The following is a 991833-nucleotide window of genomic DNA, read 5'->3' on the forward strand; positions in this document are numbered from 1 at the left end:
CTGTGGGAAACAACATGTAGTAATGACTCTGCAAAAAAGAACAGCAGCAGTTTGTTTCACTGCTGACTGAAATATTTTGGGACCCTTCAAATATTTAAAGATTTAAGTTCTACTGTTTTTTTTATTTGTGAGCTAAAAAATTGCACTTAGCAATGTCTGAGGTGTGGCAAGCTGATTCCCTACATGCAATAACTTTATACATGCTTGAAATTTCAACTGTCATTGTTTATTACTGTTTTGGCTACATTCTCTACAATTTCAGCAGCATCTTAAAGAGACAGTCAATGTATCTTTATGTACAATGAAAACAAAATGGCTTGCAACATCAAAAACAAGAGCCACAGTTTAACTGTACAATATTAAATGAAAACCTGTGGTAATACAGCCTCCTTTTTCTGCAACATGGACAAAATGACATTTAGGTATTCAGCATCATGAATGTGAACAGTAAAAGGAATAATGTACGTAAGAGAGATAAAGAATTCTGAAAAATAAGTCTCTACCATACAAGGCAGTTAGAAAATGTTTCACATTTTAAAATATCTGTACAAGCCACAAGAAACATTTCCTTGCTGATAGGAACTTCGAGGAACAGAAAATAATTATGAACAACTTCTACATCTAGTATCAACGTGCTCTACAGGTTGAGAGCACAAGAAACTGACTCAAAGAACTGTACTGTATACGTCCAGCACAGATTTCTTTTACATGCCTTGATTGTTAATGAATTATCTACTTTTACTCTCTCTGTAGCGTACAGTTGACTTGCACTTTAAGGAGGTCATTTGATTCTTTTGCAAAAGTAAAAGCAACATCATTTAGCAGCAATTAAAAGCGCCTTCAAGGAGACTTAAAAAAAATACAATATCCAATTAGAAAAGCCATACTTTAAACATTTGTACAGGAATAAGTTGCTGAAATTTAATAACTGAAAATATGACCTCTGTACAACAATTTACAATAGCATTAGAAGGGAATTCCTCATTATCCTGCATAGAACATTATACATAACCTGTCTGCATTTGGATATATGCTATCATTTACTTTTATCAAAGACCTGAAAAGTGGCAGCATTGTCAAAACTTGTGACAAATATAGTAAGTTTAAAGAATTCAGGTGTGTTCAAAAGTAGCTATTTGAGGGACAATGTATCAGAAATTATGAATCAATCTTCAAATCTTAGTGAAACAAGAACACATGGGTTTTGAATTATAGTCTTTAATAAGACCAAATAGCCAAACAAAAAAATTGTAACTGTATCTGAAAAGCTTAATAGAGAATACAGCAGTGATGCTCACTTCTTACTTTGGTTTTAACCCTTTCGGAAGTAGGTTTTTTTTCTATGTTCAGACACTGAACCTTTCCTGTATTCAAATTTGTCCATTACTTTTCTTGTTTAAATAATGAAAAACTGCCCTTCATGGTAGAACTCTCCAGTATCAACCAAATGTACTTTATAAGTATTAAAAAGATTATTTACAGTGTTCCTCCCAAAACACCCAAACCTTTTTCTTTACTCTTAAACACAGCACATCGTTTTGTGTGCAACAAGCAGTGTCATTCTTCAATGTTTAAAGGTTACAGTCAGAAGGGTAAATTTAATCACAGTCCATGATCCATTCCCATCGTACAAATGACACTAAGCAGAAGGACCTCAATCTGAAAACACAGTAATCAAACTTGTCCTGTGTAAAAACACGCAAATGCTCACAAACTAGTCTGCATTTGGAAACTACAAAGATATCATGCCAGTCTTCACTTGGAGACATTTCAGTATGAAATAATGCTTGAAGTAGGTGTTGTAGGAGATGCTGCCAAGCCAGTCATATGCAAGTTTCCTGAAGAATTTGATCTTCTCATGTGAGGGAGAAGATAAGGATCATTAGCCAGCTGGTGGACATCAAATCGATCCTCTTTGCGGTATGCTAAACAGCGTCGGATAAAGGCCTAGAAAAAACAAGAAAAAATTATTAGTCTTCCAAACAAAATAAGTGCTGTTTATGAGCCAATTCTGCCTCCAAGTGATTTAACACGTTCTAAACAGTCTGACATTCTAAAAGAGTTGTTTTCTAATGGTTCAATTCAGCAAGATAATGTAATTTGTAATTAACTACAGGTTCCCAGAAATTTGCAACTTTTATGTCAAAACAATAGGAAGTTTAAAGAAAATGCAGAGTAGACAGAATTCTACAGAAAGGTTCAGAGATGCCCCTGGCATTTCTATGGCAATAGTAGCTTGTAACAAAAATCTTTGAAGATAATCTTCCTCCTTCTGCCTACAAGACTTTTTCTGCAGAAGGGTAAAATTGAAAACCTCTTCACTACCTTTTCTACCACCTACTGTGATTTAAAGTTCTGCTTCTGTTTTCTGCTCTCTTCTTACTTTTGACTTCACACTAACCATCCTTAGTGGCATTTTGTTTAATTGCTTGTTAATCCACCAGAATGTAACAACAAATCTAATGTCAGATTAAAAATTAATCTTATTTGAAAAACTTCATGGATAAACCATGGAATTCACATTTTACACGAAAACAAATATCTTTAAACACAAAACACATTACTGTTTTGAAATAATATTTGCAATCAATAAGTTGAAGCTAATGCAGAAGTCTGAGAATGTGGAGAGAATGCATGGGTTTATATGATCTTTCCAGGTATACCGTATTTTCCGGCGTATAAGGCGACTGGGCGTATAAAACGACCCCCTAATTTTCTAGTTAAAAAATAGGTTTTCGTCTTATACTCGCCTTATAAGACTACCCCCCCTTAAGAGGCTAACTGGCAGCGCCCCAGCGCCCCTCCGCCTCCCCGGCTTTGCTCGAGGTGTCCCTGGTCTGCTGGAGACGGTCCCCAGCAGACCAGGGGCACCGGGAGCAAAGCCGCAGCCATGGCGGGGTCCCGCGCCTCTGAGGCTTTGCCAGAGCAAAGCCTCAGAAGCACGGCACCCCGCCACCGCTTCGGCTTTGCTCCCGGTGCCTCTGGTCTGCTGGGGACTGTCTCCAGCAGACCAGGGACACCGGGAACAAAGCCTCTGAGGATGCCGGCAGCGGGGCAGCCCAGGTGCTCCTGGGCTGCCCCGCTGCCAGCTTCCCCGAGGCTTTGCAAAGCCGCGGGGGGGCTCGGACAGCGGGGCAGCCCAAGCCCCTCCGCGGCTTTGCAAAGCCTCGGGGGAAGCCGGCAGCGGGGCAGCCCAGGAGCGCCTGGGCTGCCCCGCTGCCGGAGCCCCTCCACGGCTTTGTTCCGCGTCTTCCTGGTCTGCAGACCAGGGAGACGTGGAGCAGCTTTTCTCGCCCCGGAGTACACGGGTGGCGGGACCGCGAGGTCCCGTAGTCCGTGTCCTCCGGGGCGAGAAAAGCCCCGTTAGTACCTGGAAGTCGGGGACTGCCTGTATACCCGGCGTATAAGATGACCCCTGATTTTTTGGGGATGTTTTTAGCATAAAAAGTCATCTTATATGCCAGAAAATATGGTATGCTTGTTTTTCCATTCAGTGCTGCTAGAAGTGTGTTCTCGCTCGCAGATTTAGTGATATTTTTTCCTGTAAGAACAAGGATAGCTATGGCAATGTACTAAAAATAGGACATTGGTGCCAGTAGATGGGAAGGAATCATCTTTGTCCATTTCAGAAAGATTTAATTTGGGAGGCACTGTGGTAGTGAAATTAAGTGGCTGTCAGATGGTCCTAGGATTACTGAATGCGTAATCAAATATATTTTCAAAAGATCGTATGTCATGTAAGAAATTTGCAAAGGTAGGTGAATTTCCAGAATTTAGAAGATTTCTGTAGATTCTCTTTGTGGACACTGTAGAAAATTCCACTGTGAATCAGAAGGAGAGTAGATGAGAAGCTGACCAAATTATTCCATTTTAGTTATCCTCTGTAATTTAAGAAGGTTTTAATCACACTGCTTTGCCTATACATGAGGGAATCTGCCAAAAAACTATTGATAAGCTTTCCAGGCTGGAAACATACTGTATCTCTAGCATCCTGTATTTTATAAAAGCTAGCTACTGGTTGGAAAATCCCCTCCCAGCAAACTCCCCCCCCTTACATATCTAGGCTTGGTGAAATGCGATTTAAAAAAAACATTCCATTCATTCATAATTTCAAAACTTTTTTTTACCTTTTGTTCTAAAATAAAAACTTAGGATCAAAGAAAAACATACATTTGTTATAGATGTGAACTTCATAGAAAGCAGATTTGTACATAACAGTTTCATCATAATTTACTGTAACTACTTCATATCCAATATGTGCAGGTCTTTAGAAAAGAACAATGTTACTTCCCTACTTGACAAGTAAAAAATCATGCAAATATATGTGTTTGTATATTAATATTAAGCAGTTCTTGGGCATTAAAAAAAAATAATTAATTATTGAAAATAGTTTGCGATGTCCCTGGGGCAGAATTTTGTTTTTAAAATCTTTGTGCACCTATAATATAGTAGAAACAATAGCGAACATAAAGCAAAATAAATAAATAAATAAACATTTAAAAAACCACAGCGCGCGCGCACACACAACCAGCTAAACACAATTAGGAAGAAAATTACATGAGGATCTTAAAGTGCAGTCACATACAGAAAGCTGACCGTAAAAACATCATCAAAATATTCATGTTTATTTAATCTCAATGATTTTATATCAATTTTCAGTTTACAACGTGTTTTTTCCAACTTCCATGTCTATAAATCTGAATGTGAATCTGGTTTCCTTCTTGTTTCCACGTTGCCATCAATTGAAAGTCTGCAACTGCAGGTTAGTTTGCACTTGATTATGGTGTGCATATCAGAAAAGAATTAATCTCTCTCAAATAAGTACAAGGGTTATTTAATGCTAACAGCAGTAAAAGGGAAGTAAAAATTATTTTTTGTCACTAAATGGAAGCAAATACTACTTCAGAATTAAAACATGGTAATAAGTTGCCAGTTTTAAATAGCCATTTTCTTACTATAACCATACTTAAATAGCTGTTGCTTCATGCTTTCCCCTTCAATACATTCAATCACAAAAAATATCAGACACAAACTAAAAGGTAAGGCGCATAAACTATTGAAAATGTAAACTTATCCATCTCATCCTATTCTCATCCTATATGTGCGTATGTCCTGTAACTGAATACAAGAGACCCAAATTTTCCAAACTGAGAACAAAAATGACAGGACAAGCAATTTTTCTTGAAATGACTACTTAAACTTTATGTGACCCCTAACTATAATTTTCTCAATATGAAATTCCTTTTAAAAATATCACGAACAGAACTAGCCATAGCAAAAAGGCTCATTGCAAAAAGATTCACATCTTCCTGAAAAGTACTCTCCTCATTTGTTAAATTATGTCTACTTTACCCTCTTAGCCTTCAGAGGAAGAATCTTACGTATTTGAACAAGATTCTACTACAATGTTCCTACTTCTACACCAATTGGATTGGTTACGTTAATTGTTTTCCAACTAGAGGTAGCACACACATCTTTTCCTACAGCATTACTTTGAACCAGCTAAAGGGCTTTTGCATGAGTTGGGTCACTAACATCCAGAGTGAGCATAAGAACAATTTTACAATCAAGTACCTCAGATTTCTTTTCTCCCCTAAATTTCTAGGATCTAGTCTATGGTATAGCTGTCCACAGTTTTAATAATCAAAGTAACTGGAGTCTTCTTTTATCCTCACTTTACTGTAGAATCTTGAATAGAACGTCCAGGCAGTCGGGAGTTAGATATTTCTTTTAGTCCCCAAAATAATATGAGTTTTTAAATGTATGGATTTCTGCCTTGTATGCCCTATGGAAGTCCAACTATTTTGATATTTTTGTTCCTTGTGAAGCTGATCTGATCTTGAGAACATGTACTTTTTAAATCAGGCTTGAGTTAATGTGACTGGCACACCATGAATGTTCAAGGGAGCATTTTCTAGGCGCATTCCAACAGTGAAGTTGGCTGGTTCTATCAGATTTATTCACTGTTTTCAGAAGCAGCCTGATGCCAACCAACTAAATTAGCTAATATGGTAAGGCAGCAATGTCTTCTATGGAATAAACACCAAAAATTGTCAGGGATTTTTGGGAAGGTCTGATTTGAAGCACTTTGGAGTCCTTCCGGAGGAAATACACTATAAATGTGAAATGAAGTACTTCTTTCACAGATTACTTTGGGCATGTGATCTTGAATAAGTCTCAAAAGAGACATATTGTACAAAAAACACTAATATAATTTTAAGTTCTAAAGAGAGGCTGTAACCAGGTATTCTTAAATAAGTGTTAATTTTAAAAAGTTAATACTTTAAAACTAATCAATACATTCATTACTTGCATCATGTCAATTAATGAGGCTAACAAATATGTTACCTTGGCTTCATTGCTTACAACAGGTTTAACTGGGAACTGGACTTCTGTAGCTTTTAATATTGTATTTTCTTGCAAGATATCTTGTTGTGATTGGTTATGACCAAATGGCTGAAAAATAAATTAAATTCAGATAAATTTCTTCATGAAGGATTCAAGTATCAATTTCAGTGACAACATATCTTTATTTTAATTTATGTGATTTTAAATTGCCTGTGTGCTAATAAAAATATCTTACACTTAAGTAAAATGACATTTTTATGTCAGATTAGGATATTTGTTTCTCTACCTCTTGCTTGAAAGAGTTATCAACAAACTATCAATACTCAGAAATGAAAGTAATACCAATTTAACATCTTTATTACCACAATTTCAGTGTGTAGTGGAGATATAAGTAGAGAAGCTTGCCTTAAAGATGTACAACACTTTTAAACACATTTTATCTCACCTTTCTACCATAAAGACACTGGAAAAAAATGACTCCAACTGACCATACATCAACCTTGTTTGAAATCTTTGGTGGCTCTTTGCCAACTACAAAACACTCTGGAGGCAAGTACCTGTAAAACCAAAACCTTCTGTCACTGCAAGAAAATGCACCAGAATCTTTAAAACATGTTCTAACACAAAGTTATACATCTGATTGCACCTGATTTTTTAACACTGGTACAGTTACCTCAAGTTAGTTTGTTTTTTAAATCAAAGACTGACATTGTGATTTTCAATTTTCCATAGTGTCAGACACAGGTAATAATAGAGCCAATCAATTATATAGTTAATTTTCTAAAAATTGAAATCTCCTGTTAAATAAAATAGACTTGATTCTTTATCTCATACGTGATATTCCTAGGAGTGGGCAAAATAACTGATGCCTGAGACACTAATTATTTGGAGATTGGGGTACTACACTTGCTCTCCTAGGAGGTATATTAATTAATTAAGTATATATATATATTTATTGAAACCTCTCTGCAAATCACAAGATGATTATATATTATGGGAGCAGAAAACTGAAATGTAACTATTCAGTACTTTATATGCATCAATATTAAAGCTTATGTAACCCTTTCATGTCTGTCCCTTCTTCACACTTGATGACCTACTGCTATGTACTGTATATCAATTAAGTGAAAGTACACTATTCAGTACATACAGTAAGCAGTGAATAGCTTACAAGAGATACAATGAACATAGAAGATATTCAGCTTCTGTACATTACACTTTACATAAATTTCTTATAAAAGAACTTCCTCTTCAAATGATCTTATAGCATTTCCTTCTATGAATCAACCTTTTGAAGACAAACTAGGAGACAGAAAAAAGCTAGTTTCTAAAGAAAATCCAGTCAGTTTAGCAATGTGAGGTGTTGAACCTTAGGCCTTCTCTACACTAACTCCTGCCCTAATCTATGTGACTTCAACTACTCAGATACCATAGTTGAAGTTAACCTTTTTACTGTGGTGTTTGCTGTGTGGTAAAATTGCAGGAGCTACTCTCCTGTCTACTTTCCTCATCCTGATGGAGCACTACAGTCAACAGGAGAGTGCCTGGAGATTAATTTACCACGTTTAAGCAGATGCGATAAATCGAAGGCCAGTGGATCAACCATAAGCATCGATCCACCATGTAATGGAAGCAAGCTTTTAATAGTGGTACAAAGGTCATGGACTCCACTATTTTTTGAAGTTGTATTAATTTATAATATTATTATTAGCATTTCAATTATTATTAGCATTTCAGACTAGTTAAGAGGCCAAGGATCAAAATTTTATAAACATATATCTCCCTATCTCCCTCCCTTAAGTAGACAGAGCATCAGAAATAGTTATAGGTGCCTAATACTTTTAAAAATAAAGCCATTTGTTTAAGCATCTAAATATGGAATTAAGCACCAAACTTAAAGCTCCCAATATTGAAAATTTTGCCAGCTGATGTTATGTGTATTTATAGCATAAGCGACTACAAACATTATTATCCAAGTAACAGAAGATTAATATACCAATAATTTTAAAAGATGAAACAGAAAATGATAAATTAAACCAAAACCTACACCAAGCTAAAACATTAAACAAGGCAATATTTACATACAAATATTTACACAAGATATATATTGTTACGGGGGAACAGACAGCACCTTTAGCCTGACATAGTACATAGAAAGTAAAAAAGTAAAGTCATTTGTAGAGACATATCAGAATGAGTAAAAATAATCCTAACATACCCATATTATTCAATACTAGAAGATTTACCCACTGTTGCTCTGGCTCTTAACTCATTTTTTAAAAAAGATAATGTATATGCTTCATTTAAATCATTGATTTAAGGTGGGACAGAAGACAAGGGGCTCAGTATGCAGGCTGCCCCAGGGAGAGAGGACTGCCCCAGCCTTTTCTCACCACAGCAGCGTGGGGTCAGGTGTGAAGCACCTATCCATGGCTGCTGCAGCTCCAGCAGGCACAACCACGGGAGGGATGCATGTCCCCCAGCTGTGGCAGGTGCGGGTTTGTCTGCTCCTCTGTGCTCCCCAGCCAGCGTGAAGAATGCACAAAACTATACACTTTCCCCTCGTTCCCTGATGAAGGGAAACAGCCAGCAATGTCCCCTTATGAATGGGGGGAGGAACGGGGAAATGGAGCTTCAGCCCCTGCCCTCCCTAAAGGCAGTCCCAGAGGAGGGAAGGAGGAGGATGGAGCATGCCCTTAGCCAGTGCCTTTCACCTGCCTGGTGATTCTGTCTCTTTTCTGTACAATTTTCTGAGAAGAAATCCCGTTCCAAGCACATTCCCATTTTCCTGGCACAACCAAATCCCTACCTTGCTTTGAGTTATGATAAGAGGAAGCTGGATACCAAATTTGGTTGTCCCAACTGTTACCATTTAGGAGGAGTTTTTGAACAGACAGGCAGGCACATGGATGGACACACAACTGAGTGCAACTTAAATTATGTTCTTTTAACAGATGGAATTTTTTGTATAATTTCCTAAGGATGTTTTATGTTTTGTTAGCTAAAGAAAAAGGTAAAAATAAATTCTATTACATAAAACTTAGTGAACGAAAAAGCTACAGAATGGATGAGTATAGTGTTGACATTTCTATTTAAAATTAAGTTTGAGCCCAACTTCTTTCCTTACTGCAGGTAATCTAATGAAAGAAGAGGCTAAGTGTTCAGAAGAGTTGTGACTAACAGGCTGACCAACATTATTTCCTAACTTTACACATCCAGTGGTCAGACTGAGGAGGTGCTATGGCAAAGAGCAGAAAAGTCAAAAGCTCTATTAGAACAGGGAGGCAGAGCAAATCCAAGGCAGGAAGTTTCCGTAAGCAATGAAAATGCTCCCTGCTTTTCCCTGCAGTGTGCATGAAAGAGAAGATGGTTTGTCCCCAGCAATCATTACCTCCCAACAGATACACGTGAGATGTCTTTGGGCCTCCTACCTACTTATTGAAGTTAGGATCCAGTAGGAAGGGAGGGTGAGAGTGTAATTTCCCTCCTTGGGGTCTCAGGCTGGTTGTTCTCTGCTCTATAGCGGCTAGTATCTTCAATCTTCAAGAACTAGGCTGTTTCCTACAACCTCTCACCATGGCTGCCATGGGCAAGTCCCACAGCTTGCCTTGATTATAACATTTTATCCTGTTAGTTAACCTGACTCTTGAAAAGCACATTCTAACATAACTTGGACCAGGACTTTGCAGTCAGAACAGATAAAGGCACGGTGAACTTCATTGTCTCAGCTAATTGACAAGACGACCTTTAAACTAGCAGATGAGGGTAAAATATTGAGAGAGAGAGACTCATGAAATCTCTACATCTGGCTTCTATACATAGGAACTGGAAAATATACAGTAAATGATAATGGAACATCACGAGCAAAAAAGCAGAGTGAAATCTGAGGGAAACAACTGAAATGCTTGTATATAAAAATAGAGGAATTGGAGCTACTGGTGCAGAAGTGAAATCAGATATTATACAGATTACAGAAACATTAATGACTGGAATAAATACAACATTAATGACGAAGGATATATGCAGTATACGAGCAAGAGGAATAAAAGTAAAGGTGATATAGGAGTGTTGTATGTCAACAAGTGGTAAATTAAAGAATTACAAAGTGACTGTATGGAGAGAACAGAATCTGTTTGGGTTAAAATCACTTTGCGGAAGGATTGTAAAAGGGTCATTTTGCGATTGCATCAGAGGCCTGCTATCGACCCCCATGATCAGACTTTATATGCACAGAGATCTCCAATATTATTAGAGATAGATACTACTGGGAACAATCATAATGAAAGACTAACTTCCTGGAGACTAATATTGGTGAGATTCACATAATTCTAGATGTGATGGATGACAGTTTTCTTCCTCAAATCATCACTGAACCAACATGCAATTTTAGACTTATTGTGATGAGTACTGAGGACATCAAAGAACAGCTAGTCATAGGAAATAACCTTGGATCAAGCGATCATGGGCTGATTCAGTTTAAGAAAAAAGATAATAAAAACCAGCTGTGTCAAATATGACTTTTTATTGTAAAAAGGGTAGATTTTGAGAAATTAAAATAATTACATAAGGAAGACAACTCCTGAAGAGCAAAAATAACTTCAATGTGGTGGTGGCTTGGAATTTCTTCAAATCAACTATACAAGAAAAAACAATGACTAACCTTCTTGTAACTGCTGTTCGAGATGTGCTGTTTATGTCCATTCCAATCAGGTGTATGCACAATTATCAGAATATTTTCCCTTAGCAGCTCCCATCAGGTTGGCTGTGAAGGCTCTGGAGTGGTGCCTTTATGGCTCTGGATACAGGACTCTGGCAATCCCATGCCACCTCAGTTCAAGTTGCCAGTGGTTCAAACAGGGGCTCCATTCGTCTGCAGAGGACCAAGTTAAAGGCCAATGCAGGGACAGGCTGTCTAAGCATCTGGGTGCTCCTAAGTAAACAGCTAAGATAGCAGTACCTTGATGGATGCCACTTCTAGGTCTTGTTTCAGGTGGAGAAGATACTCTCAAATGAGAATAGAGGTGCTTGGAGTGGAGGCATGTAACACTAGGCACACAAGCAAGTGAACCTTTCCCACTCAGCTGGGTAAGTGGCCCTGGTGGACGGTTCCCTGTTGCCAAGTAGGACCTCTCTTACTGTTGCCAAGCACAAAAGTTCCATAGGGTTTCACCATGAAACTTCTAGGCCATGGGATGGAGGGACTGCAGGTGAAGGTGAACATGGTCCTGAGTGATCAGATAGAGGTGGAGTAGTAACACTATCAGGGCATCTACTGATACTAGTAGGAATCTGCTGTACTAGTGTTATTGAGGTCACACTGGGGCCATGACAATTACCGTGGCTCTGTCCCTGCAGACCTTCAGAAGTATCTTGTACACAAGAGGGATTAGAGGAAAGCATACAGCAGGCATCTTCCTCAGGGTATCAGAAATGTATTTGAAACCCCCATCTTTGGAAGATGGAGTGCATGACTTCTAGATAGATGGACTACCCATGGTTGTGGAATGATTTGTTGAGGTTGACTGCTAGTTTGGTCTGAAGTCCTGGGAGATAAATTGCCTCGAAGTTTGTGATAAGGTTGACTTGTTCCCACTGAGAAGGAGGTCCAGTCTCTTAAAAATGGATTTGACAACATGGAGCTGAGATTCCACCTGCTCCCTGGCATGCCCCGAGCAGCTAATTCTTGAGAGAGGGAGGAAGGCTGCTATGATCAACATGCACTTGGTGAACACTCTGGGGACCGTCAATATGCTGAATGGGAGGATTGTGCTTATACACAGCAGGGCTTAACTCGAAATAAGTTACGCAAATTGAGCTACGTTGGGAACATCTACAAAGAACTTATTTAGAAATAGAGCACTCGTCCTCCAACTTCTCTTACTCCTTGTACAATGAGGGTTACAGGAGTCAGAGTAAAAAGTCCTCTAGCTTGATAGTATTTTAACATTATTTCGAAATAACTACCTGCTATGTAGACACAAACTAAGTTATTTAGAAATAATGTTGCTGTGAAGACGTATCCTAAAAATCCTGCCTCGTGCTCAAGAGCCATCTCATGGAACTTGGATGGTGATTCCTTCCAAGGACAAGGAATTACTTATCACAGGCATCTGGGTTGCCTAGGAGGTGCAGCAAACTGCAGGACATATTGTTTGAAGGTGCGGGATTATTTTTGGAACAAACAGACTCTAAGCTGCACAGCTTCAAGGACTTCTGGGCGACAATGATATTGTTGGGCACGAACATTCCAGCAACCCAACAAAACCATTTTAAGCCCCAATTACAACAGCCTTTAAGCCATGCTGGATCCCTAAAGCATACGTCATTGCTTTACTGGCTGGGGTGGTCAGTGTTTAGAGGCCGCTGAGCAGAAGCCCCTGGAAAAGGAGCTCTCAGCCTGATGTTAAGCCCAGAGGTTCCAAAAGGGCCATTGTGCTGGAGGCAGTCACTGGTGGTGATATGCCATTGGTGCTGCCCTCTGTTGTCTGTCAGATCTATGATGGCTGTAACAGGAATAGAAGGAATCACCATCCAAGTTCCATGAGATAGCTCTTGAGCACGAGCAGTGCACTGAAGGATATTGCGTTGGGGATTGGGGCTGAGCTAATGATCTGGGACACTTGTGTTGAGGCACTAGTTCTGGGACTCTGGTGTCAGGGACCAGTGCAGGTTCTCTCTTGCATTCAGGAATCAGTGCCTCTCCGACCTCAGTGTCAGGGAAGGGGAGTATCGTTGCACTGCTGCTGGGAAACCCCACATGGATTCTGGCTTTGGAGAGCAGTGCTGTGGCATGATGATCTGGAGCAGTGATGAGGCAAACAGTGCCAGGCCGGTGGGGGCGGGCGGGCGGGCGGAGGGCAACTGCTGTGTTATGGCCAACTTCCCCTCAGACAGTGCCAGAGGCTCATCTCTGACTGACAGGGTCCAAGGAACTGTTATGGCAATTAAATCTCTGGCAGCTTCAGAAGTGTCTGTGGTGAAGGGTAGCTCCAACTCATCTACCTGGCACTGTGCAGCAGAGGAGTTGCTGAGTGTCAGGCTCGATAGTCCCCTCAGGAGAACTCAAGTCAATGACACTGATGCTTGCTGCATGAGTGCTGGGTGCTCCTTTATGAGACACCCATGCAGTGCCTGCCACTGACACTGCTTTTGGCACTGCGGAGCACCCCTGCTCAGCTCACCACCAGTGAAAGTGAGAGATGCTGGATTGTCTCCTCAGTGAGTGGTGCTCTGCCAAGTGTTTCTTAGACAACAGTCCTTCCTCAACACCGTGTCACGTACTGATGCTGGGGCACTCCGAACAAATGCGTCTGATGCTGGGTCCTGGCGGTCCGCAGTAGATTAGGGATGAAGAGGGCATTCCATGAGCAATTGCACAAGTCAAAAATCCTGCTTCATTTCTGTTATGGGGCTGAAAGCCCTGCAAATCTTGCACCTTTCTGTCTGGTGCACCTCCCTGTGTCACAAGTCATGTGGGTCATGTGTTGGCATAGGCTTACTGTAGCTTCCATAGGGTTTCAAGCCTTGGGCTCACACCATGCCCAGAAACCGAAGGGGTGTGGGGGGGGAGGGGGGAAAGGGACTGGGGAAACCCCACTCCCAAAGCTTATTATATATACACTATATACAGTATCTACTATATACACTAACCACAAACTACAACTAAAGTAACTACGCTGTGGAGAGACTGCACTTGCCAGATAAGCGAGCACCCTTCCAACAACCTTTCCTGGTGGTAAGAAGGAACGGAGGAGGCATGGATCGGCAGGGTCCTACATCTAGCACAGAGGGTGGGCAATAATTTTGGGTCGGGGCCCACTTTAAAAATTTTCAGCTTCACACAGCTCCCCCGCCCCCAGACCCTGATTGGCCTGGGGGAGCGCAAATCCTCCTCCTGCCCTACCCCCGCCATGCGAGGAGCACACGACACTTCAAAGTGTGCCAATAAGGGCCTAGGGGCAGGGGAGCTGCATGAAGCTTTCTTCACCCTGCCCCGCGCATGTGTACGGCACTTTGAAGTGTTGTGAGCTCCTCCCAGGATGGAGGAAACTTTGCGCAGCTCCCTTGCCACCAGGCCAATCAGGGCTTGGGGGCGGGGGAGCGCGTGACGTCTCCTCCCGCCCCGCAAGGAGCGCGTAGCACTTTGAAGTGCCGCATGCTCCTTGCAGGGCGGGAGGAAGTTTTGTGCGCTCCCCCACCCGCAGGCCCTAATTGGCCTGGGGACAGGGAAGCGGCAGGGCCTCTGAAGGCTGGATCAACACACTTGGTGAGCCGCATCCGGCCCACGGAGGCCCTTTTACCCACCCCGATCTAGCACCATGAAGGCACCATTCCACTCCACAGCTGACCCGATGGGAGCTGCTAAGGAAAAAGCCTTCTGATGGCTGTGCATGCAGTGTGCACACACCTGACTGGAGTTAACATGAACAAACACTTGAAGATTTGCATCACAAGAAAAGGAAGAAAAAACCTCAGGGAAAAGCTACAAACCCAGTCGGATGAATGGCTACCTAAAAAAGTATTAGGCCTAAGCAGAGAACCTATAGAGAATAAGAAAAGGGGGCTGATCAGCAAATAAATCTACACTGTGGAGGTTAGAAAATGTAGGAGTAAAGTGAGAATTGCTAAAAGTCAAGCTGAATTAGCTCTTGCTATGGACATTTAAATAAATAATAAGTTTTTTAGTTACAGGCAGTCCCTGAGTTACGCGGATCCGACTTATGTCGGATCCGCAGTTACGAACGGGGCTTTTCTTGCCCCGGAGGACGCAAGCGGTGGGACGCCCAGATGCGCGCGGTCCCGCCGCCCGCGTCCTCCGGGGCGAGAAAAGCTGCTCCGCGTCTCCCTGGTCTGCTGGGGGGGGGAGGCCCCCCAGCAGACCAGGGAGACGCGGAGCAAAGCCGCGGAGCATGTGGGCAGTGGGACAGCAGAGCAAAGCCGCGGAGGATGCGGGCGGGACCGTGGCGCATCTCGGCGGTCCCGCCACCAGCGTCTCCCAGGTCTGCTGGGGGGGGGGGCGCAGCCAGTGCGCCCTCTGCTCCCCCCAGCAGACCAGGCTTTTCTCGCCGACGACGCCTGGGCTACTGGACCAACCCGGCAGCACCCCAGCTGCTCTGCCTCAGGCATCCCCAAGTCAGCCGCTACTGAAACTGACCAGCGGCTGACTACAGGAAGCCCGAGGCAGAGTTGCTCTGCCCTGGGCTTCCTGGAATCAGCCGCTGATCAGTTTCAGCAGTGGCTGACTTGGGGACACCTGGGGTAGAGCAGCTGGGGTGCTGCCGGGTTGGTCCCCGCAGCGCTGAGGTGTGGCGTTGCGGGGACCTACCCGGCAGTGCCCTAGCTGCTCTGTCCCAGGCATCCAAATTCAGCCGCTGTTGAAACTGATCAGCGGCTGATTCCAGGAAGCCCGGGGCAGAGCAACTCTGCCTCAGGCTTCCTGTAGTCAGCCGCTGGTCAGTTTCAGCAGCGGCTGAATCTGGATGCCAGTTTCGATTTACATACAAATTCAACTTAAGTACAAACCTACAGTCCCTATCTTGTACGTAACCCGGGGACTGCCTGTATAGTTTAGTTTAGTTTAGTTTAGAGACACACTATGGAAGGATGAGATTGGTCCATTATGCAGTATGCATGGGAAGGAGATTAAAGATAATCTTTATATATACACCAAAAACTAAACGTATAATTTGCCTGGGATTCTGCATCCACCTTGCCTCTTCCCCCAGTAGCCTTGCCTGTCCCCGCTTAGTAAATGCCAGCCCTCCCTCTGCTGCCACCGGAGCAGAGCCCCACAGCTGGTAATAGCAGAGGGGCTGGCACTGACCTACTTTGGTCTGACAAATTCCCTGGTTCAGGACTGGTCAGGTCCCAAGGGTGCCAGACCAGGGAAGTACAACCTATAGTATGTAAGGTTCTAGATCAAGTTGTGAAGAAAAGAATAATTACATGTATAGAGGTAAATATTAAAAGGGATTTTATGCAATAAGGATTAACAAAGGTAGAACATGATAGACTGACCTGATTTCCTTCTCGAACAATATAACTGATTTTTTAGACAAGGGAAGTGCAGTAAACCCAATATTCTTGGACTTCAGTAAAGCATCTGACAACAGGGAAATTATTTCTTAAATTAGGGAAAATAGGGATCAGTAAAAACATTGTAATTTCAAGTAGTAATTGGCTAAAGAAGAGAAGGCAGGAGATTATGCCAAAAGATGAATTACTGGACCAAAGGAAAGTTATTAGTGGAGCTTCTCAAAGATTATTCTTGGGACCAATCTTGTTCAACTTTAAAAACAAATTTTTTAAACAACCTTGAAACAAAAAGTATAAGTGTGCTGATGACATTTGCTGATGAAACAAAGCAGGGACGCATCATCCATAAAGAAGAAGATTAGAATATTATTCAGGAAGATCTGAATGACCTTGAAAGCTGAAGTGACAGACATGGGATGAAATTCAATAGTACAAAATGAAAAGTCATTCAGAGTAATAATAAGAATTTCTGTTTCATCAAGGGCTCAACAGTTGGAAGTGAGAGGAGAGAGACTGGATGTGTGAGTCTATCACAGGATGATTATGAGCCACCAATGTGATGCAGCTTGTGAAAAAGGCAAATGTGATTCTAGAATGTATCAGGTGTACTGGAAGAACAAGGCTTGCTTAGTCTAGTAAAGCAAAGGACTGCTCTCCATAAATGCATAAAGGGACATGATTGCTCTAAGGCAGTGGTTCCCAACCTGTGGTCCACAGACCTCTGGTGGTCCACAACAGTACTGTAGGGGGGCTATGGAAAGTTGGGAGCTGAGAGACTCTGTGCTGGCAGCCGAGAGACTCTGTGCTGGCAGCCAGCAAGTCCCTCAACCTGCGCTGCTTCCCCAGCAGGCTGAGGAACACGGCTTGGGAAGCAATGCAGACTGAGGGACGTGCAGGCTACAGGCATGGCTACACTGGGTTGTTTTGGGGTTTTTTTTGGGGGGGGAAGCACATCTGTAAAATTTTAATAGATTGAAAAGGGGTCTGTATGCTTCTGAGGTTTCTAACTCTCAGAGGGATTAGATTCTGTAACAGCCTCACAAAAGAGGATGTGGAGGCCAATAACTTACTGAAAGTTGGACAAGATTTATGAGAATTACTGTACGATGACTTTGCTCGTGATGGTAGGGGAAAGGCCACAATTATCCTGGGGCCCATTTTTGTCTTATGCATCTGGATCTCATGCTTCAGGGTTTCACCAGCCAACAGCAGGAGTCAGGAACGGATTAATTTCCTTTCCTGCCACAACCCATGGTATTCTGGAAGGGTGTTTATATCTCATTTATTTGCAACCTCAGGGAGGGTCAACACCTGGAGATGAGATATTGGGCAGGGCAGACAAGTGAAACAAAGCAGCATCAAGCATTCTCCCTCTCAGGTGCTTGGCAGATTGGTTATTTACATGATCAGGATCTGATACCCGGGATCAGAAGGGACTTTTCCTCTAAGTCAGTCCGGTGGTGACTAGGGATGTTAGAGTATAACATTTAGCCAATAAGCTGATGCCTTATTGAGTGGCTAGTCCCATAGATAAAGGGGAAGACTTAATGGAGACAACACCAATAATGAGTATTAGGAGGATACAGGATGGGTTAAAGAGGATTACAAGGGAAAATAGGAATGGCAAGGACTTGCAGCCAGAGGAAGCTAGAGATAGACCAGAGAATCGCACTGTCACTAGGAAAAGGCAGGTCCATGTGATTGGGGACTCCTTATTGAGAACAATAGGCCTGTAACCAGAGCTGATCCGGAGAATATAAGGGTGTGCTGTCTGCCAGGTGCTAAGATACGAGATGTGGAACTGAGGTTGAAGAGGATTATTAAGGGAGCAGGAAGGAATCCATTGATCTTCCTTCATGTAGGAACAAATGATATGGCTAGATTCTCGCTGGAACGAATTAAGGGAGACTATGCTAGGCTGGGGAGGACGCTCAAGAAAATTGAGGCTCAGGTGATCTTTATTGGGATTCTGCCTGTTCCTAGAGAAGGGCAACTAAGATGTGAGAGGATTATGATGATCAACAGAGGGCTTAGGCAGTGGTGCTATAAGGAGGGCTTTGGGATGTATGGTCACTGGGAGGCATTTATGGAAAGAGGACTGTTCTCTAGGGATGGACTTCACCTAAGTAGGGAGGGAAATAGACTTCTAGGATGGAGGCTGGCTCAACTGACTGAGAGAGCTTTAAACTAGGAATTTGGGGGAGACGGTTGGGAGGTGTCCAGGTAATCTCTATGCTGGATTTTAACACTGAGAGGGAGGAAAACGAAGTAAGAAAGGAAATAGCTGGGGGTAGGAGAATGAACATGAGGAAGGGTAGGGTGGATACTAGTCTAATAGGTCATATTGGAGGTACAATGTCCATGCCAAATTGGGTAAAGAATGTGAATGAGGCCAAACAGCAAAAATTAAGATGTTTGTACACCAATGCGAGGAGCTTAGGTAACAAAAAGGAGGAACTAGAGCTATTGGTCCAGGAAGTGAAACCAGATATTATAGGAATAACAGAAACATGGTGGAATACTAGGCATGTCTGGAGTGCAGGTATTGAAGGGTATGTGCTGTTTAGGAAAGACAGAAATAAGGGTAAAGGTGGTGGAGTCGCACTGTATGTCAAAGATGAGGTAGACTGTAAAGAAATAAAAAGTGATGGAATGGAGAAGACAGAGTCTGTTTGGGCAAAAATCACATTGGGAAAGAAAACTATCAGATCCTCCCCTGGGATAGTGCTAGGGGTGTATTATAGACCACCAGGATCCAATTTGGATATGGATAGAGACCTCTTTAATGTTTTTAATGAAGTAAATACTCATGGAAACTGCGTAATCATGGGAGATTTCAACTTTCCAGATATAGACTGGAGAACAAGTGCTGGTAATAATAATAGGGCTCAGATTTTCCTATTTGTGATAGCTGATGAATTCTTTCATCAAGTAGTTGCTGAACCAACAAGGGGGTATTCAATTTTAGATTTGGTTTTGGTGAGAGGTGAGGACCTCATAGATGAAATGGTTGTAGGGGACAACCTTGGCTCAAGTGATCATGAGCTAATTCAGTTCAAATTAAATGGAAGGATAAACAAAAATAAATCTGAGACTAGGGTTTTTTATTTCAAAAGGGCTAACTTTAACAAATTAAGGAAATTAGTTAGGGAAGTTGATTGGACTAAAGAAATTATGGATCTTGAGGTGGAGGAGGCCTGGAATTATTTCAAGTTAAAGTTGCAGAAGCTGTCAGAAGCCTGTATCCCTAGAAAAGGGAAAAAATTTATAGGCAGGTGTGTTAGATCAAGCTGGATGAGGAAGCATCTCAGAGACGTGATTAAGAAAAAGCAGAAAGCATATAAGGAGTGGAAAATGGGAGGGATCAGTAAAGAAAGCTACCTTATTGAGGTTAAAGCATGTAGGGACAAAGTGAGAAAGGCTAAAAGTCAGGTAGAGTTGGACCTTCCAAAGGGAATTAAAACCAATAGTAAAAGGTTTTATAGTCATATAAATAGGAAAGAAACAAAAAAAGTAGTAGTAGGATGGCTAATTACTAAGGATGGAGTGGAGGTTAAGGATAATCTAGGAATAGCCCAATATCTAAACAAATACTTTGCTTCAGTCTTTAATGAGACTCATAAAGAGCTTAGGGATAATGATAACATAACAAATGGGACTAAGGATATGGAGGTAGATATTACCATATCCGAGGTAAAAGCCAAACTTGAACAGCTTAATGGGAGTAAATCGGGGGGCCCAGATAATCTTCATCCAAGAATATTAAAGGAACTGGCACATGAACTTTTAAGTGCATTAGCAAAATTTTTTAATAATCTCTAAACTCAGGGGTTGTACCATTTGACTGGAGAATTGCTAATATAGTTCCGATTTTTAAGAAAGGGAAAAAAAGCGACCCGGGTAACTATAGGCCTGTTAGTTTGACATCTGTAGTATGTAAGATCTTGGAAAAATTTTTGAAGGAGAAAGTAGTTAGAGACATTGAGGCTAATGGCAATTGGGACAAATTACAACATGGTTTTACAAAAGGTAGATCGTGCCAAACCAACCTGATCTCCTTTTTTGAGAAAGTAACAGATTTTTTAGATAAAGGAAATGCAGTGGATCTAATCTACCTCGACTTTAGTAAGGCATTTGATACAGTACGACATGGGGAATTATTGATTAAATTGGAAAAAATAGGGATTAATATGAAAGTTGAGAGGTGGATAAGCAACTGGTTAAAGGAGAGACTACAGTGGGTCACATTGAAAGGTGAACTGTCAGGTTGGAGGAAGGTTACTAGCGGAGTTCCTCTGGGATCAGTTTTGGGGCCAATTTAATTTAATCTTTTTATCGCTCAACTTGGCACCAAAAGTGGAAGTATCCTGATAAAATTTGCAGATGACACAAAGTTGGGAGCTACTGCCAATTCAAAAAAGGATTGGCATATCATACAGGAAGATCTCGATCATCTTGGAAATTGGAGTGATAGCAATAGGATGAAATTTAATAGTGAGAAGTGTAAGGTTATGCATTTAGGGATTAATAACAAGAATTTTAGTTATAAGCTGGGGACACATCAGTTGGAAGTAACGGAGGAGGAGAAGGACCTCGGAGTCCTGGTTGATTATAAGATTACTATGAGCCGCCATTGTGACATGGCCGTGAAAAAGGCTAATACGGTCTTGGGATGTATTAGGCGAGGTATTTCCAGTAAGGATAAGGAGATGTTAGTGCCATTATACAAGGCATTGGTGAGACCCCATTTGGAATACTGTGTGCAGTTCTGGTCTCCCGTGTTTAAGAAGGATGAATTCAAACTGGAACAGGTACAAAGAAGGGCCACTAGGATGATCCGAGGAATGGAAAACCTGTCTTATGAAAGGAGACTCAAGGAGCTTGGCTTGTTTACCTTAACCAAAAGAAGGCTGAGGGGGGACATGATTGCACTCTTTAAATATATTAGAGGGATAAATACCAGGGAGGGAGAGGAATTATTTAAGTTTAATACCAATGTGGACACAAGAACAAATGGATATAAGCTGGCTAGTAGGAAGTTTAGTCTTGAGATTAGATGAAGGTTTCTAACCGTTAGAGGAGTGAGATTCTGGAACAGCTTTCCAAGGGAAGTAGTGGGGGCAAAAGATCTATCTGGTTTCAAGATTAAACTAAATGGGTTTATGAAGGGGATGGTTTGATGAGATAACATGATCTTGGTAACTAATTGACCATTCATTATCAGTGGGAAATAGGTCAATGGAGGGATGATAGGAATTACTATAGAGAACTTTCTGGGTGTCTGGCTGATGAGTCTTGCCCACATGCTCAGGGTTTAGCTGATCGCCATATTTGGGGTCGGGAAGGAATTTTCCTCCAGGGTAGATTGGCAGAGGCCCTGGAGGTTTTTTGCCTTCCTCTGTAGCATGGCGTACAGATCACAGCTGGAGGATTCTCTGCATCTTGGGGTCTTCAAAGTATTTGAAGGCTTCAATATCTGAGATATAGGTGAGAGGATTATTCTAGGAGGGGTGGGTGAGATTCTGTGGCCTGCACTGTGCAGCGGGTCAGACTAGATGATCATAATGGTCCCTTCTGATCTTAAAGTCTATGAGTCTATCAATTAATGGTGTCTCTTACAATCAGCTAGCTCCCAGGGAGGCAGTTTCATTGTGGCAGCAGCTTCACTGCTGCAGCAAAGCCTACATTCCGGAAACTGGGCAGGCAATGGATGCCCACTTCACTCCTGGAAAGAAGGTTACCCTGCAACAGGGAAGCCACCTCCCCAGGAGCTGGGCTGGCAGTGGGTAGCAGAGCAGTCCCACTCCCAGCTGAGCACTCCGCAACATAAAGCTTATTTAACCTTTATACTGTAGAGCCCACAGCATATAACTGCTGGGATTTTCAGTGGTTATATGGTTACCTATTTAACCAACTTTTAACATTCCCTAATGGTGACTTTGGCTTTGAGTCCTGGTGCACCTCGGTCCCTCCTATTCTCTGTCTGACGCACAATAGTCCTGTGGACTGTAATATTTTGGTCTAATTTTGATTGCTGGGTTTAAATGTGTGGATGTGGCTAGTGGCCTACGATATGCAGAAGGTCAGGCTAGATAATCTAATGGTCCTTTCTGGCCTTTAACTCCCTAAGCAGCAGGAAAAAGCGGGCACCTCCCCCACGTCCCACATATTTTTCAAATGTGAGAAGTCAGACTGTTCTTAATCTTACTTTTCTACAGGATTTTTAAACTTGGGCTGATCTGGGAAATGTATTTAGGCACGCATTTTTAAAATGCTTTGTTTACGGTATGTGCTGCAATTTCGTGGCATGTTTCAGGTATGCATGTGAGAAATGCTTAATTCTCATAGGTCCTCCTAATGGTTTAACTTAGGCTACGTCTAGACTACATACCTTTTTCAAAAGAGGCTTTTTTGAAAGAGAACACCCAGCATTCTGGATGCTCTCTTTCGAAAAAGCACAGTTTGCATTACATCACACCTTTTTTTGAAAGAGCACTTTCAAAAAAAGGCGTTCTTCCTTGTAAAACGAGTTTTTCTGCAGTCAAAAAAAACTTCTGCATTCTTTCGATTTATTTTCGAAAAAATGCAGCAGCAGTCTAGAGGTAGATAAAGATTTTTCAAAAAAAGGCCACATTTTTCGAAAAATCCCTTTAGTCTAGACACACCCTTAGTGTGAAACATAGACAACAATGGAGAACACTCCATAACCATTTTATATTGAAACAGTATACATTTATCCTATATGTACACATGTAACAAATACTGAAATATATAGTGACAAGTATCAAGGTAGCCACGTTAGTCTGAATCTGCATAAACAACGAGAAGTCTTGTGGCACCTTATAGCCTAAAAGTTTTATTGGAGCATAAGCTTTTGTGGACAAAGACCCACTTCATCATGAATCTGATGAAGTGGGTCTTTGCCCATGAAAGCTTATGCGCCAATAAATCTGTTAGTCTATAAGGTACCATAGGACTTCTCATCGTTACTGAAATATGTATTATCCTTGTACATATAATATGGCTGGTCAGTCTTCCAATCAATCGAACCTTTAAGACAAAGAGATTATTTTAATGTGTTCATATACATGGTCTATCTGATGATGATATGGGGATCTAAAGTTCTTGAAATTGACAACATTTCTCAGTGGTAAGCATTTATGCAAACCCAGTATACCTGGGAGAGCTGTCAAGAACTTGCAAAAAAGCCATAAGTTTAATATATATTTTCTTCTTGGAAAACATGTTTATAATATTCTGAAATAAAATGATGTTTCTTTCAAAATGTTCAAATACATATCCTGGCTGCTGCCCTCCTGAAAGATTATGAATGAAGTACAAACTGGCTTCCATAGGAGAAGTAAAAATAGAAACATAGGAATTGCCATACTAGAAGTGATCAAAGGTCTTTCTACTGCAATTTCACTTTTCCAAAACTTTGAAAAAAAATCCCACCATAATAAAACCCTTCATATTGCACCTACTTGTGCTAGACTATGCTTTGGGCAGGGAGGGGAGAAGGAAAGAACGGTGTTTCTCTCTTACTTCATCTGATCCTCAGATTTGAAAAACAGATAGTCCTAGTAATTTTATCTTCACTAATGTAACTGTAGATGTTATTAGTGCTCCTGTAAACATTTGGTTATGTTATGCATCCTACAAAATTCAGTATAATTACGTTTCTTCAACACTAAGATCCACAGGTTAAATATTGCGTATAAATCCTTTTCTTGTTTAACACTTTTAATCCTAAATATCTGTGTAAAACTGATGTCACATTATTGAAATTTGAACAATGATAAGAATTTAAACAACACATCTGTCCAAACTTAAAATTACCAATAAGTTCCTGCCCCTTGTGAAGTTAAGTCCATTCCATCCACACCATAGCTGTCATCATCCATTATTTTGGAGAGACCAAAATCAGTGATTTTTATTTCTCCACATGCTGTTCCATCTACCAGAAGGATGTTGCCTAACAACAACAAAAAATTATTAATATGCAACCTTATCACAAGCATACTAAATAAGTGAGTCATCATAGGGTCAACCTGCAGCAATCTACAACAGCTGTACACCAACCACCTTTCTAGTCTCCTCATCAAACCATGCTGATCCATGTGCTGTTCCTAAGCTGATCCCAACTGCAATGGCCTTTTAAGGGACTCATTGGGTAGCTGTGAAACACCAAATCACAGCAACAACTGGCACTGAACTTTTTTCCACTACTTATCCACAAAACATGTTCTACCAGCACCACAGAATTCACAGGAAGCTAGTTAAGTTGGCTTTAGGGCCAGTCTATATTGGGCCCTCAAGAACAGTGCAAAGGGGCTACAGACAGGCCAAGGACCTCCCCCCATGTTTTTAAACTGCACAATGTATTTCTCATACTATGTTTTCCTATAGTATTGCATTTTATTCATTATTTAAACAAAAAATTTTTTTACCAATCTTGTGTTATCTTCAAAATATTAAATTAAGTTGCCTTAAAATATATTCAGAACTGTTCTATATGAGAACAGTCCTTCTCTGGAACTGTTCAAAAGAGCATGCATACTGTACATCTCTACCCTAAGAAAAATCCATGTTAAAAGTTTCCTACTTACAAAGTAGTAGCTCTGGCTTGATGTTCTACAGTATGCCACAAAAACAATAACTCTGTCTCAAGAGGTTAACAATTTAAGATTCATAAAGACAGTACTAAATAAAACAGAAGGCCAAAGGAAGGCTATAGGTAGAAGATAGTGTAAACCTTAAATCTGTTTGTTTAAAATGGTCACACTCAATTTATGTACTTTATGCTGAGTCATTATTGGAAGATTTAATGGATGTGGTAAGAATTAAAGAGAGATCTGAAGACAATGGCTATTAGACATGCAAGAAAAATGAGACTGTTCTAGGCATAAGGGGAATAACATGAAAGAGGACATGAAGAGGACAGCGGAAGGAGGATATAAAGGGAGCAGGTAGGAAAGAGACCTGGTGATAGCAAAGAAGGACAACAGTTGTAGAAATGAGTGAAATTACACAGACTGCAAAGTGAAAACAAAAGCTGGAACTAGATGTAAGCAGTGATAGCCAGTGAAAGGATTTCAGTGGACAAGGAAAATGCACACTAAAGGAAAATTATTTTTAGGGCAGCATTCTGGAAAAAATCAAAGGGAAAGGAAACAAATTATTTTCTTATTTCTGAAAGTGTCCATCATGTTCTCTGGATCTGTGATAAGGTGTCTATCCCACACAGGCACAGAAGAGGTGATCTCCTCCATGCTCTGGATGTGAGCCCCCCCCCCCCCCCTCCCAACAGCCCAGAGAGGCCATGTAAAGCACAGCCAATCAGGGAGGAGATGCAGGGACCAATTCAGGTTCTAAAAGCTCAGATAAAAGGGAACTTCAGGGCAGAGTAGTATTAGTTGCCTTAGGGAGCCTAGCTGAGTGCCCTGAGGTAAGGGCGAAGAAGGTAGTGCTAGGGCCATTGGAGATTACAGGGAAACAACAGCAGGCTATTTACAGCGTACTTGGGATGAGGGTTGGATTAGTGTGTGGGCCTGGACCCCCCCCCCCCCAACAACACCTCACTGGGGAAATGGCTTGACTTTTGGACACAGATTCCCTTCCAGAAGAGGGAAACAAAGATGGTAACCTAGCCAGGGGCCTGAGTCGAGAAGAGAATGCAAAGACTGAGTTCTGGTGTGCCAACCACAGACATAGGCTTCCGCTTCAAGCCAATCCCCAGAAGAGGTGCGGGTCTGGCAATGAGGGCTACACCCTGTGACAGGGACTTACCCCATAAATAAAAATCACAAAATAATGCTAAATGACTGAAGAGTTGAGGAAAGTGATAGACAAAGAATAGATAAAGGTTTCAGCAGTAAAGATGTAAGAGAAAGAAGGATTTTGGAAATGTTTAAGAAGAAATGACAACCAGAAGTTAACTTGAGATTTTGCAGCATGAATTACAAATATAATTCAAAAGAACAAAATTATTAGATTTTCAAAAGTAACTTTTTTAATTTACCTGGTTTAAGATCATAGTGTATAATAGGGGGCTTGATCTCATTGAGATACCGTAGTGCATTTACTATTTGCATTACAATTGACCTAGCTTCCTTCTCTGACATCAGTTTATGTTGTTTGAGATAGAAATCCAAGTCATTGCCTTCACAGTACTCCAATACTGTACAAAACCTAGAGTAAAAATTCATAAATACAGTGTCAGATAAGGTAGAATATAAATTGCCATCTAAGGGCATGTCTACACAGCAGAGCTAAATTCGAAATAAGCTACACAACTTGAGCTGTCTACTGCGTAGCTTGAGTCAAAATAAGTTATTTCAGCTTTTGGTGCTGTTTACACAGCAGGAAGTCCAAGTTAGAGCACTCTTCTTCCAACTTCCCTTACTCCTCATAAAATGAGGGTTACAGGAGTCAGAATAAGAAATCCTCCAGCTCAACATTATTTCAATATTATGTTAAATAGCTGCTTGTTGTGTAAATGCGGACTATGTTATTTCGGAATAATGCTGCTGTGTAGACATAGCCTAACTGTACAATAATATGAAAAAAGATTGATACTGACAAGTTAAGTATTTTGATTACATGAACAACAGTAAAACTAGCTTTTTAAATTAAGGGAATCTGGCATAATAACTAGTTACTTAAAAACCAAACATCAAAAGCGTCTGCATTCAGAAACAAAATAGACTACAGAAATACAAGTGAGAGTATGTAAAAACTTTGTTTTTTGTACAGACAAGTTTCATGGTAACAAAAGTATTTTAATCTCCTACTGTGGAATTCTTTACTGGGTCTCTGAAATGGGGATGTAATGGAACAGTCAACTAGTCAACTACTAGCATATGCTTATCGGGTAGTCAAGTCTTCCCCTCCCTCTTGCTGCTTCTGTGTCAGCAAGGGGGAGAGAAGCAGGAGCCGGTGCTGGGGGCCAGTTCCCCCCAGCACTTAAAAGCCAGTTCCCCCAGCACCACTATCTCCACAGTATGTGTGGGGGAAGGGTGAGGGGCAGAGCCGCAGCATTCTGAAGCTAGAACGAGCTGGGACTGTTCAATCCCAGCTCGTGCCAGCCCCAAGATCTAACCCTGCAGTAGCTCTGCATTTTAAATGTAGTAAGAGCCCCTGGGATCTAACCCCACTGCATCTCTGCAGTTTAAAAGTAGTAGGAGCCAGGCTGCTGCACACTCAGCTCCTATTACTTTTAAACTGCAGGGCCGCAGCGGGGTTAGCGAGCACCCCCACCTTATCAACTAATAGAGTAGTCAGTGGAAATTCCCTACTATAAAAGCTCAAGGGAAGCATGGTAGTAGTTATGGAAACACCTCATGTTAGCCTGCACATGGAATAGGAGAAACCCTTAGGGCAGGGGTGTCCAAACTTTTTTCAAAGAGGGCCAGATTTGATGAAGTGAACATGCGTGAGGGCCGACCATTTTGCCTGACATTCTTTGAACCATTAAAATTAAATGCAAATTAACTATTTTATGCAAAGTTTATTGCAAACGGCATACTTTTCATTTCGTCACATGGATGACAAATCTAAACAGGTGTTAAATCACTCTGCCTTTCATATCTGAAGGCCAGATGAAAAAAAAAATCTAGGATATGTCAGGAACATTGTAAAGTACATTACATATTATTGGTAATAAAGGTTGTCTGTCAACTTTTAAGTTCAAAAAATATGAACAGGAACATAACACCAAGTAGACATGTTGTGTCCAAATATATTTATAACTGATTTAGACCAACTGACATTAACTGAGATTTTACAATGTATTCATCTCAATATATATGGATTCGTTGGGGGCCATAAAAGATAGATATTGCCATATTACCTGGGGGGCCGTATTAAACCGGAACACGGGCCGCAATTGGCCCCCGGGCCGGACTTTGGACATGCCTGCCTTAGGGTAACGAAGACAGCCCTGGTGGTCTGTGTAAGTTGCAGCAGCTTCCTGGGCTGTCCTATGAGACTACAGTGCTACCTTGATTTATATGCAAGCCATTCCAACACATCCCTTATGCCTGGGCAACCTCAGAAGGAAGCCTTACGACTGTCTTCCACAATGTCTGCACCAGGGGGAATTTTTTCTCCCACCAAAACTGGAGCTTTTAGAGTCCTTTAACATTATTGCACCAGTCATTTTAGATAATGAGGTTATAGCTGGGTTGGGGATCTCAAACTTGGCATTCACATACAGTCTTCATTTTAATAAAGATAAGGAATTAAAAATACTAGGAATGTTCTAAAATCAGTGTCATATCACTTACGTATCTGTATCCAGGGAGAAGTAGTCATAGAGTTTAACTATCCTGGGATGATCCAGCTCTTTGTGTATTCTATACTCTCTGCAGGCATGTCTAAAAGAAGATGATGTGTTAACTTTCCACAGTCAATAGAACACAGTTAAATTTACCACAAGAATTCTAAGTTATTAATATTTACTTGTGGTAGTTTTCTTTCTTCTCATCTCTCCAGCTTTTGTTGAGTTGGTGGATCTTCACAGCAGCGTATCTTTGTTCATAAAGATCAAAAGCCTAGAAAACCAGATTTGGAACAGTTACAACCAAAGATGACAAAAAAATAACACAAAAAAGGTCTAAATTCAGCATATAATCCACAAGTCTACAAACTAAGGAAAATTAAATTATACAAATGCATCATAGCCATCTTTTGAATTCAGATGTAAAAAACACTTCATAAATGTGAAGACCCAGTTATTTGAAGTATACAAACTTTATTATATAAGTAACATTACATGCAGTTTGTAGAGTCATGGAATTGCACTAGATAATTGATCGTAATACTGACAATTTTATTCTACTTTCCTCAGATATTTTCATATCCAGCAAGACTTCTGCCAATTTTACATTCAGAAAAATAAATGGTTAGTCAGAGCTGCTCTGGATACAAGAGGTTATCTCTATGTTTGGGTTCATTGAGGCTCATTTCAGTGGCAAGCGCACCCTTCTATGGCTGTGGTTACTTCTGCCAGGCTCAGAAAGACCAAATTTTTTTTAAAAAATTGTATCACAAGTTCCTAATTTTCCAGTCTACTACAATACATTTTCCTTAATGGACATATCAGCAAGACTAGAGTCACAATCCTGGCTTCTTCCTTATCTCTCTCTGTTTTAGAGTGCGTCTGTGTCTGTGAGTCTGTCTGTTCTGGAACTCCTCCTAAATGATAAGAGCTAGAACCAACAAATGTGGTATACAGTTTACTCTTATCCTAACTTAATGCAAGGCCAGAGTTTGGTAGGGCCAGGAAAATGGGAAGTCCCTGGAATGGGACTGTTTTCCATAACATGGAAAGGGAGGGGGCAGAGAGGAAGAATGCAATAGTCACAGCGGCCACTGGGGGCAGCGAGTGTGGAGGAAGCTATACTGCAGAGTGACCACTAGGGGCAGCTACATCACTGAGGGAGTGTCTAGTTGGGGCTAGGGCTCACCATCTTGCCTGCCACCAGACTGAATAAGTAGCCCTCCATCCCAAACCCTTTTCCCCAGCCTTTGGCTGCAGCGCTGGGGTAGGGGGAGAAAAGACCCCTGCTGGCTGCGGGAGAGGCTGGGGGGGCAGGGGAGAGAAGGGCCTCTGCCAATCAGGAGAGCACTGGGGAGATAAGAGAAGGCTCTTGCAGGATGGGGAACCAGCTGAGGGGAAGAGAGAAGGCCCCTGCCAGGTGGGATCCCCTCACATACCCTGAACCCCTTCTCACCCCTCAACCCTAACTCTTGCAACCCCCCCAAGACCTTCTACCCTGATTCCTGCATACGCACCCCCACGCTCCTAGCCTCCTGCCCTGCCCCCCTTAAATCCCCAAGGCTCTGCCCTGACTCCTGCAACTTCCTTCCACTCTCCACTGCCAGCCCCCTGCCCTGAAGGAGATAGGCAGCACTGAGTAAAAGTCTTTTAGTGACCAATAAAGCCTTCGTCTGTTGATTATATAAGCATAAGGCTCCATATAAAAGCTAATGTTTTTTTCCCGAATCTTTGTTTAATTAGTGCTACAGTATTCGAACCCTCTTAGCTCAGGAGATCAAAAGTAAGCAAATTATATATACAAACTTATGTGGCTATCAGATTTTATATTAGCAGACCAAAATACATATTACCTTATATACTTCACTGAAGCCACCCCGACCAAGTAAATGAAGTAACAAATACCGTTCATTTAATGTAGGATGATCTTTGAACCTTAAAAAGAAAGTAGGGAGACTTCAAGTGACTATCTGAGATAGGAGAGCCTGGTATGTAGGTCTCTTTGTATTATTATTTAAACTTAGTTTATATAAAAGGATAAATCCTGCTCAGTAATATTTTACTAGAATTTGATGGCTGCTTTGTAATATACAGCAATGCAATTTTTAAAATAGTATATTAATGTTTTCAGTCTATCATAGCAAATCAACAATTGTTACCAAAACACTGCCATTCAGTTAGTTTTGTCCAAGTCTTTTTTTTTTGAGTGAATGTGAAGAGTCTTAAATTTTAACCATTAAATTTTTAACTGTTTTTGTTTTTACTATATGTGAATTGAATCTAATGACAAACAAAATGTCAGCAGTTTTTGGATATGTACTGTCTGGGAAACAAGTGTTATAGCAACTTTTGATTTTCAAATTCTATTGGTTCACAAACCATACCAATTATATTTTTATTTGTATTTTACATCACCAATTTCAGTTTCTTCTTTGTTTTCAAGGGGAAAATGAACCGAAAATATTTCTTAACATTTCTTTTTCCCTCCCCCATCCCAGAGTTTAGCCTTTTCCCCAGATACTACAGGAGAACATGACACCAGAATGGTGGCTTAATTCGGTTGCAACATTAAGTCACATACCGGGGAGCTATTTGCAATAACTTTTCAAGCACAGGAAATAATCTCGATAATCTCTTCTACCCATACTAACAGCCCTCTACTCCATAAATAATGCTGGGACCACAGAATCACAGAACACTAGAACTGAAAGGGAAATGCCAACTTCATTCTCCAATTTCTTTAGGAGATGCCTTCCAATTCCAGTGCAACAGGGAAGCAGACCATTATGGAACAATTATCATATATGGAATATGTACTGTACACATATCAAGTTAGGTTGCAAAATTAATTTTACCACCTCTCTCACCCTTTCAGTCTCTGCACTGTTGAGATGAAGTTGGAAAATTTCCTTCCTTATCAGATCCAAAACTAGTGTGATACACATAACAAAGCCCTCAAATCCATTCTTATTCGAATGCCAGGAGGACAGAAGGAAAACATTCCTTCTCAGTACAGAATGGCATCCCAGGACAGGAGAATAACTTGCATTACGGAGCTGGAGGACCCCGCAGCCTCACTGATTGTCACACCGCCAGAGATGGTAGGAAATGACCCAGGGAAGGTGCGCAAGTGGTATCTCCCATGCCTAGCTTGGTGGAGAATCCCATCACAATATGCCAAGCTCACTCGGGTGGGAGATATCCCTCACGCACCTTTTGTGGGTTACTTCCTACTATCTCTGGTGGCATGGCAATCTGTTTATTTTTATTTTAAGTATGCTTTCTTTTAAGTTAACCAAATATTCAGGTCAACAGAGTTATAAAGGACATCATTGTGCCAGTGGCTTTTATACAAAACATCAGTGTCAGATGCTTCTTGAACCCAGAACAGTGGCAAAAGATAGCCCTACTGCTACAGCCTCACAGGAATCACAACTTTCCTAGTATATGACAACCATTAAAACATTACAAATATTCATCCAATTGCATTACCATGCATTTTAACACTTTCAGAAAAAGCTGAAACTTATATGTGTAGTCTTGTTATAGTCGAAAGAGTAAACATAAAATTAAACTTTCAGTACGCTCTTCCATTGTAGACAAGCTCATCTTGCTCAGTTATGTAATATGTAGATTCAAAGTTAATTCCTGATGCAAGTTTTATCTTACTATCGATTATCACACAAATTAAATCTTGCAGTAGGTATCAGTAACACACAATAGTAATTTGTTTTCTTGAGCTTTTTGGTGCTTTGATAAATATGTGAACAATACTTCAATACAGCTGAATTTAGTCTTATATGATCATAACATTTCTGCAAATTCCCCAAGACTTTCTTACATCTTTAGGAATTACTTTCAAGTGAGTGGGTTGCTTTAGAGTTCCCCATAACTATTTCTTTATGTCAGAATTGTGAAGTAGCAAATTTTAGATATTCTGCATTTTCAGCTCTACATGTACAATGACTTGTAAAATTATTACACTGTATCATTATTTTTAGGTATAATTACAATCCATTTAAGATAAGATAAGTATTAAAACAAGGAGATGTCCCAATAAAACATTATAGCATATTCTGTTCAATTTTGGTGAAGGTGGTTTTTAAGATACATTAGGTTTTTAAGAATAAACATGCAAAATTAAAATCTAATGACTTACTGTGAATTATCTTCATTATTTATTCTTTTGAGTTCTCGTATATGAAGATTTCTAACTCTTTCCAAACGTTCAAGTTCTGCTTGTATTTCAGCTTCTTCCTGCAAATGAAAAGAATGACCTATAAAGGCTCAATTCACACTCTGTGTGAAAAAGGATATTTTTACCCATGCATCTATAATGGTGGTGATGGAGGAACATTACGTTACAAAACCCCACTGAACCAGTAAACACAACTGCTTTTCTCTTAATGACTGAAAAATTCATAAAGATAAGGCATAAGCCTATTTCCAGGAATCCTTCTCTCAATGAAACCTATAAGTAATGGGATGTTCAAAGTTTTGTTCTGCACTGTAGCGATGCTATTCAAACTGAGTGGAAGCTGGTTTTGTACCTCTGCCAGGCAACTAGATTATCTGAGAAATAGTCTGAAAATGATGTACAATGTGAAAAAAATGAGTTTAGAAAAGATGCTTTAAAATATTTTAAAGTTTGTGTGTGAAACAAAGCAAGGCTATGCACAATTTATAACCTAACTCTATATTTTAGAGCTTTAGAGGGGTAGCCGAGTTAGTTTGTAATAGGAAAAACTTAAAAAACAACAAACAGTTTCGTAGCACCTTAAAGACTAACAAAACATGTAGATGGTATCATGAGCTTTCATGGGCACAACCCACTACTTCAGATGACAAGAGTGTTGTATATTTTAGAAATGTGTATCTTTTTGTCTGCCCATCTGAGAGTCCTGTTCAACAACTCCCATCTGTTCAATAACTCCTCCTAAATGGTAAGAGCTAGGACCACCAAATGTGGAATGCATCTTCCTCTTCTCTTAACCTAAAGCAAGGTTAGGGTTTGATTGTGCCAGGAAAATGGGGTCTTCCTGGAATGGAACTATTTTCCATAACATGGAAAGGGAGGTGACTGATCAGTGATACCACAGAGTAACCACTGGGGGCAGTGAACGTGCAGGAGAACCATGCTGCAGAGCTACCACTCAGGGCAGGCACACCAACAAGAAAGTGGCCAGCGCTGGAGTTTTCCCTCTTGTCAGTCACTCGACTGGGTAAGTGGCCTCCCTGTCCCAAACCCCTCACCCTCTGGCCATTGGCCGCAGCACTAAGCAAGGGTGCTGGAGAGGTAGGGAGAGATGGAGAAAGCCCCAGCTCCCTGTCCCTGGGGACGAGCTAGCGGGCTGGGGCATGTCTACCCCAGGGAAAAGCCAATGGGCAGGGTGCACACCTGCCCTGGGGAAAAGCTGATGGGCAGGGTGCAGTCCCTGCCACCCTGGGCCACCCCAGAGAGAAGCCTGCAGCTACCCTTTCCCCTGAGCTCCCCCACGTGTCCCTTCCTTCCAACCCCTGGCCCAGTTCCTGCATCCCCACCCTCTGCTCTGAGCCTCTTCTCATTCCCCAACCCTCACTCTCGCACCTCCAGCCTTTGCCCTCTGCCCTGAGCTCTTCTGCAACCCCCCACGCGGACTTCTGTACCCCCCCACAACTCTAGCCTCCTGCCCTGATCCTCCCACATTCCCAAGGCTCTGCCCTTATTCCTATACTCCACACACCATTAGCCCTCTGCCATGAAGGACCCTATTCAACTTATTCATAAATGATCTGAAGAGAGGGGTTAACAGTGAGGTGGCAAAGTTTGCAGACAATACTAAACTGCTCAAGGTAGTTAAGACCAAAGCAGACTATGAAGAAGTTCAAAAGATCTCACCAAACTAAGTGATTGGGCAACAAAATAGCAAATTAAATGTAATGTGGATAAATGTAAAGTAATGCATATTGGAAAAAATAACCCCAACTATACATGCAATATGATGGGGGCTAATTTAGCTACAACTAATCAGGAAAGAGATCTTAGGAGTCATCATGGATAGTTCTCTGAAGATATCCACGCAGTGTGCAGTGGCAGTCAAAAAAGCAAACAGGATGTTAGGAATCATTTAAAAAGGGATAGAGAATAAGACAGAGAATATCTTATTGCCCTTATATAAATCCATAGTACGCCCACATCTTGAATACTGTGTACACATGTGGTCTCCTCATCTCAAAAAAGATATACTGGCATTTGAAAAGATTCAGAGAAGGGCAACTAAAATGATTAGGGGTTTGGAACGGGTCCCATGAGGAGAGATTAAAGAGACTAGGACTTTTTAGCTTGAAAAAGAGGAGACTAAGGGGGGATATGATGGAGATGTATAAAATCATGAGTGGTGTGGAGAAAGTGAATAAGGAAAAGTTATTTACTTGTTCCTATAATACGAGAACTAGAGGCCACCGAATGAAATTAACGGGCAGCAGGTTTAAAAACAAATAAAAGGAAGTTCTTCACACAGTGCATAGTCAATCTGTGGAATTCCTTGCCTGAGGAGGTTGTGATGGCTAGGACAATAACAGGGTTTAAAAGAGAACTAGATAAATTCATGGAGGTTAAGTCCATTAATGATTATTAGCAGGGCTTGACAAGCGGCTGCGCTGCGCATGCGCTGATTGCGCTGCGGCACCGTGCCGGGCTAAAATCTACTCGCCATGGGTGAGTAGATTGCCCTAATTGTCGAGTCCTGGTTATTAGCCAGTATGGGTAAGGAATGGTGTCCCTAGCTTCTGTTTGTTAGAGGGTGGAGATGGATGGCAGGAGAGAGACCACTAGGTAAGTCTTCTAGTAATCTAAATATTGTTTAGTTAAGCATTTTATCTGTAACATTGATCAAAGAATATTTTTATAGTTATAAAGAGTTCTCCCATTTAAGTGTTATCAAGATCACAAATGCAGAATATATGTTGTTAAAGATTTAGGTGCTTCTGAAAATCCCATTCTAGGTGAGTTAGGAGCAAAATTCCTAATTTGGGCACTTTTGAAAATCTCATCTTTATAGAAAGATATTTATAGTTGATGTTCTAGCATAAGTAAATGTGCTTTTAACAACTAGAAAATGCGTTTAACAAGTTTAAAATTTAAATTAAATATAAAATAATTGCATCAACATCATCTTATTACTGTTGCTATTGTGATGTAAATGAAATACACCCTTTATTAGACTTCTTGGTGTTCCAATCCAGTTGTATTTTGCACCTCTCTCAAGTTAAGGCATTTTAAAACTATTTCAAAATAAGCACTGTAAAAAGGAAGTTTAGAACTTTATTACTACTTTCAAAGAAAGGTATACACAAAAATATACTTCAATATTTTTACATTTGAGACCTAAAATGACATCATCATCAAACTCTCTCTGATATGCCTTCTACTCCTATAGATTACAATGTTAAACTATCTAGCATGACAGAGTATAAACATAGTTGTTATGGTTAACGTAGCCAAAGTGAGAGTCAAGGATTTTGAGAACTTCTGATCAGATGTGGCAAGTGCTTTTAAAGTGTGGGTCTTCAAAAGAATAGAGAAATCCTGTAAATGTTAACAGAGAACGAACATAATAAAACCTATAAGTCAATACTGGCAGATAATGAACTATTCATTTAAAAAAATCATGGGACATTAGAAGTACCAGCCTACAATTTTACGTTGTTATAAACAAAAGAATAATTGTGAAAGGTTAATATTTAGCGTAGTGTTTACATTATATTTTATCTATTGACATACTGTGTTTACTTATAATTGTGGTAATAACGTCATGATTTTGCCAGATTACTGAGTGCCATTGTTTCTACAAAGCTAGACCTGCATGAAGTGGGGGACACTTGATAGCATTGTCTCAGTGGAACGACCCACTAAGAAAACAAAATACCTTTCCTTGCAACTACAAGCTTATAATGTGAGAAATCAGAATACATTCATTGGTAAACTGAACTATTTTTATTACACAGAAAATGTCAGAGATAAAGTTTTCATATTCTCTCTGTACTGTTTGTTACATGTTTCCACTTTAGGCAGTTCTGCTTAGAAAGTGTAAATGGACCATCATTTAAAAAGAATGATAATAACCTTACTCTAGAATAACTTTCTTAGGTTGACCTTTACAATTACAAAGTGGATTGGACATCGATCCAAACAAACAAACAAAAAAAGCAAGAAAGTATGGAATTACTCTAAGATGACACCCATTAAGAAATATATCGCCTAGGAAAGAAGTTTTGCCTCTATTGTCTAATTGACTCAAAACTGCACTGTTGCTATGTGGAATATAAATGAAATGAGTGTGTGTCCTAAGACTGTTAGAAATAATCAAAAAACTGTCAATGGAATCATGAATCTCTCCCTATGGTCAGACAGGGCCAAAAACTGTTTGCAAGATAAATTTTCATTCTGATTAGGACCAAATTCCCTATTTTCAGAAGTCTGTGTAGTTCAAGATGTCTCTTCTGCTTGCAAAACTAAGTGTAGAATTTGCTTTTCTTAATATATACTATTTGCATTTTCTTGCTTGTATGTTATTTTTTTTTCATATTTAGCTTCATCCCGGGAGCTCTCAGGTGAATACCCTGAAATGATATCCAGGTTCTCAGAAGACTAATGGGCTTATATAAAGAATTTGAACACACATACCTCCTTAAAAACCTTTGTCGTCTCATCTTGCCCTGCTGTTCTCAAAGATTAGGCGGTGGAGCAGGGGAAAGAGGCACTGCTATTGCCTCTTTTGACGTTCTGATCTTCTATCATACAATTCAGTGGTTCACAAAATGTGGTTCATTAGACCAATATTAGTTGAGAGAGAATTGTCTGGTCACAGTTTCCAGATGTTACCTCACATACTAAAGTTTTCAATACAGCCGCTCCCCGAGTTACGAACAAGTTATGGATTAACACTTGGTCCGTAACTCGAAGTGTTCATAACTCGGATCCCATAGAGTTACATGGCGACTGCGCTGTTCGTAAGCGTGGATCGCCGATCATAACTTGGATCCGCATTTACGACTGCTTTGGTTGTACGTGCGGATGGTCGTAAGTGGAGGTGGTCGTAACTCAGGGAGCAGCTGTACATGCAAATAAGCAGGGTTCAGCAAATAATGTAATCTACTCGCCTGTGGCAAGTAGATTACAATCCGGAAGAGCCAGTGCAGAGCAATGTGCAGAACCACGCAAAACTGCGCAGCTGTCGAGTGGGGCTCGCTGCCGCTTGGCGAGCCCTGCAAATCAGAAAGAACTAGCTTATCTGGCTCTCCTATAGATTACTGCTGTGTAAAAAAGGTCAGAACAAGACCCTGAGGATTCAGCAGTAGAGACATTTACTGAGGAGCTAGGGGACAAGAGATCCCTATGAAAGCACCACGGTCCAGGGGAACAAAGAATGAGGCAACATGAAAGTGTTTAGATAGAGTGAAGTGGAGGAGAACCAGGCAGCAAAGAACCACAAGGAGAAAAGGAAGAGAGTTGGTGGCAGCAAAGAAACACACACCAAGCGAACATTAGGAGATCTGAAGAACCAACAAAAATTGAAAATAAAATGTAAAGAAAAAAGGAGACTGATTTTTTTTTTAGAAAAAATAATCAAAGACAAAATTGTTGTTATAATGTAGAATTACAATTGAATATTTTTCCAATATTACTTTTTAGTTACACACACACACACACACACACACACACACACACACACACACACACACACACACACACACACACACACACAAATTTAGCTTTATCTATAAACCGAGCCATTAGTGAGCATGGACCTAGATCAGTATTATATTTTCATTTTGTACATTTAAATTATCTACTATATATTGAGAGAGTTTGCCTATTCTCTGTCTGCTCAAGAACTCCTCCTAAATGGTAAGAAATAGGACCACCAAATTCAGTATACAGTTTCCTCCTAACATAACAGAAAGCTAGGTACGGGTTTAGCTGTGCCAGGAAAAAGGGATGAGCCTGGAATGGGATTGTTTCTTATAAAACCATACAGAAAAGAGAACACCACCATGCAGGTGAAAGGGATTGACTCGGGGCACCCCCTTTTCTGGGACTGCCCCAGCCCTGAACTTTCCATTCCCCCAGGCTCCCTTTGGGGCAGCTTCAGCCCACCCCCAAATTTCACACATGGACATTGCTGGCTGTTGCCCTTTGTCAGGGAGTGAGTTTGCTACATTTCTCACTCTGGCCAGGAATTGCAAGGGGCAGATGAGCTGTGAACTTTGCTGTCTCTGCCTGACAGAGACAGGAAGGAGAAAACCAAGCAGCCCTGGCATTAATCTCAATCTTAGCTTCCACCCTCTCCCTCCCACTGACCACCCTACACGAATACCAGTTTAAAAACCAGCTCCCCTTCTGGACCGGCTGCCTGCCATCCTGGACTGCTGCCTCTGATAGAGACAAGCAGTATGGGTGGCAGCAGCCCCTGTCCATGGGAGCTGGGACCCCCACAGACAGGGGCTGCTGCCATGAAGCAGCCTCTGTCCGCAGTGGGCTCGGACAGATCATGGAGGCAGCAGTGGGGGAGTTGTCAGGTGGAACCGGCTTTTAAGCTGGCTCCCCCCAGCACTGACACCTGCCTGCCCCCACCCCCTGCCTCTGTAGTAGGCAACAAGGTGGGGGCCAGGTGGGTCTGCAGAGATGAGATATGTTGGGAGCTGGCTTGAAAGCTAGGTCTCATGCATAATTGCTCCAGTCTACCTCCCTCACCTTCCACAATGCTGCCCCTCTATCAGATCCGGCAAGTAGATCCAGTGCTCATGCGGAGCTGGCTTTTAAGTTAGCTCCTCATGGGCACTGGCTCCCGCCACTTGATGCCTTTGATACAGAGGCAGCAAAAGAGGGGAATGGTATAGCTCAGCACTTCTCAACTTTTTTTTTTTTTAAATAAAGTACCCCTTTTAAAAAAATTATAACTACCCCCAGTACCTACAGTTTTCAGACAATTTTTTTTTCTACCATTGCAACACATTTGTTTAAACAACTTAATCGTAGCCAGGCGGGTGATGAAATTTTTGGGTGTAAAAAGTACAAAAATAATAAAATGCTGTAAAACTTAAAACAAAAATTCAATTTTCTCCAAATTTCAGTTGTGTTGACATGCCCCCCTGACTTTTCGAGTACGCCTAAGGGTACTTGTACTACTGGCTGAGAAACACTGGTATAGTTGACAAGATTAACCAATAAGACTAGGCTTATTGGTTAATCATATAGTCGACTACATGTTGCCATCCCATACCTAGGAAAAAAAAAATGGAAAATCGATTTTTTTTTGTTTTAAACAGGAATTCCTACTTAAGCGATTTTTATAATTTCTTTGACTTACAATTCATATGTGGATGATTTTCTTGACTTAATATGAAGTAAATGCAGAAACTTTCTAATATAACTGCTCGCAAGGAAAACTAACAGTAAACATGTATACATTGGATTTAAAGTTTTCATTTTAGTTCTCCTGAGTTGCTGCATTACCTTCAACCAAACTAACAGACCAGATATATTACTCAATTTTAAGTTAAACAGAATTGTTTGTAAAATTGTTTGTAATTTTTAAGAATATGCTTAGCTTTTCACATTTGAGTGGTCCTTCTGAATAACGAAGGGACTGCTCACATGAGCAAACTTGGCATATGTGAACATTTTTGCAGCAGTGGGGTCTTAAATGCTTTTTTAAGAATCTATCTAAAACTACTCAACTGTTGCTGAGTCACTGACTACCAAAAAGAGTCCCCCCCACACACACAAAATAAAGTCTGAAAACATGCCTTCTCCAAGAATAATAAATGGTTCTAATTTGCTTCCTATTCACAAGAACAGAGTCAAATACTTTGCTTCATTAAACTAAATCTCTCTCTCTCTCTCTCTCGGTGTGTATATACATAAATAAATAAATAAATAAATAAAATTATTTTCCTGTGGGACAATAGAGTGATGTCATCACATCACTCTGCATCTCACCGCCCCTCCGCCCTCAGCTGCCCGGCCTCCTCTCCGATTACTGAGGCCATTAATGCTATTCTGCCAAGCAGGAATGAATAGTAACTAAGCTGAGTTTTTGTGTTGAATGCCTCCACTAATCAAATTTGGAAGGGATTTCAGTGGGGATAAGTATTTTAACATTTTAAAACTCCCCTTTCCTACATTTGTGACACCTTCTTGGCATTTCCTGAATCACTTAAGTATCCCAGAATGTGACAAATACCAACACTGTCACTGAAATCTAATCTATGCATGGTATTTATAATGTTACAGAATGATGCATTCTCAGATCTTTACTGAGTCAAAAGGTATCATGACAATTCACAGATATTCAATTTTATATCTGTCATATTGTGACTAATTTCCATCTTCAAATGATAAATACAATTAAAAAAAAGGGCTTGTAAAACATATTTCTGTGCTGAACACCCCTGTCAGCTTGTTCATTGATGATATCCAGAAAAGATATTTGAACTTTAAGAGAATTTTCATTTTTGCTTTTTAAGAGATTGTTAAAGGAATGGCTGAATTTAAAAAAATATTTTAATAGAAGAACAATATAACAAGAAAAAAGTGTATCGGCATACCTGGAATTATGTACTGCTTATTGCCAGCACATCATATTTTCCCCCATAGCATTGTTTTCTCTGTACACATTCAAACCTGACAGACTGTAATATTCAGAGGTCTGATGCCAGAGAGCACAAAGCTCTGTAACACCCAATCAGTTAGCATAATATGGGTCTAAACATTTTTAAACAAAAGAGAAATTCTTAATCTCCCTTCAGGCTGAAACGTGGCAGTTCTGGAAATGAAGACAGCCACAGCTAGAGGGAAGAGACAACAAGTTTTATTTGCATAAATAGCGCACTGCTTGGTTAACAACAGTCTTGCTATTTCCATCCTAATTTTTCCAAGGTAACCACTCTAACTATAGTATGTGTATAACATTCATTACTAAGGCTACCATTCTGTCACAGATACCATGACTTTACAGGACCTCCGGGACTTTTTCGGTCAGCTCTGGGGTGGCCAGAGCAGTGGCTGCCAGAACAGCTGATTGGGGGAAAGGGAGGAGACGAGAAGGACAGGGAGGGGACAGCTGATCAACAACAGTCTCCCAGGCCTCTGGGGCAATGGCTGGGATTGAATCAGACCCTTGGGGTCTGGAGCTACTGCAGGAGGATAAAGCAACTACAAGCCCCGGCAGTGCTCTGTTTGTCCCTTCTATCCCTCCCCCCCACCACCAAAGTATTTTGCCTGTGACCTGTCCCTAACTTCTAAAAATACCCATGATGGAATCATAGCCTTATTCATTGCATCTTGCATCAAAGCTAAGAACTGCAGTACTATGTTCTAAAGCAGAGATCAGATGTGTGATTTAGTGGAAGGGACACTGCAGGATGTGGAGTACTCAGCTCCCAGTGACCTCATCTGTGGGGCCAACAGAAAGGTAACTATATTATTTTATATACTAACATTTCATATTTAATGTATGACCACACAGACAGTAAAATCTGTATACAGCAAATACCATTAATGAAAAGTCATCCTGTCTGTACCAGTTTCGTTTGTTAAGATATATCCATTGTGTTGACCTTCCTTCACTCAGTGACCAGAAAACCAACACTGGTCCAAGAGGTTAGTGCAAACTGATACAAGGGACTCAATACTTCATGAACCTAAATACACGGTCTCTTTGGAACACCCAGAATATGCCACATTACAAGAAACTAATGACGTTATAGTGAATAATCAATTTTTCTAACAAGCTATTTTTGTAACAAGCTCTTTTAATACTGTATCCATATTAGTTTTTGCACTTTGTGATGCATGGCAGAAAAAAAATCCCAGAGCAAATGACTATACATACCTTTTTAAGATGTCCTAGTCTAAGTTTAAAAATTTCTTCCTGTTCATGGTATTCTGCTAGAGTCAACCTGCAAAAATAACATATAGTTATAGATTTTACTAGCCTATAAAAGATTCAGAAATATTCATATTTTTATGTGCCTGTCAAACAACAGTAAATAGCATTCTTTACCATTTATAACTACCAACAAGACTGCATTTTAAATTGTGCCTTTTTTAAAATAGTCTGTCATTCCAGAGCCAAACCCCATTATTTGTAGAAACCGATCTGGTATTCTGAAACACTGTCTGTGCTAGGAACCACTTTTCCCTCTAATTTTATGGCCAGGTGCAGAATGAACTGTATTATCTGCACCAGTATGGAGGTGATGTGTGACTTATCACGTTCACATTGGAGCACATAACAAAATTCATTTAGTACATGGACTGTGTGTAGCAGGGGTGGGGCTGGAGAGTTCAGAGAGTGGGAAGGGGTATGGGGGGGTGAGGGCCCAAGTTGGAGGTGTGGGCTCTGGGGTGAGGCCAGGGATGAGGGGTTTAGAGTGTGGGAGGGGGTTCAAGGCTGGGGCAAAAGGTTAGAGTACGGGCTTCAGCTGGGGCTAGAGATGAGAAGTTTGGGGTGCGGGAGACTCCTGGGTGGGGCAAAGGGTTGTGGTGAAGGGGAGGGCTCCGGCTAGAGATAAGGGGTGCAGGCTGCTCTAATGAGAAAGGTCTACCCACTGCAGCAGTTTGGGGCCAGGTGAGAGTCACCTCTCCCCTAGCTGTGCAAGTCCATGCTGTAACCAGCAGGAAGAGGCACATCTGGGGCTTGGGAAGAGGCATCTCTACACACCACAGCCTTGAGCCCCTGTGCAGGGCTTAAGAAGCAACTGCGCAGCTTAGAGGGACCTTAGGGCTATGACCACTTCCCTTTCAACAGATCACTTAGTACAAGATCTCCTTGACTATCTCCCAACTCCAGATGTTAGGAATTGCCTCGGTGATGTGCATCTCAAAATATGTCACTAAGTGCACAACCACAAAGGAATCCATAGACAGTTTAAAAGAATATAGCTTAAGACTCTGGATTGCCAGGTCATTGTCTCCAATCATAGAAATTAGGGAAGGTAGTTAGGAAGCAGTATGGAGTGGAACTGCATAATGAATTCAAGTTGAACAACCTCAATTACACAGTATGTTGTAATTCCACCCAGAACTGCAAGGAAACATTCTTAAAAAAAAAAAAAAAAAAAAAAAAAAAGGGGAAATGGAGAAGAGTCAAAGTTAAAACTACCTCTCAGTTCTCATTCAATGTGTCAAACCTGAAAGCTTGATCCAAAGGATAACAAAATGAGACGAAAATATTTTTAGGATGGAGATTTCAGAAGTGCTCCAGAGCTGGCCAACTCTACGGGAAGTTTTTACAGGGTTATGCCAATGCTGAGCACTTGCAAAAATCTCAGATATAATGCTCTAATTCAACATCTTCTTTGGGCCTTATCTTGTAGATCAGAGGTGGGCAATAAGTTTTGACTGGGGGCCACTCCAAGAATTTGGTAAGCTGTCAAGGGCTGCACTCTTCTATGAAATTAATGGAGGAAGTGCAGTGTCTGGGATCAAGGTTGGGTGCAGAAGGGAGCTTGAGGCAGGGGATTGGGGTGAAGAGTGGACTTGGGGTCTGAGAGGGAGTTGGGTCAGGGAGGAGGTTGGGCCCTGGAGCAAAGAATTAAAGCATGGGGGTGGATGCAGAGTTTGGGAGGCAGTATGGGGGTAGGGTTCTGACTCGGAAGCAGGATAGAGGAGGGGATACAACACCTAGGAGAGGATTGTGACCTGGAACAGGGGTGCAGAGTTTGATTTGTAACCTAAGGTAGGGAGTTGGGGTGCAGGCGTGGGGGGTGGGGGTACCAGGTGTAGACTGTGGCTGGGAGGCACTTATCTGAAGCAAATCCTGGCCAGTAGCCCTCTGCCTGCGGCACGCCACTCAAAACACAGCCTAGACAAGTCCCACTGGCTGGTTTTCAGCCAATGGGAGCTGCGAGATTGTACTGGGGGGGCGTAGTTCAGAAAGCCCCCCAAGGGATAGGCAGCATACAGAATATGCTTGGCCCTTGCAGCTGGCTGCTTTGAGAGCCCACTCGAGGTTCCTGCTGGGCTGGATCTGGCAGGCCAGGTATGGCCCGTAGGCCATATTTTGCCTGCTCCTGTTACAGATGAAGTTGCTTGGGACAAAGGCTGTCTTTATTTGTCCTGTAAAGACCCAGTCACATTGTTGCTGTTTAAACAAGTAATTATGAAAAAATTGCTGAAAACCTTTTCTACTTCCTTCATGCTAAACATTATGTTCCCTCTAAATTGCATAAATTAGCATAACTGATAGCTGAGTATCCCCTTCCACGATATATTAAATTAGACACAGGGACCAGAAGTATTTGCATGAGACACTGCCACTGAATAAATAGAACAGAGGAAGTGATGGCTAGGAAGACACCAGGATCAAAATGGCTAAAGCTGAAGAATGAAGGGAGGAAGTCACTATGGAAACCAAAATTGTTCTTTCTAAAAATGCAATAACTTATTAGTCACTCCAAGAACATAATGGCTGCTTCCAGAAATTCAAACAGTGGGGGCTGACATTAAACACTTAATTGGCTGCCTGAAGTAGAGAAATTAAATTTGGGATATAAGAATTACATTTGGGATAGATTTTTTTTTAAAGAGTTGAGTTTATCTGTGCACTTCAAGTTAACAGTCATTGAGTTACATTTCAACTGATTTTAATTAAACAAGATTCTTATAAAAATTGTTTTTTCAACAATAAAGAAATCTCAAATGGAACCATTAATCTCTGGGACACCAAAAATTAGAACACTGATAGAGCACAAGAATAGTGTCTAGACAGCCCTGCTAATTTGCTCAACTCCATCTAAACACAAGTGCTGAGGTTGTCCTGTGGTGGTCAGATACCATCTTGATGAGATTAGTATAAATACTTTGATTCATTTTCAAATTCACATGAGACAAACACAGCAAGTTGTTATTTCTTTAATCATCCTACTACATCAGGAACATGACCTGTCTTTGAAAATGCCTCAGTCATCACCTAGTGGCTTTGAAAACTGTTTTTATAAACTGTTCATATAAAAAAAGCTTTTTTCAGCACTAGTTTCAATCACACATTTTTGTAACTGAGCTAAACATTTTTTCTTGTCTATACCAAAAAATAAAACCATTGTTAAATCCAGACAGAGGGACTCCCTGCTCACAAGCTTTGTTACTAGATCATTTTTTTTCAGTACACCAATGTAAAGGTCTTCTTAATAATAAACATGTGTATGTTGTAGTGATGTACCTCCGTTTCATTACATTAATCTCAGCCATTCTATACTTCCCTCTAGTTAGGTATAAATAAAACCACTTCCCTTTGGCTATAGAATAATTAGAACTGTTATTCTCAAAGTAACATGGGTACAGTGATTAACACAATGTGAATGCAGTAATGGTAGATTACAAAGAGTAAATGAATACTGAATACTAGACTGGAAAAGCACAATTGTTTTTACCACTAATAAACACGTGTTATCTGCCTAACTCTGTAATGGGGACCAGCAGTTTTACTGTAGGTATCTTTCAGAGGAGAAGAGGATCACACTAACAAGTAAGACTACAACAAATACTAATTAAAAAAATAAAACCCTCTTTAGAGCTCCTGGCAATGGAACACGAGAGGGCCTTGTGTTCTGGTGATCCCAGGTCACATAATGGACCTCAGCAAATAACACACAATTGTTTAACAAAGATGAAATAGGTAGGCAATGTTATGCACAGAACAGCCGTTATATCAGGACCAAATTAATGTACACAAATGCATACTTAGTTTTGAGTAATTAATTATTAACAAGTGTAAACAACCATCCTATTACTAACATATATAAAACATTGCAATTAACTTAATGAATTTGCAGTTGGCAAAAGAAGTCCTCAACGTTCAAACTGTATTGAATTTACATATAATAATGTAGTAACTTAATTTAAAACATGAATTTGAAAATTTTAAATTTAATTAATTAAATAATATTTTGAAGGAAGGACAGGAGTAGCTATTTGTAAATCGGAAGCAAAGTGAACAAGAGAGATTCATGGTACAATTAACTATGGAATGCCTCTTGTGAAACATGTAACTGAAGTAAAATTTGTCATCAACTAAAGCAGCAGTAAATCTCAGAAAATGTATAATTAATATAGACAAAAAAGACTTAGTTAAATACACTAGTCAGGGATATTAATGGTTAAAAGTATTAGTAACAATTGCTTGGATTTGAATATATACAGAAATTTTAAATTTTCACAAGCTTTGTTTTTATGGTAAAAATTAAAAGTGACTACAGAGCTATTCTGCAGATCTAGAAAACAGTAAGAATACTAAAGTCTCTACAAACATCAGACAAGATTTATAGAATCCCAATGTATTTATTCTTTTTCATACGTGGAACAAAGAGTTAGGGGTTGCAAAACTACTCAAGAAATAAATAGCCAGTTCCCCTGAAAACAGATATTCTATAAAATTCTATAAAATTCAGAATAGAGCTACAGAGCAAACCATGCCTAACTTAGCTCCTCTGAATAGCCTTCCTACAGAAAAGTGATGTGTCTGTGAAAGTATAAAAAACAAACCACAATCAGCATTAAAGGCATAATGACAGTTCTAAATCCTGTTGTTCCTTTTTAGTCTCAATTCCTTTCTCACCATGTAGAAAAATGTGCCAAAAACAAGATATAGATGTGAAGGGGATATTGGATTTGATAATCAGAAAAGCTTAGCATTCGTCATATTGTACATATTGAATATAATGACTTTTCTGATGTTGAGGACCACAATTTGGAATCTAACCAATTTCAAAATAGTAGTTTAAAATAACTTTGAAGTACTGTTCTTGGTGCACTGGCCAATTTTTTGTAGTTTAATAACCACATCATCATATATTTTAAAATGTGCTTCCCTGCTGTTATTGTGTGGAAAACAAACAAGAGGAGAAATTGATTCATAGTGATAATACTATATAAATATAAATTAAATGCTATCAAATGCAAAGCAAACAAATTGAACAATGCAAAGCAAACAGGTGACTGTGAGGCAGCTGTTTCCCCGCGCATACCAGATCCCGCCTGCCCCCTTGTGCTATTGCCTCTGAATGGGGGTGGGTGTCTGCGTGTAAATGTGCACATTAACTGAGCTCAGACTCATTGATTAACCATGTACATGGTTACATTTTCACATCCTTTATTTTAGTGCATTATGAGTTTAGATTCATGCCTTCAAGAACCAAGCAGCTGTAGCCAAATTCTTTAAAAGCCAATTGAAAGACTATCATCATCTTCGGTGGAACCTGAATTGTTCACCAAAAGCCTTCTTTGTATCAGTTTAACTGAAAGGAGAATAAAGGCTAGCACCATGAAAATCCATGGAGTTACAATTGTAGAATACACTAAAATTGGGGAGACACACACTGCATCAGGGCAAAAGTGATTGATGCAATTTATGTAAGATAAATTGCAAGGATACATTTCAGCTCCTACATGTTGGTGCAAGTTTCCTCAATTTAGTCAAGCCATCAGTGAGAACAGAGTAAGTCCTTAACTTGCTGGCATACGGTGCAACTGCTGGAGTTATGTCATTACTTGCCCTGCAAACAAAACAGACATCATCTAGGAAATTATGAAAAAGATTGATTGAATTGGTAAACTTACAGCTGTGGTAAACTGGGTCTAAGAAAGGGATCATTTTCTGCCCCATTTACAGCTTTATTTTTCCTCTGTTTCGGTTCCGAATTGGCAGATGGTGCTTGAGAATTATTTGTAGAAGGAGGTTTTCGTTTGGCTAGGAGCTTTCTTTGCCTTTCGATATCTTCCCTTTGTTGATTCACCCATTCTTGTTGCCTACAAAACCAAACATATTGTATTTATTGTCAATTTTTATAGCTAACAACATTTTAAAAAGCAGAAATAATAATGTCAACAATGGATTCTAATCCACTGAATGACCATAATCTCTTGGGGGAAAAATGAAAAGTTGTAGATTTCTTAACTAGGCACCGTGAATGTGAATATTTGCTTTTAGGGGTCAGAAGAAGAGTTTGCATTATTTTACTTGATATTTGTTTCCTAGTGTATTCTTTGCTGGATAATTTGCTGAAGAATTTCAATCTGGCAAGGAAGGCTGGTAACTGAAAAGGTTGTACTTTTTCCCATCAGTAATTGTTTTTGCACAAATGAAGAATAAGACCATTTCAGAATATGTTTAAAAAAACAACCCTGAATGTTCCTTATTAGGTAGGAATATTCTCACAAAGTTTTGGAAACATAATGGTATAATTTTCTTTTGGAATAGGTTTCCAAAAGTGTAACATACATGCAGTGTTTTTCACATGGGAAACAAATGGTATTCTGACACTATGGATACTATCGCTTAGAAGCAACACCAACAGAAAAGAAAGTCAGAGACATCAATATAGACTATTTATATGTCTTTTTTACAAATCAGTTGCTTTACCTGAGTTGATCTTCCTAAATAAATCATCAGTTGGGTTACACAGAAAAACTATTGTGTATATGCCTAAAACACAAAAGGAAGGCTGCAAAAGCTAAATAATCAGAGATTAACTAGGTCAGGGGTTCTCAAACATTTAGTGTGGCCCCATTTCTGAGGAATGTCTTTATAGACCAACTCCCTACCCAATCATAATCCCATCTGCATTCCCACCTTTTCCTTGCAGAAACTAATTTCTAGTAAATACATTAATACTTAAAGGTCAAATCAGTTTACTTCCTAAAGCACATCTCCGAAGTCATGAATTATTTCTTTCTCCCACTCCACAACTCCACCCTCTACCCCATCTCCCCATGCTCCTCTTCTGCCCCATTCTCTGCTGAAGTACCTTGTTGAGGCAGCTCTTTTCCTGCTGGCGGCTACAGGCTCCTTTCCCCCATCCGCTTATGCTAGCAGCAGCCCCTAGTGGAGGCTGCTAGGTTTGCTCCTTCTCCTCGCTCCTCCTTCATTTCAATGAAGAGCCTGGATGTCTGTAGAAGCTGCTATAATGAAGGATGTGGAGCCAGCACCATGTGACCAGCAAGCCCTCCATAGACCATCAACTGTTCCACTGACCACCAGCAGTCGGTGGACCACAGTTTGAGAATCACTGATCTAGGTTTACAACTTTTTTCTATCACTTGTGATGATTAATGAAATGCTGCTCAGTTAGTATATTCACACTTGTTCTAAGGCTTGTTAAAATCAAGTGAGGCCCAATCATCTTCTTTCAAAAACAACAGGATTTAGCATTCTACATTCTGTCAGTTGATTAAGGGAGTTCTGTACCGTATTCTGAAACTTCAAAAAGCAAAGTGAAATACTACATATGGAAAGCAGCTCCAATCCTAGAAGCTCTTAGTAATAAAAAATCCACTGGAGGGAACTGACAATTACTGAGAATTTTAAAAACATAACATTGACTAACTTCACAAGATTTTGAAATGCAAAGCCATCTGTCCACTGTTCAGTAAATGAAGCACCATGTCGAACTGTTGTAAAATGCCCGAGGCGTAGTCTGTCTTGCATACTCTTCTCTCTGCTTGCCAGCTTTTCTTGTGTGCTCTAAGAAAAATCAAAATATTACCAGTTTTTCTAAAATGTTTAAAAGATAGCAGAAATACAGCCCATCCTTCTACTTTTTTTTTTTTTTTTAGTAGTAGATAAAAGAATGATGGCTGGAGATAAGTGTCTACTATTCATATTCCAATTAACTCTCAGAACCCATACATGTTATTTTTTTATGGCATATACATTATCAGAATAATTAAAAATTCTGCAATAAGAATTTAGCTTTCACTCATAATGATACATAGGCCAGAAACTTAACCTTGGCTTTCCTTGCAAACGTGACGTGGAGTCACTGAGATATAAACATGGACTTCAAAGGAGGAAGAGAGGGCAGGGGGAACTTTAACTACCTTTTCACTGTTACAATTCAAACCTGCTCAGCAGGCTGGCATGTCCCCAGTACAAGAGCTGTCTATGGGATGCTCTGCATTTCAAAGCAGCCCGCATTCTCCCTAGTATAAAGAATAGTGCCCTACCAAATTTATGGTATGAAAAATGCATCAAGGGCCAAGAAATCTGATCTCCCACTATGAAATTTGGTCTTGTGTGCTTTTACCCTCTATTAAGAAGATTTCACCAGGGAGATCAGTGTTTCTCAAATTGGGAATTCTAACCCAAAAGGGAGTTGAAGGGGGGGGTTAATGTTTATTTGGGGGTGGGGGTGTCACTGTAGTGCTATCCTTACTTCTGCACGGCCTTCAGAGCAGGGCAGCTAGGGTGTGTTCACACTGAAAAGTTATTTCGGAATAATGGCCATTATTCTGAAATGACTATGTGAGTGTCTACACAGCAATTCCGTTATTTTGAAATGATTTCGAAACAGACGGCTTATTCCAACTTCTGCAAACCTCACTCTGTGAAGAATAATGCCTATTCCGAAATAGCTATTTTGAAATAAGGTATGTGTAGATTCTCCACTTCTGCTATTTCGAAATAGCCCCTCACCAGGGCCATTCTAAGTTATTCCCCCTGGGGCTCTAAATCGAGATAGCATGTCTACGTTAGGAAAGCCTGCCTCGGACTAACTTTGAGGCTTCCCTGCAGTGTAGATGTGCTATTTTGAAATAAGCTATTTCGGAATAACTATTCCAGAATACCTTATTTCGAAATAACTGTACAGTGTAGACATAGCCCTAGAGAGCAGTGGCTGTTAGCGAGGAACCCAGATCTAAAAGAAGCACTCCACCACCAGCAGTGCAAGTAGTAAGGGTGGCAATATGATACCATTCCATTCTTAATCCTGCACTGCTGCTGGTGACAGCTCTGCCTTCAGAGCTGGGCTCCCAGCCAGCAGCCAACACGCTACGCTCCATCTGCCCTGCCCACGTGTGAAGTCAGCACTGCTGCCAACAGTACTGCAGAAGTGAGGGAAACAGTATTGCAACCCTCTCTACAATAAATCTGCAACCCCCACCCACATTATCTTTTTGGGTCAGGATCCATACAACTGCAGATTTAAATAGCTGAAATATTGAAATTTGAAATTTTCAAAATCATGAAATTGAACAAAATAAGCTGTGTATTTAGTAAGACCCTAATGATGAGCAACAGGCCTGTCACATCCCGTTCCCAGTATTACCCTAGTGCTGACAGACATTCAGGGTGAACCTCCATTGTGGGAATTTGTCCGCAATCTCTTGCTGCACAATTTATTGAAACATTTAGTTTCTTTTCTTAATGTCCTGACTTGTCTTGTATTAACTGCATTAAAACTCATTTTTCCATTTGTTTTTCTTGAGTTTTGGGGGGTGTTTTTAATAAATGAAGTAATACTAGTGTTTAAGAAGTTAGTATTAAATTTGAAATTCAAATTTCATTTAGGTGAATGAAATTGCAGAAGGGTAAGTACCTCCTTTTGCTGTTCCTAATAGTAAGCTGAAGACAAAAGACAGCAGAGAACTGATTTACAGTGGAAATTCTCCTAGCTCTCTTCTGTGCTTTTCACAAAAAAAGTGTTCAGAAGTGATTTTTCAACCATCTGTAAAGCTATTTTAAAATAGTTTGCCTAAAGTTGAAAAAAGGCTAAAAGTCACAAGCCACATGCTAAGATTATAGATTTTATTCCCAGCAGTGACTGAATTATTAGTGAGCAAAAAAAATGCTTACATTCGAAACTCCTTTTTTTCCACTCTTCTATAACTAAAATATGGCTGAAGGGATTTTTCTCAAATTTAAAATGAATTATTTCTGAACTGAGACCCAAAAGTTTCAGTCTTAAACAGGAAATTATGAGCAAGTAAAATGGGGTGGAGGGTTTAACAATGGCACTCCATAGATAACTATCTATAGTACTTTCCACCACTCATAGTGAAAAAATTGTGTTGCATCTTACCTTTTCAATCAGAAGTTTCTTGCTCATTGAAATGCATTTATTTAACCTCTCTTTATATTTTTCAAGTAGCTTTTGTTGTTCATCTATTTGTCTTCTAAGATCACAGTTAGCCTAAGAACAATATGAAAAAGTATTCTATTCCACAATGTTTTTTTTAATGAAAAATGCTACAAATAAAACATATTAACTATTGTCAATACAAATGTAGCTCTTTGGTGACAAGTTCTAAAACAGAATATATAGATATATAAATCTATAAACAAAACAACCAATTTTAAGTATAGTATCCTCATCAGATCTGTATAGGGGAGCCCCCCCCAAAAAAAACTTATCTCCATGATTGTTATCTCCATGAATGACCCCTCCCCCAGCCCTAACCAGAGCCCTTCCTGAAGCCCCTCTGCCGCAGGCAGGGGCTTCTCTGGCATTCCAATCAGAGCAGCCCCTGCCTACGAGGTGCTCTGGCCTGCCATGGATGGTGGAGCAAGCCCTGTCTGGCCAAAGGCAGGGACTGCTCTGGCCAGACTGTCCATGGTGAGGCCCCCATAGGGCTGGAGCAACCCTCTGCCCCCAGCAGGTGGAGAGCTGCTTCAGCCCTACAGGTTAAACCTTCACATTCATACTGAAAGGTAGATAAAATTTAAATCACGAAGTTTGTATTCATCTTATGATCTCAGAAGACTGGGCTATATTGTTCTAGCTATAACATAATAGAATTTTTGCAATGTTAACTTTATTTCTTCTCTACATATAAAAACATACAAAATTTTATGAACATACATGAGATAAGATATACAATTTATTAAGTTATTACAGTCCCTTTTGCTCATCTCCTTTAAAGGCTTCTATTTGTTCTCTCAGTGCATTATTGTCTGATTTTGTTCACATCCTATTTGTTTAGTTGTTGATCTAGTTACCTCTGCATCCCTGCTACTCAGTAGTATAACCACCCCAACTTCTTTAAATCAAAGTACAAGAACTTTCCAAAGTAGTTCACTGTTATAGGCAGTATTTTGTGCCCTTAATACTTCTATCATGGTAAACTGGCAAAACGTACATACAGTAAACTTCCGATAATCCGGCACCTTTGGGACCCAGGGGGTGCCAGATTATCAGATATGCCGGACTATCAGAAGGGGTGGCTATGAGGGGTCTGGGATGCGGCGGGAATGCCACCCCAGACCTCTCATAGCCCCCCCTTCCGATAGTCCAGCTCTGCCCCAGGCGTCCCTGATTCAGCCGCTGCTGAAACTGACCAGCAGCAGCTGAATAGGAGATGCCTGGGGCAGAGCAGCTGGAGTGCTGCTGGGTTGGTCCAGTGGCGCCGACCCTTGGCGCTGCGAGATCAACCCAGCAGCACCCCAGCTGCTTTGCCCCAGGCGTCCCCAAGTCAGCCGCTGCTGAAACTGACCAGCGGCTGACTCCGGGAAGCCCAGGGCAGAATCTGGATGCCTGGGACAGAGCAGCTGGGGCGCTGTTGCGTTGGTCCCCGCAGCGCCGCACCTCGGCGCTGTGGGGACCAACCTGGCAGCACCCCAGCTGCTCTAACCCAGATGTCCCCAAGTCAGCTGCTGCTGAAACTGATCAGCGGCTGATTCCAGGAAGCCAGGGGCAGAGCAGCTCTGCCTCGGGCTTCCTGGAGTCAGCCACTGGTCAGTTTCAGCAGCGGCTGAATCGGGGACACCTGGGGTGCTACCCGGTTGGTCCCGCAGCCCCGAGGGGCAGCGCTAGGGGACCTACCCGGCAGCGCCCCAGCTGCTCTGCCTCTGGCTTCCCGGATTCAGCTGCTGGTCAGTTTTAGCAGAGGCTGAATAGGGGAAGCTAGGGGCAGAGCAGCTCCAATGGTCCGGCTGCCCGGAGCACTTCCGGGTTCCTGATGGTGCCGGACCATCAGGAGTGCCGGACCGTCAGATGCCGGACCATTGGAGTTGTACTGTACTAATAAATTGTCCTACTGAGGACTGCTGTACTTTATAATGAAAGTAAGAAATGTGTCATGCAAAATATATAAGGACCTGTAAAAAGCTAAATAAATTAAACTAAACACACTGCTATATACAATATCACTCCTGTCTGTAGTCTCAAGAAGTCTATTCCCATATTCAATAGTTAGATGTGACAATGACATATTTCTTTTAAATACTGAAGCAGAGAAAGATTCGTGCCCTTATTTACTGCACAGTATGCTACTTCTCAGAAGTATTTATGCAGATTTTATAGATTATCATCATCTTTGCAAGTCTGGTAATTTCTATTATGTTTATATTAAAAGTTAAAAATATTTCAGCTTTATAACTTAATATGGTACTATAGATATTTTCTATAGAGTGTCATTGATATTTTAAATAGACATCTTTTACTAGGTCTTTTACACTTACCCTGAGCAAATCGTCTATACGACCTTCTTTCTTTTCCAAATCTTGATTTTTATTACTTTCCAGTGCAGCTAATTTCAGCATCGTGAGATCAGTCTGAACAAAAAGATGTTCAAATATTTAATTCCATTCTTTGCAGCTGTACTACATTATTCTTCTTCATTTTTGTATACACTGTTGTTAATTACTTTAAATGATTATGATTGTCTTTGTCCATTAACAGGCTGTGTTGAATGAAGAGTTTGGAAGAACCACTTTAACTGATAAAGTCCTTCATTAATTGAAAGCCCATCTACTAAAGAGCAATTAATTTTCTTTTCCAGTAAGTGATGAACACAACATGGCTTAAAAGAAACAGTCTACTAGTATTGTGATAAATAGTCTCTGTCCAAAGTGATATTATTCTAAGGAAGTTTTAAAGTCATCAACTGAAGGACTGCTGATAGGAAGTGGGGCAAAGGGGGCATTTGCCCTGGGTCTCAACGATTCAAAAGGATCCAGGGCTCCCCACCACTGCTACTGTCACTGCTCTTGCAGCAGCAGCAGCCTGGAGCCCCAAACCCTCTAAATCACCACCTGAGTGCCACACGAAACACTCCAGTGGTTCTTAGGCCTACTGGAAGGGTAGGGGGGAAGTGGGAGGAGCATACTGTGCTCTGGGCACAAGCAATGTAAGGGACTAGTCGACTATTCCATAAGCAAATGCTTACTGGATAGTTGAGTAGCGACTCAACTACTCGCTTCCCCCGCTTGCTGCCTCTATCAGAGAGAGGCAGCAAGGGGAGGGGAGCAGGAACCAGTGCTTAAAGCCAGTTCCCCCCAGCACCGTCTCCATGGAGGGGCAGAGGCAAAGCGGGTAAAAGGCGCGAGTGGGGACTGAAGCAATCCATGCTCGTGCCATTCCCACTGTGGGTGCTTCTGCTTTGAAATGTACAAGTTCCTGCTCACCCCGTGCTCTCTGCAGCTCCCCCCCTTTGCTGGGGGGACAGGAGCCAGTGCTTAAAAGTCAGTTCCCCCCACCATCATCTTTGGGGTGCTGCCTGCCCCCGCTGCTGCCTCTATCAGAGGCAGAGGGGAAGGGATGCTGCTAAGAAGCAGCCCCTGTACATGGCAGCCAGGGCTGGCAATGGGCAGGGGCTGCTCAGGCAGCAGACCCTGTCCATAGTCAGCCCTGGCTGCCATGAACAGGGGCTGGTGCCAGAGCAGTCTCTGTTTGCGGTGGACAGCCCTGGTTTGGCACCAGCCCCTGTTTGCAGAGGGCAGGGCTGTCTTCCACGGACAGGGGCTGCTGGACTCAGCGTGAGCTGGGACCTATGCAGAGCTGCAGCACAGGTGATTTTGGAGCCTGCACAAGCCAGAACTGCTCACTGCTGGCTGGAGTCAGCTCCTGGAGCTGCCCCCGCTGTGGCTCTGCACAGCGCACTTATCAACTAATCATATAGTACATTTTGTATTGACTATACGATTAGCCAGATAATCGCATTTTAACATCGTTACTGGGCACCACTGAGGACTGGCTGTCCCAGCCCTGCCCATTCTGGGAACACAAAGCCACCCACCCCTCTGCTTGCCCAGGGGCCCTGCAAGTCTGTTGGGCTCTCTGATCAACTGTGAAAGACAAATGTCAGAGGAATGGGCTGGATGTGTTAAATGAAACAGTGGTACAGCAAAGCGAATGCTCCAGAGTATAAAAAGAATTGCCATATTTATTGATAAAGAACTTTGACTTTTAGCTCTGAAAACCCATGTTGTATCTGACTATATTTCACTGTCACGGTGGTTGCTATATTAAATATTGATAGAGCTAGAAACCAACACTTTTAAGATCACATGACAGTCTGAATCTTGAGCAAAAGTTATGAAGCATTCATCTAACTATAGGGGTTCCTGAAGTGCTGGAAGTAATACAAGCATAAAAAGAAAAATTACTAGCAACTCTCAATTTATCAAGAACTGAAATATTTTTGCAGACCACTGCAAATGCTTGTGAAGTCTGTAAATTCTTTAAGTACTGGTATTGAAACAGTTATCAAGCATGGAAATAAATGGTCTTTCATCAATATTTTCAAGTATTCTAGAAATACATGAGAAGGCCCTACTCAAAAGTGTTTACCTGAGTGATTTTAAATGATAACTGTTTTGGCTGTGTAACAGGGTGGTCCCCAAAAGCTAATGCAGTAGGAGAAGGACTATTCTGTTGAACCTAAAATACACAAACAAAAGATATCAGTTTCAACTTGAAATACTAAGATTGCAAAGTGAAATATTCAAAATATTCTGAACGTGTACCTCAAAATACTATGAAAATAATACTTGAGCATGGGTTGTAATTAGTAAGGTAAATTACATAGCAAAGAAAACACACTCAACTATACAGCAGACCTACCTTTGGAGTACTGTACCTAACTGTTCACCATTAAATTTATTACTTATTTAAATTTATTTTGGAGAGAATGCAACATTATAAAAGAACTAATATTATATCCGTTTCCAGGAGAAATTTTGAAAGATTTAGTCTTATTCTTTATGGAACAGAAGATATTTAGGTAAATCAATAGAAAGTTTCTAAAGACTGATACTTACCTTAAGAATAGCAGAATAAAGTTTGGAGAAACAGCCACAATATATATCAATTCACACTAATGCTCAATTTAAAAAAACTTGGCATCAAGTACAGAAGTTAGATATTATAAACAAAGCTGATGTAATAATGACTCTTGTAACAACTTTTGTCTGGGAGCAACAAGTATGGTAGCTTGTTGATATCAGATGGTAGCGCCTTTTCCAATGGGTCACTAGATTGTTTTGAGACTAAGTTTTGACAGCTCAAAAATAACCAAGTTTGGTTTCCTTTGTTTGAAGTTTTGGGGGCTTCTCTATGATAACTCAACCCAGAACAAGGGAACCTGTCAATGTTCCCTCTAATATTTTCCATCCATGTGGGGAATGAATTTTCTATGTGCACCAAGGCATGTGTGAATGCACAATGCCAACAGAAACACAAAAATCAAGCTGTGGGTGCTCTGCTAATCATCTGAGCAACATCTGAATTTCTCCTGAGCAGCTACACAAATGCACAGCTTACAAGGAACACGGTACCTGTTGAATATTATGGAACCACTAAGACATCGAAAATAAATTATTTTGGGGAGAAGGATAGGGATTTTTTTAAGCAAAATTCAAAACTTCTTCTGAGCAAGTTTAAGGAAGTTTGGAAACCAAATTCTAAAGCTGTTAGCAAACAGAATAAAGTGGGGTTGACCAGAAGGGGGAAACCTGGTCCTGCCAGCCAGAGTTAAACAAAGACAAGTCCAACATTGACACTGCACACTTGTATACGAGGGGAAACTATTTTAAAATTAAATCCCAACTTTCTTCTTACTAGTAATGTTTTGAAATTTGAGTGATAACGGACACACTAATCATGTATTTAAATTAAACTAGAATCTGCTGGTTTATCAGAATCTTTGCTTACAACAGAACAGCCTGTATTATTTACTACTCTTTCCCAGCAAAAAGGAATAAGAAAACATTATCTGAGAGTGTAGGGAAGATGTGAATAGATGTTATGTCCTATTTTTGAAATTACTCAGGGAAAAAATGATGAATTTATATTAAATAAAGTTCTTGGAATTCAATAACTACCCATACCAGGCAACCACTTACCTGAAAGTTATACATGTAATCATTAACTCGGAGCTTCCCTTCAGATTTTGTTTCAGACAGTAATCCTAGTTTATAAGCCTAAAATTTACGGAAAGCATCTTTTAAAATTTGAACTTTATAATACTACTTGTTTGGTTTGAAGGATTAGATTTCTTCCTGAAAATACATTTTGAAAGTTGCACTATTTATAGTGAAGGGTTTATAATCAGTGATTCTCAATTCAGGCTACTTACAGTGATGGAAAACTTTTGTACTATATGCTGAAATTGAACTGATCAATAGGCCAAACTTACAGAAGAAGGGGTGGAATGTGAATTTTGAGGAGAACGGATTGCAGGAGATATGCCTCTTACAGGACTGGAGCCGTTTCCACCTTGATACTAAAGAGAAAACATGGCCAAAGAATTAGTTAACATTGTTATTGAAAATGAACGGTAAGGCAAAAGAAATAAAAAGTATCACTTTATATTATATTGCTGCAAACCTATATGTATAAAGTAAGGAGAGTGAAAACAACTATTCAAGATCTAACTTTAATTTTTATATAGAAATTTCAAAAACACTTCAATAACAAATGACTGTATTTTAAACCATTAATTCTTCATTCTGTCATTTCCATCAAGATCAAGAGAACATCCTACCATATGTGATGGTTCTAAAAATAAAAAGTTCTAAAGATCTCTATTCTATGAAAGACTAACTCCTCTCCAAACTAGTAAAAATAACATAACATTTACAAAGACATTGTTAGCTCACAGTATAGACGTGACTTGTATGTGTGACTTTTGTATAGAAACCCATGCATTTTAGATTTCTAAATCAAGGCAAATGCAATCCAAACAAATCTGTTGTAGTACTCTCTACATTCATACCTGTGAATTTAAACTAAATTCAGTATTTTATACTGTTATTTGCAACATTAAAGAAATAAAAAAAGTAGTTTTCAAAATAAAATAAAAAACTTACTTCAAAATAGTCACTAATTTTGTGACCACGTCCTCCAATACTTTTCCCTGAAGTTAAAAAAAAATTAAAGACATTAGAAGTGATAAAAATGGACTACTATAATTACTGCAGAGGTGAAAAGTAAACAACATGTTAAATAAAGTCTTAGTATCTCTTAAGCATTTTTCTGCAGCTTGGTGAGCCAATCAATGTGTATGACCCTTTGTCTAGCTATTCATATGGCAGGCCATCAACACAGCATATGAGAATTCCATGCACTTCAATTAATTTACCCTCACATCATCCACATAAGGCAATGAAGTATAATTAGGGTTGCCAGGTGTCCAGTAAGAACTAGTAAGTTCGAACTAGGCTTAGTCCTCGTACAATGAGGTTTACCTAGTTCGAACTAAGCGCTCCGCTATTTGGAATTAAGTTCGAACTAGCGGAGCGCTAGTGTAGCGCCTATCAAAGTTAATTCGAACTAACATCCGTTAGTTCGAATTAACTTTGTAGTGTAGACATACCCATAGACTTTAAGGTCAGAAGGGACCATTTTGATCATCTAGTCTGACCCCCTGCACAGCGCAGGCCACAGAATCTCACCCACCCCTCCCAGAATAATCCTCTCACCTATATCTCAAATATTGAAGCCTTCAAATACTTTGAAGACCCCAAGATGCAGAGAATCCTCCAGCTGTGATCTGTAGCCCATACTACAGAGGAAGGTGAAAAACCTCCAGGGCCTCTGCCAATCTACCCTGGAGGAAAATTCCTTCCCGACACCAAATATGGCGATCAGCTAAACCCTGAGCATGTGGGCAAGACTCATCAGCCAGACACCCAGAAAGTTCTCTAGTAATTCCTATCATCCCTCCATTGACCTATGCCCACTGATAATGAATGGTCAATTAGTTACCAAGATCATGTTATCTCATCAAACCATCCCCTTCATAAACCCATCTAGTTTAATCTTGAAACCAGATAGATCTTTTGCCCCCACTACTTCCCTTGGAAGGCTGTTCCAGAACCTCACTCCTCTAATGGTTAGAAACCTTCATCTAATCTCAAGTCTAAACTTCCTACTAGCCAGCTTATATCCATTTGTTCTTGTGTGCACACTGGTATTAAGCTTAAATAATTCCTCTCCCTCCCTGGCATTTATCCCTCTAACATATTTAAAAAGTGCAATCATGTCCCCTCTCAGCCTTCTTTTGGTTAAGGTAAACAAGCCAAGCTCCTTGAGTCTCCTTTCATAAGACAGGTTTTCCATTCCTTGCATCATCCTAATGGCCCTTCTTTGTACCTGTTCCAGTTTGAATTCATCCTTCTTAAACATGGGAGACCAGAACTGCACACAGTATTCCAAATGGGGTCTCACCAATGCCTTGTATAATGGCACTAACACCTCCTTATCCTTACTGGAAATACCTCGCCTAATACATCCCAAGATCGTATTAGCCTTTTTCACAGCCATGTCACAATGGTGGCTCATAGTCATTCTATAATCAACCAGGACTCCGAGGTCCTTCTCCTCCTCCGTTACTTCCAACTGATGTGTCCCCAGCTTATAACTAAAATTCTTGTTATTAATCCCTAAATGCATAACCTTACACTTCTCACTATTAAATTTCATCCTATTGCTATCACTCCAATTTCCAAGATGATCCAGATCTTCCTGTATGATATCCCGATCCTTTTCTGAATTGGCAGTAGCTCCCAACTTTGTGTCATCGCAAATTTTATTAGGACACTTCCACTTTTGGTGCCAAGATCAGCGATAAAAAGATTAAATAAAATTGGCCCCAAAACTGATCCCTGAGGAACTCCGCTAGTAACCTTCCTCCAACCTGACAGTTCACCTTTCAGTATGACCCGCTGTAGTCTCCCCTTTAACCAGTTGCTTATCCACCTCTCAACTTTCATATTTATCCCTATCATTTCCAGTTTAACCAATAATTCCTCATGTCGTACTGTATCAAATGCCTTACTAAAGTTGAGGTAGATTAGATCCACTGCATTTCCTTTATCTAAAAAATCTGTTACTTTCTCAAAAAAGGAAATCAGGTTGGTTTGGCACGATCTACCTTTTGTAAAACCATGTTGTAATTTGTCCCAGTTGCCATTAGCCTCAATGTCTCTAACTACTTTCTCCTTCAAATATTTTTCCAGGATCTTACATACTACAGATATCAAACTAACAGGCCTATAGCTATCCGGGTTGCTTTTTTTTCCCCTTTCTTAAAAATAGGAACTATATTAGCAATTCTTCAGTCAAATGGTACAACCCCTGAGTTTAGAGATTTATTAAAAAATTTTGCTAATGGACTTGCAAGTTCATGTGCCAGTTCCTTTAATATTCTTGGATGAAGATTATCTGGGCCTCCCGATTTACTCCCATTAAGCTGTTCAAGTTTGGCTTTTACCTCGGATATGGTAATATCTACCTCCATATCTTTCGTCCCATTTATTAAGTTACCATTATCCCTAAGCTCTTCATTAGCCTCTTTAAAGACTGAAGCAAAGTATTTGTTTAGATATTGGGCCATTCCTAGATTATCCTTAACCTCCACTCCATCCTTAGTAATTAGCGGTCCTACTACTACTTTTTTTGTTTTTCTTTCCTATTTATATGGATATATAACCTTTTACTATTGGTTTTAATTCCCTTTGGAAGGTCCAACTCTACCTGACTTTTAGCCTTTCTCACTTTGTCCCTACATGCTCTAACCTCAATAAGGTAGCTTTCTTTACTGATCCCTCCCATTTTCCACTCCTTATATGCTTTCTGCTTTTTCTTAATCACCTCTCTGAGATGCTTCCTCATCCAGCTTGGTCTAACACACCTGCCTATAAATTTTTTCCCTTTTCTAGGGATACAGACTTCTGACAGCTTCTGCAACTTTAACCTGAAATAATTCCAGGCCTCCTCCACTTTAAGATCCATAATTTCTTTAGTCCAATCAACTTCCCTAACTAATTTCCTTAATTTATTAAAGTTAGCCCTTTTGAAATAAAAAACCCTAGTCTCAGATTTATTTTTGTTTATCCTTCCATTTAATTTGAACTGAATTAGCTCATGATCACTTGAGCCAAGGTTGTCTCCTACAACCATTTCATCTATGAGGTCCCCGCTACTCACCAAAGCCAAATCTAAAATAGCATCCCCCCTTGTTGGTTCAGCAACTACTTGATGAAAGAATTCATCAGCTATCACATCGGCTACGTCTACACTGGCCCCTTTTCCGGAAGGGGCATGTAAATTTCATGAGTCGTAGTAGGGAAATGCGCGGGGGATTTAAATATCCCCCGCGGCATTTAAATAAAAATGTCCGCCGCTTTTTTCCGGCTTTTAAAAAAGCCGGAAAAGAGCGTCTACACTGGCCCCGATCCTCCGGAAAAAGTGCCCTTTTCCGGAGGATCTTATTCCTACTTTGAAGAAGGAATAAGACCCTCCGGAAAAGGGCACTTTTTCAGGAGGATCGGGGCCAGTGTAGACGCTCTTTTCCGGCTTTTTTAAAAGCCGGAAAAAAGCGGCGGACATTTTTATTTAAATGCCGCGGGGGATATTTAAATCCCCCGCGCATTTCCCTACGACGACTCATGAAATTTACATGCCCCTTCCGGAAAAGGGGCCAGTGTAGATGTAGCCAACTAGGAAAATCTGAGCCCTATTATTATTACTAGCACTTGTTCTCCAGTCTATATCTGGAAAGTTGAAATCTCCCATGATTATGTAGTTTCCATGAGTATTTACTTCATTAAAAACATTAAAGAGGTCTCTATCCATATCCAAATTTGATCCTGGTGGTCTATAACACACCCCAAGCACTATCCCAGGGGAGGATCTGATAGTTTTCTTTCCCAATGTGATTTTTGCCCAAACAGACTCTGTCTTCTCCATTCCATCACTTTTTATTTCTTTACAGTCTACCTCATCATTGATATACAATGCGACTCCACCACCTTTACCCTTATTTCTGTCTTTCCTAAACAGCACATACCTTTCAATACCTGTACTCCAGTCATGCCTCGTATTCCACCATGTTTCTGTTATTCCTATAATATCTGGTTTCACTTCCTGGACCAATAGCTCTAGTTGCTCCTTTTTGTTACCTAGGCTCCTGCTGTATCAGAGGCAGCAATGTGGAGCGGGCAGGCAAGAGCCAGTGCTCATGGGGAGCCAGCTTTTAAGCTAGCTTCCCATGAGCACCAGCTCCTGTGGAGCTGTCTGTCCCACATCCTACCACACTGCTGCCTCTGATGCAAAAGCAACAGCGGGGGGCGGGGGCCCAGGCTCATTGATTAACCATTTAAACATGTATGCTAACACATTCCTAATTATCACTCCAGTGCCTTAGCCATAAGATTATCCCCATCTAACATGATGGGATGTTCATTATGCAAGTGGTTTAGTGCCAACTTCTTCCACCTTGCAGGTACTGTCTCTAGGTTTGTTGTGCTTAAAAGAAGCACACGGGATCTTTTTCAGGGGGATAAGGCAATACGCCACATTTATTGAGCATACATAGATCGATCGATACTTTATCATATGCACAGGATACATTACACTCATGCACCCTCTCTCTCTCACACACACAAACACACACTGTCTTGTTACCAATAGTTGCACTCCCTAACTACACTGGCCACGTGAGTTAGATGGGGAAGGAGCCAGGCTTCTGCCGATCCGGATCGATGTTCTGTTGTTGACAAGATGAAAACCCAGGGACCCTCTGCAAGATGCCTGGTATATATCCCTCTCATGCAGCCAGTTAGTCATCACCTTGCCTTTTTTAATGTTGCTTCCAAGAGGGTCCTTCCAAGGGTAGGCACTTGCTGCTTGACTCCCAAGGCCATCTATATGTCCAATCTTCTTTTTCAATGAGCTCACTTCACAAGTATTGTCCTTGGATCTGGCTCCCAGCTCCTCTCCACCCTTGCAACTGCTGCTAGAAGTGCTCACCTTTCGGTCTCCATTTACACCTCATTCATTTCAACAGGGCAATCAATGAAAGGGAAGACATCTATTCTACTAGAAAAATACATTTTTCTTTACCTTAACTAGTCCTATATCTAAAAGGACAAAGTAAGTGTGTGTGTGTGTGTGTGTGTGTGTGCGTGCGTAAATAAATAAAAGAACTTACGAAGTTTCTCTTAATACAAAGTTATATAAGAATGATAGATGGTTATATGGAAATGTTACAGAGATTTATCCATAGGTTCACTGATCAATGATTTGCCAAAAATTTCAAATTTGATTAGCCTAAAACTTACTCTCTGTACTAGTATCTTTGTTCAGTTCCTCAGTCCATACTCGGTTCCTCAGCTCAAGTGAGGAAAAACAGTGAAGACAAAAATCTGACTAGACTAATCTATGTAAACTCAGTAGGCTATGACAGCCGGGGCAATATAAAAGGTGCAAAGAGGATGAACAAAGAGTAAAAAGAACATGAATATCACCTTGTGGAGATGATAGCAGCTCTTTCCCCTACGCAAATCGGTCATAAATTTTCAGAAGAATGACTGGAATGTTTGGACCAAGAGGACAGATCCCCTCACTATTACCTGGTGAACATGTATTGAGTCTTCGGCATGCATAGTCATTTATGGAGATTTCTAACTCAGCTATGGAAATTGATACAGCTTTGATAGAACAGATATAGGAGAGATTCCAAACAGACTTTAGCAAGGGAGGTTAATGAAAGGCTTAAAACCATTCCAGGGACACTCCCATCATGAAGAGGGAATGTAACTTTCTGAACTCCTACTTGAGACAGGTACATCTTCACTGTCCCACATATATCCAAGCAGTGTCAGGGGATTTACTTTGGTGATAATATGACAGAAGTTGGCGGAGAGGGGAGGAAATTTCCAGGTTAAGGTGAAAAGAAGGAACTGCTTTGGAAAGAAACTATAACAAGTGCAAAGCATTATTTTTTCCCTTCTGAAAAACAAGATGGGAAAACAAAGACCACATACTCTGTCAGCTGAAGACCACCTTGACTAAAGACTCCTACTTTCAAGAAAAGCACAGTAAGAAGCACCAAAGCTAAGCATTCAACAAGATTTGAGCAAAGCACTGAGTGCCCAACTGAGGACCCAAGGACTTCACAGAAAGCCTAAGATAGGACACAAATGTAAGGAACTTGTCCCAGTTGGATAGGTCCTCACTGTGTTTCTAACGGAGCCCAAAGAGAGAAGGGAGGTTACTCAGAAAAGGGCAGGGGGGAAAAAGCTCCACAGGAGTGTAGTAAACTGTGTGGGGTAAAAACAAAAGGAAAAACTATGTAGCACTTTAAAGACTAACAAGATGGTTTAATAGGTGATGAGCTTTCGTGAGCCAGACCCACTTCCTCAGATTATATTCTGGAAGAAATCTATTCCAGAATATGATCTGAGGAAGTGGGTCTGGCCCACGAAAGCTCATCACCTATTAAACCATCTTGTTAGTCTTTAAAGTGCTACATAGTTTTTCCTTTTGTTTTTGCAAGCACAGACTAACACGGCTACCTCTCTATTACTTTGTGGGGTAAGTTAGGATATTGTCCTTGAGTGCAGAAAGCAGGTACACTTTTTGTATTCTTTTTGGTCCATGCAATGACCACAAGTTTAAGCACCTCTGCAGCTCCCTCAAAACCAAGAAAGAACCTTGGGAATAGGTAAGATACATGGACAAAACACTATAGCTCTTTTTCCTCTTCTGTTATGGTTCATTTTTTTCTAGAATGAATCTAGTGGGAGTGCTTTCAAGTGAAGGGAGGCCACCCAGTACAGGTTTGCTTCCCCTGGCAAGATAAGGGGGCTGATGAATTGCTGACTGAAAAATTCAAACACACAGGCCCTGCAGAGATGGTCTTTTGGAAGCAACTGTCCAGTTCAAGGGTGCCCGCCTCTGTGCTATCTTTTATAGTGCCTGTGCTTGCAGTCTAAAGACAACACATCAATGTGAAGCGCTTTTTATTTTCCTCACTGAAAGGAAGGAAGAAACTAGGAACTGCCTGAAAGGCGAGGGAGACAGTGCCTGTCTTTTGCTCCTCCACTGCCTGACAGCAGAAGAGAAGACCTGGGGAACCACACTGAGGAACCAAACCTCAGAAAAATTATTTAAAATATATATATATGCGCACATTTGTTCTCCACAAAAAGGGAATTTGATGCTTCAACGATTAAGCTTCTAGAGGTTTTTGTTCATTGGTTTAAGGTAAGCACTATCATGAAAGTGCAGCTATCTCCTACAGCTACTATAAAACCTACTAATTGTTACACCATGGTAGATATATAGCTGTTTCATATTAAGCAATCAAACCTATTATCAAACTCACCTAGAAATACATTATGCTAGGAGATATTCCTTTATTCTATTAATTGCCTTTAAAAAGCATACACACATCACTACACATTTAGACGTATTAGGGGCAAAATAGTTTATTGAGAAGCCGTAAGAAACCAGGAAAACTGAAAGATCTGAACAACAGAAAGAACCAGAGAGAAATTTATGATAAAAATTTGTACCTCCTGTACAGAACACAGCAGCATGGTCCCACGTGTATTATAATTATCATGCTGAGGGACAACTCAGTGATCGCTAGCTCTGCAGCACATTAAGATATTACAACGTACAATGCAATGTGTATTGACTTATTCTGCCACTAACCAACACTGAGTTGTACAACAGGGATGAAACAGTGTAGTTGACAAACTGATTAACCAATAAGAAAAGGCTTATAGGTTAATGCTATAGACTACACGCATTCCACCCCCACCAGTAAATTTTTTTTAGCAAGCTGGCAGCATTTCTCAGTCCTGGCTTGTGACAGGTAAGGGACCTACCCCCACTGCAGCACTGCATTTAAAATGATAGAAATGTAGCCGTGTTAGTCTGGTATAGCTGAAACAAAATACAGGACTATGTAGCACTTTAAAGACTAACAAGATGGTTAAAAGATCTGAGGAAGTGGGTCTGGCCCACGAAAGCTCATCATCTAATAAACCATCTTGTTAGTCTTTAAAGTGCTACATAGTCCTGTATTTTGTTTCTGCATTTAAAGTGTTATTAGGAGGTAGGCAGCCTGGCTCAGTTCTGTCTCATGCTGGCTTCAGGAGCTCAAACACCTCCACACTCAAAGAGGGGCTGCTGCCACCCCTGCATGAGAGGCAGCAGCACAGGGCGACAGGCAGCCAGTCCATAAGGGGAGCTGGTTTTTAAACTGGCTCCCGTTGTGGACCAGCTCCTTCCTGGCACCCCATGCTTCTGCCTCTGATACAGAGGCTGCAGCACAGAGTGGCAGAGAACTCCTCAGGAGTGGGGCCAGATTGCACTGGCTACCAGCTCTACCCCCAGAAACTATAGAATAGTCGAGTAACCATAAGAATTCATGAAATTAGACGAAGGTTTCTAACCATTAGAAGAGTGAAGTTCTGGAACAGCCTTCCAAGGGAAGTAGTAGGGGCAAAAGACCTATCCGGCTTCAAGATTAAGCTAGATTGGTTTATGAAGGGGATGGTTTGATGGAATAACATGATCTTGGCAACTAATTGACTTTTCACTATCAGTGGTAAATAGGCCAATGGTGGGATGATAAGAGTTACTATAGAGAACTTTTTCCTGGGTGCCTGGCTGATGAGTCTTGCCCACATGCTCAGGCTTCAGCTGATCGCCATATCTGGCGTCAGGAAGGAATTTTCCTCCAGGGTAGATTGGCAGAGGCCCTGCAGGTTTTTTGACTTCCTCTGTAGCATGGGGCATGAATCACTTGCTGAAGGATTCTCTGCATCTTGGGGTCCTTAAATCATTTGAGGACTTCAATATCTGAGATATAGGTGAGGGGATTATTCTAGGACAGGGTAGGTGAGATTCTGTGGCCTGCATTGTGTAGGGGGTCAGACTTGATGATCATAATGGTCTCTTCTGACCTTAAAGTCTATGAGGTTACTCGACTATCAATTAATCGATATTTGACATCCCTATTTTAGAAACATATTAAACAACTCTGTTCCCTTAGAATCACCGCAACTAAGCAGAATGGCCTTCAATCACATGGTTTAGTGAATGCCAACACATGCTTCCAGTGGCTCTTGCATAAAAGTCATTTCCCTACACTTACCTACCCCCCTTCTTCTTCATGGTTTCATCGAAGAAAGAGAAAGTCTATTATATTTTTAAACAAATGCACCACTTTACTGCTTTCTTCATCTCCACAACAGGTCAGATTTTAAATAAAGTCCTTTCTTGTCAATTGTCAGCTGAGAAACTTTAAAAATGATCTGAAAGGAAAAAAACTGGGCCTCATGTATGTGCCTCTTTATGATGCAAAAGGATAATATAAAGGTTATCCTATGCCGCAAACAGATTTTTTTTCCCTTCTTGTTTTTTACATTAGAAATTTTTGTCTTGTCTAGCACAAAGGATTCTACTCCTTATCTACATTAGGATACTTTGCGGTTACAAACTTTTGTTGGCAGTAACAACACTGTAAACAGGAAACAAGAGTTTCTTCTACCAGGTTGGTCTACACTAAGAAAAGTTTAAAATTTTCAGCTTTTACTATCACTTGTTCACTTCATCAGGGACGCAATGATGGATGCACTAGATGAGCAGCTGATGGAAATTTCCCAAAAAGTAAAGTTTAGAATAGACAAGGCCTCTGTGAAGTGACTGTACCACAGCAGTTAAGAGACCTAGTAAGTGAGAGGAGACGGTTTGTCAGATTCTCAAACTTTATTTTTATACTGGAACAAAATAAATTGTGCATTCGAATAGAAGTAAACGCTCAAATCAAAATGAGCATTTAAACACAAGTATTTTAAAACAATATATCTTTTACTTAGCTGTTTTGGCTTAAAAGGGGAAGGGATAGCCTACAATTCCCTGAAAAATGTACAAGAAATATATTTCAAGGCAAAGTTACACTGTCTATATTATTCTTTACATCGCACATAAGTAGCTAGAAGAGAAATTAATCTCAAGACACATACTAAAAATTTCCTAGAATAATTTCAATAATAATGGAAATTGATAAAACGATTGTTTTAAAATGCAAACCATTCATTCAATCAGAAGATCTTCTGTAACAGTTAATTACATTAACATCTAAGCACTGTAAGGAATGCAGCTGCCCCTTCACTGTTTCAAATGTCGGTGATAGCCTCAGCTATTGCAGGGAACATCTCTATAGATATAAAATGTTTCCTGTGGGATGACAGAGTGATGTCATCTGCTTACTCACGCCACTGCTCACCTCCATCCTCAGCCGCTTGCTGTGGCCAGTCTCAGAGCCATCCCCTCAGGGCATGAGCTACTCCAACTCTGGCTCCCGCTTCACACCTCGGGGGACTGCGCCACTGGGGAGGAGTTGCTGCTGCTGGGGCTGGGTCCCCTCCACCATCCAAGCCTGATTCCCCTGCTGCCCCATGTCCCCTGGGGGAGCTGCCTCCTAAGCTGCAGCTGCAGATGGGCGAGAGGGTCCCTGCCTGACATGATCGCATAGGGGTACTGCAGGCCTGGCCCTGGCAGGGCGAGGGTGCACGCTGCGGGGGCTGAGAGCAGAGTTAATCCCACGGCAGCCACTCAGCCAAACTACTCAGGCCCTGACTTCGGCCGGACACGGGGGAGGAGACAGTGGCAGCAGCAGCCGGGGGAGAGGGAGAGAGCCGAAACTCCTCGGTTATCTCCCGAAATACCAGCTAGAGAGCCAAGGCAAAGCAACTCCACTTGACAAGCTTTAGGAATGTGGAGGGATGGAGTCTCTGCAACCTTCGGAAATGAGGGAGGGCAGGGCCACATGCGGGTTTGGAGCACCCTGAACCTGCTCACCCAAGCCCTAGGGCAGCAGCAAATCCATGCCTGGCTTAGGTGCCCAGGGGGCGGGGAGGGGGGGAGGTTAAGAGTTAAGCGTGTCTGCAGCAGGGCAGGCTCAGGGTATAAGCACCACCTCCCAAGCCGAGACTCCACATTCCCGCCCCCTCACACATTGCCCTGCTGAAACCCCACACCCCCAGCCCTCCGAACACTCCCTCCGCTAAGACCCTGCGTCCCAGGCCCCTCACACACTGCCCTTCGAAGACCCCACCCCCTGCATCCTCAGCTGAGAATACTACCTCTGCTGAGACCCTGTACCTCCAGTTCCCTCATACATCCCATCCACCAAGACCCTGCACCTCCAGTCCCTTCACTCATCCTTTCCAACAAGACCCCACATCCCCAGCTCACTCCCACACCTTCCCCCCAGCCAGACACCTATTCTCAACCTGCTCCTGCACCCTCCCCTGCTTGTGCCCCTTCCCCTTGAGCAGTTCAGTATTGTCTGCAAACTCTGCCACCTCACTGTTTACCCTTTCTCCAGATCATTTATGAATATGTTGAATAGGATTGGTCCTAGGTCTGACCCTTGGGGAACACCACTAGTTACCCCTCTCCATTCTGAAAATTTACCATTTATTCCTACCCTTTGTTTCCTGTCTTTTAACCAATTCTCAATCATGAAAAGATCTTCCCTTTTATCCCATGACAACTTAATTTACATAAGAGGCTTTGGTGAGGGACCTTGTCAAAGGCTTTCTGGAAATCTCAGTACACTATATCTACTGGATCCCCCTTGTCCATGTTTGTTGACCCCCTTCAAAGAACTCTAATAGATTAATAAGACATGATTTCCCTTTGCAGAAACCATGTTGACTTTTGCCCAACAAATTATGTTCTTCTATGTGTCTGACAATTTTATTCTTTACTATTGTTTCAACTAATTTACCCGGTACTGGCGTTAGACTTACTGGTCTGTAATTCCCGGGATCACCTCTAGAATCCTTTTTAAATATTGGCATTACATTAGCTATCTTCCAGTCATTGAGTACAGATTTTTCCAATCCAAAAAATAGCAAACACCCATTTAAAAAAGTTCTCTATCTTTTAGTTACAGAAGGTCTTGCAAGAAGGCTTTATATTTAAAGCTCCCAAATCATTCCTCCTTCCCAAGTCATTTCTAGGGCAGTCATGCCTTATGGATCACTCCAGTAAAGGGAAGGAACATGTGCCACTACATCACCTTTATAGATAAACCCCAGAAGCCTCACACTTGGCTCCAATTTCCTTTTAATCAGTTGATTTTCTGTCCTCTCAGTTGCCAGAGTCCAAGTTTGCTGATTGTCCACCAAGAAGTCTAAAAACCTTCACTAGCAGCCCAGACTAGTAAATACCCTTGGCTGGAAAAATCAGGCAACCAAGGCAAACAGTATTTTAAATTAGCAAATTTGATCTTTAGAATTAATTCACATAGTTTGAATGCCAGTTCAACAGGCCTATCCGGTGATTAGAACAAGTAAATTATCCAAGTATTAATTCAGAGACAGGACAAGAACCAACCACAATGACAAAACACAAAAGAGTAAATGAGCAAGAGGCAAATGAACAATGCTCTAGCTCCTGGCTTATATATTTGCATTTAAAGGAGATATTATTACCGTCTTTTAGCGAATATAACCCACGGGTTATATTCATTTTTACAAACCCCACACTCCTCCCCACTCCCTCCGCGGGGTATACTCGTGTGCGGGGTATACTGGCGTGTTTTTTTGGTTTTGGGGTTTTTTAAACAGAAGTACCGGGAAGGAGCCCGGAGCCCTGTTCTGAGCAGCGGGTGGCCCGCGCCGCGGATCACCACAACTTCCCCCTCCCTCCGCAGCCTCCTTTGTACCCCTCTTGCAACCTCCCGCGCTCCCTGGCCCCACTCACCTGCGCACAGGAGCAGGGCCAGGGTATGGTGCTTGTTGCTCCTGCGCGATCCAGCCAGGCACCCTCCCCTGCCTGCAGCCGCCGCCGCACGCCAGCGCCATTGTGCGCTCACTTGTTGCTCCTGGGCCAGTGCCCGCGCCGCCACCCCGAGCCATGCCCCAGCCCAGGAACAACAATTGAGCGCACAGCAGGCGGCAGCTGCAGGCAGGGGAGGGTGCCCGGCTGGATCACGCAGGATCACCAAGCCAGCTCGCAGCAGGGCCAGCGTGTGGAGGCTGCAAGCAGAGGAGGACGCCCGGCTGGATCGCTCCCCCGCCTGGAGGCTGTCAGCTGTGCAGGAACCAGGGCGGGGAGTGGCTGGCTACTCCCCCCTCCACACACACACCCCATAAATATACCCCCGGCATAGTCTTGTATACCCCGCGGGTTATACTTGTGTGCAGGGTATACAAGATTTTTTTTTTTTTACCGAAATAGCAAAAACAGTAGAGTATATTTGGGTGCCGTTTATATTTGGGTGTGGGTATATTCGCTAAAATACGGTAGTTCAAATGGACCACCAAAATAATAAAATAGGCCCTGCTCTCAAGTACTTTTTCCTTTATGTCAGATAGTTACTAGAGACTTCTGAGTTTCCACCATCCCTGTCCTAAAAAAGTTACCTCAAAGGCTTAAAGAAAGACATGATATTTCAATGAATCCCCGAGTTGCCTAAATGAGTAACAATTAATAACTATCATGATTGTGTTTTGAACAAGAATACAGTATACTTATCCACTGGGAATGCACTGAGACTACCATACATTTCACTAAGGTGAAACAGCTTCTGAGAAGTAACAATTATGGCTGGATTCAAGTCAAAGTCAAGCTGCATCAGAGCCAAGTCATCTATTTCACGCGACTTATCCCCCAACTATTCTAATCCTCCCCTATGAAGATCTGTTGGATAGAAAAATGCCACTCAGGATAATAATGGAGCAAGAAACTGAAAACCTTAAAACCACAAATTTCAACTGGAATAAGAAAAGTAACTGTGGAGGTACACTAATGAGAAAAATTGCTGCGGTTCTGAATAAATGTCACAATGGCAACAGCTAAATGTAGCTATGCAAAATTATTTTATACATTTAAAAGCTCAGATATAGAATCTACTTGCCTGTCCCTACTCAAGACTGATAATTGGGAAAAAGATACATTTTATTCGCCAGTTAAAAACCATCACTTGCCTCAGGCATAGAGCACTGTAAGGCTGTCTAAGCTTGTCTAAATGGCACCACAGTGCAGATTACAATGCGTGAACTGTAGCAAGGGCTGAAGTGCACTGTAATGGACCTGTGTAGACCTTGTTAGTATGAACTAAATGATACCTGGCTTGTGTTAATGTAGTCCTGTTTGAAACATGAACTAGAAACCTTCTAGTTTGCACTAGTGGGATCTACACAGAGCAGATACAGTACAAAATTTTAGTATGCATTGCAATTCATGCCCTCATAGTTTGCACTTCAGGGCTGTGCCGACAAGCTCTCAATTTCATGTGTTCAAGCAAATATAATTTGACTAAATACATGTAATACTCAACTGATTTGCTATAATTCAAAGATATTTTTTTTAGCATACCTTGGCTGCTTTCACTCTGGTTCTCTGCTTTTCTTTTTCTTCCCCTGGAAGGTTCTGATTGTTTTTTCTCCGGAGTCTATAAAAAGCAAATTAATATCTTTAAATGCATAAGAATCTGATCTACCAAATAGCTCTACTCATTTATATTACTGTTGCATGCAGTAAATATAAAACCTCTTTCATAAAATATGGTCTCAACTCAGCAGGAATATCATTTCAGATTTTAACTTAAGGACAAAGATGACAATGAGTATTAATTCTTGTAGTCTCTCCTTTCTTAAGGTTGCTTGTTATATGTACAGTAGAACCTCAGAGTTACAAACACCTTGGGGCATGGAGGTTATTCAGAACTCTGAAATGTTTGTAACTATGAACATAATGTTATGGTGAGTCTTTCAAAAGTTCACAAATGACCCTTGACTTAACACATCTTTGCAATTATTATGCAGAAGAAAAAAATATGTATATTAATTATCATAATTTAAATAAAATAAGCACAGAAACAATTTTCTAACCACGTTATTTTCTTTTAAACATTCCCTTTATTTTTTAATAATTTATGCTTAACACCATACTCTATTTCCTTTTTTGGGGGAGCTGACAAAGGTGGAAGGGCTTCTGATTCTGCCTGATTGCATGCTTCCAGTTCCAAATGAGGCATGTGGTTGACCGGTCAATTCTAAAAGTCCAACATTCTACTGTAGTTTTAAATTATATACTAAAGTCTTCAGGTCAAACTCTATTCTTTACTACATTTGTATGCTGCCCAGCTGAAAGGGTCCACAAGTCCTGGCTGACAGCTCTGGGCACTATTGACTTCATATACCACATAGTTTTGGTCTAAGAATAAAAGTCTGTCAAAACTATTTTTACAACGTATCTTTCTACAGGAACATGATGCTTACAAATGTTTCTCTATATTGTGTTTGTTGAGTGATAAGTTTATCTTAAGCTATGCTCAGTCTCAATGAACATTGTGTATATAAAGCAAGCTAAAGTGATAAACTGGCAAAATTTAGTCAAGTACAGATGATATTAAAACGTATGTTTTTCCTCTCTTCCATCCTTTTCTGCTTTTAATTTTTTTGGGAACTAGTTAAGTGATTTTTATTCTCAAACTTATTATTTGATTATTAGCATTTTAATATAGTGTCTTAAATAGCCAATGTAAATGCCTCATCTAAATTTTAAAACTATGCAGTTTTTACAGCTATTAAATATGTCTACAAAATTACATTAAATTTCCCCAAAAGTTGCTCTTCCAATTGCAGAACAACTGTAAACTTTCTCATCTATAAAACTCTATAGGAATTTAATTTTTATTTTGACAAATCAAAACTCCAGTAAATTGTGAAAAAATACAAGTTGAATTTCTCTTGTCCGGGACTCTCTGGCCTGGCAACTAGGGATGTTAAAGGGTTAACTGAATAGTCAATTAGCCTCATGAATTCTTATCGGTTACTCAACTATGCTTTAGTCCCCAGGGTTGGGGCTGGCTACCTCCTAATACACTTTAAAGAGAAAAATACATGTGGTCTAAAGCATTAACTAATAAACTTTTGCTTAATGGTTAATCTGTTAATCAACTACACTATTACATGGGAAGGGGAAGGGGATAGGTTTAGAAGATAAAATAAAAAGAGAACAAGTTAAAAATCACTTAGAAAAGTTAGATGTCTTCAAGGAACCAGGGCCTGATGAAATGCACCCTAGAATACTCAAGGAGCTGATAGAGGAGGTATGTGAGCCTTTAGCTATCATCTTTGGAAAATCATGGAAGACAGGAGAGATTCCAGGACACTGGAAAAGGGCAAATATAGTGCCCATCTATACAAAGGGAAATAAGAACAACCAAGGAAACTACAGACCAGTCAGTTTAACATCTGTGCCAGGAAAGATAATGGAGCAAGTAATTAAGAAAATCATCTGCAAACACTTGGAAGATAAGGTGATAGGGAACAGCCAGCATGGATTTGTAAAGTACAAATCATGTCAAACCAGTTTGATAGCTTTCTTTGATAGGATAACTAGTCTTGTGGATAAGGAAGAAGCGGTGGATATGGTATACCTAGACTTTAGTAAGGAATTTGATATGGTCTTGCATGATATTCTTATCAATAAACTAGGCAAATACAACTTAGATGGGGCTACTATAAGGTGAGTGCATAACTGGCTGGATAACTGTACTCAGAGAGTAGTTATTAACGGTTCACAATCCTGCTGGAAAGGAACAACAAGTGGGGTTCCACAGTGGTCTGTTTTGGGACTGGTTCTGTTCAATATCTTCATCAACTATTTAAATATCGGCATAGAGAGTATGCTTATTAAGTTTGCAGATGATATCAAATTGGGAGGGGTTGCAACTGCTTTGGAGGAAAGGGTCATAATTCAAAATGATCTGGACAAATTGGAGAAATGGTCTGAGGTAAACAGGATGAAAGTTAATAAGGACATATGCAAAGTATTCCACTTAGGAAGGAACAATCAGTTTTACACATACAGAACAGGAAGCGACTGTCTAGGAAGGAGTACAGCAGAAAAGGATCTAAGGGTCATAGTGGACCACAAGCTAAATATAAGTCAACAGTGTGACGCTTTTGCCAAAAAAGCAATCATGATTCTAGGATGCATTAACAGGTGTGTTGTGAGCAAGACACGAGAAGTCATTCTTCCACTCTACTCTGCACTGATTAGGCCTCAGTTGGAGTATTGTGTCCAGTTCTGGGCACCACATTTCAAGAACGAGGTGGAGAAATTGGAGAATGATTAAAGGTCTAGAAAACATGACCTATGAAGGAAGACTGAAAGAACTGGGCTTGTTTAGTTTGGAAACAAGAGGGGACATGACAGCAGTTTTCTGGTATCTGAAAGGGTATCACAAGGAGGAGGGAGAAAAATTGTTTTTCCTGGCCTCTGAGGATAGAACAAGCAGCAATGGGCTTAAACTGCAGCAAGGGAGGTTAAACACTGGAATAAATTGCTTAGGGAGGTTGAGGAATCTCCATCTTTGAAGATATTTAAGAGTAGGTTAGATGAATGTCTATCAGGGACCGTCTAGACAGTACTGCCCTACCATGAGGGCAGGGGCCTGGATTTGATGACCTCTCGAGGTCTCTTCCAGTCTTAGTATTCTATGATTCTATCCCTACTGACAACATCCAAGGTCTGGCAGCCTCTGGCCCAGGGAGTCCTGGGAGGCTGGTGGCAGGGAGCAAATCTGTCCTCCGATCAAACGCTGAATACATTAAATGTGAACACAATCTAAGTAAAGTCATTCACATGTTAAAAGGACACTGAAATACAGACATAGTTTTCAGGAACAAACATTCAGTAAAATTATTGACTATTTTGTATCAAATACAAGAAATACAGTATTTTCTAAGTTATCTTTACATTGTAGCACCAAATCTGCAATTTGATCTGCATAGGTGGAATCCAACCAAAATTAACTGAAGACCAACCATGCAGATCAGAACGTATATTTGCAAGGTATCTCTATTAAAATTCAGCCATTCAAAAATTGCAGGTTTTAATTCTAGTATCAGTGAATTAGAATGTTATAATTAATCCTTTTCTAATATTTTTCATCCTTATTTAACATACAAAAGATAAATAAACACTGGCAAAATTAAGCAAAATTTTGCCATGCTTTGAGAAATTAAAGCATCAAACACAACTTATTTTTATACATCACTTTACCACTAACAAAGCGCAGTGATTATATCAGTACAGTATCATAGCTTGATAATAAACTAACAGTCTTACTACATAAACTCATTTTAGTGTTGCATTTCTCAGGAAGATTTAAATTTCTACATTATTTTTCAAAACCTGTTGCAATACAGCTCAAGTCTCAACAACATAAAAGGAAGCACTGATCACGTGCTAACTATATCTTCAAGTTCCTACAATACCTTTCATATGTCAAATTATCTACCATAACTAATTCTCTATTACCACACCATTTCAAAAGCCCTTGAATGTAACATTAAAAGTTTAAATTTATTGTCTTAAAAGATTACATTTAGTGTGAAAATAAGCCAGATGTTATTTCAAGGAGTAAAATGTTCTCATTATCATATCTGGCATAGCTACAAACTCATTGAAAAGAAGATCACACCTTTAGAAAAATGGGTCAAAAAAGCACATTCTTTTATTTAGTGCCACAATTCTTCTGATTGCTCATTGAAAATGTAAAGATACTTAAATCTATTTTTTAATGAAATCATCACAGCTGCAAATACACAAAGCCGTGGCATGGCAGAATTCCAGAAATCATCTTTCAGAGAACTTGGAAGGAACCTGCAGCAGCTGACATAAAGCAGTGAATAGTTCTGCATAGAGCCTTTTTAAAAATTAATGTGTGGTTATTTATTTGGGGGGAATTTTTTGTTAGTTGTTTTTAAGAATCTCATATGCAAGGTATTTTACAATTTAAAAATAATCTCTTTAGGTTTGGACATATGCCCTTGTGGCACTATACTTTGACTCAGAGATCGGGGCTGAATTGCCACTTCTGGCACAGACTTCCTATGTGACCTTGGGTAAATCACTTACTCTTTGTGTCTCAATTCACTATATGTAAATTGAGGATAACAGACCTGCCTGCTTCACAAGTGTTCTGAGCATAAATTCATTAGTGTTTGTGAGGCATTCAAACAATCTATGGCAGCCAGTTCTGGCAACCACATTAAATAAACATGATTGCACCGTAACTCCCTTCTGACAAGAAAAAGTTACTCTCAAGAGGATCATGGGATGTGAAAGCCAGAGCCCCACTAACCTGGATAGTAGGGGGATCGAACCAAAGCCTTAGGGCTTCAGCACGTAACCTGAGCCCCATTGCCCAGGGCTGAAGCTCTCAGAAATCTGCTTCAGCCCCAAGCAATGTGGCTCAAGCATTAGCTTGGGCCCTGGGCCACAGCAAGTCTAATGCCAGCCCCGATGACCATTTTAAAACATGTTTACAATCCACTCCGGGAGCCTGATTCACAAGTTGTGAATCACTGATCTATGGGGTTGGAGGTCATACAAGGTCCATGCAAGAGGCACCACCCTGATATAGGACCATGTTTTTCTTTCATAGAATTGTAACAATGTAGTCTAAGTTCCATCACGCAATGGAACACTTCCAAAGTCGTCTCTCAACTTCCAGCAAACACCACTGCAATGCTACTCAAAGACAGCTACCAGGCTGCAACACTAATTTCTCTTTATAGCTGTTAATAATTCTCCAAGTAGTTCTATTAAAAAGTTAATTAGGCACTTCTACATCTAACAGTAGCACTAAGTTACTTCCTAGAATTTTTCTAAAAATTCCCTTTAAGATTAACTAGAAGAAAGATAAACAGATTTAAAGAAATTTTCTATTTGAGAAACTGAGATACTACCCATGTAGATCATACTCCATGTTTCAGACAATGCAAAATCTTCAACATGCAATAATAGTTAGAAAAAGCATTTTAAAATAGCAACTTCTTACCTGTCAGTACTCTGGAATTAACACAATCTCTCTCAGGAGCGTCAAACAAAATAAACAAAGGTAAGAGTTATATCTATGCTACCCTCCAATTCAGGGGTGGGCAAAAGAGCCTCTGTAGGTCAGATATAGCCCACCAAGTGGTTTGATCTGGCCCGCAGAAGCCCTGCCACTCCTCTGCCCGCGCACAAAAGTTTCCTCTGCCCTGCCTCCACCCTGCAAGGAGAGCATGGCACTTAAAAATGCCACGCGCTCCTGTCAGGGCACGAGGAGACTTCACGTGGTCTCCCACCTTCAGGCCAATCAGGGCCTGGAGTAGCACACAAAGTTTCCTCCGCTCCACCTTGCCCCTGCTTAGAAGTGCCACGTGCTCCTGGCAGGGTAGGAGGAGACATTGTGCACTCCCCTGCCCCAAGCCCTGACTGGCCATCAGGCAGAAGGGGAAGCATGCAAAGTCTCCTCCCACCACCAGGTGCATGGGTGCCTAGGGGGAACCTCTGGGTCAAAGACTTGAGCACTCCGCCACCTCCAGACAAATCATGGTCCATGGATGGAGAAGCAGGGAAATATCCTGGCCCCGCCCAGAGGTTCCCTCTAGGTGCCCATCACCTGGTGATAGCTACAAGGAATGCAACCTTCGTGGAGAGTATGGACATGAAGTAAGTAGCTAAAGGCTCATGGTGGGGGAGGTGACTTGTTAGTGCAAAGAAATCAAAGTTCAGGTCCCATTGGGGCATGAACTTTTGAAGTGACATGATGTAAAGATTCTTATGAGGCTCTTCCAAAATCAGCTGGTGACTGGGTGTGAAAAGAGAGTGACCTTAAGTAGGAGAACGGAAGTGATTACTGTTAGGTGGATTCATAGGAAGTTAACAGAGACCAGATGTCTTTAAAGACAAGATATAGCTTAAGATGAGGCAAGTGTCTGCAGATTCTGGTATAATGCTTCTTAGCTATATCCAGGAGAAGCAGCATCTCCATTTAGCCAGAAAACACTTGCTAGTGGAATCCTTTCTGCTATTAGAGACGATGCCCCACATGGCCGTAGAGCATTCATGTTCTAGGGCAATGCCCATCCAAATACCAGTCCTGAGATGGAACAGTCATGGACTGGGGTATCTTATCTTTCCATTGCCCTGAGGCAGGATGTCAGTAACCTGGAGCTACTGTAGAGCAAACACATGCACACGTGCTGTTGATCTAAGAAGTGAACATCTATGGTTAGAGTTCCCCATTGTGTGAAAATGTCATTTAGCACCTTGTTGTGGAGTTTCCCCTTGCTGTCAACCACACATTTTCTGCCGAGAGTCTATGAACATAATCTGCTGTCTCGGAGAGCAAGCTGAGAATAGAGTGATCTGATTTGTGATGCATCAGTTCCAGAGACTGCTTCTGCACATAGGGAGACAAGACTTGGCTCCTTCTTGCTTGTTGTTGTACAATACAGTCCATAATATTGTCTGACATTACCAGGATATGGTGAGCAGATGAATAGAAGACAGAAATCATATACCTTTCTTACTGCTTGAAGTTCCAGGACACTGATGTACAGTCTGTACTCTTGAGATATCCATGTTCCTTTTGTCATGCAGTTGTCTATATGGTCTCCACAGCATATTAGGGCTGAATTGGTAATAATAGTTTTGTCCAGAGAAGAGGGGAGAATGGGGACACCCACGCATACATGGTAAGGATATGTTCACCATAGCAGGGAAGACCATACTTGGTGGGAACAGTGAGCTAAAGGCTCACAGTATTATGACTTGGTGAGCATATTGACCACTGCCGTCCCTGAGAACAAGGAAGGTGCAGTTTTGTGAACATATAGTGATGTGAGTGCAGGAAGCCATGTGGTCAACTAGAAACAGATGTGTCTTGGTCATTATACAAAGGTTGCTCCTGATGCAAGCTATTATCTCCTGTCTGTGGGCAAGTACACCCAGGAAGTGATTAAATTCAAGATTACCCTAAAGAGAACAAGAATGGAATTTTCAATATTTACACTGACTCCCAAGTGAGGAGAAGAGCAAGAAGCATTAGAGAGATGGATGCCTAGGCCCCTTAGAAGGATCAGGAGGCAAGGAGCCAGAGTCAAAGTATGGGGGGAAAAAAAGGCCATAATGTATGACCTAAACTGCCACCACTGATAACACGTTGGTAAAAACCTTGGGGGCAGTAGTTGTCCAAAAGGGTAATATTTTGTATTAGAAATGATAGCGTTCTCATCCTAAATCTGAGAAAATGTCTGTGGGGCAGGGTGAGTCTCGATGTGGAAGTAGGAATCCTCTATACTGAGAGCCATGAACGACATCCCTTTTTCTAAAAATGGAATTATTGCTGCCAATGTGACCTTGAAAAATTTGAGTTTACAAATGAAGAGGTTGACACGATGCAGGTAGAGGATTGATCTCCATTCCCTTTTTTTTCTTGAGTTTTAAGAAGTTGGCTGAGTAAAAACCTGTTCCCAGATTTCTGGAGGAACGTGTTCTGCTGCTCCTTGCTGCAGTGTGGAACTGACCTCTTGAGTGAGATTACTGTCATGAACGTAGTCCCCAAAAGGTGGATAGGGAGTTCTGGTGAAGGTAGCATTACAAACTCCATCATATAGCCATAGTGGATGAAGTTCAGCTCTCACTTGTTCATTGCTATTGCACTTCAGTTGTTACAAAGAGAATGCGAGGCAACCCGTGAATGAAGCAGTGAGGCTGTCCGGTGTTAGGCTCAGTCAGTTGTGGCTCTTAAGCTCATGTTAAAAATATCTTCTGGTCAGGGAGTGGGAACTGAGATGGAACGAGTGGGAAGAGAGACTTATGAACCATTTGATTTTTCTGTGGTGGTTCACAGGGTCTCTGATGGCAAAAGTGTTGAGATCTATATAGCAATGCGGTGGACTGATGATAAAAATGTCTCTTGGGACAGTTGTGTAGATGCCTAGCAAGCAAAGGCTATCTCCAGAGTCTTTTAGGATGTGTTGGACTTCATCCATCTTCTGATCAAAGAGGTGAGATCCATTGTGTTCAGGATTCCTGGGGAAGTCCAGAGGCATAAAGGCAAGACTTCCTTTGCATAACAATGGCTATAGCCATGGATCTAAATCGGCTACATCAGCTGCAGATTGGAGGGCAGTTCTTTATGTTCCTCAATGAGAACTTGAAAATGAGTATGATTCTGCTGTGGGAGGCTGTTGGTGAATTCCTCAAATATGGCATAGATCAGGAAAATCATAATTAGCCAGTAGTGCTTGATGATTGGCTATCATGAACTACAAACTGCAGAACAAGAAAACATTCCTCCCTAGTAAATCTAGGGGTTTCTCTTCTCTACTTTAAGTCATCTAAGGAGGAAGGGGACATTGACGTCAATGCTTCATACAAAGATGATGATGGTACTTCTAGCTGATTCTGGTGAAATCACCAGAATCAGTGTAGTAATCCTCCTAGTCATGAGATCCAGGGGCAAGTTCAGCAATTTTCTCGGAAGGAAAACAGGTGGAGACTCCCTGGAAGAAGAGATGAACTCTGAAGGGCAATATTCGTACCAGGGCCCTCAGTGCCAACAGGTGTGATTGAAAGGTGGTCATGGAGGACAGTGGCTCTGGGCCAGGTGAGACAAGGGTTGCTCCAGAGACATGCAGGTCTCCTGGGAAATAGATAACAGTGGTATGGAAGAAGTGGTTCTTCTGATGGTTCTGAAACTCATGAGGAAGAAAAGGCTCATTTGGGTTTCAGTGATGGTCAGTGCCATTTGAGGGGTTTATATTGCATGGGGGAGAGGTGATCAACAGGTTCTGTAATGCAAGAAGAACTCCCAGAGGAGATATGGGTCCCTTGGAAACAGAAGGTCCCAATAGAGGGTGAGATCATCCTGTGGTACAGGCTCAGATCAGAATCTTCCAAGTGTAAGAAGGACACTTTCTGTCCTGGTCATTGGTGCCAGCGCGGAAGATGGTATCTGGCAACAGTCAGTCTTCACCAGTGACAGAGGGTCCTAGATCTTGAGAGGAGATGGTGGTATTGACGGAACACAACCCGGAGCCTAATGTTTCTGGGACTTAAGACATATTGAGCCCACACAGGCACAGCTGGTGGATAAGAGGCCTGATTTTTAGAGGAAGACATAGTTCCATGCTTATGAGAATGCTTCCTAACTTCCCAAGTAGGCCCTGCAGCAGGATTTGTGGGGGTGGATTCTCCAAGACAGGAGTCAGACTTTGCTGCGGGAGGCTGATTCAGGATGATACATTGGAGATTCCCTAGCCTGGATTCGATAAGGACCTCATGGCCATCCCCAGGAGATACTTGTGATAGCAAAATACCCACTATTTCAGGAATAACTGAGGTAAGACTGGCAAATTCTGTACCAAATTGCAATGTGAGCTTCCTTTAAGTCAGGAGCAGGCAAGAGGTGGCTAGCAAGCCAAATCCTGCCCACCAAGCCGGCCCATGGCCACCTCGCTGGTATCCTCACTACACAGCAGCTCCTGCTGTTTTAAATACCTGGCTGCTAATTGCTCTGCAAGCTGAGAAGGGATTGGAGAATTCATCCCACACCCCTTCCTGCACCCCAGTACTCTCTCCCAAGCTCCCTTCTGTACCCCTCTTGCTGTTCCAGACCCCACACATCCTTCATAGAAGCATGGGCTTTGACCACTCACCAAAATCTTGGAGTGCCTCCCTCCCTCATTAAAAATTATTGTCCACCCTTGCTTTAAGCAGTAAAGACAGCACTAATGATCAGGGCTCGACAAATACACTCACCCACTTGCCCATGGCGAGTAGATTTTACCAGCTGGCAAGTGCAGGGGCGGACTGGCCCGGTGGGCCATTTTGACGGGCTGGCCGAAGCCCGCACTACGGGCAGTGCGGCCCCATCTGATCCGCTGGCCGGTGGAGGAGCAGAGCGCCGCCAGGAAGGGGGAAGTTCAGCGATTCTCAGCACCGGGCTGCCTGCATGCAGCTCCAGCGCGAGGAGGCGGGGTGCGAGCCAGAGGGCAGGACCCCAGCAGACGCCAGGATGCTGGCATGACGTAGTGGCGTGACGTCACAGCCGGCGACTGTCGGATTCAAAAAGGCTCCGGCAACCCCTCAAAGTGGAAGGCAGAAGTCAGGTAGGGGAGGGGAAGGGGTTTGGGCTGTGCTGTGCTCTGAAAGAGAGAGGGGAGGGGAGAGGAAAAATATGGGGAAGGGGACTGTGCTGAGAGGAGGGGAGGGGAAGGGGAAAAATATGGGGAAGGGGCTTGTGCTAAGGGGAGGGGAGGAGGTCAGGAGAAGAAGAAAGGGGAAGGCACCAAGGGACAGGGGTACAGGAGAGACAAATGCCAGGGGGCCAAGTGCAGACAATGAGGAAAAGGGCAGGAGGGGAGGTAACAGTGGGAGGGGGGACAGGGTGATACTGGGAGAGGAAAGGGTAAGGGCATTGGGGGCTAGAGGAGGGAGGGGAAGGTGCTGGGAGAATGCTTGAAAGAAGGGGTGGGCATGAGGAAGGCAGGGATGGAGCAAGTCATATGTGAGGGCACAGGGGCATGAGGGTGGTGAGGGGGCGGGTATCAGGGGAAAAAGAGGGCAAAGGAGGCGGGGCAGTGAGAGAGGGGGGAGGCACCAGGAGGGTGCAGGTGCCAGGGGATTCTGGGGGTGAAGCAGAAGGGCAGACACCTGCAGGGGAGGGACCAGCATCAGAGGAGAGAGGCAGGGCAGGTATGTAGAGGGAAGTGTTAGGAGAGAGGATGAGGAGGGGAGCTCGCATGATCAGAGTGGGGCTACTGGAGGAGTGGGCACAGGGGGGAGAGAAGGGCTGGTGGAGGGGGGCAGGTCTCAGGAAGGCTGAGGGCAGTGAGAAGGGCAGGAGTCAGGACAGCAGAGGAGGGTGAGGAGTTGGGGGACAGCAGGCACCAGGGGAGATGATGGAACAAGGGGAGGAGACATGGAAGCAGAGGGAAAAGGTAGAGGTTTATAAGATATTTATTAATAATCTATTAGTAATTACTGTTATTAGGAACTTATGCCATTAAAAAAAACACTGGGGGGGGGGGGGTGGCGAGTCCCATTTTTGTCTGGCGAGTAGGGTTTTCCATAATTTGTCGAGCCCTGCTAATGATTGTGTCTGACCAAGGAGGATCAAAGGTAGAAGACACAGAATGTGAAGACCAGAATTCTAAGCATTATCCGGTACCGAAACATTGGATGAGGAAGAGGGAACAGGGAACTACAAGGAGTTTGAGGGGGGGAAAAGGAGATTCACTCTGCTGAATAAAGAAGGTGAGAACTAACCATAGGGTGAGTAAATTTGCTTTACTATTTGCATTTTTCTTTCTCTTTCAGGTTATTTCAGTAATTTCAGTTACTGGGCCGGTTGGGTTTGTGTGTCTGGGGACCATTCGAATCTTTGAACCCCTGATCATCTTTGTTCAGCCTCAATCAACTTTGTGAGCACCCTCTCCCTGTGTAATTAACAAGGGGGTAGGGCTGACCAACAGGGGGAAATAAGAGACCAGGGGACTGCAAACAGAGGAGTTTGAGAGGACACTGGTAGGACAGAGTCCTAGTACAACCAGTATGGTTAGGAAGGGCTGCATCACCAGTACCAACATTGCTTCTGTTGTCTCCACGTATCCAGACAAGCTGACCATGGATGCTTCTACCCAGATCCTGGTGTGGTTTTCAAGAGACTGAGACCTTTACTTTGCACTCGCAGAAAATCAGGAAGGGAGGACATCCAATGAAAAGTGTCTGCTGATGGAAAAGATCTCAGGAAGCAGGATGAAGAGCTACAGGAGGAGGTGGCTAAGCTAGATAGTCAAGAAACTGATGAGGGAGTTGGGGCTCTGCTTAACAGAGAGGACTACAGCTACAGAACTTGATGGTAAGACTGTTTGTATTATGGTTTATGTACATTGAACCTCTATAATAAAAAGTACTCCTTGGGCTATATTTATACTTTGGAAGACTGTTCGGACTATTGTTCAGACTACAAAAGGGGAAATTGAGACAAGTGTGTCTGCTGTGCTTAGGCCAATTGCAGGAGGGAACTATAAGCAGTACACTCAATGACAGCACTTAGATGAATTCTTACCATAAATATCTCCATCTTAAAGAATAGTAGTTGAGCCCAAATGTGTAACAAATTTTAGCTTTTACCACTACATGAACATTCTATGCTAGATTTTAATCTTATTGTATACAAAAAATACTATTTTCTTTAAGAAGCTTAAATATAAAAGTGTCAGCTACAATAAAACATATTAAAATAGTGTCTTGTTTGCAATAACAATATTGTATTTGTAATTAAGTTTATAACCATACATACCTCTGATTCTTTATCACTTAGAGATCCCAAGCTTCCAAAACTGTGATTAGAACTTTCATTATTTGTTGAGGCCTATTGGAAAAAAAAATACATCACTTACTATGTTATAAAAACAGCTAATAAATTGCAGGATTTGCAACTATGCAAAGTAAGGATAATTAAATTTCAGACTTCAAGACAAAGATCAACTGTAGAGATTATATGACTTGTAAGCAGAATACCAAATTTGACTGACAAATGGTCTGCTCCAGCAAATAGTAAATTCTATATTCTTAATCTCTCTATATATTAAAAAAAAGTTTTCCCTGCAGGACGACAAAGTGATGTCATCATATCACTGTATCCCGCCTGCTTCCTCCCTCTCTCTCCTCTCCCAGCTCGAGCCCAACCTTGATGCTTCCCCTCGCCACTTCAAGCCCCTACTCCCCTTCCTCCATGCCCATCTCACAGGGTTTTCAATGCAAAGAAACATGGCACAGTAGCCAGCAGACCCCATGTTGCAGCTGTGACAGGCCACAGGCTGGGGGGGGAAGGGTGCAGTGCTTGGGACAACAGCCGGGCACAGGCACTAGGCGCAGGGCTCCCAGCTGGGCTTACGTGCCAGCAGTGGGCTCTTGGGGCTGCCCCGCTGCCAAGCTCTTGGGGAGCTGGACCATGGTGCCCGACTGCCCAGGGTCTAGCTACCCCTGCGGAGATTCACCCCCTCCCCAGTGGTTGCACTTACCGTGGCTGCCAGAGCACCCCAAAGCCGCCCAGAGGAGCTACCGCACTGATTTGTCTGCTCCTTCCCTTCTGCTCCCAGCAGACGGGCGGCCCTGTGCACTGCGGGCAGGGCTTGGCAGTGAGCAACGCAGGCGGGACTGCATGAGGGAGAGGGCGGAACAGCGGCATCCTACACTGATGCTTTCCCCACCTCAGCAGGCTGCACTGCCCCAGAGCACCACGTGCACATGGCACTACCTACACCTCACTGAGGCCCACGCAGGGCGGGCAAGCACCGCTGCACTGCCCTGGCCACGGAGTTCAGAGCTGAGCCTGGAGTGCACTGCAGTCAGGGAGGAAAGGAGAAGCCCAGGCTGGGGGGGGGTGGGAAGCCAGGGTCGCCTACCCCTCATGAGAGGGGGTTTGGCAAGTGCAGCAAGCAGGGGGCACAGCTCCCTAGTTGTTACTAAAAATTATTCTAAACAATGCAGTTTGCTAACAAAACTGGAAAGGAAACAACCGTACTTATCCTCTCTCAAAAGAATGAGTAAACAATTTACAGGATAGACCACTAACTCATAAAACAATCAAACCAAATGTAATTATCATAAGAAACCATTTACATGATTAAAAGATTAAGAATGAGGATGTGCCTACACTAGAGAGCTTGCAGCGGCACAGCTGTACCAATGAAGCTGCACTGCTGTAAGATCTCTCATGTAGCTGCTCTATGCTAACTGGAGAGAGCTCTCCTGTTAACATAACTGAATCACCCTCAACAAGCAGTGTTGGCTCTATCTATGGGAGAAGCTCTGTGCACACTATCACTTATGCGAGCAAAATCTGTGTCAGTTGTGGTTTGGTTCTTTTTCCATATGCCTAAGTGAGATAAGTTTTGTCAATATAAGTGATAGTGTAGCCATGGCCCAAGAAATGTTTCAGATACAAAATCAAGTTATCATTTTAAAGAGCTTTCCTTTAAAAAAAAAGTAGTAAATCCCCTAGAATGAACCACATTCCTCCAGACTTATTTCAGATCAGTAAAGTATCTGAAAGATGCTTCTTGAAAGCTCTGACTCCAGGATTCATTTATATGCCCACTAATGCTAGTAGATTTGAGAAGAGCCATAATGTTTTCTTTTTGTAAGGAATGTAGTTGTCTTGTCTGAGATTAGGATTCTGAGAGGATGAAACACCGTATGTAGCTATCTAATAGCCACATAACATTAGAAATCTTATCTTACCCTACATCTTAGTTCTTCCAGTGCCACTGACATATCAGACAGTTAAGTTCCTCTACTGATTATGGCCTCTCACTAGTCCTAGTACTTTTTCCTAGGTGATTGCCAGTGCATTCAATATCCTAGATCTCTGTTTTATACTTAGTTCTTCCCTGATTTTATTTTCTTTTTTCTCTCCCCTTTATTCAATTCAACACTTGCTTACCAGGTCCCCCATTTTAAATGTAGTGCACACTTCACAACCACGGATGTTAAGTGGCAAGTAACTGACTAATTGTGTAGGCAATATAATTAGTAATATTGCCTACACGATTAGTCGATAAGGGAAGGTACTCTGTCTCGGCTTGCGCTGATGCAGAAGCTACCTCTGCTGCGGCTCTGCAGTTTAAATGTCGTAAGAGATGGGTGCACAGGCAACCCGGCTCCTCCTACACTTAAACTGCAGAGATGCAGCGGGAGTAGGTCCCGGACCAGCTCGAGCTGAGACAGAGCTGGGAGCACTGCAGCTCTGCATTTTAAATGTAGTAAAAGGCAGACAGCTCTCACTTCATTTAAAATGCAGAGGCACAATGGTCCCAGACTGGCACGAGCTGGGACTGCTCGATCCCGGCTTCTGGCAGGTCCAGCAGCCTCTGTTCACATAGGCCCGGGCTAGCCTCTGACTGGGGTTGCTGAAGAGCAGCCTCTGCTCATGGCTAGCTGAGCCATCGCAGACAGTGGCTGCTTCGCGGCAGCCTCCCTTATCCCCTGCCCCGCTGCTACCTCTAATAGAAGCGGGGGCAGGGGGAAGGAAGAGGCAGCACCACGGAGATAGTGCTGGGTCAACCGGCTTTTAAGCCAGCTCCCACCAGCAGCAGCTCCTATTCCCCTCCTCCTTGCTGCTTCTGATATAGAGGCAGACGGGTGGGGGGGATAAGCCCAGGCTTATTCGGTAGCAGAGTACTTGACTACTTGCTTACATCCCTAGTCACAACCACGTGAGGCTTCTTTCTTTGATATTTTCTGACAAGTCCTGCTCTGTCAGTTCCCTTATCCTCATACCTGTTTTGTCTTTCCGTGACATGTACAGAATCTCTCTCAGTCATCCATAAAGTTATCTGTGATGAGCAATCTCCAATCTCTTTTTTGTTAGTCACTATTATTGGCCCACTCTCTGCCCTATGTTGTATAGTCCTCTGTACAACTATATGATATAATTTCACCCTTAGTTTGGAGACCTCTGTTTGACTAGATGTTTATCTTTCTAAAAGTAGTGTCTGCTTTTCCTAAGCACATATGAATATTCTTACTGTAAAAATGTTACTACACTGCCCAAATAGCAGAACTCTTCTACCTTTTCAGTTTCTTTTCCATCCACTTCCGCTTTTGAACCTGTTGTCCGGCTTCCTACCTTCATGATCTTGGTTTTTTTTAATTTCAATTCAATTTTTGCTGCTTCCTATTCTATCTCTGATATAAGAGCAACCATTCAGTTCCATATGATCCTTAGTAAAGCAATATCACTGGCAAAGTCAAAGTTGTGTAAAATTCCACTATGATGCCTTATTACAGAAGTGTCTTGTTCACAGCCTGAATTTTGTTGTGTCTTTCACTGGTTTCCAAGCCAACAGGATCTTTGCTGAAGTTATCCAGCATACTTCTTACACCTGCTACATTCCTCCTCTTGAGGATAAAATTGTAGCACACATATTATCTTGCCACTCCTTGCCCATCTCCTCTCACATGCATCAAGTATGGTCAGATGATTTTTTTCATTTCTCATATAACCCATGCTAGCTTTCCTGGGCTATGCAAAGTATACACATTCCACATATCCATTCTTGTTACAAATTTGATTGTCAGGATTCTCAAGATCTCAGCTAACTTTTGGCTTTCATGGACATCTGCCATACTTGAAGTTTCAGCCCCATCATCTACCCTCTTCAAGTTTTGGTTTGACTGTGATGTTTCTGTGGCAGAAAGATTTCACCTAAGTGGACTTTCAAGCTAATGGTAGAACCCTCTTATCTGAAAATAAAATTAATTGTCAGTATTTCCAAATTCTTTACACAGAAAAATTTTCCCTATATAAAAAGATCAGACTACAGAGAAAAAATAAGAAGTTAAACCATAAAATACCCTTGAGTTATAAAATGTATAAAGTCATGCAATTTGAGATGTAAAAGAGGACTTTTCTATAGTCTGGATTATATCTACTCAGAGATCCATTTGACAAAGAATGGCAAAAAACACTTTTAGTGGTAAAGCTTGCCCTATGCTTTGATTTAAGTTAATTCTCACATCTGTTGGGCTGCTTATTTTCTACCTCCTTGATGGCTGGATTATTCTCTTTTCTTCCACAAATCCAATACCCCAAAGCAGGGCTGTGCAGAAATATTATGAGACAAATTACAACTCCTGCCACAGCAAGTACTCATCTTGCAGACAACGAAGCATCAAATTCTTTTATTAAGCCAGTCTGCAGAATGAGACTGACCTCAGACTAGATGAGGACTCCAGAATTAACATTCCTATTGAAATAAATAGAATTTGTAGGCTTTTCTCAAGAATACTTTTTTGTTTACTAGGAATATCTTCACGTAGTTCTCTCTCATGTCATATCCAGTATTCCTCTGATATTTGAACATTTGGACACAGATAGCGATCAGGAGCACTCATTTTAAGAACTTACTATAGTTTTCATCTCATAATCTGCAAGCTTCTAATAACTGTTTTGCAGCAGGTTAGATAGAGAACCGTTTCATATCTGTTCTTCCCTGGAAATAAGGGGAACTTTCATATGCCTGTCCACCAAGAGAAGAAAAAACTTCTAGAATGTCAACAAATTGCTTGGACAGGAAACACAGATGTTCTTAGGTAAAACTCTCCTCTGTCTCTTGCTGGTTCCAGATTGGAAAAATGAGGGTGTGGGGGAAGAATGGGTGTAAAGGAATATCCCTCCAGTCTCTCTTCCAAAATGAAAGCAGTCCTAGAGGAGTCATATATTCCATTTTCACAGTGACTCATGCACATCACACCAATAGAAACCTTTAAAGTAACTGTAACATGGAACCGATAAGCCATTGTTTTATTCTGAAAAAGACTAAGCTGGAAAATAAATCATGACAACCTAGACCAGACAGACTATAGAATTTTCTGATGACACTCATTGTCCTATATGGTGTGTTTTATATATAGTTTATATATGGTGTGTTTTACATATAGTCCTATATGGTGTGTTTTATATATATATATTTATTTCTTACATTAAATTGAAATTTCACTTTAACTAGCCATCCAATTCTACTTACTTTAGCTCCAACACTGCAACTTCCAGTACTCCCAGTGCTGCCACTCACTACTCCTGTAAATCTGGCCTCTAACAATTCTTGCCTTCTTGGGTCCAGGCTATGAAGCTCATCCATTGCACCTACAAAAATAATTTTCATTAGTTATATTCCATAACAAATGTGCTTGCAAAAGAATGTTTCCAAATAATTCATACAAAATATTCACTATAGACCACAACAAGCTAGATGAACAAGGTCTCACACTCAGCTGTATGGCATATAACTTTCAGGGAATGTTCTATGCAGAATCCTACTGATTTTGGTGAAAACCAGAAATTCAGATGGAAAAAACAGAAGACACAATCCCCTTTATCCTACTAGCAGATCCACAAACTTCAACCAAAATTGATGGCAGCCATTAATATCTTCCAAGCATAAGCTTGTTCTGCCTGTGGTCCCAATACAACTTAAATACAGGCAGTCCCCGGGTTACATGGAGCCGACTTACATCAGATCCCTACTTACAAATGGGGTGAGGCAACCCCGCACTAGCTGCTTCCTCCCAGCAGACCAGGGAGACACGAAGCTAGCGCCGCCCCCAGCAGACTAGGGAGACGCGGAGCGGCTTTTCTCAGCAGACACCTCAGCTTGAGAATAAAGGACTGAGGGAAGTGAGGTGTGGGAGAATAAAACTGAGCTCTGGAGAAATGTTTGGCCAGAGTTTCCCCTACAATATGTACCAGTTCCGACTTACATACAAATTCAACTTAAGAACAAACCTACAGTCCCTATCTTGTACGTAACCCGGGGACTGCCTGTATACTGTCATCTTGAATAGTTTGTCTCCCATACAGAAAAGAAGCAAAAATGGTGGGGAAGAAGAGGAAACCAAGGTATGGGGGAAAACGGGGGCTCCTGGTATGAGGAAAGAACAGGGAGCAAAGGGAGAGGAAGACATGCAGAACAGAGTCCCTGCCATCATGTGGAAGGAGTGAATGGAGGTATGAGGGCTCACAGAGAGGTAAAAAAGAATGCATAGAACCCCTTTGTTCAGGGAGAATAGGGAACCTTGGCATGAGTGACAGAAAGAGCCATTGGAAAGCTGAGGAGAGCTAGAAGCAATAGTATGGGCAGGGGAGAGAGAATGCACAGATTTTCCTGGTATGCAGTGAATGGAGAGTGGAGGAGCACCCAGCGCTGGCACGAGTGAAGGCAATGGATGGGTTGCGTGGAATCCCTGGCACCAGAGCTTTCTCATCCAAAGGATGATTCAGGATGGCTGCTACAGGTCATACATTTTTTTTTAAACCCCACAGCAGCAGCCTCAAATGTCATATGGTCAAGACAGTCTCCCCCATACTGAGATAAAGCCACAGGTCCCAGTGCAGCCTGGGAGATTACCTAGGGAGCCTGGAGTGGGGCAGCAGTAGAGGTCATGTCCCCTGTAGCCGCCACAGAGAGCAGAGCAACATATCCGCTCTGCTGCCATCTCCCAGCAGGATAATGGAGCAGGACTTAATTTTGACCTTTTTATTTCATTAAAAAATGGTGAATGAAGCATTTCTGATTTATTAGCTTGACATTTTTACTCATGATTTTCATCATGCTCTATTTGGATGGAAATTAGTATTCAATTAAAATGCTTTTAAAGGCATATTTTTTAAAAGTTTGATTAAATAGGAAAATTGTGTAAATTTTGCTTTTAAGACTAATAATGTATTAAACAAAGCAAGTATTATCTAATTAGCAAATTGAACTGATTTGTTTTGGTCACCCTGTCCTTCCAACATTTTAGACTTAGTACATCTCATCCTTACACCCCTAGTTTTCAATAGGCCTGCCTATATAAACAATTTTCTAGTCTCGTCATCAACCTGAAAAAAAAATTCCAAAAACATCTGTTTCAGATTAACAGAAAACAAAAATACATCTTTCTTCTACAAAAAAAAAAAATACTTTTGGGTCAAATTAAACACTTCACACTGATCCAAAACATTTTCCCCTGGTTTTTTATGTTATTTTGTTTTGTTTTCAGGGGCAGGAGGACATTTAATACTTCTGCAAATTAAAAGTAGATAAATTCCTAAATGAAATTTCTTGCTGAAAATAAAAAAAAGAAATGTTTTGAGATTTCAAAAATCTTTGTCATTTTTTCTTCATCTGAAATTATTTTCTCAATTCAACTCAAATTTGTAAACAGTTTTGGTTAAGCCAAATCTAAATTTTATAGTGCAAATAACTACCAAATGAAAATGTTCAATTCTAGTTTTCACTCATAGACTGAAGAGGAAAACAGGCATTCCTGATTTTTCAACTCCCTTGGTTTCTTAACTTTGAATGAACTAGTTATTAAACTGAAATAGTTTAATAACCTGATATAAAAAATATTCTCTCTACATCGACAGAAGAAACAACCACTGTCAAAGATGTTTTAGCACTTTCACAGACTTTGGCTCTAGGTACTTAGCCAGAGATGGGTTTATCCAAAGATCGGGTTTTTCAGATCTCTTTTTTTTCCCAACACAGGGTATATAGTTTACAAATTATCAGTATTCTGATTTAACTTTTATCCATCAAATAAAACAATATCCTTGGACACAAGGTACTCACAGTGACCCACCCCCTCTCCTCCCACAATTTACACATGATAGATATTCCTAATCCACATTAGAGTGCCAAAGACAGATTCAGGAAGGGCTTGCTGTTAACCAATATCATATTTTATCAGAATGCTTTGTATTTAGGCCAAGTTGAATAACTATTAACAATACTTCCAGAATACCTGAATACTTATACCAAGCTTTATTATGGAAACACAGTACAAGTATTATAACCTTTGTTGTATGTGTGTGCAGAATCTGTCAGAAGCAAGCAACATGCTCTGTTGAGGCATGCCAAATATAAATCATGTGCTAAACACTGTTAGTGAAGGTAATTCTACTTTCTGTTGACACTTGGAATGTTATTGTGCTGAAAACTGTGTAAATGTCTCTATAGTCTAATGCTACTTATACACTAGAGAATGTCTACACTGCTAAGTTTTGCCACCAAAAACTGCCTTTTGATCACAAAACTGCAAGAGCATGCACACAACATGACTCTTGTCGCAAAAAATGCCCAGTTTTGGCACCAAAACACTTCCACCTATATGAGGGACTTTTTTCTTTCCCCATCCCTTTACCGTCAGCAAACATGCAGTGTGGACACGATGAAGCTTTTTATGTTTATTACCCTCCAGGAAGTTTCCCACGATGCCCTGTGCAGCTGCTCTAGTCAGCACTTTGAACTCCACTGCCCTGCAGGGAGATACTCAGCAATCTGCTCATCCCCCTTGCAAACTCCCCGCCCCCCCCCCCGCATGAAATTCCATTTCCTGTTGGCTGGCTCATGAAATTTCACAAAGATTGTGTGAAAAGGGCTATGAGCTGTATACACTACAATGCAGAGCAAAGATAAAGGAGCTGAAGCAGACATACCATAAGATGAGGGAGGTAAACTGATGCTCTGGTGCTGCACCCAAGAGCTGTCCAGTTTTATAAAGAGCTGGATACTATCCTCAGCAATGATTCCACCTCCACCACCAAGAACCCCAGAGATACTTCACAGGGCAGGGAATCAACACAAGCAGGACCTAACTCAGAGGCTGAAGTAATAGACAAAGAGGTACAGCCAGATGAGGATCTGGGGCTCACAGTAGAGTTGCCTGGTAGGGCAGGCAGTCAGGAACTTCTCTGCTCCTGAAGTGCATAGTCAGTCATAGCAGCTGCTCCGGGGGAAGAGGAAAGCAGATGAGACGCAGGGCAGGGTAAGTGGTTGTGGCTTGGGGAGTGCAGAGATGGATGTAGGGCACAGAAAAAGTAGGAGGCTGGCTGTGTTTCGGTGAGCTATGTGTAGCCCTGTGAAGCTAGACATTATCAACAAGCAGGGCTTTATGCACACCGAGATCTCAGTGGAATCCTGCAGAGAGATGCTCTGGAATTTTTGATGAAGGTACTTCTCAATCCTTTGCCACAGGTTCCAAGGCAGTGCAGCTGCTGTATTTGTTCCTCCCTCCCTTCCCCCATTATGGGATACTGTTCCATGCCCTTCTGCAGTCACTGGTGCAGGGACCAAAGTGGCACATAGGTGGCACTGTATATGGAGCAGGGTGAAAACCACTAGTATTAAATATTTGAGTCCTGGTTTCCTTCCTTATCTTCAGCAATGAGATGTCTGCCAGAGTGACAGCTGCCTTTGGAGATGTGTAGCATAATCAACACCTTTAAAGCTGCTCCACAATAGGGATGTAAAATCCCGTTTAATTGGTTGACCATAACCAGTTAACCAATTAAAAAGGATGTGGAAGCTGCTGGAGCACAACTGGGCTGCAGTGCTCCCCCCACCTGTTGTGGCTAGGTTGGAGTGGCCCCTGTCCACAGCAGGTCCCCCACAGGGCTGCAGCAGCCCTCTGCCCATGGCAAGTGAGGAGCTGCTCTGGCCCCCACCAGTTAACTGGAACCAGTAAGCATCGCCAGTTAAGTGTAATACTCACCATTTAACTAGTTAAACTTTCACACCTGTACTCCACAAGTCACCAGTGCATTTCCTATTGTCTCTATATATACCCATCATCCCCCGGTCCCACACTCACCATATTTACAGTGCTTGCAAGGATTGCTGGGAAAGTGACAGGCTATATTGCAAAAGGTGCTGGTAAGTGAAATGTTTCAATGTTGAACTGGAATTTAACAAACCCTCTTTTGTGCGTTATGTTTCACAGCAGAGATCTTGAGATCCTTTGGACCTATCCCAACAGACAAGCTACAGCAGATTTTTTTTTAAAGGCCCAAACACAACACAGAGCACTTAGTGAGGGAGATAATCAAACACTCCTCCATACAGTCAAAGAAGTGAGAGTTGCAATGGATACCAGACATACAGGTGAAGAAAGATGCCACTGAGCACATGACCATGGAGGAGCAAATAAGATGCTAAACTCTTTAATCAAGGTGTCGAGAGAGCAGATCCAGGCTCAACCTCCCCTGAAGCGCACTCACAATTCTTTGTCCAGCAACCTTTCCCTATGCCCACATATCCCTTTTCACTCTCTGGGAATCCTCAGTTTCCTCTGTGTCCCTCCCCAGCTCACAACTTTGACTATGATAGCTGGACCTACACACAGTTGTGAGGTTTTAGCCTCTCCAAAATCCTCCCTTACCAGCAAACATGGGCACTGTGGTCCATGTTCCCTCTAATCTCTTCCATTTGTGTGCAGATTTTTTTCCATTCATGTGCAGAATATTTTTTTTTATGTGCCACAAGACATGTGCAAGTGGATCACCAGTAGAAACAAACTTAGCTGTGGGAGCTCTGCTAATCAGCAGAACCGTACTGGAATCTCTCTTGAGAACCACATAAGCACCCAGCTGACAGGGATGTGGTGAATTTCACTGTAATTTTTCTTGATCAATAAAGGCAAGCTTTAAACAGTATAAGAATTTTATTTTCTGTTCCACAAACCATAGCATTCACTTCTGTCTCACATAAAGGCTGTTCAAACATTTTTGCACAGATGTGTGTTACATGGGATATTAAATGGGATGAGGCAGGGAAACAACCTCGAAAGAGGTAGATTGCAGCGTCCCACATTACCAAAGTGCTTCCTCAAAGCCACCATAATATTAATAGCAGCCCTATGTGCTCAAACTCTGCAGCTAAGTGGTGTGCCTCAGTGCTCCACCCCTGAGCAAACATTTCACCCTTAGATTCACAGAGATTACGCAAAGTGCAGCATGCACCTATGACCATGGGAATATTCTCCTCTATATGGTCTAGACTGCCATAAACACCTCCATCTCCTCTTCAATCATCCAAATGCTTATTCCACTATCATGTGGCACTTCCGAGGCCTGTTGTTAAAATGCTCCTTATTGCTTTGCAGGTGTCCTATATAAGGTTTCAGGAGCCAGGGCTGAAAGGGGTAAGCTGAGTTTCCCAGAATTACTATGGGCATTTCTACATCCCCCATTGTAGTCATGTGGTCTAGAAATAATGTTCTTGCCTACAGCTTTCTGTACAGGCCCGTGTTCTTGAACATGCAAGCACCATGCGCCTTTCCAAACCAACTATTGATGTCTGTGAAACACCCATGGTTACCTACAAGCACTTGCAGAACCATTGAGAAGTATCCCTTCCTTGCTGTGGCAGGTTGTCCGGCACTAAAATTGGAATGTGTGCGCCATCTATTGCCTCCCCTCTCCCTAGTTAGGAAAGCGCATTTCTGCAAAGCCATCCACTATGTCATGCAAATTTTCCAGTCATAGTCCTCTGTAGCAGAATGTAATTTATTGCCCTGCACACTTCCAGTAGTACAGCCCCAATGGTAGAGTTCCCCACCCTAAATTGACTTGCAACTGACCAGTAGCAATCAGAAGTCACAAGCATCCACAAAACAATTACTATAAACGCCTCTATCACAAGGGCAGCCTCTCATTCTGGTGTCCTTGCACTGCAATTCAATGTCCAGCTCAGCACAGAGCTCCAGGAAGGATACTTTTCTGTAAACATTGCTCTTCATCCCACACCTGCATGACAATACGATTCTACCAATCAGTGCTGGTTCCTCTAGCCCATAAGTGATGGTCTTGTACAACTGCTCTGAGAGTGCCAAATGCTATGATTGGTTGCTGCTGTCTATTTTACGCAGATTATCTTCTGCCTGCAACTCTTCTTCCACTGTCAGTAACTTCAAGAATAACCCTGCCGCAATGCACAGTATCCTCATGACACTTAACAGAGCATAAACGAGAAGTGTGTAGATGCATGAGTGTGTAGCAAAGAATGCCAGCTGGAAAATGGTGCATAAGCAAGTCTGAAATTCCTGGAGGGCTGGGAAACAAAGCAATGCCTGATGGAATGTTTTGCAAGGTCCCAAGATGCACCGCATGCTGTTCCACATTCCCACAACACTTAGCGACAGATGGTGTCATACATACCCTCATACTCATGGATACATACCCTCAGTGCACTGCTCATGCTGTCAACGAGGGAGCTAAAATATGGACACAATCTGTCGACAGAGGGAACAAGTGTGAACAAGTTTTGCCAACTTCTGGAGACTTCTGAGTGTCAACATTCGTTTTGGCAACAAAAATTAGTAGTGTAGACATATCCCTAGAGTCTACTAACATTTAAAAAGTACAAAACTAGAAGGCATATAAGTCTGTGGAATCCACGTAATTTTCTTTCTATAATGAACAGCAACATAAATAAGAGCCAAAATAAGCTCACAATTTGAAACCTACTGCAAACCTGTTCTCCACATTGGTAATGTATTAGCCTTTTTCCCTTATGCTGATCTGTATTTGTCTTTGATTAATAAACTGGCTGTGCACTGTTACGTGATATTTTATCAAGAAAGAAATAAAATGGTAAGAGTATTGCAGGGCTTGCGTTGCAGAACTGTTTGATTGCTGTTTAGACTTCCAGGTTTGGGATGAAGCCAATCTCTGGACACACCCTACCATGCACACTTCTAGAGCCTAGGCTACAGCCTGAGCTCAGCAACCTACACAGCAATGGGACAGCCCCCACAGCCTAAGCCCCATGAACCCAAATCAGCTGACACACAACAGCTGCTGTGCAGATATATCCAATATAGCCATTAAATCCTTGCCATTTTCATATCCTAATTATTATTTGTTATATAGTAGCACCTACTTAAACTGAATAAATTAGGGACTGTATGGAAAAGATTTAGGTAATGGGAAGTTAGGAACCTCCACCTTCTTCAAATGCAGCCAGACTGGTGGCCTTCCTTCAGTATTGAGAAGTCTTCCATTTATATGAACAGGGATGCCATGCAGATTTACTAGTACCCACATTGCAGGAGGCACCTGTAAGTGGCCTAAAGAGTAAGACAAAACGGCAGAGGGAGAAATTGAAGACAGGGAAGTGAAGTGACTTGGACAAGGCCACAAAGCAAGTCAATGGAAGAGCCAGGAATAGAACCCATGATTTCTGATTATAATTGGTCAGGATTTTTTAATTGAAAAGCTTTTTCCAGTGGAAACTGCTGGTTTTCTGCCAGTAAAAAATTTTGTTGGAAGCATATCAATTTTGACAAATTTCATTTACAAAAAAATTACAAAAAGCAGATCCATGTCAGATATTTTCATAATGGATTTTGATTTTTCAATTCAAAATTACTTTCATAATTTAACTGACGTAACTTAAAAAGTAAAATATCTAAATTGAAAAAAAAAAAACATTTCAACCGACTAATTTTTTCCCTAGAATGTTGTTTCAGGGGAAATTCTGAAACTTTGTGTGTTGTTCCACTCAAGAAAAAAAATTACTCTCTGCATTTCCAACAAAACAGAAAATCCCATTCCTGATTTGTTCCAACCCTTCTTGTTCGGTGTTAATTCTGAAAAAAAGCAAATATGTAATGGGGGCTACAGCAATTAGCAGTTTGATGGCAATATAAAAATGTATAGTTACAAATACTGCATAAGAAGGTTTTGAAATTGTGCACGTGGGAGGGCTAAAAGGGATTATACTTGTTAAAAGATGAAATTAACAAAGCTTGAGCATAAAGGCAATACATTTGTATTATATGCTTATAAATTTAAATTTAACATTAGTAATCTCTGTATACACGAGATAACATTACTGTGAAAAAATTAAAGACTTTTCTTTCCTGAACCTTCTGTGTCTAGAACACTCATTTTTTATTAATCTATGTCCACTCAGGGCTGACTATTTGGCCATAGAGGAGTGTAAATCAGTGCATATCCCACAGTTGAGTTTTATCATCTAGGAAAGTGTTGACATATATTTTGCCAATTAAAGTTGCCTTAATCTCTTCCTTAATGTTTTTCTGCCACTGCCCCAATGTGAGCATAAGAAAATATGCTAAAAGACTGGGAAAGAATGTGATGTTATTGTCTCTCTTCCTTACTGAGTATTCTACTACCAGGAATTATTGTCATGGAATGAGAAACTACCACACAAGGACACAAATAAAACAAATATTCCTTCATAGTACACATGCTTAACCTTGCATATAGCCTGAAATTATATAGCCAGGAAGCAGACACATTCAGGAAGTCTGTTGGTAGAGTCTTCCCAAGTGCAGTAAATACGTAAAGTAAATCACAAGGGTTTTTTTTTTTTTCCACCAAACATGTACACAATTTTTTGGCAGTAGTGCAGGAGAATACTGTAAGTGATTTTCTAGCAGGGATGCAAAATTCCATTTAATTACTTAAGCAGTTAAATATTAGGTTTAACCAGTTAACTGATTAAACGGGGACAGGCGGGGGGCTGCTCCCTCTTTGCCCACCATGGCCAGGCTGGAGTGGTCCCCTCCCCTGCCATGGACAGTGTCTGCTTTCGCTTGCCTGCGGGGGGGGGAAGGGTGCGCCTAGCCTGTCTCAGACAGAGGCTGCTCCACATGCTCAGTTGGAGCAGCCCGAGCTTGGGGTGGGTCAGCTCTCAGCCTACAGCAGGTAGAGTACTGCTCCAGCCCCTATTGCTTAACCATTCCCATCCATGCTTTCGGACAGTCACAGTGCTGCCTTGATTTTAGATTATGAAAGACCTTTTATTGTGTTATTTATTCATATTTAATACCATACCGTATCTATACTTTCTCTATATAGTCTCCAAAAATATCCCTACATTCACTATTTAAATCACCTTTTTAATGTTCACTTTTGTTTACTGAAAAAAACTTTTCTTAAAATAAATATTTATGACTTAATTTTCAAAAGGTATTAAGCACCTAATAATTAAATTGATTTCAAATGGTATCTGTATGTACTCATTATCTTTGAAAAGTAGGCCATGATTTAGTCAGTTTACAAAGCAAAACAAAAAGGCACCTATTTTAAAAACATAATAATTTAAGCAGATTCAGGAACATACTTACAGTGTAGGATATTGAAGACAATTTATAATACGAAATTTGAAGTTCTGCATATTATAGCAATCGAATCAGTAAAAATAACAACCAATTTACCTCCTTTGAAGAACAACAACTTAATACACACTATATGTAATGGAAGTGATGTCTGAAAAAGACCTGTTGGTCATCGAAGCTGAGCTCCCTCACACCTACTGCCAAAAACAACCTCATTTAAAAAGTTTGTCTTTAATACATTTAAACTTCACTTAAAAGATTTTTCCTAAGTTTAAGTGTTCTCTTTTCTAATGAACTAATATAAAAAATGAAATGTCAGAAAAGTTAACTATACCCAAAATAATATCTTTTATCAAGTCTTTATCATAGCCCAGACAAAACTTATTCAGCCTTAAATTTATTTGCAAATACCACTGTTAGAAAACTTAAAGCTTTATCCTCTTTAAAGACAAAGTAGGTGCCAATGTGGCAATACTGCTTCTCTAGAAAATCCTAACATATTAATCTTAACTGATTAACTATAAGCAAGTTTAGCTGACATATTTTCCTCACATTTTGTTCATCTACTAAGTTCTTCGGGGCAAGGATTGTTTTACCACATCCAAGATCAAGGTAACGTCTGCTGGAGTCTCTAGACATTCCTGTAATAAAACTAAAACAGGAATTTTCTTAAAATTGCTTGCCCCTCAAGCACTCTTATCTTGTGTACAGTTTGCAATCATGTCAAAGAACAGAATAGTGAGCTTCTCATATATATAGAACCTAAGTTCCCCTTCAGCTGCGTGGCCATGCAGATTCCCATTAATTCCTTCAGGGTTAGATCTCTCTCCAAGCGCAGAAACTGCCATGGCTTGGGGATGAGGCTGTGTGCGAAGAGAGGAGCCCCTCCGCACCAGCCCTAGCACAGTGGCTAGGGATAACTCTCTCTGCTGGTGACTGTGGGGAAGCCACCAGGAGCAGCTCCCGCTCCTTAGTGGGAGGACCCAGAGGCTGCGTGTGCTGGCCCCCTCTTATGCACTGGCTCCACACTCCTGTCAGCCAATAGGAGGTGGTGGGCGATGCTTTAGGGCAAGAGCAACATGTGCAGAGAGCCATGGAGCCTCATTCCCCCATGAAGCCAGATCTTGTGGCTGCTTCCATGGTGCAGAGCAGTGCCTCAGGTCAGGCAGACACCAGGGAGCCTGCTTTAGTGTGGCTGACTAGAAGCCACCCAAGTAAGACCATACCACTCCACCCGCCCACCCAGAGCCACCTCCTGCACCCTAATCTCATCATCTCAGATCCTACCCCAAAAGCCCATATCCCTAATCCAGAATCTGTACCTCCGCCTGCACCCAAGTCTAAGCCCCTCCCGGCATCCCAAGTCTCTCATCCCCAGGCCTATCCCAGAGAATTCATTTCCTCCTGCAATCCAACTCTGTGTGTCTATCTGCAGCCCCCTCTTGTATTCTGAATCCCTTGGCCCCACTCCACAGCATGGAGCTCTCTCATGTACCCCAAACCCTTCACCGACAGCCCCATTCCAGAGCCCAAACCTCCTCCAACCCCCCAACTACTTGCTCCAGACAGGAGCCCCCATTTAGAGCCAAATTCCCATTTGGAGTCCTCACCCCAACCCCTCAGCTCCACCCCCACCACACACTGGCCATGTGCAGAATGACTTGTTATGTGATGCATCATCTCCATACTGATGTACATAGTAAAAGACATTCCACTCACTGACATAAAAAAATTAGAGGGAACACTTTCCAGAACTACTTTTTAAATTCACACTATGAGATAAGCTAGTTTCTAAAAGCAGCTCACATTTTCAGATGTACATATATAACTTTACATGAAATCTAATAACATAACCTCCACAGTGAGAATTTATTCCTATGAAACATACCATAAAGCACGGTTATGAAAAGCAGAGAATATAAATTAACAAATAATAGAAGCAGTGCAAGTTTGTTAGGTACATGAGTACACTTTCGCTTGATTACTATAAAAATGCAGGGAGTGTGTATTATATAAATGTAAGGGCACACCATTTTAAAATAATTTTAGAAGAGACCTATTTTCTAGCATGTGGAGCAAAGACCATCAATGTTTTGATTTTTTGGATTATTTGAGAATCATTACCAAAGTTCAAAATAATTAATACCACCATGATAACCCTAACATTGCACTGATGAGCAATGAATATGAGACATTATAATGTCCTAATTTTATTATAATGGTGAAATTGAGGCTTTTTATGTAAGGTATATGGTAATAATGCTTACGGGGTCCTAAAATATCTGTTCACACACATTTAATTGGCTTATATTGGCAATTAGAAATACTAATTGGCAGAGGATGAGTCTTCTACCCAGCAAAAAATAAATATATTTTTTAAAATCACACCCAATCCTCCTTTCCCCTCTAACACACACACAAATAATTAAGATCCCATGCACACCAGGGACTGAACAGGACTCTCTTCATACTTATATCAGTTGCTCCTTTGAAGAGGACTCAGAACAGAACACACAATCAATTCAGCCAGAATACTTTGTTTTCACTAGGGAGAATTAGGTCAAGCCAAAAAAAATCATATCCAAACCTTCCTGATAACAGTATAGAGAACTGCTGCTGGCTACCAGTGCCAATCCTTGATAGTTTTACTGAAATACTTTTCATTTTAAAAGATGGAATTCACTTCCAGGTTTCACTTAGTTTTCCAAGAAGAGTTGGGATTGTTCCATGCACAAATAAATTGCCTACTTGTTTCCTCAAAGCTGCAATAAGCCTTTTGAGGTCTCTGGAGATCTCCAATCTCCAATGTATATGTTTGTAAATTATTATCTGAAGACATATCTAGCTACAAGAATTGCAACTGCTCTCCGATTATCTTAAGTTTGTTTGGGGGTAAGAGACACAATTTAGTACAGTGGCGAAGTGGAAAAAAAATTGCTTTAAAGCTATTAATCCATCTATTAGGCCAGGGACAGGCAAAATATGGCCTGACAAGCCACTGGACCTAGCACACAAGAGACTCTGTCAGGCTCCTTGCCTGCCCCGCCCCCACATGGTGTTCAGAGCAGCTCTCTGAACGGTGCGAGCCTACGGGGGATTCATTGGCTGATTACAGAGCCACACATGGCTCCTGCAGCCACTTCAGGGGCCTGGAAGGCATGGACTCTGGCTGAGGAACCTGCTAGGCGCTGGCTGGGAGCCGCTCAGGTAAGTGCCTCCCAGCCAGAGCCTGCCTCTGGTATCCCAGTACCTTCCTCTTCCTAATCCTTTGCCTCCCTCCTGCACTCTATCCCATGTAATCCAAACTCTCTGCACCCCTGCTCCTTGACCCATATCCCCTCCAAGACCCTGCACCCTCTCCAATACCCCTCCTCCAGGTCATAAACCCCTTCCAGACCTTGTACCCTAATCCCCAGCCCCTGGTCACAACCCTGCACCCCTGTGACGGCACATCGGGGTTCCCCCTGATCCTGCACCCCCGTAGCAGCCAGAACAGACTCCGCCAGCCAGTAGAATAGAGAAGATTTATTGCTTGTCCAGGGTACAACACAGCATAGACGTGATGTGGCTATAGGAGTCAGGACCAGGATGTCTCAGACCCTTTGGGATGGGGTGGCTAGGTCCCCAAACTCCAAGCCCCCTGCTTAGTCTGTCCCCTTCATGGTTTCCCCCCAGCCGAAACTGACCCTTCTCCGAACACTCACTTCCTTTGTTCAGTCCCTCCCCTCAACAGTTGGGTCTTGTCTACGTGAACTCAGGCAGCCCCCCCCCCCCCCCCCGTGCTGGACAGTGTTTACAGACACAGGCCAGTAGGGGTCACCCACAGCCCCAACACAGCAACCAGTGAATGCCTGCCCACTACATCACACACTGCCACAGGTTATAACCCCCTCCTTCATCCAAATTTCCTCCCAGAGCCCAAACCCCCAATCTTACTTCTCCACCCAGCCTCCATTCCAGACCCTGTATCTCCTACATTAATATTATGGAAGAGTGCAGCCCTTGAACACTTATCAAATTCTTGGAATGGCCCCACATTTATTGCCCATATCTGTGCTAGATGAATGCATTTTTTTTTCTTTTAAACAATCATCACAGGGAGAGAAACTCACCTTTAGATACAGCTGTTTCACAAGGAATTAACAATTGGGCCTTCAACCTTGGTTTTTCTATTTCAAATGTAAGCTCTTCAGTGACTGTTTCTAAGGATTTCAATTTGTAAAATCATAAAATGCATACATTCCATTCTCTTGGACTAACAAATTGATTTCAAAACAGAATTTCATATTCATTAGACAAATCTTTCTGTCCTAAAATACATAGACACAAATAGATAAATCAAATCCTGAAATCCACAAGAAAAGCACTAAAATAACCTAACAGATGAGAATATTTAAACACGATCACCTAAAAGAAGAAACATTTTTCTTGGTGGCCCATCAATCATGATGATGGCCTCTTCAACCAACACTCCTCCATCCTTGATAAAGTAGGTACTCTTCAGTCTCAAGAATTAGACTAAAAAAGAATCACTGTCTGACACTCTTTGTACACTTGTGAAGGATGACCTAGAAGAGTCCACAGACTTTTGAAAGTTTCTCTTCTCTTTGTGGTACAGCCAAAAAAAACCCTCTTAAGTCTGCCCCCTCCCAATGAAGTGAGGAAGTCAAATCAGCTTTTCTGTATTCAAAGAAATTAACCATTTGGTGCTAAGGCAGTGGTCCCCAACATTTTAGGGCTGTCAGGCACCCAGGTGCGGGGCTGCCCGGCACCCGGGTGCGGGGCTGCCCATGCGCCGCATGCCCAGGGCCGCCCATGCGCCGCATGCCCGGGGCCAGCACTGCACATGCGCTGTGCGCCGGGGGATGGAGCCAGCCCATATAATTCGGCAGGCACACATAAATGCCCCGGTGGGTGTCATGGCGCCCGCGGGCACCACATTGGGGATCACCGTGCTAAGGTAAGGCAGTCCAGGCAGGTAAGTTCTGTTCTAAATAGCATTCTTCCCATTACATTACTTAAATAAAAAAAACCCAATTATGTCTGCTTCATTCTACCTTATAATAGCTTAGAACTTTGAGATTAATAGGAGAATAGCAGACTGGCACAACTGGACAATAGGCACACACAGGTTTTGAGAAGCAGGACCATTCCAAGTACAACAGTTGGGGTTGTGAGGTGGGACAGTGAAGAGGAGAGAAAAACAATGTTGGCCTGGACTATCAAAAAGACTCTTGCAAAACATACTTTTCTTAAAAAAAAGTATGCTTATATGAGAAAGGATTAGTGATGTTGCAAAAAAATAAAATGGTGGTGGCAGCAGAATGGGATGAAGCAAAGCAGAAGTGGTGAGAAGGAAAAGTACAAAACCAAAATAGCGTTGTAGAATGCATCCCCTCCATCAGCGCACTGGGAAGTGAATCACAATCCCCAGGCCATAATAATCCAGTACTGGGGACTCAGGAGTCAAGTGATCCTACTTGACTTAAATTAACAGTGAAAGAGACAAACATGAAGTCTAAAATATATATATTTGCATCCACCATCAAAATCTACAGCACACATCTTATCAGTGTCAGGGTTGGGCCACAAGTTTTTCCACCAAAATATACATAATTACTGTCAGGGAACCAATGATGTCCCTACTTCTGCCAATAACTCTCTTGGTATGCAAAAGCATGGAATGGAGGCACTGTTTTGTAGGTGAAAACCGTTACACCTTGGTTTTACTTTTATCAGGACTATATTCTCCTCGGGAAAAAATGACCCACGGTTCAAGTGAATACAGTTACTTTGTAACATTAACTTCAGTATCTGTTTCTATGGGATGCAGACCCCAATAGTTAGGAATGATGTGGGAAACATTAGAATTTACTATTATGAATGAAAAGTTATTTTAAATATATAGTAAAATTCAAATGTGCTTCATTCACTGAACTCTTCTTTACTTTTGCTTTAAGTGGTTATGGTGAGGAAAGTGAGTATAAGAACAGCAGTTCTGCATAATTTGTACTATGCCTTTCAACTCACACCTGCTAACTGACAGATAAACTTCTTAGCTGATAGCAATGAAAAGAAAATACAGCTATGGAAGAGAGAGATGAATACTGAACAGCCTTATGAATAATCCATGAGATCTAATTCTCAAATCTTTATTAGTGGTAACATGGAAAGTTAAGAAAATGTGTAAGTTAAGAAAGTTAAGAAGCAACTCAAAATAAATACAGAGAACCATCACCTCATTACTTATTTTCTTATTGTACCTTTATTTTAACTTGGATAAAATTCTTGTCTAAGGTGAAGAATAGGCATCCTGAAAAAATCTGTTCCCCACTCTGTGCCTACAGCCAATTCTCACTTGCCAATCCAATTTCTTACTTCAGTTCTGGTCTCAAAAGAGAACCCTTCCACACCTGTGATCACTCTTCAGTCACAAAGTCCCATTCACATCCAATCCACCCTTACTTTCTTCTATGTCTAGCTCCTTTACATGATGTCACCTTTAGACTGTATGATGATCGGCCTCAGGACAATGACAGTTCTCAGCTGCCTACTTCCTGAAAAATCAAAGCATAACAACTGCAAATACAGGCAGGGTAAATTTAGATGAGGTCAAGAGCCATTTCTCCATTGCAACCTTCTTCCCCCTTAGGACACCTTTGTCCTTTCCCTCTCAATAGTCATGCTTCCTAAAAGGATATATTTTACGGTAGTGTGAAAAACAAAAACAAAAAACTCACTCCAAAGCACCTGGAGTGGGAGAAATTATTTTTAAATGTAAAACAAATATTCCTAAGATTGTGTATGAACATTACACTCCAAATTTAAAGAGAGAAAAATACTTTTCATATTTTATCTTCTTGTGCATGCCCAAAATATGGAATTGTGGAAAGGCAGTTTACAAGAGAAGGATTAGTGTTTCATGTTAGTAACCAATTAAATCTCTGAGCTCCAGAAACTCTGTAAACTTTTATCTTATTGGGCTTGCTTGTCTGGAATCTTCATCCTTTAATTCCAGAGGTAACAGAATACAACATTAAGAAACAGCCAGGAGAAAGTCATCTCCACTAGCATGTGTACTATTTTGACTGTGTACTCTATAATAGAGGGACATCAGTTCTTGGTTCTGCAATCTTACACATACAGCTACAATTAGATGGACTAAAACTGGTGGTGGGCAAATTAGCACAGACTGGAAAATGGTTCGCTTGTGACAGAAAGATCAGTTTGATTTGATAAATTCTCAAATATTTTGATATGTTTCAGTCTCTGCTAGAATAACTATGCTGATGAAATGGTAGATTATTGCTTCCAAAAAGAAGATAATGGGGAGAAACATCTTCTAATTTCATACATTTTCTGTACAATCAGAAGACCTATTCACAGTTTCATCAAATTCAGCATCCACAAATCTGAAACTGATAAGAGTGTCCTCCAAGTATTAAACTAACAGCAACAGGAACTGGTACTTTCCAGATCCAAAGAACTTTTGAAGCTGATTGAACTAAATTATTTACTAGTGCTAATATTTGTGATGTTATGCCCCCATACTCATGGAAATATATGTTTGAATATGAATATGCATAACTTGAATATGCTTTATGCAAAACATGGAAAGTAACCTATCACTCAAGAGCCTGTGATCCCCAGACTCTGTATATTTAATTTGTGTGCATGTATCATTCTCATATGTGACATTAGAAGTGTAAATATAAAGCTGTTTTTCTAGGTTTTCTAGTGAAGGCCATTAGTGGTACTTACAGGAACTTAATGGCCCAGTGCTCAAGATAATGATCTTGAAATGGTTTTGTTTTTCCTATAAGCCCAAACTGTGATTGGTCCAACAAAGACATCTGATCATGCCACCTGGTACTGGAATCAATCTTCAATTTGATATTTTTTATTTAATGGATGGGGCGGGGGGGGGGGGGAGAGAAACAGTGATGATCCAAAAGATGGCTTTTGAAACTACTCCCTCAACCTAGGAGGATACACAAGATATTAGACCCAAGCCAGAGAAAAGATCAGCTCTGACTTGAAGCATTATACCTGAAATAAGGACTAGGCTGGGTGAGAAAAATCTCTAACAATCTTTCTTAATGTATTAGGCTTACCTGGCATGGTTTGTTTATTTTATATTAGTAATTTGCTTTGATTTGTTTTCACTTGAAATCACTTAAATCCTACTTGTTATACTTAATACTTTTATTTAATATCAAACCCAGTGTAAATAACTGTTATGGGGGGGGGGGGGGAGCAACAGCTATGCATATTTCTCTTTCATTGATAAGAGAGTGAACTCTGAGTTTTTTCTATGTAAAACTTCTATGCAGAGTAAGATGGATTTACTTGTAGTTTTGGTCCCTTTTGAGCTACTGGATGCAGTCAAATCCCTGTAGCTGAACCCTCCCAGAGCTGTTAACAACTGTATTACTGGGTGTGCTGTTATCCCACTGTGTGCTTTTGCTGGGGGAGACCAGAGTTTCTGGCTCAGCAGAACAGTGTAGGGAGGCACTCCAGAGGGAAGGCAGGTGGGCGCAGTGGTATGACTGGCATATGGGACTGTCCCAACCAATCATAATATTGGCCTGTTTCAGACGAGGATGTAAAAATGACCGTTTCAGACATACAATACTGAATACTAGTTATTATTACTCAATACTGAATTTGTACTTAGCGGATGAGAAGCCATAAAGTTGAATTGATGCTAACAAGGAGAGGAAAAAAAACACAACAGTGTCCTCAGCTTATAATTAAAATATACCCTTCAGTCGTCCTCTCCCTCCCCCCCAAACAATATTCTTGTGTTCTGCACTTATAATTCAGACTCAGCTCCAATTATACACGAGGCAACACAAGTACTCTTTCAGACCTCAGGGAAGATTGTTGATTAGGTAAAAAGTTGTGTAAGTGACCACGTGTAGGGAGGCAGTCAACCTGCTTCAAGTAAAATAAAGGCTAAACTCAGCCATGGTAGAGGGCTGGAACTGTGGAGCAAGCAGCTGAGGCAGGTAGCAGCCAATCAGAGCCCAACTGGGGCAGTATAAATATGGACTGCTAAGCTCAGACACACACTCTATCTGTTTCCCAATTTTATTTGGCCACAGAACCCTTTTCAGAAAAAAACACCAGGGGAACTAGTCGACATAAATAAACTGTAAAGGAAAAAAGGTGGAAAAACTGTCAAGCAAAAAAAACAAAACCACACACTAGCCTGCCCCTAAGACCGCAGCTGCCAGCAGCTCCTTGAAGATGGCGGCTCCAGGCAACCACTCGACACGCCTGCCCCCAGGACAAGCTCTAGAAAGTGGGGGATAAGGTTCTCGCAGAACCTTAGGGTTCCATGGAGCACTATTTGGGAAACACTAGCTTATCAGGCATCCATAGCTGGAGCAAGAGAGGATACCTGAGACACAGCAGTGCTGACGAAAGCAAGACAGAGTTGGGGAGCTCTGGCCTGACCTCACCTCACTCCCAGGCTGCAGGTCTGATACAGAGGCCTGAGGGATACTAAGGTTGTAAGGAGGCAGCCAGGGCAGGAGAAGGCAGCAGTTTCGTTCTCCCTCGACAATGAGGAGTGCCCATTTCGGACAGCAGTTTGCCCGAGTCAGGGGCTAGATGACGACTGGCATTGATCACAGAAGCAAGCTGAGTATATAGGGGATTGGGGTTCCCTGGGAGGGGAGGAATTCAGAGTGTGAGGGCATTGCTGTGGGGCAGTACCATGAGGAAAAGCATACCATAGACTGAGAGGGACATGGGGACTGACAAAGGGCAGAAGAAGATAACTAATACATCAGCCAACAGGGGCGCTCTATGGCTGGAAGAGCTAATTCTTAGACTAGCATGAGGCACTGTGCTGGTGAATGCTCAACCAGTTAGACCATGTAAAATCTCAAAAGCAAAGACTGCTAAAATGAGTTTTCCAGTTCAAAACAGCATTAACAGCCTATCTACAGGAATGAAAATAAAAATTATAAAAATAAAAAATAGTATTTTTCAATTCATTTGATACAAGTACTGTAGTGCAATCTCTTTAGTATGAAAGTTGAATTTACAAATGTAGAATTATGTACAAAAAAAATGCATTCAAAAATGAAGAAATGTAAAAAAACTTTAGAGCTCACAAGTCCACACAGTCCTACTTCTTCTGCTCAGGCAATCACTCAGACAAACAAGTTTCATTACAATTTACAGGAGATAAATGTTACCCACTTCTTGTTTACAATGTCATCTGAAAGTGAGACGAGGCATTCACATGACAAGGTTGCCGCCAGTCTTGCAAGATATTTTTGTGCTAGATGCATTAAAGATTCATATGTTCATTCTTGTTTCAATCACCATTCCAAAGGACATGTGTCCATGCTGATGGTGGGTTCTGCTCAATAATAATCCAAAGCAGAGTGGACTGGAGCATGTTTATTTTCATCATCTGTATTAGATGTCACAGCACAAGGCTGATTTTCTTGTTTGGTGGTTTGAATTCTGTGCTTTCTGCATCAGAGTGCTGCTCTTTTATGACTTCTGAAAATAAGCTCCACACTTTGTGTGTCTCAGATTTTGGAAAACACTTAAATTTTGGGTCGAGTGTTGCAGCTGTCTTTAGAAATCTGACAATGGTGCCTTCTTTGCATTTTGTCAAATATGCAGTGAAGTGTTCTGAAAATGAAGAACATATGCTGGATCATCATTCAAAATTGTTATAACTTGAAATATATGGCTGAACAAGGGTAAAAAATAGAGCAGAAGACATACAATACTCTCCCAAGCAGTTTAGTCACAAATTTAATTAATATATTTTTTTAACAAGGGACACCAGCATGGACACATGTTCTCTGGAATCATGTCCAAAGCATGAAGGAACATATGAATCTTTAATGCATCTGGCACAAATCTCTTGCAAGACTGCCATCAACAGTGTCATGTGAACACCTGTTCTCACTTTCAGGTCACATTGTAAATACGAAGCGGGCAGCATTATCCCCCGTAAAAGTAAAGAATTTTTTTCTCTTGGTGGCTGGCTGAACAAGTAGGAATGAGTAGACTTGTAACCACTAAAGTTTTACATTGTTTTGTTTTTGAGTGCAGTTCTAGAACAAACAAACAAAATCTACATATGTAAGCTATGCAACTTATGAGGTGATGTGAAAAATATTTCTTTTGTATATCATTTTTACAGTGCAAATATTTGCAATAAAAATAATATAAAGTGAACACTGTACATTTTGTATTTTGTGTTGTAACTGAAATCAATACATTTGAAAATGCAGAAATACATACAAAATATTTAATACATTTCAACTCGTATTTTTTTTTTAACAGGGTGATTAATCACAAATAATTTTTAAACCGTGATTATCTCTTACGAGTTAATCACACAAATTAAGTGCAATTAAATGGCAGCCCTATTAATTTTATAGTATTCCTTCCGTATATATTTGTGTAGAATATGATATGAAAATATGAAGGCACAACCTCTCTTTGGCAAAGTATGTTGTCTGGTTTTCCTCTAGAAGTTCATAGATGCAAAGTAGATACATTGACAGGAATTATGCTTGTTGAAAAAATGTGTTCTTGTCTCAAATGAAAGGCTGGATAAGATAGAACTGTGTTTTTAACTTGAATTTCAATGTAGTTTACCATTCCAAATTGAAGACATCAATATTAGTTATGTATGGTCTAGTTTGTAGTTTCCGTAAGAGGGAAACCTCTTATTGTAATTTTAAATGACATTCTCCAAAAGTCTGCACTTCTTTCTTGAATGATCTTTACTTTCTAAATGTATATAGCTTTCAAAATATGTTGTTCTAGGAAATAATTTCAACTATGAAGAAGACTCTAATTATTACTTTTTTGGGGGGTTAAACAGATGTTTAGTATAGATGGAAATACATGATCAGTAGTGCAATCTATATGAAGCTTCTGGAGAAGGGTTAAAATAAGCTACATTTGTTTTTTGTCAGAAATAATATACCATATTGGGAGAAAAAACACAAAAGCGGCACATACTCCATAGAATTCACTAGCGTATGGGGACATTCGATGTCACAACATGGAAGAACATGTCTGAACTGCGATTATTAAATCCATATCTGTCCTCAACAAACAGAATTGAACTGGTGTACAATTTAACCAGCCTGCATCCAGTCAGTAATTTAAAACTAGTATAATATGTATCTATGCAAAGAGAAACTTATTGCTTGATTTTCAGAACTACCGAGCCCATGTAACTGCTGAGGAAGCCTACTGGAGATCTGAGCACTAACACTTCTAGAAGTCAGGCAATGTAGTTCTATATTCATTTTCCTTGCAATGAAAGCATGGAGTAAGATTCTTTGGATGCATTTTAAACTTTTAGAAGCTACATTTCAAAGCTGGCCCAAGTCATTTTTTTAGTTTATTAATAATACTAGCCATTTAGAAATTGACAGTTCTCATTTTCAGCAGTTTGCTTGAGCTGGAGGAGGCAACAGAAACTGGAGAAAACTTCTAGCATTAGAAAAAGGCGGAGTACGCTACAATTCAAACCAATTCCTTGATGCTGGAAACTCTTCTAGTCCAGACTCTTCACATGAACCATGAATAGAAGATTGTTGGAGGTGGAATAGATCTGGACAAGGAGATGAAGTTTGGAGATATATGAGAGAAGGAAGGGACAGTCAATAGAAACAAAAGTGAAACTGTTGGAGCAGCAAATTCCCGAAGTCTTGAGGTATTTCTGAGTGTAGCCTTCATTGATTTGAGATCTACCATACCATTCCCTCACAAAAAGGAAAAACCTATAATGACAGCAGGCCAGGAGAGAGACCCAATTTGGAAATATTTTAATTAAGTTCCTCTACCTGTGGGTAACACATGCACATGTGCAAAATGCAAACAGTGCAGCAAAGAAATGCAAGACCTGGTTGCCCAAATGAAACAACATCATTAGACATGTTCCTTCTTAGGAGGAAGCTGTGTTGAAGATGATGAAAGGAACATGTCTGAACATGTTTGTAAACTTTTTTATATTTCATACTTTTCTTAAGGACTGCCTGTCTTCCTTCTGGACTATTCTTGAATTCTCATGTTTGACCAAAAAATATAGTAATTACTCTATGGTACTATAATTTTTGATACAGTTGTGATAAAAATAAATAGCTGAAATAGGCAGATCTTCCTTTCACATTTTCACCTTGAAAGTAGTATTAAGTAATATGAGCAGTATGGTAATAATTAAATAACTTCATTGACTTATTTTGTTTAGGAGAATCCATTCTTAACATACAGGATTCTGAAGACAATCCACCTTCAAGATCACCATCATTTTCTATAGTTTCAAAGTTATCTGCCAATGATAAGAGTTTCAGTCACATCATTTATGTCACATAGCCACACTATATCACCTGTAGCAAAAAGGGGGGAAACCTCCTTCGTCCAGAAACAACCACATATAAGATTATGACAAGAACCAGCAGATTACAAAAAGAGGTAATTGATTTTAAAAAATGGCCTGGTTTGTTTATGCAACAAACTCTCCTTTCCATATGATTGAGAACCCACACTTCATTAGTGGTTCAGTCATTAAAACCAGGATATAGTTCATCCAACAGTTCAGATGTCACAGGCAAATTGTTGGATAAAGAGTATAGAAGAGAAATTGAGCAGTGTGCAAAAAGTCTAGAGCGTGAAATTGTTAACCTGAATCTTGATGGGTGGAGCGATGTCCACAATGGTCTTGTATGTGCTTGTGTGACAACAGATGGAATGTTTTCTTTACAGAAACCATTGATACATTAAGAAATGCACACACCGCAGAATACAAGTAGCAGTAAAAGCTGTAACAAACTGGGAAAACAAATTCAAATGTCTAGTATGCAGCTTGGTCACAGATGATGCCGCAAATGTATGCAAATTGAGAAGAAACTTAGAAGAAAATCCCAAGCTAATAACACACTGTTGCAGTGCTCATTTGATGCACCTCCTAACCAAAGACTTCAGTGTTCCAGAAATAAAGGCTAATGTTGTTGAATTGGAAAATACTTCTCTAACAACCACTTTGCAGCAGCTGCTCTGAAAAAAGTAGGGGGAACCAAGCTTAGTCTCCCACAAGATATGCGATGGAACTCAGTAGTGGACTGTTTTGAGCACTATATCAAGAACTGGCCTGATGACAATTTGTGGACAAAATCATGAAAAAAATAGATGGCACTGTCAAAGCAACAGTTCTCAACATAGGGCTTAAGAGAAATGTTGATCACATGCTGAGAACGCTGAAGCCTATTTCTGTACTCTAACAAAATGTAGGGAAATAGCTATTTTATTGCTGATGAAATTTGGAAGGAACTGAGTGCAATCTTAGAAAGAGAAATAGGCAATGACACAGAGTTAAATTACAAGCATTAAAAAAAACAAATGGGACAAGCACGATCTCCAGCTCATTTTCTTGTAAATATTCCCAATAATCAGTACCAGGGTCAAACTTTAATTGCTGAAGAAGAGGAGCTGGCTATGGCATGGGCATCCAGCAATCATCCCTTCATAATACCAACAATATTGAACTTTTCAGCTAAGGGTGAATCATTCAAGGAATATAAGTTTGCTGATGTTTTAAAGAAAGTTACACAAATGAACTGGAAGTCACTTCAGTACTTGGATTCAGAGACTGCTAAAGTGATAATCTCACTTAGCATCAGTAGTTTCTTCTGTCCTTGCAGAAAGAATATTTTCTTCTTTCAGACTAATTCATTCCAAACCAAGAAATCGTCTGGGATCTGAAAAAGCAGAAATGCTTGTTTTTCTTTTCCAGATGATGAATAAACAGGAAAATTAAGGTGAAGATGACTGAGTTAGCTGCAGAAACCAATATTTTAAGTTTCTCATGTTGACTTGGCTCTCTCAGTTGATTTAATTTTTGTTTTTTGTAAAAAAATATAAACAATTTTAAAAACAATTTTTACAAAAACAAACCTGATTTTAAAAAGCTTGAATGTTTAACTAAATTAAAAAATTAATATGCTTGTTTTGTTAAAATATTATGTATTTGCAGAAGAAAAAATCTAGAACACGTAATGTTTCAGTTAAATAAAACAATTTAAAAGTCTGTATGGTGATTTTCTCCTCCTGATACAACATGGCAAAAAAATTCTCCAATATTAATGATTACCCTGTTGAATTCCCAATGACTTCATACATATCTGCTTCAATGCGTAAACAAAATAAACAATCATTCATTTTCTAATATAGCTGTAAAACTAATCTGAAATGTTTTAAAAATAAATCAGTTTAAAAATTTATAGTATGTACCTTCTAATAATGAAACCTAAATTTATCTCTGAGTTGTGAAGAATATATGTCAAGGTTATAACAACCAACAAGAAAGCACTTTTATGTAGAAAACCATGATTAAATTGAGTCTTCCTGAATAGTGATTTAAATTATTATTTAAATCAATCTGATTTAAATCAAATCCACCCTGACCTGTAACTGTTTTGTCTCAAGGGCACTGTTATGGATGAACACCCCATGAACAAGTCCAGAAGACCAATACTGAGGGAAAAAAAATTAAGATAGTCCCTTTAACTAAAAGTTGTCAGGAAGCAATGATCTGACAATAAAAGTTATTTAATCAAGTGTTGATTTGACAGCCCTTTTCCCTAATACTGAGTAAAAGGAATCATATCTCTCTTTGTGACCACAAATCTTTTGCATCATTATAGTAAGATCAGCTAATTGAATAAAATGACTTCTACACACAAGAAAGAAAGAGTGAGCTTATTTCCTAGATTTTGCCTATAATACATATTTAGTGTCAGTTTTCTGGTCATGTTCTTTACACCTTTTGTCAGGCTATTAGATCATTCAAAGATTTTCAAGAATAATGTAATTTTAGTATTTTTTCCTTTCATAACTTCACTCGCATCCTGTGTTACTTTTCAATTATCCTGACACTCTGAAAGAAAAGTAAGCTCAATTGCCAGCTTTCAGAGCAGTATTTCGTCCTATTGTCTACTCGAAAACTAACTTTTAGTTCAACAGTCACAAGGGAATGCAAATCTTTTTCTCCAATCTCTGCTTATATATTAAGAAGTGGGAAGCAAAACAAAGACATGATACAAAACTACAGGCTGAACACCTCTTTAGTTCGTCCTCAGGATCTGACCCATTCCAAACCAGTTTCTGGACCATGAGAGATCAATATTTCCTAGCATTTACCAACACTTCCAGTGGACATCTGGATAACAGAGGTTTGCACACTAGAGAGTTCTGGACTAGAGAGGTTCAATCAGTATAAAAAAATCCAAATGCACAGAATAAATATCTAACACAATGAGGGAAAGCTTGTTCTAATCCTTCAGAGTTCAAAATGACTGTCTACTGATCTTTTTCTAGCACGTTACATTGGATCATAATCCTCTGCATGCTTTGATTTCAGGAGCCAAGAAAACATTCTTTCAGATTCTGCACACATTTCTACACTTCTGCTACAACATATGAAAAGATAAGCACTGAATCAGGTGGCAAGACCATAAAGAAAATAGAAAGAAAATCCAGCACCTTTGCAATAAAAATTCTGATTCAGTACCTGATGTACTTTAATGAACAGCATATAGTAGAAAAGCCTTTCAGACTGAATCCGAATGTGGCTAGTGGTTCTGAAAAGTATCAAGTGTCTTTTGGAATGAGTCATAATCCATTGAATTCTGAAATAGTGGGCCTCATTCAAGTGTTATTCTTCTATATTAAAAAAAAGTCTACTTTTTTTAAGAAAATGGTTAATTAAAGTAAAACAGTTTTTAGTCAGGTTCTTCTAAAGAAATTCTTCACTAAGCACATTTTCCTATCCCAACCGTCAGATTACTAAATCACATTCCCTAAGACTTCAGAATAACAGAGGCCCTAAATATATCAGTAAACATAAAAAGCACACAGAGAAAATGTGCTAGAGTGTATAAGATTCAACATTATGCATCTATCTGCCCTGTACCCAAACTTCAAGGTGCCTGTTTTTGCAGCATGCACAGGAAGCGTTAGCATAGCAAATCATGCTATGAGCAACAGAACCACGACAAGGTCCTTCCTGAGTCTGTTGAACAATGTTGAGCTTGGGTGCAGGAAACAGTTAAATAAAACAATATGAAGACAGACTCACATAACATCAGTAACATACTATTTCCACAGAAAGAAACCCATCTAATAACACAGAAGACATAAGGTTGCATTACAAAGATCAGTATTACTTGTACTTCTATTTTCTTTCACTTCTGTAACTGGACTAGAGAAGAGGCCAACGAATCCTGGGAGCAGCATACGCACGCACACACACAAAAAACCCCTGCTATGGCCAAAAGGGAAGAAGAATCATATTGGGTATAGGAAACCTGATATTTAAAACATTATTCCAAATTCAATAATCCCTTCTCTGTCCTTGAACAACACTGAGACTGATTTGGTTAAGGATGATGGCATGAAAGACTGTATTCTCCCCCTTTACTTTATCTTTAGGGCCTCAACTTCATTATGAACTTGCTCTGTCACCAACAGAATCTTTCTGTTTCTAAGACAATAACAATATGACACCCTGTAAGAAAAAAAAACACCAACAAAGAACATCTTTCTTGGAAGTGTTCCTATTTGTGAATACCTATACAAAACAGATAACGTTATTAAAATTAAAATAATGAAACATTTCCTAAAATATATTCCTTGATTTTAGCAACTTCAGATTCTTAAACCTTAAGTCGAGTGCTGCAGCTATTTTTAGTAATCTCACATTGCTACCATCTTTGCATTATTATAGCCAATGCGAAAGTGTTTTTAAAACATACGTGTACTGGATCATCAGAGATGACTATAAAATGAAATATTTGGCAGAATGCTTGTAAAACAGAGTCAGAGACATACAATTCTCCCCCATTGGCAGGCCTGACTGTACTTTACCAAGAGAGAGGACAGATTAGTAAAGGCCACCACAGCAGAAAATGAAAATGAGTGCACAAATTTTTGAGTATATGGAACATGATTACCTTTCAGGGAACTAAAAATGCAAAAATATCTTCAGTTTTGTTTTATAGCATTTCATAATATACAGATACCATAGTGCTGCAGTCTACTCACAACAGACAGGAAGAACTATTTTATCAGTTATTTTATGATGCTCATTAACTGTATATCTGAGCATCTGTAACGGGGTCCCCGCCTTCTCATCAATATGCATGAGCAGTGACACTGAATATGTAATAACTGTCATGAATAATTACATAGATGGTTCTAGCTTCTGCTGCACACGTCACCATGTGCTGTTGCACACAGCATGCAAGTAGCTGCACAGGTCACCACATGTTGCTGCACACAATACACTCACCCCGACAGTTAGAAGCTGCTTATTCAGACACCCAGAGACTCTTGTTTACCCAAACAAGGTCCAATGAATTCAAGACTACAGCTCATAAATATTCATGGAGAGAGACTACTTAAGTTCTGGTCAACCTTTCCCGGTTGTTCGCTGTTCGCTTCTGCTTCGCTTCTGCAGCGTTCCACCCTATCCCCTGTCCATGTCTATAGGTAGCTAGATTAGTTAAAGGTTTGTCATCGAGTCTGTCCGTTAGTATAGTGCGTTGGTTCTACGCTCAAGCGGACGGGGTATTATATCGTGACGGGGGGCGTCGTGTTAGTTTAGTTAGGGATTTTGTGTATCCAGTCTGGGTACAGGAGTAGCTCGTCTATCGCCAGTTCCAGCTGAAGAGCGGAATCGACCCGAAGGCCAGCACCAGGCAACTTACCAGCAGTGAATCCTGCGTCCAGGAGCGGAAGGCCGCAGAGGAGGACTTTACCACCTGCCTTCATTCCACCCGTCCCCAGGGTCTACGAGGGACCGCCTCTCTGTTTCTCGCCAAGGGCTCGGAAGGAGCCTACGGCTTGAGGTCGAGCACACCGCAGAGGGCATCGCTGCGAGGGATCGCCTCCTAGTCTCTCGCTAGAGGCTTTAATTAGCCAAAGGCTTGAGAGACAGGTGCATCACATCCATCGTCGACAGCTGGATAGTGTAATTATTGTCTGTGTAATCCTTGTGTTTGTGGGGTACTTTTCTATCCTCCTATTGCTTCTTGGGTTGGGATATTAAGAGTGTCCACCTATTTACTTGTTGTACCTTTTAAATTTCTACAATATATGGTTTGGCCCCTTTAAATTGCGTAACGTTTTTATTTCTCTGCAGCAAGTTAATCAACAAACACCTAGGATAGATGAGGTTTGGTGGTATCTGCAACTTCCACTGAGATTTAATTAATTAATTAGTAGTAATCAGATTGCAAATTTAGGCTTAAGCATCCTCAGTGTAACAGATCCAACAATGAGTTTACCACATAAGATGGGAAACACATTCCCATTTTACAGATGTGAAAGTGATACATAGGAAGGGAGACTAAGGGGTTTGTCCATAGTAATATAGGAGATGTATTGTTCAGCTATGAAAAGAACTCAAATCTCCTGAGTCCCAGTCCAGTGCTACAAGAACATCTCAACTGAGCCATCAAGAATGTGATATTCAAACTAAATTTGGGGTTTTTTTTTTTTGAGGCTGTAAATTTCATTAACCCGTTCCTTCTGCTTGCCAGATGACCTCCTTTTCCACATCTGCTTTGTGAGAACAGACACTTCTGTGTCTGTTAGACAAGACATATTATACATGGAACTTGTGCAATTTTAAATGCTTGTAATGGTGTTATTTCATGATAAATACTGATTTGAATATTCAAAGCTTCTGATTTGTCTCTCTTTATAGTGAGTACAAAAAATGTGTTTGGGTGGTAGTGGTTTCTAGCAATCCTTTGATCCGATGTTCATTCTGCTGTCAGCATTGCACTGGTTTTAAAGATCTTTCAGCATCCAAACAGATATTGGGACAGATGAGTTCCATGATAGTAGACAGTAACATAAGTTTAATATTTCTGTGTTCTCTCCGCTGTGAAAGAAAAATATTTGACTAACTAAAACTCAGGTGAGCACATTAGAACTTACAGATGGACACTTCAGAGAAAAGACTTTTTACACCATCTCTAATTGCAACTGTGAGGCTAATTGATTGCTTTTCTTTTAAAACAATCACCATTTTAAGCTGAAGTTATCGTAGCTCAATCAATTCAGTTATTTTTATTATAAACATTTGTACAACATATGTAGTATTTAACATACTAAAACTCCTATGGGAAAAGAATATTAGATAGTAAAGTCAACCACTTGCATTGGGCTGCCCATGCAACCGTAATTCTGCCCCCTTGTGCATATGTATAAATCATTCTAAAATATTCCATACCTCTTCCTCCCCAACGCGGAGCTTTTCCTCACTTAGTGTACAGGAAATAAGGCTGTCTAACTTATTTGCACACCCTTTTAACTCTGCACTGAATGTACAATTATTTCCTCAAGATTTTTTCTCAGACCCTTATCACTGCAGCAGTCAAGTGCTTCAAACATTAATACATTTAGACATAGCTTCCCTCCTGTGAGCTAAGAGTATTACTCCCATTTTGCAGATGTGAAAACAGAAAGATAAGCCTAAGGCCAAACATGAAAAGGCCTGATTCACAACTCAAGATCTACTGACCCTCAACCCTGTCCTCATTCCTCCAGTCCACAAATGCATAGTTATCACAGATTCTGAGTGTTCACAGCTCCCACAGACTTCAGTTGCAGCTAGGAATGTAAAATCCCATTTAATCAATTAACCAGTTAAGCCTTACAGGGGTAGGGAGGCTGCTCTGGCTGGGCTGGAGTGCCCCCAGCACAGCAGATCTGAACAGGCTGAAGTAGCCTGCTCCCTCCCGCGCCCAACATGGCCATCAGTTAACCAGTACCTGGTAAGCATCACCCAGTTGCAGCACCCAGAGAAAAACAAGACCACCACAATTAGTGTCTACTTGCTAATATTTTAGTGACTTGCTCAGCTTCACCACAGAAAGTGAGAGGCAAAGACAAGGGCAGAACAAAGTTGTGTGTGGTACTAACATGCCTTACCAAAAGACCATCCCTTCTCTTTCAGATGTCCCCAATAATACTCAAATTCACATATTCCTGATTCTAGAATAGGGATCCTAGAGACAATAGCCTCATCCACAACATGGCACCAATTCATTCTCCAAGAACAGTCCTTCCTGTGCAGTATGAAGAAGAATATGCAACCGGTTTAGGTTAATTAGAGTATCGTAATTCATACACAAAAGGAGTAGTGTCAAGATTGTACGCACAACAGGAAATGGCATTTCCTAGTTTTTACATGTAAATAGCTTTCTTTTAATGTCATTATTATTTAAAAGTAGAAAGGTAAAAATGTTATGTACAATTGTAACAACCCCATATATCACACATCATCAGTACTGTTTGAATGTTGATAACATAGACTTCTGCCACTAAGTTACAGAACTAACTACATTAGTTAATAGCTGGGGGTATGTCTACACTACCCTCCTAGTTCGAACTAGGAGGGTAATGTATGCATACCGCACTTGCTAATGAAGCCCGGGATTTGAATTTCCCAGGCTTCATTAGCATAAGCGGGGAGCCGCCATTTTTAAATCCCCGCTGCTTCGAACCCCGTGCAGCGCGGCTACACGGGGCTCGAACTAGGTAGTTCGTTTCACGAGGAGTAACGGTAGTTCGGAATAGGCCTGTTATTCTGGGCAGGTGTAGATGGACTACTGAGCCCCAAGCTGGCCCATGTAGAGGTTGAGGGAAGACTGTCACAGCTGTTCGGTAGAGGTGAAAGGCACTCCTGTATCATGTTGTTCTTAGGGGCAGCAAGGGCAACTCACAATTAAGCATTGTTAAGAGGATGTGTCCACACAGCATCTAGACACTCAACAGGCCTGTGCCAGCCAACTGGCTCACAGGGCTTGGGCCGAGGGGCTATTTCATTGCTGGGTAGACTTCCAGCCTGAGCATGGGCTCTAGGATCTTCTTGGGTCTGATTGTGGTCTAGGGATGTTAAATTTCAATTAATCAGCTAGTCGATGGAATTTCCATTGACTACTCGATTAGTTGATATGGGTGGGGCTCTCACTATTCCACTGTGCCTCTTCCTTTGAAATGTACAAGAGCCACTCACAACTCTTGTATATTTCTAAGGAAGAAGCACAATGGGGAACCCAGAGGAGTGGGGACCGCTTCTCCCTTTGAAATGTACAAGAGCCGCGGTTTCACGCTATGTCCCCTCACTGCCTCTGCGTTTCCAAGCCCTAATAATAAAGTAGTACATACAGAAGGCAAATGGGAATTGCTAAATAAGTGACATCAAAAAAAGGAATGAGGATTAGGGAGACAGGGACATTTACTTATCTCTTCCTTCATGATTTGTCATTTTCATCCTTAGAATGCAAAATAAAATTTTGATGGGGTAAAATTAAATGAAAGCATACTGGAATTTTCCCTTTTGTGAATCAAACAGCTGTTGCTATATCATTGTTACATCAATCTCAAGAACATTCCAACAAAGTTAGAGTAAAACTATTATTAGATGCCACTTCAGGAAAAGTAATAATTTTTATTGACACCACTTAATCAAAATTGATATGCATAGAAGGCAAAGTCTACTCACTGAAAATTTTCAAAATGTGGCACATACTAATAAAAACAATCACAGCATTCAATTTCTTTTGCTACTATTGTTCAAATAGAAATAAGTATAGTCTCTAATGAAACCAATTTAATTCCTTAATAGCTATCATCCTATATATTTTGCCAGTTTAGGTCCAGTGATTCAGTATTTCTTAGAATTACTAATTCACCATTTTTTAATTTCCTGTTTCTGTATAGTAAACACATTTTTCTAAAAGCACTGCAGGCTAAATTGTTTCTTTCTTTTTTTTTTTTTTAAATCAGACTAGAGAATTCTCCTATTTTACTTTACTGAAAAGAAATACTATCTATGCTCTATTTTCAGACAACGCCTTCAACAAGGCCAGAAGATTCAAAAATCTCAAATAACTGGTTAGATTTTGCATATATGGGAGGGATGGTGGTGGGACAGTGAAACTTTTGGTCAATGTTACCAAACCTCAGAGTTACAAACAGACCGGTCAATCACACTGCATTCTTTCAGTCACAAATTAGATCAAGCAGCAGCAGAGACCCAAAAGAAAATACTGCACAATGCTGTATTAAAAGTAAGCTACAAAAATGGGAAAGCAGCATTTTCTTTTACATAGTAAAGTTTCAAAGCTTTAGTAAGTCCATGTTCAGTTGTAAAACTTTTGAGAAAAGAACCATAATATTTTGTTCAGAGTTCTGAACAATCTTCGTAACAGAGATCTTCATAACTCTGAGGTTCTATTACTGTAACTGCCTTCTTCACTTCTTACTACCAGCATTACATCTGCTGTTCCTGCCTGCTCCAGTGCGAAGAGAGATTCTTATGAAAGAGAAAATTCCACAGTTAAGATTGAGACACATAAGAAGGAGAGAAACCACAGTGAGCAAGCTTTCAATTTGTACTGAATGGTATTGGTCCCTTTACAACTACCCCCAGCAACCTTCCTGAGATTTCACTATGACTCCATTGGATAAACTATTCTCTGCCTCAAATTCAAAATTAAGGGAGAACTTAAAGTATTTGTACATCATCCAATAAATGGGGAAGAGATAGGAATGTTAGTGGATAATTGGTTAACCCGATAAGCATCATCCTTAATGGGTGATATTTACCAGGTAACAGGTAACCAGCACCTAGGAAGCAGTCCCCCTGCCCGTGGCCTACCATTTAACCAGTTAAACTTAACGTTTAACCGGTTAACTAATTGAAATGGGATTTTATATCTCTAGGAGAAAACCAAGATACATAATTACAATAATGCAAAGACAGACTATGTTGCTTTGAATATTAATAAAACTCACAAGCCTGTTTTTAAATACCAGAAAAACTTAGATCAAGACACTTGGATCAGCAGCATCAATTCTGAATTACAATCTGATATCTGAATTTTGGAATAACTGTACTTTGTTAAGCAATTGGTTTAACAGACTTACTAAACTACATTCACAGATCAATAGATTCCAAGGCCAGAAGGGGCCATTGGTGATCATTTAGCTGAACCGCCTTTACAGCACAGGCCATAAAATGTTGCCAAAATAATTCCCAGAGCATGTCTTTTAGAAAAACACCATCTCAATTTAAAAATTGTCAGTGATGGAAAACCCAACACAATCTTGGTAAATTGTTCCAATGGTTAATTATTCTCACCACAAAGAATTTAAGCCTTATTTCTATTTTGAATTGGTCTAGCTTCAACTTCCAGCACTGCATTGTCTTATATCTTTCTCCGCTAAATTGAAGCACTCATTATTAATCAGTTGTTTCCCATTTCAGGTGCTGGCGCACGATAAAGTGAGAGCCTGAATCAATTTTTGAAATGAGATGCTAAGACATTGCTTTTGGAAGTATTTCTGAAATGTTTTGTCTAAGTTGAATGTAAAGCTTAGAACAAATATATTGAAGCATTAAAAAGAAATCTAACAACAAACCTAATGTTTTTGAAGTGCTAGAGGGCTACAACTTTAGGGAAATATATATATGCATTTAATTTAAACTGACATTTCCTTAGCATTAACCCTTTGAATGCTCTAGAATACACAGCATACCTCAAATGAAAGGCACTGATAAGATCCTGGGGGCATGGAATATGCTGTCAAAGATTATGTCTACAGTGTAATTAAACACCTACCGCTGCTCTATGTCAGTTGACTTGGGCTCACAGGGCTCGGGCTATGGGACTGCAAAATCACTGTGTACACCTTTGGACTCAGGTTTGAGCCAGAATTTGGAGCCCCTCTTTCCTTCTGGGGATCAAGAACAGGGATGTAAAAATTCATTTAACTGTGTAACCACTAAAAATCTTTTTAAAAAGCTTTATACTACCATGCTCCCAGGAAGCCAGCATGTAACTAGTGGTGGAGAGGGGCCGAGCCAGTAAGCATTACCCATTTAGGGTGATGCTTACTGGTTAACCTTTTACATCCCTAATCAATAGCTCAAGATCTAGTCCCAGCTAGGGATGTTAAATTTAGATTAAATCAGCTAATCTTGCCCTGGGCCCAACACAACACAAAAGGTTTCAACACTGTCTTTATTTATGGCAGGGATGGGGAACCTTTTTTGAGTCAGGGGTCACTGACTCACAGGAAGAAAAAAAAAAATCAGTCAAGGACCACACAAGTGAGAAGCAAAAAAGTAACTCGGAACCCATCAGCACCTCTAGCAATCACTCCCCAAGTGAAACATCTCACTTCTGTGGTGCTCAAGCCCCATGGGGAAGGGAAGGGTAGGGTAGGGAGGGCTGAGGTTCAAAGCCTCAGGCCAGATTAACTCTCCTGGAGTTCCAGGGTTAGTGGGTTTTGTGGGCCCCCTAGGCTCTAGGATGGGGCCAAAAATGAAAGGTTCAGTGTGCAGAACAGGGCTGACAGTGAGATAGAAATGGGGGTGCAGGATCTGGGCAGAAGCTAGGGTGCAGGAGCAGGCTGGTAGTAGGATGGCTGGCCAGGGGAGAAGGTGCAGGAGGAGCAGGCTGGAGGTGCGAGGTCTCAATGGAGGGACTGAATGAGAGGGGTTGGGCATGAAGGGTCTGGGCATGAGGGGAGGGGGCGGTTGTTTTGCATTCATGCCTTGCACCCGTCCCAACACCGCATTCCAGGCAGAGCCTCCTGCTGCTCTCACTGGCCAATGGAAGCAGTAGGGAAAGCCTCCAGGAAGCACATCCAAGCACTGCTGTACCCCTAGCTGGGGAGAGGGAAGGGAAGCGGCAGCACACAGAGCCACTTCTGGCTCCGCTTCTTCCCTGCAAGCAAGATCCAGCAGCAAGGCTCGGGACTCTGTCTGTCTGTCTCTCTCACACTGATACACACCCCCAAGAAGCCGGCACTTCCGCTGCTGGAAGAAGGAGGGCTTGAGCTGCAAAAGAGCCATATCTGGCTCTCTACTGAGCAATATTTGGCTTGGGAACCATAGGTTGCCAACCCCTGCTACAGAGGGATCCTTCTTCAGAAAAATAATTACAGGCAGGGCTCGCCGAACCGCAGCGAGCCCCGCTCGCCAGCCACGCTGTCCAGCAATCTGCGCATGAGCAGATCGTTCTGCACATGCGCAGACTGCCCAAACCCGGCTCTTCCAGGTTGCAATATACTCACCACAGGCGAGTAGACTGCATTATTTGTCGAGCCCTGATTATAGGTATGATCCTGAAGGAGAAAATGAGATGGTGCATTTTGATAGCATATGCCACGTAATAAGTATTTTATTAATTTCTTCATCCTCGTCCACCATTTCAACTTAGAATTCAGCAAAAGGAGATTCATCTATTTACATGCTGATCTATGACAAGCCCTTCCTTAGCAGAGAAGATTTAAAGAATAAAAATGTAAGGTCAGATGCCAGCATCACTTTCAAAAACAGTGGTATGTATGTAAACCTTTCTTTTTAGACACAGGAAGACAGTGCAAATTATATTTTAAAAACAACTTGTTTACCAAGTTTACCTTTAAGATGTTTGTTTCCAGTTTATTTATTTAGAAAAAATTCAAAAACAAAATGAAACAGACAATATTTAGAGAAATACAAAAGTTACTCTAATGAATTCAGAATAAAAGGCAGCAACATAAAAGTTTATTGCTTTCAGGTTTTTCTTTTTCTAAAATTTTAACACAGGAAAGAGCCAGTCCATGACTATGAGTAGCGAATAGTAGTTACAAAAGTAATGTAATAGAAATATGTCACAAGCCATGTTATATCATTAATGCATGTTTGATTATGTGTGTATATTCTGCATTTTGTTTCTAATAGACATTGTCAAATGTTGCTTTGAAGGAAAACATCATTTCTACCATTTAAAATAAAGTGGGGTGAGGCTGATTTCTGTATTTCAAATCTTAATAGCAAATATATAGGATGCAATGACTCCTAGAGAACCCAAATGCATTTTATTTGGAGCACATTAAACACCTGCATAGAAGCTCTCACTCAAGAGTCAAAGTCCTAATAAGAGTTTTAGGAATACCGTATGGGGATTGGTCTTAAATACATTAACAATGTCTCTATATCAAAGCTAAGATAAATAATTTATTTAACAATTGATGTATAAATACAAGTGTCAAATTTAACTTTTAATTCCATAATCCAAATTAATATCCTTGTTAACAAGGATGGACCTCAAGTTTACTACAGGTTGAACCTTTCTAGCCCAGAACTCTATGGTCCAGCAACATCTGTGGCCCCTGGGGGATCCTGTGAGGACTCTAGGATTGGAGCACTCGGGGAAAAACTGGTACAGCAGGATCATGGATGTTGCCAGACCACAGCCCCAGTAACTGGGAGCCTGGAGTTCAATGGCAGGGATTCCAGCCAATTGCCCTCCTTCCCCCAAGAGCAGAGCCCAGCTGCTGGCAGCAGAAGGGCCAACATTACCCCTCTCTGGTCTGGCAAACTCCCTGGTTCAGAATCAGTACCGGACCCATGAGATCCGACCTATGTTTTACTTGTTATAAGAAATTACATTAGCTTTTTTGGGGAAGCTTTTAATATACATACACACCATGCCATGATTCAGATTTATAATCTAGAACAGTGTTTCTCAACCTTTATATATATATATATATGTACCCCTTTTTCAAAAAAAAAAATGTATAAGCAACCCCAGTACCTACAGTTTTCAGACACGCACAATTTTTTTCTACCATTGCAACACATTTGTTTAAACAACTTAATTGTGGCCCGGCGGGCAATGAAATTTTTGGGTGTAAAAAGTACAAAAATAATAAAGTGCTGTAAAACTTAAAACAAAAATTCAGTTCTCCAAATTTCAGTTGTGTTGACATACCCCCTTAGACTTCTCTTGAGTACCCATAAAGGTACTCGTGCCACTGGTTGAGAAACACGGATCTAGAAGATACAATATTTTTTTCAATTATAACTATTTTTGTACCGTTGCAAAAATTCTAGTTCAAAAGTAAGAACTATGCTTAGCATTTTATAATAACTTTCATTTTGACCATCCTTAATTGGTCCAAACTTTAAAGAGTATTCTCCATCCTTTTTTTTTAATCTTCACATAATTGTGGCTTAATTAAGCATTAGTAAAACATCTGATATAACAGCAGCAAAAATCTTTCACAAAAAAACATCTGGAAGAATTTGCTACTAGTTTAGCAGAAATCTTTTCCTGATAATTTAGAGTTACTTTGACTTAAAATTGGTTCATTATCCATCAGACCTAACACACTTTGCAAAAAGGTAAAGAATCTTCAGTACAATGGCTTGAATGTATATTTTTATATACAAGGTAGAAAGAAACATTTGCAAAATGTTAAAATCATTTCAAAAGAATTATTATAACTTCATAGACATTAAAGCCAGAAGGGATCATGAAGCCTGATCTCCTGCACTTTGTAGGAAAAAGAGCTTCACACACTCTCCGATACTTAACACAATTTCCAAATGAGTTTCTAAAGTCTTCAAATCATGATTTAAAGACTTCAACCCTTAAATTATGCACAGCGGACATTTAATATATTGTGTTGTTTAAGAAACTGTGTCTCAAAGCTTTATATGAGCACACTAGGTAATTACAACAATTTAATTTACAAGACATTGTCATTTATGTCGCTGATCTCAATTCACTTGCCATCCTAAAAGAATAAATCCCCTTTTCACTATAATTTTAAATTATGTTGAGATTATTTTAAGATTAAAAAAAACCAAGGTTAAAAAGAGAATTCAGGAATACATTATTTTGTTTTGCCATGTTGCCTCTTTTGTAACTCTTCACTGGGTGCTTCCTCTCCTATCAACTGTATTTAGAATAACTTGGCAGAGACAGGATTTGACTAATGGTCATCCAAGGTAGGGACTCAAATCATTTACAAGCCTGTTTAGTATATTTGAATGGCGAGATGAAGGAAACAAGGGTACAAAAGAACCAGGAATTGTCTGAAGGTCAATTGCATATAAGCAGCAGGCTGAACACAGCAGCAGGAAGACAAAGCAGCAATGCCGGATAGGTGATCACAGACGGAGCTTAGAATAGCTAGGACTAAGAGCATCAGACCATTTGTGGGTATGGAAAAGAGCATGGCATAGTGCAGGAGTGGGAAACAGCCAGCCAGCACACAGGCCAGATGTGGTTCACCAGAGTTAGCCTCTGATGGGCTACCAGACACTCTTTACCTGAATATCAACAAACACGGCTGCTCACAGCTCCCAATGACCATGGTTCACTATTCCTGACAAATGGGAGCTGTGGGAAGCGGTGGCCTGCCCTATGACTCTTCCTGCAACTCCCACTGGCCAGGAACAATGAGCTGTGGCCACTTGCAGCTTCCAATGGACATGCCTGCAGACACTCAGGTAAACAAAGCATCTGGAAGACTGTCAGAGGCTAACCCCAGTGCACCATATCTGGCCAGCACACTGGAGGTTCCCCATACCTGGCCTAGTACAAAGCTAGGGTTGCCAGATGGTTGAATCAAAAATACCCGCAGCCATTTTGTGTTCTTAGAACTTAGCTTCCCTGCACAACCAGGTAAGCATGAGGTCTGGGGGTGGGGTTCTGAAGGAAGGGTCCGGGGGATGGAAAGAGGCCGGGTGCTGAGTGTTTGTAGGGTTGCCAGGTGTCCAGTATTTTCTCTTCCTGGCCAGGAAAAAAAAACAAAAAATACCGGACATTTTAGGTGTCCAGTGTTTTCTGAATTTTTTTTTTAAACCGGACAGAAGGTGAAAATACCGAACTATCCAGGTCAATACCCAACACCTGGCAACCCTATGCAAAACTAAAAAAAGAGACAGCAACCCAGCAAGGAGCTTTATAAATAGGAGGTTGGAACAGACTCAGTGAAACTGCTGAGAAATAGAAAAATCTAATACCCAGGAGTGGGTGGAGGATGCAGGAGTCAAATAGCAAGCAGAGTATTAAGCCAGCCTGAGCCAAAGGAGTGTAGGGAATTCAGTGTCATGTAGTCGGTCCTCTGCAGAAACAGAAAGGGTGGACATTGACCAACACTTGAATGGATGCCAAAGTCACAACAGAGGGGCCCCTGATGCAACCATCGGAGCACCAGAAACACACCACCACAGCTGAGACTAAGGATCAACAATGTTTCTTTCCCTCAGAATCACATGGGCTTCAAGCAGCAGCTTAGGCATTTAACGCAAAAAAAAAAAACTTTGGTATCCTTCTTTTGGGCTGCCTTTACATATGTAGTTCTTTCCTTTTGCAATTAACCTTTAAGATATATACCTAGGATATTTACAGTCTGTCTACTGTACATCATATTGAATAACTGTCCCATACCTACTAGAAGTATATGAATGTTTACTAGGAACACACCAAAAGCTACAATTGTTGACCATAGTGCTTGGAGTATCTATATCATATGCCTCTGAGGCCTAGTCTATACTTGAAAATGGCAAAGTTACATTGGTCAAGGAGAGTGATTTTTTTCACTGACAGATTTTGAGGATCTAAGGACAGTTTACACTGGCAAGTTTTGCCATCAAAAAACCCTTTGTAAGTGGTAAGCCAGGTCACCCAGGATCATTATGGGCATTTCCACATCTCCCATTATAATTTTATGGTCTGGAAACAAAGTCCCCACCTTCAGTTTTCTCTACAGGCCAGTGTTCCTGAAAATGAATGTGTCATGCACTTTTCCACACCACCCTGCATTTATATCGGAGACATGCCCAAGGTGATCCACAAGCGCCTGACGCATCATCGAGAAGTACTCCTTCCGGTTGATGTACTACTGTGTGGCAAGATATGTGGCAATTGTTTTGCCAGCTCATTACTCTGACAACAGGGCAGCTCTCATTCAGATGTTCCTGCACTGCAGTTCGGGGACCAGCTCAGCACACAGCTCACGGAAAGGTGCTTTGGCATATCCTAAAGTTTTGCAGCCACAGGTCTTCATCCCACACCTGCATGACAATACAGTCCAAGCATTTAGCGCTGATTTCCCTAGTCCAGAAGCGACAGTCTACAATGCACAGGTGCTATGTGATAATCAAATGCAATGTGGTTGCTGCTGTCCATGTCACCTACAGTGTCATCTGCCTGCGACCCTTCTTCCTCTGTCAGGAAGTTCGATAGTAACTCTGCTGCAATGACTGATGTTCTCACAACACTGAACACTAGATAGCAGAGAAGTGTGGGATCCATGATTTCTCACAGCAAATGCTGGAGTGCACAGCAAAAACCAACAGTTTCACAAACAGCATGAAAGGGAGCCAGAAGCCTCTGGAGGACTGGGAAACGAAGTAGTGCCCGACAGGATGTTTTTCACGTTACCAAGATGTGTTGTGTTCCATATCATTTCACATTCCCACAGTGTCTAGCAACAGAAGGTGTTGCTAGGCACTGTAGGATGCATACCTTCAGTCTGTCAATGGGGGAGCTAAAAATGTGGCCATGATCTGTCTATAGAAGAAGGCCATGTAAACACGCTTTGGCAACTTTTTTTTTTTTAAGCGATTTCTGCATGTTGACATTAAATTTGTTGCCAAAACTTTGCAGTGTAGATACTTCTAAACAAGAAAAATAAGAAATCAACAAAATATTTGTTTAGGGATCTGATACAAGCTATACTAGCAAATTCTTTCTAGTGTACAACAGGCTCAGAATATTACCAAATATCTTAAAGGATTTAGAATAATACAATATGCACAATGACCTCTTTATTGGGGTTAGTTACAGTATTACTTTAGGCAGAGTATTATGTCAAGCAGTTATCAAACATGGTTTATTTGAAAATGCCAGTAAAATGAATGCTGGACTCTAATACCATACAAAGCCCAGTAGTACACAGTAGCATGATTGGGCTTTGTTGACCTCTAAAAAGAATGATAAATTTAACTTTAAACTCTGGCATACAGAATGCATAGTATAGGTATCAAAATTTCAAATGTGGAAAGGTATTTGCAGACTATGTTACCTTTAAAATAAGTGGCCATCTGTAATTAATAGTATTACGGTGGAAGGAAATTTTCCCTTGTTGAAAAAAAAAATGGACAGCGTGTTGGAGTCTAAGGTACTGACAAGCGGGTTTCACCCACGAAAGCTTATGCCCTAATAAATCTGTTTGTCTCTAAGGTGCCACAGGACTCCTCATTTTTGCAGACACGTACTAACACTGCTACCCCTCAGACTGGACATCACAAAGTTCTGTTATAACATTCTTATCACTGGTTTTCAGAAAGTAATTATTTGCAGTAGCTTATACCTGAAGAATAACTGAGTAGAGCCATGTCTACACACATTATTCCAATTTAACTGTACAAGTATAAAGCATTACAACCCCATAATCATAAGTACAGTTATATCAGCATAAAAGACTATTTATCATCTCTAGTGTGGACACAGCTGTAATGTTATATCAATTTAACCATCTTGGTTAAAAAAAAGCCAACCTCCCAGCTTGAAATAGTTAAACCAGTATAAAAACCTGTGTTGAGACAAAACCTAAGCTTTCAGTAGTGATATGTTTAAAATGAACAACGAACAGCAGATAACGCAGAAGCAAATGTATATTACCACTCTTCAGTGAATCCACTTAATGCAAGCATTTTCTGCACAGAATATAAAACCATTTTTCAAAGTAACCTAATATGCAACTCTTAACCTGTTTATTTACAGGACTGAACACTTCATATTAAAGTGGTAAAAGTTTAGCTCAGATCAGTGCAAATCACTTTTAATGCTGCACAAGGTATTATACTAATAAAACTATCTGGTAATGCCTTATATTGTACTATTTAAATATTACTAAGGGGCCCCCAATTGAAACACCTCATCCCTTTGGTGCTCCAGCCCCATGGGGTGGGGGAAGTGAAGACTAAGGTTCAAGGTCTCGGGCCAGATTAACTCTTCTGGGGTTCCAGGGTGAGTGGACTTTGTGGGCCTCCTAGGCTCTGGGATGGAGCCAAAAATGAGGGGTTCAGTGTGTGGGACAGGGCTGCCAGTGAGTGGAATGGAGGTGCAGGAGGTGGGATGCAGGAGGGGCTGAGAATGTGAGGTCGGGGTGGGAGGCAGGGTGCAGGAGCAGGCTGGGGAGTATGGTGTCTGGAGGGGAGCATGCAGGAGCAAGGGAGAGTGGAGGAACAGGATGGGGGTAGAGTGTAGGGAGAGGAGGCAGGAGGTCTGGCCAAGGGGGCAGGAGTGAGCTGGGAGTGCAGGGTCTCAGCAGGAGTAAGGGAGGAGACTGGGGATTTAGGGTCTGGGCAGAAGGGAGTGTGGGACACTTACTGGTCTTCAGGCCCTGTATCGGTCCCAGGCTTGGCATCCCACTACTCCCATTAGCTGGATTCTGGTCACAGAGCACAGGGAAAGCTTCCAGACAGCACACTCAAACACTGCTGTTTCCCCAGCCCAGCAGAGGAAGTGCTTCTTCCCTGCACAGCAAGGCTCAGGGCTCTCTCTCCACCCCCACTCCCTCCTCAAACAGTGGGAAGCCAGCACTAGTGCTCCAGCTGCACAGGGGAGTAGGGAGGGCAAGGCTGCCATGCCAGGCAAAGGGGGCCTGGGCCGCTCAGGTAAGAGCTGCCAGGTGCCTGCTCAACCAACTTGCGGAAGTACCGCTCACTGCTGCAACCCTGCACATGGCTGAGCGGGAGGGAGCCAGTCTGGGCTTGGGTCTCACCAGGGCAGCTCAGAATTGGGCTCAGAACACGGCCACTCAGGGTGCGATAGAGGATGGGGCAGTAGGCAGGGATGTGAGGGGCCTCACCCTGCACCTAACGTTTCTCCTGAGCCTGCTAGCCCAGAAGCCCGTGAGCGCCAAGAACAACAGTGGTGTCACTGTGGAACAAGACATGGTGCCCCAAGGCATGGGAGCCTGCCCCCATTCCCAGTGTGAGTGGGCCTCGCACCAGCCAAAGCAGCCCCTGGGCCAAGGGACAGGCTGCCCAAAAGGCCGTGGCCAGAGCTGAGCAGGCAGGACCCTTGGGAGGCAGCATCTGTCCAGGCTGGGCTGCCAGGTGGCTTTGCCTACGTGAAGGCAGAGCAACATGATGATGTCACTCTTTTGTCCCACAGGGGGAAAAAAAGTATATATAGAGAGAAATGTGCTAGATTTTAGTTAGTTGCTGTATAATAAAAACAGTATCAAAGTTACAGAGTGCAGTGTTTTATACTGCCCATTTTTTATGCTCTACGTGCAAAGAAGGAAAAATAGTAACAAAATCAAAACGAAGCAGGATTAACATAACTTGGTTCCCTTCACTATGAACTTCCATACTTACAGGAATGATTTGGGTTTTTGTAAATTTAATCTTAATTATGAATTTTCCAGGTTTTTCTAAAGTTTGCGTGTGTACTGGTAAAATTAGCATTTTTGAAAGAACATTCACTCATACCAATGATGAAACAAAAGACAGGACTATGCAGCACTTTAAAGACTAACAAGATGGTTTATTAGGTGATGGGCTTTCGTGGGCCAGATCCACTTCCTCAGATCAAATTGTGGAAGAAAATTGGCATGACCATATATACCAAAAGGATACAATCAACAAAAAGTGAACACACATAAAAAGGACAAATCAAATTTCAGAACAAAGGAGGGATGAAGGGGGACGGTTAATGTCTGTGAGCTAATGATATTAGAGGTGATAATTGGGGAAGCTATCTTTGTAATGGGCAAGATAATTAGCATCTTTGTTGAGGCCCAGTCGTAAAGTGTCAATTTAAAGCATGAATGACAGTTCAGAGGTTTCTCTTTGAAGTCTTCTGTTAAAATGTCTTTGAAGCAGGATGCAAGTAGTCAAGTCGTTGAGACAATGCCCTTTCTGGTTGAAATAGCAAGAAACTGGTTTTTCTTTGTGAAACGGTAGGATATCCTCAGCTGACTCAGCTTTGTGAAACGGTAGGATGTCCTCAGCTGACTCCAGGTTCTGGGGAAATGCCACGGGGAACCCAGGATCAGCTGGGGAGTCCCCAATTGACCCTGGGTTCCACAGCTTCCCCTTTGAAACGTGGAGGCAGCGGGGCTCTTGTATATTTCAAAGGACGAATGTAGAAGTGCCTATCGACTAGTCGATGGAAATTCCATTGACTAGTCGATTAACTGCATTTTAACATCCCTATCCAGGACTGTCCCAGCCCGAAACTTACCACTACCCCCCAGCACCATTGGGGGAAGAAGTGGGTTGAAGCTCTCCCCTTCTCCCCCTCCCCCAATTCATAGGGGAAGACAGCTGGCTGTTTCCCTTCATCGGGGAGAGAGGAAACAGTTCACAGTTTGCTGCACTGTTCACTCTGGTTGGGGAGTGCCGGGGGGCAGATGAACCTGGACCTGTCCCAGCCAGGGGACATGTTTTGCCCACTGGAGCTGAAGTAGCCATGGAGGAATGCTTCTCACCTGGCCTCAAGTTGGTGCAGTGGGAGAGGGCTGCGGTAGTCCTGTCTCTCCAGGGCAGCCTGCATACTGAATTTCTCATCTCTAGTCCCAGCCTAGAGCAATTGTTTAAATGAAGCATGTACATTTGCATTTTATTTTCCAAAGCAAAAATTGAGTTAAGAACCCAAGCAATGCCAGGTAAATCATCTAGTACTAAATAATAATCAAAGTCTCCATCTATATACTGTGGGGGGCGATCTATTTGGCAAAAACCTAAGGTTAACAAAACCATAAGTACTCAAGATACTCAACTTAAGACAGAGGCTCATTTCCTACAGAAAGGACATAAAATTGTAGCCCTCATTTTAATTACTAAAATCTGAAGTCTCAGTGCTTTCCTCCAAATGCGCAGAGAACAGGGGGAAAAAGTATATCTGACGAGAAGTTGGAAGCCTGCAGAAGCAGGAAGATATGGTCAGGTAATCCACCCCTGTGAATGGGGTCACCCACCGTAAGAAACTTCTTCCATATTCTTCCTTTCTTCACACTAAGCCCAAAGTAGGCGTGAATGAGATTTCCCATTCCCAGTTCCATCAGACTCTTTTCACAGGCCTTAGTTGGGTCTTCAATCTCATCAGCTTCCAGCCTTCCCTCTGAAAGTTTTTTGAGACTCTTTAAGAGCATCTCAGACCTCATATTTCATAGCCTTACAGGCTCATTAGGAACCTCAAACACCCAGACGCTTTTAACATACTCATTTACCCACCTCACCTATTAAAAGGCTCATAGTCCTGGTCCCATATGTTTTCAATCTTAGGAGCACTATGGTGCTCCATTTCTCAAATCTTTTTAAGCTCCCATTAAGAGGGGGGGATATTGAGATGTAACAAATGCCCATATGCCTAAGAAGGGGCTAGTCAATATCCTCTTCACCTTGGATCCCATATTACGTATTTGGTAGGTGGAAGAGGAACAGAAAGCTAAAGATTCCCTACTTAAGTACCCTGAGGGTCCCCTCTTGAATTTTAATAGGCTGCTCAGGAATTAGCAAGTAGTAAAATGCAATGGGATTTAAGGGGGATAAGTAACTCTCCTCACATTTAATGAGCCCCAATTAGAGTTTGGGCCAGGATGGGAGAGAGGGGAGAAAACAGGCAACAAGCCTCCTAAGGTTTCTTGGGGGTTCCCTCTCCTATAGCGCTCATTAGGTGCACAGGTTGTGATGGACTGGCCCTCTGATCTCTTAGTCTAAATCTAATTTTCTACTGACAGCCCTTCCAAAACTGAATTATATTTCAAGCTTAATCTCTACCAAAAAAAGGGGGAGAGGAGGAGGCTAGCTTAAAAAAACCTACTTTGTTGTTTAGAAGATCTCACACCACACTATTGGGAGCCAACTTTCCAGATAAATATTACAAACAAAAAAAGGTACTAATTTTTTTTTACTTTGATTCCAGTCAACTAACAATTTTGTTTCTGAGCAAGAGACCTCAGCTAGGACAGTTCAATAAACTAAGTGCTTCCTGTGTCTGTGTACGGACGTATGTTTTGCTGTGATGTAGAAAAAACTTCTCAATTCTGGTAAATTCTTGTATTTTAGGGAACATTAATTCAGGAATCCCCTTTTCCAATTCATATTAAGTTTTGCAAAAATCTTGCAAAAAAAAAAGTCTGAGCCTCTAGCTATAATCTTTGGAAAATTGTGGAAGACAGGAGAGATTCCAGAAGACTGGAAAAGGGCAAATACAGCACCCATTTATAAAAAAGGAAATAAGAACAACCCAGGAAACAACAGACCAGTTAGTTTAACTTCTGTGCCAGGGAAGATAATGGAGCAAGTAATTAAGGAAATCATCTGTAAACACTTGGAAGGTGGCAAGGTGATAGGGAACAGCCAGCATGGATTTGTAAAGAACAAATCATGTCAAACTAATCTGATAGCTTTCTTTAATAGGATAACGAGTCTTGTGGATAAGGGAGAAGTGGTGGATGTGGTATACCTAGACGTTAGTAAGGCATTTGATACGGTCTCGCATGATATTCTTATCAATAAACTACGCAAATACAACTTAGATGGGGCTACTATAAGGTGGGTGCATAACTGGCTGGATAACCGTACTCAGAGAGTAGTTATTAACAGTTCACAATCCTGCTGGAAAGGTATAACAAGTGGGGTTCTGCAGGGGTCTGTTTTGGGAGCGGCTCTGTTCAATATCTTCATCAACGATTTAGATATTGGCATAGAAAGTATTCTTATTAAGTTTGCAGATGATACCAAGCTGGGATGGGTTGTGACTAATTTGGAGGATATGGTCATAATTAAAAATGATCAGACCATTTCTCCAATTTGTCCAGAGGTAAACAGGATGAAGTTTAATAAAGACAAATGCAAAGTGCTCCACTTAGGAAGGAACAATCAGTTTCACACAAAGAATGGGAAGCGACTACCTGGGAAGGAGTACGGCAGAAAGGCATTTAAGGTTATAGAGGACCACAAGCTGAATATAAGTCAGCAGTGTGATGCTGTTACAAAAAAAGCAAACATGATTCTGGGATGCATTAACAGGTGTACTGTGAGCATGTAGCCAGACACGAACCCCATCTTGGTTTCCGTCCCCCCACAGAGAGCAAGAGAAAGGCAGTCAACCTTTGATGCCCTAGGAACGCAGGTGTGCTGCCTGTCCCTGACTCTACCATAAACAGAAACCCGACAGTAAATGTGCTAGCTGAGACCCAGGGCCTCCCGTCGTCCTGATGGCTAGTACCAGTATTTGACATGCCTGCACTGTCCCAGGAGAGGAATCTTCACCCATCACATACCAGAGGTGCCCATTGTCTGCATTTTCCCAGGTGTAAATTATGCTTTGCACCCTTCGTGGGAAACTTGGTGTTCAAAGCCATTTTTCCTAATTGGCCACTTGAGACCAGGAAGAAGCCTACATGACCCAAGGGATATAAAAGAGGTTCAGTAGCCCACCCCATTTGAGCTCCAATCATCTATACCTGCTGGCAGGTATTGATTGTCTCCCGAGGTCTGTGGGACGCCCAACCTCGCCCTACTTCTTCCCGAAGGATTGAGAGAAAGACGCTGGCCACACCAAGTCTGGAACGCAGGGGTGAGAATATATACCTGCTAGATGTCTATTTTGCATGCATTTAATAAGAGCTCAGAGAACCAAAAGGGTTTCATGGTACCTGTAAGTGACTTATTAGTCTAATTTCTGTCCTGTCCTTTGTAGTGGCTGTGTTATCTGTAACACAGCAGTAGCATTTAACAACTAAGTTTACCCTGTAACAATAAAATAGTAACTGTTTAAGCTTTAACCTGACTCCTTCAGTTGTGTAACAGAACCAAGCACAATTTAAAAGAACTTCAGCCGGTCATAAGGGACTCACTGCCCTGACCGTCGGCTGACAGAGCAAGACAGGAGAAGTCATTTTTCCGCTCTACTCTGTGCTAATTAGGCCTCAATTGGAGTAGTGTGTCCAGTTCTGGGCACCGCATTTCAAGAAAGATGTGGAGAAATTGGAGAGGGTCCAGAGAAGAGCAACAAGAATGATTAAAGGTCTAGAGAACATGACCTATGAAGGAAGGCTGAAAGAACTGGGTTTGTTTAGTTTAGAAAAGAGAAGACTGAGAGGGGACATGATAGCTGTTATCAGGTATCTAAAAGGGTGTCATAAGAAGGAGGGAGAAAACTTGTTCATCTTGGCCTCTGAGGATAGAACAAGAAGCAATGGGCTTAAACTGCTGCAAGGGAGGTTTAGGTTGGACATTAGGAAAAAGTTTCTAACTGTCAGGGTGGTCAAACACTGGAATAAATTACCCAGGGAGGTTGTAGAGTCCCCATCTCTGGAGATATTTAGGAGTAGGTTAGATAAATGTCTATCAGGGATGGTCTAGACCAGGGGTTCCCAACCTGGGGTACGCTTACCCCCAGGGGGTACAAGAAGCTTGTCAAGGGGGTACAGGGAATATTTGCTAAATAACTAGATTATCCTAATTGAAATATTCCAAAAGTAGTAGTGTTAGTGAAAAAAGTTGTGGATTCTAGAGTCTAGAATTTATTTCCTTTCATATTGAATAGGGGGTACAGGAAAGTTTACTAAAAGCCAACAGGATATGAAGACCGAAAAAGATTGGGAACCCCTGGTCTAGACCATGGGTTCCCAAACTGGGGGATGTCCCCCTCTGGGGGGGCATGAAGAAATTCCAGGGGAGGGGGGGCGCAAGGCGACCCAGCCTCCTCCCCCCCCCATCAAGTTTCGCTGCCTTGTTCAGCTCCTTTTTTCCTCTTTTTTTTTTTTTTTTTTTTGCTCAACAAGTTTTGCTGCTATTTTGGGGGGAAGAGGGGCTGGGAGGGTTTTTCAAAAATCAAAAAGGGGGGGTGTGATGCCAAAAAGTTTGAGAACCACTGGTCTAGACAGTATTTGGTCCTACCATGAGGGCAGGGGACTGGACTCGATGACCTCTCGAGGTCCCTTCCAGTCCTAGTATTCTATGATTCTATTTGAGAACTAACCTGCTAGTGTTGAAGCTGATATTCATTTGTCTATAGATTTTAAAGTGGAGCCAAAAATTAGGATTATAATGAAAACTTGATCTGTTCCCACTCCATACCGCCACTGCCCCGCTGGTCAAGCAATGAAAAATTGAAGTGAGAAGCACACTGTGTAATCCGGTAAGTACTTGAGAACTGTAAGCCTTAGTTTGGGGGTAATGGAACAAGCTAGTGGTTTGCATTATTATCAATAATTTAAAGAGATCATGGGATCTTCAAGCCTGACATCGTCCACATTCTCTTGCTCCTTTTTCAAGCAGTCAGCTACTGCAGAGCTTGTTTTCAGCACTGTAGATACACTCTAGGAATTATTTTGGGGAAGTTCTATGGCCCATGTTACACAAGTCACACTAGAATACTAGATGATCACAATGGTCCCTTCTAGCTTGGAATCTATGAATATGAAGGAACTTTTGTATTGTTTTTCTTTCCCAAGAGCATCTATAATAGTATTTTGCAACTAGTTAAGATGACCTGGGTCTAACTGAATTTCAAAATGATGTCACTAGTAGGAATGTGAACAAGTCATCTAGCCGATAAGCAAATACTAATCAGATGGTTGACTAGTCACTCTCCACCCCCTTGCTGCCTCAATCAGAAAGAGGCAGCAAAGGAGGGCAGGAAGAGAAGAGGGGCTTCAAAGCAGCAGTGCCACATGAAGCCTCGGGCCAGGCCCCAGGCATCGCTGCCATTCTGAAATGCCACATGCAGTCCAGGGCCAGCTGGGAGTCCCCAGCTGGCCCAGGCTGCATGTGGCATTTCAAAGCGGCAGCGCTGCGTGGAGCCCGGGGTCAGCTGGGGACTCCCTTGCTGACCCTTGCTCCATGCAGCGCTGCCACTTTGAAACACCACGTGGAGCCTGATGCCAAGCTCTATTTCAAAGCAGCAGTGCCACATGGAAACAAGGGTCCACTGGGGACTCAATCACGGAGACAGCGGAAGACTGCTGGCCCCATCTTCCACCCAGCATTGTTTCACATTTGAGGCATAGCAATAGCCCCAGGACAGAGGTGCCCTTATCAAATCGCATTGATTATTCGATTAGCCAAATCAAAATTTTACATCCCTAGTCACTAGTAATGCTAGAAGAGAGTGCCTACAAAGAAGTGAGTTTACTACTTCTTGGCAGAGAGAGAAAAACAAAACTAGTTGTTTAGCAACTAGGGATATAAAAGGCTTCCTGAGAAATATCACCCTTAGTGAGTGATGCTTACCGGGTAAGCAATTAATCAGCGCACCAGCATGGGCCCCCAACGGACACCCCCCACTCCAGCCCAGCCAAGCCCACCTCACCACAGGCAGGTGAAGGGGAGCGGTCACACGGTTCAACATAACATTTACTGAAAGCCTGTGTGTAACCGTGAGCATTAACGGATAAGACCAGGCTTCACTCCCAAACCTGGGCGGAAAGCTAAGACAGCCGCCAGGTGTACTTTAATAGATGAGACAGCCAAATCCTGTTGTTTGAGGTGAAGGAGGTAGTCCAGAAACAAGGGAACCATGGCCTGCGGGGGAGGGCTGCACCCTTATCAAGGCACCACAAGGAGAAACACTTCCATTTGGTGAGATAAGTAGCCCTAGTAGAGAGCTTACAGCTGCCCATTAAGATTTCCCTGACTGAGTCTGAGCACTGGAGTTCAAGACTGTTTAACCATGGAGCTTCCACATCGTGAGGTGGAGCAATGGCAGGTTCTGATGGCATAGCCAACTGAACTATTGCATCAACAAGTCAGGAACTAGAGGAAGCATCATGGGCCTGGTCAACAACAGGAACAGCAGTGTGGTGAACCAGTGTTCCCTTGCCATACTGGTGCTATCACTATCACTGCTGCTTTGTCCTGTCAAATTTTTGAGGACCACCCTGGGTACTAACAGCATTGGGGGCAAGACATACAGGTATTGATCCATCCACAACAGGTAGAAAGCATCCAGCAGGGACCCTCCACCAGCTGTGGCCCTGAAAGGAGCAAAACTGTGGGCACTTCCTGTTTAGGTGGATCATAAAAAGGTCCACCTGAGAATGACCCTATCTTTGAAAGATGGAGAGAGCTACTTCTGCCCTGATGGACCACTTAAGGAATTGAAAAGATCAGCTGAGGCAATCCACAAGGTGTGGCTGGAATGCCTGGCAAGCCAGCCAGACTGCCCTGAGTTCCTGGATATCAATACGAAATGGCATTTCTGAACAAGACCTTGTGTTCGCAAGTCGTGTAGGAGCATCCCTCACCCTGTGTCCAAGGTGTCCGTTACCAGAGTGCTTTCTGGCTACGAGCCCACAAGGAGCCTCCCGTATATGCTATCTGGGACGGAGTCCACCAGTTGAAGGATTGCAGGGTCACCAGTTGTACGGTGACCACACAGACAAGATGATCCCTGGAAGCCTTGAACACCAAATCCAGCCACACTTAAAGTGGGTGTAGGTGGGCATGGCACAGGACATAGATGTAGGCGGCTATGTGCCCGAAGAGCCTCATGCAGTTGTACACCATCATAGTCAGGCATTGCTGTAGCACAGAGATGAGGCTTGCCATTGCCTGGAATTGAAACTCAGGCAGGGAAGCTATTACCTGGACAGAGTCAAGAAGGGCCCCAATTAACTTGATTCTTTGTGTGGGAATGAATGTGCATTTCAGCACACTGAGGATCAGAACCAAGTGGGAGAACGTAGCCTTGGCCAGTTCCATGTGCCTGAGCACCTGCTCCCACGACTTGCCAGTCGTCCAGGCATGGGAAGTTCTGCACCCAGTTCCTGCACAGGAAAGAGGCCACCACCACCAAGCATTCTGTAAATAGCCAAGGTGCAGTGGCCAAGACAAAGAGCAGCACCATGAACTGGTAATGCTAGTCTGCCACCACAAAAATAGAGGAAACGCTGATGGGACAGGATAAGACAAATGGAAGCACACATCCATGAGATCGAGGGTGATGTCCCAGTCCCCTGGATCCAGTGAGGGGACAACAGAGGTCAGGGACACCATGCGAAACTTGAGCTTTCATATGAGATCCTGTATAGGGCGCAGACTCCTGCCCTCACCCCCCCTCCCCAGCCTTTGGGATAAGGAAGTATAGGGAGTAAAAATCTCTGCTCCTGAACTCCTGCAGAACCGCCTCTATCACCCCCATATCAAGCGACTTCACCTCTTGGATAAGGAGTTGCTTGTAAGAGGGATAGGTAAGGTGGCGAGGAGTAGAGGAGTGTACAGAACTGAATAGAATGTCCCACTCCCACTATGCTCAGGACCCAGCAGGTTTAGGTAATCTGGGCCCAAACATGGTAGAATTGGGATAGACTGTTCCCAAACGCAGGAGATGGATTCGAGATAGGCTCTAGTGCTCCGCCCTCAGGTGCACTCTTCAAAAGTTAGGTTTGGGTCCCAGCAATAGTTTGGAGGGGTCCTGCCCTTGAGCAGAAGAGAAATGGTGAGGCCCTCGCCTCCTGTTGTTGCATCAGCCCCTGTGCAGTCCCTGATCCTGTGTAGGGGACCAGGATTGAAGTGGGACAGCTGATGTAGCCTAAATTAGCAGCTCTGAGGTGCCGGAGTGTGGATACCCAAAGACTTCAGGGTAACCCTGGAGTCCTTGAGGCTGTGCATACAGCAGTCTGTCTTTTCTGCAAACAGACCTGTCCCATTGAACAGCAGGTCCTGAATTGTGCGCTGCAGCTCCACCAGGAGTCCAGACATGTGCAGTTATAAGATACGCTGTTATCATTATGGTCGTGGCCATTGTGCACGGTGACAAGTCCACAGAATCCAAAGCCACCTTCAAGGCCGTCTTAGTTAAATGCATACTGACTGAATAGCGCCTGCTGGTTTAAGACGTGCAGCTGAACTACCCTAGTTTAATCGACTTTGTGCCTGAATAAGTGCAGCATCTTGGCATCCTTCTTTTTCGGGGCTGGACCAGGCTGTCCCATACGCTCTAATTGATTAACCACATCCACTACCAATGAGCCTGTCCGAAGGTGAGTGTACACGTGCTAGCACCCCCTCTGTGACACAAAGTAGCGCTTCTCCTTGGCCATACATGCAAGAGAGGTAGGGGTCCACCAGAGTTCCTTAGCAGTCATCTGAATCGACTTCATCAGAGGCAGGGCCACCCTTGCTGAATCCTCAGGCAAAAGAATGTCTACAATAGAGCTAAACTCTTCTGCCAGGAGATTTACCTTGGGCCACATGCCTGAGTAGGTCTTGGTGGGTCCTAGAGTCCATAGAGGGAGTGACAGGGTGGTACCTGGCATAGGCTCAGCCAGTGATGAAGAACAGCCTGACTGCTGCGCTGGGGAAAAGTGCCTATGACACTCTTCAGGGCGCAGAATTGAAGTTTCATGCACCAAGACCAGCATGTGGCACACCAATGGCATTGAAGAGGCTAGCTAAGGCCTAAGTACTGACTCCACAAGAATCAGTTTAAGCCGCCAGTCCCTCTCATTTCTGATTTGCGGCTTAATCCCCCCTCCAGATACTACATTTATCTGGCAGTTGACCCTCTCCAAGACACTTTCAGCAGGCAGTGTGAGGATCCCTCTGGGCATATGCTTGCCACACTTACCACACTGCTTGAAACCCTGGGGCCATTACATGCCCCAGGAACATGAACAATAGGAGAGGCACACACCCCAACTAACTACCCTAAGTAACTCCAACAAACAACTAATCTTCACAACAAAACCAAAAAAAGAACACTATGCTAGGAACTAAACTACTTGAGAAGCAAGAAAGCAGAAGCTCCAATGACCATCACAGGCAGAAAGAAGGAACTGAAGCGGGAGTCAGGTTGGCAGGGATATATATACGACATCATGAGGCATCACCACAAGGGGCAGTACAGCCAACCCAACAGGTACCTCTAGGGAAAAAGCTTCCAACAATTGTGCACACAGTGCGCGCGCTCGCGCTCACACACACACGAATGAACATGAGTAATCACTCAAAGAAGAACTCAGAACTCCTCATCTCCCACTAGATGTAAAGAAATGACAAGAGTCGGTGGACTTTCTATGGATCTACCTGTAACTAATTTGCAATTGTTAAGTGTTACCTATCAGCCCTGTGCTCTTAGAGAGCCAGGGAGTAACATTCATGGAAAACCATCCCCCGTTCCCAGGCCTCTGCTAGAATCAAAGACAAATCAATGAAAAGGCCGGGGAAGACACACCTAAACTACTTCAGACAAGGGTGATAGAGTTAAGGAAACACCCCAGCCTCATCTGCATGGAAGATAGCACAGAGAGACGTCTCCATTATCATACACCAGTGGTCCCCAACGCGGTGCCCGCGGGCGCCATGGCGCCCTCCGGGGCATTTGTAGGCGCCCACCGACAACCCGGGCTGGCCCCGCCCCCGGCGCACTGGAGGCGCCGGCCCCAGGCGCGCGACACTCACCGGCGCCTGGTGCGCGGCACTCGGGAGGCCCCAGCCGTGGGGCACATGCGGGCGCGCGGCGCCGGTGCCGGGCCCACGGCACAAGGGGCTCGGGCGGCCCCGGCCCTGGCGTGCCCCAGGACGCGCAGCCCCGCCCCCGGGCACCCGGCGCGAGTGTGGCCCCGCCCCCGGGCGCCCGGGAGCCCGTAAAGGTTGGGGACCACTGTCATACACAATGGAGACCAGCTCTTCCAAAGCAGGAACTGCACTGAACTATGGGATACCGAATGCAGAGAAGCATTGCCTGATGGGAAATCTCTGCTCCAGATGCTAATGAACCCAGGCCTGCTCACACCCAAATTAGTCATTATCAAATCAATTCTAGTAACGGATCCTATTGACATCCAAAATACTGAAACTGCCTAGTTACATTGTGAGCTCCCTCAAGGAACATCACCCATAACCAGGTGTGATCAGTCTCTATTGTCTTGTCTGTTTATACATAAACAAATCCAGTGTTCTCTTCGAACTATTGTCCTATTCCTATAAAAACTCCTACCCTTGCCCAAGAAAAACTGTTCTGATACTTGACTACATCAGTTCTATTGAGACTTCTTCATCTCCTATCTGATCATACTGGGGGTTCTGTTCTGCTTGTCTCTTGCCCTCTGGACCCCCAGCTCCCATCACCATCTGGGAAACCCGATCAGTGCAAGCTCCACAGAGTGGTGGGTTTGCTCGTTCTCACTCTTCCCCCCCCCCTCCCACCCCAAGCATAGCCTCCTGACTTTGCCCTATGTAAACTGTTATGTTTAGCTAGCCCTAACAGTTGTAATCAGTTTCAATTTAGATTTAATATTGTAACTGTTTTGTGTGTTTGGCTATATATATATATTCACTACCCAGAAATAAATAACTTTCATTGTTAAGCTGGTTGCTTCTCTCTCTTTCTTTCTCTTTCGCTCACTCTTCCTCAAGGCGTGTTGTTTTGGCTTTTCCATTCACTCTGCAACAACACTTCTCGTACCCAAGCTAAAGATCCTGTAGTGCCCAAAATCCTGTGGGGTTTGCTCATCGTGTGGTTTACCAGTGAATGATTGTGGTGTGAAAGTGGGGTTGGGGGGGCTGAACTTGGGGGCTTAAGGGGATGGCAGCTTAAAGTGCTGTTTAATCCAGCCCACTGAGTCCAAAGGCACATGAGGGTGCAGCGTTGCATAGCTGTTAAAGCCAACCTGCTGAGTCCAGGGAAATACGAGGGGTCAGCTCGGGAGTGCTGATTACCCAGTCTTCTCAGTCGTGCTCTGTTAGTGGGTGTGAGTGTCTGTGTGTGTTGCTAAGGTGGGAAGAACCCCATCCTGAGGAACCTAGTTTCTGCAGGAGAGCTCCGGTGGGAGGGGGAATTGGTAGCAGGGAGAATTCAGCTCCATATGAGAGCACAAGCAGCACACAGATAGAATTGTTAACCTCTCCCTAGTCCCATAAGCAGGGCTCGCCGAACCGCAGTGAGCCCTGCTCGCCAACCGTGCTGTCCGGCGATCTGCGCATGCGCAGATCGCCCAAACCCGGCTCTTCAGGGTTTCAATCTACTCGCCATGGGCGAGTAGATTGCATTAGTTGTCGAGCCTTGCCCGTAAGAATAACCCTAATAAATGAGCATACCCCAGAGTATTGGGCAAATCTGGTAACAAATGTTCTACATTTCACACAAGTAATGATAACACGAAAAAAGCCTGAAAGTTTCCCGAGTACACATGTATTTAAAATTTAATTTGTACAAGGAATCACTATGACCATCAGACTATGCATAGAAGCATGGCATAGGCAAACCTGCATCTGGGAGCACTGCTCAGATTGGATACTCTGCAGGGCAAGGACTGAGTTTTCATATTTGTACAAAAAGCACCTAACACCATATGGATGCTACATAAACACAAATAAGTGTTAATATTAATCAAGAAACTGATAAGGAAAAAAAATATTGTCAAAGTCTGTCGGTATTTTTATAGGAACTCCTCAAAAGTCAAAATATTTGAAAAGTTGTATCGACTGAATACATATTACTTACATTTCTCTCTAACTAGCAATTATGTGCTGGAGTTCTGCCAGCTGGCCTAACATGGCTAGGCCTTGGGTCCCGACAGCCAGTGGCCTTAACAGTTAAGGTCCAGTTAATGGTAACCCTAATGCTAACCAGTTAACCTTTTACATCCCTAAAGTTTACTCAGTAATGTTGGTGACTTTCAGATATACAACACATTTATACCATTAATATAGAGCAAATTCTGACCTTTTGGTTTTTATTCAAGTTTTCCCTACCACCAGCAACATTTGGGAAGTACTAAAGTAACAGATGTATGATACACAAGAAAATGAGCAATTATAAGGTATTCAAATACACCCAATCATCCTCAGCCTCTGCATAACTTGTAGGCCGTAAACTACACAAAGGGTCTTCCTCCTACATACCTAAATGGCACAGAATAGTGTTCCAACCAAAAACACACTCTAAAAAACCACTAGTCATAGCAACAGCATTGAAGATAAACAAGACATTTACAAATTTAAGGTGATTGCAGCCTTAAATCTGTACTGGTTTATGTATTCTGGCCCAAGCTTTAGTTACTTAATCAAATACTATATCTCAAATTACGCAAAATAATATTTTTTTCTATATTCTTGAGGGCGCATCTTGTACAGCTCCCGCATCTATTTTGTCAACTGTCTCACATACACGTTACTATAATACATAGCAATATCTAGCATTATAAAACAGTGTACAGATGCATCAGAAGTGGCAAAAAGGTATATTGTTTGAAAAAAGATATGAAAAACTATAATTTTTATTTATGGGACGTATTTCCTTGGTGTGAGATTCTTCTAACATGCAAGTTTCCTTTGCATTAGTGTGAAGTGTAGTGTTAATGCCAATGGGAAGAGGAAAAAAAAAAAACCAAAGACTGCTTTTATCTCACACGCTTTTCAAATGGAAAATGTCCAGTGGCCCCACAATCATGAAGAAGCAAAAGCAATGAATAAATTGTATTAATATAGACTATAAGTACAGTGTCATTCTGAATCACACAGCAGATTTTGTGGTTTGGTCTTCAACCTCTGAACTACACAACCTAAATTACTATAGACAGAAAAAATAAATTGTTAACCAGTTTTAAAACGATAAACATTAATATAAAATGATGCCTCAATGTATTGTTTCTGTCAGGACTACTCAAGCAGCACTTTTTGTTAGAGTGAGCAACATAACAATTAAAAACAGAAAGCTGCAATAATAATTTAAGATGTATGTACCAAGTATCCCAATAACGACAGGTGAATAACTGAATCCGAAAGTACGCACAGTTCTAATGCTGGTAAACCCAGTGCAAACTTTTATATATATATATATATATATATATATATATATATATATATATATATATATATATATATAAATAAACACACACACATGCCACTATCTTCTCTTATTGAAGAATTCACCCAGGAGGGGGGCAAGAGTACAAAATGCTTGCTACTTTATTTGGCATCTTTAACATATGCCATATACCCAACCTTTCCCTATATCTTCTGGAAAGTAATAATGCCAGTCTCAGATCCAGGAGCATGTGCAAAAGTCACAAGGAATGATGCAAGTCTAACAACTAAAAGCATGGAGATTGAGGACACACACTTACACATTTCAAGGGGCTGAATGTATTGTCAAGTCTTTAAATTGTTCACTGATAAAAACTTGCACTTCAACTTTTGTAGTACTGCACAAGTATCCTCTAAATAAAGCTATCCTACTTTTCTCTAAGCCCTTATTAGCTTATTTTAAGTTTGAAAGTTTTCAGCATGGCAACCAGTGTTCTCTACACAAGAGAGCAGAAGCACCCAATATTGAGGTCTTCGATACTCAATAAGATATCCAAGTCAAATTATACAACTGTTTAACATGCATAATTTCCCCGTTACAAATATATGCATGTGGGTATAAAAGTTCTCGAGCAACAACTGGTATACAGCAAGCAGTCATTTTAGTTAAAAAGCACTGAGCATTCCACTAGCTGTATAATTGCTACATCTTGTGGCAATGTATTTCAATGCAAGGAAGAAAAATGGACAATAACTGGAACAGCATAAGAAGAGACTTGTTTGCACATAACCTTCATACAGATATTCCCTGCAAACACCCACAACACCCTGCTCTCACTGTCGGTGTAACACAAGAGGGGAGGAGCAGGGGAGGGAGGAGAAAAATATTATCATCTAAGATGTGATGGAGGAAAGGAGAAAGTTGCAATCATTCTCTGGTGGTTTTAAGGTGTCGTGTCACTTCTGTCCTCCAAATTAGCTGCTCAGAGAAGTGTTTCCTCCCCGATGGGAACACATTCCTTGATCTCGGTCTCTTTTTCTACTCCACCTCCATGATGCCAAAAGGACCCGACCCTTTCCATTAAGCAACAACCGCCACATTCACCCAATACACCCAACAAATCACTTTTACTTTTGAAATGCGTGGTGGAAAATAAAATTTGGAAAGAAAAAGAACAGAAGATGCAAGCCTCCGCCATAAAAATCACAGAGAAGGGATAAAAAATTAGAAGAGGCTGAGGATTCTTGCTATAAAGATTGTCAGGGAAATGAACAAACATTAATCAATTCTCCTCCGTAGCCCTGGAAAAGGAAGGGGGTGGAGAGACTAGGAAGCCGCTTTTACTACTAACAAACAGAGACGGGGTGAAATTGCTGGATTTCCAGATGGGGTGTCTCCCGATTGCCCCTCAGGGGAAGGGAGGGTCCCCCACGGCAGGATCTGGGGGTCCCCGCTGTGCTGAAGGGAAATACCCCTGCATTGAGCACAAGTCTCCCGCCTGCCCTCACCCCCATTCACCGCGCACCCGGCCCTACGAGCCTGGGACTGGCCTCCGGCAGCGGCGGCGGCTGGGCCCCTCCCCGAAGACCGGGCCCCCCTCGCAGCGCCGTGGGCACGGAGCGCGCTATTTACCTTCCTTGGGCGGCTTGCCGGGCGGCGCGCTGTGCAGCAGGGAGGCCGCCGCCGCGGAGCAGCCCTGCAGGCTCGGTGGGGACGTGGAGAGCCGGGACCAAGATGGCGGCCCCTCCAAACTTCCACTGCTACTTTGGACACTCATCAAGCTACTTTCCTGGAGCCCGGCAGCCGCCGGGGGCGGCGGGGGAGGCGGCGCGGCGGGGGGACACCCAGCGCCGCGCTCATGGCCGGGGGGCCGGCCCGACACCGGGGAGAGGAGGCCGCTGCGGGGAGAGGGCTCCGGAGGCAGGCGGGGCGCGAAGGAGACAGGGCTCAGGGCCGGCGCAACCTGCCCGCACCTCTGCACTGCGTCGCCGCGGCCGCCGCCGAGCAGCCGCCTGTGTCTGAGGCTCAGGCTAACCTCCGCCGCCGGGAGGGGGGGAGGGAGCGGGGAGGGGTCATGCGCAAACACCACCGCCAGCGAGCGCCGCGCACCTCCAGCGCGCCGGGCCGGGGGACCGCACGTACACCTGCCCCGCCGGCCTGGCCAGCTCCGCGCTCACCCCGCACGCCACCCTGCCCGCTGCGCCGCCGCCCCGGGCCCCCCGCTGCCCGCCCGACACCCCGTCCGGTACCCTGCCCCCCCCAACAGCCCGCCCGACACCCCCCAGCACCCTGCCTGGTACCCTGACCCCCCCAACAGCCCGCCCGACACCCCCGCCCCCAGCGCCCTGCCCGGTACCCTGACCCCCCCCCCCAACAGCCCGCCCGACACCCCCGCCCCCAGCGCCCTGCCCGGTACCCTGCCCCCCCCAACAGCCCGCCCGACACCCCCGCCCCCAGCGCCCTGCCCGGTACCCTGCCCCCCGCCAACAGCCCGCCCGACACCCCCGCCCCCAGCGCCCTGCCCGGTACCCTGCCCCCCGCCAACAGCCCGCCCGACACCCCCGCCCCCAGCGCCCTGCCCGGTACCCTGCCCCCCGCCAACAGCCCGCCCGACACCCCCGCCCCCAGCGCCCTGCCCGGTACCCTGCCCCCCGCCAACAGCCCGCCCGACACCCCCGCCCCCAGCGCCCTGCCCGGTACCCTGCCCCCCCCCAACAGCCCGCCCGACACCCCCGCCCCCAGCGCCCTGCCCGGTACCCTGCCCCCCGCCAACAGCCCGCCCGACACCCCCGCCCCCAGCGCCCTGCCCGGTACCCTGCCCCCCGCCAACAGCCCGCCCGACACCCCCGCCCCCAGCGCCCTGCCCGGTACCCTGCCCCCCCCAACAGCCCGCCCGACACCCCCGCCCCCAGCGCCCTGCCCGGTACCTTGACCCCCCCAACAGCCCGCCCGACACCCCCGCCCCCAGCGCCCTGCCCGGTACCCTGACCCCCCCCAACAGCCCCCCGACACCCCCGCCCCCAGCGCCCTGCCCGGCCCTGACCCCCCCAGCAGCCTGCCCGACACCCCCGCCCCCAGCGCCCTGCCCGGTACCCTGACCCCCCCCAACAGCCCGCCCGACACCCCCGCCCCCAGCGCCCTGCCCGGTACCCTGACCCCCCAACAGCCCGCCCGACACAGCCTGGCCCCCCCAACAGCCCGCCCGACACCCCCCAGCACCCTGCCTGGTACCCTGACCCCCCCCCTGCCCGCCCGACACCCCCGCCCCCAGCGCCCTGCCAGGACCCCCCCCCCCAACAGCCCGCCCGACACCCCCGCCCCCAGCGCCCTGCCCGGTACCCTGACCCCCCCAACAGCCCGCCCGACACCCCCGTCCCCAGCCCGGTACCCTGGCCCCCCCAACAGCCCGCCCGACACCCCCCCAGCACCCTGCCTGGTACCCTGACCCCCCCCAACTGCCCGCCCGACACCCCCCAGCACCCTGCCTGGTACCCTGACCCCCCTCACTGGTCGCCCAACACCCTCACAGCGCCCTGCCTGGTACCCTTACCCCCTCTCACTGCCCGCCCGACACCCCACAACGCTCTGCCTGGTACCCTGGCCGCCCTCTCGCTGCCCTCCTGACACCTCGCAGCGCCCTGCCTGGTACCCTGCCCCCCGCTCACTGCCCGCCCAACACCCCCACAGCGCCCTGCCTGGTACCCTCTCCCCCCCCCACTGCCCGCCCAACACTCCCACAGTGCCCTGCCTAGTACCCTGACCTCCCTCTCACTGCCTGCCCGCCCCCCGACACCTCTGCACCGCCCTGCCTGGTACTCTGACCCCTTTATTGCCTGCCTGACACCCCCACATTGCCCTGCCTGGTACTCTGACCCCCTCTTACTGCCTGCCTGCCCAATCCCCAACACCTCCACATTGCCCTGCCTGGTACTTTGACCCCCTCTCACTGCACGCCTGCCGATACCCCCACATTCCCCTGCCTAGTAGTCTGACCCCTCTCACTGCCCTTCCTCTCCCGGGCGGCTGCCCTGAACACCTCTCCTCACACTGTCCTGCCACTGCACTGACTTCCTGTCTCACACCACCCTCTTTGTTACTCTAACAACTTTAACTGACACTGCCCTGTCACCTACCCTGACCCACTCCACACACTGACCTGCAACACCATACACTAACCCCGTAACAGCATCCTGGCAGCTGCCCTGATGACCCCTCCCCGCCCACCACCACATACACAGTATAGATCCTTATGTTGCCCAGGTCCCATAGACAATACACTACACTACAACCCCTCATACCAACTTCCTACTGACTTAATGCCCCCCCCCCACTACATCCTCCCTGCTGCTGTGAGCTGCCCACTTCACACTGCACTGATCTGCCACCACCACACAACCCTGTCTCCTGCCCTGACCCCACACAATCAATACACTAGACGCCCCTCATATGACTTTGTCTGCTGCATTCACCCCACTCCCACAACACACTACAGTCCCTCTCACTAGTTTGCTTGCTGCCCTGACTCCTCCACCTCACACTGTTCTGCCTGCTGCATTGACCTTCACACTACCCTGACCCCACACATGCACTACAGTTCTTCACACCACCCTGTTTGCTGCTCGGATGCCCCTACCTCACATCACTCTGCCTACTGAACTAATGCCACACGATTCAGTTCCCCACCTCACAACATACTACATGCTGTCTTGACACACCCTCTCACCATCCTACCTGCTGTACTGACCCCCCCCACACACACACACACGCTACAGGCCCCAATTGCTGCACTCACTCTACACACGCTACAATCCTTCACACAACCTTGCGTGCTGCACTGATCCCCCCCCCACACACGCTACAGCCCCTCACACAGCCCTGCCTGCTGACTGACCTGATACATACACTACAGCTGCAAATACCTCACACCACACAGCCTCCTGTCCTGACCTGTCCCACAAAAATAATACAACCCCTCCCCCTGCCTCACCTGCTGCGCTACTCCCACACTTATGCACAATGTCACACTTCCCTGACTCCTACGACACACATACAGCCACCCACACCTTACCCAGCCCTACCTGCTATACAGACTCCATGCACACAACCTGCACCTCACACAGCCATGCCTGCTACCTTGACCTCCCCCATGCACCAAAGAGTCCTGCCTGCTTCAGCCACCCCAATTTACATAACCCTGTTTTCTGCATTGACCTTCCTGCCAAACATACCCCACCATCCTTGCCCCACTCTGTCACATAATACAGCTGTGTCTGCTGCATGAACCCTATCACCTCTCTATCTAATCCAGCTGTATCTGCTGTACTGATCCTGCTGTGTGACTCTTTCCCTACATGCAGCTCAATCCTACCTAGCCATCTGCTCCTAACACATCTGCACAGACTCCACCATATACAGACATCACCATTACCACTTATCCACATCCCACAATGCCACTTACATTTTCCTCCTCATGTCTTCTCGAAACACATCTCCGACTCAATGCCTATGAGAAATCAGACAGTTACAGATAGTGGGTAGTTTGTCTAATTATAAAAATAATAATAACAATATTCCAAATGTATTCACAAATTGCATATATTTGTTTCTGTTTCTTGAGACCTTTTATTTGTCACATGAATTCATAGATTGTAAATGCTGCAGGACACAAACCATCTCTAGGTGGAAGCCACTGGCCAGGGAGTTGCTTGGCATAAGGAGGTGGGATACGGTGTAGAGAGCAGTGTGGCAGGGCTTCTTGGCAGTGCAGGGATGGGGTTGGGAGCACAGTGGGGAGGGAAGTGCAGGAGTTAGGGTTGAAGGCAGCACTGTGCAGAGGTTAGGGTCAAAGTGGGCACAATGCAGGGGTTTGTGGCAAAGGAGGCACAATATGGGACTGCAGGACATGGGGAGCCCATAGGTATCAGGAGAAAAGGGTGGTGCCAAACACGGGTTCACCCAGGAAGAAATTTTCCCTAGGGCCAGTTCTGCCCCATAGGTCATGTTTTCTAGACATTTCTTCATTTTTGCTGCTCTTCTGTATACCTTTTACAGTTTCTCTCAATTTTTCCCGAAATGTGGTGTCCAGAACTGGATACAATACTCCAATTGAGGCCTAATCAGTGCAGAGTAGAGTGGGAGAATTACATCTCATGTCTTGTTTACAACACTCCTGCTAGTACATCCCAGAATGATACCGTTTTTTGCAAAAATATTCCTCTGTTCACTTATATTTAGTTTGTGGTCCACTGAGATTCCTAGATCGCTTTTCGCAGTACTCCTTCCCAGGTAGTCATTTCCCATTTTGTGTGTGTAAAACTGATTGGTCCTTCCTAATTGAAGTACTTTGCATTTGCACTTACTGAATTTCATCCTGTTTATCTCAAACCATTTCTCCATTGTATTCAGATCATTTTGAACTGTAATCCAATCCTTCAAAGCACTTGCAACCCTTCCCAGTTTGGTGGTATCCACAAGCTTCGTAAGTGTACTCTGTACACCATTTTCTATATCATCAATGAAAATATTGAACAGTACCAGACCCAAAACTGATGCGTGTGGAGCCCTCCCCCTCCTTATGCCTTTCATGCATGACACTGTACTATTGATAACTACTGAATGGGAATGGTTATCAAACCAGTTATGCACCCACCTGTGTTGGCCCTGCACTGATGGTCAGAGAGTAGCCCGGGGCCCAGTTGGCTGAGAGAGCCTCGCCCATCCAGCCCTGCTGGTCATGCTCCTAGCAGAGCCAGAGTATAAGGGCTCCAGGATCCCGGCAGTGGAGGGAGGCAGCTGGGGAAGGAGGAGGTCAGGCTGTATCTTGCTGCTCGGGGAGCCTCAGCCTCAGCCAAGGACTGGACCTGGAGGCAAGCAGACTACAGGGGTGCTAGGCAGTGGTAGGAAGCAGCCTGGGCAGGGGACAGGCGACTAGCCGGAGAGGCTTGGTGTGTAGTGTAAGGAATCCCTGCTGAGTGGGCAGGAGTGATTGTCTCTGCCTATAGGGCCCTGGGCTGGGACCTGGAGGAGAGAGAGGGGTGGTCCCCCCTACCACCCTTTTCCCTACTCTGGCCAAATCACTCCCTGGCCGGGAGAGACTTGCCTGCGACTAGGCCTGAGGGGCCGTATGTACCTGAAAAGAGGGACGTGTATTCAAGGGTGACCCTAGACTAGCTGCCAGCAACTGGTGCCCTAGGCAAACCATGCAACTGGCGCCCCCACCTCCAAACCCCTCAATGATATTGAGCCACCATTTGGTGCCCCATTTAACTTGGTGTCCTAGGTGACCGCCTAGTTCGCCTATATGGATGGGCTGCCCCTGCATGTACTTTGGGATTGGGCCCGAGGGGCCGTTTATACCTGAATAGAGTGATGGGTACTTTGGGAGTGGGCCTGAAGGGCCATAGATACCTGATAAGTGGTGTGGAGGGGTGCATACCCCCTTATGGTAGCTCCATCTAGGTTGTATTTCCCTAATTAATTTATGAGAAGGTCATTTAAGACTCTACCAAATGCCTTACTAAAGTCTAGATGTACCACATCTATGGATTCCCCCTTATCGTAAGTCTTGTCCTGTCAAAGAAAGTTCTCAGGTTGGTTTGACATGATTTGTTCTTTACCTGTCATCTTATTATCTTCCAGATGTTTGTAAATTGATTATTAAATTATTTGTTTAATTATCTTTCCTGGCACAGAAGTGAAGCTGACTTGTCTGTATTTTCCTGAGTCGTCCTTATTTTCCTTTTTATATTTGGGCACTATATTTGTCCTTTTTCAGTCTCCTGGAATCTCTCCAGTCTTCCATGACTTTTCAAAAATAATAGCTAAGGACTCAGGTATCTCCTCAGCTTCTTAAATTGCCTTCTTCTAGGATGCATTTCATGAGGCCTTGGTAACTTGAAGACATCTAAGTAATTGTCTAAGTAATTTTTAAACTATTCTTTCCCTATCTTAGCTTCTGAACCTACCCCATTTTCACTGGCATTCACTATGTTAGGCATCCAATTGCCACCAACCTTCTTGGTGAAAATCAAAACAAAGAAGTCATTAAGCACTTCTGTCATTTCCACATTTTGTGTTATTGTTGTTCCCTCTTCATTGAGTAACAGGCTGCCCTTTCCTTAGACTGCTGCTTGCTTATACTTTTGCAGAATGTTTTCTTGTTCCCCTTCATGTCTCTTAGCTAGTTCGAGCTCATTTTGTGCCTTGGCCTTTTTAATTGTGCCTCTGCATAGTTATTTGTTTATATTCATGCTTTGTAATGTGACCTAGTTTCCACTTTGTGAAAGACTCCCTTTTAATTTTTAGATCATTCAAGATCTCCTTGTTAAGACAGGAAGGTCTCTTGCTGTACTTCCTATCTTTCCTACACAGTAGAATAGATTGCTTTTGTGCCCTTAATAATGTCTCGTTGAAAAACTGCCAACTGTCCCTGTTTTTCCTATGACGCTTTCTTCCCAGGGAATCCTACCTACATGAGTTTGTTAAAGTCTGACTTCACCCAAGCTGCCTTCTACTTTCAGATTGTCATCCAGGTATTCCATATTTATCAAAAATCAAATCTAAAACAGTCTGCCCTGAAATAGCATTCTCCAGGATAAAAAAAATTGCCTTCAATATATTCCACGAACTTATTGGATAGTCTGTGCCCTACTGTTTTATTGTCCCAACACATATCTGGATAGTTGAAGTTCCCCCTCAAATCTTGTGCTTGGGATGATTTTGTTTTTTAAAAAAACCTCATCTCCCTCTTTTTCCTGGTTAGGTGGTCTGTAGGTCTACATCTACATTAGTGTTATTTTGGGATACCGGAGCTATCCTGAAATATCTTTCTGCATCTTTTGAGGATGCCTGTTATTTCAAAATATAACAGGTTCGCTATTCCTGTGTCCCTGTAAACATCATTCCATGAGGAGTAAGAGATGTTTCAGAATAGCAATTTATTTCGAGAAAAGTGCTATGTAGTCAGCGCCAAACTTCAAAATAAGCTATTTAAAAATTAACTTGAAATAAGCTTATTTTGAGCTCCTGGTGCAGTGTAGATGCACCCTAGTAGACATTTATGTCATCACCCTTTTTTTTTTACCCCTTTTATCCTTATCCAGAGATTCTCAACAAGTCTGTTCCCTATTTCCATCTCAACTTTAGTTCAAAGTGTATAAATTTTTAATATATAAAGAAACACCTCCTCCCTTTCCCCCTGCCTATCCTTCCTGAGCAACCTGTACCCTTCCATACCAATATTCTAGTTGTGTATTATTCCACTAAATCTCTGTGGTTCCAACCGTATTATAGTTGTTTTTATTTACTAGCATTAGCATATTCCTATACGTGTCTCATTATTATACAGGCAGCTAAGATACTGATTTGATTATACACCTCCTCCCCCTTCTGTCTTGTCTCTCCTTTATTCCTTCTATTACAGCTGATGCTCCCCTCAATTTCTGACCCTTGTCCCAGGTCTCCATGTTTTTAACTTACCTGTGAGCTTTGGTCACCTTCCCATTGAACCTAGTTTAAAACCCTCTTCACTATATTTGCCAGTCTGTATCCAAACTCTCTTCCCCTTTCTCGACAGGAGGACTCCATCTTTGCTTAGCTGTCCTTCTTCCTGGAACAGCATCCTGAAAGTTGTTCTGGTCACACCATCTTTGCAACCAGGCATTCACCTCCAGGATGTATTTGTATTTGCCTGGGCCCCTATCATTGACTGGAAGGATGTAGGAGAACACCACCTGTATTCTAGACTTTCATATGTACTCCCAGAGCCCTGTAGTCACATCTGATCTGCTGAAGGTCATACCTTCAGTATCATTAGTGCCCACATGGATGAGTAGCATGGGATAGTAATCAGAGGATTGGATGATCCTTGAAAATCCCTCCATAATGTCTTAGATATGGAGAAATTGTATAACAGTGTTTAATGAGCTTAGGTGCTTCCCTGAAGCATAAATACCTATCTCTGCTTGGGATCCCCAATGAAGAAACAATCTCTTAGGGGACAGTGATGTCAGGAACTTAAACCATTTATTTCAGGAATGAGATGAGTGTCTGTCTAATCCTACATAGAATAGCTAGAGGAGACAGAAGTGGTGTGATGCTGCTCCTCCTCCTGCTGCTCTTCCTACCTTATAACTTTTAGCCCAGTGGTTAAAAAACTAACTTAGGATGTGTGAAATGACCCAGATAAAACTTTTTGCTAAGAGACTAATTGAAACTGAAGTTGCCCACCCTTCAGGAGAGCCCTCTAAACACTGGGCTATGATCTATCCTGATGTGGGCCTCTTCCAGTTCTTCCTACTGAAGCTGTTTCACTGTGGATAAATAATTGACTCCCTGGAGGAGGGGGACTACACTCTTGGGGCATGTCAAACCTGCAATTAAAAACCCATGGCTGGCCCATGCCAACTGACACAGGCGCATAAGGCTCAAGCTAAGCAGTTGTTCAGTGGTGGTGTAGATGTTTGGGCTCAGAGTACGGCTCGAATGACGAGCTCCTCCCACCTCAAAGATAGCACTTGCTATATAGTCATGTTTTTCTTCACAACCCTGAGGGCTAAGACCACCACTTGCCTTTTTGTTTTTTTAAATGAAAGCCGAGTGTCTCGTGCAATATCATTATTGCAGCAGCTGGGGCTTTCAGAAAAGTATTAAAACATAAGACTCTCGTGATAAAATTGTGGGAGTTGGTAACACGGTTGACAGTGGGACTTCTTGCATGAACTGACTGGCCTCACTATAAGTAGTTCACAAGCTGGTTCTAGTTTAAGCCAAAAAAGTGTAAGAAGAGGTTGCCAGCACTGGATGAAGAGAGTGGTTGAGGGGATGTTTTGTACTTAACACTAACTCAAGCAATGAAGAGGTTAACAACCTGCCCCTAATACATGGAACAAAGGAGTGAGGAAGAGAGCTGAAGAAACTTGTTCTCTCCACACACATTGCAGCAGTGGGACTAACTGGATGCTCAGATAAAAGCCACTATTACATAACTCTAACAAAACTTCTGAACATAAACTGACCATTTTAAATATTCAGGTATCGTAAAATCCACATTCTTCTCAGCTCCTCTTGCGGAAGTGTACTGTATGACCATCAGCCAGCTCCTAAGAAAGGTCTCTCGCTACTCCAACAACCTTCTCCGTCATTGCAGATAATTGTCCAATTATCAAAGCTCAAGAGAGACTTTGTATGGAAGCAGAAGTGATGCTGGAGAAAGTTTATTTAGTAAAAAAGGGGATATTTTTTCAGCTCTCCACAGGGATATGATTAGTACTAATTAAATTTTATTAAAGTAACAAAGAATGAGGACCTAATATAACTGATTTTGGGTTGAGCGTGGTTTTATACCTTTACTTTAGGGTAGGGGGGGGTGAAGAAACATTTCTGTGCCAAGTTGACAAAATAAGTTTGGTTTGTTCTTTAAATTACAGCTATTAGAAAGCTGCTCTGAGGTTTAGAATGTATTTAGCCCTAACATAGATGGGTTAAGAGACATGACTGGAAGTGATAATGCCAAAGGTATATGATAAATACAGTTATTACCCAGTTTGGCAATTTATACCTATAAATTTCTTTCTATAGATATATTGCATCCTTCCCTCATGTATATTGGTGCACAAGCCAGAAATTAATCTCTTCCATTTGCTCTGTGGTGTTGAAATCAATTATTCTGCTCTGGGTGGTTCTTATGGTTTCTTTTGGGCATTTCCTACATGAAATTATCAAGAGGAAAGGAAGTGGCATAAGGAATCTGTGTTGGCATCTGAAGCACATTCAGTACTAAGATAGTTGATTGAGTAGTTAATCTCAATTTGTGGCTGATTTCCAGTCCCATTAAAAGGATAAAATTAGTTTCCAGAGGTACAAAACCTAGGATTTTGCTGATGGACATTGGGCTCATGGAATAGGATGAGAAATTCATGCCCTGATGCTTCTGCATCTTCTTTTTCCTCTCATGGGTAGGACCCTACCAAATTCACGGCCAAAAAAATGTGCCCTGGATTGTGAATTCTAATTTCCTCCCATGAAATCCGGTCTTTTGTGTGCTTTACAGATTACATGGAGAGACAAGCATTTCTCAAATTGGAGGTCCTGACCCAAAAGGGAGTTGCAAAGGGGTTGGAAGGTTATTCTGGGGGAAGAGTCACAGTATTATACTCTTACTTCTGCACTGCCTTCAGATCTGGGTGGCCACAAAGCAGAAGCTGTTGGCTGGGTGCCTGGCTCTTAAGGCAGTGTTCTGCCAGCAGCAGCTCAGAAGTACGAATAGTAATACCATACCATGTCATCTTTACTTCTGTGCTGCTGCCTTCAGAGCTGAGCGGCCATTGACTGATGACCCAGCTCTGCAAGTAGTAGCATAGCGGTAAGAGTGGCAATATTATAACATGTTGTCCTTATTTCTCCACTAGTGCTGCTGCTGATGGTGGCTATACCTTCAAAGCTAGGCTCCTGGCCAGCAACAGGGCTGTCGCCCACTGCAGCATACTAATGAGGGTAGCAATACTGCAAATCACCGCCTCCCCCCCAGAAGTTTTTGTCAACCATTCATGCGATCTTCTCAGGTCAGGACCGCTACAGTTATGACACTATGAATTATAAGATTTAAATAGATAAAATCATGAAATTTACTATTTTTTAAATCCTGTGATGGTAGTTGACCAAAGTGGACTGTGAATTTGGTAGGGCCCTACTCATGGGTGGTTAGGATTCCGTGAGCTGATCAGGAGCAAAAGTTTGAGGAAAGCCTATCCTGAGTTGTGTTTATACGATAGGATCCCTATAACCTCTGCACTGAAATCATTTAAATGCCTGCTATAGAAGAGTATGGGTGATAGGCGGGCAGCACCCCTCTGTGGGTCCAAGTTTACTAGAAGTTGCAGTTCATCACTAAAAATCCATCCATGTATCTATCTTTAATTTTCCTCTGTGTCAGGGACAAATTTCAAGCTCTTTCTTCTGATTCTGTGGAAAAAAGCTGCTGGTTGGGGGATTTCATGGCTCTCTTGAGTGGTGACAATCTTTCCAATGAATGCGCAGAATATTTTGTAGACCCCTATTTTCAAAACCATCAGTTTTCTGTCTAATATTTTGGGAGATTTCTAGCACCCACAATGGTTATGTTAGACCTGAGATTACATCTGAATTGAAAATTCTGAGTTTTGTTGTGGTGCTATACATCTTTGAATTCCATACATTGTTGAGTTTAGTAAATGTTATCTTACCTTTGATGTCATTTCCTTCATGAGATCCCCATTGTTCATGCTGATACTGACCAGGAAGTTTTTACACTCTTGATATTTTATCTATTAATGTGATATTACTGCTTACTATCTGGGGTTCCAGGATGTTTATTTTAGCATAACTAATTCTGAGTCCTGCTTGACCTGCTGTTTTTGCCAAGTTGTTTGTCTTTACTTGTAACTTTTTAGAGGTGTCACACAGTAGCATAATGCCATCAGCAAAGTCTAGGGTTATGCCTACACAGGGAAGGTTTGGCAACAAAAGTGCTTTTGACATGCAAAAATCACCAAAAGTGAAAACTGTTCAAACCAGTCTGTCTCCCATTGTTGACATTTTATGGCCATATGAGAGCCTCATAAAGGGAGCTAGCTCCTTTTTGACAGACAGAACAAAGCAATGTGGGTAAGCATCTCACAGTGCATTGTTGTGAGAAGGCAAAGCTGATCCCTGCACTTCTTGGGATTCCATCATGGCTCCGTGAGCCTTCTATGTTAAGGAATGTCAAAGCAGAACAGCAGTCTCACCAGCCCTCCCGCTGCAGCAGCAGAACAGAAGCATTCCAATGATTTGTTTTGTTTCCCAAACAGAGCAGTTTACTCAGCTGCAGGATATTTCCTGGAGCTTTGAAAGGGGGAGCATGCCCGCAGGGCAGCAGAGATCAAAAAACACTGAGCACAGCCATCAGGGAAAGGATTGCGGGATACTAGTGGAAGCCAGTTCTCTCAACAAAACAGAGTCCACACTGGCTCTTTGTTGACAATAATGGGAAGGGAAAAGGCAAAAGTCTCTTGCACAGGTGGAAGGCTGTCATCAAAACTGGGTGTTTTTCCTGAAAAAAGTCACATTGTAGTGTAAATGCTCTCATTGTTTTGTTGCCAAAAGGCAGGTTTTGGGGACAAAACATACCAGTGTAGACAAGGCCTAGGTATTTGCCTTCTACTCAGGCTATACGAGTGTTTGTGTTTCTAATATACTTCTCCATTATTCTTTCACAGTGACAAAAACATTTAATGACACACTCATTGAGTGCTCTATTGTGGACAACTGCTAGAACTGTGTTTATAGTCTCATGAAACACAGAGTACATGTTAGAAAATTCTACTCTTCAACTGAATTCTTATGAGCTGTGTTTGCTTAGCAGAGTGGGTGTGTGAAAGGGGGCTATTCCCTGCATATGCCGTGATATGTCAGAAGCAAGAACAAGATTCAGCATTTGAGTTAAGGCTGCAACTCTCCACAAATTCTCAAAGACCTAAACGAATATCTCCATCTCATCCGATGCTCTTCCATTTAATTTCATCTAGAATATTAACTGCAGAAAGATTGATATTTTAATGGTGACATTTCTTAGATTTTTTTTTTTAACACAAGTTTTATGCCAGCATAATTGTTTTGGTTAGGAGTGTGATTTTTCTACCAAAATAGCTAAACTAGTGTAGACATAGCTATCTTACTATGTATTTTAGAAATGTGTGTCTGTCTGTATGTCTGTCCACCTGTAATTCTGTTTGTTCAAGAATTCCTCCTAAAGAGTAAGAGCTGGAACCACCAAATTTGGTATGCAGTTTCCTCTTATCATAACTTAAAGCAAGGTCACAGTTTGGTTGTGCCAGGAGAATGGGATGTGCCTGGAATATGACTGTTTCACATAAAATGGAAAAGAGGGTTCTGGTAAGAGAGACAGTTATACTGTAGAATGACCACAGGGGAGCGGGGGGATAGCAAGGTATCAGAGATGGGGACAAGGACCTCTATAACTCCATTGGGCCGGCAGGGATCAAGAAAAGGACAGCTATTGACTATATATTTCTGAAAGTTTGTCTGTTTGTCCTCCAGATAAGGGACATGAAGCCCTCCCATGGCTGTGCCCACTGCAGCAGTCATGGAGAGGTACTTCTCAGCTGGCCCCAATCTGCTGCAGTGAGAGAGGGTTGGGGTTGTCCTCTCTCCCTGGGACACCCTGCATACTGAACACCTCATCCCCAACCCCACCCAGAGCAATGATTTAAATGAAGAAAAACAAAACTCATTTTAATTCAGGATCTGAGCAATATCAGGTAAATCATCTAGTACAACTATAAAGATTCTATATACTCATACCTTATTCCCTTTCCCTCTGGGTATACCTATATCGGTATAAAAAGCCTTTATATTATTATACCTGGGTCCATACTAGCAGGATTGTACTATTGTATAAGTGCTGGTTTATTTAAAGTGGTATAACTTTCATGTGTAGGACAGGACCTTAGCAGAAAAAAAAATGAAGATCTGAAATTCTACTAGCAATTAGAAAAGGAAGTTACACAACATCCACTCTAGCCACTGAAAATTATAAAAATGACAAGAGTTAAGAATTAGAAATAGATACCTAAAAATCTGATTCAAATGTCAAAAACTGCACATTTTTAAATCAGTATTTTTATCCACCCTACATGAAAGTGTCCTTGGAACTGCCTCCTTCAAAACACACTCTTCACTCAGCTAAATACAGCACTGACAATGCCACATTGATGCAAATAACTAGCTACATGGAAGAAGTTAATTACTAAACTGGGTCCTTGATTTTGAATTATTTCTAAAGCACAATTCCATTGACCTGAATCAGATATGTATTATGAAATCAAATATGAATAAAGATTTTTAAAATAAGGTACAGAGTATTTTAATTCATATTTAATTGAGTTAATTTTACATGGGGGAAAAAAACAAAGGGACACTTGTAAATAAGCTTAATATATAAGATTTTAACAACAAGAGAATAATGATACATAATGTAACTAAACACCCTACAGAAAAACTGTGAATAAAAACGATGTCAACACCTCAGGATTAGGATGATATCATAAACCACAGAAGCTTTACTCTTGTGACTAACATACTGTCAACAGAAACCCTCAGCTTTACATACTCTAGTATTGTGTATCAGATACTGGTCGTCTACATACATACACATAAGTACAAAGCTCAACTCCCGTCCCCTTTTGCCCCTTCTCTACTTACGTTACATCGATGACATCTTTATGATCTGGATGCATGGCCAAGAAACACTGGAGACATTCCACAGAGATTTTAACAACCTACACCCCACCATCAATCTAAGCCTGGACCATTCTACACGAGAGATCCATTTCCTGGACACCACAGTACAAATCAGCAATGGAAAATTAGACCCCACTCTCTACAGAAAACCCGCTGACTCATACAGTTACCTACATATCCAGAACACACAATATGATCCACCATCTATAGCCAAGCCCTTCGATACAACAGCATCTGCTGTAATCCCACTGACAGAGACCAGAAACTTCAGGATCTCTACCAAGCATTTATAAACCTCAACTACCCACCCGGAGAAATACAAAAGCCAATTGAAAGAGCCAGATGAATACCTAGAAACCATCTACTTCAAGACAGACCCAAGAAAACCAACAATAGAACACCACTTGTTATCACCTACAGCCCCCAACTTAAACCTGTCCAACACATTATCAATAAACTACAGCCTATACTGGAACAGGATACTAAACTCCAAGAGTCTCTGGGAGCCAGACCCATAGTCTCCTATAGACAATCACCTAACCAAGATGATTCTTACCAACAACCACAGGACATACCAAACTAATACCAACCCTGGTACCTTCCCTTGCAACAAACCCCGTTGCCAGCTTTGTCCACATATTCACTCTGCTGATACCATTATTGGACCTAACCAAGTGAGTTAGAAGATCAAGAACACATTCCTGCGCATCCAGAAGTATAATTTATGCTATCATGTGCTGAAAGTGTCCGTCTGCTATGTACATTGGACAAACATCTCAGACACTTCGCCAAAGAATCAATGCCCACAAAACAGATATCCAACCGTTTCACAAAGAAAAACCAGTTTCTTGCCATTTCAACCAAGAAAGGGCATTGTCTCAACCAGTTGATTACCTGCATCCTGCTTCAAAGACCTTTTAAGACTACACTTGAAAGAGAATCCTCTGAACTGTCATTCATGTTGATACGTTACACCTAAGCTTAAACAAAGACATTAATTATCTTACCCATTACACAGAGATAGCTTCCCCAATTATCACCTCTAATATCATTCTCACAAACATTTACCTTCCCCCCATCCTCTTTCTGTTCTGAAATTTGATTTGTCCTTTTCATATGTGTTTTTTTTTTAATTGTATCCTGTAGTATATATGGTTGTGACAATTTTCTACCACTATTTGATCTGAGGAAGTGGGTCTGGCCCATGAAAGCTCATCATCTAATAAACCATCTTGTTAGTCTTTAAAGTGCTACATAGTCCTGTTTTTTTGTTTCAACATATAGTTACAGTTGTGATGACAGATTCATCCTGAGAGTTGCTGATACTCTTTTAAAGAAACAAAAGAACCATTTGGGTTGAAGCTTTTATAATTAGTTTTAACCCAGAAGTGAGTTTAATCCTTTCAAGTTTAATTCTCTCTATATAAAAAAAAATTTCCTGTGGGATGGAAGAGTGACATCATCACATCACTTGGTATCCATAGGCTCCACCCTCACATGGGCTCCTTGCCTGGACACTGTTTGGGGACAGCAAAGCTGCCTGGCAGTCCAGCCTGGGCAGATTCTGCCTCCCAAGGGTCCTGCCCACTCAGTTCTGGTCATGGCCTTTCGGGCGGCCCGTGGCCCGGCCCAGCCCAGCCCGAGGCCCAGTCGCACCAGGAACGGAAGCAGGCTTCCATGCCCCAGTCGCTACAACTTGCTCCAGGGCAATGCTGTTGTCATGCTTGGGGCTCACAGGCTGCTTGGACAGCAGGCTCAGAAGCACCAGGCACGGGGCAAGCCCTTCCCCTGCATTCCCATCCTCTACCACGCCCCAGGCGGCTGAGTCCTGCTGGTGAGACCCAAGTCTAGACTGCCTCCCTCCCAGCCAGTCACACACAGGGTTGCAGCAGCGAGCGGTACTTCTGCATGGCTGGTGAGGAGGCTCCTGGTGGCACTGACATGAGTGGCCCAGGCCCCATTTGCCTGGCATTGTAGCCTCACCCTCCCTCCTCTCCTGTGTGGTTAGCGCACCAGCACCGGCTTCCCACTGTGGGAAGGAGTGGGGGTGGAGAGAAAGCCCCAAGACTTGCTGCGAGGGAAAGCAGCACTTCCACTACTGGCTGGGGAAACAGCATCGCACCAATGTGCTGTCTGGAGGCTTTCCCTGTACTCCCATTGGCCAGAATCTAACTAATGGAAGCAGCAGGAGGCCAGAATGGGGCCCGAAGACCAGTAAGTGCCCCTTACCCCCTCATTCCTAGATCCTGCACCCCAGACCCCTCACTTAACCCTCCCACTGAGACCACACACCTCCAGCTTACTCTTGCCCCCTCCCCCTGATAAGCCAGACACCATGCCCCCAAGTCCACTCCTGACCCCAAGCCTGCTCCTGCCCCCTCCCTCCACCAGCAAGACACCCTGCCCCCAAGCCCACTCCTGCCCCCATCCAGACACCCTGTCACCAAGCCTGCTCCTGCACCCTACCTCACACCCTCTGACCCTCCTGCACCCCCATCCCTATCCCACTTGCTGGCATCCCTATCCCACACAATGAACCCCTCATTTTTGTCCCCACCCCAGAGCCCAGGAGGCCCACAAAATCTACTAACACTGGAACCCAGGAGAGTTAATCTGGCTGAGGCCTTGAACCTCAGTCCTCTCCTTCCTGTGGGGCTGGAGCACCAGAGGAGTTATGTGTTTCGGTTGGAGACTACATCAGTGAGGGCTGAGGGTTTTTTTCCTTCTCACTTGTATGCTCTCTGATTTTTCTGTGGGTCAGTGGCCCCTGACCCAAAACAAGTTCCCCGCCCCTGCCATAAATAAAGAATTTTTGTATTGGACATAATATTTTACTTTATTTAAGATTAAGCCTGACCAACAAAACTCCAATCAGGGCTCAGCATCCATCTGGCCTCAGCATCCTGTCTCCATCCCTGATCCTGGGGCAGGTCCTGCTGTCAAGCCCCAATCTGGCCACAGAAAGGGCTGGTAATGTCCTCCCATCCTGCTGCCCCAGGGGTAGGAGGAGAGGCCACAATCCGGCTGTGGTAGACAGAGGGGGTTGGCAAGCTTAGCGAGCAGGGGCATGGCCCTCTAGTAATTTTTAAGATTTAATTTTGTCAAGTTTCAAAATTTTGCTTTTTCATAAATGGTCATTTTTTACTTATTCAAAGAGAGAGACTATTCCATTAACATTTGAAAATATTTTATTTATTACTTTCCAATAACCCCAAAATGGCTAAGTTTTGAAACATCAAGCCTGTAGTAATTTATATAAAACAAAGTGCTGGAATAGGTTTTTCATGTGTTCTAACCACCATCCAAATCATAGCTCAACACAAAACAAAACACTAAACCCAACTCCTCACTATTTGGTCTTTTAATCCTAGACTTGTATTTAGTGGGATACAAGGAGACAACAAGACAGTAAAGAGAGGAATTCTAATTCAAAACATCAGTTGTGTGGCCACAAACAGAGAAAAGGTCCCAATTATCAATCTGTTTTAGTTACTTGTGCAACAGAACCCTACAGGAGAATGCCGATGAGCTTTGACAGGCTGGCAGGCTTACTAAAAATTTGTCAACTGTTAAAAACAACCTGGCAACTTTGTTCCCCAAAGATAACTTAGCCAAGAATAATATGGACCTCAGATTATGCTACCACATCTTTTTATAGCCATGTATGATGTGTGCATTTCCTGAATGCTGGTTTTAGGAACAACTAGTTAAGTGGAGGCAGAGAAGAAATTTGGCAAAGTAGTAAGACAGAAAGGCAAAAAAACCCCTCAAACAAATGGTTACTAGCTGCAAAAGGCTAGACTCACTGCCACAGTACCTCCTGCTGGTCAGTCTGAGAATTAGCTCTGCGTAGCTTGAGTGCATCGCCGTCACCTGGTGTGTCTCATGTTGTCCACTCTGCTGTCTCTACTGAGTATCTGGAGCAGTATCTAAGACTGGACCATGGTGTCCATTTCAGGACACTGCCCTCTGGCAGTACCCAACTCTCTGTTCTCCACCACTTCCAGAGATACTTGCAGTCCTCAGTCTGGCCCCATGCCGCAGTCCCAAGTCTAACCCCTCCCTCAGGAACAAAGTGCAGTCCTTTACTTTGCCAGTTTCTCCAGTGGCTAGTGGGGCAAAATTGGGGGGAGGGAGCAGTCCAGGAACCTTCCAACAGCAGCCTCTCATGGGCCTCCTCCACTCCCTTTTTTGCCTTCTTTTACTGGGGCACTTCCCTTTAGCCCCTGACCAGGAGGGAAAGGAGCATGAATGGAAATGCTAGTAAGAGGTCCCAAAGCATACCAAACCAGAATTGGCTTGGCCACACCGAAGCTATCAGGATAATCTTCACTTTGTCCCATTTGAGTTTTAGGAGGATCTTGTCAAGGAAGGGGATTGGTGCAAGGTGCATAGTAGGCATTCTGCCCATGAGAGTAGGAAGGCATCAGAAAGGGAGCTTTGTGGTGAATAGGTCCATTTGGGGAGGCCCTATTTCTGGAAAATGACACTGAAGATCTCTGAGCGAGGAGACCATTCATGGTGAGAGGAAAAGAATCTTCTAAGGCAATTTGCCAGTGCATTTTGAGCTCCCAGGAGATGTGAAGTCTTGAGGTGAATGGTGTGTTTTACATAAAAGTCCCCTAGCTGACGATCCTGGCACGGGGTTCAGGTTACAATCTCCCTGCCTGGGACTGAAGCCTTAGGCTTTGGATTTGCTCCTCTGACTCCCCCTGAGATTGTGTAGCAATTTTTGTTGTCAGAAGGGGGGTCATCATGGTTCAGGTAAGTTTGAGAACCTCTGACCTAGAAGAATATCACTGTTGTTTTGAGTGCACAGACTGAATTCCCTGCAGATCTGGCACGTCTCTTTAAATGTGAGTTTGCCCAAGGCTCTTTAAATAGCTAGGGTTGGAATTACTCATTGGCATTGGCTTGCCATAGGATGTCATATAAGCATGAAGTGCAGGGACTTGCATGTCTAGCCCCTGGAACAAAATTCCCTCAACAAATCAATTAACATTTCTATATACACTAACACTACATATGCTAACTACACTAACTGAAAAGTCCAAACCACTGGGAAAGAATTCTTGCAAAAGAAAGGATTGTTCCTAGCAACCATCATGGATGGTTAAAAAACTAAGAGGGTGTGGGTCCAGCAGGGTTTTTATACTAGCACACACCTGTGTGGCTCCAGAGGGTACCAGAGCCAGTCCTAAAGGTACCACTGAGAGAAAAATCTCCAGCAACTGTGCACATGGCATGCACACACCTAGCATGGAATGGACATGAGCAAGAAAAACACTTATTTCTTCTGCCACTGGGTCACATTTGCATGGTTACTGAGTAGGAGACTAGCTTTAATTTCCAAATAATACTACTGCATCCAGGATTTAAAAGTGCAGTAATGCAAGGAGGTTTTTCAGCAGCTTGTCTGGCAGACTCCAGGTAATTACTTTTTCACTTGCCTGGACTGGATTTTAGCTTATCCCTGTGCTAGAATATAGGATTTTTTCCCCAAGCTTTTCAAAAAGATATGGAGAAGCAGACTCCAATATAAACAACAAGACATTCCAATAACATAACAATCTTCTTATAATAGTTCCTATAACAACTATTTGAGGAAAATTTCCAAGGAATCCATAATAGCTGCACTTATATTGTGCATTTGTGCATGCAAAAATTGTAAGTCATTACCCAGTTTACATACACAAAATGAAAAACATTTTTTTCATGTAAATACAGGTTCTCGTGGGTGTACATACATTTAGAATTGCTTCCTTTTAAACCAGTTCAAATTGTAATTGCATTTTGGGTCCCCTTCCAACCGTCACCTCCTCTAGAGTTATACTGTATACAGTCTCAATGACATCATAGTGAAATTGTTTGTTTCTCATCTTTTCACCAATCTATATTCTCAGTGTGTCCCCACTGCTGTTCCTGCATCTAATTCACCAGCAAGAGCTACACAGTACATTCATCACAATTACATCCATTTCATTTAGCTGCTTCTGATCATCAGGAGCAGAGGCAAGATGCAACCCTTGTAGTAAGTCTGGCCAGTACAAGAAAATGCAACGTTCCCAGAATCATGCATCTAACTTAAAATCCAAGCTAACAGGACTAAAATGTCTCAAGATTATCCCTTTGAAGAGTATTTTGTATATCCTTTCTCCAAGAAAAGTGGTAAAGCGGGTGTGCAAAATCCAAACATTATCATTTGGGATAAGCCATTCCCTGAAGAATTACATTTTTCTCCTCTCTCATCAGCTTCAAAATAATTGGTTCATACGAGATACTGTTGAGTCCATGAACCATCGGCACTACCTTTATTACTGCAGCCTTTGGGCACAGTATTGCTTGTTACTCATATGGCTGCAAATAGAGATGTTGTGAATATAGCTTTGTGGAATGTAGTTGGAGGTTAGCTCATATTGTTGAGGAAGAACCTGTAAATAAGATCATAAGTTAAGGACTCAAGTTTGTGAACCTAGCAAGAAGAGCAAGAGCAAATATTAAACACATGCTACAGTATACAGGTGCAACTGACTTTCACCTACACCTACTCAAAGAGGCTCAAAAGTCAAAAGGGACTCATTCATCTTTCATTTCTAATCTGCCTGATGGTTGTCCAGCAGTGTTTCATAGCAGCCTCAAAGCAAACAAAGTCAGGCAGGAAGCAGCATAGAATAATAATACAAATTAGACATGGAAAAGACCTTATAGGTCATCCAGTCCATTCCTGGTCAGTTCAAGATTTTTTAGATAATATCTTCTCTATCTTTATACATCAAGTCAATTAATGGGGCTTCTCATTCACTTGGAAGGCTGTTCTGCAGATGAACAGACTTCATCACTAGGACATTTTTTCCTGTTATTCTATTATTATTAATTATCTTTATTTTATCTTTTTGCTCCTAATGTATCACCCTTAAAATTCTAGCCTCTTCTTGGAGTTTACTCCATTCACGTACTATAATAAAGTTATGTTGCCCATTACCTGCTAGAGACCCTACTGCTTTGACTATCATTTACCAAAAGCATTTGTGTCATTCTTTTCATCTTGCCCTGTATGTCAATCCCTTTTGGGGACTTTTCTGAATTCCCTCCCATTTGTTGACACCATTTGGTAATGAGATGTCCTGAATCAATCATTATAAGTGTGGTCTGAGTCATTTGTGCCAGGGATAAATACAGTGCTGTGTGTTCCCAACATTAGCACTTATATTGTGTATATTCACAACAGTCAGCTTAAATCCAGGAAGCATTTCAGGGATAATCTTTAAAAAAAGCCACAACTTGAAAATATTGGCTAGTCAGGGGTGCAATGGAACACCAAAACAAATGTTTCTGAATTATCAACTCCATTAAATGCAGTTACATTAGGGATTAATTTGGTCCATTCTTAAAGAAAATCTCAATTTTTTCTGCAAAATTCAGAAGCCAATGCCATCTTGCTTCATTACCCCATCTCTTTGCGCTTTTAATATTTATCCAGTTTTGACTGGGAAATTATCCAGTACTCCCTTTTCCTCAGCTTTTTCCACCACAACCCAAAGATGGAGCATTGACCCTTTATTAGCTGGAAAAGAGATTTGGATTTGAACTCAGGAAGGTTTAAGGCTCTTGAAGTGGATGACTATAAAGCAATTCAGAGACTAGCTTTATTATGAGCCTTATTTCATCATTTACAGTGACATAACAGTTCCCTACTGTAGGTAATAATCACAGCCAAGTTTGATGCCACAGGGCAATAGTCAGTCTCAGAATCAACTGATTCCAACTATATAATCAAGCATAAGCTAGGAAAAAGATAAGACTGATATATAGGATTCTTCATAATTTGGAAGAAAACATAACACAGTACATTAAAGCACCCATTATAGCAGTTATTGTGGCAATGTCTCAGAGTTCAGCAGGAGGTAAAGTACATTGCTGCAGCAGCAGCAAGCACCCAGACAGCATTCAGAGAGGAAGAAGAAATTATTCTCACACCATTAATTCAGCTGAGGAGCAACGAGAAGCACAAAGTAGAAGTCCACTTTTGCAGATGATGGCTTGAACTGAGTTTTGGAAAATGACTACTTATAACGGTTAATAGAGAGAGGGTAGGATAATACCATGCCACAAAATCATATTTATAAAGTTCCTTCTCAAGTAAATGTGCTAAGGAGCCATATGCTTAGCTGAGATAATGTATGACTCTTTTCTACCAGCCATGCTAAAAAGTGAAAGCATGACTCTTACCTGCAGTAATATTAAGAGAGGGGCTTTTTCTTTAGTTGAGTGGGTGGAGGTTGTGAAATAGAAATGTGTGCATGATAATATTTGGCTTTCAAAAGTCAAGCCCTTGGGAGAGAAAGAAACCTAGTATTGGAGAATCAGAAAAATTACTAAACAGAAGATAACAAGGAAATCTATAAAATAAGATGGTGTTTGAATATGAAAAGCTGATTACAAAATGTGAGATTATTAATGATAAACAAGAAGAAACTGAATCACATCTGAATTACTGTGATGAACTTCAGGAGTACCTAAAAATAACTGATGATCATAAAAATATCCCCTCTTCTTTCCATCCATATGCCATCCAAGTTTGCGGAAATAATTGAGTATCATAGATAACCAGGAAGTGGTGACTAAAATTAATACATAGCTTTATTTGTATTCCTACCACAGCTTTTATTGACCGTGGAGGTCAGTTATTTGTTATCTTCTCTCTTTGCTACTCCAATTACAGTATATTAGCACAGGTTATCCTGTACACATAAAGTTAGGTGATACTAGCAAGCAGGGCTACATTTTAGAGATAAAATACTGGTCTTATTGACATTCCTTGTTCTCACTTGATTGTTTTTCTTAAAAATTCCCAATCTCTATTTCCAGTGCAGTTCCACAGGTGCTAGCAATGGCTGGAGTCCTACTGTAGATGGGATGTTTATGGCTGCTGGGGTTTTAATAACTACATCATCTGTGCCCGTTTAACCACTATGTAGCTTAACTTCTGATTGCAGAAGAAAACTTTCACTTGCTCACATGAGCCAATTGGTGTCCCAGGAAGTGAACTCCCCTAGTTATCAACAGCCTGACCATTGTCTAATTCAAACTGGCCTGCTTGGGCCTTACACTCACATGGAGCAAATAAAAAAGTCTTTCACTGACTTAAATGCAATGGACCCTGACCCAGCCTGGAGTCTTCGGTTATGACAGAGGATCCAATCTCTGTCCCTTGGCTTTCACCCAGAATTGCCATTTGATAGAAGCAGCCAGCCCTTTTCATTTGCCAACTGATCCCTATCACTATTACCTGCTCCCAGCCCTTCCAATCACCAGAGGACCAAGTCTTGTTTGTTCCACCAGCAGCTGATTTTGGGAAATCTTTTAAGGCAGTGCAGGAGGTCAAAATTGGTATAGAAGGATACAGTTTGCTCAGGAAGACTAGGCAGGGATAAAAGAGAGGAGGTATTGCCTTATGTATGAAAAATTTAAGTATGTAGAGCAAAGTTGGTATGAAAATAGGACACAGATTTGTTCAGAGTCTCTGGGTAAGGATAAAAGAGGTAAAAATAAGGGTGTAGTCATGGTAGGAGTCTACTACACACAAGCCTGCTGACAGAGGGGACGGAAAGAGGCTACTGCCCTCAGACCTGGACCTTCAAAAGGGGCTCTCATCTGCAGCAGCTGCTACTGTGGCCAGAGCTCTGGGCCCTTTAAATGGTTGGTGGAGTCCTGTGCAGTGGCGCTCTGGGCAAGGCTGAGGGCTGCTTAAGGTAGGCGTGCTTTGGGTGGTGCTGAGTGTGACGGACCACTGCAGGTCCGCACTAGAGCGGGGGCCGCTGACGCCCCCTGGAGGCCGCCGGACGGTCCGGCAGGCAGCCCTGAGAGCAAGGGAGAGCAGGCCAGGGAGGAAACCCCGCAGAGGGAGGGGCGGCTAACTCCCCGGCGTGGAAGGAGGGGCCAGGGACAGCCCCAGCTGAGGGGCGAGGAGCCCGAACCGCGTTCCGCACGGCCAGAGCCGCGCGGAACCAGCGTCAGGCCGGGACGCCCCGGCCGTGACGTCAGCGGACGCCAGGACACCCGGGGGGCGGAACGGGCGCCCCTGACGTCATCACCCGGGCCGTTTGAAAAGCGGCCCGGTGGAGCAGGACGGGGCGGCACTCGGGAGAGCTGCCGCCACCACCGCCGACCTAGCCGCCGAGGGGAACCCCCCCCCCCGCACTGGAGGAGACGAGGGAGCAACCCTGAACCCTCACGACGGCCGCAGGACGAGACCGGCGCCTCGGGCGGGGTAAGTGACTGCAGGACTCCCCCCGCCGGGGAGGAGGGGAGCGGAGAGTGGAAGCAGCCCGGGGCGGGGGCCTTTTGGCGCCCGTGGACAGGCGCGTTACGGGGATAAACCCCGCCTGTCGTGGGAGGAACGTACGCTTCGTTCCCCCCCACTTAGGGCCCCGGGCTGGGACCCGGTGGAGAGGGCGGGCCCGGGTCCCCCACATCCCCCCTCCCTACCACGAGACCCCAACCCACAGAACCCCGCTGGGGTGACTAGATAAAAGGGCGAGGACCCTGTCACTTTGACTGTCCCGATGGGGACCCGACTTACGGGCAGGCCGCCGGAGGCGACCCCGTCCCCTCGCCGGGACCCCGGGCGGACTGGTACCCCGTGCCAGACCCGAGGAAAAGGAACCCTGAGTTCACTGATCCCCGGTCCGGACTCGCGGCCGGGTGATCGCACTCAAACGGCCAGACGGCGGGTCCGCTGAACCCCCCTTCTCCCGCTGGAAGGGGGCGCTCGCACCCACATGGGCCGTCACAGTGGTGGAGAATGTGGGCACTTGCGATTGTGTCCCCCCGTCACGCAGACGCTAGGCGCCCGAGCGGTTGGCGCCCACGGAGGGCCATCGACGACGACGACGACGCGGCACTCGCGATGGAGCCACGCCAGCTACTGGATTGGCTCGGGGAGACGCAGCGGAGGCAGCAACAAGCCCAACAGGAGCAACAAACACAGTTAATACAGCAACTCACGACCCAGTTCCAAGAGCACCAGAGACAGCTGGTTCGGGAACTGTCGGCGCAGCAGGAGCAATGGCGCCAGACAGTAGAAAAAAGAGTCGGAGCGCCGGCAACGAACTCTCCAGGGCCCGTGGAGGGATCCGGGTTGCCCCTCCGACTCACGAAGTTGGGGCCTCAGGATGACCCAGAGGCTTTCCTGACGACCTTTGAACGGGTGGCTACCGCAGCCAGGTGGGCGCCAGAGCAATGGGCCACCCTGCTGGCCCCGTACCTTACAGGGCCCGCCCAACTGGCCTACCGGAGCCTATCCGTCAACGACGCCCTAAACTACCCCAAGGTCCGAGAGGCCATCTTGGACCAAATAGACACTCCCCCGAAACCTGCCGCCAGAAGTTCCGACAGGAGGCCCTGAAGCCTGGGGACCGGCCTAGGGCGGTGGCCCAGCGCCTCCGAGAGTGGGCGACCCGGTGGTTGGAGCCAGAGCACAAAATGGGCACCCAGGTCCTGGAGCTGATTGTTCTGGAGCAGTTCATCCACATCTTGCCCCGGGACGGACAACGGTGGGTGCGGAGAAACCGACCCACGACCGTGAACGAGGCGGTGGGCTTAATGGAGGCCCATCTCTTGGCAGAGACAGAAGAAGGCAGCACCCGACGAGAGGCACTGCCGGACCCGAAGACGGGGGGCACGCGACCACAAGGTAAGCCCATCGAGAGGGCCCAGACCGCGGGGAACCGGCGAGGGAGGGACAACATACCCCGACTGGCCCCCGTGTGGCCAACCAAGACAGTGGGGAGATCGGAGGGGGAAGACGCCCCCGAGAGGCCCCCCGGGGAACCCCGGACTGGCCCGAAAGGACCCTGCTTCCAGTGCGGGCAAGAGGGGCACTTTAAAAGAGACTGCCCGCTCATGGACTGTACCCTGGCCCAAGAGGAACGAGCGGAAGCCACAGGAGGGAGGCAGGACGGGCGACGGAGGGTCCTCACGGATATGAGGGTCGGGGACCGGCACGTGAAGGCCCTGGTGGACTCAGGCGCTACGATGACGTTGGTGCGGGCGGACCTGATCCCCCCGGGGCGGCCCGGCGGGGACCCCGTATGGATGAAATGCGTGCATGGCGACGTAAAAGCCTACCCCACCGTCTGGGTCCGCCTAACCGGAGGCGGACAAGAACGGGTCTGGAGGGTGGGGAAGGCCCCACACCTGCCCTACCCCGTGTTAATCGGGCGAGACTGGCCCGAATTCGGACGACTGCTACAGGACCAAGGGGCCTGGAGCGACGAGCAACAACCCCGGGAAGACATCAACAGAGACACGTGCCTGCAGGTGGAGGAGGCCCCTGATTTCGTGGTGGAACAGAGACAAGACCCCTCACTCCAGCATGCCTGGGAGCAGGCCGCCAGCCCAAGGGAGACAGACGGGGACCTGGAAACCCCAACCCAAGGACCGAGCTTCCAGGTACTAAATGACCGCCTGTATCGAGTGACCAAAGAGGGAGGGGGGGAACTCAGACAACTAGTAGTCCCGGCGCGGTTTCGGCGGGAGGTCCTAGAGTTAGGACACACCAACCCGTGGGCGGGCCATCTGGGGCGGGAAAAAACCCTGGCACGGGTGCTCCAGAGGTTTTATTGGCCCGAGGTGTTCCGAGCCGTAAGTGACTTTTGCGAGTCATGCCCCGAGTGCCAGCGCACGGCCCCGGCTCGGGTACCGAAGGCTCCATTGGTGCCCCTCCCCATAGTGACGGTGCCGTTCGAACGCATAGCGATGGACTTGGTGGGACCCCTCGAGCCGTCGGGGAGGGGGCACCGGTATATTATGATCGTGATAGACTATGCGACCCGCTACCCCGAGGCCGTCCCGCTCAGGAACACCAAGGCCCTTACCTTGGCCCGGGAATTAATGAAGATTTTCTCTAGGGTGGGCCTCCCCCAGGCGATCCTCACGGACCAAGGCCCGAACGTCACCTCCCGGATCATCCGGGAACTTTGCCGGCTGTTGAAGATTCGACGACTACAGACTTCCGTCTACCACCCTCAGACGGACGGATTGGTCGAAAGATTTAACCAAACGTTAAAAGGGATGCTGCGACGATTCGTGCAGGACGAACCCCGAGGATGGGACCAGCTGCTCCCGGGCCTCCTGTTCGCGGTCCGGGAAGTCCCCCAGTCGTCAACGGGCTTTTCACCCTTCGAGCTCCTCTACGGGCGTCACCCCAGGGGGATTCTAGACTTGCTGCGTGAGGGATGGGAGAGCCAGGCCACCTCGGGAAGGGGGACCGTCCAATACATTACCGAACTGCGGGAAAGACTAAGCCGACTCGGAGAATACGCCCGATTAAACCTGGAAGACACCCAGAGGCGGCAGACCTGGTATTATGATGCCAAGGCACGGCTGAGGGAGTTCCAACCGGGGGACCGGGTGATGCTCCTACTGCCGACAAAGGAATCCAAACTACTGGCCCAGTGGCAGGTACCCTTCGAGGTGGTGAAAAGAGTGGGAGAAGTGGATTACGAGATCAGGTTGGCGGGGAGCCGGCGGGGCACCCAGGTCTTCCACGTAAACCTGTTGAAAAAGTGGGTCCCCCACGAGGCCCTGATGATTGCCACGCCATCCGAAGGAGAAGACCTCGGGCCTTGGGGTGGGGAGGGAGAACTGGAAGGAGAGGGCACGATAGGAGCGGAGTTGACGAACCCTCAGCGGGAACAACTACGGGACATCCTCCGGAGACACCAAAAGACACTCACCACCCAACCCGGACGCACGACCCTAGGGACACACCGGATAGAAACCGAAGACGGGAAGGTCGTCCGAGAACCCCTCCGTCCGTTGCCCCGAAAGGTATGGGACACCGTCGCCCGGGAAATCCAGCAGATGCTGCAGTGGGGTGTGATAGAGGAGTCCAGGAGCGAGTGGCGGAGCCCGATTGTCCTGGTCCCGAAGCCAGACGGGTCGACGAGGTTCTGTATCGACTTCAGAAAAGTCAACTCCATCTCCCGCTTCGACGCGTACCCTATGCCCCGGGTGGACGAACTCCTCGAGCGACTAGACCAAGCCGCGTACATATCAACATTGGACCTCTCCAAGGGGTACTGGCAGATCCCGCTAGACCCCGAAGCCAGGGAAAAGACAGCCTTTTCGACCCCAGTGGGACTATTCCACTTCATAACCATGCCTTTCGGACTACATGGGGCGGCGGCCACCTTTCAGAGGGTGATGGACCGCATGCTGACCCCCCACCAGAAGTACTCCGCTGCCTATATAGACGACATCGTCGTCTACAGCCAGACGTGGGAAGAACATCTAAAACATTTGGAAAAAATACTAACGGCCCTCAGCCAGGCCGGTCTCACGGCCAACCCAAAAAAGTGCCGCTTCGCACAGCGCGAGGTGTCGTACTTGGGGTACACAGTCGGGAGGGGGAAACTGAAGCCAATTTTCAGTAAAATCCAAGCGCTCCGCGACTACCCGAGGCCAACAACAAAGAGCCAGGTACGACAGTTTTTGGGGCTCGCGGGTTACTATAGACGGTTCGTACCTCAATTTGCCACCCTCGCGGCGCCCGACGGAGATGGTAAAGAACACCGAACCAACGCGGGTGAGGTGGACCCCGCTAGCAGACTGGACATTAAAGGACAAACTGTCAGACGCCCCCGTGCTGACCCAACCCGATTTTAACAGACCTTTCTTCCTGTACACAGATGCCTCAGAGGTGGGCCTCGGGGCGGTACTAGCCCAGGAACGACAGGGAGAAGAACACCCCATTCTATACCTCAGCAGAAAGCTCCTGACCAGAGAAAGAAGTTACGCCACCGTGGAAAAGGAGGCCCTGGCGGTGAGGTGGGCGATTGACGCCCTGAGATATTACTTATGGGGAAATAAATTCAAACTGGTAACTGATCATGCCCCCCTTGTGTGGCTAAATACAATGAAAGATACGAACGCCCGCATTATGCACTGGTATCTAGCGCTACAACCCTACTGTTTCGAGGTGGTACACCGGCCGGGGGCCACCCACAAAAACGCGGACTTCTTTTCGCGGATAGGAGAAACCGCGAACCCCCCGAGGGAGTCCCTCCCAAGGGGGGAGGTGTCTGACGGACCGCTGCAGGTCTGCACTAGAGCGGGGGCCGCTGACGCCCCCTGGAGGCCGCCGGACGGTCCGGCAGGCAGCCCTGAGAGCAGGGGAGAGCAGGCCAGGGAGGAAACCCCGCAGGGGGAGGGGCGGCTAACTCCCCGGCGTGGAAGGAGGGGCCAGGGACAGCCCCAGCTGAGGGGCGAGGAGCCCGAACGGCGTTCCGCTCGGCCAGAGCCGCGCGGAACCAGCGTCAGGCCGGGATGCCCCGGCCGTGACGTCAGCGGACGCCAGGACACCCGGGGGGCGGAACGGGCGCCCCTGACGTCATCACCAGGGCCGTTTGAAAAGCGGCCCGGTGGAGCAGGACGGGGCGGCACTCGGGAGAGCTGCCGCCACCACCGCCGACCTAGCCGCCGAGGGGAACCCCCCCCCGCACTGGAGGAGACGAGGGAGCGACCCTGAACCCTCACGACGGCCGCAGGACGAGACCGGCGCCTCGGGCGGGGTAAGTGACTGCGGGACTCCCCCCCGCCAGGGAGGAGGGGAGCGGAGAGTGGAAGCAGCCCGGGGCGGGGGCCTTTTGGCGCCCGTGGACAGGCGCGTTACGGGGATAAACCCCGCCTGTTGTGGGAGGAACGTACGCTTCGTTCTCCCCCCACTTAGGGCCCCGGGCTGGGACCCGGTGGAGAGGGCGGGCCCGGGTCCCCCACATCCCCCCTCCCTACCACGAGACCCCAACCCACAGAACCCCGCTGGGGTGACTAGATAAAAGGGCGAGGACCCTGTCACTTTGACTGTCCCGATGGGGACCCGACTTACGGGCAGGCCGCCGGAGGCGACCCCGTCCCCTCGCCGGGACCCCGGGCGGACTGGTACCCCGTGCCAGACCCGAGGAAAAGGAACCCTGAGTTCACTGATCCCCGGTCCGGACTCGCGGCCGGGTGATCGCACTCAAACGGCCAGACGGCGGGTCCGCTGAACCCCCCTTCTCCCGCTGGAAGGGGGCGCTCGCACCCACACGGGCCGTCACACTGAGGCTGCCTGGGGAAAGCTAGCTCCAGCCCTACCCCTTCTGCTTGAAGTCCCACCCCTTCCAAGGGGGTGTCTGTGCACAGCCGAGCCCCCTATGCCCAGCCATGCTCAGGGAGTCTGTTGAACCCGCTGACTACAGACCATCTAACCATGAAGAAGAGGGCAATAAGGTTTTATTTAAACAACAAAATCATCCAAAGCACTGGACTTGGTGGTGGTGGTGGTGGGGAATTCAGCTACCTACATATCTGTTAGGAAAATAACACAGTAGGGCACAGATTATCCAGCAAGTTATTGGAATGCACTGGAGACCATTTTTTATTTCAGAAGGTTAAGAAAGCTACTGGGGGGAGGCTGTTTTAGATTTTATTTTGACAAATAGGGAAGAACTGGTTGAGAATCTGAAAGTGGAAGGCAGCTTTGAGTTCATGATTCTAAGGAATGGTAGGAAGGAGAAGAGCAAAATAAAGACAACGGATTTCAAGAAGGTAGACTTTAGCAAACTCAGGGAGTTGGTAGGTAAGATCTCAAGGAAAGCTAGTCTACGAGGAAAAATGAGGACAGTTGGCAGTTTTTCAGAGAGACAATATTAAAGACACAAGAACTATCTATTCTACTGAATAGGAAAGATAGGAAGTATGGCAGGAGACCTTCCTGCTTAACATGGAGATCTTGAATGATCTAAAAATTAAACGGGAGTCCTTTACAAAGTGGAAACTAGGTCAAATTACAACAAGAAGTATGTAGGGTCACAGCTAGAAAGGCCAAGGCACAAAATGAGCTCTAATTAGCTAACAGATATGAAGAGGAACAAGAAAAATATTCTACAATACATTAGAAGCAAATGAAGATTAAGTACAGGAGTATGGCCATTACTCAATGAAGAAAGAAAAACAATAGCAAAAAATGTGTAAATGGCAGAGGTACTTAATGACTTTGTTCACGTGTTTCCAGTTTTGCAAGGATTCTTTTTTCATTTTTCTAACCCATTTCCTTTCTGTAATAACCCATGTTTTCTGTCATCCGGTCTCAAAATTTTACTCCTTGGTCTTCATCTGATGCAGGGTATCAAAAGAACTAAGGAGGTCTGTGTGGGTAATGAGGAAGAAAGGGCCATTAAGAGACCACCATGTCTTAGTAATTGGTAACATTCACCAGATCCTAGACTTCTTGGATCATGAAAGCAATTTTACTTATATTAAAAACCTCCATAAAGACAACAGAGTTAGTACAGTGTTCAATTACTATGTACAAATCTGAGCCTACTGATATCACCTCATTGGTAAAACATTCTACCTTTTTCTTCTCCACAAGAACTAACTTATGACCCTCTTACTTGCACTGGTGAGCAGTTACTCATATGAGTAATCTCATTAACGTTTCTGATCACCATTCTGAGTAAGGGAATTCACAGTTTGATTTTTTTTTGTTTGTTTTATGATGGATATATTTGTGTACTGAGGCCTGTAAACTACATTGTCATTTTATGTGTTTGAAGGTAATATTTTTACATAAATCATTGGTAAAGTTTTAGTCACATACTTGATCCATCTTTGATTTCAAATTATTTTTATATTATATATAAAATGCCCTGAATATTTCCCAAAGCAGCTGTGAATAGATTCCTGACACTTAACAGTTTCAGTCACCTATTGATGTTCTGTCCTGGATCCATACTGACATACTAACACATTCATAACAGGAGCACACAGAAGTGCTGAAATTAAAAAAGGACTGAAACAGACATATTCAACATAGCTTGTATATTCAGGTAACTAGATTTTTTCTCATATTGCTGCCAAATATATACATTTCTATCTTAATTATAAGGGCAATACTTTCCATGACTATTATCTACAAGAATGTTCTGCCAGATCACATCGCCCACTGTATAAAAATAATAAGATTAGTCTCCATTTTGATCATCCTATCTAGCTTCTAAACATATTCATTTTCAAAATCTTTGTTCAGTAATACAGGAGTCTGGTTATGACAAAAGAGTGACTATGAAATGATGGAGATCTCTGCTATTCAAAAGGCCTGCCTTTTGTTTAATTCCTAAACTGGATAAAAGGTACTCAGGAGTGAATATTATTACAGTATTAAGAAAATACCATGCCATTCCATCATAACAAACAACTAAAATAGGAGCTCACAAAGTGTTCTGAATAGGAGCATACTACTAGCCACAGGAGCTGTATTACATTATGGAACTCCTAATGTGCCAAAATCCCAGCCAATCGAGTTATTGTTAAAGCTGCTCCTGAATGGCCAAGAGAGTTTGTATCATTTATTTCCAAGTCCTTCACAACCTCAGTTAGACTAAACACAACTGTAACACAGCCAAACTGATTTCCAAGGGCTAGTCTTTCATTTAGGCAAAGCACTGGAGATGCAACTTCTGCGCAGTAGTAGTGGATTCAACAAACTAGCTGCACAGGAAAGGCACAGATTGTCAACATGCAAGTTATTCGGGTAGCGAATGAATTTCTTAAGGAACCAAAGAGCAACCTTCTCTTGGTCTAATAAATGAGAACACAGAACAGTTTAGTTTCTTCTTTAAAGAATGCTTAACTCATCTTGCTGCTTCTATAATTGATCTTCTGTATAAGTGCAGCTCTGAGATGCTTCTGCCCTTTATGTAATCTGAACACCAAAATTAACCTTGAACTAAGGCTCTTGTAAGAAGTTAAAAGCTAGTTATAAGTGATGATAATATAAGTATTAGAAACATTAGCTGATATTCTAGTAGTGCAAATGTTTTAATTCCCCCCTTTAATTTATCTGAAGGATCTCATGTTCTCATCGCTGTAAAAGTTAAATCAGAAATACCTAAAAAGATACAGAAGAGCAGCTCAATATTCATTGTCTCAATAAACCAGATGCAAATGTCTAAGGCTCAGCATGAGCAACAACACATAATGGCAATAGGGTTGAGTACTCGGTCAACTATTCTCCAAACCCTGGCCTACACTGAGGAGTTATTTCAAAATAACCCCCTTTATTTCAAAATAAGTGGACCATACATACTACCAAGTCCATTATTTCAAAATAAAGGGCAGGTTATTTCGAAATCTGTACTCGTGCTTTCCTTGGGGAATAATGCTTATTTTGAAATAGTTATTTCGAAATAGCATTAGCGTGGACATTCTACTGCTGCTAAGTACTCGTCAGAGTAATTTGAAGTAATTACTCCCCAGGGCTTCCTGGGGCTTTAGGTTAAGTTGGCATGTCCACAATAACAGAGCCTACCTCGGACTAATATCGAGGCTCCCCCATAGTGGGGACATGCTATTTTGATTTTGTTATTTTGGGAGTTATTAAATTGATTTTAGTTATTTTGAAATAATTTCCTAGTGTAGACATGCACCAAAGATGTAATCCTGCTTTGACAGAGCCAACATTTCACCTTGAATATAAAATTATTTCTTTTTTTGCACAGTGCTTTGGGATCATAACATCATTAGGAAAGGTGTTACATAAAAACAAATTTGTTCAGCTCCTCTGTAATGTGCATAACTTCCTGAGTCAGTCCTGTACAATAGTGTCATCTGTCATCGTAAGTGCTAATAGTTAGATTCTAGGATGCTATTGTGGACCTTTTTGGCAATGGCTTGTCGACTGGAATAAATTTCAAGAATATTTATTACAATAAGCATAGTTAAAGCTATTCTCATCACTACACTCAAAAGGGCACCTTCAGATCTAATATTAATGATCATTTCTTGGGATGTAAGACCTAACACAAGAGAGAAGGTGGTAAAATGGAAAAAAACGGAAACAAGAATTCAAATGGGAATAGCGTGCATCTAAGTACCTGATTGGTGGGATAGCAGTGGGATTTGCCCTGCTCTAGAAAAATATGCAGGTCTCATCATATGATGATCTCATAAGCAATTCTCATATAGGCACTTTCCCTCAATTTCCCGGAATGCAAATGGTGGTGGCCTTAGACCTTCCTATTCTCCATGGTCTAAAACATTCTAACTAGTTGTTATGGGAATTATTTTAAAGTCTTAAATGGTGTTTTATAGTCAAAGCAGGAAAGAAAAGGTATAAATTCTATGATAAACACAGTCTAATGCAGGGATGCCAAACACCTGGACACCAAGGCATTTTGCAAGTTTGCCAAGTCTAAGTTTCCATTTTCAACAATGTATATTTCTAGCCCTCAAAAAATTGAAAAGGAAATCTTCCAAATGCAACTTGAACATCACTGATCCAGGAATATCTTCCTGGCTATGCAGACATCTGGAACCAATGCATTTCAGAAGTGTGATTTCTCCCTACTATTTTCCACTAACAATTAGGGATGTAAAATCCTGTTTAATTGGTTAATCATTTAAACATATTGTTTAACCAACTAACAGATATGGGGAGTTGGGTAAGAGGGCCTCTCCAGCCCATGTGTAGCAGCCCCTGTCTGCTGCAGGCCAGGATGCCCCACAGGCAGGGGCTGCTCCGGCATCCCAGTCAGAGCAGGCTCTGTCTGTAAGGCATCCAGGCCTGCCATAGACAAAGGCTGCTATGGCCAGGATGCTGGAGTAGCCCCTTCCTGTGGCAGGCCAGAGCACCCCGTAGGCAGGGGTTGCTCCGGTGTCCTGGACAGAGCAGCCCCTGTCAACAGTGGGACTCTCCATGGCAAGTGGAGAGCTGCTCCAGTCCCCACTGGTTAAGCTTAACAGGTAAGCCTCACCTATTAAGGGTAAGACCAGTTAACCATTTAAACATTCACATCCCTACTAATAATTATAGTTATTATTTGTATTACATAATGCCTATAAGCCGTTCTCCAGAACCAGGACCTCCTAATCTCACTAGGGTATTAACTTTAAAGTTTGGTGATGACTTTACTTAAGTAACTGCTGCTCATTTTGGCAAATGAGGATAGGATCAAAACCCATGGGAGCTAAAAATGGAGAGTAACTGCAGGGAAAAAAATTCAGATGGGAGTCAGAGTAGAGACAGGAAAGAGGGAGAGAAACAAAGTAAGCAATTTTCCTACTAAGTGATGCTGAATGGAATAACAAGGTATTGAACGCATAATAAATAACAAAAAGTTTAGCTACTACATGATGGTCATACTCTACCTTAGATCTCATGCAAGCCAATCAGTGACATCAGTGGGAATTCTGCTGTGGACTGAGTGTAGAATGGAGCCCAAAACCTATCTCTGCAGAATAAAGTCCATAATCAAAACCGGCATTCAATCTTCTCCACAAAATGAGTTTGGCTGCCCTACACAAAATCATTGGCTAATGTGTGTAGCACGTTCCTCATGTGGAAGAAATCAGAACTGCTGAGCTGCATGTGACAGTCCCTATACATCTAGAGCAGCCAGCAGAAGTGCTTTTAGGCCATGTGTTGGGACCTAATCTTTCAGAGCCTGGAAATCTGAATTCTATCCTCGTGTGACTGTAAGGTTCTAAAAGGCAAATGTGTAAAGCAAAGCAACAAAATCTAGGCTAGAAACAGATTTATTACAATATATTGTGGTAGCAGTGGAAGTGGAATCAATAAAATGATCTGTCCAGTTTAACCAGAAACATGATGGAGATAGATCAGGATCACGTTCCTCTGAAAAATGAGCAGCTCCCTTTTCTGGCCTTGTGACAGAGAGAACAGACACACATTCTTCAAGATTTACTTAGCAAAACAAGACAAAAGTTGGCTCCTAATAGGAGCAAATATGGGTTGGACGCAACTATGAGGTGGTAGAAACTGTTTCCAATCAGCTAAACATTCTGGCAAGCCAATCATATTTTTACAAGATTTCAGTCTCAATCTCCATAGCTGTTGTGCCGACTTCTGTTTTTACCTCATGTTAGTGTCTGCCATAAAGATTTGAAAAATCATTTTATTATTAACTATTTGCTCCATGAACCACTCTTCTGCTTTGAGGTTATTGTCCACATTCTTAATATACATGCAAACTGTGCACTCAAAGTTCAAAAATGAGCTGAGTTCTTCCATGTGCTCTAAACAATAGCATCAGTACCATATTGGCTTTACCATTTAAGATTAGCATCATATAAGTTTATCTACATGATATTTCCCACCCTCTAATCTACATTAATATTATAACCACCTGCTGATGGTTTAAAAAAAGTCCTCTCAGCCTCTAATTAAAGGGTTGTTGAATATTGTACAATATACATATTTTCTCCCCAGAGATTCTTAGGCATTTGAGCTAAAGGGGTACTTATGAAAATAAACTGTGCCCTGCCTAGATTTCATGTCTGTTGCTTTGCTTCACATGTTGCCCCTTCAGAACTTCACAGCCACATGAGGATAGAATTCAGATTCCCAGGTTTTGAAAGATTAGGCCCCAACATATGACTTAAGAGCACTTCTGCTGGCTGCTCTAGATGGATAAGGACTATAGCACACAGCTCAGTAGTTCTCATTTCTTCCACGTGAGGAATGTGCTACATACATAAGCCAATAATTTAGGGCAGTGGAGCCAGTTAAGATTTAATCTTCGGCCACATTTCTTATTTTCATACACCTAAATGACTAGCAAGGAATCTACTTTTACCTTGAAAATTGTCCTGATTAGTCTTAGTCTAGAGGAGTGAGCATGTGAAAGTTTTCCAATTTAAAAACAGACCAGACTTTATTTCACAGTTTGATAATCATCACATTGTATTCATTGAGCCTACTCATATCAACTCTTGAACAATGATGAGATACTTGATTTATCTGGAATAAAATTATTATTGTGTTTGTCACAGTTTTCATTTCAAATCATTTCATTTCATGCTAACTGGCCAAACAAAGTCTCAGCACCTCATACTTTGTTGACACACACTTTGGCTGTTAAATCACAGAAACACAGAGAGAATGAGCCCATGTCTTCATTTGCTGGAGGAGCAACACTCTGGCAGTTGATCTTCCAGAGTTTGATTTAACAGGTCTAGTAAAGACCCACTAAATCAAATGCTGAAGGTGCCCCTGTGAGCACTGGTACTCCTTGCTGTTGTGATGAGTAAGGGAAGTTGACAGAAGCATTTCTCCCATCGACCTCCTGCTGTGGGGCTGCCCCTGAAAATCAGTGCAAGGTACAACAACATGCATATGACATTTTGGAATGTCCAAACAATAACCTGGACTCCATCTTGGCTGCCCTTCTCCTTCCACTCCTGAGGACACCTTCCCACTCTTTTGGCGGGAAACTAGGCAGGCATGTGACCTGGGTTCTGCCTGGTAACAACAGGTGATTTAAGGGCTGCCTTACCAGTTCTAAGAGACTGCCCTTCCGAGTGGAGATGTCTGGAACTGCTTAGAAGTGCATGCCAGCACCACGCATATAGATCTGGTTGTAGGAAGGTGAGCTTGCCTGCACACAAGGGGTGTGTTACCAGCTGCCACCCCTAGTCACTGAGGACATAAACACACCCATGATGATGCAGGGAGGGACAGTAGGCCGACCATCGCCGGAGCAGAGCTGACATTGCCATCTGGAGATAGGATCTGGAGCTGTCACATCGCCATGAGGGTCCTCAAGCTTTAGGACATGGTAGAGATTTCCTAATTATCCATTTGCTTACCTGGGTCTTGTCCTGGAAGAGGGAACTCACCTGAGTTTCTGTCAGCACACCACTTCTTGCTATTTACATTTAGTTGTGGGGGTCCTTGTTATACCTAGATTCTTAATCCTTTGGTTTACCTTTCATTTACCTTGTTTGAAACTGTTAAATAAATACCCAGATTGTTTGCACCCACATTCTAGTTGGTTTTATTTCTCCTAAGGTGCTGAGACAAACCTTGATGACAAAAGCAGGTAGGGAGACGTACTTTTAGGCTTGTAGGCTTCACTTGGAGTTACACCTACTTATTCCAAAGATTAATGTGATACGTCCCGAGTGATCATAGGAGTTTCCTTCCATTATTTATTTTTATTCTATTTGGCTATTCATGTTAAACTAAACTCTGTTCTTTTGCTTTTTAAAGAAAAAATGTAAAATGGACTCAAGTATTTTTCACTCACAATGGTCATTTGGAAACAAAACCAACTTACAAACCAATTATAATAGAAAACTTTTTCATGAAATGGTTTGGTCAGCTCAGGGTTTCCATGCTGCGATGTGCATGCACTTACAGTGATCATCATAACTTGGACTCAACTCCATCATGCTCTCGTGATATACACAGGCACTGCAAGTTCCAGACATGGATTTTTAAAATCCCCGAGAAAATTCACTGCTACAACTTTCTAAAACTAAAACAAGGATTTTCCCCTATATTAACTTAGAATTTTATTTTCATAATAAAGAAAATATATGAGAAAACACCTAAGCTATATCTAGACTGCCCCCTCTTGTGCAAAACAATATGCAAATGAGGCGAAGCATGGAATATCATTGCACCTCATTTGCATAATTAATGAGGCTCCGTTCTGCACAAAAAAACCCTCTTGCGCAAGAGCTTTTCTCCCTGAACAAATGAGGAAAAACACTCTTGCACAAGAGGGGGGTTTTGCGCAAAACGGAGCCTCATTAATTATGCAAATGAGATTGCAGCTATATTCCACGCTTTACTTCATTTGCATATTTTTTGTGCAGGAGGGGGGCAGTCTGAACATAGCCCTAGATAATCCAAGACCTTGATCCCTTTTATCCTAATCCTATTACTTTCTAGGCTATTTTCAATCTCTTACTCTCAACCCACACCTTGAATCACTAAGGTCTCTCTCTCACTGTAAGAGGTGTTGTAATTGAGGGACCAAGGAAGATAATTAAAACAGTTTGAGTTTGCAGTGTAGGTGGGTCTGAATGAAGCTTGTCCCTCGCTAAAACCTGAGTACTGTAGCATGGCTTGAGAACGTGATTTAATCATGGTCCAGTAATATATACCTGCAGAAGCTGAACCACAGGCGAGGCTAGAGGGCTGCATGTTGTAACTAAGGACCCTGAACTCCCACAGGTTGTTTTTTAGTATAAAAGGAAGCCAAGATATGCACATCAGATGTCCCTATAAAAAACAGACAGAACCACCTCACAAACAAGTTCCTGGTTGTTCAAGAGACTCAGGTTTGTTCCTAATCTCAGATAGGCCCTCATCCCACACACACATAGCAACTCTCATGATTCTCTCAGAATATTTGACATTGTTTCTTAAAGCCCTAGCTTATAGAGACAAGTGACTAACAGAATCTCAGTTTTAACTTTTATAAAAGTACGTTTCTTGTGATGATTGCAGAGAAAAATCTCAAAACATGACCTGAGGGAAGCTACAGCTCAGAAACAACAGGGCAAACTAAAAGAACCATACTTTTTCCTTCTCATAATTTTGTTGCCAGTCTCATGATTTTGGGAGGCATGACTCATGATTTTTGAATGCCCATGGTTGACAATACCGCATACTTAACTTTAACAGTGGGAGTAGTATTTCCACTCATTCCCTGCAATGGGAAATAAGCCTGGGTAAATCCTCAAAGCTGTGGAGAGAACTGTTCACCTTATCAGTGATCTCACATGTTAATAATGTGAAAGAAGAGTTCATACTGAATAACACCAATAATCACAGAATGTGCCATTCACAGCCGACACATCTATTTCCCACTTATATTTTCTCCAGAGCTAACATTATATACCATAATCATTCTATGGATTCCATATGTTATCTTTTTTCCGAGATAATTTCATAACATTATTTTTACATCTACAAAAGCCACACCACATGAAAATAAGTTTCTATTATTATTAAGAACAGCGATGGGCCTGAACAAGAATCTTCACACCAAACATCCCTGAACTCTGAAATGGGTACAGGCAGTCCCCGGGTTACATGGATCCGACTTACATCAGATCCCTACTTACAAACGGGGTGAGGCAACCCCGCACTAGCTGCTTCCCCCCAGCACACCAGGGAGACGCGGAGCGGCTTTTCTCAGCAGACACCTCAGCTTGAGAATAAAGCACTGAAGGAAGTGAGGTGTGGGAAATAAAACTGAGCTCTGGAGAAATGTTTGGCTAGAGTTTCCCCTACAATATGTACCAGTTCCGACATACATACAAATTCAACTTAAGAACAAACCTACAGTCCCTATCTTGTACGTAACCCGGGGACTGACTGTATTCAGGAAATATGTATCTGAAAGTCAAACAATTAGATCCTATCCAGAATCCCAACTCTCGACTCTGCCAAACACAGAGAGGTTTGAAGCTTCAGGGGTAGCCCAGTGAGGGTATGTCTACACTACAATGTTAGTTCGAACTAACAGACGTTAGTTCGAACTAACATTCATAGGCGCTACACTAGCGCTCCGCTAGTTCGAATTTAAATCGAACTAGTGGAGCGCTTAGTTCGAACTAGGTAAACCTCATTTTACGAGGATTAAGCCTAGTTCGAACTTACTAGTTCGAATTAAGGGCTGTGTAGCCCCTTAATTTGAACTAGTGGGAGGCTAGCCCTCCCCAGGTTTCCCTGGTGGCCACTCTGGCCAACACCAGGGAAACTCTATTGCCCCTCTCCTGGCCCCGGACCCCTTAAAGGGGCACGGGCTGGCTACGGTGCCCGTGCCAGGTGCAAGCCTGCCAGCACCCAGCCAGCAGACCCTGCACCTGGCACGGCACAGAGCCACCCACCCGATGTCCCCCAGCCCACCCCCTCTTCCTGGGACCAGGCTGGCGGCTCCCGGGAGCTTGCCCGGGACTGCAAGAGGCGGGCACCTTCCTGGGCTAGTGCAGACATCGTGGACCTCGTCCACGATCTCCGCACTAGGCAGAGGAAAGTGGCCGTCTAGGGCAGGAGAGCTGCCAGCCTGGCCACCCAGGAGCAGGTTGGCATGAAAATCAAGGGGGTCCACTGAGACCCCCGACCCTGAGCCCTGAGCTTACAATGGCCGTACTGGGTCAGACCAAAGGTCCATCTAGCTCAGTAGCCTGTCTGCCGACAGCGGCCAACCCTAGGGACCCTGGAGGGGATGGACCGAAGACAGTGACCAAGCCGTCAGGGACACCACTCCTACCCCCTGGCTAAGACTACTCCATGGACCCAACCTCCATGACTTGATCTCACTTCCCTTTAAACTCTGTTCTAGTTGTAGCCTTCACAGCCTCCTGCAGCAAGGAGTTCCACAGGTTAACTATTTGCTTTGTCAAGAACAACTTTCTCTTACTAGTTTGAAGCCTGATACCCATTCCTTTCCTTTGGTGTCCTCTAGTCCTTCTTTATGGGAACTCATGAAGAACTTTTATGAATGCACCCTCTCCACCCAACCCCTGCTTTTAGAGACCTCTATCCTGTCCCCACTCCATCTCCTCTTTTCTAAGCTGAACAGTCCCAGTCTCTTTAGCCTCTCTTCATCTGGGACCTGTTCCCAACCCCTGATCATGTTAGTTGCCCTCCCCTCTCCCAGCCTTTCTCTTCCCCTCTCCCACCTCCTTTTCCCAGTCTCCCCCAGTTTTGTTCAAGAAAGACAGAGTCAATGTTGGAAGAAACGTTATCTTTATTTTGTACATCAGGAAGGGGGGCTAGGGAAGGGTAAGTGGAAGGAGGTGAGGGAGGAATGGGGTACGAGCCCCCGATGGGGAGGACTGGGCTGGCTCTGCGGGCTTCTGGGGGTGGAAGCTCTCCTGCAGCCCCCCAATTGCCTCCTCTCCCCAGATGGCAGCCTGCGGCAAGTGCAGCCGGGCTGATGGCCGAGTGCTGTGATGTGCCCAGTGTGGGCACTCCGGGCACTCCAAGCCAGGATTGGTTTTCAAGCGGGGCACCCCTGAGAACTGTCTGTCCGGGGTGGGGGTCGGGTCCCTTTAAGCGCAGCCCCCGGCTAGCCTGAGACATCATCTCCACGCTCTAAGTCCTCCTCTGATGCCCTGCCGGCACTGCTTCCAGCCATCCTTAAGCCCTGTTCAGGGTCCACTCAATGTGGACATGCTAGTTCGAATTAGCAAAACGCTAATTCGAACTAGTTTTTAGTTCTAGATGCGTTAGTTCGAATTAGCTTAGTTCGAATTAACTAATTCGAACTAAGTTAGTTCGAACTAACTCTGTAGTGTAGACATACCCTGAGTCTGTACAGGATAACCTTAAAAAACAACAAATGGTCTGGTAGCACTTTAAAGACTAACAAAACATGTAGATGGTATCATGAGCTTTCGTGGGCACAGCTCACTTCTTCAGACGAAAGCTCATGATACCATCTACATGTTTTGTTAGTCTTTAAAGTGCTACTTGACTATTTTTTTTAAGTTTACAGGGAGTTTTGACATTTGGACCCTAACACATCAGATTTTTGCAGACAGGCCCTCTCTCTATAATGCAGGGGTGACGAACCTCAGGCCTGGGGGCTGGATGCAGCCCCCAACGTGCTTGGATCTGGCCCCCCGAGAGTAGGGATCCCCCCCACATTGGGGATCCCACAGTGGCACTCCAGCTCTTCTGCCTCCCACCCACAAGGCTGGAGCATATAAAATCTATTAGCCCTCCCACCCCTGCCCCCAGGCTCTGTTGTGCAAGGGGAATGTGAGGAGTGTCTTTTTCCTTCTTAGTCAGGGGTGTCTCACTTGGTTTCTCACTTGTGTGCGATCCCTGACTGATTTTTCTGTGGGTCAGTGGCCCCTGACCCAAAAAAGGTTTCTCTCCCATGTTATAATTGGATGAACCAGAATCCAAACAGCTCCAATTTGCAGAGGCTGGAGTTGAAATCCAGATCAATTTTAGCAGAAGCGTTCATCTCTAGTTCAGAATAAAGACAGCCTTTTGTAAAATGGTGTCACCCAAGTGTGAGCATAAAGGTGATCTTTCTAATTGAGAGTCCCTGGCACTTTCTTTCCACCTTCTCACCCACATTACTTCCTTATTTATGTCAACCACAATCAAAATCTGAAGATACTGAATTGGCTGATTCTCTAGAATGGCATCTAAATATTATGATCAGTAGGACAGTGCTAATAAATAAACACAACTATGACATCATTGGTATCACAAAGACTTGGTGGGATAATACATACGATTGGATTATTGGTATAGAAAGGTACAGCTTATTCAGGAAGGATAGGTGGGGAAAAAAGGGAGGAAGTGTTGCCTTATATATTAAAAATGTACACACTTGGACCAAGGTGGAAATGGACATAGGAGACAGACTTGTTGAGAGTCTCTGGGTTAAGATAAAAAGGGGTAAAATCAAAAGTGATGTCATGCTAGGGGTCTACTGCAGACCACCTTCCCGGGTAGAAGCGGTGGATGAGGTTTTTTTAAACAACTAACAAAATAATCTAAAGCACAGGATTTGGTGGTGATGGGGGACTTTTACTATCCAGACATATGTTGGGAAACTAACACAACAGGAGCACAGACTATCCAATAAGTTCTTGGACTGCACTGAAAATAACATTTCAGAAGGTTGAAAAAGCTACCGGGGGGAAGCTGTTCTAGATTTGATTTTAACAAATAGGGAAGAACCGATTGATAATTTGAAAGTGGAAGGCAGGTTGGGTGAAAGTGATCATGAAATCATCGAGTTCATGATTCTAAGGAACTGTAAAAGGGAGAACAGCAAAATAGAGACAATGGATTTCAGGAAGGCAGATTTTGGTAAGCTCAGAGAGCTGGTAGATAAGGTCCCATGGGAAGCAAGACCACGGGAAAAGGAAAAACTGAAGAGAGTTGGCAGTTTTTCAAAGGGACATTATTAAGAGCCCAAAAGCAAACTATTCCGCTGCATAGGAAAGATAGAAAGTATGGAAAAAGACTACATTGTTTTAACCAGGAGATCTTGCATGATCTCAAAATAAAAAAGAGTCATATAAAAAGTGGAAACAAGGACTAATTACAAAAGATGAATATAAGCAAGCAATACAGGTATGCAGGGGAAAGATTAGAAAGGCAAAGTACAAAACGAGCTTAAACTAGTTACAGACATAAAGGGAAACAAGAAGACTTTCTATAAATATATTACAAGCAAGAGGAAGAATAAGGACAGGGTAGAATCACTGCTCAGTGAGGAGGGAGAAACAGTAACAGGAAACTTGGAAATGGCAGAGGTGCTTATTTACTTCTTTGTTTCGGTCTTCACCAAGAAGTCTGATAATGAAGGAATGTCTAACAGTGAAAACTACTGGGAATGGAGTAGGTTTACAAGATAGAACAAATTAAAAATTACTTAGAAAAGATAGATGTCTGCAAGTTGATGAAATGCATCCTAGAATACTCAAGGAGCTGATAGAGGAGGTATCTCAGCCTTTAGCTATCATCTTTGGAAAATCATGGAAGACAGGAGAGATTCCAGAAGACTGGAAAAGGGCAAATATAATGCTCATCTATAAAACGGGAAATAAGAACAACCCAGGAAACTATGGACCAGTCAGTTTAATTTCTTTGCTAGGAAAGATTACTGGACCAAGTAATTAAGGAATTCATTTGCAAATATCTGGAAGATAATAAGGTGATAGGTAACAGCCAGCATGGATTTTTAAAGAACAGATCATGTCAAACCAATCTGATAGCTTTGTCTGATAGGATAACGAGTCTTGTGGATAAGGGAGAAGTGGTGGATGTGGTTTACCTAGACTTTAGTAAGGCATTTGAGATGGTCTCGCATGATCATCTTATCAATAAAGTAGGCAAATACAACCTAGGTGGGGCTACTATAAGGTGGGTGCATAACTGGCTGGATGACTGTTCTCAGAGAGTAGTTAGTAACAGTTCACAATCCCACTGGAAAGGCAAATCAAGTGGTGTTCCATAGGGGTCTGTTTTGGGACCGGTTCTGTTCAGTATCTTCATCAACGATTTAGATATTGGGCATAGAAAGTCCTTTTATTAAGTTTGCAGATGATACCAAGCTGGGAGGGGTTGTAAGTGCTTTGGAGGACAGGGTCATAATTCAAAATGATTGGGACAAATTAGATGTCTGAGGTAAATAGGATGAAGTTTAATAAGGACAAATGCAAAGTGCTCCACTTAGGAAGGAACAATCTGTGTCACACAAAGAATGGGAAGTGACGGTCTACAAAGGAGTTCTGCAGAAAGAGATCTAGGGATCATAATGGACCACAAGCTAAATATGTCAACAGTGTGATGCTGTTGCAAAAAAAGTAAACATGATTCTGGGATGCATTAACATAAGAAGTCATTCTTCTGCTCTACTCTGTGCTAATTAGGCCTCAACTGGAGTACTGTAACCAGTTCTGGGCACCACATTTAAGGAAAGATGTGGAGAAATTGGAGAAGGTCCAGAGAAAAGCACCAAGAATGATTAAAGGTCTAGAGAACATGACCTATGAAGGAAGACTGAAAGAACTGGGCTTGTTTAGTTTGGAAAGGAGAAGACTGAGAGGGGACCGGATAGTGGTTTTCAGCTATCTAAAAGGGTGTCACAAGGAGGAGGGAAAAAAATTGTTCTCCTTGGCCTCTGAGGATAGGACAAGAAGCAATGGGTTTCAACTGCAGCAAGGGAGGTTTAGGTTGGACATTAGCAGGGCTCGCCACGCAGAAGCGCACGCTGCGCATGCGCAGACCGCGCTGCACAGCCCCACCAGCTTAAAATCTACTCGCCACGGGCGAGATCGTGCCTAGTGCGGAGATCGTGGACTTTGGAGGCCTCCCCCCAAATCTCGATGAGGTCCACGATCTCCGCACTAGACCAGGCGGGCGCCTGCCTCTTGCGGCCCCGGGCAGGCTCCTGGGAGTCGCCAGCCTGGTCCTGGGAAGAGGTGGAGGGCTGGGTGGCAGCAGGTGGCTGGCTCATGCTGTGCCAGGTGCAGGGTCTGCTGTCTGGGTGCTGGCAGGCTTGCAACTGGCACAAGCACTGTAGCCAGACCGTGGCTCCGGGGCCGGGAGGGGGGCAGAAGAGTTTCCCTGGTTTGGCCCAGAGTGGCCACCAGGGCAACCTGGGAAGGGCTAGCCTCCAGCTAGTTAGAATTAAGTGGCTACAGAACCTTTAATTCGAACTACTTAATTCGAACTAGGCATTACTCCTCGTAGAATGAGGCTTTCCTAGTTCAAATTAAGTGCTCCGCTATTTCAAATTAAATTCGAAATAGTGGTTTGCATGTATAACCGCTATTAAAGTTAATTCAAATTAACGCCTGTTAGTTTGAATTAACTTTGTAGTGTAGACATACCCATAGAGTTTAAGGCCAGAAGGGATCACTGTATTTTGTTTGACCTCCTGTATACCACAGGCTACCAATATCCCCACCACCACCACCACTACTGACACATAAAACCGAACAACTGAAATGACACCAAAGTACTCCAGCCCACAAGAGGCTGAACTATTATGTACCAGAGCCAGAGAACAGGAGAATCTGACATGCAATGGTGCCCAAGGCCCATGCAAGACAAATTATTAAGTGAGATATACCCATATAATCCTGGTGACTTGTACTCCACATGCTGCAGAATATGGCAAAAACTACCATAGGTCACTGCCAACTTGACCTGAGGGAAAACTGCTTCTTAATTCTACATATGATAAATACAGACAATGGATTTCAAGCAAGCAAATTTTAGCAAACTCAAAATGTTGGTAGGCAAGATCCCATGTGAAGCAAGTCTAAGGGAAAAAACTGTTCAAGGAAGTTGGTAGTTTTTCAAAGAAAAATTATTAAGGGCTCAAGAGCAAACTATCCCACTGCATAGGAAAGATAGGAAATATAGCAAGAGATTACCGTGTCTTAACCATGAAATCTTCAATGATCTGAAACTCAGAAAAGAGATCTACAAAAAGTGGAAACTAGGTCAGATTATGAAGCATGAATGTAAACAAATAACACAAGTATGTGGGGGAATAAACAGAAAGGCCAAGGCACAAAACAACACTCAACTAGAGACATAAAGGGTAACAAGAAAACATTTATCAAATACATTAGAAGCAGGAGTAAGAACGAGGACAGGATAGGCCTCATTGGGAGATGGGGGAACAGTAAAAGAAATGTTTAAATGGCAAAAGTGCTAAATTATTTTCTGTTTTGGTTTTCATCAAAAAGTAGCCACCGGCCATCTTACACAATGAATGTCAGTGAAAATGAGGTAGGATCAGAGGTTAAAATAGGGAAAACACAGGTTAAAAATTACTTAGACAAGTTAGATGTCTTCAAGTCAAGAGGGCCTGATGAAATGCATCCTAGAATACCCAAGAGCTGACTGAGGAGATACCTGAGACATTAGTGATCATCTTCAACAAGTCACAGAAGATGAGAGAGGTCCCAGAAGAGTGGCAGAGAGCAAACATAGGGTGAACCTACAAAAAGGGAAATAAGGACTACCTGGGATATTAATTATAGACAGCTTAACTAAGTACCCAAAAAATAACAGAACAAATAATTAATCAATTTGAAACACCTAGGATACAATAAGGTGATCAATAACAGTCAGCATGGATTTATCGAGAGCAAATGAGGTTAAACAAACATAATAGCTTTCTTTGACAGGGTTACGAGCCTTGAGGATGGGGGGGAAGCAGCAGATCTGGTATATCTTGACTTTAATAATGTTTTTGATATGGTCTCACATGACCTTCTCATAAACAAACTAGGAAAATACAACTTTGGAGCTACTATAAGGTGTCTACATAACTAGTTGAAAAACTATTCCCAGAGAGTAGCCGCCAGTGGTTTGCAGTTAAGCTGGAAGAGCATATTGAATGGAGTCTTGCAGGGATAGGTTCTACTCAATATTGTCAGCAATTATTTAGATAATGGCACAAAGAGAACAATAATAAAGTTAGTGAATGATACCAACCTGGGAGACGTGACAAGTACTTTGGAGAATAAGGTTAAAATTCAAAGTGATCTGGACCAACTGGAGAAATGGTCTGAAGTAAATAAGATGAAATTCAGTAAGGACAAATGTAAAGTACCCCACTTAAGAAAGAACAATCAGTTGCACATGCAAAATAGGAAATTACTGCCCGTGATAAAACTGTAGAAAAGGATCTGGGAGTTACACCGGATCACAGGTTAATAGGATGTAGGGGTTATATTGGATCACAAGTTAAACATGAGTCAACTGTATAACCCTCTTGAAAGAAAAGGAAACATTATTCTGAGATGTATTAGTAAACCTGTTATAAGCAAAACATGAGAAGAAATTCTTCTGCTCTACTTCATGCTGATGAGACTGGAGTATTGTGTCCAGTTCCGGGCTACACATTTCAGGAAAGATGAACCACCTGTAGAAACTCCAGAGAACAACAGAAATGATTAAAGGCCTAGAAAACATCACCTGTGAAGGAAGACTGAAAAAACTGGGGCTGTTTAGTCTGGATAAGAAGGGACATGATAACTATTTTCAAGTACATAAAAGATTGTTACAAGAAAGAGGAAGAAAATTGTTCTCCTCAACTCTGAGAATAGGATAAGAAGCAATGGTATTAAGTTCAGCAAGGGCAGTTGAGGTTGGACATTTGGAAAAAAACTTTGTATATTGATGGTTAAGCCCTGGAATAAATTGCCTAGGGAAATCGTGGAATCTGAATCATTGGAGGTTTTTTTTAGGTTAGACAAGCACATGTTGGGGTGGTCTAGAAAATACTTAGTCCTTGCCATGAATGCAGGGCATGGAGAGCTCAAGGCTCCTTTCAGTCTTATGATTCTTTGATTATCAGTTAGACCTTGAGTATGAGATCAAGAACCAAAGTCCGTTTGCTTGATCTCATACAACATAACAGCACAGTGAGTCCAAAGATGCAACTCACCTATTTTAACAGTACTTGCTGTTTGGAAGGAAACAGATCAGAGAAAGTCTGACAGGAGAGAGAGAGAAAAAAATGTCTGCCTGCACATTTCAATCATCCAACACAGGCAGCTTCAATGAGGCATAATTAATAAATTTCACATACATTTAACAAATCAACTTTCTTTTTTATTTCCTCCATTTTTGAGTAGTCTAAATACCTCTTTATGGTGACACTGTGATGAGTCACAGGAGAATGAAGCTGACATTTATGTTCCTCTTTTCTGCACTGTACTGAATTTGTCAACTTGCACATATTACTGCTATATAGACTACCTGTTGCAATATAGATGAGTTCATATCCTTTTTTTTTTTTTTAAATGGTGCTTTCCCTTCTACCTGGTTTCAATAAAGCTTGCTTAACAATTACCCTATAGTATTTGGCCAGTGGTATATCCTATCTCAAATACTTCAGAGACAGGTGCAAGAAAACTTGTAGTAGAAAATGATGTAATAATCCTGTCCATCGGAGAAGTTTCTTTTCAAACCCAACAGTTAGTGGTTGGTTTAGGAGCCAAAGAATAAAAGTTTATGTTCCTAATTATTTTTAGCCTAAATAATGTAAATTCACATTTTTTCATTCTCCATATACACACAAAGTCAATTTTTAAAATCCATCTGAGCTCCTAGCACCAGTGACAATGAATTTCTTGGGATAATTATATACGACTTAAAAAAAATTCCTTTTATTAGTTTAAGATCATTGCTTGTCAATTTGATTGAATTAATCCCTTGTTTTTGTATTATATGAAAGGATAACTAGAAACACTCAGCTGACTTCTACATTATGCATGACTTTATACACCTCTATTGTGTTCCTGCTTATTCATCTCCTTTTTAAATTAAATAGTTCTAATCTTTTCTGTGTCTTCGGATAATATCTTGTCATGCCTCTAATAATTTTCACCATCTATTTCTGCTATATTGTTTTTGTAATTGGGAGACCTAAACAGAAAACAGTTTTCCAAAGGAGCCCTGCCCCAAATTTACATAATAGCAACACACTATTTTCAGTATTGTTTTTATCCCATTCTTTATACATCTTAACATTTTGTTTGCTTTTCTAACTGCCAACATACATGGAGCAGTGGTTTTCATTGGGCTGTTCATAAAAATATCTAAGTTTTTTTCCTTGTTTGGTCACAGTTAATTTAGAATGTAGCAATGTGTATAAGTAGCTCAAATTTTTTTGCAATATTCACTACCTTATATTTGTCAACAATGAATTTAATTTGCTCCAAACTGCCCATTTCACCTAGCTTCTCTAGACCGTGGCCCTTTAAGGGCTCTGGGGCCAGGAGGGGGGCAGAAGAGTTTCCCTGGTTGTGCCCAGAGTGGCCATCAGGGCAAGCTGGGAAGGGCTAGCCTCCCACTAGTTTGAATTAAGTGGCTACACAGCCCTTAATTTGAACTACAGGCAGACCCCGAGTTACATAAGTATATCCTATCTTGGGGTGGCGGGACCGCCCAGACACGCCGCGGTCCCACCGCCTGCGTCCTCCGGGGCGAGAAAAGTGTCTCCACGTCTCCCTGGTCTGCTGCAACTAGTGCGTCCCCCCCCCCCCAAGCAGACCAGGCTTTTCTCGCCGACGCCTGTGGTAGAGCAGCTGGGGCGCTGCCGGGTTGGTTCTGCAGCGCCGCTCCTCGGTGCTACTGGACCAACCCGGAAGCACCCCAGCTGCTCTGCCCCAGGCATCTTGATTCAGCTGCTGCTGGTCAGTTTCAGCAGCGGCTGAATCAGGACGCCTGGGGCAGAGCAGCTGAGGTGCTGCTGGGTTGGTCCAGTAGTGCCGAGGAGCGGCGCTACTGGACCAACCCAGCAGCACCCCAGCTGCTCTGCCCTAGGCGTCCCCAAGTCAGCCACTGCTGAAACTGACCAGCAGCTGACTACAGGAAGCCCGAGGCAGAGTTGCTCTGCCCCGGGCTTCCTGGAATCAGCCGCTGATCAGTTTCAGCAGCAGTTGACTTGGGGACACCTGGGGTAGAGCAGCTGGGGTGCTGCCGGGTTGGTCCAGTTGGTCTGCCTCGGGCTTCGTGTAGTCAGCTGATGGTCAGTTTCAGCAGTGGCTGAATCTGGACGCCAGTTCCGACTTACGTACAAATTCAACTTAAGAACAAACCTACAGTCCCTATCTTGTACGTAACCCGGGGACTGCCTGTACTTAATTCGAACTAGGTGTTAATCCTCGTAGAATGAGGTTTACCTAGTTCAAATTAAGCGCTCTGCTAGTTCGAATTAAGTTCGAACTAGCAATTTGCATGTGTATCGCCTATTAAAGTTAATTCAAAATAACGGCTGTTAGTTCGAATTAACTTTGTAGTGTAGACATACCCTTAGTGAGTTAAATGACGCAAAAGACACAAGGCTTTTTTACAAAGGCATTAGGTTTAATACTCCTGAGGGATCCTGAGAAGTAAGGCCCTTTGGATGTGTGTCTCATTAAGTGAATTTTTCTGTTTGGGTTGGCTGCTGTTTTCTAAAAATAAAAATGTTGAAGAAATGTTCCTGCCAGAGACAACTGCGTTAGAATCCCACATACGGCTCAAGGACTACCCAGCTGTAGTTCTTTTTAAACAATATTTTTAGTTTATATACATGCACCAAAGTTCTGTGGTACAATTGCAAGTGTAACTGAAACTAGGATTAAGAGTAATTTCAAGGTGCTAATCTGGACACACTGTACTGATTTAAATGGAAAAACACACAGTGAATTTAGTTATTCTACCTTAATTGAATAAACATAATCCGTGTATACAGACTTGTGGTTTCTTTCTTTCTTTTTGCACTAGTGTCATAGGAGGTGAGCATTTTAGCTTCTGCAACTTCATCATTCTGCTTGAAAGAAGGAAAAACATTTTAAGCAGGTATATTATAGGCCTTCCTGCAGTGTTATGAACACATACAATTGGCACACATAAACTACAACAAATAAAATATTCAATATAGTGAAATATATTGTATTACAGAGGGACTAAAAGGAAAATATTACAGTATTTAACCTTAAAAGTCACAAGATAATACAAGTTGGATCTCTCTGGTCCAGAACCCTCGGGATCTGACTAGTCCCAGATGAGGGATTTTGCTGGACAAGGAGAGGTAATTTCTGGCCCCCTTGCTGCCGGCCCCACCCCCTGCTCTGCTCCCCCGAGTGAGCTTCCTGGTACCCCTGAGCAGCCCACCTGGGTTGTGTGTTGGGCTTCCTGCCCACCCCTCTCCTCATGTAGCCCAGCTGAACCTACTGCCCACCCCCAGTCAAGCTGAGCTATATACCCAGCTTCCTGGCTCCTGACCTTTCTCCCATGCAGTTCAGCTGAGCCACATCCCAACCTCCACCATATCACACCGGGCTTTCTCCCCCCACCCCGCCCCGCCGCACCGGGGCTCTCCGATTCGGGAACATCTGTGGTACAATGTTGCCAGACCAGAAAGTTCTGGTTTATAGAGGTGCAACCTTTCAATGCCCAAGGGGGAATATGCTTTGGAGCTGAGTCAATTTTTTTGGTATTAGGTTTAGATAATAGCTCTCTGCTCTAGTTAGTACTAGATTTACCCAGTGTTGTGTGGGTCCTTCAGAGAAGGGAGCTGGAGGTGTGGGGTTTTGCAGAAGTCAGGGTTGGAGGGGGGTAAGGGACTCAGGGCAGAAATATGGTACATATAGGAGGCAGGACAGGAAGTTAGGTGTCGGGGAGCTCAGAACAGGGGTGTGCTTTAAGTTATGATATTAAGCAGCTGTATACCGAATCTGGTGGTCCTAACTCTTACTGTTTAGGAGGAATTCTTGAACAAATGGACTAACAGACAGACGGACACATAGAAAGACAAAGACAGATGCACAAACTCTCAAATATACAGTAGATTAAAATTAATGTTTTCTTTCTTTCTACACACACACACACACACACACACACAAAGCCAAAAAATTAAGGTTGCAGAGTTAGGTGCTCAAAAGTTCGGATATTCTAGGATTAGGGCTGTCCATACAACCTTAATCTGACTCCCTTGTGCATATGCATTATGGTATAGTCTTCAATTACCTGTTCTCTCTCACCACTTTTTCCACAGGACAGTTTTCACACACAGCAGGAAATGGTTTTTCTTGTGTTATTGGACTCCGTGTCACACCATTTGGCATAGGAGCTTCGCCTACACTGCTAGTTTTGCCGGCAGTGAATATGCAAATGAGGTACAGATTACCATATGGTCATGACTCATTTGCATAATTTATGTAAGCCATTTTTGCGCAAAGGGTTTTTGCAGGAAAAATAGTAGTATGGAAGGGGTTTTTTTTGCAAAAAATCCCCGTTTTCCACAAGATCCTTATGCCCCCCTGGAGCACACAAGTGAGAAGCAAAAAAACTCCTCCACAACCCCCCAACTCTCACTGATGTGGCCCCAACTGAGACACCTCACTCCTCTAGTGCCACAACTTCACGGGGTGAGGGGAAGGAAAGGGGGAAACTGAGGTTCAGGGCTTCCTATAGATCAGATTTACTTTTCCGGGGTTCTGGAGTTTGTGGATTTTATGGACCTCCTTAGGCTCTAGGATAGGAACAAAAATGAGGGTTATAGTGTGTGAGACATGACTGCCAGCAACTAGGATAGGGATGGGGTGCAGGATCTGGGAGGGAGGTGGGGTGCAGAAGCAGGCTGGGAGTAGAGTGTCTGGCCAGGTAGAGGAAGCAGGAACAAGGGAGGGTGCAGTGCCTGGTCAGGACAGAGGGTGAAAGAACAAAGAAGGGTTTCGGAGCAAGCTGTGGGTGCTAGGTATTGGTAGGGGAGAGAAATGACAGGACTTGGGTGGGGTGGGGAGGTCTGGACATGAGGGGGAACCTTACCTAGCTTCATGCTCCCTTGCAGCAATGGCTGCAGCCATGAGGTCCCAGTAGCCCCAGAGGGAGGCCCTGTTGCTGTGGCCAAACAGTCCCGGAGGCCGGAGACACTGCTGCCGTAGCCACGTGATCCAAGGCTGGCCCTGAGGCACCATGGCCACAGGCCGCTCTGGAGGCCAGAGGTGCTGTTGCTGCAGCCATGCAGCTGACCCCAAAGCACTGTGGACACAGGCCACCTGTGAGGCTGGAGGTACCTCTGCCACAGCCTGGGGCTGGCCTCAGTGGTGCTGCGGCCTGGGGCCGACACTGCTGCAGCTACATGGCTTGGAGCAGTCCCCAGAGACGCCACAGCCACAGGCCACTCCCAGAGGTGCCGTGGCTCTGGAGGCACCGCTACCACATGGCCCAGGGTCAGCCCCGGAGGCACCATTACCGTAGTCTTGCAACCCTGGGCTGCCCCCAGAGGCGGCGTGGCAGTGGTGCCTCCAGCCTCTGGAGCTAGCCCGACTACATGGCTGCGGAAGCAGCCCCATTGAGGAGCCTCAGCCCCAGCGCTGCCTCCTCTCCAGCAGCAGCGTGGGGGATGGAGGGTCCGGGCTGAGCTCCTTCCCCCCCCCAGCATGGCCTATAATTAGGGTGCGGGGCCTGTAATTGCCTCGTGAGCTGGATGAAAGCCCAAGGTGGGCCAGATCCAGGCCACTGAGAGGCTTTTGCCCACCCTTGTCCTAGAAAGAAGTTTCCTTTAGTGCAACAGTGTCACACTACTGACTTGCATTTAGCTTGTTGCCCACTATGTACATTACACTCCCTTGTCCCTGTAAACTAATTATAAACCACTCTCAGGGTTTCACATTTCCCTATAGTTCTCTCTGTGATTTCTTTCTGCCACCTATTGCAGCCACTACATTAAGCATCCCCTTTTGGCAAAACTGGAGGCATCTGCTCTCCGTAACAACATCACAGTATTTGCAAATACTTTCAGATCACATACTCGATGGATACTTTTTTAAAAGAAAGTTAAATTTCATAAAGCTAAGACACAAAATGCAATATAGTTAGAGTCTACAGTTCACATCTGAACAGAACATCTGCCTTCTCCCATCCCTCCGATTATCAATTTTTAAAATATTTCAGACTGCTCTGATAATATGTTTTTCTATTAGAGTAATTACATTGCTATACTTACTAGTCTATCCTATGGCTTCTGAAGTGGACACTATTCAACACTCTAACTGCCACTCCTGGAGGAGAAACAGCCAATAAGTTCCAGGCCTTAGGAGAATTCAATTAGTCAATCAAGCACAAAACGCAAGCTTTTTGTTTTATTGGTGCCAAATATTTGTAAAAACTAGTCAGTCAGTCAGTCAGTCAGTCAGTCAGTCTCTCTCTCTCTCTCTCTCTCTCTCCTCTCTCTCTCCTCTCTCTCTCTCTCACACACACACACACACACACACACACACACACACACACACACACACACACACACACACACACACACACACACACACTCTCCATTATCAGCATATCATTCTAAGTTAGAGTTTTTGTTATCATTCTAAGTTAGGTTTTTGTTAGTCTCAGCCTAAAGACTGTAACATCCTCTGGAGTTTAACAATGATCATTCCCATCATCGCTTAGAAGCTTCCACAACTGAAAATGCATTTTGTTTCAGCCAGCATAAAACTAGCAACATAGTGTAGCTAGTTAATATAATGTATTTGCAGATGTGTATTTCAATGTACTCTTTCTTAAACTATACAGATTGAATAACTGCCTAAAACCCATAGCCAAATTTAGGGCCTAGAGGAAGACAGCAAAGCTTTAATCTTGGACTTGATTTATACTTCAGTTTTGTTACAGTTCTGAAACATGCCTTAAATTAGATATTGCTTACTTGAAAGAAAAACACACAGCTGCTTTACTTTAGAACATAACATCTGATAACAATGGGAGTTTTGAATACACAAGGTATGCAGGATTAGGATTTACTGGGGATTCCTCTGATCTGCAAGGTATATGATTTTCTTAAACATAAGCAGGTCCTCAGCATTGCCACAAGTAATAAAGATCCTGACACTTCTAAACTTTGCTCTATCACCAAGCAGGTGAACAGCTATTTTGCTGTTTTAGAAGATAGTGAATTTCTCTTTGTTTCATAGTCAATATCTGACAGAAAAATCATGGTAAGACTGCACCATGTGCACCTGTCAGACAAAATCAAAAGGGAGAAAGAAAAGACCTTGGGGACTCCACTGGTTGAATGGTATTCAAAGTTACATGTGTTCAAAATCCTTTTAAAATAGCACTGATGTTTGCTTACTCATTCACCTGCTTCTTGTCCACTCTCACTGAATATTAAGTGACTGTAAGGATTGGTGTCCATTGCTTCAAATACTAGCTTAAGTGGTCATACCTCATGATCTGGCTTTGAAAAGAAACACCTGCCTCTCAGGTCATTTTTTTTCTTTTTAAAACCACTTAAAATGTTTGTGCTCTGTGGATCTTATTTGCATCTCTCTGGATTGCAGATCATATTGCCTTTTGTCAGGTTTTTAAGCCATTGGGTAAGGGCTCAGAAACCCCTCTCTTCTGTGACTAATGACACGATATCTTGGATGTGTCCATTATACTAGCTTTACTGTTGTTTACATTATGTTGTTATAACATGTCATACAATGGCTTTCTCTATTCTGCATCCCTCAGCTGGTCCTAGACTGTATTTCTGATTCAGATCAGGAGAAATAAGCAATTTGGCTGCAATATGCTCCCCTCCATCCACATAAATGGGGGACTGCTTCTTTTTGGCATCCCTTTCTTATGTGAATTTCGGATCTCCACCTAAAGAGCTTTAAATATATTGTATACATAAGTTTTTATTCTATCTTTATGAGACTTATGATCCATCCTGTGCATGATGACCTGTAATTACCATTAGGCTCTTTGGTTTTTAAAAGCTATCAAGAAAAAAAAATTGTTTTGTTTTGAAACTAAACAAATGTCATTAATACATCAAAGATATAATTTGTTGCCTTATAAATAACAGATAATTTGGAGCGGAAGACATCTTATGCATCAATATGATATATTGGTAATGGTTACATTAGCGCTGGATATGTCTGAAGACATATGGAAAAGACTTTTCTGCACTGCCATCTAGTAAACTGAATGTTAACAGGACTTGTGGTGCAGAGTTCCTCCATCTCTCATTCAAGGATGTTAACAGAACACTTAGAAGGAGTCAGCTGAGTATTTGTCCTTACCAGACTGAATCCAAAATATCAGAGGGAAGGCAAGCTGAAAAACCACTGAAACGGACTAAAGTATTTGGTCACCATGAGTGGTCTGTTAGGTCTGAAAAATGGAAGTATAAAGATTAGATACTAAATCACTGATTACAGTTTAAAGATAGAGCACATGATCTATCATCTATTTAAAGTGCAAAATACTGCTTTGAACTGCGTTTTATTATCAATCTAAATTTTAAAGATTATTAGATCATTTTGTTTATTTCACTGTTAATGATTCAACTAAAGGCTACTTTTCCATGCATATTTAAAAAAATATCATGCACTAACAAGTGGACTGCTCATTCCTCCAAGAATAAGATCAATAAACTTGCCTGGCCAAAATAACATTCATATTAATATTATATTGTTGCATTTTTTTAACCAATTTGTCTTTTGTATGAGGTATCTGGAGGTGCTGAGCTCTCTGATCAGGAAAGATCTCATCATTTTTTCAGAGGGAGAGATGTCCTCCTTTTGTCCTTGTTAAATTTCAACTAGAGGTAATTACATTCTGTCTCCTGAAGATTCCCATTATAGTTCACAATAAAAGTGATCATCTCTTCTTGTGGTGTAATGTATCTGTGCAGTTAGAGAACTACCATATTTCACCCTACAGGTGGCTAAGCTTCAATGGTGGATAAATGATTTAATGTCAGACATTGCACACAAAATTCCCATTGACTTCCACAGGAACTACATGTTGATAAGAAATGCAGGATCAGGTACATAAAATTATTCTGTGTGAAATACAGAAACATAAGTAATTGTTTTCTACAATCTAGCCCAGATACTAACAAGGGTCTAGAAATTTAACATTTTATATGCCCAAGAAGGAAAATGGTTTAGATAATCTAGGTCTTTCCATCTATAACTCCTGTGATTTAAAATGCTACTAGTCTAAAATGATCATGACATATAAAAAGAGACACTTCATTTTAGTGTTAAAGATAATGAAAGAGATGAAGAATGAGTGATCATTGTTTCTTACTTTCTGCCATGCTCTTTGCCCTGAGTAGGAGGGGGAAGCTCAGATTTTTACCACGTTTAAAATCACTTACCTGTAGAGAATATATTAAAAACTTTACAGAAATATTTTGACAAATTATGAACATTTCACATCTACCATAGTAGAAGGAAACATGGAAATGAAGGGCTGGCAGGATTAAGTATACCTAGACCATCCCTGGCAGACATGTGTCAGATTCCATAGCCCTACTAAATTGCCTGCTCCAGAGCTTAACAATCCTTATAGTTAGAAAGATTTTCCTAATATCTAAACTAAATATCCCTTGCTGAAACTAAACCAATTTACTTCTTGTCCTACCTTTGGTGGGTGGACAAGGAGAATAATTGGTCACCATTCTCTTCATGACAGCTCTTTATATATTTTCCGGCTCCCTCTGAGCCTTCTCTTCTCTAGAGTACATATCCTGAGTTCTTTCAACCTTTTCTCATCAGACATGTTTTTGAAACCCTTTGGCATTTTTGTTGTTCTCCTCTGGAGTCTCTCCAATTTGTCCACATCTTTCTTACACTGTGGTCACAGTACTCCTACTACCTTTTCTAGAATTTAATCTTGCTTATTTTTTCAGCACCCAGAAATAGGTCATGTAGCTTCACACTACTAACAAACAAGGTGGCAGCTGCTTACACTTAAAGCAAACAAACAAATACATACAAAAGCTTAGTTATACCAGACAAACAACAAAAGAAAACTAAAAGCATGATGGGAAGTTTGTATGTGTAATGCCTAGCCCCAAACTATTTTATGCGCCACTGAGACTTAACCACCAGTATGGCACAATATGCAGTTATATAACATGTTGACTGAAACACCACCAATGTTTAAATAAAAGACTCTGGGTAATATTTACTTAATCTTTTAATAAGGCTCTCTGTAAGCCAATACTGCTGATTAAGGAGATATGTAATTATCAGAATAAGTGTGCCTGAGAACTGCTAACAAATTGATTTGGTGATGATGGTCTATATTTATCTATCCATCTATTAAGATTCCAGCTCTTTTTGGACAGAATATCAACAAGGTTGACGCATCCATGGGTTTTGTGGTCTGTTGTCCAGTTTTTAAGAACAGAGTCATTTTGACTTTACAAATTATAGCTGTGCAGCCACAGTGTCTATGGCAAATGCCAAGAATCCTATACCAGTGTGATATCAGAGATAATTCAACCAGTCATCTTCTTACTCTACAGCTAATCTGCATGCAACAACCTGACTGGTTGTATAAGGGAGACCACACAGATGGTGGATTACTTGGCCCAAAGGCCATACCTGTGTGACATACCACATCCCAAAATCAACATTACTCTCCAATATGGTTCCCCCCCCCCAAAAAAAATGAACCCAACCACTCCATACCATAATAACTAGCATAAGATCCCCAAACAGGTACATCCCTTTATTGCAGCATACACCCATTCACCACCTACACAAATGTGCTAGCACAGTGCTCCCAAACATAAATCAACACAACCAGCATACACAATAACTCCAAATACGCATAGCCCTTCACAGTAGAAACCCCCCTCCCCCCCCCACACACACTTCCGCTATTCTTATAAATCAACACTACTCTCCCAGCAAACACAACCCCACACAAATCAACACAGTCACCCACACAACCACCCCATACATCAAACTGATGCTTAGACTATCTTTGAAGTGAGGGAAACAGCTGCAGCAAGGTTCAGAGCCCTTTTTAGCTTAGCATAGCTGTGAGATTTGTGGTCTGTGACCGTCCAATTTTTAAGTCCTCAGCCATTTTCCACTCTTTTACACATGACTTTACAAATTAATACCCACATGACAGCATGGACTTTCAGCTACTAGTCTAGAATATACTGCTGACATTCTTCATTGTATGCAGACTATTTAGATTAACTTGAGAATGCTTCCTGTTTATTATCATATAATGAACTAAATGAACCTGACGATATTCCTACAGAAAATGAGGCCAGAATCCACAGACTGTGTTAGCACAGGGAAGTTATGATTGAGTTAATAGGACATAGCCTCACAAGAATACACTGAAACATGATACTCATCCCCTGACTTTGGCCTTCTCTTTAACCCCTATTTCTTGCACATGTGGGTATATCTACATTTGCTCCCTAGTTTGGACTAGGGATGCAAATGCAGACGAGCGAAGTAGCTAATGAAGCCGGGATTTAAATATCCTGCGCTCCATTAGCATGATCTCTCTGGTGCGCTAGTTTGAATCACAGCTGATTTGAACCAGGAAGTGCATGCCGGGACGCATTAGTTCGAACCAAAGCCCTTGGTTCGAATTAACGTTATTCCTCATTTATTGAGTAACATTTATTGAGGAGAAAGGTTAGTTCAAACCAAGGGCTTTGGTTTGAACTAACGCGTCCCGGCATGCACTTCCTGGTTCAAATCAGCTGTGATTCAAACTAGCGCGCCAGAGAGATCATGCTAATGGAGCACGGGATATTTAAATCCTGGCTTCATTAGCTACTTTGCTCGTCTGCATTTGCATCCCTAGTCCGAATTAGGGAGCAAATGTAGACGTACCCTGTGTTCTGATGGGCTACTGCCCTTGGAATCCTTAGATTTATCTCTGCAATGACCCACTATGGCCCGTCAGAGCATGACTCTTCCAGCCAGGGTCTCTACTGATAGGCCTGCTGTCTCTTGCAAGGTCTAGTAGTGGTGCTTTCGACCTCTGGCCAAGGCACACTTCAGTCTTGTTCCATCCAGGGTATTAGGTTTATAAGAAATCAGAAAACACCACAAGTCAAAACACTGATCATCCAATGAACCTGCAGTGCTCATTTTGGGTCAGATTTCAGCTAGTCTCCCAGCGTCTGATCATCCCTTCCACCAAGACGCAAGGGGGAGGAAAGGCTATCTCAACCTCAATCTCTGGCTGCAACCCAGCCTTCTCTCCTATCAGGAGAAGCCAAGCTCTGCTCTCCTTCCTGGCCAGTTTTGAATTGGGTTAGGTCTCCTCTTTTTAGATCCCCTCTACAGGCCTGACATCTATTGCTGTTATAGCAGGGCAGGGCCATTTGGGTCCGCAGACTCTCATTAGCCCTCTTCTGCCCCACTACAGTCCCCAACAAACATGACTGCCTCAACTTCTGCCTCCTTCACCCAGGGCCGGACCCAGCCATTCCAGTGCCCCGGGCAGACAGGTTAATTGCGCCCTGGGTTGGGGGAGGGTGCATGCATGGCCCTGCCCCTGCCTGGCACGTGGGGAAGGGTGCGTGGAGCTGGCGGCAGCAGGACGTACGTACCTGGCTCGGCCCAGCCTGGCTACCGCCGCTGGCGAGCCGAGCCTGGCTGTGCAGGGCCCTGCGGCCGCAGGGGGAAGGGTACTGCTGGCTGGCACTGTGGGGGTTAACGCAGCCCCCACCCCAGGCAGCCGCTGCAGGGTGGCCGCTGGGAGCTGCTGCAGCCCGCGATCCGGAAGCCCTGCCTTCACCTAACTCATCTCAATCTTCTCAATAAACTTCCATCCCCTACTGCTACTTAGGAAATGGAAAAGGCTTAGCTTGCTCATCTAATTGAATACAACACTTTTTAGCTTCATTATGCTGAATTTAACACTTCCTTTTAGGTGAGATAACTAGATAGGGAGGGAATAAGAAGCTGAAGTTGGCATATTAGCTGTAGGCCCTTAGCTGGGGAGTGAAATTTTGAGACATGCAGCCAATCAGAATGTAGGAACTGAAGGATGAAAGACTGAAGAATTTGGCTAAAGTCCCTCAGAGGATGGACTGGCTACTGTTTGTAAGAAATAACAAGTCTTTATGCAAATCAGAAAGGAACGAAGGGACAAACTCCACCAGAGAAACCCATCTTCAGACCAGGGAATAGAAGGCATATACACAAAGACAGTTCCTCCAAGAGATGAGAATACAGGCAGTCCCTGGGTTACGTACAAGATAGGGACTGTAGGTTTGTTCTTAAGTTGAATCTGTATGTAAGTCGGAACTGGCGTCCAGATTCAGCCACTGCTGAAACTGACCGCCAGTTCTGACTTACATACAGATTCAACTTAAGAACCCCAAGTCAGCTGCTGCTGAAACTGATCAGCGCTGATTCCAGGAAGCCGGGGCAGAGCAACTGTGCCTCGGGCTTCCTGTAGTCAGCGCTGGTCAGTTTCAGCAACGGCTGACTTGGGGATGCCTGGGGCAGAGCAGCTGGGGTGCTGCTGGGTTGCTCCAGTAGCACGGCTCCTTGGCGCTACTGGACCAACCCAGCAGCACCCCAGCTGCTCTGCCCCAGGCGTCCTGATTCAGCCGCTGCTGAAACTGACCAGCAGCGGCTGAATCAGGACGCCTGGGGTGCTGCCGGGTTGGTCCAGTAGTGCCCAGAGCGGCGCTGCGGGACCAACCGGCAGCGCCTCAGCTGCTCTGCCCCAGGGTCCACAACAAAAGCCTGGTCTGCTGGGGGCGGGGCAAACTAGCTGCGCCCCCCCCCCCCAGCAGACCAGGGACACGGGGAGCAAAGCCGCAGCGGCGGGGTGCCTCGCCTCTGAGGCTTTGCTCTGGCGGGGGACCCGCTTTGCTCCCGGTGCCCCTGGTCTGCTGGAGACGGTCCCCAGCAGACCAGGGGCACCGGGAGCAGCTTTTCTCGCCCCGGAGGTCAAGGTGGCTGACCGCTGCCTGTGAGCTCCGGGGCGAGAAAGCCCCGTTCGTAAGTGCGGATCCGACATAAGTCGGATCCGCGTAAGACGGGGACTGCCTGTACACTTGTGAAATGCACAAAGGTGATGGTGCAGAGCCTTTCAACCAGGGGAACATGTACCCCTGGAGGTATCCAGTGGTCTTCCAGGGGTACATCAATTCATCTAGATATTTGTCTAGTTTTACAAGTTACATAAAAAGCACTAATGAAGCTAGTACACATATTTCATATTATGTCCTGTTATACTACTTTATATAATATACACTTACATGTAAGTACAATATTTGTATTTCAATTAATTTATAATTACATGGGAAAAAGAGGGAAAGTAAGCAATTTTTTCAATAATACTTTACTGTCACTGTTGTATTTTTGTGTCTGATTTTGTAAGCAAGCAGTTTTTAAGTGAGGGGAAACTTAGGGGTATGCAAGGCAAATCATTTGGAAATGTTGAGAGCCATGGTTGTAGGGGATTTCTCAGAGTATGTCAGACATTGCAATAAAACATTTGGGATTAGCCCAAGTTAGCTGAGTCAGGCTCCTTGCAATGTAGATGTTTGGGTTTGAGTTTGCAATGGAGCCCAGGCGCTGGGGCCCTGCAAGAAGGGTCGGAGCAGCAATAACTACGAGAACTGACATTGCTGTGCTCAAACCATCTAACAACTCCATATCAGTCTAAAACTCTTTTAACAAATTATGGAAGTTACAGCAGCAAGTTGACTGGTCCTATTTTAATAATATGTTTTGATTACAGAAACCAAATAACGAGAGGTCACTGAGATGTGAATAGGTTAGAGCACAGCCATTTTTATTATTTATACAAGCAAGGATAGGAGACATTTTTCCACATCACTTCTTACCAAAAAAATACATTTAATAAAACAGTAAGAAAATGCTTTTGATTCAACATTTCCCCGACTTTTCAGCAGTTATCACAGGAAATATAGGTGCATGTACTTCTTTTGGTCTCTGGGAATACTATATATTTAGCTATTAATTTGCCTATTGGTGGCTATTTTGAGGTTGTTGAAATGGTTTTTGGAACTTGCTTTGTATCCAAACTCGCTGCATTTTCACTTTTTTCTTCCTGTTGACTTGTAATCTTCGATCAACTAGATTCTGCACTTCAATTAACCCAGCCTGGGTAAACATGTTGTGGACCTCATCTGTTCCACAAATAAGAAGTAGAATTACTATAATTAAAAAAACAAACTGAAACAGCCAATTAAAGAATTTATGGATTGAATACATATAATTCATCTGAGCAGGAATCAGCTCTGCTTTGTCATCTGCTAGCCCAAAAACAGCCTACGAGAAATCCTTCTGTAAAAGAGACCACCTTTGTGGCATCACTGATTTCTCATAGTTTATATCAACCTTTCATCAGAGATCTAAATTACACTGGATTCAAGGAAGGCAAATATATGACATTTTGATCATTCTGGGTATGTCTACACTACAACCAAAAACTTTCAGCACCACATTTGAGTTTGACAGCAGGGAGACAGCAAAGAAAAGCCCCACTGCCATGAAAGGCTCCAATAGCAAGGAAAGGCTTTTTGCCGAGGCATGTTACTACATGCCACAAGCAGTGAGGTACAGGTTACATGAAGCCCCACAGCACAGATATGCTGCCTAGCACCCTACCCTGTTAATTATATGGGACAGAATCTAATACATTAACACTCCTTTATACTTAACATAGATTACAAGAGAGTACAGCCCATACAAAACAGCAAACACCACATACCCTGCATTAATTTCCTTCCCACTACAGGGCATTCTTTGCACTGGGATTAGAGTCCATTGGGTTGACCAGTTTTTAGGACCATATGAGTTCAATGATGTAGATATTGGGATAGAGAGTACGCTTATTAAGTTTGCAGATGATACCAAACTGGGTGGGGTTGCGACTTCTTTGGAGGATAGGGACATAATTCAAAATGACCTTAGCAAGTTAGACAAATGGTCAGAGGTAAACAGGATGAGGTTTAATAAAGAGAAATGCAAAGTGCTCCACTTAGGAAAGAACAATCAGTTCCATACATACAAGATGGGAAGCGACTGTCTAGTAAGGAGCATGGCGGAAAGGGATCTAGGGGTCATAGTGGATCACAAGTTGAATATGAGTCAACAGTGTGATGCTGTTGCAAAAAAAGCAAATATGATTCTAGGTTGTATCAACAGGTGTGTTGTAAGCAAAACTCGTGAAGTCATTCTGCCGCTCTACTCTGCACTAGTTAGGCCTCTGCTGGAGTACTGTGTCCAGTTCTGGGCACCACATTTCAAGAAAGATGTGGAGAAATTGGAAAGGGTACAGAGAAGAGCGACAAGAATGATTAAAGGTTTAGAGAACACGACCTATGAAGCCAGGCTTCATGAACTGGGCTTGTTTAGTTTGGAAAAAAGAAGATTAAGGGGGGACATGATAGCGGTTTTCAAATATCTAAAAGGGTGTCACAAGGAGGAAGGAGAAAATTTGTTCCTCTTGGTTTCTGAGGACAGGACAAGGAGCAATGGGCTTAAAGTGCAGCAGGGGAGGTTTAGATTGGACATTAGGAAAAAATTCCTAACTGTCAGGGTGGTCAAATATTGGAATAAATTGCCAAGGGAGGTGGTGGAATCTCCCTCTCTGGAGATATTTAAGAACAGGTTAGATAGACATCTGTCAGGGATGGTGTAGACGGAGCTTGGTCCTGTCTTGAGGGCGGGGGGCTGGACTCAATGACCTCTTGAGGTCCCTTCCAGTCCTATTATTCTATGATTCATAGAAGTAGGAATGCCCCCAGGAAGCTGCTATGTGCTGGGTGACCTTGATCCCTCCTGTCTCATGCTCTCTTTCCCTATCTGGACCTCTCTGTTCCTGTGTGGCTTGGTATTCTACCCACTCCACAGCTTCCTCTGTTCTGTCCTTCAGGTAACTTTTCACTGCTGCCACTTTCAAGGGGAAGCTAAAACTGGTTTTCTATGGATGCAACTAAACCTAGAATAACCCCTGTGTGGTCTAAGTGCCATCATTAACATTAAATATTCCCCAGTTTTGCTCTCTCATGTGTACCGGCTACAGGATCTGTCAGTAATGGTGGATCCATATACAAATAGGCAGAGCAGGTTTTAATAATACAATTTCACAATAGCAACCAGATTTCAGAAGCTGTACAGACTATGCCTGAATTTATCCCAATAAGCTCTCCCCATTTTCTGTAATGATCAAGAGATCTCATGGCATGTTACAAATTCTCTCTGCCCCCACTGCTAAAATCTTAATTCCTCCTACTCTGATCCCCAGTCTCATATTACACAGATGTCAGGCCAGATCTTTGGCTCCAGTTGAACTGAATACAGTGAGGGCCAAGGAGGCAGAAGCAGCATAAAACTTCCCTTTAGGTTCCCCAAACCCTTGCTGCTGGTATAGGGCCTGTCTTCCTGTGCCAGGTTTTCCTGGTTGCTAACAGCTCCAAGAGGCTAACAATCATCCATAATCAGAGCTGTGGGACATTCTTCTCAAGCAATAGGTGCCTGCCAGCGACAGTCAGGAGCTGCCAGGAGTGGAGCACCAGCACATTCTCTCCAGTCCATTATGTGGCCCAACATCTTTACTTCAAGCATAAAAGATATTTAAAATGTATCATTCACAGTAGGAAGGATCTTTAAGTATTAGAGGAGAGACTCTTCAATGGACTCAAAATGCAGTAAAACCTGCTGGAGGGAGAACATCCACATACCCAGACTGCTCTAAGTATTGGTCATGGGAACACAACCAGCTTCTAAGAGTGACTGTTTAGCTGCATAATGGCATTTCTTCAAGAAATCTGATTTTGAATCTTATGCCCTCATTAATCAGGAGCTACCACTATGCAACTCAGAATTATACCTGTGTAACACTGCAGCTGCTATTAGAAGTAGGTAGAAGGTTGTGACCCCAAAAAACCCTCAGTGCCAACTGACAAGGGAGTTACAGGAATATCCCAATTCTGGTATGTACATTCTGGTTCGCTAAAGAATATCATGTGAAGCCGGGTCATTAATATCATTATGCAAGTTACATACAAATGCTGAGTAAGGAGTTTTGTGTGTATACTAAAAATATGGCCCTTCAGTCAGTATTAAGGCAGTTGACACATAGGATTATGTCAGACAAAGGATGTTTATTCTGCCTCTATCAGTCTGTATGCAAATTAAACATTATATGTTAACTCAACAGAAAGTCATTTACCTACCAAGTCAGAGGGGATATGTGAAGTCAGCAAGAAGGCAGCACACCAGAGAATAACCTACAGTAGGGACTGGCCTGAGGTACAAGCAATAAACTTAAGGGTATATCAGGTGAAGGCAAGGAAGACACCTTTTATTCTACATGTAGGAGGTCATCAGGCAGTGCAAATGCATTCAAGAAAATGGATCACAACCAAGTTTGGCTGACACAGCGCAAAGGACATTTGGTTGAGAGAGACACAGACTGAAGATTAGCCTGTTAACTTCAGTCTCTGTGCACTGTATTATGATTTTGTTTTATATAACCATCTGTTTCCATTATTCTTACTCACTACCTCTTAAATCTTGATTGCTGGTAATAAACTTATTGTTTTCAGTATAAATAAATATCTGTGCTGTGGGGTTGAACAAGGAGACCACCTCAAGTTGAATCATTCAAGCTAGTGTGCTCACTGTTCCTTTTTGCGCAAAAGCATCCGTGGCCAGTATAGATGCAATTTTGCGCAAGAAAGCTCCGATGGCCATTTTAGCCATAGGGCTTTCTTGCGCAAAAAATTAAGGTGCCTGTCTACACTGGCCCTCTTGTGCACGTATTTTTGTGCAAGAGGGCTTATCCCTGAGCAGGAGCGGGAAAGTATTTGTGCAAGAAGCACTGATTTTGTACATTACAAAGTCAGTGCTCTTGCACAAATTTAAGTGGCCAGTGCAGACAGCTGGCAAGTTTTTGCGCAAAAGCAGCTGCTTTTGCACAAAATCTTGCCAGTCTAGGCGCACCCATAGGGTAAAGAGGCACTCAAACTACAGTTTAATTAAAATAACCGAAATATAATAATTTCAGTTTCAATGACACAGCTGAGGAAGGGAATGAAAGTATCTGCTGTAAAAGAAAAGAGCTTCCACAAAAATGAGTTTCACATTTTTGAAAAACAGAGAGTTAAAGGGCTATGAAAATGACTTACATGGCTTTTTAAGAGGCTTTGTAGCCCATGTCATCTAAAGAGGCATTCAGAACTTTACTATAAAACTGAACTTTGATTTTACAGCTATTCATACCTTCTGTAAAGAAATAAACTCTGGTTCCGTCTCCTCGTACATAAAAATTCTCTGACAAACAGTGACCTAAAAGATAATAATTGTGAATAGAAAGTCTGTGCTGTTCCCTTAAAAATATGCAAAGTGAAAAATAAATTCTAGAAACAAAACAAAAAAAGTCTCTTATGAAATACCTTTTTTGAAACGAAGCTGCGATGTATCATACCTTCCATAGTCTCGAAATAACAACATTCCTCCAGGTTTCAATAATTTGGCCAATCTATTTACAACTGTTTGCATCCTTAAAAAATAAAATGTGAAATGGATGTAAATCCAAACATTGCTTTTCTCTATCCACTAGGTCCAACATGTAGAGTTTTGGGGGGTTTTTTTGGGAGGGGGGGAGGGTGTCTATCTTCAATCATGTAAAAATTCCAGACACTAACAAACAGCTTCAGTAGGAAGAACAAAAAATGTTTACAAAGATGTAAAAGGACAAAAATGCAAAATGAACTTTCACTAAATAATATAAAATACAGGGAGAGGCAACGAGTCTTTTACTCCTTTTTAGCAAAATACCAAGGATGGATTAAAATAAGATTCTTGAGTTCCAATCCCCCATCATCAGAGGAAGCCTGGACCTACAGTGAGTTGCAGGTAAAGCAGCAGGTAATTGCATGGCATACAGCTGAGTGAACAGCCAGTTACCCGCCAAGACAGGGTGGGTTGGGCTACCTGCCAAGATGGGGTGGGTTGAACTGTCTCTCTTGGCAGGAAGATGAAAAACTCAGGAGTAGGAGTCAGAGAAGCAGCTCCCTCTCTCTAATCCAGTTATCCATCTAGGTATTTATACTGCACACACAACAGTAGCCTGTGAGCACCTATGCTAGGAGAACAGAAGGAAGAGATTGAGATCTGTCAATAAAGGGAAATTTGGTAAGAGAAACCAGTCTGAAGATACTGGCAGGAAGCAGGGAGCGGAAAAGTTTAGCATCCTCTGAAGTCCTGAAATTTTGGTAGATCTGAGCCATGTCTAGAATTAATCTACCTTATCAAAGATCACTCAAACTATTTGCATTTACTGTAGGATTAAATGGCACACTTCTGAAAAGGTTCTTTGTTCCATCTCCCCTTTCTTTGGCCAGTATAACTTGTTTTTTTCCCACATGTTATCCTGTTAGGACCACCTTATTTATGTGCGTCTTATAAAAGGACTGTGTGTAATCTGATGTGCAACCTAACAAGAGTTTAAAATTGAAAACCTCAGATTAAAATGTAAAACACTCACCATTTAGGGCTCAACTGTGCACTAGTATTCCACAGCTGTACAGAAGAAATTTACTCCTATAGGATACTATCTGTATTCTTTTTTTAGTCTCTAAGGTACTACAGGACCACTCTTTTTTTTAAGGTTTTTTTTTAATTCTACAGAAGGTCAAGTTACCCAATAGAGCTACAAAAGACTCTCTCATTATAGCTCCTGGCATGGGAGCAGGGCAGCAGCTGCATGCCTGACACTCCCCTCCATCCCACAAGCAAGTGGATGGGTCGTGTAGAAGCTGTAGCTCTGTTCCTCCTATTAGCCAGCCAGTGGGTCTATCTGGGTGATAAGTGGAGGAAGAGTGAGTATGCTATACCCTGAAAAGAGCTGTTGTAAAATATGTCATCCTCAAACTCAAGGTGTGAATATAGAGGCACTTCACCTCCCAGGGGTGCCTTCTGGGCTCCTCTAGCTCAAACACTGGCCTTTGCTTCAGGCTAGCTGTAAAAGCACATTTTAGCAAAAGAGCAGAAACCCAGTCTTGATCTTAATGACTTTGAGGGTGAAGGCTCAGGCCCTAACTCAGCAGAAAAGGAGAATTATGAGCCAAGAGAAACTGTACAATAAGGAAAACATGCACTTTCAAAGGAAATCCTGTGCTAAAATTAAGAAACAGAGGAAGACAAACATTTTAAGGGCCTCTGTTTGGTTCACACACAAAATTTGCACGTTTCTGCCCAACCAAAAAATGAGCAGCTACCTGTACAAAAGAGCATGAGACTCCTCAGAACTGGTAGGTGGGCACAGAGTTACAAATTGTGCATATGAAAATGTGCATTCTGTGCACTGACATGGGGACATTGACATTCTACACACATGTGAAATAGGAACCCTTTGAAAATTTGGCCCAGTATAACCACCACGTGGCATGCAGAAAAGTTAATGGCTTGCAAATGATCTTGTTTTTGAGAACACCATAATTTCAAAAGGGGGCTACTAGCAGAAAAGTGTAGCTTTATAAAGAAAAAGAATAGCAACTGTCAAAATGAAAACACGGTAGCTCACAAAATCAATATACCATCAAGTAACAAAGAAGCTGAATGAGAATGTATACATCTGAGCAACTTACATTTCCCAGGGACCCAAGTATCTTTATTTCAGACACTGCATTATCATTCTATTGGTTTTCCTTGTCATTTCTTATATTTCAAGCTGTTAGACTACTGTTATAAAAAGCAACAAAGGTATAGATGACAGGTTTTTATGCAACCACTTTATTTCTAGGGGATACTGTAATGAAGCAAGTATCTTTTAGTACTTTAACTTTTGGCAATTGGGTTATACTGCATAGGAATCTACACACAGAAATCTATATGCATATACAGATATAAATGCCCATATCAGCCTTCATTAGCTAATCTGGAAGGTGGGGGGAGGGAAGGAATTATACTCTTAAGGGAAAAACATCTTCAGAAATTTTGTTTGTGAACATTTTATCATTGCTTCCATGGACAAAAGGTGTGATAAAAATATATTTTGCCTGGTATCCTGCATTGCTGCACTTACACAGATTTCAATCTACTCTTTGATTTATGTTTGGAATCTACATACAGGTTTAGCAAAACACTCTTCTGCACATGACTCATATGCTCATCTTTGCACAAACAGGAAGGAGAGATATGCTTTCTGGGAAAGATTGTCTTTCTGCAAAAGCTAATGATTAATAACTCCTCAGCCATTCAGGCAAGAAAACAGTTCTCAGATGATTCAGGTGAGTACTGTTGTAATATTTGCTGAGCATGGATGATCATTTTTAATGCAGTTCTTGAAACAACACACTTACTAGTATATGGACAATATGCATTACCTTTTTGTACAGTCTGGTTAAAGGAGGAGTTGAGTAGAAAGCAAGAATAGTATACATGGGAAAGAATATTCTTTCAAAATTTGTCACTGTTACTTGCTTCATTAGATATTGAGAATTGCTCCAGTAATAAATATAATAGCTCCCAACCCAATATAGTGCATGGAAATTAATTAAATGGCCTAATCCAAATAAGAAAGATATTCTAAGTAATCTTCATATGAGGTCAATATGTATGCAGTTGTGTGCAACTAAATGAATCAGTAGCCTGGGATATTTGTTTTTGATCACCAAGAATAATTCCTCTCTGGAAGACTATATGGCTGTTTCAGAATTTGTAACTTCTTGAAGCACTGTCACTTTTAATAGGTATGTGTCTTGTAAAAAGAGGTTCATTTCATTTTTATGATGACAGGAAGCTCACTAATGAAGTAGTTTGACCAGCTTCTCTTTCAGATTCTGAAAAGAGGAAAGTGGCATTTAAAATGTCCTGTATTATACATAATGTAGCTTGCTAAATAATAAATTCAAGATTCATCATCTCACTTTGATATTCTTGAAAACCACAAGTGATAAAAGAGCTTTAACACATTTGCTTTGCCCTTTAGTCTTCATTTACCTGTCAGGATGAATGGCAGAGAGCACAAAGACAAGGAGAATGACATCCAGAATCTCATCTGGAAAAGGGTAGGGTAAGGCATCATCACACACATCATGAACAAAGGCAGAACACCAGGCTGAATTATAGGACAAGTGTGACTGTAATGATAAAGATTAAGAGAAACATAGAGAGCACAGTAGTAGTTAGTCCATTTAGCATGACCCAAGAAACGTTTTTTTGATTATTCAGTTTTGTAAAACATTTCACAAAGCTGATTCTGTTCTGGGATCTTGTTCAGCCTGAGATAGGCCCACTGGCAGCATTCATTCCTCTCTTAACAGAGAAGGTCTTTGTTCTCTGAAGTATAAAAAAATCCAGTTCAAAGTTGTCAAAGCCATTGTGCTCCATTTCACAAAAATGGCCTCCTTGCAGCCTTCTGAATTACAGGTTCATGGGGCAAACCGCGCTTTCTAAAATGAACACTTGAAATACCTTTACTAGCTCCACTGCTTCTGACGCAAAATCACAGCAGTACAGAAAGGCCCCAGGAGTATTGCTATGAAACAAAACAAACACCAATTAAATCATTGCTATTATACTAATCACTCTTTGGGAATCTCCATGGGTTTGATCAAAATCCATTTCACTGGTCTCAGCAACAAGCCTTATATTGTCTAGCACTAAGCAAACAGGCCAGAGCTGCAGGCATTTTTGCCAAGACTTTATGGGGTAGGATTTGGGAGGGGAGACACCAAGCAAGGAGGAAAGTGGAAGTGAAAAGGAAGAGAAGGAAGACACCACTGGATGGAGTCACATATACAGCCATCAAATACTTGTGACAATGCCCAGGTTGCATTGCATTAAATAAGATAATGGGTCACAATTTCACTCTACAGTTGTTTTGTGCCTTTCTGAAACTCTATTCAGAGATTTTCCAACACTGGCCTATGCATATAATTTAATTACAACCTGAAAAATATTTATTTCAGCATCAACTGAGGAAATTATTTAACAGTTATTAACTGTTCTGAATACATTTGGATTTCCAGGTGCCACTTGTGCTGGTTGTGATCAGATTTTGTGGTTTTGATTGTTTCCTTCCATTACCCTGTCCCTAGGCCTTTTTCATCAAAACGCAAGTTGGTTTCCTGTAGTGCTAGTTTCCCTTCCCCTCATATTCACTGAAAAACCAGTTGCAAACTTCCCTCATATCAAATCATCAGATGTCAGGAACCCAGCGTAAGATTTTTTCAACTCTTCAGCAATCAACATAAGTGAAGGCAAGATGAGCAGCAGACTTCCTGATTAAGGAACAGGATTAGCCTTCAGAAAATCCCTCTCTCCTAAAGTGCTGGAGATTTTGGAAAGGGAGTCTCACCAAAGAAAAAATGTGTCCAGCAATATACCCAGACCAGCAGACCATATCTCTAAAGGGGCTCAGCAGGAGAACCCTCTTGGACCAAAAGCAACCCATGCTGATCTCGCTACTGAGTAGGGTTGCCAGATGGTTTAACCAAAAATACTGATCCCCCCCCCCCCCCCCCCGGCCAAAAAAAAAAAAAAACTGGGAAAAAAATTGAGAAAAAAAAGGGGGAGACCAAAGTTGTTGAGAGGAAAAAAAAGGGATCCCAACAGCAGTTAAGCAAAAACTTAAAAACTTAAAAAATAAAAAAATCAGCATGGCCCCTTTAAGAGGAGGCTTTTTTTTGCTGGCAGCCATTACATTTTTCTGTTTCAGCCACAAGACAAGTCCCTGCGGAACCAGGGAAGTGGGGTAGGGGGTGGAGGTCCGGGGGCTGGAGGTCCGGAGGCTGGGCCCGGTTGCTGAGTGTGTCATAAGGTTGCCAGGTGCCTGGTATTTTCGCCTCCTGGCAGGGAAAAAAAAAAAAAATCAGAAAATACCAGACATTTTAGGTGTCCGATATTTTCTGAATTTTTTTTTACCGGACAGGAGGTGAAAATACCGGACTGTCCGGGTCAATACCGGACACCTGGCAACCCTACTACTGAGCAAAATCTTCATCAGTTCTGTGAATAGTAAAGAGATGTATTCACATAAACAGTGGAGTTACAGGTCCCAAACAGGATATATCCAGCAAAGTCCTGTGGAGCCTGGAGCCCCTAGCACATGGGTGGACAAAAGGGCCTCTGCGGGCCGCATCCAGCCCACCAAGCAGGTGGATCCGGCTTGCGGAGGCCCTGCTGTTCTCCCGCTCCCAAGCCAATTAGGGCCTGGGGGCGGGGGAGCAGCCAAAGCTTTCTCCGCTCTGCCCCCATTCTGCGAGCAACGCATGGTGCTCCAATCAGGGCCTGCGGGTGGGGGAAAATGCAAAGCCTCCTCCCGCCCTGCCAGGAGCACGTGGTGCTTTGAAGCTGCTTGCAGGGCAGGGCAGGGCAGGGGAGAGAAGAGTGGAGGAGGCTTCGTGTGCTCTCCTGCCCCCAGGCCACTCAGGATCTGGGGGCAGGGGAGCTGCATGAAGCTTCCTTTGCTGACCCCGCGGCACTTCAAAGTGCCACGTGCTCCTTGCAGGGCGGGAGGAGGCTTCGCACGGTCTCCCGCCCCCAGGCCCTGGTTGGCCTGGGTGTGGGGGAATGTGCCAAGCCTCCTCCAGGGCATGGGTTCCTAGAAGGAAGGGGGGGCAAAGGGGCTCCTCCACCCCCAAACCAATCATAGTCTGGGGGTGGGGGAGCCCCACCCCTTCCCATTTAAGCCCCGCCCCCTTCTGGGGTAGCTTGGTGCTACTTCAAAAATTTTTGAAGTGGCCCCCGGGCAAAAATTATTGCCCAGCCCTGCCATAGCATGACTGAGGGGAAGCAGCTGGGTTTTTGACTGACTTAATGCTGCTTATCCAATTGATTCACTAAGGTGTATAAACAGCTGTTCTCTTCTCAGAAAGTGGGAAGCAAGCTGCATGAAAAGCCTCTGTCAAACAACAGGAATAGTTCTGGTCTGTTCAGTTATTTTACTGCTGGTGTGCGTTAAAAAGAACTGTGTAAAGAACCATCCCTTTTTATTGTTAAGTTTGGATCATTAAAAAAATAAATAATATTTCACAAAAAGGGGAAGGTTTTCTTTCAAGCATTGTGTGACTCTACATTGTATTACTATTCTTTTGTGCAGACAAAAGGCAATTTTACATTGCCAAATATAGTGTGAATTGTACTTAAGATATAAGATGTGCCTTCTAATAGATAAGGGATGTTTCCATCAATTCAAAGATTAAATCAATGCATATTCTTAACTTCAATCTATTCTTAACTGCAACTAGACTTCAGTTGCACCTGTTTTAAATGACAAATACTACATAGCTAATGCACCTATCTGGTCACGTTCAGGATTTGCCTATAAACTGAGATCACGGAGAAAAACAGTAATTAATAATAGGACTCTTAACTAAAACAAGTTTTGCAGTATGAATAATGTCACCTGCATAATACACACCAGATTGAGTTTTTTCCCTGTATACACATCTAATAATGTCTTTTCTCCCTCAACACTACTTTCTGTTTTCATGGATAATGTGGGTTACTCCATTCACAGTATAATCTGAGAAGGATTGTTTCAGGGTTAAGGCCTTGAGGTTTTGAGACTGGATTCTATTGCTAACATTGAAACATACTTCCTATGTGATCTTGGCACCCCATTTAGACTATGGTGCTTTCCCATGTGGGTGGGCAGATCGAGAAGAGCCAGTGTGTGTCTAACTAGGACAGAGCATGGTGACAGCTTGGGCTAGCTACCCTCGTATGTACCCAGTGTATCTGCTGGTTTGTATTCAGGCAGCTAGCCTGAGCCACCACCTGTGCCACTGTGGCCACACTGTTATTTTTAACATGCTAACTAGAGCAGAGCTAGTGTGTGTATGTCTGTCTGGGCTGGGAGGCCTGCTCCCTCTACTGTGTACACATACCCTGAATCTCTCTGAATCACAATTCCCATATCTGTGAAAGGTACACAACAGTGCTTACTTATGCCACAGGAATACAGTGGCTAACAATGTTTGTGAAATGGACTGAAGTCCACAAGAAAAGTGCACATTAGTAGTACTGGTCTACAGAATATGGATATAAGCAAGTAGACGACTATTCAACTACTCGCGGTTCCCCCACCCCTTGCTGCCTCTGTATCAGAGGCAGCGGGGGCAAGGTGGGGAGAAACAGGAGCTAGTGCTGGGGTGAGCCAGCTCAAAAGCAGCCAGGCTCCCTGCCGGGACTGCCTGCAGACAGGGGCTGCTGGACCTGGCTTGAGCCAGGACTGAGCAAGCCCAGCTCATTTTCGGCTTGCAGTGCAGTGCAGAGCCACAGTGGGAGGTAGCTCCTAAACTTAGCGCAAGCCAGAACTGAGCGCTTCCTCCCTCAGGGTATGTCTACACTACAGCGCTAATTCAAACTAACGTAGTTCGAATTAGTTAATTCGAACTAAGCTAATTCGAACTAACGCATCCAGACTAAAAAACTAGTTCGAATTAGCATTTTGCTAATTTGAACTAGCATGTCCACATTAAGTGGACCCTGAACCGGGGTTAAGGATGGCCGGAAGCAGTGCCGGCAGGGCATCAGATGAGGACTTAGAGCGTGGAGATGCTGTCTCAGGCTAGCCGAGGGCTGTGCTTAAAGGGACCCGCCCCCCGCCCCCACCCCAGACAGACAGTTCACAGGGGTGCCCCCGCTTGCAAAGCAGTCTTGGCTTGGAGTGCCCTGAGTGCCCACACTGGGCACATCACAGCACTCGGCCATCAGACCGGCTGCACTTGCCGCAGGCTGCCATCTGGGGAGAGGGGGCAATTGGGGGGCTGCAGGAGAGCTTCCACCCCCAGAAGCCCGCAGAGCCAGCCCAGTCCTCCCCATTGGGGGCTCGTACCCCATTCCTCCCTCACCTTCTTCCACTTACCCTTCCCTAGCCCCCCTTCCTGATGTACAAAATAAAGAAAACATGTGGTCAAAAACAGAATCTCTCTTTATTGAACAAAACTTGGGGAGACTGGGAAAAAGAGGTGGGAGAGGGGAAGAGAGAGGGTGGGAGAGGGGAGGGCAACTACAATGATCAGAGGTTTGGAACAGGTCCCATATGAAGAGAGGCTAAAGAGACTGGGACTTTTCAGTTTAGAAAAGAGGAGACTGAGGGGGGATAGGATAGAGGTCTATAAAAGCATGAGTGGGGTGGAGAGGGTGCATAAAGAAAAGTTCTTCATTCGTTCCCATAATAGAAGGACTAGAGGACACCAAAGGAAAGGAATGGGTAGCAGGCTTCAAACTAGTAACAGAAAGTTGTTCTTCACAGAGCAAAGAGTCCACCTGTGGAACTCCTTGCTGCAGGAGGCTGTGAAGGCTAGAACTAGAACAGAGTTTAAAGAGAAGTGAGATAAAGTCATGGAGGTTGGGTCCATGGAGTGGTATTAGCCAGGGGGTAGGAGTGATGTCCCTGCCCAAAGTTTGTGGAAGGCTGGAGAGGGCTAGCCTCCCACTAGTTCGAATTAAGGGGCTACACAGCCCTTAATTCGAACTAGTAAGTTCGAACTAGGCTTAGTCCTCGTACAATGAGGTTTACCTAGTTCGAACTAAGCGCTCCGCTAGTTCGAATTAAGTTCGAACTAGCGGAGCACTAGTGTAGTGCCTATCAAAGTTAATTCGAACTAACGTTCGTTAGTTCGAATTAACTTTGTAGTGTAGACATACTTAGTGACTAATCACGTAGTTGTTAGAAATTCTATTGACTACACATTTATCTAATTACTCACTTCCTAACATCCCTACTGCAGAAGAACAATTTGTGTGTTGCACACAAGCTTCAGAGATAAAAGCAGAAGAGAGTCCATCCCTTCCCCGACGTGCAGACATTGTTTTTAGTGAAAGCGAAGCATGTGCACGGGAAGGAGAACGTTCTCTCACAGCACTTCCTTCCAAAGACAAAAGCTAAGTGGATGGAATGGACTGGAGATTTGGGGGATTTGTCTCTCTGTGTCATTAAAACTCAAGCTACTTTGATTGATAATATGGGCCAAATTCAGAAGTGACGTAAGTAAGATCCTATCAAATTCAAAGCCATGAAAAATGCATTAAGACCATGAAATCTGATCTCCTCTCTGAAATTTGGTGTGATTTTAACCTACACTATAAATAATTCATGGAGGAGAACAGTGTTTCTCAAATTGAGGGTCCTGACCCAAAATGGACTTGCAGGGGGTCACAAGTTTATTTTAGGGGGAAGGGTTGCAATATTGCCACTCTTACTTCTGCCTTAAGAGCTGGGCAGCCAGGGAACAGTGGCAGCCAGGGTGGTAATACCATGCCATGCTATCCTTACTTCTGTGCTGCTCCTAAGGATGGCATGGTACAGTACAGTATTGCCATGCTGACTTCTGCCTTCAGAGCTGAGTGGATGGAGAATGGCGGCTGCTGACTGAGGGTCCAGCTCTGCAGGCAGCAGTGGAGAAGTAAAGGTGGCAATACCACACCATGCCATCCTTTCTCTGCGCTGGTGCTAGTAATGGCTCTGCCTTCAGAACCGGCCTCCCAGCCAGTAGCCTCCACTCTCCAGCTGCCCAGCTCTGAAAACAGTGCTGCTGCCCACAGCAGTGCAGAAGAAAGAAAAGCAGTACTGCAACTCCCCCTACAATGGCCTTAATACCCCCCACAGCTCCTTTTTGGGGCAGGAGCTCTACAATTACAACACGGTGACATTTTAGATTTAAATACCTGAAATTTTGTAATTTACTATTTTAAATACCCTATTGCCATGAAATTAACTAAAGTAGACCATGAACATGGTAGGGCCCTAGACATAAGGAGTCAAAGACAGTACTCACAACTTCTTGCCACTGTGGTTAATATTCACTATCATTTCTATTGCCTCTGAATTTGGATATTATGTGATGGCAATTCAGTCATCTATATGACAAGTATTGGTGATCTCAGTCCAGTCCCCATTGGACTGCTGTAAACACCCAAGCTAACACCACAAGTGACAGACACATTGGTGTGCATGAGCCTGATGACTCACCTACCACCTCAACACCAGGGCTACGTCTACACTACATCCCTTTTTCGTAAAAGGGATGTAAATTAGACATATCGCAATTGCTAATGAAGCGGGGATTTAAATCTCCCCCGCTTCATTAGCATAAAAATGGCTGCCGCTTTTTTTCGGCACGGAGCTTTGCCGGAGAAAAGCACCAGTCTAGACACTGATCTTGCGGAAAATAAAGCCTTTTCCGAAAGATCCCTTATCCCTCTTGAAATAAGGGATCTTTCGGAAAAGGCTTTATTTTCCGCAAAATCAGAGTCTAGACTGGTGCTTTTTTCCAGCAAAGCTCTGTGTGGGGAAAAAAAGTGGCAGCCATTTTTATGCTAATGAAGCGGGGGAGATTTAAATCCCCGCTTCATTAGCAATTGCGATACATCTAATTTACATCCCTTTTACGAAAAAGGGATGTAGTAGACATAGCCCAGAGGTCTTCCTTTCTAAAATCGAAGCTCTGGCTCAGAAGCACGGGGAGCAACTTGTATGACTGCTACTGCCCATATTGGCCCTGTTCTGTGGGTCACTAGAAGGCTCTGGTGTCCAACACTGTCAATCCAGCATTTCCCACAGTATAAGACCAGTTTAATTTTTTTCATTAATATTGGGCATGTGGGGCTGTCATTGCTTACCACATAACTTTCAAAATAGGAAAAGCACTGTTTCCAGCACCACAACCAACCTGGAATTAAAACAGAAACAAAAATGAACACTAAGCCTTCAGATAAAGGCTATATCTCAGAGGGTTAGTCCCAAATTAACTGAAACTTTTACAATTGTTAAAGAGGCAAAAAGGAGTAAAATTACTTTGTTGCTCCTTAAACCACAACTCTCAGAAGCACTAACTCTTCTGCTATTCTCATGGGCCAGGATTTGGTTCTACAATCTCTCCCATGAAAAGATTCTTCTCCCAGAGGCAGTTGCACAGGAAATTGTACAGTTTTGTTGTATAATTTTGCTATTCTGTCACAAAGCACTGGTTTAGAGTGAAAAAATATTTTAGACTGGGATTTTCAGACAGGCCTAAGGGAATTAGGTGCAACATTCTCTGTAAGCTGTGTGGTTGGGAGCCACCCAGGAGAGATTCAAATGCCACCCAGCGAATTACCAGAGCACCTACAGCCAACAGCATGACTTTCTTTTGATGGTGCACATCTGCATGCGTGCACATAACAAAATGTATTCTGCAACTGGATGGAAAAAAATTACAGGGAACATTGCTTAGGAGCACAGCTCCCAACAACTTTCAATGGGAACTGGGCATCTTTCTTGGGTGCCTCTGAAAATTTCAGGTACAAGTCAAAAGTACTGTTATGAGCTCTGAATACCTGTTACCTTGATCATTACTAAGCAACCACTATATTTGAAGCCATCATTTGGCGTTGTAAATTATGCGTTGAATATCTGCAGTAAAGTACCTCTAGTATTCTGTAAGTAGCACCACTGCCAGGAAAGGATTCTTGCTTCACAGGTTCTTGTTCACAATTCTTAATGTGTTTGTTGTCAGCAACAGGTTCTGCTTGGTTTTTGTTGTATGCAAGTCCTTGTATAGAAGTTAAATCATCCACCAAATTATTCTGGCAATAGTCTTTGCCAACTTCAAACATTCTAGGAAAGCTCATATTTGTGCAATTGTTTGTAGCATTCAGTTTTGCATGGTCCCAAAATTTTTCCTCTGTATTCATCTGATCTTTTCTTCCTTTTGGAAGAATTTCGGGAAACTCCAGAAACAACCAATTACGATCCCTGAAAAAATTATTCTTATGAATCTTGTAAAATTCATTCCAGTATTTACTAGCTTCTCTTTCATATTTGTCTGGAATTAAAAAAAGAGAAGATGGGCACTTAACTGACATAATAAAACAATATGACAATTAAAAATTAAACTAGATAATAGCCGAGATAAAAGTTAAGAAATCTGATGCTCTCCACATGGTGTTTAAATGAAATATCAAGACTTCTAACCCCGTTCTTTTGTCTTTCTTCAAGGAAACTCTTACAGGATTTTAAAAAGGATTTTACCTGCATAAAGACTGAAGGATGCTTTCTGCATCATTCATTCTATTTTTGTTTAGTCATGCCCAAGGAGAATGTCACCAAAATGCAAAATAACCTGCTTACCTCAGTTGTATTTCATATAAACCAACTCCTAAAACTTCCATTTTTATAAATAAGAGATACATTAATTTACATCAACTATAAGGAAGGATATATAGAAATCTCGAAATGGGTTTGTAAAATATACATGCGCAGCAAAATATTAGTTTGCAATTCTCTCTCTATTATGTTATTACAAATCCACTCCTTCAAAGCCATATTTACCAATCACTATTATTGCATGTGGTCAACAGCAGCACACACTCTTTTAACCAGACCTTTGATGTGCTACCTAAAATGATAACATGTACAGGAGTAGGAGGAATGCTTGCTTACTTTGTAAAACTTTTAAAGAGATCTGCTAAAAATTGGCCATTCACGTTCAAGAATTCTGATTTCTGTCAATGTATGTAGTATTTAGTACATGATTTAACAACACAAATTCAGGGCCACTAATGCTGTATCACATTTTCCTGTCATTTTCCTTTGTATTTTAAAACAAAATTGCCCACAATCACTCCCACTTTTCAAAGTTAAATAAAGCTCAGAGGAACTAGTACAGGTGCTTGGATTAGGAGAGGTAGTAAGACATGTCAATGGGCTGAAGGAATACCTTGTACTAGAAATCTGCATAATTCAATACTAAAGAGCAAGATCCACTCATGCTTAGTAACAGTGCAGAGTTGTTTTACACTGTAAGTACAGAGTTAAATGAGGTAATATGTATTGGATTCAAAAGTCTGTCTTGCACTTGTATCCACATGATGATAAAAATGCAAAGCCAAGTCTCCTGCTCAAAAAAGTCTTAAATTAAATATCTTTGTTAGATTCACAAGTTTTCCTAAATATCTGACCAAAACACAGTTAAAAACCCTTGCATTTAACTTCCATGAAAGATTTCTAGATTTGATAGCTTGTTTAATACAGGAGCACAATGCTTAATATTAAAACCTTTTCATTCAAGTTCATTATTAACACTAGTTTGCTGGTCAGTCTTATGGGTTTTTTTGTTTTAATTCATCCTTCACTGTGTTGTGTCATTGCCAATTAGTTTCCTATCAATATGACAAAACCCATCATTATTAAATTAGTTCATTTAACAATTTCTTTATACTTCGATTGGAAAAGAGTGTATTACTCATCAAATTCAACCCACAGTGCTCCTGCGCAACTGTTCAATTTTGTGGTTCAGGCATAGAGTCAAGTAATGTGGTTTCCCATCTAACGAAATTATTAACTTTCCTTTCTTAATACCTGAAAGTTTCATAAGTAAGACGTGTCAGTCTATCTCCTGAATCATGTTTTTACTAGCTTCTCTTTATTCTGCCCAATTGTAGCACTTTCCAAAACCTGGGAAAGCACACAGTTTAGTGGTGCACTGAGCTTCTCAAATTAAGACCATGAAGAAATTTGTTACTTTGCCTAATTTTTAAAAATACACTCTTCAGTGCAGTTACGCTGCCACAGCCTGTAGCCATAGGTGCAGGAACTAGAAGTATGGGGGGTGCTGCCCACCCCTACCACCTTGTGCAGCAGGCGCTCTGCTGCCAACCCCATGTGCTGGCATTTTGGTTCGAGTCCACAGGCTGGGGGGCCTCTGCTGCTGGCCCGGGGCTTTGCTCCCAATCAAAGCTGGGGTGCGGGTTGACAGCCATTAGGGGGCTCATCACCCTCACTTCTAAAAATGTTCTCGCGTTACTGCTGGTAGCCCGGCTTGAGAAAAAGCTGAACGTGCTAATGAACAAACCAAATGCCCCCATGTGGTGGTATCAGTCCATTCAGTTTTGCATTTCCTGCTTGTATTGAGGCTTGTCACCACTGATATTACAGTGGTGTGGAAAAAAAATCATTTTTTCTTACTGCAGTGTCCAAGGTACCAAAATACCTGCTTCTTAGCTTTAGTCTAGTTCATTGGTAATAGAAATAAGCCAAAATGTGCTACCACTTACAGAACCAATCTGGAGTTTTTAAGACAACATTACTGGCAATGCTCACCTAATTCAAGTTTTAAATAGAGCAGTATTTTTAAAAAATTTCCTTGGATTCTTACATTTCTTGGCAATAAACAAATGAGTGCTTATTAATTTCTATCAAGTGCTAACTACATTATAATTTACTTTAGATGAGGAGTAAGAATTTCACATTAGCCACCTGTGCATACAGTTAGTTTTTCGGCCGGGGCTCATTTTCCTCTGTTTTCAATGAACAGATGAAAATATTAGATATAACGTTTCTCTTTTAAACTTTGAATTTGTGGATTTAGATAAACAATGAGAGGATGGAAAGAATGTAAAAGAGCAGGATACACAAAAGCATCTGAATAGGTTCATTTTTCAGTTAGTTGTACAGAGTCACTCCCATTAATCATGCTGGGAAATGCATGTCCTGTTCTCAGGGTACTATGCTATAAAGAAATACGTGTTAGAAAAAAATCCCTCAGTCCAAGTTGTTAAAAGCAACGAAAATTCAAACATACTCCAACATGTGTATCAACTAGGGATGTCAACATGCAGTCGACTACAAGATTAATCAATAAGCCTAGGTTTATCACTCCCCTCCCTTCCTGCCTCTGTATTAGGGAGGTTAAATTTAGATTAATTAACTAATCAAATAGTTGATGAGATTTCCATTGACTATTTGATTACTCAATAAGGGTGCCTCTGCCCCCCAGGGAGCGTGAGGTCTATGCGGAGCTCCCTGCAGGGCTTCTGCTTTTGCAATGTACAAGAGCCCCACTGGGCTCGCTCTCTCTCTGATAGAGGGAGGAACGGGGGGAAGCGACTAGTTGCATCACTACCATAATTTAGCGAATATACCCCGTGGGTTTTAGCTGTTTGAGTAAAAAAAAAAAAAATCTTGTATACCCCGTGCATGAGTATAACCTGCAAGGTATACGAGATTTTTCTGTGCCGGGGGTATATTTGTTAATTTATGGGGTGGGGGGGAGGGGAAATTAGCCTCCCCGGTTCCTGCGCAGCCACCAGCCTCTGGGCGGGGGAGCACTCATCCCTCGGTTCCTCTGCAGCCGCAAGAAGAGGCGGGGGAGCAGGAACCAACAGCCGTTGGGCGGGAGAGCACTCCTTCACCCCCCCACCCCCCCCGCCCTGTTCCTGCGTAGCTCTAGGAACCACCAGCCTCTGGGCGGGGGAGCGCTCACTGCCCAGAGAGTTGCTGGTGAGTAAAAAAAAACCCCTCTATATAACCTGCGCACAACTACAGCCCGCGCGGGGGGGGGGGGGGGGGAGGAGGAGAACGCGGGGTTTGTAAAAAAGAATATAACTTATGGGTTATCTTCACTAAATTATGGTAGTCAACTATCCGATAAGCTTTTGGTGATTGCTACTCTGTATCAGAGGCAATGGGGAAGAAGGGGAGTGGAAGCTAGACCCTGTGAAGAGCTGGCTTTAAGCAGGCGCCCCACAATCACCAAATCTGCCTGTCACCTGTGCTGTTACCTCTGATAGAAAGGCAGCAGCGTGAGGTGGCAGGGGGCTCCCAGGGAGTTGGTCCAGGAGTACACTGACTGCTGACCCTGTTCCCGGGGACTATCAAATAGCCATGTAACAGCTAAGATTTCATGTGGTTACATGACTATTCAATTACATGACATCTAACATCCCTAGTATCAATGTGTGTAGGCTCATAATGACAGTCTAGTTTGATGAAGTTCAAGTCCTGCCATCCCCATTGATACCCCTATACACACAAAATCACTGTTTTCAGAATATCTTCCTAATAATAGAAAGATTATCAGCCTCCAAGATTAATGCTGCAATAGATTTAATGCCTGAATTCTGGGAATGTACAAAAACCAAATAGAACAAACCGAGGATTCTGCATTTCTTGCACATGGAGATCTCCTTCCCATTCCTACAAAGAACACTATTCATGGAATAAAGAGCTGCAATATTCTATATTGCTGATTTTTCATTGAAATATGCAGTATAACCTGCCTTACTCGCCTCCTTCATTCCAGTAGCTCAGAAATTCTGCAGTACGTGCACGTGTGGAGGCAAGTGCTGATTTTCAATTGTGGGTAACTGAGTCATTCGGGATATGAATTCAGTGAGATCTAACTGTGAGCAGAAATTCTACTGTGAAAATGCCTCCAGTGCATGTATGCTTTCACTTCTGTAAGAAGGTATTCTACAGACAAGGCAAAGCCATGAAAATTTTAATTCCTTTTCTTCCCATATCCACCATCCTTCTGAAGAGGGAATTTACAGCCAGACAAGGAAACAACTCAGTTCACATGAGTCACTTCTGAATTATAAGAAAAAACATTTTCTGCCTAGGGATTGAGCACTATGTCTCTAAAGCACATCTAGCACAAAATGTCTAGGGCATAACCTGGGACCAGAAATCCATCTTAGATCTCCTGGGAGACAGCACTATGCACATCTACTGGCTCATTAAGCTGCTCTGCAATCAAACAAAAAACAAATGTGAAAATCTTCATGAGAACTTAAGGTTTCATTACCCCAAATGACTGGAAATGCACTCCTTTTCACTATGGTGACAGTATAAGCAACAATGTGGGGTTAATGTGAAGCATTGTAAAGGTGAGGATTCACAACTCTGGAAATCATAATTTGTAGATTTCATCATATTAGGCTGAGGCCTGTTGCCCTGGAGAGAGGTAAAATATTTTAAAAGGATAACTGAATAGCTAAGTAAAGGTGAATGTTTTTGGACAAGTTTATTGTGGTTAATAAGACAAAGATAAATACGATGAAAAGGTGGATTTAATCAAGGAAAAATATAAATAAATAGAGAGCATTCTTTGGAATTATGGTTAATTACCTTGATCTTCTGGGTCAACTCGCACAAACGAGTTCTCTGTAGCTTTTTCCCTGGCCCTTTCTTCTTCTTCTTGGGTCCACTGCATGTGGTCCCTGCAAAAAGACAGTTACAGAACACATTTTAATATGATTTCTCTATAGCCTTTTTTTGGGGGGGGAGGAAGAAGTGGGAACTGCTTACATATTAACTACATTGTATGTTCCAGGGTCATATAAATACTTTCTAGTGCAAGATAATTCTTTAGCTCATCTGGATGCAACCTGGAACTCCTACAGTTCTTAAGTTTAATTATTTTGCTTTGTTCTGTGTTCCAGCAGCCTCTGTACTGGCAGCTAATATAAAGTGCTCGCCTAACAGAGCACCCTACAAGCTGATTATTTGAATGAATCTGTGGCATGTTGTCTTTTGTTGCTCTCTCTGTGAGACGTTCTGTAGCTATCCCTTTACTCTATGATTTGTTCTCACACTGGCCATGATGGAAATCATAGTGCTGCTTTTTTATATTTTTGTAATTTTTTAAAAAAGTCTTTCGACTTACCTTGCATTTCTCTATGTTGTTTTGTTCTTGCATAAAGCTGAATCATTAAGTTGAAGCAATATATTGTATATTACATTCCAACCTCCCTCCCCAAGTGCATCACCTTAACTTTTCCTCTGTGCGTTTACAGTTATACAATCTGGTATCCCACTATGTCCTACAGAACTGTAATTTTAGAAACATATACAAAAATTTAATACAAAAATATTATTCAATGGTTTGATGAAAGACATTTGCCATTTCTATGTTTGCTTATGGACTACAAATCATGGATACAGCATCCAGAAGGATGGTGCTTTGAAGCAATTAATAACCAAGCATGAACAATCAGACAGGAATAAAGATTCAGATCTCTTGGCCAATTAATAACTTGTAAATGTCAACCAGACTGGAGTTAATGAATACTGGAGCCAATGCCCTAAAATCACACTATGCCTGTGTCTCCAAAGCACACTTCAATTTTTTGCAATGTGAGCAAATTCCCAGGACTGGCACAGATTCAAAACTGTGAGCTTGTTGGAGTTGAAAATCTAAGCTTTTGTGTGTTACAGAAAACGATGAATCACCAGTGACATAAATCTCAATCAGTAAAATGATTAAACATAGATGTCCAACTGCAAATAGGGCAAAATAACTGGCATTTTGTTTTCTTCACTGGATTTAGCATGCACCTTGTCAGTTAACTCTGTTTATATGCATTTATTTTGTATCTCATGTTAGTTGCATCTTGATTCAGTTTAGCGGACCTGTTAGCACAGCTTCTGATCCAAAGAATACACTTGTTAGTAATGTTTATCATGTGAAGGGCCAAAGTTCAATTAAATAGGAAAATATTCATTGCTAAGACAGGGAAACACTTTTATCCACAAATTCTTATCCAGCCTAAATGGAAGAAGGAAGACCAATCAGTAGAGCCCTGCATAGTTACAAAGTTTATATCCGCATCCATATCAGCAAAAATGAGCCATGGATATCTGCATCCACCTGTGGATTTAAAGCAGATATCCACAGATTTGCAGGGCTCTACCAACCAGTTTCTTAAAAAGGTGAGATATGCTGCAATGCTTTGTGGTTCCAGAACACATTACTGTGCCATGTAAAACTGTTCATCTTGATCATACAACAAATTCATATAATAAGTGGAACAAAATAAGGCTCCGACCCAGGCTAGTGCTGAACTCCTGAAATTCCTATTCAAAGGTAACTCTCAGATCATGCCCTAAAGACCTACTCCTGATCCCATCAGAGTCACTGGCAAAAACTCATTTACTTCAGCATAAGCAGTATTGGGACCTAACTGGTTTACTTTAACTTCTTCTTAAGATTGTTTGAAAACTATAAGCTTTGGGAGCAGCATCTTTCTCTTCGCTTCCTAGCAAATTTTGGGTACTGCTATAATAATCATCTCAAATCCATACTAGCGATAAAGGTTAAATTTATTTTATCTTGTAAATTAAATTTGAATAGAACTGAATTCTTCTGCTTTAAAATGCACCAGACGCTTTTTTTGAGCATATTACTAACCATGCTATACTGATTTTCAAATAGGGTCAAGTATCATTCAAGACTCCCCCAGTTAAGTTATTCCTGAAATCATCAGCTTGTGCTATGTTCTTCACAATTGAAAATAAAATTCTTACATCATGAAGAAGGGGCTATGTGACCTGAAATGCGGAGCAGGGAGATAGAAACAAGTCAAGCCAATTCTTGAATGTGAAACATAAAAACTAAAAAATACAAAAAGCCTTCTGAAAGTTAAACAGCAAATAGATATGGCAAACAGACATTGATGTTGTCAGCATTACATAAGGAAGTTTACACATAAAGATGATCAGAGACTAAGATGTGGACAAGCCTGCTTTCCATAACAATTAGGGTATGTCTACACTACACTGTTATTTCAAAATATCTTATTTCAAAATAGTTATTTCGAAATAGCTTATTTCGAAATAACGCGTCTACACACAAAATGCATTTTGAAATAGCATTTTGCTATTTCGAAATAGCATGTCCACACTGAGTGGACTCTGAATTGCATTAAGGCTGGCTGGAACCAGTTCCGGCAGGGCACCAGGTTAGGACTTACTGTGTGGGGCTGCTGCCTGAGCCTATCTGAGGTTTGTGCTTAAAGGGAGCCCCCCCGACAGCCAGTTCTCAGGTTTCCCTGCTTGCTTGTCTACTTCAATGAGGGACAGTAAAGCATTTTGTCTCTGCGTGCTCTGCTTGCCCTCACTCGGGACACCACAGCACTCTGCAACATGTAGCCAGAGCTGCCCCTGGGCACTCTGGTGCTTCTCACGGACACGTTGCTGTGAGCCTGGCTGCACTTTCTGCAGGCTGCCATCCGGGAGGTCCATCGGGGGCCGTCAGTATTCAGGAGGCCCTGCAGTAGAGCTTCCACCCTGAGGAGCACTAAGAGCCTCCCTGGTCTGCCCCACTGGGGGCTTGTGCCTCATTCCTCCCTCACATCCTTCCATTTACCCCTCGCTAATACCCTTTCTGATGTCAAATAAAATAAATGTATTTTCATGAACACACCCACTCTTTCTTTAATAAAACTGGGGGGGGGGGAACGAAACTCTGGTGAGAGTGGGAAAAGGAGGCGGAAGAGGGGAGAAGAGAGGGTGCGAGAGGGGAGGCGGAAACCTGAGAGGAGGGTGCTGGAAGGGGGAAGCAAGGGGGAGGGGAAGCTCAGGGTCTTGCTGGACCAACTTGCTTGTCATGCAAACCTGCTCCTGGGTTTGTATGTGGCCTTTGGTGGCCAGGCTGGCAGCTATCCTGCCATAGACGGCCGCGTTCCTCCATCTAGTGCGGAGATCATGGATGTTGGAGGCATCCCCCCCAAAACCTGAATAAGTTCCATTATCTCTACCCTGAACCAGGAAGGCTCCTGGGAGCTGGCAGACTGCTCCTGGAGAGTAATGGAGGGCTGGCTGCCAGTGGCTTGCTGGCTCATGTTTTGGGGTCACTGGGTCAGGGGCAGTGACTACTGGCTCTGGGCTGGCAGGCTTGGAGCTGGCACAGGCACTGTGGCCAGAGTCTACCCCTTTAAGGGCTCCAGGAAGGGGGGAAGGGAGAGAAGTGTTCTTGGTTGGGGCTGGAGTGGCCACCAGGGCACCCTGGGAAGACTGGAGGCCCCCTATTTCAAAATAAATGTCTACACAGCACTTATTTCTAAATAGCTATTTCGAATTTGGCGTTATTCCTCGTAGTATGAGGTTTACCAAATTCGAAATAAGCGCTCTGATGTTTATTTCGAAATAGCGGTTCGGCTGTGTAGACGCTAGGAAAGTTATTTCAAAATAAGGACTGTTATTTCGAAATAACTTTGCTGTGTAGACATACCCTTATATATTTTTTCTCTCTTCAGATGCATGCTTTCTTTAACAAGTCTTTGTTATGGGTAAAGCAAGGAAAATCGCACCTATGTCTGATTTTGCTGTGTTTCTCTTAGTCAATGATGTAAGAGAGTAGGGGTGGGAAACCTCAGGCTCGGCTTGCCTAGATCTGGTCCCCGAGGCTCAGGGCACCCCCAGCATTGGGGAGCCCACGCTGTCGCTCCAGCTGCTTCCCCAACCCCTGGGGCTGGAGCATACAAAGTCTATTAGGCTGGGCCCCTATAGGCTCTTGTGTGCAATCGACACTCTCTGCATTCCTTTCTCTTCTGTTAGGGGCCACAGTAAGGATCCCCTCCCCCCCCACTTCTCACTTGTGTGCGGCCCCCAACCGATTTTTCTGTGGGTCAGCAGCCCCCAACCCGAAAAGGTTCCCCACCCCTATAATAGAGCATGTTCCACACCCATTTGCAAAATGTGGTATCCTGATACCACAGTTTGGACACTGAGGTTCAAGACTGATGGTAGGTAAACATATAGAGTGTGACCCTAACCATGGAGGACAGGAAGACCCAATATGAGAACAACAGCATAAGTAGCACACAAGTAAGGTATGACTGTTTGGCGGTAATCCTTCCATGTGCTCAGAAAGCCAGTAGTTCCTATGCAATACAAACTAAACTCTGCTCTCAGTGACATGGGTGTAACTGTTATTGACTGGAGCAGGAATTACACATATGTAACTGAGATCAAAATTTGGTATGAAATATAAAAGGAAACTTTGTCTTATAAGCCACGAATAATGTCTGCAGTCCCCTAATAAAATGGAAAACAAGAATCCCTTTGCCAACATTAATTGAAATCGATGCTTAAATGTGCAACTGGCTATTCAATTCCCAACCATACAAGTGAATCTCATTCTGTATTTTGAGGGGGTTGTTAATTAATTTAATTCAGCCAGTTTACTCAAGCTGCTGTTCACAAGACACAGAGGAAGGATAAGAGATAAACCTGTAAAATAAAATAACAAAAATAATCAAATCTGGAGTCCCGAAGGAAGCCAGTTAGTCAGCACATGTATTACAAAGGGAAAAGGAAACTAAAGAGCTCTGGTCGCTCTTAAAAGACAAGGAAGTCTTGATAACCAGGGAACTTTGTTCATTTTCTAATACCTTACTTAACATAAGGAACAGCATTCCCTGACTATCCCACAGGGATATGCCTCATGCTATGATAATGTGCTTCAGGTATCATGGTGGCCTGAAGTTTTCATTCTCAATTTATGACTTGTAGATTTTGTTCCAATTATATTTTCATTAAGGGGAACAAAAACTCTTGGTTTTTCCTGAAAGTCTGTATCAGATGGGTGACATGTCTCTCACATTGTAAGACTAGAATTTGGATGCTTTAAAGGAAACTGCTTGTCCTTTCCTACAGGCCAACTAGAACTATGATAAAACTTACAGAAATACTTTAAACACTTCTTTCAATAGTGCTCCCTACAGGGGCCCTACGAGCTATCCATCTCAACTCCATAAGGATAATATTCACTTGAGTATGTCTGATGTAAGATCCAACAATTCTACCTTCAGTTTTCCCACTTTCCACTAGCTTTCCTATTAACATGGGGCCAAACTGCCCCCACATGAAAATCCAGCAGATTTCTGGCCTGATCAGAGAGCATGAATGGAAGAAGACATTTTCTGCACTGTTTTGCATAATTTTTCACTTCTTTAAATGATGAAAGATCATGCAACAAGAATCTACAGAAACATGCCAAAGCATAGAAGCCAAAAGGAAAGGATACAGGATTCCATGTAAGCAAAGCCCCATCTAATTACTTGACAGCACTCCCAATAAATCCTACATGGGTTTAACTGGGAAACCAAGATTAAATAAACCTATTAAACCTGTTAAATAATAGTACACCACCCACCACATTAACCAGGAGAGAAAAAATTCTGCAAACCAGCAAATTATCTAATGAGCATCTTAATTACGCAGATTCTTCTTCTAAGATGTACACTCTCCTATGAATATGTAGGTAACTAAAAACAAAACTTGGAAACAAAGCTTGGACTGGCCCTTTTTATGCTTAGCTGTGGCTTGTTTTAAACAGTATTCCTCAAAGTGTTCCATGGGCCCGTTTTGGGAAAGCTACTAACAGGCCCACACGGCCGTATTTACCTAAAATGTCCATAACCATGGAGCCCTGCAGCTCCCATTGGCTATAGTTCGCTGTTTCCAGCCAATGGGAGCCATGGGGCTCCATGGCTACAGACTTTTGAATGCTAGTATAAGGATAGAGACATTCCCAAGGCCCCTTACTGGACAAATCCCAATAGAGAGGAAAGTGGGTGGGTCATGACATAGACATGTGCAACATTTATGAAGAACAATTGTTATAGAAAAGTAAGTAACTGTTTTTTCTTCTTTGAGTACTTGCACATATCCAAGCCACTGCAGGTATTCACGAGCAGACAAACATAGAGATGGGCTTGGTGTGCGCCTGACCTGTACTAAGAAAACCTACTGAAAACTGGAATTGTCCCTGGATTGGCATAATTGGCAGAAACGGCATAATTTAAAACAAAAGTGTGCACACATGATCAAGTTGCCACTTCACAAATGTCTATGACAGGTACTTGTGCCAAGAAAGACGTAGATGTTGCCTATGTTCTAATAAAATGTGCCAATACCTACCTGGTAAGGTTATATTAGCCAAACAGTAGCATAAACAAATGCATGAAGAGATCAAGGAAGAAATCCTCTGAGTAGCCATTGATCTGTCTTTAGCTCTGTTCACATTTGCAATGAACAACAGAGGTCTAAAGGACTTAGTATGTTCCAGACAGAAAGCAAGAATCCTTCTCATATCCAGTGAATGCAGTCTCTTGGGGGGGAGGGGGGTTGAGGAGGAGAGGGAGAAAGAAAAAAAGGGGAAAATAAGAAAACAAAAGAAAGAAGACAAATAGACTGTCTGGTTAATGTGAAAATTAGAGACTACCTATGTGAGAAATTTTGGATGAGGGAGAATATAAATCTTATCTCTATGGCAAATTATGTAAGGAGGGCCTGTTACTATAGCTTTTAATTCTCTCACTATTCTGGCCAAGGTAATGGTCCCAAGAAATGTTGCCTTAATATACAGGTGCAGCAGAGAGCAGGCTGCACAGTGCTCAAGAGCTGGTTCCATGAATTTTCTTATAATCACAGAATTCTAGAACTGGAAGGGACCTCGAGAGAGCATTAAGTCCAATCCACTGCCCTCATGGCAGAACCAAACACCTTCTAAGACCATCCCTGAAAGATGTCTATCCAAACTGCTCTTAAATATCTCTATTCAGGAGATATTGGCTGCTCCTGGGAGTGGTACGTGGCCAGGGAAGGCAGGGAGTCTGCCTGAGCAGCAGCCCTGCTACACCACCAAAGAACAGCAGAGACTGGGAGAGTCCCCAGGATAGACCAGTCAATTGCGATTGACTGGTTAGTGACCACTGCGTTAGCCTGTCACGTTACTGGATTTTAGGTGAGCAGCCAGGTCACTGCTGTGCCCATGGGGGGGTGTTTGCCCGAAAAGTTGGTACAAAAGTGGCCATGTGAGGTGTCAAACAAAAGCTTATTGTCTACAGATTCTGTATATGCTTTTCATATACCTGTATAATGTCTGTGTATGAAGTTATAAATATGTACTCTGTGTTGATGCTGAAAGATTCTCTGTCTGAGGCAGAGCAATGGGCCGGGAATGTTTGCCCATAGACATGCTAATGAGCAAAGCCCCAGGGAACAATGGACCTCTGGAGACCAAAGACACACCTGGCCACTGGCCATGTGATTCACTCCAGCTTGGAAGAAGCCAAGAGGGGATATAAATAGGCCAGGTGGCCGACTCCATCTTGGTGCTCAGCTCAGCTCTTCATCCCAGAGGCAAGAGTGCAGGGATCGAGGAGCCAGAATGAACAGTGGACCCATCTGACATAGGATGTACACCAAAGACTTTTAAGCCAGCAGTTATAACATCTCTGCTGCAAGCCTGCATCAAGAACTGGGAGATTCAATGCATGTAATGTATGATAATTTAACAACCTTACTCTCGTGCTTTTCTTTCTGGTAGTAATAAACCTTTAGATGTTAGATTTAAAGGATTGGCTCAGCGTGGTCTTGTGGGTAAGATCCAGAGGGTAAACTGACCTGGTTGGTTTCTTGGAACCGGACAGAACTTGTTCGGGGTAGATGAGATTGGGTCTTAAAACCCCTCACCTGTGGGAAAGCCCGGGGCTGTTTGGGGCACGGAGAGAGCTGGGCTATCAGAGGGGTTTTGCTCGTGAGGCTTCACGCTGGCCAGGCAGGCAGCTGAAGTGCTCTGTGGGAGTGGTTTGTGGCCTATTTGGGAAGGTCTCCAGTCTAGGGGCTGTAAGGAATCCCTAGTTTGAGCAATTCGCCCTGAGCGGACGCCCTCAGCGGTGCCCAGACCCGGCCCGGCCCGTCACATAGCCCATCAGCTGAGCAGGTCCTTTTCCAATCACCATAACTAGCTGAACTTGTCAGGACCAAGTTCAGATCCCAAGGAGGTATGGGATTTTGCATGTGTGGGTACAATCTGACCAAACCGTTTAGAGGTCTGCTGGTAATGGGTTTGGAGAAAAGGGATCTACTATCCACTGAAACGTGGAAGGCTGAACTGCCCTGCCAAATGCACTCTTATAGAACTAACAAACAAACTTGTAGATATAGAATACAATCCACTATGAAGTTCTGGGAGCCCACCCTGGAGATGTGCCTTTCTGATGGTACCAACACATGGAAATGCCAGGTAAGTGTTCCTAGTTGAGGGTTTTTTGCTATTTAGAAGAACTTTCTGAATGTCCCTTGAACCGGATCTCTCAAATGGTGCTAACTATGAAGTACCTACACTATAAAATTAAGGTCTCAGAGGCTAGGACAGTGGGTGCCTGTGGACCAGAGAAATGATGTCTGGATCTAACAGGAGAGACAGTGGAGGCTCGAATAGATGAAGCCATGCTAGTGCTATAAGGATGAGGCAAGCATGATCTCATTTGACTTCCAATAAAAACCAGGGTAACAAAGGAACTGGAGGAAAGGTATAGAGGAAAGAATTCTTCCAGAACAGAAGAAAAGCACCTGTCAGTGAGCCTGGGCTGAGACCTCCCAGGGCACAAAGCTGATGTCATTTTCTGTTTGGTTTTGTTGTAAACAGACCACTTGGGGAGTTCCCCAAAGCCGGAAGATGGATTTGCCCATGTCTGGGAATACCCTCTCTCAGTGATGAGCGCTTCTTTCCTGAACAAGGGGAGGGATAGCTCAGTGGTTTGAGCATTGGCCTTCTATACCCAAAGTTGTGAGCTCAGCCCTTGAGGGAGCCATTTAGGGATCTGAGTCAAATCTGTCAGGGATGGTACTTGGTCCTGCCGTAAAGGCAAGGGACTTGACTCGATGACCTCTCAAGGTCCCTTTCAGCTATATGAGATAGATATGCTAGGCAGAGCCTCTAACTTCACTTGACTTCAGTACCAACACACTCAATAGAAGATCTAACTTGAGGAAGGCCCAAAGTTTTTTCTTTGGCATCAGCAAATGGCTGATGGGTTTATGAAGTGGATAGTTTGATGAGGTAACATGATCTTGGCAATTAACTGACCTTTCACTATCAGGGTAAATAGGCCAATGGTGGGAAGATAGGAGTTACTATAGAGAACTTTTTTCTGGGTGTCTGGTTGGTGAGTCTTGTCCATATGCTCAGGGTTCAGCTGATTGCCATATTTGGGGTTGGGAAGGAATTTTCCTTCAGGGTAGATTGGCAGAGGACCTGGAGGTTTTTCACCTTCCTCAGTAGCATGGGGCACGGGGCACTTGCAGGAAGATTTTCTGCAGTGGGTGGGTGAGATTCTGTGGCCTGCATTGTGTAGGGGGTCAGACTAGATGATCATAATGGTCCCTTCTGACTTTAAAGTCTATGAGGCATCAAGCAGCTACAGACATCTCTGCTGGGCTGCTCCATACCAAAGCTGATGTAAATGGGCTGCTTTTCCCATGTGATGACCCTGAAGAAGGGCAAAGCAACTCCTCCATAGGAAAGTACCCAAGTTTTGCTGCTCTGTCTTTTTGCAAGCAGGGCTTGAATCCTTTACAAACGTGATATTAGTAAATAATGTGGGATTCCTTCTAACATCTGAAGCAGGCTGGGGTTTCTGACTGGCAGAAGCTTAGTGGAAGTCCAGCAGGCGTAAACGCTGGTGTTCCAGTACTGATCCTGGTATTGCAAGATAAAGACTGGCCAAAATAGACCTAAAATGAAATCGAGCACTAAAAACTAGCTAAAACTAACATTGAACAACAACAGGATATAAAATATACACAAAAGGAGTGAGGGAAATACTTTTTACAAGTCTGGACTCATTCTGATAACTATCACAGGTATCAAGAAGGAACAGGGAGGGGAGGCGGGCTAACTCTGTCCTCTTATACAGTATGTAGTGGCAACAGAGGGCACTCAGACCACAATGACAGGTTCTTCTGACAGTACCAGTTGTTGATATTTCTCCATCAACTGTGCACAATGTATGCATGTGCCTACTGTGCAGTGGACATGCGCAACATCTGAAAGAAGATTAAAAGTGTTATGAATCAGTATCAAAGATCAAGCTTGAAGAATCAACTCACCACATGTTATGTTCAAAAACTTTAGTAGGATCAGTTAAAATCCGTGACCCAAGTGGAGCAATTGGTCGTCTGCTACTTTGGCATCTCTTTTCCTTTGGCATCATCTTACTTTTCCTCAGATATGATGCAGATAGCCTTTTAATGACATTCATTTTCATTACAGACCTGTAAAAACACAATCCACTGAAATGATAGCTCTGCTAGAACTTATTTGTATATGCCACTTACAAGAGACTTTGGCCAAGTTGTCAAGCTGCATATGGCTTTAACGATCCAGCATTTTTTAGTCAATTAAAATATTTTTTTAAAATTTTGACATCTTTTAAGAGTGCTGGAAACCCAAATAACCCAAAATGTGCTACTGCTACATAGGGGGTAGGAGGTAAAACTTGTCAATTTCTACTTGCAAAGTCCAATCAGACAGTGATAAAAAGTCACACACACACTGGTGAATAAGTATTTTGTTTTTCCATTTGAAAAATGTAAAATGTTATTAGTAATCAAATCAACAAAATTATTTTTGGATTATTTTGTTTTTATCTTGATGCTGTCTCTTTAAAAAATAATCAAAAACTGATCTGAGAGCAAACTATTTGTTCTAGTGGAAACATATTGTTATTCTGCTTGACATTTTTCACCTCACTCAGTAGGTTACAGTCTTCAAAGGATTTCATTCTAAAGCGGTTACCGTGGTTTCACTCTTTAAAATAGAAAGTGAAAGATTCAGAAATGTATTATATACAGTATAAATATGACACATTTCAAAAATGTCTACTGCATAATGTAGTAATCTGTATTCACTGCCTCATGTGAACTGAATGTTTTTAGATGTTAATGCTACATCCACATGAATTATAAAGTGCTTGAGATTTTTCTATTAAACATGTAATTCTAACTTTACACCACTGTATTTCTATATTATATATACTCAAAAATGTTAACTCTAAATCCGTTAAAACAAGTCTAATGAGCAAAGATGAGAAGTATGCTGCAGTTAGTACCAGAATTCTGTCTTGGTAGGGCTTTGTTTTGGAGGGGTTCTTTTTGTTTTGTTTTTGTTGCTGTTGTTTTGTTTATTTGTTTGTTTGTTTTTGTTTTGGTTATGTCCCAGTTAATGCAAGCTCTTTTTTTAGGAGAGGAATAAAAATTAAATGGTCCTCCTCCTATTTTTACTCTGATGTCTCTTTGTTCTTTTCTCCTTCAAGTACTCTGCATATAACAAAAAAAATGCTAAGTGTCATTATTTTAGAGTGCTCTCTCTGTATACAGCATGCATGTAAATCTAAGTCATGTAGCACTGAGAACACAAAATGTACTTACAAAGAAGCAGGCACTATTAAAATGCAAACATTCTCTGTGAGCTGGCTAAAAAATGAAGATTTTTATCTTAAGGAAAAAAATCAGTAATGATTGACCACGAGTCTTGCAAGGTGAACAAAAAAAGATTCATTAACATGAACATGTCTACACAAAGTTTTGTAAAGGAATCAGTTAAATAATTTAAACAATTCCTCAATTAAGGTATGCTTGTGAATAATTAATCATTTAGAAATGCTATTGTTTATTCATTTTAAGCCTTTAAGAAAAACAATATTAACATGTACTTGTACTTGTCTGAAGAGTTAAAAACAGTTGTTGTTTTCCTGTGTCAAATACAGTGGTACATCAGGGCTGCTGTACCTTCTCTCTAAAAGCTCCTTTATCAATAGATAGGTGCCCCCTTATTGCAACGTATGATTTCACAGGGTGAAGATATAGTACGTAATCATATAACACCTAATTTTTTTTTATCAAAACCACTCCCAATTTGATCAATTAACTTTGTCTGGTGGCAACATATTTGGGTAACTAAAATGATCACTCTAATTTACTAGCGGGCTGAGCCCTATGCTCGCTACGCTTGCCAACCCCCCTCACTCTGGCCGCTTTCTGGCCCTTTCAGAGGGTGAGAGCATGATGATGTCATTCTGTCACCCAGCAGGAAAAACTTTTTTTTAAATGTATAGAGACAATTAAACCGCTGCAAGAAAATCAGTTAGACTGTGATTCTGTAAAAACTTACACATCCATGATTTACTAGTCTATTCATTGGGACTAGGACTACCCGTGTATAAAGTTAAGCATGGATCAGGCCTTAGGTAGTTTATGTAGGATCAGGCCTTAGGTAGTTTATTTTATTTACAATAAAACAACAGATTCATATCCTGATAAAACTTACATATAGATTGCACAAAAAAGTTATTAGAAATGCTTCTGTACAGTTGCTAGGATTAAAAATTAATATACTCACTGCTTCATAATGTGAAATTTATATTATGGTAAAATTAATATTATTCAAAAATTCAAAAAACAAATCAAATCCCAAAACCAAACTGTGACCTCAAATTATTAACAGATTATACAGGTGCTTGGAGGCAAATTACATTATTACATTACATACTGTTTCAAAATCAGTTCCTTCTTCATTTTCTTGTCAAGGCCCGAATTCATGCCCTGAATTTTCTTTGCTACAGTTGATATTCAATACCGAATAATTATTCAGAGACTAGGCTAGTCACATAATTTTGGTTGGCTCTCTATCTCATTAAGAACATGAAAAGATGCACAGATGGGATATACAGACAGGTGGCTAATATGATTTGGCATAAGTAACAGGTGAAACATTGGAATTTGTATGAGAATTTGACCTTTGTAGGAGAATTTGTAGCTGACTAATTGCGAAGCCTGCAATATTCAAAACACTGAAAGGATATAGAGGAAAAACAAGTGAACTATGGAAGCTAGAATTGATAAGAATGCAGAAGAAAGCCATGCTTAGCACTGACTCACTGATGGATCAACTGATCATGTGATTAATGGACAGTGCAGCCACTAAGAATAAAATTTCAAAAAGTACCTAAGTGACTTAGGAGTCTGAATCCCATTTTCAAAGGTGATTCATCACTCAATTGCTTCTTTAATTCATTAAAGGTCTATTGAAAGGGGTAACTACCACTTTGCCAGATATCTGCACACTGTGGCTATGTCTAGAATGCAAGCCTCTTTCGAAAGAGGCTTTTTCGAAAGATACTTTCGAAAAAGCCTCTTTCGAAAAAGAGCGTCTAGACTGCAAGCGGAATTTTCGAAAAAGCAAGCCGCTTTTTCGAAAGAAAGCAGCGAGTGAGTCTGGATGCTCTCTTTCTAAAAAGCCCTGTTGGCATTCAAGAATGCCTTTTCTCGAAAGAGCACTTTCGAAAAAAGGCGTTCTTCCTCGTGAAATGAGGTTTACCGCCGTCGAAAGAAAAGCCGCATTCTTTCTATTTAATTTCGAAATTAATTAATTTCTAGACCTGCAGTCTAGACGCAGGTGAAGTTTTTTCGAAAAAAGGCTACTTTTTTCGAAAAAAAACCCTGAGTCTGGACACAGCCTGTGGAATTGACATCAGGGAATGTTTTAATGTGTTGGTTATTTGATATAGAGCCACAGCCAGTAATAAGCAAAATGACTGTACACTTGATCATAATAGCAATAATAATCAAGCCTCCATTTAAAAACCCTTCATCTTCCCAGAAATTACCACCCACAAGATTTACATACAAAATTACCAACCACAGGAAGCAGCGCCATTCACCCATCAAAAACACACTAGAAAAGGAGTAGAAATTGTCCTTCCTGTGAAGTAATGTGTTTAAGCTTTTAGAGGTTATCAGTCAGACGTTCTCCTTCTGACTATAATCTTGAAGACCACAGACTCTGCCTCAGCTGAGCTAATGGAGGAGATTCTTAAAAAGAAAAGAAAAAAAGCTACAAACTCAGTGCAGCTTACTCAAAGTGCAAACACAGAGAAGCTGTTATGTGTAACTGTCAGTTGAACTGGAAAATACTATTTTTTAAAACTGAAGTTGGCATTTGAGTTTCCCAAGATAGTCTCCACCCTACTGGAACCTCACATTTGTAAAACTGGCAGGATGGGGAAAGAAGAGTTGTTTCCATTCTACTGTAAATAGCAAGGTCAAATTTTCTTCTGGATTGGAACAACAGATCAACACCAAGCCATACTGCAAATGGAGGAATAAAGCCTAGAGGAGTATCAGCTCTGAAACAGGAATCAGACAAAAATAAAGAAAATAATTTTGCTACTTGAAAATCAGTTTTCAATAAACTCTGACAACCACCATTTGTGGATTGATAGATCTCTGGACTACAAAGCTATTGATTCATTCTACTTGCAACCATTGAACCTACTTTTGTTGCCACAAATAAATTTATAAGAGGACTAACGAGACTACATTTGTAATAATTTGGGTCACTCAAATTACCTTCTTATGAAATAAGATATGCTAAAAAAGTTGAACTTCATGTTACTACTCAGTGCTCACAAAGCTGGTTGTACAAACATTGAGAACTCTCCTGCAAAGCAGGTACCGTACTAATCTGTTTTATTATTAGAATGCTACTAAGGCTCAAAAGACCATTACAAGAGATAAGAGGCATCTATGAACAGAAGGTGGAAGAGTCAGTCTGAAGAAGACCTTACAGAACAGAATACTGAGTTGGTGGTGGATAAATTATCTAATACTTGAACACTGATGTTTTTAAAGTCCAGGTATAAGTGGATAATACCCAAAACCAACCAACAATAATGGACTATTAAATACCAGAAGTTTCAGAGGGTAGCTGAGTTAGTCTGTCTCAGAAAAAACAACAACAAATGGTCTGGTAGCACTTATAGACTAACAAAACAGGTAAATGGTATCATGAGCTTTCGTGGGCACAGCCCACTTCTTCAGATGACCGCAGTTATGAGTTTAGGATGTGTCCATCCTAAACTCATAACTCCAGTCATATGAAGAAGTGGGCTGTGCCCACGAAAGCTCATGATACCATCTACGTATTTTGTTAGTCTATAAAGTGCTACCAGACCATTTGTTGTTTTATTAAATACCAGTAATTCTCCATAGCTTACACCTTGCAGCAAAAAGATACTATTGGTCTTGCCTTGAGCTGTGTGAAGAAGCAGATATTACAGCCTCTCAATCTTCTTTGCCACAACAGGGACAATATGATGAAGGCATCATCCTCTTGGGAAAATAAAGCTGCAAAAGAATTCACAGAAATTTATGGGTTAGTGAGTGGGAAACAATGCAGAAAATTACATAAAGAAGCTAGAAAAAACTAAACGGATTATTTGGAAGGAAAGCGAAGGCTTTGCAGCTGGTGTAATAAAGAACAGGAATTTGGGAGAGAAAAGTGGAGATGCTGAAAAACCACCCAAGATGAAATGGGTGATTTCTGAGAATCCTTCAAGGTGAGAAGTGAGTACACTCAATGGGCTTCAAGTGGAAAGTTATGTCATCAATGTACAATAATGGAAAAGATCTGATTTATGTTAAGTGCCTTTATAAAAAAAAAGCCCTTCTCAGGCACTATAGTACAGGTTGAACCTCCTTCATCTGGCACCATACGGACCTGACCAGTCCCAAACAAGGAGATTTGCCAGAACTGGGGAGGTCCCTCCCCTCATGGACTGTTCTGACCCACTGCCCCTAGTTAGGGCTCCAGCCCCTCCCCTCTGCTGCCTGGCCAGCCATGGCTCCCCAGGCTGGAGCTCTCTATCTACCCCAGCCCTGTTGCTGCTGGGGACCAGAGCTCCCTGGCTGCCGCTGGGGCTGGAGCCCTGTGGCTGGAGCTCCACAGCCAATGGTGGTCCCCCTCTACTGCCCGGCCACTGGAGCCAGAACTCCCCACTGTGCCGTTCATCACCCACCCTTGACACCAGGCTCCTGGCTGAGTCGCTGGTCCCCACTGCTGCACTCCTGCCCCGTGACCAGACCCTCCCTACACCTGGGCTCTGGGGTCCAGGAACATCTGTGGTCCTATTGGACCACAGATGTTGCCAGATCAGATGGTCCCAACTGGAGTTACAACTTGTATTGTCAGACAAAACTGAAAAGGACACAGTTTAATTCTACTTTGTGATTCTTCTCTGAAAAGTCACACTAAACATAGCATTGTGAGGTTGCATATTCATTTTCTCACAATGGTATAAGATAGTCAATTTGTAAGTAAAATGATATTTTTCTAGATGTCAATCCCACCAACAATATGTAATCAGAGATTCAAACCTAGTACTTTCCTTCTTGTGAACTTTCACTGGTGATGATGCAGGCCAACTCAGGCCCATAGTGACTTCTGTGAAGTCTCACTGTCTTCAGAGGATTTGCATAGATGTAACTATGGGAAAACATAGGGTACGTCTAGACTACATGCCTCTGTCGCCAGAGGCATGTAGATTAGGCTACCCGACAGAGTAAAATGAAGCGGCGATTTAAATAATCGCCGCTTCATTTAAATTTACATGGCTGCCGCGTTGAGCCGACAAACAGCTGATCAGCTGTTTGTCGGCTCAGCGCGATAGTCTGGACGCTCCCCTGCCGACATCAAAGGGAGTTGTCGACAACCCAGGTATGCCTCCTGGGATGAGGCATACCTGGGTTGTCGACAACTCCCTTTGATGTCGGCAGGGGAGCGTCCAGACTATCGCGCTGAGCCGACAAACAGCTGATCAGCTGTTTGTCGGCTCAACGCGGCAGCCATGTAAATTTAAATGAAGCGGCGATTATTTAAATCGCCGCTTCATTTTACTCTGTCGGGTAGCCTAATCTACATGCCTCTGTCGCCAGAGGCATGTAGTCTAGACGTACCCTTAGTCAATGATTTTCTTGGTGTACAAGAAGGAATAGAATCCAAGCCTTTTTGCTCAGCACCACTGGATCAGTACAGCTAACAGAAGTAATAGAAACTTATTTTTGCCACTGAGGTCAAGAAACTGTGAATACACACAAGCAGGAGATCAGCTGGATTTAAGAAAGCACCATTTTAAAAATCAGATTTCAGAGTAGAACTGGTCTTTAAAAGTAGTTAGGAAAAGAGGAAATGTTCTGGACAATGGCAAAGAGAGTTTATATTTTTCTGACCATATCTCTTTAACCAAGTGTTGTAGAAAGGAAACAGTTGTATAAAAAAGCCTTTCTGGAAGCAAAGATTTGGTAAAGCCATCTGACATTCAGCAAATCAGCAGCTGAACTATGAAGAATACATTCTTTTGGGTAAAAATTCTGCAGCTATTCTTGGCTCCTGAAAAAGCAAGACAACAGGCAGCACACCACTAATGTGGAAGGAGTGGTGAATTAAAAATGTCTAATATTACAGAACAGACATACTAAATTTGGAAAAAACAATCTTAACCTATTTTGGAATTTTTGGAGATTTATTCCCCAGTCATTGTTCCCTCTCTGGAGACTCCTGTTAAAATTATTCTGCTAGATAACTCAAGTCTGTGATGAAGTGCAAAGCTATAGGAGAAAAACAGTGAGTTATCAATATTTCTTTGCTAAGAAATAATTATACTACTACCAAAAGAGAAAACTATTTATCTGATAATGCATGTGACTTGGAGTGTGAATGGTATGTTACATTTTTAAGAGAACACTGAGGGTATCTACTGTGTTAATATGTTTTTAATCTAAAAAACACTGCAGTTAAAAGTAAAATGTAAATGCAAGTCAAGCTGAGCTAATGTCAAATACAAGAACAAAGAGACACAAATGGATTGACAGGTAGGAAGAAGTATGTACCTTAGATATTATTTATTTAGAAAATCTTTAATTATGTAATACAAATGCAGTGAGAGAGAAACAACTAAAAGAAACAGTTTGAAAAGAAATCATGCAAAGAAAATTGCATATGGCTGCCAACCAAAAGCAAGGACAGACCAGATAAAAGGCTGCTTGGACTCATTCCATCTAAAACAACTAGTACCCTTAATTTTATCTTTTTACTAATTAAAGCTGTCACCTTCCTGATGATTCTGTCTCTTTTCTGTATGGATGTCTAAAAAGCAATCCCATTCCAGGCACATCCCATTTTCCTGGCACAGCCAGACTTAACTCTATCCATGAGTAGTCACATTGGTAAGCATTTTCATTTTCTGGGATTTAGAGATACATATTTACTGTCCTCCAAAAGGCTGAAAAAACCCTCTCCCACTTCTTTCCCATTTTGATATGTCTACACAGTATTTTGGAGTGAGACTCCCAGACTGGTATGAGAAACTAGGGCTGATGTGGTGCACTTTAGTGCTCCATTTGTGACTCTAAAAATTGTTAAAAGTGACAGTCAGTTTAGAATTTGAAAATAAAGATTTGAATGCTGTACAATATTAATTTAAATTACTATAAAGCTAAAACTACATTCACATAATTGTCAATAGTTAAAATAGCTCATTTTAACTAGGAGTCCAGCTCTTGATTTGCAACTTAAATGTTCTTAAATGTTCATTTAATAAAATAAGATTAAATCTCTTGATTAGATATGTTAGTTGTTTAACTGGTTACTTTGTTTTATAAAACAGACATTATAAAAGGAATAGTTTGTCTGGTAAAGATTCTAAACATGTAGGTAACCTAACTAAATACACAGGCTCTGAAACATTACCTGATTAACGGAGAGAGAAGAAGGGAAATAGTAGTTTTCTCTTATTGATTTTAAAATATTATTTTCAAATTAACTAAAGCAGCCAAAACCAACATCTGTGAGCAAAACTACTTAACAGCATCCCTTTCACAAGACATATTCTCTTCAGTTATTTCTTTTAGCTATCCTTTATATTTATTATAATATGATGAGTTGATGTATTTATTTTGTTTAAAATGTTGCATGTTCACAGAAAGCTTGACAGACATAGCACTAAAAGATAAATAGCCTTAACACAAAATAAACTTTACCTAAACTTTACTTTTACTGTACCTAAAACATTAACAAAGATTAACAGAATAACTCATCACTAACATGAAAATCATAAATTACCTTTGATTTATATTTAAGAAACCCACTGTTGGCCACTACAAATCTAGCTGCACAAGAGACCCTCGAGACTGTAAACAAGCCTTATCCATGTACGTATAGCATATCCTGAAAGCAGAGGTAAAAGGAACTTAAGTTTCTTGCAGGTACTGTCATGCTGCATTCCCTTTTCAGGTGGAGGCCCCTCAAGGCAGAGAGATGGGGTGCGATATGACAATACCTGCAACAAATATAAGTGTGGAGGGGGTCAGTGCAGATGGAGAATGGGGGTGTACCAGAAGTAAGGGCAAGAACTTGGGGGAAGAGGAGAAGCTCAGGGCAGAGGCCTGGGGGTGTAGGAGTCAAAGTTGGAGGGTATGAGGAGGGGCTTAGGGAAGGAGTCAAGATTGGAGGGTGTAGGGTGCAGGAATCAGAGCAGAGAGTGTGAGGGACTCAGAGCAGGGAGGATGTGACAGGTGCAAGAGTCAGGGCTGGGGTTGTGGGAAGATGTAGTAGTCAGGGTTGGAGATATGAGGAGTGGCTCAGGGCAGAGGGTTGAGGTGTGGGATGGGAGAGTGTGGGGGGGGGGAGCTCAGAGCAGGCAGGATATGGGGGTGTGCAAGATTCAGGGAAGGGAACTGGTGTGTTTAGTGGTGAGTGTGGGAACAGCAAGGGCACCATTTCAGGGGGCAAGAGGGCTGCAGTCGCACATACCAGGTCACTGTTGCTATTCCTGCTCCCTCTGACAAGGGACTGAGGAGAAAGTGCAGAGGCTGCTGAGTTGCTCTCCCTCCCAACTAGCCAAGAAAAGGGAAGAGCAGGAATGTAAATCAACAAAAAAACTCAGTCCTCACAAAGATTCTAATGACCCTTTTAATCTTCTGTATCTCTTCTACAAAATAAATAAATAAATATCAGTCTCTATAGTTTTAAGACCAGCAACTTTTCCATCCCCAAATTTATACTTAAAAAACAAATGACCACTATCATCACTGGCTTCTCACTAATTCACATGACTACACAAAGAATGGTGATTATTACCGTTTCAGTGAGCTGCACAGTATAATTGCCCCACTGATACTGTCAAATATTATTGGAAAGCAAGAGAGCCTGGCATAAGCAGACCTAAATTATCTTGTTTTTCTTAATCATCAATAAATGCTATAAATTTATTCCCCGTTTTGGTTTTTTTTAAAATAAATGCAAGATAAAATGCCTTCATTTAGGAGGGATTTTTAAAAATGTGACATTATTTTTGCCAGATATAAGGAACCTCAAGCAAGGAAATCCTTATAATGCCCTAATTTTGCAAAGATTTGCCCATATGCTTAACTCTTGTGCACACAGAAAAACTTAAATAACAATGAATAGTTTAGTAGCACCTTAAAGCTTTTGTGGGCATAACCCACTTCTTCAGATGACTGGAGTATTAAAAGTCCAGATACAAGAATAAATAAAGGGGGAGTGGAAAAAAGGAGAAAAAAGTCAGTGAATAGATTGTTCAAGTTACAAAAGGCCAATCAGAACAATTAGCACCTCCATTGGTTGGTTAAGTCATTAGGATGTGGAAGGTAGTGTGTGAGCCAGATGACATCTCTGTTCATTCTAATCTATTAAGAATTAAATTTGTAAATGAAGTTACTTGGAGACCCATTAATCAGTGTCCAGACAGATTAAGTGTTCTCCAATAGATTTCTGTATGTTGCCTTTTCGAATATCTGATTTGTGTCCACTAATTCTTTCCCACAGAGACTGTCAAGTTTGGCCAATATACACTGCAGTGGGGCATCTGATGGCATAGATCACATTAGGGTAGCCTTCCCAAACTATGGGCAGTGGCCCGATACCGGGCCGCAGGAAAAAAATACCGGGCCTCTGCATGGTTGCTGGGGTGTTCTGGGCTCCCGGAGTGCCTGTGTGACACCGGGTCCGCCAAGCCCTTGGCCAGCCTGAGCATAACCTGCAGCCCAATGTTCCGGATCCCGGCAGAGGAGTAGCTAGGGGAGGTCAGGAGTGGGGGGGAGGGGAGAGACCAGGGGAGGAGGAGGAGGAAGGGAGAGCCGGCCACCAGAAGCAGCACTGGACAGGGGAATTGGGACAGGCTTTGGAGATTTGGGGTAGGGGGCAGCCCGCGGAAGCAGGGCTTGATTGGGAGGAGGTGTAGGGGAGAAGCAGGTGCCGGAAGCAGGGATTGCCTGAGGCATCGGAACTGGCCGGGAGAGATTTGAGGGGCTGGCGGAAGCAGGGCTGCCGGGGGTAGGGAGATGGCCAGGGAAGATGGCGGGAGGGGTGGGGGGAAGAGAACCGGCAGCCAGAAGCAGGGCTGGATGCGGGCAGCTGGTCTGGCCAAGGGAGATTGGGAGGAGAAGCAGGGGAGAACTAGCTGTCTGGGAGGGGGTTGGGGGAAGTGGGGCTGGACAGAGGTGCAGCGGGACTGACCCAGTCACATAGCTCTCGGGGCACTGCCCCCCCCCCACACAAAGCATGAGTGAGTCCGACCTGGGGATTCTATTGTGACCCCACCCCCACGAGTAGTTGCGAACTGGCTGGCTGGTAGACACACTCATGCAGTCTGAGCACATTTAGCAGCCAGGCAGTTTGAAACTACAAACTGATACATCTAGTAATAATAAAATGCACCGAATGAGAAAATACCAGACGTTATATGTCTGGTATTTTCTCAGTTTGTTCTTTATGTGTTTATATTTTTAGTCTGCAAAAAACAGTACTGAAAAAAAAGGGTTCCAACTAAAGTAAAAAGTTGGGGAAACCCTGGTCTAACCAGCTTTCTGTCTGTCTTCCACTCCATTTTTCCAATCCATATTCTTTAACTTGATGGCAAGAATGTTGTGGGTGACCATATCAAAAGCTTTTTTAAAGCTGGCACTGGGGGCTTTGGGAGGACCAGAAACAACTTATTTGAATATTCATCATTTGATAAATGAATATACAAATGAATGTTACCGGTCCTTCAAAAGTTCGTGAATGGATTTACTGGTCCCCGTGTCAAAAAGTTTGGGAACCCCTGCATTAGGGGATGTGCCAGGGCAGGTTAAAGTGTTCTTAACCTTAACACTTTAACCTGATGGAGATCCATTAATGAGTGCTCAAAGTCACCATCTTGTTTCAGGCCAATTCCAGGAGCCAAATGCACAGGGAAAGGTTGGAACTTAACTTCACCTACAAGGTTAATTCTTCCACATCCTAGTGACTTAACCAAAAAAACAAACAAGGAGGTGATAATTGTTCTTATCAGACTCTTGTAAGTACTTGAATAATCTATTCACTGTCTTTTTCCCTCCCTCCCCCCCCTTCTTTATTCTTGGATCTGTACTTTTAATACTCTAGTCATCTGAAGAAGTGAGTTATGCCCACGAAAGCACATGCTACCATCTACATGTTTTGTTAGTCTTTAAGTGCTACAACACTATTTGTTGTTTTTTAAATTTTTCTAGTTACAGACTACCTCGGCTACCCCTCTGAAGCTCTTCTGCACCTTGCTGATTTCACTGAGACCACTCTCCTGTATATAAGTCTTTGCAGGTTCAGGGATGAAATGTGTGTACTTCACCTCTTCTCGTTTACACCCACAGTGTACATTTTCATGATCTTTAAAAAGACATTTTGCTAGTGCTGAATACCTGATTTGCTGAACAGAGCCAGTAACATTTGAATTAACACCCCAACACATACCTTCCAAATGCTCTAGTTTATAGAGTAAATCCTTTAAAATAATCACGGGCCATTTGGCTACTATCTTCCCCGGGGCTGCCTCTCTGTGTACGCTTAAGGGGACTGGGTACCAAGTGCGTAGCACGCTGCCCCGGGCTCACCGCATCAGCTCCATCCCACTCAGGCGCTGCAACCTTTCCACATGCAGCGTCCGCCCCGCGAGTGGCTGAGACAGCAACGCCTGTAACGGAACGCGCTGTTCGCCCCGCGCCTGTAGCTGAGGGAAGCCGCTCGGCGAGCTGGAAACATGCCCCCGGAAGGCCGGCAGGCGCCGCGTGGGAGGAGCGGCACAGAGAGCGAAGAGCAATGGATTTGGGGCGTTGTAGTTTTGGCGCGTCATTGGAAAGCGTCTGAAAAAAACTCCCCGGCGCTGAGCGAGGCCGGGGGGGGGGGGAATCTCTTGCAGCAGGGACAGCTGGGAAGTTGTGTTACTCTCTCCAGCCCCCGCCATTGGCTTCTGCTCTTTGCATGTCTCGATGTCAGCCCCGGGGAACGGGCCTGCTGCAAACGTGACCGAGTCAGACACATACACAGCAGCAGCCCGGGTGAGTTGCCACCGCCAACAGGCAGAGCACCGAGTCGTGGGGGAACGGGCCCCGACTCCAGCCTGCAGCGCCGAGCCCGGGAGGCTGCTGCTCAGGCAGGAGGAGTACGTTTGCATGCAGGCTGGAGCGTAGCGGGGACTGTGCAGGTAGCCCTTTCCCGGCTTATTTCACCCTGTGCTCACAGGAGTCCAGGGTTTGGGGGAGGGAAGGGTCAGCAAGTGGGTCCATGCTTGTGGCATTGAAAGATGAAGCGGTGTATGTGCCTTGTTGTCTCCTTGTGTCGCACAGCCCCGCGCTTGCTGGCTGAGCCAGGAATGAGAAGGAATTCGAGCTTTTCCCCCAAAATAAAAATGTTTCCAGATTCAACCACTTCCTCCTCAGCCAGGAGACTCCCCTCCAATGCTTTTAAAATACACAGTGTCTGCCGCCTTCTAACCAGAAGATCTCATGGATTTTACACAAAAGATGCGGGTATCGCTCACAGAAAAAACATGGGAATCCTAAGACAGCTAGTGTGTCAGGTAACTGCTTCTAACATTTTCCAGGAATGAATGAATCCTTGTTCAGAATATATGGACTAAAGAAATCAGATTCTAAACTCCAGTCTAGTGCAGGAATTTGGGTAACCTCTGGATTACATGCAAAACAGGAGAAGTGTGTGAGAGGGCAAACTGGCTGAGTTCTTGATTAAGAATGAGTTAGCAATACTATTAAACTTACCTCAGAAAAAAATCTGGAAGAGATGCAACATCTTTACCGGTCAAACCTGACAAATATTTTATGGCAGAAAAAATGACAATGCCATGTGTAAATCACTTTTACTCTGCAATATAACCGTGTTACTCTTTCTAAGACCATTCACTCAGATTACTTGAATCTGGGTGGCTACTGTAAATAATGAATACCATAACTTTAATATTATATCAATTTAAAGGGCACCACCAACTTTAAATTTTACTTCAAAACTCATAGGTTTTGCCTATTTGTGCAGGCTGCCCTAAGGGAATTCTGTGCTAAAAAAAAAAAAAAAAAAAAAATCTGCACTAAAATAACAATTCTGCACATCTATTTTTTAAAAATTTGAAAAAAGTCATATTTTATTTGTCAAAATAACTCAATATAATCATTCTAACATCAATTATTTTGGTAAGTTATTTCAAAATACCAGTCAGCAGGTTCAGGATTTTTTTTAACTAATACATTTCTTACTGGGCATATTACTACAGAACTTTGAACAATTTATTTAAACTTCAATACAGAACTGCATTTCCTGTTCCCCTCAGAAGCAGTGCAAAGATTTGGGGTAGGCAAAGGTAATGCGGGAGCTGAGGGAGAAAAAAGGAGCATGGGAGTGAACCTGGAGAATTGTTGGATGTGGCTGGGAGAAATATGGAACAGCAATTTTTGGCAAATAGGGGAATTATTTGGGAATAAAAGACCCTCTTCCATGCTGCCTCTGGCTGGTCCCATGTGGCACTGCAGGGGTGCTGGCATGCCCCTACTTTTAACCAGCCATAAGGGGGAGTGACAGGGGCATAGGGCCACAGTTCAGATGCTTCCACCACTCATGCCTTACTGTTCGGCCCCTCTCTCAGTGCTGTCACCCCACTAGTCCTTCTGAATAGCAGTCTGTGACCACCCCATCCCCCTTGTGCCACTTTATCCCCTCCAGATCCCAGAACTCTTTAACTGGGCTCCATGAACAGGGCCCTGTAAGAAACACAACCAGCTGCTGGCTTTTGCTACTGATCAGATAACTGCTGGGTGTTTTGGCACCACAGTGGCCCCTGGTGAATAAAAGGCAGAACTGCAGAGCCTCTCCAAGACAATTTTCTGCAGAGACATGAATTCTGCATGTGTGCAGTAATGCAGAATTCTCTCAGGAGTAACTATCGCACTTCAGTAAAGCCTCTAGTACACTAACAAGAGAGCCTCTCCCAGTGGTATAGTTAATCCAACTACATAAGACATATTAGCTGGTGAGAGAAGTTCTGTCAATATAGTGCTGACTAGTTGGTGGCTAGATTGGTATAAACAGGCCCACGGATAGGCATGGGGGAGAGGGAAATTACCCTGGGACATGTAGATTCAAAGAAGCCTGAACTCCCATCTGCTGCTACTACTGCTTTTGCAGCTGGAGTCTTGGACCCCTTTGAATGCTGCCAGAGGGTGGCTCCATGTAGCTCTGAGGGCTCGGGGGGGGGGGGGAGCCCATAGCACTAAAAGGTGTCTGTTCCAGGCTCCATCTCTTCTGGGGGCAGAGTCACACCCCCCCCCCCCCCCACACACACACAACTTGCCCCTGGGCTCACAGTGGCTGTCAGCCCCATTCGGTATAAGTTAGGGATTTTTCACAACCCTTGGTGACATAGTTATACCAGTGTAAATTTGTGGTATAGAGCTAAACTAAGTGCAACAGAATGACTTCCACAATTTAAAAAACCAGGAGTTGTCTTTAAACAAATAAACATGGCTCTGAAGTGGAAACCAAACATTGCAGCAATAGGAAACTGAAGTTGAAGATGACTATAAATCAAAGTGAAACGGATTTAAAAAATAATTGCCCAAGCTGAGAAAAATGTACAAATAGCTCAAATAAGGATAAGTAAATTAGTATATATAAATCACTTCAGTTTTAACAATCTAAGGGCTTCTGCCTTATTCATGCAGCCAGATGTGTGAAAGGGAATTCCTGCACCCAGATGAGGCTCCCTGAAGCTAATGGGACTTTGTCTGACCATAACTTGACTACATACTTCTCATTAAAGGACTGGGGTCTTAATTAATACAGATAAAATTATTTACAACCCCATATCCTGATATCATTAATGTACAAGTAATTTTTTTTATGCATGTGAGTAATTCAAGTGAAGTCATTAACATCTTGGCTACGTCTAGACTGGCATGATTTTGCGGAAATACTTTTAACGGAAAAGTTTTTCCGTTAAAAGTATTTCTGCAAAAGAGCGTCTAGATTGGCAAGGATGCTTTTGCGCAAAAGCATCCGTGCCAATTTAGACGTGCTTTTGCGCAAGAAAGCTCCGATGGCCATTTTAGCCATCAGGCTTTCTTGTGCAAAAAATTAAGGAGCCTGTCTACACTGGCCCTCTTGCGCAAGAGGGCTTATGCCTGAGCGGGAGCGTGAAAGTATTTGTGCAAGAAGCACTGATTTTGTACATTACAAAGTCAGTGCTCTTGCGCAAATTCAAGCAGCCAGTGTAGACAGCTGGCAAGTTTTTGCGCAAAATCTTGCCAGTCTAGATGTACCCCTTGAGTTCCTTATGCAAACTACTGTGTATATTCTCTTCTATGCCTTCTTCTAAGAACCAAGAGTAGGCTGGATCCCAAAACTCCACTAATTCAGCGGGACTACTCACATATGTATGGATATTCATGCATATTTGCAACATAAGAGCCTATCATTAAGCTGAAAGACTTCCATGAAAATTTTATTGACAATTTTATTTTTAACCTATCAGTTAATAATAAACATTTATTTCCCTTAGTGCCCGGATCTAGTAAAGCATCTCTTTTCTTTTGTTATTGTTGTTTGTTCTCTTATAAAAGCCCATACATAAATGTTATTACATTTTCCTCTACCCTACCCCCATCCCACCTCTTCTAGACTTTCTCTTCAAATATTTTTTAAATCAAAATCTCGATTGCCTTATTTCAGTGACTACTGTATTCACAACTGGGTCCATCTAGTGCGCAATTATAGAAAGAATAAAATAATTTTTAAAATAACTATATAACTTCAGGAAACTTTATTATTTATTAAAACAGTCCTTTATGCGTTCAACGGACTATGTTCAGCTAACATAAGCTATTAAGTAGTAGGGGCAAGTGAAATACTTTCCAAAGCCGCAGCTTGTCATAAAAGCCTTCTATTCATTGATTATTTCAGGAAAATACTAAATTCAAGAATGTTTGGACAACTCATTCCACATCTCCTATTGTGTATGAGCAGGGAAGAATTTATTTTGACAATTATCGGTGCTGCGTGAGCAGGTAATTATTTGACTGCTAAAAATTGCAATTATTTTGAATTTTATTGCACAGGCTCTGATCTTAGAAACTCCCATGAGTAATTCCACTGAGTTGAATGGGATCACTTGTGTAAATGTAAATAGCCATATGCCTATTGTTCCCAGGATTGGACCCTTATTTTATTATCTCTAAGTGTTAGACAATAACTGTAGCATTAAATATTGCATTGCTTTTGGCAAAGTAAGGCTTGACCCTGAGAGATGCTGCCAATGTTCAACTATTATTGGTCTTTAAAGGGAATTGAAGATGTTCAGCACAGCACAGAATTCAAATTAAACAGACTGAACACAAGTTTTATTTCTTGTAGTTGTCACCATACCTCTGTGGGTCACATCTGAGGATGACAGATTCAGGACAATAGGGCAGTCTTACCATAAATTGGTGGTTATTCTATCATTAGATTATAACAAGCCAGTAACAGAAATAAACTTCACTCTTACCACATTGATTAATAAGAAGTCAAAGGTGTAGTCTCTTAAGACATTAGAGTCCTTGTTTCACCTTGCAGACACTAGACTCTATGATGAGTCTTAACCAAAAAACAGTTGCATCAAACATAGGATTCTTCTAATTCCATGAGATCAGAACATAGCCAGATAAATGTATGTGTCAGGTATTACCCAATAATCATGCTGATGCCAATCCTTTAGTAATTATAAACTAAAAGATTAATAATAATAAAAAAAGAATAAAAAAGTTAATAATAGTTAATAGATCAAAGATGTACAAATACTTGCAGAGTTCTTATATCAGGTTCATAGCAATGATGGGATAAACTGTTAGCTTATAAGTTGCTCAGGTGACTTCCTGAAGATTGGAATCCACAGTCCAGAGAATCAGGGCAGGAAAGAGATAAAGAGGAGATATCTCATGGGTCTTTATCCTCTGCGATGTGCCTGGAAATTTACTGTCTCAAAACAAAGCTCACAGCCCAATTTGTGGAAAGTTTCCAGCAGGTAAAACGCTTCGAGAAGGATGTCATATAATAAGTCCAAAGAAGACAGAACTAGAGACAGAGTTCATTTTAGGAAACATTTGTTACTATTTTTAAACCATACAAGAATTCTCAATTTCTGGCACCTACGCCATGAAAGGTACAACAGTCTGATACAGTGGAAGAGATTCCTCCTGATAACATTTAATGGATCAAATTCTGCTGGCAGCTACACAGTACAAGTCAGTTAAGTGACTCTGCATTTACATAGGTGTAACTCAGAAGAATTTAGCACAATAACATGTTATAAACTGATAGCTCCCCCTTAGCCCAAGTTCAAATCTATATAGGTTCTTATATCACCACATCACTGTAGAATCTGAGTACCTTCTAGTCATGCAATAAGCAACATGACTAACATCTGTCATGTGTTCCTCATTCTTTTTCTTCTCTCATGAGGCAGGGGGAATTGTGCATTCTGTGAAGAATTTTGGTTGGGGGGGGAGAGAGAGAGAGAGAAAATGCTGCTATAAATTTGCATTAGAGAAAGCAAGGTGGAAGAAGTGTGTCATGCACTTGTAGCTGCAAGTGATGAAGTTTTTGATGGTCTTTTGTTCCTGAGTTAATTTTCTTATTTCCTGTTTAATTCTTTTAAAAATTATGTTACTAAAATAAGAACATTACTGGTACATCTTGACTTTTCACCTAGCTAAACATTTTAGACATCTTTTTAATGGCATATTATCTTGGGAGGGTGCGCATCTTACTCAAATTCTGAGATTACTACAGAGAAACAGTGGCCAAAATAAGAATAGTCCTGAATGCTGACTGCATGAGGAGAAAGTAATGATTTAACTGACCTGTTAACAGATGGGCTACGTCTAGACTGGCATGATTTTCCAGAAATGCTTTTAACGGAAAAGTTTTCCGTTAAAAGCATTTTCGGAAAAGAGTGTCTAGATTGGCACAGATGCTTTTCCGCAAAATCTAGACGCGCTGTTCCGCAAAAAAGCCCCGATTGCCATTTTTGCGATCGGGGCTTTTTTGCGGAAAACAAAGCTGAGCTGTCTACACTGGCCCTTTTGCACAAAAGTTTTGCGCAAAAGGACTTTTGCCTGAATGGGAGCAGCATAGTATTTCCGCAAAAACACTGACAATCTTACATGAGATCATCAGTGCTTTTGCGGAAATTCAGGCGGCCAGTGTAGACAGCTGGCAAGTTTTTCGGGAAAAGCGGCTGATTTTCCGGAAAAACTGGCCAGTCTAGACACAGCCATGTAGTTTATATGTAGTAGACTGACTGTTTGTAATCCTTTCTTCTTAGCATTGCACAAGAGCCAAGAATACTTTATCAATTGCCATCATGTTCTAAATCAGAAAAAATAGAGGATGCATTATTATTGGAATGCCCATTGGTAAGGTTACTTTTTTACTGAGTACATTTTGAAACATAGTAACTGTTTTAGCTGTGGAAGAACAGTTCACTGATAATGTAGACAAAATTGAAACCAAACATTTCATAAAATGGGGATGATGTTTCTTATTAAATTATAGCCAATTTCTGTCTTCAGATGCCTGCAGAAGGCTTCCATTGAAGTTGGTTGGAGCTTTGCTGTTATTTCATGGAAGAAGCCAAGTATTTAGAGACCTATCTGCTCCCCTCAAACATTTTCAGTTAACCTAAATACCTTTTTCAAAACATTATACATTAATACATTATGTTATTTGCTTGGAGCAATTACAGGCAGTCCCCGACTTACGTCGGATCCGCAGTTACGAACACGGACTGCGGGACCTCGTGGTCCCGCAGCCCGTGTACTCCCGGGCAAGAAAAGCTGCTCTGCGTCTCCCGGGTCTGTAGACCAGGAAGACGCGGAGCAAAGCCGCGGAGGGGCTCTGGCAGCGGAGCAGCCCAGGTGCGCCTGGGCTGCTCCACTGCCCGAGCCCCTCCGCGGCTTTGCAAAACTGCGGGGGAAGCCGGCAGGGGGCAGCCCAGGCGCGCCTGGGCTGCTCCGCTGCCTGATCCCCTCCGCGGCTTTGCAAAGCCTCGGGGGAAGCCGGCAGGGGGGCAGCCCAGGCACGCCTGGGCTGCTCCGCTGCCAGGGCCCCTCCGCGGGGCCGGCTTTGCAAAGCCGCGGGGGAAGCCGGCAGCGGGGCAGCCCAGACGCGCTGCGGCTGTCCCGCTGCTGGCGTCCTCAGAGGCTTTGCTCCCGGTCTCCCTGGTCTGCTGGTCTCCAGCAGACCAGGGAGACTGGGAGCAAAGCCACGGAGGACCCGGGCGGCAGGACCGCGGTGCGTCTCGGTCCACTACCCGGGTCTTCCTGGTCTGCTGGGGGGGGTTACGTACAAGATAGGGACTGTAGGTTTGTTCTTAAGTTGAATCTGTATGTAAGTCAGAACTGGCATCCAGATTCAGCCGCTGCTGAAACTGACCAGCGGCTGACTACAGGAATCCCGAGGCAGAGTTGCTCTGCTCCGGGCTTCCTGGAATCAGCCGCTGATTAGTTTCAACAGGCTGAATCTGGACGCCAGTTCCGATTTACATACAGATTCAACTTAAGAACCCCAGGCGTCCCCAAGTCAGCTGCTGCTGAAACTGATCAGCGGCTGATTCCAGGAAGCCCGGGGCAGAGCAACTCTGCCTCGGGCTTCCTGTAGTCAGAGCTGGTCAGTTTCAGCAGCGGCTGACTTGGGGATACCTGGGGCAGAGCAGCTGGGGTGCTGCTGGGTTGCACCAGTAGCGCCACTCCTCGGCGCTACTGGACCAACCCAGCAGCATCTCAGCTGCTCTGCCCCAGGCGTCCGCAAGTCAGCCACTGCTGAAACTGACCAGCAGCGGCTGAATCAGGATGCCTGGGTCAGAGCAGCTGGGGTGCTGCTGGGTTGGTCCAGTAGCGCCCAGAGCGGCACTGCGGGACCAACCGGCAGCGCCCCAGCTGCTCTACCACAGGCGTCCGGAGGAAAGCCTGGTCTGCTGGGGGGGAGGGCGGGACGCACTAGCTGCGCCCTCCCCCCCCCCCCCCAGCAGACCAGGGAGACGCGGGCGGCGGACCGAGACGCACCACGGTCCCGCTGCCCGGGTCCTCCGCAGCTTTGCTCCTCGTCTCCCTGGTCTGCTGGTCTCCAGCAGACCAGGGAGACACGGAGCAAAGCCGCGGAGTACGCGGGCAGCGGGACAGCCCAGACGTGCCGCGGCTGTCCCACTGCCGGCGTCCTCAGAGGCTTTGCTCTCCATCTCCCTGGTCTGCTGGTCTCCAGCAGACCAGGGAGACGCGGAGCAAACCCCGTTCGTAACTGCGGATCCGACATAAGTCGGATCCGCATAACTCGGGGACTGCCTGTAATTTCCTTCTTTGACAGGATTACTTAACTAATGGATTGATGATGGGGAAGAGGAGAGAAATCTGTACACATAATATATCTTGCTTTTTGCTTAGGCTTTTGACACAGTTGCACATGACATTCTCAATCAAACTAGGAAAATGTGCTATAGAAAAAATTACTGTAAGGCAAAATGGTTGAAAGACTGTACTCAAAGAATAGTTATTACTGGTTCTCTATCAAACTTGGGGATATATCAGAGGGAACACCCGAGGGGTCTGTCTTGGGTCCAGTACTCCTCGATATTTTCATTTGATGACTTTAACAACGGAGTGGAGAACATGCTTATAGAATTTGCTGATGACACCAAGCTTGGAATGGTTGCAGCTACTTTGGAAGGCAGCATTAGAATTCAAAACAACCTTGACAGATTTAGTCTGCAGAGATTTAGTCTGAAAACAAAAAGATGAAATTCTGAAAGACAAGTGCAAAGTAGGGATGTTAAATTTCAATTAATCAGCTAATGGAGTAGTTGATGGAATTTCTGTCAACTACTCGATTAGTCATTAAGAGGGGGCGCTCGCTAATCCAGCTGCACGTCAGCCTTTTAAATGTAGTAAGAGCCCCACGGGGGCGCAAGCTTACAGAGTCTGTGCTTAAATCTTCAATTGTAGTACAGGCAGTCCCCAAGTTACGCGGATCCGACTTACGTTGGATCCGCAGTTACGAACGGGGCACTTCCTCTCCCTGGTCTCGAGCAGACCAGGGAGAGGAAGCAAAGCGGCGGCGGAACGCGCGGCCACCTGACAGCCCAGACGCGTCTGGGCTGTCAGCTGGCCGCGCGCTCCGCTCTGCTCCCTCCCCCCCCCCCCCGTCTGCAGACCAGGGGGAGGGGGAGCAGAGCGGAGCAGAGCAGAGCGGCGGAACGCGCAGCCAGCTGACAGCCCAGACGCGTCTGGGCTGTCAGCTGGCCGCGCGTTCCGCCGCTCTGCTGTGCTCCGCTCTGCTCCCCCTCCCCCTGATCTGCAGGGGGGGGGAGCAGAGCGGAGCACGCGGCCAGCTGACAGCCCAGATGCGTCTGGGCTGTCAGCTGGCCGCGCGTTCCGCCGCTCGGCTCTACTCTGCTCCCCCTCCCCCTGGTCTGCAGACCTGGGGGACGGGGAGCAGAGCAGAGCAAAGCCGTGGAGCCCGAGGGCAGCAGGATAGCCACGGCGCGTCTGGGCTGTCCCGCTGCCCCTGTGCTCCGCGGCTTTGCTCCGGACGCCTGTGGTACAGCAGCTGGGGCGCTGCCGGTTGGTCCCGTAGCGCCGCTCTGGGTGCCACTGGACCAACCCAGCAGCACCCCAGCTGCTCTGCCCCAGGTGTCCCCTAGTCAGCAGCTGCTGAAAATGACCAGTGGCTGACTACAGGAAGCCCCTGCCCCGGGCTTCCTGGAATCAGCCGCTGATCAGTTTCAGCAGCAGCTGACTTGGGGATGCCTGGGGTTCTTAAGTTGAATCTGTATGTAAGTCAGAACTGGCGTCCAGATTCAGCCACTGTTGAAACTGATCAGTTTCAGCAGCGGCTGAATCTGGACGCCAGTTCCGACTTACATACAGATTCAACTTAAGAACAAACCTACAGTCCCTATCTTGTACGTAACCCGGGGACTGCCTGTACTAGTTTTTAAATAATTATTAGTGCCCTACAAAGGATGTTAAAATGAGTTTATCTTACTAATTGAATAGTTGATAGAATTTTTATCGACTACTCAATTTGTCAGTGGCAGCCATGCTTAATTCCTAATGGCTGGAAGGTAGCCGCAGTGGGGTATGGTCCAGGGCTTGGTGCAAGCAGGGACTGACTTGGGCTGCTTGCCCTGCCAACCCAGCTCCTAAATACAGCAGCCCCTTTCCGTGGAAGCTGACTGCGGACAGGGCTTGCTTCGCAGCAGCAGCTCCTGTTTGTGAAAGGTCCCAACTCCCCACTGGGATCCCCCATGGGCAGGTGCTGCTGCCGGAACAGCCTTCCCTGGCCCACCCTTGCTGCTGCCTGTAAGAGAGGGACCAGCACAAGGGCAGGGGAGGCAAGCTGCACTGCAGAGATGGTGCTGGGGGTTAACCAGCTTTTAAGCTGGCTCTCCCAGCACCAGCTCCTGCTTCCTGCCCCTTTGCTGCCTCTGATATAGAGGCAGCAAGGGTGGGGAGAAATGTGAGTAGTCGACTTGATTATCTGATAAGCCTAGGCTTATCAAGTAGTCAACTAATCAACTACTCTTTTACGTCCCTATGCCCTACTGAGCTAAAAATGCTCAGATTTATTCTGCCTCCAGATAACATCAAGTAGGTTTAAGATTGCATGTTTAGTCTGTAACACAATTTCATTATATTATACATGGGTCTAGGAGGATTCTAGGAACATACAGGTTAAGTTAGTGCCTACTGAATCACAGCACCACTATTTGTCTCACTTATTTGAACAGTGCATCCTTCAGATGAGTTTTTTTGAAACAACGATCCAAGTAACAGTGTGGAGCACTGGCTAAAATGTGTTTCCATTGGTTAGTAGAGAGAAATTGACCTAGTACCTCCTCCAATTTATTTGTTAGAGAATCCATGTTTAGTTCAAATTTGCTAGCCAAGAGTGCAGATAGTGTTGCTGTAGGTCTTGGCAATCTGGGTAATATTTGAGAAATGAATGTAGTTCAGTTAGGTCGGAGCAGTACAGGCATCGGGAACAACAGGTAGGAGATGACCCATTTAAGTTGGACATATTACAGCTCCTTAGTCTATAGATTAAGCCTTTCTTTGAATATTGTAAAAAGTTGGATGGTATAATTTTCAATAAATTGAGTAATAGTCAAAGGTGGAAGGAAGTAAGGGTATGTCTACACTACCACCCTAGTTCGAACTAGGGTGGTAATGTAGGCAACTGGAGTTACAAATGAAGCCCGGGATTTGAATTTCCTAGGCTTCATTTGCATCTTGCCGGGCGCCGCCATTTTTAAATGTTCGCTAGTGAGGACTCCGTGCCGACTAGGTAGTTCGGAATAGGGCTTCATTTGCAACTCCGGTTGCTTACATTACCACCCTAGTTCGAACTAGGGTGGTAGTGTAGACATACCCTAAGCTATTGCACCAGTAAGAGACTGGCCAGTTGGGGCTGGGCTTTGGATGTTGCCAGTACCCTGGGCTGCACAGCCACAGATCAAACAGGCTCCAACCCCGTGCTTGGGCAGCATAGGCAATGTGATCTCTGGCCAGCCCTAGTACTTAGATGTCTGAGCAGCACGGTCCCCAACACTCCCGCCAGCCCCAGTGTTTGGGCAGCTCGGCAGTGTGGTCCCTGCCGCCCTGGGGATCAGGTGTCCGGGCAGTGCAGTGGCCACACTCCCAGCCTTGAGCCCTCCCTACCTTTACTCATGCACCCCCTTCCCCACCCTGGACTGTTCTTGTAAGAATTTAAGTTACTTTCTGATGGTCAGAAAATCTTTCCTAATTCAATCTGGCCAAATGATGAAATTGTCAGCTATATAAAGTTTCAAGTTACCCCAATAGAGAGTTCTTGGTATGTAGAAGAGGGCAATTTTTAAATTTAGTAGACATAGTATGCCAAGTGTTTCTGGCTGCCACAATAGCTGGTAATTGCTCTTTAGGGGAATCAGTAGAAATCCAAGTGCAGCACATTGGAAAGGGGGGAAAGAAGCAACCAATTCTGCTTCCAGCTGGAAACAGTCTGAGTTTCTACAGCATGAAGGAATGGGCCACTATGCCAGTGACTAAGAATTATTGCTTGATGGTAAAATTTACATTTGGGATAGCTAAAACTTGTTTTGACAGGCAGTGTGGTCTTTGTATGGGGATTCTGGGTTTGTTACTAGTGCCTGACAAAAGAGTCCAAAACATATTTTCATATTTGGTAAAAATAAAAGGGAAAAATATGGATGGAGAAGGAATTCAGAGTAAAAAGAATGCTCAGAATGGAATTCATGTTGATTGTTTATTTTTGCCCAAAGGGAGAGAGTTAGTGTCTGTCATCTAAGTATACAGTTTGCTAACTGCATGATTAATGGGGTGAGGGTAACTTTGACTGTGCTTTTAATTTCCTTAGGGAAAAGGATGCCAAAATATCTGAGTTTTGTCTTGCCATCTAAATAGCCTTATACAAGAAGAACCACTTCCATCTAAAACCAATGAGATCTTTATTGTTTCAAATGTATTTCAATATATCTTGTAGCCAGAGAATTCACCAGTTTTCTGTTGTTTTTAGAATATTTAGAATAGATTGATCTGAATTTTTAATCAATAGGAGGATTTTATCTGCACATAGAAACATTTGTCTCTTGAGTTTCTGTTCCCTTGAATATTTTCATGTTCACTAATTTGTATTGCAAGCAGTTCTAATGTTAAATTGAATAGGAGAGAGGACTTTCCTGTCTTGTTCCCTGAAACAGATGAAAGGGGCAGGGGAGATAATTGTGGTATTTGTTATATTCCAGTCACAACTCTAGGATCCTAAAATTTTTATCCATTAAATGAATATTTTCCCAACCTACATTTATCCAGGGTCTGAAACATATATTGCCAGTTCACTCCATTGAAGACTTCTCTGCATTGAGTGAAACAATTGCATGGGAATTTTACTCCTGGGGAAATGTTGCATGTCTGTACATGCACAGAATTAATGTCCCATGTAGATTTTTTTGCTTTCCCACAGAAAAAATTACTTCTCATGGGGAAGCAAATGAAAGTTGCAAGAATGATCACATGTCCCTAACTGGAAAGTTGTTTTGGGTACCCAGAGCAGCTAGCAGAGATGTAAATCACTGGGGATGTGCCATCCTGTCGCAGGCTCTATCCCCTTAGGCAGAGCAGATTGTAGCAGACTGCCTGGTTAGTGAATTGTTCCAATTGTCTTTGTGAATTCCCCTATGACTATACAATAGATATAAAAGTTTTAAAGCTTCTTTACAGTGCCAGAGTTGTGCAAAGAACAGTATGGCCTTATAAATGCTTATGGTACTTTAGAGCTGGTCTTATTTTTTTGACTGAAATTATTTCCTATGAAAAGGTACTCCCTGAGCTGTTTGTTACTGACCTTTCTGGAGATGATCAGTAGCCCATATAAATATTGAATTTGATTTCCTAGCTTTCTCATGCTCCTCAGTTACCTATGATGTAGCACTGAGCATATGGTTGCACATACTTGTTGACTAATAACTAGAAATAAGGGATCAAACCTAGCTACATTACTGTTAGGCAGTGTGGTTTGGGGATTTTGTCTAATGCTCCCAACTCCCATTCTCCATCCATTGTATTGTAGTTTAAATAAATTATTGAAATAATTGAATCCAGAATGATTATATTGTATTATTTTGACAAAATATTTGGCAGTTTGCAGAATTTGAAAATACTGTGCACAAAATTTTTAATTTTCTGGCACAGAACTCCCCAGGGTAGAATTTCTGAAGTGCTGATGAAATTACATAATATTATCAACCAGTGTGTAAGCTGAACTTTGCCCTTTTTAATTAATTCTACTTGTTAAGAATTAACCATTTCCCTCATTACTTTTTCCAGTGTATTTGCTGTCTCTCTTATTAGAGGAAGCAGTGTGAGGTGGTAGGGAGGAGCCGGTCTTGTGAGGGGAGCCAGTTTAAAAAACAGCTTCCTGAGCAGACCAGATCCCACCTGCCGTCCTACACTGCTACCTCTGATACAGAGGCAGCAGTGCAGGGTGGCAGCAGTCCATGTTCACTGGGGTCTGAGCTCCCCATGGATAGAGGCTGCTCTGTAGCAGCAGACCCTATCCGTCGGGAGCTCAGACCCTCCATGGATGGGGGCTGTGGGATGACAGAGCAGCCCCTCTCCATGGGCGCTTGTACTCCCTGCAGACAGAGTCTCGACTGCTGCAGGAGGCACCACAGAGCTGGTGATGGGGGGAACTGGCTCTTAAGATGGCTCCCCCCAGCACCAGCTGCTGCCTACCCCCCACTGGCACTGTAGGAGGCAGCAAATAGGAGGAAGACAGGTCTGCAGAGCCAGCGTGCATGGGGAGCCTGCTTGAAAACCAGCTCCCTGTGTGTATAGGGTCCCACCTGCCCTCCTCACCCACCACACTGCTGCCTGTCTATTAGGAGCAGGTGGATTAGGTGCTTGTGGGGAGCCAGCCTTTAAGCCAGCTCCTCACAGGCACCGGGTCCCACTGCTCTCACCCCCTTGCTGTCTCTGATACAGAAGCAGAAAGTGAGAGAGAGTGCATGTAGTTGACAAGATTAACTGATAAGTCCAGGCTTATCGGTTAATCGTGTAGTTGTCAACACACTGACATCCCTAATGAACTCCATAGTCACATAACCAATGAAAATCAGCATAACATTTATTTCAATTCTAACAAAAATAAAAACTAAAGAAAAAACAGAACTAATATTGCTAAAAAATCAGACAGCTATAACTACACTGCATACAGCATTGTCATAATAATACATTATCAGTCATTTGGTGAAACCAAACAGCAATAATAGTAATAATGCTCGAATAGGCTATTAGGAGATCAGATTTCTTTGTGTTTGAGGAACTAAAACAGTTCATCATTCAACTACACTACTTAGATCTGCTATCTCTTTTAAGTGTACATTTAGGCCCAATGTATTGAGCATTTCAAGATTTACTACAAATCCAAAATCTAGGAAATTAGATGGGCATGAAACAAAATTATCAAGGATGAGGAAAGGGGAGGAAGATTTTAAAAATAAAAAAGGTGGGGAGAGGTCGGAAAAGATATCAGGAACAAGAGTGCCTCAGGCAGAAAACAAAATCACACGTCTCTGTTGATCTTTACTCATCCACAGGCCGAGGTAAGCAGTTTGGTTACAGCGAGGGTCTTGAATGTGCTCCCAGTACACTGTATTAATGAGGGGGTGGGATAGAGTGGATGCAAGTGTGTCCATATTGTCAGGGCTCGACGATCGTGGTGAAAACTGCTTGCCAGCCCCGCACTGCGCATGTGCGAACCGCCGGTGAACGGGGCAACCAGCTGAAATCTACTCGCCACAGGCAAGTAGATAAGCGGATTTGTCGAGCCCTGTATATTGTAACAGTCCAGCATAATCACAGCAGCAGCTGGAGCACATAGCTGCTGCTTGACTTTACATGGAGGGTCAAAATTAAAATCGGAGATGAAATCCTTCTTCCCAGCCAGCTCCCTCTGCTGATGAACCAGGGAAGTTCAAAGCAATGAAAACTAAAGGGACAAAATGGTGGACTTGTCCTCTACAATTGTTTTGTTAGTCTGATAACTAAATTCCACCACTTGTGCAGTGAGATGATTCACTTTTCAACTTATTTTGTCATAAAACCATCTTGCTTACCTTTTTAACTTTGAAAGTAGCAGGGAAGGAAATTAAATAGTCCAAACTCAGTCCTGTGGCTATGGCTCTTGATCTGTTGAATTTAGTTCACTTCCTTGATTTAATCTGGGAAAGACACCAGCCCAGGTCCCTTCCATGTTAGGTTTTTAAGGTTGCAGCTTTTTTTTTTTTTTCAGAATGATTTCCTTAAAACTGTATTTTGAAAATCTTAAAATTATCACCTAGGACTTGTATTTGGAGTGGGTTTTTTCATAAATGAGCAATGCGTTATCTCAATTTTAATGGGGGAGAGAGGGAGGAGACAAAAAAGCTGGCAACATAGTACATTAAAAATTCCATAAACTTCCCTTTTTCCAGCTCCTCCTGGAGACCCTCAATTCTCAGATATTCTTCTCCTCCCTCAAGATCATTAACCTTCTTCTGCAGTGTGTTAGTAGTCTTTTCCTAAAAAAGCCAACAAGGAGTCTGGTGGCACTTTAAAGACAAACACATTTATTAGGGCATTAGGGCATAAGCTTTCATGAGATACAATTCACTTCCTCAGATGCTGAAGAGAAAAAGATAGACAGACAGAAGGGGAGGGAGAAGGATTCAGAAACGGGAGTATGACGACAGTGCTAATTAAATCAGAATGGATGTGGCTAATCTCTAAGGGTATGTCTATACAGCAAAGTTATTTCAAAATAACAGCTGTTATTTCGAAATAACTTTACTAGCGTCTACACAGCCAAACCGCTATTTTGAAATTAATTCGAAATAGCGGAGCGCTTATTTTGAATTTGATAAACCTCATTCCATGAGGAATAATGCCAAATTCGGAATAGCTAAATCGAAATAAGTGCTGTGTAGACACTTATTTCAAAATAGGGGGCCTCCAACCTTCCCAGGGTCCCCTGGTGGACACTCCAGCCTCAACCAAGAATACTCCTCTCCCTCCCCCCATCCCCAGAGCCCTTAAAGGGGTTAACTCTGGCCTCAGTGCCTGTTCCAGCTCCAAGCCTGCCAGCCCAGAGCCAGCAGTCACTGCCCCAGACCCAGCAGCCCCAAAACATGAGCCAGCAAGCCACTGGCAGCCAGCCCTCCACCACTCCCCAGGAGCAGTCTGCCAGCTCCCAGAAGCCTGCCAGGGCCCAGAGAAGGCGGGCGCATTTCTGGTCCAGGGTGGAGATCATGGACCTTGTTCAGGTTTGGCGGGGGATGCCCCCAACATCCATGATATCTGCACTAGATGGAGGAATGCGGCCGTCTATGGCAGGATAGCTGCCAGCCTGGCCACCAATGTTCTGGGGAAGTGCCTCTCAGAGCTGACCCCAGGCTCCACTGCCCTTTTGAAACGCCGTACTCCAGCCTGCCACTTTGAAGTACTCCTTCCCCCCCCCCCTTTGCTACCTCTATCTTATAGAGGAGGGGGAAATCGACTTGTCAAAATGAATGAGCCTTTGATGGTATAGCTGATGTGATGGTCCTGTTGCTCTGAGGTTATGTTCATAGTACCCATTATGTCTTCTAGAGAGGAGATTTCGTTTTCAGCTTTCTGTAATTTTGATGTTGAATCTTGCAAATTGGCTTGATGTGTACTAGTAACAGTTTTGATTTCAATAACATCTTCAGATATTTTTCTCAAGATTGTTCACTTGAGGTTTGTTTTAGCCATTCTGTAATTTCATCTAGTCTCAGGGGAACAGCCTCTTCCTTAATAACCATCCAGCTGCAACAGGGCTGTCTGATACCTTCTGCTTTTTAGGGTTTTGTAGTAAGTCTGGAGATGGAGCAGCTTGCATAATGGTATTAAATTAAAAGAAAGTTATAGATGGGGAAGGTGGGAAAGTGAATCAGTTGCTGGTGTTTGTAGATTTTTGGAGGTGGCAAAGGTAGCTATAAAACTATGCATCCACCTTCCCTCTAGTGGGTCCTAAAAGTCCTATTACCTATTTTAAAACTGTTGCAGTCTTGTGTCTGTATGTTTCATTTTTTGTGGGACATTTTAATTGTATCTGTGTTTTAGTGAGGTATGAAAATGCTGTCCATCACTAAAACATACTGATTTTGAGTTTGGCATCTACTCCCATCTTTTTTGCATCTGCAGTTTTGTAAGCACAATTAGCATGACACCCAGCTGCTTAATATCAAGCAGTTATACCTCTAAGACCTTGTCTGCATGGGGGAAATTGACCAGCATAGCAGTTCTGGAATAACTAGATATTCTGATATAATGTATTTATTCAGTAATATCTACTTGGGTGGATTCTCTATTTATTCTGGAATAATTACTTCACTCGCAAAGTATATCCACATAGGGAACTATTCTGTTGTAGCTTGATCATTGTCAACTATTCTGTTGTAGCTTCAGACAAATCACTTGATCGTTGTCTTCAGTCCACCCTGTGTGGGGCAGTTGGCACTGTCCACAGACAGGCTACTGGGCTAGATGGACCTTTGGTCTGACCCAATACGGCCATTCTTATGTTCTTAGCTTATTCTGCATAACTTTGCCTGTCAATTTCTCCATGTAGATTCAGCCTAAGTGGAATCACTTGCACCTTCAAACAATTGTGCCTACAGTTATTTCTGCCTACAAACTGAGTGTTAAAAGGGAGGATGATGTTTAAAAATCTGGCTCCTAATCTCAATCTAGGACAGGTAGTTTGCTTTGAAAACTACAGAAAGTAGGCAATATGGCTTTCCTCATGTACACGTGCAAACTTTTTACTCATAATTTATTTTTGTATAGGGAGAAATGCTTCCCAACCCATCAGACTATAAATCTTCGCTTGCAGTTTTGACTGCTCATAACTGGCTCCTTCGTCTTTCTGCTAATACTGGAGCAATACTGGAAAAAATATACCTCCCACCCTACTGCAAATTCAGGTATTAAACAGTGGCTGGGCTTTATACAAGTTATGTTTTAAATATTTACTATCTTAACAGTACTGGAGGGAGAAAATCACTTAATTTGTAATATATTAAAGCTATTTTGTTCCTCTGCATTAACAATGTTTTCATATTCATAAATACAGTGTTTAACATAAGGATGTTAAAATGCGGTTAATTGACTAGAAATTCCATCAGCTAGTTGACTGGTCAATAGGCACTTCCACATTCCTCCTTTGAAATGTACAAGAGCCCCTGCTGGGGCTCTTGTACATTTCAAAGGAGGAATGTAGAACTCTGTGTACAGCCCAGGGCCAGTGGGAAGTCCCGCTGATTCCGGGCTGCAGGCGGCATGCCTGCTTTGAAATGCACAAGAGTCCCTAGCGGGGGCTCTTGTGCATTTCAAAGCCATGGAGCCCGGGGTCACTGGGGGACTCTCAGTCCCCCACTGATCCCAGGCTCCATGCTACACTGCATGCTGCTAGGAGCCCAGGATCAGCTGGGGAGTCCCCAGCTGACCCCAGGCTCCACAGCTGCCCCTTTGAAAGGCGCAGAGGCAGCAGTTTCAAAGGGGAAGCCGCCATGCAGCTGATCCGCGGGTCAGCTGTGCAGCCGCTGCCTTGGAGTTTCAAAGTGGCAGCGCCGCTATGCAGCACTGCCACTTTGAAGAACTGCTTCACCCCCTTTGTGGCAGCAAAGAGGGGGGAGATATTGACTAGTCAGAATACTATCCAATAAGCAAATGCTTATCAGATAGTCAACTAGTCTTTTACATACTTAGTTTAACAATCTATCACTTTGTAAGGGCAGAATCCATATTTAGCCAGAGGTATGTAAATTCATTTTTATGGATGGGATTTCTCTCAAATTCTAGGCAGGAAAAGGGTGAAGCCCAAAATTCATCAGCAAATAGCACCCTTCTTTTCAAATTCTGTGGAGGTGCAAGTGGTTGAATAAGCACTGAGTTGCACTACCCTCCAGATCCAAATGAAGGCACATTGTTGGCACAATGAATGGCAGCTTACTGTGTTGGGGAACTCTGTGCCTGCTCTATAGGTTATTTTAAGGATCTCAAGCAGATATTTTTCATAAGTACAGTTCCTACACAGAATTTACTTTTAGAAACATTTTTAACTTCAAGTAACATAAATGTTAGGAACTTGAATTTACACTTACATTTCCAGTTAACTCATCTGGAAAAGCAAGAAAACCACAACATCCAGCTATCACTTGCTTTTCTCTGCCAATTTTGCAACTTGTAATATTGCAGTAACAGCATATCAGAATGTACCTTTTAAGATATGCAAAAGCAAACATCGCATAAAATGAGGAAAATATTATCAATTCAGAAATAGGCAATTTTAACTTACTTGATGCAAAGGAACATTAATATCTATTTTGCCATTTAAGAGAAGGGAAATTATTGTTACTGAAGAACTGCAAGTTTTTCTTTCAATTCCCAGAAGAAATTAACCTTTTTGTGCACAGAATAAAAAAATGTGTTTATGAAGGGAAGGGGAAAAGTGGATTGACCAGTCTTGATATATAAAGAGCTTACAACAGTGCTTGTCTCATGTCCCTGATAAAAAGAGCCAGATCTTAGCCCCCATCTCCATTATTGCTGTGCTACTCCAGGTTTCCAAAAACATTCTACCCTACATCATGCTCTAAGCATCCACATGATCTGACTTGTGTTATAACCTGTAATACAAAAAGGGTTTTGTATGAAATGGGGCATTTGCCTTAGGAAAGTCTAAAAAAAATTACTACATTTAAAAACATATTCTTATTTCCCAATAGATATCTGAGCTGGGACACTCCTCAAGAGATGATGGTTGTAAAGTCAGCTCAGCATAAGTTTCCAGCAACAGCACCTCAGGTAGCTTTACTCAAACATTCTGTGAGGGGAGGTGAGATATACATAGCCAAATTATTTATAGGATAGGTACAGAGGTTTCGAGAGAAATCTTCATGGGCTGCTCCTGCGGCATTACTTAATGCAGGTATGGGAACACTCTCCTTTTTTATATTAATAGAAGAGAGAGCATGACTGATTTCATGATTAGAGTACAAAACTGGGTCAAGAGATCCTTCGCTCCCCGTATGGATTTGGTTATGACTACAGATTCTCTGAGCCTCAGTCTCACCTAATGAAAGAAGATGATAATCCTAACTCAAAGATGTGAAGCTCTGAACAACATAGAACATAATTTCATTTTATTAGATGCATGTCCTAGCATGTAATATTGACTGAAATACAACAACTTAGTTCACTGTTACGTTTTTCCCCAGGCAAGCAGCCAACAATCTGTGCTATTCTTTCTTGCTGTATTCCGAGTTCTACCTCTCAAATTTATTGGAATGCTGGAGATAAACAAAAAAGTGAGTTCCTTTCCATATTTACTATGGTCCAAAGTGTGATAATTTAAAAAAGCATTGTGTTGCCTCATTGCACATCTCCATAATGCAAGACTAATTCCTATAACCTTTAGAAATATTGCAGTGGCTTATTTTCCTCGTGACTGTGGCAGTATCCCACTTTCCTTGGACAGAAATGATTACAGAGTGATTCTTCACACAAGTGACCTGCTGGGAAAATACCAAGTGCACAAGGTCTTTTATGTAGGTGCTAGGGACTGATTTTTTGAAATGGGTTTCTCTTAATAGGAACAAGAGAGTTGGAAATTAATAGGTATTTGTGGGTTTTTAAGGAAGTTACCTGTGAGCATATCCCCATCCACCATTAGTGATGTAATCGGTAAATACTGCATATAGTAAGAGAGGTTTTAAGTTGCATTGACATTAAGCTGGAAAGATACTACAAAACTAATAAAAATGTGAGCCTTTCTGTTCCAGTCAAGAGGAAACATGTTCCATTTGAAACTTGTTTGTAATAGCATGTGCATTAGAAGGCTATTTGCTACGTGTAAATCACTTAAGTGGGGTTATTTTATTGCAAAACTATAAATTACTCTTATGTTTTTGTTTAAAGTTTACCACAAAGCCTGAATTTGACATAATTTAAAATAAACCCATGAAGGGAATTTAATTAAGAAATTTCAACTGTAAGGGTTAAATTTATGATTAAATTGTATGTGCCAAAAACACTTGTAAGGAACCACTGGTACACTCTGCTTACAGGCTCCATTCTACACTACTGAAATCATTAGGAGAGTTTGCTATTTGATTGTACTAGGTGTAGAATCAAAGATTAATGCAACCTAGCAAATTAGCATCAGAAACTGGTGAAGTGCTGATCCACTGGTGCAGATGAGAATCCTTTTGCCATTTCAGACCTCTAGCTGGAGTTGAGGGGAACTGGAACCTCTGGGGCAGAGGGCTTGGAAACATGGCCCCTCTGGCCATGTGTTTCTAAGACAGCCAGAATCTGCCAGCATGCTTTTGGTATGTGATTCCTGAGATGTGCTGTGGATCCAAGTGGTTTGGATTTTTTGTCCTACATGTGGGCCAAGGAACATCTGAATTTGATGCTTGTTTTTGGCTTTTTCCCCATCACCATTTTAACCACATTTCAATAATATATATCTGATTAGCACAAAGAATACTTTACTCTTTATAAATGTAGGAAGAAATGCAGCTTGGAAGTGCAAGTGTGGCCTGTTAAATATTAAGAAAAAAGCTAATCTGTTTACATCCAACAAATGTTTCTTTTGTTTTTTTATTGTTTTTCTTAGTGGAGATGCATGAGGCACTCTGGACAAAATGAATACTGCAATATCATTAAGAGCTATAAGCACCTCTTCATGTCTCTATCTAAACTGGGTTGAAGTTCAGAGCTTAAATGCATTAGCAACATAGTTAACTTTTCAGCTATATGCAGTCCTGGACTTTTGAGCAGCATGAACATTTGCCTCCAGTTATAGAAGAGCAGTGAACCAGGAATCAGGATTAAAAGATTGTCTTTACAGCTCTGCTATTAACTTGTCATTTGCCCTTAAACAACTTCATCCCTGTGTGCATCTGTAAAAACAGGGTAACAAGTTACGTATTAAAGAGGCATGTTGAGAATGAATGTCAGTAATGATTATCTGACTTCAGATGCTACAGAATTGTAAAGTATTATTATTGAAGTGTAAAAGAACAGCTGATTTGCTAAACCATTTAAAATAAAACATCTGTCAGCAATTGTGGAGAACAGTATAGCAGCAAATGAGACTGTAAAACAAAGCAAGTCAGTTAATATTTACATTTTCTTTCTAATGATCTCTTTCCTGATGGAATATTTTCTTTTCCTTGAGCCAGATATTTGGAAACAATGTGACAGATGTTGCTGTTTCTCATGGAATGCTGATTGTAATGTATAGTGTGGGTCTGATCAGACTCTATAGCTTCCAGACAATCTCTGAGCAGGTAATGGAGCATGTAATTTGATACATAACCTATCCTACTTTGAGGAAACTGATTATTATTATTTATTATTATTATTAATTAGGCACTGTGTCTGACCATGGCAATTTATAATAGGAGACATGCACCAATCAAAGATAGAATCCATGCTTTAAGAAAATTACAGTTGAAGGTATGAATGGGCACACTACCATACCAAACAACTCTTAACAGCATTATTCTCAAATAGTAAAGTGTAGATACGGTGGGTACTGACATAAGTAGAGATCTTACTCAGACACTACGGTAGAGACAGCTAACCAAAACAAGTATTTAAAGACTGCTACATCTAGGAATAATATTCTCAGATGTAAATAAAAACATTATTTATAGAGCTGGAAGTGAATTTAAATTCTGTCAGTCCAAAAAAACCTACTAATACTTAGAAAACAAGGTTTTTGGTTCAAATAAACCATTTGAGTAATGCAGTAAAACTGAACAGCAAATGTGTACGTCAGTAAAACCAATCTGTTTTTCATTATTTTAGTTCACAGAGCAGCAATTTGATTTGGGATGCAAATGCAACTGGAATGGTAAAGTTGGAATTGTAGGAAAGTATCCATTTGGCCTTCCCTGTAACATTAAAATAACAGGTATTTTATCTTTGCATTCTCAAGATTGATGGTTGTTATGTTTTATCTGTGGATCTTTCACTGTTGGCAAGAACATTTAAAACTATTGTGTCTCATATTGTGTTGTAGTGTACCTCTGTTGTTAGTGCAGTACTCAGCTATAACTCATAATGTTCTCTTTTATACTTCCAAACCCAAGACTTTACTTAATAGGACTTATACAGAAAGTTAGAACAGGAACAATACTACTTCAGAAACTTAAAAGCTACATAAAGAGGAATCCTTTTATCTACCAGTATATTGCAGCCACTTCTGGGGTGGAATATGATAGCTGTAAAATCACATACAAAAAAGCTACACAATGAGTAGGACCCCACCAAATTCACAATCCATTTTGGTTAATTTTATGAGCCTGACTCAAAAAGGATTTGTGGGGAGACATTACAAGGTTATTGCAGGGGGATTGCAATACTGCTACCCTTACTTCTGTGCTGCTGCTGGGGACAGTACTGCCTTGAGAGCTGGGCGGCTAGAGAGTGGTAGCTACTGGCCAGGATCCCTGCTCTGAAGGCAGAGCCACTGCCAGCCTTACTTCTGCACTGCTGTCTGCAGATATGAGCCTTCAGCCAGCAGCCACCACTGTCTGACCAGCCAGCTATAGGTGGCAACAGTGCAAAAGTAGGGATGGCATGGTACTTCTGCCCTGCTGCTGGTAGGGTGCTGCCTTCAGCATTGGGCAGCTGGAGAGCAGCAGCTGTTGCTGGGCACCCAGCTCAGAAGGAAGAACAGAAATAGGGGTGGCAATACTAAAATCCCCTTAACATAATCCTGCCACCCCACCCTGCAACTCCCTTTTGGGTCAGGACCCCCAATTTGAGAAATGCTGGTCTTCCCGGTGAAATCTGTGAATTAGGGATGTAAACGAGCAGTTGACTACTCAACTATTTGCATTTCTCACACCCCCATCCCCACCTTGCTGCCTCTGTATCAGAGGCAGCAAGTTGGGGAAGCAGGAGCCAGTGCTGGAGGGACCCAGCTTAAAAGCCGGCTTCCTGCAGCACCATCTCTGCAGTGCCATCTGCCCCATCTCCCCTATTAGAGGCAGCAGTGTGGGATGGAGGCAGGGAGGCTGCTGCGAAGCTGGGTCCCTCGTGGACAGGAGCTACTGGACCTCAGCACGAGCAAGCCCAACTTAGTCGTGGCTCACACCAGGTCTGGAAGCTACCCCCGCTACAGCTATACGTTTCAAATGTAGAACCACAGTGGTTCTGGACCTGGTGCGAGTCAGGACTGAGCCAGGCTTGCTCAGTCCTGGCTCGCACTGGGTCTGGGACCTACCCCTGCTTTGACTCTGCAACTTGATTGTAGGAGGAGCTAGGCTGCCTGTGTACCCAGCTCCTATTACATTTAAATTGCAGAGCTGCAGCAATGGTCACCTCTGGCTCCAGAATGAGCTGAGACTGGCTAATTGTATAGTCTACACCAGGGGTCTCCAAACTTTTCTGCCCGAGGGCCGCATTAACTATCAAACAGCAGTTCGGGGGCCGACTACACACTTGAGGTCCAAATAAAAAACAAAACATGGATGTTGTTTTTAATTATTTAATATTATTTTATTTAGTTATTTAATAACACATTGATACACTACACATGAACACCTGTATTAGTGTGAATGGTGAAATTGTTTCCTGGATGCCAAAATAGAGCCCAGCCCACTAGTGACCTCATGAGAGAGCTAGCCAATAGGATAAGAACGCACTGGCCAATAGGGAGCAATTGTCCACGCCAAGTCCCAACCCCTCTTGCTGTGAGGGACGCGCAGAGCCCGGGCTCGGCCGTCGGTCCGCAGGGCGTGTGGCCGTCCGTTGGCGGCTCCGATCCCCCGCACCCCCGGCCGGGGAGTCTCGCTGCCCAGGGCAAGGGCTGCGCGGGTCCAGAGTCCCTCCTCCGTCCCACTGGCTCCTCCGGCTTCCCTCTCCTGGCTGCCTGCCCAAAAGAAAGTGAGTGCCGGCCGCCCCGTCCTTCCGGCCCCTCCCCCTTTTGAGCCAGCACGCACGGGGCGTGCCGCTCACCCTGGCGTCCCTGCCCCTTCTCCTCCTGGGTCCTGCCGCCTTCCTCGCCTGCTGCGCCTGCGGCTGTGCGCCCTCGCTCCCCTCCCCGTGGGCTTTCCCCTGGGCTCCGCTGCGCTGCTCGGCGCTTCTCCGGGGGAGGGGCTGTCAGTGTGGGGAGTTTCTTCCCCGCCCCAGTTCTGCGGCGCTGCGCCGCTCGGCGCTTCTCCAGGGGAGGGGCTGTTAGTGCGGGGAGTTTCTTCCCCGTCACAGTCTCCACGGGCCGGATGAGAGGGCCTCGCGGGCCGTAGTTTGGAGACCCCTGGTCTACACTATTAGTCAATAAGCAAAAGCACTCAATTACCTGCATCTTAACATCTTTACTGTGAATTTGGTAGGGCCCTACCAATGGTATACCATAGGAAGTGAGAAACAGATTAATATATCTAATCTAAACTGCAGGGAGAACTTAAGAGGACAGAATGTAATTTATTCAAATTGCAGTTTGACCATTCTAGCTGTTTGTCGGTCACATTGAGCTTAATGCTCAGCGAATAACTGACCTATTTTGTTTAGACACTAAGCAAATAACTCTTACACCTAGAACTGTAAGTTTATAATCAGGATGTTCTATACAGTTATTTTGTATGTATGTAAAGGTCTCAAATACAACAGGCTTCTTTGCACCAGTTCATCTCAGCTCAGAATCTGGCCTTAAGAACTTCAAGGTGGATCCCAAGCCCAGGATTTCCCCAATCTCAGCACATGGGTTTTTTTTCCTCATTAAAAAGAAAATATATTTTTTTATCCCCTTCCCTAGAAAAAATACATTAATATTTAGGCACAGATGTGCTAAGTAGTTGCCAGCTCCCACTGCTGTCAAATATGCACGTAGAATACCAAATTTAGACTCCCTTTTTGAAAATAAATCTTGGGCCTTTTGTAGTTGATATTTTAACAAAGTATTTTCAATATGAAAAGTGCATTTCATAATGTAATGTTAATTTTTTTAAAGATTTTCACATTGATAGCAGACAAAACAAGCCAGATACTTCAGCCTAATACAAGTAATACACAAAGATACAACGTAGAACTAGATAGTAATCTAAAACCTTATTACATAACTAGCCAATTAGCCCGTCATAAGACGGGATTTTCAGGTCTCTCCTCCACGTCCGTCTTCTCTCCTGAGCCCCCGGTCTCTCGCTCCATCTCTCTCTCTCTCTCTCTCTCTCTCTCTCTCCCCCTCTCCTCCTCCTCCTCCTCCTGCCTCCCCCTCTCTTAGCTCTCCTCCACCTTCTGCCTCTCTCTCCATCTCTCTTCTCCCCCTTCTGCCTCTCACTCTCTCTCCGCCGGGGATGCACACTCATCCAGGCCCGGCCCCCTGGGCATGTACGTCACCGCCCTGCCCCCCTTTGCCTCCCGCCATGGTGCTCAGCTGACTTCTGCGCCGCACAGCCAGGCCACCGCGCAAACGGCCTCTCTCTCTCTTCTCCTCCTACTGCCTCACCCTCTCTCTCTCTCAGCTCTCGTCCACCTCCTGCCTCTCTGTCTCTTTCTCTTCCTCTTCTCCCCCTCCCATCTCTCACTCTGTGTTTCTCTTCTCCTTCTCCTGCTGTGTTTCTCTCTCTCTCTCTCTCTCGCTGTCCTCTGCCTCCTCCGTTCTCCTCTCTGTCTCCTCCGCGTCCTCTGTATCTGCTCAGCTTTCTTCCTTTTGAATCTAGTGCCCTTGCCTCACGTCAGAGACACATGCTCGTCCAGGCCCCACCCCCTGGCAGTTCCCTCTGGGTGGCGCTGTTGCCTCCCGCCATGGCGCTCGGCTGACTTCTGCACCGCTCAGCCGAGCTGTCGCACGGAAGCAAGCAGCGCAAGTGGCCGTTTGGGCTTCGCGCTCCCCATGCACCGCCCAGAGGGAACAGCCAGCATTTCAGCGTTACAGGCATTGGGCTACTATATATATGATGTCTATTATAAAAACAAGAAATGAGACCGTACAATGATCCCTGGATCAAGTTCTACAAAGGACAGAGAGTTTAGGAAATCTCTTTTCAGTTTCCTCTCTGACTTGGTATCCTAAACCATGATTTAGTGTTGGAGGCCCTGTTGAGAATAGGCCTGTTTTGAAAGGCAGCTTATAATAGATACATTTTTCATGGTTTGTGAATCATTAGAGTTTTGGGTCATGACTTTTAAACACAAAAGAAATTTTTTGATCTTGAACTTTATTTAAGAACAGTTTGTGGTTAGGACATTTTTAGTTTCTGATGAACTTTGACTATAGCTGCTGTTTGGAGATAGTTTCATTCCTGTGATTTTGGATCACAGGCAGCCAGGAGTGGGAGCAGAAGCAGGTACTGGGGTGAGCAAGCTTAAAAGCAGGATTCCCCCAGCTGCATCTCCATGGGAGGACGGGGGGGCAGAGGTGCAGCGAGGGACCTGGCGTAAGCTGAGACTGAGGAGTCCCAGCTTGCACTGGGTCCCAGACATTGCGCCTTTGCTTTTTAACTGTAGTAAAAGCCACCAGGTTGCGCTGGGTCCCAGATGCTGTGGCTCTGCTTTTTAAAAATGTAGTAAGAGTGCCAGTCTCAGCTTGTGCCTAGTTCCAGACTGCTGTGGCTTTGCTTTTTAAATGTAGTAAGAGCCATGAGGTCTGCCAACAGTGACCAATTCCAGATACCCCAGAGGGAGTGAACACAACAGGTAATCACACTTGATCCCTCTCCTGTCATCCATTTCCAAACAAACAGAGCCTAGGGACACCATTCCTACCCATCCTGGCTAATAGCCATTGATGGACCTAACCTCCCTGAATCTATCTAGCTCTTTCTTGAACCCTGTTAAAGTCCTAGGCTTCACAACGTCATCTGGCAAGGAGTTCCACAGGTTGACTGTGCGCTGAGGGTGTGTCTAGACTACATGGCTCTGTCGCCAGAGTGATGTAGATTAGTTTACTAGACATACTCAAATGGAGCTGCGATTTAAATAATCACGGCTTCATTTAAATTAAAATCGCTGCCGCGCTGTGCCGATCAGCTGTTTGTAGGCTCAGCATTGTAATCTGGATGCTTCGCGGTTGACATCAAAGGCATTTGTTGACCTTCCCGGTATGCTTCGTGGGATGAGGTTTACCAGGGAGGTCAACAAATGCCTGTCATGTCGACCGCGGAGCATCCAGACTACAGCGCTGAGCCGACAAACAGCTGATTGGCACAGCGCGGCAGCCATTTAAATTTAAATGAAGTCGTGATTATTTAAATCGCAGCTTCATTTGGGTATGTCTAGTAAACTAATCTACATAGCTCTGGCGACAGAGACATGTAGTCTAGACATACTCTGAGTGAAGAAAAACTTACTTTTATTTGTTTTAAACCTGCTGCCTATTAATTTCATTTGGTGACCCCTAATTCTTTTATTGTGGGAACAAGTAAATAACTTTTCCTTATTCACTTTTGACACCAGTCATGATTTTATAGACATCTATCATATCCTCCCTCAACTTCCCCCCTCCCTCCACCGCCTTAGTCTCCTCTTTTCTAAGCCGAAAAGTCCAAGTCTTTTTAATCTTTCTTCATATAGGACCCATTACAAACCCCAGTCATTTTTGTTGCCCTTTTCTGAAACTTTTCCAATGCCAATATATCTTTTTTGAGATGAGGAGACCACATCTGTATGCAGTATTCAAGATGTGGGCGTACCATGGCTTTATATAGAGGCAATAAGGTATTCTCTGTCTTATTTTCTATCCCTTTTTTAGTGATTCCTAACATTGTTTGCTTTGACTGCCGCTGCACACTGAGTGGCTGTTTTCAGAAAAATATCCACAGTAACTCCAAGATCTCTCTCTTGAGTAGTTGTAGCAAAATTAGTCCCCATCATATTATGTGTATAGTTGAGATTATTTTTTCCAATATGCATTACATTACATTTATCAACTTCAAATTTCATTTGCCATTTTGTTGGCCAATCACTTAGTTTGGTGAGATCTTTTTGAAGCTCTTCACAGTCTGATTTGGTCTTAACTTGAGCAGTTTGATATCATCTGCAAATTTTGCCACCTGTTTACTCCTTTCTCCAAATCATGTATTAATAAGTTGAATAGGATTGGTCCCAGGACAGACCTTTGGGGGACACCACTAGTTACCTCTCTCCATTCTGAAAACGTACATTTAAAAAGCAGAGCTGCAGCAAGGCCCATTATTGACAACTCGATTAGCTTACTAACTGCTATTTAACATCCCTAGTTTTTTAGTTGTCTTATGAGTGAGATGGCTGATTTTAGCCTATGCGGTGGCATTTAGTGTTTTTGTGAAGAAGAAACAGACCTTTTGAAGATTGTGGAGTCTAAACCTTGTGCTTGTTGAAACTTAACTGTTTGGGATGCTTTGTGGAAGACTTGGAAGCCATAGGGACTCGAAATCTTGACTTTTTTTAATCTCTATTTTTTGATAGCGTAGTCTCCATGATTATTCACTACTTGGCTTCTCTGCCAAGACTGACAACAAAGGTGCCAGTTATTGTGAAAGTTTTGTGATGCGGACAACTATTCAAGAGGCACTGCACAGACATTAATAAGTCGGTGTCCATTGGTCACTACATAGCTGTTGGCTGGTAATGATTTTCATTTACTGCTGACGATGGCCAAATTTGAAAGAGGCAAAAGGCATCTATAAACGTTCATAATTTAGGGATGTTAGCGTATAATCATTTAAACAATTAACTGAGAAGCCTGGGATTATCAGAGGCAGCAAGAGGAGAGGAGGCAGGAGCTGGCTTCCCACATATGCTAGTTCCTGTGGAGCTGTTCCCCCCTCTGCTGTTTCCCATAGAGGCAGCAGTGTGGGGGGCAGGTGGCAGCTGGAGTTTAGGGAGAGCTTGCTTAAAAGCCAACTCCCCATGAGCATCAGCTCCTTGGAGACATCTGCTCACACCCTGGTACTGCTGTCTCTGATAGAGAGGTAGCAACACAGAGAGTGAAAGGGGCAGGCTGGAGCTGGTATACGTGGGAATCTGGCATTCAAGCTGGCTCCCCACATGTATTGGATAACCTGGAGTCACCTCTCCCCCTCCCCCCCCCCCACTATGCTGCTGCCTCTCTCTCAGAGGCATCAGTGCAGGAGGGATGCAGGCAGGAGTCAATATGCATAGGGAGCCAGCTTCTAAGACAGCTCTCTGCATATGCAGGCTCTATGGAGCCGTTTGCCCCCTCCTACCTTGCTGCCTCCCACGTAGGCAGCAGTAGGGGCAGGCAGGAGTTGCCTTCCCCCCTCACCTGCACTGCTGCCACTGTATCAGAGGCAGCAGCACAGGGGAGGGGCACCATCTGCAGGGAGCTCAGGCCCCCTGTGGACAGGGACTGCTGCTGCGGAGCAGCCTCTGTCCATGACGGGCCCAGGCTTGCCGCGACAGGTCGGCTGCAACCCTATACTTTTGCCTCTGTATCAGAGGCAGCAGTGCAGGATGGCAGAGGGTTCTCCCGGAGTGGGGTCGGAAGCGCACTGGCTACCAGTCCTGCCTCTGGGGAGTATTTTAGTAACTGTGTAACTGATAAAAATGTTTGTAGTTATATGATTACTAGAATAAACATTATCTAACATCCCTATCATAAATCCACTATGTAAAAAGTCCAGAACTTTAAAATGCTGTCTCCTGTTTAAAAAAACAACATTTATCCTGAGAGGATTTGATAGTTCCATAATAATGAAGAAGAAGATACCTCATTCATTATTTTTCCACATTTAGAATAAATATACCAGTACTGCCAGGAGCAACTTGGGCTTTGCTTTTAGATGATTTTAGAGTATTTTGTGGAAATGAACTAAAAAGGCTCAAAGAGTTATTGAAAATTGTTATTTCTAGGGGGAGCATTTAAGAACAATGACAGCATTCTACCTAAAAGTGGAATGCCGGGTAATGGGAACAAGTGATATATAAGAAAGAAAAGAGAAGTGGGAAATAGTGATAGAGGTTGTTGTGTTTTGGGGGGGTCTGGTCTTTAAAATTATTGGCAAAAGACAACATACATGTAAAAAGAGAGACCTGAGAAGTCTTTAAATGTTGTCTTTAATGAAGTCTTCCTAAAGTTGTTATGGTATAAATGGACTCAGAGGGTGCATCCACATTGCACCATTATTTTGAGATAACTAGCATTATTTCAAAATAACAATGTTCAAAATAACACAGCCATTCCATTATATCGAAATAATTTTGAAATAAGGGATGGCTTATTTTGAAATCTGTAAACCTCATTCTACGAGGAATGATGCCTATTCCAAAATAGCCGTTTCAAAATAAGGCATGTGTAGATGCTCCACTGCTGCTATTTCAAAATAGAATAAGTTATTCCTCTTCAGTGCCTCCCAGGGCTCTAAATTGAGATAGCACCTCTATCCAGAATATCTTATTTCAAAATAGCTGTGCAGTGTAGATGTACCCAGAGTTAGTAATTTAATCCATCTCCCTGAACTTTTTCAGGATTCTTTTAGAAAAGCCTGTCAGATAATGAGGTTTCATGAGGTTTTCCTTCCATTTTTTTAACCAACTTTATTTACTATCAACCCTCTCTGCCTGTGGTTCTAGTCTACTAGATACTGCACTTCCGTTTCCCCAAAAACATTATTTATTATTAACCATACCTTATTAAATATTAGATATAAAACCATACCTTAGAATCTCCCAGTTTACTAAATGTTAGATCAGATAGAGTTGTCTTCACTTCCTGTCCTAACCTACAGGCTGCAACTAAATGGCTGCCACTTTCCATCTCCGTAGTGACTTCATTTTCATGACAGATAAAGCGACTCCTCTCAGAATATCTGACTGGGCACTTTAGGATCTTGAGGTGGTGGGGTGGAGCACTAGCTAAATGTAAGTTCTGCTTGCAGTCATACAACTTCCAATTCTAATTTTCTTCAGTCTCACAAGTTAAGCAGCATAAAATGATGTTAGAATTTAACTGAGACATCTAGGGAAAGAAAGAAGAAGTGTTGCTGATTCAGTTGGTGGCACTTTCCCCCTAAAGCAGCACTGAGCTAATGCCCCAACACAGCACAAGAGGGCACTTAACTGCTGTAAATTCAGTCTTTCAAAGGAGGTTATCAACTGAAGTCATAACCAGATGTTGTCATTAAAAGTACCACAGCATATTTTACAAAAGCCAAGATGTGAACCTTATTGCTCTAGCCAAACTCCAGATAGGTAATTACATTCTACCTGTTTCAGTTCCCCTGGTAATTTCTAAAATCTTTTCTTCCTGTCAGATTGTTTTGTAGTATCACAATGTGCTGATATGTAGGACTGTTTTTCAGATCCAAAGCTGTATTCATATTATTGGCTGTAGAAATTATTTGTAGAATACTAGGTAGTAAAGATTTGTAAAATCTTCTGGTATCCATTTAGATACAGGTTGCTATGCAAATACTTCTCCCATAGCATAGAGGATTTATGAGAATAGTTATATTAGTGCTGAATGTAACTTACTCCATGGCTGTGTCTACACTGGCATGAATTTCCGGAAATGCTTAAAACGGAATACTATTCCGCTTTCAGTTTTTCCGGAAAAGGAGCATCTACATTGGCAGGCTGCTTTTCCAGAAAAGCCCTTTTCCCGGAAAAGCATCTGTGGCCAATGTAGATGCGCTTTTCCGGAAAAGAGCCCCGATCGCCATTTTTGCGATCGGGGCTTTTTTCCGGAAAAGACTACTGGGCTGTCTACACTGGCCCTTTTCCGGAACAGTGTTCCGGAATAAGGACTTATGCCCGAGCGGGAGCAGAATAGTTATTCCGGAATAGCAGCTGATTTTGTACAGTAGAGCATCGTTGCTTTTCCGGAAATTCAAGGGCCAGTGTAGACAGCTCGCAGCTTATTCCGGAAAAGCGGCTGATTTTCCAGAATAAGTGGCCCAGTGTAGACACAGCCCTTGTGAGCTGAAAGAAGAACTAGATTCCGTTTGCCATTTATTGCACTGAATCCTAAGATTTTCCATTTGTATAATTTATTAACTAAACTGCATATTACATTTATTGTGATTCCTTTCCTGTTTTCCTTGCATTATAGAAAGATAGTGGGAGTTCAGACTTTTTTTGTACATAGGCAATTGACTTCTGCCTAGCATAGTGGCATTATCTGCACTGTATTTCTTTATGCACAATGCCTTCACACACTGTGCTGAGTTTTTAGAAATTCTCAAGAATGTATAATTTTCTGGGAATTTAGAATTCTACAGGCCAATGGAATTATGAGGCTGTTAATAATGATCCTAACATTACACAATGTTTACAGATACCCCACCTTTGCTATTTGAAGTGTCTTCCCTGGAGAACTCATTTCAAATTGGAGGATACCCTTGGCATTACATCATCACTCCTAACAAGAAAAAGCACAAAGGAGTCTTCCATATTTGTGCTCTGAAAGACAATTCTTTGGTAATATATCTATATAGTAGCCTCATTCGTCCTATTATCTGATTAATGCTTGGAACAATAACGATTTTCCTATTCTCCCCTACAATGCCCTCTTAATATGCTGATTGTCCCCCTATTTAATGGGCTTTATCCAGTGTTCCCTATAATCTGTGCACTTGTGTGGCCACGCAGAGATTCAGATACTGTCCAGTTGGTTAGCAGAGCGTCCACAGATAGGTCTTTATTTCAACTGGTACACATAAAACACATTTGCATGTGCCTTGGTACACATAAAACATTTATTCCATACATAGATGGGAAAAATCTGCACATGGGTGGAAGATTAGAGGGAACATTGGCTGCATCTATAGCCCTGCAATGCTGCTTCTAAAATTGTCAGAAGAATCAACACAAAACAATGGAAATATTTAATAGTGCAGAAAAGCAGTAGGAAGAGGGGATGATCGAGTAGGCGAGGGTGCTACCCGATAAACTCCTGCTTATTGGGTAATCAACTACTCGATTACTCATTCACATCCTTAATAAAAGCTCACTTTGTTTTGAATTACTAAAAGTATTTGAAGGCGAGGTTTTTAATTTTCAGTGTGTAGTTTCAGGAGAAGTAGGAACAGGTCTAATCATGTTAAAGGCATTGTTCATTATATACTAAACAATTTTACAACCCACTGTGATGGAATTTCTTTAAATCTTGGTGTTCCATAAGGGTTTGTATATTCCCCTGACTCAACTCCACTACTGCTTCAACTTTTTGTAGTATCTATATGGTTCTACCTAGTACTGTAACCACTCAGATGTTAATGGGTGGGAGCTGAAGTTTTCCAGTTTAATCGGATCTAAGTCTTCTCTTCCATCTTCAGGCAAAAAATGGTATACAGGAAATGAAGTGCTGTTCATTAGAACCAGACTGGATATATTTCCATCCAGATACTTCAGGCAGAATAATCCATGTGGGACCAAATTTGATAAAGTAAGTATGAGAACTAATTTTTTAAGGGCTTGTTTTTTCAGAGACTACGAGGTAACATCTATAGAGCATCTTGGTTTTGGGAGACAACTTAAGAGTTAGACAGGGTAATGATGGGGTTCCAGCAGTAATGCTATTGTTAATATGTGTGTAGAGTCAGAAAAGCAACTGTGTAAAAATGACATCATGACTTTTTTTACAAATGACTGCCACAGAAACTTGGACAGTAAATAATTAACATTATAGATGGTTATGGAAGGGCAAGCTGAATCCTGTGTGATACATGGGGTAGAACAGAACCCAGCTTACTCTTCCATGAGAGAGTGCATGTATATGTTACATAAAATGTATAGTCAGCCTGCTAAAAAATGTACACCCTCCAGCCAGTAGTCTATAGCATTAACCTATAAGCTTTTGCTTACTGGTTAATTGACTACTCTATTATATCCCTAGTCTAGAGCACTATCTAGAGGGCAATCTGCAAGAAAAGGAGCATGCTGGGAAAGACACCTGTATAAAGGATGAACCTATAGTTGCATTTAATAGTGCTGTTTAGAGAGAACAAGCTTAACTCTTGTGTGAAAATAGTTCTCGAAAAAATAATAAAAATAGCTGTTATTTTGCTTATTTAGGAAAATTTGTTAAATTGTATTTTGCCAATGTGTGTAACAATCTAGACGCTTCTTAAGAATTCCAGTTTCCACCATTACAAGGTCATCCACTTCCTTTAAGGATAAACCTTTGAAATCCTTAACCCCTTTTTGGAGGCATTAGCCTTGATCAACTTATGCTGTGCATTTTCTGTTTCCTACCAGCAGATTTAACCTGTTAAAATAAATCATCTCTAACTTTCTGATCATTGACTTTTCTCTACTGTCGTGCAGTCCTCATTTACCCATTCCTTTTCAACAATTTCCTCTTTGTACTTCACCCCTGTCAGGGCTGTTCCCCACTCTGCATGCAGAAGGTGGGGGCCCATAAGAGACCTTAATAATAGCTTGCATTTATAGGCTTTGCTTACAAAAACTCCCCAGAGTCACAGATTCCTGACCCTGGGAGATAGGCTGCCACAATCAAGTGAATTAAATAAAACCCTGAAAACCAGGAAGAAACACTTGAATATCTTCTCAAGTGGTACCCCAAGTTCTTTTGCCACAAGAGAGCTTGAAAAAAGAAATGAACCACAGAAAACCAACTGTCTCTCTGATTGCTGACCTCTCAATGTAGGCAGGCACACACACAGGCCTCCTCTTACCTTCCAGGACACAACAATCAAATCATTGCTTTAAAAAAGGTGATTTTATTAACAAAACAAAAAGATATACTTGACAATGCATACTTGGTTGCTAGGTGTTACAGAGCAACTGAGGAAAGAGCACATTAAAACACATTACAAAATGGTAGCTCTGGGCACAGCTTAGGTATAGTGAAAGAGGGGAGGGAGGCAGATGGATTTCACACACAGAAGTTTAACCAAAGAGCAAAATAAAGAAAAATAACCAGATCATGACTAAATACACATTTTCCCTCTACTCACGATCCATACGGTTCTATACTTCAAGGGTCCATTCCCATGTCCAATATTTCTTGAAGGCATGTTAATTCTGTTTGAAATTATTTATCTTGCTTCCTCCAGCTGCTAACTTAGAACTCTAACAAAGGAAGAGCAACCAGGAATCTATATTCAATTTAAATTTCAACAGTCTTACCATTGGCTTTCCTGACTTTCTGCCAACACCCCTTAGCTACCTGAATTTGACCCTTTAATCACCAAGTGCTGGCCAACACTCCTCCTATCCATCACAACCCCAAAATTCATTTATGGAAATTTAATTCCAAAGTTTGCATATTTTATGGTTTTTCACTCTTAAACATAAGCAGAAAAATAACACCTGAGGGAGCCAAGTAAGCAATCAAGTAAGATTTGCTCTTCAGATGCCATCTGACAAGAGTAGAACCAGGCCAGATATTATCCCCTCCACTACTTTTACAATGATATTCAAATGAGCCCAGCATATCTGCCAGTCATTTTAGTTCCTCTTCCAGACCCATCAATTAACATTTTGTACACCCGGGAATGTCAACTCTAGAATATGAACATTTTGATTTGAAGGTCTTAGTCCTCCCCTACACAACTCCAATTTAAGCTGAGAAGTACTAGACCAAGGAATTACGAGCAACCTATAGGAACTGGAGAATTTGTAAACCAGACAGTATCCAGAATTCTAGAAGAAATTTCTGCAGGCTACCACGTGGTGGATGTGAACAACAGTATAATTTAATAAGGAAACGTACTGTATATTCTAGAACGGATGTGCTAATCAGATATATTAAAACAGCACAGATAAATGTGTTATATATAGTAATAGCATTATTTAAATGTGGTATCCTGTACTGTATTTGAAAGAATTTATGATTAACTTATCTTTGCTATTTTGGAACATCTGATTTTTAGAAATCACAACATTTAAAATTTTAACATGACTCATTTTATATCTTCTTTTAAGAGTCTTGAAGCTGAGGGAAACTGAAAATAATAAATACCAGCAGGAAATTACAGAAGATTTTGTCATAATGGCCAACAGACAGAACAATGTAAGACTATAGCAGGAAATTTTTAATAAAAACAATGTATTTTACTTTTGCTTGATTACATAGCATATACAGGTGGTTTATGTGTATATGTTTATCAGTGTATTATGTGGGATTGATCCAAAGCTCAGTCCCAGCTTGCACCAGGTCCAGAAGCCTCCTCCACAGACCATGAGCACAGGCTACTCTGGAGGCAACCCTGTCCATGGAGGAGTCTCAGCTCCCAGCTGGGACTGTGGAGCAGCGCATGCCCGTGGTGAGCCTTTGCCCACCATGGACAGAGGCTGGCAGCCTCCCCTGTCCCCCCCCCGCTGCTGCCTGTGTTAGCCTTTTAAGCCGACTCCCCCAGCAGTGGCTCCTGCTTCCCTTCTCCCCCTACTTGCTCCTTCTGATACAGCAAGGCCGGGGGGGGGGGGGGAGTGGGGGATGCAAGTAGTTGAGTAGTGGACTCAACTAACTGATAAGCCTGGGCAGTACCTTCTTTGCATCTGGTCTGTATGAGAGAAATTTCAAAGATAATTATATTTTCAGGTTATATTACTGAAATTTTCTTTCACTTTTTAGGTTCTTGGCATCTATTGTGGTGAACAATACAAATAGTTGCCTTGGGTGTAAACCTTAAGCAGCATACAGTGATAGATTTCCTTGGCAAGGAGGTATCGCTGACTTAAATCATAATTCTATGCAGATTTGATAGCAATGAAGCTTTAAAGCTGATAGGTCAAATGGCTGAAAAATATCAAGCCTGGTGAAACACAAATTTTGTGAAAGCAAACCACAAAAACCAAATGAGAATGCTTCAGAGGGAATTAACAGAACAGGCAATTAGAGCTTCTGGCAATCAGAGGCTAAGGGACACTCAGATGATGGGGTTGCATCCCATGGGATGTTTTATTGGAAGTCTCATTTTACTTATCAGTGTACCTATTTGCTAAATTAAAGGTTTTCCATTTAAGAGATCCTTATGAGTTGGATTGCTGCCTGGTTATTTTTATTTTAATTTCCTAAATATTAGATTATTGATGTAGGCAGGAGCGGTCTGAGGCTGGCTGCGGCAGCTGGCGCCCCAGGCAGAAGGCACGATTGGTGCCCCCGCCTGCATAGCTGTCAATGGATGTGACGTAATCACAGGGCGCTCCGGCGCCCCGTGACGTCATCATCAGGCACCTGGGTCAGTGGCGCCCTAGGCAACTGCCTAGTTTGCCTCGGCTCACGAGCCGCCCCTGGATGTAGGCTACATTGACACAACCCAATTGACTTTAAATTTGTTGTGCATAGCCAGGTGTAGTTCTGGGACCAAAATTGCTGGCTTGACTTTGGTATTTCTAACTAACCCCATTTTTCTGTGGAAACTATAATTACCTCAAGTCACCAAAAATACTGCAATTGACAAAAATAATCAATAATATCACACATAAATGGTAGCAGCCAGCCTGGGCACAGCATAATAATACAGTCAGTCCCCGGGTTACGTACAAGATAGGGACTGTAGGTTTGTTCTTAAGTTGAATTTGTATGTAAGTCGGAACTGGTACATATTGTAGGGGAAACTCTAGCCAAACATTTCTCCAGAGCTCAGTTTTATTCTCCCACACCTCACTTCCCTCAGTCCTTTATTCTCAAGCTGAGGTGTCTGCTGAGAAAAGCCGCTCCGCGTCTCCCTGGTCTGCTGAGGGGGGGGGCACTAGCTTCGCGTCTCCCTGGTCTGCTGGGGGGAAGCAGCTAGTGCGGGGTTGCCTCATCCCGTTTGTAAGTAGGGATCCGATGTAAGTCGGATCCATGTAACCCGGGGACTGCCTGTATAACAAATGTAGGGGAAGTCTGGCTGAAGGGCACTAGGGCAAGGATATCCTGCTCTTAAAAAAGTGCTATGGAGTCTTCACTGTCCTCTCATGTCAGGCTTTTTAGGAGATCTATAAAAAATCTCAGATAAAACAATAAATGATGCTTAATAAAATTATTTATTTGCTCCTGTACTGATTGTCTGTACTTTCAGTTTACTAAAGATAGTACTGCCTTTTAGTCTTTCTAAAAGCTTTACCATATTTCAAATAAAATGAATATATTGATAAAAAGAATGTACATCCTATATTACCACCTGCTGTGCAGATTTACTTCTCTCTCTCTCTCTCTCTCTCTCTCTCTCTTTTTTAATTATGTGTCTAAGGTGAACAACTCAGTAACTGTAACTGCTTCTGGCCGAGTGGTGAAAAAGCGTTTTAACTTGCTGGATGATGACCCAGAACAAGAGGTAATTGTGGTACAGTGAGCTAAAAAGGGCAAAAAGATTGGTCAAGGAGTCGAGCCATCAAGGCATATCTCTCATAAGTGCAGACTCTGGAACTTTAAGCTCTATATTCATTCTTTATCATCCTCCTTCTGCTGCCTTACTTCCTACCATCCCTTTGCTTTTCTTCTCCATTCTTTATCTCTTTCTTTTTCTTTGCTGCTATTTGTGCCTGAAAGGATACGTCTACACAGCAGTGATATTTCTGATGTTATTCCAAAATAACATAGTTTACATCTACACTACAAGCAGTTATTTTGACATAATGTCAAAATAATGTCAAGTTAGAGGACTTCTTACTCCGACTCCTGTAACTCTCATCTTTCTCGGACTTCCTGCTGTGTAGACAGTGCCAAAAGTCAAAATAAGCTATTTCGACTTAAGTTATGCAATTGATGTAGGTTAAATTGTGTAGTGGCCTTTCAGTGTAGACATACTCAAAGAGTCTTCCTCATTTAAGGACTGATATTACTTCTGTTGAAGTCAATGGAAAAACAGTGAGTGACTTAAGTGATATGAGATGAAGCCCTTAATGGGAGAAACTACAACCATTCTCTCTATATAGATCTCTCCTTAAAACATTTTCACCAACAAACTTTTCAGCAGTAAATCCAAAGAAACAAAATTGTAAATAATGACATTGGATTGTCTACTTTCCAGATACTGGTGTGGTTTGTTTGAAGAACAATGTCTCTCCCTTTTACTATAGTATTTAAACTCAAGCCAGGGACTCTCTCTTCTTCTACTCTGTACTAAGGATGTTATGTAACTGTTAATTAACTAGTTGAGGAATCAATGGAATTTCCATCGAGTAGTCGATAGGCACTTCCACATTCCTCCTTTGAGGAGGGCTCTTGTACATTTCGAAGGAGGAATGTGGAACTCCCACATACTCTGGAGGCTGCACATGGTGCGCCAGCTTTGAAATGTACTAGAGTCCCCAGAGGGGGCTCTTGTGCATTTCAAAGCGGCAGTGCAACATGGAGCCCGGGGTCAGCGGGGGACTTAGGAATCCATGCTGCACTACTGATTTGAAATGCCACTCGGAGCTGGGTTCAGCTGGGGATTCCCCAGCTGACCGTGGGTTCCGCGCAGCATTTCCCCAGAACTGGGGGTCACCTGGGGACTCCCCAGCTGTTCCTGGATTCTGCGGAAATGCCACACTGAAGCCCAGGCTCAGCGGAGTGTCCCCAGCTGACCCCGGGCTCCATGCGCAGCAGCGCCACACAGCTGAGCCGGGGATCAGCTCTGCGACGTTGCCCCTTTGAACACTGCCTCCACGTTTCAAAGTGGCAGCACAGCACAGCTGAGCCCGGGATCAGCAGTGCGGCGCTGCTGCTTTGGAGTACCTCCTCTTTCCCCCCTTTGCTGCCTCTATCTCAGGGGTTCCCAAACTTTTTGACACGGGGACCAGTAAATCCATTCACAAACTTTTGGAGGACCAGTAATGTTCATTTGCATATTCATTAATCAAATGATGAATATTCAAATAAGTTGTTTCTGGTCCTCCCAAATCTCCCAGTGCCAGCTTTAGCAAAGCTTTTGATATGGTCACCCACAATATTCTTGCCAGCAAGTTAAAGAATATGGATTGGATGAATGGGCTGTAAGACAGTCAGAAAGCTGGTTAGACCAGGGTTTCCCAAATTTTTTACTTTAATTGGAACCCTTTTTTTTCAGTTCTTCTCTTTGCAGCCCAAAAATATAAACACATGAAAAACAAACTGAAAAAATACCAGACATATAACATGTCTGGTATTTTCTCAGTAGGTAAGTTGTATTATTACTAGATGTATCAGTTTGTAGTTTCGAACTGCCTGGCTGGTAAATGTGCTCATGCTGCCTGAGTGTGTCTACCAGCCAGATAGTTCGCAACTACTCGAGGGGCGTGAGGGGAGGGGCAAAGGGGGACAGTAGAACTAACTCGTGCTTTGTGGGTGGGGGGAAGGCGGGAACGGGGTCGGGTCAGTCCCACTCCCTGCAGGCCGATTCATTCCTCCCCCCTGCTCCCCTTGCTGCGCCTCTGGCCAGCCCCACTTCCCCCAAACCCCTCCTGGGCAGCCAGTTCTCCCCCGCTTCTCCTCCCAATCTCCCTTGGCCAGCCCCACTGCCTGCGTCCAGCCCTCCTTCCAGAGGCCGCTTCTCTCACCCCGCCCACATCTTCCCCAGCCAGCTCCCTGCCCCCAACCTCACACCCCCGGCAGCCCTGCTTCCACCAGCCCCCCAATCTCCCCAGCCTGCCCTGATTCCCCCGTCCAGTTCTGCTTCCGGTGGCCAGCTCTCCCCTCCTCCTCACCCCAGAATCCCCTGGCACCTGCACCTTCCCTTAGCCCTGCACCCTCCTGGTGCCTCCCTTTGCCCTCTTTTTCCCTAATACCCACCCCCTCACCAGTCTCTGCCCCATTCCCCTCCTGCCCCTCTGTGCCCTCACACACGATTTGCTCCATTCTGACCTTCCTCATGCCCACCCCTTCTTTCAAGCCTTCTCCCAGCACCTCCCTCTCTAGCCCCCAGTGCCCCTCTCCTTTCCTCTCCCAGCATCACCCTGTGCCCCTCCCACTGACACCTCTCCTCCTGCCCTTTCCCTCATGGTCTGCACTTGGCCCCCTGGCATTTGTCTCTCCTGCACCCTGTCCCTTGGTGCCTTCCCCTCCCCGGCCCAAGCCCCTTCTCTCCCCCCCCTCCCCGTCTCTCCTCTCCTCCGCTGCCGCATGAGCCGGTTCCCCACCTTCTCCTTCCATGTTGCGGGGCCAGAGTCTGCACTCAGGCCCCGGAGACGGAACCCGGAGCCAGCCAGGCCCCGCAACGTGCCTCCCGCGGGTTTCAAAACCCTGGGCCATGACGTCACGTCACGCCCAAGCATCCTCCCCGCCCATGTGCAACACCGCGCATGGGCGGCAGGTGGCGAGGAGGAGCTGCGCACAGCAGGGACATCCGGGGCCATGGGGAACACTCTGGGGGAGGGGTGGGAGGATGTGCGGGGGGGGGGAGGGGGGATCCAGGGCCCGCTCCAGGCAGAGCAAGGGAGAGACTCAGCTTCACATAGTGCTGGAGCAGGGCACCAGCTCTTAACTCGCCGGCACTTCCAGGTGCAGGGGCATGGGGCCCGATTCAACCAAATGGGTCAAATCGGCCTAAGGGCTGGCAGCCACCAGGCACGCTGAGGCCCGGCATTTTTTGGGAAACGCTGCTCTATCTGATAGGGGGTGGGGAGTCGACTAGTCAACTGACTATCGAATTAACATTTGGTTATCGGATAGTCGACTAGTCCTTAACACCCTTACCCCTAACACACAACTAGCCCTTAACACCCGTAGCACTGAGCAAACTCTGATAATATTATTGATTGTGAACAAAAATACAAATACACTGTCACAAGTCACTCGTGACATTTTTCTTTAAATAAAACTGAAGAATTTTAAAAAAGTGGGAGTGGGGAGAACTCCCATGACATCACAGTTCAGATTTAAGCTGCAATGTGGCTATGTAGAATTATAGGGCTGGAAGGGCCTCAAAAGGTTATACAGATAAGTCCCCTGCATTCGTGGCAGGACTAAGTATGTTCTAGACCAGGGATGGCCAAACCTATTGACCCTGTGATCTGCATGTAATAAACTTAGTAAGTTTGAGAGCTAGGCACATCTGCTGGAGCTTGTGGCTTCAGCCCTACTCCTACGGAAGTCCAGAGCCTTGGCAGGTGCCTCCTATGGGGCTGAAGCCACTAGCCCCATCACTCTGCCACAGGGCAGAAGCCCTGAGCTCCCTCTGCCCCAATCTGGTAGATGGAGAATGCGGGGGGATGAGTGTCAATCCACAAGCCATACTTTAACTGTAAAAGAGATGTGTATGGCTCACAAGCCACAGTTTGACAAGCTCTGATCTAGACCATCCCTGACAGGTGCTTGTCTAACTTACTCATAAAAATCTCCAATGATGGAGATTCCACAACCTCCCTATATAATTTATTCCAATACTTAACTGGAATATAGTTAACATGTGAGAATGACCCATTTCCTCAGCTTAATCATGATTCATCCCTCCAGCTCGCTAATCTCTTTCCAGTTTTAGTTTTTCTGTGTTTCATTCATTCAGTATTTACATTTTGTTTAAACTTGTACAAAAAACAAGTATTGAAATTACTAGTTCACCAAGCTGGAGCTTACCCCATGCTTATAGTCTGGAAGTGCAGAAAAGAGGTGAAAATCTTCAAGTAGTCTTCCTTTTCATTTTGTTTATATTCATTTTATTTTGCTCTGGATATAATTACATTATAGGCTTGAAGACTACAAAAAATGTTCAAGCCTGTTGTGGCTTTGCCACTCTTAAGTTATGCAGCCATCAAAAACAGGTGGGTGGAAGTGAGAGGAGTGTGAAACTGAATCCTCCAGGAGCAGTATCACTGTATGACTTTCCTAGATCATTCTACCTAACATCTCTCTTCTCTCTAGTCTTCTCTTCCCATCTCCACAAAGGTAACTATGTAATGAGCTAGAAGGCTTTCTCTAGTTATCTGATCAGCACTTTTCTAAAGTGTTATATTCACTGTTAAAAACAGGACCCTGACATTCCCCTTGTTAGATAACGTGGGCTGTCACATTTATAACATTTGGATAGTGTAGGCTATGCTGTTATGAAAAAGGTCTGAGGCAGCTAATTGACCAATGATTGTTCTGAGTGTTTGGGCACCTGTGTAACTGCATAGTTCATTATTCTTTGGTCTGTTTAGCCTAAGCCTAGTTTACAGGGGTTAGTCAGCCATCTTGCTAAATTGCAAGGAAAATATTTAAGGGGTTTTTTTTAATTGAATATTTTCAAAGTAAAAACACTAGAGAACTGAGGACTCCAGTTGCTGAGATAGTCAGACAGTATTTGAAAAACATTTTTAGGATTCAGCTGAAATTCACACTGACATGAAAATTCTAATTCCTCAATTTCTGGCAGCATTTCCACTCTTGTTTCCATAGAAATGGATACCAGCTCATTGAAAACAGGATTAAGTTTTTACATGGGCCTTAAAGCTTGGAGTTAATTTATATTAATTTAAAATTAACAGAATAAAAATTACAAAGATGACACTTCAGTAGTCAGAACTTCACAGATTTTGTTCATTTTCTTGGATTTAGACAGGAGACAAGCAAAATAAGTCATTTAGGGTATGTTTTCACTGCATTTGGGAGCAAGCCACTCAGCCCGGTCCACAGACTTGCGCTAGCACATTGAAAATAGCGCTAAAGATGTTTCTTTTCTAAAACAGTCCTTCCCTGGAGCTGTTGATTATGTATATATGTAGGAGTATATACATCTAAAGAGAGGATACTGGCATTTTTGTGACTTGTATTACCCTTGTAATTTTTTCAAATCTCACGGCATAGATGTTGACAATAGGACAAGTCGTATTGCTGTTAATGTTATTTACAGTATCAGGGTATATACAATCTTTACACTCATACACACTGGGGCAATACAGGATGTTCTTTTCTCTTCCGGCGGCTCTGCTGAAATGCACTGAAAAGCCTGTGGTTGGAAAGATGCTTACAGCTTATTACCTTAATGGCAAAGATTTTCCCGATGAATGATGATAGACCTGTGAACAGGAACTTTTTCTTTCCTTTCCACGTCCCAAAAAACATGTAAAATTCTTTTAAAAATAACTGTAAACATCTATTTATTAATTGGTCACCTTGAGATTTTGTGTTTTCATAAGACTTTCAAAATTGTGGACTATGAAGATGAGCTGGATTTGTTATCCGTTGTGGCGGTTACTCAGATAGGAGCTGATGGGAGAGCACACCTTGACTTTCACTGTAATGAACATGGGATTCTACTTAAGAGTATTCCATTAGTGGAGTCTTGGGATGTGGTGAGTATAATCCACTAAATTCAGTTTACATTAACATTCCCCTGTACCCACTTGCCATACTGCTTTGCATCCAAGTACAGTAAACTTCCGATAATCCGGCACCTTTAGGACCCAGGGGGTGCCGGATTATCAGATATGCCGGACTATCGGAAGGGGGGGCTATGAGGAGTCTGGGTGGGATGGAGGGATGGGGGAAGCGGCAGCGCTGCGGGACCAACCCGGCAGCACCCCAGCTGCTCTGCCCCAGGCGTCCCCAAGTCAGCCGCTGCTGAAACTACCAGTGGCTGGCTTGGGGAAGCCCGGGGCAGAGCAGCTGGGGTGCTGCCGGGTTGATCCCATAGCGCTGCCCCTCGTCACTGCGGGACCAACCTGGCAGCACCCAAGCTGCTCTGCCCCAGTCTTCTCCAAGTCAGCCGCTGCTGAAACTGACTAGCGGCTGACTCTGGGAAGCCCGGGGCAGAGCAGCTCCAATTGTCTGGCTGCCTGGAGCACTTCCGGGTTCCAGGTGGTGCCGGATCACTGGAGTTTTATTGTAACTGTTTTATTCATATTTTCGAGTCAGATATACAATATAAACCCCACTGGAAATTCCCATGTAAAGTATCTGTAGCAAAAGTTAATCAGTTGGACTTGCAAGTATTCTGTGATACAGTAGTTCATTTATCTGAAAATCCACAGTATTAAATTAGGATTTCGCTCATATTTTTAAGGCAATCGATACACGTTCTTTTGACAATCATAAAATACTTAACCTAATCTTTGTTCCCACAAACATATGTGTGTATGCTTAACTTTACAACTTTTGAGTGTTCTGACCGAGAGCAGTGGAACCTTTCAGGTGCAAAATTAAGTATAGGCCTGCCTGTGTGGGAATTTAAATATTTAGATATCTAACTCCCCACTGATTTCAATGGGGATTTAGGTACCTAACTATCTTTGAAGATCTGAACTGTGATTCTTAAACACTTGCTTTATCTGAAAGACCGTTTATCTACATACGCTTTTTGTCATGTGTACTAGGAAAATGAACAGTATTTTGCTGTAATTTTCTAATCAGTTTTAGGGAAGTCTTATTTATATGGTACTGACATGAGCCTCTGGGAAATGAAGCTATCATTCAAAATTATTTTCTTATTGCAGACTTACAATCACCAAGTTTACTTTGATAGAGACATTATGTTACATATAGAACAAAAGCCTAACAGGATCTTCAGCTGTTATCTGTACCAAATGGTCTGTGGTAGTGCAGAGGAAGATGAACATTCAAGCCTTGAAAAAGTGAAAAAAGTCTTTTGTAAAAAGGGGGAGAGAATTTTTGAATATTTTAAGAGAGAATGAGCTTCCACTGAGGCTTCACACTACATGGACATTGTCTCCTTAGTCTAGTCAAATATTATGTTCTAAGCATTGTGTTAAAATGTGTATTTTGAGCTTGAATATTTTATTATGGAGTATTTTGCACATAAAGATGGTCATTGTATGTATTTTCATAGACTATAATTTAACTTCATTTACCTTTTACAGTTGCTACTGGCTACTGATTATGATATTGTAACACAAATAATGATCTCATTTATTGCTCTTGTCCACCAACTACTGGTAATCTGATTGAAATACTGAATATCAGGCCCAAAGACTTACTGATATCCATACTGTACTATATTTTGTTTTACTTACACTTAGATCTTCTCTTGCAACTTTATTTTAAATTGTCTATACTGTAATAATGTTTTTAGGATAAAATTTTATATAGAATAAAAGTGCCAGAGTTGTTATCAAGTCATTTAGACATGAGGGAACTGTGTCCTTCTGTAAATTCCTCTTGACTGTGTAGAAACACTTTCTTTAAAAAAACCAAGTGTTTAGTAATTAAGGGTATGTCTACACTACCCCGCTAGTTCGAACTAGCGGGGTAATGTATGCATACCGCACTTGCTAATGAAGCCCGGGATTTGAATTTCCCGGGCTTCATTAGCATAAGCGGGGAGCCGCCATTTTTAAATCCCCGCTGCTTCGAACCCCGTGTAGCGCGGCTACACGGGGCTCGAACTAGGTAGTTCGGACTAGGGTCCTATTCCGAACTACCGGTACTCCTCGTGAAACGAGGTGTACCGGTAGTTCGGAATAGGCACCCTAGTCCGAACTACCTAGTTCGAGCCCCGTGTAGCCGCGCTACACGGGGTTCGAAGCAGCGGGGATTTAAAAATGGCGGCTCCCCGCTTATGCTAATGAAGCCCGGGAAATTCAAATCCCGGGCTTCATTAGCAAGTGCGGTATGCATACATTACCCCGCTAGTTCGAACTAGCGGGGTAGTGTAGACATACCCTAACTAATTATTCTTTCTTCTTTGTGGTACCCACTAATTTGTTGTTCTAATGTGTAAACAGGATGAGGTTTAATAAAGAGAAATGCAAAGTGCTCCACTTAGGAAGGAACAATCAGTTCCATACATACAAGATGGGAAGCGACTGTCTAGGAAGGAGCATGGCGGAAAGGGATCTAGGGGTCATAGTGGACCACAAGTTGAATATGAGCCAACAGTGTGATGCTGTTGCAAAAAAAGCAAATATGATTCTAGGTTGTATCAACGGGTGTGTTGTAAGCAAAACTCGTGAAGTCATTCTGCCGCTCTACTCTGCACTAGTTAGGCCTCAGCTGGAGTACTGTGTCCAGTTCTGGGCGCCACATTTCAAGAAAGATGTGGAGAAATTGGAAAGGGTACAGAGAAGAGCGACAAGAATGATTAAAGGTTTAGAGAACATGACCTATGAAGCCAGGCTTCATGAACTGGGCTTGTTTAGTTTGGAAAAAAGAAGATTAAGGGGGGACATGATAGCGGTTTTCAAATATCTAAAAGGGTGTCACAAGGAGGAAGGCGAAAATTTGTTCCTCTTGGTTTCTGAGGACAGGACAAGGAGTAATGGGCTTAAAGTGCAGCAGGGGAGGTTTAGATTGGACATTAGGAAAAAATTCCTAACTGTCAGGGTGGTCAAATATTGGAATAAATTGCCAAGGGAGGTGGTGGAATCTCCCTCTCTGGAGATATTTAAGAACAGGTTAGATAGACATCTGTCAGGGATGGTGTAGACGGAGCTTGGTCCTGCCTTGAGGGCGGGGGGCTGGACTCGATGACCTCTCGAGGTCCCTTCCAGTCCTATTATTCTATGATTCTATGATTCTGTTCCTATGTTACAGTCCAGAAATTCATAAATCTGAGCTGGGGTGTCAAACACTAAACCAGTTTGATGCATTTGTATATTCCCTATGACATACTGAGTTTTTGCAGACTACAAACATTGATTTCTAAAAATCAGAAAATGTCTAGACCTCCTGACTGGAACAAAAGCTTTCCAAATATGAGCCATAAACACCCTAAATCGCCCCTCCCCTAATTCATCTCTCACAAGTGTTAATTCTCAATCTGTTTAATTATATTTCAAATGTATACTTTACATTATCTGTTCTATTGATGATTATTTTAGCAGATGGAATGAGGAAGGGCTTGAGTGTAAAGCCAGTTGAGGGTGGACAGTGGGAGTCACTACAAAAAATGGACTGCAGATGTGGAGGATGAGGAACAGGGAAGAAATAGCAGTGGTATTAAACATTTTTTCCCTCTCATAATAAATGTTAGAATAAGACACTGAACCAATGATAACTAAGGATGAGATTTTTGTCACTATTATTTTTAGTAAGACAAGGTCATGGGCAATAAACAAAAATCTATAGAAGCCTGTTACCTATCTCTGACTTTTACTCAGGTGGGCAATAAAATAACAGCAGCCTGCAGAGTTAGTTCTTGGCAGGCCACCACCTCTGCAGGTATCAGCAGATCGCAGCTCTCATTGGCCACGAATCACTGCTCATGGCCAATGCGAGAGGTGGGAAGTATCGCCAACTGGGACACTGCTTCCCGCCGCACACATTGGCTGTGAACAGTAATTCACAGCCAATGAGAGGTGCAATTGTCCGATACCTGTGGAGGTGCAGGTAAACGTGGAGGTGGGGGCCCGCCAGGGATTAATTCTGTGGGCCAGATTTGGCCTGCAGCCTGGAATTTGCCCACTCCTGCTTTTACTAAAAATAACAGGGGGACTGACAGTTCCAGTCTCTGCTGTCGCTAGAGGCTGACAACCCTGGGATCCAGGGGCAGCTGATAGCTCTGGAGATATTTAAGAGTAGGTTAGATCATGGATTCCCAAACTGGGGGACGTGAAAAAATTCCGGGAGGGGGGGAGGAGGAGGCAACCCAGCTCCCCCTTTAAATCCCCCCCCCCCCCAAGTTTTGCTGCTATTTTTGTTTTTCCACCCCAGTCAGTTTTTTTTTTTTTTTTTTTTTTGGCTCAACAAGTTTTGCTTATGAGGGAGCATGGGGGTTTTTCAAAAATCAAATGGGGGCATGATGCCAAAAGGTTTGGGAACCACTGGGTTAGATAAATGTCTATTAGGGATGGTCTAGACCTGTGGTCATGAACCTGTCAATCACGAGGGCTCAACCAGTTGATCACGAGGTGTTTGGGGCCCCCCCAATTTCCCCCACTACCCAAGAAACCCCACTACCTACCTCCATCAACAATGGAGGTAATGCCAGCTTCCTGTGTGGTGAAAGGAAGTCCAGCAGCTGCGTGCCACTTCCAGGGTTTCAGAAAGTGCGCTGGCTGCTCCCCCTCCCCCAAACAGCCGGTGCGGTACCACAACCCAGGTCTGTGGCATGCCAGGGACTTGCTGAACAGTGGGAGCAGGGGGGCGGGGTAGGAGTCCCCAGAGGAGACGTGTGCCGGGGCTTCCCTCCTGTGGGGGGAGGGGGGGGAGTAGGAGTCCCGGGAGGAGGCTCGTGTTGGGGACTCCCTGTCCCCTCTCCCCACCAAAACCCTGTTCCCTGCCACAGAACCCTGTCCCCTACCCCCACTGGCACTCTGTACCCTGCCCCAGCAACCCGCTAGCATCCTTCCCCAGTACTATGTCCCCTGCTCCCGCCAACACAGTTGGGGCCACATTAGTGAGGCTTGGGGGGTTTTGGAGGAGTTATTTTTTTGCATCTCACTTGTGTGGCCCCAACTGACTTTTCTGTGGGTCAGTGACCCCCTGACTCAAAACAGGTTCCCCGCCCTTCTCATAAGACAATGCTGAAACATTTTGTGTTTGACATATTTTATTTAAAAATTAAGCGTGGTCAACAAACCCCCAATTGGGGCCAAGCCCACATCTGGCTGCAGTGTCATAACACTCCTGCACCCGCCCCAGACCCTAGATCTGAGCCTATCATGCACTGGAACCCTCTTTCCTGAGCTTCTCACATCCCCAAACTCCTGCACCCCCACATCCTCAGTCTTCTGCCACAACACTCCCGCACCATCCACACACCGCAAATCTGCATCCTGAGCCCATCATACTACCTGCCCTGAGCCCCTCACATACCCCAACCCAAACTCCTGCATCCTCACATCCACAAGCCTGCGGCTTACTCAGCACCCCAACACTCCACCTGACTCCAACACTCCCCAGCCTGAAGCCCCCTCCCTGAGCCAGTATCTCCTTCTCCACCTCCTCCTGCATTCAAATTCCCTCCTACAGTTTGCACCTCTCACCCCTTCCCACACCCAAATCCCTTATTCCCATCCCAGGTCCCACACATCCTGTCTCAACCCAGTGAGGGTAGGGCTAGACTGCAGAGGTTTTTCTGGGATTCCAGAGGTATCCCGGAAAAACTCTTCCGCATCCAGGAATGCATTTGTTCTTCCGCTTTCTTTCCAAAGAAGGGGGTTTTCTGACATTTGACCCAGTCTAGAAAGGCCAGATGTTGGAGAAACCTCTTCCTACAGAAGAATCGAAAAGAAAAAGTGGCAATGTCTAAGGACTGGGGATAGCAAGTGATGGAGAGGAGGAGAACAGTGAGGGCGGGGCTTCAAGGAAGCGGTGGGGTCTTGGGGGAAGGATGGGGTGGTAGATCTTGGCTTGTTCTGACATTTAAAAAGTGATCTTGGGCATAAAAAGGTTGGAAACCACTGGTCTAGACAGTGCTGGGTCCTGCCATGAGGGCAGGGGACTGGACTTGATGACCTCTCAAGGTCTCTTCCAGTCCTAGTATTCTATGATAAGCCAAAACTACAAAAATATTTTGTAGGCAATAGACTAATCTCACAAAGAGAATTTAAAAATCCCAAAATGTTGTCTCTTTCCCCTTCCAAGTTTTAGAAGTGATTAGCAAAGGACTATTTGAGCATCAAAAGGGCATACTACACATTCCATTACTCTTCTATAACAGAAGCTCCATGCAACCCTGAACAACTAGATTTGGCAGGAAGCAATAACAGCAGACACACACAGGTGGCCAATTGGGCAAAGCTGGTATTGAATCTGTCTCTGGCAATATTATGGAAGATAAGCAGAGTTGCTATTGTACGTATCATTCACTAATCTCAAAAAGAGGACCTGAAATATATTTCACTCCCATCTTCAATTAGCACCAAAAATTGTACAACAGTAATAATTCAGATTTCCTGTCTTTCCAAAGAAATAGTACCCATCTGTCTCAGAATCTCAGAACTGCTTTCTATGAGTACTGTGAGGACAGAGACAGGAACTATTGTTGATTAACAAGAAGGAAACAGAACTTTTGCATTTGTATTTATCAATTGGGATCAATTTATAGTTTCAAAAGTGTTGTTGTGACTTAACAGCATACTAATACCAAAGGACAAGGGGCTTACTGGTATCAAGTAGTGAGTTTCAGCTAGTGTAATCAGTTGAATGTACCCCAATTCACAGATGTTATAACCTGTACGTAAAAGCTGTCATGTAAGATATCAACACTTATAACAGACTGATCATTAATATTATTGTGTGGTGCACACAGGACAAATTCAAAATGTCAAATGTACTGAAAGTTATCATAGAATACTAGAACAGGAAGGGACCTCAAGAGCTCATTGAGTCCACTCTTCTGAATATAAGAACATAAGAACAGCCATACTGGGTCAGACCAAAGGTCCATCTAGCCCAGTATCCTGTCTGCCAACAGTGGGCAATACCAGATGCTGCAGAGGGAGGGAACACAACAGGTAATCCTCACATGATCCCTCTGCTGTCACCCTCATGGCAGGACTAAGCACTGTCTAGATCAGGGATGGGCAATAATTTTGAGCAGGGACCACCCTGGTTGAGGTCCGTCCTGGAAGAGGCAGGGCCTTGGGCATAAGGGGCAGAGCTTCGGGCAGCAAGGGTGAAGCCTTTAAATAGCAGAGTTGCTCACGCCTCCCCTGTGGATCCTAGGCATCACGTTAGTTGGAGATGGGAGCTGTGAGCCCTTCCAATTCCTGCTATTTAAAGGGCTCGCTGCTCCCAGCCTCGCTGCTAGCGTGTTGCCTGGGAGCCGGGGACATGCGAACCCTTTCAACTGCTTCTACTTAAAGGTCCTGCGCTTACCGGGTTGCTGCCCAGCAATGCAGCCATGCAGGAGGCATAAGCCCTTTAAATAGAATCAGTTAAAAGGGCTCATGCATGGCTTCTTCAGTCTTCCTTCATAGATCATGTTTTCTAGACCTTTAATCATTTTTGTTTCTCTTCTCTGGACCTTCTTCAATTTCTTCACATCTTTCTTGAAATGTGGTGCCCAGAACTGGACACAATACTCCAATTGAGGCCTAATCAGCACAGAGCAAAGCAGAAGAATTACTTTTGTGAAACTGATTGTTCCTTCCTAAGTGAAGTATTTTTCATTTCCTTAACACTACAGTACAATTAAATGTTGGGCAAATTTCTACCACCTTATACCGGAAATCTACTGACCGTTACACTTACCTACATGCCTCTAGCTTCCATCCAAGATACATTTCCCAATCAACCGTTTACAGCCAGGCCCTAAGATACAACTGGATTTACGCCAATTTCACAGAGACAAAAACACCTACAGGATCTGTGTCAAGCATTCTTAAAACTTAAATACTCACCCTGAGATGTGAAAATACAGATTGACAGAGCCAAACAAGTACCGAGACATCAGCTTCTTCAAGATAGGTCCAACAAAGAAAACAACAGGACACCACTAGTCATCTCCTATAGCCCCCAATTTAAACTCTTCTAGCACATTTATAACAATCTGCAACCCATCCTGGAAAATGATCCCTCACTCTCAGAAGCCTTCGGGGACAGGCCAATCCTCACCTACGGACAATCCTCTAACCTCAAACAAATTCTTTCCAGCAACTATGCAGCACATCTCCATCAAACTCACCCAGGAGCCCACCCCTGCAATCAACTCCGGTGCCAACAGTGTCCACACATCTATACAAGCGACATCATCACAGGACTTAACCACATAAGCCACAACATCAGAGGCTCATACAACTGCACTTCCACCAATATGATCTGTGCCAGCAATGCTCCTCTACCATGTATATTGGCCAAGCTGGACGGTCCCTGCGACAAGGGATTAATGGACACAAATCAGATATTTGAAATGGTAACACATGGAAACCTGTTAGGAAACATTTTAACTTGCCCAGGCACTCGCTAATGGATCTAAAAGTGACTACACTATTATAAAGACATTTCAAAACCATCAGAACTTGGTTTCATTTACAAGTTCGACACCTGTAATCAAGGTCTGAACAAAAACCTGACCTGGATGGGCCACTACATTCCACACTTTAATAACATAAAAAATCTAAGCACCGGGTACTTACAGACCACTCTATTAGCCTCATTTAGCATGGACACTCTGATAATATTTTCCCCCATTTTTTCCTTGTCTTTCCATCCCCATCCCCTCTCTTTGCTATTTATTTAGACCCTGGACCTCTTACTCCATTCACCTGAAGAACTGGGTTATGTCCACAGAAGCTCATGATACTATCTACATTTTTGTTAGTCTCTAAGATGCTGCAGAACTATTTGATGTTTTTAAAGTTACTTTGCATTTGTCCTTATTAAATTTCATCCTGTTTACTTCAGACCATGTCTCCAGTTTGTCCAGATCATTTTGGATTATGACCCTATTCTCCAAAGCACTTGCAACCCCTTCTAGTTTGGTATCATCTGCAAACTTAATAAGCGTACTCCCTATGCCAGTACATAAATGGTACAGTAAACCCTGCCCTATCCGGAACTTAAGCATCTGGAAAACTGTAGAAACCAGCAAATTTTTGATGCTGGGAAAAGCAAAAAAAACAAAAACAAACAAAAAAAAACCCCAACAACAAAAAAGAAAACTGGCTCTTTAAGTGCTCCTCAGACGAGTGTGCAGCATGTATCTGGGGGAGGGGAAAACAGCAGCCGAAAGTAAGCATCTTGGCTTCCCCCACGGCTCCTGGCACCCCCAGCAAGCCAGCCCCCCTGCAGCTCCTGTGCCCTCCCCCCCAGCAGGCCGCCCCCACCATCCACCCCCTCACCAGACCACATCCCGCCCCCTGCAGCTCATGGCCCCCCCGAGCAGGCCACATTCCGGCCCCTGCACAGCTCCTGTGCCCCCCTCCCGACTTCTCCCCCCCCCCCCCCAGATAACCAGAAATTTAAAGTTACCGGCACACCCTAATCCCCGGGCATGACGGATAACAGGTTTTACTGTACATAGAAGATAAAACAGGGCCATCAAGCTAACAGGGGAAGATGCTGCAGGAATCCTCAGATCAATTTGCAATTTAGCAAACACCAGTGAATAAGAAACCATCAAGGAACTTTCACCATCAGACTATGTTGCCACCTTGACACCTTGAATGAACATTACTTTAAAGCAGTGGTCTCCAACCTTTTTACACACAAGATCACTTTTTAAATGTCAGGGCAAGCCAAGATCTACCCCATCCTTTCCCCAAGACCCTACGTCCTCTGTTCCCCATCTCTCCATCATTTGCTGTCCCCAGTCCTTACTCACTCTCACTGGGTTGAGACAGGAGGTGCAGGCTCTGGGGTGGGAATAAGGGATTTGGGTGTGGGAAGGGGTAAGAAGTGCAAACTCTGGGAGGGAATTTGAATGCAGGAGGAGGTGGAGAAGGGGATGATGACTCAGGGAGGGAGCTCCAGGCTGGGGATTGTTGGGGTCAGGTGGGGGTTGGGATGCTGAGCAAGCCACAGTCTTTCGGATGTGAGGGTGCAGGAGTTTGGGTTGGAGTGTATAGGGGCTCAGGGCAGGGAGGCTGGGAGTATGATGGCCTCAGGACACAGATCTGTGGTGTGTGGTTGGTGCAGGAGTGTTGTGGCAGGAGACTGAGGATGCGGGGGTGCAGGAGTTTGGGTATGTGAAAGGGTCAGGACAGGGGGTACTGGTGTATGGATCGGCTCAAGATTGGGATCGGGGGTGTGTGTACAGGAATGTTATGATGCTGCAGCCAGATGGGGTGGTGGCCCCAATTGGGGGCTTGTTGGCCAGGCTTCATGTTTAAATAAAATATTATGTCCAACACAAAATGTTTCAGGATTGTCTTTATTTTTGAGGGACGGGGAACCTCTTTTGGATCAGAGGTCACTGACCTACAAAAAAAAAATCAGTCAGGGACCACACAAGTGAGATGCAAAAAAACCAACCCCTTCAAACTCCCCCCAAGCCTCACTGATGTGGCCCCAACCGAGACATCTCACTCCTCTGGCACTCCAGCCCCGTGGGGAGGAGGTGGGGGGGGGGGGAGGGAGGGGAGGTAGGACTGACATTCAAGGCCTCAGGCCAAATTAACTCTTCTGTGGTTCCAGGGTTAGTGGAATTTGCGGGACCCTCTACACTCTGAAGTGGAGCCAAAAATGAGAGATCCAGTTGCGGGACAAGGCTGCCAGGGAGTGGGATAGGGAGGGGGGTGCAGAATCTGGGTGGAAAACAGGGTACAGGAGCAAGCTGGGGGTATCTGACCAGGAGTTAGGGGACAGGCACAGGGTGCTGGTGGGTTTCTAGCCATGAGGCAGGGGCAGGATGGTGTCTTAGCAGAGTGCTGGATGGGGTCTGGCCAGGTGGCAGGGGCAGGGTGGTGTCTGGCCAGTGGGTAGGAGCAAGGTGCTGTGGGTGTCTGGCCAGGGGGCAGGGTGCTGGTGGAGTTTTGGGCAGGGGGGCCTTGGCAGAATACTTGTGAGGGTCTGGGCAGGGAGCTGTTGGAGGGTCTTGCCAGGTTGCTGTTGGAGGGTCTGACCAGGGACAGGGATAGCTTGGGCAGTACCTGGGGATCCTGCAGCACGCGCTGCTCCCCCCATCCCCAAAACAGCTGGTATGCTTCCTAAGAAGTCAGCTCTGGTGCACAGCCGGGGACTTCCTTCCCCATGCTACCTGCTTTCCTTCCTTCCTGCATGGAGGGGGAGGAGGGATCCCTTAACTGCACGTCAGCTCTGACTTCTCAGGAAGCATGTGCACTGCTCCTCCCCTCCCCACAACAGCTGGCGTGCTTCCTGAGAATTCGGAGCTGGTAACCAGCAGAGGACTTCTCTCTCCCCCTCAGGCACAGGAAGGAAGTCCCCAGCTACGCGCCAGAGCCGGCGTCTCAGGAAGAGTGCCAGTTGTTTTGGGAAAGGGAGAAGCAGCACGTGTGCTTTCTGAGATGCCGGATCTGGCGCACAGCCAAAGACTCCCCCCTCCCCTCCCACCCATGCTGCAGGAAGCTGGTGCTACCTCCATTTTCCCAGGAGGTAGCACCAGCACAGGCTCTTTCTTGAGGGTGGGGGGAATAAGGGGGTGGGCTGGAACACCTTGCAATCAACTGGTTGTGCCCCCAAAATTGACCAGTCGATTGCAATCGATGAATTGGTGGCCATGGCTTTAGAGGGATAATCTTCAGATGAATCTATTTTAAAGGTTCACTGGACTGAAAGGAAAGGGGCAAAGGATTCCAATTTTTATTTCATCTAAGACGACAACGGAACTAAGCAACCCTGGACATTGTGGGAGATACTGACCAGACCAGAGGGGTTAGTCAGCCATCTTGCTAGCAGGTAGTAAGATGAGAATCTGTTAAGTCAGCCTCTAAGAAGTGGTTTTTCACTTTTATTGCTTATATCTATTTCCAACTCTGTCCTTTATACTTAAACTCACTTGGGAGCGATCTCCTTTTGTTAATAAAACAATTTTGTTTTACATTTAATAAACCAACTCAGTGCTGTGTATGATTTAAAGTGAATGTTTACTACAGTGAATGTGGCAAGCTTCTAGGTGTTGTATGTTAAAAGAAAAAACATATCACTGTGAAAAAGAGGGCTGGACATTGACAGCAGATGGTTTTGGGAAATTCTGGGACTGGGGGCAGTTGGGGTCATCTTGACAGGTGTAGCCAGTACTAGTGCACCGCAGAATGTGACTGGGGTGCAACAAACAGGTTGCTGGAATCAGAGCTGCAGAACACACAGACGCTCAAACATGATTATACGATGGCTGGGAGCATCCAGACAAGGGAACTACAGCAGCAAAGCATTTTAAGGCATTCAAGGTTACAGGGTAAGTAGTGACACAATCTCCCATTAGCCTGGATTGCACCCCATTTATCCATTACAGTTTTATTAAAACATGTTCTGCCATAGAACTTGCCTTCATATAACTTCACTTCATTATACATGATAGAATAGTATAAAATCAGACTAAAACAAGGCAGACTAGGGATGTAATAGTATAGCTGCTTAACAGATAAGCAAAAACATCTAGGTTAATACTACAGACTACATGCATTTCCCCTCCCACCCCTTTACCAGTAAATGTTTTAGCAGGCTGGCCAGCAGACCAGCTCAGTCCCGGCTTGCACCAGATCTGGGACCTACGCCTGCTATGGCTCTGCATTTAAAGTGTATTAGGAGTCAGGAAGGCACACAGCCCAACTCAGTTCCAGCTTGTGCTGAATTTGGGAGCTCAGACCTCCCTCCCCTGCCCCTGGACAGGAGCTGCTGCCACCTTGCATTGCTGCCTCTGTATCAGAGGCAACAGCACAGAGTGATAGGCAGTCGGTCCACGAGGGAAGCCGATTTTTTAAACCATCTCCCCTTGTGGAACAGCTCCCACCTAGCACGCCACGTTCTGCCTCTAATACAGAGGCAGCAGCACAGAGTGGCAGGAGGGTCCTCAGGAGTCGAGCCAGAGAGCACTGGCTGCCAGCCCCACCCTCGGGAACTATAGAATAGTTGAGTAACCAATAAGAATTCATGAGGTTAATTGAGTATTCAGTTAACTGATATTTAACATCCCTAAGTCAGACTCTAAGAGTATATTATAGAAGCACAGAGACTTGGAGAGTCCTATTCTCTTCTGCTCCCTCCCCTTCTTAGTGTTCATCTGAGTAAAATGCTTGCACAGAGCAGCCCTTACTATGCTCAGCTGCACTGTGATCACTCAGCATTCTAGTCATGTAGCTCACAGTGACCTGGGGACACAAGCAATGTCAGGCCTTAACACCAATGTGTGTTCATGCAAAGCTCTGTCCCCTATTCACATGTTAGGGAATACACACAGAAAGCAGCAACTTGCAGTGATATACTTTGGGTCTTTGTCATTTTGCTTCAATAGGCATTTCTACTGCCTCTTCAGTCTCCCAAAAACACACACAGCCACCAGTTTGACATGACAGAGGCAGTCGTCAAATTATCATTTGTTAAGAGCCTCATAATTTCCTTAGCCAGAGTAACAAGTGGCGTGCAGGCTCCTTGTTAAACATAGTTGGCACTGAGATCTCTCCAGTGTAAGGAAAAGGTATTCTTGCACATCCCATCCTGTACAAGGTTCATATAATATTCTAGCAACATGAACCTTGCTAAGCCATCTTGTGTTTACATCCATGAAATGTCCTCTGTAGTGCACCACAGCCTGCCCAATTACTGAGTAGTGAGACATTCAGTTTTAGAATTCGGAGTCTGATTAGGGTAGCAAATAATTGGAAAATTAGTCCCTTGAGTGACTCCAGTACAGTTTAGGAACCTTTAGCATTGTTCAAAGCCATCCATTATTTCAAGATCACTCATAACCTTGATCACACAAGTCTACAGCATTTGCTACATTGTACTCCACTCCTCCGGCCCAATGTGGTCTTCTACATGCCAAAGAGCATGTGTTTGGAGCTAGTTCCCAGACACCTATGACACCTCTCATCACCTGGGACAAAAGCTTGTGAAATGGGCTGGATGCATGATGTAAGCTAAGCCTTTATAAAGAATATCAACTACAGCTTTCTCAATTAGTCACCATCAGTCTAGGAGTCACAATATTGCCCTACCCGTGAATAAAGCTAGCCTGATCTGATTCAGAGTCTGCCCGCCTCACAATTCAGTTTACAGACCTGTACGCAGGAGGAGCGCGAGGGGTGCAAACACACACTCCCCAACATCCTCTAGGGTCCTCCCAAACATAAGGGGGAGAATCAGCCTCTCTCTGTCAAATTCACTGCTTAGAGTTGTGCATGCTCACTGGAATGGAGCATGCTCAGTAAGCGCTGCTGTGGCTGCTACACTCACATGGATTCTTACACTGTTCCTGGCTTTAGTTAAAAAGAGGTTCAGGGCAAATCGCAGCAAGGGGGACGGGCAGGGTATGAGCAGGGTGCACAAATTAACTGGTGTGGGAGGGGGAGATCAAGCAACTTTAGGGTAAGGTAGAAGAAGGGATGGAAGGGAAGAATCAGGTGAGAGGAGGGTAGGAGCTGAGGTTTGGCTTGGGGGGAGGGAGATGCTGTCAGCCCCTGTGCAGTGGTTTTGACCCTATATGGGCAGTGGGTATAATAGTTACCCAGGGAGGTGAGGCAAGGGTGTGAGGAACAGAGAGGGGTTTTTATTTCCCCTCTCAGGGCAAAACTTCAGAGGACCTGAGTACAGAGCAGCTATAACTGTGCTCTTAAAGGCACAGCTGCCCTAATGCCTTGGCTCTGACTGCTAGCCCCCAGAGCCTCTCTCTCTCTCTCTGCACTGCTACAGCTAAGGGGACTGAAAGATCCCACATGCAGCATGTGAGGGAGAGTGTAACACATTTTGAGGATTTAAAAGTCTCTTATCAGTTTATATGTCAATGTAAAGTCTCATAAGAGTTCATAATTAGTCTTATCAGCTGATGCGAGTCCTTGAATTGCACTCAGTCCATGTAACCTATTTTAATTACAGTTTTGCTCCTTTGCAAACGCTATTTCTATTATGTTTATTACTCTGCAATGCATGTCACTGTACTATTTGTTTTTATTTTAATAGCTAATGCTCAAAATCGTTAACTAGTAGTTACTGGTTTTAGCAAATCCATCTGTGTTTCTATGATAGCACTTGCTGTGGGTTTTGTACTTTGATTTGTACCCTGGGAGTTTATTTTACTTTTATTTCTTTGTATAGCACAAGTTTTATTCTGTTGGCTCTATTACTACCAGCTCTGTGTTCTTGGAGAATAAAAGCATAGTATCTAGCCTATCAGACTCATGAAAGATCCCTCCGCCCATCTGTGCTTAAATCAAATAAGAGGCTGCTTCGTGGCAGCCTCCCATGCTTCTGCCCCTCCCCCCCACTGCTGCCTTTGATAGGAGGAGATAGGGGGGTGAACAGGCAGCACTGCAGAGATGGTGCTGAGGAGAACTGGCTTTTAAGCCGGCTCCCATCAGCACTGGCTCCTGCTTCCGCCCTAACTATCTAGCCTAACTGTTCATATCTATCCAATGGTACTTATGGGAATCCAGCTAACAAAAAATTTAATTATGTATTCCAGTGATCATCATTCCTGGGCATATAAAGAAAACCAACCATGGAAAACCACTGACGTGTTTCAGTATGTGGCCCATGAAAGTTTGGGATATGTGTGTGGCGATCAAAACTTACAAGAAAGGGATGAATGTTTCTATGTAAAAGACAAAGGAACTCAAAGATGTATATTTGGTATATCAGGCCTGTACACAGGGTGTGTACACGAAGGGTGCAAATGCACCCCTATGGTCCCCCAAGAAGCGTGCTCCGGCTGGTCGGAGAAGGCAGGAGCGGCGCACTGCCAGAGCCTCCCTCCCCCATGCTCTGGTCAGCCGGGGGAAGACTGGGGCAGATTTCCCCCTCTCTTCCAGGAGTGAGACCGGGACTGGGCCTTGTTCTTTGGGGGGGGGAGGGAGAGGGGAGGAGGAATCCGCTCCGGCCAGCCGGAGCACACTTATTTGGGGAACCATGGGGGAGGAGTGCATTCACACCCTTGTGGTCCACATTTATATAAAAAAAGCACACCCTCCCCACAAAAATTCATGCCTACCGGCCTGGTTCAACACATAGATAAACCCAAATCTATATATATATATCTTTGTTTTCTTTTCAGCTACCACCACAGAATGCTCTGGATATTGTTACAGTTTCTGCTCTGCTCTTCTTCAGTATGTCATGCATCACAATTCAAAACAGAAAGGTCTTTGATACCAAATGACCACTGTGACTCCCTTGGAAGAAGATTATGGGCTTTATGTAATAAATCTTATAATCCTAGGTGGAGTCTGAAACACCACTAGAAAAAAAGCAGCATGCATTGAAACACTGTCATTGAGCCCAGTTTTGTTCTGCATTCAGTCCTGGTCCATTTTACTTTCCAGCAGACTCAATATAAAAAGCACTAAAGCATTTCCTTGGTTGCTGTTGTTCGTAGGCCAAACTGCTATGCAATCTCAAACTATTGTGAAGTTTGAATAGATATATGAAATCAGGACACATCTAGCCTATGGGCCAGGAGTGTGATAGACCCATATACCAGCGTGAGACTGTGGAGCATTTATCTTTCTCTTTGATATAACCAGTGTAAAACAGATACTTCAAAATCACTTATGTTATCTGAATTATTCAATATGCTAAAAAGTAAGAAATAAGAGTAAAGTGAAAAAATTCTAAAGATTTCCATATGGTTCCCATTGCAATGAAAAAAACCATTTGATGTCCACATGCTCAGCATAATTGTCTCTTTCAACATCAAAGTGTGGCACTGGCACAAAAAAGGAGGAAGGAAATACCTCTGAAAATTGTGTGTAGCTTTCCAATGCATGTAAAATGAAGAGGAATCTTGTATTATTTTTTCAGTGTTCATTTGAAACTAAAATCTACATTTTCTTTCCAATAGAGTTCAGCGATTTAAGATCAGGACAGTTTAAGCCCTGAACTGCCTGGACTTATAGAGTGTAATGCCAAACACCATTAATTTCTGTTGATTTCAGTGGGAGCTCTGGGTGTTCAGGTTCTTACAGGACTAGACCCTAACTTCTATCATTTTGGGATATATTCAAATAAAATTCAGACTTCCAAGAATGAGAGTAAGGACTGAGGTACACTGGCAGAAAAGTTTGCACTGCCAGTCTTTGTGTTATATGTACAGTAAACTTCTGATAATCCGGCACCTTTAGGACCCAGGGGGTGCCGGATTATCAGATATGCCGGACTATAGGAAGGGGGGGCTATGAGGAGTCTGGGGTGAAGGGGGATGCGACCCTAGACCCCTCATAGCCCCCCCTTCCGTTAGTCCGGCTCTGCCCCATGGGTCCCCGATTCAGCTTCTGCTGGTCAGTTTCAGCAGCGGCTGAATCGGGGACACCTGCGGAAGAGCAGCTGGGGTGCTGCCAGGTTGGTCTGGTTGCGCTGCCCCTCGGCGCTGTGAGACCAACCCGGCAGCACCCCAGCTGCTCTGCCCCCGGCTTCCCCGATTCAGCTGCTGGTCAGTTTCAGCAGCGGCTGAATCGGGGAAGCTGGGTGCAGAGCAGCTCCAATCCAGCTGCCCGGAGCACTTCTGGGTTCCCGATAGTGCCGGACCATCAGAAGTGCCGGAGCATTGGATGCCAGACCAATGGAGTTTTACTGTATAAGTATGTGACTTTTCACAAGCTCTACATTCAATGAGAACATAATATATAATACTCAAAATTGTTAAAACTTAAAAAACAACAAATAGTCTAGTAGCATCTTAAAGACTAACAAAGGGTATGTCTACACTACCCCGCTAGTTCGAACTAGCGGGGTAATGTATGCATACCGCACTTGCTAATGAAGCCCGGGATTTGAATTTCCCGGGCTTCATTAGCATAAGCGGGGAGCCGCCATTTTTAAATCCCCGCTGCTTCGAACCCCGTGCAGCGCGGCTACACGGGGCTCGAACTAGGTAGTTTGAACTAGGTTCCTATTCCGAACTACCGTTACTCCTCGTGAAATGAGGTGTACCGGTAGTTCGGAATAGGCACCATGTAGGTTGTAACTGCCATGTGACTGAGAAGCTGCAAGCAGTCTTTGGCTGTAGTCTGTGTAGAAAAATAAAGAGTTGTGACCAGAGCTTGGATGGTGAGGAACCTGTTGTGAAGTAGATAGACTCATGCTGATGTGCAGTCCAGACAGGCCCCAATAAACTGTACGATCTGAGAGGGATGGATAGATGACTTTTCCCAGTTTTTTTGGAGGCCAAGCTTCTGAAAGTGCTGAATGATTATTGTAATCATGCGGTCTGCGATGTGGCCGTGAGAAGGCAGTCATTGAGATAAGGGAATATAATTATTCCCACTGAATGAAGAAACACTGTGACTACAGCAAGCACTCTGAAAAAAACTCAAGTAGCCATAGACAGACGGAAAGGTAGGACTTGATATCGGTAATGTTCCAGGTCTACCATGAACCTTAGAAACCTCCTGTGAGTAGGATGTATTTGAACATGAAAATAAGCATCCTAGAGGTCAAGGGCTGTAAACCACTCCCCTTGTTGTAATGCAGGGATAATGGTAGATAAAGTGACCATGTGAAAGTGTTGAGTCTTAAAGAATTTGTTCAGAATGAGCAAGTCCAGAATGGGTCTCCAGCCTTATGACTTCTTTTGATTTAGAAAGTAATGAGAGTAGAACACTCTGCCCCTGTGCGGTCTTTGGGCTGGTTCCCAGATCTAGCTGGCGGAGCACCTCCTCTTGCAGCAGTGACTTGTAGGAGGGGTCCCTGAAGAGGGATGGAGAGGAGGGGAGAAAGGTGTCTTGGAGAGGAATGGCATGGTGTAACCAGAAAGAATGATGTCAAGCACTCATCTATCTGAGATAATAGCTACCCATTGATGGTAAAACAGGTGGAGGCAGTTTTGGAAGGTGCACACGGTCACAGTCAGCATTAAAACTTGTAGGGGGTTTTCCAGGCCCTCAACTAAGGCCTCAAATTTGCTTACTGGCTGGTGGCAGCTGAGAGGTCGAGACTGAGGATTGCCAACATCTTTGAGGGAGGGTTCAGTTCCTGGTGAGATTGCTGTCCGGCCACAGATTCAGATAGGCCGGCTAGCATGACCATTGATAGGGCTGATATCGGTACTGCCTACATCTATCCACAGGGGTATGGATGCTTGTGATGGGGTGTGCATACCCCACACTGAAGCAGGTGAGCATGCTCCAAATGCTGGGGCAGCATAGAAGGCAGCAGAGCAGCTCAGTCTGGGCTGGCCACTGAAGAAGGACCTTCAACCAGAGCTCCAGGGCTTTACCAGACAGTGGGAGACAGAGCCCCAGGAGACGGCTGCCACGTAGCCCCACAGCAACCCCAGGGAGAAGCAGCTGCCAAGGACCCAGCAGACCCAACCATTTTATGGGATGTCGTTCCACCAGCACCTGTAGGAAGTGATCCAGAGAGGGTGCAGGAGCGGCTTCTCTCACCCAGGTAAACTTGGTGTCTTTCAGCTGGTTTCCCTGCCGAAAGAGTAGAAGACCGCTCTGCTGCTCATAGGGCCCTGGGTCAGGATCTGGGGGAGTAGGGTGGGCCTGGGTTCCACTATCAGAGTGACTGGCCCCAACCCCCCAACTTATTGACTTTGGCTACCAAGTTGTACTGCCCTGATTTAAAGGGCCGATCCCTATTGACTTTGGCTACTAGAGCCTTGAGTTAGAAGGCTACCTCTCATTGACTCTAGCAATTAGGTCATACTACCCTGGACCAAGGGTTGGCGTTCTCAGACTGTGAGAGAGACTGCCAAAGATTCAACAGCTGACCAGGCAGCATCCATACCCCTGTGTATCCTCCCCCACAAGAGTCAAGGTGTGCATATGTCCCAACAATGCCCAGGGTGTGAAGGGTGGCACAAGAGTCCTTCATGGCACTGAGGATTTAATGAGCTTTGCCAGCAAACAACTTCTCTCCCTCAAAGGGCAAATCTTCAACCATGGATTGTATTTCACAAGAGAATGGGACTGAGGAGAACCAGGAGGCCCTGCACATCACAATAGCGGTTGCCATGGTCCTAGCCACTGTGACTGAGGCATCAAATGTGGCCTGGAGGGTAGCACAGGAAATAACCTGGCCTTCTGCCAGTATAGCGGTAAATTGTGGTCTCTTTGCCTCCAGAATGTCATCAGCAAAGTCCATAAGCTTGGTGTAATTCTTAAAATCGTACTTTGCCAGCAAAGCAAAGTAGTTTAAGATCCTTAACTGTAAGTCAGGGATGTGTAGGCCTTGCAACCAAAGAGATTGAGCCTTTTACTTATCCTTATGTGGTGGAGTAGTGTGAAAGTGATGTTGTTTTGCATGGTGGCGTCAGATGGGTCAGAGGAACTCCGAGCCATTAGCAGGTACATACTATTCTTTATCAGCCCTCTTGCACATAGATGGTATAGAGACGAGAGTTTGCCAAATCATGTAGTCAGGATCCAGAATGGATGGTCTGATAGCGAGGGCTATTTTAGATGATGATGGGGCTTGGAGGATGCCTGTAAACTTGTGCTGAGGTTCGGACACTTCATCCATAGTGATTTTGAGCTCAGCAGCTATCCTCTTAAAGAGCTCATGGAAGTGCACAAAATCATCTGCAGCCAAAGGTGGAGGCAGCATCACAGCCTCATTAGGTGAAGACAACGAGTTTGTCAGGGGTGATGCATCCAGAAACAGAGCCTCTGTAGTGAGAGACTGTTGCACGGATGAAACTGTGCGTGGCGTATAAAAACTAGCCTGCTTGTAGGGGCTAGGTTGCACACTGTGGTGTCTCCTATAGGAACCCCATGGGCTCCAATAAGACTATTGTAGGCATCCAGTGATGTCCATACCACAAGGGGACTCCCCGTAAGTCATAACGCAGCTTGTAGAACTGCATTGGAGAACTATGACGCAGAGAAAAGAAGGCCTGTAAGCCTGTCCTCTTTGTCACTGGAGAATTATGATGGCACTGGGGGTATCACTTTAGAAGTTATGGGTCTAGGGGATGCATCAGTGCCAAAAAGCAGTGACTGGGAAAGATGTCACCGCCAAATCTGCCTGCCACATATATGGCAATAATGCCGCAAGTATCAGTGCCGGAGACTGTTGGTCTGTACAGTGCCGATAGAGACCATTGATATGTTGGCAGTACAGAGTATATGATTGGAGCCACTAATTTGGTCGGTGCTGACAGTACTGTTGAGTGTATGGGTGCTGTTGGTGCTGTGACACTCACAGGTGCCATCGGACGTGTCGACAGTGCCATAGGTTTCAGTGCCGAAGTCTTTGTTGATACTGATGTGGACAGTGGCACCGATGTAGTCCTTGGTACAATAGTGTTTACCGGTGCCTCTTTAGGGCATTGTCTGGATCCTTTCGGATCAGTATCAGCAGCAGCCAACAGTGCTGCAGTGCCTGATATATCTGAAGTGTCACAGGTACTGACGCAAGACCTCTGTGCCATTGGTCTAGCGGGGGACCATTTCTTAGACGAAAATTCCCAATAAGGCACTAAGGAACTTCTCCTCTTGGATGCCCTTTTGCCCTGAGAGGAACCTGGGTGTGATCATACCTACCTAGGTTGTGATCGCAGGTCGGCGGCAGAGTGTGGATTTTTCTTTATTAGAATCAACTTCAACTGGAGGTCTCTATCCTGGTGACCTCTGGCCTTAAGTTTAGCAAAGCAAGGGCAGCCCTGAGGTGAATGACGTTCTCCTAAACATTTGACACATTGCGAATGTCCAACCAGAATCGGCCTCTCTGCAAGATACATAGTGTTTAGAGCCCGAAGTACCAGCCATGATGAGAAGACAAGGGTTTTTTTTTTTTTTATCAGAGGCAGCAGCACAGGTCAACAGACAGCTAGACTGTGAGAGGAGCTTTATCAGAGGCAGCAGCACAGGTCAACAGGCAGCTAGTTTGTGAGGGGAGCTGGTTTTTAAACTGGCTCCCCTCATGGACCAGCTTCCACCTGGCACCCCCTTGCTGCTTCCTCTGATACAGAGGCAGTAGTGCGAAGTGGCAGTGGGCTCCCTGGGAGTAAGGCCAGAGCGCACTGGCTGCCAGCCTCGCCTCCCGGGACTATGGAATAGTCAACTAACCAATAAGAATTCATGAGGTTACTCAACTATTCAATTAACCAATATTTAACATCCCTACTTCTTAGTAGGGAGAGACAAAAATACATGAGGTAGGAGGACCCCAATTTTGAATACAAAATTCACTAGAATTATCCCTTTCATCAGGGCCATAAGGCCATAAACTTCAACTCAATGCCAATACACCCTTCCCCAGATAGTGGGAAAAGTTGGAATGGAGCTGAACACATTTTGGCACATGTGGGTGGATGCTGAGGCAGGGGGGTGCTGAATAAGAGCTGTAAAAGAGCAGGGAGCTAGAGCTGCAGGAAAGCTAGGTGGGCAGTGGCTAAAGGAAGCTGGGGTTGCAGAGCTCTCTGGGTGAAAGAGGGGAAAACTAGGAAGTAGCTGCAGGGAGCTAGTGGGCTGAGTTTGTGGGGAAAGATAGGAAAATGATGAATGGCCAGGAGCAGGGTGCAGTTTGGGTGTATGGGGCTGGCTAGGGAGTTCCTTGGGAAAATTGGGTGATGTCTCATGTTATGCCAATAGTAGGGTTACTGGAGAGAGGGTCTGGGTTCATGACAACAGTGGGGAACACTCCCCTCACTCACCTCTGCTCCCTCCCAAACTGGTATCACTTGCCTGCTCCTTCCTCTTGTTGCCTCGCCCAGATCCAGCAGGGGGAGTAGCAGTGCTTGGCAGCCTACCACTGCACACTCTGGTGGCCATGCCAGCAATGGCTGCTCATTCCTGCATCTCAGCGGTGTATGACATGCTGCCTGGCCTAAGGAATTTGCCTGTGAGTATCCGCGAGATATTTGGCAGATCTGAAGGTGAATGTGTAGGGACTTCCCGAGAACCGAGGGAGCAAGCTGTCTGGGATATCAATTCTCACTGAAATGAATGAGAGCTGAGGAAGGGCATTCAGCACTATGCAAGATCTCAATATTATTATTTTAAGCCACTCATGCTTTTTTAGGGTTTCTGACTTAGCATTTTATTATGGATTCGGGTTTACAATACATAATATTATTATAATTATTTGTATTACCATAGCACTTAAGAGCCCTTGTCATAGGCACACAGTGCTAGGTGGTACTTATGTGAATTATTTTCCTTTTGTGTTTGTGCTTCTGATTATACAGTACAGAATGTACACTGTGTAAAAAATTACAGGCATACATTTGGGATGGCTTGCATCTCCAGTGATCAAGAGTTTGTGATAATGTGCAATTCCTGCAAGTTTAGTCATGAGTAAATTCATCCCTAACATATGCCAATAAAGCCTTATGCCACATTAAATCACCATACTCACTGGCTGCGTCTAGACTGGCAAGTTTTTCCGCAAAAGCAATTGCTTTTGCAGAAAAACTTGCCAGCTGTCTACACTGGCCCCTTGAATTTGCGCAAAAACACTGACGATCTAATATAAGATTGTTAGTGTTCTTGCCCAAATAGTATGCTGCTCCCGTTCGGGAAAAAGCCCTCTTGCACAAATGTATTTTCGCAAGAGGGCCAGTGTAGACAGCTAAAAACTGTTTTGAGCTAAAAGCCCCGATGGCGAAAATTGCGATCGGGGTTTTCTTGCGCAAAACCGTGCCTAGATAGGCACGGACGCTTTTCCGCAAAAAGTGCTTTTGTGCAAAAGTGTCCATGCCAATCTAGAAGCTCTTTTCCGCAAATGCTTTTAACGGAAAAGCATTTGCAGAAAATCATGCCAGTCTAGAAGCAGCCACTTTGTTTACTACTGTTTCTCAAATGTTTGAAAGTTCAGTGCTCCTTCAGAAAAATAAAGTTGCATCCTCTTTCAACCAGGACTACCCATTTTTGGGAATGTCAATAAAATGAAACAGTAATTTAAAATATGTTCTTAACTTTTCACTCCAGAAATTATGTATATTTAATATTGGATATTATGAAATGTTTGGGTAGATGTTATTTCATTATTTAAAATTGAAACAAAATACTTTTCTCACCTTCATAACATCATCTCAAGCATTGGCACCCTTGCAACAGGATTATCTGGCTATATTGACTCTCTCCTCAGACCCTACGGTACTAGCACTCCTAGCTGTCTTTGAAATACCACCAACTTCCTGAGGAAACTACAAAACATCAGTAATCTTCCTGAAAACACCATCCTGGCCACCATGGACATAGAAGCTCTTTAACCAACATTCCACATGAAGACGGATTTACAAGCTATCAGAAACACCATTCCCGATGACAGCACTACACATCTGGTTACAGAGCTCTGTGACTTTGTCCTCACCTACAACTACTTCTGATTTGGAGACAATTTGTATCTTCAAGTCATATGGACCCACGGGAAAGAGACCCTTGAAGAAGTTTACAGGGATTTCAACAACTTCCACTTCACCATCAACCTCAGCCTGGATCAGTCCACACGAGAAATCCACTACCTTGACACTACAGTATAATTAAATGATGAACAAATTTCCACCTCCCTATACCGGAAACCTATCTACCACTACACTTATGTTCATGCTTGTAGCTTCCATCCCAGACACATTTCTCAATCTATTGTATACAGCCAAGCCCTTAGATACAACCGGATTTGCTCCATTCCCACAGACAGAGAAAAACACCTACAGGATCTATATAGAGCAGTCTTAAAACTGAAATACCCACCCAGAGAAGTGAAAAAACAGATCGACAGAGCCAAAAGAGTACCCAGACGTGAACTACTTCAAGACAGGCCCAAAAGAGAAAACAACAGAATCACCTACAGTCCACAACTTAAACCCCTCCAATGCATTATCAACAATCTACAACCTATCCTGGAAAATAACCCCTCACTCTCAGAGGCCTTGTGGGAAAGGCCAATCCCCACTTACAGACAATCGCCTAACCTCAAATTCTTTCCAGTAACCACCTAACAGACTTCCATCATAATCATCCAGGAATCCCCCCCTGCAATCATCCCCGGTGCCAACTTTGCCCATACATCTACACTAGCAATTTCAACACTGGACCTAACCACATCAGCCACTAAATCCGAGGCTTATTTAACCGTACATCCACTATTGTGATCTATGCCATCAAATGTCAACAATGCCCCACTGCCATGTATATTGGCCAAACCGGACAGTCTCTACGGGAAAGAATTAATAAACATAAATCAGATATCCGAAAAGGCAATACACAAAAACTTGTTGGAGAACACTTTAATCCAGTACTTTTTAAGACTGAGGAACACCAAACAATAATTTTTTTTATGGGGAACACCAAGGATTTTTTTTGTCACGCTAAAAAAAAAACCCACCGGACCAGGAGGGAGGGTAGAGGAGGGGACTTGGGCAAGGAGGGTGCACGAGGAGACTTGGGGCAGGGTGTCAGAGCAAGCTGGGAATGCGGAGTCTTGGCAGAGGGATGGGAGTGAGGGGGGTTTTGGGTGCGGGGTCTGGGCATGAGGGGGACACTTACCTGGCTTGGCACCCTGCTGCAGCAGGGAGAGCCTCCAGGGATCATGTTCTTGTTCCGTGGGGGTGGAGAGCTCAGTTCCCACCGCCTCCGCCCATGCAGTGGGGAAGCCAGCGCAGCTGCAGCACCAGGTCAGGATTCCCACTGGCAGCGCGGGAGGGAGGGGCGTAGAGTAGAAACCCTGACCATCCCCGCCAGATTAAACTCTGCCACTTCTCCAGCAGGCTGGGAGGGGCACAGGGGAGAGAGAGCAGCAGCACATGGGGGGCAGCAGAGTCCAAGCGTGCCCCAGGTGGCGGGGGAGGGGGAGCGGGGAGGGAAAAGCAGCAGTTTTAAAACGTCGAAGTTCAGGAGCAGTTCCTCAGCTTCAGCCATCCCGCCCCCTCCCAGCAGCAGCAGTCTCTGTAAAAGCTGCTGCCTACACACGTGGAGGAGGAGGAGGCTGCACAGCAGCGGAGGCCCCGTGGGACAGGGGCCGTCCTGTGGGCTGGGGGGAAGGAGGGCAGCCACAGTGGGAGCTGTCTATGGACTCTGCAGGGGGTGGGGGAGCAGAATTTTTTCTGTTTTCTCCGCAGCACACCTCTGACTGCCTCGCGGCACACCAGTGTGCTACGGAACACAGTTTAAGAAATGCTGCTTTAATCTGCCTGGACACTCATTAGTGGATCTCCAAATCACCGTGTTGTTTCAGGCCAATTCCACAAGCCAAATACACAGGGAAGGATTGGAACTTAGCTTCATTTACAAGTTTAATTCTTATGCAAATGGTATGGACAGGGACATGGGCTCCCACACTACTTTCCACATCCTAATGACTTAACCAACCAACCAACCAAACAATGGAGTTGCTAATTGTTCTTATCAGCCTCTTATAACTACTTGAACCATCTACTCACTGTCTCTCTCTCTCTCTCCCCCCTCCCCTCCTTTTTTCTTTTTTTTCCCCTCTTCCCCTCACTCCATCTTCCTTATTTATTCTTGGATCTGGACGTCTAATACTTCAGTCATCTAAAGAAGTGGGTTTTGTCCACGAAAGCTCATGATACCATCTACATGTTTTGTTAGTCTTTAAGGTGGTACTAGACCAGTCATGTCAAACATGCAGCCCCATGGCCACATGCAGCCAGACAGAATTTTATTGCGGCCCACGACTACATTTTTATAAAGGACCTAAGCGCAGCCTGCCGGCTGCTCTGTGCATGCTCGGCGCCTGCTCACAGCCCGCCACTCTGAGCATGGCGTCCCAGTGCCTGCTCATAGCCGGCTGCTCTGCGCATGCAGCCCAGCATCTGGAGGGAGAAGCGCGTGGCGGTGGTGGCTCCGGGACCTAGGCATTAGGTTAGAGCCGGTGGGGGGGCAGGGCTCTAGAGGAGTGGTGGGGCATTGGGTTAGAGTGAGGGTTGGGCCTAGGAGTGTGTGCACGTATGTCCTCAAGAAACTATAGTGGACAGCTATCCCTGGATAGGGACTGTTTCTTCTTCACTCCCATCAGTTTGTGGCTGGCTTATGACCTGAAACATGAGTGGATTTTAATCTGTTTTTTATTTTAGATGTTTTCATTATCAATAAGCCTTCATCCTTTTAAAATCTTACAAATGTTTGAGCTCACTGCTATTTAATGGCATTGAGTTCCACAGATGAATTGGGTAAAAAAAAAAGTTTCCTTTTATCAATTTTCAATTTGTTGTCATTTAAGTAAATGTAAAAAGATATTCAATAAAGCCAGGTGAGGGCACACCATTGATTTTCGTAATGGTATTACAATACTTTCAGTGTTATGGATTTCACCCAATCGCACAAATAATTATATGTTTATGCAAAATACGAAACTTACAAAGTATCTCAAATTTTTACAGAAGCCTGTTCTATTTGATTAACCACTCTCTATACTTGCTTTTATTTCAACAAAACAAGTTATATCATATAACTTAAATTTATATTTAAATTAAAAATTATTATATATGAGCAAATAACAGTTTTACACAAGACATTATTGTATTATATTCAAACAAGACCTGAAAAATATAAAATATACCCAAAACATAATCTATAATAATAAATAATTATGACTTTCCGATAGAAGTACATTTTCTTTGGTGGCCCTGAAAGCTATCAGTTTTCGTTTGTGCGGCCTTCAGTAGGCTTTGAGTTTGACATATCTGTACTAGACTATTCGTTGTTTTTAAAGTTTTTCCTGTTACAGACTAACTCGGCTACCCCTCTGAAGTATTATTTAAGTGGCATATAGCTGTTACTGATAAGTGGCAATGTTAATTTCCTCTAAGAAAACATCTCACATCCATAACCTCTTCTGGGGCTTTCAGGTTTAACCTCCCTTCACCAGGGTTCAGATATCTCATTCAGGGAAAAAAAGTTAGTGACCATATCTCCCAAGTGAAGGGTTACCAAGTAGTCATAAAAAAAAATACCGGACTCGCTTCATGAGGGAAGGGGGGGAGGGACCAGCTAGGAGGGGAGCGGTGCTGTCTGGAAGGTGGGGAGGAGCGGGAAACAAAGCTAACGGGGGAAGGGGACAACGGGGCTGGCTGGGGAAAATGGGGGGGCCGACGGGAAGCAGGGCGGGTCAGTGGGGGAGGGCCAGGTAGAATGGGGCTGGCCGCAGGATATCGGGGGGGGGGGGGGGGGAAGGCAGCCAGCAGGGGTGGAGCTGGCGGGAGGAGCTCAGGAGGAGGATGAGGGGAGAACTGGCCGCCGGAAGCAGGGCTGGTGGGGGGGGTGCAGCAGGGCTGGCTGGGGAAAATCCGGAGCAGGAACCAGCCAGCGGGAGGCAGAGGTGGTGGCAGCAGTGGGGGGGGGAGGGAAAACTGGCCAAGGAAAACCGGGATGAGAAGTCAGGGAGAATCAACCAACCGGCCGGCTAGGAGGGTGCAGGGGAGCAAATCAGCTGGCGGGGAGCAGGACTGACCTGGGCTGTGCAGATCTCAGATTGCTCCCGTCCCGCGTGAGGCAGTCTGGCTGCGGCTCCACCACGCGGTTGACCAGCGCTCGGAAGCATGAACCGGGCTGCCCCTCCTCTACCTCACATGCAACCAGAGCTGAGGCCCCAAAAAGCGGACACCTGGCAACCCTACCCAAGTGCACCCAATGTTGGTACCAAAATGACCACAGTTTGTATAAATCTTCATCCTTTCCTATATGCTTTAAGCAGTGAAATAATTAATACTGACATTTAAAATATCATTGTCACCTTAGTTATCATTGACTAAAATGATGGGACAGTTCATATCTCACAAACTATTGTTTCAGTCTCCCGCTGACATCTGCAAGGAGGAAAAAATATTCTATGTCCTCATTCCCATCTGACGGTTTTCTTGCTGCTTCTCTGATGCTTTGCCCCTCCCCTTATTTCTGAATCATCCTCATTCAGAAATAACCCTCATTCATTAGAACTCTAATGAAAAGCTCTAGTGCATACTGATGCTGTTGCTCAGAGCTTTCCCAAATTAAGGATGTTAAGTATCGGGTAACTGACTAATCGAATAGTCAATGCAAAATGCATCAACATTAGTCGATAGAGTGCCTCCGACTTTGAAGTGTAGCAACAGCTGTAGGACTGAAGCTACACTTCAAACACAAAAACACCACGTGGAGCCAGGGGTCAGCTGGGGACTCCCCTGCTGACCCTGGCCTCTGTGCCAGGGGGCATTTCAAAGCAGCAGAACCACATGGAGACTGGGTTCAGTGGGAGAGTCCCCAGCTAATCCCGGGCTCCTCCTGGCACTGCCTCTTTGAAATGCCGTGTGCAGCATGGGGATACCCCAGCTTGCCCTAGGCTGCATGCAGCTTTTCAAAGCTGCAGCAACATATGAAGCCCAGGGTCTGGCCCCAAGCTTCAAGTGGTTCTGCCACTTTGAAGTACCCCCTCTTCTTCCTGCCCCCCTTGCTGCCTCTATCTGATAGAGGCAGCAAGAAGGGGGCAGAAAGTAACTAGTCAACTATCCTGTCGATTAGTCCTTCACATCCCTATCCCAAACAGCAGTAGCAGAGTGAAAACGATTTAATTCTTCTCAGATTCACTGTTTCCATAGTTTAATCATCAGTAAAAGCTATAAAAACATTGTTCAGTTTGTGTTTGGGGCAGCTTGGTAAAGGAATGAGCAGATGCAAAAACACAGAAGAAAACTGCAGACTCAGGAAGATGATGCATAGATTTACAATGTGTTCATGTTTGGAAGGTAATTTTCACAGCCACAAAAGCTAGAAACTAGATTTTTTTAAATTAAAGCTCGGATTTTTCAGAAGTTAATGTCACTTATGCAGGAAAACTGACTGTTCACCACCAGTGAATGAGTAACTGGAGTTTTCAAGTCCTGCACATGAAGGTTTCTACACTGATCTCTCAGGGACAAAAACAGTATTCATAATTTTTCAACATAAAAAAAAATCTTAAATTAGATTTTATATCCTGGAAATCAAGATGATGCAGATTTTAAGATCTGTTCCCTCTTCACACAGTAGGTGTAGATATTAATGCTTCAGACTACTGGAAAGTTGGGAACTTCAGATCTGTAACTGTAAACAGCAATCTTTTAGCTATTATGGTCTACTTCTTAACTGAGCCTTTTTAAGAGAGGTTACTCATGTAAGATTCAAATTTAATTCTGTTCTACAGTGAAGTGTTCTCACGTCTACTATTGTAAACTATTTACTTTGGGAATGCACTCTAATGAAAATGAGGTTACTGAAATAGTGTGTATGCCAAATGAATGAATTCCATATATTAAGCTTCCTAAATGCATTATTATTTTGTGCCTATCATTTCAGTCTTGGTCAGCAGAGATATTGGTATGACTGTTTAGAAGACAATGAACCTTAAAACTGTCACTGATCTAGACTGTATATAGTTATGCAATTTTCAATCCCTTCCCTACTTATTGAGGCTACTACTACCAAAGGAGAGAAAGCATAAAAGGTTGTGGCATGCTCTTCTGAAAAATGAAGCTGTGAGAAAACTACTTGACTTGACAGGAATGGTAGAAGCTGTCCTGGTTGAGTCAGATTAATGGGAGCAGTTCAAACGAGAATATCAAAGGTGCAAAATAAATGCATTCCATGGTTATTATGACAATATGTGAGCTATAAACTGTAAATACATGATGGTAGGATGCACTGAAAAGTTTTAGCATGAAATTAGGATGATCACATTATTATGGGTAACAAAACTATAAACCCAAGGAGTTCCAGACAGCTTTTATGCTATACCTCACCATACTGCATTCTGCCTATCCCAAATATTGTATAGCAAAACTATTCTATAAATCTTTAGGATAATTTTTAAAACTATATTTGAAGCATTTCTTTCTTGTAAAAGACAAGTGCCTTCGTATCACAAATCTCCCTGTCCTGGTCCTCGAGAAAGAAAAAAATAAACGTAATACATTTTAAACAATTCTAAAAATAACTTAAAATAGTTGTTTCATACATTAAAATGTCATGATGCCAAAGCCAAATCTTTCCAGACATTACAGTACTAGCATGTCCCAGTGGGAAACTCCCCCTTTTTAATTATATAAAACCCACCTTTCTAGTTTTGTAGAGCCATAAGTTAAAGTATCAGACATTAATTCTATTATTGGTGCAGGACTGAATATTGCCTGTGATGGTCTTTAGTGTGGTGGAATTCTGTAGGGAAATGCCATTTTTGAGGCAATGCAGGAATATTCTCTGGGAATTTTTTGAAGAAAGATTGACCAGTGACTAAGGCAATAGCCTAGGAGTTGGGAAAATTAGGAACAAGTCTGTACTCTGCTCCATACCTTCAATATGACCTTGGGTAAGTCACATAGTTCCTCATCTGTAAAAATGAGGGCAATAAGCACTTCCCTACATCACAGCTACTATGATGCTAGTGGTTCTATAAGTACGTTAAAGAGAATTAATTTGAGGAGGGGGCTATTAATGGTATCTGCATAAAGATGCTCAGAAATTCATAATGAGTTGATTCCAAAGGAATAGCAATTAGTGTAACAAAGTAAGTCGGGAGATCAAAGATCCATGAAAACTGTAATTTACCACATGGACTTCACTCCAATACGTGAGGTAATTAATCATATGCCTTCTTTAAAAGTACTCAGTGAAAGGTAGAAACAGCAGTTTTAATCAGGAGAATGCCCTTATGCAAGGGAACATTTAAACTTAATGCTGCAATTACACACTAATGGTTAGATCCTAATCAATGCTGGACACTCTCATTCTTATTCTTAGCGACTAATCCCCTGCTTTGTAAATAGTCACAATGGTTTCACTGTAAGGATGGCAACTGCTGCATTCTTCTCTAGGCATCCCAGCTTGCCAGCTACACTTCTAGCTCCCCTTACTACTTGGCCACCATCTTCGTCCCACCAATCCACTGCTTGCTGGTTCTGAAAACATCACCTCAATATTGCAGCAGTAGTCAAAAAAGCAAACAGAATGTTAGGAATCACTAAAAAAAGAGATAGAGAATAAGACGGAGAATATCTATACAAATCCATGGTACACCCACATTGTCAAAACTGCATGTGGATGTAGTTGCCTCATCTCAAAAAAGATATGTTGGCATTGGAAAAAGTTCAGAAAAGGGCGACAAAAATTATTAGGGTTTTGGAACAGCTGCCATATGAAGCTAGATTAATAAGATTGGCACTTTTCAGCTTAGTAAAGACTAAGGGTGATATAATAGAGGTCTATAAAATCGTGGCTGGTGAAGAGAAAGTGAATGAGGAAAAGTTATTTACTTGCTCCCATAACACAAAACTAGAGGTCACCAAATGAAATTAATAGGCATCAGGTTTAAAACAAATATTTCTTCACATAATGCACAATCAACCTGTGGAACTCCTTGCCAGAGGATGTTTTGAAGACTGGGATTTTAACCGAGTTCAAAAAAGAACTAGATACATTCATGGAAGACAGGTTTATCAATGGCTATTAGCCAGAATAGACAGGAATGGTGTCCCTTGCCTCTGTTTGTCAGAAGCTGGGAATGGACAACAGGAGATGGATCACTTGATGATCACCTGTTTTGTTCATTCCCTCTGGGGCACCTGGTACTGGCCATTGTTGGAAGACAGGATATTGGGCTAGATGGACCTTTGTTCTGACCCAGCATGGCCATTTTTGTGTTCCTGTGTTCATGGAGAAGCCCAACGAACACCTTATTCTGATCAACTCTATTTCACAGAGTCAGCTGAAAATCAAGAAGAAGCTGCAAACAGGTTCCTGAAGAGCAGGAAGACAGAACACAGATTGTTAGGCCTCTGATGGCAGCAAAATAGCAAATTCCATGGCAGAAATGTTGAATTCTTTGGTACTGTGAGAAAAGGCCATATTCTATGCTAGGTTCATAGAATTCCTGGTGCCTTGACTCATAGGAATGATACATTTCATATTGTTTCAGGCTCTCAGCGGACTCAAGAAAGAAACAAAGCAACACTATATTGACTTACACTCAAGTAAGATCTAGCCTACTGTCTTCTGCTGTCTGTTCTTATGCCAGTCCCAGGTGTGGAGAAATGTGATCCTTAACCAGGGCCAGTTCTAGATGTTTTATCATATGGGTACACAACATTTTTGGGACCCCCAAGCATACAAATAAAACAAACAAACAAACTACTGGGCAGTGGACCTGCCAATCTATTCTGCCATTACAAACTTCATTTGTGAAGAGCGTTTTATTAAAACAATACAAAGCACAATACTGCCAAAATAGCTGTGTGCACACTGCGCTAGGTCTACACTCGTGGCTTCTTGCACAAGAAATATGCAAATGAGGCTAAGCGTGGAATATCGCCGAGCCTCATCTGCATACCGAATGAGCCGCCATTTTTTCAGAAGAGGCTCTTGCGCCAAAAGGAGCTGTCTACACGGCCCTTTCTTGCTCAAGAAAAACCCTGTTGTACAATGCCGCTACGCCGATTATTTTCAGGAATAACGGCATTGCGCAAGAGGGTTTTTCTTGCACCAGAAGGGGCAGTGTAGACAGCTCCTTCTGGTGCAAGAGCCTCTTCTGCAAAAATGGCGGGTCATTAGGTATGCAAATGAGGCTTGGCGATATTCCACGCTTGGCCTCATTTGCATATTTCTTGTGCAGGAAGCTGCAAGTGTAGACATAACCTAGGAGTACTTTGCTGATATATCAGTGTTCCTATAGCAGTAGACATAGCCTCATTTTCAAGGTTATCTTGCAATGGTAAGGGCTAGAAATATAATCTTTTAAAGTGAAAAGGCAGGTCTGGACTACAAAAAGTTGCATTTTAACTAATAGTGTGATTTTTAAATCACTTCAGTTCAGTGCAATTTTCTCAGTGGATACTATTAAATCAATGTGTCTTAAAATAAGTTTAGCTTAAGCTGGGCAGGGAGGTTGCACTGATTTAATCAAGACACTTTCAAACTGATGTAGTTAAATAAGGGAACAAACTATAGATAAGTGCTCATGTTCTAGAGCACAATACTGCAGCTAAGCGTGACACAGCAGATTCCATGGAAACTATATAATCCTGAGAGTAGATATGTTTTCATATATTCCAAAAAAATATAGCACATCCATCCCTACAGCATAATTTGTTAAAGGTCTAGTTTGCAGGAGATCTCAGGCCTGCCTTTAGTGGTGAATATTGGTATGTACCAGTGGGCAACTACCAACCTGCAGGACAGATGCTGTTACCAGGATTAGCCCTGGCAGGCCACCACCATTGTATTTACCTCCATCTCCACAGGTGGGAGTACTTGCAGTTCCTGCTGGCCACGAATTACCTTTCCAAGCCAAATGATGCTGCGAGAAGCAGTGTACCTGTCTGCACTGCTTCCCGTAGCTCCCATTGACAGGGGATGGCAATTTGCGGCCAACAGGAGCTGCAAACACCCGTACCTGCAGAGGCTCAGCTGCATACAGTGGTGGCAGCCTGCTAGGGGCAAACGCTGGCAAACTGCCTCCATTTTATTTCCCACTTCTGGTATATACCATAGTTTAGTTCTTTATTTCCGAAAGGAAAAAAAAGGGGGGGAGGGGATTTTTGGTTTGTTTTTCTTTTGGTTCTTCATCCAACCTCCTTTTAACAGACTGGCGGAGACCTTGGTGAACAGCCACTACTGTACTGTGATAATAATAGTATCTTACATTTATATAGTGCTTTCACCATATTTAACTCCTACTCCTCAATTAAAGGACTACTAGAATCACAATTACTAGCGTGTGTCCCACTTCCTCCCATGACCTTGGCTTGAAGTGAAGCCAAGAAAAAGCTAATGTGCTTAGACATTGAGAACAGATAGTCTGTCCTTACCCCTGCTATAGGACCTGGAGGTCATGCAGTCCACAAAAGCTTTACCTCCTGGGTTTGGGAGAAGGGACCCATGTGCCATCATCACTTACAGCTCTACTCTCCAACTGCAGCATGAATGTGTGATTCCATATGGATTCCAAGCAAGTGAAAAAAATACATGCAGACCCATTATTATGCAGCACACTTCTGCAAGAATGCAAAGCAAGCATTTGTGAACTCCAGTTTAAAAAAAAACACACAAAAACGCACAATTAGGAAACAACAGAAAGAAACAATAAGTGCATATTTAGTAGTGTGACTCCTACCACAATAGCAGTAGCTTTGCCACATTTCAAGTGGTAGCTTACATTTGAAAAGATACCAGAGTTGCTGAAAATTAGTCTACTGCTTTGCCAACCCCATTCTCAGCACAACAGAAGCACAATTCAGGTCTCTGATTATTTTCCCCCTTTCTCTATATGTTCCTCCAAGCCCAGGATGCCAGAACACAAGACACTCTTTATTTCCCTAGCTCTCCTGCACCAACCCCACAGCTGGTACATATTCTGGGTGCTTTAATTTAGCTAGATCAGATACTGATTAGGGATGTAATACTGTAGGCAATTAACCAATAAGCAAATGCTTATAGGTAAATGCTATAGACCAGAGGGTTCTCAAACTTGTGATACCTCAGCCCCCCTCTCAGTTGCTTGTGACCCCCCTCTCCATTGCTGCAACCAGCCTCTCAGTTGCTCGTGACCCCCTCTAAGTTGTTTGTGATCTCCCTCTAAGTTGCTCACAACGCCCTGGGGGGTCCCCTAATACTGATAGCAGTGAAACTGCAGCAGCATGGGCTTCAGCACCAATTTTTTAGAAGTCATCTGTTTCAGAGATAAAATGTGCTATTTATTATGTATTTTGATGTGCTGAATTCAGATATGACAATTAAAACAACTGATTGGCTACTGTTTCCAAGATATTTAAGTTTTTACATTTTACGTCTATGTATATTGTGTAGATAGTAGAGTTTTAATCATAAATCGTAAACCTAGGTCTTTTCATGAGTTTATGATTGCTTTACATGATAATATTTCACCTGTCCTGTTTATGTAACACTTTAAAAATCAGCAAAAAGGTTATATAAATAAAATTTATTATGAAACAAAAGGCAAACAACTATTATGTACATAGTTTAGTCCTATTCAGTGTCTACTCGGCGCTTCTTGGCTTGTCTCTTGTATTCATTAAATGGAGCATCTCTTGTCACTGTCCAGCAATAGTCTGCAAGCATTGATGGGCTCCATTTGCCTTGACAGCATTTCTCCATTGTTGCAATGTCCTGGTGAAATCGCTCGCCGTGCTCGTCGCTCACTGCTCCGCAGTTGATGGAAAAAAATCTAGATGAGAGTGCAAAAAATGTATCTTTAGTGACATGTTGCAACCAAGGCTTTTCTATGCCTTGAGGAGATTTTCCACCAACCACCTGTAGTTGTTTGCCTTGTTGTTTCTGAGACAATTTATTGCCACTAACTGGAAGGCTTTCCATGCCGTCTTTTCCTTGCCACGCAGTACATGGTCAAATGCATCATCTCGAAGAAGTTCATGAATCTGAGGACCAACAAAGACACCTTCCTTTATCTTAGCTTCACTTAACCTTGGAAATTTTCCATGGAGGTACTTGAAAGCTGCTTGTGTTTTGTCCATGGCCTTGACAAAGTTCTTGATCAGACCCAGCTTGATGGGTAAGGGTGGTAATAAAATCTTCCTTGATTCAACAAGTGATGGATGCTGAACACTTTTCCTCCCAGGCTCCAATGACTGTCGGAGTGGCCAATCTATCTTGATGTAGTGGGAATCTCTTGCATGACTATCCCATTCGCAGAGAAAACAGAAGTACTTTGTGTATCCAGTCTGCAGACCAAGCAAGAGAGCAACAACCTTCAAATCGCCACAAAGCTGCCACTGATGTTGGTCATAGTTTATGCACCTCAAAAGTTGTTTCATGTTGTCATAGGTTTCCTTCATATGGACTGCATGACCAACTGGAATTGATGGCAAAACATTGCCATTATGCAGCAAAACAGCTTTAAGATTCGTCTTCGATTAATCAATGAACAGTCTCCACTCATCTGGATCGTGAATGATGTAGAGGGCTGCCATCACACCATTGATGTTGTTGCAGGCTACAAGATCACCTTCCATGAAGAAGAATGGGACAAGATCCTTTTGACGGTCACGGAACATGGAAACCCTAACATCACCTGCCAGGAGATTCCACTGCTGTAGTCTGGAGCCCAACAGCTCTGCCTTACTCTTGGGTAATTCCAAATCTCTGACAAGGTCATTCAGTTCACCTTGTGTTATGAGGTGTGGTTCAGAGGAGGAGGATGGGAGAAAATGTGGGTCCTGTGACATTGATGGTTCAGGACCAGAAGTTTCATCCTCTTCCTCTTCCTCGTCTGACTCAAGTGAGAATGATTCTGGTGCATCAGGAACCGGCAGTCCTTCTCCGTGGGGTACTGGGCGAATAGCTGATGGAATGTATGGATAATGCACAGTCCACTTTTTCTTCTTTGACACACCTTTCCCAACTGGAGGCACCATGCAGAAGTAACAATTGCTGGTATGATCTGTTGGCTCTCTCCAAATCATTGGCACTGCAAAAGGCATAGATTTCCTTTTCCTGTTCAACCACTGGCGAAGTTTTGTTGCAGCATATGTGTGGGGCCCACCTCTTGTCCTGATCTCAAATTTTGCAGCCAAAATAAAGGTGATAGGCTTTCTTAACCATAGTGGTTATACTGTGCTTTTGTGATGCAAAAGTCACTTCACCACAAACATAGCAGAAGTTATCTGCACTGTTCACACAAGTACGAGGCATCTCTGCTCACTTTGGCTAAACATCTTTGCAAAATCAAACACTGACAAATAAGAGAGCACGACACTGTATGATTTCTAGAGCTGGTATAGGGCAATTTGTTCAGCAAAGTGATGTAAGCTTCATTATGACTGTATCATCCATGACTTCTAGGAATAACATGATGCAATTCATATCATGTACGATGCAATACCACCTGCAGATTGCATCATTCATTGTTTTGCCTAAAAAGCAAGTACTGTCCAAACCCAGTCATAGATTTTTTCATAGATCCAGTCAAAGATGTATTTTAGTCATTTCTGGTTTAAATTGAGATCCCTTCCCTTTATAACTCACTTATCCTCCGCCATTCGCAAGTCAAAGGTCGTATGTACTGACCCAATAGCATATCTTGAAAACTAGAGCCAGTCAACAATTTTAAGCATCATTTTCGTTCTCAGTGACTCAGAATTAGTAAAGTTTGACTACATTTATTTCAGAAGCATTTTGGCTGTAGAGCAGTGTTATACAACCCTGCCTGGAATGCTCAGTAATTATCTGGGCAGGTAGACCATACTGAAGCCTGTGCTGCCACATCTTAATACCAGTAGCCAAACTAGCACAAAAGCAGCAATCACACCCCATGACTGCCGGGTAGGCATATACTTAAGCATGTCTACACCGCACATTAGGCCTGGGCTTCAGGTTTGAGCCCAAGCCTCCCTTCCATGCATACACAAATCAGTCTGACTCACATCAGCAGGCACAGAAGACCTAGGTCCTAGGACCAGTGTTCCCTCTAATTTCTTCCATCCATGTGCAGGAAAAATTTTGTTATGTGCATTAAGGCTTGTGTATAAGTGTACTACTAGTAGCAACACATGTTGATGACTGGGGGGGGCTATGGACTAATCAGCTGGGCAGCATTTAAATCTCTCCTGGGCAGCTGCCCAACACTCAAGTTTACAACGAATATTGCCTGGGATCCTGAAGTGTAGTAAGTCAGTCTGAGCCCCCATGCTGTGACTCAGGTCCAAGACCTGTCATTTCACAGTGCAGAGGCAGCTCAAGCCACGGACCCAAGTCAGAAGATATGCATGGTGCAGTGATGACACAATAGCACAGCTGTGAGACCCAAGTCAGTCCAGCAATTAGGCCTGGAAACATCAAGTACACAGGCTAAGATTCCACAGACCCTGGCTTAGAGTGCATAGACGTACTCTGTCTCTACAGCTCTAAGTATATTTCTGTGCTGTATTTTTGTATGTGTTTGTTAGTTTGTAGTATTCTGAGTCTATTTTGTGATTTTGGCTCTATTTGTAATTTGTATCTGAATCTTTGTCATTTGCTTCACTATATGCATCTGCCACACCAGCAGATTACCTCACTACAACGAACGGTATAACAATATTGTTACCAAATACAAAATCAGCAACTTTGAACTAGCAATGCAAATGGAGATAGAAAAAGCACCAAAATCCGGAGGACAATGCAAGCTATTTTAAAGAGGAGAGACTGAGGCAGGAAAAACACATGATTTTCCGCTGTCCAAAATTGAGGGATTGAAAGAGCAGCAAAGAGAGGCAAAGTCTCAAACATGAGGCAACTTTTCACCACAAAGCACCACAAAACAGCTGTGTGTAACCGTGGGGGAAGGAAAATTTCAGTGATAGCAAACTAGCAGCTCAGAAAGAGACACAAATGAAAGGGGTAACCCATTCCCAGACAGTGTTAAACCTCTAGGTGGGGCAAACGGTATGTAATGCTGTCAGTCACCTGTGGGTACATCTTGGACAAGACGTGTTTACCTTGCCACGCTGAGGGCTTGCTGAGGTGCGGGAGAGCCACACAGCCACAGAGAATGTGTGTGTGTGTGTGTCTGTCTTCCGGGGCGGGGGGAGAAGGGGTGTACGCCTCTCTCAGCGAGGGTAGGCGCGGTGCCTCCCTCTGGCAGCAACTCTGCCCCCTTCTCACTTCCTCTCCCCCCTGGCGCTTGGGCCGGAGAGAGGGCGAGGCGCTCCCGCTCGGCCCTACGGAAGGGGATCAGTGCTAGTGCCTGCCCCTCTCGCTGCAGCCGGAGTCTGTGCGGGGCGCCGAACATGGAGGGCTACAGGCTCTTCCTCGTGCTGCTGGTGTCGGCGCTGCTGTTTGGCTTCCTCTCCGTGCTCTTCGCCCTCGTCTGGGTCTTTCATTACCGGGAGGGGCTCGGCTGGGACGGGGGCTCGGCGGAGTTCAACTGGCACCCGGTTCTCATCACCACTGGCTTCATCTTCATCCAGGGAATTGGTGCGTGAGGGGCGCCTGCACACTACGAGCCAGGGAGGGCCCAGAGGGACCCCGCTGGGACCGGGCAGAGGAAGCGTAGGGGGCTAGGAGGAGGAGGGGCAGGGAGTGCATGGGTGGGGGACTCGCACGGGGCAGGTGGGACAGGCCAGCGAATTTAATCATGTCGATGTTGACAGGAGTAAACTAGAGACTCGCGTTCTCTGTTGAAAGCAACCCAGGGAGCGCCCCAAGCCCTGCAGAGACGGGACAGCGGAGCTTTCGTAACACGCCGAAGTTGTTGGATGTGTTATGCTTTGGGGGCACCTATGTACCTTGGCCTGGCATTTCTTTGCGCTGTGTTGGTAGGCAGGCAGAGTGGCTGCCGCGTTACTCTGCTCCTCTTCCTCTTTTTCCGTTGGGTTGCTGAGGCCCCGTGAGCAAGCAAATCAGAAAAGAGAAGGGAGGTTTGCCACTACTGTACTGACACTAAGCCCAGGGAAGTTTTGCCAGAGCAAACAGCATCATTAATACCATTTTAAGAGCCCGACTTTAGCGCAAGTTACCCCGTCAGCCTTCTACTCATTTTAATTTTAACGCCGCAGCCAAAGTATTGCGAAGTAGCCAAGGAAGGAGGGAGCTGCTCAATGACTTCGTATTTTTGAGTGCGTAGTCTTCAAAAGTCTGGCTTTCGAGAGCTTCCTATTAAACCAATGCACCCCTAATATTAACTATTTTCATAACATACCATTAATCCTGGAAGCACTGTTCTCAGTGCAAAGGTTATTCAGAATGGGCTAATCGTTACTTTCCATTTTGGACTGTGACTTACATTTCATCACTTCGAAGGTACATACAATTGTGCCGTGCCACTATGTATCTTTATGTAATATGGAGAAGAGGGAACCTTGCAATGTTTTAGTAGGCTTTAAACAAGAGAGAAAGTGCTAAGAAAGCTGTGGGTGACTAAAATAAGTGATATTAATCTATCAAATCTACAACTAGGTCTAAATTGAGACTAAAAAACGCAAAAACAGATGCACCAGAAAATATTGAAGTGTTGAGTGAAAATGAAAGGGATAGAATAACAGAGGAAATGGATACAGTAGAATAATAGAAAGGGTTCCAAGAATCTGCTCCTCTGAAACTGGCAAAATTCTTGTTGGCTTCAACAGGAGTAGAAGAAAATCCTTGTATTAACAATGCCCAGGTGCAGTGAGGGGGGGGGGGGAGTAAAATACCAGATTATTTTATCACTTTCTTTCTTTCTGTACAGCATTTAAGCTTTTTTGGGGGAGGGAAGGGAATCATTTCTAGAGCTTATGTTTGCATGTTTTCACTTTATGTGATGGGGTGGTTTTTGTTTGTTTGGGAGTTTTTTAGGGGGAGAGGCTTTAAACTACCAATGTGTTTGTTTGGTTTACTGCTGAATGACATACACCAGATTCATCCAGCAATTTCACTAGTTCAAAACATCTTGATATTTCTCATGAAACTGCTGCATGCACATTCCTGCAGCAGTAAAGTCAAGCTGTAGCTACACTAGGATATGTCAGCTATGTCCTCCTGTGTAGACATTGCCTACATGGATGGAAGAAGTTTTTCTGTCAGTGGGAACACCACCTAACCAAATAATATTAGCTATACCAGGGCTGTGTCTACATTGGTGCGATCTTGTGCCAAAGCGGCCACTTTTGCGCAAAAACATGCTGCCTGTCTAAACTGGCGGGGAGTTCTTGCGCAAGAACACTGACGTTCTAATGTGTGAAATCAGTGCTTCCTGCACAAGAGCTATGATGCTCCCACTCAGGAATAAGCCCTTTTGCGCAACTGTTCTTGCACAAGAGGTCAGTGTAGACAGGCAACATGAATTTCTTGCACAAGAAAGCCCAATGGCTATAATCGCCATCGGAGCTTTCTTGCACAAAAGAGCGTTTACACTTGCATGGATGCTCTTGCGCAAAAGCACATCTCTTGCGCAAAGGCACATGCCAGTGTAGACGTTCTCTTGCGCAAATACTTTAACGCAAGAACTCTTGCGTTAAAGAGTATTTGCGCAAGATCATGCCAATTTAGACGTAGCCCAGGGCTACTCAACTTTGGAAGCTGCGGGGGCCACAATGATACTCACAGCACATCCCGAGGGACACAACTTAAGTGTGGTTGCATATACATGCAAATATATATGCAAATAGCTTATTTCACACTGACTGGGTTGGGGGGGGAAGAATAAATACAAAGCACTTTCCACAATGCCCCAGCGCTCCCAGCACCTCCTCCCTGGGGGCTAGAAATGCTGACACCCTGTACTAGGTCTGTTCCAGGCAACCCATCCACTTGTGTCTTTCAGTGCTCACCCCACCTGGAAAACGCCTCACCACTGTGAAGTGCATTCCCAGTGGAAGCCATGTTCAAAGGATCACACCCTTGGGCTGCGTGTTTAGCCCTGTGTAAACCCAAACTGCACTGTGGGTCACAAACAAACGAGCCGTGGGCTGCATGTGGCCCATGGGCCACATGTTGGGTAGCCTTGAGCTACACTGAAGGCTGTGTCTACACTGGGCCACTTATTCTGGAAAATCAGCCGCTTTTCCGGAATAAGCTGTGAGCTGTCTACACTGGCCCTTGAATTTCCGGAAAAGCAACAATGCTCTACTGTACAAAATCAGCCGCTATTCCGGAAAAACTATTCTGCTCCCACTCGGGCATAAGTCCTTATTCCGGAACACTGTTCCGGAAAAGGGCCAGTGTAGACAGCCCAGTAGTCTTTTCCGGAAAAACCCCCTGATCGCGAAAATGGCGATCAGGGCTCTTTTCCGGAAAAGTGCATCTACAGTGGCCACAGATGCTTTTCCGGAAAAGCAGCCTGCCAATGTAGACGCTCCTTTTCTGGAAAAACTGAAAACGGAATAGTATTCCGTTTTAAGCATTTCCGAAATTCATGCCAGTGTAGACAAAGCCTGATGGATCAGCTCTTCCATCAGTGTAGCTTCATCTCACTGAAAGTTGTTAGCCCTGACTGACAGAGCTGATGTAATTTTTTCAGAGTAGATATAACCTCAGATTTAAAGTTAAACGTAAGGATGTAGGTGGCTTGGACAGGGAATTCCTTCAGTGGGGGAGTAGTCCCAGTTTGGTAGCTTACAGTAACAATATTTCTTTTTTGTCCATTTCTAATAGGTTCAGTAGATCACAAGAAGTGCAGTTTTAGGGCCTGATTACACTTCCAATGGAGCAGTGGTAAAACTTCTACTGACTTCAGCAGGAGATAGATCACTCCTGTGACAGCTGGAATTAAACCTCGCAGGTGAGGAAGGGGCCAGAGAGGACTAGCCCCACCTTCTCACCCGCACAATAGGGAGGAGGGCTGAAAGGGAGGAAACTGCAGTAAATAAAGGGCAAAGAGCAGGCTTGCCATAGACCAGTGGCTGTTAACTTTTCGAGACTGCTGCACTATTTTCAGGAGTCTGATTTGTCTTGTATACCCCCAAGTTTCATTTCACTTAAAAACTATGTGCTTACAAAATCAGACACAAACACAGATGTGTCATAGCACATTATTACAGAAAATTGGCTTGCTTTCTCATTTTTACCATACTTAAATCAGCGGTAATGTAAATATTATACTTACATTACAGTGTATAGAATATAGAGCAGTATAAATAAATCACTGTATGAAATTTGTACTGACTTTGCTAGTGCTTTTTATGTAGTCTATTGTGAAAACAAGCAAATATCTAGATGAGCTGATGTACCCTCCTGAACAAGGATGATGCGTGAGAGTGAGCCAAGGGGACAGGTGACACCCCAAACATTGTGGGTGGGAGAAGCAAGGGGCCAGAGCCTCTGAGCAGCCCAAGGAACTATGTTGAGGAGGGGGGCTGGCACCCACAGCGGGGGTCAGTTACCCCCTCCCTCACCAGCACCAGCAGGAGAGCAATGTTGCTCTGCTTCCCCAGCTGCTGGCTGTGTCATTTGGGGGAGGGACAGGGCCACCCCCCACCCTCACCAGCAGGAAGTGGAGCGACATGGCCAGTAGTTGGAGGAGTGGAACAGCATTGCTCTGCTTTTCCCTGCTGCCATTTACAAGTGCAGGGCCCCCTGACCCTTGTTGCTAGTACCAGTCTCCCACTAATCCCCCAGGCCACATTGCGGGGGAGGGAGAGAAGAGACATTAGGTGGGGTGGAGCAGGGGTGGGACAGAGGAAGGAAGAGACAGGGCCTGGGGCAGAGGGAATCCCAGCCCTCTCCCAGGGTAGAGGTGGTACAGGGAGGAGTCAAATGGGGGATGGTCAAGTGGCTGTTGACACCCCTGCCTCCCCAATGTTTTCCAGGGCAGGGGCAACTGTTGAGGAAGGACTTTGGCATACCCACAGTTGAGAATCACTACCCTAGGCACCAGGCTACAGGAATGACTATGAGTACAGAGTAAATTCCTAGGTAGGAGACCATTACTGAGGAGCATACTACAGACTCCCAGGGTAAGACAGATAAGCCAAATCTGCCAGAGAGACCTAACTAAAATTATTTGGGACTGGATTGTTCACAGCACTGTAGATTCACCAGCTTCCCCTCCACCCCAATCCCTTTTTCTGGGACCTCACGGAGAAAGCACCCTGGTATATGTGTGTGAGAGAGAGAGATTTCCAATTTGATCTCTCAGCTAGAGAAACTTAAGCAGGCCCACAAAGGGCAGACCATTACCTGCAAATAATATGAAAGGTGGCTGATGTTGTAGCCATCCATGTAGATAACTGGGTTTGATCTGGTTCCCCCACCCCATGAGGGAGGAACCACCAAGGACTCTGTTAGAAGGTCCTTAATCAGTCTACATCAAATTGATACCTTTTATTTACAAGCAGAGGAAATTCTTTTTGCAAAAAGTAGACAAGATTCTCTCTACAGACCTCTCTTGAGATTTGGTTTGCCCTTCTGCTGTAACCACGAGTTTTGTTTACAGCAATATATGCATAAGCGATTTTTTTAAAGTAAATAAAAGATTATCACCACTCAAATGACAGAGTGTAAAAAGTTATTGACAAAAGAGTTATCTGTAATATCAAACTCTGAGTACAGTTAATATCAAATAACAGGAAAAGCAAATATGGAGAATGAAAAGAAATTGTGCAAGAGATTAAAATTAACACAAGATTAAGAAGACACCAACAAAATTATGGATCTGATCTAAACTTCATTGAGCTGAGTTCAATTGAAAGTCTGCCATTGACTTCAAAGGCATTTGGAATTGGATTAGGCATTAAAAAAAGACAGTGAAAAGTTATTGCTCACAGACAGTGAAAAGTAAACTTTCAAAATAACCAATATTGTATTAGAATGGGCTTTCTAATTAAACTTAACTGTGGGATAGGAATGGGTGGCCAGATCAGCACAAACTGAGAACAGAATGCACATACACAGTTATTTAAGGGTTGGAAGGAGACAGAAGGGTGGAAAGTTATGTATCGGCTCTGTGAAGAATTATAAGTTCTAGCTTAAGTTGGGCCTCTATAAACTTTGTTTAATGCTAAATGAAATTATTTTTATTAATTGAAAAAGCATCTTATGCTTATGTAACCACCAAGGGGCAGATTTGAACCTGGGATTTCTGAAGCAGAGTATAGTTGCCTCTACCTTCTAAGCTAAAAGCCAGCTTGCTCGCAGCCCGGTGTAGAGGCCTCTTGGTCTTAACTGTTGCTGTGGTCTCGGTACCACTTGCATTGTTTAGTAACCACACTAGATGTCTGGGTTACACTTAGGTTAGCATTTATTAGGAAAGTTATGTACTGATTTCTCAACAGACAATTGAGGAACTGAAGTACATTCCTAACTATGTTAAGAAATGCTGAGAATGAGGGGATGTGATAGATGTGGGATTGTTGATCAAACTATGTTATTTTTATCAAGAGAGAATTCTTGCTGAACATTCTATCTTAAAACTCAAAACAGAGGTACACCAGTCTTTTCCAGCATTGATCAAAATAGTTTCCTCCTGAACCTACATCAGTGGTCCCCAATCTTTCGTGGCTGCTGGGCACCCAGGGGCGGGGCTGCTTACGTGCCGGGTGTCCGGGGGCGGGGCCGCTCATGCGCCATGCTTCTGGGGGTGGGGCCACGCATGCACCGCGCACCCAGGGCAGGGACTGCCCACGCACCCTGTGGCCGGGGCTGGCACTGCGCATGTGCCATGCGCCAGGGGTAGGGGCTGCCCACGCGCCCTGAGCCCAGGGCCGGCACCATGCATGTGCTGTGCACCTGGGGCAGGGGCCGCTCATGTGCCACACACCCGGGGCCAGCACCACGCATGTGCCGCACACTGGGGGGCGGGGCCAGCCCAGATGTTCCGGTGGGCGCCATAGCGCCCACAGGCACTGCGTTGGGGACCACTGGCCTACATGTTTCTAGAACATCTGTATACCCGAGGACATTCAGTTAGAATTTTCCATCTGATGAAGTAAGGCTTATAAACTGCTTACTGGAAAAATCACTGAACTATTATTATTTTATCCAGAATATCTGGATACACTTAATTGGCTCTGATGCAACAAAAGTAGTCATTGATATGGAATAAAGGGAAACTTACCCTATACAATATAAGACTATGTAATACGCGGAAAGAAAGTGCTATCTCTTGAAGCAACACATCCCTTGCTTCTCTTGAAACACATGGGTGATCAGTGATGCCAACCTTGACTCATGGATGCCGCCATTCTTTAAATTATGAGCTATGATGATAGTGCCACTCAACAACTACCACATGAAGAATATTGGGCAAAGTTCTTTTGGTAAATAAATTATGACCAAAAGTGCACTTTTGGGGCACCAAACTATTTGCTAATTCAGGTCAAATATGGTGATTAGTTTCAGCCAAAATAAAATGGAGTTTTTCTGAATAAGTAAAAACCATTGATTTTTGACCATTTTGAAATAAAACATTTGGACTAATTATTGGGGGGAAACAGTGAAAAATAGTAGGAACCATACAATAAAACCACCGTGGATTGAAAAACACCCCAAAATCTAAATAAAGTCTCCTCTTCGAGTAGTTTTGTTTTATTTTTGTATTGTTTTGGGTGTTTTTTAATCAATTTGGTTTGTTTCATATTTTATCAAGAAACAAAAAAAAATCCACCACCTATTTTAATTTGAAATTATTTTTTTTCCTGGTTTGACTCCCAAACAATCCTTCCTCCCCACAAAAAACTGTTATTCACTCAGCTCTTCATGTGAGTTAAAGATAATAAGAAATGAAGAAAGGTAAAGCTTTTTAGCTGTTTATCATTTAGTTCACAGGGACGTCTCAAAGCTCCTGTCCTCTGACTGTGTGAATAAATATAGTTTATACATAACACCACCTTTAACAGTCTCCTGTATTCTAAATAAAATCCAGCTATCCTTCAATTAGCCAATACCTCCATAGAGTTAAGAAGTAATGTTCTGGATCTGGCTTAAAACTTTATAGCTCTTAGTCGTTTTTCAAAATATTTCAAATGTAGGGGGAAAATGAACATATCAGGGATGTTAGTGTATATTTGTTGAAACCCTAGGTTTATCTGTTAATCCAAAAGACTACACGCATCAGCCCTCTTGCTGTCTTTGTGTCAAAGGAAGCAAAGGATGGGAGAGGTGGTAGCCGGTGCCCTTTGCGTGCTCTTTCCCGCAGAGCTCCCTCCTCCCCATGCCCCACTGCCTCCCACAGAGGCAGTAGTGTGAGGGGACAGGTGGGAGCCTGTGCTCAGGGGGAGTTGGCTTAAAAGAGCATCGGCTCCGCAGACCCACCTCGCCCCTCCCTGCCCCCATGCTACTGCCTCTGTATTAGAGGCAGCAGTGCGGGATGGCTACCTGTGGGGAGCTCAGGCCTTCTGCAAACAGGGGCTGCTGCTGCAGAGCAGCCTCTGTCCAGGGCAGGCCTGGGCTCGCCATGGACTGAGACTGCTCTGTGGGATGCTAGAGCAGCCTCTTCCCACAGGGAGCTCGGTCCCACTTCAGACAGGAGCTGCTGTTACCCTGCACTCTTCCTTGCCACCCTGCCTCTGTATCAGAAGCAGCAGAGCAGGACAGCAGGGGGGAGCTGGTCTGTGCACAGAGCCGATTTTTAAACTGGCTCCCATCATAGACCAGCCTGCCTGCCACCCCACACTACTGCCTCTGATACAGAGGGGACTCCCCAGAAGTGGGGTCAGAGCCGGGAACACACTGGCAGCTGGTCCCGCTCTCAGGGAGCATTTTACTAACAATGTAACTGATTTTTTTTTTTTTGCGGCTACATAATGTTTATTTTAGTAATCATCTAATATTTCTCAATTTTGTAAAGATTATTGATTAGTTTGTAAAATATAAAAGACCAAATACTGCCCTTGGGTATGCATTAATAATAGAAATTGCATTTGTGTACCTGAGGGCAGAATTATGCCTACGTTATTTTTGGAAAATTTTGGAATAACTACATTTAAAATCTTGAAGTTTTTACAGTTGTGCTACTTAGCTTCATTCATAGTAGGACAAGGCAAGGCATTTTCCTTCTTGTTAGACAGTAATCATGAGACTGACATTTTGACTGTTGCAGTCTTTGCTATTTCATGTGGTTTGATTCATGTCAAGCTACCTGAAAATGCGGCTGCCTTCTTTTTTTTAGTTTAAATATCACATGCTTTATTTGTATCCCATTCTTAAACACAAACTCAAATACCTAAATGCTGTATGCAGTTATATTAACAGGACTTGTTCCATTCCTATGCTATGCTTCCCACATATGCAGTAATTTACATTGATCTGAGACCTGCTCATATTCAAGAACATTCCATTTGTGAACAGAGTTATCTTTTTTGTGAATAGTGTAGTTGAAATTCTGTAATTTTTGGCATGCACTGTACCCAAATAAAAACACAAATGCATAAGTAGTACCTTAAAGCAATTTCTCATTAATTATTATTCATCCAAACACACAATACGTATTTCTTTTTGGGATTTCTATTTTGTATAATTTCATTAATAATGCTAAGATTGTATACCAGTATTGAATGGAAAGCATGAGAGCTGTTTCTTTTGCTAAGTAATGATTTTATCCTTCTATTACTGGGGAAAAGTCAAGAAATACATTCTGCTACCCCACACTTAATAATGCATTCATTCTCCCTCAGAGCGGGAACACCTTTTATAACTAGGAATACAGTACTCTCATTCTTTTGTTTTCAGCACAGTTAACTATATATGCTCATCTTGATCCTAGCACATCTGAATGCCAGTTTGCAGACAAAAAACAACATGAAGATTTTTCTCAATTAACTCACTGTTAAGAAACTGTTAATTTATTTATTGTGAAGGGGCTGTCCCCTCCAACCATTAAATTATTTTTGTATTTTTTTCATTACGGTGGTAAATTTTTGCCTCTCTTCACTCAATTACTTTTCTTCCCTTCATTGATATTTCCTGGGAAGGGAAGGCCCCATATTTATAGTCTGGCTTTTTCTTATGGGTGAGCAGTTAAAACCCTACTATTTCACCTCCAATCCACAGTCAGATGCAGCCTTTCCTTTCTGTAACTAATACAGTTTAAGGGGTGACAGCTGTGTAAAAGGAGTCAGTGCTAAAAAGACAGGAATTCTGTAGAAACAGTGGATTCTGAATTAGTAATAACAATTGCACAATGATTCATTCTGCACATTTTCTCAAGAAGGAGCATGTAGTAACTAAAAAATCAGTACCTGACAGAAGTAATGTTTTCAGACTGAGACAGAATGTATAATTTGCTAGCATTCTTTTGTATTATGCATATAATAGAAACTATATAGATACAAGATTACATTTTTGCTGAACCCCTTAAGTCTTAAGGGTCAGATTTTTATTCCCTTATTCTCACTAAGTAGTATTTTAGAGTACAACTTCACTTGCCATGGTGGAGATCAAAGTTCTGGCATTCAGTTTAGTGCAGTGGTTCTTAAGCTGTGGTGCACACACCCCCTGGGGGTGCGAGATGCCCTTCGGGGGGGGGGGGAGGCATGCCAGATTTTTATGATATATCTTAGGTTTAAAGAACTGACCTACTTCAATGATTTTTAATAAGGGGTGCGAGAGCATATTTTGAGAAACAAAGGAGTGCAGGCTGCATGCAGTAAGGTTAAGAACCACTGATTTAGTGGGTCTAGTATAGACTCGTAAATCGAACGCTGAGGGCAGCTTCCAGACAGTGCCTGTATTCCTCGCAGTCGCAGGGAGTAAAGGAAGCCGATGACAGCGTTTCTACATAGCTCGAGTTGCGTAACTTAAGCCAGCCTTCCACTTCTAATATAGACCTGGCCTTAACTCCACACATAGTTTCATGGGAGAAATGGAAATACTTGTGGAATCAGGTGCTATTTATAGTGAGTAAAGGCATCTGAATACATTTTTCCAATATATGATATCATGAATTAATTAGGCTGCGATTCTGCAATCTTATCTGCAAAAGAGGACCCATATGCCCCAGAGGATCCCACAGATATCAGGCTTCAGAATTGGGGCCTATTATGTGTTTTTACAAATTAAAGTTGTTTGCTGTTATTTTTTAACCCAGTCAGTCAAAACTTCTATGAAAAAATTAGAAGAAAGTTTCTCTCTAGAGGTTATACACTGGCCTGAATTCTGTGCTGGAAACTAATGATTACATGTAGCATTGTGAAGTGGGAGGGGAGAAAAGTCTGAGTCCTCTAAAGTTTTTCCCTCTTCTGTAGTTTACATTGGAATGATTTGAATTATGCATGATTATCAAAATACTTACAGAAAGGAGATATTTCCTATTAAATCTTGCTTTTATTCCCTCCTCAGCTATTATTGTGTACAGATTGCCCTGGACCTGGAAATGCAGCAAACTCCTGATTAAATTCATCCATGCTGGGTTAAATACCATAGCAATGATTCTTGCAATTGTTTCTCTGGTAGCTGTTTTTGATTTCCACAATGCCAAGAACATTCCCAACATGTACAGTCTGCACAGCTGGATTGGACTGACTGCTGTTATATTTTATTCTCTGCAGGTCAGAATTTAACTATGGTATTTATAAATAAGATATAAAGCTGAAAAATATGTGTTCTATAATTAATTAAAGTACAGTAGAACCTAACTAATTTACTTCAAGTACTGGGAGACCTATTTTGATTTATTGACTTTTATAAATAAACACACAAATAATTTTAAAAAGTCAAGAATAATGTATCTCAAAATATATTTTATTCATTGTTTTTAATGTAAAAATAGTAGCATTGCCACAGTAGCATGGACAACGGTGGCAATGGTGTGAGCTAATGGCCCTGAGGATGTACTTATGGGGCTTGGGTAGGTTTGTAGTACTATCACATCTGCATTACTATCTTTAGTATGTTAGCTCAGATGACAAACTGGGATTCATACCCTAGAGTGTTATATAGACATGCCCTACAAGTCTGGTTTAGTGATTCTGCATTTTGAGCTGAAACCTGTGCAATAAAAACAGGTTTTGGTTCCCTAGGGTCAAGAGGAAGCAGAAAATGACCACCCAGGTGCTTGAATTTGGGTCCTAATCTTTATCTCTCGCTCCCCAGTCTGGCAAGATCAGAGAATCCTGTGGAGACAGTGTGTTCTTATACTGTAAAGGGGAAGCATTTCATACTGCTGACTAAAAAAATCAACGGTTACTGGCTAATGAGAGGACTACTGAAATATATAAAGTGTTAGTCTCATTAATAGACTTCCATCATTTCCCACCAGGTGACATTTCTGTAGAGAAGCAGTAGTGCATAAAGAAGAAAGTGTCAATATTAGTCAAACAACTATATGAAAAAGAAGTTTTTACAAATTAATACACTGAATAATTATTTTCAAGTAGATTTCCTGAGACAACGCTCATATACAGCAGAATAGTAATAGAAATGTAGCTGTGTTAGTCTGGTGTAGCTGAAGTAAAATGCAGGACTATGTAGCACTTTAAAGACTTAACAAGATGGTTTATTAGATGATGAGCTTTCGTGGGCCAGACCCACTTCCTCAGATCAAATAGTGGAAGAAAATAGTCACAACCATATATACCAAAGGATACAATTAAAAAAAATGAACACATATGAAAAGGACAAATCACATTTCAGAACAGAAGGGAGATGCGGGGGAGGGGGGAAGGAAGGAAGGTAAGTATCTGTGAGTTAATGATATTAGAGGTGGAGAAAGTTAGATGTCTGTGAGCTAATGGTATTAGAGGTGATAATTGGGGAAGCTATCCTGGTAATGGGTAAGATAGTTGGGGTCTTTGTTCAATCTGCCCCCCCGGAGAATGTCGAATTTTAACATGAATGACAGTTCAGAGGATTCCCTTTCAAGTGCAGATGTAAAAGGTCTTTGTAGAAGAACGCAGGTGGTGAAGTCGTTGAGACAGTGTCCTTTCTGATTGAAATGGCAAGAAATAGTTTTTTCTTTGTGATCTTGTCTGATATCTGTTTTGTGGGCATTAATCCTTTGGCGAAGTGTCTGAGACGTTTGTCCAATGTACATAGCAGATGGACACTTTCGGCACATGATAGCATAAATTATATTTCTGGATGCGCAGGAATATGTGTTCTTGATCTTATAACTCACTTGGTTAGGGCTAGCAAAAATAACTTGCAGTGGGAGATTAAAGAGCTTAACCTGTTTAGTTTATCAGAAAGAAATTTGAGAGGTAACTTCATTATGGTGTAAAATATGTTTTAGACAAACACATGTTACTTGGCTCCGGGGGAGCTGACAGCCTGTGCGAGCCCCTAGGCAAGATGTGTTGGGACCTCAAGTAGAAAATGTGAGGCTTCTGGTGGAAGGGGTAGGGCTGGGGCAGCCAGCCCTCTGCTTCGCACGTGACACAGCACTCCGGCAGCAATTTAAAGGGCCTGAGGTTCCAGTGGGAGTAGCAGCAGTGGAGGCTGGGGACCCCAGGCCTTTTTGAACACACACACCCTGCCATCAGCAGGCTTCATTGACTCAATACAGGGGAATTCAGATGAAATTCTGTGCCTGTCAAACTCATTGATTTAGTAGTCACTTCTAGCCTCAACTGATGAATGAATCTGTGCAGTAGTGGGAAGGGGCAGAAATCATAATTAAAGGGAATATTGTTAAAATAAGTCATTTTCAGTATATGCAGTATTAATGCTATAGTTACTGAAAATTAAAACTTTGTTGTGGGAAGACAGGATACAGGTCTAGATGGACTTTGGTCTGACTTAGTCTAGCTGTTCTTACGTAATTTAAAATAGTGTTTTTCACTATGCAGTTTAATTACTTTTTACTATTTCCACATAGTTGGACAGTGGTAACAGACTAGTTTGTTTATAATCCGTTTTATGGACTGTTTCTTAGGTACTAGCACAATATTGTCTTTGGGTTTAACGCTGCATGGAAACATGCTTTAAAATATATTCCTGATCCAATTAGGTTTGAACCACAGATACTTTAAAAATGAACCTTTATGGGTGGTTTCCGTTTTCATTTAAAAGTGCAAATTTCTTTCACAATTTTAATGCTGAATCTCTATTCCGTGTTTAGCTTGTCTTAGGTTTTGCTGTCTTCCTGCTGCCCTTTGCTCCAGCTTCTCTTCGTGCATCTCTCATGCCAATACATATTTATTCTGGCCTCCTCATCTTTGCAACAGTGATTGCAACAGCTCTCATGGGATTCACAGAGAAACTTATTTTTGCTCTGTAAGTACTATATTTTTAATTTCACTCTTTCACCTGTTTGCTCATTAAATTCTACCACTGAAAACTGTCATCAAGTTTGTATCAAACAACATATTCTAGTATTGATCCACTGTTTTTTAACAACATGAATAGCAGTCTTTTTTTAGGCACCTATACGATAAAATTGTCCTTAAAACAGTTATTTTTATTTTCCCTGTAAGGAAAAATCCTGCATATAGCACATCTCCACCAGAGGCGATTCTTGTCAACACTCTTGGTTTTTTGGTTTTAATCTTTGGTGCTCTTATTTTGTGGATGGCAACAAGACCCCACTGGAAGCGCCCACCAGAACAGAATTCTAAAATCCAGCAACCAAATGGAGGGACACCTGAAGGTACAGAAGAAGAATCCACTATGACAGACTGCAGCAATACAGATAAATCTGATGTGGAGTTCAATAGTGAAGCAGCAGCCAGAAAACGAAACCTCAAATTAGATGAGGTAGGACAACGATCTACAATGTAAAGGGAGTACACAGAATTGCTGTGGTCTTGCATTTAAATAAAGTTATTCATATCCAGCTACTGATTACATTTAAACAGAATTTCTATCAGGCTTGCTTAATGCAGTTCAATTTTTCACATATCTAGTATGAGCTGAAAAGGTCTCTAAAATTCAGTAAAACCTACATTTGTCATGTCATTCCTTAATGTATCTCTGTTTAAAAGAATTGAGGACTGGAATGAAAAAAACATGGTGAGAAATTTAAGAAAAATGTAGTATGTTTGCAGTAACTATGGAGTTTAAAAAAGCATCTAAGATAAGGTGTAAAAATTATTTTCCCATTAAATTATCAGTTATTTCTATGCTGTTCACCAGTTTCCTTAGCTAGTTATTATAACTGGCATGAAATGCTGCCCTGAGTTATGCTGTGAATAGGCATGGATGAGCATTGTATATGCACAACAGAGCACAGAATTTATCCATTAGCACAAGCCTATTCTGTTATTGTTTCACTTTGTTAAGGGCCCGATTGCTCAAAATGATGAGCATTCTCAATTTCCACTGAAGTCCACGAGAGCTGAGGTCACTCACTATATTTCAGAATCCTTCTGTATACGTTTTTTGCCAACATTTTGAAATTAGGAAAGAAACAAAACAGAATTTTTATTGAAATTTTCATTAAAATGTTATGGTTTTGACCAACTTTTCCCATTTATTATTTTAATGAGAATTCATCAACAGTTTGAATTTGTTCTAAACCAGCTCTAGTATATGTATAGATTTGTAGCTATCATCCACTCTTGGATACACGGGATTGCTACTGAAATCCATGGGAGCTACAAGTAAATATCTAAGGACAGCTTTTAACCTGTCTTGAAATGTATGCAGCTTTTTGCATTCACTTCGTTATAGAATTACAAAAACTGTTGAGTCATTAAATTCATCCCTTTTTCTTGCCCTCAGGAAGGAGCAGAATATTGCTCTTTGATGCATTATTACTACAAAAAGTAGTCAATATAATGGTCTTCTGTTGATACAGTTTTTAGTAGTTAAATTCCTGGACTGTCATTGCTCATTAAAAGTGCTGTCATATGGGTGGAAGTTGGGTAAATATTGCATTTTATTAATATCTGCAGAACTGACTTAAATGGGGCCTGTGTCTTGTGTAGTCTTACCTTAATCTTTGTATTCATGTCCATCAGTGTGAAAGAAGCTATTTGCAGATATTTGCATGTATACTTGCATGTATATGCAACCACACTTAAATTGCGGCCCTCAGCATGTGCTATGAGTATCATTGTGGCCCCCTTGGCTTCCAAAGTTGAGTAGCCCTGGTCTAGAAGAATAAGACAAGGAAAGCAATGTCTAATGGTTTAAACAGGGGAGTAAAAATTGGGACATAAAGGCTGTGTCTGCATTGCAGTCAGAAACCAGTGGTTAGTCTGTGCCAGTTGACTTAGGTTAGCAGGGCCTGTGCTAAGGGACTGTTTAAGTGTGGGGCAGACTGTTGGCATGGCCTAGCAACAGGTTTTTAATTACGGTGTTGACATACATAGATTCTGTACCCAGTGCTATCACTGGCTCCTTCTAATTTTAGGCAAACCATATAACTTCTGTCTTACTTTCCTCATTTGTAAACTGAACATTTACACAATGCTTAACTTAGACAATTAATTTAATGTTAGTAAGGTTCTATAGCGCCTTCTGACAATCAGTATTAATGCATTACTTTCATCTAAATTCTCTCCCAGATATAAAAATAGACATTGCTTTTGCTTACTTTAATCACTCTAGAAGAATGGAAAACTACTCTCATAGAAATATAATTATAGTGGATGGCTTTATATGATTTTGAGTGTCTAAAGTGATTAGCATTTCTCTTGTAAATTCGTCAACTCTTATAAGTGGATTACTTTTGCAATGCAAGTTTCTAGACCTAAAATCATTTTGATAAGTGGCATAACTACTTCATGTTTGCCACTATTCATGTTGCAAAGAGCTCTGGACTAGTGCTTTGGGAACTACATGACTTTCTATTTCTTCTGAAGACTATTTTCATTTTGATTTATTTTTCTGCTTCTCACATATATTTAAACATATTACGATCCCATGAATATTCTAATCTTTCTTGCTCACAGTGATGCATTGCTATACATAGTTTTGATTACTTATTGTTATTTTAGGTTTCTTTGGGTCATGAGTGTGAGCCTGTAATTACATTTAATCATTTGAATACAAGAAAAGCTAGAATATTAATTCTTAGGAAAAGTTCTTTATAGTTATGTTTTGGTAAACAAGTATATCTTAAGTTTCCATATCACTTACATACATGTGTGACATGGTCAGATCACCCATCCTATTCTTTGTAAAAGAGAAGGCTTGGTGTATGTGTGGGGTATAGGGGTCTGGGACTGTGAGGAGTGGCTCAGGACAGGGGTGGACTCACAGTATGCCGCTAGGAGCCTGGCATCAGCTGGGGAGTCCCCATCTGACCCCAGGTTCTGCACGGAACTTCCCCGCAAACCAGGGAACTCCCCAGCTGATCCTGGGTTCTGGGGAAAATGCCGCGGGGAGCCCAGCCTCCACAGAAGTTGCCCTTTGAAATGTGTGGCAGCGACGTTTTAATGGGGCAGCGACTGCACAGCTGATCCGCCTCTGATATTGCAAAGGGGCCACTGCCGTGGAGCCCAGGGTCAGCTGGGAACTCCCAGCTGACCCTGGACTCCCCGCGGCATTTCCCCAGAACCTGGAATCAGCTGGGGACCCCGCTGACCCCAGGCTCCATGGCTGCCCCTTTGAAATGCGCAGAGGTGGTGTTTTAAAGGGGCAGCCTGCCGCATAGCTGATCCATGGATCAGCTGTGCAGCGGCCACCTTGGAGTTTCAAAGTGTGGATCAGCTGTGCGGTGCTGCCACTTTGAAGTATTCCTTTCCCTCCCTTTGCTGCCTCTATCTCATAGAGGTAGCATGCGGGGGGGAAGGATATCGACTAGTCAATTAGTCAAAAGACTATCCGATAAGCAAATGCTTATTGGATAATCGACTAGTCAACTAGTCTTTAACATCCCTAGACTGAAGCAGTGCCAGACTAGTGGGGGGGTGCACCCCCTGCTGGCCCCCTTAGCCTTTCTGGCTGTTTGCTGCTTAGTTTGACAACCTGCAGGAGAGCCCCAGGAGCCCAGCTGGAAGCACACCACACTTCAATCTGCAACTGAATGCCCCAGCTAGCTGTCTCCTCCTTGTCAGAGCAGCACATTGGGCTACACCAACTTACTTTCACCTCTGGTTATGATGAGAGAAAAATTGAGGAAAAGTGGCACAGCACTTGTGAAAGTTCACTGTGACCAATTTACATGTCCTTGAAGTAACTGCATCCTATTATGACTGTAGAAATTACACAATAGAAAGGAACGATAAGGGTAACTTACACAATGTGTTTTGTGACTTTTTTCATAATCTGATAAATCTACAATGTTTTTGAAGGATTGATTCAGTGAGCAATTATAAGGCCCTTAATTAAACAAAACAAAAACATCAAGATACTTTAGTGCTTATGAAAGGTGCCATCTTAATAACTTTGGAGGCTATATTCCTATTGAACAAGTACAGTACAGGGAGCAGCAGTTTAAATGTCTACAAACTTGCCTATTATTGTGTCTCAATCACTTGTGGAGATATGCAAGACATTATTAATATCCATTTAATCCTTTGTATGCTGTTGAGACTGCTAATAAATGTGGGTGTTTTTTAGCAATATGGACACCAGTCCAAGAATTGGTCTGAAATAGGCTAATTTAATGTGGAACATAGCAGCGTAACTCCTTCATCACTTCTAACTTGAGCTTTGGTGGAATCAGAAACTTGTAGGGAAAAAGTTGTGCATCCTGTTAAGGGTGCTTTGAGTTATACTAGTCACTATGCCTTTTATTTTCTATTTACTACCTACACTATCTAAGAGTAATTTGAAATTAGTTGTAACAATACTATTTAAAGGGGCAGTGTTACTATTTTCCCTTCCAATGAATGAATTTCCCTCCCCACTGTAATTTTTTTCATTCTAAACTGATAACATTTCTATCCCAATTCAAAATGCTTTTTAGTTCTGTTCTGGAAAAAAAAGTCTCTAAAATAAAGTTGCTTTAAGAACTGAAGAAAAAATGTTCACCTTGTAGAAATTAATTAAAAGACATTGAAAACCACACATCCTGATTTAAATTATTACACTATATGTGGAGCAGGCTAGCTTACTTCTCATAACTGGGAATAATTGGGTATTTCTTTGAGCAATTTATCAAGAAATATGCATGAACAGACACATTGAATCTTCCATCAGATAAATAATCTGCACATATCATTGTTCTATATGCAAATTGTTGCAAATATGTAACTTGTATTACCTGTAGTAAAATGTGATATGAAAAAACAAGTTTATCTTGGAGCAATGTGGAACCCAATGGTCATTTTCAAAGGCACAGAAGGGAGTTAAAGACTACAGCTGCCACTAACTTTCAACAGGATGCCCAACTGCACATTTGAAATTGTCCCTCAAACGATAAGGCTTTTAAATAGAGATTATCACAGAGCTTACACACCAACTTTGGATTTGTGTCAAAATACATACAAGGGAGAGAGGAGACTACAAAACCTAAAATAAACAAGTATTTTCTTTAAAACTGAATGAGAACAAAATAACTTCTAATGTATTTAAACACTTACCTACAACACTGATTCACTCTCCTGAGTAAAATGCCATCAATAAACTGCATAAAGGGCTGAAAATGAGATTTAAAAATAATTTCTGTTTTGAATATTTAAAGTGGTGGCAATGATTTTTAAACTAAAATGGAATTTGAATAAAACCAAATAATTGACTGCACGGTAACTACACATAATTTTCTCTGCCACAGGTAATGAAGATTATATATGATATTGTAAATAAGGATTAACATTGTACATGGAAGTTACAACCTGAGGTTTTAGTGAAACTGTAAAATAATATTATTACCAAAATATATTCTATTTCATAAGATTTCTTTACTCTGTACCAGTCTATTTATAAGGAATTGAAATAACAAAATGATTATCATTTACAGTGCTTATTTGTAGAGGAAAAGAAATATGTTTTATTACAATGTATATTTCCTTATTCTTTTTTATATGTGAATAAAAAGTATTTTTGAAGCTTGCAATAGGCTGGAGTTGTCGTCTAATACTAAATCTCAAGTGTTTGAATTTGGTGGGAATTCAAATTTGGGTTTTAATTACAGTGTATACAGTATTTTGTTATAGTGAAGAGTGGTAAGAAAATTCAATAACTGAAGATGTAAATATTCCCTATAAGTTTTGGGCCAGATATTATGCATAATACAACATTAAAATGTTTGATTACAGTCACTATATATTACAGGAAAAAATTGCATATTCACCACCTAAAGATTTTGGTGGAAGCTGTATATATATATCGAAGAAAATAATATGCCCACAAAGCTGGCATATTCTTGAAAGCTATTACTCTCTCTCTCCTCCCTTCCCCCATCATGATCTTTACCAGCTGTTCTGTAACACTGCCACCTTTCTCACTTGGCATTTAGGCAGATCATGACCATAAGAATAATGGCCACCAGTAGCCCCACTTAAGTCAGATATCCAGTTCAGTTTTGCCTAAATTCTAGTAGTCTTTATTTGCAGTTTTACAGAGAGATTGTAAAACAAGTGACTATAGGTAACCTTTTACAAACTCTCTGTGACAAGGTAAACTAACACTGCACTGGGCTGGAAGCAGTCAGGCTGAAAGAACCCCACCCTCACAGCCCTGCTGGGCATGCTCCTACTGGAGGACCAGTATAAAGGCATGTGGAGCAGCTCACTCAAGACTGGCCACTACAGGGAAAGGAACTGCTGCTAGAACTTGGGAGGAGGAAGCAGAGGAGAAGCAGACAGATGCTGTGGCAGAGTACAGCCAGCAGAGACTGTCTGGAGAAGCAACCAGCTAGGAGGATGCAGATGGGGAAAAGGCTGGCAATCCTGAATAAGATAGGAAGTAGCCCAGGGCAGGGAACTAGAACTCCTCGGAAGCTCAGTGTGTTTTGGGCAGATTCCCCGCTGAGCTAGTGGTGGGACATGCCCACCACTGACAGGGCTGGGGCTGGGAGCCGGTGGAGAGGGAGGGCCTGCATCCTCCTACCCTGCCCCATTAGCCCCCAAAGGGGGCATAACACTTAAACTATTGACTTGGGCCAGTAGGCCCTTACTGTCCTGCAATAAGGTGCACTCGCTACTGACTTTGCCTTTGGGCCCTATTGCCCCACTGATGGGGGGGGGGGGGGAAGGAGCTGCTACTGACTCAGCCTTTGGGGCCCTATTGCCCTGCTGATGGGGGCTGCTATTAACTAGAACAGCTAAGCCAGACTGTGACCACTGTGGGGTGGAGGACACCAGTGGGGACTGGTAGGCTCAACACCCTTCTTCCAAGAGGGCCGGGTTTATCACTCCCTAAATCCCTTTCAAAGTCACAAAAGTATTTAAGAGCCTTAATCTCATTGAAAGTCTAAGGAATGAGGCTCAATAAAATCATCAAAGTGATTTTAAATTTTATCCCATATTCACACCTACATGAATAATAGGAAAGTGCTGTCAGACTTAAATTTACAGAGTATAACAAATTAGATTAGTGTGAAAAAAATCGTCTGGTCTCTTCCTGCCTGGGAAGCAGAAAATACAGTTTTCCTTGCAGAAATTCCTCCAGAGAGAAGTATGAGCTTTCATTTAGCATTTCTATGCACCCTGCGCACCTGTCTCAGTATCAATTTTCTACACACTTGCAGGGAGCAAGGTTTCTCTGTGGCCCACTAATCTGTCTCAATATGGACCTCACTCACATGCTCAACTGCCTCAGTATAGGGATATGCCAGTAAAAATAATGAAAACAGAAGTAATGTTTTTTCCCCAAAGATATATTCCTTCTCTTATAGGCATGGAACCTTTATTTCTACAGCTTGACGAAAAAGCAGGAAAACTTCAAACATGGTAGTTCTGTGAACTAATTAGGCCTACATCTCCAAAGACTCCACAAACTTCCTCTTATAGTAGCAGTGGTATTGTTGCCCTATTTGTTGAATCCAAACAGCCTAAGGATGTGGAAATGTATGTGTCAGATGTGAATAGAGCCTACAGAAGAATAAAGGTGAATATAGTAGAGACAGTCAAAACCTCAAGTAGAAATCCTTTTATTACTCTATCAGGGAAAAGAGTAGCAATTTTGTGGGTGGAATGATCTCTCACTTTCTGAGGAGGTCTGTACCAAAGTTTCCAAAGCTGAAAAATATTACCTTTCTAAAAGTGCTATTCAACTCAAATCATTTGCAGCAGCTAGGATTTCCTGTAGGAACACTCTCTTCCCTTTTCAAACTACTTAACAAGTGAGCAATAGCCAGATAAAAACTCTGGATATAATGCAGTCTTCTGAAGGAGGGTCACACTGTCTGACATGGAGGGTCAGAAAATGAAAATTTGCAACACAGAATTTACCTTTCTCAGTCCCCTTCATGTCAGACAGTCTTTGTAATGGAATGCAGAAGGTAGTACATTATACCTAGGAAAGGAACTTAAGGATTACTGGGGTCCCTTGTTCTGTAACACACTTCAATCAAATGTGTATCAGCAGGAGTGAAGATGTCTAGTTTTAGGAGTGGGCTAGCAGAGGCGTTGCTTGGCTGCTCATAAGGTGTGGGCACTGAAAACATTTTCTGTCCTGGCCAGCAAAATGGCTAGGGTCATTCCTGTCTACAACATATTCCATTCACTCTCTCAGATACTATAGAGTGAGTGTTCTCGCTCCTGCTGATATAGTCCCTCAAAATCTACTGTCCCTGGGCCCCCAGAAGAGTCAATCTGGCCTGGGAGTAAGTGTGTGGCGCTGGAGCACGAGTGAGGTAAGTATCTTGGGGTTTTGCTGCTTCTGAGTTGGGGGCTACATCAGTGAGGTGATGGGTTTTGGTTTTCTTTTTGCTTTTCTCGTGGGTGTGTGGCCCCCAGAGGTGAAAGGAAGCGAGTGCACCCTGGTGCAGAGCTCTGGCAAGGGCTGTCTGAGCTGCAGCAAAAGCCAGAAGGGAACTATTTAAAGATCTGACAGGGACCTGGGTTGCAATAGGACAGTACCTGTAAGAAATTTTGAGTTACTTTTACTACTGGTGGCCCCAACTAATTTTTTTGTGGGTCAGTGCCTCCCCACTCAAAAAAGGTTCCCCAGCCTCAATGTAAGCTATCACTTTTGGTCTTTGCAATACAACCACATCTCTGATCTTTTTTTCTTCATATCTAATCTGTACAGCTATACAATATGGTAATTCTCCCTGTGTAGAACCGCTATAGAACTCCTGCTATAGACTATGCATATGTAGAGCCTACCAATATATAGTCACAATCAAGTCCTGTCAGCGATACATAATCTATGCCAGGAGTGGGCAAATACTGGCCTACGGTCAAGATCCACCAGGATTAGCCCAACACCGTCATGTTTACCTGTGCCTCTGCAGGTACAGGGAATCACAGCTCCCATTGGCCGCAGACTGCCATTCCCAACCAATGGGAGCTGGGATGACTCATACCTGTGGAGGTGCAAGTAAATATAAAGGCAGCGGCCCATCAGTAACCTTTGTGAACTACTGCCATTCTACTGCCCACCCCTGGTGTATGCATTCTGTGAAAGTTGAGGGGAAGTTCCCTACCAAACTAGCTGCATAGCTGCTGTAACTAGTACAACTGATGTAGTAAGTACTCAGCAACAGTCTCAGCTACTCTTGTCTCTATGGCTGTTTCCCCTCTGGTGGTTGCACAAAATGGTAGCTACACTGACCACATCCCTACCCTAAGTCTCACTGCCATAGCAAAGAGGGAGCCATTACAGAGGGTCCTCGACCCCATGTAGTGGAATCATGCCTATTCCAATGAAAATAGGGACTTCTGTTTCTGCAAAAAGTGAGACAGAATTTACCTCTCCATGAGGTTGCAAGTGTGTATCTGACAGCAGCATTTGGTTTTGCTTTCCCTGTCTTCCCCTTCAGGAGTCCTCTTCCTCATAGACTCTTGTGATCACCTCTACACTGCAGACTTCTTGCGCAAGAACTGTTTTGCACAAGAGATGTGTTTTGCGCAAGAGCATCCATGGCAGTGTGGACGCTCTCTTGCGCAAGAAAGCTCTAATAGCCATTTTAGCCATAGGGCTTTCTTGCGCAAGAAAATCATGTTGCCTGTACACTGCCTTCTTGTGGAAGAGCTCTTGCATAAGAGGGCTTATTCCTCGTGGGAAGAGGAATAACTCTTCGGAAAAAGTCCTGTTTTCTGACGCTCTACTGTAAATTTACTTGTGCAAGAATGTGCGTGCAGTGTAGATACCCGGCAAGTTTTTGCGCAACAGCAGCTGTTCTTGCACAAAAAGCCTGCAGTGTAGACATAGCCTGAGAGTTTCTAATCCTTGCTTTGGTGTTACAAACTCAAAAAGGGACACAAAATATACAAAATATTGCATTGGATCAGCTACACACATTAAGCAGAGATCTAAATTGAGCAGGCTGCAGTAACAACAATAACTCTTTCCCGAGTTAGGGTTAATTTACAACTCTGTAGGTAAGTGAATAGTTCAAATTCCTCCCTTCCCCCAATGTACATTACTTTGCATTTATCAACATTAAACTTAATCTGCCTTGTGTTGCCCATTCACCTAGGTTATGTTTCTCTGAAGTTTCTCAGTCTTCTCAGGTCCTACCTAACCTAATTAACTGCGTGTCATTACACATTCTTTTATTATCTCCATTTCCAGATCATTAATAAATATATTGCATAACATCAGAACCAGGGTTGGGGGAGGAGGTGAGAGCTGTGGGAGGGGCTGGTGGTTGGCCCCACCACCCCGGCTCTGTGGCTCAGCCCTGCCCACAGCCTCTCTCCTGGGTGAGAAAGGGGAGAATCAGCTCCAGCCAGAGCATGGGGGAGGGAGGCTAGAGCAATGCACCACTCCTGTCTTCCTTAGGTCGGTTGGAATTGGACCCATGGTGGGTGCATTCTAACCCTATGCACCCCCTTTCATACAGACCTGAGAACTAATAAAGTGCTGTTAACCCTTTTCCATGGGCTTTTTCATCCAGCACATACATACATCTCTTTATCATAAGACAAACAGTCATACCCAGCCAGTCTTCTGAAGGATTCAGTGTGACAATTGTATTCCATGTTTGGGGAGTGATTTTGGTTTTGGTTTTTTTTTCCTACTTTCTTTGAGGAATCAGAGATGGCCATGGCTGGAGATATGACCCTGGATGAGGTGATGCACTGAGGGAGTACTGAGAATTCTCTCTCAGGTGCTTGGCTGACAGGTGTTGCTCATGTGCTCCAAGATGTGACTGGCTGCCATATTTGAGACCGGGCTTAGAATAGTTTTGTCTTCTGAGGCCTGTAATAAGTACTTTAATCTAATTCTAGTTGTTAGTCTCTGTCTGCTATACAGAAAGTTGTAGGAGATGATTAGTTTGTTCTGGTCTTAAACTCTGACTCTAAACTAGGTAACACCCACCCTGGGCAGCATGCAACTGGTATTCTACCTCCTTAGTTAAAGTGTTTATGTGCTCCATGTAATCACTTAAGAACCTCTAATTATTTAGTTTAATAATCTATGAACAATTGCATTTAGAAGCCTACTCCCCTTCAGAGCTAAACTCCCACATAGTTCAAACACCCTGTGCTTACTTCATCTGTTTTCTTCAGTCTGTAGCCCCTCTTCACTGAGGAACACTGCACTGTAAACATATTTCTGCATCACAATATTCTTTATAATTTCCATAGGTATTGTAAGATTAGCTTTCAAGCTATTGTTTGTGGCTTACTGTAGATGATTAAACACCACACAGGTCTGCATTATAAGCAAAAATATTTTCCTCTATTTTATCATTCAGAGCATGTAATCCAAAACCGAAAAACACAAAAAAGACCATATGCATGACAACAAATTGCAGAAATTACTATAATGATGCTCAGTTCTATAGTGACTCTTTTCTCTTCAAGGAAGAACCCTGCATGCAAGCCAAAGCTCCATCTGGCAAATTCTAATGGCGATCTTTCTTATTTATGCATACGTTACACAATGCAACATGGTTGGCTTTAAATAAAAACACTGTGCCACTTCCATTATGTACTGGCAACTGGTACAAATGGAGCTATGCTAAAATACAGTTTCTTTGCTAATCTCAGACCCTGGCTCCAAGCCCACAGCTATCCTGACTTTTATTAGTTGCAGCAGAATCTAAAATAGAGGCTGAATAAAATAATTGAACAGGAATATAGTTCCAGATAATATTGCCTGTGTGCCTCACTCTCTCATTCCCTTTTTGCCTCTCCCTAGGGGGAAAGCAGTTATTCTTCTTCATGCTAAATCCAGTTGCACCCCACAGCAATCATGTAAATCTTTGCATCTGTCACACAGCAGAATGAAAAGTCAATTCAGCAGGAATCTTTCACATGAGAACAACAGGAAGCCATGGGGAGAGGGAGGAGAAATATCCTCTCAAACTGTTCCACTTTTCTCCTAAGAGTCAGTTTAGTCGTTAAAAACTTCCAAATATTCTACTGATTTAAAAAAATACTAAGGTAATGCACATTAAAAGAATAACAGCTCATGGTTCAGAAAACTTTCCATCCTTTTATTTCAAATTACCTCTGCATAAACAAATCTGTAAAGGGAACAAATTGAAGTCTCTGACTCCCATTGTATTTTGCATATAGGCTATACAATCTATCTTTATCAAAATGGTTATGACCTCAAATTATTGATCAAATGACTAAAAATTATGAGGATTAGGTTTGAGAGACATATTCTATATCTTTTACACCAAGATGGAATCTATAGCCAGAAAAATATTTTGAATGCACAATTCAACAGATTAATCCAGATAATCAAAAGCCCTGTTCTTTAAAAAGTATTACATGTTCAAACAATTTGTCTAGTGATTCAGTTTTAAGTAGTTTTCTAACATTCAGAGATATGGAAAGAGAATGATACTGGTATAAGTAAGTGTGGCGGGATAGCCCCGCCCCTCCCTAGAACCCCGGTGTCTCCGCAGGGACGGGGAAGCGGGGCCGGCAACTTGCCAGGGCGGAAAACCGCGCGGAGCCCCCAGCGGGGAGCAGGGGCGCCTCAGCGAGGCCACAATGCGGGGGAGCACACCGGCGGGGGCGGAAGGTCAGCCGGGATGGCGTCAGCCGTGACGTCACCAGCACAACGCCCAGGGGCATCGCCGGGTGATGACGCTGGGGGAAGCGTCATCCTCCCGCGTCCAGCGGGAAATTTAAAAGGGAACTACGGGCCAGAGGAGAGGGGAGAGCCCCGCAGAGGAGGAGCGTCACAGCCAGGACCTCACGGACCCGACTATTGGAGACCCTGGGTGAGTCTTAACCCGGGGCCCCCAGGCTAGCGGCAGCTCACTGCCGGGGAAGAAGTGACCCAGGGCGGGGGCGTGGACCCCGAGAGCGGGGGAGTTTAGGGGTTTTCAACCCCCTCCGCTAGGCAGGAACGCGGGTCCTGACCTTAGGGCCCTGGGTCGGGGTCCGGAGCGAGGGTGGGCCCGGACCCCCTTCCCCAGCGAGCAGGGGGCAACCGGGCGCATCTTGCGAATTGTCAAAGCGCCTAATTCAATAAACTAACCCAATACGCAAAAGAGGGTGTTACTTGGTGGTTGGGGGGGCGCAGACTCAGGTAGTCCCCTACAGTAAGATATATATAATCTCAACAACATTATGGTAAATCTGTCAGAGCTGCAGTGGTTTCTGGTGTCATCTAAATTCGAACATATTGTACTGCTTTATTCCTTGTTCTTCTCTCATTTATTTTCCATATCTGATGGACTGCACATAATATCTTTAATCAGAAACATTTTTTAATTACAATCATATTCAAAATGTCTCTATCCTACTGTAAGTTTATTTTTATTTTTTGGGAAATTCTGTTAGGTGAACTAGGCCTTTAAGATGGCTGGAGCTTAAAGTTTTCTGTGCCAGGTGTCTGTCTCCTCAGGTTGGAGGTAATGAGTCACATGGCAGGAGAGAACATGACTAAGAAACAGGCCTGCTGGCAGTGATAAAGCTAATCTACAGTGAGTCAAAAGAGAAACTTTATTTAGGGAGTGATAGAAATGTAGCTGTGTTAGTCTGATGTAGCTGAAACAAAATACAGGACTATGTAGCACTTTAAAGACTAACAAGATGGTTTATTAGATGATGAGCTTTCGTGGGCCAGACTATTTGATCTGAGGAAGTGGGTCTGGCCCACGAAAGCTCATCATCTAATAAACCATCTTGTTAGTCTTTAAAGTGCTACATAGTCCTGTATTTTGTTTTATTTAGGGAGAGCAGAGTTGGAAACAGGTGGTGTTTTAGATTAGGAGAATAGCAGGAAAAACTAGGGAAGAGCTGTAAGCTAATATTTGCATGCTTATCTGAGCACACCAAGTCCTTCTTTCACAAGATTGGGTGATCTTCCCTCTACTAACAGACTCCCTTATGCGGTTGGTTTTCTATTTAGGATAGGAGTGGGAAATAAAACAATGGCAGCTTGCTAGGATTAGTCCCTGATAGGCCACCACCACTATATTTACCTGCACCTCCACAGGTATTGGACAATCACAGCTCTCATTGGCCAGGGATCTCTGATAGGCCCACCAGGGACTAACCCTGGGAACTGAATTCGACCCATGGGCCAGAATTTGCCCACCCTGATCTAGGGGAAGTCTAATGACCTGCTATCTCTTTGTCAACTTGTGTAGACTCATGGCGCAGACTTGTTCCCTACAGTAGTATGTTTAGAAGTTATCTTTTGTTTTCCAAGAGCAAGAGTTTGGGAATTCTTACTGTTGGAATTGGGAATACTTGGGACTTTTCCCCACTCTCTCAAACTCTCCTCACTTTCCTTTGTCTGGTCTCCAAAGGAAGAACTGGGCAATCCTCACATCTCTCTCCTCCTCCTTCCTGTCCTCTCCTCCCCTCCCCCCTTGAGTGATTAGATTTCTAAAGTGGAAAAAAAACAGGACACCTGTCTCAGGAAGACACAATCATAGATTCTAAGTCTGAGGGTATGTCTACACTACAGAGTTTTTTGGGGAAAACAGCCATCTTTCTGAAAAAACTTCAATTACGTCCACACTACAATCACATTCTTTCAAAAGAACGGAGGGTTTTTTTCCAACATTGGTAAACCTCTTTCTACACGGAAGAAGCCTTCCTTGTGTGTGGACGGGGAAGAGGGAGTTCTTTCTCAAGAACAGGAATAAGCACAGGTGCCCTGGTGGCCATTCCGCCCATGGTAATAACAGCTTACATGCAAGATAATGTCCATTCAGTCTGGATGCTATCTTTCATAAAAGCAGATCGGTTTTTGATGTGCTTTGGAGGTGTGGACACTCCCTTTCGGAAGAAGTTTTTTTGGAAGATCTCTTCAGGAAAATTTTCTTCCAAAAGAAGCCTGCAGTCTAGACATAGCCTGAGAAGTACCATTATGATTCCTAGTCTGATCCTGCATAATACAGGCCATAGAATTTCACCTACTAATTCCTGCATCAAACTTATAACATCTTTTAGAAAGACATCACTCTGGATTTTAAAACTTCAAGTATAATATTCCCATCTGTATTATTCCTATAGTCAATTACCCTCACTGTCAAATTTTCATTTAATTTCTATTCTGAATTTGTCTAGCTTCAGCTTTCAGTAATTGGATCTTATACTTTTGTCCAACTTAAAGAACCCTCTTTTATCAGTTCTTCTCACTCATGTAGGTAATTACAGACCATGAGAAAGTTCCCCTTTAATCTTCTCTGTAACAAATATATTACATAGGGCAAATGAATATCAAAAAGGTATGCCCAAGACCAGCATTTATGGGGGGCTAAGGAGATAGTAGCCCCCCCCAAATTTGGAACCCCTGGATTTCATACTTAAGGTCTTCTTAAAGCCCATGCCCTGATTCTAGAGGCAGTTCTTAAATGCAACAGAATTTGAGCTGCTTGCAGCTTTGCCTTTGAGGCAGGGAATTTGTTATAAAAAGGGGGAGGTGATTAAGAATTACAAAAGGCTGGGCATTCAAGTAATTGAAGGATTGTTAGATCATCATGAAAACGTTGTCCGGTATTATACTTAAAAGGTGTGTTGGGGCGGGGGGAGTAAGAATGAGTGTTGTGCTACTGGGATTTGCATTTGGATCACTACTGTGAAACTTATATGTTCTTGAAAAAGGGGTGAACAGTGACTAATCCAAAGCTGACTGCAAAAAGTTACATGGGGATCTCACAAAAATGGGTGATAGGTCAACACAAGGGCGGATGGAATTCAGTGTTAAGTGCACATGGCAAAAATATTATCTTAATATGATGTGGAGTACCAATCCCGCGCTGGCCAGAGGGGTGGTGGACAGGCTTATTGAGTGGAAAAGGCCCCTCTCCCACAGCCCTGTTGGGCATGCTCCAGAGAATCAGGTCAGTTAGGGCTAGCCACCAGGGAGGAGGGAGCTCCTGCACAAACCCAGGAGCAGCACCCGGAGGAGCCGCAACCTGAGGAGCAGCAGCCTGAGCCCAAGAAAAACCCTTTGCAGCCAGACAGGGGTAGGAAGTAGCCCAACAGCAGAGAGCCTCTTAGCAACCTGGTGAGCTTGGCGTGTTTCGGAGGGATTCCCCGATGAGCTGATGGTTGGGGGAATGCCCATGACCCACAGGGCCCTGGGCTGGGGCCCAGTGGAGAGAGTGGGCCTGAGCCTCCTTACCCCCCCCCCCCACACCTGTGACCCCAAGGAAGGGGGAGGACAAACTATTATATGGACTAGGCTGCTAGGCCTGACCCTGAATGGCTAGGCTGAGGAGCCCAACTGCCCTGAGAGAGGGAGTTATTGTCTGGGCCACAGGACTAGACTGCCCCAGAGGCTGGGGCTGGATGATGGACTAAGCCCCTGGGGACTACTGGTGAGGGGACAGTTTACGGGGTGTCACCCATCGGAAGAGGCATGGGGCTGGAGGCCCCGCCACACCTAACTATGTATACAAAAATGATGGGCTCTAAAATAGCTGTTCCAGTCAAGAAAGATCTTGGAATCATTGCAGATAGTTCCCTGAAAACATCTGTTCAATGTGCAATGACAATCTAAAAACTAAAAAGCTAATAGAATATTGGGAATCGTTAGCAAGATAAGACAAAATACCATATTGCCACTATGTAAAGTCATTGAATACCCACATCTTGAATACTATTTGCAGAACTGATCTAGAAAAAGATATATTGGATTTGGAAAGGATACAGAAAGGGAAACAGAGATGATTAGGGGTAAGTAACAGCTTCCATATGAGGAGAGATTAACAAGACTGGGACTTTTCAGCTTGGAAAAGAAATGACTAAAGGGTGGGGGGGATATTTTAGAGGTCTAGGAAATCATGAATGGTGTGGAAAAATAGAATAAGGACATTCCTTCACTAACATAACACAAGAAACTGACCTAATTAAATAGACATCAGATTTAAAACAAACAAAATAAATTGTTTTTTCATAGTCAACTTGTGGAACTCTTTGACAGGAGATGGTGGAAAGGCCCAAACCATAATAAGGTTCCAATAAGAACAAAAGTTTTAAGGAGACTAGGTCCATCAATGGCTACTAGCCAGGATGGGCAAGAATGGTGTCCCTAGCTTCTCTTTGCCAGAAGCTGGGAATGCACAAGAGAAGTAGATCATTTGATGAATGTCTCTTCTGTTCATGCCTTCTGAAGCACCTGGCATTGACCATTGCTGGAAGACAGGATACTGGGCTTGATGAACCACTGGTCTGACCCAGTATGGCCATTCTGATGTTCTTATATAAAGCTGAAATGTATCTGCCCCCTTGCAGTAACCCACTAGACCCCACTCCCCTTCCAAACCTAAGATAGAGCTCAGGAGTTCTGATGGAGGTCTGTCTCTCTTCACAGAGTTAGTAACAAAGTAAGAATATACATTACAATTTTAAGGCTAACCAGAGCCCCTTAAGTGACTAGCCACAAGATGTCAGAATATGTTAGTGTTAGAGCTGAGTGGGTCTAATGTTTGTTTATTTTTTCTTTTATATAGGAATTGGATACAGTGCTCCTGTCAGTTACCAGCTAAGTTGTCTGCCAAAAACATAGTTTTCCAATACCTTAGTAGACCCTGCGTAGAGATGATATGTGTGCGGGGGAAGGTGGATTGGATTGGTTCCCCTTCCCCCCACATTTGGTGCTTGGCTTGTACTGAGCATGCTCAATAACACTGATGAAGCCTCAGTCCACCTGCTCCATGCTCTCCCCAATCTCTCAGGCCAAACTCTCAGCTCTGATTGGCTAGCTGTTTCCAGTCCATAGGAGCTAAGAGATTGGCTGAGGTCAGTTCTTATTAGCCAGTTGTTTCTGGCCAATAGGAGCTGAGGACTGGGCTGGGGGCAGGGAGATCTCATGAAGCCTCCCCCTCCCTGCAGAACAGAGAACCACAGGGACTGTGTTTTAAACCACAGCAATTGCATGTGCCTGAGGGTCCCCGCAGGGTGGTCTGCAGGCCAGATCCGCTGGCTTGGTGTGCCAGATCCAGCCCCCGGGCTGTATTTTGCCCAGCCCTGTTTTAGATCCACTCTGTAATGGATGAGACAGAGTGGCTATATCATAACGAAAAGAGCATTGTCATCAGTTTCCTACCTCCCCCAGCACAGCAATACATACTGATGAGATGTACTAAAGCAAACACACCCACACACTTCTATCCAGGAGTCTGGCTGATGAAACAAACACCTGTGCTATTATTTTGTACTGCTATTAAAAAAAAAAACCCCACACAGGCTCAGGGTACATCTACACTACAGCGTTATTTCAAAATATCTTATTTTGAAATAACGCATCTACACACAAAATGCATTTTGAAATAGCGTGTCCACACTGATTGGATGCTGAATCGCATTTAAGACTCGAAATAGCGGTTGGCTTGTGTAGACACTAGTAAATTATTTCGAAATAACAGCTATTATTTCGAAATAACTTTGCTGTGTAGACATACCCTCAGTGAAAAGGGAACAGTTGGCAAACAGAACTCTGTGTGTAATGCGCACGCACTACAGATGTAAAATCCTATTTAATTGGCTAGTCAGTTAAACATATTGTTTAACTGGTTAACCGATAAAGGGGGTTGAGTGGGGGAGGTTGGAGCAGCCTCTGTCCACAGCAGGCCCCCTACAGGGCTGGAGCAGCCTCCTACTCACAGCAGGCAGGGAGCTACTCCAGCCCCACTGGTTAATCTTAACTGGTAAGATCACATCCCTAGAGCACACACACACCCTCAGAAGGAACCCTCTATCAATATGTTGAAACATTTTCTCAACAGTGAGATACAAAACAATTCCAAAGTCTTAATTATATGTGCAACATAATCCTTATTTGCGACTTCTTCTCAGCATTCCAGATTGCCAATTCAATTAATGAATGCAGATGAACAATTCCCTGGCAGATTACATTTGCAAAATGAACAGCTTGTTTCTAGAACCCTGTAAACAAAATACAAACTGATATATATTGTTGGGGTATTCTTTATAGAATATTAGCATGTGGTTTCAACCATGGCATTGGTGTGAGAAATGTAAGGCAAAGCTGAGTGTATTACGGTACATGCTGCCTCCCTTCTTCCCCCTCTGAGCCTCGTCTTTCAGATCACATACCCTGTAGCTCCTGTCAACATTCGAGAAATTGATTATTTAACCACAGAGTGTGGTCATCCCGCATCAGTTTAATGACACCTTTTTTGCTTTGCATCACTTGTGTATTCTGCCTCTGAAGTCAGATCATCTTTTGGGGTTTTTGTTCCCAATTACACACCAGTTCCAGGCTACTAAGATCTATCTAAGGCCAGGTCTACATGAGGGGCAATGTTGAACTTAGATGCGCAACTCCATCTGTGTGAATAGAATAGCTAGAGTCAATGTTAGGGATGTTGGATAGCGGTCCGTGGGATGCCAGAGCAGCCTCTGTCCATGAGGAGCTTGGATCCCCCACAGAGAGGGGCTACAGACCAGCCTCTGTCCACAGCAAGCCTCCCCTGCACTCCACACTGCTGCTGCTGCCTCTGTGTAGGCTGCAGGCCGGTAGCAGCACAGAGCTGGTGCTGGCTTCTGCCTGCCCCCCGCATCTGTAGGAGGCAGCAAGGGGGAAGCAGGTGGGTCCGCAACGCTGGCATGCACGGGGAGCCTGTTTGAAATCTGGCTCCCCATGCGTATCAACTTCCACCTGCCCCCTCATCCTCCACACACTGCTGACTTTCTATCAGCAGCAGTGCGGGGACAGAGGCAGGTGGATCCGGTGTTCGTGGGGAGTTGGCTTTTAAGCCAGCTCCTCACGGACACTGGCTCCCATTCCCCGCCTTGCTGCCTCTGATATGGGAGAGGGGGAGAGTGCAAGTAGTCAACAAGATTAACCAATAAGTCTAGGCTTATCAGTTAATTGTGTAATCATCTACACATTGACATCCCTAGTCAACGTGCCTTAATTCGAGTTCCCGCAGCGTCTCCACAGCAGGGAATCAACTGGAGAAACTCTCTCCCAGGAGATCCATCCCCACAAAGCCAGTTTCCCAGTAAGTGTAGACAAGGCCTTATTCTCATCTTCTTCCTTCTGGCTCTCTTCTTCACCCAGACAATGAGTCCTGGCATTATCTACTGCTAGGTCAGATGGCTGGATTCTTACTGAGGATTCCATCCAAGTCCAGGTAGAATGGACATATAGTAACAGGCAATGCATACATACTATTGTGACCTTTGGTAGTTGGTTGTTTTCACATGTTTCACGTACTTTCCTCTTTGCAAACATTGTGCTTCGGAGTGGGCAAACAGCTGCTAAGTCAAACACTGATGCATATCAGTGTCAGTTTTTCCTCTAATTTTTCCCACCTCTGAGCAGAATGAATTTTGTTACATACACTAATATGGAGCTGATGTGTGATGTGGTGCTGGGAATAAGGGGCTTAGGGCTGGAACAGAGGGTTGAAATGTGGGCTGTGGTTGGGGGGTATGGGGCTGTGGGGTGAGGCCAGGGATGAAGTGCTCAGGATTGGCTCTTTGTAACAGCCATTAACATATTTGAAGACTTATCAGGTTCCCCATTAATCTTCTTTTCTCAAAATTAATGTGCCTGTTTTTTAAACTTTTCTTCACACATCTCTTCTCATTTTTGTTGCTTTCTTTTCCATGTGTCCACATCTTTCTTAACATATAGTGCCCACAACTGGAGATAGTACTCTAGCTATAAGGCCTCACTAGTTACAAGTAGCTTGGGAAAATGACCTCCAATGTATTATATACGACACACACAACTGCATCACACTCTTGACTTGTATTCAAGTTGTGATCCATTAACTCCCAGAAATGTTTCAATAGTACTGCTACCTAACTAGTTGTTCCCCATTTTGTAGCGGTGAATTTGATTTTTCCTTCCTCTGTGAAGTACTTTGCACCTATTTTTATTGAATATCATTATCTTGATCTCAGACCAATTTTCTAATTTGTCAAGGTTGGTTTGAATTCTAATCTTGTCCTCTGAAGTGCTTTCAATGTCTCCCAACTAGGTGCCATCTGCATATTTTATAAGCTCTCTTTCTCTCTACTCCATTATCCAAATCATTAATGAAAATATTGAATAGTATTGGAACCAGAACAGACCACAGTAAAACCACACTAGATACTTCCTCCCAGACTGACAGCTAACCATTCATAACGTCTCTCTTTCAACTAGTTATGCATCCATCTTATGCTTGGGAAGTGTCACAGACCGTGCTAAAGGATGTTAAAAAATACACTTATATATTCTGGGCCCTTCAGTGGCTACATTGGACATCAGGCTTACTGATGTAGATGAACAGAACCACAGTTATATCAACTTTATTGTGCAGCAGTGGAACATGGATGCAGAGGAAGAATGAAGGGCATCAGACATTCTCAAGTCTCATCATCTTCATGAGCTGTTCCTTGTAAGCAGCAGCGCAAGATCACTAATGATATTTATGGTCAAACCTACAAACCATCTCCATCAGCAGTGCTGAGGTTGTGGCAGTTTTCTTAATACTGATATATTAGGAGGGCAGACCAAGAAATGGTGCCACATGGTTGGCAATTATATGGGTGCTAAAATCTTTGGTGGCATGATGAGATCAGCTATGATGGACACTCACTGAATATCCAGGCAGATCATCTTAAGGATCTAAATAGAGACTGACCTGGGGAGCACTCAATCTGCAAGAAAGTTACATCCCTTGAGCATTTGCCATGATGATGGTCACGAGGAGATAAATACCAGTTCTCAGAAACTCTACCTACAAAAACTTTTATGTCAGAATATTGAGCGGCAACATGCTCAACCAATGAAAAAAACCAAAGTGAACAGAAGGTTTTCACTGAGTTGAACATAACTTAATAGTAGGATATTCACACAGCAATATACTTAAAAGGGATGATCCTGATAATTTGAGGGACATTGGTACCTAGTAACTACTTACATGGCCAATACAAAATTTGGCTTAATACACTCTGAAATTAATCTTTCATGTTGCAGTTCAATATAGCTGTTTCTTTTTGGATTCTTCTGTACTTAAAGCTTTTCTAATTATGTAATATAAAAATATAAAAGACCAAATTCTGAGCCTAAGTATCTGAAATCAAATGGAGTTACTCCAAACTTACACTTGTGTAACTGAGGGCAAAATTTTCTCCTCTAGCTTCTTGACTGTGGGGAAATGCGTTGCTCTTTTTTCCGCTTACCCATCATATTATGCTCCTAGTTTTTGCTGAAGCAGTATAATTAGCTTTTCTCTACACATCAACAAAAATATTTCCATTGGCCCACATCACTCCTTTTGGACCTAGAAGACTTCCAGCATTTTGGTAATTTAGCGATGTTGCAATAATAACATTTTTGAAAGTCAAAATAGGACTGTTTTGTATTGAGTGAAATGTTTGCATTCCTGAGGTTTTTCTCTGGAATGGATTCAGCTCCCACATGTACTTTGGAGCCTGCAAAGTCATTAGATACAAGAATAAGTTTTTCCACATTTTTTCCTCTTTAAATGATATAAACATTTGAAAAGCAATAAAATGATTTCTCTTAGCATTTATCCTCTTGTAGTATTAATATTTTGCATTGCTAGTTTGATTATTGCTTAAGCATGGTAATGTTTAAACAGACAACTAAGAATTAATTTTAGGTCTCTATTTTAAAGAATTTTAATTTTTATGCCTACAATCAGCACCAAGTCAAGCATGGAACTATTTCCATCTAGACTAAGTTTGGACATATTTTAGAGTGAAAGATTCCCATTCCTCTCCTTCCCCTCACCAAAAAAGAATCCTGCTCTTCTTAGGCCTAAACAAAACTACAATATTTCCTTCAACCTATATTTGAGGAGTGGTGAGATAACTGTCTGTGCTCTTTGCTGTAGCTGCTAGCTATTTTGGAGAAAAAGAGCATAACACGCTCTGTAGGCTGCTTTTGAAAATCGGCTTCTGATTTTGTGGACTCGTTTAACTGCAGGTGCAAATGCTGGTATCATGGCTAGTGTACTCAGAAATCAGACAGTCAGATAATATCATTCAGTATTTCTATTGTGGGAGCACCTGGAGGTAATGAGACTAGGATCTTAATGTACTAAGTACCAGATACACATACATTGAATAGACAATCAGACTCCTGCCGCAAGGAGTCTCCAATCTAAGATCTCTAAATGCTAGCATCTATTCCTATAGCTTGTTGAAAGTGCAAAATTGGTGGATGCACTTAAGCTACTTTAAAAATGTGGCTGTAGGAACTGAATGTGTTAAATTAGCTTTTATCTTAGCTGGATGTGTTATAACATCTTTTCTTAGTCTATTAAATATAAAAGCTGGATGTTTCAAACATCACCTCCAATTACATAAGGAGCACAATGTCTACCTAGTTACCTTCCTTTAATATTTAAAATGTTCTACTTCCTTTCTAGGAGGCAGCAGGAGAAGCTGTATTTCTATTATATGATCCTGCTGATTGGTAGCTATTATATAAATTGTCCAGAAATGTCATTCCTATGGAGATTGAATGTATTTCTAGAACATAAGCCCCTGATTACGGAACGATATATAAATTATAAAAACCTTTGTCCACTGAAGTCTGTGGTATTTTGCCACCAACTAAGATAGAACCAGGATTTTGGCCATTAGTCTTTTAACATTTCCAAATAAAAGGCACACAGGGAAGGAGGAGCTGTGTTCAGAGTCCAGTACTCCATTACTGAATACACCTTCATATTGTCCATTGCAGTGGATCCAGCAAGGGTTCTTATGCCAATTAACAGTGATGCTCTATTTAGTTCATGTTCTCTCTTTTCACCCAATATATGGCCAGTATTCCCCTGGGACCCAAATCAGATACAGGCTACCCCCGACTTGCAATGCAATCGGTTTCTGGGATAGTGTCGCAAGTCAGGGGCATTGTAACTCGAGACCGCATTTACAACAGGTGTTGTACACTGTCGTAAATGTGGAGCCAAGGACATAAGTCGGGGGATTTTGGCCCCTTCCACGCTTACAGAAAAGGACGTAAGTGCAGGGGGTCGTAAATCAGGCTGTTGTAAAGCAGGGGCCTCCTGTGTTTCTTTCATATCTGGGGGCTCAGTGGCAATTTTAGGTGCAAGTAGTGGAGGATCTCAACCTTGAACTTTACCCATGCAAGGTACAGTATGCATTGTCCCCATTAATTATAATTACTACAGATGTCAAATTTTTGAGTTACCATAGGACAATACTGAACAGATGAAAAACGTACATGCTTTATTTCAATCATTATATTTTTTTAAATGAAGGCAGAAGTGAGGGTTTGGGGATAAAGAGGCAGGATATGGCTTAGGGCAGAGAGCTGGGAGCTGTGCGGGGGGGCTCAAGCCAAGGAAGGTGTAAAGCGCGGGACTCAGGGCAGTGGGAAGGAGGTTGGACGGCTCAGGGGGAAGGAGCTGGCGCTGCAGAAGTCAAGGGAGTAGGAGGTGCAGGACTCAAGGCAGGGGTCTCAGACATAGGGCTGGGAGGTTGAGGGGGGGAGGCTAACAAGGGTGGTGGTGCTACTCTAGTGGTGGCTCCTCCCAGGAGTCCACAGCAGTGCTACCAGCCAATGGCTCCTCCCAAGCGGCCATGGCTGCGCTCCCCAAAAGGTGGCTCCTCCTGGGAGAGAAGATCTGGATCTGCACACTTTTGGAGACTGGGATTCTGCAGGCTGGCCTGGCCACCAGCTACTCCCCCAGTCTGCAGCCTTTTTTTGGGGGGGGGGGACAGCCCCCAGTCTGCTACTGAAACCCACCCCCAGCCTGCAGCTGCTCCAGGACGGACCTTGCTCAGGGTAGTGGTCCTTTTATCCTTCAGTTTGTGGGGAGGGAGTAGCACTTTGCAGGCTGGCTTCAGCTGCTCCCCCCAGGTAGCTCATCTGGGTGGGCAGAATTTTGGGGGCTACCCCGGGCCTCCAGTGGCCCCCTCCATCCCGCATCCTCCAGTGGACTGGCCAGGCTCTATGGGCTGTCTCCAGCATTCAGGGTCCCTCCCTGTGAACTGCAGGCAGTTGGGGGTGGGGGGAAGGGTCCTAGGCTCTGGGAGCTTCCCCCAGCGGCCCCCTGCAAGCTGTGGTGGAGTGAGGCTCTGGGGGCTGTCCGCTTCTCTAGTGCCCCCCCCCACATCCTGTAGGCTGTTGGAGGGGCAGTCTCCAGGAGCTCCCCCAGCCTCCAGCTCTCCCCACTACCATGGTTTGCAGGCTGTCGGGGGGGGAGGCAAGGTTCTGGAAGCTGCCCCCTAATTCAGCAGGTCCCCCCAAGTTCTGCAGGCTGTTTGGGAAAGGGCTAGGCTCTGGGGTCTGCTCCTCCATTCAGCTCTTCACACCCATAACCTGCAGGCTGTCTGCGGCAAGCAGGCTCTGGAGACTTCTTCCCCCATAGCTGTTGGGGGGGCAGGCTCCAGGGGCTATTCCTCCATGGCCTGCAGGCTGTCTGGGGAGGGGGCCAGGCTCTAGGAGCTCCCCCCTCCTCCAGTGGCCCCCTCCTGCAGCCTGCAGGCTCTATGTGGGAGGAAGGCTTCAGGTTAGGGGCAGGGTGGCTCTTTATCTGGTTTGGTGGCAGGAAAGATGGAAGAGCCCCCCAGCCCAGCTGGCTACTCTCTTCGTCAGGCCTGCACAACTCGGAAAGCAGCGAGGGTCATATTACTCCAAAGAAATCAGCGGCAGGCCACAAGTAGGGATGCTCCCCCAAAAAATACTGAACACATGGGCTAAAAATTTTTGTCAAGCAAAAAAAAAAAAAATCCACACGTGTCTCCACTTGGCCTTTGTACCCTGCTCCTTGGTGCCTTCCCCTTTCTCCTGGCCTGCCTCCCCTTCCCTCAACACAAGTCCCTTCCCCTCCCCTATCTGGCTTCTGCCTTCTAGGTTGCGGGGCTGCTGGAGCCTTTTTTAATCCAGCGTCCTGGCGTCTGCCAGCATCCCGTCCTGTGGCTTGCGCCCCGCCTCCTTGCGCCGGAGCTGTATGCAGGCTGCACTTCCCCCTCCCTGGCCAGATCAGATGGGGCCGTGCTGCCTGTAGTCACATGGGCCGCATGCAGCCCTCGGGCCTTATGCTGTGCAGGCATGCTCTTGGTGCTTCAGCTGCTCTCAGTGGCCACTCTCAGTATCACATCCCTCCTCTCTGTGCCCCCTCCCTTTTGCATTCCTCTTCTCTTTGCCCTCTCCCTTTCCATGTTATGGAAAATAGTCCCATTCCTGTTGCTTCCCATTTTCCAGGTACAACAAAACCCTGACCTTGGTTTAGGTTAGGGTAAGAGGAAGCTGCATACCAAATGTGATGATCTTAGCTCTTACAGTTTAGGAAGAGTTCTTGAACAAACGGACGCACAGACACACTCTATAATATATAGAGAACTTCGCCTATGGACATTCAGATTCAGTGTGTGCTCTAGTCTAATCAATACATCCTATAATTGAAAATCAGTTAAAAAAAGAGTCTATTGCTATTCAAGAGAGAGAACAGAATTCAACTAGCATGCTCTTAGTTTTGTTGGTTTTGAGGACACGGGGACTCAGGAAACTTAAGGGAAATCAACTAATAGGGTGAAGTCAATGTATATAAGTTATAGTAGGCATGACAAGCTTTATCAACCCTGCACTGAAGCTGACAGAGTTACCTTGGCCTAGCTGCCTCAGAGGGCAGTGTTCCCTCTTACATTTTCTATGCTTGGGGGGGAGGTTTGAAATGTTTTATGTGCCACACCAATATTGAGGTAGTGTATGGACATGCACAAATACAAGCAAAAAACTATATATACGTATGTGTGTATATATGCACACACAAAATGAATAACATTCCATATGTGTGGAAGAAAATATATTAAAATAAGGGATATTTAACAAGGAGCAATGCTTGAGATATTTAATATGAAATAATTAAAAAGAAAATGAACACTACCTTTGGAGTACATATATCATCATCTTTTTTAACAATTCAAACTAGTAAACATACCAAAATGCATATTATCCAAAAATAACTCAACTTTAACATGCTAAACAAATCTAGGAGTCAACTAGAAATAGTATTTGCAAGGAGAACATGACTAATACAATATTTACTGACACTGGAAAGGAGAGTAAAAGGCATACACTAAGGCTTATACAGTTTCTCTGGGGAATGTTTAGGATCCATGTTTTCTTGCACAAGAAGCCTGAAGTGTAGACGTAGCCACAGCAGGGCCAGATTAAGGCATGGGCTATCCGGGCAGCTGCTCGGGGCACCAACCTATAGGAGGCGCCTGATGGCAGCTGTAAGGGGTTCACAGAGCCCCTTACAGCTGCCATCAGGTGCTGTGCACCCAGCTCCCGGATCGCGGGCTGCAGCAGCTCTCAGCGGCCACCCTGCAGCAGTCGCCCGGGGTGGGGGCCTTGTTAACCCCCGCAGCGCCAGCTAGCAGTGTTCTTCCCCCCGCGGCCACGGGGCCCTGCATGGCCAGGCTCAGCCCGCCCCGGGCGGTCCCGGGCTGTGCGCCAGCGGCGGTAGCTGGGCTGGGCCGGGCCGGGCAAGGCCGGGCCAGGCACATGTGTCCTGCCGCCGCCAGTTCCACGCGCCCTCCCCCATATGCCGGGTAGGGGCGGGGCCGCGCATGCGCCCTCCCCCAACCCAAGGCACAATTCAACTGTCTGTCCAGAGTGCCGGAATGACTCGGTCTGGCCCTGAGCCACAGTGAACTTAGTGAGAAGGCTCCACCTCCACAGCTCTGCTAGGCATGATCCCACTGGAGACGGACTATAAAGGCTTCTGGAGCAGCTCAGTCTGGGCTGATTGCTGAAGGGAAAGGAGGCGCTGAGAAAGGAAGCCCAGTTGGACCAAGCAGCAGCAGCTGGGCTGAGAGGGGCTACAAGAGAAGCTGCACGACTTGAGTCTGAGGATAGAAGGGACTTCTGACCAGAGCCAGTACGATGTAACCCAGGGCAGGGAATTGCTCCCCAAGCACTGAGCATGTTGCGGTATGATTCCCTGCTGAGCAAGCAGTGAACTGTGCCACTGCCAACAGGGCCCTGGGCTAGGACCCAGTGGAAAGTGAGAGCCCAGGTTCCCCCCACCCCTCCTTAGATATTTATTCATTTAAAATATTTTTACCCCGCCTCTCTATTTAAAATATTCGAGGCGGCTTACAAACATTTTTAAAACGCAATATAAATATATATCAAAAATTAAAATATGAGACCCCAGAGGGACATAAAACCTTCTAAGACATCTCAAGAGGAGGGACACACCTACCCACAGATTCAAACATTAATAAAAGTATGAGTAAAAAGGGTGGCTTTAGTCTGACACCGAAATAATGCTAATGTTGGTGCCATTATCCCAGGGAAGAGGGAGCTTTTCCTATGTATATTGACTGAGGCCACCGGCTGTAATACCCTGAATACAAAGGCATTTATATTGACTGAAACCGCTGGGCTATAGAACCGTGGATATAGGGGGCAGACATATTGACTGAGGCCACTGGGCCGTTCTGTGGACAGCCTAGGTGGCTGTTGGGACACTCAGTCAAGAGGGTAAGTTCTAGGGACCTCCAAGGGGATGTTGCCCCTTGACAGTTGGTTACAGCCATATGTGCATGCTCTCACTCAGGAGTAAAGTTGTATTAATTTGATGTTACTTAACCCAAGACAGAAGAAAAATAGTATAAAATTTAGTCATGCCTATATTGTGATGTTACAGTGATGTAATTTGTTTGCTCTAAGATGTAGCGATTTAACTGTAGTGAACAGAACTGCAACCACAGCATGTATTACAATGTATTTTCTTTGTTAATCATAAAGTTCACACAGTTCTGCCTTAGTTCAAATTTACTGCTCTTCCTTCTTGGAGATCTCACAGTGTACTTTTCTAACACTCTGCTTTCTGTTCTAGGTTTTTTCTCATGGCCCGTCTGATGAATGCTTAAATTCCAGGAATACTAGGACTTGGTGTTAAAATAACAGTCCAGTGATTCCTCTCCTGCCATTCATCCATTTTGCTGGTTCCATTTTCCAGCTGGCATCAGGCACGGAAGACCCAGTGCTGAACACTATGATCATGGTAGTCATAGATATGAAGAGGATGATACATGTGAATTCTGAGTCATGTGGTAGGCAATGGGTTTGGTTCTGTGTTTTCATAGGGATGTTGTTGTTGTGGCAGTGTCATGATTATGAGGGTTAGCCAGCAGCCTGGGGATTAAGGGGTTAACTACACCTAGCCAGGTGGAGTGACCAATAAGAATGTAGGTGGGACTTTTCAAACTGGGACAAAGGAATTTGGGCTTTTTTCTTTTTTTCTCCCTTTTGGCTCTCTGAATGAGTTCTCTGCAGCTACAGAGAGGGACAAGCATGTCTCGCTCTCTCTCCAAGACACCATTCTTCATTTTCTGTAAGTAGGGTAAAGTTTAGGCAGTTTCGTTAGGTTTTATTGTTTTAAGGATTGGGTAGGGGATCTGAGATCTGGCACTGTTTAAAAGATGTTTTGGCTTTTCTTTGTAACTAAGTTCTAGGCCCATGGAGTTTCTCCATGAGTATATTTTGTTACCTCCCTATCTAGTCATTATGTTTACAACAGGAATATTGTTGTAATAATAAAGGTTCTTTCTTTTCTTTTTATTAACCTGGCAGTGGTTAATTGTGTGCCTTGATTTTTATTTTAGGGGTAAGATTTCCCAAATGATCTTTCCCCTGATTTCTTTATCAACATTTGGGTGGTGGCAGCGGAAGTTTTATTCCCAAGATCTAGGTTTTTAAGATCTTGGGGGGAAGTTTTATACCAAAGCCTGGTAGATAAGGCTTTGGGGTACACTTGCTGGCCCCCACTTCTGCATTTATCATGCCAGAGTGGGGAAGGAGCCATGACAGGCAGTACAGCCAGGGCTGGACCGAGCCATTCCTGAGCCCCGGGCAGACAGTTTAATTGCACCCCCCGGGTTGGGGGAGGGTGCATGCTGGGCCAACTAGCATTTACTCATGAGAGAGGGTAGTGATGGAATCGAGGGATGGCCAGCATTGATGGCAGAACTTTAGGATGAGAAAAGCAACTTTCTTAAAAATGTATGCAGCATTAACCCCAGACCTACAATAGCAGAAGACTAACATAAGATTACCCTTCTGTGTGAAGAAACATGTTGCCATCACTATCTGGAAGCTCACCATAGATGATTTCTATTAGTCAGTAACTAGCCAGTTTGGTGTTGGTGGATCAATTGTCAGGGCTATTGTCCGGAAGGTCTGCAATGCTATGAGGAGGGTGCCATTGAGCCATTTCATAAAGCTTGGCAATCCATGGGAGTTCCCAAACCATATACAAACTATTCCATGCACCCAACCAGAACAGAGACTCTATCAAAAGGAAGGGGTATTACTCCATGGAACAGCAAGGCATGCTTGATTATTGTGGAAGATCAATTAGTAGTAATGTGCTGTGGCCTGGAAAGGTCAATGATGCAAGTATGGCTAGAAATAGTGCCTGTTTGCTGGAATGAGAAAAGAAACATTTGCTCTTCAAAACACTGGACATGGAATTAAAATTTCTCCATTCATTCTGGGAGATGTAACATACTTTCGGATTCCTTGACTTATGAAGCCTTATACCACATGCTTGTACAAGAAGAAAGAGAGATTTAACTTTAGCCTGAGCAACTGCAGAATGTCAGAGGAATGTGCTTCTGGAAAGCGGTGACGGAGATAGCAGTATCTGGTGAAAAGACTGGATATTTCTCATTGTACTGTGCCCTGACTTCATTTGACATTGGATTAGGCCACCATTTTTGGAACTGCTATTGAGGTGAATGAGAGTTTTATGCCTAGAGGACTTCTGGGATTGGGTTCATAAGTGTCTACAATGGAAGTAAAAATTCCTGCATGTGATTCTTAAGGCAGAAATACAAATAAAATAGAATCCCATTTATTGGGCTCTCCATATTAACCAAACAACCTGTGTAGACCGGTCCAAAACCTGGTGATCTCTCCTGTAACCACTAGATGGTGGTGCAGCCTCGCATTTTCCCATCCTTCACTTTATCAGCATTTTGATCTGGCCCCAATTGGATTGGATAAACAGGGTTTTGCTGTACCTTTTACTGAGATGATCTCTCATTCACAGATCATTACAGAAAACAAAAATAAAATTAAAAACCTTGTATAGGTCTGATTGGGTCCAAAAGCACTGTAAATGATGTGCTGTGACTCATTACCAATTTACTGGAAATACATGCAGTCTAAACATGCAGTTTCCTCTCTTGATATTAGGGATGTTAAAAGGAGGTTATGTTACTAATCGAGTAGCTGATAGAATTTGTATCAACTACTTGATTAGTGGATAGAGGAAGGTATCTGGCTCAGCCCCAGCTCGTAATGGGACCAAACCGTGCTGCGGCTCTGCCAGGGGACAGAATGCCTGGCTCCTACTGCCTTTTAAATTGCAGAGCCACAGTGGGATTTAGTCACAGCCCGGAACTAAGCTGGCTACCTCCCCAGCTGACAGCAGCCCTTGACCATGGGGGGGTCTCAGTGCAGAGTTGGAACCCCCTGCGGACTGGGGCTGCTGCCAGAGCAGCCTCACCTACCCCCCATCATGCTGCTGCCTCTGATAGAGGCAGCAGGAGAGCAGGGAGTGGGTGAGTGGTACTGTGGAGATGGGGCTGGGGGGAACCAGCTCATCACCAGCTCCTGCTTCCCCCTTTCTGCCTCTGATATAGAGACAGTAAGGGAGGGGGGAAATGAGGGTAGTCGACTCAACTAGTCAATAAGTCTAGGCTTATCGGGTAGTTGACTACTCCATTACTTTCCTACTTGATATATAATCAAATCACATAAGATTTGATTCTAAAAGGCTTAACTAATTAGTTTTGATCCTCTTGAACTTATGTTTACATTTCTTAAGCTATTGTTACAAGTTTAAGGTCAGTATTTTTCAGTAAAGGTTGTCAAAAGCACTTCTTCCTGTCTTTTCAGAATTATTTTGCATAATTTTGTGCTTCGGCTTTAAGTAGATAGTCTACCAAAGGACTTGGTTCATCCAGAAGCTTCAAATAGGCTAGTCCACACACAATGTAATTCACTGACTTAAAGTTCAGTTGTTCCAATAAAAGGTATTACCTCACCCCACTTTGTTTCATTAAACCAGTGGAAGTGAATCTATCATAAGTGTCTGCACCAGCTCAACTAAATAATTTTAAAAGCAATTTAGTTAAACCTGTTAACCCTGAGCAGTGCACCATATGGAAAATATAACATCTATAGATAACAGATTCAAAATGGAGTTTGTGGACTGAGGGACAATTCAAAATGGGAACCTGAAAAGCTTTTGCCGCCAAAATTACCATCTGCACACGGCACATGGCTGTGCACACTGCACCACAGTGCTGCACACAGTGCGAAAGTTTGCACCCGACTCTAGTTTTGCACTCAGCACTACACCCTGCTTTGCACTAGAGACGCTTAGAGTTTTCCTACCTCGAACTTTATAAAACCCAGAATCCCGAGGAAATCGGGTTAGCAGTTTATCGCACCATCTTGGAGGAGGAGACGTCCTGTCACAAGAGAAGACCGTGGTGAAGGCCCAGTCTAGCTGACAGACCTACCTGATTCCATTCCTGCCACCCTCAGGGTGCTTCGGTCCACACTGTGGCGATAGCCCAATAATAGTGAGCAGAGCTCACCAAACCGCGGTGAGCCCTGCTCGCCAGCCACGCTATCAGGCAATCTGCACATGCATAGATCACCCGAACCTGGCTCTTCCAGGTTGCAATCTACTCACCACGGGCGAATAGATTGTATTATTTGTCGAGCCCTGATAGTGAGCTACCTGATTGCTACCTACATCATCAGGACTCACAGAGCATCAACATAGTTCAGCACTTGCTGTGGTGAAGGTCCTCACGGAGCCTAGAACCACTCTGATATCACCCGCATACTGTGCGTCCATCCGTGGTACCAGCAGTGGTAACATCTAACTGAGCGTCTCTCCACACCCTCAAGGACGCCTCAGTGTTCCTTCCCTGACAGCTGCCTTAAGCTAAAGGGTAGAAAGTCCTGACCATCAAAGCTTCCTCTGATGGACTAAGTATATCATTCTGCTTTCAGTCATCTCTCCTATAATTCTTTTATTTCAGAGGGTGAGGGGCTGGATTATCAGTTTGGTGTTGTGTTGTTATTTGCCTTTTGTATTTCAATATACCTTTAAAATTTAAATCTGATACATGTCCGTGTTTATTCAGCGGGACTGGGGATAAATCCGCTGGTGACAGATTCGGTGGTTTCCAGGCCGGACCTCCTTCTGGGGACAAAGGCATTTTAACATCTAATCAGAGCAGGCCCCATTAAATTTCATTTACTAGTGCGCATTTTCTGGTAACAAACTAGTGCACTTTTCTAGCCTAAATGTTGATAAGTCTAGGAAAGGATGGTTAGATAAGAACTTACTTTGTGTGTGGACAAAATGTGTTAAGGCGTGACACTTTTAGAGACAATCAATGTGATTGTTGTGTCATGTGATTACTCATTCATTTTTTTCCGCAATAATTAATATTCATACATACATAAAAAATAGAGGTCTAATAAATGGCAATTACTTGCAACATTTTGGCTGCTAAGGTACCTTTTGGAAGTTATTATAAACAGAATGACAACAATACATAGGTACATTTAAGGTGCATCTACACTGCACCTGGAGCTCAAAATAAGCTACACAATTTGAGCTATGCAAATTGCACAGCTTATTTTGAGTTTATTTCAAAATTTGGCGCTGTCTCTATAGCACTTATTTCAAAATAAATTGCTATTCTGAAATGTCCCTTACTCCTTGTGGAGTGAGGTTAGCGTGGACTGAGCCGTCAATCGATGGATCTCATCTTCTATGACTCCGTTGATGAGCGACTAAACCAATCCTTGATCGGCAGAGCCCATTATAGATGTCACACAGAAAATCGCCAACTGCAGGTATAATACATTCTTTTCGGATCCGCTTTTCCTGTAATGCCTGGATACACTGACTCTCAAAGCAGTTAAGAGCCTGTGCAGTGGTTTGCCACCAGGACAATCTCTCCTGAACTAGAGTTTCCAGATCATTGGGAGATATGACGCATGACTTCACGTTGGCCTTCAAGATGTCTTTATAGCACCTATACTAACCACCTATAAAGCACTTTCCACGAGCAAGCTGGCAATAGAAAACCATCTTCGGTATCCATATATCATCCATTCTCATAACATGACCAATCCAGCGAAACTGTTTGTTCATAATCATTGCTTTCATGCCCATGACACCACACAGCTTAAGAACCTCCATGTAAGGAATTCTGTCCCACCAATTTGTGTGGGCAATCTTCCTCAGACAACGCATATGGAACTGACTGAGCTTCAAAACATGGTGACGATATATTGTCCATGACTCCGAGCCATACAGCAGGACATTCAGGACAACTGCCTCATAAACCGTTGCCTTGGTATGGAGTTTGATATGATGGTCATTCCACAGGCGTTTGGTCAATTTTCCAAAGGCAATGCTGGCTTTGGCCAATCAAGCAGATAGTTCATGATCCATGTCTATGCTAGAAGACAGTATAGGTAGCAGAACTTGTCAACAGCCTTAAGGACTGTACCAGCAGCAATGATCACTTGAGTGCTGGGCTCTTTCCAAACAGACTGAGGCATAACTTCTGTCTTCTTGAGGTTCACTGTGAGTCCAAAGTGGTGAACAGAAGTAACAAAGGGTAAGTCTACACTACCACCCTAGTTCGAACTAGGGTGGTTAATGTAAGCAACCGAAGTTGCAAATGAAGCCCGGGATTTGAATTTCCCGGGCTTCATTTGCATCTTGCCGGGCGCCGCCATTTTTAAATGTCCGCTAGTTCGGACTCCGTGCCCGCGGCTACACGCGGCACGGACTAGGTAGTTCGGATTAGGCTTCCTATTCCGAACTACCGTTACTCCTCGTGGAACGAGGTGTACCGGTAGTTCGGAATAGGAAGCCTAATCCGAACTACCTAGTCCGTGCCGCGTGTAGCCGCGGGCACGGAGTCCGAACTAGCGGACATTTAAAAATGGCAGCGCCCGGCAAGATGCAAATGAAGCCCGGGAAATTCAAATCCCGGGCTTCATTTGCAACTTCGGTTGCCTACATTAACCACCCTAGTTTGAACTAGGGTGGTAGTGTAGACATACCCAAAGCGATTAAAAAGCTCCTGTGCATGCTCCACCGAATGAGCCAACAGTGCACAATCATCAGCAAACAGAAGGTCACGGGTAGTTATAGTAACTACTTTAGTGCAAGCCTGAAGTCTCCAGAGATTGAAAATACTGCCATCAGTTCGGAACTGAATAGGTATGCCCAACTTGCAGTCCTTAAAAGCAACTAACAGCATCATTGAAAAGTAGATGTTGACTAGGAGAGGAGCAAGGACACATCTTTGCTTTGTACCAATTGATATTTCAAAAGGTGCTGATATCTCTCCATTATTAAGGATGCAACCAAGCATGCCATCATGAAATGACCAAACAATGTTGATAAACTTTTCAGGACAGCCAATTCGCCCAAGTATTTTCCAGAGCCCATTTCTGTAGACCGTGTCAAATGCCTTGGTCAGGTCGATGAAAATCACTAGAGGTCCTGATGTCGCTCTCTACATTTCTCTTGTATCTGCCTGGCTGTAAATATCATATCAGCAGTGCCTCAACCGGCACAAAATCAGTACTGGCTTTCAGGAATAAAGCCATTTTTTAACACATGTAGTGAAAGCCAGTTGTAAAGGATGCAGGCCATGATCTTACCAGCTACAGAGAGCAGAGAGATGCCCCAATGGTCATCACAAAACGCACAGTCACCGTTTCCCTTGTATATGTGTACAATGAGGTCATCTTTGAAGTCCTGGGGGACTAGCTCCCTCTCCCAAATGGTGCTAAATAAATGAGTGAGATGGTACATCAGCTGGCCATCAGCAGCTTTATAAATTAATGGTGGAATTACATCAATACCAGATGCCTTTCCAGATTTCATCTGATTAACAGCTTTTTGTACCTCATCAAGAGTTGGTGGTATGTCCAGCTATAAATCATTAGCCCACTGAGGAATCTCTTCAGGAACACTGCTGTCAAAAGTTGAGGTCTGGTTCAATACTTTGTGAAAATGTTCAGCTCAGTGGTCAAGGATTTTAGCACTATCTGTGATCAAAGTAAGGCCATCAGCAGAGCGCACTGGTGTACAGCCAACAATGTGCGGCCCATAGACTGCCCTCAGCTGGTCATAAAATGATTTAAAGTCATGTCTATCAGCTGCATCTTGGAATTTAACTGCTTGATATTTCCACCAGTCCTCTTTCATTTGCCATAATTTGACTTGTGCCTCCTGTTTAGCTCGAATATACAGGCAGTCCCCGGGTTACGTACAAGATAGGGACTGTAGGTTTGTTCTTAAGTTGAATCTGTATGTAAGTCGGAACTGGCGTCAGCCACTGCTGAAACTGATCAGTTTCAACCGCGGCTGAATCTGGACGCCAGTTCTGACTTACATACAGATTCAACTTAAAAAACCCAGGCGTCCCCAAATCAGCTGCTGCTGAAACTGATCAGCGGCTGATTCCAGGAAGCCTGGGGCAGAGCAACTCTGCCTCGGGCTTCCTGTAGTCAGCCGCTGGTCAGTTTCAGCAGCGACTGACTTGGGGACGCCTGGGGCAGAGCAGCTGGGGTGCTGCTGGGTTGCTCCAGTAGCGCGGCTCCTCAGCACTACTGGAGCAACCCAGCAGCACCCCAGCTGCTCTGCCCCAGGCGTCCTGATTCAGCCGCTGCTGAAACTGACCAGCAGTGGCTGAATCAGGACGCATAGGGCAGAGCAGCTGGGGTGCTTCTGGGTTGGTCCAGAGCGGCGCTGCGGGACCAACCTGGCAGCCCCCAGCTGCTCTACCCCAGGGGTAGGCAAGAAAAGTTTGGTCTGCTGGGGGGGGGCACTAGCTGCACCCCCCCCCCAGCAGACCAGGGAGACGGGGGTGACGGGACCGCCCAAGTCCTCCACGGCTTTGCGCCGTCTCCCTGGTCTGCTGACCTGGGAGACGCGGAGCAAAGCCTCAGAGCACGCGGGCAGCGGGACAGTCCAGGCGCGCCGCGGCTGTCCCACTGCTGGCATGCTCCGAGGCTTTGCTCCCCATCTCCCTGGTCTGCTGGTCGGGAGACGGGGAGCAAAGCCGCGGAGCACGCCCGCAGGGGGACAGCCCAAGCGCGCCTGGGCTGTCCCACTGCGGGCGTGCTCCAAGGCTTTGCTCCCCGTCTCCCTGCAGACCAGGGAGACGGGGAGCAGCTTTTCTCGCCCCGGAGGACGGGGGCGGCGGACCACGGCGCATCTGGGCGTCCCGCCGCTCCTGTCCTCCGGGGCGAGAAAAGCCCCGTTCGTAACTGCGGATCCGACATAAGTCAGATCCGCGTAACTCGGGGACTGCCTGTGTGCCGATTTCCTGGAGGCATTCTCTTTATCATTGATCCAAGCAAGATGTGTCACATGCATCTTATCAAGAAGAGCTTGGGCATCTCTGTCCTTGTCATCAAACCAGTCCTTGTGCCTGCGTTTTTGGAAACCGAGGATCTCAACAGCAGTTCTGTAGGTTGTTTCTTTGTTGTCAATGCAGTCATCCTCCATAGTGGGTGATCATTGAGGACATTCTTTACTGATGACTGTGTTGAAACAGCACTTGTGTCTGAGGTATTTCAAGTTTACCTACATCCAACTTTTTTCAGTATACAGTAGAATGATGACATTTTGGTGGACAAAGGTTCAAGGAGACAACACTGTGTACCATGCAGTGGTTGGACCAGGAGCCAGTGCCATACATTGCACGAGTCAACTTGACATAAAAAAGTTTTCTTTGTTTTGTGATGAAACAGTCAATCGTACGCCAATGCTTAAATTGAGGGTGCATCCAAGTTACTTTGTACTTGTTTGCTTGTTGGAAGAATGTGCTTGTGATAGCAAGCTCATGCTGCGCACAAGTTTGAAGACGAGTACTATTTGAGTTCTCACTTCCAATACCGTGAGTATTGCTCAGACTGCAGCCCAGGTATAAAGACCTGGAGGGAGGCTCAGTCTGGGCTGACTGCCAGGGAAGAAGGTACTCCGCAGGGAGCTCCGGACCAGCATCAGCCAGCCAATCAGAGGGCAGACGGCAGTGACCCAAGCACCAGTTGGGACGTCCCCCCTGCAGCTTATGAGGGAGAAGTGGGCCCCTAGGGAAGGTGTGGATCTGGCGAGCTCGTGGGACGCTATCTCACAGGATCCGGTAGGAAGTGGCCCAAGGTGGGGACAGGAGCTTCCTCACCCGCCCCAGGGACCTCAGCGCATTTCGGACGGACTCCCCGCTGAGGGAGTGGTGAGTCCGCCTACCACTCACAGGGCCCTGGGACGGGACCCGGTGGAGTAGGGTGGGCCCAGGTTCCCCTACCGGGGGCGTGGGAAGCCCCGTCCCATTACTTGCCGCCACTGGCCGGTGGCCACTGCCTTAAAGGACCAGCTATTGACTTGTGTTATGGATTTTGGCCAGTGGGCCGGCAGGCCCTGCCTTAAAGGGCCAGCGAGCTTTTCTGAGTGACCAGTTCGGGTTGAGCTGCCCATCAGGCCCTCGTGTTGGGTGCAGGCCCCCGCTGTGAGTAGAGGTCACAAGGCTGGCCATAGACCCAGGAGGGGGGAAAGAGAACCCGTCCCGGGACAAGGAGTCAGAGTAAGAAGCCCTCCAGCTCAACATCATTTTGACATTATATCAAAATAACTACTTGTAGTGTAGGCACAGAAGTACGGACATAGCTTGAGAGATATTTAAACATTATGTTTCATGCATTATCTTTACATGGGGATGTCCTTGATGCTATCAATAACTTTCTCAAGATTCCACATACAAAACCATTCATATAGCAAAACCACATAATGGATCATGACTCCCTACAGTGAGTTGTCTTTTAATCTGGTGGAAAACTTTACTTTGATTTTCATCACTATTCACTCCCCCAAAAAGTTTCTGCCAAAATTTTTGCTCTCTCATTATCAGAACTTCTAACTATGTTGTTAGTACCCATAAGACTGGGATGTGGCTACTCTTGATCTATAATCCATTCATTCTTCTAATTTTACCTGTATATTTCTATTATTTTGGTATCCTTATTTATTCACCCACAGTACACCTTCCAAATTTCTTTTTTTGTTTTTTTAAATAATTCATTTACTATTGCCTTAGTTCTTTTATACTTCATTAGATCTTCATTATTCATTAGATCTTCATTTTCTCTCTTTTAATGTTTTGTTCCTTTCTTTAATTGCTATTTTACATAGCATATTCCACAACAGAAGTGAATTTTTACTTATGGGGGACTTCAATATCCTAAATATGGCACAGTAGCTGTTGCTATTAATCTCTTTATTTCATTATAATTGAAATTCTCTGAGTCATTACTCTCACAGTCACAAATTCAGTACAGTTACTTGCAAACAGTTCCCAGTTAGCTTTCTTAAAATTCCATATAGGAAATCTTCTGTTCTCTTCAATCTTACCTTGTCCTTGAAAAATAATAAGTATAGTGAAATTAACATCCCCCTTTCCTTATAAATTTCCCATTTGGCTGTAATATCTGTTGTTATAATTCCTAGGTGTTGCTAGAAATACCACCATCGGATGCATTAAATTTACTTAGTGTGTCATTTAAACCATCAGATTATTTTCATAAATGAATTTTTCTAAACAGGAGGCATTTTTAGGGCTTTCAATCAGTGAGCGTTAATGCCTGCAATTAACACAGGGCAGAATTAACACATTAAAAAAATTAACTTGCATTAATCGCAGGGGTCATCAAATCAGCATGAGCTGTTTCAGAGACCATCTCTGGTAAGGCACAGTAATGCAAACTGCCACCAAAGAGCACATGGAAAAAAGAAGCAGCGAGAAAGGGGAAAAAAAACCCTGAAGCCATCCCAACTCCAACAGAGAAATAAACAAGAAACAAAGACCCTGACACCCATCCCTCTCCCCTCACAGGTGACCATATTTTTTAAAATAAAACAGCCGGGGGGAGGAGGGGCTTGTCAAAACTGTCCCTTTCCCCTCTTCCCCCCTGGCAGGGCTCACCCGAGCCACCCTCTCTTTGCCTCCTGGGGTTGGGACTGACCCACCCCCCACATCTGATTCTGGGGCTGAGTCCCCCTTCCCGAACTCTGCACTGCCCACGGCAGAGTCTATCACCCTCTGGTCCTGTGCTGCTCACAGCTGGGACTGAGCTAAAAAGAACTCTTTTGAATAGGACGCAAATATATTGATTATATGGAAGAATTTAAGTTCAGCTTTCATGATAGAATTTACACTACAATACTTCAGGGAGGTGAACAGAACTTTTTTTACAGTGTAAATGTTTTGTATAAAAATAAATATAAAGTGAGCACTATACACTTTGTATTCTGCATTGTAATTGAAATCAATATATTAGATGTAGAAAACATCCAAAATATTTAAATAGATAGTATTCTTATTATTGTTTTACAGTTCGATTAATCACTATTAATTTTTTAATTGCACAATTAATTGCGATAATTTTTTTTAATCTCTTGATATCCCTAGCCATTTTTAATCAGTTGTTTTACTTCCCCTTAATTTTTAATGAATACTTGGGTCACCAATATATAAATATATGGTCTTTTAGCATTATTCACTATTCCTTGCAGCTTCAAACTTTCTAGTTTCCCAAATGGGTTACGGAGAGTATAAATCCTTAAAGAAATATTTCTCTTCTTCACTGGGATCTTAACAACATTATATTGTAGGCTTACTTCCTTGTTCTCTGTTGCTATCTTATTTAATCTTTCCCTTATGAAGTACAAATGCTGCCTCTTCTTATTTATTTATTTTAGGGTATGTAATCTTACTTAAAGACTACATACCTTGACATTTTAATAGCAAGCTTTTCAACCAACCATGTTTCCTAGATTCATATATCTGCTTTAGTTTTCATTGCCAGGATATTCTTTAAGTTCTTGACCATGTACTATCAAAATGTGCGCTTTTCAACAAAAGCTTGAGGTCTCCATAATAATCATATTTCACCACTAATCTCAGTCAAAATAACTTCAAGATATTCCACTAACAAATTGCAAACATACATGTATTTTTCCATTGTCCTGGCTACAATTTTCATTTTTTTCTGGTTTCTTTCTAGTTTGTGAGAGACAGTTTATCACTTCTATCATAAATGCAACAAACATTTCTTTTTTCACTTCTCATATATATTTGCTATTACTTCAACAGTGTTTATCATATTGTTTATAAAATAAGGCTGTGTTTGCTGTTTGCCTTTTCCTATACTGATTGTCTCTTCCTTCTCTGCCTTTTGAGTCTCCTAAAACCTTTTCCATAAGCTATGTTAAATCATTTTTGTCTCAGATATCCCTTTGTCTTACCATGATACATATTCTCTATATTGGACTATAATTACCATTGCAGATACTACATTTGGCCTCTCTCCCTCTTATACAATTTTCATGGAAATGCTCTTCTCTGCATTTACCACATCTCGATTTCCCTGAGCAAAGTTACTACATGCCCATACCATTGATACATATAACACCTTCAGGGAGAAATATACAGGGCTTGGATCTGAATCCCTAGTGTTTTCTTGCTCAGATAGAATCCTTCCAATAAACCTAATCAGTGCAGTTGTTTATTGCTTGCTTTCTCCTCATCATTTATTAACTACAGGCTGGACTTCCCTGGCCCAACACCTTCGGGGCCTGACCAGTCCTGAAGAAGGGGACTTGCCGGATCGGGGGTGGTCTCTCTCCTCCTGGCCCCTGTTAAACTGCTGCCCGCGCTTCCCCCACTTTGGGCTCCAGCCCACCCTGCTGCCTGGTTGATCCCTGGACCAGAGCTTTCTCGTTCCTGCAAGCCCCGCTGCTGCTGGGGCTGGAGCCACCTGTCCACTGCCGGGGCCAGAGCTGTGTGGCTAGGGCTGGTGCTGCGTGCCCAGAGACAGAGCTCCCTAGCTGCCGCTGGGGCCAAAACTTTCTGGCTGCCACGGGGGCCAAAGCTGCATGGCCACTACTGGCCCCCTGCTACTGCCACCAGGGCCAGATTTCCTTGATGCGCAGCCTGCCCCCTGCCACAGGGCTTCTGGCTGAGTCACCAACTTCCCTGCTGCACTCCTGCCCCATGGCCAGATCTCCCTACACCTGGACTCTGTGGTCCTGCCAGACCATGAATGTTGCTGGACCAGAGAGTCCCAGTGGAGGGAGGTACAACCTGTAGTAGCTTTCCCCTGTGTTTTTGGTTCTCTCATCATTGGTCAGCTCTAATGGCACGCCATACATTGCTCCCCTTTAGCTCAAATTCTTCGGTAGCTGACAATTTGTTTTAAATATTCGTAACATTTTAATGTTGTCAATTTATCAGCTAGATCTTTGGTTTATATTCAACTAAAAAGATCACCATTTTGCAGCCTCTTAGCTCTTATAATGTCTCCAGTTAGCTTCTTCCATGGTGTGAACATCACCTAATCTTATTTCTTTGGCAAGGGATCTTAAGAGTTATAACATTTTGGTTTATTTCCTCTCTCAGCTTTACTTTTGTGCTGATGTCCTCTGATTCTGTCCGTGCTCTTTTCTCTTTCTCCTGCCCCCACTTTGTATTCATTCTCTATCTCTTAGTTCAAGAACATCTTTAGTTTTAAATACCAGAAAAATATACACTTACATATTTGCAATGAACATATAATCTAAAGACTATATAGCCTTAATATTACTACAAAAAGGTACACTTCAGAATCTAGACCATCAGATGTAGCTAGACAGATTACAGGTTTTCAAATCTGCTTTCTCTCTCTCAGTTTGACTGTTAAATGAAATGAATAATTAATTAAATAAGTTGATTCTGTCCCTATGCATGTTCTTTACAGCATATTATCATTTTGTCTTAAACTGCTTGCCCATTTTAGGACATGGTAATTATATTAAGTCATTAGTCTCATTTGATCAGAAACTTGTTCAGGCTGTGATTGTTTATTTGAACAAATTACCTTGACCTGGAAATTAAATATTGATTGTTTATATTACAAAAAAAATCAGTGAGTAACATATGACTGAGCCAGTGCAATCTGGGAATAACTGACACCACACATGAGCACAGGCCACCCCTCCTGCAAAAAAAAATCAGAATAAATATGGGAGATGGAATTCCCAGTTCCCAGTCCCACGGCAATTTGCCTGCCATAACAAAGCACCTCTGCATCTATTACTCCCACCTGCAAAGTGAACTACAGGTTGTAGCTCCCTAAACTGGGATTATCTGATCCAACAACATCCGTGGTCTGGCAGGACCAAGGATGTTCCTGGACCAGAGAGCCCAGAGCCAGGCAGGTCTGACGGTGTGGCCAAGAGCCCTGTGGCGGGGAGGCAGGGGGCTTGCAGTGCAGCCGGGAACCTCATGGCAAGGCAGGCCATTGGTGCAGCTGGGAACCTCGCAGTGCAGCTGGGAACCCTGTGACAAGAGAGGCTGGTGCCCCATCCGGGGAGCTTCCCTGAGGAGGCCTGGCCAGGCTGACAGCAGGGAGGCCAGGGCCAGAGCCCAAGCTCAGCAGAAGCAACTGAAGGCCGATGGTAGTAAGGCCAGGACTGGAGTCCAGCGGCAGTGAGGATGGAGTCTGACCCTGCTGGCAGTGAGGCTAGGGTCCGAGCCAGAAGGAGCCAGCAGCATGGAGGGCTGGCAAGTTGGTCCAGCAAATTCCCTTGTTCAGTACCAGTCAGGTCCTGAGGGTGCTGAATCAGGGAGATCCAACCTGTACTACTATCACTCCACATATTACACATGAACATAAGGAAGCCAGATCTGTGTAGTTACAGATCTAATGTTTCTTCCGTAACCCCGTCCATACTCTCTCTCACAGTAGAATTTTGAGGTCAATGCTAAACCTTCTTCCATACAAGGGCTGTAGAAACACTCTGTGCCACTTCTCCTTTCTCAAATTTAAAATTCTGCAAAGAGCCTGGCAGAGGTGTTTATATTTGTGGGTAAATGACAACTGACCAGTTATATGTAATATTAGCATTGTAGAAGTATTGGAAACTACATTGTTGGTTATGAAGGTATTGGAAAAATTGTGGAAGATACTGGGGAACATTTTGGAGAAACAGAACGATTTAAGAACAGAGAAAATGAAAGATTTCCTATGGGTCCTTTATAGTATTAGAGGGAGGGAAGGAGTGGCCAGAGAAGAACTTTTTAACTAGAGAAAACACAAGTATGACTTGCTATGTAGGAAAATGATGTCAGCTATCAGGTAACTGAATAGTCACGTAACCACATGAAATCTTTGCAGTTACATGACTATTTGATAGTCCCTGGGGATGGGGCCAGCAGCCAGTGTGCTCCTGGCCCCACTCCCGGAGAGCTCCATGCCCAGGTCTCCTTGTGGACTGGCTGCCTGCCATCCCATGCTCAGACCCCTCCGCAGACACAGGCTAATACTGTGAAGCAGTCTCTGTCCACGGTGGGCCCAGGCTCATTGCGGATAGAAGCTGCTGTGGGAGACAGAGGCTGCTCCCTAGTGTAGGCCAGGGCATAGGACAGAAACATCTGCCCTAACATCAGAGTGTTTCTGAATATGAAAAAAGTTTTATCCATTAAGAAAATTGAGTAATAATAATAATAATAATAATAATGTAAGCAAATAACTGTACTGGCTGTGATCTTAAACCTCAAGTTTGGTCTATAAAATATGCAATGCTGAATGAGGAATATGCATTTTGCCTTGTCTATTTAAAAAAACAGAAATCTTTAAAGTTCCAAGGAGTGCATTAATATGCTTATGATTTAAGTTTACATCAAAGCACAATAATGACAGGTGCAAATTTATGCATGTGATTACATCACTGTTATAGCTGCCACTGAAGAATGAAGCATGGTCTGGTCCTAGCTATCTTCCAGAAGAGAGATTTCTAGGTCTTTTATTGGCTTTGTCCTGTCTCAACTCCTACTTTCTGGACACCTTTATTATTATTGTTGGTAATTTGTTTTTACATGGAACCTAGTAACTCTAAATCAGGGATCAGAGCCCTCTTTGCCAGGCACTAGACATACATGAATAATGAACTATGATTTAGTGATGGGCATTTTTAATAAAAGTCATGAAGAGGTCACAGGCAATAAATAAAAATTCACAGCTCATGACCTGTATGTGACATATAAATATTTCATACTAAATCTTGGGGAGGGTACTACTTGGAGAGGTGAAGACAGCAGTACCAGCTGCTTCAGGCAAGCACATGCTGCTTTAGCCACCCCTGGTACCATTGCTCAGGCAGCCCAGGGATCAGTCACACTGGCCACTGCAGAAGTCATGGAGATCAAGGAAAATTTCAGTGACAGACATGTAGCCCTATCCATGAAGCAAGGAACTAGGTAAGCATATCAAGCTACACTATTTTCAGTGTGCACTTGATCAGTTCTTTCTCCTTCCATGGTCATGAAAGTTTGGCATTCTCTTCTATCTCTATACTTTATCCCTGGGTAACTTCACTTATGTAGCTACAACTACCAATACAGTGCTCAGGTCTCAAATCTCTCTTTCATGGCCATCTTGTCTCTTGAAATCCATTCCCACATACCCAATGGTCTCTATCATGTTTTGTATGGCTTGCTGCCAACTCAAGCTAAATATGAATAACTGAACTTATTATTTCTCTTAGAAACTTTCAACTTCCCCCTTTCCTGTTAACATCACTACCATTGCAAGTCTTCAAACTTGATGAAATCTCAGACTCTCTTAATCCTCTCCTTTCACTGACCCAATTATATTATCATCAAATTGTGCTTCTTTTTCTTCCGTAATATTTAGAAAGTCAGACCTTTCTTTTGTGTCCAATGCAGTACCTCAACACATCTAGCCAATTGTTTTTAAAGCTCAGAAAGGCAAAGCTATTTACTTTGATGGAAGACCGTGTTACCCCGGGTATATTGGTCGGTGTTATTAGGGTATGTAAAATGGAGTCTGTATTGCTTCCATTTTGTGATAGGAATAGAATTCAGTTATAAAACACAGGCTTCCCACCAAAAGTCAGCATTGCACATAGCCCTTATCTGTGCACCCCTCTCAAAACATTGTGCACTTGGCACTATAATGCTGCACTCATCCCTCAAGGCCACATACACCCTGCTGAACAGCTGTACACAACCCTGATTTAATGCACCCAGCACGCAAATCCCTTTTCCCGCTTAAGAGCCAATAAAAGCCTTTGAGGAAGGCTCTGGTTCTTCGGCTTTCCTCCTTTTCTGTTCCTGGGTTCTGAGTTCTATTGACATCTATGGACATTGTAGTATATGTGGATCCTGTTGTGATTAACTTACGTGCCACCTGCGTGCGGAGATAACCTGCATGAGGGGAGTAGGCCGGAGTTAACAGCAGGCGGACTCTTATCAACTTTTCACAATTCTTCCGGACCAGGTGACCTTACTGAAGGGTTGGTCACCACCATGTCCAGAGAAGAGCTACTGTCCATACGGTTGAGGATCACCTGACAGCCATATGTCAAAAGACTGGGATCACTGCTTTGAGGGATCTCCTCGCCGGTCCTCCGCAGAGGCTTCAAAATAGCCAAGGAGCTATAGGTCACACGCTCTGACCGTGAGATTGTAATGTATATCCTATTTGTCTACCATTCTTTTCTATCTTCTTCTATATCTAGGGATATGGTGGATTGTATTTGAAGTTGTTCCTGTGTTTGCTGTTCCAAATTCTTTTAAATACATGGTTTGGCCCTAAAAGTTGTTTGCGCCTGTTATTGGATCGATAGATCACTGGTGATAGAGATACAGGATCTGCCAGGGGTACCTCGCTTCTTGATTCACGGACATTATATCTTTAGTCAGAGTGAGCCCTATTTCAAATTCATTTCATAACTGTTACAGCATTCCCTGTGTAACAACCCCAACATAAAAATATTGAAGAAACTGCTCTTTTGTGCATTATAGTTCAGTTCACAGATCTCAATCAGGACTAAAGCTGAGAGAAACTACAGATTATCTTTTAGTGCTATCGAATTTAGACACAGAAGTCCTCAGCTCAATCTCCTACTGGCCTGGATTCTTCACAAATAAAGATTATCTTTCATTTGATATATATTAACTTGGATCCCTTTCTATGTTATGCACTGTTCACATCAGACTTTGCAATTTTTATTTATTCTTGCCAGTATGCATTTATGCATTGACTGATTTTATTACCATTAAATTGTTAAAATGGCCATTTCATTCTATAGCCATTTCAACCATACTTACATATTTGTAACATACTTACAATAACTTTCAAAAATAATTTTCTTTGCACTCATACATCTTATATTTGTTCTCATTCTAATTTTTAAAAAAGAAGAATGTATTTGGTAGCTTTTGTTGGTCAGACAATCATGGATATACTGATGTGTTTTTACTTAACGTATTATTCCACTATTTTTCTTTTCAATTTTGTAACTATTTTCTTGGTTTTTATTTTTTACGACAATAAATGAGTCAATTAGACTAGTAATGAAAAAAAACATGCCTCATTTTGAAATAACAAAAATAGTTATTCCCTCTTCTGATCTCTCCGATGCATCCTGTTCACGGTGTGTCTGTCATGTTTAAATTGTAAGCCATTTGATGAAAGGACTTGTTCTCTGTGCTTATTAAATAATGTTAAAAAAAATACTGTTTTGACTTTTTTGGTAAAAATAAACTTAAACCATCATGTCTTCCTGCTCCAGCCCAGACAGCTCCCCTGCGGAACCAGGTAAGCACCCGGAATTTTTGCCTCCTGGCCAAGAAAAAAAAAAATCAGAAAATACCAGACATTTTAGGTGTCCAGTATTTACTGAACTTTTTTACCGGTCAGGAGGCGAAAATACCAAACTGTCCAGGTCAATACTGGACACCTGGCAACCCTAGGCTCCCTCCAGGTCAGTGGACAGCCACTCCACCCTAATACTGACGGTGCTAAATAAACCCCCAGTTCAGTAGCCCAGGCCTGGGTCTTGGACGGGCCAATAACAAAGTGAGGCAAATCAGTAGTAAAGTGGCCCAGGCCTTAGTCCAAGGCAGGCAATAATGAACAGAGGCAGATCAGTAGTCAAGTAGCCTGGGCCTTAGTCCAAGGCAGGCAATAACAAACCAAGGTAAATCAGTAGGCCAGGCTTTTATGCAAGGCGGTGCACATATCTGGGCTTCAGATTGGTCTCCCAGGGGGTTGCGGGTTGTCAGGTCCAGCTGGGGTTTGGGTGGTCCAGGCCAATCCTCGGCCCCTTGCAGGTCCAATGGTCCCAGCCAGTCCTCCAGTGCAAGCTGGCACAGGTGGTCAAGTCAATCCTTCGGGTCAGGCACAGCTGAGGGTCCAGGCCAGCATGGGGCTTCAGGCCCATCCTCAGGGTCAAGCACACCTGGTGGTCCAGGCTAGACCACAGCACCCCAGGCAGGGAGTGCCTGGTGACCACCTGGAAATGTTTTCCAAGAGGGTGACTGAAACTATAAAAAGGAAGGGACAAATACTCAAGGCACTCCTGTCTTTCTCTCTATCATATTTCCATAGCTCATGAAGTGACAAGGGTAGCATTTGTTGGGATTCTGGAAGATGGGGTTCTGACCCATAAGGTAAAAATCGCTGAAAGCATATTGTGAGAAATTCTGCTTGAATCTCATACAGTTTGTTAAATTTGAGATTAGTAAATGTCTTATCTTTATTTTTCTTGTAATCATTTCTGATTTTCATGCCATGTTATACTCACTTAAAATCTCCCTTTGCAGCTAATAAACCTGTTTTACTGTTTTATCTAATCCAATATGTTTAAATTGAAGTGCCTAGGTAACTTTATTTGGAGTGACAAATTATGTGCATATTGTTCCCTTAAAAGAATATTGAACTCATACCATTTGTATTGTCCAACAGAGGGCTGGGCAGTATAACACATATATTTCTGGAATGAAATTCTGAGACTAGGGCTACTCAACTTTGGAAGCCCCGGGGCCCACAATAATACTCTCAGCACATGCCGAGGGCCGCAACTTAAGTGTTGTTGTATATATATGCAAATAGCTTCTTCCACACTGACGGACATCAATACAAAGATTAAGCCTTAAGCCACAGTGCCGGACTCAAACGTGGCCAGGGTAAGACAGTCAGCACCTCTTAGGCTCTGCCCACAAGGCTAAACAGCCAGCACTTCCCACAATGCCCCAGTGCTCCCTGCACCTCCTCCCTATGGGCTAGAAATGCCGACACCCTGTACCCGTCTGTTCCAGCCATCCCATCGGCTTGCATCATTCAATGCTCACTCCCACCTGGGAGACGCCTCGGTGTTGTGAAGTGTGTTCCCAATGGAGGCCATATTCAAAGGACCCCACCTGCGGGCCGCATGTTGAGCTCCACGTAAACCCAAACTGCTATGAAGGCTGCAAACAAATGGCCTGCGGGCCACATGTGGTCCACGGGCCGTGTTGAATAGCCCTGTCCTACAGTATAACCAAGACTAAAGGGATCCAGAGTGTAACCCAGGGGTGGGCAAAAGGGCCTCTGCGGGCTGGATTTGGATCCAGCCCACGGAGGCCCTGCTGCTCCCCTGCTCCCAGGCCAATTAGGGCCTGGTGTGGGGGGAGTGTGCAAAGCCTTCTCCTCTCTGCCCCCGCGCATGGCGCTTTTAAGCATCGCACATTGCGAGCAGGGGAGGGGGGAAAAGGGAAGGAGGCTTTGCGTACTCCCCCAACCCCAGGCCCTAAGTGGCCTTGGGGCAAGGGAGCACACAAAGCCTCTTCCCGCCCTGCCATGAGCACGTGGCATCTTGAAGCGCCGAGCGCTGCTAACAGGGCACGGAGCAAAGCAGAGGACGCTTTGCGCGCTTCCCCGCCCCCAGGCTCTAATTGGCGTTGGGGCAGGGGAGCAAGGGAAGTCTCTTCCCATGCCAGGGACATGGGCACCTTCGGGGAACTTGGGGTGAGGACAAAGGCATTCCTGCACCTCCCAGACTAATCATTATCTGGGGGTGGGGAACTGGAAATATATTGGCCCCGCCCCTTTCTGCTCAATGCCCTGACCCTGTTGCTCAATGCCCCACCCCCTCCTGTGTGGCCCAGGGCCACTCCAAAAATTTCCAAAGTGGCCCCCAGCAAAAAATTATTGCCCACCCTTGGTGTAATCCAACAGAGGTCAGCAGGCTGCAGTTATGCACAGACACTGTAGCATGCATGATGAGAGGCCCCTTGTGAGTAGCTCTCGTGGAAGTTACTTCAGCAAGGCAACCAAGGTTTCAGAGTAGAATCTGTTAGTCTGAATTGTACACTGGTATGTCACAATGATCATATGGCCAATGTGATATAATATTCAGCAATTTAATTATCTAAATTACCTAAAACACTCTAAATTCAAGTGTGCAAGCAGAATCTGGCCCTAGAGCCTGTGCCACTTGCTTCCTGCTTTCTGTACTGGAGTATCACTGGAGCAAAGGAAGAAATTCTGTACCCTGCTGATCCAAGATATTTTTTTTGACTGGACTGGCACAGATTTACTCGAGGATTTGAGAAGTGCAAAAATGTCACCTTTCCATCATCCCATATCCCAACTTGCACTGTGTATTTCCCAGCCACAGCTGAACATCTGGCCCATTATATAGTTAAACGTTGGTTGGTGGGGGATTCAAAATGACTATCCAGATCAGAGTTTGCAATTCCACCTTTTACTATGAGAGCCGTTTATTTTCCATTCAGTTATATTTTTAGTAACTTCTGATAATTGCACTGACAAATTTCATGAAAATCTAAATTCAATGTGTATGAAGGAATCTAATTTAAAGCAGTGTCAACATTTTCTTTATAGACATTACACCAGAATTTTCCATCTCTATAGCCCCTATGTAAAATACTCATTTTAAAATGCATTTCAGTCCAGTGCAGCCACATTCATAACAGTAATTTCACATCTCTCACCCTTCTAGCCCTAGTTGTATGCCTGACAGTACAGAAACAATTCAAATACAAAAAAAGAGCACATCAAAATTCCTTGAGGCCAGAGATGTTTCAACAAACAAAAGAAGATTTTCCAGTGCTAGATGTGGCATTGTTTTGCAGTAACAAGAAACCTATATTCTACATGAATCTGTAGGGTTTATTTAATAAAACAAGCAGGTTAACCCTTTAGGCTACAATATAAAAAGATTAATTTCCTTATATTTATTTCGTGGGAGGTTTTCAAATACCCAAATGACAGTTAGGCACATCATTCCCATTAACTTTCAATGGGAGTTAGGGGCTTAATCCTGTTTTCATTTAAATTAATGATGAAACTCCCACTGATTTCAATGGAACCAGACCAAGCTTAGGCCCCTAACTGCTATTTGTTGCCCAGTCAATAAGCCTCTTTATTAGCTAAGGGTTTGATCCTGCTTTTATAAAGACAATGGCAATTATACTAATGATATCAGAGGGTACAAAACTGGATCCTTACCAAATGTAGTTGTAAAATCACCATTCCATATATTACAATTGAAAATAATATGATCAATGCACTCAATCCTGCTCTGATTTGACTATTTTGGGAGGAAAACTTATGACGTCAAAAGGAGAGGAATTAATAGAATACGCGCACACACACACACACACACAGATAATTATAATCATATATGTCATTACTGGTATTTATCAAAGTCTAACAGTGGTAGGCACTCAAATCCCACTGAGTATAAGATGAGTTGGGCACCTACTTGCCTTAGGCCCCTTTGAAGATCCCAGCTTATATGCACAATCTCTTTGCATTTACACCAAAAATCTACACAACTTTTTTTTGTGTAGTCAAACTGCAACACACATATTTTTGAATGTAAACAAAAGATGGCAAAATGTTGATTTTATACATACAGTCAGTAGAATTTATCTTGTTGTATCAAAAAATAATAAACCACATTTGCAAGTAAGTTTACTGGCCATTTTACAGTTTGTTGATGTTTTGTAGTATTATGGGCTGGGTGAAATCTTGTTATGGATTGAGTTAAAATTCCACTGAGATTGATAGACCCTAAATTTACCCCCTTCAATTAACATAACAGAATCATAGGCTAAAAGGATTTTCCCAGACATGACTTCTTTTTTGGTCCAAGGATCTCCGTTTGGGCAGAATTTTGGAATAAGAGGAAATGTCCAGGATTTTTCCTTGCAAAGCAGACACTGCAGTTCAGAAGGAGCTATGTCCATACACCAGTTGGTCCTCTGACTGCATCTGCTGGATCCCACCTGTCCTAGCCCAACTTGCCAGGTAAGCAAAACTACCAAGAATCTCTCGGCTGGTCTGCCTGACTGCTACAGAGCCCACTAGGCAGGGTAACAGGGCTAAGTGGGGTGACAGGGCCAGGCCCCCAGAGACGCTTTGACTAATGGGCTGGGCCTGCATCCTAGGCCTACTATCATAACAGGGAACGCAACACTACTCCCCACCTCGAGTGTGAGGTCATAGGTACCTCCTCCAGCATGTTCCAAATACCCCATCTTCTTCCAGCATCTCTCCCAGCACACATATGTGCCTCCAGCACTCCACACTACCTCCTCCCTGTACACACAGGTCCCTTCAGCACCCCACACTACCCTCCAAGTTCCCCTTCCTCCTCCTCCCTGCAGTATCCTCTACTTGGGAACTTGAAATGCTGTAGCCTAACCAAAAGAAGAATATGAACTTGGGATGTTAGATATCATGTAATTGAACAGTCGTGTAACCACGTGGAATCTCAGAGGTTACATGACTATTCAAAAGTCCACAGGGGCAGGGTTCTGGCCCCACTCCCAGGAAGCCCCCTGCCACCCGTGCTGCTGCCTCTGTATCAGAGGCACCACGGTGAGGTGGCAGGTGGGAGCAGGTCCACTAGGGGAGCCAGTTTAAAAAAACAGCTCCCCGTACAGACCGGCTGTCTGCTGCCCTGTTTAAAAGTCCCTGTCTGTGAGGGTCTGAGCGCCCTGAGGACAGAGGCTCGGTCCCCTTCCCCCCCCCCCTCCACGGACAGGGGTTGCTGCAATGGACCAGCCTCTGTCTGCTGCAGGCCCAGAGGCAGCAGCACAGAGGGGGCAGGCAGTACCAGCTCCTGCATACCTCCCCTCACTGCCGCTGTACCTGCCTTGATACAGCGGCAGCAAGGGCTGGGGGGGTACTACATGTAGTCAACTATACATTGACATCCTTAATTTGAACTTGCCTAAAACAAAAGGAGCTTTTCCTGAGCTTTCCTTGGGTGGCAGAGTAGGCATATGGCATGTGTGTGTGCCAAAGCTGACAAAAAAAAACCAAGAAAAGACAAGGGTATGTCTACACTTGCCCCATAGTTTAGACTAGGGAGGCAAATGAAGCATACCGAAGTTGCTAATGAAGCATGGGATTTAAATATCCCGCGCTTGATTAGCATATTCGCAGCCAGTCGCCATTTTAAAATCCCAGTCGCCCGATTTAACTTGCCGCGTGTAGACGCGGTAGTCCGATCCAAAAACTTTCCCTTGAATTAACTGTTACTCCTTATTGCAGGAGGAGTGACAGTTAATTCGAGGGAAGGGTTTTGGATCGGACTACCGCGTCTACATGCGGCCTCAGGCGACCGGCCGCGAATATGCTAATCAAGCACGGGATAGTTAAATCCCGCGCTTCATTAGCAACTTCGGTATGCTTCATTTGCCTCCCTGGTCTGAACTAGGGGGCAAGTGTAGAAATGCCCAAAGTGAGTGAGAGAGAGAGAGAGAGAAAAAACACATGTGTAGCCTGAAGGAGCTATTGAAAGCATGGTGGCTGACCCTGACAAAAATGTGAAGAGAGGTTTTTGGAACAGAGTCAGGCTGAAAGAGTGTTTTTGATGTTACAAGCAGTAAAAGTGGTTTCCTGTTATTTTATTTCTTCTGCATTTGGAGATGCAGACTTTGTACAGTCTTTGTAAATAAACAAAACTGCATCAAAGAAATACCTGACTGTCACCAATTTCTCTCACAATTGGAATAACCTACTAGATCCCACATTTTTGCCTATTCATTCAGGTCAAAAGGGGCAACATTTGATAATGTGGGTTTTATGGTACTTCTCTTATTTAAGTCAATTAGACTGTTTCTGAGAATAAGATGAGCAGGATGATGTGCATGAATTCTATACATTGTTTTAAAAAGGTTCAATATCCTGAATATTTATTTATAGGACCATATACTAGTGCAGAACTGAGGAAAATTATATCAATTATACATGTGTATGGAGAATATCTGGTTATATTTTTCTATTAAAGAAATCAACTAAATATTTAAAATCTATTAAAATCAAGGTGTAATTAGCTACAGAGGGAATAGCTGCCCTGAAATTGGCAGTCACTTTATAGTTAAGTGCACAATTCAAACACAGGTAGTAGCTCTATTACTCAATATTCATTTAGATGAAACAATAAGATAATTTTGTCTAAAAATTCACTATCTTATACTCAACACAGTATAGGATCAATTTAATCTGAAGGTGAATAGAGTATATACCACATCATCTGATCCAAAGCAGTGACCTACTTGATTCAAATGCAAAATGCCTATTCCTGTTGCAGATGAAATTCACCAGGACAAAATGTTCAACAAAAAGATTACATTTCCAGTGGGGCAGAAAGATATTTGCCAGTATCTCATTATAGCTTTGATACAAATATCCTGGATTTCAATCAGCATTGAGGTAGAATGGCAATAATCCAGTAGTAAGACTCTAGCCAAAGCTTTGTTTCCTGCAGCATTATGCAGGGTGGTTTTTTAATCTACAACAAAATGTTGAAAGATTTCCCAGAGAAAAGAAATAGAAGGAAATAACCTTCTAGTCATTTTAATGTCAGATATATGATGCATTTAGTGATGACTGCCTGATAACTTTGCACCAGGAGGAAAAGGTGACATCATTTACATTTTTTCCAGAATAAATGAAAAGCATTGAATTCCTTGAACTGTAAGTGTCCCATCAATTCTTCTACCCTCACTGCCCCACCTCCTATCATTAACATAACATACCCACTCTATCCGATGCATTTGATCCTTTCCTAAGAGAAGTAATTTGCCTTCTTAATGGAAATGTATGAAATTTGCTTTAGCAGATTTTATAAGTTTAAACTAAAGGTCCGTTGAACATTTCTATCTTGAAAGAGGTAACCTTTTAGCAGCAGGAAACATGACAAATTTCAGTTATTTAAAGGTTTATGTCTACGTATTATTTTTAATTATGAGAAGCAATGTGGTCTTGTGGTTAGACCATGGAACCTAAGTTTTGGATTCGACTACTGGTTCTACCTCTTGAGTGGCTCTTTGACCAGGGGCAACTTATCTAAGACCTCTGTGCTTAAACTGTCCTTATCATATTTACCTCATAGGGTTGTTGTAAGGCTTATTCCATTAGTTTACTAAAAATGCTGAGAGGTGGGATCCTTGAATAGAAAGCTACATATATGTAAAATATGATTACTTTATTGATTTCTCTGTTAAGGAAAGCTCTTATACTGTATGCAGCATGGATCGAATTTTAATAACAACAATAATGTTTTATATTTACTGTATATAGTGCTTTCCATCAAAGAGCTCAACAGGTTATAGCAATAATAATGAATTTAGCCTTACCTGTGAAAGAGTATTATCACCCCCATTTTAAGGAAAATGGAGACTTAGAGAGACTAAGGACCTGATTCTGCTTCCACAGAAATCACAAACAAAACTCCTTTTGACATCAGTGTGAAGAGGATTAGGCCCTGACTCATTTGCTCAGAAAAGGAAATAAAAGATATATACTAGATATGGGAAAATATTTTCATTTTGTGTTCTGCGTACTATCACAACGCTGTCTTCCCTCCCATGAAAGTGAGTTCTAAAAAAACATTCAATTTACCAACACAGAATGTAAAAATAATCATAATAATTACTTAATTGTGACACTCCATTTCTGTACTCAATTCACCTTTACACTACTGTAAGTGCACTCATAAAATATATAATTTAAAAATATATAATTAAAAATACTAATAGTCAAACAAAGTATGTCCTTGAAATTAAAAGAACAATATAAATAATATAATGGGTAGAGGGCTTGAGTTTGAATTATGGACCAGGAACGTTTTTGCTTTAATGACTTAAAACCAAGATATGGCTCTTCACCTATACTTCAGTCCCTTTCCACCTCAATTTTACATTAATTAACAGTAAAAAAAAAAGTGAATTTGGACTAAAGGTGAATCATATTATAGAATATGTAGATCATTACAGAACTAATGTATGTATTACTAGCTTAGAATATTTGTTCGCACATCTTCCATTTTCTCAAATATTGGGGCAAATTCAGCCCAATCATAAATATGCGAGCAGGCATAATTTCCACTCGCCCCATCAGAAGCTGACTCCATTTATGGCAGGACATAATTTGGTGCCCTATTTTCCATGGGCAAAATACATTTGCAACCAAAGCCTTATACTCAGGCTACTGTTATGGAGGCTCTCTATGAAGATTTACATAGCAATCCATCAATATTCTGATACATAGCATCAATGTACATATCCAAGTTGAGCAAAAGTAGCACTGGGTACTACCTCCAGGCTGTTAAACTGGTCCATCTCTAATGATGGCTCTTTGTTCTGATAAAACTGAGACTGGATATGATTGCAATAGAAATACAGTCAAATTCTCAATTCAGATGATTGCATTAAAATCAAAGCATCCTAAATTCTTTACTTTCTGGGAAGAATTCATACCCTGACAGCCAACTTCATAATGAGATATGCTGAAGTCTCCTTAAACATCAGGATAATTCCTTTCTGATTTTTTCTTGCCTCTTCTTCCTGTGCTAATGTGAATCACAACATAAATTCAAAATACTAATCCACATTGTATTCTCTCCAGAAAGGGACCTCTGAGTAAAGATCTCCCACATACAATATAGAAATAGGCTTATCTACCTCTGGAGCAATGTTCCACCTCGTCTCAGCCTCGAAGACCTTCTTTGTGGGTCTAGGTGATAGTGGAAGTGGGTAGGAATGGTGGGAATGCACATTATCTTCATTCTAATCCTAAGGAGAATTCCAAGAAGAGATAATACAGTCTTAGGTCCCATGAGTACAAGGGAAAAAATGCTGTCAGGGAATTGCACATTAAGAAGCCATCATGCCAAGTACTGCAGTTGTTATGAAGGCACAGGGCCATACATGTATTCCTTGGAATCTGCATGAAACCATGGAAATCAACCATGTTTACAGGTAGGTCTCTTGATCTTTTTCAGGAGCTGGCAGGATGGGAAAGACCACAAATGCCCCTCTTTCTGTGGTATTATGTTGGGGGAAACTGCAAGGGAATCACTTCAGAGATTTTTCTCTCCAATCACCCACTCTTACATGTTTTTCTATGGGAAAGGTTCAACTGGATATTTTATTTTGGTTAAATGAGTTTTAAAGTCACTGATCAGCATGTCTCTTGATTGGATATTCTGTTAAGAGGGATTATTTATAATGATTTTAACAGTGCTTGTATATTTTAACTTTCACTCCAAGAATCCAAAGCTCTTTCAAACTTTTGCCCTGATCCTGCAAACACTATGAATGTACTTAAATTTAAGCTTCTGTATAATTCCACTTAAAATCAATGGGACTGCTTATATAAATAAAATTAAGCATGTGAATATATGAGGGCTGGCCTTACCATGAGGCGAACTGAGGTGGCCGCCTCAGGTACCAGACTGCGGGGGGGTGCCACTAGGACCCAGAATGTAGAAAATTGTGTCTGCTGCTGGTGCATATGTATTCTCTCTGCTCTACAGGTACAGAGATAGCAGTGTCATGAGAGGAGTAGAACAGGAGGAAGGCAGAATTGAGACCTTTCAAAGTTTTGGCCCAAGCGAGGGGGCTGCGGGCATCATTTGAGCTCCCCGCCTCAGGTGCCAAAATGTTGTTGGCCGGCCCTGGAGTACATATTTGAAATACATGAGAGAATGTATTTCCAATACATTTATTTATCTAGTCAAAGTATTTGGAAAATAATATATTGTTCCCACATGTAATGAAGCTATATGTAAAATTTATGCAAATTATAAATATTTACTTTGTGTGGACAAGCAGAATTTTAATTATAAAATACTAGAAATGTACAGGAATTGGACATTTAAAGGGATATTGTGCAATTTCAAAATTCAATTTTGTCCTGAATCAGAACAAAATGATAACTATTTCTAAATTTACCACAAAATAAAAAAAAATAAGTTTTGATTTTGACTTAAAAATTATATGATACATTTTTAAATGTAAAATAATTTTGAAATTAAAAATGTAAACGTTCTGTTTGGAAAATAATCAAAATGGACCATTGCAGCAATATGCTTCAAAATGCTTCACTTCAATTTTTTAGCTAATTGACGTTTAATCAAAATGACATGTTCTTGTGGAAAACTTTGACTTAATCAAAACCACAGTGGATAAAAATCAATGATTTTTTTAAAAAAGTTAAAAAATCATTGATTTTTATCCACTCTAGGAAACTTGATTTGAATCAATGTGGGGTTTTTTTGGTGATTTAAATCACCAAAAAAAAAAAAAAACACATTGATTTTTATCCACTCTAGGAAACTTGATTTGAATCAATGTGGGGTTTTTTTGGTGATTTAAATCAAGGTGATTTAAATCACCAAAAAAAAACAAAACAAAACAAAACAAAAACACATTGATTCAAATCAAGTTTCCTAGAGTGGATAAAAATCAATCTCCCCTAATCAAAATTGCATTTTCCACTAGAAATCTGTTCTATTAGAAAATTTTTAATGAGCTCTATAAAAAACATTTTAATTTGTCATTAATTAGGGAATTCATTGTTATGAATAAAGGAACAGCATACTATATTACAAACAATAGAACATAGATGTTGGGAAGAAATCAGAAACCTGAGCAATGTATAAGACATTATTTACAATCCAAGAGTTTTTAAGAGCTAATCTCTTAGAAGTATTATAAGGATTTCGTAGTAGCATTTCTTGGTTTTAGACAGGCAAGTAAGGATGACTATCCTATGGATGACGACAACCCAGTCACTATCCTAGTCCAATCTATTTTATTTTAAAGTCTATTTTATAGTCCTTTGCTTAAGAAGCTACCAAATATGCATTAAAAAAACCCAACACATGTATTTCATTCACTAGGAAATATATACAAAATTAATTAATCTAAGGATACATCAAATCATAACAGTCAACAAATGTTTTACTTGTGTGGGGCTGCAAGTTTTGACTTAAAATAAATAGATCTGTTGATGTCAACCAACAATTTGTCAACTTTAACATACACTAGGCCTGATTCTCATTTACAATATGGCTACTTTTTATCTCTCTAGTAGTGTAAAAGGCATTCAAAGTGGGTGCAAAGATAAAGTTGTCGTTTTAAGAATGAGATTCAGTCCGATACTTGACTGTAGTATTTTTATATGTATGTAGGTTTTAGGTTTGTAGTTTTAAGAATGAGAATTAGGCCCACTATTGATGTGTAAAAGGGAAGTCAAATCCCCCGGAGCCATTGATTCCCCTATGAGGGGCACGTACAATATACATACATTGCTAATGCTTAGATATATTTGCTATTTGTATAGGAGTAAGACATGACAAAGGTCAAGGCCTGTCACAGGTAATAACTTATAATAAGGAGACGAGGGGAAGTGAAACCAGTCTTCTGTTAAGTAGAGATATGGATAGATTCCACATCCTTTAAACTTGTGACCGGCTCAAGCAGGAAAGGAAAAAGGGAAGTATGGCTTGCCCATTGTTCAGCAAAAGTGAATGAATGTAACACAGCTGTAACCGCAAAGTCAGCAAGTAGGCACTGTATTTAACCTCATTTGGAAAATTAACCTGACCTATAGGAATGCTAAATGTCAAAAATGAAGTAACCTATCATGTTAAGGCACCTAAACCAGGAAGGATGTTAACCCTATAAAAACCCCTGCATATGAGATGTTGGGGGTCGGCTCTGTTTTGAACATTGAGTTCCTTAGCCGTACCTTGGTTGCAACCAATAAACTTGAGTTGGACCCAGCTTGAAAGTGTGACTTTCTTCTTGGGGTAAATCAGACTAGCCTCCAAGGGGACGAAACCAGCAATTTATGCAACACTATCACCACCAATCCCTCCAGATTAACTATTGATTTGCTATGCTAAGTCTAGATGTACTACATTGTACATATTGAATAATAGTACAATTCTGTCTAGCCACAGGCTATTGGGGACTCCCCAGAGAAAGATACATATATATTGGCATAGCTGTAATGTTTATTTTATACTAGCACTTCTGCTCCAGTAACAACTCAAACAACAAAAAACACAAAACACAAACTCTGATTCTGTAAGACAAACACATCTTAAAATGCTAACTGACAGAAAGATTTGACTCCACAGGAAATTGAACACTAAGAACCATTGAGACCTCTAGAGATTACACTTATGGTTAAAAGCATTTATTGGATAAAAAATTGTCAGCAGTAGAGTATCAACTTCTACACATGCATAACAGGAAAATACACCTTCCTTGCAGGAAATTGCACACTTCTATCAGCTTTTTAAAAACTAAAAGCAGCATTTGTTTAAATTTCTAAAATTGTGATAGGATTTTAAGACTCAAGAAAATCATAAGACAATGAAAAGCACCTATGTCATAAAATGTGCATAAGCTAATTTAAAGACACACAATTTAAACACATGTATTTTACTGTATCAGAAGCATTGAAGACCTTTTTCAATTTTTCTGCTTTATTATTGCTTTTTTGCATCCTAATACAGATCTTTTAAATAAAACAATCAAGAATATAAAATGAAACACTCTCTGACTAAAACCAGATTAGTAAAACATAAAAATGTGAGTGTCTTTTGCTCTAAAATAATTTTATTTTTAAATGAAACTACCTTTAAAGACCAGAGTGCTTTATTAGAAAAGGTATACTCAAATATTTATTATACAGATTTGACTATATAGAGTAATTAAGAGTGGTTCACAGACAGTCTGTGGAAAGTCCTGCAAGGGAAGTGGTGAGAGCTCTATGGCAGGGTGGGCAATAAAATGGTAGCAGTTCACCAGGGTTGTGTTATATTTACCTGAGCATCTGCAGGGACAGGCAATTGCAGCCTGTGGACTGGGACACGGTTTCTCTCAGCTCCCATTGGTTGGTAGCAGCAATCCAAGGCCAATGGGAGCTGCAACTACCTGTACCTGTGAAGGTGCAGGTAAATATAGTTGCAGTAGCCTGATAGGGGCTAACTCTGGAGAACTGGTTCCAGCCTTTGGGCTGATATTTGCCCACCCCTGCTTATGGGTTAGGATTTTCTAAGTAGAATGAACAGATGTTCTGCATTAGCCGCAGAGCAAGTACTAGGCATAAGTAGATTAAACAATTGTTTGGGGCCCTTAGCAGCTCAAAGGAGCCCCCTATTATTAATATGTGTTGTGGAGGTGGGCAAAAATATTATTGCTAAGAGCCCTCCAGGGGCTAGCACCAGCACTAACTAGCAGGAAGATTGACCAGCTGTTCAAATACATATTTCCTGTCTGTAACATATATTATTCTTTCCTTTACATTATAAAGGTAGGATTTAGCCCTTTATCTGGAAATATTTTCCTATGAAGGCATACTGGTTTTACATTTAACTTTCAAAGTCTGATGTCAAATTTGGAGAAATGCTACAAAAAAACATTAGTTTCTGAAACAAATCAACATATGGTTCACATTCAATAATCTTCATTAATAATCATCCTTTTTTTCACATATGAGTAGTGTTGATGAAAAGCATCTACAATTGTCTGCTATATATCATAGAGCTCGATTATACCAATGCAGGCAACTGTGCCAACAGGGCTCTTGGGAAATTCACCATATTGCTACCATTCCCACACAAGCAGTCAACCAGAAAAGGATAGTTGGAAGCTTTGGCAAAAGGCACATAAGAACTCAGAGGCTAGGAGGCCTAGGAGACTCTGAATCAGTGCCTATTCTTGATGTCCTGTCCCTGCCCTGTGCCCTCTCCACCTACTTTTGTACCTGTACCAGCAAGTTCTAAGGCCTGTCTTGTTGTGGTAAGTAGCTAGCATATAATTCTGTGTTCCCACACTGGACAGACTTTCTGTAGGCAAGAGATAGGAGCGTAAGTTTTTCTGACAATGGCAAAACTACATTTTCAACTACTTACAGCTTTGCTACTTATTTTAAATATGAGGGATTTGCTTCAGTTAAGGCAAGTAAGAAATATGTATGATGTAATGCTATATTTACACATTTTCTCTGTAGTTTAACTGCACATATTTCAGGACTTCATCCATCACATTGGTAAGGCTCTTACTGAATAAGCAATAAAGGAGCAGGCCAGATTATACTTTTATTTATGTTGTTAGCTCCAGAGTAATTCCACTGGCTTCAATAAGACTTCCTTGAACTAAGCTGGATGCTACTGTTTCACCAATTAAATGATTAATTCAATATAGAAATTCAAATGGCAAAAGACTAATTTCAAATCTTCATCTTTTAATCAAAAGCACAGAAAAGGCAATATTACTTAGATCAGAGACTGAGAACCAAGAAGGCCCACCATCGATGGGAAGGGCAGCAAAGAAAGCAACTGCTCTTGGGCTTGGTGATTCAAAAGGGCTCAGAGCTCTCAGCTGCTGCTGTTACTACTGTGACAGTGGCAGTACCTGAGGCCCCGGGCCCTTTAAATTTCCACGTGGTGCACTCCAGGCAGCACTGAGGGTTGGGGAAAAGGATGTGCTGTGGTCTGGGTGGTGCTGGGGGTGCCTGCCCTAGACCAGCACCTTCTGGGATTGTGAAGGGTCATGCCCTCACAATCTTGCCCAGGGTCCCAGCAAGGCTGTCAGCTCCCCTGGAGCCAAGATTTCTGGATTCTAACCTACTGTCTTTCTATTGTCTCTTATCCCATTGTAAAATGGGAATAATTATCTGCTTCATATGGGTAATTAACCTTTGTACAATAAAACCAATTAATTTGCAAGCAACAAGAGGATAACAGGGTTACAAGGAATAACGAGCATGAATTTGTCAATGACAAACTAGGTAAATCCCATTATGCTGTTAACTGGATAAACATTATGTTTAACCAGCTAGCTGATTAAGTGAGATCTGGCAGGATGCTGGTTATCCAGTTACTATCATTACCTGGTAAAGTTAACTAGTTACCCATTCAAATCCCTAGGACAAACCATGCTAAACCAACCTAATTTCCTTCTTTGACAAGATTAATGATCTAATGGATGGGGGAGAAGCAACAGATGTTAATATCTTGATTTTAGTGTGGCTTTTAACACAGTGCCACATGACATTCTCATAGTGGCAAACTAGGGAAATGTGGTTAATTGAAATTATGAGGTGGGTGCACAATTGGTTGAAAAACCATACTCAGCGAGTAGTTAACAGTGGTTCATTGTCAAACTAGGAGGTCACATCTGGTGGGGTTCCATGTGGATTAGTCCTGTGTCCAGATATATTTTATATTTTCATTACATGACTTGGATAATAAATTGGAGATTATGCTTATAAAATCTGCAGACACCATTAAGCTGGGACAGGTTACAAGCACTTTGGATGACAGGATTAGAATTCAATATCACCTTCACAAAATGGAGAATTGGTCTGAACTTGAAAGATGAAATTCAATAAAGAAAGTAATTAAAGAATTCATATGCAAATATCTGGAAGATAATAAGATTATAGATAATAGCCAGCATGGATCTGTAAAGAACAAATCATGTCAAACCACTCGGATAGCTTTCTTTGATAGGATAACGAGCCTTGTGGCAGAAGCAGTGGACGTGATATAGCTAGACTTTAGTAAAGCATTTGATATGGTCTTGCATGACCTTCTTATCAATAAACTAGGGAAATACAAACTAGAGAGGGCTACTAAAATGTGGGTGCATAACTGGCTGGATAACCATTCTCAGAGAATAGTTATTAATGGTTCACAATAATTCTGAAAGGGCATAACAGTTGGGTTTCCGCAGGGGTCTGTTTTGGGATTGGTTCTGTTCAATATCTTCATCAACGATTTAGATGATACCATAGACAGTACAATTATTAAGTTTGCAGATGATACCAAAATGGGAGGGGGTTGCAAGTGCTTTGGAGGATAGGTTCATAATTCAAAATGATCTAGACAAATTAGAGAAATGGTCTGAGGTAAATAGAATGAAGATTAATAAGGACAAATGCAAAGTACTCCTCTTAGGAAGGAATAATCAGTTTTACATATACAGAATGGTAAGTGACTGTCTAGGAAGGAGTACTGCTAAAAGAGATCTAGGGGTCAGAGTGGACCACAAGCTAACTATGAGTCAAAACTGTGACACTGTTGCAAAAAAAGGCAAACATGATTCTGGAATGCATTAACAGGGAGTGTTGTGAGCAAGACACAAGAAGTCATTCTTATGTTTTACTCTGTGCTAATTAGGCCTCAATTGGAGTATTGTGTCCAGGTCTGGGCACCGCATTTAAAGAAAGATGTGGAAAAATTGGAGAAGGTCCAGAGAAGAGCATGAGCTTTCAGGGAAGACAAAGAACTGGGCTTATTTAGTTTAGAAAAGACAAGACTGAGATGGGATATGATTGCAGTTTCCAAGTATCTAAAAAGGTGTTACAAGGAGGAGGGAGAAAGTTTGTTCTTCTTAGCCTCTGAGGATAGGACAAGAAGCAATGAGCTTAAATTGCAGCAAGGGAGGGTTAGGTTGGACATTAGAAACATTTTCTAAATGTCAGGGTGGTTAAACACTGGAATAAATTGCCTACATTGTGGAATCTCCATCACTAGAGATATTTAAGAGCAGTTTGAATAGACATCTATCAGGGATGATCTAGACAGTGCTTGGTCCTGCCCTGAGGGCAGGGAACTGGACTCAATGATCTCTTGAGGTCCCTTTCAGTTCTAGTATTCTATGATTCTGTAAGTATGAAGTGCTTTGGTTTGGAAGTAAAAAATCAAACAGACAACAAGATGGGGACTAACAAGGTGATAGTACTGCTGAAAAGTATCTGGGCATTATAGTGGGTCACAAATTGAAGATGAGTCAACAGTTTGCTACAGTTGTGAAAAGGGTAATATTATTCTGAGTTGTACTAACAACGTTTAAAAAAAGACACAGGGAATAACTATCACAGTGTACTTAGCGTTAGTGAGGTCTCAGCTGGAACAGTGGGTCTCACACTTAAGAAATTATGTGGACAAACTGGAGAGACTTCACAGGAAAACAACAAAAAGGATAAAAGGTTGAAAAAAATTGACCCAGGAGGAAAGGTTTAAAAAAGTGGGAATGTTTTGAGAAAAGAGAACTTACAAGGGACTTGATTAAAAAAAACATTAATAGCTGTTATAAAGACGACTATGATCAATAGTTCTCCATGTCCACTGAAGGTATGACAAAAAATAATTAGCTTAATTTGCAGCAAGCTTTGGTAAGCTTTGGTAAGCTCTGGAGTTCACTTCCAAGGAAGGCTGTGGGATCCCCATCGTTAGAGGTTTTTAAGAACAAGGAGGACAAACACCTATCAATGATTAGATAGGTTTACTCCGTCTGCATTAGCACAGGGGACTGGACTCAATGACTTCTCAAGGTGCCTCCAGCGCTATAATTATATAAGATTCTCTGATGAAAGGCAGTGTATAAATGCAAATAATTATGTGATTATATTGTACTGCTATTTGTCAAGTTTATTACTTATCATTAGCATAATGATCTTTTTTTCTAAAACCCAGAAAGGCTTTAAATCACTTAGGATTATAAACCTACATATAATTCTATTGTTTGTGGCTTTAAGATTAATCATTTTTAATGTAATCTTTACTTTCTTCTAAAGTCATAAAACATTTTAGCATGTTAGTAGCTGCATGATGGTAAACAGTACTGCTAATTACATCAAGTACTTAAAATTGCAAAGCACCAAAAGCAATTATTAATCTTTTAAAATCTCAGCAAAGCATCAACATATTTTATCCTACAACTTAAAAACAAACATAAAAAATTAATACATGACTGAAAAAATAAGATGCTTCATCTCTCCCGACTTACCCCATTAATCCTCATAATTAACAAAAATCCTATAGTACCTGCTAACAGACAGTCAAGCATTTTCCTTTTAGAGCATACACATAATCCCTTTAAGGGTTAATGGAAGCTAGATGCACAAATTGAGAGCAGACTACACCACAGCTTGTAGTATATTTGAAAATGGTTCCTTATGTGCCCGTCTTTTGGCTGTGTTTTCATTCTGTCTTTTAAAACCATTATAACTAGCACAGGTTTGAGTGCATTATAGGGACCTTTAAGAAGCCTTCATTATCTCCTCTCTTCTTAACCACATAATAGGAAAAATTGAGAGCATAGTACATAGACCACACTGAGGAAAAAGAAAGTACCTTGAATTTTTGAACTGGTATATCTATTTTCGATAATGCTCAATGGTGAATCACTCTTAAGTGCTGGTCCATTCACCAGTATATGTGTTTTGTGCCAAAGGTGATCAGATTGCAAAAGTGTACTCATCTTTCAAGGGACTCATAATTTGCTATCACCTTATTTTGACACTAAAGGGGAAATGTGTGTCTCAAGCAGGGGAAATAACAAGGAAAAAACCCTGTGTTAATGGTGTAGGAAATCTTCCAGAGGGGAAAAACACAGGCTAGAAAAATAATAAAGATAACAGAAAAGTAATACTGTCACATTATGAGAAAAGACTTACCTGTCAGTTCCTGCACTTCATAGAGTTCCCAAATTATATTTGAGGCATTTTCATGAAATGAAAGGAGAATGATACAATTAAAATGCCCATTTAAATTAGCAAAATCTGAACTAGATTTCCAATGGCTCAAAGAAAAGAGACAACAGGATTTACTACTGCATGAAAATACAACAGAAGCATAACTAAAAAATTATTCCTGGAAGGTGACTATCTATACAGAATGTTCCTATACAGCTGTAGGGTCATCAGCTCAGATCTCCAGGTCTGGCCCAGCTGTGCTAGGCACAGAATATGAGGTATGGGTTGGATAAAGGAAACTAAAAACTACCTTTATATTTCTCCAAACCTGGGAGTAGACAAGGCCAACAGATTGCCATCATAAATTAGAGCAGCTTCAATCTAATTTACACAAGCTTGGAGACAGAGGTTATTACACAGCTGGGGATCCCTGTAGTACAAGATGATTCAACAACAGGGGAAGCTTAGCGATAGCTATGTTGGCTCTATGCCAGCCAGTGTTTGCCCTATGCAAAAGGAATTCCCAATGCCCTGTTAAACAATTTTAATTTGAGAATAGTGGGAAGAAGAAAGGAAAATGATTAATCTGGATCTGCACTGTATTCAAATTAACGTTCTTGAGATGTTTGTACACCAGTGCTATTTTAGTCAGCAGAAGTGGCTGTGGAGAAAGAAGAAAGATGGGGATTTTTACCAATAAACATTAAATATTAATTATTACACATTTCTTTTTGATATAGAAGTAATTTTAAAAACTGTCAGCTCTCTGCTGTCAATCCCAGAATCCCAGCAGCCAGGGGCTCTGCTACCAACCAGGGTCCCAGCAATGCATGGGAGAGAGGAGCCCCGCCAGTCAGCAGCCCCATCAGCCAGCAACCCCGCTGCCTCAGAGAAGCACCACTAGGTGCCAGAGCTGGGCCACACAGCCCAGCCCCTCCACTAGGAACACCTGGGTAGAGAAGCCATGGGGGCAGCACTGTGGTGCCCCGCCAGTGTGATTCAGAGGGTGGGTACCAGAGGGCCAAGACTGTGGGATGAAGTAGTAGAGGATGCAGGAGTCAGGCCAGGGGTTGAGAGTATGGGGGCTTGGGGTTGAGGTGGTTGAATCAGCACAGAGGGCAGGGAGAGAATCCCTGGGGGTCGAGGGCAGCCCATGCAGTCCCAGCCTCCTCCCAGAGGAGCTCATCTGAGGCTGACAAGTCACAGCACCTTGCCCCTCCCCACGGAGGAGCCCCACCAATGGCCAGGATTGTGTTGCACAGCTCCCAGAGCTATGTCTACACTCGCAGTTTCTTGTGCGAGAAATATGCAAATGAGGCTAAGCGGGGAATATCGCCGAGCCTCATTTGCTTACCTACTGAGCCGCTATTTTTGCAGAAGAAGCTTTTGCACCAGAAGGAGCTGCCCCTTCTTGCTCAAGAACACTCAAGTACACTGCCCCTTCTTGCGCAAGAAAAACTCTTTTGCACAATGCCGTTATTCCTGAAAATAATCGGCGTAGTGGCATTGTGCAAAAGGGTTTTTCTTGCGCAAGAAGGGGCAGTAGAGACAGCTCCTTCTGGCGCAAGAGCCTCTTCTGCAAAAATGGCGGCTCATTCGATATGCAAATGAGGCTCGGCGATATTCCATGCTTAGCCTCATTTGCATATTTCTGCAAGAAGCCTCAAGTGTAGACATAGCCCAGGGGTCCTGCCAGAAGCCAGGGCCAGGCACTTCAGCCCCTGCCCCCTGGTCCTTCTTCCTAAAGGAGCCTTGCTGGCGCTCCCCCAGAGGAGTCCCTGCCGGGCTGAGCATTGCAGCTCCAACTCCCCAGGATTCCTCCAGGGAGGAGCAGGTAGCTGGGGCCAAACACCACATCCCTAGGCTCCGCAGAAGAAGCCTGGGAGAGGAGCCCGCACTGCTGCGCCATCCTTGCTGCCACGGGCAGCCCTGGACTATGCCTACACTGCAGGCTTCTTGCGCAAGAACAAACATTCTTGCGCAAAATCTTGCGAAGCGTCCACACTACAAGCCTGTTCTTACACAAAAAAGTTTACAGTAGATCGTCAGAAGAGAGGGCTTTTTGTGCAAGAGTTATTCCTCTCCCCATGAGGAATAAGCCTTTTTGCACAAGAGCTCTTGCACAAAAAGGCTAGTGTGGATGGGAATGGCTAAAATGGCCATCAGAGCTTTTTTCCGCAAGAGTGTCCACACTGCCATGGATGCTCTTGCACAAAAGCACATCTCTTGTGCAAAAGCACATGGCAGTGTGGATGCGCTCTTGCGCAAGAACTATTGCGCAAAAAGTTCTTGCACAAGAAGCCTGCAGTGTAGACATAGCCCTGGAGAATACTCCATATCTCCCAGACTCCTGCCTTAAGCCCCCCACCTTCTGGCCTGAATCCTGCACCCCCTTGCTCCGCACCCCACACACTACCAGCCCCGGTCTTCTCATAATCTAGTTTTGTGTGTGTGTGTGTGTGTGTGTGTGTGTGTATTATTATTATTATTATTTTATTATAACAAAATGACTAACTAAACATTATTTGATCAATGACAGTTGGTTTATGACATGTTCAACCATCCTGACTGGTTAATAATTTAATCAAATCACACAATGTTTTAATATCATGTGCTGAAAAGGAAAGACACAGAACCACCTGTTCCTCTTTAGCCTCCATCTGAATATCTCTATTCTATACATTCAATTCTACAAGGTGCTGTACACTCTATCCATGATCTAGCGAAGATGTGTTTAACTTCAAGTGCGTAAGTACTCTAGTCCATATTAGTAACATGCTTAAAATGTGACAAGGAGTCCGGTGGCACCTTATAGACTAAGAGATGTATTGGAGCATAAGCTTTCATGGGCAGAGATCCAGTTCGTCAGATGCACGTAGTGGAAATTTCCAGAGGCAGGTATAAATATGCAGGCCAGAATAAGGCTAGAGATAATGAGGTTAATTCAGTCAGGGAGGGTGAGGCCCACTTCTTGCAGCTGATCTGGAGGTGTGAACACCAAGAGAAGAGAAACTGCTTTTGTACTTGGCTAGCCATTCAGTCTTTGTTTAATCCTAAACTGATGGTGTCAAATTTGCAGATGAACTGTAGCTCAGCAGTTTCTCTTTGAAGTCTGGTCTTAAAGTTTTTTTGCTTTAAATCTGCTACTGTGTGTCCAGGGAGAATGAAGTGTTCTCCTACAGGTTTTTGTATATTGCCATTCCTAATATCTGATTTGTGTCCATTTATTCTTTTACGTAGGGACTGTCCAGTTTGGCCGATGTATATAGCAGAGGGGCATTGCTGGTACATGATGGCGTATATTACATTGGTAGATGTGCAGGAGAATGAACCAGTGACAGTATGGCTGATCTGGTTAGGTCCTGTGATGGTGTCACTGGTATAGATATGAGGGCAGAGTTGGCACCGAGGTTTGTTGCATGGATTGGTTCCTGAGTTAGAATTACTGTGGTGCGGTATATAGTTGCTGGTGAGAATTTGCTTCAGGTTGATGGGCTGCCTCCCAAGGCCTGTGAAAGTGAGGGATCATTGTCCAGGATGGGTTGTAGATCACTGATGATGCGTTGGAGAGGTTTTAGCTAAAGACTGTAGGTGATGGCCAGTAGTGTTCTGTTGGTTTCATTCTTGGGCTTGTCTTGTAGTAGGAGGCTTCTGGGTACATGTCTGGCTCTGTTAATCTCTTTCCTCGGTTCCTCGTGCAGGTATCATAGTTTCAAGAATGCTTGGTGAAGATCTTGTAGGTGTTGGTCTCTGTCTGAAGGGTTGGAGCAAATGCGGTTGTACCTTAATGCTTGGCTGTAGACAATGGATCGTGTGGTGTGTCCAGGATGGAAGCTGGAGGCATGAAGGTAGGCATAGTGGTTGGTAGGTTTTCGGTATAGAGTGGTGTTTATGTAACCAACCCTTATTTGCACCATGGTGTCCAGGAAGTGGATCTCTTGTGTAGACTGGTCCAGGCTGAGGTTGATGGTGGGGTGGAAGCTGTAGAAATCACCGTGGAATTCTTCCAGAGTCTCCTTTCCATGGGTCCAGATGATGAAGATGTCACCAATGTAGCGTAGGTAGAGAAGGGGCGTTAGTGGACGAGAGCTGAGGAAGCGTTGTTCCAGGTCAGCCATAAAAATGTTGGCATATTGTGGAGCCATGTGGGTGCCCATAGCGGTGCCACTGGTTTGGAGGTATATATTGTCACCGACTCTGAAATAGTTGTATGTGAGGATAAAGTCACAGAGCTCAGCTACCAGTTGTGCTGTGGCATCATCAGGGATACTGTTCCTGACAGCTTATATTCCATCTATGTGTGGGAAGTTTGTGTAGAGAGTCTCTACATTCATGGTGGCTAGGATGGTGTTTTCTGGAAGATCACCAATGCATTGTAGTTTTCTCAGGAAATCAGTGGTGTCATGGAGATAGCTGGGAGTGCTGGTGGCATAGGGTATGAGTAGAGAGTCCACATATCCAGACAGTCCTTCAGTGAGAGTGCCAATGCCCGAGATGATGGGGCGACCAGGATTTCCAGGTTTGTGGATCTTGGGTAGTAGATAATATAACTCCGGTCGGGGCTCGAAGGGTGTGTTGATTTGTTCTTCTGCTTGTGTAAGGAGTGTCCTGAGCAGATGGTGCAGTTTCTTAGCATACTCCTCAGTGGGATCTGAGGAAAGTGGACATGGACATGCAAATGGACGGACATCATACCAAATTGACTGAAGGTGAAAAATCCATTGCAATCAACATACTGCACAGGTGCCACAGGACTCCTTGTCACTTTTGCAGATCCAGACTAACACGGCTACCCCACTGACGCTTGAAGTGTGTAAGTGATTTGCTAATGTAGGATCCCAGGGATCGGCAGCAAGAATCAAGCCTTGTACCAAGAGTACAAAGCACCCACCCCCTAGATCCCTGTGCCAGGGCACCACAGTGCTGGCCCGTGCCCCTCTGCCTAAGGTTTTGACTTAATTAGCAGGGAAAGGGGCATATTTTCATAAGGGTTTGCCAAGCGGCAATCCCATATCTTTTGGAATATATGTCTTAATCTTACTAACCTAATAACCATATTATCAATCTGGGATTTCTTTGTATGTAACTTGAGCACTAGCTTGAAGTTTGAATCAAAGTGGATAATATTGTGTGTAACTTCACTCCAGCTTGGAACTCACATTGAAATAGCTTGTATGCAGGGCCGGATTAAGGGGGGGGGGGCTAGCTGGGCACCAACCAGGGGTGGGGAAGCGGCTGATGGCAGCTGTAAGGGGTGCTGCGCACCCGGCCACGCGGTGCCCTTTAGAGCTGCAATCAGGCGCCACGTGCTCAATTGCAGCTGCAAAGGTGTGCAGCGCACCGGGGGGCAGTGCCACGCATGTGCCATGCATCCGGGGGCGGAGCCGCCCATGCGTCGCACGTCTGCTGCCCAGGGCACAGGAATGGCTCGAGCTGGCCCTGCTTGTATGCAACACCACCTTAATGCTAGCATCAAAATGACTTAGATGCCTGTAATCTCATCCAGTTTGACACTGATTGAAGTTTGTGAGTAACTTCATTTCTGGTTTGGCACTCATGTCAAAGCAGGTTTTTAGTAAGGAACTTCATCCCTAGCTTGGTAGATACATTGAATTTGTATCATGAACCTACTAGTATGTAACTTCACCCAGCTTGGAACTCACATTGAAGTGACTTGAGTGGAATTTCACACCAGCTCATTGCTCACAAGGAGTGTCCTGTGTATCTTCACTCAGATTGATACTTGCACTGAAAGAGATTGTTTGTGTAACTTCCCCCAGCTGGGCCCTCCCGCTAAAGCAGTTAGTGTGTAACTTAACCACTGACCTGGCACTTAAGCGGCTTTGGGATCCACCCTACACAAAACAGTGAAATGCCCCGTAGCCTTCTCAAGAGTTGCTCCTTTATGAACCCAGGGACATTACTGCCCCGTTACTCGCAGTCAGCTTAGCAAGGCGGCGGCGGCAGCATGTGAAGACGGGAGGGTTTAGCAGCTGTTGCCTTTGCTTGTGTCCATAGAGATGCCTCTCCCCGTCCCTATCTCGTCTCTGTGTGAACGGGACGAGAATGGCAGCTCTTAGGGCCCAGCCGTGCCACGTCCCAACAACGAACACACGTTGGGAGCCATCTTAGTGAGCAGGGGCGCACAGCAGCCACCCCTTCCCACACTGGGGTCCATGGTCGCGCACGCCCTCGCTAGCCGATGTGGCCTATTGAAACTACACTTCCCAGCATGCAGTGCTGCTCGCAGCCCGCATTCCTAACCGCTAGCTCCCAGAATGCATTGCTCCATTCCAGGGGCGCGGCCTGGCCGTCTCACCTGCAGGGAGGTGTTAGCGCTGTGGGGCTGCAGTGGATTCTGGGAGTTGGAGGGTCTAGGCCTTAGCTCCGTGCTTGGTGCTATGGGAGCAATGCTGGATTTATCTCGTGCCATTTAGATGCCACTGGCAGGCCCTTCATCTTGCGCGCTGGAACTCAGACGCCTGGGCGGCGCCGGCCGCTTCTTCCCCACGGTTCCAGGGCGTTCGTGAATTGTCCCTTCACCATCGCCGTCGGGCTTTCTAGCGCACGCGCATTCCAGCCGAAGAAGCCGGTGTCACCTTCCGTATCCGCTCGGCATAAGTTCCCGGCTCGCCCGACGTTGCCGCCGCCTTTGTGAAGAGGCGCAAGCGGAGCATCCGAGCGGCGGTTTACGCGTCGAGCGGCCCCACTGTCAGGTGAGCGCTGTCCCGATGTGTCCATCACCTAGCCACCGCCGCGCCCCTGGCCTGCGCTAGCGGAGGAGAGGAGTCGGGGTCCCTCCCCGCCACGCCCCAGCGACTCCCAGGGAGAACTCACCCCCGGTACCGCCGGCAGTGGGGAGAGGAGGAGCAGGAACCTCCCATGGTCTGTGGCAGGCGAGGCATCCCGCGCGATGGGGTGGGGCAGGGCCGAGGCAGAGCGGCGGTGGGGGGGCAGCCTCCGCCTTGTGTTGTGGGGCGGAGGCTCTGGGCTGAAGCGCCGAGGTTGGATCGAGTCCTGGCATCCTGCGGCGTCTCAGGGCTCGCTGTTCTGTGCAGCAGCAACAATGAAGCCACCGTGCGCGGCGCGTCCCCTCGAGCTCTCGCCCGCCGCTTGCTGTCACCGCGCCTGTCCGGCGTCTCTGCTTTACCCTGTGGCTGTACCGGATCAGGAAGACGCGTGTAGTCTTTTTGCAGTTGCAGCAGTGCTGTCAAACTGGCTTTTTGTAGGCGTCACCACACGTGTAATTTGTTTTGTAAACTTAGTACTAAACTTCCAATTCCTTTATTAAAAACTAAAGAAAAGCATGCAGTCATACCCTTCATCCCTGAAGTAGATTTGCTGATCTTAAAAACAAATCTGTTGGCAACATTTGTTTAAAATATAGAAAATAAACAAACATCAAAATTTACACTGGACAAAATACAGGTATCTATGTGAAAACAAACAGCTGTCAGTTAATTGTTTACAACTTTTAACTTCCTCTCTGAAAAACACTGCTTATGCAAACTTTTGCCCAAGTGTATAACTTTAGGCATTTGAATAGTTACATTGCTTGGGCTTAAAATTAAGCATGTTGTAACGCTATTAGCAGGATTGGGGTTTAAGCTAATTCATATCTCCTCTTCATGTTCACTATAGAACTTCCTCTGGCTTAATTTGAATTTACTTTGCAGCAGCAAATTTGATCTCTTATTCTTCCATCCAATACGTATGCAGCTCTTCTTATCTGCATTTTAATGTTTTGGTACTTTTGTTTAATGTGGATGATCTCACCGCTTCTACCAATCTGCTTAGTTCGGGAAACCTTGCTGCATTCACAGTATAAATGCATGGTCAATTATATGTCCTGAATCCATCTTTGTCTGCATCTTTTTTTGAATAATATATGGAAATCCCAGACAGTTTAGACAAAAAAATCATAAAGAAGAATATTTTGAGTAATCTACATTTGTATAGTTCAAATTATGTTCTGTTTTAATAAATTATACTTACCTTGTGTTTTAATTCAGAATAAAGTTGGCCTTCCTCTCATGATTCAGAACATAAATTTAGTACAGCTGCATACTGCAGAATATGTTGTCGCTGTCAAACTGCAGCAGGGGAACATTTAAAATGAACTAAAATACAAAGGCAGTTCACAGTTGATATTCTCTTTCCTGCTGTCCTATGCCTTGATCGTGAATGTAGTTGACCTTGTTCATATACAGAGATTCATTATAGGATTAGAGACTCTAATTTCTTTTGGTAGTCAGCAGGATAAGTTGAGTGAGGGAAGCCTGGCAACGGTGTAAAGACTATTTAGCTAGCTCTTTAAAGCTGCTTCCCCCCCCCCCCCCCCAAAGCTTTGTATTTGGTAGGCCCAGTGAGTATATTTTATCAAACTGATAAATTTTTTGAAAAATCATGAAAGTTCACTATGTTAAAATATTTCACTCTCTGTATTGTATGACTTGTTTAATACTCATTTCATGTTGATCAGAGTTCTAGCCATGTCTGACAAAAGTGAATTGAAGGCAGAATTAGAGCGAAAAAAGCAGCGCTTGGCGCAAATCAGGGAGGAGAAGAAAAGAAAGGAGGAAGAAAGAAAGAAAAAGGAAGTAAGAACCTATATTTTATAAGTAAACATTTGATGATTTTCTTGTTTATCTGCTGTAACTTGTCTTGAATTGAGTAATTTATTAATTTGCTTCATGTTATTTATAGGTGTGCTATCAAGTAGTGTAGGTCTAAAACTTAAATGGGCAATTCTTTTACTTGAAGGGGAGCTAATGCACCAGTTTTGAATAGAAATATTTCAATGATTGTGTTTTTCTTCCCCATGCCTTGTTAGAAATCCAAACATAACTGCATTGTACTAGTGCATGAGAAACAGAAAATAAGTGATTGAGTCAGATCTCTCTGTAGAAAGTAAACAAATTGCATAAACTTTGAAAAGTGTTTAATTACTTTATTAAATATACGTCCCTCAGCGCATATGTCCCTCAGCATTATCACTGTATTTCTAATGACTGTCAGGGTACATCTACACAGCACCGTAACTTGAAATAAGTCATGCAGTTTGAACTATGCAAATTGCATATCTTATTTCAATGCTATTTCGAAATTGCTTATTTCATCATTTGGCGCTGTCTACGTCCTTTATGCCTTGTAGAATGATGTTTACGGGGATGTTGGAATAGTGAGCCCAAAACAACAGGCTTTCCATGAAGACACAGGATAGCTATTTCAGGATACTCCGGTATCCTGAAATAGCATTGCAGTGTAGCCTCAGTGTCCTTCTCAATGGCCTCATAGAATATTGTGTCCTGATAGCCAACTCTGCTCTTCAACCTGCATTTTCAAATAAAACAGTAATCAGGCCATCACCATCTACTCTGCATGTTAGAAGATACAATTAATAATCAGTAAAAGTGCAGAGTTGGCACAAATCGAAGTGAGAAGCAGGTGTTTACCTTTAACCATTACATAGTGAGAAAATCAACTTATCTAGGTTTTCTACCATTTCAAAGGGTTGCTGTTGACTGATCAGTTCATCTTTACAAAAAAATGCTAGTGATAGTGTGTGATTTACTTTAATTATGTGACGGAGATGAATTTATTGTATTGTATGAACAATTTGAATTCTATTTCTTCAAATTAATAAGCAGTAAACTTATTTGCGTATAATAATGGATGTTCATTAAATTACCCTGCCCCCCCCCCTTTTTTTTTTCAATGACCAGTTGGAAGAGAATTGATTTGATTTTTAATGTGAGCTCATGTTATTGGGAGCTGAGTGTGCTCGAATCCTAAAATTCACTTGGCCCAACCATTAATATTTTGATTATTATCTCAAATAATATTCTGAAGTGTTTGATTACTTTTATTTTCCTTTTGTTTTGTAGAGCATGGCAAGAAACAACTTAATTTGTACTTTGCATCTATCAGTTATGTTCTGTGTAGTGATGTTAAATATTGAGTAATTGATTAATTGAATAGTTAGTCAATAGGGCGCCTCCGCCTTTGAAGTGTAGCAAAAGCTGTAAGGCTGTTTCTACATTTCAAAGGCCAAGGCACCACATGGAGCCATGGGTCAGCTGGGGATTCCCCCACTGATCCAGGGCTCCATGTGGTGCTGCTGTTTTGAAACTTGGCAGGGAGCCCAGTGTCAGGCTGCACATGACGTTTCAAAGCAGCAGCGTCGTGGGGAGCCCCGAGTCAGCTGGGGATTCCCCTGCTGGGGACTCCCATGCTGACTCCGGACTCCATGTGGTGCTGCCACTTTGAAACGCTGCATACAGCCTGGGGACACCCCAGCTGACCCCAGGCTGCACGCAACGTTTCAAAGTGACAATGCCGCGTGGAGGCTGGGTTCTGGCCACAGGCTCTATGTGTTGCTGCCACTTTGAAGTACCCCTTTCTGTCCCCCTCCTCTGCTTGCTGCCTCTTTCTGATAGAGGCAGTGAGGTGGAAGAGCGACTAGTCAACTAGCCTATCAACTAGTTGGTCACATTCCTAGTTGTGTGTGACATCATCTTTCATGTTCTTTCATCCTTTCCTTTTATTTTTGAAACCTATGAGATTGACAAGAAAACCTAAACAGTCCATGTACACCCCTACAGAGTAGTAGTTCTGCATATTTTCATATCTGCTAGCACATGATCTACATATTGTCCTAATTATTAAATGTTTACATATTTGCCATATTGGGCAGAGTATCCAGTCACATTATTGGCCAAGGTTGTCTGTCTGTCTCCCTTGTTGCCTGAAAATCTTAGTATTTTTCTTTATAACAGTTCTAGAGTAGTGTTGCCTCTAACTTTTTATGTCCATGTGTGGAATGAATTTTGATGTGTGGGCCAATATGGGCTGTAGCCTTTAAAGCCCTTTTCTTAATCCAGTCCTGTTGCTGGGGCCGGAGGAGTGTGTCTGTCCTCCCCACCACAATAGCTCCTTACTGGGGCTGGAAGAGCATGCCTATTCCCTGTCCACAGCAGCTTCGTGCACAGCAGCCCTGAGCCTCTGCACGAGACTAAGGTAGCTATGTGGCTGTGCAGCTTAGAGGGAACCTTGTTCTAGAAGTTTTTCCAGACCATTCTTATTAAGAAACATAAAGAAATCTTAACTTTTTTTGCAAAAGGAAGCTTGAAGATTGCTAGCTCAGACTTTTCCAAGCTCAACTCATGATAGTGGTTGGACCTGTCTGGTCCAGCAACATCCTTGGTCCAGCATGATTTTAGTTAGCTGAATGTCCACTTATCATGGTTGAGGCCAAATTTCCCGTAACCCCATAAAGTTTTTTTTACAGCCACCAGTCCTGAGTCTCGATGTCCCATGCTGTTATTTAGCTCTAATTTTCCCCTAAATGTCTAAGAGCCCAGTAAGCAGTCCAAGTGATTGGAAATTTTGCTAGACAATATAAACCTCCCGTGATTTGGCAAATTCTCTGCTTTGGCACTGGTCTGGTCCCCAGGCACTGAAGAGTGGATGCTGAAAAATGACTAAATGGTTTCATATATGAGAAAACATAGAATGCTTTACATCATGGGTTCCCAAACTGGGGGCATGAAGACATTCCAGGGGGAGCGTGAGGTGACCCAATCCCCCCTCCCCCATCAAGTTTTGCTGCCCCAGTCAGTTCATTTTTTTCCTCAACAAGTTTTCCTGCTTTCTCAAAAATCAAAAAGGGGGTGTGATGCCGAAAAGTTTGGGAACCACTGCTTTACATCAGCTACATACTGCCTCACATAGGTTGTGTCCCTGATTTTTTGTAGACTGATCAGAAGAAAGAAGTTCTTCCTGTACAAGATGAATCTGACCTCGAAAAGAAAAGAAGAGAAGCTGAAGCATTGCTTCAAAGCATGGGATTAACTCCAGATTCTCCTATAGGTAAGAAGAATAGCAGTTAATTTTCATATCTCAGATTCTACATTAAGAATATTGCATTAGTACTAGAACCAATTAAATGTAAATGATTGACTCAGTGATTCTAGCTTGCAAGTGTCTCTTGTCGTGGCACAATTTGTCTTACGTACTTCACCATTTGTCAATCCTAAATGATGCACACAATTAAATTCTTAATCTCTCTTCTTCTACAAACTATTTCTAGTAAAGTGTTGAACTCTGTTCAGTATTTAAGACCATCCCCTGAGAACTGAGATCTAAATAAAGATACTTTTAAAATAAAATTGAGGAATATCTTTTCAAAGTAGCTTTCCTTCAGAGCATAAATAAAGGTGAATTCTTGAGAATCATTTTTGGTCTGCATTATATGTAACATATAAGTTTGTTTTCCTCCTATTTTCCCTGAACAGCATATTAGTATTTTGTCATCTATCAGCAGGCAGGGTTTTGGCTAGCAATTGTCCCCTTCTCCACAATTGCTGATTTTTAATATAATACATTATCAGGCAGAGTTTGTGTATTTTGTTCTGTTTTACTACTTAATTCATCTTATACTCTTCAACCTCTAAATAATTTTATGGGTGTTGGATTGAGATTCACTTAATCAGCAGATTGGCTTAACAAATATTTATTAAGGAACAACACTCAAAATAGTGATCAGTTCTCACAAGTGGGATGTTCATCAGGAAAATCTCCTCTAGCACCAAACAATATGCATCCTTTATCATATAACCCAAAGTTAAAATTAAGTTTGTATTTTCTTATACACATTAATTCATCATTCATTTCAATATTAACACTCTTCCCATCAATACATGTTCAGTATTAATTCAGGCTTCTCTTTTCTAGTGTGTTCGGTTTTTCTTTCCTTGTTTTGACAAACGTGATTACTCTGCATTTTCTGAAACATTCAGGCTGCGTCTAGACTGGCATGATTTTCCGCAAATGCTTTTAACGGAAAAGTTTTTCCATCAAAAGCATTTGCGGAAAAGAGTGTCTAGATTGGCACTGATGCTTTTGCACAAAAGCACTTTTTGCGGAAAAGCGTCCATGCCAATCTAGATGCGGTTTTGCGCAAGAAAGCCCCGATCACCATTTTCGCCATCAGGGCTTTTTTGCACAAAACAGTTTTTACCTGTCTACACTGGCCCTCTTGTGCAAAAACATTTGCGCAAGAGAGCTTTTTCCCAAGCGGGAGCTTCATAGTATTTGCGCAAGAACACTGACAATCTTTAATGTAAGATTGTCAGTGTTCTTGCGCAAATTCAAGCGGCCAGTGTAGATAGCTGGCAAGTTTTTCCGCAAAAGCAGTTGCTTTTGTGGAAAAACTTGCCAGTCTAGATGCAGCCACACAGTTCTGCTTATGCTGTTAAATGTTATCAGAACAGAGTGTTTAAAATCTGCAGCAGTCTTTTGTCAGATGTAAAGGTGCCTTCACTTCCAATAAAGGGAATAACAGTAAGGTCATATGTAAGTTTTAACTGTCTAGGAAAAGATACCTGTTCTTTCCCTGTTTTTGCCTGAGATCGTACCCCTTTTTTGGATAGGTTTATACGTCAGGTATGTTTGATTGTTCAGCCTTTGGACTTCCTTAGTCATATTTTTCTGAATAAGAGTTGGACTGGAGAAGATATACGAATTTCAGACACTTCTCTCATCACCAGCTGTTGAGCTCCCAGGATTTAAAATTAACCTTTTGATTTGGGATATCCTTCTAAGTCTTGTCTTGCAAATATGAAGCAGTGTGGTAATGGAAAAGCAATTATGGACATATGCCTTCTCTGACTACCTTGCTGCATCTGCTTTTGAAACAATCCCTGTTTGTTTTGAAAGTGACCATGGAGATGCCATTAATATCATCTTCCATTAACTTCAGTAATGGTCTACAATGATTTGTGAGGGTAGAATTCTGTCTCTTAAGTCACTGTTTTGGCAACTGTACTCCACAGATGTTTGCATATCTCTTTCTGTGCCTACCATTTAGAGTTTGGGCATCTTTTAGCAGTAGGTTGTATTACTAATTATTCATTCCTATCTCTTACATTTTTTGACATCCTAAAATGTCTGTAATCCAATTTTAAGAACCAGTCCTTTATTCCAAGTTTTATTAAATACCACCATATCGTTAATGTCTTCTTACATACTTAGTGAAACACACAACTACTTCAAAAAATTTTAATCTTCTAACAGTCAAGTTTAAGCACCCTTATTTGGAGTGTCTTGTGAGATAAGTAAATAGGCATTGTCCCCATGAAGGGGGAAGACTTCCTTCTTAGAAATGTTCCACAAGGGGGCATTGCAATAACACCAAGTTACCCTGAAAATGATTTAGAAATAATATACTTTTTGTATTACAGTATTTGTATTGCTAGTCATAAGGATCCCTTACCCAAATCTGTTCAACAGTTCTCTGATGAGCTCTTCCCAGTAGCCCACTTATTAACTAGGAAGAGTAGACGTTTTAGTTGATTGATAGAGCCTAAAGAGATTGGTCCTCAAACCTCTTAGCTGAGTGTTAATATTCATAATCAATTTTACTATAAAGGAGACTTAGTAAATCATTGTTTTACTTGAAAATCTGTTTGATAGATACATCTGTCTACCACAAGTAAATGAGAGGCTACTACAAGTTGCCTCTTGATAAGCCAGTATCAAAGGACTATTTTTTGTCAATTTTTTTTTATATCTTTTGCTCAATTTTAGTCTTTCTTCTACTCATATTAAAATGTTTTAGATCTGCTTTTTGTTGCAGGTACATTAGAGAGTTCTAGTGTAAAATTTCCACTCTAATAAAAGAGTTTTGGGGAGGAACAAAATCAGTTTTAGTAGGCATAAATAATCATTTTTTTCCAAAACCCCAAATTGGGTCTTCCATTTAATTTGGTAATGAGAGTCTATTCCTTTAGCATGTACATGTTGTACTACAGATAAGTCACTCAGCTATGCTGTACATAGGAGTTGTTTTAGATAATGGAGACTTGGTTCAAATGCAAATGAACTGGAAGGCATAGAGTAAATACTACTCTTTCCTTTCTAATAATGTAGTGCTTTTTTCCCCCCAGGTAATTCAAAGTCTCCTGATAAAGTCAGGGTGTCTTTTACCATACTACTTATTTCTACATATTGAGATACAGGTTGCACCTCTAAAATCTGGGATTCTGTGGTCTGGCATGACCATTAATGTCCCAGCATGCTGCAGAGGGTTGGGGGGCCTGCGAGCAAGCGCACAGCTCATCTGGGCTGCAGGCAGTGAGGGGTGAGAGCCAGTCCACTGCTTAGGTGGGCTGCGGGGGAGGAGAAGGAGCTGATGTGTGGCTTATCTGGGCTATAGAACTGGCACATGTCTCAGCTGGACTTGACCTCCCCTGGTACAGAAAAATCGCTCATCTGGAACCAGTCATGTCTTGAGGGTGCCAGACCAGGAAGGTCGAACCTATAGTTTGCTCTTGTGCCCTTAGATCCTGTGGGATCTTCTCTGCCAGTTCTGACTTTGTTCAAGTCTGCCTTTATTCTGCTACAGGCAGTTACCGAGTTATGTGGATCCGACTTATGTCGGATCCGTACTTACGAATAGGGCTTTTCTTCCCCCTCCCCCCCCCCCCCCACCCCAGCAGACCAGGGAGACGCGGAGCAAAGCCATGGAGGACACGGGCGGCGGGACCGCCCAGATGCGCCGTGGTCCAGCTGCCCGCGTCCTCCGGGGCGAGAAAAGCATCTCCGCGTCTCCCTGGTCTGCTGGGGGGGGGGGGCGCAGCTAGTGATCCCACCCTCCCCAGAAGACCAGGCTTTTCTCGCGGACGCCTGTGGTAGAGCAGCTGGGGCGCTGCCGGGTTGGTCCTGCAGCACCGCTCCTCGGCGCTACTGGACCAACCCAGCAGCACCCCAGCTGCTCTGTTCCAGGCATCCAGAATCAGACGCTGTTGAAACTGATCAGCGGCTGATTCCAGGAAGCCTGGGGCAGAGCAACTCTGCCTCGGGCTTCCTGTAGTCAGCCGCTGGTCAGTTTCAGCAGCGGCTGAATCTGGACGCCAGTTCCGACTTAACGTATAAATTCAACTTAAGAACAAACCTACAGTCCCTATCTTGTACGTAACGGGGGACTGCCTGTATTTGCTTTCTTAGCATTCCTTAGAAACATGAACTAAATCATTTCATGATCGTTTTTGCCCAACCTGCTTTCCACCTTCAAATTCTTGTTCATATTGGTCAGAATTAAATTTTGATTAGCTTCTACCTTCTAGTCACTTGCATCACATACTGTAATAAAGTTGTCTTCATTGCATTCCAAAAACTTGTCATATCATCTGTGCCCTGTTATATTATTTTTCCAACAAATGTCTGGATACTTCAAGATCCACATCACCATTAAGTCCTGTGCTTTGGATGATTTTGTTAGATTTAAAATGTGCTGCCTCCACCTTCTCTTCCTAGTTAGGTGCTGTATAGTAAATTCCTACTCTTACATCATTCTTGTTTTTTTACCCATTTTATCTTTTCAGAGACTTGCAACAGGTGTCTCTTACACCTTTACTGAGACAAAGAAGTGTATATATATTTCACATACAAAGCAATCCCTCATCCCTTTTTCTCTGCCTCTGCTTCCTGAACAAGCTGTACCTTTCTGTATGGATATTGCAGTCATATGAATTATCCCACTTAGTTTCTGTGAGGCTAAATATGTTGTAATTGTGGTTATTCCCTAGTATTTGTAGTTGTTTATTCCCGGTACTACTTGAATGCCTAAGATATTGTTTAGATTTCCCTTTCATATTTCCTCATCTCTTTCTTCCCTGCTATGACTTCCTGTGTTTCCCTGGATTCCATCTCTTCATCCAGGCCTCCATGTTTTGGACTTACCTATGGATTTTTTTGTCTCCTGCTCCCTTTCAGTGTAGTTTTAAAGCCCTCTTTGGTAGGTTAGCCAGTGTGTAGCCAAAGATACTCTTCCACCTTCTTTAATAGGTGGACCCTTTTTTCTTTTCAACAGTTTTTCTTGGAATAGAATCTCATGCTCAGGGAGGTCAGTGACTGCACAACTTTGTAGTCATCCCAGGAAATATCTGTTTCTGCCTGGCCTCCTACTCTTGTCCAGAAGGATTGATGACATCACCACTGTGCTCCCAACTCCCTCACCCTTATTTCCAGAGCTCTGTAGTCATGTGTGATCTGTTCAAGGTTATCCATCATTGCTTTCTTTCTGCAATGGTGGTCATATTCCTTCCAGCCTGGGAGGTTTGTTGCTTCTTCTCTTCCATCTTTGGGGGAATTCCTCATCCTTCATTGCCAGGGGAGCAAGCTGGGAGGTTTGTTGCTTCTTCTCTTCCATCTTTGGGGGAATTCCTCATCCTTCATTGCCAGGGGAGCAAGCTTTTATTTATATCTTTGGAGGGTGGGTTGGAATCAACTGTAGCCAGCACCCACCTTCTTCATATGAAGGAGCTGTTTCCTCCTGCTCCAGTGGTGCTCCTGCTGTCCTCTCCAATCTTGGAGGTCTCTACTCCATGTGTGTATTTTCAGTCACTTGCAGGCATGCTCCTCAGCTTAGCCACATCCTCCTGTAACTCTCTCACCTGCTTCCTGAGAGATTCTACCCATAGAAACCTCTTGCACTGGCTGGTTAACCCAGCCTGGCTTTCTATGATGGGGACAGCAGGTCACAGTCTTTGCAAATTCAAACCAGGACCTGGGTAAAGTCATCTAGGATTGGGTTCTCTGTCTGGACACAGGAGCAGTGTTGGCATCGGCAATATGGCCTTTTTGAGCCATGCCTCCTCACTAGCACACAGTGAAGGGTTGATTCAAGATCAGAGCAGTAGGCTTGAGCCTTGCACACTCAGCAGGCCTCTGGTCCCTACTCCTACTCAATCCCCAAACACACAGTTCCCTATAGATCAAATTGTAAACTTTAAGCAAGCCAAAAGAAAAACGACACAAAAGTCTGAGGGGTAAGTGCCTTAGTCTGTTACTTTAAAAAACGGGTAGTCCTGTAGTACTGTAGAGACTAACAAAATATAGGAAGTATCATGAGCTTGTGTGTGTTTTAGGAAGTGAGTTTTGCCCACAAAAGCTCATGATTCTCATTCTCTCTCTCTCTCTCTCTCTCTCTCTCTCTCTCTCTCTCTCTCATATATAGTGTTAGTCTCTACGGTGCTACAGGACTACTCATTCACACAAATTCACTCACCCGAAGAATTACTATTCACTTCTTTAGCACGGGATTTCCCTTTCAGACTCCCCTGTTCAGGAAACAGTCATGTAATTGTGTGTTTTGGAGGGTTTTTGTAATTGCTATTCTTACCTTTTTCGTATATGATTCTTCCATGATCTATGAAGTTGTGTACAGTAAGCAGATGCTTCCAAAGATGAAATAAATCCTGGAAAGTCAGTGATTTGTTGTCCTCTTTTTCTTCCTTTTAGATTTTTTTTTTTTAAGGGAGTGTGGGAAAGAGATGCTCTGCTTTGGAGCATAAATATACACATTTTTAAGTTGCAGTATACCTAAATGGATTTTAGATTTGGCTCTGATATTCAATGTCATATAAAGAATTAAATACTGAGTTGCAAATTATTAGGACCCTACCAAATTCAGTTCATTTTGGTCAATTTCATGATTGTAGAATTTTTAAACTAGTCAATTTCATGATTACAGCTATTTACACTTGAAGTTTCATGTGTTGTAACTTGTAACTGGGGGTGTGTGGACCTAAAAAGGGGTTGTGGGGAGTTACAAAGGTATTGTTGGCCAGGGAAGAGGGGTTGGCAGGATTACTGCCCTTCTGCTCTACCTTCAGAGCTGGGTTCTGAAGGCAGTAGCTATGGACCTTGTGCAGCTGTGCAGGGGAATCCCTCCCCAATCCTGCTGGAACTAGCATCTGAAGCCTGGTGCATGGTAAGAGCACCTGTACTCCATCCAGTCTCTGCCCCTTTTAACCTCCTCCAATAACTAAATTTCACAAGGGAAAACTGATTTCATGGTCCATTATGTACTTTTCATGGCCATGTATTTGATAGGGCTCTTCCTATTGTACACAGTCTGAGCTCAGTTGATAGTCTGGTCATTGTGATCCCTTAACTTTGTTTTCAGGTGTTATCTGTTCAGTTTAGTGACAACAAAGAAAGTTTTCAGTCATGCTTGTCTGTTCCTATGTTAATTACATTTAAGATGATCAAGTTACAGGGATAAAATCATACAGTACTATGAGATTGTAGGCGGTCATTCTGCAAATTACCCAGCAGGTGGCAGTGACTACCCAGTAAAAATATATCTACAACTCTACCAATAATTTTTCCATTTGGGGGAGAAGAGGTAGTTTGTGGAGGGGGGTTGTTTTTTAAACCCCCAGTTTAGGGGATAACTTTTTGTTTTATGTCTTGTATCAATGAAAAATAGAGCTTTGAAGCATTATTAGGTTGTCAAAGGTATAAAGCTGGATTAGACCATTCTTATAAATCATAATTTTTAGACTGGGTAAACATAATTTTTGCATGGTATTTAAATTGCATGATGTCACTCTTCATTATGTATCAATTCACGAGAGCATATGCTTTTTAAATTTTGTTGCCAATCTTCACCCAAAATGCTAGAAACTTTTAAAGGAGATTTTAAATATAACATTATTATTATTAATTTAACAGACCGTTTCAGAATAGCAGCTGTTTTGGGGGGGAGGGAGTTAAGTGCTAATTACTATTACCTGATAAGTTTTAATCTGTACTGTTTTATTTTTTTAATTGCTACAGTTGTAACTGAAGCAATAGCAAATTTAGCTGAATTTAAATAATGCACATTATGGTCTGTTTAATTCATGAAAACAGCTCTTACAATATGTCATTACTAAATAAGTTCAGGGAAATTGTCTCCTTTGAAAGTTGGTGGCAGCATTTTGTAGAAAGTGAGATTTAAAATAAAAATTCACCAGTCATTTTTCTCCCGGGTTTATTTTTTTTCTCCTTATATAAATCCCAGCTGTATTAAATGCCAAACAATTGCATGAGTCTCCAGCATGAAATGTTAACGTTGTCTTTTCCCCTCTCTTTTTTTACTATTCATTTTCATCCATGTATTTTTTTTGTTTGTCATCACTTTCTTTTAAATACTTCATGTTAAATTAATTTGGAAACATCCTAAGCTGTACAACCTCTACGAGTAGTAACAGCGGATACCTGTCTATTTCACTATTTAGTCCCTCCACCTATGTCTCCATCTTCCAAATCTGTGAGTACTCCAAGTGAGGCTGGAAGCCAAGACTCTGGTGATGGTGCTGTTGGACCTAGGTATGGTAATTTTCTTCACATTAAATTGTTGAAGTGTTGTCACAAATGTTTATAGGTTGAGGAGTGCTTTAAAATGAGTTAGTGTTAATTGCTTAATTGGAAAATGTCAAATTTAATATAAACCACATAGCATGTCTTGTTCAGTTGTTTTAACTTTAGTGATTGTGCAAAACTATTTTATCTTCAGATCATTATCTTGGAATGTATTGTATTTAAATACTGAAGCTGGAAGTAAAATGAAAACTTTGAATTCCTTTTTATCTTTAAGGAGAACCGATATGGTTTGTTTCTAATGGATCAATAGTTTAAAGTGGGTGGGAGGATAGAGAATGTTCTATCAAAGGCACATTGCTTTACTCACTACTCTTGGACACTATGTATTTTGAGTGCGGCTTTGTATTAGTATTTCATTCAATCTTTGTAGCTCAAGCCTACTTTTGAGATAATGAAATATATGGTAATAGTCCTCTTTCATTTAGTAACTATCATATTTTAGTAATACAGTCCATAAGAGATCTGTGAATTGTTTGTATCATAATCCATTAGCTCAGTTGGTAGAGTTGATTCTCTGATAACACTGCTTTAATCTAAAATATCAGAAGATTAAATTCCATCCATGTGTAATATTGAATGATGAAGTGTCTATGAAACATGTTTAATGTGAAAAACTTCTCAGGTACATTTGATAGTGAATTCATCTCAAACTAATAAATCTTGTCTTCACCATAGTGTATTCTGCATATGCAGTCAGATAAATGATTGTCACTTAAGCATAGAAAAGACACAGGTCCTTGAACTGTTGAAAGAAAATAATATCTTGCACTTCTATAATTTCATCCATGCATCTCAAAGTACCCTACACATTAGCATTCACAGCAATTTACAGAGCTTGAAAGTACAGTATAGCAGTTTTCCCATCTTGCAAATGAGGGAACTGAGGTATAGATAAACTAATTTGCTGAAGATCGAATAGTGAGTCGGTGATAGAAGAGGACTAGAACTTAAGAGCATTGCATTAGGAGTCAGGAGATCTGATCACGAGATTATACTTGAAGATAATTTAAAGTGCTAAAATGTCTGTCTCTATGTATAGTATATTAGTACAGTTGGACTCTTGGTAAGAAACTGATATTTAAAAACGCTTGAATTTGGAAAAATCATTCTGCACGAATAGTTTAGTTTAGAGGTAAGGAGTTAACAAATTTCAGAGGGTTGTCAATATGCCCAGATTAGTACATATCAATGTTGGGTATCTAGTTCTAAAAGTTTGATAGTGATCCTTTTATCAGTAAACTTTTATCCTTTTAGATGCAATATTCCTCCTCGGTTGTGTGGTAAACAGCTATGTGATCACATGATTACAATGCTCCTCTCATGCAGCAATTCTGTTTATAAAAATGGTCTTCTTGGTTAGCTAGCCTCTCTTCCCTTATACCGACTGGAACACAACTGCAGTTCTTAATGATCTGATAAGCAGTAAATAACTATTCAGGCCTTAGGTCCACTGCTGCTGTCAATTTGCCTAACTTTGTCTCCTAATCTTTTCCATCAATAAACCTTTTGCATATCTGCTCAAGTAGCCATGTTTATTACAGCTCTTCTTCCTTTCTCTCTCCCACTCCCCATGTATCTCAGGAACACAATAAAAATTCAGGGCTGTAGAGAACATTTGAAATATTGTATATTTCAATATCACTTACTATTCTAACATAGAATGGAGTATATTGAAGCCTATATTAATAATGTACACTTATGCCAGAAGATGTTGAGGCTTTAGTTAATATTTCTGAAGTATTAGGCAACTGATTTAAAGTTTAATCATTAAAGCTGATGGATAATTCATATTTTAAGGTGTTACATAGTTGGAGAGCAGTGTATTATATCATAGTCACCAGAAATAAAGGGCTGAACTCTAATCTCAGAAAGCCATCTAGGTTTGAGAAGATCATCTCTAGTCTGAAAAAAATAAAAATCCAACAAGCAATGTAGGTCTTTCAAGATTTCTCATTTGTAAATGTCTCAAGCCCCAGTATTCCTTATACCAATGAAGAAACCGTAAAGTGTTTCAGGGAGTGAGTTTGAATGAATGAGCAGCCTCTAAGAAACTAGGCTAAATTTTATGAAGATAACTTGAGAGTTGAAAAGAGTGAAAGAGTTTGAACATACTAATTTGCTTCAGCAATCAATACATCTTTGCAAAACTCTAATGGTGTATATTATGTGGGAGGGGAAAGGAGAGAGTTGTAATACAATTAACAGTACGCTGAAAGCAATTTATTTTGGACATATGGACAGAAATTTGCAAGAAATAGACACTTTTTCCAGTGACTTGGAAAACTATTGTGTTCCTGCTTTCAGATAATAAAACCAAACTTTTGCATTTCTAATTAAACCATTAATTAAAAGTGGATACCTGTTTAATTAAAAGCTTGCTACTACAACAACCTAGTACATAATTAAAGACACACAAAATTTCATATGTTTTGCCACATCTTATTACACTATTGGGAGCAACTTTCCATCTCTCTAGATTGAAAATAATTTCCTAAAAGATTCATATGGGAAAACCTTTTATTGACCTAGCATACAAACATATTGCATGCTCTTTATTTCTCAGCTTCTGTTACAAAATAATGTACTGTACAATCTTTACAAAAGATAGTAGCATATAAAAGCTTACTAAAAGCAGCTGTTTAGCTGCTAATATTTCACATAAGTTTGTTTGAAATTGCTGCTTTGTGCCCTGGTAGAATTAGAAGTAGACACCAACATTAGGTGAAATAGATTTACTCCCCTTACCACCTTACAGGCAAGATTAAATTATAAAGTAGGCTCTATTTTATATAAGTGACCTGTAACAGATCCATTCCCCTTCTTATTCCTATATACTATGCTGAATACTCACGATTTTGTTAATATAAAGCCTACTGTTTTTCTAGGATACTGAATATCTTAAATTGGCTTTAAATCGGATGACATTTGTAAGCCCAAGGCAGTGCTTAACCCATAATTACAGCAGTGTCACATCTTGGAAACTCTAGCAGTTCGGTATCCCAGTGGAAATACACTTTGCTTCTCTACCAAAAAGTTTGTGTGTTGACTCATTTCCTTTACCAATATGACAATTTCCTGCACATATTTAATGCTTTGGGCAAGATGCAATATATTAACAAGCCTGACTTCATATGGTAAAACCAAATTTATGAAGCTTTAAAATGAAGTTAAAATTTTAACAGTTCCTAAGCTGTTTTGAATAGACTTTTATTAATTTGGCTTTCATTTAGCCTTTCAGCTATTCTGCAAAGTTTTAATTTCCCATTTCTGAAAGAACTGAATGTCTCAAATGGATCTGAATTGTATGTCTGTGTTTACATGTTTTACACTTATTGCATGTGGTGTTAGCATTCAGTGTCCACTGAGTTTCCACTAACTGACATTACATTTTGTTTCTTTTTTAAACAATGAAAAAACTGTAAACTTACAATAGCTTTAACATTTCATAATGTGTATTTGCTTCACTAATCTCTGGCCTCTTTTGCTAATGCTGCATGATTGTTCAACCTACGGTATCAGGACGCTGCATTGGGATACTGATCCATCAGTTCTTCAGCTCCACTCTGATTCCGATCTGGGGTATTTCATAGATTTTTATATTCCCTCTTTTTTGTGTATTTCTTAATATACAATTTATATATATCCACTATCTAAATCTTTTTTTTCTTAGCAAGACAAATGATAAAATATCATTGTACTGAAATAAAATAACCACACACTTAAATGTACAGAATGTGTCAGTATTAAAAGATCAGGACTCACTGTTTTGTGGCTAATGTATTATAAAGTGTATTATAACTTGTGAGCGCTCTCATTAAGACCCACATTCATGTTATAGAATTGTGATTTCCTTCCAAAAATTAAAAAAGAAGGCTGTTAGAATTTTCCTTGATCCTATTTATGTTATAATGGATTTTTAAGTATGAGAGGAGATGGGAAGATGAATTTTCACATACTGTTTTTTATTGCTGGATTATTGGAATACCAGTTAATATGCATATTGAAGTGAATAGGAGTTTTATATAGGTTCTCCTGCGATGGGTCTAACTTGGCAATAGATGGTGTAATCTTGTGTATGTATTGCAGTTAACCATTATGTCAGTGTTGTAAATGAGATCTTCTTCTCAATTGTTCTTGCTAAATTTTTATTTTTTAAGTTCTTCAGTATTCCATTTCAGAATATTATACTACTATTATGGAACAGATTTACAGTTCTAATGCCTAAATAATAGGTTTGGGAGAGGTAAGGAAATGGCCAGCATTGTTAAATGGACAGGAAATAGTCATTAATTGCAAAATAATTAAGCAGTTTTGCAAGCTATGCAGTCTTGGAACCTTAGTCCTGCAAATATCTTTCATGTGAGCAAGGAAAACAATGGTAGTGCTCATGTGAGTTAGATTTGTAAAATAGACCCAGTAGCCAGTGAAAAAGAGCCTTATCATCCACTAAGATTTAGGATGCCTTGAAAAATATTGTGTAAAGTCAAAAAAATCTAGATGCCTTTTTTCTTTTTCTTCTAGTCTGTGTGTATTTGCTAGTCAATTTAAAAAAAATAGCATATAGTTAACATGCAGAGTATTTTTCAGATTTATAGCATCCTTTTGGGTTTAAGCTTGATTTTTGGAGTGAAGAGTGAGAAAATGGTTTGCATATCATTGCAGGCAATCTGAAATTCTGTATAACTTAGTCATGATTTTATTAAAAATATCAATTGTTCTAATGTCTTGCCTCGTTTTATTTAGGCGTGGGTCTATTAAACTTGGAATGGGTAAAATTACACAAGTTGACTTTCCTCCGCGAGAAATTGTTACATACACAAAGGAGACTCAAACACCAGTTGTGACTCAACCAAAAGAAGGTGAATGTTTATTTATACTACTATTGCATGTATTTTTTTCTGATTATTAAAATATACCAAGACTGTTCTAGAAGGGCAGGTGAAGATCAGTCATTTCTTCCTGATTTTTTTTTTTTTTAATATTAAAAAAATAATAGTGTTTCAGAACTGGACAAGGTAAAGTGTGGCGGAACGGTGGGATGATTGGTAATGTATGTTAAGTTCTTATACATCTTGTTAAAGAAGGTCATTCTGCATCTTGTCATTAATTACTTAATAGGAACCCTATTAAGTCAGTTTTCTAGAAGACTTCCTACATTTATTTGTAAACTTACTGCTGTTTAAGCAATATAGAATGTATTCCATGCACACTAGAATGTATTCCATGCACGCTAAAGAAACAAAATTAGTTTTATTTGAAGGGTTATATACTTAAGACATTTGTTGTATGCAGCCATCACTAGCATTTGATGGGGGAAAATGCCTCTCAGACACTTAGTTTTTCATAGGGAAATAGGCTTCCCTTCAGTCATTGATGATAGTAGCAGTTGCATATGATGATCACATATATGACTTTCAGTTTATGGCATAAACTGGGAAGAGTTATAAATTTATAAGTCAAGCCTTCAGTTGTAACTCACTGTCTTTGCAGGAAAGATTTTTTTTTGTGCGTTTATTTGTTTGGCTTTTTTTTTTTTTAAAGATACAGTGGATGTAATTCGTTTTCTGTTAACCTTCAGAGACCTGTGAATTAAATCACTATGACAATATTTAGTCTTTGCCTAATCTTTAATGCACCTCACAAAAACACTCTATTAAATTCAGGCTGGCGCCTGATCTCTGATGAGCAAGTTTACTATGAGAACATAAATTGAGAGCTTAGAATTTCAACTTCAGTTTTGAACTTGCTAGTTTTGTTGGGGTTTATGTTTAATATTTTGCATCTTCTACAGGAAATACAAATAAAAGAAGTATGTTTGGTTCTGTTAATTTATATTTTCCAGGATTTAGTTTTTAAATCTTCCTTTAAGAATAAAAAACATTGTCTGAAAATTGATGCAGAATAACACGCTAGCTTGCATCAATACACTGTCACTTTTTAAACACTGACAGTGGGTTATGATGAAGCTGCTTATATTAGAAGCACAACTATATAGAAGAGAAATGAGAAAAAGCAAGTCACCGTGCTGCCTCCCTTGTGGGGGGGAAAAAAAACTTTCTTCCTTTCCCCCCACATAGGGCAATCCAACATATGTTCTATACACCTAACAATGCAGGTTTCTAAACATTATTGCTTGATAAACTAGAATAGTAGAGGAATTTTTCTGTATTTAAATGTTTGTTGTATTTTTCCACAAAAATATATAGACCTTACTGCTTGAAAGTACAAATTATCTTATTTACCTGACAAACTAGAGTATGTACTACTGTTTCCATGAAAAAATTTGACTATTCAGTATATTGCATACAGATCATAGAGAACACAGATCACAGTTCTCTTGTGAACAAACTTTCTACACTTGGATATATGAGGGGTTTTTAAAAATACTTACAGTTCAGAGGGTTTTCTGTAGTAGTCTTTTCAGTTTTTGTGTGGTGGCTTTTATTTGGTACTGGCCAAAATGGAAGCTTAATGCTTGTTTGTCAAGCACCCATGCAAGGGGTACATCAGTAGAAACATCAAAAGAATCATATTGTTCTTCAGAAACTCATCAATTCATGAAAAAGCTGATTTCCCTTTTAACATTTCTTTAAGAGGTCTTCTCAATTCTGTCTGAGAACTTACTTCAGCAAGAGCCATATAGCTGTGCATTCACATTCTACATGTATTGTGTTAGGCGTGGTATTTACTCTGTATTGAAAACACTCTTCTGCTCTCCTGAAATCATGTAATTCACTGTTTTGGTGTGATCACACTTTGGTGGCATCTCAGAATTTTTCAGTAATAGAACAACTTTTAACTGAGGAAACTTTTTATCTGGAAAAAAAGCTAGAGTTCATTGCAGAAATTGTACATACAGAGGTTTACTTTTACGACAGTACAAAAACTAAATCTGCTAAGGGTCGAGTGTCTCTCTCTAACATGATGTTCCTGCAAATCTTGCATAGGTTGAGATAAAATTAATGAACACATGAAAATGTAACCCTTGCATTGCATTCTCCATCCAAGTATTTTATGGATAATCCTCATAAAAAGATATTTGAACAGTAAGTAGATAACCTCTGACTCTGTTTCCCCATTTATTAAATGGGGAAACAGAGTCAGAGGTTAAGTGACTTTTATTCTCTCTTGCTCCAGAACTATGGAGCTTGGATTACAATTTATGATTTTCTGGTTACCTGTGTTCAAATGAGTTTTAGTATTACAGGGTTACAGGCAGTCCCCGACTTACGTCGGATCCACAGATACGAACGGGGCTGCCACAGAGTACACGGACTGCGGGACCTCACGGTCCTGCCGCCCGTGTACTCTGGAGCTTTCTCTGCGTCTCCCTGGTCTGCAGACCAGGAAAACGCAGAGCAAAGCCGCGGAGGGGCTCGGGCAGCGGGGCAGCCCCGCTGCCCAAGCCACCCCCCCCCCCCCCCACTCCCCCGGCGGCTTTGCAAAGCCGCGGGGAAGCCGGCAGCGGAGCAGTCCAGGCGCGCCTGGGCTGCCTCGCTGCCCGAGCCCCCCCCGCGGCTTTGCAAAGCCGCGGGGGGGGCTCGGGCAGCGAGGCAGCCCAGGCGCGCCTGGACTGCTCCGCTGCCGGCTTCCCCGTGGCTTTGCAAAGCCGAGGGGGGGGGGGGTACGGGCAGCGGGGCACCCCTGGCGCGCCTGGGCTGCTCCGCTGCCGGCTTCCCCGAGGCTTTGCAAAGCCGCGGGGGGAGCCGGCAGCGGGACAGCCCAGACGCCCCGCGGCTGTCCCGCTGCCGGCGTCCTCAGAGGCTTTGCTCCCCGTCTCCCTGGTCTGCTGATTTCCAGCAGACCAGGGAGACTGGGAGCAAAGCCGCGGAGGACCCAGGCGGCGGGACCGCGGTGCGTCTCGGTCTGCCGCCCATGTCTTCCTGGTCTGCTGGGGTCCCCCCCCCCAGCAGACTAGGCTTTTCTCCGGATGCCTGTGGCAGAGCAGCTGGTGTGCTGCCGGTTGGTCCCGCAGCGCCGCTCTGGGTGCTACTGGTCCAACCCAGCAGCACCGGTCCTGATTCAGCCGCTGCTGGTCAGTTTCAGCAGCGGCTGAATCAGGACGCCTGGGGCAGAGCAGATGGGGTGCTGCTGGGTTGGTCCAGTAGTGCCGAGGAGCGGCGCTACTGGAGCAACCCAGCAGCACCCCAGCTGCTCTGCCCCAGGCGTCCTGATTTAGCCGCTGCTGAAACTGACCAGCGCTGACTACAGGAAGCCCGAGGCAGAGTTGCTCTGCCCTGGGCTTCCTGGAATCAGCTGCTGATCAGTTTCAGCAGCAGCTGACTTGGGGACGCTTGGGGTTCTTAAGTTGATTCTGTATGTAAGTCAGAACTGGCGGTCAGTTTCAGCAGCGGCTGAATCTGGACGCCAGTTCCGACTTACATACAGATTCAACTTAAGAACAAACCTACAGTCCCTATCTTGTACGTAACCCGGGGACTGCCTGTACTTGTATGCAGTTTTATATTAGAAATTTAGGTTGGAGGAATGTTTTAAAATTGATAATTTCAATGACAAAAAGGGAATTTGATACATAGGACTCTTGGATCTGGTCTACACACAAGACCAGGCAGGTCAGCTTAAGGTACGCCATCCAACTACACAAAATGCATAGCTGAATTTGGTTTACTTGAAACTGAGCCTCTGTGCTCCAGGAGGCCGATTGGAGCACACTCTTTCATCCGCTTCCCTTATTCCTCACAGAATGAGGAGTACACAGTGCCAGCAGGGGCTGCCCTTCACGTTCAATTTCGGAGTCTACACTAGATCCACTAAATTGAACACTGAAAGACTGACCTCCACAAGGTCAGTCTTCTCCTTAGTATAGACAAGTCCTTAGAGTTAAACCTGAAAATCTAGCTTGAGCCTTGTAATATACATTTTTGGAGGGTTAAAGATGTCTAACACTCAAATTTTATATCCTCATTGACTCTCCTGAAAATAATTACTCTTTTTTTCTAGGAAGTTTTGTAGCATAGCTATGCAATGTTGTTCCTTCTATCCATTTGTATATTCACTATCCATTTGTATATTCCCATCTCAGAATGAGACAGCATTTGGTGCAACTGGTTATGTCTATCGACCTTCTAATATAGTCTAGAAAAAGGCAGTTCGGGTTTTTCAAAGATTTAAATTTAAACATTTTAAAGGAAGAATGTTATCTTGAAATGTACATTTAGAAACTAATTTAAAATAGTTTCAAATACTACAACTACCCCTTAATTCCTCTATATGGTTTGATGGTTTTATAGTCACACTTTCCAATATTTATGAATTTTTTTATCTTATTTCTATGAGAGCCACGCAAACAGTGAAAGCTGACTATAGTCAAAGTAACCACCTGGAAGAGGTTTTGTTTTTTTTTCCCTGTAGCCTTTCAGTGCTACTAACTTTGTTATAGGTAACAGTGGACAAAAGTGTATTCTTTTGTGTGTTTTTGGTGACAAATAACTTATATTGACACCTTCCATAGTATGATCCCTTCCATACAACTTTGGGAAGGTCAATATTATGAAAAGCAGTGTTTCCTAATGGAATCACTGTAAATATTAAATGTGAGGTTCTTGGCTGTTCCATTATATACGCTGTGGCATGCCGTTTTGGTCCAGTGATATCAGAGACGCAAGGTGAGTGAGATAGTATTTTGTATTGATCTAAATTCCATCAGAGTGATGAGCTCTCTCTCTCTCTTTCTCACGACTATGTAAGCTTGAAAGCTCCTCTCTCAACAACAGAAGTTTGTCCAATACAAGATATTACCGTCTCTCCTATCTTGTCATCTTATTCCCAGATAGTTATTGGCTAGTGGAACACAATCCGAGGCGGAGTAGATCAGTCCAGGAAAAATATTCTGACATTCAGTTTTAATCTAACAAGGCAGTTTTACCTATAAACTGTAATAACTCATGTAACTACTTAAAAAAAAGTGAACTACCAAAGTTCTCAATGTCTACTTTCTTTCTTCAAGCGTTAGTCTTTCTCTGTTGCTTTGCATTCCCCCTTTCTTCCCTTTCTCAGATTCCCTCTCGAAGGTGAAGATTTAGCACATGGACTGTGTGCTGAAGTACTTGACTTACAATACCTGCTGTGAGTGAAATTGTCTGGGATTATATGATCCTTTGTTAGTTTTACACTCAACAGAAATGCTGTAGTTAAAGAGCTTTAGTTCAGTAGTGAGATTTATGAATTGTCTGCTTCCTGGTGGTGATTACCAGAACCTTCCCTGGAACAAGATAATCTGGATTTGGTGGGTGCAAGTAAATTTAAATGTTCCTAACTTCCTGTTTGCTTCAGACCCAGTGCTTTAACTGTGTTTGTACATCTACGGATACTGTGTATGTGCATGTTTCAAAAATGACTGGACATTTTAATTAAGAAATGGGACTAACCTATTTACTTTTAAGCCTGAATTTCTTTTTCATGAGACTTCTTTCAAAATGCATCTTTAATAAGTAATTGGAAACTGTGCACCCACCTCTTTGACTGTTGTATTATTTGTTTCTCATATTCAAGTGAAATTGCCCCAATAAACTTGAGCCTTGAAATGTGGGAATGCTATGGTTGTAGGGTTTTTCCCAGTCTCAAATACCTGAGCAGGGGGGTGAGGGGCGTCGCTGCGGGACCAACCCGGCAACACCCCAGCTGCTCTGCTCTACGCCACTTCCCCACTCTTGAGCAGCGGCCTTGGGGAAGCTGCAGAGCAGACTAGCTGGGGTGTTGCCAGGTTTGTCCCCTCAGTGCTGCCCCTCGGCCCCCTGCTCAGTGATAACTACTGCAGTCTGGGGGGTGGGGAGCCCTCTTCCCTCCTGGAAACTCTGTGGCGGCACGGGGCTTTCCTCACCTTTTTGCAAAACAGGGTTTGCCCCTTTCCCCCCCCCCCCCCCCCCCGACACAGTGCGGGTCTCAGCAGACCCATCAGAGCCCCCTGCCAGAGTACCGCCCAATACTCCAGCATATCTAATAATCCAGCTAGTTCAGTTGCTTTGAGCATGGTGCTAATAACGCCAAGGTCATGGGTTCAAGCCCTATGCTGGCCGGAGCGGTGCTTGGTTTGGTGACTTGTTGTCATTTAGTTGCCTGCTATGGACAGGGAAGCAGAAACCACCTCGGTCCCAAAGGTGCCGGATTATTGGAAGTCTATTGTAGTAAGTTTGCAACTGAATTTCCATTTATAAGACTAATTTTGGCAGCTCCCTCAAAATCTACAACTGAAAATTAGCAGGTTAAATCCAGTGCTGAGGTCAGATTTTTTTTTCTACAAAATGAATGGTGAATTGGACATAGCATTTCCTAAATTATGGCATCCTAAAAGGAGTTTTGAAAACACTTTTGGAACTCTGTTTAACATTTGTTTACTTTGTCTAAAGTCTCTGCTCCCCCCCCCCCCTCCCCGGCAAAGCACTGGGATCATGAAGGTTGATTAAACCTATCTTTTGTCTGAATATCAAATTTGAAATTATAAAGATCATTTTCCCCCTCAATTAAATAACTTGTAAAAGGCAGCACTTCTTTAAACACTGTCTGGTATAGAAATTAAGACAAAAACTCAAACACCGTATCTTACATGAGGATTTATGTAGGTAAAACAATAATTGCCCAATCAGAATTTGTCATACACTGGGGCTAAATGGTTATCTTGATTTTTACATCTCATCTGCATGTCAGCATGGTTCTTCCTGATGTCATATTTCCCCAATTGGTCCATTACTGGCTCACCTGGAAAAGTACTACATGACTTTTTACCTTGTTCCATTTTGCTTGAAAATCTTCCTTCTAAAACATGTGCCAGCCTCATCTATTTCACTTTTGTTATACTAAGCCTACATTTGTGAAATGTGACTGCATCCAAGCTAGATGTGTTGTAGCTGTGGGAAATGGAAGGCATAAATATTGTTCAGCTGCCATTGTATAGGTACCTTATGAACCTCTGAGTTCCTTAAAATAAAAGCTCTTGGAGAGCTTGGAAATAGTTCTCATTTGCTTTCCATTTGGGATTGTAGAATAGTGTGTGTGTGTGTGTGTTCAATTTTGTGACTACGATGAAATTAATAGTCTTCATAAATGAATGTTTTGCTGTAGCTCTTCATTGCAAACTCCGCTATGCGAAGTAAATTCAAGAAATCCTGAAACAGAAGCAGAATTGCAGAATACAAAACAGACTTATAAAGGAAGTTTATTAAATCTTACTTCAGGTCACACCTCCCACTTGAAGATCTTGTGTGTCCACAAAGTACTCCAAAAACCAAATAGGTCTGATTCTAGATGGAAGATAACATAGTACCTATCACAGTGAAATCCTGAGCCATGGTTGGCATTGTTGGTGCTATGGTAGTACAAATAATAGAAGATTATTGGGAATAGGCCCATCAGGCTCTTGGGTTCCAGAGTGGACTGCCATTGTGATAAACTAATCCAGGATTTATGATCTAGGTCAAGAAAAATCAGTTTTTAAAATACAGCTGGTCCCCAAGTTGCGAACCGGCAAGTTACGACCATTCACATTTACGACCAAAGCTCCCACAGAGTGGTCGTAAAGGCGGTCCCCGAGTTACGAACACGACCCGTGCTTACAAACGGCACGGTCGTTATGTAAGTCAGTGGGGTCAGAGTTTTGATCAGATCGAGTTACAGCCAAGTTTTTGGTCCGTAACTCGCTCATAACTCGGAAAGGCTGTATTTTTTTTTTAATTAAAGCGCCACATTAGGCTATTTTAGTAATTTACAATTTTTTTCATATTCATGGACTATTTTTTCAGACTTTTTTAATGGACTTTCTCCTTCCAGTGCTAATCCCCCACCTTGGCAGCAGTTAGTGATAGAATTCCTAAAGTAGTATTAGAACAATATAAAGGAGATGAGATTAAAATAAACTTGTTCCAGGGCACTTAGTGTTGTTTTGGCAACATTCTCTTATTTTGATTTTTATGGTAGCCTTTCCATAATGTAGAGCATTGAATTCATTCATTAATTTGTACTAAATTGTCTCCTGTTGCCCATAATTGCTACTGCACGGCTCTAATCTATCCGCGTCATTTTACAGTTTAGGGCTGTCTCCCTGTTATTTGCTACACATCAGTTTTTTTTCTGATGCCAGCAAATTTGGTCATATGAAGTTTAATATCAGGGACACCTGACAAAGACTTATGGTTCATGTGTAATCCAAAGAGGAATAGGCATCCAAAGGAATTCTGCTTGAAGATTGGCTCATTCCAAATGGAAGCTTTCTGGGATAGTAGGACCATCTATTTAAGTGCGGGGTACATGCCCAGAGCAGGTACTCCTTAGGAAAGGCCTGTTAAAAAACTGAAAAAGGAGTTGCTGGTTACAGGAACAGAATGGTGTGGCATTTGGGGCTCCTATATTTGTAATGGCAGGGATCCATCCTCCTTTTTTTTATAGCCCACCTTCTCCCTTCTGGGATGGATGGTAAGGTCCCAGCAATGAATTTGCAGGAGGACCTGGAAGGGAAAAAAGGGGGGATTTGGTGGAAGCTCCTTGAGTTATTATAGAATAAACAGGCGGTTATATGCACTGTACACTGCTAACTTGCAGGGTAGTCCAAGACCTCTAATAATAAAGTTGCAGCCTGATTATATCCGTATCATGTGTCTCCTGTGCTTTTCAATAGAGCTGGACAACTGGAAATTCATATTCTAGTATTTACTTCTAGGTGCAGAGTAATTTTACAGAACTCTTCCATCTATCCAAAATAATTACAAGTTTGATAGTAACAAAGTAAAAACTTACCGTACATTCAGAAAAGAATTGGAGAAAGTATCCAGGTTGACATACTTCCAGAAAGTTTTTGCAGTTCAAATTTGCTACGGAATTGCTCTGAATTTCCTATCAGTGAATTGCTGGTAAGCAGTAAAATAGAATATTGCATGAAAGCCTGAAGCTGTCCTCTCAGTGCTATTGATATGTGTAGTATACAGGATTCTGGGACGGGAGAGAAAGTGTGGACACACAAAGTGAAGAAAGCATATGGGAGTGAAAACTAGCATGCAGTTTTAAATGATGCATTAGTAATATTGTAGTGCTCAGAGGCCTCAGTTATAATAGAGACCCCCATTTTGGGGCACTGTCAACATAGAATTACACTCAGTTTCTGCTTGGGACACTATTTCCTGAGAAGGACTTAGCTTATTTCAGTAACTTATTGCGTAGAGGGGACACTTGACGTGTAATGTGCTTAAAAACTGGTAACTTCTTAATTTATTGTATTCCTTATTCTTGTAGATTAGATTTACTGTATTTACATTTTCTGTATAGTAAATATTTGTGCATGTAATCTCATTTCAGTTACCAAAAAATATTGCTGCATTAGCTCCACCCTAAGGCTTTGTAATCTGTCACTTATGACTCACTGCTTCGTCATTGGTTTAAAAAAAAAATCTATAAAAATGTGTCAGATGAAAATATTATTTGGTTAAGACTTTGATTATCTTAACTCAGGTTTTTACGATATTTATCAATTCAGCATGTAAGACTTCCAGGTGCTATAGCAATACAAATAATAAACAGTATTTATAGATCCCAGCAGTACTCTTTAAAGAAATTGTTTAGTTTAATATATGCATGTTGTTCCCAGTACATGCCGTTAATATACAATGAATTACAGATGGAAAACTTAATATGAAGACAACTTCAGCTTAACAAAAGCCACCCATTTCACAGATGATTTAACTTTGATTAACCTACTCTGCAGCAACAGATTACGCAGACAACTGGAACTTCACTCTGTAGTGTTATTGCTAGGTGCAGACTAATTTACAGCACTGCTTTTCTTTCCATCTCACCAAAATACATCACAATTTTGATGTTAACTGAAAGTAAAAATTCAGTGGTTCATTAAATCTGGTTTTAGCATTCATTGACAAGAGATTTGTCACTTTAAAAGTAACTGCTACTTTTATGCACTCTTTACTGCTTAGTTTATAACCTTAGATCCCCTGTCAGGAAAAAACATGGAGTTAACCACTTACAATATCGTAATGAATATTCATCAATAAATTGATGTGACATACAGTCTCATTTCCAGTCTTCATGCTCTTGTGCTGTTTTTAAAGTTTTAACTGCTTTATCTTATTGGGAGAAAAGGTTAACCTTAAAAAAAACCTAGAGATATCAGATGTATTGCCAGCTTAAGTGGTATAACACACAGCAGATAAAGTAGTCAGTAATGAACAGAAGAGAGACTGACAGAGAGAAGTTCATCTTAGCAAAAGTTCAGGCTAAGATCATAGAGCTGATTTTTGTGGTGATGTGCTGCATTTAGATTTTAAGTGGGTACTTGATTAGAAATGAAACTGTTTTTCAGAATTAGAATTTTTAATACTTTTGGTGTGCATTCCTATTTCATCACATATCACAACTCTTGCAAAAACCTAACACTTGGTCCATTATTGTTAAAATAAGAGGAGGTGATTGGGGAAGGATGTATGTGAGGAATAGGAAAGCAAAAACATTTTTAAAACCTAACTGTGATCCTTTCTGTTGTGCAGTAGATTCTGGTTGTGCCTTTGGTTATGAGATTCTCTGGGTATGGACCATGCTTTTGTTTCTTGCGAACGTTGTTTTCTTAACACTGAGACAACATTTTTATGTTTTAAAGATTCTTCATTAATTTGTGTGTGTGTGTGTGTGTGTGTGTGTGTGTGTGTAAAGGCAATAAAGCTTATGACTGAGGGGGATGTTTGTACATATCTAAATCCAAAAATAGGACTGAGTCATCAGTTCTTAAATATGTATTAAAAAATTGCTGCTCTACTGGTGCACTGAGTTGGAGCACTAACTCATAAGCTGACAAAACATACTGAGAGTAATATGAAGGAATACTATCTCTGTATAATATACACCATCTATGTTGAAACATTAAAAGGGAGGAGCAATCTGGTGATGATCTTTTCTGTAAAATATGTAGATTCTGAAGTCATTTAGCACTAAACAGCTGATCATCTGCATTTGATGGAAATATGACTCCATTCTTTGATTTTAAAGTACCATTTATAGTAAGAAATTGCAGCCCCACTTTCCTGCATCAAATTCAAAACATTTAAAGCTAGAATTTAAAGCTACCAAATGAAATTAATGGGTAGCAGGTTTAAAACGAATAAAAGAAAGTTCTTCTTCACACAGCGTGTAGTCAACCTGTGGAACTCCTTGCCAGAGGAGGCTGTGAAGGCTAGGACTATAAAAGAGTTTAAGGAGAAGCTAGATAATTTCATGGAGGTTAGGTCCATAAAAGGCTATTATTAGCCAGGGGATAAAGTGGTGTCCTTGGCCTCTGTTTTTCAGAGGCTGGAGAGAGATGGCAGGAGACAAATCGCTTGATCATTGTCTTCGGTCCACCGTCTCTGGGGCACCTGGTGCTGGCCACTGTCAGCAGACAGGATACTGGGCTAGAAGGACCTTTGGTCTGACCCAGTACGGCCGTTCTTATGTTCTAGAGTAAAGCTATCCAGAGTGACCAGAATCCAAGTCTCTAAATCTAGGGCATTTTGTTAACTGCAGCAAAATTGCTTGAGGAAAACAAATACTTTTACATAATTTGTTTCATTGTGCATCAATTGTCTTGCAATTTGCATTTCACAGTCACAACTATTAAATATAAATTAATCAATGTTCACACACCCTCAGTCACTGAATGTTAGAATTTGTTCGAACAGTACAGTTTAGAATTGGTACAAGTTGTACAGTTTACAGATTAGTCAGTTGTACATGCGAATCCATCTAAAAAGGAGCAGTGTCTTTCTGTTTCTTCATGTGATTATTTTGCTCAAAAAAAGCTTTCATTTTTTTAAGTAGCACAAAAGCTGTAATTGGCATGCTTTGTAAGGAAGTGTCAATGTGCAAGAGAGTGGAGATCACTAGAATTCTTTTACGCGTTCTTTCCCCTTTGCACCACCGCCTCCTCAGCAGGGTCACTGAGATCACTAGCTTTTCTTGAAATGGCCATTTTCACTGGCAGGTGCATTATACCCTGTATTTTCAGATTGTTTTTCCATTCTGAATGTTTGGCAGGTTGATTGCTCTGGCTGCATTGACAGAGAAAGGGCTGACAAATGCGGTTGGGCTGGCTGAAAAGACAGTGATTACTGTTTTCCTTTGTGGCTGATTGAGGCCCTTGAAAGGAAAGATTTTAACCTTCACCATTTGGTTCAAAAGTATGAGCATATATTGAAATCATTCATGCCATTTATCCTAGTTCTGTAAACTTGTCAGAACGTAAAAAAATCGCTCAATTTCAAGTAATGTACGATTGGCATACGTCATTATCATTTTGATTAAGTTGGAGTTTGTATTATTGTGAACATTATACAGTGTCACTTAAAGCTTTCTTTCCTGCAGGTACAGTTATATTTTTATTGCCAGTACTATGGAGTTGGAAAGATTTTCAGACCTCTCTAAACCTATCACTATGTGTGTGGTTTGGCAGCTGGTATGGCCTACAAGCTGTATTTTGTTTAGAGGGTAAAGGCTTGTCTGTGGACCTCCTGGAGTGCTGGTAATTGCACAGGCTTGCCATTGGGGAAGACATGATTGGAAGCAGTGAGGCAGAAAAATGTTGTGCCATCCCATTGCCACCTCATAGCAGAGACATACAATCCCAGTAGTACCATCTGGTTGTTGCTATCTAGTCAGCTGGCCTAGCTGCTGGGACCATGGCTTGGCAGCTGGTTCCCAGCCCTTGACCATGTACGTGTGTGTGTGTGTGTGTGTGTTTTGTTTGAGAACTTTGAACATGGGTCAGAGAAATGTCTGTGACAAACAAGTAGAGTCCCTGTTAAATACTGTCTCGTTACTTGTGATGAAGCATGCTGTAGACTCCTGCTGCTATTTCCTTATAGACAGATGACATAGCTGTTTAACCAATAAAAATAGTCTTTTCAGAAACTTACCTTAGAAAGGAGAGGGGGGAAAAAAGACAGGAAATGCATATTCCACAACACTAAGTAATTTAAAGTTATTTTCGGGTTTACAGTATTCAAAGGATAAAATATAGTAATGTAAAAAGTGCTGTAAACCTTGTCAGTATTCCAGAATGTTAGCATTTTACGTTATTCATTGCAATTAGGGAAAACACATTTTGCTTTAAAATTCTCATTGCCAAACATGATACAGATAATGAGACTTGCATTTAGAATGACAGAAAAGAAAATGTAATCTCTCTGCTATTATCTTTAGCAAAATTTGCCTCTCAAAATAGCAACCTGAAAGCTAATGTAAGTCATCTTTATGCCATGTGAGGACCCATTAGACACTGATGGTTTCAGATCACAAGTAAGCAGCATCTCTGTAGGCTATTTTAGACATTTGATTTTCTTTATTCTGCAGCATTAATGTGTCAGCATGTTACATAAAACTATGTGGTACTTTTATATTCAGTCTGGAATGATAAATGCTTGTAAATTTAGAGATTTCCACTGTGAATTCTCTGCAATTGCTTATGTATTCTGTTTCAGTTTACACAGCTACGCAATTTGGTATGACTGTTGGGTACTAAATAGTGATGTAGATAATGTTCTGATTAATATTCCTTCACTTTAACCAAATGTTACCCTGGTTAAGGATTAAGTTTTGGAAACAATCAATTTATGTAAAATTTGATATACGCAAATATTGTACTTTTGTATTTGAAACTGGATGGAACTTTACTGTGCTTCACTAGGATTATTGTTATTTTGATCTATCACTTTTTTAGATGATGAAGATGAAGATGATGTGGTAGTACCAAAGCCATCAGTTGAACCTGAAGAAGAAAAAACATTGAAAAATGATAAAGAGGAGGAAGGTACCACTTCACTTTAAGACATACTGTTCTAAATTATAAATAAAAGGCTGTTTAGTAATTTTAATGTAGTAGCTTATCCTGACATTTGACTTTTTAGCATCTTTCTGTAAACAAAAATATTTAAAACTTAAGATGTAAAAGTGTTAAATATATGGATGTTAGGAAAATATTTTTTAAATGCAAAATATACTTTGGGTTTTCTTCATAAATGTTTCGACAGATGACAATGATCTGTAGGAAAACCTAACCGTTGTTTGTTTGTTTTTCCCCCTCAGCTGCCCCACATGAACTTACGGAAGAAGAAAAACAGCAAATATTGCACTCTGAAGAATTTTTAAGTTTCTTTGACCATTCTACAAGGATTGTAGAAAGAGCTCTTTCTGAACAGATCAACATTTTCTTTGACTACAGTGGAAGAGACTTGGAAGACAAAGAAGGGTAATGGGGGAGTATTGCATGCTTTTTACTATATTTGTAACTGAAAAAGTTATGAGATTAGTACCCTCCAATTCTCTCTCTTTACAGAGAGATTCAAGCAGGCGCTAAACTGTCCTTAAACAGACAGTTTTTTGATGAACGCTGGTCAAAGCATCGAGTTGTTAGTTGTTTGGACTGGTCATCTCAGGTAAAAGCAATACTTTGAGTCATCTTTGCAGATAATTCAAGTTTTGGGCACTCAACTTATTTGAACCATAGCATGCACAGTTCTTTAGATGTAATCCTTAGAATAGCTGACACATTTTGCTGTTTACATACTGTAATTGATTGTGATTCTGTTTATATATTTTAAAAGAGGTAACAGACGTTAACTCAATGTTCTTTTAATTGCAATCTATAAATATAGCAGAAAATGCCCAAGGCATCAAAGTTATAGCATTAGCTTCAGAAACTAAGCTTACCTAAATGTTTTAATTATAAAAACGATCCATTTGCAATAAGTAAATACTGAACATAATAGTATTTTAACACATGTTTGAGTCAACTTTGTAACTATATTTATGGGTTAAACTTAGTTTTGCCACTATAGATCAAGATTCTAGAACTGACTGGACCATAAGGAAGCTGTTGATTTTTTTTGAACACTATTTTCCATTAACTTCTCTATAACTAGTATCCAGAATTGCTTGTAGCCTCCTATAACAACAATGAAGATGCCCCTCATGAGCCTGATGGTGTGGCTCTTGTGTGGAATATGAAATACAAGAAAACTACTCCAGAGTATGTCTTTCACTGCCAGGTATGATACAAGTTCCTATGTCATGAGGCTAAAGATTTTATGTTGATTAATTTGGACAAGTGCCTTCTTTATACTTGTCAACATAATGATTTCATTGAGTTGGCATGTACTTTAACCACGTATTTGCAAACAGATGTTGATAGCTGAAGACTTCATCAGTTTGAAAATATTCCTCTCTGTTGCAAAATTTCCTGACATTGAGAACATTTAAACATATCTGAGAATCTGTTTCTTAAGCTCATTTATTAAAAGAAAAACCTGACATTGTGCCTTTAAGTACAAGGGTTTTTTCAGGAACTGTGGTGCAGAATGTACAACTAGACCGTAGCCCACTGAATGAAATGTACATAGCCTGAGGAATTGGGGGAAAAAATAGATAAGTAAAAACATATGCTTCAAGTAGAAAACGGATGCAGGTTTTAAAAACAAAGGTAAAAATGTGCAAATCTTTTCTGTTTGACCAAACCTGCAGTAACCATTTATTTTCAAAATGTCATAATTCTGAAAAATCACTTAGTTGAATTAAAACAAGATTATAATACGATATTGTCAGATTACTGTCAAGGAATAGATTCCAAAAGGTAATTGTATTATGATTTGATACTATTATGACAAAACAGTGTTCAGTGCTCCTTAAATGACTACAGAATGTGTCTTAGTAACAGAAATAGAATATAGTCATATTATCTTATAGGAATGATACTAATCAAATGTATGCATTTGGAGAGAGTAGGATTTTTTTTAATTTTTAGTCAGTAAAAGTTGAGACCAGAAGAATAGTTAAGTTTCTAAGTAACCATTCAACTCATAGTTGAGAGTGTCTGTGTGATTGGACAAAAAAGCAGAAGACAGTAAAAATAATATCAGATGTAATTGGGCAAGCAGCTCACTTCCAACAATTGGTCAGATTTTCTGTCTTTACATTCTTGATTTTAGTTTTAAACATAAAACTGTTCCTTTTTTGTGTGTGGTTTTGTTTTGGTGTGTGTCTATCCTTTGCAGTCAGCAGTGATGTCAGCTACATTTGCAAAATTTCATCCAAATCTGGTGGTTGGTGGCACATACTCAGGCCAAATTGTGCTATGGGATAATCGCAGCAATAAAAGAACCCCAGTGCAGAGAACTCCACTTTCAGCTGCTGCTCACACGGTAGGGGGTGAAATGAGAACCACTTGCTATGGAGCCATTAACTCCTTGGTGTGGGAGAGGGTTTCCCCTGAATGAACAGTGACGTTTTAATATTTGTCTCTGTCTACCAATAGTAGCACTAAAGAATTGTCTTTGTCATTCATGCAGCCGTAAGTTTTACATACACCCATCTCAAGAGTATGTGTTATTTGATGGGTTAAATGAGTTTTCATGTTTCAGATAGTACTGTTAACTAACTTAAATTGCTTTATGAAATATTAAAATGTGTATTTCATGTTTGTGTTAAGTGAATGGCACTGAATTTTTTACTGTGGAAAATGTTTCTGAAATGAGTTTCGTAATCTCTCTTCAGCACCCTGTGTACTGTGTAAATGTAGTTGGGACGCAGAATGCACATAATTTGATTAGCATCTCAACTGATGGAAAGATATGCTCATGGAGTCTGGACATGCTTTCCCAACCGCAGGTAGGATAAACTCAAAGAACTATGTAATAGAGAGCTGTAGATGAAGCTATTACTTACCATGTATTCTCTTCAGCGCATATATTCTATATCTTAGCATTATAATATTTATTTCACTTGTTTGTTTTAAGTATTTCGTATGACTTCATAAAGTGGTGTTAAACATTTTGACCATATATGGACGTTCTCCCCATCCCTCCTTGAGTGGTTATATAGTATTTCTGTGAGAAGTTCCTTTTTACTGCAGTAAATCAAGTGACACGCTACTTTGATTCTTCAATACTATTGCTAAAGCTTGGATTCATGAATGAGGCCGAGATCATCTAAATATAGAAAAGGGCTGGAATAAGAATAACTTGTGGACTAACTAGAACTAGAGAACCTACATAAATTTCCAATGAAAATTAAGATGGCAATTTTAAAAGATGTTCCACTACTTTTCTCCATAGGATAGTATGGAATTGGTTCATAAGCAGTCCAAGGCTGTGGCTGTCACATGCATGTCCTTTCCTGTTGGAGACGTCAACAACTTTGTTGTAGGAAGTGAGGAAGGCTCTGTGTACACAGCATGCCGCCATGGCAGGTAAATGAATAAATTACTTTGTTTAAAATAGTGAAAAGCTTATCAGGATTTTTCCCTTACTATAGAAACATTTTGTTGCACAATTGTAACCATTGTTCATGGCAGAGCTCCATGCTTACATAAAAAGGTGGGTATTTTTAATATGAAATATTAAATGAAACTAAGTTCAAGAAAAGGATCTCCATTGCTACTGGTATCCGTATTTCTTTTCTTTGGCTTTTAATTATGAAAAGGAAAATGAACTAGTAGACTTCATTTCTATTCATTTGGATTGTGTAGCCCGACATCCCAAACTTTATATCGGTTCTAGAGATAATTGTACAGTAAAATCACGCACAGCTCTTCAATTGGCTAGTATTTTTACTGCTGTTCAATCTGTTTTGAAATTGTCTGGCTGTATCTTATCAATTGCTTTCTTAAGTAAAATTGAGTATCCAGTTTTCATCTAAAAAACACCATCACTCTTACTGCACAGCTGTTTGGTTTAAAACTAGCCAAAATTGTATCTCTTCTTTGTACCATCCTTTTCCCCTCCTCTCCACTTTATCAGCTCTCATGAGAGTTTTAGGGTTGTATTGTCACTCAACTCTAGAACTAAACTGTGCCTCAGCTGCACACATGCAACTCCTATTTAAGGCTATGGGAATTTCATATCCCTATTTGTATTTTGTTCTTTATCTGATCCAAATATATAGCTATTGCTTGAGAGGTTCCTAATCAAATCTGGATGGGATGTATAGGCTTGCCAAATGTTACTGTTTTCTGTGGTGTTATATCTACATTTAATTGGAATAGGGTTTGGAAAAACGAGTTTAATATATAGGATCATAATCAAACCCACACTTCACTGGCCCTCTGCAGGCCAAATCAGTTTATTTAAAATGTATCCATTGTTGCCTTTATGTGAAATATAGTTTCTAAGGAAATTAACCTAAATAATATATTTTAAAATAGCAAAGCAGGAATCAGCGAGATGTTTGAAGGACACCAAGGACCAATCACGGGTATCCATTGCCATGCAGCTGTTGGACCTGTAGACTTCTCTCATCTTTTTGTCACCTCATCATTTGACTGGACAGTAAAGCTTTGGACAACTAAGGTATCTAAAACAGAGGTATTAACAGTGTAGACTTTGACACAAGGTGGTGCTATAATGTAAGCTTTAGTTAACCAAAGTGGTGTCAGGTGGCTAAGGGATGCTTGTTAAGTTGAATTGGTGAATGGTAACATCAGATGAGTTAGTTTGTGTAGCTTAGTTCTCTTAACATGGAAGTAGCATCACCAAGATTACTTTTGTCAAAGGGGAAGCTGTGTTAGTCCGTTTCAGCAACAGAAAGAGGAGTCCTGTGGCACCTTAAAAATTAAATTTATATGAGCATAAGAAGTGGACCTCGGCACACACAAAGCTTATATCCAGTTAAATGTAAGGTGCCACAGGACACCAAGATTAGGGTAACATATTGCTCACCTAAAGGCATCTTGTATGTGAATGTGGCTTAGTTTGTCCATTTTGCTCATCCTTTCAAATTTTGTAACTGGATTGGGAAGAACAATGTAATGCTTCAGGTCCATCATGTAGTAGTTCAGGTGTATTATGTATTCTAATTATGGCAGGAGCAGGCAAGATCCAGCCTAAAGGTCAGATCCAACCTGCAAAGCCACTGGATCTGGCCTGCCAGCCACACTCAGGTCCCTCAGGCACAGCCCCATGCCCACTTTAAGTGGCTTGCTGCTCTCCATGGGGGAGGGAAGGCGAGAGAGGCTTTACACATTGCCCTTGCCCCCAGGACAATTTCTCAGCTCCTGTTGTCTGGAACTCCCCAACACCTGGAGTAGAAAGCCACAGGGAGCAGCCAGCAGTTTGAGCAGCCTGGGCCTGCAGCCAATAAGGAGCCTGCATCAGAGTCCTGCAGGGCTGTGGTCAGGAACTGCTTAAATAAGCACCTCCTAGCCAGATCCTGCTTCTAGAACTCCAGCTCCCTGCCCCAGGTCACCTCCACACTCCCAGATCATATATCCCTTCCAGACCCTGCACCTCCTCCTACACCCTTCCCTCAAACCAGAATTCTTTCCTGGACCTCAGTTTCCCTCCTTCACCCAAACTACTCTGACCTCAGTCTCCTACCCCAGCTCCCTTCCGCTACCACCCTCCATTTCAGACCCCACACTACCTCCATAGAAAAGTGTGGCCCTAGACCACTTACCAAATCTTGGAATGTCTCCCCCCCCCCCCCCCATCAGAAATTATCGCCCACCCCGGAATTATGGTAATTCAGGTGTCCATTGCAGGTCCTCACATCTCCATGGTCCTCACTACAGCACACAAGGCATTGCCACAGTGTTGTAGTAAAGTCAAAATCAACACTATTTTTTAGTGCGTGATTAAAGTTGCAGTCAAGTGACAGACTTACATGTCCTTTCCTTCACTTCCGTAGCAAGCTGCCTCTGCAACATAGTTTAACTATCCCAGAGAGCATGAAGCTGTTCTAAGGTCAAAATCAAGTTGGGTTTCCCCCGTAACAGTGTACAAGCTTACCTCCAGGCCCTCAGGTCAGCTCACGAGATTTTTTCCAGAACTCATTCATATTTAGGTTGTTATACCAGACTCCTATTGAAGCTATGTTGTAATAGCAGGCAGTAAACATGCTATATAATTCATCCAAAGAGGTTTTTTCCCCTCCTGCCACTTTTTTTGGCCTCTATGCAAAAGGCATTTTGAAGGAATTCTTTGACACAGATTTCTACTTGAATTTAGGATGGCTGCAGTACAAAAATCTCACTATTTCACATTCTTTGCAAAATATTACTTTCAGAATTCCAAATGTTCATGACTGTGTAGTGTAAAAATAATCTACACTGCTTTGTTTCAGAATAATAAGCCTCTCTACTCATTTGAAGATAACTCAGACTATGTTTATGATGTTATGTGGTCTCCCACTCATCCTGCACTGTTTGCTTGTGTGGATGGAATGGGTAGGCTTGATCTGTGGAATCTCAACAACGATACAGAGGTAAGGTACAATAAACTAATTTTCAAATCTGACAGGAACTAAAAATCTTAGGCTTCTTCAGAAATGTGCATGTCCAGAAGTGCTTTATTGTTGTTGTGCTATGTATTTCTGCTGCTGGAGAGGCATTCCTCAGATGTATCATTAAAGGGGAATAATTCATATCACCTCATTTTTAGTGCCTGATGTTGGTAACTAAAATGTTCTTAGAGTTCTTGCTTATGTCCATTCCACTTAGGTGTGTGAGTGCCGTGTGCACAATTTCTGGAAACTTTTTACCCTTAGCAGCACTTATTGGGCCATCCTGGGAGCCCCCTAGAGTGGCACCAATATGGCTATACATATGTTCTCCTGCTGGTCCACAACCCCCCTCAGTTTGCTAGAAAAATCCTACCACAGACAAAAGAACTTAAGAATGGCCATACTGGGACAGAACAATGGTTCATCTAGCCCACTATTCTGTCTTGACAGTGGCTTATGCCAAGTGCTATAGCAGGAATGAAGAGAACAGGTAATCAAGTGACCCATCCCTTGTTGCCCATCCTGGCTTCTAGCAAACAGAGGCTAGGGCCACCATTCCTGCCCATGCTGGCTAATATCCACTGAGCGACCTATTCTCCATGAATTTATCTAGTTTGTTTCTGAACCCTGTTTATAGTCTTGGACTTCACAACATCCTCTAACAAGGTTCCACAGGTTTGACTGTGGTGTGTGAAGAAATACTTTGTTTTAAACCTGCTGCCTATTTATTTCATTTGGTGACTCCTCGTTCTTCTGTTAGGAGTAACACTTCCTTATTTACAACATAGCTTTGCAAACAGTGGGGTACTGTAACTGACTAGTCAGTACCCATCCCAAACCCCGTGTATACTGGCCATATTACATTTAAATAGTGCCTTAAATAGTAAAGGGCTTTGTACCTCAAAATTCACCTATTCTTCAGTCTAGTAGCAGAGGCTGTTGAGGTCATTCCTAAATGCACATCTTCCAAGTCGTAATTAAATGATTTCCATTATACCAATGTTGTTTGTTTTTTGAGGAAAAATTGGAGAATTTTCTTCGTATGATTACTTTTTGGCAAATTTCAAGTACATACCCATTGCCCTGTAGCTTGTGCGTATTTACACCTGGGATGTTCCTAGTGATTTAATTGTTTGCATTAATATTATAAAACATTTTTTTCTCTAAAGGAGGATTGCTTTTAAACTAGGATATGTCACGACAGTTTCTGCAAATGTATTTCTTGTGAATGCTACAAACTCAGGGTTTAAGAACGGAGGTAGCTTTTGGGAGGAAAGATGAGCAGGGGAAGGAGTAACTGGGGTAAAAATCTCCTTTTTCCATAGGGAGAACAGTTGGCTGGAATAGACTTTCATATTTTTTTAAATAACTGAGGGGCATTAGCAGAGAGAATTACAGCTATAGAAATGCTGATAGCTTTAACTGTGTGTTAAATGGACACAGGTACCAACTGCAAGCATTACCGTGGAGGGTAATCCTGCTCTTAATCGTGTGAGATGGACACATTCTGGGCGAGAGATTGCTGTAGGCGATTCAGAAGGCCAAATAGTAATATATGATGTGGGAGAGGTAGGTAACTTTTGGTGGATATTTTGTGTTAGAGATTTTTAAGCACCTTTCTGTCACTTATCTTTTTGACTTTCCTTCAAAACATTTTTGCCAAAAAAAAGATCATTCAGGATAAAGGTGTTCTAGTCCTCTTGCTTTTAGGGTGATAGTTTTTAAATGAATGTTTTGGTCTCAGTTCAACATCATACAATATTTTAGAATTTTAAAGAAACTGACAATGTAATTGTGCACATAAGAGTAAAATTGTCAGTATTAAGCTGTTGAGAGCTAACAATTTACAAGCTCTGTGTAATTTACACCACGGTAGAAACTGTGTTTAAAAGATCCGTAGCGGATGTCAAAGTTTCACCTTCTTTATCACTATTCTGCCTGCATGGCATGGCGGTCATGAGCCAAATATACCATCCAGTAGTTATTTCAACTGTGAAGTGAGACTCTCTCAACTTCAGTTCCTACAAGGCAGAAGTCACTCTCTAAAATAATTACAGTTGGTATGTTTATTTCAAATACTATTGGACAAGGATAAAGAACTGTTCTTTCACCTGTGGAGGAGGACTCTCCAGACTTAGGTACATGAGCCAAGCTTATTACTACCTCAGTGCTAGAAGTCTGACAGCATCATTATTAAGGATCAAATTTGTTAGCATTTTAAAGTTTACTAAGCTACCACCGTTTGTTGGACAATGCATATCAGCTGTATTGGCTTATGACACTATTTGAAAACTTTTAGTGACTAACTTAAGCTGTTCTATCAACATCACACTTCATAAATGTAGTGTTTAGACAAGGTGTTAATGAGCTAAATTACATGCTATATGTATTTATAAATAATACTGTATTTCTCTGTAGCAAATTGCTGTTCCCCGCAATGATGAATGGACACGTTTTGGTCGAACACTAGCGGAAATTAATGCAAACAGAGCTGATGCAGAGGAGGAAGCTGCAACACGCATCCCTGCCTAAATCTTTCAAAATGATTTATAGTAGTGGATTTGGGAATGACTTATGTAAGTTTTCAGAGTAATAGCATGCTTCAGTTCAGTAACCTGAGGACAGACATGGAATAAAATGTGGATTTTGAAAATGTATAAAGATAATTGAAAATTAAGTCTTTCAATGTCACTTTTTTATAACAAGCACATTCTTGGCATTATTTAATGTTTAATACAGCTACCCTGACTTTAAGAAACATGTTTTGCTGAAACACTAACTCAGATTTGTATTCGCTCTAAGGCTATTGAATGTTTCAAATAATATGTTACTGTTTCTGAAAGAAACACCACGAGTTCATTTCTCAATCGGAACTTCCTATATTACACTGGCTAACTTTCATTAGATAGTTAATATGAAAGTGTTAATACTGGAATATTAAAACTTAAGTGCATGCATCTGTTCAAAGTAAACCTTAATCCTTTTTCTTACTTGATCTTTTTAATAAACGAGGTTAGAATAGTAGGCTATGATTTAAAAGAATTGGTCTGTAATAAAACTTATTTGGTCACTGAACCTGACTTTATAGAATATGTATTTTAGTATCAGGTCTTGGTTAAAAAGTTAAGTTAAAGGTGAGATTTATTTATAAATAAAGGTTACATGAGCTTTTAATCACCAGCCAACTCTCTCCTCCCCATCTCTCATTCTCCTTTAGTAGTACAATCTTTGCTCAGATGTACAACATCATTAGGAACCACTTCTTTACAGTCAAATCATAGTGTAAGATTCTTTCCAAGACAATTCAGAGACTCAAGAGGTAACCAATTCCTGTCATAGAAGATGCTATCCTCATCATACTGGAAGACCCATATGTTGGCCTCTTTGTTGCTACAGCCCCTACTTAGAAGTACATGGTATTAAAGCACTGTTTGACGACATGTACAAAGAATATAGAAATGATTCCTTAGTGTTTTGGCTAGAGATTTCTAGATTTAGCAGCAGGACTTCTGCAGGCTGTTGAAAAAGCCTATTGTATTCTGCAAGATAGAAAAAAAGATAAATGCCTCACTTCATGGTATAGGTAATACAATTGCCAAGCAACTTTAAAAAAGCAAAGAGTAACCTATTTCTGCTACGTTCATATGAGGCAGTAAATGGACTTTTGCAGAGATGTGCAAAAAAAAAAAAGTCTTGTCACAAGAAAACTGTCTTCCCTCTCTGTAAGAGGCCACAGGTGTCACCTTAAATATTTGTAACTAATCCCGATCAGCTTTAGGGAGCCAGAAATCTTCTGGGCTACCCTGTCTTCAGAGATAATTGACCTCAACTTCTCAGCCCTGCATTGGCTGCAAAGGTTCTCCATTATCATCAGAGGTGCGTCTCTCTCAAGGATTCACCAGTTTCATGTAGCACTAGCATCAGTCTGCTTTTTAAATTATTTTTCCTATCAACTCTACTCTGACCCCTTACTTTGGCAGCAAAAAGGATGTTTTGGTCTGTGGGTAGAGGAGACAGTGCCTCTCCATTCTTGAACCAAGGCTCTGATTAATAGTGTATCTGCTACAGTAAAACCTTTTTACTATTAAGGCCACTGTCACTCCACCATGCCTCCCAGGAGTATGGACTTTGCTGTTAAAATCTCTGAATACTCTGCCACCTTAGCTATCTCTGTTTTCCTGGTACAAAACAGGCCCTAATTGAACAGTAAGGGAAGTGCCTGACTCCTCCACCAGGAACATTTACTTCTGACAGAGACTTCCCACTCTGTGAAATGGTACAGTGTAGCTGAATGATGTTGCACAGGACTCAAGAATATCTGCTTAGTACAGTGCTCCCCTAATGCTGGCCTGCAGCCATCTTGGAGAGGAAGGGAGCTCTCAGCTAACTCAAGCTTTTCTTCCTGCAAACCTGGGCCCGTCTATTTGGCAAGTGAGAAAAGTGAACGTGCTTAAAAGTAGAAGACTGATTTTTCTTCTGTCTGAGCCTATTTCCATTTTTCCTCTTTTTTTACTACTGAGTCAAGCCTTATAGGAAGGTGATGTGCAAGGAGCTCCTATCCAGGCAAACTGGAATACAAGCTCTTATGACTGGAGTGGCTGAACTGGAGCAGCTAAGAGACCAATGATACTTTCTGGGATATAATAGTACAATCTGCCTTCACTCTGACAACTTGAGTGCTGTTGCAGAAGCAAAAGACAGGACTATGCAGTGAAGAGAAACAATCCCATAGCTGGGACCCCTCCTTCCACATGTCAGTCCTGTCTCGTCTACTTTTGTACTGAGAATACCTGTCCAGGGGAGGGAATCCTGTGTCTTAGGAAGAGACAGATAATAGCAAATCCAATCATTAGAAAGACAGATAGCTGGGTTTGTGAGATCCAGATAAACTACATGCTACCAGCCCCCTATAGAGGTGGTAAATCTCTAAAGACCTCTAGGCAGACTTACGTGCAGTGGCAGGGACGAGCTAGTGTTCATGGTACAATGACATAAGGAAAAGTAGGAGAGAGGTCCTGGGGCCCAAATTCAAATTCCAGATAAGAGACTAAAGTCCAGGACCTCCATGGTAGCATTTTCTGAAATGCTTCCAGTTCGGCAGAAGTGCAGGATCTCATTGCATAGATGAGATGGTTGTGTGGAAGCAGGATTTAGGTTTATTAGAAAGTGAAGAGGAACTATTTCAGAAAGGAAGAGCCTATAATGGTGGGTTCCACCTAAATCAAAATGGAATCAGATTGCTAGCATGTAAAATTAAAGACTGTAGAGGAGTTTTTAAACTAAAGGCTAGGGTAAAGCTGACAGGTACAGGGGAGGAGCTATCAATGGAGAGTCTCTATCCTAGTCAAGAGAGTATAGAAGTTAAAACACAAGTAGGATCTGAAGAGAAACTCAGAATGAAAACATCCCACAATTATATCACAAGAAGGCTGACAACTGGAGAGACATTTTAAGTGTACATACAATTCTACAAAGTAAGATTGGTGAACGTGAGCACCTCCTATGAAATGAGGATAAACATAGTAGAGGCAGTGGATAAGGATATAGTAGGGAAGCTAAATGCATTCTTTGCATTGGTCTTCATTACAGAGGACGGGAGAGTCCCACATCCGGGACATTCTTTTTACATGACAAATCAAGGAAATGATCCAAGTTGAAGTGTCAGAGGAAGGTTAAAACAACTTGATACGTTAACAGAACTATCTGATCTTCACCCAAGAGTTCTGAAGGAACTCATGACAATTTCAGAATTAACTTTAGTATGTCATGTATCACTTAAATTAGGTTCTGTACCAAATGACTGGAGTATAGTCAACATACCAATTTAAAAAAAAAAAAGCCCCAGAGGCAATTGTGGCAATTTCAGGCCAAAAAGCCTAATGGTTGAAACTACATTTTAAGAACATAAAGATCAAACATCTGGAACACTTTGCTGGAAAAGAAACAACACTGCAAGGAAAGTCACGTATCACCAATCTGTTAGAATTCTTTGAGGGGGTTCACAAAATGTGGACAAGGGTGAACTGGCCTTTCAGAAAACCTTGGACCCAGTCCCTCATTAAAGGCACTTAAGACAATGTAAACCATCATGGAAATAAAAGAATGTCCTTTACAGCTGATAGAAATGTAGCTGTGTTAGTCTGGTGTAGCTGAAACAAAAAACAGGACTACATCGTCCTGTTTTTTCTTTACAGCTAAGTAACTGGTTAAGAGAGGAAACAAATGTTAGCAATAGTTAGTTTTCAGACTGGAGAGAGGCAAGACTGTTCAGCATATCCATAAGTGATTTGAAAAATATTGCAAATGATACAAAATTAATCAAGGCAGTGAAGTCCAAAGCATTACAAAGGGGTCTCTCAAAACTGGGTGAATGGGCAACAAAATAGCAGATTAAATTCAGTGTTGATAAATGCAAAGTAATTCACACTGGAAAACATACAAAATGGTATGCCTAAATTAACTATTAAAGATAGATCTTGCAGTCATGCATAGTTTTCTGAAAACATCCACTCAATGTGCAACACTAAGCAAAAAAAAAAGCTAGATACGGTGTGGAACCATTAGAGAAGAGAGAAATATCAAAGAGCCACTAGATTTTTTGGAAAGAATCACTTGAACCCAAGATTAAAACCTTAGCAACCCAGTTTTACATGCAGCTCCATGATTAGTCATGCTGTTGAGGAGAATTTGCTAAACTGTGGAAAGAATGCCTCTCTCACCTCAGAGGCCAAAATGGTGATGCTCCCTTCTGGAGGCAAATTGAAGGACCTTTCAGTAAGTTTTTTTTTGTTTTTAAAATATAGGTTGTCAAGTGATTTAAAAGTTGCAATTTATCACGCTCTCATACAATAATAGAATACCATTTAGATTTTTTGTATTTTCAAATATATTGATTTCAATTACAACAGAATACAATGTATACAGTGCTCACTTTTATACTTAAATTTTGCACTATAAAAAGATTTTCAGTTCACTTAATACAAGTACAGTATTGCATTCCCTACCATCAGAGTTGAGCTTGCAGTTATTTTTGTATTACAAAATAAAATTTTTATATATATACATACATGCATGCACACACACACAACGTTCCAGCCTACAAGTCCATTAAGTCCTACTCTTCCTGTTCAGCCAGTCAGACAAACAAGCTTGCTTGCCTTTGCAGGAGATAATGCTACCTGCTTATTTACAACATCACCTGAAAATAAGAACAGGCATTCACACGGCATTGGTATAGTCAGCTTTGCAAGATATTTATGTGCCAGATGTGCTAAAGAGTCATACGTACGTTCCTGCTTCAACCACCATTTCATTGGACCTGTGTCCATGCTGATTGATCATTATCAAGCAGAATAAACAGTGCAGAAGGCGGCATGTTCATTTTCATCATTTGAGTAACATGCCACCAGCAGCAGGTTGATTTTCTTTTTTGGTAGTTCGGGTGCTGTAGCTTCCACAGCTGAGGGTTGCTGTTTTAAGCCTTGTAAAAGTGCACTCCACACCATGTCCCCCTCAGACCTTGGAAAGCACCTCATATTCTTCAACCTTGGGTCTAGTGTTGTAGCTGTCTTAAGTCTCATACTGATCCTTCCAAATCAGCACGGAAAACGTTCTTAAAATGAACAGGTGCTGGGTGATCACGTGAGACTGCTATAATACAAGATATATGGCAGAATGCAGGTAAAAATAGAGCCAGAAACATACAGCTATTCCCCAAGGAGTTGTCACAAATTTAATTAAGTCATCAGCATGGAAGCATGTCCTCTGACATGGTGGCCAAAGAACGAAGGAGTATGCAAATGTTTAGCATATCTGGCACAAATACCCTACAATGCCCACTACAAAAGTGTCATGTGTATATCTGTTCTCACTTTCAGATAACATTGTAAATAAGCCAGCACCATTATTTCCTGTGAATGTAAACAAACTTGCTTCTCAGCAATTGAGTGACAAGAAGTAGGACTGAATGGACTTGTAGGCCCTAAGTCCATACTTGTAAGTTGTGCTTTCACAATAGAAGTTTTACTACAGTACTGGTATGAGATGAATTTAAAAAATACTATTTTTTCCATAGTGCTCACTTTATTACAAATATTTGCACTCTGCTTTGTATTGTGTTGTAATTGAAGTCAATATTTGAAAATACAGGAAACAAAGATTTAATAGTTAATTGTTATTCTGTTCAATAGTGTAATTAAAACTGATTAATCACAATTTTTAATCAATTAATTTTTTTAGTTACACACACGTAAGTTTGGGTACTTCAGGAACCATCACTGGGATCTCCAGAGACATAAGTCAAAAAGGAACTGAAATAATGCTCATTTCTGCTGTGAAACTCAAGCTGCATCAGCTAGACTACCTAACAGAATCCTGGCAGAAAATGCATAAGGCTAGTGTGTTCTCACACTCACCGTAACCAGAGAGAGGTGGTCACTAGTGTCAATCTGACAATTCCTGACCATCGGTAGAGTTCCCCTTACACTGGTGGCTCTAAAACTTTTTGGCCCATGGCCTACCCGACTCAATTCAAACCTTTCCACAGACCACCAGCTGCTAATGGAAATCTGCTGTTAATTACACCTGAGCCATTTAGCAAGTACTGCCGTTAGGGAGAACTATTTAATTTAACTAGTAAAAAAGGAAATTGGGGGGGGGGGGGCAAAAATGAAAGGCTCAGTGTGTGGGATGCAGCTGCCAGCAAGTGGGATAGGGATGGGAGTGCAGGATCTGAACAGGAGGTGAGATGCAGAAACAGGGTGTCTGGCCAGAGGCATGGGGAGGAGCAAGGGAGGGTGCAGAGTGTGGCCAGGAGGAAGGGTGCAGTAGTAGAGTGGGGGTACGGTGTCTGGCAAGGGGGAGATGGGAGAAGGTGGTGTGGGGTCTGGGCATGTGGGGGAAGGGGGACACTTACCTGCCTTTGTGCCCCCCTCTGCCTCCAGGCACCGTGTCCCAGGCACAGCCTCCCACTGCTCCCATTGGCTGGATTCCCAAACTGGAGGAGAGGGAGCGACAGCACATGGAGCCACTCTGGCTCCACTTCTTCCCTTGGGGCTTTCTTCCCTCCCCACAGCAGGAAGCCAGTGCTAATGCTCCATCCTCATGAGGGAGGAAGAAGAGAGCCTGTGAAATTGTAGCCCCAGTGCAGACTCTCTGCTGTGGGGGGAGGTTAGGAGAGGGGGCTGAGCTCAAGCTGGGGCCCACCTGCAAGGCATCTGCAGCTGCTAGTGGTCTGCAGACCCTGTCTGAGAAGCAGAGGATTTATGCTGGAAGAGAATTTTACTTCCTATCACATGAGGTCTCTTTCAGGAGGGGGAAACATGAAAACTAGACAGGAGCATGAGCAGAACTTAACAAAACTAAGTGGGGGAGCAGATTTTAAAATGGAGTAATTATCAATTAAAATGTCTGTTGAAAAACTTTCAAAAAAAATTCAGACACACAATATCAAGCTCTCCAATCAACCCTTTTCCATCAAATATGAACATTCAACATTTTTTTGACCTGCTCTAGCAATTGAGCATTATGGCACAGAATCATAGAACTAGAAGGGACCTCAAGAGGTCAAGTCCAATCCCCTGCCCTCACGGCAGGACCAAGCACCATCTATCCCTGACATGTCTGTCTAACCTGTTTTTAAATATCTCCAGTGATGGAGATTCCACAACCCCGCTAGAAACCTTGTGTCATTGTAATGCCAACAGGGAGACTGGAACTTGGGCCCTGTGACGGGGTGAGGCAACCCCGCACTAAAGATGCCCCCCCCCCAGCGAGGCAGGTAGAAGCGGCGTGGCTTTTCTCGCCGCTGCCGAGGACGCTGTTGGCGGGGCAACCAGGATGCGCGACGCTCGGCAGGCGGCTTCACTAACGCAGTCCCAAGCACCGTGGGGGAAGGACCCCCCACACCGGGATCGATGGGCAACGGGGGAGGAATGCCACCCCACCAGCCTCGGGGTGGGTGGCCCCGCAGATGCCCCCAGTCAGCCCTATTCCCCACTGATGCCGGTGGCAAGGAGGACGCCAGGGGTGAGTAGAGCTAGGGAGGAGAAGGTGGAGCCGCGGGGGAACGCAAGTGCAGGCATTCTGGAGGGGCGAGGGCAGCACCCTCCCCAGGTATAAAACCAGCAGAGTCAGGAGCAGAGGGGGAAGGCGAGGAGGAGGACATCAGATGAAGAGACAGAGGCACGAGGAGGCAGCGGGACAAGCCGGCTGGTGAGCGGATGAGCGAGGGCGTGAGGAAGCAGCCCAGGGCGGGTGCGTACTGGAGCCCGCGGGCTGATGTGTTGAGGCTCCATGCCCCATCAGCCTTAGGGCCCTGGGCTGGGGTCTGGAGAGAGGGAGGGCCCGGACCCCCCTCACCTCCTCGCTCGAGGGATCATCTGAGCGACCGAAGGGAGGGTTGACCGGGCACCGGTGGAGGAAGACCAGGAGTGTCTGAGACGGCAACCAGGGCAGCGGGACTGCCCAGGGCGGGGTGAGCCTGTGGACCCCGTAACAGGCCCTCTGGAGCTTAATGCATGACCCTCTATCGCTTGAGCTGAAAGCCAGCTGACATGAAATTCAGTGTAGACAACAGGAAAAGAAGGTAGCTCTTTAAAGCTATACTAAAGTGCTCAGGTTTTGTAACCTTAAAAGCAATCAAAACCAGAAACCATAGGGAAGAGCAGACACAAATGAGTCCCTGCTGCAGGAGTTTGGATAGAGGGGGAATTAATAGGAGTGTCTCTTTTTAATCTCAAAATGCATTTGAATAATTTGGAAAGAGGAGGAAGAGGAATACAGCACTCTGAGCGGTATAAAAAGTTTATCACGAAGTTCAGTAGTGCAAAGGTGAGGTGGGCAGGAAGGTGATAAAGATCATACTGACAAAAGGATATACCTTTCTGGGCAGCATGCACCCTGTGAAGCTCACTGTTGCAAGATAACATTGGGACAATAACGTAGTAGCAAATTCTTAGAAATATTGTACACGCAAAATACTTAGCGAGTGCAATTACATTTACTGCATTATCATGCAATTACTTTTTATTTCTTACGCTTCAGTGTATACTCCACATAGTGGCATAGTGGAGTTTGGAAAATTTAGTATGTCAAAAGTAGATGTACAGTGACAATTGGACACTGGCAGCAGCAAGGGACGGGTTGCTGTATTTGATGACATCAACCACTGATCTCAACAGCTTCTGAAGCAGACTAACTCAGGCCAAGAGATACAGTAGCTACCAGTGGCATCGACATCAATCTTGCTGCAGGGCCCTGACAGTGGAAAGTCCTTTGCCCAGAGGACATGACAGACTCAGAAAGCAGTTTTAATGGCACAGCAACAAAGGCCCATCACTATCCCCATGAATAGGCAAGGGTGGCAGGACATGCAAGGCCAGGGCAGCTGGCAAATGCACTGATTTGGCACGTTCTATTGGCAGCCTTCCACAACAGAGTCCCTACTCAGCACAAGACAGATTTTCAAGCTACTCAGGGCAGACAATGACATTGCTTCTGACTAGGTACTTGGGAACATAATTTACATCTTGTTTCAGCTTCAGCAGATAAACTACACTTTAAAACAAACACAAACTTGAGACTGAGGATTTTAACTAAACCAAAAGAAAAACCAGTCTTAGCAAAAGAGTACCAGCCTCAAGCGTGTTTCCGTCTGATTGTGCAGTTCAGATGGGTGGCGCTCCAGGTACATGCACAGGATAGTTGTAGCTTACTGCACTGTATTTTTTATGGAAATAAATGCCATGTAGTACTGGATGTGCTAATTACATGCCTTTGTGTATATGTAATGAGACATGTAATCACAGCACTAAAAGCGCTTGTTTATTTCAGTGTGTATTAGATATGCACAGAGCTGGAAAGATGCACTGCTACATTCAAAATATTTAGCAGAAAACCATAGGAGCTCAGACAGACATGTAGGAGTCCAAAAACAGGACAGCTCACCTGTACCATTATGCAAGAGAGTGGGCCCAAATGGCCCAACATGGGAATCTCTCTCTGACCCTACCACAGACCTCTTCCATACCTACGTGGTAGCATCAAAAGGGTATTTTAAAAGGCAGGCAGGGCCTGTATCTGTCAATCTTCAACTATGCAGCTCCATGAGCTAACTGCCACATTGAGTGAGAGGGGTCTATATCAGACTCAGAAGCTATTGCAGTCCACGGGCTGCAGCAATCAAAGTTTCAGCTGGCACTCTGCTCAGGGGGAGACTTCTGCAGTAAGTCAGTTTGTGCTGTGGTTACATCAGGGAGAACAGGGACCAGAGTGAAAATATGCCATGATTTTTAATTTCTGATGCAAAAAACTTCAGAGACGTCAGTGGCTGCCCAGTACTGAACAACATGGCATCTCAATGCATACCCCCCTCCTTGCAAGTTTCAAGTGCCTGAAAAATGGACATATGTAGTTCACCATCAGAGTAGTTTTCCAGAGCCCTATGCTAAACAGCAACTGCTGGATAACGACAGTTGTTTCACAACTTGCAAAGTTTTGACCAGGGGTGTGAAAGTAACTCTGTACATGGTTAACCAATGCACCCGGGGTGGTTACACACAGGCTCCCAATACATATGAGGAACTGTGCACTGGCTCCCGGGGAGTTGCCTGTTAGAGGCAGCAGCATGGAGGAGTAGGTAGAAGCTACCTGCCCCTAATGTGTAACCTGTAACCACTGACATTTTCAGCAGTTACATGGTTTTAAACACACATTTTAACATCTCTAGTTTTGACTTATTTTTTTCCCCCACACTTGACAAAATGTTTTGGCTTCAACAAAGCACGTTCAAAACACAAAACAAAATACACCAGACACACACCACTCACCTGAAAAAACATTTAGCTGAAAATGCTTTAACCAGCTCTCCCCTACTACATGGGTCAAAATCACCTTCCAAGCATAAGTATCAGAGAACATTCTAAGTTTCTTTAATGCCATTTGTTCTAAATCTCTTCTACAATCCTACTTATGCCAAGAGAACCAACAGGTTCGTGTTGCTATTTAATCTATGCTATAACCAGAAGTTCTCTCGCCAATTCTTGTTATTAAAAAAATTCTATTATGAGTGAAGCTCATATGAATACAGGCTACTATAATGGGAATTATGTCTTCAGGAGGTGATCTTTGCTCAACTGATTTGAAAGTGAAATAACCTCAGGTTTCCATCAGTTTTGTCTTGTCAAATACGCCCTCTATTTTCAATCCAAAATCATGCTGTTCAATTTGACATTTGCCCTATACATTTTTACCAACCTTACCATAGTAGTGCTTCCTTTAGCTGAAACACATGGGGACTGCATAAAGAACAGGCATGTCATGTGATAGTTTTCATCCTCCAGGCATGGGAATTTGTAGTGAGCAGAGCACAGCCTTACAGATTCTACTGGAATTTAAATACATTTGGGTAGTTTTCTTTCCCCTCCCTCTCTACTCTAAACAATTTTAATCTAGAATTAGAAGAAATTGTTTGACACACAATAAACTAGTTCTTGCTCCTAAGGACTTTGCTAAGAACTGGGTATGAATATGAGTCTTGAAAGGCTCCAGCATGGATCTGGAGCCACAGGTTAGGTATCGTTTGGAATGGTTATTAGTATTAAAAACTGGAAGCAGAGCTTCAAGCCATTTATAACCATTTTCTTTTTTCCTCCCAAACCACATTTGCATTCACAATCCCATCCCTTCTAACATTTAGGGAATGAAAGAGGATGCAGGGGGGAGGGGGCAGGATTTCTTCCGTCAACCCCATGTCTGCAGTAAGGGAGGGAGCAGCAGGCCAGTTGCAGGATGCTAGATATTGTAAATGATCATCCCAGGAGCCTCACTGTCCAATCACTATTTTAGAACTCAAGTCAGTCAACAAGCTGTGACGAAGATTAAATGCCAGTGGGTACCAAGCATTTTTCTACTCCTTAGGCAAGTGTATTCTTTTCATAGAGCAGAACAAAATGTGAAGGTATAGGAGTGTGAGCTGCCTATGGAGTCTATACCTGGGCAAACTGCAACAACAAATATATTCTAACTGAAGCCTAGGAAAGGAGTGCCTCATAATAGGTTTGATTTATTAGGACATAAGCTTTCATGGGTAAAACCCACTTCATCACATATGTGAGTTTTACCCATGAAAGCTTATGCACTTAGAAAGCTGTTAGTTTCTAATGCGCCACAGGACTCCTTGTTTTTGCAGATACAGACTAACACAGCTACCCCAAGACTTTTCACCATAATAGGCCTGGTGAACATGCACCCAATTCCTGTTGCAGTCAAGGGGAGTTTTATTCAAAAACTATTCTCCCTATTTTAATAGGCATACACTGCCAGACCCAGCCTCCTTTAATCAGGTTTCTTGTCCAAACATAAGCCAACAAACCAACAGAAAATAGTCCTGCTCACCTTTTGTCTTAGGCTTCACAGCCTCTCCTCCCAGAGGTCTCTGATAATCAATCCAGCCAGCCAGCCAGCTCATCTAGGACAGTAGCTTCATGACTCCACCACAGAAGTTAGCTTCTTTCTCCTATGGTGCCAGGCACAGCTGTCCAATCATTCCCCCTCTCAGGCTGTTACAGCCCCAGGTGTAGTCCTGCCTCTTTTAATTGGCTCAATTGCCTCTCTGATATACAGGGGCACTTGTTCCGCTCTTCTTACAGGGACCAGCAACCTTATGACAGTTGGGGTGATAAATTATAACTATGAACAGGGACTCTTGTTTTTTTCCTTTCTCTGGCTGGTGTTTTGCATTTGCTCCAAAAGCAAAATTGTCCACCAGGGCTTTTAATTGGGCAAATCTACTTAAGGCAAAAGTTCTACACAATTTTTTTCTTCAAAGAACCCAAAAATCTTCTCAGTGTAGAAGACTGGAATGCCACCAAGTGTCTTCATTTTATTTTTTCTGGAACTTGAAGAGATTTTGAAAAACTGCCACCTTTCTCCTACCAAAAATGAACTTAACTCCTCCCTGAGCAAGTATTTTCAAATGGTTATTTCTTACATACCTCAAGTTCACAAAGCCAGGAGGCCCTACAGCTAGCTCCCAGAGTGGTCAGAAATCATTCTTCTGAAGCAGGAATGGGGAACCTTTTTTGGATCAGGAGCTACCGACTCACATTAAAATCAGTTGGGGGTCACACACAAGTGAGAAGCGTGGTGAAAAAACACCTCATGGACATGGCCCCCAACTGATAAGCAGGAAAAAATAAGGGAGACACATTTACCTCACTTGTATAACAGGGTTCCCCTTGCACTTCATCCCCGCAGTGTGTGTGGGGGTGTGCCAAGGTTCAGGGCTTCTCCCTGAGCAAGATTAACTCTTCTGGGGGTTCTGGGTTCAGTATGTGGGAGGGGGATGCCAGGGAACAGGCTGGAGGTGGAGGTGCAGGGTTGGCCAGGAGGGAGGGTGCAGGAGGAAGGGTACAGGAACAGGGTGAGGAATCTGGGCAGGAAGTAGGCTGCAGGAGTAGGCTGAGTGGGAGGGGGTGCAGGAAGAGGGTAAGGGATGCAGAGCACAGGGTTTGGGTGGGGGTCTGGGAGCGTGGAAGGGGGCAAGGGATGAGGGTACCTACCTGAGCAGCGCCTGGGGTGGGTACAGGTAGCTCTATGCTATCTTGAGCTGGCTGGCACTGCCCCTCATTACTCCCACTGTCTGGCAATCTCAGTAGAGCCCATAGGCCGAACGCCAACCATAGCTTGCTTGGATCTAGCCCACAAGGCTTGCCCCTCCAGAGCTCGGCTCACTCTGCTGGATTCAGCCTGTTTCATGGGCCAGATTTGGCCCGTGAGCCATGGATTTCCCACTCCTATTCTAAAGCTACAGGCATCTCCTGTGCCAAATATAGAGCAGCTTTGTAAATCAGCAAGACGGTACCAAGAGATGTTTGCACACATTCATGCAGTGAAGATCAGGTGTTAACTCCTTGGCAGCAGGGATACGATTTTCCCATGCTGCACATTACTACAAACTTTGTACCACTAGTGAAGGCACAATCATAGTAAAATGGAAACTGTAATCTATTTAAGAGAGAGATCTGAATATAGGAGACATGAATATTCACCAATCCAACTTGTATGTGATAGATTTCCTAGACTATGCAAGGAACCAAATTTATCCCTAAGCAATTCCACTGAACACAACGGGCTCGTCTACACTGGCCCCTTTTCCGGAAGGGGCATGTTAATTTCAACTATCGTAGTAGGGAAATCCGCGGGGGATTTAAATATCCCCCGCGGCATTTAAATAAAAATGTCCGCCGCTTTTTTCCGGCTTTTAGAAAAGCCGGAAAAGAGCGTCTACACTGGCCCCGATCCTCCGGAAAAAGCGCCCTTTTCCGGAGGCTCTTATTCCTACTTTGAAGTAGGAATAAGAGCCTCCGGAAAAGGGCGCTTTTTCCGGAGGATCGGGGCCAGTGTAGACGCTCTTTTCCGGCTTTTCTAAAAGCCGGAAAAAAGCGGCGGACATTTTTATTTAAATGCCGCGGGGGATATTTAAATCCCCCGCGGATTTCCCTACTACGATAGTTGAAATTAACATGCCCCTTCCGGAAAAGGGGCCAGTGTAGACGTAGCCAACAGGTAAATCAAGAGTAACTTAGGCCAAGGGCTTTTGTTAGTTACTTACAAATATGACACTTTGGGGACTTGCCGTCAAACTAGCAGTACATATCCTGGCAATTATTTCATTCAAATATACTAAAACTAAGCTCTGGACTTATTCAACTTGATATTCAGATATATATTTACAGGATACATTTATTGAGAGTGCTCACTTATAACTGATAATAAAATCGCACTACATTTAAACAGGATATCCTGGAATTCAGAATTATTAAAAAGTTACTAATCAGCTTTACCATGAATTTCTGGGTAATTCCTACAGTTTCCAAGCACTCCTCCTCACATACACACCTACATTTCCAGTACTGTAGCCTCCTGTCATCTTTGTACCTTTGCCTTTATTAGATAACATCTTCATTTATTCCCTAAAACATGTCATGCTACACTGTAATAGTCCCTTTTTTACCTTAAAAAAAAGTATAAATACACCAAATATCTGATTATTTTTATAAAGAACACAAATATGAGAAAATGAAATGACTTGAAATATATTTTATTGTCACATGATTCTTAATAAAAACACCTTCAAAACATTCTGTACATATCAAACTGTTTAGAACTGCCTACCTTTTATATAAATGTAATCGTGTATAGATGCCATGATGTCTCTGTACAAAGATGTACAATATGTACAGTAACATTAAGAGCAAGCTGTGCAAAGCCAAGTCAAGATTACTGATTCATGCTAGTGGTTAAGGGGGAAAAGTCAATGCAGAACTAAAGCTTCAGTCTGTTTCATGGGTTCAGATGATTAATTTATAAACAAATGCATATTATATATCATATAGAAAGTAGTGATTTGACTTGAATTCTCAGTTCAGGAGGAGCAACATGCAGCTGATCGGCTAGATACAGTACTGCTCTCTTAAGTGTTTTTTTTTTTCTTTTCGTTGCATTATTATACTAGGCTGAAAGGTCATCTCAGGATTCAGCTGCTAATTTAGGTAGAACTGAAGCAACATCAGTAGATCGAAATTTTGGAAGATAAAGCCCAAACTTGTTTTCTATGCCAGCAAATGTAGCTGCAGCAAGTCTGTATCCACCTATGTGGTCAGGATTGACAGGAGGGAGGTTTGAGATTCGAGATTTTGGTGTAGATTCTGATCCAGCGGGTTTGCTGTTTGAGGAAAAAAAAGAAAAGGCTGATTATTTAAAAAAAATTTCCTATACCAGAGCAGAATCTAAAGTTATTCTGATTAGTATTTGAAATAAAGGAAACTTGCTTTAAAGGCCACTATCAAGTAGTTCACGCTAAAATTTAGCTTCTGGATATTTTAAAATAGAAATATAGAAACCCAAATATAGCCGTTTTGTGCTGTGTACAGGCAGTCCCCGGGTTACGTGGATCCGACTTATGTCAGATCCTACTTACGAATGGGGTGAGGGAACCCTGAACTAGCTGCGCCCCCCCGCCAGCAGACCGCCGAGACGCGCCACAGCGGTCCCGCCCGCATCATCCTCGGCGAGAAAAGCCGCTCCGCGTCTCCCTGGTCTGCTGGGGGGAGGGGGGCGCAGCTATTCCCCCCCCCCCCAGCAGACCAGGCTTTTCTCGCTGACGCCTGGGGTAGAGCAGCTGGGGGGCTGCCGGGTTGGTCCCACAGTGCCAAGGTGCGGCGCTACTGGACCAACCCAGCAGCACCCCAGCTGCTCTGCCCCAGGCGTCCCCAAGTCAGCCGCTGCTGAAACTGATCAGCGGCTGACTACAGGAAGCCCGAGGCAGAGCTGCTCTGTCCCGGGCTTCCTGGAATCAGCCGCTGATCAGTTTCAGCAGCGGCTGACTTGGGGACACCTGGGGTAGAGCAGCTGGGGCGCTGCCGGGTTGGTCCCCGCAGCGCCAAGGTGCGGCGCTGCGGGGACCTACCCGGCAGCGCCCCAGCTGCTCTGTCCCAGGCGTCCAGATTCAGCCGCTGTTGAAACTGACCAGCGGCTGATTCCAGGAAGCCCGGGACAGAGCAGCTCTGCCTCGGGCTTCCTGTAGTCAGCCGCTGGTCTGTTTCAGCAGCGGCTGACTTGGGAACGCCTGGGGCAGAGCAGCTGGGGTGCTGCCGGGTTGGTCCAGTAGAGCCGAGGAGCGGCGCTGTGGGACCAACCCAGCAGCACCCCAGCTGCTCTACCCAAGGCGTGTCTGATTAAGCCGCTGCTGGTCAGTTTCAACAGCGGCTGAATCTGGATGCCAGTTCCAACTTACGTACAAATTCAACTTAAGAACAAACCTACAGTCCCTATCTTGTACGTAACCCGGGGACTGCCTGTATTAAAAGAAGTGAAACTGACGTACTTCACGACTGTGAAATAGATAGTATACAAATCAAGTCAATTTGATTTATTTAAGCTCTTTCTCTTTAAATATCCAAAGATGTTACTAGTAACACAAGTGTTCTGGAGGTGAGGTTGTCCAAGGTACAATTTAACAAAATTCTGGCACTTTGATATACAACTAATCAATATCATTTAAGTTTAACTAAATGGAAAAACATAGTTTTTCCATTTAGTTCTCTGAAGGCTCTGTATGAATTCTAGTTCTAATTTCGCAGACCCAGCTTGCATGTCAGTGAACAAATGTTTACACTTACAGTCCTCCAAAGTCAACATAGAACCATCGCTGCAGAAGTTCATAGGTCACTAATGTAACACCAAACTGGGGTGAAGATCTGAACACTCGAGCTGTAGATTATTATAAATAATACAGTAAAACAGCAACATTAGAACACGAAAAAAAGTCTGAGAATTTCAGATGAAGCTGTGAACTACAATACTAGGACCCAATCCTGCAAACTTTCCTGCTCGGAGTAATCTTGAGTTAAATAAGACACAAAACATTTGCAGAATGTGGTCTGACTTTACAAATAAAGACAATTCCCTACCTGCAGCTCCCTTCCAAAAAGCCGAAGGGCCTTCTTCTCTAAGTATCTTTCTAAAACAGTCAATAACTCCACTATATGTTGTCTGACCAGCGCGGGCTGCCACTTGCAGTCTAGTCTTGATGACATCAGCAGGGGTTACCAAGGAAGCAGCAGGCACACCTTTTAGAAGAAAACAGCATTTAATTTACACAAAGTTTCTTGTAAAAGATAAAAATATTTCTAATGTCAAAGAACATACTTGCAAACTTCCATCTTTTTGTAATATCAAAGCTTATAAAAAATGTAAATCCACATGTCCTGGTACTAATGTAAAGTATTCAAAATAGACTTTTACTGCAGCTAGCATAGCACAATCCTTCTAAATGTTTCTTCTAAATTACCAAGTTAATTTTATGACAGATGCTTAAGAAAAATGCTATCAAAATGCAGCCAAGAAAACTGCAAAAATTATGCAATGTTATTAACAGAACAATTATATTTCCAAGTATAAATAGTTAAAATAATTCTCTTACACACACACGTAATAAGAGATTAAATATTCTTGACACAAATTAGTGTTGCTCTCAGCTGATTTTAGTAACTCTTTCAGCCTTACTGGGCTTTGTGAATATAAATAGTTCTACTCACCTATTGTATGTACCAAGTATTCTGTAACAGTACAGCTGATTAAATACCCTGGCAAACCTCTCTCAAGTACTAACAATCCAAATCAAACTCAGATTCATTTGTTTAAAGGTGTAAATATGCAAAGTGATAATTTAGAGGCCAGCTATTCTGAAGTGTGAGATTTCTCTGGTGCTCTTTGGCCAAGTTCATAGCAGAACACAAGTCTACTTAAAAAGTAAACAATAAAAGTTGACAATAAAGGCATTTTTGGCACAGACATCATGGTAACAGCATAAATAACTATGGTAGCAATATCCCACCCCAACCACCACTACTGGTTTCTTATTCAAATGGAAGAGAAACTATGTAGGTAAAATATTATCCTGGAGGCACAATTATGGATTTTAGAATATTTATAAAACTTAGATTTTTTTTAGTAAAAATTCAACTCTCGTTTATAACAAAAACAAGAGTTCCCTTTCATCTTGGAACCTGAACATTCACTTTCAGCATTGGTCGAATTTTTATACTTGACTTCAAAACAATTTAAAAAGCACTTTCACTCGGTGAAGCTTGAAACTGTAGCCAGAAGAGCAGAACATATGGTGGTATAATGCCAAATTACAAAATTCAGTTTCAATAAAATGAAAGACTACAAAAGTCATTTCTAAATACTAATTTCATGTGAGTGAGATGAATTTGTCCCATTATCATCACAAGAGAAATAATGATTAGAAATTCTTTTAAAAAGCATGATGAATGTGTTATTTCCACTTCTGTTCCCCTAATGAACAGTGAAGACACCCTTAAATCCTTCTTTTGACATTTACCCTTTGAACTGAAAGTTTCTTTCCCAGTTGTTTTGGAGCCCTAAGCTAAACAAATCATTTTCTTTTTAATTCTTATTTCAGTATATGTTCATCAAAGATTCAAATTAGCCTTCAAGTCAGAGAGCCTGGTAACATCTAAAACCCCATTGAGACAGACAGATCAAATTTGGCTACAAGTTGCTGAGCTGCATTAAGCTGTTTATCCACATTATGCAAATGTAATTAGCTCTCATCAAAATTACACTACCTCCCACCAAGGATAAAAGTGATCAAATTTAGATTAAATCAGACACAATGGCATACTACCTTTCATTTATATGGGGCCAATGAATGGATATTAAATATTATCTATTAAGGGAAAAAAGGTTATTTCTAGAAAACATATTGAGAAGTTACCTGCAACCGCACCAGCTGTAAGGAGATTAAGCCCTCCCACGTGGCCATTTTCATCAGCAAGCATCAGTTTACTGTGAGCATAAACAGGAAAATAGATTGCAGAGAAGGGAATGTCTCGAAGGAAACACGCTTTGGCACCCTGTCACACAAAAAGGAAACATAATACAAACAAGTTATATAAACAGGAGCAGAATTAAAGGTTGGCAAACAGCCGCAGGCCATAGGATATTGACTGAGCCAAGACTCTCGAGGGGATCTACCAGGTAAATAATAAATGCAATAAAATGTCTTAGGGAATGTAGTATGGAGATTTGGACATCAAAAGAAGCAGGGTTAGTCATTCAATGGCCAGTTCTCAGCTTCAACACTCGTTTCATTCTAACTTTAGCAAAAGAGTAGTGCTTGATAACCAAGGACCCACCATCAAACCTTAGATCATTTTTTGTACAGATATGTACACAAAAATTTAACCTGCAAAAAACCTTCTCTTAGCTGATCCCGCTGGCCTAGAGACAGAGAATGTACTGCCACATAAGAGATTCAACTAGGGCCCTCACTTGCCATTTGCTCCACAGGAAGCTGTGAGCATCTCCACTGACTCTCTCTGGTTGCCAGAAAAAAATGCACTGCAGGGCTAGCACAATTTATCTTCTTTCCCATGGAAAGGGTGCCACAACATGGGACTTCTGAAGCACGGGAAAGTGATATGGAGACACAGGATGGGGAATCCGAATGACTCTCTTGCCAGGAAAAAAAAGTAATTCTTGGTTAAAGGCCTAAAAGAAAACTAAAGAGCCTCTCTAGATCTCGACACATGCTACAATAGCTCTGGAAGTGCTGTTAAAATACTTTAATAAGGATTCTTGACATGATACAACTTCTGAGTTATGTGTTTGACACTGGGTGAATTATTTCCTGCACACAGCTCATCCCGAAGGTGAGCTATGGAAGTTGGCCCTAATTCATACATGGAATACATAGCTGTGTAGAGCAAATGAAAATTTGAGGCACTACTAGAACAGCAAGCAAGAGTGGTTCGGCTCCTGCATGTGTCAGTTCCTGCTCTTATATAATGTCCTATGGTGCCCCAAATTATGGCAACGGAAGGGTTTACTACAGCTGCAGGTTCCTCCTGGATGGAGGGATCCACAGCAGACAGACATTTTACTTCCTCCCTGCTGGACTCTCCCAGGAAAAGTGCTATGAGGAGGGATAGGAAGAGCCTCCGCGGGAGCCCTGTGCTGCAGACAGGAACAAGTCATGTGAGGGGGGAGGTTGTCTAGGGACTCATAAATTCTAAGGATGACCCTGACCACCACTCCAGAGCACTATGTGCCACAAGAATGGCCACTGACCCTCTGGGTTCCCTACATAAGAGGCTCTGGGTCACTGAGTGATACTAGTCAGGGCCTGGGAGGTCCTACATTTATAAATACCCCTCTCCACACTGATCTGTTTGGAGCAGAGAGCCCTCCACATGGGATCTGTGGGGCTTATGTGGTATGGATGGACTTGTGGCATGGATGGACTTGTGGAGAGGAGACCCACTGTGCTTGGGTGAATTTCATTCACAGTGATTACATGTTTTGATATATACTCCATGAAATTTGCATTCTTTTTTCTTTAACTTAACTGTGCAATTTCAAAAAAAGATAACATTTGTAGTAGATTCACCTTTCTAGCCACCATACACAAAAATGATTACTGCACTAAAATTTTGCCCCATGCACCAAAACATTGATGATATTTAGGGAAACATTATAGCTGTGTGAATCTAATCTAGTGAATTCAGAATAAAAGCTGTAGCTATGGAGGCAAATTTACACATTTCTACAGTGTTACTGAAGCTCCATAAATAAATCAGCTAAACCAATATTTTGGAAGTGCACAGCTGCCTATGACTGTTGAATTTACGCATTACTTCTTGCACTGGCAAAGAGTACAGGAAAAAATATCTTCCTTGTTTAAGAAAACTAATCGCTTCTGCACCATTACATCTGATCTGTAATGATGGTAGTAAATACACCTGCAGGGAAGGAATCTTTTGACTGGCATTCTGGTAAAGTACAGTACAGTATGGGTTGTTTTTTTTTAAATAGAATTCATTATTGACAAATCCCACCACTTAACTTCTTAAAGATCTGAATCCTACTAAATTCTGCTACTGTTTCATTGCTGCCAAATTATTAAGACAAAAAGAGGATGCCGCTGTGACGATAACAATAGAGATGACTGAGAGTCTAAATAAATGTAAGACAATTTGGGCTTATAAACAAACACAAAAGAAAAGCTAAAGAAACTTTTTACAAAAGCTTCCAAATGAAATGATCCATGCCAGAAGCCAACAGGTCTGCAATACAGGACTCCCTGCAGCTTAGTATAAAAGCCCAAAGGATAGAACTGGAAAGTACTTTTAAGTATCCCACTGCCACTACTGTAATATAAGGGCAAGTCTACGGTACAAAATTAAGATGACCTAAGTTATATTGATGGACAACCACCACATAATTAAACTGCTTTTGCATGCCCACACTACACTCCTTGTGTCAGCAGCATGTATCCTCACTAGGAGCACTGGCACCTTTAACTGTCAGTATGGAGCATTGTGGGTGGCTCCTGAAAGGCAGAAATAGTTGATACAACACAGTGTCTTCACTAACACTGCATTGACCTAATTACATTGACTTAAGTGCTTGACTTAAGTGCTACAACTGTCATGGAGGTTTAGTTACTAAGCTGGTGTAGTGAGCAAGTTATATCAGTGGCAGCATTTTACAGTAGATGCTTACAGATTTTAATCGATGTAAGCTGCCTTATGCTGAACTAACTCTGTAGTGTAGTCTAGGGCTAAATGTATTTCCCCTCACCCCATTTTTCTACCATGGGGTTGCCATACATGTTCTTAAATTTGACAAGTTTTGTTCTATTTAAATAAACTTTTTCTTTCAAAGGTTTTTAAATTTAGCATAAAATGGTTTAAAAGTAGTGTGCTGGGGGTGCTCAAGTACCTACCTTGTAAAGTCCAAAAATCCCCAGGTCTTTTAGAACAGTAAGAGCACTGACTCTAGGTCCTGTAGTGATTTCTCCTGCTACTTGCAACCGAATCTTTACAATCTCTAGGGGATTCGTGAAGATGACCTGTGAAGCTCCTGCCTGCAAGACCAGAGAAAATAAGTGACAGTGAATTCTGTCATTACAGCACACTAATAAGAGTCTACTCCTGCAAGGTGCTGAGCACCTTTGGCTCTCACTGAAGAGCAACAGGCCCTTATTATAATCCATATATTCAATATGGAACACACTCAGTAAAATCCCTATCCTGAAGTCTCCGATTCCTCTACATAAAAATATGTGCATTTAAAGTAAATTGAAATTAGAAACAAAGGCAGCCTGCCATGGTGATTTCTATTACAGTAATTCATTCCATTTTTGGTTTCCCTTTAACATCCATTTTTCTGAACAGCCATATTACTGCCTAAAAGATTATCAACTTTCACCCATATTAGATATCAGGTTAAATTAATCATAATGCTCTGCAATCCAAGGCTCAGAAGAACAGGGACAAAAGAAAACTGCTCTGATTCACAGACTAGAGTATATGTCAAGTACAGTTTTGCCACAGAGGTGAATATTAAAAATGGAAATGTAATTTATCAATATTAGAGAAATATGAAGTTTACAATATGAAGTTATAGGTCAGGAAATGGATATTTTTAATGGCCATAACTTTACAAAACAAAAATGTTATGAAGTTTTGTACAGTTGTACAGATTTTTTTCTGCAATGTTTTTAATTGTTCTAGATGGAAAATTAAATACATTTAGGCAATAGACGTACCAATATTTCTAAATCTTTTAAAAGGAAAATAGATCATCTAGATACAGACTGGCATCCATTTCTTTGACCTGGGCATAACACAGATTCAATAACTAGCAAATTGTTTTTACATTATTAGCAAAGCAGAAGCACCATATCTTGCTCATTTTCCCCATCTAATATTGCTACATGAGCTGTTCTACAGATTCAGCATTTTAGCCTAAGACTTTCACAGAGCTGCATCTCAAATTTTATAGACAGATTCAACATGACAGTTTATTCTAGAGGCATGTAAGTGTACTTGAAAGTGACATGTTTAGATTTCTATTTGGTGTGCTGTAGGTACCACCTTTCACTTCTGGCAAAGTGCACGTTCCATCACAACACGGATAATTTGTCTTTACTGCCTACCCCAATGATCCTTTCACTCCTCTCCCCCTCTTTAATTTTTTAATTTAAACTATTTTTTTAAATAAAATTTATAAAATGTAACACTGAACATGCCCATCCATGTATTAATTAGCATTTTCCTCTCATTTTAAAATTCTGAACTCCTTCCTCATAGCCTTGTTACATGCAACCCAACTGGTCACCACAAGAAAAGGAGATTACCCTGAATGGTTTCCTTTTTTTATCATTCAGGATAATTCTTTTTTTATCGTCAACTCCCCCCCTTTGTGAGCACAGTGGAAAAATGCTGAACTTGCTTCTTCTAACAGCTATCCTATCTTCTACATACACCCAAACATAGGCTTTGAGTACCTTCTAATGATTTAAAATTACCAAAGCACCTATGCAGTTCAACCAGCTCACTCCTCCTGCCAAGCAGTAGCTCACAACCATATCCTGACATACTAGGAGCTGAAATTTGTGCTGGGTCTTGCTCAGCCTCTTTTCTTATGGTGCCTTCTATGCACCATGTGTAGTCAAGCTGGCAGGAACAGAGCACCATACTTCGTAAAATGTCATCTTCTGTGCAGCATGAGTTCACACGCAGTGTGGGTGCAAGGTCAGGCCAACCAAGGGCAGCAGCATGCTCTGCAAAATGGTGTCCTTTGTGCAGCACTCTTTATATAAGCCCCAGCAACACTTTCTTTATAAATTAAGCACTGGACACATCCCCCACGTATTGGCCTATACGTCCATCTCCCTACCACTCTTCAAAGGCATCTGTAACGCAACGTGGTGTGAAAGTTGGCTACTTTACACCAGGAATGACACTGCCAAACTCCAGGATTCTTAATTTATCAATTAACCCCTCTTTCGTTTAGAGAGGGAATCAAACAACTCCTCCACTGATCACATTGGTAGACTGCACAGACTGTAAATTATTTCACTACAGATCAAAGAAGTATCACAAACCTGACATTTAAATGGTCATTATGCTTCAGTCTCAACAGCCTTGAACCCAAGTAAGTACAGTACAATTTATCTAAATGACATAGTTTTCTGTTTGTCATTATCATATTAGTTTACTATCCTTTTCTTTTTCCTGGAACACTTGATGCGACCACCAGAGAAAGCACCAACTTACTGAGCCACCACAGGACAGACAGCTCAATTTGACCCCAGCGATGAACTATATGCAGTAAGTTAGTAATAGAGATGTAGCCGTGTTAGTCTGGTCTAGCTGAAACAAAAGACAGGATTATGCAGCACTTTAAAGACTAACAAGATGGTTTATTAGGTGATGAGCTTTCGTGGGCCAGATCTACTTCCTCAGATCAAATTGTGGAAGAAAATTGGCATGACCATATATACCAAAGGGATAAAATAAAAAAAGTGAACACTTAAAAAAGGGACAAATCAAATTTCAGAACAGAGGGGGGGTGAGGGGGAGAAGTCTGTGAGCTAATGATATTAGAGGTGATAATTGGGGAAGCTATCTTTGCAATGGGAAAGGTAATTAGCATCTTTATCAAGACCCCGTCATAAAGTGTCAAATTTAAGCATGAATGACAGTTCAGAGGTTTCTCTTTGAAGTTTTGTGTGAAAATGTCTTTGAAGCAGAATGCAGGTAGTCAAGTCATTGAGACAATGTCCTTTCTGGTTGAAATGGCAAGAAACTGTTTTTTCTTTGTGACACGATCTGATATCTGTATTATATGTGCATTGATTCTTTGGCGAAGTGTCTGAGATGTTTGTCCAATGTACATAGCAGATGGACACTGTCAGCACACGATGGCATAAATTATATTTCTGGATGAGCAGGAATATGTGTTCTTGATCTTATAACTGAATTGGTTAGGTCCAATAATGGTATCAACAGAGTAAATATGTGGACAAAGCTGGCAACAGGGTTTGTTGCAAGGGAAAATTCCAGGGTTGGTATTAGTGTGGTAGTCTCCTATAGAAAACCACCTAACCTCAGGATGATTCTTACCAACAACCACAGAACATACCACACTAATTTCTGTTCTGTTCTGAAATTTGATTTGTCCTTTTTTTAGGTGTTCACTTTTTTTGATTGTACTCCTTTGGTATATATGGTCATACCAATTTTCTTCCACAATTTGATCAATTTTGATGCAGTAAGTTGGCATTATTGCACTCAGACACTAGTGTCCAAAGCCATTTTTCAGACCTAGTTTCCTTCCTTCCTTTTAGTCTCCCTCCCCCTCCACACACTTAAAACAACAAAACAAAACAACGCATGATGCCCTGCAGGGAAAACATTTCAAAGGTTCAATCTAAACACATTTTATAAAATTACCAGCTGGCAAATTCTGTTAAATAACCCAATTCATTTTTCTTCGTGTTGTATTAAACCTCAAACTGATTTGAGAAGTTTGATTTCCCTAAATTCATTTGTTTCAATAATTGTGGTAGAAATAATACTAGGCAGCATGCTCACATTATAATGAAATGTACCAAAAACTATCCTCAAAGAAACCACAAATTTAGATGCTGAAACCAGAAATTCTGTTCTGCTATACAGTAACTGGTTAACCGCTCTTTAAATGTGCACAATGTGTTTACATGTATGAAATTCTGGGTTTTATTTTTAATCGGTTATAAAAAAGAATGTCCTGTAGGGTAGGCAAAATAACTGTCATTTGTCTAGCACCTGGCACAGAAACACAAACAGGCCAATTCATAAACATTTCTATTTTCTATAAAAAAAAATCCAATCTTCCTATAATTAACATTTTCGTTTTCTCTCTGCACAAGTGGCTGGGCCTCTGTGAAATCCCAACAAAAGTCTGCTTCTGAAGGAGCAGAGTTGTTCAAATAGGACTTGAAATGACACAAAACTCTAACTATTTTGTATTAAAAATGTGTTTTGACACACAGATAGTTACATAAAATACATCTACTAGGGGAGCCCTAACATGCTTGGGCTTATGCATTATCATTGAAGTAGTATTTTGAAATGTGGATTAATCATACCAACCCTATTAACATTTGGCACACACAGTAATCAAGATACTGATCCAAAAAGAGGCACACTTGTCACAAAGGTGGCTTGGAAAGTTTCACCATATTTTCAAGGGAGACATAACTGCATCCACAACTAAAACCCATTTTAAATGCTGCTCTTTAAGAATAAATGCTCTTACCCAAACACTCATTTCTCAACACAGCTTTATTTTTCATACTGTGTTATGGGTGTACCTGGATCTCTGCAAGTCTCTCAGGATGTCTGAACTGCAATCGGAAATATGACAGTAGCACAAGCTAACATATTAATGCTAGTTTAAAGCTACTTAGAATGGCTAACAAAGGCTTAAAGATGCGGTGGCACAGGCTTCGGCATGGGCTGTACAAGCATGCAGGTGACCCAGGTTACATACCCACATTGTCAGCCTGTGCCATCTTGCCTTCATGGCTGTTCTTAGCAATGATAGCTCAATTATAGCTAGCACACATTTGCCAGCTTGTGCTGCAATCAAACCCCTTACTATAATGTACAGGCAGTCCCCGGGTTACATGGATCCGACTTACATCGGATCCCTACTTACAAACGGGGTGAGGCAACCCCGCACTAGCTGCTTCCCCCCAGCAGACCAGGGAAACGCGAAGCTAGCGCCCCCCTCAGCAGACCAGGGAGACGTGGAGCGGCTTTTCTCAGCAGACACCGCAGCTTGAGAATAAAGGACTGAGGGAAGTGAGGTGTGGGAGAATAAAACTGAGCTCTGGAGAAATGTTTGGCTAGAGTTTCCCCTACAATATGTACCAGTTCCGACTTACATACAAATTCAACTTAAGAACAAACCTACAGTCCCTATCTTGTACATAACCCGTGGACTGCCTGTACTCATACTCCAAGAGATCCCCTGCTTTCCAAAAATGTTCTTACAATCCAAGGCCTGATACTGCAAACACTTTGGTACATGAGTAACTTTATTCATATGAGCAATTGCACTGAATTCAATAGGATTATTTGCATGAACAGGGTTTTGCTAAACTGGTTCCTTGAACATATCATATATGACAAAATGAGAAAATGCAAGACAGTGGACATTTGCAGAACACAGGGACAGCGTAAGTTAACATTTTAGCAGTGTATCCACGGTATTTCTTTAATTATTTTGATCAGTGGATTGCTTATTTTAAAGATTTTGAAAAAGGAAAGGATTTTTTTGAAGAATAAGGAAGAGAGAAGACTGAACAGTGGATAGGATCAGGGAGGTGATAGGAGGCATAGGGAACAGCATTGAAGGCAACACAGAGGCACAAAGCTAGAAAGGAAATATTTGTGAAAAGAAATTGGTGGAATGCAGTGACTGTAAATCCTCCGTATATTTTTGCAAATTGGTTGTGTAAAATTATGTTACTCTCTTGTATTTCAAATAGTCCTATTTTCACGGGGGTGTATCTCACACACACACACACACACACACACACACCCCCCTAAAAGGAAATTCAAATGCTAATATTAAAATTGATTTATTTTTAAAATAAAACTTTCCTTTTGCACCTAAATTAAAAGACACATTAAAAAAGTTGATAACTTTGTTTCTGAATGGAGGTTATTCATCCACATCAGAAATGACAATAATAAAAGCTTCTATTTAACCTTAACGTCACATAAAATAAAAACTCTACAAAGAGCAAATGAAGGAACTACAACTGACAGCCAAGGTTATGAGAGAAAAGATGTAGTCTGAGATCCCACAGCAAACACCTCATGACATGTCAAAGCCTGAAGGAAATACACAAATGACCCTACAACATGAGGCCTCTTGCCCTTTCCAATTCTACCCAAGAGGCATATGCTACAAAGGGAGAAACGTGTGCTCCAAGCCCTTGTTTATTTCCGACTTGGAACTGCCACATCCTTGACCAAAACTATTTCCCACCACAACCAGCTAAAAATAAGAATATGTTCTCTGATGTTTATGAAGTAATCTAAAGAACCTGCACTCACTCCACTCCCAAGTCAGGGCTTTCAATTGTTCATACACCTACCAGTAGTCCTACTACAATATTACTAAATAATAATCCCCCTCTACATTTAAATATATATGTTTAAGATTGTAACTGAATTCAACAGAAATCAACACAACTCAAAGCAGTTTCAAGTTGTAGCTGACTCTGCCCTTAACCCTGCTGGAAGTACAAGTAAAGATGTGAAATATATACAACAGCACAAGCAAAGGTAGTCTAGCATCTCTAATTCTACATTTCCTGCATTTTTCCTTTGACAATTAAAAATAATTGTTTAAACATTTTACAATTTCTTTAGTTTTTAAAAATTTTTGACAAATGCCTATCTGGAAGGAAATGCACACAAAAACCCTGTGAAAATGTAATACATTCATTTTTCAAAATAAAATCCAAGAAGCATTTAGAGACTAGGCAATGTCAAGTTTGTTCTTTAGTTAAATACATATAACAAAATTTCAAAAAATATTTTTGCAGACATCAGTGGAAACACCACATCTGCTTCAAAGAAAGAAATTGGGCTTTGGCTTCCTGTATCTCCTGTACCCTTCATCCTCATCATCTTCCCTCCAGCAGGGATCAGAAACCTCTTCCAGTTGGAACTGGATGCATCACTGTCCTGAGCTTTAATACTGACTGGACTGTCTCCACACTGTTTAGGAGGAATCAGCTTTTTCCTATTTAACTCTCAGAAGTCACAGAACGTTATATTTGAAAGGCTGTGAAAGTCTTTTTAAAGCATTTATGCAGCACAAGAGGTGTGCACGCAAATTTACAGAATTAACATGCACTCTCTCCTCCTAACTGATTAATTAATTGTTTCAAAGACAATATTTAACTTTATAACCATATGGGGTTCTCTCATAGCATTTTCATCTGAATGTAAAACCCATGGTGCTGAGTTGAAGGAAAGCTTGTAACTTGTAGGTCTCCAGAAACTAATTTTTAAGTATTTAATCCATTTATAAAAGCAACTAATTAGCAAAGTGTTCAAGAGTCACACTATTAAAACCAAATTACAATACTTAAAAACAACCAACCAGCCCGCAAACAGAAGTAAGCTTGGCTAGGAGAGAATCCAACAGTCCCACTAACAACCCCTCCTCCCAATTAATAAAAACTGATTAATGGGCAGGATGAGGAAGATGGGTCCTCAAAATGGTCAAAAGTAGGTCAAAGAGTCAGGTAGGACTTGCAATGTATCCTAAAGACAGACATCCTGAAACTGTAACATACGTCCATAAAGGAGTTCACAGCAGAGGACCCTGTCTTGAGAAAATCTTGTCATGTCCTGGCCCCTCACTGAGCCTAGGTACTGAGGGGCAGACTTGTACCAGCTGGGCAGAGATTCATTTGATAATGTTCTGTAGTAAACTCTAATATATGTGTAAGCAGGGGCTGAACTGCTGCTTGCTATCAGCCAGCTAAAAGGAGGGGTGGGTGTGCCCACTACTGTTGTTTAGCTCTGCAAGGTAATTAACTGTTAACTGTTGACATGTAAATACTGCTCAGGAGAGAATCCAAGGTGTGGCTATGTAAAAATCCCATTCAGCCAGGGCTGATGGAAGGTCAGTGTTGGAATGGGATGTGGAGAATTGTATATAATTTGGGACTGTTGTGGGGGTAACTAATCATGCTACCCCTAAATGTGGGAACTGTAAAACATGCCACCAGAGCTTGCAGGAGAGACACCGCCATCATGGAAAGAGGTCTCGGAAGAACAAGCCTCCCCCCTTCCAGAGTTGAGAGAACAGAGCTGGGGGACAGGGTTAAAAGGTTTGAGTCAGTCTGCTTCACACCTGCCAGGTGTGAGCTATAAGACTGGCCCAGCCTGCACCTTTTCCCCTTTGTTTTAAGGACAGACCTAAAGCAGACTCCCTGAGGAGTTTTTTCTTTTGCTAGTCCAGTGAAAGCTGGATTCATTTGGCAGCCCAGCTGGTGGCTAAAGAGTTGAAATCACTGAGAGCTGAAATCACTGGTTGGGCTGAGAGCCAGACCTATTGCAGCCAGTGAAGTGGTGGCAGGTGAGGAGCGGCCACCAGCGGCGTGGTGTGGAGCGGTGGCAGGCAAGGAGCGGCCATCAGCTGCGTGGTGTGGAGTGGCAGCAGGCAAGGAGTGGTGGCAGGCGAGGAGCGGTGATCAGCGGCGTGGTGTGGAGCGGCGGCAGGTAAGGAGTGGCGACCAGTGGCGGCAGCAGACGAGGAGCGGCAGCAGGTGCCCAGTGGAGCATCCAGAGGCGTGGGATGAGACAGCTGGTGGAGCGTGGCGGAGTTTCGTATAAGGTGCCCCCTATCTATCCCCCACCCCCATTTCTACCCAGGCTGGGAGGTGAAACCCTGTGGGTGAACTTTGGGACTCTGGGTGGCACAGACCAGGGACAGAGACTTTTGGGGTGTCAGACTTTTTGGACTTTGGGCGATTCTTGGCTGGGGTTGGGGGCTTGGTTCATGTTTGGGTTATGAACTCTGTTTGTGGTGTTTTCCCCAAGTTAATGCCGTATGAATTCTCTCTCTGTTTCATTAAATGTTTCTTTCCTACACTCAGACTCAGTGCTTGTGAGTGGGGAAGCACTGCCTCTCAGAGGCGCCCAGAGGTGCGTGAATTTCCCAGATTACTGGGTGGGGGCTCGAGCCAGTTCTTTGAGATTGACCCCAAGATATTGAACCCAGCCCTGGTTACTGCCAGGCCTACCCGGCAGAAGGGTTACATATGTAAATACCAGAAGTGAGAAAAACTTCACTCTGTACCCCAAGCAGATGACATGCACACTGAGGGTAAAGAACCAAGGTTCAGGATGGGATTTATCAAGTGTATGCAGCAGTGTTTCACTTTCAGCCAGCACAACTACTCTGAATATCTTCATTTTGAATTCTCCTGCCCTACCACACTTGGCACAGGGTCCATATGGAAGAGGTACTGAATATGTAGAGGGAGGCACTGAGAGTCACTGGTATTGTTTCAACCACCTAAAACCTGTCAATTTTCTACTTTAGGTTTGAATGAGTTCCCAGTAGTGTGTCCTGCATTCAACACTAGTTGCAAAGAATAAAAGACGCTGAAATGGTGTGAAGCAACAGTGCAGACAGCTATCATGTGTCCCACAGAGGCTACAAGGAAGAAAATGTGGTATTTGAAGTAGCTGACATGAAGGCAAGAGGCCTGCTGTCTGTCTCTCCTAAAAATGAATGGAGGGGAGGGGCAGAACAACTGCCATCTTCCCCTAAAGATGCCAAAAGGGAGAAGCAGGACTACTAGATGTACCATAATTCACCAGAGAGGAGGAATAGTAGGCCAATGCCCACATCTCAAGAAAGTAATTGCCAAGAAGACAGCCAGTTGGAGGAGATAGTTGTGTTTGTACAGCAATGTGGGAAGTCCTCAATTTAAGAGAAGCTTCTGAATTTCTGAACCATTATATGGTTGAAAAACTTATCAAATTTTCAAAATGAAACTCTCAAATTTTTAGATTTTCACTTAAAATATGATAAAAAAAAATCCTTCAGATAGGGGCTTACCTATCAGAAATAGGCATGGCCTTTAATGTAGGTTTTACTATGTAAGAAACATTTTGGAACAAAGGGATCTAAACGCAATAAATCTGATTATCAGATTTCTCTCACACATGAAAATTATGAATATATTACAAATATTTTCAACTTAACACATCCCAGGAAAGAAAAATGCCTCTGCAAATACCATTTGTATGACTGAGCCTTCAAGAAAAAGGTTATTGTTTGTGGATGATTTTTGCTAGCTATATTTCACAGTCTCTTTTTCCCATTTCCTTGAAAGTAAATTTTGTAAACTCACAGGTGAAGACTCAGGTAGTTACTGTAATGCCACATCTAATCAAGGGAGAACTATAAGTAGCCTTCCTTTAGGGCTTCTTCTTTGAATTAAAATCTTGCAGAGGTCAACAATCTTATTGCCCCAGGTTTTGTAGCAAGCTGAAGAGGTTTTATTCCAGCCTGTCAGACTATCCAGCTGGAAGTTATTAGGGTTCGCTGCTACAAAAGAATCCCTAACCAGCTTTAAACATTCTATACTGTTACCAAATGTTGGGAAATCCCACAAATGAAATTAGCTAAGTTACAAATACCAAAGTCTGTTGTCATTATAAATGCAAACCAAATACAGATTGCCAAAAAAACTACCAAATTATAGACTTCATTTCCAGAATAAATTCAATTTGTATTTTTACTACATTTACATGCTGCTTTTAGTTAAAAGCTGGAGTAAAATAGCTCTAAAATTTTGTATAAAGGAATTTAAACAAACAACTCCCTCAGATCTGTTAGCTCAAAGTCAATATACACTGTTATTCAATCTCCTTACATTTACGTAAACAATTTACTAAGAATTGTCGTCATTGTTTTTAAACAGACGATACCAAGTTAAGGCATAGGTTTTATGATGTTCTGAGATTTTCAGAAGGAACTGTACTATTTTCGTCAGTTTTTAAAACCCATTCTGTGGGACTTTTTCTGGAAAGATCAAAGAAATTTGATGCTGATCCTCTTTTGTATTCTAAATGATTACTGACAATGAGCTATATCATCCCCTTCACACCACATCCTGGGATTTGGCCTGACTGAGCTGGGAAATTATGGTCAAAGATAGGGGCAGTATATAAGCAGGCACTCCACAAAGCAGATTATGTAGTATAAGATTCACTCAGCATCAGTGCTGCTGACAGAATTATTCACTTTATCTCTGAAGATAACAATGAAGAGGGGTAGAAGAATATGCAGCTTTGGCCAGGTCAGCAACAACAGCAAATCTCATGTTAACTGTGCTGATGGGGTGGGAAGAAGGAACAATGCAGAAGTACCTTGATTCCACAATGATGAGCTGCCCCATGATTCATGAGACTGGAAGAGGGCATGTGAACAGATCTTGGGGAACTGTACGATTCTCACTCTATACTTCCTGTCCACTTACTCACATGGAAAGCACTGAAACAAGCATACAATCCCTTGGGTACTCCACATGGAGAACCACAGAGTTTCAGTAACTTTTCCTAGGTTTCTGTGTGGAATAGGATGGTATTGCCTGATGTCATGGTAGATACATTACACGATCTCTTACTCTGACTTGGCAGTGAGAAGGTGGGAATTCTCTCTCTCTCTCTCTTTTTTTTTTTAATTAAACAGGGCTGATACTTACACAACTTCCAGCCAGGATCTCTGCAAATAGTTGAATGGAACCATCTCTTTGAGTGAATTTGTCTCTGACAAAATCATTAACCTAATGAAAATATACAATTGATATATTACAGTTTTCTACTTGAACTTTTTTTCTGATCAACACATTACATACATACTTTTGTAACCAAAAGTATTGTAATATTAGTAAATGCTCATCATTCATGCATTAAAGAAAACAAAGTCCAGCTGTTCCTACAAACATGGGAATGCCAGGAAAATTGACTCCTTTTTTTACTATCTAGACAAAAAATTAATAAAATACAGAATTAATTTAGAAGCAGGGAAACTTACTGTAAGCTTAATGGCCTTTTCTGGAGCAACACCTATAAGCTGTGGTAACAAGCCTACAGAAATAGAGAAAGTCATTAGGAAGCATTTTTTTTTAACTATACAAAAATATTACTTTTATAAAGAGCCCAACACTCCTGTTTTTCAACACATGGAACTTCCTTTGAACTCAGTGCGGTTCTGGATGGAGAGCTGGATCCAGCACTGACTGCGGAAGGTACGCTTATGCAACTGAATATCTTAATACTTCTGCTTAAACTGGCTATATAGAGGATAATTGGATTCCCTTTCCGTATCAAGTGAAACCAGAAATAGTGGTAAAGGAGGCAGGGACTTGGAATATTTGTTCACACAATGGATCATTCAGCATTTTCACGAGTATTTTTAGCCTCCTAACTCACTACCACTCTCCCATGAAGTATACAAATGAATGATTGACAGTCCGATATTTCCTTCTTTGCGGTGCACTAAAAGCGGACTGAGCTTGGATGTCTCCTCTACAAAAGTTTATCTTGTACATTTGATGAAGTATATTTATTCACATGGAACAATCACATTATTTGATAACTAAAGTAAATTTGGTAACAACCTTTTAAAGTGTCAGAATTCCCAAAATGAACTAAATAAAATGTATAAGCTTGACCACTTGTCTTTTACCCCCAACCAAATGTGCTTCAATAAAAGATACTACCTCACCCACCTTGTCTATGAAATAAAAGACATAGGTAGACATCTAAGCAAAACATTGATACACACCACAGCCAAGTGTTGCCACTACTTAGGTGACTTATTCAATATATACACACAACTTTTCTTTGCCAAAATAATAAGGTACTAATCAAAAATATATGTTTTTCTATTAGGGCACATCTACACTGCAACACTATTTCAAAATAACTAGCGCTATTCCAAAATAACTTACTCTGCATCTAAGCAGGCAGGTATTTCAAATTAGTGTCAAAATATTGTCAAGCTGGAGGACTTCTTACTTCGACTCCTGTAACCCGTAGGCTACGTCTACATTGGCATGATCTTGCGCAAGAACTCTTTTGCAGAATTCTTATGCAAAAACTCTTCCAGAAGAGAGCGTCTACACTGGCATGTGCTTTTGCGCAAGAGCATCCATGCCAGTGTAGACGCTCTCTTGCACAAGAAAGGTCTGATGGCCATTTTAACCATAGGGCTTTCTTGCACAAGAAATTCATGTTGCCTGTCTACACTGGCCTCTTGCGCAAGAACAGTTGTGCAAAAGGGCTTATTCCTGAGCGGTAGCATCAGAGTTCTGGTGCAAGAAGCCCTGATTTCATACATTAGAAGAACATCAGTTTACTTGTGCAAGAACACGCGGCCAGTGTAGACAGGCAGCAAGTTTTTGTGCAAGATCGTGCCAGTGTAGACGCAGCCTTATTGTATGAGGAATAAGTGAAGTCGGAGGAAGAGTGCTCTATTTTGAAATAAGTGCTATGTAGATGCTCCCTATTTCAAAATAATCTATTTTGAACTAAGATACGCAATTGATGTAGCTCAATTTGCATACCTTATTTCGAGGTAAGCCCTGCAGTGTAGACACACCATTGCTTTCTTACATAGTTAGAATGGACATAGAAGATCAGCATTAGGGAATAACGTTAGTTTTAAGTAACATTCGACACAAATTCACTAATTTTTCTACAAGCACCACAAAGTGACATATGCAGTACTTAAACTTTAAAACTTTAAATATGTTCTTTGTTTACAGGCTGCATTTTGGTTTGCAGCAGCTGCCTAAGACAAACAACAATTAACTTCTATAAGGAGTGATAGGACTCCATTTTCTAGAGCTACAGCTTATCTAAGGATTTAAAGGATTTACTTTACTTTAGTACAACATGGTAGTATACCCTTAAAAATTGCTCCTAATAAATGTTTTCGATCCTGTAGTTTGTGTGTTGATGGACCCCTAAAACCTACTTTGAAAAGGCTCATGAGATAGACTTTTTTTGCTTATAGTCACACTTCAAATATTCTTGCATATACACTACTATCAATCAAACTGAATCAGTGATAAAAACATAACCTGCTCATACACTTTTCTGGAAGCAGATTGATTTAAAAGAATAAATCAGTAGATGGCAGTCTTAACTTCCTAACATCGATCACATCAGAATCTATTACTTTTCATCTAAATCTTCTGCATAATTATGTTAGTATAGTGTATATGTTACAAAATCTGCATAAATAAAAGGTTACAAATTGTTAATAAAGTACTGATATCAGCAAAGGGACGTATCACTGTAGCCTTAACAAATATTAGGCTAACCCCCATCAACAGTTTTCTCATTCAACTACTGGAACAACAGACCAGTTAGAGGTGATACCAGACAACTGCAATAAACAACACAATCACATATTTCCTACTGCCTTGCAAGGGTAAGGGAGAAAAAAAAAATCTATGAAAATATTATGCTATTTAATTAAATAATAAGGTAGGCCACCACACTCAGCCCATTTAATTTACCCAGTACTTTCCTCTAAATCATCCCACAAAAAACCTGCATCTACACAGAAGGATCAGCAAATAATATATGCAATGTCTTGTTTTCTTCGAACACAGTACTTTTTGTGCGATTTACAAGCTTACTACACTGAGGAAAGGTAGTTATTAAATACAAAGAAAGGTTGACAATGACAAAAAGAAACACTGCCCTCCCAGCCTGAATCTCTGATCTACTGTGAAAAGAAAATGCAGCTCTGCAGTGCCCACAGTTAAAAAAAAACACACAACAAAAAAACTGCTAGACAAAACACCACAAGACACCTCCCACTGCCTTTTATGTGCAGTTAAATACATGCATACATACACTTTGTAAATCTATATTTCAGAGAGCCTGAAATTCAATGAGTTCTAGCAAGGAAAATTTAGAAAACATTGCAGAGTCAATTCTAGAGTTGAATGGCAGAATCTAGTATTCTTATGACAGACATTAATAAAAAGCAGCATTTCTGTAAGGAATTACTTTATGTCTATGTAATTTATGTAGTAAAAACACACATGTCACATCTGCAGTGTCCTGATTTTTCTGACTACGATTTAAATGAACACACTTATAGATATAAGAATCCATCTACAGATGCCCTGGGCATCTCTTCTGTGAGTGCAATATAAATGTTTCTGTACTTCTGTATCTATGTACTTTAAATTATGATAGTCTGGCACTGTTGTGAAAATAATGAATATGAACTATACATCAGAGACTCTACAGATTTAAGATTTTTCAAGGACGCAAAAATACTATATAAGATCATACAATCTAAACAACAGAACAACTATAAAACAGATCTAAAATATTTTGATCACTGTTTATTTTAGAGAGGAGGAGAAGCGATGGGGTTTCAGGTGAAATTCTTAAAATTATGAATTAAGAAGTAAAATTGTTGTTAAACAATTAGCAACAAGGAAAAACTAATCTATTTACCAGTAATATAAACTACTAGCAAGAACCATAACAAAAGCTGTGCTACCCTATGTCATCCCAAATATAACCCTTCCTTTATGTTCACTTTCATTGTCAGCCTCCAGAAAGACAGTGTAAAAGACAAACATTAACTATTTACCACAATAATGAGATTATTATTAAAACTCTTTAGTAAGAGCAATCTAGTTATAACTGGATTCCCTAGTATAAAAACTAATCAGGGGTTATCCCTTAAATAAACTGGAAGATTACCGATGCCTCCATGGACATAGCACAATGCAGACAACCCAGATAGGGAATTTCCAGGAGATGAGGGACTTCATCCCAAGGAAAAGAACCAATTTAAGAAGAACTCCTATGGTAGCTGGAGAAGTTTTTGTGAGTATAAGTACTCAAAGATTTCAGAATAGTATAATTCCTATGAAATATCCTAGAGCTAAAAATAGGAGATGGGCCACCTATCAGTACAAGGAAGCTACTGATTGATAAAAAGCAGTGTTAATATCTCAACCTAAACTTTAGAATCGGCATTATTCTGGTAATCAATTTCACAAGATGAGACATGTTTTTTGTATTTTAGAACAAGTACAATAGTAGGGAGCAGCAAAAAACAAGGAGGCTACACCTAGAAAATGTTTAGTTTTTCCTGAAGAAACATTTACAATTCATGGAGCAAACTCCATTTATCAATCATGTGAACAGAACCATTGAAAGCATGGGACTACTTTCTTGAGTATGATGAGCAGGATTTGACCCTTAGTTCAGACATATTTCAAAATGATTCTGTTTCTGTCTTGTATTATGCATTTCTCATCCTTCTCTAAATATTTGCATTAAAATAGGATCTTTGCTCCTCAGCCACTCATCTGCTCCTGCTCTCTCTCCCACCTACAGTCACAATCCTTTGTTTCAAGATAACAATCAAGTCCACAGCACCCAGAATGCCCCAGAAAATTAGGACTTCAAACAATGTAAATAGTACCAGAGAAACAAAGATCCTATTTTTCCAAGCAAGTGTTTATAATGCTACTGATCAAGAGAAGATAAATATTCAGTTTAGCCAAATGAACTATAAGCAGAATTTTTCTGATTATCAAGGTTTTTTTGGTATTCCAATAACAGGTCAGCTGTTGATTTATTTGATGAAGAAAATCAAAATACCTGTGATTTATTCACTTACCTCTGTAAAGACCAAAAAAGCCTTCATAACGTAAAACTTTTTTAAAACAGTCAAAGCTGTTTTTATACATCAATTCTCCCACAACTGAACCAGAGGAGCGCTGATTCTGCATTCGTGTCTTCACCAGGTCTATGGGATATACAGCAGTGGCACCTACAGCTATAAACAAAAATCACAAAATATTATTTCCACAGCAACACAGATGTGTACCTGACACTTGATTGTTAAGAAAAGTACTAGTTTTCTACCGCCATAACTCAAAACATGAAGTTCAGAGGGTAACGCACATTTACGGCACTGGAAGGGAAAGTTGATGGCAGAACATGAGGCAGTAAAAGAAATCTTGGATGGACAATGTGGCATCCTTGGTGGATCAAAAGAATTATTCAAACCACACAGAGATTAGCAGAGGATGGTATAGAGCAGGCTACTAAGGTTGCAATCCTCCAATAATGGAGAGATGCCACATAATAATGCTGTATGCAGTGTGAATAGTACCAACTGAAGTTAATGAGACTACTCACATTGTGTAACAGTGAGCATGTGCCAGTCTTTGCCGGATCAGCAGCGTAATCCCTATGCCTCAGTTCCCCATCTGTAAAATGGAGAGGATACTTCCCAACCTCACAAGGATATTGCAAGAATAAATCTTCGTATTTGTGAGGTGCTCAGTTATTACAGTAATGAGCATCACAAAAATGTGACTAAGTAACATAATCTGTTCTCCTTGTCTGAAATTTACCAAAGATTGTAAGGACTGCAGAAGGCTCCGAATGCAGTGCAGCTTCACCTGTTCTGCTGCTCTCTGCATTCTTCCTACAGGCTGTGTAATGGATTATAGCCCTCTCAATCTTGGAATAGTTCTCTGCACAATGATCATTTACTCAGGCAGCGTGGGAGTGGACATGGTTGCACTTCACCCCTAACATACAATATGTCTTAAGCAAAAAAAAAAAAATCAGTGAAATTAACAAATAGCCTTCAAAAGCTACTACAAAAACTCAAGGACAAAATCTTGTGATGCCATTAGATCATGGATTTCATTTTTTTAAAAGGGTGTGTTAAAATGTCCAAAAACTACATTTAAGGGGGAAAACTGACAAACCTTAACAAAATAAAAAAGTTTGTTTATAATTATGTAGACAGACATAGGCGCAAAATCCTCAGTATTGTCCCTCTCTGTTTTTATTTTTCGTAGCATACCCCTCAAATATAATCAATGGCAGTACAATGCTGCATCCAGAAAGCCTGTCATTATGAACATTTTGCCCTGAAGACTGTCTGGAGCCAGAGGTACCACAGCAATGTTCTGCCAAGTCTTCTGATCACAGGTAAAAATAAAGAGCACTTCACTGAGCCCTCCAGTTCTTACCCTTTCAATCAATGAACTGCATCTTAGATGATCTCCATTAGTCTGGTGAGATAATATTACATTAACCCAGCCTTGAAAATAGTACACAGACATGTCACTCACCTCCAGCAATTGAGCCCAAAGTGAACCTGTAAGCAGACTCTGCTACTTGAAGCCAGATAGGCCTGCCCATATCACCGTAAGATTGCTGTAGGGGGGGGGGGGAGGACACAATTTGGAAAACACATGAGAAACTGAAACCGCCTATGAACTGGCTTTTGTAAAATTAAAGAAAAAAAATTGACAGAACAGTAACTTTAGTTTAAGGAACACAAGACTGGATAGTGCACTTCTGGCATAAGAGAAGCAGCATATTTTCAAATAAACCTCTCATGTAGTGCTAGCTCCTATACTTCTTGTCTGACCAAAGAAACAAGTTGAAAAATCATGCACTTTTTTTACATAATTCGGTATGTTTTCTCTTCTATAAGGCTTGATCCTACAAGTTAGTCCCAATGACTTCAGAATAAGCTTTAAGGGCCTCAGAGACAGAGCTCAGCACCTCACAGGATCAAGAGCATCATTCATAAAGCCTATGTTTTATTATTAAACATGCATTAGATATCCATACTTAGCACATATAGCACTTTACTGTCTCAAAAGCGAGGAAAAAAGTTATCTAGTCATCATAACACCCTTAGCTATAGATATAGGGTTGCCTTTTGTTTTAAGTTATAATAATGAGCTTCAGATTTCACTGATGTGTGCTAGAGTAACAAAACAGTACATGGCCTGGGAATTTTTCAGTGAAATTGAACAAATTTACCTCTGCAAGGAAAAAGTTTATGGAGACTGATATAGTGCTGTCAATTAGTCAGAAAAAAGGGTGCCAGTAGTAAACTAATCCAACTTGCACTGATGACAGATTTGTAAAGTGTGCAAACTGAGTCAAACAGAAATCAGTGGGGTAGAGGAAAGTTTGTTCACTGAGTGTAAGATTAATTGCATACAGAAGGAAAGGAACATAGCAGAACAACTAATTCCCCCCATACCCACTCCAAAAAAGTGAAAGATTCAAAATTATTAATCCAGATTAAATGGAAATTATTGGGATTTTACTGTGTTCAAGTCAGAGAAGAATCTGGTCTGGCATAGTAGGGTGATACTTGTACTTTGCCAGAGATACACACATAGTTGTATAAACACAAAACCCAGGGCCCTGCTTCTAAGGCCTTACAAACAAAATTAGTCTTCAGAAGTCCCCTCATGCTTCTCCTGTGGTTAAGTGGGAGGGGGAATATCAACAAGTGCATGAAGAAGTCTTGTCCACTCCCTACATCACTTTTTAAAAGCAATTTGTACCATGGCAAATGACCCAACAATCCTCACAGTAAGTATATTTAGATCTTGCAGCAGACTGAGGGTATTAGAATATACTGGCAGTCCCCGGGTTACGTACAAGATAGGGACTGTAGGTTTGTTCTTAAGTTGAATCTGTATGTAAGTCGGAACTGGCGTCCAGATTCAGCCGCTGCTGAAACTGACCACCAGTTCCGACTTACATACAGAATCAACTTAAGAACCCCAAGCGTCCCCAAGTCAGCTGCTGCTGAAACTGATCAGCAGCTGATTCCAGGAAGCCCGGGGCAGAGCAACTCTGCCTCGGGCTTCCTGTAGCCAGCGCTGGTCAGTTTCAGCAGCGGCTAAATCAGGATGCCTGGGGCAGAGCAGCTGGGGTGCTGCTGGGTTGCTCCAGTAGCGCCACTCCTCGGCACTACTGGACCAACCCAGCAGCACCCCATCTGCTCTGCCCCAGGCGTCCTGACTCAGCCGCTGCTGAAACTGACCAGCAGCGGCTGAATCAGGACCAGAGCAGCTGGGGTGCTCCTGGGTTGGACCGGTAGCGCCCAGAGCAGCGCTGCGGGACCAACCGGCAGCACCCCAGCTGCTCTGCCACAGGCGTCCAGAGAAAAGCCTAGTCTGCTGGGGGGGGGGGCGTACTAGCTGCGCCCCCCCCCACCCCAGCAGACCAGGAAGACACGGGCGGCGGACCGAGACGCACCGCGGTCCCGCCGCCTGGGTCCTCCACGGCTTTGCTCCCAGTCTCCCTGGTCTGCTGGAGACCAGCAGACCAGGGAGACGGGGAGCAAAGCCTCTGAGGACGCCGGCAGCGGGACAGCCGCGGGGCGTCTGGGCTGTCCCGCTGCCGGCTTCCCACGCGGCTTTGCAAAGCCTCGGGGAAGCCGACAGCGGAGCAGCCCAGGTGCGCCTGGGGTGCCCCGCTGCCCGAGCCCCCCCCCCCCCCTCGGCTTTGCAAAGCCGCGGGGAAGCCGGCACCGGAGCAGTCCAGGCACGCCTGGGGTGCCCCGCTGCCCGAGCCCCCTCCTCGGCTTTGCAAAGCTGCGGGGGGGCTCGGGCAGCGGGGCACCCCAGGCGCACCTGGGCTGCTCCGCTGCCGGCTTCCCCGAGGCTTTGCAAAGCAGCAGGGGAGGGCTCGGGCAGCGGGGCACCCCAGGCGCGCCTGGGCTGCTCCGCTGTCGGCTTCCCCGACGCTTTGCAAAGCCGGGGGGAAGCTGGCAGCGGGACAGCCCAGACGCCCCGCGGCTGTCCCGCTGCTGGCGTCCTCAGAGGCTTTGCTCCCCGTCTCCCTGGTCTGCTGGTCTCCAGAAGACCAGGGAGACTGGGAGCAAAGCCGCGGAGGACCCAGGCGGCGGGACCGCGGTGCGTCTCGGTCCGCCGCCCGTGTCTTCCTGGTCTGCTGGGGTGGGGGGGGGGGGGCGCAGCTAGTACGCTCCTCCCCCCCCCCCCGCCCAGCAGACTAGGCTTTTCTCCGGACGCCTGTGGCAGAGCAGCTTGGGTGCTGCCGGTTGGTCCCGCAGCGCCGCTCTGGGCGCTACTGGTCCAACCCAGCAGCACCCCAGCTGCTCTGGTCCTGATTCAGCTGCTGCTGGTCAGTTTCAGCAGCGGCTGAATCAGGACGCTTGGGGCAGAGCAGATGGGGTGATGCTGGGTTGCTCCAGTAGCGCCGCTCCTCGGCACTACTGGAGCAACCCAGCAGCACCCCAGCTGCTCTGCCCCAGGCGTCCTGATTTAGCCGCTGCTGAAACTGACCAGCGCTGACTACAGGAAGCCAGAGGCAGAGTTGCTCTGCCCCGGGCTTCCTGGAATCAGCTGCTGATCAGTTTCAGCAGCAGCTGACTTGGGGACGCTTGGGGTTCTTAAGTTGATTCTGTATGTAAGTCAGAACTGGTGGTCAGTTTCAGCAGCGGCTGAATTTGGACGCCAGTTCCGACTTACATACAGATTCAACTTAAGAACAAACCTACAGTCCCTATCTTGTACGTAACCCGGGGACTGCCTGTATTCCTTCTAATCTGCATTTTTTTAAAAACACAGCAGAATAGGCAGGATAAATAATGTCTTATTCCAAAAGTAGGAAGTTGGAAGGAAAATACATTCTATACTTGCTATTATTGTCATAGTGCATAGGAACACTAGTCATGGACAGGGGACCCTACTGCATGAAATGCTGTACAAACACAAAAGATGGTCCTTGCCCCAAAGAGTTTACAATCCAAATATTAGACAGACAAGGTGGGTGAGGTAATACCTTTTATTGGATCAACTTCTGCTGTTGCGAGAAAGGGCTACAACTGCATAATCTAAGCATAAGGCAGAAGGATACAGAGATTCACAAAGAAAACAATGAGACATTACTGGTTAGCACAACAGATCTCAATAGCCTAACCATTGTTAAGTGTGCGGTAGGCACTAATGAGGTAACTTTCAGGACATTTATGGGGAGCCCTTCCGAAGCATGAGGGGCAGCATGGGAAAAAGCACAAAAATGTTAATCTGCAAAATCAGTAAGTGGACAGTGGAGGCTTACATCACAGAGTTAAGATTCTAGATCTTGGTAGTAAATACAAACAGCTTATGGTTAATGTACTAGTGAAGGGCAAGGCAGTGGAGGGCTGCAAAGACCCCAGGGTAACAATCACAGTGACTGGCTAAAAAATGATCTCTGCAACAACATTCTGAATAGGGTGATGATGCTATGTCAAGAAAGGAAAGAGATCAGTCCTAAATAAGCAACATTTATTTTTCCACACTCCTCTTGCTACAGAGGTGAGCTACAAAAATAATTCTCTCCAAGGAAAAGCTACAGCATTCTGTTAGAAAACACCACAAAGACACTAACAAAAACCAAACATTACACCATAAAAAACACAAAGCATGTTTTTGACAGTATTTCTCAAAGTTCCTTTTATCAGTCCAAATGACCGATTTCTGCAGGCAAGGAAAGATGGATGGATTGTCACAGAAGCCTACAAAATAAAACTTTATCTGTAACTTTAGTCAACTCCTATTTTATCAACTCAGGTATGTATTTATCCATGAGGACTTAACCAAAGCAGTAACAGGGAAGAACACTCCAGAAACAGATTCTGTTCAATTGTCATATCCATATCAGAGAGGGTGACAAAAATGTACTTGAGCCACAGTTTGTGCACAGAATTTCATTACAGATCACTCTGCTCAAGAATATACCCTCCATGGGACAACCGTTTTACCCCAACAGCTGAATAGATTTAAGATTTCCTCAGTGACTGGCCCACGGCTTGGACTACCACAGTCTATCTTTTTGGATTCAAAGGAATCTCAGTTAATCAACTGAGCTGAGGAGTTCAAGCAAAAGGCTTTATTAAGTCCTTGATTTCAGGTGTTTTTGGAGATGGCAACCCAAATGGCCACTACAATAGGTAGACACTCACAACATATTGTGAATCCTGATGAGAAAACCTTTGCTCTCTCAGTAACACAGTGTCACCTGGACATATTTTGGGGATCATCTCTTCTTCATGTGACAGAAAGGTATACAGCATTACATACATTTGTGACTTCCATCTTAACTGCTTGAAGAAATTAGTAATATATCTTTCTCAGTTCTCACTTTCTGCATCAGGATTTTTTCTATAGGATAACAAACACAGAATGTTCCAATTCACAGTTCAAAACATGGTAACAAATGATGGTAATCCACTGAGCACTTCAGTCAGAATTAGAGACTATGTGTGGTCTGTATACATAAGAGAGCTGTAGAATTTATTTGTTTTACATAACAAGGGAAAAAAAGACAAAGACATCCTTTGGAAAGACAACAATAGTTCAGGGTAACACTGGATTCAGCTGTACCTTCTTAAAAGATTTACTTGAAAAGGTACAGCTTCATGTTTCTAGAAAGACTTTATAGACTGAAAACAAATAAAACCTACAGTAGTCACATTTAGGCTCAAGTACTGCATTTTTCATCGATGAGCACAATTAGTATTCAATATAAACAACCATAGTCAGGATAGCATGATTATATAATCATTTAATTTGCCACCTACATGTCCTTCTTTCTGAATTTGTTACACAATGTGTTTCAGGACTTATCTTCACTGCAAAAGTATGTTGAGCGCTAGTGAGAGCAGTCACTGCAAAAACACTGAAGATGCAAAGAGTGACTGTACTAGCAGTACAAAGTAGCTAAGGAACTAAGCTAGTCTACCCTACAAAGTTAGGTCAACATAAGCCTCCTTGTGTAGTTCTAATTGTGCATGGGTCTACAATTAAATTTGTCTCCCACTACACTGACATAGTAATACCTGAGCAATACTGAGCTAGAGTTGATGTAAGGTTATCTATGTTTACTCTAACAATTCTCCAGCAGTTGTCTCAAAATTCTGACACTGAGCTCTCTAGTCACAGTTTTGAACCCCACTGCTCAGTGGTCACAGAGACTGGAAGGACTGCTGCCTTTTAAACTCTGAATTTCTTAAATGCTTTTTCCTGGTTATCCACCTTGTCAAGCACATCTAGCAGCTTTCCAGTGTGGTGCACAACTGCCCAGCTGACCATGCCAGCTAGTTATTCCAGTCCAGAAAAGACAGGCGATATGGGACCTCCTGTGTTTATGGGAAGAAGAGGCTGTTCAAGCACAGCTATTGATCAGCTGTAGAAATGTGGACATCTGTGAGAATTGCACAGGGGTTTTAGGAGAGTAGGTATGACACAAATCAGCAGCTGTGCTCCTACAAAAATAAGGACTCATGGCAAGCATACCAGAAACCTGGAAAACCAACAGTTGATTTTAACAGTAATCCCACTAGGGATGTTAATATGCGTTTATTTTTGTAAATGTGTAACCACTGAAATTTACAGCAGTTACATGTTTACATGTGGGGGAGGGCGGCAAGTGGGAGCTGTTGCTCATGTGAGCACTGGCTCCCGCCTGCCCCCCTCCTACTGCTGCCTCTGTATCAGAGGTATGCAGCAGCACAGGTGGGAGGGGGCAGGTGGCTCCATGGGAACTGGCTCCTTCCTTCCCCTTTCAGCTGCCTGTGATACAGAGGCAGCAGGGGAGGGGCTGAGTATAGTTGTTAGAATGTTAGGATTAACCAACGAGCCCAGGCTCATTGATTAATCCTGTGCATGTTCACATTCTTAGATCCCACCTGTTAATACTCATTTTGCAGGCCTAGCAGCAGTTCTTCACCATTTGCATCTATTCCAGGAATGCCTCCAACAACACTGAACTGGTTCTCACTCTGTTCCACAGCAATTTGCCCACTAAAAAAAATCATGTTCCCTACAGCTCTTCTTGTGTCTCTACCAATAGTAAAGGATCATGCGTAAGGGTGAGATTATGTCATGAAGGTAATGAAAGTCACAGATTATGTGACTTTCAGAGACCTTTGTAACATTTTCTGCTTCCAGTCCACATTGGCAGGGTAAGAGCTGGCCCCAGAGCTCTCAGCTTCCACGCATGACAAAAGGGAGACCTGCAGACCCAGCCATTATGGGAAGCAGGGGGACTCGGAGTTCTCAAGTCTCTATGGGTGGAGGAAACCTGAGAATTCTGAGCCACTGGGGCAGGAGCTCACTGGAGCTGTAGTAGGAGCCATAGGGCTGTCATCCAAGGTGGGTGCTGGACCCTCTCCCCTTCCCACCCCCCACTCAGCAGGCTTCAGGCTCTCATCGACAACCAGCTCAGGCGTCAACCATTCCTCCTATTAATCTACCACAATTATTTTAGTAGAAGTCAGAGACAGGTCACAGCTTCCATGAAGTTTTGTTTATTGCTCATGACCAGTCCATGAATTTTACTGCATATAATTGTGACAAAATCTTAACCTTAATCATGTGTCTTGTGCTTACAATATTTGTGAAAATAGCAAAGAGCTGCTCAGGCTCCATGCTTCTGTCAGAGATGGCAGAAACAGACAAGTCTCACATCGGTTCATCGTGGGATCTTCAAAACAGACATGGAAATTATAGGCTACAAATGGTATTATAGGATGAAGAAAGTATCCAGATGGAAACTTGACCTTGCAGTTCCAGTCACCCATGCATAACTTGTTTCTGTCCCACCATGAACTGCCAAACTTACCAAAAGAGCGTGTGCTAGATGGTGGTGAGTTGCACATGGAGATACTACCCACAGTGAACTGCACTGTCCATTGAAAAAAGCACTCCTGTTGAGTATGCACAACACTAATGCAAGAAGTCAAGTAGGCACATATAAAAGTGATATGCTAACTGCAATGGCTTTATTCTGACATAACTTGTGATGGCAAAAATTTGTAGTGAACATATGCCCAGAAACCCTACTAATTTACTAACTCATGCATCATCTGTCCTCACTTCAAACCATAACCTGGACAAGCCATCTAAGCTCAAATTTAAAACATCACTTAACTCACACTACAGACTTGCATGTGTTCATGGGAGCTAGGTTCAGTGCAGTAAAGATAGGCCCTCTGAATCTAGGCTTTCACTTTAAAAACAGTTTATGCCCCCTGCTTGCTGCACTCACCAACCCCCCTCTCATGGGGGGGTAGGAAACCCCAGCTCTCCCCTCAGCCACCAGGGGAATGCCAGCCTGGGTCCCTTCTCCCTCCCCACCTCCACCTGCACAGACCCATTCTCCCTACCCCCAGCACCCCAGGCTCCCCTTCTCCTCCCCACTGTTGCGCCAGTCAGGGTCCCTTCTCCCTCCTCACCTCCACAAGCCAGGGTCCCTTCTCTCCCCTCCCCCCCAGCTAGCCTAGATCCCTTTCTCCCCCCAACCCTTGCCATGCCAGTCCCTTCACCCTCTTCCCCCACCCCTGCAAAGCCAGGCCCCTTCTCTCCTCCACCCACAATCCTAACCCTCCTGTCCCAGCCATGGCGTGTGTCAGGCCCAGCTCTGGCCAGGGAGGCGCAAGGATGCCTGCCTGACTCACCTGGGGTGCAGTGAGGTGCAGATAGTGCAGTGTGCAGTCGGCATTCCAGGGCACTGCAGCCTGCTAAGGTGGGGAAAATGCCCAGTCCTCTCCCCTGTGCGGTCCTGCCTGCACTGCTCAGGACCACCCGTCCTCCCGCCAGGAGCGGAAGGGAAGGTGCAGACAGGTCAGTGCGGTGGCTTCCCCAGGAAGGTTGGGGGTGCTCTGGCAGCTGTGGTAAATGCAGCCACTGGGGAGGGAGCAGGTCTCCACAAGGGGCAGACGGACACCAGGTGGTAGGACACTGCGCTTCAGCTTTCCAAGAGCCTGGTGGTGGGGGAGCCCTCAAGAGCCTGCTATTGGCACATCAGCCTGGCTGGAAGCCCCGCTCCTAGTGCCTGTCTCTGGGGACCAAACCCACCTCCCACCACCACTGGGCTGTCATGGCTGTGATATAGCGTCTGCCAGCTACTGTGCCATGTTTCTTTATGTTGAAAGCCCTGTGAGGGGTGGGTGGCGGAAGGGGAGTAGGGGCTTGATTTAAAATAGCAATTCCAAGTGGCAAGGGGAAGCAGCAAGGTCAGGCTCGAGCTGGGAGAGGGGGAAAAAGAGGGAGAGAGGGAGGAGGCAGGCAGGACACAGAGTGACATGATGATGTCACTGTCATCCTGCAGGAAAAACTTTTTTATTTAGAGAGATAAGGGCCAGATTTTTCCAAAAGTGCTCAGTACTAGGGATGCGAATGGTTAACTGGTTACCTGGTAAGCAACTTTAATGGGTGATGCTTTACAGTTAATGGTTAATCGTTACCTGGGAGCAGCCCTCCACCCACAGCCCACCAAGAGCGGAAGGCTGGCTGTCTCCCAGCCCATGCAGGCTCACATGCTGGGAGCTGGCAGCCCTCCTCCTACCATTGCCCCTTCTGCCCCCCCCATCCACCCTGTTCAAGGATGGCAACTCCCAGCCCATGTGCGCTGGGAGCCAGCAGCCTTGTAGGGCTGAAGAAGCTAGGCTGGAGTAGCCCCCCAACCTCCTATTCAATCAATTAACCAGTAAAACTTAACGTTTAATCAGTTAAGTAATTGAACAGGAATTTACATCCCTACTCAGTACCCATCTACCACCATGAAAGTCAACCCATTCCATGTAAGTGCTTAAATATAAGATAAGCCCTTTTGAATATCTCACGCTAAGAATCTCTCTTTCATGGGTGTAAAAAATAACCTTAACATTTGAAACAAATATAAACATAAAGGTCTCTAACTGCATGGTTTGGATGCAATGTGCCTCACAGGATACAGGGCCTTGAATTGCAAAAACACCTATACCTAAACTATATAAAAAGATTCCATTAAAGAAAGCCACACAAATCCATGAAGAAAGATCTCAGGTGAAGTAAAGAGTTAACATTCTGAAGCTATATTTTCCATCCTTCAACTCTACATATTTCATTAGCTCCACACAAACAGGATTCTTCTGTTGCTATGTAAACCACAAGAGCTAATGGGTATCAAATAACATTAGCAAGATTCAATGAGCATTCTATACAAACCATCCAAGTCAATCACCATGGAAGATGATTACTCCAACTAATCTCTCAAAGGAGAAAACATTTATCAGCCTTACATGCAGTATATACAAGTATGTTTAGTACATAAAGATACAGATTATTACAGAGCTTTATATGGTAGTGTACCAAAATAGAAATAAAACTCAAAGTGTCTTTCCAAGTTAGTATTTATTTAAGGATGGATTTTAACAGAAAATACCAGATATTTTCAGGAGTTTGTGGATATGTTTTAAATTAGTTTATTAATAATAGTGGAAAATCCAGACAGCCCATCGAAGGATTTAATGATATTGTAAGCATTTTCTCTAGTTCAGAAAATATCTAATATTTTGAATAAAAACTATAAGCGTCACTCACTGAAAAAATTGTTTGCGCAAGTAATATTTTTAAAAATTCTTACAATTTCAGTCCAATTATAAAAGCATGTAATAAGAACTTCCCTTAAAATTTAGTTCCTAGACAACAAAAACATCCTTAGTGTCGGAGGGATATTAAAGAGATCATAAATAAATAAAATAAATAAATAAATAAATAAATAAATAAAAATCTGTAAAATCTGAAAGAAAAAAGAAATTTCTTTCTTTTTTTAACTATTAGCAGAGATTTGAGTTTTGTACAAGTCTTTAAGGCAAATAGTTTTAATTTTTATAAGCAAATATTAGAAGTTTAATAAATTGCCAACTTTAAAATGTTTCCTTATGCTCAACATTTTTATAACCGATTGTACACAGGATATCCCTCCTACCTACCTACCTGCCTCTGGAGTTCCGCCAAGTTATAAGGCAAGGCACCTTCAGCCAGTGGTGTTATTCTCTCAATATCTGCCAAAGTTAAACGCCTTCAGAGAAGCCCAAGGAAAATAAATTATGGTTAGCCAACGATCACAGACAAACCCCAGTAAGCACATTTTCCCCAAAGACTAGATCATGACTTTGTATATTATTCATTATATTTCTGGTATCCCTAAGCACTTTAGAAAGTACTGTTATGGGATCCAATATTGGGAGTTATAAGAACTTCTGTTCTCCCTGACCTCAATGGAAAGAAAGAGAATTCAGCATTACTCAGGTTTGGGCCCTTACATACTGGTAGTATAGAGACTGCACTCGAAAATGCAGCAGCCATTGAGTGCCCCACAATAACTCACATGCAGCAATCTAGTCAAGAGACACCTCCCGCACTTGAAGTTTACACTAGCAATTAGTGTATTGCAAGTTTACTGAAGCAGGGAATGTATTTTATTATTTTATACCATATACGGATTACCTGATGACATACACATATACTTACATACCACCCACCCCCAGCACAGTCAGCAGTCATCAAATAATCAGGAATGAAAGATAAATACAACAAATTCACTTTCAAGTAAATATAAATAGGGTGTAAAGATTAATATAAATTATTATGATGGTTATAAATTACCCTGTAGCATTGTATAAATCTGCAAGCTGGTAGAGAATATCAATTTCCAGTGGTGTGACTTGTCCAAATTTGATTGCAGCCTGGGCAAACTCCTCTGGATTTAACAGGAAAGGGGGAAAATAAGGTAACTGATCCTGAATAATTTATCACATTTACTTTAAATGTGTACAAGTAACTTTTAAATTAAAATCTCAAAAACGAAATATATCACTTGGCAGACTAATAAGGAACAAAATCTAAAATAGAACAAAATGAGTCACATATATTTCAGAACAGCAGCAGCTTCAATCACAGAATAAATCTGATCTTGCAATCCTTACTCAGGCAAGTAGTCCCCATTGAAATTTATAGCAATCCTCATCTCTGCAAAGCCCATAGGATCAGACCCAATATTTGGGCTCTTGTTACTAAACTACCGTAAAAGCAGACAATAATTTAACTTATGGATCAATCAATCAGCATTAAAACAAGCACAATCATTTCAGTATTCCTTCCTCCACGAGAACTCATTGTTCCCAGGCCTATCCGCACTACAGATACAATTGGTAACATATCAACACTCTGACCAATTATAGAAAACATGGCTCAGTAGTTTTTATAAAACACATTTCTTGCAAGATAGTCATGTGTGAGCCATGTTTGTACATTCACATCTGCAACAATAGTTAGATAGTGATGAATTAGTGAAAACTGGAGAATCTGGACAGGTGTCCCATCCTATCATATGAACACAGTGCATTGCCCCACTCATGCTGCTCTTTTTGATGTCTTGCTTCATGAGAAGGAAAACAAGCAGGCAAACCCAGCAGGTGTGTGGGGGGGTCCCATCCAGAGACAGGAAATAGCTGTGTTGTGAAATGGTTACAGAAAACCAATCAATCCAGGCAACTGACAATATTATTAACTTGCATGCTTGCTAACAGTATTAGCTTTACTATATGCGAGGAAACAAATTATGTTTAGTGCACATCATGCAATTAAACAGTTACAAACTCTGCTAAAATTGTATGGAAAGAACTTAAGAGTGCATAGCACAGAGGAACAAGCAACAGGACACAGAGTTTTTTATTAAGTGTTTTTGTTACTGCTACAGCATAACCATTCTGCCATAGCTGCTGTATTTCTCAGACTTTTATCCACTCCATGTACAGGCCCATCAACTACCACAAGAAGGTCAACATTGCTGTGGTATCCCCAGGATACCAGAAATGGTCAAGACCCTTTTCAGAACCCTGAAAATTCTTTTCTTTAATGAGCCAGCTAGACCCCTCTGCTGGCCTGTGAAATCTGGAGTTAAGCAGGAGAACCACATTCAGAATCAAACTTTGAATACCTGCACAATTGTGCTAAACTTCCATATTACACCAGGCTCTTACTAGTCTTAAGCTGTATCACTATCAAATAACACACTTTATTACTCTGAAAATGTAACCAAATAATAGTAAACTTATTTTACCTTTTGTGACTTCAGTATCTTTCCTTGTACCTGCTATAATACTGTATATCTTTCTAACAAGTTCCATATTATTCAGCAGGGCATTAAAAGCATTGAAATAGGAGAAGCTGACCTGATGTGAAACAGTTCCACCTGCTACCTTAAAAACATTAAAAAAAAAAAAAAAGATAAAACACAGGCCCTGATATGTTATCAGGGTTCAGCAGATAGCCTTAAACACCTTGACAGCCCAAAGAAAGCTTTACTGTACATTAACATCTACATGGATATAAAAGAAAAGATTCAGATATATTTCTATCATAGTAGTTTTATCCTGCTTTTGGGGGGACTGCAATGAGCGGGTTGCTATTAAATAGCCTTGGTACTATGGTTTTAAATGCAAGATGAAGTCTAGGAAATGTAATAAAAATAATGAGGAAAAAACTGTAGAATTACTTTTCAACTTTTTTGTAGAATGTGTTGTTCTACATTTTTCCAATAGTGAACTTTGTGTATCCTTTTTTATATATATAAAAGGGTTAGTTAATCCTTACAGCATTTACAATAACAGTTAACAGCATTAACAATTAACCTGAGAAGCTGAATTTAACACAAACCTTTACTTTCCAAATAACAGCCCTCCGCCCTCAATCCAGCAAAGCACATAAGTGTATAAGGAGGCCCCACTGATTTCAATGGGACGTCTTATGTCATCACATGCTTAATTTCTTTCCTGGTCTGGGGACATGGATATAAAGAGCAGTGAGTCAGAATGGGTAAATTCTGACTCCCATGAAGAGTCTTATTAATAGTACTCACATGAGTAAAAATTTGCAGGATCTGGGCCTTATTTCATGTCACTACTCATAATACTATTTACACTGCAAATTTCAGCTCAATTTTTGATTTACTGTGACAGAGAGTACAAATTCATGTAATGTGGAAAGTGGTTAATGAGAACCTGTGGATGCAATTAGCCCCATCCTGCTTCACTTGCAAGATGTGCCAAGCCTGGAAGGGCTTAAAAGGGGAAATGCTCAGTTTGGCAGGTATTGGAAGACAAGAAAGTGATAGGTAACAGCCAGCATAGATTTGTAAAAAACAAATCATGTCAAACCAATCTGATAGATTTATTTGATAGGATAGTGAGTCTTGTGGATAAAGGAGAAGCGGAGGACATGGTATACCTAGACTTTAGCAAGGCATTTGACAGTCTTGCCGTTAGGGCAGGGAACTGGACTCGATGACCTCTCAATGTTCCTTTCAGTTCTAGTAATCTCTGATTCCACGACTAGGAAAAGGAGAGGACCTCTTGAAGTAAAGCCTGACTAGAACCTAACCAAGAATTGACTTAAAAAAAAAAAAGGCCTGGCCAGAGCTGAAATATAACAAGACACAGTTAAACCTGAGTCTTCCTAGGGGCATGCAGGCCTGGCAAGGAACTCATATGTCCTCTGTACCCAGAGCTATAGGGTTTTTTTCTTTTGATATCTGTGGAGGCCTGCACCCAGGAGGGGGCTGGTGGAAAGCTTCAGTTGGAAGCAGCAGATACAAACAGGAAGATCATCGTTATTTATCACAATCCAGGTGCCTGGGTTAGGATGTGGATTACAGGGAAAGTTTGGGTTCCCCAATGGACAAAGGTGGTGGGAAAGCCCCTGCAGAAAAGGGATGGAAAGGACTTAAGCATGTAGCTGGGATGAAGACACAATATAAAATCTCTAGGTGACAGTCATAAGACCATATGTGTAGGATGGCCAAATTATGAGCACATCAGACACTTCAGGGCTAAAGCGACTGTCATTCTAGAGAAGGCATCTAATGAGGAGACCTTATTATGACATGACCAGCCATAAGAACATGTGCCTTTGGTGACTCACCTCATTGACACAAAGAGGCAAAATACTCAGCTATGCATGATAATCTTGCGGTCAGTAATGCAGAATAACTTGTACTTTATCATTATTATTTCTATAAAAACACTATTTTGCATAAAACCCCTAGGTCAGCAATGGATGGTACTGCATTGTCTGTATTGCTAATCAAGAGGAAGATAACATGTATGCTAAGAATTCTATACCCATAGTGTGACGGGGTGGAGCAACCCCGCCACCAGCCGCGGGCGGAAGGACCGCCCGGGGATATTAGGATCACCGGGTCTGTGGCGGCAGCCCCGGAGAACCCCCGCTCAGGCTGGACTAGAGGCAGGCAGGGGCCGGGGAAGACTACGGACGGCCGGTCCGAGGGCGGGGAAGATGGCGTGCTGCAGCGCCCAGTGATGACGTCGGCTGACGTCACCGGCGCGACGAGCAAAATGGCCGCCGGGAACCCGGAAGGCGGGGGGAACCGCCCAAGGGGAGCATAAAAGAGGCCAGAGGGACCAGCAAGGGGAAGAGGGGGAACAGGGGAGGAACGTAGGGGTAGGTACTGGGTGGGGAGAAGAACCGGAGGGCGGAGGGCTCGAGCGGTTCACCCCAGGGTGGAGCGGGAAGGATTGAGTCTGCCACCAGCGGGGTTGAGAGGCCCAGGGAGGGTCGCGGAGCCCGTGAGCAGGCGAGTTTAGGGGCAAGCCCCACCTGCTTCCACTGGGAGTTACAGCTCCTAGTGTTAGGGCCCTGGGCCGGGGTTCGGGAGCGAGGGAGGGCCCGGACCCCACCTGGCCGGCGGCAGCTGGCACTTTAATCCCAAGGCCTCCCCGGCTTTGGTTTGTTTTGTGGTGTGATTGGCGATTCGGTCGAGCCGGGGGAGGGGGGAACTGCGACACATAGTCTTTAAATTATAAACTTGGAGTTGAACAGCACTTATATTTAAGACAGTATTTTCTTTACACTTACTGAAACTAGATTTTCTTCCACAAAAGGGCTGAGCATATGTGAACGAATGGTAGCCATGATGTCACTAAAGTCCAGTCCAGTAATCATACCAGTTTTGTTTTTGTCTTTCAATGCAAAGGCTTGTCTTGCATGTTCTGACTGTAACTCCTAAAATAAAAATTAGAAATATCACATTATTACATTCATTGAGTATGGTTCTTCATCCACCTCGTTAAGAATGGACATGCACACGTTATATTTTGTATAAAAATGCAACAATAGTTTTAGTAACAACACCTGACATATTGTGACATCCCAAAAATCTCCAGACTCAAATGAAAGCCAAAAAGTCCTCCCACCACTCTCATCCATACATCTTTGCTGTCACAAGAAAATGTAAGGAGAACAAAGTTTGAAAGCTCATCAAATCTGGGCTTTGGTGAACAGAAGCAAGGAGGACACTTCAATGAGAATCTAAACCTCTGCATGCAGCTTTCTCAATGTTAATCTGGGGAGCTGTTGTCCATGCTCCTCAGCTGATGTGTTATGAAATACACAAAAGATTGGTACAAGGAAAAGGCAGAAAAAGTATTCTTCTTAACCTTAGAGGATAGGATAAGAAGCAATGGGCTTAAATTGAATCAAGAGAAGTTTAGGTTGGACATTAGGAAAAACTTCCTGTCAGGGTGGTTTAGCACTGGAATAAATTACTTAAGGAGGTTGCAGAACTGCCATCATTGGAGATTTTTAAAAACAGATTTCACAAACGATAGGGACAATCTAGATAATACTTAGTCCTGTCGTGAGTGCAGGGGACTGAACTAGATGACCTCTTGAGGTCCCTACCAGTCCAATGATTCTACGAGATAAGGAGAATGCTGATCTCGCAGGTATTTGGGACTGAGCACAATCAGGGGTTTATAGGTTAATTTATAGGTTAAAATTATTGCCTTGAATTGTCGTGAAAGTAAACTAGAGGCCAGTGAAGATTCCAGAATACAGGTTTAGCGTGGTCCCTGAGAGAAACACCTCTTTACAGTGGGTCACTGCACTACATGCCATCTAATGTTTCCAATATGGATGTTAAATTGTGGTACCTGGCTAATCGTGTAGTTGATAGTGTCCCGGCTCATGTAGTCAAACAGTCCTGGCTTGTGCTGGCTCTGAGAGACACCCGCCAGGCTCATACTACATTTAAAAGGCAGAGGCGCAGCGTCCAGTACCAACACGAATCCAACAGCTTCAGCACCACCCCCTGTGAGCAGCCAGCCTGGGCCACTGCAAACAGAGGCTGCTTGACAGCAGCAGTCCCTGTCCGCGAGGAGGAGGGGGGTCCCAGCTCCCCACTGGAACCCCTCATGGACAGGGGCTGGTGCCAGAACAGCCTCTGCCCATGGCAAGCTTCCTCTAGCCCCTGACAGAGGCGGGGGGGGGGGGGTGGGTGAGGAGGGGAAAGGTAAGCGGTATCTCAGAGACAGTGCTGGACCTTTTAAACTGGCTCCCCTGAGCACCAGCTCCTGTTCCCCCTCCCCCATTGCCTCTCATAGAGAAGCAGCTAGGGCGGCAGTGGGTGAGGTAAGTGAGTAGTCAATATGCAACTCAACTACTTGCTAACATCCCTAGTTTCCAAATGAACTTAAAGAGTAGTCTCATGTAAAGCACACTGAAGAATCTAATCCCAAAATGACAAAAGCATTGATCACTATAGTGAAATCAACATAAAAAAAATCTGCATCCTTCTAGCCATGCATAATGATTAAGCACTTCCAGTTAGTTTGCCCAAAATATCTGCACTACCTCAGTCTTGTCTAGATGGAGTTGCAACCAGTCTGCTCTCATCCAAACGCTGATCTCATCAAGATACTGAATAACACATCTGAACGCAACAACAGGTTTGACAATTTGTTCCATGGCTTAACACTTCTAGGCTTGGCAGTTCATAGCCCTGGCATCTCTGGGCTTACTACATCAGGGTATGTCTACACTACAATGTTAGTTTGAACTAATGGATGTTAGTTCGAACTAACATTCATAGCCGCTACGCTAGCACTCCGCTAGTTCGAATTTGAATCGAACTAGCGGAGCGCTTAGTTCGAACTAGGAAAACCTCATTTTACGAGGATTAAGCCTAGTTCGAACTTACTAGTTCGAATTAAGGGGTGTGTAGCCCCTTAATTCGAACTAGTGGGAGGCCAGCCCTCCCCAGGTTTCCCTGGTGGCCACTCTGGCCAACACCAGGGAAACTCTATTGCCCCCCTCCCGGCCCTGGACCCCTTAAAGGGTCACGGGCTGGCTACGGTGCCCGTGCCAGGTGCAAGCCTGCCAGCACCCAGCCAGCAGACCCTGTACCTGGCACGGCACAAAGCCACCCACCCGATGTCCCCCAGCCCACCCCCTCTTCCCAGGACCAGGCTGGCGGCTCCCGGGAGCTTGCCCTGGACCGCAAGAGGCGGGCACCTTCCTGGGCTAGTGCGGACATCGTGGACCTTGTCCACGATCTCCGCACTAGGCACAGGAAAGTGGCCGTCTAGGGCAGGAGAGCTGCCAGCCTGGCCACCCAGGAGCAGGTGTGCATGAAAATCAAGGGGGTCCACTGAGACCCCCGACTCTGAGCCGTGAGCTTACAATGGCCGTCCTGGGTCAGTCCAAAGGTCCATCTAGCCCAGTAGCCTGTCTGCCGACAGCGGCCAACACGAGGGACCCTGGAGGGGATGGACCGAAGACAGTGACCAAGCCATTTGTCTCGTGCCATCCCTCTCCAGCCTTCCACAAACTTTGGGCAGGGACACCACTCCTACCCTCTGGCTAATAGGACTCCATGGACCCAACCTCCATGACTTGATCTCACTTCCCTTTAAACTCTGTTCTAGTTCTAGCCTTCACAGCCTCCTGCAGCAAGGAGTTCCACAGGTTAACTATTTGCTTTGTCAAGAACAACTTCCTCTTACTAGTTTGAAGCCTGCTACCCATTCCTTTCCTTTGGTGTCCTCTAGTCCTTCTTTATGGGAACTCAGGAAGAACTTTTCTTGATGCACCCTCTCCACCCAACCCCTGCTTTTAGAGACCTCTATCCTGTCCCCCCTCCGTCTCCTCTTTTCTAAGCTGAACAGTCCCAGTCTCTGTAGCCTTTCTTCATCTGGGACCTGTTCCCAACCCCTGATCATGTTAGTTGCCCTCCCCTCTCCCAGCCTTTCTCTTCCCCTCTCCCACCTCCTTTTCCCAGTCTCCCCCACTTTTGTTCAATAAAGACAGAGTCAATGTTGGAAGAAACGTTATCTTTATTTTGTACATCAATAAGAAGGGGGGCTAGGGAAGGGTAAGTGGAAGGAGGTGAGGGAGGAATGGGGTACGAGCCCCCGATGGGGACGACTGGGCTGGCTCTGCGGGCTTCTGGGGGTGGAAGCTCTCCTGCAGCCCCCCGATTGCCCACTCTCCCCAGATGGCAGCCTGCGGCAAGTGCAGCCGGGCTGATGGCCGAGTGGTGTGATGTGCCCAGTGTGGGTACTCCGGGCACTCCAAGCCAGGACTGCTTTGCAAGCGGGGCACCCCTTAGAACTGTCTGTCCGGGGTGGGGGTCGGGACCCTTTAAGTGCAGCCCTCGGCTAGCCTGAGACAGCATCTCCACGCTCTAAGTCCTCCTCTGATGCCCTGCCGGCACTGCTTCCGGCCATCCTTAAGCCCTGTTCAGGGTCCACTCAATGTGGACTTGCTAGTTCGAACTAGCAAAACGCTAATTCGAACTAGTTTTTAGTTCTAGACGTGTTAATTCGAACTAAGCTAATTCGAACTAAGTTAGTTCGAATTAATGTTGTAGTGTAGACGTACCCTCATTTGTGAATGTGAAAAAATGGCTTGAGCCCTGACACCTTTCATTATAAATTAAGCAATTAACAAAACCCTGCTGTATTCCACAAGAAAGCTTCCTTTGGGCTGCCCACAATGCTGCTCTGGGTTATCTTAACATAAATTTCCACTCAGGTATGTCAATAGTGCAAGCTTGCTGTGCACTGTTGCCCAGAATGTTTATAATGACAAAGTCATTACCCCACATCTGGGGGTGTACTAGCTCACATTTGTATACTGAGCTGTGACCAACTACTCCCTTACCCTCACTGTACAGTGTGGAAGTAGCAAAGTTATCTAGGGTTTCAGTGTAGATGGTTCTCTGCGCCATGTCCACAATTCCTTATACTGCATTTTCTGGATTTTCTACCTACTTACTTCCCACAATTTTACTGCATTTCTTTCATACCCACCATGGACATTAGAATCCACCTAACCAAACTTTCTTTTTTAGAATGCTTTCAGTATCTAGATTGTAAACTATAACTGCACAGACTACAACCAGTCTAATTCATCACACTGTACTTTCCAGGGATTTCTAAACAGGAGTGTTTGTAAGCAAGACACAGGAAGTAATTATTCTGCTCTACTCTTCACTAATTAGGCCTTAACTGGAGTTCTGGGTCCAGATCTGGGCTCCACATTTCAGGAAAGAAGTGGACAAATTGGAGAAGGTCCAGAGAAGACCAACAAAAATTATTAAAATTCTAGAAAACATGGCCTATGAGGGAATATTGAAAGAACTGGATGTGTTAGTCTAAGGCTAGGTCTACACTGAAATGTTAAGTTGGAAAAAGAAACGCAATTTGTGGCATGCAAATTGTGTATCTTTTTCCAATTTTCTTTCAAAAGAAGCTTTTCCGAAATTTGGCAGGTGTACACGGCACCAACCCTCAGAAAAAAGTGTTCTTTCAACACATGAGGAAGTTACTCACCTTGGCGCAGTAACGACAGTTCTTCAAGATGTGTGTCCCCGTGGGTGCTCCACTGTAGGTGTCAGGTCGTCCGCAGATCGGAGTTTTCTTGAGCAGTGACCTGCCAGACCGTGCATGCACGGCACATGCCTCGCAACGTTTGTGCCCTTCTGATGTCTCGCTCAGTCCAGCAGATCACTGCTCAAGAAAACTCCGATCTGCAACACCGGGACACATACAGTGGAGTACCCACGGGGACACACATCTTGAAGAACCGTCTCTACTACACCAAGGTGAGTAACTTCCTCTTCTTCTTCGAGTGATGTCCCTGTAGGTGCTCCAGTGTAGGTGAATATGTAGCTAACTGGTAGGTGGGCCTCAGATTATGGCTTTAGAAAGGTAGACAAGACTGTGGAGGCCACAGTGTCATTAGTTTGAGTCTGCAGAAGTGCATAATGCTTTGTAAATGTATCACTGGTGGACCACGTAGCCACCCTGCAGATACCCCTGAGGGGAACTCCGGGGAGGAAAGCCGTAGAAGCCACCATCCCTCTTCTGGAGTGTGCTCTAATTGTTTGAGGTAGTGGTTTATTCCTCAGAAAGGAACATTGTGTGATGTATGACACTATGAGCTTAGAAATGCATTGTAATGATAGCAGACATCTCTTATGGCGGTCTGCTTCAGGGTACGTCTACACTACAGCGCTAGTTCGAACTAACTTAGTTCGAATTAGTTAATTCGAACTAAGCTAGTTCGAACTAACGCATCTAGAACTAAAAACTAGTTCGAACTAGCGTTTTGCTAGTTCGAACTAGCAAGTCCACATTGAGTGGACTCTGAACAGGGCTTAAGGATGGCCGGAAGCAGTGCCGGCAGGGCATAAAAGGAGGACTTAGAGCATGGAGATGCTGTCTCAGGCTAGCCGAGGGCTGCGCTTAAAGGGTCCCGACCCCCACCCCGGACAGACAGTTCTCAGGGGTGCCCCGCTTGCAAAGAAGTTCTGGCTTGGAGTGCCCTGAGTGCCCACACTGGGCACATCACACCACTCGGCCATCAGCCCGGCTGCACTTGCCGCAGGCTGCCATCTGGGGAGAGTGGGCAATCGGGGGGCTGCAGGAGAGCTTCCACCCCCAGAAGCCCGCAGAGCCAGCCCAGTCGTCCCCATCGGGGGCTCGTACCCCATTCCTCCCTCACCTCCTTCCACTTACCCTTCCCTAGCCCCCCTTCTTATTGATGTACAAAATAAAGATAACGTTTCTTCCAACATTGACTCTGTCTTTATTGAAAAAAAGTGGGGGAGACTGGGAAAAGGAGGTGGGAGAGGGGAAGAGAAAGGCTGGGAGAGGGGAGGGCAACTAACATGATCAGGGGTTGGGAACAGGTCCCAGATGAAGAAAGGCTACAGAGACTGGGACTGTTCAGCTTAGAAAAGAGGAGACGGAGGGGGGACAGGATAGAGGTCTCTAAAAGCAGGGGTTGGGTGGAGAGGGTGCATCAAGAAAAGTTCTTCCTGAGTTCCCATAAAGAAGGACTAGAGGACACCAAAGGAAAGGAATGGGTAGCAGGCTTCAAACTAGTAAGAGGAAGTTGTTCTTGACAAAGCAAATAGTTAACCTGTGGAACTCCTTGCTGCAGGAGGCTGTGAAGGCTAGAACTAGAACAGAGTTTAAAGGGAAGTGAGATCAAGTCATGGAGGTTGGGTCCATGGAGTCCTATTAGCCAGAGGGTAGGAGTGGTGTCCCTGCCCAAAGTTTGTGGAAGGCTGGAGAGGGATGGCACGAGACAAATGGCTTGGTCACTGTCTTCGGTCCATCCCCTCCAGGGTCCCTCGTGTTGGCCGCTGTCGGCAGACAGGCTACTGGGCTAGATGGACCTTTGGACTGACCCAGGACGGCCATTGTAAGCTCACGGCTCAGAGTCGGGGGTCTCAGTGGACCCCCTTGATTTTCATGCACACCTGCTCCTGGGTGGCCAGGCTGGCAGCTCTCCTGCCCTAGACGGCCACTTTCCTGTGCCTAGTGCGGAGATCGTGGACAAGGTCCACGATGTCCGCACTAGCCCAGGAAGATGCCCGCCTCTTGCGGTCCAGGGCAAGCTCCCGGGAGCCGCCAGCCTGGTCCCGGCAAGAGGGGGTGGGCTGGGGGGCATCGGGTGGGTGGCTCTGTGCCGTGCCAGGTGCAGGGTCTGCTAGCTGGGTGCTGGCAGGCTTGCACCTGGCACGGGCACCGTAGCCAGCCCGTGACCCTTTAAGGGGTCCGGGGCCGGGAGGGGGGCATAGAGTTTCCCTGGTGTTGGCCAGAGTGGCCACCAGGGAAACCTGGGGAGGGCTAGCCTCCCACTAGTTCGAACTAAAGGGCTACACAGCCCTTAGTTCGAACTAGCTAGTTCGAACTAGGCGTTAGTCCTCGTAAAATGAGGTTTACCTAGTTCGAACTAAGCGCTCCGCTAGTTCGATTCAAATTCGAACTAACGGAGCGCTAGTGTAGCACCTATTAAAGTTAGTTCGAACTAACGTCCGTTAGTTCGAACTAACTTTGTAGTGTAGACATACCCATAGAGATGAGCAAATGATCCAACTTGAGGAAAGACTTAGTCTTGTCTATATAGAATGCAAGGGCTCTCTGTACATCCAGTAAGTGAAGTATTGCATCCTTTGCTGCAGAGTGTGGCTTAGAGTAGAACAAAGGGAGTACAATAGGTTCGGTTTTGTGAAAGTCCTAACAGACCTTGGGAATAAATGAAGGATGGGAACATAGTATCACATTGTCTCTGTTAAACATGGTATAAGGTGGAGTTGCCATCAGGGCTGCTAGCTCGCTAACTCGACGGGCAGAAGTAATTGCCAGTAGAAAGACTACTTTTAGCATCATGATCGACATCACTCTTGAGGGACAATATATAGTCCAAAATTTTGTGTAATGGTGCACTGTCTGGATCTAGATTTTTGTTAGCACACCAGATAAGGAATCTATGTCACTTCTGGAGAGAGGTGGTCCGGGTAGATTGTTTTCTGCTATGCGAAAGAACTTCCTTCACCAGGTCAGAACGTAGTTGTTCCTCCCAGTAGAGCCAGCAATGAACCAAGCCGGGATGTGGAGGAGTTGTGACTGAAGGTGAAGTAAGGTTCCTCTGTTCTGAGTCAGGAGATCATGCTGAATTGGAAGGTCGTAAGGAGGCAGAGGAAACATCAAATAGAGATAGGGGAACCATAACTGACACGCCCAAAATGGTACTATAAGAATAACTGTTGCCTTGTTTCTGGTGATCTTCTCGAGCACCTTGGGAATTAGTGGAATAGGAGGGAATGAGTATAAAAGCGGGCCCTTCCAGTTGAGAAGAAAGGCATCTCCTAGAGACCCTGGTCCGATGCCGGATCTTGAGCAATAATGGCGACACTTCTTGTTTTTGTAGGAAGAAAAGAGGTCTATTTTCAGAATGCTCCAGCGCTGTAAGATGGATTGAAGGACCCAAGAAGGCAGTTCCCATTCGTGGTCTGGGGCAAAGTATCTGCTGAGTGTGTCCACTGTTGTATTGTTTACCCCTGGCAGGTATGAGGCTACAAGGGTGGTGATGTCTCGTATGTACCAATTCCATAATTGAATCACTTCTGTGTATAAAGTGTGGGATCGGGCATCTCCCTGGTGGTTGATATAATTGCCATATGGTTGGTTAATACTCTGGATGATCTTTCCCTGAATGTGTGTTACGAAATGCTTGCATGCATTGAATACAGCCCTGAACTCTAATAAACTGATGTGCAAAGAGGTCTTTTGTGTGGTCCATCATCCTTGTATTGTCATAGCACTCACGTGGGCACCCTATCCATGGAGGGATGCATCGGTAGATATGTGCACAGATGGTTGGTTTTGATGAAAAGGTAAACCTGCTAATAGATTGCCAGGATTGGTGCACCATGCAAGAGATTGTAAAACGTGAGGTAAAGGAGAAACTCGCATGTGCAGTTGCTTCTTGCGATGAGCATAAACTATCACAAGCCAATGGTGAAGACAGACACAGTGTAAGCGGGCATAGTTGACCACATAGCTTGTAGCAGCCATGTGACCTATAAGTTGGAGACAGGTGAGTATGGGGACTGTAGGGCTGATGGTAATCGTAGTAACCAGCTCTTTGATTGCTTGGAATCTCTGCATGGGGAGGTATGCCCATGCGGATACTGAATCCAGCTGAGCACCTACAAATTCTACGGTTTGTATAGGTTGCAGTGTTGATTTTTGTACGTTGAGTATAAGGCCCAACAGATCGAATGATCTTGAGTGTGTTACTGCGGATTATGTAGCGCTAGGAAGAAGGATCCAAGAATTTGGAGCGCAAGTGGTATTCTCCTCCATCCTCCCTGTTGAAGGGAAAGGACTGGGCAGGGATCATCGAATTGAGGACGTAAATGCGTGGTTGCGCAGATGGTGTCGCAGAGAGGGCTTTGGTTTCTTCGACCATGGGACTCTGTTCCGGGCGCAAGGATTGTTAGGAAGAGATGGGATACACCTAACGAAGAGAGGAAGGAGCATCTTCGCGGGCAGGCTTGCAAACCTAGTGAGGAGGGCTTTAAACTAGGTTCGTCGGGGGACAGTGACCAAAACCCTGAGGGGAGTGGGAAAGCCGGATACCGGGAAGAAATGCGGAGAGGAAGGGGCAAGAAAGGAGGACCCATGTTTCGAATGGAGAAGATAGGACAATCAACTGGTTACCTGAAGTGTTTGTACACTAATGCGAGAAGCCTGGGCAACAAACAGGAAGAACTGGAGTCCCTGGCCCAGACCAAGAAATATGATTTAATTGGGATAACAGAGACTTGGTGGGATGACTCGCATGACTGGAGCGCTGTCATGGAAGGATATAGACTGTTCAGGAACAACAGGCAGGGGAGAAAAGGAGGAGGAGTTGCACAATATGTAAGAGAGCACTATGATTGCTCTGAACTCCAGTATAAAGAGGGAGAAAAACCTGTTGAGAGTCTATGGGTTAAGTTTAAAGGAGCAAACAACAGCATTGATGTTGTGGTTGGTGTTTGCTACAGGCCACTGAATCAGGTGGATGAGGTAGATGAGGCTTTCTTCGGACAACTGAGCAAAGCTTCCAGATCGCAGGCCCTGGTTCTCGTGGGGGACTTTAATCACCCTGACATATGCTGGGAAACCTATACGGCAGTACACAGGCAATCCAGGAAGTTTTTGGAGAATGTTGGGGATAACTTCTTGACACAGGTGCTGAAGGATCCGACCAGGGGCCGTGCGCAGCTTGACCTTCTGCTCACAAACAGGGAGGAACTAATAGGGGAAGTGGAGGTGGGTAACAACCTGGGAAGCAGTGATCATGAGATGGTAGATTTCAGGATCCTGATGAAAGGAAGAAAAGAGAGTAGTAAAATACACACCTTGGACTTCAAAAAAGCAGATTTTGACTCCCTCCGAGATCTGATGGGCAGAATCCCCTGGGATGTTAACATGAAGGGGAAAGGAATCCAGGACAGCTGGCAGTATTTTAAAGAAGCCTTATTGAAGGCACAGAAAGAAACCATCCCGACGCGTAGCAAGAGAGGCAAACATGGTAGGAGACCGGACTGACTTACAGGGGAAATCCTTGGTGAACTTAAGCACAAAAAGGAAGCTTACAAAAAATGGAAACTTGGACAAATGACCAGGGAGGAGTTTAAAGGTATAGCTTGAGAATGCCGGGGGGTTATCAGGAAGGCGAAAGCGCAAATGGAATTGCGACTGGCTAAGGATGTGTAGGATAACAAGAAAGGTTTTTACAGGCATGTTAACAAGAGGTGATCAGAGAGGGTGTGCGGCCCCTACTGGATGAAGGAGGTAACCTAGTGACAGATGATGTGGGGAAAGCTGAAGTACTCAATGCTTTCTTTGCCTCTGTATTCACGGACAAGGTCGGCTCCTGGACTTCTGCGCCAAGTGACGCAAGATGGGATGAAGATGGACAGCCCGTGGTGGGTAAAGAACAGGTTAGGAACTATTTAGAAAAGCTAAACGTACATAAATCCATGGGTCCGGACTTAGTGCATCCGAGGGTACTGAGGGAGTTGGCAAATGTCATTGTGGAGCCTTTGGCTATTATCTTTGAAAAGTCGTGGAGATCGGGAGAAATCCCGGATGATTGGAAAAAGGCAAATGTAGTGCCCATCTTCAAAAAAGGGAAGAAGGATGATCCAGGGAACTATAGGCCGGTCAGTCTTACCTCGGTTCCTGGAAAAATCATGGAAGGGACCCTTAAGGAATCCATATTGAGGCACTTGGATGAGAGGAAAGTGATTAGGAATAGTCACCATGGATTCACAAAGGGCAAGTCTTGCCTGACCAATCTGATTAGCTTCTATGATGAGGTAACTGGCTCGGTGGACATGGGGAAGTCAGTGGATGTTATATATCTTGACTTTAGCAAGGCTTTTGATACGGTCTCCCACAATATTCTTGCCAGCAAGTTAAGGGATTGTGGATTGGATAAATGGACGGTAAAATGGATAGAAAGATGGCTAGAAGGCCGGGCCCAGCGGGTAGTGATCAATGGCTCGATGTCAGGATGGCGGTCTGTTTCTAGCGGAGTGCCCCAAGGTTTGGTTCTAGGACCGGTTTTGTTCAATATCTTTATTAATGATCTGGATGAGGGGATGGATTGCACCCTCAGCAAGTTTGCGGATGACACTAAGCTGGGAGGAGAGGTAGATACGATTAAGGGCAGAGATAGGGTACAGAATGACAGACAAATTGGAGGATTGGGCCACAAGAAATCTGATGAGGTTCAACAAGGACAAGTGCAGAGTCCTGCACTTGGGACGGAAGAATCCCAAGCATAGTTACAAGCTGGGGACCAACCTGTTAAGTAGTAGTTCTGCAGAAAAGGACCTGGGGGTTACAGTGGATGAGAAGCTAGATATGAGTCAACAGTGTGCCCTTGTAGCCAAGAAAGCTAATGGCATATTAGGTTGCATTAAGAGGAGCACTGCCAGCAGATCCAGAGATGTCATCATTCCCCTTTATTCGGCTTTGGTGAGGCCGCATGTGGAGTATTGTGTCCAGTTCTGGGCCCCCCACTACAAAAAGGATGTGGACGCATTGGAGAGGATCCAGCGGAGGGCAACCAAAATGATTAGGGGGCTGGAGCATATGACTTATGAGGAGAGGCTGAGGGACTTGCGTCTGTTTAGTCTGCAGAAGTGAAGAGTGAGGGGGGATTTGATAGCAGCCTTCAACTTCCTGAAGGGAGCTTCCAAAGAGGATGGAAAGAGGCTGTTCTCAGTAGTGACAGATGGCAGAACAAGGAGGAATGGTCTCAAGTTGTGGTGGGAGAGGTCCAGGTTGGATATTAGGAAAAACTATTTCACTAGGAGGGTGGTGAAGCACTGGAATGGGTTACCTAGGGAAGTAGTGGAGTCTCCATCCCTAGAGGTGTTTAAGTCTCAGCTTGACAAAGCCCTGGCCGGGTTGATTTAGTTGGAATTGGTCCTGCCTAGAGCAGGGGGCTGGACTTGATGACCTTCTGAGGTCTCTTCCAGTTCTATGATTCTATGAATGTTCGTTCGGTTGTTGCGACCATGCGATGCGTGTCTAGTTCCAATGTGCCTTTCACTAAGTAATCATCAGGATACGCAAAAATGCTCAAGGCTTGTCTTCAAAAGTAAGCTGTGACAACAGCTAATGTCTTTGAAAATACTCTGGGACCCAACGAAAGGCCGAATGGTAGCACTCAGTATTGATAATGATCTGTGCCCACCACGAAACTGAGGAACTGTCTGTGTGCAGGGTGAATAGTTATGGGGAAATAGGCATCCTGAAGGTCGAGGGCTGCAAACCAGTCTCCCTTCTCTAATGCTGGAATTATTGATGCTAGGGTAACCATCTTGAATCGTTGCTTTCTTAAATATCGATTCAATCTACGGAGGTCTAAAATAGGCCTCCATCCTCCCGTCTTTTTTGGTATGAGGAAAATAATGGGAATAAAACCCCTTGCCTCTGAAGGCCTTGAGTGCTATTTCCACTGCTCCTAGGCCTAGTAGTCACTGCACCTTCTGCTTTAGTAGGTCTTCTTGAGACGGGTCCCTGAAGAGGGATGGGGAGGGAAGGGAAGTGGGGGGGAGGGAATGTGGTAAAGGGGATGGTATACCCTAATGTTATAATTTCAATGTTTAAGGCCTTTCCATCATCGCTGGGCTGCCATCACAAGGGACCATTGTGATGGCAGCCCAGCGATGATGGAAAGGCCTTAAACAGTGGTGAAAGATCATGGTAGATTCTGATGCTCTGTGAGAGATGGGAAGATTTTGCAGACCCTCAACCAACAGGTCAAACTTGCTGCTTGTTTGCCTGGTTGCCGGTATTACGAGCACTCTGTGGTCATCTCCTCTGCAGCCACCGTTTGCTGTTAGAATGGTCAAAAGGGTATCTAGAGTAGGAGAACTGTTGCTGCTTTTGATATGGGGTGTATCATGTTTGACGGTACAGGGGAGTATACATCCCTAGTGTTCGCAGTATTGTCCTGGAGTCTTTGCTAGAATGTAACACATTGTCTGTTTTTTTCAGCAAATAATTTGTTTGTTGAAAGGAAGATCTTCGACCTTCGACTGCAGCTCATGAGGGACCCTCTCCAGTTGTAACTAGGAGGCTCTCCTCATAATTACTGAGGTCACTGTAGCCCTGGCTGCTGTGTCTGCTATGTCAAGCAGTATTTGGAGGGCTGTCCTAGAAGAAGCATAGCCCTCTTGAACTATGGACTTTAGAATGGGTCCTCTTAGAGCCTGGTAAGTGCTGTAGTAGGGAAGTAAGTTTGGTGTAATTACTGAAGTTATGATTAGAGAGCAACACTGTGCAGTTGGCTATATGCAGGAGTAAGATCAAGGAAGAATATATATAGTTTCCTGGCAAAGAGATCCATGCGTTTATTATCCTTCTCCATCGTGTTTTTGTATTGAGGGAGTTTGGATCTATGCTGGGCAGCATCTACCACCAATGAATTTGGTTGAGATTGAGAGAATAAGAAGTCAGCTCCCTTTGGGAGGGACAAAATATCTTTTGTCCGCCCTTTTGTTAGTTGGTAGTGCTGACGCTGGAGTCTGCCAAATTTCATCAGCTGCCTCCATGATGGCCTCATCAATCGGTATTGCAATTCTTCCCCATTGTGATGGTTGAAGATTCTTAAGCAACTTGTGTTGCTTTTCTGATATTTCCACTAGGGTGATGTCACCCTCTTAAAAAGCTCCTGAAATTGCCTAAGATCATCAGGAGGGGATTGGTCAACAGGGATGATCACTTCGTCAGGGGATCATGACGACTGGTCAATTGGTGAGACATCTGATGGGTGGTACTTCACCTCAACCTCTGGTAGTCAACCCTCTTCTGATTCGGAATGGTGAGCTGTAAAGGGGGCATTGAGTGGTGATCTCGTGACTCCGTGGCTGTGAGAGGGTTGTGGGGAAACTGAGGGAGCACGGGAAGCCTGGTGACTGTGACAGCAAGAATAGTCATAGCCAGAATGATGACAAGTATGGCGAGGTGGGTCATATCTAGAGTAATACCGGTGGTATGTTGGGCTATGTCGTCTAGGGTAGGAGTGCACTGGAGAAACATAATGAGATAGATGGCCAGTCCTGTGATGCATCTGGTGTTGTACCAGAAGATGTGGAGACCATGGTGAGTGCAGTGAGCCCCTTGAAGAAGAAGGAGAAGAATGATATAGGTATCTTGTGTAGGGGGATGGTGATAAACAGTACCTCGACGCGCAACGTGCAGTTTGATCACAAGGGGAATGTCCCCTGTCGTCTGTTGGTAGATGAGTAGGACAGAGATGGCAGTGCCGAAGATGGTTCCAGTGAAAATGTCACTGGTAGCACTGAAGCAGATTTACAGGGTGCTTTCTTCATTGCTGAAGGGCTGAAGCGTATGGTGCCAAAGATGCGCGTGCTGTTTGTGTCAAAGCCTTTGGTGTTGGAGGGGTGGTTCTATGAATGGCCAGTGCTGAAATGTGGACGCATTCCTTGGACGCAGCGTTGCTTTTCCGGGATACTGGAGGTATCCTGGAAAAGCAATACAGTCTAGACATAGCCTAGAAAAGAAAAGACAGAGAGGATATGGTAACAGATTTCAAGTACCTAAAAGGGTGTTACAAAGAGGATGGAGAAAAATTATTCTCTTTAACCTCTGATGATAGGACAAGAAGCAATGGACTTAAATTGCAGCAAGGGAGGTTTAGGTTGGACATTAGGAAAAACTTCCTGCCAGGGTGATTTAAGCACGGAAATAAATTGCTTAGAAGGTTGCAAAATCTCCATCACTGGAGATTTTTAAGAGCAGTTTATATAAACACTGGTCATGGATGGTCAAGGTAATATTTAATCTTCCATGACTGCAGAGGACTGGACTAAGTCACCTCCAGAGGTTCCTTCCAGTTTTATGACATCTGCAATTATTTCCAAAATGAAAACAATTTAATGTTATAGGGCAGCCCTGGAATTACATGTCAGTTATGACATTTTAATTTTCCTTAGACCTACTAGCCAGAAAACCACAACAAAAATTTAGTCTGAGTTGATAATTTGAAATTGTACAGAATTCAATTACCTACATAAGTTTGCAAAATCTTTCCCCTTAATTACAATGTACGTCTGTTCACATTTTCTTTCTTTCCTTTTTTGCTGACAACTCCTTTCCCCTTCTAATGTAGAGTAGTATGGTTCTGGGAGTGACAACTTTTAAAGTCCTGTCCCCACAGGACTGTCTCAAAGGAAGATTTTTGGCACAATGCAAGTTTGGCCTTATAGAAGAATGCATGGCACAAGGGTCTTAAACTTCAGCGATGCAGTAATGTGTGTTATGGGGAAATGCAGGGTAAGTAATAGAAAAAACTTTACAAAGCTAAACAAAAAGTTAAGCAATATAACAAAATGCCAAGAGAAGCCATGAAATAACAGCCAGTTGAGCTATTCAGAGCCCAATCCTTTCCCTATTGAAATCAATTTTGCCACTGAACTCCAATGGGAACAAGAATCAGACATACACTGTGATTAACTAACTGTGAGTAACTATAAACGAGGGGATGTTTTAGAAGTAAAATTTATCCTGCCCTCCAATGTGCTCTCATTGTATCATATGTATCAAACAGTGATAGTGTAGCTGTGTTCTGATTAGTTCATCTGGACAACAAATCTCTCGCCATCATGTAATAACATTAATTTATAATGGCATTAATGCTGAACAACTGACAGAGCTAATGGTCAATGCATGAAAAAAAAAACCCACAACCAACTGACCTGCAGAAACTGTGTAAACTCTGAGTAGGTAAGATGTTTCTTCCTGTTATGTCCAAAATGCAGTCGAATAAACTCACAGTCCCAGTTAAAAGGGATATGATGATGAATAATGGTCTGTCCAAAAATTTCTTTGACATTTTCTTGGGAGAGGAAAAAAAGTAAATGAGTTGTAGGATAAAATAATTCACCCCATCTAAATGTTCCTGGTAGAAAACAAAGTTTTATAAAGCCATTGAGAAAGTGGTATAATCTGGTCACTTTAGAATAATTGGTAAGTTGCATAGTCAGAGCCACTTGTAAGAACACATTTGCTATAGAATTTAATGCTTAATCTTGTACATTACTATGTAAAGCCATGGAATTAATAATTTCACATTTTATTTTAATTAAGAAGCAATTTCTCTTGTGCATTATAAATAACTGATACTTTATACTCTGATACAAAAATCAATAGTAGTTCCCCATTTCTGCAAGGAGTCAAATTAAGCCTTTTATCAAAAACATGAATACCTACATCACTGTCTAATGCAATATTTGTCATACTAAGTATGGTTTGATTGAGACTTGATTATTACATTCACACTAGCCTGAATACGTCTATTGAAGATAGGCATAAGAAATGCCACCTAAAGCATATCATTAGCTCAGCAGAAAGCACCTTATTAAAAGCTTCTGATAGTGTCATAAAATATGGCCCTGACACAGAAATCAAACCCTATAAAACATGATTGGTAGTCTCAGTTATTAAAATGTTTTAAGATAAGTGAAATTAAAGATGTCACCTTTTAAATGAAGTAGGGTGGGGGGAACACATTATAGGGTATGGAATTCTATTATGTGTACTGTACAACAAATCAGTTCCAAACCGAATAGTATTTTGTCCTTAATAACAAAACCTGATCCAAAAAATTTTACATGAGTATTATGTGTGTGCAAATGGCCAACTAGACACAACTAGACATTTGTTTATGCAAATTGGACACATGCAAATTAGGATAGCACTCAGTTTTCAAAATTCAGCTCAAATTTAACATTTAAATCAATTCTAAATTTTCTAATGACACTCATTTATAACCAACTAATTTAAAAGTCCACTACAGAGATTAAGTTAAAAAGAGAAATGCTAAAATATTTTTGTTAAGTCAGGACCACTTCTTTTTTCTGTGATCAACTTAGTTAGCTTACTTAATATTGTTTGAGTTTTCATTAATCAAGATTATTAGAGGTACATTATTAGAGGACTCTTACCCTATGAACACAGTTATCTACTCTGTTTCTAAGAAGAAATTCACAGATGTGGACTCCAATATTTTTCTGTCCATTTTTCCATCTTGAAGGAAATCTGTTGCCTTCTCTATAGTAAATGATTAGTTCATTTGTTCATACTTTAAAATACATGCTTTTTTAGGTGTATAGCTGTCTTCTTTACACTCCATGAGTCAATGATATTCCATGATTTTAGAGGCTTATTGTTTCAGTGTATGAAAAATCATTGTGGGAAAGAAAAAAAAAGACTAATGGAAATCTAGGGAAGGGGTCAGAGTCCCAGATCAATTAATTAATGTAAAAGATTGGAGTTTCGGTTATGTCATTTGCCTCAAATTATAAAGTATACATCTCTATATATATAAAAAAAAGTTTTTCCTGCCACACAACAGAATGATGTCATGAGGCTCTTGGTGAGCACAGCAAGCAGTAGGTGCAGCCCACTAGTTTATTTTAAAGGAGAGATTGCTAAATGAGGACAAAATGATAATAAAGTTACCAGGAATAGGTAAGAGCAGTCAAATAATAAAACCAGGTTGATATAAATATAAGTAGTCAAAAATTCCTAAGTGCAGTGAGAGAAATAGAACAATTATGCACAAAAGGAAATGAAACACATTTTGCTGCCCTTGTTTCAAAGCTCTTAATTTAATGGTAAGTACTAAACCTACTACTTATATCTAGAGACCAAACACCAGGAGACTTGGATTTATTCTCCAATCTACCACTCAACTCCTGGTCAAGTCACTTAGAATCTGTAAGCATTACTTATACAGCCAAGTCAACATTGTCCCCTGCCGTGCTAGCAAAATGGAACCATATTGTATATGGGACAGGGGAACACTAATGCTGTAACTGGGTCCACTGATCCAATTGGGTCTGTAGTGTAAATAAACCCTAAACTTGTAACAGTTTTCCCATCTTGAAGTTTGCTTTTGCAAAGTACTCAAATATCATGAAGCGTGATGTAAAGTTTCAGAGTTTCCGTTAGACTGTAACAATAAGAAAAAAAAACAATCTAGAAACCATGTGATGAAAAGCCCTCAATCTTTGCATAAATCTTCCTTTAAGCATCTTCCCCAGACACTACTTATAGCTCTGAGACTGAATCTCCACCTGTCAATGTTGTCTATGAGATTTTATAACCGGCTATCACTAAATACATTTAAAAATCTGGCCTCTGATCCATATGACTAAAGATGTAAATAGGTGCCTAACTTTCACTGATTTGGAAGCTGGGCACTTGGGTACTTTTCAAAATCCTGCTAGGTGCCTAAATACTTTAAAAAATCTGGCCTAATCTTAATGATCTGAATTTAAAACTACCAAAAAAGATTAACAATTATTAGTATATATTAATCTTTCAGGAAGCTGGATATGGGGACACACTTTGGTATCTTATACTTTGTTCCACATAAATGTTATGTACAAAGTCAAAGATACAGAAATGATTAGCAATTTGAATTAAACTATAATGCTCAAAAACATTAGAGTCTTCAGCTACTTATGGGAGAGGCGTTAAAATACAGGACTCATTCACAGTAGATGGAATTGCTACTTCCTGACAATGTTACCCTCTTGTAGCACTATGCCAAGCACTGGTTTCTTATTTTATCCAGTTTTGTGGGTTCCTTTCTGACATGAAAAGGAATGGCAATTATCCCAAATTCATGTACAATTAACAAGAATGCAGTGGCAAGGGTTTCAGAAGTATAGTTGTATGCTGGTTTCTGTAAACAAAGTGGTGACCACCTGCACATCTGTCACACTGTACCATGCTCTAATTTTTCTTTTTATTCTGTTTTATCACAACAGGTACAGGTATTTACACTTCTAAGTCTCAGCTAAAAGAGTATTTATAGTAACAGAAATTGATAAACATCGGCTCATGTATTACTTTTATTTCCCAAAACAGAAGTCAGCAAATTATCAAAGATAAACTGCTTGTAGTTCTCATAGAAACATTCAGATGAGTAAGAGATTAGACAGCAATTAATTAAACTTAAAACAAATGTAAAACACACCATTTTATTACAATTTGATGGAAGTTTTTCATTGCACCCATCAATCCATGCTGCTTTTTTACTGACATGTCATCCCAGTGTTTACTAATCTTTCTGTGGTGGAGTTATCTTTTGCTGAGTAAATAGTCTCCTCCAAGGCAGATACCTGTTTAGCTCCATGAAGAAGCCTGGATGGGGGCTGACATACAAATGGCATGGCAAGAGCACAGCCCTGAGATGCATCCAATTTCCCATCACCCCCAGGAGTGATAATTCTAAAGCCACATACAAATCCACAACGCCAGCATGCCAGTGCACTACCTCCAAATTAGAGACAAGTGGTTAGACAAAATGTTTACCTGACTGCTGCAAAATTTTCCACCTGAACACTTAAAGCAAAATTATAGCCGTATTTGAACAGCATTTATTGGAACGTTATACACACAGGATTTTGTTCAACCACCCTTAAATATTTTGAAGATAGGTTAGGACTAATGTCAGCATGTGAGGCTCAGTAAATTTTCTCCAAAAGGAGATCCTATTCAAACAATATTCAATTTTAGAGGAAGAGGCTAAATACCAATTCTGAGTTCCAAGAATGCAGATACAAAGGGGAGCGACACTCTCTGCTTGTTTCTCAGTGATCAGGAACGGAAGCATCTAGGAGTCCAAAGACCTTTCCGAGTTTGAAAAAGGGGCGTTGTGCTAATGCCATCTGCCCCTCTCCAGATATGGAGCATGACATAAGAACCCAAATAGAACACAAGTACAACTGAGCACAACCATGAGTCCCCAAACCCATCCACCCAAAGGGGAGGAAGGGGCTATGGTACTGCAGAATCATAACATTGTTCTTCAAGCCTTTTGATCTGAGCTACAGCATTGAAAGTTTTCTATTTATATATTTGTTTTATTTTTATATACTGTACTTTATTTTTTTAAAACTGTGGACAAATAGTAGTATCAGCTGCAACTAGAAATAACACAAGCTGTTCCATATAGCTAACACTGCACCTACATTATGAAAATCTCCAACAGTCCTTATCTTTTAATCTTGGCTTTCCACTGAGCAGAGGGCTAATCAAGATGAATTGTACAGCAATTTATAGTGCTTAGCATATTCTAGTTATGGCTAAGATCACTGGAAATGCACATGCTGAAATTTCCATGTTACTAGAGCCCTGCAGGGATAAAAAAAATTCAATCCGCAACCACATCTGTATCTACAAAAATGAGCCGCAAATTTCCACATCTACAGATGCAGATACCCACGGATATAAAGCAGATATCCAGAAATTTGCAGGGCTCTGCATGTTGCTTCAAAAATTGATAAACATTCTGGAGATATGGGGCATTTTAAATGATTTTGGCAGAATGTAAGCTTCAGGATTCAGATGATGTTATTGCACATACATTAAAAAAAAAAGGAATGGCAAAACCCCTCACCAACACTTTAACACTAGTGTAAGCAAAGAGCCAAAACTGGCTGTTGCACATCTTGGTCCTTAGGTGACAGCTATTCCAGCGTATCTTACACCAAATGCTTGTATTTTAAATTTAAAAAACACTTAAAATGAATTACATTTAATCAAAAATTGAAAACATTTCCTTGGAACAAGAAGAGAGTCATTGTCTCAGACGGGGAGGGCAATAATTTTTAAAAGGGGGACACTTTATACATTTTTGAAGGGGCAGGACCAGGAGACTTCTTGTGCTACCCTGGACCCAGACCCTGATTGCCCTGGGGATGAGGGAGCGCTTGAAATCTTTGCCCCCTTCCCCTAGAGAGAATCGCCAGCTGTTCCCTCTGGTGCTGTGAGCCCCTGGCAGAGAGGAGACTTCATGCGCTCCCCCATCCCAGGTCTCGATTGGCCCAGGGGTGAGGGAGTGGTAGGGTGGCCGCGGGCCAAATCCACTGGCTTGGTGGGTTGGATCTGTCCCGTGGAGACTGTCTTGTCCAACCCTGATCTAAGACACCCATGAGATGGGGTTTTCAACTGTGTCTCAACAGTTCTTGATATACTGGATAGTACACAGAATTAAAGTGGCTTTTTAAGGGATCTTGGCTAATACCCCTGGATTCTGAATTCTTTCATCTCTTTCTGACTTCTCCCTAAATTTATTTTATGAGAATATTAAAGCTTGTAAATGAGCCTCACAAAATATGTTTGTGGAGCATATAACTTCAGGAGACTTGAACGTTTAGTCTCACTATATGTACAAGGTCATCATTTTATATAAGCAATGCTTATAGTTCGTGAGGTTTTCAGTATGGTTTTAATCATGCTGGACACAGCTCATCCAAAAACCACATTAGACATTTACTCTGCCAGCCTGCATAGCAGAGCATGTAACTCCCCATCACCTCTCAAAGTAAAAAGTTGCAGTACAGTTACAGACAAAATCTATTCCACAAATAATCTATATCAACATAATCATGTTGGGAAGGGAAGGGTTAAATGAGATTTTATTAATCTAGCCAGGTTCTTTTATGGCCCCATCACTAAAAATCTGAGCATCAATGTAAGCAATGTATTGAAGGTGTTGCTATGATCAATTTTTGCTTTTTCCGCAAAAAGCTAATTTCACACACTTACAACTTCAGGATAAAAAACAAATACAAAGCAAAAGCCTACTGTTATTTGCAAATAACATAAAAACAAAAGTCTGTCTGAAAAGCTCCCTAGAAATGTTGCACAGGTGGTGTGTTAGGGTATGTCTACACTACCCTCCTAGTTCGAACTAGGAGGGTAATGTAGGCATACCGCACTTGCAAATGAAGCCCGGGAGTTGAATTTCCCGGGCTTCATTTGCATAAGCGGGGAGCCGCCATTTTTAAATCCCCGCTTGTTCGAACCCCGTGTAGCGCGGCTACACGGGGCTCGAACTAGGTAGTTCGGACTAGGTTCCTATTCCGAACTACCGGTACAGCTCGTGGAACGAGGAATAGGAATAGGAATAGGAATCCTCATGGAACGAGGTGTACCGGTAGTTCGGAATAGGAATCCTAGTCCGAACTACCTAGTTCGAGCCCCGTGTAGCCGCGCTACACGGGGTTTGAACAAGCGGGGATTTAAAAATGGCGGCTCCCCGCTTATGCAAATGAAGCCCGGGAAATTCAACTCCCGGGCTTCATTTGCAAGTGCGGTATGCCTACATTACCCCGCTAGTTCGAACTAGCGGGGTAGTGTAGACATACCCTTAGAGAGTAAGAGAAGGAGGAATCCAAGGGTACGTCTACATAGCAACTGGAAGAAGGCTTCCTAGCTCAAACAGACAGTCATGCACTAAAACACTACAAACAGCAGTGTAGCTTCAGTAACGCAAGCACGCCATTCAGCTGCTGCTGATGGTGCCTGTGGGCCACACTAGGAATGCAAAATTTTGATTAATTGGCTAATCAAACAATCAATAAGGGTGCTTCCACCTTTCAAGTGTAGTAACAGCCACTGGGCTATTGCTATGCTTCAAAGGCAAAGTGCTGCGGGGAGCATGGGGCCAGCAGGGGACTCGAGCAGCCCCCTACTGGCCCCGTGCTCCTCTCAATGTTTCAAAGCAGCAGGACTGCATGGAGTCTGGGTCAGCTGGGGACTCTGAGTCCTCAGCTGACCCGGACTCCATGTGGCACTGCCACTTTGAAATGCCGCAGGTAGCCTGGCGTCAGGCTCCACACAGTGTTTCAAAGTGTTAGCACGACATGGAGCCCAGGGTCAGTGGGGGAGTCCCTCTTCTTTCCCCCCTTCCCTTGCTGCCTCTTTCTGTCAGAGGCAACAAGGGGGCGGAGTGACTGTTCGACTAGCTTGTTGACTATCTGATAATCATTTGCTTATCGGATAGTCGACTATTTGTTCACATCCATAGGCCACATTGTTATTTCGAGCGCAGTCACTCAGGCAGAGCTAGCATATGTTGGTTTACCTATTCTGGGAAGCACCATCCTATCTGCTGCACAACCATAACCCAAGTGTAACAAGTGCAGCAGTATGTCTGCTAGTGTTGAGATTAGAGAGTGGAAAGAGGATGATTCATGGAATGGATAAAAAAAGAACTAAAATCAATGGAAACATAATTCTGTTCTTATTTAAAAGGTCAGGACCATTATTAGTGTTGGCCAAGGTATAAAGGTAATGACTTAATCATTTTGTGTAAATGAACACTTACAAGTCACTGCTTCTGCTGCTGCTGCTGAACTCTTACGCTGTCAATTATCACTATGTAATAGCACTCAAGTGCTCTTCATGTATTTTAAACTATTTACTATTAAAACCAAATTGTGCCTCTCACTTATCGATAACTAGAACTAAGTGGTTCTAGTTGCTGGACTGTAGAGTAGAAAGAACAATGGGACAGAAGAAAAATTAAACACAAAAGCATGTGGAAGGACCAAAGAAAAGAAGGGGACCATTTCTAATTTCACAGGAACTATGAAGATTATAACAACTAAAATTCACTGATGTACCCATTGTGTTCCCATATTCACTGCATGTACCAAAGATATCATGTGAAACAGCAATCATCCTCAGGTTATGTAATAAATATACACCAAATGTAACAGGTGCATCGCTGTGTTGTGTTTCAAGTTTGGATGAAAATCCCCAATTTCATGAGCTAGTTTTAGATCTTGATTCATGATTTTTGAGTATTTGCAGTTGGCAAAATAGGAAAACAAACTGTTATACTAGTGTTCTCAGCTATCGCTCACCCACTCTTCCTCATCTCCCTCCACATCTTCCAACACTCGCAAAATCTCTACTGCTTCTCATTCTTAAGATTTAACCCTCTCTTTACCAAAGAGTAATTTATTACATTTGTTAAGAGTAAATTCACTGCTTTAAATCAGAAATTTGGTTAATAATCCCATTTATCTACAATATAATAGACAGAGATTTTGTAAATGCTTTTGTAAGAGACTGGGAGACAGTATTTTTTTAAACTCTGAGCAATTATATTTAAATGCCTTGCATTAGTCAGCATTCAGCTATTCAAATACCTTACAACTTGCTCCAAAAGAATCTGAAAACTGAACATAGGGAAATCATGAACAGGAACACTGTAAAATACTATAAAATTTGGTTATTTTATCGGTGTTCTTTAGTAATCATGGTTTCCAGTCACTTTTATCCCCCCAGAATGGGGATTATTTGCTTAGCATCAAGCAAAGCCACAGCTGTCCAGATGATCTCAGAAGATAGAGGTGAAAGGCAAAAACTACCCAATCTGAACATTTGCTCTAACTCAATTTCGGTTCAACTAAAAATGTATAGAAAAAAAATCTGTAAATTCACTCAGTTTATAGCATTCATTTTATATCTTATTTTAAATACTTCCTTCAGACTACGTCTAGACTGCAAGCTTCTTTCGGAAGAAGTTTTTCCAGAAGAGATCTTCCAAAAAAGATCTGACGTGATTATGCAAATGAAGCATGGGATATTTAAATCCCCGCTTCATTTGCACTTTCGAAACGTCTAATTTATATCCTTCTGCCGACAGAGAGGTGTAGTCTAGATGTAGCCTCAATGGTAAACACACTGTTAAAGCACATAAAAAAAGCGATCTGCTTTTTTGAAAGATAGCGTCCATTCAGTGTGGATGCTATCTCGCATTTCAGCTGTCAATATTATGGACGGAGTGGCCACCAGAGCACCTGTGCTTTTCCCTCATTCCTCTTCTTTCTAAAGAACTCCCTGTCCATACATGCCTTTTCTTGAAAGAGCCCTTTTAGAAAAAGGCTTCTCTCTCATAAAAAGCGGTTTACCAATGTCAGAAAAACCCCTCTGATCTTTTGATTTTTTTTTTTTAAAAGAACATGATAGCAGTGTGGACGTAAATGAATTTATCGGAAAAACAGCCGAAAACAACTCTGTAGTGTAGATATAGCCTCAAATTAAGGTTTATCATCAATGAAGTAGAACATTACTTATCTTCATCAATGAAAAGTAAAAAAAAGTCTTAGAATTACCTATGAAAAGTCCTGACTTGAAAGTATTCTAAAACATGAGTTGTGATTTCATAAGTCCTTAGCATGTTTATCATTGAGGCTACATTTAGACTACACCTCTCTGTCGGCAGAAGGATATAAATTAGACGTTTCGAAAGTGCAAATGAAGAGGGGATTTAAATATCCTGTGCTTCATTTGCATAAATCAGTCATGGCACTGTTTTGAACAGGCGCCATTTCGGAAGTGAAACCCCGGTTTAGACATGGTTCTTTCAACAACGGGGTGCTTTTTCGAAAGATCCTGTACAGGACGAGTACAGGATCTTTCGAAAAAGCGCCCCATTGTCGAAAGAACCATGTCTAAATCGGGGTTTCACTTTCGAAACGGCGGTTGTTCGAAACAGTGCCATGACGTGATTATGCAAATGAAGCACAGGATATTTAAATCCCCTCTTCATTTGCACTTTCGAAACATCTAATTTACATCCCTCTACCAACAGAGGGGTGTAGTCTAGACGTAGCCTAAGGGATGACAAATTATGTTCTCAAAACTTGAAACAGGAATGAATAGCTTAAATGAGGCTGTTCCTTGTCAGAATGGGTAGGAATGGTGTCCCTGGCCTCTGTTTGTCAGAAGCTGGGAATGGGTGATGGGAACTTCATGGAAATATCACACTTTATTATGATCACCACCACATCAGATTTTTCAAGTCTTTGGAGAGTTTCCTAATTTAACATAACTGAAAAGGTCTCCTGCACTCCTATATAGCTAACCTAGTCTGTGATACATATGGGGTGAGGGGGGAGAGCAGACAAATAAACCAGAAGAGAAGAATATCCTTAATTCACAAAAGTGCTTTGAGACCAACCTGTGATTAAAAAATGTGAGTACAGGCAGTCCCCGGGTTACGTACAAGATAGGGACTGTGTTTTACGTACAAGATAGGGACTGTTTGTTCTTAAGTTGAATCTGTATGTAAGTCGGAACTGGCGTCCAGATTCAGCCGCTGCTGAAACTGACCGCCAGTTCTGACTTACATACAGAATCAACTTAAGAACCCCAAGCGTCCCCAAGTCAGCTGCTGCTGAAACTGATCAGCAGCTGATTCCAGGAAGCCCGGGGCAGAGTCTAAAGGGTTAATTTCACTCTTATTTACATGGTTCAACTCAGAAGTAGTACCCATATCAGCTAGAGCAGAATTTTTCATTTATAACAAGACAATTACATTGGGATTTCTAGAACATGAATTAAAACATCTTAATTTCTACCTGCAACTCCAATTATCTTCTCAATTCATGTAGCAACAGTTCTCTAAAATGTGTTACAAAAATCCCTTCAGGAATGAAGGAATTAGTACCCATAGTTCACTGTCTGTTTCAGGTCAGTCCTACACAAGAAAGTTTTGCACCACCTCTTTTAAGATTGTATAAGAGTCAATGATTCAACAAAATACAGTAATTTCATTGTTGGATTTCTTATGCTTGTGTTCTAATAAACACTTTGAAAAAATGGAAACAAATTTTACCTATACATATTCTTTTAGAAAATTGGTATAAAATGTGCTGAACTGTATGCATTTTCGGTTAGATTTCCAGGGAGTCTTGGCCATTTTCTTGCTATTGATACTATTAGGGATGTACCCGGTAATAGTATAGTCAATTAACCAACAAGCAAAAGCTTATTGGTTAATGCTATAGACTACACTCATTTCCCCTCATCACACTTGCCAGTAAATTTTTAGCAGGCTGGCCAGCAGCCCAGCTCAGTCCTGGCTTGTACCGGATCTGAGAGCTACCTACCCCCTGCTGCAGCTCTGCATTTAAAGTGTATTAGGAGCTGGGAGGACAGGCAGCCCAGCTCAGTTCTGGCTTGCACTGGGTCCAGAAGCTCAGTGCCCACCCTGGACAGGGGTTGCTGCCACTCTGCGCTGCTTCCTCTGTATCAGAGGCAGCAGCGTGGGGCCACAGGCAGATCCGGTCCACGAGGGGAGCTGGTTTTTAAACTGTCTCCCCTCATGGACCAGCTCCTGCCTGGCACCCCATGCTGCTGCCTCTGATACAAAGGCAGCAAAGGGGAGTGGCAGGGAGCTCCTTGGGAGTGGGGCAGAATTGCACTAGCTGCCGGCTCTGCCCCCAGGGACTATACAGGCAGCTCCCACTTGCAACACTATTGGTTCCCAGTAAAGTGTCGCAAGTTGGGGGCATCGTAACTTGAATCTTCATTTACGATAGGAGCCGGGCCCCGTCTAAATGCGGGCTGAGGATGTAAGTCGGGCCCCTTCCACACTTACAAAAATGGTTGTAACTCGGGCAGTCAGAAGTTGGGGGTTTCCTGGTTAGCTTAGTTGAGTAACCGATAAGAATTCACGAGATTAATCGACTATTCAATTAACTGATATTTAACATCCCTACATACTGTTGATCTTAATCTGTTAAAAGTGTTTTCTGTAAGTATTCTTACCAAATGTCACTTCTCCATTGCCACTCTTGTCAAACAACTGAAAAGCAACAATGAACATTGCATCTGGAGTACACAAAACTGACTCAAATGCCAAAAACTCTTGATAGGAGATCAACCTACAAAGGAAAAAGAGAAGTTAAAGGATTCAAAAGATATTCACAAGGGTTATTGAAGTTTTGGGTTTGACAGTTTGGAAGGCTTCATAATCTAGCGATTAAGAACAGAAGTCAAGAAATCTGATTCTGCGTTAAACATGGGAAGAAATGTGCTGTGTGGCCTTAGGAAAGTCACAATCTTCGTGACGGTTTCCAGTTCCATTCTGATATGTGGACACAACTCTCAGTGTGAACCTAGAATTTAATTCTTCATAATTATTTTAAATGTGTTTATAGCATTTAAATTTACAATGTGTGAAGTAAGAAAGCATTTCTGCTAAAATGAAATTTGAAGGGTTGCCACTGCCATATTGCTAATATATAAGCTATACCAGAAAAGGTTGGATTTTTGAAAGTCAAAATATAGATAAAAATTAAATTTTCCTGGCAAAATGCAAAATATAAACACACCTTCAAATTCTTTAAACAACTTTGAGATAATTCACCACTCTTCAAATGAACCAAGCTGACTGCAAAGGTTCTGAGTTTCAAATTAGCCTGTCATCTGAAGAAGTGTGTTGTGCCCACGAAAGCTCATGATGCCATCTACATGTTTTGTTAGTCTTTAAGGTGCTACTAGACTATTTGTTGTTTTATGTTTTTCCAGAAACACAGTTGCAGTATAGGACAAAGCCCATTTTAATCACATTCCATCATTAATTTATCTACGTGAGTTTAACATCAGTAAGGTACTTTTTATTTCATTAAAATTTCAAAAATAAATTTAAATCACAAAAATGAACTGCAACTGTAGCAATAAAGTAACAGGTGTAACATCTCTGCAAATTGTCACGGAAAGTATTCTAAAAATAAATATATTTATTGATTTCAATTTGCAAAATATAGCCTTCCAGTTCTCTCAATGCTAAGGACGAACTCATTGAACTGAGCATATAAGTTGTTGTGTTCATATATGAAAACCTCAATTGAACAAATGCCTATTTTATTAAAGAGTTTAATAGACATTAGGGATGTGAATCATTAACCAGTTGGTGCTGGGGCAGCTACCCACCCACCATAAACAGAGGACTGCTCAAGCACCACGGGGCCCATTGCAGGTGAGGGACGCTACCAGCTCAGCCCAGCCCCTGTCAGCAGTGCGGAAGCCGCTTTAGCCAGGCTGTGATGGGTGGAGAGCCGGATTGGAGCAGCTCTGGAGCCAACCCCCGTTTAATCAATTACCTAGTCACATCATAGTATTGTTAAGTAATTGTACATTTAATTTCCTAACCAAACAAACTATAAAATCATAGAATCATAGAATACTAGGACTGGAAGGGACCTCGAGAGGTCATCGAGTCCAGTTCCCTACCTTCATGGCAGGACCAAGTACTGACTAGACCAGTGGTCCCCAACCATTGGAGGTTGCCGGGAGCCAGGGGGCGTGGCCATTCGCCCGCCGGGCATCAGAGGGCGGGGACACTTGCGCAACCAGGGGCGGGGCCACCCCCCCAAGCGCTCTTCCCCCCGCCCCCAAGCGCTGCGCACCTGGGGCCGGTGCCCCCTCCAAGTGCTGCGCGCCCAGAGCGTGGGCGGCCAATCTGCGGCACTTCCGGGGCCGGCGCTCACCGTGCGCCATGCGCCCGGGGCCGGCTCCGGAACCATGCATGCGCCACATGCCCAGGGCCAGGCCAGCCCTGAGTACTTGGTGGGCACACACAAATGCCCCTGTGGGTGCCATGGTGCCCGCGGGCACCATGTTGAGGACCACTGGACTAGACCATCCCTGACAGACATTTATCTAACCTACTCTTAAATATCTCCAGAGATGGAGATTCCACAACCTCCCTGGGCAATTTATTCCAGTGTTTAACTACCCTGACAGTTAGGAACTTTTTTCTAACGTCCAACCTAAACCTCCTTTGCTGCAGTTTAAGCACATTGTTTCCTGTTCTATCCTCAGAGGCCAAGATGAACTAGTTTTCTCCCTTCTCCTCATGACACCCTTTTAGATACCTGAAAACTGCTATAATTTCTCCCCTCAATCGTCTCTTTTCTAAATTAAACAAACCCAATTCTTTCAGCCTTCCTTCATAGGTCATGTTCTCTAGACCTTTAAATCATTCTTGTTTCTCTTCTCTGGACCCTCTCCAATTTCTCCACATCTTTCTTGAAATGTGGTGCCCAGAACTGGACACAATACTCCAACTGAGGCCTAACCAGTGCAGAGAAGAGCGGAAGAATGACTTCTCACGTCTGGCTCACAACACACCTATTAATGCACCCCAGAATCATGTTTGCTTTTCTTGCAATAGCATCACACTGTTGACTCATATTTAGTTTGTGGTCCACTATAACCCCTTGATCCCTTTCTGCTGTACTCCTTCCTAAATAGTCGCTTCCCATTCTGTATGTGTGAAACTGATTCTTCCTTCCTAAGTGGAGCACTTTGAATTTGTCTTTATTAAATTTCATCCTGTTTACCTCAGACCATTTCTCCAATTTGTCCAGATCATTTTGAATTATGATCCTATCCTCCAAAACAGTCGCAACCCCTCCCAGCTTGGTATCATCTGCAAACTTAATAAGTGTACTTTCTATGCCAATATCTAAATTGTTGATGAAGATATTGAACAGAGCCGGTCCCAAAACAGACTCCTGCAGAACCCCACTTGTTATACCTTTCCAGCAGGATTGAGAATAATTAATAACTACTCTCTGAGTATGGTTATCCAGCCAGTTATGCACCCACCTTATAATAGCCCCATCTAAGTTGTATTTGCCTAGCTTATTAATACGAATATCATGTGAGACCATATCAAATGCCTTACTAAAGTCTAGGTGTACCACATCCACCGCTTCTCCCTTATCCACAAGACTCGTTATCCTATCAAAGAAAGCTATCAGATTAGTTTGACATGATTTGTTCTTTACAAATCCATGCTGGCTGTTCCCTATCACCTTACCGCCTTTGACCCAGATTAAGTAGTGTCTTTCTCCAAAGAAACTCCTATTGAAGTCAGTAAAACTATTTTTAAATTAAAGCTGGCTCCCTCTGAGCAATGGCTCCTGCTTGCCACCCCTTGCTGCCTTTGATGAAGAGGCAGTAACACGGGGGTGCAGGTGGTTCTGCAGGAGCAGGCCTGAAAGCTACTTCCCACATGTACCAGCTCCTGCCTGCCCTCCCCAGACCTCACTCTTTATGAGAGGCAGCAGCGCAGTGGGGAGGCTTTTAAGTCGGCTCCCCCTGAGAACCAGATCCCTCCTGGCCACCCAGGCTGCTGCTTTTGTGGGAGGCAGGGAGGTTGCCCACGCCCCCTACTGTTGCCTTTGTGGGGCAAGAGATGGCTCAGTGGGAGATGATACTCATATGGAGCAATAGAGCGGAGGGCAGGTGGCTCTGCAGAGCTGGCATGCGTCAAGAACTGGTTTAAAAGCCAGCTCCCTGCGCGCATCAGCTCAGCCTCTCTTCCCATGCCCCTACTACCACTGATGGGGGCAGGGAGATCAAGCAGCTCAGTGGGAGCTGAGCAATATGCACAAGGAGCTGGTTTGAAAGCCAGCATCCCACATGTACTGGCTCCCACCTGTTCTCTTCACCCCCTGTGCTGCTGCCTCAGCAGGTGACAGGGAGTGGGTAAGTCTCCACAGTAGCCAATGCTGGGGGGAACCGGCTATTAAGCCAGCTCCTCATGACCACTGGCTCCTGCCTGCCTCCCTGCACTGGTGCTCTTATGGGCAGCAGCAGGGGGAGCAAGTGGCTCCGCAGGAGTCCGCACACATGGGGAGCCAGGTTAAAGCTAGTTCCCTATGAGTATCAGCTCCCACCCTCCATTGCTGCCTCTGATATAGAGACAGCAGGGGGGGCGTGCATGTAATGGATTAACTGATAAGCCTGAGTTTATCCATTAATTGTGTAATTGACTACATGCTAACAACATCCCTATTGGAAATATCATCAGCCTTTACTCATGGCAGGTACTAAAATTACCATTAGCCGATGAACAAAGAAATGCTCAAAAACTGAGAAGGCGAGCTAAATCTGGGTAAGATAATGCTCAATACCTTAACCACTTTCCAACTTCTTCTGTCTCTAAAAAATCCAAACTCTGGATAATAAATTATAAATTATTTCCCCAAATTTTATCATCTGCATGAATACACTGATCTCACTCTATACAGCAGCATTTCCCAAACTATGGGCCGCGGCTCGATACCGAGCCGTGGGAAAAAAATACCAGGCCTCAGCGTGACTGCCGGGAGGGGAGCAGAGCAGGGTGGGCTGGGAGGAGGGGCAAGGGAGAAGGGAAACCAGCTGCCAGGAAGCAGGGTTGGGGGCAGCAGGGCTGTACCATGGAGATGGGGGGAGGCGGGCGGCCGGCGGATTCAGGGTTGGGGGCAGTGGGGCTGTCCCGGGGAGATCTGGGCAGGTGGGCGGGCGGCAGATGCAGGGTTGGAGGTAGCAGGGCTGTCCCGAGGAGATCTGGGCAGGCGGGCGGCAGAAGCAGGGTTGGAGGCAGCGGTGCTGTCCCGCGGAGATGGGGAGGGGGGCGGGCGGGCAGCAGAAGCAGGGTTAGGGGTAGCAGGGCTGTCCTGCGGAGATGGGGAGGGGGGCGAGCGGGCGGCAGAAGCAGGGTTAGGGGTAGCGGGGCTGTCCCATGGAGATCGGGGCAGGTGGGTGGGCAGCAGAAGCAGGGGAAGGGGGAAGTCTCGTGGAGATGGGGAGGGGGGCGGGCGGGTGGCAGAAGCAGGGTTGGGGTAGCAGGGCTGTCCCGCGGAGATCAGGGAGGGTAGGCGGCAGAACCAGGACTGGACGGGGGGTGTGGAAGGCTGTCCAGAGGAGATCGGGAGGAGGAGGACGGGAGAACCAGCTGCCGGAAGCAGGGCTGGACGGGGACAGTGGGGGAGGGGGTCGTCGGGGGAGCGGGGCTGACCAGAGGAGATTGGTGGGGGGCGGGGAGAACTGGACGCCGGAAGCAGGGCTGGACGGGGGCTGCAGGGCTGGACTGGGGAGATCGGGAGGAGAAGTGGGGGGGAGGGGGACTGACCCAGGCACATGCAGACCCTGGCAGACGAGTGAGTCTGACCGGAGATTCCATTTTGTCCCCTCATATCTTCCCTCAAGTAGTTGCGAACTGCCTGGCAGTAGACACACTCAGGCAGCATGAGCACATCTACCAGCCACGCAGCTAAGGACTGATACACATAATTATAATAAAACTTACCTAATTAGAAAATATCAGACATTTTATATGTCTGGTAATTTCTCAATTTGTTTCCTGGACAAAACCCTCAAATACCAGACTGTCCGGTACAAAACTGGACACCTGGCAACCCTACCCCTCCTTGCACTCTCCCTCCTAGCCAGATACCGTACTCCCAATCTGCTTCTGCTCCCACCTCCTGGAGTGCCCATGCGGCACCGGGTCCCCCAAGTCCTGGCCCAGGCTGGGCAGAGGATGCAGTCGGGTGAAACACTGAAAATTTATTCATTTTTCCATTCTTTTTTTATACGTGTTTATATTTTTGGGCTGCAAAAAACGGTACTGAAAAAAAAACGGGTTCCAACTAAAGTAAATGGTTTTGGGAAACCCTGATCTAGTCAGCTATCTTACAGTCCATTTATCCAATCCATATTCCCTTAACTTGCTGGCAAGAATATTGTGGGTGATTGTATCAAAAGCTTTGCTAACGCTGGCACTGGGGGCTTTGGGAGGACCAGAAACAACTTAATATGAAATTAATATGAAAATGTGCAAATGAATGTTACAGGTCCTCCAAAAGCTCATGAATGGATTTACTGGTCCCCGTGTGAAAAAGTTTGGGAACCCCTGCTATACAAGACTGTCCACACAAAAGGTATGCACAAAATAGAAAGCAGAAGGGAAAAAAAATAATTTCTCAGTCTGAGGATCTCTATAAAAATTAAGAGACACTCTTGATTCCTAACTATACAAAAAGTGTTTATAAAACCACACTTCAAAGAGGGATATAACTGGTTAACAGGTAAGCCTCACCTGCAATAGGTGAGGCTTACTGGTTCCAGTTAACCAATAGGGACTGAAGCTGCTCCCCTCCCTCTGTGGATATAGGGATACTCCAGCCCCTGGGGCACACTGGAGGCAGGTGCTGCTTGGAGCAGCCCTTACTTCGGTAGGCCCCACCTCTCCACCGCAGGCCATAGCTCCCTATCTTCAAATGAACACACTTCTAAAAGATGACCAACCACTCTAGCAGAAAGAAAAATATAACAGATTTGCTTGCTTACTGATCATCAAATAGCCTATTATAGTGCATGATTTCAAAAAATACCTATCATCAGTCATATTGGTGGTGATACATTCCATTAAATCCAAATGTCAGATCAGTAATGTAACTGCTTTAGGTTATCAAATACCTCCTAGAAGTCCAAGGAGAAATGTTGCAACCTTATTTAACAAACATTATGTAACTAAATAACAAAGAGTAAATTCTTTCTCCATTTAACACAAATTATATGCATTGCACAGAATGATAATTTTATTTATAAAGTGCAGATGCTAACCCTTTTTGATCAGGGTCCTTGCAATATATTAATATATTCTAAAATACTACAATAAAGGAAAACAAAAAACATCTAAGTACCATCCAGGGTCAGATTTACACTTACACAACCAACGAAAATGAGAGGCTTTCAATTTCAAATAAATGAAATTTATCTATAAAAAATAGATTGTATTCTATTTTAATAGCAGTCTTCCATCTTTTCTCTACAAAATGCCCACTCCTCTCTGATGGTATTTTTGACCTCTGCTCAGATGCTTCTTAACCTCTTGGCTCCACTTTAACAACATCTATTCTTGCTACAATACAATGCCAAACCTAGAAGCCTACATGCAGCAATGGAGAAGAGAAAGCAGGCAAGGCTGCTTTAGAGCAGAGCAGGTTAAAAAGTAACATATCTTAGAAGACTGCGTGTGCTTTGTGAAATAGTTTCAGAGAGCAATTTAAAAACAAAAACTACTGACCATATGCAATTATTAAAAACCTTTGTGCAGTATAACCTTATCTTGATTAGATAAATATTTTTCTTCCTATCAGCATTTTTAAGAGGTTCTCAGTAGTGTGCTCTGTATGTGAATGCTGGCAGTGGGGTATTAGAAAGACTACACAAGAGAGATGCATGACCTCTTTTCTATTTTTCCAAGCCATGTTTAATTATGGATATTTTACAATTATTTATCATGGAACTGAATAAACTGAGGATGAACTTCTCCATGGCAATCATGAAAAAAAGGGATGTACTTAATTTAATCTCAAATGTAGATATTCTGTCAAGCATCCAAAATGGCCTATGGCTAAACCCCTATACTAACAAATACTATGTTAACACGTCAGTTAAAGCACCTTATATCTGCACTTTGTTACACTTTATATTCTCACGAATCTGAAACAAATTATTTACTGTGCTTGAGAAAATCTCATTTGTTAGGTAAACAAATAAATGCGAACAGTGCAACAAAAATACTAAGATACTATTTAGAAGGCAATAAATTAACCAGAAGAAATACTAAATTATTTCCCAAATAAAGACTTTAATGGAAAGCAAAGTTCTCACCCATCTTTTGTTTGATCTGCTACTCCGGCCAATAATTCCACTGTTTTAGGATTATATTGTGGGTCGGTGTACAGTCCTAGATATCTCCGCACAAAATCTCCTGGTGTCATGTAATGCTCTTCATCTTTCTCAACAGTGGCATACTAAATTAAAAGAGAAAACAAAACAATATAATATGCTAATTAGTTAAGCGATTATTGAATTGGCCCAGTTATTGAATTGGTACAGTTAGTCAAATATCAACTTTAAAATCATGAAATACTGTATAGAATAATAATTGCTTTGTGATTTAGGGCTTCTATTCAGTTCACATGTCAACAAGACAGTCATTTCACACAACAAATCAGAAAACAGCAGAACAAATAATGTATTCACATACCAGCACATCCTTGAACAAAAAAAGCAGATTACAAATTTGCTCATATGCTTATGTATTTGCATAAATTCAGACTAATCATTAGGACCACATCATTTCTTATTTAAAGTTATAAATGACCGTAGTTTTCATGCTACATTTTCAATACTGACATTATGAAAATGATTAGGAGAAAGTCCTTAAAAGACTATTATCTCTAACTTAGCTATCCAGCTCTTAAAAACCAATAATCAGAAATGCAGAATTGGTAAGCTTTTTAACAGCTGTTTAGGTGGACTGGTGGATGTCATTACTGTGGTATCACAGAAGCTTTGGAAGAAAAGTATATTAACATACGATGAACCAAGAACAAGTCACAACTTTGAATCTCTAGTTTGTGGGAAATTATAAAACTTAAAGTGTCAGAAATATCAATTTTGATTCTTATTGTATGGCTTTTTCGCCAGGTGTGCAGCCATGGGGGCGTCTGGATGGGCTGTGCCACACCCGCTTAACATCAGGCCCATACACCAGGCCCATCATGGCCAGAGTCCACCAAATCCACAGGCTGGAAGGCAGTAAGTCATTCCAGAATGGGGGTTATGCCTCCTGGGGTGGGTCTGAGAAGGGCTAGCGCTGGGGTTAAAGAACAGGGCAGAAGCAGTGCAACGCTGGCAGGAAAGACACATGACCAGCCCAGCAGACAGAAATTGAGTCGAGGTCAGGAAGGGCAGGCAAAGCTTCAGCCCCCGTGGGGCCCTACCTCTGTACCATGGACACAACCTGCTGCCTGTCTGCTCTCAAAAGCCTCATCCGGTTTTAGGAAGACACATGCAACAAAACATATTACTCAAAGCAACCTTTATGGACCCCATTTCCACTTTATCCAGGTAATAGGAGTAGAGTATGGATGTTGCAGGGTTTTTTTAATGCATTAATACAAACATACCTATTTGTAAGAATATACAGAAAGAAAGCCAAAGCCTCTGGTCTCCGTACCATCATGAAAGGGTCCTTCTTTCCCTTTTTCTTAGCTCCAGAATTGAAAAGCCTCTATTTTTAAATTTTTAATATAAGAGCAACTGGCCACAAAAAATAACACTTGAGGCAGGTGAAAAGACATAACTGTGTGGTTCTAAGACATTGTAATATTTTAAATCTAAAACCCATTCACTTCAACTAGAGCAAAGTCAGAGAATGAATGTGTGGAAAAACTGAAACAGCATGGAAAGCCAGGTAAGTATCAAAGAATTTGGGCAGGGAAAACAAGTTTGCTAGATTTTCAAAAAAGAAGTTACACTCAACATTCTGACAGGTTAGATTACAGAAATCCCCTTGGGGTTGTCCCCCAGTGTGCTGATCATGCCACTGACACATGCCTTCCTGCCCTCTGGAATTCCCCACCACCCTTTCCTGCTGAGCCAGATCCTCTGGTGTCCCCCAGCCAATACACAGAGTTGGAATAATCACCCCCCTCTAGAGCAACAAAGACACTGAACCAGTTCTGCTCCAGGAAGGCTCAGCTATCAGGCCTAAACACCCAGAAAACCATCTGCAAAAGGAACCAAAACCCCAAATAAATCTGTCTTATTCTGTGTAAAAGTTTTACATGGAGAAAGTTTATAAATTCTCCCTCTTTATCAATAAAAGATAGGTATGCATAGCGGTTGCTTCCTCTTCACCATGTAATAATTATTTACATGGGGCTTAATAATAAACAAAAGTGTATTTATTAAGTACAAAAAGGAGAATTTAAGTGGTTGCAAGTGAAAACAGTCAGACTAAAGTAAATTACTAAATTAAAATAAACAAAAAACACCAGATAATCCTAATCCACTAACAAACTTGTTTAAATTTAGAGTCTTACTCTAAATAGTTGCTCTAAACATCACTTTCACAAGCTAAGCAGCCTCCTAGTTTGGCTCCTTCCTCCTGTTTAGTCTTAGATGTTTCCAGTTGTAAGGGGAAGGACTCTCCTGGCATCTGACAATAGCCTCTATTGTGTGGATCCCACCTCCATATCCTTTTAGCCCAAGGCAGAAATTCTTTGTGCTCAGTTCAAATTTTTCTCACTTCGTGTGAAAAAGTATAAGATCCAAAATGGGTTTCAGCATCACGTGTTCTGGGACCAACCACAGTTTGGTCTTAGAGAACACACAAGACTGTTCACAGGTCATTGGTTTGAGTACTGAGTCATTAAGGGCACGTCTAGACTGCCCGTGACTTTCAAAAGAAGATATGCAAATTTGTGCCGATTTTGCATATCTTCTTCCAATCCCATTTTCAGAAGAGTTTTTTTTTTTAAAAGCAGGCTATAAGCAGTTCTTTCGAAAAAGTTTTTTTCCCCCGAAAGAACTGCATCTAGACTGCTTTTTTTCCAAAAACACTCTGCCGAAAATGGGATTGGAAGAAGATATGCAAAATCAGCACAAATTTGCATATCTTCTTTCGAAAGCCACGGGCAGTCTAGACAAGCCCTAAGTTTCAGGAGTATCAGTAAAGGCCCTCATTAGCACATTTAGAATTATAAACATATCTAGACTTCATATTTCTAACTTCACATACAAGAATGATATATGCACAAATAGAATTTAGAGATTCAGGGGACAACAACCTTTTAAATGATGTCATATCATCTGTTTTGCATCAAGCATCTTATGCAGATTCACACTCATAAGCCAATTTCCATAAAGTATGGGGGGCTGAGACAAACATTTTGAAGTTGTAAATTAAAAAAAAAGATTTAAAAATATATAAAGTAAAACATGAGGTAAACCAGAAGAACCTTAAACAGACTTAAAGTCAGCTACATCTCACATGTACTGAGTTCTGACCCAAGCTTCTCAAATACAAAGTGGTAAATCACAAATACTGAAATTAAATAAACTTATGTTTTGCTATACCTCAAAAAAAATCTGCAACACATATATGAATTTATCATTATCTTTCACAGGCTTAAATGCTCACATTAACCTACATATCAGTATGATACACCCAACCAAAACAATAGATTTATAAGGATGGAATGTTTTCTCTTTGTCACGAGGAATGTCTATAACAACAGGGTTTTTATAAAAGCCTTTATAGAATCTGTGTCCATGAATAGTGGGTAGGAGCCTTTGTCTAAAGAGACAACTGATTGTATTTTAGCTATAGTCTATAGGCACTCGTTAAAACTTAGTTGTAAAAAATACTCCAATTAAAACTGAACAAAGTTAAGGTTTTGTATTTCACCCTTATTCTGTTGAATCATTTGCTTTCTTTATATCTTGTACTACATATATATGATATAAATTGTTCTCACTTTCTGGTTTTAATTTATTAATGCAACGTGCAATACAAATAGTGCTGGGAGAGATAACTAGAAACATTACTATTCGAGTTTCAAAACCTGAATTTGAGGCCAAATTTACTCTTAATGCATCCTTTTAATATTTCAGCATACCCAAAACACAAATGATTTTACTACTAAATTCCATATTTCCAACTACTATTGATCTCTAATTACTACTTTTGCCATTTTAGACAGATTCCCATATTTAAAAATATTAGGCTGAATTAATTTTAGGGATTTTAATCCAGAGAAAACAAAGTATTGTTACTTTCCAAAGCTCTCCTAACGAAACAAGCCTATGCTTGAGATTCCAAAACAAGATGACATTTTCAATGGGTTATGCAGATATTCATATGGTCATTCCTCTTTATACTTCATATGAAGGAATAATTGTCAGCTGATGCCATATTTCCTTGCATATTTGCATCAATGAACATTAGCAGAATTTATATTCAAATTGTTATGTTCCAGAATTAACACATATGGAGAGGAGTTGGGGCAGTTCACACCTCTGACCTCTATATCAGGTTGTGTCCAGGCTAAAAAAAAAAAAAATCCTTGCACTTGTTCACGATCATAAATAGTTAGTTATTTTGAAATTAAAGTTTATATTCTGGAATCGCCCCAAATGTAACATCTTACCGAAACACCACAAGCCAGCTCAATTTGACTACTGACTCTCTTTCCTGACCACTACTTAATTTACATAATGGTTCTTGAGCAAACACATTTAAATATAGATTAACTAGAATATTTACCCAGAGTTGCTTGGGTCCTTTACTTAATTTTAGATTTTTAGAAAATAAAATGAAGATGGACATGCTTCATTTAAATCATTGCTCTGGGGTGGGGATGGGGATGATAGATTCAGTATGCAGATTGCCCAAGGGAGAGAGGACTACCCCAGGCCTCTCTCACCACAGAAACCTGAGGCCATATGAGAAGTGCCTCTCTATAGCCATGGCAGCTCTAGCAGGTACAGCCAAAGGAAGGGTGTACATCCCCTGGCTAGGGAAGGTCCAGGTTGTCTGCCCCTACACTCCCAAGCCAGAATGACAAAAATGCAGCAAACTTTGGACTTTCCCTTCACTCCCTAACAGACGAACAGCCTGGGGGCTAGGAGGATCAGGTCTGGGGCAGTCTGAGGCCAGAAGGCATGTCCTGAGCCAGCCCCTTTCACCTGCCTGGTGATTGTGTCTCTTTTCTGTATGGTTTTTAGAAGCAATCCCATTCAAGGCACATCCCATTCTGCTGGCACAACTGAACCCTTACCCTTACTTTAAGTTATGATAAGAGGAAGCTGCATACTGAATTTTATGGTCCTAGCTCTTACCATATAATTGAGCAAAACAGACAAACACACAAGTAGATGGACAGATGGACAAACTCCCTCAAATATACAGTAAAAATCTATTTTTCACAAACCCCAAGGCTGTGAAATATTTACAAAAAAAAAAAAATCACAAGCTCCTCCTAGTGCACACTGAACAAATGAGATCTGAGTTCTCAGTTATAGGTAATGCCAATGTAGAAATGTACTCAGTGTGTTTCTAAGACAGACAAGTGTCTAAGACTGCACCCACCCCCATTACCCAAAATTCCAGAACAGTGCTGTGTATCTAGTCTTTCCATTAAGTCCAAAAGGTAAAAATGACTTTGTAAAAGCTGACTTCATAAGTGAAAAGTTGGTCTGTTTGATTTAAAGAACAAGTAAAATAATCTAGGTTTTTCTGAAAAAACAAAACAAGCAACTCCTACAAATATAAACATGAAGAGCAGGAACCCACAAGTGTCTGAAGGCATGTTCAAACTTAACCCAATTAAGGGCCATATTTATAACTTGCCAGAAGACAAGATTCTCTGTAGATTCCTCCATACAAATGCACCATCTTCAGACAAGTTACAAGTGTTTATCTTATGCCAGGACACATTAACTATATTGAAATTATCCCTTTAATGTTTCAGAGGAGTAGCCATGTAAGTCTATATCTGCAAAAACAACAAGGAGTCCTGTGTCATCTTTGAGACTTACAGATTTATAAGGGCATAAACTTTTGCGGGTAAAGCAGATTTCATCAAATGAATTGGAGTCCCAATTCATTTGATGAAGTGGAGTTTACCCATTAAATTTTATACCCTAATAAATCTAATAGTCTCTAAGGGATGACAGGTCTCCTTGTTGTTTTAATATTTAAAATTCTAGAATTTCTGAAGAAAAGTAGAAGAAATGCCTGGTTTTAGGATGACAGTAATCTGAGGCAGAACATACCTAATCTACTCTAATCACCTTGCAAATGCAGGATGCAGCCACTATCACTACAGAAGCCTTAGATATTAAAAAGTGATACTATGCTTGCTCATTATAAAACAATTTTCAGACTTTGGGATATTTGTATAATATTCTAATGTGCATACAATATTTAAGACAAACACTACAGGAACATGTATATGCAGTATCTAATTTCTGCAGCAAGGTTCCCATATATCTGCAGATCTCTGGTTGGCATCTCAGAAATACTGGAGAAGCTCCATTTAAAATAACTGAGTATTTTGTCTTATTAAACACAAAATGACTACAATACATAAAGTAGCTTTAGTGTTCATTTTTTGTTACATTCCAGTTACTGTAAACTGTGGTCCACATTTTTAATCTTCAGCATTTCACAGTTTTTTGCTACTGAAAATATATTTTTGCCTAGACGATCCATAACTGCATCACAGAAGTTATCAGAGAAGCTGTTAAAATCTAACCAAGAGGCAGGCTGAGCTTTTGGCTCCAGAGAAAGTGTGGAAGTTGTTTGGGATTGTGGGATAATATTATTATGTTAAAATTATCAGCAGTGACATGATTAAAAACTAACATTTACATTTACTCCTTGTAATCTGTATCTGTACTAATATAAAAAGAAAAGAATCAATCTGCAACAGAGAACATTTGGGAAGACTTGAGAAGTTTCTAGGGGCAGGTAGGCCCCCAAGCCCACCTACAGCCTTGCTCCCTCTGCTGAGGCTCCGCCCCCATCACTAGCAGGGGAGGAGGATGAGCAGCATGCCAAGTGCTCCTCTCTACTTCCCACAACACAGAGGGGAAGAGCGTGAGTGTGCCCCAGCATCCCCAGAGCAGTGGGGAGGGAAAAGGCAACACGCTCCAAGCCTCCCCACCCCCGGGAGTAATAGGGAGGGAGGAGGCCCTGCGGCCCGAGCTGTCCCAAGCCTTCCTGGCCCCGGGAACAGCGGGAAGGGAGGAGGCCATGTATCTCCAGCATCCCGGGCCCTGGAGCAGCAGGAAGGCAGGCAACCATGTGGCCCGAGCCAGCCCTAGCCTCCCTACCCCCGAGAACTGCAGGGAGGGAGGAGGCCATGTGTATGTCTACCATCACAACAGGATGGATAATGCTAGTTAAAATAACAAACAACTTTAAATGACTCCAAACCTATCCTAATTATCTTCATCCATCATCTCCTATTTTCTTGTTAACAACTACTTGTGTCTTTGTCTTAGACTGGAAAGTTTTTGAAACAGGGACTGCATCTATTTAAGCATTTGTACAAAAGTTAACGAAACAGACCCTTATTTTGACTGGAGCTGTGGGACTCACCACATGACAAACAATAAACTGTTGTCTTAGACTTAATAATTAACACTCCGTTAAAATGAACAGGATAGTTCACACTTTATCAGAGCTATTTTTTCAGGCTTCCTGCATGTTTGCAAACTCAGGTCAAGTTTCCTTTCCAAACATATGTACCAGAAACAATGTTTTTAAAATACTGAAAACTTAGAATATAGATCATGATTTTGATGGAGATAGAGAGCATTCCACAGGAAAGTCTGCATATGCAAAATCACAGAATGTACAGGGTACTGAAAATATAAACAGCAGCAGCAGAATTCAGTTATAGAAAGGGAGCACACAGTCAAGGGCACATGAAAGAGAGTAAGTATTTAAGCATATAATACTGTAAACATAATTATCCTATTTCATTAGACACAAACTAATCAAACAACAGTACTTTTATTAAATTGTGGATTATTTTATAATAAAGAAACTATTGGAATTTATTTTTACACAAATAAATAAAGCAATATCTGACATTATTCTCAGCTCCAAATGAGAAGGTCATGATATTTAGAAAAGGTGCTGGCCAAAATCCAGCATAAGAAGAAGTGACAAAGTAGGTAAGCCTTTCACTCTTGGCATGTATTTATAAATTCATAGTATCTGGCCTCAAGTGACCTTTCGGTGATATAATCTATAAGGCAAGTATCTCTTAGCATGAAACAAATAAAAGGTTTGATTAAAGATATATCACATAATTATCTATACTTTGTTAAGAAGTTGTTTAATTTACTCCAAAACTAAAATAAATTTACTTTATTACACATTAAACTTTAAACTACAATTAAAATGGATTCTTCATTTCCAAATAATTTCCTTGCAATAGAAAATTCTTACAACACACAAAAAACATAATTCAAAACTTAGTATCTGATTAATCTGAACATCTTGTTTTCAATCACCACAACATAATGTCTAAGCCAAGCACAATCTGTTTTTTTAACATACAGTTGAATGGCATCATATTGGTTTTCAGATTAAATTAATATTTCTTCTTGTCCTCCAAACTTTATGCTTGACAAAAGAAACAATTCACAGGTATCCCTCTCACAATTCTTATTAAATCAGATGCAACAGATTTGGGAAAATTGACTTTTAATGGAAAAATGGCACTGTATTTTAAATAAACAGAAAAGAGTAGCATGTTTCTTTATCTTTCTTGATGGTTCAGTTCCATTTTGGGTTCAACAGATAGAGACTCATTCAACGAGATACTTCCCACATTCAGCTGTATCTCCTCTGGGGAAAAAAATTGAGGTTCACTAGGAAATTAGATAAAAACTGTCCTAAAGAGATTTGTGTCTCTCCTGCTCTCCATTTCAACTTCTCCTTTGTTTGTTCCTTTATGCTTTTATAGTCTAAAAATAAAAAGATTTGCTGCTAACGTTTTAATAATTTAAACAATAAAATCTTAAAATAAGCTTCACCAATTCAGATAATATGTGTACAGCATACACACTAATATATTCATGGGAACTGAATGATAACATTTAGCAGAATGCATCATGTGAACAGGAAAACAGATAAGGACACCCTGCAAAGTGCAAAGTGAACATGAACTTAGTCCTCTTCATGATCCTCATCGTTACTTATGTCTATTTTCAAGGCAAGCCAAATTTAGGCAGGAATGCACGCCCTTTAGCTGAACATGGAACAGACTTGCATCATAAGCAAAGAGCACAACATATCTGACTCATGAAATTTGTTGTAAAATTAACAGTATTTCTCAACAAGGTCCCATTCATGTTTGTCTGGGGAGTTTCTGTTGTGATAAAAAAATATATAAATAAGTTTATTCATAACCTTCCAACATAGCACAAACAGGATTCAAAATCACGTAATTTGCCAAATTATCAGAAAGAAACAAAAGATCTCTTTCTAATATGTAACTTTTCCTTAATTTGTTGCATAACAGCCTCTAAATAGTAGCACAATTTAAAATGTTTACGTTCCTACAGCTTTTTATATCTTTTGCATATCAGCTGTAGAGCTCGTGGAATTACTACATTTAAAAAAACCAATAAACTGCCCACCTTCCAGGAAAATATTTAACTTTATATGGAGAATTTACAGATTTAGCACCGTGCTAAGGATAAAAATACAACACACATGACTTGAATTAAATTATTTAATGCCCTTGATTTATTTCAGCAACAAAAATTCCTACTTCAAAATATAACAGAAGCCAAAAAAGCACATATGAGATGCATTATGCAATGCATTCCAGTTGTACAGAATAAGATTATGTGAAAAGGGAAACACATCAAATATCAGAAAACAACCCAGTCATGTTTCAAGTCTTGTGTATGACTTGCAAAATGTTAGTTTGATGGTCTGCTTAACTACCAGAAATCCACAAGTCATTAAAGCAGCTTTTACAGATCTAATATGTATTTGTACTTCAATACATTAATACTTAACTATTTTATGCTTTAAGACGGGGTGGGGAACCTTTTTGGTTGGGAGTCCCTGACACACAGAAAAAAAATAGCTGGGGGCTCTCATAAAAGTGAAAATTAAAAAAAACCCTCAATGATGTGGCCTCCAACTGAGGGAAGAAGAATGACTCTTCCCATTCCTCTCATGCATCAGTGCCAAGGGGGGCTCAGGCTAGTAGATTTTGTGTGCTCCAGCTCCAGAAGGGGGCAGTGGAGGGCCTGGAAGGCCAGCGTGGGTTCCCCAATGCTGGGGGAGATCCCTGAACCTCAGTGGCCAGAACCAGGCAAGCTGGAGGCTGCATTCAGCCCCCAGGCCTTAGGTTCCCCATCCCTGCTTTAAGACTAAATACCATACTGCCCATGTACACTTTTATGCTGGAAAAATATCTTTACATGGTATATCAGATGTCAAAAAATTACACTATCATTCAAATGTAACATTTCAATGTTTAGAGCATTCCAATTAACTATCTATGAAAAAATGTGATGGCTAGATGTAATCCGAAAGGATCTCTTGGCTCCTTATCCCCTCTGGGAACTTGATAATATAGGGTCAAAGGTCATATGTGAAGGGTGACATAATGGGAATTTGTGTTATTATTGTATTATTTCCAGTGGAACACCTTAATTTATAATTATTCATTTACTATAGTCTAGCTAAAGTGTTTTACGCTACTCAAAAATTACTGAATGTAAAAGAAATATTTCTTTTACACAGAATAAAATTAAAATATTAAAGGACACAATCAAGGACACACTGCCCCACATCTGAGCATGTCAATCTTTTTACAAAGACTTCCTTTCATAATTTTGTTTTCCTTATAGAATTATCTTTATGGTGGCTTTAGTGAAATCAGAGAGGGGAGAAAAAAAGTTTCTCATAATTCCATATACACATACCAATTTGGGCACCCTAGACTAAGAAATTAATATGATGTAAACAGACTGGTATACACACACAAACACAGCATGTTGAGGAGATGTAGATTTTTTGAAACTCCTAACTATAATCCAACATTTTTATAAGAAAATCATGAAAATCTACGGTATAAAACCACTTTCCAGATAGATTTTTTTATATATTCTTGAGAAGCATTCATTGAAAAAATAAGGCATCTTAGGGTTTGGGAGTTTGTTTTTGTGTTATAGAGGAAATATTGTAATTATTTAAAAAATATTTGATGGAAAGAAGTGTTAAGCCATAACTTGTTTCAGTATGGCTACGTCTAGATTGCATCCCTTTTTCGTAAAAGGGATGCAAATTAGACGTATCGCCATTGCTAATGAAGCGAGGATTTAATAAATAAAGCCTTTTCCGAAAGATCCCTTATCCCTTATTTTAAGAGGAATAAGGGATCTTTCGGAAAAGGCTTTATTTTCCGAAAGATCCACGTCTAGACTAGCGCTTTTTTCCGGCAAAGCTCCGTGCCAAAAAAAAGCGGCAGCCATTTTTATGCTAATGAAGTGGGGGAGATTTAAATCCCCGCTTCATTAGCAATTGCGATACGTCTAATTTGCATCCCTTTTACAAAAAAGGGATGCAATCTAGACGTAGCCTGTCAGTTTACCTTAATGCCACTCAAACCCAAAAGGGCCTTTCAAAATAAACAATGTAAACTTTAAAAATCACATTGATCTTTAAAGCAAGATTGTTGAGTGCAATATAAAATGTGTGTTCCATACTTTGGCATACAAAAAAGTCAAGGTATTTTAAGAGTTAATGAAATAACTGTCAATCAAATAAATCAGTTTACCTGCAAAAATATGTTCCGTAACTCATTAGGATCTGCTCTTCTGGTTGTTTGCACCTGTAAAGCCAAGAAAAGAAAGTTAATATTTTACTAGCTGCTGTCATGTAGGGAATCCTCCTGCAATCAATGCTGATAAGGGTAATAAATGTCAGCTCTCTTATCTAACTGATACAGAATCCCAAACATTAAAATCTGAGTTTTTACTGCTTAACTTTAAAACAGGGGTAGTAAACCTTTTTTGGGTCTAGGCAGCTGACCAACAGGAAATAAATCAGTCAGGGACTGCACACAAATGAGAACCAAAAAAACCCTCAAAACAAACAAAAACAACTCTCAATGTTGTGGCCCCCAGATCCAACTGAGGAGACACTCCCGTATTCTCCTTGCACACCAGAGCCTAAGGGGACCCACCCTAACAGATTTTGTGTGCTTCAGCCCCACAGGTGGGCAGCGGAGAGCGGGGGGAGGCTGGAGCGCCAGCACAGGCTCCCTAGTGCTGGGGGGAGCCCTGAGACTTGGGGGCCGTATCCAAGCAAGCCGGAGTCCACATCCGCCCCCAGGGCCTCAGGTTCCCCACGCCTGCTTTAAAACAATCCAGGGAGTAGTGATAGCTGTCAAACATAGTAACTGTTGTCTGAAAAGAATGACAGTGCAACAAGACCAAATGTGAGAAGCAACAGTATCCCCAGTGTCCCAAATGGTAGAAACTGCCCTTAGCAGAAGGCCAATGATTGTGATGCGTCTCTACTTGCATTTATAATTGTGTTTGTTATTAGCCAAAACATGATCACACTCTAGACAAATAAACAAGAGACCTTGAGACACTGAAAAGCTCAAGCACATGCACCAGCATCTAGGCTACACTTGTAGTGAAAAACTCACTAAGCAAGCACTTTTAACACCTTTGGGTTGACTACGTGTAACAGAATAATATACATAAGATCCATCAATAGTTTTCCAAGTAATATGCACTGTCCTGCAACCTCCCCCAGAGCTGCTCTTCACCCTCCCCTTAAACTGCAATCTCCCAATGCCCTCCAGATCTCCTCTCACCCCGCACTGCCCCTCACAAGACTCTTCCCCCAGAGCTGCTCCACCTCACTGGACCCTTCCCCAAAAAGTTATCCTCCCCCCCCCCCAACTACTCCATTCCTCCCCACTACGCGCCTCTGCCCCCTGGGGGCGCTTTCTTCCCTCACACACCATCGCCCCCTTCCCCAGGGCTGTTTCCCCGACCCCTTGCTCTCTGGAGGCCGCTACCGGGCTCGAGGCCCGCACATTCCCCGCCGCCGCCGCCGCACATTCCCCGCCGCCCGCATGGCCCCGAACTGGCGGCGAAAGGGCAACCCGCAACGCCCGGCTCCTTATGCAACAAGCGACGGAGGCTCAGAGTCACCTTGACCGCCATGCTGACAGCGGGGAGGGGAGGAGGAGCTGCCGGCCCGGCGTCGCCACCCGCGCCGCCGCAGCCCAGCCCTATGCTAATGAGCCCCCCTCCGGGACCCTACGCGGCGACGGCAGGCGGGGACCGTGGTGCTGAGCCCTGGAGGCTGGCTCTGCAGCGGGCGGCCGGAAGGAGGGCGCCTGAGCCAGGGGTCCCACTATGGGCTCCTCAAGGGAAAACGGTGGCTGGAGGGAGGTTGGGGATAGTGACGGTTAAGTGGGGCGAGGTGGGGCTGCCGACAACTCCGGCGGACCAGACGCAATTGCAGCAAATGGCCTCCGGTCCGTCCGGTCGGGAGACTTGGGCACGAGAGGACAGGACAGGAGAGTCTCGCTCAGGGCGCCGGGGGTAGTAACTGCCTGCCCTAGCGGGCTATGAGGAACCGACCCACGGGCAGGTGCTAGAGGTGGGAGGAGAGTAGGGATGCCAGCCTTTGGTATGGATCTTCCCCACTAGTGCACAACCTCAAAATCTTTGTGTGGCACCTTAGGCTGTGTCTACACAGCAACGTTGTTTCAAAGGCTATGTCTAGACTACACTGACGTTTCGAAAGAGGATATGCAAATTTGCATATTTTCTTCTGATCTCAGTTTCAAAAGCAGAACTTTTGAGAGTGAAAGTAGTCGGGACAGGGGTTTTTCAGCTTTTCCCCTTTTTTTCGAAAAGCTGCGTAAACCTCATTTTTCGAGGAAGAGCGGCTTTTTGAAAAAAGGGGGAAAGCCGAAAAACCCCTCTCCCAACTACTTTCACTTTCAAAAGCTCCACTTTCAAAAGCTCGATCTTTCGAAACTTCAGCATAGTCTAGATGAGCCCAAAATAACATAGTCTGCGTCAACAAGGCAGTTATTTTGAGATAATGTCGAAATACTCTCAAACTGGAGCACTTCTTACTCCAACTCCTGTAACCCTCATTTGATGAGGAGTAAGGGAAGTCGGAGGAAGAGTGCTTTATTTAGAAATAAGTGCTGTGTAGGCATCACCAAAACTTGAAATAAGCTATTTTGAAATAACTTATGCAATTGAAGTAGTTGAATTTACGTAGCTTATTTTGAGTTAAACCCTGCTGTGTACATGTGCCCGTAGAGACCAAGAAATTGTATCATATGAGATGAGCTAGACTCTAGCTCCCTGGTTTCCAACCAGTTCTAAAGCAGTAGCCGCTTTAATGGCTTCTGCTATAGCAAATTAGCCACATTCAAACAGCCAGGCTACGTCTAGACTGGCATGATTTTCCGCAAATGCTTTTAATGGAAAAGTTTTTCTGTTAAAAGCATTTGCAGAAAAGAGCGTCTAGATTGGCACGGACGCTTTTCCGCAAAAGCACTTTTTGCGGAAAAGCATCCGTGCCAATCTAGATGTGGTTTTGCGCAAGAAAGCTTCGATCACCATTTTCGCCATCGGGGCTTTTTTGCGCAAAAGTTTTTAGGTATCTACACTGGCCCTCTTGCACAAAAACATTTCCGGAAAAGGGCTTTTACGCGAACGGGAACATCAAAGCATGTGCACAAGAAGCACTGATTTCGGACAGTAGAACATCAGTGCTTTTGCGCAAAATCAAGCAACCAGTGTAGACAGCTGGCAAGTTTTTGTGCAAAAGCAGCTGCCTTTGTGGAAAAACTTGCCAGTCTAGACGCAGCCCCACATTGTTCAAGCCAACTAACCACAGTCAATTGGCCAAATAGCCACATGTGGCTAACTTGTTGGACTCCACAGCTCTAGCTCATCTCATCTAACAGTGGGTTTTGCTCACGGAAGCTCATGATACTATATATATGTATTTTTGTTAGCCTTTAAGGTGTTACAGGACTATTCATTTTTTAAGTTGCAGACTAACATGGTGACCTCTCTGAGACTTCAAAATCTTTGTGCAACTCACTGACCAGAGTTCTGGGTTACCAAACATAGCTCTGGGTCACTCAGCCTTCACATTTACAATGCTCTTTTCTATAAAGCCGCCACCTCAAGATGCCCCTCTGTTTCTACCAGTGTAGAATGGTGAGAGTAGTCTTCCTTGACCTCCTGACATCTGTTCCTGACCCCCAGATTGAGAACTGCTCTTCAGAGTCTGACTCTCTACTGCCTTACACCTATGCAGTCATTTACACCTCAGCAAAATGCAGTGTAGCTGCAACAAGCTCTAGTAGGTAGAAAAGAATGACTGGGAATCATATTCTTGACTTTACCAGTAACTAGCAAGGGATGGAGCTGGCACCCCTGTAAGTTAGGGCTGGGGAAACTGGTGGTGACTGAGCAGAAGTCTGGTGGTAGCTGAGGGATGGTGTCCCGCCCACCCTAAGCCATATATGTTTCATTTGTAAAATGGATATAACATTGCTCATCTCACAGGGATGTTGTGTGAATTATTAATAATGTTTATTAGGTGCATGAATATCCTTATTAAAGGCTTTATACAGATCATAGTATTAGTTGATCTGGTAAAAGAAAAACCTTGAACTTTTGACAAAAATTGTCTCCATCTACACAAACATCTTTTTGTTGGATCTAATTATTGTTATTATGTTGCATATATAGTTCCAGCAATCGTAATTAGTACTTATATTTAGTAGCATTTCATATCTATACAATGATGCACAAATCATTACCAGCATAATCAGATACATCAACTCTATTGAAGTCCAATTACAACTGTTTACATCAAGTGGTATATTTGGTCCATAAACTAATAAATCCTAGCAACATTATCCATGCCAGGTAGATAAGTACTATTCTCCCCATTTTATGGATAGGGAAATGGAGACACACAATAATCCCTGGAGCTGTGTTTGGAATTCCGAAGCTTCTGATTAGAAAATTCTGTGTTTTAAATACAAAGCGATGCTGCCTCTCTTTAAACTTGAAAGAAATATGCAAGCGACTCATTCTCAAGGAGGGAGACAATGGCACTATGTTTGGACAACTTATTCACAGTCTGCTTTTGAGAACCAAATATTTGAGAATGATGCACATTTTATTTGCTCATATAATTTCCAAGTGACCAACAGATCTCTTTACAAAGCATATATGAATACTGCTGTTTTAACCCCAGATAAGATAAAAATATTTTCAACTATAGTAGATAGGTGTTTGGGAGTTCATAAACAGTGTGCTAAACCATAGCTACTATGCAGTGTTATTAGAGTAATTGGAAAAGCAGATATACTTTTGTGAATGGAAGAGTGGAATTTGGTTCAGCTACAACTCAGTGAAAAATTCCTACAGTACACTGGTGGTTCATTACCATTTTACCTACTTCACTATCTGGCAGTAAAGATAATCTTGCCAAAAGTCAACCAATGTATATGCTATTTGAAAAGCAGCAGCATCTATATTTACAGAAGTTGCCTGAAGCCCTGCCTACTTTAGAAACTTTTTTTAAAACTCTCCCATCAATGTTAGCAATGGTGGGAGCTCAATGGATGTGTCACAAGGTGTCTGGTAATCTTAATCAGAGTGGCTGTGTCTACACTGGGCCACTTATTCTGGAAAATCAGCCGCTTTTCCAGAATAAGCTGCGAGCTGTCTACACTGGCCCTTGAATTGCCAGAAAAGCAACGACGCTGTACTGTACAAAATCAGCCGCTATTCCGGAAAAACTATTCTGCTCCCGCTCGGGCATAAGTCCTTATTCCGGAACACTGTTCCGGAAAAGGGCCAGTGTAGACAGCCCAGTAGTCTTTTCCGGAAAAAAGCCCCAATTGCAGAAATGACTATCGGGGCTCTTTTCCAGAAAAGCGTCCGTGGCCAATGTAGACGCTCTTTTTCCGGAAATACTTATAACGAAAACTATTCTGTTTTAAGCATTTCCGGAAATTCATGCCAGTGTAGACACAGCCAGTATGTCTAACTCTCACAGTGCAGTCACTTCAGCAAGTTGGTCCACTTATACTAGGGCTCCCACTTCTGCTAATAGCAACGGAGCTGAAAAGTTTTGTATAATTTACCTAGTGTAAATATGTAGTAGCTAATCTATCTAATGTAGATTAGCTAATACAAATAGGTTATGCTATTCAGTGTGTGTACAGAAAAGAACTGGAAGTAGAAGACTGATTGAGGTATTTTTTAGACTGGTTTATTAAATCCAAAGTTGAGGTTGCAAAGTGTTGTATATAAACAGTTCATCTTCACATAGAATTCAATGCTGTCAGATATCCATCATTCCAATTGAAATTGTGTACTTTGGACCACACTATAGCATCTTCAGTATCTGAGTTGTAATAGCCCTAATTCCAGAAACAAAGTATACTTCTTTACTCAATCAATTGTACAAATATAGTGCCAAATTTTCTGTTGGTGTAGTTGGGTACAAGGCCTACCCACAGCCAATGGGAGCTGCAATTGCTGATACCTGCAGCTGTGCAGGGAGCCCTCCAGAGGCTAATCCTGGCAGACCAGATCAGTTCCGTGGGGCAGTATTTGCTCACTCCTGCTATATACCATTGTGTCTGACTTCATTTCCTTCTCTACTGCAGAGCTCATATAAGGACTCCAAAGGTGAGCAGAGGAATGCATGTAGTGGAGCACTCATAGTCTACGTCTATACTACAAGACTCTTGCGGAAAAGCAAATGCAAATGGAGTGTTCATTTGCATAGGTCGGCTCTCATTTGCATTTCCTCTTCCTTTCCCTTTTGTGCAAGCGGTTTTTGCACAAAAAAGCACTGTGTAGACAGCATCTTTTTGCACAAAAAATTTTTTATACAAGAGCCGTTCTTGCGCAAAAGGGTTTTTTTGTGCAAAAAGGTACTGTCTACACAGCGCTTTTTTACGCAAAAACCTCTTGCGCAAAAGGTAAAAGAAGAGGAAATACAAATGAGAGCGTGACCTATGCAAATGAGCGCTCCATATGCATTTGCTCTTTTGCAAGAGGCTTGTAGTAAAGACGTAGCCGTAAGGACACATATCTTGAAGAACCTCAGTTATTGCACAAAGTTAGTAAACTTCTTTTTTCTTTTATAGGTAGGTGCTCCATTCTAATTCACTCTGTTGGGCTATGGCTTCAGAGATGAGGCCAATATTGATGATAATACAGTGAAACCAAACACTACACCAAATACTAACTGAATCACAAGTGATTGGATAATGTTCAGCAAATATATCAGCAGATGCCCTAGTCACTGCTCTGCACATTTATGTGATTGGAACATTATTAAGGAAGGTGATGAAAATGGGCAGAGATCTTGTTTGGGCTCCTGAAAGGGTTTGTAGGTGTAGCCAGACAGCTTCTCCTCCCCCCCCCCCCATCTCATCCATCTTATTTTGCCTCTCTGAGGTTCCTGAAGCATACAGGACAGAGAAGGAGCAATAAAATCAGCATAGTCTATGCTGGCTCATCTGATCCTGAGAAGCTGAAAACATAGATATGAGGAGAGAGCGATTAAGTCAATAAGCTGGCCTCGAGGCTGCGAGAAGTACCCGGCTGGCACCCATGTTGATACGAATACACAGTCTCTGGGAGAGGAATTTCCCACTGAGAAAAGAATGCCCAGTACTTCCAATTTAGTTATCTCTCTTACAAGTGTAAATTAAGTTCACAACTCCCTTGTAAGAACTGGTCTCACATAAGACAGACCAGCACCATTTGGCATCACAGATAAGAAAGAGAAATACGTGACCCCATGGGTATAAAGATGGGTACAGCAGCACACTCACTTTGAGTGTCAATCTACCCTCTACCTGCTGGTCGGGTTAGGTGTTTGACCTCCCGAGGTTCTATGGGGACACCCACCTCGTATTTTTGTCTTTCCTAGGAATTGAGGGACCGGCCCTGGCCTGACACGCTGGAGTCAAGAGGCACAGAACGGGGTAAAAATTGTACCTGAATGTGGTCCTCTGTCTTAAGTGTACACATAGAAGGAGTAAGCTGTTACTTGGTACCATTATTTCTGTTTTTCTATCTTTATCTTCTTTGTAACCACTTTTAAGATCTATATTTTGCTAGCAGTTAAGAAATAGAACAATAGCCATTGCAACCATATGATTTATAAGCTTCCTCAATAAACCTGTAACTGTTTAAGCTTTAACCTGACTCCTTCAGTTGCTGTAACAGAACCAGGCACAATTTAAAAGAACTTCAGCCGGTCTTAAGGGACAGATATAGGGAGAGCTTGGGCGTTTGGATTTGTGTCACTCCCAGGTGGCAGATCCGTTGGGGCACTTCTCAGCCTCCCCCAGGCTGCCCACTGCGAAGGAATCACAGATTCTAGCAGCTAAAATCTGAAGAGTAATGAGCTCTCCCTGTAAACTTATTGGGGCACCTGTCAACCTCCTCCAGGTTGCGCACTGCAAGGGACCCTGGTCTCAGCAGTTGAAGTCTCGGGTGTATAGTATACACACACACCACTCACTGCCCTGACCATCGGTTGGCAGAATTGGGGCACTCGTCAACCTCCTCCAGGTTGCCCGCTGCAAGAGACCCCGGGCTCAGCAGTTGAAGTCTCGGGTGTATAGCACACACACACACCACTCACTGCCCTGACCGTCGGCTGATAGTAGGTCATGCACGTAATAGTAGTAGTTAATGTATTTAGAGAATCTCTCCTTAGAGATTGAGGATCCCTTAGATCTGTTTGCGAAGGAGAGAAATAGTCTTAGAGATTTCTGAAAGGCTTAGTTCTTTCCAAATAGAAGACTAATGCTCACCTGACATCAAGTATGTGCAGTGTTTCCTCCCTTCTATCCCAATGTCATTTGTGAAAGAATGCAGGGTGGATGAATAAGTTGATTTATGTGGAAGATTTATGTGGTTGTGAACAGGTAGCCAGTTAACTGATTATCCAGATCCCTGAGAGCTTGCCTGCTGTGCCCCTGTTTGGGACCACCAGCTAGCAGCCCGCCCTGCACAACTGGCAGCTAGGGTTGGGAGCTGACAGCTAGCCTCGCAGAGTTGAGTACAGGAGCTCCTGCCCGGGATCCCACTTAGTTGATTTAACCAGTTAATTGATTAATCAGGATTTTACATCCCTAATGGAAGACTGAAAAGGTACTTGTGGTATGAATTTGAAATGTGGTCTCAAAGGGTATGTCTATACTTACCCGCGGATTGACACTCCAGAGGTGATCTTCTGGCATTCGATTTAGCAGGTCTAGTATAAGCCTCCTAAATAGAACACTGAGGGTAGCCCTCATCAGCATCTGGTACTCCTACTTTTGTGAGGAGTAAAGGAAGCTGACACTGACAGGAGCATTTCCTCCAGCTATGCATTTTGCGTAGCTGGAGTTGTGTACCTTAAGCAGACCTTCCTGATCTAGTATAGACCAAGCCAAAGATACCTTTTCCTTGAAGAAAATGATAAACAGGGGAGTTATACCACTAGAGTCTGAGCAGATGGCAACTAGGAATGCATTTTTAACAGGGAGTTATAGAATCAAGCAAGTGGCCAAAGGGAGACCTTGTAAGTCAGTTTAAGACAAGGTTAAGGTCCCATACTGGAGTAGCATCTCTGATTTGAGCATACAGGTTACTCATACCTTTAAGCAATGTTTTCATTGTAGGGTGAGTGAACACAGAATGGTCATCTATCTTTTTATGGAAAGTGGTGATGGCAACAAGATATACCTTCACCAAGCTTTGAGATAGCCCTGATTTCTTTAATTCTAGGATGTAGTCTAGCTAAACTGGTAAAGGAAATGATGTAGAGGTAACCTGTCATGATCACAATGAATTTGGAATCTCTTCCATTTGTTAATATATATGTGATGAATAACCATTTTTCTGCTAGGCATAGGGCAGCTAATAGGGAGTTTTGAGAGGGAGTTCTCCAGGTGAAGGAGGAGCGAATAAGGGACCCTTGAGATAGGTGGCTATCTGTAGTGTGTGTTTGTGTTTGGGGGTTACTTGCTAGTTGTCTGAAAGAAGCTGTGTGCTGAGTTTGTGTCTGTCTGTCTGTTTGTAGATTCAAGTGCTGAGCTGTTTGAAGGGAAAGGTTATTGTATTGGGAGGTATAAAGTATAGCTATCCTCACATGTCTGTAAGCACTGCCTTCAAAGCTAGGCAGCTAGAGAGAAGCAGCTGCTGACCAGGAGTCCAGATCTGAAGGCAAAGTCACCACCAGCAGCCCAGACGTAAAGACGGCATAGTATGGTATTTCCATCCTTCTGTTGCGTGCAAAGCTGGGCTCTCAGCAGCTGTCACTCTCTTGCCACCCAGTCTGAGAGCGGAAATAAGGATGACATAGCATGATACTGCCACCCTTACCTCTGTGTTACTGCTAGTGAGACACTGTTTTCAGAGCTGCTGCACTCTGGCCACCTAGCTCTAAAGGCAACACAGAAATAAGCAATACTACAACCCCCCTAAAATACCTTTGTGACCTCTCTGTAGCTTCCTTTTGGGTCAGGAACCCCAATTTGATAATCACCTGCAAAATTAGTATAGTACAAGTAAAAGCACACTCAACACCAGATTTCATTGGGGGAAACCAGTTTCACAATCTGTTTCACATTTTTCATGGTTGTGAATTTGCTGTGTAACAGAACTATGTAACAGAACTTCCTTCCCATTCTCAGAATATTTCATTTCTAAGCTTTGGAACCACTGAGGAGCCAAACTTTGAGCCAGATGTTGGGAGTAATTTTAATTTGAGTTTGATTGGACAGTGTAATCAGGACTCCATTTTGGAAGAAGCCGACTCCATCTTGAATCACTGCTTCTATTTTGAACTTTGTGAGGACAGTTTGAGGTAAACAAGTACTGGTTTGGACTGGCTTTTCCCACCAAAAGGACAGGTTGGCTGCATTTACCTCAGAAGTTGGGCACAGCTGGCGCTGTCAATCACTGTGCTTTCCCACCACAAGATGCATATAAGCACTGCTCCTTCACTTTCCTCAACCACCATCAGAGAAGGTGCTCGGATTCCTGTGGTGCTTCTCCTTATCCTCCATAGCAAGGCTTGGGAAGGATATTTGGGGTACGTCAAATAGGGTCTGTTGTAACCTTAAGAGCCACGGAGACAACATTTCTTTGCCCCTTATCCGTGGTGAAGTCCTGGAAGTGTGGTGAGCCAGAGAAAGCATTCCAGGGAGCAGTGATGTTTCTACAATACCTGTAGCAAAGGCTCAGGACTGGTAGCAGAGACAGTATCGCTGATCCTCCTTTAACATCTATGACATCAAAGGCATCTATGAGGGATTGCCCTAGCGCTCCTCCCAGGGAGCTCTAAATCAGCTCAAGAGTAGTAGGTTGTAGGCCTCTCCTTCCCCTCAGCTACCATAGTCATTACAGACTGTAAGGTTTACTTACCTTTGTTATTGGGATCTTTTCTGTCTTCTTTCTTTCAGCAGATGTGGGTTGGTTTTACAATACTGAGCAATTTGGGGTTACTGTTATCACAGTTTATTTTATGCTGTGTTCCAAATTTTACAATATATTGGTTAAACTAGTTTTGTAGTCTGTCATTATTGGATTAAGATCAATCTGGTGATTAAGATACGGCATATCAGGGGAATCTCACTTCTGGGGCAGAGACATTTACCATCCCTCAGATCCAAAAGGTGGCTAAATCATTTATAATTAATGGTGTTGCTGAGTCTCTAGTAACACAGAGACCTTGCATATTTGGGTGACAAATCTGGCCTGCCTCTTGAGAAAGAATATGAAAAATGGGGTGGAGAGTCACTAATAGACACATTGCCATCTGAAAAAGGTATGGAAAACATATCTGTCTTGGCCACATTGAAACTATAAGAATAACTCTGGTTGATTATTTGTCTTAATTATCACTTTGGATATTAGTGAAATTGGTGGAAACATATGTAAGAGATGCCAATTCCATCTGAGGAAAAAAGCATCATTGAAAGCTTGCTCTGGAGCAGAACTGAGAACATTTCTTGTTTTTGACTGTGGCAAACAGATCTGTCTTTGGAGTTCCCCAATGTATGAATATACTGCAAAGGATGGTAGTGTTTACTTCCAACTTATGATCTTGGGAAAATTTTCTGCTTAGAATAGCCACTGTAGTCATCTGTATGCTAGGGAGGTAGGTTGCTTAGATGCTAGAATGCACCAGATCTATAGTTTCACTGCCTCAACACACAGGGATGGTGATCTTGCTTCTCCCTTGCAGTTTATGCAGAACATACATGCAAAATTGTCAATCAGAATCTTTACATGTTTATCTTTGCTCACTGGTAGGAAATGTGAATAGGTATTTCTGATCACTCTGTGCTCAGTAAGTTGGTATGTAGCATGGGTTTAAGAGGAGACTATATGCTAAGAACAGTGTAGGTGTCCAAGTGGGCTGAGTTAAGGGGAATCCAGTAGAAGTTATAAGGCTCTGCCTACCATTTGAGTGAATTGTTGATTGTTGAAGGCATTGATAGAAATTTATGTAAACTGTATCTTTTTGGGATGTTGTAGCCAGACACGAACCCCATCTTGTCTCCCCCCCCCCCCCCCCGAGAGCAAGAGAAAGGCAGTCAGTCTTTGATGCCCTGGGAACGCAGGTGTGGTGCCTGTCCCTGACTCTACCATAAACAGAAACCCGACAGTAAATGGGCTAGCTGACGACTGGGAGGCCTCCCGTCGCCGTGATGGCTAGTATCAGTAATTGACACGCCTGCACTGTCTCAGGAGAGGAATCTTCGCCCATCACATACCAGAGGTGCCCATTGTCTGCATTTTCCAGGTGTGAATTATGCTTTGCACCCTTCGTGGGAAACTTGGCATTCAAAGCCATTTTTCCTAATTGGCCACTTGAGACCAGGAAGAAGCCTACGTGACCCAAGGGGTATAAAGAGGGGTTTAGTAGCCCACCCCCTTTGAGCTCCAATCACCTACACCTGCTGGCAGGTACTGATTGTCTCCCGAGGTCCATGGGACGCCCAACCTCGCCCTACTTCTTCCCGAGGGATTGAGAGAAAGACGCTGGCCACGCCAAATCTGGAACGCAGGGATGAGAATTGTACCTGCAATGTGTTTTCTTTATGTGTACACTTTAATTGTCACTCTGTTGTAAGTTTAGTTACTTTATTATAGTTTTCTTAAGTCAAGCTGCTTCATTTCTATTGTAAACTGCCTTTGGTAAGGTGATTTAGCTATAAACTTTGGGAATAAGTGGGGTGCCTTCATTCACTTATAAATATATATACACTGAACCAAGTTTCTTTATTTCTTTTCTCTTTCTTTCTCCTATAAATAAGCCAGTGTGTGTCAAGCTTCTGACTTGAACCCGTGCTGCTGTACCCAAACCGAACACAAACAAAAGAACTTCAGCCAGTCAAAAGAGACAGGTATAGGAAGAGCTTGGGCATTTTGGATCGTGTCGCTTCCAGGGGACAGATCCGTTGGGGCACCTCTCAGCCTCCCCAGGCTGCCCACTGCGAAGGGATTTCTGTATCCTAGCAGCTAAAATCTGAGGTGTAATAAGCTCTTCCTATAAACTCGGGGCGTCTGAGAGCCTGTTGGCTGCCCTCTGCGACGGGACCCCGGTCCTAGCAGTAAAGTCACAGACGTTAAACTATTTTTCGGGGCACCCTCCAGCCTTCTAGGCTGCCCACTGCAACGAGACTTTGTGTCTCAGCAGTTGAAGACTTGGGTGTTACACACACGCGCACACTGCCCTGACCATTTCGGCTGACAGATATATACCATTCTGAACCACCCCTGAAGACAACGCGTATGGAATTTGGCATGCTTTATGACAAATGCGCCCACTGCTTGTGACCCAGTAGTTGCAGACAAGTTCTGGCCAAGTTGTGTGGAGTTCCCTGAACTATTGAGATTAAGCTGGCTAAAGTGGGAAGTAGGCTTTGGCCTCCGCTGCATCTAGGTAGACTTCTGTGAATTCTAGCTATTGCACTGGTGTCAAAGTAGACTTTGGGTTATTATTTATAGTCCCAGTCAGAATAACAGAGCTATCGTCTTTTGTGTCTCTCACAAGTTATTGGTGAAGAAACATGCTTTGTGCAGACAGTCTTTGAGATATGTAAATATTATGATGCCTTGTTTGTGAAGATATGCTGCTATCACAGAAAAGATGTGCAGGAATACCTTGGGTACTGATGATAAGAGCACTTTATATTGGAAATTATCTTGACTAAGGTGAAATGGTAAGAATCACCTCTGGGATTGACATATTCTGATATGAAAGTAAGTGTCCTGTAGGTTGAGGCTTCAGAACCAGTGCTCCCATCCAAAGATGGAACTCTTACTGCCAAGATAACCATCTTTAAATAAATCTGTTGAGTGCTCTTTAATGAAGAATGGGTCTTCAACCACTGTTCTTTTTCTGAAACTGTACTTATCAGGAAGTAGTTTTAACATGGTGCTGTCTGTCAGGTTCATTAACAGTGTGGACAACCATTGAATTTGGAGGTGGGTGAGAAAACAATTATAGGCATATAATATTTGTATGCCTGTTTGCATGTATTTGTTCAGTTTCTGCCATATAGTTTTCTCTGGATCAAGAAGACCCTCGTTTATAGGGAGTGTAAGTCTGGCTGATGGCAATGTCTGGATGTCTGCAGGATGTCAAGTAGTTTGTGCTGTTATTCTTTGACTTCTTCAAGTGGGATTTGAAGGAGATCTGCTACCTTCTTAAAGAGGTTTGAAACTGCTTGAAGTTGTCTGCTGTTGGTGGTGGGAGGGCTGCCTTGTCAGGAGATGAGGAAATGTTGGTAACTAGAATGCTTCCTTATCTAGTCTCTTCTCCTGTTCCTCAAAGATCAGCACTTGAGGATCAGGAGGTCTAACTGTTGAGACTGAGGGAGATCATCTTTTTCTATCTTTCTGGGTGATGCTAGAGGTTCTTGAAAATTGTTGTGTATATGCCACCCATGCGTCCCCATGTGGCCACAGAGGTGGTGAAAATGGCATGTGCAGGGGCACCAAACGGGTATCCATTCCAACTGTCTCTTCTGGAAGAAGATTGAAGGTACATGATTCCACCTGGCTCGCTCCTTGGTGTTACAATGGAGAAACATGGATTAACAATGAAAATAAGTCATCCCCATCCTCATCATTGTCATTGCTTGCCCAAGATCGAGCAGTCATGGATGGTGGAATAGACTATCACAGTACCACATGTAAATCTAGAGACCTGGGTGTAATTCATACCTCAGTTATGTCAGTGCCAAGTAATGGTGATTCAGGCATCTTTGAGGCCATCAAGACTTTGGGGAACTGAAATTACGGCAGTACTGGAATATCCATCAGTACCATTGAGATCATTGGAATAGGTGCCATTGAAGTGGAGACTGCCATCTATTCTAGAACCCTAGGCTCTGCACTCTCAGAAATGGCCAGCAGGCATCATTGTAGTCTTTAACGATGCCAGTATACTCAGCAGTAATTGTCTATAACAGACATGGCCAAACTGTGGTTTCTGAGCTATATGTAGCTCTTTTACACTTAGGCTTCGTCTTCACTGCCAGTTCTTCTGGCAGAAAATATGCTAATGAGAAACTCATTAGCATAAGTTGCAATCTCATTGCATATTTTCTGCTGTTTCCTTTTGCTCAAAGGATTTTTGTGCAAAAAGAAGCAGTGTGGACTTTTTTGGTTGTACAAACCCCCCATTTTGCGCAAGATTCTTATGCCTGTCCTGGACTGATTCCATATTGGATGGCTCACACATTATCAACCAACCAACCAACCGATGAAGGTGCTAATGGTTCTTGATGTCAGTGTAGAATCTGGTGTTGGTCATCTTCCTTTCCAAGTGCAAACTAAAGGTTCTTATCAGCCTCTTGTAACTATTTAGTCATTGAGATGCTTCTAGACTAATTGTTGTGTTTTAAGTTTTTCCTGTTACTGAGTTGGCTACCCCTCTGAAGCTTATCTGGACTTCCAACACTCTGGTCATCTGAACACACTTCCAGCACTTCTGAAGCTTATCTGGATCTGGACTTCCAACACTCCTATTACCTGAAGAAGTGTGTTCTGCCCACGAAAGCGCATGATACCATCTACATGTTTTGTTAGTCTTTAAGGTGCTACAACACTATTTGTTTTTTAAGTTTTTGCTGTTACAGGCTAACTTGGCTACCCCTCTAAAGCAGGCTGGTGTAAGTCTAGAGACAGCCTGAGGAAGTGGCAGGCACAAACAGGCAGAAGCAGCTGGATACCATATTTGTAGTACAGCGCCTCCCGGCAAAGCCAAAGCTGTAGGGGGCTGAGCACAGCACTGCGTCCCCTAGCAGGGAGCTGAAGCCACGGGCACCAAAAGCGCCAGAAGCTGAGAGCAGGCCCAGCCACGGACTAGGCATTTGGCTGGTAAGGAGCTGGAGGATTGAACCAGCAATGGAAAAGTAGAGAATGGAGGGGCGGGGTTATGCAAACGAGCCGCTGGTTCGGTTAAACTACAGCGTTCCCAACAATAGAGTTCGTTACCGTTCAGTTGGAGTGAACTGAGCATGCGCACAATCTATAGCTCGGGTCCCTTGATCGTTTGCTTACTCACAGCTAGTTTGTTGGCGAGCGGAAGTGCGTCGCTATGTGCTCACGTCCGGTGTGTGGGCGCGCGGGTTGATTCGGTGTGTGTCCGGGTGACTTGGCTGGTGGCTCTGCTCCCAAATGGCGGGTAAGTTGTGGCGGCGGAAACCAGCGGTGGTGCGCCAGGCAGGGTCCCGGTTCTCGCTCGGGGCCTGCCCTGGGAGGCAGGAGTTTCCAGGCGTGCCCGGTGCCGCTGCTCGCGGGGCTTCCTGCTTCCCCCGGGAGTGCGGGGACCGGCAGCTCCATCTTCGTCGCGTTGTTTGGGGGAAGCTGCCGTGGTCCCGTCGGCGACTTGTTTGCCAGTCCCCGGGGTACGGTGCCCGGTTCCTGTCACATCTCTTGCCCCGTCCCTTGGAGTCTGGGGGTGCGACCCGGTCTCCGGACAGCCCCGGAGGGTTCCGGACAGCCGCGGGGTTAGGGACGTGCTCACCGGGAAGCAGGAGTCCAGAAGATTTTTACGAGCCGATGAGATTCTTGACAGGCGGTCTGCACTCTGCCTCTGAAAAAGAGTTAGGGAGACATGATTTGCAATGGCTCTGCACAATAGGCCCTGGCCAAGGATACGTTTCTGATGGCCTGTTGAGACCATTACAACAACCTTTAAAGTGATAAACATAGAGTAACAGCAATTTTTTCCTTCAGTGCCAAGTAGCCTTTGATATCCTGCATGAAAATTATGGATCTCAGAAACTAGCTAAACTCAAAACTAATATCTTGTTTGAAAATGCTTTTCCCTATTAGAAAAAAGTTTTCATTTGAAACTGAAAATGGATGGCCTGAAATCAGAGGAAAATCTTTTGTGCAAACTTCAGCTAATTTATAAGATGGGTTTTAGACAGTGTAGGAAAAATATACTTTTACCATTTTGTAAATCTGTGGCAGAAAAATAATTTGATTTAGAATTGTTTTTAAGCTGTTGTTCTTGGTAAGTTCAGGTGCATGTAAGATGGGGCAATGATTGTGTACACTAGAAATGTGTGAGATGCACAAGTAACTAGGTATCAGAAATTAATTCAAGTTTTGGAGTTATTTGCTCATCATTATTCAATGCTTTATGAGATTTAGGCAGAACTTTTACTGAAGTTCTTTTACTGCCCAGCTCAAGGGTAGTCATGACTTGCAAAAGAAAAACAATTGCTCTTCAGGGATGTTAAATATGGAATAACTGACTAATTGAATAGTTGATGCATTAGTTAATAGGGCGCCTCCAACCTTTGAGCTGTAGCAACAGCCCCAGTGACACATCAAAGGTGCAAGTGCCATGTGGAGCCCAGGGTCAGCTGGAGACTCTCCATGATCCCAGCTGATCCCAGGCTCCATGTGACGCTGCCACTTCAAAATGCTGTGTGCAGCCTGGGGACACACCCCAGCTGGCCCTGGACTGCAGGCAGTGTTGCCTTCTGATAGAGGCAGCAGGGGGGACGGGGAGAGCGACTAGTCTGTCGACTGTCTTTATTGAATTGAATTCCAGTTTCTGTTCAATCTAGATTTCACAGATCACAAGCGGAAAAACTAAAGATCTAATAAGAAATGCATTTTCTCACATAATAAAAATGTAAATGTTAAGCATCTGAACAAATGTTTGTATGTAACCTTTATAATAGTGTATCCTCCTGGCTAGTAAAAAGCAGGACCAGACTTAGTATAGAGCAGGGATGGGTAAGCTGCAGCTTGCCAAATCTCTGGATGCGGCCTGTGGGGCACCCTACCCAGACCCTCAAGCACAGAACAGCCCCATGCTGCTTTAGGTGACTGACTGCTCCCTGTAGCTCTCTGCTCTGGGTATCAGAGGTAAAGGGAGGCTTCACACATTGCCCCTGTCAGTCCCCATAATACACGAGGTTCGAAGGGATGCCGGAAAGGATGAGACCACAACTGGGGGTTTTAAAAAGCACAAACTGATTTTATTTTGATGGCGCCAGACAATCATCAGAACAAAAATTAAACAGATTGCCAGACAACACAAAACAATTCCCTGAGGCTTTTCTAAATCACAATAATTCCCAATAACTGCCCAGGGGTTAGGAACAGTTGAATTAACACTGGTATTGTTCATAGTGCTGATTATTTACACAACTTTATACAAGGAAACAGTAAAAAAACCTAAACCACAACTATTTATAAACTAACTTAGTAACTTTTTAGCCACTATCACTTGACAAGCAATAAGGACAACTAAAAATCAATTAGTATAGGGATGATGGCAGGGGGAGGGGGTTATACCAGTTCTGGAGACAGCAGGAACACCAGTACCGGTCACATGCTCATAAACTGTCTCCACTCGGGTCGACCAACTCGGAGTACGCTCAGTAAGACTCGAGAGCGGGCGGTGCAAGGCATCTGGGTGACCAGGCCAGGCATTCACTCAATGCGAATCCCCCATGAGAGAGGGGCTGCCTGCCTGTTTTATTGCCTGTGAACTTATCACCCCATAGGTTGGTTTTTGCTGCAGTGGGTGGAGTAGCAGGCCTGAGCACAAGTCAGCCCATTGGCTGATCTTTCACTGCAATGGGTGGAGCGAGCAGGGGAAGATTATTAATTTACATGCCCTTATATGGAAAACACTCCACCTCACAGACAGAGCCCCCTATACCAGCCTTAGAGGTATTACAGTCTATGGCTCCCTGCGACGGGCAGCCATTTCTGATGTTCTGTCAGCCATTTCTGATGTTCTGTCTCGGACAGCCCCCACCCCCAGCACAATTTTTCAGCTCCTATTGGCCAGTTTCTGAGAAATTGTGCTGGGGTGGGGGTAGCTTGTGAAGCCTCCCATCTTCCCCTGGCACCCAGAACAGAGATCTGTCTTGAGGTCCTGCAGGGCTGCTGGTGGGAACTGCTTAGGTAAGTGCCTCCTAGCCAGGGCCTGCCTCTGATATCCTACACCCTCCCTCACCCTAAATCCCTGCTCCACATCACCCCCCCCCCCCCAACTCTATGCACCACTCCTGCACCAGGTCACCACTCCCTCCCTGATCCTGCATCCTCTCTTATATTCCTTCTCCAGGCCAGAATCCTCTCCTGAACCCAACCCCCCTCCTTGACCTTTTACCCTATTTCCCTGCTCCATGTTATCGCCCAAACCCTCTGCACCCTTTCTTTCAGGTCATGACTTACTCCTGGATTGTACATCCCAAATCTCTTGCCTCAGATCACGACAATCCCCTCCTTCACCCAAACTCCCTCTCAGACTCCCCACACTCTGTCTCCTGAATCCCAGTCCTGTACCCGGAGCTCCCTTCCGTGACCAATCTACGTCCCAGACCCCACATCTCCATATAAAAGTGTGGCCCTTGACCACTTTCCAAAATCTTGGAGTGGCCTCCCTATCAAAAATTATAGCTCATCTCTGGCATAGAGGCTATATTTATTTGCAAATATGTATTAATGATTAGCAGCCAGTAAGAATCTACCTCTTCAATTATTTTTCCTCACAATAGCACAAATGAAGAAAAAGGCTAAATCATTATTAAAATTGGTGATGTAAATCAGTCTGCCCCAGAGAGGTTCATATCCTCTGTCTCTCTAACGTTGGGTCATTTTATGAACACCAGTGCAATGTGATGCATAGATTTAAGTACTAGGAGGAAGAAAAGCCACTATCTCCTAACAATAGCATTATATTTTGAAATGTATAGACTCATAGCCTTCAGGGCAGACGAGACCATTATGAACACTGCAGGGGTTCTCAAACTGTTGATAATTGTGGACCACATCCAAAACTACCTTTATGGCCTTGAGGATGTCACATGAGTCACAGCTGTGTGCTGATTGGCTTACAGTGGCTCACAGGCTTCAAACTGAGAACCTCTGAGTGTGACCTACACATTGCAGACCAGATAACTTCACCTACCCACTCCTAACAGATCCATAACTTCTGGCTGAGTTATTGAAGACCAAAGGGACCACTAAGATCATGTAGTTTGATCTTCTGTTAGACACCTATTTCTGATCTGAATGTATCTGTCGGACCATGTTGTACCCTTTACTGTGAAATTGAAGAGCTCGTTGACCTATATTGTTCTTATAGATTGGGGGTGGGGAACCTAAAGCCTGGGGGCTGGATCCAGGCTAGCTTCCCCTAAGACTTGGGCTTTCTTCCCCCAGCATTGAGGAGCCCATGCTGGTACTCCTGCCTCATTGTGCCCCACCCCTTGCAGCTCTCCCCGTGGGGCTGGAGTCCCAGCTGCCTACTGTGGAGGCAAGAACCCAAAGCCTTGCTTGCAGGCCAGAGTCAGACAAGCCAGAGCTGGATCTGATCCATGGGCTCTGCCTAGTAAGGGAGGAAGCGGCTCTGTGTGCTGCCACTCCCTCTGTCCCTGGCTGACACAGTAGAAAGCTGCCTGGAGGCTTTTCCCCCACAAAATCTACTAGCCTGGGCCCCACTATGCTCTGGTGTGCGAGGGGAATACAGAACTGGTTCTTTGTACTACTTTGTTCTTTTTTGCTTCTCATTTCTGTGTGGCCCCCAACTGAATTTTCTGTGCGTCAGCAGCCCGCAACCTCCAAAATATTCTCCCCCACTATAGATACAGGAGGCCCCCAACTTGTGATGCGATTGGTTCCGGAGGAAGCGTCACAAGTTGGGAGTGTTGTAACTCGAACCCACATTTACGATAGGTGCTGTGCGCCATCATAAATGTGGGCCAAGGACGTAAGTTGGTGGTTTCCGGCCCCTTGTGCACTTACAAAAATGGTTATAAGTGCGGGGGGGGAGGGTGTCTGAACTTGGGCGGTCGCAAGTTGGGGGCCTCCTGTATTAACAAATTGTGATCAAGTCACCCTTCAGTTTTCTCTTTGTTTAGCTAAATAGACTGAGCTCCTCGAGTCTCATGATAAAGCATGTTGTCTAATCCTTTAATCATTCATGTGGCTCTTCTCTGAACCCTCTCCAATGTGTCAATCTTGTTGGCTTGTGAATACAGGCAGTCCCCGAGTTACGCGGATCCGACTTATGTCGGATCCGCACTTACGAACGGGGCTTTCTCGCCCCGGAGCTCGCAGGCAGCGGGACCGCCCAGAGCGCAGTGGTCCCACCACCTCGACCTCTGGGGCGAGAAAAGCTGCTCCGGGTGCCCCTGGTCTGCTGAAGACGGTCCCCAGCAGACCAGGGACACCCGGAGCAAAGCTGCAGCGGCGGCGGGGTCCCGTGCCTCTGAGGCTTTGCCAGAGCAAAGCCTCAGAGGCGCGGCACCCAGCTGCTGCTGTGGCTTTGCTCCCCTGGTCTGCGGGGGGGGGGGGGGGGCGCAGCTAGTGCGCGCCCCCCTCCCCCCCCCCAGCAGACCAGGCTTTTGTTGTGGACCCTGGGGTAGAGCAGCTGGGGTGCTGCCGGGTTGGCCCTGTAGGGACCCTACCTGGCAGCCCAGCTGTTCTGTCCCAGGCTCGAGATTCAGCCGCTGTTGAAACTGATCAGTGGCTGATTCCAGGAAGCTGGGGGCAGAGCAATTCTGCCTCCAGCTTCTTGTAGTCAGCCCCTGGTCAGTTTCAGCAGCAGCGGCTGAATCTGGAGCAGTTCCAACTTACATACAAATTCAACTTAAGAACAAACCTATAGTCCCTATCTTGTACGTAACCCGGGGACTGCCTGTATCAGAAGTGGACACAGTATGCCAGCAGTGGGTGCACCAGTGTCAAATACAGAGGTAACAGCCTCTTGCTTCTACTCAAGATTTCCATGTTTATGTATCAAAGGATATTTGGCCACAGCTTTGTACTGGGAGCTCATGCTCAGTGGGTTACCCACCCTACCCCCAATCCCTTTGAGTGATTGCTTCCCAGTGTAATAAAGCACAGGTGCTAAAACACACTTGGTGTAATCAATAGTCCATGAGAAGTTCCTCTTAGTGGTGTAGTTTTCTCTCCCTAGGCCACACATGCTTTCACATGTATTCTTTTGTTTCAAATAATTGTTTATTGCTAACTACATTTTAAAGATTTTGTCTTTATGCAGTTATGAATCTATGTATATAACACAAGACCTGTGTCAATGTTTCGTCACTCTTCACTATTATGCTGCTCCTATTTCATAAAATGAACCAAATCCAGTCTGAAATAGAAATTTGAGATAAATACAAAGGAACTTACAGGAAAGTTTCGATTCAACATCATGACACAAAACCATATCTGAGATTTCTTGATTCATGATTGTGTGCATTTAAATAAGTATATACAGCTGTTGTTAATTAGCATTTTAAACCACTTTTACTACAGAAGAGTGCCTTAAAAATGGTGAGTTTAGCTATTCTTTATGATGAGGCTTTTGTGCTTACCGAAAGAATGGAAGTCATACAGCTATAAACTACAATTTGCCCAATAGACAAATTTTTCAGTGGATGTTGCCAGGGTATATGTCACCATAGCTTCCTTGCTCAGGAGTTTTACACCCTAGGTGATTTAACTATGTCAACCTAAAATTAAAGCATAGATTGGGCCTAATACAAGTACAAGAAAACTGAAAACTGGATGTTTACAAAATCTGATGTAAGAATAAATGTCTCTAATAAAATTCCATTCTTTGTCCCTAAAGGGACACCAGCAACTTCAAAAACAAACAAACTCTGAATATTTAACAAGCATTTTCCCAATAGGTTTATAAGACAGTTAAGTTTTTAAAAGGTACTCGAAATACGACGAGACATCTTTAAACTGTTTGATGAAAAATCTCTCCACTTGGTAGCTTAGGTTTTACACGATGAAAATTAAACTTTTTCACTTACCAAATGTTCTGAAAATACAGTAAAAACCCAGAGGTATAGTTTGTATATGCTTTGGTACAATAGAAGCATTTTTGGTACTTGTTAATTTTTGGTCTTCCAGGAAAAATAATACAGACTGGACCTGAATTTCTAAAGCTAAAATAAGCAGAAAGAAACCTGTACTTTCTTATACAACTTAAAGAAACAGGGACCATATCTTAAGAACTTAATTAACCTCTACCATGATCAAGTACCAGTCTTGGTTTGAACTTCTGGGTGCTACTAAATAAGAATAATTTTTTTTCTTTCTTAGCAGCTCAAATTTTAAATAAATAAAAAAATGTAACAAAAATAATGCATGGCTGCTAATAGTTTCTGTTTTACTATGAAGTTTCATAGTCTTGGTGTCTACCAATGCAACTCTTGTCAGGAGAATCATTTTTAACATCAGTGTTCAATGCTCCATAAATCTCTGCATATTTACTATTACAGGCAGTCCCCGGGTTACATGGATCCGACTTACATCGGATCCCTACTTACAAACGGGGTGAGGCAACCCCACACTAGCTGCTTCCGCCCAGTAGACCAGAGAGACGCGAAGCTAGTGCCCCCCCCCCCCCCCCCCAGCAGACCAGGGAGACGCGGAGCAGCTTTTCTCAGCAGACACCTCAGCTTGAGAATAAAGGACTGAGGGAAGTGAGGTGTGGGAGAATAAAACTGAGCTCTGGAGAAATGTTTGGCTAGAGTTTCCCCTACAATATGTACCAGTTCCAACTTACATACAAATTCAACTTAAGAACAAACCTACAGTCCCTATCTTGTACATAAACCGGGGACTGCCTGTAATTGCAATTTAAAATACAAATTCTTTGCCAGTATTTTTTTTTTTTTTTTTTTTTTTAAACAAAATGTCAGCTCATTTTTTACAGTAAAACAAACAGGAATATTTTAGACCACTTGTTTGGTACCACTGAGAGTACTATATATTGTAAAAAAAAAAATGCTAGTCCCTTATTCAGAAAATAAGTAGGGTATTTCTGTAACCTCTGTGGTTCTTGCCACTCTGCTCAGAATATTTATATGTATAACAGCACTTTCTATAGTGTAGATTTACATAACATTTAGTTATATTTCTGAAGGGTCCTGTGTGTGTGTGTATGTTTTTTTTTTTTTTTTTTTTTTTTTTTTTTTTTTAAAAACCCCACATCTGTAGAAAGATAAACTGAAGTGTTTGTTTAAAATGTACAGAAATAAAGCAATAAATAAGAACCTTATTTAATGATGATAATGTGCATAATTTTTTCTCCCTAGGGCTCAGTGCTATGGAGAAGAAGTTGGCTGAGTACAAATGTAATACAAACGAAGCAATTCAACTGAAATTAGGTAATTTGTTTTCACATCTTTAGCATTTGATACAGCAGTATGTTACTGAGGATTTTAGCACCTTTGCTTGATATGTAAAGTTTGTTTACAAATGTTCACTTCTATGATATAAGTGTAGTTTACTTTTGTGTAACTTTCTGGATTCTGGAAATCGAGTGTGTGAGTTCAGAAATGGTCATGGAAGGTCTCTTGAATAAAATGAGTCCCCATAGTGTGTATTGAATGAATGACCCTTTATGGTTTAAGCACTTCAGTGACCTATAGTACAGTATTAAAATTAATGATGTGCTGAAATTGCTCCTTTCTTTATTTTTATGTGGTATTAAATATATGCCGTAGGAGGTGAGGAGGGGGAAGCAATTCTGCTTTTTTATTTCAGAGGTTCTGAAACATCGTTGCACTATGATACTTCCCCCTCCCCCCCCCCAACAAAAATTATTCCATGACCCCAATGTGGGGAGACCGAAGCCTGAGCACGCCCAAGTCCCACTGTTGTGGGCTTCAGCAGCAGGCAGGGAACTTATAACCTGAGCCTCACACCCAGGGCTGAATCCCTTGGGCTTCTGCTTCAGTCTAATGCAGTGAGGCTTGGACTTTAGCTCTGGGCCCCAGCAAGACTAGTTGGTTCTGGCAACTCCATTAAAATGGCATCAAGGCCTGCTTTGGAGTCCCAACCCACAGTTTGAAAACCACCGTTCTAGTTCTTCATTTCTTTCCATGTCTTTCTGTAATATTCAGCTCTCTTGAGGGTATCTTTTGACCTCTCAGTAGATTTAATGAAAAAATTAGTATTATTCAACTGAATATCTTTTCAAGTTTCACAGTATCAATTATCCATTTAAGCATTAATTCTTTAAATTGCTTTTTTCCAGAAAAGGAATATTGCATTCTTGCTATTTAGTAATATAGCGAGAAATCCTGGTGGTAGTCTGAAAAAAATACTAAAGAAATAGTCTAATTTTCACTGACTTTCAGGATTGTATAAGAGTTTTTTATGAGCACCTTTGAGGAAGGGGAAATTAATAAAAATATCTGCAATTCTGGGTGCCTGAGTTTTGTGGATTATCATAGTGAATTTACCAAACATGAGAACATCTAAAATATAAAACAGAATTTGGAACTGTGATAGATGTGCCTGTAACATAGTTTAACTTAACTATCGGTGTCAGCAAAAGTTTTGCAGTAGAAGAACAATGAACCATCTCTTTGTAACTTTAAATTTTTCCATCTGGCAGTGCTTATTCCTTTGTGATGGCACAAATTGCATAGCTCAAAGCTGCTAAAAGGGGGCCTAAGTTTGGAAGAGGAGGAGCAGCAATCTTCAGAATACTGAAAGAGAGCTAGTATCAAACAAGTTTGACTTTCAGGATAGGCAATTACTACTATGAGGACCAAGAGTTTGTGTAATAGTCCATGTTACTGGGCAAGAAAAGAGAATGCTTATATACTATCATAGAAAGATTCAACAATAAAGAAACAGTCATTCTCTTTTTGGGGAAGATGTGCATTTAATAACCTAACTTACTCTACACTTTTGAATTTATAGTATAATCTTAAATTAAAAGCTTGTAAATCAAAATGTCATTCTAACTGAAGTAGTTTAAAGCCTTAAATATTGAATTAGTAAAACCATTTTCCTCAAATTAAAATGTTGATTTACATATACTTTCTCGAAAATGTCATGTTTTACAGGGATTTCATTTTCACGTTTATGTTTTGAGATTGAATCTTTTCTTTTTCTGCTGCAAATGTCAAAAAGAAAGAGAAATAAAGATGCATTTTTATATATTAAAAAATCTCAAATGCAGTTCCCCTAAAATTAATATCTCCATACTCAAGCCTGCCTTTTCTGTTTCGTTCTACTTTTCCAGTTTGGCACTAAAGAGGATCCTCAGGGTCATCCACATCTATAACTTGTATTTCTTTGCAGCTTCTCCTTCATCCTTGAAAATGTAGTTTGTTTTTCCTACACATACATCATGTGTATGGCTCCTCAGTCATTTCATGCTCTGTTTCAAAAGTGCTTTATCTTATTAAAACTCTCCATAAGCTTTCCTCAAATGAGTTCCATATATCTGCTATCTGAGTCTGGCAATGGTTGCATTTCTGTCCCTGCACATAGTTTTACTATTATTGAAGCAAGGGTCACCCTTTTGCCCTCTGACTCTAGTAGCTCCTCATTTGCATTTCTTCATTATTGTTAGGGTTGCCAGGTGTCCGGTTTTGGCCCAGACAGTCCAGTATCTGCAGGAAAATTTACATGTCCAGTATTTTCTGTTTTTCTGAGACGGAAGGCCACATGGGACATTCCTACCCTGCCGCGTCTGGCGGGTGGAGTGTGGAGTTTTACAGGCGCAGTGACTCCTTTTTTTGCTCAACAATTTTGGTCCCCCGTTAGTTTTTTGGTTTTTGCTCCACCAATTTTTTTCCCCGACATGTTTGGCATTTTTTGTGAAAGTATCTGGCAACCCTAATTATTGTGTAGTTGCATTGTAGTCTTAAGTGAAAATATATTTGTTTACAGCTTAGTTTTTTCATTCTCATTTTACAGGTAGAAGGACGGATTAAAGCATCTATTAGGCTATGTCTAAACTACATCCCTCTTTCAAAAGAGGGATATAAATTAGATCGAAATTGCAAATGAAGCCGGGATTTGAATTTCCCGTGCTTCATTTGCATAATGGCAGCTGCGCGTTCTTTTGAAAATGGGGATTTTGAAAGTGAAACTGCTGTCTAGATGCGGTTCTTTTGGGGGGAAAAACCCTTTTTTCGAAAAATCCTGTACTCCTGAATACAAGATCCTCAGACGTACAGGATCTTTCGAAAAAAGTTTTTTTGTTTTTTTTTTTCCCTGAAAGAACCGTGTCTAGACAGCGGTTTCACTTTTGAAATCCCCGTTTTCAAAAGAATGTGTGGCCGCCATTACGCAAATGAAGTGCAGGAAATTCAAATCCCGGCTTCATTTGCAATTTCGATCTGTCTAATTACATCCCTCTTTTGAAAGAGGAATCTAAGTTTAGACAAGCCCCTGAAGTTAAATATTTGACTGCAGGCAGTAAATGCAACAATAAAAATTCCAAAAGCAAGCTTAACTCTGCAACATTATACACATTTGTGAACACTATACATGATTCTATATATTTTTGTTAGTGTCTATGGTGCCACAGGACTCATTATTTTTAAAATTACAGACTAACACGGCTGTACATTATACATGTATATTCTTTGTAATTTATACTCTGACTTATACAGGTATATTCTTTATAATTCTATAAATTGTATATTTGATTAATGTATCTTGAACTGCTACTCCTTAATTAAGGGAGTAGAAAACTGCCACTGTAATGCATATGTTGGCCACTACACATTTTACACAACTTCATTTTAACTGACTTTTTTAAAATGTTGGTGTAGTAGATACTTGTATCGTTTTCAGAAATGTAGGATAAGAACTTCCCTGCAAGTCACATGAATTCTCAGTTGAGTGGGTGGTGAGAACTAACTTTTTCCCATCAGTTGCATTTTTATGATGATTTACTGTACAAGTATATATTTTAACACATTGTGGATGTAAACTTATTTTTACAATGATTTCTGCAGTTGCTACCTTTTCACATGATGCTCTGTTACCTGTTTTATCATGAAAGATATTGTTGAATGTCTAAAACGGGGAGCAGTAAAGTGATGGGATATGTTTGGAAAGGACCACTTGCTGTTATGGCGCAAGTCAGGGACCCATGTTACCATTTCCCATGTCTGAGATTATCTCCGTAGTCTAGAGTGCTAGTCAGCATTGGCTGGTAATTTTCTCCCCTCCAACCCCCCATTCAGTTTGTCCCTGAAATCAAATTACATCTGAAGGTCTATCTCTGCAGGGGAAAGGGCTACAAAAATGTTTTCAAGTATGATTTGGGATTTTGCTTGCTCCCAAGAAATGACACTAAGATAGCAAGAGCAGGCAATTTACAGCATATTTCTAAAATAAAATAATTCATATTTCACTTAATAAAAGTAAATATTGATCGTGGTCCACTGTATCTTTTTTGGAGGAGTGTAGATCAGTGTTTCTCAACCAGTGGTACGAGTACCCTTAGGGGTACTTGAGAGAAGTCTGAGGGGTATGTCAACACAACTGAAATTCGGAGAACTGAATTTTTGTTTTAAGTTTTACAGCTTTTTATTATTTTTGTACTTTTTATACCCCAAAATTTCATCACCTGCCCAGCTATGATTAAGTTGTTTAAACAAATGTGTTGCAATGGTAGACAAAAATTGTGTGTGCCTGAAAACTGTAGGTACTGGCGGTACGTATACATTTTTTTTATTTTATTTTTTTTAAGTGGTACTTTATAAAAAAGGTTGAGAAGCACTGGTCAAAATGACTTTTGTGCTCTGAAAAATTATGCAAAATACGTTGACTTCTAAATCTCCTAAAAAAACTTTTTTGAGGCATTAAAAATCAGAAGTCCATTATCCTAATCATTCCAAATTTTCAAAAGCAATTCTACCTTAACATTAGACTTTGCCTACTGATATTAAGGCAGACGTATAATAGAAAAACTGTTGCAACTTAGCTATCGAGTAACTGCTATCACTCCACAATGTGAATAAAAAATGCTTTAATAGGCTGTTGCATTTGTGTAGCTGCATCTGTGGTGAATATTTTTATATAGCTGAAAAATAAATATAAGTAACACATTTGAGATTTTTGGGTGAAGTGATAGAAGCATTAGCCCACATAACAGGATCTGTCCACTCACTGCCCCATTATTATTAGACTCACCAACAACTGACTATATGCTTTGCTTATTCACAAGTACAGAGAAGACTGACCGGGGTGGGCGGGGGAGGAAGGAGGGCAGTAACGTTACATACAATATATGTGTAAAGATATTGGTAGCTTGGATTTGGCTTCTGTGGGATTGCTCCAGTTTGTAACTTTATGTAGTGACTATAGTGACATGCTATCTTTATGATAAAATACATAAGAAAATACATATATAAATATGTAAATACTGTACATGAATACATAAATAAAATACACACACTTCTCATTAGCTCAGTTCCTTAAACAGCAGAACAGTGAATAAAGTGATAAATATTTAAATAATAGATTACTTGTTTTGAATGCATAACACTGTAAATTGATGAAAATGAAACTGTCGCTTACCAAATGTTCTGAAAGTACAGTAAAAACCCGGAGGTATAATTTTGTCTGGATACACTTTGGTACAATAGAATCTTGTTAAACTGCAAAACTTATCTATGCATAACAGCGATTGTACTGCATCTAATAAAAATGTAAAAACAGATGTAGTCAAGATTCACATTACAAAGATTTCTTATGTACAATATGAAGCATAGATTATAATTAAACTACAGCTGATACAAAATGTGCATTGTTTGTATTTTAATGCAATGGTCTTTATTTTTATTGCCTTTGTTTTTCTATTAGTGGGGAGGGGAGGCAAGAAATCAGTGAATAGCAGGCCTCCTAGTTATTTATTTGTAAACCTTGCTAATGCTATACTGGCATTTTAGTACTACCAGTAGATTAAAAAAATCTTTTGAATAGAGTCCTTATGAAAATATACTTACTATAAACAAATGGTTATGTAAGCTAACTTATCCTTTCCCATTTTAAGTATTATAGCTTGCCTGTAGATACTTTTAAGTTATGATCAGAAGCACAAGTAGTAATCATTCTCATTTCAGTTAGATTTTTTTTTTGTGTGTGCACTAGGTCGAAAATAATTTCGACTAGAATGAGAAAATGAATGTTAAGCTGGTATGGCATCCCCAGTATTTTAACTAAATTTTTAAAAAGTCTGTGTTGACAGATCACAAATTCTTGTTGCTTACAGTAAAATTATGCCCATTTCCTTTTCAGTGCGTTTTCCTGAAGATCTAGAAGATGACAGCACAACTTTCAATCCAGAGTATAGCCATCAAGTGTTTGGGGATGAGTAAGTTATCCAATGAAATACTAGGAGAAATTAATAGGGAAGGGAAAAGTCATTCTAGTTTAAAAAAAAATACATTTCCTATTTTTAAATCACTTATTAAGTATTTTCTTGTATGATTTTAAATGTCTTAATTAGGCATGAGGCTTACTGGTTCTGGTTAACCACTAATGGCTGGAGCAGTTTCCTGCTTGTCTTGGGTTGGGGGCTGCTTAAGCCCCCGTGGGGCACACTTCAGGCAGAGGCTACTATGTTTGGCCAGAGCAACCCCTGTCTGTGGCAGGCTAGCCCACGCCTCCCTGCTGCAGGTTACACTCTGTGGCTCCCCAGGAGTGGGGCCAGGAACAAAGCTTTATACTGCAGAGCCCCAGCACGTGTAACTGCTATGATTTTTAGCTATTACCCACTTACCTTTTTAAATGACTTTTTACATCCTTAGTCTTAATAAACCTGTGATAAGAAAGGTACTTCAATAGTTACCTGACAATTTGGGACTCTAGTCACGTTTTTATAGATATTTGTCAGATTGTTGAAGAATGCTGGTTCTGATTCTGCAATAAAAATCGCTATTTACTTCAAAGGGAACTTTGTTCATGAAACAGTTCCAAATCCTATTAGGTGACTTTCACAGTAATGTGTGCCAAACTAATATAGCTAGCTAGTAGTAGTCTGAGTAACTTCATTTTAGTTTCTTAAATACTTTAAAAAAAAAAAACCCTTATCTGTACACATTAGGTTTTAGTTTAAATCCACATACCTGTCCTTTTATCAAATGGTCTATTAAAATTCAGGAGAATCAGCTTATTAGCTATTGCTGTGGCTTACCAGGAAAATGTTCCCATTATCTGTCAGTTACTAATAATCAGAAGGCAAGTTTGTGAGGTTACAAGCTGGGAAGAAAGCCCTGGGATGTGGCTTCTCTGGCTGCAATCCTTCAAAACCTGCCTGTTAGGTGTGGGGTTGTTCTCTGTGGGGAGAGTGGTTTCTTGGGACCTACAGAGCTGCACAAGTACTTTTCCCTGCATTCCAGGACTCAAAGTATTAATGCTTTCTTCCTTGAGTGCAGTCCCCAAGCAGGGTGCAGCCCAAAGAGCATGGGGAGGGGTACTGTGCAACTCAGGTGTCTGGGCTTTAGCCACCCTTCCCTGCTACTACCCTGTCTATAACCTTTCCTTACCTCCTCTGTAGTCCCTGTGTGAAGGCAGATTTTGCAAACTTGCTGCAGCAGAAGGAAACAGAGAGGCTGAGTACTGACTTCAGTCAGGTTAGCAGGGCTGCAAACAAGGAAGGCATATCCCAGCACTTCCTTCTCTGGCTTCAGTCTTCCAAATCTGCCTGTAACTTGGACCTTTCTTCCAAAAATACTGTTTTTAATAATAGGTATACTATTACCAATATCCAAATCCCATTAACATTAAAGTGAATGGGATGGGATTGGTGTCTGGCAAATGTTGCAATTAACAAGAGGTCATAAATATCTAGGTTAAATAGTGGAATCTACTATCTGCAACCTCATACCTACACAAAATATAGAAACCATAATCTGTGTCCTAATGTGTCTATATATTTTGATTTAAAAATAAAAAAGCTGCTGCATTTAAAGTGAAATTTTAGCCCTCAAAAAGTCAACAGGAGTTTTGCTGTTTGACATGGGCCAGGATTTCACCCATTATTTTAATACAATAATGATTACTAGTCTGTCCATTATTAATAAAAATATACTGTGTGCAATAATATGTTATTGACATGGTAGTGTACCAGATGGTGGCAAGCATTTTTCTCTTCTGATTTCTGAGATTAATTGAAAAGATTTGATTTTGAGATGGTCTCCTTCAATCAACCATAATCAAGTTAGCAACGTTGCAACTGCTAACCATATCAGTTTGCTAACAATTTTACTTCTCAGTGCTGTTAGAACTTTCAGATCTGTCCATTTGAAGTAATTCCCTGGCACGTTTCTGAAACGAATACTATCAGTTTTGAAGGCCTGTTGCCTTTGAGGAAAATCTGAATGAAATGTCACTTTTTCCTAAATGAACATGGATAATAAAAATTGTGTAAGTAGCCTCGTAACACTTATGGCCACTAGAAGCAGAACTTTTTTTCCAGAAATGAAGTTGTAATTCTCTATGCATGAATACAGATTCTCATATCTTGTACCAATGATTTTCTGGATATAGTCTTTTCCTTGAACAGATAGAAGGTTCAAACATCCCTCCCCCCATTTCACATAACTCCCATTTCTGCATTTCAATATTAGACATTATTGGATTTACTTATCATTCTGATCTAAATCTGTTTCATTAGAACCATCAATCAAAAGAGAACCTACTTGAGGTTGATATACAATTTTTGTATTTAAATATAAGAACAGCCATACTGGATCAGACCAAAGGTCCATCCAGCCCAGTACCCTGTGTGCCGACAGTGGACAGTGCCAGGTGCCCTAGAGGGAGTGAATTGAACAGGTAATGATCAAGCGATCTCTTTCCTGCCATCCATCTCCACCCTTGGACAGAGGCTAGGGGCACCACTCCCTACCCATACTGGCTAATAGCCATTTATGGACTTAACCTCTACGAATTTATCTAGTTGTCTTTTAAACCCTGTTATAGTCCTAGCCTTCACAACCTCCTCAGGCAAGGAGTTCCACAGATTCACTATGCGCCGTGTGAAGAAGAACTTCCTTTTATTTGTTTTAAACCTGCTGCCCATTAGTTTCATTTGGTGGCCCCTTCTTATATTATGGGAACAAATAAATAACCTTTCCTTATTCACTTTTTCCACACCACTCATGATTTTATATACCTCTATCATATCCCCCCTTAGGCTCCTCTTTTCCAAGCTGAAAAGTCCCAGTCTCTTTAATCTCTCCTCATATGGGACCCATTCCAAACCCCTAATCATTTTAGTTGCCCTTCTCTTAACCTTTTCTAATTCCAGTATATCTTTTTTGAGATGAGACCACATCTGTACGCAGTATTCCAGATGTGGGCATACCATGGATTTATATAAGGGCAATAAGATATTCTCTGTCTTATTCTCTATCACTTTTTAAATGATTCCTAACATCCTATTTGCTTTTTTGACTGCCACTGCACACTGTGTGGATGTCTTCAGAGAACTATCCATGATGACTCCAAGATCTCTTTCCTGATTAGTTGTAGCTAAATTAGCCCCCATCATATTATATGTATACTTAGGGTTATTTTTTCCAATGTGCATTACTTTACATTTATCCACATTCAATTTCATTTGCCATTTTGTTGCCCAGTCTCTTAGTTTGGTGAGATCTTTTTGAAGTTCTTCACAGTCTGCTTTAGCTACCTTGAGCTGTTTAGTATCATCTGCAAACTTTGCCACCTCACTGTTTACCCTTTCTCCAGATCATTTATGAATATGCTGAATAGGATTGGTCCTAGGACTGACCCTTGGGGAACACCACTAGTTACCCCTCTCCATTCTGAAAATGTACCATTTATTTCTACCCTTTGTTTCCTGTCTTTTAACCAGTTCTCAGGCCATGAAAGGATCTTCCCTCTTATCCCATGACAACTTAACTTATATAAGAGCCTTTGGTGAGGGACCTTGTCAAAGGCTTTCTGGAATCTAAGTACACAATGTCTACTGGATCACCCTTGTCCACATGTTTGTTGACCTCTTCAAAGAACTCTAATAGATTAGTAAAACATGATTACCCTTTACAGAAACTATGTTGACTTTTGCTCAACAATTTATGTTCTTCTATGTGTCTGACAATTTTATTCTTTACTATTGTACACTGCTGTGTACAATAGTAATTTGCCCGGTACTGACATTAGACTTACCGGTCTGTAATTGCCGGTATTGCCTCTCAAGCCCTATTTAAATATTGGCATTACATTAGCTATCTTACAGTCATTGGGTACAGAAGCTGATTTAAAGGATAGGTTACAAACCATAGTTAATAGTTCCTCAATTTCATATTGAGTTCTTTCAGAACTCTTGGGTGAATGCCATCTGGTCCCAGTGACTTGTTACTGTTAAGTTTATCAATTAATTCCAAAACCTCCTCTAATGACTTCATTCTGTGTCATTTGCAGCAGTGTACCTTAATATAAAATCCACATCCTTAAATAAGGATCCTAGTAAATGCAATCTGCTTCACTATATGTCTATGATAAAAGGTAAAATTACAAGTGATTTAAAAATATCTTGTAACAAAAATGAATGAAATGCATAGTTATCATGTCTGCTGACTTCTTGGCCTTTGAAATAGAAGTTGTATAATGTGTGTATGTATTGTTTTTTTAGGTCAAGATGTAACATGTCTAAGACATTTTATGAGTTAGATCAGTGTTTCTCAGCCTTTTTTTTTTTATAAAGTACCTCTTTTTCAAAAACAAAGAAAAATGAATCTACAGTTTTCAGGCACACATAATTTTTTTTTCTACCATTGCAACACATTTGTTTAAATAACTTAATTGTTTGGGTGTAAAAAGTACAAAAATAATAAAGCGCTGTAAAACCTAAAACAAAAATTCAGTTTTCTCCAAATTTCAGTTGTTGACGTATCCCCCAGGCTTCTCTCAAGTACCCGTAAGGTTACTCGTACCAGTGGTTGAGAAACATTGTTAGATAAATAGTCACAAATATTAGTTTAATATTGACAGATGAAGGAATTTGAATGGCATAAGAAATTATCTTCAGTGTATATATTCTAGTGTAGTATCTGACTGTTCTGTTTCTTTTTTCCTTCAAAAGTAGGTTGGTACAGTTGGAAAATAGACATGAATTTCAAAGCTTTATTCTAGATTCGTTTGTGATGATTGTTTAGTAGAGACTAGAGTTTCTGATTGCATTTTTTTTTCCTCCCCCAGTGAAGTTGCCTTTGGTTTCAAGGGTCTGAAGATCCTTTTGTACTACAATGCTGGTAACCTGTCAACACTTTTCCGCATTGAATACACATCTAAAGTTAATGAAAACTTTGACTGTGTGGAGGTAAAGTCAGAGCCAAACTTACTCTTTCAAATCTTCATAGAATACTTACAATTCTTAAAGGGGCATGCTCAAAAGGTTTAAGCCATGCCATATCTACTTCAAATTTACACGGTTAGATTTAAAAAATATATTGTCTTCATACCATTACTAAATTTAAAAAAAACAACTTAGAACCCACCTTTGTGGTGTGTTCGTGTGCTAGTGATGTCAATGTGTAGCTGACTGCACGATTAACCAATAAACCTGCGCTTATCAGTTAATCTTATAGACTACACGCACTATCCTCTACCTCCTTGCTGCCTCTGTATCAGCAAGCATCAGATCTGCTCCCGGCCCCCCCCCCCCCCCCACTGCCTTTGAGAGTATGTGGGGGGTAGGCCTTTCAAGCAGGCTCCCCAAGTGTCCTGGTTCTGCAGACCAGCCTGCCTCCCCACTTCCCCCCACTACCTCTGTACAGGGGGGGAATGCAGGAGCCAGTGCTGGGGGGAGCCATCTTAAAGCCACATGGTGCCTTGCACTTGCCCCCCCATGCTGCAACATCTGTCAGAGGCAGCAGTGTGGTGGGGAGAAAGGCAGGGAAAGCTGCCATGAAGCAGTGGGCAGAGTCTGCTTCGCTGTGGCAGCCCCTGTCTGGGGGGGGGGTCCAACCTCCCTGTGGACAGTGGCTGGCACTGCGGAGCAGCCTCTGTCCACAGGGAGCTTGGACCGCACGTTACTGCCTTGCCATCAGAGGCAGCAGGTGGGAGATGGTTTGCGCAGGGAGCCAGTTTAAAAACTGGTAGGTAGAAGCATAGGGTGGCAGTGGGCTCCCCAGGAGCGGTGCCGGAGCACACTGGCTGCCGGTCCCACCTTCAGGGACTATCGAATAGTCGTGTAACGTTAACATTTTATCCGATTACATGCTGTTAATTCATGCTGTTTCCTGATATGAGCTGACATTAAGGCTAGAGTTCAAACAATAAAGGAAGGCTGAAATTTGTTAATTAGAAGACAAGGTGATGGTGATTTCCAGATTTGAAAGAATCCCATTAGACAGTAAAGTGGTTCTTTTAAATGAGATGTATATGGTAAAATAGTATTTAACAATATTCTTTCCTGCACTTCCCATTTAAAGCACCTGATATATAATTTTTTGTTTTAAAAATTAAAGCTATCCTAGTTTCCCATCCCAGTTATTTATCAATTACTCACTGCGCCTAATTTTAAAGGGATATTGTCAGTATTTATATATTACTACTTTGCTTACAAAACACTCATAGGTAAAATTTGTATCTGCCAAAAGGAGGCACAAACATCCACTTTGACATCACAGATGCAGATGCTAATAGATATAAATAAAAGCAGGTATCTGTAAATTTGCAGGGTTCTAATTACAAAATTTATATTCGTATCCATATTTATATCGGGAAAAATTAGCCACAGATATCTACATCCGCAGCTGTGGCTGCCTGTGGGTATCTGTGGGCTTTGCAGATTATATTATTTTATATTTCGTAAACTAATTTTTCTATCCCATATCATTCATTATCAGTTTGTCTTTTTTTTACAAGCTAAGCTCAGTTTTTGCATCCATTTTTATAAACCTTTTAGCTGAGTTATACAGCTCTGAAAACTGAAGCTGAACAGTCATCACTTTTGAGAGTCCTGCTTTTTTCTTCCGAGGCTGAAGTAAACCATAAATATAGAATATTAATATGAAGTTTTATTCATGTTTGTAGGACTAGATATTAAACCTTTGAATAAAAAGTCTACCTGGTTGTTTAGAAATAGATTCAAAGCATGCTAGTGGTTCCTGGTGCATTAAGAAAATTCAACATTGTTTGTGTTATTACTTAGTTACAAGGAGGGAAAAAATTGTATTGATTTCTTTCCAAAAGCGCTATTGATTTGATTATTGTTGAATCTTCATAATACTGCACAGAGTGAAAATAGCTATCCATTTGCATTGACTTCTCATTTTATTGTGCCTGAAAACAAGGCTTACCATGTAGAAATATATGTACCAATAAGCAGCCTTCCCTTACTTTTTTTTTTTTTTTTTTAAGTCGGGTTGTGAACGGGTAACTGGTTACCTGGTAAGCATTACCCTTAACCGGTACCCATCCCTGGGTTGTCACTTCTGGCCCTGTACAAGGCTGCTTACTCCTGTCTCATGCAGACTGGGAGCTGGCAGCCCAGTGCAGGGCTGGAAACAGTTGGCCTGGAGCATCTCCCCCTCTCCTTCCCCTCCCCTCTGCCCCCCCCCCCCCCCCGTCTACCCTCATTTAACTAATTAAACAGGATTTTACATCCCTAGTTTAACGTTCCTCATTGAAAAAGTGAAGAAAATAATTTAAATATGTTCAAGAAAAGAAATTTTCTAAAGAGAAATGTTAGTGATGTACCGTATTTTTTTTAATTTGTTAAATTTCTACTCGTTCCCTAAAATTGCATGAAGGCATATTTGTTCATTCATTTTGCCTATGATTAAAAGAGTATTGAGACAAAGCACCTATTGAGATTCAAAGTTTATGCTCTGTAATCTTGCTAGTTTTCTAGAACTGAAAAGTGATGAGAAATGGCAGTCTCCAAAATCAGCATTATATAGATAACAGTGGTGTGAGGTCAGCCCTTCATCAGTATAATTTCAGATCTGTGAACAGAGTGTAAGGTGTAGAACACCATATCAGATTTCCATAAGTATCTTGATTAATATACCATCACCAACAAGGCTTCCTTCTCTCTCTGTCTCTCTCCAGTAGGAGAGTCCTTGTTAACTTTTATAGTCCTTGGTATCCTCCAACTTCTTTCCTCTCTCAACTCTGAACTTTCTCTCAAGTCCCCATGGTGATATCTACCATCTTCCTGGCTGAGGAAGACTGATTACGAGTCATTCAGAACCTGAAGAGAACAGTCTTTTATCAGCTAGAGATGGTGTTATCCACTATGAAAGCACTCCATTTCACACCATAATATACTCATAAGCATTGCCTGCATGAGAGACTAGCAGCAGATAGCTTATTCTAACTTTTGCATTACTGGTAATACCACATGCCCACAGATGTACACCGTAGCCCTAGCAGAAAAAAATTCCTTTTGCCATCTCATAGTACACTAGTTATTCTAAAGATAGGGCTATCTGATCTACATCCTGCATTTCACTGTACATGAGTCAAGTTGAGTGAAAGCCATTTAACTGTACAAATAGTACTGTGTGCACAGTTGAGCTTGCTGAGTGCCATTTTCAGACAGAAAATTAATTATTTATTTTGAAGGTGGCATTTCTATGAGTATCATGCCAGTTGGGCTGAAGCAGATGTGCAGGCACATAGTCATATACTTAGATTATAAAATATTTGAAGCAGAGACTGTCTTGGTTTTTTATAGTGCCTAGCACAATGGGACTAGACCCAGTGCCACTTGCATTTTATCAGACACAATACTTCAGTGTATGGGTACGTCTAGACTACATGCCTTTGTCACCAGAGGCATGTAGATTAGGCTACCAGACATAGTAAAATGAAGCGGCGATTTAAATAATCGCCGTTTCATTTAAATTTACATGGCCGCCGCGCTGAGCCGACAAACAGCTAATCAGCTGTTTGTCGGCTCAGCGCGATAGTCTGGACGCGCGGGTGGCGACATCAAAGGTATTTGTCGACCACCCAGGTAAACCTCATCACAGGAGGCATACCTGGGTGGTCGACAAATACCTTTGATGTCGCCACCTGCGCGTCCAGACTATCGCGCTGAGTTGACAAACAGCTGATCAGCTGTTTGTTGGCTCAGCGCGGCAGCCATATAAATTTAAATGAAGCGGCGATTATTTAAATCGCCGCTTCATTTTCCTATGTCTGGTAGCCTAATCTACATGCCTCTGGTGACAGAGGCATGTAGTCTAGACGTACCCTTTGACTGAGTCCAAACTGCTGACTGGGCATATATATCACTTGGAGCAACAAGCAGTGCTGCAGGAAGATCTCCAGTCTCTAAAATAAGGCCCATAATAAAAAGTCTATCGGAGAGGAAATACTATCTTTATAATGCCAAATTGGGCTGAATTTTCAGGATGCTATCAAGCCCAATGGACTTCTGGATGTCACTCCGGTTCTTTGCAATGAGTTGATGAGAGACAGGGAGAATGTGGAAAAAATCCATCTACTCTGAACTAGGAAGATGAGTGAGAAGAGGTGACAGACCAGGAGATGCTAAATATCCTGAAATCCCAGGATGTAGAGACCATGGTTGAGGCAGTTAGCAAATAAAGGAATTTGGAGACCTGGTATCCTCTGTAGCAGACATGTAGTTTCTTTAATTGTAAACATTTATTGATTCTGTAGGTTTTAATTTTTTTCCTTAGATTCTTATGAATGTTATTAGCCTGCAAGGGTTTGTTGTGTTTTTTTTAATAGTGTCAGTTTGACAAATCTGTCCTCATATCTGCTGGTTCCCCTAGTTGTGTTTCTTCCCCATGTTTCTCCACTGAGCTGCCAGGACCCTTGTAGCCCAGTTGATTTGGTTTTCTCTTTACTCCCTGTGGTATTTCTGCCCCTTGAAACCTCCTTCCCTTTTGTCTGCATTGGCTGCTGTTCCTAGCCAGGGCAGTCTTGCTCAGCATGCAGAGCATCTGACTGAATTCAAATGGTGCACTAGTAACACAGGTCATGGGTCTAGATAAAATACTATATATTCTGTGTTATCTTGTACATTTTCTCTAAATCTAGCATAGATGTAAGTTAATCTTAGTCCTCTATTTTCCCCAACCTAGAGATTTGTATCTGGGGAAAAACTCTCAAAACAAGGCCTTCACCCTCACAATCAGGTTTGGAGAAAAGACATATCTTCCTCTATCCCCACAGAAGCGCGGACAATTTTTTCATTTCTGCAGCTGGTCCTTTGTTGTCCATGCAAATAACTCACTGCAGGCGCATCGGTTTTTCCTTGGATGGAGGGCGCTACTAAGATATTTGAAGGCCCTATATGTCTGCAGTAAGTAGTAACCTGTTATAGGCAAGCCTTGTTTTTATTATTATTGCACTAGATGACCATAGCTAATCATGTTTATTCTTAAAGGGTTTTTCACTTTCAATGAGTCTTTATGATCTCTGATCCAAGAAGAAAATGTCTTACAAGAAAACACTGGAATTTAGAATAGAACTATAATTGTTACTTTTATTATATTTGTTGGTGTATTAACATAGCATTAGCCCATCTATCCTTTATCTTTCATTTCTCATTTTTCACTTAAGTAACTGCCTCAGTAGAATGGATGTTTTAGGTGCCAGGCAAATAGACTGAATCTTTATCAGAGGAAAAGCTCATAAATCACAGGTCCAGGAAAAGGAAGAGCAAGGAAAATCTGTTCCTCAACTTGCACAGATATACAAGAGCACAGATGTAGGTTTAACGAAAAACAAAAAGCCTCACTTTTGAGAGAAGGGTTTAGGCTTGAATTAAGGATGTTAAAATGCAATTTAATTGACTAGTCAATGGAATTTCCATCAACTAGGCGATAGGCGCTTCCACGTTCCTCCTTTGAAATATGGAATGGAGGAATGCGGAAGGACGAATGCGGAACTCCGCTTACAGCTCGGGACCAGCGGAAAATCCCTCTGACTTCTGGCTGCATGCAGATGCCTGCTTTGAAATGCACAAGAGTCCCCAGCCATTGAAGCCGGGGTCAGCGTGGGACTCACAAGCTATGGGCTCCCCTGCCCCCTTTGAATCGCGTGGAGTTTCAAAGGGCCAGTGGCTGCACAGATCATCAGCTGTGTGGTCGCTGCCCCTTTGAAACTGCTACCTCTGCGTGATTCAAAGGGGCGGCAGGAGAGCTCGGGCTCAGCTGGGGACTCCTCAGTTGAGTCAGTTGAGTCCAGGCTCCCTACGAACTTGGGATCAGCTGACCTCGGGCTCAATGGCAGCTGCCCCTTTGAATCGCACAGAGGTGACGTTTTAAAGGTGCAGCCTGCTGCACAGCTGGGATCCTGGGATCAGCTGTGCAGCTTGCTGTCCTTTTAAAACACCACCTCTGCGTGATTCAAAGGGGCAGGAAGGGAGCCCGAGGTCACCTGGGAACTTCCCAGCTGACCCGAGGCTCCCTGTGGCAATTTCCCAGGACTTGGGAGCAGCTGGGGAGTCCCCAGCTGATCCTGGGTTCCACATGGCATTTCCCTGGAACCCGGGGTCAGCTGGGGCCTCTCTATCTGATCCCGGGCTCCAGGGCTGCCCCTTTGAATCTCCACAGAGACAGTGTTTTACACACCTGATTCCAGGATTAGCTGTGCAGCTGCTGCCTTGGGATTTCAAAGTGGCAGTGCTGCTTTCAAATACCCCTCCCCCGCCTTTGCTCCCACTCTTTCATAGAAGCAGCAAGAGGGGAGGGGGAATTGACTAGTCGCCATTAATATCTGGTGAGCAAATGCTTATTCGATAGTCAACTTGGTGGTTACCAGGCACTTTTTTTGTTTGAGGTTATCATCTTGTTCTCCAGAATCTCATCCTATATATTTTAAATAAACAAACTCTTCTATCCCTTAAAGTTGATGAGCCTAGGCTCATAAGTTAACATGCATGGTAACACACAAACCCCTCTTCCCCTTCACTCTGCTGCCTCTGTCATGGCACTGGGGGGCTGGTGGGAACTGGTATATGCAGGGAGCCCCATCTGCACTGTATCAGAGGCAGCAGCATAGGGGATAGATGGGGGCTGGTGCATGCATGATCTGAGGTAGCGTTAATTAATAGCATGTCAGATGTTAAAAGTACACAATTTCTTTATTAAAAGCAATGGAGGTCACAGGCCAGCTGCAATGGCATAATGAGCTAATGTTTACAGTATAAAGAGCAAAAGTTGTCTTAGATTACTAAAATACTTCATTTGGATTCTATGTAAAAGACGGGAATAATACCCAAGGAATGATAGTGAGCAAGCTGTAGTGCAGGAGGCAATCCAAGAAGTAATACTGTTCCAGTTTAAACTGTGGAATGGGAGAGGAGAGAAGTAGTGGTTTCTTCTTAACTCTTCAAAAAAACAAGCTCCACTTCTGCCCACTTGTAATGCCAAAATAAATACTGCTCCTAGAAGTGTGTGCAGATGTTCAAAATATATCACTGGGCTCCTTAGGTGGGGTTTAAATATACCTTTAGGCAGAGCAAATTAGGCACGTGCCTATGATATACAGACTGCAGGTGATACCTATATAACTAACAGCACCAGGATCAACAGCTTTTCTGTGTGGCTATGCATAGATTGTTTTATTGCCTCAATCTTGTTTACTACATACTCAACCCTTCATTTTTTGACTATTACAGAAGATGTAGCAAGCAGAATTTTAGTTAGCTGAACTGTTATTGAGATTGATAGATGTCCATCCTTTATATTTTTTTCGCAAAGGCAGAGACCACTGTCATGCGTTTGTGCAGTTTGATTGACCAGGCAGTCATTTTTGTAATGGCTGCTTAAATTGGCATACATGGTAATTCAAAGTAAGTGGGGGAAGATGAATCGAGATAAATATTTGGGAATAGTCCCTGTTGAAAAGTCACATCATGCAGTTTGCTTGGTCCCTGTTTGTAATTAGTAGAGAGAGAACCTGTTATGTTGATCACTTTCACTGTCATTAAGGCTGATATGTTCCTGGACTGATGCAGAATGAGCACTTGAATTCCACCATCTGCTCTGGAATAGAATTAGCTAATTGTTCATATCTCTATTTATCAAGTGTACCATTGGTCATATATTCCCATGATGACTTGATAACCTCAATGTGGTGCCAAACTTAACCATAACTGTCCATAGTTTCTAGTTGAGATAAGACAGTCACTCTTTTCTGTTCTTGTCCTGGTTGTGCAGTATTGGCACTTGCTAACTACAGAGATGACTGCTCACAACCTGTACGAATTGGGAAGTGGGGGAAAGCTTCAACCCCACCCTCCCTAAAGAGCACCAGAAGCCATTTTATGCAGAAGTTGCTTTAAATTTTCTGTAGATTCCCCCTCCCCCCCACTGTGGTGATAGCTGATGACTGCTCCCATGATCCTATTCAAATAGCTTTGGGTGTCGTCTTAATTTCAGTAGCGTAAAGAGTTGTAGTATGAAGTTAGACAGTCATACTTGCTTTAGGGATGTTAAAGAATTAACCAGTAACAACCTTGGGGACCCTTGGAATGGGAGTGCCTCTTTAGTGCTGTGGTAGAACCTCATGGCTGAGGCAGGGCTAGGTGGTAGGCTCCAAGTTATAACAGTTAACTTTTATCATCCCTAAGATGTGCATACTAGGTGGTGAGAACAGTTCTGTCCCGCTTGCCTATAATTATGATGCAAAACTAAAAGCACCACTCCACACAGGAATCATTATTTTCAGGCATGGTACACAGACAGTGTCTTTGTGGAGAGAAAAGAATTAAAACAATAAATCCATCATCTATAGGCCTTGCTTCTTGCACAGAGATGAAGCCCACACTCTGCCATCTTACAGTTGCATTTCAGAAGTTCTGACATTTCTTTGTTGCTGAACAGGATTAAGAATTGAGTGTTCAGGGCCTGATAATTTATTCTTTCCCATAACTTCTTAGCTTCTCAAACACCTTCCAAAATCTCCCTGAAACAACAGTAATAGGGAGCTCTATCAGGAATTCTAGGATTAAAACCTAGAATGCTATGCAACTGTATAGTACAGGTTGGGTATGAACATGAAGCAGAATTGCGTAGCTAGCATACACATGTTGCACCATTGGTTCAACTGACACCATTTCAGTTCACCACAGTAGGCAGTGATAGTCTCTCCAATCCCAAATCATAATATAAATGGATTGGGAATTAGATGCAGGTCTTCTGAGTGGTAGTGTGGAAGACCCCATCATGGCCTTCTTGCAGTTTCAGTAGGAAAATATTTGTTGTGGGAATTGCAGCAACTTCCTTACTATTTTTTTAAAAAGGCTTACTCCTTATTTCCCTTCCACTTAAATGTTCTTGGTAGGGCTTTCAATTGACCTGCATTATCGCCTGTGATTAACGCAGGACAGGATTAATGTGTTAATCGCAGGCATTAATGCTGTGCTGCCCCTTTGAAGTGCCGCTCTGGCACTTCAAAGGGGCTTTGCAACAGTGGAGCCAGGGATCAGCTAGGCACTCCAGCTGATCCCCAGCCCCTAATGTGCGGCTCTGGCACTTCAAAGGGGCAGCACATTAGGAGCTGGGGATCATCTGGAGTGCCTAGCTGATCCCTGGCTCTGCTGTTGCAAAGCCCCTTTGAAGTGCCGGAGTCCACTGATCTCCCAGCTCCACTTGTGCTGCCCCTTCGAAGTGCTGCTCTGGTGCCTTAATGGGGCAGCGCTGCATGGAGCCTGGGGTCAGCTGGAGTCTCCAGCTGACCCTGGGCTCTGCCTTGTGATGCCCTTTTGAAATGCTGCCCTGGCGCTTCCAAGGGGCAGTGCTGCATGGAGCCAGGGGTCAGCTGGAAACTCCAGCTGATCCCGGACTCCATGCAGCACTGCTCCATTGAAACGCTGATGCAGCATTTAAAAGGGAAGTTGCACGTGATTAATCACGATTGATCAAATTTTTAATTGTTTGACAGCCCTAGTTCTTGGTCTTCAGGAAGAAAGCATACTTAAAGCTTAGTCATGAGTAAAGGGAAAATGAAAATGTAGAGAACATTTTATAACTTTTTCTGGATATTTTTCAAAGACTGTTATTAACATTTATAACACGCTAGAAGATTTATCCAGTGTTGCTTGGGTCCTTAACTCAATTAATTTTTGTTTTTCTTCATTTAAATCGTTGCTCTGGAGTAGGGCTGAGGATGGAGGGGTTCAGTATGCATGGGAAAGCAGACAACCCCACCCTTCTCTCGCTGCAGCAGCTTGGGGCCAAATGAGAAGCACCTTTCCATGACCACTGCAGCTCCATGACCCCCAGATGCGGCAGGTCCGGGTTTGTCTGTCCCCTGCACTTCACAGCTCACGTGAGGAATGCAGCAGACTGTGCACTTTCCTCTCGTTTCTGACAAAGGGAAGGAGCCAGCAACCTGTACGAATTGGGGAGTGGGGGAAAGCTTCAACCCCGCCCTCCCTAAAGAGCACCAGAAGCCATTTTATGCAGAAGTTGCTTTAAATTTTCTGTAGATTTCCCCCCCCCCCCCCGTGGTGATAGCTGATGACTGCTCCCATGATCCTATTCAAATAGCTTTGGGTGTCGTCTTAATTTCAGTAGCGTAAAGAGTTGTAGTATCCTTACCATCAGTGCCGAGTCACATGCAGATGTTTCCTGCTGTTATTGTTTGGAGTACATGGGAGGGAATTCACACTCTCAAACATACGTGTTAAGCACAATGAATCAACAAATAGCTAATGGATCGTACTGAACATAATCATTCTTATTTCTAGAATTTGTGTATATGTACTGTGAGGAGTTACTGTAAACATTCACTGAACAGATGATTGTATTTCTATTTTGTGGTATTTTTCCAGAAATAACAAATTTTATTGTAAATGTTGATTTGCAGTTTTCTGAATTTTGTCAGCTTGTGCAAACATAAGCACTTTAATACGTAGTTCACCAAGCATGATTTTACCATTTCCATTTTATGGCTAGATAAATAGGTTGTGGAAAAATAATAACACTATTAATGTTAATACACATGCACTCTGTTGTATTGTTCTATTGTTATTAAACTACATTGTGTTGATCTTTAAAAATGCATAATTTTTGTTTTGCCTCATCCATTATTCAATTAAATTATTGGTTCCAGGGAAAAAATATTATCAAATACTGCTTTAGAGAGAACAGAAATGGTTCTAATAAATGCAGTTCTTTGTCTTGAGAATGAAATGTATGCAAAGAATGATGTATGTATTTAAAATAGGCTCCTAGACAAAGTATTGTAGAGCTATATCTTAACTGGTTAATAGCTCTTTTTATAGATATAAAGCAAGTTAAATATAAATGTTGGTAGTACCAAACCATTGAGAATAAAACTTGTTTGTGCTGAACTCCATCCAGGGTTTCTGTCTTAAAAATCCAACTGAATGATGATAAAGTGCTATTCATTTGCAGGTGCATTACTTCTACTTAAGGGACTGTGGTTGAAAGGACAGGAATTAGTAGCATGTTGTATTAGCCTTTTGTAGTGTATTTTGTCCTAAGCATCTTAATTTCCCTGTTTTGAATGCTAAGTAGCAAGGGTCTTGGTTTAGAACTAATACCCATCATGCATGTAAACTGTGTGAAAGAGCTGCTTAGTAAGTTAACACAGTGTTCTTGTGTCAGTCCTTGTGGAAATAGATACAATACAAACATTACAGCTGAACTCACGGCAAACTCCATTAAGTAAAAACCTGGGTTCATTGTTCAGATGAAAGTTTGAATAGAATGTAAGCTCATTTTGTTGAATGTAATGTCAGGCTTTTAGGAGTTGTATTGAGGGGTTAGGTTTTTGTTAAGTTGAGACCAATTCATTAAGTTTTATTGCCTGGTGAGAAGCAGTAATGCGTTATTGTGAAAGTTCATCAAATATTCATGGTTAAAGAGAAGTAGTAAATGTATTCAATCAAGTGGTCTTTTGGGGGGTTGAAAAGGATTATGAAGTCTGCTCAGCTGATAGCCTGTAACACTCACTCTGGTTATTTAACAAGAGTAATTTGAATCTCTGAATTAAAATTTGCTCTTAAGGCTTGTCTCTCCCTTTCTCCCATTTTGAGGTTACAAATCCAAGTTGTTGAAAATTGTTGTTACATTTCCATGTAATATATTGTCTCAAATTTAATTTTTTAAAAATATTTTGGCTAGGAGATAGGCTCTTTTTTCCCATTTGTTGTGATTACTGTGGTTGGTCCTTTAGACATGCATTTCAAGTGTGTGTGGCGGGGGGAAGCTGTCACTCCCTCTTACTAGGACTGCCATTTTCTCAGTTACCTCCCTCCCTATGCCTTTTGCTGGCTGCCTTTGCTTGGCAAATGCAGTATCATGGAAGAGCACACCGCAGTCAGTACGGTTTCAAAGATTTGCTAGCTGAAGAAAGTCTTAAGGAACAGTAAGGAAAGCCAATGTCTTACTTGGAAGAGTTACTGCACCACATCCATCACGTACTGGCAAATGGGAAAGCAGAAATTCCAGTGTGTCTCCAAATTCACAGCCTCCCTTTTATCCCGCCATCTTTATTGGTGTTCATCAGTACAGTATTGTCTCTCTCAATGGAGTAGACATTCAAAATTGAGCTATCCAAAAATTCCCTTACTAGTTAACAGCTTAGAGGACTTACCTCTTCTCCCCTCCTCCCCCCCCTGCAACAATTCCAGTCTTCCCCATTTCACATCATTACCCTCTGGGCATATATTATAGCTATAATCAGACAGTGACTAGCCCAAACTTTCTTTGAGCCCTTTAATGCTCCTGCTTCATCAGCCACAAGGGTCACTATTAAGCAATGAAAGGCATTGCACTCGTTTACCCTTGTACTGAGTACTCCTCCTGAAATCAGACAAGTCTTAGCAACTTTCCTTTTTATCTTGGCATACAGGTTGAACCTCTCTAATCCAGAATTCTCTCATATAGAAACATCCATCGTCCAGAATTATTTTAATTAGCCAGTTGGACACACTTTTCATTCTCGCAGTTCCATATAGTTTGTTTACAGCCATCAGTCCTAGCTCTCCGCATTCTGTGCTGTTATTTAGGTCTAATTTACCCGTAAATGTACTCTTAACAGCACAGTAAGCAGTGGAAGTGTTGGTAATGCTGCTAGACAATATTGACCTCTCATAATCCAGAAAAATCTCTTTCTGATCTGGTCAGGTCCCAAGGGTTCCAGACCAGAGTGGTTCAACCTGTACTTTTTACAATAACTTGTTTTTTCTAATAGAACTATGCTTTCATAATATTGTGTATGGAAGTTCACTTTTGATTTTTTTTTTCTGTGTCTTTCTTGCTCTTTTATTCTGTAGGCAGATGATGTGGAAAGTAAAATTAGAAAAATCATCCCTCCTGGGTTTTGCACAAGTACAGATGACTTTGTGTCTTTGTTGGAAAAGGAGGTTAATTTTAAGCCCTTTGGAACATTACTACACACATATTCAGTTCATAATGAGGAAGCAGGAGAAGACATAACATATCAAATATATCAGGTATGAAAAAAAATTAAATAGATTCTTTAGGGCAAACAGATACAACTTGGTTTATTAGTGATGTATTTTTCTGATGTTACAACTGTAGCATATAAGAATTATTATTTTACAAAATCTTTTTTCACTGTGCGTCTAGTTGAACTGGAGTATTCCACTTATAAATATTTTCCCACAGGAGTATTTAATTGTATTCTGCAGGCTTTCTCTTTTGCCTCGATGATGAGTTTCACCTGACTTCTCCTGGCTTTTTCCCTAGGCTGACATGACATGTCCAGGCTTTCGAGACTATCATGAAAGGCTTCAGACCTTCTTGATGTGGTTTATTGAAACTGCTAGCTTTATTGACGTGGATGATGAAAGATGGAACTACTTTCTAGTGTAAGTACAGTTCTAAAGCAACAGTGGAACTTATTACCTCCACAAAGCCTGCATTTTAATTGTGGCTGGCCAATTATTGGGACAGTATAATGATATTTTTCCCAGGAAAGAAAAACCATTGTTTATTAGGCTTGAGGTTTTCTCCATTATGCTTTAGGAGACCTTGAGAATAGAGCTGAATTAAATGCTGTTGTCCGTTAGAGCCCTGAATGTAGGCTTAAACAGTAAAATGAGCTTTGCCTGTGTTTTCTTTTACTTGCCACCTATTCATCTTTATAATAGGCAAGTGCACTAAAGTGCTGTAAAGAGGCCTGATTTATCCAAGTTGCTGCACACCAATTAAGTGAATTGTACATTCAGAACATAGCAGGTGTACCCATTGGGCCCTCACAGAGTAGCTTGCTGACACTGAAAATTCAGTTGGAGAATGGAAAAGAAAATGGACACTGCATGGGAGCGCGACTGTAATTGACCTGCTTGGCTTTCTGTTTTATCTGCAGATTTGAGAAGTATAATAAGGATGGAGCTACGCTCTTTGCGACCGTAGGCTACATGACAGTCTATAATTACTATGTGTACCCAGACAAAACCCGGCCACGTGTAAGGTAATTGGCAGCATAACACGTGCCTTCCCTTTTATTTCAGAAGAGGGAACTGCTGAAGTTCCCAATACTTGTTTATAATGGTGTTGATTTGTGGTTTTTGTTTTGTTTTGTTTTTTAACTATTATTAGTTGGCTGTGCACTGATTGTCGCCCTCTGGAGCAGGGTGGAATCTCCAACCAGTTTTGAATATTTTAGCAATTTTTTTAAAAAAAATTGTATGTTTTAGTCCATAAATCACCATAAGCTTAAATCTTTAAATAAAAAGATGAAATGCAACATATTTGAATGTTTAAATTGTGCTGTTTGCTACTTAAGTCTCCTTTTAATTTTAAAATATCCTTCCTGCCTATAGCCAGATGCTGATATTGCCTCCATTCCAAGGAGAAGGCCATGGTGCTCAGCTTTTTGAAACTGTTCACAGATACTATATGTCTTCTCCAACAGTGCTTGATATAACAGGTATGTGAATGCTCATTTTATTAGAGATGTGAATTCAATTAAACAAAATTTGGAGCATTTGCTGCCTGTTAGCCTACAGCCTAATTTTTTTTCTTCTGCCAGAATAAAATGGTCTTTTGAAGATTTAGCTTCAGTTTACTTCAGGGTTAATATTACCCTGTTTTACAGAAGAACTGCATATAATGCAACTCTTTAAATCCTTTACTTACTGAGAGCAGCACACCAGGAAAATCCAATCCCTGGCATGAAAGGATTACCAGTTAATTAGCTATTTTATTGTGAGGTACACAGCTGAGTTTGCCAAGAGATTGAGCTTTCTTAAACTCCTTGAAGAGCTTGCTCTTTTAAACAATACAGCAAATCAGAAAATATATTAATGGTAAAATATTCATGTTTAATGTGAAGGCCAAAGTTTTTCAAGCACTGGAAACATATACAGCAATCCTGTGTCCCAGGAGCATGGGTAGTAGACTGATTGCAGATCCACATGAAGTCAATAGTGATCTTGCATGAATATCTGAAAAATATTAATGGGATTGGAGGGTAGAGAAGAAAGATAAAGAATATAAAGAAAAGAGGTATATGCTAAGTGGAATATTTTATACTGTAAAATGTATATCTAATTTCCTGATAATGTGAAATGCTGTAATTTCTAGTTACACAATAAAATCTGTCATATGATTCATTAAATCTGATTATGACAAAGCAAATGAAACGTCTGACAAAAAATGATCTGTATCACGTTACATAAGAAAACTAGGATTTAAAAGGCAAGGAAGTGACCAGTCTCTGGTATTCTTACCCAGTAAAACTTTTCCAAAATGGATTTTTAATTGCCCTGTGGAATAATCTGCTAGGAACCGTGGTGTTTTCTACACAGTGTATAAAAGGTACAGAGAGAGAGATTCATCTTTTCATTTATTTCTTATGGTCACTGAGGGGAAAAATTATGCTTGTCCAACTAGGGATGTAAAATACTGGTTAATTAGGTTAACCTAACATTTAACTGCTTAATGTTAACTGACTAAAGCAGGATCCAAATCTGGGACAGCTCCTGCCCAGCTGGGACAGCCCCTGTGGGGCTCCCATCCCCATTCCCACACTAGCTGCCTCCCAGCCCCTGCCAGAGTGGCTCCTTTATGGGTCGGGCCCGGGCTCTTCCTGGATAGAGGCTGCTCCAGACTCCAGAGCAGGCCCTGACTGTGGGGTGCCTGGGGCCACCATAGACAGAGGCTGTTCCACATGCCAGAGCAGACTCTGTCCATGGCAGGGAATTATGGATGGCATCTAAAAGTATAAGATGGATAACTGAGGTGTCTCACTCAGTGAGAAGCACAAGATAATGTGAATTTATAAAATTGTTGCTTGATTGGAGTGAGTTGGAAATAGGGATGTAAAATACTGTTTAATTAGTTAACCAGTGAAACGGAGGTGTGGGGAGCTGGAGTGGGCCCCTGTCCACCATGGAGTCAGCAGGCTTTTGTGGAATTAAAGGGGGCCTGTACAGGCGCGCAGCTGGGAGCTGGCAGCCCTTCTTCTGCCTCCCCCTCAACCCCAGCTACTGGTCCTCCCCTTCCCTGCATGAGCCTGCCAACTCTTGCTTATCAAGTACAATAAACTTCCGATAATACGGCACCTTTAGGACCCAGGGGGAGCCGGATTATCAGATATGCCGGACTATCAGAAGGAGGGGCTAGGAGGGGTCTGGGATGGGGTGAGAGGGATGCCACACCACACCCCTCCTAGCCCCCTTTTCCGATAGTCCGGCTCTGCCCCAGGCGTCCCCATTCAGCCGCTGCTGGTCAGTTTCAGCAGCAGCTGAATCGGGGACGCCTGCAGCAGAGCAGCTGGGGTGCTGCCGGGTTGGTCCGGTAGAGCTGCCCCATGGTGCTATGAGACTAACCCGGCAGCACCCCAGCTGCTCTTAGGGTCGCTTGGGACAGAGCAGCCGGGGTGCTGCTGGGTTGCTCCCGCAGTGCCGAGGAGCGGTGCTACGGGACCAACCTGACAGCACCCCAGCTGCTCTGCTCCAAGCATCCCCAAGAGCAGCTGGGGTGCTGCCGTGTTGGTCCTGCAGCCCTAGGGGCAGCGCTATGGGACCAACCTAGCAGCGCCCCAGCTGCTCTGCCCCCGGCTTCCTCGATTCAGCTGCTGGTCAGTTTCATCAGTGGCTGAATCGGGGAAGCCAGGCGCAGAGCAGCTCCAGTTGTCCGGCTGCCCCGAGCACTTCCGGGTTCCTGATGGTGCCGGACCATCAGGAGTGCGGGAGCATTGGACGCTGGACTAATGGAGTTTTACTGTAACTGGTCACCTATTCACATCCCTAGCTGAAAGCAGTTAAATTATCTTCATTTTGCATATATGTTTTAGCTGGACTTGGCATTTTTTGTCAATAGTTAATTTCTACATTTAGTTTCAGGCACAGAAGCTTGGTTCTAAGTTGTAATCCTGGCCCATGTAAGTGAAATGTATTCAACAGCGTTCATTATGCAAGAACTACTCACCGTTTGTTGTGTTGCTCTAATTCACCCGTTCCTCCTTTACTTTCATTTTAAAAATCAGTCCCCAGTTTTTACTTTAATCACAAATGAATTCTAGTGCATGTCCTCATGCCTTCTTTGAAGGATAGGCTCATAAGGCTCACAATACAAATATGGAAATTAGTCTGCCAAGTTGATATACTTTAACTGTTATTGATCAGAGGCCTTCTCACCTCTTCTGCCAAGAAAATAACTAGCCAATTGTGCAGTACTGTATGTGTGATAGAAAAACTGTTGTGATCTTGTTTTTGTGGTCAGTTTATGCCCTGAAGCCTGGCACTTGATTATCCTTAAATCACAAGTGTTAAGGATCAGATGTTTATTGGCCCTTTTAAAAATCCAATTATGTGAATCTGGCTGTCTGTAGCACTGAATTCCACAAGTTAGAGATTAAAAGTAGCTCCCAGGATCTGGGGAGCCCACTGTTTCTTTCAGATAAACTTTTTGTCAGAGACCTATCTATGAAGATTTAATAAGGGGAGTAAAAGCTGTCGGCAGTGGTTTTTATAAACATTTCCTGCTGAGTAGTTCATAGGTGAGGATAAGTATGCACAAATGACTTCATGCTGGTTTGCATTGTAGTTGATTCATGTCTTTTAAGTTTCCTTCCCACCTCCTTCTCCCAGTAGCTCTCCAGTATTGTGATTTGAATACAGTTAACTCCTTTTGCTTACTGAGAAGCATGTATCATGATAAACTATCAGTTTCCAAATAAAATATCACTAATAGCGAGTCATTAATGTATTCTTAGAATCTCACAGCAGGTTTTTCCATTTGTTATCCTTCATTGAAATGCAGTAGGTGCGTTCCTGTCTGTATCACTAGAGGTGCTTGAATATCCTATCATGTCCAAAGGTATAATGAAAAAAAAGCCAGAGTGTTATGATTGTTAATTATGTGGTAGATTAATAAATATCTAAAAAGTTCAGGCTGGATTTAATAAATAATTTCAACAATTTGAAGCCTGATCTACACTTACTGTATAGGGTAAATCAGACTTCAAATTATCTCAAACATTTTTAAAAAAATTTAATGTAAGTCATCATACATCAACCGAATTATGTCACTGTATACACTACAGCTTTATCCATTTATGTAAGTGCCTTCTACAGTAATAACTTCACTTCCATGAGCCACATGGGGCTTATGTTATGCTACCCACACTGTCTGTGTAGATATTGCATTCTTTACATTGGCTGTTGGCTATGTTGTCAGTTTCACAGCTTTCTGCTCCTTGCAGCTTTTACTATTTTTCTAAAGCTGACATTTTATAATTGGTGAATTTTGGAGGTTGTTTTTACTCAGTGTTGTCCAATTCTTATGACTTGTACTATAAGAACTGTCCTTAAATTGCAAAGCATCGTCATACTCCAACATTGGGAAGCAGACTCTACTGAATTTACAGGAAGGAGTAACTGATATAAATTTGGTCCAGCCCACCTTTTAGTCCCTTACATATTACAATACACTTGATAAGGAAAATCACCCAATGAACTCCTACAAAATAGGTTCTGTGGGGTAGAAGGAGAGTTAAATTTGAAATTAGTCTTCAATTCTCACTTTCTTTTTCTGAGGATATAGCTGAATGTGTTAAGATGTTGTATACTAGGTCTTTTAGACATAATTTTGCTTTAAATATGTAAGAATTTATGACCATCTGTGATCTTTTAAAAACTTATCTTATTTAAATAGGTTTATATTATGGCTATGCCCAAAATATGGGTGAATATTGAAGTAGTTACTTATACTTTTGGTTTTGTGTTTTAAGGATGTTTGTTCTTATCTTTAGTTTCCCAAAGGAACAGATGCTTGAAGAAAGAACAGATTATAGACAATTCATAATTATTGTATAGTTCTATATTTTTTCCAGCTGAAGATCCATCTGACAACTACGTGAAGCTCAGAGACTTTGTACTTGTGAAGCTCTGTCAAGATCTGCATTGCTTTTTGCCAGAGAAGCTAATGCAAGGATTCAGTCAAGAAATGCTGACAGAGGCTCAACAGAAACTGAAAATAAATAAGGTATTTTAAAATCTGTAATGGCATTCTTACGCCTAATCTAATCAAATTTAGTGCTTAGTATTCACTGGGTTTCACAAACATAGTTACTCTGCTCTTAAAGTTTCTAACCCATGTCTCCCACTTTACACACATCATTTCTGGAGTGCATTTAGAAATGAAGTATTTCCTAGCTTATTGTGACGCTATAAAAATATTTTTCTTTCCTACAGTACTTTGATACTTTATCATTATTAGTATTTGGGTATAAGACATTACTGGAAGAAACTGTTTATATAGCTGAAATATGTTTTAAATAGATATATAATAGTTTTTGCTACATTTTTATATTCTATTAAGACACATTGTAAGCTGTGACAGAACTCAAGACTGAAATTAAGCTCCTTATAAAGTGTTAAAACTCTGCAGGAGCAGAGTTGCTTAGGAGTTCTGCTTCTTCCCCTCATTTTTCCTGGATACTCTGATTTATCAAACCTCTGATTTTATGAAAGCCTTAAAAATACCGAAAGTAAAAAAGAAAGTATACCCATATTTTACATAGGAAAAACAACATCGTGCCGTAAGGGGAGAGCAGGTGTACAGATCTCTTGCGTGTCAGTGGGACATTGCATTTGAATGGATAAACATTTAAATGACAACTTACCTAAACAGGTAGAAATAGTACACGTATCAAAGGCTCCATTTCTGTTTAAAGAATGTACAATAAAGGCAGAATGTACGGGCTTTTTAATTTTGAAAATCTGTAACTTGATTGTAAATATTTTGTAGATTTGTGAGGCTTAGAGGGGTAATTTTGCTTTAATACTCATTCTGAGTAAAGACATTTTTAACTTACTACTTAGGTTAATAAGTCTGTAGTTATCCAGTTCTTATGTCTTGTACTATAAAAACCACTTTAAATTTCAAAAAATTGTCATAATAGTCCAGACATTCGGAGGCAGACACACTTAGTTTTAAAACAAAGCGGAACTGAGGTTAATATTTGGTCTAACCAACCTTTTAGTCCCCTACATATTACAACACACAAGTTCTCAAAAGCTGTAGATTAGATGAAACAGTTATGAAATGATATAATGGCAGACACAAATCTGAATTTTTTTTGTGAATTTAGTTAAATACAATTGAATCACTACCTTGATTTGCTCCACTTTACTGGTTTGGAGACTTTGTCCTATTCATCCTCCTCAGCTCATAAATAGTTTAATTTAAAAAATGCTGTACCATGCTTAGATACAAAACTGAGAAGGTAGCTTTAAGGAAAGAAGCATGGAGCAGCTCCAGATTAGCAGTCGAACCCCAGTATTCTAAATTGCTCACCAACAGACCAGTCCCAAACTGTTTTACCAATTCTGGCTGCAGGATTTCTGCCCAGCCTTAGTGATTCTTGGCATAATCCTTAGCATCTAAGTAATGCTGCTTCTGAAGTGCCACTGCATCTGGTACAAAGGATTTTGGGGTGCATTGGAGGCATTGGTTGCATAGGGAGAATTATTTTAGAAGAAACACTGGTAGAAAACTGGGCGGTCTGCAAACTTGTTAGGAACAGGTTACCTGAAAAGCATCACCCTGCTGAAGCATCAGTTGCTGGCTTGGCTGGGCTGCAGCAGTCTCTTCTTCCTCACCTGAAGCAGTCAGGTCACTGCTCTAGTCCGACTTGGCTGGAGCAGCTCCCTGCTTCTAGTGTGGTAGAGTGAGCCTGGCTTGGCCCAAGCAGCCCCTGCCTGTGGCCTGGAGGGCTGGACCCAGTCTGGCCAGAGCAGCCTGCGGTGCAGACATTCCTTTTAACTGGGATGTTAACATTTTAACTGGGATTTTACATTCCTAATTAGGAAATACCAAAAAAGCAACAAAGTGATTGGGGGTGGATGACGTGTCCTTTAAATATCTTGTGATATGTATTTCATGTTAAGCAAAATAATTGACTCTGTAGCATTTTCTTGTCTTTTCATTTCTTAATAAGCTTGAAAATTATAACATCATTATTCATACTGTTCTTTTTTTCCTTTTTATTAGCAACACACAAGACGGGTTTATGAAATTCTCCGATTGCGTGCAACAGACATGGGTGATCCAGAGCAGTCCAAAGGCTATAGGTTGGATGTCAAAAAAAGATTGATTGGCCCATATAAGGTATGTGTGACTTCTTTTAATCCAGCATTAATTAAACGTGGTTTTTGCTTTATTTATATTTTTATTTATTTAAAATATACAGCTGATGCAAGTTATGTTATGCAGAATGAAAGTGATCTTTACCCAAATATACAGCATTTTTATTGCCTAGTTGTATTTTTTTATACTGCCATGCTGAAGATCTTATTTTACATTAGCATATAAAGTCTGAAATACCTCTGAAAATTGCAACTTTTTGGGTATTTCTAATATAACATTTAGTTCTGTTGCATTATTTAAATGATGTTTTGACGCCTCTAGTCAGAGAATTAAGATAGCAGTGCCATCAGTAGGCTGCACACGCAGGGCAGCCAGTTGCTACTCCACATACACAACCAACTGTCCCTTCAGTTCCTTCTTTGCCGCTTTTGGCTTCAGTTGGAACCCAGGAGTTGCCCTCAATGATGTATTACATTATAGTTAGTTAGAAGGTTAGATAGTTGTTAGGGTTTTTTTGTAAAATTGTTCTCGTAGTTTCACTGATAGATTTAAAAAAAAAAATCCTGTTCCCACTTTCATGGCAGTTATGTTTGGGATTCCTAGATCCCAGGATTTAAAAGTGCCTGGAGGCTTTCCATCCTAGTATCAGATGGACGCTCTCAGTGCATCTGGTGCCTGGGTCAGGCACACTCAACCAGCAAGTGCCAGCATTGCAAGCAGCTCACAGCATGGACAAGAAAGGCCAGGGAGCTACAATTTAAACTCCTGCTCCTGGAAAACTCATGCCTCACCAGCTTCGGACCTGTATCACACTACACCTCCCAGACAACCATCTCTGATGGCAGTGTTAGAGAAAGCAGCTCCCTCAGGGTCGAGCTCCACAGTCTCAGCCGTGGCACAGTCCTCGAAGCGCTCTCTTCTTTGCGGTGTAATTTCCACTTTGAGAAAGTGCTCTCTGCGTAAGAAAACGCCATCAGCACCGGCAGCACCCAAGGTTCTGGATTAGGAGGCACGTTTGGCACAGAGATGTCTCAAGGAGCTAAAGACCCGGCATGGTTCAGCTCTGTGGTGCCTACCAAGGAAAAGTCTAAATTGGCACTGACACACACTTCATCAGCTCCAAAAAAGCCACGCTCTATTTTGGCACCGAGCTCCCCCATGCTGCCGCCTGCATTCTGTTGAAAGAATCCAAGCACTCTGCACTGCCTGTGCAGCAGACTGCACCAACACCTTCCTTGGCACCGACCCCCCCTCAGTATCACAGTCTTTCATCACCATTGAAGATCTCTTGGTTACCTTGACACTGGATACACCATTTTATGGCACCAACAGCACCTCAACTACATCTCGCTTCAGCCTATTGGCCACACCAGCTAGAGCAGCACCTCAACTCTCCAGCAATTAAGAGGAAGAGTCCTCTGTGGATCTCCACACTCCCCGGTACTCTTCCCCAAAGCCAGCCTAGCAGCCCCTTTAGTGGCAGCCTACACAGTGGCTACTCCTGCTGATGTCAGTACCATCAAATTGGCTGTATTGGGTCCCATGAATCCCAGCAGCCTCAGCCTATTCCACAGTCTGTCCCTTCTTACAGACCATAGGCTTCTTCAGCACAATCACTTGATCAGTCTGTACTGGAGAGGACCCTGAGGCAACCGAGGAAGAGATGACAGATAACGCTCCTCCACCTACACACATTTCTTCTTCACCCAATGACTGTCATGCACTCTGCCACCATCTTCAGGGAATGATTTTAGGTCCTTTCAAGAGCTGTATAAGAAGGTAGCAGATTCTAGAAGTCTCTCTAGTTAACTTACCAGAGATTCAGCACAGACTCACAAAGATTTTGCATGCCTCCCCCACTCCCAAGCTGGCTTTGCCTATGAACCTAGCCCTGATGGACCCAGCTAAGACCACAAGACAGACACCAGCCCCCATCCCTCCTATCTGCAAGATGTCAGAGAAGAAGTATTAAATGTAGCACCTTAGGGTAAAGACTACTTATTTTCTTATCCCAGTCCAAACTCCTTAGTTGTAGAGGAGGTGAACCAAAGCAAGAATGTTGCATGCACTGCACCCTGTGATAGGGATTGGAAGCAGCTGGATTTATTCGGGAGGAAAGTATACTTGTCAGCCCTCCAGTTCAGGATTGCAAATCATGCTGCCTTTCTTGCCAAATACAAACATAATGTGTTTGAGCAAATGTCATCTTTTATTGAACTTTTACCAGACAATTAGAGAGAACAATACAAGGCAAATTAGTGAAGGAGCTCTTATTTTGCGTACCACACTACAGGCCACACTGGATTCAGAGGATACAGTGGCACAGTCTATCTCCACCACTGTAGTTGTGCAGTGAAAATCCTGGCTACACATATCAAGGTTCCCCAGGAAAGTCCAAGTGACAGCAGCAGACCTGCCATTCGAAGGCTCCAAACTATTCGCCGAGTCCACTGATGCATTTCTCCATATGTTGAAGGATTCCTGGTCTACCTTCAAAATCTTAGGAATACACGTGCCTGGAACCAAGCGAAATTCTTTACACAGAGATATAAGAACACTCGGTTCACTCACCCGGAAAGGCAATACTATAATAGGCATAGGCAGTGCCAGACTAGGCGCAGACAACCCATAGAACAGCCATCAACTTCCCAACTTTCAACAGTGAGACCAACTTTTTGAAGAGCTGGTCAAGGGCACAACGGCCCCGATCTCTCAAGCACCATCTGAACTGGGGATGTTAGCTGTCACTTAACTGAATAGTTGACTAGCTGCATGAATTCTTAGCAGTTAGTCGATGATTCTGTAGTCCCCATGGGTGGGACCAGCAGCCAGTGCAATCTGACTCCATTCCTGGGGACCCTCCTGCTACCCTGTGCTGCTGCCTCTCTATCAGAGGCAGCAGTGCAGGATTCCAGGCAGGAGCTAGTCTGAGGAGAACCAGTTTAAAAAACAGCTCCCCTGACGGACTGGCTGCCTGCCACCTCATGTTGCTGCTTTTGATACAGACGCAGCAGCACAGCGTACCAGCAGTCTCTGCAAGATGTGCAACAGCCTCTGCCTGTGGTGAGCCTGTGCCTGCCACAGGCAGTGGCTGCTTCACCGCAACCTCCCCCCACCCACCCTGATAGAGGCAGCAGTGGGGGGGGGGGAGCAGTTGGCTCCCCCCAGCACTAGCTCCTGCTTCCCCCCCCCCCCCGCCTCTCACTACAGAGGCAGCAAAGGGTGGGAATGCAAGTAGTTGATTAGATTGACTACTTGTTCAAATCCCTAATCTGAATGTTGCTATACTGTTTGACAACTGTCTAACATTCTTCCTTCTACGCAGCCTGGAATACCATCACATCAGACAAATGAGTGCTAGAGATTGTACAGACCAGTTATTGCCTCCCCTTTTCATCTGCCCCGCCTACCCCCCAATCCAGTCCCTCTTCAGGGGCCCATCTCAGGAAATTGTTCTCATGCAATAACAGAACCCACCTGTTGCAACTTTGTGGCAACAGTTCCACACTATCACTAGGGAATCTGGTATTGGCCACTGTCAGCAGACAGGATACTGGGCTAGGTGGATCTTTGATCTGACCCCATATGGCTGTTCTTATCACAGGGGAAAGGGATTTTATTCCCACTATTTTCTTAGAACTAAAAAAACCCAAGAGGATAGAGTCCCATTCTCGACCTATGCAACCTCAATAATTTGCATGCAGTGTTTCTAGATGGTAACCTTAGCTACAATAATCCATGCCTTGGAGAAGGGAGACTGGTTGTCGACCTTCAAACTACAAGATATATATTTTCAGAGCTCAGTACACCCAGCATACGAAAGATACCTGGAGTTTGCAGTTCACAATTGCCACAGAGTCCTCCGATTTGGTCTGTTCACAGCCCCTTGAGTATTTTCCAAAGTCCTAGCAGTGGCAACAGCACATCTCCATAGACTATGAGTGATCATTTTTCCATAAAGGGACAATTGCCTTTTGAAAGGTTCAACCTGCAAGAACACGGAATGAGTTGTCAACATCACCAGAAAGCAAGAACAGTATCATGGTGGACAAACTCAGCAGATACTTTGCCTTAAATCATGAATGGAAGATCTATACCACTATTCTGATCCCTGTATTCAAATGTTGGGGATACCGAACAATAAACATAGTCACAATCAGCCAATAACAAATGCCCACAGTTTTGCTCCTGAGCAGGCATAGGCCCTCAATCCTTAGGGGATGCTTTCACAATAAAATGGGACATATTCCTCATGTACGCTTTTCCACCATTACCATTTCTCCATCATATACATCTCAACATTAACAGCACAAAGCCAGTCTTTTTAATAGCACCCAGGTAGCCCAGACAGACTTGGTATCCTTATCTCCTTCAGATGTCGACTGACTCCATGGCATTTTCCATCGCTCCCACATCTCCTAAAACAGAACAATGATCATCTGTGCCACCTGAACATACAGACTCTACATCTCCAGATGTTGCTCCATGTTGGCTCACATTTGATAGAGGCATCTTGCTCTGCACCCATATAAGAAATCCTTCTGAAACGTCCCAGGCTGAGGGAAGGGGGATTGGATTAGAGCAGGGAGGCTAGAAGTGCCTGGCTGTGGGGGAGGGAAGAGACATTGGATTAGAGCAGGAGAGGAGAGGAGTGCCTGGCTCTGGGAGGAGAAGAGGGGATGGTGCAGAATAAGGCAGCCAACACAGATGTCATATTTAAATTCCAGGACCAAAAAAAAAAAATATCAGCATTTACCTGGTTTACACTGGGTTCTTTTAAAGAAAATTCAAAGGCTGTTGTTTGCCAGTCTGAAACAATTATTCTGAGATATGAGTCTCCCTCTTATTGTTTTTGAACCTCTCATATATGCAGTCTGGGACAGACCTGAATTTTTAGAACTTTAAAAAAAGCCATAATCTTCATAAGTTTATAAAAAAAAAAAAAAAAAAAAGAGGAAACCCTACCAGAGATCAACAAGCTGGAGTGAAACAGGCACTTCAAGTTGTGCTAGTTTACTTCTCAGTTCAGTTTAATTTTAAAAAACTCACAGGACATAATAGGGCAGTAGTGTTAAATTTAAAATACATGATAGGGATGCTTTTTTTTTTTTTTTTTTTTTTTTTTAATAGTGACAGAATATTATTGTATTTTAAAGGTTGGGGTTTTTTTTTTTATGTGATGTTTGTCCCTTGTCAAGTTCTCTGGAGATCTATGGTCTGGCTGTGAATTTTTTAAGTGACTAGAGACTTTCTTATTGGTTTTTTGTCCACATGTCCTGTAATGTTGTTTTTATCACTACATTTTGTGTACTATAGACAGATATATAATACATGGCTCTTTGCACTCTATCCACTGCTATTTTGACTCTTCGTCTCTAGCTGGTTGGCCACCTATGGCATATAGGGTGGCAGCGGGATCTATAATGCCACAGCAGGCATTCCAGTGCTTGGGGGGGGGGGGACGCCGAGCTTTAGGAGGCAGGATTCAGGCAAGCTGGGGGCTGCATCCAGCCCTCGGGCCTTAGGTTCCCCACCCTTGCTTTAAAGGTACATTTGGCTGCAATAACTGCATTTCATCTTTCTATAGAAGATGGCGGTCTTCACTTATCACACCATCAAGTACTTTATTAAGGGTATCCAAGATACTTACCCACCCATAAAGAACCCAGCTCCAACCTGGGACCTCAACTTAGTGCCAACAAGATTAACAGGCAAACCATTTGAAGCTCTGGCCACTTGTTCAATGTTACACTTATCCATGAAGATGGCCTTCCTCATAGCCATCACTTTAGCAAGAAGAGTCGGCAAGCTTGGGACTCTTATGGCAGACTTCCTCTCATTCTTAAAGACACAGCCATTCTTTGCCCACACTCCCAAGTTCCTCCTGAAAGTACCTCTTTCCATTGTAATTAACCTATATACTTAGCTGTTTTTCCCCAAAAAACTTCACACGGACAACAGGAAGCAGCCTTGCACATGATAGATGTCTGCAGGGCAATCACTCTTACGTAGAAAAAACTATGCCATTTTGCAAATCCACAAGACTGTGTCTCAAACACCAGAAGATCCCAAGGCAAGTCTGTTTCTAAACAAAGGCTATCTAAATGGATTTTCAAATGCAATCCACTCACTTACCGGTTCTTTAACCAGGAGCTGCCATCAGTAGTACAAGCATACCAAAAGAATGTGCCTCTGACATTTGCAAAGCTGCAGTCTGGGCCTATGTGCACTTTTTTACTAAACACTAAGCAAAGACTTACCCAGGCTCTGGCACCAACTTTGGGCACACTGTACTTTCCACAGTACGGACTGATGGACTGAAGCTACCTCCTCCGAGCATGAGTACTGTTTCATAGTCACTTAAGGTGGAGCCCACAGGGACACTCTTCAAAGAAAATAAGGTTACCCACTTTGTGCAATAATTTAGGGTCTTTGACATGGTTGTCCCTGTGGTGTCCCATTACCATCCTTCTTCCCCTATGCTTTGGAATCGTCTGTTTCTGGGACAGAGAAGGAACTAAAGGGACAGTTGGCTGCGCATGCAGAGTAGCCACTCTGGTATGTGCTGGCTGTCCTGCGCTCACAGCCTACCGAGAACACTGCTGTCTTAATTCTCCGACTAGAGGCACAGCAGCATTACAAACACCTAAGCTGGAGCACCCACGCAGACAGCCATTTTGAAGTACCTCAGTAACTGCACAAGGTGAGTAACCTTCTCTTCTCCTGAGTGATTATACATGTCCATTCGTGTGCACAAGGTGAGTAACCTTCTCTTCTCCTGAGTGATTATACATGTCCATTCGTGTGTGTGTGTGTGCGCGCGCATGCCAGGGGTACATTTATCAGAGGTTTTTCCCCCAGTGTTACCCATCAGGGCATCATGAGCATCCTCTAGTGCCTTGTGCCACTGCACGAGGTATAAAGAGCACCACTACTCTCCAACATGCCTTCAATTTTTTCCTATTGCCAGTGACAGTTGTTGGCATTTTCAATCTTGTATTTACAAGTCTTCGTCTTTTAGCATATATAGTAGTGCACTATTAGTTTTTAGTCTAATGTAGTGTCTTTGTACATCACTGGATATAAGAGCATATGGAGAGTAGGTTTTTTTCCTAGAATTGGGTCACCAGTTCCCATTTGTATACCAGGCTTGGTATTGGACTAATGTCTTATTCTCCTGGCACCAAGGCCTGTCACGCTTATAAAAGTGCATGCCAAAGAAACTCCCACAGCAGCTGCCTTAAATGTATGGAAGAGGTTCATGTGAGTGACAAATTTCACAAAGGTTTCGAGCCTGGATCAAAAAAGGACAGGTTGCCACACTCAAGTATCTGCTTATGGAGACTGTACTTTGCCCACCATTTGGAACCTTCCCACTCGGAACCGGAATCAAGCACATTTGAGTCAGATAAGAGTGTTCCCTCGAACTGAGTACAGAGACAGATCCTCAACACTAGTACCTAAGAAGAAACAATGTAATTATCCCAGAGGCTCAATGTTGAGGGCTTTAAAATCTATGGTGAAGGTCCCAGGTGGAGGCAAGGATTCAAAGATGTGTCAGAGGCGCTACCAGACTCCATAAACCAGAATATTGCTGACTCCATAGCCTAGGAAGGGTCCAGTGAGACAAATCCCTGAAGTGTTGGCTCACCTTTTGAGACCACAGTCAGGAGCCCTTTCCGGTGCCATCTAAACCTGAGGTTTCTGAGGCAACTTGAGAGTTACCAAACTTGTTGGTGCTGGCTCCTGTCTAGTGCCAGGATTGGACATGCACACTCTTATGGTCCCATTTTTGGCCCCAAACCACCATTCAGTACCAGGGGCTGCTATGGATGCTGCACCTCTTTATAGGGTTCCATTCAGGGGGAAACCAGAAGTTGTCTCACTGTAACCCCCATCTCCACACTTAGAGCCAGTTTCAATTGGTTCAGCTGCCTTATGGTCTGAAGAAGCGGACGGCTCATCAGACACAAAGTTTGGATCATGCCTAGAAGCCCCAGTGGAGTTGTCTGCCCACTGTGGTTCAGGCCACAGCCTCTGTGCACTTAAGGGCCAATGGCCTGTGCATAGCTTGGTCCTGCCTCCATTTGAGTGCTCTTTTTGTACCATTTGAGGCTTTCCTCCCCACAAAAGCCTCTCCCACTCCCTTCTGTGTCAGTTAGGTGCCAGGAGCATTTGCAGCATGGGCTTGGTCTTCCCTTTCCTATGCAAGGGGAACCACTTACTCAGAATCCTCCTGTTGAGGTATTGAAGGAGGGACCTCTTCAACAACACTTTTCTTCCTCACCTGATGAAGTGGAATCTGCTCCTCCCCATTCTGATTATTTCAGAGCTCATCAAGACTTAAGGATGGCTGCAGCTCTGGTTATCCAACCAAAAGAGATGCAGGAAAGTCACAAAGGCTTGTTGACCTTTTTGCCTCAACAGGACCCTCTAGGGCAGGGGTGGGGAACCTCAGGCCCAGGGCCTGGATGTGTCTGGATCCAGCTCCCTCCCCTAGCATTGGTGCTGTGCTGGTGCTCCAGCCCTCTTCTTTCTCCCTGCTGCCCCACTGCAGGGCTTGAGTACACAAATCTACTAGCCTGGGCCCTTCTAGGCACTGGTGTGCAAGGGGAATGTGAGGAGCATCTTTCTCCTCAGTTGGGGACTGTCAGTGAGGGTTTTGTTTTGGGTTGTTTTGGCTTCTCACTTGTGTGTAGCCCCTGATATTTTTGGTGCATCAGTGGCCTGTGACCAAAAAAAGGTTCCCCAGCCCTGTTCCAGGGTCTCTCTCCTTTTAATGAAGCTCTCAGCATTTTATGGCAGACACAATCTTCCCTGCATCCTACTGCTAAAAGGCTGGAGAGAATATATTATGTCCCATCACAGGGATTTGAGCCCTTCTATAACCAACCTTGTCCATGCTCCCTTGTAGTTGCACTAGCAACAGAAAGATTTCCACTCACAGCAATCCCAATATTTGTATTTAGGACCTATCCAGAAAGAGGGGGCAGAAATTGTACAAGGAGCATCCTCCTCTCCCCACCATTTTCTGCTGCTGCCAGTTGATCTAGGCAGACTAACTCTTCTAAACAATCCTGTTGGATCTGTTGGTCAAGAGCAGTCTATCACTTCCCAAAATACCAACTTTTCACAGCCCAATTTTTGCCCATCACCTGCCTCACTTCCTAAGTGCATGGTTCTGTATCATAACAGATTAAACAATCCTAAGCATGGTGGAAGTGGGATACACCCTTCAGTTTATTTCAGTCCTCTCCCCCTTCACCATCCTTCTTCAGAGACAACTGTTATGAGAATGTGCTACATCAGGAGGCCCAGTCACTCTTCGGGGTGACGTATAGGACGTTTCTTCTTCGAGTGGTCCCCGTGGGTGCTCCACTCTAGGTGTCGGGCTCGTCCCGGTGCCGCTGATCGGAGGCTTTTCGTAGCTGTAACCGGCCGGACCGCGCATGCGCGGCAGGCTTTGCGCGGTTTCTTCAGTCACGCGGTCCGGCCCCTCCGCCAGTTCCTTTCAACCGTCCTAGGTTGCTGACGGACATCAGACTCTCTCCTCAGAGACAGCTCCTTTAGATAGAAAAGTTAAAAATTGTCACGAGTTTTCCTCAGTTTATAGTTACATTTAGTTAGTTATTTGTTTAAAAAAAAAATTTTCTTAAAGTTGGACGTAGCTAGTTAAGCTACTGTTTTTTCTATTTTTCGTTATCTTTAAAGACAGAAAATTCAAAATGCCCGGTTCACCGGGGTTTAAGAAATGTTCGCTATGCAAAGACCCCATGCCAGCGTCCGATGGCCACGACGCATGCATACGCTGCTTGGGGGAGTCCCATGTGCCGAGCAAATGTGCCCATTGTTCCAAACTAACGGCCAGAGCACGTAGGGACAGAGATATGAGGCTGAAGCTTATTTTATTTGATAAGGCTCTACAGCCTTCTGAAACGCCTCAAGGAGATTCTTCTCAGACTCGCAAGAGGACGTCTCCACCGCAGAGCGGGTCGACTCAAAAGAAAGCTAAAAGTGTCTCCCCAGCGCGATCTCTGGCTGCGGTCCCTCGATCTAAAATCAGCGAGGGTGACCAGCCAGGTACCTCTGGAATGGGTTAAAAACCCACGAAACAAAAACCGGACAGAAGTAAATCGGTGGGACGGTCGTCTTCAGTGCCGGCACCATCCACTGCCGCCAGCCCTACCAGGCAACAATCGGCACCGATAATTCGAGGGCGGCAACCTATCGGTCCGTCCGACCCTAAGACGTCGGCACTGGGAAGGAATTTTATTCCCAACACTTCTTAATCCTAAAGGCAAAGGAGGATCTTGGGTGTGTATTAGATCTTAAGGAGCTTGAAGGCGTTCCTGAAGGAAACAACAAAATTTCAGACGGTTCCATCTGTTCTCCCTTCCTTAGATCCCGAGGTCTGGCATCTGCTCTTGACTTAGAAGACACATTTTCGTATGGGCCTCCAAAAGTTTGTCAGATTTATGGTCAGTGGTTCCCATTACCAATTCATAGTACTGTTTTTCGGCCTGTCAGCTGCCTCTCATGTATTCACTAATTGCTTGGCTGTAGTAGTAGCATTCCTGCCAAGCTCCGGAATTCATATATTCCCTTATCTAGACAATTGGCTAGTGAGAGGGTGGTCCACATCTCAGATATTCTCCAGCATAGTCACTAAATGGTCCACATTTGATGAGCTGGGCTTCATATACTTTTTCTGTACTGAATTTACATTGAATTTTGTTTTAAATTAGTTTTCACATTGCACATTCTTGAAATATGACCACTTTGCATATCTGTTTTTTCACTAATTAGCAGTTGAGGTTTTGTTGTATATTTTAGTCATAAGTATAATTTGAAATAACAAGTGCATTACTTCTGTAGTTGAATAAGTAAATTCCAGTCAAGCTGTTTCTAAAAAATGCTTCTCAGAACAATAACAATTGAACTTCTTGTACCTATGTCACTTTCCAAATTATAACCTATTATTAAACAGTTTTTATGTTGTCAAACATTTTCTGATTTTTACATCAGAGACAATACCTTTCTTGTACTGGTGATAGTCTGATATTTATAAAGAACTCTGAGATCTACATTTGAAGAAGGCTGTATGAATACAGAACATTACAAACTACCTACAACTCTCAATTTCATGGTAGACACATTCATCATACAGCTGCTTCCTAGATTAATGAAGCAAGTGCAGAAAATCAAAACCAAAAATTCTATAACACTTTCACTCTTTTAGAATTGTCCATGTTAACAAAGAGATCATTGTTGAAAATAATTAATGAAGGTGCATCTGTTTTTCTTGGCCCATGCATTCAAGGGACTGCTGAAGTTGAGAATGTTATGAGTATAATCACTGTGATTACAGATTTTCCTTTTTTTAAGCTGTTTTTTTAAAAAAGCAAAACATTTGGTATAAAAATGATCAGAAGAAAATAATTGTTTGAAGTTGAGGCCATGGATTACTTATGAAGTCATGTAGGGCATCAAGAAAGGGAAGAAAATTTTCTCCAAGTAGGGATGTGAATGACTAGTCAACTAGTCACTTTTTTACCCCTTCTCTCCCCTTCTTTCCCCCCCCCCCCCCCCCCCCCCGGCCTCTATCAGAAAGAGGCAGCAAGGCTGGGGGAAGGGGAAGCTTCAAAGCGGCAGCGGGGTCAGCAAGGAAGTCCCCAACTGACTCTGGGCTCCACACAATGCTGTCGCTTTGAAATGCTGTGGCTTTGAAATGCTGTGTGCAGCCCGGTATCCCCAGGCTGCATGCAGGACTCCCCCGCTGACCCCAGGCTTCATGCAGCAGTGCCGCTTTGAAACACTATGGGGAGCACGGAGCTGATGCTACACTTCAAAGGCGGCGGAGGTGCCCTTATCATCTAATCGAATAGTCAGTGCAAATTACATTGACTATTCAGTTAGCCAGATAATCGAAATTTTGCATCCCTAATAGAGGGAGCTGATGACTCAATTGTAATTTATTGAAAGTGTTCTCTTTAGGATATTAAGAGAGCATGGAAGGACACTGTCAGCCAAATAAGCAGATGATTTGTTTAGTGACTGCTGAAGGGGTAAATAGGGACTGTTTTCAGTGATGGGTGTAGCTCCAGGTGTAGGAAGAGGCCAGCAAGGAGCTGTGTTTGAGCAGGGAAGTAGTTCAGGATGTAGCTAGGAAATGTTTGGGTGGGAGAGTAGCTCAAGGTGTGAGTAGGGGGGTATCTCAGGTTGAGGAGAGGGATAGCTACCAGCTGTATGCCAAGTAGGTCCCCATACATTGTCTTAATGGTTCCAGGTGGCTCTTAATGGCTGCATGAACAGTCAAAGTGGACTGGAAGCTGAGGGGAATGCCACAGCTGCTTGAAGCATGGCACAACTAGCCAGAGGAGCAGCTCCCCTGTACTGCCTTGCTCTGACTTCCCACCTACGACTTGGCCAGAGGGTTGGGCCTGAAGGGGGCTAGAAGAGAGGATGTGAGGGGCAGCTGGGTAATAGTTTCTTTAAGCCAAAATCTCAGCATGTATAGACACGGAATTTATCAGCACAGTCCCTGTGCATTGCATATACAGCTTTGTTGTGGATGCCCACTCTCTACTTCAGAATCATAGAATCATAGGACTGGAAGGGACCTCGAGAGGTCATCGAGTCCAGCCCCCGCCCTCAAGGCAGGACCAAGCTCCGTCTACACCATCCCTGACAGATGTCTATCTAACCTGTTCTTAAATATCTCCAGAGAGGGAGATTCCACCACCTCCCTTGGCAATTTATTCCAATATTTGACCACCCTGACAGTTAGGAATTTTTTCCTAATGTCCAATCTAAACCTCCCCTGCTGCACTTTAAGCCCATTACTCCTTGTCCTGTCCTCAGTAACCAAGAGGAACAAATTTTCTCCTTCCTCCTTGTGACACCCTTTTAGATATTTGAAAACCGCTGTCATGTCCCCCCCTTAATCTTCTTTTTTCCAAACTAAACAAGCCCAGTTCACGAAGCCTGGCTTCATAGGTCATGTTCTCTAGACCTTTCATCATTCTTGTCGCTCTTCTCTGTACCCTTTCCAATTTCTCCACATCTTTCTTGAAATGTGGCGCCCAGAACTGGACACAGTACTCCAGCTGAGGCATAACTAGTGCAGAGTAGAGCGGCAGAATGACTTCACGAGTTTTGCTTACAAACACCTGTTGATACAACCTAGAATCATATTTGCTTTTTTTGCAACAGCATCACACTGTTGACTCATATTCAACTTGTCCACTATGACCCCTAGATCCCTTTCCGCCATGCTCCTTCCTAGACAGTCGCTTCCCATCTTGTATGTATGGAACTGATTGTTCCTTCCTAAGTGGAGCACTTTGCATTTCTCTTTATTAAACCTCATCCTGTTTACCTCTGACCATTTCTCTAACTTGCTAAGGTCATTGTGAATTATGTCCCTATCCTCCAAAGAAGTTGCAACCCCACCCAGTTTGGTATCATCTGCAAACTTAATAAGCGTACTCTCTATCCCAATATCTACATCATTGATGAAGATATTGAACAGTACGGGTCCCAAAACAGACCCTTGAGGAACTCTACTTGTTATCCCTTTCCAGCAGGATTTAGAACCGTTAACAACAACTCTCTGACTACGGTTATCCAGCCAATTATGCACCCACCTTATCGTGGCCCTATCTAAGTTATATTTGCCTAGTTTATCAATAAGAATATCATGCGAGACCGTATCAAATGCCTTACTAAAGTCTAGGTATATGACATCCACCGCTTCTCCCTTATCCACAAGGCCTCGTTATCCTATCAAAGAAAGCTATCAGATTAGTTTGGCATGACTTGTTCTTCACAAACCCATGCTGGCTATTCCCTATCACTTTATTACCTTCCAAGTATTTGCATATGATTTCCTTAATTACCTGCTCCATTATCTTCCCTGGGACAGACGTTAAACTGACCGGTCTGAAGTTTCCTGGGTTGTTCTTATTCCCCTTTTTATAGATGGGCACAATATTTGCCCTTTTCCAGTCTTCTGGAATCTCCCCTGTCTGCCATGATTTTTCAAAAATCATAGCTAAAGGCTCAGATACCTCCTCTATCAGCTCCTTGAGTATCCTGGGATGCATTTCATCAGGACCTGGTGACTTGCTGACATCTAACTTTCCTAAGTGATTTTTAACTTGTTCTTTGTGTATCCTATCTTCTAAACTTACCCTCTCTCTACTTGTATTCACTACGTTAGGCTTATTAGTAGGCCTCTTTTCTATTAGGCACTGTTCCTTTTATCTCTTCAGTTCTCCTTCCACCCATGCCTGAGGGTGGCAAAATCAATCAATACTCTTTTGATGAGCCCAGTAAGATAATAACTTCTACTGTTTTCTCCCATTTCAGCAGAATTAGTTTGTTCCTCAGATGATTTACTTCCCCAAATAAATTGCTTCAAGGGAACCCACTCTTGGAACTGACATATCAGAATCTCCAAAGTAGCAAGCTTCAGAAGCTGGTACACCCACCTAGGCTCCCTGATGTGCTGACTGAAGTGTTCCCAGGAAAATGGTCATTGGAGCATCAATTGAGTGCAATTTGGGTTCATCTGGTATGTGTTGAACAACACTATTTCCCTAGAGCCTGTAAATCCAGTATTAGCAGTCTTGCCAGATGTAAGGGCATTTTGAAGTTCCTCTTTATATAGTGATGATCAGGATTATACCTTGGATTGTCATGCCATGATAGGAAGCAGACAATTATGTGCAGGGTTGTCTCAATAAATGCTCCTGCCAAAGAGTAATTAAGCTAACCCAACATGTTTAACATACCTTTCTGCACCCTCCGCCACTTCCATCATCTCTGGAGTCCCCAAGATGCAACTTACTCTACGAAAGTGAGGTTCTTGTTATTACTCTCAGCACAGATTGAAATCTGTTTGGAAGATGGTCACCTTTTCTTTCAAATGGGAGTCCTGTGCCTTCATCTCATCCACCATTATTAGTCAGAGTTGCCATGAAAATTGGCCTGAACAGGATCTTAATATGTTACGGCAAGCTCTCTTAAAGCTCCCCAGTAATCAGAGATCTCCTGATTTGGGCTTAATCAGGCATCCAAACCAGAGGTGCTTATCTCTAAGCTGGGGACTCAGCCTAATATTTTCAAAGTATTTTAACCCCATTGAAATCCACTGAGCATTTTAGATTAAAATATCTCACCCGAAGAAGCTGAACCTGTTGGACTCTTGCCTATTCAAGGGGTGTGGGAGAATTATCCTGATATCTGTATGAGATGATAAAACTAAGATTTACCACTGAATTCTTCTGTACTTGCAGCCTAGTGTGGCCCCTTTCACACTAACCCTAATATTATTTTAAAAAGCCTTTGCCAAGGCCTTGTAGGTTTGTTATCCCATTTCTCCCCTGCTTCCAAGGGCTTTGATCGTACACAAAGGCTTATGTTCGTACTATCTATGTTGCCCTTTGGAGATTCACCATCACCTTCTGAATGTTAAGAAGCTAAAAATACTCTCCAGACAGAACAGAAATCTTTCTGCAGATAGAATTGTCTTTTTCATTTTGAATAGTGATCATGAAAAGCCTCAAAGCATCAAGATCAGTGTAGCAGGATGAGTTTGTTCTGCTTCTGTTTGGGTCTCAGAATCAGCAGGAAAACTTGCACTTCCAAAATCAGCCAACTATGTCCATGATAGCTTCAGAAACAGCATCTTAGAAGATTTTTGTGATGGACCTGGCTGTTTTTGCTGATTTTATTAAGCATTACAAAACTGATATTGTAGTCTTGTTAGATGTTGCTTTCTATTACTTGGTCCTGCAAGATTATCCTTTTCTTGTTCCTGTATTCTTTTCTTTGCTGTTTAATTTCCATTTGGGCCAGGACTGGTAGATTGATGATAGTATGAGAATGGAACAGTTCCTTTCACTATACATTGATCATCTCCCCGTGACACCAATTATTTTATTCTCTCCTGGAAGTTGTTATTGATTGCTATTGCTGGGCACTTACTGTTAGATGTGGATATGCTTTGCTTAAGGTTTTGAAATATCTAGTGGGAGTATGTTGAAGCACCTTTTTCCTTTATAGACTGGAAATTGGTGTCTGTGGTCTTCTAGAGAATTGTTTTTGTGACAACGCTATGGACTGTACTGGGTTTTTATTGGTAGGGAACTACCATCTCGCAAGTAAGGAACAAAAATGTCACATTACACATTCATTTTCAGTCCACACTGGTGTAATGCCAGTGAACGTAATGTGTAATGCCAGTGAATGTAATGGGATTGAACAGGTGTAACTGGCTGAAGAGGTGTAAGTGAGGGTAGAATTGAGTATGCAGAATCTTACAGGTGACCATGAGAAAGAAACACTTTAACTTTTGCTGTAATATCCCAATTTGGCAGCTTATAAAAAATATAAAAACCTGAATAAATTTGATCTTTAAAATAACTTGCAAATAACGTAGAACCTCATGCTGCCACTTGAACAAAGTCACTATTTCAAAGTACAGCTAGACTTTAAAGGTACCTCCCCGCATTTCTGAAAAACTAATTGTTTTTAAGAATTCATAGGTGACACTGTTCCAATTAAATAACTTTCAAATAAATTGGATACATCAGTGTGAAGGGAGATTGGTTGTTGGTTTTTTTTTTTACATAGCAGCTTCTTGGAGGTTGCAAAGAATAGTGCAAAGAGCAAGACTGGAAAAAAATTAACAATTATACTGGTGACTGAACTGCTGATTGGAAATGGGCACCTGCCTGCCTTCCTTCCTTCCTTCCTTTCTGGAAAAAAGAAAAGATTACTTGAAACTGTAGCAGGACTGGATATTTTCAACTAAACATTTTTCATCAGAAAATGCCGGTTTGTTAAAACATAAACTGTTTGTAGGAAAGAGATGGTTTCGATGAATTTCCCATTTCAAATGTTCTGAAAATTGAATGTTGAAGCCTCATTTTGATGGTTTTGAAATTAAAGTTCAATTTTTCTGTTCAAAATGACTTTCTTATAGTAATGTAAATATTTAAAACAAAACAGAACATTTCAAAATTATGAAAATGTTTCATTTGTTCTGTTCTGACTTTTTCTGAAGTTTTGGTTCACAGAAATTTTCAAGGTTCTGACTTTTTATCCTGATTTGGGATGGGAAGAGTTCCTGAAATGGTAAAAATTCTCATGGGATGGCAGCCCATCTTTATTTGAATGGCTCTACAATCCATCATATAATTAGCTTTCTCTCCTTTCTTGAAAATTAGTGTAAAAACAATAGTGTAAAAAAAAATTAGTCTATAGAAAAAGGCTTTTACTTTGAGACTGGCTTTGGGACTGAAATTGCTTAAGAATGTCTCTTCTCTGTTTTACCAGAGATAGTATAATTACATAGACATCACAAAGAGTGATTCATTGCTAATGTACCAGGCATGTAGGATGATTGTAGTGCTGGTGATGCATGAATGCCTTCTTTTCAGCTAGATACTATTGTTGTACAAGTACCTGTGGTGGTACTGAGGTTGAGAGACAAAGCAATGGTCCTGGCTGAAGCAGAAATGAGAAGTGCATATGCACACAAATGGGGAGATAAAGACACTGAGCATATCTTTTAAAAGCATTGCAATTCTAAATAACTTGCTTTCAACAAAACATGTTTTTCTTGCGTGAAACTTCTATATAGAATGGCTATCTCTGACTTCTCAGCCCTTAGAAGGAGCTGTTGTGGGCTAGCATAGAAATTTTGGCTCATGAAGACTGACCATACTTGAACTGCAGACATGAACGTTTAAATAGCAGACATTTCCATACTTCCACTTCTGGTAGCATTTATATTTTTAACTACATGTTTGATTAGAAGAAAATTGCTAATTGATATATTTCCATTTAGCGCAGAGCAAAAGACAAGAACAGCAATAAGTGCTTGTTCTTGGTATTTTCATATTGGACAGCAGGATGCTGAGCTGTGGAAGCATGATATGTGCACTCATTAATATTCTAACAGTGTACTGCAGCAGCTACTTACTTTATGAAAAATGTGTGAGAACATTGCTATGACCCAAATGGTGGATCATTAGATACTGTAGAATGTTAAGGTGTACTGATTCAGTTCTTTCCAGCCCCACAAAATAGGATGAAAGCAATGAACAAAAATCATAGCTTGACAAGATACAGAGAAAGCTGCAAGAAAAAATGTATAAGGGAGGGTAAGAGAAAATCATACTTTTCTAGTGACGGTGCAGTGGGAAAGTAATCATGGAAGCACAATGGAGTCAAACTGTTGCAGGGACTCTTGCCTTGATGCATATAGTTTTTCTCTTTATTAGTCAGAGCATCTGACCAATTGCATCTTAAAAACAAGAGTGGAATATAAAATTGGAAAATGTCTGGAAGAGTATTTTGGAGGAAGTAGTCAGCACAAGGAGCATGTGGTACTAGCAATCTGTTCCATTAACAAACACAATTATTCCCATCCCAGAAGTAAAAGTGTTGGGGGTAATAGGGAGGAAATACAAAGAAGAAAAGAAGTGAATAATGGTGCTGTTCCACTGGAACAACAAATGCCAGGTAGCACAAATATTAACATGCCATGTATTGAACACAATATATATGTCAGGCCTCACTACGAGTAATATAGTCAGGACTTTGTACAGCTACATTTACAGCCTACTCAGAAAGAATGCCTTTGACATCACTATTATGTTTGAGCTCAGCTGATCAAAATGGTGATTACCTTTTTTCCCAACACTGAATTAAACTTAGTCCCTCCAGTTATTGCTTCCTAGTAAGAGCTTTTAGTCTGTAAAACTTTTTACCAAGAAGATCAGAGTAGCTGCATAAAAAGATAATGTCCAAGCTGTACCACTTTAGACCGACTTACATAGCCAACTGTGACACACAGGAGACAGAGCTGATGAATATGACAAACTTGTAATTTATTTCTGTTAGGATAGGCTGGGAGAAGATCATTTAGCTGGAAAGTTCAAGAAACTAAGCTTTCTTACTGTTCCTTTTCATATAGAGTAAGAGCACTAGTAACTTCTCAGTGACAGCAAAAACTGGCACTGTAATACTTATTTCAAAGAATTTTCTGATAAAGACTGTCCCCAAGGCACAGTAAGAAAATGTGATAACCACTATGAAAGAGATAAAGCCCTATTACAGATTTAGAACTCATTGAAATGGGAAAATATATAGCTAAGTCTTGATAAAGAAGTTAATAAGAACAGATATCATGACTAGGACTAGTGGTGGTGCCTGTTTAATTTTAAACAAATGGGGACAATAGTGGAAGAAATGCAGGAGTAATAGTTACATAGTAACATTTGGAGATGACCTGAGTCAAAACTAGAAAGGACTTGAAGAACTTGGAAAGAAGCAAACAAAATTAAGGAACTGGGCAACTTTTGATGAAGTACAAAGTAGTCATTCATTCATAGGATAAAGCACACTGAAAGAAACAATAATGTTCTTATATGCTACTGGGTTGTGAATTATGGTGAGACTTCACTACTTGGTTGATCCATGCTGTAGCAATAGATCTGCTGGAGTCAATTTAGCAAGTCTAGTGAAGATCCACTGCATTGACCACCAATTGTTCTCCCATCAACTCTGATGCTCCATGGAAATGAGAAGATTAAGTTGATTCAATGGGAGAGTTTCTCGTGCTGACCCAGAACAATGTGAACCCCAGAGTAAGTTGATCTAAGCTATGCTGACATGAGTTACACACTTTGAGTTAGTAGCATAGCTTAAATTGACTTTTCCCCTTACTGCTGATCTGCCCTTAGTTGACATATCAAGAAACAGACTTAGGTAACCTGTGTACTGCTCAAAGAACTCTTATTGCACAGTTGTGCTTAAATAATGTTAGACTGTTCTTAAAAATAGGGTAGAAATCATTCCTATATATATTTATTAATACATAATCACTCTTAATACTATGTTCAGATTTCGTCTTCATCACCCAGACATAAATGGAAAGGTCCAGAGAGGGGCAGCGAGAAATATAGTTTAGGATCTCCATACAAGGCGAGAATAAAAAGCTGAATTAGAAGTCAGAACCAGGAAAATGGAGGGGGGTCACTTTGTTCATTCTCCCTGCTGATACTGGACTGTTCTTGATCTATTAAAGAGTGCTTTGTCCAGTCTAGTTTTTCAATAACACAAGTGATGTGGATTTTTATTTGGGAAACTGTTCCAGACCTTTAATTTTTCTTGCTATTCAGCCTATAGTTTCCATTGCTCATTTTCATCTCATTATTCCAGGCTATTTATCTTGAGGTCAGCCCAAAGAATTCCTATTCTTTAATATTTTTCTATTAAGTTGGGGAAAGTAAAAGAAAGGAGATATATGTAAAAGAGCAAGTAGTCTAGAGTGAGTCAACTGAGTGCTCCCTTTTATGCTTACCTATAATACAAGAACTAGAGGCCCCTCTAAATTAAAATGTAATATTTTTTCACAACATAAAATTAACCTGTGTAAATAGACTCTCTTGGTAGCCTTTAGACATTTACTAGCTAATATTCGTAAAAGGAAAAGGAAGCTATTAATAGGAATATTATCTATAGTTTGAAAACCAAAAGGCCATTCAAAAACCAAAAATATTTGGGAACACTCTCTTGGCTTAGAGCACAAACTGACCATCGGGGGGCATAAATTAGGTCAATTTGTGAGGCATTATCACTTACTCTGAAACATACTGCTTTGGCCAAAGTCTACTAGATTACATAGAATCATAAAGGTGGAAAAGACCTCAGAAGGTCATCAAGTCCAGCCCTCTGCTCTAGGCAGGACCAATCCCAACTAAATTAACCAAGCCAGGGCTTTGTCAAGCTGTCACTTAAACACCTCTAGGGATGGAGTCCACTACTTCCCTAGGTAACCAATTCCAGTGCTTCACCACTCTCCTAGTGAAATAGTTTTTCCTAATATCCAACCTGGACCTCTCCCACCGCAACTTGAAACCATTGCTCCTTGTTCTGCCATCTATCACCACTGAGAACAGCCTTTCTCCATCCTCTTTGGAAGCTCCCTTCAGGAAGTTGAAGGCTGCTATCAAATCCCCCCTCACTCTTCACTTCTGCAGACTAAACAGACCCAACTCCCTCAGCCTCTCCTCATAGGTCATATGCTCCAGCCCCCTAATCATTTTGGTTGCCCTCCACTGGACCCTCTCCAATGTGTCCACATCTTTTTTTGTAGCGGGGGGCCCCAGAACTGGACACAATACTCCAGATGTGGCCTCAACAGAGCCTAATAAAGGGGAATAATGCCATCTCTAGATCTGCTGGCAATGCTCCTCTTAATGCAACCTAATATGCCATTAGCCTTCTTGGCTACAAGGGCACACTGTTGACTCATATCCAGCTCCTCATTCACTGTAACCCCCAGGTCCTTTTCTGCAGAACTACTGCTTAGCTGGTTGGTCCCCAGCCTGTAACAATGCTTGGGATTCTTCCGTCCCAAGTGCAGGACTCTGCATTGTTCTTTTTGAACCTCATCAGATTTCTTGTGGCCCAATCCTCCAATTTGTCTACGTCACTCTGGACCCTATCTCTGCCCTCAAGCGTATCTACCTCTCCCCCTAGCTTAGTGTCATCTGCAAACTTGCTGAGGGTGCAATCCATCCCCTCATCCAGGTCATTAATAAAGATACTGAACAAAACCGGTCCCAGAACCGAACCTTGGGGCACTCCGCTAGAAACCGACCGCCATCCTGACATCAAGCTGTTGATCACTACCCGCTGGGCCCAGCATTCTAGACCGCTTTCTATCCATCTTACCATCCATTTATCCAATCCATAGTCCCTTAACTTGCTGGCAAGAGTATTGTACATCTATAGCAATTCCTTTGTTTCCTTGAATTTCCTGACTGGGGACATCAGCATTGCAGAATTTAGTCCCATACTATATTGAATTAATATTTTAAATTCCATACAAATTGGAGGACTGAGATTGGGTAGTATATTAGGTATAATTTATTGATGGGTAACCAGGGGGTGGGGGACTATGTGGAAAAGGTTACCAATTTGTGAGGAAACATTGGAGGAGTTGTCTGTTATATTGTGCAACAAGTGACCTAGTAGAAACACATATCATTCTCTGTTCGTGTTTGTGTGGGTAGATCTGTTTCACTACTGCTCCCAAATATTGATAATCCACATATGATTTTTTTGCCGAGGTATATTTATTACACCTTCCTTATTTATCTTTACACTACCAAGTTTTGTTGATAAAACTTATGTTGACACCCGAAAGTCATCAAAACTCACCAGAGTATGTTGGCACTTGCTCCATCTGTCGACTGATCATGTCCATATTGGGAACACCATCATAGACAGTCTGAGCAATGCATGTGGGGATGTATCCTTCAGTGCAATGTCATGGGAATGCAGAGCTGATCCCTGCGCACCTTGGATTCCCTCAGAGTTCTCCCACTGTATCCTGAGCTTCTGGGAGGGTATTCTGAGTAGCTCTGTGAGCTCCCTTTGCTGAGGAATGTCAGAGCAAAAAACATTGTCTCCCTCCCCTGCAGCAGTAGTCTGCCTGCAGCTGTGTTTCTAGTGTAGGGCAAAACGGGAGCTTTCCAATAATTTGCTCTTTGTTCCCCAAATGAAGCAGCTCACTCAGCTGTCTTCTCTGGAGCTTTGAAAGGGGATGCATGTCTTCACAGCAGCAGAGATCAAAACACTGAGCTGAGCCATCAGGATAGGCATTGTGGGATACTGGTGGAAGTCAGTTCTGTCGACAAAACAAACAGCAAAGTCTACTTTGGCCCTTCATTGACGACAAAGGGAGAAGGAAAAAGAAAAGCCTCTTCTAGAGATGGAAATGTTTTGTTGCCAAAACTGGTAATTTTCTTGAACAAGTCACACATTGCACTGGGAATGCTCACTGTTTTGTCGCCAAAAGGCAGTTTTTTATGACAAACTTGGTAGTGTAGACATACCTTTATTCTTGGGTTGTTTTCTAAATACCGGAAGAAGAGTGGTTGAAGTACTAAAAGTTAATCTGTATCTCATAGAGAACAAATGAGTAATACTGCTACAAGTTTCTTAGCTTCAAGGAAAAAAATCTAGATACCATTTTCTTTTAATTATATCTTCAAGATTCGATTGCTATTCGTTTTAAAAATACAAATGTACCAAGAAAGATAATGATGTGTGTAAACCTATTTAATTGTTTAGAAAAAGCAAAGAGAACTTGCCAAGATGAGAAGATGTCTGAGACCAGAGGAGTTGACAAACCAGTTGAATCAAATAGACCTAAATATGCAGCACGAACAGTTAGAAGAGAGCTTCCAGCAACTTGTTTCAGATTACCGAAGGGTCCTAGAACGACTTGCTCAAGCATGAGAATTCTACCTTTCTGTACAGGAGACTTGCAGATTTCTATACATTGTGTTGTGAAGCACATCCATAATTGCTACTTAATTGCAAAATCTCATGTGACGTTTTAATCACATTTAAGATGACTTTTCCTTTGTTTTTCTGTGCATTTTGAATATTTTCTATTTTTGTGTTGTAGATTTAAAAATGGTTGTATTTAGGCTTTGGGGCACTTATTGCTTAAATAAACAAGAATTAGATTCAGAGATGCACTAACACTGCAAGTTTTTGGGTCTTCTGTACAGTTTTATTCAGATGCTTACATTGGTTGGTGAAGCTTCAGATGAAGCAGTTTGGACTAACTGTAGCCTAGAGTATTGAGCTTGCTAGCAACTTCTAAAATAGGTCAGTTGTTCATAAGGTAAGTTGAAATAATTTGATTTTATTTTTAAAAGTGAAATGTTGGAGTTAACTAGTAGAAAATCTTAATAAAATTTTTTTTCATTCTCCTGCCCTCTACTGATCACCGTGAATACATAGGATTTTAATATTATTCAATTAGAATGTGCTCAAATCATATAGTGATGAGGGCCATATAACTATCTTCTTTTTCCTATAAGAATAACCATGAATAGTAGTGTTTTTAGTAAAAGTTTCATTGTATTTACATTGAAAGATGTCCGATAGTGTGTAAGAGAAGAGTTATTGATGGAATGGTAAATTGAATAAATGGATTTTACATTTGGCCCCAAAAACTGAGATTCATGGTCATTCTCTCTAGGCAATTGCTGTTAAAATTACTGATAAACAGTAACATAAGTATTTAATAGTTTTAAAACTCTTCATTGTTAAGCCATTGTCTTAACTTAGAATGTTTAGTTTCTCATTTCAGTAATCTTAGATTACTTATAATGTTGCACATTCTTGTGATGGTATTTACCTGAAATCCCATAACCAACTCCCATAACTCACAGCTTTCAGAAACTACCGATTTGCCATCAACTTGGTTCTAATAGTTGGACTTTTTGGCAAAGTTTGCAAGGGAAAAAAACTTTAAAAATTGATTTGATTCTAGAGTTGACAAGAATACTCAAGTTCAGTTGATGCTAACAAACCACCCTTCGCTTTGCTTTATGACTTGCCAATCTTGTAGATTCATAGGAGACTCACAACACGTAATATGGTTGTGTACTTCACTTGCAAGCTATCTGTGGTGCAATAACATTCAAAACACATGGAGAAACTATAACTACCGACATTCCTCAAGTTAATGAAATAACTTTAAGGCTGACAGAGTGAATCACCCTTTTCTGCATAACTGTTCTCTCTCAAACCTCTGTGCAGTAGTTCCACGTGTCAATCTTAATAGTCCTCTCAGAAATGTACAAGATGGTGTAATTTGCATTTCTTATGCTGCCCGAGAGGCTCTGTGGACTTGCTCTGATTCATAGATTTCAGGGTGGATTGATGGAAATCCAAGAAATTTATAATACAGATTTTAATCATAATTTAAATAATCAATTTAAATCATGTTCTTCATTTGTCATTTTTACTTTCCTTAAAGGTTGACTTTCACTAATTTGATCTCCATTAAAACACTGTTTGCAACTAAGTATATAGCCTTTACATTCAATATGGTGCTTCTTTCTGCTAACCAGGAGGATACATCATTGCTTAAATATGTGTACATAGTGTATCTAAACTTAAAATATTCCGGTTTAATTTTTACTTTTTTATTGTTAGAAAATAATTAATAGTACTTTTCTTATTTACTATGTTAATTTTTTAATTGTGATTTGTGTCAAGTTCTATTTGAATGGAAATTCAAATTAAATACACAAAAATAGTTTCATTTTTATATTAATTAAAGCTGGCTCAAATGTGCAGGATACACAAAAGTTTTATCCAAAAAACGTATGAATTTTTTTTTCATTAACAGTGATTTACTAATCTCGGGATGTAATCTCTGTGCTTAATGAATTGACCTGATTATTTCTGGTCACTGGGTCCATCAAGATTTTAGAATTAGTGGGTCTCATCCTCTCATATTTAGAATGGGGTTTTTTCACAGATGGAAAGAAGAAAACAAGTTTTCCTGCTTTTTTTGTCATCTCCCAGTCAGCTTCTTAACTTGAATGAATTTGCATTTTTACTAAAATAGTTGAATCAACAAAAGTGAAGAAAATATTCTCTACCTCAGTGGTCCCCAACGCGGAGCCTGTGAGCGCCATGGCGCCCACTGGGGAATTTATGTGCGCACGCCAAGTGACCGGGGCCGGCCCAAGCCATTCTTGCGTCCCGGGCTCCCGGCGCACCTGCGTGCCCAGCAGCCCCAAAAGATTGGGGACCACTGCTCTACCTGAAGAAGCTTCTCCTGTCAAATGTTGGTGTAGCACTTCAACTAACTCTGGTTCCAGGTGTTTAGCTATTGACTTTCTTTAAAACTTCAGTAGCTAATATGCTGCTTAAAATTAATTACAAAAATATTAATATAATTTTAGGTTTTCATGTGAGTTTATTTTATAAATCTGTAATTTAAATGTTATATATCCAATTTGAATTTTAAAATGTGATATTTATTAAAAAGGATTGGTGTGGTTTTTTATCCATCATGACAGATTTGAATTGATGAGATAACATAGTTTGTACAGCTTTGCCATGAAATTGTCATGGGAGTCCTATCTTGTGGTGCTATGAACTTGGTAGCATATTATATATAGAAATTTCACTAGTTAACTTTTTCATTTTTAAATGTCTTGATTCTTTTAAATGCTGAGAGAGAAAGTAAAAAGTTTATGCTTCTACTGCAGATATTGGGGGGCAGGGGAGGTGCTACCTGAAATTGTGTAATTAAATGTTGAATTAGACCTTGTTTATATTTGATTCCGATAAGGAGTAGAAGACAATCATAGAATCCTAGGCCTGGAAGAGACCTCAGGAGGTCATCTAGTCCAGCCCCCTGCCCATAGCAGGACCAACTAAACCATCCCAGCCAGGGCTTTGTCAAGCTGAGACTTAGAAACATCCAGGGATGGAGATTCCACCACCTCCCTAGGTAACCCAGTGCTTCACCATCCTCCCAGTGAAATAGATTTTCCTAATATCCCACCTAGACCTCCCCCACTGTAACTTGAAACCACTGCTCCTTGTTCTTCCATCTGTCACTACTGAGAACAGCCTCTCTCCATCCTCTTTGGAACCTCCCTTCAGGAAGTTGAAGGCTGCTATCAAACTCCCCCTCACTCTTGTCTTTTGCAGACTAAATAAGCCTCCCCTCACAGGTCATGTGCTCCAACTCCCTAATCATTTTGGTTGCCTTTGCTAGACCCTCTCCAATGTATCCACATCCTTTCCATAGTGGGGGGCCCAGAATTGTACACAATACTCCAGATGTGGCCTTACTAATGCTGAATAAAGAAGAAGAATTTCTCTAGATCTGCTGGAAATGCTCCTCCTAATGCAACCTAACATGCCATTATGCTTCTTGGCTACAAAGGCACACTGTTGACTCGTATCCAGCTTCTCATTCACTGGAATCCCCAAGTCCTTTTCAGCTGAACTGCTGCTTATCCAGTTGGTCCCCGGCCTGTAGTAGTGCTTGGGATTCTTCTGTCCCACGTGCTGGACTCTGCACTTGTCCTTGTTGAACCTCATCAGATTTCTTTTGGCCCAATTCTCCAATTTGTCTAGGTCACTCTGGACCCTGTCCCTGCCCTCCAATGTATCTATCTCTTCCCCTCACTTGGTGTAATCTGCAAATTTGCTGAGGGTGTAATCCATCCCCTCATCCAGGTAATTAATAAAGATGTTGAAAACCAGCCTTAGTCCCGATCCTTGGGACACTCCACTTGAAACCGACCACCAACCCCATGTTGATCCATTGATCACTATCTGTCAGGCCCAACAATCTAGCCAGCTTGCCAACTGACATTTGCTAACTCCCTCAGTACCCTCGGATGCATTCAATCCAGACCCATGGATTTGTGTATGTTTAGCTTTTCTATATAGTTCTTAACCTGCTCTTTCTCCACTGAGGGCTGCCCACCTTTCCCATACTGAGTTGCCTAATGCAGTAGTCTGGGAGCTGACCGTGTCTGTGAAGACAAAGGCAAAAAAAATTGAGTACTTCAGCTTTTCCCTCATCTAGCCCTACACCCTCTCTGATCACCCTCTTATTGCTAACATGCCTGTAGAAAGCTTTCTTGTTACTTCACATCCCTTGCTAGCCACAATTCCAATTGTGCTTTTACCTTCCTGATCACTCTCCTGCATTCTCAAGCAATATATTTATACTCCTCCCTAGTCATCTGTCCAAGTTTCCACTTCTTATAAGCTTCCTTTTTGTGTTGAAGCTTGCCAATTGGGTCATCTTCCATATCTGCTTTTCTTGTTGCGCATTGGGATGGCATCTTCCTGTGCCTTCAGTAAGGCTTCTTTAAAATACTGTCCGCTCTCCTGGACTCCTTTCCCCCTTCATATTAGCATCCCAAGGGATCCTGTCCATCAGTTCTCTGAGAAAGTCAAACTCTGCTTTTCTGAAGTCCAGGATGTGTATTTTGCTGTACTCGTTTCTTCTTTTTGTCATGATCCTGAAATCAACCATCTCGTGATCACTGCTTCCCAGGTTGCCACCCACACCTGCTTCCCCTACTAGTTCCTCCCTGTTTGTAAGCAGCAGGTCAAGCTGCACATTGCCCCTGGTCGGTTCCTTCAGCACTTGTACCAAGAAGTTATTCCCAACATTCTCCAAAACCTTCCTGGATTGTCTGTATCCTGCTGTATTTGTCTCTCAACAGATGTCATGGTGATTAAAGTCTCCCATGAGAACCAGGGCCTGTGATCTGGAAGCTTCCCTTAGTTGTCAGAAGAAAGCCTCGTCTATCTCATCCACCTGATCCACTGGTCTATGGCAGACACCAACCTCAACATCACCTCTGTTGATCCCGTCTTTAAACTTAACCCTAAGACTTTCAATAGGCTTTTCTCCCTCTATACACTGGAGCTTGGAGCAATCATACTGCTCTCTTATGGTATGTCTACACTGCATTCCTCTTTCAAGAGAGGAATGCAAATACAGAGGAACACAATTGCAAATGAAGTTCAGATTAGAATTTCCCACGCTTCATTTGCATAATCGTGTCCAGGTGCTATTTTGGAAAAAGAAACGCTGTCTAGACGTGGTTATTTCTAAAGAAAACCCTTCTTTCAAAATTACTCTTACTCCTTATAAAATGAGGTTTAAGGGTAATTTTGAAAGAAGGGTTTTCTTTCGAAATAACCGTGTCTAGACAGCGTTTCTTTTTTCGAAATAGGGTATTTTGAAATAGCACCTGGATGTGAAATTATGGGAAATTCTAATCCGTGCTTCATTTGCAATTTCGTTCCTCTAAATTTGCATTCCTCTCTTGAAAGAGGAATGCAGTGTAGACATACCCTTACATACAGTGCCACTCCTTCTCCTTTTCTCCCCTGCCTGTTCTTCCTGAACAGTTTATACCCTTCCATAACAGTGCTCTAGTCATGTGAGTCATCCCACCAAGTCTCCATTATTCCAATCGAATCATAGTTCTTTGACTGTGCCAGGGCTTCTAATTCTTCCTGTTTGTTTCTCAGGCTTCTTGCATTTGTATACAAACACTTAGATAACTAGTTGATTGCCCTGCCTTCTCCATTTGAATTAGGGGTCCTTCTTTGTTGCTCCTTGCTCCTTGTGTTTCTTCCCAGTATTCCACTTCCCTACTTACATCAGGGCTTAGGTCACCATCCCACAATGAACCTAATTTAAAGCCCTCCTCAATAGGTTGGCAAGCCTGCCCATGAAGATGCTCTTTCCTCTCTTGGTTAGGTGATTCCCATCTCTTCATAACCATCCTTGTGCCCAGAACATAATCCTGGTCAAAGAAACCAAAGCCCTCTCTCCATCACCAACACCACCTGCGCAACCACACATTTATTTCCACGATTCAACAATCCCTACCTAGACATTTCCTTGCACTTCAAATTTCTTGATCCTTCTTCCCAGCACTACATAATCTGCAGTGATCTCAAGATCATTCTTGGCCGTATCATTAGTTCCGACATGGAAAAGCAGGAAGGGGTAGCAATCTGAAGGTTTGATCAGTTTTGGAAGACTCTTGGTCACATCCTGAATTGTAGCTCTTGGTAAGCAGCACACTTCTCAAGATTCCAGGTCTGGACAGCAGATGGATGACTCCGTCTCTCTTAGGAGAGAGTCCCCAACCACCATGATCTGTCATCATTCCATGCCTTCTGGTAAATGATGTCTCCTGATCTCTTCCCTGAGAGGTCCCTTCTAAAGCATTCTCCACCATAGTGCCTGTGGAGAGAGCCTGAAAGCGGTTACTTACCTCTAGTGGAATTGGAGATAACTGAGTTGGCTTTCTTCTCCTGGAGGTTACCAGTTTCCCTCCTTGTTCTGTACTGCCCTCACTGGTTCTTCAGCCTGCTATGCCTGCAGGATTAAATACTGCCATCTGTCAAGGAAGTCTTCATCTTCTCTGATGGAATGTAGGGTTGATACTTGGTCCTCAAGTCCTCTAATTTTTTCTTCCAAAATTGCAACCAGCTTGCACTTAAAAGGGATTTCATCTACACTATCGTCCGGGAGGAAGACAAATAACTGCTTCAGGTAGCAGCAGCAGACCTATCGCTATCCATGCTTGTCTTCCTTCAGAAATTCCTCAGATGTTTTTAAATGCCCCCTTGAAGGTCAGAAGAGAAAAAAAATAAAGAAAAAGGCCACCAAACGCTATGGGGTTTCCCGCAGGCCGATATGCCCTGTTCGTTGCTCACTGCATTTACTCTGGCTGCCTTATTATAAGGCTGCTGGCAAGGCCTAGCTCAAAGCCTTGCCTCTAATCCAATCAGCCCCTGAAGGCCCATCTGGAACAAAGAATTCCCAATTCACACTTTTCCAACTGCTTCTCTTTTCAAAGCGCCAAACACACAGTCAAATAAATGCTCACAGACAAACACTAATAGACAAATTACTAACAGACACTTTAATGACAAGCATTCTATAGAAAATTAGGATTCTGAATGCACATTTCTATTTAAACAAATTTAATCTAAATTTTCCAGAATAAATTAAACCAAGAAGTTGTTCATCTTTTGAATTATTAAATATTAATGGAAACTTTTTGTTATATATTGAATAAGCATTAACAATTTATTTAAATGATTTTATTTTTTAACAATTCTCCATGTATTTCTTGTCTTTTCTGGCTACAACCAAATTACTTGGTCACTTTAATGGAAGACCAAGTAAAACTTTAAAAAATCTCTCCTTGAAACAGGATTTAAAGGAGAGTTTGCAGCACTTGAAATACTATAATTGAACATTCAGGTTGGTACAGCATTGGTTAAGAAACTGAAGTTGTGTATGATGTTCTTTGCTGTAGAAGCATCTAAGTGCTGCTTTCTGGTGTAGTCTTTAATCGCTACTAGACAATTTTTATGCACGTAGCAGTGCAAGTCTCTTGTTACCAGGACAAACTTCAATCTGAACAAATACTTCGAAGCAAAGGAGTAAAATAAAGCAAAAAAAATTGGAAAACTTGAAAAGTTGCCAAACTTCTTCCAGTTTCAAAGTTGCAGTAACAGCGACTTGGCTTTAACTGTAGTTCTTTTCTGACCAGAAGCTATGTAAAAGCACCTTACTTAACATTATCTGCTCCTTGTATTTATTTAGCACCCCATCTGCTTGCAAATTTCCGTAAAAGGGCTTTTTAAATTACTTGTTATGCCTGCTAGTAATACAAGAGAGAACACCAGATATAGGAGAATAAAGTGGATTTTGACTCTTGCATCTTCAGTTAATGCAGTTCCAGTTGCTGGGTCAAATTTTTTTCTGTTGCATCTGTGCAGACCCACAGTAGTCCGTAGTATTGCACAGTCTTAATGGAACAGACTTTGAGTTTCACACTCCTATGCTAGTAGTGGTGTGTGAGAATGCTGCTAGACTGTCAGACCACAGGTTACGTGCAGTCACCTAAAATTTTTTTACTTGAAATGAAGCTAATATGTTCAAAACAGTAAAAATGTTGGCAAATTTTTGGACAGCTTTTTGTAAAACAAACAGAATATAATTTTCAGATTATATGGGTAGATTTAATGGCAACTGTGCATTTTTTAAATATTTTAAAAGCCTAGTTCCTCTGCCTACCTGAGCTATGCCAAGTTCAGAGTTCCATGTTTCCTCTGCAATAATGGAGGACAACATAAATGCCTAAAATAGAGCAGGAAAGAAGCTCTTTTTTAAGCACAATATAGTCCTTAAACACAAGAACATCAGAGGACCAGGAGGAAACTAAAAACCACCTCCCAAAAACATTTAGATAATTTTATTCTACTTCTAGTGCCTGATCCTCCTATGATCAATTGTTCCTCTTTCATGAAGCTAAAAGAAAGCTGAAGATCTTGGGACAAGTCTAGTTGCTAGTCTTGGTCTCCAGGAAGGTGTTAAGATAAATACTATGCCTTTTACAGCTGTAACACGATGTTCCAGGTAACTGGTTACCACAGAACCTTAAGAATAACATTTTTTTTTCCTGTGCACAATGTGTTGTTTACTAATTCAAACTTTAAAAAATACTTTTTTGTGAGTGCAAGTACAAAATCCTGTCGTACAGAGTGTGATTCTTCTGAGTCAGTGTTAACAATACCCACCCAAGTCTGAAGAAGTTTGACAGATTAAGAATATGGAACGAAATCTGAGAAAATGTTCCAGTCCTGTGTCCCTGCAGATCTCCTTCCCATCTGATATTGCAGGCAAACTGCTAGTGGGGGAGACAATCCTTAAAAATCTCATTTAGCTTATTCTGCCCTCCTTCCCCCAGACCAATAAGTCTGTGAGAACCTGCCTATACTTAAAGGATGGGATACCCAAACCCTACAGTACCACAAAAGGGTACCTCTGTCCCTGAGTACAACTCTACTGTTCACAGCAGAGTCATCACTAACCACATTTAGAAGCTCATATTTATCTGGAATAAGGAACCTGGCCTCTGCAGAACACTAGTGCCTAGGAGCTTTTTGGGTGGTTGGTTGGTTGTCTTTTCAACTTCCCTTACTTTCTATGACTCCATCTCGAAGGGGAAATTAAATTCCTCTAGTGATTTTTAGCTATTCTGGTTTATAGGTGAACAACTTGCCTTTCTTCCCTCCCCCAAATACCCAATCCTATACCCCTGGGCTACGTCTAGACTACATCCCTTTTTCGGAAAAGGGATGTAAATTAGACGTATTCCAATTGCTAATGAAGCAGGGATTTAAATCTCCCGTGCTTCATTAGCATAAAAATGGCTGCCGCTTTTTTCCGGCACGGAGCTTTGTCGGAGAAAAGTGCCAGTCTAGACGCTGATCTTTCGAAAAATAACGCCTTTTCCGAAAGATCCCTTATCCCTCTTGAAATAAGGGATAAGGGATCTTTCAGAAAAGGTTTTATTTTTTTGAAACATCAGCATCTAGACTGGCGCTTTTCTCTGACAAAGCTCCGTGTCGGAAAAAAGCAGCAGCCATTTTTATGCTAATGAAGCGCGGGAGATTTAAATCCCCGCTTCATTAGCAATTGCGATACGTCTAATTTACATCCCTTTTCCGAAAAAGGGATGTAGTCTAGACATAGCCCTGTAGTCTTTAGAGGAAGCAAAGACCCTCCAAATGTGAGTATCTGGTTATGAAACTGTGGCAGAGTAATTATTAGGAACTATGTTACTTTCTGTTGCCATCTATCCATTGTCTATCAAATGAGCTCGGTTTGACATAAAGAAAGGGCTTTGTGGCAGAGGACTGTAGAACACCCAGGTACAAAAGAGCACAAGCTGAGATGAAGGGTGGTTTCTATTTTGGATGACTAGCCTAAGTGCATCAACATTTTATATTGAATCCCAACAAACAGCTAAACCAAGAATGCCGACACAACTGTCAACTTTTTTCACTTGTCCTAACAAGAGCAATACCAGCAATCAGGAGATTAGAAAAAGTACTGCGGTGGTTATTTAATGTATGTATGCAGAGTATATAGTTTCTAATATTCAGCTGAAGTATGGAATAAAGAAAGAGAAGAAAGGAGTTCAAAACATGTTCCTTTTTGCATCAGCTCTGGAAAGAAAGCTTTTGAAGTTTTAAGAGGCATGAGAGAAGGAAACTCTCCCACTTGCTTTGAGACTATGCTATGACATGAGTGGTACCTATCTGACATCTCTGATGAGGACACCACCTCTGGGTAAACAACAAATAATGAAAACCAAAAGAAATGCAACAGAGTCACTAGGAAATAGTTTCAGGAATGAAGAAAGAAATATGTCTGATGTGAAGGTAGAGGAGGAGGCATAAATCACTGTAGTAATATGAACAGAGGTTTGTGTAGCTGAATCTCTGCATCTAAAGCAAATTCCTAGGCAGGAGACTATGAAGACTATATATTTGAGTGCGTCTGTCTGTTCAGGAACTCATCCTAAATTGTAAGAGCTAGGACCACTGAGTTTGCTATGTTGCTTCCTCTTCTCCTAACTTAAAGCAAAGTCAGAGTTTGATTATGCCAGGAGAACCAGGAGCCTTGGGACAGTTTTCCATAACATGCAAAGGGAAGAGTGGTTCTGAGGGATGTGATATGAGAGTGGCTACTGAGAGCAGCAAGCCTACAGGGGAGATCTATCCCATTGGGGGCAGCCGTACCACCAAAGAAGTGGCCAGCAGGGCTGAGGCTCCACCATCTTGCCTGCGAGCACACCAGTAAGTAGCCCTGCTGCCCCAAAACCTTTGTTTCCCCTTGGCTGCAGCTCTCCCCTTCCCCAACAGGCTGCAGGATGCAGTCAGCCCCCCAAGCCTTGCTCCTCCCCTGACAGGTGGCAGGATACGTAGGGAGCCACTGGTGACTGGGCCCAGCACTGGATCCTCATCATCCCTTGCAGACTGCCTGCAGGCTCTGTGGTAGGGGGAGGCTGGAGGCCCAGATTAGGCCCGAGAGTCTCCCTTTCCCCCACACCCATGGGCAGCCTACAAATTGCAGGGGGGGCTGAAGGCTAGGGATGGGCCTTGGAGCCTTACTCCCCCCAGAAATGCTGCATGGGGGAAATAGGGAGGGGGTTGAGTTTGGGGACAGCCCAGGATCCTCGCCCCACCAACAGCCTGTAGGTCATGTGGTGGGAGGGCCCTGGAGATCTGGATTAACCCCCAGATCCTGCCCCCTACCAACAACCTACGGGCAGAAGGTCAGGAGGCCACTGCAGGTTGGGGGCAGCCCCCATAGCCTGTCTTCTCCCCCTCCCTCCTGCAGACAGGCTGGAGGTCTGATGGAGTCTGGGGCTAGGCCTTGGACCCTTGCCCCTCCACCCCTGGACAGGATGCAGGCTATGGGGTGCACACTGGAAGCTGGGGCCAGCCCTCCAATCTTTGTCACCACCCCCAAGTCAAGTTGCAGGCAAGGCCAACCCATTCAGCTCCAGCCCTGCAGGAGGAGCCACCAGTTGGAGAGTGCAGCTCTGGCTACCGCAACAGCACCACCCTCGCTGCCCAGCTGGTCTTGGTAAACACAGACACACCTTTGCTGCCCCCCCATGGGCCCCCTGCACTGAATCCTGCACCTCCCACTTCATGCTCTCACTCCTGCATCCCCAGCCTGCTCCTGACACACAACCCCCTGCTCTGACCCCCCCCCCCCCTTCCACTCTCCTGCCCTATACTATCATGTATATAAAACAGGCACATTTTCCCTTTCATTTACAAGAACAATCTTTTGTCAATCTAACAATTGAAGTACTGTCACTGCCTGTGAGTACACCTTTCAAACAGCTGATTGAGGACATGTGCTCTGATCTGCATACTAGCTTACAGAATGGAAAAGCAACTCATTTTAGCCAAGGTTTGTTGAGCGCTCAGAACAGTAGGTAAGTAATTAGCAAGCATGTTTGTAAGTACATATATGCAAAAATGTAGATGTGACTTATCTTGTTCATTGCAGAGGCTGAAACTTGCACTGGAATGAGATTTAGCAAGGTCCTGGATCAGTGCCAAAATCACTGCTGGTATAAGGGCCCACCAGCAATTTGAAACTGAACCTTTCTATCACAGCTAGTAAAGAACACTAGTTGGTAAAGTTCAGAATTTCAGCTTTTCTAGGTAAACAGCATTTGTTTCTTACCCTGAATAATTATGCAATACCAAACATTAAAATGGACTAAGCATAAGTTGTATGAAGCATGGTAGCCATGTTCATCCCCAGACAGTAGACACACAAGGTGGGAGAGGTAATATTGTTTATTGCAGCGGTTTTCAAACAGTGGGTCACAGAATGTCAGGCACTGGGTCTTGTTGCTGCAGGGCAGGGGTACGCAATAATTTTTGACGGGGGCCCACTCCTAGATTTGGGCTGCACACTGCTCCATGTGGCTCCGCTCCAGGCATGAGGGAGGGGGAGGGAAAAGGCTTCCTACACTACAAATTCTATTGGCTGGAAATTGAGAGATTAGCCAATGGGAGCTAAGAGATTTCCTGGGGGGTGGGTACAGCATGAGAAGTCTCCCGCCTCCCTCCCCAGCCCTCTGGAATGGAGAACAATTGGCTTTTTAAAGTGTGAGCTGTTCTCTGCCTAAAGGTTCAGGTGAGGCAGCAGTGGGCTGGATCTGGTGGCTTGTTGGGCCGGATCCAGCCTGCTGGCAGCTTCTTGCCCACCCCTGCTGCAGGGTGATCAGTGGGGATGCTAAGGTAGGCTGCCTTCCTGTCCTGGCACTGCGCTACACCCCAGAAGTGGCCAGAAGCAGGCTCGGCTTCTTGGTGAGATTGGAGGGGCAAAGGGAGAAGAGCATACAGGACTCCATGCACTGCTCCTGCCCTGAGCTGTAGCTCTGCACTCCCATTGACTAGATTGGGGTGCAGCATGGCCCGCGTTTCTAGGACAGGCAGGAAGCCTGCCCTAGCAACCCCATTGAACTGCTGATTGGGAGCTGCTGGAGGTTAGTCCTCCTGACCTAACCCCAAAGCTGAAGCTTTCAGCCCCACCCCAAAGTCCACACTTTAGTCAAATTACGTTTGGTAGCAGGCATTAACAATTTTCTTCAACTGGGTCAGGAGAAAAAAAGTTTGAAGACTACTGGTTTATTGGGTCAACTTCTGTTGGTGAGAGAGACAAGCTTTTGAGCTTATACAGAGCTCTGCTTCAGGTCTGGGAAATGTACTCAGAATGTCAGAAATAAATACAGGAAGACCTGGTTTCCACTCTTAACTCTGCCTATAAATTGAGGGCAAGATATATCTTTCTGATGATTTCTTCATTTGAAAGAAGGTGATGATGCCTACCCCTCTTTGAAAATACTTGGAGATCTATGAAAGAAAAGTGCTAGCTAAATTCTATGCTGTATATTTTAAAATTCTACCTTTTTTCCCTTTATCAGTTCCGGTGTGATTTCAGCACTGTGTCAAACTGCTAGAGTTGAAATACATGGTTGTGAGCTGACCACTGGAAAGCTTTGAACTGAGAATTTCAAACCTCAAAATACCATAAAATCTCAAGTATAACGTGTACCTATGTATAATGCGCACCCTGACTTTAGAATCTTAGCATAATGAAAAAAACTGAACTCCTATGTATAATGCGCACCCCATTGTACAGGAGAACGGGAGGTAACCTGTTTCTGAAGTCCAGAATTTCTTGGTCTCTACTAACCTGGAACACAACATTTGGTTATCCTTAAACCAGATCTGAAGCTACAAGGAAACACGAGTGCAGCCCGGGGAGCCAGCGGCGGAGTTTGAAACCTGCCCCCTGCCTTCCTGAATAGCTGCCCGCACGCTGCGTTGAGCTCGTGCCTGCCGTGGGACCCCCGGGCTCATCCTGAAGGAGCACTGGGCAGGCAGCGAGCCAGGGCGCTCGCTGCAGCCTGGAAGTGCAGCTGGCTCCTCGCCTTGTCCAGGAGCCTGGCAGGGCAGTGGCTCCCGCGCCACACTGCAGCCAGAAAGTTTCTGTATGGAGGGGAGGAGTTTAAAACTTTAAAAATAGCTCTTATGTATAATGCGCACCCCGGCTTTGACCCTAAAAAACCAGCGGGGGGAAGTGCACATTATACTCGAGATTTTATGGTATTCTCTTATGCTATTGATTTGTAAGACACTGGTCACTAAGATTTTGTTGGATTTTAAGTGGGGCAAAAAAGATAGCATGATAAAATATTAAAATCTGATAACTCTACACTGGCTAGGAACACAGGCAGACAATACAAGTGTTTTCTGGACCAGTAAGTTATTCCAAGCACTGGTCCTAGACCAGTGACCAGGAAAGAAAAAGACTTAAGTACTTAATTTTCATTTATCCAGATGTTGAGTTTATACCAGCTGTTAACCAGAGAATTGGCTCTTATTGGGCTCATGCAGCCAAAAATCTCAGGATATAGTTGAAAATGGAAGACTAATTATTCAAAGTAACTCCATTCATCTGATTAAGTGGATTGTGCCCACGAAAGCTCATGATACCATCTACATTTTTTATAGTCTCTGGCGTGCTACATGACTATTTGGGGTTTTTTGGGGGGTTTTCCAGTTACAGACTAAAACAGCTACCCCTCTGAAAATATGCAAAGCAGTATTAGCATAATACTAATAATTAATATTAATAATATATTAATATTGCTTTGATAGCTTTCAAGATGCTATCCATTACCACACTTGTTTGATTTCAAGTCTTAAATTTGAGGCAAAGCTGAAGGAGTAGGAATTAGCGATGTAAGTGACTAGTTGACTATCCGATAAGCATATCCACTAGTGACTCAACTAGTTGCTTTCCCCTGCTTTTGCTGACTTTATCAGAGAGAGGGAGCAGAAGCCAGTGCTGAAGGGAGATGGCCTAAAAGCCCGTTCCACCCCTCTCTTCACACCATCTCCGCAGGGGAGGCAGAGGTGTAACGGGGGATTAGGCATGAGCCGGGAATCAGCTGATTCCTGGGTTGTGCCTGGTGTCTTCCCCTTTCCCCCCAGCTGCGCTTCAGCCTTTTAAATGTATTAAGAGACTCTGGGGCCAGGGAACTAACCCTGCTGGAGGTCTGCAGTTTCCCCCCTATCAACTAATTGACTAGTTGATGGAAATTCTGTCAATTAGCTGATTAAATGCCATTTAACATTCCTAGTAGGAATGCTATTTTCTTTTCACCACCAAAACCCTTCACAATGAAAGAGGGAAAATACAGTGGAGAGCCAATATAAATAACTATGTGCACACAAACTACCTATTTAATAAATGTCTATCATGGGGTCCATTGAACCTTCCTTTGAAGCATCTGGCACTGGCTCTTGTCAGAAACAAGATATTGGACTATCAGCCCCACTTGGAAGGATTTGATTTTATTGGTATATGTTGGTAAATATAGATTTCATTATGTACACTCAAACCAATAAATTATTTTATCAATGATATTTTACAGATGAGCAAAGTAAGAAGAATGATGCTTAAGAACTTAGGGGGTTTGATTTAAGGATATTAATTCTGTATATTTTGATAGGTGATGTTGAAACCTCTGATAATTTCATGCAACTATGAAAATTTAAATCAATAAACTTTGAAAAAATGCTTAATCAAAATTGAATTCTGCTAAGCCTAACTATCAGCATTTATACGGTTTCTCTTCAGCCCCCTCACTAGCCCCATATAACTAGAAAGATCATTGATCAGATCTATTATGACAGTTCTCAGGTTTCCAAGTTAAAAATATTTAAATCGCCAGCTCAGAGAAACAGATCTGAAATGGCAGAAAATTTCCTCCCTTCACCCCTTGCAAAATATTGCAAGCTAATAGAAAAATGTTGATTTATAGTACAGAAGCTCAGTTCATCTGGAAGATCCCTTTAAAAGAATTATTGTGGCAGGTGACTACATACAGAAACAGTTGATCTCATATGTGCCTCAGTGTTCTGTCTTGTTCATTGTGAAAGCTCAGGGTGACAGCAGAGCAGGGCTGCATGCTGTCTGTTCCTGCAGCAGCTGCAGCTTTTCTTCCTTTAGCGATCAGAGAAAAAGTAATGGTGTTAACATGCCTCAAATAAGAAGAATGTGCTCTAGTTAGGGCTGTTCTGAGTAAATCAGAGTGAACATAAATGAATTCTAGTTCAATAGGAAGGGGGGAAGGCTCAGCATCTGCCTTCTTGTTTCTAAATGCATTATAATGAAGGAGATGCTCCATGTTTAATATCATTTATTTTTGAAGATGCTCATCTTCTTCTCCACATAGTCTTTGCTTATCTTTTGAAATAAAGCACTTTTATGGTTTTCATGTATCCTGCTTAGTTTATCTATTTCACATAACGAATGTATCTTAACCTGAAACATGTTAGGTAAGTGAAAGGGCTGTAGGGAAAATATTTGTTTTATTTCATGTAGAAATGTATTGTAATCTTTGTCTATTTTATTTGTTTGGTTTATTACTCATTTGGAAATAATTTTTGTTAGGCTTGGCAGGTCATCTTGAAAATATAATTTTAAAATTATGCTGTTGAGATCTTAATACCAAATGCCAATTAAGATAAAAATAATTTTATATACTGATACCTCATGTTGTGCTGCCATAGCTGCATTCTCTCCTGGCCATGTGCATATGACTTTCATTTGATGTTAACACAGATAACAAACATATGCATCAAGACAAAATAGTTCCCTACTCCCCCATCACCCTCTCCAGTGGTCATTGACCAATTTAGTCTGTTTTGAAAATGCTCCTCTCCCCGAAATATTTTCAGTTCCTTGGAGAAACACTCCTTCCACAGCAAGTAGTAGACTAATAATTTCAAAGACTGAGTGAGTTGTGAATAAAGCTATATCTAAGACTAGAGTAACAAAATCAAAGTTTTGCATGGGCGAGGAGGGTTACTAGTAGTACCTGAACACAGTAGGATGCAAATCCTTATGTTCACTGTGCTTAGATTTAGTGGGCACTTGCTGACTACAACTAGATTTCCACTCTACCAGAATCAGTCTAAAAGTTGTAACGTACTTAAATCTGGCTATTTTATAAGTGCTTTCTTATTGTATAGCAAAAATGTCCATCTAAGCACAAATTTAAGAGTACTATAATGAGCTCTTAGTTGGGCTTCCTTGGAAACTGATCCAGTGGTTGTAACAGTTGCTCACTCGTTCTTTAGGATAATAGAAAAGAAGTTGGCCATTCCAGCCTTCCGATTCACATTTGGCTTTCCCTACAAAAATGAAACAATTCAGTCTTAGCGGTAGTACATAACTTCATATACTAATTCCATAATCAGCCCTATATTGGCAAGGTAATTGTAATGGTGGCAAGGCAGTTCTGACATACGTGGAATCCTTGGATTCCCTCGGTCCCTCTCAGCTGGGTTTCAGGCTCTTAGAGATCAAGCTAACCTCTGTTATTGGTCTGCTAGCAACTGACAGCAGTCAGAAGTTACAGTTAAATCTTTGATAACTTTCATTTGTGTAAGTGCGGAAGGGGCCAGAAATCTCCAACTTATGTCCTTGGCCCACATTTACGGCGGCTCACAGCACCTACCATAAATGTGGGCTTCAGTTACGACGCCCCCGACTTGCAATGCTTCCTCCAGAACCAATCATGTCGCAAGTCGGGGGCCACCTGTAGTGTTTCTTCCCACTAGAGAAAATCCAGAGAATAGTGATAGCTAATTACCATCATACAGACACACATCCTACCTCAAGGATTACATAGGAACGTAGGGACATCAGAGTGGGTCATCTGGTCCAGTTCTCTGTTATTGCAGACACCACAACTATGGAATGCTACTCTCAGGCTATGTCTAGATTGCAGGCTTCTTTCGGAAGAAGCTTTTCCGGAAGAGATCTTCCGAAAAACTTCTTCCGAAAGAGAGCATCTACACAGCAAAAGCGCATGGAAAAAGCAATCTGCTTCTTTGACAGATAGCATCCACACTGAATGGACGCTATCTCACATGTAAGTTGTGATTACTATGGGTGGAATGGCCACCTGTGCTTTTTCCTCTTCTTTCGAAAGAACTCCCTCTTCCCCGTCCACACATGCCTTTTTCCGAAAGAGCCCTTTCAGAAAAAGGCTTCTTCCTCATAGAAAGAAGTTTACCAATGCTGGAAAACGGCCGTTTTTCTGACAAAACCCTGCAGTGTAGACATACCCTTAGACTTTGTGAAGTTCTATAGTTCTGGCATGCAGCCCTTCCCCCATTTCAACATGTATGTAAGATACTTTGGGCTGGGTGACCATTGTGTAGATTACATACAGCTCTAAATCTCTTTAAATGAAACAAAAAGATGACATGTCTGATTTCCCAGTGCCCTCCCAAGATGAAGGAAGTGTGTGTGTATATATATATATATATATATATATATATATATATATATATATATATATAATATATATGAATGAAAGTAAGCAGGCTGAAACTCAATTCAGTGGAAAAGAGATCATGCTGTTTAGCTGGAGGAACAACCATATGGAGATGCTGCATTCTGCCCCTATAAATAGGGAAATGCCCTGAATCCAACTAGGCAGCAATGAGTAGAGGTGCCATTTTTCGTGTCTTTTTGCTTTGGATCTTGCCACTTTCATCTCCATATTGGATTATTATAGTACTACCCTTGAAGACAAGTCAAAGGCTACAAGTGACACAGAATGTAGTAGCTAATCTAATTAGTGCATCTTGGTGTAAGGAGTGGATTGGCTTACTTGCTCATATCTTGGGGACAATACTGGGTACCACTAGTACTTTTTAAAGAACTGTATGGCTTGTGTATGATCAACTGATACACTTTTTAGCTAACTGTGCTTATACAGGAACATGTAGGGGATTGATTGCATAGTTTCAAATAGGAGGCCCTCAATCTCTGAAGTTTCCCCCTCACTGGTTCAGTAGGTAGTCTATACTCCAGAGTGCAGTGAAATTTCTTTTATTTTTCTGTTTGTGGGTTGGAGGCTGAATGCATTGATGATATCTCTCTTATTTGGGACGTATTTCTAGTTAAATATTTTTTTTAAAATCTGTACACACATCCAGAGACAGTAAGTACAAAGTCAGGAAATAAATACAAATTCTTTAATCATCTATTCTCATCTGATGGAAGTTTGCACAAGTCAAACTTCCTGCACTGTTTCATCTGACTTTAAGACATAATGCAAGTTTGGGGATTTTTTCTCCCTTTTAGCCTATTTATTTCACTTCTAAATGTTGGGTTCCCTTCCTTTGCTTTTGTGCCTGCTATGCTATGTTCTTGATCCCCATTCCTCTTAATTGAGTATTTGATCTCTTTGTGCTTAATGTTTTCCTGGCAGCTATTAGGTTCATCCTCTATAAGCAGCAGGTTTGTTCTTTCTAGATATGTAAGTTTTACAGCATGATGTTTGGCTTTGTTGTAGTAAGTGTATGTAGATAAAGTACCTAGCTGGACAAGAATTTTTTAGTTTTAGGCATTTTTTTCATGATTCTGCATGGATTAAGCATAGGTTATGTGGTAAATATTACTTTGGCTTCAGCAAAGATGTTTCCCCCATGTGTCTGTCTCTGCTTCATATCCAGGGTTTGTTTTAGCCTATTCTTTCTTGATACAATTGTGTGTGAGAGAACACACTAGACATCATTATACTTCATTTCTAGTACTGCACCAGGCTGTAGTATGGCCACAGTTTACCTGCTGACTGACTCAGTGGTTAAAAATTAGGAGAATTGTTTGTTTTCTACTTCTCACCACTGTCCTTCAAAGCCGTGACATAAGAGAGATGCTCATGACTGGACTAGTAAAGTGGCCTACTTCCCCCAGCTTACTCCAGCATCCCTAATCAAGCTAACTTTGCTCCAAGCAAAGATTCGGAGAGATTTAAAGTAGAGCACTGGAACCGTGCAGCAAACCTTTCCCGTTTAGATCAGCTTTAGAAGAAACCCTCCCCCAGTGCTCCCAGCTTGCCACGCTGTGAGCTCGCCGCCTCCTGGCTCTGTCCAGGAGAGAAGTTTCCGCTTTCTGGGTGGGGCTCTGAGGTCTGCTCCTGGCAAGCTACCAGGAGGGCCTTGCACGCCTGTGGACACCGCTGTAACGGGCCCTACAGCGGCCAGGAACTAGAAGCCCCCCGGACTCGACTCTCGTCTGCGAGCCTGCCAGGCAGCGGGTGGGCTCAGTGCTAGGGTTGCCAAGTATCCCGGACGGACGGGACGACACTTGCAGCCGGTCCGGGAGAGTTGGCAAGTGACAGGACTGGGCGCTTTGCCCTGCAGCGCGAGGCCTGGGCCAGGGAGGCGGGGGGGGGCAGCGCCTCGGACGAGGGAGCCGGGCGCTCCAGGCCGGCGGGGCTCAGGTCAAGAAAGCCGCGTCCTACTCCGAGCCCCCACCCCGCAGCGCCGCGCTAGGTGGGAGGTTGGCGCTGCAAGCGCGCGGCCCGGGCCCTACCCGCGGCCACGCCAGAGGGCGGAGCGCGCGTGCGTGCCCCTCCCGCCGGCACCACCTGCCCGCCGGGGCCGTGCTCACGTGACCACGGCCCATCTGTCCAAGATGGCGGCGCCCAGGGCGGTCAGCACGCTGGCGAGCGCAGGTGGGTGAGTTCCCTGCTCTGTGCCCGGCCGGCGGGAGGAGCGTGGCGGCTAATGAACGCGTGGGGGCAGGGACTGAGTGAGTGTGGCAGGGAAGGTAGCGCGCGGGAACGTTTCCTTGCAAAGCCCATTGACTTGTCTTTCCCCGGAGGCGGCAGCGCTACCGAAACCCCGCTCGGCAAAATCCTGCGCCCCTACAAGCGCCAGTCCCCTCCCCACAGACAGACCGACTGACCGTAACAACCTATTAGCAAGATGCTCTTCTCTCGCAGCTCCCCCTGCCCGCGAAACGCTAACACCTACTGCAGCATCCCCAGCATGGGAAGGTGTAAGGCACAGTGATATCACTGATCCCTGGGAGAGAGAGGGTAACAGACACTGTCATTTTCCTGTTTAAAAATTGTCGAGATATAACGTAACTCAGCTTCTTCCTTGTTCTGTTTCTTGATGGAGAGACTGTGTTTCACATCCTTGAGCAATGTATCATAGACAAGATTTCAATGGCTGGACTGTCCTACACCATTGTAGTTAATGCCAAAAGTAAGTTTAACTCGGGTGGGCAATCATTTTTGAAGGGGGAGCCACTTTGAAATTTTTTGAAGTGGTCGCAGGGGCCTTTAAATAGTAGGAATTGAAATGGCTCCCGCCTCCCCTGGAAGCATTAGCAGGGGAGCTAGATCTGTGAGCCCTTTCACCTCCTGCTATTTAAAGGGCTCACAGGTCTCTGCTAGCATGTTGCCTGACAGCCATGGGGAAAGCGCAAGCTCTTTAAATAGAAGCAGTTGAAAGGACTCACGTGACCCTGGCTCCCAGGCAACACACTAGAGGCTTGGAAGCTGTGAGCCCTTTCAACTGTTTCTATTTAAAGGGCAAGAAACAGCTGACAGAGCTAGTAACTCCCATGCCTCTAGCGTGTTGCCTGAGAGCCAAGGTTGCGCAAGGCTTTTCAACTGCTTCTGTTTAAAGAGTTCACACCTTCCTGGCAGCTGGAGCCCTTTAAATAAAATAGTTGAAAGAGCTCTCACGGTCTGGCTCTCAGGCAATGCTTTATGGCCCGGGGCCAGGAACTGCCATGCAGGGTGGATAAAAAAGCTAGGCAGGCTGGATCTGGCCCACTGACAGATTGTTGCCCACCCCTGGTTTAACTGAAGAATGGTAAAAATTGGCCCAAACATGAGAACCTTGTGTTACTTTCCTCTATTACTCCATGCTAGTTGAGCCCAAAAAAATGTTGTTTGAGTTTCTAGAGTAGACAAGGCTTTTTATAGATTCCCACATACAAAGAGTAAAATCCTACCTGTGCACATCTAGAGAGTATAACATAGAAAGGCAAATAGTCTTTTTTCAGAATCTTTTCAAGGGAAGGAACTCTGTTCCTGTCCCTGCAGGGAGAGATTCATTCCTTCTTGCAAGAGAAAATTACACAGATATAGCAAACTTGCCATTCCCAAATGAGTGGAGGACACAGAGCTATCCACCCCAAGATATTGCCACACACATAACATAAACAAACCTATTCCCACAGAAGGTCCCAGTTTACCCCAGGATAATTTTCATTAAAATTCTTCTTTTGCTATAGCTGCATCACCTGTATTAGAACTAGTAACTTTGAGAGCTGTAGTATAAAATGGCAGCTTTTCTATTAGGTATGATCTGTGTTTATTAAACCAGCTCTGAGCAGGATTAGACGATGCAGTCTTAAAATCATGAGAGGCCCAAAGTACTTCTGACTGCATAATATAAACAGGATAATTATTTTGCTCTATAATTTTAGCTGTTGTTTGTATAAGCAGTAGATTCAATATGCTGACAGATGTGTGCATGCATTCCAGCTACCAGTTATCCCTTTAAGAAAAGTCCAATCTCGCAAACCCTCGTGTTTAGGCCTCACTCCCCACCTTTTTCTACACTGCCACCTATTTGTAGAATATGCTCCACTAATTTATTTGCCAGTCACCACTCTCCCCTTCAAATCCTTCCTAAAATCACCCCTTCCACCATGTAGTTCACAAAAGTGAGTCTGCTAAGTCATTGTATTTTATTTATGTAGGATATTGATTAAAAACTATTTTTTAAAATTGTTCAGATATGCTGTGCACTTACCTTTGCTGAGAAACTGTATAATCTTATTGCTGTGGTTTCTAGGGTTTTTCCCCTCTCTTTTTCAGCCTGGCTCCACTTAGTTTTATTGTGTCACATGATATAAGACTGAATGCTGTTTCAAGCATGCCATGCTTTTGGGGGTTACATATTAATAGTCCCATCAAAGTACATGTTTGAATAAAATTGGTCTCTAAATCTGTAAGGAGAGAGAAATAATGGTCTTTCATGAAGGAAAAAAATACATTGATGTTCTGGAAAAGTCGGTTAATCTATTAGAACAACAGAGCATAAACTAGCAATATTAAAACAATTAACTGAGACATTAAATTAAATTTCGCATGCGTCTACTGTAAGGTTAGAACTAATACATACAGGCTACGTCTAGACTGGCATGATTTTCCGCAAATGCTTTTAACGGAAAAAATTTTCCGCTAAAAGCATTTGCGGAAAAGAGCATCTAGATTGGCCCAGATGCTTTTCCGCAAAAGCACTTTTTGCGGAAAAGCGTCCATGCCAATCTATACGTGGTTTTGCGCAAGAAAGCCCTGTGCGCCATTTATACCGCGTTGTCTACACTGGCCCTCTTGCGCAAAAGTATTTGTGCAAGAGGGCTTTTGCCCGAATGGGAGCAGCATAGCATTTCTGCAAGAACACTGACAATCTTACATGAGATCGTCAGTGTTCTTGCAGAAATTCAAGCGGCCAGTGTAGACAGCTGGCAAGTTTTTCCACAAAAGCAGCTGCTTTTGCGGAAAAACTTGCCAGTCTAGATGCAGCCACAATGTTAGAGCATAAAGTTAGATCTAATACATACAAAAGTTTTGTTTTGAGCCTATTCAGCAGTTTGGGGACAGGCTTTCAGCATGAAAATATAAAAACATATATAATCCTGAACTTTGAAGGGCAGAATATCAGTTTCTTCAGTGATGAATGTTTGTATCAGTAAGGAAATTTTAGTTGGATTCTATAACTGAGCTCAAGTCCACAAAAATCCATACATTGTCCTTCAGATTCAACTCTTCTAGTTATTTATTTTTTATTCCTGGCAGCTGCTGGATCTTCCCTCTGTCATTCACATCCATTATTTTCCCTGAAGTATGCAGTAGCACTACTCAGTGTATAAAGAATCATTTTCTGGCCCGAGTTTCAAGTTAATTAAGTTTTAGTTTAACAGCTTAGCGGGCTTTACCCTATCCCTTTTTTTCTAAAATTCAGAAGCTTCAAAACCTAGCATGGTTTTCCAGGGGTTCTAATTTATCATGTTTTGCTTTCAGTGCTTGTTTCACCTATTCTGCTTTTGCAGCTGGGACCTCAGCAACCATTGTGCTCTTGCTCACATGTGTAACTAAAATCTACAATATGAAATTAAATCACTACTTTAGCCAAACAGTCTCTACCTAAATGCCGGGTTCAAATATACTTGAAAAATACTTGTGTTCTTGCACTTTCTTTCTCTATATGGGTGCAAATTTGTGTCTGTTATCCATTTTATTGTCCCAAATTGTTTTTATTTTGTTACAGTATCAAATCTTCTCCCAGGTCAAACCATCTAGTTTCCTTCCTAGTTCTGCTCTATCAGAAATGTGTAAAGCAAAACCACCAAACAGTTTATGTAGGGCTGATTTTCCCTGAATTCCACTGCACAGTTTAACTTAATTTGCATATACATATTGAACCTCTCTAGTCTGGCACCCTCTGAACCTGACTGGTACTAAATCAGAGAATTTTCAGGACCATGAGAGGTCAATATTGTCTAGCAGCGTTACCAACACTTCCACTGCTTACTGGGTTCTTAGAAGACATTTAGGGGTAAATTAGAGCTAAATAACAGCACAGAACATTGAGAGTCAGGACTGATGGCTATAAACAGGGCTTGACAAACTGCTGTTTCTATTCGCCCTTGGCGAGTAGATTTCAGCCAGTTGCTCCGTGCCCCTCATTCACCGGCGCTGCGCACATGCGCAGTACCAGTGTGGCACATGCACAGTGCGGGGCTGGCGAGTAGCTCTCGCCACAGTTTGTCGATCCCTGGCTATAAACATTTTATGGGACTGTGGGAAATGTGGCCACACCCATTTTAAGTGATATTGGTTTAACTAAAATCATGCCACACCATAGATATTGCTAGACTAGAGAAGTTCAACCTGTATTAAGACTGTTGAGCTTAGGGAATCCATTCCACCTAAATTGAAAATTACCTTGTTTTTGTAAGATACACCTTACTGATATCTTTTCATGGATTTTTAATATTCTGAAACTATGAAAAAGGAGTGTTTACAGCAGTATATCTGAAAATCTTGGGTATTGAGAATTTGAATGCTGATTAAATTCCCTCCACAAGTTATCAAAATAAATTGATTGAGGAGCATCCTTTTTTAACTTTAGAAAATTGTGAATTTTTATGAAAAAGTTGAATTATTGTGATAGATATGCTTGTGGAAAAATAAGCTCTTTTACATTCTAACGTTTAATGATACTGTAAATTGATTCAAATAGCACCTGCTTTTCTGTCTACAGAATTGCATTTTAAAACTTATAAAACCTGTTTTAAACTTCTGTGCAGTGAGAACTTGTTTACAGTGGCATGACTGGCCTGCACAACTGCAGGTGGGGGGAAAATTGCATTAAATATACACTTTTGAAAATTAAGTAACAGCCAAAATATTGGAAAATCATAATATGGCACACTGAGCATTCAAATTATGTATTTATACACAAATATGGATTATTTAATGTTACATTGACTTCTGAGTGATTTAATTACACAGTGACAGTTTTCAAGTACTCAAAATAATTGCTAATAACAAATAAAAATCAAGGAAATACACCTGTGCCAAATGGCAAACACAACCTTAAAAGGTCTGAGACAACAACCATCTTCATGTGCAAGCATATTTACAGTTGCAAAACTGTAAATGGTTTTATAGTAGAAATTCCCCATCCTGTTGCAAATGGACCTAAATCTCCAAAATAATTCTAGAAATATGTTAGGAATGAATCATAAGTCCAAAAACAAATGACAATAATCATGACTTATACTATACAAAGGAACAGGATTTTGACCTACAGGAAAGTAACTCTTTCTAAGAAGATTCCGTTTATAAAATGGGTCTCTTACTCCTTATCTTAGATCACCATAAGTACTCATGCTGATGACATATGTTGTTTCTCTGTCCCTAATGAATCAGTGCTCTAAAATAGTCATGCTGCTGCTAATTATGGGCCAGGCTTTCAAAGTTAGGTAAATGCAGCTATATACACAAACTATACACAAACCTGACGAACAGGTTGTGTTCCAAAAGTTTGTTTGTAGACAGTTGTTTGTAACTCAAAATGCATTTTCCCATTGAAACAATGTTAAAAATGGCAGTTAGGTTCCCAGGCTAGTGCAAAATGCCTATGTAAATGATAAGGTAGATGAAATACTGTATCTTTGCAATGGAAAATAGTATAAATAATTTTTTTTCATTTAATCTGGAATGCTGCTGCTAGAGGAAAGGCAGGTTTAATTAGAGGATGAGGTAGGTGGAGATTCTGAAGGATACTTCTGGGCATTCCTCAGCTGCCTTCCTCCCCGCCATTCCCTCTGGTCTCTGCACTGGCTCCTGCAGCCTGCCCTATCATCCAGTTGCCTCCCACATGGGTTTAGTGTGCCTCCATTCCCTCCCTTCCTTTTCTCACCGCAGGCTGTGCCTATCCCTTGCTCATCAGCAGGCAGCAAGCAGTGTGAGCATGGGCTGGAGGATTCTGGAGGAGCAGCGTGTGGCTGTGCAGCCGACAGCTGGAGATTAGCAGTGGTTTCCCCTTCAAAGAACTATGCTTCTCTAGCTGCTGGCTGTGTAACTGTCCCCTGCTCCTCAGGAGTCCATTGGCCAGCACTCGTGCTGTCGTCACCTCCTGCGCCTTTTGCCTGATCCCCTGAAGCTGCAGGTGAGCTTTCATTTGTGTGTGCATATGTTCTTAAGTCAGTATTTGTGACTTGGGTAGTGCCTGTACATGCATTTAAGACATGTACACAATCACCCAGTGTACATGCACAGACTGTATATTTGCTTATGCACTTAGCCAGATAAGGAATTGTCATCAAGCCTGATAAGTGAGCCCTTGACAAAAAAATAGGCAGAGAATTTTTAAAGTTCCCAGGGCTTTACAAGGGGTAGTGGTGGACAGCGGTTTATCTGGTGACAAAGCAACAGATGTGCTGACCACAGTGGTTACCTAGGCACCGTGGGATATCCTGCAAAGGCTGCTTAGTAAACAGTTGAAACATGTCTTCACTTGAACATCACTATGAAAGCATCACTGGTAAGAGCTGTACACCTTTCATGTAGGGGCTTTGTTTTTATGTTGAAACACTGCAAAAAGTCATTGGTAAGTGTAGATGCTCCCACAGGGAAAAAAGGGACTTTTTCAATTTTAAGTGACATGGCCTTAATGGCAAGAGTCAAATGATACAAACCTGTTCTGGAGGGAAGACAAATGATATGTATTGATAACTACTGTTGAAAAAAACTAAAATAGTTAGACATCTAAGAATGAAACGTCTTTAAGTTCTATATCCCAGGAATTGGCTAGAAGCAGTGAAAAGCTGGTAATCTGTCACATTTCAAGGCAACTGCACTTGTATTTTCTGTCAGAAGTCCAACAAGAGCACCCACTCTCTGGTTTTCAGCTCCCCGGGCCTTGCCTTTTTTGGGTGGGAAACCAGCATCTCACTCCCTTCTGAGTGAGTAGATCCAGGCTGCACAATTCTCTGCCCACAGACAATTATTCCCAGCACAGACAGGTTGCTAAGGACACCTGCTGACTTTCTCTTCAGAGACGGTTAACAGGTGTAATTGCTACAGTTATGAGTTACCACACAGCACATTGAGTGCAAATCTACTTTTTTCTTAAGGTAAAAATCATTACAGAGGAAATACAGTGAAAACAATAAGAAGCCTTTACATGCATGCTAGTAAGCATCACGCTAACCAATGCTGGCAGGAGCAGTCCTTCAGCCCTCCACTCACGTGGATTCCCTGTGGTTACAAATTCAAGATGGCTTCAGCTCATAACAGGCACCCAGTTTTATGAGGCTTCAATAGGCCCAGTCCTTCCAATCCTTCCCAAAGGAGCAATGTCCTTTTTTGACCAGGGGTCATGTCAATTTGCTGGATCAAATAGAAGGCCCTGAACCATTTTAAAACCAGACTGTTTATCCAGTAACCATTTCTTTGTCTGTTGATCCCTGAAATAGTATTAGCACACCTTTCTAGGGAGGTTGCTTCTCTGGAGATCTTACAACCTAAGTGAATTTGCCTAATCACTCTTCTCCTCTGTTTACCCTTCTCAGGGAAATATATACAAATCTATAATAACACATACACAAATACATTTTTTAATAAAGTGTACCCCACAGTATCGACCTGAAACCATTAAAGTTTAACTTAATTAGGTAAATTTTATTTTAATTCCATAAGGTTTGTTTGGGATATTACAGGATATGGTCAGTAAGTCAGTCTCCTCTTTCCAAAAGGATAAAATTCTGGTTTTAGCCCACATAGATCTTGTGTTTGGCCTGTTTGAATCAGGGTCTGAATGGCCCTGGGCTGAATATTACCTATCTCATGCCCAAACCTACAGTAATTTTAGAAGGAAATCTCACTTCTGACGGGAAGTTTGTGTGTGAGAGAGAGAGAGAACATTTTATTGGGCACTTTTCATTGACACAAGACAAAACTTCTGCTCTGAAAATGTCAAGCTTTGAAAGTATTTCTGGTATCATTTTTTTAATCCTAGCCAACATGGATTGGTTTATATCACCAGTTATAATAATTATTTAAATCAGCAAGCAGGAAACCTTGATTTAAATTTCAGTTTAAATCTTATTTTATATTTGTACGTTTTACTTATTTTCATAAAGAAAAGTAGATTCTTACTAGTTTATTTACCACTAAAACATTGATTTACAACACCCCTTATATTTTCCAATGAAGTGTGGAAGGTTACTGCTATGGTGTTCTGTTTGTTTTTTATTTTATTTTATTTTATACTGAAGCAGGGTCTTTCAGCGTATTTGAGTGTCCTTGTTTGAACAGTGTTTTAAGAGTGTTAAAGTGTGTATCCTGGACATTCTTTTTGGAATATATTCTGAGATATCTGAGAGCTGGGCTGTACATAACAGATTTCTTGGTATGCTTTGGTGTGGTTACCGGATATGTGAAGATAAGTGTCATGATCCATAGGTTTCTTTTGTACAAAAGCTGTTAACAGTGTCTAGGAGGGGTGTAAAATTCATTCAAAAAATTAACTGGTTAAATTATATAATTGTAATCATTTAACTGGTTAACTGTTCAGCTGTGTTGTGGGCAGCCTACTGTAGGCAGGGAGCTGCTTCACCCATCCAGGTTACTACTGTGCTGCGGGCAGGGATGCTACTCTGGCCTTCCGGCCCTCTGGTTAACCAGTTACCAGGTAAACATGCCTGTAAAGCTAATGCTTACTCATTAATGGTTAACCTTTTACATCCGTAATGTTCAGGAAATTGGTGTTTAGGACTGTCTAGAAGAGCATGTGTTGGTTGGTTAAATTGTGGTGGAAATATATGCAGAAGTATAAGTTGTCCAGAAAATATCATTGATGTGATTGGTTTCATGATGCATTTGTTCAGAAACTCTTCTTTAAGGTGGCATATTGGGAACTCTTCCTAGTACTTATGCCTGCTTTTTGGTTGGGACAAAATGCATGTTTTTTAATGTAAAATTTTTGTGTGTGAGGATGAAATGGATGAGTTTGGTGATATGTTTGGAGTGGATATCGGAATGTTATCCTTGGTCTTGGAGATATTGGTGGCAGGCAGTGATGCCATCAGGGTGAGGGATGCTGGTATGTAGGGAGGCGACATGCATGTTGACAACTGGGATGACTACATCAGCAAGACCAACGTACAGCTCTCTGACACCACCTACTAAAAAGAAGTTTAAAAAGTCCCTATACCACGCTTTACCCAAGCATTTAAGGATATCATCAGATCCTTTCCCAAACAACTCCAAGAGAAATTCTACAAACTCATCCCACATGAACCTCCTTCAGAGATCTTCTGCAATGCTGTGATGATCAGTACCCCACAACACATCTTTCAAGATCCATGGGTCCTTCAACATGTGAAGTAACTCCCCCCCCCCCCCCCCCAAAAATGATAAAAGGCAAAAATCCCACATCATCCCTGGGTGGACATTTTTCACAAAACAGTCACTCTATATCTGACTACTTAGTCCTTTTCCTGGGACCAGAGGCATGCACTATACCAGGAGTACTCAACTTTGGAAGCCCTGGGGGCCATAATGATACTCACAGCACATTCCGAGGGCCACAACTTAATTGTGGTTGCATATACATGCAAATATATATGCAAATAGCTTATTTCACACTGACGGGGAGTATAAATACAAAGCACTTCCCACAGTGCCCCAGTGCTCCCAGCATCTCCTCCCTGGGAGCTAGAAACACCGACACTCTATTCTGTCTGTTCAAGCCAGCCAGTCCGCTTTTGTCTCTCAATGCTCACCCCACCTGGGAGACGCCTCGCCGTTGTGAAGCATGTACCCAGCGGAGGCCATGTTCAAAGAATCCCACCCATGGGCTGCATGTTGAGCCCTGTGTAAACCCAAACTGCACTGCGGGCTACAAGCAAATGGGCCGTGTGTTGAGTTGCCCTGTGCTAGAGGGAATAAACTGGGGCCTAGACCCTCAAATCAGTATGTGAGCTAGAGAACTCTTTTGCGTGGGGGGCCATTTAATGAATTTTGGTATGTGGCCATAGGCTGGCTCCACCCCAGAAGGAGCAAGGCTGGGAACTACCCTCCTCATACCCCCCGAGTTGTCTGGAGCCAGAAGCTTTGAATTAAAAACACATCAAAGGGCTTATAGCTCCCAGCCCTGCCACTACCATGTTGCCAGGCAGCTGCTTGGGGTTGCTGCCGCTATTTAAAGGGCTCACAGCTCTAGCCCCTTCCTGAGCCATTTAAATAGGATCCTGCTGCCTGAGCCACTACCTGGAAATTTGGTGGCATGGGCAGCAGGATATAAATAGAAAGTGGCCAGATGCAGTCCACATGCTGGATCAAAGTATTAGGCTGGCTGGATCCGGCCCCCAGGCTGAATCTTGCCCAGCCCTGCCATAGAGCCTTCCAGGCTGGAGATTTGAATTTCTAATGGAAAAAATGAGGGGAGGGAATTGATTTAATAATAATAATAAACTGGTCTTCAGGATACACTATAAAGAAAAATAATAATAATAGCCTCTTTATCTCCCTTTCCCCTTCTCCTCCCCCTGCCTTTTCCTCCCTATCAGAGGCTTTTGTTTAATTTCTCTGAAGCAACTGAGGCTTGTTTGATGTCAGGGCCTGATGCTATAACAAAATATTCCTGTAAATTCTGCTATGCTCACCACATATTTGTCTTCATTTAGATGAAGAACATTTGAGGGTATTTTGCAGTGCTAGTACTTATAGATCAAATTCTTGTATGCAAGAAAAAAGTAGGGATATGAAAGGTTAACCACTTACCCGGTAAGCATTATTAGCCTTACCGGTATGTTTCCCAGGAAACCATTAACTGGTGGGCAGGCCTCCCCACCAGTGGGACTCCACCCCTCCATGGTTACTGATTAAACAGATCATTTAAGCGGTTAACTTTTTTAATGGGTATTTGCATCCCTAGAAAAAAGATCGTATACTCTACTTAAATTACCATATATTGTGAAGATACATTATGAAATACTAAAGATAGAGCATATATAAAATGCTTAGATATGGTCACCTCTAATAATAGAATTACAGTTGGAAAACAGATGGATTTCTTCAGGTTGCCCATATGTGGTAGAAGATGAATATTTGGTGTATCTCTTTGTGTCCATCCATCTGTGAGTCTGTTTAAGAACGCCTAAAGGGTAAGAGGTAGGCCCACCAGTCTTGGCATGCAGTAGGCATATTAAAAATCTGTCATTTTCACATCTATGTAATTGTTACATTTTTAGCGATTGCATGGTTACTCGGCTACCGCGGGCTGGCAGCCAGTGCGCTCTTGGCTGGCCCCTCTTCTGGGGAGCTGCCTGCCACTCTCCACGGCTGCCTCTGAGCCAGCCCGACAGTCAAAGTTTTAAATGTAGAGTGTGCAGGGGAAGGCGGTTGTTGCAGTTAACTGGAATTGTAAGCAGTCACTTATCGGTTACCCGGGTAACCACTAACATCCCTCCTACACAGCTTCCTCTTATCATAACTTAAAGTAAGGTCTGTGTTTGGTTGTGCCAGGACAATAGGATGTACGTGGAATGTAATTGTTTCTCATCAAACAGAAAGGGAAGGCTGTGATGGCAGGGACAGTTACGCTCCCAAATGACTACAGGGTGGCAGTAAGCTCCCCAGTCCTGGAGAGCAGATGGTAGCTGGGCAACCCCCTTCCTCCCTTGCCCTGACTCCTGCATTCATCAGCCTAAGCCCTGAGCACCGCCTCAGCCCTGACTCCTGCACACTCTCCCACTCCTAGCCCCCTGTTCTGAACCCCCCACATCCCAAAGTCCCTTCCCTGACTCCTGCATCCTCCACATCAGTCTCCTGCCCTGAAGGACCTGAGCAATGCCTGATAAATCTGCTAGTATTTATACATACCAAACTGGCATGGAAACTTAGAAACTCTAATAACTCCTTTGAAAGCATATCATTTCTTCTGCTAGCTAAGGTTAACTGGGAAAATAAAGCAGCTATAAACTATGATTTCCTCTAATTATATTCAAAAAGAAAATCCTTCACCGGTGTTTACATTTTACATTATTAATACTGAAAAAATAAAAATCTGATTCACTCTTCACTGTTTATTGTTTGACTTTCTGATAGGCCCAATTTCTCAAGATCAGGATCTGAACTTTCTCAAAACTCAAGTATATCTGAACCCAGTGTTTAGGTAGAGACTATTTGGCTAAAGTAGTGCTTTAATTTCATATTTTAGATTTTAGTTACACATGTCTGGCAGAATCCCTGACCACTGCTGTTACCTGGTGGTGCCACTTTCATCAAGCAGTCTACCTGGATCCAGGCCTAGATGAAATGTTGTAACTGATGAACCTGATTCCCTCTGTTAACAAATCCAAGATTTATAGTAGCAGAATTCCCAAGGGAGTTGAAAGAAAACTGTTCAAGCTTTGGCTCTTGCTTTTATTATTTTATTTGCTGGTGTTACATGGTATCATGTTATATTCAGGGACTAGTGTACATCACTGCTAATGAAACCTCTTTTTGAGTTTTGTTAATTAAGGGAAAAGAATTCTTTTAAAATAGAATAAATACAAAAACAGTTAACAATTGATCTAGTGAAGGAAGATGCTTTGACATCTCTTGATTATTGCTTAGCAAAAAAGTGGCAAATTATTAAATACAATAATAAAAAAAAATATTGCTTGTAGCTTTGATGTTATCCTGCTGATATTTTATAATATTGCGACAATTGCTTACACTAACAGATTTTAAACTGGCAGACACAACTATATTAACTTTATTTTTATGTGTTTTATTTCTCCAGTCTGGTTCATATTCTCTTTATAATGGTGTATTATTTAGACATTATACAAATATATTATTATTAGCTGCATAATATTATCTTGGTGGATCTTTCATTAGAAAATATTTTAAAATTTGTTATAATTGCAGGGTGAGTGTTAGCATTCAATGTAATTAAACTTAATTGCATTTCCTGTTTGATTTATTTTTAGTTTGCTTCGGCATGCCTTCATTTTCATCTGGGGCTGGAAGTTTGTATGTATGTAAAGAAAATGTGGATTTGGTATGGCAGAGGGAGAAGCCATAAGATTTTGTTTAAAAATAATCCATAGTTGTAACTTCAGATCATAAAAACCACTTCAGTTTTAGAGGATGCTTTGTAACTGTTTGTATACTCAATACCTGCCTCTTTGTGTTGTTTAGGACTGTGTCTCTTTGCTGTGGTGTTTGGTTTCTTTTATTTAAAGTTTGAGAGGACCAATATGAAGTGGCCTCATTTCCCTACATTCGGTGTTCTATCCAGGTGAGCCTGGCATCCATTCGGAACACATTCATTATTCTTTCTGAATGTGAAACTGCTTGGGGATGCCCAAGTGTTTTCCATGTTAAAAATTATATGACAGAAAAACATACAAATCTGTGTTCTTTGACTACACTGAAGCACTGAACTTCATTTTCCGTCGCTATGGGGTTCGGGCTATCAGCCCTGGTTTGATTAGTACAGAGAAACGGAGAATGAGGCTTGGATAACTATAATGCTGCAGTATATGATAGGGATGTTAAATTTAGTTGAATCAACTAATTGATGGATTTTCCATTGACGAGTCGGTTAGTCCATAAGCAGGGGAGCCACAGTGGAGTTAGCTCCCACCCCAGGAGTGAACCCCGCTGCAGATTTGCCTTTTAAGTGTATTAAGAGCCCAAGACAACTGATTCCTGGATGTTGGGTCTCCCCCTCCTCCCCCCCCCGTTCCGCACCAGCCTTTTAAATGTGTTAAGAGCCTCCTTTTTAGGTGACAAATTTGAGGAATTGTACCAGATTGAAGTGTCATTAGAGGAGGTTTTTTAACAAATTGAGAAACTTAACAGTAACAAGTCCAGTAACAAGACCAGATGGCATTCACCCAAGAGTTCTGAAAAAACTCAAATGTGAAATTGCGGAACTATTAACTGTGGTTTGTAACATATTCCTTAATCAGCTTCCATACCTAATGACTGGAAGATAGCTAACATGATGCTAATATTTTAAAAGGGCTCTAGAGGTGATCCTGGCAATTATAGACTGGTAAGTCTAATGTCAATACCGGGCAAATTAGTTGAAATTATAGTAAAGAATAATATTGCCAGACACATCGATGAACGTAATTTGTTTGAGGAAAGCCAAGATGGTTTCTGTAAAGGGAAATCATGCCTTACTAATCCGCTAAGAGTTCTTTGAGGGGGTCAGCAAACATGTGGACAAGTATACTAAATTTCCAGAAAGCCTTTGATGAGGTACCTCACCAAAAGGTATTAAGTAAAGTAAGTTGTCATGGGGTAAGAGGGAAGGTCCTTTCATAGACTGATAACTGGTTAAAAGACAGGAAACAAAGGGTAGGAATAAATGATAAGTTTTCAGAGTGGAGAGAGGTAACCCTTGGGGTCCCCCAAGAGTCTGTCCTGGGACCAATCCTATTCAACTTCCTACAGAAAGGAGTAAACAGTGAGGTGGCAAAATTTGCACATGATACCAAACTGCTCAAGATAGTTAAGACCAAAGCAGATTGTGAAGAACATCACAAAAATCTCACCAAACTAAGGTATCGGGAAACAAAATGGCAAATGAAATTTAATATTGATAAATGTAAAGTAATGCACATTGGAAAAAATAATCCCAACTATACATACAATATGATGGGACTAATTTGGCTACAACTACTCAAGAGAGAGATCTTGGAGTCACTGTGGATAGTTCTCTGAAAACATCTACTCAGTGTGCAGCAGCAGTCAAAAAAGGAATTAGAATGTTAGGAATCATTAAAAAATGGATAGAGAATGAGAGAGAGAATATCTTATTGCCTCTATATAAAACCATGGTACATCTTGAATACTGCATCCAGATGTGGTCGCCTCATCTCAAAAAAGATATATTGGCATTGGAAAAGATTCAGAGAAGGACATTATTTTGTCATAAATGGAAAAGCTCATCCCAAATCCATCCAGCATATTATATCCTGGTGTGGCTGGGATGTTCTGATCATGAAGCAAGCCCACTGTCTGCTTGCTTCATAGATTAAAAATACCTAGATGGTCCTGGGCACCCTAAATATATCAAAACACTCCTTTGAGCTTTATCCGTATACTGGACACCCTCCTGCTGTTTGTGATCCTTTCTGTAGTTTTGTTATCTCTTGTTAATTTCACAATCTTAATTATCTGGGACTAGGGATGTAAAATCCTGTTTGTTTAACTGATTAAATGTTACGTTTAGCTGGGTAACTGATTAAACAGGAGTAGGGATGTTAAATATCGGTTACTTGAATAGTCAAGTAACCTCATGAATTCGTATTGGTTAGTCAACTATTCTGTGTCCCTGGGGCGAAGCGGCAGCCAGTACACTCCAGCCTCACTCCCAAGGAGCCCCCTGCCACTCCATGCTGCTGCCTCTTTATCAGCTGCCTTGCGGACCAGCTACCTGTCTCCCCACATTGCTGCCTTTGTATCAGAGGCAGTAGCGTGGGATAGCAGCAGCCCCTGTCTACAGGGGTGTGAGCTCCCAGACCCGGTGCAAGCCAGAACTGATCAAGGCTGCCTGCCTGCCTGGCTCCTAATACACTTTAAATGCAGAGCAGCAGCAAGGGTAGGTCCCAGATTCATCGCAAACCAGGACTGAGTTGGGCTGCTGGCCAGCCTGCTAAGAAATTTACTGGCGGGGAGGAGGAAGGAAAATGTGTGTAGTCTATAGCATTAACCTATAAGCTTTTGCTAATCAGTCAATGGACTACACCATGGGTCAACAACCTACAGCACACATGTCATAAGTGGCATGCAAGCTGATTTTCAGTGGCACGCGTGGCGGGAGCTTAGCCCCCGTCCTTCCTCCCCCATACAGCTACTAGAGCCCTCCCACTTCCCCAGCAGCAGGTTAGGCTGCGGTAGGAGGAGGCAGCACTGCAGCTGAGGCTCTTCAGCAGCCCCTCCAGGGCCAGTCCAGGACCACATGGCCATGGTGGCGGTAACAGCACTTCCGGTGCCGGCCCATGACTGTGTGGCTGCAGTAGTAGCGCCTCCGGGGCCATCCCAGGACTGCGTGGCCGTGGTAGCGGTGCCTCCAGGACTAGCCTGAGACCATGTGTCCGTGGTAGTGGTGCCTTCAGGGCTGGCCTCAGAGGCACATGGCCATAGGAGCGGTGCCACCAGGGCCAGTCCAGGACTATGTGGCCACAGTAGCGGCACCTCCGAGGCCAGCCCAGGACTGCGTGGCCACAGTAGCGACACCATATTAGAGCCTAAACTTAACTAGCTGGTACATCAGTATGCTGTATCCACTGTGAAGTCTATAATATTCAGTTTGCATATAGCCCAACAGATAGATGAGCAGGCCCTGTCTATCTGAAAGTAACCTGTTTGTCACCTCCTGGTGACCTGCTTCAATTCACAGACCTTAATAACATAATTTCCAGTATAGGTACATAACTCCTTAAATGCTCTCCATGTGTATGTTTCTCAATGGCTATGATGACCAGAGTGTTATTGGCTCTCAATAGAGACCTCACATGGTGTCATTCCGTGAATTATTGTGCATGTAACTGACCCAGCATCCCTGTGAAGCTCTATGTGCTCCTTGAGCCTTCTGCCCATTGAAACCAAGAAGTGCTTGGTTTGCCAAACAGGTTTTATCCCCTACCTTTACATATTCAGTGCACTGTTTATCCCATTGTGCACTTGTGTGTATGATAATTTTGTAGGACTTTTTCTGGTAGCCTGAGAACTAAGTGTTCATTACAACAACCATGGTAACATTTAAAAGTATAAAGGTGATCTGCAATTGGAAAAATTTGGACTTGTGCCCATTTTTCTTTCTTTGATATAAATTTACCACAAAAAGCTTTTTTTTAAAAAATTGGATTTGCTTACTGTAGTGTCTGGAGCACTTGTGAAGTTATGGTATCTATCAGCTGGGGCAAGAGGCTGAAAGCTGAGCTATTGGGAGGGAAAATAATTTTCAGGCTTCTTAAATTTTTTAACATATTTAATTCCAATGTCTAACAAACATTTTGGAGACTCTTCATCTCCCCACCACTTAAAGTAGCCCAGTCTTTATGTCCTTCATATTTCTGAGGTAAAAAAACAGAATAAATACAAAGAAATGAAAGAGGGCATAATCCCATTTGAAAAAAAAATCACCTTTTTAGGTGAACAATAGTGGGAAGGAGTTGTGGTTGCTACATAAAGGTGAAGCCATATTAGTCATTTCAGAATGGTTGGGACATCTGAGACATTAAACTGAAGTTATATTACTATTTGTACTATAGTGGTACCTAGAAGCCTCATCTTAGATTGGGAGCCCATAGTAGTAAATCCTATAAGAATATCTAATCCCTGCCTTCAAGAGTTTATATTCTGTATAAACAAGGCAGGCAAAGCATGTGAGGGAAGATGGAGGCACAGAAAGATGAGCTGACATGACCACAGTTGCACAACAGATTGGGACAGAATTTGAAATAAAAATCAGTTCCCCCAAGTCCTTTTCCTGTGGCTTATCTATTGGACAAAGCTTCTTTTCAGACACCCAGGAAGCCTTCTTCTCTTGCCCAGCATCCCCTTCTCAAGACAGGACAGGTTCTCCTTTCCACTGCTAGCCTATACATACGTGAAAGTTCCTATCTGACCACAGGACTAGGAGCTCAACATCCTTGGATTCCGATCCCAGCTCTGATAGCATGTGGCATTGGAGAAACCACCTAATCTCTTTTCCATTTCTCCACATACAGAATGGAGATATTTACCTGTCTCACCAATGTACTGTGAAGGTTAATTGTTTGTTTGTAAAGTACTTTGAAGATGAAAAGCGCAGTAAAAATGCTAAGTAGTAGTATTATGTGAGAGCTCTTCCTAAGAGCATAATGGCTGTTTGCCTGCACAATATTTAAAGCAATTTGTAACACCTCAAGTATGAAATCAAAGTCTATTTTTTGTTATATTTTGTTTCCAGGAGTTTTTAATGTGGAAATTAATCTACACCACTATCCTATGCTGCTGTCTATAGAAAAAACCTGAACTTTATAATGGTTTTTAAAATTGAATAATTAGAACTCTTTTTCAGAATTTTAAATTAGATATCATATGACAAGGATATGTTTTCATTCAGTTCTTTTCTCTTGCCCCCATCCTCACTGCACACACTTGTTTCTTCCTTTCTAACATTGCTCAAATGTTTCATCATCTTCCTTTCTGCCAAAGGCTTGTCCATATCTTGCTCAGCTTTAGGCAAGGCAAGCAGTATTGATCAAAGAAGTACAACAGCTTCTCCCACCGATAGATGTTACCCCTAGTACCATGCTCTACACCAATTGAGCTGGCTTGTAACTGGTAAACTGCAATTTACTGTGTTTTCTTATTGGGGTGAGCAGCAAGATAGAGTGCCCTCTCCATTTGTGACGTAGATAGAGCACTTTCTGCATATGTGTAGACAGAAAAATATGGGAAGCATGGCTTACCTGGCACCACATTGTGTGTCTCAACTGTGCAGGCAAACTTCAGAGGAAAGGCAAAGCCTCTACATGTGGGGCCAGGCAGTTGTAGGAGTTGCTGGAAGACAGTTTATTAAATGTCACTGTCAACTGCCATCGGGGTCTACTCTGGATTTTCTGTCAGGGTTTACTTCCTTAACCTTGCACACTCCTGTGCTAACCCACAAGGCAATAGGGACAGATGTAGGTAATATCATCTACTGTTATCCAATAGCAAGCAGAGGTTAACAACATGCAAGCAAACCCTGATCTGACAGTAAAAGAGCTCTTGGGCCAACGATATCCAAAGTAGCTCCTATCTAATCTAAAGAGGGTCATATCTTGACAGACAAATCACAGCAGATTGTATGCTGTGTGGAACATTTAGAGCTGTACTCTGCTAATAACAACGTTGCTGATAACACACTTGAAAATATCTCAGTTTGATATATTAACTGAGCTTTATTAAGAATCAAGCATTGAAGAGCTGGACTAAGGCTTTAGAGTCTCTCATTATTGGAAAAGAAAGTATTCCAGCAGAACTACTCAAATGTGGAAAATCAGCTCTTTTACTAAATCTACATAATGTCTTCAGTGTTGGAAAAAAGTAAAAGTTCCTTAGGACATGCATGATGCAATTATCATTACCATTTATAAAAACAAAGGAGGCACAGGAGATTAACAACTACAGAATCACTGGCAAACTGTTTACTCAAGTAGTGTTTACATGGCTAGAAGTTCTTGCTGAAAGGGTCTACCTAGAAGCACAATGTGGATAGATCTACAGTGGAAATTATATTCTCTCTTCCTTTACTACAGGAGAAAAGTAGAGAACAAGAGAAACCACCTTTTATTGCCTTCGTTGACCTACTAAAGCATTTGACACACTAGATTCTGTCTACAAAATACTTCAAAAAATTGAACACCCCTCCAGGCTCAGCATAATACAATTTTTCCATGACAATATGCAAAGCACTGTGAAATTCAAAGGAAACTCCTTTAAAAGTTTTGTGATTAAAAAAGCAAAGTAAAACAAGGATGCATCTAGACACCTACACTGTTTGAAATAATCTTCTTAGTACTTTGAGCTATGCATTTAAAAATGTAGATGATGCTTATCTTCATATGCAATCTAATGGCAAGCTGGTCAACCTTTTCTAGACTGAAATCAAAAACTAAGATGTGAAAAGTTGCTCTGAGAGGATTCCTTTATGCTGCTGCTGCTGCTCTTGTCTCTCATAGGGTATGTCTAGACTTCAAGGCTAATTTATTTTTGATAATTTTACTTTTGGTAGCCCTTTATTCAATGGGTGTGATTTAACAGCAGAGATGAATATAACTATTTACATGGGAAAAGCAAAAAATTAGAAATTTCCTTTGCTTGTTTTCCAGGTAATAAATTCCCAAGAAATTCTGTATTTAAGTAGTGATAGAAATGTAGCCGTGTTAGTCTGGGGTAGCTGAAGCAAAATGCAGGACAATGTAGCACTTTAAAGACTAACAAGATGGTTTATTAGATGATGAGCTTTCGTGGGCCAGACCCACTTCCTCAGATCAAATAGTGGAAGAAAATAGTCACAACCATATATACCAAAGGATACAATTAAAAAAATGAACACATATGAAAAGGACAAATCACATTTCACAACAGGAGGGGGATGCAGGGGGGGGGGAAGGAAGGAAGGAAGGTAAGTGTCTGTGAATTGATGATATTAGAGGTGGGGAGAGTGGGATGTTTGTGAGTTAATGGTATTAGAGGTGATAATTGGGGAAGCTATCTTGGTAATGGGTAAGATAGTTCGAGTGTTTGTTCATTCCTTTTTGGAGAGTGTCGAATTTTAACATGAATGACAGTTCAGAGGATTCCCTTTCAAGTGCAGATGTAAAAGGTCTTTGTAGCAGAATGCAGGTGGTTAAGTCATTGAGAAAGTGTCCTTTCTGGTTAAAATGGCAAGAAACTGTTTTTTCTTTGTGATCTTGTCTGATATCTGTTTTGTGGGCATTAATCCTTTGGCGAAGTGTCTGAGATGTTTGTCCAATGTACATAGCAGACGGACACTTTCCAGTCTTCTATTGTTGGTTTCCAATCTATGAAAAAAAGCTAATGTGCAGGAAGAGTTAAAAGGAGACATTTAAAAAAGTTTGCCATTTCCATGGAATTTCAGAATAACAGAATACAGGAATTGTGTGTAATCACTGTGGATTATATAGCAGACTAATCCGATAATGTAAAAACCGTGGCAACATCTTTTGGAATGTTTTTGGAAATGGGATTGTTTACTGCTTCTTGACTTTTAAAAGAAAAAACTCCATTTTAAATGTTAACTTAAAAAACTTAAATTGACTCATTAATAGTCCTTATCTATTTGAATTTAAATTGATGTTTTTAAAACAATAGTGAAATGTGCTTTTAAGACACTTCAAACCAGGTAGGACTACAACAAAACATTCTTGACTAGTTAAGTTGATTAGAGAGACAAGTTAGCTGAGGAGCAACTTCTCAGAAGAAGAGCTTTGTGTATAACTCAAACATTTTTCTCTCACTAACAGCATTTGAGCCAATAAAAGATATTACCTCACCCAACTCATCACTTTAATCTCCTGGGACCAACATGGCTACACCACCACTTCAAACAACAATTTAAGTTGATAGTATTTATCAAATATCAGTTCTTCTCTAAAGAAATGTTACATATATGGTAGCTAAGCTGAAGGGTGTAAGCATGCCGATCTCAGTAAATAGTGACATTTTACATTACCTAAAGTTTAAAATTGTAAAATCCAACAAAAATGCTGTTACAATATTTCCATTACTTTATTCCCACTGTTCAGTCCTAAATTTGCTGATAGGCAGCGTTAATATTCATGCGTAGGAAGAAGTGATAATACTCTCCCAAGCTTTGCCTGTCTTGGTTGCAAAAATGAGATGCCACACGAAACAGATTGTTCAGAGCCCCACTGAGGAGAGTGAGGTTACATACACATGGAAGGGTCCAGTAGCATCCATTGCATTATAGGGTTAAGGCATAAATGGGTGAAATTTGGAATTCTGAAACAGTTGTTGGGCTAAGAAAATGTGGACTGAAATTTCATGACCACTTCCATTACTTTGAATGGTTACTACCTGTGAAACTTAGGTAAATTTGTATAGCCCAGAGTTTCAAACTCATTGGGCATCCTTCCCCCACCCCTCAAAAAACTCCCCCCACTTCTAAAATAACAATTTATAAATATCATTTGCTCTACTTAAAAAGTTAGAGATGAGTAGGAAATGTAAGGCTTATAATTGGAGTCTGAGAACAACTCTGGATTCTCTACCATCTCTCCACAATCTATTACCCTCATTGCTCCTTCATGCCTCCTCTTTACAGTGGTTTAGTTGTGTTGACTTCACACTGTTCACAATTATAATACATATGTAAACATGATTTACGCAATTAACTGATTTGTGATTATTCTGGTGTCTTTAAGGGAGTTTGAAAATTTGCCAACTTCCAGGATTCAATGTGTGATTTCCCAGTACAGTTCATTTTGTATGGCATCTTTCATACCTTGGATTGTCAAATAGGGATGTTAATGGTTAACTGGTTACATACTGCATGATGCTTACGGTTAACCAGTGAGGACCACTCCTGTCAGAGCGAGACCTGCTGTGGGCAGGAGGGCTGCTTCTGCCCTGCCCCCATTTAATCAGTTAACTAGTTAAACATAAGTTTCAGAAGGGTAGCCATGTTAGTCTGTAACTGAAAAAACGTAAAAAATAATGAATAGTCTTGCAACACCTTAGAAACTAACAAAAAATGTAGATGGTATCATGAGCTTTCATGGGCACAGCCCACTTCTTCAGATGAATGGAGTTAAGGGGTCCAGTTACCACATAAATAGCAGAGAAAGAGAAGGGATGGGGGGAAGAGAAGGAAAAAGAAGGAAAAAAAGTGGGGAAAATGTTGTCAATTAGAGTGTTCATGCTAAATGAAGCTGATGGAGTGGATAGTAAGTGCTCTTAAGTACTCGCTGTTTGGTTTTTTATGCATTAGGATGTGGAATGTAGCTGGTAATCCTGTTAAGGTCTTTGTTTAAACCTGCAGGCTTTGTCTACACTGGCATGAATTTCCGGAAATGCTTAAAATGGAATACTATTCCGTTTTCAGTTTTTCCGGAAAAGGAGCGTCTACATTGGCAGGCTGCTTTTCCGGAAAAGCCCTTTTTCCGGAAAAGCATCTGTGGCCAATGTAGACGCGCTTTTCCGGAAAAGAGCCCCGATCGTCATTTTCGCGATCGGGGCTTTTTTCCGGAAAAGACTACTGGGCTGTCTGCACTGGCCCTTTTCCGGAACAGTTTTCCGGAATAAGGACTTATGCCCGAGCGGGAGCAGCGTAACTTTTCCGGAATAGCGGCTGATTTTGTACAGTAGAGCGTCATTGCTTTTCCGGAAATTCAAGAGCCAGTGTAGACCGTTCGCAGCTTATTCCGGAAAAGCGGCTGATTTTCCAGAATAAGAGGCCCAGTGTAGACACAGCCCTATTGTAGGTATCAACCTTGTAAATGAAATTAAGTTCTGCAACTTCCCTTTCAAGCTGATTTTTGAAATAGGCTTGTAATAATATCAAAACTTTGAGATCAATTAATGAGTGCCTGGGCAAGTTAAAATGTTCCCCAACTGGTATGTGTGTGTTTTCTGTGTTCTTTTCGAATATCTGATTTGTGTCCATTGATCCTTTCTCATAGAGACTGTCCAGCTTCGTCAATATACATGGCAGAGGGGCATTGTAGACAGTTGATGGCATAGATTACATTGGTGAATGTGCAGTTATATGAGCCTCTGATGTGATGTGGTTAAATCCCCTGATGATGTCGCTTATATAGATGTGTGGACTGAGTTGGCACCAGAGTTGATTGCTGGGGTGGGTTTCTGTGTGGGTATGATGGAGGTGTGCTGCGTGGTTATTGCAAAGAATTTAAACATAATGAGTAACCTGTTAACTAATTAAATGGGATTTTACATCCCTCTTGTCAAACTCCTTACAAAGACAGTTTATCTGAAGCTCTTGGGGAAAAGTCTTTCTAGAAATGACTTCTAGATTGCAGATGTCCAGTTCACGAAATCTGTGGGGTATAAATATTATAAATATTTTGTTTGGTTTTCTATCATTTGTGGTGAGTTGACAGATCAAGAATACTAGCACACTTCAGGCTATGCTTTAACTCTCCATTCAATTTTGTTTTATACTCTTTAAGTGCAAAAAAACCATGATGAATTCAATTCAGGTAATTGCATTGGTATTTAATGTATTACTTTATTAAACTGACTTTTTCAATTTAAATAAATTATTTCAGTAACATTGCTATTGCACCTAATATCACCATTAAAAACGGACATATTTGGGTTTCAGAGTCTGGAGGCATAACTTTATTAAAGCCTATACAAAAGGACACTTTTAATAAAACTCAAAGAAAGTTCCCCAAACACTTTTTGGTCTTTCTGTCACAGTTAAAACCATGACAAAGTAAACTACTAACTCAAGTAGCATGAGTTATGGTCCTCTGCTAGAGCCTTAGTGTTAAGCCTTCCTCCAGGTGCATTGTTTTTCTGACAGGACAAATGTACATATGCCTATTTCCTTGCTTGATTTCCCACCTCTGTATGTATCACATTGTTTCCCATTCTAAACCAAAACAAACCAGACCCCATCCACCTTTGGAAAACCCAGCTTCTTCCAGACTGTCAGGAAAACATAGCTATGATACTCACCAGTTCTTGGTGGGTAATCAAAAACTTTTCTTCAACCACAAAAGTTATCATTCCCAGTGGCTTATAAATGCAGCCCATTCTCTAAAGATCTGCCCAACTATAGATCATCTAGTAATGTTTAATACAACCCTCCCTCCTGAAACACAAGTGTGTGTAGTATTTTATATATTGGATTCATCTCAATGATGTGGGAGGCTCTGAAATCCCAGGGTGCAATCCAGATAAGTGAGGGGCTGTGGCAGTCCTATCCTGGAGCCTTGGATGCCTTACAACAGTGGTGCCCAACCTTTTGGGGCTGCCGGGCGCCCGGGGGTGGGGCTGCTCATGCGCCGGGCATCCGGGGGCAGGGCCGTTCATGGGCCGCACATCCGGGGCTGGCACCACACATGTGCCGCGTGCCTGGGGCAGGGGTCGCCCACGTGCTCAGGGCCGGCACTGCACATGTACCGCGTGCTAGGGGCGGGGGCAGGGCCGGCTCAGATGATTCTGCGGGCGCCGTGGCGCCCGCGGGCACCACATTGGGGACCACTGCCTTACAATGTTTTGCCTTTGTGGCTTCCAACCTGAGCACCCCACAAACAGCAACCAGGTCACCCCTGGGTTATGTCTAGACTACAGGGATTTTTCAAAAAAAGTGGCCTTTTTTTAAAAAAACTTCACCTGCATCTAGACTGCCATCACATTCTTTCAAAATTAAATTGAAAGAACGCGGCGTTTTTTTCGACAACAGTAAACCTCATTTTATGAGAAAGAACACCTTTTTTCAAAAAAGCTCTTTTGAAAAACAGTGTTCTTGAACACAAACAGGGCTTTTTCGAAAGAGTGTCCAGATTGCCTGGGAGTTCACTTTTCCGAAAGTTGTGTGGATGTCTAGACGATCTCTTTTGAAAGAGGCTTGTAGTCTAGATGTACCCCTGGAGTGTCTGTGTATAGCCATAGTCCTGATTTTGCAGTTTTGACTCCAGCATTCCCATCAGCAAACACCAGCCATACTCTGACTTCCACAGTTACCATATGCACAGTGACCCCATGTGATGGGGTGGCCCCGTCCCACACTCAAGCCCAGGGAAATCACCGGGCAGAGAGGGCCCCATCCATGCCGCCTTACTGGGCGTGCTCCCAGGGGAGCCAAGGTATAAAGGGCTGCAGGCCTGCTCAGAAGGGACAGACCACCGTCAGAGCTGGAGCCAGCGCCCAACCTCCAGAGTTGCAGACCCGACCGCCAGAGAGGGAGTCGCCAGGCCCGCTGGACCCGCCGCTGCCAGGCCCAAGCCGGGCTCGATCCCAACGACGGAGCCGTCAGCCGACCCCCCGTGACCCAGACGCCGGACCTGCCGCTACAACCACCCACCTCGCGCCAACAGGTGGGACCACTATGGGCCGGAGGGAAGGGGGTAGGAAGCAACCCAGGGCAGGGAGCTGGAATAGCCCCTGCGGGATCGGTGCATTGCGGGGAGGAACCTCCGCCGAGCCAGTGGTGGGAGCCGCCCGCCACTGATAGGGCCCTGGGTCGGGGCCCGGTGGAGAGGGAGGGCCTGGGCCTCCCTACCCTTCCTGCCCCGACCCCCGGCGAGTGGGGGCTTGGCTGAAGGACTAGGCCTCAGAGACTGCCTACAAAGGACTAGGCCGGAAGGCCGTATTTCCCATAATACCGGGGCGGCGTACTTTGGGACTAGGCCCGAGTGGTCTAAACTATACCCCAGACTGGGGTGGCAACCCCCAAGGGGGGGGCAGCCCCCCAACACCCCAATTTATCCCCAGTCACAGATTTCCTCCCAAAAATGTGTATACTGTCCAGCCCGCTCCTAAACTGTTCAGATAACAAAAGTCTTTTTCACGGAACAAAATATATCTTGCCATCTTACATGGAGTTATCCACAAAGTTCAAAACACTGAATTAATGGTGATTTAAACAACAAAAATTTAACTACAAAGAGCTATTTCAAGTGATTACAAGTATTAATGCATTAAAGTCAGAAATGGAAAAATAAAGATAAAATGCTACTTAGTACTAAAACAGCAGGCTTGGTTCAAGTCAAATTCTTACCACATGCTTCCCGCAGCATTGTTGACAATTTTCAGGTCAGGATTAATCTCAAAGAGAAGGATTATTTTATCTTGCCTCATTTAAGAGAGAATGATAGGCAGTTTATAACTTGGTTTCAACAATACAAAAATTTGAGTCTCACACAGTGACTTTGGTTTCTAGAAGAAGATGATTTTTGATTAGTCAGATGTCTTTCACTCTCCATAGACGCAGATGAGCAGTGGTACCACAGAGGGCCCTCTGACTCATGGCATCAAAGCTTGAATCTTGTTCACCTGAAAAGTACCAGCATTGCTGCTATTAAGTCCAGGGAGAACACATAGCAAATTAATTAATATTATGCATCAGCTATAATTTTTATGTTTATATTAGAGACACTAGCTTTGATTGGACTTCCTGCCAGGTTAACTGCTGGAGCAGTAGTTGGTCACGTGCACTTCTTTTTGTTTGTTTGTTGGCTTGGACACTGGATAGAACACCAAAAGTTTTGCCACTCATGACTAAACTCAAGTCCACTATTTGGATGGCTAATGTTCTGGCATATTATTTACCTTTGAAATAAACCATCAGATCAGTACTATTAGCCAGGGGATAGAATGGTGCCCCTGGCCTCTGTTTGTCAGAGGCTAGAGAAGGATGGCAGGAGACAAATTGCTTGATCATTGTCTTCGGTCCTCCCCCTCTGGGGCACCTGGTGCTGGCCACTGTCGGCAGACAGGCTACTGGGCTAGATGGACCTTTGGTCTGACCCAGTATGGCCATACTTATGTTCTTATGGAGGCTTTATGCTGTACTTGTGTATCTTTTTGGAACCTGGTTTTTCTTCATTGTACAGATTGGACCTCCCTAGTCTGGCATACAAGGGAATTTGCTAGACGTGGGGCGATCCGCTGCCACAAGCCTGCTGCTGGCTCAGCTTCTGGCCCCGGCCGGTCACCCCTGCTGCTGGCCCCAGACAGGTTGCTTGTTGCTGGCCCAGACTTAGCTAGTTGCTGGGCTGTGCTGGCTCCAGGCTGCCATGACCCTAGCCAGGATGCCACTGCCCTATCTCCCTTGACATGTTCCTAGCCCCACTGCTGGGCTGCTGTAATGCTGTGGCCCCAACTCTCTTACTGGACTGCTGAGCTGTCACATTGCCGTGTCCTGTCTCCTCAGCCAAGCTGCTGCTGCCCTGGCCGTGGCTCCTCTGTTGGGCTGCCATGGCCCCCCACTCCCTTGCCAGGCTGCTGCCAGCTCCACTGGGCTCTCAGGGCTCCCAGCTGCTGCCCTCCTGCTGCACAGCTCCCAGCCACTGGAGCTCTCTGGCCCAGGAACATCTGTGGTCTTACTGGACCACAGATGTTGCCAGACCAGAGAGTCTTGGTTTAGGGGGGTGCAACCTGTAGTAATGCTTCATTAATTTGAGCAGGAATATATTCCATACTTACCAAGTTCCACCCATTTGAATTGTTTATCATAGTAAAATGGAATACTTATGGTAAATTTTTTCCATCTATTTGTGAAATAATTTTTTATGTGCAGATAAGCACCACCAACAGAAACACATCATGTTGGCTGTGGATGTTGTGGGCGCTCTGCTAACAGCAGGTGGCATTTGAATGTCTCCTGGGTGGTAGCCCAAGTGCTTGGCTTCCAGAGAATGCTGCTTATGGTACACTTTTGGGGATTGTGGGCAGGCAAGGGCAAGATACCTGCACTGTGGTTCAGTGTTCTCTCTAAGCTGTGAGCCTATGAGGCTGCTCAGGAGAAACTGAAAGGCTGCCCAGCTGATGAGCGGAGCACACATGCTAGGTTTTGTGTTTCTATTGGTGGTGCACATTCACACATGCCTGGGTCAATGTGAAAATGTGTTCCACACATGGATGGAAAAAATCTACACATGAATGGAAAAGATTAGAGGGAACATTGCTGGGTCCACAATGCTGCTTTGAAGCGAAAGTTACTAGAGAACTAACTATAGCTGATGTAGAATAATGTTTGGCATCGTTAGGGTGGTACAATCTGAGGAGAAGATAGGTAATAAACCACCACATGCAGTTCAATACACTAGAAAACTAAAGATAATTAATGAAAGTACTGCTACAGTAGTTAACCAGTAGCCATGGTCGAAACCATACAAGCCAAGAACCTTGTATTATAAGATGTGAATAGAACATCAGTGAAGCTTCTGAGGAAGAGATGTTTCGTTCTTAACATAAGCAGCATTCAGCAACCTGAGCCACACTTAGCAATAATCAGAGCCTTCACGATCCATTCTGCTGATGTAATTTGCCTGCCATGTTGGCTTAATTACATCACCTCCGCAAGAAGTGTATTGATTAAATCAGTGCTGCTAGGTCAGTGAGGATGCAGCATAGATGATGTGTTGCTTACATCAGTTACTGGTCTCCAGGAGGTGTCCCACAATGCCCTGTTGTGACCACTCTGGTGAATGATTTCAACTCTAGTGCACAGCAGCCAGGTATGCAGGAAACAGTCCCTCCTCTGTTAAAGCTCTGGGAACTTTTGAATTCCCATTTCCTGTTTGATCAATGTAGAGAGTCACCAGCCCAGCTGATCATGGTGATTCTAAGTTCCAAATGCACACAAGCCTGGAGCACCCAGGAGGTGGTGGATCTTAGTGGTCTGTGAGGAGAAGAGTCAATGCGTGTACAGGTCCAGTCCAGCTACAGAAATCTACAGAAAGATTATGCAGGACAAGGGCTACCCTAGGGATATGTAGCAATGCCATGTGAAAATCAAAGCCCTCTGGCAGGTATACCACAAGACAAGAGAGGCAAACAATCATTCTTGTTCTGCACTGCAGATATGCCACTTCTACAATAAGCTACATGTGATTCTCAGTGGTGACCCTGACTTGATCCCCAAAAGCAGCATGGTTACCTCTGTGACAGGGGCTTGGTCCTTTGCGGGTAACACTGAGGAGGAGGTCTGAGATGAGGGGTGAAGAAGAGAAGAATGTGAAACAGGCAAGCAGGCAGTCAGGAGCTGTTTGAAACTTAGGAGCAGTCCAGCTACTCGCAGAACAGTATCATGGCTGAGCATGAGGCTAGGAAAGGGACCTTTGGTGAGTGTGCAATTCCAGTTCATATTTGGGGTCACATGTTCATATATTCTGTGTTTATTTTTATTTTATTTATTTTTTGTGGAGGAAAAAAAAGGAGGCGTAAGGTAGACTGTCTGCTTCCCAGTCGCCAGACCAGGCAAGCAGAGGATAACCCATGGGAAGGATTGTTTATGTGCAGAGGGATAGCCTGGGAATCCTCCACAGAAATCTCCAGGAAAGTTTTCCAGCAGTACTCTGCATTCCATTGCAGAAGGGTTCTTATTTCTTCTGCCATAGTAGGACACTTTCCCATAGCACTCCAGTATTAATTCTACTGGTGTCATTACAGTACACAGCATAGCAGTATAAAGATCTGGTCTGTACATGGACGTTTGCAGTGTCTGTTCCCTTGCCACCTCTGTTACCATCAGGAGAGTGTTATCAGATACACTCTGAAGGAGATGGTGGCAGTTTCCATTTCAATTGCTCAGACTAAACCACAGTGCATGTGATCCCACCCTCATGGTGCTTTTCCGCTCCTTCATGGTTTCCCAGACATGCTGATGGTTTGGGTGGCAGGGGTTAGTGTCAAGTGTAGAGCTGCAAGCCTCAGGCCCTGGCTAGCAGCCATGGCACTGGGGATTTAAAAGAAATGGAAATTTTCATGTGCACTCTTGCCAGGCAAGCCCATCCTGGTGCCACCTCTGCTAAGGCTTGCAGTTTGGGAGGGTCAGCAATGGTCTCCGATCACCACACAATATCCATGTTACAAAGGATAGGTGGCATTAGCCCCTGCCATGGGTTGTCTACCCAGTGCTGCAGGAGGTCTCATGTCCATGGGCTAGACGCACCATGACTGGTATGACAAGCTGGTTCAGTGAATATCTTGTGTAATTGAAAATGTGACTTTGATATATGTCAGCTCTGCACTAGAACCTGGTCTGCACTGACAATGAATGCATTGTGCTTTCCATGTCTTACAGCTGAAGATGTGGCCTCCACATTGGCAGAGAAGTTGTCCCAGATTAGAAGAAGATGAAAGAGAATGTGTGATGACATGTTTAATAAGATTATGAATGCTTTTGGGACAGCAGACATAGAGCAGAGAGCGTGGAAGATTTCTGTCTCTGAAAAATGGGATATGACAAGCAGGAGACCAGCCCAAAAGTATGGGTTTGGCATACTTTTCATACTTTTTTAGCAGGAGATGCTGAAGAAACAGACATGTTGAAGCTCCTGGTTGACAGAAAAAATACCTTGAAGCTAAACTCTCTCTGCAGAACCTAATTCCAGCATCGTGGGTCCCCTCCCCTCTCTCAAATGTTCCAGGAGGCAAGGATGGAAAAGACTATATCCTTTCCTCTCAACATGGGGGGAGGGTCTTAAGAGTAAAAGCTGCACCGTGTATGATGATGTTTGACAGGCGCAGCCATGGTTCCTTTAAAGACAACATTAATGAATTTTTCCCTTTACAATTTTATTCAACTCTGTACAAGATTAAATTATTCTTTCTGATCCCGTGACTCTTCTGTCTTTCAGTTTATCCAAAAAAAATCCCTGTCCTGAGAATGAAATAAATCTTTATTACTTTCCACAAGGAGACACCAGAAGGTAAAGGGAAACGGAGACAGTAGACGGGCACCACAAGGTTAATTGTATGGGATAACAAAACTCAAGAAGCAGCATACAGTACTGTAGTCATTACTAAATTGGCTTTTTAAAGCCTCCCTGAGAGTGCTCCATGCTAAGCTTTTCTTATAGTCCTTATATCTGGCTTCTCAAAATTAGTACACAGTCTGTCCACCTTCATGCTGAATCACTGAGGAAACTTCTCACCCATTGCCTCACAGATACTATGGAGCACACAGCAAGCAGCTATAACCATGGGGATATTGCTTTCCCTGACGTCTAACCTAATAAGCAAACTGCACTAGTGACTTTACATGGCCAAAGGTGTGTTCAACTACCACTCTGCATTTGCTCAGCCTGTTGTTGAACTGTTCCTTGCTGTTGTTCAGGTGCCTGGCTTCATGAGTCATGAGAGCAAGCGTAGACTGGGTCTTTCAGAATCACTTTTGACATTTCAACATCATCAGTGGTTATTTTATATTCCAGAAAGGGAAGTAGGGCTTCCAGAAGGGCTGCTTGAAGGACATTGCATTGTTCTCTCCCAGCTCTGGAAATAATTCAGGATAATGCATATGGAGGTTGTAATGTTCATAACAATAATCCACAGCTGAGTGGGGTCCATGCTTCTCAGGAGATAGTGTGTGTGGCTATGCCATCATTTAGGAAAAAAAGCAAAATATTATAGGTTACAGTTGAGATTAAGGATGTTAAATATAAATTAATTGAATAGTCGATTAACCTCATGAATTCTATTGGTTACTCGACTACTCTATAGTCCTCAAGGGTGGGACAAGCAGTCAGTGTACTCCGGCCCCACTCCCGAGAAGCTCCGTGCCACTCTGTGCTACTGCCTGTATCAGAGGCAGCAGTGTGGTGTGCCAGGCAGGAGCTGGTCCACAAAGGGAGCCAGTTTAAAAACCAGGGTGGCAGCAGCCCCTATCCAGGGGAAGTCTGAGCTCCCGGACTGGGTGTGAGTCAGGACTGAGCCAGGCTGTCTGCCTGCCCGACTCCTAATACACTTTAAATACAGAGCTGCAGCAGGAATAGGTCCTGGACCCATCGCAAGCCAGACTACACTATTATATCCCTAGTTGAGATCAGGGCTGTTTGGGAGAAAATTGCATCATGTGATATTGAAGCCATGTTCCCAGTTCCCCCTGTAAGAATGTTTTCGTCTCATGAGGCATTATAGGCCCTTTCCACTCTAGTGATGAGTAGCTATCCCACAGTGCATTGTTCTCTGCAGTGCTTAATTTGTAATAAAAAAGTTAATTTGTAATTGCTGGGGCTCAAGCAATATTTTTACACTCATAACTGATGCAGCAAGCCCACAGGTGCCTGGGCTCAGGCTGCAAGCCCAGGCAAAAATTAAACGCTGGCTTTCTGCATCAATGTAACCGCTGCTAATGAGGATGCATTCAACCGACACAAGAAGTGTGGTGTGAACAAATGCAATTAAATGAATTACTGCAGTGGCTGAATGTCTATTTAACCAAAGTCCACTTAAGTTTGTAGTGTAAATGAGCACTGACCTTCCCTCATTCAAGCCCCGCTGTATTAGGCACTGGGAAAAGCTAAGAAATTGTATCCCTCCTCCCCCATTTTCTGGGGAAAAACGGTAAATCTTTATCTGACCTGCATGTTGATGGATTTGCATCATCAGCTTTAACAGGCTCCTCCAGTTGCCTTATATATGCGTGAACTGTATAAGGTCACAACACAGACCTCTACAGGAGAGAGTCCTTTGAGCAGATGAACAGAACCAAAACACTTTGATGTATCTCAGCTGGTGTCCGCAGAAGACTCAACACCAAAGATTGCTAATAGAGCCAAAAAAATCAGCCTGGGCACCTGTGCTTTGATTGCCTTTAGAAAGAAGTGATCCACTAGTTAGACTCATGCAGCATTAGATTGATAGCTGTAAAATATGCACTAAAAACACTGACTAGAAAACGAAAACCATCGTAAGTCTCACCCTAAAACCCCCAAGAATAAAACTTCCTTGTGTGTAATATTGATGAAAATGTGTAAAACCAGATGAACTCTTGCATAAATTATAACCATCATGTGAATAGGTGGTTTCCCCCAGGCTGCTCAAAACACACTCCCTACAAAGTTACAATAATTCAGAATCTATCTTCATCCTAGGGTTTGCCTTTATTCACCAAAGGAATTTGAAAAAAATATAACTCAGCCTAAGCCTCCTATGTGTGTGGTTGCTTCTAGGATTCCACAACAAGGCCTGCTCAGCCCACACACTAGATCTTGGTTTAGCCTTTCCTTTATAATATTATTCAGGTGGAATAAAGAGCCAACTACAACAAAGTGTGAGTGAAACCCATTTTACAACAGCAGGATCATTGCCTTTTAACAGCAGGAATCTCAGACAATGTTGTTACACAGAGATGAGACTAAATACATTGTCTCTGGCTCTGTGTGCACTTCATGTAACACTGTGCCAGGGAAACTGGCTTGTCTCTTTTTTTTTTTTTTTTTTTTTTTTTTTTTTTAATGCTGTAAATTCTTCAGTCACTGAACAGCTGAAACTAGTGTTTTGTACCTCATCCTTTTCCCCCATCAATTTCAACCTTGTTTTGTACTTAGGCACTTCCCTTAGCACTTAGTGAAAAATCTTCCCTTTGCACAGCAATACTACGTTATTTATAAATTACAATTTTCCTTGCAATTTGCCATATATCAAAATTGGCCTTAGATGATGGTTACGTAGAGAGTAGAGCCTGTGGTCTTTGTGTGCTCTGGGAACAATTGCTAATAAATGGCCTGATCCTGCTTCCATTTACTTCAATGGGAGTTATTCTACAATCTGTATTCACGTAAAACATCCTTTGTGCCAAATTCACTTCTGACATAAATGGGCACAACTCCTTTGAACTCCGCAGAGTTGCATGCACTTATGCCAAGAGCGAATTTGTCCCATTAACTTCAATGGCAGTTTTTCTTGAGCAAGAACAGCAGTGTCAGACCTCAGTCTGAGTTCTGCAGCCTTGGTCTCACACAACACATCTGTATCATTGGTAAATCAACTAGTGGTAGGTATCAGTGGCAAAACAGATTTTCTAGTTTAGTTTTCAAAGCACTTTTCTAGTAGCTGTCTGAATGATTAATGTGAATAGGAAAATACTGTTGACCCATTTAAATCATGTCAGACAACATGCATTGCTCATCTGCATAATGAAATACACACTGAACATTACATCTTAAGTCTAGGAACCAGTGAACTACAAAATAATATTTTGCTCAGATTATGAAGTAAAATATGGGACATTAGTACTAATCATAGTATTAAATATTAAGTCATGCAAATTGTAATTGTCAGCGAGAACTATAAATTGAAAAGGCTATTAGCATTTCAGCTATAACAGTTAATTTGCTTAGTCTTTTTTTGTGAGTGCAGCTTAAAAAAGTCTATGTCAAAACATCTTTTGTAATAAAGCACTAAAATTAGAGTATTTGTTTTGTATCATTTTATTATTCACTTTCAAACATTAAAGAAGGAAGTTTAGAAATATTAATTTGTTGGGCTAAAATATATTGATGTACTTTATAGTACAGTGATACTAAATTGTTTCTTGAATAAAATGAAGTTATTTATTTAAATGGCAAATTATTAGTAATTGAGTTGGAAAGTCACTTTGAGCATTAGTTAGGAAACAAAAGTAACAGTTATGGCTTTTGGCAAAATATTAATGTCATTAGGGAGGGACACCATCTCCAGCATTTTAAAATATTTAATTTAGGCTGTCAGGCTTTTATGGTTACCACCTTTTCAACAGGTTTCTGAGATGTTCAAATAGGTCATGAATCACTTATAATTATTTGTGGTTTTGTTTGTTGTATTAGTAATTCTATGTTCAGTTTGAATCTAATACAGTTCACACTTCATGCTTTGGTTTATGTATATTTAGCATGTCTGATTGACAGTGATTGAGATTTCTCATGGAGTGCTTGTTTTGGGTTTTTTTTTCATAAATGATGTATGCTGGTTGTGCTGAAAATATAAACAACTTCTTCCTCTATCACTGTTTGTTTGATAAATAGGCACTTTTATGCTAAGGAGATTTTTGTATATTTTAAGCAAGAAGGCATGGTGAACTCTTCTATTTAAAAGCAACAACACACAAAATATTTATTCCAATCTTCTAAACAGGATCTGTAATCCTGTCCTTCAGTCAGTGAATCAAATGTCATATTTATGAATAAATGTCCTAGTTATGCAGTGGTATATTCGTGCATTTTAATCACTACTTGGCATAAAAATAAATACTGTGATAAAGCTACGAAGTATTAGCTATAGTGAGCTCTGGATTGGGACATCTTTGTTATACAGTGCATCTTCCTGTAACAAAATAAGAGCTTTCCTCCTAACCCTCACCAACATAACTTAATAAAAATATCTGCAAAAGGTTACATTTGCTCATACATTTGGAAGAATAGGCTGAACAGTATAATGACCTAATGTTGCAATATTTACTCATGCAAAACTCTCACTGACTTTAGAGTAAGTTTTGCCTGAGTAAGAAGTGAAGAATCTGATTCATAGTTTAAAAACTGGTGAAATTAGTATTAGATTTAGTAGAAGAATGACAAACATCCTAAAAGTCTGTTTTCCATCATTAGGGTCATACCAAATTCATGGCCAGGAAAAAAGCATCACAAGCCGAGAAATCTGGTCTTTTGTGTACTTTACCCTATACTATACAGATTTCTTGGAGGGGTGGGGGGAACCAGAGTTTCTCTAACGGGGAGTCTGAAGGCAGCACGCTGCCAGAAGCAGCACAGAGGTAAGAGTGACAATACCATACCATGCAACCTGTTCTTCTGCTGTTTTGCTGGTGGCAGCACTGCCTTCAAAGCTGGGCTCCTGGCCATCAGCTGCTGTTTTCCTGCCACCTAACTCTTAAGACAGCTCTGCCACTAGCAGCAGTACAGAAGTAAGAGTAGTAGTACCACAACCCTGCTACAAAAACCTTGCAACCCCTCCTCCCACATACACAACTCCTTTTTGGGTGAGGACCCTGCAGTTACAACACCATGAATTTCAGTTTTAAATATATGAAATCATGAAATTTACAATTGTTAATATCTTATGACCATGAAATTGACCAAAATGGGCTGTGAATTTGGTAGGACCCTGTCCATCATAGATGTGCTGAGGAATAAATGCATGTAATTTATTTGTAAAGTCTCTCAATGGAAGATGAACTCCTATAATATCTAAATCATGTTTTTAGATGCTTGCAGCCACTGTTTATAAAATGAGATAATACAGATAATTAAGAAAACTTGACAAAGAACAGGAAACACAGTTAAATGTCATTATTTCCAAATGAGTAAAGTTATAAGTATTTTATTGAAAGATTTCTATCAGAAGAAATAGCTAACGTAATTTATACTTTTCATTGTTGAGATAACACACTCGCTTGTAATTCAAAAATCCTTTTGTTTTAACTCCTCAGAGATTCATCTGCAGAAATGTGGAACGATATTAGTAGGATGACAAATTACTGTAGTAGGTGGTCTCTTTTATTTGGGGGAAATATTACCAACTTTCACTGCTGCAGCTGAGAGAGATTACATAGAGAATATTCATATAATGATCATGATAATCACAACATTTCAATGCAAAGTTATGCTCTTATTCTATCAATCTTTCTCATGCTTTTGTACAATGAAAGAAATTATGTGCAAAGCATTTCTGTAAGGATACAGATATAGATTTGTGCAGATCCAAGTGAAACAAGAATTTTACAGAAGTATGTATTTTTTTATCACCATAACATTTAACAGTGTATCAGAATACTGATACAGTGCATATAGGACAATAACATAATTTGAAAAATAGTTGTATTCCATACGCTATCTGAAATTATTTTATAACAGTTAAATTCAATAAACGTTACAGCTGTGGTTATGTGCATATTGGGTGAGGGGAGTGCTTGCTTGAATATTTTATTATTTTAATCAGAACCAACTACTGGTTTTTAGTATGTTGTTTTATTTAAACTTAAATACGTAATCCAAATAATGAGAAAATCAAAGAAGCTAATATATCAATTATTCTTTCAAGCTGCACTAAAGTATTTATTTATAAAATACTTAAATAGGCTTAAGGTGTGCAAGTCTGAGCAAGTATGTTTCTGGTTCTAATTTGTACATTTTAAAATGAATTTATTTATTCTCTTCACCTTAACAGGAATGTAGTAAGTTAATTGTAATGGTTGTCTCGCTAGTTAGAAAAGTTGAAATTTGCCAGATGTCATGTGCTGATTTGGGGCCTATATTTCCTTGGAATTAACTGTGTGTGAAACTCTTAATATTGCTCTATCCAGGCTTTTGAATCTGTCTTGTTTCATTTTGTTGCTGTTACTACAGTAAATAACACTTGCCTTTTGTTTTCTGTTTATGTTGATATATTGGAGACAGAAAAATTTGGATGTAATATTACTTCTGTTGTTTTCTAAGAACTTCACTACAGTCTTTAATAAACCAAGTTATCCCAACAGGAAAGAGAAAATATTTCTTTGTCAAAGAAGCTGCCCGTCTGCATTGCAGAAATGTTAAGAATCCTGCTTTTAATAATAGAAGCATATGGAATCTAGTCACACTTTAATGAACAATGAAATTCCTTTGGAGAATGAATGAATGAATGAGCCATGGCTGTACTACCCAGTCAGAGTTATACTCAGTTATGGGTTTAGGAAATACAAAACCATAATATGCAATGGAAATATGCTCCAACTATAGCAGAATTTTCTTACTATAACATAACTTATCTTACTGACTTTTTGGTGTGACTTTTTGTGCATGCACACACAACTGTTCAGGGAATTATTAGCAACTTAAGAGCTGAGTGATTTTTTGACATGGCTATTGGTTTTTCAAAAGTAAAATTGGAAGTTTTTCTCTTTCTCTTTACTTGTTACACACTATTAATTGCTATTGATAAAGTGTGGCACAGAGCCAACTCACTGAAAGAGCTGTGGGGAAGGGTCATGGCTTGTCATGACCTGGGCGCTAGTACTTGAATGTTGTTATTATTGGGCTGGAGTACCCTCAGGCTGGCATTCTTCCTGTACATGGAAGAGGTTCTGATTCTTCATGGTTTTCTCAGCTTACCTACTTATAAGATATCTATCTATTCTTTTGGATTTAGGTGTGGACTCAGTGAAGAATTACAAGAACTGGATTATCTAAAAACAATAGTTTTGAACTATTTTAATATACATATGAATGAGATATAAAGAAATAATAAGCAGTGTCAGTATTTGTGAAAATGTCAAGTGGATTTTAATATAATTATTTTAAAAAATCAAATAATGTCACAAGAGGCCCATTTTTGCTCCCAGTAAAGTCACTGGCAAAACTTTAAATTTGTTGGCAGTAGTATTAGGCCCTAAAGACAACATCCAATTTGATTCATGTTTTTGAGGAGTCCTGGTATTGCCTAGATTGGAGCTTGCTCCTGCACCATTGGAGTCAGTGGGAGTTTTGCTATTAATTTTAATAGAAACATGACAACTTCATTGGATCTCTGAGTAAGAAGGCCAGGAAGAATGCTAGTTAAAGTAATTAATACCCAATTTCTGCCAAATTTCTTTTTTATTTCAATAATAAAATAAATTCTGTTTCCAGCATTATGTACTTAAGAACCTTAGGATTTTGCCTACATTTTCCACAGTTAGAGGCACATAATTGTAGACATTTGTACTCCTGTTTTGTTAATTGTAACCAAAGGCATATCTGTGCTGATTAATGTTATGTTGCTCCAGGCATGTGATTTAAAACATGGACATTCCCATCATGCATTTTATTTTCTCCTTCCCAGCACCTTGTTCTCAGCTGTGGGTAAATCTTGTGTGGAACTGCTGCTGCTAAATTAACATTTTCAGTAGTCTTTTTATGCTTTGCTTTTTCCTAATATTGTCAGTTAGAGGAAAATATTTCTCACAAGCTTGTTATATGGATTTGGTCTTCTTCCTGTAATGACACATAGGCCTGTAATCCAGGAAACAGTCATGTATGGTGTCCATATCCTTGATTTCCTGATGTGAGAAAAAAGTGTGGAAAGCATCTGGAGAAAAGGAGACTCCCTTTACCAGCTAGTTTCCTGTAAGCCAAATTGGAAGAGCTTGTCTGTGCAAATAGATTTCAAAATAGAGCCTGCCCTTTGACTGTCTCCATAATTATACGGCGCTCTCTGTATTTTATTTGGCTGCCAGAGCAGTTAACCCCTAGCAGTACGGGACTGATGATTGCGTTACAAGCACGGGTATGGAGACTTGACCATGTGAATACGCTGTTGTTTACAGAGGCTTGTAGTTAAGACCTCATTACAATATACTTTGGCTGAGTTTAAAAATTATTACATGTTAGATGATGTTGATTGAGATACATTATATCTCTCATGTACAGATAATGCAGAGATATTTGTTGAAAAAAAAGTCCTTCATTGCTTTGATGTAATCAACATCTGTCAACAGAATGAATTTGCTTTTGTTTAGTTTCAAGGGCTCTTGTTCTTCTACTTTGCCCAATCAGTTTCAACTTCTGCCTGAGGCATTCTTCTGTGTTGTTCTTTTCTTCAGCAAATGCACAGGTTATTGCTTGTGAAATGTGAGCTGCTCTTCTGTTGTACAGGTTACACAGAGTTGGAGAGAACCTTTAATCTTTCACATTTTTATTTTTGAAGCATATGTGCACCTCTGTAATATAGGCATTACAAAATCAGTGTTGTATGCATATATTTTCATTACAATTCCTGTGCTATGAAAGGTCTGCCAAACAAAGAGTAGGAATGCAACTCGGGTATTTTAGATAAGGACATTGAAAATGTGTATCTAAGCATTTTGTAATGAACAATAAAAAATTGTGTAGTTTTTCTCCAGATAACTACAGGTTGAAGTCTATTTGGTGTTAGACACAATTCTTATCAAATCAGCCACTTCAAACATCATTTCCTTTTAAAAATAAGAACTGGAGGAGGAAACAAAATTATGTACCAAGGTTAAAATTATCTGATCGAGCAAATAAAAAATTTAATATACACATTTTTTACTCCCCTCTCCAACCTCAGGTGCATATTTTATGCAAATCATCAAACTCCATTTTTAATTCAGATAGACGAATACATGATATTTGAAAATAGTCTAGCAAAATCCTGGTTTTGACATTGGTAATTGCTAAAGCTCATGATGCCATCTATATTTTTGTTAGTCTCTAAGGTGCTGCAAGACTATTTGTTGTTTTTTAAATTTTTTAATTATTGATATTATGCAAGACTCACTTCACCAAGAATTAATTGCCTGAATTTTTAAATCAATTGTATGTTAATCCTCATATCCCATAAATATTTTTGCTAATGCACTTCTGTAGTCTACTGATCATTATAATAGTTAGAAAAGGTTCTAAAATATGTTTTATTATAGTGTCTCTCTTTTTAAACCAACATTTCAGTTGTGTACTGAAACCATACTGAAGGTTATGCTGTAGAAATTTTTCTGCTTCTTAATTGTTATATTTGAAATCTTGGCTAAGCAAGTATTAAAAAGTTTGATGATGTGAGAGTTGTTGGCACTCAAATCTATTGAATAATGTAGATGTATGGTTTTGGTGTTGGTAGGCCACACTCATTGGATCATACAGCATTTACTATTAAGTAAGGAATATTTTAAAAGCAGTCATTTGACAGTTCATTCCCAAGCGCGCTCTCAAAAATACTTGTTGACCAGAAGAAAAATTACATTTAAATTACTAAAATCAACTTAATTAAGGGTCATTAATAGAGGTACATATAAAAAAACCTCACTACTCAGTGGATGAGATGGGATCATTTCATTATATAGTGTAGCATGCATGAACAGATAACAATTAAAATAGACCTGGAGTAAAAGGCTAATAAATATGGGGCACATTGTGTTGCAAAATTAGTCACTTAAAATGCTTCCTTCCCATTATCATACTTGATTTCTGCATTCAACCTTTCTGGCCGAATCAGTTAAGAGAAAATAAAATGTAGTTTCCATAAAATATAATTTCATATGGTAAACTGCAATAACTCACAGTGCATATTTATATTGTTAATACAAATTAAAGCATGGAGGACATGCTGAGGGATCCAGCAGCTTCCAAAGACACATACACATACAGTGTGATTCACGGTGAAGTCAAAGAAGTAGTTGTCTGTAATTTTCTGTGCTCAGTACAAGCTATGTGCTGATGGTGTTTTTGTTTTTTTTTGTTTTTTTGTAATTCTCCTTATTGCAGCTGATAGTAAATATTCTGTTATTCATGGCAAATAACACAATGTTAGTGTCTAGGGAAGAAGAGAAACCCTGCAAATTGTCAGCATTACATTCTTACAATGATGATCATGTGTGTGTTACAATGCTATTGCTTTCTCACTTTGAGATCTCCCATATGTTTACAATTCCCACTTGAAGCTTCATAAATTCCACATTTATCAATATATCTTACAAGAATTAATACACACAACTATGTCCCAACACAGCTTACCAAGTGAAATGCACTGTCAATTGTAGAATAATAGAAGTAAACAGAACTCTGACAGACAGAAGCCTCCATATGTGGCTCTGGGAATCTGTGGACAAAAGTTATGGAACACAGCCAGATGTTCTTATGTCTAGTGATTGATGATGTTGGTGTATCAAATTAGCTGTGAATAGGGAAGCTTAAAAATTAAGAGTAGTTGTAGAGACATTAAAAATGCATTTTTTGTAAAGGAAGTATGGTGACAGTAACTAGATATTTTCTGCCCTAACCAAATTCTGTGTTATTTTTGAAGTGCCATTCTATTTTTCAGAAGAAATCTTAGAAGAAAATATTTTATAATGTTATATTTACTCCTTTAATAAAGTCATCCTTATTCTATTTTTGTATTTCTTACCAATTTATTTTAGGGCTCTTGTGATGCTCTAATAGCAATTCATCTGGTTTCTGCATTTCACCTGTTAAAGTGATTTTTTTTCTAGTTTGTAATGAATAGTTATGGGAATAACAACACATTACAGTACCTTATTACACTGTTATCTTGTGACAACACCTATAGTATGTCTTTTATGGGCCAGGATAAAAATTTCCCTTTGATTTTGGGGTAGTTCGTAGGAGTGCACCCATAAATATAAATCGATGTAATGTATTTCAGAATGTGTATTTGTAACATTTAGCATTCTATTGTCAAATAGTTGACAAGTGCACTTGCAGCTTTTTTTCCCCAATTAAACTTTTATGTGGCAGGACAGGTGCATGGGCATTATGCCATTCATGACGGAAAGCATCTGATCTGCACATTCACAGCCTGATATCTGAGTGGACTTAAACTGGCCACATCAATGAGTGTGGATTTTAAATGTATTGGAAAAGGGATTTACTTTATTATGCTTGAATAATACTGCACAGAAAACCTCTATTTGTGCTAGGAATAAGATACCTTCAATACACTCTTAAGAAGAACTATCTTACTGTGGTCTGATCACACTAGTGGACTCATTGTTGCGGTTGCAGATATCCACAGCTTATTTTTGTGGATACAGATGTAGATAAAATTTTAGTATCTAGAACCCTGCAAATTTGCAGGTATCTGGTTTATGTCCATGGGTATCTGCATCCGGCTCATTTTTGCAGATATGGATGTGTATACATATTTTTGTACCCGCACAGGGCTATTTAAATGTTGCTGCTTCTACAGACTCTGCACTTAGTGCCATTGGAAACTTATACAAGTTGGATCAGTGAGTTTTGTGTTAGGCTCTTTAGGGATGAACTGTGCATAGCAACTGGTAGGCTGTGTTAGATGATCCAACTAGCACAGAGTTGGGCAATAATTTTTTATGGGGGGCCACTCCAAGACTTTGGAAAGTGATCGAGGGCCGCACTCTTCCAGGATATTAATGGAGGAGGTGTGGGGTCTGGGATGGAGTTTGGGAGCAGAAGGGAACTTGGGCTAACGGATTGGGGTGCAGGAGTGAGAATGGGGTCTGGGAAAGGAGGTAGTTTTGACCTAGGAGAGGGGACTGGGATGCGGGATTTTGGGATGTAACCTAGGCTAGGAGGGGCTTGTGACCTGGGGCAGGAGATTGGGGTGCCAGATCTGGGAGGGGGTATTGGGGCAGGAGGGGACAGAAGGTTTGGGTATGTGGGGGGAGGCAGAGGATTGGGGAAGGGAAGGGCTGGGGTGCCAGTGGCAGGCTTTGGGTTAAGATCGCTTGCTGGTCCACGTGGCTCTGCTCTGGGCATGAGAGGGAGGGGCAGGGGGAGAGGGGACAAGGAGGGAGGGAGAAGGCTTCCTACACTGCCCCTGCTCCCAGCAAAAATTCTTCGCTCCTATTGGCCAGAAACGGAGAGATTGGCCAATGGGAGCTAAGAGATTTTGCTGGGGGGGGAGGAGGGGAACAGCATGAGAAGTCTCCCTCCTTCCTCCCCAGCCATCCAGAGCAGAGGACAGCTGGCTTTCTAAAACATGAACTGATCTCTGCTTAAGGGTTCCAGCGAGAGGGCTGTGGACCGGATCTGGTGGCTTGGCGGGCCGGATGTGGCCCGTTAGCAGCCTCTTGCCCACCCCTGAGCTAGCAGGTTTTTCTCTCTTAGGTACCATCCATGGAATCTAAAGTATAGAGCTGGTAACAAAATAAACTAAAATGATTAACAAAAACGTTAAACAAAAAAGCAAACAGAATGAACCCAAGTGAGGGATACAGCCCAACCCAGCATTCAAAAACCGTGAAGCCCTGCTTTCTCAGAGGCCCTTCTATGCTTTAACTATTGTGGAATTACTTTTACAGGGTTCGCTGGCTTTCCTGTGAGAGCCTAATTTGAACCTTCAATCCCCTGTGCTACTTGGCTACTTCACCTTGTACACCTGTGGGAGATTTAAACCAGAATTAAAAGCTTGTTAGCAATGAATGGGGGCCTCTGCATTCCTTCAGGGTGCTATAAAAATGTGAGCAATATTCATTCTTGTCCCTTGTCAAAATATGAAAATATCATTAAGAGTCTTTCTGTGGCAGATCTCATTCAGTAATTCTATTTGTTATATACTTTTGGGCTCCTGAAATAGTCTCTTCCTACTCTTGCACTCTACGTGTACCATGGAACACAGTAAAAAGGCTATCTAAGAGGCCAAATATAGAGTAAAATTTCCAAACACTGGGCACAATAAGTGCATTCGGGGAACGGAGGTAACAAAATTGCATGCATCCCTGATATAGAAGGCAGTGTTTTCTAAGAAAAATAACGAATTTTAATTGGGATATTTAAAACTACATTGTACAATAGAAAATGTACAGTAAGGGGAAATGGTGCAATGATAAGAAGATGATCTAAATCAGGGTGGTCAGATATACCACTCACGTGCCAAATCCAGTCTGCCAGGGTTAGCCCCTGATGGGAACCCACCACTGTATTTACCTGCACAGCCAAAGGTATGGGCAATCACAGCTCCCGTTGGCCTTGGCTTGCTGTTCCCGGCCAGTGGGAGCTGTGGGAAGTGGTGTCTCAGACTACGCCACTTCCTGCCACTCCCATTGGTCAGGAACAGTAATTCACGGCCAACAGGACCTGGGATCTGTTATCTGTGGCCATGCAGGTAAATGTAATGGTGGCAGCCCAAGCACTGCTGTGTAATTGCTCACCCCTAAGCTAAATGATTCAAGAGATTTTCCATATCTAATTTCTCTGAATCAAATTGGAATAATTATCTCAGGTTTAAAAAACAAAGCAAAATCCACTGCTCCTTTATTGAGGAGTCACTGTCTTTATTGGTTATCTGCCACATCACAGTTGCTAGTGTATTTGTGTCTATGTGACATCTTTCAAAATCAGTTATTCTAGCATGTGAAATTTACTGCATAAGGCTTCCAAATAAAACCATGCATGTGTTATCAAATATTTAATGGAAAATGAACCAGTCAATTGGTTAACTTTGATGTAGACAAAAAGTCCAAACCAAAACACAAATGGAAAAATTGTATGTACTGTCATTATCTACATCCTGTTCTCTCCTCTGAGTTCTAGATACTGTCCCTTGTTTTACTGTTGCCCCAAGTATTGGCTTGTCCAGACAAGCAATTTGAGTCATTGAGAACAAGGCCAATTATGGGGTCACTTCTATTCTTGATGCTCTGGGGATTGACACAACTTTCTCGTACATCGGGTACATTGGACTAAAATAGATCTAGTACTTTGTTCCCAGTGCTTCTAAATGTTCACACGCTTTTTTTAATTATGCAAGATTTATTTAAAACTACAGATAGGCAATAAATATATTAGCAGAATCATAATTTACTTAGTGAACTGGAACTTGCTACTGTATATAGTCTGCTTATCTTTCTTTTTAATTAGGGCTTTGCCTTTGGCATAGTTATTACTTAATAATTTGGTAATAAAGACTTCTTTAACCATTTTTAAAAAAATATTCTATTCACAGGTTGTGTGACTCACTTCCATGGAGTTTTCTCTGTGCCAGTCCATCATATCTGCTTATACACGCAGTCAAGCAGTCAACAAAGAAGATTTTTTTTTTCACAGAGACAAAGAAATACTGCTTATAGTATAGTTCGGCCAGCTATAGTTTCTCTAGCTCACCCAGTTCCTAAGGTACTGTGACTTTTATTATCTGATCCTTTTTTCAGTCAATATAAAGGCTGACTTCACGAGTGATTGAATACATTAATACTCTGACAGCTAGGAGTTTGAATCATGGTCTTGTTAACTTGATTTGGGATTTGAAATAGGAACAGCGATGTGAAAAATTTTCAGCTCCCTACCACACTAAACGGAGCGGTGTAAATACTCCATTAGGGAGTTTAAAACTGACTGTTCTTTATATATTGTATTTGTTACTGTAACTGATCACCTGATAACATTTAACACTTGTAGATCCAAATTCTCCCTTTGGATATGGGCACTGGTGGCACTAGGCATTTGCTTAGCATCCCAGGAAGCTCAGGGAGGGCCTGATTTAGTTTTCACCACCGCCCCCAATACCATTCTTCTAATTTGACATGTACCTTTAAACCAGAGTTAGTATGTGCTGTGTTGGTTTCACTTTTTATTTGTGAAAATAATGTAAATTGTATTTTTAGGGGTAGGTAAAGAGGGTAGGAGAGAAAGGAAAATATTCCTGTTTGGGGCCTACTGTGGCCTAGCAGGACTTATGATATGGGCAGATAATTCTAGCTGAAGTCAACATGAGAGGCACATACTCATCTGAAGGCAAAATGTTGCCTTTTCAGTGTAAATTTCGAATACATTAAGTCTCAAACATTTACATGCTCCTGCAGTTTTGGTGATTTAGTGATTTCAGGCTTAGATGAAAGCATACATCAAAATGTCAGCCAGATGCCCTACTATGTAACTTATGAACTAACCTTTGGTATCATTGACTAAATGTTGGTTTTTGGAAACTATATTTGTGTGTGCTTTTGAATCCATTATGGCTTTTATTTAGAGCTGTTTTAACAGGTGTGCTATTGACATTTCCCTTGTTCTGCTTTAATTTCAGTATGTACTCTGGCTGTTTTATACCCTTTATTTAATCAAAATAATTTTGGATAGTATTTTATAGTGATGTAAGTAGCTTTTATTTCTTTTACTAGAAAGTAACTTTGACACAAAATATAAAATATTTACATTATTCTATGGAGATAGTAAAAAGGGAATAAATTGAGGATGCTTACTGTAGAGTTCTTAAGCTTAACACATTATGGAAGCTTTGGATACACAATGAAGATAGGAGCAAGACCCTGTATATGTTCAAAGATTAGAAAAATTGTTGTAGCACTTGCAAACATTTTGTGTTTTCATTTATTTCTTTTGGGATGATGCAAAAATAAACTGTCATGTTGAAAATTAATCTTCACAGGTTGCAATACTTATGTTGTTTAATAATCTGTTCATTTTTCATCTGCTTACAGAATTTCAATTTAACTAGTATATATGAATAACTTGGGGAATATCTAAATAATGAGATAAACTTAATACAGGAATAGATATAATTGTGGGAAAAGCCATTTTTTCTACAGAATATCCCAGAAATAATGTCTATATTACAAATGGCATATGATTTTTGTAGGAAATGAAAAATGGTGAGAAAAGGTAAACATAAATTTCTGCGGCTATTCCATGTTGGGCTGCTATTTCATCATATTTCACAAGCTAAACAGTGTCAGGTCTAGGCAGCTACTGGATGAGTGTTCTCCATAGCAGAACTCAAAGTGCTCCAGGTATAGAGCTAGTAATTCAGGAAGTGGGATCTGTCCTTTTGATTTAGAAATAAATTAATGTCCTGGTATGGTCTGAACAGGTTCTGTGCTGTATGTTTAAATGGGATGTAAACCTGAAGTCCTAATGGCTTGGGGTCATTAAAGATCCTGTGACACTTTCTGTAAGCATAGGAGTGGCCAAACACCAGTTTGGACAACTGTAGTCTACCTACTTAAAGTCTCCCTATAGCGTTAATTAGATACAGGGCGTCCCCGCTATATGTTGCCCCAGTAAATGTTGGTTCTGTGCTAACATAGTTGATGCTTGTAGGAACTGTTGCATTATAAATCCTCCCATTTCCCGCTCTTACATTGTGCAAAAAAGAGACCAGGTCACAGAAACAGAAGTCAGCCATGGGAAAGAATTCCCCACTTTGTTTCACTATACATCCATGGTTTTTGAAACATATCTTTGACCTATAGCGGGGACACCGTGTACACTGTTCTTCTTCACTTTTTATTCTAAAATGTTGTGTAGCCTGCTGTGTCTGCTTAAACAGCTGCTAAATATCCTATGGCCTTGGTCCTATGTCCGTTTGATCCTATGTGCTTTATGGGCTTGATCCTATTTTCACTGAAGTCAATTGTAAAGTTCTTGCAATCACTTGAATGGTCCAGGACTAACCCCTTTATGATGGGTTAAGTGATAACTATGTATAGTTTGTAAATATCCTGGAATCCTTAGGAGGATGAAATGTGCTTGTGTATATGTGTGTGGTGGTGGTGTTGTTGCCTTACATTTCTCTTAGAATTTTAATGTATTTTTTTATTTAGACATAGAATTTTACATTCATGCGGTCTGAGACTTTTCATTAAATAAAAATACATTTATTATAGTTTTTCTTTAAATACAATTAATTTGGACATGGTTGCAGAGTATTATGAAAAGAAAAAGGTGTGTGCAATATAATAGATCTGAATGAGGTTAAAAGACAAGGTGCATGAGGTAATATCTTTAAGTAGACCACTTCTGTTGGTGAGCTATACAACAAAAGCTGGTCCAATAAAAGCGATTACTTCACCCATCTTATCGCTCATTCATATTTACCCAACTCGTCCACATCTACTATGCTGCACATAGTTTTTTTTTTAATAGTACTAAACAACCATGTCCAATTTCACCTTGTCTCTCTTATATCCTGTGACTGACATGGCTACAACTATATTTCATGCATCAATGAGGATAACAGCTAGAAATACTGAGGTTCTTAATCAGGCAAAACTCCCACTGAATTAAATGGGAATTTTGTCTGCATAAGAAAATGAGTAAGAAGTTCAGAATTTAAGTATTACTAGATATATATCTGTTCAGTGAGAGTGTATGCAGTTGACTTCTTTGGAAAATTTACCTTTGTTTAAAAATGAAATACAGTAGTGAGTTTGTAAGTCTTCCTCTGATAGTTTTAAAGCTCACAACTATTTGAACTGAATGGCTACTGCAATATCTGGACAGCAATACTGTAAGGTTAACACACTATCTAAGTCAGTAGTAACAGGCAACGTTAAGTTCAAAAGGGCATTGGAAGAAATACTGAGGCAGCCTTGAGGGCTTGCCCTGATGGCTTAGGAAGGTCAATACTATGACAGAAAGGGCAAACTGCCATGAAGCAAGAGGCACTTTCTGAGAAAATGATCCCATTGTCATGCTCAGTTTTCTGATCTTCATTTTCAATCCTTCTTCTCCAAGCACATAAAGAAGCCAGACTATGTGACGACAGGCATTGTACCAGACTGGGGAGACTACATAGAAATTAAGAATGAAGATCAGATTCAAGGGCTTCGTCAGGCTTGTCAACTGGCCTGTCATATTCTACTTCTTTCGGGAAAGAGTTTAAAGGTAACAGTCACATGAGGTCCTGTAACAACTTGGGATGCTTTCTGTGCTTTCTTTATATTTTATTTTATTCGTATTTATTCTAACTTACTATTAAATTGCATACTGAATAAAAAGAGTTTTATTTACTTTTTTTTTGGCTATATAAAAAAAATTTAGTTTCTTTCTCATTTAAATCTCTGTGGGGTGTGATTACAGTTACTCAGTGTTTGAAGTGTAATCCTTTTAAGTCTGCATTCTGACATGCCAAGTTGCATGGGTTTGTCATAAGATGCATGGTATTCTATATGATTTTGTGACACAGCAAATCCTGAGATTCATACTTTCTGCTTTCCAGTCCTACATTTCCATAAATCTGAAGGATTGGGCAGCTCCTTTCATTCTGCTCTTGCTGCTCTTCTGGACAGTTGATCAGACAAATCACAAACTGCAGAACCACTATTAAAGGGTGTGGCTGTATGGTTTCATGCAACTTGCAGAGTGCACTGATGAGAAAACCTCTTGGTTTTCAATAATATTTTCTACAGAACACTTTTGTGGAATGCTTCCCACATAATAAAGAAGAACCTCCAAAAAGTCTTTGGAGAAGAAAGAATGCTTTGGTAGTTTCCCCCATTTTTTAATGAATTACATACAGGATAGGTTGAAATATGTTCTGTAGTTACTGGATATGTGTGGCGATATAAAAGGAGTATTCAGAGCATATGAAGATACAAAATATATTTTCTCATATAAGACCCTGAGAAAAGTTAAATGTTGCATAGTTAAACACTCAAAAATTAGAAAATGACAAAATTATGTATCCTGAACTCTACACCCTATAAATATGCATTATAATATAGCTTTTATTACATAATCATCACATCCTATTTCTGTGACAACAGTGTATATTTATACCCTTTTTCTGCAACCTTAAGTGCGTGAAGCATTTTTTCATTTCTACTCTACGTTAATTTCATCATTGTAATCTTCCTGAACATGTTCCTTAATTTAAAATGTTTATATGTATACTCCTCTTAGTTCAGTACTTTCAACCTGAAAATTTTTGTCAGGATTCATCTACTGTACTTTTGCTTTTCAACCATCAATACAGCTTTCCTTCAGGATAGTTCAGGAGATGCAGCAAATAACAAAAGTAATTTAGATCTTGATTTTGCAAACACTTGTGGGTGCTTTTAATGTCTTCCATGTGAGTCCACTGAAGTCAGTGGGATTAAAGGCTCCGAAGTATTTTAAAATCATGGATTTGTGTTTGCTGAATCAGGGATTTAGCACCAAACTTACTAGGACTACAAATGACAGCAATTTCTCACTATTACTTGATGTTATATTAATATGTAGTGCTCTGTTTAAGTGCACCTTATGGTGTATTTTTCACATTAATTATTTTCTTTGGCTAGTATGTACAAAGTAAAGGGAAATGCAGTGTGTGTGTGTGTGTGTGTGTGTGTGTGTGTCTCATTTTGTGAGGGAGAGCATATTTTGAGAAATACTATGTCACTACATAAATTGAAGGCTATATTATAATGCATACACACAGGGGACAGAGTTAAGGCTGAATGTATGGTCTTAACTTTGTCATTTCCTGACAATTTAGGTCTTAACCATGCAACTATAACATGTTCTTGACATTGTATTTGATGGAATTTCATAGTGTTTTATGGAAAGAAAAAGCAAATTCCACAATCTGGAACTGTGGGGCTAGATACCACCAGAATACAGTATAACATGTAGCAAAAATGGTCCATTGCAGGATACTGCTACTGTCCACCAGCCAGCCAGTATTTTCAATTAAAACAAAATTGAGCGCTTTTCCATCCATGTTCAGGAAAAAAAATTGTGTGCACCAAGGCATGTGCGAATGTGCACCACCAGTAGAGACACAAAACCTAGCTATAGGCACTCTCCTAAGCATCTGAGTGGCATTTGAATCCTGAGTCACTGCACAAGTGCACAGCATACAGGGAACACTGTCCATATCCCTACTACTCAGGAGAGCTGCCCATCAAATAGCCATACACAGGTGCCGATGCATTCTTTGTGCACCACAGAAAGGTGCAGGACACCAAATGGTACAAAAGGCCCAAGGTGTTATGCAGGTGACACAGGATGGGAGCTATGTGTCTGTGTTTATATAGATCCAATGGCCCTAGTATTCAGTTTGCAGTCTGTGCAGGGGCTGTGACTACTGTTCCAGCACGTGGGTTGGAATAGTTGCTGGGAGGTAAGGGAGCCATGCAGCATCCTGTACCCCACTCTTGTAGAGGGCAGTAGTTTTCATCTGACCAACCACAAGTTGATCATGAATAAAGTAAGGATCCATAACAACCCATGTTTTATTCCTTGCATGTTATGTACCCTGCTTCATTCACAACGAATGAGCACTAAATCTTTCACTGCACAGTGGAGGAAAGCTGTATGAACATTTGCACCGTAGCCTCCTTTTATTCCAAACGACACTAAAAGCTACTCAAAAATCGTAGCCACTGTAGTGTATCTGTATGAAGTGTGATTTTTCAAAGGCTTAAATCTCACTCAAATCAAAACTAATTTTCACAGGAACACTCAAAGGTACTTCTTCTCAATGAGGGAGGCTTCTCTACCAAATTTCAACTTTCCATCTTGAACCATTTCAGAACTAAAGCTGATCCAAAGGAAGAGCTGGAATAATGATATTTAAAGCGTGCAAAGTGTGCGACATTTTTTCACAAGTCAAAAATGGCTAAACCATTTCTGTTAATCTTACAAAAAAATCACCTTCAGAAAGAGGTTGAGTACAGAAACTTTCAGTCAAAAATTGATGTTTCTGAAAATTGTAGATAACTGAAATAAGGGTGCTAAAATGGAAATTCTAATGCCAATTTCACTGTAATACAAACAACTCCCAGGTATTAACCCAAGTAATAAAGTTATGTATAAATAAATTTAAATGGTTTTAAAAATAATTTGAAGGAAAAAAAAATTGAAAATTGTATAACTGTAATCCTATTTGCAAGTCATAAGAATCAAGGATTTATCTACAAATGGCTGCCAGTGTTTTAAAAGGTTGAGAGCAATAAATTCAATACTCATAAGGACAAATTGAAACTATTTTTAATTATAAAAGGGAGATGGAAAGAGAGAGGAAGCAGACACTTCTATAGCTGCTACTGAAAAAGAGAGGCCAGTAGAAAATGGTGGCCTGGAGAAAGCAAATATGGATAAAGAAAGAAAGCAGACAGTATTTTCCATTTTCTTGAAGCTTTAAGTGCTCCCTTTATTGCATGCTTGATTTCTCTCTAAATAAAACATAATGCTTCTACAAAGTATATCAAATGGTTTTGTGTTTTGTATCAAAGCATTTGATTTGTATCATCTTAGATTTCACTGAAGTACATGACTGTGATCACATTCAGTAAATAAGAGAAAACGTCTTCAGTTTTTTCAGCATAATTTTTATTTAATATTTTAGGTTGGCATGACAACTGAAGAAATAGATTCCATTGTTCATCATGAAATAATCAGACAAAATGCCTATCCTTCACCTCTGGGCTATGGAGGCTTTCCCAAATCTGTTTGTACCTCTGTGAACAATGTGGTATGTCATGGCATTCCTGACAGGTATTCTCTTAACATCCATTTTATCACTGTTACGTTCATATTCATAACTTACAGGTTAATATTAAACATGTTTCAGTTTAACTAAAAAAAACACCTATAAACCTATTGCAGCTGCATAACATGCTATGATACTGTGGTGATGGGCATTTTAGGAGTGTGTTTAATAATAATGAAAACATAATTGACTGTTTGTCATGACACTCATAAATTGTGGTGCAGTGCCTCCAGAGCTTAGAGTCTGAAAAAATACAAAATGGTAAAGGCTTCTAATTGTTTGGCAAAATGCACATAGTTTAAGGAATTGAAGGCATTGGAATTGATGTAAATTTTTATTATTAGTAATACAGTAGGCTACTCACAGATTTGTAAGTGTATGTATCATTAGGTGTTTGTTCTTATATTCCCTTTGTTGAGAATTGTCTGTCACCGTTATTTTTTGTCTGTTTATGTTTCAGTCGACCTCTTCAGGATGGAGATATTATCAACATTGATGTCACAGTGAGTAATTCATATAAAAAATAGTCTTTGATCAACTTTACAATTGCTAGTAGCAACAGGAAGGAGCAGTAGATTGAAAATGTGGAATGCACAGATGGATGTGCTGTTTATTTCTAAGCCAAGGCACAAGCAGCTGGTTTCCTTTTTTTGTTTTTTAACTCTGTGTTTATTCCAACTAGACCCAGGCCTGACTTGAATTTAGGGCTGGAATCAGATGCACTGAGATCAATGTTGGCCTAAGTGAAATGTCAACCCAATCCTGCTATGTGTCATGTTTTTGAGAAGGTGTAATTGTTATTGATCCACTGTGTAGTTAATGCAGAGCACCACAGTACTGGGCAGCAGCTGAAGACAGATATGTATGAGATGAGCTAACATGAAGAAAGCCAGCATTTTTCCTTCACTCTGCCAAGATTGATCTTCCTCTTCCTGCTGATTTTGAGTGGGGCCTGTCATTATCTTACTCTGTCATTAGAGGCTACATTGGCCTGTGTATGTCAGTCTATTTGGACAGCAACTCTTTTGCTAGCAGTGTTCCCTACATTTATTAAAATCCCCGAAGGTAGTGTTGTGTTCCATTTCTGGTAGAAGAGCCTTGAACCCTTTTCTCACAAACAAATAGTGCGATATAGCCATTAACTTAACATTTTCACAGAATGGTCACTTATACCATTTCAGTGAAGGCTGACCAAATTAGCATTGGAACAAGAAAATATGGAAACAGAAAACCTAATGATGATGCTTTTTTATATGTACATGTATTAAAATGGGGATTAATCATGCTTTCTGGGTTTTATTTTTGTTCCCCTACAGTAAGTTTCCTAAAAGCTTTGGCAATTTTTTTCTGGAGTATAAATGTATTCTTGAATTCTAAACATTAGTCTGCAATAATAAATAGTATAGACTAAAGCTAAATTTTGCAAGGGAAAGTTTTATCCATTAAAGAATTTCCTGACATACTTCTCTGTACTGAGAGTTTGATATTTACTTTGGGCCAAATTCATCTCTGGTATAAGTGGGAACAACGTTGAGGTGCCATAACTCTGACTTGCATGTAAAGCATTTTAGGTAGCTATTTACATTATATTTAGTCAACATGAACTTTTGCCACATTATACCATTCAATTGTGATCTTGTACTGAGTTTTTTTTGACTTGCTTTACTGCATTCCACCTTACTGTTGTGCACTTTCTAGTGCTGGGTATTTGTTCTGTCTGATTTGCACAGAATGATCTACATCCTACAAAATATATTTTTGTCCTTAATCCTTGACTGCTTTGAATTGATATGGCTTCACTGACTTCGGTGGAACTATGTCCGTTTACAGCAGCTGACAGAATCTGCCCTCTTCTTTCTTTAAAGTAAATCTGGTTTAAAGTTATTTTTACTTTTTTGTAATTGCCCTCACCGATAACATTTACTCCTTAGATTAATAAAAATTTTTACATGTATACAGGTAGTTTTCCACAGTGGATGGTCTAAACATTTTTACACCAGCATTTCTTGGCTTTCTCCTCTCTTCTTTTCAAATAACATTTGGGTAAATAAGAGAGGGTTTGAAATTTTTTGAAAAATTCACTCTGAGGGTTTTTTTCTGTTGAACTTCATAAAACAAAATAAATCTTTCAAGTATCCAAGAATATGGCAATAGTGGCAACAGCTTTCATGAGTCTGTGTGTGTGTGTGTGTTTGTCACTGAAAATACACATTGCTTGGTAATTGTTCATTTCCAATATGTCTCAGGGAAAATATTGGTTTGTAGTGTTTATAATTGACCTATTAGTTTATTTTTAATGAGAAAAACTGGGACATTTCACAGATGGAAACAATTATTATGAACACATAGCAGTACAGTTGCAGTAGACATTCTACAATAATTTGTTTTTAGATATGTACGGGATCTATAAAATGATTAAATATTAATCTTCCAGCTACAAGATGTAAATACTTCACAGTGAGTGCAAATTGTCTGGAAATAAAAAAATTAAATGTATTTTTACACAAGTGGGCTTGTGAAATTTCATATATGAAATATAAAGGCATTTTATTGACTTAAACCACGTTGCCTTTAGATTTTCAAAAGAATTATAGAAACAAGAACATTGTTCTTCACCAATATACTACAGCCCTCAACCATCCATGATCATGTATCATGTCCTACATCTTGGTTCTAGTGCTGATTTTTATGAAACAAGCATAACTTACTTTCTGTCATTGTAATTTATTAATGTCAAAAATATGTAATTGTGATAAGTGGATTATAGTAAAATCTTAATTGTATTTAAGAAACTGTTTTGATAGTATTAGATGAGTCCTGCTCCATTAATTTAGGTGCCAATCCTCCAACCACTCAGTGCATGTAGTTCTTATTAAAGTCATGCAGAGCTTTGAGGATCAACCCTCCCCGTGTTCTATCAAAATTATGCTCGTTTTTCTGACATGAGAATGGTCAGATTTTTTACAGTTTGGTATCCAATAGATTGAAAATTGTTCTACTAAAAATGATCTGGTGTGACCATAGGTAGACCTGCTAGAACAAAAACTGTCCTATGTGCATTACAACATAATGAAAAGCTACCATGTTGTTCTTAATGGGCAAAAAGAATAAGGCCATATAGATGGCAGCTCTTTTCCACAATACAGGAGGTATCCTGGAAAAGCTATGCCGCATCCAAGGAACGCATCTGCTTTTCCAAAAAAAATTTGGAAAAGCGGACATGTTCTTTCGCCATCCCTGTAAATCTTGTTTTACAAGGAAGACGAGATAGCTCAAAAGAGAAGGTTGTTCCGAAATTTGGCACCATGTAGATGCACCAAATTTTGGAAAAGCCTCTTTCAAAAGAAAACGTACGTATCTTTTCCCAACTTTTCTTTGTAGTGTAGACCTAGCCTAACTAAGAGCTTGAATCCACATTCATTGGAGCCAGTGAGAGCAGGGTGGGGCCTTAATATTGAAATTCAACTTTCATTTTAACCCTGTTATCACTCAATCATAGTATATTTAAAAGAATGTTTCAAGACTCAACTTGAGTATGATTTTTTTTGGGGCAGGAAAGTGTGAGAGAAATATCATTAGCCATTTTTTGAGTTTGGGAGTGAAGAAAGACTACTTAGCTATATACAAAAAGAATTACAAGTCTTCTTTCACAAATTACTCACAAGTATCAGAACTTAAGTGCTTAAAGTATGTTAGCCTCTGACGAGTTTGAGAAATGTATTTTATAACACCAAAGTGATATGCAATTAAAATTGTCCTTTCCACCTGCCCAGGAAAATTTTGAATAGTCTTTTAGTTACATTATTGCCTAGAGTACTGGGGATCTGCAAAACGCTTTTTAATGCTACACTACAAAACTTCATAGTGAAAGAGCAGGGTGTTTGTAGAGAAATCTATGGAGTGCTGTAGTTCAAAACCCTTGTTTCTGCTGAAAAATAGTTGCATAATTGCATAGTCACAAAGATAGGGGGTTTGTGTATCTAACTGGATGCTGCATTTCTGTTGTATGCAACTTCACAGTGCCATAGCTACATTTTTCTTTGAAATGAAACCATGGAAATTAAATACAAAAAACTATACTAATGTAATGTTAGAGTTTGAAACTGGAATTTAAAAAGTAATGAAATGAAATGTGTACATCAGTGGCACTGCACCTGGTTATACTAACAACAAATTTTACCTACAGTTTTCATAGCTATGGCATTTTACACACATTACACCTTTGCAGTAGTTTGGATTTCTAATCAGGCTTTTAAGTGTATATTTTAAAATTCAGTTTAGGTAATATTCAATGTGGTATGAGGAGCCACTAAAGCCATGTGTACGAACAGCTTCAGCACCCCCCTGTATGCCATGAATAGGGTCTACACTTCCTAAGCCAGTGTGTAGGAAGACAATGAGGACAGAGGAGCTATGGGATCTGCAATCATGTAACTCCAGTGGGGCCAGGACACACTATACAGGCAGGTGGCATGGATGAGCAGCTGCAGCAACTACTATCCCAGCCCATAAGGAGGTGTATTGTCTCAGAGTGCTGTGTTGCAACCTTCTGGCCCTGTTCTGGGAACTGAATTTCAGACTTCAGGCCCACACTCCCCTCTTGCACATCTTTGACACATAGGTCAATTACTCTAACTTCCAGTAGATTAAATGGATTTAATCATTTTTGTGTTTGGGGCTATTAGAACTTTCAATGTTTGCATTTCCAGTATTTAAAATGTACAACTTTCAAATATTCAGCCCTAGACTTCAAACTCAAGGGGTTTTGCATATAATTTGTCATTACAATCATACCTCAAAGTTGCATTTTTTTGGTCTAATTTCTAATCTTTCTGTTTCCTCTACCTTATTCTTCCAAATTGAGCTTGAGGGCAACCTAAAAGAAAGCCTGTCTGTTGACTTAGATAGAATAGATCTAACTAACCAAAATCTGTTTCTGAATGTAAAACAAGAAAATGTCTTTACATTTCTGCATGTGTTTAGGTATATTGCAATGGCTACCATGGTGATACTTCTGAAACATTTTTGGTGGGCAATGTGGATAAATCTGGTCAAAAGTTAGTGGAGGTTGCCAGGAAATGTAGAGATGAAGCAATTGCAGCTTGCAAACCTGGGGCTCCCTTCTCTGTAATTGGAAACACAATCAGGTAAGCCTTATACTGACAAGTAAAGGGAAGGCTGGCAAGTGGGACAAAGGTTATTGGTGGTTTGGTATAAAGCTGATGACATGTTTTATGATTCAGAACCATCATTTCAGTCTGATATCAGTATGTGAACTGCCAGGCTATAATGTTGTTCCTTGGGTAAGAAAGATTTTTAAAAGTGAATTACACTGAGGTCAGCAAAGATACCTGTAGGAAGACTCAAAGATATTTATTAGACTGATGTGGTTTTAGATTAACAAGTGTGATTTGTAGTGTTTTCCATCAACCTTTTCTATTATTTTTACCTAAAACACCACATCTTGAATAGAATCACATTAAGAAGATTAAAAACCAGCATTCTTTTTGTTATATAGCAAATAATGTTAAAAAGGAATTAGTCAATGTCAGTAAGTCACTTCGCTAAAAAAGTATAAAAATATTTAACTCAGGAAATTCTTACCTTTCAAAGCAGAGTGCATACAAATGTCAAAAAGGAAAGAGCATACACTTGAAGAGATTTTCCTATTTTGCATTTGTTCTTTTATATAAATACAATATTTTGTTCTTCTTGGTTTGATAAAATATGCCTTCCTTTCCTAAATTTCTTAAATTGAGTTTTTACATTTTTTTTAAATAGACACATCATATATCTTTTCCTTAACGGGTTCCTCACTAGTACATTTGTGGATATTAATGGATATGACAAACTATTGCATGCATTCTGATTGCTTAAAAGCTGCAAAGCTTAGTCACTTTGAAAAGATGCTGCCTTTTTTTTTCTTTGTAAATCTTCAAATACTTTAAGAGGGGGGAAAAAGAGAGCAGCAAAATACCAGTTAGATGTATTTATAGCTTTAAAAATATTGTAACAGAGTCTGAATCAAACTTTAGTAAAACCTCTTTGGGTTATATCTGAGAAGCTTTTATTGAAGACTTTGTACAAAATTGTGTTTTTGACAGTTTTAAATTATAGGCTAACTAGCCTGGGGAAAAAGCATAGTGTCTTTCTGTTCTTTCATAGGAAATGTTGAATCAGACCCCTACTGGGAAAAGAAATTTAATGCATATCTCACTATCTTACTGTCCATGAATATAATAGAAGTGAATTCAAAATGTAGTTTTATTTTTGCAAATGGGATGAGTCGATAGAGGCACCTCATATTTTTGAACACCTAGGGTTCAACAGATTTACTGGTGGTGCTCTTGCATTTTAACAAAATTTATTCTTGAGTAGAAGGGGGCACAGAACACTAGATTTTTATTCAAGCATTCTATCGAGCTCTGCATTCATGGCTGTGTCTAAAGGGCATGTCAGCCTTTGATTCTCTCTGAGAGGTAATTATCCTTTTCCTGTCACGGAACAACAAATGATAGCTAACTACAGAGGCACATTTGCAGTAGTCACATTCATCAACTGCAGAAAAAAATTCAATTTAATTGTGCAACACAGCTGCACATAGGCTTTTTGAGCATTTCTGTTGTTCTCACTGTCTTGCTATTCCTCCCTCCAGATCTATTTTTTAAACTTTTTTTTTTCTGGTTATTTTTTCCCCCTTTTTGTCTCTTCTTCCATTTTTACTCTCTGTACTTTCTTGTTAAAGTAATTTTCCTTTGTGGCTCTCATTCTTTTTTCCCCATTGAAGGCTATGAATGTAGAAAATTATCACAATTACTCATATAATTGAGCCTCTTTGTAGCAAGTGCAACTCCAGTAGCCTTTCTCCATCATGAAAATGGTTTCATTATAGGGTTTTTCATATTCTCTGACACCATCTACACAGAGGAACAGGCGTGCAGATGAGATGTACTAGGAACAGGGTAGATCAGTAAGGTCACAGTAGGAATAATTAGCTCTGCTATGGAAAGAGCATCTAGGCCTTTTACTGCTACATAAATGTACTGTCCGTGGCTTTTAGTCACAAAAAAACTTACTAACAAATGGAGCTCCCGCCTACTACTTTGAAAAAAAGATTTGTATCAACACTACAATTTTCCATCATTAAGACTAATAACACAGAGCCTAGTATACATCAAGGGGAATAAAAAGAAAAATCTCACATTCAAGTGGCGGCTGGGTGCTGACCTTTGTTCCCTTTTTTTGTGTTCAACTTAACTCTTCACAAAAAAGAGCCACACGCCACACCAACATGCAGGTGAACTCCAGCTAGTGCTAGCAAAGCATGGCATTCAGTTGGAAAATCTGATAAATCTCCATGCAAGATAATGCATTTCATTACAGATTCACTACATTAATTCTAGCTATATTAAAAAAAAAAAGACCAAAATTGAAAGTGACATTGGATTTTTTTGCTATGTGGATGCAGAGGTCAGTTTTCTCACAGAGTGTAAATATGTATGCAAAGGCTCCATTGAAAAGCAAATTAATCAGAACTAGTGCTTGTTGAAAACTACATACAAAATAACAGATCATGAACTTTTTAAAAAGATTTTACTGTACAGACTACTGGGCTATTTTGTTTAAAACTACTCTAACACTAACTCTGAGGGAATGTGCTGAAGTGTTGACTCATCCTATTTCAGTATTTGACATTTTACATTTACATATGCAGTAAAAATCTTAAGTCAGTGGAAAACATATACAGTATATACTATAAATATCTGGAAGAAAACACAAACTAAAAGTGTTCAGATCTATCAAAATAGAGAAGTGTCTAGACACTCTTCATCCAAACTTTTGCTATAAAGCAGATTTTGATAACATATTTTTATACAGTACCAGAAATAAGAAGACACTATGATTATTTGTGATGCATGTGGGTGTAATTACATTATCAGAATGGATGTGCATACTTTGTTACAGTGGTTCAGAAGTCCTGTGTTTTAAATTGAGTATTTAGTAGCTCTTCAGTGTCATCAGCTGAAATTTACAATAAAAACATTACATGAATGGATTAATTTCCTTTGCCTAGCAAATTGCTAATCCTGTGCTCAGTTTCCAGTTGAATTGATGGCAAAGGTCCCATTGACTTCAGAGGGAGCAGGATTGGGCCCCCCGTTCTATTTTCGTATACCCTTTGTAATGCCTTTCTTAAAGATTAAATGTAGTTTGAATTATAGTTTTTATACATGTATACAGCATAGTTGTTATATGGTGAGTTTAGATATATGAAAGTCTTGTAGATATAGAGCCAAACAATGTAAATGTGCTACAGTTAAATAAACCAATTTCAAACTTGTAGGAAAAAAATTGCAGTGATGAAAGTATTAATAAATGTTTTAAAATGTTTAACTCATAAATATATGTTTTGATATTAATTTAGAACAATATAAAGCAGATTTTTTTAAAAAAAATCTGTTTCTATCAGATTATGCACATTTAAACAATAAGTGGCTCAGGCAAAATAAGTCATTTTAATGTCATCTGTGATAGATTTTCCTTGACAGCTACTGTAAATTACAATTACACTGCTTCTCTCTACACTTGAAAGTAAGCATTGCAATAAATTATCTTTTATTTCAATCCATCATGTCTGCTTTTCAGAAACAGAGAACCTCAAATAAAAGTTCAACACTATTGTAAGAAAAATACAGTAATTTGTGTTCCAGTTTGAAACCAAAATGTACCATTCTTTCAAAAAACAATTGTCGGCTTTCAAAAATATTACTAATTATACTTCAACATTTGTTGTCATTAAAGGGAATCCCTGAATTTGTGCATTCCCTCAATCTAAGACTAATATTTAAGAAAAAAATACCTTTAAAAGCTTGCAGTTGGGATTTTTTTTTTGGTAATTTACCAAATAAGGTTATATTGTAGCATTCAAAATAATTTTTTTCTTCATCAGCAAATATTATTTAAACTAGTGATACCTCTAAGAACATATACAAATAATGTCATTCAATAAGCATAGTTTACAGCTAATATTGTAAAGACATTTTTAAGGTGTACTTATATGCTTTTATATTATTCCCTAAGCAAGAATTATTTTATTCTTGTCCCTGGTTGCAGAGAATTTTAGTCTTTTGTTGTTGTTGTTGTTGCTCTTTTAACACCATTTCAGTTAAGTTTTAATTTTTTTTTCAAGGAAACTAGAATTTACAGTTAGATTCACCAATACGCTCCAACTGCTTTACGCAGCAATCTTAACCTGCCTTAACTGGCTAGTTGCAGCTGCTTTGTGTCACCAGAGTGCAGAGTAAAGCAGCTAGAGTATACCACTATAAATGCTTACAATAGGATTTGTTCAGTTGTGTTTGGTGATTGCTTGGAGCATTGGGCAAGATCTGGCCTCCTGTGGAAGAATCTTCAAGAGGGTAAAAGAAACTGCCACATTCTCCCCATTTTGGCCAGGGATGGGATTTGCAGTCCCATAATAATGAGTGGATGGGTTATCCTGCCAAACTCATAGATCCCGCTTGATCACCCAGGACATTAAGGGATCTGCTAGAGGCACAGGACCAGCTGTATGAGGGATCTGTGCCATCACATTGTCATTGGAATCCCTGAGCCTGTTCTGAAGCTTCCTGATAGGGGGGGCTCTCTAGGACTTCTCAGCCACCTCTGTCGGTAGACCTTTTGAGGGAGGTTCAACAACATCGAGAGAGCACTGTGGAGAATCCTGCCCTTTCTCTAGTTGCATATAACTTTTCTGTGGGTTATTTAGAGGGTTTGTGGTGGGGTGATGTGTGCCTGTCTACTGTCCCATCCTTCTATATGCATTCCTCCACACAGACCATAGATCATGCGACTATGGGGAGATGATGCTCTCATGATGGCCGTTGTCCCACTTCTTCCCCCTTTCCCTCCCCCACTCACAGGAAGAGTGATATCTGAGGACAGACGGTTACCATGTAGGCCTCTTAGAGGGAGGATCTGGCCCATAATGAGCAGTCCTGATTTCTGCTTACAATTCTGCCACTGATTGGTTGTGTGACCTTGCTTTAAATATTGAACCTCTCTTTGCCATCTGTAAAACAGGTATAATAGCCAGGGCCATGTTCACTCTGCAGCACACTGAGATAACATTCAGTGGCAACCACAAGACTAAAGTCTGCTGCACTGTTCAATTACTGTGTTGTCACTCTTGTCCTTCCCACTTCCAAACACAGCTATGGCTCAGAGCTGAAAATACTCACCAAAGTAAAATGTATCAATGGGCATTTTCAACTGGAATTATTTTGAGCACCGGAGGGTTTTTTTTTCCCCTGTGTTCTCCAGCCCTCAATTCCTGGCATGTTATCCTGATGGCCAGACTTGGGACCTTTTTCCCAAATGTGCCCCAAGAGAAGGGAGAACTTGTACAGTTCATCTCCTTGGTAACCAGGGTCTCAGCTCCAGCACAGTTGTTTCAGGCAGCCTTGCTCTGACTGTTCAGCTACCTTTACTCCCTGGCTACGTCTAGACTGGCATGGATTTTCCGCAAATGCTTTTAACTTAAAAGTTTTCCGTTAAAAGCATTTGCGGAAAAGAGCGTCTAGATTGGCACGGATGCTTTTCCGCAAAAGTGCTTTTTGCGGAAAAGAGTCCGTGCCAATCTAGACGGGTTTTTCCGCAAAAAAGCCCCGATCACCATTTTCGCGATTGGACCCTTTTTGCGCAAAACAAATCTGAGCTGTCTACACTGGCCCTTTTGCGCAAAAGCTTTGCACAAAAGGATTTTTGCCCAAACGGGAGCAGCATAGTATTTCCGCAAGAAGCACTGATTTCAGACAGTAGGAAGTCAGTGTTCTTGCGGAAATTCAAGTGGCCAGTGTAGACAGATGGCAAGTTTCTTCCACAAAAGCACCTGCTTTTGCAGAAAAACTTACCAGTCTAGACACAGCCCCTGACTTTAAGCTGGACTTCAACTCTGGCTCCTTGTTACCAGGTGCCATGGAATGGTGGCAGAAGCTTGCACAGATGAAGAGAGAGTGAGGCTAGTGCAGGCAAATCCTGGGAAGGCAAAGAGCCAGAAAACAAAACATCAAGCCCCAGGCTGCAGCCAATGGGGAATCCCATGCCTAAAATGCTGACTCCCATGGCCTCTTGGGAAAGAATCCCAAATTCCACAGCCACAGCATCACAGAGCTCAGAGGACCCTGACTGAGATGGGCACCTCTCAGAGCAATGTTTTAAGCTCTCTGCTGACTCAGGCAGATTGCTTCAATTTACAGTCTGTTCATCTTTACAAATTTATCCATACTCTGCAGTGTTTATGGGAGAAGCAGAAAGGTCAGCTGAATACTTCAGTGCAGATGTCAAATATGTAGGAGCACAAAGATCTCCTATTTTGATCAGACTGTAATAGCGTAAGTAGTGATGCTAATAGTTTTCATTATCTTGATCAACAAAGAGGCAGAATTAATGCAATGCACAAGAACTATTTCCTTCATTGAGTGAGGTAGCAAAACTGTCTCAACCTTGTCTTCTCATTATGGCTGTGGTGCTCCTACTTTGATGCCTCAAAGCAACTGTTGCTGCTTCTAGGTTCTTAGTATTGAACAATGGCTGATTGAGTGGTGCACACTCCAGCTTTCTATGCCAAATGAGCATAATTAGTTTTGGTACTGAGAAGACATAGCTTCTAGATAAAAGAAGACCCTATATTGCTATGTAGAAGGATTTTGAAAAGAAATCCAACAGCAGTTATAAGCCTGACAAAAATAGCCCTGAGGGTCTCTCAGTAAAGCTCTGTAAATCTGCAGATATTCACTTCATAGCTGTGGGTATCTGCACCCCCAGGTATAGATGTGAATACTGGAAAATCATTTTTGCAGATGTGGATACCAATTTTGTATCTGTGCAGGGTTCTGTCTATCAACCTCTTGGAGTATACACAAGACTGAATAGTGAATGGGATTGCTCTTGTACTGGCCAACATAATTTAAGAAAAATAGAGGTGTAACAAAAACTTGCCAAATGTTACATGAATGAGATTCCACTCTTCCCTTCCCCTCCTCTAGGATGATTAAGAACATTTTATACTTACATGAAGTGTTGTTTGTGTTGTACTAGTTCTGGTTTCTAAGACTCACACCAGTTCATGTTTTGTTCTTTATAAGTTAGTGAATAAACTGTAATTTTCTAATTCATTTCCACATCCATTGCTTCCTCCTTGGCCTTTACTGCCATATCTGATATGCATGCCATGGGGCTTTTCCATCTCTAACTTACATTGTTTTTTAAATGTTGTTTAAATTGTGTACTGCATGGGATAATGGAACCCCAAGCCTTGCACCATTACTAGCAGTTTTTGCCAATAATTAGAAGAGCTTTCAATAAGTTGGGAATATCTTATTGATACTGAGGATCTTGTGCCCCTCCAAAATCAAATGATGTACTATCAGACATGCTTGTTAGCCTGGAAGGCAGATATTAGCTAACAATGAACTGGTTCAAGCATCCATTTTGGACCAGTGTTTTGTAACATTATTAACCACCTGCTAATTAATCTGATTATTGATTAACAGTATGGATTGATTTTTCCAGACTGTTAATACTGTTTTTACAGCATCATTATACACAATAGTGTGAATACCTTAGTAGGAAAGCATTTAGCAGTGTGTTTAAGTACTTACCTTTTAAACTGACAGACACAACCAAGTCCACTGCATTTGAAACCAACAAATGCAACTTTTCAGTCTTCTAGGTGAAATCTTTTCAAGTGTAACTAATCCTGTAATCCTTACAGTGCTTGTTTGGTTTTAGAAATTAGGTGGAAGTGATATGGTTGAGCACAGCTTCCATCATGTCCCATCTCTCTTTAATAAGACTAGCAAATCTAGCATAAGGATGGGACAGGCAATAATTTTGACGTTCCTAGTAACTCATGCTGGTAATTGTAAAGACTCTTCTTGAGTTTCTGATTTCAGTCTGTAATGCTTTGAAATCATGGCTAAGTGAGCCACTCCTTTCTCTGCAAACAGCCGTGAGCAGAGGGACTGTTGTAGCCTTAGGCTGAAACCCTTGGGCTGAGGATAGGGCATTGTAGAGGAAGGGCCCAGAGCTATAGCACCGCCTGCCTCCGGAGAGTAGGTTCATCCCACCAGCTCTCGGATACAATGTACAACTTCTCCCGGGCCTTCCGTTAAGCAGCTAGGGTGAGAGCAGGAAAGCCTCGTCCAAGCCTGCAGCAGGAGGCGCCAAGGAGAGGCGCTGGCCAGCCGGCCTGTTTCCGCTCTTGCTGGGGGGGGGGGGTGCTGCTTAGGGACTGTGAACACGTCAGCAACCAGCGGGCTCGGCCCCCTTGGCCTGGCTTCGCTGCGCGTGTAACTCTGCGTAGGCCCCGCATGTCACCGGCTCTTTTTGCCAAACTGCCCCCGCGCGTAGAGTCCAACCCGAGCCCAGGGCCTTTCCCCGATCTGCGGCAGGCTCCGGCCTATGGGGGGCACTGGCCTCTCCGTGCCCGGCCTGAACGTCCCAAGTCGCATGTACCCCAAACGCAGCGTCCCGAGCGCTCACGCGCCAGGGAACCCTCTGGAATTCAAAGTGCGCGCGCAGAGAGCGGGCGGGGGGAGGACCCACTAGCCCTGAGCGCCCTCGCTCCGCCGCCTGCTGCGATAAGGCCGCTGAAGCCGAACGAGGGCAGCTGCACTGGCGACGCGGGTCCCTGTTGCGTTCCCGCGCTGACCGGCTACTTCCCCATTGTGGGCGGAGCTTGGAATTGTGGGCGGAGCTTAAGTGCTCCAGCTTTTCTGGCTTGATCTTTGCCCTCCCGCATTCAGGACGGAGTGAGGAGCGTCCGCCAAGGGTGTGGCTGTGTCACCGCAAAGAGTTTATGGCCAGCCCCACGCGGGCCTCAGTATTGATTGTGGACGCGCCTGGAGTTAATCAGCCTCGTGTTACTGCTACAGGCGAGGGCTAATGCCTTAGTGAGCGTTGCACTCTCCTAAGCGCGGGCTCGGGGCGGGTCTGTCTGACGGCTACTGATGTCTACTGCTTTGTCTCTCTTTTGTCTTATGTTGTTGTTGCTGCCTCCTAAAGCCGCCTAGCACATCAGCATGATTTCCGAGTCTGCCCCTACTTTGTTGGGCATGGAATAGGATCTTACTTCCATGGACACCCTGAAGTTTGGCATCATGGTAAGAAGGCCCATTGTGAAACCTGTGCAGGAGTCTGGCTGAAGAATTTTAATGAAACGCAACCCAGCTGCAAAACCGGACCCCGCCCCCCCCTTCCTCGGGGCCGTTGCAATCTACCAGTCCTGAGACAGCAGCATCTCTTTCCCCCTTCCTCCACCCGTGGATACACGGACACCCCCACTTTCCACCAACCCACCCACTCGATTTATTAGTTATTTGACAAGATTGCTGCGGGATTCCCAGGCTGGCGCGTTTGGAAACCTCTGGGATTGCTTATGTGGGAGAAAAGTTTAAAGTAATAAAAACAAAACTTCGCAGCGTTAATAGCCCAGCAGGCTCTGGGACTGTTTTCTGTTTGCCTTTCTCTTGCCTCTTCTCAGCCCGCTGACTGTTACTGCTAAGCTTCATTACGCTCTCCCAGTGCTTACAGCCGATGTAGCAGCGGGTGCCTCTCTTCAGGGCACGGCCCAGCCAGCCCACATTCTCCTGAGCGCTGGCTTGGACACCCCCCCCCCCCCGTCAGCTCTGCTGGGCGCTAACAACTGGGCGCTCCCACTGGCCTAGCTAGCGTCGCTATCGCTAAAACAGGGCCCCGCTAGAATCAATAGAGGATGCTTTTGCCGTTGTCTTTCCTGGGAGCAGAATCGGGCCCAGACTCTGTGCTTCCTGAGGGTAGGGGTGATTGGTCAGCCGGGGATTTGCTGTTTTCTTCACACCTGCCAGGCTGTCAGGCTCACAACATGGCTGGCTAGCCACTGCCACCTGATGACTAGCGATGCTGCAAGAGGCTGGGATGAAGCCATACAAGGCTCTGCATGCCCTTAAAATATAGTTTGCAAACTATTTCGAAGGCCACTTGAAACATCGCAGATCCCAGCGGAAGCTCAATATCCCACAGAGTAGAAGTAACCCACTTTTCCTCTGTCAGGCGTTCCCTGAGATTATTACTCCCCGCGCAGCACAGGCTGTCGTAGAAAAGGACCAAATAGATCATAATAGCCGGCAAACTGGAAGCAGGGCCCGTTCTCTTCTGATGCTGACATTTGGAGCGACACCGCTAGACTACGACCTATCCGATGTCAAATGTATTTGTTAAAGTCTTGATTTTGTTTTGCCACAAAAAGCCGCCATAAGAATCGGCTAAACTTTTCTATTTGACCAAATTAAACTTTCCCTGCGGGCTTTCCCTTTGTGTAGTCAGTTTTGTTCTTCAGGAACAACAGATAACTTGTTTAAAGCCAGAAAGATCAATATGAATACAGCCCCTATGCTGTGTGCTTCACGGATAGTCCTAAACTGATCGAAACTGGCAAAGTTTACTACTAAACAAACAAAACTACTCTACTGATTAAATTTTAAAATTCTGTAATTCCCTTAGAAGTGAACTGGAACTGAGAATGGTTCCATCTATGTCTAACAGAATGATCTTGCAGATCTTGCGCCTGCTTTGCTTCGAGTTTGGAAAGATTATTTTAAACGCTCTCCTCAGATGTTTAAAGGGATTTGCTTTACTTGATACCTGCGGGCCAAACAAAAAAAAGTTTTTAAAAGCAAGTGCTGGTTACAATTTACTTTAAAAACAAACAAAAAAACAGCCACCATAAAAGCATTTTTGTTTTCTTTTGTAGAAAATGATAGTGATTTGTTAATGGAAGAGGGAATGGCGTTTACAATAGGTTAGTAACTTTTGTGTATGTTTTTAAAAAAATTTAAAACCATATCCCTATCTTGTCTTTCTTTGATTAGCTTCAAGCACACTTCAGGTTTGGGAATTTCAGTTAGTCTATTCCCATGGGAAGGAAATTGAAAACATCCATTAAATTTTCATTTGTGAAATAGTTCGTAGAAATAGTTGCCAAGAGATAAGATCTGGGAGAGGGAAAGTCTCCAAAAGATCTTATTAAATAACAGATTTGATCCATATTTTTGTAGTGTAGAGATCAGCACGTTTGGGAGCTGTCTTCGCAGAAATAGTATAATCTAATTCTGTAACCAAAGTAATGTTTTTAACACCAGCTATCTGGTGACTATTATGTCATTTGCTTCATGACAGGAGCTGTTGTGTGGTTTTGGATGTATTACATCCTAGCTAACCAGTCAGAATCCTTTCCCTAGAAGGCTGAATGTGCTAAATACCAATCATAGAAAGCTTAAGGGGGGGAAAAGCCCTCTTTCTCACTGTGTGCCTAAATGGTGCAGCAATTAGAGGGAAATAAGAAAATTGTTGTTTTGCTGATTTAATGAACATTTTAAGCCTGTTTTAAAAAATCAAATATTTTAAAACTATCTGCTGTTTTTAAGAGTGGTTGGTGCTTTGGTTATTATCCACGGGGTCTTAATTAAAGCTTGATTGAAATGCCCTTCTTTAGTCTTTCACGAAAAAAATTAACGAGTAACTTCATACCTCATAGTTTCCTTTTCCTGCTCTTTAGTTCTTATGCTAGTGTAGCAATGCAATATAAAAACTCTACCTTTGGGAACCCTTTCTTTTCAGAAATAGGATAACGATGCGTTTTGGCCAGCTCAAAAAACATTTTTCCCTATTACAGAGCCAATCATAATGGAAGGATCCCCTGAACTTAAGATCCTAGAGGATAAATGGACCGCAGTTTCTGTAGACAATAAAAGGTGCCTGAATTTACTTCTTATATATATTTAAACTGTGCCATTGATCACTGACAGCCGGAAGGACTGGGGGAGTCTCATAGGTACTGCTAGCCACCTTTGCCCTTAATAATTGCTAAATGTGTATTTCAGATCAGCTCAGTTTGAACATACCATTGTAATTACCTCAGGAGGAGCAGAAGTCCTTACTCAAATATTGGAAGAACCTTAAGGATGAATTAAGAAGTGGATGAACTTTACTGCGCTCCTGGAGTTTCTATCAGCTTTGCCAAGAAAGATGAGGTTTCTGGGACTTTTACGGGAAATAGGTGCTGTGGCTGCTGTGAGAGGGAATGGAATGGGCAGCTTTAGGGCACAATGTGAGTGACCCAAACTGCAGATTGTTGCCTGATACGTATGTAACACAATTCCGTTGATTTTTTGTAAATCTTGAAGCTAACGTGTGCATTCTAAAAGCAAGAAGAGTTTGGGGTTCTTAATTAGGAAGGGTGGGAAAAGGGGGGACAGATGCGCAAAGTTTTTACTCCTGTTTCCAAGATGCTTGATCTGAACAAACTTATATCGGATGATACTTACTAAATGCAATTGAGAAGACGGAGGGAAATGGGAGTTCCCTGTTATATCCGAGCTGCGAAGTGCTATGGAACAATCTTCCTTCGTTGTGATGAGCACACTGCCATTTCCCAAGCTTGTGATCTACTCTAGTAGGAAAAATAAATAAATAATTTCAAAAGACTTTAATTTCCTAATTGTGACATTTGTGCGATCAAACGCAGAGCTCCTGTTTCTCCTGCGGTCCTTCCCCGCTGCTCTTTGCCCTCTTGGCTCCATTATTTTTTGTAACATAAGAAAAAAGTGATGAAAGCGAGATTCGGAGTGAGCTGAGAAACGTCGTGCCCTTGTTTCATCAACAAGCGCCCTGGTGCTAGAGTTAGCCCGCTTGCCTGTGTTATATTGAGCCTGAGTTTTTCTACAGGGCTCCGCTGCAGTTATAAGGAACTCATTCTACCTTTTTTGAACCTTTAGCAGACATTAAGCCGTGGGCTTTAGGAATAGACTCCTGGTTATTAAATGACCCAGCTTCTCCTCACGTGGTTGCTTCTTTGGGGGAGTTTGGACTTTTAATCAGAACTGCGACAGTGGTGATCCCATGAATAATGATCATTCATAACTAATAATTAATCCAGTTGCACAACTCCTAGATGAATTGCTAACATCCCCGTCCAGAGCTGTCCTGAAGATTAAGGTTTTGATTTGCCATTAGGTGGCTGCTAATCACCCTCCTTCAATGTGTAAGTGTTTCGAATTTGGGATGGAAAGACACTGGGCGCTGGTGCTGTCCTTGCAGATTCCTAGCCACTGCTCTGTTCGAGAAAGGCGAGTGATCTTCAAAACTGCCACAAGAGCAACGGCAAAGCCAGACTGGTTTTCTTACAGATAACTTACTCTTTTTTCTTCAGCAGCACTTGCCTTCCCTTTGCGACCTGCGATCTTGCCCTGCCTGCTGAATTTTTTGTTCGCTTTTTAGGAGCCCAGAGTGTACTGACTGATTGGGAGTCTGGGGGAGAGCAAGTTAACCGAATTCTACTAGATTTACTCTGCTGCTGGGTTGTTTTTTCCCCTGGAACATAGAAAGCTGTCAGCGCTGATCGTTTCTTATAGCTTTTTTGGCAAAGCACAATTCTTACTCCTGGAACCTTCTAAAAGGATTTTTTAGGCACGCAAAGTGACATTTTAAGCACTGCTCAGTCGCTCTTTAGATTGATTTGGAAAGTAGCTGACCCTTAAAACCTGCCAAATAAATGACACAAACAACTTTACTAATGCACAGAAGTTACGTAGTCACTGATCCCAGAAAGACCTAGAACCTTTCTATAGTGTACTTGGGAAATATATTTTGTTTCCTGGAGACCAGTGTTGGGCTACCTGTTCTTGTATTTAGAAAAACGCTTTGCTCTTTCGTCATGTTGAAAGATTTAATCCCTACAAAAAGTAACAACGGTTTAGTAATGAAATAAAAAGCATACACCGCCGCCCAAATTCCCACCGAGTTGTGGGTCTGTCATCAGGGATGTTGAATTGGTTTTACTGTGTACGTCGGAAGATGCGACAATAAAATATCCTGCCACCTTAATCCCCTTTCAGTTACTACTCCATCCGATCCTTTTGTTCATCTGCTTTCTTACTTTTGACCAACAGTTGGGTTGTAAATATGAAATCAGTCACTTGTATTGGTCTGGACTATTAGCCGAGAATGGTAATATTTCAGCAGCACATACGAGCTGTTCGAAAGCGCCAGGCAATGGATTTTCGTTGGACAACAACACAATTAGCGATTTACAGAAATGCCTAGTGATAAAAGTGAGCAGCAGCGTTCTGCGTGGCACCCCTGCGGTGAGCTGCGCGCACAATGCAATCTAGGGAGACAGACCATTCCCATGTTATAAAATGCTGGAGCGGAGAGTGTGATTTCTCCCCTCAAAGTGTAATCGGATTGCTAGCAATTAGTCCAGCGTCCTGTTTTAGTCTCTGTTTACTGTGAGGTTTCCCCCAAGTATAAAGTTATTAGGACTACAGGATTTTACCAACTGCTGTGGTAACAAGCTGTTTGGGTAGCAATTATACCGAGGTGGTGGTATTTAGGGTACACATTTATAATCCTAATTATAAAGGTGACTATGAAAGTAAAAAACGCTTCGGCTGCATGGGAAACTAACTCGCTTTTAAAATACTTCACGCAGGCTATGTTTCCAGGCAGACATTACGCAGGAGGCTTAAAAGAATTTAATTATTTTCCCCCATTGATTTGCTAGCACCAAACTTTTTTTCAGCTTGTAGATGGGCATCTGGATACCATCACACCCAGGCATAACTTCAACTAGGGCTGCGCCGCTGCTCCCCCGTGACTTTCCCAACACGTAAAATATTTGAGTCTTTGCCTGGAAGAGAATATATCTTCTCGTTGCTCAGAACCACGCAAATAAATAAGCCATCCAAGAACAGGTGTTGTGTACAATTACAGCGGGCTTTTGTGAACCCGTGCCTCTGAATTAAGGGTACGAAACCGAGTTCGGCATTGGTTGAGGATCATAACGATCTTTTTGATTAAGAGAGGCTTTAGACACTCTCCAACGATGTGTGTTGTGTGCGTATCTATTCTACACACACACAACTCCAACCCCAATAAATAGAGAGGAGAAAAAGCCAAGCCTTTCCATCCCGCGCCTTCATTTATTTGTGAGACATGCAGTTATCAGAGCCCCAGCGTAAAGTATTCGGAGCTCGTTTATGGAGAGCACGTTTAAAAAAATGCATATGATTAAGCGAATGAAAGTAAGATCTCCTGCACCACCATGAATCCGGAATAAAAATAGTGAAGCCAATGAGTTACTCAATGTCCACAGGAGTAACCGAGAACAGAATCTGACGCCTATCTACGCCAAGTGGAATCCATCCACGATAGCCCAGATGTGAGTACACTCATGCACCGCATGTATCTAGCAATGAACAACCTCAGCAGCATACTTTTGTTGCGTAGTTGCCATATTTGCAGCTGTCTGGAATAAATTACTTGGTCTGTCTAGCCAGTTCCCTTCAGTTTGTCTACAGATATTAATTAATCACACCTCGCCTAGATCTTTGATAAAAGGTCACCATCCCCTCTCTGTCCAAGAGCACAAACCCGCCTCGAACGATCACTTACATCGCCAGGGCTGAAAGGATGAGCACGGGGGAAGAGAGCTGATTGCCAGAGGAGTCCATGTGAGGATACATCATTGCCCCTTCTTCCCGTACCAATCCGCAGCTACTTTATGAAAATGAACTTTACGCATCGCAACCAAAAAGGATATAAAACAGGCGCTAGGAAATGGGCAATTAAAACCGACAGAGCCACTAAAGCAAAAAAGAGCTAAGAGGCTCAGACTTGTCAGCTTGCACAGTCATTAGCTGGCTGCTTCAAACATCACCACTGGCTGAAGAGTTTACATATCTTTTGAACGCCGGCAAAGGTATCTGCCTGTGTTTGGGGGGCTAGAGGAATCCCAGCCACGCTTCCTGCTTTATTTCTGCCCCCCATCAGCTACTCTGAGCGAGAAATATCAGGAGCAGCAGCTGCAGGAGCTCAGAGAAGAGAAGCCTCCACTAATATCTGTAACGACATCAGCAATGCAATTTGTTTGGAATGTTCATTTTTATTGGTGTTCTCCCTTTGCCAAACTGCGCTTGATGACATGGATTTGGTTCTGTGGTAACTGCGCACCCTAGACAATCTAGGTGTAACCGAGAAAGTTCAGCTCAGGCCAGATCAAATCCCAGGCTGTTTAATGCTGAAAGGCTGCATGTTGCTATTAGTGTTAAATATATGGCTAATTATGCGTATGAAAATTAAACATCAGTGTTATGCTAATAGGGCCGCCTTCAGCTGTGTATCAGAGCACTTGAGACTAGCATTTAATCAAATGAATCAGTAACTAATACATCTGCACGTGTGAACTTTCACAAGATCATTTTCCTGTTACAGCCACACACCACTAAATTATGAAAGAAATAATTATCAACACTTTCTAATTATCTAACAAAGTAATTTGGGATACAGCGGAGGCTTTCTGTGCAGGATCTCCAAAGTCCCACCTTGGCCCCACGCTCGTACACGGAAGTTTTTGCCTCAGGTTGGGTTTCAATGCACAATTTAGATATTTTAGGGAGGAAAAAATTGAAAAGGTCCAGCAATGCTGAGCTCAAAACCTGAGCAATGCTTTCTGAGCTGGTATAAATCAGTGTGACAGATATTAGTGGTATTTGTGTGTATACACAATTCATGCATTTTATATAGATGCAAAGAAGCATGCACTGTGTCTATGGATATACGTGCATACACACACACACAAAGTATGCGCTAAAAGAAATACAACATCAACATTATGCTAATTGCAGCTTAGCCCCCACGATCGTGTCTAGGCGCTAGCTGCTGCATGCTGAAGTAGTAATCAGTGGGTGGCAAGAGGCCTTTAGCAAGATCCATTGGATCTAGTCTCGTTGGGAGGAGACAGGCAGGGTCACCTTTCCCAGAGCACCTCGCCACCACCTCGTGTGTTTCAGAGAGGAACAAAGCAGCGCAGGTTGGTGTGACACCCCCAGGGCCTGGTGCCACGTCCGGGCTAGGGGAGGGGGTTCTTTGGGGTGCTGCCGTGCTTCCTGCGTGCCTTCGCTGCCCATGCCGTGTCTCCAGGGCAGGCAGAGGCGGCGATTCCGCTCGCTTGTTTCCTAATGTGTTATGGACGCAGCGAATCAGAGTGGGTGGGGGAGAGGCTGGCTGGGCTTAGGAGCGGGCTCCAGCGCGGTGCACAGAGGGCTGCCGGGAGGGAGCGAAGCCTCCTGGCTGGCTGGCAGGCTCCTCGCCTGGAGTAACTTTGGGCCGCCCGCCCCTGGTTGTAAGTCTCTCTCTCTCGCCGCCTTCATTGTGCTCGACGGCGGTGTCTCTTCCAGCTGATCACACACAGGGGCCGGGGGACTCTCAGCTCACCGCGTCCGGCTCGTCTCACTCACTAGGGTCCAGGCGAGCCCCAAGCGCCTTTGACCAATCCAAAGCGATTATGCAAGACGGCGGACCAATCAGCTCCGCCAGCTCATGAATATTCATAGGCTTGGCTGAGTCAAAGCTTTTAGGCGAGTTTGTGTAGATCTACAGCATCATGCTTAGACTTTTCAAAGAGACAAACTCCATTTTCTTATGAATGGAAAGTGAAAAGCCCTGTTCCGCTTAAATTGGGTTCTTTCCTGTCCTGAGAAACACAACAGACCCCAAAAAGGCACGCGGAAGAGAGAACCCACACACAGACCAAGCGACAAGAAATGACCATGACTACCATGCCAGAGAGTCTTAATAGCCCTGTCTCAGGGAAGGCTGTCTTTATGGAGTTTGGGCCACCCAGCCAGCAAATGTCTCCTTCTCCCATGTCCCATGGACACTATTCCATGCACTGTTTACACTCAGCGGGCCACTCTCAGCCTGACAGCTCGTACAGCACAGCTTCGTCCTTCTCCAGACCGCTGGGCTACCCCTATGTCAACTCGGTCAGCAGCCACTCGTCTAACCCCTACATCAGTTCAGTGCAATCCTACCCCAACAGCTCCAGCCTGACTCAGACCCGGTTAGAGGAGACAGGTAGGTGCACTTGGCTTTGGGGAGGGGGGAGGAGTGGGGGAGGGGAAGGGAAAGAGGGAGGGCGGTTGCTTGTATCAAAATATATCTATAAAAATAAAATAAAAATAATTAGCCAGAAAAGGCTGAGGCTCAGCGAGGATCAGTACACAGAGCACACAATGCCCGGCTGGAAAAAAATCAACCCAGATGTGCACGTATTAGTCTTCGTAATTATTTATTGCGTAGCGCTATAAACAATGTATGCAATTAAGGGTAATTAAACCTAAACTGCAGCCTGTAAAAATAGCAAACTTTCTCTGGGAAGAAGCCTGGACTGCCATAATCGCCTGGAGTCTTTGTTAGCTCCACTTGTTCTTCACTTTTCTTTTCTTCCTTCTCATTATTGGTATTGTTGGTGCTGCTTCGGTTATGTGACTGCTATTTACTGTGCCTCGTTTGTGCTTGTAGGGGCCGACTCGGAGAAAAGCACCGTGGTAGAAGGAGGGGAAGTTCGCTTTAATGGGAAAGGGAAAAAAATCCGCAAGCCCCGGACTATTTATTCCAGTTTGCAGTTGCAGGCTTTGAACAGGAGATTCCAGCAAACTCAGTACTTGGCTCTGCCCGAGCGAGCGGAGCTCGCCGCCTCGCTGGGACTCACCCAGACACAGGTACAGCGGCAGCTGCTCCGTCCTCCCCGCCACACGGCCCTTCTCAGCGCTCTGCTTTTGCCCCTCTATCCCCCTCTCTTGCACCGAGCGGCCCTGCACTGCCCAGTGGGCCCCTGGAGCCCCGCTTTGTGGAGCGCCCGTGCTCCGGTTTTGGCTGGGAGCTTGGAGGCCCCGCGGGGCCGGACAGCTGGAACAATAGAGCTAATCATGCGCAGCCTTCCACACCCCCCCGTCTGCCAGCGTCGCCCTCTCCTGCCGCCAGCCGCCGGGCAGCTTCTCCACGGGCCTTTCTAGCCTGATCCTCGCGGCACGTTTGAAACGGGAATCTCGGCCTTTCCCAGAGCCCAGCGCGGGTTTGCCCGGTCGCCTGTAGCGGTGGGCGCCCGGCCGCTGGGTAGCTGTCTCGGCTAGTCCGGAGCTGCACCACCAAAGCAAAGTTGCCTGCTCGGGTAGAAAAGAGCGAACGTGACAAACCCTGGTCCCCCCGCCCCGCTAGCACAGGCAGGTGAAAGGAAACCCGGAGCGAGACTCCGGTGCATTTAAAAAGGGGCGACTTGTGTCTCGATTGTCTCGCTGCTCCGAGCCGGTTTGGAAAGGACGACTCCGCTAGCTACGGCTGCCCACGTGCACCGCTGTCCTGGGCGCGGGAAGGGGGACACGGGCACTGCTAATCCCCGAATCTTTGCTTTGACAGCACCACCCTGGGAGCTGGGGGGAAGCCTGCCTGCTGCAAAGGCAAGTGGGACTGGACGCTTCAAAGCCTGAGCCCGTCCGCCCCGCGCGAGTGTCTTTCTGCCCTTTGTCCGGGAATTAGGCGTTTATTTCGAGCCGTCACAACTTCCCGTGTTCAGAATAGGAGTCAGGGCTGGCTGAGAACTTCCCATTATCCCGCTGGCACGTCTCTGTGCGGAGCACGGCCCCTCAGACAAAGCCGTGCGAGCAATCCCGTCCCCCTCTGCCCTTCTTCCCATTCAGTAATGCCTTTATTGTATTCCAGGTAAAGATCTGGTTCCAGAACAAGCGATCTAAATTCAAGAAGCTAATGAAGCAGGGAGGGGCCGCTTTGGAAAGCAGCGCTCTGGCGAATGGCAGGGCGCTTTCGGCCAGTTCTCCCCCAGTACCCCCAGTGTGGAACACCACCTCGTCATCGGGTAAGACCTCTACGGGGACCCCGGGCACTTACATACCCAGCTACACATCGTGGTACCCGTCAGCCCACCAAGAAGCTATGCAGCAACCTCAGTTGATGTGATTACAAACCGGTTTCCCCTTTTCAAGCACTATCGGTCCAGAAAAATAAATCAGTCCAATAAATAAACAGAGGGAAAAAAGAGGGGAAAAATAAAATGAACAAACAATCGAGAAAGAGGTCTCTTGCCCATAGAGCCATCCGTACGGCACTGTAGTGTGGTGCAGACAAGCACAGATGTGATGCGGGGCTGGTTCCCAACTGCTGACAGCTGACAGAGCAGCCATTAGATCATCCGGAGAACAGCCTGGGAGCAGAGAGAAAATCCGGCCCTCAGCTTTGTGGGACAATCAGAAAAATATGTTTGTAGGGGGAAAAAGCTCTCCTCTGTCCTGTCTGTCTGTGTCTAGCCTGATGAAATGTAGGTCACTTATTTACTACCCCCACTCCTCTTTAACAGCAATGCGAAAACAACCTGTACTATAGCCAGATATTTTTCTTTGCATTTTCCTGTACCCTTCACGACTCATCTCTGTACATTTTCATTGTTGTTGTTAAAAGGAGAGCTGGGGATTAATTTATTGACTTAAATTACCACTGTAAGAGTGCTAGAAACACATGGACTATTTGGTTTGCAAAGGGCACTGTTTCAACGCACAGTTTACTTTGAACAAAACAAAACAGAAATCAGCAAAAAGAAGGATTTGATTTTTAACTTTTACACTAACTTTTATACTTTGCTGGTGTGGAGAGGTTTGTTCCGAGTAGTTTGCGTTTTGAGTTTTTTACATCGCTAGTGTTATTTAACAAAGAAAATAACTACACCTTATTTAATACGGAAAGGGAACCACTGCGGCTGTGGATGGCTTTTTCATAATGTAAAGAGAGGGAAAAGGAAGAAAATAGTTCTCTATACTCAGCAGTTGGAAAGAGATGGCAGGGAAGAAGAGATGCCCATTGGCTCTAACGTGACACAATTCAGCTTTAAACGAAATCCCGAGGCTTTACCACAGAACGCCAGTTTATTTGAAGTCTACATGCGCTACTGAAGTGCAGGATCTGATCGCTGTACATATTTTATTCTTAATTATTATTATTATTGTTCTGTAAACATGTTGCACAACTTTAGCCTTTTTTCCGTTCCGTTTTGTGTGGCTGTAAAACATGATGCTTTGTGACCTGAGATCTTGACATTTGACTTGTGAAGTTCGGAAGATGTGATAAACTGAGATCAGTTGTGTTTAGTGTTCTATATGTTCAAAGTTTAGTTTTATATTGAGAATGTTAACTTATTGCTTTGTATCTGGGGAAAAACACAAATCTTTGTACATAAGTTATAAAGTTTCTTTGAGACAGTAAAATTATGGTTTGGAAAAAGAGCCGCTGCATGTGTTCTGTTTATCGCTTACGCATTTTCCCACGTGCAGCGTTTGCAGCAGAGTCAAGGTGGGAAAACTGCAATCCGATCTGAAGAGACATTGACATATACGCTATCAGCTGAGGTTTCACGCTCTTTCCTCAGCAAAGGAGAGTGCGAGCCTCTTTTAACTCTGGGAATTAGACCTTGACCAAGGGACCGGCTGTCTCCTCTGTAAATCTGAGCCTCTTGGAGATCAATCCACGTGGGAGACTTTCCAGAGAGAGATTTTAACCGGGCGAAAAAAATCAAGAGATCTCATTGATAGATCTCTATCGGCGTTTAAATAAGGGGCTTGCTGTGTTGCAGAGGGTGTGTGTGTGTACAAATATATATATGATATGCCATAGTGACATACATATGATATTGATGTATATGCATGTGACTGGGAGATCCCATCGGGAATTTCACAGAGGCAATATTAAAGATACCCCACCTTTCGATTTCAAAACGATCCTGTCTGTGAAAAAAGACACAGACAACTCACAACGCGCAGGCTCCTTTGGGTTTTATATTGGCTTCATTGTAACTCGACAGCAGCCACTGGTTGTTTGTTTTGTTTTGTTTGTTTGTTTTTGTTCCGGGGGCCTCCAGAGATGTTACTAACATCAACTTTGGCTCTGTTTATTACCAATTCTCCGGCCCGAAGTTCCTCTTTAACTCATTTCTGCCCCCTCTCGTTCCATCGTCCCCCTGACTCTGTTTTGATGCATTCTTTGTCCTGTCCAGGGCAAACCGAGGTGCTGCCGTCGGCTCCCCCTTTCAGCTTCTCTTGGGCTGGGCGCAAGCTTTTCCCCTTGGCTGAACGGCGGGGGAAGCAGTGGTGTGTTTTGAGTGAATGGTTAGAAGCAGCAGAAAGTGCTACACGAAAAGGCAAAGGGTTGGAGACAAGAAAGTTAAAGTGGAGAGGAGGTTTAAAATAGGGGTGGGGGTTACTAGTTCAAAGGGGCTTGCACCGGATGCTGGGGGCTGAGCGAGCGCCTTGAGTGGCTCGCTGTTCTCTAACCACACAGCGTGTTTTTACACCAGGCGTCAAAACCTGAGCCCCTGGCGCATGGCGAGGTTCACCCGAAGCCATCCCGCGTGCCAGGCGGCCCGGGCCTTTACTTTCGTCTTTCCCTGGAGGGACACGTTACAAGGCTAGATTGGCAGCTCTAGACATCAGCTGTACAGAGAATTCCAGCTCTAGAACTCGGGGCCTCTCTTCAGGGCCAAACTGGGGGAGGGCGTGGCGGGCGCCTGAAAGGAGCAGAGCCCAGAGTGTGAGTACCTGCGGGGGCCTGGTTAGTTTCTTCTAGCGGGAGCCATGGTTTTGGGTGCCCCTGGCACTAAGGAGGGCACAGGCCTAGCTTTAAAGACTCCAAACAGAGTTTAGCCCGCGGCAAATGCACCACAAGGTTGTAGGCTCCGAAAATGTCTCCCAGTGTTGTTGGGGCGTTGCTGCTTTCCGTGTGTCTGTGTGTGTGATGGCGCTGGGGACTCTGATACAAGGGTTTGCAAATGATTATTGTGCAGAGGAGCTTTTCCCTTCCTGCCCATGTTGGATCTGAGCAGTTCTGACACTCAGCTTGTGTGGGCCAGTGAGGATTTGCTGTCCCTGAAAACTCACTTGGTCAGGGCAGGAAATGAAGGAACATGTTTCGGAGCGAGCCGTCAGCAATCCCAGGGACTCTCTGAAGGATACTCTTTGCCCTCATATCCCCCAACCTTAAGCAATACAATCGCTGCCGGACATTTGCAAGCTAATAAGGCTATCAAACAACAGATATAAAATAGGGGCTTCCTTTCACAGCTGCCGCACAATAGAGCTCTGGTGGGGAAAGAGCTGCAACACGCTACAGGATTCTGTCGCTCACATTAGCGAGTTTTTTGCTAAATTTAATTTCTGACTAAACCAATCTAATCATTTAAAGAGTTATTTAAGACCCAGGTTTGGGCTTAGACATGCCAACGTATTAAAATGACTTTGCAAAAATCAGATGACCACAGCTGTAAGTTCGGTTAAAGCCTTATAAATCAGAACACAGTTGTCACATGGTAGATTTGATCTGGGAAGCCTCTGTGTCTGTTTTTTATTCTGATTGCAATGGGTGGATCTGCATGCAGTTTCCATTGGGGGGGGGTGGGGGGAGGAAGAATCCCTCCCGGGAGGCTGCGTACAAAACGGTAATGATAAATTTATCGATTTTTGTTGTGACACGCACCCATTTTTCAATTCTTGGTGATGAGTGATCAGATGATACGGTCATGTCTAATGTACTTTCAAAAGATAAGGCACGGGGTACAGTTACTGGTAAACACAGGACTGGAGCAGGAGACTTAAAGGGGAAAAATAAGGGAGATCCACTGCATTTTGAATTTACAGGGAATGAAAGGTTCTGGCCGGAGAAACACTGCAGAAACACCCTATATTTCCTGCAGTGTCACAGGCTAACATATGAGCAATAAGCAACTACCAGCACCTGTTTCTGAACAATAATTGTTTGACTGAGACGCTACATTATTTACAGATAAATCTCACACTCCCCAGCCTATTGCAGTCAGAGACCAAACGCCTTCCACCGGACTAAAAGGGTGTGGTCAAGCATATTGGAACACTTTTAGATATATTAGCTTCTTCTAATTCAATAACGTCTTGCTAACAGTTCAAATAGAGAAATTATTAGTTTTCTCTCAACTAGGCGGTCTTCAGTTAGAGTCTATTATAATTGTACATTTGAAAATGTTAAGCTCCATACAGGCCTAATTAATTCTGCCTTGTTGCTGACAAGTAGTTCATCAAATATCTGATTCGAAGATTTTCATAATGAGGATATTAATTAAACTATGAATAATCCAAAGGTGCTTATATTGAAACAATACCTCATTACAATGATTAAATACTGATTTCGAATATTATACCTTTACCAATTGTCACTCTGCAAACAACCGTATAGATGGCTCTGTAAATGGCAAAATGCAATTTTGGGACATTTTTTTTCTTGTTGGAAAAAAATGTGGCCCTCATTTTCAAACACTTCTGAAATAGGCTACACACCGCTTAATGATGATCAAAATGACTCTTTTCTGCAAAAAAGACCCCAAAGTGTGCGTACAGCTGCAAACCCAAGAGGGTCAGCATCATTTCACTGTATTCTCTTCTTGATTACAAGCCGAGCCCATCAAACACAACATAATTACAGTAATTTCAGGTTTATTTATTCTAATGCAGTTTCCCCATCTCTCTGGTAATTATGAGCAATTTTTTCGCCCAGGGAATCTTTTTGCATTAACAAAAGAGATAACGCACTGAAAGCCAAATTTGCTGTGCATTGAGAAAAGGGAAGGAAAAAAAAATAAAATAGGTGCGAGCTGCCATCTCTGCAATTCTCCTATATTGGAGCTCTGCAAATTGCTTGCAGGTGTACGGAGCAGGACTGTCAATAGGAAGGGGCTTCCAAATTAGCAAATGCACAATGTCGAAGTAATGAAGACAGACTTAGCAAAATTGCCAAACAACAGATATCTCTTTAATATCTTCCACCAAAAAAATGGGGAAAAAAGTCCTCTGGCGTGTCTTGTAGGACTCCCTGAATAGCTGGGGTTGGTGTACATGTGTCAATCTAATTGCAGAGCAGCGCACAGCCTCTGAATCGAAAAATGTTTTAAAAATCAGAGTCCAAATCAATGTACATTTGATGTCTCCCCCCCGTGTTAAAAATAAATCCACATTTTTTGTCCTAATCAAATATAGTTCCAGTCCTCTATCTTCCCTGCAGCTTCCTCACAAGTTTTACAGCAGAGGGAAAAGTTTGATTTGTCTTAGTTCCCCCGATATTTATTAATCCGTGAGGAATTTGCACGTTTGCGAAAAATCACCGAAACCAGAAAATACACCCTACATTAACAAAAATATAGCAGAGAGCTAATTATTCAGCTCAGCAGCAACTAGAAAAAGAAACGCTCATCAATAAAACCAGGCTCCTCTTTTGTGCCTTAGATTTCCCTTCTAACAAACCTGCGTTCTCTCCACTCGGCATCCCAGCCTCTTTATTAAAACAGGTGGGAGGAAAAATCGTATTTGATCGCACAGGTCAGCAGCCTGGGATCATCACACCGCTGCACATTTCTCTGTAGTTTTATTATTGCCGATTTATTCCAAAGCAAACACCGAAAGCCAGTAGCTCTACAAACACAGTATATTCTGTACACATCCACCACAGACCCCATGAACAGCACCATCTAGATTTCTCGACACCCCCCTTCCCGTTACACTGTGAATCTTTAGGGATCTAGCATCAAGGGATCTCCCCCTTTCATAATCCTGACAACTGACAAGAAGTTTTGATGGAAGAATTAGTTGGTGCATACATAATCACTCCCCCACCCCTCTGCTCCCCGCGCTAGGAAACTTATCGACACAGCGCATTCATCCACCCTTCAGAAAAATGAAACTGTGTTGCCACCCTTACCTTCATTCTCAATTTCAGTTAATCTGGACACAATTCTGTGCTTTACAACAAATCAAAGGACGGATAGCGGCATTTTTGCTATGAAAGTTACAGGAGAAAGGGAGTGAGAGAAAGGATGGAGAGGAAAAAAAAGAAGAAGCCAAGCACAATAATAATATCCCGAGAGTGCAAATGTGGATTGAAATCCCCCAGAGATGAAGATGCCTCTGAGAGCAGGAGCCTTTTTGCAGCTCCGCTCTTGCAGAATATGACTGAAATTTTCTGCTATATAGCCTCTGTCTTTATAGCTGATGAAAAAAATTGCAGATTATTAGCATAAATGTTTACTCTTCATTACGCTGATGACATTGTGCACTCGAGATCTTGGTAATCTTTGGGAAAATTATGAGTAATTTTTAAAAATTTTAAAGCAGCAGCAGTTACCATGCAATTCAGGCTAATTCTGCGTAGGCTCCGAACGGATATAATTATCGAGGAGTCAAGATGTTATGCTAAAAACTATGCATTGATATTCCCATTTATTATGTACATACAACTTTGACAATGTTGATGCTTGAAATAGCAGGAAATTGTCTTGCGCAAAAATTACAGTCCATATTAGGACATGTGAAATTGCGAAGAATTATATAGTAATTGCAGGCTTTCAGATGGGAGAGCCAGAATGCTCAAACTAGTGCAAATGTGGATAAAATTACAGATCAGAGCAAAAATTAGGGAAAAAGGGGGTCTGGGATTTTTCAAGTTGGCTATAGGATTCCGGAAGTGTCTAATGCCACATGATTGCTACAGCTTTAGGGTAGATATTCATGCCTCAAGTAACTCCTTTGCCAGAGCTGCTTTAATTCAATTTCTCGTGCCTTTTCTCTTAATAGGGGCAAATGAGGAAATTGCCTACCCATGGCAAAATTTCACCAGCCTCTCCCTGCAAATTTGCCAGGAAGATGATTGCCCCCCTGGCTCAGGTTGGATTCCGGGCTGAATCCCCCTGGACTCAATCTGGTAACTGAGCTGGGGAAGTTAATTACACCAGATTTCCTCCCACCCTTCTTCTCTCTTTCTCTCTCTGGCTCAGCTCCCCCTCCCATCCTGTCTCCTCCCCCCTCTCGGGGGCCAATGCAGCGAGGAGATCGGGGCGAGCTGCACAGCTCTGACCCACGGCTGGAGCCACAGCGTGGCAGCAGCCCCTCCACCCCACAGGAAAAGAGGGTGCGGCGGGAGGAGCCCTCCCAGCAGCAAGTAGCAGGAGCCGGACAGGCAAATCTGAGCACACTTGCTGCTAAAGGTGCATAAGAGCTAGGGAGAAAACTGAACCCTCCCGCCCCACTTTCTCCTGCCCAGCGCCACTTGAAACCATCCCAGCGGTTTGCACGTTCCGACCTCAGCTTCCACCCCACCTGGTCACCCCTTTATTCTGCCTAAGAACGTGACCTGCCCGTCAATGCTTCCTGGCTGTGGAGTGGGGCGCTTCCTCTGGGAGGGTGAAGTTTTCTCTGTCCGCGCTCCAAAGCCTACAATCAATGGAGCAATGCCAGGGGCTGGAAAGGGCTCCTTGTTCTGGGGGCACTTCGTTCACACTGAACTCGGATAAGGAGGGAAGAAGGAACAACAACACCCCCCCTTTTAGCCCCATTTTATAGCCTTCCTGCTAATGAAATTATGGGCATTTGGAGCGCCTAGACTAGAGCAAGTCCAATACAAAAGCAATCGCGCCCAAGGAAAGGCTAGTTTGGGAGCTCAAAGCCATGGCCTGAAAGATGAGCCACTGGAAATGCCCAGGAGCGGGAGGTCCCGGTGGTATCTGGATTACATGGCAATCAATAAAAGGGGTTTTCAGGACCAGTCTGTGTGTCTGCCCGTCGCGATCTTCCAGTTTTCTCATGTCTCACGTTCTCAGTGGGGGCGCTTACACAGATGGATATTTTTGACAGCCCCGGGGCGGAATGTAGCATCTTGTCATGTAGCAATCACTGACACAGCACATCCCTATTATGCAGACGGCCTCGCTTCGTGAGGCATCGGGACCCTGCTCCCTCCCCCCGGCCTGCCCTGAGGCGGTGTCACGCGCGTGGCCGGGCTCTTGAACCCAATACACCGAGGCAACCCTCAGCCCTAGCGCCGCGAAGCTCCCGCGCCCCCCGCAGCTGCTCCAGGAGCCCGGCGAGGTTGCGGGGTGCGGCGGCCTCATGCTCTGCCCGGCTGTGCTGCGGGCAGAACTGACACACGCGTGGTTGGTGCAAAGCGCAAATCCGCGTCGCGGGTGGGCGCAGCGATTAGCTAGCGGGGAGACGCGGTAGGAGCTTTGCCCCTCCTGGAGCGAGCCCCGCTCTGCGGTGCATGTGGGGGCCGCGGCGGAACTAAGGCTGTGCGTGGAGAGACGCCTTGCGGGGCTCTTTGCAAGGAGCTCCCGGCAACCGGGGTGCGGCACGCGCGGGGCGTTTCAAAGCAGGCGATAGGGAGCAAAGGCAGACGGCAGAAGGGCTGCTCCCTTGAGGTACGCACGCCGCTCAATGTCCCTTCCAAACCGCACTCAGGAGCCGCACGGACTGAGATCTCCAGTTGCTTGCCCTGGCGAGGAACGAGGAAGCCTGCGGCTCTAAGGCGCATTTCTGTCCCTGTTGAACGCACTGACAAGTTTGGGGGGGAAGGGAAAGGTGGTTTGTTTATTTGGTCCTTGCCGAGTTGCACAGAAGCCCAGGAGGTTCATGGCCCATCGCTCCCAAGGTGGCTGGTTGTCTTTGAAACTCTTCCTTCACCTGCCGAGCCCCAGCCAGCCTGGCTTTTTTTCAGTGGTTTGCTCCCAAGTGACACATGAAATGTGCACCCCGGGCCACAAATAATCCTGGCTAGAAATTTAGAAACTCCTGTGGCAGACAGAGGACCTTAGTTAGATGCATTGCCCTTCCCAGCACCTGCCAAAGTTTGGCCTTCCCTTGCCACTGCCCCGGTGCAGCCCAAAGGAGACCACAATTAAGATTTATGTGTTGATAAAGTCGGGTTGTTTCCCGGTGGATGCCGGGGATGTGACTGTTTCCCATTTCCATTTGTCATCAGCACGTTTGGAAGGGCCATTCATAACGGGGGGAGGGGAAGTCTGCCAGGGGCCGCATCACAGGGCCCTGTGTTTGGAGAGGGCTGCAACTTGTGAGAAATGTTTCCAAGAGCTTTGCCTGGGGCGGCTGTGGAGACTCTCGCTTCCTCCCCCTTCTTCCCCCGTCTCTGTCTCTCATGCAGTCACTCGCCCTCCCTTTCTGTCTCCCCGTCCGCTCCCATCTCTCTCTCCTCACTCCCCTCTTCCTGCGTCTCCCCCTTTCCTTTCCGTGCCCCGCCTCCCCTTTCCTCACCCCAGTTTTCCCTCCCTTGTCTCCCTCTCATCCCGGGGGAGAGTGTTCGGGGCTCCCTGGAGCCATCTGCCTTGCCAGGCTCTGAGACTCCACCGTGTCTGCGGGCCGACCCAGCCCACCCCAGCGCGGCTCTCCCGCCCGCCTCCTCTCATGCCAAGGCCTGTTGCGTGATTCCAAGTGGGGCGGCACATTCCCTGCCCCAGGCGCTGTGGTTCAGGCCTCTTAGTCATCTTGTCTGCAGCGGAGGCCTCAGCACCAGCCCGCTTCTCTCCTCTGTTCCTTGCACCGCTGAAGGCTCCACTGTTAAGCATCAGCGAGATCTAGAGAAGCTCCACAGATAAAAAGGTCGCCTTGGGTTTGGATCCCAGCCTGCTTCCAGCCAGTGCCTTTGGGGCAACCCTTCAAACCCTGCCAACCGGCTCTTTCATGTGCACTCTGGGAGCTAAGGCAACAAGAGCACGATGTTACAGAGCTTCTCCGAAAATACCCCATGTCAAAGAGCAGCATTGGAGGCCTGAGCCATTAGCACTGACACCTCCCCTGGGATCCCATCCAGGAGCTTTGGGGGGGGGGGTCAGAACCCCCAGTTAAGCTCTGCGAATAACAAAAGCTCTTGCAACAGCTGTGTCAGCAGAAGCGTTTCCATTTTTTGTCATGCAACGATAACAGTCCCCTTTGCTGTTCCCAGCCCAAACATTGCCGGACCTTGAACAGCAAAGTCAAGTGCTTCTGGCTAGTTGTACTCCTCCAACAGCACAGAAAAAAAATAAAAATAAAAAAGAAATAGTGCTGTGCTGGCGGGGACAAGATAGGGCCAAACTGGGATGTCAGATCGGTTTGAAACTAGAGTAACTCCATTTATTTCAGTAGAACTCAGACCAGATGAGCACTGGTGCAACTGAGGAAAGTTATGGCCTACCCCGTTGGTTTTATTTGTTTTAATCTGTTTTATTAATCACCAAACTAAGGAAGCTCGGTAAAGAATTTGTTATTATGTGAAATGTAATCAACTGGCACCTCTTCTGATAGAAGGAAGAGATCTAGACCTTCCTACAACTCCCACTGGCCAAAATCGGACTTAGATTGAGGCCTACCCTGAATGGAGATCACTCAAAACAGCTCCACCGGCACAGGTTTTAGCGCAGCAATCATTGGGATCCCAGCCCTCCTCTTGGCTGTGGTGTGTGGGCAGAACTAGGCAGCCCTGCCTAGCAGCCGCGCCAAGGCACTGGGGAAGAGGCACTTGGTGTTGGAAATAGGTGGTTAATAATGAATTTTAAAAGCTTCGTGAAGCTGGGGGGGCCAACGGTGACCACTCAGGGCTGGAATCGGTTACCGGTGTCGCCGCCTCTTGTGTCATCCTGGGGCCTAGAGGAGCTGCAAGTCGGCAGGAGACAGTCCCGGGCTAAATGTCTGTGGCGCCAGCGCGCTGGGGGGAGGGGCCGAGTCTGGCGTTGCCAGAGGCTTGCTGAGTGATTCATGGCTGCTGCCTCCTTGCTGCAGACTGGCAGGGGCGAGACTTTATTGTGGAGGGAAAAGGGAAGGGAGGGGAGGAGGGAACGGTCAATTACTCAATGCAACAGTTGTAACGAGGGCAAAGAAAGCCACGTACCAACCACACTGACCCCTCCTCCGGGGCTGGGCTGCAAGGCTTGCGGATGTGCAAGGTAAATTTGCAGAGAGGCAGCAGGGACTAGTGTAAATTGGTGCAAGCAAATAGGCGTGTGAGTCCGGATCTCGAAGGAAATACAGCCCAAGTACAGTGAAAACAATAATTTATTTAAATAATCTCTTACGGTAAAAGCAACATTAAGAGTATTTTGTGTCCTTAATAAATAACCAACAGTACCTTTTTGTTTTAAGGTTCAAACAACAACTGAGGGGGAAATCAGTAGCTTATTTTGACAGCAAAGAGAAAACTTATCAAACTGAAAATAATCAGGAATGTGTGGCACCTACACAGAGAGCTGAGAGTTTCCACACTTGGTTCACAAAACCAAAAATGAAATACAGGCTGAGCCAATGGAAATATTCTTATACAAAGAAACCAGGAAAGAATCTGCACAGACTGCTTTATTTACAAACATTTCCTCGGGAACGCTAGTCCTGCACCAATTTAAAAAAGATAATTTAAACTTGGGAGTTTTTTTTAAATCTACATATAAAATTATTTCTCTTTTTTCAACATCAAAATGAGGTCATCCGCAAAGGCACCTATAAACTTGTAAAAAATAAAATTAACCCAAGTTAGCCACTGGTGATTTGGTGAAAAATATGCGAGGAGGGAAAGGAGAGTTTTATTTTCTGGTTGCTGGGAATAGCATGGGACGGCAAAAATAAACCTCAGCAAGGAACGAGTCGAAACACACGGCCGGGTTAGCCCAGCGAGTTACACTGGGCGAGCGAGATACAGAGGTAACCGAACCCGGGCCAGAACAAAGCAAAGTCTGCAGGGAAGAGTTATTCGCCTTTTAACGTGCCGGAGGGAGAGGGAGGCGTTGATTGCCGAAGAAATTCTTCATCAAAGCACCAGTGTCTGTACCTCAGTCCGCGCGGGTGCGGGTTGGGTTTGATCCCCTGGATCTCCGCTCAGCGGGGCTCGATTGCTCAGTCTCTGCCGGGTTAGAAAATCGTCCCTGCGCTGATTGCCGCGCTGTGGTGATGGTGATGGGGCTGCGCTTGCTGCAGGATCGGAGAGGCGGCTTGCAGGTGGGAAGCGGTGTTAGACGCCTGGTGGTACCAGGAATAGTTACCGAGGAAGGCGGCCGCTCCGCCGCTGGGGCTGGATCCGGAGCTTCCCCCGCTGCTCATGCGCTGGTGGGGCGCAAAGTCCCAGGAAGGGGCAGAGGTTGGGGGCGAAGAGCAGGGGGGAGAGGCGCTGCCTCCGGCATGCGGCTCCGACGGGATCTCACCGCTTTTCCACATCTTCTTGAACTTGGACCGGCGGTTCTGGAACCAAATCTTTACCTTTGCAAAAGGAGACGGACAGGGTGAGAGCCGGCCTGGGGACCTGCTTGGTGGGGTGGGGGGGCGGGCAGGGCGAGGGCAAGCCGCAGGTTAGCAGGGTCCCCAGCTGGGCCAGGCGGAACATGGGGGCGGTAGCGGTGGGGGAAGGGAACCGGGCGCTAAAGGGAGCAAGCGAGGCCAGTCAGTAGTTTCAGCCGGTCCCTGTGCCGAAGAGCAGAGGGAGCGCACCGAACTTTTCTCTAAGGAGAGTTTTGCTAATCCCAGCGCCTCCCGCCCACGGACAGGAGTTTGAGTCGGGACCACGGCTTATGTAGTCATCCCGGAAGAGTCAGTTAGGGGGCTGCAAACAGGACGCTCCCTTACAGGAAGCGGGCAGGAAAATCAACCAAACCGAACAGGGCGGGCCACATGCCCCTCTGAGCCAGCGCTACAGGCACCGACTCTGTCGCAGGACGCAGGTGCACGGCGTAAAGGGCAAAATGCAGGCCCTGTTGAAGTCAATGGCAAAACTCCCACTAAACGCCAGGAGTTCCCCCTGGGGTAAAAGTACCGGAGCATCTTACCTGCGTCTGGGTGAGGCCTAGGGAAGCCGCCAGCTCCGCTCGCTCGGGCAGTGCCAGGTACTGGGTCTTCTGGAAACGCCTCTGTAGAGCAGCCAGCTGGAAGCTGGAATAGATGGTCCTGGGTTTCCGCACTTTCTTTGGCTTCCCGTTTACTATCCTGACCTCGGGCTCGCATTCTTCCTTCTCTGCTATAACAACAACAAGAGTCAGCACTCACCAGCCCACGCTGCAGGGAAAAGTTAACCGGTAATCAGCTACACAAGGAACTGACATGAAAAACGCTGCTTCCCAGGCAGCCCATTCCGGGCCATTTGTAAGGCACCAACCCTGCCTGAGTTACCGGGAGAAACGTGGCCAGGGAGTCCCCTTGTTAACCACTAGCCCCCATCCCCTGCCACACCGCTGATACCCAGTCAGAGCCGCTTAAAAATGAGAGGGAAATGAGGCACTTTTAAAAATAATGGACCAAATCCTCGTTTGGTGTAAACAGGCCAAGCTAAGACAGGAGAGCTGCTCTGTTTGACACCAGCTGACCCCAAACTATTTCCCCCAGAGGCTTAGCCCTACCAGACTCATTGTTAGCCGGGGAAGCCCTGGTTCCATAGGGTCCATAGGAGCTGTAAGTGGCAGTGTAACCCAGGTCGTAGCCGGCTTTGGCAGAGTAGGGAACCGTATTGATGCCGCTGGCGTGGTACTGGTAAGAGCCCATCTGTGAATAGGGCGACCCGCCTCCTCCGCCTCCTCCGTGCTGCTGCTGTTGGTTGGTGTAGTAGCTGCTGTCGGTGGCTGTGGACACGGGCAAGGTGGGGGATTCCTGGGACTTGTGCAGGCTGCTGTGCTGGTGATGCTGGTGATAACTGTTGGAGGTAATCTGGTTTGAATGCATATCTGAGACTAGACTGTCAAAGACTCCAGTCATCCTGATCCTCCCTCCCCAAATGTAGAAGGGGGGGGACACAGCCGCAGCAGCAGGGGGCGAGGGAGAAAGGCGCCTCAGCCCCTTAGTAATTAGTACAGGGAGAGCAGAGAGGCTGCTGCTGGAAGCCCCGAGGAGGAGATCACTGGAGGTCCCACTCAGTGGCTGGAGGAGTCACCATCATAGCTCGGTCACACACTCTCCCAGATTCCGGACGGCGGCAGCAGCAGCAGCAGTAGCTCAGTTGGCTTCCCAGCAGCTTTACGATTGTCTGCCGCGGTGGAAGCTGCCAGGCGGGCATTTAACACCAGTCACGTGAGGGCAGGCGACGTCACCTAGCAACAGCCAATCAAGTGCTCAGTTACTGTATCCCCTCCGGTTCCATAGAACCCCAGGACACAGTAGGCGCCTCACATATAACACGTGCTGAAAGGGAGGGGTGTGTGCGGGGAAGGGGGAGGAAGGAGGGAGAACAGACACAAAAAGGAATCAGCCTCCAAGGGGGGGTTACACAAAACAGAGTGTTGCCATTTTAGTATTCACGCTGCAGCAGTATGTATAAATACGGCAAACTAGGGGGAAGATGGAGCAGTTAGATCTGAGCCCGGTCAGATCCACTGCCAGATCCTAGCCCAGAAAGATTCTAGCCTAATCAGGTATTAGCTTAGTCTAGTCAGAGCTGGTCATGTGCCTGGTGAAGCCCTAGATATATTTGTTGACAGAGTTATCACAAAGGAAAGAACCCCCCTGGGTTCTACGCAAGCTCTCATTTGTTCTGGTTTTCCGCTTAAACACACCCTCTTCGGGAGAGCTGAGGTTACAGTAGAGCGGAGGGTGCTATTACTGAAATGATGATGTTATGTAGCCAGAATATTATACAGTTTGCACATACAAAGTGTTTTTCAGATATCAGGTGATGAGTTCAGCTCAAGAATCTTAACAGATAGGCGTAGTTCAGTGACAAGAGGGCAAAAGAATGGGAGGCAAGAGTTACAATCCAGTTACCTTGACCTTGGACAAGTCACTCACCTTCTTGTGCCTCGATTTCCCCATCTGTTATATGGGGATAAGGGCCTTCATTCCCGTTTGTCAAGTGCTTAGAGATCTGAAGATGAAGAAGTGCTATGTAGGTGTCAAACTGTTTTCATTTTTAGCATCTGCTCAGACCTAAAAGCTGTAAACTAATAGCAAGAGTGTAGCCCTGAGTCCTAGTTAACAAATGTTTGGATTAAATAAAAATGGGTTTGAAGTCTTGAATGAAAGACTCTATGTAGAATACGAATGATTGTATTTATGATATCTCTTTGGGATCATCCCTGGTGAACCTAATCATTCCTTTTTTTATTTGCGTATTGTTACACTTATAAAATCGGATTATAAGAATGAAAAACTAACGATACAGAATATTTTTAACGGAACTGAGTTTCATAATGCATACCCGCAACAGTCAGATCTTATTCTAAATTCTTTATAGGGCACTTGTCATCGAACAGTTGTTTGGCACTGCTATTCATTGAATTATCTGTCCATATTTTTGTCGGTTTCAGGATATCGTATTATTTCTTAACAATTTTTTACAACCCGTATTTATAATTTGTAAAAGCCTGGCTTGATTCTTTTCTTTCTTAGCGCGGGAAGTAAGTACAGACCAGGAGAAAGGAAACACGTTTTGTGCATGCTCAAGTTGAATTTATGATATTGCCTTGTACCGCCACCTAGCGGGAAAAACACCGTGTCTTTGCGAACAGATGACTCTATTCGGACCGAGGCGCCAGTCTCTTTAAATACCCCAAAGAACAATTTACAAAACAGTAATTAGAAGCCACAAAATTGAGCTAGAACGCAGTGCCTGAAGTTTCTCTGACTGAAGAGATAATTGTGTCACTGATAATTGTGTCACCAACTTCCTGCAACAACAGTGTATCACGGAAACAAGTTGGTGTTCTGAAAAATCTCTCCTCTTCCTTTGAAGAATCATAGAATCATAGAATACTAGGACTGGAAGGGACCTCCAGAGATCATCGAGTCTACCCCATGGCAGGACCAAATACTGTCTAGACCATCCCTGATAGACATTTATCTAACCTACTCTTAAATATCTCCAGAGATGGGGATTTCACAACCTCCCTGGGCAAGTACAGTGTGGGTGCTCAGCATCATATAGCTGGCTCTCAGGAACAAAGAAAAGACCATATAACTCCCTTCCTAGATAGCTTTACTTTGCCAAGAACCGTCTCAATACAAATGATACCACACATTGGCTTAGCTCACAAAGTGGGACCATGACTGACTTACTGACAAAGGCACTCTAAAAAAATACCTGCTGACCCCATGAAATATAAGGCAATCGTGCCCTCTCAAGGGTACAATGTTTTTCTGTCTTTAGATTGCATTTTTAATTGGACTTTCCTCTTCTTTCTATTCAGTTTCGACTGTCACGACATCATGACGAGATCTCAGTTAGCCCTCCGGTTCTGTACAGATACAGAGCTTCACTGAAAAGAGCTCTGAAAAAAAGCATGAGCCAAGTGACATAGCTCAAGTATTTTATTTTCTCCTCTGGCTTTTTGATCTATGAAACTATGTGCTGATCAACACAACGCTGACTGTAAGAAAATTGTTTCTTAGAGGAACTTAGACATGCAAATGAATCCCTTGTGTCTATCCGACCTTGTACAACACAAGTGTAATCGCAGACAGCTTTCTTGGTAGAAGGGCGAGGAAGCGATTGTCTCAGGAAATCCAATACTTTTTAAGCATACACTGAAAGAGTGTTACTGCTAATGTACTCTGCTTAAGAAGAGCTGAGGAGAAAGGCAGATACTTCCCTGGCAAATTGTATCCATTAATCTATTTCTAATCATGCACAAAAAAAGGCGGGTGAATTGCTTTCTTTGCAGAGTGTTAAACTGGCCAACAAGTTAAAGCTGGATCTAATGGTTCAGAGGACGAGGGCTACAGGGAGCAGTCACTTCAGCTCCCCTCAACTCTTCCCTAGCCCCCAATATCAGATCCGTTCCCTTCCCACACGCAGCTGTGACTGAGGATGGGGAGTGTTCAAAAGGAAAAGCCTCTGTACTTTGGCTTGTTTCCCTTGCTATCCACGCTGCCCTTCTGAGCCCTCCCATGGAGTAGGTTTCAGAGGGACAGCCTATTAGTCTGTTTCAGCAAGAACAAGCAGGAGTCTTGTCGCACCTTTATAAAGAGTAACACACTTATTTCAGCATAAGTTTTTGTCGTCTGGAGCCCACTTTGTCGGTGATGGTGTTTGGATTTATGGGCTGTAAATAATTAATGCTGGGGGAAACAGGCGCAAATATACAACGCTGCAGCCACCGCCTGTACTGTCAGGGCGGGCTGTGACGATGTCTATAACTGGCTGGATTTGCCTCCTTGAATGCTGTCTCCGGCGCCCAAACACATTAACTTCGAATGCAACCTGGAGGCCGGAGAGAGTTCTAGGCGTGACACTGAATTCTTTACATTTTAAAGCCACATCTTAACTTTTCCTCCAAGATCTTCTTTCGAAAGAGTCTCATTGTCTCACGCTCCTTGGTCTTTCTCCCTTCTGGGACACGTTTCTTGCCTTGCCCTGGGAGAGAGGCGGAGTAATCAAAGCGCAACGCTGTGCGTCGGTGGGACAGTGGGATCAGTATGATATCGGCCCCCGTTTGCCACTTCGCCCTTGTGTAATCTCCCCTCCCCCCGCCATCGCACTTGTTACAGACCCTGTCAGAGCTAGGCACCCGGCGTCCCTTTGTCTTTGCTCTGTCTCCCCTGGCTGCTGCACGCAGACCCCTGCACAGGGAGCGGGCAGGAGCCAAGCTGGGCATTAAGCTAGCAACAGCCCTTCCTCCCCGCGCTCTCTCCGCGCCGCCTCGCCGCCCTGCCGGGTTCCCCCGCACTTGTAACCGCGTGTCTCCTTCCTCTGCAAGCCACACGCTCTGCAGCGAAGGGCTTGGGAGGAGGCGAGAGGGAAAGGGGAGGAGGAGAAAGGGGCTGCGGGCGGCCAGCGGTATCCAGAGAACAAGCGAACTTTCCAAGAGCCCCTGTGTTCGAGCTTCCCTCCGGTTTCTTCAGATTCCTGATCGGATCCCTCCCTTCCCTCACACGTGCTGAGCCGGGAGCTCCCGGCTGTGGGAGGACTCCTCAGTTCCCCACATGGACCATGCGGCTTTCAATGCTGCCGAGCCCTCATTTCCCAGGCCCTTTGCCAGGCCTGTTTGCACTGAACAAGGGGTCTGAAAGCCTCTGTTTGTCCTAGCAAACGGCTTTGGCTGCGGGGCGTTTGCTTCCTTTCTGGGCAGCGCTGGCAGCTCGCGTCTCTAGCTGCAGCTGTACAGGGTGATGCTTGTCAGGGGTGCAGTGAAGAGCCCTGCTAAGACAAGCGGGGCTGGCGACTGCATGAGGGTGCTTTCGGGACTTTCACCGTGCGGCTTTCATCCCTGCAGGGGAGGATACGAAGAGAAAACAAAGAGAAGTGCTCGTGGCTCAGGCGTAGCGTCAAGCGGCAGGAGACTTGATTCACTTCCCCACTGAACTTAACCAGAGTCTTGTCATTGCCATCAGATTCTGTCCCAGACTTGTGCTTAAACCCCTTCCTCATTGCATCACCTGCAAAATTCTTCATTTCGCAGGGACGTTGGGAGGCTTCAGCTAGTTCCTCGGTTAAAACAGTTTGAAATCCTCAGATATAATTAATAATAAAAACAAATTAATGACTTACATCTGCTCTAAGATAAACAATATATCCCAGCTCATAAGAGACAGGAAACATCCGCATGAAGCCTCCAGCCCCGCTTGTCTTAGCAGCACATTTCACTGCACCCCGACAAGCATCGTGTTAAATCCAGCGTTTACCTAGGGAAGTAATAGGAGGGCTCAGAACTTTGTTCAGTTTATGGGCAGAACAGTAAATAGCAACGCAAATTCAGGAAAATATCGAACACATTTATCTATTATTGTTCCTTGTAAAAACTGATAATATCACAAGGTTTGCTGATTTTCAAGGTGTATGTTCTTGATTTCCAATGGCTCCCAGATGCATAATCCTAAACTCTTGACAATATTTCCCCTCATTTGTCGGCTTGAAACCAGCACCTGAAAACAACAATTGAACAGTACCCAAGAGGAGAAAATATTCTGCAATTAAAAATAGTGATCAGGGTAACCAAAATGGTGCTCTTTATAATTTGATCACAAACCATATTTTTAAGCCCTTAAAATACTTATTAAAGGTAAGGCACATAGAAAAAAATCATGCCTTTTATTGCTCCTTTCTGAATGGCCTGAGAAAGATGTTTTAATCATAGTTTCTCTGTGCTTTTATATGGCAGGCTTCACTTGTGTAAAATATTAAATATTTTATAAGGCAATATGTTATAGGTAGCTAAAAGTTTGTATAATTTCTTAGGCTTATGACTAGTCCGTACTTATGCAAGAAATCCCACTTAAGTGAACAGAACTTGGCACATGTATGGAGTTTGCATAATGAGTATATGGTGGTTGCTCAAGGGGCTAATAGCCTTAGGGCAGTGGTCTCCAACCTTTTTACACCGAAGATCACTTTTTAAACGTCAGGACAAACCAAGATCTGCCCCATCCCCTCCTCAAGACCCCACCTCTTCCTTGAGACCCCCACCCTCTCTGTGCCCCTTCTCTCCATCAGTTGCTATCCCCAGCCCTTATGCACTATCAATGGATTGAGACAGGAAGTGCAGGCTCTGGGGTGGGAATAAAGGATTTGGGTGTGGGAAGGGGTGAGAGGTGCAAACTCTGGGAGAGAATTTGGATGCAAGAAGAGGTGCAGAAGGGGATGCTGGCTCAGGGAGGGGACTCCAGGCTGGGGAGTGTTGGAGTCAGGTGGAGCGTTGGGGTGCTGAGCAAGCCACAGGCTTGTGGATGTGAGGGTGCAGGAGTTTGGGTTGGGATGTATGAAGGGCTCAGGGCAGGGAGGTTTGGAGTATCATGGGCTCAGAACACAGATTTTTGGGATGTGGATAGTGCAGGAGTGTTGTGGCAGGAGTCTGGGGATATTGGGGTGCAGGAGTTTGGGGATATGAGAGGCTCAGGACAGGGGTTCCAGTGTACACTAGGCTTAGATTTGAGGTCTGGGGGTGGTGGTGCAGGAGTGTTATGATGCTGCAGCCAGATGGGGGCTTGGCCCCAGTTGGGAGCTTGTTGGCCAGGCATAATTTTTAAATAAAATATTATGTCAAAACACAAAAGGTTTCAGCATTGTCTTTATTTATGATGGGGCGGGGAACCTGTTTTGAGTCAGGAGTCACTGACTCACAGAAAAGTCAGTCGGGGACACACAAATGAGATGCAAAAAAACAACCCCTCCAAGCCCCCGCAAGCCTCACTAATGTGGCCCCAACTGTGTTGATGGGGGCACAGAGCAGGGTGCTGGGGAAGGGCGCTGGTGGCTGCTGGGGCACGGGAAAGGTGCTCGTGGGGGCAGGAGACAGGGTGCTGGTGGGGGCTGGAACAGGGTACTTGTGTGTGTGGGAGGGTCTGGCAAGGGGGAGGGGACAGCTGGGGTCAGTATCTGGGGATCCTGCAGCTGCGTGCCAGGTCTGGGTCTCAGGAAGCATGTGCGCTGCTTCCTCCTCCCCAAACAGCCGGGCACGATTCCTGAACAGCCAGGTCTGTTGCGCACCGGCGATTTCCTTCCCCCTGCTGCTTTCCTGCATGTGGGGTGGGGGACTGCGCCAGCTTCAACTGCTCAAGAAGCACTTGCGCCCTGCTTCTCCGCTCACCATGGCAGCCGTGCACTTCCTGAGCAGTTGGAGCTGGCAAGGTCCTGGGACTCCTACTCTCCCCCTCCCTGCACAGGAAGGCAACAGGGGAAGGAAGTCACCAGTGTGTGACAGACCTAGGCTTTCAGGAAATGCGCCGGCTGTTTTGGGGGAGGGGAGAGCAACCTATGCACTTCCTGAAACCCCAGACGTGGTGTGCAGCTGAGGGACTTCCCTCCCACACCACAGGAAGCTGGCGCTACCTCCATTGTCGCTGGAGGTAGTGTCAGCTGGGGCTTCTTCTTGGGGGCAAGGCGAAAAGGGGGGAGGCAAATGCCTCGCAATCGACTGGTTGAGCCCCCACCTGATTGAAGAGTCGATTGCGATCTACGGGTTGGTGACCACAGCATTAGGGAATGCCAATACTTACTGGAAGATTGATGCTCTGGAGGTCAAGCTTCAGGCATTCGTTTTAGCGGGTTAAGTATAAACCCATAAGTTGAACATTGAGGGCAGCCCACACCAGCATCCGGTACTCCTGCTTTTGCGAGGAGTAATGGAAGCCGACGGGAGTGTGGATGTGCCAAGGCTCAGCTTAAGGTAAGACGATTGCACCTATGCATTTTGTGTAGCTGGAGGTGCGTATCTTATGATGACCTTCCTCATGTCCTGTAGACCAGGCCTTAGGGCCCAGTCTTACCATTCAGTGTAGCATTCTGATTGTGAGGATTTTACTGACATCAATCAATGAGGCCATTTACATCAGTAAAGTGATTCATCTGTATTTGCAGGATTACACGCTTAGAATTCCATCAATCAGAATTGTCTTTACTCACATGAGTTATCCAATAGTTTTTAGTGGATTATTCATATAAATAAGGGACTTGTATGATCAACTCCTAAGTAAAGGCTAACAAGACATGATTGCAGGGGAGATGACATCAGGTAAGGGGAAGAAAGGAGGGAGGAATACACAGAACAAGGGGCCTCATATTACTATGGATTTTCAATCAGAACTACACTGACATTGATGTTGTTTTGTACCATCAGGTTTGAAGTGGAATTCCTACTGAAATCAATGAAGGGTTCTTTTTAAACACTGATGTAACGATATAGCTCATATGCTTATGCAGTTGCCTTTTTGACATGAAATTAATGATAGTTTATTTTCTTCCTCTCATTGCTTTATATGTTTAGTTGAGAAGTTTAGCACAACATGGTGGTTTACTGTTGAAATAACTGAAAAATGGGGATTATTAGGTGAGATTTAAAGGTGGGGAGGAGATACCAATGATTTTTACGCATTGTTTAACTCCTCAGCAATGAGCAAAGTGTGGAATGAATTTGGAATTATAGGTCAGTTGTTTGTGAGGTAGTAGTTTGGTCAGAGGGAGTACTGTGAAAACAAAATATTTAGAGGCTTTAATCAGGCAGTCACAAGTGAGAGAGAAGCACATTGCTTTTATCACTAGAAGCTGCACTGTCAAAGGTTTTGGCTGTGAGATTCATATGCGCTGTGAATCATTCCGTGCTAAAGGCTGCACGATAATGGAACTGCTTTTTGTTAATTGTTGTAGAAGCATCCACATACCCAGTTATAGCTGGTTACTAAGAATGTCAGGGACATGGTCGGCTTATCAAATTAATGGTACACATACCCAAGAAATATCCAGCTCAATAAAAATCAGCGTCTTTGGTGCTGATCATTCAAATCTTTCAGTGTGGAACTATTTTTGTACAGTCCTGCTGCAGATGACTCACACATATATTATTAAAAACATTTCTTCTTGCACAATATATATCCTTTTTCCTCTGTGAATTTCGTGTTATCTAAAGATCACTAAATGATAGGATTGGAGATTGGATTCCTCTATGGACAGAACAGGTTTAACACAGACACCAACACTACAAGCTGTCATACAACCCTGAACTGGAGAGGACTAGATCTAGAGCTGAGAAAATAATTTGACTGGGCATTAAAAGTAGTCTTTGAACTTTCTACTGAGAATGCCCATTGCGATGCATTATTTTATTCATTGGAGGTCTGATCCAACTCTCATTGAGTAGATCAGGCTGGCATAGTAAATGGACCAATTAATTTCCCATAGGATTATCAAAGTGTCATTGGAGGGCAGTGACATGATGTACAATGTGGTCACTAATACCCTGGATCAGAGCTGATCCAGAGGTGACTCGATAGCCTGAGCCCCGAGCCAGTCTTTCTCACATGTTTTAGTACTAAGAAACAAAGAATAAGAAATATCTCATGCTGTTCCTCACGTGATGTCCTATTTTTCAGTTTCTGCGGAAGTAACTGTGATATCACAAAGGATTATGCCTTTGGGTGAAGAATAAATAGATGATGAACTCTTGAGAAACAGAAATCAGGGCTTAATCATATGCCCTGAGGAGTAAAGAAAGAAAGATGGGGAATATAGATGGTATAAAAGTGGAAATATTTTTAAATGGAATCTTTTTCAAAGTTTTCCCTGGGGTGTCAGTGATTAGCAACAGTTTGGAATGTGCGTGCAATGGGATACATGTGCTCATACCTTGGCTATAAACTCTCTTAGGGTACGTCTAGACCGTTGGGTTTTTCCAGGATACCAAAGGGGAAGTCCCGTTGCAGCTCCCTATGGGCAATGTGCGTCCTCTGGCTGTATGACCCCTTGCAGTTGCAGATGCACTGCCCTGCTCCAGGTGAAGGTCTCTTCAGGCTGGGCATGGGGCACATGGGCAGGGCAGTGTGCATAGGGCGCTCATCCTGCTGCTGCCTGTTTGGGGATGGAGAGCTCCAGTCCCAGGGCTGTTATCCTGGAAAAACTCCACTGCGTCCAAGGAATGCGTTTGCTCTTTTGCTTTTTTTTGCGGAAGAGCGAGCAAACGCTCTTTTGGGGAGCCCTGTATACCTTGTTCTACGAGGAATAAGGGCTCCTCCAAAAGAGGAGGCTTTTCTGCCATTTGGCTCTGTCTAGATGGAGCCTCTTCCGGAAAAGCAATTGGAAAAAGCTACACAAATTGCGGAGCTCAGTTTGCATAGCTTTTTCTGACAAAAGGCTATAGTGACCTAGCCTTATAGAAACAACAATATTTCTGTAATATTGTTCCATCAGCCAATCTTGTCATCTTCTTTCCAGGATTGTAGCAAACAGTCTCCAGTAGGTATAAGTATGAGAGGGGTAGCCATTTTAGTCTGAATCCACATAAACAATGTGAAGTCCTGTGGCACCTTATAGACTAAGGCTACATCTACACTGCACATTGTTGAGCAAGAAGATATGTAAATGAGGCATGGTGATGAGTACCGCCGTGCCTCATTTGCATACCTAATGAGCCACCATTTTGCAGAAGGGGCTTTTGTGCAAGAAAGAGCTGTCTACACTGCTCCTTCTTGCGTAAAAAACCCCTCTTGTGCAGGAGCCGTTTTGCCGCTTATTTTCAGAAAGAACGGGTCCTGCGCAAGAGCAGGTTTTTGTACAAGAAGGAGCAGTGTAGACAGCTCCTTCTTGCGCAAAACTCCTGCTGCAAAAATGGCGGCTCATCAGGTATGCAAATGAGACACGGGAATATGCATCACCACAGATCATTTGCATATTGTCTTGCGCAACAATGTACAGTGTAGACGTAGCTTAACAGATTTATTCATGCATCTGATGAAGTGGGTCTTTGCCCACAAAAGCTTATGCTCCAATAAATCTGTTAGTCTATAAAGTGCTATAGGACTTCTCGTTGTTTATCCAGTAGTCGACTAAATGATTAACCAATAAGTGGGCGCTTATCAGTTAATGCTATCAACTACACACAACACTCTTCCTCCCACGCAAGTACATTTTTTAGTGGACTGGTTGACAGGCTGGCTCAGTTCCAGCTTGCACCGGGACCCAGCATCAACCCCTATGCTGGCTCTTAGTGCTTGTAGTGCAGAGCCACAGAGGGGGTTGATGCCAGGTCCTGGCACTAAGAGCTGGTGCACGGGCAGGCTGGCTCAATCCCAGCTCATGCCAGGCCCCGGCATCAACCCCCGCTGTGGCTCTACAGTACGGCTGCGTCTAGATTGGCATGATTTTGTGGAAATGCTTTTAACGCAAAAATTTTCCGTTAAAAGCATTTTCGGAACAGAGCGTCTAGATTGGCACTTTTTGCGGAAAAGCGTCCGTGCCAATCTAGACGCGCTTTTCCGCAAAAAAGCCCTGATCGCCATTTTCACAATCGGGGCTTTTTTGTGGAAAACAAATCTGAGCTGTCTACACTGGCCCTTTTGCGCAAAACCTTTGCGCAAAAGGGACTTTTGCCTGAATGGGAGGAGAACAGTATTTCCGCAAGAAGCACTGATTTCTTATAGTAGGAAGTCAGGGTATGTCTACACTACCTCGCTAGTTCGAACTAGCGGGGGTAATGTAGTCATCCGCAGTTGCAAATGAAGCCCGGGATTTGAATTTCCCGGGCTTCATTTGCATGAAGCCGGCCGGCACCATTTTTAAATGCCGGCTAGTTTGGACCCCGTGCCGCGTGACTACACGCGGCACGGACTAGCTAGTTTGGATTAGGCTTCTAATCCGAACTAGCTGTACGCCTCGTGGAACTGTACAGCTAGTTCGGATTAGAAGCCTAATCCGAACTAGCTAGTCCGTGCCGCGTGTAGCCGCGTGGCACGGGGTCCGAACTAGCCGGCATTTAAAAATGGCGCCGGTCTGCTTCATGCAAATGAAGCCCGGGAAATTCAAATCCCAGGCTTCATTTGCAACTGCGGATGACTACATTACCCCCACTAGTTCAAACTAGCGGGGTAGTGTAGACATACCCTCAGTGCTTTTGCGGAAATTCAAGCGGCCAGTGTAGACAGCTCGCAAGTTTTTCCGGAAAAGCGGTTGATTTTCCAGAAAAATTGGCCAGTCTAGACACAGCCTACAAGTGCTTATAGTGCGGAGCCGTGGTGGGGGTAGTTTCTAGACCTGGCATGAGCTGGGACTGAGTGGTAGCAGAGCTAATCCTTATCAATTAATCATGTAGTTGAGAACATTTTTGTTGACTACACGATTAATGAATTACATGCTTCTTAATATCCTTAGTTTCCAGTGGATGGGTAATGGCATTTGGTACAATATTAGACCTCTGCTTATGTAACAGAAAGGTAACTAGTTGGTGATGTGCCAAATTAAGTCCTGATGATGATTAATGCTTGCATTATAACTAGGGAGATCAGGCATTATCCTCTGGAATAATGATAACAGTTACACTTCTTTCCGTGAGGGATTAAGCATATCGGCTTTAGAAAATAACATGAGCCTGGGATATTTTTTTTAACATCCATACAGAATCTTCTTGCCTGCTGTGTTTAGTTTCAGAATCCAGTACTATCATTTTCCTCTCTAAAAACTGTTTATTCTCTCATCCATCTGTGTACCAGATTACTCTATTCTAAAAATCACAGAACTCTTTTGGAAGAATTGCCCCCTGGCCTGGCTCTCCCAGAATTTCTATTTTTTGGCCTTTGTAGTAAACATCTTATTTAAGCTTTGTCTAAGACACGGGTTCTGCAAAATCCTTATGGAGTTATTAAGTCACCTTGGCCTCAGCTAATCTCTTTCACTGATGATTCTGTGGCAGCACCTATATAAACAATGAAAACCTCTGTTGGAGGACAATCTATGAATTTTAATAGTGGATTAGCCCACTGTTATTTAGCACAGGTGTGTCTTTGTTTCCAGGGACTATGTTGGCAAAATTCATATTGTGCAAAGGCTCTCAAAGCTGCACTACCTGCTGCATGGGATGGTAGTTTAACGTCAGTACTCTCTCGTATGTAATTATTGGTGTAACCAGAAAGAGAAGCTGTTCTGCTCTTAGAGCAAGAGATAAGAAAATGCTAGAAAAGTGGTTCTAAATTTGTAGTCTATGGATCACTAGTGATATGCAGAGCATGTCTGGGAGCTTTCTGCTTTTTCTTCTCAAACAGCAGAGGAGTCTTTATCAGGCTTAAAATGGTGATGCTTCCTTGCAATCGAAATCTTTTGTTAGGCTTTCAGGGGGATTTTTGATCAATTAAATCATGGCCAGTAGAAAAAAGGGGGCCTCAGGTCAAAACTTTCTCTTGTTCCAGTCTTCCTAATAAAAGAAAGAGACACCGATTTAGACTGTGTGTTACGGATACACCAAGTGAAACTAGAATCCAGGAGTTTTTCTCTCTCACCTCAGGAAAATTGAGAGGGAACAGCTGGATTCTAGGGGAGCCTGATTCACTAGAGGCAGCCTCACTTTGCTCCTAACGAGGGGTCCTATAAAGAGTAAGCAAAAGATAGCTGTTGCAAGGGGGAATAACTCTTTGTTGCCCTGGGGCTGGCCAAGTCTACTTGGGCAGTTCCTGGCAATCAAGCCCACATCCTGTATATTATTACATTTATTCTTTGATTTAGTTGAGTAGCCAGACCAGAGGCACTGTCAAATTGAAGGAGTAGCAAATGCGCAAGAAAACGGGAGCCATCAGCTTGGTGTAATTGAGGCTGGAGGCTAGGTGTGGAGATTTTGTACTAATTAAGTATAAAATCCTACAGTTCTGGAGAAATAAAAACATCAGAGATACGAGATGGGAGGCACATAATGAAGTGGTTGCACTGACTGCATTTAAGTAAATTTATTTGCATCTTGTCCTCTTTCTCCGTAGTGTTTTGGTTTTATCTTTTCATGTAACTAACGTGAAGATGCAGCAAGGAAGGTATAGGGCTGGGCATGGTGGTGATCATCCACCACCTACTCTCCCAGGTGAAGTCAGTCTGAATAGGCTGACAAAACCTTGGTCACAGGGTGGGGTTCTCTCATGTTGGGTTCCTTGCAGCAAACCATCCTCACCCACCACAATAACACGTTTAATGTCACATGCTGTATTTACTATATGGTTGGTCTATGAGTGTTTGTTCCTCATAGCATACATGGCTTTTCCCCAAACCTTTACTTACCACTAAGGCATATTTTGGGAAAATGGAAAAGCTCTGCTCTTGGACTTGTTTGGACCATTTGTATCTCTACAGGGTTTTTTTCTGCCTCTTTTTTAACTGTTCCCAGCTGAGGACCTGACTCATGCAGCTAATTAGTTAATCACTTAGTACTTAAACTATTACCTTGTCAATTTACCCCATGTGGGGACACTTCCCAAGAGCACAGAATGATGAATCAGCCATAGGCTACTGACATTCTGTTACAGTCTGGTTATAAATAAGAGCCACAAACTGGAAAATATTATTGGTGGTTGCTCAGGCAGATACATGTCAAAGTTGTGTGTGTCCTTTAAAGGTAAAGAGTTGGTTTATTATTATTATTATTTATGTTTTCTACCTTGTAGAATCCTGCAGTGCTGTTCATGTTAGAACTGGATAGTCAGTGAGTATGATACTAAGATATATTGCTGATGTGGTTCTGTTGTTTGCACGCAACCTCAAAGGCAAGAAACCTTCTACTCCAAAACTACATCAAATATAGTTCACTGTGTATGTGAATCCCAAGACTAGGTCAAGATGAGATTAGTTTTAATGTAGTCATTGCCTCATTACACTGTAAATGTCCTGTGTGATCAATAATACTGTGGCATTAGAGATAGTTCAATGACTTTAACAAGCTGTGTGGATAATCAATCCTTAGAATTAGCTACCATGGAAAAACACAGGCTATTCTGGTTGGTTTCTGATTTAATTCACATAGCTAGTCACATTCTAATGCAGTGATACTCAGACTGAGGCTTACAAGTCAAAATGGCTCTTTAATGTGACTCCTGGGGCTCTTTGAAGTATATGATATAAAACACCGTGATTTAATTGGTTAAGAACAAATTAGTAAAAGCATCCCGATTTACTATGTTATTAACCAATTATAGTTGATAAAATAATGGCCATTTTGCTGTGAGAATGTGCATGTATTAAAAACTAAATATTTCCCCTATCATACTGAATATATAGAACAGGTTTGAACCTCCTAAATCTGGGACTCTGGTCTGGCAACATCTGTGGTCAGGCAGGTTCACAGATGTTGCTGAACCAGAGACCCCCAGCACCTGAGAGTGTGAGCCAGGTGAGAGTCCAGCAGTAGGAGAGCCCTGCTATTGGGACTGGTGAAATCTAGCTGGGTGTGGCAGCAGCCAGGCAGTCATGGAGCTCTGACTCAGCAGGGTAGCCATGACTCCAATCTCCAGGAAGTTTTGGCCAGATGGAACTGAAGTGGGGCAGCCATGGAGCCCAGTCCCTGGGAAACTTCAGCTAGGGGGGACAGAAGCAGAGCTGGGGAGCTCTGTCTCTGAAGAGCCCCAGCCAGCTGTTAGAAGCGAGCCAGAGCCAAGCTCCTAGCCCTGTATCATCAGGGCTGGAGCGGAGCCAGCAGAAGGGAGGGGCAGAGTCCTGGGAGACCAGTGGCAGGGGACCTCCTCTGATCCAGAAAATTCCCTCATTCAGGACTGGTCAGGTCCCCAGGGTGATGAACCAGGAAGGTCCAACATGTGGCATAGTACTAATGAATTCACACTACAGTGGCTCTTTTGGGTAATTTGGCTTCTGAACTTCAGATCCATTTCTGGGTTCAATAACACCCCCCCATAATTATATCCTGTGTTCTGAGTCTGGGGAACAGCCTTCAGTCAGGGCCAGGAATCTGTTTTGCTGGAGCTCTCTCAAAGGGTAATTGAACCCGGAGGCCTGAAGGAAGGTATTTCTGTGACAGACCACCCTTTCAAGGGTATGATAGGATGCTATGATACACTTTTATCCTGAACCACTGGTGGCCCTTAAACAGAGGTGGATAGTTTGCATATGGGCTACTAGGACCCATGCTTCTGGAAGTCTCAGGGCGGACACCCTGCCATGGATGGATCCCAAGGCGGTCCAGGGGATTACCCAGAAGGAGGGACATGGGGGCGACCCATGTTGCTGCTCTGCACCACTACACTCATCATGGTGGCAGGAGAAGGGTGTCCCAGAGCCTGTGCCTGGAGCACAGGGAAGGGGTTGCCTCAAGCCCTGTGCTCCCCACCCATGAGAGACAGCTCTGCCCCTAAGCACCTTCTTTCCTGATATTGCCCTCACTATTACCAGAGATAATAGTGGGATTCAAATAGATATGGGGGAACAGCAAAGAGAAAAAACAGGGATTGGTGTGATGTATAGGGAGGAGTGACAGAGGTTAAGCCTCTAGCTGATTAGATCCCTCTCATATGGGTCACAGCTGGTTTTAAAGGTCAGAGCTGCCCATTGGAATTCTGAGGTAACGGTCACGGCGGAGCAGGTGTGAGTGTGAGGTAACTGTAGGGTGAGTGTGAGGTAACTGTAGGGTGAGTGTGAGGTAACTGTACTAAGGCTACAAAATCATGTAAAGAGAGAACTACAGTGTAGCATAACAGGCCAGCAGCATTTTCAGCGTGCAGAGGCTGTGTGTGAGGAAAGGGGAGCCATGCAGGAAGAGCTAGGAAGCCTGCAAGAGATGCTAAAAACACACTGCTGCAGAGAGAGAGAGAAACCAAGCTGAGTAAAACTGACTGGCCAGGAGTTGAAGAGGAGCAGCACGGCAGTGATTTCATTTAAAAAAGGAAGAAGCAATCGATGTATAGAGTAAGCTGAATGTTTTAAATTATTTTAATATTAACTTAGGATAGTTTTTATAGTATTTAATATCCACGTGCTGGATACATGTATATGTGTTTTACTTTAAAACATGAGCGGTGGGGGAATGCTGGCTTGGGGAAGCTAGACCCTAGTCCTGTCCCTTCTGCCTGAGGCACGCCCCTTCCATACCCACCAGCATATAGCCCTCCCATGACTGTTGCTGGTCAGTGCTCCCACTCTGCATTGTGGCCAGGGATCCCTGCCCCAGGGTAGTTCCCTCAGCCTCCAATAGCATGGATGCAGCCACTCCTGGCCCTAGAGCATGGGATAGCCCAATCACCAATCATGAATGCCCCTTCCCCACAGCTGAGCTGCCAGCCCTAGTGCTGGGCAGGTGGCATGACCGGAGCACCCACAGCTCTGGGCAGCCAGAGTGGGCCCAGTGCTCTCTGCCATGGGAACAGCGGGCAGGAGGGGACATAGATTCTGGGGGAGCATGAGTGGGGTTATGAGAGGCGGTTTGGGAAGGCAACACTTTCCCCAGCCTTCAAAACTTTCTTCCCATGCTTTGAAGCAGGGGTGGTCAAATTCCAGCCTGTGAGCTGAATCCAGTCCACAGGGTCAGTCCCTGATGGGCCCTCACCTCTGTTTACCTGAATCTCCGCAAGGTATCAAGTGATTGCAGATCTCATTGGCCACAGACTGCTATGCGCAGCAAATTGGAGCAGCAGGAAGCAGCACAGACCAGGACCCCACTTCCCGCCAAGGCCAATAAGATCTGCAATTGCCTGATACCTGTGGAGGCACAGGTAAACATAGAGGCAACCCAACAGGGACTAACCCTAGCTGGTGACTGTTTTTGTTTTGCCCACTGCTGCTTTAAAACAATGTAAGACCTGCTGTCAATTTGGTACAGTTTGGCCCCTTGTAACAAATTATTTTGCTCTATATCATTTGCACAATTATTCTATTACTAGCCAATTAGCCCATCATAAGACGGGATTTTCAGGTCTCTTCTCCACGTTGGTCTTCTCTCCTGAGCCTTTGGTCTCTTGCTCCATCTCTCTCTCTCTTTCTCTCTCTCCTCCTCCTCCTGCCTTCCCTCCCCCCCCTCAGCTCTCCTCCACCTCCTGCCCCTCTCTCTGTCTCTCTCTTTCTCTTCTCCTCCCCCTCCTGCCTCTCACTCGGGGGACCACAGAGTCCAAAGGCCATTTGGGCTATGCACTCCCTGTGCTGCATGAGAGGTGCAGAGCCCAAACGCAGCGGCCTGGCTGAGCAGCGCAGAAGTCAGCCGAGTGCCGCAAAGGGTGGCGGGGTGGTGACGTTCGTGTCCTGGAGGTGGGGCCTGGAGCCGCTGTCATGCTGCACATCACCGCCCCACTCCCCTTCACCTATCGCCGTGGCACTCGGCTGACTTCTGCGCCACTCAGCCGCATCGCCGTGGGGGAGCAAGCAGCGCAAGCGGCCGTTTGGGCCCCTCACTCCCCATGCAGCATGGGCCGCCCAGAGGGAACAGCCAGCATTTCAGACACTGGGCTACTATATATATGACTAGCCAATTAGCCTGTCATAAGACAGGATTTTCAGGTCTCTCCTCCATGTCGGTCTTCTCTCCTGAGCCTCCAGTCTCTTGCTCCGTCTCTCTCTTGTCCTCCTACTGCCTCCCCCACCCTCCCTCCCCCTCTCTCAGCTCTCCTCCGCTTCCTGGCTCTTTCTGTTTCTTTCTTTCACTTCCCCTGCCTTTCGGGGTGGGTGGGTGGGGGGGGAGCTGTGGAGCCCAAATGGCCGTTTGTGCTACGCACCCCCTGTGCTGCATGGGGGGGTGAGGAACCCAAACGGTCGCTTGTGCTGCTTGCTCCCATGTGGCGGCCTGGCTGAGCAGCGCAGAAGTCAGCCGAGCGCCATGGCGGGAGGTGAAGGGGGGGTGGGGTGGTGATGTTCACGGCCGGGGGCGGGGCCTGGAGCCGCTGTCACGCCGCACATCACCGCTTCGCCTCCCGCCGTGGCGCTCGGCTGACTTCTGCACTGCTCAGCCAGGCCGCCGCATGGGAGCAAGTGGCGCAAGCGACCGTTTGGGTTCCTCACCCCCCCATGCAGCATGGGCTGCCCAGTGGGAACAGCCAGCATTTCAGCATTACAGACTCAGACACTGGGCTACTATATATATGATGATGTAAATGTTCTTTAACTTGCAACAAGGGTGTTGTGTGTTTAGGATTTTTAGGATACACTGTTGGAGATTATTAGTTTAATCACGAGAGACTTTATTTTAGAGAGATTACTGCCTGTGTCAGTTTACAAGAAGGTTATATATGAGTCCTTTTGAGTGCTTCCTTAGCACCCTGAGGAATACTTTCATCATGAAGAACAGATTAAGGGGTAATAGGTGGGTTAGTGTAGTAGTTTCCCCCTCTCCCCCCAACTGGTGTTAGGCCAAAAAAAAAAAAAAATCACAAGCAACCTGAGTTTTTGATACTTCAGTTTACAGATGATCTGTGACGGGTGAAGCATAAGGCTGGCTGTGGCTACATAAGCAATTTTGGAAGAAATATTCCAAAATAGCTTATTTTGAAATAACGTCTACACACCAAAAGCTCATAGAAATAGTGCTTAACTATTTTGAATTAGCATCCAATCTGTGTGCATGCTCTAACTCGCATTTAAGACCACCCGCAATCACTTCAGGCAAGGCATCAGGATATCAGTTATCTGAGGCTCATGCTTAAAGGGACCCCCCCCCCCCCTGTATAGCAGAGTCTCAGCCTTTTTTTCTTTGCCTGCCTCCTCAAGGGACAGCAAAGCCTTTTTCTTTGGCTCGCTGTGGTTGCCCTTGCGGATACCTCAACTATGGAACCGGAGCTGCTTCTCAGCAGTCAATGGTTATTGCAGCTTGTGTTGCACCTTATGCAGCAGTTCCTGCAGGCTGGCTCCCAGGCTCTGCAGGAGCCCAGCCCCCTACTCTGCTTGGAGACCCTCCTTGTCTCTCTGCGGGCACAGCTCATGCTGCTGGATCCCACCTGTCCTCCCCTGCACACCATGAATGGCTGCTTCTGGCATCTGGACACCAGTACAGACTGGTGGGACTGGCTCATCATGAAGAGGTGGAGCAACCATCAGTCGTTCCAGAATTCTTCAATGAGGAAGGAGACCTTTCTGGAGCTCTGTGAGTGGCTCACCCGTGCCCTCAGGGGATGACCACTGGGCATCTGTCTACATCAATTGGAAGGGATATTTGTCTATGGTCCAGGTCATCATGGACCACTGGGGCCAGTTTATAGACATCTTCATCGGGTGGTTGGGGAAGGTGCATGACACCTGTGTCTTCTGCAACTCCAGTGTGTTCCAGAGTCTGCACGCCAGAACTTTTTTCCCTGACCACAACATCAGGGATGTGGACATGCCCATGTGCATGGTGGGGGCACTGCCTAACCTCTTGCTTTGGTACATGAAGTCCTACACTGGCCACCTTGACCGCTCTAGGAAACCATATAACACCAAGCTCAGCAGGGCACTGTGTGAAGATGCAGTTTAGATGCTGCCTCAGCTGGCTGGATGTTGGGGGAGTGGAACATCCCACATGTGGTGGCCATATGTTGTGTGCTCCACAATATTTGTGAGTAGAAGGCATTCCTCCCTGGATGGGGGGCAGAGGCTGACCAAATCAGCAGGGCCTTTGAGCAGCTGCACATGGCTGCCATCTGAGCAGCTGCACATGGCTGCCATCTGGCAGGCCCATTAGGGGGCTGTACACATCTGGGAGGCCTTGAGGGAGAAGGATCTCAGTGACACTCTCCCTTGGGCTTTCCCGCTAAGGGCCTGTGCATTGTCCCTTTCTTCCTCACCTGCCCTTCACTACTCTTCCTTCTCCCCTGCAGTGACAATAAAACAGGCATTTTTTTTCTTAAACTTGGTGTGGTTTTTATTTGGGGTCAAAGTAATTGGGGGTAACACCTGGGAGAGGAGGGAGCTGGAAGGGGGAGCAGAGGTGAGGAGAGGCTCAGGGCTGGAAGTGGCACCTGGCTCTGGGGATCCCACCACCACAGGAGTGGGAGCAGGAGTGGGAGCAGGCAGCATACTGGCAACTAGGATTGCACGATAGTGCACGTGGTGTGGCCCTAATCTAGCATCTCTGGCCCGGTGTCTCGCCACCGAGGGATGTCTTCCTGAAGCCTGTGGTCAGTGGTCTGCTCCATGGATCGGAGTGCTGCAAGGTGCTTTCTCTGGAATTCATCCATGGATCTCCAGCACCTGTAGGTCCCTCGGGTTCAGGAGACTGCCTTGGTTGGTGTCAACCATCTGCCTCCCTCTTGCAGCTGGTTCAGCTGTGGAGAATAAAGAGAGATGGTCAATCATCCCAGGAGACCCTATGCGTGAAGCTTAGCCCTCATCTCTGAGCTGAGACCAACAGTTCTTGGCTCAGATGAAATTGATGTGCCTGAAGCAAGTCCACGTGCACTCTAGCCAATAGGCCCTTGCCTACAGGGGCCCAGATGTCCTTGGAGAGGAAGCCTCATTACCCCTCCATCCTGCGGACAAGCAGGCATGTGAATGTGCTAGCCAGACCATGATGCTGTGGGTGGGAGGAGGACAATGGTGCAGCTGGACTTCCCTCTGTGCCATGCACCACCGGATCTGGTAGTGGCGGTGTCCCACAGGGAGAGGACTTGTATCCCTTCCCACTGGAGGAGAGGGGGATAGTGTTGCGGGGAGAGAGGTGTGTGAGTGGCAGACAATCCTGTGCCTCACTGTGATGTCCGTGGGAATGAATGCTGCCCCAAAAGTGCAGGCATGCCCATGTGCTGTGTGCACACTTCTGAGGATGTGTGTGTCTCGGTGTTCATGTTCCCAGCCTCCTACTTGTTGTCATGAGTATGGCAGGCCTCTCCAGATACCCTGTGGCCAATAGCACACGGGTCCTGTGATGCATCCTAGTAAGGCTGTCTGCCATGGACTATTACTCCACATTCTCCGATGTTCACAGGCTGCTGCACAATCCCCAAGCTGCAAAGGCTGAGAAAAGAGCAAGCCCCTTGCCTCCCACCAACCCCCTGCACCCTTTGTGGGTAGAGAACATGACAACACTCACCTGATATGGATTTTCCAGCCTCAGAAGATGCCTAGGATATGTCCAGAGTTTGGGGTTCTGGCTCCAGGGTCAGGAGGGTGACAGCTTGCCTCATCCATCTCCTCCTGAGTCCACTACCAGGTGGGAGGAAGGGACTGCCCTGCCTCCCAGGATGTGGTCCAGGTCCTCGAAGTAAGGGCAAGTTTGAGGTTCTGTCCCAGAGTGGGAGCTGTGCTCTTGGTCCTTGGTGTAAGACTGGTGGAGATCTGACTTTCATCCACACCTGCTCCTGTGTGTGGATGTAAGCTATTTTGAAATAGTGCCTCTTCCAAATTAGCTCGCTCTCTTAGAATGAGGTTTACCAATGCTGAAATAAGCCACCAATTATTTTGCAATAATGCTATTGCTGTGTAGATGCTTGCATAGTTATTTCAGAATAATGGCCATTGTTCCTAAATAACTTTGCAGTGTAGACATATCCTAAGTGATGCTGATAGTCTTTAGCTAACATTGATCATTTCTATGTGTGACAGACTGTGGGTGAAGCCAGAGCTCTGCCACTATAGCCTGGCTGAAAGTAGCTAATGGGAAGCAGCTGCGGACCCCATTAGCCAGAGGGCTATATAAGGCAGCCAGAGGGACATGAAAAGGGGAGAGAGAGGGTGTAGATAAAACATAAGCTTTGTAAAGGGAAGTTGGCACAAGCAATAACAAACACAGGTGATTGCACCAGAGAGGGTCTCCTGGTGACTTGTGGCTGAAGGGGTCCCAAGATGAGGGGTCTGGGCAAGGACCTTGCCACATATGATAACTTTCAAGTTTTTATCATTGCTGGGTGGCTGGCAAAGGAGCTTTTCTGCTTAAGATCCACAAAATATCAGTTGGTTGATTTGTTAGTGGTGAATACCTTTTGATTAATCTAAGATCTTGACTTGATATTAGTCCCTTTTGTTATCATGAAATTTGTCTGTCAAGGATGCAGACTGACACCTGAAGAGGACAAATGTTAGGTCTTCTCAGTCTGCCTCTTGAGTTTAGGCAGGTTAACTATCTGAGGTGTTGGAAATGTTTTACACCATGTTTTGTCCTTTGAACCAGTGTTCTACCTGGCTTCTGAAGAAGTGGGGTCTTTTGCTAGTGGAAAGCAGGAAACTCTCCTGGGAGGACAGGATCAAGAAATGGTTATGCCGCCTTTGCTCAAGGAAACCATTATTTGAGGAGATTAAACTGCTGCTATGCACTCTTGACAAGACAGTCTATTGCTCTGCAGTCCTCATAGTGCTATGATGAAAAGTAACAGAGGTAGCCATGTTAGTCTGATCTTGGCAAAACAAAAAAAAGCAGTCATGTACACTTTAAACTAAAGACTAACAAGATAGTTTATGGGTGATGAGCTTTTGTAGGGCAGACCCACTTCGGATCATATTCTGAAAGTGAATTGGCATGACATAACAGGGATATAATGAAAAAAGTAAACAAATTACAAACTAACCAATCAGCTACATAGAACAGAAGGTGGGGATGAGGGGACAAGGATGAGATAAGGAAGGAGGAAATTGCTTATTGTAATAGTCAATTACGTGGCTAATCTGGAGTTACTACAAATATCAAAAGGTGGGGAGGCTGTCTTTGTAACATGTAAGGTAATTATCTATATTAAGGCCCATTTGCAATGTGTCAAATTTTAGCATAAATAAAAGTTCTGAAGTCTCCCTCTGTCATCTGGTGTTAAAGTCTCTTTGCATGTTGTCAGGTCTTTAAGGGAATGGCCAGTTTCATTAAAATGCTGGCTGACAGGTTTCTGTGTATGGAGATTTCTGACGTCTGATCTGTGAGCATTGATTCTCTGCAAAAGTGACTGACCAGTTTGTCCAATATACATTGCAGAGGGACATTGCTGGCACATGATGGCATATATCATACTGCTGGACGTACAGTAATATGAGCCCTTGATTGTATAACTGACATGGTTAGGTCCAGTGATGGTGTCTCCAGAGTAAATATGTGGACAAAGCTGGCAACGGGGTTTGTTGCAAGGGAAAGTTCCAGGGTTAGTTTTAATGTGGTATGCCTTGTGGTTATTAGTAAGACAAATGGGGTGCTGTGGTAATTATGAATGTCGGACTATGAACTTCTTCAGATGTGAGTTGTACCCATGAAAGCTCATGATACCAGCTACATGTTTTGTTAGTCTTTAATGTGCTGCTAGACTTTTTTTTTTTTTAATTTAAAGTTTTTCCTGTTAGTCTGTAACTTGGCTACCCCTCAGATTACTTTACATTTTATCAAAAGCATCAAACTGGCCACTGGATGGCACCACTGTTCCACACTAATGTATCATACAGGGCATTTATCCTGTACAAAGCTTCACACTTAAATATCTAACGTCCCTCTCCTTCCAAGACTTAATCTTAAGGGTTGTCTTTTACTTTGTTGTACACTGAATTGAGCTGCATATGATCTGCTTTTACTGAAGGTGGCCCGTTATGTCTAGCTTGGGGATTAAGTAGTGACTTCAGATGACAAAGGGAGGAAGGAAGAAATTAGTGAGCCAACCAAAATTCTCCTCTATTAGGAAGTTCAGTCACCAGACAGAGAGTAGACAAGGTCTGAGGCTTTTACCAAGACTAGTCCATTTTTTTGTGAATAGACAATCTGATTCCAGTTTCAGTTACCGAAGAATCAATTTAAGTTTCCCTTGGATTTGACCAGCGATTCTGTAGTTGGTTGGCTTGTGTTATGCTAGTTAAACTCCTGCTCCTGTTTTACACCGCTGAAAGCTTGAGGTAGCTCCATTGATTCTAATGGCTTTCCTGTGGTGTTAGTAAGAGCAGAACTTGTATATTGGCAAATATCTTTTAACACAGAGTAGGCCAGACTAGCCTTCAAAGCTGAGATGAGAACCTCTGCTTTTAACTACCCAGTTCCTTCAGCAGTCAGCTATGGAACTCCAGTTTTTCTGCTGCAGATATCTTCTCTTCTTAGCTGATCCTATTGGTTTTCTTAAAGGATGTGTCTGCTAAATAACAGATGGATCCCCAAATTATTTATAAACAACACATTATGGGCTAGACTATGGCTGTCCCCACATGGACATACAAGGGGGAAAGAATGGAGCATAGCATGTTTGCGGGGGAGGAATAGCTCAGTGGTTTGAGCATTGGCCTACTAAACCCAGGGTTGTGAGTTCAATCCTTGTGGAGGCCATTTGGGGCAAAAGTTTGTCAGGCATGGTACTTGGTCCTGCTGTGAAAGCAGGGGACTGGACTTGATGACCATCAAGGTCCCTTCCAGTTCTAGGAGATAGGCAATCTCCATTTAAAAAAAATAAATAAAAATGTTTACTTAATACTAGTACTGGAAAGTGAAGCACAGCTAGTGACACTGCACTCCCTTAAAGGGGAGCAGGGTCAAAGGCCCCTTCTAAGTGGTAATCCTTGCAATATGTGCTCCTGATAGCTTGGGGGAACTCAGATTTTTTATTTTTATTTTATGCAATACAGATAAATCCAGATGAGCTGGAGGTTTTCATTACTGCTGAATATTTAGTCCTAAATGTGGAGCATCTGCTGGGCTAACTACACTACTTCAGCCCCCAAATGGGTAGTGTTTCCACAGCTTCAATAGAATCCTAGAAGTCAGGTGCTGTGTATATGACAGAGGAGCATAGTGACTCTTGTCCTGCCCAGAAAGTCTTACTGGATTGACTAATCTGCCTTGCAAAAAAGGGTGCATGAATAGCAGCTGTGTGGAGACCATTCAGTTTGTTGCAGGAAAACATGAGGCAATTATTCTGTTCCTAATAGGTCCTGGCTTTCTCTCTTCCTTCTAGGTGTCTCACACTGTTTAAGTATGCTACTATGTCTTTATTACAATTGAGCTTTTCTTACTGAGCTGGGCTCATCTACTGATAACAGCACAATGTCTATGGTACCCTGCAGCCTTGTGAACTCTTCAGTTATCTAGCAACTGTGTGTGTATATATATATATAAAAACAAGAAATAGTCTAGTAGCATAAAGACTAACAAAACATATGGATGGTATCATGAGTTTTCCTGGGCATAACCCACTTCATCAGATGACCTCTGAAGCTTTTGTGCATATATACATAGTTTTCCATCCTAGTATAAATGGTACTCAGATCTGATTTTTAGTAATAGGGTGATCAGATGTTCTGGTTTTTATAGGGACAGTCCCAATATCTGAAGCTCTTTCTTATATAGGTGCCTATTTACCCCCATCCCTGTCCTGATTGTTGTTCAGTAGATTGATAAGGTAGAAAGTGGCGGTTTTTTTTTTTTTTTTTTTAAATCAGTAAATTTTAAGCAACTTTAAAGTTCATTAGTTGTTGCAGTCTAAGGCTGGGTTTTCAATTATCAGGAGTATTTTCTTTGCCTCTGAGTGCAAACTGACACTAAAACATCTAAAAACATGTAGGCTGTGTCTACACTGGCACGAATTTCCGGAACTGCTTAAAACGGAATACAATTCCGTTTAAGTTTTTCCGGAAAAGGAGCATCTACATTGGTCCTGGACTTATCGTCATAACGATGCGCTTTTCCGGAAAAGCGCATCTACATTGGTGGCGCGCTTTTCCGGAAAAGCAGAAGCCCGTTGCCATTTTGAAGAGGGCAAAGGCCACCAGATCTTTCCGGGGGCGGGGCCAGAGCGCCGTTCAGACACGTGCTTAAGGGGGTCTCGCCGGACAGCCGTTGGTCTCCTGCTCCCATGCCTTGGGGCCTCTGCCAGGGACTGACACCCTTCACAGGGTCGGTGGTTGCCCTCTGACTTTTGGGGACACCACCCTTTGGCCCCCAACTGCTTTTCCGTGAGTTTTGTTTTGTCTGCCCTGCTCTGTCTGCTATGGAGCCGTGGGTAGCCATGTGCCTGGTCGGGCCCCTGTTGGGGCTGTACAGGTGGCTGCGGCTCATGTTGCAGGCCGGTGCCCTGCTGTTCATGGACCAGGAGGCAGAGATCGCCTTGGACTCCCTCACCAGGGAGGCCATGGCAACCATGTGGCATCAGCACCCAACCATAGACAGGCCCATCTGGAGTTTGGAGAGCAGCACCGACTGGTGGGACCAGGTGGTCCTCGGACTATGGGACGACCACCAGTAGATCTGGAATTTCCGGATGAGAAAGCGGACCTTCCTGCAGCTGTGCACCTGGCTCACCCCCGCGCTGAAGAGAGCCACCACCTGGCTGCGGGCACCCATCCCCGTGAAGAAGAGGGTAGCCATCGCGCTCTGGAAGCTGGCCACACCGGACAGCTACCGCTCGGTGGCCCAGCAGTTCGGGATGGGAAGATCAACCGTCGGAGTGATCGTCGTGGAGGTAAGTCCCAGGGGGAGTGAGATGGGGGGGGCGGGGGAGAGGGTGCTGCACTTCAGGCCCAGGGGCAGCCAAGACTCTCGGCTGGGTCGCCCAGGGGTTTGGGCCGTCCCTCCCTTGCACAGGCCCGGTGGGGGGGGAGAGGCGTGCGGTGAGGGGGGCCCTGGGGGGTGTGTGTGGGTGTGTGTGTGTGTGTGTGTGGGACAGAGGGAATCAAGGGGGGCCCCCAAGGGAGCGCACACTCACCCCTGCTGTATGTGATGTGTTCCCTTGTGTTTCTCTGCACCCTTCTGCAGGTCGTCCATGCCATCAACGATGTCCTGCTCCCGCGAATCATCCGCCTGCGCGACGTGGATGATACCATGGCCGGCTTCGCTGCCCTTGGGTTCCCCAACTGTGGGGGAGCCCTGGACGCCACCCACATCCCCATCCAGGCCCCGGAGTATTGAGCGGGCCATTTCATGAACCACAAGGGGTACTGCTCCATTGTTCTGCAGGCCCTCGTGGACCACCGGGGCCGCTTCGTGGACATTTATGGGGGCTGGTCCGGCCAGGCACACGACACCCGCATCCTCCGGAACTCTGGACTCTTTTGCAGGTTGGAGGCGGGCACCTACTTCCCCCGGCAGGACTTGACTGTCGGGGATGTGCCTATGCCCATCTGCGTCGTCGGGGACACGGCCTACCCCCGATGCCCTGGCTAATGCGGCCCTACACGGGGCAGCCGGGCCAGAACCGGGCCCGGTTCAACGACCGCCTCAACTGGGCCCAAAACCCAGTGGAGCTGGCCTTTGGACATTTAAAGGCCCGCTTCCGTTGCTTGCTCACCCGTCTCGAGATGGGTGAGCAGAATGCAACGGAGGTCCTGGCCGCGTGCTGCGTGCTCCACAACATTGTGGAGCGCAGTGGGGAGGCCTTCCTCCCTGCATGGGTGGCAGACGAGGCACAGACCTTGGAACAGCCCGACACAGCTGCCTGTCCGCCAAGCGCTCCAGGATGCGGTGTGCATCAGAGAGGCCCTGGTGGACATGTTTGCCCAAGCCCCGTAGTAGGGTCGCCTGGGTCTCCCCAGACTACTCCCGTCCTTACCTCCTCCCGATTGTAAAGCGTCGGGTCAAAGCACATCGGCCGTCATCGAGACTGTGCGTCAGGCTTAGTTAGGGTTTTTCTTTTTAGCTTAGGCTAGGGTTTAGGCCACCATCACCTGTCCCGAAGAACAGCCACGAGGATTCAGGGTTCGTGCAGAAGGCTGAAGTCAACGTACCTGATTCCAGTCATCTTCCGTCGAGGGATCTCCTGGCTGTTCCTCTCCTGAGGCCCGGAAGGACCAAAGGATTGAGGTGGCCAGCAACACCACCAATCGTCCTCCCTGCGCCTAGACTATGTTTAATTATCTGTAGTGTGCATCTTGTAACCGTTCTTGCTAGTTTGTTAGCTATGTAAATATAGTTTGTGGTTTACATTTTACTGAAAAGTCTCAGTATTTATTTATGCACCACAAACCACTGACAACTTAAGAAGGGCCCCCCCAGTGATAGAGTACAGATTTTGTTGTCCACAGTTTGCATCCATGTTAAAGTTAAGTGGCTACTTGGCATCTCACATCATTTCTTACAGTAACTAGAGTTACACAGTTACCAACACAGGAATGAACAGCAAAATAGAGAACTGTTTATTTACAAGGGGGGGGGGGGACCTTCAACTGGGACAGGGAGGGCGGGCAGTTACTGGGATAGGCGGCCCCTGCAAGCGCTTCTCCGGGGGCCGGCCTGCCCACGTTGGGCAGACCACATCGGGGCAGGCTGCACGCGGAGGTGGCTGGGGAGGTGGGCAGGGGCAGGAGCTGGGATAGGAGCAGGGATAGGAGGGGGCATGGGCTGTGCTACGGGATGGATGGTGGGGGCCTGGGCTCCGCCCATGCCATAATGAATGGCATGCACAACATGTGCCGTCAGCGTGTCCATAGTGGCGCGCAATCCTCGGCACTCGTCAAGGAAGTCAGTCCAGCCCTCCTGCCGCCACTGCAGGTCCCCCTGCACCCGCTCAGCGATGGAGACCTGGATTGCCTCCATGGCGTTGACGTGCCGGTGAAGCAGCTGGTCCCTCTGTCAGAGCCTGTGCCTCCGGGGTTGGCCAGGTGGGGGTGCCGCTGCTGCTGGAGTCGAGGGTCTTGTGCTCGGTCCTGCTGCAGGGAAGAGAAGAAAGGATGGGTCAGTCAGGCAGGCCGTCCACTGTCCCCACACCGCATGCCCTCCACCCCTGAGCCCAGGTGACCCCCACAGTTGTGTGGCTTGAGCCCACTTGGTTTCCCTCCTGCCCCCGTGTTGTATGTTTGCAAGGAGGACCGCCCCTGGAGTAGGGTCCTCCCTCCAGTATTGTAAGCACCGGTCTGTATCCTGGCCCCGTGGAGGGCGGGAGGGTGTTTGTGATGCATTCACCTGTGGAACTCCTTGCCGGTAGAGACTGTGAAAAGCTTTGGGCTAATCACTGGTGTTTGACAGGGAGCGAGATGCATCCTCACACAGTGCCTGGGAGCACATCTGGCAGAGGTGGTTTGGGCTCTCAGATCCCCTCACGTGGGATAGCTCCTGGACGGAACCAGAAGAGTGACTGGGTGGGGGGATGTTCCATCCTTGCAGCAAAACTCAGGGGCCCTTCTCCCTCCCACTATCCCTCCCGCAAGCCCGGTAGCCCAGGGACATGTGTGGCCACAGTGGGGACTTCCCTCGGGGAGGCAGCCAAGGCACCGGGAGCAGGCGAGGGGCTCGGTGGGGGTCCACAGTCACAGGACCGTGACACTGCAGTGTGCCCAATAGCAGCTGGCTGTGCCTCACAGCGAGGCATGGGACAGTGTGCCGTTCTCCGTGCTGCACCCTTGGCGGAGCTGCGGGCTCTGGGCTGAGTCCCTGGGGCCCTGGCCGATTCCAGCCGGCATCCACCTTTTCCCCTGGTCCCGTCGAATGTGTCTGAGCAGCATGGTCCCAGGTGTGCCCTGCAGCTGCCTGCCGCGGCCACATGCCGCTTGGTCACCAGGCTGCACGTGCTACTTGCTGCCTCATGCTACGCAGCGTGCAGCTCATGTGGCCATGCTCTCCCCCTTCTCCCTCCGGGCACCTGGCTTCCCCCCTCCCCCCGCCCTTCACCCCCCGCCCTTTGGGAGTGCAAACTGCACAAACTCACCAGTGCGTTCCTTCCCGGCCTCGGCCTCAGAGAAGTTGCTGGAGGGGGCCTGCTGGGCGGTGGCTATGCTGGCCTCCTCACCGCCAGACGCGCTGGCACTGTCTTCTCCCTCCCCTGGCTCGGTGGGACGGTTGATGGGGAGGGGGTGCTGGCAGGTGTCCACGGGGACAGCTGGGGCTTGTGGGGCTGGCTGGCCCAGAAAAGAATTCAGCCGGTCATAATAGGGGCAGGCATCGGGTCCTGCCCCCCTACCCTCAGTGGCCCGCACGTACCCCAGCCGCAGTTCTTTAACCTTCGAGTGCACCTGCTCGCAGTTGCGGCCGGGGTGTCCCTGCTGCGCCAGGTTCTGTGCCAGCTGCCTGTAAAGGTCCGCATTCTGGTGGCGGGACTGCAGGTCGTGGAGACCCTCCTCCTCCTCCTGCCACAGGTCCAGGAGGGTGTCCAGCTCCCTGGGGGTCCAGGATGGGGCCCGGCATTTACGGCCCCTGGGGGCTTCCTCCCCTGTGGGTGCAGGTGGCTCACCACCCGGAGCTGCCATGCTGGGCTGAGAGGTGGCTGTTGGGCAGCACAGCGGCACGTGGCAGAGCTGAAGCAGCAGGGTCTCCGGCAGGCTCCTGCCACGGGCACCCAGCAGCCTCCGGGGCTCCTACGGGGGTCTCGCGGCGTCCAAACTGCTTTTTTCCATTTCTTCTGCTTTTCCGGAAAAGATGTCTACACTGGCCCTTTTCCAGAAAAGCTTTTCTGGAATAAGGACTTATGCCCAAGCAGGAGCAGCGTAGCTTTTCCGGAATAGCGGCTGATTTTGTACAGTAGAGCGTCGTTGCTTTTCTGGAAATTCAAGCAGCCAGTGTAGACAGCTCGCAGCTTATTCCGGAAAAGCGGCTGATTTTCCAGAATAAGAGGCCCAGTGTAGACACAGCCGTAGAGATGTGGCTGTATATGCTGGGTTATAACTGAAAGGTCTTGGGTAGAAATTTGACATTAGGGAGAGTTACTCTAGCTCTGGTAGATCTTTCAACAAACCTTGTCTTCTCTGCATTTTCATGTTGGGCTGTTCTTAGATAATTTTATGGCTGTAGATTTCAAGGCAGGCATGGATTTTTATCAATAGATAGGTCCACTCTACCATCCCTCTTGCTATGCACAAGACTCTTTTTGGGACAAACTAATCTCTTTAACTGCTTTTAAATTGAACCCTGTTACACCTGTATTAGATTTGAAGCCAAAAGAGCCAATAGTAGCTTTGCATGGAACAAAGATAAATTGAGAGTTGGCATTTGGGTGCTCAAAGCCCAAATCTTTAGCTCCTACTCTTGAGATCATGTATATGTCACATCTCCGCTCAGGTATAATATAAAAGAGAGAGCCCTAAAAATATGCTGTGAGATGGTCTCTTCAGTAAAACTGGCCACAAGGGAGACAGACAAGTGTTCTTGGAGCTGAAGGATGGAATTCTAGCTGTGGCTCTTATAATATTTATACAGTATATTAAAGAATCATGAAAGTGAATTACAGAAGACAGGACAGCCAAATTCAAAGCTGCAATATTGAAAGATACTTGTGGTTCTCCTGTCTAGTGTTCTTCAACTAGGCTGTGTCTAGACTACATTCCTCTGTCGAAAGAGGGATGTAAATTAGACACTTTGAAATTGCAAATGAGGAGGGGATTTAAATATCCCGTACTTCATTTGCATAATCGCATCATGGCGCTCTTTCAAATGAGCCATTTTGAAACTAAAACCATGGTCTAGATGCGGTTCTTTTGAAAATGGCAGCCTTTTTTTTTTTTTTTTTTTTTTTTTTTTTAAGGCCTCAGGTTGCTTTAATATGTGGCTTGAATTACCTACTTCAGACTTCTGAGCACTATGTATTTAGCCTAGGCTTTACAATCATGTGTTTGTAAAGAATGACTCTAAGGAAATCAGTGCCAGTAAACATGCTTGAAGAGGAAAATCTTGAATGGATAGCAAAGTAAAAATACAAGCTATTGTGTTTTAAGGCAGTGGTTCCCAACCTGTGGACAGCAGACCCCCTTGAGGATAAAGTTTAGGAAAGGGAAAGAAAAATAAGGATCAGGCTCACTGCGGGACTGGGACTTTCCGCAAGGTGATTCTTGCCTGGGGCTCATCATTCACAACCTGCTGCACACACATGACCTCTTGCCCTCAGGATGGGATCTTGATACCCCAGGAGACACCATCTGTCCTCCCACCACCAGCTGTACTTTTTACACTCCAGCCCTCTCCCCCTGCTCCCAACCCTGCAGTGGGCCCGATCCTTTTTTCTCCCCTCCCTCAGGGCTCCATGCCTGGCCAAGAGCTGAGTGCCAGAGCAAGAGCTGACTTTGGCCGTTAGAGCCCCCTTGCCATATTCTGTATGGATGGAGGGGGCAGGAGCTGAGGAAGCAGTATGGGCCAAAGAATGTGCTGGCTGCTGCTTCCTGCCACTCTCTTTGTGGGTGGAGGGGTGTGGTCCATAAAATGTTAACAGATAGGAAAGGGGTCTGTAAGCTTGAAAAGGTTGGGAACCACTGGTTTAAGGGAATGGAAGTCTGTGCTTCTGTCCTGTCTGTCTCAAACCAGCAGTTATTTAAGCATATAATTAGGGGTCAAACTGCAACTTCCTGTTCCAGGTGATGTATTTGACATCAAGCAGTTTTCTTGCTTTTATCAGTCATTCTCCTGCTAGTGTTGACAGTGGCTAGATTGACAGATGACATGGTATCTGTGATGGGGCGGAGCACCTTTGCCCCTCCGAGGCGAATCCGCCCCGCACTGAGCCGGCGGTTGCGCTCATGCTCCTTGGGGCAGCCCGGGGAACGCGGATGTTTTGCCCACCCTGCACGGCTGCTGCGGGCCAGCTGAGCGACAGGGGCGGGGTTAGAGGTGGGGGCAGGATGTCCATACGGCGTGGAGATGCACGGAGGTCAGAGGGTGGGAAGGTTAAAAGAGTAAAGGAGTCCCAGGAGAGGAGGAGGGGAGAGGGAAAGCGAAGGAGGGTCGGGAAGGAAGGAAAGGAAAGGAGAGGTGACGGACAAGGCGACGGGGTAGGAAGAAGCCCAGGGCAGGGCCAGGACTAGGGCCCGGCGAGCTGGAGGGTTGCGGCCGAAACCCCTGCCGGCTGGATAGGTTCAGCCAAACCTGTTCTTAGGGCCCTGGGCTGGGGCCCATGAGAGGATGGGCTCGGGTCCCCCTACCCTCTGCGACCAATCGCAAGGAGTACAGTACCAGGTGCCCGGGGAGAGCGCCAGTTCGGGACTACAACTTTTTTTTTGAACCCTTCTTAGTGAGGGTGGCAAGACAGTGAGGAGCAGGCCGCCCGCGTTTTGGACTGGTCGGCGGCTCCCGCACCCCAACAGTATCTTTTTAATAGAAGTCCCATATTTCAAGTCAGTTAAAGCAGTCAGTGATGCATAGCCTCCTCAGACAGCATATTATATCAATATTATTGCCTGGAAACTTTAATTTCTCCTTGATGTTATCTTATTCATTAATGTTCTGTAAACTTGTATTTTTATGTTTTAAGTCTCTATGGAGTTAGACCAAGAACTCAGAGTTAGGAGACTTTAGTTCAAGTTCCAGCTGTGGTGCAGACTTTTGTAAGATTTTTGGATAATTCATCTGTACCAAAACTTTCCAAAGTGGTTACTCTTCTTGGGTGGCCAGCTTCAGACATACTAAATCTGATTTTTCTGTCATGCTGAAAAGTCACAACTGCAGGTGAAGTCCAGTGGCAGCAGTGGACACATGCCTTTGTCAGTCCACCGAGGCCTAAGCTTTCTCCCAGATATTGAAGCATGCAAAATCAGCAGTCACTTGTGGAAACTTAGGCTATTATTTTTTTGTATGCCTCAGTTTATTTATCTGCAGTTTTTTTGGGGAGGAAGGAGAGGATATTTTCCTACCTTACATGGTTCTTTTTGAAGCTTAACACCTGGGCTACGTGTAGACTGACATGATTTTTCGCAGATGCTTTTAACGGAAAAGTTTTTCCGTTAAAAGCATTTCCGGAAAAGGGCTTTTGCCCGAACGGGAGCAGCATAGCATTTCCACAAGAACACTGACAAACTTACATGAGATCATCAGTGTTCTTGCGGAAATTCAAGTGGCCAGTGCAGACAGCTGGCAAGTTTCTGCTTTTGCGGAAAAACTTGCCAGTCTAGACGCAGCCCTGGAGATTAACAGATGTGCTTTCATATTGGAAGTTTTATTGGGGCAGGATCTTTGTAATCTTTCTTTGCCTAGAAACTCCCTAACATACTGTGGGAGATCCACCCAAATATCTAATGTATTAGGAATAAAAGAAATCATAATTTAATCTCTTGAGGAGACAGCTGGGAAAGCACTTGTAACACAGTACCACATGTTCAAAATTAATCAAAATTGCATGGTTAGATTCTTCATTTATGTGCAGAATGGGTAGCTACAGTGAGCATCCATTCATGTGTACAGGTCTGCAGAGGCACTTCTGGTGACAACTTCTGGAAGCTTGTCCATCCTCTCTAGGGAGCATACAAAGGAGATTCCTTGAAGGACACCGTGGTTCCCAAATCAAGTGAACTATATAGTAAAAAAGCATGTGCTACAACATACACGCATATGGTGGTTTCGTTTGTCTCCAGTTACACACACACACGCACACGCACACGCACACGCACACGCACACGCACACGCACACGCACACGCACACGCACACGCACACACGCACACACACACACCCCACCTTCAGTGGGAATATGTGTAACTATCTGCAGCCTGTATGAGCTAATATTCACCAAAGCTTAATAACATGATATAGTAAACTTATATTAACACAGTTTTTACAAGTGAAAAATGTCTGAGCTTTCACTTGAGTGAAAGATTTCCTCCTGAAACTAGATTTTCTTTTCCAGATATACAAAGTGTATGGTTCTATATCCTCTAGAGCAGGAATTCCCAAGTTGTGGCCCATAGCTCAAAGAAGGGCTGGGACATAGTCCTAGGCAGTCCATCATAGCATGTGTGTGTGTGTGTGTGGAGGGGGGGGGGGAATGTTGTCCTCCCCAACAGCATGTTGATGGAATGGCAGCTGGTTGTGACCCCTGCCCAAGGCCAAAGGAGCCCAGTGTTCCTGGCATGGGGGAGGGGGGGGGGGGAGGAAGGAGAAGGAGCTGAGGAGGAGGGGCCAGCCCTGAGAGGAAGTGGCTCCCAAGGCAATTGGAGGAGGCTGGTTAGTTTCCAGCCATTTTTACTATGCGCCACTGTGCCACTGATCCGTGGTTGTCAGGCCCATTGGAGTATCAGCCTTGTGGAGCCCACTTGTAGAGACTGGGGCTGAGGGGTGCCACTTCGTTTCCAGCTGGACAATGTTGTGATTTAGGTCTGTCTGATAGTGGTTGTACTTGGCCCAAGTGTTTGCCTCTGTCTGGCCCTTGAGCTCCTCCCCCATTCCCAGGTTGGGGTGCCTGTGAGGCGTGGCTGGGTGGGTGATTGGAGCAGGGCTGGCAAGTGACCAGCTCAAGGCACTCAGTAGGATAACTGGAGGATGTTGGCAGGGACTAGCTGTGGCACCTGCCTGGCATCCTTTGCCCTCTCCCTGATCCTGCTGAGGTGAGGGGCTGCACATACTTGGCTGTGCCCTTCTCCCTGATGGTCGCATGTTAAGTTTGGAACCCCCTGCTCTAGTGTACTGGAGCCTGACAACTCCTCTTGCCTATGCCATGGCATTGGTCTGATTATGTAATTTTTAAATGTGTCCACTTGGTTGCACTATAGCTTTATAAATGTTACCAAAAAATTCAAGCTTTCTCTTCTGAGTTTGTGAACTCAGTTAGTACTTTGGCTTTGTGAAAGAGGTGTGTGGCAAACTTTCAGGCCTAGATACTGGCTGTTCACACAGCTCAGACCCAATACTTCTATGAGATACTGAGGATGTAGAAGATCATCCTAAGTGTGGCATGTAGCTAAACAGTTGTAGCAACCCATACAACTCCAGCATTCTTAGGTCCATCATGTCTTACAAGAGTTTAAAACAAATTACCTAGAGCAGGATTTTCCTAGGTGGGGAATGTCATAGTGATGTATGTCTAACCCTGTTGGCCCTAATGTCCATATTATGGCAAGATGGCCTGCTAGGTGTAAAGGTAGGTGAAACACACATTTCAATACCGCACAGTCTGAACACAAGCAGGCCAAAAGTGTATGGAATCCTTCCATGATTTCTCTCATACCCTGAATGTGGTGCTAACCAGTTGGAGGAAGGAGATGATAAACTTTCTTTTCTGGTAGTAGTAACTAATGTCTTCTTTGGCCTTCCCTCCCCCTCCTCTCCATGGTGGTAATTCTCTGTAAGCTCGTGTGTGTGTGTGTTTATTAATCACACTTCTTTGGTATGTTGGATTTCTTCTTGTGATGCATATGAATTATCAGCAGAAGTGGGTCACTAACCTTAATTTCCAGGCCAATTTTAAATACTTCTGCATGTGTATACCAGGGTAAAGATCCTACAAGTCTTTAGACCATTTTTACACAGAAAACAAATTCAGGTAGGTGTCATCTACTCAATTTATTCTGTAACTAAACTAGAACACTTGATTGAGCTGTGAGTTGCATTTTGGTGGAACTTTCCCTCAAACTAACCTATGAAAATAATGTATAAATTGTTTCATTCACACACTTTCTTAGACCTACATTTTCTGCTACTTACAGTATTACCTTTAAAGATCAGGCATAGAGGAACCATGTTAGTAATATATAATATTAACAAACTGCATCAGTTGGCAGCCCTGCCACCCAGCTCATAAAAAGACTTTGGCTTTCACATCAGAGAAATCTTTGTATTGCTGCCAGCATGCTTTCCACAACAGTGCTTCATGGGTGTGTAACATTTCTGAGAGGGAAAGATTCATAGAAATAACAGGCTACCCCATTGTGCAACAAGCTTATACGCAGCTTGTCACAGATGAAGTGCTAAGTATTGGCTGAGTCATCAAAGAAACAGACCCTTCATTTCTAGCCTGTGTGACTGGATAGCTGAGCTGTTTGTTTCTTCATTTATGTCTTCTAAGGAAGGGCCTTGGTTGAAGTACCTGCTGAGAGAGGAGACCTTCTCAAATATTGACTGTATTTAGATAGCATCAATGTCAACTAAGCACCAATCATCCCAGGAAACAAAGATTCTCTAAGCTTGCTCTGAGCCTTGTGGGCTACATTCGCCAAATTCCCAAAGCCTGCTGGTTAACTACTTCTTGTACCTCCATAGGTGCTCCTGATAGTCTTTAAACAGCTTAACATGCACATACCTCAGGCTCAGATCAATAATCAACTTATTGTTGAAAAGCTTCAGAGGGGTAGCAGAGTTAGTCTGTACAGCAGGGGCGGATGGATATAGGGCAGGGCGAACAGGGCGGCCGCCCCGGGTCCCGCACTTCAGAAAGCCCTGTGCATGCGCCGTGGCATCACTGCGCATGTGCCGTGGCAAAGGGGGGGCCCCGCGGAATTATGCTGCCCGGGGCCCCGCAAAACGGCCATCTGACCCTGCTGTACAGGATAAATTTAAAAACAACAAATAGTCTGGTAGCACTTTAAAGAGAATCTACGTGTTTTGTTAGTATTATGAGCTTTCGTGGGCACAGCCCATTTCTTCAGATGACCGGAGTGTCAACTTATTGTTAACATTTGAGGGAGGGAGCACAAAGTTAGTCCTTTTTTTTTTTTTTGCAAACATTGATCATAAACTGTGTCCCTGTTATTTTCAATGCACGTTATTTGGATTTGATTTTGGTTTTTCTCTTCTAGTGAATTTCTAATTGGGCATCCCAGAAGATAAGTGCTCATTGCATGTGTCCATATTTTCAGGCAAAATCACTGCCTTAATTTTTTTTCAAGACTAATTTGGAATTATCACTTGAACTACAAAATCCTTTAAAGTAGGTCTAGACATGAATGAAGCATCCACGGTTGGCCTGTGTCAGCTGACTAAAACTTGTGAAGCATGAAATTGCAGAGTAGACACCTGGGCTTGTGCATAGGCTCTGAGACCTTGAGTGGAGAGGGATCCAACCTCCAGTTGGAGGTGGACCATCTACACTGCAATTTTTAGCCCCACAGTCTGAGCTAGCTGTGGGTGTTCTAATGCTGCTGCAGTGTAGATACAACCCTAGAGGATACATTCTCTTCCAAAATACTTTAAAATGTTAGTCTGGAAAGTCATAGTTTAGGCTGCACTTTACAAAGAGGCCCATGACATTAGGGAAACATACTGAGGTCATTCAAATTTGAGAGTGCCACCCTGAACTGGTAGAATCACGGAACTGAGAGAAACACGTTCTAATTATCACTGACCATTAGCATCTTTAAGCTGTGTGGTGGGTGGATAACAGATGCAGAGCAAAGACTGTGTGACCAAAAAGCAACTGAGCCTGACTTCCTGTGTAGCCTAAAAATAGATAAAGCTATGTATGCATATGAGAAAAATGGGGGTGGGGCGGGGAGATGGGAGGGCAAGCGTAAAATGATATGTGTATCTATAAAAGGTACTCTTCTCTTTTGCTTTTGTTCTATAGTTAGCAGAGACAACAATGCTTTTCTCATTTTTTGTGTTGATGTTATGTCAAATGTGACAAGTGATATACAGGGATTGTTAAGTTCTGAAAGTCACTGGAGTGCTGCTAGAGTAACATGCCTATTGTTTCCACTGTACTTTCCTCAAGACTTCCTTCTACAAATCACTGCAAGTAGGCTGTCCTATGGAAAGAACATAAGAGCAGGTTGACTGCAATAATGGTGGGAATTAGAACTATACAACTACAGACAAAGAAGAGAGGATGTGATAGTGAGAGAGAAGGGAGAGTTAAAGGAAAATGATAGTGACAAAGTGGAACCTAAATGTATCTAGAGATCTCCTAGGCTCCGGGGACTTAGTTGGCTTTTCGGATTTCTGCCTATTAGGTCACTGACTTTTTTTTTTTTAAACCTCTGGTATGTTGGGATTTCTTCATACAGATTTGGCTATGTTAGGGAATAGGGGGACGATTAGAATGAGGCCATTATGCTAAACCTCCCACATGTGGTTGCTGCATAAAAGGCTCAAAGGGAAACTGATGTTGCAAGAATACAACAATCTGCACAATAAAAAGTGTATTGTTTCTATTATCTCCACCCCATTAAAATAGACTTTGTTTTGAGTACAGTCTGAAATAAAAGGTCTCTAACTTGTAGGAAGGCACAATCCAGTGTTTCAGTAGAGAATAATCTGCCACCAGTATTTTTATCTTCTTCTGGAGTAAAATCTGGGGCTCTTTCTATAACTGCCAACAGTAGGGCTACCAGACACCAAAATGATTTGTTCCGCACAAGGGTGGACAGGGGAGGAAGTGGCTAATTTGGAAAAAGCAGCATTCCCAGAAATACTGACGTTTTGTATCTATTCTCAATGTATTTCTTATGGAAGACTTGTTGTAGTTGGATAGTTCTATCACTAAGTTATTTATAGTCTTAGCAAATAATTGTTCTTTCCCAATCTAATCCATAGCAGACCAGTCACTGAGACTGTGATTCTAGGGTGAGAGTTGTAGATATTATCTTCAATAGCTTGTTTTCTGGTCTCAAGTGACTGTAAGACAGCTACACTTAGCACACTGATGTATAGAGTCAGATCCATGGTACCTCTGTGATATTCTGATGGTCAAAGGAGAAATTAACCAGACTCTAGGGGACTCTGTGGAGGGTAGCAAGAATGACTGGGTAGCAAAGCGCTTGCCTAACAACCATATAATCCCTGGTAAGCCTGGCCTTGTGGTTATGCCTGGAACATCTATCACCACAATTCCTGGTTGCCAGCAATGTCCCCTGGACCACAGAGAGTAAGGCACATTCAGCACAATCTCAGGACTGATCTAAAATGCATTGGTTAATCTTGTGGCACCATCTGCATGAATCTGATATTTGAAGCAGGACTAGAGGGAGTCAATTCGGGCAATTACAGCTCTAGCAGACCACAAAATCCACTCCATGACCTGATGCAACAGCAGTTGACAATTAGCATAAGAGGGGAAAAGGTATGGACTTTCCCCAATTATATAAAAAACGTACCTGGCTTCAAGATATACAGCAACAGTCACAATGGCTTCAGCTGCTACCATAATTGTGTTGCGAGAATCACAGGTCCAATGATGCATACCCAAGGGGGAAAGGACAGAACCAGATGGACCGTTTTATCAAATAAAAAATATTTATTTATGACAGTGATGAATAAATATAGTATTTATTCTAAGATTTTTAATAGACCGTGTTAATAATGAATTTACAGTATTTATTATATTCTACGATTTCTAGTTAAATGTGTCAGATATAAGGATGGGAATGGCAAGGGGAATAGTCTCTAGTCTAAAATATCCAGCTACACTAATTAAATAACAGTGATAACTACAAACTCTATGTACTACCCAAAACAACTACAACACTATACAACAAAGAAAAAATCAAATCATACATACCAACTTACATAGCACACGGAACATTTCACAGATATCGGTTCAGTTGCGAAGGCCTTGGTTACGCCCGAGAGTCGGGGGAGGTGGCTGGTCGGTTGATCAGGCCGGCAGCGCTTTGAAGTATATGAGAAGGCGCACAGACACGGTGGTATGTGTGTTGCGAAGACCTCCTAGAGCGAACTGTGTGATGGGTATTTATCCCCAAATCTGCACATTGCTTTCCCGCGCTTGCATATTACCGTATATGGCCCAATGGTCACCAAGTGGGGGGGGTCTGTGTCCCAGGGGTTGGGCCGAAACTGTGCAGGTTTCATGCGACCAGGTAAGCTCCGCAGTTCTCACGCCAAGGTGACGGGTGGGAGAGTCTGAGGCTATTTTCCCCTTTTCACACTTTCCCTTTTTCTAAAGGCAATGGTATGCAGGAAGGGTGCTGCCGGTTTCTCCCAAGGAGTACTGCAGCCCACTATAGGAAGAGCAGCGTGGCCAAACTTTTTTACTGGGGGAGCAGTTTCTTTTCTCTAACAAATTGGAGCACTTCCCTCCTTCAGAAGCTGAGTGAGACTAGATTGATTAGAGCATTGCATCTCCAGAGACAGTAGAGATTCTCTTGTTAAATGAAGAATTCAGTCTCCTCATTCTTTGCACTGTGTAGAGCTTTGAAAGTGTGGGATGTGGGTAACTGGAACTGGTTACAGGGACCCTCATCTCATTTATTTTAGACAGTGTACTGGCACATTGTAAAAAAATACATTCCAGCCATGAATGACCAGTGGCTAAAAGCACTGAGTCAGAAGCGCACTGTTTGCCTTCTGGGGATTGATAGCACTTTCAAGCTGAATCTTGTGCAAGTTCATTCAAGCTTATTCTTGTCCTTTTAGGCTCCATCATTAGCAAGCTCTGGCTTGCCTCAAATACCAAAGCCTGTGCTTAGTGGAGATGGATTCCAAATAGTGCCTTTATATCTTTACTTGTAAAGCAAAGCTGTAACTAGAGAGAAAAATACTGAAGTCCTTAAAGCTCCATTGGCCAACCCACCTGTGACCTGTGGATGGCCTTTGTCCTAGAATCTGCTGCAGACAGTTCAGTAACAGTTATCATGTAGAATAGTGGTAGAAATGTAGCCGTGTTAGTCTGGTGCAGCTGAAACAAACAGGACTGCATAGCGCTTTAAAAACTAACAAGATGGTTTAATAGGTGATGAGCTTTTGTGGGCCAGACCCACTTCCTCAGATCAAATAGTGGAAGAAAATTGTCACAACCATATATGCCAAAGGATACAAGTAAAAAAAATGAACACATGAAAAGGACAAATCAAATTTCAGAACAGAAGGGAGATGGAAAGGGGGTGAGGTAAATGTCTGTGAGCTAATATTAGAGGTGATAATTGGGGAAGCTATCTTTGAAATGGGTAAGATAATTAGCGTTTTTATTCAAATTTGAGCGTAAAGTGTCGAATTTAAGCATGAATGACAGTTCAGAGGATTCTCTTTTTTCGGTAACCGGGTTTGGTTCTTTAAAGGATTTGAAACCACAGACAGAGGAATACTTCCTTTTAGAGTCAAACACAAGATTTTTGATTTTTTCTATTTACTTTATAATTTTCCATTTAAATCAATTCACTATTTTTTATTCTTTTAAGACAATAGAATATTCAAAGAAAAAGTAGAAAAACAGTACAGATAAAAAAAACAAGAAATAATAACTTCTCCTACAGATATACCCTCCTGATTTACCTTTAAACAATTTATGGTGTTTAACAAATATATAATACTCACGTTAAGAAAGACAGAAGCATTGCTTAGATTCAGGAGATATTCTTTTCTTTATGTTTTTCCTTTCTTTGGATTTTTCGTTGCAACTTACGACCGATGTTGTTCCCCTTTTGGAGCTTATTTGTTCCCCTTTCGGAGCCTGTGTGGCAGCGAGATTCAGTGCCGGGGAGGGAGCCATGGTTGATCAGACCTAGATTTTTGGATCCGCTCTTGGTCTGTTTCAGCCAACCTTACATATCTTGTTTTGGTATTTTGATACTCCTCCACTCGCCTGACAATTGCTGACGTTAGATTTTTGTTGTCTCATTCTGCCCTTACAAAAACTTTCATCTGCTCCATTTGGGGTAATCAGCACTTTGTTGTATATGCTGTCTGAGTTACTTACTTCCCTAAAAGCGGGGTTATTGTTGGTCATCCAATCAAATTTTGTTTTTATTTTTATCTTCTGTATCTCACAATGCTGCCTTTTCTTTACACTTACAATTAAACTGGTGCTCATTTGACATATTCTGGGTAGGCCTCAATACCTTCCTTTCACATTTTCGAAGTGAAGTTTTAAAAGGTCTTTGAAGATCAAGATCAAGAACACACATTCCTGCGCATCCAGAAATACAATTTATGCTATCATGTGCCGAAAGTGTCCGTCTGCTATGTACATTGGACAAACATCTCAGACACTTCTCCAAAGAATCAATGTCCACAAAACAGATATCAGACAGGATCACAAAGAAAAGACAGTTTCTTGCCATTTCAACCAGAAAAGACGTTGTCTCAACGACTTGATTACTTGCATCCTACTTTAAAGACCTTTTAAAACTTCACTTCAAAGAAAATCCTCTGAACTGTCATTCATGCTTAAATTCGACACCTTACGCTCAAATTTGAATAAAGACGCTAATTATCTTACCCATTACAAAGATAGCTTCCCCAATTATCACCTCTAATATCATTAGCTCACAGATATTTACCTCCCCCCCCTTTTCCTCCCATCCCCCTTCTGTTCTGAAATTTGATTTGTCCTTTTCATATGTGTTCATTTTTTTTTTATTTGTATCCTTTGGTATATATGGTTGTGACAATTTTTTCTTCCACTATTTGATCTGAGAAAGTGGGTCTGGCCCACGAAAGCTATTAAACCATCTTGTTAGTCTTTAAAGTGCTACACAGGCCTGTTTTTTGTTTTAGTTACTATGTAGTTCTAGTTTGGGGAGGAAAAGATTTCACCTCTTCCATCCCAGCAGAACTCTTCTGGAGTTCTGAGGGTGTGTGGGGAAAGGGCTTTGCCTTCAAAATTACCTTAAAAGACAGCAAACAAAGGGTAGGATTAAATAAGTTTTTCTAGTGGAGAGAGGTAACTAGTGGGGTCCCCCAAGGGCCTGTCTTGGGACCAATCCTATTCAACTTATTTATAAATGATCTAGAGAAAGGGGTAAACAGTGAGGTGGTAAAATTTGCAGACAATACCAAACTTCTCAAGATAGTTAGGACCAAAGCAGACTGTGAAGAGCTTCACAAAGATCTTACCAAACTAAGTGATTGGGCAACAAAATGTCAAACTAAATTTCATGTTGATGAATGTAAAGTAATGCACATTGGAAAAAATAATCCCAACTATATATACAATATGATGGGGACTGATTTGGCTACAATAACTTGAGAGAGATTTTGAAGTCATTGTGGCTAGTTCTCTGAAAACATCTACTCAGTGTGCAGTGGCAGTCAAAAAAGCAAACAATGTTACAAATCATTAAAAAAGGGATAGAGAATAAGACAGAAAATATCTTAATGCCTCTATATAAAACCATGCCACGCCCACATCTTGAATACTGCATACAGATGTGGTCACCTCAATCTCAAAAAATATATGTATATTGGCATTGAAAAAAGCTTCAGAAAAGGACAACAAAAATGATTAGGGGTTTGGAATGGGTCCCATATGAAGAGAGATTAAAAAGAGGAGAAGAAGAGGGGATATGATAGAGGTCTGGTATGGAAAAAGTGAATAAGAAAGAGTTATTTACTTATTCCCACAATAAAAGAACTAGGACTCACCAAATGAAATTAATAGGCAGCAAGCTTAAAACAAACAAGGAAGTTTTTCTTCAGTGCATAGTCAACATGTGGAACTCCTTGCCAGAGGATGTGGTGAAGGCTAGGACTTTAACAGGGATCAAAAAAGAGCTAGATAGATTCATTGATGGACCTAACCTCCATGGCTATTAGCCAGGATGGGTAGGAATGGTGCCCCAAGCCTCTGTTTCTCTGGAGGGAGCATGTGAGGATTACCTGTGGTGATTCCTCCCTCTGGGGCATCTGGTATTGGCCACTATCGGCAGACAGTATACTGGGCTAGATGGACCTTTGGTCTGACGCAGTATGGCTGTTCTTACGTTCTTTCCATGGATTCTTAGAGTTCAAGGCCAGAAGGGACCATTATATCTTATTTGACTTCTTGTATAATGAAGGCCATTGAGTTCAACACAGTTATTCTTGTATTGCACCCAATATTTGTGTTAGACCAATGCGTCTCTTTAAAAGTGATCCAGATGCCAGGAAGTGGTGAATCCCCATTTTCCTTGATAGAATTGGTTGCAAATTTTCTGAAAACTTTATTTTGTTTGAAAATACCAATTTGTAGGAATCAAAACTTTTAGTGGGAAAGGGTCAATTTTGGCAAAATTGTAACTAGGAGCAGACCCTCAGGCCCACAATATATTTATGGGCAAAATGAGAAAGTGGTTATCTTGCCCTCATCCCAGAGCCATCAATAGGATGGTGGTGAAGGCACTCACTTTGAATGTGTGAGTCCCTGCCCTGTTGGATGTGGGACATATGCTACATCCCAGGTCAGTACCCTAACTACTAGTCCTTTTGCTGTTCTGGGTTATGGCTCTGTCTTTTGAAATGTTGTGTGCAAAAAGACCCTCATTCTGCATTGGACATAATGAAGGTATGTCTCGAATGTGGGGTTTTTCCAGGTACCAAAGGTATCTTGTAAAAACTCTGCCCCGTCCAGGGAATGTGTTTGCTCTTCCGCTTTTTTTTGCAGAAGAGCAAACTCACTCTTTCGTTCTACGAGGAATAAGGGCCCTTCCAAAAAAGGGGGCATTTCCACCATCTAGACAGAGCCAAATGGCGGAAAAGCCTCTTCCAGAAAAGCAATGAGAAAAAGCTACACAAGTTGCAATAGTGTAGACCTAGCCTGAGAAACTGTCTCTGAAATTGCAAAAGTTTTCTTAGGCATGGGAAAGCTGTTAGGTCTGGCCCGTGGTTTCTTCCAAAGGTTAGTCTCCCTTACTGTTTAAATAGTAAAAAAAAATTGCCTCCTTCCCAATTTTAATTTCTCCGGCTTCTGCTTTCAACCATTTGTTCTTGTCTCATCTTTTCAGTGCTAGATTGAAGAGCTTTCTAGTACCTAGTATTTTCTCTTTGTGCAGGTTCTTGAATACCATCATCAAGATGCATCTGACGAAGTGGGTCTTTGCCCACGAAAGCTTATGCGCCAACACTTCGGTTAGTCTAAGGTGCCACAGGACTCCTCGCTGCTTTTACAATTCAGACTAACACGGCTACCTCTCTGATACTCAAGTTCTCTCTGTTTTTGATAAGCTAAAAAAATTGAGCTTTTATTCCAAGGTGTGTGTTCTTTCTCTCACACATACAATCACACCCTCCCCCAAAGCTTTCCCTGACTTGCACTGGATATTTCAGGGGGAAAATAATCAATAGTAGCATGTGTAAAAGAGGAAAACAATTTTGCCTGATGCTTGAAATAGAACTAAAATGTAGCCTTCTTTCTGTTTCCTTTTTACCATTTTATAGTCAGTCTTGTCACTGTGGAACATAGATCACTGTCACTTGTACTGATATTGCGAAATGCTTTAACCAGCATGCTAAAATAAAAGCTGATCACAAAGCCGTTTTGAAGGGACCTTCTCTTCTAGAACATTATAGTAAGGTGTAGAAGATTCTAAAAATGGGTGTGAGAAAATAGTCTTGTTACTAGCTGTGGGGGTTCTCCTGTCCCCCTCCTCTTTGTTTATCACGGACCACCCTCGAGGTGCGCTTCCTGCTCTGTCCCAACTGCAGATTTGCTGCGTTCCGGGTTTGCAGGGTGGGGGGTCTGGGCCCACCCTCACTCCCAGACCCCAGCCCAGGGCCCTAAGGACAGAGTCACACAGACCTGTCCCACTGGAGGGGTCGTGCCCTTAACCACCGGTGCGCCGGCTCCGTGCCCTGCCCTGGGCTTCTTCCACCCTACCTATCACGCCTTGCTTACTCCCCTCCCTAACTCCCTTGCTCTCCCTCCCCCGTCTTTCCTTCCTGGGGGAACTTTATACCTCTCCCCCATCTTTCCTGGGCGTCTGACGTCACTCCCCCCTCCCCCTCTTCGACGTCCCTCGTCACTTCCGGCCGCCATGTTGCCCGGAGCTGGAGAGACGCGTTGCTTAGCAACGCTTGCTTCCACGCGAGCCGGTGTGCGCAGGGCGGCGCTACACGGCTCGCAAACCGCCCTCGGCTGTCTGGCCCTCCCCACCAAGGACAGCGCGATCGCCGGGTCAGTGCGGGGTGGGCCTGTTTCAAGGGAATGGGGGGGGCCCACCCCGTCACACTAGCAAAGGCACACGAGTAAACTAAATGTAGTGTGGGGCCAAATAAATGGAAAATGCCTTTGTCCCAGAAGGTGGTCTGACCTGGAAACCACCATATCTATCACCAGCTGATTTCTCCAGTCTGAAATAAACACAGACACAAATGTCAAATTTAAAGATATACTGAATACAACTGGTAACAACACAAAGAATAACCCCAGAATACAACACTGCATAAACCAACCCCTCACCCCAGAAGTAATAGAATAAGCATAACTAAACAAGAAAGCGCTATACTTCAGTCTGATCTAGATGACAGCCGAGGCTCAGGACCTTCAACCCATTGGCATAGGCAGCCTCAGGGGAGGACCAGTGAGGAGTCCAATGGATGATTTGTTGCTGGTATGATGTTACAGAAGCACTCGCTGGTAAACAGTTCGCAGCTCCAAAATAGGGCCTTCGCCACAATGGTTGGAGTGGAACTGGACAATATGCAGCTGCTTTTGGTCCAGAGCTACAGGTAGCTATAATCTACTATGCTGGGCAATTGCCACAGAGGTGAGCTAATGCACTCTGTAGGTAGCGGTGGAACGGAGTCTGGTCTGGTCTGTTGGGAAGCAGGTCCCGGTCTTCGCCACGGCTCTTCTTCAGCAGGAGCAGGAACCAGGAACAGAAGGAGAGCGAGGAGCAGAAGCAGGATAGGAACTCGATCCCTTCGGGGAGGAGCTTATAAAGACCCCAAGGTGGGAAAACAGCAAGAGCATCTCTAGTGCACAAGGTGTAGTGTTGGGTGCAGATTACGTTCCTGGTGCAGACTTTAGTGCCGTATGCAGAGCAACAGTGCTTTGTGCATAGTCATGTGCTGTGTGTAGATGATGAATTTTGGTGGCAAAGTCTCTTAATGCTTTGGGTTCCATTTTGATTTCTGTGTCCCCTTGATTTTAATGTCCTTGATCTTAATATAATTTACAGTCAACAGTCTTAACCTCTGTTTTTTGGGCAGCCTAACAGACTGGTAACAGACCATTCTGTTTTGTTGCTGATTTGCTATTTCATGGGAGAATAATCACCAGTTTTGGGGGAGGGGATATTGGCCCATTTTATCAGTAGTGTGATCTGAATTTGGTATTCTCAATTGTGACTCAGGAAGGCTGTGATGTTATAGTAATATCCTTATCTGGTGATGGCAGAGTGGCCAGCAGAGACCTAATAGTTGTGACAGACTGGTATATGTCTGTTTCTATTGATTTGGAAATAGCATTCATGAAATGGAAAGGCATCTTGATTGCAAGACTGTACTGAGCCTTTACATTGGCTCTGCAATCTCTCTCTTGAGCTGAATTGTCCAGATGGCATAAGAAGAAATCCTGGTTCCCAGCTGAAGACTAACAGTGGAATGTAATCAAGAGTTAACAATCTATCTGCCTGGATGGTCTTCCACTCAAATGGAAGCACCCCATGAAAATGAGAAGGCTTCAGTGCTTGCAACCAGTTGTTGTAACCAAGCAGCAACTTGAAACTGCAGGAAGTGGGAAGGTTATTTGCTAGAGGTGGCTGAAGTTTTATAAAAGGGAACGTCTCACCAGCCACTCTGAGATAAGAGCAGAACAAGATGACAAAACTGGTGAGGAGAGTCCTGGGACCGTGAAATGACTATGGGAATGCTGAGGACATGGGAGGGAAAAGGGCTTTGCATACCGGTTTGTTTTTCTGTACATTTGTATAGCCCTGGTTCTTTCACAATGAGTGAAAAGTGTCTGGTTTAGAAACTCCTTTGAAAAATCTATGTATCCCCCTGCTTTAATTATCATGTAGTCTCTAAGGAGAGTGAAGCTCTGAAGTTCATGGTATAAGCACAGAGGAAATTTAAAAAAAAAACAAACATAAATTGCTTTTGCTGGAATACTGCAGTTGAACACTACTTTATTTCTTAAAATTCAGAATGCTAACAAACAAGAACAACACAAAAACTCTAACAGTAGACAAACCAGGCTGTTCCCTAAACCAGAGAGGCACATGCTACTCCACAGTCTAGGTCAGGGCTACATAATTTTGGAAGCCTCGGGGCCACAGTGATATACTCAGCACACGCTGAGGGTTACGTGTGGTTGCGTAAACATGCAAATAACTTCTATCACATTGACGGGCATGAATACAAAGATTAAGGCAAGACTATAGAACATGCAGGCCCCATTTAAATCAATTCTGCTGATATTAATAAAATGCCATATTTACCCAATTTCCACCCATATGACAGCACTTCTAATGAGCAATAACAGTCCAGGAATTTAACTACTAAAACGCATATCAACAGAAGACCATTATATTGACTTGCCATTGCGGAGCATGTTCCCAGTGGAGGCCATGTTCAAAGGATCCCACCTGCAGGCTGCATGTTGAGTCCTGAATAAACCCAAATAGCACCACAGGATGCAAACAGGCCGTGTGTTGAGTAGCCCTAAAGCCTGACAGCTGCTAGGTCCATATTCCACATGCTTCCTTACAGAGCCTCCTACTCTATAGGTAGGAGCAGGAAAATGCCTAAAATTTAAAGTGACCCCTTATAACTTTTAGTTTTTCATTAGCAACAGTGATCCAGAGCTGGACAGATCCAACAGAGCTCTGAGGCTCATGTGTGAATTTTTAGGAGGTTAGGGAGAGCAGCACTAGTTTCAGGGCCTAAACAGGTAGTATGCAGAGTCCCGATCTCAGTGAGGAATCCAAGGATCTGCACTCTAAATGATATAGCAAGCCTAAGGCTACATTTACAGTAACATAAAGTTAACTACACAACTCCAGCTAAGTGAATAATGTAGGTGGAGTCAATATACCTTAAGTTGAGAGACACTGGCTCTACACTGTGAGGGACTGACAGAAGAAACTTTCTTGTTGACTTCCCTTACTCTTCTCGTCTGGCATTGAGTAACAGTCGATGGAAGAACAATCTGCAGTTGATCTGGTGAGTCTTAACTAGACACACTAAATAGATCCACTGACAGTCAATCTCAGAGCATTGATCTGGGCTGTAGTATAGATGTAGCGCAAGGGTGCAAGGAAGTTGAAGTCTGGATCTGTTTCACCAAGGTGATGAACATTCACAAGGGGAGCTCACGTAGACAGAGTGACACATCTTCCATTTTCACACACATTGTACAGACCTGGGACTCTCCTCTACCATTATGTCCAGTTAACCTCTACCTCCACCCCTGCCCTCATATCTGGTGAGACAAGGACAAGTGATCTGGAACTGAAAGGATTCTTTGAGAAAAGTTTGGACTTGTGTCTAGAACATGGTATACAAGTACATTACTACTTTTACTGAAAGTAAACTGCACCTCTATAGTTTAGTGAAACTTGCAGCAGTTTTTAGTTGATGACATTAATATAGGCAGTTTCTCCCTTCAAGCCTGTTCATAAATGGGAGAATGTGAGTAAAGCACATTCTTGGAGAAAGAGTATGTCTACACACAATTTTTATTTCGGGAGAAGGATGCAAATAGTGCTGTGCATCTGCATACTTTCTCTGTGGGTCTGTGTTTTTTTTTTTTCCCCCCAGAAGACGCTCTTCCAGTACTTACCCATGTATACATGTGGCCGAATTTTGAAATTAACCCCTATTTCAAAAGAAATAACCCCCTGTAAACCTCATTGTAGGAGGAATAATGGGCCTTCCAAAATAGGGGTTTATTTCAAAATTTGGCCACGTGTGGATGCGGGTAAATACTGGAAGAGCGTCTTCCACAAAAAACAAAAACTGGAGGAAGTATGCAAATGCACAGCGCTATTTGCATACTTCTCCTGAAATAAAAAGTGTGTAGACATACCCTTAAAGACTACAAAGGTGGATGCTATACCTGCTGCTCCATAAGCACAAACAGAAGTGGTTAAATAGTTTAATACAAATATTCACAAATGTTGAAACTCACGTTAGTGTCTAATTTGATTTTTTTTTCCTGTGGTTTGTAGGGTTGTATTTGCAGATAGTTATACAGCTGATGGCTAGTTGGGACTTGCTAATGTTTTTCAATGCCTCATGACTTCTAGATGCTCATGATGACTCACCTGAAATATTGCATGAAGAATGTTAATCTGTTCACAGATTTGAATTAAACAAAGCAGTTTCTCAGGAAGCAGAACAATATGTCATAGCAGGGTCTGCACACTCAGAAATTACCACAACTGAAGAATCGTCAAAGCAAACCATATGAACTATTTATAACCTGAAAATGACTTCAAGTATTCAATGAGTATTAAATAGATTTGCAGAAAGCTAACACTAGGAGCAATTAGCTAAACAAAATATAAAACTCTTAACGACAATTCACTAGCATAGCTAGCTCTTGGTGCAGAGAAGCATAAAAGGAAGCACTTGTATAGAGTTGTTCCATAGTACATTTTTGGTTAGGGAAAGGAAAACCCTTATTTGCTTTTACCAAAGATTACCCCACTTGGCAGCAATGTGCTCTTACTTTGTAAAAAGCAGAGCATGGTGATATGGCTGGACTCCAGGACTGGCCCTCATATCACACACTTTCCATAGGCAGACAGTGTTTACAAGGAAATGTCTGGAACGCTCTGGAAAGACTTGCAGCCCTCCTGTTCAGAATAGCCTCGGTAGAAGCTTCGAATTTCAGATTCATCTGAAGAAGTGGGTTTTACCCATGAAAGCTCATGATACTGTCTACACGTTTTGTTAGTCTTTAAGGTGCTGCTAGACTATTCATTGTTTAAGTTCTTCAAATTTGAGGTCATTATAGTGGGAACAGAATCAAAAGCCCATTGACTTGAATGGGACAGGATCAGTCCCTATGACAGGCAACAATAGCTATTTCATTATATTTTCTACTAGCACATTTGCCTGGGCCCCTGAGGAGTGAAACTATCAATTTTATGTCTAAAGTGGATAAATTAACAGTAATTTAAGTAACACAGCATTGTGTTTCTAGCCTGTTAGTAATATATTAAGATTTCTTGATAAAGTACAGAATTGCAGCTTTATTGAATAAATCCTGTTTTCTGAATATGACTAAGATTCTGTCTTTTGGATGTACTGTAATGGGTTTTGGCTATGTATGTATTAATATCCAGGAATCGGGGAATTTGTAGGTAGTCTCTGGCTGCACTATTTCAGTTACTTCAAGTTTAGATTTGGAATATTGAAGGTGTATTTCATTGGCTTCCTTTCAAATACTCCAGGTTTACATAGATATGCGGGAGATTCAGAAACTGGACCATTAACCTCTCTGGAACCATTTTTGTCAGGTTTGCAATGACATAAGTCTTCATTTGTAAAGATCATTGTAGAAGTAATTTTTGTGTCTTCTTGTGTCTGACTACAATGCTGGTGGTCAGTTGCCATTGCAACAAACAGAGATGGGAAGGGGACTAGTGTTGCAGGAATGATAGAAGGAAGGAGCTTTACCCCTTTCATCTGAAGAAAATAAGGCTGTGCCTCTTGAAAATTCCCTTTGTTAGTCTGAATACCCAGCAAATTTGCTGAGTGGGTGAGGAGGTGGCAGTTGAGGTGGATGCATGGAAATATTGAAGCAAAACCCAGATTATAAGATAGGGAAAGAGGGAAAAGAAGTAAATATCTTACACTCCAATCAAATATTTTCAAAGTGAAGTAAGATGTGAGATACCTTTCCTAAAGTGCTGAAGCTGTGTTTTCTCTTCCTCTTCTTTGCAGTGCTGCCCCAGCTCTCCCCTGTGTTCTGCAGCTGACTGGTGGTGCCTTGCAGACCTTTAATCAGACTTGCACTGTGAATGTGAATCATAATATTTAAGCTACCATATTGTCTGAGAGTCTGAGCCAAACTTAGGCCACCTCTTGCACACTGCTGTGTGTGCAGGATTGGTAATGATTGTAGTGCTGCACCATGAACTCCTGAATGGCTGATGGAATTATAGAAGTTTTCCATAGTCTCATTGGTGAGCCAGGTGTTGACAAGTTGCTTGGGTGCATTGGTTTCTCTGATCTAGTTAGTTGTTGCTGCCTCTGGTTGAATGCTAGGTTGAAGTTCAGACCCTTTCTTTTGCCACACGCTTTGTCTACGTCTACACTGCACAATTATTTCGGAATAAGCAATTTCGGAAGAAATATTCCGCTATAGCTTACTTCAAAATAGCACGTCTACGCACCAAAAGCTCATCAAAATAGCATTTGCCTAATTCAAAATAGAGCATCCACACTGATTGGATGCTAACTCGCTTTTAAAACCACCCGGTACCACTTCAGGCAGGGCATCAGGAAAGCAGTTACTTCCTGGAGCTGCTGCCTAACGTTCTCTGAGGCTTGTGTTTGAAGGGACCCCCCCTATATAGCAGTGTCTCAGCCTTTTTTCCTTTGCCACCATCCTCAAGGGACAGCAAAGCCTTTTCTTTTGCCCACTATGGTTGCCTTTGTGGACACCTCAGCATTCTAGACATGGAGCCGGAGCTGCCTCTGGGCTCCCTAAATCCCAGTTCAGTGATTTAACCACAAAGCTATTCCTCCTTTTATTATGTGCCTGAAGTTTAGCCCTAATTTCCGAGCTGAGTGTGACAGTTCTTGGCTCACAGGAAGGCGATGTACCTGGAGCAAGTCCATGTATGCTGAGGCCAGTGGGCCCTTGCATGCAGGAGCCCACATGTCCCTATGGGGGAGCCTCACTGTGTCCCCCATTTTGGGGACAAGCAGGCATATGTAGATGCCAGCCAGACTGGGATCCCGGGGGGTGGGTAGGCGGGGCACAGGCTGGCTGGGCTTCTCTCTGTGCCATGCGCCCACCATGTCTGGCAGTGGCAGCATGTAAGGGCAAGTGTGGGGTCCTGTCCCAGAGTGGGAGCTGCACTCTTGGTCCCTGATGTAGGACTGGTGGAGATCTTTAACTTTTATCTGCAGCTGCTCCTGTGTGTGCATGTAGCCTTTTGTGGCCAGGCTGTCGGCCTCTGTCCATAGATAGCCCCATTTCGGCGTCTGGTGTGGAGATCTTGGAGGTTTGCTTCCTTGACCCAGACCTCAGTGAGGTCCAGGAAGGTGCATGCCTCTTTTGAGCCCGGGCAGGCTCCTGGGAACTGCCTGACTGCTCCCTGGGAGCAGTGACGAGCTGGCTGGGAGCAACAAACTGGCTCATTTTTCTAAAATTTGAGGCAGTGACAGCTGCTGTGTGGCTCCAGGCTGTTAGGGCTTCCTACGTGCCACAAGCTCTTTCTCTTGAGGCTGCAGCTTTAAGGACTCCAGCAGAAGGAGGGACTACAGAGTTTGGCTGAGTGTAGACAGAGTGGCCAGCAGGGTACCTTGGGAAGGGCTGGAGGTCCCTTATTTCAAAATAATTTTGAAATAAAGCTATTGCTGTCTAGATGCTCGCATAGTTATTTTGGAATAACGGCCATTATTCCGAAATAACTGTGCTGTCTAGATATACCCTTTGTGAAATGAGAGAGCTGCACTTGTATTATGTACTGGCTGGGCTCAGTCCTGAGAGGTGCTGAACACTCACTCCTCCAGTTGGTACTAGCACTTAACTCTTTTTTAGGAAGTACTGGTCCTTTTGCCTGAGGCTGTAATCTGAATTCATGGGACTTGTAACTTATCTGAAATCAGTCAAACCATATAAAGTATATTTAAATATCACAGTTAATTTTTAATATCTCTGCTCCTCTTGTGCTCATCCATCAAGTGCCCTTAGGTATGGCATTTTGTGTACTGTAGATGTACTCAGAATTACTAAATCCTTTAGGTGTGTCCAAGAACATGATAAGGCAGCTATGCAAGTAGGTTGCTTGAGGCATACAACTTTTAGATGCAAGTAAGACATGTCTAGTTTTTTCCTGTTTCCTTTTCCTGTGAGTAAGGAAGACAAACAACACCAACAGCAGCTCAGACTTGATCAGAATTTTATTTAGATGATTTAACTAGAATTTTAAAGGTAAGATCTAGATACTAGGTCAAATTGCAGAGTTATGCTTGTGCTACTTTGCTTCAGGCAAATTAACTCTTGCTGAATGAAAATTTTCAAATCCAAAACCTAAGCAGATTTTTTTTTTTGGTAATCTATAAAATTGTTGTTGCACCTACACATTCACTCCCGTGGCATGGCTGGGGAGTGGAGAGGGCTAGAAGGTCAGTAGTATGGGAGGATGCAACTAAAACTGGGTGGTGAATATTCTGTTGTCATGGCCTTGTGGTCTATTTTTGGTACCACGTCCATTACATTTGACTTACAGGACTGGCAGGTGAATATTGTGGACATGCTAGCTAGGTTTTCTTCTGGATTTTTTTGGAGATTACTTTTTTCCTATGTCATCTTGGAATCAAACTCCCTGGATTGGGCGGTGTCTGCTTTCTCCAGATATTAATTAGTACAGTGGTGTCTCACTTAATGTTATGAGGCTCATCTATTAGAGCACATGCTTGTTTAAAATTGTGCAGTGCTTCCTTATAACATTTTGTGGCTGCCTGTTTGTCCACTATGTGCAGGATTTTCTGGAAAAGCAACCTGTCTTTCTGGGGATTTGGAACCAGAGTGGCCTGGCAGCCCTGCATCAACTCCCAAATTACAGGGAACTTTAAAGATGTACCTAGGCAGCTGCAATTCAGCTGCTTCTTCCCTCTGCCTTGGAGTTTCTCCCTTCACAACAAGCAGGAGACTCTTAGGGGTGGAGAAGGAAGTGAGGGATGTTGGTGTAAAGATGCCTCCTTTCTTCCCTCATCAAGCCCCCCCCCCACTCCATACCCCATCTCCACAAAGCAGGATATCCCAGCTACAGAGTCCTATGTCTTGACTTCTTGTTCTACTTACAAGGGCAGTGGAAACTGAACTTGTCTGTGACGCACACGCACACAGTGTGTCTGACACCACTACCTCAACCAAGCTTCACAGTCATCATTGCTGTGTATGGTATAAAACTTATACTGTATATGTATATATTGCCTTTTTGAATGCAACAAACTAACCTTGGAACCTAACCCCTCCTCCCTTATTTACTTATGGGGAAACTGGATTTGCTTAACATTGTTGTGCTTGAAGTAGCACTTTTCAGGAACATAAGTACAATCTTAAGCGAGGAGTTACTGTATTACCACAGCATCTAAAAGCCCCAATCATAGACTGTGACCTTGTTGTACTAAGGCTGTAGAAACACTGAATAAGGACTGAGAATGCTGTTTGTCATTAAATAACCATTGATGGGCACTGTTCTTTTAGTAGATCTCCAGAATCGAGTTGGTCTGTGTGATTAACTTTTTTAATAACAGAAAGTTATGGGAGAACACCCTTTAAAATAAAGTCTCTGCTGTTTTCACCTTCTTTTGAAAGGCTTCTTGATTTTCTCTGTGCACTGAAGACCACATTTAGAAAGCTTACTGGCAATCATCCATCTAAATGATAAGATCTTCGGGGAACTTTGATGATGTTTTGTACATAATCAGATTTAATTTCCTCAGAACTCTTCTTAGGTATGCTTTCAGATTTACCTGTCCCTTCAGTGTAAGATTAAGATTGCTAAATTGATTAAGGCTGGTTCTGGAAAATGTACAGTTCGACAGTACCTATATCTTTCAGTCAGGGAATACTTGAGTTATAAGGAACCATTTTTGGCTCACTGCTTAAAGTAAAGGCATTATAAGAGCAACTCACTGAGAAAGTTACTCGGTTCAGTTAATCTATTCAGTTAAATCATTATCAGTAGACTGCAATACTGTAGTCATTCTTTTAAAGCAAAGTTTAGGGCCAAAAGGAAATGACTTGACCTCAAGTCTGTGGAAACAAATACAGAAATATAGTGCTAGATCTTCAATTAGGTAGAGCTGCCTTTCATGTTCCAACCCTGCTTGCTCTTAAGCAGAGAACAGTGTTTTACTATGGGGCAGGACAAAATAACTTCCCAGGTTCATGGTGGGGATGGGTGGGGGAGAAACAGTGAATTGGAAAGGAGACTAAATTAAACATCTCTTGGGCTTGAATCCAGGTAGATCACTTGTTTGGATATCTAGCTGAATGTATGTAATATTGTGTGATCTCCATGTTGGTACTTGAAAATGAAAGTGTTCATGGAATTAACAAGCATAATCTTGTTCTGTCCTTCAGTGTTACCCTCTATTTGTATTCCCAAATAAGAAGAGATTCTGAATTTGTAACTGAAAATCCTCTAATCTACAACATGTCAAACACCTTTTTTCTTTAGTGTTTTGTTAAGCATTTATGAGAGCTGTTAAGAATTAATAAGGCATGGTACATAATGAAGATATCACTAGCAGAGAGAGAGTATGATATTTACCATGCCGACATAATAGTGTAAGCTACATTATACTTCTGCTACAGTGAGTAATTTGAAGTATTGCTGGAAGCAAGTGACATAATAAAGGAGGAATAGCCTTGTGGTAAGGACACTGAACCAGGATTTGGGGAGCCTGTCAACAATTCTTGCTATAGACTTGGCTTGTTGCCTAAAGTTACATTAAGCAAATTGCCTAATCTCAATGCTTCAGTTCTTCATATATAAAACGGGGATAATACTTCCTTTCTCCTGTCCTTGATGTTCTGTTTGTTAGACTGTAAGTTTCTTCAGGGCCTAGCACAGTGGAGCATTGATCTCAATTAGCATCTCTAGGTACTTTCATAATACAAATAGCTTTAAGGTTTGATTTAATGTGACAATCTATGATCATCTAAGTATAGACACCGTTTCCCAGAGAGATGACAACACGTGCATAACAAACACTGTCTTGAAATACTTGTCTGACACTATCAGAAGTGTGAGAAAAGGAACTGGGAGGGGCGGGGGAAGAAGAGACAGACATACACAAACCCTATATAGATTAGGGGTTGGCAACCTATGGCTCGCAGGCCAAATATGGCTTGCGAGAGATCTAACTATGGCTCTTTCACTGGTTGCATGCCTGGGGGGAGGAGCACAAAGAATTGTAGTTCTGCCCACCTTCTCAAGGGCAGCACTCCTCTTTCTTGCACTTTGAAGGTAAGCTGCTGCTGCTGGTGGCTGATGGGGGGAGGAGGAGAAAGAAGCGGGGGGTGGGTGGATTGCTGGTATTTTCTAGAGAGCTGCTCTGGATCAGGCTTGTGGTGAGGCACTGGCCGGGACTGGGATACATCCTGGCCCCCTGAGCTGCTACACAGTAGCTCACTGTAGCACCAGTGGGCGACTGCCCATGTTTTATACAGAGCTGCTCCAAGGGTCCAGTGGTGAGGCCTGCAGCGGAAGTGGAGGAAGTCAGCAATAGGACCCACAGCAGGACCCGTGGGGGAAGAGGGGTGGCGGGGGCGAGGCCCATGCAGGAGCAGGGCTGGAGTACACCACAGCCTCCTAAGCTGCTGCACAGCAGCTGGCCACATTGAGGTGAGTTTGGTGTAGAACTGAGCTCTGGTGTGCTGGCTCCACGAACCAGTTCCTGGGGCAGTGCTATGAGTCAGGCCTGCGGGGGAGGGGAGGACGTGAGTAGGGAGATAAATAGGTGTCTAGGAGTCACGGGCTGCCAAAAAACAAGCCTGAGTGTCACTCACTGCCCTGCCAGGGAAACAAACCCTGCTTGGGCTGTCGGATGCCTGGCTCCTCTGAGAGAAGGAGCAGGTAGTTAGGGCTTTAGACCAACGAGGGACACCTGGGTTCTACCCCAGTTCAGCCAGATCCTCGCTGCCTGCCAGCCCTCAGCATGTGGGGTGCCCCAGAAGGCAGAGTTCATCGGTGTGTGAGAGATCATCCTGGCCTGCTGTGTGTGTGTGTCTGTGTGTGAGAATAACAAAATCATTTTTCCAATCTGTTTCCACTGAAATTTTTCATTGATCTCTCTTATGCACACTCATTGCATGACTATTTTGAATTCCTTTATTTAAAAAAACTGCAGCCCACATTTACAAAAAAAAAAAAAAAAAAAAAAAGCACTCTCCCCTTCCCCACCCTCCAAAATTCCTGCATAGGGGCTTGCCTTCAGTAAAAATGTCTTGCAAGTCAATTATGAGCCCACTGTTAAGTACATTATCAGAAAAACATCTTTTCCACACCTAATAACTATTTATGCTATTATTAATCAGCATGTCAATTATCAATATTATATTGTATTTTTTCAGTTATGCAAATGCGCATTCGTATACAGCTTTCTGTTGATCGCTTGTTCTGAATTTTGATGTTGTTTGGCTCTTTGGTTTGAAAAGGTAACTGACCCCCTGATATAGATGGAAACATCAAATGCCTTCTTGTTTCCTAGCCAGTTGAACTATGCTTCTAAATGATTTCTTTGTAAAAATGCATTCTTACTCTCCTCCTTAAACTGAATCTAGTGCTCTGAAAGGTGCTGGATGAGACTGGGCAGCTGAATCTTCTGTTTATCCACAAAGTAGGTTTGACATGGACAGCAGTGGTATATGTTTGCCCATGCTATCCACCAATGTTCTCTTGTTCTGGAAACTAACTCCTGTAGGGTTGACAATATTTTTCAGCCTCACTGATTACTCAGTCTCTTGACTTTCTTGCCTTTCTGCTGAGTGACAACCAAGTGCAGCTTGTGAGGTTGACACCTGCATCATGCATGCTAAGAACTGGAGTGAAACTACTAGCTTGTATAACATACATAGACCACCAAATAATTGCCTCTTACACAGACTTTTAGTTACAGTTATCCACCAGCCTGGAAGAAAACCAATGAACCAGAGGCAAAATGCTCATTACCCCATCTCATTATCTCTGAGCTATTTATTCATTGCCTGGTTCAGAGTTGCTTTAAATAATGTGTAGTGTAGTAACATAGGGCACATATACACGGTGGGGCTAAAGCTGAAATAAGCTACGCAATTTAAGCTATGCAATTGGCATAGCTTAAGTCGAAATAGCTTATTTCAGCTTTGGGCACTGTCTTCACAGCAGGAAGTCTGAGAGCACTCTTCTTCCGACTTCCCTTACTCCTTATAAAATGAGGCTTACAGGCGTTGGACTAAAGTCCTTCAGCCCAACATTATTTTGACATTGTCAAAATAACTGCTTGTAGTGTAGACGTGGACTGTTAGTTTGGAATAACGTCTGTTATTCTGAAATAGCACTGCTGTGTAGACGTACCTATAGTGTGCTTGGCCTCTGAGGGGGGAGGGAGAGAATAGGTACTGCCTGGCTTGTACAAAGGTGACTACTCCAACCAGTTAGGGAGTGATGTTGATGATATTCCTGCTCTGCTGGAAGAAAAGTGTTACATGTGAATGAGGGGGGCGGGGGGAAATAAACTGAAGAGTAGGTCTGTGAATGGGGCAGGTAAGCCACTGGCTCTGCTTGTTAGTGCAATGTTTCGTATGGAAGTAGTAGAGCTCCCAGTCACCACTGGGGTCAGGTCCGGCTTTAGGAAGTGCGGGGCTCAATTCAAACCGCTTTGGCAGGGCCCCCCCTCTTCCACCCAGGATTTTTTGTTGAGCAAAAAAAAAAAAAAAAACCAAACCCACACAACAAATCACACCACACACAAATAACACATCAGAAGATCTGATCAAAATGTATATCAATATAGTTGAACATTTTCAAAAAAATGCATCTTTTATTGTGCAAAATTTTACACAAAATTAAATCAGGTGCCTTAAGTGTAGGTCAAATATTTTCAATTGCAAACTCTCCATTTTTTTCAATAAAGTTTGAAGTTTGATTTTTAAAAAGTTACCAGAGAGCGTTGCACTTTTGTTACATTGATTTACTTTTTAAATAGCAAAAATGGAGTCTTTAAGAAAGTGTCAGTTCTGTGGTCAAATTCCAGTCCTTAGTGATTTCAGCACCAATGATTTCACTAGGTAATATGGTACCTTACCAACATTGCCTCCTTTGCACTGCCCTTCAACACATTGCCTGCATGTTGAGTCCAAGGTCAGTCTACACGAGATTTTATCAATGATTTTTGCTCAAACGATCACTGAGACAAGACAAGGACTCTCAATTGATTCTAGTCCGCTCTGCCTTTAACACTGCATGTAAAGTGTCAGGTATAATTGAGGACTCCCAAATAGACTCTACACCACCAGAAATAAAACCTGTTTCCATCTTCTGTGACTTTCAGTGAGATGTGAAACTATCCTCCGCTTTCTGTTCAAGTTATGGTAGAACCTAAGCCAGGTCATATTAAGTTCATACAATATGGATAACAACCTTTTAATCATACAATATGGATAACATGTCATTCTCCCAGCTCTAAGTCTTAAGTGAATTTCAACCCAAAGAGCCAAAATTGATCACTTTGACATAGCAAGTGTGTCTACTGATCCCTATGGCAAAATAGGTTGTCTATATAAATAAGGTCTGCTCGTGAAGCCTTTTCCTACAGTTGATTAACAGATGGCAGTAGATAGCTCATTCAGACCACTGGCTGATAATAGTTAGTCACCCTGACCAGTCATTAACCATAGTCATGGACTGACCCTACTCTCCATTGTCTCTATGATTCTATGATGACCTGTGACAAAAAAGGAGAGTGGAAAGGGAAACTGAAAGGAGAGACCTCTCTAAATTCACCAGTCAAAGAGCAGTATTGCCAACTCAAAAATCACAAGAACCACCTACACAAAATTATGAGAAGGGTCTACAAATCATAAGACTCTTTTAAAAATAAAACATGTTGGATTTTTATTGGCCTTTTGTTTCTTAAGTATGTAGGGTTCATATTTTAAAGCTTTCCTCCTTAGCTGTAAGGCCCAGAAGTATAGAGAACTTTTTTTAAATGAAAGCTGAGATTCCTACATAATCAATTGACTCCAGGCCTTTAGAAAAACACCAAATGTTTTGAGGTTCATGGTAAAACAATGGAGGAATTCTTGTGAGCCCATTATTTGTCCATAGTATAAATAAAAAAACAAAAACAATATCTTCTCCATTAAACATCCTAATGAGATACTACAAATGAGGAACTGAATTCAACAGCTCCTGTTATGAACAGCTATCAACCTAATTTTTCATATTTGAGATGGGTTAGCAGGAATCATACATGACCATATGAAATCTTTCCACTCTCAAGTCAGCATATTCACCAAAGCACCTATAATTTTGATCCATGCATTTATTGGATAGTGAAAGAGAAAGGAGGGGAATTAGTGTAGATAAATGTTAAAATTAAAAAAAAAAAAAAAAAGCCTGAAGGAATTAGGCCTGGGCTCCTACATCTCAAGTTCACAACTGACTAGGACACTTATGACCAGATTTTCAAAGGTGTGTAAAGATCAGATAGATATCTTTGAAGATCCGAGTTGACAACTATCTCTTTAGAAGCTTAATTACCTTTGAAAATATGATCTTAGATTTCCAAGTCCAATTATCAAAAATGATTTTAGTCACTCGTGTGCTTTTGAAAATTTTAACTGGGTGCCTAAAGAGACAAAAGGTAGGAGATATGGTATTCCTTTTAAAAACGTGTGACATCTATTTTTTAGCTAAATTTTATATTATTTTTCTCCTAGGGGCAACTGACCTCTCCCGCCCCCTCACTAAGCCACTGCCCCCCCTCCTGTAGATCTATCATCTTATGTATGTGCAAGATCTGTGAGAGCCGTCCCATGAATCTGAAGTTAGTGTCTGTGGCACCTGCTTCTGGGTGGTGTCTCAATGCTGCCGCATTCACCTCCAAAGAGGGGGCTTCCCAAAGAGGCCCTAGCTGCTGACCCCCAAGGCATCCACAAGTCCAGTCTCCTTTCAATGGGCCCACTTCCCAGGGCTCATTGATCTTGGCTCTGGCTTCCATCCCCTCTCCAACCCCATCAGAACTACTGTGCTCTCCTGGCTTAGGAAAGGAAAAAATAGGAGGATTGGAAATTAACCCGCCCAGTCTCATGTCCCTTAGGCAGGGAACGAGCCATCTACATTAGGCCCCAGCTGGAGTATCATGTTCAGTTCTGGGCACTACATTTCAGGAAATGTGTAGAAACTGGAGGAAGTCCAGAGAAGATCAACACAAATGAGGAAAGGTCCAGAGAACATGAGATATGAGGCAAGGCTGAAGAAATTGGTCTTGTTTACCTTGGAAAAGAGAAGACCGAAAAGGGACATGAGAGCAGCTTTCAAGTATCATAAGGAGGAGGAAGAAAAATTGTTCTGCTTGGTCTCTGAGGTTAGGATGAGAAGCAATGAGCTTAAATTGCAGATATTTAAGACCAGGTTAGACAGACACCTGTCAGGGATGAGCTAGGGCAACTCAACTTTGGAAGCCCCAAGGGCTGATACTTACAGAACATGCTGAGGGCCTCAACTTAATCATAGAACTGGAAGAGACCTCAGAAGGTCATCAAGTCCAGCCCCCTGCTCTAGGCAGGACCAATCCCAACTAAATCAACCCGGCCAGGGCTTTGTCAAGCTGAGACTTAAACACCTCTAGGGATGGAGATTCCACCACCTCCCTAGGTAACCCATTCCAGTGCTTCACCACCCTCCTAGTGAAATAGTTTTTCCTAATATCCAACTTGGACCTCTCCCACCACAACTTGAGACCATTGCTCCTTGTTCTGCCATCTGTCACTACTGAGAACAGCCTCTCTCCATCCTCTTTGGAACCTCCCTTCAGGAAGTTGAAGGCTGCTATCAAATCCCCCCTCACTCTTCGCTTCTGCAGACTAAACAGACCCAAGTCCCTCAGCCTCTCCTCATAAGTCATATGCTCCAACCCCCTAATCATTTTGGTTGCCCTCCGCTGGACCCTCTCCAATGCGTCCACATCCTTTTTGTAGTGGGGGGCCCAGAACTGGACACAATACTCCAGATGCGGCCTCACCAAAGCCGAATAAAGGGGAATGATGACATCTCTGGATCTGCTGGCAATGCTCCTCTTAATGCAACCTAATATGCCATTAGCCTTCTTGGCTACAAGGGCACACTGTTGACTCATATCTAGCTTCTCATCCACTGTAACCCCCAGGTCCTTTTCTGCAGAACTACTACTTAACTGGTTGGTCCCCAGCTTGTAACTATGCTTGGGATTCTTCCGTCCCAAGTGCAGGACTCTACACTTGTCCTTGTTGAACCTCATCAGATTTCTTGTGGCCCAATCCTCCAATTTGTCTAAGTCATTCTGTACCCTATCTCTGCCCTTAAGCGTATCTACCTCTCCCCCCAGCTTAGTGTCATCCACAAACTTGCTGAGGGTGCAATCCATCCCCTCATCCAGATCATTAATAAAGATATTGAACAAAACTGGTCCTAGAACCAAACCTTGGGGCACTCCGCTAGAAACCAACCGCCATACTGACATCGAGCCATTGATCACTACCCGCTGGGCCCGGCCTTCTAGCCATCTTTCTATCCATCTTACCATCCATTTATCCAATCCACAATCCCTTAACTTGCTGGCAAGAATATGGTGGGAGACCGTATCAAAAGTCTTGCTAAAGTCAAGGTATATAACATCCACTGACTTCCCCATGTCCACCGAGCCAGTTACCTCATCATAGAAGCTAATCAGTATGGTCAGGCACGACTTGCCCTTTGTGAATCCATGCTGACTATTTCTAATCACTTTCCTCTCATCCAAGTGCCTCAATATGGATTCCTTATGGATCCCTTCCATGATTTTTCCAGAAACAGAGGTAAGACTGACCGGCCTATAGTTCCCTGGATCATCCTTCTTCCCTTTTTTGAAGATGGGCACTACATTTGCCTTTCTCTAGTCATCCGGGATTTCTCCCGATCTCCACGACTTTTCAAAGATAATATCCAATGGCTCCACAATGACATTTGCCAACTCCCTCAGTACACTTCAGATGCACTAAGTCCGGACCCATGGATTTATGTACGTTTAGCTTTTCTAAATAGTTCCTAACCTGTTCTTTACCCACCACGGGCTGTCCATTTTCATCCCATCTTGCGTCACTTGGCGCAGAAGTCCAGGAGCTGACCATGTCCGTGAATACAGAGGCAAAGAAAGCATTGAGTACTTCAGCTTTCCCCGCATCATCTGTTACTAGGTTACCTCCTTCATCCTTTAGGGGCCGCACACCCTCTCTGATCACCTTCTTCTTGTTAACATGCCTGTAGAAACCTTTCTTGTTATCCTTCACATCCTTAGCCAGTCGCAATTCCATTTGTGCTTTCGCCTTCCTGATAACCCCCCGGCATTCTCAAGCTATACCTTTAAACTCCTCCCTGGTCATTTGTCCAAGTTTCCACTCTTTGTAAGCTTCCTTTTTGTGCTTAAGTTCACCAGGGATTTCCCCTGTAAGCCAATCCGGTCTCCTACCATGTTTGCCTCTCTTGCTACGCGTCGGGATGGTTTCTTTCTGTGCCTTCAATAAGGCTTCTTTAAAATACTGCCAGCTGTCCTGGACTCCTTTCCCCTTCATGTTAACATCCCAGGGGATTCTGCCCATCAGATCTTGGAGGGAGTCAAAATCTGCTTTTTTGAAGTCCAAGGTGTGTATTTTACTACTCTCTTTTCTTCCTTTGTTCAGGATCCTGAAATCTACCATCTCATGATCACTGCTTCCCAGGTTGTCACCCACCTCCACTTTCCCTATTAGTTCCTCCCTGTTTGTGAGCAGAAGGTCAAGCTGTGCACGGCCTCTGGTCGGATCCTTCAGCACCTGTGTCAAGAAGTTATCCCCAACATTCTCCAAAAACTTCCTGGATTGCCTGTGTACTGTCGTATAGGTTTCCCAGCAGATGTCAGGGTGATTAAAGTCCCCCACGAGAACCAGGGCCTGCGATCTGGAAGCTTCACTCAGTTGTCCGAAGAAAGCCTCCTCTACCTCATCCACCTGATTCGGTGGCCTGTAGCAAACACCATCCACAACATCAATGCTGTTGTTTGCTCCTTTAAACTTAACCCATAGACTCTCAACAGGTTTTTCTCCCTCTTTATACTGGAGTTCAGAGCAATCATAGTGCTCTCTTACATATAGTGCAACTCCTCCTCCTTTTCTCCCCTGCCTGTTGTTCCTGAACAGTCTATACCCTTCCATGACAGCGCTCCAGTCATGCGAGGGACTCCCTCTTAGGAGGGAGTCCCCGACCACCACCACCTGTCGTTTCCTTTTGGGGGTGGTGGCCGTGGATTCCCCCATCCGTAGGACTACGCATCCCATGCCTTCCAGTAGATGGTGTTCCCTTCTGGTTTCTTCCTTGTGATGTCCCTTCCAGAGCTTTCAGCACTGCAGAGCCTGTGGAGAGAGCTTGAAAGCGATTGCTTACCTCTATAGCATCGGGGGATTCCTGTGCTGGCCTTTTTCCCCTTCTAGAAGTTACATGCTGCCAGTGTGGTTGCATAAAATATATACAAATAGCTTCTCTCACACTGACAGGCATGAATACAAAGATTAAGGCAAGACTACACAACACACAGGCCTCATTTGAGTCAGTTCTGCTGATATTAATAAAATGCAATATTTACCTGATTTCTACTTTTCATGAGCAATGACAGTCCAAGAATTTAACTACTAAAACACATCAACAGAAGTTAATTACACTGATTACTTTTTTGTTTTGGCTCCCACTCGCTGGCCACGTGTAGATCCCCACATAAATCCAAACTGCATCATGGGGTGCAAACAAACTGGCCGTGGGCAGCATACCATGTTGTTAATAAATATTTTATAAACCTTTACCTTTTCTCTCTGCTGCCATGTCTCCTCTCCTTGCTCCATCATCTACCCTGGTGCCTGCTGCTCCCCAACTCCTCACCTTCCTCTGATGTCCTGACTCTGCCCTTCTCACTGCCCTCAGCCCTCCTGTGACCTGCCCCCCTCCACCAGCTTTTCTCTTCCCCCATGCCCACTCCTCCAGTAGCCCCACTCTGATCATATGAGCTACCCCCTCTCCTAATACCTCCCTCTACACACCTGCCCTGCCTCTCTCCTCTGGTGCTGGTCCCTCCCCGGAGGTGTCTGCCCTTCTGCTTCATGCCCAGAATCCCCTGGCACTTGCACCTTCCCTTAGCCCTGCACCCTCCTTGTGCCTCCCCTTTCCCTCACTGCTCCGCCCCCTTTGCCCTCTTTTTCCCTGTCGCCCATCCCCTCATCACTCTCTGCCCCCGTTCCTCTCACACCTCTGTGCCCTCACACATGCCTTGCTCCATCCCCACCTCTCATGCCCACCCCTTCTTTCAAGCCTTCTCCCAGGACCTCCCCCCTCTAGCCCCCAATGCCCTTCCCCTCTTCTCTCCTCTCCCCGCATCACCCTGTCCCCCCTCCCACTGACACCTCCCCTCCTGGCCTTTTCCTCATTGTCTGCACTTGGCCCCCTGCCATTTGTGTCTCCTCCAGCCTGTATCTTGGTACCCTCCCCTCCCCCTCCTCCAGCCTGTATCTTTCCCCTCCCCCGCCGCACAGGCCCCTTCCTCTCCGCCCCTGCTCCTCTGCCTTTTGCAGGGCCGGACTGCGAACCGCATGCGCTGTGGCGGCATCATGGCACTTTTCAGTTTTAAAATCCCATGTGTGACATTACGTCACGCTTGGGCGTCTCCCCGCCCACCTGCAAACAGCACACACGGCAGCAGCCGGCAGCATGAGCAGGTAAGGGGGAGCCGAGCCGAGGGAGCCAACTTCCGGGTGCAGGGCGTGGGGCCCCCTTAGGCACAGGGCCCGATTTGGCCGAATTGGCCTAATCCGCTTAAGGCCGGCCCTGACGGGGGTGCTGGTTTTTTATGACCATGGCTGCAAAAGAGTTTTTTACATTCACACTGAGGGCACATCTACACTGCAGGGCTAAATCTGAAATAAGCTATGCAACTTGAGCTACATCAATTGAGTAGCTTAAGACAAAATAGCTTATTTTGGCTTTTAGCACTGTCTACACAGCAGGAAGTCCGAGAGAGTACTCTTCCTCAGACTTCCCTTACTCCTTATAAAATAAGAGTTACAGGAGTCGGAGTAAGTCATCCAGCTGGACATTTTGTTGAAATAGATGCATAGACAGACTATGTTATTTTGAAATAATGTTGCTGTGTAGACATAGCCTGAGTGTATTTCTCAGTGTGTATCTGCCTTGATGATATAGGATGAATGGGGTTTACAAATCCATTAGAGAAAGCATCCAGACAAAGTAGAAGAGGGTCAGACTGAGATGCCACAGAAAGATCTGAGTAAGTGAAAATTTATGAGTAGTTAATTCTGATAGTGAAGGGTTCAGAAGCTGGATAATTGGCAGGGGAAGTATGAGTGGACACTTGTAAGAGCCTGTGACTGCAAAATCCCACATAGGCTATATCTACTCTAGAAAGACTTGATGATGAAAGTCCTGTTGACATTTATAAAGTCACTAAAGAATGTTGACAAATCATCTTTGCACTGCCACCCTCTGTTGACATATCATGGCCATACTTTTAGTTCCCCTATCAACAGAAAGAGCAAAACAATGTGTTAGCATCCCACAATGCCTGGCATCACCTTCAGTCAGTGTGGGAATGCACAACATAGTGCTAGATATTTTGGGAATGTGAAAAATGTCCTGTTCAGCCACCTCTTTGCTTCCCAGGCCTTCTGGGGCTTCTGGCTTACTTTTGCCAGTCCTTGCTGCAAACTTCAGCATCTGCTGTGAGAAATCATGGATCCCAGACTTCTCTCCTATGCTGTGTTCAGTATGCTTAGGACATCATGCATATCAGCAGAGCTACTTATGCATTTAATAGCAGAGAAAGAAGATTCGGATGTGGACGACAATGTAAGTGACAGGGGCAGCACCGAACTGGCATTGCATTGGGCTGCCACAGAGCAGCTGCGTATAGTACAGCGTTGCTTTTGGACTAGGAAAACCAGCACTGACTGGTGGAATTACATTGTCATGCAGGTGTGGGATGAAGACTTATAGCTACAGAACTTTCAAATGCATAAAGCAACTTTTCTGGAGCTAAGTGCTGAATTGGCTCCTGAACTGCAGTGCAAGGATGCCCAAATGAGGGCTGCTCTTTTGATAGAGAAACATGTGGCTATTGCTTTGTGGAACCTGGTGATACATGATTGCTCCTGTTCAGTTGCAAATCAACTTGGAGTGGGGAAGTCTACCATTGGGGCAGCACTTATGCAAGTGTGTGGGGCAATAAATAACATTTTGCTGTTGAGGACTGTGACTCTGGAAAATGTGGGCGACATTGTGGCTGGCTTTGCTCAAATGGGCTCTCCAGACTGTGATGGGGCAATTGAGGGAACACATTCCCATTATAGCACCACCCACCTTGCCTCGTAGTACATCTATTAGAAGGGGTACTTCTCCATAGTGCTTCAGGCACTTGTGGATCACCGTGGACATTTCACAGAGACACATGCGGGATGGTCTGGAAAGGTGCATGATGCACGTACCTTCCAGAACAGTGCCCTGAATATTATAAAAAGCTGCGGGCTGGGACTTTCCCCAAAGTGATGGCTGCTGTTGATTACATTACTTGTGTGAGAATAAAGGGGAAGTGTATGCCTGTGGGTGGAATGCATCTGGGTGCACAGTTTGAATAGCCAGTCACTCATGGTATCAGAGGGTAGCCATTAATATTGGGAGGCTCTGAGGAACCGCTTTTGACAGAGGAGCACTGGTATTTCTGTGTGTTGGGGTTGCTTCCCAGCCTCATTCCACTGCTCATTCTGAGTGAGTCATTCCCATGAAACCAAGGGATATTACAGGCTTCGAAGGGGGCCAGAGTGATTGATGTAGGTTGTCACACAAAATAAACTCCTGGAACCTGAGTCAAATGTTTTTATCGATGTTTTCAATCAGGATGCTTGGTGGTAAGGGATGGTCGGGGATACTAGAAAAGTTCACAATGCTGTTAATGTCCAGCTGTCAAAGTCACAGCTGGTTTCACAGTAAGTGGAGTGTGCTGGGGAAAAAAATTACCTTACAATGAAAATGAGTGTGTGGGTATAGAGGGAGGGTTGCTGTAAAACGTATTCTGCATGTGCTGACAGAGAGGCCTTTTTTGGTTCTGTTCACTCTGCATTTTGATAAGACATCAGCATCACATGTTGGTCTTCCATGAGCATTAGCATGCGCTCAGCTTCTGTTCTGACTTGCATCTCCCTAGCTCTTCTTTGCTTCCTTTTCTCTGTTTGAGACATTGAATACTGCAACACATCCTTGATCAGATCTTGCCTTGTCCTCTGAGGTTTTTTCCTTAGTTGACTGAGTTTGTCTATGTGCCTGACTTCTCAAAGTCTGGTCTGGGAAAGTAACGATTAACAATGGAGTCACTGTACTGTTGTTTCACTAACATGCACGTCTCTGAACAAAATTGGATGCTTTTCTTGTTACCCTAGAGGCAAACACAGGCTTCTCCAGACGCTCTGATTATGGTGAGGTTAAAGGCGGTGGTGGGGAAAGGAGGGTTGGACATGGGACTTCAGAAAGTACAGTCTGCATGTGTGCAGCTTATGTACATGGAAATAATTTGTAATATTCCTTCACTTGTCCACAGGCTGCTATTACTCTGGCTGACCTAGCCCTGCTGAAGGTTAACAGGCAAACCTGGGCTCCACTTCTGGATGCGAGTGGGGGGGCTCCTTATGCAACCAAACTGTGCTACCTTGGTCCCAGCAGCATAGTTTGAAGAATGGTTTGGGAGAGTATTGTACCACAGTGGTGAGGAACTGGCAGCCCTGCCATGGAATCTCCATAAGAAAATGAATAAGAGCATCAGGAAAAGCTTCATCACCTTCTCCCAGCAAGATTCTATGGCTATCTCTGGGTATATTGATGCTCTGTTTGGACATAATGCAGACTGAGGCAAGGCTTAACTAGCTCACAGAAATACAGCTCACTCCACCCCCACGCCAGTGCAATACACAGCAATCTACTGCCTTGCGCCTCTGCTGCTCCCACTCCTGTAGCTGCACTAGAGTGACTTACTTCCCTTCATGGCCACTACCCACCTCCACGGTGACTTACCCTGCATCTCTCCCCTTGCTTTTTATGCTCCATGTCTGGTTGCTGAGAGTCCTCAAACTTAAGAAAAATTCCTTGCTGGCTGGTGCACAGGTTGTCACTGGATTGAGCCCCAATTCACCGTCTGCTTCCACCTCTTCATCAACGAACTTATGCTGCTGGGTTAACTCCTGTTTCTGAGACTGTGCTATGGGAAGTATCCATACGCTCCTTGGCTGTGGACATGGGATCCCCACCCAGGATTGTGTCCAGTTCTTTATAAAAATGGCATGTTTTGGGTGTAGCATCAGACTGATTGTTTGTCTCCTTCGCCTTCTGGTACGCCTGCCAGAATTCCTTTATCTTGGGTCTGCATCGTAGGGTATCTCAAAGGACTTGAGAAATGTAACCTTATGTGTCCTAGTCCCTACAGTCACTTGTAGCTGTGACTGCAACAATTCTTCATCACACACAATAAGATCCAAAACTCTGGGGTGTTTCAGGCAGGAAAGCATTTTGAGCAAAAGCCACCCCTATTTCCCTGAGCAGATGCCATGAGGAACACTACACAATGATCTAGGCAACAGGAAATGGATCTTAAAGTTCCCAGGGGTGGCAGGTGGGAGGAGTGCATCTGTTTACATGGCTGCAGAACAACAGAGTTCAAAGCACTGGACAGAGTGGCCAATCAGACATTACAGGAAACATACTGGAGTTCAATAAACTTGACAAAAAACCTCCTGTAGTACACACTACATGATGGTAAACAGTAAAGGGAAGGGGAGAGACAAGTCTCTCCCAGGGTATGTCTACACAGCAACATTATTTTGAAACAACTAGCGCTATTCTGAAATAACTTAGTCCGTGTCTACATAGCAGGCAATTATTTCAAAATAGTGTCAAAATACTGTCAAGCTGGAGGACTTCTTACTCTGACACTTTTAACCCTCATTGTACGAGGAATAAGGGAAGTTGGAGGAAGAGTGCTCTATTTCGAAATAAGTTCTGTGTAGACACTCCCTACTTTGAAATGAGCTATTTCAAAACAAGATATGCAATTGACATAACTCAAAATAAGCTACGCAAATTGAGCTAAGCCCTGCAGTGTAGATGCATCCGCAGAGAGGGAATTTTTTTTTTTTTGTCGCCACAACGGGTTGCTCATTGTGACTTTTGTTGGGCTACAATATGAAAGCTCTTGGGGTTTTGCCAGCAAAAAGGGATTTAGATAATCAAGATGTGAATCTTTCTGTTCCAGAGCAATTCTGCAGGTAACTGGGAGTGTCTCTTACTGTTAGGTTAAAGGTCACAGCTAGGATGTCATGCAGGATTAAGAGCACTAGATGAAAGCTGGAAGCTAACGAACACCTAGCATATTTGAAACGCCCAGCGCATCATGACTTGGGCTTTTTCTAAATTTTAAATTTTTGTTGCCAAAACCTGCCTTTTGATGACAAAACACTGAATACACACTGCAGTTGGACTTTTGTTGGGGAAAAATGCCCAGTTTCAGCAACAAAAAGCTTTCATCCCTACAAGAGGCTTTTCTTTTCCTTTCTCTTTATTGTTGACAGAGCCAGTGAAGACTACTGTTTTTTGTTGACAAAACTGGCTTCTGCCAGTATTCCACAAGGCCTGCCCTAATGGCTCTGCTCAGCTTTGATCTCCACTGCCCTGCTTTTTTGGGGAGGGAACAAACAAAAAGCAAATAATTGGACTGCTCCTGTCCCACATTAGGAACACCGTGGCAGGCAAGCAGACTGCTGCTGCAGGGGGTGGGATGTTCCTCAGCATTGAGACCTCATATAGCTATTTGTGATGCCGCTCCCAACTGCTGAAAAGGCTGTGGGAGAATGGAGGGGGAATCTCAAGATACACAGGTATCAATTCTGCCTTTCTCCAACATGGCACTGTGGGATACATACCCATAGTACATTGCTCACATTGTCAATAATGGTGCCTCCAGTGTGGACATGATCTGTCCACAGGGGGAGCAAGTGTGAATGCCCTCTGTCAATTTTTGTTTTGTTGACTTTTGATTGTCATCAACAAAACTCATGTCAACTTGGTAGTGTAGATCTACCTTAAGGCAGTGACATGATCATATCAACTCATAGTCAAACAGCATAAATGATATCTGTCAGTACTTGTGCGGACAAAATACTTCCACTTACAAATAAGGATGGTAAATTAATTGAATAGTTGAGTAACCTTATGAATTCTTATTGGTTAGTTGACTATTCTATAGTCCCCAGGGAGGAGGCCAGCAGCCAGAGTGCTTTGGCCTCACTTCTGAGGAGCCCCCTGCCACTCCGCACTGGAGTGCAGGATGCCAGGCAAGAGCTGGTCTGCGAGGGGAGCCAGTTTAAAAAACCAGCTCCCTTTGCGGACTGGCAGCCCATTTCTGGGGGGCGGGGGGATCTGAACTCCTGGACCCAGCATGAGCTGGAACTGAACTGAGCTGCCTGCCCACCCAGCCCCTAATACACTTTAAATGCAGAGTGCAGCAGGGGTTAGGTCCCAGACCTTGCATGAGCCAGGACTGAGCAGCCTGCTAAAACATTTACTGGTGTGTGTGTGGGGGGAGAAATGCGTGTAGTCTATAGCATTACTGATAAGCTTTTGCTTATCAGTTAATCGGTTAATTGACTACACTATTACATCCTTACTTACAAGAGGAGTTCACGTTGAACAAGAACGTGTTCCTGGTGACAACAAGCTGCTTATACTGCTACTTGCTGCAGCAAAACTTTGTTTTTCAGGTTTTTAAGTATCTGTGAATAACAAAAGTTTTGTCATTCAATTGGCGGTCTTAGACTAAGCCTAAGACTCAGCTTTTGGCCCATAGAGGTAACATTAAAGCCCAACGTAAGATAAAGTGTCAAGTGCTCAGAAGTAAAAAGCATTGCTTTCCATTTGCATCCAGCTCAGAGCTATAGCTGAACTCTAGTGAGAGAGAACCCATGACAATAATGTTATTTACCCTTCAGTGTGAAACTCTCACCAAACTCTTTACACTGTAGTAGAAAGGTGCTATATGAACTTAGACAATACCATTATCTATTATTATTATAGTACATTTCAGATAGTGTCAGCAATAACGGCCTGATCCAGAGGAGGTGCTAAGCATTAACTTTTTCCATTCACCAAAATGAGAGAAGCTTTACAAATGTAAAGCACTGGAAATTACAGCTCTGCTGCAAGGAAACTACTTTTTTGTGTTCACAGTGTCAACTGCCAGTGCAGTAGTGTGACTACACTTGCAGCGACATTTGGAGCACTGCTCTCTGGGCAGCTATACCATAGAGCACCTCTTCACCTTCTGATGCTGAGGTTTGTGGGAAGGTGGGGAAGATAGTGAGGCATCCTGGTCCCAGTCCTAATGCTCCATGATGCTTTGATTTGAATGCCCTGGGCTGAATGGACCCAAAAGCTATTTCCGCAGTTTGAAGTCATTTCTCATATACTGATATCCATTGTCTTTACCTTCATGTGGCTGGACAGTGGTCCTGCCATATTTTTGAGTGCTCCTGATAGAAAATAGTATATATTGGAGACTGATGAAGTAGAACCTGAAACTCTGCTAGGTTAGAGCTATGACCCAACCTCTTTCTGGTGGTAGTACAGTCAGTGAATTGGCACAGTTGTATTTAATGAAACAGTAAATGCAGGTTGCAGAAAATAACTGATAAGAAATAATGCAGTGCAAGTGCTGCTGGGATAAGGAAGAACTAGAATTGCTGAGTTTGTTTATAACTTCCTTTTGCATTCATGGCTGAACATATTTATTTTACTCAAGGCCTAAGAATGCTCTTCCCATGCTGTGTATGCATTTTGAATGTTGTCCTCAAAGCATATCGGGCAGGAAGTAAGTTAATTAAGATGCTTTGTGATATACACCTGACGCACATACATGCCAGTGAGTCACGCTTCCAGGCTAAATAGTTACTATTCTGCCAAAGGAATGTACTTCGGGCATGGTATGCCTTGCAAGCACATGTTTCTGAACACATTCTTATGCTCTTCCCAATGCTAACTAATATCGTAAAACCAGATTTGTGTTGCCCCACCTTAATGCAGGTAGCATTTTACCTTTTTGCTTGGAGTTCCCAATCTGTCTTGTTGTTTTTAAAGTATTTCTTTAACTCTGGTTCATTTTCTGGGGCAGGAGTGACCACATTTCACGGGTGGTTTGTGCTTTTGTAGAGTATGTCTCTAGCTGCTAGGTTTCCTCATTTGCTATAGAAGATACATTCAAGAATTTTCCCAAACAGCAAAGCCCTTGTATGACTTGAACAAAATACAGGACTATGTAGCACTTTAAAGACTAACAAGATGGTTTATTAGATGATGAGCTTTCGTGGGCCAGACCCACTTCCTCAGATCAAATAGTGGAAGAAAATAGTCTATTTTCTTCCACTATTTGATCTGAGGAAGTGGGTCTGGCCCACGAAAGCTCATCATCTAATAAACCATCTTGTTAGTCTTTAAAGTGCTACATAGTCCTGTATTTGGTTTCAGCTACACCAGACTAACACGGCTACATTTCTATCACTATTCTTGTATGACTTGTTGACTGTTTCAGAGGAATCTGACAAACAATAATAATCAATAGGTCTTGGAAAAGGAAGAAAAACAGAAGGCAAGAGGAGGAGTCTGCTGGTCAGATTTTGTTGATCCTGTGCATTCAGAATTTGTAGATCAGATTAATGCAACATTCACATCAGCCATTGATAAGTGTGAATTTCAGTGTGACAATGGCAACTGAAATCAACAGTGCACAGGAGAACAAATCACTAGGTTTACCTACTTATTAGTGTCTAAATCCAATGATTGGATTGTTAAATACACCCTGGAGTTGCCCTCAGGTTTGACACATGCCCTATTAAAGTACCTATTCTTGCATTATCCTCCATTCTATCGAAGATTGATGTAATATTTGTAAATGTGTAATATTTGACTTATGGATATTGTTCTAAGTGACATGCTTTTTAGTTTCATAGTTTGTCATAGAATCCTAGAACACTAGAACTGGGAGGGATCTTGAGAGGTCACAGTAAAAGGTGCAATAGAATGGTGGACAATGCTAGAGAACTTATGGAAGGGCATGCCTTTCCAAACCCCAGAACCCGCAGTGGCCATTGCCACAGATGCCTCCCTTACCAGCTGGGGAGCACATATGAAAAACTCCACAATCCAGGGCCTATGGTCTCCAACAGAGAGGACTCTACACATCAATGTCCTTGAGCTCAGAGCCGTTTGGCTTGCATGCCAGCACTTCCTACCTCATATCACCTGAAGGCATGTCAGAATATATATCAACTACACTGCTTGCATGTTTTACATCAACAGGTAAGATGGGGCACGATTCCATGCATTATGCATGGAAGCTATCACGCTATGGAACTGGTGCCCCCTTATCCATAGTGTGCCATGTCCCTGGTGCCCTAAATACCACTGCCAATGCGCTAAGAAGAGCCCTACCATGCCAAGTGGCAGACTGAATACTCAGTCCTTGCAATGATATTTGCACAGTGGGGATATTCCCAAGTAGATCTCTTTACCACCAGGGCAAACAAAAAGTGCTTCCTTTACTGCTCCAGGGTGGGCATAGGGAAAGAATCATTATGAGATGCCCTTATTCTTAAGTGGGATCATCACCTACTCTGTGAATTCCCTCCAATTCCCCTCTTCAACAGAACACTTATCCAAATACAGAGGGACAGGGTGACAGTCATCCTCATTGCCCCCTGTTGCCTCCGCAACCGTGGTTTCCCTTCCTGAACAGAATGGCCCTATATCGCCCAATCACGCTCTCACGGAACCTGAACATCCTATTCCAGCCAGGTACCCAAGCCCCTCATCCACAGTTTCCAACACTGCACCTCAAGGCGTGGTACCTCGATGGTTCATAAGCACACAGCAACAATGTTCAGCCCAGGTACAGGAGGTGCTTCTTCACAGCAGGGCTCCTGCAACGTGAAAGACGTTTTGGTCTTGTTTTGCACATTGAGACACTCGTGCATCAAAGTGCCAGATACAGCCCCCCTACCTACAATACTTGAATATTTACTGTATCTTAAGCAATCCCATCTTTCCATCAGCTCAGTTAAATTTCACCTAGCAGCCATCGCAACATTCCACACAAGGATTGATGATACCATGGTCTTTGTACATCCCATGACCAAATGCTTCCTGAAAGGCCTACAAGCGTTATACTCCTAGGTAACTGCATCACAGGCACTATGCGACCTTCACCTGGTGCTAACCAGGCTCACTAAACCTCCATTTGAACTCATGACCACATGTTCCCTTCTTCATTTATTCCTAAAAACAACATTCTTCATGGTGATAACATCAGCATGTTGGGTAGGAGAGATGGCCACCTTAATGGCAGCTCCACTATACGCTACCTTTTAAAAGGACAAAGTCTCTCTATGGACACAGCTGAAATTCCTACCTGAAGTACACTCTATGTTTCACATCTATCAGACAATCCACCTATCTATATTCTTCCCCAAAGAAGATTATCCTACTGGATCTCAGACTGAATTAAAATGTGCTATGATCTAAAATGTTTACCACTACCTACCTCAATCCATGCCCACTCCATGAGGGCAGTCGCCACTTTGATTGCTTATCTGAGGAACGTTCCTATTGAAGATATATGCACTGCTGCTACATGGAAGTCAGAACAAACCTTTGCAAAGCATTACGCGCTTTCTGACAGGCCCCTTCATTCCACAAGAGTGGTGAAAGTGGTGCTGACAACAGCTTACCTGCCTGATCTGAAGTCCCTACCTCCATAGGACAAATTGCTTTGCAGTCACCTCCTGTGGAGCACCCCCAAGGACATCTCTCTCTTGAAGAGGAGGTTACTTACCTTTAGCTCTAACTGATATTCTTTGAGATGAGCATCCCTGGGGGTGCTCCACTACCCTCACTTCCTCCCCTCCACTTCGGACGCTTTCTCTTTTTTGGGTCAGGTTCCAGATAGAGAAGGAACTGGGGGGAAAGTGGCCGTGCACGTGCAATAGTGCTAGGAAGAATCCAGTCTGTGGCTCTGGGATGCCGTGACGATGTAGTCGGGGTTCCCCTGTTCCTGCACCCCCATATCAGCAAGAACAGACTCCGCCAGTTGTAGAATAGAGAGGGGTTTATTGTTCCTTCAGGATACAGCACAGCACATATGTGATGTGGCTACAGGGGCCGGGGCCAGGATGCCTCAGACCCTAGGGTTAGGGGCCCCCCGCTTAGCCTCTTCTCTCCATGCTTCCCAGACAACCACTGCCTCCCTCCCAGGCCCTGCCCTCCAGCCAGGTGCTGGTCTCCGCCTTCCTCCCTTTGTCTCTCTCCCTGGGAGGCTGAGCCTAGGTGTCTGGGTTAATATACATTTGGGAGAGTCAGTGAGAATCTCACATCACAGCGCAGGGGGACACCGGGTTACAGAGCACCCCCACTATGCCACAGATGCACCGACACTTCCTGTGGAGAATCCCTACGGATGTTCATCTTGAAGAACGTCAGATGCAGTTAAAGGTAAGTAACCTCCTCTTATACAATCCTAAAAGCATTCCCAGGGACTCCAGTTAAAAAATGAGAAAATAAAAGATAGGACCAAATGTCCCATTTTCAAAATGAAGAAAAGTAAATAGTGGTGTCCCTCAAGGGCTTTTACTGTCCTGGGATCAATGCTTTACACCATATTCATAGATGGTTTGCAAAAAGGGGTAAACAGTGAGGTGGCAAAGTTTTCAGATCATTCAAAATTACTCAAGATAAGCAAAATGGATAGCAAAGAGTAACAAAGGGATCTCATAAAACTGGGTCACTGATGGATGAAATTCAATGTTAAATGCAAATTAATGCACATGGCAAAATATAATCCTAACTATACATACAAAATGATAGTACTTAAATTAACTGTTATCCAACAAGAATGAGGTCTTTTGTAGTTCTTTTTGAAGCACTATGTTTCCAGAGGTCTGCAAATTTATAAGAATCCTTCTCAGTGAGTCTGCATAACCCTAAATTGTAGAATTCTCATTCTCCTGCTTCAGAAAACTTAAAAACTCCAGTCATTAGTGGAACAAGTGCAACTGAATAATATAACAATACTGCATGTAATATTAAAATGCATCAAAATAATACCAGGTAAATAATACCTAATGTAAATAAATTGCTGATGGTTTTATCCAGAAAGCTACAGTGAGACATAATATCTTTAAACTGGGACATTAGTGAAGATAGTTTATAAGTGATTGCCATGATTTTAGTATACAGGCAGTCCCCGGGTTACGTACAAGATAGGGACTGTAGGTTTGTTCTTAAGTTGAATCTGTATGTAAGTCGGAACTGGCATCAGCTGCTGCTGAAACTGATCAGTTTCAACCGCGGCTGAATCTGGATGCCAGTTCTGACTTACATACAGATTCAACTTAAGAAACCCAGGCGTCCCCAAGTCAGCTGCTGCTGAAACTGATCAGCGGCTGATTCCAGGAAGCCTGGGGCAGAGCAACTCTGCCTCGGGCTTCCTGTAGTCAGTGCTGGTCAGTTTCAGCAGCGGCTGACTTGGGGACGCCTGGGGCAGAGCAGCTGGGGTGCTGCTGGGTTGCCTCAGTAGCGCGGCTCCTCAGCGCTACTGGAGCTACCCAGCAGCACCCCAGCTGCTCTGCCCCAGGCGTCCTGATTCAGCCGCTGCTGAAACTGACCAGCAGCAGCTGAATCAGGACGCCTGGGGCAGAGCAGCTGGGGTGCTGCTGGGTTGGTCCGGAGCGACGCTGCAGGACCAACCCGGCAGCCCCCAGCTGCTCTACCCCAGAGGTAGGCAAGAAAAGCCTGGTCTGCTGGGGCAGCCCCCAGCAGACTAGGGAGATGGGGGTAGCGGGACCGCCCAAGTCCTCCACGGCTTTGCTCCGTCTCCCTGGTCTGCTGACCTGGGAGATGCAGAGCAAAGCCGCAGAGCACGCGGGCAGCGGGACAGTCCAGGTGCGCCGCGGCTGTCCCAATGCTGGCATGCTCCGAGGCTTTGCTCCCCATCTCCCTGGTCTGCTGGTCAGACCAGGGAGACGGGGAGCAAAGCCGCGGAGCACGCCCGCAGCAGGACAGCTCAAGCGCGCCCGGGCTGTCCCGCTGCGGGCGTGCTCCAAGGCTTTGCTCCCCGTCTCCCTGCAGACCAGGGAGACGGGGAGCAAAGCCGCGGAGCACGCCCGCAGCAGGACAGCTCAAGCGCGCCCGGGCTGTCCCGCTGCGGGCGTGCTCCGCAGCTTTGCTCCTGTCCCCCTGGTCTGCTGGGAGGGTCCAGCAAAGCCACTGGACCCCCCCCCCCCAGCAGACCAGGGACACCCGAGCAAAGCCGCCGCCTGGGTGGCTTTGCTCCCGGGCAAACGAGCAAAGCCGCCCAGGCGGCGGCTTTGCTCCTGTCCCCCTGGTCTGCTGGGGGGGTCCAGCGACTTTGCTGGACCCCCCCAGCAGACCAGGGAGACCAGGAGAAGCTTTTCTCACCCCGGAGAAAAGCCCCGTTCGTAAGTGCGGATCCGACGTAAGTTGGATCCGCGTAAGTCGGGGACTGCCTGTACTGTCGTTCATGATAATGTAATTATGTAGTTTGTAACTGAATCATTATTAAAATAGTAAAGATACAAATGATAGAAACATTCAATAACTAGAATATGAAAGAAGTTAGAAATATGTTGAAAATAACCTCCTCCTAATCACATACACCTCTTCAAAATCACCCTTGGGTAAAACCAAAAGTCAATGCCTACGTAGTAGCTGACATGTTGCTTTAAAAACCATAGGAGAAATGCTTCTGAATATGCTACATCTGGAAGAAAAGGGGAAATGGGAAAAATAAGTTGCTTCTGACAATAATACTAAAATTAGAGACTCAAAAAAATCTAATTCAGCATCCCCTTAGATCCATTGATCTATGTCGAATGTACCTATACAAAGTAAAGTAAACTCTGGTTACCTCTCTAACCTGTATATAATGTGGGAACCAGTAGGAAAAGAAGTGAAGGTAACCCCCTCAGGTAAAATTGTTGTTTTATCACTTGTATATTTGTATTAGCCAAATTGCAGCCACAAAACATAGTGGGTTTTAATCTGATACCGTGTGTCATTATTCTAAAAATAGGTATCAAGTTAGTTGTGATTTTGGACAAACTCATTGTGATAAAGGAAGCAGCCATGTATAATCTCTCTGCTTTACACAGTAAGTATCAAAGCAAAATGTAGCGGACTTTGCTTCCCCACCACAGTGAGGCTATGTCTAGACTACAGGGTTTTTTCGAAAAAGTGGCCTTTTTTCAAAAAAACTTCACCTGTGTCTAGACTGCTGCTGCATTCTTTTGAAATTTAAATCAAAAGAACATGGCAGTTTTTTCGAGAGTGGTAAACCTCACTTTATGAGGAAGAACACCTTTTTTCAAAAGAGCTCTTTTGAAAAAAGGTGTTCTTGGCCGCAAATAGGGCTTTTTCAAAAGAGAGCATCCAGATTGCCTGGATGCTTTCTTTCGAAAAAGCGGATTACTTTTTCCAAAAAAGTTGTGGCTGTATAGATGATCTCTTTCGAAAGAAGCTTTTTAGAAAGATTCTTTTGAAAAAGTTTCTTTAGAAAGAAGCGAGTAGTCTAGACATACTCTAGACGTACCCTTATTGTTATAGGTCTTAATTCACCAAAAACATGTTCAATTTATGTCTTGCAATTTCCCCTTTACATTCCATAAATAAAGTATGTGAGTAATATTTGTCTCTCATACCTGCTTATGTTTTAATCCAGGGTCTAAAGACACAAGGAAAACATCTTTAGCTCGTAAGTAAATAATTTATCATCTTTTACAGGCAAACTAAGGTGTAAACTCAGGACAATTAATGAACCCAATCCTTAGGTTTCCTGGACTGGTTCTGAACAACAGTTTAATCCAATGGGTTATAATTTATTGGTATGTTGGGATAACTTAATTGTTTAACTATATTCTTTGTGTCACATGACTAAATTATAATAATATTAATGTAGATTTCTACAATTAATAGCTATATTACAGCTACAATGTTTTATAATGTAATAATGCATAGTGTTTGTTCTCATAATCAAATTCAATGAAAATATAAAAATCAAGTTCCACGTAACTTGGTAAGTAACATGGTGTTAGACTAATTATCAAGATTATCACTCTAACAAAGGGAAGGGGATGTATATGACAGTATTAGGACAAAGTTTTGTTAACTATTTGTTTTGAACTTTGCTGCTATAGATTTTGTGTCATGGTTTAGAGATAATAAAAGGAATTAAGTTATTAAATTCAAGCCTGGTAAATGTCCATAACACCAGTTCCCAAAATGCTGTACCAGGAAAGGGACGTGTCTTTTCTATTACTCAGCAACAAAACAAAATTCTCAGAGGAGACCCAGGTCAAAACTGGGTCTCACAAACCAATGTGACAGTACTGTTCCTTCTGAGCAGCAGTCTTGGTGCCCTGACAGTTGGTTCAGAGATGTATCTGGCCAATTAAATACAGACTCCCAAACTCCAGTGTTTGCACCATATGAAGGAAGTAGAGAGAATAGATTTTGGTGTAAACCTTCAAATGGTGAACTCTAACTCTATAGTACAGGGATGAGGAACTTAAGGCCCGCGTGTCCAACCTGGCCCCCAGCTTGTCTAGATCCAGCCCTGGAGGCTTGGGGCTCCCTCTACCAGCATTGGGGAGCCTGCGCTGGTGCTCCCCCTTTCCTCCTGTGGGACTGGAGCACACAAAATCTGCTAGACTGGGCCCCCTTAGGCTCTGGTGTGCAAGGGGAATGTGGGGAGTGTCTTTCTCCATCTCAGTCGGGGGCCACATCAGTGAGGGTTTTGTTTTGTTTTGGTTTTGGTTTTTGCTTCTCACATGTGTGCAGCCCCCAACAGATTTTTCTGTGGGCCAGTGGCCCCTGACCCAAAGAAGGCTCCCCATCCCTGCTTTAGATTTTAGATACTAAATGATTGGCAACTGCATGATTTCTGACCTCCAAAAGGCTCACCACCCCTGCTATAGTAGTTGTGGTCTGGAGCCAATGGCAGCAGCTGCGTGATGCAAGGACACCCTTTGGTGCACTGGTCTAATCTTTGGAGCAATATTATGAACATGGGGAAGACTAAAACATGGACTCTAGTGAGTTTGTTGCCTGAACTGATGGGGTCAGTCATATTTTATATATATTAGGAAAAAATGTATCTAAAAGAGGCATATGTAAGTGGCATACCAGGAGAAAGTGAAACCCTCAGTTATGAGCTAGTGCAGGGATTCATGGGTCAGGACTCCAAAGTCAGTCACAACCTCATTTTAATGAAGTCATCAAGGCTGGTACTGGTCCTGGACCCCCCTGAAATCCAAGTCCCCATTCCCCTGAAGAATAAGTGCATGCCACCTGGGGCAGAAATCCTAGGGCATCAGCTTTACTTCTCTCCCCATGCAGCGAGGTTTGGGTGGGCTTGGTCTTTGGTCTCCTCTCCTGGGGTTCTATTGCAATTTTCGTTGTCAAAAGGTGTTCATGGTGCAATTAAGTTTTAAGAACTGCTGAGCTAGTGGATGTAACAGGGTCATCTTTAGAAACCCGGGAAAAGATCTGTCTTCTAATCAATAACTCTACATGCCAGAAGTAGTAATGGGTACAGTATGGCATACATCAGTTCTGCATATGGTTTACACACATATAATTTTACACACATAAAATCTTATAATTTTAGAATTGGGAAAGACCCCCACATTTAATCAAGGACAAGCAGTAGCTAAACTGTATCATTAAGCATTGTTTTTAAAACATAGAACCAGAAGAGCAACTTTTATTCTCTTTAGAAGTGCCACAGGGAGCAATTTAGATATGGGATTTTTGACACTGCACTATATTTAAGATTATTGTTTCATTAAGATTACTGTGTGTAGCCTATTAATTATTATTTGCCTTATTTTGGCCTATGAATATGATATTCGTTTTAGTTCAGTAATAGTTTTATGTTATTCTTATATCTTTTAGTATAGATTTGAAATATGCTGGTAACTCAGAATCCAGATTCTGTAAAATGGCTGATGGCAATAAGATATAAGTGGGGAACAATATGCTTTGTGCTTGTAATTTTCCATAAAGGGGTGAAGCAAGAGTCTGCGGTCAGGGCAAGGTTTATTTTTTAAGCCTTACCCGGAATTTATTGAAGCAAAATGCAGGACAATGTAGCACTTTAAAGACTAACAGGATGGTTTATTAGATGATGAGCTTTCGTGGGCCAGACCCACTTCCTCAGATCAAATAGTGGAAGAAAGTAGTCACAACCATATATACCAAAGGATACAATTAAAAAAAATGAACAAATATGAAAAGGACAAATCACATTGCAGAACAGGAGGGGGATGCGGGGGGGGGGGGGGAAGGAAGGAAGGTAAGTGTCTGTGAATTGATGCTATTAGAGGTAGGGAGAGTGGGATGTTTGTGAGTTAATGGTATTAGAGGTGATAATTGGGGAAACTATCTTGGTAATGGGTGAGATAGTTCAAATGTTTGTTAAGTCCTTGTTGGAAAGTGTCGAATTTTAACATGAATGACAGTTCAGAGGATTCCCTTTCAAGTGCAGATGTAAAAGGTCTTTGTAGCAGAATGCAGGTGGTTAAGTCATTGAGAGAGTGTCCTTTCTGGTTAAAATGGCAAGAAACTGTTTTCTCTTTGTGATCTTGTCTGATATCTGTTTTGTGGGCATTAATCCTTTGGCGAAGTGTCTGAGATGTTTGTCCAATGTACATAGCATGTACATCTGCACTTGAAAGGGAATCCTCTGAACTGTCATTCATGTTAAAATTCGACACTTTCCAACAAGGACTTAACAAACATTTGAACTATCTCACCCATTACCAAGATAGTTTCTCCAATTATCACCTCTAATACCATTAACTCACAAACATCCCACTCTCCCTACCTCTAATAGCATCAATTCACAGACACTTACCTTCCTTCCTTCCCCCCAACCCGCATCCGCCTCCTGTTCTGCAATGTGATTTGTCCTTTTCATATTTGTTCATTTTTTTTAATTGTATCCTTTGGTATATATGGTTGTGACTACTTTCTTCCACTATTTGATCTGAGGAAGTGGGTCTGGCCCACGAAAGCTCATCATCTAATAAACCATCTTGTTAGTCTTTAAAGTGCTACATTGTCCTGCATTTTGCTTCAACTACCCCAGACTAACACGGCTACATTTCTACCGGAATTTATTGTGTTTCATCTCTTGGCGCAATCCAAAGAGATGGAACCTTGTTAACTGCAGCTTCTGTATAGTTGCCCACCTTTTGTGTGAAGTATAGGGACAGCGTCCAAGAAAGCCATCTGGCACCCATAATGAATATTCATTAGATTTTTTCCAATTAAAGGTGGTACCCTCAGAAATCTTGGGGTGTTAAGCCCAGTTATGGAAAAGGGGTGGTATATCCGGTATGCTTTGGCACCCAAAAGGTATTTAGGCCTAGGGATTAGAGAGATCGGGGCTGCAATCTAACGCTTCACAGAAAGAGGGCCGTCTATCCCGGGTTGCGTAAATACAAGGTTAGAGAAATTTAGGACTTATATTTATTCCTCTCTCTTGTAACAGCTTCTTTCCTTTTTCTTGTTTAAGTCTGCTTTTAGGGATCCTACTAACACTTGCTCCCAGGTCTCCAGGGGAAGGGAAGCCACCCTTCTCCTTCCAACCTTGGGATCCTTGTGTGTGTAGGAATTATTATTATTATTACTATTATTATCATTACTTTTTCTATACTTAGATAAGTTTGGGATTAATTGTGTTAATGACATCTTGGGAAGGAATTCAAGTGATTTGTGTGCTTACTGTAGTGTTTGCTGTGGTGATCATAATCATTATTCCATTAGCAATAAAACTGTTTTCTATTTCATTCGCTGAGTTGAGGTGGTGGTGTTGTTCTTCCCCTGCTGACCCTCAAAAGGAAGAGCCTTGTGGTTCCACGGAATTGTAATCTGGGATAGAGGATGAATTTAGATCTACTCTGATCAGATTAGCAAGTCTTACCCATCCATACATTTCACAAAACTCTTTCCCAGGCTACAAATTGGTGAGCCAGCCAGGAGGTCGAAACAGGTACTGACAGACAACCTTAAAAAGTCTAAATTTTAAAGTGGTAGTTTTCATTTAGTATACATAGAGTTAACTATTAGGTGTAAAAGCAGGCTGTGGTTTTAGGGTTTTGGCTCTCACTAACTCAGCTGAATGCCCAGATTGTGGGAGCCAAAGGAAATCTGACCTTGGTTTGTGGTTAACCCTCTAAAGATAAGAAACATTGGTAATTTGGATGCGTGCTTATTAAAAATGGGATTCCGTTATATGTTAATTGGCCAGAAATTTGTTGATAAGTGGTTATGTCTGGATCTGACAACCCGTCCTGCGTGATGGCAGGGGAGCTGCTTTTTAGGCACAGAGCCAACAGCAGCTAGTGCCTGGGAAACCCTAGCTTGGGTTTTTCCCTGTTGATAGTTCCCACAGCTTTCCCGGACCACAGCCCCACGCCGACCAGAGTGTTTTCCCCAAACACTCGTGGACCACTGGATGGCGGTTTAACCCTCTTGATTCGTGATCAGAGTGGCTTTCGAGGGATGAGGAGGACACTAACCCCCTGTCCTTCTATTTTTGGGACTCTTTCTTTGAAGCATGAGTGAGACGGGTCTGGGGTGTTTTTATATTCGCTTAGAGAAAGGATGCTTTCCAAGCAAGACAGCTCTGACTCTTAGCAGAAGAGGGAGTTGTAGCCTTGTAGCATTGTGGTTTAAAAGAAACTGTGTAAACATGAGTGAGCAGGACTCACAGTTGCCTATTGGCGGGCATTTATTTGGTTTTGTCGAGGAGTATATCCAAAATCATGGAGGAGGCTCGTTGAGACTTGAAAGTGCAACACAGGTCAGATGTTGTGCAGGCCCATGGGAAGAGGTGAATGAAGCATTTGAGTCAGTATGGGACAGGCAGGAGAAAAACCCTCAGGAGATCAAGGGAGTTGCTATGCAATGTCTTCTGGTTGCCTGTAAGTTGTTTAGAATGAACTGGGACCAGTATTTGGTGATTAGGCAACTTACAGCAGACGTGGAAAAGAAGCTAAAGGAAGTAGAGAGGTTAAATATCCGGATTTGTGATATTTTAGAGGGACAGCTAAGCTTGTTTTGTGGAGTAGCAACTAGGGAGCTAGAGCTTCAAATGTTAGAGAAGGAAATCCGGAAGTGGGAAGAGAAAGGACAGGCTTGCATTAATGAAGAATATGCTTTGAGGCATCAGTTGGAAGAACGGTTGGATGAGGTAGAGAAAAAATTTGTTCAGCAGGAAGCTTGACCAGAGGGTTGGGAGGAATCTGTCCCAACCAAGAAGGATATGCCAAACCCAGGTAGGAGAGCTCCCCCAACAGTTCTGTTGAAGATGAAACTCCCCATAGCGATGGTCACCCCGGTGGAGGGAGAAGCAAGGGTCCGGTAACTTGCAGCTGGACAAAGATAACTGAAGCTTTACTGGAGGAGATGGAGGAAGTTGACGAGCCTGTGGTAGAAGGTGATATGGAAGGAAAAGAAGGAAGTCCTTCAGTGGCAAGCTCAGAGGAAGGGCTTGATGAGGTAAAGATGGAGGCGGGGTCAGATGCAGACACAGTAGCCATGGTTTCCGACTCTGAGGAGGAGGAAACAAGCCCAAAGGATCAACATCCCTTATTGAGTGAACTATTACAAACAGACCCTTCCTCAGGCCTACCAGACACTGAGGTCAGAGAGACTCCAGAAGTGATTCCCAGCACCAGTGGGGAAGGCCCAATAGAGGCTCGTCTGGTAGATGCTCTGTCCAGAGCTGTTTCAGAAGTAATGCAAGCATCTAACTTCTGTTCTTCTTTAATCACCCAAATCTAGGGAAGTACCACTCCTGCAGCATTACAGCCCAGGGAAGCAATACCCACTTTGGTAGTTCTCTCACCTGCCCCTAATGACCCGGGAAGATCCCAGCTCTATGCATCAAGGGTCACCAGAAACTGGGTCACTTCCCACCCAGCTACACGTAGTAGTGTACCAGCAGGTGGATCACCTAGGGTCAGGTGGAGAGATGTTACTCAGCAATATACAGGTGTTTTAGATCAATTGCAGGAAACCTTTCCAGATTTCCCAAATCAGCATTTTCCAGAGCTGCCTATGGGTGCTTCAAATGGCATTGCAATGGAACTGGAGTACAATGGACCAGTCCCCAGTCTTGACGGATCATCAATTTCCAGTTCAGAGGCACCAGAAGGATCAGAAGAAGGGCATGTGAATGATTCCCCTTTCTCCGTAGCTGTTGTTACTGACATAAAGGTGTTAGATATGATTGCCAAACAGGTGGGGAAGATGGAAGACCCTTCTATCCCTTTGCACGCCCAGTGGGTCCAGGAAACAGTCCGTACCTTCGGGGTACCAGAGGAAGAGAACTGGGTCAAGATCCTTCAGCTCACTGTGGACTGGGCCTTGTGGAGCACCCTACCTCCAGCCTACAAGAGGTGTGAGAAACCATTTCTAGACACAATAAGAATGCTAGAACGAAATCAACATCCAGGACAGGCAGGAGTAGCAATCCTAACCAACCTAAAACAAAAACAACACAAATCTCCCCACCAGTTCCACATGTGCTTAAGTTCCGCCTGGGAGAGCTATATGAGATCAAATCTGGAGGATTTGGATTACGTAAGTTTGCTGGTAAATAATGCTCTCTCTTATCTTTGAGACAAGGTTAATATGCATATTCAGGAGGATACCTCATTAAGAAAAGCCCTGGCTCTGTTAGCCAAGGTGTATGGGCCAGTAAGTCAGAAGGGAAAGAAGGAAAAACCAGTAGCAGTCATACAAGATCCACAAACTCCCGTGGTAAAAGTAGAGGGTCCAACTGAGGCTCCTTGACACCAACCCCGACCCAAGCCGAGACTTCCAAAATCCCAGAGGTGGTCCAATCAACCCAATGTACCCTATGATAACCAGAGTTATATGTCCAGGTTTTGGGAGGAACCGCGGGAGCGTCCTAACTGTTTTGCAGGTGCTGTGCAGAAAGCCCTGGTGCACAAATTTCAGTCAGCAGCACCACATCCAAACTTGGGAAGAGCCTCAATTATGACAATGCTCTGTGATATGCAATGAGAATTGCAGAAACTCCATGCCAGTCTAAGTGAGTTGACTTTAGCCCAATCCAAATCCTCGAGACAACTAGTGGCCTCTATTGATGCAGATGTGGCCTCTGAATGGTACCCGCCTGAGGAGGATGATGTGTTCAAGGAGTTGGAAGAGGCTGAAGGATTCCCATCTGTACATGCCAGCTACTTGGCATGACGCCAAAAGGCCCCATGTGTTGTGCTTTTGGGTACAGATGGCAATGGAAGGCCCACGGTATCTGCTGTGGTTGGGGGTCACCACATACAATTAATTATAGATACCGGGGCAGCCATCAGTGTAATACACTCCGAAAACCCTGTATCCTCACCATGGTCCTCTGGTCAAACCAGGACGTTAGCCACAGTGGGAAGTCACCAAGTTATGGTTGTGATGTCAAAAACCATACCAGTAAAAATTGGTAATACCCAAAAGTACCATATTTTTGCCCTACTCACTATGAAAGGACCCACAAGGTAATTTGCTGGGGTCCGATTTCTTGGGTAGACAAGGATGTATTCTTGACTTGGATAACCACAGACTGTGTCTGGTTACGGGTCAAGAGAAAGGTCAGCATCCATTAAAACATCTGGAGTGTGGTATAGTCACCCCAGAGGAGGGCTTGGCGAGGGGACCCTGTCCAGGCACCCCTATACGAGTAACAGCACCACCACCGGATAAATATAGTTTAGATACCCTGTTGGCCAAATATCAGCATCGCCCAGAGCTTCAGGCCATAATCCAGAAACATGCTAAGGTATTTGCAAAACAAACATGATTGCAGGTGCATGGCAGTCACCATTGTGATAGAAGGAGGAGATGCCCCAGGACAGAAACAGTATCATTATCCAGAACAAGCTGAACCCTACATAGCTTGAACTATCCGGTCTTTGTTAAAACAGGGTGTTCTCCACCAACGTACCTCCACTTCAAATTATCCAATTTGGCCTGTTAAGAAACCAGATGGTTCATGGCGCCTGACTATTGATTATCGATGCCTAAATCGGGTCACGCCCATATGTGACCTAACAGTGGCAAAAATACCGGTTATGGTGAAATCCTTTGACCCACGGGCGGCCTGGTTTACTGTGTTGGATATTAGTAACAGCTCCTGGACTTTACCCATAGTTCCGAAATAGCAATATAAATTTGCTTTTAACTTCCTGGGTATTCAGTACTTGTGCACCAGGCTGCCGCAGGACTATAAAAATAGCCCTGCATTGTTCCATGCTCAGATGCAACGAGTATTGGAACCATTTTTTAAACCACCTTTTTTGTTTCAGTATATGGATGATCTGTGCCTAGTCACTGCTACTCTTTAGTATTGTGAGATACTCTGATCAGATTGGCAAGCCTTACCCATCCATAATTTTCACAAAACTCTTTCCTAGGCTACACGTGGCAAAACTGTATATGTCCTGTCCACAGCTTCTTTGCCTGTGTTCAATCCTGGTAAGGATATAGTTGGTCACTTGGCAGTTATCCACCCATCAGTGAGCCACCTTGAAGATGGGACTAGAATAGAAGGGATGGGGGGCCATGGCCCCATCACTTTGTACTGGCTGTAGGGGTGAGTGATATAGGGGAAAAGGCAGAGAGAAGTGAGTAGGGAGTTGGTCTGGGGGAGGAGAAGTAGTGTGGGAGCAGGGTCTTGGGGGGAGGGAAGGAGATGTGAGGGTGAGGCTTCGGGGGTGGGGGGAAAGGTGGCACAAGATGGAGCCTCAAGAGATTGTGGTATAGTGGGTGGGGCCAGGATTCAGGGCCATCCCCCCACTTTTAGGAAGCTTGTGCAACTCCTTCTCAAAGATAACATCTACAATGAACACATCATGCTTATCACCCAAATGGGAAACATTTCACCAATGGCCTCTTGCTCCAAAAATGGGTATCAGAATATTGACAGATACAATTGTCACTCCCCCATACATTATGAAAATTGGCTTATGAATATGCATAACTCAGACACTTTATGCAAAACAGGCCATATAACATGTCTTATTAAAAGTTGTAAACCACAGAATCTGTATATCCTATTTTTTGTATGTGAAGTTAGAAATAGTAAGTGGGAACCAGGAATTCTAGTAAAAGCTATTAATGATACTTTAGGAACTTAATGGCTGGGTGATCAAATCAACAATCTGAATGGTTCTGTTTTGCTTGTAAACCCAAACTCTGGTTTGTCCTATAAAGATATGTGGTTAGGCCATCTGATGCTGGAACCCATTTTTGGATTGGGTACTTTTCCACTCAAGGAGAGAAAAGTTTGAATAGAACACAAAGATTTCCTGCCCTGGGCAAGAGGGATATAAATGGGGGGAATCAAACAATAGAGACAGTCACCAAGAAACCCCTCATTTACCACCTAAGATGCCTGCTGGAAACATCTAAGACTGAATGGGGGAAGGATTGGGCCTGAGCTGTCAACCTCAAAGTGATAACAGGGGATTGTTAAGTAATCAGTATAGATCAGGCTACATTATGAATGCCAAAGAGAACATTAGTCATCACTTGCATTCCAGGTACATGGTGATACCATGGAAATCTGAAATAAAGACACTAAATGAATTGTTTCCCACTAATAACTTCCTTTTTGGACTTGATAAAATGGTCCCACGATATTAGAGAGAGAAGGTGAGGTAAAAACTTTTATTGGACCAACTTCTGTTGATGAAAGAGACAAGCTTTCAAGGTAAAAGAGGTTTTTTTAGGTCCATAACGCAGAAGCGAATCTCTTTCAATGGAGCTAAAGAGCTCTATGTGCTTTCCTCCTTCTCTCTCTAAAGATTATCATAGTTTGTTAACTGAAAGCACTATTATAAGATGCATAGTTACAGCAGTAATTCACTCTCGTTCTTCCTCGCTCATCCACCTCCCACTACTGCAGCCCAAAAACCCACTGTGGTGCATTTCAGTAAAAAATGTTCTTTTCATGTTCAAAGTATGCCAGCTGCAAAACTGACACTGCATCTTGCTTTGTCCATCAGGACTCTGAGCCTATCAGCTGATGTGTTTCTTTCTAATAGTCAGATTTCAGTGTTTTATAGACTAGGTAATATATCCTTTAAAATTTATAGAATAGCCATTCTAATGGCTTAATGCAATAATAGCTCTCTTTGTGGTGGCTCTGTAGCTGTACAGCATCACAGCTGCTGTTACAATAATCACCAAATGAGTAATGAATCAAATGGAGCAGAAACAGGCATTCAACAGATGGCAGCATGGAGAACTAAAACCACACCCCATTCAAGCTATGAGAACAGCAAGTATAAAGTATGAATTCTCCCTCCTTTACTAACCTCTCAATGGGCTGCTATAGTTGAAGTAGGCAGACTCTGACCTTCAAATAGTGGGATATAACATGCATGAGGAACTGCTCACCATGTTCAGATAAATAAGTGTATGTTTCTCTTAAGAGGGACAGACTTAAAATAGACATTATTATATCATGAGAGTCTTTGAGAAAGTAGGATCTGAGCCAGGTTACATCCTGTGGAAAAATATGAACTTGTTAGATATTTAAACTCATTATTTTGGGACTTCAAAGTGGCAAAGATTTCATCAACATTTTCTTGATATCCACTTTATTTTTAGCTCTTTGGAAATGAGCACTAACTTTTCCAGTTCTCCTTCTTTCCAGACCCATTTCCTTTTCGACTAGTTCACTGCTTCCTCTGTAACTACACAGCTCATAGCTGCCCAGCTAAAAACACAGAAAAGAGTGGTTAATAAACTGGATTTTAAAAAAGGAATCCAGATATTAATCAACATATTGAAGATTAATATATTCCCAGTCTGAAAGAACTTGAATACCTAAATCCAGATTCAGCCCTAGTGTAATTAGCTATAACTTTGCTGAAGTCAGTGAAGTTGCTCTAGTTTACACTAGGGCAGAAATTAGCCCTTACGGCTGCTATAATTACTAACGCAAAGATGAAGTCTTCCAAAGTCTCCTCCATTGTAACGCTATTGTGTCATAGGATAGAGCTCTTAGGATTCCTGTAACCAACAGCAAACAGGAAGATGTTTTGCTTTCATAGAGAAAGTACACTTTGGAGCCAAAGACTTGAGGCTCCATTTACCAGCATGATCAAGTATGTGCTGATTCACTCCCTTATTTATCCCCACTCAGAGGAGCTGCATCTCGTTAGTGGTTTTGTACCTCCAATTCTTCCAGGAAAAGGAAGAGAAAAACAAGGAGAGCATCCATTTTACTGAGTGTTTCAAGTTAACTGCTGAAATGTTCCCAATTCTGTTTTCACAAAAATCATCAGATGAAATCATAATTAAGTCTTTCAATTTTACATCAGTCCTTTATGAGGAAATTGGAAAAATAGTGTTGTGTTCTTTGTTTCTTTTTCATATGTGAAGAAGGTGTAAAGGTATTTTAAAGGATTTTTTTCTGCTTGTTTTTATAGACAAATCCACTACGTTTTGAGGACTGCTAGGCTGTGCTTCTGAATACCGTATATACTCGAGTATAAGCCGAGTTTTTCAGCACAGTTTTTGTGCTGAAAAATGCCCCCCTCGGCTTATACTCGAGTCAGCATCTCGAACTGAGGCGGGCAAAGCCGCAGAGGCGCGGGACCCCCCCCCCCCCCGCGGCTGCGGCTTCAGTCTGGGAGCCTGTGGTCTGCTGGGGACGGTCCCCAGCAGACCACAGGCACCCAGATTGAAGCGGCAGCAGCGGCGCTTCCACGCGCCTCTGAGGCTTCCACGCGCCTCTGAGGACGGTCCCCAGCAGACCACAGGCTCCCAGATTGAAGCGGCAGCAGTGGAGGTTCCCCGGGCCTCTAAGGCTTTGCTCTGGCAAAGCCTCAGAAGCGCGGGAACCCGCCCGGTGCCCCTGGTCTGCTGGAGACGGTCTCCAGCAGACCAGGGGCACCGGAGCAGCTTTCGCCCCGACTCATTTCCTACCCTAGGCTGCCCTATTTCCTACCCTAGGCTTATACTCGGGTCAATACTTTTTCCCAGTTTTTTGGGGTAAAATTAGGTGCCTCGGCTTATATTCGGGTCGACTTATACTCGAGTATATACGGTAACCCAAAGATGGGCTGGACAACTCTAGCACTAAGCTTTTGCTACTGGCTATGTGGGAGAAGTACTCTGACTATAATGAAAGACAGGACTATGCAGCACTTTATAGACTAACAAGATGGTTTATTAAGCGATGAGTTTTCACGGGCCAGACCCACTTCCTCAGATCAAACTGTGGAAGAAATCTGAGGAAGTGGGTCTGGCCCATGAAAGCTCATCACCTAATAAACCATCTTGTTAGTCTTTAAAGTGCTGCATAATCCTGCCTTTGTTTCAGCAAGAGCAGACTAACCCGGCTACATCTCTATTACTATTCAGAATACAATAGCCACTAATTTTACCCATGATGAACACCTCAGGCAACAGTTCCCCATACAGTTAACTCAATTAATGTTTTTTTAGAGCTAACTTAATATGTGACTTAGAGAAACAATACCTGAAGAACCAAAAGATACTGCTCTTGGGTGATTGGATTGCGTATAAAATAAACACTCTATAATCTTGGCTCCACTAAAATCAATGGGAATTTCCCATTGATTTCAGTGGAGCCAAGATTTTGCTCATTCTGTGGCAAAAGTGGGCAACTGAAGGTCACTAGTGAACTCTGGGTTCAAAGCTACTTCTAAATATTTGTTCCTCTACTTGAAATTTTCCATCTAGTCATTTAATGATGTCTAAGGCTTGGTGAATATAGTGAGGCCTTTTATAATTATATTATAAATATCTCTAAAGCCAGTGCCATCTCTCCTATTGCACTGTGGTGAATGGTGTTTGGGCCCTTCCCCTATCTCCGGTGTCTCTGCTAGGACCCACAGTGGCTGACAGGCAGGGAGAGGAGAGCTACTCTTACCTTTCTGGCAGCTGACCTAATCTGATGTGCCATGGTGGCTACTCCAGCCACTCCTCTGGATCCCCTCTCTGTCTCCATCCCCCTGCATGTGTTAATAGAAACATAGCTAGATCTGGTCTGACCTCTTGGACTTTGTCTATACTGCAGGATTTTTGTGCAAGATTTTTTTTTTTTTGCAAGAGATCTTCCGCAAAAACTTCTTGTGCAAAATTGCATCCACACCTCAAAAGCTCATCACAAAAGCGACGTGCTTTTGCACAAGAGAGCATCCACCCTGCATGGACGCTCTTGCGCAAGAAAACTCTGATTGCCATTAACAGAATGGCCATCCGAGCACTGGTGCTTTTTCTGATAGGCTCTTTTTGAGCAAGAAACCCCTGCAGAGTGTCCACACATGCCTTTTTGCACAGGAGCTATAGCGCAAAAAAGGAGTTATTCTTCGTAGGGAGAGGAATAACTCTACTGGCAAAAGCCCTCTGTCCTGTTGATTTGCTGGGGGGTTTTTTTGCGCAAAAACGTGCTTGAGGTGTGGACGACTATTTTTGCTCAAAAGCCTTGTAGTGTAGACACAACCTGAGAGAAATGCAGGTGTGGAAAACACTGGGGGAATCGGTAAGCATACATCAGCACCCCAAAGTTTCAGCTGCTCCCCTCCCCCGATTCTGCTGTCTCTGCAGAGTTTCCCTGTCACTGTCCCCCAAATAACGGGGATGAGCTAGGAGAAGGTGACCAGCATAAAGCCTGCCTCCTCCACAGCATAGCAGACACCAGTTGGAAAAGGCTGCTATGCTGAATCTGAGAACTAATTGGGGATGAAAGGAGCCAGCTGTGGGAAGAACTGGCTAAGGCCCTATGGTTGCTTAAATTACAAGTTCATCACATTCTTTTTTCAATGAATATTGGCCAGCAACAACTGGTAAATGTAGACATATCGGATGTACTTCACTAAGTCTGGGCTTGAACACTAAAACCAGAGGTAGATTAGGGGTTTGTGGGGTCCTGGCCCCTCTTCACCCCTTCCACCTGCAGCCCCTCCTAGCTCCCTGACTCTCCTGCTGAGAAGTGGGGCTGGGGTGCAGGAGTTTGCCCCACTTTGTCCGCCCAGTGCTCCTGCTGGGGAGTGGGATCAGGTCATGAGGGCTTCCCCCACTCCCTGCCAGGAGCTCTGATTAGGCAGAGTGGGGTAAACCCCCACACCTCAACTCTACTCTGTGGCAGGAACAACAGATGCAGAGTGCTTCAGGATGCAGCAGCATCCATTTTTTCCAGGGGGTCCCCAGTTGACCCAGGGGCTAAGTCACCAGACTAAGTGAGGTTTGTGACTAGTGCAAATCTGAGGGTGATCAATGATTGGTTGATGGGACGTACCTTACTCAATAATGACCCAGTTCAGAAAAACAATTGAATTCTTCTACTAATAGCACTGTTCCAAGGTGGCTGGCCTTTTAAGGGAAATGGGTCTCAGCTTCAAATGAAACACAACCAGCTCTCCTCTTCAGGTGCTGGGATAGACTCCTTTTGGTCTGAGTTGCATTTGTTTTATGCCACTTTACTGGCAGGACTTAATAAGCTGGATCTGGTAGAGAAGCTTTGTTCTGAGTATCTTGGACTTTGGTGTGAAGTGTTTAAAGTGGCCTGAGAAGAAGGGAATCTGTTGCAGAACTACTCCAATGTGAGGGGACTACTGGGGAGTCTGACAACCCCCTAATTCTTTCCACTAGTTTTAATATAGGAAGTTCAAGCTCTTAATTTATTGTATTATCTCTAGAACTAAGTGAGCATAGCAACTTTTTGCTCGGCTGTGCGGTGATAATTCAGATTTTGTCTTTCTTTTTTTTCTACATAACACAAACCCTGTCCAGTGGCAGAATAACATAACATAAGAACATAAGAATGGCCAGACTAGGTCAGACCAAAAAGGTCCATCTAGCCCAGTATCCTGTCTGCTGACAGTGGCCAATACCAGATGCTCCAGAGGGAGGGATCACAACAGATAATCCTCACGTGATCCCTCCTTGAACTGAATTTTTGCCAAAGGTGGTATTAGAAGTACATTTAATTGCCTTACAATTTGATTCTCCCAGGGTACGTCTACACAGCAGCATTATTTCAGAATAACTAATGTTATTCCCAAATAACAAAGAGTGTTTCTACACTTATAAGTCTTTATTTTGAAATAATGCTGAGCTGGAGGATTACTTACTCCAACTCATGGTAACCCTCAGGAGGAATAAGGGAAGTTGATGGAAGAGTGTTTTTTCCTTTGACTTCCTGCTGTATTGATAGCTTCTTAAGCCAATTTAAGCTATTTTGACTTAAGCTATGCAATTGACATAGCTGAAATTGCGTAGCTTAATTCGACTTTAGCCCTGCTGTGTAGGTGTGCCCTCAGAAAGAGTGTGCTACCAGTAGGCTACGTCTACACTGGCAGCTTCTTGCGCAAGAACTCGTTTGCAGAAGAGTTCTTGTGCAAAAACTCTTCCACAAGAAAGCATCTACACTGGCATGTGCTTTTGCGTAAGAGCATCCATGCCAGTGTAGACACTCTCTTGCGCGAGAAAGCTCTGATGGCCATTTTAACCATAGGGCTTTCTTGTGCAAGAAATTTATGTTGCCTGTCTACACTGGCCTCTTCTGGAAGAGTTCTTGTGCAAAAGGGCTTCTTCCTGAGTGGAAGCATCAGAGTTGGCACAAGAAGCCCCGATTTTATACATTAGAACGTCAGTTTACTTGCACAAAAACACACGGCCAATGTAGACAGGCGGGAATTTTTTGCGCAAGAGCGGCCGCTTTTGCGCGAGATCGCACCAGTGTAGACACAGCCTAAGGGTTTGATTCTGCACTCTTCTGTTCATAAGGAGTAGTGAGCTTACTTGCATGCATGTTACCTTGGATATTAATTACCAGAAACAGCCCTTAGTCTGCACATCGGAAATGATAAAAAATAAGATTTGGACACCAGTGCCAATTCGGTTACATTATACCTCTTTTATATTTAATGTTTTACATTTTATGACATAAACGGTACTATATTAAGCTGCACATAAAGTAGAAAAATCAATTATAGAAGCCGAACCTTTGCGACTCTCAAGTGAGTGCCTGCTATTAGCTCCCCTTGACTCAACAATCCTGAAATTTAGATTTTTTTTTAGGTATCTAAAAACGGTCCTAACTTGAGGAACTTGTGTTTGAAAAGTTTTGGCCATACTATTAAGGAGAACTTGCAAAAAATCAGCAAATCAACTCAATCACGGGAGGAAATCAAGAGCTTATTCCATCAATCTGCATTTTCATAGTAAACACTTTTTGAGAATAACGTTCTCTCTGCTAATATAAACAATTAACCTCTCTCTGCCCTAAAACAACCCATACCCCTCTTATTCTGGTTCCCTGGGAGGAATGTGTTTTTATCACCAATGAAGGAGCTAAAACTGACTCAAGAAAGCATGCAGCTGCAGACACAACTATTTCTTAACATAACAAACATTTATTTTTGTTAAAGTTTCTTTTATTAAAAATAGAATAAATAACAGTCCAGTAATTACTAAAATGTAAAAAGAGATGATCAGTCTGTAATGATGTTCTTGTTCATTCATCCGTAGCTGAGTAATTATTCAAACATGAATGTCTCCATTAAGCCCTTTGTCCTAGTTGTTCCTGCAATGTGCTCATTGTTCTGAATTTGTGACATCACTCTTATGCTGTGAAAGCCAATATATCACAAACTCAGTATGGCAGAGTCATGGAAAGATGATTAGACAGAGCAAATATGTAAATATTTAAGGCCAAATCCTTAAGTCTTTTACTTCAGTAAAATTCCATTGGCTTTAGTGTGATTTCTGCTGTTGTAAGAACTAAGAACAATAGGAACTGGTACACATCACCTACCAAATATCGCAAAGCTTTGAAAAAAATGAATACATTTGTATTGGTTTATGTTGTGAAATTTTCAAATGCCAGTCCTGTCTCTCTCTCTCTCCCTTTCTTTTCAAAAGCGATTTTCTTCTTTGCAGTTCATTACACTAACAGCTGTGAAATACTTCCCACCCCCTTCTTCAGAATGTCTGATCTTTGACCCCTGTTATAAATTGTTCCTTCATACACCTGTTTCTGGAACATGAACCATGCAAAATCTTTGAGTTAAGCTCTGGCACAAGATATACTTTTGTGAAAACTTGATCCTCCAAATATCTGTTTCTGTCAAGAAAATTTGACCAAGCTGAAAGAGAATTCTGAGTTCAGAGACTGCTTTACTTTAATTGCAGAGAGCTGCTCTAGCAGTACATCAGTTTTAGAAATATTCTTTCACATCATGGAAAAACATGTTTGTGATTGGGATATTGTTAAATATACCTGTCAGTAGGTAGGCACCCATTTTTTTTTTGAGTAGAGGATTGTGGTCCAGCTTTTGCCCTTTTTAAAAAAAAAAAAGTTACATTATTATATTATTAGTTGCATTTAGTGATAATTGGATATTGGTTTTACCACTAGTATTTTGAAATCCTCTGGATTTACTCTTGTAAGGCTTTTATTAAAATAGCAAATTGATATGCCAAACAAAGAGAGTTCACCACCAGTTTGATATTTTGAAGGGAATTTTATTATTCATACCATATTTTGCAGATCTCTTTTATAACAGCATAAAGTTGCTGCATCAGAATTCCCAGATATATGATATTTATCACAGTATCATTAAAAAAAAGAAGAGATCTTAAGAAGTCATTGAGTCCAGTCCCCTGTGCCTAGGAAGGACCAAGTAAATCTAGACCATGCCTGACAAATGTTTGCTCAACTTGTTTGTATGAACGTCTAATGATGAGAATTCCACATCCTTCCATCTTTTGGTAACTTAGTCCAGAACTTAACTACCATTATAGTTAGAAAGTTTTTCCTAATATCTAAACTAAATCTTCATAACTGCCAATTAACCCATTATTGCTTGTCCTACCTTTAAGGGACATGCAGAACAATTGATCACTGTTCTCTTTTAAACAGCCCATAACATATTGGAAGACTGTTATCATATCCGTCTTCAGTCTTCCAAAAAATAAACATGCTTTTTCTAACCTTTTTTCGTAGGTCAGGTTTTCTAAATCTGTTAAACATTTTTGTTGCTCTCCTATGGACTCTTTCCAATTTGTCCATCTTTCCTAAATTGTGGCCCACAGTTGGACACCAGAGAGACCTCACCAGTGCCAAATAAAAGTAGTTTAGTTTCCTCTTGTGTCTTACATACAACATTATTTTTAATACAACTGAGAGTGGTTTGGGTTTGGGTTTTTTTGCAACTGCATCATACTGTCTGTTGGCTCATATTCAGTTTGTGATCACTGTGACCTCCAGATCCTTTTCAACAATACTATTGCCTCACCAGTTTTTCACCATTTAATAGTTGATCATTTCATTTTTTCTAAGTATAGTATTCTGCATTTGTCTTTGTAAAATGTAATGAATTCAGACCTGTTCTCCAATTTGTCAGGATCCTTCTCAGTTCTAATCCTGACTTCAAAAGTGCTTGCAAACCCTCCTAGATTGGTCGTGTCACAAATTGTACAACATACTCTGTACTCCATTATCCAAGTCATTAATAAAAATGTGACTAGTACTGAACTGCCCATGTGAGAGACCCTACTAAATACATCCTTACAGTTTTTATTGAACTATTGGCAATTGTTCTTTCATAGCTTGGTGTTTTAACCACCTTGAAGTATTTTCATGTGGACCACATTTCCCTAGTTTGCTTATGAAGATGTCACAACTAGAAATTCACAAATTCATTTGTTCTTCAAAATAACTTCACACTATATGCTATTAGTCTCTCTCCCCTCCCCCCAATTCATACAATGGCAATAAAATATTGCTAATAGCTATCCGGAGCCATTTGTATATTATTTTTCTTCCTTTTCATTCATTTCTTTGGGGTGGTTCATGCAGAGTAAAAAACAAAACTTTTTTTGACATAGGTGTATCTTTGAACCTTATGAAATTGATGATGAAAATTCAGTTCCCATTCCAGCTAACCATTATTTGGGAAGGGTTGACCACATATGGTAAAACTCTTCAGACTTTTTGAGCATTTGCTATCCAAATCCGTTGCAATAACATAAAATACAAACAAAGTAATTCATTTCTGGACCCTGTGAAATGCAGCCCTTATTTAGTGATTCATATCCTCTTCTATCTTTATGGGCCAGTCTGAAATATAAAATTTGTTGAGGTACCTATAAGAGCTACTAATATAATGAGTCAAAGTGTGTGAGGTACTATTTTTTAGTAGTTAACTTCTGTTGGTGAAAGAGACAAGCTTTCAAGCTACACAGAAAATCTGAAAAAGAGTTCTGGGTAGCAAAGCTTGTGTCTTTCACCAAGAGAAGTTGGGCAAGTAAAAGTTATTATCTCACCCAGCTTGTGTGTCTAATATCCTAGGGCCCGCTGGGTTACAGCAATGCAGCAAACAGTAAACTAATGAGATGTTTAAGGCCTATGATAAAATCTGCAAAATCTCATGGAGTGATTATAATTATTCTGTAACAACAATGAATTGTCTAGAGATCCATAGTCTTGGGTCATATGGCTGCCAGTAGGTAGCACAGGCGGCAACTCTGGTATAACATGAGTTTCTGGGAATGATTATTAAGTCTTCATTGTGTGTGTCCTGAAAGCATAAAAATTGCATCCAATTGCCAGTCTTTTAACTCTTAATACTTCTTTACATGGCTCTCCTAAATAGTTCAAATGCACAGTGTTAATTACAGATACTGTTAAGAGATTTAATCATCATCTTGGACTGGTGCTGATAATGTTGTGTGTGGTGCTCATGAAAAAGAGCAAAAGAAAACTGTCTCAGATTTAATGCAAACAATAAAGAAGGAAAAACATTTCTAAGCTAAATGATAGGTGCTTTTGCAAATCGAAAAGATAAGTTGGTGAACAAGAAGAGGATGAATGGAATCTTTGGAAAAACTGTATACTATCAAGAGAAAGAAATATCTTTTTTGGTCAATGTGTTTGTATTTGTATATATGTGTGATCACACACAAACACATATCCATTTAATATTAGATTTCATTGACCAGTCAGATGGAGGCAGAAGGGGGAGTTATGGAGGAATGGGATTGTGGTCTTTTTTTGTCTATGATACATAAAGAAGACATGCAAGAGTTTGTTTTTTTTCTGCTAAGTGTTCACATTAGGAATATTAAATCTGAGCTTCCTTAGTTTTGTTGGAGGATACACCAAGGGTCTTGGAGATGTACAGTTTTGGGTGCTTTCTCAGCATTTACTTGAAGGGGAATGCATGGTTATTAAATAGTTTTAAACTTCTTTTCTACTCATTGTTAGGGGAATAATTTAGCTAGAAATACGTCTTGAATGGGTAATGTTACAAAAACAAAACAAAACCAAGAAAAAGAAATTTCACATTCAAATAAAAATCCTCTTGAGCCTTCCTTATACATTGCAAAGAAGACGGAGAAAAGCCATAAACTCAATTTGTTCCTTTGCTAAAAATCAACAGGCTATCTTTTATAATTCAACCTGAAAGCATTTCCTAGTGACCTATACATAGCAGCTATCTTTGTCTGAAGGAGTTTACTTAAATTATATTGAGCCAGCCTATAGTTTTTAAATTGCCAGGTATGTTCATTTATTTTTCACAATTCTTTTAACATTGCTGTACTTTGTTTCATTTTAATTTGGCAACCTATTGTTGTTAGAGGGCCACAATATTTTAACAGATCTGGAGAAACTAGAGGTGCTGCGTACCTCTATATTAACTAACAAGGCAAATGGGAAGGGATAAAGCCAGTTCACCTCAATGGAACCACCGATTCTATGTTTGACATTGCAGTTGAAAATATTGGTGATATTAATCAGGATGGATTCCTAGGTGAGAAAATAGACCTTGAAATAGGAATGTCCATCCATTTCTCTAAAACAAGATTCAGAGCATCTTATTATATCATGAATGTCACCATTCATCAGGATAGTGTTTGTCTAAATCTTTTCAACAGATATTACTGTGGGGGCACCATATGATGGGTATGGTAAGGTGTTGATATATCATGGATCCAAGAATGGAATAAATACAAAGCCAGCCCAGGTAATTACACACCTGTTACCACCTGTGCTTAGCCTTGCAGAATATTATAAGCATAAGAAGTTTTATTCCACAAAAGTATATTATACTGGGCAACCTCCACAATAGACAACACTCTGTGCATCTTCTGCAGGCCCAAATCCTGGGCTATCGCAAAGCTCAAGAACGTGTTTCGGCAAAAGTGGCTTTTAGCGCCTTCTTCGAATCCTGGCTTTGGCTGTATGTTAAAGGAGTTTGAAGATTTCCATGCCCATTCACTGGGACACAACAGTCACTAGGGCATAAGGAATCTCTCTATACTATCAGCTGGGATGGATGATTGTAGAGGAAAAATTGTGCTCAGATATTGCATCTTAAAACCCTAGGCTATGTCTAGACTGCAAGCCTCTTTCAAAAAAGAGAGTCTAGACTACAACCAGTACTTTAGAAAAAGCAAGCTGCTTTTTTGAAAGAGAGTACCCAGGCAGAAAGCACCCAATGCTTTGAAAAAAGGCATTATTCCTCGTAAAACGAGGTTTCCTGTGGTCAAAAAAACTGCTGCATTCTTTTGATTTACTTTCAAAAGAACATGGCAGCAGTCTAGATGCAGGGGAAGTTTTTTTGAAAAAAGGCCACTTTTTTCAGAAAAAATCCCTGTAGTCTAGACACACCTCTAATGTGGACATCTAATTTGCCCAATTATCACACTACATTGGTACTATCTTTCTGGCTGGCTACAGGGGACTTTAGCGTTTGCATGTGACAGAGTGCCACATGGCAGTGAATGCTTTGTGCCAATCTGGCCTATAATTTAAGGACCAACTTCAGACTTTCCTTGCATCTGCTAGGCCTAAAGTGGGGAAAAGGAGCAAATTACACCTGAAAGGAGCACTTCTTTAGAGGCATGTGCTCAGATGTCTTGCACTTTTACAAAAGCTTCATAACCCCATTAGTTCTGCAGAGGTTCCTCCAGGAAATACAGGAAAGTCAAGATACAATAAATATTTTTACGGGAAAAAAAACTTAATTTTGTAAACGTTTCTTGAAGTCTGTTTTAAAAATATCTTAACAAATAAGAAACACAAACAGTTTTTCTTCTGGCGTTGTAATTTACCATTCAGTGAGAAGCAAAATACCAATTGTGATAATTCATATGAATCAGATTATAAAATCCAGGATAATGGTAATCTGATTAATACATTACTAAACTCTGCACACCAGGAGACTCATGTTGAAATTTAACTTTGGTCACAAGTGAAAATTAATTGAGTTGTCTCATTTTTGTGAGTATGTGTCCCACATCACAAAAGCACTATGCAATTAATGTTTGTGGGGGTCAGGGTGCCCTAGAACTTGGGGTAAATCTATATGTTAGCGAGGGATATAATCCCTTGAGACATGTGTGCTAGCTCTCACCAATCTTGCACACTAAATATGGTACATAGTCTTGGTGGTGCCAAGACCAAGCATCCACCTATGGTTTCAGATGAGAGAGTACTCAGGGCAGCTTGTTCCCTCTTGAACTGCTGCAGCTACATTCTGATTTTAGGGATGGCTCAATAAGAGTTAACACAGGCGTATCTCTTTGTATTGGGAACTACACCTCTTCTTCAGGTGTAGACATACGCTCAGAAGAGCACCTCCCTGCACTGCTCTAGTTTCTCTCAGAGCACCTCCCTGCACTGCAATGCTAGTTTCTCTCAGAGTCTATCTACAATAGAAATGCAAGTCAACATATATTAGGTTGACTTATAGCCATGACAGTTATTACTGTGGTGGTACATGTTTGCACTATCCTGGGGTTGGTGGTATGCATCCTCATCAAGATGGGCAGAGTGGGAAGCAGAGAGCCCTGCCTCCCTTAGTTGCGCTGGCAGCTCCCTGGATGCCTCACAACCTCCCAGTTGTCAGCTCCTCTCCCCTGCTCCTCGTCTGGGGATTTCTCATCTCTGAGAGGTGTGGGGTCCAGCTGCCCTCTCTTCTTGGGCCTTGTCTGTACACTCACTGCACAGAGGTGGGCATGTTTGTCAATTTTATGTCTCATGGAATGTAAACTTGGAAATTATTTCAAGAGAAATTCCAAGCTTCCCCCTCCCCACCCCAAACTAGAGATAGGCCCAAGCTGTAAAGTTAGCGTGCCCTTGACATGAACTTTCCCTAGGTTAAAAAGCGTTCATGTCTTTGGGTTTGGTTTGAAACTCATTGTTTTTAACATTTCTGAGTTCTGTGGTGTATTTTTTTCATATAAAGCAATGTTTGTGTTTGCAAAAATACATTAATTTCTTATCTTCCTGTGTGGATTTTTTTCTTGTTTAGGTAACCTTATCTGATTTTTAAGTACAACTAAAGCTAATATTGACAAAATTGACTTGGTTGTTATTCTGAAAGGAAATGAAAGGTTTTTTGTTGTGTTTATCTTTTCTCTTGGTGTTTTCCCATATACTTGTAAATATTAAGGAATGACTTCAATGATTTGTTTTGTAAATATAATTTTATTGTAATGTAAAAACTGTTAAAATTTAAAGTAAACATTTCCATTTCCTTTTCATTATAGAACAGGCAATCAAGTTAATTTGGCTCCAATTACTGCTACTGCTGAAGTGGTTATTGAATTGCTTTTGTCATGCACTGGTAAGTGTTTATAGTTAGCATAACAAATCAATGTGAGAATGAACCCTTTGCTGCAGCCATATTAAAAGGTGATGTGTTTTGAAAAAAATTAAACTAAGTTGCTAAGCCTTTTCAGGTGAACTGTGGAGGTAACGTCATCGGTGAGAGTGCTATGAAATCTGAACATAATGTTTGAAACATAATAGCATATGAATTCAGAATAAATTGATCTCGGTTATTAAGACATCATTGTGGTGGGTTTGGTCACAGAGACCCCTTTTGGATTATCACTTGATGTGCTGAAATGCCACTGAGTCTATCTTCCTGCTCTCTTGGGCGTCTCTCAACTTTGTCCTGATGAGCCAGGCCCTCTGGCCTCATCCAGCACTGACACAGAGATGGGATCACAGGGGTGATGCCTGGGGGGGGGGGTATGAAGAGTCAGATGCCCCTCAAATGCTGTGGTGGAAAAGAGTAAGGGGCCAGCAGCCAGAGCAGTCCCAGGCCTCACGCTTTGGGGAACCCCAAGTTCTCCAAGTGGCTCAGGGAACTTGCAGGATCCTGGTGCCAGCAGCAGGCTTCCTCCCCCCTCCCCCACTACCAGCAATAGCAGGAAGCAGAATGACTCAGCCCAAGCCTGCTCCACTTGCCCAACTCCCAATCATGGTGCTTTACTTCCTGCTGCCAGTGAATATGGGAGGTAGTTCCACCTCTTCCTACAGAAAACCCACTGACTTCTACAGTTATCTACATGCCTCCAGCTCCCATCCAGAACACACCATACGATCCATCATCTATAGCCAAGCCCTTAGATACAATTGCATCTGCTGTAATCCCACTGACAGAGACCAGAAGCTTCAGGATCTCTACCAACCTCAATTATAAACCTCAATTACCCACCTGGAGAAATAAAAAAACAAATTGAAAGAGCCAAACGAATACCCAGAAACCATCTACTTCAAGACAGACCCAGGAAAACCAACAATAGAACACCACTTGTCATCACCTATAGCCCCCAACTTAAACACGTCCAACGCATTATCAATAAACTACAGCCTATACTGGAACAGGATACTATACTCCAAGAGGCTCTGGGAGACAGACCCATAGTCTCCTATAGACAACCACCTAACCTCAGGATGATTCTTACCAATAACCACAGGACATACCACACTAATACCAACCCTGGAACTTTCCCTTGCAACAAACCCTGGTGCCAGCTTTGTCAACATATTTACTGTGCTGACACCATTATTGGACCTAACCATGCCAGTTACAAGATCAAGAACACATATTCCTGTTCATCCAGAAATATAATTTATGGCATCATGTGCCTAAAGTGTCCGTCTGCTATGTACATTGGACAAACGTCTCAGACACTTCGCCAAAGAATAAATGCACACAAAACAGACATAAGACTCTCTCACAGAGAGAAAGCTGTTGCCTGCCATTTCAGCCAGACTGATCATTCACTTAATGACCTTAAAACATGCATATTGCTTCAAAAGAGACTTTAACTCCAGACTTCAACGAGAAGCTTCAGAATTGTCATTCATGTTTAAATTTGACACTTTATGTAGTCAAAGACTCTAATTATCTCACCCATTACAAAGATAGCTTCCCCAGTTATTACCCCTAATGTCATTACCTCACAGAAACTTCCCCTATTATCACCCCTATGTCACTACCTCACAGAAACTTACCTTCCCCCCTCACCTCCACTCTGTTCTAAAATTTGATTTGTCAATTTCACATGCATTCACTTTTTTTTGATTGTATCACTTTGGTATATATGGTTGTGCCGATTTTCTTCCACATATTGATCTGAGGAAGTGGGTCTGGCCCACGAAAGCTCATCACCTAATAAACTATCTTGTTAGTCTTTAAAGTGCTACATAGTTCTGTCTTTTGTTTCAGCTACACCAGACTAACATGGCTGCATCTCTATCACTCTTCCTCCAGTCTCCCTCTCCTGAGCAATGCAGCTTGGCAGATTAGCACAAGTTGCAGGAGTCAGGGCCCTCACATTCACCAGCAGCAGAAGTTGGAGCTACTCATCTCCAACCTGCTCTGCTCTGCTCCCCCAGCTCCCAGCCATGTTGCTCAGGGAAGGGGACTTGGAGGAAGAGGTAGGACTGCCCTCCTATACTCACTCGCATCAGGAAGCGTAGCAATTCAGCTGGGAGCCAAAGGAGCAGAACGGACTGGGGCCAGGACACTTCACTTCCCACCTCCACCACTGGTGAGTGTAGGAGGAAGGGACACCACCGGCAGCTAGTGCCAGGCCCCACATTAGCCTATGAGCCACGTTGCTTAGAGGAGCAGGTGGAGCATGGGCAGAAAGGAAGTGGAGGAAGGATGGGACTTTGGGAAAGATGTGGAGTGGGGGTGGGAAGAGGCAGGGCTCTCCCTTGGGCTAGGGATGGCATAAGGAAGAGTCATGTGGGGTGGCAGTCACATGACCAGTGCCCCTCTTGTCTCCCTCCCCAACAGTCATCACTGGTCAAAGCCCTTTGCAGTATAATACAGGCACTGAGATTAGCTCAGCTCTGGGAAAGCTAAACCAAAGGCACTTGCCTCAGCACCCAAATGCACAATTCCATCCCTCCCCACACACCTGTTCAGTCTTACATGTTTTCAGCAGTCATCTTGGGGTGGTAAGCTGGGGCATCCTGATGACTGGCAGCAACCCCTGTTGTTTGGTCTCCCGCCTTTTATATAGATTTTGCAAAAGGCAGGAAGGGAACCCTTTTGTGATCTGTTTAAACCTATTCTTGCTTTCAGTGGAAAAGAACAACATCCCAGATGGGCCCAGCATCAGTTGACATGGCCAAATGTCTTGGTAGGACCAACCATATCCCCTCCTCCCAGGCTTATAGGATAAAAGAGTCTATTCACAGATCATTGTCCTGAGTATTGGGCCATAAGTTCCGTGAGTGTTACTAATAGCCCTCACTTAGCATGATTACATTAGTAACACAGGTTTATGTTTCTAACTTCAAAAACAGGAACGATACATGCATGCAAATGGAAAAATTGTGTTCAGTAGACTATAACTTTTCCAGTGATACCGGACATGGGGTATTTTGCATAAAGCATATTCCAGTTATGTCATTCCTGTTCATAAGCATATTTTCATAAAGCATATGGAATGCCCCATGATAATCATGATGACTTTTTTCTGACATTTATGTAAATATTTTAAAATCTGGCTGATTTGAAGCTGGCTGCCTTAGCACTTGAATCACAGCCATTACCAGCTGCTCTCTCCTTCCAATCAAGACTGGAACTTCACCCAGCCTTGCAAGTTCAGGGTTACCGGTCCAAAAAGCATCTTCCATTTGTTTGTGTGCAGTCCCCTGAATATACAATTTTCTAGCATAAATATCCATGCCTAGAGGTAACAAAACGTACATACACAAACCTGTCAATGGTGTGTCCAGTGTTAGTGCTCAGAAAGTATGTGCGGATATTTTGTGCACATAAAGCCAAGCATCCACAAACAGAAGCTGTGTTGCTGCCCTTTTTGAAAATATGGCCTTATTGAGCTCACTCACTTGGCCTTGGGCCTTTTAATTATTAAGGCAAGGCTCTCATATCCAGACATCTCAAACAGTCTGCACATTGTTGAATGTTCCTCCAGTGTTGGAAATGTAACTTGTTGCTCCACTCTGTTCTGCTGCCCTTCTGCTCCCTGCTTCCCCCCACCCTCTCATTTACTCAATGCAGCCTATTCCCTTTTTGCTCAAGACTGGTTGCTCTTTCACCAGAACCACTCCTTTTCTTCCCTTGCAAAAGACTTCCTGATTAGCTGTGCTGTTTTGCAACTGGAATGCTGGCCCCCTCTCATCACACGTCAGTGCAATTATTAGGAAGTTGTTAATTTGTGTCCCTGTAAGAGTGTTGAAGAGAGGGTTTTAGGGGAAGGAAATGAGCATGTTTCAAGTTCATGAAGTGAGCATTTGAGTCCAAAAGCTTTTAACATCACCTTTGGTTCCATAGATCTTTCTCTTTTTTAGTAAGAGGAGTTCTATATAAGAGTGAACACTGTAGATTATATTATCTTGTCATTGTTAGCTCATGAACATGCTGCTTTTTCAGACCCATAAGTTGTGGAAAGCCACCAGTCCTGGCTCTGCAAGGGGCTGACTTGTACAGAGCAAAAGTTTTTCTATTGCAAACCCCCAACATTTTACTGCTAAACACAGGGGCGCCCAATATGTACATTAGTACTCAGCCTCCCATGCTGTAGTATTTATAATTCTTTGGGCTTCTGAGTGGATTACTCAGTGGATACTAAGTCATGTGGATTGGGAGGAAGCAATGGGGTAAGATGATTCCAGGTCAGTACTCTGCATTAGATACTGCTTCTCTTGCCCCACCAAAGTAAACGAATTACTGAAGATCTAGCAGATTGTTATTATTTTGTATTGTATTGGCACAGAGTGACCCCAGTTAGGATCAGAGCTCCATTGTGCTATGTGATGTTCAAATAAGTAGTAAAAATACAGCCATTGCTCCAAGTTTGTCAGGTTTAATTTTGGAGGAATTCCAATGAATGACTGGTTTAACCCAATTCTTCCTGATAGATTCTTTTCACATTCTCCCTTTGGAGTCCTTTGGCATGAAGCTTTCAGCTAGGAAAGAGTCTAATACTTCTGAGATGTGGGCCCTTCACACTTTTTATCTTCAATTAGGCCTTGCCTACACTACTGTGGGTTGTCAACCTAAGTTATGAAACTTCAGCTACACTCACCAAAGTAAGTTGACATTCTCCTGTTGATTCCACTTACTCTTCTTGTTTTGGTAGAATACTGGCATTGATGGGAGAGTGGTGGGTGGTTGATTTATCATGTCTATACTGCCGCAATAAATCTGGTGGATTGATCGCTGCCCGTCAATTCAGCCGGTAGTGAAGACATACTTCTAGTGTGGAAGGATTTGTTGACATACTGTGATACTACATCTCCCTGAGTATGTCCCACAAATTCTCCCAAGCAGGCACAGTCAGATGGTTCTTATAAAAACAGTGGTAAGAAATGCGTCAAATAGGCATAAAAGAATTGTAAGAGACGTATTGTCCTCTTCAGACCAGTGACTAGCCTCCCTAGCTCAAATGACCAAAGGCACTGATATAGAAGTGAATTTTGGGTTAGAATTAGGAACTTATTAAAATTTCCACCTCCTCTACTTAAATTTGTTTCCCTGCCTAGGTGTGAGTTATTGCCTGTCCTGCAAAGACAGCAGCACTCTAGCCAAGATTGCCTTGGTGGATCATCCTGCTGGAATGCTTATGCTTGCACTGTTAGCATATTTAGTGTGAAAGGTGCATTATTTTACAAATCGGTGTTATTTCATATATTGATCTGTACCTGAAAAATATGGCAGAAAACTAGGTAAGCAACTTTGAGAATGACTTTTCAAAATTATATTGCTGGGGGACGTATTTTTAAATCATTGCTTATAATAAGTTTATTTGTATGCTACTAGTAACACCTAATTACTGAAAATGAAAAAAAAATTAATTTACCGTGGTCTGTATGTCTTCCATCTTGAACAATGATCAGTTATGTTAACTTTTTATATAGTAAGATAATTAGCTGTTTAACTTGATTAGTACGTATTAGCCATATCTGATTGGAGGTTTTACAATCCAAAATGCTTCAAATTGTCCTGTTCATTGAAATTGTCAAAATGCATGGATCACAAATGAGTACTATCTACAGTACTTGGAACAGTAAAGCTAACCTTCATGTCTTAGGGTACCAATATTTTTTTATATTCTTGTGGCTGGAGAATATTATGAAACAGATAGTAGATGGCTATTAATACTCCAGACAGAATGAATTGTCACTTCATGTACAATACTCTGTATTATTAGATCAAAGGCTAATAATACAGACACGGTTGAAAAATGTTGACTATAAATTCTGCATTAATACCTTATTTTTTTTTAAACAGGAACATTTCCAATTAAATCTTTGTTTATAAAGGCAAAAACATGCCCCTTTGGCCTTCTCCGGATTCTTTCATTCTTTCCCGTTTCCTTCTTATACTCAGTTTCCCAGTTGCAGATCCCCTAAGAGTTCTGCTTCCTTACCATTGCCAGGGAAACCAGTGGTGTGGCAGGTATGTTGGCTGCTCTTCAACCAATCATAGTTTTAAGTGTAGGAGTACAGTCCTTTTATTTATGACTCCCACTCGCAAAAATTCGCAACTACTCATTGTTGCTAAAGAAGCAAATTCCTGGATTATAAAAATCTCTTCAGTCCTTGGTACCATCTGCTGCTCTAACATTTACACTGTGTCTTCAGAAGAGACCCTGAGGAACTCCACTTGAAAACAGCCTCTCTGAACAGCTGCTGCTCTCTGCTGACCGTAAAGGGTCTTCCTGTTCAGAACCTGTAAGGCCCCCTTCACTTCCTCTTTGTTTGTCCTGTTGTGCTTTCTTCCAGTATGTACATCAGCCTCTGTTGCAAAGTAACAGAATACATGGGGAATACTAGTTCTGATTAAGTATGATTTTTAATAACTTAAAGTTCCACTTTCTTTGGCTCCTAATGAATTATGAGATTTGTATGTGCAATATTAGTTTAGTGCGTGTGTATATATGTATAAGTATGTGCAATATTAGATTAATATGTATATCTTTTGGCTAAGATCATATCTATAATTCTTCAGTAAAAGATGTGACAAGGCAGGTTAAAGGGCTGGATGGAAGGGGAGAGAGGCAGTTCTTAAAAAAAACAAAACAAAAACAAACCAGCAATGGCCCTAGCTAATCAGGGGCAGCTGAGACAGGGCTGCTAAAAATCAATTAAGGGTCAGGTGAGCTGTTTTCAGGTGGCCATGGGACCTCTTTAAAAACCTTCCCTGTGGGGGAGAATGGAGAAGGAGTTTGGAGATGAATGAACAACTGATAAGGAGACTCAGAGGAACTGAGCAGAACAACATCAGCACCGCTAAAGGCTTCAAGGGGAGGTGAGGGGCTCCAACAGGGTGTGTTTGGAGACTCTTCCTCCCCCACCCCGCCCTGCCCCCCATGGCCAGAAACTTCAGCTGGTGGTTGAGGAGGACTGTTTACTCGGCCCTGACTGGCCAGGTGCATCGGCCCCAACACCCCTTAGTTTTGCCAAGGGACAGAAGGCCAATCGCCAAGAAAAGGCAAGCGGGACTTGTACTGCTGTCCCTAAACTGTGAGATAGTGGGCAGAACAGGGAGCTGACCCTACCACAAAGGTATATAGATGATACAGATTCATATTATAACTTATATTAAAAAGAGAATAAAAACTCTTTAGTGAGCCTCTAACCCTTTCCTAGTCACCGGAATATAACAGAAAATGGAAGAATAGTTTACTTATACTATTTTTTTGTTTTTTGTAAAACAAGAATTTTCAATCATCATATTAAGGGACAGAAGAGTCCTGAAGAAAACAAATCCATATCTCAAAGCAAATGACACAGAAACAGGGCTGTCCGTAGGGAGATGCAGGGCCCAGGGCAACCCCCCTCGACTCTAGGTCTTGCCTCCAACTGGCTTCTGGCCCACCTCCACTACACCCTTTCTCCAAACCCTATCCCCATTCTGCCTCCTGACTCTTCATATTCCTGCTCCCTCTCCCACTGCACTCTCTCTCAAAAGCCCTGTCCCCTGAGCACCATGACCGGGGATTGACTAGAGGGCCTGGCATGTGGTGACAGCAGGGGCCCACCTCCCTCCCACCCCACATCCACTGTGGCCACAGGAGCCATGGGAACTGGAGTGACCCAGAAGTCTGCTCCACTATTCCACTCTCTCTCAGCTGGGTTGCTCCATTTCCCACCACGGTGGTGAAGAGGAGCAGCCTGACTGGGAGATGGAGACAGAGTGGAGCAGGCTGCTGCGTTCTTCCAGTTCCCAGGGCTCCCACCACTGCAGTGAGCTTAACCCCTGCTGCCACCCTGTGCCAGGCCCCCCAATAATCTCCCAGGCCATCCTGCATCCAGGAGGCTCGTTTATCCTCAATATGGGGGAATATCCCATCCACAGGACAGTTGGGGTGGCCTCTGTGGGGATCCTCAAAATATGGATGGCATGGCTCTGCATATAGATGATATCTTTTGTTTCAGTTCAATAAATTATTTCTACTGATCTTACAGGACTGTGACAGTTCTCAGTGTACCCAGATCTGTAAGTCACCTTGTTGCTCCCTGCCCCCAGCAAAACAGAGACTTGATGCTCTCATCGGGGTGTCAGCTTCTTGTCATTGCCAGCTTGATAGTCAGCCATCCTAAACAATCCCCTCTAGTACAGATGCCGACTTTTCATTGTGCTGGGGATGCTTGACCCTCAGCTCTGCCCCGGGCCTCACCCCCCGCTTCAGCCTTCCCCTTTGCCCCACCTCTTCTCACCCCCTTCATCAAGCACCAACTTTCCAATGTGTTCAGAGTGCTTGACCCCTAGCTCAGCCACAGGTCACACCCCTCTTAATCCCTCCTTTCTGCCCCATCTCTTCTTATCCCCTCCACCAAACATCTCCTGTCCCCACTTTCCCCAAGAGACTTCTGCCATGCCACAGAATAGCTGATTGTGGTGCACAGGAGGTGCAGGGACAGAGACTGAAGTGCGGATCTGCAGGGCCTGCTGATGGATGGGAGATGCTGGAGGGTGAGAGGGAACTGCGAAGGAGACTGATGATGGGTGCTCAGCAGCCACTATTTTCCCCCATGGGTGCTCTAGCCCTAAGGCACCGATTGCATTTATGCTCTTGAGGCTTTACCAGCCCTTACTTTGCCTTGCAGATTAACAGATTGGAAGAGCTCATTGTAGTTCAAAAGCTTGTGTCTGTCTCAGCAATATAAGTTGGTCCAAAAAAAGATATTAACTCACCCACATTGTCTCTGTGTATATTATACTTATCTTAATAGATGATGCTTTGGGGTCAAACTAAAATCTATCAGGTAGATTGAAAGGATAGATAATAGAGATGCATAAACCACACACCTCAGAACAGTATCAGACTTTGGAAAAGTTTAGACTCAAATTTCATCTTTTTCTCCTACCATTTATCATCTATAAAGTAAATATTGTTTTCTCAATACTTTGTAATTAAGAGTAATATTTCTTAAAAACTTGTAAGGCAATTTAATTTTTCAGCTGATGGTCCCAATGTGTATCCTACTCTGGCTACGTCTAAACTGTATTGCTTTTCCGGGATACCTGTATTGCTTTTTCCTAGTATCCCGGAAAAGCAATGCCGCATCTCAGGAACGTGTCTGCTTTTCAAAAAAAAATTTCGAAAAAGCAGATGCACTCTTTCGCCATCCCTGTAAACCTAGTTCTACAAGGAATAAGGGATGTGTCGAAAAAGCACTTTATTTTCCAAAATTTGGCACCATGTAGACATGCCAAATGTAGGAAAAGCCTCTTTTGAAAGTAAATCGGAAAAAGATACAAAATTTGTGTACTATAAATTGCGTTTCTTTTTCTGATTTATCACTGCAGTCTAGATGTAGCCTTGGGGATGAAAGTAAATTAGGACTGTGCTACCTGTAAGAAATTTAAGTGTGGGGTGGAGTGTAGAGGGCTCAGAGTAGAGGATTGTCTAGGAAGGTGTACTGCAGAAAGGGATCTAGGGGTCATAGTGGACCAATAGCTACAAATGAGTCAATAGTACAACACTGTTGCAAAAAAAGCAAACATGATTCTGGGATGCATTAACAGGAATGTTGTGAGCAAGACATGAGAAGTGATTCTTCTGTTCTACTCTGCACTGATTATTATAGAATCATAGAAAACTAGAACTGGAGGTCATTGAGTCCAGTCCCCTGCCCTCACAGCAGGACCAAGCGCCACCTAAATTAGGTCTCGTGGAGTATTGTGTCCAGTTCTGGGCACCACATTTCAAGACAGTTGTGGAGAAGGTCCAGAGAAGAGCAACGAAAATGATTTAAAGTCTTGAAAACATCTGAGGGAAGACTGAAAGAACTGGGTTTGTTTAGTTTAGAAAAGAAAAGACTGCGAGGGGACATGATAGCAGTTTTCAAGTACCTAAAAGGGTGTCACAGGGAGGAGGAGGGGAAATTGTTCTCTTTGGCCTCTGAGGGTAGAATAAGAAGCAAGGGGCTTAAATTGTAGCAAGAGAGGTTTAGGTTGGACATTAAGAAAAATGTCTTAACTGTCTGGATGGTTATACACTGGAATACATTGCCTAGGGAGGTTGTGGAATCTCCATCATTGGAGATATTTAAGAACAATTTGGATAGACATCTGTCAGGGATGATCAATGGTGCTTGGTCCTGCCGTGAGGTCAGGGGACTGGACTTGATGACCTCTCGAGGTCCCTTCTAGTTCTAGTATTCTATGATTGAAGTGTTGTGGGGGGGGGTGGGTGGGTTCTGGAGTTAGGATAGGGATCTGGGGATGGGGGGGGGTATAGGGTGACCCTAGGGCTGGGTTAACACACGTGGCTGGGACTGGGCCACTGCAGCCAGACAGAGACCGAGCAAAGATTGCTATGGCCAATTCTCCTCCCATTGCAGCAGGAGTGGGTTTAGAGTCAGGCTACTGTGGGCATATGGGGGCTGCCACCAGGCCCTCTCGCAGCTAGATGGGGGCCACTGCCAGCCCCTCCTGTCGCAGATGGAGCCAGATCACAGGGCCTGCCCCAAGATCAAGGCCAGGGTGCCACAGCTAGGCAGGGGCTGATTCCACCCCTCCTTCCCCCGGGCTCTTTAAAGAGCCCATCTCGGGCTGGCTCTTGCCGGAGTGGCACACTAGGGTACACCTCCTTACTTTTACGTCTGATCTTATCATGGAATGCATATTTTTCCATGTGCCTGAGACCAGATAATTTTGCTAGCAGCATTCTTTGGTCTGCATCTAACCCATTTCCTTCTCCTGCTCTGAACAGAGGTTATGACAGGTGGTGCTGACTGACTGTCTCTCCAGTTTGCCAAATACTGTCTTCAAATTATATTGCATTACAAGATATTTGTAGTGAAATATAAAACTGCTACATTAATAATATTGGTTTGTAATTCTTAGCCTTTGAGCTACTTTAAGCCCTAATTTAACACTACTGAAATTAGTTGGAGTTCTTCAATTGACTGCAATGGAATTGGATTACAACCCAGTTTAGGAAGGTACATAAGTAGGCACTTAACTTTAAAAAAGTCTCTACATTTTTTCTTGAGTAGGGCTACTTTTCTGAATTGGGGTTATAGTCCTGAACATTTCCATTAGTCATCCTATTGGAGTCAATGGAAATGAAGATACACAACACATTGCAGGACTGGGTCCATATACTGTAATACAAAGCGAAGTAACCATTACCTTATTGACTAAATAAGTAGTCACATTTCTTGTAAAGCATTTGCAAATAATCTAAACTAGCCTTATAAAATGAATGGAGAGAATGTTTGGTTACAGTTTTGAATGTTGAGATGTTGGATTGAATTACTTTCTGTCACCTGTTGATATACAGTAGTAATGCACAGACTTTGTCACCAGTTTTGCAGCTGTTGACACTTCTAATTTTGGCCTTTTTTTTGTACTTTTTGTTACCTTACCTGTCATTTATTTTTCCCTTCAGATAAGCCGTTTTTTTGTACTTTTTGTTACCTTACCTGTCACTTATTTTTCCCTTCAGATAAGCCGTTTTTTTGTACTTATGCAAAGGAAGAATTTTAGATCTTTATGCTAACAGTACTTTGATTGTAACTTTGGTGTTGTCTACACTGGCATATTTTGTCGCCAAAACCGGCTTTTTGGTGACAAAACAGAGAGAGCGTTTATGCTGCAATGCCACTTTTGTTGGGAAAAGTACCCAGTTTTGGCAACAAAAATCTTCCATCCCGGGAGAGACTTTTGTCTTTTTCCCCTCTCCTTATTGTCAACAAAGAACCAGTGTGGACGCTGCTGTTTATTTTGTCAAGAGAACTGGCTTCCGCCAGTATCCCACAATGCCTGCCCTGATGGTTGTGCTTAGTGTTTTGTGATCTTCATTGCTCTACAGGCATGCACTCCTCCCCTTTCAAAGCTCCAGGAAGTATCTGACAGCTGAGTGAGCTGCTCCGTTTGGTAAACAAATAAAGAACAAATAATTCTGTTCTGCCCTGCACTGTGAACACAGTTGCAGGCGGACTGCTGCTGCAAGGGGAGAGACTGCTGTGTTGCTTTGATGTTCCTCAGCATGGAGAGCTCACAGAGCTATGAGTGAATCTCAAGAAGTACAAGATCAGCTCTGCTTTCCCACAACACTGCACTGTGGGATGCTTATCCACATAGCTTTGCCCTATCCGTCAACAGGGTGCTAGCAATGTGGCCATGAAATGTTGCCAGAGGGAGTCAGAAAAAACAGTTTGACCAGCTTTCACTTTCTTTGACAAATCTTCCCAGTGTAGACATAGCCTAAGTCCTAAATAGTTCCTTTTTCCTCTGCCCCATTGTAAGAATAGCAAAATGACGTTGTACTGTTCAATTATCTAATTGTTTTTACAGGACTGATATTTTTATTACTACAGTATTCATTTCTTTCATTCATTTAGGCTTTTTGGAAACTTTTAAAATCTATTTTAGAAGCTGCATTCTTGTGATTTGAGGTTAACAGGCCTACACTTATAATGCTTCTCCTTCCTTCCACCATACACTCCCAAAATAACATTCTATGGTCTCTGTCCTGCAAATATTTATGTTTTACATAGCTGTTTGCTGCATTGGGACTTTTATTTTTAGTCTGTCTCCCTAATGAGAGTTACAGCAGTGTTTAAAATTCCAACTCCCTTGCTCAGTGGCTCTAAACCCCAAAAAACCGGGCTCATCAATTTCTGAGAAGCTGGAATTTTGAGATTGTTGCAGTCCTTGTTAAAACAAAGCAAATGACCCCCCCGTTATTAAAAAGAGTGAACAAATATCTTGGCAGTGTTACATTTAGGACTGTTGAAAATGTTATCTCAGGTCATATCACTGGGATCCTGGGATCTCATACATCATAATGCTATATCATTCAGTGATTAAAAATTACCTGCAGATATTTGTGTAAAACTGTGAAATATTTTTAAAGAAAATATTTATTGTCTGGTTAGTACTGATATACTTCTTATAGAATTAAATTAGTTTACTACAGAGTGAATTGCTGAATTATGTTAACTGGTTAAAAGACAGGAATAAATGGTAAATTTTCAGAATGGAGAGGGGTAACTAGTGGTGTCCCCCAAGGGTCAGTCCTGGGACCAGTCCTGTTCAACTTATTCATAAATGATCTGGAGAAAGGGGTAAGCAGTGAGGTGGTAAAGTTTGTGGATGATACCAAACTGTTTAGGAAGTCAAGACAGAAGCAGACTGTGAGGGACTCCAAAAAGATCTCATCAAACTGAGTGATTGGGCTACAAAATGGCAAATGAAATTTAATGTGGATAAGTGTAAAGTAATGCACAATGGGAAAAATAACCCCAACTATATGTACAGTATGATGGGAGCTAATTTGGCTATGACAAATCAGGAAAGAGATCTTGGAGTTATTGTGGATAGTTCTCTGAAAACTTCCACACAGTGTGCAGCGGCGGTCAAAAAGGCAAATAGGATGCTAGGAATTATTAAGAAAGGGATAGAAAATAAGACACAGAATATCTTACTGCCCCTGTATAAAACTATGGTACGCCCACATCTTGAGTACTGTGTGCAGATGTGGTCTCTTCACCTCAAAAAAGATATTTTGGCCTTGGAAAGGATTCATAAAAGGGCAACTAAAATGATTAGGGGTTTGGAACAGGTCCCATATGAAGAGAGGTTAAAACGACTGGGACTTTTCAGTTTAGAAAAGAGGAGACTGAGGGGGGATATGATAGAGGTATATAAAATCATGAGTGGTGTGGAGAGGGCGAATAAAGAAAAGTTATTTATTAATTCCCATAATAAAAGAACTAGAAGACACCAAATGAAGTTAATGGGTAGCAGGTTTAAAACTAATAAAAGAAAGTTCTTCTTCACACAGCGTGTAGTCAACCTGCGGAACTCCTTGCCAAAAAAGGCTGTGAAGGCTAGGACTATAACAGAGTTTAAAGAGAAGATAGATAATTTCATGGAGGTTAGGTCCATAAATGGCTATTAGTCAGGGGATAGAATGGTGCCCCTGGCCTCTGTTTGTCAGAGGCTGGAGAGAAATGGCAGGAGACAAATAGCTTGATCATTGTCTTCAATCCACCCTCTCTGGGGCACCTGGTGTTGGCCACTGTCAGCAGACAGGCTACTGGGCTAGATGGACCTTTGGTCTGACCCAGTATGGCTGTCCTTATGTTCTTATGCAATTAAAATAAATAAGCATTAGCAACTGCGTTTCTGTAAGTGCCACTTAGATTTCACAGCTCACAGTGTGTTATTGCCTGCTCTATATGTAATTTTCAGCATGAATTAACAAAGGCAGAAATTGTCACTATCATGATGATTAATTTAATTTTTATTATTCACTTTAAAAAAATTGGATTAGATTTTAAATTCACAACTATAATGGGAAACATGCTATGCTTAGAATTAAATGGCCAAATCCTGCTGGCCTCATCTGTACAAACAGTCTGATACAATGTCCATGTATAAGTAAGATATATTGCACTTATTTAATTTTCTTCAGCATCTCATAGTCCTGCAATGCACCGGCTACCAGAGGTGATTTGGCTTTGCAGCATATCCTGGTGCTTGTCCATGCCTCTTTATGCAGCCTGTTAGAGCTTCGGTCTCCACGCAACCGTCAGAGGCAGTTTGCTTTTCCTCCAACTATTTCTTTATTAACTTTAATTTTAAAATGTTTTAGGTCAATAACTGAGCACCTTTTAATATCATCTCCTTCTCCTTCCCAGGATCAGTGAAACTGGCAAGGAAGTGGCTACGATCACCTGGGTCCACAGCACTGGTTAGGGTTACCGGGTGTCCGGTATTTTCACCTCCTGTCTGGTAAAAAAATTCAGAAGATACCGGATACCTAAAATGTCTGATATTTTCTGTTTTTTTCCCTGCCAGGAGACAAAAATACCGGACACCTGGCAACCCTACAACACACTCAGCAACAGGGCCAACCCCCTGAACCTCCCACTGGGGCCCTCTGAGCAAGGGGAACCAATGCCTACCCTGGGTCTTAGTGCTCAACCTCTCCCCTTCCTATACCTATTCTGATTCTGCATGCACTTAAAGGGGCCATGCTGTTTTAATGCTGTTTTATTTTATTTTATTTGTGTATGTATGTATTTATTTAATAACTCTTGGGGTCCTTTTTTTTTGGCTCAACAACTTTGGTCTCCTCCCCCCCCTTATTTTTCCTTCAACAGAATTTTTTCCTATGTGTTTTTTTTTTTTTGGGAGGGGTGGGGAGGTGTTGGGTATTCTTGGTTAAACCATCTGGCAACCCTAAGCACTGCAATACCTCTAGCAGAGAAGGGCTGAACCAAAGAAGTACTCTGTATGCAAATTACCTTTGCAGCAGTGTTCCCTCTAAGCTGCACAGCAGCACAGCTTCCCCAGTGATTAATCAGCCTGCCCAGTCAGAGGCTTAGTGAACAGAGCTGACTGACTGGGCAGGACTGATTAATCTGTGAAGCTGTGCTGCCCTGTAGTTTACAGAGAATACTGCTTTGCAGGCTTTTCAGAAGGCAAGTGATACCCTCCCTCTTTGCAACCAGATGACCCTGGCACAACCAGGACTCAGGGCTTAGTTGGAAAGGTGTGTTGGGGCAGAATAGTTCTAGCAGCATACATTTTCTAAAAGGGTGTGTGATGGGTTGTGCATACCCTGCACTGAAGCAGGGGGGTTAAATCCTGTGGGTGGAGGAAGTTCCACCCAAACGAGGCATGCTCCAAATGCTGGGGCAGAATAATAGGCAGGAGAGCAGCTCAGTCTGGGCTGGCCATTGAAGAAGGACCTCTAGCCAGCGTGCTAAAGCTGCACCAGCCAGCAACCCAGACCCAGGAGACTGCTGTGAGTTACCAGCACCAGAGGAGCTCCAGGGAAAAGCAGGTATGGGAGTGGTATCTCTCCTCACATGAGCTCATCATATTTTGGTCAGAGTCCCTGCTGAGTGAGTGGTAGAATGCTCTACCGCTCACAGGGCCCTGGGTCAGGATCCAGAGGAGCAAGGTAGGCCTGCATCCTCTATGATTTCCATCCATGAGCAGAGTGAGTTTTGTCTTGAGCACCACTATTGAGGTCGTGCGCTTGTCTGGATGTGTGCTACTATGACACCCATCAGTTACATGCCTGCACTGTGCAGGGGGTCAGACTAGATGATCATAATGGTCCCTTCTGACCTTAAAGTCTATGAGTCTATGAGTCTATGAGTCTATGGATCAAAGATATTTGTTAGTGTTCTTAAAATGTTATGGAAGAAAATATTAAAACAAGGGATAATTAATAAGGTACATGACTTTAAATGTTTATTTACTCTGAAGTCAAATAAAAAGAAAATTAATACTTTGTGATAGCCTAGAAAGGCACTATCCAATGAATCACAGTTACCGTCCGTAATAGTTCGTTAGAGATACGAGTTGTTCCTTTCACTTTGCCAGCTTCCCAAAATAAAGAATACAATTCATATACAGTTTACATTAGTAGTACCGTATTTTCCGGCGTATAAGGCGACTGGGCGTATAAGACGACCCCCTAATTTTCCAGTTAAAACATAGGTTTTGGCCTATACTCGCCGTATAAGACTACCCCCCCTTCCGAGGCAACACCATTTAATAACATCAGATTTGATTTAAATAATTTTAATTAAAATGGTTTTGACTTACCGGTACTTAAAATCCTTCAAAATCCTCATCATGTTCATCCTCTGACATCATAAGTTCATCAATGACATCTTGTGGTTCGCCCGCTGGGCGCCAGAGGGCGGGGACACTTGCGCGCCCGGGGGCGGCCCCCCCCATAGCCACGCGCCCGGGGCTGGCGCCCCCTCCAAGCGCCACGTGCCCGGGGTCGGCGCTCCCCCTGCCAAGCGCCGTGCGCCCGGGGCCGGCGCTCCCCCCGCCAAGCGCCACGCGCCCGGGGCCAGCCCCGAGCACCGTGTTGGGGACCATGGACATACAGTATCAGCACAGGGACATTCTATACCCGGCGTATAAGACGACCCCCGATTTTTGGGGGATGTTTTTTAGTATAAAAAGTCGTCTTATATGCCGGAAAATACAGTAATGTTAACCCACACAGCCCTCCCTGGGAGCAACTGGGCAGCCACCATGGCTCTTGGCCCCAGCTCCTCTCCATCAGACTTGTTTTGTCTCTCTCTGCCTCTCCAGCCATGTAGATCCTCAGCAGGTGTGAATCACATTAGCTCCACTGATTTCAGTTTCTACCAGCAGAGAATCTGGCCCTTAATTCCCAGCTCTGGCCACTAACCAAATCATTAAATGACTTTACACATAAGCCCTTTCTCACATTCTGCTCCCTCCTCTCACTAACTACAATGGCTTCAGAGGAAGTTCACAATAGTCTATTGTGGCACGACGTGGCTGCTGTTGAAATGGTTAAGATACAATCAATATTTCTGTTTCAGATGTAGTATATTAGGGTACGTCTACACTACAGCGCTAGTTCGAACTAACTTAGTTCGAATTAGTTAATTCGAACTAAGCTAGTTCGAACTAACGCATCTAGAACTAAAAACTAGTTCGAACTAGCATTTTGCTAGTTCGAACTAGTAAGTCCACATTGAGTGGACTCTGAACAGGGCTTAAGGATGGCCGGAAGCAGTGCCGGCAGGGCATAAAAGGAGGACTTAGAGCATGGAGATGCTGTCTCAGGCTAGCCGAGGGCTGCGCTTAAAGGGTCCCGACCCCCACCCCGGACACACAGTTCTAAGGGGTGCCCCGCTTGCAAAGAAGTTCTGGCTTGGAGTGCCCTGAGTGCCCACACTGGGCACATCACACCACTCAGCCATCAGCCCGGCTGCACTTGCCGCAGGCTGCCATCTGGGGAGAGGGAGTAATTGGAGGGCTGCAGGAGAGCTTCCACCCCCAGAAGCCCGCAGAGCCAGCCCAGTCCTCCCCATCGGGGGCTCGTACCCCATTCCTCCCTCACCTCCTTCCACTTACCCTTCCTTAGCCCCCCTTCTTATTGATGTACAAAATAAAGATAACGTTTCTTCCAACATTGACTCTGTCTTTATTGAACAAAACTGGGGGAGACTGGGAAAAGGAGGTGGGAGAGGGGAAGAGAAAGGCTGGGAGAGGGGAGGGCAACTAACATGATCAGGGGTTGGGAACAGGTCCCAGATGAAGAGAGGCTACAGAGACTGGGACTGTTCAGCTTAGAAAAGAGGAGACGGAGGGGGGACAGGATAGAGGTCTCTAAAAGCAGGGGTTGGGTGGAGAGGGTGCATTCAGAAAAGTTCTTCCTGAGTTCCCATAAAGAAGGACTAGAGGACACCAAAGGAAAGGAATGGGTAGCAGGCTTCAAACTAGTAGGAGAAAGTTGTTCTTGACAAAGCAAATAGTTAACCTGTGGAACTCCTTGCTGCAGGAGGCTGTGAAGGCTACAACTAGAACAGAGTTTAAAGGGAAGTGAGATCAAGTCATGGAGGTTGGGTCCATGGAGTCCTATTAGCCAGAGGGTAGGAGTGGTGTCCCTGCCCAAAGTTTGTGGAAGGCTGGAGAGGGATGGCACGAGACAAATGGCTTGGTCATTGTCTTCGGTCCATCCCCTCCAGGGTCCCTAGGGTTGGCCGCTGTTGGCAGACAGGCTACTGGGCTAGATGGACCTTTGGTCTGACCCAGGACGGCCATTGTAAGCTCAGGGCTCAGGGTCGGGGGTCTCAGTGGACCCCCTTGATTTTCATGCACACCTGGTCCTGGGTGGCCAGGCTGGCAGCTCTCCTGCCCTAGACGGCCACTTTCCTGTGCCTAGTGCGGAGATCGTGGACGAGGTCCACGATGTCCGCACTAGCCCAGGAAGGTGCCCGCCTCTTGCGGTCCAGGGCAAACTCCCGGGAGCCGCCAGCCTGGTCCCGGCAAGAGGGGGTGGACTGGGGGGCATCGGGTGGGTGGCTCTGTGCCGTGCCAGGTGCAGGGTCTGCTAGCTGGGTGCTGGCAGGCTTGCACCTGGCACGGGCACCGTAGCCAGCCCGTGCCCCTTTAAGGGGTCCGGGGCCGGGAGGGGGGCATAGAGTTTCCCTGGTGTTGGCCAGAGTGGCCACCAGGGAAACCTGGGGAGGGCTAGCCTCCCACTAGTTCGAACTAAAGGGCTACACAGCCCTTAGTTCGAACTAGCTAGTTCGAACTAGGCGTTAGTCCTCGTAAAATGAGGTTTACCTAGTTCGAACTAAGCGCTCCGCTAGTTCGATTCAAATTCGAACTAGCGGAGCGCTAGTGTAGCACCTATTAAAGTTAGTTCGAACTAACGTCCGTTAGTTCGAACTAACTTTGTAGTGTAGACATACCCTTACAGATTAATGTGTCTCCTTTTGTGAATCCTTTTGGAAGGTTAATGTTTAACAGGTAGGTTGCTATTATTTTCAGACTTGCAATACTTTCTTTTTAGAACAGGCAATTATTAGAACTGAGGCGTACACTTTAGTGTTTAAATTTCAATTCAGAAAAATATTTGATATACTTAAAATGAAAGGTGATGTTTCCAGCCCTATACAGCCAAACACCCAGGTACATGATTAACAAAGGGATTTAAGTATACAATTAAGTGCATCTCTGAATCAAGGTCTTAATTTCAACATTTAAATTCTTATATAAATGTGTACTTATCAAAGGAACTCATATTTTCTTTTACACTGTTGTTGAATCCGAAGGTGTACTGATTCAGGTTAAACAATGCCCCATGCTTTGTGTAACAAATACAATTGTAAAAAAGAGCAAGATATGAAAAAAGACTCAGATCCACGATTCTACACTTAAGGCTGCTGGTAAAGTCACAGAATAATTAAATTAATTTATCTACTGATATGTGTGATTTAATGATCTAGGAAAATAAACAAGAAGTTTAACTGAGCCCTTTGAATATTTTATCTATGAAACTGAAGTGTATATTATAAAAACAAATTAATCCCAGCTCTGTTTTACAGACTCATGCTAACTTTGCACATAACTGAATACATTTTTTTAATGCCATAAACATTTGTAATGGGGTAGAAAACCCCACACTGAGCATGACTGAAGAGGGGGGAGATCCTTACCTACTTATAAGCAATTCCAGCCCTGGCTCCAGTCCTGGCACACGTGGCCCCAATAGGGACAGCCTCGCTGTGGCTCCAGCCACTCAGCAAAGCCTAGCTCCAGCCAGGGCAGCCACCCATGTGAAGCCTCACCAGCCAGGCCTCATGGCTGCTGGAGCTGGAATCAGGGTTGTGGTGAGGCTACCCCAGCAGTACTGAGTTCATGTGGCTTGTTTTGATGTGCCACTGTGGCACCCAAGTTATTAATAAATATTTTATAAACTATTACCTTTTCTCTCTGCTGCCATGTCTCCTCCTCTTGCTCCATCAGCTTCCCTGTTGCCTGCTGCCCCCCAACCCCTCATCTTCCTCTGCTGTCTTGACTCCTGCCCTTTTCTCTGACCTCAGTCCTCCTGCGACTTCCCCCCCTCCACCAGCCCTTCTTTCCTCCCTGTGCCCACTCCTCCAGTAGCCCCACTCTGATGCACTATATGTAAGTGAGCACTATGATTGCTCTGAACTCCAGTATACTGAGGGAGAAAAACCTGTTGAGAGTCTATGGGTTAAGTTTAAAGGAGCAAACAACAGCAGTGATGTTGTGGTTGGTGTCTGCTACAGGCCACCAAATCAAGTGGATGAGGTAGATGAGGCTTTCTTCGGACAACTGAGAGAATCTTCCATATCGCAGGCCCTGGTTCTTGTGGGGGACTTTAATCACCCTGACATATGCTGGGAAACCTATACGACAGTACACAGGCAATCCAGGAAGTTTTTGGAGAATGTTGGGGATAACTTCTTAACACAAGTGCTGAAGGATCCGACCAGAGGCCATGCGCAGCTTGACTTTCTGCTCACAAACAGGGAGGAACTAATAGGGGAAGTAGAGGTGGGTGACAACCTGGGAAGCAGTGATCATGAGATGGTAGATTTCAGGATCCTGACCAAAGGAAGAAAAGAGAGTAGTAAAATACACACCTTGGACTTCAAACAAGCAGATTTTGACTCCTTCAGAAATATGAGGGGCGGAATCCCCTGAGATGCTAACATGAAGGGGAAAGGAGTCCAGGACAGCTGGCAGTATTTTAAAGAAGCCTTATTGAAGGCACAGAAAGAAACCATCCCGACGCGTAACAAGAGAGGCAAACATGGTAGGAGACCAGATTGGCTTATGGGGGAAATCCTTGGTGAACTTAAGCACAAAAAGGAAGCTTACAAAAAGTGGAAACTTGGACAAATGACCAGGGAGGGGTTTAAATGTATAGCTCAAGAATGCTGGGGGGTTATCAGGAAGGCGAAAGGGTAAATGGAATTGCGACTGGCTAAGGATGTGAAGGGATAACAAGAGAGGTTTCTACAGGCATGTTAACAAGAAGAAGGTGATCAGAGAGGGTGTGCAGCCCCTACTGGATGAAGGAGGTAACCTAGTGTCAGATGATGTGGGGAAAGCTGAAGTACTCAATGCTTTCTTTGCCTCTGTATTCACGGACAAGGTGGGCTCCCGGACTAATGCGCTAAGTGACGCAAGATGGGATGAAGACGGACAGCCCTTGGTGGGTAAAGAACAGGTTAGGAACTATTTAGAAAAGCTAAACATACACAAATCCATGGGTCCGGACTTAATGCATCCGAGGGTACTGAGGGAGTTGGCAAATGTCATTGAGGAGCCTTTGGCCATTATCTTTGAAAAGTCGTGGAGATTGGGAGAAATCCTGGATGACTGGAAAAAGGCAAATGTGCCCATCTTCAAAAAAGGGAAGAAGGATGATCCAGGGAACTATAGGCCGGTCAGTCTTACCTCCGTTCCTGGAAAAATCATGGAAAGGATCCTTAAGGAATCCATTTTGAGGCACTTGGAGAAGAGAAAAGTGATTAGAAATAGTCAGCATGGATTCACAAAGAGCAAGTTGTGCCTGACGAATCTGATTAGCTTCTATGATGAGGTAACTGGTTCTGTGGACGTGGGAAAGTCAGTGGAGGTGATATACCTTGACTTTAGCAAGGCTTTTGATACGGTCTCCCACAATATTCTTGCCAGCAAGTTAAGGGAATGTGGATTGGATAAATGGATGGTAAGATGGATAGAAAGATGGCTAGAAGGCCGGGCCCAGCGGGTAGTGATCAACAGCTCGATGTAAGGATGGTGGTCGGTTTCTAGCGGAGTGCCTCAAGATTTGGTTCTAGGACCGGTTTTGTTCAATATCTTTATTAATGACCTGGATGAGGGGCTGGATTGCACCCTCAGCAAGTTTGCGGATGACACTACGCTAGGGGGAGAGGTAGATACGCTTGAGGGCAGAGATAGGGTCCAGAGTGACTTAGAAAAATTGGAGGATTGGGCCACAAGAAATCTGATGAGGTTCAACAAGGACAAGTGCAGAGTCCTGCACTTGGGACGGAAGAATCCCAAGCATAGTTACAAGCTGGGAACCAACCAGTTAAGTAGTAGTTCTGCAGAAAAGGACCTGGGGGTTGCAGTGGATGAGAAGCTAGATATGAGTCAACAGTGTGCCCTTGTAGCCAAGCAGGCTAATGGCATATTAGGTTGCATTAAGAGGAGCATTGCCAGCAGATCCAGAGATGTCATTATTCTCCTTTATTCGGCTTTGGTGAGGCCACATCTGGAGTATTGTGTCCAGTTCTGGACCCCCCCACTACAAAAAGGATGTGGACGCATTGGAGAGGGTCCAGCGGAGGGCAACCAAAATGATTAGGGGGCTGCAGCATATGACTTATGAGGAAAGGCTGAGGGAGTTGGGTCTGTTTAGTCTGCAAAAGCGAAGAGTGAAGGGGGATTTGATAGCAGCCTTCAACTTCCTGAAGGGAGGTTCCAAAGAGGATGGAGAGAGGCTGTTCTCAGTAGTGACAGATGGCAGAACAAGGAGCAGTGGTTTTAAGTTGTGGTGGGAGAGGTCCAGGTTGGATATTAGGAGAAACTATTTCACTAGGAGAGTGGTGAAGCATTGGAATGGGTTACCTAGGGAAGTAGTGGAGTCTCCATCCCTAGAGGTGTTTAAGTCTCGGCTTGACAAAGCCCTGGGCGGGTTGATTTAGTTGGGATTGGTCCTGCCTAGAGCAGTGGGCTGGACTTGATGACTTCCTGAGGTCTCTTCCAGCTCTATGTTTCTATGATTCTATGATCATGTGAGCTACCCCTCCTCATCCCCTCTTCTAACACCTCCCTGTACATACCTGCCTTGCCTCTCTCCTCTGGTGCTGGTCCCTCCCCTGCAGGTGTCTGCCCTTCTGCTTCACCCCAGAATCCCCTGGCACCTGCACCTTCCCTTAGACCTGCACCCTCCTGGTGCCTCCCCCTTCCCTTACTGCCCCTGCCCCTTTGCTCTCTTTTTCCCTTATGCCTACCCCCTCACCACCCTCTGCTCCCGTTCCCCTCCTGCCCGTGCCCTCACACATGACTTGCTCCATCTCCACCTTTCTCATGCCCAGCTCTTCTTTCAAGCCTTCTTCCAGCATCTTCCCCTCCCCCCTCTAACTCCCAATGCCCTTACCTTCTCCTCTCTCGGCATCACCTTGTTCCCCCCTCCCACTGACACCTCCCCTCCTGCCCTTTTCCTCATTGTCTGCACTTGGATCCCTGGCATTTGTGTCTCCCCCTTCCCACAAGCCCCCTTCCTCTGCCCCTCCCCCTCTGCACAAGCCCCCCTTCCTCTCCCCTCCTCCCCCTCCCTACAAGCCCCTTCCTCTTCTTCTTCCTCTCCCCCCCCCCTCCGGACAAGCCCCTTCCTCTCCCACCCTCTTCCCCTAGTTTTCCCCTACCCCTACCTTCTGCCTTCCACTTTGCGGGGCTGGAGTCTGCTTGGGCCCCAGACTCCGAACCCAGAGCCAGGCCGCACCCCGCAATGTGGCGCTGAGACTTTAAAAGTCCCAGGTTGTGACATCACGTCATGCCCGGGTGTATCCCTGCTCATGGGAAAGCTGCGCATGGCGGCAGCAGCCAGTGAGGGGGAGCTGCACCGAAAGCCGTGCACGGCAGTGACGGGACGAGGACAGGGGGATGCTCTGGGGCTGAGGTGGGAGAACGCACGGGGGGGGCTGGCAGGAGGGGGTCAGGGACTGCTCCAGGCAGAGTCGGGGGGGGAGACCCAGCTCCAAATATTGCTGGAGCAGGGCCCCTGGTTCTGAATATTAACTCACGCCCATGGCGCCTGACACACTTCCGGGTTCAGGGCGCTGAGCCCCTTTAGGCGCGGGGCCCGATTTGGGGGAATTGGTTGAATCGGCCTAAGGCCGGCCCTGGCTGAAAGAACAGCTAACCCACAAACACCAGCAGGAAATGATGCAAAAACAGAGCAACAGCAGCTGCCCTGTGAGCTGACCACCCAGCCAGAAGGACTGCTTCTACAGGTAGCTGTGCTGCTACAGCCAAGGGGTTCACCAAGCTCCGTTGCTGCAGAGAAGCTGGACTAGGACTGCCCATTTGGCTAACAAGGATGGGGTCAGGGGACCACCTTGAGGCATTTTTAGTTACCTTTGAATGGATCACTATGGCTGCTCGCTGTCTCCAGGAACACTGGGCTGCCTTACTTATTGGCCCCTTACTTAATGGGACCAGCGCAGACTGCATATCACAACCTAGACTCCCAAGATTCACTGGAGTATCCACAGGTAAAGGCAACAATGTTAGACCGTACCGGTATTAGCTCAGAGACTTATCGGCAGAGGTTGTGTAAAGAAGGGTACCTCTCTGGGGCATGACCTTGGGTCATGACCCAAAGAATCAGGGACCACTGCTGAAAGTGGCTGAACCTGGAGGTTCATAGCTACAAGTCATTTGTAAATTTGACCCTATCAATTTAGGATTAAACAAATACTGGGAATGGCTAGTCAACTACAAAAGCAGTTTCTCCTCTCTTAGTATTCACACCTCCACATCAACTGCTAGAAGTGGAACACATCCTCCCTGACTGAACTGACCTCATTATCTCTGGCCTTCCCATTGATTGGTACCTCTTTCTTTTCATGTGCCTGTATGTATATTCCTGCCTCTGGAATTTCCACTACATTCATCTGACGAAGTGGGTCTTTGCCCATGAAAGCTTATGCTCCAATATCTCTGTTAGTCTATAAGGTGCCACAGGACTTCTTGTTGTTTAGACCAAGGGTTGCTTATAGACTAAGACTGCTGAGGACCCTGCAGCCAGCCAAGTGGAGTCCGCACACCTGGGGCCCTCATCCCAGAGACGGGGCGTGCATATGCCGCAACAGGTTGCAAAATAGGTCTTTAATCCCCATTTGACCTAATATCTAATACAAAGTCTGCATTGCTATTCAGTTCACCACTGTTGATAAGGGGGGAAAAAGCTATGTTTAGATATTTTAATGCCTTCATCTTCTATAACTATTGGGCAGGGCCAAAGAATATGTCTGATCTGCAGTAACATATTTAAAGCATGTACTGGCCTTTTTGGGATCTGTTAATTAAATACTGATGAACTGCTGTCACATGCAATGGTTTTAAATATCATGGGCCTAATTTCTGATCTCGCACTGGTGGAAATTGGGAGAAATGGCATGGCAGTCGCTGAGGTATCACTGATGTGAGAAAAGAATCAGGCCCAAAGCCTCAATAATGCTTCTGTGCCAAATTAAACTGATTATCTTATTTTGAATCCTATTGTTAGCATACTTGATTCACTGATCAAATAAAATGACATAAAAATGGGTAGACTAATTTTTACTCACACTGTAGAATGAGTAGCATAGCTGAGCCTTAGAGAAGGCTTAATACAAACATAGTAACAACCAGGGGAAGAGCTGGCTACACATGAGAGAGAAAATGGCAGGGAATTCACAAAGTCTAGACTCCTGTTTAAAGATGTATTTTGCAAAATGAGCTTTGGTATTTTTTCATTATTTCTTGACCCAGTAAAAATAATTCTCAGTTAAGTATTCCAGACTATAAAAGGATAATTTCAATATGGGCAATATAGATTGGCAATACTGTGTCTTACAAGAGAAAGTAATTTGAGACCAGCCTAGTGGAATGACACCCATGATATAATGTACGAGATAAAATGCACTCCACCAAGGTTAACTTGGGGTCTGCTGCTATAATTACCATTGCCTAAAACAGACTTTTCATTTAATCAATTCCATGAGAATTGACGTTCTAAGGTTAAAGGGTTATCATTCTTCAAGGATGTCAGTAAGAAACAAAGACTGCTTACATTCTTACTTGCCTTTCCATACAGTGCATTGGAATCCCGTAGGCATGGGGCTTGAGTGCTGAACAAAAAAAGTATTCATACCCATATCAGCAAGTTACAAACAGATTTGGAATTCAGTACATAAAATATAAGTTTTAAATCTCTGTAACACTTGATGACAGGAATCCCTAGAATGGCATTGAAACCATTAGGTTAAGAATTATGTCGAAAGAATTGCTGATAATACAGGCTTACATCTGGACATTTAGGGTGCATCTATACTGCACTGTAGGTTGAAACAAGATATGTAATTTGAGCTATGAAAATTGTGTATCTTATTTTGATCTTATTTTGAAATAGCTTATTTTATAAGTTGGTGCTGTCTACACAGCACCAAATTTTGAAATTACCCGCTATTCCGAAAAGTCCCTTACTACTCGTGGAATAAGGTTTATAGGGACGTCGGAATAGCGAGCCTGTTATATTTTGAAATAACGGGTGTTAGAGAAAAGAAACTGCCCCCCCAGTAAAAAAGTTTGGCCAGGCCGCTCTTGCTATAGTGGGCTGCAGTACTCCTTGGGAGAAACGGACTGCACCCTTCCTGCATACCATTGCAGGGAAGGTGTGAAAAGGGGAAAATAGCCGCAGACTCTCCCACCCGTCACCTTGGTGTGAGAACTGCGGGGCTTACCTGGTCACATGAAACCTGCACACATGAAACCGTCAAGTTCACTGTCCTAGTCACTCCTGGTCTTCGTTGAGTTGTGAAAGGTCAACCCTCTCTTTGGTCGCCCCAACGATCCCTCGAGCGAGGAGGTGAGGGGGCTCCGGGCCCTCCCTCTCTCCAGACCCCAGCCCAGGGCCCTAAGGCAGGGGAGACTAACCTCTCCAGACAGCCCTAGGTTTCCGGTTTACTTTTGTGCCAACTCGAGCATCCGCAGAAAGAAAACATGGTTCTTCTTCAAGCAGTGTCCCATGGGTGCTCCACTGTAGGTGTCGGGCTTGTCCCGGCGCCGCAGATCGGAGATCTTTTCTAGCCGTAGTCTGCCAGACCACGCATGCGTGAAGTACGGCTTGTGGCTTTTCGTGCCGTTTGAGCATTGATGGTCCGGCTCCCGCCAGTTCCTCCTGACCATCCTCGGCCGCGGACGGATTAACGTCTCTCTCGTGAACCCTGTTCACTAAAACAGAGAGAGATCACCCATAGTTCTTATATACATAGTTTAAAAGTTATAGTTATAATTCTTATATAGTTAATAGTTCTAGTCGTTTAAAAATCTTTTTTCTTCAGTAGTTAGTTTATTCTTCTCAAATGCTGGGGTTCAAGAAGTGCGGCGAATGCCGTGAGGCAATGCCTACCTCTGATGGCCATTCCCTGTGCATTAGGTGCCTCGGAGAAGGCCACATACCCCATAAATGTCCCCATTGCTCCAAGCTGAGAGCCAGAGCAAGACGGGACAGGGACAGGCCTAAAGATCCTCTTATTTGACAAAGCTCTGCAACCCGAGGCCAAATAATCCAAGGGACACACAGAGCAAACTAAAAAAATGAAGAGGAAACCATCGCCAGCGCGATCCCTTCCACCCTTAAGACCTCAGCGTTCCCCGTCATCGAGTGTACCGGCACCGAGCCACCGGAAGGATCGTCACATCATACGGCGGCCTTCTCCTTTCAGACGATCCCCGGAACTGAGACAATTGTCGGTACCGAGACAATCAACTGCGACGACGCGGACCACTTCAGCATGGACTCCTCCAATACCAGTGGAGATAATTCCTCACTCTGTGCTTTCCACTCCAACTTCCTCTCCACCGGAACAGTTGCTGGCACCACCTGCCCATACATCCAGGAAACTATTTTCTTTATCACCAAGTCCTGAGTTCTCTCCTGAAGTACGTTCACCATCTCCGGCGTACTCTGAATACTCTCGTGCTGGCCAAATCTCGCCACGTTCCGGTCATTCCTACCACCATGATCATCGTTCACCCAGTCGCAGCACATATTACAGAGGAAGGTCACGATCACCAAGACCGCCCGCGTTTTCAACTCATTCGGGATATTCTAGGAGATCCCGTCATTCCACGTCGCCCTACTGTCACCATAGGTCATCCTCTCATCAGCACCGGTCTCCTCAAACCTCTCTCGTTCAAAAGCACCATGCTTCCTCTGCCCCTTCAAGGCCACCAGCTCCTTCCGGGTCTCCTTCTCACACCGGACAACCTCTTCCCGTTCGGGATCCCGAACCTGATCAATCACCCACGTATCATTCTTCATCGTCACCAGACGATGCAGTTTTTCAAGGAGACACCTCACCATCTGACGACCTACGCCAGTTTCAGGAGTTGTTTAAGAGAGTGGCGGAAAGTCAAAACGTACAGCTGGGTGAAATGGAACAAAAACAACACCATCTCCTCCATAATATCAAACACACTCACCAGCCCAAGATTTCGTTGCCACTGGATGCGGCCATTCTTGAAATTGCGGACGATATTTGGCAGCTCCCGGCATCCGCCCCGCCGATGAATAAGAAGGCGGATAAAAAGTATTTCGTCCCTGCTAAAGGGATGGAATTGCTCTTTACCCATCCACAGCCTAACTCCTTGGTACAGCAAAAGGCAAAGATGCCACAACACAAACCTACTGCCGCAGACAGAGACAGTAAGCGTCTCGATTTATTCGGACGTAAAGTTTACTCCTCAGCAATACTCACTTTATGAATGGCCAATTATTCTGCATTGTTGGCGAATCACAACTTCGACAACTACGCCAAGCTTGTACCACTGCTTCAACATCTTCCAGAGGCAAAACAAGATATTTTAAAGGCTGTAATACAAGAGGGCTACACAGCCTCTGGAACGGCCTTACATATTGCCCTGGATACAGCTGACGCTGCAGCGCGCACGACTGCTACATCAGTCGTTATGCACAGAGCATCCTGGCTGCAACAGTCCTCTGCTCCCAAAGACCTCTTCTCGAAGGTCGAGGACCTACCCTTTGACAGGCAGAATCTCTTTTCTGATAAGACTGACCAACTTCTGCACTCGGGGAAGGACTCCAGAACCACTTTAAAAACACTGGGCATGTACACTCCTCCACATCGTAGAAAACGGTATACCCCCTACCAAAGGCAGAGGCCCCCCCTACGACAATCTCCTCAGTATAGGCCTCAAGACCAACAAACAGGTAGACAGCAGCAACAGTGGAGACGCCCGCCGCCCAAAGCAACTTCTCAACAGGGTACCAGACAGCAAGTTTGACGCGTCACTCAAGGGGTTGAGAACCATTCCCATCAGTACCATTCTGAGTGCTACGAAGGCAATATTTCACCACCGTCTGAGGCCGTACCTCCATCGATGGGCTTACATCACCACCGACAAATGGGTCCTTCAGACAATTCGCCTCGGTTACACCATCCCATTCACGTCGCTACCCCACCTATCCCCCCTGCCCTGTCCCTTTTCAGGAACCCATCTCACGAGCTCTTGCTCAGGCAAGAAGTTACCCGTCTACTCGCTGTCGGAGCAATAGAGCCTGTTCCAGACGAGTTCAAGGGCAGAGGGTTTTATTCCCGGTACTTTGTAACGGAAAAGAAATCAGGGGGATGGAGACCGATACTAGATCTTCGCGACCTCAACCGTTCCTTACGAAAACAACGGTTTCGAATGGTTACCTTAGCTACAATCATCCCAGCACTTCAGAACGGGGATTGGTTCACATCCCTCGATCTTCAGGATGCATACTTTCACATTGCAATTCATCCGGCGCACAGACGATTCCTACGCTTCCAAATCGGTACAGACCATTTCCAATACAAGGTCCTGCCGTTCGGTCTCTCATCGGCTCCACGGGTTTTCTCCAAGACTCTGGCTTTGTTAACCACATATCTTCGTCGTCTACACATAATGATCTTTCCATACCTCGACGATTGCTTAATCAGAGCCCAATCGTTGCAGGAAGCGCGCAATGCTACAGAGACAACACGCACGCTCTTCCAGGAGCTGGGTCTCATTCTCAATGTTCCAAAGTCATCATTGGAACCGCACCAAACAATACAGTTCATAGGCGCTCATCTAGACTCTATGGCCGAGCGTGCATCATTACCGATGGAAAGGTTCCAGACGATGCAGGATTTGATCCAGATCTTGCTCATCAGTCCAACGGTTCCCATACTACGGTGCCTACAGCTTACGGGACACATGGCCTTCACAACATATGTGGTCAAACACGCAAGGTTACATTTTCGATGCCTTCAGCATTGGATGGCACGAATCTGTCCCCCCAATGTACGAGATGTCCACAGGACAATAACGGTTACCACCCAGGTCAAGAAATCACTGGCTTGGTGGACAAGTCCAGACAATCTATTGTCGGGCGTACCCTTTCATCGCCCTCAGCCGTCGGTGCAGTTGACAACAGATGCGTCACTCATCGGATGGGGCGCACACCTCGGCCCCGAACAAGTACAAGGCCTATGGTCGCCATTCGAATCGTTGATGCACATCAACTTCCTGGAGCTCAGGGCAGTGTACAAAGCATGTCAACACTTCCTTCCCATCATTCAGGGACAGGTCATACGAGTCCTAACGGACAATATGACAACCGTTTATTACGTAAACAAGCAGGGTGGGGCCAGGTCCCACTCCTTGTGCACAGAAGTGGTACGTCTATGGAACATGTGCAATCACCACAACGTCTTTTTAATCGCAGAATATCTCCCAGGCCACCACAATGTAACGGCCGACGCCCTCAGCAGGCATTTTTCTCTCAACCACGAGTGGGAGTTACATCCCACAGTGCTCTTGGCGATATTTCAATGATGGGGATTTCCGCTAGTAGACTTTTTTGCCACTTCTCACAATGCGAAATGTTTTCAGTATTGCTCGAGAGCGGGAATTGGGCGAAATTCAAAAGGCAACGCTTTCCTATACAACTGGGGACATCACCTACTTTACGCATTTCCACCCACACCCCTGATTCCCAGGGTAGTGGAGAAGATTATTCGAGAAAGGGCCACAGTAATCCTAATAGCCCCCGCCTGGCCCAGGCAAACGTGGTATCCATACCTCCATCGCATGTCGATCCATCCTCCATGTCCTCTGCCAATTCGGCACGATTTGCTCTCGCAAAATCACCGCTCCCTTCTCCATCCACAGGTGGACCATCTCACACTCACGGCATGGTACCTAGTTGGTTCCAACCATCAGAAGTATGCTCACAATCTGTCAAGCACATTTTACTAAACAGTAGAAAATTATCTACGCGAACTACTTACCTTTCAAAATGGTCACGCTTCTCATCATGGTGTTTCCAAAAGGATCTGAATCCAGTCTCTACACCTCTGCAGTGTATCCTGGACTACTTCGTACACCTCAAAAATTCGGGCCTTACCTGTGCTTCCATTAGAGTCCATGTCACTGCAATAGCAGCCTTTCATCAGCCTGTCGACGGATGTTCCAGTTTTTCCCACCCGACAACGAAGAGGTTCTTCAAGGGAATGTCCAACTTGTATCCACATTATACTCAACCGGCGGATCCTTGGGACCTCAAAATGGTCCTGAATTCCCTGACGGGCAAACCCTTCGAACCGCTAGCAACATGCAATCTATATGACCTGTCCATGAAGGTCATTTTCTTGTTGGCTATTACTTCCGAGAGGAGAGTGAGTGAGCTAGCTGCACTATCAGTCTCTCCTCCTTATACGATTTTTACACACCAAGCGGTGATATTGCGAACGCAACCACGTTTTCGTCCCAAAGTGATCTCTCGTTTTCACATCAACGAACCTATAATTCTTCCTATATTCCATCCCAAACCACACGCTTCACCAGAACACGCGCGCTTGCACACTTTGGACGTCAGACGAGCTCTCGCCTTCTATATTGAGAGAACCAGACCCTTTCGAGTGGCGGACTCGCTACTAATATCAATGGCGGACCGTTCTAAAGGTCGCTCATTGTCCGCTCAACGCATCTCCTCCACTATTGTACAATGCATAAGAACTTGTTATAAACTGCGAAAGAAACCACTGCCTTCGACCCTGAGGGCCCATTCGACTCGGGCAGTCGCTACGTCCACTGCATTCCTCAAGGGAGTTCCCTTGATAGATATCTGTAGAGCTGCTACGTGGTCTTCCAGCCTAACCTTCGCTACACATTATGCCATCCCTAATCTCTTAATACCTGATTCGGCGGTGGCGGCAGCGGTGTTATCCTCAGCTACGGCATGCTAGCTCTGAACCCTCCTCCGTTCGCGAGCTACTTCTGTACATTCATCTACAGTGGAGTACCCACGGGACACTGCTCGAAGAAGAAAAAGAAGTTACTCACCTTGTGCAGTAATGATTGTTCTTCGAGATGCGTGTCCCGTGGGTGCTCCACGACCTGCCCTCCTCCCCTCTTTGGAGTTTTTCTATACTTTGTGTCTTTCAGAGCAAGAGGCAGGAGGAACTGGTGGGAGCTGGACCATCAACGATCAAATGGCGCGAAAAGCCACGAGCTGTACTTCGCGCATGCGTGGTCCAGCAGACTACGGCTAGAAAAGATCTCCGATCTGCGGCGCCGGGACAAGCCCGACACCTACAGTGGAGCACCCACGGGACACGCATCTCGAAGAACAATCGTTACTGCACAAGGTGAGTAACTTCTTTATTCCAGACTTCTGGCCCTTATCATGAGCAATATGCAGAAGGCATCATGCATTGAAGCATACCTAATTATGGACCTACTAGTGGACAGCAATGACTTGTTAGATTCTGGTTTTGATTCATATTCATATTCCGATTCAGAGGACAATGAATTGTTATATCACTGGGCAATGGGAGGCCTAGTATCAGTGGATTGTCACTTTTGGGCTAAGGAAACCAGCTGTGAGTGGTGAAACTGCATTGTCATGCAGGTGTGGAATGAAGAGCAGTGGTTACAGAACTTTTGGATGCATTAAGCAACTTTCCTTGAAATGTGTGCTGAGCTGTAATGCAAGGACATCCAAATGAGAGCTGCTCTCTCTATAGAGAAGTGTGTGGCCATTGGTTTGTGGAAGATGGCCACTCCAGATTGCTACCTTTTCCGTTGCAAATGAATTTGGAGTTGGCAAGTCGACTGTCTGGGCAACACTTCTGCAAGTGTGGAGGGCAATACACCACATTTTGAAGGACAGGACTGTGACTCTGTGAAATGTGAATGACAAAGTGACTAGCTTTGCAGAAAAGGGCTTTCCTAAATGTGGCGGGGCAATAGATGGGACATACATCCCCATTATAGTGCCACTCCACCTTGCCTCAAAATGCATCAGTCATAAGGGGTATTTCTCCATAGTGCTTCAGATGTTTGTGGATCACCATGGCATTTCACAGACATAAATGTGGGGTGAGGTGGAAAGGTGCACAATGCATGTATCTTCAGGAATGGTGCTGGTGTGGTGGCACTGGGTATGTCTATATAGCAACATCATTTCAATGTTATTTTGAAATAATTGAGCCCACGTCTACACAGCCGGCAGTTACTTCAAAATAATGCTGAAATACTGTTAAGCTGGAGGACTTCTTACTCCAACTCCTGTAACCCTCATTGTAAGTAAGGGAGATCGGAGGAAGAGTGCTCTATTTTGAAATAAGTGCTGCGTAGATGCTCCCAATTTCAAAATAAGCTATTTTGAAATAAGCTACGCAGTTGATGTAGCTCAATTTGTGTAGCTTATTTCAAGTTTAAGCCCTGCTGGTGTAGATGCATTCAGTTTCTTTCCAGAGCAGAAATTTGCAGTAGGGGATGTGGAAGTGCCCATAGTGATCCTGGGTGACATATCCTATCCCTTGGCTCATGCAGCCTTGGATTGGGGCAACAGTAAGAAGCAGTTCAACAGGTGAAGCCACTGCCGAATGGTTGCTGAATGTGCCTTTGGCAGACTGAAAAGGAGATAGAGGTGTGTCTATGGCGGGCTGGACCTTTCTGGAGGATCATATCCCCAAAGTGGTGGCTGTGTGCTGTTTGCTTAAATAATTTCAGTGAGAGGATCAGTGAAGTTTTTGCCCCTGGGTGGACCACTGAAGCACAGTGCTTGGATAGACATTTTGAACAGCCAGACACTTGTGCTGTCACAGGAGCACATAGGATAGCCCATCAATATTACGAAGACTCTGATGAACCACTTTGACAATGAGGGGCCTGAGATTTGTGTGTTGCTTCCCTGCGTAGCCATAGATTCTTAGTGATTCTCAATTTACTTTTCTTTAAGCCTCATCTGTTTTGTTCATCTATAAAGTGCTACCAGACCAGTTTTTGTTTTTGAAGTTTATCCTGTACACACTAACTCGGCTATCCCCTGAAGCTTCTGATTTTTAAATCAACTACAAGATTCTGGATGTGATAAGAAAAGGTGTTAAAAGTTCACAGTGAGCTCAGGTTTCCAGTTTATAGCAAGCTAGAAATATATATTTAAGACAAAACATGGAAATCCTACAAATCTTCTGTGAATGCTCATGTTATATTTTTCAGGAAATATGCTTTGGCTTGCACATCTCTCCCAGTACAGAGCTCCCTCAGCAGCTTTGCTGAACAGTTAAAAGTTATTACCTTGGTAACGCCATTTCCCACGGTCAACAATGCTTCAGGCAGCTTGTCTTATTAGTATTGCCTTTATGCCCAGTCCTCGTAACAAGTACAGCATAAACCTCCTAATTATCCCGCTTCACAACAGTCTTTCTTCTTTCAGGCATTTCAACAAGGGGAAGGGATAGTGGGTGGAAGTAAAAACGGATGTAAATATCTGAAACCTATTTAAAACCTTGTTCTAAAGGTAAACTAGATTGCAATATAAAAGAAATATTTTATCTGTTTCCAGCTGGTACATCCTCCTATTTAACACCAGCACACTTACGCTCTTCCTTTAGTTCCCAGATGGGAGTATGGCTGTGATGCCAATAACGAGCGTAATTCTAAAATTAATAAAACAATATCTCAAGATTAGGTCTGGCTAAGTAAGGGCCAGAAAAATCTGTTTTATTCTTGTCTCTGACTTCAATTCTGCCTGTGGTCTTGAACCACGTCACTTGTGGTCAGACTTTCAGAAGTATTGAGTTCTCACAGCTCAAACTGAAACCAGTGGAGCTGTATGCACTTGGCACTCTGAAAATCATCTTATTAAAATTCTCTGCTTCAGTTTCCCCATTTATAACACTGCTGACCGACCTAACTCATAACGGTGTTGAAGACAGAAAAGCACTTTTAGATTTGTGGAGTGTTTTCTGTTCATAGGCAATAGAAATGTTAGCTATGTGACACTTAATAGCGAGGCAAGTAAACTTGAAGTCACTGCAGTTTGACAAGGACAAAGTTCCATTTAGAGATAACCCTAAAATAATTTTGGTGTGGCACAGGAATCTATAGATCTTTTGCTCAGGGACATTTTGTAACAAGCCAGTATTTTTCTCCTTCCCGACTTGGTTTTCCCTTGTTTGAACTGACTTGAACATTACACATTTCCTTTCAGCTACAATAATTGCTTTGCAGTGGAATTCAAGGACTTGCAATGTTAATACAAACAATGAAGCACATTAAAGTAGCTCTAGCTCTTACAACACAGGAAAATGCTTTTGGCCTAATAGCCCCTTGTGTTTGTCTGCACTTCAGTGGTTGCAGGATGATAGCAGAGCACAGATCTGTATTTCATACCTATTGTGCTTACTGGCTTATTTGTCATGGAGATAAAATAGGGAACATTTGTTAGCATTTTGGGGGATTATCTGCATTGATAATCTCAAGCATAAAGGAAAAGCAGTATTAATACCTGCATTATTGGGAGCGGGGGAGGAGGGGAGAAATCTGCCTTAATTTGAAAAGCAAAGTGTCTAGTAAGCATTTCTTTTACTCTTCTCAAATTCCCTGCATTCTGAATTCATATTGTAATGTGTCATAATATATATGTAAAAGATCAGCTGCTCCACAATAGCCATCCACATATTATTCCAACAATGGTGAAGTCAAATTAATCTGCTGCATGTCAGTCAATATTTGCAATTGTTTAGAGAGTTTCTTTGACAGACATTTATATAAATAGTGGTTCATTGTCCCTTAAGTGTTTGTCACCTCCTGAGAGACATAATCTCCCAAGGGGGGAAAAACAATCATGGCAAACCTATCATCAATCCATATCCTGTAGGACATTCATTTTCTTTTTGTTTCAATGTAAGTACCTATGCCATGTGTCTGACACTGATTTTGCTCTAATGTTCAATTGCAAATGTCTACGTTGAATGGGACTAGCACCACAGAATTTGGAATGGTAAGATTTCACACATCAGATCCTTCACACAAAGCAGAAATAGAAGCACATATGTAATATTCTCATGATGCTCAATTGATAGAGGAAGGTAAAAGGAAATGAATAATTCCCATCTCCCTATGAGATACAAAATGGAAGGCAAATTTAAAATCAAAACTATGGCAATAAGTGCAAAGTAATAAAATTCTGCAATGAGATTCACCTGGAAAATCTAAAGGCCACAAGATGGGACAGGGCTAGTTTAGAAATGTGTTTTTGCAAATCATATTTGCTGTGAAAGAATCATCAGCTTCTCCTGTGAGCATGATTTGTATGGGGGTAAATTGAACAATTGTCTGACATATGTGATAGATGACAATGCACTGTGCTAGACTGGATGAGCCAACTCTCAGCAATCTGCTTGCATTATAAGTAGATTGCTTAAAAATCCTTACCTGTCATGACTGTCTAGGCCACAGTTAAATGTCCGCTTTAATTGTTCTTTAACCAAAAGTCTTATCCATTATTGAAGATATTGGACCTGATTCATGCATGCACCATGTATGCAAAGTGGATATAAAGTTATACTGTTTGGAGCTGATAATAGTGCAACTAATAAGTGGGGTAGGAGGACGACCATTATCCTAGTGGCCTTTAAGTATGCATGGCACCTTTTCAGGCAGTGCTAGAGTGAGCTCATTCTGCTACGACATGGCAGTAGCAGCTCCAGCTCCTGTCTCCCAGGATTGGACCTGGCTCTCCACTCTGTGGCTATGTCTACACTGCCTCTTTTTTGCAAAAGAAGCAATGCAAATGAAGCGCTCATTAGCAGCTTCTCGCACTTCATTTGCATAATCCCTGCCCGAGGCTTTTTGTGCAAAAACATTTTGCGCAAAAATTAGCAGTGTAGAGGGATCCATTTTGCACCAAACAAACCCTTTTGCACAAGATCCTTATGCCTCAAAGGAGGTATATGGATCTTGCACAAAAGGTTTTTTTTGCACAAAACGGATCCATTTACACTGCTAGATTTTTGCGTAAAAACCTTTTGCGCAAAAAGCCTCTGACAGAGATTATGCAAATGGAGCATGAGAAGTTGCTAATGAGCGCTTCATTTGCATTGCCTCTTCTGCAAAAAAGAGGCGGTGTAGACATAGCCTGATTGCTGTGACATGTCATATTATGTGCAGTGTTACTTGCCACTCTGAACTGTGCTATGGCCTTTTGGGCTGGGTCACAGCACCTGGAGTGGGAAGCTAGCCCAACCCCAAGGGACAGTAGGGGTGTGTCTAGACTACATGGCTCCGTCGACGGAGCCATGTAGATTAGGCAGGATGTCAAGGGGAAATGAAGCTGCGTTTTAAATAATCGCTGCTTCATTTAAATCAAAATGGCCGCCTTGCTGTGCTGATCAGCTTATTGTCGGCACAGTGCGGCAGTCTAGACGGGGATCTGCTGACTCCAGAACCCTTTGTCGGCAGATCCCTTATGCTTCGTGAAACGAGACTTACAGGATCTGCCAACAAAGGGTTCTGGGGTCAGCAGATCCCCGTCTAGACTGCTGCGCTGTGCTGACAATCAGCTGATCGGCACAGCGCAGTGGCCATTTTGATTTAAATGAAGCAGCGATTATTTAAATCACAGCTTCACTTCCCTTTTTTGCGTAAACTAATCTACATGGCTCTGTCGATGGAGCCATGTAGTTTAGATGTACCCTAGCTGTTGTTGGTAGGTGAGTGGCCCGCCCACCACCAATGACCTATAATTCCCCAGGACAGTGAAAGTCACTGCACTGTGATAAATGACAAGGTGCAAGGCAGTGAAGAATCAGGCCTATAGAGTTTCAAAGTCTTGGAGGCTGAAGGTAACATACCAGAATTTGATTCAAAGGATGTGAACGAGTTGTGAGATGCAACTGGAAAGAACCGATGCCTTTTTTGTCCTGGCTAGCACATACATATTGGACTGTAATAATCTAGTCTAGTTGGAATCTATGTTGTTTGGTGGATGATGAGTAGAACTGCTCAAAAAATGAAAACAATTTTTTGCACAAAAATATTTTAAAATTTGGATCAGTTTTGCAGTGGTCTCATTTATAAACTTTAATTTCATGCAATTTTATTATTTTTATACAAAATTGAAAATAATTGTGGAGAAAAGTAAAGACACCTCTTATGAAAATAAAGCTACTAACCCCCTCTTTTTGTCCTATGACTGAAGAAGGTCTACCTTGAATGGTGCCTCACAATTTGTGTTAGCTACTTAAACAAACTGTTCCACTTTGCATTTTGTTGTGATGCTGGAACTATATTTCCCAGACCTGAAGAAGGGCTCTGTGTGGCTCAAAAGCTTGTCCCTCTTACTAAAAGAAGTTAGTCCGATAAAAGATTCTCACATACCTTCTCTCTCTAATGTTCTAAAAAGTCCATTTTTGGACCAAAAATGTCCTCTGCCTTTGCATGGAAAATTTGACCAGCTTGAATGACGAAGGACATCTGAACTACAGAAATGACGTAAACTCATTGATTGGTTTGCTTTGGTATAGAACGTTCATAGCTTGTACATCCTATTAAAATTGTTGCAATCTGAGTCCTTCCAGTGTTTTAGGGTACAGGTGCAATGGGGATTATTCTTTGCCCATAGAAATATAAAACAGGAGCAATCACTGAATTTACGAAGTTAAAGTAATTTAAGCAAGAAGAGAATATTGACTACTTCACCATTAACAAATGATAACTTTGTACTGAACACCTTAATTCCCTACTCCAGCTGGCAAAGCCTCAGCTCAACAGAATTTATCTTGAACTTCACAACTAGTGAACCTTTCCCTACCAGCGCAACCTCCCTCCCAAGTGTTCAGAATTTCACCCAGCTGCTAAACCTTCCTATAAATCTTTTCCTTAACAAGTACAGATGCCAGGCCAAACTGTAACACCCATAACAAGAGCACTAAGTCACTTCCTAGCTGCTAAACTTCACTATAGTTCCTCCTCCAAGTAGCCCAGTGCTAGAGTTGGATGATTTTTTTGTCAAGTATAGTAAATTTTCTGGAAAAAATGCATTTTTCAGATCACTAAAACTCCTACTGAATTTAGGTGAACGATTTCAGCTAAAAATGAAAACAAAAACATGTGAAAAGAAGAACTTTGGAAGTGATGAAATGGCTCACTTTTTAAAAATCTCAAAATACTTTTGACATTTTTTACTACTATTGCCTTTTTAAAATGTAATGTCAATTTGAAATGTTGTTTGGACATTTTCAAAGCCAAATGTCAATTCAGCCCAATATTTTTCAGTTTTTTCATTTAGTTGAGGGGAAAAAAATCAGCTTCAGTTCAAAGCAAGCTGATTTTTTTTAAAGTTTTGGTTCAGCCACCAGACTCAAACTTCAGTTATTTACTCAACTATAGCCTATACAGCTGCAAATCACTAAATCCATTCTAAAAGGTAACAAGATATACACTGATGCTACATTTTAGAGTGTTGTCATGGTCTGGGAAAAAAGGATATTCAGTTAATAAATTTGTTCTGTGCACTTTAGCAAACTCCTCTTCACGGTACTAATGTTTAGTTTAAGAGTATAGTAGTCATTCCAATGTGTTCTTATAAAATAAACAGTAACTTTGGGTATATCAAGGCTACAGGGTTTTTTTCCGAAAAAAGTGGCCTTTTTTTCGAAAAAACTTCTGCTGCGTCTAGACTGCCACCTCATTCTTTCTAAATTAAATTGAAAGAAAGCGGCGTTTTTTTCAACCGTGGTAAATCTCATTTTATGAGGAAGAACACCTTTTTTCGAAAGTGCTCTTTTGAAAAAAGGCATTCTTGAATGCAAATGGGGCTTTTTTGAAAGAGAGCATCCAGACTGCCTGGGTGCTCTTTCGAAAAAGCGGCTTACTTTTTTGAAAGAAGTGCTTGCAGTCTAGATGCTCTCTTTCGAAAGAGGCTTTTTCGAAAGATTCTTTCGAAAAAGCCGCTTTCAAAAGAGGCTTGTAGTCTAGACATACCCATAGCAAAAGAGTAATATTATCTCATACTTCCTATTCCCTGAAGATTTACCCAAATAGGTGCCCTTGAAAGGCTGATAAGTGTTTTTTGTAAGACTGATAAGAGTTGTTTTTGAATGGCGTAATCATGACTTTCTGCTCATTTTGTTGGGGAAACTATCAAAGGTCCTTGTACCTATACAGGTCTCAGAGGGGTAGCCATTTTAGCCTGTAACTTTAAAAATTAGTAGTTCTGTGGCTCCTTAGGGTATCTCTACACTGCACTCTTACCTTGAAATAAGCTGGTCAAATTGTGTAGCTTATTTTGAGGTAATTTTGAAATAAAGCGCTATTCCAAAATGTCCTTTTAACCCTTGTGAAATGAGGGTTACAGCGATGCCAGAATAACGCATCCATTATTTCAAAATCTATTTCAAAATAATGGGCTGGTTCAAAAGATGCAGAATAGCTATGCAGTCGAGACATACCCTTAGAGACTAACTAAAATATTTAGAATCATGAGTTTTCATGGTATATTTTTGTTAGTCTCGAAGGTGCCACAGGACTATCCGTTGTTTATATCTATACATGATAATTTTATTTTTAGAAAACTACTGTCAGATCTCCAGTAAAGAGGAGCTTATGCTTCTAATGCAAGAAACAAGCACAGCAAAAACATGGTGTGCCACACCTTAGATTTAAGGAGAAATGAGAGACAAAACTTTATTTTTTGCTTTGCTTTGCTGTTCACCTTTAATAGTGTAACCAGCTTTCTGGTTCCTTACTGGGTAATTTTCCTGCCATCCCTCTAAAATGAGTTGGTGGGAAAAGATTGGGTCTCAGATTGCTTTGGCAGTGGCAGAAACTCAAACCAGATTTTTTTAACCCAGTGGTCTCCAACTTTAGTAGGCATTAGATCACCTTTTGAATTTAAGTGCTATCCAGGATGTCCCTCAAACTCAAACACCCTTGCCCCGCCTCCTTCCTGCCCCTTCTCCAAGGCCTCGCCCCTGCTCACTCCATCCTCCCTTCCCCATCCTCACTTTTATCAGGCTGGGGGCAGGCATTTGGGGTGTAGGAGGGGTTCATGAGTGGGGACGGGGTTCAGAATGCGGGCTCCAGCTGGGCACTGCTTATCACGGGTGGTTTCTGGATGATGGTTCAGGGGGCTAAGGCATCACTCCCAAAAGCAGCCAGCAAACTCTCTCCATCCTTGGCTTCCTCTGCTCTGTGGAGATGGGGTACAGGGTGGAGGGCACGCTGACATCAGTACCCTCCTTCCTCTTCTTGTGCCCTCAGGGGTGGACTGGCAATCAAAATAGGCCCGGTAAATGAGTTGAGAATGGCCCACTTTTTTACATCAAAGAATTTTTTTAAAATGTACTCTTTGATGCTAAGTTGTTCATAACGTCCTCATTATTTATTTTGGACAGTAGGTCCTTCTCGAATGACATTAACAGAAGGATTCAAGATGTGACTGTGTAAGACAATTTTGCAATTTGTTCAGAATATAATTCAGCTTTGAAAAAGACCTCTCACAGGATACCTGGGTTGCAGACAAGGTTAATAAATATTTGTATGCTAGAAAGACATGCCTATTTGCCAGTGTGTGCAAATTAAATTTGGCCAAAACATGGTAACAACATGCCATGCAGTTTTTGCAAGATTTACATTTTTTGAGAACAGTTTCATTGCAATCGTCACTATTCTCAGTAGTGTCATTTAAGACATCTTCAGTAAGAGTTGACCTGAATTTGCTCCATTTCCTTGCGAAATCCATCATCTCTGTATGCAATATTTCTTTTGAGATAGTGTTGCTAATTTTTTTAACAACTCACTTAATTTTTCAAATGCATTTTTGGGAAGATTGTTTAGAATATTTTCAAAATTCTTCAGATCCAAATAAGAAAATTCTGCATAAAGATTGCGGTGTTTTAGATACCTCGTGCTGAAACTGCTGACTGCTCTATCCATTGTAACATTATACACGTTTATGCGATAAGTTTCTTTTGGATTTCGTAGCGTTTCATTTGAACCAAATTCCCCAGGTAACTTTTTGTGTATTCTAGTCTGTTTTTCTTTAAAATCTGTTTCAACAAACATATCTACATTTCTGATTTCTAATTCATTTGCTGATGTTACAAATTTTGTAGCTGCAATAGTGACTTGTTCAAAATTTCTCAATATTTTTGACAATTCTTCAGATGTACTTTCAATCATCTGAAATGCTTTTATAATGTACATGTTATTCGACTGTAAATACTCCAATAAAGGAGAAGTGAGCTAAAAAATCTGTAAAAATAGTTGTGTGGTTACTATTGTTTCAAAACGGGTCAGAGAAACCAAAATAGTTTTGGCTTCGTGACGCGCATCTTTGTTAAATGTAATGGATTCTGAAATTTCGTAAATGTTTATAACATATCACAATAAAATGTAAACTCTGTAGTGTTAAAAGGGCCAAAAAAAATTCTTAAAGCTCTGTCTTTTGCCCACCAGCAAGTATCTCCAAGAACTGAAATATACTTCATCTTACTAAATTCGCACCACACATTAATGCGTAGGTACGATTCTCTGAGAAAAACCACACAGGTGTTGTTAATCCCAAAGAGAGAAATAGTTTCTACCATAATCTGTGTTATTTCACTTATAATTAAGTTCAAAATGTGCATAGCACCACATATGCATTTGGTCAGGTGCAGTGTTGTTGAGCCACGTAGAAAACCCATTATTTTCAGCTTGCATATTGGCTGCTCCATCAGTAGAGTTTCCAATACATTTTCTTACATCTATATTCAGGTTTTTTAAAGCATTGCAAACTAAATCGCACAGTGCGTTTCCAGTTGTTGACGTACAGTTGACTACCACCACTAAACATTCGTGGATAGTATTTTTCGTGTATCCTATAACAATCGAACATTGATTGTGAACATTAATATCCTTGTATCTATTTGTATGCTGAACATTTCTGCATCTCTAATTTCATCACCTAGCATTTTCTTTAAGGTGAGTGTGATGGAATCAATAACTGCATTTTCAGTTGTTTTGGACAACAATGTCTGCAGATTTCCTCGCCCCTTTTTATTCACATTTGTGTCATGATGTTGTTTGCTTTTTTCTACTACCTCATCAATATGTACTTTTAATATTGGATCAAATTTACTAAAAAGTAAAAGTAACTCCAAGAAGTCACCGTGATCAACATTTTCGTTGAGGAAGTATAAGCTGCCTCATTTGCACTTCCTCTGTAGCTGAGCCCTCGCTTTCTGATTAGTTTTATCATTTCAATTATCCTTTGCAAAATTTGACGATTGCATTGTGAGTGTTCAAGTTTCTGTCTTGTAAACAAACTTAAAATATCTCTTTTGTTAGTTTTTTAAAATATATGCTTCAGTAGAATTTGCATGAAGTACAGACATTTCATGTTCTAAGATTCTTTGGTAAATGTGCTTAGTGTGATTTACATCAAATCCAGTGATAAATGATAAATGTAGAATTATCCGAATCATTGCTAAATGCAAGACAAAAAAAGCAAAATAAATGTTCTATTTCAGTATTGTATGTCAACCAGTGACAACGTAAACCATCTTGTTGAAAATAATTTTTTTCGTAATTTAATTTTTCATTAAAATTGGGTTGTTTTGGATGATACTTGATATTGATTTAGATTTTCTTGTTTTGGTCATAAGAAATAAATACTTTCGGATTCATTATCCCCATATTCATCTGAAGAAGATGTCGACTGCGTGACAGAAACAAAATCATTAGGGTTACCTGGCAGTTACTACTATATCTACACTCTCCTTCTCCACGGACACCTCCCTCATTGGTTGGGGTGCCCGTATGAATGGTATGTCTGTGCAAGGCTGGTGGTCATCAGGAGAGACAGCCCTCCACATAAACTTTCTTGAGCTTAGAGCAATTTTCAACACCTGCAGACACTTCCAGGACAACTATCACAGTACTCACCGACAATATTGCCATAATGTATTACATAAATCAATGAGGTGGAGCAGTTATAGAATTGGAGTATTCGCAACAAGATCACTTTAATAGCATCTTACTTACCTGGCGCCAACAATGCTTTTATAGACTACCTGAGCAGACATTTCTCACCTGACCACGAGACATACTTCAATATATCTGCTGTCGTTGGGGTTTCCCACAATAGAGCTCTTCGCCACCTACAAGAATGCAAAATGCCGATATTGCTCTCGGGCAGGCATCGGTGAAGGATCTCTAGGAGATGCCTTTCTCCTCGATTGGGGCTGGTGGTGGTTCTCTCCTGTATGCATTCTTCCCTGTCATGCTTATACCCAGGGTTCTAGACAAAATCAACATGGACGGAGCCAAGCTGATGCTCATAGCCCAAACCTGGGCATGCCAACCATGGTTCCCTTTCCTCCACCGAATGTCTCTGTTGCCACCATATGTACTTCCCAACCTGCCGGACATGCTCACCCAGAACTGCAGCTCCCTCTTGCACCCGCAGCCCCAGACCCTGCCTGGTTCCCAGCTGGTTCTGTGCATCCGAGGATCTCCTCTCACAGCAGGTCAAAGATGTCCTGTTGCACAGCAGGAGGGACACCACTTGAGCTACTTACCTCTCCAAATGGTGGAGGTTTGCTTCTTGGTGTTCTGCTAACCGGATCGACCCGCAGGCAGCACCTCTGTACCAGATCCTCAACTACATCCTTTCCCTGAAGCAAACGGGTCTGGTGGTTACTTCCTTGAAAGTACAACTCACTGCGATTACTGCCTTCCGCCACTCGATAGACAGCACTTTGGTGTTTTCCCACCCAACTACGAAGAGGTTCTTTAAAGGATTGAGAAACCTTAACCCACTGCGCAGACCCCCACCTGTGCCCTGGAACCTGGACGTAGTGCTAGACACTCTTACTTGATCCCCCTGCCTTTGAGCCCCTGACCACGATGTTGCTCTAGGTGTTGACACTGAAGGTGTTCTTCCTGCTTGCTATAACATCTGCTCGCAGTCAGTGAGCTTGTAGCCCTGATGTCAGTACCGCCGTACACCATCTTCAATAAGGATGCTATGGTATTATGACCTCACCCAGCCTTTGTCCCCAAAGTCTGCTCTGAATTCCATATTAACGAGCCAATCATACTCTCTTCCTTTTACCATAAACCGCATGCCTCATCACGGAAGGCGGTCCTCCACACTCTTGATGTGCACCAGGCGCTTGCCTTTTACATCGATAGGACCTGAGATTGGCGTAAAACTGACCGTTTGATAGTTTCTCTTGCAGATCAATCCAAGGGCGAGACATTGTCTTCCCAGCGTAACACTAGACTCATAGTTTCATGCATCAGCACATGCTACTCCATCTGCAATAAACCACTTCCATTCTAACCAAAAGCTCATTCTACAAGGGCTGTGGCCACAACCATGGCCTTTTTAAGGGGAGTCCTCCTTCGGGACATTTGCTGGGCAGCCACATTGTTATCCAATGCCATGTTCATAAAGCACTATGCAATCGTGCAACGTTTGGCTGTGGATTCCTCATTGGCTTTGGCCATACTTTCAGCTTCAAACAATCCCTGATTCCTGTTGCCCACTATCCGGACATTTCTGAGTACTGCTACACAGTCACCTACAGTGGAGCACCCACGGGGACACCACTTCAAGAAGAAGAGGAAGTTACTCACCTTGATGCAGGAACTGTGGTTCTTCGAGATGTGTGTCCCTGGGGGTGCTCCACTACCCGCCCTCCTACCCGCTTCAGAATCTTGGTTAGAAAATTTCTTGTTTCAGATACTTGAGTGGGTGAGAGGAACTGGCAGGAGCTGGATCACATGCATGAGGCAAAGGGCATGAACGTCACGAGATGTTGACCATGAATGCGCAGTCCGGCTGACTACGGCTATTGAAAGTCTACGATCTGCGGTGCAGGGATGGGCCCGACACCTACAGGGGAGCACCCACGGTGGGGACACATCTTGAAGAATCATCATTAGTGCACCAAGGTGAGTAACTTCCTCTTTCTGTTCTGCAACTGGTGCAAGACTTTTCCTAAAAATGCTTTATGAACTACTATGCTAATTACTTAAACCAGTGGTCCCCAACCATTTGAGGTTGCCGGGTGCCAGGGGGTGTGGCCGTTCGCCCTCCGGGCGCCAAGGGGCGGGGACACTTGCGAGCCCGGGGGCGGCCCCCCCATAGCCGCGTGCCCGGGGCCGGTGCCCCCCTGCCAAGCGCCGCGCGCCCGGGGCCAGTGCCCGCCCCCACCCTCAAGCGCCGCGCGCCCGGGGCCGGCGCTCGCCCCCACCCTCAAGCGCCGCGCGCCCGGGGCCGGCGCCCCCTGCAAGCGCCCCAAGCCCAGAGCACGGGCGGCCAATCCGCGGCACTCCCGGGGCCGGCGCTCACCGTGCGCCATGTGCCCGGGGCCAGGCGAGCCCCGAGCACTTGGCAGGCGCATACAAATGCCCCCGCGGGCACCATGGCGCGCCATGGCGCCCGTGGGCACCGTGTTGGGGACCACGGACTTAAACTATTTTCTCAATACCGCTTTTATATTCTGTTAGATCTCAAATTTGCAGTATGAGTTAGCATGCTACATACTTATTATGACATGCATCTTTTCATCTTGATGTGCTTTGTTGGGGTATGGTCTTGGATAAGGCAGGAGCCCAATCAGGTTGGTCTCCCTATTGTAAGTGAACTCTTGTGTGATTCTTCTGCTGCACTTCAGTAATTCTGCTTCTTTATTTTTATTCCCATTTAACAAGCATATGTCAACTACAGAATTCATTTGAGAACAATACTGAATGTCAGCTTATTATCATTAATATTTCCCTGCAATGCAGCCCCAGCGAGTGTGGTTTTCCACACCCCTGTGCACTGGCTATGTGGAAATGTATTGGATAATATGAACTGCAGTGCACTGTGCTCAGAGAGCTAATGAGGTGCCTGTCTTTTTCAGCATCTCTATTTACAATATGATTGCTTCATGTTCATGCAAAAAAGTGAAGGCTTTTCCACTTACTTATAGCTGAAAAGATGTGAGTTTCTTATTTAGCTGTAGCTACTAATATGCTAACCTTAATGATTTCATTACATGCACCAAACTCATTGTATCGTCCTTGGGAAAAGGCATTCTGAACGTTATGAAGGTAATTACCAAACTGTACTTTGCTAGGAAAGTTTGATTGTACTTTGCTAGGAAAGTTTAACAAATGATAAAATCCTTATTAAAGAGACAGAGAAACAATACATTGCTCACATGTGGCTTTATGGTTCTTTCATTGGCACTGGACTCTTTTCCATTGAAAGCTGAGCATATAGCTCCACAAGGTGAACATAACCTTAACCCATCACAAATGTACAGGCAGCATTGTTTCTCTCTTAGGGTACGTCTACACTAGCCCCCTCGATCGATCTAGGGAGGCTAATGAGGGCGACCGGAATTGCAAATCAATTTCTCATTCCATGAGGAATACCACCTAATTCGATTTAGGGATTTATTCCAGAATCCTGTTTCACTGCTGTGTGTAGACACGGGCACAGTGACTTCGGGCTAGTCAATTTCTAAAATGGTGACCGGTTGAGAACATGCAAATCAAGCACGGGATATTTAAATCATGGGCTTGAGTTGTAATTCCAGTTGCCCTCATTAGCCTCCCTAGATCAATTTAGGGGGCTAGTGTAGACATACCCTTAGAAATGTAGCTATTCATCACATTCTTCTGGAAGGGCACAAGACCATAGTGAATAATTTTAACTCTGTGTTAATGACGTTTTTGAGAATTTAATTAAACCTATTTTGGTGCAGGGCTAGCAAGTGACTGTCATTAAACTTTGATCTTTGATGTAAATGAACACCCTTGAAAAAGAGATTGGCTACTGCACAGGTCTAATCAATTATTTTTAAGTTTGAATTCTAAGGCTTTGTCTACACTGCGAGCTTTTGTGGCAGAAAATTTTCTAATGAAGGACTCATTAGCATGAGTTGCGATATCATTAGTATATTATCTGCCGTTTCTTTTTGCGCAAGGGATTTTTGCGCAAAAAGAAGCAGTGTAGCTGGAGAGGCATAAGGATCTTGCGCAAAATGGGTTTTTTTTGTGCAAAACAGAAGTGGCTTTTTTCTACCGCAAAAACTCGCAATGTAGACAAAACCTAAAAGACTGGCAACAAAGCAATAAATCATCCAATAAAGAGCTAAAAAGTAAAGATTTTGTCACTGGCAGTTTGAGAGAGAGAGCTCAAGTGACTCTGTGCTCCAGAGGAGAGGTTATCTGCCAGAGGGCAGGGGGAGAGAATGGATCCTGCACTCCTTAGAGGACTCTGATATGTGTCCAAAGAATACATGAGTGGTGAGGAAACTGAGGCAGACGAATGCAAATCAGTGTGTTTGTTATTGTTTCTAATTGGTATCTTCCTTGTTCCTAGCTAACAGAGTGACTGGTTTTTGAACCCTTACAAAGCCTGAAGAGCTAAACTGTCAACCAAGAGTATACATAAATGCCCTGGGAAAAGCTACTGCAGAAGTGGAGCAGAAGGGTATTAGCACTGATCCTAGAGCCTATGGCAGCCGAGCCTTTTGGTCCTATTTTCATGAATGAGTATCAGACTCAGGCCCGTATGTGGGGGAGGCGTGTTTGTGCAAAGGGTGCGAATGCACCTCCCTCATGTGTCTCCAAGTAAGCGTGAGGCTGGGGTGGCACATTGCCCCAGCCACCTTCCCCTGTGCTCTGCCAAGCCAGAAGAAGGCTGGGGCTAATTCCCTCCCGAAGCAAGGCCAGGGATAGGGCTGGGTCACCGGGGCAGTGGCAGGGCAGCCACTCGCCCCTCCCATGGCTCGTATCTCCCCCACACAGAAATTCCTGCATATGGGCTTGAGACTCTAGGTTAGTCTATATCCTGGAGGTGACCCAGAGAGAAGCCAAGGGGAAAGACAATACTGCAGTCTACTCAGATCAATGGAAGCTTAAGAGCTCATGCGTCTATTTACTAGGACCCAAACAGCTTGGTGAGTGTTCAGCAGAGGGAACTTTATCAGGGCTGACTGTGACGTATGTCATTTCAGTTGCCAATGTAAAGTTTGTGGGGATTGCCCCTGAGCCTTGGTCTTTTGTCTAGCAACACAGCAGCAAAGGCCAGAGCCTGACCTTGGATGCATGGATTGTACACTGCATGCCTTAAATCCTGTGCTGTTCAGGCATACACTTCATATGGTTTTCAGAGCTTTTTTTGAGGTGTTCTATGCATCTGATATCTGAGCCTGACTATTAACTAAATGGGCTCTTTGAACATTTTTGAAAGTATGAAAAAAATCATGATCATAAAATTTAATTTGAATAAGTTGTGTGTGGGAAAACCAACAAAAAGTACCCAGGATTGAGTATTCAAGAATGCCATCACAGTCTTCTAACTCTGCACTAATCCTCTGTTGGACCTTGGGGAACTCATTTAATTGCTCTGAACCTCATTTTGCCCATATGTAAAAATGGGGATAACTGTAAGTCTGCGTCTAGGCTGCAAGCCTCTTTCGAAAGAGGCTTTTTTGAAAGATACTTTCGAAAAAGCCTCTTTCAAAAAAGAGCGTCTAGACTACAACCAGTACTTTCAAAACAGCGAACCGCTTTTTCGAAAGAGAGCACCCAGGCAGTCTGGATGCTCTCTTTCGAAAAAGCACAGTTTGTATTACATAGTGCCTTTTTTCAAAAGAACACTTTCGAAAAAAGGCATTCTTCCTCATACAACAAGGTTCTCCACGGTCAAAAAAAAACTGCACTGAAAAAACTGCAGTGTTCTTTCAATTTACTTTTGAAAGAACAGGGCAGCAGTCTAAACGCAGGGGAAGTTTTTTCGGAAAAAGGCCACTTTTTTTCGAAAAAACCCTGTAGTCTACACACACCTGAAGTGTCCACCTATTTATAGCAATTGGAGGCTGACAGAGGAAGAGTACTATGGGAGCATTTGATTTATTGTTGCTAGTGGTATTTTTTGTGGTGATACAATGGTAGTAGTACAGTATCATCATTAGACTCTGAAGTAGATTCCTTTGTTAATTAGCTATTTTTTTCCCTACAATTTTACTTTTCTTAAGGAGAGATTCACTGTAACTCAAGTAACTGTTTTGCAAATTGTAATGTTTTGAGAAAATGTGGGACTTCCTTCTGACTTGCTGTACAATGGCGAGCAGTTTCACTATGTCAGCGTTGACACTGATTTGGTTTCACTTTGTTATTTATAGCCATTCAAAAAGTGGAAATTTCAGAGTTGGTGAGGACTACTCTGCAAACCTGCCACTTTTGTTCTCCATGAAACTGAATAGCTTTTCTCTTTGTATTTTTGAGGAGAGCTGTGTTCCGAGAGTTCAGATGTGTTTCTGTTGAGGAAAGTAATTTCCATGAGAGCTACATTTAAAGAAAAGTTCATATAAATAACAGCTAAGAGCAGCCGAGGATGAACGTAATAGATATTCATTGGAAATGGTAAAGTACCAAGGCTTAAGTTTCTGAAGTGAGCCTTAAAAAAACCCTTGAGGCTAAGGGCTTGCCTACATATACAGTGCTGCAGCATTGGCATTGCAGTACTTAGTGAAGATGCCACCTAGGCCTATTAGAGAGCTACTTCCATTGACGTAAATACTCCACCACCTCACTGAGAAGTTGTGACGTAGTGGGGGTACCTGGCTGGTTTCTACGCTGCTGGCTCTGGGGTAAGCCCCACGGCCCAGCAGAACAGGATGAGTCATTATGCAAAGGGTGTCTCAACCTGTCTGACCAGCCACCCCCCATGGAGAGGAACAAAGGAAGATGGATGCTGCCCTGGCTGGGGGGCAGGGCTGGAGGAGAGTTAGTTAGTTTCTGTCTGGGAGCATGGAGGAAGCAGCCTCAGCAAAGGCTGGGGGGTTTAGAAGCTGAGACCCCTGCCCCATATCAAGGGGGGCTGAGGCATCCTAGGCCTGCCCTGTAACCTGATGACATCTGTGCTGTGCTGTATACTGGAGAAGCAATAAACCACCTCTATTCTACTGGCTGGTGGAGTCTGTTCGTACCATTTCGGGGGTGCAGGAGACGGGGGACCCCAATGCGCCGTCACAGAAGTGGTAGCTGTGTCAACAAGAGAACCCTTCTATCTACTCTGGGGAGTACGTCAGACCCACCAACAAAGATGGGCTGGGGGTGGGTGCAAGAGGACAGCTGCCCTGGGGCCCAGGTATTCTAAAGGACCCAGGACAGTAGCAGCAGCTGTGTCAGGCCCTTTAAATTGCCACTGGAGCCCTGGGCAGCATGCTCCTTCAGTGGTGCTGAAGGGCTGGCTGGGGAGGCTAGCTCCACTCCCACCTTTTCTACCCAAGGCCCTGTCCGTTCTGGGAGAATGGATCTGGGTCCATTCCACCTTGCCCCGAGGCCCGATAATTCTGTCGGCTCCCTGATGTCATTCAGTAGAGTGGTTATACCAGGGCTACTCAACACATGGCTCATCGGCCTCATTCGGCCTGTGGAAAAGTTTGGATTAACGCGGGGCTCAACACACGGCCCATGGGTGGAAACCAAAGCAAAAAAGGTTGATTTGCATTTTACTAGTTAAATTCCTGGATTGTCATTACTCATTAAGTGTTATCATATGGGAGAAATCAGGTAAATATTGCATTTTTTTAATATCAGCAGAACTGACTTAAATAGGGTCTGTGTGTTGTGTAGTCTTGCCTTAAACTTTGTATTCATGCCTGTCATTGTGAAAAGCTATTTGCATATATATTTACATGAAGATGCAACCACACTTAAGTTGCGGCCCTTGGCATGTGCTTTGCGTATCATTGTGGCCCAGGGGCTTCCAAAGTTGAGTCGCCCTGGGTTCTACCAATAGAATGTTGTAGTGCGGATCAGGGCTAAGAGAACTCCTTTCTACTCAGAGGTTTCTAATGGAATCCATGTAAGGAAGTAACTTTTGTGAGAAACAAAGATGGAGAGGATTGATCCACTAAGATGAGATGGGACTGGGAAAAGCCAAATAGTGTGAATTCTGCTGCCTTCTACTGTTTGATTTAGAACTAATGCAAAGCAGTTCCAACAAAACAAACTGACACATGTCTACAGAACATCTGACACAAGGGAAGCTGTTAGAAGTCCAATGCTACTGGCATGGAATCAAGGGTGCTGAAACCTTTGTAGAAAGGGGGGCAAGGCCAGTGTAGATTCCTGCGCCCTTCTCCCCCAACCCCTGCACTCCGTTGTGATCCTAGCCCCTAGCACTCTCTCCATTCAGCACCTCTCCACCCTAGCCACCCAGACTCTTTGTGCAGTCAATCTCTACCTCCAGTAGTCCACATAGCTCCTCAGGAACTAGCTGCACTGAGGCAAGGCATTGGGGTGTGGAAGGGGTTGAGGGTTCTAGCTGGAGGTGCAGGTTGTGGGGTATGGCCTGGGGCAGGAGTTTGGAGGTGCAGGGGGAGAATGGGTTCTGGGAGGTAGTTTGGGTATAGGAGGGGACTCCAGGCTGGGGTAGGGGTGCAAGAGGAAGTCTTGGTGTTGCTTACTCAATTTCATAGCCAAGGAACATAAGGAAGCATCACATCTGATCACCCAAACCTGATGGATCAGGTACCCATGGCAAAGAGATGAAAAAGAGATGGCCTTTCAGTGGGACATTTAGCAAGAATGAAATCCACAATCTTCAGGATTATCCTGAAGGACCTTAATAAGTCAGCCACTGCATCTCTTCATGCAATATTCAGGTTCTCTATTACTGGCTCAGTTCCCTTGTATTTGTTAGGGTGTTAATACAGGCCCATATGTGGTGGGGTGGGGTGGGGGTGAGAAGGGTGCAAAAGCACACCCTCCCATTGTCCCCCAAGTAAGCATGCTCTGGCCTGTCAGGGGAAGGCTGGGGCTGATTTCCCTGCTTACATGGAGGGCAGGGGTGGAGGTTGGGGAGGGGTTTGCATTCACATCCTTGTGGTCCTCATTTACAAAAAAAGCATATATCCTCCACCCCCCAGAAATTCCTGAGTATTGGCCTGTTATACTTCATGTGTTACTTAATACACTAAAATGGCCTCATATTTCAATTTGTACCCCATGCTCCTGTTTCTCTCTTTGATCAACCTAATGTTTTTTGTTTTGCGGGCAGAGAAGAAGGGGATGAAGGCAAAGACTTCTTTTGTGCCCAGTTAGTCAAGTGAGACCACTTCTGCTTTGCCTTAGAACTTTGCATTTCCCATCAACAAATACCCATCTAACATGCTCTCTTGACATGCTAAAAACTGCTTCTAAAGCAGTCTCTTGGAAATCACTTCAGTTCAAAATTTCCTACATACACAGTAAAAACTTCTGTATCAAAACAACTCCTCTTTTGTTACAAAAAATTAGATGTTGCCCAATTCAAGGAAAAAGCATTTTATTTTCTAATTATTGGTAGTCCAAGATATTTAGTCACTTTTTACCAATAGTAAGACTGATCACTTAGTAAGGTAAGCAAAAATTTTAGGTAATGTGTGGTGTGGCTTTTTTTAAAGAATTAACTTGTTAACTTCTGTGTTAAATATATGTGTTTATGATGTATAGCAGTCTATTTTTGTCTAACTACCTCACTAAATTTCTTTCCTTTCCAATTGAAAATACTTATCATATTCTTTGGCTCTTCATCCAACAGCAATTAGCTAGGTTAAAGGCGAGAGAAAGTTTCTAGAGCTAACAATATTGCATTTCATTATTATTAATCAGAAAATGAGAGTCCTTTTCACTCCATGTTTGGGGCACATCCAATAAATAGCAGGTCAAATTACCAAACTATTAGCTCTTTGTCTGTTATAGTATGCACAGCTAGTCATGAAATAGTCATACAATTCAGGAAAAAGCCTGAAAAGAGAACCACAGAAATGAAACTATAGTACTGTAAGGTCAATGAGCCATACCATTCCCTAGCCCAGTCCTAGGGCAGGCCTTTGATCCTAGAAACCTTGCACAAGAATTATTTACTTGTAGCTATCAGGCTTGTTAAATAATTACCAAAGTCAACAGAAATTTGCAAGCCTATATTTTCATTAACTGTGTTGGGCAGATTTTCAACCTGTTGGATTGTAAAAGAGAATTAGGTAAGTATGGAATTCTGTCACAATTTAATTTATTAATATTTCAAATGTTCATATTAATAGCATTTCTGGATTTAATTTCACTTAAACTGTGTCACGTGGAAGCAAAAAACAAAACAAGAAATCTAGAAGTGTCATATAAACCACTTTTTGTAGAAAATAATTATCTATTTGCAATTTTTTTTATATGTACTCTTTTTGTGAGGGGCCTGTCCAAGTTACAGAAGTCAGTTGACAACTTCTATTAACTTCAGTGGAAATAACATTCAGTCCCTCTCTAATTTTCTTCCAATGAAGAGAGATAATCTAGTATATATTTTAGAGAGTGAGTTTGTTTATCTATTTGATCAAGTACTCCCCCTAAACAGTAGAGGTATGTCGGAGCCATGTAGATGAGTTTACTAGACATAGTAAAATGAAGTGGCGATTTAAATAATCGCCGCTTCATTTACATCAAAATGGCCGCTGCGCTGTGCCGATCAGCTGTTTGGCGGCACAGCGGGGCAGTCTGGACGCAGCGTGGTCGACAAGGGAAGCCTTTGTCAACCGCTCTGGTATGCCTCATGAAATTAGGTTAACCGGAGCAGTCGACAAAGGCTTCCCTTGTAGACTGTGGCACGTCCAGACTGCCCCGCTGTGTCACCAAACAGCTGATCGGCACAGCGTGGCAGCCATTTTTATGTAAATGAAGCGGTGATTATTTAAATCGCCGCTTCATTTTACTATGTCTAGTAAACTCATCTACGTGGCTCCGTCAACTAAGCCATGTAGTCTAGACATACCCCAGGGGTGCATCTACACTGCACCGTAACTCAAAATAAGATATGCAATTTGAGCTATGCAAATTTCATATCTTATTTCAATGCTATTTTGAAAGATCTTATTTCATAATTTGGTACTATCTATATAGCACCAAATTTTGAAATAAAGCACTATTCTAAAACATACCTTACTCTTCATAGAATGAAGTTTATAGAGATGTTGGAATAGCAAACCTGAAATAACGGGCTGGCTGTGAAGACACAGGAAGGCTATTTTGGGATACTCTGGTATCTCAAAATAATGTTGCAGTATAGATGTAGTCCAAGAGTCTAGGACTACCAAATATGGTTTACAGGTTCCTCTTATAACTTAAAGCAACTTAGGGATTTGGTTGTGCCAGGAAAATGGGATGTGCCTGGGTTGGGATTGCTTCTCATAAAACCAAACAGAAAAGAGGCAGAATTACCAATTCAAGTACAGTCCTCAAAACTGACATAACTGAGTGAATGTTGAAAGAGACTGAACCAACAAGAACCAGAAGAATAGGATAAACCTGAAATATGATTGCTTCTCAATAGACTTTACAGAAAAGAGATAAAACAGAGAAATTTGGAGTATTGCACTGTTGTGGCACAACTAAAACAATGTTTACAGTTTGAAAACTAGAAGAAAATATTGCTGGAAACCAAATTTGACTATAGCCCTTTTTTGTTAAAACTTAGTGAATGATAAAAGTTTATAGGGATGATGAAAATATACACTTGATTGAATTGCCATTAAAAATTAAATGGAAAAATTTTAACAGTCCCTTTTTAGAGAAATATGAAATTAACTTAACTTAATGAAAAAACTTATATTTTTTTAAATACAGTCTTTTAAAATAAAACATGTAAATTTTCCTTTTAAAAAAAACTAATTGAATTAAAGAGCTGAGTAACACCAGGTAAATTTCTAAATAATAAATAACACTAGTAATAAAGATTATTTAGGATTATAAAAGTGGCTAAGCATAAATCATGAGAATATGTAATTACAATTTTTAATATGGCTTTGCCATATATATTCTATACTTCTCCATCTAGCACCTTGCATTTGGAGCTGAAGCTGTTGATGTTTGTGATGGTCCTGTGGAGGTTCTTTCCACATTCTTGAACCATCCCTAAGAAAATTCTGGCTCTTGCACATATGAGCTGAACCCTTCTGGTAGATGGTTCACTGCAAGGCTCTACATGCCCAGAAGACCTATATTGAGACTGGGAGCAATGGCAAAGCATCTGCTTTAGACTGACAGGACTACTTTTTTTTTTTAAGTTTTCTGCAATGCAGGTGAAGGTTGTATGCTGAGCAAGCTTTCTGAATAAACTGAGGGAGGGAAGCAGTGGGGACGGGTCAGAGGAATAGCTACTAGATCCGCAGTTCAATGAGTCTAGTCACTGATAGCTATAAACTGTGCTCAGATCACGAGGGTTAGCCCCTGGCATGCTGTTGGCACTTTATTTACCTGCACCTCTGCAGGTATGGTAGCTTGAAGCTCCCATTCTCCACAGGTCACCGTTACTGGCCAATGGGAACTTCAGGAGGTAGTGTCCTGGCTTGTGCCAGTTCCTACAGCTCCCATTGGCCAGGAATGGCAATCCACAGCTAACAGGAGTTTCAAGTGGCTATACCTGAAGAAGTGCACATAAATAGTGCTGGTAGCCCACCAAGGGCTACCCTTGGTGAACTATGTCCAGCACGAGGGCCAAGTATTGCCCACCACTGAGCTAGCAATTCCTGTACAACCAATTACAACACTCTTTTGATATGTAAGGGTGAAATAGGCCATAAAAATGTAAGTAGCTCCTCACAGATCTTAGTAATTTAATCTTTTACTCTGAATATTTTAAAAACTTTTTTACATCTAGTTAAAGTGGACAAATTCTAATGCTAACTGCCTTATCTTAAAACATGGTTCTAAGAACAAAACAGGTCTACTTGTAAGGAAAGAGAATGGAATTTAATACAATAAAAACTGTCCATTAGCCCTCTGCTCATTCTTATTCCTCAACTTCAAGAGGTGATACGGGTTCTCTTATGTGTATGTTGACTTCTTTTATGCTGCTCTTTTATGCTTTTGCCATTGAAGTTTATTATAATATAGATAACAATAGTGGTAATAAAAATGCTTGTCACTTAGACTACGTCTAGACTGCAAGACTCTTTCAAAAGAGGCTTTTTTGAAAAAGCCTTTTGAAAAAGAGCATCTAGACTACAACCAGTACTTTTGAAAAAGCAAGCCGCTTTTTTGAAAGAGAGCACCCAGGCAGTCTGGATGCTGTCTTTCAAAAAAGCACAGTTTGCATTACATAGCGCTTTTTTTCGAAAGAGCGCTTTCGAAAAAAGGCGATCTTCCTCGAAAATAAGGTTTTTCCGTGGTTGAAAAAACTGCCACGTTCTTTCAATTTACTAGTCTAGATGCAGGGGAAGTTTTTTTTAAAAAAACCCTGTAATCTAGACACACCCTAGGATATGTTTAGACTATATGCATCTGACGACAGAGGCATGTAAATTAGACATATCAACATAGTCAATGAAGCGGGGATTTAAATATCCCCCACTTCATTAAAATAAAAATGGCCACTGTGTTGCGCCGGCTCAGCTGATCGTCGGCACAGCATGGCAGTCAAGATGTGGATTGGTTGACAGGGAACGCCTTTGTTTACCACTCCTTTAACCCTCATTTCACGAGGCATAAGGGAGAGTCATGTAGTCTAGACATACCCTTAGTGTGCTTCAAAAGTGCTGGGTAGATGGTCATTACTATAGCATCCCTGTGAAGTGGTTAATCCAATTATCTCCATTTCACAGATGATGAAACGAAGGCTTGGTCTACACTACATATTTACTTAGGTAAGCCTATGTTGCTCAGGGGTATGAAAAATTCACTCCCCTGTGAGATGTGGTTATACTGACTTTAACCCCCTGTGTAGACAGTGCTATGTCAGTGGGAGAGCATCTTCTGTCAACATTATTGCTTTCCAGGGATGTAAGTTAAGTTGATGAGAGAGCTCTCCCATCAGCTTAGAGTATCTTCACTTAATGCATGACAGCAGCACAGCTGTACCTCTGTAAATTTGCAGTATAAACCGAGGATGTTAAGTATAAATTAATTTACTAGTCAAGTAGTCAATGGAATTTCCATCAACTACTCAACTGATCGATAGGCACTTCTGCATTCTTCCTTTGAAATGTACAAGAGCCCCAGCAGGGCATTTCAAAGTTGGAAAGTCACGTGCAACCCGGGCCAGCAGGAAGTCCCTCTGACTCTGGGCACCACACGGGCGCTTCCACTTTGGTTCTTGCGCATTTCAAAGCGGATGCACTGCGTGGAGCCCAGAGTCAGTGAGGGACTCCCTGGCTGACTCCGGGTTCTGCCAACTTCTGCGGAAATGCCGCAACAGAGCCCAAGGTCAGCTAGGCAGTCCCCAGCTGATCCTGGACTCTGTGCAGCACTGACCCTTTGAAATACCGCAACTCTATGCGGCGCTGATGCTTTGAAGCACCCCTTGTTCTCCCCTCTTTGCTGCTTCTATCTGATAGAGGCAGCAAGGGGGAGGAGGCAACTAGTCAATTCGACTATCCAATAAGCATTTGCTTATCAGATAGTCCACTAGTCCTTACCATCCTTAGTATAAAATTACCAACAGGCAGGTTGACCTAAGTTACATCAACATACAGCCACCACAGTAAATAAATAACTTTTGCATATCAACATTATATTTCTTGTGCTGGTGGCATGCAACCTCCTCACCGGGAGGGCTTGCATTGACTTAATTGTGTGGGGACACAGCAGGATATCTTCTGAAAGGCATCAGTGATTAATGTAAATAACAGTGTCTACACTGACACTGAGTCAACCTAATTGCATTTATCTAAGTGTTGTGCCTCTCAAAGAGGTGAAATTAAGTTAGTGTAGTGGGCGAGGGCATCAATGGGAGCTACATTTTAGTGTAGACAGTTAGGGTGCGTCTAGACTGCATGCCTTTTTCGACAGAGGCTTTGTCGATAGATACTGTTGACAAAGCCTCTGTCGAAAAAGAGCGTCTAGACTACAACCAGTACTGTCAACAAAGCAAGCCGCTTTTTCGAAAGAGAGTTTAGACACTCTCTTTCGAAAAAGCACAGCTTGCATGCAATAGCACCTTTTTTCAACAGAGTACTATCAAAAAAAGGCATTATTCCTCGTAGAATGAGGTTTACCGCCCTCGACAAAACTGCCACGTTCTGTTGACTTACTGTCAATAGAATGTGGCGGTAGTGTAGACACAGGTATAGTTTTGTCGACAAAACCTCACTTTTGTCAACAAAACCCTGTAGTCTAGACAAACCCTTAGGATATGTCTACACTGCACATTTATTTCGGAATACGCTATTCCAGAAGAAATACTCCAAAATAGCTTATTTCGAAATAGCATGTCTATACTACAGGAGAGCCTTGAAATTAGTCTGAGGCAGGCTCCCTAGTGTGGATGTGCTACCTCGATTTAGAGACCCAGGAAGCACTAGGGAATAATTACTTTAAATAGCCCCCGGGAGGAGCTATTTCGAAACAGGAGCAGTGGAGTGTCCACACTACAGCTATTTCGAAATAGCTATTCCGGAATAAGCATTATTCCTCATGGAATGAGGTTTACAGAAGTAAGAATAAGACATCCATTATTTCAAATTTACTTTGAAATAATGGAATTGCTGTGTAGATGCTCACATTGTTATTTTGGAATAACGCTAAGAAAGAAGTCCTCCAGCTGGACATTATTTCGACATTATGTCAGAATAACTGTTTGTGTGTAAACACACACTTTGTTACTTTGAAATAATGTTAATTATTCCAAAATAACGGTGTCATGCAGACGTACCCTTAGTAAGTACAGGTGACACTATGATAACATTGACCATTATACATGCTAGTTTCTTGCACATTCTCATTATTAGAATACCATCAAAATTTTCCCCCACCTTCTCTTATCAGGTACATTACTTTCAGATTTTGATGTGGAGCTCTAGAAAACCAAAAGGAAGCAGGTAAAAAGGAATGCTCTTTACTGTCAAACACATTCCTGAACATAATTGTCTGTAAAATGCTATGGCACAATGCAGTTTTTATTTTATGTCTTCTGTATGACAATCACTATAAAAATGTGTATTTTTCTTGAATATTCTGCTTTGTCAGTATTCAAAGATGGCTTATTTGGATGAGAGGATGTTTACATTCTAAATGATAGACTATTAGAATTATTGGAAGTGAATCTGAATTGTTATGCTGTACTTATTACGTAACATTCATTTGCTTGAAAATGTTATGTGAACACATTTTAGCTTCTGTGTTGTTTATGAACTCTCTAGATTGGCTATGTGTGTTGACATAAATCACACTGCTTTGTTAAAGAGTGGAAACAATACAAACCTTTCAACTTAGGAGGGGTGTGAAGCAAAGATGTGCATCTCCTGAACTTTAGAAGAGGCCAAGGACCAAAGTGGTCATGCATTTAAATTAAATTCCAGGGGAATCAGAATGATCAGTTTCAAAAACTGATCAAGAGGGATAGCGAGGACTGTGACTTTTGGCTAAATGATGAAATGATGCAAAATAGGAGGACATGGTAGGCATTTGAAAGGAGACAGGAACTGGGAGGTGGGGGAGAGAGCCTGGAACTGAGAAAAGGATGAGATGAGGCAGCTTCTACTCTGCCCCATGGGTTAGGAAGAGTGAGAAAAATAGAAGCTGAAATGGAATTAGGATGATGGTTTTAAAGGCCTGAAAATGAAGTTTCAGGGAATGGGAAACTGAAAGGTCGAAATGGGTTTCTGGAATGTGAGGCAAAAGTTCAGAGGAGGTACAAGCTTGGAAATGGGAGGAATATATTTGACTGGGATGTAGAAAATATTTGCAAGTGTGCACCCTAAAGGCAAGCCTGAAAGTCTGGGGAGGACTGGTGAAAGGACAGGTCATCTGAATCAAGCAGCTGATAGATCATAAAATGGAAGCGGGAACGAGATTTTCTGAAAGAGGGGAGTGAGGTGGAAGTGGTGAGCAGGCCCACCAACAGCTGGAGGCACAGGGAGCAATTGTTTTGGGGCCTGGTGTTTCAATGGGGCCTGGAGTTCCCAGTCACAGCAGCAGCTGCTGCTGCTGCAACAGTAACGGTGACCGAAACCCTGAGCCCCTTTGAATTAGTGCCATAGTGCCATGCTGTACTGGGTGCTCTGAGCAGCTTTGAGTACTGGGGAGGAGGGGGGAAGATATAGCACTGCACTCTGGGCGGTGCTGAGGCCTGGCTGTCTCAGTCTCACCCCTTCCTCCTGTGCCCTCACCCCTTCTGGGGATGTGGATCTGCTCCCCGCCATACATCTTGCCTCAGGCCCCATGGTGGCTTTCAGCCCAACTGGTGGTGGGAAGTGAAAAGGATGGAGATCTTATAATAAGAGAGGGTAGAGTGGAAAAGGGAAGATAGATGAGAAGAGAAAGCTACGGAGACCACTAAGTCACTGATACTCTTTCAGGTCAGAGATCCAGAAATAAAATAAATTGTCTACGTCAAAGCTTACAGTTGAAACTTTTAACATGGTTTAAACAAGAAAGTTTTTAAATAGACTACATATAAACTATGTTTAACAACACAAGTGATCTCATTAGGAATTTGATAAATGTATGTATATTTTCTGTTGAAATACAGACTCATGGCACATTCACAGGAAAATAGAGACAGGAGCCATGTATCTGAGCTCTTATAATAGTCATTTCTTTTTGGATGAAAAGGCACTTTTTTCCTATTCACACACCATACCTAGTACTGCTGAAGCACTTATGAATCACTACAGAATAGCAACCAGCTCTATGAAATTTCCGTTGGCCAAGGGCCAGTGTTTTCCTTGAACAATCTGATGCTCCACCCTGTAGCAGGATACCCTGCCCAACAGCTGTGTCAGGAAGTGATAAATAGATTTGTTTTTTAGTATGAACCTTCACTGGTATGGAAAGGAAATACATCTGAATCCAGTTGTGTTTTCTAGAATGCCACTGTTTACTCATCTCTGACACATCCCTATACAATCAGCTCTTTTGATTGATCATTAGACATGATGATTATGCCCTGTCAGCATTACTCATACCTTTAGAGATTGAGGTATCATTAAAAAAGACTTCTGGGATCAAGTGGCAATACTTCTATTAATTCTAAAAAGAACATCTAAATTAAATGTGAAAGTACCCCTACTAATTTTAGATACTGACTCTGACATTGTTGAGGTAATGTTTATGGCAGAATGTAAATGGCTTCAATTGTGGACATGGGCTGCCCAAAGATTTGCCCTTTTGGTTACACTAACACATGCCACAACTACTGTGAGAATTTCTTGGCCTAAGGCCTGATCCATTCAATGATCTCTAGATAAGGCCATAAAGAGCAGAATGTGATGCAGCTTACTGTACTGAAATGTTGAAGAAAGCTAAAAACCCACATTCAGCATGTATTGCTTCTAGAAAGATGCCACTGTTAATTGAGATTTCCCCTGGGGATAATATCTGTATGCTATGTTTTTCTGTGGAAGGCAATTGCCTCTTTCCAGTGCCATTCCTGTGGTTATGCCCTTTCTATTTTTCATTAGCAGGGGTCATAATCTTATGACATGGAAGTTAACATACTTAATAAAAGTAAATGCCCTGATTTGTTGCCAGTGTGAAAAATACTTAATATTATGCTTTTAAAAAATTGTTTGTACTTGCATAATAAGCAATTTTCCGTTCCACAAGAAAAGTCAGGTATAAGGTGTTATATATAATTCTGTCATACTTTGGCACAGACCATTAAACTGAGATAACATCAGATCAAAAAATACTATGCATGTTGTTCTGTGTAGGATTTCAGAATACCATGTGGCTGCCACGAGGCTTAAATCCAGTTTCTGTGTATGCTCAACTCCAACTGATGTCATTAAGCCAAATTCTGCTCTCCTGTGTATCAGCACAGAAAAATTAGCTCAATGACTTTAATACAGTTAAATGTAAATTTGGCCCAATGAGAGTTCTCAAATCCCAGCATCTACCAGAATTAGATTCTTTTCAATATAATTCTGGTTGCATTGCCCTTTGAGTGTTACCACTGATAAAGGAAACTCCATCAATTGGTTTGACATCCATGATGCCAGAATTTTTGTACAGATGCTATTGCCTCAGTCCTGTGCATGCCACCCATTGAATACAGACTTGTACTGAAACTTCATAATTCTGCGACCTAGAAGCTAAAACTTTAAACAAAATTAACGTGTGTCATTTGCCAACTTTACTTCTAGTGTTTCTTTAGCTTTTATTCTGGCATAGTTATATTATGATCTCATAATATAACTATTCTATAACCCCATATTTGAATCTTAGAACCAACTTCCATCATCAGGTGCACATTCACAACTCCCACTTAAGTTAATGAGAGCTGCATATTTGTATCCTAAGACGGCATGTCTACCTGAATTACCACAAAAAGTAAATAAAGTAATTATGTGCTATCTGTGGCTCAATTGTTTTCTCTCTGTTCAGTTTTCATTATTCTTAAGAATACTTAATAAAAAACCAGATTCATTAATATATGGGAAAAGTAGAGTTGCCCATTCTTATTTTGCCATGATCCAGTCTAGAAACTCCTTTAACTGGGTGGGACTGCAGCAGTGCAGTTAAGACAGGAGTAAGCAATAATTTTTGCAAGGAGGCCACTTCACAAATTTTGTCAGTGGTCATGGGCCACCCCAGAAGGGGCAGGGCCTTGGGCAGAAAGGGGCTGTTCACTTTAGATGTAGCTGGCCCCTGGCAGGGGGTAGCAGACTTTGTGTGCTCCTCTCACCCCCAGCTCAATCAGCTGGTGAGTCACTCTGGTGCTCTGTGCCCCTGGCGGGAGGAGGGGACTTCGTGTGTTCACCTGTTCCCAGGTCTTGATTCGTCTGGGGTTGGGGGAGCGGCTGGGTGGTCATGGGCCAGATCAAATAGCTTGGTGGGCAGGGTTGGTGGGCCGGATCAGATCTTGCCCATCCCTGAGTTAAGAAGTAATAGACTATTTTTTTTGAATGTACACTATTTTGCCACTGAAAGAAAATATATCTTGGAACTAGTTGTAATTCCCTTTCGCACTTTGGACTTTTCTATAGCTGTATCTGAACTATTAAGTAAACATGACTAAAATCTGGAATAATTTCCTAAGATACATGATGGATTCTCTATCACTAACGATTTTTAAATCAATATTGGATTTTTTTTTCTAAAAGACCTGCTCGAGAAATTATTTTAGGGAAGCTCTATGGCCTGTATTATACAAGAAGCCAGACTAGATGATCACAGTGATCTGTTCTGGTTTTGGACTCAATGAATCCCAGTATTTTTTTAAGACATAATCCTTTACTTGGCTTCACTAGAGACTATTTAAAAATTGATGCTTAAACATGATCAGTGATTAGGATTAGTCATTCTATATTAGAGGGGTAGCCATGTTAGTCTGAATCTACAAAAGCGACGAGGAGTCCTGTGGCACCTTATAGACTAACCGAAGTGTTGGAACATAAGCTTTCGTGGGCAGACTCACTTTGTCAGGTGCATGTACGAATAACTTCTCTATTAGTTATTTTAAACGAGATGTTGCTTCTCAGAAGTATATTACGCTCCCAATAATTCTGATTCACATCATCTTGTTGGCCTAAGATAGTTATTTCCAGAAATGGTTTGAAATGGTGACATGTTGTTCTATGGTGATGTAACTCAATAAAAGGCCTTAATCACAACTGATGAAACTCGCTCTCTTAATTTTTATGTATATAGGTAGATTCTAGCCAGTACATGTTGTATAACTTATAACATTATGTATTTATTTAAGCAGCAACAATGGAGCTACAGGGTATTTTTTGGAGATTAATGACTGACCAGTTAGACATTGAGATCCTTAAGAGCAGCTAACATCATTACTATAAAGCTGAAAATGAAGAAAAGTAATTAATTAATGGATTTTTGTTTAGCAGTTGAGGCAGTTTCAGTTGTGCATATAGAAAATTAATTCCTTGTATAATAGCAAATGGATTACTTGAATTGCCTCAAAATTCTATTCATCTCAATATAGTAGCCGTCATTTATGATTAACTTTCTGTAATACAATTCTTAAGCATGGTTTTAATATTTCATATTTTGTGGGGATGACATGAAATAAACCCAGAATTTGAACATTCCAGATTTTCTAATAGTCTCCATTAGAAAGTTGGTAGCTTTCATTGGCCAGTTGTTGCACCTGACATACCAAAATGATGAAGTATATTCTTGCTATAAATTGCATGCTATGTACTATTTACTAGTAACTAGTGAGACTTGAGCACAGCAGTTTGTTGTGTATGGAGAGCTGGCTGCTAGAAAGGAGTGATGCTGTCAATGGGGAACATATGTGCACAGAGAGTAGGGAGCTTTGGTCCAGATCTCCCCCCTCAGAAGCCTTCCCCAGCCTGGATTGGGGATGTTGGTGGCCTTGGCTGGCTGCCCCCAAAGAACAAATTGAGTGGACTGAGTGGACAATGCACCTCTGAAGTAGGGATGTTAAATATCGAGTAATTGACTAATTGACTAGATGATTTGATTAGTCAATAGGGCACCTCCTTCAAAGGCAAAAGTGTCACATGGAGCCTGGGGTCAGCTGGGGACTCCCCCAGTGACTCTGGGCACCATTTGGTGCTACCGCTTTGAAATGCTAGCAGCCTAGGGACACCCCAGCTGACTCCAGGCTGCACGTGGCATTTCAAAGCGGCAGCACCACACAGAGCCTAGGGTCATGCCCCAGGCTCCATGCGGCGCTGCCACTTTGAAGTACCCCCTCCTCTTCCCCCCTTGCTGTCTCTATCTGATAGAGGCAGCAAGAGGAGCGGGGAAGCGACTAGTCGACTAACCTGTTGACTATTCGAAAAGCAAATGCTTATCGGATAGTTGAGTAGTCGTTGACATTTCTAGTCTGAAGCCTAGCAAGGGAGGTATGTGGACTCCACCAGGAGAAGTTAACAAAAGTAAGGGAGGAAAGGTTCTACTGGAGGGTCTGGGAGCTTTAGGTACAATACCAGGAATGCAAGAGAAATTTCTCTCAATTTCCGCAGCCATGGAAGCAGAAATTGGTTTTTCCTTTCCAGATTTATGTAATACTCAGAAAGGAAATCTAGCTCCTGCCTTTCCAGATTTAAACAGGAGTGCTGAGGTTCAATTTGAGCTGCTCATTTCTCCAAAATCAAATATTGATCTGCTTTATTTTGTTGTAGAAAAAGTAGGATAAAATTGACAACAAATGTTGGCATCTTCCCACTGCTAACTGGGACTAGAGTTGCTATTTTTAACCATCATTACCATTTTTTAAAAGGTTTTTTTTTCCTTTTTAAAAAGAAGATACTAATATTACACTGGTGATTTTTTTCCCCACAGAAATGAAGAGGGGAATAAAAAAACACAAAACAACAAAGGGACCTCATGTGGGACAATTTTACAGTATGGATCCAGATATCCTTCAGTTACACAAACTGAAATTTGTTCCATTTTACTGTAGTAATGTAACCATGCAGGAACCATTCATGTGTTTTGCTCACTTCCAAAATTCCTACTCAATTCAGAAGTGCCTTCTTTTATAACCATAATACCTGATATTTCAGGCCTTGTAAGCTAAGCAGGTTTACACTTAGTAATTAGGTGGGAAGCCTCTCAGAAAAACTTAAGAGCTTTAGGAAGTGTTGATTATTCATTAGGAATGGCAGATCCTCCAGTAACAATAATAAACCAGTACAACATAGAATGTACTTTGCTCCTGAGTCTAGAATGGGTCCTTTGCTTCTGTGAAAAGACTCACACTTTAGCAGGATTTGAGTGGAATTCGTTATACACAGGGTAGTTCCACTGTCCTTCATAGGATCCCAGTTCCTTTGTGGAGGGAGGTGGAGTGAACTTGTTGTAGAACTGCTACTTAAGGAAGTGAACTTCCCGGCATCCCAGCCCATTACTTTTTAATCCTACTTTCAGTGGACATAGAAAACAATGAAGCATTATCCTAGTTATAGTAGCCCTTAACATATTTGAAGACTTTTTTATCGGTCCCCCATCAGTCGTCTTTTCTGAAGTCTAAGTATATCCAGTTGTTTAATCTTTCCTCATAGGTCAGGTTTCTTAAATCTTGTATCCGTTTTATTGCTCTCCCCTGGGATCTCTGTGTCCACATCGTTAATAATTTTGTCAGCCCTAAAGCCCTATCTATACAAGGGGAAATAGTTCAGCTCCACAGGGTTTAGCAATATTGGAAGTCCTGGTATTGGCAGGCTCCTAGCAGTTTTAATGCCTTGTCTGTGAACCCCAGCTCACAGCAAGTCTAATCCACATAATGATACTTGGGACTTTCAGTATAGCTAAGACCAGTGGAATGAGGAGACTGAGAAAAAAGTCCCAAGAATAAACAGGAACTTGCCCATCATGCACAATGGGTTCCAACAATCTGTGCAGCTGAAACTGTGAGCTAAAACCAGTTCAACTGCAATTGCAGAGAACACCAAAGAATGTTCACCACCATTTCAAAGACTGTGGTTGGACACTGACTACCACCTCCATTTTCAAGTTTCTTTTCAAATCTGCTCTCACAGTAAAGTAACCTGGTCATTGTACACAAAAGTACTTTGTGGGGACCACAAGAAAAATGAAAATAGAGATGCAGATGTTGCTCAATTTACATTAGATTTAACACATTCAGTAAGTACTCTAAAATGAGCAAATTCATCAGTTAAAACTGATAAATTTTTCTCAGTATTTTTTAAAATGCTTGTAAACATTCCCTGGCATCACACAGAGCTAGGCACTTTCCTACTGCCAACCATCAACTTAACAATCACCTTCTGTGAGTGGTGCATAGTTTTGATATATCTCTGAGCTTCCTGGACATAAATAGGCCAATTCTCCATCTTGCTAGTATACCAGGTTTGATGAAGCCAGACACAGCAGCGGGATTTGAACTCTCCAAGCTCTGACAATAGCTTGCTTCCTAGCCAGCACTTTTTAGTTAAGATTGTGGTTCATATCCTGTTACAGCAGTGCCTGTTTATTTCCTTTATGTGTTCACTAGGTTTTGCATAGTTAATGAAATCATGCTTGTTAGAGACTCCAAATGTACTTCACTCTCTGCATTATTTCCTAGTACCCCAATAGTTGAAAATCCATTTTGGATAGTAAATGGTTCTATTTTTCCTTTTTATATCCAAATCAAACTGAAGCAAGTCCTAGCGCCTGTTGAATAGCTGCAGAACTCATCCTACAGCAGGAAATGATGCAGAGGAAAGAGAAACTTAGGCAGAGGGCATATATCATCTCCACATCCTAGGACCCAGATGGGTGCATCTAGACTGCAGGCTTCTTTTGGAAGAAGCTTGTTCCAGAAGAGATCTTCCAAAAACACTTCTTCAGAAAGAGAGTATCCACACTGTCAAAGCGCATCAAAAAAGCGATATGCTTTTTCGAAAGATAGCGTCCATTCAGTGTGGACGCTATCTCACATGTAAGCTGTGATTACTATGGATGGAGTGGCCACCAGGGCACCTGTGCTTTTTTCCTCTTTCCTCTTCTTTCAAAAAAACTCCCTCTGCATCCACACATGCCTTTTTATGAAAGAGCTCTTTCGGAAAAGGCGTTCTTCCTCGTAGAATGAGGTTTACCAATGTCAGAAAAATCCCTGCGTTCTTTCGATTTTCTTTTGAAAGAATGCAATAGCAGTGTGGACATAAGTGAAGTTTTTTAAAAAACGGCCATTTTTCTAAAAAAAACCCTGTAGTCTAGACTCACCTATGCAGATTGCGAGCTAATGCTCTTGTTGGAATGGGGTGAATAGCATGGGGAACACCTCAGTGGTGGCTTTAGCATAGGTTTACGCGGGTTCACTTATAACCACAGAAATATTGATATCAAGGGAAAAGCAGGCAAACATATACTTCTCCCACCCAGCCAGGTGTAGAAGGGAGGTTGAGTATGTACATATCTGTGCATGTATGTGGGTTGGTGAACAAACCTGCTTCACCCTCATCCTGCAGCACTAGCTCCTGTCCTCTGTGGCTGGACTCAGCTCTCTGCTCTGGGTGTTGCACCGTCATGGCCAGTCCTGAGTGGTGTGCTGCAGCCCTGTGGGTCAGGTCACCTGAAGCATGGTGCTACTCTTCACCTGCCAGACAGGAACTGCTGCTTTGTTGTAAGTGTAAGATAAGTTTGCTCTCCATGGCTGCCTCCCGAGGCCTCCCCATCGTACTGGACTGGTATTTGGACTGTCAGGCCAGGTAGAAGATGCTACTGTAGGGTGTTGGGACTCCTCTGGCAGTGTAGAATATCCATTGAGTAGAGAAGTTACATCCATCTCTGGAATGGCCCACAGATGTAAACTCAGACTTTAGACTAAAGCAGCAGCCTCTGTAGATATCCTTTACAGATATAGGAGCTATCCCTCGTCTTAATTTCCTGTGCATGGGTGCAGACTGAGGATCTGATTTGATGTGTGCATTTTTATATACTAGCAGGTGAGGCCTATTATTGACTGGGCAAAGTCATTTTGTGAGATTACACTTATATTTCATTTCTTGAACTTTCCTATATGTAACAGACATTTTTATTAATGTGCTTGCAAAAGGGAAGTAAAAGAATAGTTTTAAATTTGTAGGATTTCAACTTCAAACATTCTTCATTTTATTGAATAATTACCATACATAGTAAATTTGAATCAGAAACTCGTAAAGCTTCAATTACTGTTTCTGTAACTAATTTGAATTATTTTGTGATTTGTAAAAGTAAAAATTTTCTTTGCACTAACATGACAGTTGAATAAGTGAATTGATTTTAATTTTGTTAGCAAATATTTTTATGAACTCTAATCATAATAGTCATGATGTTTTCCAATTGAAAAACAAAAATAATTATTTAAACCTTTCATCCAGCATATTCCAGTGTAAAAAGTAGTGCTTTCAGCTAATTTAAGTGGCAGGATTGTTTATGCAAAAGTCAGTATCTGTAGATAATTGCAAAGTATTACTTTGTTTATTTGTTTGTGCAAATAAGCTCTTCAAACTATATAATAGGTTAGGTTTTGGCATGCTTTTTTCAAGCAGAGTGCTTTACAGAATTACAGACCTTATACACCAAGAATTTCCCAACCAAGTTCTCCCATCCCTGTCATGTTCTTATGTCTCAAATGTGTAGCTGTATTAATCTATATCTGCAAAAATAACAAGGAGTCCTGAGTTCTGTGACACCTTAAAGACTGAGGGTACGTCTAGACTACATGCCTCTGTCGCCAGAGGCATGTAGATTAGGCTACCAGACATAGGAAAATGAAGCGGCGATTTAAATTTACGTGGCTGCCGTGCTGAGCCGACAAACAGCTGGGATGAGGTTTACCTGGGTGGTCAACAAATACCTTTGATGTCACCACCCGCGTGTCCAGACTATCGCGCTGAGCCGACAAACAGCTAATCAGCTGTTTGTCGGCTCAGCGCGGCAGCCATGTAAATTTAAATGAAGCGGCGATTATTTAAATCGCCGCTTCATTTTACTATGTTTGGTAGCCTAATCTACATGCCTGTGGCGACAGATTTATTCTGGCATAAGCTTTTTTTTTACCCATGAAAGCTTATGCCCAAATTAATCTGATTGTCTTTAGGGTGCCACAGGACTCCTCCGCTGTTTATGCTCTTCTATATTAGTTCATATAGTTTGGGGGAGAAGAAGTGAAGGATGGTGTATGACATTAAAGTGAAAGGGAATTTAAGGAAAAATGCAGTTATCCAAGTTGGAATTTGACCAGGACACTGAGGCTCACACCCGTAACTCTTAGGGTAAACACCAGTTGGTTGTGCAGTGTAGTGTAATCCTTGAAAGACAGCTACCTAGCCCCGCTGTCTGCAGAATAGGATCAGGAATTGTACGGAGTATAAGTGCACATCACCTCTTGGGAGGAGCATGGTGGGAAGTATAGGGATATTTTTAATGACGAGAGATAGGTCAGAAATAAAAGGGGTAAAAGAGAACTCAAAGAATACCCAGGCAGATGAGATCACATCTCTTGGCTGTTTGCTAAGAAGACCTAGCAGAAGTGGCCAGTCAACACAAGAAAGTCCATCCTCAAGTGCCTGAGGCCCAGCAGCTGTAAATAAAAATAAGAGCCAAATATATCTCTAGAAATATGAAACTTCAGCATGGTACAGGTCTGTTTTTCACATCAAAAAAAGGTTTTGTTAAAACCAGTCTGGATTTTGGATTCTACAGGAAATCCTTGTTTAATGGCAATGACTTTCTATGAGTAAAGTAATTGCTTCATTCATGAGTACCAGCCTTATTTGAAAAATCAAGTGAATAGATTGCCTTTCCATTCCTCTTCCTTTGCCTTGCAGGAAATTCACATAATTTTAGACCGTTTAGATTAATGTGGGTTAGATGAAGATTTAATTAAATAATAAAAGGATCTACACTGCATATCTATTAAATAAAGATCAAGCTCTAAATGGCTGCAAACCTGATATTGCTTATTTAAAATATACCTTGTTCCTTTAAAGTCATAGGATGCTCTAGACCTGATCATTTCAGCTAGGCCTAATTGGCAGGTTCTCTCAGCTAATTGACTACAGGCTTCTTTCGGAAGAATCTTTTTTTGGAAGAGATCTTCCAAAAAAACTTCTTCCAAAAGAGAGCGTCCATACTGCAAAAGTGCATCGAAAATGTGATCTGCTTTTTTGAAAGAGAGCGTCCAGACTGAATGGATGCTCTCTCACATGTAAGCTCTGATTGCTATAGACAGAATGGCCACCAGGGAGTAACTCTGAACTTTTGAAAGTACATTCTATATCCTGCTTTTGCCCATTTAAGATGATGCTTATACTACACATTGGCAAATGTATCTTTCCCTATATGAGGATCACAGTGACATGACATTTCTAACTTTTCACTAGCTATGCAAGTGAGACTCTGTCTTTAAAGCATGTAATTTGTAATGGTTACCTAGAGACAGCCCTGTGGGGAAGATAAAATGATAATGTAAAAAAACACTACGCTACACAATATTATGGAAGTATGCTTGGCTGTAGATGATATGGCTTCAGTAATGTAAACTCCTATTCAGTGGCTGCCAATTCTGAGCAAGATAGCTCTGACATATACTAATTGCAGAGAGATTCTCTCTAGACTGATTGGTAGAAAAGCTACATGCCATTGCAGGTCTCTCATTGTACACAGACATCTTCAGTCACCCTCCCTAGAACATGACTTAAATCAAGGCATCCATTCTGGTCTCAACTGCCAGATTAGAATCTGTCAGCATCAATCCCGTGGCTCAAAGAGTGATTGGCTAAAGATGTTGTGGTTTCACTGTACCTGATCTGACTATTTGTCTGGATTTGACCTGCCACATCACTTTTGGTTTCTATTGAACAGGTTCTGAACTGGCCAAGGAATATGTGCAGCCAGCTTCTGCAAATTAGGTTTGCCCAATGACCCACTTTGTCAATGTTTTCTCGTCAGCCAGTGGCATGTGTTGGCACTGGTATCAACTAACCAGATTTCATGGTGGCCTAGGGCCCTTCATTCTGCCAATGGACCTGCTTTCAGATGTCTTTTCAAGCACAGCAAATGCTAGAAGGAGGAGGAATGTTTCAAAGACATTTAGCATGTATGTAAAGAAGATATTGCTTATACTATAACTACAAGAAAATAACTTAAAGAACAAATTCTTTTTTGTATTAAAATGTCTAATTTTCATACTAAATAGAATAATGCTTACCATTATTATAGTAATGTGGAAAGAACAAGGAGATGAATAAAAACATTTAAAACTGTTAGCAATACTTAGTTATGATATGTTGTAAAATCCCATTTACTTTTCCTCATTATTTTATTTAGACTCATTTCATCATCACTCCTGCAATATGCTGAAACCTAAAGGATTTTAGTTAAATAAGAGAATGAATGTGTATTTTTTCCTGCAGAATGTCATCTTCAAGTGGTTGGGAACAGTATGATCAGCACATTTGAGAGCTGTCATTAACACCAGAAAAACATTAGTAGATCTCAAACCATGGCATCCTTGCCTCAAGAGACTTTTGTCCGTGATTTAGTTTTCTCTCTTTCTGACTAGATTACTCACTGTTCAGCCTACTCAAGTGCCAATGAAGCTGAATAGCAAGAATAATCTTGCACAGAATTTAGCCGTTATCTTGATAGTTACATCAGTTATTTAAAACAAACCCTCACAACCCAAAGGATGCATTTTAAAATTGCAGTTGGTTTATCTGGCCCTGCGCTCATTGTAGACAAGTATATTCAAATATTTTTCTAGCTAGATCCAAGTTCCATGAGGTCATACTACTAATAATCCATTCATGAAATCTGGGGTGTATTTTTACACCTAGAAATTTTATTTAACTGAAGATGGAAGCTAAGATGAATGATGGGGGTGGTAATAAATTATATAGTAAAAATGGAATTACAGTGGCACAAATTGGTATAAATGGAGACTTAATCCCCACATATTTGTGCAAAGGATCTTAAATTTGTCATAAACAGTACTGCAATACTTAGTCATACCCTCACAAAACAGAGTATCCTATTTCTTCCATAGCTGTTTAACAGGCTAACAACAGCTATTCAGCTTCAAATAGGGAAAAAAAACAATTGTATAATGTATGAAGGTTATAGTGAAGCTAAATATCAGCATTTCATTTACATTTAGGCCAAATGCGTATTTGAAGCTGAAATGCAGTAGTGCTCTACAACAAGTTCTATGATGTAGAGAATTCTGTTAGTTCTTTTCACAGTTGTGAAAAGAACTATCATTCTTCAGCCGCTAAAGGCAGCTGCTCAGTCTGACTTTAACATCTTAACCAAAGAACAGAGATGGATGAACAGGGTGAGAAGGAAAGAAGTGACCACAATCTTTGCCTAAAACTTGAATTCAGCCTCTAGAGACTCCAAATTCAAATGCCTTTAATTTCAATGGAATCCTAAGATCAAAGAGGTAGGAACCAGACTTTTTGGGAAGGGCATTAAACACATCATCCAAACTATTGAGGGTTACTTATCAATACCTATGATACAATTTTTACTGTTTTTCTACAATAGATGGAATGCTAAATGAATATTAATTAAAGCAGTTGAGTGAGAACCACCATAAGTCTCACATGTGGATCCAAACTTTTGATTCTTTGGAGACTCTTTGGAGACAAGGTTTTGGTTCTGATCAAATAGGTTGGGCAGTGTCTTTTTCCTGTTAGGTTCTTCAGTCCAGCAATCTAAATGTTCTTGTCACATGCCCAACCCTTTTTTGTACCCCCTCACAGTTGCTGCCCTTACTCAGAGGCTCAGACCCAGAGTTCAGAGAGGCATTCACAGAATTCACTTCCTATCTTGGGTGGGCAGAGGTAAAGAGGCATCTTACTCACTCTGTTGAACTCTCAACATCCACTTGCCCACTGCTCTCCATCACCACTCTGCTGGCTGCCCACTCACTGCTCTTATCAACCACACCACTGGCTGCCTGATCGCTACTCTCACCGGCCACCTCACTAGCCATTCACTTGCAGAGGATTTGGCTGTGGGCAAAAAACAGACTTGCCATGAATGATTTCTGTTCTCAGCTCTTGACCCAAAGCATAGTCCAGCCACAACAACTTTCAACATCCTCTGGAGTAAATTTAAAATAAGAAACTCCTTGTAGCGCCTGTTTTAGCTCTACTTTTGAGACAGTGGGGAGAAACAGGTTGAACCAGTCGTACAGTCAGCACCTTAAGGGAGGGCATGTAGCCTGTGGATTGAGAGTCCTGCCCTCCCCTCTTAGCCTCACAGAACTCTGGCAGTGGAGCCCTTGTCCAGCCGAGGTTCTTTAAAGTGACTGTGTCTCCCTCCTTTAAAACAGGGTAAACATAGACTGTATTTTCTGTATTCCCACAATACTAGTAAGCATTGGTGATTATATTTCACAATTCCTGCATTTAGTATTAACATAATATGTGATCCTACAACAAATTGATTGCACGCAGCAAAACACCACTCCATCAGCTGTAGAGAAAATCTAAGCAAACAGGAGTGACCTATATTTACATAAACCCAGGGTCTTACCCCAGTTCCAACTAGCTGTAAAGGACACATTCCTTGAGATCTTGCTTGTATTATATAGTAAACATAAGTAAAAGTAGATAAAATGCAAGAATGTATTAGTTGTGGCCTGCAATACTTTAGCTATTTTAGGCCATCAAAACAAAAAATAATGGCACAAGTCAATAACCAAGAAATAACCCAAACGATTATGGAAAAAAAGGTACCAACTGGTAATACTGCAAAAGTATAGCTGGGAAACTGTTTCTTTTAAATTAAAAAAAAAATTAAAGCCAGGTTCACCGGGTTCTGAAGTATGACAACTGTTGCGAACCCATGCCAGCCTTAGGTGGGCATTCATCTTGTATTAAGTGCCTTCAGGAGGCACATATACCTCAGAAATGCCCTAAACTTGAAGCTGACTGAGAGGGTGCATTGAGATAGGGAGATGCAGCTCCACATGCTCCTATTTGACAAGGTGCTTCAACCACTTGTTTCAACACCTTCAACTGCCTGTTCGGACCCTATCAGGCAGTGACCAAAACTTGTGCAAACTCTAACAAGACCAGGGCGCCTAGTCCAGAACTGCCAACTTTTTCCCTGGCATCATCATCGCTATTGCCGGCACTGCCCTCATCGGTTCTGAGGCATTCTGTGGCCAGCCATGATCTGCTTCTGCATAGGAGACATCACAGCTCAGTCTTCCCATTATTTCCGGCACCATACCACATACATCTCCACATGGTGCCCCACCAAAGGGCATGTCTTTATCTCCTGCCCCTTCTTCAAGGGGTTCAATGAGATCACATCCATCCCGCTCATTGGTAGTACCTTCAGTTCATAGTAGGATCAGAACATTTCCAGTATTGTCTCCTACTCTTTGGCCTCCCATCCGTGCCCAAAGACATTCACAGTAGTAGCAGCATGCCTACATCGACAAGGGATTATAATTTTTTCGTATCTCAACAACTGCCTAATAAAGAGTCCATCCTCTGTGGAAACATGCCACACGATATTCACAGTGATACAAACATTTTAATCACTTGGACTTATCATCGATGATGAAAAATCTACACTACAGCCAACACAAGCCTTGGACTTTGTAAGTGCCTGGTTGGACTCCACTATGGCATGGGCATACTTACCTATCCAAAGGTTCCAGACAATACAAGATCTTTTCATGACTGTCACTATGAGCCCCTCATTACTAGTGCTAACTTGCCTCCAGTTCATAGGACATATGGCAGCCACAACATACGTGGTACACCATGCATGACTACATTTCCAATGCCTCCAACATTGGTTGGCATTGGTGTATACCCCTTCAAAACACCAAACAAGTTTCTCTTCCACCCAACATGAAAACTTCCCTCAAGTGGTGGATCAAGCCACACAACCTTCTAATGGGAGTCCCATTCCATCGGGACCAACTGTCTGCTCATATTACCACAGACGCCTCCCTCATAGGATGGGGTGCCCATATGGATAGTATCTCAACTCAGGGATAATGGGCGGTGAGAGAGACAACCTTCTATATAAACCTCTTGGAGCTAAGAGCAGTTTTCAACACATGCAAGTACTTCAGTGCATGCATTCACAATACCATTGTCAGAATATTTACCGAAAACATGACGATGATGTATTACATAAATTGATGTGGCAACAGCTCCCACTCCTTGTGTGCCAAACTAGTACGTCTTTGGAACTGGTGCGTCTACAACAGTCATTCTGGTTGTGTCCTACCTACCTGGGATCAACAACGCCACGGTGGACTTGTTAAGCAGACACTTTGCACCAGATCATGAGTGGGAGATAGTGATATTCATAGCCCCCACCTGGGAATGACAGATGTGGTTTTCTTATCTCTCTCGGATGTCTCCCCAACCACCCTATCCACCGCGCCAAATGCCATGAAACCCTGCTGCACCCTCAACCCCATATTCTGCACCTGACAGCCTGGCTCCTTGTTGGTTCTACAAATCTGAAATGCTTTGCTCATACCAAGTTAAAGAACTCTTGATGCATAGCAGGAAGTGTACCACACATTCCACTTACCGGCAAAAATGGTGTAGATTCGTGTTTTGGTGCACTCATAAATGCCTCAATCCATACACAGTACCATTACATAAAATCCTAGAATATATCCTTCTCTTGAAGCAATCAGGCTTAGCCCTTGCTTCCCTGAAAGTATACCTGGTGGCATTCACTGACCTTCCTCCATTTGATAGACAGCTTTTCAGTGTTCGCACACCCTACCGCAAAGAGATTCATCAAAAATTTGTGCAACCTTAATCTGCTGGGCAGGACACCACCACCAGCATGGAACTTCAAAATGGTGTTGGATACTCTTACCCAACCCCCTTTCAAACTACCTGCCCACTCTCAATAATGATGATCAAGGTGGTTTTTAATAAGGACAGTGTTGTATTACGACCTCACCCTTCTTTCATATCCAAGGTGTGCTCCGACTTCCGTGTATATAAACCAATCATTCTCCCATCCTTTTACCCTAAGCCATATGCATCCCGACAAGAGGCTATTCTTCATACTCTGGACGTGAGCAGAGCACTCGCCTTCTATATACACAGAACCTGATCTTTCCACAAGTTGCAATGATTGCTAGTTTCCATAGTGGACTGCTTCAAGGGTGAACCAATCTCATCCCAGCGCATTTCCAATGCTATACTATCCGAACAAGACACTTCCAGAAGTACTCAGGGCTCATTCCATAAGAGCCATAGCAACATCCGCAGCTTTCCTCCAAGGGGTTACCCTCCAGGACATCTGCTGTGCAGCCACATGGTCCTCAAACAATAACTTCATGAAACATTACACTATTTCTCAGCATTTAACTGACGACACATTGGTAGCCTCAGCAGTTCTATCAATAGCTATAAAACCATGACTCCAAGACCCGCCTTCCTTGTGTTCTCGAGTACTGCTAAAAAGTCACCGACAGTACAGCACCCACGGGGACATCACTTGAAGAAGAAGAGGAAGTTACTCCCCTTGCACAGTAATGACGGATCTTTGACATGTGTGTCTCTGTGAGGGCTCCACTACCCACCCACCTCTCCACTTCGGAATATCTGGTCTTCAATCATATCTTTCAGATACTTGGGCAGACATGAGGAACTGGCAGGAGCCAGACTGCACGTGCAAAGAGAAAGGCGCAAATGGCACGAGGTGCATGCATGGTCTGGCAGGCTGTTGCTGAGGAAAACTCTGATCTGCGGTGCCAGGATGACCCAACAGCAACAGTGGAGCATTCACGGGACACACATCTTGAAGAACTGTCATTACTGTACAAAGGGTGTAACAAAAGCGCAGTCCACAGCAACAACAACAATCTAACATGCACCAGCCTTCCACATGCAAGCAGCAAATTTGAAGGTTTAGTTGGGGGTTTGAGCAACATGTCCTCTATACCACCTTCTATGCCATCCAACCTTCAACTGACACACTGGCTAAGGTCCTTTTTCCAACTGGACCAAGATAACACCCAACTGGTGGGTTCTAGAGATCATCAGTTTGGGTTATTCCATAACTTTCACATCCACCCCCACTCCCCGGCTCCCTTCAGGGACCACTCTCATGAGAACTTGTTATAATTAGAAGTTCAACATCTGCTACAAATTGGGGCTAGAAAACCTGTCCCACCGGGGCTTTTGTACATTTCAAAGGCTGAGGTGCTGCAGGGAGCATAGGGCCAGCAGGAGTCTCCCACTGGCCCTGTACTCCCTGGGGGGCATCTGCTTTTGAACTGTAGCAAGAGCCTGGCTCTTGCTACAGTTCAAAGGTGAAGGTGCCTTTATAGGATAATCAAATAGTTGATGGAAATCCCATTGACTGTTCGATTAGTTAACTAATCTAAATCTAACATCCCTATCCGGGACATGGCTCCAAAACCCACCTCCACAAGACACACTGCTCTTTAAATACCTAAAGTGGAGCACCTAAGGGGACAGCACTTGAAGAAGAAGAAAAGTTACTCACTATTTGCAGTTACTTACTTTGTGTGTGTCCCTGTGGGTGCTCCACTACCCTCCCTCCTCCTCCACATTGGAGCCTCTTCAGGGCTCCAGAGAAGAATCCATTCAGAGAAGGAATGGAGGCACTGTGCCACGTGCACAATCAATGGATGCTAGCAGCACGATCGGACACTATTGTGCATGCATGGTGCAACGGGGCACTGCTAGAAAAGATCTCAAATTGCTGGTGCAAGGACTCACCAGCACCTAAGGTAGAGCATCCATGGGGACACACATCTCAAAGAACCCTCATTACTGCACAAGGTAAGTAATTCTCTCTTACATGAAGTATTTCACATAAAGCATTTCCCAGTTATGCATATTCATATTCATAAGCATATGTTGATAAAGATACGATAGCCCTGTGACAAATAGAGTAAAAGACTGGAAAGCCACATTTCAGTTATTTACCCTGTTTTCCTCATAAGTGCCATTTTGCAATGTGGTTCTCTATCTTTTGTGACATGGATTATGTGTGTTTTAGGAGGGTGGGAAGGCACTATATAAAGTGAGTTGGTTGCTGTAAAGAAGATTTAACAAGTCTATGCTCCAATCATCTCAGGAAAATCTTTTAGATTTTTTTACAGTTATGTACGCCTTGGAAATGGAGGCCATTCATAACTTTGAAATATTTGTAACTGAACAAAATGTTACGGTTATTAATTCAAAAAGTTTACAACTGAGCATTGACTTCATACAGTTTTAAAACTTTGCTATGGAATTTATGCTTAACACAATATTGTACCATATTTGCTCTCCCCTCCCCCCACTGCTATCTAGTTGAGTACTTGCAATTTTAAATAAGGTGTGTGGTTGACTGGTCCATAATGTTTGTGACTCATGAGGTTAACTCTGAGGTTCCATTATATAACAAAACAAACTACACGGCCGCTGCTGTGTTCCTAGTACCCATGGCGTCTCAGCCAGTCTATCTGCTCTGTGTTTACATGGTATGAATTTAGTTTGTAATCCACAATGAATACTTTCGTTTCAATGGGCTGCTTTCATTCCAAGGTTGTTGGTTATCTTTGAGCTAGCATGTTGATAACAAATGTGAGAAAGGAAAATCTTGTTTAGACAGCTGAAAAAGAGGTAGTTGTTAATTTTCAAGGAAGTCAATGTTTGATTATTACAGCTATGTAGCTGAGATCTTCTACATTAAAAATCTTAATAGATTTTAGGATTTTTAAAAAATCTATAAATATGGCAAAAATGGACTTATTGGTCCTGGCTCTTATTTACCCTATACCCTTCTGGCAGTGTAAAGGGGTTTTCAAATAAGTTGAAATGTAACTTACAGTCACTTTAAGGCCCCTTTGTAGTGCCAGAATAGTGTAAAGTAGTCCTATTGCAAACGGAAATGATTTGGGCCCAAATCCTCGTTCTACTTATATCACTGGGAAAACGTCCACAGATTTCATTAGGAGAAGGGTTTTGCCTTTTTTGGCAAAGGAACGGACCAGTTTTTTACTATAGGTTGTTCTGGCTGCAAGATCTGCCTCCTAGTATAATGAAAAATTGCGGCATGATGGCAGTGTCGGTTTTATGCACAAGCTAAGTAAGCTACATGTTAGGGCCTCAGATTATGAGGAAACCCCTAACTACAAAACAATTACTAAAAGTTCAACCTTTCTAGTCCAGCACCCTTGGGATCTGACCGGTGCCAAACCAGAAAATTTGCCAGACCATGGGAGGTCAAAATTGTCTAGCAGCATTACCAATACTTCCACTGCTTCCTCGGCTTTTAGACATTTAGAGGTAACTTAGAGTTAAATAAATGGCACAGAACACTAAGAGCCAGTAGTGGTGGCTGTAAACAAACTTTATGGGACCACGGGAAACCTGGCCACACCCATGATAAGTGGACCTCCAGCTACCAAAATCATGCTGGATCATGGATGTTGCTAGACCAGAGAGTGCTGGATTAGAGAGGTTCAACCTGTAGCTTGTAGTTGCATCCTCACCTATATACCAGTTTATATGCAAATATAAAACATTATTATTTCTATTTTCATTGTCCTTTCTTTTACAAGAATACACATTTTTTTGGTAATGCTATGGGGCCTCTTGATCTTGTCATATCTTAGGGCCTCAGCATGTCTTAATCTGTCTCTTCATGATGGGATTTCTCTTCCCAACAATTTGATGTTTTCCCTACATCGAAGAATGAAAGCTGTGCTAAGTCATGAATTATTGTCATTAGTATGTGCTAGTGCATATAGACCACAGAGTATCTCATTAATAATATTTAGCACTTGACATGACAGGAGGGGTGGTTTGAATGTTTTAGCACACAGGACAGTAAGTCAGGAGATTTTAGGTCCAATCCTGCAAAAGCCAAGTCTCTTTGAGAAATGCTGAGCTTCTTCAACTTCTATTAGTTCAATAGAAGTTGTGGTTTTTCACAGCCTCTGAAAATCAGGCCTTTTTTAGACACACATTTGAAAATGTTGGGCTTTAGCACTCTGTGCCTTGGATACCCTATTGGGCTAGAACTTTGTCTTTATTTGTAGAGCACCATGAACAATGATCATATTTAAATATATATTTTCTTCCATCCCTGCTCCCTTCTTGTGGGAATCTCTGCTTTATAACGCTAGCCTGAAAATAAGCTTTTAAGACACATGTTTACTTTATAGTGATAGGGTCCATTATTTTACCCTATCAAGTTTGCAACCATCAAGCATGCTGTAAAATCATGCTTAATTAATTTCAAAATATTTGAACCAGCAAGTCAGAGAACTGTTTTGTTTCTGCTAAAATTAAATGTGAAATAACCTTTTTTGTATCCGTTTTATAAAATATCCATAACATCTGCAATGTTTACAAGGAACTCCCTACTTATTTTCAGAAGATATATATCACTTGCTTCAGGAACTTTATTCTTCATTATCTGAGGTGCTTTTTATGCTTTCAGGATGATCTTCAGAATATGGAAAGTGTTTGAAGCCGAAATCATTCTGTGTGATAGGAGCTGATTTTAGGATTGTTAGAATTTACCATAAACACAGTCCTTTTCCAGATTAAAGATGTTCATGATCTATTTGGGCTCTTGGGTTTTGGGTCAATTGTGCAGAATGTAGGAAAGCAGATGTTGTTTTATTATCTGATTTAGTGTAGTGTCAGAATGCTAGGTTTTATAAAGACACATAAGTGGGGAGATAGCATGTATATTTTGACTGCAAGTTCAATAGACTAACTCTGGGAGTTTCTGAAATAAAATACAGGACTATGCAGCACTTTAAAGACTAACAAGATGGTTTATTAGGTGATGAGCTTTCGTGGGCCAGATCCACTTCCTCAGATCAATTTGTGGAAGAAAATTGGCACGACCATATATACCAAAGTGATATAATCAAAGAAAGAAGTTTCTGTCTGTCATAGAAAAGCCTTTGTATGTGGACTTTATGTGAAGTGAGACCCGATCTCAACTCATTACACAATGGCCAGTAAATACTTTCCCGATGCTTGCTGCTAGTATATTGGGCAGAACTTGAAGTGGTAACCTAATGGTGAAATCTCCTGTTACAGTGATCCCCTGCCCCTTGCAAGGTTTCTGCCCCTGTACTGAACTTGTTAAGCTGTACCTGAAAAACCTGACTTCACGCTGATTAATTGTCAATGAACACCACTACTCCAAAGAATTGCAACATACACTTCACAATAATACATTATTAAATAAAAATAATCCGAACAGGAACAGCGACAAACACACGCTTCTGTCATCTCAATATTCCTGACCACTTTATATTGTCATTTGTGGAGGAGAGACATTAACATACCATGCTAAAGAGTTGCCTAGAAGTGACAAATATTAATGTAATGTCAAGCCAAGTCACAAAACCCAGATATTTATATGAGTATTGTGACTAACAAAATAGACTGCAGTGATGCTAAAATACCAAATAGTCTTTGGGAGCTCATTTCTTTTCCTAGTACATGGATTTTAATAAGAGAAATTCTGGATGGTTGTTGCAGAGCCATTATAGTCTATTACAAAAACACATGCTTTTATTATGAAGACTGCTGGCACTGAAAGAACGTAATGGCTCATTGTCAAACATAGTAGTTACATGTGTAGTCTAAAAGCATGCAATTTCTTTTGAAAATGTTGCTATGCGTGTACAGAAGCCATTGTCCTAAACAAAATAGTTTGATCAAATTCTTATTTTTTTCCTTTTTGCTTCATTCCCCTTTACACTAATCTGTATTTTAGAGAAACAGTACTTTTTACTTAGATCCAATATTTTTCAAAGTACTTTTCAAATTTTAAGCCTGTATTTTAAATCCTGTTGTGTTTAAGTATATATTATCTTTATTTTTCAGATGGGTAAACTGAGATACAGAGTAAATAATTTCCCCAAGATTACAAATGAGACGTGACAAAGCTAGGACTAGAATCAAGAGGTTCCGACTCCTTTTTCAGTCTTCTATCAACACTACTTCCTCTATGTTCTCCTCTCAGTGGTTGCATTATACAAAATAGCTAGAGTTGCAAGGATTAGGTTTTTATTGGTAAATGTCAGTAAATGTTAATGTCACCGTGCAAACAGATGCACAAAGATTTCCATTTATGATAATCAAAATGTACAAAAGTAAAGTAAGACAAATGCTGCCTGAGAACTTAGAGTTTTAGTTAAGGCTACTGACTTCATATTTTTGAAATGCAATGTTGACAATTTGTGTTTTAATGGTTATAAAGATTTAACTTTTTGAAATCCACGACCAGTACCATCAAATAGTTATCTGACTCTTAGGTGCTGACTTCTGCTCTGGCTGTCGGGTGTTTGACTTCCTAGGCTCTATCCCCACCCCATCTCTTCCCACCTCTGCTCCAATCTCGCCCATCCCCACTCCACCCCTTTTTCCTCAAGCCTCCGCTCCCACCCCACCTCTTCCCACCCTTTCCCCTGAGTATGCCCATCCCTGCTCCTCCCTCTCCCTCCCAGAGCTTTTGAACACCACAAAACAGCTGTTTCGCAGGAGTAGATCAGTGGGCCCATGAGGTGCTGGAGTGGGAGGGGAGCAAATGGGGGTTGCTGGTGGGTGCTCAGCACCCACTAATTTTTCTCAGTGGGCTCTACAGCTGCAGCGCAGCCATGGAGTTGGTGCCTATAATCTAACTCTCCCTAATTTCCCATAACTGTGAAAATTTAAAATGTTAAAACCCATAATTTTGTGCAAATGTGAACATAAAAGTACAGTCATTTAGCAGTGGGTGACTTTCCCCACAAGCAGGGACTTGTCATTCTCCAGCTCGTAATCCTGGTTGGGGTCTCCACTACACATTGTGCTGTGAATATCAGATAGCAGCAGCCGCCGTGTAGTAGCTCAATGACTGCAGGGCTACCTAGGGTCTCCCAGGTCTTCAGCAGGACTGTTCAGCAAGGTAGCCAGGGCCAACAACTCCTCCTCTTCACAGTCCTGCCCAGGCATCATTGCTCCTATTATCCAAATCCCTTCCTTGTCTCACAGCATAAAGTTTATATGCCCTCTGCAGCGTGTCTGATGCAAGTGGACCAAAAAGGGGTTTGGATAATATAGAGGTTCAGATAAGAGTTTTGAATAAACTGGAGTATATGAGAAACAAAAATATAAAATAGTGTTTAAAATAAACACTCACACATATGAATGAAACAATTCTAACAAGCCTATGAATAGCTTCTATAATTCAAATGCAAGAATACAAAAACTGCTTCTGAAACTGACTTCTATTTTGTTTGCTGCTATAACAAATGATAAGCAGATTTTCTTTTTCTTTTCTTCTTCTTTCTTTAATTTTGAAAAAGAGAAGGAAAGAAATAGCACCTTGGTCAAACTTATTAAGCTCAGGCAAGTAATGGAGAAGTTGAAACAACTAACATTGCAGCATTTCAGAAAGAGTCCTTGTGAACTCTGAGAGGAGTGGGAGAAGCAGAAGAGAAGGATACGAGAAACCAAGCAGCTGAGGTTGTTTCAGCATTTCTTGGAGCAGCTGCTGGATAATGTATGATTTCACTAGCACTATAAAGTCTAAAAGCAAACACCTGCAAACTGAATATTTCCACGTGTGGAACTGCTGCAGAACCCTCTTATTTGCACACCAGCTGCTTTGCACAGAGAATGGTTGGAGGATTCATTAGAAAGAAAACCTTCTAACATAACCAAACCAAGGTTTTTTTCCTGCACTAATTGTCCTCTCACATTAGAGATCTTAATTTTCTTTTAAATGTAGGTCACTCTTGTTTTGGCTGACAAAACTTGGATAACTTTTTTCTTAGTACAGAACCCAACCAACCAAACACAAAAAGCCCTAGCTGGCATGCTAGGCAAGTTTTATTGAGTTCCCTCCACCAACCACATAAAAGAACTTGCAGGTCAGCAGAAAAAAAAGCTTTTTATTGTGCCAATAACGGGAAGAAATGCTTCTTAGCATAGATGTGACTCAGCTAATGTACACTGATATAGTTCTAATGACATTAGAGTTGCTATGCCAGTTTACACCACCTGAGCATCTGGCCATGCCGATTTCCTTATATGAGATAAAGGAAGGTGATATGTTTCTATAGAGCTTGTCTGTAATCAGTTGTGAGCATATATCTTCAGTGCAAAGTACCCCTAAATGAATGTAAAATATTGCTGAATTCAGATGCATAAATCAGGGAATTCCCATGTCCATAATAACCCTTCCTCCTTGTGCACATAGTCTTCAGTATTAATGTATGAGCTGTTGAATTTGTGCCTATGGGATGAATGCTGTGTGGCCAAGATTGTGGCTCTAGGAACCATTGATTTGAATTCACTGATTTTTGTGTGACTACATTTTCAATCATAATTATGTATCAGCGTAGCATGGAGAATCTTGGATGCAGCAAAGCAAACGGGACAGCTCAATGGGGACTAATTGCATCCCCTATGTAGAAATAGGGGAAGCAGGGGCAGCGGGTATCATAGGCAGAGGAAGGCACTAATGTAGGCGTGCTGGAGGTGGAGTGTTCTTGCCCGCTGTGCCTGCCCTCTCCAGTGCTCCTGGGCCAGGGAGGCTGGGGCTGTGCGCCCTCCACCTTCCCTGTGGTGCTGGGGGAGGGGGACCTGGGCAGAAAGGGTGGGCTTGCCTTCTCCAGCCCTACCTTCACCCCATCGCCCATGATGGGGAATGCTGCCGCCCTCTCAGGTTTTGGGTGTCCTGGCCCTGCACCCCTCCCACCCAGGTCCTGGTTGCCCAAGGTCCTGGCAGCAAGGCTCCCTGCTATCTGGGGTTCTGCTGTGAGCCCTGGGTCCCATTTGGTCACTGCCCCTGCACCCAGGAGCTCTACTGCCAGACTGGAGTGCAGTCCAGCCGCCAGCCCTGCAAAGGGGTTGTCACGTTATTGGATTTTAAAGTGAACAGACAGATCACTGCTGTGCCCAAGGGGGTGGGGGAGGAGGAGTGTTTGCCCCAAATTTGGCACAAAGTGGGCCAAGTGAGGTGTCAAATGAAAGCTTATGTTCTACTGATTCTATGTATGCTACTCATGTACTTGCGTGATGTTTGTATGTGGAGTTATGCGTGTGGACTCTGTGCTGGTACTGTGAACGTTCTCTGTCTGAGACAGAGTAATAGCCTGCTGTAAGGAAGGAATGGCCAATGAATGACAATGCTCATTAGCACAGCCCCAAGGACAATGGCTCTCAGGCCAATATACACCTGAGGAATGCGTCTGGAAACCTGCAACCAGCCAGGGCATAATAGTGGCTGGCATGTGAAACAGAGACAGGTCACTTGACCATGTGATCTGCTCCAGTTTGGGAGGTACCAGGAATGGATATAAAATGCCATGAGGTAGTCTCCCTCTTGTCTTCAGTCTTGATACTGATCCCAGATGCATCCTTGCTAGGGACAGAGAGCTGGGAAGGTTTGCCGACCCATTCTGACATAGGATATACTCCAGAGACTTCTAAGCTAGCAGTATCTGCTAAGAGCCTGCATCAAGAACTTAGTGACTGGTGCATGTAATGTATTCTCCTTAACAACCTTACTCTCAACCTTTTCTTTCTTTTGTTAATAAAGCTTTAGATTTTAGATTGTAAAGGATTGGCCCACCGTGATCTTGTGGGTAAGATCTGAAGTATAAATTGACTGGTGATCTGTGGCTGTTTTTTTGGGACCAGGAGTATCTGTTCGGAGTAGGTGAGATTGGGTTCTATAACCCCCCACCTGTGTGTAGGCCCAGGCCTGATTGTAGCACAGGGAGAGCTGTAGTGTCTGAGGGGTTTTGCTCGTGAGCCTTCCTGCTGGCCAGATTGGCAGCTGAAGTGCTCTATGTGATTGGTTTGTGACCTGTTTTGGGAAAAATCTCCAGTTGAGGGCTGTAAGTAGCCTGGTTTTGAACAATTCGCCCTGACCGGAAGCCCTCAGCGGTGTCCAGACCTGGCCTGGTCTGTCACGGGTTATGTCGCCAGCCCCATAGTCCCAGCCACTGGCTCCACAGGTGAGGCCACAGCCACTGACCCCAGCTCCAAGGAGCAGTGACATGGGCATGGATGGGAGTGAGGGAGGGTACAGCTCAGCACTCCCACTGCAAAAACTGTTCTAGTGCTACTTCCCAATGCACAAATATTTTAAAAAGGTGACTCAGAGTTGACAGGATTAATTGGTTTGGAGCAGTGGGCCTGCTACTAGCTGTTCTCCCTTCTGCTAGAAGGGTTATGATGTGTGGTTATTAGAAAATTCACTAAATGCACTGGATCAAAATTTTGAGTGTCCAACTTGTCAATTCTTGTCTACTTTTCAGGAGTCCTGAGCATCTACAACTCTTCTAGGCCTCATATGTGGTAGCAGAAGCCCAGTGCTTCTGAAAATCAAGTCCAAGTTATCTCAGTCAGATGCAATTTTTGAAAATATTGACCTTGACTTTCAAACTGAAAAATGCACAAACTATTTTTTAAACAAAGCAAAAAATCCAACACAAGACACTACAGGGAACATTGTGTTCATGGCATTGAACCCAAAACACTGGGCCACAAAATCACATAGAACTTTTCTTCATTCTGCAGGTTTTACTCAGGTCTGCATTACCTCCTGTGCTCACCTCCTTCAGCATGACTAGAGAAGTGGTGTTGAGCAGTAACAGATCCCCTGGTTTCAGCCCCATTAATCCTTTCTGATCTGTCACACCTCTCCTCAGTCCCTCCCAAAACCCAACAATAATGGCCACCATGTGTGATAGGATTAGCTACCACCCATTGTGCTGCTTTACTAGCAGTTAATGTTTTTATAAATGGATCACAGAACATTGCAAAGACCACTGATGTTAATTTCATTGGCCAGAGCTCACTTTATGCTGCGTGCACACACGTACTTCCTACACGAACTTCTGAATCTTGTCAGTCACCGGAAAAAATTTCATCTTCAAAATTTCTAAAACCATTGTATTTAAAACCCAAAGACATTTGTCCAGCTTTAGTATTAGAGTCTGATCCAATGTCCATTGGAATAAATGGAAAGACTCCTATCAACTGACTTGATCCCAAGTGCCTACTCTCACTGAAGCTAATGCAAGCAGTAGGTCATTAATTCATTTTTTATTCTTTTCAATTAGTTGTTTGAAACAACTGACTGCCCTTCCTTTTCAGACCTCCCTCCCCTATTAAAAAACTCCAAAGCAGCAGCGGGATAGTTCGAGTGCTTTAAGAACACTTTGTCTACTTGAGCAATGCTACAATGGCATAGCAGGAGTGTTTCTCTAGCACTGGAAGAGGTTCCTCCATCTTTCTAGAAAGTCCACCTATCAGAGAGGCTGTACCTATATCAGTGGAAGACATAGGTGCTGACTCTGGGTGCTGAGCACCCACTGGCAACCAGGCTCTCCCCCTGTGCCTCTTTTCCCCCCATACCATATGGATTTCTTCTTGGTTTCCCTGTTTCAATGATTGGCTTTACAACTGCCATAAACATGGATTGAACAAGTAATTCCATTATAAACACCTATATTCAGGCCCTTTATATCTTCTAAGGGAAAAATGGACTGAATTTTCTTTTGCATGTTGATAGTACCAATTAGGGTTGCCAGGTGTCCGGTAGTCTACCGGACAGTCTGGTATTTTTACCTCCCGTCCAGTAAAAAAATGTAGAAAATACCAGACACCTGAAATATCCAGTATTTTTTGTTTTTTTCCCGGCCAGGAGGCGAAAATACCGGATACCTGGCAACCCTACACACTTGGCAACTGGGCCCGGACCCTGGACTACCCTCTGCCCCCCTGCTTACCTGATTCTGCAGGGAAGCTCCCTTGTGGCTCAACAAAAAGAAAAAGATGGCCGCTGGCAAAAAACCTCAAGACCTGAGCAAGGGGAAGCAATGACTCTGCATGCAGTTAAAGGGGACATACTGTTTTAATGCTGTTTTTATTTATTTATTTTTTTTGCTTAATAACTCTTGGGGTCCTTTTTCTTTTTTTCTTTTTGCTCAACAACTTTGGTCTCTCCCCTTTCTTCTCCCCCTCAATACAATTTTTTCCCCGGTGTTTTTTTTTGGGGGGGGAAGTGGTGTTCGGTATTTTTGTTGAAACCATCTGGCAACCCTAAGTACCAATGAAAACTTATTTTGAAATTTTAAACTTATTTTAAAATCATTGGAGCAATTCTGTGGTCTATGAAAAGGATAGCTGTTTTTCTTAAAGGGTCAGTATATTGTTTAATAACTCAGCGGTTTTCTATAACATGCTCTAGTTCAAATAGGAATTATTTGGAGGAAATTCTTTGGCCTGTGTTATGCAAATGGACAGACTAGATCAGCCGTGGCCAACCTGCTGCTCGCAAGCCATATGCGGCTCTTGCCCGGAAAAGTGTGGCTCACGAAGCTGCTCCTGTGCCCCCCGCCCCCAGCTCTCCCCTGACCCTGGCTTCCCTGTGCTTACCGGATAGGAGCTGTGGGGTTTTAAAAATGGCGCCCAAGGTGACAGCCATCTTAAAGGGGCAGCCTCCTTTAAAAAAAAAATTTTTTTAATTTTTTTGTTTTTGCTCGACAATTCTGTCCTGGGAGAATTTTTTGCTTGACAGTTCTGATACAGCTCTTTGCATTTTTTCCGCCACTGTTTTGGTTCTCTTTGTTAAATGGGTTGGCTACCCCTGGACTAGATCAGTGTTTCTCAACCAGTGGTATGAGTTGGGGGGATACGTCAACACAACTGAAATTTGGAGAAAACTGAATTTTTGTTTTAAGTTTTACAGCGCTTTATTATTTTTGTAATTTTTATAGCCAAAAATGTCATCGCCCGCCTGGCTACGATTAAATTGTTTTAAACAAATGTGCTTCAATGACAGAAAAAAAAATGTGTGTATTTGAAAACTGTAGGTACTGCGGGTACTTATAATTTTTTTTTAAAAGGGATACTTTATAAAAAAGGTTGAGAAACACTGGACTAGATGATTGCTGAATGAAAATCAGATCCAATCTTACCTGTTTAGTTTAGAGTATAGGGTGACTTTCACCTATACAAAAAATAGGCCTCAGACATCTGAAAAAGTAGTTTTATAAATAAACATTCTAATTGACCATATACAGATTTTTTTTCATGTTCACATTTGAAGCTTTTGTTGGCTAGTACATGATATTAATACCGAGGGCTGTATTACCACATAGTACTTCGCTAGCTCAGGTGGATTTGTTTATTTTCTGTCAGAATTGTGCAGAATGTTTGTAATTTTCTTTCCACACTAGCCTCGCACTTTGGTATTCATATGTCAGCACATATGCTGTTCAGTAGATCAAACAGAAATGAGATAAATTTCCATTACCATGGAAGATTTCAGTATATTTGTGATCAAATTAGCTAGTTCTAGCATAATAAATAAATACATAAATAAATTGAACAAAAATAGGTAAAAATGGTGTTGACTGAACAAAGCAAGGATCAGTGATCTAATAAAGTAGAAGCGCTGCATTTATCTTTTGAGATTAAGGAACTGATAAAACTGCCTCCATTTCGTGAGGAGAGAATTTTCCTCATGTAGCACTGCTTACCTTATTTCTGACCTGTTGTTATGCTGGGATGAGGAGCCATCAGATCTAGGCTAAGTCCATACTGCAACCTTCTTCCGCAAAAGCTTATGCAAATGAAGTGCATAATTAATTAGCAGCGATTTTTGCGCAAGAGGCTTTTGCGCAAAAAGGAGCTGTGTAGACAGCTCCTTTTTGTGCAAAAAAACCCTCTTGTGCAAGAGCCGTTCTTCCTTTCATTTCCATAATTAATTATGCAAATGAAGCACAGTGATATTCTACTCCGTGCTTCATTTGCATAAGCTTTTCTGGAAGAAGGTTGCAGTATAGGTGTAGCCCTGGTGACTGGAGAAGGAGTTGAGAGTCTGGTACCAGGAGGTTAGAGTCCAAGGCAGGCCAGAGGGCTAACTGAGGCAGGAATCAGGAGGCAGCCAAGGTCAGGTTACCAGGAGATCAGGGTTGGGTACCAAGTTACAGACAGCAATTGAAGAGAAAGCTGAGGACAAACCAAGATCAGAAGCCAGAGGTTAGGGGCTAATCGTGAGTAGGGACTTGAGCAGAGATAGGCAGGTAGGCATTCCCCTTCCATTAGTTCCCTTTAGTCAAATTTCTTCACCCAGTTTCCTTTGTACAATCATTTAATATTTTGTTTTGTTGTTTAAATACAGTATAGGTGCTTTTTATTTCAAGAGACATGCTAGACTCTTTGTTTCTTTTGAGTACTGTTCTGTGGCCCCTACTCACTCCAATCACCATGTCAGCTGGGGCCCAGCTTTTGTAATCTCTTGGCTCCCTATAAATGCTATCCCAGCTTGGACTGACTCCTTTATTATTATAAATTATAGGAGGTTGCACACTTTGTATCTTGAGTTTGCTGAGCTTACTGCATGTACTAGGGGCTCCTTGTATCTCTACCATCCTTTATTTTGGGGACTACTTGCAACATCCCCCAAACTTCCTTCCATACACTCTGGTATGTGACCTCCCTACCTTTTTCCTCCCATTCATGGTAGAGTCTCCCATTCCATGCCTATTCCAGAAGCTCCATGTATATCTTCAATCTCTCCTTATCCCTTTATGGCAGGGGCCCTGTTTACACCGCACTTCCTCTAAAGCCCCATTTCTCCTCTTTCTCCCTAATAAGTCCCACAATCTCTCCCCTATTTTTGAGGCTCAGTTTTCATTCCTTTTCCCTTTCTCCCCATGGTGGATGCTGTATTTGCCACCCAGTTCTTTCTTCCTTCCTGTCCATGCAAAGGTCTGTGTGTGCCCCCTGCTTGGTGGCAGGATCCCCCATTCTCTTCTGTTTGCTGGACGTTGTGTGCATGTCCCTAATCCCTCCTGACAGCTATCCTTTGTCTGGGAGGTAAAACATTCAGATTGCCAACATGTTAAACTCTACTGGAAGGATGAGCAGAGATGAGATGGAGTATTGTTATGTTAGAAGGCAACAATGGGTGCCGTTAACCAGTTGTTTCTTCTGTACATGATTGCAGAGGTACCTGAAGCTGTGGCTATGTTAATCAGATGGCAGAGCTTCCAAGGGTTCCCCATTTCCCAGTTTTGTTTTGTTTTGTTTTTTAAATTTTCCTGTAAGACAGTAGGGTTTAAGCATTCTCTGAAATTTTGGAATTGAAAAGTTATCATTTTATAGACATTTGCAGAAATATCATTGAATCGAGTGTATAGGCTTGACAAGCTTAGCCAATTATTGTTAATACATAATTTTCATTTAATTTTAAATTGAACATGTTTCTGTAGCTGAACTGTATCTCAGAGGAAAGCCATAGCATAAAAGAAAGTTTAGAATTAATTTTCCGTCTTTATTTTTCAGTTGGATCTTGCCAAGAGTTTTCATGCTAAATTCTGTGGATTTTTAGCATATGAATAAAGTGGATTCATTTTTAAAGAGTAATTTCGTGGTCAAATGGCAAATATGGGACACAAGTAATAATGAATAGACGTTCATGCAGCACAGAAAGATCATGCACAGAGTTTCTCCCCTACAGCCCTTCTACTGCACCTTAGTTTGTGTCTAACAGAACTCTGAATCTGTCTTTAGTAGAGAGAAACAATTATATTGTTGACAAATCGTGTACTAAATATGCCTAGTTGTACCAACATGTTTATAGACTTAAGTAATGACTAGCAGTCTAGCTTCACTTAAACATGTCTGAACGTGGTTTACACAGTCCCAATAAAAGATAACATTTTAGAAGCCCTGCATGGAGCTACTGATGTGAAACTAGATCTTTGCCAGCATTTGTGTCTGCGCCAGATAGGAGCATTATACTATCATTCCAGAAAGTAGCACGGGCACCTTCTAGGATAATGCTTCCAGAAATGGCAACCAAAATACATGCTAAGACTGTTTAAGGGGTCATCCGGTGCCAACATAGTTTCTCAGGGTATGTCTACACAGCCTGCATCAGCATGTCTCAGACCCCACCTCCACTCCCTAGGCTTCAGAGCGTGAGCTCCACCCCAAACTGCTACGTCAACTCTGCTATTTTTAGAGCCATAGTACAAGTCCCACAAGCCTCAGTCTGTGGACCTGGTCTCTGAAACTCTTGCTGTATACATGCATTTGCCCTAGCCAGCCTCAGGTTTCCAAATACTAGTCAATTTCCGGGAATATTCCTTACTGTTTTCATCCTTGTTCTACTGAATATTTGCATTTAAATCATTGCCTAGATAAAACACCAATTCTCATGAAGACTGATTTTACACAGGCAAATAAGTCAGGACAGTAAGCCATACTATGATAGGCTTTGACTGCTATAAAATAATAACTGTACTAAAAAACATGGTTTGGGTCTGTAACAAGTTTGGTAGACTAGTATACCATAACATGATTCCTGATACAATTGTTTTTGCAATGGAGACCAAAAGAAAAGGCCCAGTTACATCGTTCAGGGCAGGAACATGAAAAATCCACAATCCTTGGCGATGTAATTAAACTGACTGAGCCTTGGGTGTAGACAGTGCTTGGTTGATGAAAGAATTCTTCTGTTGACCTACTTTCCATCAAAGGATTAACTACAGCAGTGGTCCCCAACATTCTGAACCACAAGATCACTTTTTCAATCTAAGTGCAATGTAAGATCTACCTCACACCTAAATACCCTGCCCCACTTCCTTCCCGACCCTTCTTCGAGGTCCTGCTCCTGCTCCACCCCTTCTCCAAGGCCTCACCCTGTTCACTCCATCCCCCTTCCTCCCCAATCCTCCCTCACTTTCACCAGGCTAGGGTAGGGGGTTGAAGTGCAGGCTCTGATCTTAGGCCCAGGGGTTTGGAGTTTGGGAGGGGCTCGGGGCTTAGCCCAGGGTGTAGGATTGGGGTTCAGGAGGAGTTTCAGGGTGCAAGCTTTGGGAAGGAGTTTAGGTGCAGGGGGACTCACCTCTGGGGCAGGAGGATATGTGCAGGAGAAGATTCAGGGCTGGAACAAAGGTTCAGAATGCAGGCTTTGGCTGGGCACCAATGAACTGAGACGGCTTCTGGGTGGTAGAGCAATGGAATTAAGGCAGGCTTACTCCTGCTGGCTCCATGGCACCATGTCCTGCCCTTCATCTACAGGCATTGAGCTCACAGCTTCTACTGGCCCTGGTTCCTCATTATTGATCAATGGGAACTGCAGGAGTGGTGTCTGCAGGCAAGGACAGCATCTGAAGACCCTCTGCTCTGCCTTTCTCAGGGGCCTCAGGGACATGCCCACCACTTCCAAGAGCAGCAATTACCAAAGGCATAAGTACTCCAGCCAAGACAGGTTAGGCATCTTAGAACTCACTACTCAAAGAATTAAATGTAAGTGTAAGAGAGAAATGAAAATTATGAAATGCACAGACCCATCAAAACCCAAAACTAACCCACTTTGCAAGCAGTAAAAGAAGTAACAACCCCTCACATATGTGTTGGGTCAGGAAATGAGGGGGAAGGACAGTGTGTGTTGGTGAGAATGACAGACACACACAGAGTGTGTTAGAGTGGCAGAGATTTGCATTGCAAAGCTCCCCCCATCCCCTTCTCTCTGTGTGGACATAGGGTACAGAAGTGGGGGAGGAGGGCTATGCTGACATCAGCGGTCCTTCCCCCTTCCCCCACTTCTCCCTCCCACACTGCACAGCAAGCAGAAGGCTCCCAGGGAGGCAGCTCCAAGGCAGAAAGCAGGAGCAGCATGACAGTGGATGGAGGGGCAACTGAAGTGCCAAGTCTTCCAGGTCAAACCAGTCAGGATCACATGTCAGAGGCTCCAAGATCTACTGGTAGATCCTGATCTACTGGTTGGTGACCACTGAACTACAGTACGGAAAAACCTCTCGTCACTGTACTGAGTGTGCACACTGAAATGTTTTAGTGGAGCAGTTGTAACCCTAAGAGACTTTTCTGTATCTTGCTGGCTGCTGTTATGCTCTGAAAAGAATGATTCCTTTGCTCTGAGTCATTAGTAATAATCTCAGTTAAGCAGTGAAAGGCAGTCTAGGTCATTAGTGACTTCCTTATTCTTTACCTTCGCATATTGAGCTTCTTATTTCCCCAAATCTCTCCTTAAAAAATCCATTCCATTTGTAGTTTAATTATTACAATGACCACATATATGTATGTTTGTCACTTTGGTCTACTCATTGTATCTGCTTGTGCTTCTGAGTGCTGAGGTTATAACCTCTTCAGTGCAAGAACTGCTTTCTTTACTTGGCACATCATGCCTATTCTGCAGGACTTGCACACTTGCGCAATAGTCTAGACAGCTGGGCTATTTCGGGATAGTGGAAGTATCCCGAAATTGCAATTCTGCATCTTGGCAAATGGCAAATGAAATTTAATGTGGATAAATGTAAAGTAATGCACATCGGAAAAAATAACACCAACTATACATATAATATGATGGGGGCTAATTTAGCTACAACTAATCAGGAAAGAGATCTTGGAGTCATCATGGATAGTTCTCTGAAGATATCCACACAGTGTGCAGTGGCAGTCAAAAAAGCAAACAGGATGTTAGGAATCATTAAAAAAGGGATAAAGAATAAGATGGAGAATATCTTATTGCCCTTATATAAATCCATGGTAAGCCCACATCTTGAATACTGTGTACAGATGTGGTCTCTTCATCTCAAAAAAGACATATTGGCATTAGAAAAGGTTCAGAGAAGGGCAACTAAAATGATTAGGGGTTTGGAATGGGTCCCATATGAGGAGAGATTAAAAAGACTGGGACTTTTCAGATTGGAAAAGAGGAGACTAAGGGGGGATATGATGGAGGTATATAAAATCATGAGTGGTGTGGAGAAAGTGAATAAGGAAAAGTTATTTACTTATTCCCATAATATAAGAACTAGGAGCCACCAAATGAAACTAAGGGGCAGCAGGTTTAAAACAAATAAAAGGAAGTTCTTCTTCACACAGCACACAGTCAATCTGTGGAACTCCTTGCCTGAGGAAGTTGTGAAGGCTAGGACTATTAGAGGGTTTAAAAGAGAACTAGATAAATTCATGGAGGTTAAGTCCATAAATGGCTATTAGCCAGTATGGGTAAGGAATGGTGTCCCTAGCCTGTTTGTCAGAGGTTGGAGATGGATGGCAGGAAAGAGATTGCTTGATCATTACCTGTTTGATTCACTCCCTCTGGGACACCTGGCATTGGCCACTGTCAGCAGACAGGGTACTGGGTTGGATGGACCTTTGGTCTGACCCAGTATGGCCGTTCTTATGTTCTTTAAACACTCCCGTTATTTTTAAATATATTTTGAAATAACAGGCACGGTATTCCGGCGTCCCTGTAATCCAAGTTCCACAAGGCTTAAGGGACTTGTCAGAATAGTGCTTTATCTGAAATTTGGCACTGTTTAGACAACACCAAATTTCAATATAAGCTAAGCAAATTGCACAGCGCAAATTGAATAGCTTATTTCAAGGTAAGGGTGCTGTATAGATGCACCATTACAGTGCCATGGATGGACTTTCAAAATCGCTCTGCTCTAGAACAATGAGAACTGGAGGTTCCTGAGCTCTTTTAGAAATCTGGCCATAAAGAGATGAATAATGAAATAATAGTCTGTGGGAAACATGAAAGAGATTTGGACAAGTAGAAAAACCCTACCCACACCTTGATACTCTCCCTGCCCTTAACAGAATGTTTTTCATCCCCAGCTATGAATTTCTTTCTTTTCTACATTATGATTTTTATTACTGTTGTTTCTGTTGTTTCCCAAGACCTGAGGGCAATCAAGCATTCTATTTTTATTTATTTGCAAGGGACTGGACTTGGTGACTTTTCAAGGTCCCTTCCATTTCTATGATTCTTACCTGAAGTGTTGCAGTTGGGCATCAACAAATGCTAAAATTAATTTAGAATGTATTTAGAAGTTTAATTCCATGTCCGGGGTTTGGCTATATATTGACTTTATGCAATAGTAAATAGAATGTTTTCCACATGGTTCTCACCCCTTAAGCCTCTCTCCCCACTTTTCAACAGAAGGATATTTTTGTTTTCAATGAGATTTTATTTTTCTTCCTGAGGTCTCCATTGGTTAATACATTTTAAAGTCAACAGTACCTGAAAGATATAATTATAAGCACATGATTAATGAACTATCCAGGGAACACTGATTAAAAAGTAACTCTGTGAAATATTTTACAAAAACACCCTATGAAAAGGATTTATTTTCCTGCTAGGATATAACCTACAGGTTGAGTTTTTCAACCTCATCTCAATGTGTAGTAAGCTAGAATTTCAAACATGTCAGTTTAAAAAAACAAAAACAAACCCAATAATTTTTAGTTCCTACATTCTTAGAATGGTTCTCTGATAACAGCCTGTAATCAAGCAACTGGACTCCATGACACTGTTAAGTTTTAGGTAGACATGTACACGTGAAATCCACTTTCAACCTTAACAATTTTTTTCCATCAAAGACTAGCTGAAACAATCATCTCAGATTTTCATTATAAAACATTTTCTTAAAATTCCTTTTTGATTTGATTTACTTTAATTTAATTCAATTCAAAATTTCTTTTGTATCGCACAGCTATAGACTTTTAAGGAGCTGCTGGTCGTAATGATGGGTGTGATATAAAAACTAAATGGATAAACACAGAGTTAATCAGAAAAATTAAAAGAGGCCATTTAATTTGAAAGATCATGTTTATGGTTTTTTTTTTTCCCTTCCAGTGATCTATTGTTAGAGTATATAACAGCATTCAAGTTGTTACATTAAGGACCTGATCCTGCATACTTTACTTGCATTGACTTGACATGGGAATTTTGAGTGAGCAAAGAATGCAGGGTATGTACTCTGATTTTCACTGTGCCATTTGAGAAGATGGAGGGTTAGAGTTTGGGTCGGTGTACAAAGTGAGGATTCACTGTAAGGATAAAAGCATTTTAACACCTTACTTTAGAGATTGTGTGTTCTGGGGAAGGGAGTTTGACTTTTTATGTTTGGGGAAGCACTCTTTACATGTTCTGCTGAAAACCATTAACAAGTAATAATAATCTACTGCCCTTATTTGTGTGTAACTTTGATTACAATTAATCACAATGTGTGTGCACTGGAATAGAGGTCAACCCCATAGTAAACCTTGCATTGGACAGCATACTGATTTGATATATTATGGCAAATGTGTGTTTTACTCCTTAACAAAATTAAACATTTTCTGAAGAACTATACATTTTTCCTCAGCAGAACTATTATTATTTAATCACTCTTGATTAACTGTTAAAGTAACACACACAAAATTAATTATACAGTTATTTAATTTATCAAGCATTTAACTTTACGACCAAAATAGAAAGTATTCTACTTTTCTGTTACATGTTGTAAGTTTCACAAAAGTCTTCTGGTTTAATTCACCTAGGAGCAAGAAGCTGATTCTTTCATGGTAAAAAACATTAAAAATATATTCTCTTTTTTCCTCTTCCACCTTTGTTATATGCAAATGCCAGACAAATATGTAATAATGAATTTAAATAGCCTGGCTCCAAGATCATTTGTATTTTAGTACAACTAAAACAGGTCTAATCTTAAAATAAGCCTAAATCCTGAAAAATATAGCATTAGAGGTGTAATAAGTAATTTTTTGCTTTTCAAAAATAGTAATGGAACTCACAAATATTAAAGGCAAACCAGAGGCGGGCCCAACACATCAGATTTCTAATCTTCTTAATAAAGTCCATCTAGATTCCTCAGTGGCGGAGCTCCCTGTATTTTATATTCAATCCAAACTCTGGGAAGCACTTTAAAATGTCTGTCGTGATAGTGATGGTTCAAATAAATAAACCTCTCAAAACTTCAAGCTTCCTAAACAGAAGTTAGTTGTATATTTATAAAAACAAGAATGGTGAAATCACTAGCACCCTTTTTAAAACTGGTGTCACATTAACTATCCTCCAGTCATTTGGTACTGATGATGATTTAAAGGACCGTAGTTGGTAATTCTTCAATTTCACATCTGAGTTCCTTCAGAGCTTTGCCTGGTGACTTATTACTGTTTAATTTGTTCCAAAGCCTCCTCTAATGACTCCTCTATCTGGGACAGTTCCTCAGATTTGTCACCTAAAAAAAATGGCTCAGATTTGAGAATCTTCCTCATATCTTCAGCCATGAAACCTAATGCAAAGATTTTATTTTGGCTTTGTCTACACAGAGAGATAAAGTCTAATTTATTAACTTCGATATGTTAGCACCCAGTTTTGTAAAGCAGAAGGTGCATGTCCCCATGTGCAACAATTTGATATAGTTCAATGTAGTGTATTTCCAATAGGGTGGCTACTAGCAACTTTGAGAGCAATGCATTATGGGTAACTATCCCGCAGTTCCTGCTGCTCCTTTACTTTCTGGGTTAAACTCCCAGTGCACACTGGGACCAAAGCTGTGCTGTGGGTGGTTCTGGTACATGTCATCATCATCCCATAGTGCACTCATTTCCTCCTCTCCCCCCCTTCCTGCTTGAAAGCAACGGCAGTCTTTTTGTACCCTTTCCCTCTCCCTGGTTATCAATGCAGATGCTGCATGGAACCTGTTCAGCAGAAAAATGCTATGGCAATCATATTAACTGTCATGTGCCTATGCTGGAATATGTCCAGAGCATATATAGGGCCTGCCAGAATGAGGAAGAATCTTGAAGTCATGAACGTATTCTTCTGTGAAGCACTTGAGTTGGGCAACTGGCATTCGATCTGATTGATACAATGGAACGCTGGTTCTGGTGCTGAGAGACAAGCACAGATTGGTGGGACCGCATAGCTATGCAGCTCTGGGATGATCAGCAGTGGTCGCAAAACTTTCACATGCATAAAGCCACTTTCATGGAAGTTGGCAAATTGCTTTTCCCCAACCTGAAGCACAGGAATACCAGAATGAGACCTGCTCTGATAGTTGAGAAGTGAGTGGCAATAGCCTTGTGGATACTTGAAATGCCAGACAACTTGCAGTGTTAGTTGGGAATCAGTTTGGCGTGGGGAAATCTACACTGCGGGCTATTGTGATTCAAGTAGCCAAGGCAATCAATATCCTTCTGCTATGATGGGTAGTGACTCTGGGAAGTGTGCAGGACATAATGGATGGCTTTGCTGTTATGGGGTTCCCTACGTGTGGTCTGCCCAGGCCATGGTAATTCTGATAGCCTCCACCTGGCCAAGACAACTCTGGTTCTCTTTATCTGCACTACCTTTTAGTAGATCAACTGATCTCCCTCTCCATGGTGCCTCACCTCCTAATGCAACATCACGGCAAGACATGCCATCTGAATATCAAAACTCTGAAACTCACAGCATGGTTTCTCCATGGTTCCAAAATGAGGAACTTACCTGTTCAGACAGAGTCAAATACATCCTATTGAACAGTCAATGGCCCTCCACAAGAAGTACCTAGCAAAACAAATGGAGACATTTTCAATAACGGTGCACGACTTGGAGTTTACATCCCAGTACTGCCCTTATACCTACCGTACTAGAGTACCTCATGGACATCAGTGATACAGGTCTTTCCATCAGCTCAATCCATGTCTATCTGGTGGTGGTCATGGCTTTCCATGAATCTGTGGATGATGTCTCTCTCTTTGCACATCCAATGATGAAGCGATTCCTCACAGGCCTACAGAAAACACGCCCAAACCAGTGCTACCTTGGGACTTGAACCTTGTTCCTGACATGCTCACCAGGCCACCCTTGGACCTCCAGCCACTATATCACCATAATACTTGTCCATGAAGGTGGCCTTCATAGTGGCAACAACATCAGCAAGACATGTAGGCGAAATTGCAGCTCTCATGGCCGACCCACTTTTCACGACTTTTACAAAAGATAGTTATATTCAGGCCTCACCCTAAGTTCCTTTCCAAGATCATATCCAACTAACGCCTAAATGAACCCATATACATACCTTCATATTTTCCTAAACCTCATACCTCCTCCAAAGAGTCCACTTGCACACATTGGATGTAAGACAAGCTGTTGTGTTCTACTTAGATAGAACTAGAGAGACCAGAAAGTTGGATAAACTCTTCGTCTCTTGGTTTGAGCCACATAGGGGAATAGCCATCTTGGCACAACATATATCCAAATGGATTGCCAGCTGCATATACACACTTTGGGGGAAGCAGCCACCGCAGATTATCAGGACTCACTCCACACATGCGATGGACACAATGATGGCCTTCCTACATAACGTATCGTTGATGGACATTTGTAGAGCTGCTGCATGGTCCTCCCCTCACACCTTTGCACAACATTATATCCTATGGAAAGGACCCATACTCACCACATCTCTGGCAGATCTAGTCCTTCCTTCCTCTACATAAATGACTCCAGGGCCCACTACCATCTGGAGGGTACAGCTACTGAGTCACTTGAGTGGAGCACCCACAGGGACACCACTCAGTGAAGAACAAGTTACTCACCCTGTGCAGTAACAATGGTTCTTCAAGATGTGTGTCCCTGTGGATGCTCCACTATCTTCCCTTCCTCCTCTCTCCTTGGAATCCCTTAAGGGATGTCAGGTAGAAAAGGAATGGAGGGGGCTTGCGCTGTGCACAAACTTGAGAAACTGCAGGAGCGCTAGGCACGGAGTGCGCAGGTGCAAGGGGCACTGCTCACCCAAAACTTCTGATCAGCGGTGCAAGGACACACCGAGACCTGAGTGGTGCACCCACATTGTAGCCTATTAATAATTACTTGTCTTATTTTGGCCTATGAATATGATATTCGTTTTAGTTAAGTAATAGTTTTATGTTATTCTTATATCTTTTAGTATAGATTTGAAATATGCTGGTAACGCAAGGGGCCTACAGAATCCAGATTCTGTAAAATGGCTGATGGAAATAAGATATAAGTGGGGAACAATATGCTTTGTGCTTGTAATTTTCCATAAAGGAGTGAAGCAAGAGTCTGCGGTCAGGACAAGTTTTATTTTTTGAGCCTTACCCGGACTTTATGGTATAAATCTGCTAACATGGCAGTTATGGGTTTTTCATCTCTTGGCGCAATCAAAACAGATGGAACCTTGTTAACCGCAGCTTCCGTGTAGTTGCCCGCCTTTTGTGTGAGGTATAGGAACAGCATCCAAGAAAGCCATCTGGAACCCATAATAAATATTCATTGGATACCCAGAGATTTCTTCCAATTAAAGGTGGTACCCTCAGAAATCTTGGGGTGGTACCCTCAGCCCAGTTATGGAAAAGGGGTGGCATATCCGGTATGCTTTGGCGCCCAAAAGGTATTTAGGCCTAGGGATTAGAGAGATCGGGCCTGCAATCTGACACTTTGCGAAAAGAAAGCAGTCCATCCCGGGTCGCGTAAGTACAAGTTTAGGGAAACTTAGGACTTATTTCTATTCCCCTCTGTTGTAACGACTTCTTTCCTTTTTCTTGTTAAAGTCTGCTTTTAGGAATCCTATTATCACTTGCTCCCAGTTCTCCAGGGGAAGGGAAATCACCCTTCTCCATCCAAACTTGGGATCCTTGTGTGTGTAGGAATTATTATTATTACTGTTATTACCATTACTTTTTGTACACTTAGATAAATTTGGGATTAATTGTGTTAATGACATCTTGGGAAGGAATTCAAGTGATTTGTGTGCTTACTGTAGTGTTTGCTGTGGTGATCATAATCATTATTCCATTAGCAATAAAACTGTTTTCCATTTCATTCCCTGAGTTGAGGTGGTGGTGTTTTCCGTCGCCTGTTGACCCTCAAGAGGAGGAGCCTTGTGATTCCACGGAATTGTAATCTGGCAAGCCTTACCCATCTATAAATTTCACAAAATTCTTTCCCAGGCTACAATATGGACATACATCTCAAAGAACCATTGTTACTGCACAGAGTGAGTAACTTCTTCTTCCCCTTAATAAGCCAACATCAACATCTGGCTTTTTCGGTGTTGCAGCCATTGTTGGATATTCCCAACCTCATAAAGTATTTCAATAACACATATTCAGCAAACTTTGTAACTTCATATACAATTCAATGGGATATTAATGTTTAACAGGTCAAGATTTTTAGAATGATCCATCACAACGAATACTTTTTTCAAAACAAATAATTATATCATAACCATATCATAATCAGATTACTGGGATGAATACGGGGAGGCCAGAGTGTTATAATTATCATGAGACACCAACTCTCACAATTTTGTCATGTAACATAAAGACACAGTGTTTGGCTAATGATTGTCCCCATTCCACTACAACTTTGTGCTCACTGGCCTGATAGTACCCTAGAATATTTGGAAGAGATTATAATGAATTTTCCATTTAAAGTGATAACTAAGATCCAGAACAGCTTGCAATAAACCTCAGTTTAAATTGTGCATATTGTTTGTCTGCCACTCTTTGCCCAAGGCTCCTTGGTTTCCATTTAATCAGCTGCCTATTGATATGTGCATTTTAAAGAAATCCTGATCTTTTACATTTAAAGACAATGATCCAAGTGTTTAAAATGTTTCCAAAGCTCAGCATATCCATTAAGCATTGTGGTAATCCATTGGTCTTTCTAAACTTGAAATTACCAGATTTAGAATTCAGAGCTCCTATGCAGCAGTTCCTATAGATAATGTAGAATAGTAATAGAGATGTAGCCGTATTAGTCTGGTCCTGCTGAAACAAAAGACAGGACTATGCAGCACTTTAAAGACTAACAAGATGGTTTATTAGGTGATGAGCTTTCGTGGGCCAGGCCCACTTCCTCAAATCAAATTGTGGAAGAAAATTGGCATGACCATATATACCAAAGGGATACAATAAAAAAAAGTGAACACATAAAATTGACAAAGCAGATTTTAGAACAGAGGATGGAGTGGTGGGGGGGAGGAACTTAGTGTCTATAAGATAATGATATTAGGGGTGATAATTGGGGAAGCTATCTTTGAAATGGGTAAGGTAGTTAGCAAAGATGTGATTGTGTTTCCTTTGTGGTTGCAATGTACTTGGAGATATGTAGTGAGAAGTGTTATGCTCATAAATTCCACATTTCTGGAGCACAAGTCATACCCAGAAGTTTAATGAATCAGGCCTTAGTTTTGGGGCAATTCCAAGTCTACCTATTGTTTTGGCAATAAACCCCAGAGAATTTTAGGAGTTTACTTATAGCAATCCTTAGGGCCTGAGAAGTGTAAAAAGGACTATCATAATGAAATACGCTGCAAGCAATGGAGCAATTTGTTCAAAATTTGTTGTGTATAAATGACCAGGTTAATTTGGTGCCATAGGTGTAGGAACTATGGGGTACAGGATGTGTGCGCTTTTCGTTTTACTGTTAATGTTGTGGGTTTGGCTCACTTGAGCCCAAAACTGCACCAAGATTTTGATGTGTTCATATGACCTGGTGGCTGAATGTTGATCCACAGGCTTAGCAGGAGCCATTGTTCTGCTGATCCAGTCATCAGAGATGGATGAAACTGGAGAAGATGCAAGCCTAGAGGGACCATAGATACTGACTGATGAGAGAGATATAAAGGTAAAATGCTTCCAGTCTGGGGTCAAAGCACTAGTAGCTGCAAGATAGTACATAGGAATGTGTACCCATGAGATGGATTGAAGGACCATAATATCTAGAGTGTTTGCCCAGCACTGTACTGCATAAACCTCATGATAGCAATATGCATTAATATTACCAAAAGGTCTACCCTCCAGATCAGAGCATGCTGACAGCCCCACCATGGGGCATTGATGGAGGCTAGTGGGTATGAGAACATGTCCCATGTTCATGGGGAACACTAGAGCTGAGCACAAAGGTTAATCTGCAGCAAAGACAAAGTCATAGGGACAACTGCTTCCCATGCAGATGGACTATTCAGAAAAGTGTGGAAGGCAACACTCGGTCTAGAATGCCAATCTGGCACTTTTGGGGGGAGCCAATGGCTTTCCAGTACTTTTCTACTTTTAGGGCTCAAGCACTCTGGACCCTGATGGCAACTGCTCAGTGCTGGAGAATTGCAGCAGCCTCCCTCCCCTGCCTCTGTCAGTGTCTTAATATCTTTTCCATGGTGGGTCCTAAACCACAGCAGGATGATGAGCAAATGTCTGTTCCTGCCCAGCAGGTTTGGGGAGCAGAGACTGGCTAGGCACAATGGCTTAATCTCTGCCTGGTGGAGTGTGCTGCTGAGTTAGAGCCACCAAACCTAGCACCAGTGGGATGTGGAGCCTAGAGGGCACCAGTACTGTCATAAATACAGTTGCTAAGGGCCCAACCTGGACCTCAAATGTTGGCTGCTCTGGGTTGGTTCCTGTTTAATACTTGCACACCTGAGTATTCTTCCACAAGAGGTGTGTAAAAGATGATTCACATTTCAAAGCTTGGTCAGGAGTGGGGAATCTTTTCTGGTTTGGGGGCTGCTAACCCACCGAAAAATCAGTTGGGAGCTCACAATTACACAAAAGTGAGAAACAAAACAAAGCAAAAAACAAACAAAAAAAATGTCATTGACATGGTCCCTAACTGAGAAGGAGAAAGACACTCCCCACATTCCCTTTGCACACCAAAGCCTATGAAGGCCCAGGCTAGTAGATTCACCACCCCCAGGCGCTGGGGTGGGGCAAAAATAAGGGGTTCATTGTGTGGGAGGGGGCTACCAGGAAGCAGGCTTGGGGTATGGGTGAAAGGGAGAGTGCAGGAGTGGGTTGGGGGTGAGAGAGGTATAGGAGCAGGGTGAGGGTGCGGGGTCCGGGTGCTTATCTGGTGCAGCTTCCTGTGGTTGCACATGACTTCATGTCCCTTGCTGTTCCCAGGCACCACCCCCTGCTGTTTCAATTGGCCATGATTATGGCCAATTGTAGCGGGGGGGAAGCCTCCAGACAATGCTTTGCTATGCTGCTGATTCCCCAGCAGGGGAGATGGGGAGCAGCAGCTCATGGAGCTGCTTCCTCGCCCCACCAGGCAGAGCCCATGAGTTGGATTCAGCCCTGTGCTTGCCTGACTCTGACCTTTGAGGCTTGGGTCTCCCTCCTTCCCCTCCTCCCCCGCAGTGAGGAGCTGGCACTGGCACCCCAGCACTTCAGGGGGGTGGAGGGAAGATCACGGGGGTGGAGCATCAGCACTGGCTCCCTGTTGCTGGCAGGGGAGCTCTGAGTCTCGGGGGCCGAATCCAGCCCCCGCACTGTAGGTTCCCCACCCCTGTGTGAATGACAATGCAAATTTTATACACTGGAAACAAGTGCTTCCCCTCTGTCCATTTTGGGTATATAAACAACAATGTAACAATTATAAAGATGAGTCATTCTACCCTTTATAGTTTTTTACATGTTTATCTTATATAAGCCACAATGAACACTACTACCACTGCTTCTCTTTAGTTTCTTTTGAAACAGTTTATCTAATAGTAGCAGTGCACAATAGTGGAGATAAATTTATAAACTTCATTACTAATAATGAAAACACTGTATTTGGAATCTATTATACAAATGTATCACTAAAATGCCTTAACAAACCTGTTAAAATAATAAAGTTAACTTAATGAGTATTTAAAGGACAATTTGTACCTCAGTTTATGCTTCAGAAAAATTGAATTCCTCCGAGTTCTCTAAATATCATGTTTCTTTTTTGATCTAATACAGGCATTAGGGATAGTTGATCCTCTTGCTTTTAATCTTTATTATCTCAAGTGACTTTTGCTTATAAGGATGCTAAGATCCATGTGTTTACCATATGTTTAGTATGCCTAATATGGATCTTGTATGGTTTAAAGTAGTCAACTTAACACCCATCAAAGACAAAATAAAACTAAAAATCTCCTTGCCAGCCAAATGTGATTGTGTCTCCTTTGTACTATAATATGTTCTAATGTCTTTCATTTCATAAAACCCTACACAGCCATCTAATTGTTTATATTAGCCACAAGTTTATAGTAGGCATGAAGACTGTGGAGCTGAGTGGATAGAGCAATGATGAGCCTCTGGCACCCTGGTTCTATTACTGTCCCTGTCTGTTGAGTGACCTTGGGAAGTTATTTCACTTTCCTGTGCCTTAGGGTATGTCTAGACTGCATCCCTCTGTCAGCAAAGGGTTGCAGATTAGGCAGGTCGACATTGCAAATGAGGCAGGGATTTAAATATCCTGTGCCTAATTTGCATAAAAATGGCCGCAGCGTGTTGCCGACTCAGCACTTTGTCGGCAAACAGTGGCAGTCTAGAGGGGGATCTGTTGAGAAAGAAAGCCTTTTTCGACAGATCCCTTATGCCTCCTGCAAGGAGGTTTACAGGATCCGTAAAGTCGGAGTGTGCTAGGTGTCCATGCACAAACATGGTTAGCATTGTTAAGTTGTGGCAAAAGCTACCATGGGAGCACAATTTAACCATGTTTGACAGATAGGTGTCATGATGTCCTTTTAAATAAAGTAAATGTTTATTTTTTGACAAATCTTAAGGTTATGTATGTTAGAATGCAATTCTCTAATATGGTTCTGGAAGCATGTTTTCTCAATCGCACAAGCATGATGCAAAATCCCCTAATTATGACAAAGAACAGTAGGCTAGCATGATCATTCTTGCGATGTAGTCAGGGCTCAGTGTAGGCTTTTAAAACAGCTTAAGTGAGAGAGTCCAGATTCATCTGTGTATTTATTAATAGCCAGTTCCTTCCCTCAGAAGCACAATTATTTCTGTATTAGACAGAAACTTCCTACTTCTCTTTACCACCTGTTATTCTGACAGCTGCAAGACACCCACCCTTAATAATAAATTCCAACAGATTTCCCCACCATAGATTCCAAGCATTTGCATAACTGATGGGGGTGGATTAGCTGCTTGTTGGTTTCTTCTTTTCAAAAAGTCTGCATCTCTGTCATGAGGAAGGATTTCCACCTGGTCTTCAATGCTTGGTAAGAGGAATTCCAAAGGCATAAGGCCAGCTCTCAGTTACTCTGTTTCTGCATTTGGATTGGGAACAGAGAGGAAGGAAGTTGACAAATGATAGCTTTAAGTCATGTTTACCACTCCGCTATACTGTGGGGCTACGTCTAGACTGGCATGATTTTCCGCAAATGCTTTTAACGGAAAACTTTTCCGTTAAAAGCATTTGCGGAAAAGAGCGTCTAGATTGGCACGGACACTTTTCCGCAAAAGCACTTTTTGCAGAAAAGCGTCTGTGCCAATCTAGACGCACTTTTCCGCAAAAAAGCCCCGATGGCCATTTTCGCAATCTGGGCTTTTTTGCACAAAACAAATCTGAGCTGTCTACACTGGCCCTTTTGCGCAAAAACTTCACGCAAAAGGACTTTTGCCCGAACGGGAGCAGCATAGTATTTCCGCAAGAAGCACTGATTTCAGACAGTAGGAAGTCAGTGTTATTGCGGAAATTCAAGCGGCCAGTGTAGACAGCTGGCAAGTTTTTCCGCAAAAGCATTTGCTTTTGCAGAAAAACTTGCCAGTCTAGACGCAGCCCCATGTTTACAGTTCTGCCTGGTTCCCTCAGTGCAAGTTTGTAGCTCCTCAAGCTGTTGTCTAATTTATGCTCTGCTCCTCCTGCCTCTTGTCTGGGTAATGGAGACTAGATTAATAGAATTCAGGGTCAGAAAGGAACACCAGACCGTTCTAGTCTGACCTCCTGTGCACAGGCACTGACTTTACAATGTGCTGGGTTGTGCTTGTCTTCTGGCTTTGCTCCTGGCCCTTTCCAATCCTGCATATAGTGATGAGTTAGATACTGAGCATGTGAGCAAGATCCAGCCAGCGCAGGACCTGGGAGATAGAATGCTTGGTGCCTCCTGAGGGCACCAGCCTTCCCCATTCAGTGTCCTATCTCCAGCTATGGCCTCCAACAATACAGCCCGTCGCATAATGCATTTTCTGTTGGTGATGGGGAATTCCTTCTAACCCTGAACCTATAAAACATGAGAATTTAGGATCATTAGATATGAACCAGAAGGGACCTAGGGCTTCCAGCCCTGCCTCCCACCATTGCATATCCTATCCCTACCAAAGGGCATTGCAATCTGGACATGCTACTAATTCCTTGTCTGCTCCAGGGGGCAGGATAGAGCTAACATAAAACTTTTACATAGATGCCAAGTTTTGTTCAGCTCCATGGGTGGTAGCCAGGCACCAATTTTGCCCATACACCTTCACCTAGCAGTGCTACGGGTAGGCTATGGAACCACACACAGTTTTGTGAGGGAGTGCTGAGTGATATCTGAGGTGGGTCAATCCTAAAATAGACAAGCAGGATCTGTCTGGGGAGCAAGCTTAGCGGAAAGCGGGGGGGAGGGGCGATTGCATTTGGGGTCAATGAGTATCCCCGTCCCGCCCAAACGGCTATCTCTAAATGCTGCTGCACTGCCTTCCACTTGCTCCTTCCTTACTCAGATCCATCTGTTGGAAGGCAGAGAGACTACCTGGAATGCATGTGTCTCTGGGAAGTGTATCTTCAGGCCATCACTGCAGCTCAGATGGACGTGTAGGAGATGAATGTGTTATTATGTATGTATTACTGATTGCTGAGTGTGCTGATAGCCTCTCAATAAATAACCTCAATTTACTTCCCTTTTACTTTTGTTATACAGAATAATTAGGTTCTTAGACTGTACTGTAGCATAGCAACTGCTCCTTCCAACACTGAAAATCCCAGGGGAATTGGCTTGAAAATTGTACCATAATGGCTTTCTTTTCAAAGCAAACTCTAGTGCTCTCCTTTTCAAATTGTGCTTTAGTGACATTTCCTTTAGGTTTGCTGTGCATTGTGTTCTGTGGCTATTTAGTGAGTTGCTTTTAAAATTAACTCACTGAAATTCCATATCCAATATAGAGCAGTGCACATTCTCAAATATCTTCATTGGAAAGCTGACATTACTCTACAAAGCAGATGTGACCTCATAAAAATAATAATGAAACAAATGTTCTTTTAATCCCTTTCATATATTAGATAATGTGTCTCAGAAATGAGATATATGTTATGATGAGTGTTCCCTCTAATCTTTTTCATCCATGTGTGGATTTTTTCCATCCATGTGCATAACAGTTTTATGTGCACTGAGGCATGTGTGAACATGCACCATCAGCAGAAACAAAAAACCTCACTGTGGGGTGCTCAGCTAGTCAGCTGGGCAGCATTTGAATCTTTCCTGAGCAACCATTGAAGTGCACACTTTACAGGGAACACAGGTCATGATAGTCAATTCACTTCCACTCTCTGCATGTGAAATTCAGGAGTTGTTACAATGCCTGAGAGTTAAGTTTAGTGGACAGAAATGTGGTTATTTTAGAATTAGAGCCACAGCATCGACCTGAAATTGGGTCTATGGTTTCATCCTTTTGTTCAAAATATCAAAAGATAAAAAAGGTGAAAATTGTAATTTCTAGAGATGGTCTAAAATTTAGGATGACCTAACTCACAGAAATACTTGGAGCTACCACTAAAATACACCTGAGTAGTCAGGTGGTAGGACCTTTAGAGCAGGGAGAGGAGAGAGGAAGGAGGATGGAGGGAATAAGTGATTCTCTCAGACAGAACATGGCTGGTGAATGCCAAATTATGCAAATACAAATCAAAGAAGAGTCTACTGTGTTATGTTTCTTCTCTTTAGTGAGTTGTATTTCTATGGTTCATTTTGCAGGATAGTATCTTGGAGGGAAAATGTTTCAGGATACATTGTAGTTTCCTTTACAGAGCAAAGGCATAGAGGGCATTGCATGTAGCCACAAAATACGTGAATCACAAATTTCTGTCTTTGACTGCCAATTTCCTATTTCCAGGAGCAGGTCTTCTTAGAGAATGACAGAGGCCCAGACCACTTTGAGTTTAGAGGCCCCAGCCCAGCCCTCCAATGTATCTGCAATTTTAACATATCAAACAACCAAGGTTGCCTGCACTTTATGAGAACAGTCTGGAGTTGCATCAGTGTGGCGGGCCCCTCCCGCCTGGGTCCCCGACCCCTCGTGATACAGTCTCTCCCTGGCCCTTTAAGCCAGGCCAAAGGCCCTCTGGCCTGAGTCCCCGAAACAGTCTATAGCTGGCCCTTTAAGCAGGGCTAAGGCCCCCTGGCCAGAGTCCACACAGTTTACAGTTGGCCCTTTAAGCAGGGCTAAGGCCCCCTGGCCTGAGTCCACAAAAACAGTTTATAGCTGGCCCTTTAAGCAGGGCTAAGGCCCCTTGGCCAGAGTCCACACAGTTCACAGTTGGCCCTTTAAGCAGGGCTAAGGCCCCCTGGCCTGAGTCCACAAAAACAGTCTACAGCTGGCCCTTTAAGCAGGGCTAAGGCCCCCTGGCCTGAGTCCACAAAAACAGTTTATAGCTGGCCCTTTAAGCAGGGCTAAGGCCCCTTGGCCAGAGTCCACACAGTTTACAGTTGGCCCTTTAAGCAGGGCTAAGGCCCTTGGCCTGAGTCCGCAAAACAGTCTATAGCTGGCCCATAAAGCAAGGCCAAGTCCACAACACAGTTGTCGTTGTAGCGGGGCACACCCCAGGTAGGGGGACCCAGGCCCCCTACCTCTCCACCGGGTCCCAGCCCAGGGCCCTGTGAGCAACCAGGTACCAGGTCACTCTCTCGGCGGGGCCATCCAGCCACAACGCGCCGAGGTTCTCGGGCCGGGAGCGGCGGCTCCTGCTCCTGCCCTGGGCCACTTCCTACCTGGACCCCCGGGCTTCCTTCCCCTGGACTTGCCCAGCTGGCTGCAATCTCCAGGCCGGCGTCCTCTCGGCAGGCAGTCTCTGGGTTGCACCAATTCGCCTCCGCCTTCCTTCCGGCCTCTCCTGGAGTCCCTGGCAACCGCTGAGGGAGAGCTCCCTTCTCCAGTCCTTCTCCTTCAGCTGCCTCCCCTGACTGAGTCCTGGCCCAGGCTTTTATAGCCCTGCTGCAGCCTGGGCATGCTCGGTAGGGCTGTGGGGGAGGGGCCTCTGCAGCCAGGTAACCCTGGCTGTGCCCTGTAGGTTCAGTGCGGGGCTGCCTTGCCCCGTCACAATCAGTAATAATTGAACAGTACTTTGCATGTTGTATCTCTTCAAGAATTGTTGATTGCACAAATGTTCCATGCAGCTCCATAAACTTCTTTTGTATTTTGGTAAACAGATAATAGACTTGAATGCGTTTTCTGCTCTCTTGAGATTAATGAATACACTTAACAAGGCTTGATAAAAGTGGGTCATACTTGCTAAGAAGCTCAAGTATACCAAGAACGTTTCTATTTGTAGGGTCATCGATATGTTGATTGGAACCAAACAAAGCCAATCCCTGTTCAGAAAGAAAAAGAATGACATTCAATATGTGCTCAAGGAGTTTTTTTCCAGTTATCAGTGTTTGTGATTATTTCACTCAGGAGTAAGTTTTCAATTGAACTGTCAGCTAGTGCTGCTCTACTAATTAATTTCCGTGTAACATAGTTACCTTTATGTGATTGTGACGGACCCGGCAAGGTCCGCACTCGACCCGGCGGGGGGAACCCCCTCCGCGAGGGGAAAAGCGGCGGCAGTGGCCGCCGAGCGCGCCCAGGCGGCGGCACTGGGGGCAGAAAGCCCCGCAACCCCGGGAAGAGCCGGGAGCGGGAGACGGGGCCGAGCGCGAGCGGCCAGGAAGCGCCCGCCCCTGCCGCCCCGACTGACATCCCAGGCGCGCACCCGGGAGCGCGTAGGGACACCTGGGAGGGGTGCCGCGCCGGGGGGGCGGAGCTAAACCCCCCGACGTCATCCCCCGGCGACTATAACAGCCGGGGGCGTCCCGGCCAGAGAGGGGGAGGATTCCAACGACGGGCGCCCTGGCGTCCAGGAGCACCAAGCCCCCAGCCCTTGGGGCGACCCGGCGGGACGGACTCGGCAGCTGGCGGATCGCCCTGGGACGCGCCCGACGACTCCGGCGTGGTGAGTCACCCGGGGCTTGTGCCGCCGGTGGGACAGGGCAACCGGGAGTGGAAGGAGCCCGAGGCGGGGCCCCTGTGGCGCCCGTGGGCGGACGAGTTGAGGGCTACACCCCCGTCCGCCGTGGGGAGCGACGACCAGTCGTGAACCCCACTTAGGGCCTCGGGCTGGGACCCGGAGGTGAGGGAGGGCCCGGGTCCCCCACTCCCCTTTTCCTCCCAAGACACTACCCGCCCCTACTCCGCCCGATCGAGGAGCAGGGGAAAGAGACGGAGGGGTCGCCGAGCCCCCCCAGTCCCTCGGGGCTGAGGGGTGATTGCCCCCGCAGCTAGGACCTACTAGACGGACCCCGGGTGGGGCAACCAACGAACCGAGTTCAGGCGGGAGGGGTACGTTGGGCCCAGCCCCCTCCCCAGACTTGGGCCGAGAGCAGCCCGGGAGGAGGGACGAGGAGCTCGCACCCCGGGAACCCCGCCACAGTGATACTGAAGTTTCATGTGCACAAGTATTTGATCTTTCAACTCTCTCCAACCTCTACTGATGCTCCAACCGGATGGATCAGACAGTACTGATGCATTTGAAGTATTACTGTTAAAAATGAATCTGAGTACACAGTACAGAGCCTACTTTTCCATGGTCCAGCAGAGCCATTCTTCTGTATGGATCTCTCCATCTGGAAGAGTTTTTGTCAGCAGGCGAGTGGGAAAAGCATATTTTCAGCATCTTTCGGTATATTACTTGGAATTGGAAAACAACTAACTTTAAGATATGATTGCATTTGAGCAACATTGTTCTTATCAAGAAGTCCAATATCAGGTTCTGATTCCACTGTTGTTACACTGGGTCCTGTGCTAGTCATAAATTCTTGCTCTTGCTGCGCAGCATCTCCAAGGTCCTCATTTTCTGCCTGCACAGTCTCTAAATCGAGTGTAGATTCTGCATCTATCATTACTATTAGCATTTTTGTGTCTTGATTAATGACCTCCTCATTTTGAGGCAGTGGCATTGAAATATCATTTGTGGTACAAAGTTTTCATCATTTGAACTGGAAGCGTCACTGTCAGTATGATCACCATCCAATGGCCAAGGAGTCTTTCCTACTCTTTAAACTTTTAACTGCTCCTTCACTCTGTTGCTTTCACCTTCTCCTATTTGCACCACTTTCAAATCTTTGCTTCATTTTTATAAAGGGGTTCTTTTAAAACACACTAACACACAACAAATTAATTTGCTAAAGACTATTGGTTATAAAAAATTGTAATTGTATATACTTCACAATTAATATTATGTAATAATGATTTGGTGGAATTATTTACCACAAACCTTACAGCCTTATTTCAAAGTCTTGAAATTTCATTTGCTAATATGTTCCCATTATTAAATTCCTCTAATAACTGGTGCATTATTATGAATATGGGGTGATTGCCAGATTAGATATAAAGTTTATTAAACAACTAGAATTAAAAGTTTATTATCACAAAAAAGCCTTTAAAGGTGAATCTAAAACTGGATGAAGAGGTAGCTTACAGCTGAGCCTGGTATGGTTATTGTATACGAAGACACTTAAGAAAAAACAGAAATATGAAAATTTCCTATGCAGAGATAAATATCTAATTTAAATGTTAAACTCATCCTCAGACCAAGCAAAATCAGTTTACAGTAATGGAATTAATTATGACTTTTAAAACCTCTAAACTATGCAAAGCTTGTAAACAGTGTTTTGAAACATAGAATGACTAATCACAGAAGCTATTCGTCTCTAGTCATGCAGATGAAAACTCGGGTCTGACCAAAGAAATGGTGAAGGCCCGAGGTCCCACAATGATTTAAATCCATTTTTGCAGTTGTGTATATAGCGTCTTTTGCTATCACTGCAAGGTGTATAATAAATGGAAATCATTTAGTAGAAAAATGTCAAAATATGAGGCCCCTTTGTCTTTTGAGGCCTAGGCCAAATGGCCTTCCTGGCCCCCCTCTGATAGGGCCTGGACAGGAGCATGCTCATCTCATCTCCAGAGAGTTCAACTCTATCAGCCCTATCATCCATGTGGACGAAAGTTCATCTCATTTTATCAGTGAAGCTTTTGCAAATAAAATGGAGGTGTTGTCCTATTACAACCAATTTTTATCTATAATTTAGCAGTAAATTGATTTTAGCCACTTTTATTGCAAAACAAGAATACCCAATTCCATAGACAAACTTCAAACAAAATTGCTAAAACAGTTTGAATTCTCCCCTTGTGTTATTTCAGTGGGTTTGCATGTAGCAAAACCTTTAGAGTTTGCCTAAATGCAGAATTGCATGGAGTTTAACTAATAATATTTTTATGTTGGGCTCAAAGGATTGGAGCTGAGAATTATGACTTCATTAAAAGCTCAACCAAACAATGTAATGGAATCCTTCAGACTAAAATACAGTCTGTTTGATGTTTACCTCTTGAGGGATAGCTGTAAAACAAATCTTCCCTTAAAAGCAGATTAATTCCAAAATATTTCTGGTAGATTAGAGCAATTTATATTAAATAAAACAAAGATAGGAAAGAAAACAAACTTAGGCCCCAGCCATGCAATTCATTATGTGTGGGCATGCTCCAGGCAATGGACGGGAGGATTGAGAAGTAAAGTGCAGCAGGATAAAGACAATGTAGCATAACAGAAATATTTTATAAATAATCTCTCAAAATCTCTAAATACCTTTCAGGTTGAAACAAAAGGCTTTACTCCTCCTTCACCTATTTCTACAAATCTCAACTCTTATTTTACCCAGATAAACATTTACTTTAGCACTAATTTATAGCAGTCAAAATAATATCTCATTTTTTTGTTTTGCCATTCAGTTGTATATTTGAAAATCTTGTTTTATTTCCTGGGGCCTTACAGTATAACAGGGGGTATTTTGTTTGTTTGTTTTGCTTTATCTTGCATTTCTAGCTACAAATCAAATCAAGTACAAGGTATTATATTATATTTAATAAAAATATGTATTTGCTTGGTTTACAAAGCTAGCAATAAATTAGTGTTTAAATATAGTATCCACATATAGAGGGAAAGGAGAATGTCAAACACCCTCCCCTACAGTGTCTGTTATTTATAACAGATGCCACTTGTACCAATTGGCACTTGTGTTTCAGTGGTGCTGGTAATACAACAGGGGGAAAACAATCCAAAGGTAGATCACAAGACTGGTCAATTAGTTACAAGCCTATTCAGACTCCTTCCCAATGACTCTATAGTAGCGAGCCTACTTTTAACCTACTTCCCAATGAATGGTATTAACCCCTGGATTTGACTAACACTTCTAACTATTTAAAAATAAACTCTTGCATTTTTGACAGACTGTATAGACTGACTGCAGTTTAAAAAGTTTGCATAGTTAGTTTCATTTTATGTCAGTATATACCTAGAACTTCAAAGGCAATGTTAAATAATTAGCTACTATAGACACATGTACAGCATTCTGCAATCTGAGTTAACAATGGTTATTTGAGAAACAAGGAAGGTAAGGTAACATCTTTTATTGGACCAGATTCTGTTGGTGAGCGAGACAAGCTTTGGAGCTAACACACAACTCTTCTTCAGTTACTTGTTTAGTTTGAAAGATATTTTACAGCAGTCTTAATTGGACTCGCTTAAAAAACAAAGACATATATTGTAATTCCGTGACAATCTTTAAAATACTTACACGAGCCTGTACTCTTCCTTACTAATTAATTACTTTCAGAAAGCGGTAAATTAACTGATTTGGATAGTCATCCAAAATACAGTCTGTGTGTGACTTTTCACCAGAACTTTTCTCAGCCTGTAGCTTTCAGTTCAGTTATTGACAGCAGGAATTGATATTGCAAAAAAACAGATTAAGCAAAGGATGAACACAGCTATGATCTTGTCCACTAATAAGTAACCCAAGTTGCTGGAATATAAAAGGAGACAGTTAAAGGTGCTGTTTGAGCTAGATTCTTGGTGTTACCTGGAAGACTGCTTGATGGCTGGCCCAGGACTTCAGTCTTTACCCTGCCAGATGTCTTCAGTTTTTGGGAAGTGATGTGCTGAAGAGACAGACCATTTTATCTGCTGGATGATCCAGTTTGATTCCTCCTCTTGGAGATGCTGATGTGAGCCAGTG

At 42.8% G+C, this 991833-nt stretch overlaps 10 protein-coding genes, 2 long non-coding RNA genes and 2 pseudogenes across 30 annotated transcripts; 8 read left to right on the top strand and 6 right to left on the bottom strand.

Moving 5' to 3' along the window:
• Nucleotides 1–204: 204 nt before the first annotated feature.
• Nucleotides 205–152499, bottom strand: TLK1 (tousled like kinase 1). Of its 3 annotated transcripts, none has more exons than XM_075933614.2 (22): nucleotides 152008–152146; nucleotides 111953–112396; nucleotides 91855–91973; nucleotides 86622–86693; nucleotides 73841–73916; nucleotides 59515–59561; nucleotides 58842–58928; nucleotides 56996–57085; nucleotides 54886–54978; nucleotides 52508–52618; nucleotides 50033–50169; nucleotides 48267–48455; nucleotides 42541–42607; nucleotides 32823–32920; nucleotides 30517–30598; nucleotides 28846–28937; nucleotides 28671–28760; nucleotides 26405–26574; nucleotides 24223–24358; nucleotides 6794–6905; nucleotides 6349–6456; nucleotides 205–1947 (listed from the first exon to the last, which is right to left on the bottom strand). In XM_075933614.2, the coding sequence occupies exons 3-22, from the start codon at nucleotides 91966–91968 to the stop codon at nucleotides 1771–1773; spliced, it is 2148 nt and encodes a 715-aa protein (XP_075789729.1). In that variant the 5' UTR covers nucleotides 91969–91973; nucleotides 111953–112396; nucleotides 152008–152146; the 3' UTR covers nucleotides 205–1770. The 3 variants fall into 3 exon arrangements, with proteins under 3 accessions (XP_075789729.1, XP_075789728.1, XP_075789727.1); XM_075933613.2 differs by lacking the exon at nucleotides 111953–112396 and adding an exon at nucleotides 98830–98881 and having other exon boundaries at nucleotides 152008–152139; XM_075933612.2 differs by lacking the exon at nucleotides 111953–112396 and having other exon boundaries at nucleotides 152008–152499.
• A 63520-nt stretch (nucleotides 152500–216019) lies between these two features.
• METTL8 (methyltransferase 8, tRNA N3-cytidine) lies at nucleotides 216020–434248 on the bottom strand. 6 transcript variants are annotated; one of them, XM_075933621.2, is made up of 13 exons: nucleotides 433775–434248; nucleotides 418129–418239; nucleotides 253644–253753; nucleotides 249998–250042; nucleotides 248678–248842; nucleotides 238124–238215; nucleotides 232642–233039; nucleotides 231856–231905; nucleotides 224698–224761; nucleotides 224224–224363; nucleotides 220674–220780; nucleotides 220501–220566; nucleotides 216020–216398 (listed from the first exon to the last, which is right to left on the bottom strand). In XM_075933621.2, the coding sequence occupies exons 5-13, from the start codon at nucleotides 248833–248835 to the stop codon at nucleotides 216235–216237; spliced, it is 1239 nt and encodes a 412-aa protein (XP_075789736.2). In that variant the 5' UTR covers nucleotides 248836–248842; nucleotides 249998–250042; nucleotides 253644–253753; nucleotides 418129–418239; nucleotides 433775–434248; the 3' UTR covers nucleotides 216020–216234. The 6 variants fall into 6 exon arrangements, with proteins under 6 accessions (XP_075789736.2, XP_075789734.2, XP_075789735.2 ...); XM_075933619.2 differs by lacking the exon at nucleotides 249998–250042 and having other exon boundaries at nucleotides 253656–253753; XM_075933620.2 differs by lacking the exons at nucleotides 418129–418239; nucleotides 433775–434248 and adding an exon at nucleotides 261335–261613.
• On the top strand, nucleotides 261581–309320 carry DCAF17 (DDB1 and CUL4 associated factor 17). Of its 7 annotated transcripts, none has more exons than XM_075933616.2 (15): nucleotides 261645–261778; nucleotides 262067–262299; nucleotides 265686–265789; nucleotides 268087–268177; nucleotides 280163–280299; nucleotides 282103–282181; nucleotides 282595–282684; nucleotides 284566–284673; nucleotides 285197–285302; nucleotides 295608–295750; nucleotides 296608–296717; nucleotides 299222–299309; nucleotides 301474–301557; nucleotides 307298–307453; nucleotides 308594–309320. In XM_075933616.2, the coding sequence occupies exons 2-15, from the start codon at nucleotides 262093–262095 to the stop codon at nucleotides 308789–308791; spliced, it is 1701 nt and encodes a 566-aa protein (XP_075789731.2). In that variant the 5' UTR covers nucleotides 261645–261778; nucleotides 262067–262092; the 3' UTR covers nucleotides 308792–309320. The 7 variants fall into 7 exon arrangements, with proteins under 7 accessions (XP_089635885.1, XP_089635886.1, XP_075789731.2 ...); XM_006138979.5 differs by lacking the exon at nucleotides 261645–261778 and adding an exon at nucleotides 261785–261924; XM_089779759.1 differs by lacking the exon at nucleotides 262067–262299 and having other exon boundaries at nucleotides 261581–261778.
• Nucleotides 347131–366416, top strand: CYBRD1 (cytochrome b reductase 1). The gene is made up of 4 exons (XM_006138978.5): nucleotides 347131–347455; nucleotides 358232–358440; nucleotides 360951–361105; nucleotides 361306–366416. The coding sequence occupies exons 1-4, from the start codon at nucleotides 347269–347271 to the stop codon at nucleotides 361607–361609; spliced, it is 855 nt and encodes a 284-aa protein (XP_006139040.1). The 5' UTR covers nucleotides 347131–347268; the 3' UTR covers nucleotides 361610–366416.
• Nucleotides 429591–432669, bottom strand: LOC149524062 (uncharacterized; annotated as a pseudogene).
• A 56-nt stretch (nucleotides 434249–434304) lies between the features above and the next one.
• Nucleotides 434305–476491, top strand: DYNC1I2 (dynein cytoplasmic 1 intermediate chain 2). Of its 3 annotated transcripts, none has more exons than XM_006138976.5 (17): nucleotides 434305–434664; nucleotides 436431–436548; nucleotides 439705–439819; nucleotides 448018–448108; nucleotides 451682–451741; nucleotides 452906–453021; nucleotides 466866–466955; nucleotides 467231–467393; nucleotides 467481–467580; nucleotides 468067–468192; nucleotides 469195–469341; nucleotides 469694–469807; nucleotides 470254–470387; nucleotides 471342–471486; nucleotides 473258–473398; nucleotides 474860–474985; nucleotides 475835–476491. In XM_006138976.5, exons 2-17 carry the CDS (start codon nucleotides 436441–436443, stop codon nucleotides 475946–475948), a joined length of 1890 nt encoding a protein of 629 aa, XP_006139038.1. In that variant the 5' UTR covers nucleotides 434305–434664; nucleotides 436431–436440; the 3' UTR covers nucleotides 475949–476491. The 3 variants fall into 3 exon arrangements, with proteins under 3 accessions (XP_006139038.1, XP_006139039.1, XP_089635883.1); XM_089779757.1 differs by lacking the exon at nucleotides 434305–434664 and adding an exon at nucleotides 434813–434833; XM_006138977.5 differs by lacking the exon at nucleotides 451682–451741 and having other exon boundaries at nucleotides 434309–434664.
• On the bottom strand, nucleotides 460149–489627 carry LOC142830189 (uncharacterized). The gene is made up of 3 exons (XR_012905212.2): nucleotides 487811–489627; nucleotides 461909–462100; nucleotides 460149–460284 (listed from the first exon to the last, which is right to left on the bottom strand). It is a non-coding gene; the product is annotated as an uncharacterized LOC142830189 (long non-coding RNA).
• An 874-nt stretch (nucleotides 489628–490501) lies between these two features.
• SLC25A12 (solute carrier family 25 member 12) lies at nucleotides 490502–579315 on the bottom strand. Its single transcript, XM_075933624.2, has 18 exons — nucleotides 579182–579315; nucleotides 577789–577842; nucleotides 566288–566430; nucleotides 558596–558711; nucleotides 546928–547067; nucleotides 530919–531065; nucleotides 528106–528244; nucleotides 526650–526743; nucleotides 525978–526062; nucleotides 515529–515613; nucleotides 514055–514213; nucleotides 509423–509475; nucleotides 509091–509171; nucleotides 497733–497873; nucleotides 494721–494859; nucleotides 492889–493047; nucleotides 492598–492688; nucleotides 490502–491141 (listed from the first exon to the last, which is right to left on the bottom strand). Exons 1-18 carry the CDS (start codon nucleotides 579191–579193, stop codon nucleotides 490946–490948), a joined length of 2034 nt encoding a protein of 677 aa, XP_075789739.1. The 5' UTR covers nucleotides 579194–579315; the 3' UTR covers nucleotides 490502–490945.
• A 14080-nt stretch (nucleotides 579316–593395) lies between these two features.
• HAT1 (histone acetyltransferase 1) lies at nucleotides 593396–657461 on the top strand. 2 transcript variants are annotated; one of them, XM_075933628.2, is made up of 11 exons: nucleotides 593396–593437; nucleotides 601660–601731; nucleotides 607622–607697; nucleotides 612554–612674; nucleotides 625596–625775; nucleotides 626032–626153; nucleotides 626654–626758; nucleotides 627111–627217; nucleotides 631628–631779; nucleotides 633790–633906; nucleotides 657043–657461. In XM_075933628.2, the coding sequence occupies exons 2-11, from the start codon at nucleotides 601671–601673 to the stop codon at nucleotides 657208–657210; spliced, it is 1209 nt and encodes a 402-aa protein (XP_075789743.1). In that variant the 5' UTR covers nucleotides 593396–593437; nucleotides 601660–601670; the 3' UTR covers nucleotides 657211–657461. The 2 variants fall into 2 exon arrangements, with proteins under 2 accessions (XP_075789743.1, XP_006139034.1); XM_006138972.5 differs by lacking the exon at nucleotides 593396–593437 and adding an exon at nucleotides 593593–593744.
• A 19683-nt stretch (nucleotides 657462–677144) lies between these two features.
• On the top strand, nucleotides 677145–747794 carry METAP1D (methionyl aminopeptidase type 1D, mitochondrial). Its single transcript, XM_075933629.2, has 10 exons — nucleotides 677145–677720; nucleotides 723003–723172; nucleotides 726527–726676; nucleotides 730125–730273; nucleotides 730729–730771; nucleotides 735252–735415; nucleotides 744336–744433; nucleotides 746062–746109; nucleotides 746983–747061; nucleotides 747191–747794. The coding sequence occupies exons 1-10, from the start codon at nucleotides 677681–677683 to the stop codon at nucleotides 747267–747269; spliced, it is 1020 nt and encodes a 339-aa protein (XP_075789744.1). The 5' UTR covers nucleotides 677145–677680; the 3' UTR covers nucleotides 747270–747794.
• Nucleotides 747795–751070: 3276 nt separating this feature from the next.
• DLX1 (distal-less homeobox 1) lies at nucleotides 751071–756438 on the top strand. Its single transcript, XM_075933630.2, has 3 exons — nucleotides 751071–753224; nucleotides 753672–753871; nucleotides 754869–756438. The coding sequence occupies exons 1-3, from the start codon at nucleotides 752912–752914 to the stop codon at nucleotides 755121–755123; spliced, it is 768 nt and encodes a 255-aa protein (XP_075789745.1). The 5' UTR covers nucleotides 751071–752911; the 3' UTR covers nucleotides 755124–756438.
• A 9589-nt stretch (nucleotides 756439–766027) lies between these two features.
• DLX2 (distal-less homeobox 2) lies at nucleotides 766028–769000 on the bottom strand. Of its 2 annotated transcripts, none has more exons than XM_006138968.4 (3): nucleotides 768367–769000; nucleotides 767800–767984; nucleotides 766028–767236 (listed from the first exon to the last, which is right to left on the bottom strand). In XM_006138968.4, exons 1-3 carry the CDS (start codon nucleotides 768716–768718, stop codon nucleotides 766892–766894), a joined length of 882 nt encoding a protein of 293 aa, XP_006139030.2. In that variant the 5' UTR covers nucleotides 768719–769000; the 3' UTR covers nucleotides 766028–766891. The 2 variants fall into 2 exon arrangements, with proteins under 2 accessions (XP_006139030.2, XP_006139029.2); XM_006138967.4 differs by having other exon boundaries at nucleotides 767800–767987.
• Nucleotides 769001–782621: 13621 nt separating this feature from the next.
• Nucleotides 782622–839530, top strand: LOC142830301 (uncharacterized). Of its 2 annotated transcripts, none has more exons than XR_012905458.2 (2): nucleotides 782622–782742; nucleotides 838781–839530. It is a non-coding gene; the product is annotated as an uncharacterized LOC142830301 (long non-coding RNA). The 2 variants fall into 2 exon arrangements; XR_012905457.2 differs by lacking the exon at nucleotides 782622–782742 and adding an exon at nucleotides 784723–785039.
• Nucleotides 839531–855762: 16232 nt separating this feature from the next.
• LOC149524063 (uncharacterized) lies at nucleotides 855763–857154 on the top strand (annotated as a pseudogene).
• Nucleotides 857155–991833: the final 134679 nt, after the last annotated feature.

The sequence above is a fragment of the Pelodiscus sinensis genome, chromosome 7, assembly GCF_052426305.1.
Source record: "Pelodiscus sinensis isolate ZL-2025 chromosome 7, ASM5242630v1, whole genome shotgun sequence".
In the NCBI taxonomy this organism is placed as follows: domain Eukaryota; kingdom Metazoa; phylum Chordata; order Testudines; family Trionychidae; genus Pelodiscus; species Pelodiscus sinensis.

Excerpts from the sequence above, each read along its gene's own strand:
- METAP1D (XM_075933629.2), top strand. The coding sequence starts at position 677,681 with ATGGCGGCGCCCAGGGCGGTCAGCACGCTGGCGAGCGCAG. Across the intron at positions 726,677-730,124 it reads TTTCGGGAAAGAGTTTAAAG|GTTGGCATGACAACTGAAGA; the intron begins GTAACAGTCACA and ends TTAATATTTTAG. Across the intron at positions 747,062-747,190 it reads GTTTCTGTAGACAATAAAAG|ATCAGCTCAGTTTGAACATA; the intron begins GTGCCTGAATTT and ends TGTGTATTTCAG.
- DLX1 (XM_075933630.2), top strand. The coding sequence starts at position 752,912 with ATGACCATGACTACCATGCCAGAGAGTCTTAATAGCCCTGTCTCAGGG. Across the intron at positions 753,225-753,671 it reads GACCCGGTTAGAGGAGACAG|GGGCCGACTCGGAGAAAAGC; the intron begins GTAGGTGCACTT and ends TTGTGCTTGTAG. Across the intron at positions 753,872-754,868 it reads TGGGACTCACCCAGACACAG|GTAAAGATCTGGTTCCAGAA; the intron begins GTACAGCGGCAG and ends ATTGTATTCCAG.
- HAT1 (XM_006138972.5), top strand. Across the intron at positions 631,780-633,789 it reads AGAAACTGAAAATAAATAAG|CAACACACAAGACGGGTTTA; the intron begins GTATTTTAAAAT and ends CCTTTTTATTAG. Across the intron at positions 633,907-657,042 it reads GATTGATTGGCCCATATAAG|AAAAAGCAAAGAGAACTTGC; the intron begins GTATGTGTGACT and ends TTAATTGTTTAG.
- DYNC1I2 (XM_006138976.5), top strand. The coding sequence starts at position 436,441 with ATGTCTGACAAAAGTGAATTGAAGGCAGAATTAGAGCGAAAAAAGCAG. Across the intron at positions 448,109-451,681 it reads GATGGTGCTGTTGGACCTAG|GACGCTGCATTGGGATACTG; the intron begins GTATGGTAATTT and ends CTACGGTATCAG. Across the intron at positions 451,742-452,905 it reads CACTCTGATTCCGATCTGGG|GCGTGGGTCTATTAAACTTG; the intron begins GTATTTCATAGA and ends CGTTTTATTTAG.
- SLC25A12 (XM_075933624.2), bottom strand. Across the intron at positions 509,476-514,054 it reads CTTTTTTGGTCTTTACAGAG|GCTTGTTACCACAGCTTATA; the intron begins GTAAGTGAATAA and ends CTATTTCTGTAG. Across the intron at positions 494,860-497,732 it reads GGATTTTTGGACTTTACAAG|GGTGCCAAAGCGTGTTTCCT; the intron begins GTAGGTACTTGA and ends TTTGTGTGACAG.
- METTL8 (XM_075933619.2), bottom strand. The coding sequence starts at position 248,835 with ATGAAAATGAATGTCATTAAAAGGCTATCTGCATCATATCTGAGGAAA. Across the intron at positions 238,216-248,677 it reads GTTTTTGAACATAACATGTG|GGACCACATGCAGTGGACCC; the intron begins GTGAGTTGATTC and ends GTCTTTTTGCAG. Across the intron at positions 231,906-232,641 it reads CTACTTACAGAATACTAGAG|GTTGGTTGTGGTGCTGGAAA; the intron begins GTACTTTACTGC and ends TTTTAATTCCAG.
- DCAF17 (XM_075933616.2), top strand. The coding sequence starts at position 262,093 with ATGAGAAGGAATTCGAGCTTTTCCCCCAAAATAAAAATGTTTCCAGAT. Across the intron at positions 265,790-268,086 it reads TATCGGTGCTGCGTGAGCAG|CATTGCACAAGAGCCAAGAA; the intron begins GTAATTATTTGA and ends CTTTCTTCTTAG. Across the intron at positions 301,558-307,297 it reads ATGATGACCCAGAACAAGAG|ACTTTCAAAATTGTGGACTA; the intron begins GTAATTGTGGTA and ends TGTTTTCATAAG.
- CYBRD1 (XM_006138978.5), top strand. The coding sequence starts at position 347,269 with ATGGAGGGCTACAGGCTCTTCCTCGTGCTGCTGGTGTCGGCGCTGCTG. Across the intron at positions 347,456-358,231 it reads CATCTTCATCCAGGGAATTG|CTATTATTGTGTACAGATTG; the intron begins GTGCGTGAGGGG and ends TTCCCTCCTCAG. Across the intron at positions 358,441-360,950 it reads TTATATTTTATTCTCTGCAG|CTTGTCTTAGGTTTTGCTGT; the intron begins GTCAGAATTTAA and ends TTCCGTGTTTAG.
- DLX2 (XM_006138967.4), bottom strand. The coding sequence starts at position 768,718 with ATGACTGGAGTCTTTGACAGTCTAGTCTCAGATATGCATTCAAACCAG. Across the intron at positions 767,988-768,366 it reads CCCGGCTAACAATGAGTCTG|CAGAGAAGGAAGAATGCGAG; the intron begins GTAGGGCTAAGC and ends TTGTTGTTATAG. Across the intron at positions 767,237-767,799 it reads TAGGCCTCACCCAGACGCAG|GTAAAGATTTGGTTCCAGAA; the intron begins GTAAGATGCTCC and ends CCTTTTGCAAAG.
- TLK1 (XM_075933612.2), bottom strand. The coding sequence starts at position 152,152 with ATGAGTGTCCAAAGTAGCAGTGGAAGTTTGGAGGGGCCGCCATCTTGG. Across the intron at positions 52,619-54,885 it reads GTATAGACGATTTGCTCAGG|GCTAACTGTGATCTTAGAAG; the intron begins GTAAGTGTAAAA and ends TATTGTTCTTAG. Across the intron at positions 24,359-26,404 it reads ACACTATGATCTTAAACCAG|GCAACATCCTTCTGGTAGAT; the intron begins GTAAATTAAAAA and ends TGTTGTTGTTAG.